This window comes from Mus caroli, unplaced genomic scaffold (assembly GCF_978045245.1).
Source record: "Mus caroli unplaced genomic scaffold, Mus_caroli_1 scaffold_4, whole genome shotgun sequence".
NCBI lineage: Eukaryota > Metazoa > Chordata > Mammalia > Rodentia > Muridae > Mus > Mus caroli.
The window spans coordinates 34,060,843-35,158,461 of record NW_028227259.1 but is presented as its reverse complement, the minus strand read 5'-3'; the positions used below and the strand labels follow the sequence as shown (position 1 = coordinate 35,158,461).

At 43.4% G+C, this 1,097,619-nt stretch overlaps 9 protein-coding genes, 1 long non-coding RNA gene, 1 other non-coding gene and 4 pseudogenes across 19 annotated transcripts; 3 read left to right on the top strand and 12 right to left on the bottom strand.

The window, feature by feature from the left end:
- Positions 1 to 7,012: 7,012 nt before the first annotated feature.
- On the bottom strand, positions 7,013 to 69,896 carry Yes1 (YES proto-oncogene 1, Src family tyrosine kinase). Of its 2 annotated transcripts, none has more exons than XM_021161697.3 (12): positions 69,678 to 69,896; positions 41,098 to 41,370; positions 36,625 to 36,724; positions 30,171 to 30,269; positions 28,864 to 28,967; positions 28,623 to 28,772; positions 25,057 to 25,212; positions 24,703 to 24,882; positions 21,264 to 21,340; positions 19,468 to 19,621; positions 16,106 to 16,237; positions 7,013 to 9,546 (listed from the first exon to the last, which is right to left on the bottom strand). In XM_021161697.3, the coding sequence occupies exons 2-12, from the start codon at positions 41,360 to 41,362 to the stop codon at positions 9,338 to 9,340; spliced, it is 1,626 nt and encodes a 541-aa protein (XP_021017356.1). In that variant the 5' UTR covers positions 41,363 to 41,370; positions 69,678 to 69,896; the 3' UTR covers positions 7,013 to 9,337. The 2 variants fall into 2 exon arrangements, with proteins under 2 accessions (XP_021017356.1, XP_085692713.1); XM_085836587.1 differs by lacking the exon at positions 69,678 to 69,896 and adding an exon at positions 69,222 to 69,642.
- A 46,808-nt stretch (positions 69,897 to 116,704) lies between these two features.
- Positions 116,705 to 129,531, top strand: LOC110293853 (N(6)-adenine-specific methyltransferase METTL4-like; annotated as a pseudogene).
- Positions 129,532 to 154,618: 25,087 nt separating this feature from the next.
- Positions 154,619 to 154,846, bottom strand: LOC147005127 (signal recognition particle RNA; annotated as a pseudogene).
- Positions 154,847 to 161,193: 6,347 nt separating this feature from the next.
- Ppp1cb (protein phosphatase 1 catalytic subunit beta) lies at positions 161,194 to 192,865 on the bottom strand. The gene is made up of 8 exons (XM_021161958.3): positions 192,650 to 192,865; positions 175,527 to 175,658; positions 172,824 to 173,054; positions 170,690 to 170,794; positions 168,644 to 168,715; positions 167,949 to 168,100; positions 166,271 to 166,405; positions 161,194 to 162,972 (listed from the first exon to the last, which is right to left on the bottom strand). Exons 1-8 carry the CDS (start codon positions 192,699 to 192,701, stop codon positions 162,868 to 162,870), a joined length of 984 nt encoding a protein of 327 aa, XP_021017617.1. The 5' UTR covers positions 192,702 to 192,865; the 3' UTR covers positions 161,194 to 162,867.
- A 117,580-nt stretch (positions 192,866 to 310,445) lies between these two features.
- Positions 310,446 to 322,565, bottom strand: LOC147005126 (phospholipase B1, membrane-associated-like). The gene is made up of 6 exons (XM_021162765.2): positions 322,533 to 322,565; positions 321,059 to 321,137; positions 319,895 to 319,999; positions 319,363 to 319,458; positions 312,106 to 312,180; positions 310,446 to 310,792 (listed from the first exon to the last, which is right to left on the bottom strand). Exons 2-6 carry the CDS (start codon positions 321,092 to 321,094, stop codon positions 310,544 to 310,546), a joined length of 561 nt encoding a protein of 186 aa, XP_021018424.1. The 5' UTR covers positions 321,095 to 321,137; positions 322,533 to 322,565; the 3' UTR covers positions 310,446 to 310,543.
- Positions 322,566 to 345,849: 23,284 nt separating this feature from the next.
- Positions 345,850 to 453,185, bottom strand: Plb1 (phospholipase B1). 2 transcript variants are annotated; one of them, XM_021162761.2, is made up of 40 exons: positions 453,090 to 453,185; positions 439,291 to 439,517; positions 417,341 to 417,402; positions 416,054 to 416,126; positions 415,421 to 415,479; positions 409,523 to 409,569; positions 408,973 to 409,016; positions 406,470 to 406,560; positions 406,112 to 406,163; positions 403,423 to 403,509; positions 398,470 to 398,532; positions 397,818 to 397,897; positions 394,695 to 394,770; positions 393,778 to 393,876; positions 392,796 to 392,852; positions 387,307 to 387,378; positions 385,960 to 386,034; positions 383,986 to 384,049; positions 377,363 to 377,421; positions 372,530 to 372,603; positions 371,889 to 371,932; positions 368,724 to 368,832; positions 366,175 to 366,226; positions 364,453 to 364,533; positions 361,709 to 361,774; positions 361,343 to 361,443; positions 358,774 to 358,855; positions 358,316 to 358,420; positions 358,121 to 358,216; positions 357,907 to 357,978; positions 356,861 to 356,899; positions 356,384 to 356,444; positions 355,120 to 355,178; positions 354,262 to 354,335; positions 350,163 to 350,206; positions 349,413 to 349,521; positions 347,576 to 347,627; positions 347,126 to 347,206; positions 346,525 to 346,590; positions 345,850 to 345,954 (listed from the first exon to the last, which is right to left on the bottom strand). In XM_021162761.2, the coding sequence occupies exons 2-40, from the start codon at positions 439,355 to 439,357 to the stop codon at positions 345,850 to 345,852; spliced, it is 2,799 nt and encodes a 932-aa protein (XP_021018420.2). In that variant the 5' UTR covers positions 439,358 to 439,517; positions 453,090 to 453,185. The 2 variants fall into 2 exon arrangements, with proteins under 2 accessions (XP_021018420.2, XP_085692712.1); XM_085836586.1 differs by lacking the exons at positions 345,850 to 345,954; positions 346,525 to 346,590; positions 347,126 to 347,206; ... (1 more) ...; positions 349,413 to 349,521; positions 350,163 to 350,206 and adding an exon at positions 353,689 to 353,920.
- LOC110294494 (protein S100-A11) lies at positions 374,922 to 375,419 on the bottom strand. Its single transcript, XM_021162766.2, has one exon. It carries the CDS (start codon positions 375,357 to 375,359, stop codon positions 375,063 to 375,065), a length of 297 nt encoding a protein of 98 aa, XP_021018425.1. The 5' UTR covers positions 375,360 to 375,419; the 3' UTR covers positions 374,922 to 375,062.
- A 52,647-nt stretch (positions 453,186 to 505,832) lies between the features above and the next one.
- Positions 505,833 to 517,368, bottom strand: LOC110294176 (partner of Y14 and mago pseudogene; annotated as a pseudogene).
- On the bottom strand, positions 516,030 to 516,136 carry LOC115031272 (U6 spliceosomal RNA). Its single transcript, XR_003836871.1, has one exon. It is a non-coding gene; the product is annotated as a U6 spliceosomal RNA (small nuclear RNA).
- Positions 517,369 to 533,967: 16,599 nt separating the features above from the next.
- Positions 533,968 to 555,874, bottom strand: Fosl2 (FOS like 2, AP-1 transcription factor subunit). Its single transcript, XM_021162474.2, has 4 exons — positions 554,906 to 555,874; positions 544,481 to 544,732; positions 541,215 to 541,322; positions 533,968 to 539,061 (listed from the first exon to the last, which is right to left on the bottom strand). The coding sequence occupies exons 1-4, from the start codon at positions 555,005 to 555,007 to the stop codon at positions 538,543 to 538,545; spliced, it is 981 nt and encodes a 326-aa protein (XP_021018133.1). The 5' UTR covers positions 555,008 to 555,874; the 3' UTR covers positions 533,968 to 538,542.
- A 36,896-nt stretch (positions 555,875 to 592,770) lies between these two features.
- Positions 592,771 to 600,163, bottom strand: LOC110293959 (uncharacterized). The gene is made up of 3 exons (XR_002377902.1): positions 600,100 to 600,163; positions 599,171 to 599,251; positions 592,771 to 592,909 (listed from the first exon to the last, which is right to left on the bottom strand). It is a non-coding gene; the product is annotated as an uncharacterized LOC110293959 (long non-coding RNA).
- An 8,423-nt stretch (positions 600,164 to 608,586) lies between these two features.
- On the bottom strand, positions 608,587 to 997,610 carry Babam2 (BRISC and BRCA1 A complex member 2). The gene is made up of 12 exons (XM_021162018.3): positions 997,486 to 997,610; positions 993,556 to 993,707; positions 962,292 to 962,368; positions 902,178 to 902,272; positions 868,420 to 868,614; positions 857,926 to 858,000; positions 785,969 to 786,078; positions 687,030 to 687,129; positions 683,751 to 683,821; positions 681,127 to 681,209; positions 633,513 to 633,666; positions 608,587 to 608,953 (listed from the first exon to the last, which is right to left on the bottom strand). Exons 2-12 carry the CDS (start codon positions 993,681 to 993,683, stop codon positions 608,890 to 608,892), a joined length of 1,152 nt encoding a protein of 383 aa, XP_021017677.1. The 5' UTR covers positions 993,684 to 993,707; positions 997,486 to 997,610; the 3' UTR covers positions 608,587 to 608,889.
- Positions 997,611 to 997,919: 309 nt separating this feature from the next.
- On the top strand, positions 997,920 to 1,079,158 carry Rbks (ribokinase). Of its 5 annotated transcripts, none has more exons than XM_021162862.3 (8): positions 997,920 to 998,057; positions 1,021,132 to 1,021,264; positions 1,030,369 to 1,030,432; positions 1,031,536 to 1,031,598; positions 1,038,434 to 1,038,598; positions 1,047,096 to 1,047,187; positions 1,051,201 to 1,051,389; positions 1,078,867 to 1,079,158. In XM_021162862.3, exons 1-8 carry the CDS (start codon positions 997,963 to 997,965, stop codon positions 1,079,038 to 1,079,040), a joined length of 975 nt encoding a protein of 324 aa, XP_021018521.1. In that variant the 5' UTR covers positions 997,920 to 997,962; the 3' UTR covers positions 1,079,041 to 1,079,158. The 5 variants fall into 5 exon arrangements, with proteins under 5 accessions (XP_021018521.1, XP_029333404.1, XP_029333407.1 ...); XM_029477544.2 differs by lacking the exon at positions 1,078,867 to 1,079,158 and adding an exon at positions 1,071,008 to 1,071,097; XM_029477547.2 differs by lacking the exon at positions 1,078,867 to 1,079,158 and adding an exon at positions 1,061,936 to 1,062,813.
- LOC110294552 (large ribosomal subunit protein uL24 pseudogene) lies at positions 1,044,373 to 1,044,918 on the top strand (annotated as a pseudogene).
- A 1,770-nt stretch (positions 1,079,159 to 1,080,928) lies between the features above and the next one.
- Mrpl33 (mitochondrial ribosomal protein L33) lies at positions 1,080,929 to 1,090,116 on the bottom strand. 3 transcript variants are annotated; one of them, XM_085836584.1, is made up of 5 exons: positions 1,090,005 to 1,090,075; positions 1,089,392 to 1,089,410; positions 1,087,373 to 1,087,466; positions 1,087,095 to 1,087,201; positions 1,080,929 to 1,081,194 (listed from the first exon to the last, which is right to left on the bottom strand). In XM_085836584.1, exons 3-5 carry the CDS (start codon positions 1,087,444 to 1,087,446, stop codon positions 1,081,145 to 1,081,147), a joined length of 231 nt encoding a protein of 76 aa, XP_085692710.1. In that variant the 5' UTR covers positions 1,087,447 to 1,087,466; positions 1,089,392 to 1,089,410; positions 1,090,005 to 1,090,075; the 3' UTR covers positions 1,080,929 to 1,081,144. The 3 variants fall into 3 exon arrangements, with proteins under 3 accessions (XP_085692710.1, XP_085692709.1, XP_021018523.1); XM_085836583.1 differs by having other exon boundaries at positions 1,087,390 to 1,087,466; XM_021162864.3 differs by lacking the exon at positions 1,087,373 to 1,087,466 and having other exon boundaries at positions 1,090,005 to 1,090,116.
- Positions 1,090,117 to 1,097,619: the final 7,503 nt, after the last annotated feature.

Below are 1,097,619 nucleotides of genomic sequence, written 5' to 3'. Positions count from 1 at the left end.
AGTTATGGGAATTGAACTCACATTGTCAGAATTGGCAGGAAGCAACTTTATCCACTGAGCTATCTCACCAGCTGTTTTTTTTTTTTTTTCCTTTTAAAAGTTACGTTTCTAAAGCCCTGAGAATGTGAATATCTATCAGATCTTCAGTCAAGTGCAGGGAAGACTGACTTGCAAGATGATTAATATGTGCCCTGTGGGGATCTAGGAGAAATTGCAATGGAGCAAATTTGGTGGTATCCACTGAAAGTTTGAAAAAATTTACCTTGTTATTTGCACACACATGTACACTTATTTGTTTGAAAATATCAATTGAAACTAATCTTGTGAAAGTGACCTTCTTGTACTTCTTGAATGATGTACTATGTGTATATGTTGTGAATGCAGACAAAAGGCTGCATTTAAATGTTCTGGAGAGGGACTGGGGAGATGGCTCAGTTGGTTAAGTACTTGCCTGGCAAGAATGAGGACCTGAGTTCAAGCCCTCTCCCTTCATCCTCATCCTTCCCTCCCTCCCTCCACCTCTCTTTATGAAAAGCAGTCTTATGGATCCCAACCTGTACTCAAAGTCCTGGGCTCAGGTGATCCCCCTTGGCCTACCTTTGAGGCTGAAACCACATGTGTGCCTCACAGCAACTACACCTGGCTTGGGGTATTGATTTCTCGTTTTGTTCCAATATTTCATTACTAGTATATCAAATATAATTGAGGCAGGCAGGCCCCGTTTTCCGGGGGCTGCTGTCACAGTGTGTACCCTTTCAGAAGTCAAAGAAAGGACACTTTGTAGGGATGATGGTTTTCTCTTCTATGATTTGGGTTCCAGGGATCACACTGAGGTCAGGTTTGATGGTAGGTACCTTCTTTATTCACTGTGCCATGTTCCTGGCCGAGGTCTCGGGATTTAATTTCCCTAAACAGTTACCTTGTGTCTGGCAAACTTGTTAGAGTCACTATTAGTTCTGATAACTTGTGTGAAGAGGGAGTAAATTCTATTGTTCTACAAAGATTGTTAATCATGACATCCAAAAAGGATAAAGGAGGTTTACCTCTTCCTCTTCAATCTTACCTTGCATATTAATGTTCAGTAAATGTGAGAAAAGCAAACACCATATCCTTGTCCCCAATTTTAGAGGAAAAATGGGAATTTTAAACGATGAAGTCAGCTGACTGCTGTTAACATTTTCTCTAGATGCCTGTCTTAGTCAGGGTTTCTATTCCTGCACAAACATCATGACCAAGAAGCAAGTTGGGGAGGAAAGGGTTTATTCGGCTTACACTTCCATGCTGCTGTTCATCACCAAAGGAAGTCAGGACTGGAACTCAGACAGGTCAGGGAGCAGGAGCTGATACAGAGGCCATGGAGGGATGTTCTTTACTGGCTTGCCTCCCCTGGCTTGCTCAGCCTACTCTCTTATAGAACCCAAGACTCCCAGCCCAGGGATGGTCCCACCCACAAGGGGCCTTTCCCCCTTGATCACTAATTGAGAAAATGCCTTACAGTTGGATCTCATGGAGGCATTTCCTCAACTGAAGGTCCTTTCTCTGTGATAACTCCAGCTGTGTCAAGTTGACAGAAAAATAGCCAGTACAATGCCCATTATCAGGTTGAAGCTCATTCTCATTACTGCTTTGCTAAGTATTTTTCTAATCATGAATTAATATTGAATTTTTTCAAATAACTACCATTTCTTTCCATAACATCAATGTGCTATACTTTATCTGCCTATCTCAGTCTATTTATGTAGTTATAGTGCAATACGATGAATTAGGTAATTTGTAAAGAACATAAATTTACTTCCTTGCAGTTCTAGAAGCTAAAGTCCTAAATCAGGCACTAGGCAGCATTCTACTCTGGTCTCTATTTCCAAGATTATTCCTTGAACACCATAATTTCATATAGGATAAGGGAAATGACTGTTCCAGCCCTTTTAGAGACTCAGATTTCATTGATCCCATGATCCATGGCTGGATTTCCCATAGCTATAAGCAAGTTTTCCTGAAGTAAAGTACCTCATAGCCCATGATCATTTCTTCTCTTCTCACCTGCAAGCTCACTAGGATCACCCCAGGATTCCGCAGCCATAAGGTTCACATTGATCCATGAATAGGCTTCCTTCTTGTTTTTCTAAACTGAAAATACTTAGTGTGTTGTAATCTTTCTTAAAGCTGGATGAAATTTCAGTGATGATAATGAACGCCCTCATATTTTAGAGATAGAAAACTAAGTCCAGACTGGTACTTAGCAATTGAAGAACTAGATGCCCCAAAGAACTTTCTATGTAGAACACTGATCGGTTGATTGATGAATCCATTGATTGATTCTGTGTGTATACAGGTTGCTTGCACATGTGAGCATACATGTGGGGTCCAGAGATTAACTTCAGGTGTTGTTTCTCAGGTGCCATCTACTTTGTTTTCTGAGATCGTGTTTTTCATTGCCAGAAATCAACAATTCCAAGATCCACTTATCTTCACCCCCTAGCACTGGAATTACAAGCGCGCTTTAACACACTCAGCCTTTTAAGTACATAGTAGACTTTCTCCACTATCTTCTGTTTATATAAAACAACAGGAACCAAAATTCACCTCCCCTATTTGCACCTTGTTCCGATTCCTTCTGGCCACTACTTCAGTACTGTTACTTCTGCATCCACAGGCCATAGATGTGTACTCATTTTAAAGGAAGATTTGCAGTAACTGAGGAGGAAACAGTAGGGTTTCCTGAAGGTCTGGGGTTCATTTCTACTGCTAATTTTTATACACTGTTTCTAGATGGGTTTTTTTTTTTTTTGTTTCATTTCCTCCTCTTAGCATTTCTCAATTCCTAATTATTCATGAATACTTCATTCTTTACCTGAGGTTAATAGTTAGTCAAATATGCCATATATGGCACATCTATCTATCTATCTATCTATCTATCTATCTATCTATCTATCTTATCTATCTCTATATAAAAATATAAGTATGTATATATACATGAAAATTAAAAATATATAAAACATAAAATCAGTTTGGAGATATTTCTGAAACGACTTTCCTGCAGCCTTGGTTCTAAACACACATGCATTTTGCACAGTCCATGATGTTACCCTATGCAACACTAGATATAGGCTTAAAAATGCCTCAGGCAATCAGATTATTATATATTAAACAATGTTTCTATTGTACAGTTTTATGCTCTTATAGAAATATGACTTAACTACAGAAAACAAATGTTTTTAGTATTTTCTTTTAATTTTAGTTTTAATTTTATTAGGTATTTTCCTCATTTACATTTCCAATGCTATCCAAAAAGTCCCCAATACACTACCCCCCCCCCCCCACTCCCCTACCCACCCACTCCCACTTTTTGGCCCTGGCATTCCCCTGTACTGGGGCATATAAAGTTTGCAAGTCCAATGGGCCTCTCTTTCCAGTGATGGCCGACTAGGCCATCTTTTGATACATATGCAGCTAGAGTCAAGAGCTCTGGGGTACTGGTTAGTTCATATTGTTGTTCCACCTATAGGGTTGCAGATCCCTTTAGCTCCTTGGGTACTTTCTCTAGCTCCTCCATTGGGGGCTCTGTGATCCATCCAATAGCTGACTGTGAGCATCCACTTCTGTGTTTGCTAGGCCCCGGCATTGTCTCACAAGAGACAGCTATATCTGGGTCCTTTCAGCAAAATCTTGCTAGTGTATGCAATGGTGTCAGCGTTTGGAAGCTGATTATGGGATGGATCCCTGGATATGGCAGTCTTTAGATGGTCCATCCTTTCGTCACAGCTCCAAACTTTATCTCTGTAACTCTTTCCATGGGTGTTTTGTTTCCAATTCTAAGAAGGGGCAAAGTGTCCACACTTTGGTCTTCATTCTTCTTGAGTTTCATGCGTTTAACAAATTGTATCTTATATCTTGGGTATCCTAAGTTTTTGGGCTAATATCCACTTATCAGTGAGTACATATTGTGTGAGTTCCTTTGTGACTGTGTTACCTCACTCAGGATGATGCCCTCCAAGTCCATCCATTTGCCTAGGAATTTCATAAATTCATTCTTTTTAATAGCTGAGTAGTACTCCATTGTGTAAATGTACCACATTTTCTGTATCCATTCCTCTGTTGAGGGGCATCTGGGTTCTTTCCAGCTTCTGGCTATTATAAATAAGGCTGCTATGAACATAGTGGAGCATGTGTCCTTATTACCGGTTGGAACATCTTCTGGATATATGCCCAGGAGAGGTATTGCTGGATCCTCTGGTAGTATTATGTCCAATTTTCTGAGGAACCACCAAACTGATTTCCAGAGTGGTTGTACAAGCTTGCAATCCCACCAACAATGAAGGAGTGTTCCTTTTTCTCCACATCCTCGCCAGCATCTGCTGTCACCTGAATTTTTGATCTTAGCCACACACATTCTGACTGGTGTGAGGTGGAATCTCAGGGTTGTTTTGAGTTGCATTTCCCTGATGATTAAGGATGTTGAACATTTTTTCAGGTGCTTCTCTGCCATTCGGTATTCCTCAGGTGAGAATTTTGTTCAGTTCTGAGCCCCATTTTTTAATGGGGTTATTTGATTTTCTGGAGTCCACCTTCTTGAGTTCTTTATATATATTGGATATTAGTAAGAAAATTAGTATTTTCTTACCATTCTCCAGTACGTTAACATCAAACTTATCTTTGGGTTTTTAAATTGTATTGTTTTAATGTTTAATTTTATGAATCATTGTTTATGTTGCTGACTTGAGTTTCATAAGAAAAACATTGTCAAAAGACTTCTAACATTAGATTAGGAAAGAGTTTTCATAGTTCCTAAAATGGCCCCAAACTTTTGGCATTTCATATAATGCATTTATGTAGAGTGATCAAATATTCAGTCAAGATTAAATTCTTTGTGTAAAAATAAAAAAGAGCTGGCTGTGATGTCTCATGCCTGTAGTCCCAGCGCTTGGCAGGCAGAAGTAGTAGTTCCAGGACAGCCTCAGTTACAAGCAAGTTTAAGACCAGCCTAGGCTACCTGAGACCACATATTCAAACATACACAGATGCACATGCACACACACAAGTGGTACCTCTATCTCATTAGTATGTAAATGTGATTTTTATCTGCGTTTAATGGTAAAATTATACTCAAAACTTACTTCAAAACCAATTTATGACTTTATCAGTTTTACCCAGTTATGTAATTTTTTTTAAAAGAGAAAATGGAGTCATAAATGGAAAAAGTTTAAGCATTCCTGGTTTAAACAACAACAAAAAGGCAAAAACAAAATAAAACCCATCATTGGCATAAGGGCTGGAAAGAACAGATTTTAAGGAAGGAAGTAGTGCTAGCAGGATATAGTTTTGGTTTATCTAGCACACTGGCTTTGTGTGTGTGTGTTAATTAATAGACAAGGCTATTCTTGACTTGGCTGTCAATTTGACTACATGTAATCTTCAGATTTTTGAGGTAGGAAAACAAGCCTTTACCCTTTCAGTTAGGAAGAGAGAGACATACCTTTAATTCACATCAAAGCTAATCTGGGCCACAGTTTCTGCTGGAAGCCTATAGAAGGTCATAGAAGGAGGAGTGTTTGCTTTTGCCCTTGGCCTGCTTGTACTCACCTTGCTAGCAAGTCCATTCTTTTTTTTTTTTAAAGATTTATTTATTATATGTAAGTACATTGTAGCTGTCTTCAGACACCCCAGAAGAGGGCATCAGATCTCACTACGGATGGTTGTGAGCCATCATGTGGTTGCTGGGATTTGAACTCACGACCTTCAGAAAAGCAGTCGGTGCTCTTAACCACTGAGCCAGCCCAAGTCCATTCTTTCACTGGTATTTGAGCCTCCTTCCAAGGGGGCTTCCATGACTTTCCAGCCATTGTTGGATTAGCTGGACCAAAGTAAGCCATCTAATAAATCCTATATAGAGATTCATTCTGTAAGTTTTGTGACTCCAGAGAACAATGGTCTTCAGGAGCTCTGCAATGGCATCCTGAGAACAGTGGACTCGCAGATGTGAGATGACAGTCAGTAAGATCCAAGAGAAGATCTGCACAGACAAGACTGACTTGGTTTTATACTGTGTTGGGAAACCATAGGAAAGTAAGAGACAACAAACAGTAATGTCATGTTTTATAGTCCAATAGCTTCTAAATGACTCAAAATGTTAAAAACAAAGAGCATAAACTATAAAATAGGTGATAAGAATTTTTAATATTGTGACAGATACTTTCTAAGAATAAAAAGGAATATACTTGACACAATACAAATGTACAACTTAAATGTCAATCAAGTATATATAACATTAAAAACTAATCAGCAAAATATAAAAAAATGTGGTTTTTTGAGACAGGGGCTTTCTGTGTAACCCTAGCTGGACTGGAACTGTCTGTGTAGACCGGGCTGTCCTGGAAATAAGATCTGCCTGTCTCTTCCTTTTGAGGGTTGGGATTAGAAGTATGTATGCCATAGGATTGTTAATATACTCCATAAATAATGCACTGAAGAAAACTTCGTGCTGATTTACTGTTATTTGAAAATGTTTTTTAAGAAATCATGAAGAGGGGAAAATCTTACTTGAAGCAGTAGTAAAAAGTAATCAACACAATTATAGTGCCGAAAATAATCAGGGCTTTTGACTTGACATTTACATTTGTATTTTCATTAAGCCTTTGAAAAGAGAATTGTAGAACACAGAGAAATGTGTGTGTGAATTCCTAATGGCCCAGAGTGGCTGCTCTACTTTACAGCCTCCATACTGCCTACGTATCCTAAATAGCTTCACTCAAAACACCAAGGGTTCCTATGTGATACAGTAACTGTATTTGCTGATACAATTTTAGAACATATCACTTACTAGACACAAGAAATTAGTCATGTGAAATAAATTCAACAGTATTCTAAATGTAAGAAGAGACGATTTTAACTCTGTTAAGGATATCCAAGGATGTTCTAACTGAACATTTTTTTCCTAATGGAAGAATAAATTCAGAATATGCCAATATTTACAAAGTTAATGAAATACAAAGAGCAACAGAAAAGAATACATAGATGCATTCAACAAAGAATTTTATTTTAATAATTCATAAAACAATATTACAATATTTTATAAAAATATTAAGTTTTAGGCTACCATTATTTACTTTAAAAAGTGTTTGTGCTAGAAGGCTGCTTTTTTAACAACTTTCATTTCTGGTAAGTGTGTTAAAGTTCCACGTTAAGACAACACAGATGAAAGCTGTTGAAAAAAAATCCTCAAATGTACAAAACTGTTTCTTTTTCTTGATAATTAAAAAATACATAACAATTTAAACTGAAAACATATTAGATTAGTGTTGCCTCCTTACTATACAATTTGTATTATAAGGAGCTGCTCCATTTAGTTAAAATCTAAAGAACGCTATCAATTTTTCTGCCTTATTTTTCTGATCAGCTTTAGTACATAGACATATTTTATTACCCTTTAATGAATGCTTAGATACACTATAATACCATAGTTCACATGAAGCCCTTTAAAACACTCATGTCACAGACTGTAGATATCAGGGCAAGAGGACCCAGTCTTCTCAGGAGCCCCTCTTGGCAGAGGAGTCAGTACTGACTGAATAGGTTAAGTCAAAGAAAAACCAATACAACTTTTAGTACCAGAACTTTTGCCAATTTGCATGAGGTTCACTTGTCACATTTAAAATTTGAACATGTTTACCATGGCACACATTTTTATATTTACTGATGGTAGTTCAAAATTATATTCTGAAAATAAAAAGAACTTGATATAATGCCTTAAAGTATAACTATAAAATATTTTAAAACATAAATATTAGACTTTTAGCAGACTCGATTTTTCACTTGCTAGATCCTTAAACTGTTAATACTACTCAGTTCAAATTAATATTTCATAATCTCTGAGTTAGAAAAACTCTCATTTTAAATGCTTTACATCTGCACTTTAAATGGGCAAAATCCGCCTCCCCCTTATATTACAGTTACTCAGTAAGTATTTTTCCTCAAATTAATTATATTATAAAAGGAAAATATGATAACCATCAAGTATATTTGTAATGTAAGTAAAGTTTCCAACAGGGATTTGAAACTTGATGTTCTAAAAGGTTCTGTATAAAAGTTGGGCCACTGAAATTAGGGTAAAGCCTTATCCTCACTATTTTGAGGAGATAAAACTTAGTGTATATGATAAGAAAATTAGTTTTACAATCATACTTTAAAACTTTTAAAGTCTAAGAAAACAGCTAATGAGGAGCTCTGAGTGCCAGAAAGCCATGTTGTTTCTCTACAACACCAACATTAGACATTCCATCCATCCCAATACCTGTAGAACTTTCACATGTCTTCTCTCATATTTCTTTAAATACATTTTCTTCTCTCCTATTCTATACTCAATACAAGCAAAGTGCATTCAAGTCCCTGATCTAGCGATGTTTTCTATTTGTGGAGCCCATAGTCATAAAAACATACTAGCAACGCCTCATAGTACTCCACTTATTTTTTTAAAATTGACTGCTTAAATGTTAGGTTTGTTTTTTATTTTTATGCTATGCAAATATTAAAAGATTTTTCTCTTGGACTGGATAGAATAATTTCAATTGTATATAACCCTTTAAAAATTAATACATCCTTGTAAAAAGATTAATCCACTTTCTGGTTACCTTCATTATTCAAAGCTGAACAATTCAAGACATGACTGATATGAAAAATTTGTTTTGCTTTCCAGTTCTCTGGACAAAGTGTGAACATACTGTATTATGTTTCTAAATTCCATGGCTTTTTAAAATCAACGTTTTTGATGCTGTTTATAATCCATTCTTTTGCATTTGGAAGACTTGGCCCATTTTCACACATAAGGAGGCCTCTGATAGGAGTGCATGCTGACTATTAAACAGGGAAAAAACAAAACAAAACAAACAAAAAAAAACTTTAAGAAAAAAAATTCTAGAAAAATTTAAAAACTGGAATGGAATTACTTGGTCCCATATAGTTCTTTGATCTTAGAATTTTACTATGGTGTAACAGCCAAGTTTTATACATACCAATAAATAGTTTTCTCTTGGCAAGTTTGGGGAAGAAAAGGCAATGACTAGTAAACAGTAGTCCTGTTGCTCTTTCTTACCATGCTACATCCACAATCACACTATCTAGCTCTACTTTCTCTGGACCTTGAAGTACGCTGTAAGATGCATCATTGGTACTTTAGAGTTTAACGCTTGGAGAAAAAAAAAAAGTGGTTTTGAGTAACCATATCTGGAATTCCAGTTTACCATAAGAAACATGCCGAGTGAAGCATATCTTCTCATTTCTGTGCAGGAAGAACTCACACAAGGTCTCTCTGTTTTGGCAGATCTGTGCACACAGGCTACTTGGATTATAAATTTTCTCCTGGTTGGTACTGTGGCTCTGTAGCAGTGAAGTAGTCTTCCAAGAAGGACTGAATATATTCAAATGTTGGTCTTTCATCAGGATCCTTCTTCCAGCAAAGATTCATCAATTCATGGAGGGATTCAGGACAGCCCTGGGGGCAAGGCATTCTGTATCCCCGCTCTACTTGTTCCAATACTTCACGATTTACCATACCTAATGTTAAGATTCAAATATTAAAAACAACAGTCCTGGCCATAAATACCAAGAGAGAGTAAACATCCTAGTTAGTAGCTGAAGAAACATCAAGTTTATCTTGTAAAAAGGCATATCAATTAATATAAAGAAATGTTAAATAATAATCTGTATTTTAATATGACTGTGGTGGCTTGAATATGCTTGGCCCATGGGAAGTGGCACTATTAGGAGGTATGGCCTTGTTGTAATATGTGTGGTCTTGTTGAAGGAAGTATGTCATCATGTAGGCAGGCTTTAGGGTCTCCTAGAGGAGATATGGTCTTACTTTGTTGTCTGTTGGTCTGGAACTCACAAAGATCCACCTGTTTTTCCTTCTCAAGTACTGGAATTAAAGCACACAAAGCTATACCAGGTTTATGGGCATTTGAATGAGAATGGCCTCAATGAGATAGGTTCAAATATGCTTAGTCACCAGTTAATTGAATTGTTTGGCCTTAGGATTAGGCCTTGTTGGAGGTGTGTCACTAGGACAATGCCAGGACTAATGTTTCTTTCTCTTTCTCTGCTTGGCGCTTGCTCATCAGGATATAATGCTCTCCAGTACTGCTCCCTTGCCAGGTCTGTGTGCTCCCTGCCCTGGGGACCCTGGACTGAGCCTCTGAAACTGAAGGCAGCTCCTCAGTCAAGTGCTTCCCTTGGTCACACTGTCATTTCACAGTAACTAAAACGGCTCTTTCCTCCTCCCACTAAATCAGCGGTTTTCAACCTGTGGGCTACAACCTCTTACAAGGGTCATATACCAAGAGATCCTCCATATTAAATATTTATGTTACAATTCATAACAATACCAAACTTAGAGTTATGAAGTAGCAACAAAAATAATTTTATGGTTTAGGGTCACCTCAACATGAGAATTCTGTGTTAAAGGGTCATTAGGAAACTTGAGAACCACTGCAATAAATAATTGTGACTTTATTTTTCTTCTACAGAATATAAAATTTTGCACCAATAGACCTATTTTATGTTTGAAGGGACTCTGACCAGCTTGAGCATGGTGGGCATGGCTCTGGTAGGCCTTGTCTTGCTCTAAAAACCATTAGACTACATACCTAAAGCTAGCCACTAAGGTCTATTCCTTTATTTGGCCACTTCCTCCTCCTGAAGCTGACCACTAAGGCCCAGCTATCAAAGTATTGAAGTCTAGCAATCAAAAGCCTCCTTTGACTCAGGAGGCAGAGGCAGGCGGATTTCTGAGTTTGAGGCCAGCCTGGTCTATAAAGTGAGTTCCAGGACAGCCAGGGCTATACAGAGAAAGAAGCCCTGTCTCAAAAAAACAAAACAAAACAAGCCTCCTTTGGCTCACCTAATGAATACACCCAATTAAAATTAAACACCTTATCCTTACATGGAATTTCCCCCTCTACCTTTATAAGCCTCCATTTGCCCAAGGGGCCACATCTGTCTCTATCCAGAGGCAGTTCTTTGTCCTCCATGACAAATACCCCTCTCTCTCCCTCTCCCCTGCTTCCCTCCCCTTCTCCATATCCTCTATCTCTTGTCTGTCTCTTATTCACTGCCCTCTCCCACAGAGGCAAACAAATCTCCTTCGTGCTGAGAACCTGATTGTGGGGGTCCTGAGCAGATACTATTTCTTACAACGTTGACATTCTGAATTACACACAGGACATTAGGTTTTAACAGTAAATGTACTGTCAAATCACCTGGTTCTTCCTTGGCAAGACCTGGCTTCAGGTTTTGTTTAATTTTGCCTCTTCTACTAGAGCACTGTTGTAGAAACACAGTCCAGGAATAGTGTCATGTGAGGAGAATTCTGAGTGCTTATGAGAACATTCCAAGAAAACAAGTCTTGTGACCTAAGTTTCTTGAAAAACATGAAATTATTATTGGAATGTGTTTTTGTGCTCCTCCTAGGTGTAGCATAGGACTTGAGTTTACTTCAGATAGTTCATTAGTTTGTGGTTGTAAATCAATTAGATGTTAAAACTATCCTCTTTATGCCTCTATGGGAATTTTACACAGCTTGAACTCACGAGAACTTTACTCATGTGACCTTTCTTAACCCTCAGAGTACAAAACTGTTTGAGGTGCTGACTAAGGTTGGCTATTTAATGAGACGTTAGTCTCCTTATTTATCAGCTCCATTCTTACAGGTTCCTCCTTAGACTTCTTTCTCCTTTGTTCAGTTAAAACAAATAAAAAAACCCACAGAAACAAACAAAAACTGATGTCTTCGTTTTGACTTCCATCAGTATGCCCACTTAGAAAATATTGGGGAGAAATGTTATGTAAATATGGGACTCATTTTTAAAAAAAGGAAGCTTCCTTGATCACCATGAAATAAAAAACAAACAAACAAACAAACAAAAAAAACAACTGGATTATGGATCTGTTTAAATCTGTAGTTGTTTGTAGCAAGATAGCAGATTTTAGATTGTCTATTGTGGCCAAAATGGAAAGTAGACCATGACTAAAACCTCAAAGTGAAATTCCTTAATTTAAGTGTTTTCCCCCCTCTGGCTATATTTACTAGTATATTGAGGGCAGAAGTAGATTTTATCCAGCATTATGATTGTGTTAGGAAGCAATAAAATAATGATCTTAGGCGCAATCTCGGTGGAGGGCCCCAAGGTCCCCAGAGGAGTCTCCACGCTGTAGGCACCCTGGCACACTTGGGATCTTGAGATCACTGGTGAGTGGAACGCAACATCAGCTCCAAAAAACCCAGAGGGTCTGGTGCTAGCAGCAACAGGGTCAAAGGACAAAGGCAGGCCCTAGCCCACCCAGAATCTTGGGATCACTGAGACCAGTCTACGCAGGAGAGAGCACATGGGCTTGGACAGGGTCCCTTCGGGCCTTCATCCTCAGCCAGGAGACAGAGCTGGGACCCAAGACGCCTGGGCACCTTCCCTGCTAGAGGAGAGTTTGCCTCCAGGGAAGGCTCTGACCCTGGGACTCAAGAGGTGGATCTGAGCTCCAGACTTCTGTGCACCTTCCCTGCAAGAGGAGAGCTTGCCTGCAGAGTGCTCTGACCACTGGACTGTGTTTCTACAACAGTGCTCTAGTAGAAGAGGCAAAATTAAACAAAACCTGAAGCCAGGTCTTGCCAAGGAAGAACCAGGTGATTTGACAGTACATTTACTGTTAAAACCTAATGTCTTGTGTGTAATTCAGAACGTCAACGTTGTAAGAAATAGTATCTGCTCAGGACCCCCACAATCAGGTTCTCAGCACGAAGGAGATTTGCTATTACATTTGCTATTACAAACTGAGAGAAATAAAACTACAATAGTCAGTCAAACTTAAGTTCATATTAGATACTAGTTTAGTTAATTATAGTGAGATGTTTGCAAGGTTATTCAGACAGTAAATAGTTAAAAATAAACAATGTTTGGACAATTCAGATATACTACAGATAATTAGTTTTTGAAACCTCAGAGATCCACAGAATATGACATTTGAAATGTTTTGTTAATTATCTTTTTGACAATGAGACAGGTCTGCTCCTGACAGACAGAACCCCCACTCCACTTCAAAGAAGATGGTAGGTATGAGTAACTTCCATCTGGAGTTGCTTCAATTGTGGTAAGCTAGCCTATGCTTCAAATATAGACAAAATCCTGTCCAGAACGGACAGATGGATCCAGGGAAGTTGACTGCCATTCTAGTAAGACAGGGTAAGCAAGTCCTTCACAGTCACTGCTTCATATGTCCGTCGAGGTCCCTGACCCATGAGAGATTTTGTGCAGGGAAATATATATATATATATATATATGTATATATATATATATATACACACACACATATATATATACACACACACACACATATATATATATGGATTCTTCTACATGGAGCCATCCAGTCTGACCAGTACCATTAGCCTCAAGATGCTGTTTTATTCTCCAGTGTATATTTTTGGATTTGTTTAAAAAATCATATTTCTTTACATATGTGGAAATAAGGTTTTCATATATGTTAAGAATTTAGTCACCAAATATTCGGGGAGACAATGTCTCAACTAGACATGGTGTACCGCCAAGAAAATCTACCAGTGTCAGAAATGTCTTGTGATGAAGGGGTCCCAGTGAAACCCCCTGTCAAACATCACAGGCTCCTGCCCAGGTTCCTGGTTGTTCTCCACAACCTGATGGTAAGGGCAACATTTACTAATGACATGGAGCAGGGTTTTACAGGTGAGCTGCTGCCTGATACAAAGATTCATGACTAATGATTGGCATTCCTGGCATTCTGCCCGCACTGGAAGAGAAATCATCAGTTATCCCCCAGCTACCTACAACAGCAGTCTGCCTGCAAGACAGACTGGTGCAACAGTGCCACAAAGGTTATGGGGATAACCAAACACTTTCTGAAAGGATTTAAGGCATACTCTAAGAGATGGAACCTATACCTGACACTGCCAAAGTGGCCAAGAAACGAAGATAGATGCCCAATGGACCTTTGGGGGAAACAACTATTATTATTTGGCTAAAGGAGCATAGTAAAAACTCCTAACGACATATTGCTATAGCCATAGTTCAGTGTCTTAAGTCCTATCAGACAGAGAACTCACTTAAGCCATCAGAGAAGTTTCTTCTTGCAGAAGATGGACATTAACACAGAGTCCCACAACTAGAAAATGTGCAGAGATTGAGAGATTTAAAAAAAAAAAAAAAAACAGTCCTAAATGAGGTGTACTGGCTGGTTTTGTGTGTCAACTTGATACAAGCTGGAATCATCAGAGAGGAAGAAGCCTTAATGGAGGAAATGCCTCTGTAAGATCCAGCTGTAAGGGATTTTCTCAATTAGTGATAGAAGGGGGAGAGTCCAATTCATGGTGGGTGATGCTATTCCTGGACTAGTCCTGGGATATATATATATATATATAAAGCAGGCTGAACAAGCCATGTGAAACAAGCCAGTAAGCAGGACCCTTCGATGGCCTCTGCATCAGCTCCTGCCTCCAGGTTCCTGCTCTGTTTGAGTTCCTAACAGTGATAAACAGCAATGTGGAAGTTAAGTTGAACAAACCCTATCCTCCCTAGCTTGTTTTTTAGTTATGGTGTTTCACTGCAGCAATTTAAACCATAACTAAGACAGGATGTCTTCATCAAAGCCCCCCAATGTTCAGCCCCTATGTGGAAGCAGACAGATTGTAAAGGTAGAGGTGATCGTTGACTCCAAAGAAACACTGTCTTCCAGATACAATAGGACTGTTGTGTGTACACACTCCCAGACTTTTGTAACACACAATCTGTACAGGTTCAAGCCCAATGGAGTCCCAGCACTGAAAGGGGAAATTAGGTATGATGTCCCATCCCTAATCATTAGGTATTTGCAACTTATAACCTAACAAAGAGAAACATTAGTTTTCCCTAATGAAGTGTCACTTGGTACATTAACCACATTCCTATATGGGGTATGACCATATGCTTAGGGGTAGCTACTCAACAAAAATGAACTTAATATATATCTGCAGACTTTTGTTGTTGTTCTTATTGTTTTTCAAGACAGGTTCCTCTGTGTAGCTCTGGCTGTTCTGGAACTAGCTCTGTACACTGCGCTAGCCTAGAACTTAAAGAGATTCACCTACCTCTATGAGTGCTGGGATTAAAGGTATACACCAGGCCTGGTGTGGCATGTTTTTTCTTTTTTTGGTCTTATTGGTCTTTTACTTATTTGTTTTGACTTTCATTTTGTGGGGTTTTGTTTTTTGAAATGGAGGGAAAAAAACCAAAGATGGGTGGGTAGAGAGGTGAGGAAAATGGGAGGAAAAATGTTAAAAATATATTGTATGAAAAAAAATTAATAAAAAAAAGGTTGACCACGGATTAAGACAGAAGCAGAATCTTACTGGACAGGGTGATGAGCAGTGACCATTAAGTGAGGAGAGCTGTATGTGTCAGCACACAATGAAAGGATGTGGACCACAGACTACAACAGCACTACAACTACAGCTCAAGTGTTAAGGAATGGCATGAAACAGAAGATCAGTAGAGCAATTCTTCTTGAAGACTGCATTTTCTACATTCTCACATTCCTCAACTATTAGGCTAACTTCAGTGGAATGTTTGAGAGGTAACAGGTTGAAGGAATATTCAATTATAGCTGAATTTCAATTAAGCTAAAATTTCTTCTTGCTCCCCCAAACCTATATAGACATAAAAAAGAGGAAATTTTTAGAGTAGTTTTTCCCTGCCCTCTTCTTATTAAAGAGAAAACATTTCTTCTCAAAACAATCTTTTGAGTCTAGAATGTCACACTTCTAGAAAAGAATATTACTTGGGGTGGGGGAGCAAATATAACCTAGATATTTAAGATATGCTTCTGATCTGAGGAACACAACAGATAAAAGGACTTTTTGGGAAAACATCTTACAGAAGAATACAGGTTATACTTCCTGTGCTTGCTAAAGGATTCTAGCTCTCACGAGCTACTATACACCCAATTAAAGGGGGTGTGAAAAAAAAAGTCTTTCTCCCTCACATTTTTGCTGAGTGTATCCCTCACTAAAACCTATGCTGAGATACTAAAGAGCTAAAGAGAAACACAAGCTCACCTGGATATGGCACTCTTCCTTTTGTTACCAGCTCTGTCTGTAGAATTCCAAATGACCACACATCTGACTTTATTGTAAATCGACCATACAGAGCAGCCTCAGGAGCTGTCCACTTGATTGGAAATTTTGCACCTATAAACAATATTGACAATTTAAGTGTTTTTAAAGAATACTTGTGTAAATGTAAGGTACACAGGCCTAATCTTTATCACTATCCCAATTCTATGTGTTTAAGTCTTCAAACACAGAAAATATATGGAAAACAGCACTAACTTAAAATTTTTACACTAAGTCTGGTTTTTTTCTTTTATTTAATGATATAAAAAGTTGCTGGTAGGAACAGAAAATGATTCAATAATACAGTAGTAGAGGTTTTAATAAGACAGAAATGTAGATTATAAAATCTTGATCAATCTCTACCTACCTAACTATCTATCTATCTATCTATCTATCTATCTATCTATCTATCTATACACACATGCACACACACCTACCTTAGGCTGGCCTTAAATTTTCACAATCCTGTCTCAGCCTCCTGAAAGCTGGGGTTACAATCATTAGCTAAATCAAACTAAATCTGTAACTATTTTTTGCTTGTTTATTTGTGCTCACATGCACGGCTATATGTGTGTGTGTGTGTGTGTATAGTATGAGGTGAACAAAAATTAAAACTTCATGTACAAGTCTCTCTCTCTCCCCTTGTTGAGCTTTTTGAGGAAGGGTCAGCTAGTCTCTAACATGCTATCTATTGGAGAATGACTGTGAATACTGATCCTTCCACCTCTCACTCACAAGTGCTAGGTTTAGAGACATGACATACTATATATACTATTGTAAAATCAACAACTTCAGGGTCACCTGACATCCAGTGGCTGTACCTAATTATGTTTGAAGGCATATTCCGTTAGATCTAATAGCTACTGGCTTTTGCTTATAATCATTTCTGTATTTTGTGCTGTCTTTGCATAAGTTTTTATTGTGCTATCATATTTTTTGTTGTGTGTTTGGTTGTGTGCATGTGCCACGAAACTTGTATGAAGGTCAGAGGACAACTTTGTGGAGTTGGCTCTACCTTTCTACCTTTACATGGGTTCCAAAAATCAAACTCAGGTCACCAGGCTTGAGAAGCAAGCACATTTGCCAGCTGAACAATCTCACCTACCCTTGTGTTACCATTTTAAAAACGCCATGTTCATTTACACAAATATTTAATATATGATTTTAATACACAAGCATTATGGGTACACAAACAATAAAGCTGCCAGAAAATTGTGTACTTATGCTAATAAAATTATTGGTAATGTATATGCTTGAGGTGATTATATATACACATATATATATATTTACAACATAAATAAAGAGTTCTTAGATATTAGGAAAATATCATTCGATTTTCATCTGTCACAATAACAAGAGGTTTCATTAGAGAGTGGCAGCTAAATTAGCCTTAAACAAATGGTGAGGATTTTCTAAGTAAGGATTACAGGAACCTATGACTACTTGGAGGTAAGTATACATAGGGGTAGAGACAGCAAAGAAGTAGAGAAGACAGTGAAATGACTCAGAAGTTAAGAGCACTAGCTGCTTTTCTAGAGGGAATGGCTTGATCCTCAGCACCTACCTAACAGCTAACTTCCATTTGTGGCTCCAGTTCTAGAGGATCTGACACCCTCTTCTGGCTTCCACAGGTACTACATGCACGCTGTGCACAGACATAACATGCAAGCAAAACACCCACACATAAAATAAAAATAAATACTTTTAAAAAACAGGAGCTTACTGGGTGATGATGGCAGGCATATTTAATCACAGCACTCAGAGAGTCAGGGGCCAGCCTGCTCTATAGAGTGGGTTCCAGGACAGTCAAGGTTACAGAGAGAAAGCCTGTCTCAAAAAACAAAAACAAAAACAAAAATCCCCAAACCTGGAGCTAAATCATAGTTTTTCTACCTTGGCAATGCTGACTATTATGGGCATGTAATTATCTTCTGTGTTTGATTATTAGTCTGTATGTCACAGCATATCTATCAGATGTTGATAGTAGTTCCCAAACTGGAACAACCAAAACTGTTTCTAGACACTGCTGATGTCACCTTGGAGTAGGAAGAAATAATGCTTGATTGGGAATCACCTTCAATCTGAGACAACAGTTTAAATAACAATTCCCCAAGTGAGACAGGCGCTAGCTCATGGGTCAGAGCTTGCGCACTTGAGGACCTGAATATGGCTTCCTAGACCCATGTAAAGCTATAACTAGTGTTTGCAATCTTAGTCTTTTACGGTGAGGGGAAGTGGAAACAAGAAAACGTCAGGAAGTTTGCAGACAGCTAGTCCTAGCCTTATACTGGGAAACAAGAAATTAAATTTCAAACAAGATGGGAAGATGCCCAAGGTTGTCTTCTGACCTTTGCATGCTTACTGTATCATGTGTGTATCTATACTCATACACACAAACACACATGCACACATAAAGGATAAATAAAATTTACTGCTAACATCCTAAAGAAAGTAACAAGGATATTTTATCTGCTATATTTATAATGCAAAAGTATCTTGTCAAGTTCTTTGCAGGAATTAACTATTAGAAAGCTGAAGTGTTGTTACCAGATATAATTTTATGTATAATATCAATATTTGAGCCCTCTGGAAAAATCTAGAACTATTTGTTTTTATTGTAACTTTTTAAAAATTGTTTTATTTTTAAGCTTCAAAAATTTTTTTTTGCATACATATATGCATTTGTACATGCATTTGAGTGGAGGCTATTCATGCCACAGCATGGGTACAGCAGACAAGACAATTTTAGGGAGTTGTTTCTTTTTTCTACCTTGTCAAGACAGGGTCTCTCACGTCTGATGCTAACCTACCCACTCCAGGTTAGCTGGCCTGCCAGCTTCTGAATGCTTCTCCTACCTTCACCTTCCATCCCCTCCTACAGAAATGTTAGGATTACAGGTGACAGGGATCCTAGGGGTCAAACATAGACCATCAGGCTTTGCATTCCAAGTGTTTTGCTGGGCCTTCTTCTTATACCCCTTTCCCCCAAATTCTACTGACTTCCAACAGATCTCACATAGAGAGCTGCTTTGCTACATGCGAAACACCCACTCAGAGGCATTTAGTCTACAGATAGTTATGTGCCAGGTCTACATGAACATGCATGTTACATGATGGGCAAAAAGGCAGCCTCACAACAAAGGACTTTTGAAGCTGCATCCTACCTGACAGCCCACAGGCAGGAGCAGGCAGGGACCTGGCTATCCACCAGAACTGTCTATATTCCACGAGGCTCTGGGTATTCAAAGTAGTATTAAGATAAGCATAGGACATTAGATTATAGGCATCTATGTATGTTACTTTACCTTGTCTTGCTGTGTATTCGTTGTCTTCAATTAATCTTGCTAAGCCAAAATCTGCTATTTTGCATACAAGATTTTCTCCTACAAGAATATTAGCAGCTCGGAGATCTCGGTGAATATAGTTCATTCTTTCAATATAAGCCATGCCATCAGCAATCTTAGGAGAGGAAAAAATGCAAAATATATGATGCAAAGGGAAAAAGACACTTATTGTTAAACTGTTGAAAAACTGGGTAGCTCAAAAACAATGACAGTAATAGACAGTCTAGAACACAACAACAAAAACAACAACAAAAAACTCTGCAACAAGAACAAGAGCAACAAAGCTGGGCGTGGTGGCACATGCCTTTAATCCCAGCACTCAGGAGGCAGAGTCAGGCAGATTTCTGAGTTCGAGGCCAGCCTGATCTACAAAGTGAGTTCCAGGACAGCCAGGGCTATACAGAGACACCCTGTCTCGAAACAAACAAACAAACAAACAAAAAACCAAAAGAACAAGAGCAAAGAAAAGCTAAATTTTTATATCCTAACACTACAAGGACAAAAAAACCCCCAACATATCACTATGGCCAGCACAATGTCCTATTTTCTGGTCAACGGTTAGAAGAAGTGCATCATAAGACAAAACAAAAACCAACACAAATCTAAGGTGCTGAAGTACCAACACATTATAGCTCGTCAGTCAGATGTGCCAACAGCACATTTTCATATGCCTTAAGGAGTTTAAAAAAAAAAGGCTTTAACATTTTTTAAAGGGCAGTGAAAAATAATGAGGCCCAACAGAGTTTGTAGGTGGCTCATAAAGCCCAGGTTATTTACTTAAGGTTTTTTGTTTGTTTCTTGTAATAAAAAAGGTCTGCCATTTTTCCAAGAGAAGTGCCTAATAGCCTTGAACAAAGAGCCTTGTACATGCCTGTCTCCTCTGAAGTTACTCTACATTATCAGATGTTATGGATATGTGGATTCTTAGTGATAGATAAGAGCTGCAGAAGCAAGCTCATCAACTGTAGCCAATAAATAGTGCCTGCAATACTTGCATCTATCTTAATAGAAACTTTGCAAGCAAAATTCAGAAGTATAAAAGACTAATTCTTACCTGTATATTATCTGAATTCTTGTCTTAGACTAGAATAAACAAAAAAATTTCAGCACACTTTCAGGTTTTAATATTTGGAATAACCTTCATCTATCTTAGTCTGTCTGCCTGCCTGCCTTCCTTCCTTTTCTTTCTGAATAACCTTCATCCACCTTAGTTTTCTTGTCTTTCCCTCTCTTTCTTCTTTTTGTTTGGTTTTTCAAGACAGCTTCTCTGTATAGTCCTAAAACTCATTCTGCAGACCAGGCAGGCCTTGGAGTCAGAGATTGCGCCTCTGCCTCCTGAGTGCTAGGATTAAAAGCATGTGCTGCCACCACACCCAGCCCATCTTAATTTTCTTAAATTTATCTGCTGAAATGTAAATACAAACTTTGCACTTATGGATGAAATGTGTCAAAGGCCATATGACACAGGGCAGCACCTGACTGAGAGAGCTACAGCAGTCTAATACTGGCTCTGCTACTAAGGAGCTCACACGGAACTAGCGCCAATGTTCCTTCCTCTCCTAAAATTCTATTATTTCATTACACAAAATTTTAACATTATGCCAAGATTCTTCTGCATTTTAAACATATGCTTTCAATTAAAATTGATATATATGTGTGTGTGTATATATATATATATATATATATATATATAATATATATATGTATGTGTATGTGTATATGTATGTATGTATATATATATATACATATGCAACTACCTGAGCAGCCATATCAACCAGCTGTGGAAGCTTCAAATACTTTCCATCTCCTTCTTTAAGGAAATCTAACAAGCTCCCTGTAAGAGACAGAAAGATATTCTAGAAAAATTCAAACATTACATTAAAATGGAAGTAAGTACTCTTTAAAACCTTAAATCATCAAACCAGCCGGGCAGTGGTGGCGCACACCTTTAATCCCAGCACTTGGAAGGCAGAGGCAGGCGGATTTCTGAGTTCGAGGCCAGCCTGGTCTACAGAATGAGTTCCAGGACAGCCAGGGCTACACAGAGAAACCCTGTCTTGGAAAACCAAAATAAAATAAAATAAAATAAATCATCAAACCACACACACACACACACACTATATATATAGTGTGTGTGTATATAAAAGTTTTTGTATGTGTATATTTGTATTTTGTGTATATATAAAATATATAAAAATGTTTTTCAGCCAACTGGGAATATCCTGGGGTAGTTATAATTACAAAGAGGTGGTCTGATATATAGCTCTTAGTGTTAGGAGATAGCACTATAGGGATAGCAAAGTATGACAAATTCAGCAAAGGTCTGGTTGTTCTCTCTCTACTGTTAGTTAAGATCATACCCAAATCAAGACACACTTTTATAAAAACAAAACAACAAAAAATAAACACACATTTTCATAAGAAGGTTTCAGATTAAAAGACTCAAAAGAGAAATGGCAATTGAATATTTGGTTTGCTGATGGATTGCACACTGGACCAGGGAAGCATAATTGGTAGAACTGGTCAAGAGAGGGAAACAAATTTTCAGGAATGAGAACAACATGAGCAGAACTTATGGGCAAGGCTGGGGCCAGGCTCACTCAGTGGTAGAGCGTGTTCTTATTATATGCAAGACCCTGGGTTTGATTGTCATCACATCAGCAGGAGAAAACACAACACAGAAATCAAGAACAACAAGAAAATCTGTCTGCACATGAAGCAATATAATGACAAAGCACAGGAGGCAATAAGCTTTGATGGGTTGTAAGGGTCTACTGCTAAACAACTAAATAGTAAAATGAGGAATTACTGCATTTTAAAACCAGACAGGTCTTTGTTATATTCTAAATCTCTCACCTGCAAATAATTAATGAAGTTATAGAACAGAATTCTAGCATTTTCTCCCACTTTTAAAGAGTCAATAATTGAGCTACGTAGATGGTCCATTATACTTACCTTCATTTGACTTCTTACACTAGAAATATCTTGATTTAAATGTCTTTCTTGTCCTTTTATCACTTCCTGTCCTACTCTATTTAATGCACTCATTCAATGCCAGAGGTGGAAGGTGTTTGCAGCCCAAACACCTTCCAAAAAAGACACATACTTTGGTACTTTAGGTATATGTTGGTTATCAATTAATAGGCAATTATTTTCAGTCCTTTTAGAGAGATTCCCCCCTCCCCCGTTGCAAATTTATAGTGGGTAGATGCCCCTACCACCACTAGAGGGAACTATATCATCAGCTAAGGTGAACTAATAGAGAAGATGACAAAATAGTAACTAGTTTGATTCAAAAAAGTAAAAAATTTAAATTTAAAAATAGATACAATCCAAATAGGATAGATTCAGGCTAATCAGCATCATTTCATCACTCGCTGGCTCCTATTCTAAAGCATCAATGCCTAGAAATAGTATCAATCTTGCCTGGCTTTGCCCCTGGCTCTAATTAGCTGTTAGGTAAGAGCCCACCTGTGCCTGGGTTGGGGAGGATGAGAAATTTCAAATGACAGCAGGGAAAAAGAGTTTCTAGAAATCCTGTAAGAACTGTATTTATAAAAAATGAGGCAAAAATGATTCCCTCTAATGTTTTTGCCTTAGTGCTATAGATACAGGTTTATCACTTTAATTTAACTTTTCTACTGCCCTAGCAATCTATTTCCTTTAGTTAAATCTACTTTCAAAAGACTCAGGCTGCTTAATTTTCCTTTCAAGTCTCATAAGATCCTGTGGGATAACTAGGAATAAATACTATTCCATTAAAAAAGTATCAAATTTCTTCTTTTCTAACGTCTACAGAAAAATCATGTTAGAAAGACAAAACTCTGAATGTATAAAAATAGAGGAAATAAAAATGGAGGAAAGAGGGCTCAGTAGGTAAAGGTGCCTGCTGCCAAGACTAGTAACCTGACTTTGATCCCAAGACTAAATGCAAACTGTCTTTTGACTTTCACACGTGTCACAGCACACATGGAACCATACATATATACATGCAAAATACACAAATAAATGTCATCTTAAGGGAGAAAAGTAACCAAGCTCTTTGAACTATGAACATTGTGAGTTACAGTAGCAATCTGCCTGCCAGCTAACTCATTGGTACAATCGGGACCTGAGTATTATGGAAGGAACCAATCATCTTTTGGTTGGACTTAAAAGGCCCATTTCAAAAGACAGAACCCATATGACCGTGTTAATGAGGCCATGAACCTCTGAGATCATGGGCCCTAGGGAATATCTACAATTATTCTGTTCAATGAACAAAGCAATAAAAGGACCCCTGACAACATACTGCTATATCCCTAGACAAGTGCATCACGGAACCACCATCAGAGAGACTTTTTGCAGGAGATGGTAATTAACACAAAGAGGCACAACTGAGCAACATGCAGGGTAAGAGATTTTGGAACATTGAGCTCTAAATGAGATCAGGGTTAGACACTCTACATGGATCATACCTCTCCCCGCAAGGCTTAGGGGTCTATGCAAGAGGTGGTGGATGACTCCATGATAGACCCAGCAAATCTGATACACAATGAACTCACAAAGACTGTGAGAGCATGCACAATACATGCACAGTTCACATAGACAAAATCCTAGCACAGAGAAGGCAAAGCACATGGTTCAACTCCTAACCAAGAGCCTATTTGCAATTGACAACTGCTAAGAAAGGGAACAATCAGCTTTTCCAATGGAGAGACACTGAGTACATCAAAAACACCCCAGGGAAGGTTGCATGCTCAGGAACAGTTGGCCAATACAAAATGAACTTCATGTTTTTGTTTTTAATTTTGTGTTGGTCTTTTTTTTTTCTCAGACTTTTTGTCTGTTTGTCTGTCTGTCTTTCTCTGAGAAAGAATATAAAGTTTGGTGGGTGGGTGGATTGAATGGGGATCTGAGAAAGGATATGATATGACTAAGGTATATTGTATGGCTTTTAATCTAAGTAAGAATAAAACTGGGCTGGAGAAATGGCTCAGCAGTTAAGAGCATTGACTGCTCTTCCAGAGGTCCTGAGTTCAAATCCCAGCAACCACATGGTGGCCCACAACCAACTGTAATGAGATCTGACGCCCTCTTCTGGTGTGTCTGAAGACAGCGACAGTGTACTTATATATAATAAATAAATAAATCTTTAAAAAAAAACCCCTAAGTTGTTTCATCATAACACAATCCTTTAAAAAACAATGCACGCACCTTTTGACATAAACTCGGTGACAATATAAATGGGCTCTTCAGAAACAACTGCATAGAGTGGAACAAGTTTATCATGCCTTAGCTTTTTCATTATTTGAGCTTCTTGAAGGAATGCTTCTGGCATCATTGTACCTGGCTTTAGTGTTTTGATTGCTACTTTTGTAGTTCCATTCCATGTTCCTAGGAAAACAATTTATTTTACTTTTTCAATCTGTATTTCAAGGAATATTAGACCAAAATTCAATCAACAATAAAAGTTATACTACATAATAAACTATGTATTGTACATATTTTGCTATTTTAATTTATGGTTCTATAACAAAATGAAGTAACAACAAAGTCCAGGCTTCTTACCCATCCACACTTCCCCAAAGCATCCTTGACCGAGTTTCACCTCTAGTCGCAATGAGTCTCGAGGGATTTCCCAAGCATCTTTGGCCAGACCTTGAGTCTGGGGTTTCACAGTAGGACACACAGTTGTTAACTTGTGGCATAATCCATCAGCATGTTCTAGATAGATAAACAGGGTATACTGTAAATGAATTACTTTTTAAGTCAAATAGAATATTAGTGTGTGTATCATATGATTATTTATTTATTTGATCGATCTCTGAGGTAGATCTCACTATGTAGCCTTGGCTGGCCTGGACTGCACTCAGAGAGAGACTCACCTGCTTCTAGGATTAAAGATATATGCCCAATTTTTCTAAGGAACCGCCAGACTGATTTCCAGAGTGGTCGTACAAGCTTGCAATCCCACCAACAATGGAGGAGTGTTCCTCTTTTTCCACATCCTCGCCAGCATCTGCTGTCACCTGAATTTTTGATCTTAGCCATTCTGACTGGTGTGAGGTGGAATCTCAGGGTTGTTTTGATTTGCATTTCCCTAATGATTAAGGATGTTGAACATTTTTTCAGGTGCTTCTCTGCCATTCGGTATTCCTCAGGTGAGAATTCTTTGTTCAGTTCTGAGCCCCATTTTTTAATGGGGTTATTTGATTTTCTGGAGTCTACCTTCTTGAGTTCTTTATATATATTGGATATTAGTCCCCTATCTGATTTAGGATAGGTAAAGATCCTTTCCCAATCTGTTGGTGGTCTAATTGGACATAGAACTACCGGAGGATCCAGCAATACCTCTCCTGGGCATATATCCAGAAGATGTTCTAACCGGTAAGAAGGACACATGCTCCACTATGTTCATAGCAGCCTTATTTATAATAGCCAGAAGCTGGAAAGAACCCAGATGCCCCTCAACAGAGGAATGGATACAGAAAATGTGGTACATTTACACAATGGAGTACTACTCAGCTATTAAAAAGAATGAATTTATGAAATTCCTAGGCAAATGGATGGACCTGGAGGGCATCATCCAGAGTGAGGTAACACAATCACAAAGGAACTCACACAATATGTACTCACTGATAAGTGGGTATTAGCCCAAAACTTAGGATACCCAAGATATATAATACAATCTGCTAAGCACATGAAACTCAAGAAGAATGAAGACCTAAGTGGGGTCACTGTACCCCTTCTTAGAATTGGGAACAAAACATCCATGGAAGGAGTTACAGAAACAAAGATTGGAGCTGTGACGAAAGGATGGACCATCTAGAGACTGCCATACCCAGGGATCCATCCCATAATCAGCTTCCAAACGCTGACACCATTGCATACACTAGCAAGATTTTGCTGAAAGGACCCTGATATAGCTGTCTCTTGTGAGACTATGCCAGGGCCTAGCAAACACAGAAGTGGAAGCTCACAGTCAGCTAGTGGATGGATCACAGGGCTCCCAGTGGAGGAGCTGGAGAAAGTACCCAAGGAGCTAAAGGGACCTGCAACCCTATAGGTGGTACAACATTATGAACTAACCAGTACCCCGGAGCTCTTGACTCTAGCTGCATATGTAGCAGAAGATGGCCTAATCGGCCATCAATGGAAAGAGAGGCCCATTGGGCTTGCAAACTTTATATGCCCCAATATAGGGGAATGCCAGGGCCCCCCCAAAAAATGGGAATGGGTGGGTAGGGAAATGGGGGAGAGGGGAGAGGGTATGGGGGACTTTTGGGATGGCATTGGAAATGTAATTGAGGAAAATACGTAATAAAATATATTTTAAAAAAAGGTATATGCCACCATACCTGGCTTATTATTTGTTCTTTTAAAAAGCTTGTCATTAAATTAAAATCAGTCTCCTATCAGTTTTACTCTAAAAAGATATGTAGCATGGGAAGCTTTCAATAAGAAGAATGATGAAATATATACAAATGAAACACTTTAGAAATACATTTTATGCTAATATTTACTGAGTATGTATGCTTATGTTATTATGTCAATCAGCATTATATAAATCGGGATTGGAAAAGCTAGAGAACTGTCCCAAGGTCCCAGCTGGTAAATGAGAACACTCAAACACAAGTCTGTCTGTCTCCAAATCTCCACTCTACTTTTTGGCAGGTCCATAGGGTATCTGAGAGTTGAATTCAGTTCTTCCTGTCTTAGCCTTCTAAGTGCTGGGATTACAGACCTGCACCCCAGCTTAAAGCTCCTCTTTTGACCACTAAGATTCATGTAATCCCCAAGGGAGATGCATTATTAGTTGTTATTTCTAATAACAACTAATTTGTAAAACTCTGAAAATCAGGGAAGAAGTTGACATGAGACTGAATTTTAAATAAAGGAGACCGGAAGACAGCCAGTCAGGATACATAACGGCTTGGTTTGTGTACCCTGCTTCTATAAAACTTCTCCCTGTTTTAGGACACATTTCCTCCCATTCTCATCAAGCAGCCACTTAAATCCATTATAACAAAGGCAATTACAAGTAATGCCAGCTCAGTAACACAGTCAATCAATTTCAAACATGTTGTCTGACTTGATAGTTTGTTTGCTGCTAACTGTCACAGAATAACTGCCATGGAAACCTCCCCTCTTGTAGTACTAATTATTTAAAGACTCTCACATGCATTTACATATCTAAATGACAATGAAAAAATTTAAGACACAAAGACTCCAAAATAGAACACTTTTCAAAGGTCCTTGAAAGGCAAGAATGTCTATAGTTGCTAAGTTCACTTTTCTTGGGTAAGAAATGGCATCTTCAAATTGGATTTGGTAGGGTTTATATTTTAGGAGGTCTTAATAGATTCAGTTTCTACAGAAGAAAATCAAAGAAGGCATCTGAGGGCTTTTGACTCTATTCTTTATCTTTCCCTTTTTGCAGTGCTGGGCGGGGGGTGGGGGGTGGGGGTGGGGGGGCACTTCCACACACATAATTAAGCACTTTATCACTAAGCTACAATTCCGGGTCTGAGAAAGCTTTTTTATACTACTACAAGTTAATTTTAGCTACTTAATAAATAAATAAGGTCTTTGCTGTCACACTTTTAAATTTACTGTCACAATCTATCTTAGCATTATATATTATGATCTGGAACTCCAATGTAAATACTGTGCCAGTAAGACATAACAATTTCAATAACAGTCTGATATGAGCATGCAATCCTATAATCCAATTTAGTTTCCGGGTATTATCACTCTTTATTTTTCTGAGTCAGGGTCCTGCTATACTGCCTGTGCAACATGCAAGTCTTGTTCCTCATTTGGAAGCTGGTGCTTGTGGTCAAGCCTGACAACTTAAGTTTCATCCATAGGAGCCACACAGTGCAAGGAGAAAACTGACTCACTCAGTTGTCACCTAACCTTCACACATGTACCCCAGCATGTGTGCATACACACACATTAACATGTATACACAACTAAATAATTTTCAAAAACAAAACAAAAACCCAACCCAGAATACCAACATTCGTTGGGCATTTACTGTGTGTAAATATGAATGAGATTAAAGCTTGACAGACTTGTCTTCACAAAACAGAACATAAGGGATTAATTCCTCCTCTGAAGTGCTCACTTACCTGTGTAGTGCTTCACCAGCTTCTGCAGTGTATCAAACTGAGCTCTGGTCGTGATGTAGTAGCCACCATTGTCAAGTTTTCTGATCTTGTAATGCTTCACATTGTCACCCCTCACCTCATCCCAATCACGGATTGAGAGGGAGTAAGCACCTGGGGAGGGAGGGGGATGGGCACAGTCACTCCAGCTTCCCCCAAACTATGGGGAAGGTATTCTAGGCACATGATAATATAATAACCATACCTTTAGTAGTTTCACTTTCTCTTACTAAGAAAATACCTCGCTGATTCCCAGGATTCAGAAGTAATCTTTCGGCATCTTTTCTCCCCATTTTGCCAAAATACCATCTAAAAAAATTAGTGATATTTTGATTTGGAAAGATGAGGGTCAAAAAAATTACATACATGTATCAATAAGAATGGTGTATGATAGTTTGGCAGTGGGGTGCACAACTTAATTCCAGCACTTGGGAGGCAGAACAGGTAGATCTCTGAGTTTGAGGCCAGCCTGGTCTACAGAGAAAGTTCTAAGACAGTCAAGGCTACACAGAGAAACCCTGTCTTGAAAACAAAGACAAGCTGGGCGGTGGTGGCACACGCCTTTAATCCCAGCACTTAGGAGGCAGAGGCAGGTAGATTTCTGAGTTCGAGGAGAGCCAGCCTGGTCTACAAAGTGAGTTACAGGACAGCCAGGACCACACAGAGAAACCCTGTCTCAAAAAAACAAAAAACAAAAAAGAATGGAGTGTGATAGAAAACATGACAAGGAATAGCTGTAAATTAAATATAATAATAAATATAAAAATAACAAATTAAAAATAAATATGAATATTAAATCAAATATAAAGACATATTAACTAGGGAAATATCCTCTGATAGTTTTTCCATGTACTATCTACTCAACATGTCTCTTAAATTCTCGTTACCAGCCAGAAAAACAGTAAAACAGAAAAGGAAAGACAAAATACAGGTAGAAAAATCTGTCAGTGACAGCGAAATAACTCTTTGGAAACAATGTGATCACCTGTATTCAGTAAGACGCAAGTATGTAATATCAAAATTATAGGTAATTCCAAATCTGTGTTGGTTTGATTTAACAAAGTTTAGTGACAAAAATGACAGTCACGGCTGTGGGAAAGTTTACAGAACACTGAAGAAGACAAAACAAACAAACAAAGAATAACAAAAGTAATAGGAGAAAGAGAGCACTCTTATGACTTATATCAGTAAAAACAAACAGCACAACTGTATACTCTGTGCAAGGAGCTGAAAAGACAGTCTGTGGCATACAAAAGAATGAATTTTTAAAATAAGCAGAAAAATAAAGGAAAGATATTAAATATAATGTGGAATGATTAATGCAGCTTTACTTACTGTGTGTTTCTGAGCAGATAGAATATTAATTATTAATTCTCAAAGAGCATTTGTTAATATGATACATTAGCTGTTTCAGACTAGCATATAACCGTGTGTAAAGTCTGGCTACATAGAATGTGCATTAAAACATTTTAAAAGTCAAAATAATTAATAAAATATGAAGTAACAACATACTCTTCTGCCTGAATGGAATCTGCAGGCACTACGTAATTGCTAGGGATATAACCACTCTTTCCGGTAGCAATTGATCTTGCTTCCCACCAGTCTCCTTCCCTGCAACACACAAAAAACCAACAATCACCATAATGTAGACCCTTATCTAAGGTGTAATTTCTTATCTCAAGCAAAGATCAGAAACCATTTCCATTTTTTATGGATTAATCGGACTAAGAATTGAACTCAAATGAACAATATTTTTAAAAGCCAGTTACATGAATTAAGGCAATTAAGTCCACACAAAGCACAACTGTTCTAAACCAACAGTAGTAACAAAAAAAAAAAAACCCTAAATATTGCACCTTGAATTCTACTTACCTTTATGTTCTTTCAACTAAAACTAGTAAAACTATGTTCAATAAATACATTTATTAAATTTTAAATAAATTTTATTTGCATGTCATATATAATACTCCCTCCCATTTAAAGGATAACATTTAAGGGTTTTAATATATTCAGAGTTGTGCAGTCATCAAAATAATTCATTATAGAACATTTCACCATCTTAAAAACCCTGGTGTGATGGCTTGTATATTCTTGGGCCAGGGAGTGGCACCATTTGGAGGTGTGGCCTTGTTGGAGTAGGTGTGTCACTATGGGCGTGGGCTTAAGATCCTAGTTGCCTGGAAGTCAGTCTTCCACTATCAGCCTTTAGATGAAGATATAGAACTCTCAGCTCTGCCTGCGCCATGCCTGGATGGATACTGCCATGCTCCCACCTTGATGATAATGGACTTAACCTCTGAACCTGTAAGCCAGCCCCAATTAAATGTTGTTTTTATAAGACTTGCCTTGGTCATGGTATCTGTTCACAGCAGTAAAACCCTAACTAAGACAGAAGTTGGTACCAGGGAGTGGGGTATTGCTGTGATAGGCCTGACCATGCTTTTATTTGAAAGAATGTAGATTTTGGGACTTTGGATTTGGAAGGCAGTAGAATGCTTTAAATGGGGCTTACTGGGTCATCCTAGTAGGAATATGGAAGACTTTGTTGCTGGGAGTGATTTGAACTGTGTTGACCTTGCCCAAGAGATTTCAAAGGGGAAGAATTTCAGATGTGGCATAAAGACTGTTTTGTAGTATTTTGGTGAAGAATGTGGCTACTTTTTGCCCTTGTCTGAAAAGTCTGCCTGAGGTTAAGGTGAAGAGACTCAGATTAATTGCACTGTCAAAGGAAGTTTCAAAGAAGCCCAGCAGAGACTTTGTTCTCTGGTTAAGTCTTATGAAGAGAAGTTTGAACAAGCATAGCAAGCTTAGAAAGGAAAAATATAAAATACATGGTTCGAGTATTAAAGGAGTACCAGGAAGTGAAATGGAGCAAAATCCTGTGTTCTAGGAGATAACAGATTAAGGGAGTGGGACCTTGGGGCAAGATCCTACCCAGCTAAATTTAGATCCAGGCATGGTGGTACACACCTTAATCCCAAAAGACGGGCATGCTGATCTCTGCGTTCAAGGTCAATATCCAGAGCAAGAACCAGGATAGACAAGCTTAGGCACTGAAGGATTTAGAAAACATAAAGCCAGTGATAATGTAATAGTAAAAGGGGGTCACGTTCTAGTTCCTGCAAGCAGCAGAACTCGGCAGCTTCAGCCATGTGGCTCTGGCTCTAGAGTTAAGAATGGAAGGAACTACTGGGAAAATTGATGTTGGTTAGCTGGAGCTAAGAAATTAGCAGTGATTAAGAAGAGATCAGCGTCACTGAAATGAAATCTTCTGGGAAGTGTTTTCTGTGAGCACATAGAAGCTGTGTTCCAGAGATAGCCAAGGTTGGACCTCCCACTGCAGCTGAACTTGGTAATGGGAAAGAGTCACCCAGGTGGTACTGGTTTTGAAAGCATGAAGGGGTTATGAAGAGCAGCTGAGGCATGACACTGTGAGAGGCCGTGGGAGGTCATTGGTGAAGGTGCAGCCTCAGTTGTAGTTGATGGCCCAGGACTGAGGGGGTCTTGCAAAGAATTTGAGGCTTGGCACCCTGAAGAGAGCCTATGAGAAGTTATTGGTGAAGCCTAGTTGGAGTGGAACGCCCCAGTGTATTGGAGATGTCAATACCATGGAATGATCACCAAGAACAGCAGCTGTAGTGGAGTGGATCAACCTGAGCATAGAGTGCTACAGAGGACCGAGCTGGAGAAGTTATGCCAGCCCTTAGGAGGAGTCCAAAAGATCAAGTGGAATCCCAGACACTGAAACAAGAAGCTGTTGCCGTTGAAATTGCTTTGAAGAATCAAAGATGTTAAATATGGCAGAGCCATGGGATACATGCTGAGGAAAGCTGCTAACAGGGAGTGGAACCAGCGCGGAAGAAAGCAGTTTGTTGCAGTCAACAAAGATGAAAAAGGAGCGGAGATCTGAAGACCGATTTGACGTCAGCCATGGAGATACAGAGTTTGGAGTTTGCCCAGCTGGTTTCCTGCCTTGCTTTGGGGATTACAGTTAAGTGATTGGATGAATCTCAGAAGAGACCTTGAACTTTGGACTTTTAACATTGTTGAGACTGCTACAGACTATGAGGACTTTAAAAGTTGGACTAAATACATTTTGCACTATGCTATGTTTAAGTATGGCCCCCCCTAAAGACTCATGTGTTTGAACAAGTCTATGGGGGCCAGGGAGTGGAATGTGATGGTTTGTATATTCTTGGGCCAGGAAGTGGCACCATTTGGAGGTGTGGCCTTGTTGGAATAGGTGTGTCACTGTGGGCGTGGGCTTAAGATCCTCACCCTAGTTGCCTGGAAGTCAGTCTTCCACTAGCAGCCTCTGGACACCATGACTTGCCTTGGTCATGGTGTCTGTTCACAGCAGTAAAACCCTAACTAAGACACCTGGGCTAGCAAGATAGCTCAGCAGGAGAATTCACTTGCCATGTAAGCTAAAACCCTACATTTAACCCCCACAGACAGTATAAAGGAGGAAGGTGAGACCCAAGTACACCAAGTTGTCTTCTGGCCTCCACATGTGCCCATATACACACTAATAAATAAATAAATAAATAAATAAATAAATAAATAAATAGTTGAAAAAAGCCAGCCCATGCCAACATGTCACTCACAGCCCCACCCTCACCCCCACACTCTCTTTAAGAAGCCTTTATGAATATGCTTATCATGGAAGATGGGGCCATTTATGAAGTATTTTTGTGACTGCTGTCTTAGAATATTATTAAGGTTCATCCATATTTTAGCCCCTATCATGTTTTTTTGTTGTTGCTACCAAATGCTTATAAAAGTATAACTTTTTAAGTCACTTTAGGAAAAACAAAGGTTTTAGCATTCTTAAAGCAAAAAACTTAACAGTGAATAATAACAATTCAAAGTTGAATTTTGAGAGCTGGAGAAATGGTTTAGTGGGTAAAAGGCCCAGGCTTACATGGGGTAAACAGAAAACCTACTTCCAAAAATTGTCCTCTGATTTCCACGTATATACCATGGTACACATGTATCCGTATGTTTGTTTTCTCTTATAGTAAGTAAAAATATTTGTCTGCTTCTTTCTCTCACAATAAGTAAAACAACTATTTCTTTTTAAAAGATGATGTTTCTAGTGGTGGTGACATAAGCCTACGATCTAGCACCCAGGAGATGGAAGCAGGACAACAGTGAGTTTAAAGTTAGACTCGGCCATATAGCAAGACCCAGATTCAAATAAAACAAACATGTATGCTTCTAAAATGTTATCCAAAAAACTGGTATCAGTTTAATACTATGATTCAAAACATGAGAACTATATATTGTTTATAATATATTGACCTTGGCTTTTCCAAAATTTCTAATTTGCTAAACACGTGAAACTCAAGAGGAATGAAGACCAAAGTGTGGACACTTTGCCCCTTCTTAGAATTGGGAACAAATCACCCATGGAAGGAGTTACTGAGACAAAGTTTGGAGCTGAGACAAAAGGATGGACCATCTAGAGACTGCCATATCCAGGGATCCATCCCATAATCAGCTTCCAAACGCTGACGCCATTGCATACACTAGCAAGATTTTGCTGAAAGGACCCAGATATAGCTGTTTCTTATGAGACTATGCTGGGGCCTTGCAAACACAGAAGTGGATGCCCACAGTCAGCTATTGGATGGATCACAGGGCCCCCAATGGTGGAGCTAGAGAAAGTAACCAAGGAGCTAAAGGGATCTGCAACCCTATAGGAGGAATAACAATATGAACTACCCAGTACCCCCCAAGAGCTTGTGTCTCTACCTGCATATGAATCAGAAGATGGCCTAGTCGGCCATCAGTGGAAAGAGAGGCCCATTGGTCATGCAAACTTTATCTGCCTCAGTACAGGGGAACGCCAGGGCCAAGAAGTGGGAGTGGGTGGGTGGGGGAGCGTGTGAGGGACTTTTGGGATAGCATTGGAAATGTAAACGAAATAAATACCTTATAAAAAAATAATACAAAAAAGTATCTCTAATGATATATGTGATTTACTATTTGCATGCATTGTCCAAACTAAAACTTTTATAAATGTTCTAAGTGAATTTATTCTCTTTAAAAAGTGAATTAAGAAAGCTTTTGGTAATTAAACTATTTGCGAACAGATACTTTGATTACTAGTATCCTAGAATATATTAAATCCTTTCATATATAAAAGCAGAAAACTAAATTACAAAGTCTTACTCTGTAGCCCTTGCTGGCTTATAGAACCTGTGGCAGTCCTGTCTTAAACTAAAATTTTGTATTTGATCTTCGTTAGCATTCTCTGAATCACCCAGTTACTAAATGCAATACAAACAACAGTTCTTTTTATTTTTTTAAGTTTTATTTATTTATTTTATGTATGTGGGTACACTGTTACTGTCTTCAGACACACCAGAAGAGGGTATCATATCCCCATTACAGATGGTTGTGAGGCACCATGTGGTTGTTAGGAATTGAACTCAGGACCTCTGGAAGAGTAGTCACTGCTCGTAATCGCTGAGCCATCTCCTCAGCCCCAACAGCAATTCTTAAGCTCAAGAACTGACTCTGGAACATGGTTGGCCATTTTGATCGTATTAACACTGTGACACTTTGGAGTTGATGAATCTTTATTATGTTCATAAGCAGAATTTAACCAGTATCTCTGGCATGTACCCTGGTGACAGTAACCACACTCCCACCCTGACTGTGACAACCAAAAATATCTCTAAACACTGCTAAATACCTTCTGTGTCATTCTGCCTCAAGTTGAGAACCAACTTGGTCTAAAAGAATGACAAGTAAGTTAAAAATGATAATTTACAATGTGACGACAGCCATGGCTGAGGTTTGTAGAGTATCATGTAAACCACCTAAGAGAAACACTGCATATAGCAGCAGGAGAGAGAAAAGGCAAGTAGAGGAACCGTGGAAAAAACAAACCAGAGAACTATCTTCTAAAGGATGAGGAGGTCTAACTTAAAGGGGAAAGAAACAAGGGCTCAGGACAGCATAGAGACAGAACACTAGCTCTGGACTATCCCATCATAAACAAGCAACCCTTCCACCCCACCAAAAAAGAAAGAAAAAGTCATTCCAGAAAAAGAATTAGTATATGTAAAGGTATAAAAAAGGTAGAAAATACTGCAAATTGTAAATACTTCATTATGGCTGGATGGTAGAATGAGAAAGGATAGAAACACAGGGCAAATTCTCAGTGACTATTATTGTTGTTGTTGCTCTTTTTAAATCTTTATGGCCATCGTTAGCTATTGAAGGTTCTTAAGGCAAAGAGACACAATCACAGTTCATGTTTATATTCTAGAACAGTAAGAAAGTGATAACAGATGGTAAACAAGAATGGAGGGAAAGATGACTAGAAGCAGAGGCCATAAGTGTGTGCTTTGAGAAGTTACAGAGTGGTTGCTATGCTTGCTAATGAAATTACAAAATCTGCTGCGTAACAAGCATCAAATTTTCTATGGCAGACCAATAAATGACAAAGTCTAAGGGTAACATGGGAAAAGCACAATTTGGTAAGTTTCAGAGTGAAAAGGTTCCATATCCAGCACCCTCATAAGGTATTTTAAGTCATCTGATATTTATATAACTACAGATTTCTCTTCCTTTTTTACAAGGAGCATCATTTTGGAGACAGGAACTTGACATATATGTAGCCCATGATGACCTAGAATTCACTATGCAACTTAGACTAACCTCAAACTGAAGATCTTCTTGTCTTAGCCTCTCCAGTCACGGGGTTATAGATATATACCATCACACCCACAACTCTTTGTTCTAAAATCTCAATTGTTTACAGACTAACTCCATGAGTATGACTTGCAAAACAGTAACTTCTGCCTATAGCAATGTATCTCAAGGTAAATGCATCATCCAACACAGGGACAAAGATTCATACCCCACCACTCGCATCTCTGTATCATCAACTCCATCAGTGGTCCAATGTAGAGACCAGGTTTCTCTCTTAGAAAATACACACAAAACTTACGTATTGTTAATTATTTGAAATCTTTCACCCTTCTTAAAGGAAAGGTCTTCTGTAGTTCTAGCTTCATAATCATATAAGGCCACAAATATAGTGACACCACCTGGCATGGGGAAAAAAAGACCAAGGTAAATGATGAATTCATAAAAGAAATAAACAACCATTGCCAGTAGAAGCTGAAGCTCGTTTCCCCCTTGCTCTAGGATTCATTTTTAGAAGTTAGAGTATGAGTAGATGTTTTCCTAAGGCTTCCAGTGAAACCATTGTACTGCATAAATTCTAAAATTCCATAAACTCTGAAAAAATGTAATTTCACTTAAGAAGCAACATTTCTGGCTTGAAAAGGCAGCCACACTGCAGATCAGTTCTTTTGAAGGGAAAGCACACAGACTACTGGCACTTATCTTCAATTCCTTATCCACAACAGCAGGGAATTTCTGTCTATAACCATTAACAGCAATCATTAAGGTTTTCTTAAGGTTCACTTTATACTTGAAAATGTTCTATTTGTCTTCAAGGTTAAAGGTATGGCTAGTATGAATTATATGGTACAAACTCAAAAAAATAGTTGTCAGATATAGCAATGTGTGAATATACTTAAAAGATGAACATATTTAACATCTAATATATATTTGCAATTAGAATAACAGCAGATATATAAAATAAAAATAACACTGCACTGTTTAAAATACTTCAAAGCAGTCTTAAAAATTCATTATGGCAATTTTAAAAGATAGAGATTATCAATTATAATAAAATGTTTTGAAACATAAATTACAGAATGGTAAATCAACCTACATCATAATATTCATTTTTTGAGGGGGCAGAAAACTTAAAATCTACTTTTACCAACTTTCAATACAATTTGTTGTTTTTAAGCAGAGTCACAAGGTTGTACAATAGAATTCTTTAATTTGTTTCCTCTCAAAATTTGTATCTTTTTTACCAACTTTTCCTGAGAAGGATAGGAAAGGTTCAAATCCTTAGCCTCCTACATGCAAAGTTAGTCTATCAGTGAGCTATACTTCTAGACTTGACCATCAATGAATATATTCTTTATGAGACAAAGCCTCACTGTGTGGACCAGGCCTGAATCCAGCTCATAGAGATCTACCTGCATCTGCCGCCTGAGTACTGGGATTAAAAATGTGTTGCTACTACATCCAGTTTTGAACAACATAGTCTTAACTCAATTATGTATAAATTCTATCTACTACAATTCAATATTGACTTGGTGTATTCATTGTTAGTTTATAGACATCAGTACTTCTAAGGAATGGGAGAGAGAAAAAGCAGGCAGTAAAATTACAAATGAGTGATAAGTCCAAATACCGTGACATGGAAATGAATTATAAAACTTGCCGCCTCTAAATATCAAGTAGTAGATAGAAAAGCACAGGTGTAAGGACACATTTCATACACAGCACCAGCTCACTTGGCTGGCTTCTCCCCTCAGTTGTAGTCATCAATCAACTTGCTTATTTGACATGTCTACTTTACTGTCTAGTGAACATTTAAAATTTATTTAAAAAAAACGAAGCTCTTGGATGTTCTTCTATAATCTCTATTTGCCCAACTCATTTCCCTCTAAGCAAAGGGAAGACTATTAGTTCTAGCTCTAAAATGGATGGTTTACTTACTTCCCCACTTCTACTGTGGCCATGTCTCACTAGGAACGAACGCTGGCACCAGAAACTACCTTCTACTGCTCCGACTCTCCTCCACTACCATCCATTCTGCACACAGCTGCTAGAGGGAGTTTTAAATATTGTTCAAGATTTACTTTTATTTAAGTATCTATGTGTCTGAGTATAAGCCATGTGTATGCAGGTGCCTGAGGAGCCAAAGGAGGGTGTCGGACCCTCCTCTGAGCTGGAGTTACAGGCAGTGTTGAGCTGCCTGACGTGGGTACTAAGAACCTAACTAGGGTCCTGTAGAAGAGCATCAGTGCTCTCAATACTTGAGCCCAGCGTTACAGCCCCTATATTGCTTTTAGAGAGCAAAATCCTTTCTTTAAATCTAAAAGCTTCTTTATAGCTTGCAATAACACTCTAACTCATTCCTACAGTCTATGGTCCTTAATACTAACTACAGTGTCCTTCCTGTCTGTCTAGTCTTATACAAGTCTCCCATCTGTGTACACTGGTCTTCAAAAGTTCCAAGTCTATTTACTTCTTGAACTTTGTGTTTGTTATTTTTGTTATTTTGTTCTTTCCTTAGCTCTACAAATAGGTTTTATCTATCAATCAAATATCAATTCAAGAGATTTCTTCCTAAGGTGGCTTTCTGTGCCAACTACAGGGCCTTCACCAATCATCTTGTTTTTGCCATCACAATACTTAAGCACCAGTATTGATTACTGTTTAGTTGCTTATTCCCTAATTATTATTCAACTATTATAATGTAAACTCCACCAGGTTCAGAAGCTTGGTTTGTGTTACTCACCGCTCTATACCTTGTATCAGACACTGTTGTTGTTGGGTTTTTTCAGCTATTAGATAGACATCTATGAATGAGGTATTTCACATAAGAAAATTGCGTTAAGTATTGGGAGTGAATCTGGGAAGAGTTGTGGGGTGGATTGTGAGAGGTGAAAATGATCAAAATACATTGTATGCATGCATGAAATTTGCAATGAATAAAAATGCTGTATTTTTAAAAATTGCTTTAACTAAAAAATGTCTTTTTATATCAACATTTATTTACTCTAGCCATTTTGAATTACTACCTTTCCCAAGTAATTTCAAGGTTTGTGTTAATAACTATCAGAAATAGAACCATGGTCTTTGATTACTTTTAGTATTTACAGCTGGGAGGCTGAAATTAGGACTGTGATTGACTGTGATGTCTACCACTTTTCAAATGCTATCTAAATAGACTCAGTGTATGGCAGTCCTCTGCCTACTGCTCCTGCTCCTGAGGTGCAGACTGGGAAAGAGCAATGTTCATATAGTCCATGCTTGGAGAAAAATGACGTTCCTCCTTTGGGGGCTGCAGACCCTTCAGCTCCTTGGAAACTTTCTCTAGCTCCTTCATAGGGGACCCTAGGCTCAGTCCAATGGACAGCTGTGAGCATCCACTTCTGTATATGCCAGGCACTAGCAGAGCCTCTCAGGAGAGAGCTATATCTTGCCAGGGCCAGAAAGCAGGAGTGGGTGAGTTGGTGAGCAGGGGGAGGGAGAGGATATGAGGGAAGGGAGTTTGTGGAGAGGAAACCAGGTACAGGGATAACATTTGAAATGTAAATAAAGAAAATACCAATAAAAAAGTCTCTTTTGTCCCCACTAATGATTAATAAAGACATGAGCCATTCCATTCCTTGGTAGCTGTTTACACCCAAGGCTAAGAAGGGCATCCCAAGATTAAAGAAGGGATAAAAGTAACTGCATGCCTTCCGGACATCATGGACCTCTCTCTTACATCAGGGAATCCCAAAGCTCATTCTTTTCTAAGCCAGCTGTGCTTTGTTATTTCAAGAGAAAAGAGTCCTAATATAAGATGCTGGGCAAAAGATCTTATTTCTTTCTTTTTAAAGTCTATACTTTTAGGACTTCTTGAGTCCATAGCAACTATCACTTCTTGCCATCCTCTGAAAGAAAATGACAATGTTATAAATGGAGTTCTGGATTAGGGTACCAAATCTGTTGCTTATCAACTGTGACTCTGGAGGAAAACTACCTTAACTATGAACTGTAGGACTTTCCTTTTTAAAATCCATACCTGGACCAGTGAAATGGCTCAACTACTAAAGGTGCTTGCTGTCAACACTGATGACCTCAGTGTTGATCCTCAGAACCAATATGGTAGATTCCTGCAAACTGTCCTCTGACTTCCACATATATATTATGAGGCATGGAAGAGCACACAAAATAAATAAATTAATAAAGCCACTATCTGATAGAAAGAGTGTGCTACTGTTACTAAACTGATGTGTAATTAACACTTATTAAATAATAGAGCACTCGATAGCACTTTACAGTTGTCACTTGCTGAGGAAAAAAAAGGATTCTTTTAAATCTGTTTTCCCAGTATCCGCCACATAGTAGCTGCTCAATAATTATTTGGATACTAAGTTAATGAAACACTTTATGGTAGAATTTCAGTAAATAGTCATTATTACCAAATTTCTCAGAATCCTATATATACATTAAGACTCCGGAGCTAGAAATAAGCTTCATGGCGACACTTAACTAGCATGTTATGGTAACTAGCATGTTATGGTAGAGGCCTTGCTTTTGATTCCCAGTTCTACAAAAAAAAAAAAAAAAAAAGAAAAAACTAAAAATTCGAGGATGGTGGGTACACAGTGGGATCCTACCTCAAAAATGAAAGCCTGCCCTTTGTTAGAGAGTTTATTTGCTCACACAACATTTTGGGAAGTCTGCTAACAAGGTTGTTTTTTCCCTAGCAGTGGCCAGATTTGAAGTATGTAAAGCCCAAGGTTATATTTTCTGCAACTATCCATTTAAATCTCACCTGTTAAACCTGTAGGATATGAACTTGACACCACTGAGAATGAGGAAGACGCTCCTCCGAAAGGAGTCACCCCTGAGGACCCTCCAAAGGGTGTCATGGAAAGACTGTTAAAATTAACTGCTGCTCCCTTTGTGGAAGAGGTCGGGGCAACTGTAGCATGTTCCACTCCATAATGACTGGCACTTGGGCTTACAGGCTCTGAAAGATTTTCCGGTGTGTATTTAATGGCTGGACTTTTGTTTTCTTTACTTTTAATGCAGCCCATTATCAAATCTGCAGAGGCAATAAGGTAAGAATTTGAGAATTAGTCAATGTACAGGGAACTTTAGAAAGATACAATTGAGTCCAATGTGGTGGTCCATGCTACATGTTTTAAATTCCAACAATCAGAAGGCAGAGGGAGGCGATCTCTGTGAGTTTGAGGTCAGCCTGGTCTATACAGCAAGTTACAGATCAACCTGAAGGATGGCTTTGAACAAGGCATCCCCATCTTCTTCCCTTACCCTGCAAAAAGATGTTTTAAGAAAACAGCACAAAATAACAGAAAGAAACATGTGTTCAATCTCCCAGCCAATACAAACTTTAAATTATCCTTTTGATTATCACTTTGGAAAGTTCTACCTCAATACTTAAGGCTGAATTTTATCCAAAATTATTAATATTCACAAAATATGTTAAATTGCAAAAATAGTACAATAAATTTACAAAAGTATCTAAATACAAAGTCTAAGTATTAAGGAAATATTAATAACTAAATTAAAATGTAAAAGAGTAAGTCATATCAAAGAGTTAAAGATTTGAAAGAAAACACGAATTATTTTAAATCTGATAGCAGGATGATGATGAAATGTCCTATCAGTTCAAAAAAAGGATACTGTAATTACTGACCACCCATTTCCTCTGGCAGTGTCCTTAATCATTTGCCCCCTTCCTTCATGCAGTCGGTGGTAAGCACCTCCTAAAGCAGTCCTCTAACAACTCCACATCCTCTCCCTTCCAGCTGCTCAAGCCGCACGGCCTTCATCCGCCCACCCACTACTCTTATTCTTACTACAGAGTCTTCTATCACCATCCCTGACCGCTCTCCAGCCCCTTCCTCTCAATACGCTCTTGTCCATATAGTGGGTATAAATACGTTTCTTCATGTCCCCTGTTCCTTAGTCAGATTAATCATCTAAACCCTGACTACTCTAATTTTTATATACCTCTTTTTTCCTCCTCTTTTCACCTATCCACATATCCTTTTCAATAGCAAAGGACAGGTCACCATTGTCAGTCTGGTTCCATCAGCACCCCTGCATTAACACACAGAAGCAACTACTGATGTCCATCTCATTTCACATATTATAAATATAACGTGTGGTTTATTTTAAGTAAGCACCAGGTGTAAACAAGAGTTTAAAGATATTTGGTGGTGGTAGTGGTGGTGTGGGGGAGTGAGATGACTTAGTGCAATGGTTCTCAACCTACGAGTTGTGACCTCCTTGGCAAACCTCTATCTCCAAAATATTTAATTATGATTAATAACAGTAGTAAAATTACAGTAACAACAAAAATAATTTTATGGCTGGGGGGGTCACCACAACATGAGGAAATGTAGAGTCACAGCATTAGGAAGGTTAAGAACCACTCAAGCTGGGTGTGGTAGCATACACCTTTAATTCCTGCCCTCAGGGAGGCAAAGGCAGTGGAGGCCAGCCAGGGCTATTACACAGAGAAATCCTGTGTTGAAAAACAAAAACAACAGCAAAGAGCTTGTATTCCATAGGAACTCACATAAAAAGCCAGATGTGACAGCATGTGTCTGTAATCTCAGCACTGTCCTGTAAAATGGGAAGCAGAGACAGGACAAAAGGCTGAAACCTTCTGAGCCAGCTAGCATGAAATAATCAACACAGGAGAAACAAGAGCGGCAAAGAGGCATGGATTGACTTTTTTCAGTTAAAGAGAATGGTTTAAATCACTCATTTCATGTATAAGGGTATTTTGTATGCATGTATGCCTGTGTACCATGTGTGTGCCTGGTACAAACAGAAGCCAGAAGAGTATGTCAGATGCCCTGGGACTTGAGTTAGAGGAATTGTGAGCTGCCATGTTGGGAATCAAACCCAGGTCCTTTGGAAGAGTGCTCTTTACCACTGAAGTATCTCTTCAGCCAAATATAAGTGACCTTTTTCTTTTTTTTTTAAAAGAACACCCTTGAAAGTTGTCCTCTGATTTTTACATGCATACCATGGTGCACATGTGCACACACAATAAATGGAGATTTTCAAAACACCAGATTTTTTTTTTTAATGGATTGCTCTGAGTTCCAAACTCAGACCTTATTAAGAGGCATGTGTTAACATAAATTATTAGAGCACAAGAGAAGCTGGTCTCTCTTTTTTCAAAAAGATCCCACACAAAGTATAAGAAACAAAATACTGTGAAATCTGAAAAGTAACAGAGGGGAGGGAAGTATAAAATATCAGGAATAGAAGAGCAGTTTAAGTGAGGAAAGGAAGCATTGAAAGGGAAGTGGATATTACTGCAATTTTAAGATTCTTGTAGAATATGAACATATTTTAAAATGAAAATTATAGAAATCCTTTCTTTCAGATACTATCACAGTTTTTACATAAAATATTACCCCCCCCATTTAACCAAGGAATAACTTAAATACATTCAAATGAATCTATTTTCATAAGAGGTTCAACTGTGTTTTGTTAAATGTGCACAACTTTACACCTAACACTATAATTTACACTATAATGTTTTGGTCATCCTTTCCTCAGACAATTCCCAACTAGAGCCTAGGTAACCACTAACCAGTTGCTACTAATTAAAGATTCATCTCTTCTAGTATTTCACATAGAGGGAATTACAAAAGCAGTCTTTTGTGTCTTTTAAAAATTAAATACTGTGTATAAGATAGCTCCATAGATATAATTAGCTCATTAAATTTTATTGGCATTGTCTAGCTTTGAGCTATAAACATTCTGGTTACAGCCTCTCCACCCTCAGCAAGAGCTAGGAATGGAACTGGTTGGTCATGAGATGAGGTTAAAGACCCTTTTGCTCTATGAACCTGTTTATTTATCTGTTTTAATCTGTTCTACAGTAAGCCTCACATTCATGTGAATCCCAGTTGCTTTACATATTTAACATTACCACTTCTTTCTCAAAAAGCCATGATACAGATATATGGATCTAGATAGATCTAATATTAATACAGATACCATTTCACTCAACTTAGAAAGCTTTTGATATCAAAAGGAAACCAACAACGCAAAATGCATTTGGTCGAGTAGATGTTAAAACACATTTACTAAAAAAAACTATTAAATCCTAAAAGTTAACAATTAATTGGTTAACAAGTTAACCACTGAGTTATAATTTAGTGGTAGAAACAGTGGTCATAACCTAAGTAGCCAGCTACCCAACATACTTACCAGTATCGAATCTGCCTCATTAAAGAGGTTTCTTACTGCAGTAGACAACAGTTAATATAGAGGCTCACAACTAGTCAAAGTGCAGAAAATACATGGGCATGGAATATTTAATCCCAAATTGGGTTATCTGTCTCACCCACCCCTTTGCAGCCAGGGCTGTTACACAGAGAAACTATGTCTCAAAAATAAATAAATTAATTAAAAAAAAAGACACAGCAAATTCTAATTTTGCTTTTAAAGTAAGTTTGTTTACTCCTAAAAGTTCATAGAATTGGATAGGCAAGCAATGATTTTCCAATAATTTATTGGAAAAAACATAAGTTTACTTTTTAAATTAACAGGTAAAACCCCAGATCATCTAAAATATTAGATGTTGTTATGGCTTATGATGGTTAGTTTTAGTTGTAAGTTTGACCCATCTAGAATCATCTGGGAAGTGAGTCTCAATAAAATAATGTTTAAAGCAAGTTGGGAATGGGGATGGGGGTGGAAGTGAGAGGATTATCTTAAGGGAAGTGGGAAGACCTATTCACTCTGAGTGGCAAGAGTTCTTATAGAACCCAAGGCCACCAGCCCAGGGGGTACCACTTACAGTGGGCTAGACCCCATGAATCACTAAGAAAATTCCCTACAGGTTTGTGTTCAGCCCAATCTTATGGAAGCATTTTCTTAATTAAGGTTCTTTCTCTCAGATGATTCTAGCTTGTGTCAAGTTGACATAAAACTATCCAGTACAGAAGGGAATTCTGATCTGTATTATTGTAACCCCTGAATGACTGATACTAGAGACCTCAGTGTTATATAGACAGTCTGCCTCTGCGTTCCCTGCCAGAGGCTCCCATCCTCCCCTCCACTACCACCCCTGACCCTCCCACCCCAACCCGCTCCAAGCAGCCCGAGCTCCCTCCTCCTCCCCAAGCGTTAGAATCAATCATAATGAGGAGACTCTGTGTCTCCAAAAACCAACACTCCTGCTGATAAGAACTCCAGGTGCCTGTCCTTGAGACCTTAGAGAGATAACAAGCTCAAGAAGACCGTTTTCTGTTTAGAAAAATAAAAGGTAAACAGAGGTCAGGTCACAGACAGTTAAGACTGGCCATAAAATTAGTCCTTGAACAGACACCCATTATCCCCTCCCACTTCAGTTCATTCCACCTTCTACTCCCCTTTTCTGTAAATATTCACACTATTCCTATACCGTATATAAACCCAATGTTTTCTGGACTCAGGGTCGCTTGCCAGCATTCACGCAGTGAGTGCTAGGTGGGCGAACAGAGTTCGAACTTGTAAATAAAAGACTCTTTTGCAAGTTTCAGCAGACTTTACAATTCTTGGGCTCCCATGGGTTTCCTGTGGACCTAGAGCATAACAGTATAAGAGCAGAGAGAGTTAAAGAGTGGCAAAAGTGGGAAATGAGTACATACAAATCCACTCTGCTCTCGACCATGATGTGACCAGCTGCTTCAAGTTTTGTCACCCAGATGTCTATGGTGGACTATAACCTGGAACTGTAAGCCAAAATAAACCCTTTCATACCCCAAGTTGTTTCTGTCAGAGTATTTTACACTTGCAATAGGAAACAACACTAACACAAGGTTTGAATCTGAAATGTTTCAGAAGGCTCATTTACTAATTGACAGGGTTTTCAGAAGTAACTGGACTTATTTTTTTAGGATGCTTTTATTACTATTTTAATCTACCCTACCTCTTTCTTTTACTGGGTCTTTTTTAGTTGCATTGTATTAGTGTGGATATACCCTGCAGGTCCAATTAACTGCCAAACCTACTATGGACACTGCAGACACTGAGACCATGACTCCTGAAGGTCGTCCTCTGGTTACTCTATATTGGATAGCATATTTCCTCATCTCTTCCCATTATGGCTAGGAGCCCCTGTTTACCTCTTTTCTTAGACAGTCAGTCTTCTGACATTTGGAAAACTTCCCAGGTACAGGCTTCGTAGGGTGGGTGGGGGGAAGACGAAAAGTCTGAGGAGTCAATAGCTCCTCCTAGTACTTGGCAGCAGTTCTAAGATTTTACCTTTGGTTTCAATAATCTGTGTGACTGGATCTTGAAGATCTTGGATCAATTCAATGCTGGATTCGTAATTCAAGGGCATCACTAGGAAAATGTCAGTGAAGGAGTTATCTTGTTCCTGGATCTGCATTCTTTCCTCCTTCCCTCCAGCCACACCCCTCTTCCTTTCTCCTCCCTGGATGCCATAAAGTAAGCACCTCTGCTCTTCCATATGCTTCCTGACATAATGCTATGCCTCACCTTGACCCTAGTGCAGCTAACCATGAACTAAAACCTCTGAAAATGTGAATCAAAATGAACCTTTCTTCCTTTAATTGATTTCTCTTAGGTATTCTGACATATGAAAGTCAAGTCCAATTAACAACAGATGCCTACACTCTTTTCCAGAAACCCAAAGGCTCTTTGGAAACTGGTAAAGTTGTCTACAGCACATCCATTGGAATCTTTTCCAATATTTTCAAATTTATCATGTCAAAAGTAAGACTTGTCATTTTTCCTATCACAACAGACCACTCTATTTTTGTCACAAATCCTCTATGAATAGTGAGAACAGCACTCCCCTCTATCTACCTTAGAAACATGAGAGGCACCTTGGTCTCATCCATCCATGCTTCTTCAGTCACTTAGTCACGAAGACCTGCCCAAACAACTCTATAATCTAGTTAAAACAAAACAAAACTTCTCCCCTCAACTAATTACTACTTCCCTTGGCTACTACTGATCACGTACTGTCTAGATCACTTCGGAATCCTTGTGTCTCTAGTGTTAATTTGTTCTCCAATCTTTTTGATTACAAGTCATGGACAGCTTGATCCTTTCCCTTTCTGTAAAGTCTATTCCTTAACATGCTATACACAACTTAATCTCCTATGTTCTCTTACTCTCCTATGCTATATACAACTTCCCTCTCCTGGCTTTTTCATGTCTATTCTTGTATTTTATCTTTCTGATGTATCTTTTAGATTCTCAAGTGCACCACATTGTTTTCTTAGCTGTTTGGTACAATCTTTTATTTTATAGTTAATGACTCCTCCAGCCTTATCTTGTGTAGTCATGAAATCTTCCCTAAATACTCTTGTGTTCTCACAGCTCATTCTTTCCCCCACAGCATTTAACTTTGTGAACTTACATCACTGTCTGTTTATGCCTCCAACCTCCTCTGAACTCTAACGTAGGCATACTTTTTGGGCTACTTTATTGGGTTCTTATATCTACCACCCTTCTCCACACCAATCCCTTCCAATGTTCCAATTTATGTAGGTGAAAAAGAAAGTTAGAGGGGAAAGGGGCATAGATCTATTTAGAGTTCTTCCTGCTGATTAGGAGCTTTGTGTTCAGCAGGAGTTCCCACTTCTGGGGTGTTCTGGCTCTTCTCAGGGGGATGGCATTTATACTCTCTCAAAAGTTCTCAGAATGCCATATGTCACACACTTGCAGAAACTATTAAGACATGCCCCTCCCTGCTAGAGTACAAGGGAAATAATAATCACCTGCCGTGAAGCACCCTCTTATCCCGAACATGGGATTAAAGCAAAAACATGTTCACATACTAGGTTTTTAAAGAAACCAAAATTCTCTTTACATTCTAAACTTTAGAAAATTTTTGGTGGCAGGGATAGGTAGGGATAATGTCTTGTATACTTTGTGGAAGCACTGCCAGTTAGTAAAAGGCGGGAAGTAGAAGGTGGCAGCTTGGGGCTGGAGAGATAGTTCAGCGGTTAAGAGCACTGACTGCTCTTCTGAAGGTCCTGAGTTCAAATCCCAGCAACTACATGGTGGCTTACAACTATCTGTAATGGGATCTGATGCCCTCTTCTGGTATGTCTGAAGACAGCGACAGTGTACTTACATTAAATAAATAAATAAATAAATAAATAAATAAATAAATCTTTAAAAGAAAAAAAAAAAAAAAAAAGAAGGTGGCAGTCCTAGTAGGAAGACTGGAACTCTGGGAAGATAGTCAGAGGCAGGAGATTTTGCCCTGGACTTGGAGGAGACCAACAAATGAAACTGAGAAGAGGTAATACAGACTAGTCAGGGAAGGAGCCAAAGCTTATGACCTAGGTATTTATTCATAAACAATTAAGTTTCAGAGTAGTTTTACTGGGAACAAAGAGGCCAAGGAGAAAAGCTTGTAGCGTGGCTTAATATCTATTCCACACAGTACTTTGTACATAGTACATGGATAAGAAATAACTTTGGGTTTGGATCTACAGTTCAGTTCCGGTTTGGCCACTTATTATGCTCTTTAATCTTTTCTAAACCCAACTTCTTCCCCACTTCCAACCCTCACTGAGCCCAAACCTGCAAGAATAGTACCTATCTTTAAGTTGTAAGACCTACTAATATAGGCAAAAAAATCAAAACATCCCTCAAACAAAACAAACAACAACAACAAAAACTCCACCATGTAACCTAATAAAAGAAGGTGTTTACTTTCATTAAGACTCCAGACCAAATCTAACTCAAGGTCAAAAGAAAAAAACTTGAACCAGAAACTTAAGTCCCACCTTAGATTTGGATGGGGATGGACACACACACACACACACACACACGGGAAAAAAAAAAAAAAAACCCCAAAAATCTTTTAAAATATATTAGGTCAATCCAGATATCCCAGGAGGCACTATTTCAAATTTTAAGCAAAATCTCAGTTTATTAGATACCTTAAATGCATGTGCAAACACAGGTGTCTGTACCCAACCTTTTGAAATGATTATCTAGATTAGGTTAGTCTCCAGGCATGTCAGATGGCATATTATTTAGATTAGGTTGAGGTAAGAAGATCCACCATGGATCCACGCCTTTAATCCCAGCACTTGGGAGGCAGAGGCAGGAGGATTTCTGAGTTCGAGGCCAGCCTGGTCTACAGAGTGAGTTCCAGGACAGCCAGGACTACACAGAAAAACCCTGTCTCGGAAAAAAAAAATAGTGTAGACCTTGGGCGCAAACTCTGCAGCCAGCTCCACAACACCCATAGGCAGCTTCACTCACAGGCGCTCTAACATGCCCTGGATCAGAGGATCACAGAATCACAGGAGCTTGGTCACACCAGGATCTCAGGATCACAGGATCCCAGAGACAGCTTGACTTGGAGGAGTTCTGACACAACCAGGATCACAGGAAGAACAGGCTCCAGTCAGACATAGTCAGGGCAGGTAACACTACAGATAACCAGGTGGCGGGAGGCAAGTATAAGAACAAAAGCAACAGAAACCAAGTTTACCTGGAATCATCAGAACCCAATTCTCCCACCATTGCAAGTTCTAGATACCTCAACACACCGGAAAAGCAAGATTCAGATCTAAAATCACTTCTTATGATGATGATAGAGGACATTAAGAAGGACATAAATAACTCTCTTAAAGAAATACAGGAGAACACAGGTAAACAGCTAGAAGCCCTTAAAGAGGAAAGACAAAAATTCCTTAAAGAGTTACAGGAAAACACAACCAAACAGGTGAAGGAAAGGAACAAAACCATCCAGGATCTAAAAACAGAACTAGAAACTATAATAAAGAAATCACAAAGGGAGACAACCCTGGAGTTAGAAAACCTAGGAAAGAAATCAGGAGCCATAGATGCAAGCATCACCAACAGAATACAAAAGATAGAAGAGAGAATCTCAGGTGCAGAAGATACCATAGAAAACATTAACACACAACAGTGAAAGAAAACGCAAAAAGCAAAAAGCTCCTAACCCAAAACATCCAGGAAATCCAGAACACAATGAGAAGAACAAACGTAAGGATAATAGGTATAGAAGAGAGAAGATTCCCAACTTAAAGGGCCAGTAAATAACTTCAACAAAATTATAGAAAAAAAACTTCCCTAACCTAAAGAAAGAGATGCCCATGAACATACAAGAAGCCTACAGAACTCCAAATAGACTCAACCAGAAAAGAAATTCCTGCTGTCACATAATAATCAAAACACCAAATGCACTAAACAAAGAGAGAATTTTAAAAACAGTAAGGAAAAAGGTCAAGTAACATATTAGAATTACATCAGACTTCTCACCAGAGACTATGAAAGCTAGAAGATCCTTTGCAGATGTCATACAGACCCTAAAAGAACACAAATGCCAGCCCAGTTTACTATACCCAGCAAAACTCTCAATCATCATAGATGGAGAAAACAAAGATATTCCATGACAAAACCAAATTTACACAATATCTTTCCACAAATCCAGCCCTACAAAGGATAATAGATGGAAAACACCAACACAAGGAGTGAAACTACACCCTAGAAGAAGCAAAAAAGTATTTTTTCAACAAACCCACACAAATATAATTCCACCTCTAACAAGAAAATTAACAGGAAGAAACAATCACTTTTCCTTAATATCTCTTAATATGAAAATTAATATTACCAACATATCTTAATCGATTGAGATTCAAAATTATGAGGAATTAGAAATTTGTCAGCTGTGGCCGGGCGTGGTGGCGCACGCCTTTAATCCCAGCACTTGGGAGGCAGAGGCAGGCGATTTCTGAGGCCAGCCTGGTCTACAGAGTGAGTTTCAGGACAGCCAGGGCTATACAGCGAAACCCTGTCTCAGAAAAAAAACAAAAACAAAAACAAAAACAAAAAAACCAACAACAAAAAAAGAAATTTGTCTGCTGTCATCCCATGGTCTCTCTAATTTGGTAATGGGAGAAATAGGTCCAATATTGTACAATCCATATATACTTTCTGCTTGTTTGTACGTGACAGGGTCTTGCTGTGTTCCACATAATGGTCTTAAAATCATGCTTCTCCTATCTCAGCCTCTCTATTAGTAGGATTGTTTATTTGATGTTTTTACACTATGTTATGGTTCTCAGAACAGCTTACATATTTCAAAGTTATTTATACAGCCAAAAGAAATGTAGACAATTAATTTGGGAGGTGGCTTGTAAGAGAACAGCAAAGAGTAAGACTGAAGGCTTTGCTTGGTATTTATAATCAGTGTATCAATTTTGAAGAAGAGGACTTTATAAGTTACTCTTATTCTGAGATGAATGCTTTTCAAAATCATCACAGCCAAGGAACTAGAATCTTACCCTCACCTAATGTCTGTGCCACCCTCTAAGCAGAACCATTGTTCAATGGAACAGTTGATGAATGACTTCATGGATAGAACAACTTAATAAACACACCATTTTGGGTGTTTGGGTTTTTTTTTTTTTTTTAATTTGTATTTTTAAATACACCACTGGCTATAATGTGCTACTATTTTAAGAATATCTGTTCAGATTTAATGTGCTTACACAACATCCTGGATAGTCTTTATGTCAACGTGACATGGGCTAGAGTTAGAGTCATTTGGGAAGAGTAAAATTGAAAAAAGGGCCCTACCAAATTGTCCTGTGGGCAAGTCTGTGAGAATTTACTTGATGGTTGGTTGATGTGGTAGGGTGCAGGCCATTGTGGGTGCTACCACTGTCACTGGGTATGTGGCCCTTACCTGTGTAAGAAAGCAGACTGAGAAAGCACGAAGAAGCCATGAAGCAGTACTCCTCAATAGCCCCTGCTTCAGTTCACGCCTCCAGGTACCTGTCCTGCTTGACACACAATTTCTTAAATGAATGTAACCTGTTCCCTCAAGTCAAACAGCTTTGATTGTAGCAGGAAATCTGTATCCAAAAATCGTGCCTACAATTCATCCCTTGGTGCAGCAGAACTGCCAATTCTAAGCTTATCTACTATGGAGGTAAAATCCTTTGGGACGTGAGGGACATTCAAATACAGCCTTATTACAATGAATTCCAATGTCCAAAAACCGTTCTTATTTTGGGTTTGTACCACAGTAAGAGCCAAGATTTTAAGCTCTACTAAAAACAAAACAAGCAAACAAACAAAAAGACTTTATGTTCATTAAAAAAACCTAATAGTGATATATTATTATAAAATATCATGCAGTTAATATATCTGGAGTTATTTGAAAATTATATTGAGAAAAAGGATGCATTTTCACTATTGCTGTAGACAAACATCTACATAAGACTGTTTAATTGATTGTTTTATATCAAACAACTTTTATAACTCTTTTTTTTTTGTTTTGTTTTTTTTTTGTTTTTCGAGACAGGGTTTCTCTGTGTAGCCCTGGCTGTCCTGGAACTCACTTTGTAGACCAGGCTGGCCTCGAACTCAGAAATCCACCTGCCTCTGCCTCCTGAATGCTGGAATTAAAGGTGTGCGCCAACACGCCCGGCTATAACTCATTTTTATTGTTACAATATTTTATAAATTTTAAAGAATATGATAAAAAAATGAAAGACATTGCAAGTTCTGAAGGAAGGTGGCTCTCCAGGAGGAGTTGGGAAACAAAAGGGAAAGAAGAATGTGATGTAAGTCTAGTTACTCAAAAATGTTTTTAAATGTTAACAAATTCAGAAATTATGTATCTTTTCTCATCATAATGCAATAAAACTTAAATCAAAGGGGGAAAAAAAAAGACAGCATATCAAAATGTTCCAAAGCTGGGCTGGAAAGATGGCTCAGCGTTTAAGAGCACTGACTCCTCTTCCGGAGATACTGAGTTCAAATCCCAGCAACCATATGGTGGCTCACAACCACCCATAATGAGATCAGATGTCCTCCTCTGGAGTGTCTGAAGACAGCTACAGTGTACTTACATATAATAAATAAATAAATAAATAAATCTTTTAAATAAATAAATGTTCCAAAACTCATGTTGAAATTGTGAGAAATTATGGTGATACAGACTACATATGACCATAAGGTTTTTGAGAAGATCATGAAAGGCTCCTCCTTTGAATGGATTACACTGTTTCTCAATAATAAACTAATGGTTTGTTTCCAGATTGGGTTTCTTGTCAGAGCCAGTTTGAAGTTATCTCTTGTATCTCTTCCTATGTGATGCTCAGTGCCACACCAGGACTCTATAGTGTCTCTGTCAACAAGGCTCTCATCAGATACAACCCTTAGCATTAGACGCTCCCAGCCTTTAAAACAGTAAGATGAATAAACCTTTAGTTTCTATAAGCTACCAGTCCCTGTACTGTTAATAACAAAAACAGACTAAGACAATATAATATAGACAATATTACATATAGACAATATAAGACAAATAATGAATTCCTGGAATTCATAGGATGTGATCTTGGGGAGTCATGACTTAGGCTTCCATAGCGCCTACACTAGCAAATTAGCATATAGTCTCTTGGTATCCATGGAGGAATAGTACCAATATACTCAAAATATAATCAGGTTGCCAAAATCCATGTCTCTCAAGTCTCTTATAGAAAAGGGTGAACTATGTACATGTAACCTACTTATTTTCTCATATATACTTTAAAGTTATCTTTCTATTAGCTGGTAATATGCAAGGTAATATGGCAATATGATAATAATGACAAGGAAAGTCTTCATACTCAGTACAGATACAGCTTATTTCAACACCTCCCCACCCTGTGGTACTAGAGGTTGAACCCAGTGTCTTAGGTAATGTTAGCAATCTATCATTGAACTATATCCCTAACCCCTAAGTCATATTGTTGGCTATATCTGAGGTTATAGAGCACAAAGATAACAACAGACAGCTATTGTTAAAGTCCAAACACCATGTTTTGAATAAAATAAGGTGAACTCTGAAGTCAGTAATACAACCTGCTCCCCCTTCTCTATCTTCTTTTTTTCTTTTTTCTTTTCTTTCTTTTTTTCTTTTCTTTTGTTTTGTTTTTTAGAGAGACGGGGTTTCTCTGTATAATGGTCCTAGATGTCCTGGAATTTACTTTGTAGACCAAGCGGGCCTCAAACTCACAGAGATCCACCTACTTCTTCCTCTAGAGCACTGAGATTAAAGGTGTGTATTACCATGCTAGGCAATTTGGATGTTTTCATTTAATTTAACTTTAAAAGTAAAGCAATGAGTATTAGTCAATGGGATTATAACTCTTTTTACTAGGTCATAGAAGAAAATAAGCCAATAAGAGACACAGTGTCTCTTCGTCTTCCCCCTTTGAAATTTGGATTACTAGTACTGACAGGAAGCGGCCCTCTATACAGCAATTACCAAAACTTCCAGGGTTTAAAGATGGAAGAGTTGAGTGATTTCCTTCTCTGCCACACCACTAAACACTGAAGTCTTTTTCCTCCCTTCTGTCCCACACTAGAGAGGAGATGCTACATCAGTGCTAAGTTTGATCAATGCACACAAAGAACTACGGAAAGTTGGAATAGGATCTTTGTCTATTATTATGGTTAGCCCAGAAAGTGATCTGTAATATTTACTACTAGAAATATCATTATTAACATACATGTGGTCATTCATTCCCTTAGTAAAATTACTTGACTCAGTGAATGCTCAAGGCATTTCAGAAGGTCTACAAAAATTGAGCTGACAGATGCATATATTCCTAGAATAGACAAAACAAGGTGACCTACTGCTTTCTTGAGTGCCCTTTATGTGGTCTTTAGTGGTTTTTTTCCGTTTTTGTACATTTTATTTTGCTATTTAAATGTCCCCACTGGGATTTAGGGTTCATGGTGAAGTATGCCTAGATGAAAGAAGAGGCTATGGAAATAACTCAGTTAGTAAACTATTTGCTGACTAAGCATGAAAAATCATGGAGTTCTGATCTCCATCATCCATATCAAAACCAGAGTGGCAGAACATGTTTGCAATCTCAATGTTGGGGAATACTGTATGACACTATCCCTAGGAAGATGAGAACAAATATCTACATACCCCAGACAGGGAACCAATGACACAGACCAAGTTCAGATACTACCAAAGTTCAACTTGATGAAGGAATAAGTTTTACTGGGGTTACTTATAGGAATATGGGTGAGGGCTTACTTGTAATAAGACCATAAATGACTTAAAGACAGCTACATCACCGAGAGTCCATGCAAGCATGAAGGCTGGAAACCAGAACCACATTGCACAGCCTACAAGCAGAGTGTCCTTTCCTGGTAGTCCATTGGTCTACACCTCTTATAAACAGCTGTGCTGGTCTCTGCTTCTTTCAGGCAGCTAGGCTGGTGTGAGTCTCTTCAAGAGAGTCTGAGAGTCTTTCAGGTATTGGCTTGTCTTGAGAATAAATAGTTCTCAGTCTTTACTGCTTATACATTCTTGGAGAATCTGGCCAGTTTCAGGGACTTCCAAAGTCCCTATTTTGATTTACTTCATAGCTAAGGAGACTCCGTACAGGCTGGAGTGTTTTCCCTCCTCTTAGAACATCCTGTTGTTCCATTTTCCTTTTTACATCCTGTATCTTAAGAAGGTCCCCTCCAAAATGGAAGGTTTTAATCTCAGGAAACTGCTGTACAATATGGAAGAAGAAACAGAAGGATCCTTAGAACTTACCAGTCTAGTCAATCACTGAGTTGTGAAAGAGACCCTGTCTAAAAAGTTCAAAAATAAAAATATACACATGTAAAAGTCTAAGCTGTATCTTACAGAGAAAACAGAAGTGTCAAAGAGCTGTACTTAGCATGAACTAAAGTATTTTTCTGAGTTTGATGTTATCAAATCAATAATATAATTTAAGGTATCTTTAAGCTGAAACACAAATAGCAGTTACAGTTTATTTGCAAAAGCTCCTATGATCCTAACTCTAGGCTTCTCCTAAGGATGTAGCTGGTAACTTATGTTAAAGAGACTTTATAGAACATAACCAGAAATAATTATTTTGTGCTCTAGTTAAAGTTCTGCTGCTGTGATAAACACTCTGACCAAAAGCAACTTAAGGGATGAAAGGGCATTATTTCAGCTCACAGGTCATTGTCTGTCACTGGGAAGTGAGAGCAGGAACTCAAACAAGAACCTGAAGCAGAAACCATTAAGGAACACTGCTACTTGGTTGCCTCATTCACTCTCTGGCTCATGGTTAGTTAGCTTTCAAATACAGCCCAGGACCACCTGTCAAAGGAATGATGCCACCCACAGTGGACTAGGCCCTCTCATATCAATCAAAAATCAAGACAATACTTAACATACATGGTTTCAGGCCAGTATGATCTGTGCAATAGTTCAGTGGAGGGAGGCTCTCTTCTTGAGATATGGTATGCTGTGTCAAGTTAACAGTAAAAATTAACTAGAACATTTTGTATATATAATTTATTTTGATAGAAAATATTATTATAGATAGGTTAAATGTTTTCTTTTGTTTGAAGCTGGGGACTGAACCTGGAGCCTCACATGATAAACACACGATGTTACCACCCAGCTATACCCTTAGCTCCAAATATGTTTTTTTAAGTGTAATATATATCAAATTTCCCTCTAATAAAAATTTATGTAAAAGAAAAATCTAAATGCTGTTGTTTTAATTAATTTTTGTAGAGCTAGGGGTCGAATCTGAAGGCAATCACTTCACAGGTGAAGACACCAAATCTAATGACTAAGTTTGTTTGATTCCCTGGGATCCATGTGTCCATGTAGTAGAAGACAAGAACCAACTCCTGAAAGTTGTCCTCTCATTGCTACACACATTTACCTGGGTGTATGTGAACACACACATGAAAGGATAGAGGAAAGAGATACTTTATTTTTAAAAAGCCAAGAAAAGAAATTAAGCACTCCATTTATAAAATAAGAACTTTCATGGAACAGAAACAGAAGAATCCTTCCATAACATTATTTCTATATCTAAAGCTCAAAGAAATTTTGGAATCACTACTTTGTGACAAATATTAGAAATACTTTCATTAAAAATTATAGTAATTCTTTAACCCAATCTGAAAATACTAATAAAGCTACCTAACAACTGTGCTGGTTAATATTTTGTCAACTTAATACAAACTAAAGTCATCTGAGAAAAAGGAAGCTTGAGGGATTGCCTCTATCAGACTGGCCTGTAGGCAACCCTGTGATGTATTTCCTTAATTAATGATTGATGTGGGAGGGCCCAATCCACAATGGACAGCAAGCTATGAAAGCCGTGGACAGCAAACCTTAGTAAGCAGAGATGGCTTCTGCTTCTGTCCCTGCCTCCAGCTTACTACCCTGCCTTCCCTCAGTGACAGACTGTGATAGACATTTCAGTTGAAATAAACCCTTCCTCCCCAAGTTGCTATTGGTTATGGCGTTTTCTCACAGCAATAGAAAGCAAACTACAACAATAGAACAAAATAAGATGGTGACAAGCTGGAAATGAATTTAGACTGTAGTTATTGTTTCTGCATAATCTAATTAAACAGCAAAAGCTAAGGCAATTAACTGAAAAACAATCAGTCATGGAATTTCCAAGAGCAGAGGCTCTTGGATATCTGAGAGTTCAAGGCCTACATGATCTACATAGAAAGTTCCATGCTGGCCGGGCGTGGTGGTGCACGCCTTTAATCCCTAGCACTTGGGAGGCAGAGGCAGGTGGATTTCTGAGTTCGAGGCTAGCCTGGTCTACAGAGTGAGTTCCAAGATAGCCAGGGGTACACAGAGAAACCCTGTCTCAAAAAACAACAACAACAACAACAACAACAACAACAAAAATACCAAAAAAAAAAAAAGAAAGTTCCATGCCAGCCAAAACTATATACAAAGATCCCATCTCAAAATCAAGCAAAGAGACATAAACCAACCAACCAACTGAACAAACAAACAAAAATGTACAAGAGCCTTCAAATGAGGACACATTTAAAGTAACTTTAAAAGGTTGGATGAGGTGGCACACACCTGTAGTCCCAGCAATTGGGAAGACTGAGGCAAGGGGATCACTTAGCTAGACTGAATACAGCTAAACCATTAAAATAAACAAAGAAACAAGAAACAAAAACAAAACAAAAAAACTCCAAAATAAAACACTCGAAAAATAACTTAAAGTATCTTTGCTCATATATATATGTATATGTATATATATCAAAAATAACAAATGTTTATGTTCATAGATATTAAACATGCCTACAGAAGTGGGAGTGGGTGGGTAGGGGAGCAGGGCAGGGGGAGGGACCCAAAAGGATAGCATTTGAAATGTAAATGAAGACAATATCCAATAAAAAATTAAAAAAAAATGCCTACATATTTCAGTTCATTTTTCTTTAAACACACACCTGGAAAGACATAAAAATAATTTTTAGTCTATCAACATCCCTAGCTTTGAGTATTTTTTAAAGATAAATCAATTTTTATCATTTCATTAAGAGTTAATTATAGGGCTGGTGAGATGGCTCAGTGGGTAAGAGCACCCGACTGCTCTTCCGAAGGTCCAGAGTTCAAATCCCAGCAACCACATGGTGGCTCACAACCATCCGTAACGAGATCTGGCGCCCTCTTCTGGAGTGTCTGAAAACAACTACAGTGTACTTACATATAATAAATAAATAAATCTAAAAAAAAAAAAAAGAGTTAATTATAGAAAAGAGAAAAATAAACCTGGTGATGTTGCACACCTTTAATTCCAGCACTTGGGGGGGGGGGAGGTGAAGTGAAGGGGGAGGCAGAGGCAGAGGCAGAGGCAGAGGCAGAGGCAGAGGCAGAGGCAGAGTCAGAGTCAAAGGCAGAGTCAAAGGCAGAGTCAAAGGCAGAGACAAAAGCAGGCTGATCTCTGAGTTTGAGGCTGGCCTGATCTGCAGAATGAGTTCCAGGACAGCCAAGGCTTGTCTCAAAAAAACAAAACAAAATAAAAAAAAAAAAAAAGAAAGAAAGAAAAAGAAGAAAGAAAAAAGACAAGAGACAATCACTGAGTCCCCGAGGAAGAGATAGAAAGGCAGCCAGCAAGATGGTTTAGTGAGTAAAAGTGCCTGCTGCCCGCTCTGACCACCTGAATTCAATGGCTGGAACCCACACAGTGGACAGACAGAGAATCAACTTCCAACAGTCTTCTGACCTCCACAGCACACTATGGCACATATGCTCCCTTCCATAAATACATTGTAAGTGTAAAAACATTTTTTTTTTAGTTTTTTTAATTAGATATTTTCTTCACTTACATTTCAAATGCTATCCCTAAAGTCTCCTATACACCCCCCCTTCCTGCTCCCCAACCCACCCACTCCCGCTTCCTGGCCCTGGCATTTCCCTGTACTGGGGTATATAATCTTCACAAGACCAAGGGCCTCTCCTCCCAAGGATGGCCGACTAGGCCATCTTCTGCTACATATGCAGCTAGAGACACAAGCTCTGGGGGGTACTGGTTAGTTCATATTGTTGTTCCTCCTATACAGTTGCACACCCCTTCAGCTCCTTGGGTACTTTCTCTAGCTCCTCCATTGGGGGCCCTGTGTTCCACCCAATAGATGACTGTGAGCATCCACTTCTGTATTTGCCAGGCACTGGCATAGCCTCACAAGAGACAGCTATATCAGGGTCCTGTCAGCAAAATCTTAATGGCATATGCAATAGTATCTGGTTTTGGTGGCTGTTTATGGGATGGATTTCTGGGTGGGGCAGTCTCTGGTGGGTCCTGTAAAAACATTTTTAAGGTAGAAAAGATACTGAATTTTAAAGACACTGGGGTGACCATTTATGACACAAAACGTGTCACTAACATATGACTTTTATGCAGCATATACTCAACCCCAAACAGAGGTTCACAGCACAGCTGACAGTCAGTTGTAAAAAGCTACTTTATAGCCAAGCGGTGGTGGTGGTGCATGCCTTTAATCCCAGCACTTGGGAGGCAGAGGAAGGTGGATTGATGAGTTCAAGGCCAGCCTGGTCTACAGAGTGAGTTCCCGGACAGCCAGGGCTATACAGAAAAACCAAAAAAACCAAAAAAAAAAAAAAAAAAAAAAAAGCTACTTTATAATTAACCACCCAACTGCCTATATAGCATAAGAAATATGTTTAATAAACAGCCTAATGATTAGTGTCTATAGTCATTAAAATTCACTTTAAGGGTCATTTAACTTTTTGTGTCTGTTTCCATGATTTCTCTACTATCAGTGGTGTCTTGGGAATATTAAAAAAGTGTCTTTCAGAAATTAAGATATGGGGGTTGGAGAGATGGCTCAGTGGTTAAGAGCACCCACTGCTCTTCCAGAGGTCCTGAGTTCAAATCCCAGCAACCACATAGTGGCTCACAACCATCTGTAATGGGATCTGGCACCCTCTTCTGGTATGTCTAAAGACAGCTACAGTGTACTTATATGTAATAAAAAATAAATATTAAAAAAAAGAAATTAAGATATGCAATTCTTCTCAAACTAAAGACCTGATATTATTTAAAGCTAGATAACCTCTTTTCCATTTTAAAGTATTTTTCATTTTTATTAAGTATTATATCACATATTACACGCTTTAAAATACACTGCATTATATCTATTCCATTTCATCAAAGTCCACTAATATGTTGTCTGACAGTTCTTTTTTCTTCGCCTTAACCAACTGATAGATGTACACAATGGACACATGATGAACAAGCATACTTCCATTGACTCAGACAGAGGTCAGGAAATATCTCAAACTACACCTTTACATAAGATTTGTTTTGGTGTGGTGGCACACGCCTTTAATCCCAGGACTTGCGAGGCAGAGGCAGGCGGATTTCTGAGTTCGAGGCCAGCTTGGTCTACAAAGTGAGTTCCAGGACAGCCAGGGCTATGATTCAAAAAAACAAAAAAAAACAAAAACAAAAAAAACATTTATTTTGGTATTGTTTGGCTTTGAAACAGTGCTTGCTGGCCCAGAACACCCTATATATACCATAATGGCACCAAATGCAAGAGATCTGTCTGACTCTACTTCCCAGTGCTGGGATTAATGGCCTGCCACACCATGCCCAGCATCTACATAGATAAATAAACCAAAACTTCATCCTCAGGCTCTACAAAGGTCACTCTGGCTTAGGTTCCCTTTTGATAAGCTCTTCTGCTACCTAGTTTGTTTATTCCAGCTTTTCTAACTTAAAGAGTAATGTCTTGTTATAGAAGTTAAAAGGTAAAAAGTTCGGGCAGTGGTGGCGCACGCCTTTAATCCCAGTACTTGGAAGGCAAAGGCAGGTGGATTTCTGAGTTCGAGCCAGCCAGGTCTACAGAGTGAGTTCCAGGACAGCCAAGGCTACACAGAGAAACGCTGTCTCAAAAAAACAAACAAACAAAAAAAACAAAAAAAAGAATAAAATAAAAAAGAGAAAGAAGGAAAGAAAGAAAAAGAAGAGAAAAGGTAAAAAGTTGAAACAGTGTCTTGCTATTTATTAGTATTATCATGCTCCTAAGACATTCTAAAAGTCTCACTTGTTCTCTGGTTAATATCCTAAGAGGTTCAAAACCCCCTCTATTATTAGAACAACACAAAACTACCACCGAGTTCCAATAGGAGTGACTAAGAGATTTCCGAGACAATGAAGAGGGTGAGGAATTCCACTATAATTTCCACCAGCTACTCCCCCTATCAAATTCATTGACATTGTTACTTAAGCTCACTTTTCAATACTAGAAGGACTGTGTGGATAAGAATACAATCCTAGGTTTAGTCTGAGCTCTCCTTTACCACCATAACCAGAATGTTTCATAAGTTTTTCCTATAAAAAGTGGGGTGAGGCTGGAGGGATGATTCAGTGGTTGAAAGAACTTGCTGCTCAAGCATGTACAGTGGTTCAAAAGTCTAACTACAATTCCGGAGGATATAATGTCCTTTTCTGATGTCCAAGGGTGCATGCACTCACAAAAGGGCACATACATACACTGAGGTGTATACATAAGATAAAATTTAAATATCAACAAATTACATGCTGCCATGCTGCCCATTAGAATCTTAAGATAGAAATTAGTAAATGTAGATTTTAATGTTTCCTAAAGTCGGGGTACTTCTTAAAGTGAAAAACTGTTTTTCCTAGTGCTTTTAATATAAAACCCAGGATGACACTGCCCTTACCACCAAAGATTCTGTCAAGAATCTGAAGATGGCCACCATTTTTCCTTCTTAGTGCTCCTAAATTAAGTTCAAAGATCAAATGCCAAATTAAATTTATCAGATGCTCTCTAGCTTAGAAAATAAACTTTCTTGGGAGGGAGGAACCTGGGAGGGAAAGGGGACAGGGAAAAGGGGGAGGGTGGACCAGGAGGGGAATAAAATCTCAAGTGTAAAAAAAAAAAAAAAAAAAAAGAAAAAAATATACATATATTTTATTTATATATACATATACATATATTATATTAAATTAATATTATATTATATAGGGGAGGGGCAGCATCTAGAATGGTCTAGACTAAGTATAGCCAGCAGACTGAATGGGGCCATGAGAGAGGAGCGATGGGGAAAGGGAGCAAGTGGGGAATAGAAGGGAGTAGCAAGCAGTCCAAGAGGGGAGCCATGGACCAAGCACCCAAGAGCTAGTCCGGAAACCCAAGAGCTAGAGGGTGCATAACCAAAATGGCTGTGGAATCTGAAGCTGGGGGAAAGGAAGTGGAAGCCCAGACCCTGGGAGAGAGAGGTTTAGGGTAGTTAGTAGTGTGAGAAGGGCTGGGAGGAGCCACAGGTACTGAGCGAGACATGTCCTAGGTTTCTGTGATCTAACACTGTCCAACTTGTTTAATTACTGGGTCATTTCTGTGGCAGAGATATCTATCTATCCACCAAAAATTTTTCTCCTCCTGTGTGTAAAGTTGTTCTAAGAAACTAGGGTGGCTTAACAAGGATTATTATAGCCTTCTGGTAAATCCATATGACTTGTTTACAATAATGTAATATAGCAGGAACTGATATATGCTACAGTTTTTAAGAAGCATGGTCTCTAGACATAAATGGAATGCTCTCATTGAAGACAGGAATTGTGCCTAGGGATAATTAAGTACTACTCTTTGTCGCGGTAAATTTCTCCAACCCACATGTGCCCAGCAATGAAAATTCAACTCAGTTAATATAAATACAGGCTGTGCACCTGGATTGGGCAGATCTATCACTACAATACCATCTTCCACATCTATGAGACCCCTTAGAACTTGCGGATTCTCTAGGCTATGTGCTTCTGCTCCGCTTTTCTTCTTCTTCCTCCTCTTCTGCATCCTCTCCCTCTTCCATTTTCTCCTTCTCTCTCTCCACCTTCTGCTCCACCTTCCCTTTATCTGCCCAATCATCAGCTCTCCTTTATTTTATAAAGTAAGGTGGGAAGCAGGTTTACAGGAAATCACCTGAGTGCTGACTCATTCTTTGTTCCCCACCCCTCATAGGAGAATGGAATTAACATCAAATATCATTAGCCCCAGGGCTATCCACAATAACTCTTTAACACCTCTCCTTGACAGTTCAAACATCAGTCAAGTTAAATGCTTATTTGAATGTACTGTCACTGAAAAAACTGTCACTGAATTAGATCGGCCACACAAAAAAATTAAGTATAAACAAAAACCTGTGATTGTTGCATGAATTTAATGAGGTATTTGTTGATGGGTCTGTGATAAGCAAACACTGCCAGCTGCACACCCTAGACTCAAAAACACTTCACAAGGGTCACTGTTTTAGATTCATGGAAAATTTTAGGAGTACAACAAAACTCCCCACCCCAGGAAGCTTAAATTCTAGTCTATAGCTGGCACAATAACAGAATAAAGCCTGTCAATTTTCATGTGAAAACTTACATTCTAGTTTACTGAGGGAGGACTAACAGTATAAACTCAGTTACAATTCAAGACATAAAAGGAAGCCAAAGAAGACTCCTAAGGTAGCGAAGGAAGAAATGTTAACTAAGAACACATGGCCAAAGTAGCAAACAAAACTTCCATTTAGAGCTCTGGAAGGAAACTTTTGTTCAAACAGTGAAGAATTTGTATAGCAATAAGATTTACAGGAACACGCTGGGCGGTAGTGGCGCACGCCTTTAATCCCAGCACTCGGGAGGCAGAGGCAGGTGGATTTCTGAGTTCGAGGCCAGCCTGGTCTACAAAGTGAGTTCCAGAAAAAAGAAAAAGAAAGAAAGAAAAGAAAAGTATAAGTAAGAGTTAGATAGTGGTCGATGTCTCTAATTCTAGGAAGCAGAAAGCAAAGGCCAGAAGACTAAAAATCTGAGGCCAGATTGGGTTACAGAGCCAGTTCAAGGCCAGTTTGGTTACCCTGTAAAACGGTACACACAAACAAAGAAACAAACAACAACAAAAATGTAAGTGAATATTTTTCTTTGTTTTTTTGTTTTTGTTTTTTGTTGGTTGGTTGGTTGGTTGGTTGGTTGGTTTTGTTCCCAATTCAAATATATGATTTAAAATAGAAGAAAAAGGAAAAGACCCTCCTTTTCTACCACTGTTTCTTATTTCCAAGGAATAAAGGTCTTGATTCATTATGCTAAATCACAAGTATGCTTCTCTAGGGAGTCTATCCTCAGTTCCTCCAGCTATGTCCTCTCACCTACTCCCCCACACACACAGACACACAGACACACACGCACAGACACACTCTATAAATAAATAAATATATAAATAAGGAAATCTTAAAAAAAAATCTTTACTGTGGATTACTATAAAACTGTACCTTGACTCAGGAACACTTTATCAACTATAAGAGCCACAGAAAGAAATTAGTTACAATTTTATGAGAAATGTGCTTAGTCATATGAACTTTGTAAAAGACACAAAGGAAGAAAATATTTTACCAGTCTATTGTTCAGTGGCCTAATGACAATGTATTCTTGATAATGTTCAACCAGTCAGTCTTCCATATCTCTTCCTTAGGGTTCTGCTAAATTGAACTATTTCTAATCCCTACCTCAAATTAGCCCAAACCCTGAGCCACCCAGTACTTCCAGGATTAGTAAAAGGATCTGTTCCATCTAATTTTCAGTAGATAGCTGTAAAAAAAAAAAATCAGTATAAAATGATGCATTATCATTTCACAGGCAGCAAAATCTGCTCATGGTATCTTTCAGCCTGGTTTGCCATACATAGCTGATACTGTGTTTGCATTTTCCCCCTTTTACTTTTGAGACAAGGTAACACTGGACTTGAATTCCCAATCCCCCATCCACCTCCTCTTACAGACTACCATGGATTACTAGTACTTGTACTTGTTGAGGCTTAGCTTCTCGAATACCAACAGTAAGAAAAAAGAATTTGGGGTTTCTATTTTCAAAGTTCGGACAACAGGGGATAAATTATTTTCAAAATTCAGACAACGGGGTAGCTAGTTCTAGAACTAACCCCTCTCAAGGATCTTCTACTTTTTGTAGGAGAGTCCAAAATTAATGTACATCAGCAATCCAGCCATCCCCCTAACTTGAAATATGTTACATGCTTCTTAAATACCCAACAACTGAAAGGCAATGCTAAGCAAGGAGATGAGGCACCGAGGCTTGTAATTCATGCCATCAGTACATCACACTATACTCTGTAATCATAGCATTCTCCATTTTTCTTGGAGTATGTTTCCCAGTCTTAAGGTTATAAACCTCAACTCAGATCAAGACATGCTGCCATCAAGTCGGCTGGTTCCAAGACAACAGTAGTGCTGCAGCAGCCAAGGATCCCTTGGCACAGACTTGCTCAAATGATACTGGCAGCAGCACTGGCTCTTCCCTTCTATCTCGACTGTTACTATAGCTCCTTTGCTAAATCTGTCCCTGAGTTTAGACAGGAGCTGGATGGCTCATAATCACCCAGCAGCTGCAGCTGAGCAATACTCAGCTAATTGTGGCACTGGAGCAGCTGAGAGAAGAAAAAAGAAAATATATACCCGATTGTAGCCATACATAAGTAGCTGTACACAAAGCTGGTAAGACACCAACACACTTTAATAGGAACAGATTATTTCCTCTGAAGAGAAGCAGTTAGGTCTTGCTAGAGGACTTGTATCTCTAGTATAAGTTTAAATGTGAACCAAAGGTGACCTAGCCATGTAGCTCTCTGAACAATAGAAGATCTTACTAAAATTTCCTGTAAATATGCACACAAGGACAGAATCACAAACATTGCCTTTACAATGAGGCAAAGTTCCTGTGACATGAACTTGGCACAGATGCAATCTCTTCTTCAGAGCTCCATTACAACAACATAAAGTAACAAAACCAACAGCTAAAACAGCAAGCAACTACACAGAATAACTAAAGCGGCCTCAGGCAACCACTCTGTCTCTCTGAAACACCATTGTCATTGCTTCCTTCTGTAACAAAAGTATAGTATTTCTTCAGACCCTACAAACCTCATAAAGTGTAATTAAAGGGAAAATCACTACACAATGAAAAAAAATCTCATGTTAAAACTGACACTGAGGGCTGGTGAGATGGCTCAGTGGGTAAGAGCACCCGACTGCTCTTCCAAAGGTCCAGAGTTCAAATCCCAGCAACCACATGGTGGCTCACAACCATCCGTAACGAGATCTGGTGCCCTCTTCTGGAGTGTCTGAAGACAGCTACAGTGTACAAAAAAAAAAAAAAAAAAGAAAAAAAGAAAAAAAAAAAAACTGACACTGAATTGTTTTTATCTGAAGCATTACTGCTTTAAGGAAAAAAAAAGGAATGAAAGTCAACTCTTGCTATGTCAGTTTTGTCATGGTACCTGATTTTCTGAAAGGTAGGTACCTGATAAAAGAACACCTCAATAAACATTTTGATTACTTTCTATTTACTATTTATATTTAAAATTAACACATAACACCTTCTCTCAGAACATTAAAATAACATAAAAATCAAGAACTCAATAAGAAACACTTTTTTTGAAAATTCTCTCATTACTGTACATTTGGAAGTGTGTGGTATTTTCTTTTTTTTATTAGATTTTTTTTTGTGCGTGCGTGCGTGTGTGTGTGTGTGTGTGTGTGGTATTTTTACACACAAACTAGTATATGATATTTATGATGCGAGAAATCTAAACCTGTTAGCAAAGAAGAGCCCAGGGAGTGCCCTTAAGCTAGACACAAATGACTAAAATTTTTAATCAACAGGGAAAAGATTAATGGATGTGACAGGAAACCAGATTATCCTGAAAATTAAATTATTAATTTAACCTAAGCACCTTCTACACTGCATTACATTCGGGCTTCTTAAAAATATTTTTATGTAAAATATAAAACCTAGGTAACAGACAAACACAAATGTATGAGCTCATAAAACTAACACCTCCAAGACCCCAAGGATAGAAGCATCACTTCCTTGTAGTTTTTTTTTTTTAATAGTTTTATCACTTAAATTTGCATCCCTAGACATCAGAGCCTATCAATGCTCTTCAAAAAAAAAAAAAAAAAATCTGCTCAGGTTTCTTTCCTAAACAATGGTAATAAGACTGATAAATGATGCTCACACCAACCTGAACCACTAAATTGGAAGTTCAATATATATTTTTTTTAATTACCAGGGCTGGAGAGATGGCTCAGTGGTTAAGTGGTTAAGTGGTTAAGTGGTTAAGACTGCTCTTCCAGAGGTCCTGAGTTCAATTCCAAGCAACCACATGGTGGCTCACAACCATCTGTAATGGGATCTGATGCCCTCTTCTGGTGTGTCTGAAGACAGCGACAGTGTACTTATATAAATATTTTTTAAAAAATTACCCACAGTAGTATGCTATTACTGTTAGGACTATGCAAATTTGAACTGTAAGTAAACAAGATTAGTAATATTTCACTACTCTTTTAGCACACTCTTTTATTTATATATGCAATGAAATAAAATTTTATTTGCAAAGACAATGGGGTTTTTTGAGAATTTCTTCAACTAAAAGCAATTTTTGACTATATATTAATATTATCCTTTGGCCATGAGATAAATTTCACACCTATCCCAGAAGACAGGTCAGGGCTGTAATTTCACTTTCAGTTGAACAGAAAGGAGTCAATTTTGTGGTCTGTGAAGTCAGCAAAAACTAGCTACAAAATTAAAGGTATACCATTACCGTAGTTTTATGGCAAAGCACACATTTTAAAAGCTCTTCTTTTATCCTGGAAATATGGAATATAAACAGTCTTGTATCTAAGTTTCAATCAAAGGCAATCTTCTCCCTCCCCTAAATTTAGGACCTACTGAAATGTCAACCAGCATCTACATTTTTCACTGAGGTTTTGCTGGTATTCAAAAATAAGATATAGCTAAATGCTGACATAGCAAGAGGGAAAAAATTCCTGAAGAACAACTTTCCTACAGTTGTGCTCTCTCCCCTATGTGATGCATATAAGAACTTTGGCTTTTAATTTAACACTCCCTATCTGCCCACTCAAAATGTTTCTAGTCCACACCATTGTGCTGGCACGTATTCGGCCTTAAATTGAGTCACACATGCACACTTAATAACATTTTCATTAGTAATTTAAATTTAGAAATTTAACAGGATGTTTAAACTCACTTTCAATTGTCAATTTTGGTGAGTAATTTTACACGAAATACATGAATATACCATACCGCAATATCCTGTGAAATCACATGTAAAAAACACAGCTGTGGAACACACGAGAGAGGTACAAAGTTATGTTTCAACTGCATACTTTTCATTTATTTACTTTAATAACTGTCATTCCACTGCTGTTCCAGTCACTTATGCAAAGAATAACTACATCAAAACTACGCTGTGCCCCATTCACAATCCCTATACCAGAAACGATATTCCCACTTTTTAAAAACAACTCTTTCTCAAGCCCAATAAAGCAAAAGCTGGAAGCAATTATCAAGAAGCAAAACACAAACAAAATTTTCGTTGACACAGGAGGACAGAGAACCGAACTCATGGGGGGAGGCGGAGTGGCAAGGCACTTAAAAGTGGCCGCTGATTGTAACACGTCCCAACACCCTCAAACCCAAACAAAGGAAAACTTTATAAACAGGTCGTGGTTTGCAATCAAACCAAGTACAACCGGCCGCTCACCCACTCGCTCCACGCGTTCCACTCCTCGCTCCAGACAGTTACCGCGGGCGTCAGGCGACCTCCAGCCGCTGAGACGAGAAGGGGCCGCTCCCCTACCCTCTGGTCCTTATTCGCTAGTGACCCCACGTCCTTTAGGGTGGAGGGTGCAGCGGCGGCACCACATAGGCTGGACCACTATCCGGACTCCCGCAGGATCGGGAAGTCCTGGACAGGGCGGAGACCGAGGCACTGGGCAAGCAGGTAGTGAGTCCAGGAGACGGGACACACACGCCCGCCCGCCAGACCGCGGGAGGGGAGAAGTTTCTCCTCAACTTCCAGACTCCGGGACCAGCAGGCGGACAGCGGCAGGGGCGGCGGCGCCTCGAGAAGCCCGGGAGCAGGAGGGTGGATGCCGAGGCCTAGAGCTGCCCGGTCCGGGTCAGCTGCCTACGTCGCGAGGCCACGCCGCGAGCTTACCTGAGTCCGGCCGCTCTCGCACGGGTCGCCGCGGGGAGAAGGCGGCCGGCCGAGGTGGACGCCCGCGGGTCCCTCTCCCTTCTCCACCTCCAGCTCGCGGGGCGCCAGGAGGCAGCGACGGCGGCGCAGCCGGCCCGGGACGCTTTACTTGAGGAGGAGGGAACTCCCGGACGCCCGCACCCCGCCGCCTCCCTCTCTCCTCCTCTCGCCGCCGGCCCCGCCCCTCCGCTCCGGATCGCGCGCGGGGCGGGGGTTGCGGCTACCTGCGCGCGCCCGCTCACCGGAACTCGCGCTCTGCTGTCTGCTTGGAGCGCCTTCCGGCGCGGGAGCTCTGCGCGGGGTCCGCGGGCCGCTGGGAGGCCCGGCAGTGTCTTGCCTGCCGGCCCAACATGGCGCCAGGGGCCAGGCGGGCTCCTGAGGGGGCGTGAGGAGAAAGCAGCACCGACATGTGGTTCCCTGCCTTGCCCGCACGCCGACTACCGCAACGGGCGAAGCGGGGCTGGCTCCGCCTGGCTCACCGAAACACTGAGGGGTGTGGGGCTTTGTTTTCGGAGGGTGATCGGAGTTGGGGTTCTTTGGAGAGAGGTTGACTGTTCATTTCTCAGCTTTGTGCCTCCGCACCCTTTGTCACTGATAGTAAAATCTCAGTCGAACCGCGTGAGCCATCCGGGCGGTGCTGACACCTTGGTTCTCGTCTGGCCGCAGAAGCTTCCTGTTGACTGTAGGTCGAACCAGCCTTGCCGCGCGAGTAGAACCGGAGCTGAGTTGTGTTGGCAATTCTCCCAGGAATGGTGGCTTTCACTTAGAGTGGGACAGCATTGTATTTGATCCTCGTAATAGGGAACCCGGACAGGCACTGTGACTCTTCTTGACAGCTATGAAAGCTGACGTTAGGGCCCCTTGAAGTGAAGAAGTCAAGATGGAAGGATTTTTGTTTGTTTTCCCTCCGAAGGCCTTGCATCTTTTTTCTGCTTGCCTTGCAGAAAAAGGAAGAGTTTGGAGGAACTGGGGTACAAGATTGAGAGGGTCAAAAGACAATCTAGAAGTACTCAGGCACGTCTGCCTTATCACATTGTTAATTTCTCTTTTGTATTTCCTCTTTGGTGGGGTTATTCGAAGTCTTAATGTGGGACTATTGGTTTCCTTTGTGGTTTTCAGAGAAGTTCACCATCATCTTTGACATATCAACTCTGTCAGTAGTCTGGTATTTTAGGAACTTAAATGCACACAGCTTTAAAAAGCTTCTTCAGAGAAAGGAACGGGAATCCACATGAACAACTATGTGTGATGTAGAGCGGTGCTTTATTCTGCCATTGACTGGTGCATTAAGGTTTGTTTGTTGTTTGTTTGTTTTTGTTTTTCGAGACAGGGTTTCTCTGTGTAGCCCTGGCTGTCCTGGAACTCACTTTGTAGACCAGGCTGGCCTCGAACTCAGAAATCCGCCTGCCTCTGCCTCCCAAGTGCTAGGGATTAAAGGCGTGCACCACTACCGCCCGGCAAGTTTTTTCTTGAAACTAGAATGTTAGTTACTTGAGCTGTTGCCTTTCTAAACCTACAGATAAAATAGAAATATATTTGTGACCCTAAACTCTCCCAATTTAAAAGACAACAAACAAAAACCCTCTCAATATTAGTTTAACCTTTTTTGAATTTTTTTTTTATATTTTACTTTGTTTTACTTTGCTTGCTTTTTTGAGACAGAGTCTTGTGTAGCCCAGGATAGCTTTGAACTTGCTGTGTAGCTGAGGATGATTTTTGAGCCCCTCCTTCTCCTGTCTCTACCTCCCAGTTTCTGGGGTTACATGTAGGTTCCATCACACACAATTTCTGTATTTTAAGGTAGGGAGAGAGTATCAAAAATACACCTACAACTTAAATGTTACATTTAATGGCGATTAATTTTAGAAATATTCTTAAAGATGGTGACAGGATCTGGGAAATTTTGCTGTGGGAAATTTTGGTGTTATAGAAACTAGCCATAGCTAAAGCCCTGTTTGTGAAATGGTCAGGCAAGTGTCGGCTCATGCCTCCCTCTTCACAGTGTTATAGTGTGTTAAGACCTATCTTGAAACCTCTGGGAAAATCAGCCCTAGGGAGGAAGGGGAAGGCCAATGGAAAATTTGAACTATATTAGGTATTTCTAAAACTAAGGTGTTCTTACTTATCAAAGTTGGCTGGAAGTTTGAATTATTAGAAGTTGAACTGATGATGACCAATGGAACCTATGATTCTGCCTGGAAATGTTCTTGTTTAGAATAAAGTGCTATCGGGAAGAGATTTGCCCACTTCACGAAGGCCCTGGTAATGAGTTTTTCTTCCTGCAACAGTGGAAAGCCATGCACTGTATGATCTCCACCATCCCTATTACGAGACAGACTTTTCTTTTTCCTTTTAAAGATTTATTTATTTTTATGTGAGTACAGTGTAGCTGTTTTCAGACACACATCAGATCTCATCACAGCTGGTTGTGAGCCACCATGTGGTTGCTGGGAATTGAACTCAGGACCTCTGGGAGAACAGTCAGTGCTCTTAACCGCTGAGCCATCTCTCCAGACCTAGAAAGAGTTTTCAAAGATAACTTTTACCCGCTAGGAGCAGGATGTCCTTTTGTACACATGGCATGTATCTGTGCTGTCCTGGCTTTGCCTTTTCCAGCTGTCCATGCCTACTCCCAAGCCCCACCTAGAAAGAGCACAAGAACCTTTCTAAGCTAAGATTTGTAGTTTCAGGCATTTCTTCTTGAGTGTGAGGCTCATTATAACAAGCTCTCATTATAACAAGTACAGTTCATTACTTACTCAAACTTTGTGTTTTCATAACCTTGTAATGGGCATGATGGATTTGTTTTCCCTTCCTCTCAACTGAACTTCCTCCGATAAATTTCTTTTTAGCTTAAATTAAGTAGAAAGTCTGTTCTTTGCAAATAAGAAACTCAATTTAGACCCCAGCTCTTGAGATGTGGAGGTAAAGAATCAGGAGTCCTAAGCCATTTACTGAGTTTCAAGCCAACTTAGGCTCAACCTGTCTCAACAAAAAATCCCAGAAAACAAAACACAATTTAGCGTCTACTGCTTTGTATTGCTGACTGACTATCACCTCAGCTCTGAGGGCAGGATTTCCTGCTTTCTGTTCAGACTAGGGGTGGGACACTTACAGGGGAACGGATTTTCACAGACAGGGAAGGAGTAGCAGCACAGCCAGAGTGGAGGCAGGAACTTAAAGGAGCCCTAACATAGTAATGTGATTCTTGCCAGGCACAAGGCTGACACATCCTCTTACCTAAGTGAGGCAGTCAAGGCTCCCAGATCATGGCATCACTTTCGCCCTGAGCACTAACTCAAACCTCAGACTTGTACTCAGCACAATTTTGACAGCAGCTCCTTTCCTCCCATGTGCTGTGTTTGTGTTTCTATAGTTTTTCTTGAGTGTTTTGGCCTGCGTTTTCTAGTATCTGCAGCTGATGTGTAATGATATTGGCAGTGCTTCTGGCCTTGAGTTTAACCTCCACTAAGTTGCTACCAGTTTGCTACTTCTGAGGACTTTTACACATGGGTTAGGAGAAGTAGATCCTAACTTTGCTTGAAGGCAAGAAGTTGAAGTTAGAATGTTTACCAGAGCTGATGGTTTAGAAAAGAAGCTAAATCAGGCTCTATCTTTAAAGTTCACTGAATGGGCTCATGAAGCATAAAATATTTATATTAGGGAGCTTTATATAATTAGATGTTTTCCAAGATGGTGCTAGCTTGTTTTTTTTTTTTTTTAAATTTATTATATGTAAGTACACTGTAGCTGTCTTCAGACACACCAGAAGAGGGCATCAGATCTCATCATGGGTGGTTGTGAGCCACCATGTAGTTGCTGGGATTTGAACTCAGGACTTTTGGAAGATCAGTCAGTGCTCTTACCGGCTAAGCCATCTCTCCAGCCCGCTAGCTTGGGTTTTAGACAATGTATTTAGAATGTATACTTTTCTAACTTTCTTTAAAATCTCCTTTCTAAAGCTGAACAGATTTTGTTGCAACTTTAGCTATAAAGATCATTTTCTCATATGTATCTGACAAAATTTTAAACCCTGACTTACCTTACCTTAGGGCTTGACATAACTACAATGTTTTTAATGCTTTAACAAAATGTATTCACTCTTCTTTGACTTGTATGTGAGTAGAGCTTTTGATGAGTTGAAATTGTTCATTTTTTTTTTCCTTACTAAAAAGAAACACGTAGTGATGCTTGCCTTTAATCCCAGCACTTGGGAAGCAGAAGTCTACACAGAGAAACCCTATCTTGAAAAGCAAAACAAAAGAGACACATGTACATTAAATATTTAAACCCATACTTTGGTGAAATGTGTTAAGTCATGTGAACGAATGTGTTAATCAGATCAGCAATGCAGATAGTAAAGTTGATAAAACATTACCAACAATAACAAAAACAGTAGCTGCCTTTTATTGAGCCCTAGGCAATGCACAGGGCTTGCCTACAGCATTCCTTTAATCCCTAGAATATCCTTGGAGTGAGCCTTGTTTTCAGATTGAAGCTCTCAGGTTTTCATATTGGAACTCTAAGGCTTAGAGTAAGGACTTAAACACAATGAGAGAAGCCACTCCAAAATCTACTGAGAGTCCTTATGATTTCAAAAAATATTTTCCTGTTTCTACCAACAATTATTTTTAAATGTTATTTCAGTGACCATGTAAAACCACAATTATTTCTCCCTAATTCTAGAATAGCAGGTAAATTTCTCATAGAAAAATACATAGCTTAAGCTGAGTATGAAACACATATCTGTAATTCTAGCACCTAGGACCAGTTGGGATAATAGTGAAATCTTCTTTTATAAATAAATTAGAATTTAAAAATAAATGCACAACAGAGAGATGTGGGGTTCTAGAAATTCATAGAAAATTCTATTACAATCCTATGAAGGTTGGAGAAAAACTTAAATATATGATACTAGTCTTAAAAGAATTACCTCATTTAATTAAAAAGACTCAGATAAAGCTTTCTGATGACTACCAACTTCCACTAAAACCTACATAAACCATGTTTTTCAAGCAAAAACCAAATACCTAGAAAATAATTGTATATAAAACAGTCATCTTTCCAAATGAAAAGTACCTGTCAGTATTTCCATTTTAATCTGCCAAGCTGAGCTGACCTCAGTTAAGCTTTGCATGATAACCATAGTGGTAAGTGCTGGGGTTAGGAAATTGCCACACAAGCCTCTCACACTGACCACAGTCAAAAGGCGTTGGTTTATTGAATGCCACACCCCAAAACTGATCGACTAGGGCCACAGATCAAACTCAGCAGATGACAGCAACATTGGGTCAAGATCCTATGGGCTTTCTAAGCCTGAGCTCTATAGACAGGGATAGGGAGTTTCCTTAGGAATACACTTCTGCTCCCATGTTTGTTTGGGGTACTCAGCTGTGGCAGGGGACTTGCCCTGTCTAACATTCATGTCTTTCCTTGCCAACCAGGTTGTCAGCTACCCACATACATGTCAGTTCCCAGGGAGATCTTAGGAACTTAAACTTTACTCAGTCCCTCCACAAAATGGAGGTCTTATTCCAAATAATCTCTTATAATGGTACAGGTGTCTCTCTCATGTTGGAGTCCATCCCAGGGGCAGCTTATAAAAGTAAACACTATAGAAATTCATACACAGGTGCAGGAAGTGCTGCTGGGTGATTGGTTCGGGTCCAAGTTTATTGTGACTAACTATACAAAGCAGTTCTAACCAACTTCTGTTGTGATTGGATACCAAGAACACCAAAGCACAGAACATCCTATTAACACCAGTAACAGGATATAAGAAAGTTTCCTCGTGACATTCAGAACAGCACAAAATGGCTGGCTAGACAGGTAATAGTTACCTAGGCCTTAACACCCAGGCCTTAACAATAAGACCCAATAACAGTTAATAAAATAACATAATGGGAAGTAATATTCTTAATGTCCTAAAGTCAATTTATTCATAAATTTATTTACAAAGCACTACCTAGTAGATTATTTTAGTCTTTATTAAACATTTTATTATTTTTATTAGCTTAGGGAAACATGATAGTGAGAGACATACTGAAATCCGAAATACAACAATGAGGAGACTTCCAGAGACGATTAGGGCCTTTATTTCTAGAGAAAAATGACTTAATACCCATACAGTTTTATATATTAAAAGCATTCTTTTAGAGCTTATTGGTAGCATCACACACTTTTAATCCCAGGTAGGGTTAGGCAGAGGCAGACAGATGTCTAAATTTGATGCCAGCCTGTTCTATAGTACGAGTTCCTGGACACTCAAGGCTACAAATTGAAATCCTGTCTTGAAAAACAAACACACAAACACTTTTAGAAATACTCACTAAAGTTACTATGGTTTAAATGTTTAAACAACAAAAAAAGAAAACTCCAGATACTATTTCTCAAGTGCCTTCTAGCCTTATCACTATCATTGTGTTTCATTATCATGAGCTAATCCTCAACCATTTCATGTCATTTGAGCTCTGTGTTCTGATGTGTTTACCTGGTGAGATAATCTTATGAAGTCTCAAAACTGCATTCTAAAGAATTATCAACTATGTACTGATTATTCAAATCATATATGATGACTCTCACAGTTTAGAGGATGCTATTTGAATAACATAAACATGACTACCTTTCACAGAGATTTTCCTTGTGAAACCCATGTAATTTTGGAACAAAAAGCACATTGATATTGGTGCTTGCTTTATGTAAAAATTGCTCTAGTAAGTTAAAACTAAAGGAAAGGAAGAGACTAAGGAATGGACATTTTAGAAAAAAATAAAACAGATTAGAAAGTCAGTTTATAGTATGGGGAATAATGTAAAATTTATTTGAACTTGTGTCTAGGAAATCATTTTGATTCTACTTAAATCTTTTAGGAGTATATTATCTAATGGATTTTATTTTAATACCTTGAAGTAGAAAAAATTCTTCTATAAAAGACTCTAGAATAAACAACTTCTTTAAGATTTTTTAAACCCTCACACATTCTCTGTAAAAGTACCAGTCTCATTCCTTTAAGATGATGTATGCCCAAAGAACAAAGCATATCCTGAGCCTGTTTCAAGTACATAGGACTCATCTCTGAGTGCTTACCATGTCTTCTCTAGAAGCTGAAAGGAATGGGGTTGTGGGAAGAAAAATACAGAAATCTATATGAAACTTTAAGATTGTTTTTAGCACACAGATATTCAAAAATCCTATGAACTATTTGATAAATTTGATTCTTTAGACAGGCTTATTTATCTTTAAAATAATCAGTCTGAATATCCGTATAAGGCTATGATAGTTTAAAAACCATTGGATTCTGAATAAATTAAATTTTGGTATCATTACTGGTTAATTCAGGATTTCTTCATGGAGTGAAGATATTGTGAGATTAGTAGTCATAGTTGCATAGATTTATACTTAAAAAGCCACTCACTATGAACTTCAAGAGTTACTTTTTTTTTTAAAGATTTATTTATTTATTATATGTAAGTACACTGTAGCTGTCCTCAGATTCTCCAGAAGAGGGCATCAGATTTCATTACAGATGGTTGTGAGCCACCATGTGGTTGCTGGGATTTGAACTCAGGATCTTAGGAAGAGCAGTCAGTGTTCTTACCCGCTGATCCATCTCACTAGCCCAAATTTTCCAGTTCTTAGACACCCTCATTAATTATGTTCTAGGAATCGTGTTCAAGATAAAGATACCAGCAAAAAGTATAAGTAATATACAGAAAAGGCGCTTGTATGAAGCATAAAATGAGACATGAACTTCTGGTTTGTAAAACTTTCTTTGGGGAAAATCGGATGAAAGATTTCTCCAAGGTGTAGAGGAGCACATTTAGCAGTAGAAGTCCACAGAACCTGTGTGCCCAGCCAAATACAGGGTTCTTGGCCATTGATGTTTGAAAGCAAGTTCCATTTATTTCACAACTGACAGGCATCAGACAAGTCCCTAGTGCCTCTAATCTCTTATACCAATCCTATATTTCCTGATAGCAATGGAAGGTGAAAGCCTGGAGAGCCAGAAATGTCCTGTCTGTGACAAACACCATTTTTTTTTTTTTTGAAATGGGTCAGCTTCAGGGAGAATAAAATTCTAATTTTTAAATATTTTTAAATATTTTTTTAAAATATTTTAAATATTTTTAAATATCCCAAGCATGCATAAAATAGAGTGTCTAGGATGCCAGTGTTTGAATAGGGGAGAATAGGGAGGAGTGGTTGGTGTTCAACAACTAATCATAATACCGTCCACACTGAAAGTGAAATTTTCTATAAGATACCTCCTGCTTTCACTGCATTAAGCTTTGAAAGAATGAGGCTCTACTTATCAACTTACATGGCTTTTGTGCCTATCCCAATACCTTCAGTGTCTGGCAAAAAGAATTTTGCCAGTATTTGTTGAACAAATGGATGAATGAATGAATGAATGAATGAATGGGACAGGTAGATTGAGTGAATTACTCAAGTGAATTACTCATTTAGTGGATAATGAGCTTATCATTGGTTTTTGTCCCATTCAGACAAGGAATCATAGAGTGTTGCAGTTATTATTTCTCCATTCTTCTTGACCTTTGGAAAGTATCATGGGTGAATCTTAAGAAGCTTCCATTAAGGTTCTCCAGAGAAACAGGTCCAACATAATGCCTATGCACATATCATAAGAAATTAGTTCATATAGTTACCACATCTGGGAAGTTCTGCAGCATGGCTTAATAAAGTCAAAGAACAGATAGTACAGTTCCAGTTGGATTCGAAAGATGACTTGGAGGCCGAGAAGTTGGGGAGATGGTCCAGTGGCAAGCCACTTGCTGCACAAGAATGAGGGATAGAGTTCAGGTACCCAGAACCTAGTGGGTAGGTTAGTGTTTGTAATTCTAGTGCTTCTATGGCAAGTTGGAAGCTGGGAAGGGGAACCTCAGGCATTTCTTGGGCAAAAGAGCCTGGTTTATGTTTTCACTGTTCTGATTGGAAAAGGTTCTCTGTTGGTGTGATGCCATTCACTGAAGCACACTCAAAAGATAACATTTTAAAATAGCATCAAAGAATGCAGTAGAAATGAGAGAGTATTGCAATTTTGTCTCTAGCATCAGTTTAAGACTCAAACATTTTAAAAATTAAGATTATACCAGCTTGAGTCCTCTGTGCACCTTCCCTGCCAGAGGAGAGCTTGTCTCCAGAGAGTGCTCTGACCTGGGACTCAGGGGAAACCCCCCATCTTCTCTCCAGTGTCTCTCTAAGGCAGAATAGCTCAGGAGAGCACAGGAAAAAGTTTCTGGGACAGAGTCCTACGGGCCTACATCTGCAGGTGAGGCTGTTCCTCGGCCCTCTGTGCACTGGTCTTGCCAGGAGAGAGCTGGTCTCCCAGGAGTGCTAACCCAGGCTTACAGACTCACAAGAGAAACAAGCTCCAGCCAGAGACAGCTAGAACATCTAACACCAGAGATGACCAGATGGCAAAAGGCAAACGTAAGAATCTTACCAACAGAAACCAAGATTAGTTGGCATCATCAAAACCCAGTACTCCCACCACAGTGAGTCCTGGACACCCCAACAAACGGGAAAAGCAAGACTCAGATTTAAAATCATATCTCATTAAGCTGGTAGAGGATTTTAAGAAGGACATTAATACTGCCTTAACGAAATACAGGAGAACACAGCTAAACAGGTAGAAACCCTTAAAGAGGAAACACAAAAATCCCTTAAAAATTACAGGAGAACACACGTAAACAGGTAGAAGCCCTTAAAGAAGAAACACTAAGATCCCTTGAAGAATTACAGGAAAACACAGCCAAGCAGGTGATGGAATTGAAGAAAACCATCCAGGACCTAAAAATGTAAGTAGAAACAATAAAGAAATCACAAAGGGAGACAATTCTGGAGATAGAAATCCCAGGAAAGAAATCAGGAGCCATACATGAAAGCATCACTAACAGAATACAAGAGATTGAAGAGAGATTCTCAGGCGCAGAAGATACCATAGAAAACATGGATACAACAATCAGAGAAAATGCAAAATGCAAAAAGATCCTAACCCAAAACATCCAGGAAATCCAGGACACAATGAGAACACCAAACCTAAGGATAATAGGTATAGATGAGAATGAGGATTTTCAACTTAAAGGGCGAGTAAATATCTTCAACAAAATTATAGAAGAAAACTTCCCTAACCTAAAGAAAGAGATGCCCATGAACATACAAGAAGCCTACAGAACTCCAAATAGACTCGACCAGAAAAGAAATTCCTACTGACACATAATAATCAAAACACCAAATGTACTAAACAAAGATAGAATATTAAAACCAGTAAGGGGAAAACTTCATGTAACATATAAAGGCAGACCTATTAGAATTACACCAGACTTCTCACCAGAGACTATGAAAGCTAGAAGATCCTGGACAGATGTCATACAGACCCTAAGAGAACACAAATGCCAGCCCAGGATACTATACCCAGCAAGAAACCAAAGTATTCCATGACAAAACCAAATTCACACAATATCTTTCCACAAATCCAGCCCTTCAAAGGATTTCCCTTTATTAAGGGAAAACTCCAACACAAGAAGGGAAACTACGCCCAAGAAAAATCAAGAAAGTAATCCTTCAACAAACCTAAAAGAAGACAGCCACAAGAACAGAATCCCAACTCTAACAAGAAAAATAACAGGAAGCAACAATTACTTTTCCTTAATGTCTGTTAATATCAATGGATTCAATTCTCCAATAAAAAGACATAGACTAACAGACTGGCTACATAAGTAGGACCCAACATTTTGCTGCATACAGGAAACCCACTTTAGGGAAAAAGACAGATACTACTCAGAGTAAAAGGCTGGAAAAGAATTTTCCAAGAAAATGGTCGCAAGAAACAAGCTGGAGTAGCCATTCTAATATTGAATAAAATCGACTTTCAATCTAACTTTATAAAAAAGACAAGGAGGGGCGCTTCATACTCATCAAAGGTAAAATCTACCAAGATGAACTCTCAATTCTGAATATCTATGCTTCAAATGCAAGGGCATCCACATTCATTAAAGAAACTTTTGTTTTTGTTTTTGTTTTTGTTTTTCGAGACAGGGTTTCTCTGTGTAGCCCTGGCTGTCCTGGAACTCACTCTGAAGACCAGGCTGGCCTCGAACTCAGAAATCCTCCTGCCTCTGCCTCCCAAGTGCTGGGATTAAAGGTGTGCGCCACCACACCCGGCTTAAAGTTCAAAGCACACATTGCACCGCACACAATAATAGTGGGAGACTTCAACACCCAACTCTTATCAATAAACAGATCCTGAAACATAAACTAAAGAAAGACACAGTGAAACTAACAGAAGTTATGAAACAAATGGATTTAACAGATATCTATAGGACATTTTATCATAAAAGGATATACCTTCTTCTCAGCACCTCATGGTGCCTTCTCCAAAACTGACCATATAATAGGTCACAAAACAGGCCTCAACAGATATAAAAATATTGAAAAAATCCCATGCAACCTATCAGATCACCACGGACTAAGGGTGATCTTCAATAACAACATAAATATTAGAAAGCCCACATACACGTGGAAGCTGAACAACACTCTACTCAATGATAACTTGGTCAAGGAATAAAGAAAGAAATTAAAGACTTTTTAGAGTTTAATGAAAATGAAGCCACAACATACCCAAACTTATGGGACACAATGAAAGCATTTCTAAGAGGAAAACTCATAGCTCTGAGTGCCTCCAAAAAGAAGCTGGAGAAAGCATACACTAGCAGCTTGACAGCACATCTAAAAGCTCTAGAACAAAAGGAAGCAAATTCACCCAAGAGGAGTAGAGGGCAGGAAATAATCAAACTCAGGGCTGAAATCAACCAAGTGGAAACAAAAAGAACTATTCAAAGAATCAACCAAACCAGAAGCTGGTTCTTTGAGAAAATCAACAAGATAGATAAACCCTTAGCCAGACTAACTAGAGGGCACAGGAACAGTATCTTAATTAACAAAATTAGAAATGAAAACTGAGATATAACAACAGAATCTAAGGAAATCCAAAACATCATCAGATCCTACTACAAAAGCATATACTCAACAAAACTGGAAAGCCTGGATGAAATGGACAAATTTCTAGACAGATACCAGGTACCAAAGTTAAATCAGGATCAGATTAACAATTTAAACAGTCCCACAGCCCCTAAGAAATAGAAGCAATAGTCTCCCAACCAAAAATAAAAATAAAAAAGCCCAGAACCAGATGGGTTTAGTGCAGAGTTCTATCAGACCTTCAAAAAAGACCTAATTCCAATACTTCAATACTTCTCAAACTATTCCACAAAATAGAAAGAGAAGGTACTCTACCCAATTCATTCTATGAAGCCACAATTACTCTGATATCTAAATACTCAATAAAATTCTCACAAACCGAATCCAAGAACACATCAAAACGATCATCCATCATGATCAAGTAGGCTTCATTCCAGGGATGCAGGGATGGTTCAATATATGGAAATCCATCAATGTAATCCACTATATAAACAAACTCAAAGACAAAAACCACATGATCATCTCATTAGATGCTGGGAAAGCATTTGACAAAATCCAACACCCATTCATGATAAAAGTATTGGAAAGAACAGGAATTCAAGGCCCATACCTAAACATAATAAAAGCAATCTACAGCAAACCAGTAACCAACATCAAAGTAAATGGAGAGAAGCTGGAAGCAATCCCACTAAAATCAGGGACTAGACAAGGCTGCCCACTCTCTCCCTACTTATTCAATGTAGTACTTGAAGTCCTAGCCAGAACAATTAGACAACAAAAGGAGATCAAAGAAATACAAACAGGATAGGAAAAAGTCAAACTATCACTATTTGCAGATGATATGATAGTATATATGTGACCCCAAAAATTCCACCAGAGAACTGCTAAACCTGATAAACAACTTCAGTGAAGTAGCTGGATATAAAATTGACTCAAACAAATCAGTGGCCTTTCTGTACACAAAGGATAAACAGGCTGAGAAAGAAATTAGGGAAACATCACCCTTTACAATAGTCACAAATAATATAAAATACCTTGGTATAACTCTAACTAAGCAAGTGAAAGATCTGTTTGATAAGAATTCAATAATAAATCTTTAAAAAAAAAAAAAAAAAAAAAAAAGAATTCAAGTCTCAGCCGGGCGTGGTGGCGCATGCCTTTAATCCCAGCACTCCGGAGGCAGAGGCAGGTGAATTTCTGAGTTTGAGGCCAGCCTGGTCTACAGAGTGAGTTCCAGGACAGCCAGGACTACACAGAGAAACCCTGTCTCAAAAAAACAAACAAACAAACAAAAAAAAAAACAAAAAAAAAAACAAAAAACAAAAAAACCAAAGAAAAGAATTCAAGTCTCTGAAGAAAGAATTCTAAGAAGATCTCAGAAGATGGAAAGATCTCCCATGCTCATGGATTGGCAGGATCAATATAGTAACATTTTTACTATATGGCTATCTTGCCGAAAGCAATCTACAGATTCAATGCAATCCCCATCAAAATTCCAACTCAATTCTTCACAGAGTTAGAAAGGGCAATTTGTAAATTCATCTGGAATAACAAAAAGCCTAGGATAGCAAAAACTATTCTCAACAATAAAAGAACCTCTGGTTCTTTACAAAGCTTCTGTAAAGCAAAGGATACTATCAATAAGACAAAATGGCAACCAACCGATTGGGAAAAGATCTTTATCAACCCTACATTAGATAGAGGGCTAATATCCAATATATACAAAGAACTCAAGAAGTTAGACTCCATGGGGGCTAGTGAGATGGCCCAGCCAGTAAGAGCACCGACTGCTCTTCTGAAGGTCCTGAGTTCAAATCCCAGCAACCACATGGTGGTTCACAACCATCCGTAACAAGATCTGACTCCCTCTTCTGGTGTGTCTGAAGACAGCTACAGTGTACTTACATATAATAAATAAATAAATAAATAAATAAATAAATAAATAAATAAATAAATCCAAAAGAAAGAAAGAAAAAAAGAAAGAAAAGAAGTTAGACTCCAGAGAACCAAATAATTCTTTTTAAAAGAGGGGGTACAGAGCTAAACAAAGAATTCTCAACTGAGGAGTACTGAATGGCTGAGAAGCACCTAAAAAATGTTCAACATCCTTAATCATCAGGGAAATTCAAATCAAAACAATCCTGAGATTCTACCTCACACCAGTCAGAATGGTTAAGATCAAAAACTCAGATGACAGCAGATGCTGGTGAGGATGTGGAGAAAGAGGAACACTCCTCCATTCCTGGTGGGATTGCAAGCTGGTACAACCACTCTGGAAATCAGTTTGGTGGTTCCTCAGAAAATTGAACATAGTACTACCGGAAGATCCAGAAATACCACTCCTGGGCATATACCTAGAAGATGCTCCAAATTGTAATAAGGACATGCTCCACTATGTTCATAGCAGCCTTATTTATAATAGCCAGAAGCTGAAAAAAACCCAGATGTCCCTCAACAGAGGAATGGATACAGAAAATGTGGTATATTTACACAATCTCAGCTATTAAAAACAATGAATTTATGAAATTCTTAAACAAATGGATGGATCTGGAGGATATCATCTTGAGTGAGGTAACCCAATCACAAAAGAACACACATGATATGCACTCACAGAGAAGCAGATATTAGCCCAGAAGCTCAGAATAATCAAGATACAATTTGCAAAACACATGAAACTCAAGAAGAAGGAAAACCAAAGTGTGGATACTTTGTTCCTTCTTAGAATGGGGAACAAAATACCCATGAAAGGAGTTACAGAGACAAAGTTCGGAGCAAAGACTGAAGGAATGACCATCCAGAGACTGCCCCACCTGGGGACCCATCCCATAAACAACCACCAAACCCAGACACTATTGCATATGCCAGCAAAATTTTTGCTGACAGGAGCCTGATATAGCTATCTCCTGAGTGTCTCTGCCAATGCCTGGCAAATACAGAAGTGGATGCTCACAGTCATCCAATGGACTGAGCATAGTGTTCCCAGTGAAGGAGCTAGAGAAAGGACCCAAGGAGCTGAAGGAGGAACAACAATATGAACTAACCAGAGCTCCCTGGGACTAAACCACCAATCAAAGAAAACAAATGGTGGGACTTGTGGCTCTAGCTGCATATGTAAAAGAGGAAGGCCTAGTCTGTCATCAATGGGAGGAGAGGCCTTTGGTCCTGTGAAGGTTCTATGCCCCAGTATAGGGGAATGCCAGGACCAGGAAGTGGGAGTAGGTGGGTTGGGGAGCAGGGGGAGGAGGGAGGGAATAGGGGATTTTCGGAGGGGAAACTAGGAAAGGCAATAACATTTGAAATGCAAATAAAGAAAATATCTAATAAAAAGAAAAAGATTATCCCATTTTGAGCTATTCAGGGAGATTTGGTTTCAACAAAAGAAGAGCTCACTCTCCTGTCTCCCTCCACCAAACCCTCCAAATCAAGCAAACAAGACAATCCTATGAAACAATTGGTGAGAAGCAGCAAGAAGTAACAGTACAATGAGGCAATCAAAGTTCACAGGAAGAAGGCAATGGAAGGATGTCAGCATCAGGACAATAGAGCAAGATGGTTTTGGCAGTAGCCTTTGAATAAACTTTGAAGAAAAAAATTAGAAAGAGGGGGAAAAGGAAACAGGAAAAGGAAGTCTGTCAAGAACTCGGCATGACCTTGGGAGTGGGTGGGACACTTCCTGTAACAGCTTGATGTGTGGAACATCTGGTCTGCTCCCCTAGTCCCAAATCTTCAGAAATCTCAGTTTTCTCAACTGACCAAATTAGACGCGGTAAGGATCCCACAGTCAAAAAGCCATTGTCCCTAGACTGAGTTATCTAAAGAAAGCAAAACTTTAGGTTGGAAATCAAGCTCTCCTTTTATACTAAGAACATCATCCACTTTTTTTCTAGGCAACAAATCCTGTCTGTAAAGGTACTTTATATATTGTAGAATATTGATTTCATACTAAAACTGAAGTCCCAGATGATTAAATTTAATTTAATCATCTCAGAGGGTAAAAAGGTAGCTGGTGAACTTATAGAGAAAGAAATTAGGAAGAATTGTTAACAATTTTCTGTTGCACTGTTTAATTACCTTAAGGTTTCTTTTCATTTCTCACTTCAAATTCACTGTTGACAAAAGTCCCTGAAACTCAGTTGTGCCCTCTAGTGGTTCTTGGTATTTAGTAAAGGTCACGTTGGAGATTTTAAACAACTTTTAAATTGCATCGATTTCACCCTGTATGCATGCGGTATGTGTCCACTCATGCACACACCCATGCAAGCATGGGCCGGATGTGGAAGTCAGAGGAAATCTTGGAGTTGGTTCTATCTACTATGCGGGGCCAAGAAGAATTGAAACTAGATCCTGAGACTTGGCAGCAAGTGCCTATACTAGGTGAGCTATTTTGTTGGCCCTATTCTGGAATTGTTTTATATATATATATATATATATATATATATATATATATATATATATATATATATATATATATATATATATATATTTTAAGTTTAATTATTCTACGTATATGACTACACTGTAGCTGTCTTCAGGCACACCAGAAGAGGTCTTCGGATCCCATTCCAGATGGTTGTGAGCCACCATGTAGTTGCTAGGAATTGAACTCAGGACCTCTGGAAGAGCAGTCGTTGCTCTTAACTGCTGAGTCATCTCTCCAGCTCCCCTTTCTGGAGTTTTAAGAACTAATCATGAGTAGAACTAATGATTCTCATGTCACTGTCTTTTGAATACTCTGTTAGGAGAAGTATGGTTATGTTGATATAACAAGCCTCTTAAATTCAGTGGCTTAAAAAAATCAAATGTTCGTTTCTAACAAAAATAACTAAATACAGATTTACCATATTAGTATGCATGTAGCATCCAAGGGCTTCCTGAATCCTGTAACACCTAGTGACTTTTCACATTGTCATGATGACATAAAAAGATGGAAAAGGGACAGTAGCTTTTACCTGCTCCAACCTAGAAGTGACACATAACTTTCCCTTCTTTCCTTGCCCTTCCTCTTCCTCAAGTTCTCTCTTCCTTCTCCCTCTTTGAGCCTCTGCCCTCTCCATCCTCCATCTTTCTCTCCAGAGTCTTTCAGTGCTGCCCATGCTGACCTTGAACTCCTTGACTAAGTACTAGATCCCAGTCTTTCAATTAGCTAGCACCCTGGGCATGGCCCACAATGGCTAGTTTTACATATTTATTTTTGTTTGTTTTGTCGTTGTTTCTTTCAAGACAGGGTTTCTTTGAGTAACAGTGGCTGTCCTGGAGCTCGATCTGTAGGCTAGGCTGGCCTTGAACTTGGAGATTTGCCTGCCTTTGCCTCCCAAGTGCTGGAATCAAAGGTGTGCACCATCACTGCCTGGCTCATTTTATGTTATTTCTTATTGTGGTAAATGTGACATGGAAATTATGATTTTACTCATTTTATGCATTCAGTTCACTATTATTAGAACATTCATACTGTTGTGTAATCATCACCATTATCCATCTACAGGGTCAATCTTTCAATTTTTTTCAACTCCATATATAATTCAGTTGGCTAAATATGTAGCTTGGTGGGTAGAACACTTGAGTAGTCCCAAGGCTCTGGTACAATCTTCAGTATCCTCTACCCCACAATTCCATTCTCATTGGATATTCATTCTCCACCCTCCTTAGCTCCTGGCAGCCACCTCTTTTTGGTGTCTTTATGCATTGGATTACTTCCTGTACCTCAGGTAAGTGGAGTTATAAAATGTTTATCCCTTTATGTCCTGCTTATTTCATCTGTAATAGCATCTTCAAGGTTTACCTTATGCCATAATTTTCTTCCCCTCTAAAGCTAAATAATATTCCATCATACACACTGTACCTTATTCATAATAGTTCTTCTTTAAAAATATGGCAAACACATACTTCAAACACCTTGCATAAACTATAACATATCTTGATTACAGAGGCAGAAAGATGTTAAACAAGTGCTTGCCTGCCTCTTTTTAACTGATATATCTCGTTGTCTGTACCTTTTGTTATGCCTCTTGTAAGGCTCTGCTTTCAAAAGAAAGTGTACCTTATACCGTATCTAACAGTGCTCTGGAGAGGGGAACTGATGGTATTTGGCCTCCAGTACAGGTAGTTCACACCATTAACATTTGCTTTTTCCATATTCTCAGGTACTGATTTTTAAAATTTATTCTAAATATGGAGCTATGAGTATCAGTATCTCCATCACAGATTCACCATATTTCTGAAAGTCCTTATTACAATTCTATTATTATAATCACTTTTCTATTTATTATTACTCTTTAAACTTTTTACTTTTATTTTATTTTATTTTATTTGTGTGTGTTTGTATGTGTCATATGTGTTTGGGTGCTACATGTATGCAGGTGCCCCTAGAGGCCAGAACAGGGGACTGGATCCCCCCAAAACTGGAGTTCCAAGTGGTTGTGAGCTGCCCCATGTGGGTGATCAGAACTGTGGTCCTCAGAAGGGGAAAGTTCTCTTTACCACTGAGCCATCTCTCCAGCCACAGTTATTTGGCTTTTAAAAACAGGGTCTTGTTAAGCTGTCTATGGTGGTCTGGAAATTCAAGATCTGCCTCAGCCTTCTAAGTTCTAGGGTTGTGGCTGTGCACCATGCTAATAATGTTACTAACTTTCATAAAGCCACAGTGGTTATGAGGTGTTTGTTCTGAGCACTTGGTGAGCACACTGCATGATGATGATGATAGGATTTGAAACAAAAAACAGGAGAAAAATCAGGGTAAACAAGGGTAAAATTATTTTTGGTCATGTTGTGTCTAAAATGTCTGAGAGAAAGTAAGTGTTTAGTGGATGACAGCCATGGATGTCTAAATTTAAGGCGGTTTAGGAGTGCCACTGGAGGCTATTAGTTACATCTATTAACTTAGACTTTGTGTTTCAGAGATGGTGTTCGATCTTGTAAATGGTAAATCAGGTATTCTAAGCAGGTGGATTTTCCAGTAGAAACCAAGGCTTTGGGGCAAACGGCATTTTAACTATGATTGTTAGGCCTTTCTCTGAAGGCAGAGCCAAGGAAAGGCATGTTCAGTGAATAAAAGACTGCGAGTCTTCCATGGGGGGGGGGGGGGAGGAGTGCCACTGGAAATAGAGATGGACTTAGGAATCAAAGACATGTACAGCAAACACAACTTTACAACTTATTTTGTGATGAGGAGGACAAGGTCTCACTACACAGCATGCATTGACTGATGATCCTCCTATCTCTCATCTCTGCTTCAGGAGTCTTAATGAGGAGGGACAGGGAGAGGAGGAGGAGACGGAGGAGGAGGAGGAGGAGGAGGAGGAGGAGGAGGAGGAGGAGGAGGAGAATAAGCAAAGCAAGAATTGACTTCATTCAGCCCCAGGACCTGAACCTTAGAAACCAATGGGAATGAGCCAGGCAAGAAGGCAGAGAAAGTCACTTCAGGTGAGAAAACAGTCAAGGCATCAAGGTCAGGACTGGCCGGAGTAGCCATTTGGTTTGCCTCCTGTCTCTGAGTTTCAGGGCTTGGGGCACCCCATTAAAGTAAAATCATTGTCTTTTGCGCCTGTTTTATATTCTTTTTGTTTGTTTTGATTTTTTGAGACAAAGTTTTACTGTATTGTCTTGGCTGTCCTGGAACTTGCTCTGTAGACCAGGCCGGCTTCAAACTCACAGAGCTCTGCCTGACTCTGCCTCCTCAAAGAATGTGTGCCACCACTACCAAGCCTGTTTCATATTTTTAATCCTGGAATGCAGGTAAATCACCTGCAGAGATTTGAAGAACTGCAAACCCTTGGGTCTATGGATAGGTTCAAACACTGAAAAAAGAAAAAAAGAAAAAAAAAAGGCAAGTTTGGAGTGTATCCACAGTGAATGCTTAGATAGTTCTCTTGTTCTATTACACAATGTAGTTACAGTTATCAACATTAGATGAGAGAGTTTTCAAAGTTCTCATCAGAAGGAAGTGATAGATGTTTGAGATGATGGACAGCTTGACTAGCCCAAATTGATCATTATAAAATATACGCATACACCAAAATAATCAGATAATTTTCATAAATATGCACAATTATCTGTCAATTACAAAATAGATCAACCCATTAAAAATAAAGTAGCAAGTGAGAAACTCTGTTGTAAAAGCACAGAAAAGATAAATATGCAGTGGAGAAAGAAGCTTCCATTGAGAAAGGACAAGGACCAAGGGACAGTCATTGGGGTCTGTAAGTGAAGTTTTATCAGAAACCTTTATAGAGCATTTCCCACACAAGAATAATGGAGGCATCACTGGCAGAGTAAGTCCTCTGGGATGCCTGAGAAATTGGGATCAAAACTGTTGGTAGAGGGGCCTTGATGCTCCAGGACTGGGTTCCATTTCTGCACTTCAGAACAAAGATCCCACAACAAACAAATTGGGTAAGGAAAATGTCTGAAGGATGGCTAGTGGTGTGGTTTGAATGTAAAATTTGTTTTGCTCAGTTCTCCACTGATGGCATGGTTTTGAAGGTCATGGAATCTTTAGGAAGTAGAGTTTCACTTGAGGAAGTGGGTGTACCTTGAGAGTTTTAAAACTTACTGTCATTTCCTGTTTGGATTTTGTTTCCTCGCTCAGTGTGGGCAGCCAGCTACCTTACTATGATAGTGTTCCCTCTTAAACCCTGAGCCACAGTAAATCCTGGAGCTGTGTTTGCTAACTATTTTGTCACAGCAAAAACCAAACCAAATCAAACAAACAAAAAACCAAAACCAAACCAACCAACCAACCAAACAAACAAACAAACAAATGCTTTGGGCATGTTGATAAGTCATTATATAGAGGGGAATGGAGGGACTTGAGAAAGTAATAAATCTGGTAGGAATATAAACAAATCATTAGATAGATGTGCGAGAATGGAAGGGCTTGAGAAAGTAACAAATACAGTGGGCATATAAATAAGTCATTAGGAATGGAGAGTCTTGATGGTCAGGCTTCTGCTTTCTAAGGAAAGCTTCCAGCATAGCTATTGGAGGCTACACATATTTTTGACAAAGAATATGACTTTGGAGATAGATCTCCTAGGCTAAAATTCGATTTCTTCTGCCATTCCCCAGCTCTTGATCTCTATGCCTAAGATTCTTATTTTCAAAACGGGGATTTTTTTTTTCCCTCCCAAGCTTTGTAGGATCTTTGTAAAGACTACAATGAATTAGCATATGGACTTTTTCAGAATAACACCTGGTAACTGTGAGGTTTCTGTTTTGAGTCAGCAACGACAGAAACAAGGACAGGGCTTGATGGCAGGGCATCCTCTGTAGGGTGTGGGCCACCAGAACTGCAAAGGAGCTGTTGATGAGGGTCAGGGTCAGTGAAAACTGGGCACAGTTTTATAGCAAAAGCAAGCAGTTTCTGTTTGATTTCCTTTGCATAATTCAGCAGCAAAAGAAGCAGAGGAGGGCCATTAGACTGAAAGTAGGGCCGAAGATCAAGTGGCCAGAGAGGGCCAAGTGCAACCACGACAAAGGCTAGTTTAATTTTGGTCCAGGGTAGGATTGTCAGACTCAGAGGTCATGAAGGGTTCCAGTTATGTGAACTAAGGATTTCTGTGCAATTCCATAGTTGGACATGCAATGGGGCCCTGGGAGAAGGGACAGTCAGGGTGACAAACATGTGTTAAGACTCCTACTTCAGCTATTCCACCTATCAATCATTTTCAAACTTGTTTGAGAATCTTCTGTGGTTCTTCAGCAATGCTTCAAGGCCAATTCTATCAGATTGGCTCCTGATGGAGGGTGATTGGAGGAAAAGTGGAAGTAGATTGTATTTGTAAGACTGTTAGAAAAAAATAGTGTATTATTTTGCTTGGAAAGCACTGCCTCTTGATGAAATGAATGGATTTGAGAATTTGAACTTGCATCATGCCTCCTCTGAACTACAAGTGTGACTCAGAATAGGTCATTTACGTTCTTTAGGTTTCAGTGTGTTCATTTGCAACATTGGTAAATTGGATTAGATGATCTTTCTCTGACATCCCTTTATTTAATAGAGTCCCCAAGGGTGGGAATTTAGCCACCAGGCTGTTCAGCGCTGAGGAAGTTTGCGGGTGCCACCTTGTGGCGTAAAGAAATAGTATTGTCGTGAAGTTCTGCCAGGCTCTTGGAAGCTGGGTCTTCAAGAAGGTGAAGCCCTATCCAGGATAAGAGTGGTCTCTTGTTAGAACAGATTGTGAGTTAGCTGGATATGTTATGGTAGCCAGAATCTCATCAGGAAAATCAGAATAACTCATGTGAATAATTTATGGTCTGCCCAGCCCACTGGAGAGAAGTCCTTTAACAGTGGCCAAAACTTATTTGGAATCTGCTTACTTCAATTACGCTTCTTCTTTATTGAAACAAAGACCTTGAAAATGACTCCATATTCGTATTTAGATACAGCTCACACATCTCCCAATGCAGTTATGAAATGCTCTGATGCATGCGTGCTACTTAATAGCCCTTGCTGAGCAGAGATGAGGTCAGGGTCACTTTACAATAAGCCATGCCAGACTCTTAATTTAAAATGGCCTTTAAGATAGATGATTATTGATATTGATGAGTCAAATGTCTGATTCTGAAGGTTTCTCAGCACAATTTTCTGGAAATGGCCTTGGATTATGAATTTCCTATCCAAGGGCACAGGGGCATCTGCAATAAAGGCTGTCACAAAACAAACTGACTAAAGCAGAAGTCAGAGGCAAGTTTTCTTTCAGTTAAACTTTGAACAGAGATGCAAGGCTTTTGGCCAGGAACTGCATTCTTCTTGTGAATTCTTAGCATCCACAAGTTGTTGTTGTTGAGTTTTTTTGTTTTGTTTTGTTTTTGTTGTTAGAAAATTTTCAGTTTAAAATTTTACCCTCGAAAAAGTTAGCTTTAGAACTGTTTGGCAGAGTTCAGGTTCCTTTATACATACAAGTATTTTACTCCTTCAATTTTTTAGTCTGAGCTTCAAATTTTAAACTGGGAACGGGGGTGGGGGTGGGGAGGGGTCATAGGGGGGTGGTAGATGCCTTTAATTTCAGCACTTGGGAGGCAGAGGCAGACAGATGGTTTGAGGCCAGCCTGGTCTTCAAAGCAAGTTCTTAGATAGCCAGAGCTACACAGAAAACCCTTGTCTTAAAAACAAACAAACAAACAAACAAACAAACAAAAAACCAAAGCAAACAAACACAACACAAAACAAAACAACAAATCCAAAGGGGAAAAGAAAGAAAAAAGAAATTACACTGTCCAGCTAAAGGGATGGCTCAGCAGTTAGGAGCACTGGATGCTCTTGCAGAGATGTCAAGTTTTGTTCTCAGTACCTACATGGCAATTAGTCATTAATTACTCCAGTTCCAGGGTTGATGCCCTTTTTTAAGGGGCCCCCACAAGCACTGTACACAGTTGGATCACAGATATAAATGCAGGCAAGATCTAAACACACAAAATAACAATAAATCTTTAAAAATAAATTATACTATCCAGAATTTATTATAATATGATACCAAGCTATCACCCGGGCTTGCATTCTACAAGTTAGTCTTGTAATTCTACCACTAAAATTCTTGCCTCTTAGGCTTACATCTGATAACAGCAGATCATGAGAATTCAAACCATATACTTGTTTTCTTAAGAGTTTATCAAATTTACCTTTGCATTCGCCACTCTTCTCATGGCAGTGACACACACACGACACGAGCAGTTTAAGGAAGGGAAGGTTATTCTGCCTCACAGTTCAAGGTACAGGTCATCCTGGTGAGACGGCAGCTTGAGGGAGCTGATCACATGCATCTTCAGTCTAGAGGCAGAGAGAAATGAACACTGGTGCTCTTCTTTCTCTTCTCTTCTCTTCTCTTCTCTTCTCTTCTCTTCTCTTCTCTTCTCTTCTCTTCTCTTCTCTTGTTCTTTCTTTCTTTCTTTCTTTCTTTCTTTCTTTCTTTCTTTCTTTCTTTCTTTCTTTCTTTCTTTCTTTCTCACAATCTGGGACCCTGTCTATGGGATAGTCCTGCCTGCGTTCAGAATAAATATTCTCTCTGTAGATAGACTCCTCAGAAAACTGTTACAACTATATCCAGAAGTGTGTTTCCTAGTTGTATTTAAAATCCAGTGAAATTGCCAATGAAGATTAACCATCACAAATATTCATCCATATTTTCTTTTCTGTTAAAGATTTGTTTATTTTATGCATATGAGTATACCACCATTGCTCTCTTCAGACGCACAAGAAGAGGGCATTAGATCCCATTACAGATGGTTGTGAGCTACCATGTGGTTGCTGGGAATTGAACTCAGGACCTCTGGAAGAACAGTTGGTGCTCTTAATCACTGAGCCATCTCTCCAGTCCCCATTCATATTTTCTTTTTCTTTTACTTTTTCTTTTCTTTTTCCTTTTCTCTTTCTTTCTTTCTTTCTTTCTTTCTTTCTTTCTTTCTTTCTTTCTTTCTTTCTTTCTTTCTTTTTTGGTTTTTCGAGGCAGGGTTTCTCTGTATAGCCCTGGATGTCCTGGAACTCACTCTGTAGACCAGGCTGGCCTCGAACTCAGAAATCTGCCTGCCTCTGTCTCCCGAGTGCTGGGATTAAAGGCATGCACCACCACTGCCCGGCTTTAATTTTTCTTTTTCTTTTTCTTTTTCTTTTTCTTTTTCTTTTTCTTTTTCTTTTTCTTTTTCTTTTTCTTTTTCTTTTTCTTTTTCTTTTTCTTTTTCTTTTTCTTTTTCTTTTTCTTTTTCTTTTTCTCTTTCTTTCTTTCTTTCTTTCTTTCTTTTGCTTTTTTTTTTTTTTTTTTTTTTTTTTTTTTTTTTTGAGACGGGGTTTTTCTGTGTAGCCTTGGCTGTCCTGAAACTCATTCTATACCAGGCTGACCTCTAACTCAGAAATCCACCTGCCTCTGCCTCCCAAATGCTGGGATTAAAGGCGTGTGCCACCACGTCCGGCTCCATATTTTCATGTCTGTCTTATTCAAGGTGTCTATTGCTATTGAAAGGATAGCATAAACCCCATTTGTTTCCATTTAAGGACCAGGTCTGATTTCAAAAGGAAAGCCATAGGGCACTAGCTCCTGGAACAGACCGTGAAATCCAGAAACAAGGTCATAAAACCCCCTCCCAAAGAACATCCTGGGGATAACTACAAACATGGGAAAATATCTTATCTCAGAATGGGTCATCTGTGCTAGACAGTCAGTCCTATCTCATCCTATGGTTAAATGTTCATGACATAGGAGTACAGAACACTGACCATCTTGTGACCCCTTAGCACCAATGAAATTTTAGATTACCTAATCCTTCTAAAGAGTTACCCTGTTCCCTATAAGAAGGCCTGTGTACCTTTGTCTAGGGTTGCCATTTTGGAGACTGATTGATCTCATATATTGGTTGCTTCTGCAGAATAAACACTCCTTGTCTTTGCATGCTATTTGAGCCTGGGGTCTTTCTTCAACGATTTTGGATCCTTACACTATGAAGAGACACCATGACCAGGGCAGCTCCTAGAAGGAAACACTTAATTAGGATTGGCTTATAGTTCAGAGGTTTAGTCATTGTAGTGAAAAAGTGTAATATAAAAACAAAAACAAACAAACAAAAAGAAACCCTAGGGGCTGGTGAGATGGCTCAGTGGGTAAGAGTACCCGACTGCTCTTCCAAAGGTCCAGAGTTCAAATCCCAGCAACCACATGGTGGCTCACAACCATCCGTAACAAGATCTGGCGTCCTCTTCTGGAGTGTCTGAAGACAGCTACAGTGTACTTACATATAATAAATAAATAAATCTTAAAAAAAAAAAAAGACTTTATAAAAAAAAAAAAGAAAGAAAGAAACCCTAGGCCTTTAGGCTCATGCTTGAGAATGTGACCTTTGTGACTCAATGCTCCAAGGCATGCTAATCATAAAACAGATAGTGACATTCCTCCACCCACCTGCTTCCTGGGTTCAAGGAGTGTTTGTTCAAAGAAAGTCACCCTGACCCACCCTGACCTTTGCTGAAACCTGCTATGCAAATGCGCTATTGTTAGACGCTCATAGAAACTGTCTTGACTTTCCACTTCCTTGTGACTCTTAACTGGTATTTTTGGTATTTCCCAACAACACTCTCCCTAACCCCCTTGAGTTGTGGTTTCTTCCTTTAAATACCCCCTTTCCCAGCTACTTGGGGCCCACACAGTCCTCTACCCCAGCGTGGTGTACGACTGTGGGCCCCAGAGCGCTCTTGGAATAAAAGTCCTCTTGCAGTTTGCATCAAGACTGTTTCTCATGAGTGATTTGGGGTGTCGCCTCTCCAGAGTCAGAATGTGGGGGAGTCCTCACGTTGTGGGTCTTTCAGTAGGAAGCATGGTGGCATGCAGGCAGATATGGCACAGAGTGGTAGCTGAGAGAGTTCTACTGAAAGATCCTGACAGAATGTAAAAGGTCACAGAAGTCCTGAAATTGGCAAAATAGATTTCATTGTTAGCAGAACTAGCTTCACTGATTTAGAAAAATAGAGGTGCACAATGCTCTGGCCGCTCTTAGAACCTGTGTGTCTGCCAATGTTCTGACTGTTCCTTGAACTCATGTGTGTGCCCACTGCTGCACCTCACTGGCAGGTGTTTGAGATATTGGTTGCTGGGGAGTCGGAAAATCTCCCCAGCAACCACAGTCGGGCCAATGCAGAGTTACTGCACCTTCATTAGACTCTTTCCTTGTTTCCCTCCCATACCCATTTCTTGAGAAATCAATCATTTTAGAATAGACATTGTTTAGATCTGGAAATCCCCTACTCCCTCTTTCTCCTTTCCCCCTTGAGGACCTATAAAAACTGGGACCCCTTTCCCCTCGGGGTCGACTCCTCTACCCCTGCGTGAGCTCTGGCTTTCCCCGAATAAAGCCTCCTGTGATTTGCATCAAGTTTGGTCTCTCGTGAGTTCTTGGGGTTCCGCTATTATCCTGAGACTTGAGTGAGGGTCTCCCTTTGGAGGTCTTTCACTACATTTGGATGAACAGGCAGCAGGAAGAAAATAAAATACTGGGCCCAGCTTGAGAATCTGAACCTCAGAGCATACCTCCCCCCCCCCTTCCTCCAACTAGGGCACTACCTCCAATAATGCCACTCCCTATGAGTCTTTGAGGCCATTTTTAAATTTAAATCTTCACATTGTCTTACAACAAAAGGTATGTTTCATTTCCTTTATCTGGGTTCTAAGTTTTATGACCTCTACCCTCCCATTTTGTAAATCAATGAGTATGTCTCCTCCCTCCTGGTGGAAAAGTGACCATGCTTAAGAGATCTGACTTTGGAACAAGAAGTAGATGTAGTTCTATTCTCCACTTTAGTGGAGGTCTCTTTTCCTTCCCTAGCTGAACCTCATCTCAGAGTAGATTCAGTTCTTTGTTTCCTCAAAGGTTAGTCACAATGTTTCCACCACATGCTGAAGCTATTCTTGATAGAGTAACCATTGGCAAAGTCAATGGTTGATTTTCTGGCTCCTCCTCCTCCTTGACCCCTTTTGGAAATTTGCTGTGACTGGCCATCTTCATCCTTTAGCTGTCTCTTCAATTCTGACATGACTCTTCAGACTCTCATCTAGTCCTTCTCAGTTTACATTTCAGGGAACTATGAGCTTGCTGTGTGTGCATATGTGGTAAGCTCCAAAGAAGTGCCAGATATTACAAGTTTGCATCGATTTTCTCATGGAATATTTTGCTCAATATGATGAGATAGATAATTTGCACTTCTATTTGACAAGAGGAATGCAACCCTCGGAGAGGTTAAATGAGCAGCAAGGGACAGATTCAGTCCCAGGGATCTGGCTGTTTGGAGGAGCAGCTCTTGTTCTCTGATGCTTCTTAGAGTTAAGCCTTTCCAACCCTTTCTAACCCCAACCCTGATGCTGCCCACAGTATTCTTGTCTTCATTTCCCCAGTAAGAAAACATGACAAAGGCAACTTGTAGAAGAAATTGGGGCTTCACATTTCAGAGAAGTAGAGTCCATGTCCATGATGGTGGGGCACATGGAAGCTGGCAGGCAGAAGTGGTGCTGGAGTAATATCTGACAACTTTTTTTTTCTATATTTGCTCCCAGAAAGGCTGTCTTTTAAAAATTATTCAGGCATAAAATTCAGGCTGGTCGTGGGCTTGGCATATATCTTGCTAAATAGTTATATTTCCAAAGACTAGAACAGGGACCGGACATGTTGGACTCTCACAGAATATTTACCTGACTAAACTGTAACAGTGTAAAGTATAAACTGTAGCTAACTCAGTTTATACAAGAAAATAAGCATGCAACTTTTAAATGAGTTTTTGTTTGTTTGTTTGTTTGTTTGTTTTTGTTTTTTGAGACAGGGTTTCTCTGTGTAGCTCTGGCTGTCCTGGAACTCACTTTGTAGACCAGGCTGGCCTCGAACTCAGAAATCTGTCTGTCTCTGTCTCCCAAGTGCTGGGATTAAAGGCATGTGCCACAATGCCTGGCTATGATTTTATTTTATTTTAAATTATATGTATACATGTGTGTGAATGGGTTTGTGTGTGTGTGATTGTTATGCTAATGGAGGCTAGAAGAGAGCATAAGATACCATGGAGCTGGAGTTATAGATGGTTGTGAAGTACTGGATATGGGTACTGGGAAACAGACTTGAGTCCTCTTTGAGATCAATAAATGTTCCTTTTTTTTTTTCTCCTTCTCGCTCTGGCCCAAAGATTTATATATTTATTATATGTAAGTACACTGTAGCTGTCTTCAGACACACCAGAAGAGGACATCAGATCTCATTATAGATGGTTATGAGCCACCATGTAGTTGCTGGGATTTGAACTCAAGACCTCCAGAAAAGCAGTCAGTGCTCTTAACTGCTCAGCTATCTCCCCAGGCATGCTTCCGCCAAGGCTCTTGCTAGAGATTTGCAATAACACGTTTAGAGTAAATAAAAATAGGTATTCTTATCATCTTGCCACAAATGATACCTTTTTGGCAAGTTCCACGGGCCTTACATGGTACATTATTATACAAGAATTTATAAATAATAGAGATTATTGTGTCTTGGTTCAGCTTTTTCCAAATTTTAGTATTCATAAGTCAGATGACTTATTAAAGTTTTGGGACCGAGATGCCTCCTTGCCATCCCGCCACAAAAGGGAGCCTATCTCGGCGGTGACTCTTGCAGTCCTTCTTGGCCTGGGTGCTGCTGGGACCGGGACCAGAATCGCAGCCCTTGTGTCGTCTCAACAGAATGCATGCAATTACCATCTGCTCAATGAGGCTATTAGCCAAGATATAGAGAATATAAAAAGGGGCCTAGATGATCTTACTGATTCCTTGGTCTCCCTTTCAGAAGTTGCCCTTCAAAATAGAAGGGGATTAGATTTGCTCTTTCTACAACAAGGAGGCTTATGCGCTGCACTTAAGGAAGAATTCTGCTTATATGTTGATAAAACTGGATTAGTTAAAGATAGCATTGCCAAGGTTACTGCTAGTTTAGAAAAAAGAAAAAGAGAGAGAGAACAACAAGAGTCATGGTACCAAAATTGGTTTTTAACCTCTGCCTGGCTTTCGACCTTGTTGCCCTCCCTTTTGGGGCCCCTATTGGGACTCCTATTATTGATTTCCTTTGGTCCTTGGGCATTTCAGAAATTGACCCGATTTATTAAATCTCAAATTGATTCATCTCTTTCAAGTGCATCTGTTTCAGTTCATTACCATCGGCTGGCCGTTGGTGATAACAAGCAGGTTACTGGAGAAGAGTCAGACATGGATACCGCTTCATCACCCTCGTCTCGGGGAGAGAGACTCAATTTCCATAAAATGCTTAAGTAAGATCATTCCCCTCCCCTAAATTCGGCCATCAGTCTCATGCCACGAATCATTTATAGATTGCCGTAGTCTGTGCTTCCGACATGGTAATATACATTCTCGCCACATTGGAAACTAAACAGTCATCCCAGGCTAGACACATTGAAAAATTGGAACTTGAAGCCGTCGCCCGTGAGAGTTGTAAGACTAAGTACTGCACAGAGATTAGTCTGGAAGCTGTTAGACAGTCTCTGAGAGGCATGTCTGATTGCATGAAGGTTGAGTGCCCTAGGGTCCTTCCCCCAGGAAAAATGGCATGGGAGCAGGTCAGGGTTACTCTGGGTAAAAATCTGTGGGCCTGAGAGTCAATCCTGTACATGGCCCCTAACATTGCACACTGGGGATCAGACCTCTACCTCTACCCACGGAGCTTGCTTCATTCCTAAATCCCTTGGCTAGCCCAAGTTATACCCAACAGACTGGAACCGTTAATTCAAGCCTCATAGATGACTTGTCCTTGTGTCCTTCATGGTTTTAGAGAATCACCCGGTGAGCAACCAGACGTTTAGGTGGTCGTTAAAAACGTGGCTACAAATTTATTATACAATATGCCTTTATAAAAATATTAAAACGGGGAGATGTTGGGAACATCTATTAAGACAATGCTATTGTCCTGATCTCTGAATTGGGCCTCTCCCCGCGAGAAGAAAAGGGGGTCAAAAGTGGGCCACCGACACACCGTTCTGAGAACAACCACAGAATGTTCCAGTCCTAAGTCAACGCCAGATGTCCTGACCACACCCTGATACCACCAAGTTCCTGCTTCCCCGTGTAGCTGCCAAAAGAAAAATTTCTATTGCCCCACCCCTCCCGCTGATAAGTACTTCCCCTTTTGCTTGTGCAATTCTACTGCCCCACCCCTCCTGCTGAAAGGCACTTCCCCTTTTGCTTGTGCATTTAAGCCTTGGGCCTTGCTCAATACAGAGAGACCTTGATGTTACTCAGACTGCTTCCGTGTGTTGTTCATTGCACAAGGTTCTCATCTCTCTCTACCCACCCCCTCCCAATTTGGTTCTTAGGAGAAGGTCCCCTGGAGACCTTCGAATAACTGGACCTGCTGGACAGGTCATACATGGATACACACACACACAGTATCCTATGTGCTGGGCAAATTCTTTACTACTGAATTACACCTTCAGTGTTCAGGATGTTCTTAACATTAAAAAAAAAGTCTCCCAATGACTTCCATTGCAAAAGGGGTAATACACAAATAACAAAAAATTATATTTGAGACAGACTGACCTCAAATTCATGCTTCTTCAACATCCTGATTACAGGTCTGTACCACTATGCCTGGGAAATAATTTTTTTTCCTATGATCCATTTGGGTTAGAAAAAGCAACCCTTCAGCCCACATCAAAAGCCTCATCTCATCTCATTCTCTGCCGTAGTTATGTGATTAATTTTTTGTCATTCTGACTCACTCCATAAAGGACAAAATCAGATACTTTTCAACAGTTAAATCTTGGTTACAATTCCAGAGTCTATAAACCAGAGAGAATACTGATTCTTGGCATTGTTTGCATGAAGAAAGTGCATCTTGAATCTCAGGGCTCAGGTGAAGTCTTGAAACTTTCTCCCACCCTTCAACACACCACCACAGAGTGGTTTCTAAGGAGACTCTTCAACAGAAAGTTCCCTAAGGAAGAGATCTCAAATTTTCCTTTGACTGTTTTCTTGTCAGCTTTTGCTTGAGTCTCATGTATTTATTTTGTGTGACTCCTGAGCTGTCTTTGGCATGCTTTTTGGTGGCAGTCTCTAGCCTTATAGTCTCTTAAAGTAATTCCCTCTGAGATTTCACTTTGTGTACAAACAACTGTGGTGGTTTGGATAAGAATGGCCCCCACAGGCTCATAGATCTGACTGCTTGGTCACTAGGGAGGTGTGACCTTATTGGACTAGGTATGGTCTTGTCAAAGGAAATATGCCATAAAGGTTTGGGTTTTGGGGTTTAAAATACTCAAAGCCAAGCCAGGCCAGACCCAGGGCCCAGTCCTCTTCCTCCCCTCTCCCTCTCCTGTTGTATGCCCGCCTGCGGCCTACTTGAACCAGGTACACCTGGGAGTCAGGCTGGGGCTGAAAGAAACTTAGATGGCAAGAGATTAGTGGAGACCAAGACATGATTCTGTTCAAGGCCTGCCAGTTTACTAAGAGAGTCTGTTTATAAAAGGGGAAGCCCCCCCCCCCCCCGCCCCCCAGTCCATTCTTGGTGTCTGTAGCCAGCCTGTAGGAGATAATGAATAGGATGTTCCTCTGGAATGTCTCAGGGGCTTCTCAGCAGGTAGCAGTGTCTTGGAGAGAGCAGTGGCAGGTGACAGAACAAAAGAGCCATCTAGGTTTTACCAAGAAGGATTACCCTAGGTAATCTCCTTCTCAGTGGCAGCAAGGTCAAACTCTGGATCAGCCAGCTGCAGGGCTGAGGGAGGCTACACTCTCCCTTTCCCTTTCCCCCCTCCCTCCCCCTCCTCCCCCTCCCCTTCCCCTCCCTCTCCCCATCTCTTTTCCCCTGAAGATCAGGATGTAGAACTCTCAATTACTGTCCAGCACTATGTCTCTGTTACCGTTGGCTGCAACCCAGCCACTTTGTTCCCAGAAATAATGACTCTGAGATTTACTATTTCATGAATATATGTTTTGACTAGCTCATATGTCAATAATCCAGTTTATTCTAGTCTGAGTATGCCACATGATTGGTTACCTTCTCAGGTTTTTTTTTTTTTTTCCAGTTTATCGAGGCAGGGTTTCTCTGTGTAGCCCTGGCTGTCCTGGAGCTCACTTTGTAAACCAGGCTGGCCTCGAACTCAGAAATCTGCCTGCCTCTGGGATTAAAGTGCTAGGATTGAAGGCATGCGCCACCACACCCGACTTCTCAGTTTTATATGTCTTGCTTCCTCCTTGGAGTTCAGGGCAAATCTCCTGCATCTTGCTCTTTCCCAGAAATCTTCTTTCTCTCTCTAGAACTTCTACCTCCTATTTCTTGCCTTAGCTCATTGGCTATAGGCTTTTTCTTTTTTCTTTTTTAATATTTATTTACTTTATTTCTATGAGTACACTGTTGCTGTCTTCAGACACACCAGAAGAGGGCATCAGATCCCATTACAGATAATTGTGAGCCACCATGTGGTTGCTGGGAATTGAACTCAGGACTTTCAGAAGAGTAGTCAGTGCTCTTAACCGCTGAGCCATCTCTCCAGCCCTAGGCTTTTTTTTTTTTTTTTTTTGACGGGTGAATGCTTTTACATAGTGTATGAGAGATTTTTTTTTTTTAACATTTTCCCTTTTAATCCAGTAAAAGGCTCTTTCTCTTACAATACTAAATTATATACAGTGAGTTATATGCCATAAGAACAATAATGAAAGTCATCAGGTAAGAATTACATTCACAATGCCTTGCCGGTTTGTATTTGGCAACTTTGGAGAAAGTACTCTATTATTGATCTTATCTTGTTTAGAGTTCTGTACTTAAAATCATTTTCCATGAAAACTTGTATTTGTAAATCCAGAAATATCTTCTTCTTAGATCTAAAAACATTTTTTTAATCCTAAACTATTTAAGGTTAATTGTGAGACTAGCTAGTTTTTAACCCCATCAGAGACTTGAGAAGGGATAAATAGTACCTGAATATGCAGGAAGTACAGGCAAACAGCTCCCTCAACTATAGAGATGACAGAGATAGTTGATTCCCCGGACAATCCTCCAAGATTTTCTCTATAACCTTATAGCATTCATCTTCAGCCTCAGGCTCAGACTATCTGACAGACTTTCCTGTGACCTGGAAGTATAAAGGACTGCATACCTTGTCTTAGAAAAGCTTAATAGTTGACCTCCCTGCATCCCTTTTGTCCATTTTGGACAGCATTTGAGCAGTTGAGGACAGGGCAGTTCCTGTCTGGTAACTAGCTTGCCATATTTGCAGTAAACTCCGTAAGGATGCTCTTTGATGTGTTTCATCTTTGTTTTTTTTTAATTTTTAATATTTTTATTACATATTTTCCTCAATTACATTTCCAATGCTATCCCAAAAGTCCCCCATAGCGCCCCCCACTTCCCTACCCACCCATTCCCATTCTTTTGGCCCTGGCATTCCCCTATATTGGGGCATATAAAGTTTGCAAGTCCAATGGGCCTCTCTTTCCATTGATGGCCGACTAGGTCATCTTTCGATACATATGCAGCTAGAGACAAGAGCTCCGGGGTACTGGTTAGTTCATCATGTTGTTCCAACTATAGGGTTGCAGATCCCTTTAGCTCCTTGGGTACTTTCTCTAGCTTCTCTATTGGGAGCCCTGTGATACATCCAATAGCTGACTGTGGGCATCCACTCCTGTGTTTGCTAGGCCCCGGCATCGTCTCACAAGAGACAGCTGAATTTGGGTCCTTTAAGCAAAATCTTGCTAGTGTATGCAATGGTGTCAGCGTTTAGAAGCTGATTATGGGATGGATCCCTGGATACGGCAGTCTCTAAATGGTCCATCCTTTCATCACAGCTACGAACTTTGTCTCTGTAACTCCTTCCCTGGGTGTTTTGTTCCCAATTCTAAGAAGGGGCACAGTGTCCACACTTTGGTCTTCATTCTTCTTGAGTTTCATGCGTTTAGCAAATTGTATCTTATATCTTGGGTATCCTAAGTTTTGGGCTAATATCCACTTATCAGTGAATACATATTGTGTGAGTTCTTTTGTGATTGGGTTACCTCACTCAGGATGATGCCCTCCAGGTCCATCCATTTGCCTAGGAATTTCATAAATTCATTCTTTTTAATAGCTGAGTAGTACTCCATTGTGTAAATGGACCACATTTTCTGTATCCATTCCTCTGTTGAGGGGCATCTGGGTTCTTTCCAGCTTCTGGCTATTATAAATAAGGCTGTTATGAACATAGTGGAGCATGTGTCCTTTTTACCGGTTGGGACATCTTCTGGATATATGCCCAGGAGAGGTATTGCTGGATCCTCCGGTAGTACTATGTCCAATTTTCTGAGGAACCGCCAGACTGATTTCCAGAGTGGTTGTACAAGCTTGCAATCCCACCAACAATGGAGGAGTGTTCCTCTTCCTCCACATCCTCGCCAGCATCTGCTGTCACCTGAATTTTTGATCTTAGCCATTCTGACTGGTGTGAGATGGAATCTCAGGGTTGTTTTGATTTGCATTTCCCTGATGATTAAGGATGTTGAACATTTTTTCAGGTGCTTCTCTGCCATTCGGTATTCCTCAGGTGAGAATTCTTTGTTCAGTTCTGAGCCCCATTTTTTAATGGGGTTATTTGACTTTCTGGTGTCCACCTTCTTGAGTTCTTTATATATATTGGATATTAGCCCCTTATCTGATTTAGGATAGGTGAAGATTCTTTCCCAATCTGTTGGTGGTTTTTTTTGTCTTATTGATGGTGTCTTTAGCCTTGCAGAAGCTTTGCAGTTTCATGAGGTCCCACTTGTCAATTCTCGATCTTACAGCACAAGCCATTACTGTTCTATTCAGGAATTTTTCCCCTGTGCCCATATCTTCAAGGCTTTTCCCCACTTTCTCCTCTATAAGTTTCAGTGTCTCTGGTTTTATGTGAAGTTCCTTGATCCACTTAGACTTGACCTTAGTACAAGGAGATAGGAATGGATCAATTCGCATTCTTCTACATGTTATCAACCAGTTGTGCCAGCACCATTTGTTGAAAATGCTGTCTTTCTTCCACTGGATGTTTTTAGCTCCCTTGTCGAAGATCAAGTGACCGTAGGTGTGTGGGTTCATTTCTGGGTCTTCAATTCTATTCCATTGGTCTATTTGTCTGTCACTATACCAGTACCATGCAGTTTTTTTATCACAATTGCTCTGTAGTAGAGCTTTAGGTCCGGCATGGTGATTCCACCAGAGGTTCTTTTATCCTTGAGAAGAGTTTTTGCTATCCTAGGTTTTTTGTTATTCCAGATGAATTTGCAGATTGCACTTTCTAATTCGTTGAAGAATTGAGTTGGAATTTTGATGGGGATTGCATTGAATCTGTAGATTGCTTTTGGCAAGATAGCCATTTTTACAATGTTGATCCTGCCAATCCATGAGCATGGGAGGTTTTTCCATCTTCTGAGATCTTCTATAATTTCTTTCTTCAGAGACTTGAAGTTTTTATTATACAGATCTTTCACTTCCTTAGTTAGAGTCACGCCAAGATATTTAATATTATTTGTGACTATTGAGAAGGGTGTTGTTTCCCTAGTTTCTTTCTCAGCCTGTTTATTCTTTGTGTAGAGAAAGGCCATTGATTTGTTTGAGTTAATTTTATATCCAGCTACTTCACCGAAGCTGTTTATCAGGTTTAGGAGTTCTCTGGTGGAATTTTTAGGGTCACTTATATATACTATCATATCATCTGCAAAGAGTGATATTTTGACTTCATCTTTTCCAATTTGTATCCCTTTGATCTCCTTTTGTTGTCGAATTGCTCTGGCTAGGACTTCAAGTACAATGTTGAATAGGTATGGAGAAAGTGGACAGCCTTGTCTAGTCCCTGATTTTAGAGGGATTGCTTCAAGCTTCTCACCATTTACTTTGATGTTGGCTACTGGTTTGCTGTAGATTGCTTTTATCATGTTTAGGTATGGGGCTTGAATTCCTGATCTTTCCAAGACTTTTATCATGAATGGGTGTTGGATCTTGTCAAATGCTTTTTCAAATGCATTTCTAACGAGATGACCATGTGGTTTTTGTCTTTGAGTTTGTTTATATACTGGATTACGTTGATGGATTTCCGTATATTGAACCATCCCTGCATCCCTGGGATGAAACCTACTTGGTCAGGATGGATGATTGTTTTGATGTGTTCTTGGATTCGGTTAGCAAGAACTTTATTGAGGATTTTTGCATCAATATTCATAAGGGATATTGGTCTGAAGTTTTCTATCTTTGTTGGGTCTTTTTGTGGTTTAGGTATCAGAGTAATTGTGGCTTCATAGAATGAGTTGGGTAGAGTACCTTCTGTTTCTATTTTGTGGAATAGTTTGTGAAGAACTGGGATTAGATCTTCTTTGAAGGTCTGATAGAACTCTGCACTAAACCCATCTGGTCCTGGGCTTTTTTTAGTTGGGAGACTATTAATGACTGCTTCTATTTCTTTGGGGGATATAGGGCTGTTTAGATCATTAACCTGATCTTGATTCAACTTTGGTACCTGGTATCTGTCTAGGAACTTCTCCATTTCATCCAGCTTCTCCAGTTTTGTTGAGTATAGCCTTTGGTAGAAGGATCTGATGGTGTTTTGGATGTCTTCAGGATCTGTTGTTATGTCTCCTTTTTCATTTCTGATTTTGTTAATTAGGATGCTTTCCCTGTGCCCTCTAGTGAGTCTGGCTAAGGGTTTATCTATCTTGTTGATTTTCTCAAAGAACCAGCTCCTCGTTTGGTTGATTCTTTGAATAGTTCTTCTTGTTTCCACTTGGTTGATTTCACCCCTGAGTTTGATTATTTCCTGCCGTCTACTCCTCTTGGGTGAATTTGCTTCCTTTTGTTCTAGTGCTTTTAGGTGTGTTGTCAAGCTGCTAATGTGTGCTCTCTCTAGTTTCCTTTTGGAGGCACTCAGAGCTATGAGTTTTCCTCTTAGAAATGCTTTCATTGCGTCCCATAAGTTTGGGTATGTTGTGGCTTCATTTTCATTGAATTCTAAAAAGTCCTTAATTTCTTTCTTTATTCCTTCCTTGACCAAGGTATCATTGAGAAGAGTGTTGTTCAGTTTCCACGTGAATGTTGGCTTTCTATTATTTATTTTGTTATTGAAGATCAGCCTTAGTCCATGGTGATCTGATAGGATGCATGGGACAATTTCAATATTTTTGTATCTGTTGAGGCCTGTTTTGTGACCAATTATGTGGTCAATTTTGGAGAAGGTACCATGAGGTGCTGAGAAGAAGGTATATCCTTTTGTTTTAGGATAGAATGTTCTGTAGATATCTGCCAGATCCATTTGATTCATAATTTCTCTTAGTTTCTCTGTGTCCCTATTTAGTTTCTGTTTCCATGATCTGTCCATTGGTGAAAGTGGTGTGTTGAAATCTCCCACTATTATTGTATGAGGTGCAATGTGTGCTTTGAGATTTACTAAAGTTTCTTTAATGAATGTGGCTGCCTTTGTATTTGGAGCATAGATATTCAGGATTGATAGTTCCTCTTGGAGGATTTTACCTTTGATGAGTATGAAGTGTCCCTCCCTGTCTTTTTTAATGACTTTGGGTTGGAAGTCAATCTTATCAGATATTAGAATGGCTACTCCAGCTTGTTTCTTCCTACCATTTGCTTGGAAAATTGTTTTCCAGCCTTTCATTCTGAGGTAGTGTCTATCTTTTTCTCTGAGATGAGTTTCCTGTAAGCAGCAAAATGTTGGGTCTTGTTTGTGTAGCCAGTTTGTTAGTCTATGTCTTTTTATCGGGGAGTTGAGTCCATTGATATTAAGAGATATTAAGGAAAAGTAATTGTTATTTCCTGTTATTTTTGTTGTTAAAGTTGGCATTCTGTTCATGTGGCTGTCTTCTTTTAGGTTTGTTGAGGGATTACCTTCTTGTTGTTTCTAGGGCGTGGTTCCTGTCCTTGTATTGGTTTTTTTTCTGTTATTATCCTTTGAAGGGCTGGATTCGTGGAGAGATAATGTGTGAATTTGGTTTTGTCGTGGAATACTTTGGTTTCTCCATCTATGTTAATTGAGAGTTTGGCTGGGTATAGTAGCCTGGGCTGGAATTTGTGTTCTTTTAGGGTCTGTATAACATCCGTCCAGGATCTTCTGGCTTTCATAGTCTCTGGTGAAAAATCTGGTGTAATTCTGATAGGCTTGCCTTTGTATGTTACTTGGCCTTTTTCTCTTACTGCTTGTATTCTATCTTTATTTAGAGCATTTGTTGTTCTGATTATAATGTGTCGGGAGGTATTTCTTTTCTGGTCCAGTCTATTTGGAGTTCTGTAGGCTTCTTGTATGTTCATGGGCATCTCTTTCTTTAGATTTGGGAAGTTTTCTTCTATAATTTTGTTGAAGATGTTTGCTGGTCCTTTGAGTTGAAAATCTTCATTCTTATCCACTCCTATTATCCGTAGGTTTGGTCTTCTCATTGTGTCCTGTATTTCTTGGATGTTTTGAGTTAGGATCTTTTTGCATTTTACATTTTCCTTGATTGTTGTGCCGATGTTCTCTATGGAATCTTCTGCACCTGAGATTCTCTCTTCCATCTCTTGTATTCTGTTGCTGATGCTGGTATCTATGGTTCCAGATTTCTTTCCTAGGGTTTCTATCTCCAGTGTTGCCTCATTTTGGGTTTTCTTTATTGTGTCTACTTCCCTTTTTAGGTCTAGTATGGTTTTGTTCATTTCCATCATCTGTTTGGATGTGTTTTCCTGTTTTTCTGTAAGGACTTCTACCTGTTTGATTATGTTATCGTGTTTTTCTTTAAGGATTTGTAACTCTTTAGCAGTGTTCTCCTGCAATTCTTTAAGGGATTTTTGTGCTTCCTTTTTATTGTCTTCTGCCTGTTTAGCAGTGTTCTCCTGCATTTCTTTAAGTGTGTTATTAAAGTCCTTCTTGAAGTCCTCTACCATCATCAGGAGATATGCTTTTAGATCCGTGTCTAGCTTTTCCGGTGTGTTGGGGTGCCCTGGACTGGGCGAAGTGGGAGTGCTGGGTTCTGATGATGGTGAGTGGTCTTGGTTTCTGTTAGTAAGATTATTACGTTTACCTTTCGCCATCTGGTAATCTCTGGGGTTAGTTGTTGTCGTTGTCACTGTTTAAAGATTGGAGCAGAAGCTGTGTTCCACTCACCAGCAGTCTCAAAATCCTGTGGTGGGGGTCGTGGGTAGCTGGTAGTACCCCGGTGCTGGTCCAGCCGGAAGAGGCCTGTGGTCCTACTCAGGCCGGTTTTCTGCTTCCCTAACTAATGCAGTCTCAGGTCCCGTGCGCAATTGGATTGGAGCAGAAGCTGTGTTCCACTCTCCAGAAGTCTTAAGATCCTGTGGCGGGTGTTGTGGGTAGCTGGCGAGTGTCAGCCGACCCTGCGCCCTAGCTACCCCGGTGCTTTTCTGAGCGGAAGAGGCTTGTGGCCCTACGTAGGCCGGATTTCTGCCTCCCCAACCAAAGCAGTCTCAGGTCCCGCGTGATTGGACTGGAGCAGAAGCTGTGTTCCACTCACCAGCAGTCTCAAAATCCTGTGGCGGGGGTCATGGGTAGCTGGCGGGTGTCAGCCGACCCTGCGCTCTAGCTACCCCAGTGCTGATCCGGCCGGATGAGGCCTGTGGCCCTACTCAGGCCGGTTTCTGCTTCCCTAACTAATGCAGTCTCAGGTCCCGAGCGCAATTGGATTGGAGCAGAAGCTGTGTTCCACTCACCAGAAGTCTTAAGATCCTGTGGCGGGTGTTGTGGGTAGCTGGCGAGTGTCAGCCGACCCTGCGCCCTCGATACCCCAGTGCTTTTCTGCCTGGAAGAGGCTTGTGGCCCTATGTAGGCCGGATTTCTCTCTCCCCAACCAGAGCAGTCTCAGGTCCCGCGTGATTGGACTGGAGCAGAAGCTGTGTTCCACTCACCAGCAGTCTCAAAATCCTGTGGCGGGGGTCGTGGGTAGCTGGCGGGTGTCAGCCGACCCTGTGCTCTAGCTACCCCGGTGCTCATCCGGCCGGATGAGGCCTGTGGCCCTACTCTGGCCGGTTTCTGCTTCCCTAACTCTATTATTTCAAGGGTATATACATAACATACCCATGAGGTCACAGGAGCTTGTTTCAGGCATAGAACGAGGTGGAAACAAAATGTGCTCTGGGACTGGGGACACAGCTCAGTGGTTTGTTCGGCACACACAGTCCTCCATGCTCAATCCCCAGCATCACAAATGCCAAACCAAACCAAACTAATTTCTTTGTGCCACCACCACTCATTATCGTTGAAGGTATGCTTCCAGTGCACGGGTCTTCTGTGAAGTCTGCTCACTGACCTAAGCACGTCTACTGACCCACAGCTGCTCTCGTACTTCTATCCCTTGCCGCTATTCTAGTGAAAACATTGTCCAGGAGTATTAAGAGTTAACATATGCAAAGCACTTAACACATTTGGCCTTTGTGAAAACTCACTAAATATTAGATTCTGTAAATATCTATCTCTATCCATCAATCCTTAGAACTGCTCTACAAAGAGATACTTCAATTATCTACCTTAAAAAAGGGATGTTTTTAATCTGTGTGCAGTGTGTCTGTAAAAGTGTGTGTGTGCCATACGTGTGTGTGTGTGTGTGTGTGTGTGTGAGAGAGAGAGAGAGAGAGAGAGAGAGAGAAGAGGACAACCTGAAGGAGGAGTTTCTCTTCTCCTCCCTTGTAGAACTGGGAGTTTAAAGCAGATTCTTAGACTTGGAGCTGAATAACTTTACCTGATGAGCCATCTTGCTGGCCCAGAAAGATTTTTAAACATTAAAAGCATTTTACTTTTGTAACCATGTGAGATTATAATTATTTAAAGTTGAGTTTATATGACATTTTCTGAGTTTAATTTCTAATATAATCAATACTGGCAGACATAGACTGTAAAACAAAAGCTCTCTGAAGTCACTATTAGCCTTCATAGTGTGAAAGAGTTGAAACTCAAATGTTGAAATAGAAGATGGCTCTTCTTTATCCACCGGATTCTGAGAACTTGGTACAGAACATAGTAGACTTGACCATCACCTTATGATCACAGAATCTTTTCACCACTAGCATCATTGTAAAGCAGGCATCACCTAGGATTTTGACCAACTGACACAGGAAAACTGGATCATATGTCCTGCTTGAGAGCCCCTCACAACCCATCATTATTGCTGAGCTCTAAGCGAATGAAGGAATGTCTGTAAGAATCTACTCTTTAAATATAATTAAAAACCTCATTACCTTTTCCCAAATATTGGGACTTTCCTTCAGATGTCGGTTTGTGTGTACTCAGCTTTCCAAAGGTTGATCTCTTTTTGCTTTAAAGAAAAAACAGAACACTCTTTAAGACAAATGTAAAACTACTCGCTTAAGCACATGTTGAAATATGTTAGAGTTAATTCCTCTTTCCCACTATTTCATTACCCACATTTTTTTTTGAAATCATATTAGTTTTTGGTAGCTGTTATCATTGGGATGAACTGCAAGATAGTATAATTTTAAAATGTTAAAAATTTTAATCTATGTTTTTTATCTTAAAATTTATTTATGTGGTGCTAGAGAAAAGCTCAAGCAGTTAAGAGCACTGACTGCTCTTCCAGAGGTCCTGAGTTCAAATCCCAGCAACCACATGGTGGCTCACAACCATCTGTAATGGGATGGGATGCTCTCTTCTAGTGTATCCGAGGACACTCAGAGTGTACTCATATACATAAAATAATCTAAAAAACAAAACAAAACACCCAAAAACCCTAAAGTAGGTTTAAAAAACTCATATATATAGATATATATATGTATATATATATGTATATATATATGTATATGTATATATGGATAAACTCATATATATATATGGATAAAAACTTTATATATGAATAAAAATATAAGAAGTATCTAATTATTGGTTGACAGCTTTGTTTGAATTTCTTTCTTTTAAAGTTTAATTTTTAAAATTTTGAGATAGGGTCTTAGTCTGTATTCCAGGATGTCCTAGGACTCACTATGTATTTTGGGTTAGCCTCAGACTCAAAATTTTTCTCTCAGCGCAGAACTAGGTATAGCCATTTAAGCCTTATTTTCTAAACTATGAGAAAAATGGCAATGGTAACATTTTTGCTTTTAAGTACAATTCAATGCACAAAGTCTTTTTTGGTGTAAGCAATGTGCCATAGTGAAAAAATAAAAGTGCTTCAAGAATCCAGAAGGAAAATATGTAAATAGTTGACATTTCTAAAAGTAGTGGAGCCTCGCCAGGCGGTGGTGGTGCACGCCTTTAAACCCAGCACTTGGGAGGCAGAGGCAGACATTTTTCTGAGTTCGAGGCCAGCCTGGTCTACAAAGTGAGTTCCAGGACAGCAAGAGAAACCCTGTCTTGAAAAAACAAAAACAAAATAAAACAAAACAAAAACAAACAAAAAAGTAGAGGAGCCTAATACCATATCAATACAAGTCATTTAAGAATGGCTTATTAAGTAGCTAGCTTATGTGTAGACTGTATAGGATACAGGGTTAGAGATAGCCCTCTGTTAACTGGAAGAGCAACCTCAAAGTGAAAAACTGATGTTTACCATAAGAAATTCGTTGGTTGTTGTTCTGTGAACTATACAAGCTGGGGGAACTTACTATATAGCCACACTGGCCTTAAACTCACATTGAGCCATCTTCTTCCTAGAGTCTTTTGAATACTGGAATTGTAGGTGTGTGTGTGTGTGTGTGTGTGTGTGTGTGTGTGTGTGTGTGACCACACGGAGCTATGTAGCAAGTTCACCTGGATACCTGCCCCCAAACTATCATCAAATTATCATCAAAACAAATAAATCTGCTTCAATTTTATTACTACCTTTAGTAGTTGGAAACATCTTATTAACTTATGAGTTATAGCACGGTGCCTACTTAAACAGGTAGTGACAAAGGAAAAAGAGGAAAGCAAGCATTGACAATCATTTTATAGCACGCCCAGTAAAGAATCTGACTTGGAAATTGGAGAGACAAGGAGGTAAAACCCAGCATCAAGTCCACTTTTAGATTTCATTGTGCCTCCCCCTCCCCACCCGAATCCAGTACTACTGGGAAGAGGTAGGATTCACCAAGACATCACTTACACTTTTTTACTAACCATTTCTGGCACTTTTTTGATCTAGACAGTAAAGCAGGCAGCTGAGAAGCCCAGGGGGAGGCACTTACGTTTGAGGGGTATGAAGACCTGGTTTATTGAGGTCCAGGTCTCCTGCATAGAGAGGCGACCAGCACCACAGGTGGAAACTGAACTGTGCTTCATTCTTGTATCCTAATTCAGGATTTCAGTGTTAGGAAAATGTTCCAGATTCAAATAATTCATCGAGCAACAATTATTTTTTTTTTCAGTTTCATCAAGTGATATTTTATTTATTTTTTTTTTAAATTTTTTTATTACGTATTTTCCTCAATTACATTTCCAATGCTATCCCAAAAGTCCCCCATACCCCCCCCCCCACCTTCCCTACCCACCCATTCCCATTCTTTTGGCCCTGGCATTCCCCTATATTGGAGCATATAAAGTTTGCAAGTCCAATGGGCCTCTCTTTCCAGTGATGGCCAACTAGGCCATCTTTCGATACAGATGCAGCTAGAGACAAGAGCTCCGGGGTACTGGTTAGTTCATCATGTTGTTCCCCCTATAGGGTTGCAGATCCCTTTAGCTCCTTGGGTACTTTCTCTAGCTTCTCCATTGGGAGTCCTGTGATCCATCCAATAGCTGACTGTGAGAGCAACAATTATTATCTTTATCCTCTAGTAGAAAAGCAACTAAGTTTGTTTCTTTATGACAATCATTTCCTTGTATGCTATATTTGTTCATGTAAACTGAAGTCCTTACAAAGAACACCTATGCAGCTTCAAGTATTAGATACACTTAAATACCAGACACGCATAACACAATACAAGAATGAACAGTGTATGTTTCTGCATCACACAGCAATTCATGATCACAAAATTTCTGTCTGTAAGCCACTGAGCACATCACTGCTATCTCTTGTGTCTATTTTAATGGTAATACATGGGCTGCCTGACAAGAAATTTCAGGTTCCTTTACTTCTCACTCAAAATGTTTTCTTTGGTTTCAAAAGAGTGTAGAAGGACTTCTTAGGGGTTTTTCTTACTCCCCCTTTGTTCCCAAGTAATGGCATGGTTTTTCTTTAATACACTTCAGCCAGTTTTGGCTCCCGAGTGAATGACATAGAACATGGTATTTGTATTAACAAGCTGTTGGCACTAAGCTGAGCAGGCTCTGAGCTATTCTAACTCTGTATGGTTGCCTATTACCCAGTCACATGATCCTTTACCTGCAATCTGAGGTTTGCTCTGGCATGTGGTCCATGCATGTGTTCTTATGGCTGTTCCCTTCCTGACATCTCTGGTCTATCCACATGGTCTCTTCACAACTACTTCTCTGTTCTCTTTAGGACCTGTGACCGGGTTCAGATTCCTGCCCAATTCTTGTCTTCTGCCCAGCTAATTGGTTGTTCAGCTCTTAATTAATCAATCAGAAGAGATGAAAAATAATTTTTTACATAACATCGAAAAATAATTTTTTACATAACATTGAGACCAGAGATGCTGACCAAGTCAACCTCTGGACTACAACCAGACTTCTGGGCATAAAAATCAGCCTCTAACTACACAGTGCACAAACTTTATTACTTTACTACACCTGGCTTACAATGAACCCACTGTTTCTTAGTTAATACTCACTATTGTCTTTCTGATTCTAATCGCCCCGTCTGTGTGGATAGCCCTGGGGCTAATTGTATTTGATGTTAATTCTGTTCTCCAGTGAGAGGCTTGGAACAAGGACTGAGCCATCACTCAGGTGATTTCCTGTAAACCTGCTTCCCACCTTAATTTACAAATAAAGACTAGAGCTGGTGATTGGGTGGAAAAAAAGAGGGGAAGATGGAGCTGAAGGTTTTGGGAGAAAAGGAGAGAGAGAGGACTGATGAGGAGGAGGAGGAGGAAGAGGAGGAGGAGGGAGAGGAGGAGGAGGAAAGAGGAGCAGAAGCCCCTGGCCTGGAGAAACCACAAGTTCTAAGGGGTCTCTTCTATGGGGAAGATGGTAGTGTAGTGGTAGATCTGCTCAATCTAGGCACACAGCATGTATTCATATTAATTGAGTTGTGTTTTCATTGCCCGGGCTTATTTGGGTTGGAGATTTACTGCAACACCTTTCAACAAAGATAAAACAATCTAGTTCACAACACAGGATGCTCCTACTTTTAAAAACAAATATCAAAATAATGTCTTTGTTGGACTGTGTCTCTATCTCTGCAGCATCATACACTATGCACTCTGTCCTGGCTTCCACAGGGGGTTAGACAGATCACTTGTGTCGCATCTGTATGGCACCCCTCCTTCTCACCGACTCCTTTGCCCACCTATATCCCGACCCGCGGGATTCAGTTATTCATGGGTGCGAGGGGGACCGCAAACCTGGAAGGAGGTGGGAGGAAGGGAAAGAAAGCAGGAGACCAAGCAAATTTGTCAAGGTCTCATTTATTATGCTGAGGTGCCTTCTTTTAAAGCATACATCGCGGGGAATAGGGGAGGGGTCGAGGGGGAATTTTACAAAGAACAAAGAATGGGGCATCTGCTGACATGGGGGCCGAAGTCAGGCTCCAGGCAGCGGGCACTCTGCATCTTATCTCTGGAACATAGATCCTCTTTGACTGCCTTGGGTGTCAGGCTGGGCTCAGGTGTAACTCATATCCTTGGATGGCATGGGAGTTCAGGAAGAGATAGGGAAGAGGGGACTATAATTCAGCTTTTACAGCTTCAGGTGCCAGGAAGGGAATAGGGAGGAGGGAGTGATAACCAGCTCCTAGCACGAGGCCATTTGGCCTGTTAGGGAGATTGTGAAGGGCTCGCTTTCTCACAGGATGGTCTCTGACACATCTACAACCAGAAACCCGTCCTGCTCAGATAGGAGACCCAGAAGGGGTTAGTCTGCTGCAGATGACTATTAGGTAGGGCAGGGATCTGGGTAATGGAGTGACTTCCTGTGGTAATTGTAGTTTGAAAACACAATGGCTCTCTTTCCTTTAAATTCTGTGGCCCTCTCTAAATAGATTTATATCATGTAAAAAGGGTAAATTTTTGTAGGTAATTACTATCCTTTGATTTGATAGGACACTCACCTTTTAAGGATTTAGTGACTTGAATACTTGGACCATGTGGACTAGTGCCTTGATTCAAGGCCCAAAATAGGACCATAGAGGGCACCCGAAGAAAGGGGGGGTCAAACTAAAAAGTGTCTTTGGCTACATTGGCTGAAAAACTTGAATGACCAATTCTGAAATGACAAGATATTTAAAGAATTGCATTTTTCCTTAAAGGTGGTATGTCTACACTCGCCTTGTATGTTTAAATATAAAACCTACTTGTGTGTACAAAGTACATCATCGATATACAGGACATTAAGAACTTAATTACAACATTGGTATCAAACCCAGGACCCCCACACTGAGCTATACTCCCAGCCCTGGTTCTGATTCTTGATTATCAGGGTTTGTTTGTTTGTTTGTTTTGGTTTTGTGAGAATGTCTGTGGTGCATCATTTGCCTCCTGGGTGGTTACTGGATCATCTTTCTTTCATTAACAAAGTAAACTATCAACTTCACCAGCATCAAGAGCCTTTTTGTAGTAAAAGCAACCCCACTTCTTCTGTCTACACGGATTCTCTTCAGCTGGATCCTGGGTCTCCTTTTGGAGCTCCTGCTACGTGCTTTGCTCCTGACTCCACTACTATGTCGGGCAATGAGGATGGAGGAAGTTGTGAAGTGATCACCCAAAAATATGTTTTCCGATCTGAACTATTTAATGTCACCAAACCTTACATAATTCCAGCTATTCACCAAGAGCGCCAACAAAGTAACAAAAAGTGAAAATCTACTGACGGATGATAAACAAGAGGTCTCTGTTTCTGTTGGGAAGGTAGGAAGTTTTAAGTGTCTTTTTTAAAATATGAAACAAAAAATTTCATTAAGTATCTCAAACATCTTCCCATTTTCTAAGTATAAAAAAAGAGTTAATAATGCAGAAGGTGTTAGCATGTCCAAGAGCAATTGTGGGTTGCCCTCCAACTCATTGCGTGGCTGAGGATCATAGGCTTTTTATCCTCCTGTCTCCACTTCCCAAGTGCTGGGGTTCTTAGCAGGTGCCATCAGTCACCTTTAATCATACTTTCTAACATCCTGCTATTTTAGAACAACACATTGCATGTTTCAAAAAGTAAACAGAGGTCAGGAGAGGTGGCCCAACAGATAAACAGGGGTGCCTGCTGCTGAAATTCATAGTCTGAGCTTGATCACAAGGGCCCACTTGGTGGAAGGAGAGAACTGCCTCCCAGAAGTTGTCCTCTAACCTCTGCCTGGGTGCCATGGCTGTGCACCCCTCCCCACAATGAACAATGAATGCGCGAATAAATAAATGGATTCTAGATGCTTGTGAGAAAACCTGAAAGAAAACAAGAGTCTTGTGACCTCAGATGCTTGAAAATCATGAAATTGATCTTGGGATGTGCTTTTGTGCCCTTCTCAGGTGTAGCAGATACAAGGGAATTTATTCATCACCACTGGACTTTGTTACTTGTTTATATGCCTTTATGGAAAATCATGTTTTTACCATACCCTACTTGTCAACCTCATTTGGCTTGCCTTTGTGATTGTGCCTGTTACTCACGTGACTCTTAACCCTCAGAATATAAATTGTCCGATACTCTGATAAACTGAGAAACTTGGCCATCACATCAGACATAAATCTCATCTGTTGGCTTCATTCTCGCAGGTGTCACTGCCAGCAAGAGTGGTAGTTACTGAATGTTTTTACACCTGTTTTTGCTTTTTAAATTCCTATGAAAAAATTTCCAATTATTCAGTGGGTTTTGGGAATAGGCTCGTATAATAAAAGTTTGAGAGAAGGGTATTTTTGGAAAGTTTTCTAGTGATAATAGGAAAGCTTCTATGGAATATACATATTTATAAGATACTTGTGTTTGAGTATATACGTTGGGGCAGTTTTCCAGAAGTTTGAGTCTGATACAGTGGTACACAGTTGTAATTCGAGCACTTGGGAGGTAGAAGCAGGAGGAACAGGAGCACAAGCCACCCTTGGCTGCACAGTGAGTTCATGGTCAGCTTAGCCTATAGGAGGTCCTCTCCCAAAAAGCAAAGCACCCCTCACAAACAACAACTTTCCCCCAACAAAAACAGATATCTGAGCATACTCTACAGGATTAAATGGTGGGAGTAGGGTTTTTCTTTCCTTCTACCATGTTGACCATTGGCCCTGGGGATTGAACTGAAGTTGTCAGGCTCAGCAGCAAGCACCTTCAATGTATGCTTTAATCTTTTGTGTGTGTTCCAATAGCTCAGAGGTGATCATACAAACTCCATGTAGATATTGTCTTGTTAGGGGTAAGAATGAATGATTGTTCATTTAGCAAATGTGCGAGCTCCTTCCATCTACTTTTGTGCATAATGATGAAGCAAGATAAGCACAGTTGCCTTTATCTATTGTACCTTATAATTGGTTAAAAAATTAGGAAAGCACACTAAGAGTTAGAGTAAGGAAGTTGAAGTAACCTCTTCCACTGTGAGAGGTACCTGAAATGCAGTCAGAAATGCATGGCTTGCTTGCTTTCTTTCTTTCTTTCTTTCTTTCTTTCTTTCTTTCTTTCTTTCGACATGTTTTCCCTTTTCAACAAGTATGTATTGATTCATCTACATGTGAAGCACAGAAAAGAAAACCTCAGATGTATCACTGTCACTAATTCAGACCACCAAGCATTTGACTTTAGCTTGGGTAAGAGGTTGGGCTTTTTGTTTGTTTGTTTTCAGTGAGGCATCTAACTGTAGTTCAGGCTGACGTGGACTCACTGTGTAGACCAGGCTATTTTAAACTCTGTCCCTGCCTCTGCAGTGCTGTCATGATAATTGCATGCCACCATGTTTGACAAACTTCCCATTTTAATGTGGAAGATACAGATCAGCATATGTAATTAATACTATTATAATGAAATTGATCATTTCTGATATGCTAATGAGTACATCTCTTTATGTAATTAGTCAACATGTATTTTAGCCTGTTGAGAATTTGATACTATGTTAATAGCAAGTCAGCAATGAAAAGAAGTTATAGCTCTATGTTCCTGCTCTCATGCTCTGTTTTGTGGTGTAGTTAGGTGTGGAATATTGCTAGTAACACTGGCTTGTCTGTAACCCTCAGATCAATTCTGAAGCCTTTAAACACTTCCATGTATTTATTGTGTGTGTATAGGTGTACTTGTGTAATGGTTTGCAGCTGGAGGTCAGAGGACAGTTTTCAGGAATTCTGTTCTTGCACAATGATGGATTTGGTGATAAGTGTCATCTTGCCAGTCTTCTAAATGCCATTTAAAATATGTTAAAATTGACATTTTTTTTCCCTGAGGCAGTTTGCTATGTTGCTAAGGTTAGCTTTGAACTTGACACTCCTACCGCCTGGCTGCTGGGATTATAGCTATACTTGGGCTCTGTCTGTCTGTCTTTCCTCCCCTCTTCTCTCCTTTTTTGGGCAGGGTCCAGGTAGGCCAGGCTGTTCTGGAATCCACTGTGTAGCAGAGGATGACCTTGAACTCCCACTCTTCATGCCTGTACCTTTCATTTCCTGGCATTACAGCTTGAGATGCCATACTTGGTTTTAAGATTCCTTCCTTCCTTCCTTCCTTCCTTCCTTCCTTCCTTCCTTCTTCCCTCCCTCCCTCCCTTCCTTCCTCCTTTCATCCCTCCTTCCCTCCCTCTCTTCCTTCTATTTTTTTTCTTTCTAGTTTTTTGATTTATTAATGTGTATAAGTATTTTACCTGTATAAACCTCTGTGTCCCTTGTGTGTGTGTCTGGTGCCTGCAGAGGCCTGGAGAAGGTGTCAGATCCACTGCAACTGGAATCATAGTCATGAGCCATCAAGTGGGTGCTGGGAACTAAACCTGAGTCTTTTGCAAGAGCGGTGCTGCTTTTAACCACTGGTCTTTTGCTACAGCCCTAGATTTTCTTTGATAGCTTGTAGATAGTTCATGTCAGAAATGAAGAAAGTTGAGAGTAATTATGTCATATACATATAAACTGATGGGTAACTATGGCAACTGCTTATGAAGAACCACAGTTCTTATTCCGTGGGCACTAGTAACCTTTGCATTGATTTTGATCTCAATGGAACTTCTTACCTTTAAAAAATAGATACACTATTTTAAAATGTAGTACAAAAAATACAATCTAGCAGGTTCCAAAATGTCAGCTTTGTGACAGACTACAATATTATTTTTTTTTCTCATCACCCTCTCTTTAGGAGCATAAAAGATGCATTGCTTTCAATCAATGGATGAAATGGTGAATTGGATGCCATAGAGTATAAGGTAGGACGAAAATATTGATCATGCAGGGAGATTAGTGTGAAGTAGCATTTAAAAAAGACCAAGACAAATACAAGAGTATCTTAGAAATAAAGCGCTTGTTTTGGTCGGACTTAGAATTTGATAGTGCTTTATTGTTCTTCTTTGTAATGAACACGTTAAGCCAGTTTTATTAACACTACACATGCTTCTCTCAGCTCAGGTGGTTGATGGCTGTGACCTTGTGTTGTTGGTTGAGTTCATGGAAGACGTTTCAGTGTTCTTACTTTCTCATCTTTCTATTCATGTGTTGAATTTAGTTCGACAACAAGCAGCTGAGCGTAGACTCTTATCCAACTGTATATTTGCATGTATGACATGAAAACAGACGGTTATTTGGGGGTAAGAAGGGGACCAGTGCCAGGAGAGTGGAACGAGGCTGTTTTATATACGAGGTCAGCAGGGTAATGTGCTTTTGCAGAGTCAGACCTGCTAAAGATCGCATAGATTGAACTAGAGCTTTTAAACAGTCTGCACAGTCTGTATTTTCAGTATTGGAAATGATATGAGGATAAAGTATATAACATGGGGAATTATGAAAAGAATACTTACAATTTACAGTAGGAAAAAAATCCCTGAAAATAACAAGAAAACTTCCAAAATATTAAACACCAGAGTAAATATACTATAGCAATAGATGGATAGCTGCATAGAGGTAGTCTGCAGAGGGCCAGCTCCTATGATCATATTTTGATGCCTTGTACCATGATGAATTATTGATTTTTTAAAATTATTTTAGTTATCCTAGAAAATAATGAGACTTATCATGACATTTCATACATATGTGTCATTGCTCATATTCCACCCCCACTACCCTTCACCCCCTTTTTTTTTTTTTGGTTTTTCTAGACAGGGTTTCTCTGTATAGCTCTGGCTGTCCTGGAACTCACTTTGTAGACCAGACTGGCCTCGAACTCAGAAATCTGCCTGCCTCTGCCTCCCGAGTGCTGGGATTAAAGGTGTGCGCCACCACGCCCAGCTCAACCCCTTCACCTTTTTAATCATTCTTGCTAGTCCTCTCATCCCTCCAAGTTGTCCCCCTTCTTCCTTCATGATGCATACACACACACACAGAGTTAAGTGACGATATGCATATATATCATCAAATCTACACTGTGCACATAATAAATAATAAATAATAAATAATAAAGCATGCATTATTTTGTTCCCCTTTCCCCCAATTTTCTTCTCTTAATTTGAACATTTGGTAGATGTATTCAGATTGCTACTATAGAAGTCATGGAATAGTTAGATTATGTATTGAATTATTCCCCCCCCCCCCAGAAACCACCATTGTGCTTTTTATAGCTACTACTAACAATGCATAAAGGTTCCAGTGTTTTCACTAAAGCATTCTATTTTGTTTCAAAATTGCCATCCTAATGGATATGAATGCGATCTTGTTATGATCATTCTGTGTATCTTGACATTTTATATTTTTACTTCCATTCTGAGAAAAACGTTTTCTAATGTCTCCTGTGATTTCATCTTTGACCTGCATGAATTATTTAGAAGAGAACTATTTCATTTGCATTTGTGGTTGATCTTAGTATCATTTTTTTTTCTTGATTTCCAACTTAAGTCATTTGGGGTATAAAAATAAATTCTAGTTCTGTAAAGAGCATTGTTTCATTGGCCAGTATATGAATTATCTTGGAGACTGTACTCTTGGGGGTTAAAAAAGGATGTATGTTCAGTAACTGCTGGATGCAGTGCTCCTATGTATAGTATTGAGAACTTTGGTATCTGTGTGATTTTTGTGTTGTTAATTGTGTTTTTGTGTTAGTTGTTCTACTCTTACTGGGTAGTGTTGCAGGATATTTGATCACACTGAGACTGTGCTGTTTACTGGAAAACCTGTTTCTAATTGTGGTGTGGCTCAGCCCTAGCACAGACTTTTAATCCAAGAGCTTTCTGTTTATTGTTATCAGGATTAAATAAAGTCAACCATAGGTCCAGAGGTGGAACAAGCAGACAGTTGACCGAGAGTGAACATAGGAAAAATACCATAGAGAGTAAGAGAAAGTCAGGAGGATGGGTAGAGAGACACACAGGAAATAGAAGGGAGGGACATTCATGTCAAATTTAGGTCTTGATTCTACCTCTCAGTCCCATATGCCCAGAAATAAGACTCAGCCTCAAAGTATATTTACATATACCTTTGCCATATAGCCTGGCTCTTCTCAGACTAGAATCATAGCTTAAGATAACTCATTTATTTTAATCTACATTATGTCATGTGACTGGTTACCTGTGCTCAGGTACCAAGTGTCTGTCTGTCTCCTACATCTCCTGCCTAGCTCTATCCCAGAATTCGTTTTCCCCCTGGATGTCCCACCAGTAGGTTGTAAAAGATGGATTTTTGAACAGTGTGTGTGGTGAGTATTTCTCCCATACTGAGAGATGTGAGATGTGGTTCCCGGCACTCCTGTGAAGATTGAGATTTTAGCAAGTGAACGAGTTAGTGGACCATGGGGTTTCAGAGATGGTGGCCGAAGATATGGAGTGTCTAGGTCGGGACAGAGAACTCTGTGTTGACAGATGGTGGCAGAAGATATGGAGTGTCTAGGTCGGGACTGAGAACTCTGAAGCTCTGCTTTATGTTCACAGGTGACCTTTGTTCCCCATATCCTACAAGAATGTTGTGAGGCTTTTCTGTGCAGCCCATACGTGGTAGTCACTTTCTCCTCACCACATCCAGATATCTGACAGAAAGAACCCAAGCAAGGAAAAAATATTTTTGGCTCCAAGTTTCAGCATTTCATATACTGATTGTTACACTACTTAATTGTGAGTTTATGCAGTGTGCTTCATTCTGTAGACTTCAAAAGTATGCTCTTAGTAGTCTCAGAGTCTCATTAAACTATAAAATCACTCTACACTTAATAAAGGTGAATTTGAATATATTAAAATATTCAAAGTACAGTAGAAATTTAATTATTTGAAAAATAATTTAAATTTAAATCAAATTAATTTTTTCATACATGGATATTTTGTCTGCATGCATGCCTGTGTACTATATGTACATGTCTGGTGCCTTTGGAGGCCAGAGAGGGTGACAGGTCTCTTGAAACTGGATTAACAGGTGGTTGTGCTTGACTATGTGGGAACTGGGAATTGATCCCAGATTCTCTTCAGCAGCAGCCAGTACTCTTAATGGCTGGTCTATCTCTCCAGCCCCTAGAAAATGATTTTAAAACCAATACCATTTTAATATACTTCTGTGAGGAGCGGGTGTGGCGGCAGTCCCAAAGGTGCCAGGGACTGCAGCTAAGTCCTATGACTTGCACCTGACTTCCTCATATAAACCACAAACATCTTGAGAGCTGCGCAGGTGTACCAGGATACCAGTAAATCCATTCTGATGGAGATATGCCCCTGCTGCCCTGATTAGCTGAAGCTGCGTGCCTGGTGAGGTGGCATGGCCTGCTGTGCGTGGATGAGAACTGAGAGTATTTAAGAGAGGCCCAGGGCTGGGGGTGGGGGTGGGGGTGGGGGTGGGGGTGGGGGAGGGAGATATAAACAAGAAGAAACAGGACTGAATAAACTGCTATTAGAAGGACTCGTGGTCGTGTCGTTCTTGCTGGTCGAGAGCGGACGCGACATACTTCAAACAATTTTTTTGAACACATCAGAGAGCTGATTTTGGATGGATCTTCACAGTTAATCCAAGAAGGTCTCAGGAGTGGTTTCCTTTATCCACTTGCTGAAAAACAGGGTGGAAGGAGGGGCACATCTCTTTACACTTTATGCCTGCAATTTGTCTGCGTTATGTGAGATGGCAAAGCATTGCCTTCCGTAAATGAAGTGGAGCTTCGAACGCTACAGTTGATGGGAGCTGATACGTCTGTTATAGAGCTGGATTTATCCTCACAGATCATTGCAAACGACTCCAGCTTTTCCAAAATGACTACTTTAATGGGACAGTAATACCTGCTGCCACCACAGCAGCTCTGTCTGACATTTCTTGTATGCAGCCACTTCTTAACTGTAAGTAGTTAATGTGTTTTAGAACAAGATAATTTTTCTGATGACTCAGAAGTTAAGAGTATGAACTTTGAATATCAGTTCAGGTTTAAAATGCTGACTTGTGCTCTGTTGTTTATCTTTGAGACAGGCGTCTTGTTAAGAAGCCCAGGCTGGCATCGAACTTGCTGTTCATCCCAGGATGGCCTTGGCATCTCAATTTTGCCTTAGCTTTCTAGGTGCTAGGGTTACAGGTTCAGAACTGAGAGGTTCGGAGTTGCATTGTCTTTGGATAAATCTCATAAACTCTTCAATTGTATTCCATTGTATTTGTGTTTATTATGAAAGTCCTTTCGTGGGCTGGGACTGCAGTTCAGCTGAGTATGCGCAAGGCCCTAGGTTCAAAATAATAATACTATGCTTTTGCAGTGCATTAATTTCTTATTATCACTGTGTGTGTCTGTTATGTGTGTAGAGGTCAAAGGACAGACAGTCTTTTGGAGTCTCTTCTCCCCTCCTACCCTTATGTGCATTCTGGAGAACCAGCCCAGATTAGCACTTTTGGTAGCCTTTACCTGCTGATCATCTTGCTCTTTAAACTTTCTTGTCTTAACAATATTTGTGTGTGTCTGTGTCTGTGTGTGTGCATGTGTATGTGAGCCCGTGTGTGTGTGTTCGTGTACGTGTGTGCATGAGCAAGTACTATCATTTTGGGGAACATGTTTAGTTTTTGCTTTTGAAGAATTCTGCGTATTCAGACCAGAGCTTTGCTTCTGAGAGTGTGGGCTCTCTAGGCTGTCCCCAGTGTCCATGTTTAGCTCTTAGACTCATCACATACAGAGGGGTATTTCTGAAACTGTGCTTTGGATGTCAGGTAGTAAGACATTTGATGCAACTGTGATTGATCCACAGTGGGAGAACAAATTGGTTAAAAGCAGGAACCGGTGTGTGAGATCACTTACCTGTCAGGTTGTATCTAGAACTGCAGTTTCTTGTTCATTCTGGTTTAAACGTGGTATCTGTTATCTGATGCTACTAACATGCTCCCATCACATGCTCTCATCAAAAGATTAAGTTCCTCAATTCTAGGTCCTTGAAGTGGAGGTGATCTGTATGTCTTTATATATTAGTTCTCCATAACTGATGTAACAGTGTCTGCAGCTGTCACCGAGGCCTGAACCATTCAAGGCTGACTCAGTGACACCAAGGCTTGCATTTGCCTTTGCCGTCGTCACAGTTTGAAACTTAGACCTGTGCCATACTTGTAGTTTATAACCACGTGCTGGGAGGGAGTTCACCTGGCCCATCCTCTGTGTGCATTGTTAGTTTAGGTCACCTCAGGGTGAGCTCGGTTAGGTACTGGGATGGCCTTTACTTTTAGTAGCATCCTTGTCACTGGACAACACGTTCCCTCCTACTGCGAATGAATGCTTCCAGGTACATTTCTCCTCAGCTTTCAGTTTACCAGACATAATAATTCCTGTTTTGTTGTAAAATTACTCTGAAGTTCTTCTTCAAGAATTATCTTTAGCTTACTTAGGAATATGCTTATAATGTGTGCGATAATTCTCTTTTTAACTTGTAAGAGTTATGCAAAGAATTCATGTATGTATTCCAAATATGTGCATATCTTTGTGAAATATATAGACTTGAAGTATGGACTGGAATATAAAATCTTGAAATAATAGAAAGTTGTTTGTTTGGTTTTTCGAGTCAGGGTTTTTCTGTGTAGCTCTGGCTGTCCTGGAACTTACTCTGTAGACCAGGCTGGCCTCGAACTCAGAAATCCACCTGCCTCTGCCTCCCGAGTGCTGGGATTAAAGGCATGCGCCACCACGCCCGGCTTAAGAGAAAGTTGTAAATCACCATATGGGTGCTGGAAATTGAACCTATATCCTCTGGAAGAGCAGTCAGTGCTCTAAGCCACTTAGCCATCTCTCCAGCCCCCAAATAAGAGAAAGTTACTCTTAAAATTTTGGTGTAATTTTTAAGAAAGCAGAGGTGCTGCAATCCTCATCATAATGTGGTTGCCAAGGAGATAACGGACATGGACACAGTATAGTCATCTGTGTGTTCATTCAGAGTTCGCTAGTTGTGGTAGAAAGCCATTGTAGCACACGGAAACCATGATCATGTTCTGTGCAGAGATGTATGCCCTCGGGGTCCAGTGGTTCCTCTGTGACTTATAACTGCACTGTAATAACAGGTAGTAAGTTCTGTGAACCTTTCTGACAGATTGTTGAGTCTAAGGTGATTTTAGAGATGAATAGTTGGTTTTAAAAGTGGGTTCAGTTGTGAAAACTGTGCTTTCAAACCTTGTAGTTCAGCTAGCTATGGCAATACATTTCAGTTCTCATGGACACTTAAACCTAGGTATAAAGTTGCTGTGCCCTGTGATAAATCTATCCTTAAAAATTTGAGATATCAGAGGGAGTATGAAAATTTCCTTAGTTCCAAACAGTCCTGTTAAGCAAAGTTAAGAATCTGAAGCCATTGGGAACACGTCAGTGCAGAGCTTTGACCTAACACTTTTCCTATGGTGACAGAAGAGTCTCTGAAAGTCTTCCCTGTGAGAAAGGGACAGCTGCTGTGCTGGGAGTGTGACGGTGGACGGCAGGAGCCCAAGGGGGCACACAGTCTGGGTTCTTTCACACGTTTATCTGCTTAATAAGAAAGGGTTGTCAGCCATTCCTGACTCCTTTAATGTAGTGTTACCTCCATCAGAAACCAGATGCCTCAGCATGTCCTCTGGGAGACTCACTCTTTTTTTTTTTTTTCTAAGTGAGTAGAGTTGCACACGTTTCTTCAGAGTTGATTGAGGAATGAAACAAAGTGGAGGAAATGGGAAGGCTTAAGTCCATGCGTCCCTAGCCTAGTTACTGATGGGAGGAAATTGACAAAATCCCCATTAGATGCAGCTTACAGAAGGAAAGGTGAGTTTGCCCCATGCTTTTAGAGATGTCAGTCCATCATATTAGGAAAGGCTGGTGCCTCTTTTCACAGCTTTAGGAGCATGCAGCAGCAGACAGGAAGTAGAGAGCACTAGGTTGGGACCCTGGGGTGGGCTTAGCCTTCCAAGATCCCCCACCCTTTCTATTGATCTACTTCAGCCAGCCAGTCTCCACCCGTAAGGCTCTCTAGTCTTTAAAATAGCACCTCAATCCAGACTGAACATTCAATAATGAGCCAGCAGACGTGCTATCTCATCAATGGTGGGAGAGACTGTCCAGGGTTTAAACAATACTTGGGCCTGTAAGATGGCTCACTGGCAAATCACAGTCACCACCAAGCCTGATGATCTGACTTTAGTTTCTGAAATTCACATGATGGAAGCAAAGAACTGACTCCTTCAAATTGTTCTTTGACCTCCACACATATCCTACAATAGGCACACACCTATATCAATGAACAAAAGACAAAATAAAAAATGGATGCCAAAGTTGACTTAATATTTTGGATACTCTAAGTAGTGTTTAGACAAATCCATGAGTGTAAATACCTCTTTGATATGCTGGCTTTATTTGCTTGCTTATAGAGGTTATGTTAGGGTCAGATGTTAGGTCTATTTTTAAAATTTTCGTGCTTTTTATTTTTATAAGCATTATTCATTGTACAAGACAGTGGCTTTCATTGTGATACTTTTCAGGCAAGGGAATAACATTTACATGGGGATCATGTTTATACTGCCTGTCATTCCTTAATTCTTCTTTCTCCATCATCATCTTGGTGATACCCATCTTCTGTAATGGAACCTTTTCGACTTTCCCCTTTCTCTTTCTCAACTTTCCCCTTTCTTTTTTTTTTTTTTTTTAATAAATGATTTCTTTATTAAAATGTATATTTTACCACAAGGATCATGTCTTAGGGTTTTACTGTTGTGAACAGACACCATGATCAAGGCAAGTCTTATAAAAAACAACATTTAATTGGGGCTGGCTTACAGGTTCAGAGGTTCAGTCCATTATCATCAAGGTGGGAAGCATGGCAGCATCCAGGCAGGCATGGCGCAGGAGGAGCTGAGAATTCTATGTCTTCATCCAAAGGCTGCTAGTGGAGGACTGACTTCCCCTTCCTCTTTCTCTCTCTCTTTCTCTTTCTTTCTTTTTCTTTCTCTCCCCTTCTCCCTCCCCCTCCCCTCTCTCTGTGTGTATGTGTGTGTGTGTATATATATATATATACATATATATATACATATATATATACATATATATACATATATATACATATATATACATATATATACATATATATATACATATATATATACATATATATATACATATATATATACATATATATATAACTTTTTACTCATTCTAAAATGTTCTAGGCTTGTATTTCTGAATCTAATTTTATCTTACTTACCGATGATCTATGGGCCCACCCATGCTCTTCCAAATAAAATGGCTTCATCTTCATTATGACTGAAGAGCATCTGCACCCTGCCTTTTCTTTATTGCTTCATTCATTGTTGAGTAACCAGGTTGACTGACAGTGTGGACATTGTGAGTAGTAGACTGTTATGCAAAGATCTCTACTGAATGGTGTACTTTGATTCCTCTGGCTGTGGCAGATCACATAGTAGTTCTAATTTTAGTTTCTTTGAGGCATCTTTAGACTGATTTCCATCATAACTCCATTCATTTACATTTCCACTAACAGTGCTTTACATGACCTCCACCCTCCCACCACCCAAGCTCCTGCCAGACTTTGTTAATTTTTATTTTCTTGGTCATAGCCATTCTGGCTAGGGCCAAATAGAATCTCAAAGTATATTGATTTACATTGCCCTGTGACTAAAGGTGTTGAATGTCTCGACATGTAGTTAATTGCTATTGGTTTTTCTTTGGAAAACTGCACAGTTCACCTGTCCATTTGCTGGTTGGATCACTAAATTTGTTTTTTGGTGTTCTATTCTTTGGTTTTCTTTTTATAGATACTATGTGTTTATCCTCCTGCAGATGAATAACTGGTAAAGATTTTCTCTTGTTTTATAGACTGTCTTTCCCCTCTTTTTTAGATATTAAAACCCTTCCAACCTTGGCTCAACCTAATTTGTTAGCCCTCCTATTATTTCTCCCATTTTCTGAGTCCTGTTCAGAAGGCCATTTCCTATGCTTATGTGTTGAAGTGTTTCCCCTGTGTTTTCTGGTGGTACCTGTGAAGTTTCATGACCTGCATTAGGAAACTTGTTCTAATTTCAGATGATTTCATGTAGGATGAACAATAGCCTAATTCTAATCCCTGTACAAGAAAACATCCAGCTTCCCAGAAGCTATGTCCAGAAATATGTTTTGGTGAGAACCAGAGGTCTGTAGATGCTTGGATTTATCTATGGGTGCTCTATTCCATTGGTCTAACTTTCTGTTTTCATGTTGCTATCATGAGAGCTTTATTACTATGGCTTGATAGTATAATTTGAGTTCAGGTTTTGTGAGACTTACAAATATGTATGTATGTATGTATGTATGTATGTATGTATTAACAAAGTGGAGCCGTTTGGAATCCCTTGTATATCTATATAAGTTTAAGGATATTACTATCTCTGTAAAGAATGTCATTGGAATTTTTTTGTGATTATACTCTTGATTAATTTTAGGAATATGGATATTTTAATAAAATTAATTCTTCCAAACATGTCATGTGGAGGTCCTTGATCCGCATGGACTTGAGCTTTGTACAAGAAGATAAACATGGATCACGTTTCATTCGTTTACATGCAGACTGCCAGTGAGACCAGCACCATTTGTTGAAGATGCTTCCTTTTTTTTCTGCTGTATGGCTTTGGCTTTTTTGTGAATACTATTCAGCTATTAAAAATGAGGACATCATGAATTTTGCAGGCAAATTCATACCTGAGTTAGGTATTCCAGACCCAAAAGGACCTGCATGGTATGTACTCAATGATACGTGGATATTAGCCAAAAACTTCAGAATACCCATGATACAACTCATAGACTGGATTAGGCTTAATAAGAAGGAAGGCCCAAGTGTAGATACTTTAAACCCACTTAGAAGGGAGAACAAAATAATCGTGGGAGGCAGAGGGAGGGAGAAGCCTTGGTGGGAGGTAAATAATTTGGCTTATTTTCTCTATGTTTACAGCCTCTTTCTTTATTCCCCACCATTTAGTGCATTGCCTAGAATTTTAAGAAATACATTGAATAACAGCAGTGAGATGGGAATCCTTGTCACGTTTCCTATCTCAGTGGAAAGGCCTGCAGTTTTTTTCTCATTGAGTTTGATGTTCATGATCAGTTTGTTATATGTAACTTTCATATAGTGATGAAGAATGCTCTACATAGTTCTGGGCTTTCATAGTTTTTATAATGAAAGAATGTTGGGTTTTACCTAGTGTTTTAATTGAACCATTGTTGCATCTCTGAAATGAAACCAACTTGGGTGTGATATTTTGATAGATTCTTTAACCTGGTTTGCAAGTATTTTGATGAGGATTTTCATGTGGGCTGCAGATTTTTATTTGGTTGTGTTGGAAGTGGATCTTCAGTCTACTTTGAGTATGCCTACATGGATACTTGTTTCATCTTTTTTCCTTTTTTCCCTATTGATTATGTCAAAAAAGCATTTACTGAAGTTGTGTTGGGGGGAGTAGTATGTATAGTACTCTGTGCTGAATGACAGGAGTATAGCAGCGGACATCTGTATAAATGGTGAGGTTCATACACAGTGCCAAGTAAAAAGGGGGGAAAACTAATAACATTAAAACCATTCCTATCAATAGTAGGAACAACAAACTGAAGTTTTAAATAATGCAGATAAAATAGTTTTTAAGCATCATAATATATAAGAAAGATGAAGAAAGAAGAGTTCAGAGAATGGAAAGCAGAAATAATATCCAAAAAATTAAAAGATAGAGATCAGTAGTATGATGAAAAATGAAGACTGTCTATAAGAACAGGAAAAATGCAGTATAAGGACTTGATGACTGGAAGGAGAGAAAGAGAAAGAAAAACAAAAATACAACGCTGAACGATAAAAACATATGTATACAAACATAAATAGGGAAACACCATAAACTCATCTGCAAGCATAAAAAAGTCTTCATAAGAAATGAAAAGGGAAAGAAAAGAGAACCATGTCAATGTCTCAACCACAAGAGTTAGTGAATATCCTCCACTCCCACTGATCTTTCTACGTCTCGGTGGACTGTCAACCAACCAATGGAGCACTCAAAGTCTGAGAAAATAGCCACCCCTTCCTCCTTTAGTATTGTCAGTAGGTCAGTGGGAATGGCTTAGAGCTGGAGGGCATTGGGTGTACATTCATTTCCCTGCTTTGTACCGGGTTATCATGGAATCAACTTTGTCTTGGCGACATAACCCATGTTGTCTAAGTATGGGATGGGCTAAAAAGCAATACAAGACAGAGGCCATACAGAGGTGTATTTTCCCAAGGGCCTCTACCTGCTCACAATCCAGAGCTTCCAGGGTCTCTTGACCCTCCTTAGCTATACAGCAAAAGCAAGTTCCATCCCTTGCCTCATTTATGGCCTGAATATGCACATCTTTCACAATGAGCCACCTTCACTGGCATCCTTCTGGGGCCACACTGGGCTACATGTTCAGAACAGCATGTCAATATTGACGATGATCTTCCAGCGAAAGGAAGATGCAGAACTTACAATCTCTAAAGCACCAAGCTTGGTGCTGACCTTTACATGGCTGTCAGTTATAGCACTGTGCTTTTATGTTGAGAAACCCAGAACATTTCTTAAGCAAAGACCTTCTCCACAGCACAGGGATGGTCTAAACTCAGGCTGCTTTTGTATCCATCTCTTTTGGTACCAGTTTTACCCATTACACCTTTCTCTCTTTCCCTAGCAGTTAGCTCTTCCCTCTACTATGCTGCTCACAGGCTGAGAGGTGTTATGTTGTTTCTCACCCCCTGTTTCAATAACTGGAGACTTTTCAAGTCACTGTTTGTCCAGTACTAAACTTGAGCATGTTCCCTCAGGCATCCACATTGCTATTTTTTTAATTCTAAGCTGCCTCAATTCTGAGCCACTGGGAGGCGCTGCTTGCCTTTAGTCTGCCACAGTGGCCTTTCTATTCTTAATATTTTGAGCCTCCATGTTCTTCTCTATAATGTCAAATAACCTTCCCTGGATGCACTTCTGATGGCTCCTAAGAATTTCATATAATTTCTCTTCAGCTAAGATGATGAGTGACTGCACCTACATTAGATGATTTTCTGTTGCTGTGGCCAAGGCAATTTGTGGATGAGAGAGCTTATTTTGGGTTGTGATTGCAGATAGAGAGTCTGTAAGAGTGGAGGAGGAAACATGACAGCAGGGACAGAGAGTGAGCATCTCCAACCTCAAGCATCAATCAGGGACAGCGAACTGGGAATGGGATGAGCTTATAAAATCTCAGAGCCTGCCCACAGTGACGTACCTCCTCCAGCAAGGCCACACCCCCCAAACCTCCCCCAAACAGGACCAACTGAGGACCAAATACTCAAATGCTGGAGCCTATGGGGCCATTTCTCACACAAACCATCATAGCACATTTTCATCTTCTTTTCAATTTTCAGAAACTTTACTTTATAGCTGGACAACATTGTAGACTTGCTTTGCCTATTTGAGGAGTGTTATAGCAAGAGGGGTCATCTAAGAGATTGGAGACTTCACATTTCTTGAGGAATGGGGGGAAATAGAGCATGTTCAAGGTGATGTTCATGGAGGATGATTATTTTTAGAATGTTATTGGCCAGGTGGGTCCTTTCTCCTGTAGAATAGAAATCAGATCCTGCTTAATTTTTGAAGTAAAGGGAAAGTGAGAGTTACTTAAAAGAAGCACAGCAGGCCCAATGCAGCCCAGCCAATGAAGAGTGTCTTGAAGGGAAAATGGCAGCATCCTGCCAAATAGGCAGAGTAGCAAGCAGTAACAAAAGTACATATCTTGTTTATTGGCTTGAATAGCCATGTCCTTTTGGGACCTGCATTTGGGGGGGGGGATTTCAGTATAGACTGTCTCATGGCTCTCAATGCCCTTAGATTTGTGTTACAGGTCCCTCTTGGTAAAGGTCTTATCATGCTAACATATTGTAATAAAAATGTAATGAAGTTCAAGGTCAGTCAGATTTGTCAGCTTGGTGGTTACTGGTGTTAACTGGGCTTCCTTCCTGCAGCTCGTGCTGTCTGACTAGAGCTATGGTCTTGCTGTCATGGGAGTCCAGCAGTCTGCTTGTTGTTTCCCTGCAGCGTGCCTGCTGCTATAGCCAGAGCAGTTTCTTCTATGGAGAAGAAAGTCTTGTTTCTCTCTTGTCCTATAGTCACTGAGGCTATGAATTATGTAGGCCTACGTTTCCTCCCTCCCTCCCTTCTGCCTCTCTCCCCTTCTTTTCTTCTTTCCCCTTTACTCACTCCTTCCTTTCTTCCTCCCTCCCCCCCCTCTCTCCCTTCCTTCCCCTCTGTCTTCCTTCTTTCTCTCTCTCTCTCTTTCTTTCCTTCTTTCTCTCTTTTGCTTTCTTTCTCTTTCCATGTAGCTGAGCTATTCTGTCTGTGTAGCCCAGGCTAGTCTTAACGCTGAGTCCATTCTAACTCAGCCCCAGGCATGATGTCATTTCAAAATTTTCCCCCCATGGTGAGCAATTTGGTGACTTCTATTCAGAAAATTTCTGACTTTTTTAGGGCTCTTTTTAATTTCTGTGTTAACTATGGCTCTAACCCTGCTCTGTCTCTGATTCAGGTAGAGCCTAGGGTGGTGGTCTGCTGCTCACTGTATTGTAGCATAGTCTAATCTTGAACTCATGACAATACTTTTGCTTCAGCCTGGGTTCTAAATGCTGGGAACGAAGATATGGGCTACCACCCCTAACTTGATTTTCGTAGTTCCTCAATACAGTTCTTATTAATGCTTTCTTTTGTCATTGCAGAGACAATAAATGAGTACTTAATTCCATCTGCCTACTCATAAAGGCTTTGTGTGAGCCAGTGAGGCTGATGGAGGTGGAATATTCAGAGACAAGATACAGTGACAACAGTGGAATGGTGAAGGGACACTGGTCCTGACATTAGCATGTGATACTGGGTTAATTCCTTTATGCCCCTTAGCACCAATTTTCTAATTAGAGTTTGGAAATGGAGCTGCTCTCTTTGTCTCCCTGGGTTTCCATGAAGGTCGGATGTAACAGGATATGTTGGAGTACATGGTGAATTTCCAGCATTGAAGGTGTCTTAGAAACCATCATGTCCATTCATGGCAATGGGAGAAGCTTTACTGACTCATGATTTCAAAATGTTCTTTGGATTTGTCTTCATTGCTCTGACCCCATTTGATTTCTACTGTATCTCAAATCTTAACAACAGAAAGTATATTTTGTTGGGTCTTTGTGATCTGGGATGTGATAGAATTCCTGGGAAACTATCATTGTCACAAGGCCTTATTTTGATAGGCACCTCTGAACTGTTGTCAGCCCTACTACATCTGTCTGGCACTTTATACCACATGGATATAGCATGATGTGACTCATGTTTCTAGAAATTGTTCTATAATTTGAAATTGTCTAATAAGCTGTTTGTAGTCAGCAATAACTCAGGGAGTCGTTTTGGCGTTCATCGAGTCTAACGAAGCAATCATGGAGTCTAAAAGGGAGTTTTCCACCTGTCATAGAATTTCCTATATGCACTTAGCCCATGAGCACCGCTGATAATGTCAGAATAGCTGGAGGATCTATTGATGTTTTACATACACTGCCATGGGCAAGTCAGTTTTTAAGTTTAGCAACTTGACCAGAAGTTATAGGCCAGAGTCATTTCTTAGTACTGAGTGGGAGTTCTAAGATGCAATCTACTCGTGCATAGAACTCACAAACTAGTCCATTTTAAAGCAACTGGAATTTAAAAGGCGCGGGGGGGGGGGGGTGCTGACTGTACAAGCAACAGTTTTTTTAATGTGATGTTCTAACAGGCAAAGGCATGGAGTTTTAAAAAAGCTTTCTGAGACATGTCATGCAGAGACTAAGAAAGGGCCTTTCCCTATGACTGCATCTTTGGTAGATGCTCTTAAGTTTTCTTGTAGTGTTAACAATAATCAGTTAGACACCTGTTCTTGAGGGGAAGCCACAGATTTCCTGGGTATCCAGATACAATGGAGTTTTATAAGTATCTGTCAAACCACAGAATGTCTTCCCTTCACCTTTTTATCTTGAACTTCCACATTATACTTTAAAGCTCATGAGCAGGTTTTGAACCTTTCCAAAGCTGCTTTATGACCTGTAGGCATTCTCTTAACAAGTAGCAAATTGTTCTCTCCAGAGATCCACAATTACATAACAGATCCTGCACTTAACACTACTGTGTGGCCACTGTTCCAGGGCTGGTAGTCTGCCAGTGAACTATGCATTTCTTTCCGTTATTTCTTACAGAGGAACTAACTGCTGTGGATCTCTGTTGGCTGTGGCACACCAGGCACAGCCTTCTGCTTTTGAACTGAGATCTAAAGACAAGAACGTTTTTATGATGCTCAAACCCCAGACCAGGAATTCACTTCTATACTTGTCCAGGAAAAAAAGATCTTTTTATTTTAATAGACAGTCTATTCAAATGTCAGGCAACATGGCTGCTTTTTTTGTGCTTTGTACTTCACAATATACTTTAAAAAAATAGCTTAAGGTGTGAGTTCTTAGGTTCTTGATGTATTATTTAGAACAAATTCATTTGAAGGTGTGCATCAAGATGTTACTATCAGAGTGACCATCGTCTGAGTTCAAGTAGAAGATGTATGGTGATGTGCTTATCCCAGTGGGAAAAGCGTCTTTTCAAGTCTCATTCAAAGAAGGATTGTGTTCCCCACAGGGTCCACCTAGACAATTAGGTAATTGAGCCAACATGGAAGTCTGTTTGCATGGCTCGAGGACTATGTTATTAGCTGTTCACCATTCTCTGTATGTTCCTGTCTTGTAACCATATCTGCAAATAAGGAAGACAAGCATTTTACTGAGGGTCGTATGGATATCTCTGTTTACTCAATAGTGACATTTATACTCTTCTGAAGCACATCATGGAACCCCATAGAAGTCATCTCCTAATCTGGAAATGTATTCTTTGTAATGATCTGGAGTTTAGAATCCCTTTTCATTCTCTTATTTACAAAATTTAACTTCCAACTAATATAAAGTGAAACTAAATGATGTCATTTGCAAAGGTGCCTGAAAATAGAAAGAGGGATTATAAAACTCCTTGAGAGTGAGTGATTCACAGTGCTTGACACTGAAGTTTTGTGAAGGTAGATTCAAGCAGGCTTCAGACTGTGCCAGTATAGCTCAGCACAGAGACAACACTCTTGATCTTGGCTGTTAGTTTGCAAAATGATGATGAGTCCAGAGCAGCATGAGAACTGTGGCAGACAAAGCCTTTGTATTGGCTCCTTGCCTGAAAGCACAACCTTAGACTTACATTGGCAATTGAAGCAGTCAGCATACCATCAGACCCACTCTAGTGTGCACGAGGTGATTGTCAGTGGTCACCAGGATAGTTCCATCACGTGAAACCCTGTCAAGCTGACTTCCTGGATGATGTGAAAAACAAAGTGGAAGAAGCCGCCTTTCTCCTCTCCAACAATGTGCCCCCACCCGCTCAGATCCCCACTTCTTTACAATAACATTATTCAAGACGAGAAGTGTAGATCCTCTTGGTATTTCATTAAGCATATCTGCTTGTCTTCCAAACAGATTATTAAAAAAAAAAAAAACCAACAACCTGTGAATTACATAACAGTCCACTGAATACCTAAATGCAGTTTTCAAATCTCCATACAACATATGTTAAGTTTCAACTATATTCATAAATGTAGTTGTGCAATTCAAAAGTAGCAGAGGGCATAAGTGCAGAGATGGAAATGGGGAAGAAGTATTTCTCTGGTACAGCACTATGGCTGAAGAGAACTGGGCATGTAGCATCGTTCTTTTGCAGGGGTTTTTTATTGAGGAATTATGGAGATAATTCTAACTTTGGTTTTCATCTCTCTGTATTTTGTAAACATGGATACATTACTTGGATGTTCTATTCTGCAATCTAGCTTCATCAAATACATGGTTGGGTTAGATGAAGCGTCATCTTTTTAACAACTCTAAACTTTATTAAGTTGTATCTGGACTATTGTTGAAGTAAGGGAGGCTTAGCCTTATGTAATTTACTTTGTGAGGCCTGCTCACCCAACATTCATTATTTGCTTGGCAAACTAGAAAAACTTCACATTAGGAGTGGCTTTGTTGTTGTTGTTTGTTTGCTGTTTTGTTTGCGTTTTTTATCTTTAAACTTGAATTCTAGGGTCCTTAAGAATAGCAGGGAGGTATGAAAGGAGTGCCAGGGAGCTAGACCAGGCCCAGAATAGGTGTTGCCTATTGATCGACTTGTCATTAGACTTTTGATTCAGGTGATTGATTCAGTCTGACAGTGACTAGTAGGGTCAAACTGAACTGAAGCGGACAGAATAAAGGGGGTGGTGTTTGTTATCAGACAAGCGACCTGGTGTCTTAGGGTTTTTATTCCTGCACAAACAAATTGAGGAAATGCCTTACAGTTGGATCTCATGGAGGCATTTCCTCAACTGAAGCTCCTTTCTCTGTGATAACTCCAGCTGTGTCAAGTTGACACAAAACTAGCCAGTACAATTGACCCCTTGTCAACTTGACACACAAACATCACTAGTAAGCCTCAACCCTTACATCTTATTCATCCCCAAGATCTAAATAACTTTAAACATCCCACAGTCTTTACATATTCTTAAATTTTCAATCTCTTTAAAATATCCATCTCTTTTAAAATCCAAAGTCTTTTTACAATTAAAAGTCTCTTAACTCTGGGCTCCACTAAATAGTTTCTTCCTTCAAGAGGGAAAATATCAGGGCACAGTCACAAATCAAAAGCAAAAATCAATCTCCAACCGTCCAAGTGTCTGGGATCCAACTCACGATCTTCTGGGCTCCTCCAAGGGCTTGGGTCACTTCTCCAGCCATGCCCTTTGTAGCATACACATCGCCCTCTAGGCTCCAGATGCCTGTACTCCACTGCTGCTGCTCTTGGTGGTCATCTCATGGTACTGGCATCTCCAAAACATTGCATGACCCCTTCAGTCCTGGACCTTCAATTGCAACTGAGGCTGCACCTTCACCAATGGCCTTCCATGGCCTCTCACAGTGCCAAGCCTCAGCTGCTCTGTGTGACCCCTTCGTGCCTTCAAAACCAGTACCATCTGGGTGACTCTTACACATTACCAAGTCCCACTGTAGCACGAGGTACAACCTTGGCTATCTCTGGAACACAGCCTCTGTGCTTTCAGAAAACACTTCCCGGAAGATGTCACCTCAATGATGCTAGTCTCTTCTTAATCACCGCTAATTTCTTAGCTCCAGCTAACTAGCATTAATAGTCCCAGTAATACAAAGGTTTCACTTTACTAGTTCTGGTATCTTGTTAATCACAGCTGATTCTTCAGCCCCAGCTAACCAGAACCACAGAATCTTCACAACCAAAATAACAGTGGCCCTGAAAAAGTCTTTAATTTTCCCTCTGAAATTTCACAAGCCAGGCCTCCATCTTCTGTACTGTTCTCAACATTATCTTCCAAGCTCCTACACAACATCTGACAGAGCTCTTAACCCCGTATGGATTTTCTAGCCCAAAGTTCCAAAGTCCTTCCACAGTCCTCCCCAAAACATGGTCAGGTTGTCACAGAAATATCCCACTCTGCTGGTACCAATTTGTCTTAGGGTTTCTATTCCTGCACAAACATCATGACCAAGGAGCAAGTTGGGGAGGAAAGGGTTTATTCAGCTTACATTTCCACATTGCTGTTCATCACTGAAAGAAGTCAGGACTGGAACTCAAGCAGGTCAGGGAGCAGGAGCCGATGCAGAGGCCATGGAGGGATGTTCTTTACTGACTTGCTTCTCCTGGTTTGCTCAGCCTGCTCTCTTATAGAACCAAGACTACCAGCCCAGAGATGGTCCCACCCACAAGGGGCCTTTTCCCCTTGATCACTAATTGAGAAAATGCCTTACAGTTGGATCTCATGGAGACATTTCCTCAACTGAAGTTCCTTTCTCTGTGATAACTCCAGCTGTGTTGATACAAAACTAGCCAGTACACCTGGTAACCTTGGTTTGTGATGAGACCCACATTTGCAGAGTACAATTGTGATAGGTGAAACTATGTATTTTGTTTATATTGCTATGATTTCTTCTTAATGTCACAAAGTCCCTTTGTCCATCTGTGGTTCTCATGGTACACCAAAATTAAACCTAGGAACATAATATGAAAGACACGTAAGTCCTAGTCATCCATGACAAGCAGCTCTATTCCTTTTTCAGCCCTATTTTTGTCTTCTGGTAAATTCCTCAATCCTTTCCAACTTTTAGTAAGTTTAGACACTTCACTGCAGCTCAATGTTTGACATCATATTAGTGAGAATTATTTTCCATCTCTGAGATGTAACTATGCCTTTGATAGTGATTTTATACTATGTACATATGCGTAACTTCTACCCTCTTCAAAGTCCCAGGTTTTTTTGTTACCCTCAAGATGAGAAAACCAAGGCTCAAAACATCTTACTTGCTTACCAAATACTCAGCATATAGGTCAGCAGAATCCTTGATTGTTTCTAAAATTTGGATTATTCCCAGTAAGGTATACTACATGCACTATATAAGAGCAACCATTTTCTTTTTTCTTTTTCTTTTTTATTAAAGATTTATTTATTATTATATGTAAGTACACTGTAGCTGTCTTCAGACATACCAGAAGAGGGAGTCAGATCTCATTACGAATGGTTGTGAGCCATCATGTGGTTGCTGGGATTTGAACTCAGGAACCTTCAGAAGAGCAGTCAGTGCTCTTAACCGCTGAGCCATCTCTCCAGTGCCCGGAGCAACCATTTTCTATTCTTTTTGTGTGTATGTGGGATGTATGTGGTGTGTGTGGTGTGCTAGCCCTTGTGTGCATGTGTAAAGGCCATAGGTTATCTTCCTGTATATTTCTCAATCGTTTTCCAACTTTTTTTTTTTTTTTTGAGACAGGGTTTCTCTGAATAGCCCTGGCTGTCCTGGGACTCACTTTGTAGACCAGGCTGGCCTTGAACTCAGAAATCTGCCTGCCTCTGCCTCCCAAGTGCTGGGATTAAAGGCGTACACCACAACCGCCCAGCTTCCAACTTACTTTTTAGTACAGGATCTCTCCCTGAACTTGACACTTCATTTCTGTGGACTGACTACCCAGCAAGTCCTAAAGATCCATTGATGTTTGCCACCTTCCTCCCAGTACAGGGGTAACAGCATTAGGTCACAACATCCAGGTTTTACATGTAGACAGGCAATCTGAACTTAGGTCCTTATACTCACTCAATAAGAACTTTACCCACTGAGCCACTGTCCTGTTCCTTTTTTTTTTTTTAAATCAAATTATAAGTTGAAGTCAACAATAGTTTCTCCATATATGAGCTTTCAATTCTGTTACCCCCGAGGTGTCTAAAGACACCCTGAATAGGACATCTCCAAAATAGCTTTGACATTGCTAACTGGACTATTTTGTCAAATCAACTCATTTTAGAGTTGAAAGAGCAATGTTTTAAGTATCAGACAGCACATCAGAGGTTGGATAATGTTCCAGTTTTGGACTCTTGGTTTCCCATCTGTTCTTTAATCCCCACGCTACCTTAGACCTAAATTTTGCTTGGGATCTGAAACTGTATTTGGTCTTAGAATAAAAATAACATAGGAAAAATACAGTCTTAATGATGTCAAGGATTAAATCCTTATGATTTTTTAACCTCAAAATGCTTTTACTCAGCTTCATGGCTTCATTACCTAAGTAGTCTTTTCAGCTTTCATTACCATGTTACATTTTCAACACTAATCAAATTTTGTGTGTGGGTTTTTTTTTTTTTTTGATGCATTTGAAATAGCCAAACTTGAAGAGTAAGTATGCAATATTGCTGAGGTTTATGGGTAATATCTGATCTATGCTTTCACATAAAATGTGATCATTATTATGATTAAGCTTATTTACCAAGAGAAAGGTGTCAGGGAAGGCCTTTACCATGCCAAACAAAAGAAGGATCAATAGCAACCTCGGCCAGCCTGACACTCACAATGCAAAGCATCAGGAAATCCCAGAGGTTTGTAAAATATGAGTCACTGTTTTTTGAAGAAGATACAAAGTCCGTAGTATGCTATAGTTCATTTTATAAGTAGCTTATAAATCAGAGCCTTGGGGAGCATGAAGTAAGCATGGCTTGCAGTGGGTTGCCACTGAAGGGATGGCACATGATAAATCTCACTGACTTAGATTGTTCCTTGGGCTATGAGTTCAATTACAGTTGGGTCTGAAGGTCTTTGTTCTGAGATCAGTGGCTACCTGTGGTTTGTTCTTTAAGCAGAGGTAATGCTTATAGTTAACAGTTGGCACACTTTAATTACTATCAGGTTCTAGTAACGAAGGCAACGCATACTGTCAATTCCATCATCCCTGGGATTTAAAGCATAGCTGTAGGCTATCCCACAGTGGATCCTGACCCCCACTCCTCCCCCCCAAAAAAGGACAAAGGAAAACATATGTAGACAATAGACACTATAATCTAGGACAGTGGTTTTTAACCTTCCTAATGCTGGAACTTAATACAAGTTCCTTATGTTGTGGTGACCCCAATCATAAAATTACTTTTGTTGATACTTCATAACTATAATTTTGCTACTGTTATAAATTGTCATGCAAATATCTGTGTTTTCCAATGGGAAGTGATGGAGGAATCCATGAAGTAAGGATGGTTGGTGTATTAGGGTTTTACTGCTGTGAACAGACACCATGACCAAGGCAAGTCTTATAAAGGACAACATTTAATTGGGGCTGGCTTACAGGTTTAGGGGTTCAATCCATTATCATCAAGGCAGAAGCATGACAGCATACAGGCAGACATGGTGCCAGGCAGAGCTCTATATCTTCATCTGAAGGCTGTTAGCAGAATACTGACTTCCAGGCAGCTAGTATGAAGGTCTTATAGCCCACACCTACAGTGACACACCTACTCCAACAGGGCCACACTTTCTAAGAGTGCCACTCCCTAGGCCAAGCATATGCAAACCATCACAGTTGGTAATCATGTGCTAAAGGTCCTGAAGGGACCTTAGGGTATGACTGGGATGATATTAGAAAGAGTGTGCTGTAGGATTTAGGGATCTACTCATTTAGCAAATAGTTATGAGCCTGTGAAAGATTTCAGATCAGGATCTCTGCATATAGACATATAGGCTAGGATGGAAAGGGGAAGATGCAGTCCTCCCCTGCAAGGTACTGAGAGACTGACAAGGGCACAGCTCAAGTAACTAGATATTTATTCAGATGCCATTTCAGTACAAAGGTAATGGTTGAACACACCATCGTCCTTCAGGAATCCAAGTGAATTTAGACTTCTAGGGTAGTTTGGCATTAGACTAGGGTACAGAGGGACTTAACATTATGGTTCTGGATTCAAAGCAAAGAAATAACAAGTGATGGTCAAGAAAAAAATAGTCTCTCAGTAGCCAGAGCATCTGACTGGTGAGAGGGAAGGAAGAGCAAGGCCTATTAGTAAGGGAATTCATATTTTATGGAGGTGTTATAGCTATCCTTTCTGGTGTCCAAATGCTCAGATGAAGATGTTTACAAGATATCATCAAATCCAAGGGGTGAGACTGTCTAAAGAGGAACAGGGGAGGATAGGATGAGGCTAGATCAGATAGCATTAAGAATGCAAGTCTGATGTGTCTGTTCATAGACCTGGGCAATAGGAGTAAAGTTCCTGCATCTATAGCCTAATGAAAGGCTGCCTGGAATCTTGGCCTAAGTCCTGGGAGTGAATCAGGAGATGCTTTCATTTATTTCCATTTCTTTTATATTTATGTTTCCCTTAGTATGTATGATGAAGAACTGGCTTATGAAATTATGCAGACTGAACCTACAAGCTGGAGTCCCAAGAAAGAAGGAAATATAATTCTGGATGATTCTGAAAGCCTGAGAAATAAGGGAGATGTTGGTATAAATCCCAATCTAAGAAACAGGGAGGTAAGATGCACTGGGCAGGTGGAATGCAAAAGGTAGACTCTGCAGCATTCTTTGTTCTTTGCGGTCTTCAGCAGATTTGATGAAGTCACACTGTGGCCAGCCATTTACTGTATTTTTAGATTAAGTAACATGTTTTATATTCTACTAATGAAAATGCTAACACCTAGAAATGATGCTTACTTTGGATACAGTTTAGCAGTTAAGTTGACAAATAGTATATAACTTCACTGTGGAGCATTAAGAGTATTGTGAATGAACTGCCTAAGTACTGATAAGAGCTCGGACATGCTTTGTAGTGGGAATGGCCAGTTGAACAAATGTTTGACCATAGAGAATGCACAGCTCAGTAGGCCAGAAATGGAGAAGAGCATTTTCTCCAAACCCATGCTTATGGCCTATTCAGTTAAGGAGCGAGCTTGTCCTTTCTCGGCGCTTTACAAGAAGCCTCATTTTGCAGGTCAGCTGAAGGCTCTCTCCTTCTTCCTAGACTACTCTCACGTTGATGTTCTGAAAGCCCATTTAGACAGGGTCTGCTGTCACATTCCTTTTCAGTTTCGTCATCTAGCAATTTGAAATTGAAGTAACTCTTTATCTTTCACACCTATTTATTTGTATGTGTGTGCACATATATGGGTACATGCATGCCATGGTGTACATGTACTCGGGAAGCTAGAGAGCAAACTGCAAAAATAGCTTCTCTTCTCTCACCATATGGGCCCAAGGAATTAAGCTTAGCTCCTCTGACTTGGTGGAAGAAAAAGTGCCTTTGCCTGCTGAACCATCTCCATGGTCCAGGTAACTCTCTTTCTAAAATATGCCTAATGATACAGACAAGGTAAGGAATCTGGGACAGGGAGCTACAGGAGAAAGCAGAGGAGAAAGACTGGGGGGGGGGGGGCATGGGAAGACAATGTTTAAAAAAAGTCACAATGATATCTAATACATTATTTGCTGATTTAAAAAAAATTTCCTGTCTCTTTAAGTACTTTGTCCATTTTTTTTTAAAGCAAGAGAAATGTTTAATGTAGAAATTTTTCTACAGGTTGAAACAAAAGAAAAAAAGCCGGGCGTGGTGGTGCACGCCTTTAATCCCAGCACTCGGGAGGCAGAGGCAGGCGGATTTGAGTTCGGGGCCAGCCTGGTCTACAAAGTGAGTTCCAGGACAGCCAGGGCTACACAGAGAAACCCTGTTTCAAAAAACAAACAAACAAAAGAAAATTTTCTACGGGTTGAAGATGGGACTTGAAATGGTTTTAGCGAGTAAACAGGAAAGAGAGATGACTAAATATATTTAGTGAAGAAGCAATTCATGAAATGAGATACAGGAGGAGGTAATTTATCACAATACATCTGTAGATATGGTGCGAGGAGAAAACCTTCTTTGAATCCTCACATCTTGAATCTCAAATCTCTTTGTGCTAACGTTATATCATTTTCTTCCCCATTAGGATGGCTTTCACTTCCCTCTGAAGTGTGGATTGTTCAGCTACAAAATAAGACAACTATTGTTGGTTTAGTGTGTTCTGGTTCTGTAGCTACAAGTGTCTTCTGAGTGCTTTTTTGCTATTCTACTATTGTTTATGATAATCTCGGGAGGGGGGGTTGAAAAGCCACTTTATTTACACCTCGGTGTCCTCTGCAGAAAGCCAACACAATATTTATCTTCTGATCATATCTACTAGGCATGCAACGAATGAGGAGGTGTTTATGACAGATACTCAATTCTCAAGTGTAAAATAGCTATTTACCTGGAATATATGATATCTACCATCAGTTCTAGACCTAAGAAAGACTCACAAATACTGTATAAAATAACTTCAGTTCCCTTCTTTTCACTTGCTGACTTCCTCCTTGTAAACGTAGCATGGCAGCACTGGCTTCTGTGGCTCCTAGGGATGATCATAACTGCTCGGATGCCCCTTAACCATATAATGGACTGCTTGAATTTTCCTCACTATGGATGTCAGTATTCCTCCATTTGAATGAGTTCTTTCATGTTGGATATCATGCTTAATTTTTCCTTTGTCACACTGGTGCTTGATACACATATACCTGGAATCAGATAAGATCAAGACAAATCAAAGGAAACTCGAAGATTCCTTTGGAATTTTAAGAATATGAGAAAATCTGTCAGCATTTAGATTTATGTGGCCAGTGTGCACGAGGTCTTGGATTATCATAGTCTATACAAGTTTTGTGATCCTAGAGTTGCTACTGTTTTACATCATGGCAAAAATGTTTGTGCTTAAAAATTGCCACATCCAAAGGGCACTGTCAATAAGACCAAAAGGCAACCAACAGATTGGGAAAAGATCTTTAACAGTTCTAAATCCTATAGGGAGCTAATATCCAATATATATAAAGAACTCAAGAAGTTGGACTCCAGAAAACCAAATAACCCTATTAAAAATGGGGGTACCGAGCTAAACAAAGAATTCTCAACTGAAGAATGGCTAAGAAGCACCTAAAAAAATGTTCAACATCCTTAATCATCAGGAGAATGCAAATCAAAACAACCCTGAGATTCTACCTCACATAAGCCAGAATGGCTAAGATCAAAAACTCAGGTGACAGCAGATGCTGGCGAGGATGTGGAGAAAGAGGAACACTCCTCCATTGCTGGTGGGACTGCAAGTTGGTACAACCACTCTGGAAATCAGTTTGGCGGTTCCTCAGAAAATTGGACATAGTTCTACCGGAAGATCCAGCAATACCACTTCTGGGCATATACCCAGAATATGCTCCAACATGTAATAAGGACACATGCTCCACTATGTTCATAGCAGCCTTATCTATAATAGCCAGAAACTGGAAAGAACCCAGATGTCCCTCAACAGAGGAATGGATACAGAAAATGTTGTACATTTACACAATGGAGTACTACTCAGCTATTAAAAACAATGAATTTATGAAATTCTTAGACAAATGGATGGATCTGGAGGGTATCATGTTGAGTGAGGTAACCTAATTACAAAAGAACACACATGATATGCACGCACTGATAAGTGGATATTAGCCCAGTAGCTCAGAATCAAAAAACCAAACCAAAAAAAAAAAAGAAGGGGGAACAAAATACCCATGGAAGGAGTGACAAAGACAAAGTTCAGAGCAGAGACTGAATGAACAACCATACAGAGACTGCCCCACTTGGGGATCCATCCCATAAACAACCACCAAACCTAGACACTATGACAGATGCCAACAAGAGCCTGCTGACAGGACCCTGATATAGCCGTCTCCTGAGGGCCTTTACCAGTGCCTGGCAAATACAGAAGTGGATGCTCACAATCATCCATTGGACAGAGCACAAGGTCTCCAATGAAGGAGCTAGAGAAAGTACCCAAGGAGCTGAAGGGGTCTGAAGCCCCATAGGAGGAATATCAATAGGAACTAACCAGTACCCCCAGAGCTCCTTGGAACTAAACCACCAATCAAAGAAAACACATGGTGGAACTTGTGGCTCTAGCTGTATACATAGTTGAGGATGGTCTAGATGGTCATCAAAGGGAGAAGAGGCCGTAAGTCCTGTGAAGGTTCTATGCCCCAGTATAGGGAAATGCCAGGGCCAGAAAGCAGGAGTGGGTAGGTTGGTGAGCAGGGCGGGGGTTGGGGTAAGGATAGGAGATTTTTTGAAGGAGAAACTAGGAAAGGGGATAACATTTGAAATGTAAATAAAGAAAATAATAAAAATATATTTAAAAAATCGCCATATTAATCAACTCTTTATGTCTGGGATGAATGGAGAATCATAATGAGAAGAGATATAGTTGGATATGCCACACATATCCAGATCAGTACTCCAGAGGCCGAAGGAAACTGATGGTGCGTTTGAAGCCTTCTTAAGGCACACAGAGACACTCTGAAGATAGGGAAAAGACAGCTGATAAGTTCCTGTCCCATGTGCATGAGGACATAAGATCTCCAGCACCCATGAAAAAAGTCAGCCACTCTGGCACATTCTAGTAAACTGGGAAAGAAGACACAGGATATCTCAGAGTGTTGCTAGCAGCAAACTTTTCAATCAGTGAGAAATCCTGTCTTAAAAAATAAGGATAAGAATAATTAAGAAAAACACCTAGCATTGAACACTCTGGCCTCCACAGGCACATGTACCTTCACTGACAGAAGGCAGGAAGAGGAAAGCAAGGAGAGGCTGTATATGTGGGACAGGCTCAATGAGAGGCTGTACTTGACCGTACTTACCATCTGAGAGCTTGAAAGGCAATCAACACACACTAAGCCAAGAGTCCATATACATCCAACCTATATTAAAATGGCCTCAGGTGTTCCACTTACAACTCTGTCTTCCTTGTCGATCCCAGAAACCAATGGTCAGGAACCATCTGTATGCTCTCCAAATTTACCCACAGACCACCAAATAAGAAAATGGATGTTTTCTGCCAGTAATTTGGAATTGCCTTTGCCTTCAAATTTTGGAGGTAAAGACTAACATAACTGTGGACCTTCCTACCCAAAGAAAGCCTTCCATGACCCTGCTGGTCTCCCTTCAAAAGCTGGAGTGAGTTTGCTTCCCCTCTCACTAAGTCTGTGAGTGATGCTTAGAAAATGACAGATGGTAGTTTCTACTCTTGCCAAGATAGAACTCACTGTGTTGCTAAGCTAGTGCTTCTTCAAGCTCTGTTGGAACTTTGGGTTTCTAGATGGTCACTCTGGAATTCAGCCTTGGAACCACTGTAGGCCAGCCAGCCACCAAGGGGGTGGGGAGCAGGGTCAGCATGGGTGACCAATGGCCAATCAGTGCCTTCAATAAAGAGCCTGTGCCTAAGTCGGGTGTTGTGGCCCACACCTTTAATCCCAGCACTTGGGAGGCAGAGGCCGGCAGATTTCTGAGTTCGAGGCCAGCCTGGTCTACAAAGTGAGTTCCGGGACAGCCAGGGCTACACAGAGAAACCCTGTCTCAGGGAAAAAAAAAAAAAAAAGAGCCTGTGCCTGTGGACATAGGCAGGTGGGGTCCAATTGGCCTGGGGTTTTCCCAGCTTGGAAAGGTGAGATAAGAGATATGGTCCCAGTTGGGCCCACCTTCTCAATCATTAGGCCCAGCTGGCAAGGAAGAGAGAGTTCTGAGGAAGAGCTGGGAGTTCTATAAGGCTCTAAACATGAAAGCATCACTTTATATTATATTATTTATAAAATGCTTTACTCTTTGAAAAATTCGTACAATATATTTTTTTATCATATTCTTTCCTCTTCATCCATTCCTTTTCCAGGTCCTCCCTAACACACGTCATGTTCTTTTCTCTCTAAAGAAAGGTAAATAAGTGGGTGGGTTGGGGAGCAGGATGGGGGGGAGGGTTTGGGGGCCATGGGGATAGCATTTGAAATGTAAATGAAGAAATTATCTAATAAAAAAAGTAAGGTAAACAAAACAAACAAAACAAAATGGAACAGAATAAAACCCCACACAAAACAGTCTGATTTACATTTTCTTTAAAAATACTTTTATATGTGTGGGTGATCTGCCTGCATGTACATCTATGCACCACATGTGTGCCTGGTACCCATGGAGGCCAGAAGAGGGTACTGGGTTCCCTGGAAGTAGAGGTACTGATTTTTTACATTTGTTTCCCAACCACGTGGTTGCTATGAATTCCTTTGGTTCTCTGGAAGAGCACTCAGCACTTCTAACCCCTGAGTTATCATTCTTTTTTTTTTTTTTTTTTTTTTTTTTTTTTGGTTTTTCGAGACAGGGTTTCTCTGTATAGCCCTGGCTGTCCTGGAACTCACTTTGTAGACCAGGCTGGCCTCGAACTCAGAAATCCGCCTGCCTCTGCCTCCCGAGTGCTGGGATTAAAGGCGTGCGCCACCACGCCCGGCTTGAGTTATCATTCTTATGTAACATAGTATTTAAAGTCTTTTACCCATTTAGGAAAGTCCTCCGAAAATGTTGTTTTTGCTATTACAAGTGTTATTTTTTTTCCTATTTTTGAGATGGGGTCTCATTAGCCCATGTTGAAATTAAACATGCTAAGTAGCTGAGGATAACCTTGTTCTCCCATTCATCTGACGTCCACCTTTCATGTGCTGAAATTACAGGCCTGGGCCACCATGCCTGGCAGATGTTGGTGTTTTGAAACTGAGAAATGTTTCTTGAATATAAATCGAACATGGTAAAAACTGACAAAAAGTTGCTAAATTGTAAAACCGATATCATTGCATGGATGTGAATTTTAGATGAAAATATAAAGCATCTAAACATATTAAATGGACATGAAAGCAAAACCACTAATGTTTAATAATTTATAAAAACACTCCAGGGTACATAATAGCTACTAATGCATTACCAGTTGTTAAAAGCACTAAAATTGGAAGAGAAAAGCAACAAGATTCATGAAGGTGTCAGTAGGTGAGCCAATATTGCATGGATAATTGGTGAACAAGAAATCATAAAAAGGATAGGATCAGGGTCTGGTGAAGGGGCTGGAGGCACCATATCAGGCCAGGAAGGTGGCAAAAAGAAGCCCCTGAAACAGCCCAAGAAGCAGGCCAAGGAGATGGACAAGGAAGATAAGGCTTTCAAGCAGAAACAAAAGGAGGAACAGAAGAAACTCGAGGAGCTAAAAGCCAAGGCCGCCGGGCAGGGCCCCCTGGCCACAGGTGGAATTAAGAAATCTGGCAAAAAGTAAGCTGTTCCTCACATCTGGGGCGATGGTGACCCCCCTCTTCCATTCCTATTTAAACATCTGGATTCCCTGCCACAGCATCTTTGCCACCTATAGCTAGAATGAAGTGTTATCCTGTAACCTGTCAAACATCTGGATTCCCTGTCATAACATCTTTGCCATGTAATAGCTAGAATGAAATGTTATCCTGAAGCCTGTTGTACATTGTAATAAACTTTTGTTAAAAAAAAATGAATAAAGTAAATAATGCAATGGCTCACTGTCTCTAGTGTTCAGCAATTCCTACCTCAGCTGTGAATTTAAAGTGAACTCAGTCTGGAATCCCACTAGAGCCTACAGTTCCATCTTCATTGTACTCCGAATTCTGTACCACTTTGAATTAAACCAACTCCTTTAAAAGCAAAAAAAAAAAAAAAAAAAAAAAAAAAAAATCATAAAAAGGCAACTGTTAGAAAAATAAACAAGAAGTATTAGACATTTAGAAAACAACATGAAAAATTTCAAGAACATTCTAATAGCTGAAGAAATGATTAAGCCTAGAGAAACTTCAGAGATGACGTCATTGGCCTCTGAATCTTCATTTTTTAATGGCTCAGTTTCAGGAATTTGGTTTTCAAGTCAAATCTTGGAATTCCCAGGTTTTATTTCCAGTAATCTATTGTCCTTTTTTCTTTCTATTTGTTTAAATTTCATTTTAAGGTATTATGTGATTATCACATCATTCTAATCTTTCCTGTTTTGTTCCTGTGAATGAAACTGATAGACAATAATGTCTTAGAATTTTGTCTATTGACATCTTATTTCCATGCAAGTTTCATATCTAGAGAAATTTTTTCCTGTTTGACTAACTCTATGTCTTTTGCCCTGGTCCATTTTCTCCTTTAGGAGTCTCAGACTTCCGCAGATCCTCATAAATAATAAACACTGTATCTTTAGGATGAGAGCCTTGATTACGTTCATCTGACATCTAAACAAACCCTATTTATCTTATTAGCCTCTAAAAGAGGTAAATTTTGTAATTAATATTTAAAAAACTATTTTTAATTCCTTTGCTGCCCAATATTTTACCACTAATTTACAAAATAATCTAAAGTGCACGATGATTGAGTGGTTGAGAGTATTTGTTGCTTTTCCGGAGGAGAGCAGATTTGATTCCTAGCACCCACATGGTGGCTAACAGTTATGTAAATCCAATTACAGGGGATCCAACACCCTTCTGGCCTCCATGAGCACCAGACATGAATATGGTACATCCAAAGCATGCGAAGCACCCATACACGTAACAGTAAATAAATGTAAATGTGTAGATTCAAATAAAGGCAATTAAAAACATGATTATGAATCACTTCTGGCTCAGGCAATTAGTGCTATAAATTTACATGAATGATGACCTGATCAGCTGTTTTTCTTCCCCTTGTCTCCCATGGTAGGAATGGAGTTAAGAACATTTCAAAGCATTCATACAATTTCCCATTGTCAGTAGGATTGTTATAAAGCGTTTTGCAATAGGTATTGAGAATCCTTATTAGAGAACGTGTCGAAAGAACAATGCCTCTTCCCCTTTAGAGGAAAGACATATTAAATGGAGCCTAATCTGACTAAGAGGGAAAACGGAATTTCTTTGTACTGAATGACAATTGCACTCTACCCTTCTGATTTGAGTAATAAGTGAGTCAACATCACTCTCCTAATCGGGTAATTGAAATAAATGAAGGAATGAGTAATTAGGCCCTAAATTTATTAGACATGATGCCAACCCAGTTATTATGAGCCTTAAAATAGAGTGCATTTCCAGCTATCATTCCATTCATTATACAAACTGAGTTAAAGCAATTCTGGAACTCTGCATTTTCAGAAAAGGTTTTTAAATAAAGAAGTAGACATGGATGATTATGCTACACCTACTTCTTTAAAAAAATGTTTGTGTGTGTGTCTGTATACCTAAATATATGTGTATCTGAATATGTGTGAATATGTATGCACGTGCACGCAGGAGACGGTGGAACTCAGAAGAGGTATTTGATCTCTTAGAAATAGAGTTACAAATATTTGTGAGTCACCATGTAGGTGCTGGGATCCCAACTTCTGTCCTGGGCAAGAGCATTACGTTTTCTTAATGGATGTGCTATCTCTCAAGCCCTGACACACACCCTAGGTCTTTTTGAAGTCAACTGAAGCTCTTTATAAATTCAGTAAGATCATGCCTTTCTTTCTTATAAACCTCCAGGAATACAATTAAGTTAAAATGGCTCTGGTTCATAAGAGTGTATGTTTCTAGACAAAGAAAAAAGTGCTGTGAAGATTCTCTGGGGCCTGCTATTTTTTAGGTGCTGTGTTTTATGTTGTAGACTCGGATGCTGGGACACTCAGCCTGTTAAGAGTATTGGAACTCATGCCTGTGGGTGTTGAAGTATTGCCCGTAAGGACTCTTGAGAGTTTGCTGTCTTTGTTCTATCTGCTTCACTTGTTTCTGGCCCCAGCTGACCACCTACGGGCACCACCACCACCACTGGTGCCTCTAGCATGTTAGCAGCTCTGGTTTCACCACTAAAGGTAAAAGTAAAAGTAGCCAATAAAATGCCAGTTAAGGGAAGTCTTTTATGATTGGGTTACTTCACTCAGGATGATATTTTCTAGCTCCATCCATTTACCTAAGAATTTCAGGAAGTTAGTGTTTTTAATGGCTTAGTAGTACTCCATTGTGTAAATATACCACATTTTCTGTATCCGTTCCTCAGCTGAAGGACATCTGGGTTTTTTTTCCAGCTTCTGGCTATTATAAATAAGGTTGCTATGAACATAGTGGAGCATCTGTCCTTGTTATACGTTGGAGCATCTTTTGGATAGAGCTGGGTCCTCAGGTAGTACTATATCTAATTTTCTGAGGCACTGCCAAACTGATTTCCGCATTGTTTTTACCAGCTTGCAATCCCACCAGCAATGGAGGAGTGTTCCTCTTCCTTCACATTCTCGCCAGCATCTGCTGTCACCTGAGTTTTTGATCTTAGCCATTCTGACTGGTGTGAGGTGGAATCTCAGGGTTGTTTTGATTTGCATTCTCCTGATGATTAAGGATGTTGAACATTTCTTTAGGTGCTTCTTGGTCATTCGATTTTCCTCAGTTGAGAATTCTTTGTTTAGCTCTGTACCCCATTTTTTAATAGAATTATTTGGTTCTCTGGAGTCTAACTTCTTGAGTTCTTTGTATATATTGGATATTAGCCCTCTATGGAATGTAGGGTTGGTAAAGATCTTTTCCCAAGTTTTTGGTTGCTGTTTTGTCTTATTTACAGTGTCCTTTGCCTTACAGAAGCTTTGCAATTTTATGAGGTACCATTTGTCAATGTTTGATCTTAGAGCATAAGCCATTGGTGTTCTGTTCAGGAAAACTTCCCCTGTGCTAGAGGGTCTTCCCCACTTTCTCTTTCATTAGTTTCAGTGTGTCTGGATTTATGTGGAGGGCCTTGATCCACTTAAGACTTCAGCTTTGTACAAGGAGATAAGAATGGATTGATTTTATAGGTGGAACAACAATATGAACTAACCAGTACCCTGGAGCTCTTGACTCTAGCTGCATATGTATCAAAAGATGGCCTAGTCGGCCATCACTGGAAAGAGAGGCCCATTGAACTTGCAAACTTTATATGCCCCAGTACAGGGGAACGCCAGGGCCAAAAAGTGGGAGTGGGTGGGTAGGGGAGTGGGGGGGGGAGGGTATGGGGGACTTTTGGGATAGCATTGGAAATGTAAATGAGGAAAATACTTAATAAAAAATATTTAAAAAATTATGGAATTCACATCGAGAAGGCACATGAGGAACAGAAAAGAATTCCCATAATCCCCAAGGCAAAAGTTTTAAGAATCAATAAAAGACAATTACTATACTATTTTTACACTTAAAAAAAAAAAAAAAAAAGAATGGATTGGTTTGCAATCTTCTACATGCTGACCTCCAGTTGAACCAGCACCATTTGTTGAAAATGCTGCCTTTTTTTCCACTGGATGGTTTTAGCTCCTTTGTCAAAGATCAAGTGACCATAGCTGTGTGGGTTCATTTCTGGGTCTTCAATTATGTTCCACTGATCTACCTGCATGTCTGTAACAATACCATGCAGGGTGTTTGTGTGTGTGTTAAGATCAAGAATCAATCTTTATTGAGAAATTTCTACCCACATGAAAAATTTCTGGATCTTGAGGATACATAAATTCTAGATATTATTCTACCCCAAAATTTATTTTAAAATGATATTTTTTACTTATTTGTGTACACATGCATGTAGATGGGGTGGAAAACATTTGTGTACTATGGTTCATGGGTTAAGGTCAAAGAACAACTTGTAAGAATTGGTCTTTTCACTTGGGAGGCAGAGGCAGGCGAATTTCTGAGTTCGAGGCCAGCCTGGTCTACAAAGTGAGTTCCAGGACAGCCAGGGCTACACAGCGTGAAACCCTGTCTCGAAAACAAACAAACAAACAAAAAGTCCTGGCTGTCCTGGAACTCACTCTGTAGACCAGGCTGGCCTTGAACTCAGAAATCTGCCTGCCTCTGCCTCCCAAGTGCTAGGATCAAAGGCGTGCGCTACCACACCCGGCAACTTTTTTTTTTAAATCACTATTGCTCTGTAATACAGTTTGAGGTCAGGGATGGTGATTCCCCCAGAAGTTCTTTTATTGTTGAGAATAGTTTTTACTATCCTAGGGTTTTTTTTAAATTCCAGATGAATTTGCAAAGTGTTCTAACTCTATGAAGAATTGATTTGGAATTTTGATGGGGATTGCATTGAATCTGTAGATTGTTTTCAGTAAGATGGCCATTTTTACTAAATCAATCCTGCCATTCCACGAGCCTGGGAGATCTTTCCATCTTCTGAGATCTTTTATTTCTTGCTTGAGAGACTTGAAATTCTTGTCATACAGATCTTTCACTTGCTTTGTTAGAGTCACACCAAGGTCTTTTATATTATTTGTGACTATTATGAAGGGTGTGAAGTAAACCATCACAAAAGAACACACATAGTATGCTCTCGCTGATAAGTGGATTATTGGCCCCAAAACCTCGGAATACCCAAGATACAATTTATGGACCACATGAAGCTCAAGAAGGAAGATCAAAGTGTGGATACTTCCGTCCTTCTTAGAAGGGGGAACAAAATACCAATGGGAGGAGATACAGAGACAAAATGTGGAGCAGAGACTGAAGCAAAGGCCATCCAGAGACTGCCCCACCTGAGGATCCACCCCATATACAGTCACCAAACCCAGACACTATTGTGGATGCCAAGAAGTGCTTGCTGGCAGGAGCCTGGTATAGTTGTCTTCTGAGAGGTTCTGTCAGAGCCTGACAAATACAGAGGGGGATGCTCACAGCCAACCATCAGACTGAGCACGGGGTCCCCAGTGAAGGAGTTAGAGAAAGGACCCAAGGAGCTGAAGGGGTTTGCACCCCATAGAAGGAACAACACTATGAACCAACCAGAACCCTGAAATCTCCCAGGGGCTAAACCACCAACCAAAGAGTACACATGGAGGGATCCACAGCTCCAGCCACACATGTAGCAGAAGATGGCCTTGTCGGTCATCAATAGGAGGAGAGGCCCTTGGTCCTGTGAAGGCTTGATGCAGGTGTAGGGGAATGCCAGGATGGGGAAGCGGGAGTGGGTGAGTGGAGGAACACCCTCATAGAACTAGGGGGAGGGAGGATGGGATAGGCGATATTCAGGAGGCAGAAATCTGGAAAGGGGATAACATTTGAAATGTAAATAAAGAAAACATCTAATAAAAATTTTCAAAAGTTTTAAAAAATTTTAATTTTATTTATTTACATTTCAAATGTTATCCCACTTCCCATTAACCCCCCTATCCTCTCCCCTGTCCTGCCCCCCCCCCAGCTTTTTGAGGGTGCTCCTTCCCAGACGCCCCCCTGCCTCAGTGCCCTAGGATTCCCCTAGATTCAGTCATCATTTGCATCAGACATGAGATTGCTTTTTATACAAATGAAGGACTGTATTTGAACCAATCATAGGCCTTTGACGGACCTCTAAAGCAAGTGTTTTTTAATTTCTGGCCTGCATCAAAATGTTGCTAGAATTCCTTATGTTTGCCATTACGAATAATGGCAAAACCTTTGGCATACGCTATTTGAAACACTTTTATCTGAAGTTGTGACTTCTGGTGACCCAGTTGTGTTTTGGTTGCAAGCATCTGTGGTGTAGTCTAGATTCCTTATGGTACCTGAGGAGTGTTCAAAGCAGCTATGTTGTCACAACTGTCAGTCTAGGAATTTGCTAGAGATTAACTGCTTACTTGACAGTCCTTTGAGAGTTTTCACATGGAATAAATATTTGAGTCAAAATTTCTGATTCCATGATAACATTTTTGAAGGATAATATATTACAAATTGAGCAGTTTTAGTTTTGTCAATGCATATAGGATAAGTATGGAGTAGTATGAACACACACACACACATTTCACCAAGTTAGCACATCTAACTCATGTGAAGTATTTATTCCCTTCTTTTTGCTCTTTGAGACCTGAGCTGATGTAGTAGAGTGATCTGGGACATTACTGGTCTATAGCAGAGAGGCATAGAACTTGATGCATTGAGTACTGGTTCCTTTTTATATCTGCTCAAACTACTTTAAAATTTGCTTTAAAATTGTCAGTTTTCAGGACTGGCAAAATGGCTCAGTGAGTAGGAGTGCACTGACTGCTCTTCCAAAGGTCCTGAGTTCAAATCCCAGCAACTGCAAGGTGGCTCACAACCATAATGAGATCTGACCCCTCCTGGTGCGTCAGAAGACAGCTACAGTGTAATAATAAATAAATCTTTATGTATAAATAAATTATATATAATAATAAATAAATCTTTGGACCTGAGTGAGCAGGGCCAACCGGAGGGAGCAGAAGTCCTAAACATTCAATTCCTAACAACTACATGAAGGCTCACAACCATTTGAACAGCTACAGTGTACTCATATACATTAAAATAAATCTTTAAAAAATTGTCAGTTTTCATTCAAACAGTTCAATAAAATATACTAGCTCCAAGTTTATTAGGTAATTCCAACCTCAGTGTCATCTTTGTTTTGACATTAGTTAATTATCCCTCTGCCTGGGAATAGTTTGGCTCTTGGTTTGCTGGGTGATTTTGGATTACTTCTTGAACATATTACATATGGATTCTGGAAGCCTGACTTCATATTGCCAATACTCATGAGCTGTGGAACCTGAAAATAGTTTAGTTCTTACATGTAAATAGGTAGAGTGTGTGCCAATATGTTTTGTAGAAATGTTAAGCAAATTTTGCAAACTTTATAGACAATGAAATATTGTTATTGAGGTGGCTTATTTAGTTATATAGATTAATTTGTAAATGACACAACAAATTATTTTAAAATTTCAGCTTTCGAGACGAGATATATTTTTCTGATATGATAAAAGGTATAAACTAATGCATTGGTATGTATAAAATGCTCAGGGGATAAGGACATAACTTCCTAGTGGCTTGATCAATGCATTAATCTGTACTGTATGTATGTTCATGTGCTCTGAACTGGCATGGGAGTCTGGTGTAAACCCTTACTAGGTCTAGTTACCGTCTGTCGGAAGGAACTTCTAGATTCACTTTCACCAACACAACACATTGCATGAAAGAAAGCTTCTTTTCTTCTAAGTTCCAGGAAATAGCTCTCTTTGTCCTACAGGAAGATTGTGTTTCCTGTCCTGGGGGAATTGTTGAAACTTTGCAAGAGTAGAACCCATTCTCATAAGCCCCTACTATTGGCTCTGGGAATCAATGTTGTTTGTTTGTTTTTTTTTTTTTTTTTGGTTTTTTAAGACAGGGTAGCCCTGGCTGTCCTGGAACTCACTCTGTAGACCAGGCTGGCCTTGAACTCAGAAATCTGCCTGCCTCTTCCTCCCCAGTGCTGGGCTAAAAGGCTTGCGCCATCACTGCCAGGCTTCTCCTCAGGTTTTAAAGGGAAGTTTCTTTCCCTTTAAGACCCCTATGTAATTTTGAACATATTGTATCTTGTTCTTTCTTTCTCCCCCCCTCCAGGGTTTTGTTGTTTTTGTTTTTTATGTAATGCTTGGCTCTATAGACCAGGCTGACTGCCTTGAACTCAGAGCGCACCTGTCTCTGCCTCCTGGGTGCTAGGATTAAAAGTATCATCGCTACCCAACAACATCCTCTTTCTAATGTTCTCTCTTGCTCTTTAGACAAGATCATGATCTCAAGGACGTTTCTCCTAACAAATTTCCTTTCTATAAGGTGTCAGCTTTCTTCAACAAACCAACTACTTTATTTCTTCTTATTAGGACCACAGTTTTCACAAATTTATTTCAAATTCCTCAGAGACATTCTTGTTTTGGGACATGTGAATAAAGGGAAATTGGAATTGTGTTGTAAATTTCTGAATAAGGTCAAAGTGCCAGCAGTAAAGGAGCAATCATTTTTAAATCTGTGATTCACTGGATGCTGGCATGTCTGACATTACCAAGCATCACTCTAGGAAATACCTCAGTATTAAAAACAAAAATCTGTGTCCTAGAGCTTGTCTAAGCCACCTACCAAAAGGTTTTTGTTGTCGTTGTTGTTTTAAGATTTATTTTATATATGTGAACACACTGTTGCTGTCTTCAGACACACCAGAAGAGGGCATCCAATCCCATTACAGATGGTTGGGTCCACCATGTGGTTACTGGGAATTGAACTCAGGACCTCTGGAAGAACAATCAGTGCTCTTATCTGCTGAGCCACCTCTCCAGCATCTCCCCCCACCCCCCAAAGGTTTTAAGGCCAAACTTGACATAGTCTTGAAGGAAAAACCCAACACACACAATGCTCCAAATCAGAATTGACAATTCACTCAGTTTGGGGAATTCAATAGTTAAAAGTCTAGTTTCCTAACAAAATATGCTGGGAGAGAAGTTTCAAAACTATTTGTTGACAGTTTTGAACACACAATAATCATTTTCATCCCATTATCCTCTCCTTCTGGCCCCCTTCTTACCATGCCCCATTTTGATTTGTTCTGATCCACTGACTTTAATTAAGGCTGCATGCATGAACATGGGTGTGGAACAACTCAGCACCAGCTACCCCTCTGAAGACATGACTTCCTTCCCCTCAGAAACCATTACCTGCCAAAAGTTCCTCAGCTTGGGGCAGGGCTTTGTGAGCCCATCAGCCATGTGTCCTGGATGCTGACAGGCTCAACTCTGCAGGTAGCCACAGTCATGCTGTGCCACTCAGTGGCACTCTTTTCCAGTCTCCCTCCCACGTCCAAGCTCTGAGACTGGAGTGTGGGTTGGGCTCTAGATGGGTTTTAGGGTTGAGCGCTAAAATAGTCACTTAAACTATTTTAAACTTAAACTAGCCTCCCCCACAACTCCCATATGTGGTTAAGACAGGGTCTTTTGTAGCTCAGTCTGGCCTTGGAATTCCTGATCATCCTGCCTCCAACTGCTGAGATTATAGGTGTGTCACTACACCTCACAGTAAGATGGTTTTTAAGCAGGGGCTGGAGTTAAGAGCACTTGTTGCTCTTGCAGAGGATCCAGGCTGCATTCCTAACACCCATGATGGCTCACAACGTCCATACATCCAATTCTAGGAGATTCAACATAGTCACCAGGCACCCATGTGGTGCACACACATACACACAGGCAAAAGCACTCATATACATTATATAAATGAGTAAATCTTAAAAGACAAAAAACAAAACAAAACTTTCTGAAGCAGCAAGTAGCTTAATTTGTTATGCTGAACAGGTTCATGAGTTCTGCCACAGATAGTTTCTAAGGCATTCTTAGAAGCTACCAGTTATAGAGGGTTATAAACTAACATGGCTGTTCTAACCCAGCATGGGATCCCACCTACAGTGTCAGCACTCACAGAGCTAAGGCAGGAGACTAGAGCTGGGAGCCAACCTGGACTTGGCTGTTCTAATCCAGCATGGATCCCACCTACAGTGTCAGCACTCATGGAGCTAAGGCAGGAGACTAGAGCTGGAAGCCAACCTGGGCTTGACTCTGTCTCTAAACAAACAAAAAACCCGACAAAAACAGTGACAACCGCTCTAATCAAAAAACTCATTTGCTCAACACTTAATAAAAAAATCCCTTAAACATTTTATTTTTATGTGTATGAGGATTTTGCCTATATGTATGTCTACGTACCCACCACGTGTGCCATGTGTGTGCCTGGTGCTCATAGAGGGCATAAAACAGCAGATCCCCTTGGCTTAGCCGTACAGACAGCCTTCTGAGTGTTAAGAATTGAACCCAAATCCTCTGCAAGTGCTTGTAGCTTTTCATCTAGTAAACAGGCACTGTAATATGTAGTCCAGGCTTCAAGTCATAGATTCACCTGTCTCTGTCTGCCTCACCAATCATGGGGTTAAAGGTAGCCTGTATTTTACTGTTTGTCAGTAAACTGGTATAATTAATAATCTGTGTTATCATTCTTAGGAGCACATGATGCTCTGAGTACTTATGTATGAGAAGCTGGAAAGCAGTTTTAAGAGGTCTGAATAATTTTCCAACATGGTAAATGTCTATCCGTTAACAACCAATACTAATTTGCTTACTTTTTGCCCCTAGTTTTAATTTGAATGAACATTTATTAAAAAAAGAAAAAAAAACAGTTTAAGATACAAATTAGTGTACATTAACTAATATTGAGACTAAGGCTTATTTTCTTGAGCTACCTTAAGTATTGATTACTCGGCGATAACATCTAAAATCCTATTAGCAATTGTTTGAGTAAACAATTGTTTGTTTACTCTAATATGTAAGTTATCCAATCACATTAAATAAAAGCATGTGTGACCTAAAAGAACACGGCTACAGCTCAGAGACTGTCTATGCTTCAGTCTATGTCAACTTGTGCTTACATATCTCACTGTAAAACAAAACAACACGGAATAATCACTCAGACGTTGTATCAATTAGACAACTTTTACTAAATGAGAAAACTACATTTAAAATGTGCTTTAAACAAAATGGAATTAGAAAAAAAAAGACATATGCATTTTAAAGAACTTTTGCACTGTGCTGAAAATCAAATGTTTCTTGCAGTAATATAATGTGCCAATCCATAAAATGTTAACAGAGTTCTCAATTTAACACTTTCAAGGACGCTATAAGGTTTCACACATCTATGGTAACACATAAGAAGGGCATTATATAAACATTATGTCCATCCTATGAAGCGTACGAATTTGACAATGTTCAATAAAAGACTTTAGAATCACATCCAGTAAGTGTCACATCCAAAGAATCATAAGTCTGTGTATGCTCTTAGTTCCTCCTTCTAAAATCTTTGTTGTTGACTTTGCTACTCCTTGACATTTGTTAATGCTAACCCTTAAAAAAAAAAACAGGGAAAGAAATAATGCAATAAACTCTTGATCATATACAGAAATTATTGCTACTATACTTCACTACAAAGCATGTCTATACACATCATGACCTTTGATTATGAAAACGCAGAGTAAAAATCTTTAGTGACATAGCCTTACAGTCAAAACAACATCCACATGGCAATTATTAGACAGTGAAGCACCCAATACTCAGAGCTGACAAATGTCCCACTGACCAGCGTTCATTTAAATATATCCTTCACATAGAGAGAGGGAAAGAGAGCCAGCTATCCAAGGCTTGTCAAAAAGGATTCTCATGTTCTGTGGATCTAAAAACAAACAAACAACAAAAACCCCAAAAAACAAAACCAATGCAGGTGAGGGTAATACCAGAAAGTTAAGCATGCCAAAAGGTGTTTCGTGCGAATTAGAACCCAAAGCCAAGGTACCACATAATCACATTACCAACTAGTTTTGGATATTACTATATGAGCCTTATCTTAAATGAAATGCTACTGCACAATAGAGCATCAATAAATTAAAGATTAGAGTGCACAAATCCAAATCAGTGGCAATTTTGTAAAAAGCGAAATACTCATTATCAGCTGCAAAGTTTGCCCAGTCAAACTGTTTGATTAAAATCAATGGATCAGATAGTTTGTATATTTCTAAAGTTCCTTTTTACTGTGATGAGGGGTAAGTTTTCTTAGTAAGATCCAACAGTTACTTAAGTAGATAAGTAAAGGAAAAGAATAGTTGGTGAATGTCTTTAAAGCTCTTCCCATTTTCACTTTTAAAAATGTTTAGGGAAAAACAGGAAAAGTAGATGCCATTATTCTAGCAAAAACAAACAAAACAAAACAAGCTCAAAATAATGAAACAACCAAGCAACACTAAAACCACATTACACAGATGGATCTTCATGCTTTCATCTGGGTAACTAACAGAGCTAGTTTAACTGGGATGCTTTTCAACTTTAAAAACTGTGATATGAGAAGATAGAACTTTAATGGATACTTTTGAATTTGGATTTAATTTTGTTGAATATTATAACAGAGTATACTTATTACAATACAGTGTAGCACATCTTTCTATTAGAAAAAAATTTAAGATCCTTTACCGTCTCCTTAAGTTAAAGGTGTGACATCATAAAGGGTGTCGAATGGCTGGATGGTTTTACAGTGCACACTTATATATTATGAAGTATGTCCTTAACAAATCTGATGGTTTCTCTTTCTAGAATTCCTGTCTTCACCTTTTCTTCGGTGGATTAGCTGTTCGAGGCGGAGTGACAGGACGTCCAGAATTCAGCCCACCATACTGGTACTTAGCTTTCTTTTCAGATGGTTTCAATATCTTAAAATGAATGAATAAATAAATAACAACATTATTCTTTCAATAAATGCCATCAACTGTCCAGTGAAATAAACATACCTTAGCAATTCTGCACAAACATTTCTTAGACTGAAGTGTGAGTTTGGCAGGGCAGCTCGTGAGTGCTTACTAGGAAGTGCCTGGATTTGGTCTGCAGCACCGCCCTCCCCCAAGGAGGAACACTTGCTTAACATTTGCTTTAGATTCTAGACACACAGCTTAACTGAGGCTTAAATTTAAGTTTTAAAGAATCTTCTCTACTAGTTCACCTTCTTAGAGAGGAAAAAATACTGGTCTGAGTCAAAAACCCTAGGTTCTCATCTAATTCTGACCTCCCCAAGTTTTTTGAGACACACTGTTGATGTAGTCAGGCCAACCTCAAATTTGTGGCAATCCTTCTGCCTCACCATTCTGAATGTTGAGATTATAGGCATAAGCCACTGTGTATTTCATATACAGGTAAATCTTAAAGTTTTTTATAGTATATTCCACAAGACTAAGTCTCCCCTACACATCTCCTCCCTACCCCTGACCCCACCCTGGCAACAAGGTTCCTCTGTGTAGTCCTTGCTGTCCTTAAATTCACTCTGTAAACCATGCTAGCTTTGAACTCAGAGATCTGCTCCCAACGGCTGGGATCAAAAGCACGCGCCACCATGGCCCACTCCATATCATCATGTTTAGTCATTTAACGTGCACAGTTTTTAGTATGTTTATTTACTTACTAAGTATACTATATATTTACTACAATTATCTGATTTTAGTAGTTTGTGTCCAAACCCCCAAAACTCCTTGTTCTTAGTCACGTCACATTCTGGTTCTCCATCTCCTTCCTCATAAGCGTTAGCTATCACTCACCCACCTTATGTCCTTCTGGACTTGCCTAGTCTACAATATTTCATATAACTGATGCCAGTTATTAGCATCATTAATACTGTTACCAAATAACATGATCTGTGTGAATAGGTTCTTCTATGCTGTGCTATCTGTCAGGATCTGTAGCCGCTTTTATTGCTAAAATGTTCTATTGTATGGATGGATAGCCCATTTTATTTATCAATTCTTCAGCTAGGCTCTGGGATTGTTTCCACTTTTAGCTATTATAAATAATGTTATAAAAGATTTTGTGTGGATCTAATTGTGCTCAGTCATCTAATAACACAATGTTTAACCCTTTAATTAACTGCCAAACTGTGTTCCAAGGCAGCTGCAGTAATTTGCATTTCCATCATTAGTATTAAGTTTTAAACTGTTCCACCACACCCTTGCAACATTTTGCTTCTTTTTTTTTTTTTTTTTTTTTTTTTTTTGGTTTTTCGAGACAGGGTTTCTCTGTATAGCCCTGGCTGTCCTGGAACTCACTTTGTAGACCAGGCTGGCCTCAAACTCAGAAATCGCCTGCCTCTGCCTGGCTACATTTTGTTTCTTAAAGACAGGGTCTGAGTATGTCATCTTGTTGACTTCAAACTTGCTATGTAATCCAGGTAAGCCTGGAACTCAAAGATAAGTGCCTGTCTGTTTCCTGACTGCTGGGATTAAAGACATACACAACCATATCATGCATAAACAGTTGACACTTTTATTACACTAATTATAGTGAGCACAAATAAGAATTTTACTTGTTAAAAATAAAAAGTATGGAAAAAATTATGTAGTTTAAAAAAATAATTTATTTGTAACTTTATGTGCACAGGTGTTTTGCCTAAATTTCTGTCTGTGTGAGGGTGTTGGATTCCTAGGAACTAGAGTTACAATTGTTAGCAGCCATGTGGGTGTTGGGAATTGAACATCCGTCAGCTGAATGAAGAGCAGCTAGTGGTTTTAGCTGCTAAGCTATCTCTCTAGTTCCTGTATGGTTTTTCTTAAAACTATTCTACATACTAGAGTGTCCCAGTAAAAGAAATACATTATTCTGACTCCTCTATGACAACTGCTGAAGGACAAGACCTGGTTAGAACCCTTAATATATAATGAAGATACCAACAATTTGACATTCAACTGTAGTTGATGGATATAGTTTAATACAAGGGGAAAGAGGTATGGAAACCTTGCTGACAGTTGTACACACCAGTGGTCTGCAACCTCTTAGTTCAGCTGTTGGACTGAACTATATTACAGTGAAATTATTCAGAAAAAGAAGTTTCTGGATTGAACGTGTATGGTCATTTCTGGCCTTCTCTAAACATCATGAATTTTTTTGGTTTTGTTTTTTTGTTGTTTTTCCCTCAGGGTTCTCTATATAGCCATGGCTGTCCTGGAACCCACTCTGTAGACCCAGCTGACCTTGAGCTCATACGTATCTGCCTGCCTCTGCCTCCCAAGTACTGGGATTAAAATGCATTACTACCACCAGGCCAACAACATGATTCTAATTTAAACAGCATATACACTGTGCCAGGCATTGTAAACAATTTAGAGATCACTTAAATCTTACGGAAAGGAAGGCTATGTATGGGTTATATGTAAATACTGTGCCATTTTATATGAGGAATGTATGAATCCTCAGATGTCAGTAATGAGAGTTCTGAATGCAATCCCAATGTGTACATGTTGCAGCAGTGAGCTTTATCAACCAGCAATTAAGAATGGTTTTGAACAAGCAGCACAACAAAGCAAGAGCAAATCCTTTGAAATGTGCATGTTTCTGTAAGTGTACTTAAGATGACTGGAAATTCCCCCCTTTAGGTAAACACTCTATCTTATTTTCATCTCTTTCTTCCCCAATGCCTATCTCATATATTAATCTTGCAAAAGGAAACAAAAACCTATTTTATCCACTGCATTCATTCTTTTCTGTGTAGGAGGATACCTGTGTATGACAGAAAGGTCAGCCAATGTTGGGTGTCTTCCTCAGCTGCTTTGATGAGCCTGAGGTCCACTAACGGGTTAAGGTGGCTAGGCAGCAACACCCTGGTACCCTCCTGTCTCTACCTCCTTAGCCTGACATTATAGGCACTTGCCACTGCTCCGTGGGTACTGAAGATCCAGACTCACGTCTGCATCCTTCCACAGCAAGCACTTTACTCACTGAGCCACCTTCCCAGCTTGCCATTTTCACTCCTTTAGTAATTATTCACTGTCCAGTATATAACAGAAGGATTAATAGTTTAAACATTTGAAATAAGAATGGTGCAACCTAAAGTTTCTGAAAGCTGCAAGTACAAATTCAAGGTCAGCCCAGGCTAGAGTGGGACATCCTATCTCAAAGAAAAGGAAAAGAGAGAGGGGAGGGGAAAGAAGGGAAGGGAAGACAGACAGACATCTGCATTTCCTGTCTTACCTGGAATGAACACATCAAAGTTTCATCCACACTCATCATACCACCAGCATTGTCAAACTCGCCACAGTAATTTGGGGCAGAAAATAAAGTTACCAACTGTCGTTTAGCAAAAAATTCATATCCGTCTTCCACCACCTGTCAAAGAAAATAAGAAAAACACTTATTAGTGGGTCATTTGAACCACATTTGCTAATGCAGGCTAATGAAGCGAAGGCCAGACAACAACAAAGCCTCTCTGTATCAGGTGCCGAGACCAGGACCTTATTCCCAATATGGTAGAAAATGAAACAAAATGAATCTTCCACTTGCACACAATCCACATACACACGTGGAACTTTTCTTAATCTACAAAACCAAACCAACAAAGAAAAGAGGCCAACAGAGCTGAAGACGCAGCTCAGCAGTTAAGACCACCTGTAGCTCTTTCAGAAGGACTTGAATTCAGTTCTCAAACACTCACATGGTAGCTTACAACCATCTGAAACTCTAGGTTCCAGGAGATCTGGCATGTTCACCTGACAGCTGTAGGCACTAGGCAAGCCTATAGTGCCTGCACATACATGAAAGCAAAGCATTTACACATAGAAAATAAGAAAATAAAACAAAATTAAAAAAAAAAAGAGGTAAAAAATATTTTCAGCCAATATATTATAAACCATTTATGGTTTACGGATCATGAACACTTAAGAACAGTGGACACTCTTTTACACTATCAATAATGATTTTTTTTAAGCTAAAATATTTATTAACCAGTTTATAATTGCATTCCACAACTGTCTCAGAAAAATTCTCATATCACAGTTTGGTTTTGTAAGAAGCGATACTGACACATTTGGGTAGTATCAGATTATTACCATATTACACAGAGGCCACAGAGAGAACAGACCACCTGGAAACCAGCAAAGCACTGTGGGGCTGCAGTTAGCTCACTGTACTACAGAATGTTCTCTTTTGAAACATAATCACTCAGAGTGAGATGCCTGAGCTAACACTGCCTGGGTCACTGACTTGTGAGATCTAGAGTCTTGCCTCTTCATCTATGTTCTTCACATATAAGTCATATTACCTTTTAAGTTTGTAGTTAATTATTTTATATGTATGGGTGTTTTGCTACAAGTGTGTCTGCATGGCTTGCATGCCTGGTGCTACTGGAGGCTAGAGGTGTCTGGTCTCCTGGGACTGGAGTTTCAGACAGTTTTGAGCTGACACATAATATGCTGAGAATCAAACCTGGGTCCTCTGGAAGAAAAGCCAGCGCTATTAAATCACTGAGCCAACTCTCTAACCCTCTCCCCTCACTACCTTTCCTAGGTTATCAGTTCATATATTTGAATGTTTGGTCCTCAGAAGGTGGAACTGTTAGGAAGTATTAAGAGTGGGATTTCTGAGGCTTCAAAAGTCAAAGCCATTCTTAGTTCTCTCTCTGCCCCATGGCAGTTGCCTCAAGATGGCCATTGTCAGCTACTGCTCCAGAGCCATGCCTACCTGCCTGCCACCCCTTTCCATGCCACAATGGTCACAGACTCTGAATCTGTGAGCTCAAAATTAAATTCTTTCTTTTATAAGTTGCCTTGGTCAAGTGTCACAGAAACTAAGAGACATCAGGGTAAATTATCTACCTACCTACCAATAAATGAAAATGTGTGAAATTAACAATAAAATATCGTATACTGTATACCTGATGAGCTCGACAAATCAAGTCTAAATCATGACGATTCAGAAATTTACTGACTACATCAGCTCCAAAAGTAAAAGAAACACCACGGTCATTTTCTCCCCAGCCTTGCACATCCTTATCTGGGTCGGACCACAGTAAGTCACAAAGCAAACCTTTAGAAAACAGAAAAAAAAACAAACAAACAAACAGTGAAATAGAAGCAAGCACAGAATACAGCACACATTTACAGCACATCTTTCCTGCCTTCTTACACTTTAATGATCATCCCTTGTCCCTAGGCACTCCAGTCTAAACCAGTCTTCCCAACTTTCTCTAGCTTCCTAGGGTAGTACTTTCTGATGAGTTCTGCATACAGGAAATATGTGTGTGGCATACTCAAGTATATTTAATACACAGAGACCTTTATCTCCTTTCTGGTTAGCATTTCCTGTATACAGATTATCCGTTACTTGCATTACACTACGACTGAGCACCAGCCTATATTGCAATACTTTACTGATTTATCATGAAGACATGAACACATTAAAGATTTTAAGTAAGACTGGCAGGGCAGTTCCTTTTCTTGCTCTGATCACTTTGTTAACTGTTTTCAGGAATGAAACTAGGTTTCTAAGTGACTTTCACTAAATATAATTAGGTCCAAGCACGTCAACATTTTATGTAAAGCAATTAACTGAACTTCTGTATATACTAACCTGTATCAGGTACGTCAGTGGGTCTCATAATTCTCCGAATCTGTTCCATAGATTGTAGGTCTGGTGACAGTCCTATACATAGAAAGAAAGAGACTTGATATCTAGCAGAATTATACTCATGCTATCTTTTCCATCTTTCGACAAGGAAATAAATCATTATCCCTCGAGAGATTCCAAGGAGAAACTCCACCCCTTTTTGCAGCCGCCCTCCCCTTCCTGAGAACACGCTTAGTTGCCAGCTTCCTACTGCTTCCGACCTTCATGACCACCAGGTCCCCATAAAGCATTTTTACTTGCGAGTTAAAGCACCTCTCTTGGTCCCCCAGGAACCTTTCCCCATATCCCACCTCAACAGTCTCATTATCTGCAAAAATGTGCATTAAACTAATAGTCAGAAGGATAAAAAAAAGCACAAGAATATATCTGTAAAGTAGAACATAAGGTGTTATTTCTCTAGTAGGTAATTCAAGCACCACCACAAGAAATGAAGCAAAATACACATATTCCCACTTCGACTCTGCCAATACCCTTCAATGGTATCTATGGAAAACAGCATTTCAACTAATAGAGTGAACTGTGCTGTCAGAATAAACCGCTCACATCTCAGGCCTCACCACCATCTTGTCTGCATTTCCACCTCTATGCTTCTCAAAAGACACTACCATGTATGATACCAAGAAACCATTTTTCCTGTATATCATTAAATTGTTCTATAGTGTGTATAAATGTGTGTTCATGTATGTATGAGTGGTCAGACTGATCCTCACTATAAAGCCCTGGCTGGCATGATCCTTGGTACATAGGCCAGGATGGCCTTGAACTCAGAACTATACCTACCTGTCTCCTGGGTGCTGAGAGTAAATGTGTACTTGCTTCTACCTTGTTCTAAGGAAGAAACCTCATTGGCCTCAAGATCCCTGATTAAGGATTGAATTTAGGTCACAGGACTTTCAAAGCCCTTACCATAATCTTCCCTAACTTCTGAAAAACTTTTCATGTGTGTGTGTGTGTGTGTGTACTATCATAGAAAAGTTTACTGCATATTCTTCAGGGAGTTCTCATGTGTGTAAACTTACAAAACTTTCATCTTTAGAAGACTAAATTGTGGGGCTGGTGAGATGGCTCAGTGGGTAAGAGCACACAACTGCTCTTCCCAAGGTCCGGAGTTCAAATCCCAGCAACCACATGGTGGCTCACAACCATCCATAACGAGATCTGGCGCCCTCTTCTGGAGTATCTGAAGACAGCTACAGTGTACTTACATATAATAAATAAATAAATAAATCTTTAAAAAAAAAAAAAAAGACTAAATTGTTCATGACTACTACACATTTGAAGCTCTTTAGAAAGTCATTAGTCATGGCAATTTATGATCCTCAGAGCATAAATGAGAAACACACCAAGGTAAAGCTGGGTGCTAAAGCTGGAGAGCTGAAAACTGTTTTTGATCTAAATTCTAATCTCTATATTCTAATGTCCTCATTTCCTAACATGTTGGCGTAGTGCACAAAACTTGGGAAGTTGTATGAATTATGTTATGTTTAGAGTTTGATAAAAGGTAGTTAATACAGACAGAAAGATAATTAGCCTCTCATTCCTAGTGATGGCCACGTACCTTTTATTAACATCTGAGGTACGAGCTAGATCCCAGCACCACAGAAAACCATCTGACCAGCTGGTCAAGCATAAACTGAGGCAAAGTAGAAATACTCCACACACATCTAGTTATTACCTTTTCTCTTTCCCTTCTCTTTTCTTTCTGAGGTAGAATCTATGGCCCAGGATGGCCTTGAGATCCTTCTGCCTCAGCCTCTGAGTCCTGAGATTCCAGTGTGTGTGGACCACTCTTCCATTAACACTTGTATAGGAGGCATTCTCTGTAAGGCCCAGTGAAGAATTTCCTATTTTGAGACGGGGCGTTCCTAAGCCTGCCTGGCCTGGAATCAAGCTGGCTTCTAGTTGCTCTACACCTCCTGCCACACTCAGCTTTCCCACAGTCCTGTCATCATTACAGTTCTCTTCTAAACAGCAAATGTATTACTCTACCTCCATGACAACAGAAGATTTTCTCATCAACAATAGCAGCTATAGGCAGACAGTTAAAACAATCAGTGAATGTCTTCCACAATTTAATATTAAATCTTCGTTTACCTATAAAAAGGGAAAACACAGAGAATTCAAGAATCAGTAACTGTTTTCTTCTTCTCTGTGCTTGATTACTTAGCCCCCTTTTCTGTAAGTGAATAAGCTATGCTCAGTTTCATGCACTAGAGATGTAGCTCATATCTGAGTACTTGTCCAGCATTCAGGTTTATCACCACATGTAATTTTTTTCTTAGGTATTTCTAAAAGGGGAATAAAACATTCAATACCATCTGTAGAGTTGCAGAAACTTCAAAGACTGTACTGTTCTATGAAACACATTCATCAAACAACTTTATCTTATAAAAATCACTATAGTATAATACTTCTGAAATCATCTAATAGAATATTAGCTAATTTCTTCCCATTCAGTACATTTCCTAGCTAAGTAAGTAGACATAAGTGAAAATGGTACCTCTGGAGCTAGTCCACGTTAACTTAATGCACTGAGTAATAAAGTATAAACCTACTGCCAGCAAAGGAACACTTCCAAGTGCCTAAGTGGTATTCACTTTAGAACAAATTACACCTTGTCACTACAGCAAGTGAAAAGACACAAGGCTATAATTTTCCCATAGCCCAGCTATAACAAAGGCAGCTTCCACTGAGAGTTACCTGATTTTCCTGATTTGGCATTAAGTTCAACTACCAAGCCAGAGAAAGGATGAAAGTCACAACTATTAATTTCATGTTTTATGTCCTATTCTACCTTTTAATGACTAAGTACAATTTATAGACTGTTTACAAGCAGTTTTCCCACACATCGTTCCATTTGATGTCCTTTCTACACTTAGGGACATTCACGCCTTAAGTTATCTTCTAAGAACATACTAATATACCTCATAGAAAGATGGCTATCACCTGATGTACTTTAACTTACTTCCTCTGCACAAGCCTGACTTTAAAGTCACAAAAATGTAATGTAAAACTCAAATACAGAATGATTCCTAGTATAACATAAATTCTGTTTTTTTTAAGTAACTTGCCTTGAATTTTCCCATATTCCAATGTTAGAAGTGATTAGCATATACAACACATTTACAAACGTTTGTTATATCATCACAGGAATTAAGCTGTATGAGTTTGTTGAAGACTACCATAGTTAAGAAAGAACAAGTAGATTCTAATAAATAATTTAGCAGCCAAAAATAAATCTGATCAGAAAACTACTAGAAATGACTTAACTCTAGGTGACCAAATACACCTATTCCCATATTGAGTTGAATTAAACGGAAAACCCAAATCCAAATGCAGAGTGATGACACTGGGAAGACTGCTGCACAGCAGCAAATCAGACTGATTAAAACACAAGAGCACTGTATATAACCAAGGACTCAGTAACCACTCTAGCTATACAAACAGATTCAAATCCTAATAATGAAATTTGACTTAGTTAGCATTCTAGTTATGTGTATGCATGTGTACCTACTTGCCTCTGTATATGAACCATGTGCATGAAGTGACTGCCCAGACCATAAAGAGAATGGGATTCCCTGAACTTGGGAGCTAAAAGCAGTTGTGAATCTCCTGATGTGAGTGCTGGGAACCAAACCGAAGGCCTCTGGAAGACCAGCAAGGGCTCCTAACTGCTGAGCCATTTCTCTACTTCCAACTTTTAGTTACAAGGAAAGGACTAACTATAAGCTGTCCTCTGACCTCCAAATCTGTGTCATGATACCATGTATGCATTGTATGTATATTCATAATAATAATGAATAAATGTAAAAAGCGAACCCTATCAAACAGCAGAAAAATGGAGACTACTGACCTGTATGTGTTTCACTTGGAATTTTACCAGATAAACTAATTAAAAGAGGCCTCCTTCAGTCAACTAAGCTGTAGCCAGCCTGAAAACATGACCACGGAGATCCCAAGAAAACAATTTAATGTGTTTCCTAGCTTTAGGCTCTTCTTTCTGGGTCTTTGTCTGAGATCCTATTTTAAAAAACAAAAAGCCTAGTTTCTCTAAGTTGAAGAAATTCATCTGAACTGTACAAGCATATGGAAACTCCTCTCCTATGTTTGAAATCCCACTTACATTCATCGTAGAATCCATAAATGCGATTGATGCTAGCACACTCATGGTTTCCTCTTAGAAGAAAGAAGTTTTCCGGGTATTTGATTTTGTAAGCCAATAGCAAACAGATGGTTTCCAAAGACTGCTTTCCTCTGTCCACATAATCTCCTAAGAAAAGATAGTTGGCTTCTGGTGGAAAACCTCCATATTCAAATAATCTTAGTAAGTCTGTATATTGTCCATGAATGTCTCCTAAAATCAAAAGAAGTCAGGTTAGAAAAACTGATTGCAATTTTATGCTTCTATGACTTAGAACCTGAAGATCTAGCAAAGCTGTGTCTGAATCCCTACCCTCTAAAAACTGGGATAATAAGCTAACATTGTTGTACCCCACAAAAATAAATGTCAGGCAATTTCTAATAAAATAATAGACAACTGGCACAGTTACTCTTATTAGCTGATAGTTAAACTTAAGTCATACTTGTTATACCAAATATCTAGAGCTAAAATACTTCTATTACCTCAAATTATTGCTGTATTAAGTAACACTGAAGGAAACAAATGGTTTCACTTACAAGCTTCTCACTTTATCAGCACTGTAGCTCTGCTGACTTTCCCATGCTAGTGAAAGTACAATACTTGGGAGATGCTGAGTGGCAGCAGCAAGCTGTAACTCCCACCAGTCATGTGATCATAGATGTAAAATACCAATGGTTTACAATGTGATGTGTCAAGTGATAATATTCAGCATTAGTGTTCTAAATATATTTTGGGGCTTATTATATTTTCAACTTAATGTTATTATTTTATTTATAAATAATCATAAGATACTGAACATTTCTACAAAGTTTCAAACTACTGCTTTTGCTTTAAGGGTGATATTCTAAGCACACTAATCAACATTGACTTTGCACCTATTTATTTGATGGATACTGTACAAGGTACCACACATGACTTAATAAACCCCACAGAGAAAGAGAATACAAAGAACAATAGATGTATGTTAAATCTGCAGTACCCTCAATCTAACCACAATGATTCTACAATAGCCCCTGGAATGAGGATGCCCTCCAAGTTGGAACAAGTAGGCAAGCACTGGGATAACGCTCAGCCTGGTCGCTAGGGAGCCCTTCCACAAGTCCTCCTTGTCCAAGAAGAACATGGTCACCTATTTCTCCTGACTGGACCTATACACTGACCAAACTTACTGCAGTCCCCTGTGACTTTTCCCCAAATCCTGTCACTTTGCCCAGAGCTGCTTTTCTGACACTATCCTAGAAGCCTGATGTGCTGAGGTCAGGAGATACTCCTAGCCTCCACTACCCTGCAACCCCAGCTGAGGGACATTATGGAGCTTTGAATATTGATGGAATGTGTCCCTTCCCACCTTGTTCCTAACAACAGACCAGAAACCCCCAGAGAGGGACAAATTTCTCCTCCAAACCAGGTGCCAGGGCCCCAGTGCCTTTGCCCCGACATTATGATACTGAGCTCAGTGGAACCCTGAGTGGTATGGAAAGGGCAGCAGCCTGGGAAAGGACAGTAAGTAGTACCCCATTAGCAAAAAAAACATTTCCTAGCAGTTAAAAGAAAATGCCCCAAACATCTTATATGGATTCAAGGTAGAAACAAGCTAAGAAACAAGCAAAAAGGACATTTTTGCATATGGCAAAAGCTATTCTAAGTGCACAGAAGTTTCTTCAGAAACACTTTAACCATTACAAAGACTGCCTGTATCACCAAAGGAAAAGCCAGCATGCTGTAGTATTTATACCACTTCCTGTTGTACGTGAACTACAGAAAAATACTACTTTTAATGTAATAATTTCTCTCTAAGTTTTTGTCTTGGGCTAAAACAACTATAAGACTTAAAAGAACAAATAGAAAGTCTAAGTAGTATCTTGAAAATCACTCGGGCTAGAGAGATGGCTCAGCAGGTAAGAGCACCGACTGCTCTTCTGAAGGTCCTGAGTTCAAATCCCAGCAACCACATGGTGGCTCACAACCATCCATAACAAGATCTGGTGCCCTCTTCTGGTGTGTCTGAAGACAGCTACAGTGTACTTACATATAATAAATAAATCTTTAAAAAAAAAAAAGAAAAGAAAAAAGAAAAGAAAAGAAAAGAAAAACACTACAAGCTAGAAGACCATGGATACTGCCACGCTGACACTCAAGATTCCATAACTGTTTCTTCTTTCCTCTTGTTTTTCCAGGCAGGTTTTTCTGTGTAGTCCTTGCTATCCTAGAACTCAGATCTGTAGTCCAGGCTGGCCTTGAACTCAGAGATCTGCCTGCCTCCACCTCCGGAGTACTGGGATCAAAGGCGTACGCCACCACTGCCTGGCCCTATTAACTGTTTCTAAGCAGCATTCTAGAATGCCAATTTCATCACATCCTTAAAAGCACTAAATAACAATCTCTGGTACTTTTTGTTTGTAATTTGATGAGTTAGGGATGTGTTCTAAACTGCATTCCACTGATTTTAGCAATCTCCTAGGATCTGCCCATTTTTCTTAACACTATTCTTTTTATTTCCAGGGCCATTTTATATACTACAAATAGCAAGTCTGTTGCTTCTAACCTATCATTATTATGAATTCCAATGGATTCCAATTTAATAAACCTATCAAATTTAGAAGTTTTCACTAAGTCATTCTCACTATATATACAGGAGAAAATGTGCTTTGGAAAACTCATCTTTAACTTTCCCCATTTACATACCACAAATCTTCAGTGGTGCTTCCAATTCCAAAAGAATAGGCTGGCTGAGAAAGATTTCACGAGACTTGATACACAATCCTCGGACTTCTGCTTCAGTCATTTGCACAATCTTTCCTGGACGACATCCTCGCACTGGTAAAAACAATGAGGAAGCTCATCAGCTTTGCAAAATTATCCATAAAATAAAGATGCTTAAAGATAGTAGCTACATCCATATTTTGAAGACAAAAAAAAAAAAAAAAGGAAAAAAAAAATCACACATGGACTGTGTTGTATGGCTAACAATGAGTTTATTTTATGAACTGTGATTTAATTCCCAATGTTGCTGGTCTCCGAGGACACAGCATGAGCTATAGACCAAGATACTTAATAGACTTCAAAGCTATCATCTAGCCTAGCTTACTCCCATCAGATCAAGCCTTGCACTAAGCAGGAAGAACAGCATCACTAGGGAGCCAGTGGCCATGAACAGAGTGAGATGATCCAGCTTCAAACAGTTCCATCAAGAATCAGCAGCACCTAAGCCTACAGACCACACTCCTAGTTGTTGATTAAAAGAAACACAACATGCCACCCCTGCTATTTGCCACTTATAAATGATTCCCCCCTTCTTTACCCACCTCAATCCCTTCCTCCCCTCCCCCCAATAACTGCTATGATTTGTCAGATTGAAACAGGCTTAAACAGTCAGGCTGGGCAGTGGTGGCACACACTCTCAATCCCACCACTCGAGACAGAGGCAGCTGGATCTCTATTCCATGATTTTTCGGCCAGCCTGGTCTACAGAATGAACTTCAGAAGTATACAGAAAAAGCCTGTATCAAAAATCCAAAAGTCGACCCAGGCACCCATATTAAAATTGTATTATATTCTGTGACTATATTTAACATCAAACTAGCAAGAAAGAGATAAAAGAATACAACATTGTTTACAAGTTGAAACTTAATGGCAATTATAATTAAGTAAAAGATGAGTGTGGGTCATTTAAAATATACGTTGGCAAATATGCCAGCTAATAATACTATCTTAAAAGCATAAAAACCCATGTTAAAAAGCAGGGTGAAGAAATCCCAGCACCAGGAAGACAGAAACAGGAGGTAGAGCCCTGGGGCTCTCCCTGGCCAGCCAGCCTAAACTGCTTAGAAAAACCCAAGTTGTTCACAACTGTAATCTGAGCATTCATGTAAAGTTGTGTTGGGTTTGCATTTTTAAAAAAGTAGTTTTGCTGATTGTTACTTTGAATTCAAGGGTAAATTCTTAGGCCAGTGAGAGACTGTCTCAAAAGACAAAATTAAAGTGGAGGCAACTAAGGAATGACACCAAGAGGCTGTCCCTGTCCTCACACATGCCCTTGATTCAATGTGTTCGAGCAAAGAAGGAAGGACCAACACACACACACACACACACACACACACACAAATACCCTTGTTTGCTTAAAACAAGATCTCATATAGACTGGGCTGAGTCTGAACTCACTGTGTAGCAAGAAATGGCCTTGAACTCTGAATCGTCTTACTTCTATCTCCCAAGAGCCCTAGCTCTTACAGGCATCTACCACTACACCTGGTTTTGGCATTTGGATTTTGTTTGCCTGTATGCATGTATGTATGTATGTATGTATGTATGTATGTATGTATTTTTTACTGCTTCACTGTATAGCTCTGGCTGACTTTGAGCTCAGAGATCTACTTGTCTTTGTCTCCCAAGGTGTGTGCCACCATACTAGGTTTGACATTAGTTTTAAATTGGTAAACTTTTAGTTTAAGTGGGAAAAGTATGCACTGTGAAAGATAAAAGTTTCTGGTCAAGTAAATGCAGAGCTAAAAATGATTGTTCAGAAGTCATCAATCCAGTAAGTACTTGGAAGCCCACTGTGTATTAGTTGTTAAAGATAGTAGCAATGGAGCCAACAAAAGCACTTTTGGTTACCACAGAAACATTTAAAGTTGGCACAATGGCATGTGCTTGAGGTGAAAGGACTCTGGAGCTGGAGAGATAGTTCAGTGGTTAAGAGCACTGACTGCTCTTCTGAAGGTCCTGAGTTCAAATCCCAGCAACCACATGGTGGTCTCCATTCATGTTTGGTCAAAGAACTTTTATCTGCAGACCCATTTCCCCCGCTATAGGTTTAATTTTGAACCCCCAAGTAATTCTATGACATGTAACAGTTAACATATTTACAAAGTTTAAAATGCATTAATCTACAAAACTAAAAATCAAAATCATGTTGCAATGATGGTGGCTAAAGTTGTATTTCTTTCTTGCTTTCTTGTTTTCTTTTTGGTTTTTCGAGACAGGGTTTCTCTGTGTCCCAGGCTGTCCTGGAACTCACTCTGTAGACCAGGCTGGCCTTGAACTCAGAAATCCACCTGCCTCTGCCTCCCAAGTGCTGGGATCGAAGGCGTGTGCCACATCAGCTGAAGTTGTATTTCTAACCAACAGCTTCTTAGGATTAATTTTTCTCCCCACCTAGTAGCACATAAAGGTACATTTTCGACTGAAGTAGATCTTAGGGACTGATGAAATGCTATCAGAAACTAAAGGCTTCAAAAGCCTTTAGCAAGTGATCAAATCTCAAAGTGAATTGGCCAAATGTTAGAGAACCAAGGCAGTCCTTGAGCAGCTCAATTCTTCCAGTTCAGAATGATACCCTAAAGACCTCCCAGGTCAAAGAGTACTCTTGGGTCACATTTCTCAGTCACCTTGGAGGGGTGGAGGTACCATAAAGAAATCATCTGTTCCTGTCACAGCCCACAATATTCACAGGACTCCAGTGTTTGCATTAAAGGTTCAGATGTAAGGTCACATCACATTATAAAGATGCAGTCAAGTCTGCAAACCTCATTAGGCTCAGAACACTATCATCTCCTGTCATTTGGCCCTCTGGTATCCCAGAAAGCCCAAGTTATCTCACTATACAATAAGAGATTTGATAACTTAGGATCACAACACTTGGGTTTCACAACACTTAGAAAGCAAAAAACAACAGGAACAATTCAGTACATGTCACAACCAGTACTTTCTTCACTTTATAGATAAAATTTCATGGTAAAATCCTTCAGTCTGCAATAAAGCCACTAAGTACAACCAAAATATAGCAAACATCTACTATACTATAGTTAAACAAAAAATATTCTAAGGCACTGTATACATAACTATGCCCAAATGTACAACTCTATGAATGGTTAACTATACCACACACCAAAGTATGCTACTTCTCAGCTCAGGATATGCTGTTCCCTGCAGTCACAATCATTCCTTTTTGCCCTAAATAACAATGTCCAAGTGTAGTGATTCCTTCACTACAGAATAATCTGACCTGTTTTTGAATTTTAGAAAATAGAAATAAACTCTTTTGCTCATAATCTTTTCTGTGACAACTACTACCCCGGTAACTGTGTACAGTCATCTGCAGTACTCCATTCAAGGACATATCACTTTGGTGCTACCATCAATGTTATCAAGAACTTCAAGTACATTTCTCTTGACTATGTCTTAACACTGAGTAGAACAAAGTCACAGAGAAGGCTTTTACTTAAGAGACATCAGCAGTTTACATACTGATTGTATCAATTTATAATAAAGCCATCATGCTGCTCTGAAACTTTGCCAACACTAGCTATTATCCCTATTTTATATTTTAATGGCTCTCCTGGCTATGTAGCAACATTTACTGAAACCTTAACATGCATGTCCCTCATCACTAAGGTTTTGAGTGCCTTTTCCTATAATTAGTGGGCCATTTAAATATTGCTTGCTTATTCTTTAAAGCGTAATGGACCTTTCTCCTTCTCTTAATACTGTTTCAACGAAAAGAAGTTTTTTAATGAACATGAATTTTAAAACAATTTCAATTAGGTTAATCTTGCCTTCACTTCTTAGCGCTTTTTGCATCTTACCAAGAAACCACTACCCTTGGTAAAAGCATTTCTTTTTTTTTTTTTTTGACATTTGGTTAATTAATTAATTGTATATCATAAGTTAGGTTGTTATATTGCTTGAAGTAAAAGTCAATTTGTTTTTAAGATTATTTTATGTGTATAGGTGTTTTGCCTGCATGTATGTCTATATACCCCATGTATGCAGTGCTGGTGAAAGACACAAGAAGATGTTAGACCCAAAAAAAGTTACAGTTACAGACAGTTGTGAGCTATGATATGGGTAGGTAGGGCCTCTGGAAGACCCTTAATTGCTGAGCCATCTCTTCAGCCCAGAGTTATAGCACGTGTTCTAAGTGATCCTTTCCCTCCTTGGACAGCATCGGCCGTTTATAAAACAACCACCACCCTTAGTGCCTGAGTCTCTTTACATCATCACACGATCATAGTTTTTTGTAAAGCCTCAATACATGGATTAAGAACACTTCAATTCTGATCTTTAACATTCTTGGGGTAATCTAGATCTTTATGTTTCCCAAAGTTTTAAAATCGGCCTGTGTTTGTTTGACCCCCAAATCTGTGGGGCTTGTGGGGTATTTGGGGAATGAACTGAGTCTAGTAGAACTGATGTCTTAATTTTAAGTCTTCTTCTAACCCATGACCTTGGCTTGCCTTTTATTTGCCATTTATCCTTTTATTTAATTTCTCGTGTGTGCATGTCTGTGTGTACCTTTACTTGCTGGGCTATGTTACAAGCTTTGGTCGTTTTCCTCAACAAGGTCTATTTTCCTCTTGAAGCATTTACTATGGCAGTCTTGAGTATTTTTCATCAAGCTGACTTTGAGAAGACTAGTATAAATGTTTTCGTTTCCCACTATGTGATATTATATAATTGCAATATATATAGGAATTAATTTTGTATACTGACTGTATATTATTAAATAAGTTTACAGTTTTTTTTTTAATTTTTAAGGCCAATCATTTGCTATAAAAGTTTGAATCCTTTTCTAATCCATGGTGGTTTGAATGAGATTGTGCCCTATAGGCTCAAATACTTGCATGCTTAGTCCCCAGCTGATGAACTATTAGGGAAGGATTGGGAGGTGTGTCCTTGTTGGAGAAGGCAAGTCTCTAGAGCTGTACTTTCAAGTTCCAAAAAGCCCAAGCTCAGTTCTCAGTCCACTGTGCCCACCCCACCACCACGCAGCTACTGCTCTAGCACCATGCTATCTGCTTCCTACCATAATGACTTTGGAGTAAACCTCTGAAACTGTAAACAAGCCCACAATTAAATGCTTTCTTTTATAAAAGTTGCCTTGAAGTCAGGCATGATAGTGCATGCCTTTAATCCCAGCACTTGGGAACCACAGGCAGGTGAATAGTGAGTTCCAGCCCGGCATGGTTTACAGAGAGTCCCAGGACAGACAGGCTACAAAGGGAAACCCTGTCTAGAGGGAGAAAAAAAAAAGTTGTCTTGGTCATTGGGAAGTTGTTACCAGGAGTGGTATTGCTGTGACAAGCTTGACCAGCCAGCCGCTAGTTGGTAGAAGCAGACTTTTAGGATATGGATTAGGAAAGCAGTTGAAAGGTGGGGCTTAACATTCTAGTAGGAGCCTGAAAGATAGTAATGCTGAAGGCTAATTTAAATGGTGTCGGCGCAGCACAAGAGTTTTATCAGCTGACCCAGAGAACATTCTTGTGATAACTTGGCAAAGAATGTAGCAGCTTTTTGCCCCTGTCCTAAGCATCTGCCTGAGGCTAATTAAAGAGTTTTGGAATAATGTCATTGCAGAGGAGACTTCAAAGACTTCTAGTATAGACTGCATGAAGGAGTGAGTGAAGCCTGGACAGGTTGGAGAACCCAAGATGTTGGGGAGGTCAGAGTCATGAGAGACCTGCCAAGGAGAGTTGTTATCAGATTGTGGAACTAGTCCAGGAGAGAGAAGTGTGCTGCAGTCAACAAAACCGAAAGGAATTGGACATCTGACGAACACTTTTGACATCAGACACAGATACAGAACTTGGAGTCTATCCTGCTTGGTGTCAGTTTGGTCCTGTATTTTATCACTATGCTTTCTTGCCTTCCTTTTGGAATGGTGATGTATATTCTATGCTACTGTATGTTAGAAGACAGTTAAGAGACTGTCTTTTTTTTTTCCATTTTCAAATTTAGATTTATTGAATAAATTGACTGAATATGTCACAATATCAGGTCCAAAAGTATTTCTTATGCTACAAAGTATCCTGAAGCCTGTCTGTCTCTTTCTCTACACACACACACAATTTTTAAATAAAATGTCCCACGACACAGCATTGTGCATTCGCAAGTGTGTTCAGTTATAGGCATCCTCACAGTCACTGGAGTAATCTGCCTGGGTGAAAGGATGATGGATACTCAAGTCTGATGAGGGAATGCGTGGGATTCTCCCCCTTCCAGGCCATCTAAAGCCCAAGGGTCTCCTTCACTGAAACTTAAGACGGTCTTGAGTCTCAGAAAAGACTTGGACTTTTAAAACAGTGTCAAGACTGTGACAAGACTATGGGGATCTTTTTAGTTCACCTAATTGTATTTTGCATGATGATATGGCAACAAGCCTATGGAAGCCAGGGACTAGAATGATGGTTTGAATGAGAATGGCCCCTACTAGTTCATATATCTGCATGCTTAGTCACTACTTGATAAACTATTTGGGAAGGATTCAGTGGGGAGCTGGAGAGATGGCCTAGCTATTAAGAGCACTGACTGCTCTTCCAGAGGTCCTGAGTTCAATTCCCAGCAACCACACCGTGGCTCACAACTATCTGTAATGAATGAGATCTGATACCCTCTTCCGGTGTGTCTGAAGACAGCTACAGTGTACTCACATAAAATAATTAAAAAAAAAGAGTTGCCTTGGTCATAAAGTCTCTTCACAGCCACAGAACAGTGACTACGATATAATCCTTGTTCATTTTCTCTTCCTTGTTGAATTGGCCAGAACTTCCAGGAACAGAAGTAATGTTGTTCCTGAATCAGAGGAAATAGCATCAGCAACTCATGTCAGGTCTGACAGCTATATCTTTATGCTCCTTATCTTGAAAATAAGCTTGTTTCTAATTTACTGTCTTATATATATATATATATATATATATATATATATATATATATATATATTTAACATGATTTACCTTAACTGACATTCTGAGCATTAGTGAATTTGGACTCCTAAAATAAGCCGGTTAGTTTTTGACATGCTATCTTTTATACATAGCCAGATTCAACATGCAAATGTTTTTAAGATCATAATTATTAACACACATTAATGGGTTACACAGTGACGCAAATTTGCTCAAGATTTTTGGGTATTGATTAGATTCTTCTTAATTTACATTCACTATGTAAATAAGACAAGTCAGGTCAGAATTTCTCATTCTACTATTTGTTTCCAGTCTAACCTATCTGCTCTTTATTTCCTTTTTCTTTCTTTTTTTGCATTTCTTGGGGTAGGGGACATCAACTCATTTTATTTGTACCTCCACTAGTTGTCTTTCATTTACTGTTTGCTTTTGAAACAAGGTCTCATGTAACCCAGGCTGGCCCTTGATCTTTTGGATTCCACTTTTCTGGTGCTTTCCAAGAACAACTCATCCATCCCCTGTCCCTCTCCTCACAATACATTTTAAAAATAGGCCTGTGCCACCATGCCAGGCTCCTCCTTACCTTTTCCCTCTATTTTAAAATCGTATGTGTACGAGTAAGTGTTTTGCCTGCATGTATGTATGTGTATCACATTGGTGAAATGCCTCCTACAGATGCCAAAAAAGCTCAGATTCCCTGGAACTGGAGTCTCGGATGTTTGCAAGCTGCCATGTGAGTGCTGAGACTCACAGTACAGCCCTGCTCTTAGCCACTGAGCCATCTTTCCAGACCCTTTAACCAACCAATTTTCTCAGTTCTAACTTGCTTTTACTGGTGAAGGATAGTCTTACTAGATTTGGAATTCTAGCTAAGTATTTCTTTTTCTTTTGCTGTTTAAAAAAGCCATTCGGTTTGGGATTTCATAGTTTTGGTGACAGATGGGCCATTATCCTTTCTGTTGTTACCTAAAGGGCATGACTGGTAGCTCTGGTAGCATTCTTCATGTGTTTGGTTGCTCAGTTTGTTTTTGAGTCAGGGTCACACCACGTAGCTCTGGCTGGCCTCAAACTTGGAATTCAAAAAGGAATTTTCAAGTGTCGGCCAAGTGAGGTAAGCTCTTTTACCAATGGTAGGTCAATGTTTGATTGGGATACTCTTTAAAAAAAATATCGAGACAATAATTTTAAAGACTATCAGCCAATTAAGGAAACTGAGGACAATATCAACAATTAAAGAGCTGACTTTGGGTGTTTTTTTCATAGTCCTGGTTAGTTGGCAGTTGTTACTAACACTCTAAACTGTTTGAGGAGCTAGTGTTCAAACTGAGACTGCAAAGTTAGCCTCTAGGATAGCCAGTGTGGAACTACAGCAAGAATGCTTTCAAAGAAGCTGAGAAAAAACAACTTAGTATAACTAGTAGCAGACCCTGATAAGTTACACCCAATGGTGGTAAAAATAAAATAGGGAGGGGGAAAGGCCTTAGTTGGACAAACTATAAAGTTTGTTAAAATGTAAACGCTCTTTAAAACCTATGATAGTTACTCTGCAGAAAAATACCTTAACCTATCATGTTATCAAACCAGTAGTATCAGTAACCAACTTCTTTTGTCCTCATAAACTTAACCATTTCTAGTTCTGTGATTATGGCAGTAATTTTAACTTAATAAAAGTTTCAGAATGAAAATTATTTTATGTGGATAAATGTATCTGTGTGTAGGTTATGAGCATATGAGGGCAAGTACTATGGAGACCAGAGGTGTGGCATCCCTTAGCATCGGAGTTACAGGAAGTTGGGTGCTGGGAACCAAATACAGATCTTGTGTAAGAACAGCACATGTTCATAACTGCTAATCTTTTCAACCCATGAAAATTATTCTTAATCATTACCACTACAGAATAGTTTTAGGTAGCGTCTTGATATGTAATCTACACTGACTTCAAGTTCAAGATCTTCTTACCTGAGTGCTTGAGTTACAGGTCCATATGTGTGACCTCACTACCCAGAACTTAATGCTACTTAACAAGTTCAACTTCAAACTGTAAGAACTCCCCTACCACAGTTTGCAAACATAGTGTACGTCATTTTAACAACAGCATTTTCATTTCCCATGCTATCAAAAGTCAAAGTAAGTTAGATCTTTATTCTCATAAATCTACAGCAAATTGTTTCTTAATTCAAGGTACCACCTCCTTCAGACCTTAGGTGCAAAGCAATTTCCACATTAAAATCGATTTACCGTTTAGCTAAGCAGCTTTCACCCAGCTGTGAAAATCATATGTAACACAGCATGTTAAAAGACAAATGTCCAAATAATTGTATAAATGTGTTCTAAGTAATGAATATGCTCAATTAAAATCATATGCTTATAGACCACTGTTAACATTTGGTGGCTCTAACTGTGAAAGGACATCTTCCAAGATTAAATACATAAAATCTCATTACAGATCACCACTAGCAGATGAGCACTTAAGTCAAATGTGCTGATCAATACTGAAAAGGCTAACTTTGAATCTTAAGTAAAAAGTCTCTCCAAAAGAATTCCACTCCAGTAACTACATAAACCCAAACTGTACTTAAACTACTTTAGTACAATTTTTTTATGTGGAAATTTTCTACTACAGTCTTTTGAACTAAGAAAGATGTGTGATGTATCTTCATGCATCCTGTATGCACACTAGAGTTTATCTTTCACTGTCACCTGTACTTTCTCCAATTTACTCTAACAGAAAGGACAGCAGGAAAATAAAAGGAACCAATTCTATATCTTTGCAGGTGTGCCTCACGAAATCTTAGATATTTCCATCTCATTTACAACCCACCTCCCCTCATCACCCCATCACTGACTAATGTCAGCTACTCTAGAGTACCTAAATTCTGTATAGGCAATTCTTCTATATTGAGTACAAAAGTCTATTAGCAACAAAAGCAAAAGTAACACTTTTAGTGTTTTTCATGAATTCTCAAAGGATCTGTGACACACTCTAAGTAATACCCCCCCTCACCCCACCCACACACTGGCAAACAAAGCAGGTGGTGTAGCATGAAGAATGAAGATGCTGATACACAGGCTGGGGTGATACTGCTCAGGAATAAAGAAGTATCCAGTTCAAAGTAAGAACTCCTCTTGTGCTGACACTGAAGGAACACTCTACACACTTTGACACACACCTGACCAGAGGTATCAAACTACTAGGAATCTAGTGTGTTCACTGCCATGCAATTCAGTAAAATACTGAGATAAAAACAGAAAAATTGATCAATTACACCCAGGTCCTGAAATTATATCTTTGTCTATACGAGAAAATGCAAAGAATCCAGACGTATGTCTGCTGCATACAACACAGTAATTGCCTCAAAGGAAAATACATGACTGAAAACTGTTGTTACCAGACTTACATAATTAACAAATAGTCTCAAATCAAACAAAATCAATCATTTCAAAGAAAACAGTACTTGTAGGCAATGATGAAGTTCAAGATTTCAGGAAACCTTGTCTCTTCTAATACCTCCTCCCATTCTTAAAGTCTCTTCTGATGAGCTCTACTGACATTTAGATGAGTTTAGATCTATATAATTCAGTGAGCCATTTTCCAAACGACCAATGCCCATCACCAAGTCATGTGTAGAACATTTACAGTACAAGATAACATTTAGGTTAACGTAGAAAAAATTATAATTTGTATTACAATTGAAAAAGCCCCTTGTTGATTCTTGATAATACAAGAAAATATTCACAATTGTCTAAAACAGTTGGCTATTTACTTACTTACTTACTTACTTGAGATGGTATCTCACTATGCAGCCCTGGCTGACCTGGAATTCACTGTGGAGACCAGGGTGGACTTTATCTCACAGAGATGTGCCTGCCTCTGCCTTTCCAGTGTTGGGCATTACATATGTGCACCATGGCTGGCAAAGACACCATTTCCTAATTCAGTAAAAATACAGATACAGGCAAAGCTGCTTGTTTCCAAGCCTGATTAGCTGAGTTGGCACCCCAGATCCAACATGGTAGAAGCAAAGAACCAGCTTCCAAATGCTGTCCTCTGACTTTTACAAACATAACAGTGCATGCATACAAAATAAATGTAATTTTAAAATACCAACATAGAACAATACAAATACAGATTTTCTTCATATATTTCAGCCAAGGCAAAACAGACTGAACCTGACACCCAGGAGGCAAAGGCAGAGGCAGGCAGATCCCTGCAAGTTCCAGGCCAGCTTTATCTACACAGAAAATTCCAAACCATCAAAGGCTACATTAGACCCTGTCTCAAAACAAGCAAACAAAATATAATAACCAATAACAATGAAACAAAGAGAGGTAAGAATTTAGCTGTCTCTTGTGCAGATTTTAGGTTTACACAAATGAGTAACAACATTCTCAATAATTTATAAAGTTATTTTTTCACAAATAATCACTTATACTAAATTGCAATGACTATTGCTTCAAATAAATTAATCATAAAAGTTCTTATGTTTTGTAGGTGTTCTGGTGGTAGCTTCTGTTACACTGGGATATTTTAATGCTCTTGGAATAAAACTCCTTTATGGTGAAATAAGCTAGGTCAAAACTTCCCTGCTACAGTCTGAACACGGACCAACCACCAAAAGCATGTTCCCGCTGTGCACATGTCTTCTTGTCCTTATTATACAGGGCAAGGAAATTTGAAAATCTATCTGGCCAGTGACTCAGGGAAGTTAGAACTACTTTATAAATCACTGTGCTACACACATGAAGAGCTAGAAGAAAGGACAACACCCGTGCATTACAAATTCCTACCAAGAATTAAAGATCATCCCCCACCAAACCACGGACGTTGGCTAGTGCTTTTATAACTCCATTCCCTTCAGAACAGGTTTCTCCATTTGGGTCTTGTACCTCCCATAGTAGAATAAAGACTATCTCAGTTTTTCCATCTCATTAATCAAATGGAGATTCTATTTTGGAATGTACTTCAGAAAACAGCTGTAAAAATTAGACTTTATCTACTAAAAACAACTTTGAAAACATGGCAACTCAGTTTTCAGAATGAAGTGATACACAGAAAGATTAGTGACCTTGACCTCTCTTTCCAACCTTCATGGATCCTATTTTTTTCTAAGAGAAACAAGCCCTGAAATGGTTATTTATAGTTATAAAAAAAAGTGGTGACCAGAGGTTAGAAATGTGTACCCTAACAAAGTTAAAAAACCCCAGGATAGTCAAGAGTCTACCAAACATACTCCAGTAAACCATTTCTTGCCTACAGACACTGAATTAATTCTAAAACTTTAGTTTCAGAAATACTCAATGGGGGTTCCGTCATATAAAAACACCTTAACGTTTCTATTTACTGGTATGAATTTGCCACCATGGGCACTGAAAATGGAATAGTCAAATGATAAATGTAAAGAGTATGAGGGCATATACCTGTAATCCTAGCTCCTTGGGAGTCCAGGTCAGAAAATTCAAAGTTCAAGGCCTGCTTGGGATACAGGGCAAGCTCAGGGCCAGAATGGCTACTCTCTTAGCAAAATTTGTTATAAATAAATAAATAAAAATAAAAGAGCTGGAGAAGTATCTCGCCGGCAGAGTGTCTTCAACATAATGTCCTTTAGTAATTAAAGGAGGGGTGGGAGTAACAAAATCATACTAGAGTTAGCTTACTGTTCTCTTTGCAGATAGTAATTCGAATACGTCTCTAAATTTCAATGAATTATTTGGAAACATCACAGGAAATATCTCTAGAGTTTTTTTTTTTTAATTTTGGTTTGGTTTTTTGGGTTTATTTATTTCAAATCAAATCAGTTTCCTTTACTTTCTGGACAAACAGGGATTGGTCTATCTATGACTCACCCAGAACACTCAAGAGAAGAAAAGAAAGTCCAATGATCTACTCTCCAGCCTGCTCTTACTTCTAATGGGTTACCTCATGCTCACACACAGCATGAAGATGTTCCCTGTGAAGGAAGAGGCAGCCAGAGCAGCTGGCACCTGCTTCAACCTGTCTTTTAAACTGCTGGGCTTGAACTTGAAGCAATGTAATCAGTAAAGAAGCTTTAACTCTCTCAAGTTTTCCAAAAGTCTAAACACAGAGTTACCATGTAACAATTCCCCTCCCAGCAATCTAACCTAGTGAATTGAAAGCCTAAATCCACTCAAAAACAAGTTGAGAGCAGGACTGTCCACAAAGGTCAAAAGGGAAAACAACTCAAATAGCCATCAAGCAGTGAGTATTTCTGAAAATTGTTACACAGACACAATGGAGTATTATTCAGCCATAAAAGGAATGAAGCACTAATACATTTTATAACATAGTTGAAACTTGAAAACATTAAAAGAGGCCCAGGAGTTACAGAGCCTTTAATCCCAGGAGGATCTCTGTGAGTTTGGGGACAGCTAAGGCAACACAGTAACACCTTGTCTCAAAAACTTAAAGAAAAAGAAAATTAGTCACAAAAGACCACATTATATACACTTTCATTTACATAATATGTGCATAAACAGGCAAATCTGGAGAAAGAAGGCAGATTAACGATCTGATCTGCTCTACTGCCTAGACTAGAGGGAGACAGATGAAGAAAAAAGAAACAGGGCTTGTGGGGGTGGGGGGAGGTGGAAGGGAGGGAGAATGTTCTAAAGCTGACAGTGGTGATTGCTGCAAAACACTGTGGACACACTAAAACTCACTGACTAACACAGCAGCAATAGGCAAACCATGTGGGATATGAACTGCATCTCAAAGTTGTCTTTAAAAGGGAAGGTTTGGGCTGGAGCAATGGCTCAGCCGTTAAGAGCCTGGCTGTTCTTGCAGAAGACCTGGGTTCAAATCTCAGCACCCACAAGGCGGCTCATCACATCGTAATTCCAGTTCTAGGGGCATCTTCTGGCCTCCAAGGGCACCATTTGATTCTCTTTCACAAAGTACCAGGATTCTACTTACTTTTGACTTCTTTCAAAATAAACTCGGCATTTGGAATGTTACCTAAGGCCCCAGGTGACTCCCACTTCCACTTCAAATATCTAGAGAACAACCACTCTAAGCAAAACCTTTTACTAGGCAGGCTTTCTAGCTCACTCACAGAACTAATCTGAACTTAAGTAATCAATCAATTATGATAAATCACAAGACTATAGTAGGGTCACTACAGGTGACAAAACAGTTATTGTTTAGTTGTAAGTAAAACTTAAACCAAGAAAATAATACTGGAGAAGCATACCCTTGTCCAAACAACGTACCAGTATTTCTATTTAAATGTCCTAACATCAAACAAAGTAACATAAAAGGTAGTTACTGAAAATGAGTGCACTTAACTGGCAATCAGAGTTTAATATATTTTTAAATGAGTAAACTGTAACATAAAGTAAACACTTTAAAATGAGACTAGGTTCTGATCAATTTTTTTCTCTTAATGCAAAAACATTTTTACAAAAGCAAGTTTTTTTTCCCTGTTGTTGTTGTGTTTTGCTGGTCTAGTGCTCAGAGAGATCTGCCTGCCTCAGCCTACTGGGTGCTGGGATTAAAGCCACATCTTTTTGCCCAGCCAAAAGCAATCTTTAATTGATAGACAACACTTCATCTTTTAGGAACACATATTTTAAGTGCATATACTGTGAAATGGCTGGACACACTGAATCCACACATTTTATCTCCCAAGGATGTCATATTTATCATACTGGTCCTTAGAGCACACATTCTCGAAGGTTCTCTTCACACTTTCAATACAATGACCACTAACTGTAGTCTTGCTATGGATAGACGTCTTTAACTATAATTACGTATCTTTTAATGTTCACTTTCATTTAGGACACACAAAATATACAACCTAGGCATCTTTAACTATAATTATGTATCTTTTAATGTTCACTTTCATGTAAGACACACAAAATATATAACCAGGTTATTCTGTTCTGCTAGGCAACTTTACAGAATAGCACCACTTGAATTTGAGTTAAATTAGCATGTAATATCACTGAAAACTAAAGTAGGCTGCCCGGCAGAGGTGGTGCATGTCTCTAATTCCCAGTATTTGGGGAGGCAGAGTTTGAGGCAGCTTGCTCTACAGAGCAAGTTCCAGGATAGCCAGGTACACAGAGAAACCCTGTCTCAAAAAAACTTTTTTTTTTTTTCAAGATTGAATTTACTCACTAGAAACTCCAAGACTTCGAAATGTATTTGAACAGGCTTAGGGAGGAAAGGAGGGACTGGTAATATTTTAGAGTAACAACAAAAACAGTCTTCATCTGGATTAAGGAACAAGAATGTAACAAAACTACTAATAAATTGTACATTCAAGACAGGAAGAGCAGGAAGGCTAGCGAACACTGAGAAGTCACTTGTTTATACTGAGTGCTTGAGTGAGGAGTGTGCCTTATCTTTGGTTCCTGGTGCCTGGCAGTGCAGTCAATAAACACTCGCTATATTAGAAAAAAGAACGTATTCTTACCCAAGAAGGGGGGACTGGTGGGTGCTGGTGACTGACAATAGAACCAAATATTTAACAATGATATAGCTGAGGCTACTTTCCCCTTTTTCTCTACAACTCCCATTCTACTAGTTGTATCGAAGCATCTATAACTGTATAGAAGTACATTTGATTTAAAGGCTTCTAGATCGGTTTAAGATACATGCATCTGCTATAAGGTATTTATGAAAAATTAAAAATATTAATAAACTGTGATAAAATCTGATCCAAATTTAAAATTTAGATTATATGAAAACAGCGGTGGGCTTAAATTCCTCTTCTCCGAAGAGTAAAAAGATATAAAAATGTAAAAGAACTATATTTCCCTAATAGAGCTAGCCATGTGCTACAAGCATTTTTTTTTTTTTTAACCAAACAAATTTCTCACAGACCCAGCAAGATGTTTCTATCAATTAAAGACCACAAAATCCCAAGCAGTAAACACAGCAAGCACCAGGGGGCCTCCCAGGAATAACTTGATACGAAAGGAAAAGGTAAGTAAGAAAGAGTTCCTGGTAAAAGTTCTGCCTCTTTCTCAGCCTGCAGGCTGCTGGAAAGCTTTTACCTCTGGAGCATAGAAACAGAGTTGTTTTGCTGTTGTTGTTTTAAACTGAGAATAAATACTTCGTACTTTAGTTGAAGAAAAGTCAGCCCTCTCCACGCTCTTTGGTAAAATTCCAAACACAAACACAAACTGCTTCGCTGTAGTAAACACACACGTTCATTAGGAGGCTGACAAAAAGGACTCTTAATCACTCAAAAAGGCAATTCTTTTTTACACACTCCACAATTAGTGACGATGCAAATTTTAGAGTAAAAGGGTTCTTTTGACCAAGACCCGCCTTTAACTTCGAATAGTATCCCCCAACGGACCAATACATTTAACTACTGGCCTCTCCATCTCCTCTTTTCTCCGTATGTTCCCACCAACACAAAACTAATCAATAAAAGCATAAGAACCCGGAACTTCAAATGCTGAGAACACTTGTAAAATACCTTTTAAGCCCAAGAGATTGTTCACAACAGACATTTGCTAAGTTTGTGCAGAAATTAAACTCGGCTCAAACATGTTTTTTAAAAAAAAAAAAAAAAAAAAAGCCCCCAAATCAACCCCTTCAGCACATGTATCCGGGCGTTTCGTATTTCTAACGGACGTCTTTAACCTGATCCAGGATTTTTACTGATTTTTTATACTCCAGATAATAAATGGTAAACTAGTCATCGTATCCTCTCCCTAATTCTTTCTAGAGCGTCCAGTAAAATGCAAACGATCCGAGAGCCTTACTGGGAAGGTTTTTTGTAAAATTCACTACCGGAACAACCATCGGGGGCTGCCAAGGGCAACGCACAAAGAGAACCGAGAAATACACATTCCACGGACACACAAAGCCCAGCGGCAGGCATCCTCGCCCCTTCTTCGGAACCGTCTGCAGAGGCCAGCACAGCGGCCAAGCGGAGCACGGCCGCCTCTCGGGAAGGCTCTACTGGCCGATGGGCCTCCGGCCTCGCTCGGCCCGGCCTCCCCGCCTGCCCGCCCGCCCGCCCGCCCGCCAGCCCGCGCTCCCGGCCTCCTGGGGCACCCGGCCCGCCCGCCCGCCTGCCCTCCTCTCCGACCTCAGCTCGAGCGGGAAGGGCCCCGCGGCCGGGCGGGGAGACGAGCCGGCGCCGCACTCACCCTCCAGCAGGCGGGTGATGAGGCTGTCCACGTTCAGCTCCCCGTCCGCCATCTTGTCGGCACCAGACTCTCCTCCCCACAGCGGTAACAGGGCTTCTCGGCGGCGGCAGCGGCGGCGGCGGCTCGGCGTTCTCACCTACGAGTCACGCGGCGTTTCGACCCCGGCTCCAACTCCCCCCGGGCGCGGGCCCTCCCCCCACCCCCTCCCCGCCGAGCAGCGACAGCGCGCGCACACGCTGGCAGCACCCACTGGAAATAAATAAATAAACAAGCAGGCCCCCAGGAACCGGGCCGCGTCAGGAACCGGGCCGCGTCAGACCCCAGCCGCCACCGCCTCCTCCACCTCCTCCTCGGCACCGCCCAGCTCCGCAAGCTCGGCAGCGCGGCGGACCGCCCCGCCCTCAGCGTCACTCCCTCCCCTCCGCCCTTGCGGACGGCTTAGCCCCGCCGAACCGCGCGCACGCGCGCCACATCCCGCTCCTGCCTCTCCAGCTCCCCGCCCTCCCCTCCGCGGTTGCTAACGCGCAGGAGCGACTCCCTCCCTCTGGCCGTCCACTGCGCCGAACAGTCGCCACTACGCAGGCGCAGGGCGGAGCCTGCCTTGCTTGTGAACGCAGAGCCGGCGTAGGCTGGAGTGACCTTCCTTCCCTGCTCCCCAGGGCCTGGTGGTTCCGCAGAGTTAACTATTGCGTTCTTCCCGCCTTGCTTTTCTTTTCTAGGCTTCAGTCACTGGTTTTCAAAACAATTGCTCGTATTTCCGCTAACCCGGAAACGTGGGCTGCAGTTGTCTATGTTGGAAACCCAGGTGTGTTGGAGATAAGAGACTTCTCTGTTGAAAAAGATTGACATTGCAGATCAAGGGCTCTGTATCATGTCACTAGAGTTGCTGATTGGCCAGGTGACCCTAGAAGAAACAAGAGTCAAAGTGGGCCTCAGTCACAGCAATAAGATTTTACATGCTCCCGACATCTCTGTACACTCAGGATACCACTTTTCTATAGTTCTTTTCTGTTCATTGGTTTCTTATATTGCTTAATTCTCTTATCTTGTGATTTTTAAACATTTCTCTACTGCACTCCGTTCCTAGAGGATAAAAATCACATTTACCCAGCATAAGAGACCTGTAATCCCTACAATTGGGAGATGGAGGCAGATGCAGAAGCCCAAGGTCATCTTCAGCTACATAATAAATGCTTGCAGTTGGGATAAATTAAAAACAAATACAGGGGCTGAAGAGATAGTTCAGAGGTTAGGAGCACTGCCTGTTTTTTGCAGAGGACATGGGTTCGATTCCCAGCACCCACATGGTTACTCACAACTATCTATCTGTAATTTTGATTCTGATAAAAATAAAATAAAAAAGATAAGGACATGATTGCTTCTAGGTATGATGAAGAGAAAGGTTTATTAGAGATAAATGGGAGAACATAGTTGGAAGGAGAGACATCTGGGAATATTTAGAGCGAGCATGACCCTGAGGGGGAGGGGAAGAGAAGATTAGGGTAGGGAGTGGGCATGCCATACATACCCTGTAACAGGTAGGAATGGCTGAGAGAACCTGGGGGCCAGTAACCACTTTCACATGCTAAATAAGAACCTCTGTCATTTGTCCCAGGTTTGAGACCTAACAAATTCCAGGGCATCTGATGCCCTCTCTGTCCTCTCTGTGGGCACTATACATAGCACACAAACATACATGCAGCCAAAGCACTCATATGCATAAAAATACTTTTTAAAAGTACAGAAGGAAATAGGAAAAAATAAAAAAATAAAAAAAGGAAACCAAGCATGGGAAAGATTAGATTAAACCAGGGGCTTTATTTCCAAAATGCATGCTGGAAGATTCTGTTGATTTGAAAAAGATGGGCTAAAAAGTTGACTCTGCTTTCTAGAAACTAAGAAACTGAAACACCAGTTACAAATGGAGGTAGATATTTTGATGCCATTTCTCCAAATCTATCTCTTCCATGACTTTAAGAATTTAGAATACTTGGGAATGCTTATGTAGATGTCTTATGTTTTTATGGGACCCATAAGTCCCAAGGAAAAGAACTTTTAAGTCTTATCCACAATTAGGGTTCAATTATACGCAGACATGCTAAAAAGGGTACCCCCGTCCAATGGGACTGCAAAGAGGAAAAGTGAACATTGAAAAGAGAGTTGCTGTAAACGGGACACAATTCAGTCCAACAGAATTATGGGTTAGAGGAAACAAGAGAGAAGTTCAGGGTTTCCATTCCCCGTCAGGTTTTCCAGTGTCTTGGAAGACTGAAAAAGAAATGGGTCATAGTAGAAAATGTTGGGATTTTTTTTTCCAGGGAGGGGCATCATTTTTGTTATTTTTTATTTTGAAACAGGGTCTCACTATGAAGCCCCTTGCTGGCTTGGAACTCACTATGTAGACCAGGCTGGCATCAAACTCTGCAATCTGCCTGCCTATTTTTTCCCTAGTGCTGGGAATGTGTGTGTCATTACACAGAGCTGAGAGAATTTTTGTTACTAGTAGTCCAACAAACTTTTCTATGAAATTGAGGCCAGCCTGGTCTACAGAGCAAGTTCCAGGACAGCTAGGGGGAGGCTAAAAGAGAAAGCCTGTCTCAAAAAAGAAAGAAAGAGGGAAAGAAAGAAAGAAAGAAAGAAAGAAAGAAGGAAGGAAAGAAAGAAAGAAAGAAAGAAAGAAAGAAAGAAAGAAAGAAAGAAAGAAAGAAAGAAAGAGACAAGGAGAGAAAAGAGAAGAAAAGAAAAAAAAAGAAAATCCCAAACAAGCTAACAAACACTTAAGACACTCCCTATCTTCTATATTAATATGCACATATGTACTTTTATTATACACACACTACCCTCCCCTTGTCCAAAATAATTAAAGCAAATATAACCAAATGCCTCTTCTCTGACCTTGGGCAAAGACTTTTCCTTTATCCTGGCCCCCAAAAGGGACACACAGATAGTCCTCCTCACACACCACCACCACCACCACCACCACCACCACCTGGAGTTGGGGAGTAGATTTTCAGTAGAACAATTTATCTTTATCCTTCAAGATAAAATGAATAGAAAACAAATCCCTAGTGACTGAAGGAGTTCATTAGCCATTGTCAGCTAGGAGAACTGTTAAGTAGAGGTAATTAAAGATAGATGAACAGCCACCATCAATGGTGATTAATAGCTAAACTATTGAGTCTGTGGTCCTTCCTTTTCTCTTACAAAGAGATTACAGGGGTAGTATGTATTTAGGTCAGCCTTAGTTTGTAACAACAAAACCTGTCATCTACATAGGTAAAAGTGTTTCTCTTTTAGTGTGGAAGGATGCCTCCTTCAAACAGCATACCAGGAGTTTGCACCAACAGCATCTTATTGGTGAGGAAAAGAATACAAAATGAAACTTTGTTTCAAATGACATACTTGAAATGGTTTGTCATTAATACAAACAACAAAAGTCTTTCCATTCACTTTCTGCATTGGAGGTTTAACTTCTTGGTTTCTTAAGTTTCTCTTTCAATTGACTCTGATAAATAGAATAATTTGCTGAGCTCTTTCTTCCTTCCTTTCTTTTCCCCACTCACTCACTCCCTGCCACTCTCTCCTTTTGGTTCTGGGGAATCAAACATAGATCCAAACACATACTAACAAAGTGCTCTGGCTTTGAACTATATCTCTAGCCCAAGATGAGTTTTCTAAAGTTATAAAATCAATAGATCTCCTAAAACTAAAACCATTTATTTTTATATTTAATATAAAACCATATATTTATCTGTTACTGAGAAATATTCACTGGGATTAGACTCATGACCAATAGATCCTTTTAGGTAGAAAATACTGATTAAATATAGAATTTATGAATTATTATTTGCAACTTAAAGTGCATCCGGTTCATTACACATGTTCTTTTTAAAAAGTTGTATGATTGTTGTGTGTGAGAGTCTGTTTGTGCATGTACACATGCAAAGGACGACTTGGTAGCGTTGGTTATCTCTTTCAACCTTTGCATGGGTTCCAGGGATTGGAACAGCAAGCACCTTTGCTAAGTGAGCCATTTCACCCCCAACACATTAGTTATTAATTGAAATACCCTGTGTTCTTTGTTATTTACAGAAAGCTTACAATGGACAGAATTCTAAAATTAAATGTATAACTGATCAATTGAGCATTAAGAAACTGTTTAATTTTGCACTAAAGGAGATACTTTGGGAAAGTCACTGATCACGTGGGGAAAGGACAACAAAATGAGTTGGATCGGAGGAAAGGAATTAATTGGCTTAAAGGTGGAAGACGAGAGTAGCTGAACAACTAAACCTGTCTTTCTGACTCTTGGTGTTATTATCTACGAAAGATTTCTACTATTAAAGCAGTCTTCATAGTACTTTCTACTTCTAAGAATTATTTGATTCTAAAGCACACAGATGAAGCCTATATGTACAACAGTGTGCAAAATGTCCCCAGCTTAGGAACTGGCTCAACCCCAAAAGGTTGGAACACAGAATATGTTTTTCCACAGAGACCATGGTGAATTTCCAGATTAGTCTGCAAAACCAATTTGATACTTAATGCAATTGTAGAAAAAGGTCTATGGCAGTGTGGACTTCCACCTCCAGCCTTTGAAACACCAGTGGAGAACACTCCCCTGGGTTCTAATTTTGCATGGCAGAAAACACCTCTCAGGAGTTTCTACTTCCCAGAGTAATAAGTATGAAGTCTATTCTCTTCCAACTTCACATAGTCCTAGCCCAAGGGCTAGCCTTGTACACCGAAAAGGCAGGGATGCTCTGATACCTTTGAGCCTACCTGCAGGGTGGACTCAGCAGAGCCATGGTGTCTAGGGGTTTGGTTGCTAGGAAGAAGTTCGCTACTGAACCAAAAGATGGGGATGGAAGGACAAACAGGAAACAGCAAGTAAACAAACTGTGCTAAGAATTTAAAAAAAAAAAAAAAAAGGACACGATTATCTTTAATTCGCATTTGAGATCTATAAAGGTTAAATCTTGTTGACATAATCCTGAAGCTGGAACCTGCAATCTGGATCTTGCTGTTTCTATTCTTCGTCTCTCGAAGATTTTTACTTGAGAGGCATCATGCTATGCAAGAAACTCCTCTTCTCTGCCTCTCTGCTTCTTTCCTACTGTGGGATCTTGGAACCTGGCATCCCCTGCCCACCCACATTCTTTATTTTATTTTCCAGAGCAACCAGAACAACATTTTCCTGTTGTCCCCATGGCTCACTTTAACAACCCCAGCAACCCAGAGGATGACATCCCACTTGCTCACAACAGGTTGCTCTGGTCCTTGCTCTTCCACTGAAAGCTTACATAAACAACCTAGGGAATGTGATGAGCAACCCAAACTCTAGTACTTTCATAGAGATGCTCTGTGACCCAGTGCTCAAACCATAGACATTGTTCTTTTGTCAGATGCCATAGGCTGGAGATGCCATACGCTGTTGTTTTTGTTGTTGTTTGGGATTTTTGTTTGTTTGTTTTGTGTTTTGTGGGGGTTTTGTTTTGTTTTGTTTTGCTTTTGTTTTAGACAAGGCTTCATGTAATTCAGGCTTCCCTTAAACTTGCTATACAGTCAAGGATCACATTGAACTTCTAGCCTCTTACCCCTCTACCTTTGGAATTCTAGGATTACAGACATGCACCACCACACCCGGTTTTGTGGAGTCCTGGAACCTGAACACAGGCTTGGTGAGAGCCTCAACCCACTGAGATACATCCCAGAGCCATAGGCTGGGAATGCTTACAATAAGTTTCCTAGCTATGGAACTGAAGGCAGATGGTTGTTGATTGCCTCAAATTGCCTAGGGCTAGTTAGGTAACAGCCCTGGAAGCTGTAGTGAGAAGAAGAGAAAAGTACAGGGACCTGGGGCCATGAATACAGCCAAATGGGTTGGTCAGCTTAGACTCACAGCAGAAAGGAATGCAGGCAATTCAGACAGTGGAGGGAGTCCTCTAGGAAGTGAACCACAAGAAGGATTCTAAGCCCCCTCCTAGGAGAAGGACAAGGAGTCTCCTGTCTTTGCATATAGTTCCCTGGTCAGATCAATACTCATAAAAAACCTTCATCTAACCAGAGGGTGGTGGCACACGCCTTTAATCCCAGCACTGCAGAGGCAGAGAGATTTCTGAATTCGAGTCCAGCTTGGTCTACGGAGTGAGTTTCAGGACAGCCAGGACTATACAAAGAAACCCTCTCTTCAAAAACCAAAACTCAACAAACAAACAAACCCAAGAACCCTTCACCTGTCCTTCTCTTATGCAAGTCCAGCAGGATTGCTTGAGAGGTTTGGGTCAGTTCCTAAGCCATTTTTAGAATTCTAATAAAAAAAGAGGTCAGGGAGGTCATGGAGGTTACACAAGTCTGCAGAGCTGAGAGAGGATTTGACCTGGGCTGTGAAGCCATTTAGATCAGTGACTTGTGGTTAGTTACAGTGGCTGCTCTGTTTACTGTGGAATCACTTTAGGGATCCAGCTATGGTGGTCCACATTTATAACTCCAGCACATGAGAGGCAAAGCCAGGCCTCTGAAGTGGGTTCAAAACCAGACTGCAAAGTGAGATTCTGTTTCAAAACAAAAAATTACTTAGGGAACTTTCTGCACAATAATCAATGCTGTATTTTGAGACATTGCCCCTGGAAGTCTTCTCAAAGTACTATCCACTCCCTCCCCTACTTCTCACTGATGTAGATTTCAAAAACCAAACTAAAGGAAACACAGCAAAACTTGTTAAAAAGACTCATTCTGGCAAGGTGAAGTTTACACAATAGTGGGGAGGCTGGAACTCCCCAGAGCAGATGGTGTGGTATAGGATGGGATAATTAAGAAGGCAGTCCTGAAGGACCTGGGATGTGAAGGAAGGAGAGTGGAACTGGATGCTATTTGACACAAGAAATGATCTGTGTGTGTGTTCATTTAATATGTAGTTATTGGGGATCTCCTCTGTGCTGGGGGAGACAGCAGAGTCCGGTAGTTTTCCTTACCAGGCATCCATGCTGGCAGGAGAAGGATAGTGGCAATTCATCTTCTTGAGTACTAACACCATTCTAACCTGCTTTTCCTCCCTGATCCTCCAACTTACACTTCACAGGAATAGAGATTGCACCAGTTACCAGCTCACATCCAGCCAATGCACTTCGTCCTCTGGATAGCATCTAAATACCTAGCTGGGTGTATCATGCCTTGCCCAATCCAGGGTGTGCCTTTTGCCTTTTCTGCATCTTGTTCTCCCTGATCTGGCCCTGCCCTCTGTCCTCTACCCTTGCCAAACCTATCATTTTATGCTTCATACGCATGAAATGACGTGTCTCTTCACCGTCTAGGCATTATTGGCATTTTAACATTTCTATTTATTTTTGCTAGTTTAACAGGCATCTGGTGATAGGCTCACCACATGTTAATTGTCTATTTTAATGAGCTTTGTTGTATTTATAATTTTTGAACTTCTTGTTCACCTTTCTTGATTACTTAAGGAAGTTAACTAGACATTGGCTATTCACACTTAAATCTTATCTATTTGTTTCAGTTTCCATATTCTGGATGGTGTGCCGCTTTTCCTATTGCTACAGAGAACATGTAATAAAAGCGATTAAGAAGAAAGGTTTATTTTTGCTCACTGTTCAGGCTACAGTCCACCATGATAGAGAAGTCACGATGGCAGGAGCTGAGAGCCACTGTTCACATTGCTTTAGCGATCAGGAAATAGAGGGAAATGACTCTTGGTGCTCGACTTCCTCTCTCCTTTTTATTCAACCCAGAGCTCCAGTCGTAGAATGGTAGCATTCCTCACTTAGGGCAGGTCTTCCCACCTTAATTAACTTCATCTAGATAACCACTCACAGGAATACCCAGAAGTCTGTCTCCTAGGTGACTGTCAAGCTGACAATCAATGTGAGCCATCACAGATGGGCAACTCCTAGTGTTTATGTGTAGCATATGTATTTTCTGTCATTCTGTGGTTTTAGTCATATATAGGTCTTGGTTGTTTCAATTCAACTGTTTTGACCCCATGAACTTAATGAACCACATGAAGTGAAATAGTGAGATGTTAGAAGTTGGGGGGCCTTCTGTCAGGACCAACATCTTCTTGGTTCCCTTGTGAACTACTGGGGATCTGACCCAGAGTCCTAGCCATGCCTATGCCCATGAGTTACACCCCCAGCCCTTGGTTTGGTTTGGTTTTGATACAGTGATTCACTATGTAGTTCAGGTTAGCCTTGAACTTAAAATAGAGCATAGGCTACCTGCAACTGGCAAATATCCTGCCTCTGTCTCAAGAGCCATGGGATTACAGATGTGTGCCACCATGTTGGGCTTTTTATTCTATGGCATAGATGAAAAAATGAAAAGTCTGAGAATATGTCACAAAGGTATTATTTTAAATAGCAGTTAAAAACAAAATTTCTCCCATACAAGCACTGAGTAGAACGTTTTCTAGCCTTTCACTTTTAGGAATCTGGAATTTTCTACCTAGAACAAAATTTGCCTGAGTCATAAAAATGTCTAATATAATGTTTAGTCAGAAAACAAGGAAAAAAACATGTTCAATATAGCTTAATCTTCTGCGAACCAAGAATTGTTTCTCAATCTGTACCTCTGTCTCTCTGTCTGTCTGTCTGTCTGTCTGTCTCTCTCTGTCAGTGAGTGTGTTGAAGTGTGAGGCTGGTTGGGTGGGAAGTCTTGTTTGTTTGTTTTTTTTTCTCCCCAGAAATCTTTCCTTGAGGGAGTTGGTAAGATAGCTCAGTTGGAAAGTGTCAACTTTAGGTCTGAGTTTGGATCCCCATCACTCACACAAAAACCTAGGCACAGTGGTGAGTATCTGTAAGTCCACTGCTGGGTTAAGGGGCCAGAGGTGGATGGAGCCCTTGGAGCTCATTGGCTGGCTAGTGTATGAGCTCTAGATTCAATGGGAGCCTGACTCAATAATAAAGTAGAGAGGCACTAAAGAAGATTGCTGATTTCAACCTCTGGCCTGCACACCCATGTGCACACAGGAGCTTGCGCCCTACATGCATACATGCAAGCACCTACATGGACACACACATACACCACACACAGGCACACAGGCACACAGGCACAATTTTTTAAGTCTCTTTTAGGGCCAGGGATGTAGCTCATGGAGTCATAGAGTACTTGCTTAGCTTGTACAAGGCCCTGAGTTCTGTCTTCAGCACTACACACATTTGCACACATATGTGTACACAGACACACGCTCTTCACAGCAGTGCTTTTGCTCTCGAATTAAATTTGAGATAATTTGTAATGATTACTCTCTCCAAATTTCTTATAAAAATAAACAGAAGAAATAAAGCTGTTGGTATAAAGCTGGAAGTCTTTATGAGTGGCGATTAAGCTCAAGCATATACTTAGATGCTTACATAAAAGCTCTTATGAATAGTGTGCTTGGATAGATGTACAATACCTCAATAAACAGTATTACAAGGCTTTTCAGTTTTCTTCTTTTTGCTATATTTTCAATATTTGACCATTCCCCTTGGTGTAGTTTTTTTTTTAATCTAAAATGAAGGCAGTATCAATTGTAATGAGAGGAATGAAACAATATGAAACAATAGCTCTGTGTGTGTGTGTGTGTGTTTAACTAGAGCTAAATCTCAGGTACTTATCTCCATTTATTGCCCTGATCTCTGAACTCAGCTAAAAATAGTTCAGAGTCCTGCCAGCTGGGAGCTGAGCGATGTTTAGCAGAAACTGAACTGGAGTAAGTGGGGCAGAGCTGAGCACATGTTTTCTGGCTGGTAGGGGTGATTCTCAGCAGTGCCCTTTAAGCCATGCTGGGCCAGCCAACAGGAACCCCTGCTGTTCTAGTCTGGCCAGTATCAGAGTGTAGGAGCTCAGTTACTGGGAGAGGGGGGGTGAGGGAGGGACAGGAGTCCACTGGAAAGCAGACCAGATATAAAGGATCTCAGAGCAGCTAAACCCTGGCTATTCCCCAAGTGTACCAACCATACTTTCCTTTTCTCCTCCCCTGGTGAGACCAGCTGGTTTTTGTTGTTGTTGTTGTAAAAATAGATCAACTTTTTCAACTTTTCAGCAAGTTGGGTTTTTTTATTTGTTTGTTTTGGGTTTGTGTATGCGCAAGTATATGTGCTTGGGTACATGTATAAAGGTCAAAGGACAGTCCTCAACCACTTTCTACTTTAATTTTTTTAACTATTTTATCTGTTTGTCTATCTGTCTATCATCTATCTATCTATCTATCTATCTATCTATCTATCTATGTATCTATCTAGTGTGTGTGTGTGTGTGAGTGGCATGGCACATGGTATGGAGGTCAGAGGATAACTTTAAGAGGTTTTTTTTCCCTCCTGAATTTTAATTCAGGTCTTTACATTCAGAAGGGGCAAGTAGCTTTTCTTAGCCTCTGAGCCATCTTACAAACCCCTATTTTTTCCTCCCTCCCTCCCTCCCTCCCTCCCTCCCTTCCTTCCTTGACAGGGTCTCCGAGTAAGTTACTCTATCCAGGAGTGGAGCTCCAGTGATCTACTTACCTCCGTTTTCCCACTGCCTGCATTACAATTGCATGCCCAGACAGCTTGTGAGCATGGATCCTAGGGATTGAGTTCTAGGGGTTGAAGGGATTGAACCCAAGTCCTTGAGCCATCTCCCCAACCCCCACTATCTTTTTTTAAATCTTACACTGACATTTGGAGAAAACAGGTGCAGAAACAGTTGCATTACAGGGACAAAAGGTTCGCCGGATGGTTTTGCTGCCGACTCAGCCTAGTCTAGTAATTTGCTCTTCCCTCTTTGGTTGGAGTAATTATGCCTGTCACATCGATGCTTTGAGGCCTAATGATTGTTCATAAACTGCTTTGAAGTGTCCCGATGAAAAGGCAGTGGAAGGGTTCCACTGTAAGTTCTCCCTTCAAAGTCCAGCGAGGTTGGAAAGTGATGTATGGTCTCCCTTCCAGCTGTGCTAGCACAGCACCTCCCTGCCTCCTCCTGATTGCTACTCCTCAGCCAAAGACCTAATTTTAATTCTTGCTCATTTTTTAAGGATAGTGTGAATGTAACGTGGTGTGTAATTAAAACATTTAGAGGGATGATTCTAAATAACTTGGTACGTTGTTGAAGTCAATAAGGAACTCCCAGCTTGGGGTTGGGGAGACAGCTTGGTTAATGCAGTGCTTGCCTTTCAAGCATGAGGACTTGAATTCTATCCTCAGAACCCACAGAAAGAACCTAAGCATGATGGCCTGTGCTGCTATTGTAATCCCACTTCTGGGACAGAAGTATCCCGGGACCTTGATGGCTGGTTAGCCTTACTTATCTGATGAGTTCCAGGCCAGTGAGAAACTTGTTTCCAAAAACAAGGCAGGACAGGTACAGTGGTGCATGCCTATATAAAGTCCCAGCACTTAGGAAGCAGAAGCAGGCAGCTCTCCATGAGTTCAAGGCTAGTCCAGCCTACATAGCAAGATCTAGACCAGGGAAAGCTATATAGTGAGATCCTGTCTCAAAACAAAAACAAAACCAGAAACAAAACAACAGCAAAAACAAAAACAACAAAAACCAAATACCAACAAGGTTATTGGAATCTGAAGAACAACACTTGAGGTTGACTTTTGATTTCCACAGGTACACACACACACACACACACACACACACACAGAGAGAGAGAGAGAGAGAGAGAAACATACACACACAGAACTTTCAGCTCAGAAATAGGCTGCAACTTATCTTCCAACACAGGGCAAAAGTATGTCAGACTTTGAGGTCAAAGTTGAGAGAATTTTAAGTCAAACTCTGTGGCCGCTACTAAAAGCATGGTTGAAAAATGGCTTAGCGTTCATATGCCATCTTTTCAGCCTTAAGGATCATAGCGCTGACACATTAATAAAAAGCAATTTGGGAGACGGTACTAAGAGTCTGCCAGGAGTGTGATCTCTTGATGCTGCAACTAATGAACTTGGCCGTGTTTGATTTTGAGAAGCTCAAATCTGAGAGAACAGAATTGTGGTCGCTGAATAAGGACATGAAAAATGACAGCAAAGGAGGTAATAGCAACAGCCGTGAGCAAGTGCTATACTGATAGCTTATATATCATTTATCCCGGAAATAATCCTCAAAGATAGAACCCATTGTATTTCTTTTTTACAGACAAACTGAGGTTTAAAGAAGTTTAGCAGCTGCTTCAAGGCTGTATAGCTTGGCAATTTATCATGGTTTTCTGGCATTGGCCTTCCCTGTCCAGCTGAATAGAATGTCATTTGCCCAACTGGAACCATATTCCCGTGTCATGTGATTGGCACCTCTCTCTTGGACTTGGTCATTGACTTCTTGAGTCAGAGCCTCTGTGACCATTTGCTTGAGATCCTCATGAGATACAACCTGTTAATATTTCCTCATGGAGGGACTGGGTGCAGTGGGGTCTTACAAGGCTATGGGTTCAACAAGACTTTGTAGTCTTCATGTGTTCCTCACAAGGGTCCGCCTCTCCTGAGGTTGTATTGGTAGAAGCTGACTGCAGGTTGAACCATTCAGTAGTGTAGCTTCCTTTGTAGAGGTCTCTTCAGTGCTGTAACTGATGGCAAGTTGCTGAAGAAGCTTCCTGCCTTGTCGTTACCTTTAAGTAATCTGTGTGCCTATTAAGGAACCCCCATAAACTCCAGAGTTTTTGATTTGGATGGAATCTTGTCTTTGGTCTATTTGAGGGTGAATAAATGGTTCTTTCCATCTCCCCAGGACATGTCTGCCAATGGTTTCTATGATGATCCAAGGATGCATCAGCCTTCTATTGCTTAATGAAAATGCTCTATAACACCAACTTTGTTCAGCTTGATGATGATGATTGATGATATCCCTACCGAAATTTCCCCTCTCCTCTCCTCCCTGCCCCTCCCTGCTACCTCTCCTCTGCTCCCCTCCCCTCCCCCATCCTTCTTTACTTCTCTTGAGAAAAGGGCAGACCTCCCATGGGTATCAACCAAACATGGCATGCAGAGTTGCACTAAGAGTAGACACCTCCCTTTGTATTAAGGCTGGACAAGGCACCCAGTATGAGGAAAAGGGTCCCAAAGCCAACAAAAGAGTAAGAGCCTGCTCCCACTGTTAGGAGTCCCACACAAAGACCAAGCTGCACGTCTGTATCATATATGCAGAGGGCCTAGGTCAGTCCAATGCAGGTTCCTTGATTGGCGGTTCAGCCTCCTATAAGCTCAGGTTGATTCTGTGTTTTTTCTTGTGGTGTTCTTGACCCCTCTGGCTCCTACAATCTTTCCTCCCACTCTTCCACAGGATTCCTCAAGCTCCGCCTAATGTTTGGCTGTGGTATCTGCATCTGTTTCTATCAGCTGCTGGATGAAGCCTCTCTGATGACCATTGGGCTATGCACCAATCTAAGAGTATAGCAGAATATCTAAAATTTCAACTTCTTAATGGGAAATCGCTTTCTCTTTTGCTCCTTCACACCCCTACCCCTAGCTTTCCCCCATCCCCTGCCCTTTTTTTGGAGACAGGTTCTGACTATGTATCCCAGGTTGGCCTTTAACTGACTAGTCTCCTTCATTAGCCTCATAGGTATTAGGAATACAGGGATATGACTCCTTACTGGCTTTAATTTGGTTTCCCAACTATATTGATCTAGCTGACAACAGTGGTGCCTGCTTGTAATTCCAGTTCTAGAGGCTGATGCAGGAGGATTGTTGAGTTTGAGGCCAGTCCACTTAGTGATTCTGTCTAGAAATAGAAAATAAAATTAAGGATTGAGAAGTAGCTCTGTGGTAGAGTGCTTCTCTGCCCTGTACTAAGTCCTGGATTCAATCCCCAGGACCTCCCACAACCACGAATCTTACCAGGAAGAGCCTGTGCTGACCAACAGATATAAATAATGAAGAAGTGATACTGTACTTATTAGTCAGCCCATTATAATTCTGATTAATGCTAATTGTCTTTTCAGTGCCAGCTCTTTCTTAAGTGAGCCAAGAGCAATGGAATTACAAACTCTTGACCTCAGACCAACATAATTTAGAAGAAGAATGTGTTATGGGCGTATGTGTGTGAGTGTGCCTGTGCACTATGTATGTGTGTGTGCGCGCATGTGTGTGTGTGCTTGTGTGTGTGTGTGTGTGTGTGTAGGCCAGAGGTTAACTTTGAGTGTTGTTCCTCAGGAGCCAGCCACCTTGTATGTTGAGATAGGGTTTCTTAATGAGACCTGGGGCTCACTGATTTGGTCAGGATGGCTCGCCAGCGAGCCTCATTAGTCATCCTTGACTCACTTGTACCACCATGCCTTGCTTTTTTACATTGAACTCAAGTTCTCATATTTGCTCAGCAAAGATGTTACACCTAGAGCTCTCTGTTTAGCTCTCCCTTTTCTTTCTTCTACCCCTTCTCTCTCTCTCTCTCTCTCTCTCTCTCTCTCTCTCTCTCTCTCTCTCTCTCTCTCTTGTCCTTGAACTCCTGGCAGTGCTCCTGCCTCAGCTTTCTAACTGATGAGCCACATGCCTCGACCCGACACACATATTTTAAGGCCGTCTATCTTTCTATTAATTTGTCCATGCACCAAATGAGAAGAAACATGTAGAATTCAGACTCCTGATGCTTCTGTCCTTCCAGAGGGGAAAGCTTATTCAGTTTACTAGAACTGTTCAGCCAGAGTCACTCCCCTGGGTCCTGCCTTTTACCCTCTGCTTTTCAACACCTGTGACCTCTGAGACACTGAGGCCCATGTCGATACAGTTTAAACATCTCTGCCCTTTTGCTTTTTTGAATGCCATTTGTCATGGTTGGCTTGAGTCATAGCCTAGTAAATTTGGAAAAGATACACAGTGAACTTGGCCAGGGCCAATGTCATGAAGGCTGAAACAGTCCATCTGGTGCACCCCTCCTTCCTTATCACACATTTTAAAAACAGGGCAAATAAAACAAGGCAGCATAAAGCAATCACAATCGCTATGGTCTCTAAATGAGGAAATCATGGGCTGTATTTGCCATGTACACATTTTACAGCCTCTTAATGGAAGACTGTTCTTCTTGGTCTCCATTTCCTCCCTGTCCTTCCCTGGACTGCCACTACTGCTGAGCTCTGTCCTGACCTTTGCTGGCCCTGACCTGTTCTCCATCCTCATCTTCCTGTGATCCCACCTCCTTTTTTTTTTTTTTTTTTTTTTTGGATTGGCGACTCTCCTGTCATTCAAGTTTCATCTAAAATGCTACCCTTAAGAGAGGCTGTCACTGATTGCCTCACCTAATCACTTCCTAGCACTCTCTGCACAGCAGAGTCCAAGGCTGGTTTAAGAGGAGCTGGGGATCAAACCCAGGGCCTCAAGTATGCTACATGCATAAGGTCTTTACCAATTGAACAACATCTCCACCCCAACACACACACACACACACACACACACACACGCACGCACACACACACGCACACACACACACACACACACGTATATATAATCTTATCTACTTAATTTTGTTTTTGTTTTTGAGACAAGGTCTCTCTGTGTAGTCCTGGCTGTCCTGAAACTCACTCTGTAGACCAGGCTGGCCTTGAACTCAGAAATCTGCCTGCTTCCTCCCTGACCCCTGGACCCCAAAGGTGGGATGGAAGGTGTGTGCCACTATGCTCAGCTGACTCAGAAATCTTTTATTATATTATATTTTCCCTGTTCAGACTCTCCTAATGTAGGGAGAGGAGAAAGGAAGGCAGAGAACAAAAGAAAATGTTTTCTGGCCTGAGACATTAGCGGCATCCAACTATTTCTCTCCTTAAGGGCAAAGTGCTTTGATCTACCTCCTTTGGATTTTGATCAGAGATTTTAAAGGTGTGCCAAGTAAAAAGTTGATGAGTTAGATGGAGGCTCTCACCCTGTATTTGTGAGCACTCACCCAGGCTTTACTGCCATGTGAAATCAGGCAAAAACAATCTAAGTGCTTGAATTTAAGTAGCCAAGTTTAAAAGCAGAGCACTTGCGCTGAGATTTTTTCAAATGAGACTAAAAAAGGAAAACAAAAACAAACAAGCAAACAAAAACCCTTATTGGCAGCAGATGGGATAACAATAAAATATCTTCCAAAAAGGCCTGGAAATAGGAAGTAATGTTACCTTCTGAGAGTTAGATCAGAGGAGGGAGGGAGGGAGGGAGGGCGAGCGAGCTAAGCAAACAGATGGATCACAAGGAAATCACTGAATACTGAGCATGCCTGTAAAGTTAGCCCCAGTACTCTGGGGGTTATTCAGGTTGTGAGCGTGAGAATGCTCTTATTAACTGCAACAAGAAGCCTGGAAGGTTGTAAGAGGCAGAAGGGCCAGGGAGTTGTCAGTCTGAAGCCTGGGAGACCTCACCCTAAGAAGCAGGGAGTTGGTAGAAGCATTGCCTAGAACTGCTCAGGAAGACTCAGGCCCAAGGGCTTATGCACTCTGATCTCTGAGTTAAGGTCATTCTTTGATAAATCACAAACCTGCCTCTTCACTTAGTAGTCATGCTCTCTTTACACACAGCCTGGGGACTCAGCGTGGGGACTAAGCATATGTGGCCCTCATGCAGTTACTTGTTACAGCTTGTTAGCTGTTTGTATTTACTGTTTGGAACTGGCTTGAGTTCTTGTTGTGTAATAAATAGTCTCTTTGGATTTGGGTTTTTATGTGTCTACCTCTGGATGTAATGTTCCAGTGACTTGTATCTTGCATGGGGCCCATATCACATGTCAAGGTGCAGACTAGAATTTACACAACCTGTATAACCAGTTGACTCCACCAAGGGCTGGTCTAAACTCAGTCTCCTCTTGAGCATAGGTAGCCATCACAGCATCTGCATGACTTTGGGTTGGGGGAAGTGATAGGTCAGGAGTGATTCTAGCTGAACTCAGCTGGGAGAGCTCATACTGAGGAGATACTTGGGTACTGCAGGCCTCCAGACAGCTTTTGCTGTCAAGGGCCAGATAATAAACATAGTAGATGCTTTAGGCTGCATGTAGCCTCTGTTGGATTTTTGTTTTGTCTTTTTCTCATTCATCCATCCATCCATTCATTGTGGTACTGGGAGTCCAACACAGGACCACACCCCATGTTTATTATTATCACTTGTTTATAGTGCCATAAAAACATAAAAGTATTCTTGGCTCTCAGTACAAAACCAGGCTCCCATTGGGGGTTTCGACTGATGGCTGCAGTTTGATAAGCCTGCTGTCCTCCTGAGCTGTCTGCTCACAAGTGGGGAGGTGTGGTCATTAAGCTGCTTGAATATATTTACCCCTTAACAAATAGCGAATTTTTAAAATCAATCTCTCTCTCTCTCTCTCTCTCCCTCTTCCTTCCTTCCTTCCTTCCTTCCTTCCTTCCTTCCTTCCTTCCTTCCTTTCTTTCTTTCTTTCTTTCTTTCTTTCTTTCTTTCTTTCTTTCTTTCTTTCTTTCTTTCGTGTGTGTATGTATGTATGTACATTAGTGTTTGACCTGCATGTATGTCTCTGTGAGGGTCTCAGGTCTCCTAGAACTGAGATTACAGATGGTTGTGAGCTGTCATGTGGTTGCTGGGAATTGAACCCAGGTCCTCTGAAAGAACAGTCAGTGCTCTTAACCACTGAGCCATCTCTGCAGAGACTCCCCCAGATAATGAATTTATAAGCTGCCTATTCCCATCCAGGCTCACGCTGAGTACCTTTGCCTGTCTGTGAGGACAGATGGTCTCACAGTGAGGAGCAAACTGGGTAGGAAAGTCTCAAGAAGCTGGGGGTGTGAATGTTGTGTACTGGCAGGGTGGGTGGGGGCCAGCCAAGGGGGCATACAGGTTTGAGATGCCAGACTGGAGCTTCTGTCCTACTGAATACTCACAAAAACAAAGCTCATAAGAAAACTCCTTTGGGCTAGAACTACTTTAGCTCTGGCTATTAGCAATCTCAAGACAGCTCTAGCAACACACTTCTCTGTGGCATGTAACAGCCTGGCTCTGCAAAGGGCAGCTTTCTACACTTATCCTGACAAAGGCAGATGCCCAGCAGTTTGTATAATAACCTGACTTGCACCCCAGTGTGTTCATGCAGGGAAACCGGATCTTCCAGACCAAGCAACAATTGGCTTGCATCATTTCCTTCATGGGTGGGGGTTGGGGGTGGGAAACAAGACTTTCTGAAAGAAGGGGAAAAACTTTTGAAGCCTTTTTTGGGGTGGTAGTGGTGAAGGTGAATAGATGATTTAAGTATATTTGTTTATTCCTATAAACACCTTCAGGTATACTGACAGAAACTCAGAATGTGTAGATAACAAGTAGATGTCATTGACCAAAACGTGAACTGGGCAGGGCAGGGTGGGGCAGCTGGTGACCAAGCCTCCTGTTGTCACTTACTGCCGAAGTGATTGTCCTATGAGCAGTGGACAAGGATCACACAGAGAGAGCATTGTGAGGCTGAGAAAGCCTTTAGCTCTCCTTGTCTGAAGTTTCAATTTACCAATCTAGAATGCTTTTCATTTTAATTGGGGGTCTTCTTGAAACCTCTTCAAACAAAACAGAACTTTTCCAAGTAGTTACAACGGTTCTGGAGGGTGTTCCCACTGGTTTAGAAGAGCTATAGAGAAGCGAATGGTTCTTGAATCAGCAACCGGGAGCTTGGCTGGACCCCAGGAGAGTCCACGCGGGGCTCACCATCTTTGCCTGTAAATCGTTGGCCAAAGCAGGGCTTCTTCACCTTTTTCTGCTCATGATTTTTATTTTTTCACCCTAGAAACTTTTACATGCCTTGGGATATATGGGCTGATCTAGTCCAGTTTCTGTTGCTATGATAAAATACTGATCAAATGCAACTTGGGTCAGGAAAGAACACATTTGACTTAGAGGTTTCAGTCCATCACAGAGGGAAGGAAGCCAAGGCCAGAGCTCCAGGCATGAACCTGGAAGCACGTTGAAGCAAAGGCCATGGAGGAGTGCTGCTCACTGCCTTGCTCTCCTTGATTTTCTCAGCCTGCTTTCTTATACGATCCAGTACCACCCGCCCAGGAGAGGCACTACCCACAGTGGGAGGGTCCTCCCGTGCCAATGATTAATCAAGAAAAATGTCACACCCACAGTCCCATGTAAATGGAGGCAGTTCCTCAAATGACTCTAGGGTGTGTCAAGTTGACAAAAAGTAGTCAGTACATAGATATCTTAAAATAGCTGTGCAAGCAAACATTTACTGATGGTAAATTACAAACAAATTTGTTCCAAAACAATTCTTTGGTATACACATAATTTTACCACTTATTGACAATTAAAGCAAATTTGCATACTAGTTTTTGTATGATGATATTGACATTCTTGTTTTATGATTTTACATAATATATAATATATTACATATAGTTATATAAAAATAAATATATATTTACTTATGTAAAATTATTTATGTAATATAAATATGTGTTTATACAATATATTAAAATATTAATTTTATTTATTTATGGGGGTGGGCATATTACATATGTGCCACAATGCACTTGTGGAGGTCAGAGATCAAGTTGTAGGAATCAGTTCTTTCCTTCCACCATGTGGGCCCTGGGGATGGAGCTCAGCTGACCAGGCTTATCAGCAAAGCACCCATGCCCCTGAGCTACCTTGCTGGCCCTTCTTGTTTATATTTACACAGATAATTAAACTTTGACTAAATATTTGCTATTGGTGACCACAGAGCATCTTTAGTACTTCTCAGAGTTGACTGATATTTTGGTTTTTATAATAGCCACCGGTGAGAATATCAGGACATGGCACAGAATGCTACATATGTCTGTAGGCCACTTTAGAAATTGTTGGAAATTTATCCTGATACCAAGCCAAATTAAGTTAGTAATTTAAAAAAAAAAAAAAGCACATGATAGCAACCTAAACAGAAAATTTGAAAATCAAACATAATGCAATACTTTTATATAATTTACTATATATTGTATATGTATATATTTATTATGATATAATTTAATACTCAGACTACTGAAGAATGATGGTAGGAAAATATTGTTTTTGTTTTCAATATTAAGCCATTTCTCACTGCCTCTACAGTCAAATCACTGTAATTCCTAGTCTGGAGCCTGAGCTGAGGTGATTCAGGCAGCATGCTTTGGTGTTTCGTGCCACACCCACTCCAGTGAAGTCTGCGTGACAGGCCTAAAGGCTTGGACACTGTCTTGAGGCAAAGAGTTTCATGGAAACTTAGCCTCCTGGAATCTTGGCACTCCCATAGCAAGAATGCTCCAAACCTGTCCCTGCGTTAGTCAGGTGTATGGATCTGTGTGCTTTCTTTCAGTATTGTTTTCTTATAGGTGCCTCCAAGAACTGATTTTACAAATACCTAAATCAGGTTGAGCTTTACTCCCTGGCTTTCACCCATGTTCTAGGCAGTCCTTGAGCTGACCCTGGGCTTGAAATTTCATAAGAATGTTCTTCATCCAGACGAAATGCCCCAGTGCTGACAGTTAGCAATCAGGCATCTCAGTTTGCCAGATAGGGCAAGCTTAGCAAAGTATACTTAGAATCTTCACTATAGTCAGGTATGGCAGACTACATTGCATATTAGAAGAAAGTTGGTGAGTTCTTCTGACAAATGGAGATTTCCTACAGATACTTAAAAGAGCAGCCAAGTTACTCCCATATGCAAGAATTTACTATGGCCTAGGAAAAAGGAGGGTTGTGGTTTAAGGAAGAACTACAGTATTGCATTATTCATGAAAAGGTCTGCTAGAGCAGAACCCCCTGGTGCAAGCTTTCACAAGGCTCAAAGGAATAGCATAAACTGTGACTAGGGTGTGAAATCCTCACCTGGCCCCTGTCATTAGCTGACTCTAGGCAGGGCTGTTTTTATCTTAACTGTAAACATTGCCTGGTTCCTACCAGTCTTTTGAAAGCATTTCTGTTTTGTGTCAGATAACTTCAATGTACCTTGCCTGCTGTGACACCTAACTTCTTTGTTTTCTTCCGTAATATATAAATCTGATGCTAACTTTGACAAAATGACATTCAGATACAACACCCCCTTGTGTCCATATTTGTTTGTCACTTTTCGCCGAATCCTACCCACCTGTCTCGGGACCCTAGTTTCTCTTGCAGAGGAGCCGACTGAGGCTAGTCCGCAGCAGTTTCATAGGCTGACACTACGTGTAATGCAAAGTACATGTGTTGAATGTTTAGAACCAAGACTGCAGTGAAGTCATGTGATAGCCCTCAGTCTCAATGAGTTCATTTCAAAAGGATCAAAATGTCTTTCAGAACTTGAATCTGGGGCAAGCAACATGTCAGATGATAAAGCCATTCTTCACCAAATGAGGATGGACTGAAGGCAAACCCATGACTTCACCTTCCCTAGTAATAAAATGTAACTGTGGACATTTGTTTTTGTTTGTTTGTTTTCTTTGAGACAGGGTCTCATTGTGGAGCTCTGGCTGGTCTGGGATTCACTTTGTGCACTAGGCTGGCATTGAGTTTCCTGAGATCTGCCTGTCTCTGCCTTTCTAGTGCTGGGGTTAAAGGTGTGAGCTACCACCTGGCTCAAATGTGAAACTTTAGGTAGGTTGATAGTATCAGAAAAACAGAGACATGCTTGGAAAAGACCAGGACTCATAATGTCATCTGTGCAGTACAAGTATTATATTTCACACAGTCTCGCTGATGAATACTCTATCTGAGATAATACAGTGTTAACCAAGTGTCTCCACTAGAACTGGAAACAGTTTAGGGTTTCGATAGACCCTAGAGAAACTGACTGTGCATTCTCTGACCATACCACTCAAAACATGCCTTTGTCTCTTCAGAAATACATCCAATGAAGTGTGCTGGATAGTCTTATATCAAGTTGGCACAAGCTAAAGTCACCTGAGAGAAGGGAACCTCAATTAAGAAAATGCTTAGGCTGTAGTCAATTCTGTAGGGCATTTTCTTAGTTAGTGATTGAAAGGGAGGGTGCAGCCCATTGTGGGTGGGCCATCCCTGGGCTGATGGTCCTGGGTTCTATAAGAAAACAGGCTGAACAAGCCATGAGGAGCAAGTCAGTAAGCAGCATTCCCCCATGGCCTCTGCGTCAGCTCCGGCCTCCTGGACCCTACTCTGTTTCTTCTGGCTTCCACCAGTGAGGGACAACCTAACTCAGAAGTGTAAGCCAAAGAAACCCTTTATCCCCAACTTGCTTTATAATGATGGTGTTTTATCTCAGCAATAGAAACCCTAACCAAGGCATGAAGAAACTAACTTTCTCCACTACACTTAAGACCTTGTGGGGCCGACTAGATTTGTAATATCTTGTGATGTCCCTAGAGTAGCACAGGGCACAGATGGAGGGATACTTATACATCTGAATTCTGTCTACTAGTCTCCTTGACTATCAAGAAATCAATCTCAGTCTCCTCCCTCTCCTTTTCCTTTCCCCCTCTGTCTGTCTGTCTGTCTGTCTGTCTGTGGATCTCAAATAGCCTTGAACTCATTATATGGTTGAGAATTGTCTTGAGCCTCTTGCCTCCATGACCCATCAAATACTGTATTGATAAGGATGTTCTGTTACACCTCGGCCTTCCTTCCTTTTCCATCCTTGCCTCCCATCCTCTCTTCCTCATTGGGTCTCATTATATAGTCCTGGCTGGTCTTGAACTCATGATTTTCCTGCCTTGGCTTCAGAATTCTAGGATTATAAGCACATACTACTATGGTCTGTTAAAGGCCATATTCTTTAGCTTTATCTCCTAACCCAGTACAGAGTCTGATAGTAACTGTTCAATGCTGTTGCTATATCAAGCAGGAGCAGGAATCTAAATCCCAGGGTAATGGCTTCCCTTGTTGAATGAAAGTTCCTTCTCAGCTCTTCCAGGGCATGGTGGGCAAAATTATGCAGAAAGCAAAAGCAAGCTTGCCTTCTTTTTGTAAAGGTGATTCCTCAAGTACCCACCCATCACAAGTCAGTCTTAGCTAGACAGTGTGGAATACTGCTTCCATTGTGACTACCAGCAACAATGCTTTGTTTGTCTGAACAGAGTGTTAGGATGAATTCACTTTCAATTAAGCTCCCCTATTTAATTACAGAAGTAAAAATTAGGTAGACAAAGGACTTTCACTTAAGTATTTCAGAAATATTTTACTTTTGAAGTCTGGACTATCATGGGTAGATAAAAACAGACTCTTGTTTGAAGTTGAAACTTAGAATACTCAAGATACACTTTGCAAAACACATGAAACTCAAGAAGAACAAAGACCAAAGTGTGGACACTTCGCCCCTTCTTAGAATTGGGAACAAAACACCCATGGAAGGAGTTGCAGAGACAAAGTTTAGAGTTAAGACGAAAGGATGGACCATCCAGAGACTGCCCCACCCTGGGGGTCCATCCCATAATCAGCCACAAAACGCAGACACTATTGCATACGCCAGTAAGATTTTGCTGAAAGGACCCTGATATAGCTGTTGCTTGTGTTGTTTGCCAGTGCTTGGCAAACACAGAAGTGGATGCTCACAGTCAGCTATTGGATGGAACACAGGGCCCCCAATGGAGGAGCTAGAGAAAGTACCCAAGGAGCTGAAGGGGTCTACAACCCTATAGGTGGAACAACAATATGAACTAACCAGTACCCCCAGAGCTCATGTCTCTAGCTGCATATGTAGCAGAAGATGGCCTAGTCGGCCATCACTGGGAAGAGAGGCCCCTTGGTCTTGCAAACTTGATATGCCCCAGTACAGGGGAAACACCAAGGCCAAGAAATGGGAGTGGGTGTGTAGGGGAGATGGGGTATAGGGGACTTTTGGGATAGCATTTGAAATGTAAATGAAGTAAATACCTAATAAAAAAGTACAAATGACCTCATCCTGGAAAAAGATAGAGTGTAATTCTAGCTACCTTATGGTTATTGTGGTTCACGGGATCCAAGAGTTGTTGGGAAACAGTCATCTAAATAGTTTGCCTCTTTTCTCTGAGAAGACAAAAAAAAAAAAAAAAAAAAAAAAAATTACCACGAACCTTTAATTTCCATAGCTCAGAGAGTTGTGTTATTTATAACTATTTGGAGGACAAGAAAAGCCACAAAGAATTAAATGTCATATTCTCTTAAGAAATATTTTCTTTCAGTATTACATAAATAGTCTTGTGTTCTTTTGTACTTCCCTTTTTAAATCAGGCAACGCTGTGACATTTCAAAGTGAAATTACCACACACACACAGTTGTGATATTGAGGAAGGATAGCGGTTTGTTTTTTTTTTTTGTTTAGAACCAGTATAATTAACCACAAAAGACACATTATTCATTGTCCTTTGACCTTTATGGTATAATTTCATATTCTGAAAACATTCACTTCTAAACTTAGTGATGAAACTGCAGGAATGTAATGGTTGTTTCTCAGACTGTAGATTACAATGGTGTGTGTAGTTAGCAAAGTTCTCTAACATGGATATTAAGACATCTATGTTGTATATCTGTGTGGTCATGTGAAAGGTTTAATAAAAGCCCCATCTTAGATACACCAGGAAGATCTCCATCCAAGAACCTGGATAAGTCTACATAATCCTGGAGAGTTCAGTTGCCTGGGGTGGGCCCAGGTCAAGGAAAGCTGTGTTGACTCTCTCTGAGATAGTAGACAGGAGACAGCAATTGCTGAAGTCTGTGCTGAGCCCATCCAGCCCCATCCTGACCCTCCCACCATGGCTTCCAGAGACTAGGAGGTGGCCAGTCTAGATTAGCAATTTAAAACAAGTTGTTATTGATTTGTATATGCCCTTTTCTTAAAATAAAACTCTAAACCCTTCCCTTCAGTGTGGAAGGGGCTTTCTGGGGTCCACAGGTTGAATAGGTTGAAGGTTGAGGGTATGTCAGGGAAGTAAGGAATGAAGTATCGTACTCTCTGCTCTGATGCCCAGTGTGATGGCCCCAGGTTAGGCCAGAGCCACATGCATGGCAGTGCAGGTTGTATCCTAGGCTGGGTACAGAGCCAAGGGGACTACTAGTGATTTGAACTCAGTTCCCAGGCTACATACAGCTGCCTCCTCAAGGAGGAGAAGGCCCTTCTGGAGTTTCACCTGCCCATATGAGGTAGGGTTGTCTGAACTAGTTTATAGTCAGTAGCGTAGGTCCAAAGATGTGATACTCTGGGAGACTTTGGGGGCCCTCCTATCTTCCAGGTTTTTGTGCCCTGGAGGTTTGCAACACTCCTGCCTGGCTGAGGGTCCCAGGGTTGGCCTAAGGAGTACCGTTACCACTTGTCAAGTCTTCTGTGGATCCAAGTGCTGTGGGTGGCTTCCTTGACACCCACTGAAAAGTGTATATACTGGACACTTTACTGCGGAAATTTGTGCAGAACCTGGGTGCAAACTGTCCATCCCCCTCCATCCTGCCCCCATACTTCTCTCCCAGTTCCCACCTCTGCTTTGCTCATTCACTCCAAGAAGATCCATAGATACTTCCTGCTTAGGAGGATTTTTCATTTTAAATTAATGTTTGTTTGCATGCATACATGTACATATATGCATATGTGGATATATATATATATATATATATATATATATATATACACACACACACACACACACACACACACACACACACACACACATATATATGCAAGTACACATGTGATACCTGTGTGTAAGGCCAGATATTAACATCTTGTATCTTCTTCAATTGCTTTTAATTCTGTTTTTTGAGACATGGTATTTTACTGTATCTGGAAGTTACCAGTTCAGCTAGACTGGACGGCCAGTGAGTCCCAGGAATCTCCCTGTCCCTTTCTCCTAGGCACTGGGATTATAGGCATGAACAACCATGGCTTGCTTGTCTTAAAATGGCTTTCATGAGATCAAACTCAAGTCCTCATGCTTACCACAGTACTTTCCTGACTGAGATATCGCCCTAGCCCCTGACTTTACATTTTAAGGTACTCAGAGAAGTGTGACTATACAAAGAAAAATCTAGAATTTTAACTCTAGTTTTGGTAATAAAGGCAAAGTTGTCTTTGGGTATTGACTGAAAATGCAACACATCCCTTTGATTAGCTAGCTTCTCAACCAGGGGCTCCCCAGGAAGGAAGGCTGCATTCTAGCACAGGCAGAACAAGAATATAATGTGGGCTGTGTGTCCATCCACATTTATGAATTTAGGAGGTAGAAATCAAACCCAAAAAGTTCAGTGAAATTCCCTATGCTCTTTAGCATTAACAAATCAATGGCATCCTCCACAAACATGTGTAAAGCTGCCTATATGATGTTTATATGATATAAAGATTTCTTAGTTAGGGTTATACTGCTGTGAACAGACACCATGACCAAGGTAACTCTTAAAAGGACATTTAATTGGATCTGGCCTGCAGAGGTTCAGAGGTTCAGTCCATTATCATCAAGTCAGGAAGCATAGCAGCATCCAGGCAGGCTTGGTGCAGGAGGAGCTGAGAGTTCTACATCTTCATCTGAAGGCTGCTACCAGAAGACTGACTTCCAGGAAGCTAGGATGAGGGTCTTAAAGCTCACGCCCACAGTGACACACCTGCTTCAACAGGGCCACACCTTCTAATAGTGCTACTTCCTGGGCTGAGCATGGACAAACCATCACAAAAGGTGTTTATATGATGTTTATATGATATAAAGGTGGTTTGTATGATGAACACATGTAAGGTAGCAAAGGGATTGAGTTGAGTTATTGCAGATGTTCAGAGGAGCTATCTACATTTTGTATGAGTGACAATAAATAAATAAATAAATAAATAAATAAATAAATAAATAAATTCCATCATTTATTTGTGTGTTCCACCACACTTATTTGCTCCATTAGCAAATCACTAATTGTTTTTGTTAATTGTAAAATTTTTAATTGTAAAAATAACATTGTTACAACAGTTATTTTTAACTGTAATTTTGTGTTCAGTTGACAGAACTCATGGGTTAAAAATAATTAGGGTCATCAGAAGACTTAGCCACTCAAGACCCTTGTTGTCAGGCCTGATTACCTGAGTTCTAAGAAATGAGCAGTAACAAGTAACAGTAAGACAGACCGGTTATACTGAACTGTAACGAATGGGTTTCATTATGACATTTGCATGCTCACATGCCATATGCTTTAATCATACTGTCCTCTAACACCATCTCTATCTGGAATCTCTCACGGTCTCCTTTACCTTTCCAAATAGTTCCCCCAGAGTCTCAAGCAGCCCAGGCTGGTTTCACATTCACTACGCTCCTAAAGACAGTCTTGAACTTCTGATATTCACACCTCTACTTCTTGAATACGGGTGTCACATGCATGTCTGTTTTTATATGATACCGAGGACTGAACCTAGTGCTTCAAGCACGAAGGCGAACTTATGTTTTTAAAATGATGTTTATTTATTCACTTGTGTGTGTGTGTGTGTGTGTGCGTGTGTGTGTCCGTGTGTCACAGCGCATAGGTGAAGGTCAGAGGACTGTTTTCAGAAGTTGGTTATTTCCTTCTACCAAGTTGTTTTGGGGATCAAACTCAGACTGCCATGCTTGAAGGTAAGTGCTGTGACCTGCTGAGTCATCTCACTGGCCAAACACAGACATGTTTTGGGTTTAGTTTGTTGAGACAGGGTTTCTCTAAGTATGGTCCTATGAACAGGCCTTACCTTGAACTCAGAGATTCTCCTGCCTCTGCCTCCTGAGCACCCTCTTAGATGGTGGGCAAAAAGCCTCTCACCTCCAGTTTCTTTCTCTTATTTCCCATTTTCCACTTTCCATCTCTTCTAATTTACACTGATAGATTTCTCCTTAACATCCAGCCATAGCCTTCCTGTTCCTGGAAGTGCGGGCCACTCTCCCGAAGCTGGGGTGGCCTCCTCTCCTTAGCACTGTAGCAGTTGTTTTCACCTGGGATCCCTCCCTGCCACTATTCAGATCTCAGCTCACATGAGCTTCCATGATGGCTCCCAGGCATAGCTGGGCTGCTTTCCGGATGGATGGTTCTCAGCATCTAGCACAAGGCAGGTTGCATTGTTCTGCTGGAGCAGCGCTGTGAGAAACCCTGGGTTGCATAATCTCTGCCCTTCTGTGTTGGGCAAGAAAGAGACAGGCAGTGGAAGAACACACCTTTAATTCCAGCACTTGGGAGGCAGAGGCAGGCAGATCTCGGAGGTTTGAGGTCAGCCTGGTCTACAGAGTGAGTTCCAGGACAGCCAGGGCTACACAGAGAAACCCTGTCTTGACAAGCACCCCCCACCCCACCCCCCACACACAAACAGAAGTTAAAGAACGAACAAGGCAGAAAGGCTCACAAAAGAGAACCAGGCACCTTTCAGGACAGAGAACTAAATCTGTAGCTGGAGAGGAAGCCTGGAGCCAGGAACCAGTAACGACCAGGCCTACCCAGAAGAAATGGACTTTGTTTAGTTTTTTGTTTTTCAAAACAGTTTGTCACTATATAGCTCCGGCTGACTTGGAACTCCCAATATAAACCAGACTGGCCTTGATTTGAGTCTCTGTCTGCCTCTGCTTCTTGTCATCATGGCCAGTTAAAAGAGGCTGTTTTGAGGGACAATTTCTCTGTTACTACCTACCCTATTCGTCTTCCCATCTCCATTTTCAGTTGTTGTTGCCCAAATAAAAACTGACTAGACAGTCGTCAACTCCTACTTCATGTTAGACAACTGGACAACTGTTCAGGTCGGAAAAAAATTTAAGACACAACATACCCATAATTTTGTCTGAAAGCATTTAAAATAAAGAAAGGCAGTCCTTTCCAAAGCGCTCATTGTTTCCTAAGACTTCTCCGCTACTCTCTAAGGTGTTTGCTCATAATTGAGTGAATTACCCGTCACACTAGAAACCGGCAATATACAAAAGATGTTCCAGCTCAGAACCCCATTGTGTAACTGTTCATCATTTCTTTTGTCAAACTGGATCTTCTGCTTCCTCTGCCAACTGCAAGCCAACACATTAAGTCAGAGCACTAGCAGGGAATGGTATCTTTCTCCTTTCCTGTTACACGGGCCAAGTGAGATTGTAATGAAATGAACGAGGGATGGATGGAGGCAGCTTGCTAGCACCTGAGGAGCTGAGCTAGTTTCTCTTGCTATGCAGACCTCCTGCTGACAGCCAAAAGGTATTAGTCATGTGGTTGTCCGGAATGTGCAATCGTCTGAGACTAAAATGACCTCACCAGAGTAAATGACATAGAGGACAACATACCTGTTGTGCAGGATCTGCAGGGGAGAAGGAATTGTTTATTAGGCTTTTGTCATTCTTGCTGACCACCCCTCTCCCATTCTATAGAGATGATGCTCTGTATGGAAGGCGAACGAGCTCTAGCTCTTCCTAGGATCATGGTTTCTAGGGCTTGTACATAAGAAATCATTGCTACCATTTTCTTCTCTCAGTATAGAGCTCTGTGCAGGCTTCGCATCTGCACCACTGGCACCACTGTGGGATGCTTCCTCTGACTGACAAGCCTCTTTCCTTGGTCCTCTTCCTTCTGCCCCGACTGCCTCGTCCTTTCTCAATTATCCGTTAAGAGCCATTTCAAACGGCTTCTCCCAAGTGATTTTTCTTAACACCTGCCCCTTCCTGATTTGTGAGCCACCTGGCATGGGAATTGAGCTCAGTCCTCTGAAAGAACGGTTCATTCTTTATTAATTTCTATAGCTTCCTTGTTTGTTCGTTTGTTTTTTTCCATTTTACTTTTTTTTTTTTTAAAGTGCCTTGGTGTTCTGCCTGCATGTATATCTATGTGAAGATTGGGATTCTGAAACTGGAGTTAGAAAGTTGTGAGCTGCCATTTGGGTGCTGGGAATTGAACTTGGGTCCTTTGGAAGAGCAGCTAGAGCTCTTTACCACTGAGCCATCTCTCCAGCCTGCCCCCTTGTCTTTTGTTTCTATCCAGCTTGAGATAGGGTTTTATTATGTAGCCCAGGCTATCCTGGAAGTTACTCTACAGCCCCGGTTGACCTGAACTTGCTCTGTAGACCAGGCTGGCCTCAAACCCACAAAGATCCACCTGCCTCTGACTTCTGGGATTAAAGGCACGTGCCATGACCACCTGGGTCTCTGTTTTGTTTCTTAAAGTTTCTATGAATTGGAAAAAGGAAAAGATTCCAGAAGGTATTTATAATTACCCTCTGTATCATCAGGAAAGAAGAGTAACTGAGGGGAAGGGGGCGGGGATGCCTTAGTTGATAACAATTCCCACTGGCCACTAAGGCAGTTTGGTAGCCAAGCAGCTCATTTTCCAAATGATGAGTCAACATGGGGTGAAACTGGATCCAGAAAAGTGGAATCTGTAGTTTCTGCTTCCAGTCAGGGATAGGGTGGGGGTGAGCCAGTGAGGGGCTGTGGGTGTGTGGGAAAGAGGGGAATGGGAGACAGCCCGTGTCCCCCCAGAGTTCCGGTGCTCTGGGTGGGTGGATGCGGGAGGACTGCCGGATGCTTTCCACATAGCCCCGGGTGGGCATCTGGTTGTGTTGAGCTTTATTGTAGAAAGACAGGGAGAAAGGAGAAAAGGTAAAAAGAGAGAGGGAAAGGCGGGCCATGGCCACGTGGAGAAAGGGGGGAAGGGAAAGAGAGAAAGAGAGCTAGAGAGTAAGAAAGGTGAAAGCTTGGAGAGAGTAAGAAAAGTGAAAACAAGAGATCAAGGAGAGGCCAAGCAGCCCCTCTTATAGTGGGCTGCTATCTTGCTGTTACTAGGTAACTGTGGGGAGGAGTCTAGCCAGAATTCCAGAAGCTTGGGACACTGTCTATGTGACCGTGACCAATAGTCACATGCCTCTCCTGTGGGGGCTGTGGGGGCCATAACTTCGACAGGAGCCAGAGGTCCAGGAGACATGTTCGAACACCTTCTGTCCCATGTAGGTGGAAATTACCACCCACAGGTCCCACTGGGGTTCAAGTCCTCAGCTTGACTGGAGACTAGGCTGTCTGTGCGTAGCCCATTGCCCCACAAGCCAGGGGAAGGTTTTTATGAGCTGCTGTGGGGCAAGTCTTTATGAGGAAGCCATTCTCCCATGACTTGTCTCTGTTTGCTGCTAAACTTTCCTTAATTTGCTGTGGCAGTTATGTAGAAATCAACTGCCAACAAATAGAAAAGAGAGAAGTAGAGGCTGGGGATACAGCTTCATGGTACACCACACACTTGAAGCCCTAGGCTCAATCCCCATTACTGGGGGGAAATATATAGATAAGTAAATAAGAAAGAAACAGGCATAGTATGATGGATAGTGCATATAATCCCATTCCTTGGGTGTAAGGAAAGCTGAGGGAGAAAGACACCTGTGAGTTTAGGGTTAGCCTGGACTACATAGCAAGCACACACCCAGCCAGGGCTGTATAGCAAGCCCTCTGTAATTCCCTCAAAGGGGAGAACATTAAATATTGTAACAAAACTCAGTTATAATTGTACTGTCTAGTAATCCAGAATATGGAAAAACTTGTATGGTTTTTAAGATTATCATGTTTACAATAAGATACAATTTTTCTATTCTTGGGGTGTTGTTTTTTGGTCTCTGTTTTGGGTCCACCCCCATCCTCCACTCCACCCCTCTCCAAGTAAAAACTAAATATAGCAGTTCAAAAGTCGGAGCCTGGGATTTTCAACGGAGTAGATTTTGAATTCAGACTCTTTCTTTTACTGGCAGTTTGATCTAGGAAACTTTTCTTAGTCATGTCTCCCAGGTTCTCCCAGTGTCTTTCCTCGGGTTCTAAGTGAGCCTAAATACATACAGGGCATTATCAGGAGAATCTGGTAAATCAACACAGAGAGAGCTTTTGGTCTAAAATTAGCATTAAAAAACAAAATTAAAGACAAAACTTAACAACCACAATAGCTATTTATTTATTTATTATTTTAAATAAAGAGTTACTCATGAAGGTTTGACAGAGAAAAGGGTATGGTATGGCACTAGGCACTAGGTGAGAATCCATATCTTTGCTTCAGGAATTTTAAGTATGGTAGAAATCTTTTTGAACTTTGAAGTTGCTTTGAGGGGGTCTGAGAGGTGGGTCAGCAGGTAAAGGCACACACTTCCAAGCCTGAGGACCCAAGTTTGATCCCTGGGAGCTGCGTGGTGATAGGAGAGAACCAGCTCTCGAACCCTGGCCTCTGACCCTCACAGGGGCGCTGCTACTGCCGCACATGCACTCGAGCGAACACACACACACAAACAGAATAAAATCAGGTTGCCTGAGGATCTGAGGAATGTGACTTATACCCAAGTGTGTGTGTGTGTGTGTGTGTGTGTGTGTGTGTGATCTGCACCTGCAGACTCACGGAGACTGGGGAACTCCCGTTTCAGCAGGCGTGGCCTCCTTGATGAGGCTTTGTGATCTCCTCCCCTCCAGTATTTGTCTTCTCTGCAATCCAGTCAGCGAGCATCAGTTGCCATGGTTGCTGCCAACTATTTCACTCCCAGGAAGCCCAGCTTTCCAGGAGAGAGGCTGAGACCGGGCACCACAGGCTGAGTTAGAATTAGGAACTCATGTTCCTAGGTGAATAAGACTACTCATAGGTCCTATGTCAATGAGACTTGGCACTGCTTAAAAAAAGATATTACTTCTTTTATTTTTGAGATTAGAAAATAATTACTTCATCTCCCCATTTCCTTTCCTCTCTCCAAATCCTCCCTTAAACCTCTCCTTACTCTCTTTCAAGTTCATAGTTCATGGCCTCTTTTTTTTCCCCCCAATTATTGTTGCTTGAGTAAACACAAACACACACACACACACACACACACACACTCGTTTCTAAATATAACCTGCTCTGTCTGTATGTTACTTATATGTCTGTCTTCAAGGCTGACTATTTGGTTAATCAATGGTGTGTTCTCCCCCGGGGAAGACGATTTCTCCTGTTCTCAGCGTTCCTTAGTTGCCTGTGGTTCTTTCTGTAGGATTGAGGAGCCCTTGCGCTTTGCCTCTTCCACTGTGACATGTCTATTGTTGTGGTCCTTGTTCAGCTCCCGTTTGCCCAGTCCTGTTGGTGAGACTTTATGGAACTAGCTGCTGATGTTACCAGGATCCACACCTCACAGCAAACCCCATGACCCTCTGGCTCTTATAATCTCACTGTGCCCTCCTCTGCAATGTTTCCTGAGCCACAGTTCTAGTAGTTGCTTTATAGATGAATCTACTGGGTCTGTACTCCACAACTCTGCATTTTTTATTGGATATTTTCTTCATTTACATTTCAAATGCTATCCCAAAAGTCCCCTATACCCTCCCTCCCCACCCCCAAACCCCGCCCTGTTCCCCTACCCACTCACTCCCACTTCTTGGCCCTGGCTTTCCCCTGTACTGGAGCATATAAAATTTGCTAGACCAAGGGGTCTCTCTTCCCAATGAAGGCCAATTAGGCCATCTTCTGCTACATATGCAGCTAGAGACATGAGTTCTGGGGGTACCGATTAGTTCATATTGTTGTTCCACCTATAGGGTTGCAGACCCCTTCAGCTCCTTCAGTGCTTTCTCTAGCTCCTCCATTGGGGGTCCTGTGTTCCATCCTATAGATGACTGTGAGCATCCACTTCTGCATTTGCCAGGCACTGGCATAGCCTCACAGGAGACAGCTATATCAGGGCCCTTTCAGCAAAATCTTGCTGGTGTATGCAATAGTGTCTGTGTTTGGTGGCTGATTATGGGATGGATTCCCAGGGTGGGGCAGTCTCTGGATGGTCCATCCTTTCGTCTTAGCTCTAAACTTTGTCTCTGCAACTCCTTCCATGGATATTTTATTCCCTATTCTAGGGAGGAATGAAGTATCCACGAGTTGGTCTTCCTTCTTGATTTTCTTGTGTTTTGGAAGTTGTATCTTGGGTATTCTAGGTTTCTGGGCTAATATCCACTTATCAGTGAGTGCATATCAAGTGACTTCTTTTGTGATTGGGTTACCTCACTCAGGATGATATCCTCCAGATCCATCCATTTGCCCAAGAATTTCATAAATTCATTGTTTTTAATAGCTGAGTAGTACTCCATTGTGTAAATGTACCATATTTTCTGTATCCATTCCTCTGTTGAGAGACATCTGGGTTCTTTCCAGCTTCTGGCTATTATAAATAGGGCTGCTATGAACATAGTGGAGCATGTGTCCTTATTACCAGTTGGAACGTCTTCTGGGTATATGCCCAGGAGAGGTATTGCTGGATCTACCGGTAGTACTATGTCCAGTTTTCTGAGGAAACGCCAGACTGATTTCCAGAGTGGTTGTACAAGCTTGCAATCCCACCAGCAATGGAGGAGTGTTCCTCTTTCTCCACATCCTGGCCAGCATCTGCTGTCACCTGAATTTTTGATCCTTGCCATTCTGCCTGGTGTTAGGTGGAATCTCAGGGTTGTTTTGATTTGCATTTCCCTGATGATTAAGGATGTTGAACATTTTTTCAAGTGCTTCTCAGCTTTTCGGTATTCCTCAGTTGAGAATTCTTTGTTTAGGGACTGGTGAGATGGCTCAATGGTTAAGAACCCTGACTGCTCTTCTGAAGGTCCTGAGTTCAAATCCTAGCAACCACATGGTGGCTCACAACCATCCATAATGAGATCTGGCACCCTCTTTTGTCTGAAGACAGCTACAGTGTACTTACAGATAATAATTTTTTTTTTTAAAAAAGAATTCTTTGTTTAGCTCTGTACCCCATTTTTAATGGGGTTATTTGAATTTCTGGAGTTCAGCTTCTTGAGCTCTTTGTATATATTGGATATTAGTCCCCTATCAGATTTAGGATTGGTAAAAATTCTTTCCCAATCTACAAGTCTGCATTTTGATTGGTTGTGTTTTTCTGTAATGGTCTCCATCTGTTGCTGAGAGAAGTTATCCCTGTGGTAAGGAACAAAGACTATACTTATCTATGGGTATAAGGACAAATACTTAGACTATAGTTAGGGATTCTGCTGGCCTGCATGGCACATTAACCCTAGGGTGCATGGTTACCTTGGCAGTAACCAAACAAATCTCTAATTGGACTTCAGACATGTTTATCAAGAGGGAAGCCATGCCTGGTACTGGAAACCTAGCCAACTTCCCCGAGCTAGACAAGTCGTGGACCTTGAAGGTGAACCCATCATCACCACTTTACTAATCCAGGAAGGCCTGTTGGTTGCTTTTCTCCCTTGGAAGCTTGCGCGGAACCTTCTGGCACCATAAAATGTAGTCCTCAGTGAGGAGGTGTTCAAGTCAGTTGCACCTCAGGGGCCTCTGATTCCTGTGTTTGACCAACTTGAAATGATTAATAAGAGACTCAATGAAAGTGGGCGTGGCGATGAATGTCTAATTCTAGCACTTGAAGCAGACTGTGAGATACTGTTATTTTTTAAAATATTTATTTGTTTGTTTTAGTGTGTGTGTGTGTGTGTGTGTGTGTGTACATGTATAGTCTTCAAAGGACAATTTGCAGGAGTCAGTTTTTTCCTTCCAACATTTGGATTCCAGGGACTGAACTCACATTGGCAGGCTTGGTGGCAAATGCCTTTACCTGCTGAGCCATCTCACTGTCCAAAATAAAATAAAATAAAAAGATAAATATGGAGCACACCTTTAATCCCAGAACTCATGAGGCAGAGGCAGGTGGATCTCTGAGTGCAAGGTCAGCTTGGTCTACAGAGAATTCCAGGACAACCAAACCTAAACAGAGAAACCTTGTTTAGGAAAACAAAGAAAGAAAGAAAACAAAGAAAAATGGAAAAAGAAAAAAAATGTTATCCCAGTAATAGAGTTCTTGTCTATCGTGAACAAGGCTCCCAGTTTCATTTCTAGAACTTAAGTAAACAAACAGACAAACAAATAAGCAAAATTACTGATGAAGCCTTTAAGACTCAGCCTTAGATACCAACCTCTATAAATAGCATGTTTTCCCATGGGAAATGCGTCCACAGCTCCAAGAAATTGACCTATGACTAAAGCACAGAGACGTGAATGGTTAGGAATGCAGGGCAACATTCCTTCACATGTCACTGTTGGAAGAGGAAGGGGACTGCCCAGAGGACAGGAATGAGTATGCACTGTGAGCTCTTCCAAGCTGGATGTCGGCCAGGACAGCAAAGGAACATTGCCCCAAAGATCAGCACTGGCTCCTTCATGACTACCGATGACAAGGACATTGGATTAGGTTTGGTCCCATGGCCACTAATGTGCCTGCACAGTTTGGATGCTTTACTGTTCCTTGGAGCAATTTCAGAGGATAAAATCTACCTTTCTGGCTAGGGCTTTCTGGAATCCTAAACGGGGCTGGCTAAGATTAGCTTTCCAAATTCTCTTAGCCAGAGCCTCTCAAACCTTCTCAGTCAATCTAACCTCTGGTGTTTGAATACTCTAGATAGGGATGCCTCATCATGAGTTGACACTCTTGTTAAGGTTTCCTCCAGGCTTTACAAAAAAGCAGAAAAGACAGAATCTCTGCTTTCAAGAAATTTACACATTAGTTTGGAGAGCCATATATCCTACACATTATAACATGGGAATCTCCAGGCAGTGGTGGCACTTGCCTTTAATCCTAGCACCAGGGAGGCAAAAGCAAGAGGATCTTTGAGTTCAAGGTCAGCCAGGTTTACAGAGCAAGTTCTACGACAGGACTATACAGAGAAACCCTGTCTTGAAAAGCAATAAGATAGATAGATAGATAGATAGATAGATAGATAGATAGATAGATAGATAGATAGATAGATAGATTGATTCAAGGCAGCCAGACCCAATTTTAATTACCATTTCTTAGCTCTGTACTTTAAAGGTTTGTTTGTTTGTCTTTGTTGTTGTTTTAATCTATAAGATGGGAATGGGGTCTTTGTTTTAGAGTTGTCCTGAATATTACATCACATGATAAAGTACTTAGTGCTCATACACAGTAAGTACCCAATAATTGTCAGCTCTTGTTATCTCATTCAGGGAGTCCAAAATGGGACTGTGTGGGCTGTGAAGGAACTTGATACCACTCTGCTTCATTGTTCTCTCTCTCTCTCTCTCTCTCTCTCTCTCTCTCTCTCTCTCTCTCTGTGTGTGTGTGTGTGTGTGTGTGTGTGTGTGGTTTGTTTGGGGGCAAGGAGGGGCCGACAGCAGAGGGCTCTTGAGATGGAATCTCATTGTATTGCCTAGGATGTCCTCAAATCCAAGATTTTCCTGCCTGTTCTCAGCCTCCTGAGTGCTGGGACAGCAGGCCACCATGCCTAGTCCTTCTCAGACCTGGAGGAGGAAGCCATCCTCTGTGGGCCACAGAAACAGCTGAGAACTGCTTTGAAGGTACTTTGGGGTCACGTACACCATTCTGCCGGTCTTGACTCAGTTATGCACAGACCACCTAGTTAGGTTTAGAAACCCAACAGCCGGAGCTTTTGCTTTAAAAGAATTTGCTAGAAAGACAGGGATTCAGGACAAATGCAAGTTCATAACTGCAAAGCTTCATGTGGATTTGCAGGATCAAAATGATAAGGCAGAAATGATGCCTTCATGAGAGACACTGAAGACTAGACATAGTCTAGTGCATATTGACAAATCTGAATTATGACTTTTTTTTTATCATGTAGCCTAAGTTGACCTCTGTCATTTAGCCCAGGTTGGCCTCAAACTGTCCAAATCACTGAGGATGATTTTACTGATTCTCCTGCCTCCACCTCCCAGGTGCTGGAATTCTAGGCAGGAGCTACCACAGCCATTTTATAAAGTGCAGGGGCTGAGCTCAGGACCTCATACACAGTGGGCAAGCTCTGTACCCATGGAACTACCCTCTGGGTCTCTGAACTTAGTGAGATTTCCTGAATATGCACATCCTGCCTATAACTTCAGGGTGGGGGTGGGGGGAGGCACTCTTCTTGGTAGTTCCCCTAAACAGGTCCCTCTGTTCTTTGTGTCTGTTTCTTTCCCAGAAAAACCTGAACCAGCCAGTGAAACATACTTCTGAAGCTGCCCAGAGCCCCAGGAGTCTGGGCAGAGCCTTGAGGGTCCCCTATTAGCTTGCACATTTGAATGCAGGCTCTGGTGAACTTGTGCAGTCCCTAGAGCCTTCCCTTTATGGCAGGGATGACTGCAACTCCTAGTTTGGCTTCTGCTTAGGGTGGGGTTTACTTTGCAGACTTAATTGTCACTGGCCTTCGGGAGTGTCCCAGTGAAAGATTCAGACAAAGGTCACCATCAGCTTCTTTCCTGGCAGGGCTGTCCCAGCTGGCATGTTGAGAACAGTGCCACTGAAGTTGAGATTTGTATGTGAGACTCAGAAGGCCAAGTTATAGTGTAGTCAACCCTCAACTATAAGTAGATCTTCTTGCCACAGTCTCTCAGTGGGTTATATAACTGCGTAACTGTGGGAAAAAGATATAGAAAATGAAATGTGTGGCTGAGGGCCAGTGAGATAGCTCAGCTGGCAAAAGGGCTTGTGGCACAGGCCTGACGACCTGAGCTTGAGCTCTGCAGCCCACAGTGCCCAGAGAACCAACTCTATAAAGTTATCCCCTGACTTCCACATGGCTCATGCATAGGCAGTAATATATGGGCAGTCCCCTCCTGCTCCCTCCTCGCCAATTATACAAACAAAATTTTAAAAAGGCTAAGTTTTTTTTCTCTTAAAAATGTTTACGTTTCTGTGTTTGTAGTGTGTGTGTGTGTGTGTGTGTGTGTGTGTGTGTGTGTACCATGACATTCAAGTGGACATCAGAGGACTATATTTTAGAGTCAGGTCTCTCCTTCCACTCCATAGGCCCTGGTGACTGAACTCAGGTCAGCAGGATTGACAGTAAATGTCTTTGCCTGCTGAGCCCTATCACCATTATTCTCATTTTAAAATGTCCTCATGGAACTTGAAGGCACCTTAAAAAGTACCTGTAGGTGGGAGAAACTGAAACCCAGAGAAGATAAACATCTGGTCAGCACCGCCCAGCAAGTGTCCCAGCAAGTGGGCTGGGACTGGAATCCAGAGTCCTGGGGTCCTGCTGGAACACTTGTTACTATTAATCTGTCTTTCCACAGTTGTGGAGACATCTCTTTCGTTGATTCTTACTTCTTTGCAAAACCTAAAAACAGCCAGGATGATCCAGGAACCTTTGGGAGTCTTGATTCACTTCCAAAGGCAGTTTGTCTTCTATTGGCTGCTGCATGGATTGCTGTTTCAAATTTCCACATTTCATGTAAAAACATGCAAATTAACACAGACACTAAATGAGTCAGTTTTAGTATCCCAGGCTTATACATACAGAGTGTTCTCTCTCTATCTCTCTTTCCCTGACTCTCCCCCACACTCCAATTGCATTAACATGCATTCTTAAGTAAAAGATTTAGATGTGTGTTTTAGTGAGATCTTAAACATTTTCCGTTTTCTAGATTTTAGATGATGATCACTATGATGTTCTGTGATTATAAATCCTTTGCAAATTTCACAATCTATTAATCTTGTGAGAACTAGCCGCAATGCTTCTACTGAGGAGGGGAAGGAGGGAGTATGCTGGATGAGGGGAAGGAAGCTTTGGAAAATGTGGTCCGGGCATTTGGGACTGCACAGGCAGTGGCATATTTATGTGGCGCTGTGGGTGTTTTGAACTTTCTGGAAGTTAACAAGCTCCACATATGAACTCAGTGGAAGTCCTCCAAACTTTGGACAACACAAAGGCCTTTCAGAAGTCTGAACACAGTCCAAGGCAAATTACACCCAAGTGCAGTGGTGCAAATGAGAGACTGAGGAGCTCAGAGGAAATAACACTGGTCCTGGACCCCAGGAGGCCAGGGCTGACTGTTGCTGCTCCCAGAGGGAAGGGTTGTTTCCTTGTCTACAAATAGCTTCTACCTCATGGGGTTGTTTTGATGATAAACATAAAACATGCCCCCTAATGTCTTAAGCACAGGGTCCAGCATATATAAGTGTGTGAGCACCCCCAACACACACACACACACTTAAACACATGCATTTATTGTATGAGATACTAACAGGCTTCTGGAAAAAGACACACAGGAACTAATGTCCCAGTATCTAGAAAAGGCCCCTCCTTGGGCAGTGAGACAGCAGGGTTGCAGCCACAGGCTTTGAAGTTAGCAGGAGCCATGTTTAGACATCAGCTTTAATAATTTCTAGCTGTGTGATTGTGGGCTAATGTGACACAGCCCAGGTGGAGTCCCTGGCTCAGTGCCTGGCATGGAGGGGTGCTCAGTAAATGCTGGCTGTTGGTTCCAGCTCTCAAGGAAAGGGGCTGTGAAACCAGAGGAGGGAGGGAGAGAGGAGGACAGTAACCTGAGCAGGGCACATAGAGAGCAGGAGAGCAAGTTAAGTCCCATGGGACCTGTACTGGTTTCCTCTGGCTACCACAGCAAACTGCCATGGACTTGGTGGCTTAAAACAAGACTTTATTCCCTTTATTTATTTAGACATTTGGTTATGGAGGCCAAATGTCTAAAAACCAGTATTATCACATCAAAAGTAAGGTGTCCCCAGGGCCATGTTCCATCCCAGGCTGGAGGAAGAGAACTGCTTTGTGCCTTTCTAGTTCCTGTTGGCTATGGGAATTCCTTAGTTTATGGTTACAACACTCCTTTGGCTCAGGCTCTAGATGGCCTTTTCTGTGTGTACTCATCTGTGCTTTTGTGTGTGTGTGTGTGTGTGTGCATATGTGTGTGCACGTGTATGTGTGTGTGCATGTGTATGATGTGTGTGTGTGTAAAATCTCTCTAATTTTCTAATAGAGAAATTCATGAATACAGTTAGGGTTTATCTAAGACAATCTTGCTATCTCTCTCTCTCTCCTTTATAATATCTGCAAAAATGCTTTTCTTACAAGGTGAAGTCTACAGAAACATTAATGGGATTAAGACCTCTTTTCTCTCTTCTTTTTCCCCCTCCCCTCCTCCCCTTCTCCTCCTCCCCTTCCCTATCCCCCTCCTCCTCTTCCTTCAAGGCAGGGTCTCACTGTGTAGCCCAGGCTGGCCTTGAACTCACAGAGATCTGCCTGCCTCTTCCTCCTGTGTGCCCAATTCTGAGGCAGCCATTATCTGGGGAGAGAATTCTAATTTTCCTTTGCCTGAGTGATGGGACAGGACAGGACAGGAGTGTGATGTAGAGGAGAGAACAGGTGTCACCAGGGCAATGACAAATCCAAGCCACGGGTCAGCCTATGTTGTTAGAAACAAAGCAGGATAGACTAGGGAGATATACGGAGGCCGGTGGGAACCTCATCTGCCATGTCCAAGGTGACACTGGAGAAACTATGTGACACAATGGCACCCAGCAACAGTCTCTGGTTAGGGCATACCAATGGCACATATTACTTTGCCATATGAATGAAGTAAGGAAGAGTCTGAGGCTAGCCTTAGTGCACTGGAAGGGCTCAGGGCAAAGGTGAAATGCACAAGAGAGGCTCAGATCCCCAAGACCTTGCCTAACCTTCCTCCTCTGGGCTAGGTTGCCCCACAGTGTAATAAGACACTTCCCTCGGCTGCCACCCACTAGCTGAAAGGCATTGGCTAAAACCACTTCAGCCCCCTGGGCCCCATTTTCTTATCTGTAAAAGGAGGGCAGGAGCATCTTCCTGAGAGGATAAGTTGGAGGATTAATAATGCAAAGGAGATCGTCTGAGAACCTACCTGATCAAATAAGCACTGGCTTCTTGTCTTCTTAATAGGTAAGGTGGCTAGTGTAGCCATGAAGGGCAGTGTGCTCTTTTGCCTGAGGGTGAGACAACAGTGCTGTAGAGACAACTGGAGAGGGAGGGCTGGCTACCTTACCAGAAATGAGGCTTCCCGCCAGGACTCTAAATGTTACTTCCTCATTCTTGCTGTCCCCTGAGCTTACAGGAAAACAGCCAGAGGGATTCTGTTCTGTCCTGCTCTTTCCTTGTCTCTAAACTTTGCCAGACTGAAGTGGGTTAGTCCTAAATAAAAGAGTCTCCATGAGTGTGGTAGGCCTGACCCCACCATCACAATTTGACACCCCCATCATTGCAAGCAATCACCTTTAACTTCCAGGAAGCAAGACCTGCAACCACCCTCCTCACCTCTCACAGACTCTTGGCGTACAAACCTGGGTCAAGTGAAAGGTTATTTAAGGATCTGTTGGGGCTTCATAGGAAGGGCTGTCAGGATGGAGCTTGAGGCAAATGGGAGCCTGTCTTTGAAGTCTTGGTTCTGCTATTTGACTTTTAACTTCAATTTCTCTTTGTAGAACGCAAAAATAATAGTACTTACCTCATGGGAAAGTTATCAGAGTTAAATGAGATGCTTATTAATTACACAGCAGAGTAGATGGCTGTCATTAAGTAGATTTATTTATTTATTATTTATTTAGTGTCTCATTTAGCACAGGCTGGCTAACAATGACATTGAACTTCTGATCCTCCTGCTGCCTCCTCCCAAGTGCTGGGATTATAGGCCACCACATCTGGTTTATTCTGATGCTGGGAATCGATCCACGGCTTTTTGCATGCTAGATGTGCACTGAACTATGTTCTTAACCCCTATTAAGGGAAGGCACCAGGCAGTGTTGGCACGCTCCTTTAATGCCAGCACTTAGGAGACAGAAACAGGCAGATCTCTGTGAGTTAGAGACCAGCCTGGTCTACAAAGACAGTTTCAGGACAGCCAGGGCTGTGGTACAGAAGGGAAAAGGTAAATGAAAAAGAAGCAAAGGTTATCTGTCAGAGATGAGGAAACAAATCAGACAGCACTTGCAACTCTCCCATGACTCCTGGTGAAGGGGAAACAGGCATGACTCCCCTGAGAGCTATAAGCTGAAGGTAGGACTTTAGGAGATGCCTCTCCGTCTTCTTTAGGGGCCTGGACGGGCCTGGAATTATAATGCCTCTAGACCAGCATTTCTCAACCCTTTGGGGGGCATTGCATATCAGATGTCCTGCATATCAGTAATTTACATTATGATTCAGAGCAGTTGCAACATTGCAGTTATGACATAGTAATAAAAATAATTTTATGGTTGGGGAGTCAACACAATACGAGGAACTGTATTAAAGGGTCACAGCATTAGGAAAGTTGAGAACCACTGCTGTGGCTAGTGACCTCTGAACAGGTACCTAAGTCTCTGGGTACTGTCTACTACAACAGGGAGGTGACAGCTAATCAAAGCATTATCTTTTCCCCTAATATTTAACATCCACTCAGAGTCTATGGAAGGGAAGCATGGGACAGTGGCTCAGTAGTGAGTTGAGTGAGAGTCTCCAAACAGAAGCTGAGAATTTGGAAAGAATGTCTGTCTGCAGAAACACAAAGGTTAAGGATCTAGAAATGAGATGGCTATATGGGAATTTCTGCAGATCTTAGAAAGTTAGGTCTCTCTGGGGAAGAGTAGACCACGTGGGGAGGTTGTTTGTCTTTGTTTTGGTTTTTGGCGGAATCTTGCTCTGGGTCCTTCATGTATCCCCTTTGTTCTGCTTCCTGGCTGGCACTACTTGAACAGTTTTATTCTGCAACACCCTTTTTCCCTTGATGCATTTAACTCTGAAGCCATGGGCAAGATAACCTTTCCTTTCTTAGGTTGTTTCCTGTCTGGCATTTTGTCATGGAGATGGAAAAGCTAACTAAGGCAGAAACTGCTCTAGGTTATTCTTAACAGGCTTTAAATCCAATGGAAACAGTTTTCTAAGAGAGCCACGGAAGACAGACATGGGGAGATGAGGAGAGACCACAGAGGGGAACCAGCCCCTGAGGGGGGAGGGGTCACATAACAAAGAATGTGGTGCCACTAGAGGCTGGCATGGCAAGAAAGGTTGAAGAAAGGTGAGCTGGTCAGGGTAGCACAGTAGAGCTGGCCATCGTGGTGTATGCATGACAGCTGGTGAGCTGCCAACTCAACTCCCACCCAAACAGATCCAGGGCTTTGAGTTGGCCTATCCCAACATCCATCCCATCTACGAACTGGCGTGCATGAAGGGCCAGTCCTGCAGATCTAAAGTTGCAGATCTCTATGACACAGGCCAACAACATGATATCTGAGAGGAGTAGCAGAAGCCAGAGACCTCAAATCAGACCAATGACTCACTGCAATGAACATTTGCAAGTAAAGATGTGTGGACAAAGGGGTACAGTGTGGGACACACTGTGACACACTACAGCTTCCAAGAGGAGATTTTCTTTTTGTTTTTGTTGTGTTTTTGTTTGTTTGTGTTTGGGAGAGAGGTTACAAGGGCAGAGGGTGAATATGAAGGGATGGAGAGATCAGTGGGATCAGGGTAGATGAAGTGAAATTCACGAAGAATCAATAAAGGGAAAATCAAAACCAAAACAGGGCAGGAACCTGGAGGCAGGAGCTGATGCAGACACCACGGCAGGGTGCTGCTTACCAGCTTGCTCCCCATGGTTCGCTCATACTTTCTTTTAGAACCCAGGATCAGGGGTGACCCCACCCCCTCAGACTGGGCCTCTTTCTCCCACTAATTAATAAACAGCCCATAGACTGGTCTGCATCCTGGTTTTATGGAGGCATTTTCTCATCTGAGGCTCCTTCCTCTCAGGTGAGTATGGCTTTTGGTAAACGGACAGAAAGCTAACAAGTCTCTCAGTCACCTCGTTACTCTTTGTTGTACTTGCTTCAGCTTTGGCTATTTCCTGGTCCAGGCTCTTCCCCCCTTTCCAGGGCTGGCATTGGCTCCTGCCACATGCCTGTCCCAGGCTGCCACTTCTGGATCAGTTGGTGCCCACTGTTCCATTTAGAAGCACCCTGTTCAGGACTTCACCCTCAGCTTTCCATTCTGCTTTTTTCCCCTTCCTTTTTCCTTGTTAGCATAATTTTTGTTTTGTTTTGTTTTGGAGACAGGTACAGCCTAGACAGGGGACAAAGTAGACCTGTAACAGAGGATGACCTTGAACTTCTGACCTTTATGACTTCACCCACCAAGAGCTGTTTGGGATTGAACCCAGAACCTCTCACGTGCTGGGCAAGTGCTCAAGGAACTGAGATGCAGCTCTGGGTTTCCCTGCCTTTCTGTTCTCTAAAGGCTCAGTACATTTGCCTTCTGAGTGTAGTTTCCATTTGTTCATTAGGTTTTCACCCCGATTTTGCTCTCCAAGCATGGATCCAGTACTCAAAGGCCATCAGGGATACCCAGTTACTGGTCTGTCCCATCTGCCTGGTGTTGTCCAGCGAAGTTTAAAGGAGGCCATAGGGGCTGGGCAAGCATCTAGGTTGTTATGCTTCTGAGATGAATGACGACCAACTGTGTGCTACCTGTCATAGACTTCTGAAGGAGATGTGTTTGCTGAGCCTTTCTTACTCATTGTAGCCATGGTCAGGCTAGTAATTACAATAGGTAGGCTGTAAACAATCTCTGGCCAAAAACACTGTATTTTGGTGTGTCTAACACATGACCAATGAACTCTGCTCTATGGCTATCCCTTTAGGGCATCTTCTATTTTTACTCTGTCTTGTCTTTTCTGTATATAGAGAGGGGTGAAAGGTCCTTCTAGAGAGGACTTTAAGAAAGGAACAGTTAGTGATCAAATGTGTCTTGTTTTGGAACAGGTGGTACTAACAAATGACCTTTCTCCTATTTCTCTGCACAGCTTTGTAGAAGAATGGTGGCGATAGGAGGGAAGAGCAGGGTGGGACTTGGGAATTAAACAGACACTTGGTAGATATTATCTCATTTAAGGCTCATAACAACCCCCCAGAGTTGGGAGCTATTGTGTCATTTTATAGATGAAGCAACTGAGGCAGAAAGGTCATGCCCTTAAGATTGGGGGTGGTGGTGCCTGGAACCCATACATTATGTGGGTGCCTAATACGGATGGGATGATATATGCGAAGCAGTCATTTGAAATCAGCTAGGAGAGCAGCAGAAGCTGTGTTTCAGGCTGGGCATGTGATCCCTGTGCTGGAACAAGGGCTGACTTGGGCCTTAGGAGCCATGACTTTCCTTCTTAATGGGAGTGGTAAGTAGGAAAGAAGCTGCAATTGGAAGGAGAGGGAGTCACCTGCAAGTCTGCTGTTGTAGGTGGGGTCTTGTATTAATTAACATTTCCAGAGCTCTTGGAGTTACAAAATGGGAGATGGCATTGCTGTGGCAAGTATGGCAAAGGAGACAGTGCCAAGACACAGCCAGGGCCTGGCTGATGCAAAGGAGGTTCCTGATGCCGCACGACTCAGACACGAGTCCTTTTGGAGATTCTGATGTGAAATGGGGTAGATGTCTTTAGTGCCTGAGCATAAGATCTCAGCCCTCACAGCATCCATGTTCTTGGGAGGTATTCGTGATTATCACTTGTACCTGAGTGGGAAGGAATTCCAGGTTTGGGGTTGGCCAGAGGGAAGAAAACCCAAGGGATTTGGGTCCCGAGCGGGAAGGCCACCATAGTTTGTTTGGGGCACAAAAATAGAGATGTTGGAGTCAGGCTTTGCCCAAAGCCACTGTTTTGCTTGTGAGTGGACCTTACAATGAAATAGTATTACTTCCCCTGGAGACATAGATGCAGCCTCAATTACAGAGGAGCAGAAACTTCCGGGACTGAAAGTAGAAACACAAGGGATGAGCAAAGGACCGAGAAGTGTTTTACAAACAGATGAAGCAGGTGAGTCCCCAGGCCAGTGGATGGAGCCAGGAGAAAGCAGCCAGCAGGGCACAGCTGTTGGGAAAGAGGCTTAGAGCAGTCTACTTTTTCTTTTTTGGTTCTGGGATTGAGCAGAGATCTCATGTATTGTCCTGCTGAGGCATAGCCCTAAGGGCATCTCGTATAAACCGAGACTGACCTGAAACTCACTAGGTAACCAAAAATGACCTCGAACTTCTGATTACCCCACCTGCTTTTGCGTCCAAAGTGCTGGGATTACAGACATGCGCCATCAAGCCTGTTGGGCTGGTGTGCTTGACCCCCGGCATGCCAGGCCACTGAGCAACATCCCCAGCCCCCACTCGAATGATGGTTAATTGTCTGCCAGCTGCAGACTTACCATTTCCCTTCAGGTGACTTCACTGCCATTTGGACACTACCCTCAAAGGTGGAAAGTATTGTCCACTTCACCTGGTGAGGGTGAGCAGGTGGGGAGTGGGGAGGCTCAGAGGCACAACTAGCATGTCCCAGGTTACATAGCAGCAAGGACCTGGAACCCAGCTGTACATAGTCCAGCTTCACAGTTTGAATGTTACTACCTGTGCACAATGTTTCTGCGCTTCCCACATATAGCAAAGAACTTACCAGGAGCTAAGGGAGATGAATTTGATACACCAAGCTTTAGGCAGAGCAGACCTGAGTCAGAACCTTGGCTCCAACACAGAGTAGTGTGGCCTCAGGCAAGGATTCGGCCCCCATCGGCTTCATTCCTCCGTTTATTTCACACTTTGGGCATAAAATAAGAAGATGGTAGTGATACTGTTAGAAACCCCAGTTAACATTCCTGAGTAGTTCACATGCCAGATACTGTCCTAAGCACCTTGAGGCCATTTATCTGTTTAATGACTGCAGCAAAGCTGTCAGAGAATTCTGATGAGGAGTCAGACCCACAGCAAGGTTATTCACCTGGGGCCCCATAGACACCACCTGGGCAGTCACATTCTCTAAAAGAGGAACAAAGAGTCTCTTTAGGTCTGAAGAGGTCTGGCTTCAGGCCACTCCTGTGTCTTTCTTTTTTTTTTTTATAGTTTTTTTTTTTAATTAGGTATTTTCCTCAATTAAATTTCCAATGCTATCCAAAAAGTCTCCAATACACTCCCACCCCCAGTCCCCCACCCACCCACCCCTTGGCCCTGGCATTCCCCTGTACTGGGGCGTGTAAAGTTGGCAAGTCCAATGGGCTTCTCTTTCCAGTGATGGCCGACTAGGCCATCTTTTGATACAAATGCAGCTAGAATCAAGAGCTCTGGGGTACTGGTTAGTTCATAATAATGTTCCACCTATGGGGTTGCAGTTCCCTTTAGCTCCTTGGGTACTTTCTCTAGCTCCTCCATTGGGGGCCCTGTGATCCATCCAATAGCTGACTGTGAGCATCAACTTCTGTGTTTGCTAGGCCCCGGCATTGTCTCACAAGAGACAGCTATATCTGGGTCCTTTCAGGCAAAATCTTGCTAGTGTATGCAATGGTGTCAGCGTTTGGAAGCTGATTATGGGATGGATCCCTGGATATGGCAGCCTTTAGATGGTCCATCCTTTCTTCACAGCTCCAAACTTTATCTCTGTAACTCTTTCCATGGGTGTTTTGTTCCCAACTCCAAGAAGGGGCACAGTGTCCACACTTTGGCCTTCGTTCTTCTTGAGTTTCATGCGTTTAACAAATTGTATCTTATATCTTGGGTATCCTAAGTTTTTGGGCTAATATCCACTTATCAGTAAGTAGATATTGTGTGAGTTCCTTTGTGAATATGTTACCTCACTCAGGATGATGCCCTCCAGATCCATCCATTTGCCTAGGAATTTCATAAATTCATTCCTTTTAATAGCTGAGTAGTACTCCATTGTGTAAATGTACCACATTTTCTGTATCCATTCCTCTGTTGAGGGGCATCTGGGTTCTTTCCAGCTTCTGGCTATTATAAATAAGGCTGCTATGAACATAGTGGAGCATGTGTCCTTTTTACCGGTTGGAACATCTTCTGGATATATGCCCAAGAGAGGTATTGCTGGATCCTCTGGTAGTATTATGTCCAATTTTCTAAGGAACCGCCAAACTGATTTCCAGAGTGGTTGTACCAGCTTGCAATCCCACCAACAATGAAGGAGTGTTCCTCTTTCTCCACATCCTCGCCAGCATCTGCTGTCACCTGAATTTTTTATCTTAGCCATTCTGACTGGTGTGAGGTGGAATCTCAGGGTTGTTTTGAGTTGCATTTCCCTGATGATTAAGGATGTTGAACATTTTTTCAGGTGCTTCTCTGCCAATCGGTATTCCTCAGGTGAGAATTCTTTGTTCAGTTCTGAGCCCCATTTTTTAACGGGGTTATTTGATTTTCTGGAGTCCACCTTCTTGAGTTCTCTCTCTATATTGGATATTAGTCCCCTATCTGATTTAGGATAGGTAAAGATCCTTTCCCAATCTGTTGGTGGTCTTTTTGTCTTATTGACGGTGTCTTTTGCCTTGCAGAAGCTTTGCAACTTTATGAGGTCCCATTTATCGATTCTCGATTTTACAGCACAAGCCTTTGCTGTTCTATTCAGGAATTTTTCCCCTGTACCCATATCTTCAAGGCTTTTCCCTACTTTCTCCTCTATAAGTTTCAGTGTCTCTGGTTTTATGTGGAGTTCTTTAATCCACATAGATTTGACCTTGGTACAAGGAGATAGGAATGGATCAATTCGCATTCTTCTACATGATAACAGCCAGTTGTGCCAGCACCATTTGTTGAAAATGCTGTCTTTTTTCAAATGGATGGTTTTTGCTCCCTTGTCAAAGATCAGGTGACCATAGGTATGTGGGTTGATCTCAGGGTCTTCAATTCTGTTCCATTGGTCTACTTGTCTGTCGTTATACCAGTACCATGCAGTTTTTTATCACAATTGCTCTATAGTACAGCTTTAGGTCAGGCATGGTGATTCCACCAGAGGTTCTTTTATCCTTCAGAAGAGTTTTTGCTATCCTAGGTTTTTTGTTGTTCCAGATGAATTTGCAGATTGCTCTTTCTAATTCGTTGAAGAATTGAGTTGGAATTTTGATGGGGATTGCATTGAATCTGTAGATTGCTTTTGGTAAGATAGCCATTTTTACAATGTTGATCCTGCCAATCCATGAGCATGGGAGGTTTTTCCATCTTCTGAGATCTTCTTTAATTTCTTTCTTCAGGGACTTGAAGTTCTTGTCATACAGATCTTCCACTTCCTTAGTTAGAGTCACGCCAAGGTATTTTATAATGTTTGTGACTATTGAGAAGGGTGTTGTTTCCCTTATTTCCTTCTCTGCCTGTTTATCCTTTGTGTACAGAAAGGCCATTGACTTGCTTGAGTTAATTTTATATCCAGCTACTTCACCGAAGCTGTTTATCAGGTTTAGGAGTTCTCTGGTGGAATTTTTAGGGTCACTTATGTATACTATCATATCATCTGCAAAAAGCGATATTTTGACTTCTTTTCCGATTTGTATCCCCTTGATCTCCTTTTGCTGTCTAATTGCTCTGGCTAGGACTTCAAGTACAATATTGAATAGGTAGGGAGAGAGTGGGCAGCCTTGTCTAGTCCCTGATTTTAGTGGGATTGCTTCCAGCTTCTCACCATTTACTTTGATGTTGGCTACTGGTTTGCTGTATATTGCTTTTATCATGGTTAGGTATGGGCCTTGAATTCCTGATGTTTCCAAGACTTTTATCATGAATGGGTGTTGGATTTTGTCAAATGCTTTTTCAGCATCTAACGAGATGATCATGTGGTTTTTGTCTTTGAGTTTGTTTATATAATGGATTACATTGATGGATTTTCGTATATTGAACCATCCTTGCTTCCCTGGGATGAAACCTACTTGGTCAGGATGGATAATTGTTTTGATGTGTTCTTGAATTCGGTTAGCGAGAACTTTATTGAGGATATTTGCATCAATATTCATAAGGGAAATTGGTCTGAAGTTCTCTATTTTTGTTGGGTCTTTATGTGGTTTAGGTATCAGAGTAATTGTGGCTTCATAGAATGAGTTGGGTAGAGTACCTTCTGATTCTATTTTGTGGAATAGTTTGTGAAGAACTGGGATTAGATCTTCTTTGAAGGTTTGATAGAACTCTGCACAAAACCCATCTGGTCCTGGGCTTTTCTTGGTTGGGAGACTATTAATGACTGCTTCTATTTCTTTAGGGGATATGGGACTGTTTAGATCATTAACCTGATCTTGATTTAACTTTGGTACCTGGTATCTGTCTAGAAACTTGTCCATTTCATCCAGGTTCTCCAGTTTTGTTGAGTATAGCCTTTTGTAGAAGGATCTGATGGTGTTTTGGATTTCTTCAGGGTCTGTTGTTATGTCTCCCTTTTCATTTCTGATTTTGTTGATTAGAATACTTTCCCTATGCCCTCTAGTGAGTCTGGCTAAGGGTTTATCTATCTTGTTGATTTTCTCAAAGAACCAGCTCCTCGTTTGGTTGATTCTTTGAATTGTCCTTATTGTTTCCACTTGGTTGATTTCACCCCTGAGTTTGATTATTTCTTGCCGTCTACTCCTCTTGGGTGAATTTGCTTCCTTTCGTTCTAGAGCTTTTAGGTGTGTTGTCAAGCTGCTAATGTGTGCTCTCTCTAGTTTCTTTTTGGAGGCACTCAGAGCTATGAGTTTTCCTCTTAGAAATGCTTTCAATGTGTTCCATAAGTTTGGGTATGTTGTGGCTTCATTTTCATTAAACTCCAGAAAGTCCTTAATTTCTTTCTTTATTCCTTCCTTGACCAAGGTATCATTGAGAAGAGTGTTGTTTAGTTTCCACGTGTGTGTTGGCTTTCTATTATTTATTTTGTTATTGAAGATCAGTCTTAGTCCATGGTGATCTGATAGGGTGCATGGGACAATTTCAATATTCTTGTATATGTTGAGGCTTGTTTTGTGACCAATTATGTGGTCAATTTTGGAGAAGGTACCGTGAGGTGCTGAGAAGAAGGTATATCCTTTTGTTTTAGGATAAAATGTTCTGTAGATATCTGTCAGATCCATTTGTTTCATAACCTCTGTTAGTTTCACTGTGTCCCTGTTTAGTTTCTGTTTCCATGATCTGTCCATTGGTGAAAGTGGTGTGTTGAAGTCTCCCACTATTATTGTGTGAGGTGCAATGTGTGCTTTGAGCTTTACTAAAGTATCTTTAATGAATGAGGCTGCCCTTGTATTTGGAGCATAGATATTCAGAATTGATAGTTCCTCTTGGAGGATTTTACCTTTGATGAGAATGAAGTGCCCTTCCTTGTCTTTTTTGATGACTTTGGGTTGGAAGTCAATCTTATCAGATATTAGAATGGCTACTCCAGCTTGTTTCTTCCTACCATTTGCTTGGAAAATTGTTTTCCAGCCCTTCTTTCTGAGGTAGTGTCTATCTTTTTCTCTGAGATGAGTTTCCTGTAAGCAGCAAAATGTTGGGTCCTGTTTCTGTAGCCAGCCTGTTAGTCTATGTCTTTTTATTGGCGAGTTGAGTCCATTGATATTAAGAGATATTAGGGAGAAGTAATTGTTGTTTCCTTTTATTTTTGTTGTTAGAGTTGGTGTTCTGATCTTGTGGCTGTCTTCTTTTAGGTTTGTTGTGGGATTACCTTCTTGCTTTTTCTAGGCTGTGGTTTCCGTCCTTGTATTTGTTTTTTTCTGTTATTATCCTTTGAAGTGCTGGATTCGTGGAAAGATAATGTGTGAATTTGGTTTTGTCGTGGAATACTTTGGTTTCTCCATCTATGGTAATTGAGAGTTTGGCTGGGTATAGTAGCCTGGGCTGGAAATTGTGTTCTCTTAGTTTCTATATAACATCTGTCCAGGCCCTTCTGGCTTTCATAGTCTCTGGTGAAAAATCCGGTGTAATTCTGATAGGCTTGCCTTTATATGTTACTTGACCATTTTCCCTTACTGCTTTTAGTATTCTATCTTTATTTAGTGCATTTGTTGTTCTGATTATTATGTGTCGGAAGGAATTTCTTTTCTGGTCCAGTCTATTTGGAGTTCTATAAGCTTCTTGTATGTTCATGGGCATCTCTTTCTTTAGGTTTGGGAAGTTTTCTTCTATAATTTTGTTGAAGATATTTGCTGGTCCTTTGAGTTGAACATCTTCATTCTCATCTACTCCTATTATCCATAGGTTTGGTCTTCTCATTTTGTCCTGGATTTCCTGGATTTTTTGAGTTAGGATCTTTTTGGATTTTGTATTTTCTTTGATTGTCGTGCTGATGTTCTCTATGGAGTCTTCTGCACCTGAGATTCTCTCTTCCATCTCTTGTATTCTGTTGCTGATGTTCGGATCTATGGTTCCAGATTTCTTTCCTAGGGTTTCTATCTCCAGCGTTGCCTCAATTTGGGTTTTCTTCATTGTCTCTACTTCCCTTTTTAGGTCTTGGATGGTTTTATTCAATTCCATCACCTGTTTGGTCTGGCTTTCCTGCAATTCTTTAATGGATTTTTGTGCTTCCTCTTTAATGTCTTCTACCTGTTTAGCAGTGTTCTCCTGTATTTCTTTAAGTGTGTTATTAAAGTCCTTCTTGATGTCCTCTACCATCATCATGAGATATGCTTTTAGATCCGGGTCTAGCTTCTCTGGTGTGTTGGGGTGCCCTGGACTGGGTGAAGTGGGAGTGCTGGGTTCTGATGATGGTGAGTGGTCTTGGTTTCTGTTAGTCAGATTATTACGTTTACCTTTCGCCATCTGGTAATCTCTGGGGTTAGTTGTTATCGTTGTCACTGTTTAAAGATTGGAGCAGACTCTGTGTTCCACTCACCAGAAGTCTCCAATCCTGTGGCGGGTGTCGTGGGTAGCTGGCGGGTGTCAGCAGACCCTGCACCCCAGCCACCCCTGCGCTGGTCAGACCGGCAGAGGCTTGTGGCCCTACTCAGGCCGGTTTTCTGCTTCCCTAACTAATGCAGTTTCAGGTCCTGCGTGCAATTGGATTGGAGCCGAAGCTGTGTTCCACTCACCAGAAGTCTTAAGATCCTGTGGCGGGTGTCGTGGGTAGCTGGCGAGTATCAGCCGACCCTGCGCCCCAGCTACCCCAGTGCTGGTCAGACCGGAAGAGGCCCGTGGCCCTACTCAGACCGGCCCTCCCCCTCCCTAACCAATGCAGTCTCAGGTCCCGCGTGCAACTGGACAGGAGCAGAAGCTGTGCTCCACTCACCAGAAGTCTTAAGATCCTGTGGCGGGTGTTGTGGGTAGCTGGCGAGTGTCAGCCGATCCTGTGTCCTAGCTACCCTGGTGCTGGTCCGACTGGAAGAGGCTTGTGGCTCTACTCAGGCCGGTTTTCTGCCTCCCCAACCAAAGCAGTCTCAGGTCTCCCATGATTGGACTGGAGCAGAAGCTGTGTATCACTCACCAGAAGTCTCAAATTCCTGTGGCGGGGGTCGTGGGTAGCTGGCGGGTGTCAGCCGACCCTGTGCTCTAGCTATCCCGGTGCTGGTCAGACTGGAAGAGGCTTGTGGCCCTACTCAGGCCGGTTTTCTGCTTCCCTAACTAATGCAGTCTCAGGTCCCGCGCGCAACTGGATCGGAGCAGAAGCTGTGTACCACTCACCAGAAGTCTCAAGATCCCGCGGCAGGTGATGTGGGCAGCTGGCAAGTGTCAGCCGACCCTGCGCCCCAGCCACCCTGGTGCTGGTCCGACCGGAAGAGGCTCGTGGCCCCACTCAGGCCGGCTTTCTGCCTCCCCAACCAAAGGAGTCTCAGGTCCCGCGTGATTGGACTGGAGCAGAAGCTGTGCTCCACTCACCAGAAGTCTCAAAATCCTGTGGCGGGTGTCGTGGGCAACCGGCGGGTGTCTCCTGTGTCTTTCATGGTTACACAGTGTGGGGCCTGGTGGGGATTAAGGACAGAGACTATTTTCTTCTGACTCCTCTCTGCCTTAACCCCCACCCCCACCCCAAACATCTGTGGTGATGAAAACATCTCATCTACACTGCACTATCTCATTCGAGCCTAGACATCAACACCCTTACCGCTCCGGCTTTCTAGCTTATACTCCACTGGTGTCCCCACCTCTTTCCCACCCTTCTTAGAGACTGACCCTGGACAGCCATCTGCATCTCTTTCAGCAACCTACACTTTGCCTCCATAAGTCCTGGGCCCAGGGGGACTCGGCAGAGCTTGTGGGATGACTGCATGTAGAAGGCAGGAGGCTTAATGCAGGTGACTTTTAGGTGGCTTTCTTTGTAACATCTATTTGTATACAACACACCCAGAACTTGCGTGTGTGTGTGTGTGTGTGTGTGTGTGTGTAGGTGTGTCTCCATGGGAACAGAGTTGAAGACATGTACATATGGAAGCCACTGGTCCCAGAATGTTCTGAGCCCCAACATGCACTGAAGGCTATGTGATGTCAAATCCAAATCTTTGTGGCAAAACCATCCATTCACTTAATCTTGGTCTAGGAAAGCAAAATGAGTAACCATTCCTGGGCTTCTTATCACGTAGCTTTCCTCATGTCATTAATATGAATGTACTTTAAAAGGTACATTTAAAAAAACACAACACAAAACAGGAGCCTGGACAATAAGGTTCAGTGGGCAAAGGCACCTGCTGCTGCCAAGCTGGACCATCTGAGTTCCATCCACAGGGCCACGTTAGGCAAGCACTGATTCCGGAGAGATGACCTGTGACATACAGTGTTGCACATACATACCCCTGTAATAAAAATTACAATATAACCAATTGGGCTTTTTTTTTGTTTTGGTTTTTGGTTTTTTGGTTTTTGTTTTTTTGTTTTTTTACAAAGCACCTTTGTTTATACAAGGTAAATCCAGAATTCTAGAGATCTTTTCTATCCTATGGCCTAAACACACATTAGAAGAATGATTGGTGAGCCAGGTGGCCGTGGCGCACGCCTTAATCCTAGTACTTGGGAGGCAGAGGCAGGTGGATCTCTGAGTTCAAGGCCAGCTTAGTCTACAAAGTGAGTTCCAGGACAGCTAGGGATATACAAAGAAACCCTGTCTTGAAAAACAAACAATTGAGTGAATGAGTGAATGAATGAATGAATGCTTTGTACTTTCTACTCCAAATAGCAGAAGGGCCCTGTGCTACTGTCCTAGAGATGGAGGCCCAGTAGCCTCTTGTGTAGCCTTGGTTAATGACAGACAAGAGGCATGTCCAGGGCACCTGTACATGTGCAGATGCATGGGCTGTCTGGGTTTTGGTACTCCATCCCAAGGATGTATGTACCTCATGCCTTTGAGGCTCAGGCCTCAAACCTCTCCCTGCCGTTGCCCTGGGCTGCGCTGCATGGTTTGAATCTGCTAGCTTGGCCTGGAGGTAGAGCAGGATTCCCTCCTGCTCCCTCTCATCATCTTACCCATCCTACCTATGGTGAGGATCAGGGATCTGGGCCTGGAGGAGGGAAGACTTGACTGATTGCACTGGCCTCCCCCAAAGCTCCTTTTAGCAATCTGAGCCAGTGCAGGCTGTTCCACCTTCCTGTAACCTAGCAACTCCAGCCCCTGACAACTGATGTATTGGAGAAAGCTTAACTCTCCCTAAGCAGGTTTGTTTGCTTTTCTCCAGCTTTCCTTCCTTACCTCCTCCTCTCACCCACCCCTTTAGCTCTCATTCCCCTTAATTCTTTTCTCAGTCTTTGACTGTCATTTTACCTTCTGTCCTGTGGATTCCACGCCCATCCTCCCATCCGCCATCCTCAGGTGGCTCCTCTGTGGTAGACAGAGCCACCTTGCTAATAACACTCAGTTCTAATGAGCTTCCTACTATGACCAGTCTTCAGCTCCGTGTGTTAACTCCTAACCACCAAGGTGATAGCTTGGGAGGTGGGGCTTGGCGAATAATTGAATCTGGAGGGAAATAAGAGGAAAGAGAAAAGAGGCCCAGGAGAGCTGACTTCCCCTTTCCCCACAGAAGAACTTCAGACAACCTGTGTATAAGGAAGCTGTTTCCTTCAGAAGGGGCATCGATCAGCTAGTGCCTCTGTGCTGTGTTTCCGGGCTCTGCACCTTCGAGAGCACATTGCTCTTGTTTATTAGCTACTTGAGTTATGGCATTCTGCTACAGGAGCTGGACTGGCCAGATATTCCCTGTGTCTGTGTTTGTCTCTTTCTCTTCAATACTCAAGATGGAACCCAGAACTTCACACACTCCAAGCAAGTACTCAGCCACCGAGGTACATCTCCAGCTGCTCTTTTTCTTTTTGAGACAGGGTCTTGTTTCATTGGCAGGCCAGCCTTGTACTCTATAGCCTAAGCAGGCTTTGAGATTTTCATCAACCTCCTGAGTAGCTGGGATTACAGGTCTGAGTCTGCAAGCCTTGCCACACCCAAAGAACTACCCAGAAAACCCTTCAACAACTAGCACTGCCTTTCTATTGAATGTGCCCCTCCCACTCACGTTCTTACCTTCTGCCCTCACCTTGGTTGTAGTCCTTTTCTTTGTCCCCCATGCCTTTGTGCATATTGTCCCTCCACAAGGAATGCCCTATCTGCTCATTTAGTTTTGTGATACTCTTCAAGATTTAACTTGGGCTCCTCTGGGAAGCTTTTCTTCCCCATCACTCGGACACAATTGGCCACGCCCTCCATGCAACCGCCCACCTAATACCTACCGGTATCTGGGGGTGTACAGGTGCGCTTGCCCTGTGCAGGCTGCTTTATAGGGATTCATTGCGAGGGCATAGAGAATTTCTCTTTCTCTAACAAGTTTCCAAAGCTCAGTCTGATGCACAGGGACATGAAGGGTGAATAAGAAAACAGAAGAAGGAGGTAGATAAGGAAGGGAGGAAGGAAAGAGAAGGGAAGGTATGGGGAAAAGAGGAAAGGGAAGAAAGATAGGAAGGAAGGAGGGAGGAGGGAAGGGGAGGGAAGAAAAGGGAAGTGAGAAAGTACAGGAAGGGTAGGGGCAAGGAGGAAAGAGGCGGGAAGGGTTGTGGGGAGGGAGGACCATATAATGGAAACAAGCCAGTATAAGCATCCAGAAGTCAATTTTCAAAGTGGGCAGGGGGATGCAGTCCTGGTGATATACATCCTCAAGGACAAAAGTGCTTCCACCCGTGAACCAAAACACAGCGGCAGCTTCGGAGTGGGACCCAGCCATATGGTGAGAGCCAAACCAGCTGGGCTCACCTGCTCCTTCCTGTGCCAGCTTTTGCCAGGTACCCTGGGAGGGCTATCCCACCCTCCTGTGCCTGTGCCATCTGGCTGGGTTTGGCCAGTAAGAAGTACTTGTGGGAAACCAGGGGGTGGGTATCTTCCCTGCCTTACAGCTTGGAAACATTACTCTGGCTCCTGCAGAGACATGTCTGGCCACTACTCCCACACTTAGCAGGTCCTACTGACTCTGGATTTGTGTCCATTGCTGCCTTTAGCTCATTCTCTCCCAGTAACTGTGGGAGAAAATTGCTTTTATCACCTCCTAGCTGATTTCCCAGGGGCTTCTGTGGCCTGTGTTCCAGTTTCCTGGTGGTATCTTCCTCATCGGAAAGTTTTGCAAAGGTTCCTTTCTCCTTATTGCTTCCGGAGTAACACTGGGGAGCTTAGTTTACAGGGGTGGGGTCACTTTTTATCTTGGAGGAGACGCTCCCTTCCCCCTCTCTCCAGCCTAGTCTTGAACCTGCAATGCACCTGCTTTTGCCTCCTGAGTGGTGTTGCCCCACCAAACACATACACCTAATTTATTATATAGTGAGGTTGTATGCATATTTTAAATCACATAGGGAGAGCTGGGGATGTGGTTTTGGCTGTCCAGGGCATATTGCTGGTTGCTTGGCATTCTGAGAACACACTGTGAGAGTGTGGGTCTTGGGAGACCTTGTCTGCACTTTGCTTCTCATCTATAAGGAAAGCTCTGCAGCTTTTGGCCTTAGTTCATTGAATTCCTAATGAGAAAGAAGCATAGAGGGAGATGTGGGGGAAGCAGGGAGAGGGTGAGAAAGGCTGACAGGTATGGAGAAAGGAAGGGAAAGAGAGGAAAGGGAGACCACAGCCTGTGTGCCTGTGTTTAGCACAAGTTCTATATTCAGTAGCTCAGTCAATATTTATTCAAGGAATGAATAAACAGGGGACCTACAGGGTACAGGTAGAGTTCATAGCCTAGAAAAGAGCAGGTGTTGTATGGCCTTTGTTCTTTCTGCTTCAGGTCTTCTCAGTGGCAACAGCATTCTAAGCTGTTTTCTGGTTTCCAGTCCTCCTGAGCACAGAGTCAGGAAACTATAAAATTAAACAAACAGACAGCTAAATTAAATATCAGCATTTTAGTTCCTTGAGCCACAATGCTTCTTCCACGGCCTCCGGATATGTGCTGATTACAGTCTATTGTGTGTTTGCAAGCTTCATCCACTGAACACATTCAAACTTGGTCTCTTCCTCGCTCCTGGGATATGAGTATGTTGTGGGAAATGATGGGGACTTGGAGGTCTCAGTGCTTAGCCTCAGACACACTCTCTAGATCTTTCATTGCTTCTGTTTTTAATCCCTTTATGACCTGGTGATCCTCTTCCGGTTTGAGACAAGGCTAAGGAACAGGAAGTTAGAAAGGTGAACTCAGATCTACAGTTGATCCCACCTCCCTTTCTCCTCCCATAAATTGCCTTTTGTACTCCAAGAACACAAAATGACCCAGTCCCTTGACTAGTCTCTCCCGGAGAGATCTTCTAACTTTGGCAGAGCTAGGCATATCGGGGCCTTCTTCTGGCTAGGGGTGTGACAAGACAAAGGAACAGACAAGCTAAGCTTCACCAGCCCCAGCCCAGGAAAGGGACCACACTCAGGTGACACCACAAGGAGAAACTGACTGAACCTGAGGAGTGTCTGAGGGGGATGGAACCAGAGAGGACAATTCTGACGGTGTTTGAGCAGAATGAGTCTGGCACTGAAGGACAGGAAGATAAGGAAGATTCTGGGCTTTCTAGCTGGAAGCATGCAGTTTTTAGAGAGGAGTTTGTGTGTCTTAGGGCCAGCACTGTTATAAGGAAGGGACAGTGTGGGGACTAGTTGCTAAAAGAGATGTGGCTCTCCATCTTCACTAGTAGACCTTCTAGGGAGAAAGAAAGCCTAGGTCTGAGGCTGGAGAACAGTATGAAGGTTGGATGTCACAGTAGAGGATCTTTCTAAGCCAAGGTTTAGAGCAGTTACCTGGAAAGATGGGCGAGCAGAAGGGCAAGCCTGCAAGTCGGGCCCAGGCAGGGAAGAATGGAGATGAGCCTTCGCATTCAAGGCGTGAGCAGGTCCAACAATTTAGCCTTTGTATCTGGTCTTTGCTACTTTGTGGGTTCTTCTTTTTCCCACTCTTTATCCCCCCAGTTTCATCCCCTGTTGCTAGAGAGGAGAGAAGGATGGGAAAGAGAGAGAATCTAATTTCTTTCCTTTTGTTTCTTCTTCTTTGAGCATGACTACTAACAAACCCCAACCAATCCCTCCCCTGCAACAACCAACAACCCCTGACATTCCCACTCTGCTCCAGAGCCCTAGCACTTATCTACCCTCTGAAAAGTATCCAGAATTCTAAATGACACACCTCTGCTAGAGCACGAGGCAAATCATAGTTAGCTAGTGTGGACAGTCGGAAGCAGTTCCATATCCCCACACTTGGGGATTAAAATGAAAACACATTCTTATAACATTCTTGTGTTTTTTAAAGAAACCAAAGCTCACAGAATTTTCTCTACAGGCCTCCAGCTCAGATGAGGTTGGGCACAGTCAGGCATAGCTGTGAGCATCAGACATGTGTTCTGAGCATTCCCATCTTCAAACACTTTTGAACGTTTGAGAGCCTAGGTTTTGATTGGCACTTGGCAGAAATTGGGAGGTCCTTATTCCATTTTTAGATTTACATACACACACATGGCTCAAGCATTTGGGGGACGGGAACTGTAGAGTGACCTTGAGATGCTAGCTACACATTTGAGTTTAAGGCCCAGAGGATGTTGGGAAATAGGGACTTGAGTTTGAGGGACTGAAGGCCCGCATTTGGAAGAGGTCCTAGCAGTGGGTCAACCTTCTAAGAGAGAACATTTTGTGGGTGGAACTTCAGTAAAGGCAGATAGAGCAAAATGGAGACGCTGATGTCAGTTAAAGCCTGGTGGAGGTGGATTGTGACAAGTGACACCAGGCAGCAAGGAAGTACAGGAAGTCAGGCCATTTCAGAAGGTAGGTGGGGTGGGCAGGAAGAAACTGCCTGTGGGTAGATTTGGGAAGCTTTGATGAAGGAAACAGCACTTGAACTTGATCTGAAAGAGTGGACAGGGAGTTAATAATGCAGCAAGGTGCAAGGATGAAGGGACCAGTCTTGAGTTTTGGGGTGAAGCTGGGTGGTGAAGGAGCCAGATGATCAAGGACCCTGGGTTCTGGGCTGAGAAATTTAAACAAAAATCTGACATGGGGATATAGCACCTGAAGGTAGGGGACAAATTGACACTGGCTTTTAGATTTCAGAGTGAAAGTCCTATCTAGTGTGGAAAGCTGGAGAGACCTGAGAGGCTGTTCTAGCCTAGTGCTGATCTGAGCAGCTCATTTTCTTGATGGGCCCTTGAACCTCCTCCTCCAGCCTCCTTGTAGGACTAGACAGGGTCTCTGATAAGAAGGGCAAGGTTACATGGGCCAGCAGCAGCTGAGCAGGTATGTTACATATAAAGGGGATCCTCTCTCCAGTCTGACCTTAACCAAGGCCAAGCTCTTTAAGGGAAGGGAGAGGATTACACAGCTCCCTGCAGCTCTTCTCTTCTGAGTTGGACCTCTGCTCTCAAACTAAAGCATTTCTGCTCTGGGGTCCAGGGCCCCACCCTTCTGTCAATTCTCTTCTACCTTTGTACTCACATCTGTTTACTTACTCTTGTCTTAGGGACTACCTTAAGGAAACCGCCACTCCTGAATGTTGTGCTTTGCACATCACCAGCACACAGTATTCTTGCTAACTCCACGAGTGCACACTCGCACACTCAGCAAACAAACTCTCTTCTGCTGTCCCAGAATCCGGCTCATCAGCACAGTAGGGTCTCAAGAAGGAGGACATAGGAGAGTAACTGTCTAAAAACATTCCCTGGGAGTGGCTTTCCAAGGAGAGAGGAGGAATGAATTGTTCTCTCTGGTGGTGTTTGTCAGAAGTCTGTAAGGAGTTGAGTTCCAGCCCCCAGGGAATCTGCTGCCTGCCAAGGCATTCCACCCAGAAGGAATGTGGAAGCCCAGCTAGGGAACAGGTTTCTCTCTAGACTGTGGGGCCTGTTGCTGTCCAGACACAAGGAGACCCAGGTCTGTCCCTAGAGGCACTGGGTATGATGGGAAGTGTACAGCTTCCTCTGCCTGACCTGTGCCTACTGTGGAGAGTGGCCCATATGGGTGGAAACAGTAACCAGGTGACTTAAAATAGTGCTAATCGTCCCAGCTGCGGCAGGAGCTGAGCACCCTCTGGGAGCAGGTGCCCTGCCAATCACTCCAAACAAATGACCTCCTGTCCTCTGTGAGTGTTCCACCAGTGATGAATTTCTGGAGTAGACAGGCATATTTGTCTACATTTTTTTTAAGTTTAGGAAACAGGCTTTAGGAGGTTGAGTAACTAGTTATAATTACCCAACTTAGTGATAGAGTCAGGTAGGAATCAAGCCCAGGTCTCGGAGCCAGGTCAAACCTCTGACCTCTTTCCTCTGTGATCTCCTTCAGTCACTAAAGCCCACTCTGGCCCTTGGACTCCATTTACAAGGAGCCTGGTTTATCCTCTTTTGGAATCTCCTGGCTCCTTGTGGTTACCAGTCACCATTTAAAGGTAGATCAGGGACCCTGTTTTGCTCTGCTTTGTAGTCAGGGAGATGTGACACGAGTGCATGGCCCTCTTCAAAGCCCCTCTCCTTCCTTCCTTCCTTCCTTCCTTCCTTCCTTCCTTCCTTCCTTCCTTCCTTTTTTCTTTTTTTCTTTCTTCTTTCTTTCTCTCTTTCTTTCTTTCTTTCTTTCTTTCTTTCTTTCTTTCTTTCAAGAGATTTATTTATTTTATGTATGTGAGTACACTGCCACTGTCTTCAGACACACCAGAAGAGGGCATTGGATCCCATTACAGATGGTTGTGAGCCATCATGTGGTTGCTGGGAATTGAACTTAGGACCTCTGGAAGAACAGCCGGTGCTTTTAAATGCCAAGCCATCTCTCCCTCCCCAGCCCTTCTCTTCCTACCAGGCCTTTTCAGTGATCTCATCATTGGCAGTAAGAGATGGGGAAAAATGGCCTAAAGAGATCTGAGGAGACCAATGGGTTTGGGGAAGGCTTCCTGTAGAAGAAGGCGCTGGTGGACCTCACCTGCTACTCTGTGGTCCCGAGCTACTTCTTTAGACTATCTTTGGCCAGAGAAATCAGAAATCTCCATGAGGAGTCTATGGCCCATGTCTCAGGCCCACTCACTGGCACCCTTGCCACGAGGTTAGGTACAGGGTTGAGCAAAGTCACAATTTCATCATGTCTCTCAGCCTGGCCAGTCGGTTCCAGTCCTGTTCACATCTCTTGACCTCCTTCAGAAAGGAATCTGAGAGTCCTGAGTCCCAGACCCAGGTTTAGCCTGAGGGGAGAAGCTGGCTTCTCCCAAAGGCCTTGGCCACACAGGAAGCTGGTTCATTCTCAGTTTTGTCCCCTTGGATTTGTCATCCTAGACTTGCTTTACTTCAATGTCTGTGTAGTTCAAAGCTCAGTCCCCAGTACTAGGCATGCAGTAGGGTGACCCATGATGAATGAATTCGGTTCCCATGGTTACCCTAAGCACAAAGATACCATTCACTACCTTATCGAATTTTACCTGTGAAAGGTGCTGGCGTCCCTCAGCTTTTTCCTGATACATTTATCTATTCTCTCCCTGATGGTCGATGTTCATCTCTTGTAATCCTTTCCTCAAATGAAGCCAGATTATCACTTAGAACTGTCCCCACCCCGAGGACAATGCTAGTTCATAGACATCTCTTCTTATCCAAGTTCAAATTGAGAGAGGAGTGTGATTTCCAAGATTCCTCTGTGTTAAAACACTAAGGCAGAGGGCTCAGGGCATAGCTCAATGAAGACTTACTAAATCTATTCTCTTGGCTCTCTCTAATGTAGATGCACATGTGGATAATCACACCGTGCCTGTGTGGCTCTAAATTGTTTTCCACGTGAGTCAAAGTATTTTTATTCTCTCCTATTTCATTATTCTGCACTCTCTCTTTCCCCAGCAGGTGAGACTCTCTGAATCTTTTCCTCCATGGAGGGCAAAGAAAGGAAGGAAGGTGGCTGCTGAGGGGCAGGAGGAAGAGTTAGTCAGAGACTGCTTGTCAGGGGCTAAGAGGACTCCCAGTCTCCACTTGGCATGACACATCAGAAGGGGTTAGTCTTTAATTACTTCTAATTTCCACTATGAAAACTTTGATGAAAATGGGCATAGCTATGAGGGCCTTTCCCCAGGTATGATCCTGGCACATACCCAATGGGGACATGGGCACACACTGTATACTTTATTCCATGAGTAGTGTCAGCCGAAGCACACCAGCTGGCTTTTACAATGCTGGGACTGAGCTCTTAGCCTCAAGCATGCTGGCTAAGCACCCTGCCACTCGGCTATACTCGCTGGAGGTTACCACACTCAAGTTATCTGGTTAGTGCCCTTGCCTGTCAGCCATGTTCAGTCTACTTATTGTCCTTTTCTCTCTTTTTAGGAAGACTTAGAGAAGGACACTTGGGAAAGCTCTCCAAATAGGTTGGTTTGCCCTGAGCCAGCGGCAGAGTTTCCCAGATGCAGAGCTGATTAAGGACTATGAAAAGCCTTCCCCTCTCCACAGGGTCACGGAAGGTCTTTCCTGAGGATTATCGTATTGGGTTCGAAAGACATTATACACGTCATCAATATTTGATGAGGTCTTGGGGGTGTGGTCCAGTTTGCTGGTCAGCTGTGTGACTGCAAGCTGGGCTGGCCTGGCCTGGCATGCATGGTCCCTTGTCCTCAGGGAAGGAGCGGCACATCACCCTTCAGGGCAGACATTAAGGTGGCTTTTTCTTTTTTCCTGCTTTCTCATTTGCAGGGGGTGGGGTGGGGGGCTGGGGGGATAATACAACTCTTGCCAATTACAGCTGCTTACTTTGGGCTAGGTGTCACCTCCTTTGATTCTCAGAAGCCTTTGAGGAAGCTGTTGAGCAAATTGTGACCCGGGAAATTCACAGTTGTCCAAAGTCAAATAGGATCAAGGTTCTGGGAAGGCTGGGAAAGCCAGCTAACCTAACAGAGATGTACATAAGCCAACTGATCTAAAGAACTGGGTTTTTGGAGGATACATTTTCACATAGTGAGAGCCAGGAAGCTCTAAGGTTTTCTAAGGCTTCTAAAGAAACCTAAGGAAACAAGAAGAGGGGTGGGGTGAGAAACCTTGTTCCCAATGGTTGCTGGTTTCCCTCAACTTTTCAACAGGGTCTCATGTAATCCAGACTGGCCTTAAATTCACTAGCTGAAGATTATTTAAGTTTCTGTTCCTGCTGCCTTCTGCTCTTGATACTGGGATCACATCCAGTTTTACTGCATCCAGTTTTACTACATCCAGTTTTCATGTCCGTTAGACAAGCACTCTATCAATGGAACTACATCCCCAAAACCCTCTACCTTAGTCTTAATATTAGGAACCTTGGGAGTCAGACTCCTCCTTCAATCTGAACTGGGAGCTGGCACCCTCTGGGGAGGGGGCAGTAGGACCATTCTAAGTTACACTCTAGCTTGTAGGTCACTGTGAATATCTATTTGTCAAGAAAAAATCAATGGAATATTGATTGTTAGCTTAAAGACTGTAGGCCATTGTACATGGAATTTAATTTGTATCCTCTTATTCTGCGTCCTATGAGTCTTTAGGGGGGCCTAGGTCATCATGATTTGTGAGTCCCAAGAGAAAGTCCAATTAGTGAGTGTCATGTGAATACAAGGGCATGGCTAAGTGTTCTTTTTCCCTTTTCTTTTTGTTGTTTTCCCCAAAGACCTTTAAGTGTTCCAACATGTCAAAAAGCATAGATAACAGTATGAGAAAAGGAACTGACTGCAAATAATAACATAACATCCACTCTTGGAAAGAAGTGCCCGTGTGACCTTCAGATCAAATTTACATCTGAAAATGCTTTAAGTTTTCAATTCTAGGATTTTTCCAAGCCAGCAGGACCTATAGCCCATAGGACCTTACTCCAAGGAGTCTGTGTACCTTGTCTATTGGTGTATTCCATTTTCTTCTCCCATGGAAGTGTTTCTTGGGCTCTGAAGATGCAGGGATGGAGTCTGTCTTAGTTAGGCTTTTATTGCTATGAACAGGCACCATGACCAAGGCAACTCTTATAAGGACAACATTTAGTTGGGGCTGGCTTACAGATTCAGAGATTCAGTCCATTATCATCAAGGCAGGAGCATGGCAGCATGCAGGCAGGCCTGGTACAGGCAGAGCAGAGAGTTCTACATCTTCATTTGCAGGTTGCTAGAAGACTGGCTTCCAGGAAGCTAGGGCTAGAGTATTAAAGCCCATGCCCACAGTGACTCATCTATTCCAACAAGACAACACCTCTAAATAGTGTCACTCCCTGGGCCAAGCATATTCAAACCACCACAGAGTCCATGGGAAAGGTTAGAATTCGGCTTTTCTTTGGTTCTATTGCTGGTCTAGAAGCTGGAAGCTGCTTGGCCATTGGCCCCTCCCTCTTGCTGTAGGTGACTATGTCCTTGGTGTTATAGCCTAAGCTGCCAAGGTTATAGGAAACTGCACCCAGTGCTCTGGTGCTGTCCTCCCTGCAGGCAAACTTCCCTTCCTTCCCACGATGGGCACAGTCTACCACCTCTATTTATTGTTCTGCCAAGCTGGTTCCCAGCCTCTCAAGCTTTAAACAATGAGGCTTCTCATTCAGAGCAAAAGGAAGTGTTGTAAGAGTCACACGGGGCCACATGGACACACGTCCATGATGACCTTGAGATGACTGTATGTTCATGTTTGGTTGAAGCCACCCCGAGATGCTCAAGGTTCTGACTGTGCTGCCAAAGGGAGGAGGGATGGGACCAGCTGCGGCAAGTGCCTCCGGTGATGCCAGACTTCAGTGTAGAGTCCGGTGTATCCTCACCAAGCACTGTATGCTGCAATCCCTCTCCTGATGCTTACACTGGAGGGCTGACTTTCAGGTGGGGTCAGGTTAGTGTGTGCTGGTTACTCTACAATTAATGCTTCTTCCCTCGAACCCGTATCATGTTCTTGCTGCTCCTGGCCTCTTGTCCAACGTCACCTGGCTCCTAGGCTGGGCTGAACTCCACCCTCTTACGGCACCAACCTTCTCTGTCCTTGAGGACTGCCCTAAGGCTTACACATGCAAAAACATGAATGAACATATTTATATATATCCTCTGAACATGTATACATGTGCCCATGCATATATATTCTTTGCCCCTGTGTATGTGTCTTTCTGTGTCTGTCTGTCTTCCTCTTCCATTGTCTTGTTGTTTGTCCCTTTATCTTTGACTCTCTCTTTCTCTCAGTCTCATTGTCTCTGTCTCTCTTTTACACACACACACACACACACACACACACACACACACACACACACCCCAGAGCAAAGTTCCATATACTAATGGCAGACAGGGTGACCTTTCTATTCCAGGAAACATTTGTTTACCTCAACACTGGTAACTTGTTTTCTGACCTCCAGGTAAGGGATGTGCTGGTTAGAATAACAGGCCACTCTTAGGAGTGGAGAAAAGCATTCTCTCTCCAGGTTGTTGCAAGCCTTGGATGGAATTTGAGCTGGACTGCAGCCCAGACTTACCTGGTGCCTGGACGCCTTTATGCAAAACTCTCTCAGCATTAAGGAGGGAGTCTCATAGAAAGGACATGAAACTGAGGAGGTGAGGGATGCTTTGGGAACAGACAGAGCCTTGGAGTTGTTCACAAGTCAGGTCATAGAGACGTTCTTCTATTTCAAGTACCCCAAGTGCTGTAGCTGCAGGCTGGGTTGTGCCACAAAGCAAGACAGTCCCTCTTGTTCTGTGTCTTTTGCAGATGGACATTTCCCTTCTTTCTGATGCCTCAAGGCCATCAGACACTGAGTACCATGTTCTTGAACTTATTAGTTTTCAGAAGCATAAGCAAGAATAAACTTGCCGGGCATGGTGGCGCATGCCTTTAATCCCAGCACTCAGGAGGCAGAGGCAGGCAGATTTCTGAGTTCGAGGCCAGCCTGGTCTACAAAGTGAATACAAAGAATACAAAGAATAAACTTCTTTTTTTTTTTTTTAAATATTTTTATTACATATTTTCCTCAATTACATTTCCAATGCTATCCCAAAAGTCCCCCATAGCGCCCCCCACTTCCCTACCCACCCATTCCCATTCTTTTGGCCCTGGCATTCCCCTATATTGGGGCATATAAAGTTTGCAAGTCCAATGGGCCTCTCTTTCCATTGATGGCCGACTAGGCCATCTTTCGATACATATGCAGCTAGAGACAAGAGCTCCGGGGTTCTGGTTACTACATCATGTTGTTCCAACTATAGGGTTGCAGATCCCTTTAGCTCCTTGGGTACTTTCTCTAGCTTCTCCATTGGGAGCCCTGTGATACATCCAATAGCTGACTGTGAACATTCAGGCCTGTGTTTGCTAGGCCCCGGCATCGTCTCACAAGAGACAGCTATATTTGGGTCCTTTCAGCAAAATCTTGCTAGTGTATGCAATGGTGTCAGCGTTTAGAAGCTGCTTATGGGATGGATCCCTGGATACGGCAGTCTCTAAATGGTCCATCCTTTCATCACAGCTACGAACTTTGTCTCTGTAACTCCTTCCCTGGGTGTTTTGTTCCCAATTCTAAGAAGGGGCACAGTGTCCACACTTTGGTCTTCATTCTTCTTGAGTTTCATGCGTTTAGCAAATTGTATCTTATATCTTGGGAATCCAAAGTTTTGGGCTAATATCCACTTATCAGTGAATACATATTATGTGAATTCTTTTGTGATTGTGTTACTTCACTCAAGATGATGCCCTCCAGGTCCATCCATTTGGCTAGGAATTTCATAAATTCATTCTTTTTAATAGCTGAGTAGTACTCCATTGTGTAAATGTACCATAATTTCTGTATCCATTCCTCTGTTGAGGGACATGTGGGTTCTTTCCAGCTTCTGGCTATTATAAATAGGGCTGCTATGAACATAGTGGAGCATGTGTCCTTCTTACCGGTTGGGACATCTTCTGGATATATGCCCAGGAGAGGTATTGCTGGATCCTCCGGTAGTACTATGTCCAATTTTCTGAGGAACTGCCAGACTGATTTCCAGAGTGGTTGTACAAGCTTGCAATCCCACCAACAATGGAGGAGTGTTCCTCTTTCTCCACATCCTCGACAGCATCTGCTGTCACCTGAATTTTTGATCTTAGCCATTCTGACTGGTGTGAGGTGGAATCTCAGGGTTGTTTTGATTTGCATTTCCCTGATGATTAAGGATGTTGAACATTTTTTCAGGTGCTTCTCTGCCATTCGGTATTCCTCAGGTGAGAATTCTTTGTTCAGTTCTGAGCCCCATTTTTTAATGGGGTTATTTGACTTTCTGGAGTCCACCTTCTTGAGTTCTTTATATATATTGGATATTAGTCCCTTATCTGATTTAGGATAGGTGAAGATCCTTTCCCAATCTGTTGGTGGTTTTTTTGTCTTATTGATGGTGTCTTTAGCCTTGCAGAAGCTTTGCAGTTTCATGAGGTCCCACTTGTCAATTCTCGATCTTACAGCACAAGCCATTACTGTTCTATTCAGGAATTTTTCCCCTGTGCCCATATCTTCAAGGCTTTTCCCCACTTTCTCCTCTATAAGTTTCAGTGTCTCTGGTTTTATGTGAAGTTCCTTGATCCACTTAGACTTGACCTTAGTACAAGGAGATAGGAATGGATCGATTCGCATTCTTCTACATGTTAACCAGTTGTGCCAGCACCATTTGTTGAAAATGCTGTCTTTCTTCCACTGGATGTTTTTAGCTCCCTTGTCGAAGATCAAGTGACCGTAGGTGTGTGGGTTCATTTCTGGGTCTTCAATTCTATTCCATTGGTCTATTTGTCTGTCACTATACCAGTACCATGCAGTTTTTATCACAATTGCTCTGTAGTAAAGCTTTAGGTCCGGCATGGTGATTCCAACAGAGGTTCTTTTATCCTTGAGAAGAGTTTTTGCTATCCTAGGATTTTTGTTATTCCAGATGAATTTGCAGATTGCAATTTCTAATTCGTTGAAGAATTGATTTGGAATTTTGATGGGGATTGCATTGAATCTGTAGATTGCTTTTGGCAAGATAGCCATTTTTACAATGTTGATCCTGCCAATCCATGAGCATGGGAGATCTTTCCATCTTCTGAGATCTTCTATAATTTCTTTCTTCAGAGACTTGAAGTTTTTATTATACAGATCTTTCACTTCCTTAGTTAGAGTCACGCCAAGATATTTTATATTATTTGTGACTATTGAGAAGGGTGTTGTTTCCCTAATTTCTTTCTCAGCCTGTTTATTCTTTGTGTAGAGAAAGGCCATTGATTTGTTTGAGTTAATTTTATATCCAGCTACTTCACCGAAGCTGTTTATCAGGCTTAGGAGTTCTCTGGTGGAATTTTTAGGGTCACTTATATATACTATCATATCATCTGCAAAAAGTGATATTTTGACTTCATCTTTTCCAATTTGTATCCCTTTGATCTCCTTTTGTTGTCGAATTGCTCTGGCTAGGACTTTAAGTACAATGTTGAATAGGTATGGAGAAAGTGGGCAGCCTTGTCTAGTCCCTGATTTTAGAGGGATTGCTTCAAGCTTCTCACCATTTACTTTGATGTTGGCTACTGGTTTGCTGTAGATTGCTTTTATCATGTTTAGGTATGGGCCTTGAATTCCTGATCTTTCCAAGACTTTTATCATGAATGGGTGTTGGATCTTGTCAAATGCTTTTTCCGCATCTAACGAGATGACCATGTGGTTTTTGTCTTTGAGTTTGTTTATATACTGGATTACGTTGATGGATTTCCGTATATTGAACCATCCCTGCATTCCTGGGATGAAACCTACTTGGTCAGGATGGATGATTGTTTTGATGTGTTCTTGGATTCGGTTAGCAAGAACTTTATTGAGGATTTTTGCATCAATATTCATAAGGGATATTGGTCTGAAGTTTTCTATCTTTGTTGGGTCTTTTTGTGGTTTAGGTATCAGAGTAATTGTGGCTTCATAGAATGAGTTGGGTAGAGTACCTTCTGTTTCTATTTTGTGGAATAGTTTGTGAAGAACTGGGATTAGATCTTCTTTGAAGGTCTGATAGAACTCTGCACTAAACCCATCTGGTCCTGGACTTTTTTCAGTTGGGAGACTATTAATGACTGCTTCTATTTCTTTGGGGGATATAGGGCTGTTTAGATCATTAACCTGATCTTGATTCAACTTTGGTACCTGGTATCTGTCTAGGAACTTCTCCATTTCATCCAGGTTCTCCAGTTTTGTTGAGTATAGCCTTTGGTAGAAGGATCTGATGGTGTTTTGGATGTCTTCAGGATCTGTTGTTATGTCTCCTTTTTCATTTCTGATTTTGTTAATTAGGATGCTTTCCCTGTGCCCTCTAGTGAGTCTGGCTAAGGGTTTATCTATCTTGTTGATTTTCTCAAAGAACCAGCTCCTCGATTGGTTCATTCTTTGAATAGTTCTTCTTGTTTCCACTTGGTTGATTTCGCCCCTGAGTTTGATTATTTCCTGCCGTCTACTCCTCTTGGGTGAATTTGCTTCCTTTTGTTCTAGTGCTTTTAGGTGTGTTGTCAAGCTGCTAATGTGTGCTCTCTCTAGTTTCCTTTTGGAGGCACTCAGAGCTATGAGTTTTCCTCTTAGAAATGCTTTCATTGCATCCCATAAGTTTGGGTATGTTGTGGCTTCATTTTCATTGAACTCTAAAAAGTCCTTAATTTCTTTCTTTATTCCTTCCTTGACCAAGGTATCATTGAGAAGAGTGTTGTTCAGTTTCCACGTGAAGGTTGGCTTTCTATTATTCATTTTGTTATTGAAGATCAGCCTTAGTCCATGGTGATCTGATAGGATGCATGGGACAATTTCAATATTTTTGTATCTGTTGAGGCCTGTTTTGTGACCAATTATGTGGTCAATTTTGGAGAAGGTACCATGAGGTGCTGAGAAGAAGGTATATCCTTTTGTTTTAGGATAGAATGTTCTGTAGATATCTGCCAGATCCATTTGATTCATAATTTCTCTTAGTTTCTCTGTGTCCCTGTTTAGTTTCTGTTTCCATGATCTGTCCATTGGTGAAAGTGGTGTGTTGAAGTCTCCCACTATTATTGTATGAGGTGCAATGTGTGCTTTGAGATTTACTAAAGTTTCTTTAATGAATGTGGCTGCCTTTGTATTTGGAGCATAGATATTCAGGATTGATAGTTCCTCTTGGAGGATTTTACCTTTGATGAGTATGAAGTGTCCCTCCCTGTCTTTTTTAATGACTTTGGGTTGGAAGTCAATCTTATCAGATATTAGAATGGCTACTCCAGCTTGTTTCTTCCTACCATTTGCTTGGAAAATTGTTTTCCAGCCTTTCATTCTGAGGTAGTGTCTATCTTTTTCTCTGAGATGAGTTTCCTGTAAGCAGCAAAATGTTGGGTCTTGTTTGTGTAGCCAGTTTGTTAGTCTATGTCTTTTTATCGGGGAGTTGAGTCCATTGATATTAAGAGATATTAAGGAAAAGTAATTGTTGTTTCCTGTTATTTTTGTTGTTAAAGTTGGCATTCTGTTCTTGTGGCTGTCTTCTTTTAGGTTTGTTGAGGGATTACCTTCTTGTTGTTTCTAGGGCGTGGTTCCTGTCCTTGTATTGGTTTTTTTCTGTTATTATCCTTTGAAGGGCTGGATTCGTGGAGAGATAATGTGTGAATTTGGTTTTGTCGTGGAATACTTTGGTTTCTCCATCTATGTTAATTGAGAGTTTGGCTGGGTATAGTAACCTGGGCTGGAATTTGTGTTCTTTTAGGGTCTTTATAACATCTGTCCAGGCTCTTCTGGCTTTCATAGTCTCTGGTGAAAAATCTCGTGTAATTCTGATAGGTTTGCCTTTATATGTTACTTGGCCTTTTTCTCTTACTGCTTTTAGTATTCTATCTTTATTTAGAGCATTTGTTGTTCTGATTATTACGTATCGGGAGGTATTTCTTTTCTGGTCCAGTCTATTTGGCGTTCTGTAGGCTTCTTGTATGTTCATGGGCATCTCTTTCTTTAGATTTGGGAAGTTTTCTTCTATAATTTTGTTGAAGATGTTTGCTGGTCCTTTGAGTTGAAAATCTTCATTCTCATCCACTCCTATTATCCGTAGGTTTGGTCTTCTCATTGTGTCCTGTATTTCTTGGATGTTTTGAGTTAGGATCTTTTTGCATTTTACATTTTCCTTGATTGTTGTGCCGATGTTCTCTATGGAATCTTCTGCACCTGAGATTCTCTCTTCCATCTCTTGTATTCTGTTGCTGATGCTGGTATCTATGGTTCCAGATTTCTTTCCTAGGGTTTCTATCTCCAGTGTTGCCTCATTTTGTGTTTTCTTTATTGTGTCTACTTCCCTTTTTAGGTCTAGTATGGTTTTGTTCATTTCCATCACCTGTTTGGATGTGTTTTCCTGTTTTTCATTAAGGACTTCTACCTGTTTGATTATGTTATCCTGTTTTTCTTTAAGGATTTGTAACTCTTTAGCAGTGTTCTCCTGCAATTCTTTAAGGGATTTTTGTGCTTCCTCTTTACTGTCTTCTACCTGTTTATCAGTGTTCCTTTGTATTTCTTTAAGTGTGTTATTAAAGTCCTTCTTGAAGTCCTCTACCATCATCATGAGATATGCTTTTAGATCCGTGTCTAGCTTTTCCGGTGTGTTGGGGTGCCCTGGACTGGGCGAAGTGGGAGTGCTGGGTTCTGATGATGGTGAGTGGTCTTGGTTTCTGTTAGTAAGATTATTACGTTTACCTTTTGCCATCTGGTAATCTCTGGGGTTAGTTGTTGTCGTTGTCACTGTTTAAAGATTGGAAATTTAGCTGTGTTCCACTCACCAGCAGTCTCAAAATCCTGTGGCGGGGGTCGTGGGTAGCTGGCAGTACCCCGGTGCTGGTCCAGCCGGAAGAGGCCTGTGGTCCTACTCAGGCCGGTTTTCTGCTTCCCTAACTAATGCAATCTCAGGTCCCACGCGCAATTGGATTGGAGTAGAAGCTGTGTTCCACTCACCAGAAGTCTTAAGATCCTGTGGCGGGTGTTGTGGGTAGCTGGCGAGTGTCAGCCGACCCTGCGCCCTAGCTACCCCGGTGCTTTTCTGACCGGAAGAGGATGTGGCCCTATGTAGGCCGGATTTCTGCCTCCCCAACCAGAGCAGTCTCAGGTCCCGCGTGATTGGACTGGAGCAGAAGCTGTGTTCCACTCACCAGCAGTCTCAAAATCCTGTGGCGGGGGTCGTGGGTAGCTGGCGGGTGTCAGCCGACCCTGTGCTCTAGCTACCCCGGAGCTGGTCCGGCCGGATGAGGCCTGTGGCCCTACTCAGGCCGGTTTCTCAAGAATAAACTTCTTAACCTTATTTTTTTTTAAGATTTATTTATTACTTTATGTATATAAGTACACTGTAGCTATCTTCAGACACACCAGAAGAGGGCATCAGATTCCATTACAGATGGTTATGAGCCACCATGTGCTTGCTGGGAATTGAACTCAGGACCTCTGGAAGAGCAGTCAGTGCTCTTAACCACTGAGTCATTTCTCTAGTCCACTTCTTAACCTTATAAGCTACCCAGTCTTAGATGTTGTGTTTTAACAACAGGAAACAAACTAAGACACCTAGTTTTTGTGGGCCTTTGCAGTGGACTGTTTTTATAAACACAACTTTGGGGAATTATTTCATCACATTGGGTTAACCAAGGTTGCCTTGTGACAGCTCTGACAAGTTAGGTGTGGCAAAGAGACCATATGTGTTTTACAGATGACAAAAACATCCTCAGGGGTGTGTGTTTGGTACAGAGTTGGAACTGCTACCCTTTGGTTTTATTGTTTTGACAACTCTGCCATATTTCTTTTGACCAGACAGACTACAACGTGGAACTTTAAGTTTCATTTGATAAAATGCACATGCCTTTAGTGAGTCCTTTACATTCCCTGCTAAGGTTTGAGTATGAAACAAACACAGACTCGTGTGCTCAGTGCCTGTCTCCCTGGTGGCACTGTTTTGGGAGGTTCTGGAAGGTTTTAGGAGGTGGGACCTAGTGTTGGAGGAAGTAGATCACTGGATGTGTTCTTTGAAGTTTACACCTGGTCCCTACCCAGTCCCTTCCTTGTTCCCTGCCTTTTGTCTTCCACGTGGTCCTGCTGCCATGATGCCAAGAGCTATGGACTGGAATCAGGTATTTGTCATAACAACAGAGCAACAGATTAACTAACCTCTAAAGTATTTCCTCCCCTCATTTCCTCCTGTCCCACCAGCCATTTTGATTAAATTCTCCCAACCCTGCTCACATATTCAGTTTAGCTCTTCATGTTCAGAAGAGGCCTTGTCTTTCTCTTGATGGTTCCCAGTGAAGTGACTCTAACCATGACCTTGGACAAGCCAATAGTAAACGACCAAAACAGTATTCATTGTAAGTGACACAGACAGAATTTACAACAGTAAATGATCAAGCACACACGCCTGGTTTGGGACCACAATCTCAGTCTTGTCCTTTTTAAACCCAATGAGCTTTCAACTTTATCATGTTGTCTCTTCCCCAGAGGGTGAGGAAACAGAAGTAACTGCCCACAGGAAATATGCTGCAGCTTCCTCCATAGACACGGAGTCCTAGGAGACCCTGACTCCATGGAAACGGCATGTGTGCACAGCATTCTTCGAGGCCCACTCCAATTCTCCTTAGAAGCTGTTGCACCGCTGTGGATTTTCACGGTGCTCAATCCTAATCCGAAATCTCTTTAAAACAAAGCAGCATCATTGAATCACAGACCATCAGAAAAGAAAAGCTCCTGACTGGTCAAATGCCCTCAGTGCACAGATGGGGCTTATAGAAGACTCAAGGCATTGCTTGCTGAAGGCCATCCTACCTAGTTATGGGTAGAGGGAATATTCGAGTTTCACATTGGACTTGCTAGTGTGGTGTTTACCTACAAGGTTGACATCACATCAGTTGCATTGAACTTGATTAAAGCTGCACTCCAATGGCTCCCATGAATGCCCTAAAACTTGGGAGAATAAAAAGAACAAAATGAACCACTTCCGGATTGATCTTGTTTTACTTTGTCCTCTATTCTATGCAGGTTCTCACTTTTCTTTGGGAGCATGGATCCCTCAAAACATAACCAAGCACCCACTTATTTTTTTAAATCAGGTCTTATGCTAGACCAGGCTATAGCTAACAAATAAGACAGACAGAGTTCAGGTCTCATCTAACAAGTAGGAAGGTTATTTACAATAATGAGTCCTAGAATTATTAGTCATGTGATTAGTCCTAGAACCACCTGCTTGGGATCCTGAGCTGGCTCTCCCAGCATCTATTCCTAAAACTGTTCCCTCTGTTTCTTGTGGCCTTCCTTGGACTCCAGATGTTGATTTGTAGCTCACGCTAGGACATTACTTCTCAATCTATGGGCCATGACCATAGGAGATGACCCTTTCACAGATGTCATTGGAAAACACAGATATTTACTTTATGATTCATAATAGTAGCAAAGTTACAGTTATGAAGTAGCAATAAAAATAATCTTATGGTTGGGAATCACCACAACATGAGGAACTGTATTAAAAGGTCATAGCATTAGGAACATTGAGAACCATTGCTCTAGACAGACAGATCCATGCTCTCCTGTAGTACAGGCAGTATCACCCTACATTTGAATGTTGCATGGTCTTGCCTCTGCCCTGGTCAGGGCTAGGTATTGGTTTTTTTATATTAATGGGAATTTAGATTCAGCTTTGAATCTAAAATTCCAGGTCTTTTTATCTAGATGTCTTATATCAGAGAAGGTATCAGATAGCCCAGGCTGGCCCAGAACTTTCTGTATAATTATCTCTAATTTTGAACTCCTGATTCTCCTGCTTCTGCCTCCAGAGTTCTGGAATTATAGGCATGTACTTCAGTGTGCTTGATTCTCAGTTTTAAGTGTATCGGATTTCAGGTGTTTGATTCTAAGCTTTAAGAGTATGACTTCATGCCAGTATCTGCCCCTGGCACTGACATTTGTACCCACAGTAACTATATACCTCCTCCCTGGACGAACTGCCCCTCACCTGCAATGGGCAACTTCCTGCCCTAATGCTTACCAGTTTGATACACCTTCTATTCTAGTTCTGTCTTTTCTTGGTGCACTTCATTAGAGGCAGTCCGTGGCCTGTAGCTGATCCATCTACAGGTCTTTGATAAATATTTATAAAGTTGAATCAACTTAGGAGTGGTTCAGAAATTCCAGGAGCCTCTAATAGAATCCAGAGGCCCTGCTATATATAGTCTAACAGTTCATTCCATGCTGAAATGTTCTTCATCTGTCCTTCTGCTTCTCTTTGTTCCAAAAGTTTGGAAGAAACAAATGTCTGGATGGCTGCTTCATGGTAGGCATGTTAGCAGTCTTCTGTACATGATTTGTGCATCTAGCAGTAGTTGGAGGCTTTTAGCCTAGAGCTTTGTCCAGTGTTTTTCCAGTCCTTTATTTGGAAACAGGTCATCCTGTCACTGGCTGGTCTGGGAAGTGTCCTTACCTCTCCACCTCTATATAACAGCATCTATTCCCATAGAAGGTAGAGACAGAGCCAGTCTTGGAGCTGTTTATCTTAGTCCTTGTTTACTGTAAAAAGATACCATGTCTAAGGCAACTCTTATAAAAGAGAGCATTTAATTTGGGACATGCTTAACAGTTTTTTAGAGGGCTAGTCCATTATCATCATGGTGGGGAGCATGGAGGTACGCATAACATTGGAACAATAGCTGAGAGTTTAACATCCTGATCCACAGCAGGCAGAGAGAGAGAGAGACAGAGACAGAGAGACAGAGAGACAGAGAGACAGAGAGACAGAGACAGAGAGAGAGAGAGAGACAGAGACAGAGAGAGAGACAGAGAGAGAGACAGAGAGAGAGACAGAGAGAGAGACAGAGAGAGAGACAGAGAGAGAGAGACAGAGACAGAGACACACACAGAACCAGAGACAGATAGAGACAGACTGGGCCTGGTGTAAGCTTTTGGAACCTCAAAGCCCATCCCCAGTAACACACTTCCTCCAACAAGGCCACACCTCCTAATCCTTCTCACACAGTTGTTCTTCCTGCTGACTGAGCATTTGAATGTACAGGCCTATGGGGCCTTTCCTTCTCAAACCACCATACTGTGTTTTCCTCCGATACTTCTCTACACTCTAAGTGGACTGACTATGCATTCTAGATTTGAAACTTTTGTGGGCATTTAGGAACTTACACTAAAGTAACCTCAGAAAACTCACTAGGGGCAGCAAAGCTAAAGCTTTGGAAGCAGATTGCCAGGCCCTCCCTGAGGGACAAACCAGTGCCATCTGCTGAATTTAGCCACCATGCCACTACCTGAGCATACCTTGGTTCCTGTGTAAAGTAAGTTTAGAACTTTTCCTGAATTCTTCCTTTGTACCTGGAATACTTTATTTGTAGGATAAGAGAAAGAGTTTTGCCTCTTCAAGAATAGTTGAGGGGCTGGAGAGATGGCTTGGCAGTTAAGTGTTTCTTGCTTTTGCAGAGGACAGGAGTTCAGTCTTCCAATGCCCATGTTGGACAGCACACAATCACCTGCATAACTTCATCTCCAGGGGGATCTGACAACCTCTCCTGGCCTCTGCAAACACCTGCACACAAGTGCACAGATGCACACACACACACACACACACACACACACACATATATATATATATATATGTGTGTGACTAAGTATAGACAACATCTTTTTAAAAGGATGGCCAAGTCTTTATCTCCTCCCGGGCAGCCTCTGAGGTGACCCACATTAATTCTCACTCAGTAATGCCAACAAAGAGAACCCAGCAAAGAGGATGGGGCATCTCTAGATAGTAGAGTATAGTAGGCTTCTGTATTGTGTGTTCCCTTCTCCCCACCCTGCCCCCTGTCTCCACATATTGGGGGAAGAAAGCTGCCATGTTGTGAGTAGCTGTCTAGAAACACCCTCATCCCAGGAGCCCAGAGAGAATAGGGGCTTCCCAAGTTCCCTGTGACAAGCTTGGAACAGGATCCTCTATCACCTGTGAACTCTCTTGATGACTGTGGTCTTGGGAGAAGCTCTGAGCAGGGACCACTCAGTTGCAGGCATCTGAACTCCCTCACAGAACCAGGAGGCAACACACAGTCAAAGTTTGAGCGATTTGTTATGCAGGGGAAGGTAGATAGCACATATCCCCACTTTGGCACTCCGGGTACTCTGTCTGATTTTCGTCACTCACTCCTCATTTACAACCTTTCTGTCACATTCCTCAGTTCCTGATCGGGGTTGTTGTTAGTCCAGAAGACACCTTTGTGACAGTTTTAAGGAAAGCCCCATTCCTTCATGCACACTGACTGGGGAGTTTTCATAAACATCCATCTGTGATGACTAGGGCCAGAGCCCTGCAGATGCACTGCCTTGGTACGGTGCTCAGTCTGCACTTGCATGGAGCACCATGCTCTGTTCCCTCCCACTTAAAATGTCCCCTTCCTCAGTGGCTTGCTGCTTTGTAAGCTGCTGACTTCCCTGCTTTGCTTCTTTGACTACTGACCTTCACTCGACGCTGTGGCCACTCCCTTATCCTTACAGCCCTGCTCTGTAGGGTTATAGGAAATGGGGCAGCAATAGAACAACTTTACTGAAAATTGCTAGCTATTATGGTGTCCATAGCCAAGCTGGTCATTCCAGAGGCAGACTTCTTGGTTATTTCTAAGCAATAAAAGCTTATTTGGCTCATGGTTTGGGAGAGTCGGAGGTCTGGACACATGGCTCCAGGATTTGGTAAAGGCCTTTCTTTGCACTGTTCTATCACATGACTAAGGAGCAATCAAGAGGAACATGAGACACACCCACCTTGGTTTGCTCGGCTCCCATTCCATGATTATTAACCCACGCCCTCTAGAACAGCATTAGTCCTCCATTCATGAGGGAGCACCATGAAGGCCTAACCACTTCTTAGAGATCCTGCTCTTACTCCTGTCTCAGTGACAGGTCGGTGCCAGCATGCACCTCGTAGGGGATTTCCAAACCATAGTGTTTGTCTTCCCTGGGTGCTGTCCAGGGTCTTCCTGGTACCTTCTCATGGTCACTCCTGTCTCTCACTTCCTGTCCAAGTAAGCTCTACATTCTGAAGCCACCTTCTCTGTTTATTTTTAGACAGAGGATCATGGATGACCATAAAGTCTTGATCTCTCTGCCTTCACCGCCCGGGTTCTGGGATTACAAGTGTGAGTCACTCTGCTTGGCTCGAGCCACCTTTATGGCTACCGTATTCTTCTGCCAACCTAGAATTGGAACTCTGCCGTACTTCAGGCTCAGATCTATCCACTTCACTACAGTCTCCCCTAATGACAGGTGTGTGCTTTCGTTAGAGTCACAGATGTAGGCCTGCCAGAGACCTTGTCCTCTCAGCCTTTCTCTAGTAAACACTGTAGTGTGTAAGCAGCTTGTCTTAGTGAACACACTCCCTTCTGAGCTGGCATGGTTTCCGCTGTTCTTCATGCATAGCCCCTGACCTTGAGAGTGATGCAGAAGGAAGAGCTGCCCAAGCCTTCCTTCATGCAGATTCAGTGCTGTGGCATGGGACTTCTCTTTGGCTAACTTTCTCCAGTTTCAACAGGCCTCGACTGTGCTTTCAGCCTTGTGCTCTGTGCTGACCCGAGGCTCAGGCTGGCACTACTCATTCTAAGAGCCTGTCAACACATCATCCACTCTCCCCCTTACTAGCTTTCCTTCCCCCAACCCTCCTCCCATGGCCCTGTAACCCCCTTCTTCTTCTTCTTCTTTTTTTTTTTTTTTTTTTTTAATATTTTTATTACATATTTTCCTCAATTACATTTCCAATACTATCCCAAGAGTCCCCCATAGCGCCCCCCACTTCCCTACCCACCCATTCCCATTCTTTTGGCCCTGGCATTCCCCTATATTGGGGCATATAAAGTTTGCAAGTCCAATGGGCCTCTCTTTCCATTGATGGCCGACTAGGCCATCTTTCGATACATATGCAGCTAGAGACAAGAGCTCCGGGGTTCTGGTTAGTACATCATGTTGTTCCAACAATAGGGTTGCAGATCCCTTTAGCTCCTTGGGTACTTTCTCTAGCTTCTCCATTGGGAGCCCTGTGATACATCCAATAGCTGACTGTGAACATCCACTCCTGTGTTTGCTAGGCCCCGGCATCGTCTCACAAGAGACAGCTATATTTGGGTCCTTTCAGCAAGATCTTGCTAGTGTATGCAATGGTGTCAGCGTTTAGAAGCTGATTATGGGACGGATCCCTGGATACCGCAGTCTCTAAATGGTCCATCCTTTCATCACAGCTACGAACTTTGTCTCTGTAACTCCTTCCCTGGGTGTTTTGTTCCCAATTCTAAGAAGGGGCACAGTGTCCACACTTTGGTCTTCATTCTTCTTGAGTTTCATGCGTTTATCAAATTGTATCTTATATCTTGGGTATCCTAAGTTTTGGGCTAATATCCACTTATCAGTGAATACATATTGTGTGAGTTCTTTTGTGATTGTGTTACTTCACTCAAGATGATGCCCTCCAGGTCCATCCATTTGGCTAGGAATTTCATAAATTCATTCTTTTTAATAGCTGAGTAGTACTCCATTGTGTAAATGTACCATAATTTCTGTATCCATTCCTCTGTTGAGGGACATCTGGGTTCTTTCCAGCTTCTGGCTATTATAAATAGGGCTGCTATGAACATAGTGGAGCATGTGTCCTTTTTACCGGTTGGGACATCTTCTGGATATATGCCCAGGAGAGGTATTGCTGGATCCTCCGGTAGTACTATGTCCAATTTTCTGAGGAACCGCCAGACTGATTTCCAGAGTGGTTGTACAAGCTTGCAATCCCACCAACAATGGAGGAGTGTTCCTCTTTCTCCACATCCTCGCCAGCATCTGCTGTCACCTGAATTTTTGATCTTAGCCATTCTGACTGGTGTGAGGTGGAATCTCAGGGTTGTTTTGATTTGCATTTCCCTGATGATTAAGGATGTTGAACATTTTTTCAGGTGCTTCTCTGCCATTCGGTATTCCTCAGGTGAGAATTCTTTGTTCAGTTCTGAGCCCCATTTTTTAATGGGGTTATTTGACTTTCTGGAGTCCACCTTCTTGAGTTCTTTATATATATTGGATATTAGTCCCTTATCTGATTTAGGATAGGTGAAGATCCTTTCCCAATCTGTTGGTGGTTTTTTTGTCTTATTGATGGTGTCTTTAGCCTTGCAGAAGCTTTGTAGTTTCATGAGGTCCCACTTGTCAATTCTCGATCTTACAGCACAAGCCATTACTGTTCTATTCAGGAATTTTTCCCCTGTGCCCATATCTTCAAGGCTTTTCCCCACTTTCTCCTCTATAAGTTTCAGTGTCTCTGGTTTTATGTGAAGTTCCTTGATCCACTTAGACTTGACCTTAGTACAAGGAGATAGGAATGGATTGATTCGCATTCTTCTACATGTTAACAACCAGTTGTGCCAGCACCATTTGTTGAAAATGCTGTCTTTCTTCCACTGGATGTTTTTAGCTCCCTTGTCGAAGATCAAGTGACCATAGGTGTGTGGGTTCATTTCTGGGTCTTCAATTCTATTCCATTGGTCTATTTGTCTGTCACTATACCAGTACCATGCAGTTTTTATCACAATTGCTCTGTAGTAGAGCTTTAGGTCCGGCATGGTGATTCCACCAGAGGTTCTTTTATCCTTGAGAAGAGTTTTTGCTATCCTAGGTTTTTTGTTATTCCAGATGAATTTGCAGATTGCACTTTCTAATTCGTTGAAGAATTGATTTGGAATTTTGATGGGGATTGCATTGAATCTGTAGATTGCTTTTGGCAAGATAGCCATTTTTACAATGTTGATCCTGCCAATCCATGAGCATGGGAGATCTTTCCATCTTCTGAGATCTTCTATAATTTCTTTCTTCAGAGACTTGAAGTTTTTATTATACAGATCTTTCACTTCCTTAGTTAGAGTCACGCCAAGATATTTTATATTATTTGTGACTATTGAGAAGGGTGTTGTTTCCCTAATTTCTTTCTCAGCCTGTTTATTCTTTGTGTAGAGAAAGGCCATTGATTTGTTTGAGTCACTCTGCTTGGCTCGAGCCACCTTTATGGCTACCGTATTCTTCTGCCAACCTAGAATTGGAACTCTGCCGTACTTCAGGCTCAGATCTATCCACTTCACTACAGTCTCCCCTAATGACAGGTGTGTGCTTTCGTTAGAGTCACAGATGTAGGCCTGCCAGAGACCTTGTCCTCTCAGCCTTTCTCTAGTAAACACTGTAGTGTGTAAGCAGCTTGTCTTAGTGAACACACTCCCTTCTGAGCTGGCATGGTTTCCGCTGTTCTTCATGCATAGCCCCTGACCTTGAGAGTGATGCAGAAGGAAGAGCTGCCCAAGCCTTCCTTCATGCAGATTCAGTGCTGTGGCATGGGACTTCTCTTTGGCTAACTTTCTCCAGTTTCAACAGGCCTCGACTGTGCTTTCAGCCTTGTGCTCTGTGCTGACCCGAGGCTCAGGCTGGCACTACTCACTCTAAGAGCCTGTCAACACATCATCCACTCTCCCCCTTACTAGCTTTCCTTCCCCCAACCCTCCTCCCATGGCCCTGTAACCCCCTTCTTCTTCTTTGCATCAACATCTTCTTCTGTCCCTTACATGTGAGTGCTTCTGCTTCATTCTGGCCCCTCACATACACTGGGGATTCAGCTTGTTACTTTTTTTTTTTTTTTTTTTTAAAGCTACTAAACCTTCTTGTGTCAACTTATTCATGCATGTGTTCGGATGTTTGTATTTTTTACTGTCTCAGCAGTTTTGAATGAACAGCTCAGTGGCATTGTGCACTTCTAGATTGTTCTGACATTACCACCACTGTCATTCATCCTACGAAACTGAAGGTGTCCCGTAAGGTAACTCCTGCCCCTTCTTCCCATCACCCCCAGCCACCGCAAATCTACTTTCTGTTCCTGTGAATTTGGCTCACAGGCTCTCCACATATGTCAAAACAAAGAGCCTTTGTGCTTCTGTGGTTGGCTCTTTCACTCAGCATAGACCAGGAAGCTTTATCTATGCTGCAGCAGAGCCATGATTGTCCCTACTTTACCTGCATGGGTCCAAACCTATAGCTCCAGGATTCATTTTTCTCTTACTGCTTGCTTCTGCATCTTCTGTTTTGCACACACATAACTGCAACTTTTAAAACATGAATGTAGGGCTAGAGAAGTGGCTCAGTGGCTAAGGGCACGAGCGGCTCTTCCAGAGGGCAGCTCGCAACTGTCTGGGAGTACAGTTCCAGGAGATCTGACATCTTCACACAGACATGCATGCAGGCAAAACACCAATGCACATAAAAATTAAAAAAAAAAAGCGTGTATTCTAGTTGCTTCAAAGTTCACAAACCTAAAGTCATGTGTGCCACCTGTAAGGGTCCATTTTCATTGCCAGCTTGACTGGCTTTGAGGCCACTCAGGGACCGATTCTGGGTGTGCCTGTAAGGGTGTTTGACGAGAGAAGGCCAGTGTGGGTGCACCATCCCAGATGCTGGAGTCCCGGACAGAATTAAAAGGGGAGAAGGAGAAAGCAAAGTAAGTCCCAGCACCCTCGTTTCCCTGTCACCTGACTCACCCAGATGTGAGCAGATGTAAGCAGGCAGTCTCTTGCCACCACAGCTGGGGCTGCTTCAGTCACCTGGCTTTTCTTGCCTTCAGCCCTTAGGATACAATACGCCCCATCCCTACAATTGCTTCTTGTCATATATTTGGTTCCAACTAGAAAAGTAACATGGGTCCCCCCACCAAAAAAAACCACACACACACACACACACACCTTTCTATCAGTGGAAATGTGCTCCCAATGATCTTTTAATCTTGGGCCGTTTCCATTCTTCATTTCGCGCTCTCCACATCAAGTTACACCACAGCTTATAAACCATCGTCTTCTTGTTCCTTATTTCCTACATAATGAGTTCAAAGACCTCGGGCCACTCACAGTCCAGCTTTGAAATGGCTGAGATTGCAGTCAGCACATGTGTCAGTAACCTGAAAATAACATTAAAATAACATTCGAGTTTGCTCTCTCTTATGTTAATGAATTCCGGAGATAGTCTGGTATGGGTGCAGAACCTTGACAGCTGCTATGGATCCAGGCCTCTTCACAGTCCCTGATTTGTTGTCTCAAGATCCTTGCTGCTCTCCTGGTTTAAAACTAAGTTGGAGTGCTTGCCTGGTGACCTGAATTTGATCACTGGGATACACATAAAGGAGAGAGCCAACTCTACAGTTGTACTCTGATCTCTACATGCCATGCACACCCTGACACATGTGCCCCATGCATACCCACCTCCCCCCTCCCCGGCACACACACCTGCACACGCACACACAGAGTCAAAAATAAACACATGAAATGCAGTTGGAGCCCCACATATCACATCTTTCTTTTTTCTTTTCTTTTGGATTTTAGAGACAGGGTTTCTCTGTGTAGCCCTAGCTGTCACTTTGTAGACCAGGCTGGCCTCAAACTCAGAAATCTGCCTGCCTCTGCCTCCGAAGTGCTGGGATTAAAGGCATGCACCACCACTGCCCAGCCACTTATCACATCTTAATTCCAGGCAGCAGGATAGAAGAGGAGGAAAAAAAAAAAAAAAAAAAAAAAAAAAAAAAAGGACACATGCTAACCACCATTCTGTGTGGCCTGTGGTATTTGATGTGCCTGGCAAGGAGAGGGGGCTCCAACAGGCTCGACAGACAGATGCCTTGTGAAAAACCTGAGATGAAGGAGGGGACTCGGGCAGTGTTCCCGTGGCTTCCCCGAGCCCCTCCTTGTGTACGGGTTTAAACTCGAGGACAGTTTAGAATCTGAACATAAACCTGGACAGGCAAGCTGGAGATCTTGGCAGCTGCCAGGATGAAGAAGCTGGATTAGAGAAAGAGAGAAAGTCAGACTTTTGAATTAGAGACCAAGATAGCAAGCAGGCTGAGCGATGGAAGCCAGCAAACAGCTGCCAGGGGTGTGTGTGTGTGTGTGTGTGTGTGTGTGTGTGTGAGAGAGAGAGAGAGAGAGAGAGAGAGAGATGCATACACAAAGACATAGACACACACAGGAAGAGAGAGACAGAAACAGACAGATATACACACATAGAGACAGAGACATAGAGACACAAAGACACAGACATACACCCAGAGACAGAGAGCGGGAGATACACAGAGAAAGAAAGAATGTTAAGAGAGCGAGGGCAAGCAGGCTTAGGCTTTTGGCTATTGTTTGAAAAAGGGAGGGAACGGCAGTTTTAACCGTGCAAGGGGCGAGAGTTGGTGAGTTTAGCAGTGAAGCTCTGTAAACAACTACCACTAGGGAGAGGATTCTTGAACATGCATAGCTCATTACACAAATAGTCATTTGTCCCATTGAGAGAAGCTACTCTTGGAAAAATAGTTTGTCTTACAGGAGGGAAGTAATAGCAACTTTAATAAAAACCAATCCTTCCATTGCATAACTTAACGATAATATTGAAAGTCAAATAGCGGTTGTCTAGGTTTTGCTTTGTACTTTGACAAAGGACACATCAGACTGAGTGATGCTGAGAATCTCATTGGCATCACAGCTCTTACTGATGACCAGCAAGTTTGCATCCGTGTGCCTTCCCTCCAGGCCCAGGATCTTTCTAGGAGGATGAGAGCCATAGGAGGCTCTGCCTCTGGGGCACAATTCTGCGTCTGCTTTGTGGAAGGTGGCATTGGAAGGAAACAGAAACTTAGAGGGGCTCAGGGAGGAACCTGGGAACATGCCTTCCCCAGGCAGGGCAGCCCCATCAGGTTCATACCCAGGATGCCAAGGACCTGACCATGTTTTTGTAAGACGCCTGTCCCACAGGATGAGCTATTGAAGTACCATAAGGGTCTCATTCAATTTTAGACTGCCTCAAAAATGGAAACGGAAGGATTCTGTGTCAGCCAGGGCTCTGAACTGGCTGCATCAGGTCTTGTCCTCATTTATTTTTCATGTACGTGAGTATTTTTGTCTGCAAGTGTGTCTGTGTACCATGTGTGTGCAGTACCTCTAGAGCTTAGAAGAGACGTGTTAGATCCCCTGGAACTGGACTTACAGAAGTTTGTGAGTTACTATGTGGGTGCTGGGAATTGAACTCTGGTACTCTGATAGAGCAACCAGTGCTCTTAACCTCCAAGCCATCTCTCCAGCCCCTTAGGTCTTGTATTTGATAGATAGTAGACCTTTTAAGGTATTTTTCTGTCTGCTTCCTTCTACGATCAAGGGAATTAAGCTTTGTAAGTTGATAAGGCTTTGGCAGGTGCTCTAGAGTTCAAAGCTATGTTCAAAGTCCCCTCAGGCATCCTCCTGTTAGATGGTTTTCCTAAGTGGTCCTCACTCAGCAGCATGGGTACCAGCACCTGTTTGTTATTGGAATCTTTAGCTTTCCTCAAGACCTGTTTTAGGTAGATCCCAGCCACCTGGGTTTTAAAAGCCTCAGGCGATGCTGAGAAACACTACTCCAGGAGGGGCCCCCAGGTGGTGGTTGAAAAGGGCAGGAAGCTAGGCTGTTGGACGGGCTGCCGAGCCTCCTGAATGTCCTGGCATGCTGAAGTGTTAGAGCAGCAGCATCTTGCTATGTGCTGCTTTCTGGGAGGGGGCGGGGGAGCACATCTGGAAGGAGTCATGGACAGCAAGGGACACGAGGTAAGGAAGGCCTATCAGTGGCTAACATGCAGGCAAGGACAGCTCTCTGTGTTCTACCCTGGCTCAGGCCAGCTATCATAGGCCATCCTGCTGTCTGTGAAGCATTGGTTCCTGTCTGGTATTGAGCAGAGGCCTTCTTGGCTATCTTGCACAAGTCAGCATGGGAGATGATTGATTTGAGTTCTCCAATGGTTGGGCCCCTCCTTGAACTCCTTGTCTTATCTCCTGATGGCGTGCCATGGCTGTGTGAGGCAGCATCTCTTCCAGAGGGGTACAGGTAGACATGATGCCCTAGGCATGTGAAGGGGCTTTTGAGCTTATACTTAATAATTCTCTCCTGCAGTGTGTAGTCATCCTGGTGACTAGAGTAGATCAAGACAGCTGTGTCATCAGGGAGCACCTGCAACCGTGACCAACACAAATTAGGCTAGAAGGTGTTAGTGGCAGCTGAGGTGAGGCCAAGGAAAAGGGGTCACAAGGCAGGAGGTTGTGGGGAGGAGGGAGACTCTTCATGGAGCTGGATTTTTGGGGTGGCCAAATCATTATTCTCAGTCAGTGTGATGAATGTGTGTTCTCAGGGATTGGTTGTGGGACACAGGAGACATCTCTGGCATTGGTATGGGGTGAGTATGAATGGGTAGGCAGCCACCGAGAAGTCTGTCCCAGCAGGATCTGGGTGGGGCATGGTGAGACTTCTATGAGGCAGGCTGTACTCAAAGGAGCACTTCAGGAGGGAGGACAGTGACCAGGGATGGCATGAAAAGGTTGGTGGACATATGAGTGTCTGATGCAAGAGAGATGTGGCTAGAAGGACAAGTCCAGGGCACACACCTGGAGGGATTGGCTTTGGAGATGAAAAGCAGTTGAGCCTGCAGGAGGTGGGCCCTTCACACCGCATAGTCCCCACCCCCTCCCCTTTGCATCATCAGCAAATACACAGAATTCTCAGCCCCAGTTTCCAGGGACATCATGGGTTTTCCAAGCTTTAATTACAAGCCTATCTTCTGCATCTATGTCCCTGCCCTCCGCTGCCCCAAAGGAAGCTTCTAGACCTTTGTTGCCTCTGTGAAACATAGTAGGTTACAGAGGAAAGCATTTGGAATCACGTGGGTGTGAGATGTGAATTTAGGTATTTTCTGGAAATGTCTTTTGGCTTTGCTAGGCCCGTTTGTCTGTAGAATGGGCTGCATCCTGCACTCTGTACTGAGGGAATCATTCCAGTAAGGTGTGGGGTTGATAAGTTCATGTGCTGACCGTATCCCTGAGGGGGCTGGGGCCTAGAGTCAGTGTCCCTATTTCTTACTCACCATCCCATGCCTGGTTACTCATATTGCCTAGGTTAGAGAGCCTCTCTTATTTTGAAAACCTAGATGTCTTGGAGTGAACACATCTTGTATGTCAGACTGGCTTTTGGGGTCTTAAGTGAGATAGTCCAGTTTTCCTTTCACTTGAAAAGCCAGGGGCAATTGTTGTTCCTTTCCTTATAGAGACCACCTATGTCAGATATTCCATCCTAGAGTTCAAGTTTTGTGCTTGGCTAATGAACCAAGTCCTTCGATATTCATTGAAATTACAGGAAGTGCTGGGATCTGGCCTTGTCTAAACACTGACCACAGATAGAATATAGTCTCATGTCTGGGATCAAAGTGAACTCAGGAGCCAAGCGTGGTGGCACAAGCCTTTAATCCCAGCACTTGGGAGGCAGAGGCAGACGAATCTCTGAATTTGAGGCCAGCCTGATCTACAAAGTGAGTTCCAGGATAGCCAGGGCCATACAGAGAGACCCTGTCTTGAAATAACAACAACAAAAACAAAAAACAAACAAAAACAACAACCAAAAAAAGCTAAACTGAGCTACAAAATGGACTCAGACATATGGATAGGACGCCATTCTGTGCCAGATGTTTGGGACAGCTAGGGATTATTTTCTCTTTCTCCCTGGGACTCATGTATTCTAAGCAGGCTTCAAACAATCTATATAGCTAACGATGCACCCTGAACTTCAGCTCCTCCAGCATCTGGGAGGTGAAGGCACAATTATGGACAAACGACACTGTTCCTCGAGATCAAGCCCAGGGTTCTGGATATGCTGGGTGGTCTGGAGCTGGAGCTGGAGCTGGAGCTCCAATCCCAAACCTGGGTTTCTTCTTCTGTTGAAGTACATTTCTGATATTCTTGCCTCACCTAAGACAGGGATCTTGGATGGTCCCCTCCCCACCTCTGTCCTTGTTCCCTTTGTTGTCTCTGAGTTTGAGCTGTGCTCTCTGCTGTAGTACAATCTGTCAGAGGAAGGGGAAGTCCTTGACCCTTGGGGTGTAACCCAGCTGCGGGGTGAGCTCACAGCTCAGCATGGCAGCTGCATTAAATCTTGAGCAGCTGGAGGCCTCTCTGCAGCCTGGCACCTGTAGGAGGGTGCCTGCCCTGGCCTGCCCTGGCCTGCCCTGGCCTGCCCTGGCCTGCCCTGGCCGACTATGCATCTGAGCTACCCAGTGCTCATGACAGAAAGCCACTCTCACCATGCTTACAGGGCTGAGATGTCCGTCAGGGCTGTGAGGAAGGGGTGTTTTATGGGGAAGGGGTGTACTGTGTTGGAAGGGTGTGCTGTGTGCGCCTGTCATCCAGGCTTATGCAGAAATTGTGACGTTGAGTCCTCAATGTTTTCTGCTATCTAGACTTGGAAAAACATGCACAGAGATTTATGGAGAAATTGGGAAAAGAAAAGAGCAGGAAAGGTAAAGGAGGCCTCTTAGGGGTAGAAAACTCTTGGAGAGGAAGAAAGAGGGAACACACAATAGGAAGGGATCAGAAGGCAGGTAGCTCTTGCTCAGCAATTTGGCTCTCTCTATATTATGCTACCACTGCATACCAGCTATGAAGTCAGCTATCAATCCAATGCTCCCAGCAAGGTGCTTTAGCCACTTAACAAGGTGAAACAGTCTTTAGGGGCAGTCAGGCAGGTGCTCTGGACAGCACCTTGGATGCAGTCTGGGAGGCATCTGCCTCAGAAGACTGTCTATGGCCATGACCTTGGCTTCTATTCCTTTTGAAGACATCACCAGAAGCTCTTGGGACACCTGGATAGTGTTGTTAGTGACTTTGCTGTCTCCTGGAAGAATGCTTGGCAGGGGAGAACATAGTAAATTAATGTCCCAAGGATCTGCTGATTGCCCAGGCATGGAGAGTCAATTGAAAAAGTATATCAGAGACCAAGGAGGGACTTTTAGCCCAGACACAGTATATACGAAACCAGTGCCTTTGAAGTTTAATGTGCATATTAATGTCCTGAGGATCTTGTTAAAATCCCACACGGACAGTACCAGAGAGGCTGTTAGGAGGTGGGTGTGAGGAGCTAGGGAAATGATGCAGTTGCTAACTTACCATGTAAGTGTCAGGACCGGAGTGCAGATCCCCAGCACACTAGTAAAAAGCTGAGCTGTGTCTGTAACCATAGTAATGGGAGGGTGGAGCTAGGTAGATCCCTGGAGCTTGATGGTCAATCAGCCTAGCCAAACTGATGAGCTAGCTCCAGGTTAACTGAGAGACACTGTCTCAAAAGAAAAAAAGAAAAAAAACAAAACAAAACAAACAAACAAACAAAACTGTGGAATGACTGAGGAACTCACCTGAAATTGAGCTCTGACCTCCACACACATGTATTCATATCCATACACACATAAGATACATGCATGCATACATAGAGAAATACAACACGGGAAGACTGACTGTTGTTGGGACTCAAGCATTATCTGCTGTCTACTGAGCTGCCTGACCCAACAACCATGAACTCCAAGAAGTTGAAGAGAAACCAAGTGATGTCTGAGGTCTCACAGCCGGAAGTGGCAGGGCTGTGATCAGATCCAGGTCTTCTGACTCCATAGCTATCACTGTTGCTGTCTGTCCCTCAGTTTTCCAGTCTCTTCCCTGTGCCAGTGACCTGAACTCTGGTGGGAGGGCCTGTTCTGTGCAGAGGGGCAGACCCCCTTGTATAGCAGGGGGCCAAGCTCCTCTCAGCCATAGAGGGATAGGCAGGCCCAATGTCCAGCTTTTTGCATGGTTTGCTGGGTGCCAAAGCAGCCAACTGAATGGGCCTCTTCATCCAAACTCTCAATTCAGTGAGATGGACGGAGATATGGCCAGGGATGTCGCTGCCACTCTATAACTTGGTTTTCTGTAGCGTCACCCTTTGAAAGACCTTTATTTGTATCTCTATAAACCGAGCAAGAAGCCCCCAGTCTGTGATGTGTCAGAAAGATTCTAGGCCATAAAATAATGCTAATAAATGCCTGGCATTGTCATGGTGATGCAGGCTTTCAAAGCCCTCATAATGCTTTCTCTCATCTTCACCCCCTGGCCTCCTTTAAAGGTAGGTGGGACAGATATTATTATGTTCACATTGTAGATGAGAAATAAAGGCCCAACAAGGAGGTTGGCTTAGCCAAGGTCATAGATCTAGATGCAGAAGGCAATGGCTTGGTGTTCATTAGACCACACTGGACACACTATCCTGACGGCCTGCATGTCGCCATGCAGCAGAAAGTGTCTCAGTTCTGACAGAGTTATTACCAGCAATTTATCATTTGCTTACTACCAAAGAGGGAAGGGAGCCAGCCTTTAGAAAAACACCCAAAAATTGCCCAACAAAGTGCCCAAAGAACTGATCTGGCATTGAATTAAGACCAGGAGATGGTCCACCTAGGGAAGGGACAGGAATGTTCTGCATGGGACAGGTACTTTTAAAGCACACGAGTTGGAGCCTGGCAGGTCAGAGTTCATACCCAACAACAGCTGATGTGTGGGGAGTGGTAGGTAGAGGTGTGCCGGCTGGTAGGCCAGGGTCAAATCAAGAAGAGATGGGGTAGAAGCAAGCTCTAGCCAGTCTGGGTTTTAAGAACCCAAAATCTAGAATTCTGGAGGAAAAATTGTCAAGGACTTGTGTTTGGCAACAAAGTTGGCACCAAGAAAGGGTGTGTGTATGTGGGGTGGGGGTGGGGGGTGTGGAGGGGCAGGGGGGAAGCTTAAGAAGAAAGAGGACGAATATAAAAAATAGTATAGGCTCGTAAGTCAGAGTTGAACGGAACAGAGATGCTTTAGACTTCTTGTCCAAGAGAGAGCTAGGTTGGTGTGTTTAGACTGACTGGGAATGGCTGGGAAAGCAAGGATGTTCTTGGGATGATTTATTAGAGAAAGGGCTACTACCCCAGGCTAGTCCCGAACTCCCTAGGTAGTCCAGAGGATGACTCTCCCACTCCCACCTCCTGAGTGTTGTAGCTACAGGTGTGTACCACTGTACCCCATGTTTGTGGTGTTAGGGATTGAACCCAGGTCTCTGTGCATGCTAGCCAGGTGTTCCACCAATGGTGTCACATTCCAGCCCTAGCATGATTTTTTTAAAAAAAGATTTATTTATTATATGTAAGTACACTGTATCTGTCTTCAGACCCTCCAGAAGAGGGAGTCAGATCTCATTATGGGTGGTTGTAAACCACCATGTGGTTGCTGGGATTTGAACTTTGGACCTTAGGAAGAGCAGTCGGGTGCTCTTACCCACTGAGCCATCTCACCAGCCCCCTAGCATGCTTTTGAAGGAATTGCTTCTTAAACTGACATCTGGTAGATTGGTACTCTGTAGGATGCCTCTATGGGGAGGGAAAGAGGAGGGTGTGTGTTTAGTAGAGACGACACAGAAGCTCAGTGGGCGCCTTTAATGACAATTCCATGGGACCTCGAACAAGCACGCGTGTAATGCCTATTCCAGGTGGGAGGGGTTGGAAGCAGTTTTCCAAGCTTTTTAAATCCTGACACAGGTTAATATCTCCTGAACACAATCTAGCATTTTATCAGCTGGGCCAATGGCCTCACCTACAATATTCTTTGTGCCTTCTACACCTAGCTCCTGGCCTCTTACCTCATGTTGTGGGTTGGACATCTAAATAAGACAAGATACTGTTTTGTATAACTATACCTTAGTTGTTACCACAGACAATTTGCTTCAAGCAAATTAAATTCTAGCATTTTGTCCCCTGGGGATTGCCTACTTATTCCAACTAAGGGGACAATCAAAAGGTCAGCAAAGCCTAGAGATCCCCTCCTTTCTCCGGCCATCAGGCTGCACTCTGCCCACCTTGTTTGCACAGGTGAGCAGGAGCAAAAAAGTAGCCTGGCTCAGACTCTGCCCAGGCTCTGTTGTCCCTTGGTGTCTGTTATGTGCTTGTGTGTACCCAAACCCAGTTGGGCTTGTCCTGGCAAGTCCACCAAGTTTTCTGACTGGAGACTGCTTGCTTCTTTCCTTTCCCCTCTTGCAATGGAAAGATCTAATTACCATTGTCTGCTATGGCCTCCTAGTGGGCAATGAACTTGGGCAACCACCAGAATCATCAGGAGGAATGGGGTAGAACTTTGGACTTGCATTTCTAGTAAGTTCTGTGGGGTTGCAGTACTGTTGGCCTGAGAACCATGCTTTGAGAATTGCAGGGCTATCATTTCCAAATGTGAGATGTTTGGGAAGTGTGATAAGAAGTCATATTAGCTACCTGTCTAGTGTCTGTGATAAAACCCTAACAATAGCAACCTAAGAGAGAAAGGGGTTACTTGGGCTCACAGTTTGAGGGTACAGTCTATTATGGTGGGCAAATTCTGACAACAGGAGGGTGAGAATCCTGGTCACATTGTATCTGCATGCCCTTGTTCAGTTTGGTTTCTTCTTTTTTTTAAAATTTTTAATATTTTTATGACATATTTTCCTCAATTACATTTCCAATGCTATCCCAAAAGTCCCCCATAGTGTCCCCCACTTCCCTACCCACCCATTCCCATTCTTTTGGCCCTGGCATTCCCCTATATTGGGGCATATAAAGTTTGCAAGTCCAATGGGCCTCTCTTTCCAGTGATGGCCGACTAGGCCATTTTTCGATACATATGCAGCTAGAGACAAGAGCTCCGGGGTTCTGGTTAGTACATCATGTTGTTCCAACAATAGGGTTGCAGATCCCTTTAACTCCTTGGGTACTTTCTCTAGCTTCTCCATTGGGAGCCCTGTGATACATCCAATAGCTGACTGTGAGCATCCACTCCTGTGTTTGCTAGGCCCCGGCATCGTCTCACAAGAGACAGCTATATTTGGGTCCTTTCAGCAAAATCTTGCTAGTGTATGCAATGGTGTCAGCATTTAGAAGCTGATTATGGGATGGATCCCTGGATACGGCAGTCTCTAAATGGTCCATCCTTTCATCACAGCTACGAACTTTGTCTCTGTAACTCCTTCCCTGGGTGTTTTGTTCCCAATTCTAAGAAGGTGCAGAGTGTCCACACTTTGGTCTTCATTCTTCTTGAGTTTCATGCGTTTATCAAATTGTATCTTATATCTTGGGTATCCTAAGTTTTGGGCTAATATCCACTTATCAGTGAATACATATTGTGTGAGTTCTCTTGTGATTGTGTTACCTCACTCAAGATGATGCCCTCCAGGTCCATCCATTTGGCTAGGAATTTCATAAATTCGTTCTTTTTAATAGCTGAGTAGTACTCCATTGTGTAAATGTACCATAATTTCTGTATCCATTCCACTGTTGAGGGACATCTGGGTTCTTTCCAGCTTCTGGCTATTATAAATAGGGCTGCTATGAACATAGTGGAGCATGTGTCCTTTTTACCGGTTGGGACATCTTCTGGATATATGCCCAGGAGAGGTTTTGCTGGATCCTCCGGTAGTACTATGTCCAATTTTCTGAGGAACCGCCAGACTGATTTCCAGAGTGGTTGTACAAGCTTGCAATCCCACCAACAATGGAGGAGTGTTCCTCTTTCTCCACATCCTCGCCAGCATCTGCTGTCACCTGAATTTTTGATCTTAGCCATTCTGACTGGTGTGAGGTGGAATCTCAGGGTTGTTTTGATTTGCATTTCCCTGATGATTAAGGATGTTGAACATTTTTTCAGGTGCTTCTCTGCCATTCGGTATTCCTCAGGTGAGAATTCTTTGTTCAGTTCTGAGCCCCATTTTTTAATGGGGTTATTTGACTTTCTGGAGTCCACCTTCTTGAGTTCTTTATATATATTGGATATTAGTCCCTTATCTGATTTAGGATAGGTGAAGATCCTTTCCCAATCTGTTGGTGGTTTTTTTTTGTCTTATTGATGGTGTCTTTTGCCTTGCAGAAGCTTTGCAGTTTCATGAGGTCCCACTTGTCAATTCTCGATCTTACAGCACAAGCCATCGCTGTTCTATTCAAGAATTTTTCCCCTGTGCCCATATCTTCAAGGCTTTTCCCTCACTTTCTCCTCTATAAGTTTCAGTGTCTCTGGTTTTATGTGAAGTTCCTTGATCCACTTAGACTTGACCTTAGTACAAGGATATAGGAATGGATCGATTCGAATTCTTCTACATGTTAACAACCAGTTGTGCCAGCACCATTTGTTGAAAATGCTGTCTTTCTTCCACTGGATGTTTTTAGCTCCCTTGTCGAAGATCAAGTGACCGTAGGTGTGTGGGTTCATTTCTGGGTCTTCAATTCTATTCCATTGATCTATTTGTCTGTCACTATACCAGTACCATGCAGTTTTTATCACAATTGCTCTGTAGTAAAGCTTTAGGTCCGGCCTGGTGATTCCACCAGAGGTTCTTTTATCCTTGAGAAGAGTTTTTGCTATCCTAGGTTTTTTGTTATTCCAGATGAATTTGCAGATTGCAATTTCTAATTCGTTGAAGAATTGAGTTGGAATTTTGATGGGGATTGCATTGAATCTGTAGATTGCTTTTGGCAAGATAGCCATTTTTACAATGTTGATCCTGCCAATCCATGAGCATGGGAGATCTTTCCATCTTCTGAGATCTTCTATAATTTCTTTCTTCAGAGACTTGAAGTTTTTATTATACAGATCTTTCACTTCCTTAGTTAGAGTCACGCCAAGATATTTTATATTATTTGTGACTATTGAGAAGGGTGTTGTTTCCCTAATTTCTTTCTCAGCCTGTTTATTCTTTGTGTAAAGAAAGGCCATTGATTTGTTTGAGTTAATTTTATATCCAGCTACTTCACCGAAGCTGTTTATCAGGCTTAGGAGTTCTCTGGTGGAATTTTTAGGGTCACTTATATATACTATCATATCATCTGCAAAAAGTGATATTTTGACTTCATCTTTTCCAATTTGTATCCCTTTGATCTCCTTTTGTTGTCGAATTGCTCTGGCTAGGACTTCAAGTACAATGTTGAATAGGTATGGAGAAAGTGGACAGCCTTGTCTAGTCCCTGATTTTAGAGGGATTGCTTCAAGCTTCTCACCATTTCCTTTGATGTTGGCTACTGGTTTGCTGTAGATTGCTTTTATCATGTTTAGGTATGGGCCTTGAATTCCTGATCTTTCCAAGACTTTTATCATGAATGGGTGTTGGATCTTGTCAAATGCTTTTTCCGCATCTAACGAGATGACCATGTGGTTTTTATCTTTGAGTTTGTTTATATACTGGATTACGTTGATGGATTTCCGTATATTGAACCATCCCTGCATCCCTGGGATGAAACCTACTTGGTCAGGATGGATGATTGTTTTGATGTGTTCTTGGATTCGGTTAGCAAGAACTTTATTGAGGATTTTTGCATCAATATTCATAAGGGATATTGGTCTGAAGTTTTCTATCTTTGTTGGGTCTTTTTGTGGTTTAGGTATCAGAGTAATTGTGGCTTCATAGAATGAGTTGGGTAGAGTACCTTCTGTTTCTATTTTGTGGAATAGTTTGTGAAGAACTGGGATTAGATCTTCTTTGAAGGTCTGATAGAACTCTGCACTAAACCCATCTGGTCCTGGGCTTCTTTTAGTTGGGAGACTATTAATGACTGCTTCTATTTCTTTGGGGGATATAGGGCTGTTTAGATCATTAACCTGATCTTAATTCAACTTTGGTACCTGGTATCTGTCTAGGAACTTCTCCATTTCATCCAGGTTCTCCAGTTTTGTTGAGTATAGCCTTTGGTAGAAGGATCTGATGGTGTTTTGGATGTCTTCAGGATCTGTTGTTATGTCTCCTTTTTCATTTCTGATTTTGTTAATTAGGATGCTTTCCCTGTGCCCTCTAGTGAGTCTGGCTAAGGGTTTATCTATCTTGTTGATTTTCTCAAAGAACCAGCTCCTTGATTGGTTGATTCTTTGAATAGTTCTTCTTGTTTCCACTTGGTTGATTTCGCCCCTGAGTTTGATTATTTCCTGCCATCTACTCCTCTTGGGTGAATTTGCTTCCTTTTGTTCTTGTGCTTTTAGGTAGGTTGTCAAGCTGCTAATGTGTGCTCTCTCTAGTTTCCTTTTGGAGGCACTCAGAGCTATGAGTTTTCCTCTTAGAAATGCTTTCATTGCGTCCCATAAGTTTGGGTATGTTGTGGCTTCATTTTCATTGAACTCTAAAAAGTCCTTAATTTCTTTCTTTATTCCTTCCTTGACCAAGGTATCATTGAGAAGAGTGTTGTTCAGTTTCCACATGAAGGTTGGCTTTCTATTATCTATTTTGTTATTGAAGATCAGCCTTAGTCCATGGTGATCTGATAGGATGCATGGGACAATTTCAATATTTTTGTATCTGTTGAGGCCTGTTTTATGACCAATTATGTGGTCAATTTTGGAGAAGGTACCATGAGGTGCTGAGAAGAAGGTATATCCTTTTGTTTTAGGATGGAATGTTCTGTAGATATCTGCCAGATCCATTTGATTCATAATTTCTCTTAGTTTCACTGTGTCCCTGTTTAGTTTCTGTTTCCATGATCTGTCCATTGGTGAAAGTGGTGTGTTGAAGTCTCCCACTATTATTGTATGAGGTGCAATGTGTGCTTTGAGATTTACTAAAGTTTCTTTAATGAATGTGGCTGCCTTTGTATTTGGAGCATAGATATTCAGGATTGATAGTTCCTCTTGGAGGATTTTACCTTTGATGAGTATGAAGTGTCCCTCCCTGTCTTTTTTAATGACTTTGGGTTGGAAGTCAATCTTATTAGATATTAGAATGGCTACTCCAGCTTGTTTCTTCCTACCATATGCTTGGAAAATTGTTTTCCAGCCTTTCATTCTGAGGTAGTGTCTATCTTTTTCTCTGAGATGAGTTTCCTGTAAGCAGCAAAATGTTGGGTCTTGTTTGTGTAGCCAGTTTGTTAGTCTATGTCTTTTTATCGGGGAGTTGAGTCCATTGATATTAAGAGATATTATGGAAAAGTAATTGTTGTTTCCTGTTATTTTTGTTGTTAAAGTTGGCATTCTGTTCTTGTGGCTGTCTTCTTTTAGGTTTGTTGAGGGATTACCTTCTTGTTGTTTCTAGGGCGTGGTTCCTGTCCTTGTATTGGTTTTTTTCTGTTATTATCCTTTGAAGGGCTGGATTCTTGGAGAGATAATGTGTGAATTTGGTTTTGTCGTGGAATACTTTGGTTTCTCCATCTATGTTAATTGAGAGTTTGGCTGGGTATAGTAGCCTGGGCTGGAATTTGTGTTCTTTTAGGGTCTGTATAACATCTGTCCAGGATCTTCTGGCTTTCATAGTCTCTGGTGAAAAATCTCGTGTAATTCTGATAGGTTTGCCTTTATATGTTACTTGGCCTTTTTCTCTTACTGCTTTTAGTATTCTATCTTTATTTAGAGCATTTGTTGCTCTGATTATTACGTATCGGGAGGTATTTCTTTTCTGGTCCAGTCTATTTGGAGTTCTGTAGGCTTCTTGTATGTTCATGGGCATCTCTTTCTTTAGATTTGGGAAGTTTTCTTCTATAATTTTGTTGAAGATGTTTGCTGGTCCTTTGAGTTGAACATCTTCATTCTCATCTACTCCTATTATCCGTAGGTTTGGTCTTCTCATTGTGTCCTGTATTTCTTGGATGTTTTGAGTTAGGATCTTTTTGCGTTTTACATTTTCCTTGATTGTTGTGCCGATGTTCTCTATGGAATCTTCTGCACCTGAGATTCTCTCTTCCATCTCTTGTATTCTGTTGCTGATGCTCGTATCTATGGTTCCAGATTTCTTTCCTAGGGTTTCTATCTCCAGTGTTGCCTCATTTTGGGTTTTCTTTATTGTGTCTACTTCCCTTTTTAGGTCTAGTATGGTTTTGTTCATTTCCATCATCTGTTTGGATGTGTTTTCCTGTTTTTCTTTAAGGACTTCTACCTGTTTGATTATGTTATCCTGTTTTTCTTTAAGGATTTGTAACTCTTTAGCTGTGTTCTCCTGCAATTCTTTAAGGGATTTTTGTGCTTCCTCTTTAATGTCTTCTACCTGTTTACCAGTGTTCCTTTGTATTTCTTTAAGTGTGTTATTAAAATCCTTCTTGAAGTCCTCTACCATCATCATGAGATATGCTTTTAGATCCGTGTGTAGCTTTTCCGGTGTGTTGGGGTGCCCTGGACTGGGCGAAGTGGGAGTGCTGGGTTCTGATGATGGTGAGTGGTCTTGGTTTCTGTTAGTAAGATTATTACGTTTACCTTTCGCCATCTGGTAATCTCTGGGGTTAGTTGTTGTCGTTGTCTCTGTTTAAAGATTGGAGCAGAAGCTGTGCTCCACTCACCAGAAGTCTCAAAATCCTGTGGCGGGGGTCGTGGGTAGCCAGCGGGTGTCAGCCGACCCTGCGCTCTAGCTACCCCGGTGCTGTTCAGGCCAGAAGAGGCCTGTGGCCCTACTCAGGCCGGTTTTCTGTTTCCCTAATTAATGCAGTCTCAGGTCCCGCGCACAATTGGATTGGAGCAGAAGCCGTGTTCCACTCACCAGAAGTCTTAAGATACTGTGGCCGGAGAAAAGCACCGGGGCAGCTGGCGTGCAGGGTCTGCTGACACTCACCAGCTACCCACAACACCCGCCACAGGATCTTAAGACTTCTGGAGAGTGGAGCACAGCTTCTGCTCCAATCCAATTGCGCGGGACCTGAGACTGCATTAGTTAGGGAAGCAGAAACCGGCCTGAGTAGGAACACAGGCCTCATCCAGCTGGATCAGCGCCGGGGTAGCGGGAGCGCAGGGTTGCCTGACACCCGCCAGCTACCCACGACCCCCGCCGCAGGATTTTGGGACTGCTGGTGAGTGGAACACAGCTTCTGCTCCAATCCAATTGCGCGGGACCTGAGACTGCATTAGTTAGGGAAGCAGAATCCGGCCTGAGTAGGGCCACAGGCCTCATCCGGCCGGATCAGCGCCGGGGTAGCGGGAGCGCAGGGTTGCCTGACACCCGCCAGCTACCCACAACCCCCGCCGCAGGATTTTGGGACTGCTGGTGAGTGGAACACAGCTTCTGCTCCAGTCCAATCACGCGGGACCTGAGACTGCTCTGGTTGGGGAGAGAGAAATCCGGCCTACATAGGGCCACAACCCTCTTCCGGTCAGAAAAGCACCGGGGCAGCTGGCGCGCAGGGTCTGCTGACACTCACCAGCTACCCACAACACCCGCCACAGGATCTTAAGACTTCTGGAGAGTGGAGCACAGCTTCTGCTCCAATCCAATTGCGCGGGACCTGAGACTGCATTAGTTAGGGAAGCAGAAACCGGCCTGAGTAGGAACACAGGCCTCATCCGGCTGGATCAGCGCCGGGGTAGCGGGAGCGCAGGGTTGCCTGACACCCGCCAGCTACCCACGACCCCCGCCGCAGGATTTTGGGACTGCTGGTGAGTGGAACACAGCTTCAGCTCAAATCCGATTGCGCGGGACCTGAGACTGCATTAGTTAGGGAAGCAGAAACCGGCCTGAGTAGGGCCACAGGCCTCATCCGGCCGGATCAGCGCCAGGGTAGCGGGAGCGCAGGGTTGCCTGACACCTGCCAGCTACCCACGACCCCCGACGCAGGATTTTGGGACTGCTGGTGAGTGGAACACAGCTTCCGTTCCAGACCAATCACGCAGGACCTGAGACTGCTCTGGTTGGGGAGAGAGAAATCCGGCCTACATAGGGCCACAACCCTCTTCCGGTCAGAAAAGCACCAGGGCAGCTGGGGCGCAGGGTCGGCTGACACTCACCAGCTACCCACAACACCCACCACAGGATCTTAAGACTTCTGGAGAGTGGAACACAGCTTCTGCTCCAATCCAATTGCACGCGGGACCAGAGACTGCATTAGTTAGGGAAGCAGAAAAACGGCCTGTGTAGGACCACAGGCCTCTTCCGGCTGGACCAGCACCGGGGTACCATCAGCTACCCACGACCCCCGCCGCAGGATTTAGAGACTGCTGGTGAGTGGAACACAGCTTCTGCTCCAATCTTTAAACAGTGACAACGATAACAACTAACCCCAGAGATTACCAGATGGCGAAAGGTAAACGTAATAATCTTACTAACAGAAACCAAGACCACTCAACATCATCAGAACCCAGCACCCCCACTTCGCCCAGTCCAGGGCACCCCAACACACCGGAAAAGCTAGACACGGATTTAAAAGCATATCTCCTGATGATGATAGAGAACTTCAAGAAGGACTTTAATAACACACTTAAAGAAATGCAGGAGAACACTGCTAAACAGCCAGAAGACAATAAAGAAAAAGCACAAAAATCCCTTAAAGAATTGCAGGAGAACACTGCTAAAGAGTTACAAATCCTTAAAGAAAAACACGATAACATAATCAAACAGGTAGAAGTCCTTAATGAAAAACAGGAAAACACATCCAAACAGATGATGGAAATGAACAAAACCATACTAGACCTAAAAAGGGAAGTAGACACAATAAAGAAAACCCAAAATGAGGCAACACTGGAGATAGAAACCCTAGGAAAGAAATCTGGAACCATAGATACGAGCATCAGCAACAGAATACAAGAGATGGAAGAGAGAATCTCAGGTGCAGAAGATTCCATAGAGAACATCGGCACAACAATCAAGGAAAATGTAAAATGCAGAAAGATCCTAACTCAAAACATCCAAGAAATACAGGACACAATGAGAAGACCAAACCTACGGATAATAGGCGTGGATGAGAATGAAGATTTTCAACTCAAAGGACCAGCAAACATCTTCAACAAAATTATAGAAGAAAACTTCCCAAATCTAAAGAAAGAGATGCCCATGAACATACAAGAAGCCTACAGAACTCCAAATAGACTGGACCAGAAAAGAAATACCTCCCGACACATAATAATCAGAGCAACAAATGCTCTAAATAAAGATAGAATACTAAAAGCAGTAAGAGAAAAAGGCCAAGTAACATATAAAGGCAAGCCTATCAGAATTACACCAGATTTTTCACCAGAGACTATGAAAGCCAGAAGATCCTGGACGGATGTTATACAGACACTAAAAGAACACAAATTCCAGCCCAGGCTACTATACCCAGCCAAACTCTCAATTAACATAGATGGAGAAACCAAAGTATTCCACGACAAAACCAAATTCACACATTATCTCTCCAAGAATCCAGCCCTTCAAAGGATAATAACAGAAAAAAACCAATACAAGGACAGGAACCACGCCCTAGAAACAACAAGAAGGTAATCCCTCAACAAACCTAAAAGAAGACAGCCACAAGAACAAATGCCAACTTTAACAACAAAAATAACAGGAAACAACAATTACTTTTCCTTAATATCTCTTAATATCAATGGACTCAACTCCCCGATAAAAAGACATAGACTAACAAACTGGCTACACAAACAAGACCCAACATTTTGCTGCTTACAGGAAACTCATCTCAGAGAAAAGGATAGACACTACCTCAGAATGAAAGGCTGGAAAACAAATTTCCAAGCAAATGGCATGAAGAAACAAGCTGGAGTAGCCATTCTAATATCTGATAAGATTGACTTCCAACCCAAAGTCATTAAAAAAGACAGGGAGGGACACTTCATACTCATCAAAGGTAAAATCCTCCAAGAGGAACTATCAATCCTGAATATCTATGCTCCAAATACAAAGGCAGCCACATTCATTAAAGAAACTTTAGTAAATCTCAAAGCACACATTGCACCTCATACAATAATAGTGGGAGACTTCAACACACCACTTTCACCAATGGACAGATCATGGAAACAGAAACTAAACAGGGACACAGTGAAACTAAGAGAAATTATGAATCAAATGGATCTGGCAGATATCTACAGAACATTCTATCCTAAAACGAAAGGATATACCTTCTTCTCAGCACCTCATGGTACCTTCTCCAAAATTGACCACATAATTGGTCACAAAGCAGGCCTCAACAGATATAAAAATATTGAAATTGTCCCATGCATCCTATCAGATCACCATGGACTAAGGCTGATCTTCAATAACAAAATAAATAATAGAAAGCCAACCTTCACGTGGAAACTGAACAACACTCTTCTCAATGATACCTTGGTCAAGGAAGGAATAAAGAAAGAAATTAAGGACTTTTTAGAGTTCAATGAAAATGAAACCACAACATACCCAAACTTATGGGACGCAATGAAAGCATTTCTAAGAGGAAAACTCATAGCTATGAGTGCCTCCAAAAGGAAACTAGAGAGAGCACACATTAGCAGCTTGACAACACACCTAAAAGCACTAGAACAAAAGGAAGCAAATTCACCCAAGAGGAGTAGACGGCAGGAAATAATCAAACTCAGGGGTGAAATCAACCAAGTGGAAACAAGAAAAACTATTCAAAGAATCAACCAATCAAGGAGCTGGTTCTTTGAGAAAATCAACAAGATAGATAAACCCTTAGCCAGACTCACTAGAGGGCACAGGGAAAGCATCCTAATTAACAAAATCAGAAATGAAAAAGGAGACATAACAACAGATCCTGAAGACATCCAAAACACCATCAGATCCTTCTACCAAAGGCTATACTCAACAAAACTGGAGAACCTGGATGAAATGGAGAAGTTCCTAGACAGATACCAGGTACCAAAGTTGAATCAAGATCAGGTTAATGATCTAAACAGCCCTATATCCCCCAAAGAAATAGAAGCAGTCATTAATAGTCTCCCAACTAAAAAAAGCCCAGGACCAGATGGGTTTAGTGCAGAGTTCTATCAGACCTTCAAAGAAGATCTAATCCCAGTTCTTCACAAACTATTCCACAAAATAGATTCAGAAGGTACTCTACCCAACTCATTCTATGAAGCCACAATTACTCTGATACCTAAACCACAAAAAGACCCAACAAAGATAGAAAACTTCAGACCAATATCCCTTATGAATATTGATGCAAAAATCCTCAATAAAGTTCTTGCTAACCGAATCCAAGAACACATCAAAACAATCATCCATCCTGACCAAGTAGGTTTCATCCCAGGGATGCAGGGATGGTTCAATATACGGAAATCCATCAACGTAATCCAGTATATAAACAAACTCAAAGACAAAAACCACATGGTCATCTCCTTAGATGCGGAAAAAGCATTTGACAAGATCCAACACCCATTCATGATAAAAGTCTTGGAAAGATCAGGAATTCAAGGCCCATACCTAAACATGATAAAAGCAATCTACAGCAAACCAGTAGCCAACATCAAAGGAAATGGTGAGAAGCTTGAAGCAATCCCTCTAAAATCAGGGACTAGACAAGGCTGTCCACTTTCTCCATACCTATTCAACATTGTACTTGAAGTCCTAGCCAGAGCAATTCGACAACAAAAGGAGATCAAAGGGATACAAATTGGAAAAGATGAAGTCAAAATATCACTTTTTGCAGATGATATGATAGTATATATAAGTGACCCTAAAAATTCCACCAGAGAACTCCTAAGCCTGATAAACAGCTTCGGTGAAGTAGCTGGATATAAAATTAACTCAAACAAATCAATGGCCTTTCTCTACACAAAGAATAAACAGGCTGAGAAAGAAATTAGGGAAACAACACCCTTCTCAATAGTCACAAATAATATAAAATATCTTGGCGTGACTCTAACTAAGGAAGTGAAAGATCTGTATAATAAAAACTTCAAGTCTCTGAAGAAAGAAATTATAGAAGATCTCAGAAGATGGAAAGATCTCCCATGCTCATGGATTGGCAGGATCAACATTGTAAAAATGGCTATCTTGCCAAAAGCAATCTACAGATTCAATGCAATCCCCATCAAAATTCCAAATCAATTCTTCAACGAATTAGAAAGTGCAATCTGCAAATTCATCTGGAATAACAAAAAACCTAGGATAGCAAAAACTCTTCTCAAGGATAAAAGAACCTCTGGTGGAATCACCATGCCGGACCTAAAGCTCTACTACAGAGCAATTGTGATAAAAACTGCATGGTACTGGTATAGTGACAGACAAATAGACCAATGGAATAGAATTGAAGACCCAGAAATGAACCCACACACCTATGGTCACTTGATCTTCGACAAGGGAGCTAAAAACATCCAGTGGAAAAAAGACAGCAGTTTCAACAAATGGTGCTGGCACAACTGGTTGTTAACATGTAGAAGAATGCGAATCGATCCATTCCTATCTCCTTGTACTAAGGTCAAGTCTAAGTGGATCAAGGAACTTCACATAAAACCAGAGACACTGAAACTTATAGAGGAGAAAGTGGGGAAAAGCCTTGAAGATATGGGCACAGGGGAAAAATTCCTGAATAGAACAGTAATGGCTTGTGCTGTAAGATCGAGAATTGACAAGTGGGACCTCATGAAACTACAAAGCTTCTGCAAGGCTAAAGACACCATCAATAAGACAAAAAAACCACCAACAGATTGGGAAAGGATCTTCACCTATCCTAAATCAGATAAGGGACTAATATCCAATATATATAAAGAACTCAAGAAGGTGGACTCCAGAAAATCAAATAACCCCATTAAAAAATGGGGCTCAGAACTGAACAAAGAATTCTCACCTGAGGAATACCGAATGGCAGAATAGCACCTGAAAAAATGTTCAACATCCTTAATCATCAGGGAAATGCAAATCAAAACAACCCTGAGATTCCACCTCACACCAGTCAGAATGGCTAAGATCAAAAATTCAGGTGACAGCAGATGCTGGCGAGGATGTGGAGAAAGAGGAACACTCCTCCATTGTTGGTGGGATTGCAAGCTTGTACAACCACTCTGGAAATCAGTCTGGCAGTTCCTCAGAAAATTGGACATAGTACTACCGGAGGATCCAGCAATACCCCTCCTGGGCATATATCCAGAAGATGTCCCAACCGGTAAAAAGGACACATGCTCCACTATGTTCATAGCAGCCCTATTTATAATAGCCAGAAGCTGGAAAGAACCCAGATGTCCCTCAACAGAGGAATGGATACAGAAATTATGGTACATTTACACAATGGAGTACTACTCAGCTATTAAAAAGAATGAATTTATGAAATTCCTAGGCAAATGGATGGACCTGGAGGGCATCATCTTGAGTGAAGTAACACAATCACAAAAGAACTCACACAATATGTATTCATTGATAAGTGGATATTAGCCCAAAACTTAGGATACCCAAGATATAAGATACAATTTGCTAAACGCATGAAACTCAAGAAGAATGAAGACCAAAGTGTGGACACTCTGCACCTTCTTAGAATTGGGAACAAAACACCCAGGGAAGGAGTTACAGAGACAAAGTTAGTAGCTGTGATCAAAGGATGGACCATTTAGAGACTGCTGTATCCAGGGATCCGTCCCATAATCAGCTTCTAAATGCTGACACCATTGCATACACTAGCAAGATTTTGCTGAAAGGACCCAAAGATAGCTGTCTCTTGTGAGATGATGCCGGGGCCTAGCAAACACAGGAGTGGATGTTCACAGTCAGCTATTGGATGTATCACAGGGCTCCCAATGGAGAAGCTAGAGAAAGTACCCAAGGAGCTAAAGGGATCTGCAACCCTATTGTTGGAACAACATGATGTACTAACCAGAACCCTGGAGCTCTTGTCTCTAGCTGCATATGTATCGAAAGATGGTCTAGTCGGCCATCAATGGAAAGAGAGGCCCATTGGACTTGCAAACTTTATATGCCCCAATATAGGGGAATGCCAGGGCCAAAAGAATGGGAATGGGTGGGTAGGGAAGTGGGGGGCGCTATGGGGGACTTTTGGGATAGTATTGGAAATGTAATTGAGGAAAATATGTAATAAAAATATAAAAAAAAAAAAAGATACTGTGGTGGGTGTTGTGGGTAGCTGGCGAGTGTCAGCTGACCCTGCGCCCTAGGTACCCTGGTGCTGTTCTGACCGGAAGAGGCTTGTGGCCCTACTCAGGCCGGATTTCTGCCTCCCCAACCAAAGCAGTCTCAGGTCCCTCGTGGTTGGACTGGAGCAGAAGCTGTGTTCCACTCACCAGCAGTCTCAAAATCCTGTGGCGGGGGTCGTGGGTAGCTGGCGGGTGTCAACCAACCCTGCGCTCTAGCTACCCTGGTTCGGCCGGAAGAGCGGTTTCTTCTTTTTTATTCTGTCTAGGACCCAAGCCTAGGGAATGGTGCTGCCATTTTTAGGTGGGTCTTCCCACCTCAATTGAATATAATTAAGATACTCACAGGTATGCCTGTATATATGCTTGCCTCCTGGGTAATTTTAGATTGTGTCCAGGTGACAATCAATATAACTACCACAGAAGTGTATGTTCTAGAGGCTCACTTCAGACTATTGAATCAAAATTACCAGAGGTCACGATATAGTTCTTCCTGCCTGCCTCTCCTTACCATGGCCCGGTGCTGGCTGGTCAGCTCTTCTAGCTTTCCTCTTCTCCAGGGTGTGAATACCTGTATTTGCTTGCTTTAAACCCCATCTCTGGCTTCTTTTCCAGCTTGCTCTGTGTGTATTCACACCTTATTGCTGAGTGGGAACTTTCTGTCAGTTTCGATTCTCTTACAAACATATTCTTTGATTTAGGATGGCAAGATGCCCAGTAAAATGTAAGAGTCAGAAGAAACAACAAATATCTTTTTTTGGAGGATTAAGTTTGGCATAGGGTCTCTATGAGGATCCATGTTGGCCTTGGATTCATGAGCTTTCCTGCCTTAGCCTCCTGAGTATTGCGTTAGAGTTGTGGGCTATCCCACTGCTTCACATAAGTTCTCAGTGTGTGTCTTATGCAGCATTGTGACAAGGTTAATTCAAACATTGCTATTAGCGGTTGGGAATCTGGTTTTGTGCTTGCTGCACAAGCATGGGAACCTGAGTTTTACACCATATAAAATCTGGGCTGGTGTGGTGGCACACACTTTTAATCCCAGTACATTGGAAGGCAGAGGCAGGTGGGTCTCTAAGTTCAAGGCCAGCTTGGCCTACAGAGGGAGTTCCAGGACAGCCAGAGCCACATGGAGGGACAACTATCTTAAAACAAAACAAAGCTAGGCACAGTCAATTATGCTTGCCATCCCAGTACTGAGGGGCAGAGTCAGGAGGAGGCTAGCAGCCTGATGGCCGGCTAGTGTAGTTCAGTCTTCAAACTCTGTATTAAAGTGACACACTGTCATTCAGAAAATGGGGAGGGAGTTCAGTTAAGGATAACCTTTGGTCTCTACATGCATACACACACTCAAGTACTTAGACACCATCCACACATGCACACACATGAATAACTATCCATAAACATTTATATAGATAAAGTTTTATCTGAAGTGAAAAATGTTTATTAGATGGCTTATATTTTCTCTTAACAAATCTAGCTGCCCACCCCCTTCTGGGCCCAACATGCCTCCATTAGGACAGTTTTGACAGAACCTTCAAGAAGGCAGCCTCCCCAAGAAGCAAAGTAAGATTTGTTCTTCAGAACTTGCTCACTAATGTCTGTACCATCCCAATCTGGGTTCAGCCTACATCCTGGAGGGTTTGCTCTTGGTCTCCCTCAGTCTCTATCCATCCTTTGTCTCTTTGCCTCTAGCTTGCTCACCTGTCTCCTGCTATCCATTCACGGTTACATCTCACCATCACGGCTGATGGTGAGTTTCTCTAGACTTATACCTGTGGTCTCTTAAATCCGGCTTGTCTGGACACATCCCCTGTCCCATGTGGCTAACATCAAGGCCCAGTACACACAGGCCATCAGAGAGTTCCACTCCCAATAGGGGCCATGATCAAGGCCTTATACATTCAAGCCATCAGAGACTTCTCTCTCTTTTGGGACCAAAATCAAGGTCTATTACATTCAAGCAATCAGAAACTTCCATTCTCAACTGGGACCAAAGTTAAGATGTGGCACACTCAAATCATCAGAGCCTTCCACCGCAGCTGGTGCTAAGATTAAAGTCCACCAGAGCCTTCCACTCCCAACTGACCCCAGAGACAGCAGCTCAGTGGTTTTATTTATCCATTAATTTCCTCAAGCTGCCCATGAGAGTTACCAGAGTGGGTTGAAGTTCAATGTCAGGCTCAAAATTATGCATAGGCATCTAACTGACGAGTCTGTCTTCAGGAGCTTGACAAAAGGAGTTAGAAATCTATCCTTAGTTGGCAAAGGGCAAAAGGTCCTCCATTTAATTTCTGTCAACACAATTATAATTCTTCTACCAAGGAAAGGGACATTTCTTTTAAAATGTATTTTTGGTAATATTTTAATTAATTTTGGACAATTTTATACATGTATACAGTGTTTCTTGATCATCTCTACCCTCCACTCCTCCTAGGTCTCCCTTAACAGGTCCTGTTTCTATGAAGAGGAATCTTCTATGAAGCTATCTACTAAGACAGCTTGCAGTCCTTTATTTTCCTTTGATATTTGTGTGTGCATGTATGGGCATAAGAACACATACATGTAAGCCACTTTGGGGTTTGGGAAGCAAAGTAAGAAGCTGTCATTGGGGGGGGGTTGGTTAGTTTCTGACTCAAGCATTTGAGAGGAACAAAGCATTTGAGTTTGCTGTGGGTGTTGATTCAGAGGCAAAAGTGAGATCATATCCACCCATCACTACATCTTCAGTACCTAATGTTAACAGCAGTTAAAACAATCCACTCAGACATTGGGGCATCACACAGAGCAGTCAGGGCACAAGACAGTAGTGTGCAGTAGAATCCAGCTGTTTAATGGGCAGCCATGGTGATATATGAATTCCAAGGCTGAAGAGGGGAGCAGTAATCCTGGCTAGAAGCAGTTAGAGGTTAAAGGCAAGGTGTTATGTGGAGTTGGATAGGAGTGACTGAAAATTGTAGGGTTCAAGAGAACAAAGATATATCCTCCCCTGTCCTCCAGAGGCCTGTCCACAGTCCACAGGGAGAGACAGGGTGGGTGGCAATATTGCTGCTATTCTTGACTGTACTCCTATTGGGAGGTTTTATGGTGTGTGTGTGTGTGTGTGTGTGTGTGTGTACATACATGCATGCATGCATCTATGCTGTCCTTAAAATCCACTATAGAAGTGGCTGTCCTCGTAGCCCACCATGAACTTGATTTTAATGTTCTCAAGTTTAAACATGTTCCTAAGTCATTTGGGGATGAAGCAGTGGTGTGGTTAGCGTAGGAGGAGCTGGAGAGTTTGTGGAATACAAATTGTTTTCTGTATGCATCCTTGGAAATTGAGGTTCTGAAGATTGGGGGTGGCTCAGCAATCTGCCTTTTTAAAGAGCTTGCCAGGGAATCGACGACAGGGGAACTTTGACAATCTCTGAACATAACCGTGGCAGATAGTTCTCTATGCTACACCCAGCTTTGAAGAACTCTCTCTGCTGCTTAGAAGATAACAGTCAAATGCATTCTGGATGGAAGCTTTTCATAGTCTTGGACCCAAATCTTAGGGAGGAAAACATAGTAAGAAACGCCCGTTTCACACCACATCGTTGTCTCTTAAGAATATGCTGTGTGTGTATGCCGGGCAGTGGTGGCGCTTACCTTTAATCCCAGCACTTAGGAGGCAGAGGCAGGCGGATTTCTGAGTTTGAGGCCAACCTGGTCTACAGAGTGAGTTCCAGGACAGCCAGGGCTACCCAGTGAAACCCTGTCTCAGAAAACAAAAACAAACAAACAAACAAACAAAAAAACAAAGGCCCAAAACCAACCAAACAAACAAACAAAAGGAATATGCTGTGTAATGAGACCAGAGAGATGGTTCAGCAGATAAGAACATTTTGCCTCTCTTATAGAGGACCTGGGTTTGGTTCCCAGCTCCCACATGGCAGCTCACGACCATCTGTAACTCCAGTTCTTGGGTAACTATGTCTTTTTCCATAGGTATACAGGCACCAAACATGTACATGGTACACATACATACATGCAGGCAAAATACTCATGAGTAAAATATGTTAAAAATAAATCTTACAGCCGGGCATGGTGGCGCACGCCTTTAATCCCAGCACTCGGGAGGCAGAGGCAGGCGGATTTCTGAGTTCCAGGCCAGCCTGGTCTACAAAGTGAGTGCCAGGACAGCCAGGGCTACACAGAGAAACCCTGTCTCGAAAAAAAAAAATAAATCTTACAGAGGAAATAACACTGTGCAATGTTAATGGGGAGAGTTCATATCCTATGTATTTAGCAGAAATGCTTTTCACTCCTGATAAGCTTTGAACACCATGATGTTCCCCAAACAGGAACAAAGATGTTCATGGCTTATCCATAAGTCCAGGTAGAGGCAGATGCTCCAGTTGCTCTTTCTCCTTCCCACTGGGTTTCTCTTCCTCCTCTCATAAGGCTCTTTGTATGGGCCTTTACCACAGCATCAACTTCATTTGATGGCATGCCAGCTTCCCCTATCAGTCCAGATACTCCCCTTGTTTATAACTGCCATCCTGGGCAGAAGATGCTCTTGAGATATCCCCACCATCATGTCCAGTGAACCAGGGCTTTAGAGACAAGCTCGGACTTCATACATCCTCTTTCATTGGAAACTCGGGGTTGCAGGTGTAGAATGGTGGGTGAAGTATGTTTGTGGCACATTCATATGCTGCTTCCCAGGATACAGCATATCTCAGTGGAGAAGCCAACCCCAGTTTCGAGTATGTTGGAGGATCCAGTAAGGACAGGGGAAACAATACCAGCTTGACTGTTTATGCGTCTTTTTCATAAGGTTGGGAAAAATTTTGCCTTCCTAGTATATTGTAGGGCAGTGGACTGTGCCACCAGACAGAAAAGTTGGTAATGCCGAGCGATTCAGCAACCTGATACTTTCGTATCTGATGACAGTAGGCATTTCATCTACTCCTGACCAAGTTCCTGTCCTGGAACACATGGCTGTCACAATACCCCATGGAGAGGACTGTGACAATCAGTCACCTAGGGACAACACCTGAAGCCCTTTCCCACATGCAGGTGAGGCATCCTTAACATCTTGGACCAAGCCAATAGAAAGTACCTGCTTTTAGACCCCACCCCACCCCACCCAAAATGTATACAAGACCCTGTTCACAAGGGATAAAACACACAAGTTATTTCATCACAGACCATCTGACAGTGTCTGTCATATAAAGCTGTAACACTTTGGGGAAGAGAATTTCTCCTGAAGCTTTTGTCACTGGAAGCTGTTCAAGACTCCCACAGTCACTTCCCACTCAACCTTGGCTCTTAGCCAACTTCCCCCACCCCAGCACTCAAGATGCAGAGGCAGGCAGATCTCTTTGAGTTCAGGACCAGCCTGGTCTTTAAGGACAGCCAGAGATACATGGAGAAACCCTGTCTTTTTTCTGAGACAGGGTTTCTCTGTATAGCCCTGACTGTCCTGGAACTCACTTTGTAGACCAGGCTGGCCTCGAACTCAGAAATCCACCTGCCTCTGCCTCCCAAGTGCTGGGATTAAAGGCATGCAAAACCACCGCCTGGCAGAGAAACCCTGTCTTGAAAAAAAAAAAGTCTTTATTTTTATTTATTTTGAGGTTTTGTTGTCATATATATTCACTCTGAAGCCTCCTGTCTCTACCTCCCAAACAAGTATGTGCCATTACTCCCAGTTTTATGTAGTGCTAAGGATCAAATCCAGGGTTTTCATGAATGCCACAAGCCACCCACCTGCACCTGAGCTATAAGCCCAGCCCTGACAGGGATTGTGTGTATGTGTTCATGTGTGTTTGATATGTACATATGGACACATGCCCACTGTGGTCAGAGCATCCTTGGGCATTAACAGATCTTATTCCTCTTTATTATAGGCATTCTCTCTTCTGCTCACCCTTGGGTAAGAGTCTAGCTGGCCCAGGAGCTTTCAAAACTCCTGTTTCTGGCTCCTATCTTGACAAAGGTAAGCTAGGATGATAGATATGTGTGATGAGTTTTACATGGTTTCTGGAGATTCAAGCTCTGGTCCTCATGCTCTCGGCTGCCAGGGCTTCATCCACTGAGCTTCCTCAGCTCCTAGAGGTGGATTTTTAAAAAGAAAAGTTGGGAAAGGTGTTTGGCAATACTGCTGTTACTAATGCCATCTGTGCACATTCAAACTACTTAGAAGGAAATGTTCTAAGGCTGCTCTACAGTTGAGCCTGGTACCACAGGCCTGTAATCCCAGCTATGTGGGAGGCTGAGTCAGGAGGATCAGAAAAGCAGTCTGTCTGGGCTACAGAATGAGTTCAAAGCCTGTCTGTCTGTACATCAGAGATTCTCAAAAACTAAGGGGGCCAGGGGGAGGGAAACCCTGGCTAGTCATGCAGCTCAGTGGCAGGGAGTTTTGTTTTGTTTTACTTTGATTTGATTTGCTTTGTTTCTGCAAATATATGGCCCTTGGTTCAATAATTCACAGAGGCACTTTAACAAAAGTCTTTGGAGAATTTCATGAGACTCGTAATTCTGCTAACTGACAAGGGACAATTGTGGCTACCCATTGTTGTAAGGAATCTTTCCAGCTATGATAATCTTTAAAATCAAATTTAGAAAGGTTAGATGCTTGTAAAACATAGTGAAATCTATTCCATCAAAATGCCCTTCCCCACAAGAGGACTATTTTGGCTAGAGCCAAATGCTTATTTCATCTGTAACTTTAATTATAATTATATGGTCATTATAACTATAAATTCTATTTTCCCTTTAAAATTAAATCTGTAAATATATCTCTATATTTATGTGTGGGGGGGATTTTTGTGGGTGTATGTATGTGGGTGCACATGTAACATATGCAGGGGGTCAGATGACAACTTGTAGGAGAGTTCTCTCTACAACATGCATTCCTGGAAATGAACTCTGGTCCACAGGCTTGGTAGCAAGTGTCTCTACCCACTGACCCATCTCACCAGCCCAATCCTTTCTTCATGACTGTTTTGTCACAAAAATAATACACATAGATATAGATTTTATATTGAGGTACATGTGTTAGGAGACTTTGCAGGGTGGTACATAGTAGAAAAGTTAGGATCCCAAGACTGGATTCCCATCCCTTTGATGGCAGGCCTGCCTGCGGCTGACTGAAGGGTAGGACTGGTCCATTTATTTTTGTTATGGCAACACCATCAGTATCAACTCAAGGAGGACAGCAGCACTGAATCAATGAACATTAGCAGAGCAACAAAGGCAATTATAAGATATCAATGAAACAGGAAACTGAAGTGCTTCCGATGAATAGTACTAGTAATAGCTAAATTCCCCACGAGCGTTGTGTGCCAAGCAGTGCCCTGTGCCTTCCCACACACTGCCCTACACACCTGAAGCAGCCACACCAGGTTTCCGTCATGGTGGGGAAGCCCACAGGGTTGGTTTCACAGCACCCACGATGCCTTCTGGAAGTAGTGGGCTTCCTGTTTTGGACAATTTAGGAAGTTTCTTAGGTTTCTTTGTGTGTCAAGGGGATTTCAGTTCCATAGAAAGCCTGGTCCTGTGCCTGTGCCTGTGCCCTGCTGTGTAAAACTACAAAAAAAGAACTGCAGATCAAAGTATATAAATTATCATCGATCCTCACCAGTGCCGAGAGATGTGCTCTGAGCTATCTGCCCAGCAAGTGAAAACAACCCTAGCTGCCCTGCAGGCTTGCCTCCTGGGCTCTGCCTCAGGCTGGGCACCTTCCTCTCTAGAGGAAGGGTTAACCCCAGTGCCAATTTGTCCTGACTATATAAAGGGCACAGAGGTGCGGTGGTGGCCTGTTACTCTGGTGCTAAATAGTCCAGGTATGGTCAGCTTTGTGGGTGTATGGCCTGTGAGTAGATTCAAAGTGCCACCTTCTTGGTTGACAATGGTTCCTGTTCAATTTTTTTCATCAGTTTGTTCCCCCCACAAAGGGCTCTGTACTCTAATTTTGCACTAAGCCTTATGAACTATGTAGTTGGTCTTAGGTCTAGGCTAGAATGGAGTAGTCCCTATGGAGTAGATTGAGGCATTTGACTGAGCTGGCAACCAACTCCAAGGCCCATCACCAGGTTGGAAACCAAGTCTTGAAGTATAGCCTCAAACTAGACTTTGAATGGTTGTATTACAAAGTTTCTTGGCAAAGGGACAGGGAAGGCAGCTGAATCCTAGGGGAGGTTTAGCTACAAATCTTACTCTGAAATTAATTTTTAAAATCACGGTGGGTCTTCCTGCACTTGTGAACCATCAGCCAATACAGTCCACAAGGGTCGTGAGAGCAGGGACTTCAAATGGGAGGGTAGGGAGTTGCAAGCCTGTGAGTATATAAAGTGAATGACCACACTGGGACCGTTTGTCAGTACTCAGATCAACTTTACTTAGAGTGACTGAAGGCTTATAAAATTTTGGGAGACTGAAGGTAGGGACACCCAGGATGGTTAAAGGTCATTGGCTGGGGATTCAGGGCACCTAGAATGCCCCTTAGCATAGGGAAGCATTCTAGGAATCTCAGGTGCTGGCTGAACAGGTTTTGTCAAGAGAAAGAAACTGATCCTATAAACCAATGACATTCCTCAGGTAGAGGCCAGTGTTGGGGCTTAGAATTCTCCAGACAAGGTCAGAGAAGAAAAAAACTCTGCTAAAAGAGGAGTCCCCCATTATGTGGCAAGCCCCAGAAGGCTATCTGGCCAATGGTAGACTTTGACCTTAATTAGCAGTTTTCCCACAAATCACGGATTAGTAATCAGGTGAGTTCTTCTGCCCAGGGGAGCGATAGAGCTGTCATGATATTAGTCATGCCCGACTTTCTAGATTTTATAGACTATTCATTTGCAGTTGGGTTCAATTCATGGTGGAACTTGGTGGCCATTCTCTATTTGGAGGTTGTTCTTATACGGTGGGTTAATGTTCCACTGTGTAAGGAAAACATAACCGAGTCATTTCTTTCTTCCCTCCATCTTGGTCTCTTTCTGCGTACAAAGCCAGTAATGACAGGAAGGGGTGTTATTATGTACAAGGGTGCCTGCGTGGCCTGGTACTGGTGCTAGAATGATGTCAGTTTTCTTTTCTTCTTTCCGCCTCCTCGCTCCCACACCATATCTCCTTTCAGGGTCTCACATAGCTCAGGCTTGTCTTGAAATCACTGACTTAGCCAAGGATGTTCTTGAAATTCTGATTCTCCTTTCTGTTATTTCCTATAGCTATGTGCCATCGCTTCTGGCTTATATGGTGCAAGGGATTCAAGCCACTCATGCTGGGCAAGTGCTGTGCTGCTGAGTGATAGCCCAACACCTCGACCTTCTTTAGAACATTTCCCTTTGAGGCCCCAGAGGCAGCCTAATACTGCCACCATCGTAACCACAGATCCCTGCTGACCCCTTGTCTTTTCCACAGTTGTCCTTTGATGGAGCAGCTGACTCCTCAGTCCTCATAAGCACATCTGCCCCAGATCAGGTACACCCTTTCTCCACCTACATGGAATTACCGGTCTTAATGGCTCTATTCCCCCTGGGCCTCTAACAAGATTATCTCTCCATCTTTCAGAGCTCAATTGGCGTTCCAAAAGCCTTGATGAAGGATTTTTGACTAGGTTTAATCCACCCTAATCTTTCCTTTATGAATTTAAAACCCTCTACGGGGTGTACAACTTCCCTGGAAATTACTGGCTTTGTTCATGACGTGGCTTTGGGCATAATCCTGTGTTGGGGATTGCTTTTAATGCTTTGTCTTAATTCAGCTCTCCAAATCTCACGGGAATCTCCATGTTCAGATGCTGTCCCTGTCCCTAATTGGTTTTTGATTGATCAATAAAGAGCCAATAGCCGATGGTTGGGTGGGGACAGAGAGGTGGGACTTTTAGGATTCCAAGGCAAGAAATGCAGAGGAGAGAATTGGGGCAGAATTGCCATGATGAGGAAGCAGAAAGATCAGACTTAAGAGCCTGCTGACATGTAAGAGTCAGGGAAGAAGCCCCAGGGGCCACTCCCCTGATTGGGTCCCAGGTAGCAAAGATAAAATATAGGTTTAGAAAATGTTAACTCAGGAATCCTGAGGAGTGAGTGCTAGCCGCAGGGAGGCCAGGAGTGATCCAGCCATTGAACAAGTTAAGGCTTATTAAATATAAAGGTTGTGGGTGCATGTCTTTCATTCGTGAATCTAGAGCTCTTGGGCAGGTGTGGAGACATGCTTCCACCTGAGAGGAACTCAGAGCAGCTAAACAATTCACTGTTGTAGTCGTAACTACACTGTTTACCTGAAAGGACATGGAACACCTCCAGTGTATACAGGTTCTCGTTCAATGTATCAGATCTGAATGTTTTGGATTCTGTACTTTTTGAGTAGTTGTGTATATGTATATGTATATGTATATGTAATATATGTATATGTATGTAGTGTTTGTATATATGTAATTGACATGCCCTGAGGATGGAATCCAAGCGTAAAGATGAGACCTACTTTTGTTTCAAATAGACCAAGAACTACAGATAGTCTGCAGGTAACGCCACACCATCTTTCAACAGAAGCCCAGAAGAACATGGACACTGAGTGTGGCCCTTCTTTGTTTTTTATCGTTCCAAAAAGAGATCATGAACTCCCAGGAGAGGAAGGCAGGCAGTGCCCATCCCTGAGGTTACTTAGTTACGGTTCCGTAGCTAGGCCTCAGCTTTGAGCCTCTTTTCTGATGCAGCGTCCTGGGTCACACTTGTATTCGGAAGAGTGTCCTCCTCCTCCTCGTCCCGTTTGATGGGTTTCACCATTTTCCACAACATCATCCCAAGGATGCCAACTCCCAGACCACCTATCGCTGCCACTGGCACTGCCCAGGAGAGTGCACTGGAGGGCTCTTCAGCCTTGCGTGGAAGAAGCTGACTATTCCGGAGGGTGTAGAGGAAAGGACTTTCCTGGGGGAGGAGGCAGGAGGGTCAGAGATTAAGGGCTCAAGTCACCTATCCACCAGCTCAAGCCCTGTCTCTACAAGAGCACAATGGCCTCACTTATCTTCCTAGTGTGTCCTCATGGAACTCTCTTTTCTTCACCCAGTGCCTGAATCCTTCTGAGTGAGGATGGGTCTGTCTAATGGTCAACACATAGCTATAAGCTCCTGTTGGTTCCTTGCCAGCATTTCCTTTCAAATATGTTTTGAAAGGTGGGGAGCTGGTAAGCTACTATTGGAAAAGTCTTGGGGTGCAGCTGAGCCTGGCTTCTTGGGTCTTATTGTTCTCAGTAAACAAACACTAAGCACCGCTGTTTGGCTCTGGGGAGCTCTAATGAGCACCCGAGGACCGAGGTAGGATATCCTGTCACTGCCCAGGAGGAAGGTACAGGACCAACCATGTTAAAAAGAAGAGGGGTGCAAAGAGAAGGGAGAGATCAACAGAGGGGTGTGTCTGGAGACAGGAACAGCAGAAGTCGACAAGATGAGAGAGGGGCCCAAGAAATAAGGGACCAATGGGGTCAAAGCCAGTAGTGAACAAAAGCAAAACACAAGCACTTAGTGGGACTTATCTGGGAAGTGGGCCCATTTGCCTAAGGTGTGTAGTAGTAGCAGGAGGCAGGTGTCTCCCCTTGGGTAGTGGTGACTAGATAAGGATCCCAGCATCCTTATCAAGACTGGAGTAACTTTTCAGGACTCCAGAATTCAGTGTCTAGAAGCAAGTGGAGGATGAAGAGGAAGCAGCAGAGGAGAGCTGGAGGAACAGATGGGCATCTGGTCAGTGGTTCAGGAGAGAAAGGACAGGAGCATAGACTCTGAGAACAGATGGCGTCTTCATTATCAGCTCCCATCCCCGAGCTCCAGTGTAGGGCTCGGCACAAAAAGATGCTCAGAGCTGGGCATGGTAGAGCACGCCTTTAATCCCAGCACTCGGGAGGCAGAGGCAGGCGGATTTCTGAGTTTGAGGCCAGCCTGGTCTACAAAGTGAGTTCCAGGACAGCCAGGGCTACACAGAGAAATCCTGTCTTGAAAAACCAAAAAAAAAAAAAAAAAAAAAGATGCTCAGATTTTTCTGAAGTAACTAGTAGTTTCAGGCATCTAGCTAGTACTCTCTCGACCACCTTCCAGTGTGACTTCTCTCTGCCACTCGAGTTGCCACTCACCCTCCCCTATTTTGTGTCCATCAGAAAGGACAGTTATGATGCAGTGAACGGCAGTATGATAAAGTCCCCCCCTCCAACCAGTCAACTGAAGACAGATAGGGTATTCATGTTCACTCACAGGTGAGGGACACTTGAGTTTGGTTCTGTTGTATATGAAGTTACTGGAGGATGTCTTCCAGCCCACTGGTTCCAGCTGGAAAAGAGAAAAAGGACACCCTGATTGTATAGAAATGTCGGAAGCTATACATGGGCTACTCTTTTGGAAAGGTGCATTCAGACCAGCAACCTGTTAAGATCTGCCACACTGCTCTGGCCAGAGCTGGAACTGTCTCATAGGGAGAAACATCTGTCTCCTGAGTTGCCTCTGAATTTACCCAGAAGGACATCAAGGCCCCAGGAAAGAACATTCAGCCCATAATGAATCTCTTATAAGGCTGGGACCAGAATGCCCACTGCCTCTCCACTTGTGGGTGGCTGTGATTATAGACACTATATCTTCAATTTATAAAATGGTGATCATATTTACCAACTTGTCCAAGTGTGTGCAGCTAGTCAGTTTCAGGAGCACTTTGAAAGCATATCGGTTACCATGACACTCTTACTACATTTGGCTTGTCAGCCCTGAAGAAACTGGAATCTTACTGGAGCTGCTCTCTGGGTTGTCAAGCAGATGAAAACATTTACTAGAAATATCCCAGGGAGCAGTTGTGGTGTGGTGTGGTACTGCTAAATGCTTCCATAGCAGAGTGAGGAGCAGGAAGCTGCTAAACCCCAACCCACCCCAGCAACTTCAGGTAGTTGAACTTGTACCCCAAGGGGAAGAAAAGATCTGGCACCTTGAACTGGTCTGACCTTCATCCCCTATAGAATCTGTTTCAGGTCTATGCCTAGCCTCTAATCCCTGATGATGCAGGAAGTAAACACTCTCCCTGTGCTGGAGACAGACCTGGGCCGTGATCTCACTGTCTGCTGTGTGAAGGCCCTCCACACCCATCTCTTAGGAACTTAGTGGAGACAGATGGCTCTGAGCTTGGCTTTCCCAGGGCATCTGGATGGCTGCCATTAACTGTGGTAGGAGTTCTAGGACACGTATCTTAGGGCTTCTAAAGAAACCATGACATGGAAGCACATGTTAGCTGGGATGGGTTTGAGGTGAAGACCTGTTTCTGCTTTCTTAGAGCCAAGGAAACACAACTGTGTTCCAGCAAACAGAACCACTAGGGACAGAATGGAGGCTAAAGGTCAGGTTGGCTGTTTTTCACGGATACTCCAAGGACTGGGTTCAATAAACCTATCAAACTTCTCTTCCTGTTGGTTCCCATCAGAGTGCATCTACTGCATCCTCCCCACTGGTCACCTGCCCTGATTAGTCTCCACCTCCTTGGCTTCTGTCTTTGTGACTTCTTTTGCAGTCATCCATATCACATTCGTAGCCAATCCCTCTCTAGCCTGCCCCTTGGTACTTGGCCCTATGCTCCCCACTACCAGTTTCTCCCCTAGGGCACTCCTTAATTCTGTGGTTTGGGATACGACATCGGTATACCAATGTCACTTTTCTGTTGTGGTTGTCAAGTCTCACCCAGACCTTCCTATTTGAGCTCCAGGCTCTTTCACTTAGCAGACCCCATGCCTCTGTGTGAGTATCTAGGAGGCAGCCCCTACTTCCCAGGCCTGACACAGAATGCAACTCCCAGGAAGAAGTCTCTTTTGCTATTTCACTATGTTTGGTGTCTTACACCCCAAAGCCAGGAGTTCTTCCCTAGTCACTTCCCTCAGCCAATTTTAAATACATCCTAAGTGACCACAGCTCTCCTCCAGGGCTATCACCCTGGTCTCAGCCACATCCACTCCTGCGATCTCATCTCTTGTACCTTTGATTCCAGTCCACATCTGCGCAGTAGCTAGAGGACCAACGGCAACAGTCAGGCCCTTGTTTAAAACAGCTGAGAATGTGGCCCTTGTCTGTCTGTCTGACCTTGGCCCCTGACTTTGGACTTGAAGCTTCAGCCCATTCCTGACTCTACGCCACATGGGTCCTATTTCTTCTCCCTGGAACACTGTGGCCCATGCCGCTGCCTGGCTGGCAACCTCTTGGCATTCAATTCATATGCCATCAATGAGGCTGCTTCTCCTCACCACTACCCTACATCCCACCTCCCTGCTTTACAGCTTATAAAGCCCAATCTAGTCGGTTTTATGTGACCTTGTGTTCACCTGTCTAGCTTGTTTATCATCCATCTCTTCCTGGTCACACTATTTACACTCGGTGAGAGCAGAGGTATTCTTTATTCTATTGTTCAGTTTCTGGCACCTGGAGCAGTCCCTACCACGTAGTCGTGACGGAGAGTGGTTTGATGAACAGATAGAGAAATGGAAGTCAGCAGGACTGGCATGGAAAGAAGGGAAAAGGCCTGGAGCAGCCCCAGGGGATGGAGTTGTTTTTCTAGAACCAACCATTCTTAACACTGTGGGGTACCAATGATGCAGCCAACCTTAGGGCTAGGCAAGGTACCATGGAGCAGGAAGTCACTGGCCTATGTTGGGGAGGTAAAAGGCCAGGTGTAGTTGGCCTCTTGAGTGTTTAGACGAGGCAAGGAGGTAAGAACCCAAGGTAAAAGGTCAGTGGTGCTTAGGTGGTGCAGGGATTGCCAAGCTGCAAAGTAGAGGCAGGGGCTGCCTAGCATGGTGACCAGAGAAAGGAACTGGGGACACATCCCAAAGGCCTCGTGTACTACAGCAGTGTCTAATCTCTCTTTTCTTTGGAAGACTGAAGGCAGGGCATGATTTGCTCAGGTTCTCTTTCATACAAACTGTGCAGCTGCTCTGTGGGAAACAGATCTACGGCAGCAGACCATAAACCCTTTTTGTTAAAATCATCTTGGGAGTTCTTTTAAAAAGTGGTGATTCTAGACCATTCATAATGGTACATGACTTTAATCCTCGCAATCAGGCATATCTCTATCAGCTCTAGACCAGTTTGGTTTATATGACCAGTAGGGGTATATAGTGGGGTCCTGTCTTGAAAGAAAGAGAAGAATACCAAGTCTAATACCTACTCCATACAAATTTTATCTATTTATCAATTATATATGTATACACACACACACACACACACACACATACATGATGTATGTCTGTGTGTGCATGTGTGCATATGAAAACAGTTGTCCCCAGAGGCCAGAGAAGGGCATCCAACTTCCCAGGAATTACAGGCAATTGTAAACTGCCTGTGCTGGATAGGTTTTTGTCAACTTGATGGATGCTATAGTTATCTGAGAAGAGGGAACCACAATTGAGAAAATGCCTCCATGAGATTGGTCTGTAGGTAAGCCATTAGGTAGGCATTTTCTTAGTGATTGATGTGGGAGGGCCTGGCCCATTGTGGGCAGTGTCTCTCTTGGGCAAATGGTCCTGGATGATATAAGAAAGCAGGCTGAGCAAGCCAATAGCAGCATTCCTCTATGGCCTCTGCTTCCTCAGTTGCTGACTCTAGGTTCCTGTTTGAGTTCATGCTCTGACTTCCTACATGGACGAACTGTGCTGTGGAACTGTAAGCTGAAGGAAACCCTTTTCTATCCAAGTTGCTCTTGGATAAGTTTTATAGCAGCAATAGAAACCTAGCTAAGACACTGTCTGACATAGCCGGGAACTGAACTTAGGATCTCTGCAAGAACAGTATACACTCTTAAGCCAGATGACAAGATGTCTCCAGATCACTGCTATATTTTAAAAGTACTGTTTGTGGAAGCTAACAGAGAAAAACGATAAGTATACATACATGCAGCTGATCATTTTGGTAAAAAGATCATACCAGCATCGTAACCAAGAACCTGAACATGACCAGTTCTCAGAAAGGCTCCTCCTACACCTTCCTCAACCCTATTTCCTTAAAGAGAAATGATCATGAAAGATGACGCTTCCTTCTAATGCCTTACAGTTAGCTACTTGCCTTTGACGTCGGGGAGTGTGCATACGTGTGTGCATGCATATGCTGCACGAATGCATATAATGTTGAGGTGTGTAGAAATACTCTGGCTTCTGGATGTACAACAGTTTGTTGATGGACATCTGTGAAATTTCCAGCTCGAAGTTAACGATGTGTGTGGTGCTCCTATGAAAACTGTAGTATGTATCTTTTGAGCGGACTCTTCTCTGCAGGAGAGTGTTGTTGGGTCTCAGGAAATACACAGGTTCGGCATCATTAGGTACACAAGAGCTTGCCAAAGTGGTTGTAAACATTCATTATATTTAAGTCACCAGAGGATTTAAGGCTCCAGCGGATTCTAATATGAACCAGTGCTGAGAACTGCTGTACAGGGGGTAGGAGTCTAGAGGCAGAGATGCCAAACAGGAGGCAGAGGGTTAGCTGATAAGGAGTACTGGGTAGCAGTGGTAGAATAGGACTCAGAAGGAGAGAAACAGCTCCTGGTCTTGACCTTTGCACAGGTCTCTAGAGGAAGAAATGTGGGTTACGAAGCCAGGAGACACACAAGATACAGTGACAGTGACTTAAAGTGCATTTGTTGCTCCTGTAGAGTGCCCTGGGAACATCAGCCAAAGATGTAGACACTATGTCATAGGACTCTAATTATGAGACATGAATTCACCGACTGTATATGTGCGTATCAGGTTGATGTTATGGCTGGGCCACCAGAGGAAGACATGGGAAACATGGACTCTTGTTTCTGTGGTGCCACTCATCGGCTGTGTGAGGCTGTCCCATGTCTCTTGTTCTTAGTTACAGAGTGCCCTGGCTTGGTGACCTCTCAGATCTCCTCCAGCTCTAACAGCCTATTATTTGTTTGCTGTGACTCTAGAGGTGGCATTCCAGTAAGATGATTGGAGAGTTGGCAGGATGCTAGAGATGTATGTCTGAGACAGGTTTGGGATGAAACATGGGACTCTATAATTATTCCCCTAAATTACATAGGACAAAGGACTCTGGGGTGGTTTTAGGATTTTGTTTTTTAGTTTAGGGTTTTTTTGGTTTGTTTGTTTTTTGTTTGTTTGTTTTTGTTTGTTTGTTTTTTGTTTTGTTTGGTTTGTTTTTGTGTGTGTGTGTGTGATTTGGGTTTGGCTGGGAAAGCACAGTTGTCTTGTGTTCTCAGTGTTTTAGCTTCTGTTTTTATATCTACACCCCTTCCACCTGACCTCATGGAACAAAACTCTCTCACCTGGGTGAATGGAAAGAATACTTACTTAATGCTTTGGAAAAGAAGACAAGAACCTTACAGCAGAGACCAATGGACCTGGTCATGACTGAGCATCTATCTGGCTATTGAGACTCAGGAGACCCTAGAGTATCCCAGCTAGAAGCAGATGTGGCTTGAAGGGAAAGCTGGGGAGGGACGAGCAAGAACTTTGCTTTTCCTGGCTCTTGATAATATGTGGATTCCCCTAAGATTTGGGGGAGCAGAAGACAGGAAATAGATTTCCATTCCATGGAGGGATGTTAAAAGAGACAAGCTGTGGCAGAGTCATTGGAGGACAAAACAAAAGTAAACAGAGCCCCAGGGATGAGTGACAGAGAACTTATCTAGTATGTGTGATGACCTAGGTTCAAAACCCAGAAATAAAACAATAAAACACAACACACACATACAACAAAGCCAGATACAGTTATAATTCTGGCATTTGGGAGGCAGTATTGAAAGTATCAGGTCAGCCTGGGCTATAGGAACTAAGAAAATCAAGATAAACTGAGGAGGCAGGTAGAGGAAAACTCAGAGATATTCTGACAGCAATTTAGAATCCTGTGCAGAAAGAATATGAGGGAAAAGTTTTAGAACTGTGCAGATGGACAACATCAATGGAAAAGAAGCCGGGTCTGCAGCTGATAGGCTTACATGCCACTTTGGGTGCTAGGGAGGAGGTGGCAATGTAGCTAAGGGGAAAGTCGTCGTTGTGAGTCAACTGAGGAAGGCTTCAGGCAGCATTCGGGGTTGCTAACAGGTGTAGGAATATCTGCCCAGCAGTGATTGGCACAGACACCCTTGGCCTGGAACTGCAATAAAGACCAGAGATGTTGATGGTTCAGTCACCAAGGGAAACATGCAGGCCAGATGGGTATTGTTATGGAGCCTAGATCAAAGACTGTAAAAGCACCTCATTTGCTGAGACAGATGATTTAGGGATCAGGGGTGACAGGCAAGGCATAAAGAAGGACAGCTGTCCCTGTGCACCCAGGGCTGCATATTCATTTCATAAGGTTCTCTCCTTAAGTGGAAAGGACTGGAATAGGTCTCTACTGGCAAGAACAGGCTGTGTTGATGCTGCCTATAGAAACACTAGTTGGAGATTTTGTTTGTTTGTTTGTTTGTTTGTTTGTTTTTCAAAACAGGGTTTCTCTGTGTAGCCCTGGCTGTCCTGGAACTCACTCTGTAGACAAGGCTGGCCTCGAACTCAGAAATCCACCTGCCTCTGCCTCCCAAGTGCTGAGATTAAAGGTGTGCGCCACCTCTGCCTGGCTCTAGTTGGAGATTTTGAGAACTGGATACTGAAAGCGTAACGGGGCTGACGTTGGTCTAAACTGGTTTTTGTGCTGAGTCTCTGTATTCTGTATCATTACTTCACAGATGTTGACACAGGTGAACAGAGAGATGCTCTGCCCAAGGATGTACAGCTGGCACTTTCATCGTCTTATTCAGTCTGATTGCAAAGCTATTCTTCTCTTCGTGATGCTGGTAGCTGTGCTAAGTGTGCAAATGTATGTCTATGTACATACCCCCTTTAAAAAGGCATGTATACATGGCGTGTGTATGTAAGTACAAGAGCTTGCAGCCAAGCCTGATGGCCCGAGTTTGGGGCCCAGAAGCCACATGGTTGAAGAGAATTGACTCCTACAAAAGTTGTTCTGACTTCCACATTTATACTGTGGCATGTGCATACACGCAATAAGCAAATCTAATGTCTTAACACATTTTCACATCAAGGGGTGGGGGAGTGAGACGGTGACTTGCCATCCAAGTCTGACGGTCTGAACTTGACCTCTGAAACCCACAGCAGAAGGAGAGAACTGATCCCAGAATATGTCCTCTGATCTCCGTATATTCACACACTCAGGTATAATAAAGATCTGTTAGGGGCTGAGCAGATGGCTCTGAGGGGAAGAGCTTGCTGCTAATTCAACTAAGCATAAGAACATGAATTCAAAGTCCTAGAATCCATGTAAACAAACAAACAGCATGGTTGTGTGTGTGTAACCCCAACACAGTGGAGGGTAGGCAGAAGGTAGGATAGCCAACGTGTGCCCTGGGGCACATACACCAGGATCAATAGTGAAGTTTTAGGGGAAAAAATTCATAGCATCAGTTTGTCCTCTTGTGGGACTGAGCCAATACCCTTAGGGTGCTCCCCCGGGAGCACTTCCACTTACCATGTTATTCCAGAGGGCCATGGCCATCTCTGCATGCCCACGTTCTGAGAAGTGGAAACAGTCTTCAGAGAAGAAACTGAGGTCCAGGCCCCCACGCTGTGACCAGAGACAAGGAGGTTAATGTCTGGACTCAGCTGCCAGCCTCCCCACCCAGCAGGGGACACAGTAGGTCCTCTTTCATCCTTTGGATCCTATTTCAACCTGCTCCAGACACTGGTGGGAAAATCTCCCGGGGTTTTGGATTTTTTAAAAAGTGAACATTTATTAAAGCTTCCTTAGTTCAACACTGTCCTGAAAATGACACTCTAATAATTTTAGGAAGATTTCCATTCTGGGGTGGGAGGTGACATGGGGTGGGGGAGGGACACTTGGTCACTATTAATCCTATTGTTTATTTCTAAGAATGTCTAAGTTCTAATCACACACACACACACAGTAGAAAGAAAAGCTCTACCTTTGGGAGGCTTGCTAGAAGAAGATAATAAAAACAAGTGCTACCTTCTTCAGCTTCCTAGAATGGGCTGCAGCTCACCTCATTCAGTGGGAAAAAGGTATTCCGGAAGAAAGGCTGCACAGTGACTGCAAAGTCCTCACGCTCCACGTACCGGTGCCAATAGGACAGCTCCGAGACGCCGCTCTGAGGATGGAGAGGCTGCTCAATCCAACTGGCAAGGTTAGACAGGGTCTGCTTGGGCTGCCATGGGTTGGTTGTGATGGGAGTAGACCCACGGTAGACTAAAGGGACTTAAAGGAAGTATGCCTGCCCACACAGGGACTCATCCTGCTTGTATGAACCACTGTATCTTACCGCCCTACACTGGCCAATAGGAAGAGAGTCAAGGGGTCCCTGGCTGGAGCTCTCCATTCCCAGGCTCTATTAGTTTTATCCTAAGAGGCTAAGTCTAAGTCATTGGTGAGGTCGAATTGGCCATGGGCCTAGCTGCCTTCACTGCATGTAGTCAGCGAGACCTAGATCACATGAGGACGACTATCTCCTCAGTTCTTCAAAAATGCCTAAGAATTTAGGACTACAGGGGTAGGTAGAGAGCCCATGTGGTTTGGACTCAAGTACCAAAACATAGAATATAAAAGGAGTAAACAAAATATACCCATAGTAAGGACTTCACAATTCACTTGGGATACAGAGGCAAAGGGGAAGACGGGAGGAGCACAGACAGCTTGTCTCGCTTGCTCTTGGAAGGTTGCTGAGGTGAAGAGGGTGGGGGAGGGGGAGGAGGGAGGGCCCCCTTAAAAGGAGTTAGCTTGCAACCAGGCTTTGGGTGGGCTTGTCCCAAGGCCAACAATGGTAACATTGCTATGCAGGTGTGTTGGGGGGGGTAGGCAGAGGGTGGAGGAAGTAACTATTAGTAGAACCAGGGTTTCTATTCATGGAGAGAGGAGAGGGGAAGGCAGCGGGAGCCAGGTACAGTGAGCCTTCTCCTCAGAAAGGTTAGAGGTTAGCAGTGCCCTGCTGTGTATCATCTGCTCTGAAGGCTGGGTTTCTCCCAACTGCCCCTTTGAGATCTCTGTACCATCTTTCCCCAGTTAAACAGTTTGAGGAATAGGATCTCCTTTTAGGGAGCCACTTGCTCTCAGCCGAGCCTTGTTGAACACACAAGTTCTGAGACCTCACTCAGGGAGCATGGCGTGGGCTCCCATCAGGAGCACCCAGGAGGAAGAGAGCATCCAGACTCACCTGGAGGTTCCAGTTTAGTTTCTTCAGCTCCTGCATCGCTGTGAGGTTTTGGGAGTGTCTTAAGCAACTGCAGTTTTTCCTACAAGACAAGAAATCTTGTCTTGAGGCTGCCTTGGCCCAGTCACACCTTCCTAACAGAAGTTTCTGTCCACATGGTGCAGTCTGTGCCACTAAATGGAGGTGGGCGGGGCTTGACACACAAGTATGCCTAAAACACTTGGGTCTAAGTCAAAAAGCCTTAACTCAGGAATGTGCTTGAAAAGGTATGCAGTGGTAAGTGCAGACTGAAGGTTTGGTCCCTAGCTTTGGCACTATGGGGCAGTGGCAGAGCCTTTAGTGGGTGGAGACTAACTGGAGGAAGTAGTCACAGGAGTCACGCCCATTGTTTTCCCACCAGCTTTGCTTTCTAGCCTCCATGAAGTGACCAGCTGCGTTCCCCCACATTTTCCCACCCAAAACTGTCTTGTCAAAGGGCCAAGAGACCACGGACTGAAAAGTGAAGCCTAGAACCAAAATTCCCCTATTCTCATAGACTTGACACAAGATACTTATTTCCGGTTGGAAGGGTTAGCCCCTGAAGCAAGGTCTCTTTCCTCTTGTGTAGACCCTCTTTCTCTGTGGTGATTATTTCCTAACTCTGAGGGAAGGCCCGGGTGGAGTTCTGGCAAGACTTCTGTGGTGGCTTTGCCTCTGGACTCTTCCCCAGTTCTGAGGCTTCTCACTGCCAAGCACTGGGGAGTTTCCTTGGGGTCCAGAGTGTGAAGACAATTGGACAGCCTGAGACACCCTTGACAAGGTGAACTGGGTGATACCAGCATCTGAGGAATTGGAGGGACTTTCCTTGCTAACCATGGCCATTCCACCTGGGGACTTGATTCCTTAGCCACCTTTACAAGACATCTATTTGTCTTCAGATAGGACTTCTTAGTCCCAGCTGCCAAACTTCTGTCCGTCCCACAGTAATTCCTAACTGTTAGAACCTCCGACCCCTGCTTTTGAGGACGGGGTAAAAGCTGTCTGCCTAGCTTGTTCTAGCCCCATACATGAACTTCCTGATGATGTCACTCTTGGGGAGGGTTTATTCCTATTTTTATAAGCAAATATCCAGAGGTCCAGAGACACTGTGGGTTTCCTCAGAAGCAGAGCCAGAATTTTAGGGAAACTAAAGGCGTCCTTGAGGTTTATTGTCCTCTGCAAAGAGTAGACTTGCCAGGGCGGACTTTGGAATCAGAAGTGCCGGGGAGTCTTCTAGGTCATTTGCTGTGTCTCATTTTACAGAAAAGGAAGCTACCATCCAGGGAAGGGAGTAGGTAGGCATGTGATTCTCCAAGCACATCCAAGTGTTTTCTAAGTCCCTGGCTTCTAGCCCTGCCCACACTGTGTCCCTCCTAATATGCCTATGAAACCCTGCCCAGCCCAGGCAGCCTTGCCCCGCACACTTACTGAACTGCCAGTGGCATGGCACATTTCCCACCTTGGGCGTGGTGCAGGCCAGCCAGCTCCATGATTTCTACCACATTGATGAAAACTCTGGGAAGCTGCAGGAGGCAGAGGGGTGGGGTCCATGAGTTTGAGGACAGTCATCAATCTAACCTCATCCTCCCCATCATTGCCACAGAAGAAATGGATGCCCAGGGAGGAGCCTGGATGATTACATCGACTCTTCCTAGTGTCTCTCTTAGTTAGGCAGGAAAGCTGAGACCCAGAGAAGTCACAGGGCTAATAAAAACCACAGGGGTTGTCTTCAAACCCAGGCCAGCTGGCTCCAGTGGAAGCTCTCTGCTATGCCACTGGCTAGTTTCTGAGCCAGTCAGAAGCTGTTTTGTGGAGAAACTTGCCTAGAAGCACCCACAGTGGGGGCCCTCCACACATGTCAATAGTGGAAAAGCAGGGTGGCTTGCAAGACCAGGGAGCAGACTGCTTCCTACCCATTCCTACCTCCTCATAGAGGATGTCCAAGGCTTGCTGGATGTACTTGACATACTCTTTAGTTGAGTTGTCCTCCTGTATAGGGAAAAGGAGGCTCTCTTTGGCTTTCTACTCCGAGAAGAAGAATTAGAGGATGAACTGGGTGACTGCTGTCCCTAAGAGCCCACCTTCTTGCATTCCTCAGACTTGGCCTGAGGGACCTGATGGTGTCCTTTTTCATCAATACATGTCCCCAGGATCCGGGACAACACTGTTTACATGAGGGGCAGGTGTGCTGGGACTCAGAGAGGCATTTCCCTACACTATGTATCCACTGGCAGCTCTGGGTTTCTTCTGGTTTCCAATGACCCCTACAATCCAGGACCCAAGATGAAAGCTCCAGGGGTTAGGTCCTTCGTGCAGCCCAGACTCCCAGTTCTGGACAGGAAGGGAAAGGACTGAGGGAAGATTCTAGAAGAGCTGAGCCTGCATGGGGAAAATAATCATGCCAGGCTCTTGATAGTTACTCTCTGAGATCCACAAGGAGCTATGAGCTTGCCTGCCACCCCCAACAGTGTCAAACATTCCACCACCTCTTCAGAGCCCTGGCAGCTGCCTTTTCCTGGCAAAATAAAATGCAGGATGTCCCCAGCTTAGAACAAGATGTATTCTAAAAGGTACAGGTTTCAAATGCTTGTAAGTCTGGACATGTTTCCCCATAGAGACACATCAGGAATGGGGTCAGCTCCCAGGCCAGCTGGCTGGGGTTGGGTTGCTTAGGTTATCATGGCCCTGAAGGGCAGCAAGGACACTCGGTTTGGTTCTATTTTCCCAACTCCATTTACCTCCCCCTCCAAGAGAGGGCAGACTCCAAGCAGACACAAGACATAGAGTCACTGGCCATCTACCGGAAAGTGCCATCTCTCTGTCCCAAAGAGGCCACCACCTCAGTGTCTAAAGACTGGGTCCTTCTAGACCTTTCTTCTGAGTTGGGAAACCACTTAGGAAAGCTAAGTCTCAGCGGCTCTGTGTAAACCAGAGGCTGCCTGGGTAGAATCAAGCGCCTGGAGCCCAGCCTAGTATGACATTCAAAAGGGAAGGAGATGAGTCAGAGCCTAAGGTGAGGAGGATGGGGGCAGCAACTTAATTCCCAGGCTCTCAGTGAGGCTTGCCAGGGGCTTACCGGATTCTCACAGTAAAGACACAGGTCGTTGTTTCCAATGAGGAGTGTAATCAGCTTCCAGTCTTCCTGTAGGTTGATTTTCTGAGAAGACAAATCCTGAGTTTAAGATCTGGGGACAACTGCTGGTAACACTAACCGTGCTACCCAGTCAGCTTCTCAGATACTGTCATCTTTTCTGTATCACACAAAGTATGAGGTGGGGTCTCCTCCATGCTTCTCTGAGGTGATGGGCACGCCCCTGTAAGACGTGTGTACGGGTGTGTATGTGTGTGTGTGTGTGTGTGGGGATTCTGCTCACACAAAGGAGACAGACTACTTTCTCCATCCCTCTCCCCCCGAAATCCTCTTAATAGGCTAAAGTGGGTGTGTCCCACAGGAAAGGCCTCATGGGCTCTCGTGTTCCTCAGATGTACTCTGAGATGTTCAAAGGAGTCTGTGTCAAAAGATGGAACTTGAGGGTCAGGGTTTCTAGGGCCTGGGTTCATAGAGGGAGAGCCCAGTGGGGTCAGCATGGTGGGGTAGATCCAGGGAGGCCCTGGAGTTGTGGCTTCCTTTCACTGTCCACCATAAACTGAGTCCCTCCAGCTGGAGTCCACAGCACAAGAACAGAGCGTTAGGAAAAAGTGCAAGTGAGATTCTGAGGAGTTGGGGAGGGAGAAAGGGGAAGGCCTGGAATGGGCAGCCTATTTTTAGAACTTGGTGTTTATATAAGAAGGTGCTGGGAAGGCAGCTTTTGGGTAAAGGCCCCAGGCCTGTGATCTTGGCCAATTCCTCGTTCCACCTTGCCTACCTGCAGCCTACCCTGGGGCAGGGTGCCTGCAGGCAGCGCCTGTGAACTCCCTTGAAGACCACCTGAAGGCAAGCTATAGGGGCATTGGAGGGGTTCAACAGGCCTATAAACCCCCAGCTAAAGAGAAAAATGGCTTTTAGAGGGTCTGCACTCACAGGTGTGCCTTTTATCCTCTTCACCAGGGTCCGAGCCTGGGCCGGCATGTCCCTAGAGAGAGGGACAAAAGTCACTTTCAGACTTGCTTGGGATGGAGAACCTAATCCGGACTCCAACAGTACTAACTCCATGAAAGTCATTCTAAGTCAATCTTGAGGATTCTGCTTGGGTTTTTTCTCACCAGGGAGCTGCCAGGGACCTGGGGCTACACCTATCCAGACCCTGATGCCCCTGGGGCAGGATCTGGGTCTCACTGACCTTGTATCTACGATTTGAACATTCTCACCAGAGATTTTTTTTCCTCCCTCTTTTACCAAATCTTTTCACTACAAGCCAAGCCTCTTTGATTCTTACTCGGGTGCCTGTTTTAAAAATAATCCATTTTATTTTTGAAAAGAGTCACATTCCTAAATTATCCCCCAGCTTTCTCCTTCCCAGGCATGGCGAGCCCTTCACCTTCATCTGAGCCCCAGTGCCCAACCCTCGGATCCCTTTGTTCTTCTCAGTCATGACTTGCATCTTGACACTATTATCTTCTCCCTCCCTCCCAACAGGACAGGAGAGCCCAGTGCAGGCAGGACTGGGCTCCGTTCATTACCCTTGTTTGTTGGAAATTAAGGCATACTATTAGGTTCGAGATACTCGGTAATGAGACTGGTGGTAGAATAGCACACAGCAATGAAAAGGAATTAAACGTGGTTATCTGCAGCATTGATGGACCTAGGAGAGCTGTGAGCAATAGGCCTGTTTACAGCACGATGGCAGTGATAGCCTCATGGGTACACAGGTGTCAAAGACTCATCAAACTATATACTTCTGAATATCCATGGTTCATTGTGGGTCAATATAGCTCAACGAGGCCAAATCCTTAAAAAGACAGATGGACTGAGCTAGGTGTGGTGGAGCACACCTGCAATCCCAGGCCTAGGGATACAGAGGCAGGAGAATTGGGAGTTGAGGGCCAGCCTTGGCTACACAGTGAATTAGAGGTCAGACTGGGTTACCTGAGACCCTGTCACAAAACAACAAAATTGAGAAATCAGGTGAGCAAAAGACACATGGCCAACATGAGAAGCCAACGCAAGATGGTTATAGTCTGTGTAATGCATGGTGCCGCCCCTGTCCCTTACGTGGAGAACGTATGCACCCAGGATTGTATTGATAGGTACATATAGGTTGTAAAGTAAAGGCACAGATATGCTGCAACTTTTAATAGGCCCAAGTCAGGCTCAAGGGCATTCATAGTGATGAGCCCTTAGGTTCCCTGGGGAGGTGCGGTGCCTTTTGCATCCCCCTCACTCTACCCCCCCCCCTCCCAAGCAATCTTCTTCCTAGCCCCCAGGCCCTCCCTCACCACGCTCTTCTTTCCTGTGTCCTTATCTGCAGCTCTTCTGTCTCATCTCCCCATCCCCTCCAGGGCTCAGGGCCTCTCCTTGTAGCTGTTTCCACAGCTCTGTGAGTCCACATAGGTCCCAGGCCTGAGACAGGTCCTGATATTCTCCTGCCTTCCTAAGCACTCTATGGGCCAGTATCAAGTGAGCCCAGTCTGTGGTGTTGTCTAGTCCCTTGACGGACTCATTCCTCAGGGCACAGGGTTTACACCATTTCAGTCTATGCTATCTCTCAGTAACTCAGAGAATGAATGCAATTTTGCTTGTTGTTTAGCAGAAGGGAAGTTAGCTGTTGAATAAAACTGTGAAACTAAATATCCCAAATAACAGCAAATTTTTGTACGCATGTGGAGTACTTAGTCCTAAATTCTTTCTAAAGTTTATCTCCTTTAATCCTATGACAGCTCTGAGGGACAGGTACTATGATTAACCTCGTTATAGAGGAGAAAACCAAGACTCAGAGATGCTAAGAAACTTGGTCAAGATCACATAGTCTTACAGGTTTGAGGAAAGATTTGAACACAGAAGATCTGACCTCTGTGTACCTGACTCATGTGTACATGAGTGCTAGGGATTCAAACTTGGATCCTTGTATCACACCCCCCCCCCCACCGTGAGCTCATACTTATCCGCTGATAAATGACAGAGTAGAGATAAGAGAACAATTCCCAAACTTTACTCAAACTTTGCTTCCCCCAACACTGGACACTTTGTGTCAATGATGTCTCCTACCACTGCCTCTGCTCAGGCAGAGGTGCAGGGTGGGGAGGGGAGGGGAGGGGAGGGAAGGGGAGGGGAGGGGTGGTGGGAGACTGAAGAGAGACAGCTCAGTGGGTAAAGTGCTCGTTATGCAAGCGTGAGGACCTGTGCCGGAATCCCCAGTGCCCATGTAAAAGCCAGGCACAGCAGTGTACCCCTGTAATCTCCTTGGGGTAGAGATGGTGCACTCTTGAAATTCACTAGCCAGCTAACTAGCCATATTGGTGAGCTCCAGGCTCAGAGGGAGACCGAGTCTCAAAATACAAAGTGAGGAGGGCAGCGAGTTGGTTCGGTGAGGGAAAGTGCTTGCTACACACAAGCCTGAAAACCCAGAGTCTGAGTCCTGGAAGTCCATGAAGTAAGGAGAGAACTGACTTCTCAAAGATGATCACGCACCTCCCACGTGTATACACACCACACACAAATAATAAAATCAGAGGGCTGGAGAGAAAGCTCAGCAGTTAAAAATGTTTGCTTGCAAAGGACAAGGATTCAGTTTTCATGCCAAGCAGCTTATAGTCGTCTGCGTCTCTAGCTCTAGGGATCCCAACCCTATCTTCTGGCCTCTGCAGGCACAGGAGAGCACACAGGCACACTCACATGCACACAAAAGAAACCTTTGAAAATTTAATGCTGGCGAGTTATTTATTGGAATATGACATTGTCCTCTGGCCTCAACTTGTAGGAGCACAAGGAGTACATGTATACATGCACCTGAATGCACATACCCACATGCCCCCTCCCAAAGAGAGAGGAGGAAGGGAAGAGAGGAGGAGGAGGAGGAGGAGCACTGACAGAGCCTGGTGATCAAAGCCTGGCTCCATGCATATGACAGTAACTATGTGGAGGAGGAGTAGGAGCACTGACAGGCTGAGGAACCAGGCCCTGGTGAACAAAGCCTGGGTTCTATGATCATGACAGTTACTAGGAGGAGGAGGAGGAGGAGGAGGAGGAGGAGGAGGAAGAGGAGGAGGAGGAGGAGGACTTAACAGACTGAGGAGCCAGCCCTAAAGCCTGGGCTCTATGCTCAGGACAGTAATCCTAACAGTCACTAAGTGCTAGAATGCCCACAGGGCCCAGTGTTTTGTAGACAAAGAAGTCCTTCCTCATGTGACACTGAGGAGCTATCACGGCTTCTGTGGCATGGAGATTCACACTGAGCCCTGGGTCCTGGTTAGGCTTCCAAAACGAATGTTCTCTGTAAGCAGAGTGAGTCAAGCCTGTGCCGTCTCCCTGGTGACAAGAACACAGCAGCAATCCTTCTGCAAAGCAAATACCCAGCACGCTCTACGCTCTATGCTCTGCGCTCTGCTCCATGCAGGAAGTCAATGAACCCAGTCAGGCATTTCAGCTTTCATTACCTGGGTTTCTGTCAACAACAGAGAGCCCAGAGAAAACAACCACTGCTGAGCTATGTGAGGGGCCCTGACAGCCAACTGTCAAGGATATGAGACAAGACAGAGAAAAGCAGAGGAAGCGAACTGAGCGATTCACAATGTTGTGAGCCACTCTGAACAGATGGCTCATGTCCCTGAGAGACAGGAAGTGGGACTGGAGCCAGCAGGGACAGAGCCTGCTTGTGTAGTAGATGGGCTCCTATTGCCCCTTTAACAGTGCAGTGGTCAGGGCTATGTTCAGGAATGGTTTGATCCAGGTTCTTCCCTCATAACTTTCTAGGTGACTTTGGCTGTTTAAGAATGTCTCTAGCCACAAAGCCCACATCATAGTACCTGTGCCCAAGGGTGTACAGATTACAGGAGATATTCACGTGGAAGATCTGATGCAGGTCCAGCACTCAGGGATGCTCTGCGTACTGAGGTTATGACCCAGCTGGGTCCTAGACACTTCCCCTTGCTGTTCCCAAATTCCCACCTTAATCTCTTTGCTAGTCCCCACATCAACTCACTGAGCTCTGGCTCCTTCTTCTGCCACATTTAATCCTGCCATTTTGTCCAGGGTACCAGTAGAGAATCCAATGATGGAAGGGTTGAACTTCTTCAGGATGTCTTTAGAGAGGGATGAAGCAGAGAGCACAGCTGAAAGGAACTGAGGTGGGCATGTAGTTTGGAAGCCCATGTGGGTGGGAGTGTGTGTGGGGTGCTTATCCCTCTGGGGCTAGCCAGTTTCCTCCCCTGCAGACAGTGCCCTCTTTCCCCCACTGTAGGCAGAAGCCCTTAGTCTCAGTGAGGGTTATGGTGGACATTTTGGTGAGGGCTACTTACTGGGAAGTGTGGTATGAGTCTCCAACTTTCCATCTCCTCCAATGCTGAAGAAGAGAAAGTAACTTTGTCAGTCAATGTTGCACTGACCTTCGGCCTTCTGGGCTGTCACAGGTAGGAGTCAGGACAGAGGGATTCTGTCCTTGAGGCATTTCTCCTTCCACCCTCAGAGCTAACCCAAGCATCACCCAGTCTCTTTGGATATCAGAGTTGGGCCATGTGGACTAGGCCTACCCCTGAGCAGGTGGTGGGGAACCCACTTCCTATACCTCTTTTGTTTGTTTTGATTTTGAAACAGGGTTTCTTTCTGTAGCCCTGGCTGTCCTGGAACTCTGTAGACTCACTCTGTAGACCAGGCTGGCCTTGAACTCACAGAGGTCCGCCTGCCTTTGCCGCCTGAGTGCTGGGCTTAAAGGCGTGTGCCACCAGTGCCTGGCTTCTTATACCTCTTTAGGGGACTATTATCTGTAGAGAGTGAGCCAAGAGCACTCTTACCTCCAAGACAGCCCCCTCCAGGGCGTGGCTAGACTTTTGGATCCCCTTGGCCGAGCTCCCGTGGCTGTCTGTGGAGAGCAAAGAGAAGCTTTAAAAAGGGTTCCACTGGGTGGTGGTGCATGCCTTTAATCCCAGCACTTGGGAGGCAGAGGCAGGTGGATTTCTGAGTTTGAGGCCAGCCTGTCTACAAAGTGAGTTCCAGGAAAGCCAGGGCTATACAGAGAAACCCTGTCTCGAAAAAACCAAAAACCAAACCAAAAACCAAACCAAAACAAAACAAAACAAAAAAGGGTTCCCTGTGGCAATGTAGCTTGAGGACTTCCCGGGGCCTCTGGCCCTGGAATCGCAGCTGGCATTAGTCTTTGTTAGGGAAGGTCCCACTCTTCTCTATGCCTATTCTCTTCTCTGCTGTCTGCGTTCCTCCCAGTCTTGCTTGGTCCTGCTGATCTCTTCTGATGCTTCCCTACCCCAGTGAAGGTCCTTTAATTTGTCTATCATACCCTTGGAGACATTCACATGCCTGCAGTGGACAACACTGGCATCCCATCTGACTTCATAGGTACCACAGGCTCCCTTCCTGCCATCAAGGCTCATCTCCAGGGTCTAAAGCAAAACACTGTCCCCAGTATGGATGCCATAATCCAGCATCCCCATTCTGTCCCTCTGCTTCCCACTTTCTTTGTTTTTTGAGACAGGGTTTCTCTGTGTGGCCCTGGCTGTCCTGAAGCTCAGTGTGTAGATCAGACTGGCCTTGAACTCAGAAATCTGTCTGCCTCTGCTCCCAAGTGCTGGAATGAAAGGTGTGTGTCACCATCTCCTGGCGCTTTCTTGCAGAGCCTCCAATTGAGGAACACAGGCCTGTCACTTCTTTCAAAGCCCAGGGCCCTGAGCTGTGCTGCTCTGTCCTTGCCCTCTCCTTCCTTCTCCCTTCCTGGAGTGTTGCTCCCCCTCCCCCTCCCCACCCCACCCCAGCGACCTCTAGTTTATTCTCTCCTATCTCTGACCAAACCCCTCCTTGCTGTCCCCCTCCAGTTTAGGGTCAAAGCCAAGCCCCTCTTCCCCAGTGGGGACACATACTCTGAAGCCCACCTCCCCCTTTTGCTTCGTCTTTCTCATTTCTTTTCTATGAAGATTTCTTAGACTGCCTTCTTTTATTTAAAAAAAAAATAATAAAAAAGAAACATTCTACCTTTGAAATTTACCAAAGTAACGCATGCTCACCATAACCAATTAAACAAAGATTAAAAACAAACAAACAAACAAACAAGCAAGCAAAAGAACAACTTAATCCTACCACAGGAATCTTTCACCAAGGCTTTGGGGTACAACTCAGCTAGCAGGGTTCTTGCCTGGTATGCATGAAGGCCTGGGTGGGTTCTCAGTGTTGGGTTTGATAGTATACACCCATAATCCCAGCACTCCAGAGATAGAGGCACAAGGGTTGGGAGTTACAGGAAGTCTGAGGCTAGCTTGGGCTACCTGAGATCTTCTCTCAAATTAAACAATCAATATTGGGCCGAGTAGCTCATGCCTATAAACCAGCAACTTGAGAAACCAAGGCTTGCTATGAGTTTGAAGCTAGCCTGGGCTACAGAGCAAGCTGGAGACTATTTATTGAGACCCCTCAACTCACAAAACAAAATGGAAATAATCTAGTCCTGACAACCTCCTTCATCTATTATATCATCTCTTTCCCCTGACCCCATGCACATGCCCTACCAGGGTGAAGTCATGGTTGATCTGGCCTGGAACACACCCTTCACTACTTTCCCATGTCCACAGCACAATTAAAATGCCTTCATTTCCACGTGGGGTAGTTTTGTTTCCACAGGAATGGACATGAATTGTGAAAGTACTGCATGTCACCTATTCACTCATGATTCTCCTCCCTGGAAGTGTCTTGCTGTCTTAGCCAGAGGGCTATGATGTCCCACTCTTCCTTTTAGAATTGCTGACTGAGCATGGTGCTCACAGCAGTAGCTAAACAGCAGACTAGTGGAACTGTGCCAGGACCGAGTTGGGTTTCTCTCTGTCCCTAAGGAACATGTCCTTAAGCAGGGTGAGGGGTCAGGGGCGATATGTAGATAAGACCTATTACTTTTTTGGACTGGGTTGATGGTGTTGTGTTTAGGCAACATGTATAATACTGACAATGTTAGGGAACAGTAGGGGATCAGGAGGAGGACCTTGTGCACAGGTGAAGCTCAAGTAGGGCAAAGGAAGATGGGGGGCTGGGATACACAAGTCATGCCTGGAAGGAATCCCCTTGCTGAACCTGAATGTAGCATTGGTGCTGAAGTAGAGCTGACTCTGCAACTGCTAGGCTAAATTCTGTGGAGCCCACGCTGGCCCGTGGCTTAGTACTCACAGTCAGAAAGTCACCCATTGCTGCCACCACCTTGATGTCTGCTGGTCGGAGCTCATGAACTAGAAGAGACAGGCAAGAGGAGAGCTGGCAGATGTTAGCCTGATACACTGAGTCTGCCCTAGCTCACAGATCCTTCCTTGTGCTGCCCGATTCTAGCCTCAGGCTTTTACCAGTGCTGTCCCTTCTTTTCATTCAGAACACTGAGGCTCTGAATAGCAGAGGCTTGATAGCTACCATCCAGTACCCTACGGGTTGGTCCAGCAGAGTTCCAGTGTGGGTCATGCAAAATAAGCAGCTAGGATCACATCCCTGGCTGTACTTGTCTCACCAATCAGGGAGGCCTGAGGAGCTGTGTTGAAACTTCAAAGAGACTAAATGGACTTACTGGGAGGAGTGGGGGGGGGGAGGCCTGAGCCCTCCATGAGGGAGTTCAGCAGTAAGTACAGAGCAGCTTCTTGGGACCTCCAAGCATCTAGCTCTGCCATGCATTGGAATCAGCAAGGTCCACTCAATGCTCCAGGTACACCTACAGGTCTGGCACCCAATGTGTGTGCTGTTTCCACTTACCTGAGGTGGGTACCTGGCTGGAAGGGCTCTTCTCTGTGCACAGGAAGTCACTGCCCCAGTTCTAAGTCAGGAGAGAGAAGATAAGGGTCATCACTCACATGCAGGCAAAGTACACCTAGGAAGAATCAGCCAAGGACCTAGAGATATGCCACTGGAGCCGTTCCCAGATGGGTACGAGTGGTTATCGGGAGGTGTGGAAAAGGAAATCAGAGAGAAGTGGGCTTCTGCTTACACACACACACACGCACCACACACTACACATACACAAAACACATACCACATACACACAAAACACACACACACTACACACACACAAAACACATACCACATACACAAAACACATACACACAAAACACACACACACTACACACACACAAAACACATACCACATACACAAAACACATACACACAAAACACACACACACAAAACACATACCACATACACACAAAACACACACACACTACACACACACAAAACACATACCACATACACAAAACACATACACACAAAACACACACACACAAAACACATACCACATACACACAAAACACACACACACTACACACACACACACAAAACACATACCACATACACACAAAACACACACACACTACACACACACAAAACACATACCACATACACAAAACACATACACACAAAACACACACACACTACACACACACAAAACACATACCACATACACAAAACACATACACACAAAACACATACACACAAAACACACACACACAAAACACATACCACATACACACAAAACACACACACACTACACACACACAAAACACATACCACATACACACAAAACACACACACACTACACACACACAAAACACATACCACATACACAAACACACACACACAAAACACATACCACATACACAAAACACATATACACACACACACACAAGCACAGCCTTTCCTTTCCTGACTTATCTATGTTTGAATGGAGCCAGCAGCCACAAAGTAGAAGAGAAAACAGTGAATTCTTACAAAAAGTAGTACTGCAAAGGACACAGATTTTACACATCTAACACAAGAGGCTCTACATGTCTAACATGAGATATTTTCTAAGTCTAACATGAGCGCTTTGGTGGGTGTTGTTATTAATGTTAAGCTGATTGACATTAATTATGATACTAGAGTCTAAACAACCATCCATTAAAATATTTTTAGAAAAATGCTGAGGTTGTGTAATTGCTAAGCTCCTGGCTGCTGCACAGCTCTGCCACAGACTGTTTTCCTTGTGTCTAACCCTGAGCCATCAACTCCTCCTGTGTACAGAAATGAATGCCTGCTACCCTGGACACTTTAGTCAACTGCCCTTGTGTCTAGTACAGAGTGGGCTTTCCAGGTGCCTGGGGAGTCAGGGTGTGGTGGGGGTAGAGGCAATGACAATCCAAGGGAGCTCTGGATAACTGACTTTCCCCAAACATGTGAATACTAGGGGTACAGCAGTTGCCTGCCCACAATAGTTTGACTGATTTTCTCAGAGTGTGAGTGACTGCCTCCAAAAGGCCATCTGAAGTCAGGGCTTCTTAAAGCAACCCTTCAGAGCAACCAAGGAGGAGCTGTCAATCAAAACACAGCTTTCACTTTGAAGGGGAGGGAAGTACAAACTGTCAATCAAAACACAACTCTCATCTCAAAGGGATTAGGAGTTAATATTTCAGTCCCCACCCCACCCCACCCCCCAAAAAAAAGAAGAAAGAAAAAAAAAACCAGTGACAATGGCCTAGGGGTGTAGATTTAAGATGCCCCAAATAACATGTTCAATGAAGAAGTGGTTTTGTGAGTTTTTATAGTCACAGAACAAAAGAAATACATTGATGGAAACATTAAATGTCAGGTTATGCTAAAGGAGAAAAATGTCCTCTCAGGTGCCTCTGATGACATTTTTAGCTTTGGGGTTGATGAAAATTAGTGGTCCATCTGTTTAGCTTATGTGGGGTGTTTTTTTTTAAAGTCTCCCCTAATAATCACAAGGATTTGGGTTGAGCCCAGAGTTGGTAAATGAATAGCTCCCAAGAAGACTAAAGATCGAAGGAGAGAATTCGGTCCTGGATCTGTAACATTCTAACTCTACATTCATGACATTCTGATCATTCAACCTTGAAGAATCTTTAACATAAGCGTGGCTTCCCTGGGGGGAGGGGAGGGGAGGGGCCTTCAAACATGCTCTTAAATATTTGCTTTGTCTAATAGGTTAGTTTATTCCATGGCCCTACTCAGCAGATCACAGTGATGTCACCAAGTTGTTTAGACGTTTCATGGGAGTTAAAAAACCAGGCAAATGGGAAAGTTGCACTTGGGAAATGTAAGTCTACAAAAGATAGTTCTAGTGTCATAGAACTCTCTAATAGTCAAGCATGTTCTATTGGAGTTGACACATACAGATCGGACCTGTCACAAAGGAAAGGACACTGTGCTATGAACTTAACTGGGACTTTCCAGGGTACTGCCATCTTGCTGTATGTACACCAAGTAGGTGCAGAATAACACTTTGTAACGAAGATAGTGTTGATGTTGCCTATTTTAAGCAACAATCTATTAAAGCAAGCACACACCCTTTTTAAAGTTGGTCAATATTTGAAAGAAAAATCCCTGAGACTAAAGGTCCAGGAGAGCAGGTCCTACCCCTCCCTGCTCACTACTGCCCATCCCCTACTCAGCATGGTGGCTGCCCCTCTCAGTGTCTGATAAGGAGGTGGGAAATAAATGAATGCCAGGTTGACAAGACTCTCTCAGTCACACAGGAGTTTGGTCAGTGGTTCAAGCAGAACCTGACTCCTTTGAGTTAAGATGGGTCAGAACCCAGAGATCCTGGAGGTGACAGCTCCCAGCCACACTGCTGCAATAGTCAGAATGTCACACTTGACAGCCTCTTGGCACTTCCACAGAGGCTATTCTCTGAGCTTCAGCTGGCTTATGAAAGGTGTGGCAGTTCCCGCCTCTAATCCCAGCATTTAGGAGGCTGAGGCAGAAGGATCATTGTGACTTAGAGCCCAGAGATCATATTTCAAAAACCAAAGACTTAAAAAGCTAGGCGTGGTGGCGGTACACACCTGCAATCTAGCACTTAGGCAATGGAGGCAGGAAAACCAGGGGTTCAAGGTTGTCCTTGGCTATGTAACAAGTTTTAGGTCTGCCAGGACCATGTGCAACCCTATCTTAAAAAGCAAGTTTCCCCCAGTCATTGATGTCTGAAATCATCTCCATACGGCTGCAGATAGGGAGGTCCTCCCGTGGCTTCCCCGGGCCTCTCTGCCCGGACCCTACCCTCCATTCCCAGGCACTCAGCTCTGTGTGGGCTGGCCCTGAGCACCGCTTTGATCTCTGAGCTTTTCACCAGCCACACTCACAAGCCCTGACTTCAGCCACTCTCTCCTTCCTCCTCTTCCTCGATTATTGTCTGCCGCCAGCCTCTGTGCTCTCCCTGGCCCTCCATGCGGCTGCCATCTTTTTGACCTGCATGTGTCAGTTCAAATCTCCCCATCTCAGACAGGCTCAGCAATTATGGTTCATCAGAACCAGCCACCTTGGCTCATCATTTTCTGTCTGTTGTCTCCATCCTCTGAGCAACGGCTGTCCCTATCCTAAAGGATCGTTTTAGCTATGTCCTAGATGCCTCAACTCAGCAGATGGGACTCTGTAAAAGCTAAGTCCCATCTGTTTGGTCTACTCTGACTCCCTGAAATAGTGTGTGACACATATTAGATGCTTACTAAACAGTTGTGAACTCTATTGGACCCTAACTACCCAAGTCAGGACCACACCAATGTTTCCCTGAATCCCCACCAGCTCTCAGCATGGATGTTAAATGTTTTGTTCTCTGTCCTGTTGGACTAGACCTAGGTCCTTCAAGGTGTAGTGTGGTCCAGGATCTGGCAAGCTATCTTTGGAGTGTCAATCCTTAAAGCCACAGGGCTCTGAAAGCTCAGAATGGGATTGATTGATCCCAGTAAGAGTGGGGGTTGGTATGGATATTCATCAGCTTCCTGTCATGCCTGGCACAGAGCTTCCTTCCCACTGAGTTTAGGGTTCCACCTTCAGGAAGTTGATGGCACTTCATGCCCCCTGCCCCACCCTCAACACTAATACCTACCTCCCCTTATCCCTGCTATCTTGATCTTGTAAGCTTAAGCTGTTTAATTGAAAACAATGTCTCTGAGGACAGCAAAGGTCAGTGCACACTGATCTCAGGGCTTCCTCTGCTTGGCCACTGACATCAGGTGGGCAACTTGAGAACAAGTCAGGACTATTCTGGGGCCTTAGTTCCAGATTGTTTCGTTTTGGTTTTGTGTTTTTGTACATTCCAATTCCCAGTATGTAAGATGGGTATACTTGTGCTTAAACTAACAGTGAAATCTGCACCACGCCCCAAGTCCCTGGCAGGTGAGACTGACTTGTGTCTAAGGGACACAGACATGAGTCAGAGGTTACCTCAACGGCCGGCTTGGTAGGGTACTTGTAGTTACTGTTCCGGAAGGTTCTCAGGAAGGGCTCGTCCTAGGAGGAAAGAGAAATCCCAGTGAGGTTATCTAACAGCACGCAGGCTGCAGATGAGTTCACCACCCTGCCATCCAGGTTGATTTAACAGGGATCTGCACTGAAGCAGAAAGAGATGCATAGACAGAATTTCAGTCCTTCCCGGAAGGGTTTTTGTAAATGCTTGTTAACCAGGGAGGCACAAATAGAAGGCTTAGAGAACGTTCTTCACATCCTGTGGTCTGGGCTCCATGGGCTCTTGTAAACTGTAGCGATCACACATCTCTAATGGTCCTCTGGCTTATGTATTTTCTTCACTTTTTTTTTTTTTCTGGCAAAAGAGTCACAGCCCAGCACCTTTCTTCCTGAAGAAGGGTTATCAATGTATTTTATTATCTGTCACCTCTCTGTCTTCTTTGTGCTGTGCATTACCCCTTTAAGTTGGCTTCCTGTTTTCAGTCATTTCTTTTTCTCCCTGACAAACCTGCTCTTCAGGCCTCCACACCTATCTGCTGTACAATCAGTGCTGATACAAGCCCTGTCAACATTCCCAGTCCACCCAGTTGCAGGTGATGGGTTAATCAAAGACGGGAGGAGGAAGCTGCAAAGGAGAACCAGGGGGAAAAAAAACAACCGAGAAGGAAATCCAACATGGAATTGAAGCAAGGCCAACTTAAGGTCTGGACTAGCAAATACTGGTAGACCCAGGGCAGGGAGGCACTCAGGGAACATGCTTGTGGATTAGAAAGACCAGGACTGGAAAGAATGGAAACCAGACAGGAAGGGAGTAGGGACATGAGAGAGGACAGACAGATTGTTGGGAAAGATATCTTTAGAGATCAATTCCAGGTGTTGTAAACTCAAGTTTCCTCAGTAAACTGGGCTGAAAGAGGTTTTATTTTGGCTGAGGGAGGGGTGAGAGAAGAGGAATTAGGAAAAAGAGAGGGGGAGACAGGAGGAGGAGTAGGAGGAAGATGAAGAGGAGGAAGAAGGTAAGGAAGAGGAGGAAGAGGAGGGAGAGAAGGAGTAGGACAGAGGGTTAAAATGGTGAGGCCCATCTCCCCTTTTCTTCTGAGTGGCAGTATTCCCATCTGAAAAAGAGGCCAGCCACACTCAGGTGGTGTTACCAGTGCAAGACAGAGAAGCTTGTAGCGGCACACAGCATATGTATTTAGGCTGTCAGTGTCAGCATAATTATTTATTTATCAGTGCCATCAGCATCTCCCCAGGAGAGCAGCCGGGGTACCTTGTACAAAAGACAAACCTATACGGGTCTGCTACCTGTGCCCAGAGCAGTGCTGAGGGGAGAGCAGCAGATCTGTCCCCTAGGCATAAGGGAGAAGGACATGAGATACTCCTAAGCAATGAAGAACTGAAGACCTGGGAATGTGGAATTTGCTGAGAGGCTGATGCAAGACTTGGGGACATACGTCCCTCGGGACAAGACTGGGCGTGGGTGCTAATTATGACTCTCCCTCCACAAAGAAGCCCTGGCTGGAGCTGGTTGGTACTAGTGTGGCCAGCACAAGACAGGGCAGAAGCCAGACAATTTTCACCTTTCTGGAAGAGCTTGGAGTCACACAAGTATTTATCTGACCATAAGATCCATTAGTTAGGGGAAGAGGAGAGGGTGCCTGAAGAGGTCAGAGGACCGAGAAACCTTGGAATTCTGCCTTTGTTGGCTCTTGGTTGCTTGGTGCACGTGAGTCAGACAGGTTTAAAGGCCTGAGATGGAGCTGACATCGTCATGAGAGATTCCTAGTTGCAAGCCCGGGCAGGTAGAAGGGACACTGCCTGGCTTCTGTGGGCTGCCACGGAGGCAGAGTCCAGGGCGAGAGCCAGCAGTTGAGTCAGCGACTGGCTGGTGAGCCAGGCTGCCTCATGGCTAGATGGGAGGTTCTGAGAGAAGGAAGGGGTCTTTTTATCCTGAGCTCTGGAGACATTTAATCCGCCCCAACCCACTGCTCCTCTTTTGGTAGGAGTGGTAATCTTATACCATATGTAGCTTCCAAGGGGAAATGTGTTTTAAGGGTTTGGAAATTTAGGGTTGGTGTCTGGGAAAAGGGGAAAAAAAGTGTGTGTGTGTGGGGGGGGGAGTGAGAGACAGGAAGCTAGTGCTATGTGGTTCAAGGTGGTGATGGGGTGTTGGGGGTAGGGTGGGATGACTAGAAATAGATCAACCTCAGTGAGATGAAGCATACCTGTGGAGAGAAGACAATAAGACTGAGACAGGAGAGTCTAAGAGGAGCCTTGCTTCTAGGGTTAGACATAGGGATGCCATTGGAAGGTGGGAAGAGTGGCAATCAGAAAACAAACAAACAAACAAACAAAAAAAAAACGTGCTTAAGGCTTCTCAAATCCAGGGAGGAACAGATTCCAAGGAAGAAGACGTTAACTGAGACAAAGGTCAAGAAGGAGAAAAGCTGAAAGAGGACGGAGCTCATTTTCCAGTTGTCTCTGGAGTTAGGGAAGCAAGGGGCCAGAAAGACAGTTAATGTAGGGAGGGGAAAGAGTCCACAGAGCCAATCGAGGCTCAGCTATAAGTAATTCACCCAGCCTGAAAACACATCCTAAAACCATGGCAGTATTGTCAAGTCCCCCCACCTGGCACAGCAGAACTTGTTAACAGTGAGGCTGGGGATCAGGGAGGGGAGGGGGACTGGAAGTACTCACTTCCAGCTTGCTGCCTGCCCCGCCCCCACCCCATCGGTCTTGTTGCTTCTATGTTTAGACACAGCCTGGATGAAAATATGCACTGCCTGGTCCCCGCCAGCTCGTGCTGAGATACGGTGGACTTTTGTACAGCTCTGAGGCACATACATGGCAGATGGCACCTGAGACACTGTGCAGTGAAGCTGGTCTGGCCAACAGATGGACCCTTTTGGAATGGGCTCCAAGGTTGCTTAGCAACAGCTTCTTCTGGGCTGGGCTTTTTACAGGCTCTAAGAGGCAGGATCTCTTTCCTCACCTTAAGGATAGTTAGGTCATGTTTTGTCCAGAATGGAGGCGATAAGCTTGAGCTTTTAGGTAGGGCATCAGCCCTTTGTGGGGAGCCTAAACTGGGACAGAGAGGGGCCTAATTTGCCTTGGGGGTCACAATGAAGGGACTCTCCCTGATCTGGGGCTGGGTTCCCAATTTGGCAAAGAATATATTTGTTGGGAGGGAGAGCTCGTGATGGCTAAGAGTTGACGCACTGGAGTGGACTCTTATGGTTAATATTCACGGTGGCTATACTGATTATTAAAGCACTAAAGTACTAAATTATAGGCTGGGAGATGGCTCAGTTGGTAAAGTGTTTGCCATACAAGTATGATGACCTGAATTTGGACCCCCAGAGTCCATACAAGAAGCCAGATGAGGAAGCATGAGCCTGTAGTCCTAGAGCTGAGGAGGTGGAAAGGGAAGGATTCATGGGACTCACTAGTCGCCGGTCTAGGAAAATGGGTGTGCTCCAGGGTCATTAGGACAGCCTGTCTTAAAAACTAAAGTAAGGACCAGTTGAAAACATCCAACATCAACCTCTGGCCTTCGTGTGTTCATGCACGCATACCCATACAAACAAGGGTGCACAGATATGGGAAATGAAATTATTATGGTATGATGGTTGCTTTAAGTCCTCAAATGCTCCTCACTGCCTAAGTTCTCCAGGCCCCTCCCACAACACCGCTGGGTAGCCTCAGCAAGTGGCAGTGAATATATGTTCACACATGGCATAGAGGGGCCTCACCCAAGCCCCTTTACCCAGCATCTGATCAACTGTTGGCACTCAAGGCACCCATGCACACTGATAATCACATGACTCGACTCTCTTTGCTTTGGAGCACCAGATCCAGGCACTGGACCCTCTGATACCTTAGCTCTTATCCCAAAGACAGCTGACAGGGAGTATGGAGCAGGATAGGGGCTCCCCTTTTCTTGGGATCCCCAGCAGATATCCCAAGGGAGCTACAAGCCTAGGCTGAGGCTCTGCCTGCTGAGGAGGGTGGGAAAGGCTGGTAGCTGTCTGAGCCAGGCTGGAAACCCAGCCTCCCAGATTAGGTCAGGCACTCTGCTTTTATGGCCACTAAGGGCTCTCTAGCCTTGGCCTTATTAGGTTAAAAAGCCGTAAGCCAAAACCAGAAACAGGAGCTGAAGGCAATGGGAACATGAACCTGCCCCCACTCCAGGCCTGAAGTCACGTTTAACATATTCCTCCTTAAAAGGAGGCCTGAACTATCCCTTATGCCAATTCAGGCTGGTCCTTTTGAACCCTCCCTGGTGGTAGCTTGGTCGCTCTCCCTTTGTGGCTTCTGTTGTTGGTCCTTTTCATGGGGAAAGCATTCAGTCCAGTTTCTAGGCTCTAGTTGCTCTCTTGGCCCACCCACCCACATTCCCATCTGCTCTTCTCTTTCTTGCACTCCTGGCTTCTGCTGCCCAGGCTCCTTTCTCTGTGTGGACCACCCTTATCATCCATCTCAAGGACACATTTCCCTCTCCCCCACTTCCAAGTCCATCTCTCAGCCTAGAGGCTGAGCAAGCCCCATTGAAGGAGGAGGAGAAGGGGGGAAAGGGAGAGGGAAGAAGAGGAAGGGAAAAAGGAGGATAGATAAAGTAGTCCCTCTCTTATTACCTTGGTAGGACAGGCCAAAGTTAGGTATCCTTTTGGGTCCAAAGTATCAGTTTTGTTTCCCAGGGGTTCAAGCTGATTAGGGAAGAAAAGAAAAACACACCAAGTTTGTTTGTTTCTGTTGAACACTCCCTGGCAGCCTCCTGCAGTAGGAAGGCTCAGAACTTCATTTTGGCAGATGTTGGCAGTAAGGCTCAGAGCAAGTCAGTTAGTGTTTCTGGAAATTCAAAACATTTCTGAGGGGTTGTGCAGGGGCCAAAAGATCACGTGGTTTCAACTGCCTAGCATAAGTAATGGTGTACAGAAAAGGTTGAACGAGGGGTGTCTGCTGGTGTGTTTGTGGGGTTGAGTGTGTGTGTGTCTGGGGAGGTATTTGGTGTGTATGTGTGTGCATGTGTGGTGTGCATGCACATTATGAGTGGGTGCCCATGCTTGTAGGTGTTCATATGGAGGTCAGAGGACAAGGGTCTTTATTGCTCGCCACCTTACTTTTTGAGTAAGGGACTCTGACTAAACTTGGGAATGAGTGTGCTGTTCCAGCTAGACTGGCTGGCCAGCAAGCTCCTGGAATCTCTGTCCCCTGGCCCTGGGGATACAGAGGAGTCTCCAGCTGCTTTTACATGAGCCCTAAATATCTGAATTCTGGTTTATCCCCCAAGCCATCCCCCCAGCCCTTGGAGAGACTTTTGTGTAGGTAGCATACCTCATCATAGATGAGAAGAAGCACAGAGGACAACAGGCAGTGTAACCTGGCCAAACTACTCTCCAGGATCCCCTGTGGCCATGCTGTAAGACTTGCACAAATGTGCCAGCTGCTGACCCTCCAGTCCTATCCCAGTTTGTAGGGCTGGCACTTTGCACCAGGTTACCCTACCAGGAACAGTCCTATATCTTACCATGTTGGCCCAAAGGGCTCTCGCGAGCTGAGTGTGGAACTTCTGGTTCAGGTGGATGCAGTCTGGGGCAAAGAAGGATGTATCTGGATTCCCATTCTGAAAGAGAGAAAACATACTTCCTCAAAGGCCCGTGAGGTTAGAGGGAGCTGTGGACTATGTGATCCTTGAGACTGATCACAAGATACTGTCCTCTTGTGGAAACCCCTGAGGAACATGAGGGCATTCCCACAGATTAAATAGCTTTGGGTGACCTCAAGCCTGCACCTGACCTCCATATTCTCCATAATTCTAATAGTACTGTATGTTTGGGCACATCTGTATAATGCCTAACTCATGCTGTAGTGAAGAAGCACATTTCTCAGTTCCTGGGGGAGTCTTGGGTAGCATATTGGTTAATATTGACATCAACCCAACAAGATCTAGAATCCCCAGAGACACAGCTCCCAGCAGATTGGTGAGGGATTTTCTAGGTTAGGTAAACTGGGACAGGAGGACTAACACTGAATGGATGCGGGGTACTGGACTTTGCAGAGATAGAGAAAGCTCTCTGAGCACCTCTGCTTCCTGATACAATGTGACCAGCTACCTCATGCTCCTGCCCATGGCTTCCCTGCCAGGATACATTGTATCTTCTTAAACTAAAATATAAGCCAAAATAAACCTCCCTCCCTCCCTCCCTCCCTCCCTCCCTCCCTCCCTCCCTCCCTCCCTCCCTCCCTCCCTCCCTCCCTTCCTTCCTTCCTTCCTTCCTTCCTTCCTTCCTTCCTTCCTTCCTTCCTTCCTTCCTTCCTTCCTTCCTTCCTAAATTGCTGTGCCAGGTATTTTGTTACTATCATGAGAATACTAACTAGCAAAGGGAGGTAGGGTGGGGGTGGGGTTTCCTTCCTCATTTTCAGCCTCCTTTGGTAGAGAGGTTTAAAGTGGGCACCAAGCAGGCCTGGCCAGAGCTGGCATCAGGATAGCTGGGCACCATACTCCAGCTCTTCTCTGCAGCTGAACACAGCTCTCTATCCAGTTTCCCTGAAGCTGAATAAGGCCTTGGGCAAGAGGCATTACCTGCTCTGCCCACAGAGCTCTTCTGCACTGAGAGAAAGTGCCAAGGAGCATGGCCAGTAGGTGGGAACACAGCACGGGAACTCTCCTTTCTAACCACAGAGCCATGTGAGAGAGAGACCATGTGTGGTCTGAAGTCACTGATGTAGAGTTAGATACTTGGGAGTTCTCCCTGTCTTCTATGTTCTATCTGACTTTAGGAAGGATATGTCACATCTCTGCACTTTTGTTCTGTGAGGCTTACAGTATCCCCAAAGACAGTCGTGGCAATCTTATCTGTGGGAAGCATAATGTCTGGGCTCAGATGTTGCATGTGCCTGCTAGCATAGCATCTGCAGATCTCCCTGTGGCCTTCCTGCCTTCTTCTCATGCCATGGAGGCACATGCATTCCTGCCTTGGTTGTTCTCTTGCAAAGATGCCCATAGCAGTTCTTCCTCCAGAGCTCAAGATTGGGGGTGGGGGAGTATACCTCTAGGACAGGGAGCTTGATGTTGAGGAGAAAGGGCTGCAGTACCACAGAGAAGTCCTCTCGAGTGTCGTAGCGGCCTGACTCAACCAGTTGGAGCATGCTACTCTGGGAACACACACACATACAAACAGCAGCCTTTAACACAGGGTAGGGTACATGGACTCTCTGTCCCCATCCTATTGGACAGAGAAGCTGACTTAGCCGTTCATATGATGTAAATGTTTTTTGATAGTAAATCCCATTCAAGAAAGTTTGGAAATGGGTTGTTTGTTTGTTTGTTTTTGTTTTAAACTTGCCATCTCTAAGGCTAGGTAGACAGTCCCACAAAGAACAAAAAGACAGAGAAGATACTCCAGAGATCATCAGCCTCCTAGCCTGTAATCTCTTTTTTGTGGCCTATCTGTGGGGACTGGTATGAGAGTTGGAGCCAGAGATATGGGGAGAAGCTGGCTTCCAGTGTGATTTCACAGGGCCTCCCAGACCTACTGGCTATCAATAAGAGCTGTCCTGCCACCCCCTCCTGCTACACCAGTGTCTGAGCCACACCAGTTTTGCCATCTTGGATGCCACTGGGGCATTTACAACCAGGGAAACTGAGACCCTCAGTCAGATTGGAGCAAAGAGAGCCCAGGATTTCCTTCATGCCTCCCCTGTGTAGCAGGGGCTTTGGGCTAAAGTATAAAGAACACAGGCGGAGGAGGGCATAGGAAGGTACTACCCTCTTCCTTACCTGGTAGGATTTGATGAAGGCCTCCAACTTTGCCAGCTCATGGGAATCCTTCCTCGGGGTCAGAACACAGTTGCACAGGACACTGTATAAAGAAAGGGAGGCAAGAAGATCCAATAGCTGATGATTCAGGGACTGCTTCTGGCTACCCAGAGCTGGGAGGGATAACAGGGTTCATTCAAGCCCTGATTTGGCAGCACAAGTGCCTGGAGGTTTTGAGATACTTTTCCTAAGTACTAGAGAAAGAGATGAGAGAGGAGTCTGAAGTTTGAGTGAACTCACTTTAATAAGTACCAAAATTGGATTTCAGAGGCTAGGCCAGACACATATTCTGTTGAGTAAATGAATTCAGGCAATGAGAATACGATGCTTAATTAAAAAAACAAAACAGCCATGCATCTTCTTCCTGACAAAGTGCCTGGCTCAGGTGTTCTGTCTCTTGTTCTCTGTTGCAGTTTAACCACACACAAAGACTATTCTGCATTGCCCTTTTCAGTTTGGGCTACTCAGTCTCTCCAACAGTAGCCCTGGTGGTCTTGCTAGCATAGAAATTCCTGCCTGGCATTTAGGATATGATAAGGGATCAGATCAGAGTCTTAACCTCCCATGGGCAGAGGCTCCAGAGAGGCACTGCTAAATGCAAAGGTCAGACCGGAGCTTGGGATAGATAGCTCTTGGGTAGGAGGAATGGTGCCTGCCTACCTGATCTGATTCATTGGGCACTTGTTTGGGTTCTTCAGGAACACTTCCCGAATGATACTGGGGTTAATGAAGTCCACAAGGTTGACCAGGGCTCTGGGTACCTAAAGAGAAGGCTGCAGATGAGACAAGCTCTCCCAGGGTTTGGATAGAGTCTCCCTTTAGACTTCCAGCTCAGCTCATCCCTTAAGTTCAAGAGACAGGTCCATCCACATGGGACTACTTCATGGGGTTGTGAGCCCATGCATGATGCTAGTACAGAAATGGGTGGGGAGTGCCCTGCCCAGCTTCAGTATAGATGGTGCCTCTGGAATGACAATAAATGCTAAGTGCATAGCTCTGTTCAGCCACCATTTAGTGAGCCAAAATACGTGATAGGCAACTTATTTGCTAGGTCATTGGCTCCTGACCAACTTTTGCCAGCTTGACACGGGTCAACTTCTTCTGAGTAGACACGGGGACTCAGATACTCAGCAGAGCATCTGGTGGTCAGAATGCTACTTCCAGGGCATGGCAGGGACAGCTTGTTGTTGCCACAAGGTAGCAGTGGGGTAGAAGATATAAGGCTAGGTATAGAAGCTCTTTCCCTTGGCTGGCTCCACCCTTCCCCTCCCCTCCCACCTGCACCTTCATTATACTGGAGCTGAAACCAAGTTACAGAAGCCCTCACCCACCTCCTTATGTAGAATGTCCAAGGCATTCTGGAGATGGTCATAAAAATTGGCTGCAGAGTAATGATTCTGGGAAGAGAAATGGGAGGAGAGGAAGGGGTTGTTGGTTCCAGTGCAAAAGGCAGAAGAGGCACTTGTGGGCTTCCCTTCTGGGTCCAGCTCCAAGGACTTGTTTCCCTGCCCCAATCATCTGTGAGTCTATCAGCATGCTAGAATCTAAGCTGAATGCCTGACCACTCACTGTTGTCAGGGACAGGCCAACTAGAAGACTGGAACCATTAACCAGAGTGAAAGATGGAGACATTCTTCAAAATGCTTGGGGTCAACAGTTTCTTCTCTTTCATACGTTGTAAGAAAGAGAAGCAGCACCATATATGTCTACCTAGTCCTGCATGCTTGGGACGGACATGCATGCGGTGCCAGATACCACAAGGCCGACAGTATGGAGTGTGCATGCATGAATGTGTGCGTGAGTTATGTGTACCGTATACAATGTAGCTGGCTATGAATGCCCCCTTGAGTGAGTTGTGAGGATCTTTCTTAGAGAAGATCTCCAAAGCCTAAGGATCAAAGTCAGGGTCAGCCCTAGACCCTATCTCATTACCGAATCTGTGCAGAAGTCACACAAGTCACTGGCGCCGATCATCACCGTGATGACCTTCCAGTCTTGTCTGAAGTTCACTCTCTGCATGAGGAGGGAGGAAAAGGCTCATTGTTTCTGACAAACTATCACAGCTCTAGGAAATCCAGTCAGCCCCATGTGACTTCCTCATCCACTTGAAATAATACAGCAAGAACCTCAAAGTTGATGACATTCTAGAGACTTATTTATAGACCAGGATCTTAGCAACAGGAGGGACCTTTAAGGTCACTGTGCCTGGCATTCACTTTCTCCCCATTGATGTAATATCCTCTAGAAGGTCTCAGTCAGGATCTTCCCTATCTCTGCTTGAATGCCTCTAACTATGGGGTGCTTGCTGATTTTCACAGCATTTGGGAAAACCTTAGTGGGCTAGACAACTACTGTTTATCAGTAGTGATCAAATGGACTCACGCTATCACTCTTCATCTTCTGAACCAGAGTCTGGACTTGGCTTGCAAGGTTCCTGAGAAGAGAAAGTCAGTGCTTCCATTGACAGAGTGTACATTTGACATCTTACCCCAAGGGTCTACACACTACAGGCTCCCGTGACACTACATGAGCTGCAGAGACCCCCCCCCCCCAAGGCTCACAGGCCACAGGGCCTCCTGTTGGAGAGACCGAATGGACCAAACTGAAAATGTCAATGAAGAGTGCTCGTTATGTTTGGCTACCCATGATGGCAAGCAAGAGGCAGAACCCCCGAACCAGCCTCCTTGTCAGGAGGAGGAGAATTGTCAGGAATAGAAAGGATGAAATACATCTCAATACATTCTAATACATATCTAGAAATACTGCAGCAAATGGCTTTGTGAACAGCAAGCTGGGAGATTGTCCTAAAGTCATCAAAGCCACTCCTGGTCTCATTTTGTGCTCATGATATTCTTAAGGTCCCACACTGAGAATCCACTTGCCTTTGATGTTCCATTCTTTTTGCTTGTTTGCTTGTTTGCTTGTTTGTTTGTTTGTTTGTTTGTTTTGAGACAGGGTTTCTCTGTATAGCCCTGGCTGTCCTGGAACTCATTTTGTAGACCAGGCTGGCCTCGAACTCAGAAATCTGCCTGCCTCTGCCTCCCAAGTGCTGGGATTAAAGGCGTACGCCACCACCGCCCAGCTGATATTCCATTCTTAAGCAGGTTTTCAGTATATAACCTAGGCTGGCTCAAGTTCTCCACTGCTTGGATTACAGGTGGGCACCACTACAGCTTGCAAACTTGTCTGTCTTGAGTAGCTGGGAAAGATCATGTAATTGGATGTATGAAGGTTTAGAATGTTTCCTTTGCTTCCTAGCTGCCTAGAAGCTGACAGTTTGATGCTCAGGTACAGTAACCATGGAAACATTCCCATTGACACAATCCCTTCTTTGTCACAATGGCTGTGATTCTTCACATGTGCCTGTATCATGTACCCACATATGTGCACACATATATGTCTATTATGTGTCACATGTGTAACTTGTTCTGTGAGCCACTTTCAGAAAAGTAGAGAGTAAACGCATGACCCACACATGCCTGGGTTTATAATTCATGGCTCTCAGCACAAGTCTGAGTGACGGAGCCATAGCATTGTGGTCTCCTTGGATAGGCTAGTGGGACAGTGCATCACAAGCCATTATAGAGCCCAGCAAACAGGTGTTGGGGGCATGTCCACCAACTAGAGGTGTAGGGGCAAGAACTGAGGAGCAGCAACCCCAGGCTTCCAGGACCTCTAGGAGAAGAATTAGTGTTGCCTCGAGAGACCATCTCAGGAGGCTAGACAGTTCTGCCTCAGCACCACCTGGAAATCTCCAGTCTGTTTTATGTTAGCTCTATGTCAGGGCTGGAGAGAAGATGAGATTTTCCCAGAGGCTCCCTCAGGTTGGAGATCTTTACTTTGATATAGTAAGTCTCTCCTGATCATATAGGGCAATCGCTACCTGTGAGGCTCTGGGGAAAGAGGGATTCTAGCACCATTATTTCAGACAGAGCTTCAAAATTTACCAATATGCTTAGTCAGTTCAATTCTTAGATGACATGGTGTGTGAAAGGCTGATCACTGAGGAGTCAGGTAACAACTGTAGAGACATAACCCCTCCCATGTCCAAGGAAACTAAACTCCATGCTATAGCTTTGGTTATGGACAGACAGGAAAAAGTACCCTTAAAATCACTGCTGCAGATAAGGTGAAGTCCCTTTGTAGGTCTCTATGGGGTATCTGAGGGACTGACCATGTGCCTCTCTCCCCCTTTCTACAGCTCCCCTGAATGTCATACTCAGCCTTCGCCCCAGGGACAGCCTGGTTAAGGAAAGCGCTTGGAGAACTGGAGTCACCGGTTCCTACTGAGTAGCCCTTGAGATTTCCATTAAATTCCCGTAGGATATCTGGAAGAAGAAAGGCAGACTCTAGCACATGTGTCTGTCAGAAACTTTCTCTGTTGGAATGACGTGATGACAAGACAAGGTTGGAAGAGTCCCCCTTACAGAAGCACATCTCTCTGCCCAACTTACAGAGCAGTGAAGCCCCACCCCCAGCCCCCACTCTTGCCATCAGATTTGCCCCAGTATTTCTTGGGCCAAATGGAAAAACTCAAGGCTTGAGGAATTTGGTGGCTTGTCCTAAGCCAATGGTTCTCTACCTTCTTAAAGCTGTGAGCCTTTAATACAGTTCCTAATGTTGTGGTGACCCCCCAACCATAAAATTATTTTTGTTGCTACTTTATAACTGTAATTTTCTACTGTTATGAATTGTAATAGAACTATCTGATATGCAGGATGGTCTTAGGTGACCCCTATGAAAATGTCACTCAACCTCAAAGGAGCCTTGACCCATAGGTTGAGAACTGCTGCCCTAGGTCACCTCACAAGAAAGAGCAGGGATTGAACTTAGGTCTGCAGGGTCCATGTCTGATGTCCATGCCCTCAGACTGACAACTGGGGCCTCGTCTCCTACTTCAGGGCTAGTGCCCAGGAATGCACTAATTTTTTCTAAAATAGCCCCATTCAAGCCCTTGGTATCTACTTACTGGGCAAAGTGGTCACGTCCTCCAGGGACTTGTCCCCACCAGCACTGAAGGGAGAGAGCAAGGCAGGGAAGGAGAGAAAGCAAGTCAGTATATAAACGTTACCGAAGAAGGATCCTTGCTGTCCTTATATTTGCAGGATCCTGGGAACATTCTAGATTCACCAGTAGACTGTTCCCTGCTTAGTCTAGGATTTGAAGCTAAAGGACTTTCTGTCACCCTCTCTGGAGGGGAGTACTTAGTTGAGGACCCTAAGTGCTCAGTATGGGCTGCATGTAGGCCTTAGCTCTCTCTCCTGTCCTAAGCTTAGGAGTTAGCTGCGGACATCTCCATGAGACAGAGTAGAAAGCTGAGGTGCCGGGTTCATTTCTAAGGGTAATTTAAACCTAGCTTGAGCTGGAAACCTTGAGAACACAGATAACTTTCTTCTGCCCAGCATCAGGTAGATTCCAATGGAAGATTCAGGGGACAGAAGGAAGCTTGCTGCCGTCTAATGCCCGGTCTCATTTTATCTGGCCTAGCCACAGACCATACTGCCTAAGAGGAGGTCATTTCCTTCCACATACTTAAAGGAGATACTTCTTTCTATCTTAAAAAAAAAAAAAAAAAAAAAACTAGATGCTCAAATATTTGGTATTTACTGTTTGGTTTCTTCTGTGCCCCTTTGATCAGTTCCAGTCACTTCACTTCAGGCCAGGGAGTTTGAGAACACAACCTTACTTAACATCTAGCACACTGGAAGAGACCTCTCAAAGATGCCACAAATCAAAGCTGCTCTTCCGTCAAAGAACGCTTGGAATGAAGGCCACTGTCCTGTACCTGGGTGGTCAGGGACTTGAGCTGGAGGAGTTCTGCCTGCCGTATTACTCCATTCTGCCCCCACCCTGTGGCCTATCAGATGTGTGGCCTGGGCTAGTGGCTTGGCTTCTTGTCAATGGTCACCAATTCTTTTCTAGCTCTACATGCAGGTGTTGCTTCAGAATCTTATCTTCTCCCAAGCGAAGTCAGCAGATTGAAGCATTTAGACGTGGGAGGAAATGATAAACCCTTGTACTGTCCCATCTGTTGCCTTCTGTGTGTTTCTCTCAATGAACAAGATAACACACAAAAATGCATACATACTATGTACCCCCCACTGTCATTTCTTAAAGGTACTTAAAAAAAAAAGGAAGGTGGCAGAACAAGACCAGCAGGCTTCCCAGTGCCATTTTAGAATGGTATGTCCAAGAGGATAAAAGATACCTACACAAATAAACCCAGAGAGCTTCAAAAGTATTATGTCACTGTTTTGATCAGAACTATACAAACATGAGAAGAAACAGTCACGTCAAACATCTAGTCTACATTAGACTCTTCAGCGAATGTAATATGTGACACATGAGCTCAGGGCTAGACTCTCCTCATCTGTTGTCACCCAGCGTGCAGAAAGGTATAGATGTTTTGTGATGCGTGTTGGAAGAGTCAGAACAAAAACAAGGAGATGCATTTTGTCTTGGGTAAGTCATTTTTATTTGGTTCATGGAGTAATCCCAAATAAACCAATGTATTTCTACCAAAGAAAAAGCCATACAAAGCAGTGGTTATCGACCTGTGAGCCATAACCCCTCTTAGAGGCCACAAGGGTGGCCCTGAGGCCATCAGAAAGCAGATAATTCATAAGAGTAGCAAAATTATAGTTATGAAGTGGTCATGAAAATAAGTTTATGGTTGGGGGACAGCACAGCATGAAGGACTGTATTAAAGGGTGGCAGCATTAGGAAGGTTAAGAACCACTGCAAGAAAGCTCTCTGACCGACTCACTGGTAAGCTAGATGACAATGAAGAGATTCACAGGCACAGGGTCTTAGGCCAAGGGACCTTGGAACCAGCCAAACCTCTACAGGTCCTGTTTACAACCACCCATACCCCAAGAACCCCCAGGCCCTTTCTCTCCTGTCTATATGAGGTCCATTTTCCCCCACCCCCCATTGTTTCCTTGAAGGAAAAGGCCCAGGGTACTTTGTAAATTTTCCTGGAATCATTTAATTGCCTGCTATTTCCAGTGTAGTGAGCTCTAGAAAACCGTTTTTCTCTGGTCAGTCTATGTCATGGACATTTCCCAACAGATACTTCAAACAAAGAAAATTCTAGAATTAAGGGAAACTGAAGATCAAACATAAAACACAGATCAGAGCCCTTTCTATGCTGGCCTGCACATGAAGGAAATAGTAAGTAGTGTTTTACCTCAAATACAAAGGAAATCCCCTCTTGGACAGCTAACATCCCATGGAAGAACTCGGAGAAACACCTGCCTGTGTGCCTGTCTACTGCTGTCACTTAGACTCTAACTTAACACTGTCTTCAACACAGGTGCACTTAGGGGAAGATGTTTGGGACATTTAAGACAAGTTCAGGTTTTAACTTGAAATGGCAACAGTCATTGGCCATGGGTAATTGGGCTTATAACTAGAAAGTTCAGGTATCTCGTTCCTAGGAAAGATCAGACAATAGCTGAACATTTGCATGGCTGCCCAAGAAGTCTACCAGAAGGCTGACTTTGTATCTGGATTGGGAGCCCCACTATCTCAGCTACCTGTGAGGCTGCAGCAGTCACTTTTGCCCCCAAGGGTGTTCCTCTGGAGCTGACATTTGTGTGTGGTTTCCCCTCACATGATGATGTCACCGCCTCCTTTAGTTGAGGTGGAGCAGCTGCTGTAACCCAGGCCTCTTCTGGATTACAGTAAGTCCTGCTCCTCCCCTCCCCCCAACACCCCCCCCCCCTCAGGTCCCTCATAGCTTCAGTGACTTTCGGGGGAGGGCTGAGTAAATGAGGTTCTGTTCTGTTCCAGGCGGCCCACTGGAGACCACTGGCCCAGCTAAGACATGTGGACATGTGGGGGGCTCTGCTGAGAACGTTTCCTCTCTCTGGGAGGAGAGATGGCCCTCACGCTGAGGTACTTCCCAGTGGTGGCTACAAGCCATGCTGGCCCTGCCTCTCTATTATCTTGGCAGGCATGTCTGGAGCTTTCCTTAGCTCTGACCATCCCACCTTGTTCCCCGGCTCTTTCTTAGGGAGCATCCTTGAAGTGAATGTTCTCTGGAAAGGGAAGTGGTTAAGTGCTTGCCCTGTGCAACCAACTGCTCATTAAAGCTCTGCCCTCTTGTGGCAGGCTTCAGTCTAGCTTTCCCAGGTAAATTCTTAAATACTCGCTAATTACTTTGAAGCATGCAAAACCAGGAACTTTATTAGGAAAGAAAGAAACACAACTAACACCCAGTTGTTTACCTGACACCTCAAGCCACCTGAACTCCTCTCTGGGGTACCCTTTCTCACACCTTCCCTTATTTGACATCCTGCTGGGGTATCGCTTTCTCCTGGAAGCTTTTCATCCTTGCTGACTAGGGCTGGTTCCTCTCTTTTCTCCCACCCCTGTGGCATTTAGGAAGCCAGGTGAGTGCTCAGCTAACATACTCCCCCTCCCCCGACACCCAACTCAGTCCCTAACTCTGCTAGCACACAGGAGGTGCTCGGAGTCACCCATGGATTGCAACTTGCCTCCAGCATCTCTCCTGGAAGTGAGGATGTGTACATATACATACAGGCAGAGGTGTGACTGTGAAATGACATGAATACATACATGCAGACAAACATAGTAGCATCAACATATGAAAACAGACATGCAAATGGACAGGTGGAGACACAAGGACTTGGTGCTTTTCAGGCACATTTCATGTTGGATTTTCTGACCCAGGAGTTTGGTAAGAACCTTGGTTTACTTTTTCTGCATAATTTAAAAAAAAATAAAAAGATTATTAACAGTAAAATATCTTCTCTATTCAGTCAATGTTCACAGTTTGCAGAAATATACTGTTGTCCCTCTGAAAGCCTCTTCTAGACCTGGTCCTTGCTCTTTGGGATTTGTACATTTATAGGAGTTAAACCCAGCTAGTGCATACTAGCAACCCAGCAGCTGGGAGGTCCGACACTCAGAGTCATCTTCCCTTACAGATAGAGTTCAAGGTCAACCCAGATTCCCCGAGACCCTGGCAACAAAACAGATCCACAAAACCAAAAAGGTAACCAAACAAGCCCTCGGAAGAGGAAGTAAAAGGTCAACATTACCTAAAGGACAGTCCTCGATACTGTGTGGAGACATCGGCGAGGTTACCCTCTTGGGAGCCGATTCCATTGCCAGCCTTTGAGAACACGAAATGCCATAGGAAAACCAACATGTCAGAGAGAAAGTGGGGGCTATGGCCCCAGTGCACTCAGGGCAGCAAGACTGGCATTAAGACTGGGAGCAAGGGGCTTAGTCTGTGACCCCCACTTCCCAGCTTTGCCTTGCCTTGCTATGGCTACCCAGTTACAGAACTGATGATAAGCAAGCCTTTCCACAGGAGAGGCTTGGGACCCAACTGGGATCACAGTTGTAAAGACTGGAAGACTCTCAAGTGCTTTATAAAGTCGAGTGAATTGCCAACGTGTATACCACACAGGTCTTTATGTACATGGGCTGTAACCACTGTGGTGGAGAGATTCCTATAAAATCCCTCATTTATATTTTTTCCCCCTTAGAACCAACCTCCAGGAAGACATGTATAAAGCCCCGGCTGTACTGCCAGGAGGTGGAGCCCTGGGATGAAGCACACCCAGTATTAAAAGTGAGGAGCAGCACCTTCTCCAGCATGACATATTTTTGCATATGTCAAAAAGTGCTGTTGGGTGTTCAAAAATTCTGCCAACTGAGAATATTCAGTTCATTTCTGAAAATACTTTTTCCTGCACATCTATTTGACAAAGCGGTTGTAAAAAAAAAAATCAATTACATTGTTGCCATTCTCTTGGATGGATAGAGTTAGGGCAGAAGAGTAAGAGATGATGGAAGGTGGGAGCACAGGCTTGGAAGTTAGGAGGGCAGGCCTGGAACTGACCCCACCATCCCATGGCCCACTCCCACCCCCAGGGCTCAAAAGTTCTTACAGTCAGAGAGTCTCCCAGAGCTGCCACAACTTGGATGTCTGCAGGTCTCAGGGTATGCACTGAAAGACAAGCAGACATGCTTGAGTCTGGGAAGAGAGCCGAGGGTACAGTCTATCCTTTTGCTTCATGCCAATACCAGAAACAAGACTGCATGTGTGTTTAGACTGTGTAGAACCGAGGAGCCCAAACTGCATTGGCAGAATTTTCATGCAAGTTTCCTATAAGAGACACAAACAATTCTTAAGCTTGTGTCAGGCTAGAAGATAGAGAAACAGATGCTAAGAAATGTTGTAAGACACAAAGCAGGGATGGAGAAGATGAGGCAGAATTCCATTTTAGTGCTGGTGGCCTAAGTGCCCAACCAGACAGGCACTGGCTCACATACAGGCCACTTAGAGCCCGGTTTTAGATTTTCACATGAATCTAAGACATAGTCATGGCAGGCCCTTCCCTAATCTCCTAAAGTCCTTTTTTGAAGAGCCCAGAGAACTTTCTAGACCCTTCCACAGGCAGAGACTGAGGACACATTTCTATAGAGACATCCATTTCATGGGACTCGCTGGCCTCAACCTCCAGACTTCATCATCTTGCAGGACTGGGCCAACCATGGGCAAGTGAGTTCCCATGTCTTCTCTGTGTCCTGCTTAGATCTCGAAAGCAAGAGGATGGGAAAGAGTTCCTAACACAAATGGCCTGGGGGCTTGGCCAGGCATAATGCTGCCAAAGTTGAACAAATAGCTCACTCAGGATTGGAAGCAAGCACTGGATAGAATTGTGTTGAGTGGTTATCATACGAAGTCTTAGCTTATTACTCAGTGGTATGTATGCCTTTGCAGAGAGGTGGTGGATCTTGGTGGGTCACAGGGGCTGTGGTAGTCTGAAATAAAATGGCCCCTATAGGCCCACAAGGAGTGGGACTATTAGGAGGTATAGCCTTACAGAGGTGTGTGTCATTGTGTGTGTAGGGTGTATGTGTAAGGTGTGTGTGTAGGGTGTTGGGGGGGGGGGGCTTTGAGGTCTCTGAAGCTCAAGTCAGGCCCAGTGTAGCATTCCCTTCTTGTTACATGCTGATCCAGATGTAGAACTCTCAGCTCCTTTTCCAGTGCCATGTCTGCCTGCCCCCTGCCATGTTTCCTGCCATGATGATAATGGACTAAACCTCTGAACTATAAGCCAGTCCCAATGAAATGTTTTCTTAAGAGTTGCTGTGGTCACGGTGTCTCTTCACAGCAAAAAAAAAATCTTAACTAAGACAGGGGCTTACCTGAGGTTGGTGGTGAGGCAGAAGGGGCTCTCTCTTTGCAAACCATCCAGGTTCCATAACCCTAAATACAAAGAGCCAATCCTAGAATCTTAGGATTAAGTGGGTGGGAGTCAGGCAGCAGAAAAGCTGGATGGATATCAGTCTTCCTCAGCAGAGCCCTGGGTCCTATTCCTGGGGAGGGGTCTCCAGGGACACTGAATATCAGCCAAGCTGAGATGCTGTAAGTCTGACCTCTTTTTCATCCAAGGTAAGACTCAGGGATGGAACAAATGGCCCACCCCACCGTCTGCCTTTTCCTTCAGCTGTGTAAGGCTAGGTTGATTCTACTCTCGCCCATAGAAGGTGTGGGTGGAGAGATGGTTTTAGGAAAGGGAATGAACCCTCTGTTTTCTTTCAGGAATTCTTACCCATCTTCCCATCAACAGAAGCTGCCCACCCCATTGCCCAGGGAGCCAAAGAGAAGCCATAGATAGATACCAGGTTGCTGTTCTTGGTAGTGCTCAGAAATGGCGAGGCCTGTGGGAAGAGGCGAGTGAGCAATGGAAGGAGTTACACCAGCCTAGACATGCTCTTCCGCAGCCTCCTCAGGGCCACGACCAGAGCTTAGACCCTTCCAGAAAGGCTGACCACCCTGTGCTCCTGCCCAGGATGTATCCGGTCTTCTCTGCAACCAGAACCAAGTCCCAGAACTCAGATTTAACCCTTAAGTAGCTACCATATTCTTTCTTGCACTCAGCCTATTGGCTAAGGATGTTGGGCCTCTTTTTTCTACCTTACCCCTTCCCAACAGCACCCCTGTCACCCCCAGGTGCCTGCCATTTGAAACCTACTTTGCCCTATAGAAACCTGAGTTCCTTTTTACTTAAGCAAGAAAAAGCAGACCCTCCTCAACCCCCAACTTCTTCTCCAAATAATCTCTGGTCCAGTAGTTCCCAGTGAGAATCCTGGGACCCTTTTGGGGACCCAGAGGAATTCTGGGTTGTGAGGCTGCAGCTACAAAACTCTAAGAATCTGACATTTTTTTAGTAGAATTGGGGTCCTACTCTGCTGAGAGTGAAGATCTGTTTTCCTAGCTCTGACTTCCATCTTAACATCCTGCCTGCCTCCACTTTCCATCCAAGCATGTATCACTCTGATGCTTGGTCTCTTGCTCTTCCCAGCTGGCCATGAGCCAAGGGCTGCATGGAAACAGGTTATCCCTGTCTCATTTGCCCTAGAAAATCTCCTATCCTTTCCTTAAGAGCCACCACTTCACTCCTGCCTGTCCAACAGAGGTGTAGCCTGTCTAGACTTGTGTTGATGACCTTGCCATCAGAAGTGAGGAAAACACTAAAGGGTTCACGTCACTGTGGGTCTGGGTCAACCATTCCTCTCTGTTTAACCAAAGGGGATGATGTGGATTGTCAACCTGGAATATAGATGGGGTGGGTGGGTGGGCAGAGAGAAGCTAAGATGAAGGCTTGGGCTGACTGGGCAGAGGAGATGCTATACTCAGAGGGTGTTCTTAGGAGAGCCCACTCTACCTGGTTCGGACACACGATAGGGGCCTTGATTTCAAAATTATTTTGTCTTGTCTTGTGGCCCACAGGTTCCAGCTTTAAAAAAAAAAAAAGCAAGAAGACAAGGAATGAGTAATAGGCAGACCAAGCAGACTGGTCAAGATGCTGGGGGTGTGGGGAGGAAGGGAGATGCAGGTAGCTGGACCAGAAGGGAGGATTCTTACCCTACAGCTCTTACCATGTTCTTCCAGAGGGCAATGGCTGAGCGGGCATGAGTCTTGGCATTAAAGTGGAAACAGTCAGGGGCAAAGAAAGAGCTGTCGGGCACGCCCGCCTAGTCACCAGGCAGAAAGGGAGGGGCAAGTACAGATGTCAGAAAACTCAGCTGCTCACCCTGGGGGCTCCCCTCATCCTCAATGCCTCATTTCTTTACCGGGGTCCGTGGCATGGACACATTTTCAAATAAGGGCTGGACAACCACAGTGAAATTATTCCTTGTGTCATATCGTCCGCTAGCAATGAGCTCTTCAGTTTTCTTCTGCCGGAGGAGATGGAGACAGGGGTTTGAATAGTGAGGAAAACACAGTGAAACTGGTCTCAAATCTTACTACCTACTCTTAACCAACACTCAAGTTCCTTCCTAAGGGAGGAGGAGGAGGAGGAGGAGACAGGAGAAGATGGGGTTCAGTGAAGTGTGTTCTGTGATCTCTTACTGAAGCTTCAAAGAAGCTGCTCTCTGACTCCTGCCATCCTTGAATGTATTTAAGTTGGCACAGTCCTTGGTAGTCACCACTCTCTTAGCCAAGGACAAGAGACTTAGCATCAATTGATTCTACGTGGGGCTTACAAACCTCTGAGAGTCCTTTACGGTGGCAAAACCCTCCTGCTTACCTGATACTGCCTGTTCCTTTCAATGAGGCTGGAAAGTTCTTCTGCGTTATCACCAACGCCCAGGACACAAGGACACAGTTGGCTACCAACAAAACCAAAGAGCCCCCAGCCTGAGGTCATCATCCTGAATGATCTCTGGCCCAAGACTCTGTATTTCTTATAAGTTGAAGGGTATTAGGGATTTGATTCTGGATCAAAGGATGTCACAGAAACAAACAAACAAACCAACCAACCAAACAAACAAACAAAAAAAAGTCCATGGCCTGAATTTGCTCTTGGAAACAAGACCTTCCTCCTGGTGTCTGTAGGAGTGATTTTTATGGAGCTGAGTCACCAGAAGGTTGTATGAAGATGAACAGAGAGACACACCTTTCTCCTAAACAATAATAATAACAACAACAACAGTAATTGCTAGTACACACTTCATGTTAACAGTGCCAAGCTCCATGTATTAAAATGTTTAAATCTCTTCATCATCCCAGATTTTTTTTTTTAAGACAAGGTTTCTCTGTGTAGCCCTGGCTGTCCTGGAACTCACTCTGTAGACTAGGCTGGCCTAGAACTTAGAGATCTGCCTACCTCATCTGCCTGCCTCTGCCACCCAGATGCTGGGATTAAAAGCGTGTGCCACCACTGCCCAGCTTCCCGGAAGTTTTTATTGTCCCCCTTTTACAGGTGAGCAATCGGAAGATGGCACACTCTGTGATCCTAGTTATGTTGGTGGCTAAGGAAGAGGATCATGAGTTTGAAGCCAGTCTAGACAGCTGAGCAAGACACTATCTCAACATAAAAAGCAAAGGGGCTTGGGGGCTGCCTGTCTAGGGTGCATAAAACCTTGGGTTCTATCCCCAATATTAAAAAACTGGGTGTGGTGGTCTCTGCTTGTAATCCTAGGACTCTAGTTGGTAGAGGCAGGAGGATCAGAAGTGTAGGCATAGCAGTCATTCTCAGCTCAAGGACCAGTTTGAAGCCAGCCTGGGATATACAAGACCCTCCCTTTAAAAAAAGACAAAAGCGAAAAGGGCTGGGCATATAGTTCAGTGATAGCAGACTTCCCTAGCACATGCAAGGTCCTGAATTTACGGAGGACATCAGGAAGAGGAGATGACCAAGTTTCAGTGGTTAAGTAACATCCTCAAGGTCACACAGCCATATTGACTTGACACTGGTGGGAGCTGGGACTTGACTAAGAAGTCACTGAATTAAACGGCTCTGTCAGTCTGCAACTCCACTCTGGTTTGTCCAGATCTGGCAAATCTGGACTTCCACCCTGGGTATAAAGTGATCCTAGCCCGGGTGGCTCTGTGTAGATGGAGTAGCAGAGAGGGAGCTTGGCCACCAAGACAGAAAGGCGGAGGGGCAGAGAGGGCAGTCTCGAAACAAGGAAGCTCTTGATCTTATCAACACAGACATTCTCCTCTTCAAATGCACTTGGCAAGAAACTTCTCCAAACCGGTTTTAGTGGCCTTCAAATCTCTGCAGTGACCCGTAACAGGAGGCTTTGGAGGTGGTGGTGGTGGGAAACCTATTCTCAAGTGGAATGTATATACCAAACTCTCCATGTGCTCCAGTGACTAGAGAAAGTGGGATCTAGTAGATGAGTCAGCATTGCAAATTAGCATGCCTGACAGCAGCCCTGGCAGGCAGCGTGTGTGTCTGCTCACAGTATCCTGAGCCTTCTCTAGGGAATCTGTGCAGTCTGCCCTACTCCTCTAGGGAAGATCTGGCATAGTTCTCCAGGGATCAGCCAGTATACCTCCTTAATTTCCAAGAACAAGACTGGCCCTTGTGAATTATTCATTCAGCTCATCTGCAAACAGCCCCTGCGCCCCTATGCTGTGGTGGCAGTGACTCAGTGCTCACAGGCTGTGGAGGATAATCACCACACTCAGGTGACTAATGGCCATGTGGTGTGCCCAGGAACATGATGAGGGCTAGAGGGCAGGGGAGGAAGGCTTGCACAGCCACCATGACCAGTTAGAAAAGCATCCTCCTTCCAAAGGTTACAGACTTGTCTGGTGCTAGAGATGAACTCCATCTTTTGTTGGGTCTGGAGGCTGAGAGTTGACGGCACCAGCCTCCTAGGACCACCCTTCTGAGGACCAGAATCTTCTGTTCTCTGAGAGAAGATTCACCCCTGGATCTCGCCAATTCTGATCTCACATCTTTCTTACTCTGATTTGTGTTTGTCCCACCTGGAGCACACACATGCCATTCAGAAACACTGTCTGTCCTGGGGACCAGCCTCTAGGAGATGGTCACTCTGCTCTAGATGCTGTGGGCTGAGTGATCCTATTCTTAATACCCTCTCTCTCTTCCTTGATGAAGGGGCCATGTGGCTGACTCGGGAGCAGGCAGAGACTCCTTATGTGCGCTCTCAGAGAGACTGCTGAGGTCTATAGTGATGTTTACAGAAGATAACCCGAGCTGTATGTCCCCCAGGGAGGCCTTTTCAGGTTAAAATATGGGGTAGTTCTACTCTACCCTTATACTCTACCCTGGGGGTTCCTAAAAGAATCTGCCAAGGTCCACAGTCCTTTCAGGAACATGGGTGAAGTTGCCACCAGACCTGAGGATTTGCCGTGGGCATGAGACTGTAGGTTCATTGAACAGTTCTTTCAAGGGGGAGATCTCCATCACCTTTACCATGTTCACAAAGGCCCGGGGAACCTGCCGAAACAGAATCAGTCACCAAGATAATATGGTAAGATGGCATTGGCTTCTTGCTTCTCACATCGGGGCTGGAGCTCAGAGTTTGTGACTTCCTCCTGGCCCCACCCACTTCCTTCCTCTCTTATTTCTGCTCTCCGAGGATGCTAGAGCATACATGCAGGTGTCTGTCAAGTAGCTCTCAGAACTGCTGGGAGGCCTCCGAGGTCACAGACAACAGCTCTGATGGAGCAACTCAGAGGCCTGTGTGGTCTAACTTCCATACCTCTGCATGGAGGATGTCCAGGGCATTCTTGATGTTGTCTACGAAGTTTTGGGGAGAAAAGCGACTCTGTGGGCAGAGGAAAAATCTCATGAGCCCCGTGCATCCCCCATCTCCTCCCTATGTGCAGGACTGCTTCCTGGCTTGGCTTCTCCTCTTTCTATATTTTAATCAGAGTTGGCAATAGTGAAACAGAGGGTTAATCTTTGGGGGGTCCTAGCTACAATGCTTGCATTCATCATGACCCTCAGGAAAGAGTCTTTCCTTTTGCCTAGAGCCGGGGGGGGGGGTGGTGGTGGGTGGGAAACCTCTGAATTGATTTAGTATTGATAGCCTTAGATACCCTGTATAGCTCCTCTGAAATGGGGCTACTGAAGCGGATGACCTCAAGATCTGGTTCTACCACCTGCCCTCTTCTGAGTCTCAGGTGCATCAATCACTTCTAAGTGCCTCGAGGGTGCATGGGGAGCCTCCAAACAGAAATACACTTTGATTTTTTTTTATCTGTGGTTTTAGAACTGTGTGTGTATGAGGGGGAAGAAGGGAGGGAGGGAGAGGGGATGGATGTATACAGGTGACATCTATGTGTGTGTGTATGGAGTCCAGTAGTTCACATCAGATGTCTTTCTCATTTTGGGGGGCAGGGTCTTCTACTGAATTTGGAAGTTTATTTGTTCAGCTAGACTGGATTGGCTAGCAAGCCCCAGGAATACTTTTGTCTCTCCCAAGCACTGGGGTTACAGGTGTTTACAGACACAGCTGGCTTCTTATGTGGATGATAGGAAATTTATCTTCAGGTCTTCATGCTTGACTAGGCCTTCATTCCGAGCCCCACTTTCAGAGCACTGAAAAAAAATCAGTGGAACCCCTTCTCTGGGTGAATCGCATCCAAGAACCCCACCTTACAATAGGTTAAAGCAGTGTCCCTCAGGAAGCTGTGAGGGGGACGAAGGTTCCAAAGCTTTACCTGTCCCCAGGAGCCTTGACAGGCTCTCCCATGAGATCTTTAAATATCAGCTTTAAAGTCACTAGCCCTACATGATTCTGATATCAGGAAAGTTATTGTAAGGGTTTGGGGACAGGTCATCCTCTGGGCATCCTTCTGCCTCACTCTTTTAGTCCCTCACTCCCTGTGGTAGTTTGAAAATTCTTGGCCCAGGGAGAGGCGCTATTAGGAGGTGTGGCCTTGTTGAAGTAGGTGTGTCACTGTGGGCATAGACTTTAAGACCCTTAATCCTAGCTACCCAAAAGCTGAAAGACAGTCTTCTCCTAGCTGCCTTAGGTAGGAGAGGTAGAACTCTCAGCTCCTCTTGCACCATACCTGCCTGCATGCTGCCATGCTTGATGGTAATGAACTGAACTTGTGAACCTGTAAGCCAGCCCCAATTAAATGTTCTGGTAAAAGTTGCCTTGGGCCAGGCAGTGGTGGTACACGCCTTTAATCCCAGCACTTGGGAGGCAGAGACAGGCAGATTTCTGAGTTCAAGGCCAGCCTGGTTTACAAAGTGAGCAGACAGCCAGGGCTATACAGAGAAACCCTGTCTCAAAAAAACAAAAACAACAACAAAAAAGAATTGCCAAAACTTAAATGCCAGAGAAGAGCGACCTGCCCCTGAAGGGCCTGAGACCTTTGAGCCTGGCCTGTCTGTTGACACTGAGAGCTCCCAGCCTGACTGTGGCTTCAGCCCTCCCCCATGCTCAAGCTCACTGCTCCCTCAGAGGAGGCATCTGTGGAGAAGAGGTCATGCTGCTTGCTCATGTGAACTGTGATTCCTCAGAACGGCAGGGTTCAACCTCATGCCTAGCTGGAGGCTTCCTCATGACCTCTGGCCTGGTGACCCACTTCAGCACATACCCCAGGGCTGTGGGGAAGCCGGCACAGAGCCCCATCTCCCTCCCAGCCCAGGACACTGGCCACTTTGCTCAAGGATGGACTATGTAGAGCTCTACCTATGGGCCTCAGGCCACAGACTGCTTATTGTGACTCTTGATAAAGGCTGTTTGCCACTGGGGGGGGGGGAGTTGCCAATAAAACCCTAACCAAGACACATGCCCAGCTAGCAGGTCTCCTGCACTATGTGCTGACAAGCCCCCTTGCTCTCCATATGCCACAGCTACTTTGATTTTGGAGTTACTTATGCATCATCAAAACCCAATGTGCTATTAAAAATTGCTTGTTTCTGGCCCCTGGCTAAAGGAAACCCCAAGGACAGAGCTTGTGTCTCGTCTGCCACTGCTCACCTCTGGGCATAGCATGTGGCACAGGTGTGGGTGTGAGACTCACAGGTGGTTTGGTTTAAGGGATCCCCTTCAGAGGGACTTGAGAATCCAGGAAGAATACATGTGACAGCCATAGAGGAACACCGTTGTGGGTTTTCCATCAGCCCCAAGAGGTGTAGACCTGAACCTTACTGGAAATCACTTTCTCTAGAGATAGCACAAAGGTGCAATTGGCAAGGCCGGTAAATACTGCAGAAAGGAGCCAACCTGTAACTGGTTATAAAAACAAGCAAGTCTTTCTTAACACAAGGTTATCTAGTTTTCTAGAATGATATGATCAGGCTCCCTCCGTAGGGAACTTCATCAGGACCAATCTTCCAGGTGAATGTCCTCTGGGCCTTAAGATTAATGAATCCTCAGTTGGATTCATGCCAAGCCATGTACAGAGTCCTGACCTATCTATGCTGTTCCAGGACCCAGTGGCCAACTATGGAGTCTTTCCTGGGCGTGAGGGGCTGAAGATTTACCGGGTCACGGCAGGAAGCACAGAGGTCATTGCCTCCTATAAACACAGTGATTATCTTCCAGTCTTCCTGAAAGTTTACTTTCTGAAATGAATAGAAATAAGTAGGGTTAGGGAGGAAACCCTCGTAAAGGCAGTTCCCCACATGTCATAGAGTACAAACTGGGTTTTGGCACAGCAGGCACAGGTCTGTCTCCAACCACCCTGGTATGAGGAGTTCTTTTGAGTTTTGCATGGAAGATAGGGAATTAGGTCCTGACCCTAGGAAGGGAAGGTTGTTCTAGAGTCTTCTAGAAATCTGGAGTTCTAATAGCTTTACAGAAGAAGGACCATCTTCCATTAAGAAGGAACTTTCCTTAGCCCATGAGTTAAAGGTGCCTGTGCGAAATCCCAGCTGGGTCTGGACATTGTGGTGCAAGGTGTTCTCCTCGGCACTAGCAATGCAGAGGTAGGTAATTCTCTGAGTTCAAAGCTGGTCTGCTCTACAGAGAGAGTTCCAGGACATGCAGAAATACACAGAGAAACCCTGTCTCAAAAAACCCAAGAAAGAAAGAAAGAAAGAAAGAAAGAAAGAAAGAAAGAAAGAAAGAAAGAAAGGAAGGAAGAAAGGAAGAAAGAAAGGAGAGAGAGAAAGAGAAAGAGAGAGAAAGAAGAAGAAAAAAGAAAGAAGACGAAGAAGAAGAAGAAGAAGAAGAAGAAGAAGAAGAAGAAGAAGAAGAAGAAGAAGAAGAAGAAGAAGAAAGAAGAAGAAGGAAGAAGAAAGAAGAAGGAGGAGGAGGAGGAGGGAAGGAAGGGAGGAAGGGAGGAAGAAAGGAAGAAAGGAAGAAAGAAAGCAAACTTCCAGTTGGAGTGGCAGGTCAGAGCAACATAGAGTTTCCAGGAGTTTGCCACCTCTAGAACTTCCTGCAAGAGAGGTCTAGAGAAGTGTTTGAAGGGTTGCATGGAAGGATGTGGGCATAAGCATTCTACAACACCATGGTCAATGGTGGGTGTGGTGTTCACAGCCTCCAAATGAGTGTGAAAGACATATGGTGTGTGTGTGTGTATGTGTGTGTGTGTGTGTGTGTGTGTGTGTGTGTGTGTGTGTGTGTGTGTGTAGCAGATCAGGAAAGCCTGACATCAGGCATAGACATATTCTGAAATGTTCCTAATAATGGATTTGGGGATGGGGGTGGTGCATCACATCACATAAAAATAACCAAGCGTGACCCACTACTTTTGTTATTTTATCCACTGGATGCCGCCTCCCCAACCAGGTCTGCACTGAGCCTTCACTCTCCCCAACCAGGTCTGCACTGAGCCTTCACTTTGATCTTTTATCTGAGAGAGGATCTCACACTCAGTTTTTAGAACCCAGCTCAAACACCTCTGTTTCTTTTCTGAACCCCCCAATCAGGGGTCCTGTCCCCGTTGTGCCCACTTCTACTCTGTGCGCAACTCTTTACAAAATATGAGTCAACTGTTTCATTATCTTGCTTCTTCATGTTTGTCTCCTCTTTTAAGCTCTTCTAGGAGAGGACTGTGCTGTATCTTTTTACATGTTTATTCTGAGCCCTGGCTAGTACAGAGAATGGGGACTCGATATGCAAAGGAACAGGGGTACAGAGGCCCAGATTCTGCTAGAAACCTGGCCTGAGCCCTTTGCCCCGCTTCCCCGCCTGCTGACTTCTCTGTGTCTGTGGGTGTATCCTGCTGCTCTATGGATCCTTGATGTTCCCAGACTCACCGTGTCTGTCTTCATCAGGTTCACCAGCTTTCTGGCCTGATCAGCTAAGTCACTGTGGGAATACCGTAAGGAGATGAATGAGAATCAAAGTCTAGGATATCAGTGTAGCAGAGAGAGAAAGCGATTGGCAATTGACTTAGGAGAGGAAGGTTGGGGCAGCACTGAAGTCCCACCACACATAGCTTCATCACCGCCCAGGCTTCACCATAGCTTCATCCCCACCCAGGCTTCACTGGGGAGGATGGACCGCTCAAGAGAGATAAAGGCCTGCACGTTTGAGGTTGACTCTTGGTGCATTTATTTTTGTGTTGGTATAGTTAATGATAAACTCTTGGTTTCTCTTCCAAGCCAGGCTTGTTCAAAGCAAATAGGTAGCTATGTATTTATTTTACATCATCTGCCACTCAATTAATGCTCATGTGAACAGATGTCATGGCCCACCTAGCCCCCAACCTCCAAAGGTGATGTCAGTTTAAAATGATGACAGAGCTGGGGATAACTTCAGTGGCAGAGTGCTTGCTTAGTGTGAACAAGGCCCTAGGCTCAGTATCTATACTGTAAAGCAAAGACAGTAACATAAAGACCTGTTCATGGAAAGTCATTGTAGGTACAAATGAAATCCAAGCGGCCCCTTGGATAAGAGCTGCTGTTCTGCTAGATAACAAGGGTTTGAATGCCAGGTCTATCCATAACCACCTTGGAGACCTTTACCTTACAAACCCAGGGCTTTCCTTTGTCAAATAAAGCAGTGGCAGTGCCTTCTTCGTGGAGTTGAGAGAGTCAGATGAGGGTCACATGATTCTAAGGAAGCTACCACAAGGCAAGCATCCTTAGAATGATGTCTATTGTTACTCTCACCATCCACAAAGTTCCCTGGCACCATGCTCAACACAGCTCTCTACCAGCACAGTTGCTCTGATCCTGGCCAGAACACCGGGTATCAGATACTTGGGGGTGGGGGGTGACCCTGAATCAATCACTTAACTTGCTTCTTACCTGTGGATGGGAGGTTGCCAGGGCAACCCTTTTCCTTTGGACCAGGGTTTAGAATGCGTTGCTCCATGGCTCAGGGGCTTAGTTTTTAATCACTGACAAAACAGGGAGTCAGCCCTCTACATTGCCCATCTGACAGAGCTACTGACAACAATCATGAAGGAATTCTGCAAGGTACTCAGGCACTGCTGTGTGTATATGAAGGGCTATGATCAGGCCTGGAATAAAGCCTGCAAGACCCTTGGGTCTGGTTGCTGTACTTGTTGGGGCCATATAGATTCTTTGTGTTATAGTTTCAAGTGCACTATGGGAACAACTGGTCTGCCCCTGCTTTTCTCTGTCACCTGGATGCCTTCCCTAGAGCCTAGGAAAAAGTACAGTCACAGATTGAAGGCCATGAGACATGTTTACTGTGGCTATCATAGGTCCTTGCCTCTGAGAGTCCATTCGTGCATGTGTGCCTCCCTGACCTAACCATGCTTAGAACTCCTTTACTTCTGCTGCTACCAGCGGTACTTACCTGGAATAGAGACATTCTGTTAATGTTAAAGCAACCTTTAGCTTGTAAATGGCAAAACACTTCCACCCCTATCCCTGCCAAAGGGAGAAGCAGCCTTCAAATTCGTTCTAAAACCTATTTGGTTTGGTATGATCTGTCTTTCCTATGGGGCACAAACGTGAAAGCTACTTAGAGATGGCTTATAAAGCTGGGAAAATCCCAGAGAATCTAGGAACCAAACTACAAGGACCTTAGACTCATGCAGAGAAGTGTGGCCTGGGCTGAATCTGGAAGAAAAATTGGTAAAACAGAAAGTTTTTTTTTTTTTCCATGTTCTGTTTAGCTGGGTGTGGTGTTGTATGTTCATTGGCTAGGAAACAAGGCTCCAAGGAACACTCCAAGGCTTTGAAAAGTGTGCAAGCAGAGCTGAGGCAGGGTGGCACTATGGAGCTTGAAATCTGAGCCCTGCAGCCCTGGTGAATTAGTGCTGGGTCCACCATCAGGCTTTGCAGGAGTACAGCAGGCCAGAGCTTTCACATCTAAGATGGGGTCAATGTCACAATTTCCACAGAGGGGCTCGCAACAGCCTTGCCTCTTTGCTTCAGAGGTTTGCAGAGGCTACAGAAGAAATGTGGCTGTCACCGAGGGCCTCCTGTCAGTGTTCTCCCTATGACACAGGAAGTACATGGGCCACAGAGTCCCAGATGCCTCTCTGATGAAGACAGGGCATGTAGGACTCAAAACCAGCAACAACAAGCTAACCGGGACTCACTACTTACAGCCACTGCTTTGTAAGGGAATAAAGTCTACAGAGGAGGCTGGGTGATCTGCTTCAAGTGTATGTGTGGCATCAGAGGAATGTGACTAGCTGCTAGGGTAGGGTTGAGTGTACACTGGCCAGGTCTGTGTGTCTGACAGCAAGGGATGCTCCCAGGAGAGCCCACGCCAGCTCCTTACCCAGCCAAGCCTCTCACAGCCTACAACACAGCAAGCCTTCCCCAGGACCCCTCACTTCCGTCCTCCCAGCATGCACTCCCTCCAGGACACCCAGGCTCACTTAGATTTGGCTCCTGCTACGGCCTGGTTGAAGGATGCTCGGGGAGTGTTTTCTTTCCCAGTGCCAACAGAGAAGCCCTTCAAGGAGGGGTTGAATCCCCGGAGAATGTCTGGAAATACAAGGGACATGTTTACCAATGGCCCCAAACCCTTTTTGCCCGCTGTTTTGCCACAGGGACACCTATATAGCCCAGGCTATCCTCAACTGGTGATCTTCCCACCCAAGCCTTGTAGGTGCTGGGATTACTCAGCCAACTGTCAAGTTCCTTTGAACACTGAGTGTGGAGGACAGAGCAGAGCCCCAACTCTACAGCCTAGCATAGAACAGAATGTTGAGCAGTCTGAGACTCCACACCAGTGGCTCTCCACCTTCCTAATGCTGAGACTCTTTAATGCAGCTCATGTTCTTTTGTTGCTACTTTGTAACTGTGATTTTGCTACTGTTATGAATTGTAATGTAAATTTATGACATGCAGGATGGCCTTTGGTGGCCCCTGTGAATAGTTTGTTAAACCCCCAGAAGGGTTAGGACCCATAGGCTGAGAATATGCATAGCACATAATAATTTACCACATTCAGGCCCTTGTTTCTTTTGGGATTTTACTGCTGAAGTCTTTTCCCGCATCTACTGAGACCATCATGTGATTTCTGTCCATACTAATTTGTATATGGCAATGCATCCTTGTATCTCTGGAAAGAAAGAAACTAACTTGCATATGGTCACAATGTGTTCTTGAATGTAATTTACAAGTATTTTACTAAGAATTCGGTATCTATAATCACAAAGAAAATGGATTTATTTATTTATTTATTTATCTATTTATTTATTTACTTTTTGCTACCCTTGTGTTCAGCAGTGTTGGCATGTTGCTACTTGTTCTGTGGAATGCGTGAGGTGGTGTTCTTGCCCTCTCCATGTTGTGGGGTGGTTTTAGGGTAGCTGTTAGCTCTTCTCTAAAAGCTCAGTGGAATTCATTAGTGAATCTGTCCATTTCTGGGCTTTTCTTCATCAAAGTTATTTCTTCATTTTGCTCTTAAAATGTCATCTTTTAATCAAACTTTAAAGATGGTTTTGCTGGTATAGCAATTTTGATTGGCAGTTATTTACCTTCAGGGCTTGAACTACATTATTTTATGCCCTCCTGGCTTTTATGATTGCTAATGAGATCTGCTGCCATTCTGATGTAGTTGCCTTTGTGGGTGAGTTAGCCTTCCCTGTTTACAGCTATTAATATTGTTTGCTTTTAACTTCTGATACACTGACTATAACACATTGTGGAGAGGTTCTTTGGTTGACTCTATTTTGGCTCTCTTGTGCTTGAATTTTTCTCTAGATTTGAGAAATCTTGTGCTATAAACTTACCTGGATAATTCCACATTCCTTTAGAATTTATTTCATCTCTTTCTATCTTATCCATTCTTAGATTTGGCCTCTCGATCATACCCCAGAATTCTTAGACATTGTGGTCAAATTCATTTATTTCTTTAAATGATGTGTGATTAGAGAGTTCATTAGTCTTGTCCCCTATTCCCGATGTTTTCCCTATTTGGTTACAGCTTTTAGCAATGCTTTCATTAGGTTATTTGTCTCACTGGGTATTTTCATTTCTAACATTTCTGTCCCCACACCCAATCTCAATTTTCTTGCTGATTTTTTTCCACAATACAGACTTTTTCATCCATACTTGTTGATGATCAATTCATGTGTCTGTCTTTGTGGTGGCATACCTCGCCCTGGAGACTTGCTGATCAGGGCAGAGGTCTGTCTCCCACACACCCTATCCTACAGCATCTGCTGGGTTAAATTTAAAAAGGCATTGGGGCTAAGTTCTGTCCTGACCTTGTACCGACACAGCACATTTTACCTGTTTACACAGCTGTCATGCACTGAATCCTGAAGCTCTATGATCAGGTGGTCCTCCCTCCTCTAAGAAAGAATGCTGAACAGCTAAGCTAAGTGCATTAGGGGGAGTCCTCCTGAGTGGGCGACACTGTTGATGTCATTTATAAAGCACTTTGGTGAATGATCTTGAACAATATGTTGTCCAGCCATCTTGCTGGGTCATCTCAAAGCCAAGTTCATCACACTCACGGGAGCAGTCTGTCACCTTCTGGCAACAGGGAACAAGGAGTTCTCATGACACAGAACTGTACCTATTTAAATTCAACACAGTTTTCTAAGAACTAAAATAGATAACAGACCTGAGGTCTGATCAGGTGTGCCAGTGTGGACATTATGTATCATATCCCTATTGTCTAAACTTGCTGGCTTAAAACTCAAATTGTGTCTTAGGTCAAGATAATGTACTGGGCTGGTGAGATGGCTCAGCAGGTAAGAGCACCTGACTGCTCTTCCAAAGGTCCTTAGTTCAAATCCCAGCAACCACATGGTGGCTCACAACCATCCTTAACAAGATCTGACTCCCTCTTCTGGTGTGTCTGAAGACAGCTACAGTGTACTTACATGTAATAAATAAATAAATCTTTAAAAAAAAAGATAATGTACCAAAGGGATATATATTTTTTCCTGATACATATCTATATATCTATATCTATATCTATATCTATATCTATATCTATCAGAAAAAATAGAATAAAACCAATCAAGTGCCTCCCAGGTAAACTCCTTAAAGGTTTCTGAGAAGCAAAGAATACACTGTAAATATTGCCTAATAAATATGGCAATGTTTGCACTGCCCAAGCAAGGTAGTTTCATCTCGCACTGCTGCAAGTGCTGCGGGTTTACACAGTAAGGTCTTGTGAGCAGAGATGCTTAAACCCCACCCCCAACCCCCACCTCCCACCCCCACCCCACGCCCGCAACCCTACCCCTCGCTCTAGGTCCAGAATGCCTTCTTTATTGGATTACTTTTAAATGATCTGTCCTGAGATTTGGTTTAAGTCATCCTTTCTTTCCTCACGCAATTCATTTATTGGATAAAGGCGATTTCCCGTTGAGGGTGGGGGTGGGGGACCCACATAAAAGCAAACAAAACCCGCCAAAGTTTTAGTTAGCTCAGGAGCTAAGCCGAGAAGGCAGCCTCCGGGAAGCAGCGCTCCCTACTGCACACAGCTGCATCCTGCTGCCTTGGGAGGCTGGCGACTGCCAGCGGGAGGCGCAGTGGGCTCAGGCGTAGCCTGCCGCCCAGAGCACCAGGGTACTCACTGGGTAGGGTGGTCACGGTTTTGATGGTCTCATCCCCGCCCACACTGTTGGTGAGAAGCAAGAAAGAAAATGACGGTTTAAAATGCCAAGCAAGACAGAGTGCCCTTCTGAATCACAGCCCGGTGGATTCGCCCTTTATCCGTCGAAGAAATGCTATTCTTTTCCTCCCTCCCTGGACACCGGAGCAAACAGACAAGAGAACTTAAACTGTTGCTGCTGCTGTTACTGTACTTTCCAGCTTTGAGCCCGCTCTGATGTTGGAGCAGGGAGAACCAAGTTGGTCTCTTTCATTACATTTCCCAATCCAGAGGGATTCTTTTGGGGCCAGCAAGGGACCACTTGGCCTCTCCATTACCGCCCATAGCTTACCCTGGATCTTTCTCTTCGCTACTTAGCTTGGAAAAGAGTGCCTTTAGGAGAGTCAGGGTCTCCCGACCCAAGGCTAAGCCTCCAAGGGAGATGTGCACGTTTACCCCTCCCCCCACAAACTCCTGTCCAGGCAACACTACCTCCTGATACAGGTATTATAGTCTTGGGGGTGGGGGGAGCAAATAAATTGAATTTGGAAATTTGTTGTAGAAAGATGGCCCATCTCCCACCGAGGTTTTCTAGAAGGCTCAGGGGCTTCTGGGTTGACTCACCTCCAGGACAGGCCTCGGTATTCAGTTAAGACATCAAAGATATTCCAAGGGCTGGACCCAGCTCCATTGCCTGCCTGAAAAAGAATTCAAATAGCCAGTGGTGCCCATGCTTTTTTCTCAGGGCCCAGATGTCCACCTGTTTGAAGGCCCGTACCCTTATCCTGGCCAGGACATCTAGGAAAGTTCTAGAATCCAGATGGAACATCCTGTGGATCTACCTCCCACCCTTTCTGGGATGAGCCTAGTGCCATCTACACCTATACCTCTCCAGGGAAGCCCTGCCTGGATGGCAAGTAGGAGAAGCGTGACCCTGCAGTGTCAAGAGTCTATAGCGTGTATTTCTTCAGAGCATGTGCTTAGAGGTGCTGTGCCCATTTTTTTTTTTAAATTGTGAAACATGTAATCAGAGTACATGACATCCCTAGTATGTGCAGGTAAGAAAAAGCTGGAAGATGCAGGACATCTCCTTCCCTGAAGCATATATTTCTATACTCCAGCAGAAATTCCCGGGTTATCTTCACTGCAGTACAGTAGTGTCTTAGTTAGGGTTTCCATTGCTGTGAAGGGACACCATGACCAAGACAACTCTTATAAAGAACAACATTTAAATGGGGCTGACTAAGGTTCAGTCCTTCATCATCATGGCTGGAAGCATGGCAGCATCTAGGCAGGCATGGCACTGGAGGAGCTACTTTTTTTTTTTCTTGTTTTTTTCCAGACAGGGTTTCTCTGTATTGCCCAAGCTGTCCTGGAACTCACTCTGGAGACCAGGCTGGCAAGAGTTCTACATCTTGTTTGGAAGGCAACCAGAAGACTGGCTTTCAGGCAGCTAGGAGGAGGGTCTCAAAGCCCATCCCGACAGTGACACACTAACTTAATAGTGCCACTCCCTGGGCTAAGCATATTCAAACCACCACAATCCACTTCCTGGTCCCCATAGGCTTGCTCAAATACATGAGTCTATGGGGCCATACATAGCCATAACATAATACAAAATACATTTAGACCAACTTCAAATCTCCCATTGTCTATAGCAGTCTCAACAATGTTAAAAGTCCAAAGTTCAAAGACTCTTCTGAGATGCATGCAGTTTCTTAACTGGAATCCCCTATAAAATCAGAATCAAAAAGCAGATCATATACCTCTAACATTACAGGATATACATTACCATTCCAAAACGTCATAGTGAGGGAATACTATTTTGGAAATATCAAAGCTAGTCCAAAAACCAGCTGGGCAAATTCCAACCTCTGCACCTCCATGTCTGATGTCAAAGTACTCTTCAGATCTACAACTCCTTCATCTTTGGTGACTGCAACAACTTCTTTTGGGCTGTTTCTACTCCCTGTTTGCAGCTTTCCTCAGCAGATAGCCCACAGCTCTGACATCTCTAACATCTAACAACACAACTTCAACTTTACAGCTTCTTGTTCCAATATCTGGGATCCACACGTGATCTTTTTCTGGGCTCTTCCAAAGGGTTTGAGTCACATCTCCAGCTCTGTCCTTTGTAGAACTCTAGGCTCTGGTCGACTCCACTCCACTGCTGCTGCTATTTTTGGTGGTCATTCCATAGTACTGGCATCTCCAATATACTGGGGTCTTCCACTGCAACTAGGCTTTACCAATAGTCTCATAGGCTTTCTTCATGGTGCCAAGCCTCAACTTCTTTAATGACCTCTTCAGTCATCAGAATCTATCCCTTGTCAATTTGATACATATTAATATCTCTTTACGTCCAAATGAAAACAATAAGCAGGTCCTAATAATGCCTAACACAATATAACTCTCCCTTGTACAACTGCAAAGTTTAGCTTAGTGGGTCCTTGTCCCATGGTCACCACTCAGTTAATTCCATTTAATATCTTTGAACACAGCATTCAGCTCCATTCCACTTCCTGGTGCCCCTTTACTCTGTGAACCACAAATGTTGTATTTTGACTTTCTAAGCTTGCTACACTTGATCAAAACACTCTTCATGAGAATAAACCAGAGAACAAAGACTATGCTGGGACTTTTGAGACTTCCTTTGTCAACACAATTCATAGAAATCTCTTTACCTTAGCCTCAGGCAGACTCTTGGGACAAGGGCAAAAGGCAGCAACATTCTTCACCAAAACATCATAAGAAAGATCTCCAGAATTCAAATGACCTCAGCACCAATGTTTTCCATAGTCCTACTAGGACGGTCCATTCAGTCCCATTTAAAGTATTCTATGGCTTTCCAAATCCAAAGTCACAAAATCCATATTCCTCCAAACGAAAGCATGGTCAGGCCTATCATAGCAATACCCCAGTCCCTGGTACCTACTTCTGTCTTAGACAGAGTTTCCATTGCTGTGATGAGACACCATAACCAAGGCAACTCTTTTTTTTTTTTTTTTTTTTTTTTTACACTTAAAAAAAAATGGCATTGTTTTATTTTTGCCAGCAGGTGTGGGATACATGTTGTGGTAGGTGTGCTGGGCTCAGTGCAGGTGTGGATGGGGTCGGGGGAGGTGATGACTTGGTGGTTGGATGGGAACTGAGAGGATTAGATTCGCTTCTGGGAAGTTTGGAGGAAAGAATCATGGCACGCTATAGCTAAGCCGCCAATGAGGTTGAGAAACTCTTGGAAATCTAGCTGCCCGTCACAGTTGAGGTCCAGCTTCTTCATCATGCGGTCAAGGACACCAGGGTCCTTCTGGTTCTTTGTGAAGGCAGCCAGCTCTGTGTTCATGAAGGAAAGGAATTCAGTTTTGGAGAGTTTAGTGTTGTTTCCATCCTTCCCGCTGTACTTTTGGAAAACAGCAATCAGGGATTCAATGCATCTCTCAGTCTCTGTAGGCATCTTTGCCAAGTTGAGGAGCGAGGTCCGGCTGCGACTGTGGCTGACGGTGGCTGGGACAGGAGTCCCAAGGCAACTCTTATAAAAGACAACATTTAATTGGGGCTGGCTTATAGGTTCTGAGATTCTGTCTATTATCATCATGGCTGGAAGCATGAAGTATCTAGGCAGACACGGTGCTGGAGGAGCTGAGAGTTCTACATCTTATTTTGAAGGCAACCAGGAGAAGACTGGCTTCCAGACAGCAAGTAGGAAAGTCTCCAAGCCCACCCCTACAGTGACACACTTCCTCCAATAAGGCCATACCTGCTAGTAATGCCACTCCATGGCCAAGCAAATTCAAACCACCATGGTACCTAACCGCCACCATATCACATGTGCTGCCTTCCCACAAAGTCCCAAGCACCTTTGTGATTCTCTGTGACTGTCTGTCCTGAAAGCATCTTCCAGTGACCATGGGGAGGGGGTGGGTATCAGACCTCACTCACCTAGAAGTGGCTGAGATATATGACTGGTAAGGTGCCAATGACCAGCCTGCCAGTCTCTCCCAGGGGTAACACATAGTAGGACCTTTGGGATAAGGAACTGCTGGGATCTCATGGTGAAAACTGCTGTGGGGCTTACATTCTAGATCCTACATTCTGGGCCTGGCTTCTAGACTCAGGAGCGGAGTGACTTGTGTACTCATTGAACCTTCCTTATCGGTCAAATGTGAGGAATGTCAGAACTCAAAGGATTTCTGTCATGAGACTATTGAGTGAGTTGACTTCACTATGTGACTAAATCACAGTTGTGGCCAGATATCTGCTCCTTGGAGAGTTCAAACCTGGCTGTAGGAGGAACAGAAAGGCCAATGCCAAGGTGGTGACTACTTCCGCATAAACATGGGGGACAGGGTGCACAGTCAGAGAGGCAACTGCCACATGAGGGCCAAACTGAAGTCTGCCTGAAAGCCTAGATATTGGTGACACAGATGATAGCCAATTGGGAACTGCCACTTGGAAGACACACTTGCTTGGGACCAATGGGACATGGGTGGAGGGTATAAAGGGTGCTCCTAAGAATTAATAAATGAGCTTACTGCTGCATTCTCACTTGCTCCAGGAGTCTGAGCAGTTGATTCCATGCCTTCTCACCCACTGTGCCCAAGAGGGACACCAGGGAGCATAGAGGACTCAGGCAACACGGGGCAATGCTGCCTTGTAACTGATCTAGAGGGCAGCAGCTGGGGACAACAGCTGAACTCTACAGGAGTAATGTGACCTTAGAAACTTGTTTCTTGAAACTTTAGGGGACCAACTCCCTTAGGCTCTCTATGGACTCAATTCTGATTTTTAAAGATGTGCTTTCTAAGAGGTCTAGAGTATCACCTTGGGGCAGCTACAGAAGTAGGTTTGTTCATCTCTGAAGCCTCAACTAGAACCTCTTTTCTTACCAACACTTCCATACCCATCAGCACTTGTTCCTAGCTCATCACCCCTGTATGTCCATTTGAGCAGGCATCTCTTAGCTTTTCTACGTGGACAGACAGGACTGGCTGGGTCTTTGGAGACACTCATGGTAGGAGATACTATTGCACCCCAAACATGGACTATATAACTTCACTTAACCACTCATGCCCCTTCAGGGGCCCTTCTACTTTGTTTTCTTTTCACCCCAGCATGGCAGAGGAGTGTAGAGGTCGGAACAAAACCAAGCTGGGCATGCTAGCTGCCAGGCAAAGGGGATAGGGAGCCTTGGAGGATTGGGACCAGAAACAGGCTAAGAGTAAAACCTCAACTTTCAGTTTCATGTTTTTGTATTCATTAAAATCTCTCCTCCTAGTTGGATATGGTAGTACATCGCTGTAATCCCAGCACTTGGGAGGTAGACACAGGAAGATCAGGAGTTCAAGGCCAACCCCAGTTACATAGTGAATTTGACGCCAGCCTGAGCTACACAAAACCCTGCCTCAAAATCATAAACAACATCTTTCTTCTTAATTTTCTACGGTTGAGATCGCCTACCGTGAGAGAGTCGCCCAGTGCTCCTATGATCTTGATATCAGCCGGCCGCAAGCTGTGAACTGGAAAGCAAATCTGGGTGAATGGAAAATGAGGGTTTCAGGAAGCCCTGACCCAGGCCCCTATGTCTCTGAGAAACCTAGCTTTCCCAGTGGCATGCCTTGCTCCCACTGGCTGCCAACTCAGGCTTCTCTACCACTTTCACACTGCTTGCAGAATGGCAGCTGCCACACCCCCTGAGGACTTGCACTGGTAAGGAAACGTCCCTGATGTGTCCTAGAATAGGATGTAGACTGACAGATGAATGTGTACCTGAGAGAATATGGGGATTACTGGTCCTCAAACTGGGTTGGGCAACAGAATCACCTGTGACCCCTGAACTACCAAGAGCTTCAGATTCAGCAGGTCTATGGTGGTCTAAGATGTTTGCATGTCTGATGCTCAGGTACTGTGGCTGCCCCAAGTCCTGTCTGGGTACCACATTTTGAGAACTACTGAGAAGTGTGTTTTCATTAGGAAGCCATGGACAGTGGTTTATTTCTGCATTTGTAGGAGAGATCATAATTCATAACTGTTTCTTTCCAGGTCTAGGTACAAATTGACTCATAACTTTGGCTGCCATTGCAAAGCCTGATGGCAGCTTCGAAGTCTTGTTTCTTAGATTCTAGAGCCACCAAGTATCTTTCTTTATTCTTCCTTCCCCCATCATCATGTCTGGAATTCATCACACGCATACACATGGGCACACGCGCGCACGCGCGCACACACACACACACACACTCCCTCTTACATGATTATAGCCTACGTGGCCTTTCCCAGCCTCCCACAGATACTCTATGCAGTTAGAAGAACAATATCAAATCACAAACCCAGCTGCACACATTAACACACGCCTACCGGGCTAAGCATGGAAACGTTAAAATGACCTCTTCCCAGAGAAATCAGGCTATGGAAGGGGAGGCAAAAAAAAAAAAAAAAAAAAAAAATGCCTTCTCTCAACTCCTCCAAAGTGGTTATTTTAGCTTGTGGTGACAGCCAATCACTGTATTCTTAGGGCCGTAATGGTGGATTCTCTGAATGCCAACTGGTGTGCATAGGCTGGGGAAGGTCTTTGGAGTTGGCTAAATGTAAAGGAGATGGACAGATTTGCCTCCAAAGCTTCAACATTTATTATAGGATGAGAGGAAAAGCGGTCCAGAGTCCTCAAGATGGCTCATCAGGCTACCATGTCTAAGATCAGGAGTTCTGTCCCCAGGTCCACAGGGTAGACAGAGAGAAAACCTGTAACTTGGCCTCTAACTTCTACATGGGCTCCACAGCACAAGCAAGCCCACACACATATATGCACGTGTACACAGAATAAGATTTTAAAAATATATAAAAAGCAGCTCAAACAGTACATACTTACTTCTTAAATTTGGGTAAAAAGGAAACAAAAATATGCACACATATCCTGCTCCTTACTGTGTGTGGGGGGGGAGCAATGCGCAGACAGCCTGGTTTCCAGTCGAGGCTAGATCCTGAACCCTGGGACCTGGTAGTGATAATTCACTTACATGGGACGGAAGGAGTTCTCTCATGTCTCCTGGACCCTGGCTCCTGTCGGGAGTTACGGCCCCCACAGTCCCCACAAGAGAGGCGTGACTATCAGCCACTTCGGAATAGTACCAAGTTCTCCCACATGCAAATAAGGTTTCCCTCAAACTCTCAGTCCAAGCCAATGAAAGGGGGTGGCTGTCAGACCCTAAGTCACCGCCAGAACTGTATATAGAGAAAGCCAGGCAGGGAATAGATGGTATGCAAGAGCTATTCCTTTGTCTGACCCTTTTGTCCCAAGAGCTGTAACACTTGGGAAGAGATCTTCTCTCCCAAAGAGCCCTTTTCTCCACCCAGCCTGACCTGACTTGGTTCAGAGACCGACCTGGAAGGCGTGGCAGAGGCTCTGTCTCCCTGCCTGCACTCACTTCCCTCGGTGGGGCCTTCCCACTCAGCCTGGATAGAGGTCTCTGTGGAAAACCTCTGGTACCCAGGCCCACAGTGGTGTAAGTGCCAGTTTCCTGCATTTGGCTCTCATACTTGTATCCATGTATTGAAGGCAACCTTGCTCCTGAGAAGTACCAATCATTACTAGGCATTTGTTATAAATATATTAATAAAACATATTAGCTTGAATTAAAATTGATGTGGTCTGTGATGGTAATTTTACAGATTTCAAAGGTTTAAATAAGAAACTTGGGGAGAAAGGAAGGGGTATACAGGAGGGTTTGAAGGGAAAAGAGAAAGGAGAAATGATGTAAGTATATTATCTTAAAACAAGAAAAAATTATAATGAATTGTTTAGGGGCAACAAAGGCAGCAAAGCCTGTAAGCTCACTAGAGATGGGACTTTGTCTTTCCTTGCCTAAACATTTTTGAGCCATTCTTGTTTGATTCGGCTGAAGTGGAGGCGATAAATGCAGAGGCTCAATCTGTTGACGCAGTTCTCAGTCCTTTGCATCCCCTCCCTTGTTACACTCAACGGATGCTGACATCCAAATAATGTCTGAGTATCTACCCTCCAGTTCACTAATTTCATTTTCTACTCCTCATGTTGTCTAATTTATAAGCAGGGGTCCCAATTCCAATTCCCACAAACTTATTCTTACACTTACTCTATCCTTTAGCATTTCAGTGGTTCCTTTATCAAATCCTCCATTGGTTTTTATTTGTTTAAACATATTAAGTGTTTCTTTTAAAATAACATAAAATAAATAATGTTGAGGGAGGAAATCACCCAGATAAATGAGCCTCTTGGGGAAGAATTTGAATTGGCTAAGTAGGCTGGATGTTCTAAGGGACTGGCAGGCTCAGCCACCATGGGGCAACACTTCTTGCTGATGGCAGGCTATACCAAGTCATAATTCTATGAACAGTTTTGGCTTTGCAACTTCCACTGAACACCGGCAGTTGGGTGACAATGAGGTGAAAGGCCTGTGGAGGACTGCCGACTGCTGGAACATGGCCACTGTCCCACCTTAGCTTCGGGAGAGCTCAGTTTACCTAACTGGGGTAAAATAATAGGATTGGGAGTCTAGCAAGATGCAGTGACTGAGGTAAATGCACTTTTCCTGTTCCAGACTGCTGCCGAGAGCCATACCCAGGCAGCATAGCGATGCCTTCCATTCTATAAAGCTATGGGTTGTTTCCTCTGCATGGAATTAGAATAAGCACCTTGAATCCAACAGATAACCCAGTGAGTCACATCCCCTTCCACTCCTCATGGCCACTCATTTTTTTGGGGGGGGGGAAACTTTAAGTTAGCAGCAGACACCACCCCCAAGTAGATATTTAAGCTATCTTAGCTATATGAGAGCAAGAATCAAAATATAGTTAGTGTTTATAAAAGCCACAAAGTGCTTTGTAAATCCTGTATGCATATGGAGCAGGAGGGAGACTTTGCAAGACTTTGTCCTTTATTGAGTTCCCAATGCTGATTAGTTTAAAAAAAAAAATAACTTGCACCAGCTTTCTAGACCTCGTCGTGCACAGCCCCACAGGTGAGCAGGTTCATCAAGTATGTGTGTGAGGAGAACGGACCCTTAGACCACCAGGGACCATGACCAGTGATGACAGGCAGTATCCTATTCTGTAACCTAGTTTTTGATCTGCACATCTGTGGATTGAGGGACACACTAGGAAAGGTGACTACCAAAAGGGTTTTGAAAATAATTTTGAAGGCAAAAATCGATGTTTTACACCATTTGAGCGGAGGGACTGTGACCTAGTTTAGTTATCCACTCTGAGAATCAATCATTGGATGAATTCGAAATTCTCAGTTATTCAGACTTGTTCAATATGTATTTAGTGGTCCCTCTCATTTGCTAAGCCAGTAGGGATGTGTGAAGATGGTTAGCTCTAACACGATGTGTACCACCTGTTCCCATTTCAATTAGATCTCATTAACGGGGTCTCCAGAGAGGGAAGAATTTACCAGAAACGCGGTAACAATCAGAGGAACATAGTTGTGTGCTCTTTTACTAAGGTTTTTCTTTTCCCTCTTTTATTGTTTTTTAAACATGTAACTGTTTCAGGTGCAAATATGGTTAGAATACTCAGTCATGGATCAGTGGCACAAAAATGAAATTTTTTCCTTATTTTTTATGTCATTTTCTGCAGTCGTTTTCCTGAGTGATACTTCCCAAGAAACGCAGAGGTGAACCCCAACACTCTTAAATGAGTCTGAATTTCACTAGATGGGCATGTGTGGTTTAGTCATAGGCCATCTGGTTAGCTCAGCAAGGCTTGGATCAACCTATCTATCTGTTTACTTAAACAGTGCCTATCACTGAGGTATCTCAGATCATAAGGCCTTGAGATCTGCCCTTGAATTCTTCAAGCACTAATAAACACAATAGTCACCAGGGTCAGGGAGTAAGGAAGAGACTGTACTTTATCTGGTTTTTAGATGGGGAGATATGTTCTAATGGATGGTTACCAAGACAGAAACACAATTTAGGGAGATTGTAAAATACTTTACAGATCACCCTCTCTCAGAGTGATAAGATTAAAGTATGGTTATTAAAGCTTTCAAACTGATACTCTATCTATCTCGATATGTGCAATATCTCTACACTCAGACCTCTATCTGTGTCTTAGAATAAGGGTTTTAACTGCCGGAGGGCATACAAATAAAGATGATCTTCTTTTTCTGCTGTTAAAGTCCACCTAGTAAATAGATCAACAGAAATTCAGTGTCATCAAACACAGGAGCAAAAGACTAAACTCATCTTCATTTATCATCATCTGCATCACTTCTGTGGGGTTTGTGGATATGGTTTGGTCCCCTAAAGACTCAAGTTCCGAAGGTTTGGTCCTCAATAGAATGGTGTGAAGGAGGTAGAAATTTAAGAGATGGGCCCAATGCAAGGTAATTAGGTCAATGGGGACTGGGGTGTGTCTGTGGATAGAATTAATGCTGGGTTTGCAAGGTGAATTAGTTCTCACTAGAATGTGCAGTTCAAAGGAAGACTACCCCAACACACGGCCCCCCTTTGTCAAGTCTTTCGCTATTGTTTTAACTTTGCCACAGGGGCCATCACCAGTGGCCAAACAGATAAGCAGTCTAATATCGAATACCAGGCACTAAAGCCATAGACTAAAGACAGCTTACATACTTTTAAGGTTCCAGATTCTGGGTATTTTGTTACGATTAACAGGCAATGACAGGTAAAGGATTAAATACAATTTTGTTTCACTATAGCTTTGAAGAATAAATTTTGAATCTAGGCTTTAGTGAGATTTTTATTTCTTTGTCTGGGCTTTTCATGACAGGGTTTCTGTGTAGTCCTGGTTGTCCTGGGATTTACTCTGTAAACTAGGCTGGCCTTGAACTCAGTACTTAAGAGATCTGCCTGCCTCTGCCTCCTGAGTGCTAGGATCAAGTTGTGCACCACCACCACCACCACCCAGCAATAATTTTTTTAACTCACTTGATAACTATATGACTTAATCTGCATGTGCAAAGTCAAGACAACTGTGAAGGTGAGTGAAACCATGGTACCTATTTGCTCTGCTCACAACACAATGAGACAGAATTACTACAAATGTAAGACTCCTTATAGGTAGTGTGACTTCTCCAAACCTAATTTTCTCATTTCAGTAATCCAGGTCAGAGGTTAAAATAGATCAGCTAGGACAGAGACTCCCAAATGGCTTATAGGAGAGACTCAACAATTTGCCAGCAAGTGAACTGAAAAATGAGCATATCTAACTATCCTCCAGTGCCAAACATGGGGGCCTATAGCATGGATGTCATAGATAGCTAACATCCTGAGTCACCTGGGTCCCACTATGACCTTCATATGACTTTCCATATGTACAGACATCATTTCCCAAGCTGCTTCACAGCAAAGAAAGCGACAGTGCTCATAGTTTTCTTTTTAGGAAGATTGTAACGACTGTCTAGAACATTCTGTGAGTCTCATATTCAGAGCCCAGCAACATTTTAGAAAACAGTAAAGTCAGTGGTGGTGGTACACACCTTTGATCCTAGCACTTGAGAGGCAGGGGCTCTTTGAGAGTTCAAGGCCAGCCTGGTTACAGAGTGAGTTTCAATATAGCCAGAGCTACATAAGGAAACTATGTCTTAAGAAAAAGAAAGGAAGGATGGAAGGAGGGAAGAAAAGGAAAGGAAGGATACACAGTTGAGACAATGGGAATAGTACTTTATAATGCTCTGTGCAGCCCTTGAACACACTCTGAACATTCCTTGGGTAAGAAGTATGGGCTGGCTAATTTTGCTTCCTGTTTAAAAGTTAATTAAAAAAAAAAAGAACAAATTCACCTCTGAAGGTTTTAAGACAGAAGCACTGCACTCAACAACCCTTAGGCTCCTTGTACAACATGGTCTAAACATGGGGTCAATGCTCAATAAGTGCTTTCTGATAATGATGCTATTATTTTAGTTAAAGAATAATCAAGCATAAACATGACCTGTGGCTTCTCGCAGAGCCATAAATGCTGTCCTAGGCCTTCTCGCCCATCTTGAGCTCACACCTCGGGAATCCTTGGCATTTTAAAGTTGCTGTGACTTGAAGTTCAGACCTCAAGTTGAGTTGAAGCTCACACTGAACATGACAGTCATGTACCTGTTGTGGGGACTGAGTCCGAGGGGTCCTTGTCAGGACAGGTGAATTCTGATCCTTCCTTCGCCTAAAATGAGACAAACATGGAAGTTAGAAGTAAATGCACACTGGCACAGAGGCAGGGTGGGAAGTGGGCCGTTCTATTGGAGAAGACCACATACAATTAAAACTGAATAGAACTTCAGTGTTTGTTAAGATCTCACTTCAGTCTGTCTCCTTCCCTCCGGAGATGCCGCCTCCTTCACATGAGCTCAGGCCTTTAATTCTCTTGCTTGGAATGTTGCAACCCTCAACCGTGTCACCACCCACCAGGTTGGATGGCCTCCTCTTCTCCATTTGCAGTGGTCTCTCTCAGGACCACGCCCTGCCTAAAGTCTCAGTGAAGCCAGACTGTTCCATCCCTGCTGTTTCTTATTGTGATCCCAAAGACCAGAATGGTACCAAGCATCACAGAAGATGAATATTATCTGTTGATTGAACAAATGGCTACCATATACCAACCTCAGCATAAAACCATTGATCCCAATACTTCCTACTCTAGTCTGTCCTTGACCCCCAATCCCCTGTGTAAACAGGCCCCTCTATTCTTTTCTTCTCTCCATTTCTTAGCCATCTACCCACCAGGCTCATTCCTAGTCACTCTTCAAAACTGAAACCATGGGCCCCTTTAGGAAAGTTGTCTTTAACCATCTGAGTTGGTTTTTCTTCCTCTCTGTCTCCAGAAGATCCAACACAAATTTTAATTCCAGCTGCTATTACATACAGTGCATGTAATTGCTGGCTGGTATGTCTGTTCCTCTACCCAACTGTATTCTTTTGGAACAGCAGTGTATTTTATTTGTGTTTTAAAGTCTCATGTCTGTAACCCATCTATCTATCCATCTACTTAGTCACTCAACAGATCATGCTTGGGCACTGATCCTGAGTCCTTGCCTCTCTGAGCTTTTATTTTTGAGATGTAGAAAAAACTTAATAGTGTACCCTGAGGGAGAATAGAAATACAGGCAAAACAATGCCAACACTTCTCTAGAATTCACTGCATGCCAGACGCTGGAATAAATGCTTTCTATTTCTTAACATACTTTATAACTCTCAGTGGCAAGACCATTACAGTCACAGCTATTACTTCCCAGATGAAATCCCCAAGCCCAGGAAGGTTAAGGTCTTGCTTATTGACACAGAACCAGGCTATGGAAGAATCTGGATTTGCATACAGAGCCATTGGCTTCATCTCACTGTGCCTGCTTCCTTCTAGGTGTATCTATGATATTAGAAAATACAGGGCACACTGGTTACCCAAGAGTCTCTCACCCTGGGTCTCTTAGAGAAATCCAGGCTACAGCTTGGAGCGAATACTTCCTTTTTCATAAGATGGGAAGAGAAGGTCAAAATTCACCTTTATCTACCTTTGTCCTGGATTGAAGATGCCAAGCTTTAGGTGTCTGAGTCCCTGGAGGAGTGCAAAGTGTCCTATCTAATCTCAGCAGGGAGAATCTGAAAGCAACTGAGATAACCCATAATCAAGGTGCAAAAGAGAAGAGAACAGTGTAGGTGTGGATCAACTCTATAGCTATCTGGTCTTCAGACTCTCTGACTTCCAGACCTTAATTGACTTCTACTACTCAGACAAGTTTTGTTTATTTTTCCTTTCTCCTTAAAGGCTCAAGGACTAACCAGAGGTCTGTGATTGGTCTGAGATATCTTGTCACAGTGCCATGGAATCCCAATGCCTCTTGACCCTTCAAGAACTACATTGAGACAGGTCTAAAGACTGTGTTGATCCAGGCCACCAAAGGAACGCTTCATGCATACTCCCCGAGTCAGCCATGGCTGAATTTCAGAAACTTGTTACAGTTTCCACAACACTACAGCTTTCAATGTGCTCAGAGACAACACAGAGAGCCAAATAGAAGGTTATGAAGATTCAAGGCTGTCCTTTAAGTACATTACAAAGATTCAAGGCTGTTCTTTCCTTACCGCAAGCTTTGTTATGGGTTTCAGTCGTCTGGCCTGGTAGTTGCTATTTTTGTAGGTGAACAGATAGGGACTCTCCTGTAGAAAAATGGTAACATGTAACTGTGACCCAGAGCTCTCCGTCCATAAGAGTCAAGCTTGTCATTACTGATGTGGTTAACTGGAACCTTCATGTTGAAAGGTTTCAGATGGTGGGATGGGGTTTGAGAGAGAACTGAGGAGGATTATTGGGGAGTAAGGAGTTTATTTTAAAAGTTATAAGTGTCACAGACAAGCAGACAGAAACACAATGCATGGCATGGGCGCTGAGGACAGTCCAGGTCCCAGAGAGAGACAGCATGGTGGGGTCACTGAAGAGGTACAGAGTCCACGTGGCAGGTTTCACAGTATAAGTCTGTAAGCTAGACAGGAGCCAGGAATAAAGCTAGGGACCAGGATGCCTGTGACCAATACCCTCTTGGCTATAAATTCACTTCCCATGAAACAGCCCTGCCCCCAGAGGTCGGTCTGTAACTAGGGACCCAGGAGGTGCCTGTCGATTTCTGTGATTGGGAAAAGGCTGCTGCGGGTGCTATGGCCTGGATTCTAACACTGGCTGGATTCTAACACTGCATTCTTACTCATATCTTAATGAAGCCAACCCTTTCTCTGGCTTTCCTTCTAGTTGCCTCTTGGCCCTCTGGAGAAGTTCCCCAGGCTTTGAAGTGGCTCATTTGCAAACCACCAGCATCAAGATCTGTATCACTGAGCTAAGTACATGTATCTCAGCCAAAAGAGAACCTCCTTTTAGGCTTTTTGGAAGCCATAGTGAAGAGGGGAAAAGGTGAACTATTGCTTCTTACTGCATAGCACAATGAACTTACTAATTCATCAGGAAGAATCAACCTTCATTCCACGATAGAAGGAATTTCCAGCACTAATGTTCAGTTATTTCTTTATCCATGTCTTTGGAAAGATTGCTTATATGACTATTACATGTTAGACACATATTTAGGATACAGCCTTCAAGACCCCTTAGGATTGACTCATCAATTCTGCCTCCTGAGGGAGAGGAAGGGTTTCAAGTGGCACCTGGGGCACAAGACCAGGGCCCAGAGAAGGTGAATGGGGCCATAGTTGGAGGCCAAGAGAGCTGTGGTTTTGTTCCTGTGACTTCCATGGGTATGGAGGGCCTTCGCTCTGCTAGCCCACTCTCGCATGTTTTAGGACAGCTACACGTACAATCTATGCTCAGGCACAGGACAACAGACCCAAGACTGTCAGGGGGCTAACATCTCAGTAAGACCCCACTTTTCAGCAAATTCCATGTGTCTGCCCACATCCCAGCTCACCCAGTCCAGTGTCTCTTACCTGAGAGGGACATTTCATTGTCTTTCTCTCTGCAGCATTGAGTAGCCCATCCTTTTGACCCACTGGTTCCATCTAGAAAAGAAAGTGATGTCTAAAACAGAGGCACCTCCCTTATGCAGGCAGCAGCCCTCCATGGCACTCCTGAGATGCCCCCTACCTCAACCAGGGAGTCTCTCAAGAGGTTTACTCTTGGATCAGCAGCCCATTGGGGACATTTCCAGCTGTCTTAGGGGTCAGAAGCTTAACCCTCAGTGGGGGTGTAGCCTGCTGCTCCCTGGGGATTCTGTAGCACTCTTATTTGAAGACCACTATGTGAGGGTTAGTGGTTTTCTTGGGTTTTGGTTTTTCATAGGCAGGACTGCCCACTTCCCCAGTAGCACAGGAGGAGAAACTGAATATGGTTGGGGCAGGTATCCTAGGCAGACTGACATTGTTATTCTGAATCAACCAGATATCCTGCAGCAGGTTACATGGCTCCATGATCACCCTAGGGTGGTTGTCATGTCCTCTCCTCCATGCCCAGCTCTTGGCTGGCTCACTGATGATTTCCACAGCAATGACAGTAGAGGCAAGGAGGAAGGGCAAGTCTGAGGCAGCATGTGAAAAACATGTGTCCTGTCCCTGGCTTCTTCTCTTCTGCAGCTATATTCTACATCAGTGGCTCTCAACCTTCCTAATGCTGTGACCCTTTAATACAGTTCCCCATGTTATGGTGACCCCCAGCCATAAAATTATTGCACTGCTACTTCACAACTGTAATTTTTCTATTGTTGTGAATCATAATGTAAAGATCTGATATGCAAGATATCCGATGTGACACCCAAAGGTGTTGCAACCCACAGGTTGGGAACCACCAATCTACATGCACATAAACCCAGATCCAGTTTAAAAACCAAAACCAAAACCCCATACCTCTGCATTGATGTTTACACAGCTTCTTCACATGAAGCCAAACAGGCTCCAGTCCTTAGCTGGGCTGCAGAGCTAGAGTGACAGGGAGTCCAGCTTGGCCCCTATGCTCACTGACAAGGTTGTCCAGTGACTTAAGAAAGAATGCCATAGCACGGTGACCACAAAGGCCACCTAAGGACAGACAGCAGGGGGAACCAGAAAAGCACTGGAGACTGGGAACAAAGGCAAATGGAGAAGTAGATGGCACCGTTTTGTTTTCTTCTATTCTGGGTTTCAGGAACAGGGCCTTACACACACACACACACACACACACACACACACACACACACACACGCTAGGCAACTTTTCTATTACTAAGCCCCAGGCTGAGCCCAAGGGGGGGGGTGCTTTTAAAACTTTATATGGACTGGAGATGTGTCTCAGTAGAGTGCTTTGCCTGGTATGCTTAAAGCCCTGACTTTGATCCTCAGCACTGAATTAAGACCTAGTGTGGTGTACATGCCTATGATCCTGGCACTTTGGAGGTAGAGATAGGGGCATTCACAAACTCCAAGTTCAAGGCCAGCATGGATAAGAGAAGGAGGGTGTGAGGAGGGAGAGGGGAGAGAGAAGGAGGAGAGGGAGAGGGGAAGGGAGAAAAGAGGGAGGGAGAGGGGAGGGGGAGGAGGAGGGGAGGAGGAGAGGCAGAAAGAGAGCGAACATGAGTAGATTAGAGGAATCAGAGTGGTTTTTGTTTTCTTGCTTTCTTGTTTTTTTGTTTTTGTTTTCCCCAACATGTCCTTTCCCTCTGGTTTGGGGGCTTTATGCTTTGCTCTCAACCCTGCCACACACAGAGTAGCAACTTTGCCTCTCCTCTTACAAGGACTTTGACAGAGATGTAGGTAGTCACTGGCTTGGACACCTTGTCTGTCTGCCACACGTATAAACCATGAAGACTTCAGATTCCCTTCAAGGTCTAACCCTGTGTTTGTGCCCCAGATCCCAGAAGCCAAAGGAATGTTCAGGGTTTGGTGTTTTGTTCTGAGCCAATGTAAGGAAAGTCAGATAAGGGGGTATAATTACTGCCACTTCTGAAGAAGGAGTGGCAGCCTGTGGCTCCAGACCTGCTGGGGGCTGAGGGAGCTGGGGGAGGGGGAAGGAAGGGATTGGGCTCTTAAACCTCTCAAACTCCTTTCAGTTTTATTTTGACTGTGGCCACTCCTAAAAACCATGAAGTGAAGCAGGCTGCTCACAAAGGGAGTGCCCAGGGGCCTGGCTAATTGCCAGGGTCAGGGGGTCAACTGCAAAGCATCTTTCTCCTCCTTGATCTTTCAAGAAAGCCAGGACCCATGAGAGAATTCGGGAACGAATCCAGCAGAGCCTTGAGAGATATTTCAAGACCCCAGGGAAGGAGAACTCAAAGGTTTTTTTTTTTAACCCAACAAAACTGTTAAGAACCATATCTTTAAATGGACCTGATGGTGCCTGCCTAAAATCTCAACATTTGGGAGGCTGAGGCAGGAGGATTGCTTCAAGTTTGAGGGCAGCATGGTTAAAGAGTGAGATCATGTCTCAGGGCTAAGGCAACAGCAAGATAGGTGTTTCTGTATCAGTCACCCAGTTTTCCTACACCAGTTGTGTTCCTGAATCTTCAGAAGAGATAGAAAGCCCAATTACTTCAAAGGATCTCCCTTCCTCCTGCACCCAGTGCAGCACACAATACCACCCCCCTGTTCCAGGGACATCTGCTCTTGGTCTCATCCTTGCTTTTGCTCTATCTTCTGGTATCTTCCACTCTGCTCTGCCACCATGGAATTAGCTAGTATGTGTGGATGGATGAAGGTGATCTTAAATCGTCTCTGTGGGCTGGTGAAATGGCTGTGCAAGTACGGCACTGGCCACCAAGCTTGATGTGAGTCACTTGTATACCATGGCTCAGTGCTCCCCTCCCTTCAATAAATAAACACAATAAATTTTAGTTCTTCTGAAGTATGAACACGTCCTGAATTCTCTCTCCTGCCTGGTAACTCTAGCACCTTACAGTGAGGCTTCATGTGGGGAGTGATGATGGCTGAAAGGACCTGAGATCTTATGCCCTCAAGTTGTGTCTCTTTCACTACCACTAGACAAGAATTTCCAGAATTTGCTGAGGAAGCAACAGAAAGGGCCCTGAGAGACTGAGTTCTGCCCAGACACAAAAGCCTCTTCAGCTTCACAGAGGGGTTGCAGGCTGCAGCCAGGGCTGGGGCTCAGAGATCATGCACCTGAGAGAGTTCTAGTCCAGGTGTGGGCAGATAAAACTGCTCGACACCTCTGTATCTGTGCGGCTCCCAGAACTCACACCTACTGTCTAAGGACAGGGAAGGACAATATTGATGTTGTCCTTCACATGGCTCTGTAGACTGCAGAGATTCCTTTGGACTCAGATGTGGCCTGGGTTGTAGGCAAGAGAACTGCAGTTGAGGGTTCCTGCGATCACAGAAGCTTTTCTGACCTTCTTTCTGCTGCCTACCTAGAAGAAAAACCCTCCCCTAAGGCTCTGTGTTTATGAATGTGGCATAGAATATGTACCCTGGGACTGGCCACAGTGGTATGGGGTAAGCTTTGCATATCAAACCTGGGGCTCCAGCCTTCCCTATGGAGACAGAACTGAAAGATGTGAAGGGTGCCAGCAGGCACCCATTGTTTTACAAGCCTTTTGAGGCTGGCTGAAAGTCACCATAGGCTTGAGACAGAGAGAAAATATGTCAACAAAGAGCCAGAAATGGGACTGGGGCCAGCACCACTTTCTGACACCCTTCACCTCACCCTAACCTGTCACATTCCTGATCCTTCACAGGCAGATTCAAGCCTGCAGGAGCTGTGGGTGGATTCTAGCAGAGTCGTGGGTGGCCTGGTGTTTTGCCAGTGAGGAAACCTGGGGGGGGGGGAACTGACACACTTAGGGGACTCCTCTCTCCCTTTCTGGGCTGCAAGGAGCCTTGAGGGACTTATTGGGAAACTGTGGGCTTGTAGGTGGTTAGAAAAGTCTAGAGAGGCAGGTGACTGCTGCCTTGAACCGCTTAGAACCACTTTCTGCTTCCTGCTGGGCGCTGGCTCCTTGTGACCCTTGAGCAGGTCAGAAGCACAGGGATATGCCTGATAAAGATGGCAATCACCATTAAAGCAGCCAACACCACAGACAGTCAACAGCAGGATCAAAGGAGAGAGAGAAAGGAGCCCAGTGCTGCTGGCTCTCCCCTGCTGTTCTCCCTCTCACTTCCCAGGTCTTGTCTGTGCTCCAGGTCCCATTGTCCCCAGTTTCTGGCAGATTAGACTCCCTCCCTCTTGCCACCTGCTGATGTACTTTACTTGGCTCTGTCCTCAAACCCTTAGCTCACAAAAGGTCCCTTGCCAAGGATGTCTGCCCTGCCTTCTTCCTTTCACCACTTCAAATCCCATCTTCAGGAGCTGGCCCAGTTAACCCTGTCTCCTTGAGAGAAGATGGTCAGAGGGCAAGCCCATACTAGGGAGCCTGGGGTCTGTTCTCTGTCCTTCATGGGAGAAAGGCCATTCTCAACCCGTGGGTGGTGATACCTTTGGCAAACCTCTATCTCCAAAAGCTATTTACATTCTGATTCATAATAGGAACAAAGTTACAGTTATGAAGTAGCAACAAAAATAATTTTGCATGTGTGACTTTTCAGAGACAAAGTTTCTCTATGTAGTCCCCGCTGACCTAAAACTCATTCTGTAGACCAGGCTGGCCTTGAACTCACAGAGATGCACCTGCCTCTGTAGCACTTTAATCCCAAGTGGTGTGTGTTACCACCATCTGGCAACAAAAATAATCTCATGGTTGGGGGTCACCGCAACATGAGTAACTATAAGGGTTGCAGTGTTAGGAAGGATGAGAGCCACCAGTAAGGGATTATCCCATCCAAGGGCCTACTCCACTTTCAGGTGTCTTTGTCAGTGAAACCTGATGCCTTCATGAAAGGGTGAAGTGTTTCCCATGTGGGGTCCCCAACCTCCCTGCTCTGACATCCACAGGCCACCCTGGGCTAATGTGAAACACAGCATACTCCCCACAGGGAAATATTTATAATCCAAGGAAGAAGAAAAACCAACTTCTCTTGCTGGGATTCTAAAGCTCAGGTGGGTGGGTAGGAGGTAATGGAGGAAGCACCCCAGCACCCTGAAAGCACATCAAACTTGGGAGTGCCTACCATCCACTAATAATCCCAAAGGTCCTGGGGAATCTTTGGGGACCTGGGAAAACTTATCATTGCTATCCTATGGAAATCAACACTTCTGTGACATCAAAGGTGAGATACACTGAATGTATGGGGTCAGGGGGCTTGTGTTTTGTGTTGTTTGGGAAGTTGATACCCTGAATTGATGCAGGTATGAAGAAGAATCTAATTTGAGTCCCGGTCATCTCTCTGAAGACAAGGCTGGCTCTGGGTACCACCCAGGCCTTTAGACCTGCATGGGGCCACCTGAGGGCAGAGAGTGAGTAGGAGCTGCCAGGGAGTCTGTGCCCCAAGATGTGCCCTGAGATGAAAGGAAGCAAGCCAACCCACAGGCTGGCGTGAGCCTCCAAGCGCCACACTTACCATGCTATTCCAGATCCTGAGGGCGAGTGTGGTAGGATCCTGCGGCGAGGACCATTTCTGGAAGAGAAAGGCGTGAGAAAGGACTCTGTGTCAGCTCCCCGCCCCCAGGATATGATGGCCTCCATACTAACTGACCCATGAGAACAGAGCTGTGACCCATCCAGCCCTGTCCCCTAGCCCTTCCTTAACATTGAGTTTATAGAAGCGCTGTCGGGGGTGAGAGTTTGGAGGTCAGGGCTGCAGGAAGCAGAGTGAGTCTCTGGTTGCTCTGCCTTGTGACAGAGCCTCTAAACCTGAACTCAGAAGAGGAGCAGGTGACAGAGATGTGACTCAGCTGTGGTCTGAATGAGGAAGTGAGGCACGGGCAGGGGGTCCTTCCCCCTTATGAGCAGAAAGTCTCGGAGGTAGCACAATGATGCCAACAGAGAGGAGCTGGGAGCTGTTCCTAGCTGCAGCCCTGAAAACCCCACCCTCACAATAAGCAGAGAGGCGGGAGGTACCCAGGGCTTCCCACCCCCAGGCCCTGAGTTCATGTGTTAATTCATGGGATCTTCACATTCACTCTAGATGGATGGAATATTAGCAACAGTCCCCGTTTAGCAGATGTGAAACCAAGACATAGAGAGGTCAAAACATTTTCCTGAAGTCACACACTTGGCCTATTCCAGAAGCAGGGCTTTAGGCTACACTCTCAGCCTTGGGTCCCTGCTCTTTACTTTGGAGCTGCCCTGCATCTCAGAATCTGCCTCATGGGGCCATGCAATCCTGTGAGGGGAATTGCATGATAAAGTGTGAGAGACTGCTGTGGTATTGTCTCTGAGATTGTACTCTGGGACTTCTGTGGAGGAAGGGGAGAGGAAAAGGGAGGAGGAGAAGGAGGAAGAGGAGGAGGAGGAAGAGGAGGAGGAAGGGGCAGGTGCGTGGTCCAGACTTCCTCACCATCTACACTCTTTAATCTTGATGCTGTACATAGCTCACTCACCAAGGGTGGTTCAATTTCAAAGAAGAAAGGCTGGAAAACCACCGAGAAGGTCTCATGCTTGTTGAACTTGCTAGAGGCCAGGAGATCTTCCCAGGCTTCCTGAAGGGAGAAGAGAGCACGTGTCAGGAGCTCAAGCCAGCAAAAGTTGCTTCGCACGCCAGGACCTCTCAACTCAACCACCTTCACACAAGGTATACAATCATGGGATTGGAAAGGCCCGCCCCCTTGCCTTACACTCTGGGTCTCTTGAGGACTAAAACTGAGTTTCCACTTGTCTCTGAAGCCCCAGCACCAGGGCGTACTAGACAGAGAGCGGGAGACTCCTCTCTGGAAACTCAAAAAGCACAGGACAGCCCTGTATGCCAAGGAGGAGCCATGTTCTCCTTGGGGGACGAGGTCTGCAAAGGCAGCCCCAGTCTGTAATGTCCAGATTAGACAGTGTCACACAGCTGCACTACCAACAACTACATGAAAATATTGTTAATGCCCTGCAGCAGGCCCTGTATTTTGAACTGTTCATCAGCTCAAATGTAAAATCAGTGGCTTTCACTGAACCCACTACACCCTACTTGGCCTCTTTGGTCAACTTCAGGAGCCATGGCTTGCCTCCATACAGGCACCATCTGGGTGGAACAGAACTCATGCCTAGCAGTGCCAGCAACAGAGGCAGCAAAAGACATCTCGGAAGCAATGGGCAAAGCTCTTCACCAGCTGGTATCAAACAATCCCCTTTCCCATCACACACGCTGTGGTGCTCCCCCTTTATGATAACAGTATGGATTCATCACAAGGAGACCCGAATTCAGCCAAGTCTCACTGGAGCTAGCTTAGCTCACTGTCTCCCACCATCTTCTCCTCCTCCTCCATACTACCCCACCCCTGGAGAGCCAGGAGCCTAGGTTCCAGCTGGGACTCACCTGATAGGACCACTGCATGACAGCTTTGGATAATGTCGTTGTCTCCTCTGAGCATTTGCAAACCTCTGGTGCAGGGCTGCAGGTCAGAATGAGCCAAGCATGATGGATTATACTGGTGGGATAGGGCGGGGCCGGGGGAGGGCTCCAACAGAGAGAGTGTGATGGGGGTGGGAGGTGCAGAGAGTTGCTTAGAAAAAAAGGGAGGTTGTAGCCTTAGAGGGTGCAAGAGAAGAGAGGCAAATGGTGAATAAGAAGGTTGGGGTGTGTCTTGTTAGGGTTACTAGTACTTTGATGAAGGCAGCTTGGGGAGGATAGGGTTTATATGGCTTAACTATTGTGAATCACAGTGCACCGAGGGAAGCCAAGGCAGAAATTCAAGGTGGAGGGACCGTGGAGGCAGGAGCTGATGCAGAAGCCACAGAGGAGTGCTGCTGACTGGCTTGCACTCATGGCTTGCTCAGCCTGCTTTCTTATAGCTCAGGGGTGTCCCCATTCACAGTGAGCTGGCCCTCCCCACACACCAATCAGTAACTACGGAAATGCCTTACAGGCTTGCCTACTTTCCACCCCATTTATGGAGGCATTTCTCATTTAGGGTCCCCTCCTCTCAGATGACTCCAACTTGTGTCAAGGTGACATAAGCATGGCCAGCCAGCACAACTGACCCTTTGTCAACCTGACACACAAACACATCTCTAGCAAGTCATACTTTCCCTTCCTTGTTCATCTCCTAGATTTCATATTAATAAATATCACAACGTGAAGCATATTAGTACACATGGCTCATCTCCTAAGCTCAGGTCCACAGTGCTGCAAGGCATTTCCACAATGCTGGGGCCTCTTGCTGCGACGGGGCTGCACATTCACTACTAGGCTCTCCTTCTCTACGCTCTCTTCAGGGACTCTATTCTTGCCACACAGTGTCAAACCTCAGCCATTCTCCATGATCCCTTTATGACTTCAAACCAGTACCACCTGGGTGACTCCTACACTATCAAGTTTGGCTGCCAGCATGCGTGGGTACAACTTTGGCCACCTCTGGAACCTAGTTTCTGTGTGCTCTCAGGAAATACTTCCCAGAAGATTTCACTTCAACCATGCTGGTCTCTTCATAATCACCACAACTTTCCCAGCTCTAGATCCAGCATCAATTATCCCAGCAAAGCAAAGGTTTCACTTTATTTTTGGTCTCGTGTAAATCATGGCTGACTCTCCAGCCCCAGCTGACCAGAACCACAGAGGTTTAATTCCAAATATGCAATGACCTCGAGAGTCAAGTGATGTCAAACGTCCTTCTGAAATTTCACAAGGCACACCTCTGTCATTTGCCCTGCCCGCAGGGTTCATTCACCAACCTTGGAACCTTCAGTGACTTTTCTATCCCACGTTTCCGCCATATGGTCAGGTCTATCACAGTGATACCCCACAAACCTGGTACCAATTTCTCTTAGGGCTACTACTGTTGTGATGAGACACTGTGACTAAAAGCACAGTGGAGAAAAGGGACTTATATGGCGGCTTACATATCCTGAATCACTGTCCACTGAGGGAAGTCAGGACAGGAACTCAAACTGGGCAGGAACATGGAGGCAGGAGCTGATGCAGAGGCCAAGGAGGGGAGTAGCTTTCTCCTCATGGCTTGTTCATGAGGCTAAACAATGCCCTCCAGGCTTGTCTGTAGCCTGGTCTAATGAAGACATTTTCCCAATTCGGGTTGCTTCCTCTCTGAAGACTCCAGCTTGTGTCAAGTTGACACAAATGGCCAACTCAGGGCAGAAGGCATCCCATGGAGCCCTTGTCCACAGGGTCAGGATATGCTATGAAGACATTCTTCCTCCCCTTCCTTATGTTCCCCACTTGCTCAACACCCCAGAAACCCACACCCCATCCTTACGATCCTGTCTCCTGCCCCTTCAGAACCCCTCTTTCCTTTCTCAGCTGGCCTTGCTCAGACCTTCTTCACATGAACTTCTTTCCCAGAATCAAATACCAGATTCTGCAGCTAAAGCAAAAAGCCTATAAACATTTTCAGAAATACATGAGAGTAAAGTTCTGAGACACTAAAATACATTGTTTTGTTTTTGTTTTTTGTTTTTGTTTTTGTTTTTGTTTTTGTTTTTTCTAGTCGTTTTCTAGAGTAATACCTCTTACTGCTAGAGATGCTTTGCCAAACTTGTGTGTGTTTGTTTAAGACTGTGTCTCATGTAGGAGCCCAGGCTTGCTTCAAATGTGTTGTATACAGCTTTTCCCTCTGACCCCCTGCCTCTATCTCCTAAGTGCTAGAACAACAGGTATGTATCACCACACCTAGTTTCCTGCAGTGTTGGAGACTGACTCCAGTTTTGCATGCCAGGCAAGCACTCTTTCAACTGTGGTTTAAACTCTCAAATCATTTGGGGGTGGGGGTGGGGCTCTGGCTCTATCACTGTGTCAAACAAATTAAATATTGCAACATTCTCACTGTTATGTGAGCCAGACAGACAGCTATTGAACTCTCCAGCCTCCAAGCTTCGGGGGATCAATGTATGTGGAGAGCCTATACAGTACATGAAAGGGCTCTAGTCAGACTGATCATGGCAAACATGGCTTTGGCAAGCCTTGCCCTTCTCCACCATTCCCCTAAAACTGTTAGATTACATTCCTAAAGCTAGCCCCCAAGGTACATTTCCTTATTTGGCCAGTTCCTGAGACCTCCTCCTGTGACTGACTACCATAGTTCAACTACTGAAGTGCTGAAGTCCAGCAACATCCCCCCTTTGGCTCACCTAATTAACATGCCCAATTAAAATGAAACACCTCATCCTAACACAGGGTTTCCCCTTCTGCGTTTATAAAGCGCCATTTTCCTATGGGCCATGTCTGTCTCATATCTATCCAGAGGCAGCCCTTTGTCCTCCAGGACAAATACCCCTCCCCGTCTCCCTTGCCCCTTTTCTTTATCCCTTATCCCTGCCTTTTGTTCCTCTGGGGTGAATAAACCTCATTTGTGCTGAGAACATGGTCTTAGAGTGTCTTGACCTATTTACCTCGACTGTCCCTACCGTACTGACATGTGATAACCACACCAAAGATGATGGTCCTATACTATGTCTGTCTGTCTGTCTGTCTCCTGCTCTCTTTTACCTGAAGACAGTTTCTTGATGCTGAAGAGTCATGGCCAAAACCTCAGAGAGATCCACCAAATTCACAAATGCTCTGGGGACCTAGGAGATGAAAAGACATACGAGATAGGAAGAGACACACACGTGCATGTGCCAAGCTGCCATGGCTGCCTCTGGGCCCTCTGGAACCCTGAGGGCCTTGCCTGGAGACCACCCTTTGGAGGGTTTGGATGAGGTTGGTTTAAAGGTGTCACCCCTTCAGTTGTGCATCTTAGAATGCACCTCTTGCCTCTGTCTGGTGCTGAGTTTGGCCCAGATCTTGGGGAAGCACTGTGTATTTGGGAAGGTGAGCCACAGCACAGTTCTCGAACTCCCAGAGACTGCAGCTTCCAGAGAGGCTAGCCTCCATCAGAAAGCAAGGGTGCTTAGCTCTCTGAGAGTGCCCAGACACCCCACCCCCACCCCAGGAGCATCCCTTTCAGGACAGGTGAGAAGATAGAACCCTTCCAGCTTTCTATCCTCAGGGTCTTGTTCTCTTACTCCAGCAAATGCCACTGTGAGCAACCTGAATGCCACCTCTGCTGCCCTGAGAAGGGCCTCATGGGCACTCAAAATGATTCTTGCCTCATGCTCCATACCCCAAGGCCCCAGGGGCTGGGCAGTCATTGCCTTACCTCATGATGCAGGTAATCCAGCACGCCCCCCAGCATCTCCATGTGCTTCACCAAGTGCCTTTTCTGTGAGAGAAGAACTGGGGTGAACAAGGGCAGCAGCAGGGAGGACACAAGGCCAGGGCCCAGACTCAGACAACCCCACAGAGACTATGGCAGATGCTTAATGGAGGCTGTGCTCCCCCACAAGTGTAGAATCTCGGAGCTGCTTCGTTTTGGCTTGGGCTTTGGGTCCAGACTGTTTCTCTAACTCATCCTCCACTAGGGAGGCATTCCACATCAGAGAAGGGCAAGCTCTAGGCTGAACCGTGATCACAGCCACTGTGGGGGCTCTCATGCTCCAGGCAAAGGGTGGGACACATTAGTTCCCAAGGACTGAGAGCTGTTTTTATCTGAAGAAAATAAATCTGAAGAGGGAACATGATCAACCTGGTCTTAGTGACCCAGACAGATCTCAAAATTTCCAAAAACGGGACCTGGAGCAGTTGCTTGGTGGGTGAAAGTCATTTGCCACTAAAGCCTGGTGACCTGTTTGATCATAGGATTGTTCTTGATCTCCACACATCATTGAATGTCTCTTTGTCTGTCTCTGTCTCTCTCTCTCTCACACGCGCGTGCGCACACACACACACACACACACGTGTATACAAAATAAACAAAATATAATAATTAAAAAAATCCAAAACTTCCACAGGGCACAGGCTATATATTCTGTATCTGGGAGATTTGGGACCAGAAGTGTTTCTGTTTCTGTCTTTGGAGTCTTTCAGGTGTGGGGTACTTGCATAGATTTTACCAACTAAGTATTTATTATCTGAAAACCCCAAATCTGAAATGCTCAAAAGTTTTTGGATTTTGGATTTCTAACCAGAAATCCAAGCTGGGCTGTTTGCCAGATCCCTCCTTCTCCACCCCCACCCCTGTGCTGTAGTTGCCCTGAGTAAGAAAAAAAAAAAAAAAAAGGTCTCAGAAAGAGAGTCGCAAGGGCCCCATTACTGGGATGTATAAATCTGTCTCATCCCACCCCCTATCTCCCCAACCCAGTGCAGCCCTCTCCCATCTTTGCAGGCGAGAAAATAAGCTGATGATGGAACCTCTAAATTTGACCCCTGGTTATCATTTCAATGTGAAAAATAAGTGAAATATACAAGAAGACAAACGCCTCAGCTGGCTGCAGACTAGCTGTCCCCTGCAGCAATGTGGCTCAGACAGCAAGACAAGGAAGGGCAAGAAGCTGTGCTATTTATTACCTGGGGGGACAGGGGCAAGCACTCTAGAGGCATCTGCCAATCATCAGATGAGGGTTGCAGGGAGGGCTGCCCACTACCCACAGCCTAGGAAGAAGTGCCCATGTCTGTCTCTCCTCTGCTCCTGCTTTGGTGAGAGGCTGGCATCCCAGCCCATCTGTTAGCATTGGCCAGTGATAAGCACTCTGTCTGGATTCTTCTGAGCAACACGCTTTCCTTCTGAAAGAGCCCTAGGACGTGCGTCCAGAAAGGTCTCTGCAACTCAGCTGTACCATGTGCAGGGCATCCATCTTCCCTGGGGGACCTTGAAAAGCAGGGTACTCCCCCTCCAGAGTGAGATATTGCTTTAGAAACCCTTGAGTCAAGGGTTTGTCTCTAGACATTCGGGGAATCTAGTCTCATCCAGCCATCACAGGTGTAGAATGGTTGTCACTTGGCTCAGCAACTACCCCGTGTCCAAGTGGAAAACATTATATACCTATAATGACTATCATAGACATTTGTCGTCAGACTGCTTTCATCATGATTCAGTATGTTATGTGCTTCCTGCGGCAGCCCAGTGCATGCACCCAGAACAAGGAAAGTAAAGAGCGCGTGAATCCACAGCCCCCTTCATCCATGCAATGAGCTGGAGTATTTTCTATTTGATCCCATTCCCTCTCCCTTCCTTTATTTTACAATTTGTGTTTCAACCTTTCTGACTTAATCACGAGCACTCACTAATGTCCTGGCATCCATGACCTCAAAACCTAGAAAAACAATTCTCTGTGTTTAAATTGAAAGAGATGAGTGGACAATGCATGCATGGGTAAATGCATGCTTGAAATGAGAGGTGGTCAGCCCACACTAGGGAGCAGATCACTCAGCAAGAATCGATCCAGTCTGTAGGTACCATCATGACAAGGTCTTAAAAATACATGGTTGATGAAAAGTGCATGCGCACACCTATATGGGAACGTCACAGTGAGTTGTGATCAGTGGTGATATGCACACTGAATACATTTTAATGAAAACAAAGAATATTAAAGGTAAAAGAAAGAGTTTCATATTACTTGTGGAACTAAAAATTAATTTAAAAAAAACCAAGTCGCATAAATGAGACACATATACTTAAAATGCATCATGAACTCAATAATGCTCAAAGGGACATTGAGGCAAAAAAAAAAAAAAAAAAACTTGTAAGACTGCTTAGCTGCAAATTAGAGTGCAGAGAAGAAATCACGAATGAGTGTGAATGTGCTCTCGCACATGGAAAAAATAATCAGATGCCATTCTGAGCCAACTCACCACAGATACGATAGCCCTGCTTGAGTCTACACCTAAGAGGGCAGATTTACGTATGGGCTTGGTAATGTGTGAGTGGCTAAAGAGTAATGAGTGGAGATACAGAGGCAATGTGTAAATGCATGCTTGAATATATCAATGCGCAGGTGCATAATTCATGAGTTAACATTAATATGCATAATGACCCCAGAGAGAACAAACAGAGCATGTAAATTTCGCTTGGACCTAGTGAACAGAGACCGTCTTACTCTGTGCACTACACACTCGGGAGATCTGCAGGGACAAAGGAAAGGAAAGGGAGGTTTTATTAATTCTCCTGGGGTCCTACGGCACAAAGGAAAGAGAGCTTTGATAGTGGCCCAGGGATCTGTGCAAGTGGCAGCATTTGGAAGGAGGCAAGATGTGGCAGGAGAGGGACACAGCAAGAAAGCTGGCCATAGCTGAGCTATGGCCTGACAGAGGTCCTGAGAGCTGGGCTGAGGGAGCAGTGGCAAGATGACAGAGACAGCTTGGTGGCAGCTGTACTTCAGACTCATGAAGAAGAGTGTGTATGTCATTCACATGCCACAGCCTATATTTCCCAGCTATCCCGTACACTTTGGACTGATTGGAGCTGATCTTTGATAAACACTGAACTCACAATCTGCGATATAATTATCTACACATAATTTAGATAAAACCACATGTTTTGTCCCCAGGAAAGCCATCGAGCCTCAGAGATTAGATCCACAGATCATTTGCCTTTGGTAAACGCCAGTCTTTCCACCCAAGCTGGGACTCAGGGTTAGGGAGGGTGAGTGGAGTGTGCGTGTTCTACACCAGTTAGGGGAGGCTAGGGATGCTTCCTGCGTTTGTCCACGCACTCACTGCTCACGTGAAGGCAGAACTGAGAGAGGCAGAACAATTCTTAGCTAACTAGTAAGCTGATTCTCTCCGGATGCAGAACAGCCATTGACTCAGGCTGCCCAGGCCCCGACTGGAGAGTACAGAAATCCATAGTAGAATCATATGAAATGTAAAAGCTCCCGTGCAGCAAAGGAGACGATATCTATGCGACGCCAGGGCCTACACGTAACAAAAGTATCTGTTCATTTTCCAAGGGGTTAATATTCACAATATATTAGGAACTAAAAAAGTTAAACACCCAAAAACAAATTATCTAATTAACAAATGGCCAGATGCCCTGAATACAGTGCTTGAAAGACATATAAATGGCCATTAAATCCGTGACAAAGTAATCAATGTCATTAGTCAACACAGAAGTACAAATCAAAATCACACTGATAACCCAGCACACCCCACTCAGAAAGACTCTCATCAAACAACAGGAGCTGCAGGGGGGAGGGGGAGGGGCTCCTTACATATGACTGGTGGCAGTGTGAATTAGTGAATTACTAAGCTACTGAAAAGTCAGTAGAGAGGTTTGTCACAAAGTACAAAACAAAACTACCATATGACCCAGACACCGTACTCCTCAGAATCCCAAAGGACCCTAAGTCAGGATACCTTAGTGGCATCTATCTATACATCCATGCTTCTCATGACACTGTTAGGGAATCAGTCTGGGTACTCACCTCAAATGAATGGATAAAGATAATGTGATAGTCTACACAGAAGAGTACTATACACCCATAAAGAAGGATGAAACTGAGTCATTTGCAAGAAAGTGGACGACTTGGAGATCATCAGATAAGCAATATAGACCAGACCCAGAAATACAAACATACATTTCCTCTCCTATGTAGAATCTAGATTTTTTTTAAAAAAAAGATATGGAAATAGAAGGGGAACTATTTGGCAAGAAAGGAGTGGGGAAGCAGAAGGAGGGAGAAAAGGTAATGTGTGTATGGAGGTATATTATATACATGGAAGTATATTATAAGCATGTATGATGGAGGGGCAGTGATTAGGACATATAAATAAATAAATAAATAAATAAATAAATAAGGCAAAACCCCCCAAAAGACCCATTATTTCAAGCAATGAACAGAACATTAGATTTTCTTTTACAAATCTAAAATACAGAATTTAAAAGTATTCTTGGTTCTTGTGATGGTTACGAATGCACGGCTTTGGGCATACACTTACAACACCATTTTATCCCACCCAAATCATAACCCACCAAAATGGTTAAGAAGGTCAATTCTATGTCCTCTGTATTGTATTACCCTAAAATACTGGAGGAAAAGAAGTAGCTACATTTTATCATTTTTCGTTTGTTTTCCTGAGAATCTATGTATCCATCCATCCATCCATCCATTCATCCATCCATCAATCCATCCACATGCCTGTCCATCTGTTCACTAATTCACTGTCCTAATTCTGAAACAGGAGGCCACATCCCCAGCCTGGTAGGCAGTGCACAGACAGGGGTGGGCAGCCCCTCTCCTCACCAGCAATCTCAGCCTCCCCACCTGCAGCTTACCTGCTGAGCAGAGGGACACAGGTGACACTGGCTTGTGTTACTGAAAAACACAGTTATGAGTTTCCAGTCCTTCTCAAAGTCAAGTTGCTGCAGTGAAACATCAGAGAAAAAAGAGCTTGAGCCAGAAGTCTGTCTGCCCATGTTTCTCAGTCTCACACCCCAACACTTTAAGTCACTGTTAGGGCTGTTTTTGTTAGTCCTGAGCATCTGATCCTCCTGCCTCTGCATCCTGAGAGTTATAGGCATGAGTTACCATTGGCTTGGATGCTCTCTCTCTCTCTCTCTCTCCCTCCCTTCCTTCCTTCCTCCCCCTCTCTTTCTCTTTTCTTTTCTTTCTTTCCTTTCTTTCTTCTTTCTTTCTTTCTTTTCTTCCCTTTCTTTTCTTTCTTTCTTTCTTTCTTTCTTTCTTTCTTTCTTTCTTTCTTTCTTTCTTTCTTCCTTTCTGTCTGTCAAAAGTAGTACTTGGTAGTCTAACGGAATAACAACTCTTCTATAAGGCAATTTGTACCTTCTTGTATTAATAAGCAGCATACCTTGATAAAAAAACATTCTTTTGCAATGTCAAATTGAACCTAGGGCCTTGGGCATGCTTAGTAAGTAATCTACCACTGAGTTACACATACATCCTTTTTATTTTGACAAGCTAAAACTTTCAAATTTTCACAAAATTACCTGGGCTAGCCTTAAACTCACTCTGTAACCTGACAGGCTTTGCACTTGTGATCCTCCTGCCTCAGTCTACCAAGTAGCTGTGTTTACAGGCCTGTACCACCAGGCATGGCTCTCAAAGGATATTTTAAGGAAAGGAGGGCCGTACAAGGTTTAGTTACAATGACATCCTGTCCGTAGGAAGGGGAATCAGCAGCCTGCATAAACATCTGCAGTAGTGTGTTCTCGTGTAAGCTACCCAACACTCATGTAAACAAAGTGCTACGTGGTTGTTAAAATGAAAATGGAAACCATAATCAACATCACCAGAAAAATTGAGAAAAGTTGCTTACACAAAGCATGCATAGCCAGTGATACCCCATCTTACACAGATATACATACTTAGAAAAAATGTGGAAGGGAATATCTACAAAATCATTACTAGTAATTATCTTTTGGTATTATAAGGGTGGTTTAATATTACACCTGCTCTCTGGTTTTTCTATAGTGAGCATACTGTGCGCATAACAAAACAAACCTGTTTGCTGAGGCAGCCTTGTGCTGCCAGGGAACTGTATGAATTCTGATCTTTAGGAACTAGCTCTAACTGACTGCTTGAACTCGGCCTTGTCACATGACTTCTTGGAATTTTAGTTTCTTCATCTTTAAAATCACAGGGTTAGATTCAGGACTGCCCAGTTGTTATAGAGAACAATTACACTCTTATTATCATTATGATGGCCCAGCAGCCATTGTCAGGGAGACTGGATTTGTTTTATTTATTTGTTTTTTGAGTACAAAGTCTAACTCTGCTCCAGGCTGGTACCAGATTGCCTAGGACATGCCTCCTTAGCCTCCTGAGTGCTGGGATTATGGCTGTAAGTCACCATCCCTGGATTTGATGGGATTTAGAATAACCAGGAGATACACTTCTCTGCTTGTCTGTGTGGGCAGCTCTAGAGAGGCTTGAGGAGGGAAGAGCCACCACAAACATGGTTAGCACCACCCATGGTCTAGGGGATTAGACTGAATATGAGGAAAGAGGAGAAGCCAGAGGGCTCCAGCATCCCCACTCTGCCTCTTGACTGAGAGAAAGACACAGTGTAATCAGATGTCTCATGCCCCGACCGACGGCCATGGCTTCTCTGCCATGGTGGACTGTACCCCATATACCCTGAACCCAAACAAACTCTTCCTCCCTGAGTTGTTTCTTGTTAGGTAATTTATTCCCTGTGTATGCGTGTGTGTGTGCATGTGGGTGTGTTTGTAGGCATCTCCCTCAACTATTCACTGTGTTTCTGAGACAGTGTCTCTCGATAAAGCCAGTACTCTCAAATTTGGCTAGACTGGCTGGTCAGCATGACTTAGGGATCCTCCTGTCACTCCCCTCCCCAGTGTTGGGGCTACAGGCACGTACCATTCTGCCTAGTTATTATGTGGGTGCTAGGAAGTGAACATGGGCCCTCGGGATCACATGACAAGCATTTTCTTCTGACTGAGCCATTTCCCCAGCACTGTGGTAAATACTCATGATAGCAATCATTGCTTCAAGGACAGTGATAGCTACTGGCTTTTAGTGAGCTTCAACTGTGCCAGGCATGTTCAATACATTATTCAATCCTCTATAAGCCCTTTGCATTAGGCTCTTGATATTCCTCCACTGCTTAAATAGCAAAACTGAGCTTAAGGGAGGCTGGGTGCCTTACCCAGCATCACACCTGGAAAGTCCAGGTCATATGTAAGCAAGCCCATCTCTCGCTAGAACCCAACCACCTCTCTACGTGAAAGATCATTTAGTCCATCAGCTGAACTTCTGCAGTTCTACACAGGAAGACATCCTAAAGAAATCATTCTAATCAGAACCAGTCCCTCTTGTCTCCGAAGTGACTGGCCTTCAGAGTATTACAGTGGAAGGGGTGTTTCCTCAGAGGCCAGGACACATGAGCTGTGCACCAGAGCCGTCAGCACTCTGTATCTTGGGGTCATTGTCTTGCAGCAAACCTGGAGAGCCCACCCACACCAGAGTTCCAAAGCCTCTTACCGGGTTGTCCTTCAGGCGCCTCACCAGCTCTTTAGCCTGAATCCACAAGTCTCTGCGAAGTGAGAAGCACAATCCAGAAAGTTATATTCTTAATGTTCAGGAAGGCGATGCCCTCACTCCCAGAACAGCTGCCAACATCTGAACCAGAGGCTACCCTTAACTACACTGGCTTCTGAGGGGGCAGACTTGACCTAATCTTTAAAGCCAACTGAAATTAGCAGGGGGAAGGTATTTATTAGGGCATTGACTTAATGAAGAGCTCTAGTTCAAAGCTCTCTGACTTGTCAGTCCCCTCAAGTCCCTACATACCCAAGGCCAGCAAGAATGCACAACCGCAGAGATGGAGAAGAAAACTTACTCAGCAGTAGTGTGGACTGCAGTGCCCTTCCCAGGAGAACACGTGGGCATCAGGACAGAAGGACTGAAATGTCTGATGATATCTGAAAGAACTACAGAGAGAGCCAGGGGTCACCTCAAAAGATAAACGACTCCCTAGGGTGACAAGACAGCCTTGCTGCCTCATTGCGCGGCTTAGCCTCCACCCCATGCTGTCAAGTCACCCCTGAGGCAGACCCTGGACAGTGAAGGGAGCTAAATTGAGCATCTGCCTAGGTGGGCCAGGCCCACGGTCGACTGCTTTCCAGGCACACTCTCATTTACTCCCAAGGAGACTGAGATGGAGACATCAAGCAAGCCGTGTCAGGTCCCCTGGCTGACAGAAATGACTGGGATTAGAACCAGAACTCTGGGCTGCCTTCCCATCGGCTCCCTTGCTCCTTGTGAGTGACAGCAGGGCGGGAAAGCTCCAGGGAACACACAGAGAACATGTCGCCAAGCTGACAGCCAGAAGACTGCTAAAAATAGTGCTGTCAGGAATGTTTAAGTCTTGCTCCTCAGAGAGGACAGGGCGGAGCGGGGAGGCTGGGCTGCAGAGGGAAATACCTCTTTCTCCCCCTTCTTCTTGCCCCATCCTCAAAGAACCCCAGGGTTTATGGAAGCAAAATCCAGACAGCTTCAGGAGAATTCTCTATGGAGGAACACACCTGCTGATAACAGGCAGGGAGAGAGAGGAGAGCTGGGCTGGAAGCCAAGGGACCAGTTGCTTCGCTTCGTGATCACAGATGGTCACCTAACTTTACCGTTCAGGGTTGCCATCCTGACCCCTCACACATGAGCGAGGTTTTCTCGTCTGTGACAAGCTTGCAGGATCCCAGGCCCGTGGGTGGGAAATGAAGATCTTTGCACTCAGTTCAACGTGATGCGAATGGTGTGCACGTGTGCGTATGTGCACGTGTGCTTATGTGCATGTGTGCCTATGTGCTTGTGTGCAAGTGTGCATGTGGGGAGCACTTCACCCCTCCTGTGAGGATACTTGCTAAAGGCTGCTGAGGATACACGCATTCTAAGTCATGGTAGGAAGTCACTGGGAGAACTGCTTTCCAAAGTAAAAGTGATCAAAATTTCCCTTAAAACATTTCTCAAAACTTTGCCTATCAAGTTGTCTCATCTCCTGGGGTCTTGGTCTATCGTTGCTTAGTCTTGGGGTTCTCTGGTTGTAGGGGACAGAACAAAAGGCAAGGCATAAGGGCAGAGATGCCCCGTGTTTCCAGGGACTCTGCTACTTACTGAATGCACAACCTTGGAAAAAGTCGGTTTATCTATTTTCAACAGTTTTTCCATTTGCAAAATGGCTTCATAGATGGAAAGGGTGTGGCTTGATGTAGAGGTCACTAGAGTATTCTAAAACTCAGTCGGAGGGTGCAAGAGCTGAGCCTGGGTCAACCCCATCATACACTGAATGGGGCTGGACATCCCTGGACCACTTTCTCTGTGGAACTCCTGCCTCAGCTGTCAGTAACGGCTGCCAGCCATTATGTATTCCTCCCCACTCAGGGCACCCTCAGCTTCAGAAGTCCTGATGCCAAGGGCTTCAGGGGCAAGATCTGCCCTCCCTGTCACTTCTGCTCAGTTGGGATTCCTGATTGTGATTAGACATGGCGGGCTGAGGAGGAGGGAGAGAGGCAAAAAAGCCAGGCAAAGAAACAGAGTGGTCCTGGAGGCTCCAGGTGCAAAGAGCATCCTCAGGCATCCCCGCATTAATCACCGCATATCGCTTCCTCTACCATTTGAACAGGACCAAGTCTAGGCTTCAACAGAGCTGTGACAGCCACCAAGTCAGTGACCACTCTGACTCCTGCCTAGGAGACCCTCCTACAACCCTAATCCTCAGTAGCCCCTTACCAGGTGATGGGAGCGCTGGATAGTCACCTCAGCCTTCCTCACTGGAACATGAGCAAAGGGGGCAGGTTCCTCATCCCTGTCCTTTCTAAGAACTAAATACATCACAAGCCCTTCGTGTCAATTTCTAAGTCCAACTGATAGGGCACCAGCCACCCCCTGCTCATCACCGGCAGGGTGGCAGCTGAGCCTTGCCAGCTCATCTCACAAGCAGTGGATGGGAGACTCTACTCAGACTAGCTCAGTAGCATTTAGGCTTGGGTCTTCCTCTTGGACAGGCGGAAGGATCCAGGACATTTTTCTCAGGTAAGTGCCATGAATCCACCTCTGAGGTAGTCATACAGGAACAAGATCTTATAGGCTTTGGTCTGGTCTTTTCAGGTCCCCCTTACCCTGTATGTTTCTCATGCTTTCTATTCAGGACATGTGACCTTCTATCCCCTGCCTCCCTTATGTCTCCCTAGCACGCCTTCCCGTCTTCCCAGTCACCAGTGATGCAATGAAGCAATAAAGTGCATCTTCTTTATTAACAAAGCATCTGCTGCGTCCCAGGGGGTGGGGACAATTTGGAGTCTGGCTGGAAACCCAGGACTCACCTGTCATGATTCCCATGCATGACTCACCTGTCATGATTCCCATGCATACATCCTGTGGTTTGTTCTTGATGCTGTAAGAAGCGAGCACACAAGGATCAGACTACGTTTGTTGTGCACAGGAGCCTTTTCCTTGGCCATCGTGGGCCATTTCATAACAAGCTTTGGCTTATCCTTGCTCTGGGGGTATGGAAGGATAAACAGTTCCCTCAGGATCTTCTTCCCAAGCTCTCTAGTCCTTCCCAAAGCTGAAGAGGACACTGAGTCCAGGTAAAATGACTCCAGTCCAAACCCTGCAAGGCCCCCAGGAGCAGAGGGAGGGGGCCCTGTGCACTCACAGGGGTTCCATCTCTCTGGTCTTTCCCACTTCTCTCTCATTCACCCAGAGGAGCCACAGGAGTCATAGGTTCTGGGAGGATGAGGGAGGCAGGAAGTGGTTCTGGTCACTGCTGTCCCCCAACCCTTAAGCAAAGACTTTGAACTCTCTGGTCCTTGGTGTCCCCCGTCAATCAAGCAAGGAGCTAGCAGAGGGAGTGTGTGGCGTGTCTCTGCTAGCTGTGTACCAGGATGGGTACCTTACCTTTGAGGTTTCTCCATGTTGATCGTGCCAGACCCAGGGGCTAGAGGCTGGAAAAGATAGATACTTGGTGTGAGTAAGTCAGTCAGGGGTAACCAGCACAAGGCAGGGAAGCTACGAGTCTATAGAAGACCAAGTCCACCTTGCTCACTTTATGTCGAGGAAAGCACCCCCTGCTTCCCCACAGCTTGTCTGCCAGACCATCATAACAGAGTGGCTGACAGCTTTCTTCAGGGCATTGATTTAAACATAATGGAAGTCACGCTATATTCTACACAGAATCAGAAGATTGACTTACAAAGTAAAACCGTCCGTCATCTAAGGGTGACTGCTCTCTCTTTGACTAGAATGTGAGAGCCATCATAGGCAGCTGTTCTCATCTGTTTGCATTTGGCTGTATTTCTTTGACCTCATTCAATGCCTGGCATGTTACAAGTTCTCGGTGAACGTTGAACAAATACGTATTTTTCTTAACGAATGAATTTGGTTTCCCCTTGATGAAATACTGGATAATGCAGGTTAATGCTTGTTGTTTTTCATGGTACAGAAAGGAAGATAATTTCATCCTATCCCAGGGAGACTTGGAGCTGTGGCCAAGACACTGAAAGCACCCACAACTATTAGTTATTATTCGCATTTTCATAGTTTCAAACACACAAACACACACAAAGTTTAGATGTGTTTAAGGTTAGGTCTGTCAAGTTTACTATAAGGTAACTAGTAGGTAACTAGAAGGTGATTAGTAGGTAACTAAAAGGTAATTAGTCGGTAACTAGAAGGTAACAGATAAGAGTGGCAACATGTAGATAGTTATGTCCTCATCCTAGCCCAGGGTGCTTTAATGAGCACAGCTATCCTAGCTCCTAAGCTCTAAGCCCACACAAATGGGTCACTATTTTAAAGCTCTCTAGGGAGCATAGGCTGACCATAAAATTCTCCTCCCTTGGGGGCAAAGTCTCTGATTTGCCAGTAAGAGGGACTTCCGAAGGTCAGTCTTCCAGGAGAAGTAACAAGTTGAACAAAAAACACTAGACTATGTGTGCCAGGGGTTGTGACACGGAGCTGTGGGTTAGGCAGTCGGGGGGAGTGGACCTCTTTAGTCCTGCAAGTTGGGACACTGCCTGCCAGCTTGAGCATATAGTTGCCTGAGGGTCAGGGAACCTAGTTTCGAGACCTTATAGTTCACATACTTGAAACACGAATGTTTGAAACCTCCTGGTTTCAATGTTGGTGGCTGATTGAACTAAAGATGCTCAGTATTTTAGGACCACAAATTTGTTTCTTCTGTAACTGGCTGATGGACAACATATCTTGCCCCATAGGAGAGGTGGTAGTCAAGAAAAGGAAGAAGGAAGGAAGAGAGAAAGCAGGCCAGGAGATGGGTAAGCTCATGTGGGAGGTCTCAGAAGCCATGAGAATGGCCAGTGTTCTTTCTCATGGCACAAGACATGAATGGATCTTTTCCTTCTTTTTCACCCTGTACACTTAGAGTTTTCTTGTATGGAATATGTAATTGCAGGGGCTTTTGAAAATAAATTTTGTAAATGTTTGCATATCTTATTTCAGATTGAAAGAATACAAATCTAAAACTGCTAACTAGTTTTTAGAGAATCCCAAATTAGTGAGCATGTCTTCATTTCAGAGACTCCAGAAACTCAAAGCAAAAATTTCAGCCTTGAAGACTTCAAATGTGCAATCTCCTGGTGTGTGTGTGTGTGTGTGTGGTGTGGTGTATGGTGTGTGGTGTATGGTGTGTGTTTATGGTGTGTGTGGTATGTGTGTGTTTGCGTGTTGTGTGCGGTGTGTGTGTATGGTGTGTGTGATGTGTGGTGTGTGTACGTGTGTGTGTGTGTGTGTGTGTGTGTGTGTGTGGTGTGTGGTATGTGTGGTGTGGTGTGTGTGTGTGGCATGTGTGGTGTGTGTGTGTATGTATGTTTGCTTATGGTACACCTAGTTGAGTAACATCTGGCTCTCAGGCAGGCAGAGAGAAAAGGGTGGCCTACGGGAGCTGGGCCTTCAAATCTCATCCTGAAAGCAGAAGGACCTGACTGTGGACTAATGGAGTCATCCTGTCTAAGCTTGTTCTGTCTCTGTGGCCCCGACTCCCACCCAGGAAGCGGGGAGGGAATGAGGGCAGACAATGTCACCATTTATGAGTGGAAACTCTATCTCAAAATGAAGCTAGAAGGTACAAGGCCACCAGAGCTTTAGGGTTAGAACATGATCCCATGGAGAGTGAAGGAACCAGGGAGTCCCCCCAGGAAGTGGGCTTCAGTGTGTAACGTAGGAGATCTCTGCTCTCTGCTTCCTAGTCCCCGCTTTGACATTGCTCCTGTGGTGAGCCTCCTCTCCCCCATCAACATAATCACAAGGGAAAGCTCTGTTGGCCAGGGCCAAGGCTATTTCCTAAAGTTAAGCCTGCATCTCTACTGCATCTCCACCCACTTCTATGGCCCCAGTCATTTCCCCAGTTCATGTCATTCACAGCTGCTAGACTGTGACTATGACTAGAGAAGGCTCTGGATCTGGCAGATGTCACACACTGTCCAAGCTGAGCCTGGCAGGGCAACTTCCAGAGAGGACAGTTGTTCAAGAGGAGTAGACACAGAGACTTGGGAATCTCAGGAGCTATGGGTGGCCTTGTTCTGCCATAGCTGAGTGGGTTGAGCTGTGCGTGAGGGAGGCTGTGCGTGAGGGAGTGCAGGCAGGAAGAGCCTGGAGGGAAGGGGAGAGCTTCCTGACTCAAGTGTAAAAGGCATAGGATAGCTCTGGGACTCCTGCCTTGATGATAATGGACTGAACCTCTGAACTTGTACGCCAGCCCCAAATAAATGTCCTTTATAAGAGTTGCCTTGGTCATGGTGTCTGCTCACAGCAGTAAAACCCCAACTAAGACAGTACCTACCACTACTAATCCTTAGAAACATTAAAGCCAAAACCACAATGAGATGTAGCCTCGTGCCTGCTAAAGAGCAAGCAAACATGGGTCTGGAAAGATGCAATCATGGGTCTGGTTAAGAGCACTGGCTGCTCTTCCAGAGAGGGCCTGTGTTGGGTTCCCGGCAGCCATACTGGCTGGCTCACAACCACAATGTAACTCTAGCTCCAAGTGATCTGATTTTTCTCTTCTGTTTCTGAAGTCATTCTCATGGTAGCTACATACACTCAGACATGTACACATAAAATAAAGTCTACAAAAGAAATATTTAAACCCCCCCAAAAACAGCATCAAACAAAAACAGGAAAATAAGTATTGAGACTATGGGGAGGGGTGGAGAAATGGCTCAGCTCTTAAAGGCCAGGCCCACATAGAAGAGAATATGGAGAAACGCCTTGCGGATGGGAATGTGAATTGTGTAGCCTCTATGAAAACCAATACAACACATCCTTAAAAGGAGAATGGTTTTTAGACAAAATAGCACTGCATATCTCAGCCTGGCCTGGAACTTGTTATCTAGCCCAGGCTGGACTCAGATCTACTTTGATCCTGCCTCAGCTTCCTAAATTAGAATTACAAGTATGCATCATCACGTTCAACTTCTTTAAAAAAGATGAAAAGGGTGATAGTCGTGGAATTATATCTCAAGGTGTCTTTCCAAAAGAATGGAAGTAGGACCTCGAGCCGATTATTTGTATTTAGTGTTTTTCACAGGATTGGCACTAGCCAAAAAGTGGCACAACCTCATGTTCATGTGTGAAGAGATAAACAGAGTGTGGTATGTCCACGCATACAGTGGAATATTAGTCACCCATAAAAAAGGAAGCATCTGGCACAGGAGGAAATCATGTCGAGCAAAACAAGCTATTTACATAGAGACAGATACTACATGATTTCAAGGATGTTAAGTCTCTAGTTAAACTCACAGAAACCAAAAGTGGAAATGTGGTTTTTGTGGGCTAGGAAAACACAAGGTGAGTTGTTACTTCATGAGTGAAGAGTTTTGGTTTTGTAAGATGAAGGCTGTTTTGGAGACTGGTCATACATGTTACTATGTGCACACTTAAAAATGCATCAGATGGAAGCTAGGATCTGCATTATGGGAGAAGACACACTATTTGTTTTACAGGCCCGGGACATTTCATTTAGTATTTTCCAATTCCATCTATCACTTTCCTGAAGATCTCACATTTTTATTTTTCTTTGTGACTGAGTAAAGTCCCGTGGTGCATTTGTAGCACGTGTTTATCACCTGCTCACATGATGATGGACAGCTAGGCTGCTTCCATTTCCCTACTATTGTGTGCATCGTTGCTTAAACATAGATATGTGAGTGTTTCTGTGGCAAAGTGTAGCTTCCTTATGTCCAGGAGGAAAACTAGAGAGTAGCCTGAAAACTAGAGAAAGTGGGGAGGGAAGCAACAGAACACATGATATATGGAGGGGGTAATTATAAGAGGATAGTGGGCGCAGTAAGGAAGAGGGGAAGAGAAGTGAGGAAGCCACAGGGCTGTGTCCCTGCTGGGTGTGGACATTTTGTCACTGCTTCCTGTATTTACATTGTATTAGACATTATAAATGAAGATTTAAATGACTAAAATGGCAAGTTGTATAAATTCATATTTACCACAATTATGCATTTTGATTAAAGTCAATGTGTTTTTAAAATTACTTTGTGAGTGTTTGCTGCATGTATGTCTGTGCATCACTGTGATGACCCAGTGCCCATCAAAGTCAGGGGTCAGGAGAGGATGCCCAGTTCCCTAGGACTGGTGTTACACATGGTTGTAAGCTGCCTTGTGGGTGCCGGGAATTGAACCTGGATCCTCTGCAAGACCAACACATGCTCCTAGCCACTGGACCAATACTCCAGCCCCTCAGTGTATTAAAAAAAAAAAGACAAAGCAGACACAGAATTTCCTCTATCTTATAAATGCAAGGCTTAAAAGAAGGTTCCTTTACTAATTCTGAGAAATGGCTATGAAATTCAGTATGGAAACTTCTTGAAAACTAAAGATAAGTCTTCTGTATGGCCCAGCCACATCAACTCCTGAGTATGTACCCAAAGGATTCAAAGTGAATGCGTCCCAAACACTTACAGATCACTGTTTCTTGCAGCCTCATTCACAACAGTTAAATTATGGGGCCAGCCTAGGTGTCTGACATCAGAGCAACGGTGTATATACATAGTGGAATGTTTTTGGTTTGGTTTGGTTTTGTTTCGTTTTGTTTTTTAGCCAAGAATCAAGTCATGTTGTTGAAAGAAAAATGGAAGCGATTGAAGGCAACCCTACTGAGTGACTTAGGTCAATCTCAGCAAGACAAATGCCACACGCTTTCTCTCATTTGAGGTTCCTGTATCTCCTATAGATACATAAAATCATGAATGAATATATGAAATGAAAGTAGAAGGGAGCCCAGGGGATCAAGGGTGACTAACGGCAGAAAGAGAGGTGAGAAATAGAAAGAGATAATGTAAGTATTAAGAGATAAAAGATATAAAGGGAATATGCTCAATAAAAGTAAGTACCTTGGAGAAAACTTAACAAATCTTAAACCTTTTGGCAAGATTCAGGGCAATTCTTGCCAGTGGATTTAACTTATTAATGAGAAACTTCAAGCATTCCCTTTCCTGAGGTGATCCTAGGCATTCATTTGATGTTTAAAAAATTAGATCCTCTAAGATTTTAGCATGTCTTTGTCGCATACAATGCTTTCTCCCAAATGGAACACTGTTTTCAATAAATAGATTCCCACAGCCCAGGCCAGCATTCACATCATTATGAAGCTGAAGATGACCTGGAACTTTTGATCCTTCTGCCCCCACATCCCAAGTGCTCAGACTACAAGTTTGTGCCACCATGCCTGGCCTCCAATGGAACATTATGCCAAGCCATCAGGACCTTATTCATGGTGTCACCAGTACCAAATGGTCTCCTGAGTCAAGCACATGAAATACTTACAGTTTCTGGGTTGCCGATGGCTGCCACGAGTTTAATGTCTGAGGGTCTCAGAGTGTGAACTGTGAAGATAAGAGTCCGTAGGGCAAGGTCAGATCTACCACAAGGTAGGCAGAGAATGCCCTATGGGGCTACACAGAGAAGACCCACACCCTACAGTGGGGATGACTAGAAAGGCCAATGTGGCTACATGGCAGGGGTGGAGAAGCCACATGTGTGACAGCTCCTGACTCACAATTCCCAGGGCATTTTATCCCTCGAGGGAGTCAAGGTTGTCCCCATGCATCTTTACCCTTAAGTGTGGTGTTGTTGCTGTCCCTCTACAGAAATAACCAAGGAAGAAAGAGACCAATGGTTCTCAACATCCTAATGCTGCGGCCCTTTAATACAGTTCCTCATGTCATGGTGACCCTCAACTATAACGTTATCTTCGTTGATACTTCATAACTAATTTTCTACGTTATGAATCAATGTAAATATCTGATATACAGGATCCTCACCCTTAGGTTGAGAACCGCTGAGTCAGTATGGTGAAGGGCTAAGGGAGAAAGGAATGACCAAGAGGTAGAGTAGAGATGGAGGTAGAGCCTCTGTTGGCCACAGAGCCTTTCCTGTTCATGGCCAGAGGGCACATACCTGACTCAGAAAGCACACTCAATTCTAACTTCTTTGGCTTGCAAGGGAATGGAAAATTCTTCAGGGTCCAAAACTGAAATCAAACACACAAAGCATCAGTTTCCATGTACAGAAGTACTGCCTGCTAAAACAATTGGCATAGAGACAACCTAGCCCTTGGCTACCTAGGCTCAAAATCCAGAAGCAACACTTGCACACGGTCACATTTTCCTAACTTCCATACTCAGGTCCCCCTGACGAGTGAGGACACGTGTATCTTAAAGAGGATTTTAGCACGTGGCACGTGCACAGCTTGGAATAGTGTGGAGGAGAGGGAAGGCAGATGATGAAGGAGAATAAAACCGAACTCGTGGGATGACGGAGTCTTTTGGAGGTCAGCCATTGGTGCCCAACAGCAGCATTCCCAACGCTGCTCACGTGGTGTCAATATTAATGTTTGTTATGGGTTTTTTATTCCAATTTTAAAAGAAGAAACAATCAAAGGACCTAGTTTATTGAGACTAAATGTAAAAATAAAAATTCAGCACCTCATTTATTTTTATTAGCAAGTGTCCCTCTGTTATTCTGACACAAGAAAGAACGTGAGACATCTGCATACTTGCTGCTAGAAACTGGGTAAACATGAATTCAGGGGCCTCCTGTGTCTCCTCCAGACTGATGTGTCTTGAGAGCAAATGGGTCACTGGGAGTAGAGGGAAGACATGGTGGCCAGTATGCAAGTTTTTCGGGCAGCACTGGCCTCTCTGGGTATGGGTGACAGGAATCCAGAGGGGCTTCTTTGTCGGAATAACACAGCAGGCTTTGGGACACGGGAAGTGCAAGAGATCCTGGCAGGATTGGTAGGCAGTGCATGAAGCCCTGCCGTATCTCACAAGCATAAGTTAATTTCTCGTGAATTACTGATTACAGGAAGAGATGTCCTACACTTACTCTCATCTCTTATCTTGTGGACCTTCTGGGAAGACCTCACCCAGATGCCTTCGGATAACTTACAACATCTGCTTCAAGGTTCACAATGATAACACACCCATTTATAATGCTGGCAGGGCACTTCTGGGAACTACCCATCCATCTGTAAGGATGATGAGCCCCAAATTTCAGGAGCCATGGTAACGTTCTGCCAGGCAGCCTGGCGGGCCTAGGGGCTCCTTTGGCCCATTCTGCTAAGGCCTTAATTAGGGGCCACCAACTTGCTCAGAAATCTAGATTTTTTTTTCACTAAAAGAGAGCCTACCCCCTACACACACACATACACACACACACCTCCCACTAGGGCAAAACTCTTACCACTTGCTGGGACTGCCATGCCAATGTGGTCTCTCCAGAAGAGCCATGGATTTGGGAGGGCCCTAAAAATAAACACACAAGCAAGTTTAGAAATAGTTCAGTTCAATTTTTACATGTGTACATGTGTATTTGTGTGTGTGTGTGTGTATGTGCGCGTGCGCACACCTGCATGTTGGCCAATGGTGTCTTCCCCAATCATTCTCCACCTTATTTTGTGAGACAGAATCTCTCACTGAACCCAGAGCTCATCCATCTCAGTAGATTGGTTGGCTAGCAAGCCCCCTGGGGTCTTCCCAACTCTGCCTCCCAGCACTAGGCTGACAAGTGTGCTGCCATTCTCAGCGTTTTTATGTAGGCTCTGAAGACTGCACTTAGCCCAAACAGACAAATCTGCCAGCACCATTGAGATGGTTTTAAAGTTGAACTTAACTCTTACCCAAACTTTACATCCTTCCCCCCAAGCCCAATTATCTACATTCTCAGATTAGTAATGTCCTTTATCGCAGAGAAGCACATATTTCATTTCTCTAGCTATCACAGTTTGGGATAACATGATGCCATTAATACATTCTATCATGGTAGAATAATTCCTAGGTCAAGGTACAGAAGTATTGTCTAAGATAAGCTATCACCCCATATTCTGCATGAGCACATTATCAGATTGCTATACTGCTTCCTTGCCAAGAATTTCTCAGGATCTTAATGTTGGACCGATAGCTGCCATTGTTTGGAGATCTAGGACAAAGCAGGAAAGACACATGGCACTAGAATGCAATGAAGGGTATTGACACAGGGTAACTGGCTATGACTGTGCTAAGTACAAGACAAAAGAAAAGACAAGACAGGTGGGTAGACCACGGAGACACACCCATCATCCCAGCATACTTCTGGCTATATAGCCCTTGATCGCCTGGAACTTACTATATAGCTTTGGCTGGCCTGGAGCTCCCTACATAGACCAGGCTGGCATCCAACTCACGGAGATCTGCCAGCCTCCATCTCTGAATACTGAAATTAAAGCTATGTGCCACTATGCTGGCCTCTACGTATTTTTCCTATTGTAACACAATCTTGACATCTGCCTCAGCAGCTCCGCAGTACATTTTTGCTTGATACTTGATCCTGGAATGAGATCCCTTGCTTCCTCTTGATGGTCCTTCCCCCAGCTCTCTGCCCAGTGTGCACAGTACATCTGAAGAGCAGCAGACACTGGGAAAGGCAAACGTTACTTGAGAGACAGAACTAGACTAATTTTCCACCCCAGTCTTCTTCTGCAATTTTACTTTTTGACCCAGAGAATAATTTATCTAGAGAGGCATGAAGGAGAAGCAGTATATTTCCAGTCCCCACCCCTGGAGGGACCGTCAGTTTCCAAGAACAATGCCTACAACCCATCTCCAGAGCTCATTGGCTCTCCAAGATCCCAGAAGCCCATTTTCTGAGCAGCCCTATGGTAGGAAATCAATGAGGTGTGGCCAAGCATGAAGTGCTGAAAAAAGCTGGGACCCCGGGGCTGTGACTGGAGGGCAAGAAAGAACTGGGTGACAGAGAAATGGAGGCAGCTGGACTTGAAAGCTGCAAACGTCAGGCTAAGCCGTGGGTAACCAGGAGTCATGACCAGCCTTGAAGAGAGGATTTTAAAGACTGTTACTACAGTGCTGAAAGAGATGAGTTAGCAGGGCAGAGAGTTGAGATCATTCAGCTTATGTTATTCCCAGGCCAGGAGAGCAAATGTTAATCTAAGTGGTAGGCATTGCTTCTATATAGCTCCTATGTATTCAGAACATTAACATAAAGTAATTGCTTTAATCCTTATATTCTATGAGATAAGCATCACAATCTCACCTTATATGCAGCAAAGTGAGATCCAAAAGGTTCAAGTTATATTTAAGTGGACACAGCTAGCAAATGGTGGCAGAGAGACTCAAAACAGGTAGCCTAGCTCACCTAGCTACATGGGTCACATTTGGAAGCAACAAATTGAGTAGAAGACACATGCCCAAGACCTAGACTAGGTCTCACAAATGCTGTCTATAAAAGTCAGATCATCCATATTTTAGGTTCTGTAGACCCTAAGGTCTCTTCACTGACATGACCATTCCATTCTATTCATGATTTTAATACTGTGAAAGCAGCCACAAGCAGTGCACAAATGCATTAACTTCATCTGCAGAGACTACAGTTTCTACCCTACACACTTCTCATGTGTGGTAAGGTGCTTTTCTCCCTTTTAGTCTTCAGAACCATATAAAAGTATAGAACTCTTCGTGGGGATCAGCAAACTGATTCTAAAGGTTCCATGGAGACGCAAAGGACCTCACATAGTTCACACAACCCTGAGGACCAATTCAACACAATGTCAAACCTTACTGTAGAGTACTGTAATTATGACAGTGTGGTCCTATCAAAGGAATAGATAGATCATCAGAGCAGAATAGAGACCAGAGAAGCTCAGGAAAATATAGTCAACCAAATCTTTGTCAAAGAGACAAACAATCTGGTAGAAAATTGTAATCTTTTCAAAAGCAGTGCTGGAGTTGCTGGGTGCTCCTCCAAGGTGTAAAAATGATTTTTAGCTCATAAGTTGCACAAAAAATAGACAACAAGCTGGATTTGGCCGGATCTCACCCATGTCCCTAGTTTGCCAACTAATCCATGATTTCCACTGGCCCTGAAGAGAGGTCATCCAGGTGAAATAGGAGTGTGGACCTCTAATGATCAGGACTAGTCTTCTCAGGGTGGGTGGGAGACCTGAAAGTAAAAACATTGCATCTAAAAGAGGGGAGGAAGGAGAGAGAAGAACCCAAAGCAGACGGTGCCTTGAGACATAAATAGGCAGGTATTCCATTCAAGCACAAAGGGAAGACTAGAAGTAAAAGATGAAGAGGAGCTTAAGAGATTACTCTTTTTTTTTTTTTTTTTGTTTGTTTGTTTGTTTGTTTTTCGAGACAGGGTTTCTCTGTGTAGCCCTGGCTGTCCTGGCACTCACTTTGTAGACCAGGCTGGCCTTGAACTCAGAAATCCGCCTGCCTCTGCCTCCCGAGTGCTGGGATTAAAGGCGTGCGCCACCACGCCCGGCTTAAGAGATTACTCTTAACATCTTCAGGGTTGGATGTGGGGAGAGCTGATGTTGCCAGGCAGCTCCCAAACCAAGAACACAGCTTCCAGCTCCCAAACCAGGACCAGAATAGGAATGCAGGCTGTCCCTTGGTAGACTAGCTACAGATAGCCAAACAAGAATAGACTGTCCAGAATCCTGGTCCAAGAAGCTTGGGTCTCAGACAGGGTTAAGAGATCCTGAGTCTTGTCAGCTTTCCCAAGTCTTAGTTTCCTCATCTGTAAGATGGGCATGGTAATGCCAGCCTTGAACAGCTGTAATATGGACTCTCGAGGCTTTACTCCTCTTCTAGCGAGTTTGAATGCATGGTGATCAAAGTCACCAGATGGGGCTATTCTTCCTCAAGGAAGGGATGGATTGTGGGATATTGTGCTTCTGACAGACTTCAAGGAAATGTGCAAATTAGAGTGTGTATCCTGCTTTAATTTGGCAAAAAGTGAGCAGGTAATGGCTGCTGGGGAAGGGGGATCATTCTTCAGTGGTGCAGACCTTGGTAAAGCATGACCCATGCTCTTCTACAAAGCTCCCTTCCCCCAACTCTCCGCTCACCAAAGAACCATATTTAAAGTCAGTGGGTCACAAGACCAAAGCAGACATTAGAGTAGAAAGATTAGTTAGTAAAAGGGAGTTTAGTGGAAGTGGAAGGTGGAGTGAGAGATGGAAATGGGGAGGAATATGGCTAAATACATTATGTACACATGAAATTATCAATGAACAAACATAAATTTGAATATTTGGGAGTCTGTTTTTTTTTTTTTTTTTTTTTTTTTTTTGCATGGGTGTTTTGTCTGCATGCCTGCCTGTGCACCACATGCATGCCTGGTACCTATAGAGGCCAAGGAGAAGGCATCAGATGCCCTAGAACTGGAGTTACAGAGAGTTGTGAACCACCATGTGAGCACTGGAAATCAAACCAAGGTCCCCCGGAAGACCAGCCAGCAAGTGCTCTTAACCACTGAGCCATCTGCCCAGCCCCATAAGTAAATACATTTTTATGTGTAGTGGACGACACATGCAGAAGAAATGCAGCAACACGTCACTGTGATTGGCATGATCAGCATCAGGGAGTTGCTCACATGGATAATCCTTCAGCTACTCCCAGTTTCTGTAGCCTAAGATCACCCATGCAGCTAAAGGCTCTAGGGCCTGCATTTTCAACCCGATGAGAACGTCTCCAGGATGACTACTTTGGATGTCAGAGAGGCTGTGCCTTGGATTGAGACAGTCTCAATCCTCATGGAAAATTACAGCCCTTTGTCCTGTCCCCACCGACTCTTGTGGGGCACTTGGAACTCGTTCACTCGTTCTGCTTCTTTGCTTTCTATCAGGTATGTGGAAAGAAAATTCTGTCTGTGCTCCCCCAGTGCCTGTGGCAGAAACCATCAAAGCACTTGCAACATCACTGGCCTCCAGCTGTGGGGTCTCGAGGGACTGTTTCCCTTCTGGAAAGTTGTTTACCATCAGTCTGGTGGATCTGTCAGCGACTCCTGGGTCCCTGAAAAACTCCCACCTCAGTAAGGTCAGTCAGGGAAAAAACCACGTATCTTTCCACCCTGCTGGAAGTGAGGGAGAAAACCACTTACGTGTGCCCCGAGGCACAGGCCTGGCAGAGATCAGTTGCCCCAATCAGAGCTGCAACCTTTGGGGCTGCAAACCAAAAGGGATCCATTCTGGCAGCAGGCCTGGATGAGGTGCAGTGCACAGAGGCTCCCTCCGAGACCCTCCTTTCAGCATCTCTCTACTGCTCCCGATGTCTAGACACTGCCCCTCCCCTTCCAAAAACTCCAGGCTGCATTGGACTGCATGGATCTTAGGCATCCACTACAGAAGTCCCTTGGGCAGCACACACATTCTTCTAAGTCAAGAACCTGACTCTACAAGACAAACCATTGGTGCTAATCTAGAAACTGGCCACAGGTAGGTGGAGTAATTTTTTTTTATTATTTTTTCCAAATTAAAGCAGGATACACACTCTAATTTGCAGACTTCACAGCACAATATCCCACAATCCATCCCTTCCTTGAGGAAAAATAGCCCCATCTGGTGACTTTGATCACCATGCATTCAAACTCGCTGTCTCTTGACTTCCTCATCTATGAAATGGGAATGAGCCTGGCTTCCTCGCTTTCTTCCTGGAGTTTCTGTGAGGATCAAAGAACAGGAAAATGCTGTGTGGGCAAGAGCTGTGCGTTGAGCAAAGATCACCTTCCTGGATGGAAGAGAGGCAGGGCCCCGGACTGCAGGGAGGAAGGTCAAGAGCAACAGAGGTGGAACTGAGGTCATGCTGTGGGGTGCATTAAATTCTTGTGTTCTTTGTAAAGGGTAATATCCTCACGGCAACTCTAGAGGCAGCATTTACAATCCTCTAGGCCTTCAAAATGCTGTGACCCTTTAATAGAGTTCCTCATGTTGTGGAGACCCCCAATCATAATTTTTTTTCTGATACTCCACCCACAGTTTGAGAACCTCATTGTTTATAGACTCAGAGGCCAGACAATCGATGGATGTGCAGGCCTGAGTTGTACTGCAGTCTCTAAGCAAATCTTCTGAGTGATGCTTTGCTCTGAGGGCGTGATTGGCAAGTCTCATTCATACACATGACTTATAGAATGTTGTGGTGGCCTGTGAGCAGATATTCTCTGTGACCAGCTGTGCATGCTGAGTCAGAAAACTCCAAGTCACACCTGACTGGGGCTTCCACCTCAGAATTCCAGGCATGCTCGGCAGCACAGACACCCTTTTGTCAGCGTGGTATGTGAGCAGCCTCATGCCAGTCAGTAGAAGGTGACAATGAAGTTCAAAGAGACTGATAGGACTGACTTCTGGGTATTTGTCTCTGAATTCTAGGATAGTGGAGGGGGTAAGCTTCTTCAATTACCTTGTTTGTTGCCCCGGGAAGCTGTGGTCTAATGTGTTAGTAAACTTGCTAAAGACACCCAATAAGATACTAGCAGAAGAGTGTATGGCTTTCAGTTCTCTTTGAGTCTGAGGCCACAGGCCTTTTGAATGGACATAAGAAGTTTATTGTGTGGGTTATGATTTGGATGTAAATTGTGCCTTAGGCTGCTGTGTGTGAATACTTGGTCCTCAGTTGGGGGGCCGATGGTCAAAAGAGGTTCCAGAACCTTTAGGAGGTGGGGCCTAGTTGGAGGAAGTAGGCAGCTTGTGGGAAGGAGAGCAGGGAGAGTTCAAGCTTACCTTACTTCAAGACAGAGCTCTCCATTTCCAGGTCCACAGAAATGGGAGGAAGCCAAGCCACACGCTCTTGTTGCTATCAATGCTCTCTTCCCCATGATGGATCTCACCATCTCAAAACACGAGTCTAAACAAATTTCCCCCCTTAGATTGTTTCTTGTCCATATTTTGTCACAACAACAAGAAATCTAACACTCCTGTCCCTGAGTTGTCACCATATGGAAATGTGTCCTGGGGCCTAAAAGACCATAATTTTTAACTCCCTTACAGTCAGGGTGGGTTTACCATCAGGCTGGCCAAAGAGTGAACAATCTCATTCTACAAGGGGAGATACAACCTCTAGTCTGATGAGCCATGAAAGTCATCAGAGATGATTTGTAAAGTCCCAGACCAATGTTGTCTAAATGTTCAGTGTCTAATGTCAATGGCCAAAGGAAGACTCCACCACCTGCTTGGGGTGGAGACCAGTACATCTTCCCATTTCCTCAATCTTCTTAGGCCCACCCCTTCCAACATCACATAACCTTCACTCTTGGGAGTGTGCTCCCGGGATAGGGCATGTTCACGGGTGACTGGCTGTTTTGCCCTTGGCCTATGCATTTTTCTTGACTTTGTTTTGCATCAGGGCCAGCTATTAGGGCCAGAACAGAAAAGGCCACGGAGATCTCTCAAAGGTAAATGGTGGTGTTGGTGGGGAAAGACTGATGGTAAGGGGGCCCCAAGAGGAGATGAATCTCAAGGAAGTGTGTGTGGGGGGGGGGGGCTTAGGGTATCTCCATCAGTAAGGTCTCCTCCCAGAGATGGGGGTGGGCCTCCACAAGAGAGAAAAGAGCCTCCCATACAAGAGTAAATGGCAGCTGAAGTCAGGAGAACCACATTGGCCCTATCCAGAGTCCACCAATGCTCCTGGTCAGAGGCTAGGACAAAGCTCGGTGGGAGAGCGCTAGGTGTCTCATTCTCTAAGGACACCAGGCTCCAACCCAACCAGCCCACTTGGCAGAGGGCTGCACCTTGCCCCAGACTGGACGTGCGTGCCTTCCCTCCTTTGCACCCCTTTGTAAGGAGCCGTCCTCACATTCGCCATTATAAGATGGCACTGACACCTGTGTTCTAAGTAGTAAACAAACCATCTGCACATGCGCTGGGGTAGTTTCCCACCCCATGTGCTCTGCCTTTCCCGTGATGACAACTCTGGCTGATGGGCTGCAGCCAATCAGGGAGTGACACGTCCGAGGCGGAGGACAGTCCTCCATAAAAGGGAGGGGGCTCCACCATCTCTCGCTCTCTCTCTGGCTCCTTTCTCCACTGGCTCCTGATGGGGTAAGCAATAAAGTTTGTACTGCAGAAGATTCCGGTTGCCCTGAGCGTGTTCTTACCAGGGGGACACACAAAAGCGGCGGGCAACAAATGGTGCCGAAACCCGGGAACTACTGCATCACGGGGAAGGAGCGGTTAATGAAGTGTTCCCACAAAACAGACTGTTGAGAAGGATCCGGCATGGGTTCAGAACTCTTCAGCTGGGGAACGGAGCAGAACCAGAACTGCTGGGATGGGACGCGTGTTACAGCTTTACAAGGTATGTCTAGTCTTGAACTTTCTCTAGTGTTAAAAGCCCTTTTATTTCTTTTCACATGTCAACAAGTGGTTAAGGCAGGGTGGAGAATTCTGGACGAAATTCAAGACAGTCTATCAGAAGTAAAGTGGGGAGAGATTAGAAGGAAAGAGGAGAGAAAACAAAGGAAAAAAGAAAAGTTAATGTCAGGGAAAAATACCTGGGGAGAGATTGGAAGGAAAGAGGAGAAAAGAGATGAGTTTAAGGAGCCAGTTCTTAATAGCTGTGAATCAGATGAAGAAATTAGCCCTTCTGAGGAAACAGACTTGGAGGAGGAAGCAGCTTGTTATGAGAGAGAAATGCGAGCTTATAGGTCAAGAAAAAAGCCAAAAGCGACTGGCAAAGGCCAGCTTGCTGCTTGGCCTCAGGGCAGTCGGCTTCAGGGTCATAGTGCACCTCCGCCCTATGCGGAGCCCCCGCCCTGCGTAGTGCGTCAGCCCTGCGCAGAGAGGCAGTGCGCAGACTCGTTCATTCCAAGAGAGGAACAAAGGAAGATACAACAGGCATTTTCGGTCTTTGAAGGAGCCGAGGGTGGGCGTGTTCACGCTCCGGTAGATTATACACAGATTAAAGAGCTTGCTGAATCGGTCCGCAAATATGGAACCAATGCTAATTTTACCTTGGTGCAGTTAGACAGGCTTGCTGGCATGGCACTAACTCCTGCCGACTGGCAAATGATTGCAAAAGCCGCTCTCCCCAGTATGGGCAAATATATGGAATGGAGAGCACTATGGCAAGAGGCTGCACAAACTCAGGCCCGAGCAAATGCTGCCGCTTTGACTCCAGAGCAGAGAGATTGGACCTTTGACCTGTTAACGGGTCAGGGAGCTTATACCGCTGATCAAACAAATTATCACTGGGGAGCTTATGCCCAAATTTCCTCCGCGGCTATTAAGGCCTGGAAGGCACTCTCCCGAACAGGTGAAGCCACTGGACAATTAACCAAGATCATCCAGGGACCCCAGGAGTCCTTCTCAGACTTTGTGGCCAGAATGACAGAGGCAGCAGAGCGTATTTTTGGAGATTCAGAGCAAGCCTCACCTCTGATAGAACAGCTCATTTATGAGCAAGCCACACAGGAGTGTCGAACGGCCATAGCCCCAAGAAAGAATAAAGGCTTACAGGATTGGCTCAGGGTTTGTCGAGAGCTCGGGGGACCTCTCACCAATGCAGGCTTAGCGGCTGCCATCCTCCAATCCCAAAAACGCTTCATAGGCAGAAATGATTGGAGGACATGTTTTAACTGTGGGAGGCCTGGGCATTTTAAGAAAGATTGTAGAGCTCCAGACAAAAAAAGGGGGACCCTCACTCTTTGCTCTAAGTGTGGCAAGGGCTATCATAGAGCCGACCAGTGTCGCTCTGTGAGGGATATAAAGGGCAGATTCCTTCCCCCACCTGATAATCAATCAGCTGATGTGTCAAAAAAACGGGCTATCGGGCCCTCGGTCCCAGGGCCCTCAAAGATATGGGAACCGGTTTGTCAGGACCCAGGAAGCAGTCAGAGAGGCGACCCAGGAAGACCCACAAGGGTGGACCTGCGCGCCACCTCCGATTTCCTACTAATGCCTCAAATGAGTATTCAGCCGGTGCCGGTGGAGCCTATACCATCTTTGCCCCCTGGAACCATGGGCCTTATTCTCGGCCGGGGTTCACTCACCTTGCAGGGCTTAGTAGTCCACCCTGGAGTTATGGATTGTCAACATTCCCCTGAAATACAGGTCCTGTGTTCAAGCCCTAAGGGCGTTTTTTCTATTAGTAAAGGAGATAGGATAGCTCAGCTGCTGCTCCTCCCTGATAATACCAGGGAGAAATCTGCAGGACCTGAGACAAAGAAAATGGGCTCCTCTGAAAATGATTCTGCCTATTTGGCTGTATCTTTGAATGATAGACCTAAGCCCCGCCTTAAGATCAGCGAAAAAGAGTTTGAAGGCATCCTTGATACCGGAGCAGATAAAAGTATAATCTCTACACATTGGTGGCCCAAAGCATGGCCCACCACAGAGTCATCTCATTCATTACAGGGCCTAGGATATCAATCATGTCCCACTATAAGCTCTGTTGCCTTGACATGGGAATCCTCCGAGGGGCAGCGAGGAAAATTCATACCTTATGTGCTCCCACTCCCGGTTAACCTCTGGGGGAGGGATATTATGCAGCATTTGGGCCTTGTTTTGTCCAATGAAAATGCCCCGTCGAGAGGGTGTTCGGTTAAAGTAAGAAATATCATGGCAAAGATGGGTTATAAAGAGGAAAAAGGGTTAGGAAATGAACAATTAAAACTGGGCCATATTGAACCATCTACCTCACCTTGGAATACTCCAATTTTTGTAATTAAGAAAAAGTCAGGAAAGTGGAGACTGCTCCATGACCTCAGAGCCATTAATGAGCAAATGAACTTATTTGGCCCCGTACAGAGAGGTCTCCCTGTACTTTCCGCCTTACCACGTGGCTGGAATTTAATTATTATAGATATTAAAGATTGTTTCTTTTCTATACCTTTGTGTCCAAGGGATAGGCCCAGATTTGCCTTTACCATCCCCTCTATTAATCACATGGAACCTGATAAGAGGTATCAATGGAAGGTCTTACCACAGGGAATGTCCAATAGTCCTACAATGTGCCAACTTTATGTGCAAGAAGCTCTTTTGCCAGTGAGGGAACAATTCCCCTCTTTAATTTTGCTTCTTTACATGGATGACATCCTTCTATGCCATAAAAACCTTACCATACTACAAAAGGCATATCCTTTTCTACTTAAGACTTTAAGTCAGTGGGGTTTACAGATAGCCACAGAAAAGGTCCAAATTTCTGATACAGGACAATTTTTGGGCTCTGTGGTGTCCCCAAATAAAATTGTGCCCCAAAAGGTAGAGATAAGAAGAGATCACCTCCATACCTTAAATGATTTTCAGAAGCTGTTAGGGGATATTAACTGGCTCAGACCTTTTTTGAAGATTCCTTCCGCTGAGTTAAGGCCTTTGTTTGATATTTTAGAAGGAGATTCTCATATCTCCTCCCCTAGGGCTCTTACTCTAGCTGCTAGCCAGGCCTTACAAAAGGTGGAAGATGCCTTACAGAATGCACAATTACAACGTATTGAGGATTCGCAGCCTTTTAGTTTATGTGTCTTTAAGACAGCACAATTGCCAACCGCAGTTTTGTGGCAGAATGGGCCATTGTTGTGGATCCATCCAAATGTATCTCCAACTAAAATAATAAATTGGTATCCTGATGCAATTGCACAGCTCGCCCTTAAAGGCCTAAAAGCAGCGATCACCCATTTTGGACGAAATCCCTATCTTTTAATTGTACCTTATACCGCTGCACAGGTTCAGACCTTGGCAGCCACATCTAATGATTGGGCAGTTTTAGTTACCTCCTTTTCAGGACAAATAGATAACCATTATCCAAAACATCCAATTTTACAGTTCGCCCAAAATCAATCTGTTGTGTTTCCACAAATAACAGTAAGAAACCCACTTAAAAATGGGGTTGTGGTATATACTGATGGATCAAAAACTGGCATAGGTGCCTATGTGGCTAATGGTGAAGTAGTATCCAAACAATATAATGAAAATTCACCTCAAGTGGTAGAATGTTTAGTGGTTTTAGAAGTTTTAAAAACCTTTTTAGAACCCCTCAATTTTTTAGAAGTGGCTGGAGTGATTAAGCCTTCCAGTAAAGTTGCCAATATTTTTCAGCAGATACAATTAGTTTTGTTATCTAGAAGATTTCCTGTTTATATTACTCATGTTAGAGCCCATTCAGGCCTACCTGGCCCCATGGCTCTGGGGAATGATCTGGCAGATAAAGCCACTAAAGTGGTGGCTGCTGCCCTAACATCCCCGATAGAGGCTGCAAGAAATTTTCATAACAATTTTCATGTGACGGCTGAAACATTACGCCGCCGTTTCTCCTTGACGAGAAAAGAAGCCCGTGACATTGTTACTCAATGTCAAAGCTGCTGTGAGTTCTTGCCAGTTCCTCATGTGGGAATTAACCCACGCGGTATTCGACCTCTACAGGTCTGGCAAATGGATGTTACACATGTTTCTTCCTTTGGAAAACTTCAATATCTCCATGTGTCCATTGACACATGCTCTGGCATCATGTTTGCCTCTCCTTTAACCGGAGAAAAGGCCTCACATGTGATTCAACATTGCCTTGAGGCATGGAATGCTTGGGGAAAACCCAAACTCCTTAAGACTGATAATGGACCAGCTTATACATCTCAAAAATTCCAACAGTTCTGCCGTCAGATGGACGTGACCCACCTGACTGGACTTCCATCTAATAAAACAGAAAGAGGAGGCTCTACCCCGAGTACCAAGAGTGTCTGTGTCTACAGCACTTTTACACTCAATTTTTTAAATCTTGATTCTCATGGCCATACCACGGCTGAACGACATTGTTCAGAGCCAGATAGGCCCAAAGAGATGGTTAAATGGAAAGATGTTTTAAATAACAAATGGAAAGGCCCGGATCCTATTTTGATAAGATCCAGGGGAGCTGTTTGTGTTTTTCCACAGAATGAAGACAACCCATACCAGAAAGACTCACCCGAAAAATCCAGACTGACCAAGGGAATACTGATGTCCCTCGTCTTGGTGATGTCCAGTGCGACAACAACAAAGGGAAAGCAGCGTTGGGAGATACAGAATTGGACGGCTAAATTTGAACAGACCCTTTGAAAATTAAGACTTGCCCCATGCACTTGGACCTGTCCCTGACCTAAGGACTATCTTTTCAACATTTTCCTTCTTTAAAGAATGGGTGGGGGTGGAATTATTTGGAGCTGTTCTTTGCTGTGGATTAGTGTTGCTTCTTTGATTGGTCTGTAAGCTTAAGGCCCAAATTAGGAGAGACATGGTGGTTATTTCCCAGGCGCTTGCAGCACTAGAACATGGTGCTTCCCCTGATATATGGTTATCTATGCTTAAGCAATAGGTCGCTGGCCACTCAGCTCTTGCACCCCACGAGGCTAGTCTCATTGCACGGGATAGAGTGAGTGTGCTTCAGCAGCCCGAGAGAGTTGCACGGCTAAGCACTGCAGTAGAAGGGCTCTGTGGCATTTATGAGCCTATTCTAGGGAGACATGTCATCTTTCAAGAAGGTTGAGTGTCCAAATGTCCTTCCCCCAGGAAAAACGACACGGGACCAGACCAGGACCCCTCCGGGTGATGAGCCTGGGAGGAGGTTTTGTGTACGGCTCCTTTACCTGCACACTGGGGATTTGACCTCTATCTCCACTCTCATTATTATGGGTGGCCTATTGCTCTTAAATAAAAGAAAAGGGGGAGATGTAAGGAGCCGTCCTCACATTCGCCATTATAAGATGGCACTGACACCTGTGTTCTAAGTAGTAAACAAACCATCTGCACATGCGCTGGGGTAGTTTCCCACCCCATGTGCTCTGCCTTTCCCGTGATGACAACTCTGGCTGATGGGCTGCAGCCAATCAGGGAGTGACACGTCCGAGGCGGAGGACAGTCCTCCATAAAAGGGAGGGGGCTCCACCATCTCTCGCTCTCTCTCTGGCTCCTTTCTCCACTGGCTCCTGATGGGGTAAGCAATAAAGTTTGTACTGCAGAAGATTCCGGTTGCCCTGAGCGTGTTCTTACCAGGGGGACACACAAAAGCGGCGGGCAACACCCCTTGTCTGTTCTTCTGGGTTTATTTCAAGCCAACTAGTTCTGTAGCATATCCCACATCAGACTTCTCTCCCTCAGTTCTCAGAACTTACAGCTGCCTTCACAGCTCCTTGCACCTATGCTGGGACTTGGTTCTCCCTGTGACCCAAGCGCTGTCCCCAGAGGGCTCCTAACATTGTCTTTAGTATCTGCTAAACAGGCTCAGCCTGACTTAGGTTCTCCCAAGGGTGCTCAGACAGTTAATTGACAGCAGCAAAAAAATTCCAGTTAAGAATTGATGATTGACAGAAAGTCCTAAAAACCTACAAGGTACAGGTGACATTCCAGTGAAGTAGACTCTCGAGCCCTGAGAGAAAAGCCCGTACCTGTGCTAGAGGCTCAGAGCAGGGATGTGTGGCACAGGTGGGTAACAGCAAGGATGGAGACCAGGATGGGAGAGGTAGAGAAAGAGGAAAATGTGTGGCCTCAGGCTCCCAGGAATGACTCTGCTGTCACCCATGATGAGTGGCCTCGGCCAGTCTCTTCCTCCTTGCTTCAATAATTTGAAGGAGTCGGCCCACGAGATTTTCTCTAGGATCTGTTCCCACTCTTACTTATAATGATAATGTTTCTAGAAGGCTGGGAAGGGAAGGGAAAGAAAACCAGACTCCAGGCAGGACTCTGGGTTCTTGCAGATGAGTGTAGTCTCAATTTGCTCCTATCTGTGGTATAAACACGCACAGTCAGTCCTTTCAGCTCCTGACCCTGGCTGTGCACAGTCTGTCCTCGCAGCTCCTGACCCTGACTATGCACAGTCAGTCCTCTCAGCTTCTGACCCTGGCTGTGCACAGTCAGTTCTCTCAGGTCCTGACCCTGGCTGTGCACAGTCAGTCCTCTCAGCTTCTGACCCTGGCTGTGCAAAGTAGGTCCTCTGAGCTCCTGACCCTGGCTGTGCACAGTCAGTCCTCTCAGCTCCTGACCCTGACTATGCACAGTCAGTCCTCTCAGCTCCTGACCCTGGCTGTGCACAGTCAGTCCTCTCAGCTTCTGACCCTGGCTGTGCAAAGTAGGTCCTCTCAGCTTCTGACCCTGGCTGTGCAAAGTAGGTCCTCTCAGCTCCTGACACTGGCTGTGCAAAGTAGGTCCTCTCAGCTTCTGACCCTGGCTGTGCAAAGTAGGTCCTCTAAGCTCCTGACCCTGACTATGCACAGTCAGTCCTCTCAGCTCCTGTCCCTGGCTGTGCACAGTCAGTCCTCTCAGCTTCTGACCCTGGCTGTGCAAAGTAGGTCCTCTCAGCTTCTGACCCTGGCTGTGCAAAGTAGGTCCTCTCAGCTCCTGACACTGGCTGTGCAAAGTAGGTCCTCTCAGCTTCTGACCCTGGCTGTGCAAAGTAGGTCCTCTGAGCTCCTGACCCTGGCTGTGCACAGTCAGTCCTCTCAGCTCCTGACCCTGGCTGTGCACAGTCAGTCCTCTCAGCTCCTGACCCTGGCTGTGCAAAGTAGGTCCTCTCAGCTCCTAACCCTGGCTGTGCACAGTCAGTCCTCTCAGCTCCTGACCCTGACTATGCACAGTCAGTCCTCTCAGCTTCTGACCCTGGCTGTGCACAGTAGGTCCCCTCAGCTCCTGACCCTGGCTGTGCATTAACATTATATTGGATGTATCACCAAGGCAATGAGACTTTATCCACGGATCTGACAGCCTCCTGGGGGCTTGTGAGCCATCTGAGGAAAATGAAATTCTAACAAAACCTGTGTTTTATTAATTGCCCATGGTGCTTTTCTGCCATCTTGCTGGGGGCAAGAGCAGTTGGAGATAATGCTGTTTCTATTTTAGAAGTTCAAGTGTTAAGCAAGGACCTGTTTTTACATGTGTGATTTGTTGAGGTTACTTTCAAGTTTAGGCAGAAGTGCATATAGATCCTCCACTGGGTTCCAGCATAGCTCAGATGAGTGGCAAGGGCCTTGGCTCTGGACTTGGGACTAACTCAGGTTCCTTTATTTGAATGACTCTTGTTAGGCTACCAAGCCTCACAGGTCTTATGTGCACCATGGGAACAATGTCAGAGTCCATCTTCAGCAGGACTTGCTATGAACAATCAGCCCTCCACAGCTGGATGCCCCATGACCATGGATTTGACCACTTCGGATTGAAAATATTTGAAAACCCACATCTGAACTGAACCGGTGTGCAGGCACCGCAGCTCTCTGTATTTCCAGTTCGTTTTCTATCGAAATCTACTTAGATACGGTTTATAGACCACTGGGGCTTCCTCCTGTGTCTATACAAATCAATCTACATACAGAAAGATGAGCATCCGCAGATTGGAGTAGTGGTCTCTGGGAGCCCGCTCCCTGCTAGGGAAGAGCTGTGCGAATGGTTTGACATAGGCTTTACATCTTCCAGGGAAATTTAGTTTGAAGTGAGTCTTATTGGCAATGGTCTCAGTGTCTGAAGCATGAATCTTTATATTTATATTTTCTCTAAAATTGGTCACCTTCCGTTTAGGCCCCAAAGACTATCATGGGTAGATTTTTCAGGGAAGTTGTTACAGGATGCAGGAAACATAACCAACCAAGCCAAGCACAGACACACACACTCCCATGAGTAAGAGTTGTCATGGAGAAAATAGAGCACAGATATCGCAAAGCTTTGCATGCTGAAATTACCAGCAAAAAATCATGTAACTTTGTTTTGTTTTTGTTTTTGTTTTTGTTTTGTTTTATTTTTTGGAAAACTGTGTTTTCTATACTTGAGGGTTTCATAAGAAGCCAAAATTACCAAATTATATTTATGTAATAATTAAAATATGGCTTAATATACTATATATAATATAGTAATACATACTATACTGTCCATTTAAGCCAAATTAAATAAGTTTATGAAGAACTAAATGTAAAATAAACTTGAAAAATAAAAACAGCAGTTTTCAAAATCGTTTTTTATCTGCCTTAACAGCAAATTAGCCACAGCCGAAGAAGGGAAGACTTACACGTGTTGGGATAAATCACTGAGCACTAAGTACATAAAGGGACGGTAGCACTGGAAGAGAGGTGACGAGGCAAGGCATGTGACAGGAGAAAGGCACAAGGAAAAGACAGAAGGACTGACTGGCAAGTCAGCACAGGTAAAAAAAACATTGAGCCACAATTTAGGGACACACCAGGAAGACCAAGCAAGGTGAATGTACAGATATTCCTAAGCTAGGAAATAAACACACAGTATGGGCTTGGCATGTATGCACATACATATACATATACATATAGTGTGTCTGTGTGTGTGCCAAGTGTGTATGCACATGCTTGTATGCACATGCGTATGTCGATGCCTGAGACACTGGAGGTCATTTTCAGGAAGCCTTCTCCTCTCTCATCTTTCGACCGTGCTCTTTACTTATGAATCTATGTGTTTCTTTTGAGACAAGGTCTCTCACTGAACCTGGAATTCACTGATTTTTAGCAAGACTAGCTGGCAGCAAGTCCTAGAGCACCTCCTAGGCTACGGTACTGGCGACGGGGCCGGGTTACAGCGTGCTTCTTATGTATTTCTTACAGGTACAGGTTTACATGCATGGTTTCCTATGTGAATTCTGGGGACCCTAACTTAGGTCCTCATGCTTGGGCAGCCAGCAGTTTCTTGACTGAGCCACCCCGACAGCCCATGCCATCGCTTTCCCTTTTATGTTCTGTGGTGGAGTGACGTTAGCGTCCACCTAGCTGCGAATCCATATCCAGACCATCCCTGATACCTGCCTTGGCCCCCGGAAGCAACAGAAGTGATGTTGGGGCTTGAGTTTTAGAAAACCTCTGTGAAGGCTGGAGAGATGGCTCAGTGGTTAGGAGCACTAGCTACTGCTCCTCCAGAGGTCCCGGGGTTCAATTCCCTGCACCCTCATGACAGCTCACATGCAAAACACCAATGCCCATGGAATAAAATTTTTTTAAAATTAAAAAGGAAAACCTCTTGTGGATTTTCTGGTGGGGGTGGGTCATTATATAACATGTAGGCTGCACATTAGAAATTCCGCAAGCAATGTAGAAATATAGCAAGAATGCCCAGTACCCAGACGTGTCATTTTAGATCAATTGCAGATCAGTTCCAGGCAGTACTACTGGAATAGAGGTGAGATGCTTTTGATGGGAGCTTCCCAAGTTGCACATCCCCTGAACTGTGAGAAAACAAAGCGGTGGCTGCTCTGAGCCCCGGAGATGTAGTGTAATTTGCTATGCAGCAGAAAATAACTGTTATACAGAAAATTGCTCACCAAAAAGTGGTTCTTCAAAATTATTCAAATGGACAAACTCTGGGTATAATAAATCAGAGAAAAGGGAGTCGCTTGGGAATGGAGCTCAGAGGTAATGTAGTGCATGCTTAATATACACAGGGCCCTGGGTTCAATCCCCAACACTGCCAATAGAAAGGGAAAGGAAATAATCAATACCAACAAAACACACACACACACACACTCACAAACTCACACACACACAAAGAGGGCAAGATGGCTCAGTGGGTAGAGGCACCTGCCGGGCAAGCCTGATATCTGGGTTTGCTGACCACAGTCCATGTGAGAAGACAATAGAGATATGCATGTAAAATCCGAGCATTCCTCAGTAAGACAGGGGACAGGGACAGAAGATTCTTCCAGCAGCTCCCAGGCCAGCTAGCAGGGAGTACACAGAGAGAGACCCTGCCTCTCTGGCAAGTATACAGCCACACATTCTCTGTCTCTGTGTCTGCCTACCTACCTGCCTGTCTGTCTGTCTGTCTGTCTCCTTCTCACCACCTATAAACAATAGGTGTGTTGGCAAGTATACAGCCACACATGCTCTGTTTCTGTGTCTGTCTTTCTGTCTATCTGTCTTTCTGTCTCTCTCTCACCACCTATACCCAATAAGAATAATGGTGATGATGATAATAATGATGATGATTAATTTTAAAAGGAGGGGCATGAGTATAGAAGCTGTAGATATTTAAAAGATGAAAGCAGAAATCTGATTTTAAAATGATTTAAATTTAGCCATTGCTTGGGGACTGGGGAGACAGCTCCGTTAGTCAAGTGCCTACCATGTAAGCCTGATGACCTGAGTTCTGTTCCAGGATGGAGGAGCTTGCCAGCCAGCCCAGCTGGAGCGATGGCTTTCAGCTTCAGTAGGACACACTGTCTCAAAACAACGAAGTAGATGGAGGTATAGTTTCCCTAATTGGTTCTTGATTATGTCAATAAAGATGATTGGAGCTAATTGTTGGGCAAAGGGAAAAAGGTGGGATTTCTGGGTCCCAGGAGGAAGAGGAGGGGATGGGGGTGGGGCGCTTTTTCGCCAGGCTTTGGGGAAGAGGAGCATGACCACCATGTAAGGCCTGGGGGCAAACAGAACCACGGTGGTGGTCTCTACCACTGGCTTCCGGAATTCTGATATAGGATAGTTGGTGAGTTTAGGGCACTAGATTCTGCACCAAGTAGTTGTGTTATCTGGCTGATTTTAAAGTGTTAGAACTGTCTGGTGTTTTCAGCGACTCAGGTGGGCAGGAGAAAAGGTACAGCCAGGGCAGACATTGGGAGAGCTAGCCACAAGAAGCTGAGGAGCTTAGACAGAGCTCTTGATAAAGAGCTAGCATGTTCCTAAAATTACATGCAACACCCTCCCCCCCCAAAACCCCCTTTCATTTTGGTGCATTTCAGAGATATTCAAAGTGTACTCACAAACAAGCCCATTGCAAGCACCACATTTGCTGATGAAACTGAACTCTGAAGGCTTGGGATCTGGTTAATTCGGGTGTGCTTATTTATTGGCAAGTTCTTTTTATTTTTAAACAAAGTTTATAAAATTGAAGAGAAGAAGAGAATACTTCCTGCTAGAACTTGGAAGATAAGGATGCATCCAAGCTGTCTCTTCTGTGAGAAAGTGTAGGCAGAGTTTCAGAGACCTCTAAAACACATGAACGCAGAACAAAGAAAGAGGGGTTGAAAGGGAGGTGACAGGACCAACCACGCTGTGATTAGAGAAAGTTCCCACAGAGAAGTAGATAAAATATATGGGTATTTAGTTGTGCTCAAAACTTAACATGTGAAAACCAATTTATAAATACTTCTATAAATTAAAAAAATTAAATCCATTTGCCATATAACATAAATATCATCTACCTCGGAATAAATTGATCAAGAATACATGCAAGAAAACTTTGTGAACTATGAACTAAAATTTACATATATAGTCATGATTGGCATGACTCAGTACTGTAAGGATAGATACTTCTCCCAACTTGAGTCATAGACTCAAAAGCAATCTTTATCAAAATCCCAACAAGTTTTCTGGGGTAAAAATGGATGAGCTGATAAATTTTTAAGAGAATTCAAAGCCAAAACACTTCAAAAGAAGGAGAAATGGAAAGTTATGTATGTAGCCGTGAGGCTACCAAGTGATGGTGATGTGTGCTAGGTAGAGAAACAGACAAAGACGCTTGCCCAGGACATGGGACCCTGTGACCCCTAACCTGGGAAACAAGTGGCCCACAGCGGCAGCAGCGGGAAACAACAAACTTTTCAGTCAGTGGTGCTGAGACAGCTGGGGATCTGCAGGAAGGAAACAATAACAAACACAGCACGGGGCTCTGCTCTTAAACTAGACACAACAAACAATTGATCCCAGATGTACCGAGATTGACCTAAACGGAAAGCAAATAAAGAAAGAAATGTGAAAAGTTCTCTGTGACCTCAAGGTAGGCACTCTCAAACAAGACACACGGAGTACCAACTGTATAGAAAAGACTTATTATAGAAAAGACCTTAGGCATCGCGATGAAATATACAAAGACACTGGGAGTCTGACCACCATCCACAGCCACCAAACCGCATCCTCTGTCCCTATTGCTCTGTAAGTGCTTCCAGCTCAGGATCAACGAGAGCACTGGTTCTCAACCTTCCCGATGCTGTGATCCTTTAGTACGTTACAGTTCCTCATGTTATGGTGACCCCCAACCGTAACATTGCTTTCATTGCTACTTCATAACTGCAGTTTTGCTACTGTGATGAATCGTAATGTAAATATTTTTGGAGATAGAGGTTTGCCAAAGGGTCATAACATAACACACAGGTTGAAAACCACACAGGCTCAAGTAAATTGCGGAAGATGCCCTATTGCTTAGCATGCCTCTAGCCTCCTCCCGCCAACATCCCACAGTCATGGCAGACCTGAAGCCTCTGCTTCTCCACCACTAAACTTTCCCACTAAACTCTCCCTTGTCATTCTTTGAGTCTACAGAAGGCAAATTATGAAGCCTTCCAGCAAACTCTGAGTTGACAGCTTAGAGTTTCCATTTGGGTGCTCATCACCTATTTCCACAAAGTGAATTCTGCCTCTTTTCATGAAGAGAGAAAAAAGATGGGCTTTGGGGAGTGAAAAGACAGTTGTCATATATGTCCACTCACCAAACAGCCATTAGTCAGCTCACACAGGGAACCTGAATAATCCACAGGAAAAGGAAAACGGACAGACCCAGCCCAGCAAGAGAAAAGAGCATGGTGGTCAATAAGCATAAGAAACGCTTCCCTGAGTCTCACTGCAGACCACAGAAGTGCAATCCTAGTCTCCCCAGAGGCTCGCAACAGGACTCTGGGGTCCCAGGCAGTTCTCTGGGTGGCTCCAGGGCGGTTGTCTTCTGCTACAAACCCAGGCCTCAGGTGAGGAAAGAGAAGGAGGCCCTGCTCAGGTTCCTTTACTGCTTAAAATAATCCTGCCGTCCTAAACCAAGGAGGACGGGCAGAGAGAGGGTGGGGCAGGATCTGTTCACACTCAGCATCAGAGGAAACATGAAGCCTTGGGCATTGCCTGTGTGGCTCAGCCAAGGCTACGCACACCACACAACGAAGACCTGTGGGCATCTTTAGGATTTATGACACTGGTCCATCTTCATCTGTCCTTGACAGAAAAAGCAAAGGCCACAGAGAGCTATAACCATGACTTAATGACACACCATTCTACTCTATCTCTTGAGGTATTTGGAGATTAGACCCAGGGCCTTGTACTGATAAACAAGCACTCTCCACATCTCCACATCTCCACATCTCCAGCTACCACCACCCATTCTAAAGAAGAGGAAAAATGAGGTTCAGGTAGATAGAACTTTTCCAGGCCCCACAGCACAAAGTAATAGAAATCTTGGTGACTCTTCACTCACAGCTTTTCCCCCCACCAGAGTCTGAAACTCACATATGCTTATCTCTCCCAGACCCACCATGCCCCAACAGCCTCCAGAGCCCCTAACTCTCAGCTGTTCTATAGGCAGCCCAGCCTCCCATCCCACAAGAGGCAAACTAAGCCCTCATGTGATTTCGCTTTACATTTGGAGCTTCATCTCAGCAGAAGGGGATGTTCAGCAACTCATCAAATGTCACACTTACCTTGTCCCAGCAGTAGCAGCAGCAGCAGCAGCAGTCCCACCGGGGACACACCTGGGCACAGCTCCATCCCTCAGTGGTGTAGGTGTCTGGGGCCTCTGAGTAACCGGCTTCCTTCCACAGATGGCTGAGTTACCTCTCGCCCTCCTGCTTTTATGCCCCTCTGGGATCTGATAGCACACCTGTTGTAAATTTTACTGTGTTCACCTTTGAAAGGGGGCAGTGGCTGGCTGTAAATGATAAATATTAACATTTAGGCAGACGCTTGACAACAGGGTAGCACACTCTCATCTCAGACACCCAAAGATCAAGACTACATGGTGGCCTCTCTGCTACCTCTGTTCCCTCCCATGATGTCAAGGGTTCAGAGTTGGCTGGTGGCAGAGACAGAGCTATGAAGAAGATAGACCTTGGCATCCCATGTGTAAAGCAGAGATTTTACTACGTAACACAACCCTGGAATCTTGGGCACATCCCCAAGATGGACCTCATCTGCCTTCACTTCCTGGCTTACAGAAAATAAAGGACACATTGTAGACCCATCAAACCAAGTCCAAACAGGAACTTTCTCAGTCTGAAATATATCCCCACACAGGCTCAGGAGCCACCAGGTTCTCTAGTTTGGACCTCAAGGGGAGGTTTCTTTCTGTTGTCCCCACACCACCTCCAAACGCTGATGGTCGGAAGTGGCAGGCAGGCACAGCACACACACATTTGAAAGAACCTAGTGGGGAAACCTGAGAATCACGAACAAACAGACCGTCTTGATGTAAAAACACGAGGTAGTTTAATGGCAGAGCTCAGGGTCGAAACGTATCTTAGGGAGGAGACAGTGGATTTGATCACAAGGCTTGGAAACTAGGGGTTTTTATAGAAAAGGGACTGGGGCTGGGGGAGGAATTGACACGGTTTCACATGATTGGTTCATTTAAACATCAGCAGGGAGGAATTGGCGCGGTTTCACATGATTGGTCCATTTAAACATTGGCAGGGAGGAATTGGCGCAGTTTCACATGATTGGTCCATTTAAACATCAGCAGACTGTACATGCAGATAACATTTAACTTAGGTCAGAAGGGTGGGAGATAGGGAGGCACAGGGCCAGTCCGGCTTGTCCTTCTCTTTATCTTTCTGGCCAAGCAGCCTCAGGAATGTCTTAACAAAGGGCCTGCCCGGGCATGTCCTGGCCTGTTCTGCTATGTTCTCAGCCCCAGGTTTCAAAGCTCACAAACAACTCTTTGGGTTATTTGACATAAATTACATGAATCACAGGTCCCATGTTTTATTTTCTTTCACACTGTTTGGATGTTGAGCTGTGAGAAGCAAAGGCTGAGAGGTGAGCCAGCATGGAACTCACTCTGACCCCATCAGCAGTTCCCACTGGGCACATGAAGTGGGTGCTGCTGGGCTGAGACTAAGCTGGGCAGACTGAGCTAGACAGAGCTAGAGTGTAAAGCCCGAGTAACAAAAGCTGTTCTGAGTGACAAATTCATCTTTCCCCCCAAATACCAACAAATGATGCCCCGTGATGCAGTCTCTGAGCCCTGGACTGGTTCCCATAACCCAATGCAGATCTTGCTCTCCATTTTGACTTAGGTATTTTTTCCATAGAAGGCTTTACTGTGTTGAGTCTAAAGTAACAGTGAGCTGCGTGGCTCTTCATTTATCAAGTCCTGATCCTAGGATATTGCCATCCCTTCTCTGCTGCTCAGAAATATAACATGGGGGACCATGGACCTCAGGCTTAGTTGAGGCCTTCAGACTTTGTATGGGTGAGGAGCTAATGTAGTGGAGTGTAGACTCTGACACACTAACCCTGTTGGCTATGCCCTGTTGCCCATGGCTAATCCTAGGACCTTCAGAAGGATGACAAGTCCAGAAAGGAAGAAGAAACTGTACACAATGTCAAGGTCTCAAGCACCTGGACACTTGTCACCGGCACTATACTGCCCACAAATGCAAGCTCAGACTCACAGATGCTGCCCCAGTAAGGATGCCAGAACCACCCACTCTGTGCTGCCAGCAGCCTGGAAGAACATTGCCAAACTTCCTTGAATGCAATAAGAGTCCATAAGACTCTGCTCATGCTCAGGCCAGGAGAAGGAGGGCAGGAAGTGTGACTGGGCAAAGGCAGAAACATCTGTTTCCCACCTCTGGTCCCTTTGCTGTGTTGCTGGCCAGAACCTATCCTATAGCCTCTAGAAAACTGAGATATGACTTAACCATTTTCATCTCAGAGGGCATTTTGGCATAGGACAGTCTGAATTGTCTTTTAGATCAAGGAAGTATTGAAGTCCCAACCAAATTAAGGTGAGGGAAGCAAAAATTTTTCCTTCCGTTTTTTAGGGTAGTAGGGGCTGGAGTAAGACATGGCTTCACACTGTTTTCCATAATTTGCAATGTATCTCAGAATGTCCTCAAACTCATAATACACTGTAGCCTTCTGGGTATAGGATTACAGGTATGAGCCACCACCCCTGGCTTGGTAAGTAACATTGTGTGGGCATTCCTGCCAACACTGTGGAGAGGCATCTGTCAGTTTGAATGACACTTGCTATCTATTAAGTCTCTTACAGCTGAGAAAACAAGGGGAAAGCAGTCTTCCACGGACAGAGGCAAGCAACTGCCAACCCTATCACTTCCCCAGAAACTTTTGTTCTTTGTTGTTGTTGTTTTGCTATGAAATATGTCACGAGGATAACGCCTAACAGAGGAAATGTGCATCACTGCCTGCTAGCAAACGTCTTTGGGTGTGACCTCTGAGAAGGAAACAGGCCTGGTTGAATCCATGTCTTCAGAGTTAGACTGTATCCCCTGCTCTGAAGACTTCTTGTAGACTAAGTAGTTGCTATTTCCCAAGGACTGACTAGGAGGCGCTAGACCAAATCTCAGGTTCAAGGCCCACACAGACCAAAGCAGCGCAGGACTTAGAAGTGTAGTTTTCAAACTGACAGATAGAAGTGATTATATTCTCGTGAATTTAGTTTGATGAATGAATACACCACTTTAAAAAACAGACCACAGAACATCTGAGGGTATCGAATATAACAGCGGTAAGAAAAGCACCTGGGGAATTTGTTTTGGGTACATGTTGTGAAGTGTGTGGTTCTTAATGTGGGTCACAGTTGATATTTGAAAACCACTATATTAGTAGAAAGGAGAGAGGTCTGTTTTGTCTGATGATGCAGCTAGCTACAATTCCTCTATATTCCAGAGTATCTAGAAGCAACAACTGTGGTTGGTTCCGGGCCTTGGGAAGGATGACAAGTGGGGTCAAGCTCTTTGAAGATTGTGGGCAAAGCTTGAGGTAGAGCGCCCTATTTTTTCAATAAGAAAAACCAGGCTATTAACCACTGGCCAAAGAGGCTGACCTTCTAAAGAGAAATCTGCTGGAATATACCATCTGGCAAGATTCTGGGGCTTATTTTTCAGAGGACATGGGGATGGGTGGAAAAAGAGCTGAATTCTGGTGTCTAGAAAAGCCCAGTGTCTGAGACCAGGATGTATAAGCTAGAGTTCCAGGTCAGCTATGATGCCTGCTGTCACTTGAAGTCTCTCTCTCTTCCTTCTATACGGTGAAATTGATTGACAGCATGAATTTCATTCTTCAATGGGCACACAGACACATCCATGGTGTTTGAAGGAGGGGTGATCTGACTTGCCCACTTCATGCATGCAGGATACCCTCTTTCTACACCAAGCATTTGTGCAAAGTAGGTACTAAGGCTAGCTGACCACTGCTTACAGGTAGGGAGCAAATGAGTCCCTACAGTATGAGCCCTGGTACTCTGCAAATCACTTGGACATTCTAATGATGGATCTTTTTTTTCCCTCTCTCTCCACATCGTACCCCTTTCAGACTCTGAGGGATCTCCAGACTCTAATGTTCTAGAGGAACATAGACAGGAGCATTTATTAGAGCCATGCCTTCCCAGCACACAGAAAATGATGTTTATATATATGGCAAGGATGATGATCAATCAGGGTATTTTAAACATCCCAACCCAGTACTTTTCTGTAAGTGCAGAAAAGCCATTCTTATTGCCTACCTGATTTCCATTAATGCACCAACACCCAGGTTCAGACTTAAACAGCATTCACTGAAACCTACTAAGTAGGAGTTGAGCACCTACTAAGCTACAGGCCTCTTGCGATTCAAGTGCATAGATGTTTTATTTCATACTAGTGGGATTCTTCAGGGGCAGGGGTAAAAATTCCAGCCAAAGGGTACCCAATTTGTGAGTGTAGAAGGAGGTGCCGATCCAAGCCACCTTTCCCATTCATTTCTCCCCAGCACTACTGGAAGACATGCCTGGTGCAAGGGCTTGTCATTCCTCAAGGAGGAGAGTAAGAGGGGGCTCTTGATCCTGAGCTGCGGAAGGCAGACCTTCAGCTCTTAAACCAAGGATGGCAGCAGACTTACTAGTGTGATTCTTCTCTCCTGGATGCTGGATCTGAAAACTAGGGTGTTGGTGCACCTCGAGGTAAAGCACCCCCTTTTCCTGACACCAGAGGACTCCTCTCTCTGGTTCTACTTCTGAAGAACCAGGGAACTTAACAGCAGTCTACCATCTAACACGGGACTGTCGATGCCAGCTTAGTCCTTTCTTCTCCCCTTCCAAGGACAAGTGGGATACCTTAAGAATGGCTCAGAAGGCACTTAGTCCTTGGCAGTCGCCTGACCAGGCTTTCTCCTCCCCTACTGTACACAGAAGAAAACTGAGGCAAAGAGAGAGGCTTTTGTGAAGCCCACCCTTGAGTAAGAACAGCACTTGGGGCAGGACTTTCTGGTCCAAGTTCAATGTTCCTTCCCACTCATTGCTCAGCGCTGAATCACTGTGACCATGGCAGCAATGGTGTGTTTTGTCTAGTTTTATCAACAAGAAGCTTAAAACTCACATAGGACTAAGTAACTGACTCAAGGTTGCTTAGCTACTAGAGCCCAGAACTCTTGTCTGTCCACCAGGAGTGGCCAAGTTCTAGCTATGACTCTGCAATACAAACCCTGTGCTAAATATTATCAACAGAAAGCCTAACACCTGTAATCACCCCATCTATCCTGGCATGGCGTTTCTGTGAAAACGCTGGTATGGAAAGCTCTTCCCTAGATCTCCCAGAGCTGAGATGCTTATATGTGGTACCCATGGCTTCACAGAGCAAGTCAGGGAGCCAGATGACATTAAATTCGATGCCCTGACCATGAAGCTCATCTTCCCCTCACTGCCTGCAGGAGCTGTGATGTGTCCTTTGAGTCCAGAGAGAATAAGCAAATATCCCAATGTTTGCTCCAAGAATCTCAGTGCTTGCTACTATGCTGAGGTGGTCCTGGATCCCACACTCCAAACATCCCACACAGACCCCACCCACCTCCCTGGCCTGTGTTCACAGTAGAGCAGCTGCCCAGATAGCATCCCTAGGTTTTGGACACAGAGAAAAGGGACAGAAATGAAGATTATCAGTTAGTGCTCATAAGAAGTATCTCTCACCTGGATTTTGGTAACAACTCGTGAAGACTGACCCGGCTGGGGCAGCTTACCAGCCTGGGCGTCCCTCTATTCACGTAGCACAGCCTCTGGCCCTTTGGTTGTGGGGCAAGGGATTGCTGTCCTTTATGTTACCACCTTGGCCAAGGGCTGGGCTGCCAACACCCAGGACACCAAGGCAGCTTGTGGGTGTTAATGGCATTGGCAATAATATACAGACTTGTTTATTGTGCCTGCTCCATTTCAAGCTGTTTATGTTTGATGGCACCACCTGGGCAGAGGGCTATGAGGGAGTAGGCGAAAGAGAGGGAAGTGCTGATTGAGAAGGGCTCTCCCCTGGGGCCCTGATACCGACCAGTCGCCAGGTCTGTGCTGGGCTCCAGCCATCTGGACAACCAAGGTGAGGAATGGGTGGCTCACTGAGGAACTGTCCTTCAGGTTTTATTTCCTGAAGGACTACACAAACACCACTGCCTCCAGGAGCTTCTGACTTACATCAGCCTGTCACCTGTCCTGTCTTCACTTCTGACATGCAGGAAGGCCTTGGTTTTTCACAGAAAATTGAATTCCCAAGTTCTACATCCTTTCTATCCTAATCTTATTTTCACACTATGGTATTTCTGAAAATAGACTCTGTGTGTGTGTGTGTGTGTGTGTGTGTGTGTGCGTGTGTGTTTGTGTGTATTGTGTATATGCTGTATGTATGTGTGTCTGTGTGTGCATGCATGTAGGTGCATGTGTGTATATGTATATCTGTGTGTAAATGTTTGTGTCTGGATGTGTGTCTGTGTGTCTGTGTATATATATGAGCATGTGCATGTGTCTGTGTGTTGTGTATATGTTGCATGTATGTTTGTTTTACATGTGTGTCTGTGTGTATATGTATGTTATATATGTATGTGTCTGTATATGTATATGTGTGTCCTATGTATATGTATGTGCATATATGTCCATGTGTGTCTCTGTATGTGTATATGTATGTGTGGGTGTATTGCATGTGTGTATATGTTGTATATGTGTTGTGTGTGTGTGTTGTGTTTCTGTGTGTTGTATATGTCTCTGTGTGTTGTGTATGTGTGTGTATGTGTCTCTGTGTGTTGTGCCTCTGTGTGTTGTGTGTGTTTGCATGTTATATATGTCTCTCAGTATGTACTGTGTTGTGGGTGGTGTTGTGTATGGGTGCATATGGTGTGTGTGTGTTGTGTGTGTACGTGTTCATGTGCACATGTGTGAGAACAACCTTAGGTGTTGTCCATCTGGACTATGCACTTTTATTTTGAGAGACAGTTGCATTGGCCTGGAAGTTGCTGAGGAGGCCAGCACTGGGGCTACGAGCTTGCACCACCATGCCAGCCTTTCAGACTGTCTGGAACTCCATAGGAATATGTAGAAACCTTCCTGAGAATGGACGGTAAAAGCACATTTTCTTTTATTTGTATTTGTTTTGAGATAGAGTCTCGCTATGTATTTCAGACCAGCTTTGAACATAACATCTTCCTGCCTCAGGCTCCTGGATCATGAGATGACAATTGTGTGTCGCCATGCCCAGCTTTAAAGCTTTGTTTTGTTTTGTTCTGTTTTATCTCAGTGTTTCTGCTCCAAAGACTGGTTACTTTAACTTAAGACACAGAACTTCCTCATTTTTGTTCCTTTTGAGTTTAACACTTGATTGACATTTGGGGGCCTCTTATGGGCATGTAGAAACAAGAACATACAGCTACATGCTTCTCCAGAGGGTGGCTAGAATCTCAGTATGCTCCTTGTGAGAATCATGCAAACTATTTCCTGTTCCCTTTCTTCTTTGCTTCTGAGCCACATCAGACCAGCATCTCTCAATTCTCTCTGGCCAGGGAGGAGAGCTATGTCTCCCAAATCTTTATGAGGCTGAAAACTCTTGCATTTGATCATCTGAATCCCATAAGAATTCCTGTAGGCTGAACATCCCAATTCTTTGTCAGGTAGCATTTCTAAAATGCCTTTCACTCACCTGTCCCTGTCCTTCAATGTGGCTTCTGTTCCCACCATGCCATCAAAAGTTCTTGAAGGTCAGTAGTTTGCTGAATCCAACAGACAGCAATGAATCCTCATACCTTCTCCCACTTCGTGTCTCAACAGAGTGTGAGCGATGGCTTCTACTGCTTTCTTGAGATACTAGCTCTGTCTGGGGTTCCTGGTTTTGTCTGGCCACTCCTCCTCTGGCCTGGACCCTCCTCTGCTGGTTCTCAAGGCAACCATAGCAGCCCTTGGCTTTATTTAAAGCGTGTGTGTCAATCATTCCTACATTCCCACTTCCAGACAGACCTTTCTTCTGAGCTTCAAGCCCCATAAACTCATTCATTGACTCAATACTCTCCCTTTGATGTCTGGGGGTTCCTCAGGATCTGGAAGGGTAGAACTGGCCACATCATTCTTCTGCTATCGTTTTTTAGCCCTAGTGGCTATTGCAGACAGACCCAGACAATATCCATGGGATCTCCTGCTCAGTCCAGCAGATCACCAATGGCTGAGTCCTATCAATTCTGTATTCCAGTTCCTGGACCAAGGTAGGCCCAGCCTATCTTCCTTCCTTCCTTCCTTTCTGTCTTTCTGTAACTATATTAGTCTGAACAATCTTGTCAGCATATAAGCCTAATGCCACATCCTGTATAAAACCCCTTAGACATGTTCCCATTTCCCTTTAGTCAGAGACTGATCATCTCAGCAAGGTCCATAAGGCCCTGTGTGCCTTTTCTCCATTCTCAAATCCCACATTCTCTCCTTGTTTTACACACACACACACACAATCAGACACCCATATATACACACACCAACACACATACACAATCAGACATCCATATATAAACACACATACACAAACACACACCACTGGGCTCCTGTATGTCCTTCAATACGTGTCCGTAGATTATCCTGTCTGACAAACTTAAGTTCCAAGAGGACACTGCTGCTGCTGCGTCCCCACTACACTGCATAAGGCCTGAAGTCAGTAACTGCTGACTGGTTGTATAAATCTACTCCCACGCAAGTCATCCCTCAGGGGCCACAGTGAGCAGAATCAAGTTTTACATCTCAGAAGCTTAACTAACCCCTCCTTCTCTGGCAGGTTGCTTAGGGCTCTGTCGCTTTAGCTACTTCACCACACTGGGGAACAAAGAGCTGGCCAGTTGGAGCTACCTACTTGGCTGAAAGGGGCAGACCCTGTACCTCAATCATCAACGTGATGCCCACACAGCTCCTAATACAAGAACAACCCGGTTGGAAGCAGGCTTCTCAGAGTTGGTCTCTTGAGGCTTAAGAAGAGTACACTGCCTTATGAGAGAAGAGATGCTGCTGCTGATGATGCTGCTGCTGCTGCTGCTGCTGCTGCTGCTAGACCCAAATATGTCCCTTTGTCCTCCAGAGAAATCTCTTAAAACAAGTCCCTGAAAACCAAGAAAACCTGCTATTTCCCCTGTCCTATAAAATGAAGATAATGAACTCAGCAAGGGTTGCCATGTGCTCTGCCAGGTTACTGCCAAAATTCCCACCCTACTTGGAGATAGAAACCACGCCCCTCTTCTTAGGTACCATTGAACCCCTGTGGGTTCAGAAGTGCCTGCAGATGGGCTGTAAATTAATAAATACATTTTACTAATCTGCTAACTTGGTCTCTACTCAGTTGGGCTCTTCCTATAATCCTAAAGCTGTAACTTGCATCTTGCTTCACCTGCCTATCTCAGAGCTCATGACTCTTGGTGGGTCGCAGGTCCCACTTAAGAGCCTCAAATGGCTCCCTCTGGTTTGAATCCCTTGACTGCTATATTGACTTGCCAAGTAGCCTTGGGTAACCTTGCCCTGGAGCTGTGTGCTTGATGACTTGCCTCCTGCAGCCCCTCCTTTCATCCACCCTGTGTCCTTAGGTATCATTGTGTCATGTAGAGGATCACAGAGCAGAAGGTAGGAGTGATTCCTAGCAGCTGGCCTCCCAGACTGGAGAGCTAGCAGCTTCCCTTAGACTAGCCTCCCATCCACCCAGGACAAATAAACCCAGAGAAAAGCTGTTCTTTTCTGCCTGCTCACTTGACCTGAAAATTTGATTCTTTCAAAGATGTTGTTTCTCTGACATATTCTCCTTGTAGGAGGTTGGGATCGCTGAGTTCCCAGGTGTTCAGATAGGTCAGGTCTCAGACCAGAGACTTACTAGATATCTTCAACTAGAAGTAGGCATGAATCTGAAGGAGGATGAAGAGGAGCGGGAGTCAGAAGAAGAGGAGAAGGTGGAGGAGGAGGAGGAGGAGGAGGAGGAAAAATAAGAGGAAAGGAAGAGAGGAGGGGGAAGGAGAAGAGGGAGAGAGGAAGGAGGAGGAGGAGGAAAAATAAGAGGAAAGGAAGAGAGGAGGGGGAAGGAGAAGAGGAAGAGAGGAAGGAGGAGGAGGAGGGAGAGGAGGACTAGGGCCAGACCTGCCAGGTTTGCCAGCATGAGGATGTGTCTAAAGATGTGGACCCTGGAAAAGAACCCAACAAGGTGGGGTGAAGCCATTTAGGAGCACAGGATTCTTCATGAACAGCTGACTGAAGCAGCATCATATGGGTCAGAAAAACACAGGACAACAAACGCCGGCAATGAGAACATCCAAAGCCACCACAGGCTCTCTCTTCCACACCCCTAGCACCAGAGTGGAACCCCAACCTTCCATCCATCATGCCCTGAGAACATTAATAATGCCAGACAGTGATGCCAAAAGCCTCTTTCTTCCCATTCACCCCACCCACCCCCACTCCTGGAGCAGCCTGGCTTTCCTGGAGCAGCCTGGCTTCCCAGCAAGAGGGACAGGAGAAAGAGCTCTTTGACTTTGCACCAAGAACTTCCTCAGCTTTGGCGGGGATGGGATGCATTTCCAGTGAAACCTGGCATTTTTAATATCTGTGCTGGCTGGTCTTGTGCCAGCTTGACACACAAACTACAGTTCTCTGAAAGGAGGAAACTACAATTGAGAAAATGTCCCCATGAGGTCTGGTCATAAGGCATTTTCTTAATTAGTGGTTGAAAGGGGAGGACCCAGCTTATTGTGGGTGGGGCCTCTTGCTGGGCTGGTGGTCCTTGGGTTCAGCAGGCTGAGTAAGCCAGGGGAACAGGCCAGTGAGCAGCACTCCTCCACTGCCTCTGCATCAGCTCCTGCCTTCAGGTTCTGCCTTGTTTGAGTTCCTGTCCTGATTTCCTTTGATGATGAGCAGAGACATAGAAGTGTAAGCCGGTAAACCTTTTCCTCCCCAATATGCTTTTTGGTGGTGTTTCTCCCCCCCACCCCCGCCCCGATCCAGCAATAGAAACCATAACTAAGACAATATCGTAGCAGTTGGATATTTTATCATCTGGGAGTTGCTCCTGTGAGAATGGAACCAGAGCACTTACTAGTCAAAAGCATGCTTATAGCTAGCTCACTGGAGTCAATACCTATGTTTACACCTGGATAGGTCAGCCAGGATCCTATATCCTGACTCTTCCGTTCATTCCTTTTGAACATTTGAGAACTCAGGTGTCATGAAGGCTCGTTCCCTCCTTCTCACAGGTGCAGTACACACCCACGGGCTTAGAAACACAACAAATTACATCACCCAGCCCCAAGCCCCTCTCCCTTAGGAGCTCAGAGACCATATTCTAGCTATGGTGTACTCAGCTCAAAGTAGAAGGCTTCTCTCCTTAGCTCTCTCAGCTTCTTCTATCAGTAAGATCCCACCTGCTCTAAGGCCTCTGGGGCCCCATGTAATTAGCCCAGGAAGCAGATGTCTTGAAAAGAAGGGGACTGAGTCCCAAAGGTGACAGCAGTTTAAAGAGAATAGCCACCTTTTAATAAAGTTCAATGGCTTTCCCCTCCTCTCATACTGTCAGGGAATGAAACGATTCTCTCTGTAATTCAAGGCTGACTCCTGAAGTTAGCATCTCTTTTCTTTTCCTCCTTGGAGTCTGGCGCTCCAGGCTCGTTTGGGCCTCCACCCACTACCTACATAGGGACCAACATATACCTGTCCTTCATGACTTGGTGTTCTGAAACCCTAGGAATCAGCCTGAGAGACAGGGAGTCGGCACACATTCTCTGAGCTCCTTCTGCCTGCCTCATATGGCCTCTGATCTCACGGAGCTTCTACTCCATCCATGGATGTCGGTGACATTGCCTTTGCAGACTCATTTCACAGCTCTGTGGTGAAAGGTCCTGGGCACTTCCAGGAAAGGCCAAGGTGATTGCAATGTAGAGTGGAGAAAGGCTGAAGCCGAGTCAGACGCTCTCCATGCCTGGGTAGCCCGTGGGCCCTTATCCCAAGGAACAAAGGGAAGCAAGTAAAGATGCTAAAGAGGTAACTGTCAAGACCTCTTTGTGGTTTGGTTTGGTTTTTGAAAGGGAAGTCTCAGTCAGGCCACATTGACTTCAGACTCACTATGTAGCTAAGGATGCTTCTTAAACTCCTTAAGCCCTTAAATTAAACCCTTAAACTTGTGATTTTTCCTGCTCCCCGCTCCCCTCCTGAGTTCTAGGATTCTCAGCATATTCTGTCGCCCTGGTTGATGCAGTGCATGTTTCCCGAGCTCTCCGCCTACTAAGCCACACACCCAGCTTCTCCTTGTGTTTTGATGGCTCTGTGAAGCACAGCTATAGGAAGAGAAGGATGGGTGTTGTGGCCCACCACTTAAGACACAAAGGAGGTTTGCCATGGAGAAGGGGGTGGGGCGTATTCATGAAGGAGACAGAGGCACCAGCGTGGGTATCCAGCCTGGGTAGCATTGTCTTGTGCCTTAAGTAGGGATTCGAGGGGCTGTTGAGGGGTTTGAAGAGAATGCAGAGGGGAAACCAGAATGTAGACTTAGACACTACAGTAAGCCCTTCCCTTGAGAGATCACAGTGACTGGGAAGCCAGTGGTGGTGGGTTATACCAGCATTGGAAAGCCTGAAGCAGGAAGATTATGAGTTCAAGATCAGCCTGTCTCAAGAGAGAGAGACAACATGAGAGACCATGCAGATGTGTTTTGGGCTAGAGCTATTTGGGAGTCCTGGGAAGCCAGTAAGGCTGTGGCTCCTGTCTCAGGACAGACTAGAGAAGAGAAAATAGCAACACCAACACCCCCTACCTGAAGAACAAGTGTGTCATTACCTGGCTGTGAAGCAAAGATCTACAAAGCAGAGAAAAGAGAAACTGACCACAAAAGGAAAGGCTTGGCTTCAAGAGATGGTTCCGTGGGTAAAAAGCTCACTATATAAATGTGAGGGCCTGGGTTTAGGTCCCCAGAACCCACTTCAAGCCAGATATGATAGCATATGTCCATAATGCCAGGACTTCCAAACTCGATAGGCAAGAATCCGCTGACCATATCTGGGCTGGTACTCACACATACTCATACACACAAAGGCTTGGTTATGGAGGACTCGAGGATCTAAAGCTTGCAAGATGGAATCTCAACAATCTTATGCAACATTCCTCAGCATCTCAGCTCAGCTCTCTACCCACGGGCAACTCTTTTCACCTGAGCATCCTGTCTGCTCACAGTTATTCCCTCTCTACCCACGGGCAACTCTTTTCACATGAGCATCCTGTCTGCTCACAGTTATTCCCGAGAACACCTTCGCAGGGACCATTAGCTCCTCCCAGATCACACCCCCACACCTATCTCTGTTTTTGGTGTCACTCTCCCAAGGTATAGGTCCCATGTGGGAGGAAAGAATTCCCGACTCACCCAGCATCCTGTGCACATACGGGGATTTCAGTGAGCCAACCTCTACTTTAGGTGTCATCAGGGAGGGGGAAAAATGTGAGGTGTGGTCCCCGCCCTAAAAGACTTTATCATCACCTCTTCAGGAGATCAGATGGGATCACCAGCAGAAATAGAGTCTAGAAGCATTAAGAAAGAAGAGAGAGAGAGGTCCACAGCACTCTGGGAGCAGATTGGGGCCACCCTGAGGGAAGCCGTTTGGAACAAGGCAACTTCAAGCCCCATCTTGAAGAAATGATGAAGTCTGACTGTAGGCACGTGAACCAAAGAAGGGCAGCCAGATGTGGGCCTGGCCTGGCTGATCTGACTAGGCGGGGCAGAACTCGTTCGAAGAAGTGCAGCTATAAAGCTTGGCTGCTTTCATTGAGGGCCACAGACCCTGGGCCAGAACACAGCCAGAGCCCTGTAAGCCAATGCCAGAGAGGATATATATTCTGTGAAAACTTAGTCCCAAACGGGTCACTTGAGTCCAGACAAAGACACTTAGACACATGGGCTCACCACACATCACATGCAAAGCTGGAAATAACATCGTCCCTTCTCCATTCCCCTGACCGCAGCAATAAACGCTCACTTCTCACCTTGAGATGCACATCGGTCTTCTCTCCCTACTCGCTTCTCTCCTAGTTCGTAGTTACAGGTTTCTCTCTGAGGTCCCAACTGCTGCACAGGCTTCTCTGGAGAGCATCTCCCAGGACACCTCACTACCCACGTGACAGAGGCAGGCTCCTCCCTTTGTCTCCTGGCCCCGCCCACATCTCCAGTTGCCCTCTTTCCTTCATCTCGCAGCGGTTTTTTTGGTTTTTTGTGTGTTTGTTTTGCCTCCGTTGGCCTTGCTCTCTTCATCCCAGGTATCTCCTCAGTGTCAAAAGGCGAATCTCTTCCTACTTGGAGTGCTATTATTATTCCTGTGACCTTGTAGAAGGACCACAAGACCAGACCGTCTCTAGTCCCCCCAAAGTCTTCCACAACGGCTAAGACTTTCTCTCTGGCACGTTTGTTAGAGATCCCCTCCCTTGACCTAGATAAGCAGTCCTGGTACCCTCCCTGTAATCCCCCACGCCATATCCTGACCAGAATACTTATCTCCACCTACATCTGACCAGTTCTTTCCCAACCTCCAGGTTTTCCACAAGCTCCACCCGTCTTAGATGGCCGACAAGTAAGGCTCAAACCAGAGACCTCTGACCCTGATCCCCTGCTTTGCTTTTTACAGGGGGTGCTCTGATCTAGCCACTGCATAAGCTTCACGATAGAGTGGGCCCACCCTTGCCTTAAGGAGGTGAGTGTGTTCTGCGATTGAATCTACGGAATGCTTACCGGCATGGATGGCACTTACCTCCTGTAACCGCAAGAACACTGAACCGACTCTTGGGATTTGTTTCCAGGTCCTGCCCTTCAGCTATGAGCTCACCTTCTTTGAAAAGCTAGATCTAAAGTACTGGATCTCAACCTGTGGGTCAAGACCCCCCTTCACGGGGTGAGGGGGCACCTAAGAATATCAAAATAACAAATACCTCTAATGCAGAACCCTTCTTCGTACCTCGTTTGTACACAAAAGTACTTGTTAAGGAAAATGAGAGTCCATCTGTCCTGAGAACATAACACCTTGCTATGGCTGGAGGTACCCCAGGGCCCAGAAGGCTCTGGCCCACAGCTCTGACACTTTGAGCTGTTTTGCCTCACCCTCTACCATGTTGGCCTTCCCCTTGCTTCTTCCTGTCCCTCCAATAATGACCATGGACAGGGAGAGGCCTAGATGATCAGAAGTGAACCTCAACAGGACCAGAGAAGCAGCTGCACTGCGTGAAACGACAACTCCAACCTCACCAGCCTGGCTGTGCCACTACAAATTAAATGATGTCCAAATATGTGGGGCAGACTCTGAGGCACGGACGGTGGTAAGAGGCCAGAGGTGAGATTACCAGGTGTACTGGGTGGTTTTGTGTGTCAACTTGACACAGCTGGAGTTATCACAGTTTCAGTTGAGAAAATGCCTCCATGAGATCCAGCTGTAAGGCATTTTCTCAATTAGTGGTCAGGGGGGAGGGCCCCTTGTGGATGGTGCCACTCCTGGGCTGGTAGTCTTGGATTTCTATAAGAGAACAGGCTGAGCAAGCCAGGGGAGGCAAGCCAGTAAACCCTCTGCACCAGCTCCTGCTTCCTGCCCTGCTTGAGTTCCAGTCCTGACTTCCTTGGTGATGAACAGCAATGTGGAAGTGTAAGCCAAATAAACCCTTTCCTCCCCAACTTGCTTCTTGGTCATGATGTTTTGTCCAGGGATAGAAACCCTGACTAAGACACCAGGGTTTCTCTAAAACAAGATCAAAACCTGCCTGAAAAAAATGATCCTTCCTTCCTTCCTTCCTTCCTTCCTTCCTTCCTTCCTTCCTTCCTTCCTTCCTTCCCTCCCTCCCTCCCTCCCTCCCTCCTTTCTTTCTTTCTTTCTTTTCTTCCTTTAAATTAAGAAAAGCAAAGCAGGGCCCAGTAGGTAGCTGACTCTCTGTAAAGTGCTTGCCATGCAAGCAAGTGCTGGCCTGCCAGAGCCTGTGTTTTTAAAACAAAGCCAGGAGTGATGGCATGTGCTGAACAGCCCCTTGCTGAAGAGGCAGAGACAGGAGGACTTCTGGAGCTCACTGGGCGAGCTCCAGTCTCAGAAACTAAGATGGAAAAACTAGAGGGATGGCTCTACCCTTCAGAGCATTCGCTGCACTTACAGAGAACCCCAGTTCAGTTCCCTGGAACCACAACCACCCAGTAACACGAGATGGGGGGGGGGGGAGGGCTTTGACACCCTCTTCTGGCCTCTGAGGGTACTGCACATGTGCAATACAGGGCGCACACAGGGAAAACACTCTAGAGCATAAAACACAATAAATCTCTTTTAAAAAAGAATGTTGGCCACACTAATTAAATTAATTAAAGGCACATGCCTTTAATCCCAGCACTTGGGAGACAGAGGCAGGTTGATCTCTAAATTCAAGGTCAGCTTGGTCTACAAAGCAAGTTCCAGGACAGCCAGGACTACACAGAGAAACTCTGTCTTGAAAAAGAAAACCAAAATCAACCAAACAAACAAACAAAAGCCCAAAACAAATAAACAAAAGCCCACCACTGCCACCAACAAGAACTACAAAAAGGAATCAGTTAAAAATAATCCAATAAACCACACACACGTGGGGCACACCTGAATACACAAACAAAAGCAAAGCAAGCTTCACACAGAACAGAGAAAGGAGAAGAATGCAAAGTTATCTGAGTGCAAAAACTGTGATTTTTTTAAAATCTGCACAGAGCCTAGCTGTCTTGTTATTTTTAACCCTGGTCATTCCAGAAGAGCAAGAGCAGAGTTGAGCTTTAGGGGGCAAAGAGCTTTTTACAAATGTCTGTATTAGTAAAATATTTTCAAAGAGACTTATCTTTTTAAAGTAAGTAAAGAAAAAAAGTCTAAGTAAATAATTAAGTAAATGAATTGTAAATAGCCTAGACTTGACAAACTCTGCATTTCCATTGACTGCAGTTTCTCTGGACTTACTCAGCATGAGGGATGGGCAATCTACAGTTTACTATCTGAGAGAGAATTTAGGCCAGTTGGTATGCTAGAGGACAGTTGTGCCATCACACCGCAGGGGTACCCCCTGGGTCCACCTGGTGTCATGATTGAGACAGAGCCCTGCCATCATCAGGCCAAGAACCCCTCCAAGGAAGGAAGAGGAGGGAAGTCCCGCCAAGTCCCCCAGTAGAATCTCACTAACCTCTCTCTTCTTGGCACCTCCTTCTCAAGCCCCTCCACAAAACGACTTCAGAGGGAGCTGCCTCTGTCCTTTGAAACAGTTGTATAGGTGGCCAAATATGAGCAGAATGCTTCTTGCAGCCACCGTCTGCACTTGGGGCTCACCTTCTAGAAGCTACCTTACATGGGAGGTGTGGCCTAAACTGTCCCCTATTACCTATCCTTGGTACAAAGATGGGACAATAGATGTCCATAGAACTCAAAGCTCAAGGTGGGGCAGGTAGAGTCCTTCTTCTTCTGGAGAGGTCCAGCCTTTAGATGGAGAAGAGGTACCATCCCCATCCAGAGACAAGGGGGAACGCTAGTAACAGGAGATTAAACCGTGTCAGAATCCCAGTAGAGTGCACTGATTGGCAACCCAGCAGTCTCCTAGCTAATGGCTTCTCCAAAGACTGGGACCAGTGTAGAGGGGGCTTGGCATGCCAGCCACCCACTTTGCCATTCAAGTCTTATGGTCTGGACACCGTCCCTTTTAAGGCTTTCTTTTCTCAACAGAGAATACGTGCCTTCCTATATAGCTTCTCCTAAAATGTACCCCGTGCCCCTGGTATTTTCCTTCTGTCCAGGCCTGGTAGCATCCTAAGCTCCTCTTCTCCCCAGCAATTATCCCTGTTCTCTGGCTGATCATGGGTCTGTCAGTGCAGACACAGCTCTTTGGAAAGTTTTGCCTCTGTAGCCCAGTTGTCAGGATCTACTGTCTCAGAAAATAACATTCAATAAAACTGCCCTGAAACAAAGACAAGAACTAGACACTTCATTTTAGCCAATAGGCCAAAAATCCATGAGTGAGAATGTATCTTAAGACCTAGTATTTAAAGTCCCCACAGGAAGTGGAAGAGATAAAATGAAGGCTCCCCTGGTCCCAAAGTCCATTTGCCATCCAACAGTTTCCATTGTCCTTCATTTCCAGACCCCAAGTCGCTAGCATCTGATCCCCCTCCGATTCGTACCCTGTGTCCCAAAGAAGTTCTTAGACCCCATATTGGAATCCACATGAAAAGAAAATGCAGCATTTGTGTTGCTGGGTCAGAGTTACCTGGTGCAGTATAATATTTTCCAGTTCATCTAATTCCCTGAAAGTTTTACAATTTCAAAGTTCAAATTTAATTGGTTCAAAGTCCATTGTGTCTGTGTACCACATCTTCAGTACCACTCATTGACACTGGGACTGTGTCTGTGAACCACATCTTCAGTACCATTCATTGACACTGGGACTGTGTCTGTGAACCACATCTTCAGTACCATTCATCAACCCTGGGACTGTGTCTGTGAACCACATCTTCAGTACCATTCATCAACCCTGGGACTGTGTCTGTGAACCACATCTTCAGTACCATTCATCAACCCTGGGACTGTGTCTGTGAACCACATCTTCAGTACCATTCATCAACCCTGGGACTGTGTCTGTGAACCACATCTTCAGTACCATTCATCGACACTGGGACTGTGTCTGTGGACCACATCTTCAGTACCATTCATCGACACTGGGACTGTGTCTGTGGACCACATCTTCAGTACCATTCATCGACACTGGGACTGTGTCTGTGGACCACATCTTCAGTACCATTCATCGACACTGGGACTGTGTCTGTGGACCACATCTTCAGTACCATTCATCGACACTGGGACTGTGTCTGTGAACCACATCTTCAGTACCATTCATTGACACTGGGACTGTGTCTGTGGACCACATCTTCAGTACCATTCATTGACACTGGGACTGTGTCTGTGGACCACATCTTCAGTACCATTCATCAACACTGGGACTGTGTCTGTGGACCACATCTTCAGTACCATTCATCGACACTGGGACTGTGTCTGTGGACCACATCTTCAGTACCATTCATCGACACTGGGACTGTGTCTGTGGACCACATCTTCAGTACCATTCATCGACACTGGGACTGTGTCTGTGAACCACATCTTCAGTGCCATTCATCAACCCTGGGACTGTGTCTGTGAACCATGTCTTCAGTACCATTCATCAACACTGGGACTGTGTGTGTGGACCACATCTTCAGTACCATTCGTCAACACTGGGACTGTGTCTGTGGACCACATCTTCAGTACCATTCATCAACACTGGTATCTAATGCTGAGAAAAGAGGAGCAGCTGCTGGGAAGAAACCATGATGCCTCCCACACTACATTGCTTGCCCAGCCAGCTCAGGTTTCCATCCAAGCTGAGGGCCAATAGTGCCTGCTCAGTGCAAACAAGGAGGCTCACTTCACAGAGAAGATGTGCTCAGAAGCTATGGCCACTGGGAGTGGGGTGGCAGGTGGGGGTGAGGCTAGCTCTGTGAAGGCCTTGTTTCACATGCAGGAGGACCTGAACTCAATTCCTAGGACTGTGTGAAAAAAGAAACCCAAACAGGTGTGGTGACATTCATATGTAATCTTAGAGCCCAGAGGTAGAGACTGGCCGGTCCCTGGGCACCTCAGTCTGGCCAATTGGCAAGCTCTAGGTCAATGAGAGACCAATCACACACACACACACACACACACACACACACACACACACACACACACACACACACACATACACACACACACACACACACACACACACAGGAGAGAGAGAGAGAGAAAGAGAGAGAGAGAGAGAGAGAGAGAGAGAGAGAGAGAGAGAGAGGCTGTACACTGTACACATAGGCTCACATACATCAAGGGCCAAGAACTTAATGATTTATAATTCACTTGCCTGCCAGGTTTAAAATTCATGCAATTTGTGAAGACTTTTAAAAAATCTTTGGGGAGCTCATGCTATGTCGTTGTTGCATATAAATTGAGGCTTTATGAACATTTCATTAATAATGTTTTTAATAAAATAATATCTCAGAAGATTCTTTCCTTCTTATGGAATGTTTAGATTTGCATAAAATACCAAGCTCTCTCACAAGTGTGTGACTAGTGTCCGAGTGGGCGGAATAGGGTAAGAGCAGGATAGAATTTGTTTTCCCAGGGCACTGGGAGGGTTCCCTGCTAAAGTCAGCGAACCAGCAGAGAGACTTAAGGCAACTTACTCTGCCTCAGTTCACTTCTCTGCACACAATGCTACTGTCAGACTGCTTGATAATCATCTACACCTTGCCATCATGTGCTTGCTTTTTAAAAACAGTTTTTATTTGTTCTTTGGGAATTTTATACATTGCATGCCTTCCATCAGAAGAGACACAAAACCTTTTAATTATTGTCCTTATTCCCTACTTTGCAAACAGATAAGTGAGTGACAGATCCTGGGAAGGAAAATTGGACATCATTCACAAAGCCAGAGGCTAAGGCAGGGCTGAGGCATCTGGCTTGTTCACAAAGGTAAGCTGCCCGTACAGGGTGGAGGCTGGATTTCATTCAGAGCCCTCCGTGACCCCACATTCCAGGCTCAACAGCTTTTCTTCCTTTCTTACTTGTTTGGCCCTGGTTATGGAAGTGGCTTAAGAACTATCTGGAAAGACCTGCCTGAAAAATAGGCTTTGTCCACCCAGTTCCAGGCCCTGAGGCCACAGAACAGGGCTCTGAGAGATCTTTGCTCTCTCATCAAGCCTGGACACTATTGGCTCCCATGGTATTCTGAAAACTCGATAAATGAGAAGACATTTAAAAATGAGATGATCCTGTGCCTTTTAATGCAGGCTTCTGCTTCTCTTTTAGACTGTTTATAATCTAGAACATGCTCATAATCCCATAATCCTACTCGTATATAACTGGCCGTCCTCAGCACAGTGTGTGCCCTATCCAGACTCATGACAGTTTCCACCTGTCTTAGCTGGAGTCTCTAGTGCTGTGACCAAACACCATAACCAAAAGCAAGCTGGGGAGGAAAAGGTTTATTTGGCTTCCACTTTCATATCACAGTTCCTCAACAAAAGTCAGGACAGGAACCTGGAGCGCTGATGCAGAGGCCATGGAGGAGTGCTGCTTACTAGCTTGCTCCCCAAGTCTTGCTCAACTTGCTTTATACACCCAAGGACCACCTGCCTAGAGATGGAAAAACCTACAGTGAGCTGAACCCTCTCACATCAATCATCAATAAAAAAAAACCTGCACCACAGGCCAATCTGGTGGGACATTTTTTCAGTTGAGGTTTCCTCCACCCAATAACTCGATCTTGTGCCAAGTTGTCATAAAACCAGCCAGCACACCACTCTTCCTTCTTGTCTCTCTGATGAAGAAGCTGGGGGTCAGTTTCCAGCTAGCATCTTGCCAGTCTACTTGCATCTCAAACTTCATTGGATACTGAACTCTTCCTGAGTGGGCCATGTGTACTTCTGTAGGTCTGATTCCTTCCAGGAGGTCAGCATGTGAGCTCACCCCTACCAGAGTGTGCTCTGGAGCCAGGGTCCCTTCTGCTCCTCATTACTCGCAGCCGCATGTTCCTGTTTCTCTGATGTGACTATGGATAATGCAGTGCAGTGTGATAAACTGTTGAGCAGCCTAGTCTTAAACAGGTGAGAGTCTCTGATCTCCCCTCTCGTCCTGAAAGAGGAGATTTGGTGCCTAATTCTAAAGGCTGACATTTTCAGAGGAACATCAACTGATTAGAAACCTGTCTGTATTGTGAGGATAGGAAATGAAGGGTCAGGAAGTCATGTTGTTAGGACAAAATACATGACAAAAGCAACCTCTGGAATGGTTTACTTTGGCTCATGTTTTGAGGGTACAGTCCATCGACACAGGAAGTCGAGGCTGCAGTCACATTGTATCCTACACCAGGAAACAGAGGACAATGCATGCTGGTATTCAGTTGGCTTTTTTCTTTCTATTCACTCTTGGGGCTACAACCAATGGGATGGTGCCACCCACATTCAAGGTGGATCTTCCCACATCGACCTAATCTAGAAACTCCCTCATTAACACACCCAGAGGTTTGTCTCCATGAGGATTCTAAATCCCACGAGGTTGACAAATGAAGCAAGGGTGCTTCTTAGCCCTTCTTCACGCTACACCACATATCTCAGTTCCATTGATCACTTGTCCTAGGGTATGATAGTTAACCCTGACTGTCATCCTGGTGGAATTTAGAATCTTTGTGGAAACAAGATTTAGAATCCTCTGGAACCATAAGCCCAATTAAATGCTTTCTTTCATAAGTTGCCTTGTCACTGTCTTAGGATTTTACTGCTGTGAACAGATACCATAACCAAGGCAGGTTTTATAAAGACAATATTTAATTGGAGCTGACTTACATGTTCAGATGTTCAGTCCATTGTTATCAGGAGTATGGCAGAAACATGGCAGTGTCAAGGCAAGCATGGTACAGGAGTTGCTGAGATTTCTACATCTTCATCTATAGGCTGGTAGGAGATGACTAACACCCACATGGTCAGGAGGAGCGTCTTAAAGTCACACCCACAGTGACACACTTCCTCCAACAAGGCCACACCTTCAAATAGTTCTACTCCCTGGGCCAAGCATATTTAAACTACTACAGTCATGATGTCTCATTATAGTAACAGAAAAGTGGCTAATACAGCAGCCGAACTGCACATTGACATAAACGTGTCCCAAAGCTCAATATAGGCTGATCTAAGTTGAGGAGAAATGCACCGAGATGATGGATGTGCATGTGATGATTGACAGGATCTAGAATCATCTAGGAGACAAGCTCTGAGCATATTTTTGAGGTGATCTAGATTGGATTACCTGGGGTGGGAAGACTCATCCTGAATGTGGACAGTAGATTTCCATGGGCTGGGGTACAAGGCTGAATGAAAACAGTGGTTCACTCCCTCCATCTCCGGCTGCCACGCCTTTCCCACCACCATGAACTGTAATTCCCTCAAACTGTGAGCCACAAGAAAACTCCTCCTTCATTAGGTTGCTTCTGTCACGCACTGCCACAGCATAAAGGAAACAACTAATACAATACAATATATGAGGGATCTTGGGGGTTCTTGGAAGCCAGAGGTCAATGTTGGATATCTTTCTCTATTGTTTTCTACTTTAGTTTTTGAGACAGAATCTCCCACTGAACACGGAACTCACTAATTCAGCTAGAATAGCTGGCCAACTTGCTCTAGAGATTCACCTGTTTCTTCCCCTGCAGCATTGGGGTTACAAACATAAGCCTGGCCCTTTAAAAGCTATTATTAAGTGTATTTGTCATTTGTGGGTATGTGCTTGTGCAAGGATATGGGGGGGGGGGCATGTGCAGGTCACAACATATGTGTGAGGCTCAGAGGACAACGTTCAGATGTTGGTTCTCTCTTTCCACCATGTGGGTCCCAGGGGTCAAACTCAGGTCATCAGACTTGGCAACAAGTTGTCTACACACTAAGCCATTTTGCCAGTTCAGTACCTGGCTTTTATGTGGGTACTAGGGATCAAGTCAGACCCTAATGGTTATACAGTAGGCATTTTACCACTGAGTCATCTCCCCAACCCCTTTATTGAAGTTTTGATCCTATGGGAGTCTTTGTTTTCTGTCTCTATATGCACTAGATTATGATGTAAAACTAGTGAAAATAATTAAGCGGGGGGTATGGTGACTGACACACAGCACTCAAGAGGTGGAGGCAGGAGGATCACTCAAAGTTCAAATCCAGCCTGGTTTCAAAATGAGTTCCGAGACTGTTTGAGTCACAGAGTGAGACCCTGTCTCAAAACAAACAAATAAACACAAACCCAAAAAAGGGAAGAAAAGAAGACAGGAAGGGAAGGAAGAAAAAGGTAAAGGATGGTGGGAAAAATTAATTTGAAAACCAAGATCAGAGACAGAGAAAGAAACTCCACAGCCCAAATCCAGACTCCAGTTAATCTTACCTGGCCAGGCCTGGGCAGGATGTCAACCAAATGCTGTCATTCTTCTGGAAAGAGACCATGACAAAATGTACCTGAAGGTGCCAGACTTGATCTCAAATGATGCCTTGGTGCCCATTCTTAGATCTACCTCCCTACAACGACACTGTCTTAACACACACTCCAGTTACACTCCTCTTTCAGAGACTTCTTCACTCACTGTTCCTCTGGAGTCAACCCCATGGCCAGCTCCATTCCCTAGGTCCTCCTGCCACAGCCCTTAGCACAGCTACTCTAAGATCTCCTCAGGAAGTAACAGGAATGAGGGGGCAGCATGCTTCCCATCCCACCTTTTACATGCCTGAGTAGCTTAGCTCTACAAACAGATTTAATTAGTATGATCTACTGACTGAAGGAGCTGACCCAAAACAGTTGGGTGGCCTCTGTCATTTTCTGGAACTTCCTATGAACCTGCTGAAAACCTGTGGTGGTTGAATAAGAATGGCTGCGTGGATTCACAGGAATGCTTAGTCATCAGGGGGTACTTAGAAGATTAGGAGGTGTGGCCTTGTTGGTGGGTGAAGTCTTGCTGGAGGATGTATGTCACAGGGGGTGGACTTTGAGGTTTCGGAAGCCCAGGCCAAGCCCAAAGGCTCTCTCTTCCTGCTGCCTGCAGTTCTAGATGTGGAACCCTCAAACTATTCCTCCAGCACCATGTGTGCCCGCAGGCTACCAAGCTCCCTGCCATGATGAGAATGGACGGAAGCTCTGAAACTGTAAGCAAGCCCCCAACTAAATGTTTTCCTTTCTAAGAGTTGCCATGGCCATGGTATCTCTTCTTGGCAATAAAACAATGATCAAGACACTAACTGTAGATAGGACCCCCATGCTCCCATGCTTCCTTCTCCATCTTGCCCTCCTTTGGGATACCAACACGGTACCATTTTTTCAAGGTCAAACATTCAAATAAAACTTCTCTTAAGTTGCATACGGAGGACCTTCCTGAAGCCACCCAGCTGTCAGTTGTGATCTTTGTCTCACTGAAGCCATCAGCAGCAGTTATCAGTCAACTGCTCTCTTAGTTGAAGTCCCTTGAACTTGAAGAGAACACACCTGTGTATTTCGCCTCCCAGTTTTGCACTCTTTCCCAGTCTTCTTTGTAAATTCTCCCTGCCCATCCTTACCATCTGAGTGCAATTGGTATTTGGTTCTGGGCCTGTATCTCATACTGCACACCCACACAACAGGTAATGACACTCACGTGATTTCTTGTCTGTCAAAGGTCAAGTGAGTCCAGTGTTCTTGAAGTGTGCCTCTCTCCAATCGGCTGGTGAGCATCTTCAGCTGCACAGCTGCTGCCCACCTCAAATGCAATGCATCCTAAGAGATGTCAGCAGCTCTGCTCTCGGTGTAGTCTGATAGTCACCAGTATACTTGCCTCTGCACATCACAATGTCAAACTCTGGGCAGGCTGTGAAAAACAAGGCCCTGAATGGCGCACAAAAGCAGGCAGTTTCGTGTTGTGTGGGGCTGGAATGGGAGGATCTGAGTGAGGAGGAGCTGGGAGGAGAGGGAGGCTGATATTGAGATGTAAAGAGAATTAATTAGTTAATTAATTAATGAGCAGGCAGTTTCTGGAGCTTAGTCAATGCTGGAATAAAAATAATGTCTAGGATGAATTTCCCATTTTTTAATAGGATTTTATAAAATAGATAAGATGGCAATAGAAATCCTGGCCCAAAGAATCAAAGGCTTGCATTTGAGGCAACTGTGGCCATGGAAGTGAGGAGGGAGAACCCACAGAAAGACAGACCATAAATTATGGTAGACTTTGTTCAAAATCTGGAGAGGTCCTGATCCCAGCATGAAATGTGCTCCATCAAAGAGTAGACAGATAGAACTGAGACTCAACGCTGTCACCCAAGAGATAGTTTATACCTGATGAAGTTCATTGTCTGCTACAAAAATGTGGACATTTTGCAGGAGCTACTTAGCAGAGCCCAAGGTTTCTGCAACTAATGAATCGTTAGAATTTGTGTGATAAGAATATAGGAAATTATTAAATATATGAAAGAAACAATGAAAATGTAACCCAATCTTAAGAGAAAAGGAGAGAGAGAGAGAGAGAGAGAGAGAGAGAGAGAGAGAGAGAATATGCATGTATATGCACACTTGTGCCATGGCACATGTGTGGAGGTCAGAAGACAACTTTGTGGGTCTCTTCTCCCTCACACCCTTATGTGGGTCCTGGGATTGAACTCTGGCCATCAGAACTTACACAACAAACACCTTTGCCCACTGAGCCATCTCCTTGGCCCTAGATCATATTCCTAAAGTAGCTGTTGCAAGTTTGCTTCACTGGGTGAGGGTTATATCTTTTCAACACGGAAGTGCAGCAGAGTGACCAACTTTATTTAACAGAAAACTAAGCGGAAATAACAAGACTGGAAATGAGTTCTGTGATGGATCATCATCTGGATCTGCTTAGTGACAGAGAAAAAAAGTGAATGGTCTTGAAGTTAGATGTTTCCATTCTGAGAACAAAGTGGGGGGTTCTGGGGAACTGAGGCAGGAGGAGAAAGCTGAGCCTGGGGCAGTTCTGAAAATAATATCAAAATGTTTAATGTGGAATTGGAGTCAAAGGGAGCAAAGAAAGACTCTAGGAAAGAAGCAGGGGAAAGAACTGAAGAAATAATTCTCAAAATTTCCCTTAGTTTGGTGAAAGAACTTGCATTTGTAGATAGAAGAAACCCGGTGCTCCAGGAAGCAAAAAGGATGTTTTAGGGTCCCACTGCTGCGAGCAAACACCAGGAACAAGGCAACTTTTATAAAAGACAAGATTTAATTGGGGCTGGCTTACGGTTTCAGAGGTTCAGTCCGTTATCATTAAGGGGATCATGGTAACATCCAGGCAGAACTGGTACTGGAAGAACTGAGAGTTCTACATCTTGATCCGAAGGCAGCCAGAAGGAAAACAAACAGCTAGGAGGAGGCTCTCTTCCACACTGGGCAGAGGCTGAGCACTAGGAGCCCCCAAAGCCCACCTACTTAGTGATGCACTTCCTCCAACAAGACCACACATACTCCAACAAGGCCACATCTACTCCAACCTGTCCCGAGTTCAAATTCCAGCAACCGAGTGGGGCCTCACAACCATCTGTAATGAGATCTGACGCCCTCTTCTGGTGTGTCAGAAGACAGCTACAGTGTACTTACATGTAATAAGTAAATAAATCTTTTCAAAAAAAAAAAAGACGCAGCTCACAGTCATGAAAGTAAGATGGCCTTGTGTCCCTTTTTCATAGTGTGGGGGCATCTTGTTTGTGATCTGTGATTACCTCAGTGAGATACCACAACCATTTATTGACATTGTCAGACCCTTCAGCTGGCCTGACCCCCTTCCAGTTCATGGGAAGAGGTCTTGGAACACATGTGAATCATCAATGCTTAATCAAAGTGGATCTGATATCAGTATGAGCTTCCTTGGAAATACTAGCTCATGCTACAATTGTTTTCTACGCCAAACATCTTGCCAGTTCATCCTTCTGCCTTATGATTTTATTGGCAATCAATGACCTAAGATCATTAATTAGCTTGTTGCCATTCCTGTATACTGTGGATATACGGGAGCTATAGCACAAAGATTATTTCCATTTGTTTGAAACATCAGCAGGGTAGGTTTCTGTATGCTCGTAGGGTTGCTCTGACAGGAGCCTGCAGGGTATCAGGAAAGGAGCATTGCTTTACTGCCATGCCTGACATGAGTGCTGTTAGATAGAAGGTTAATTCATGGCACCAAGACACATCAATGTCACCGAGAAAGGTCACTCGTTTTTTGGTCTATATGATGAGGATTAAAAAGAAAGAAAAGTTTGCATTCTTAAAGCATCTGTCCTGGCTAACCTTCATTGTCAACTTGACACAGGCGAGTCTTCTGAGAGGAGAAGAGAGGTTAACAAGACAGTCTCTAGGTTGGTCTGTGGATGAATCTGTGAAGGACAGTCTTGACTGTTAACTGATGAAAGTGGGTCCTGTCCACTATGGGAGACACCATTCTCCAGCAGGTTGTCTGGGGATATGTAAGAGGACAAGCTGGAGAGTGAACCTGTGACTGAGCCAGCAAGCAGCCTTCCTCCACAGCTTCTGCTTCAAGTTCCTGCCCCGATTTTCTTCAAAGATGAACTTGGACCTAGAAGTAAAAGAGGAAACAAACCCTTTCCTGCTCTATGTTGGTTTTGGTTGGAGTGTTTTATCACAGTGACCTTCTTCAGTCTCATTTTCATCTGCATTTTATGTTAAGCAGGATAAGACTCAGGTTTCCACTGGGAATGTGCTGAATTTCTGGCCCGGGTACTAACTGTGGAGACTTTGAATTAACCTTCTGGATATATTTGGAGCCCATGGAAGTTGCTGAGAACATTACACTAGTGAGGGAGGTCGAATCATCGCCAGTGAAAACATCTCCTGGTGACTTTCATGGATGTGACATGGAACCTTTGCTCAGGTTCCCCAAATAGGTCTATTCTTTTCCAGATTGTGTGCGTTTCAACTCGTTCTATAGTTCTTCCCTATATAAGGCTGCTAAGCCAGAGTCTATGTTTTCTGTTCTCTTTTAAATATTTAAGACCCTCAGACACAGAAGTTGCCATAAGGGACTCAGCCGAACTTAGGAACTTAGTCTGCACAGGTGAGAGTGTGCACTACAGAAGCTGACAGCTTCTGGGACAGGAGGGAGCCACAGAGCCGCTGAGGCAGCACCCTTTTCGGGCCCCAGACATCTGGCCACCCTCCAGGCCAGAGGACAGGTGTCCGCCTGGCTCAGAAGCCCTATGCCTCAGGAGCAGCGGGCGCCATCTTGGTTCCGTGACTCTGCCGAACTTAGGAACTTAGTCTGCACAGGTGAGAGTGTGCACCACAGAAGCAGACAGCTTCTGGGACAGGCAGGAGCCACAGAGCCTCTGAGGCAGCACCCTTTTCGGGCCACAGACATCCGGCCACCCCTGGCCAGAGGACAGGTGTCCGCCTGGCTCGGAAGCCCTCTGCCTCAGGAGCAGCGGGTGCCATCTTGGTTCCAGGACTCAGCCGAATTTAGGAACGTAGTCTGCACAGGTGAGAGTGTGCACCACAGAAGCTGACAGCTTCTGTGACCTGCCAGAGCAACGCAGCTTCTGGGAAAGGTCCTGTTTTGGGCCTTCTTCTTCGGCCAGGAGGAGGTCCAAACACAAGATATCTGTGCACCTTCCCTGTAAGAGGAGAGCTTGCCAGCAGAGAGTGCTCTAACCACTGAAACTCAGAGGAGAGAGCCTGTCTCCCAGGTCTGCTGATAGACGGTAACAGAATCACCAGAAGAACAATCTCTAAACAGAGTCAACTATAACAACTAACTCCAGAGATTACCAGATGGCGAAAGGTAAACGTAGGAATCTTACTAACAGGAACCAAGACCACTCACCATCATCAGAACCCAGCACTCCCACTTCGCCCAGTCCAGGGCACCCCAACACACCCGAAAAGCTAGACCTGGATTTAAAAGCATATCTCATGATGATGGTAGAGGACATCAAGAAGGACTTTAATAACTCACTTAAAGAAATACAGGAGAACACTGCTAAAGAGTTACAAGTCCTTAAAGAAAAACAGGAAAACACAACCAAACAAGTAGAAGTCCTTAAAGAAAAACAGTAAAACACATCCAAACAGGTGATGGAAATGAACAAAACCATACTAGACCTAAAAAGGGAAGTAGACACAATAAAGAAAACTCAAAGTGAGGCAAGGCTGGAGATAGAAACCCTAGGAAAGAAATCTGGAACCATAGATACGAGCATCAGCAACAGAATACAAGAGATGGAAGAGAGAATCTCAGGTGCAGAAGATTCCATAGAGAACATCGGTACAACAATCAAAGAAAATGGAAAATGAAAAAAAAGATCCTAACTCAAAACATCCAGGAAATCCAAGACACAATGAGAAGACCAAACCTACGGATAATAGGAGTGGATGAGAATGAAGATTTTCAACTCAAAGGACCAGCAAATATCTTCAACAAAATTATAGAAGAAAACTTCCCAAATCTAAAGAAAGAGATGCCCATGAACATACAAGAAGCCTACAGAACTCCAAATAGACTGGACCAGAAAAGAAATTCCTTCCGACACATAATAATCAGAACAACAAATGCACTAAATAAAGATAGAATACTAAAAGCAGTAAGGGAAAAAGGTCAAGTAACATGTAAAGGCAAGCCCATCAGAATTACACCAGATTTTTCACCAGAGACTATGAAAGCCAGAAGATCCTGGACAAATGTTATACAGACACTAAGAGAACACAAATTCCAGCCCAGGCTACTATACCCAGCCAAACTCTCAATTACCATAGATGGAGAAACCAAAGTATTCCACAACAAAACCAAATTCACACATTACCTTTCCACGAATCCAGCCCTTCAAAGGATAATAACAGAAAAAAACCAATACAAGGACGGGAACCACGCCCTAGAAAAAACAAGAAGGTAATCCCTCAATAAACCTAAAAGAAGACAGCCACAAGAACAGAATGCCAGCTTTAACAACAAAAATAACAGGAACCAACAATTACTTTTCCTTAATATCTCTTAATATCAATGGACTCAACTCCCCAATAAAAAGACATAGACTAACAAACTGGCTACACAAACAAGACCCAACATTTTGCTGCTTACAGGAAACTCATCTCAGAGACAAAGATAGACACTACCTCAGAATGAAAGGCTGGAAAACAATTTTCCAAGCAAATGGTATGAAGAAACAAGCCGGAGTAGCCATTCTAATATCTGATAAGATTGACTTCCCACCCAAAGTCATTAAAAAAGACAAGGAGGGGCACTTCATACTCATCAAAGGTAAAATCCTCCAAGAGGAACTATCAATTCTGAATATCTATGCTCCAAATACAAGGGCAGCCACATTCATTAAAGAAATTTTAGTAAAGCTCAAAGCACACATTGCACCTCACACAATAATAGTGGGAGACTTCAACACACCACTTTCACCAATGGACAGATCATGGAAACAGAAACTAAACAGGGACACAGTGAAACTAACAGAAGTTATGAAACAAATGGATCTGACAGATATCTACAGAACATTTTATCCTAAAACAAAAGGATATACCTTCTTCTCAGCACCTCATGGTAACTTCTCCAAAACTGACCACATAATAGGTCACAAAACAGGCCTCAACAGATACAAAAATATTGAAATTGTCCCATGCATCCTATCAGGTCACCATGGACTAAGGCTGATCTTCAATAACAAAATAAATAATAGAAAGCCAACATTCATGTGGAAACTGAACAACACTCTTCTCAATGATACCTTGGTCAAGGAAGGAATAAAGAAAGAAATTAAGGACTTTTTAGAGTTCAATGAAAATGAAGCCACAACATACCCAAACTTATGAGACACAATGAAAGCATTTCTAAGAGGAAAACTCATAGCTCTGAGTGCCTCCAAAAAGAAACTAGAAAGAGCACACATCAGCAGCTTGACAACACACCTAAAAGCTCTAGAACAAAAGGAAGCAAATTCACCCAAGAGGAGTAGAAGGCAGAAAATAATCAAACCCAGGGGCGAAATCAACCAAGTGGAAACAAGAAGAACTATTCAAAGAATCAACCAATCGAGGAGCTGGTTCTTTGAGAAAATCAACAAGATAGACAAACCCTTAGCCAGACTCACTAGAGGGCACAGGGAAAGCATTCTAATTAACAAAATCAGAAATGAAAAGGGAGGCATAACAACAGATCCTGAAGAAATCCAAAACACCATCAGATCCTTCTACAAAAGGCTATACTCAACAAAACTGGAGAACCTGGATGAAATGGAGAAGTTTCTAGACAGATACCAGGTACCAAAGTTGAATCAAGATCAGATTAATGATCTAAACAGCCCTATTTCCCCCAAAGAAATAGAAGCAGTCATTAATAGTCTCCCAACCAAAAAAAGCCCAGGACCAGATGGGTTTAGTGCAGAGTTCTATCAGACCTTCAAAGAAGATCTAATCCCAGTTCTTCACAAACTATTCCACAAAATAGAAACAGAAGGTACTCTACCCAACTCATTCTATGAAGCCACAATTACTCTGATACCTAAACCACAAAAAGACCCAACAAAGATAGAGAACTTCTGACCAATATCCCTTATGAATATTGATGCAAAAATCTTCAATAAAGTTCTTGCTAATCGAATCCAAGAACACATCAAAACAATCATCCACCCTGACCAAGTAGGTTTCATCCCAGGGATGCAGGGATGGTTCAATATACGGAAATCCATCAACATAATCCAGCATATAAACAAACTCAAAGACAAAAACCACATGATCATCTCGTTAGATGCTGAGAAAGCATTTGACAAAATCCAACACCCATTCATGATAAAAGTCTTGGAAAGATCAGGAATTCAAGGCCCATACCTAAACATGATAAAAGCAATCTACAGCAAACCAGTAGCCAACATCAAAGTAAATGGTGAGAAGCGTGAAGCAATCCCACTAAAATCAGGGACTAGACAAGGCTGTCCACTCTCTCCCTACCTATTCAACATTGTACTTGAAGTCCTAGCCAGAGCAATTAGACAACAAAAGGAGATCAAGGGGATACAAATTGGAAAGGAAGAAGTCAAAATATCACTTTTTGCAGATGATATGATAGTATATATACGTGACCCTAAAAATTCCACCAGAGAACTCCTAAGCCTGATAAACAGCTTCAGTGAAGTAGCTGGATATAAAATTAACTCAAACAAGTCAATGGCCTTTCTCTACACAAAGGACAAACAGGCTGAGAAAGAAATGAGAGAAACAACACCCTTCTCAATAGTCACAAATAATATAAAATACCTAGTCGTGACTCTAACTAAGGAAGTGAAAGATGTCTCTGAAGAAAGAAATTAAAGAAGATCTCAGAAGATGGAAAGATCTCCCATGCTCATGGATTGGCAGGATCAATATAGTAAAAATGGCTATCTTGCCAAAAGCAATCTACAGATTCAATGCAATCCCCATCAAAATTCCAACTCAATTCTTCAACGAATTAGAAAGGGCAATCGGCAGATTCATCTGGAATAACAAAAAACCTAGGATAGCAAAAACTCTTCTCAAGGATAAAAGAACCTCTGGTGGAATCACCATGCCCGACCTAAAGCTGTACTATAGAGCAATTGTGATAAAAACTGTATGGTACTGGTATAGTGACAGACAAGTAGACCAATGGAACAGAATTGAAGACCCAGAGATGAACCCACACACCTATGGTCACTTGATCTTTGACAAGGGAGCTAAAACCATGCAGTGGAAAAAAGACAGCATTTTCAACAAATGGTGCTGGCACAACTGGCTGTTATCATGTAGAAGATTGTGAATTGATCCATTTCTATCTCCTTGTACTAAGGTCAAATCTAAGTGGATTAAGAAACTCCACATAAAACCAGAGACACTGAAACTTATAGAGGAGAAAGTAGGGAAAAGCCTCGAAGATATGGGTACAGGGAAAAAATTCCTGAATAGAATAGCAATGGCTTGTGCTGTAAGATCGAGAATCGATAAATGGAACCTCATAAAATTGCAAAGCTTCTGCAAGGCAAAAGACACCGTCAATAAGACAAAAAGACCACCAACAGATTGGGAAAGGATCTTTACCTATCCCAAATCGGATAGGGGACTAATATCCAATATATATAAAGAACTCAAGAAGGTGGACTCCAGAAAATCAAATAACCCCATTAAAAATGGGGCTCAGAACTGAACAAAGAATTCTCAACTGAGGAATACCGAATGGCAGAGAAGCACCTGAAAAAATGTTCAACATCCTTAATCATCAGGGAAATGCAAATCAAAACAACCCTGAGATTCCACCTCACACCAGTCAGAATGGCTAAGATCAAAAATTCAGGTGACAGCAGATGCTGGCGAGGATGTGGAGAAAGAGGAACACTCCTCCATTGTTGGTGGGATTGCAAGCTTGTACAACCACTCTGGAAATCAGTCTGGCCGTTCCTCAGAAAATTGGACATAGTACTACCAGAGGATCCAGCAATACCTCTCCTGGGCATATATCGAGAAGATGTCCCAACCGGTAAGAAGGACACATGCTCCACTATGTTCATAGCAGCCTTATTTATAATAGCCAGAAGCTGGAAAGAACCCAGATGCCCCTCAACAGAGGAATAGATACAGAAAATGTGGTACATTTACACAATGGAGTACTACTCAGCTATTAAAAAGAATGAATTTATGAAATTCCTAGGCAAATGGATGGACCTGGAGGGCATCATCCTGAGTGAGGTAACCCAGTCACAAAGGAACTCTCACAATATGTACTCACTGATAAGTGGATATTAGCCCAGAAACTTAGGATACCCAAGATATAAGATACAATTTGCTAAACGCATTAAACTCAAGAGAATGAAGACCAAAGTGTGGACACTTTGCCCCTTCTTAGAATTGGGAACAAAACACCCATGGAAGGAGTTACAGAGACAAAATTTGGAGCTGTGATGAAAGGATGGACCATCTAGTGATTGCCATATCCGGAGATCCATCCCATAATCAGCTTCCAAACGCTGACACCATTGCATACACTAGCAAGATTTTGCTGAAAGTACCCAGATATAGCTGTCTCTTGTGAGACTATCCTGGGGCCTAGCAAACACAGAAGTGGATGCTCACAGTCAGCTATTGAATGAATCACAGGGCCCCCAATGGAGGAGCTAGAGAAAGCACCCAAGGAACTAAAGGGAACTGCAACCGTATAGGTGGAACAACAATATGAACTAACCAGTACCCCGGAGCTCTTGTCTTTAGCTGCATATGTATCAAAAGATGGCCTAATAGGCCATCACTTGAAAGAGAGGCCCATTGGACTTGCAAACTTTATATGCCCCAGTACAGGGGAACGCCAGGGCCAAAAAGGGGGAGTGGGTGGGTAGGGCAGTGGGGGGGGTTATGAGGGACTTGTGGTATAGCATTGGAAATGTAAATGAGCTAAATACCTAATAAAAAAATGGAAAAAAAGACCCTCCCCCACGACAACGGGCAAAGAGACACTGTGGGTGGTGGACCATGAGAGTTAGCCTGAGCTAAAGGCTTTGAAGCCCTGAAGGGACGGTAGAAGCTTCACCTGCTCCTGGGCACCAGTCCCCTGTCACTAGTCGCAGCGCCCCACCCCCACCCCCCATAGATGTGTGGCCATCAGTCACATAAACTCAATGCCCCGAGACCTTCCACATGTAGATGAAGCATCCCTAACATCTCAGACCAAGACAATAGGAAAAGAGACATGATATGTAGGCTCAAGATAGAGATCTCCAGGCAAATGAGGTACCTAGAGGCCCGGAGGGCATAGCCAATAAGCTTTCCTTCCCAGACACTCCTCCTTGCAAAAGATATTTAACCTCAGGCCCTCCCTGAGAAGTGGGGTATGTTTTATTGTATTCACTTTCCACTATGGCAATACATGGTTTGGGACCACAGGCTGCCTCTTTTCATCGAGATCTGCTGTGGGGAGTCATGGAGAAGGCCTTTGCCTATAGAGCTGCCGTCTAGTCTCCCATACAAGGCCTCTCTGTACTCCCAGTCATAACTGCCAACAAGCCTGCCTGTCCAAGTTCTGTCAAGCCAAGGACTCGCCCCTGGGACCAGCTGGGGCGCCCCTTTACCCCACCTCCAACCCCTGCCCCGGGCTAGACCTAGCCCACAGGCCCCCACTCCGTTCTCAGCATAGCACAGGCAGGCAATAGTCGGTCTCTGTTACATCGCGCTATGGGAATGGAGGATGGTACCCAGGGGCCAGCAGCTGCATGGCCAGCCTGCAGCAGGAGCCACCACAATGTGCAGGGACAGGCAGGAGAGAAAGAAGTGGATCAGCTTGAGCATTATGAAGAGAGATGGAACTGGAGGGGAAGTCTGTTGTGAGTGGCCAGTCCCAGCCAGAGCTACCACTGAGGGCCCTGAGTCCGTCATGACGCAGAATGTGGAGGCGTCCCTGGCTGAGGACCATGTGGATATCCAGTGGCTGCGCAGAACTGGCCCCGCTCCTCACTGGCTGCTGTGCTCTGGAAACCAGCGGCAGCACTGGTGAGAGTAGCCCTGTGCCTTGTTCAGGCAGCACAGTGGAGCTGGCCCTGGTAGTGGGGGTGTGGGGGTGAACCAGCCCCTGAGGGAGGGAGTGTGGAGAGCTGACGCCGCCACTCATCTGCCATGGAGTGGCACAGGCACAGAGGTGCCTCACCCCCTCGCTATCTCTGGCAGTCAGGAAAGCTGCACACGGGGTCATGAGCTTTGGAGAGCTGGCCCTGCCCCTCACCAGCTGTAGCACGTGGGAGATCTGTCCTGCACCTCGCCTGGACAGCACAGTTGTGCTGACCCTGGTGATGGGGGTACAGGTGAGGCAGCCCGGAGGGCTAGAGCATGGGAGAGCTGGCCCCACAGCTTCTCTATGAGGTGTCTTGAGTGCAGCAGTGATGTTCACCCATCCCTTCCTATAACCTTCCCTCCTCCAGCAGTCGGTAGAACTGACCTTGGGGTCATGAGAGCAGGTGAGCTGCCCCTCACTGGCTGTACCACGTGGGAGAGCAGGCCCTGCACCTTGCCTGTGCAGCCCAGTAGTGATGGCGCTGGTCAAGGGGGCTCAGGTGACTCAGCTCCTAGGATGAGAGCGTGGGATATCTGGCCCCGCCTCGTGTGTGCCGTGAGGTAGTGGGTGCAGGGGTGATGCCCTCTCCACTCTCACCCCTCACCACCTGAGGTAGTAGGGAGAGCTAGCCTTGAGATCATGTGGGTAGTTGAGCTGAGGCTGTCCCTGGCTGCAGTACCTGGGAGAGCGGGCTCTGCGCCTTGACTGAGCAGCACAGTGGAGCTGGTTCTGAGGCGCGGGTGCTGGTGAGCCAGTCCCCCAGGGCATGAGCAGGAAAGCTGACCCTGCGTCCTGCCAATGGCTGCTCCCGTGACCTGGTCCGAGCAGCGCTGGAGCGTTTACCTTGGCATGTGAATAAGGGAGAGTTGGTTTGCTGGGCTGCATGTCTGCCTTGCATGTCTGCCAGAGTGCCCCGAGACAGAACACAGTCTCTAATTGGGGGTCCTCAGTCTGTGTTTTCTCGAGTGGGAAACAGTGGAGTCTGGGACGACTGCTGTGATGTCCAGTTTCCCCGTGTAACCAGGTGCCGCTGGCATACAGCTGGGAGTTGGGAACGAGGGTCCCCAGTCAGCACCTCCCCTCAAGGCATCTATAAGCCAGGCAGGAAGGGGAAGGCTGGGGGAGGGGGTGTGGGGTGGGAGGGGTGTTGAGGGGGTGGGGGTTGGGGGTTGGGCGAAACCCGGTTTGGTACCTAGAGTCCTGGAAGGGCTGGCCTTCTCGGGGATTTAGACATAGCTCTTTATAATGAAAGCCTCCTTCTGCAGCAATCCTTGAAGAGATGGTCCTTGCTTGTCCAAACTGCTTTATTTGATTGTAGATGTATATGCATACACCTTACTCAGGATGAACCAGGGATAAAATTAATCCCTTTTGTGGAAAGGAATGCCCAGGAAGGGAAGCTCATTGGCTGAACACTTTAGGGCCTATCTAGATATCTCATTAGCATGGAGAACTCCAGGTGTTTATGCTACGTGACTGTCACGTGGGGTGTCAAGTAGAGTTTGTCAGGGAGCTGGCTCCACTCCTGCCACTCTCATTCTGAGATTCCCCAGGGCCTGAGCCTGTTCAGCCTTACCAGTTCTGTCCAGTGGCAATGTCAACTTGCCCCACAGTGGTTTGCTGACCAGCTCAACTACTACCTAGGCCTAAATCCAGGGCACTGAGTTGACCCACCCCAAAATCTATCTCAGTCGCAAACAGCTTGGACACATAAAAGGGACAGTCCTGCTGACCCAAAGCTGCAGGATCTCCATGACACAGGGCAGCCACAGGATAATCCAGAGGAGTCCCAGTGAGGACCCAATGCTGACAGTGTCACAGAAGCCAGAGATCTTTGACCAGACCAACGACTCACTGCAGTGACTATTTGCAAGTGAAGGTGTGTGGACAGAGGGATACACTGTGGGACACACTGTGACACGCTACAGCTTCCACCATGAGATGTTTTCTGTGCTTAATTTTTTTGGTTTTTTGTTGTTGTTGTTGTTTGGTGGTGGTAGTGTGAGTTTTTTATTTTGGAAGGGAGGTTTCAAGGGTGAAAGGCAGATATGAGGGGGTGGGAAGATGAGTAGAACTGGGGTGCAAATGACCTCACAAAGAATAAAAAGTTGTGTTTTTTTTTTAAATTAAAACCTGTATAAGGAAAGGCCGCTCAGTGGTTAAGAACACTTGCTCCGCCGGGCGGTGGTGGCGCACACCTTTAATCCCAGCACTTGGGAGGCAGAGGCAGGTGGATTTCTGAGTTCGAGGCCAGCCTGGTCTTCAAAGTGAGTTCCAGGACAACCAGGGCTATACAGAGAAACCCTGTCTCGGAAAAACAAAAACAAAAAACAAAAACAAACAAAAAAACAAAACAAAACAAAAGAGCACTTGCTCCTTTTTTTGAAGACCCTGATTTGGTTCTCAGAACCCATGTGCTGTTCGTAACTCCAGTTTCATGGCTCTGATGCCCTCCTCTGGCCTTTGCAGGTACTGCATGCACATGGCAACTTAATAGACACAGGCAAATACCCACATGCATAATTTTTAAAACGAAAACTTAAATTCAAATCCTCTAAAACAGAGAGAGAGAGAGAGAGAGGCAGAGAGAGAGAGAGAGAGGGGTGGAGGAGGAAAGGGGGAAGAGGCGGGGTGGGGAGGAATGGGTGTGTGCAGCAACACAGAGGGGTCTGTGGTTACAAATGACTTTTAGGCAATTACAAAGCCACTTCGTGCCCTGTCTCACTCACACCCACTCACACTGGGGATCCCCTAAGTGACCTTGCCATTCCCTGCTTTTCCCAGCAAAAACCTTGGTTCTGTCTTAAAATCAAAAACCACAATGAAGCCAAGATGTCAAAGTCAGAGTGGGCAAGAAAATGTTTAAAGGGTCCCTTTGGTTGCTGTGTGGAAACAGGGTAGGAAAGGAGAAAGGGCGAAAATGGGAAGGGTGGCTCACTGAAGACCATCAAAGGACAAAAAAGGCTGGAACCACCATTCTTGCATACGGGCCTTCCAGTTTCCACTCTGACTTCTTTGCAAATCTATGCTGGCTCTGTCACTCTTCTGCCACACATTCTCGAGTGACATCCCACCTTATTAAGGGGTAGATGGGACAGGCAGGTTTTCCTGTCCCTTCTCTAGTCTTCTCTATCCCACGTCTTCTGTTGCGTGCTCTAACCACTTGGCGTCCTGCTTGTTCCCACACAGCCCAGGTTCCTGGCTCACAACTTCTCCTTGGTGTCTCTGATAACCACAAGGCTCACTCCCTCAGTTCTACTACTCAAATGCTGCTTTTTCCAAAACTACGCTAAATAAAACAGCAAAGCGTGTCCCACCCCATCTTGCTCCAACACTCGGGGCCTTCCTTTGTCACCCTTAAATCCATGTTAGATGAGCAAATGAGCATCTAAGATTTGAACAGACACAGCTCTGAGAGTGCAAAGGAACAGAGCTGTTACTGATTCAGCTGCCTGCATGGTTAGCCTGTTATGTTATAGTATTTAATCTCCATTACCATACTCTTAAGTAATATATTACCATTCACTTACAGGCAGATAGGAAAGACCAATGAAGTTTAGTATTGTTCCAGTATCACATGTGCATGCTAAATGGTAGCAGGAAAACTTAAATCCATGTCTGTATAACTACATATATATTATATAATTGATTATATATGTATAATATTATATATATATATGTATATATATATATATATATATTCACTCATTTCTCCCAAGACTCACTTTGGCTCAGTTGAGGGGAGGGGATGGAGTATTTGGGAAGACTTTCTGAAGAAAATAACACCCCATTCTTCAAGAAGGTAAAGTTATATGGGGGCTCTCAGATCTACAAGACATAAATAAATAAATAAAAAGCCACACACATCTTGATAAAAGACAAACATACCCACAATTTGTAGGGATAAGGCAACTCCAGCTTTTCCCACCTTTTTTGTAGCCACAGTTTTCTAGAAAAGATGGGAAGGAAGCCAGGAAACACATGTGCTAATTTGTCAAAACTGTGAGATCTCTGCTTAGGAGGCAAGTTCTTCCTCTGGTTGGCACTAGGAGCCACCCATCTCCTTCCCCATGGGAATTCCCACAGAATCCCTGGGGAAATGTTAATTCTTTGGGGGCCTTGTTACAGTAATGTGATAGCTGAAGGGGCAGACACAATGTCTCCTTTAGATCAATTCCTCTCCTGTCAGGGCAACCATTCTCCTCTTTGTTTGAGATGCCAATCTTGGGGTTATGGGGTAATATGGTGGAATTAGTATGCAGATTCCTGAACTGTGCCTGTGCCTGAAGCAAATATAAACAGAACTCAAGTAGGAGCCAAGGCTAGAGGATGTTCAGTGCCAGGTAACCATGAATAAGAATTCTTTCAGTATAACCTCTTAGCTTTAAGTAAGGGCTGGCATAAGCCACTCTATTTTCTCTGTTGATTTTGATACAGGGTCACACTATGAAGCTCAGGCTGGCCTCAAACTCAGGATCCTCCTGCTTTAGCCTCACTGATGCTGGGACCCAGGAGGCATTTTGCCCAGTTGATTTCATTCTGACAATTTTCTCGGAAGGCGTCTTGGTTTCACTCTGTAGTGGTTCCGGTTTCAGCCGCCCTTCATCACCGAGATAATTTCAGCTCCAGTTGGTCTGATCTGAGCCCATGTTGTAGGAGGTAAATGACAGATGTCAAGGACTTGATGCCAATAAAAATGCTCAATGGGTAAATCTAAGTAAGGAAGTAGAGAAAGATTATCTCTTAGACCATGTCCCCCCGGGATCCATTGTTGGCTTTAGTTTTTGCATCTTCTGGAGAAGGTTTCCTTGTCCACCCAGGATCTCTTGTTAGGAGTTCTATAGACTGCTGGAAGATGACAGAAACTGTCCTTTGAGGAGAACGCAAAACACAGCCCCAAAAGAAAACACGGACAGAGAAACTAGTTTGTAACATAAGTGATTGTGGCAGTCCTTCTCATGGGGTTGAAATTCTCAAGAAGGAACAGAGCTGAGCGTGACAGGAAGACCTAGGGTAGGCCAGGGATAGAATTTTCCAGAAAACCCAGCAATTGCAGAGCATTCCGGTTGCCTCTGATTAAAGATGAAAGTTACGGTATGACTAGGAACACAGGAGCATACCTGGGAAAGGATGGCACCACTCACAAATCTAGTTTGGAGGATGCCATCTTAGTCAAATGTTCTAAGTGTTGTGTTCTGGGAAGAACATAAATATACCCAGCATACAAGAAGGCCAGCAGGAGGAGGAAATCAGACTCTTCCAACACACACGCACACACACACACACACACACACACACACACACGTAACAGTAATAAAGAAAAAGAGACTATGAACTTAAGGAGGGGGAATTTGAGGGGTTCAACGGAGGGTAGCCAGGAGGGGCTAGAGAGAGAGGGAAGAATGGGAAAAAGTGATGTAATTCTATTTCAATGGAAAACATTTTTAAAAAATCCAGCAGCAATTATTTCAGAGATACTTAGGAGTTGTGTTGTGTGCCTGTGTGTCTGTGCCTAGGTATATTGTATTTTCAAGGAAAAACTCAAAAGAGTGCTACTTACTCTTCCTTGCCAGACCATTAGTATGCTCAGTAATTGAGCTGTTTTATGACAGCTCAGCACAAGGTGTAGTCATCAGAGAGGTGAGGGCCCAGGCCTAAAGGGGGTTTTCTGAATTAGTGATTGATAGGGGAGGGCCCAGCCAATTGTGAGTGGAGCACCCCTAGGCTGGGTGCTGGGTTCTATAAGAAAGCAGGCCAAGCAAACAGTGAGGAGCAAGCCAGTCAGCAATATCCTCCATGGCCTCTGCATCAGCTCCTGCTTCCGGGTTCCCTCCCGTTTTGAGTTCCTGTCCTGACTTTCTTCAGTGATGGCTATGATGTAAAAATGTAAGCCAAATAAACCCATTCCTCCCAACTTGCTTTGGGTCATGGTGTTTCATCACAGCAATGGTAATTCTAACTAGGTCAGTAATATAAGAGGTGTTTAGCTCTGACAGAAAGCAAGACTTTAAATCTCTTAGAAATGTAGGTGGGAAGAGGCTAGTGATCATGTACAGACCACACAGACCAGCTTTCTGACTTACAAGTGCTCATTCAGTCAAAGCTAATAGAAGCAGACTGGGGTTTTAAATAACAGGGAAGCTCCAATATCAGGTTTTCATCCGAGTGGTACTGACTGAAATGAACAAAGGATGGGGCTAGAGAGATGGCTCTGTGGCTAAGAGCACCGGCTGTCCCTGCAGAGGACCCAGGTTCAGTTCCCAGCTCCCCGCTCCAGTGGCTCAGAATCCTCACATTACTCTAGTTACAGGGGATCTAAAACCTTCTCTGACCTCTGAGAGCACTTGCTTGTATGTGGTGCACACACATACACACTCAGGCACACACACACACACACACACACACACACACACACACACTCACACACACACACACACTAAATTAAATGAATAAATACATGTTTTAAAAACTAACAAAGATGTCACTTAAAAATTTAAAAGCCCAGATGTGTATAAAGCGAATACTTACTTGGCCATTTTGTGTGTATTTAACACAGAGCTTTAACTCTGCCAACAGCCTTACACATTCCTATTCATAGACACAGAAGACAGTAAATGTACTAGAATCACTTTAAAATAATAATTGGGTATCCAGGTAGTTGGAAAAAAAAAAAAGCTTTAACACAGGCACACATTGCAAGAAAGCTCAGCTGTGTTATGACTTAGTTTCTTACCCAACCAGACAGGGCCTGAAAGTCAGCAGGAAATGTAAACAGTTATCTTATGAAATATGAAATCATATCCTCCGTGGTAATTATGCTTGCAACGCTTGCAACACGGAGAATCTGCTTCAGTTTTTCTTTGGTGCATTAAATCCTGACCTTAGAGAGTCTTTTGGGAATTTAAAACATCTTTTACAAAATGTTTTTGAAAATAGTGCTGACATCATGGCTTGATGCACAGGATCCCTCTCATGTCCTAATCCTCTTTAACTGGGGCTAGAAAGTGGAAGTGGAAGATTTCAGCTTAAACAAATGTAAATGAAGGCCAGTCCTGTTGCTCCAGAAGGTGAGGGAGAGAGGGGTCCATGGCGAGTGCAAGTGCACGGTGCACAAGCCTGACAACCTGAGTCTGGAGCTCTCATATTCGTGTAAAAACCTTTGCTGTGGTTCCAACCACAGCATTGCCTTGCGGAGGTGTGGACTGAAGGTTTTCTGGTCTTGTTGGTCAACCAGTCTAGCAGAAACAGCCAGATCCAAATTCAGTAAGTCCTTGTCTCAAGAGAAAAAAGAAAATTAACCCATAGGAGGATAGGAGATCAGGACACAATGTCCTCCTCTGGTCTTCATGCATGTACAGATACACGTAGACATACCTACATGTGCCTACACACACACACACACACACACACACACACACATACAAACCACCAGCGGGACAGAGAGACAGAGAGACAGAGAGAGACAGAGAGAGACAGAAAGAGGAAACATCAAACATTAAACCCTCTATATTTTAAAGTTAGCCCTTTTAGCTAGGTGTGATTGTCACACCTTTAACCCCAACACTTAAGAGGTGGAAGAGGGTGGATCACTGTGAGTCTGAGGCCAGCCTCTGTTTATATAGAGAATTCCAGGCCAGCGAGGACTATATAGTTAGATTGTGTCTAAAAAACAAAACAAAACAAAATGGCCTTTATACAATTTTACAAAAAGTACATCAGCATTCTGAGAAAGTCTAATTGCTTTTAATACATGTTTAAAACTCTCATTAAAAAGCATAACATATCTGAAAACTATAAAAAAAATTTGAATGTTGTTTCCCCCAGGTTGGTGTTATCTTAATTTTATAATGTATATACATAATGAGTCAGATATTAAGACTTCTGAATGTTTAATCATTTATAGTAAAATGCATTGCCTACTAGCAGTGAATTACAGTTGAACAACTTTATTATCCCAATAAAAAATGTAGCCCATATCGACAATGACAAAATATTTTTATCTTTTTAATTTATTTAGTTTGACTAGCAGAAAATAGCTTAGAGATTTTCTAAGCATCAACAAAATGATATCTTAGTAAAGTTTTCTCCTTTTTAAATAACTTAGTGTCGGGGGCAGGGCATCATTTGTGCCACAGCACACACGGGGGTCTTAGGACAACCAAAGGGACTGGGCTCTCTTCTTCCATGACCCTGGAAATTGAACTTAGTAACCAGCATGCTAATCCACTGAGCTGTCTGCCAGCCCCATGTTCTGACAACTTAGTCACCTTTAACTGCAAGGTACTAGCTATCTCTCTTCTGAGTAAGACTTAATTACAAAGACTATTACATAAACAATAAGGTTACTCAGATCCTAAATGTTTCTGTTTGTAAAGATTGGAATTTCCTGTAATTCCATTATGACAAGGACATTTGACGAGATTCTTTGATAAATATGTACATCCACTATTTTGTATGTATCAGAGACTTAGTAAAAATCTCCGTTTGTCAGTTCCATATATGAGCATTCCTGGGCGGGGGGGGGGGGGGACCCATAGCTATAAGAAATTCCCTTCAGAAGAGAATTTTTAATTTACATGACTTGAGGGTATTTTAACCGACGTTACTGCGTTCTTAGCGCCTCTCAAGAGTAACATGGCTATTCAGAAAAATGAATAAAATTTAATTTCTTTATAAAATCTACTTTGGAAGAAAGTCCTTACCAAAGTCTACATAACCAACACAAAATTCTGTAACTTAAAAAAAAAAAAAGTAAGACTCAATGAATGCTATTTTACCTTTAAAAAAAACAACAACAAACCAGCCCTATTTTCAGTAAGGTATATTAGATGCTTACCATCCTTCTAAAATCCGATGCTTTCAAAGTATTCTTAATGGTTTTATAAAGCATACTCAATAGACTCCCAAAGACTTTTTTAGTGTGCCTGATTGCTTTGTTTCATTTTGGCTTTGTTTGTTTGTTTGTTTGTTTGTTTGTTTTAAGACAGGGTTTCTCTGTGTAGCCCTGGCTGTACTGGAACTCACTCTATAGATCAGGCTAGCCTCAAACTCACAGAGATCCCCCTGCCTCCGCCTCCCAAGTACTGCCACCACTCCTGGCTCATAATACCGTTTTAATAGGTTTTATGGAACTAACAGTACCTAAATATATGAGGCAGTAAAGGTCTTTGAATAAATAAAATCTACTTTTAAAAAACCCTTGTTGTGAATTTGTAATCTGTTAGGAAGTGGTGGGCTGCTTTATTCTCAGCCTCAGTTTCCAAAACTAGCGTTTGAAAGTGCTGTGTCCTCAGTGCCAAGATCAACAGACTGTGGGGAGCCCAGCCCAAGAGGATACATCTGCCTGCCATCCCCCTGCATCATAAGAGGGGATAGGAAGAAAGACTGCAAGAGCCAGGACACTGGGAAGTCTGCTGTGACACGCTCTCTCCTAGAAATGGCTGCGTCCACAAGACTAGAACTCTAGCAGTGTCAGTGGTCATGTTAACGCGGAAGGGGAAATGCTGTGGGGTCCCACCTCTGAACAAAGAGTTGCAGCCAACTTCAGACTGCTGAGAGAGGGGGACTGAGTCGCTCCCAGGGAGGAGCACCCAGCTTGCTTGTCCAGAGCAGTGAGCTTGATTAGTCTTGAAGCCAGCCACATCCACAAACAACACAAAATGGACTCAGCAGATTCTATTTATATGTATTTGTGCGCTCGCACACACATATCTGTGAATGTATGTATCAAATATCATCAGAGAAAATGAGGCTGCCAACTAGAGAGTAGAAAACATGGGACGGGTTTGAGGGGAGGTGGCTGGCGGGAGAAAGGGGAGAAATTATATAATCACCATCAATTAATCTATATCAATTAAAAAATTAAAAGAAAGTTCTGTGCATTTACCATACAATTAAAAGTTTAAATTTAGTATTTCAATATTTACAGTTAGATCAGCTAAGAGAAAGCCCTTTATAATGTATGCGATTTAGGAATATCTTAATTAACATAAAGTGTTTTTAGGTTCAAGGGCTGGGGAACTAGACCCAAATAAGTGGTCACCTAGGTCCAAATTTCAAATATTTTAAATTAGTTGTGCCAATAATTATAATTTTTATTGTGCAGTGAGTTTTTAAAAACTGTTTAAAGGAACCACAATGGTTAATCTTTATGGTTATCTTTAGGAAATTTAAGGGCAAATTGAGTTTTACTTCAGGGACTCACCTTGGTGGCTAAAGCAAAAGTTAATGGCAAAAGAGTGTCTGTGTCTGTGTGTGCTACTTGACGGGGAATTCCTTCCCAGAGTGTCTGCAGTGGGAAGATTTACTCTCTTACATGTCCAGGAAGCCCCAACACCAAGGGTTTTGGAGTGACTCAAGGTGAGAGGTGACCTTATGATATACAAGCTATTAGAGTTTTTCCAGCCTAGAAATGAGATATGTTCTACTTATGTGGTTTACTTTGAAGTCAAGGCAAGCCACTTAACATCCCCTAGGGTAGGTCAGAGGGAACTTTTGTCTTGTCTCCAGAGTCCAGAGAACTTCTATGTCTTCTATGTGTATAAATGTCTAACCTTTGATGAGTCCATTGCTACAGCCTTCATGATGTCGGGTATTCACAAGACAAGCCATAAGAAACAGCTGCATTAATTCAGAGAGGACCCACAAAGGCTTACTTGCTGAAGAGTCAGCAAACAAGCACAACTAAGGTGGTGCTACGAAGAACTATTTCTAAACAGGTCCACTTTCCCCATATCTTAATAACCTTTCTTTTCCACTACTTCTGGAGAGATTGAACCCTTATGAAAAAAATCTATGCCTATAATCCACTGGCCCGTTGTTTTAGGATTACTGTTTCTACTGCTAAAGGGGCATCGAAGGGCACAGCGTCTCATTTTAGAATGTCTATCCCTGGAGGGCTTCAGCACAGGATCATGGTGGCAGAGACATCTGCCCTACAAACAGTCATGACCTCACAGTAGTTCCACTTGTGACGTATGAGCTTTATAATGTGCACACAGTATAAGCTGTGTTGAGGGGTGTTAAGCCTTCCCTGAAATAATGGTGTGTATTCTTGTCCTCTCTTATGGTGCTGATCAGTAGCCCCGAGAGACCACAAAAGGAAGGGACCAGCCTTGTACTGTGGTGTTGATCAAGTGGTGATGTTCAGTTGGGTAAATTAGATTAATGCATTTCCAGTACAAATTCTAACTTACAATGAGTTTATCAGCATGTGGCCTCCATGACAAGTTTTGGTCCCTCACATAAGGGTATTCACAAAACATTTGTGGGTTGTACTGCTATTTGTGTGTCAGTTCATGTAGCAAATGACCTCGGCATTCATATATGTCATAGCAAGTGTAGGAATTTCTTTCTCCTTCAAGGCTGAATAATATTCTGCTAATGGACATACCACATTTTATTTGCCCATTTCACTGTTACTATGGTTCAGACTTGCTGGCAAAAGACAACAGTCTCATTCGCCAAAAATCTTTCTCATTTAGGCTGCTAGCTACACCATCCTCCCTCATCACACGAACCTCTCTCTACTGGTGAGGTTATGTGCACATGAGCTCCCTCGTCCACACTCAGAGCTATGTGCACAGGAAAGCACCTACTTGAAATCAGAGGCTATTGTGAGGACCAGGTTTTCCAGAAGTCTCCAGTCTTCTAGGAGGCAATACCAAGGAGAGTAAGCCCCAGAACACCTCTTTGAAGAATGGACATGGCTACATATTTCAGAGACTTGCTCTTTCCCAAATCAAGAAAAGTGTTCCAGCAGCTGAAATCACCTGTGTGAGCAGAAAGACAAGAAGCCTATAGGAACTACAGTCATTTATCTCTTTTTTTGTCTCACACAATCCCCTAATAAGCCATGCCATTGACTTCAGGCTCACTAGCTACAACAGTGCAGAACAGAGTGGTGTAGCCACCTGTTGGGCACAAGGAGAAGTGCAGCCTTGAAGCTCTGGAAAGCCTCATCCTCTGTAGGGTGTGTGCCACACCCCATAGATGAAAGAGCTGATCCCTCTAGGGTAAACTAGATGAAAACCAAAATACACAACAACAAAAGGTAGCCCTTACATACATAAAATGGGATTTATTCAACACTAAAAGGGAAGAAGTGATCAAGTTGTCAAAGACACAGGAGAGCCTGATACACATGGATATACCTGTGAGTGTATGTGTGAGTGCTTGTATGTGTGTGTGCATGAGTCTGTGTGTGTGTATGCATGAATGTGTGAGTGTGTGTATGAGTATGTGAGTGTGAGTATGAACACATGAGTGTGCAAGAGTGTGAGTGTGTGCGCGTATGTGAGTGAATGTATGTGAGTCTGTGCAAGTGTGAGAGAGTGTGTGTGCACGTGTATGTGTTAGTTACTAAATGGAAGAAGCCAGTGTGAGAAGACTATGCATCATTGGATTCTTAAACCATGGAGACAATGAAAAGATCAGTGGCTGTGTGTGCCAGTGCTGAGAGAAGGAATGACACTCAGGTCTTAGAGGACTTCTAAGGCAGAGAATCAATTGACCTTGAGATCCCATCAGGCTGGGTATGTGTCTGTGACAATCATTATGTTGGTAAATCATCACGTGCTGTTTGAGCTTATCAGAAAGCTGGCTCTTAGCCTCCCTGCTTTAGAATCAAACATCTTTATCTCAAAGTGTCCTCCAAGTCCACCCCCCCCCATCCTAGAGCAGGCTACCCCCTCCCCAACTCTGTAGCAGGAAAAATGAAAAACAGCAACAGCTGAGTGTCTTAGAAACATTATGCTTCCCTGGAAGGATATATATATATATATATATATATATATATATATATATACATACACACACACATACAGAGAGAGAGAGAGAGAGAGAGAGAGAGAGAGAGAGAGAGAGAGAGAGAGAAGAAAAGGAAGGAGAAAGAATTCTGGTAAATGTATAAGGACATACCCAAAGTTACATATATGTTGGTGTATAAATATTCATACATAGTTTAAATGGAATGTTCTCGTCTGTGCTAATAATGGTTCCCCGTAGAGCCACAGACTGTCTAACAAAAACTCCAACACTAGGCATGCAAAGGCCCTGTTAGAGTTGTTGGTTAGGGTTGTCCAAGAGACTCCCAGAACATTACAGGCCACTGCATTACCCTGTGGTTGCCTCCCAGAAGTGGATGTTAAGTCCCTATGGCTGAAGATGCCATGAACTTTGGACACAGGATCCAGAGAACCTGAGCTTGGTTTGACCTAAAATCCTCTTCCCTGGCAACTAGCTGTCATGGTACCAGAATGCACATGCAAGATTTTTTTGTAGTGTGTTCAGATACTGATTTCTGTGCCTAAACATCTGGTTACAGCATGGCATGACCAAGCATGTTCTGTGAAAATTGCTTTCCATCACCTCTGATTGGTTAATAAAGAGCTGAGCAGCCAATTAGCTGGCCAGAGGAGAATAGAGCGAAACTTCCGATCCCAGTGAGAGGGTCCCAAGAAACCAGAGTACAAAGGACCAAGAGAAGAAGGTGTGAAGGTACCATATGGATCGACCAGGGGGATTCATCATTAGGTCCAGATGAGAAAGCAGCCCTGAGGACACACATGGATCAGAGAGAGCCAAGGCAAGACCAGATGGCAAGTAATGGAGCACTGGGCTGGGTACTGGCAGCCTAGACAGGTTAGAATGATCAGGATCTGTCCAGCTTAATGCTAGCAGCTTGTTAATAAAAATACGAGGTCTCTGTGTCTTTTATTCGGGAGCTAAAATAGGCTAGAGGAGGTGTGAAGATGCCCTGCAGTTATTTGAGAGGAAAAAGGGCACAAGGAAACCCCCAAGAGTTACATCGAAAGGAAGGACTCGATCATCAGCCTTACCCAGCCATGACACCTATGAACCACAACAATGACCAGCGTGGCATCATCACCCTAAGGAGGCAAACAATGTCACACACACACACACACACACACACCTTGGTGGTGACCAACAGCTCTCGGACTGGGCTTAAGGCCTGCTCACAAGAGGGAGACATTCCTGGCACTAGGTAAGTAGCCTATCATGGAGATCGAGAAGTCATGGACTTTGCAGCAGAACAACTGACATTTTACTAAACCAGCACAGTCCCTAACTACATTCTAAATATTTGTCCTTATATCCATAGGTGAGTGTAACTCTTAGCCCTCATCCAGGATGAAGACCATCACAGAATCAACAAACATCAAGATGCAGAGAGCAAGAGACTGTGCGGAGCCCAGTCCGAGCTGATGCATCCGCAACACAAGCTCTGTACCTACAGCTCTAGGATCCCTGCAGAGGAAGGGGCAGAAAAACTGCAAGAGCCAGAGGAACAGGAGGTTTACAATAAGATTGTGTCTCCTAGAAATGTCAGGCTGGGCAGTGGTGGCGCACGCCTTTAATCCCAGCACTTGGGAGACAGAGGCAGGTGGATTTCTGAGTTCGAGGCCAGCCTGGTCTACAAAGTGAGTTCCAGGTCAGCCAGGGCTACACAGAGAAACCCTGTCTCGAAAAATAAATAGGTAAATAAATAAAAATTAAAAAAAAAAGAAATGTCAGAAGCTGCGCCCATGAAGTCTCCCCAACACGGGTGTCTAAGACCTGAACAAAGATGACATCAGTAGGTACGCTAACAGAGGATGCGCAGGAGAGGTGGAACATACCCACAAGGAACATTATTCAGAGCAGGTTGCATTTATATATTTAGGAAATTGTACATAGACACATACACATATACATGCATATACATATACCTGCATATACAAACATATATGTGTATACACATATATACATTCATATGTATATATACACGTCTATATATGTATGTTTATATTTATTTACAATTGAGAAAGCAGTCATGAACTTGAGAGATAGGAAGGCAGTCCAGGGGAAGGGTTGGAGGGAGGAAAGGGGAAGAGTAAAATGTTGTAATTATAATTTTTGAAAATTATTATAAACGCACCATGTCCCTGAGAACAGTTAGAAGACAAGCTGTTTTCTAGCTCTTGCTACGGTTTATTCAGTTACGTAAAGCTGCGGTGAGGATGGGAAGTCGGAAGCTCACTCACGGAGGGAACAATTGGATTCCAGCTTACAGTCTCAGAGTCCTCAGCTGGTTTCAACTGGATGTTGTAAGCACCACCTGACATCCTAACATCCTGACGTTCCTCTCTACTGGCTGCTCACTGTTTTCTTACTCTTGCTTGCGATAACCCTGACAAACTCATTCACTGAACTCCACAACCCCAGCTCTCACATACCACTCTCCAGACCACACAAAATACTGTCGTTAGAGTTTAGCGAAACTCAGAGAACAGATGTCAAGTTGAGCCCTAAGGTGTAGGCCTTTGGTGACCATGACACTCCCACGTGACTTCACTGGTTGTGCATATGCAGGGGAATGGAGATTTCGGGACCATCAGTACTTTGTAGTTTCTTGGGGCCTAAAACTGCTCTTTAAAAAGTAGTTTGGGCTGAAAAGATAACCTGGTCAGTAACTGCTTGCCTTGCAAGCTCAGAGATTTGAGTCTGAGCCCTGCTCCCTCAAACCCATGTGGAAAAAGCTAGACATGGTGGTGAATGCTTTTATACCCACAGATGGGGATGCAGAGACAGGAGGAGTCCCTGGTGTTTGCTGGCCAGGTAGCCTGGCCTACTTAGCAAATTTCAGGTCAGTGAAAGTTACTAACTAACTAACGAACTAACTAATAACTAACATAAATGTTCCCTCTGACACATATATACACGTATACACAGAGGCAGGGAGGGAGGAGGAAGGGAGAGACAGAGACAGAGACACAGAGACTAGAGAAACTACTAAAATTTGAACAAAGCAAAGGAGTCCCAGTGTACTTTTTACCAGCTACTCAGCACAGGGTTCAGAAAAATCTCTTCTCTTCAGGAGGGGCCCAGCCTCCAATCTTGTTAGCTTTTTAGGTGGATGATACGGTGATCCTTACTCTGCGTCACCATTTAGGGCAGTTTGTAGCTAGAGTTCTCTGCATAGTGACTCAGCTAAATGCCATCTTCCTGGGTCTCCCTTGCCATCTTCCTTCTCCCACCCACTGCCTCATCCAGAGTAACATTTTCTGACTAGAAACACACCACTCTCTAAGATGTGCTCCTGCAGCTCACACCAGTAGGACAGAATTGCCACAAAAGGCAGAGACTCTATCCCTAGCGCCTAGAACAGCAGGTGGCACAAAATCAAGGTAGGAGCTCAATAAATACTTGTTGACTGAATAACCCTGTTACTGGCCAGCTGTATCACCAAGGGTAAAGCAGTTAAACCTTCCTGGACCTCAATTTACTCATCTGTAAAATGGGCAATTACACTTAATAATTGCACTCTCTTGCCTCAATGCTCTGCGTGTCCTAGCCAGGATCAGAGTGACCTTGTTTTCTGACTCAAGGGCTTCTTGGGCCACAGGATGACTGGGAGGTGCTTACAAGTTGCACCTCCAGAGGCCTGGAGTTGCCACACCTTCCTGCCTGAGGGTCTTCAGATCCAGAGGGAGGTGGGAATGTGTGCTGGTAGATGGGTGTTGGGGGTTCCTTCCCTAGAATGGCATCTTCGAGAGGGCAGGCATCTTGGATTGCGCTGACTCCTATTGCCACATGTGTAGAATAGTGCCCAGCACCCAGCAGCCCTATAGATGGTTCTGGAATGAGTGAGGAACAGCTCATACCAGCCATGCATGTTTCTATTCCTGGCTAAGTGCTGTGTGGGATACAAACAGCACTAGTAGATCCCCTCCCACCCACAGAGCCCTCTGAGCTGTTTGCACTTGCCTCAGCTCCTTCGATCCTCATGACAAGCCCATGAGATAAGCGTCATTACATCCCATTATCCCCAATTCACAGGTGAGATAACTGAGGCACAAAGGGTTCAAACTGCCCAGGGCCACATTGCAGGTGAATGGTAGAGGTTGAGCTCAAACCCAAGCTCTCTCTCCAGACTCAAGACTGCAGGCGCCTGTGTGTGGCTGGCTGTGCAAGGCTCAAGTGTGAGTGTGTGTGTGTGAGCGTGTGAGAGAGTGTGTGGGCAGGAAGTCTTATGTTGAGCCAGGGCACTGAGGAAGGGGGAAGTGGACAGGAAAAAAGCAAAGCCGCCTGCTATGGTGTGGGGTTCTGGGCTGCTTTAGTGAGCAAAGACCAGGAAGAAGGTCCTTGAGAGGGGCCTGTGACCTCAGTAGGGAGCATCTGCAGGAAGTACATGGCCTCAATAAGAATGCCACTCTCAGGCCCAGACAGGCCCAGCTCCTTGCAGCTTCCTCATGGGGCACAGATGCCAAAGATGTGGGCAAACAGGTTTGAGGAATACAAAACCAACTTGAAGCTTTCTCCTCTTCCTCGGACAAGGCACCCAGCCTGAGCCCTCTCTCCTAGACCATAAGAATTCTTTCTAAAGAGTGTGCATCTCCTCTTGCCTTTGCTAAAGTCCTTACAAGCCTCTGAATCAAACCTACTTACTTACACACACTGTCCCAGCCACCCAGACTCTGCCCCCGAACCCTTGCCCCTGGGAGCCCATGATCTCTTGTCTGTCAGTCCCTGACTCCTGTCTCTGCCCTTTGAGACCCATATGGGGACACTATGAGTTCTGTCCTTCCTCTTTCTGTCTCCTGTTGCTGAGGCACCTTCATCTCCTGCTCGATGTCTGAGTTGGTCCTTCTACCCTGGCCTCGGTCACTGGCACCTTCCCTGTAATTGGCAGCTTCAGAGGGTGGGGCTCAAGGCTCTGTACCTGTACCAGACCCCACTTGCTTTTATGGGTGGCACACCGCCGGTCATCCTGCACTGATCCCTACCAGAGATCCCTGGGGTACCGGCAGCTTAGCAAAGGCCCTGAGGCTGTCCTACCAGAGGCCTGGAGTTGATGGGGTTGGAGGCCATGAGAAGGAGATGGAGGGTAGAATGTGAAGCAGAGGCAAGGACAGAGGCTCACCCACACCTGCTGGCCACTCAGCAGGGCAAAGATCACCTCAGTTAGCACTGGGACACAGCTAGTGGGCAGGAGGACCACTACAAAAGCTGACACAAAAATGCCCTTATCACAGTGAGAGTGAAGTTTCCCTGTCTATCCCCTGCCCTGGCAAGGCCCCAAATTTCCAGAGGGAAGGTGTCTGGACCAATCACAGGCCAGACTGCTGGGTTTACTGCTCATGCCACATGACTGAGCCCCAGAAGCACCCACCTCAGGCCACCCAGAGACCAGATCCCCCATTCCTGCTTTATTGATAGCTCTGGGTGCAGCTTATCCCATCCGAAGAGCTGGAAATGGGCTCCTAGGATGCCGACAACTCCTAAGAGAGGCTAATAGTCAACCACTGACCACATTAGCCAGTGACTTCTTACTCTTTCATTCTTCTGCTAAGCACTGACATGTGTTGTGACTTGGTGACTTCACCAGGCAGTTCCCTGAGATGGTGCTGGAGGCTACCGCGAAATGGTTCTAAGCCTAGACGGGATAACCATATGCTCACCCAGCCTGGAATAGTCCCATCTTAGTCTGTTATCTCAGAATCAGTACTGACAGACTATCGTTCTCATGCTCACATTGGGTGACTGCTCATGGGCCCTGCTCAGAGACAGCTTCATGGGGTTGTCCCTAGAGGAGCAACAGGGCCGGAAGAATCAGACACCAGAGGGCAGCAGTGAGCTATGTTTGTCTGGCTTGTCTCTGGCAAGGCACTGGTCCCATGGTAGGATAGGTGGAGACTATCTAAGGAAGTGCCCAGACAGCTTCCTTAGAGCTCCAGCTCTGTTCAGGCCTGCTACAACCCAGCTGGGTCCATTTCTTCCATCTGCCCAACAGAGAGAGCCCAACTAAGCATGAGAGTCCAGGAGGGAAGAGAGACACTAGTCCCAGTCTACCTAGCCTGGCCAGCCTCCTGTCAGGCCCTACCCTGGGCTTCACAGGAGGCTTAGAACACTCTGACTTTGATGAAACACACAGCAGTTCTCACCGTGGCACGTGGTTGGAGATATTTTTAGCCTTACCAATTTTCTCTGCGTAGAGAGATGCCTCTCTCTGCAGTAGGCAGAGATGAGCATCAAGACACAAGACACATAACCCAGATGACTGTTTTGGCAAAGAAGCAAGTAGTTGTATAATAGAAGTCAGAGTGTCAGACAGAGCCTCATTCAGACAGACAGACATCGATGCATAGGGTAGAGAACAGACAGACACTTGTTTGTCCAATATGGTTCCAGACGACAACTGTTGTCCTGACCCAATGATTACTAACACCCCACCTCTTTCGGTGTCCCAGTTTGGAGAATCGACTACACAGTGCTGCCTACGAGGCATCAACTATGTGCCAGGGTTGGTAGCAGACCTGGGGGATAGGGAGGGAGATGATGTCCCAACTGCCACTCTCCAGGACTCACTGTTGCTGCTTGAGGACACAGACTGGGAAAGGAATGGGGAAGGTGGGGATGGCTACACTGCTGGAGGTCCCCTCAAGAACCTGCCAAGAAACATCTATGGATAGATCTATCTTTCTTGGTTTATTCAGAATTTTTAATATTTTAATATTTTTTCCAGCTTTATAAGTTGCTTTAAAAAAATTTTCACTATATAGCTCATAGCAATTCTCCTGCCTCAGGCTCCCAAACACTTGGGATTTTTTTTTTTTAATTGCATGTATCTATTTGTCTCTGGGTATGCTGGGCAAACAGGTGTATGTTCTCCACATTCTGTCTAGGGGTACACCTACGGGTGAAGGTCAGAGGGGCAACTTGTGGGAACTGGTTCTCTCCTTCTACCGTGTGGGTCTCTTGGTCAGATTCAGGTGGTCCAGCTTCACTAAGTGCCATCATAGGCTGAGCCGTCTGGTCAACCCGAGCTGGATCATTACAGGCATGTGCCATGCACAGCTACAAGTGGTGCTAATCCATTTCCTGGGTGTGTGTGTGTGTGTGTGTGTGTGTGTGTGTGTGTACGTGTGTGTTAAAAGGATTACTTTTAAAAGTCCCATTTGATCTTTTATTGATTTTATAGACATCTATTTTTTCCTTTAGAAGCCGGCCATGGTTTTCATCCTCCTGGAAAGTACAGGAATATGGCTGTGGTCCAGTTCCACACTCTGAGCTGAGCTACCTATTTGCTCCCTACTAAGGCCGAAACACCTCATGACAGTGAGGTGAAAGGATGGGGAAAGGGAGAAATGATGAAGGAGGTGATGGTGCTCCATGCACTGGCCAGGATCCTTCTGGGACATCTGAATTGTTTTGTAGTGCCCTGACCCAAGGGCTAGAGACAGTGTGTGTGTGTTTGTGTGTGTGTGTGTGTGTGTGTGTGCCTATCCTAGAACCAGGGATGCTTGCGAGGTGCAGGTGTCTTAATGCCAAATCCCTTACCAGCAGCCCACAATCCACTCTTCCAAGCCCCTGCCTTGTCTGTAAGCCTCCTCCTGAGTTAGGTCCTCTTTGTGTCCTGCTCAGTTAACTTGAGGGCACCCTCTGGTGGGCAGCAAAGTCTCCTTGTCCATCCGCCAATGTTACAGGGGAACTTTGTCCTGCTTCTCAGCAGAGCATGGCCTGACCCCATCCCACGATATCCTGGGTGACTGCATGAAAACCCCAGAGCTCCCCAGCACTGGAGGAGTTTTGCCTTATTTAGACATGGTGCCCTGGAGGAAGGAGAAAGGGAGGGAGGGGGAGGGGATGGCAAGTAGATAGGCACGAAGAAGGAAGGAAGGAGCCTGGAGGATTCTGAGAACTAAGGGTCATGATGACATCATCACGGGAGGGTTTTGCTGGGGTCAGTGGGTGAGGGCGGGGCCCAGTGGCTGGGGCTCACGGTGACTCATTTATAGGAATGGGCTTTGTGTCTGCAGCAGTCGTTTATTTAGTAAGCCATTAATTGTTTCGACACTCGTTTATTGAGTTGTTATTATGCTTCAGGCCCAGGACTAGGCTTCAGAAGACAGAGATCACTGCCAGGGCCGGGAGCTCACGGCCCAAAGGGGAGAGACGAGGCCACTGCTATGTGTGGGTGTGTGCAGGAGCAGAGGGTCCCGGGACAGGCATTTCAATGCATGGCAGACACAGAGGCAACAGAGGGGCACCATTGGAGGAGATAGTGGCCAAGAAAGACTCCCATGGGAGGAAGAAGAGGAGGAAGGGGAAGAGGAGGGGAGGAGAGGGGCGGGGAGGAAGAGTGTGTACTGGAAGGTTGGAAGAAGGGCTCAGAAGGCATAGGGAACTGGCAAGCACCTGAGACACAATAACAATGGCAAGATTTATGCGTGTAGGCTAGTGACATGGCCTCACCTGTAATGGTACCTGCTGCCAAACCTGCTGACCTGAGTTTGATCCTTAGGAAAGAGAAGTTATCCTTTGAGTTCCACATGTGCTCTGTGGTATATGAGTGAGCACACACACACACACACTCACACATGGGGTGAGGAGAGAACAAACAAATGTTTTTACATGTACAAGGAACACAGAAATGTTCTTGGAGAGGGAATATCCACAAGATTCTAAAATAGGGGACCCTGGAGGTGTGGCTACATCCTTCACATTCGGGTCTGACTAGTGTGACCTTGACAGACTGGTCCTTGCTGTAGGTGATGGTTCATAGACTTACCCACACCAGCTTCGGCCTTCCTCAGAGGTAGCCCAGTGTCTTCCCTGATAAGTGGAAAGGGTGAGCCTTAATGGAGGGCAGAGCTTGGCAGACCCCACAGTCAACAGCAGTAGAGTCAGAGTGCCTGTAGCTTGTGGCCACCTGAAAGCCCCTCCTGTCACACCTGAGGGTGCCCTGCTTGATGTCTGGGCACAGCTCCTGAGTGGTCATTGCTAGTGTCATGGGACGTCCTTAATAATAGGCAAGCCCAAGTCACTCATTCCTGGCGAGCCTCGGTTCTCAGGCATGCCATCTGATTCCAGAGGTCAGAGACTGCCACACTTTGTCCCAGTCCTCCACGTCTCTGGGGAGATCACTGGGCTCCTCTTCTAGTAACCAGACCACAGGAGGCCACAGACTCCAGGAGGGACTTTCAGCCTTGAGATTTTTTTCTTCAAACAGGAGACCAGGTGTGACCCACAGGCCCCGGGTGTTATGGTGGCTTCTTCAGGGATGTCCCCACACTCTGTTCTTCCAGAAGCGGGAAGCCACCCCACCTGGCCTTGACCATCACTGCCCACTTCTTCCAGTCACTAAAGTCCCAAACATATTTGTGCTCCTCCTGCTACCATTAATTGGGGTCTATTTCAAGGGAAACTCAGTAGTCTGCCCACTTCTGATTCACACCCATTGAGCTCATCAAAACCAGAACAATTTGGTAATAGCTTCTTGGTTTACTGGACGCCCTCTGGGATCTGTGAAAAAAAAAAAAAAATCTCCGTTCCTCAGAAACAGGAAGTTTCAACAGAAGGAAAGACAGTTGCAAAAATCAACGACACTTGAGTTGTCCCTGCCTGAGGAGAGGTGTGTGTGTTCAGTGTTCCAATCCTCTGGTCAGCAAACAATCAGCACCTACTGTGTGCAGCGCTGGGAACACAGGGGATTTTAAAAGGAGAGCTTCTGTTTGGGGAGGGTTGCAGTATCTCCCAGAAAACCATCTTGGGTGCAGAGGGGAGGGGCTGGGGCCTGGGGCCTGGGGCCTGGGGGACTGGTTGCAAACTCACACAACAGAAATCTACTTTATTGAAATTCTGGAGGCCTTCTGAGATTACAACCAGCCAACTTTCCCCTTGTCTTTCCCTTGTTGTTCCTCTGTTTGTGTCCAAATCACAAGCCGTGCGTGGTAGCTCACTCCTGTAATCCCAGCACTGAGGAGGCAAAAGTCAAATACCACAAGTCTGAGCCAGCCTGAGCTACATATAGTGAGTTTCAGGCCAGTCTGGGTTACACAGTGAGAGTTTGTTTTTTTAAAAAAAAACCCAACAATACAATAAAAGGATATTGGTCACATTGGAGTAGGTAATTATCTCTTTAAAGGCCTTTTCTCGGCTAGGCACATACCTGTAATCCCAGCACTCAGGTTGTTAGATATTTAGGGCCATCTTCACTTATATATTGAGCTTTAGTCTAGCCTGCGCTACATGAAACCCTGTCTCAAAACAAAAAACAAAAAACACCCCCCCCAAAAAACCCAAATAAGTAAATAAATAAACCATAAATACAAAATAAATGCCCTTTCTCTAAATATTGTCACATTCAAAGGTCCTGGGGCCTTTGGTCGCAATATGTAAATCTGGAGGAATAAAGGCAATGACCCCCTGCCAAGTCTTTCTATTTCATTAGTGTCTGCAGTTAGAATCCTGAACGAGGTCATCACGGGGCTTTCTATAGAAGAGTGGCAACGGCCACAAGGCCACCAGACCTTGGTTCCCATCCTGCTCCTTCACTTAAGTATCAAGGTGATATAGCCCAGTTCCCTCAGAAACATGAGGAAGATGACGTCTGCATCACAGGCAACATAGGTGATGATCCATCCAGAAAGTTCTTTAGTGTAAGCGGCAGTGTCAAGCCCAGGGCACAGAGAGTGCGCACAAGATGCAAGGTCTTTTCCTAAGCATGGTCTTCTCCTGGAGATTCTTCCCACAGGAAACTAAGGATGTTTCCTAAGACCTCTCTGGAGAGGAATCAGGTAGGAGGAAATCTAAGATGCAAAGACTAAGTAAGATACCAGGTCCCCTGTCAGCCCACAGCTGACTGCTGACTGCTGGCCCTTAACCCCTCAAGCCGGGGGCACTAAGACATTAGGGCACCTTGCAGACTATGGGCAGAATTACTAACCTTCATCTGACTCAGGATCTTCTGGCCCAGTGCTGTGTCCAAAGGACTTTAAGCTAGGTATGGTGGTGGCTGCCTATAATTTCACAGTATTAGATTTAAAGCAGCAGAATTAAAAGTTCAAGGCCAGCCTTGGATGTTATAGGAGACCCTGTCTGGAAAACCAGAGGACTGGGTGTGGGGATGGGGGGTGGGGAGCCAGGGGGTGAGGGGGGCGGGGTGACTCTATTTCAAAGGTCTGTCCTGAACTTGAAGCCCATCCACAATCACTCACTCTTGGGATTTCAAAGTATGACAGAAGAAACAGGGTCAGGTCCAGGTTGAGCCCAATCTGGAATCTCAGAGAGGAAAAGAAGCCAAAGTTGGCAGGGACTTCATGTCAGAGGAAATCTTCCCAGCCCATAGCGAGGCCGGACTGGGAAAGAAGGGCTCTGCATTCGGATCCCAGCCTTGTATTTCCTGTTGATGGAGCACTGGGAAGCCTATAGGCCAAAGTGGGAATCATATACTTGATAGCATGCGTTATCGTTACTAAGTCTGATCAGAGTCCACTGACCCCTCTTCTGGCTAACACACTCCCTGGATACTGGGGGTGGGGTGAAGAGACAAGTCCTGGCAGCTTTGGATTCTGCTGTCCCTACACTGCCAGCTCGATGTGTACCCGCCCACTTCAGAGCAGAGTCAGGGTGCATCTTTTCTTAAGAAGAGGAGCATTTCCTGTTTTGGAGGAAGAGGGATGGGGCTCTTCCTGGACCACATTGCCTCTTCAACCCCTCCACCACCCCCCACCACCACACCTCCGTCCCTGAGTTACTCACTCCTGGAAATAGGGCTGATGACATCGCGATGAGTAAGAGGCTCACGCGCGTCACGGCCCGACTGCTGGGAGGGTGAATGAGTTCAGTACTCCCTAGACCACAGCCCTAGATGTGCACCAGGAGTCCAGGCAAGGCAACAGGCCTGGGGGCGGTGTACATGTGTGTACTTGTGTGTGTGTGTATACATGTGTGTATGTGTGTGTGTACGCGTATGTGTGGCATGGCAGGAGGAGGCTAGCCTTTATTTAGCAATGAATTACATACAAGTCCTCATGCATTGCTCTCTCTTCCTAGCCCCTGAGTGATGCTAGCCTTTCTCAGCAACAGGTAAGAGCCCTAATACCTTTCTAGGCAAGTAGGCTCAGAGGACTGACCCCTTGGAGAACTACCGGACTTTTCCTGACCAAATTACCCAGCTCTGCCCCAGCACAGCGAGATATAGCAGCAGTCCTGAAACTGGTGGTCTAGCCTCAGCTTCTTTAGAAGGGCCCCTACCCCAGGGATTACCCTTGCAGGGATATGTATTCAGTGAGGGGGGTGTTTATATTTTGAGGGATACCCTAATTCACAGTGTCAGTCAAACAAACACTTTAGGTCTGTTTTCCGTTTTCCACGTGTCGCATTTTGGAACATTTAGCGGACATAGGATCACTGCAAAGGAATGTATTAATTCAATGCATTTTGAAATGTCTCTTTAACATTCTTGGAGTTACAGTGCAAGCTGAGCATACTAATAGAGGCAAAACAACACGCAAGCTAGACTCTCCTGGCACTTGGTAAATAGGGCTGAAGTACCAGTTTCCCCATACCTAACATGGGTGTAGCCAGGGCACAAATGGTATGGAAAATAACACCAGGACCGTGAAGCAGGAGGCAGCCCCACCTCTGAGTTCTCTCTTTTACCCTCCCCAAACAGCCACTGCTCCAAACATTGCTCCTCACAGACCTTGAGGACCGCTGCTTGGACCCTTTAGGATTTCCTTCCAGTTGATCTAAACGAGACTGGAACTAAACCTTTCAGGATAGAGGGATTAGAATTCAGAAGCATGTATTTTGATTTGGGTATGGGGCACACCCCTGCGATCCTGGCACTTGGGAGGCTGAGGAGAGAGGATTATTGACTTGAAGTTGGCTTGAGCCACACAGTGAGATGCCTCTTTCAAAGTGAACTGATTGATGGCACGTTGATATCTCAGGCATGGGCTAGGACAGCAGAGAGAACGAGGAACCGACTCTCCAGAGCCCCCCCAGTGTCATGTCATTGGCTCCAGTGCCATCAGAGGGGACAGACTGTCCCCAGCTCACATTCTTCAGTGTCAGGCGGGGTTTACTAGAGATGTCCTACAGGGTGGGAAGAATCCGTGAGTAATCTACTCAGTGTCTAAGAGGTAAAACTCTTTCCCCCGTAACCCAGGGAAGACTCCTGATGCGAGAAAAGTTAAACAAACAAACAACTCCATTGGTAGAGTCAGGATCCCTCATCTTTCTTTGTGTAAAACATGATTTTTCAGGGGTTCACTGGGGTGACCTGTCCATGTAAATTTCTGCTGGAATGGCCACTGTTTCTGCCCAATGAGCCTTCAGAACGTGGCATTCTCTGGGTTGAGCTTAGATCGATCATTCTGCTGCTTCAGGGCTATCCAGGTGGATGTGGGCCTTGGAGGCTTCTCTGTGCCAACCCCTGGGTCTCCCATCTCTTGAACTCTACCCACAATGTAGGCACCGACAGTTGTTGTGCCTCCAATTCTTCCCAGTTCCCTTCTCTCCACACAGCCTAGGAGAACTCTCTCCAGTCCTAGAAGAGTTCCTGGCTGGAGGACAAGAAAGCTACGCTTCATCGTGCTCTCGTCCAAATTTGTGCCCCAGCTGCCTTAAGAACTGAGGTTCTGAAAATCAAATCCAAGACCACCTTTCTTTGTTGAGCACCAGCCCTGAGCAAATAGCAGAGCAAGCACCAAGTAGATACTGAGGGGAAAGAGTCCCGGGTTCACAAAAACACTACCTGACTGGGAGCTCTGGCTTCCTGATTTAAGGCCTTTGGGAAAGCTGGAGGGGTCACGACATATGCTCTTGAGAGAAGACCAGACATGAGAATGGCGGGAACAGAGTGGAGGCTAGAGGTGGACCCTGGAGCATGCGCACCACTGATCATCAGCACAGGCACCAGTGTGCTTCTGTGAGCAAAGGAAAGTCCTTTTTAATTAAAGGCTGCTAGAGCAAGTGGATATTTAAAACTATTACCTCACCTCATATCCAAACATTGTTTTGAGATGGACGCAAAACTCTAAAGATCGAAGTCTTCTCAATCTTTGTAGAAATAAAAAGGAAACATTGAAACCAGGGCCTCATGGATGCTGCACAAGTGTTCTACACAGACTCAGGGCTGCTCACTCCTCATCTCGAGGCAGGATCTCACTGTTACCTAGGTTAGCCTGGACTGCACGCTATCCTTCAGGAAGAACTGGAACATGTAATTCTCCTGCCTCAGTCTTTGCAGTAGCTAGGATTACAAATGCCTATTACCAGTCCTCAAAGAAGTCAAAAGTTTCTTAAATAGGCCCTAAAGAATCCAAATTAGTAAAAATAATAATAATAATAATAATAAAGGCTGAAGTTGGGAGGAGGCACGAGAGATGACGCAATAAAATACTTGCTGCACAAGAATGAGGGTTGGACTCTGATCCCCAGTACTCAGGGCAGGCATGGAGACATAGGCCGGCAATTACTGTGCTGGAGAGGCAGAGGCAAGAGGATCCCCGAGCCACCCTGTCTGGCCAAATCCATGAGCTTCAGGTTCCTTGAGAGACCTTGTCTCAAAGAATAATATGAAAAGTGATTAAGAAAGAGATCCAGTGTTGACCTCTGACCTCCATGCACACACGGAGACATTCACGCAGACGTGTTCACACACACACACACACACACACACACACACACACACACACACACACAAACACAAACACCAGAAAACCCACTGCTAAGTTGGATGCTATGAACATTTCTGCTTATCTCCAGCTTTACTGTTCAAACTAGGCCTTACTCTCTTGTCCAGACTGGCCTCCAATTCATCCTCCTCCTGCCTAAGCTCACTCAGGACCCAACTCCCCCCATCCAAAGTCATATTTAAATCGACATACTTTCATTCTTGTACAAGGTATGGGTTTCATAGAAATATTTTCATTAGAGTAAAAAAATGTGTGTGTGTGTGTGTTTTAAATCAAAATTTCTTGTTGATCTTGGTGAGGTGGCACTTTGGAGGCTGAGGCAGGAGCATTATGAATTTGAGGCTCACCTGGGCTAACAGTGAGTCCCAGGCCAGCCTGAACTATATAGTAGGACCCCTTTCTCAAAATAAAAGACACAGATAAACAGGCAAAACAGTCTGAAAAAGGGAACCACAAAACTTGTGTCTATTAAAATTCTCACGTCCAGCATATAGTAATGCTAACTGATTAATAATTCAAAGATCTAAACTAGGAAAGCGGACAAAGGAGAGGCGAACAGCCAGGTTGGTATAGCCACACATACCTGCAAACCAGCACCAGGGAAGGTGACACAGGAGGATTGTGAATTTGAAGACAGTTTAGGCTATATATAACACTGGCATCCTGGTTTAAAAAATATATATAAAAAAATTAAAGGAGAGCCAAAGACTTTAAGAAGCATGTCATAAACAAAGATTACAAATTGCAGGTGAGCAAATGAACGTTGTTTAGCATCTCTGTGTTCAGCAACAAGGTGTGAAGCAAATGTGGAGTGTCATTGTTAGCATGGCTAAACTTAAGATCGGCAATCCCAAATGTCGGCGAGTACCTACAACAACTATTACCCATCATCCTTGCTGGGGGTATAAAGTGAAGACCAGTTTTGAAAACTAGCAGTTTCTTTCAAAGTTACACATCTACCTACACCATGAGTCACCCGTTCCTCTCTAAAGTATTTGCCCCAGAGAAATCAAAACACATTTTTACCATAAAAACATACCCAAAAGATTCAAAGCAATTGTATTCATAAGAGAAAAAAATCAAAACAAAACAGAAATAACTCAAGGGATAGGTAAACAAAGACGGCGAGACCTCGTCACAAGACAGACTATTACAGGTGAACAGACAGCCAAAGGAGGCAACATACACATCTCAAGTGTTCTGCTGGACGAGGTCAGCACAAGAGACTACTTGCTGTGTGAAGCTCTAAAGCAGGCGAGACTAAGCTACCCCGATAGCAATCAGAACACCGGCTGCCTGGGGGTGAGAGCTGGAAACTGTCAAGAGTAGAAAGGAGGTTTTGTTGGGGGAGGAAGCGTGCTTTGTCCAGCTTGCAGCAATGGTAACTTGGGGTTTGCGTCTGTCAAAACTCATTGGGTTTTACTCTTAAGATTCACCCGAGGTATTATCTGTAGCCTATGCCTTGATAACAGGGAGCGGCCAGAGAGGTCGTTTTCTTGCTAACAAGCTCCAGTTTTATAACATGGAAGCGTTGTGCTGGCTGGCACAGAGAGGGACTCTACTTAGGACCAGTGAACTCTGTTCTTACAGATGGTCAAACAGTACATTTTATCACAATAAAACATACAACAACAACAAAGACATATGCTACCACTGACCCAAGTCATATTCCCAAGGTTCCAAAATATGATATATACTTTTTATTAATTTGTGACAGGGTCTCACTGTTCCAGGCTAGCCTCAAACTCTCTCCTGCCTTTGTCTCCTGAGTACTAGGGTTACATGGATGAGCCTCTACATCTGACTCACAATTTGATCTCTTAATTCGATACTTATATTGTTTCATAAAATAAGAGAGGGACATGTCATATTAGGTACATTTTACCGTGATATACTAAAGTAAAAACTGCCGTCAAACGGACTCACGGGCGCCCGTGGCTCAGCCCCGTTCTGACTGTTGACATTCTGCATCTTTGATGGCATCATAACTTCCCATATAGCTTGGAGAAAGACCTTAGCAAATGGCTGTATGGTTTTTGCTCCTTACTGAGTGGAGCAAATTCTAGAACTATGTGCTGGTTCTACCTCAGGCATGCTGGTTTCTTGTTATCTCCATATTGAGTCTTTTCCATAACTGACCTCTCCTGTTCCAACCCCACTCCCAGACAGTTCAGACAGTGACAGGTACTTGTCAGGGTGACTGTGCTCCCCCCGCCCATAGCTTCCTCTGACCCACCAAAGTCCTTCGGTGAGGGGGTCGCCTTTAAGGACACTCTGAAGCTGCTTGGTCTCATTTGCCTGTGAGTCTTTTTGACAGGGTGTGGGGTATATGCTCATGCTCTTGACCTTAACCTCAGCAGAGGACAAGGTCCATCTGTGGGTCTGGCTGCTGTGGCCAGCATCTCGTCCACTTTCTGGAATAATCGGGAGGAAGGTACTAGGGGTGAGGAAGTCTTAAATTTCCCAGTGGTTAGACTGGCTTTCAACCTTGAAAACCAATGTCGCTCTGCCCTCAGCCCACAGGACTGCCTCCGGTAGCATCCCAACCTAGTGTCACAGTGGCAACATGTTAAACAGGAGGTGTGAAGACAGCATTGGTGGCACCAGAGACATCTGTGCTAAGGTGGATACAACAGAGTCCGGATTTCTACGCAGGACAGTAGAGTTATCAGACTGAGGGATGGCATGGGGCTCTTAAATCTTTTGTTGTGTCTACTTGAATTTATTCTTACTTTAAAAAAAACAAAGAGTGGGGGATTCAGGATGGCCAGGGAAGTAACACTGTGAGTAGGAACCAAGACGCCGAGACTTAAGGTACTCCCTGTACCTCAGCCTCAGATCTCTAACAGATTCCCACCCCATTCTCTTCTCAGCAAACATCTAAAGCAGTGGTAGAGGTAACTTAGTCATCATTTAGTAAACACTGGGAATCCAAGGGGCTGGGGGAGGGGGGGTCCAAAAATAGGAGCTGAAAAAAAAGAGGAAGGGATGAAGGGGGAGAGCAGGCTCTGGAGGATGGAGTCAGGCTACAGGGGATGGAAGTGGGCCAGTTTGGGGTGCCCTTCCCACACTCCCTGGACCCCCAGAGCACCCCATTGTTTGTTCTGCCATCTACTCCCCTACCCTTGAAGCCTCACAGGCCTGGCTCCTAGTCCTCTAGCTCCTCCTGCAGAGCCCCTTGCTGGGCCAGCTTCTCTAGCTGCTCTCTGATGGACTGACTAACCTCGCCAGCCTGGATGCTCTGCTCCAGCTCCTCCACCTGCTGCAGCCTCTTCCTTAGGTTCTCGGTGGTGGCAGCAGAGTCAGATGCATCAGAGGCAGCTAGAGGGTAGGCTGGGAGCCTTGGAGAGCACTGAGTGTTGGGTTGTGTCTCCCAGAGACACCTTATCAAGAGTCCTGCTCTTGGCCTCAGCCTCTTTCTCTGGCTGCTGCCCCCTCTTCTCCTTCTGCTTCAGGATCCATTTGGCTATTAGAAAGGCCTACTTCATCACCTCAAGTCTGGGTGAGGTGACGGGTGTGGTGGCCTCAAGGCTCAGCCCTGGGGGAAGTTCTGGTTTCCTCTTGAAAAACTTCACATACTTGCTTTCCTAGACTGGAGCCTCTTCTTGGGACAGCTTTCTCTGACCCTTCACTGCGTGTGCCAGACTCTGGAGAGCCTCTGTGTTGAGATGGTGTACTGGCCTATTTTATGCTCCTTTGGTTCCATCCTCTGGCCTCCATGGTATGCAAGGGTAAAGTCGAGAAAAGTTTGGCAATTTCCACCCCTATCCCTGTAGCCTCAGGAGAGCCAGAGGTTTTCCTCCTTGACATGTCTGCTCCTGGGTTCTGAGACAAAGTGACTTCTTGCCCTCTGCTCTTAAACTGTTAATAATCTCTGCCCTAGCTTGTTTTTTAGAGAAAGAAGCAAAGATTGGAAGACTATCTGTGAGACAGTCTGAGCCCAGGAAGGTCCCAGAGGAACATACAAAGAGAAGAAGCTCCCATCGTTATGTCCAAGTGTACTTTATAGCGTGCTGAGATGAGGGAAGGAAGTGGGCTGGGCCTGCTTCCCTGGAGCAGTGTTGTGAGAGGCCTAACTCTGTCTCTATCCTGTGCTATGATCTTTCCCCCATGACCTCTGCTCTATGACCTTTGCTGTATGACCTTCCCCATGACATGACCTCTACACTGTGGGTTATGCTAAGCCACTATCTGTTAAGCTATGAGGAGCTCTGGTCAGTCTATAATGAGCCCCTCAGCCCTAACCAGGACCATCCATAGTTCCCCTGGTTCTGGCAACTCATGAACCAAGAATGGGGCAGGGTGGAGGGACACGAGAGCCTGAGAAGAGCTGAGCCAGCAGGTAGGTTGAGCAGTGATGCAGATGGTGGACTATGGGGAAAGAGAAGGCTGTTATCCTTGGCACTACGATGAATTAATGAACTCAGCCAGTTAAGAGACAGACATATAGCCTGTGCTGAGCTATCACGACACCCTGCCTTTACAGTTCCCTAACCCCTGCTGACTAGACCTTCTGTCTCCTCCTTGGCCTAAGAACACCCTGGAGGCAAAGGTAAGGCCTAGCCTTGAACAGCAATGGCTTCACTGGAAAAGAGGAGAGGTGATATTTAAGCGACACCATCCACAGGTCAGTTTTCAGTGTCTGAAAACTCTCCTAAGGATGAGTTTATTCCTTGCAGTGCCCCTACCTCATGGATGGGAATGCTGAGTCGCCCTCACTGAACCTGAGCATTTGAAAACCTGGACTGACCTAGAGAACCCACCTGCATTCAGGGTCCCACTCCATCCCAAAGTCGCATGTTTCCAGATCTTAATTGCCTGTTGTTAGACCTCACTAGCAGTCACCCTGGGTAGACAGGACCACATTCTCACAAAGCCCAGTTTCCTTCCCAGGCTCCCCACCCCCCTTGTCCTCTGCTTGGTTTTCCCATGAAGGTCTCTAAGGACCACAAACCAGTCTTTCTATCCTAAACCCTTGCTGGCCTCCCAGCCTGGAATGCAGGCTCCAGGGACAAATGTGGGCATTTCAGTAAGGCAACAAGTGCCCTGGCCTGACTCCTGCCTGGATAAACTGGCCAGAGGCAGGCTCCTCTCAAACAGAGAAAGGGCCCATTGGAAGGCTCCACACTCAGTGGTCCATGGACGGTACCGTGAGTTCATATGGTCTTTATTTGGAAGCCACTAGACGCTCACATCCTGTTGTCAACAAAATGGGAAGAGAACCCAGGCAGGAAGGTCATGGTTCCATTTCCCAGCAAGAGCATCAGAGGGTAGGGAGTGTCTCCCATCACAGAAGTGAGGAGTGGAGGATGTCGGAAGAGGGAGGCTCCCCTGTCCACCAAGACAGAGAAAGGTCCAAGTTTCTTGCTTTTTACAATAGTGGAAAAGGGGGTGGGGGTGGGGGTGAGGTGAGGGTATGTGGGGTAAGGGTGTGTGTGGGGAGGGTGGGGATGAGGGTGATGTGGGGGGGGGTAGAGGGTAGGGGTGGGGTTGGGAGTGGGGGAAGCCTGTTGCATTTCCAGCATTCCACCTTCTTTGCAATTGGTGGAAACCGGATTGGCATCGGCTTTCTTTGCACAATAGATTTAGAGGTTCAAAAGCACCAGCACAATGACTTTTATATATTTAGAAATAGCCCCACCCCCACCTCCAAAGCTGAGCACTTGTTTCTGTAAAAATAAATACAGGGCAAGAATGCCGCATGGCTTTCTAGCACACAGGTGACTGTTGTGCAAGCTGCCTGCCCACCTGCGTGGGTGGGGACCTGCCCACAGCTGTCACCCCTGGCTCTTAACTCCTCTGGGCACACCCAGCTCATTAGGCCATGGCCACACCCAGCTGCCCCATTCCTGGTTAAACCAGAATGCCAGGAGCCTAAGGCGGCCCCTTGAACTCCAAACAATGGGCTGTGTGCTGTAGTTAACCAGGGCCCAGGGCCTCAGGCCCCAGAGAGCTGGAGCTGGCTCTGGGATCCTCCCTCACGAAGCCAAGAAGCCATTGGGTCTTAGGAGATGGCCTGGTCCCTGCACCTGAGTGAGGGCCACAACAGGCAGACATCCCACTGGGAGCAGGACTGAGTTCTCAGGGTTAACAGTAGACAGTCTGGATCTGCCTTCCTGCTGGAGAGTAAGCAGCAGCAGACATTATCTCACCCCTGTTCAATGTCCCCCTGGGGCAGGCAAGGGATGGGACTTGTTCCTACTTTATAGCTGGGGAGCCCAAGCCGAGGGGATGGGACAGGCAGAAAGGAAGTTGTCAGGCACAACCTAGCACCTGTCCTGTGCATGGAAAATATCTTTGCTGGCCAGGCCCTGCCCCTGGGATGCAGGACTGGCCCTTGGAGAAGAATGTCTCTCTACACACACACACACACACACACACACACAGAGAGAGAGAGAGAGAGACAGACAGACAGACAGACAGACAGACAGACAGACAGACAGAGACAGAGACAGACAGAGAGAGGCACACACAAATCCAGACCTCTTCCCTCTACTCTCTTTCAGAGCTACTACATCTTCTGTCTCCAAGGCCCTTTGGGCAGGGTCCCTCGTTTGTGACATTACTATCCTTGAGGCCCCATGTGGTGTGACATGAAGAAGGGCAGGGAGCCTGACCCCACCCCATCTGGGAAGTGCATCTCCCAGGCAGTTCTGCTAACTCAAGACAAACTGGATTGAGCTTAAGCTAGTGGTGACACACTTGTAGAGGCCCCAGGCCTTCTGCTCCCATGACACTGGATGGTGAGCATGGCAGCTAGCCCATCCTAGTCACGTGACCGTTCAGAGGGCCAACATGGAGCTATGGATGGCCAGCTGGAAAGCACAGTCTGTGATAGAGAGCCAGGGTTCCAGAAAGAACCCTCATTTAGACACGAGATGCAATAGCCTGAACCCAACCACTGACAACCGGAGGGCTGCCTCCCGCCTTGCTCTGTGAGTCACCAGGGGCTGTATTTAACGAGAGCCTCTTACTTCGTGAGCCTCCATTGTCATGAGGCCATCTTCCCTGGCTCCCAGTTCCTACTTGCTTCTCTCAATAAAATCCACTCTAATTGGGGATGAGAATTTATTCTAGATTTAAGGTGGAACAGGGGTGATGGCTGTGCGACTCCAGAGCAGGGAGCCTTGGAGTCTCAGGACAGGAGAGAGAAAGAGGGAGCTCATGACCAGCCAGGAGGACGTGCCTCAAACCCACGTCACGAGGCTGGCCCCATTCAGGTCTCAAAGCCAGGATGGGAACACTTGGGCTCGGAGCCCTCTCCTGCACATGTGGGCAGAGAGAACGTGAGCAAATGGGCCATGGTGATGGGGAATGTGAGCAGTGTCCTTGGGGGCCTCAGGGTAGCAATGTCGTCTTCTATAATGCCAACTCTGCTAGACACTGTCATTGCTTAGAAGGGCCTGGGACAAAGGCATTTCTACAAGATCCTTATTTACTTATTATGTACTCCTTATTCATCCTGGTTAGCCATGTGCAGGGTGTCATTTTGGTTTACAAAGTATTTGGCTCATTCATGACGTCGTCTGAGCATCCTAACAACACAGTAGGGATGTCTTCATCATATGGCAAGCTAGATGAAGTTCAGTGAGTTTAAGCAGTTTGCTTTAGGGGTCTGTATTAGTTACCTTTCTAGTTCTAGGTGCTACAACAAAATACCCAAGAAGAGTAACGCAAAGGAGGAAGGGTTTCTTTTGGCTCAAGGGTTGAAGGTGCAGTCTACTGTGGCCATGGCAGGGAAGGCATGGTGGTTGGGGTGGCTCTAGCTCTAGCAGCTGGGGCTTGAGGAAGCTGTTCACACAGCTGCTACAGTCAGGAAGCAGAGACGGTAGAGAGTGCTACACTTGCTTGCTCCGTTTTAGCCTGTTTGAGACAAGTGTGGTCAGCTTTTGTCGACTTGACACAGGCTAGAGTCACTTAGGAAGAGAGAAACTCTACAAAGGAGTTGTCTCCATCAGAATGGCCAGTGGGCTTGTCTAGGTTTTTTTCCTTGATTGCTGACTGATGTGGGAGGACCCAGCCCACTGTGGGTGGTAGTCCCTGCTACTATAAAGCAGCTGGGCTAGCTGGGAGGAGCAAGCCAGTTAGAAGCATCCCTCCAGGATCTCTGCACCAGTTCCTGCCTCCAGGTTCCTGCCCTGACTTCTCTCAGTGAGAAACTATTATCTGGAAGTAGAAGATCAAAATAAACACTCTACCTCACAAGCTGCTTTTTCCTTCCCTTCCCTTCCCTTCCCTTCCCTTCCCTTCCCTTCCCTTCCCTTCCCTTCCATTCCCTTCCTTCTTTTCTTTCTTTTCCTTTTTGTCATACTATGCATTTATCAAAGCAACAGAAAGCAAGCTAGTACATCCAGAGTGGGTCTTCGGTTCCCAGTTAGAAACCCCCTCACAGACACATGCATAGGTGTGTCTCCTGGGTGACTGCAAGTCTATTCAGCATGACAGTGAAGACTCAGCATCACACAGCCCCAAACTGGAAGCAGTTAAGCCAGGCCTGGAAGTGTGCAGTTAAGCCAGGCCTGGAAGTGTGGTAACAAATACAAAGGGTAATCCATGCTACCAAACACAGTGTTCCCCTCTCCAAGCCTGGAGACCTGGAGCTAGTCCACCAGGGAGGGTCCACAGAGCGAGGTAAGGTCCTCTCAAGACCAGGGTATGATGTCCACTCTCAGAGGGCCTATAGACCTGCCATTTGGTTGTCCTGTGGCTGATTGTGGATCCACAGAAACTCAGGACAAACCTCTTCTGGAGGTGGAGCTCTCTGCGGCAGCACCTCATGACGAGAGCCCCCTTTAAGGAAGAAAGCTTTCACCTGCCTTCAAATACCCGAACAGCCACGAAAGCTAGCAGCCATCTGGGAACCAAGCAGGAAGGATATGGGTCAGTATAAGGGCAGCTTGCTTGTCACAGGACCTGCCTGAGGATGTTTCGGGCTGCTTTGGAAGGTGGGAACTTCCCATCAATGAGATAGTTCAAGCAAAGACTGAGAACATTGTGCCTGGGAAAGTTATGGAGGAAATTCAACCATGCATAGGTGAGTGGGAGTAATGGGATGTATGGTATTCATGTGTTCTCACTTGTTTCCTTTGTTTGAGCCCCTGATGTCTCTCTATAGGTGCTATGCTGGAGCAAGATAGAGCTCTTCCTGCTACTACCTTTGGTTAAGAGACAAGAATAGAGAGCTCTAGAGGCAGAGGCAGGTGGATCTCTGTGAGTTTGGGGCCGGCCCCACCTACAGAGCAAGTTCCAGGACAGCCAGAGTTATACAGAGAAACCCTGTCCTGATACCACTCACCCCCCCCCAAAGAGAGAGAGACACAAAACAGGTCCACAATAAGAACAGTGTGTGTGAGTATGTATGTATGTGTATGTGTTTATATATGTCTAGATATATGTGTATGTGTATATGTATATATATGTGTGTATAAGTGTATGTATGTGTGTATGTATGTATGTATGTGTGACCATGTGTGTATGTATGTATGTATGTGTGACCATGTGTGTATGTATGTGTATATAACCAGGTGTGTGTATGTGTGTGTGTATGGTATGGTGTTCTTGGTGTTGTGCCTCTCTGTCCTGGGGATATCTGGATACCACCAATATGCTGGCCCAGAGAAGTCCAGAATGGGAGTCCCCAGCCCACATTTCCCTTTGGGGCATCAGATGCCACTGCACTGCAAAGTGGAAGGGGAAGCAGAGTCTGGGATGAGTGTTGTGGTTCCAGGTCTCCTCTTGGGTGCCTGTGTGCTTTCAGTACACCTGCCCTGAGAGGAAGTCAGGAATGAAGGTCTGAGGTCCACATTTCCCCACTGAGGTGTCTGCACACCAGGCTGGAAGGGGAACAGAGCTCAGCTGAGCAGGATCTGGTCCAACCAGCAAGTGCAGTACTGGAGTGATGGGAGGAGAGAAAGGCCTTCTTCAGGACTCTTAGGGTCCTGGCTCTTCTAGGAGAAGGCCTTCCTCATGGTGATCTCTTACGAAGCAGCTTACTGAGATGATCTTAGCGTGTTCATATTTCTTTATTGGGGTGGATGTGAATGCCATACTTTATTGGGGTGAGCCAGGGACTGTATACTTTTGGGGGGAGGGGCATGAGAATTTCCAGGAAGGTCACTGGCTGAAGGTTAAGGCTATCTAGATACTTCATTAATATAGGGAAGAACTCCAGGAGCTATGCTATGACTGGGTGCCCAGGGTTTCAGCTGGTAGTCGCATTATGTGTTCCAGAACAACATTGGAGGCTGGGAGGGGCAGCTCCACTCCTACCGTCTCAGATCTCTGAGATTCCTGGGGTTTGAGCATGCTCCACCTCACTGGTTCTTATGCCTATCTGGTAGTGCAGTCTCACATATGTGTGTATGTGTATGTTTGTATGTATGTATGTATGTATGTATGTATGTATGTATGTATGTGTATGTATGTGCTGCTCCTGAGCTGCAGCAAGCTCGACTGACACAGAATTCACATCTCAAGCGTGATCCTTCTGAGGGATGAGCACTCTGAGGCAACCATTCTCTGTCTTTCTGATGGGTAATCCCAACATTCCCGCTGGAATGTTCCTACAGCAGCCAGAGACCTGCCTAGAACCTGAGAGTAACTGTGCCCTTTGCCACAGTGACCAAAATGAGTTGCTAGACTAGGCAGAGGCTAGTCTCAACTTGACCAAGATTGCCAGCCAGCCATGTGCCTGAAGGATTCAGCTGGTCATGTGACTAACTGATCATCCTTTCTCTGCAGTCTTGCTCGACCAGACCCTTCCTGTTGAGAAGTGTTCTCTCCAGACATGTGAGCAGCTGGAGTTCAGAATCTGGTATTTGGGTAGAGGGTTTGATAGTAGACCCCTATGCTGTCCACGTGCCCTCACTGTCCATGTCATACCTCACACGAGGGTTACACGATAGTGGAACAAATCCACTTTCCATGAGAAAGCCTCTAGTGATGGGCTCACTGGTGAATAGAGGTTCAAGCCCATTTCCCCCAGGCCCTCTCTTTCCACCCATTTTTTGCTCAGTGTCTGGTCCTTCTCCTCCATAGATATACTTGGCCAGCTGTGGGATAGTGTACCAGGCTTGGTACAGCTGGCCCATGTTCTAAGAGTCCTGGAAGCTGTTCCCTCTTTCAATAATTAATACCTAACGAGTACCTATGTACCCTAACCCTCTACTCCCCCCCAAAAAAAAAAACCAGAAAGAAAAATGGTCAGAATCAGGCCTGGTGGCATAAGCCTATGATCTCTGGGAGGCTGGGGCAGGAGGATCACAAGTTTAAGACCCACCTGGTTTTATAAGCCAAGTGCAAGGCCAGTTGGGTCAAATTAGTAAGATCTGGTCACAATTTTAAAAAAAAAGATTTTAAAAGGGACTAAAAGGGCTCAGTAGTTCAGTGGCAGAGTACTCACTCAGTGTGTGAGGAGGCCCTAGGCTTGAGCCGGGTGCTGAAAGGAGTTGGGGAGGAAGAGGAGGACAAGAAAGGGGAAGAAAAGAGAAGATTAAATTCCTGAACATGACTCAACTCTTTACTTACTGTGTGGATTTTGGCAAGTAACAACAACTTTGTGACTCAGTTTCCTTAGATATTCTGCTTGGATAGGTTATTGTAACCAGTGATTAATATAATCCATATGGAATAGGATCCTTAAAATTCATATTCTGAAATACTAACCCTCCCTCAGGAGCTCTTGATGTAATGGTGTCCAGAGATAAGATCTTTAAAAAGATGGTTGAGTGAAAAGGATGTCTTAGAGTTGACCCAAATTCAACCTGACTCATGTGAAGTGGGGGAGGAGGAGGAAGAGGGGAAAAGGAGGAGGAGGAGAGGAGGAGGGGGAGGAGGGGGAGGAGGAAGGAAGGAGGAGGAGAAGAAGAGGAGGAGGTGGGGAGGAGGAAAAGGATAAAGATAATGACAACTGGGGACCCACATGAACACAGAAAAAGACCATGAGAATACCTAGGGTCTGAACAGGCAGCCACACAACAACCATCTACAAAGCAAGAAAGAGGCTGTAGAAGTGAGCCCCACCCACACCCTGACCATAGATTTCCAGTTTGCAGAGCCATGAGAAAATAAATTCTGTGGCTGAAGTCCCCAGAAGTCCCACATGAAGCACCGTACCTGGCATACAATACTGAACTGATGCTAATGGCTGCCATGCACATGATATTGTCTCAGCACTGTATGAGCTTCCTGTTGCTGCAATAACAAATTACTGAGAGTGCACTGGCTCCTAAGTTTGTTAATGGCTTACTCTATAGTCACTGGGTAAGGTCAATATGTCACCAGGGGACCTTCCTTCTGGAGGGACCATGGGAGCAGCCATTTCCATGGCTCTTCCCGCATTATAGACTTGGCTGTTGACTTCCTCCTCTAGCCTCAACAGCAGCCATATTCAAATGTGTCCTCTCTTCTGATGACATCAGATCCACCCAGATAGTGTCAGTCACTTCCCATCTCAGGAGCCTTAATGACATCAACAAAGTTCCTTTAGCCATGTTAAGATGCCGATCACGGATCTGCAAGAGCAGAATGCAAAAATGTGTGTGGGAACATAATGCCGCTTACATATAAATATCATTTATTATTTGTTTTGTCTGATGAGACAGGGTCTCACTATGAAGCCCAGGATGGCCTTGAACTCATGGAGATCCTCCTGCCCAAATATTCTAAGTGCCATTATGACCAGTGTCCACAAGCAATTTTTTCCCTTTTTTTAATTAGATATTTTCTTTATTTACATTTCAAATGTTATCCCCTTTGCTCATTTCCTCTCTGAAAACCCCCTAACCACCCCCCCCCACCAACCACCTATTCCTGCTTCCTGGCCCTGGCATTCCCCTACACTGGGGCATAGAGCCTTTACAAGACCAAGGGCCTCTCCTCCCATTCATGTCCAACAAAGCCATCCTCTGCTGCATATGTGACTGGAATCATGAGTCCCTTCATGTGTACTCTTTGGTTGGTGGTTTAATTCCTGGTATCTTTAGTGGTACTGGTTGGTTCATATTGTTGTTCCTCCTATGGGGCTGCAAACCCCTTCAGTTCCTTGGATCTTTTCTCTAGTTCCTTCATTTGGGGACCCTGTGCTCAGTCCAATGGTTGGCTGAGAGCATCCACCTCTATTTGTCAAGCACTGGTTGAGCCCCTCAGGAGACAGCTATATCAGGCTCCTGTCAGCAAGCATTTGTTGGCATCTACAATAGTGTCTGGGTTTGGTGACTGTATATGGTATGGATCCCCAGGTGGGGCAGTCTATAAATGGCCTTCCCTTCAGTCTCTGCTCCACACTTTGTCTCTGTAACTCCTCCCATGAGTATTTTGTTCCCCCTCTAAGAAAAGTATGGAACGCTTCATGAATTTGTGTGTCATCCTTGAGCAGGGGCCATGCTAATCTCCTCTGTATTGTTCCAATTTGAATATATGTGCTGCTGAAGGGAGCACTCTACAAGCAATTATTAAAAGGGGAAAAACAAAGAACAAACAACAACAACCAATGAAAGGAAACAAATATAGACCAATATCATGCATATAAAAACACCAAGTAACCTGTGCAGAGCGAAAACACAGAGCAAGGGAGGGAGGAGGGAGGAAGAGAGAAGAGAATGGAGGGATAAAAGACAAAAGGCAGGGAGGAGGGAAAACCATGGTGGGATGACGGTGAAGAAGGCAGCAGGAGTGTACATGAAAACATCATAATGGAAAATGTCATAACAGTCATTATTCTTGGCTGCTAACTAAAAATTAAATTACAAAAAATGTAAGAGTGTTAAGAGGGGAGAACAAAAAATGGGGGAGTAGGAGGGAGGGAGGGAGAAAGGCACTAAGGCTGTTTGAAAAAACCATAAAGAAACATACTATTTTATGTTTGTGAAAATAATTGTAACACATAGTATATTACATATATATATGTAAGTTTGATGAAGTAATGCTACTTAGGTGATGGTGACTTCTCCAAGAGTGACAGATGAAGAGAAACCCCAGTGTCAAGTATCTGAACTCTCTCCTCCAGTTGCTGGTCTGTGAATCGAAGAGAGTCCCACAACAACAAACATCAGCTATTGCTGCTGGCCTCGGCTGGGCTGCCTTGCAGAACTGGAAGGTGAGATGCTATTGCCGAAGCACCACATACATCAAACACAGCATGGAGCTCCAGCTGGCCTGGAGGCCTCCTTCCTCCCGAGGGTCAGCTCTCCTGCTGTCTACAGAAGCTGTGTAAGCTGCCCAGGGAGAGAGCAATGATCAATAGTCCTAACCAACGCTAATGTCTACACACCACAGAGACGAGCAGCCCCACACGATATCTCAAGGATGGACAGTGGCCCTTATAACCAACACTGTCTACATGGATTCAAGGCCTATTCAATAGGAGGAATGTGTTCCTGGTATCATGAAGCCAGCCAACTGCTCATGGACTAGAGGAGAATACACTCTTGTCATCTCCAAACCCAGTATGAGGTCTAACTGCATTTTCCTTCTGTATCCTTAGACTCACAGATCCGTGTGCGTGGGGTGGGGGTGGGGTCCTAACCTCATCAAAGCAGCTTCTTTTGCAGCAGATGATGATCTCGGGGCACTCAACCCATCCAGGGTATCTGCTGTGAAACAGTGTGCCCGTGACATCGCAAACATCACAGTCACCTACACAACGATACCACCAGCAGCCTACACGCCATCGCGGTTGGAGTGAATCTCACCAGCCCTCAGGCTAAAGCTAAAGGCGGTGAATGGCTGCTGAGAGATCCAAGTAGGAGCTCCCTGATAGACAACCCGATCCCAAGGGTCAACCTATACACTTATGCACTCAGAGGAACACCAGCATCCAGACTCAGCAGACTAGATTGTGTGTGTGTGTGTGTGTGTACGATAATAAATAAAAGAGGACATGGATTTGAGAGAGAGTAGGGGAAAGAAGAATGGAAATGATAGAAATACAGTACTCAGATATGAAATTGTCAACAAAAATTAGTTTAAAAAAAGAAAAAGAAAAATACAAAACTACACCCTAGTGTCTTGGGGAGAGGGTCAGGACTTACATTTTTAAAAAGTTCTTTTCTCTCTTCGACTCACATATCCCAGGCTGGCCTTGAACTCACTATGTAGCCAAGGATGGCTTTGAACTCTTGATCCTCCTGCCTCCACTTCCCAAGGGCTAAGATTAGAGGTGCATGCACCATACCTAATATTTATTCCTTTTTTAAAAACTTGTTTTTCAATATACATACAGTCATGGATTTCAAACTATATAGTTTTTAAAGTTAAAAATATCCATTTAAAAAAAAAAAGAGAGAGAGAGCATGTGCCAATCTCTTTAGGCTAGGGATATACCATGACTCATCAGCACCAGAAGCTCTGAGGCAGCCTTAAGCATTCTAAAAGTGTGGGCAGAGCTCTGTGGGGGATGGGCAGGGGATTCACTACCCCAGGGAAATCCCAGAAGACCTAGAAGAGGTGGCAACTCTGTAGAATTCTTACAAACAAAGAAGGTGAATGAGGAGATCAACGCCAGTGACCCCTCAGGCCAGTGCAACCCATCGGTCCTTCATATCCCTGTGTGTACGCTCTGGAGGAAAGGTTGGAGGTGGGAGTTGTGGAGAGTCTGTACCAGCCCCAGGCAGAGGTCAGCACAAAAGAAAGAGCAGCAGGCACCTGGTGAGAGGCCACCTCCAGGCCCTGTGACCACTGATGTATAGGTAATTTCTTCTTATTTATAAGTGGAATTGGGTGAGGGGAAGAAAGGGCTTGACAGGGTGAGAAAGGACATACAAGAAGGTGTCTGAGGAGGTAAGGTAGGGACTGCTCCTGGCTTGTCCAGTGCACGTAGAGGAGGAATGAGGAAGCAAGCGAGGAGGGTCAGAGCTGGTGACGACACCCTATAGCCCTCTCCCTAACTAGACTCACACTTCTGGGCCTCTCACACCCCCCATTTCCCACTTCTGCTTCCCTACAGATCCAAGTGGCAGGATCGCAGGAAGCCTGCTGGGGCTCAGGTTCTAGAGAGTTGCCTCACTGGCTTGACCCCAGACCTAGTGCCTCAGGACAGACAAGGCATCTCCAAATGATGAACAAGGAAGCTGGCCACAGACCTGTCCCAGGACGTCCTGGCAATACTCTCCAAGGTTACACAAGCCAGAGTGGGCAGGGTCTGATGCAGGGGAGCAGGTGCTGAGGCTCAATTACAACCCTCTACTTCCTGTGCTCCTGCTTAGCAGAGAGGTTATGCCCTGAGGGTGTAGCTGCAGGCCTGACAGAAGGACAGAGGTTCAATGGCATAATGATCCAGAAAATGGACTCAAGTTCCTGTTTGCCAGTGATAAGCTTTATAGTCTTAATCTCCCTGTCTCCCACTGGGTCAATGATGACAGCTACTGTAGGTTGCTGCATGTGACATATTTGTACACAGCACAGCTGTCAAGATTCTGGTAGCCATTCCTTGTAGAACCTCTATAGGTCTCCTAGCTGGGCCTGGTTGGCAAGGTCATCTTTGAGTCTCCCTTAGCCAATATCCTGCTCACACCTACTTCAGGGACGTGGTGAGGTATGTAGCACATGGGTGATGTCACGAGGTAGAAGTGATGGGGTTGGTAGCTCTACATGATGGGAACTGTGGCCCTGGAGGAAAGGCTGGGCAGGACAGAAGCATGAACTTCAGAGTTGTAGACATTATATCAGGAGGATCTGCCTAGGGCACAGCCAACTGGGCACCCCTGCTAGCCCTAAATGCCCAGGGTTAGGGGGGGTGGTCAGAGATGGCTTAATGTGCTCAGAGATGTCTAGCATGTGCTCAGTGGTTGTTGGGAATAGCTCTGTGAACCAGAAATGTGAGCACCCAGAGTTCAGAATCTGGTATTTGGGAGGAAACTTTTGACAGTGATACCCAACACTGCCCAGGGCACAGCCCCACACTGGGGTTATACAGTAGTGGACCAAATCTACTTTCCTTGGGAATGCCTCTAGGGCTGGATTCAATGGGTGAATAGGATGCTCATCCTTTCTCAACCCCTCCGTCTTCCCTGTGCCTTCTGCTTGGTGTCTGGTCTTCCTCCCTCGTAGGCATATATGGCCATCCATGAGTTAGAGAATGACAAGGTCAGGTAGTTTTGTGCATGTGTGTGGGTGCTTGCATATGGAGACTGAAGGCTGGCCCTGTGTGTCTTCCTACCTTACTTTTGGAAACAGGATCTCTCCCTGAACCTAGAGCTTATCAATTTGGTGAGTCTAGCTTATTAAAATATTCTCAGAATCCTCCTGCCTCCACCCTCCCAGTGCTGGGTTATAGATGTGCGAAGTGCTAGCTTTTTATGTGTACTGGGGACCCAGACCTTGACATTCACACTGTGCAGTGGGTGGTTTACCATCTTCTCTGGCCCAAGAGACTTCACTTTTAAAAGCAGTTTTAAGTTTCACAAAGCAAACACAAAGTATAGAGTCCTTGTCCTTACACACACAGGGTTCCTACTGTCAAACCCCTGAGCAAGAGTGGCCAGTTGCTTACATCTACAAGCCCAGATTGGTACTCATTATCATGTACAGCCCAAAGTTTACATTAGGGCTCCCTTTTGGAGTTGTAGTCTCAAGGAATTTGACAACTGAACAATCCACAATTATATAGAATAGTTTTCTGGCCCTGGAAATCCTCCACGACCCTCCATACTTCCTTTATTTCCCTGGCCCCTGGAAACCACTGATCTTTTGACTATTTTCATACTTTTGCCTTTCCCAGAATATTATGTAGTTGCAATCACACAGTGTGTTTGCCTTTAAGACCTTCTTTGTCATTGTGATAGAATAGCCAGCAAAACAACTTAAGGTTATTTACCCATTTCTTCAAGGGAGGCATGGAGCACTGGCTCCAAGGAAGTGAGAGTCTACACAGACACACTACACACACACACACACACTATATTTACCACATGCAACACACACATATAACATACACAACATACACACATACATAATACACATACACATACCCATACACACAAATGTACGCATGCATGTGTATACCAGCTGCTTGTTACATGCAAACAATGAAGGAGCAGAAAACTCAGGCTGGAACCCAGTCAGATTACAACTGTTCAGGTTACAGCCTAAAATTGACACCATCCTGTGACCAAGTGTTCAAACCCATGAATCATGGGGACATTTCACAATCTAGTCATGGTCCTCCTTCCATTTAGAAATATGCATTTAGGGTTCCTCCATGGCCTCTCATGGCTTGGCAGCTCATATCTTGTAAGCAGTGAATACTGTTCCATTGCCTGGGCGAACCACAATTTATTCATCATGGTAGGTGGATAAATATCACTTCTGTATCTTCTAAAGGAACAGGGGTATCTTGGTTATTTCCAAGTCTGGGCTAATGAATGAATAAAGCTTTGGTGAAACAATGGTACAAGCCAGGCACTGAGGTATATGCCTTTGTACTTGAGAGGTAGAACCAAGCACATCTCTGTGAGTTCAAGGTCAGTCTGGTCTACATAGGGAGTTTCAGGATAGTCAGGGCTGTGTAGGGAAATCCTGTCTCAAAACAAAACAAAACAAAACTGTGGGGGCCTATTTTTGTGTGAATTGCAACTTCCAAGGGCCTTGGAGTAAATACAAGAAATAGGACTGCTGAATCATTCATTCAGTGAGAGTATGGATGATGTCAGAGGAAACACCACTGTATCTCCTAAAGCTGCAGGGCAGTACCATTCCCATCCTTGCCAAGGGGAAGGAGGAGATGAGACTTTAACGACCATTTGGCCATTAGTTGCTATAGCAAGAACTGCCTATAGCAAGAACTGCCTACTGCTTTTCCATTTCTGTACTTAAGTAGCTGGTGCTTGACCACGTTTGCCTCTCGCATGGAGCTCATGCCCCTCAATATTCACACTTACCTTGGGTTTGAGAGTTAAGTCCGGGGACAGCTGGCCCAGCTCCCTCTCTTGCCACATGTTCTAGTTTACATTCTGCTGCTATGATAGACACCATGACCAAAAGGACCCCAGGGGAGGAAAGAGCATCCTTTGGATCACAGCTGACAGTGTATTGTCGAGGGAAGCTAAGGCAGGAACTGAAGCAGAGGTCATGGAGGAACTGCCTGCTGACACTCTGGGCTCACATTCACCTCCCTTTCTCAGGCTTTCCAGGACCACGTGTCGTGTCCAGAGGTAGCCTTACTTACAGTGGGCCGGGGCCTCCTACATCAATAATTAAGAGCACTTCAGACAAACATGCCCACAGGCCGATCTGATGGAAGCAATCCCCAGCTGAGGCTCTCTCTTCCCAGGTGTGTCAAGCTGACAACGAATACTGGTCAGTAGACTTGTAATGACTAACATCAGTCGTCAACTTGACACACAAACACACAGTCCAACTTTGAAAAATCACAGTCTTCAAAAAGTTTCAACACTTTAAAAGTTCAAGTTTCTCTTAAAATCCCAAGTCTTCTAACTGTGGGCTCCTTTAAAAATCCAAAGGAGCTGGAGCAATGGCTTAGCAGGAAAGAGCACCCACTGGCTGCATTCCAGAGGTCCCTAGTTTGATTCCCAGCAAGCACAGGGTGGCTCACAACCATCTGTGATGAGATCCGGTGCCCTCTTCTGGTGTATAGTTGTCCATGAAAACAGAGCACTCGTATACATAAAATACCTAAATGAATCAAGCTTATTTTTAAAAATCCAAAATAAGCTACACGCTTTCTTATCCAAAGGGGGAAGACCCAGGGCACGCTTACAATCAGAGCAAACCTAAACCAAATCCAGCAATGTAAACAGCACCCACAGGGCTTCATGGGTGTGTTCTGGCAGCACCTGGCCTGTGCCCTGACCCACACGGACCCAAGTCCAGGTGCTGAAGCCTTGCAGTACCCAGGGGCCTCCTGAAGGCCCTGTCTCCTTCAGCAGCCCGAGGCAGCCCAGGTTCCGAGGAGTCATTAGGAACAGGTCAGCCAGGGCCAGCAGGGAGAAGAGAGCAGACCTCCTGGCTCTCCTTTTTCCCTCCTCCCTCTCTCCTTCCTTCTCCTCTCCCTCCTACCTCTGGAATCATCTCTCCTTTCTTCCCCTTGCTTCCTCATGCCCTCTGCCCTCCCTTCCTCCTTCCTGTCTTTGTCTCTTCTTCCCTCTTCCTCTGTATGATGTGGAATTCAGATAGACTGTTATAATTGGGCAGCATTTTGGCACACTCACAATGTTGTGCAAGCATCACCTCTGTCTAGCTGCAAACACTTTCCTCGTCCCTGAAGAAAACCCCACAGTCACTACAGGCTTCCTTACCTTCCCCTCTCCCTGGGTCCTGGCAACTGCCATTTTACCTAGTCTGGTAATCGGTTATAAGTGAAATCTTATAACATATGTGCCTTTATGTCTGCATCCAAATGTTTCCCTTGGATCCCTGGGGTGAGAGATTCACAACCTTTCACCTTTGCCCTCCTCCCTGTGCCCTGTGTATTCTATTCTGCGACTCCTACCTACAGTGATATGGCCTGGATCATACAGCTACATTCTTTCCCATTTCTTCTAATCTCTAGTACAATACTTTAAAAGCTCATAGATTCAGTCAACACATTGTTCATGACACATGGGGTTACTGGCACAAGCCTTTAATCACAGCTACTGAAGGCTGTGGTAGGAGGAGCTCAAATAAGGCTAGCCTGGGCTACAAACAGATCAAGTTCACCGCCAATTTAGGCATTTTAGTAAGACCCTGTCTCAAAATAAAAAGTAAAAAGAGTCTAGGGATATATATAGCTCTGTGGAAAAAATACTAGTCAGCAGATGTGAATGAGACTCTAGCTTCAATACTCTGCATGGGGAACAGGGAAGCCAGTGGGCCCCAGAGGGAAACCTTAGTGGGGATCCAAGTAGACAGGGGAAGATCAGGGCTGTCAACTGACTATGGCTTCAGCACTTGGATCTCTGCATAGCTTCTGACACAGGATGGATACATACAAACAATTCGTCTTCCAGCTAAAGGCTGGAGGGTGAAGAATAGTCTCTCCTGGGAAGCCATGCCACACCTAGAGACCTGTAAGCAAAAGGTTCAGTCCCTTCAAAGGCTGAGAGATGGTTTCACCTAGATAAAGATGGGAGGTGGCAGGGGGAGAAGATGGGGCATTGGAAGTTATACAAGGGAACCAGACTTTAACTAGAGTAGAAAAGGAAACCTGGATGGTTCGAGAAGACCTATAGAAATGCAACTTCCCATCCGGGTTTGGAGAGTACAACGGACTACAATGGCTTCCCAGGGGCCAGGCAGTTGTTGTTGTTCCTGCCCTCCTGTGGCTGAAGTTCCCACAGTGAGCAGAGGGTCTTAGAACTCCCTCAGAATAATTAAGTCAGCTGGGGTGTAGGGGTGGGGGTTGGAGCATGCCTTTAATCCCAGCAGGGGCAGGGGCAGGGGCAGGGCCAGGAGCAAGTTGATATCTGAGTTTGAGGTCAGCCTGCTCCACAAAGTGAGTTCTTGGGTAGCCAGGGCTCCACAAAGAAATCCTGTCTCAAAACAAAACAAAACAAAATAAAAACAAAACAACTACTACCAACAATAAGTAAGTTAATCACCAAAGGGTCCAGAGGGTTCGATGGATGCCAGGGCCCAGGAGATCCTCCCAAGGAGTGAAATCTGCACAGGGTCAGGCTATGGAGAGATAGAAAGGCTGTGGGGAGCTCAGGCCCAGTTGGTACATCTACAAGGAGATCCCTATACTCAAGCTAGACACGGGAGACTGAGGTGGAAAGATCGAAAGAACCAGAGAACCATGATGCCTGCTGCTAAATAGTCTGTCTCCTAGTGTGTCAGGGAGCTGCACCATGAACGCTCAGCAGTATGGCTGCCTAGACAGTGACACTACCAGTAGATGTGTAGATGCAGGTAAAGGGAAATGGCTGGAGAGAGAGAGAGAGAGAGAGAGAGAGAGAGAGAGAGAGAGAGAGAGAGAGAAAGAGACAGAGAGAGACAGAGAGACAGAGAGACAGAGAGAGACAGAGAGAGAGAGAGAATATCAGTTTTCTCTAGGGAGGAGCCCCTCCCATTGGTTATCCAAGCTCAAGTAGCCAGCCCTAAACACATACACATCTGAGTAACACCAGGTACTCACTTAGAGCATACGTGCTCAAAGGTGTACACACCATACACATAGACCCATTTAACATTTTTTTAAGGCAAGTTGAGTGTGATGGCACACACCTTTTAATCCCAGCACTTGGGATGCTGAGGTAGGGGAATCTCAAGAGGATCATGAGTTTGAGGCTATCCTGAGCTACATAGCATGACTTTGTCTTAAATGATGATGACAACGACGATGATGATGATGATAAAGAGCATTTAAGGAAGTACTAAGCAAAATTCTTGAAGGACCGGAGGATGTCCAGTGTGACCATTGTGAAATATGAGGCCAGGAGTTGGATTACTTGAACCCGGTGAGACCTGCAGTGGGGCAGGACAGACAGATGGACCCTCTTACACATTCTGGACTTACCCTCAGCAAAATAGGAAGTTCTTCATTATGTAAACAGGATCCTGTTTTGAAAACTGGGATTAACTGCATTTCTCTTTTGGATTCAGTACATGTAACCTTCCCCTGGTCGGCTCAAACATTCACTTGTCTGAGAAACAGAGTAAGGATTAACAAAGGAAAAGATGCCAAGGAAGATCAGAACACGTAGCTCACGACATGCAGCATGGGATGTCTCCATCAGACAACTGTCTGCTAACCTCCACATGTGCACTGTAGCACATGCACCCTCACACATACACACACATTCTCTTCACACACACGCACACAGGTACTAGTAAATACAACTTGAATTAAATAAAAAGAAAGTAAACAACACTTTTAAAACAGTGTAATGAATGTCTTTAACCCCCTCCTAAGATACACACGGTAGGCTTGTTTGGGACGTTTTAATAAAAGAACAGAGGAACTACTTGGGGCTGGTAAGGTCACTGGATCTCAGAGAAGAGCCTACCATTTACTAAGCCAGAATAACTCCTAACTGATCCTGAATATTTATCTTATACCCACAGATAAGCATAGCACCCACCCCGTCATCAGAAAAATGTCTCATTGCAACAGGGAGACCACTCCAGAACACATCAACCAATCAAAATGTAGAAGACAAGTGAGAGTGGGGTCCCTGGCTCCAGGTGATGCACCTATACCTCAACTCCTGCACTGAAGGCTCAGGAAGCATCGTGGAAGAGGCAGGAAGAGGTCGGAGCTGAGGACCAGGAAACCTGTGAGATTGTGTCTCCTAGAAACAACAGAGAAGCTTCACCCACGGTACCTGAACAATACGGCTGTCTAAACAAGACTGGAAGAAGCACAACACCAATAGACATCCTAACAAGGAAGGGGAATCTACAGGGCACAACCACAGACAGAGAACTACAGGCGACCAAGAAATGCTGAGGGGGAAGAAACAGTTCTGCAGAGACGAGCCCCCAGTGGATTATCACATACCAAGTGGCCAGCCCTAAAACCATACACATACAAGAAGCACTTAATGGACTGAGCATCTGAGGTATGAGTGTGTGTGTGTGTGTGCCTCTGTGTGTGTGTAACAATAATGATTAGAAAAAAAGAGTCTGTGTGCGAAACAATAACAATTAGAGAAAAAGAGGCCATGATTTCCAGAGGCAGTGGGAATGGGAGGTGGGTACAGCTGAAGGATTGGAAGGAGGAAAGAGAAGGGGAAAACGAGGTACTTAATTTTTAAAAATGTACTGTTAAAAAGTGGAGAGGGAGCATAGAGCAAAGAAATCCCGAGGGGACAAAGCTAGAATAGCTCCAAGTGCATAATGCGCATGTGTGTGTTCATGCCAAAAATGCATGTGGAAGTCAGAGGACAACGCTCAGACGTTAGCGCTATCTTACTAACTTATAGGGTCAGGGGATCGGACACAGGTCATGAGGCCTCTATTGACTGAGCCACTTTACCAGCCTTGTAAAATCTTTTCAGATACATGCTGGGTTTCTTTGGAATTTTTGTTTGCATGTAAATAATATACCTTACTGTCAGTTTTTGTATCAATAAAACTATGAATTTATAGTCCCCCTTAAAAAAAAAAAGAAGAACAGAGGAAACCCCCTGACCTTGGTCCAAAGGATGCTGAGAAGATAACACAGCAGAAGCACAGAGGAAGTCACACATGTATCGTCTCTGTTTATCTTCCAGGTAAGTACCAAACATCCAAAGTTCATTAGATGAAGGAGGGACAGTCCTTCGAGGGCCTGGGAGGAGCCATCCAGGAATACCCATTCCAAAGCTTCAGATCAAAGTAGCATTGGTGAGTTGTCGTCATTGGGCCACAGGAGAAGGGTTTTAAATTGAACCTTGCCAAGCCATACTGGGTTCTTGTTTTTGTTTTGTTCTGAGACAGAGTTTTTCTGTGTAGCCCAAACTCAGAAATCTGCCTGCCTCTGCCTCCTGAGTGCTGAGACGAAGGGTGTGGGCCACCACCTATGTTTTCCTGTGTGTTTTAAAATAATATCTACACTAGATCCTTAGCTAAGGTTTTTGCATGAGAAAGTGACCTCAGCAGAGAGAGAAAGCCCTGGCTAAGCCTCTGTCCTGCCTGGTTTTATGTCATCTTGATACAACCTGGAGTTATCAGAGAGGAGAGAACCCAGTTAAGAAAATGCCTCCATAAGATAAGGCTGGAGGAAAGCCTGGGTCGCATTTTCTCAGTTAGTGAGGGGCCAGCCCACAGTGAGTCATTCTATCCCTGAGCTGGTGGTCCCGGGGTCTATAAGAAAGTAGGCTGAGCAAGCCACACAGAGCAAGCCAATAAGCAATCATGGCCTCTGCATCAGCTCCTGCCTCCAGGTTCCTTCCCTGTTTTGAGTTCTTGTCCTGGCCTTCTTCAAGGATGAGCAGTAATATGGAAATATAATCCAAATAAACTCTTTCCTCTCCAAGTTGCTTTGGTCATAGTGTTTCATCACAGCAAGAGTAACCCTAAGTAGAACAGCTTTTAAAAGCTGTGTATTGAAGGAACTAAAATACCAAGGCAGTTATTGGCTATGGCCTGCCAAAGTCTTAATAGTCCTTTAGCCAAGAGCCCATAACAGGAGACAGACCCTGAACACCCTGATGTCCCCAGGGAAGCCATTTGCCAAGACCAATTTTAGTAGTGGCCATGAGAGATGGTAGATCAGGAAGACTCTCGCAGAAGGAAGAGTCCAGTGACACAGCAAAAGCACAGAGGAAGTCACACATGTAACGTATGAAGCAGAGCTCCTTCTGAGTAGCAACGTGCTGTCCCCTTCCACCTCAGGCTCTAGACTATAAAGAGAATAAAACCGTATATGGTCAAGTGTCTGCTTATTTGGATTCTGTGTCAGGCACAGCTGTATTTAATCCTAGATATAGCTCTCCACCATAGGCTTTGAGCAAGAGCCTTATATCAATAGTTTAGGTTTGAGGTCCTGGAACTTATAAGCCCATAAACAGACCATAAGGCCCATACTCATTTGTGCCTGGGCTGTTGAGTGGGGCCTGGGCTATGGGGTAGGGACAGGCTGTGGGGTGGGGACTGGAGAAGACTATGTTGCACAGATAGAGATGACAGAGCCTGTGCTAGGAAGGTGGCAATGTCACCATCTAGAGATAAGTCATCTCTATTTAAAGCAGATAGGGCGTGATGTCAGGATCCATTGACACAGAGACCAGGGTACACCAGAAGTGCAGTGCACATAGGAAAAGCTGGGGACAGCACGCTGTGCCCAAGAACGCTCAAGGTCAGATGCATCTGAATTATTCCATTGCAAGAAAGTCCGGTATCTGGCAATGGAGATGGAAGTCAGACAAGTGCGGGTGGAGAGACGTGGGAGGAGAGAAGCGGACATTGAAGTGAAGATAACTCTTATGGCTTGGTGGTCAACCTGAACTGAGACGTGTTCTGGCTGGGTTGAGGAAGGCTTTGTTATCTTAAAGATGGGGTGACACTATCTTCTTTACTACTGTTGGAAAGGCCTTTGGAAAAGCAGAGATCAGTAACAGAATAAGGACAGGAAATTCACTGAAGAGGGTCCCTGAGAATCGGCAGCATGAGGGTCCCAGCACTGATGAAGGAGGGAGGCGAAAGGGCCTGAAGGGAGAGAAGCCAACACATTTATGAACTTCATGAGGGGAAATTGAAAAGAGTCCCTGCCTTCCTGGGAGATGGGGAATGACCTCATCTGTAGAAAGCAAGGAGGAGGCTGGCTGGGGACAGTTTGAGAAGGGAGGAGACAAGGTTGGGTAGCTCTTCTGGGGAGTGAGAAGAGATCTGGCCAGGAAAGCACCAGGCATGAGGTCTAGGGCACCATGGGAGTGAGCTGTGAGGTCACTGATGGAGGTCGCATGCTTTTCCCTGGAAGTCAGGTCCTCATCTGAGCCTCCTGGTCACCTGTCTTTGTGCTGTTGTGGTCTAAGTGTTTGTGCTTGTGTGTGTGTGTGGGGGGGCATGTCTGCAAATCCACCAGTGCCTCAAATAAACATGTCTAAAAACCAAACATGGAACCCAGGCCTCCTCCTGCTCCTATGCTTCCCACTGTCTGTCCCTGGAGCCCCCAGGTAGACACTGCCACTTGACTCCCATGGCTTTTGAGGCTTTAGCCAGGGCTTCCTGCATCTTCCGTTCCTTCCCCACCTGCCCTACAATCAGGTTCCCTTCATCTTCTACTCTGACTGCAGCTGTTTCGGCTCCTTTATCCCAGTTTGGTTTCTGTCGCTGTGATAACTGTCGTGACCAAGTGCAACTTGGAAAGGAGTCTATTTTGCTTACCCTTGCATCTCACAGTCAGGTCCATCATCATAGAAAGCCAAGGCTGGAGCCCAAGTCAAGAGCTGAAGCAGACAGCATGGGTGAATGCAGCTTGCTGGCTTTCTTTCCTTAGCTTGTTCAGTTTGCTTTCTTTTATAACCTAGAACCACCTGCGCAGGGGTGGCCCCACCCACAGTAAGCTCAATCCTCCCCTCTCCATCAACAATCAAGAAAGTGCCACACAGACATGCCTATAGGCCAGGAGGATGGGGACACTTCTTTAATTGAGGTGCCTGCCCTCTTCCCAAGTGACTCTAGTTTGTGTCAAATTGACACAAACCTAGTCAACATATCCACTCCTAGTTAGCTGCCACCTTCGAAGCTAAATACCTAGAAATTAACTCTAATTTCCACTTACTTTGGGGGATTCTGGTCAAATAACATTGGTTCTGGGACTGGCCCCATCCCTCTCCCAGATTTAGGAAAGTCCCAAATGCTACCTGTACCCATGGCACCCTATGCCTCTTCTCTTTTTATTGAACATATGATTTCTTGTACCCCCTCCCCATGAAGGCATAGGTAGAGGGTAGGGACTCTAGGAGCCCTTGATCTGCTCTGCTTCCCAGAGCAAAGAATACGTGATACAAGCAGACACTCACTACATGACAGATGCTCGTCATTCAAGCCCTCAAGATCACAGCTGAAAGTTCTATCTTCTCTCAAATCAGCAAATACTCGTGACCGCAGTCATCCCAGCCTTTTTCCTCCATGTTGTGCTCAACCGTTCTGGCTGCTAGGCACGCACGCACGAACGCACACACGCTCTCTGGTCCATCCTCCGTGATTACCCCATTTACCTTTGCCCGAGCCCTTTCCTCCATGGTGTCTTCCCTGCAGCCTCCCCCACCTGCCATGGGTCATGTTCCCTGTCCCACTGTAACTTGCTTGAGGGCAACTTCTAGTCTTCCTGTGAAAACATTCAACTGCAGAAACAGAATACACTTTATATAACACGTGTACAAACAGTGCCCTATCTAGCTGTGTCTCAAAGTGTATATTTTGTGGCACTTTTTCGCACTTAGTAGGGACACAAGATTACTTTTGAGTGACTGGGGGGCCTTTCTCCCTCATAGCTTTCTGAATAAGATGTGAACCCTCTTGTTGGAACACTAATTTTAAAAAAGTGGTTCTCTTGGGTTTCCATGAAGAGGTATCTGTCCTCATCAATGAATACGGTCTGTGTCATTACAGGGCTCGTTCCATCTTTATTCGGGAAATAAGTGCTCGCCTTACACACTGGATGAAGGCAGTGCTTGTGTTTGCCAGGGTGCCAGACAGGCCACTGCGTAAGGGCAAAGGAATTCTTCTAGAGCCGGTGTTTTCCAACACATTCAGCAACCTTTGCTAGGGTGAATGAGACGGTGTATGTGAAGGCATACGGAAAGGTATGAGGCTAAAGGAGGGAGGTGCCATATCTATAAATAATAAGCCAATAGTTATTTTAGTTTATTTTCAATGTGCTAATGTTTTTTTTCCAGTTTGGAAAATGGAATTGTTGCAATCCTCAGAAATGTTACCTAAAAATAAACCACAGAGACAGACAGCAGGCTGATGGCTGTCAGGGACAGGGGAAGGGAGGTGGCCTGCTTAATATACAAGGTTTCTTTCATGGTGACAAGAATGTTCTGGATCAAGATAAGGGCAGTGGTTGCCCCATACTATAGAGACACAAATGCCATGGAACTGTTCACTTTGAAGTGGGTAATTTTATGGTAAGTGAATTGAAACTTAATAAAAAGTACTTAGCACTTAATAGCACATTCCAAATAGGCAAGGCTGGACTGATCCAGGAGTGCATGGGCTCTACAGTTTCCACCATGAGCTGTACTCTGCCCTAGCAAAGGGAACAGAGGCCTGGTGCGCACACCGCTCACCAGACTCAATGCTATTTCCAACCAGCATAGCTTCAGTTTCCTCCTCTGGCTCCCACAAGGACTTTTAAGATGTTTAATTTGGTTAAGGGTCTCCTTGTTCTAGAGGTGGAACCTGAAGCATTTTTCCTCCTTCAAATGAGTAGAATTTTCCAGAGACAACAACTCACAGACTGTGATAAGCTTCGCTGTGGCCTCTGTCCACCTGGACCCTTCAGGAGAGAGAGAGAGAGAGAGAGAGAGAGAGAGAGAGAGAGAGAGAGAGAGAGAGAGAGAGAGAGAGAGAGAGAGAGAGAGAGAGAGAGAGAGAGAGAGAGAGAGAGAGAGAGAGAGAGAGAGAGAAGCATCCTGCCTACTAGGAGGAGGAGTCCCAGTGCAGTTTCTGAAGCCTCCAGGTGGGTCTGATTACAAAGAAAACTTCATAGATTAGCACCAGCAGCTCATCACTCCTGGTGACATGGTCCTTTCTTGCCCCACCAGGAAGGAACAGAATCCTCTCCCTGCAAAGGGAAGTGCAGATGCAGGAAGCACCATCCCCACTGTGCACAGCCCAGAAGGCCATCAGTCCTCCTTGGTAAGACGACTGTCTAGGTGAGGTCTGGTGGGACCCTATGAACAGCAAGGGATGGAGCTTATCCACAGACACGTTTCTTATCCATGATTTAAACACATATGACCTCATGGAAAAACACACCCTTCAATTCAGACATGGCAGTTGGGCCCAGGGCCTGGTGGCTGTACTGTAATCAAGCTGCATCAATAGACTTTATAACTAAAGTCTGTGGGACTTAATGACTTGAGTTTCTTCCTGGTTCTAGCACTTCCTACCTTTCAAAGGCCTCATGTATGTGGTCTCATGGCTCAAAGAGCTGGGTACTTGTCTACTCCAGGAGATAGTTTACTCCTCACACACAGAATCTACTCAACAAAGCCTAGAAACAAAGCTGTATTCACCAGTGGAACTCTAGCTCCAGCACAAAGGATTGTCCCTTGACCTCTTGACCAAGGTATCTTTTCTGAGGATGGCTCCTGCTGAACTCCTTTGTGCATCTAAATGTTGTCTAGCTCTCCGTTTAAAAGCATGTTGGAAACAGACTCAACAGCTCAACCCACTCCCAATTATGAGGATGATTTGAACCACTTCAATGCACCTATAGGTTACTCCAAAATTCCCCTAGTTGACCCTCTTAGATTTGAGAACGTAGTGGGGCCACCCCTAGCTGGTTCTCTCTCTCTCTCTCTCTCCCTCTCCCTCCCTTTCTTTCTTTCTTCCTTCCTTCCTTCCCTTTCTTCCTTCTTTCTTTTTCCCAATAAAAGCCTAACTGGCTGTCTGGATGTTAAAACATTTACAGCCATACAAAGAAGCATATGACTCCATGTAATAACTGCCTGTCAATCATCAACATCTCTAATTGCCAGATGGGTGAAGAGGTAGGGATTGTGAAGTGTTACTGGCAGATGGAGACTGTATGGAGGTACCCAGGCATGAGAGGGAGACACAGAAGCATCATCACATGTCTCCCTGTGTCATCCTCAGAGCCTAGAGAAGCTCTGGGAACAGTCTGGGCAGCTGCCTCCTTCATATTTACCCAAGGAAATATGACTGTACAGGAATCATGGAAACACCTCAGGCTCTATTTGAATTTGTTTTCCTGTCCATTCAGGTAAAAGAGGTACAGTGAGCCCAGCCTTATTCCTGTACACCATGAGCCCACTGCCAAGGAAGTTGAGGGGCTAGCATTACCTTGTCTAAGCCCTCCTACGTAGGTATCTCTTCCCTGCTATCATTGCCCCTCCCCCACGCACACGGGGAAGAAACCTGAGGCTTTCTCCATCAGTTAGTAGAGGATTTAGCTCCAAAGAACGGCTATGTACCAAGCAGAGCAAATGACATTATTTTTAGGGCTATTTTATTAATAAATGGTAAATAAACCACTGTCATGCACTGTGGACATGAACTAATGATAGCTTTGCCTCTGAGGCCACCAGGATGGAGAGGAAGGCACACATTGCAAGACCTTCCTCAGTCACTCGGGTTTCCTGGTCTACAGAACAACAACCCTGCTCTGCCATGGCTGAACTTCCCACTCTTGACAACCTGTGACTTTCCAAAGAGCCTGGAGATGCTCCTGTCCGTGTGTTTGTGTGCCTCATTGTCAGGGCTCCTTTCTACCGTCCGTCTGTATGACCATGGCAACCTTACAATACATTTAATTGGTCCTTCGAAGATTTCTGGGCTTCCAGAGTTAACCTGTCCCAACAAAACATCCTTAACTTTGACTGGATCACACCTTGGCAGTCCTGACCCAGGATGGGGCGGGGGGGGGGGGGGTGAGGCTCAGATCAGAAAGGCAAAGACAGGAAGGACATGAGGAGCTCTCCCTGCAACCCGAGGTTGAGGTAAGCTTCCTCTCCCTAACTCCACCTACAGGGTGAAAAGGCAGAAAGGAAGAGAAGAAACAGAAATAACTGGGCAGAAGGGGAAGGTGGCGACAGGGAAGGAACCATCACAAGCTCTTTGTTCTTGATTAATTTTATTCTACAAAATGCTACTCAGTGGAAGTAGGAAAGCTAACAAAACAACAACAACAAAAAACATAAAACGAGAACAAACCCGAGGGAAAATAAGTTTTAATATGTTCTTTCCTCCATAGCAGCAAGCTCCTACCAAGCTTTTCTTAGTGCAAATCCTGTAGGCTTGTGTCACATACAGTACACAGAACAACACATCACACCACCATAGATGCTTCCGAGCAGAGATACTCCTCAAAAATTTAAAACTATACAAAGATTTTTGAGCATAAGGTCCTGCCTGGAGAATTCAACTAGAGCGACCCTCCTAGGGCCGTTTCACCGTTACTTTAAAAGTAGGGGACAAAAGGTGCCCAGAAAGGAAATTAAATTCCCCATGGAGCCATAAAACCTTGTACAATCCATTTGCCTCCAGGATCTAATAGCAAATTTCACTCCACATCATTGACATATACCAAATACAGATGCATGAAGCTTGAGTCCCTACTCTATACCAAAATACGATATATACACCTCCCACTGCAAAAGGAATCTGATACCTAGTCTTTATACAAAGTTGAATATTTTCTTCCTCAAAATCAAGTAACCACAAAGTAAAATAAATGGAATATTTTTTTAAAAAAATCATACAGAGAAAGTTAAGTTTTGAGAGACAGGGCCAGGGTCTTTCATTGTCTTCTCTTACAATGTAGATTTCTCAGTAGCCACTGTCCCCACAGGAATGACAATTGATCTTTAAAAACAGAGCCTTTTTAATACAGTTTATACAGCACAAGTCCACAAGTCACTTGAGAAACAAACAAAATAGAGATCGTTATCCTAAGTCAGAACAAGTGGGGGAGAGAGAGCCAGAGAAAGGAGTGGGAACGGAGTACTTTAATGCTATCTGTTTCTATTCAGGCTTGGAACAACACAAAGAAATGTAAACATTTAAAATAAATAATAAAATAAATGTCAATTTCTTCTCCCCTTCCCCTTCCCATACCCTCTGTCAAAATCTGACCCAGCTCCTCCTGAACATGTTGTGAGTACTGGGTCATTACAGACACTTGGTGAGGCGTGGCCAAAACACTAGAAGCAAGAAGAGACACCGACTTAGCAGTAGGATGACCCTTAAAAAAAAAAAAAAAAGCTGTGGAAAGACACAAGCATGCACACACATGAACACACACGCACATGTGTGCACACATATGTGCACACGCAGAAACACACACACACACACCACTGTCAATAAATAGTGAGATGCTGGTTTGAAGATAAATGCTAAGATAACACAAGCACAATGCTGCAAGACCCTTTACTTACAGTTTAAAAAGAAAGTTATACACAGCACATATCCTATTGGTCCACAATTTCTATGAGAACTAAGGTGGCCCCTTCAGCCACCTGAGGAGCACAAGCCAGGTAGGAGGAGTCTGAGGAGGGAGGAGCCTGGGATGGGCTGATGCTGCTGTGGATGAGTCTTTGAGGACCACTAGACTAGAGGCACTCCCACCTGGGAGTCTCTGAAGAAAGCCCTCTCATCCCCAAGAGTTTTTGTTTAGCCATTACTTGGGGGCCTTCTAGAAGGAGATGAACCCTTAGTCCTATCTTAAAAGAGGATAAATATAAAAGTGCCTCATAGTGCCTGGCACACAGTAGGTGCTTATTCTTTTCCTCCCCAGCGAAGCCACATGAATGTCTGCTCAGGGAAGGAAGTCACTGTGAAAGACAAATGGTGACATCTCAAGGAACACTTTTGGTCTCTCAGGAAAGTGAGGGAAAAATGAATCCAGAAGCTTCGAACGTGCCTGCCCCTCTTCCACTGGGAGTTAAGTGGAAGCAAGCAGGGTTCTCTCTCCCTAAAGCCAGAGAAAGCTACAGGTTCTGCTTACTGTAGGCTTTGGAATGTTCCCGTGACTGGCCCCCATGGGCACACTTTGCCTATGAAAGCAGCAGTCTGAGCTCCCTAAAAACTTCCCCCACGAACCAGTTGCTTGGTGTTAGCTCCCAAAATTTCCTAAGCTTCACCTGGGCTCTACTCTTTCCAGTGCCATAGCTGTGCCTAACTAGCCAGCCAGAGAAGGACTGTTCCCACAGAAGCCTGGTGGCCACGACAAAACTGTTTCATGCTAGCTGTTTAAGGATTGCCTGCCCTGTACTAACCCAGAGCTGCTCACAGTCCAACCCAAGTTCATGACAGCGGAGGACACATGTGTGTCTATGAGTACAAAGCCCTCACCTCCCCACCCTCACTGCAGCTGCTCCCTAACCTGGAGGCAGGGAAGGACAAGCAATCTGGGCACCTGACTCTGGAGTGCAGGCATGCATGAGTGACATGTTTGTGACCCAACTTGGACAGTGGGTCAGAAAGAATCGAGCTGAGGTCACACCCAGAGTTTAGGTAGAAATATTCGGCTTCCCCCAAGAAATCTCTGTCTTTGGAAAAGCCAAGAAGTCTTGTAGGACAAAGCAAACAGGCTGGAAGGGAAGGTGACCTCAGAGGCCCGGTTAGCTGGCTGTGCTTTCTGGCCCCGATGTCAACACAGATGAAATCTGAACTGAAAGCCAGACTTGGAGTCTCAGGAGTGTCCAACCAGGGTACCAAGTCCCAGGCCTGTGACCTGGGTTGGGATCCATGCTATGGGCAGAAAGGGGCTTTGGGAAAGGACAGAACAGGGAGGAGCTTCATTTCAGAAATACCCACAGGCATGAGGGAGAGAGCTCCCACTTGGCTTGAGGTGATAAAGCTTCTCATCTGAGACTGCCCAACTCCTCTAGTCCCAGCTCCTCCACTGAATCCACTGTCTTCTGCTTCTAGGGCTCTGAAGCCAGCAAACCACCTTGTGGAGCACTCCCCTGCCCCTAGAGGCTCTGGGAGACCAGAGCAGCAGAGTTAGAGCCAAGGCATACAGGAAAGAACACATTGAGATTATCTCCTTTCTGCCCCCTCTCTACCAAGCCAAGCCTGCTCCTTTCAGCTCTGCTAGGCTGAGCATGCTTCCCACACAGTCCCTGTGTCCTGTGTGTTTCTGCATGCATGTAAGTGTTTATGGGAACTTGGGGTAAGAAGGGCATTGGACTGTGAAGGTGCCCCTTCTCTCTTAAAAATGGGGATAAGCTTGACTCGAATAACAGGGCTTTAGATGGCTGGACAGTGATCTCGAGCAGAAATACTAGGTCAGAGCATTAGCACTAGAAACCAGTTCTAACCAGGCTCCACTTCCATACTTGTGTCAACATGCAGTGGGGACAAAGGGAGAGAAAGGCAGGGGACAGGACTGTGCCCTTGCTGGAGGCTGGGACACCCATGAGAGCGATGGTTCTTCTGTAGTGGAAAGGAATACACACTAGCTTTGATAGGAACCGAACAGACACTCAAAGCCCTAGCAAAACTGGTGGAGACCAACGACTCCCAGAGAGGTGGGCCTGCTGGGTTAGGGGGTCACTCCGGAGTGGGCCAGGAGAATATGAAAGGAAACTCACTGGATTCATCAGTAGCAGAGACCACTGAGAGCAGAGGGCGGCTCCTATACCTCACTGATAGGAGAGCAGCCAGGGGAGGCTAGGTACCTGGGGCTGCTGCGGCTGCCAGAAACCATCTCTACCGCAGACCCCACATCCCATACTCATTAAATATCCACAGGTGATGTCACTATGAGAGTTGGGGATGAGCAGCGCCCAGCTGAGCCTTGGAGTGATGTGTGGCTTCTAGGAAGGAGTGCTTCCCAAGTCTAGAGAGAAGGGTCTGGGGCAGAGGCAGTAATTAAAGAGACGCCCAGCTCAAGACAGGTAAGAAAGGAAGCTCACTAGGACAGCCATGTGGCTTTGTTGGCACAAATCCTGGCTTGGTAATTAGACGTTTTGGCAAACCCAACCTGTGCCCCTGTTGTCGCACTCACACCCTGTCTTCCGGCCAAGCCGATCCTCAAAGAGATGTGCATCTCTGAGACTGGGGAGGAAAGGTCCTTGGCGCATCCCAGTGACGGCAGCTCACCGGCAGAACTCAGGGAGCCCACGGTCTGTAACAACAGCGCACTGGGTGTGTAGGGAGGGAAGTTTCAATAATATTGCACTTTGACTGCCCCTTCGGGACACAGTGGGTGCCCCTTCCGCCCCAGTGGAAGAGTCATCTGCTTCCCCAGCTCCAGAAATAAAAGCGCTTTACTATCTGGACCACCCAGATGAAATGTCATGGCAAATCTTATAAAAACCCAGAGGGAGCAAAACTGAATCTAGGGGAAGGAGGGGAAACCAAAAGGCACTGAGCATGCTTGGTGGGGCAGGAAAGGACACTGTCACTTCAGAGACAACGGATAACAAAGGGACAGAAACCATCCGGGCCAGCTCCAGGGGGCGGGGCTTCAGAAGCGGGGTGGGGGTGGGGTGAGGTGTAGGGGGGTAGCCACAGGCGCGTCTGAGTCCACAAACCAAGTTCTCTGAGGCTTCTCAAGAAAGAGGATTCGCTTTGCTTGCAAGATGAATGAGGGAGGGCGTGTCCCAGGGCTTCTAAGAGATCAACCAGTGTCTCACCACTAAGTCCCACCGGGTGGGTCCCCAGAGCCAGGGGCCCCTTTTTCCCTCAAGGCCCTGGAGTGCTTAAAGGTGCTGGTCCCTGGGAAGGGTGTGGTAAGGATGGACGGGGATTCCTCCAGAGCTGGCCAGAGGAGCACAGGGTTACAGGGCTAGAAGTGTGGGGGAGTTCAAGGAGTCTGATGACTGGTCCCCACTGCTACTGCTTCTGCGGTGAGCCTTGGAGCAGGACTCTGAGGGCGACGCAGGCGACTCCTGCTCCAGGACATTGGGGTAGGTGAAGACAAGGTTTGAAGTGCCTGGAGTGATGGCAGGCGTGGAGGTCACCACGATGGGGGTGTGCAGAGGCTCTTCCCCGTAGAAACCACCCCCGGCGATGCTAATGGGCTTGATGACAGAGCGCTGGGTCTTGTCCATCCCTGCTGAAGAAGAGGGGCTGTCCTCTTCGGGAGGCTCCTGCTTCACCACCACGGGGCCAACAGCACTGCCCGTACCACGCAAGGACTGCAGCCCGGAGGTGGGGGGCGATCGGCGTTCCTCGGGGCTGATTTTGCACACCGGGCCGTGAGCCACCAGCATGAACTCTAGCTTCTCCTTCTCCTTCTGCAGCTCAGCAATCTCTTTCTGCAGCCCAGACTTCTCCTCTTCCAGCTCCTCGGTCTCCTGCAAGGGGAAAGAAGGGTGTGAGGGACAGAGCCTACAGGCTGACCTGAGGGACAAGCCCAGTCCAGGCATGAAAGGGAGATTTGAGGTGTCCTCGGGAGACCTACCACAAGCGTCTCACACACCTGGCCAGAGAGTTAACTGGGTGTGAGTCACATGGTGGCTCATAGTTCTTTACTTCTGAAGGAGCAAAGACGGCTTGTCCAGCAGGTGAATTAACATCTGGAGCTGCTGTAATTGAGAGCTTACTTCATGCCTGTCACTAGGTCACATATTTCACAGATAATCTCATTTAACCCTCTAGAAGTTTCTGAAAGCAGATGTTATCATCCACCCGTTTTGAAGAGGAGGAAACCAAAGTTCAGAGAAGTTTGGTCATTTGCTCAAAGTTACAGAGCTAGCAGAGTTACAGAGCTAGCCCTGAATCTCAGGGCACGTGACTCCAGCTTTTGCATGTTACTGCATTCAACCCTTGTGGTGCCACAGGTTAGACTGGGATACTCATAGCGAAAGGAAGACTCTACTCAATTCTTCTTTACCATCTCAGCCCACCAGTGCACACAGCCTGAGCTGCACAAGAGCAGACCCCCATGACAGCCCTCTACCCCCCCTGAACCCCCCCCTCCTCCCGGGGACGGGACTGAAACAGACAGCACTTGGTTTGTAATAAATGCCCAGGCAATTCCTGCTGGATCTTCCCTCTCTTTAGTTTCTGAAGCTCCCTAAACCAGAGACTCCAAGGAACACATTTAGCTCCACAATGTACCCAATAGAGAGATGACAGACTGACTGTGAGAGCCTGTGGGGATGCTAAGGTCACCAATGGGGGCCTCCGCTCCCCTCCTTAATACAAAGACAGAGCAGCTGTCAGTGCCTGTGGATCAGAATGGTGGGGGTAGGGTGGGAGGGGAAGGTATGGGTCACCAGGCTCCTCCCCACTTTTTCCCTAATGAAGATTCCCATTCACAAATGCAGAGATACAGGCAAGAACTTCATTAAGCACACGACGGTGTATTCCCGAGTGAAGAAAAAAAAAGTTTCCCTCTGTCTCAAGGGTCTGATGAACGTCAGAGGTTCCTGTGGAGGATGTGCCTCAGAGCCTGGGTAGCTGGGTCAGGATGTGGGGGAGGTGGAGAGGTAGGGTGTGAGACTTCTGGGAAGAGGGGAGGACAGTAGGGAGGATTCAGAAGAGGAGATGTTCTGGGCTGGTGGTGAGAGATGCCCTCAGGGAGTCACAAAAGGTCCAGCTCCCCAAAGTATGAAGTATGAGAGAATGCTTAGGTGTGGAGGGCCCTGCTGAGGGAGCCTCCCGCGGTGGACTGAGCACTCCCTGATCTGCCTCATCTGGGAGGAAAAACTTCCAACCCCAGCCCCCAGCCCTACTCTGACAGCCCCATAGGCCATGACGACAAGGATCATGGGACTCACCAAGTACATATTTAACTGAATGTGCCCAAAAGTTGGTACCGGGGCCTGAAGGAAACAGTTTAAGGCAGATAAACTGTACATGGATCAAATACATTCTAAATCTCTCTACTAGCCAGAGGACAATCTCCCAGCTCATCTCCTCTCGCTTTGAAAGCATTCTATCCCAGGAGTCAGCACCGGCTTGGGCCTTCCTCTGCCAGATGCTCAGCCCTTCCTTTAGCCAGACACAGAAGGGAATTACGTGACACTGGTCAGGTAGAGCTTAAAAAGAGCATGGGTCCCCAGGTCTGGGCAATTAGGGAGCATGGGAAAGTGACTCAAAAGGACAGATGAAGCTCTCTGCTCGCCGTAAAGATGGGAAACCTTCCTGCCAATGAAAGGTACGCAAAAGCTCCAAGAAAACGTAATTCAACTAACAGATGACTGGAACCCTCAGAAGGCACATGGGGAGGCCCCAGTGGGTCTGAGGACAGAGTGCGCTCAGGTACTGACGTGAGAAAATGTACTGACCCAGAAGGGGGTCTTCTCTCCAGGCTCACACTCGTGGCGAAGGCCAACTCTCATTCATTCATTCATTCCTCTACCCATTCTCTCCCACCAGCACCCTCTCATTTAGCATAATGTCGACCCATGTCCTTAAAGAAAAAGAAAGGATGTTCCATCTCTCCCGACTCACTCCAGCTCCTAGCCCACCCAGAGTGCTCCCACTGCACCCAGCTCCTCACCGCCTGCAGCTTCTCTGTCAGCTCCCGGCGACGGTTCCGACACTTGGCTGCAGCTAGCTTGTTTCTCTCCCTCCGGATTCGACGCTTCTCCTCCTCCTCAGGAGACAGCTAGAGAGGCCAAGAGTCACGCTCAGAACAGTATGAATGGATCACAGCGTTTTCACAAAGCTGTTCTTTAAGGAATGCAACCTGCTCTTTGAGAGTGTTGCCCGGTTCAGAGGTCCCAGGGCATGGGGCCCCTACTGCATGGCTGCCTGGAGGGAGCCTGTCGCTGGATCTGCCCTGGAAGGTGGTGTTCTATGTTTAAAGGGACAGCAGGTCAGGAGTGGATGAGGGATTCAGGGCCCTGCATCAGGGCAGCATTTGTCTGTCAGCTCTGATTTGGAGCCTCAGCTAGGGAAGATCCCTCCAGCAAGCCAGGTCTGGCCTCACCTGCTGTAGCAGCTTCCTCCAGAGCTGGCTAATTACCCTCCCCCTCCTCCTCTTCCTCCTCCTCCCTTTCTTCCTCCTCCTCCTCCTCAGTCAGCTGCTCCACAAGCCTCATGGCCCACCTGTGATTATGCAGGGTCTCCACACAGGTAAGATGCACCCATGGAGGACACATGTTCTGATGTTCTGTCACCAGCCAGAGGGCCACGGGTACCACTCTATCCCCAACTCCCTCTGCCAACCCGAGTGGCAGTTCCTTACAGGTCTCCTTGAGGTCTCCCTAGGAGTCTGCCAACAGTGCTAGGCTGGGCAAGAGGAAAAGAGCAGTCTAGGCATAAAAGCCTTACTGTGCACCTTTTCTGCTTACATGACAGTGACCTTCTATGTGACATAAGAATCTAAGAGTTGTGGCTGATCTGTACACTACAGGAAGACCCCCCGCAGAGCGACCAGGAACTGGCTCCTGCCCCAGAACTGGTCAGAGACTTGGTCACACACAGTACCAAGAGAGGGCCAAGGGCCAAAGCACAAGAAGGGAAGACCCTCCTGTCAGCCACCAGACACTGATGCATACCTACTGTGTGCCTATGCTCAACTGTGGGCCTAAAAGATTCTAAGTATGATAGGTTCTGAGTTCTGTCTTCAAGGGACCCATGGAGAGAAAAGCCCAAGCCATCCCATAGAAGGAAGTCACCTAGCTGCAGAGCACACCACAAGCAACAAGCCATTTTTGTTAGCTGGGCCCAGATTAGGGCCAGTAGGATGCTGCCTGCCACCCTGTGTGGCTGTAATGACAGAGGCCAAGGCCATTTTACCTACGCTGAGATGACCCCACAGGAGAAAACCTGATCACTTGTTGTACCCAAACCTGTCTTGGTCCAAGGCTTACAAAGTTAGTTAGCAAGAAAGCCTGTGGCCCTGTGGTAGTCTTGGGTTGAGGATTCTTCACAGGCCTCCTCCCCACAGCCTTCTCCCCCACCACAGTCTTTACTGCTGGAGAAAAATTAAATTAAATTAAATTAAAACCACTAAACTCGGCCCCCAGCAGGCCTTCCTCTCACCTCTGTAACATTTAGCCTTAGATGTCTCTCCCTATCTGGGGAGGTGTGGGGCAACTGTGGGTACTGCAACATAGGAAATGTTCCGGGGAGGTGAGATCAACGTGGTTACAGCCTTAGTGTTGTTAACATCACCAGGGACCCACCCACAAGCCACACACGCCCTCCCCACCCTAGGCTCAGGGGAGCCTCCTGGGCAGGCTCTGGAGGAGATCATGAGGCACCAAGCTGACTCTTGGGACAAGCCTTAGGGTAGAGACAGAGGTGGGAGTGGGAACAAGTCACAGACAAGACCCTAGGGCCAGGAACCCAAGAGTCAAGGCTCTAGAATGTGGCTGGCATGGAAGAGATTCTAATATGGTGGTTAGTGGTCCTCTGACCGTCTCTCGCTCTTTCTCTGCCACAGGAGGAAGGATGTGTCCAGATGGCTGGTCTTGAAGCACATCTAGGTGATGTGGCATCACAAACACCCAACTGAAGGTCAAAATGGTGGATCCCAGTCTCTGCTACTAACCCTGTGTAACCCTGGGGCCTTCTCTCTAGGTCTCAGCTTCTTTATCTATGAGCTGGGCTCAGGGGAGAAGTTTGGAGGTACAGTCCTCAACGCCCCTTCCAGGTATAAACTTCTGAATGTAGTGTGAGGCAGACGCAACAGAAAAAGAACGTGAGACACACCACGCTCTTCAATGTCCTCCCAGCCCACAGGGGCCTGGCTGTCACTCAGGATCATGTATATCGTAGAACAATCTGACCTGTCAGCAATATGATGGTTTGATCCAACAGTCATGGCCTTAGCTTGGGAAGTACAACTACAAAGGGCAGTGCTGTCACTGCTACATCACCTGTAACTGTGACCAGGGGAAGCCCCCAGAAGGGGCCTGTAGCTTCCCACACCCATGCATCTGGACTTCAGTGTCTACTACCCATAGTCCCTGGGGGCCCTTCACTGGGGCCCCAATGTCAGCATGGATTATTGGCCATGAGGTCCCACGTTGTCTTCTGGGGAGCAAGGTTGCTGAGGAGGGAGCCTCCAGCCTCTTGTCAGCCCAGTAACTCCGGGCATACTTGGGTCTGCGGGCTCTGGGTCCCTCACTATGCACATGAAGCCATGTTTATTGATACTGGTACTAGGATAGAGTGGACACTGGGGTCCCGGAGTGGAAACAGACAATTTGAAAAGGAGAATGTGCTGCTAACGGTTACCCGTCTCTAGGCTCGCTGTGGCATGGCCTTGTGGGAAGAGCACTGGGGATGGAGTCCAGGCAAGACGGCCTGGGGCTCGGATGCGTTGTCTATGGTGGGAGATGGATGAGATCTTTGAAGGCCTAGATCCTTCCTCAACTCAGTTCTCTCCCAAAGCTGAGCTTGACGAGGAAAACCAAGCAAACCTTCATGGGTGACCTCTCCCCCGCCGCCAACCCCCAGAGCTGAGCGGACTCCTCGGGCCCCCGGCTCCCTATATTTCTGGAGTGTACATTTCAGGAACCGGAAGAGGGCTGCAACTTTGATCTAAAGGCCTGAGACACTGAGGAAGAATGCAAAGCCACATGGGTGACAGCTCTGTCCTATGGCACTTCCCCAGTGGTTCCCCACATAGGCCCAGGACAGGTACTACTACTGTAGGAAGCCATGACAGTTCCCATTCACTGATACTTCACACCGACAAGGTGTTCCCCCCAGACAAGATCTCCCTCAAGCACCAACAGAACACTCCGTGTTCGTGAGCCCCTCTGTCCCCCAGCTACCAACATAGCTCCTCTCCCCCAGTTAGAGGCTTACCTGCTCATCTCTCCTTCTGCGGCCCACGGTGGTACCGATGGTCTTGATCACTCCCGGTCTGGGGAGAGCCATGTGCCCAGGGACTGAAGCCAGGCCTGGCAGGGGACTGTAGGGATGTGAGCGTGGATAGGGATTGGACATGGAGGTGATCACTGTGGGCTGTACCATCCACTGCAGGTCCTGGCTGGTGGTGATGGCGTTGATTGTGGGGATGAAGGCACTGCCCGAGCCAGGCATATCTACCCGGAACTTCTGAAACAAGGAGAAAGACATGACACTGAGCCAAGAAACGGCAGACGAGGACAAGCTGAGCCAGAGCCGAGGCCAAGTGCGGTAGGCTTTGAGGTTAAGGCTTGACAGCAAGGTGAGGACCCAGGTGGGCTTCCCTAGAAAAGTGCCACATAGCCAAACATCAAGCAGATCTTATCCATCTCTGGACTATGTGTCAGATCTGGTCTCTGCCTGGAGTCCTGGAGCCTCCACTCTCAGGGACTCAGGGAGGATGCAGCCATATCCCAAGTGACTTCCAGGACACTTTCAAGGCTGAGCCGCTCACGTTCACCCTGCAGCCCTCCAGGGTACATATCTGCAGGATGTTTCAATGTGGCCTCCTGGGCCTCTGAGTCATCTACCAATTATTCCCCAGGGTACCAGCTCAGGACATGTTTCTTGGAGATTTGCACACCGGTAGATCAAGAGAGATCACTACACGTATACTGTGTCAGCTTGTCACTTTCCAAGGAATTCGTGATGCGCCTTAAAGCCTATCAGATCAAGGTCAAGTTGAGAAGGCCCAGTCCTACCTCTCTGTTTATCAGTGGATGGGACTGTGGCCCGAGAGCCTGACTTTGCAACCAGACTTCCTATTGCTGCTCTTGACCCTGCCCCTTACCCTTCACTGACATCTTGCTTGGAGCAGACAGGTTGTGTCTAACTCCAGCACGGACACATCTATCTTCCCGGGCTCACAGATGTGTCCAAGGGAACACTGGTGCTGGCAGCTCAGAGGTTTCCTGTTGTCTCTTAATTTACATCAGGACCATGTTGCAGAGCCCTGTGGGATATGGGACGCCTTAGATTTAAAATCCAATAAGATAGAGCATCAAAGCACAGCAGATTCAGCCTCAGCTAACTGTTATTGGAGATGATAGGTCAGAGCCTGGGCCCCAGTAGCCCTAACTAGGTAGGCTCCTCACCCACCCCCAGTTGGCCAATTAAACAGTAAGAGGAAAACAGAGAAGGGAGGTTTATTCTACATGATCATATTAAGGAAAGGAACAGAGAGGCCCAGTGACCCCTCTCCTCCAGTCCATCTTCAGGATCAGGACATAAGGTTGATGCTTAATTAGAGAACAAAGGGATGCTTGGCTGAGTAGCCCCAGTCAGGACATGGTCCTGCCCATCACCACAGTCTCCTGCAAGGTATCCTGCAAGGTACTCTGACAGGCTGTCCTACTGTGTGAAGACCCTTTCCTTCTCTCCGCATGAGATTCCTGAGACAAATCCAGTTTCTTGGGGAACATTGTTTCAGTGGCCTGACACCCAAACGGAGGGGCACAAGTGTCTCCCTTTAGAATTGATCCGTCCTGCCAGGATGGCAACAGGTGGCCTTGACTCTTCTCCAGGACATCTCCTGGAAAGTGAGAGGGGCAAAAGGAGGGAGCCCCTCCCACGTCCAGCAGTTCAGGAGAAGGTGGTCTATGGTCCCAGTCCAAAACCTGTCCTCAGGTGATCTTGCAGCTTTGCCCCTAATCTCATGGGTAAAGTGACCGTCATGATAGCTATCCCTTCCAGAATGACAGACACCATGTTAAAGTCCTGCCTAGATTCCCCGACTGGTTCTCCCTCCGAGGTCAGTGCCATATTACCTTCATCTTAAAGGCTGCAGCAGTTGGAGAGAGGTCAAGCCACTTACCCAAGGCCTTACTGCTGCAAAGCAGTAAGATCAGAACCCAAACACAGTTCAACATGGCCAAGACAGGAGCCTCTCCACATGGCACCAAAGATTTCTCTAGCATTTTTTCTTCCTCAAAACCCAGCCCCAAGTGCTAGCTAGAGTCCACCCTGTGCTAAGGATTCCTTCAAGCCTTCCTTCAAGTCATAAATCTTTCTCTTCCATATGACTATCCCCTTCCCCATTTGGTCTATTAATCTACCATCCTCCGTGAAACCAACAACCCGCCCACCAATGCCCCTCTTCTCGCTCCAGGCCCATTAAACTTGGGGGTAGCTAAACTGAAACTTTATCAGACATCTGGGACCAAGGAGGTCCCATAGACTGGTTCCACCCAAAAGGAAATCCTGCTGTCATTAGGCCAGGAGCTATAGTAGCCTCTGCCTGGTCTAGTCAGAGTGACCAAAACTAGAAAAATTGGAAGTGACCACGTTTGCAGTATTTATCCCTGCTGATAACATCATAGGTCCTGGTATGAAGTAAAGTGAAGCCTACACCCCCCCACACACACGCACACACACACATGCACACACACACACACACACACACACACACACACTGTACCTGACAGAGCTGACAGACCATCCTTACATACCATCCTGCCACCACCTGACTCCAGTCTGTGTGGAAGAACAGGAAAGCTGCCCAGTGCAATGGATTCTGGGATTTTTATCAGGGAAGTTGCCCAGTATATAGTGGCTTGTGGCCAGTCTAGCCAGTTCAGTTATACCACTGAAGGCTATAGTAAGTAGGGCTGGTTTTGTTTCAGAACCAAGAGTTGACTGAAAAGAAACAGCTATGCTGGACTTGGTGGTTCAAGATTATAAATCTCCAGCTACCCATGGAGGCTGAAGCAGAAGAATAAGAAAAAACCTCAAGGCCTTAGAGCTACAAAAACGAGTTCAAGACCAGCCTGGACAACTCTATGATAGCCCTGTCTCAAAATATAAAACAGATTAGATTACTTACTTAGCATGCACAAGGCCTTAGGTTCAGTCTTTAGTACTGAGAGGGAGGGGGAGAGAGAAGGGGACACATTTTGTGTGAATCAGGTGTGTGTTTCTCTGGGGCTACTAGAGGAGGCATAAGGGCTATGCTCTGCCCTGAGCCAATCACTGAGGACTCAATTCTGAGACAAAAGAGAACATATTGATTCTGAACTTCCTGCATTGTTTCAGGGATTAAAGCCACAGCTACCGTAATCACGGACTGCAAAGCATGTAAGTGGTTCTCAACCTGGCTAAAAATGTTCTGAGGAGCTTGTAAAACTCACCAACGTCGGAGCATCACCATTAGAGTCTGAAATAATTGTTCAGGGGTGGAGTTCTCTTACAGGTACTTTTTCAGACTCCAAGGAGATTCTATTATAACATGCAACCGGGGCAGGAAAATATTGCCCCAAACAAATGGAAGGCACTACAAAATCATCACCATCGCCACCGCCGCCACTGCCATCAGCATCACGTCACCCCATAATGTAGGTCTGTGTACACTGTACAGGCTAGCTCCTGGGAGAGTTGCCAGCTTCCTACTTCTGGAAACACCCAACTTTGTGTTCTATTGCTCGTCTCCAAGACAGGTCCTCAGATAGAAGGGGTGCCCAGGACAATGGCCTCATGTGACCATCTCCTCCTTGGGGGCAGCTGCCAGCTCTCTTTTTAGGAAAGCATCTAAGAGATCTGCTCATTCCAAAGAACAACAGTGTGCCAGTTTTAGGCTTGGGGAAGGGAGCGGACAACCCAAAGCAAGCTGGAGACTGAGATTCCTCTGGGATGGGCAGGAGCCTCCCAGCTCCTCTCCGGCCCTCAATGCTCATACAGTTTCCCGTAGACACCAGCCAGATTCCTTGCAGCGATGGCTTGGTCTAGACAAAACAAAGCAGCAATAAAAACAAGGCGGGAGGTAATGACTGCCTCTGAATCGCGTGTACACCTTGTTTTAGACAGAGGGTAAGCCATCTGGATAACATGCCGGCTCCAAACTGCAAGAAAAACAATGTCCTGTCCCCAGAGGGGACTGAGCCCTGATAAAGAAGGCTTTTGTCTCCAAAGGAGCCTCTTGGAGAGACGGCACAAAAGTTTCAATTAGATCTGGCAGATGGGTCTTGTCTCAACTCCAAACGTGTTATTCAGAGAGTGGCATTGGGATAAGAGAGAGGAGATAAGGCTAAGTGTCTGTGGTCTCAGAGGTGAACTTGACTAACAGGATCTCCTCCTATGCCAACAGTCGAAGAATGACCCAAATGTCCCATAAAAGGGACATGGAGTCATGATTCCCATGAAGGAGTTCACACTGAAGAGAAAGAAACCAAGACAGCTTTCCGGCTGCAGGGCAATGTTGTGACAGCACCCGGTATTGTGTGGCAGCCATGGGGGGTCAGGGGGGGGGAGAAGAATGTGAGAGGTAACCAGGGACCAAGTTCTCTTGGGGTACATGCCTCTGGAAAGCTCTTCCTTTGAGGACAGGGCTGAAATGTTGGGTGGCTATATGGCATTCCAGCCTGGAAGAGCTTCTAAGTACTAGAAATATTGTGTCTCCCTGTCAACTTTTGGGTAAATGTCTATAAAAGGACCAATGGCCCCCATAGACCTCCCAGAGCCAAATCTGGTGAGCTCTTAAGCTTTCTGGGCCATACCATCTGTGGTGCAACTCTATTCTCCCACTATAGAAGGGAGCATCAGTAGGGAATACATGAGAATCCCTGGGCTCATTAAACTTCACTTACAAATACAGTTTGGTCTCCTAGGCTCAGGTAGGAGGTAAGCAAAAGCCAACTAACCAATCAAACAAACAAACCAAGAGAGATACCCCTCTCATCCAGGAAGCCAAGGGGATGGAAGTCGCTCACCAACTAGGATCTCCACACCCTGAGCAAAAGTTCAAATCCTTACAAGTTGTGTTGTGTGTCTTTGGGGGTTGGGGACTTCAGTGTTAACCAGCAGCATTCTGTGCTTGAGGTGCAATGGGCAGCTCACTCAGTGATGTGCTGTCCATCAGAAACCAACTCAGCAGACCAGAGAAGTCTCACAGCCCAGAAGTTGCTGACTTGGAAAACAGCCTTTCCGGACTCAACAATGAGACCTTGGGTTCAGAAAGAGTCATACCTAGTAGTGTTGCAGAACAAGAGTTTAGACCACCATCCCCTTAGGCTCAAATGGAGGCTCTCCCACAGTCCTGAGCTAGGCAGACAGAGTTTAAACAGAGCTCAGACTTGCTGTTCTTGACCCGTCCTCTTGGGCAGGTCCTTCTTGGATCCTAATTATGCAAGACATGAACCTGTGGACCCTGCTGCTATGCCAGGCAGGCAGGCAGGCAGGCCATCTAGGAAGGAACTGGCCTATCTCCTTTCTATAGCCTTGGCTAGGGAAATCCAACATCCCAGCAGACTAGCTGGGGAGAGAGGGGGTAAAAGGCATGTTCTCTTCACACTTCTTAGGCCCAGCATCAATATCAGGCAAGTGTGTGTTCACTGGACCACACACGAGGGCCTTCCAAAGCCTCTCGCATAGCATTACATTGGCCGTCATTGTGACCTCTGGCCTTTCTCCTCTGAGGAAAAACCATTTATGTCACAATGGAAATTGCTGCTAATAACCCAAAATTTCCAAACTTTTATACTATACACATTATCACAGAGGGCCTGCCCAACACCAGTCTCTTCTCTGTCTCAGCTTCATTTAAAAGAAGCAGTCTAGCCTGTGACACTTCACTGCCAGGATGAAGGAAAGCAAGAAACAGAAAGAAAGGAGGGGCAGAGCCCCCTGAGGGGTTATCCCCAGGTTACTCCGGTCCCCTGCTCTTTCTGGTGAGAGTCCCACTCCTGAATGGGAAAATTCCTCCTCTCACTCATCCCCTGAGTTCTGCAGTCAATCAGACCAGGGTTGCCCACCCCCTATTCCATGTCTTCCTTGATTCTTGTCTAATCATACGAGACATGAACGAGACGGTAGCCTGCTCCCATGGGAGGGCGGGTGGTCTGTCACCTCTTAAAGAACGGCTGGAAAGGAAGCCTAGTGACATCGGCCACTTGTCAAGGCTGATTCAGCTTTGTTACTGGCTCAGAGGGTCAAGTTACCAAGAGGGATTGGGACAGATATGTAGACCTCAAGCAGAACAGCTGACATTATTTGATCTGCTGAGGTCACAACTCAACACACAATAGAGACGAACCACGTCCACCCAGCAGTGAGGCTAATTTTTTCCCTTTCAACACATAAACCGGAATCTGTGTAACTAAGGGAAAAAATGTCCAAGGCATAAACACAAAGATGCTGTCAGCAAGGGGCCATTTTATGAGCTTTGAATCCAAATGGACGCTGGAGACCGAGACCTACGAGACTTGGGGGGTCTCACCAGTCTGTCCATTCAGACTTCATGTGTCAGACTTAATTCCAAAGACCTTTTGGTAATTTTCAAATATCAAATTCACCATTCAAGGGAAGATTTGTTGGCAGGGAGAATTTTCTATATGCACTGAAAACAATAAAAAACAAAACAAAAACCCAGTATTGCAACGCCTTTGAGAACAGCAATCTCAGCATTCAACGAAGCATATAGTCCAGCAAGGGAGGAGGTGATGTCGATGATGATGATGATGGTTTATGTGATTTAGGTGTGTAGGCTCTGGTGTGTTTGTAGTAAGAAAAAACAAACTAACAAACACACACACACACAAACACCTCAAGCCCTCAAATTTTATATTCAATGTGAATAATAAGACAGGCAGAAATACAATAATGGAAATGTACTCAGGGTTTTGGAAAGGAAAATTCAACCGCCTCTCAGACAGTTTATGACTGCTATTTCACCCCATGGTGGTGAGAAACTGGGCACCTCCTCCAGGAGGAATTCGCAGAACAGATACATTCCTGGGATAACACTGCATGATCCAAATCTACAACATCTGTAAGATCACAAAAAACAAAGAGAGAAAGACCACCAATTCGCATCTCTCCCTTCTCCAACATTCCCCACACAAGCAGATGGGGAAAACAATCCTTGGGTATTTGAAAACACCATGGGCTGGGGGCGGGGTGTTGGGGGGGGAGGCAACTCATGAGCAAGAAAAAAAGCACTCTTTTATTCCAACCGGGCTTTATTTAAAAAAAAAAAAAAGATTTTTTTCTTAAACTCAGTTTTAATTCAAGTCATTTGTAGTTAGTTATTGTTCAATATATGACATTTGTTTGCCTTAAATAAGAAGAAAAATCCTAAGAATTTGGAAAACTAATGAGGTTTAACACTCTTGAGATTGGAAAAATACATTCTCAGGATAGTTCTTCCAAAAATGTCCTGTAGGGGGCACTAGAGGGGTACAGTTGAGGCTGACTTGGGAAATCACAGTCATTTCTGGTAAAAGTTGTTTGATGTGAGGAATGTCCCAGCCTGGTACAGTTGGCAAAAGTTCACTCTGGGGAATTTTGTGTGTGTGTGTGTGTGTGTGTGTGTGTGTGTGTGTGTGTGTGTGTGTGTGTATGTATGCGCGCACACGCGTCCGCCTGTTGGGAGAATGTGGCAGGGGGGAAAAGTTGGCCTGATGGTCCCTGATCCAGAGGAAATGCCCTTGACTCACTCTCACAAGTCATCGGAACAGATAGCTGCCTTGGAAAAGTTCCGTGTCTTGTTTTGTTTTGTTTTTCATTTGAAGGGGGCCTGGCTGAAGAAAACAAGTTATGAAATGACCTATGTTTGTGTAACTGGCTGGATTGCGTAATGCCAGGGCCCTGAAACCGTAACAGCCAAGGAGCAAGGCACAGCATATATCTGGAGGTGTTGTCCCAGGAAAAAGAAAATCACAGCAACAAAGCACACTCTAGGAGGAAGAGGTGCATCCACCTAGCTCCAAAAAATTAAATTGCCAGCGATTAACCTTTGAGATTGAGATTATAGCTACAACAGGAAATAGTTTTCGTGTTTCGAGTTCCTGCCATAGACACAAGCAGAGGTCTTAACAAAGAGCTGTCTGCCTCCCACCCCACAGGTCAGTGGGAAAGTACTAAGTACTTAGTACTAAGACGCAGTATTAAGACCTTATGAAGCTAGATGTGGGGGAGGGGGTCCGGGGGGGAGTGCCAGGCAGCAAATTTATGGGGGATACAGGACCCCACAAACAAGGAAAACAGGGGAAAAATAGTATCCACTTGCACAAGGGAAAACCAGGAACTTCTCACAAGTTCCACTGATTGGATTGGTCCACTGTGCAGTCATAAAGGAGGAAGGCCCGGTCACTAACTGCCAGGAAAGCTTCCCCATGCAGAGGGCTGGGAGCAGAGCTGATTACAGACTTTATCTGGCATGTAATAAAGTTACCTTGAGCCCAGATTGGGGTGGGGTAGCTGCACAGACTTGGGAAGTAACAAAAACAGCCTATCACTGGGACCACAGAACAGTTTTATAGACAGCCAGATCAGGGAGGGGGAAGCCTTCCCCCTGCTCCTCATCTCCTACCCACCGCCCCGACAAGGCTGAGAGTTGGCTTAGGTGGCATTACCTTGCCAATCCCTCTAGTTTGAAAGACTTCTTGCTCATAAGGCTGAGCAGAATAGGCAGCTATACCTGAGAATCCCATGCACTGGTTGCTGCTAATTGCAAAATCCTCATGTGTTACAGCATGCTAGGAATTAGCCAACAGCTGCTTTTTGCTTGGGTAATGAGGCCCTATTACACACTGCTGGACGGAGCTCTCTTCCTTCATCCGAGCATCGGTTTCCTGTCTGATTTGCTTCCAAAACAGGGAATTGCCTCCACTCACATCCTGGGCTCAAAGCCCTAGTGACACAGATTATTCAGTTGGGGCACTGATGTCCGGTCTGACTTCCCATCCAGGCCCCAGAGTCTGAGCAAAGCCAGGCAGGGAGATTGTACTGTCAGTGCTCACTGTCTTGGTCTCATTAGTGGAAGAAACAGAAACGCAAAGCTTCTATGTTGGTTGGAAAGGAGAGGTCCATGGGGTGGGGTTATTGGATTGGAAAGTAGGGGACAACAGGTATAAAGGACTCTAAACCCACTGATGAGTAATGTTTGGGTTCAACCCAAAACACCAAATGTACTGGGATGCAAACATAAGCGACTACTTCTCAGGTATGATTTGGGTGTTCAGTAGTAAGTGAGGGTCCACTGACTGGACCCTCAATGCTCAGACCAGGCTGTCTACAGTGGGTGCTTAGTAGGTCTGGGGCTTGGGAGGTGCTAGACACAGAAAAGTCATTTAGAAGGACTCCCCAGACATGGAACATTATTTTGAGAGAGGTGCCCCTCTTGTCAGGTTACAAAGAAAGCCATATTTTTATTATATTTCCCAGCTCAGTCCGCCCTTCCCTGGAAGACCCCTGACCTCCTATCCGGTTGACTCTAAAGGTCAAAGTCAAGGCCATAGCTATCCATAGCTTACGGAGTAACTCTGGCTGCAGCCAGCTTGGCTAGGAACTCTCAGATGCTGGCCGAAGTGGGCTTCAGGTGGCAGAGGACCTTTTGAGTTCATGCAATTCCCTCACAAGATCGTGTTTGTGGTTCTTGCGGCACAGGTCAGGTACCCTACCACCCTCACCGCCCCACCAATACCTGTCTGGTACCTACAAAGACATAGATTACAGGCACAATCCTTCAGTGCAAACCAGTCTGGCTGCTTTAGAAAGAGATGTTTTTCTACTTCTAAATCCACTCAGGAGCCCAAGCGATGTGTCTCATTCTCCCACTTCTCTCTGACAGCTTCTTTGCCCCAGGTACCCCCAAGCCCCTCAAAGTTCTGCTCCGGGGGAAGTACAGACTCCTGCCCAACCCTTACCGGAAGCTGGAGGGGGGGTGTCACAGGAGGTGTCAAGGGCCAATCAAAGCCAGCTTCTTCCTTCCTGACCTTCGCACCTAATTCCCAGGGGCAACCCTCGTCCTCACTCCCAATCACTTGAAGGAGCCCAGCTTTGTTTTTGAGTCCCCAGTCCCTTTCAGAAAACAGCTAAGACCGAAGAATAACAGAAGAAGAAAGGGTTAAAAAGCCTTCCCCCGCGGCCCCCCCCCCGTAGGGTCCTTGACGGCTGGGAGGGGCTTAGGGGGCGCAAAAATTTTCTTGCCTATCCACTACCTAGAAAGAGGAACGTGAAAAGGGAGGGCGAGCGGCTCGGAAGGAGGCAACAGGCTTCCCGGAGGGGACCTGTAATTTCAAGAGCTTTTCTGGAAAATTAAGTACGAAAAGGGGGAGAGGGTGTCGTTGGCTCTTCAAGCCCACTCTCCATTTGCTTAAAAAAAAAAAAAGAAAGAAAGAAAGAAAAGAAAAAGAAAAGTGGAGGGTGGGTAGGGCGGAACAGGAAAAAAAAAGAAAGAAAGAAAGAAAAAGAAACCCACAACTTACAGCGGTGAAGTATTTTTCTAGCCTGGCTAGGAAAGGGAAAAGAAGGAGGTTGGGGGTGGAGGCAGTGGGAACAAGAAGAGGGTAGGAGTCTGCCCGCGCCGCCAGGTGCACCCCGGCCCGCACGTACCTGCTGGCCGCCGCCACCGCTGGAGTAGGACTCGGCGTGCGCAGGAGAGCCGCTGCTGCCCCGGGACGAGGTGTCAAAGTTCCCGGGATAATCCTGGTACATGATCCGCGGTGGGGGCCGGAGAGGAAACAGGGTGGTTTTTTTCCCCGCCCTCGCCGCGGCCGCGCACAGTCTGCTGCGCGCTCGCTGGTCCACCGGCCCGGCCACGGGCTGGGCTTTTCGCTCCCGGGATGTCCCCTAACCAAAGCAGACAGGAGGCAGCGACACTCGGGAAGTGACCCCCCCGATCGCCGCGCACCGCACTTCGTTTCTGCTCTGCAAGCTCCGCGGAACCGGTTGTCCACCGAGTCCCTCCCTCTAAAAAGTCGGCGCGTCCCTCGGTCCCTCCCCTGCGCGCGCCCTTCCGCCCCCGCGCGCAGCCGGAGCTCTGCCGGGACCCACGGGCTGGAGAAAAATGGGCAACGCGAAAAGACTAGGAGCCCCGCGGGTGTCGCTTGGCAGCTCTGGGGGACTCCCTCCCCGATCTCTCAGGGCGCCAAAAAGGCGAAAAAGAAAAGCTGCCGGTTGGGAGAAACTTCTGTTTCCTCCTTTTAGAAAAGGAGCCCGAGAATAAACTTCCTGTGGCCAACTCGCCGCCTGAGTTTCCCGGCGACTCGGACACTTGACTTAGGACAAGGCGGTGAGCGCCGGTCCAGCGGCCCCGATCGCGCCGGTGGGACAGCGCCCGTGGGATTCTAGGCTGAGCGGTGCTGAGAGGGACGTGGCTCCGCGTCGCAGTGACCTGCACCCCGTGCCGGCTCCAGGACCTGCCAAGCCTCGCGCTTCTCGCCTCGCTTCGCCCTCCCCTCTCTCCCCCTCTTTCTTGCGCTCGCTCTCTTTCTCTCTCTCTGTCCCTGCCGAGCGCCGCTCACTGTCTCGCTCCGAGCCCCTGCGCTCTGCCCGAGATGAGTCACTACAATGGCACGAGTTCAACTCCACACTCTTTATTCTCCAGCCCCGCACCATGTGGATCCACTCACGTCAACCTTAGACTCCACCTTGCTGGGAGGAGCACTCGAGGCGGCGGGGGAGGAGGCCTGGGACAAGGAGGAGGAGGAAGAGGCGCGGGAGGGGAGGGGAGAAGGCGGGCGCGGCGCTCCCTTCCCGGCCTCGCTCGCGGTCGCGCTGACGCCAGCCGCGTACCCCGCGCGAGGAAGGCGGGAGGCGGGGAGGGTGGGAGAGCGGGGCCCTCGCACTACGGGGGCGCCGAGGCCGCCCGCGTTCTTGCCGAACTCCTCCACCCCCCTGGGGCGCAGCGCCCTTGGTCTGTTCCATTGGCGCACGTTGCCAAAGATGGTCATTTGCGTTAGAGGACGCGAGTGCGGGTTTCCTCGCCTTCGGGTGACGTGGAGGGAGAGGGATTCCCTCGCCTGCTCCCGACTGCGCCCTGGCCTCCCCACCTCCTCCCCTCCATCCACAACCAAAAGGAAGGGGCGCGGGGCGGGGCCCCGAAAGCGGCCGCGCAGGCCTGGGCTCCGGTTTTAGAGAAGGGGGAAAAAAAATCGCAGCCCTGAAGACGAGACGGGCGGCTCAGTGCGGCGCCACCGCGAGGCCGAGAGCCCGGCGCACAGAGCAGCTCGCGGGGAGGGCGCGGCCGTGCGCAGTCGTCCGCACCCTCAGCGGCGCCGCCCGGTACAGCGGGAGTCCTGGGCGCACCGGGCATCCGCGCCACCCTGCGGCCGGGTCTTGGCGGGGTGCGGCGCGGCGTCGCCAGGCGGGGCTGACCGCTGCCCACTGCTTCCCCTTTTTGTGTGCGTGTGTGTGTGTGTGTGTGTGTGTGTGTGCGCGCTTGCTTGCTTGCTTGTTTTTTTTCTTTTTAAAATTTATTTTATTTTGGCCTTCCAATTAACTTGCTTAGAAGTAGTATTGAAGACGAAATTAGCCAGTTAGACATTCGGGAGTCCTCTGTGCTACACAGTTATGACGCATGTAATAGTAGTAACCAGGTCTTAAAAGCAAATCGGGTTGTTTTTTTTTTTTTTTTTTAAATAAATAAATAAATAAATAGGGCCCGAGGGGTGTGCCCCAAGTTGCCTTGAACTGTTTTGGAGCAAAGTTCAGGGCGCGCGTGGCCGGACTCCTGGCTCTTCCCGCCTTGATGGGTGGGGTGGCACTCAGGGTAAAGAGCGCAGGCCTTGGAGTATGAACGCCAGGCTCTGCTATTTACGAGCTGTGAGATCTTGGGCGAGTCTAGAGTCTCAATTTCCTCCTCTATCTAATGAAAGGTTTGGAGCAGGACGACCTAAAGCTTTCTTCTGCTTCGGATAGCCTATCATCCCCAGAGAAGGTACAATGAGTACAGATAAGCTGTACCAGGAGTTGAAGAACTCTTTTCTTTTGAGGCAGGGTCTCAGCACAGGCTGTCCTAAAACTCTCTATATGTCAAAGATAAGCCTCCACCTCCCGAGTGCCGGGATTACAAGCGTGAAAAAAACGCCGTCTTTTAGCCATCCTTAAGCATCTGTATCTTTAAGCGTTTGAGGAGTGAATGGGAAGTAAGGTTGTTGGGATTCCACTGAGGACGTTGAAGTGCTATGCATCTCCCATACCACATCTCAGGTCCTCAGTTTCCTTATCTGTGAAGTGGGGGCGTTACAAGGAAAGAAAATAAGAGCCGGGAACTCGAAGCTTTCCCGGGGCTCCATATAAAGCGCTGGCGTTTCCGGGACGGCTGGCGGCATCTGGCTGCCCCAAGGGCTTCAAGATACGGTAATCCCAAACAGTACTAGGGGTCATTGTTTACAGTTATAAAACACATTCTGTCCTGAGCTCCATCCCCAAGGACTTGTGCGCGTGGTGAGCTGAGTGGCCAGACTCCTCGCATTTTTTGCAGCTGCCCTCCCAGCAGAATGTGCAGCTCTGCAGGCTGGAGAACGGGGTGTGGTGCAGGCGTACACGCACGCACCAGCCTTGGGTTCCTGGCCCTCCCCCCTCCCATCCCTGCGTCCTGGCCTGCCTGGGTGTTTACGCGCCTCTCTCAGCAGGACTGAGTAAATGCAGCCCTTTGACGCAAAACGGATCAACCCTTCCCCAGCAGCAGCAGCAGCAAAACCCAGAAAACTGGAGGTGGGGACGGGGGCAGGGCATAGAAAAAAATCGTGACACTTTCCCACTCGCCTCGCCCTGTGTTCTGCGGGTCCTCGGCCGCCCTAGTGAAATAAATCTTGGAGGGTTGGGGGTGAGCAACTGGGGGCGCGGCCGGGGTGCGCAGGGACCTCCCCGAGGAACCCCGTGTCACAGCAGCACGAACAGACGCACTTTTGGTTTTCCTTCGAGCCGCACGGGCTGTCCGGCCCTCCCCCAGCCCGCATTCAATAATCGTGAGCTTCTGGGTCTCTCCCACACAGTCCTTCCAGTAACGCGGGGCGGGGGCGGGGGCGGGGGCGGGGGAGAAGGGGAGCAGGAGCTTCCTCCAAGGCCTCCGCCATCCCGGGCGCGCCCAGCAACTAGCAGGCGCCGCCGGGAGCGCGCCTTCGGGCCAGCGCAACCTCGCGCCCTCGCCCGCCCCCGCCCGGACCCGCTTCCCCGGTCCTTTCCTTTCTTGTGGCTTCCCGTAAAGCCAGCAGCCCCCAGACGTCTGCAGAGCATCACGGAATCTGTGCTGATGCAAGTCGCCGGCCTCCCTTTGGTGCGCCCCGGCCCGCCTGAGAGCGCTTTGATCCCTGCCTGGCCCTGCTCCGGAACGTGAGCTGGTTTCCCGTGCCTGCCTAGAGAGGAGACCTACGTTCCACAGTCTAGGCCACCTTTCAGTCCTGTGGCACCAGAGGTAGAGCTGCCGGGACACTGGCCCCCCCTGATTCAGTGGATGCTTGAAGTTTGACCTATCTAGACCCAGTTCAGCGGCGGCGCCTACGTGGGAAGACATCCCTGGGGGCACGCGGTTAAGAAGGGGCTGGAGTAAGATGCTCAGAGCAGGATTAAGCCCCAATGTCTCAAATCAAAACGAAAACATACTGTCCCTTGTAATCCACACAACAAACATTTGAGGTGTCTCTCATTTCCAGGTGTTAGTTCAAGAAAGCAAGACCAAGTATCTTGTCCTGGGGAACTGGTCAGTGTTTAATAACGAGTTGAAAGTAAAACCGCCTCTGACTGAGTCTGCCTACCCGCCTTCACCGCATTACCTGCCTCCTACCGACCGGAATGTCTTTCTGGCTTTCTAAGCACAGACTTCATTTGTTCATGGCTTTAACTGACATTTAAAAGTGCCCCTTCTTTCTCTTCTGAGTGAGGGAAGGGAAGAGAGATGCCGCTGTGGGGAAATAAAAAGGTAGTCTGGGCTGATTATTCATCGCCTCTCTCTGAGTGTCTGGACCCTCCCGTTTCACTCATTCCAGTTTCCTTGTTATCCCATGCAGCCCAGGTTGCCCTTGAGAGACGTCTGGGATCTTAGAATGATTGTCCCCCTCACTGACCCACCCATCAGAAGATGGAGCATTTCGTGAAGACCTTTTAATACATGAAACTTTGCTTGTCTCACAACATCCCCAGGAAGAGCTCGGTCAGCTGTGGACCAGACTCAGGATTGCCCATGCAAAGCCAGAGAATACAATGACAAAGCAGCCTCCTCAGTATGGTCCAGCCTGTGGAAGTCTGCAGCTGAACGCAAAGCCATCTCCTGTGACCTTAAACCCAGTGTTCTTCCAACCTTGACAGTCTACAGATTCTACTCCTTAGTGGTAACCCTACCCTAGGAGGGATCTGCAGTCATAACTTTATAGTAAACAACGCATTTGATGATGTGCTCTGGTTCCTGAAAGCATTTATATTTGAAGCCCAAGTCTTGGTTAGGGTTCCTACTGCTGTGATGAAACACCGTGACCAAAAGCAGCTTGGGGAAGAAAGGGTTTATCTGGCTTGCTCTTCACATCACAGGAAGTGAGGGCAGGAACTCAAGGAGAGCAGGAACCTGGAAGCAGGAGCAGAAGCAGAGGCCTTGGAGGAGAGCTGTTACTGGCTCATTCCCCATGATTTACTCAGTCTGTTTTCCTACATGGTTCAGGACAAAGGCACACACCACCCCCCAGCCTGGTGGTGTGGCCCACCAGTGAACTGGGCCTACCCACATCAATCTTAAGTCGAAAGAATGCATTCAAGACTTGCCTCCAGGCAATCTGATAGAGACATTTTCTCAAAAGAGGATGTTCTTCTCAGATAACTCTTTAATTTGTGCAGAGTTGCACCCAGTCCCTCACCACACACACACACACACACACACACACACACACACACACACACTCACACCAGGCCAAACAAAGCAACAACAGGACAACCTGTGTTAATGCAGAAGTGTTTGAGTTTTCTGAGGACCTATAAATTTGTCAAGGGGCCATCAGCAAGCAGATCTCAGCTCAAATGGTTCAAAGGATAAGGTCTATGTGGTGACCTCTTTGGGGAGGGTCCTTTGAGAGAGGGTTGGAGAAACAGGGAATTTAATATATCTATTGTCTGGCAACAGCTGGAAACAGAGTTGTAGGGGGCTGTTCAGAGCCACTAATTCTTAGGAGTGTGTTTGTATCTGTCAGGTGTAGGGTCCAGGAAAGGCTGGGAACTGCTTCTCCTCCTAAGGGGCCCACAGGGTGTGGGTGTGGGGTTTTGAGTGAATAAGACAGCTTCCCTCCACCCCCATGGGCTTACAGCATCTGCTTCGGGACCCAAAGAGCACATGCAGCACAGCACATGCACTTTGAGATGTAACACTTCCGCATCCCCAGCATGTACTGGAAATAAATCTACAGTGCAAGCACCGGGGTACACACCTATAGTCCCCGCCCTTAGCAGGTGAAGGCAGGACAATCAGGAGTTGAAGGTCATCCTCAGCCTCATAGTGAATTGAAGTCTAGCCTGGGCTACAAGAGAACCTCTCAACAACAGCAACAACAACAACAGCAACAACCGCAGCAGCAACAACAACAGCAGCAGCAGCAGCAACAACAACAACAACAACAGAATCCAGGCATGGTGACACATACGTTTAATCCCAGCACTCAGAAGGCTCCGGCAGGTGGATCTCTGTGAGTTGGAGACTAGCCTGGTCTACAAAGTGAGTTCAAGCCAGGGCTACACAGAGAACCCCTGCCTTGAAGCGGGAGAGGGGGAGACAAGTTATATTTAAATGAAATGAATGCTCTATCGTATGGGTTCTGAGGACCGAGCTGGGTCTTCTGGAAAAGTAGCCAGTGCTCTTAACCACTGAGCCACCTCTCCACCCCAAGGGCACCTCCAGTGCCACAGGCTCCAACATCCTCTTCTGCTCTCTCCTCCTCTGGGGCACTGCACACATGTGGTGAGCACACCGAAATGAGGCAAAACTCCCATCCTCATGAAATAGTAAGTAAAATGTTCATCTGGTGGACATTAGAGGTACCTGTGTACACAAAACAACCCTTCCGGTTGCGGAGTTTTATACACCCTGCTGAGTTGCATTACCCTAATAAAATCAAACTAATAACTAAGCTGTTGGTGGCCTCAACCCACATATAGAGATAGTCCTACACCCAGTAACAATGCTTTGGTCAACAATTTCCTGAGGACAACACGACTATCTGACTTTGGGTCAGAATACTCTGCAGTGTTCACAACAGTGACAAAGGTGCCTAGTGACACATCTCCTAGAAAGTGTTGCCTTTGTAAGGTAGTATGTGACTACAAATTAAAATTTTGGAAATTGTGTACAAATAATGCCCTTCTGCCCTCACCCCCCATCCCTACTATAGACCCTGCTCCGCATTCAGGACAGAGAACCTTCCTGCCACGTGTGTGTGTGTGTGTGTGTGTGTGTGTGTGTGTGTGTGCGCGCACGCACGCTAAAGCTCGATACATTCCAGAGATGGTGACAGATGCGGTGCTATCGTTCTGAAATATCACTGAGTCAGAACAGGAGTCACCCCTGGAAGGAATGTTTGTCGGGTCCCAAGCAGGAAAAGACCAGCCCCCCTCCCCCCCTTCTCCTAGTCTCAGATCCATTCAAGGATTATAGAGAAAGGATGTGCTTGCCTCTCAGCTTTCCAGCTCAGCCAAATCGTTAGTCAAGGCCTTCAGACAAGCCCACAGGCCGGTCTGATGGAGGTAACCCCTCTGTCCCTTCTCACAGGTTACTCTCATTTGTGTCAGGTTGATGAAAACTAACCATCAACCCATTTTCTAGATACAGAAATTGAGGTCCAGAGAGCATGCAGATGGCTCAGCAGGTAAAGATCTTTCCTTGCCACCCAGCCTGACACCCTGAGTTTGATCTCAGGGACCCACGTGGTAGGAGAGGCAACTTTAGCAGGTTGTCCTCTGACCTCCACACATGTGAACTGTGGCACCCACACACATACGCACAAACATGTTAAATAAATAAATATAGCTGGGGTTCAGGTAAAGCAAGCCACAGATTCAAGGTCACTTCGTGGGAAGACAAGAGTCACTCAGAGGAACACTCAGAGCCTCCATAGCTGATGCCAGGACTCCATCCAGCTGTCTTGAGCCCAGACAGGCTCAAACAAGATATTTGCCTGGCCCACCATCCGTCTCCTTCCTGTGGTGACTCCGTTGATCTTCCTTTAGGAAACTTCCAGCTCCCTGCCTCGTGTGCCGTGGCTGACCCTTCGGCTGTAGCATGCGCATGCGCACAGGATGCAGGTCTTGTTGACAGAATGCCCCAGGCTGCAGTTACTGAGTGAGAGCTACAGGGATGATAAGACCCAAGATCTGTGTGACAGTTAGACCTGAGACTTTGGCTAAACTCCCTCTAAAATTAGCACTCTTTTTTTCTACTTCTCTGGGAGAGGCTACTAGGGGTAAAGCCAACTCAGAAGGAGGCAGTGCTGAGGGGTAGAGTGCTCTGCTAACAGGACTTGATCACCTGCCAGTGTGTCCCTGAACTTGTAAGCTCTTTGACAAGACTCTCCCTTTTCTGCTCAAATCATTTTGAGGGGAATACCACTTGCAACTAAAATGACCCTGGATGCTTCACTGTCAACACACAAAGAGCACCCACTGGGAGTACTCCCTGGGAGCACTCACTGAGAGCACCTAGTGTTTGTCAGACATTTCTAGAAGAACAGATAGGTAAGATAGTCTCATTCGTTGGAGAATTTGGCACATGGCTGAGAAACAGTCTCAGCTTTAAAAGAAGCCAGCTAAAGCCACACCACAGGGTATTCTCTGGTTACTGCAGAAGGTTGGAGTATATCCACCTGTGTGGCTGTGAACTTGGTCTCGGCAATCAGATAGGATACAGATAAGTTGGGGAAGTTATAGGACAGACAGCATTTGAAAGGGTCTGGGTCCAGGGGTGAGAACGAACTGATGGATTGACAGATAGATACCAAAAGAGTGGTCTCACATGTATAGTCTGGAGTGGGTGGAGAATGGAGGTCCTGAGGTGTCTCCAGGAATCTTCTAGAACAGCCAGGCTTGTTTGGAATGATTTTGTTGGCAAGGTTAGGCTAGAATGAGTGTTGTCCTGAAAACCATTTGAAGTTTGGGGCAAGTGTTTAAACGGGGTCTGAGGTGGCACTGTAGATTCTGAAAGTGTCATTAAGAAACCAAATGGGTGTCTAAGTCAGCTGTCCCTTGGAAGGCTGATGAGTTCCCTGCTAGCCTTGGCACTCTGCCATGGAATACTAGCCCAGAAGGTTTGGACTAAAAAGGAAGGCAAGGCTAGTAGCTTTCTCAGGAAGTGGCCAACTCAGGAGGAGGGGGGTGGGGGGGAAGGAAGGCAGGAGAGCTGCTAAACTGTGACAGTAGGGCCTGAATCTCAGTTCCAACTGAGAAAATGTCAGCACAGACTGGAGATTAGATGCTGCTCAGAATTACTGTTTCATCAGACGAGTTGATAACATTAACTGTCTTATATAAATATTATTTGGAGAGATATACTGAAGAGCATGGGGTGACAGGTGTAAGACTTGAGGGGTTTCTGTGATGAGGGGTTGAATGGAGTCTCGTGCACGTTAAGCACTGAGCCACACTCCTGGTCCCTGCTTGTTACGAGTTTGCTTTAAAATATTTCAGCTAAAAGGGGAGGAAAATATTTCTATACATTCCTCTACGCATGTATATTATGTATGCATATGTTTTATCCTATACATAGATCTGTAGCTAATTAACAAATAGAACATTGAGCAAAAGATTCCAGACACAATATCACTCCATCTCATAAATTCTGTTCTAAAGGCAAAGTGAATCTGTGATCTAGATGTCAGAAGGAAGAATGTGGTCGGCCTTGTGGAATCAGGGTGAGGTCAAAATGGAGGAGCCTGAGGGATGCTGGTGAGGGTCCATCTGCCTCTTGACTGGGTAAAGTGTGAAACATGTCACTATGCAGGGGACTCAAGTACTTTATGTATGGTTTATGCTTCAGTAAACGTACCCCAAAAACTATCCCACAAAGGTTGGGGGCAGATTGAAGCAGTCAGGAACCCTCCATGTCCAGCATATGGAGAAGACATAATAGGAGTCTGCAGGAAGCCTACATTTTCTAAACAATTCTGAGAAGTATCTTTCATGGACCAAGGGACACATATAATAGGCCATGGTCCGACACTGAAACATCTAGCTTCAAGCCAATCACCCTCACAGCAGGACAGACACAAGGGCAAGAGCCTGGAGCACATTTGAAAGGAAAGGGCCTTCTGAGTCCACATTCACTGGCCTGTCCAACTGTCTGGGGCAGCTTCAGATTCCAGGTGCGACCTCCTCAGACTCAGCCAGCCAGCTCAAGTGTGCCACCCCAGGAGTGAGCAGTGCCTGAGTCCCTGAAGTGGTATGGGCAAGCTGCTGTGGGTCACTGCCTCATGGGGCCCACCAAGAGCCTGGGGGACAAGACTGTGCTATCTCCACCAATGTGATTTCCTGTTAGGGACACATGAGCTCTTGAAAGAGGAGGGGAGAGCCCTGGAAAGAATGAAGCAAAGGTGGAAGGAGGGAAGGACCGGGCTCCATAGGCCCTGCTTTTGGCATAGCTGTGATGTTTTTAGAGACAGCCTCAGGCTAGTGGACTCAGCCTGGGGTGCGCCCTTTCCGCTCTGCCAGATGCCTGCTGTATAACTTGATGGTTGTTCCACTGTTGTATACCCAACCCACTCACTTGCAAAGTGTTTGTGTGTATGTGTGTGTGTGTGTGTCAGTGTCTGTGTCTGTGTGTGATGTGTGTGTGTCTGTGATGTGTGTGTATGTGTGTGGTGTGTTTGTGTGTGTGTGTGATGTGTTTGTATGTGTGTGGTTTGTCTATTCAAGTGTGGGGTGTGTGTCTATGTGTGTGATGTGTTTGTGTGTGTTTGTATGTGTGTTGTATGTGTGTGTCTGTGTGTGTGGTATGTTTGTATATGTGTGTGGTGTGTCTGTACAAGTGTGGGGTGCATGTGTCTGATGTGTTTGTGTGTGTAGTATATATGTACCAGTGGTGTGTGTGTGTGTGTGTGTGTATGTATATGTGTGTGTGTGTGTGTTGTGTGTAGGGGTGCTGGTTCCATGTCTGCCAAAGAAGCTAAAAAAGGCTAGTGATTTAGATCAAAGAGCTGAGTGTTAGAATGCTGGTGTACCACCTTACAGCAAAGTGAGTCTGGCAGTTCCAGGACCTCTCCACAAATTCACTCTCCTCCCCGGGCTTGTGTGGTGATAGTAATATCAAGTCCTTAGACCAGAGTGGCAAAATGGCTCAGCAACTAAATGTACTTAGCACCAAACCTGATGACCTAAATTCAATTCCTACCAAGTGGGTGGGAGAGAACCGGCTTCTACAGGTTGTCCCCTGACATCTATTTGAGTGTATACCACCCCCCCACACATAAAACAAACAAATAAATAAATAGCATGTAATAAAGGATCCTTGATCCACTACGAGAGTTATACACGCATATATTTGTTGAAATTATCATCCTCCATTCATTTATAACCCAACATAATACTCAAAGGGTCTCTGTAGCTGTGGGGAAGACATGCAAAGCAGCCTGGGAAGAACTTGGCATGACCGATGGATATTCACAGTATTGCACTCTGCTCCCTGCTTCTCACAATGTCTGGGAACTCAAATGGGCGACAGTTTCTAAAAATGACCAAAAATGGGGAAATTCCATCCATAGAACATCTAGAGGAGGTGCAGGAAACAGGAAAATGGAGACTGGAAGAGGCACCCAGTAGCCTCCCAAGAAAGTTGGGTTCTTGGACCTCTGAATCTTCCATTGCCCAGGGGGCACTGGGAGAATGGGCGTGTCCAGGAGGATCAGGGTCAGAGCTAGAAGGACCCTAGGTGCTCATTACAGCAGCCCCTCAACACTATTCGACACGTGTAGGAATTGAAGGCCAGCGGTGGGGTGGGGACAGGCTTACTTCCCGTCACCTAGAGTGGCAGAGGCAGGGCTGCAGCAGTCTTGACACCAAGTGAAGGACACCATTTCCAAGTACAGGGTCCTTGTACATTTTCCTCACTTTGGCTGGGACTCCTGGAAGCAGATAGACAGAATGGCTGGATTGCCTTCCTCTACATGTGCCTGGGGGCCCAGCCCCCACTGATGTTCCAAGGGGCTCCTGAACAGCGCCTTCAGCCAAAGAATATAACACAGGCAAGAGCAAACACAGAACCTTATTGTTCGGGCCAGCGATTACTGCACTGGGTGGGGCATTTATTTATTATCACATTTATTTCTTTTCATTAACAGAAAGCAAACATTCCCACCCCAGGAGCTGGAAGGCTACCACCTGTACCAGAGGATAGACGATCATGTCTCTTCAGAGCAATGGAGGGTGGATTCATCCTTCTCTTTCCTCAGATCCAGGTCAGCTGAACTAGGGAGAGCTCCCACACCACCAGATGCAGAGGTGAAAACTAACAAGGAAAGCTATGGCACGGGCCTCGGGCAAAATAGTGTGCCATGTTCTATATCACTGGCAGCCACATTCTATAAAACGTTAGAGGTGGTAAGAATTAGACGATAGGCATGTGGGGGCTGCTAACACAGTGCCTGATAGACAGGCACTCAACAGACGAAGCCACAGCTGTAGTTAGAAGCAAAGTGAACTTGCTTTGGCAGAGATTACATGGGTGCTCCAGAATCGCTCTGAGGATAAACAGAGCAGAGGGTAAGAGCCCAGGTGTTCCAGATGTAATCTCACTTAGAGCTGTGTACATGGGGCCAGAGGGGACGACTTGATGAGTTTTTAGCATCACTCTGCTTCCCAGCTCACATATCAAGCCCCCAACCCCACTAGCCAGTATGCCGGAGTCACCCAGGCTCTCTCCCTCAGCACAAGTCCTTCTCTTCTCTCTCCTCACTCCCACTGCCTTTCCTGTTCTTCCCCGCCCCATTTCATAAGGTCCAGCTTCTGATCGTTATCCAGAACAACAACAACAACAACAGCAGCAGCAGAATGTAAGCGAGGTCCTTCACTCCTTCACTGTAGCCTTATAATGTGTCCAGGGAGCCCTAGACAGTTGTGTGTGTCGGGGTGGGGGAGGGAGTGGTGCAGAGGGTGGTAGTGCTAGGCAGACATTGCTGAGTCTAAGGTGGGCTGGTGGGCTGGGGACAGGAGGACCAGGAGGGAGGAGTTCCTTTCTCCCTTTCTTCTCTGCGGGATTTCAGAAGCAAGAAGGTATTGGAGAGGCCTCAGCCACCTGAGGAGGCTGTGGCTCTGCCCATTCTGATGTCCTCTGTAAGATGCTGAACCATGGTGCTGGGGAGGGCGGGGAGAGAGACTGTGAACTATAGAATCTGACTGGGAAAGCTGGAAAAGGCCTCTGGGAGTCTCTCAGGTTGGCATTTCCCACCGTGCTGAGGAAGTCTTGCCTGGTGCTAAAGTAAGATGGTAGCTGATAAAAGAACTCTGGGTTTTTCTTTTGTTTTGTTTTCTACTAAGTTTGCAAAATACTGTGTGAACACAGTTTCTTCACTCAAGACTTCCCAGAGTCTTAAAGATTCCAGAGACATTTGCCAACCTCTGGGATGTGTGACTCAAAACATCTCATGAAACAGTGACTCAGCTGCTCCCTGGTGTTATGGAAACTGAGGCATGGGATCCTAGGGGCAGCCACCAGCGTGTCCAAGGTTGGTGCTCTTCCCCTCACATCAAACCAATTTAAAACAACAATAACAGACAAAGACTGTGTGTACAGCAAGATGCCCCAACATTTAAAGGTGCCTGCCACCAAAATGGACAACCCGAGTTCCAGCTTTAAGAGATATATGGCGGAAAGAAAGAGCCCACTCCTGAAAGTTGAACTCTGACTTTCACAGGTGTGTGTGTGTGTGTGTGTGTGTGTGTGTGTGTGTGTGTGCACGTGTGTATGCATAGGGGAAATACACACACACACACAAACCTAAGTTTAATGGGAACAGTGTATGTGTGCCTGTAATCCCAACACCTGCAAAACCAGGATAGAAGCATTGAGAGTCTGAGGACAGCTTGAGTTATACGCAAGACCATAAAAAAGATGAAACTAGCTCATCATCTTTCTGATTTTGTTTTACTCATTGTGATTGGGGCAAAGGATGTGGAAACTGAGCACTGATTTACTAGCACGTAGACGTTCTAAAGGCCAGGAGGTTCTCATGGGGTAGAATTAGTTCATTTCCTCCCAAGTAAGGATTTCAATCAAACCTGTTTGAATGTGGATGTAGCCAGTTGTTAGGGTAGCAAGCTTGACTTCCTTAGAGGGTTCCAATCGCAGTTGACCGATCACTGACTGGTGGGACAGGTCAAAGGGAGTTCTCATCAAAATCCCCAGAACTGGTGACTGCATTATAGCAAAATGAATATCTACAGATGTAATGATATAAAAAGCTCTTTAATGAGTGCTTGTCTGAATGGACCCTGAATTCAAAGATGAGTGTTCCTTTAAGACCTGGGCAGAGAGCAGTTACACATGTAGAGACCTAAGCAGGGTGGAAATGAGAACAGATGTAGCTACTTGCTAAAGGATGCCAGCAACAACCCGGGAGCTTAAGAAGCAAGGAAAAGACACTCTGTTCTGAAGATCAAAACTGGACCAATGGACAAAGGTGGTCCCCAGAGCAGTCAAAGACATTTCTGTGGTTTTGGTTGAGGGCACCATTGAGCGGAGATGTATAATGTGCAGAAGAGAGGCTGCAGGTCTGACGTTTGGGGTCTTTGCCCCCACGCACACGCTGCCAGTGCCCCTGAGGATGTTGGCAATATGATGATGTGGTAATGAGGAAGCTATGAGTTCCTATCTGTCCCTGGAAGAGGAAGCTATGCCTGAGTGCTACACACAGGACAGGAAGAGCAAGCTGGTCACTGTCAAAGTTAGTCCCTTAAAGGACTTACAGGCCAATTCTTGGCCTGTAGAGTATGGAACTATCTTCACTAAAAGCCTTGCCGTTAGCACTGGGTAAGGAACTAGGCAGGGACAGCAGCCCCATCTTAGTTGACACTAAGGGGGTTGCTGAATCCCACACGATGACCGGGACTACAGTTTGTCCTGGGACTTTGCTTCAGTGACAGAAATCAGCCCAGTGATAACTTCCCTAACACACACACACACACACACACACACACACACAGTACAACTAGCCCGTCCCCATGCGTGCACTTTTACACACACCTAGCAGTTCTGTCGCAACTGCCTCTCTGCCCAGAGACAAGCGATGACATGTCTGCCTGCCCGTCTGTTCTTGCCTTTAGTCCCTGGCAAATTAAGACCAAACCCAAGTTGCAGGGCAAAGGAGGATCAATTACCAGGCAGAGGAGGAGGCTGCAGTCTGAATGTCTCAGCCGCAGCTTGGGGAGACCTGGGGACAGGCGAGAGAGGGCTGAAGCCATCAGATTTCTCAAAGCTCTGGATGGTCCAAATGTCTGCAGCTGTGGGCACAACAGGTCTTGTAACTTCGTCTCTAAAGCCAGGAGCCTGGCTGGGCGTTTCCTTCCTCTGGGGGGGCACAGAATGAGCTTTGCCCACCTGAAAGATGGATGCTCTGGGTAGGAGTCCCAACCTGGGCACACCTGTGTGTGCAGTCTGACTGGCTCATCCATTGCTGAGAGTTCTCTCCCCTCCCATCCCTCAGGGTGGGGAGGACTCCCCGCTGCTGCCCAGTGCCAGTCACAGACCCCTGCTTCTCTAGAAGCTACTTTAAGAGGTGACCCCTCTCAGCCTCTGGCTTCCCTCTTCTCACTCTCCAGAGTCCTCATGAACCCTAGTAACCTAGCTGAGAGAACCTAGATGAGAGAGAGACAGGTAGCCGGGCACCCCCACACACATCCCCCCTTCGTAGGTCAGAACTGTTTTGTAACTAGGCTTGCTTGTGTTCAGGGATGCTTGCTTATAAGGTTGTTTTGCTCAGCTGGGCAGGGTTGGGTTGAAGCCCCCCTGTCCTCAGCTGCCTTCTCCCCCTCCCTGCACCACCCTAATTTCAGGCTCAACTGTGCGTGTTTAGGGCTTAATTAAACTCCTGTCTTGCTTTCAGTAGAGACACTTTCCGCCCCAGGGAGTTGCTACCGTGCTTTGTGGGGAGGGCAGGTCTGAGCAGGCTCTCCAGAGATGATCTGCTGTGAGAGGGAAGGAACATGCCTTCTGGAAGCTGCTGGGTACTGCAAGGCAGAGAGCCTTGGACTCCTCAGTGAGGGCTTCTAAGCACCCAGGAGCCTCCCCACTTCTGTCTCCTCCACCATCCCTGCTTGCCCCCGCTCAATTATTCCAGGTCAGACTGCCCAGGTCACCCTGTTCTCCCGTGCCCTGCCCCGCCCTGTCCTTGCCTGCCCAGCCAGCCAACAAGAGCCTTAAGCACCACCCACCCTCTGCTGGCCACACCCTGGCCTCACCGTCCTACATCCTACGGGAACAGGCTCCCACCCCAAGGAACTTTGGACACCTCCCTTGAGCCCTCAAGAGGGTGTAAAGAGCCCAGCAAGGAGGCCTTGTAATACAACCTGAGGATGGATTCCACAGCCCAGAACTCTCTAGAAAACATCGGAAGGGGAGATGCTTGGTTTGGAAGCCTAGGTTAGCCCCTTAGAATCTGTTCACCCTTGAACCCATTGTCCCTACGTCCTAACCTCAGCTTCCTTACCTGGATGTTGGAGTGTATACCTCTTTCGCAGTGTGAAGAGAGACTGAAACACATAATATTGGAAAGAAAACATTTTGCTAACTTTCCCAGAAAACTGCACAAATATTAAAATCTTGATCAAGGTTGAGCAAGCTATAAGCAAAACTGCTCATGAATCTTTAAGCATTTTCCCTCCTAAAGACCCCCCCCCCGCCATATCGGGTGCCCCACCTGTCTCTCTCCCTGGCCAGGACAAACTGAGCTCACCCCCTCTGCACTCCCTTCCTTGGTTTCGAAGCCCCCATGGGAGTTGCTGTGTTGGCCTTTCCCTATAGCACCTTTTACTACCAGGGAAATAGAGGCACGGAGCAGCAAGGGCCTCCTCCAGACCTCACAGCCTGCTAACGAGGTAGCCAGGGCCTACAGCCAGGACTCATCCTGCCCAGTCTCCAAGATCCTGTTGCTGTCACTGTGACGAATCTGCTTTCTCACAGATGTTTTATGTTTGCGGGGGAGGGGGGTACATGACCTACTGCAGTATGGGGAACTTAAGGGAACAGGACTTCCAAAGTCCCCCATGTCAACCTCCTTAGAAAACTGGGCCCAGGACAGAGGAGGAGTCAGTCAGGAAGACAGAGGGTGGGGGAAGGTGATGGTGGCACACTCACTCACCCCTCTCTCCTAGACAGGTCCACAGGCAGGACATGGGAAACTTCCCCCAAAGCCCATGCATAGTGTCTGTCCCTAGATGACCCTGTTGCTTTCAATATTCTGAGAACTTCCCCATGAGATGACAAAAACCCGGACCAGCCTCTTCATCTTTCCAGGGGAAGACCAGGACATGCTGCCTCTGGGCACTTCAAAGACCTTCCTGACAGGATCTCACTCAGCCTCACCTGCCTGAGTGGGGTTGGGAGGGAGGCAGGGGCTGGGGAAGGGAGAGGTCATTAAAGAACAGTGGCTTGTCCGCCAGTCCAACCATCAAGCAAACTGGTTTTCTTCTGTGTGCATCAGTTTCTTTATCTTTAGAATCATGGCTGATGATGTCTTCTCCCATTGCCTGGATGGCTATGGCCATGAAGGCACAAGCTAGAGTCCCAGTCCCTAGCAGGTAAGCCCAAGTGGTAACATGTTCAACTAGCTGGGCCCCACATCTGTGAAATGAGACAATATGCTTATCTTCACAGGTGGGAACTAGACAGACAGCAGACAGACAGACAGACAGACAGACAGATCTATCAATCATCTCTCTTAGGGATCAGCACACACTATAACTGTCACTTCTTTCCTTAAACAGGCCAGCCACCCCCTTGTCCCTGGAGCCAGAGACTCCCTATGACTCAGTGTGGCTCATACGACCCTCAGCAGGACCCTGGGGCCCCTTGCCCTGCATTTCCATGCTTAGTAGGTAGAAGTCATGTTGCCTGGGTCCTTCCCATGGGGCCGGGGGCTGTGAGTTCTAACCCCCATCAGATGCCAGCTTATTGTGTGGCCTCAAGCCAGCCTCCTGGCTTCCCTCAGTTTCCCCACCAGTAAAATGGGACTAATGACCATCAGCCTCCTGCATTTGGGTGTTGTGAGAATTAATTAAGGTTTGTAAAAGGCTTTGAGATCCATGGATGAAAGGACTGGGGGGTGGACAGAGTGTTATTATCCACTATTAGTACTGTTACATTCTATCCGAGGATCTCAAAGCCTCACACAGACAGTAATTAGTACCTTGCAGGGGTGTTTTGAGGATGATTAGCTCCATTTCACATATGGGAAAACTAAGGCACAGAGAGAAGTTAAGGCAGAAGAGGGCAGGAGGGCTAAGAGACATCCCAGTGTTCCTAGGATTTGCTCTCGCCCTGGTCCTTTCACCCCCACTCCTCGGGCTACACTCAAGCCATGTCCCTCTGACCGATCGGTCACCTTAGTCCACAATTGCAGAACTGTGGAGAGGCTCAGAGGGAGAGCCTTTCACTCAGACCTCTGACTCTTTTTCCCTCCTTGAGCTTTCCCCAGAGAGAGCTCAACGTGGCCCATTTCTAAGCTGACTGGGAAGCAGGGTGGGAGCAGACCCTTTATTTTTTTCATCCATCCTCATACTCCACAGGTCACTTTTCTATGGGATTATATCCAAGCCTGGGTGAACCACAGCCATCCTTGCAGGCAATCTCCACAGGAGATTGTCCAAGTCAAGGGAGAAACATAAGGATTGAGAAGAAAGGGGCAGGTCCCAGACTGTTGCCTGTACTGAAGGCTGTACACCGGAGCAAGTCACTAGTGTACTGGTCTACCTGCAAGTCACTGGTGTACTGGTCTACCTGCTCTGGCGAAGCCTCTTCTGTCCTGGAGGCTATTGGGGGACCTCTGATCCTGTGGTTGGCTCTGTGGTGCTGTGCTGCATGGGTACTGATTGCTTTTTTGGGAAAAAAAAAAAGCATTCCAGAGTTAGTATTTTGAAGACAGGTTGTACTTATTTGCATAATGAAGTACAATCCTAGCTACATGAAGTAAATTTAGCATCTTACTGTAGTCAGCTGCAAGGGTATTCAAGAAGAGATCTGGGCTCAGAGCACAAGTCCCTATCAGACTTGGCTTGTAAGACCTCTCCTGACATTCCGTCCTTAGCCTATGTGTTACATCACTGGTTCTTAACCAGTGTTCGGATTCATTGCACACTATGATTCTTAACAGTAGCACAATTACAGTTATGAAGTAGCAATGAGATAATGTTATGGTTGAGGGTCACCATAACATGAAGAACTTTATTAAAGGGTTACAGCGTTAGAAAGGTCGAGAACCAGCGTACTGGATGGGAGCATTGATGGTCACTCGGTGACATTCTAGTGAGTTTAGTTATCTGGATTTCAAAACAACAACAACAATAACACCACCACCACCACCACACACACACACACACACACACACACACCAGGCTCCTGGTGTCTAGCGTTTGGCAGTTTTTCATGATGTCCTTCAACCATGAGTGCTTTTGAGCTACTAATGTGCTATCAAATGGCTCATCAAAGTCCGGAAGCTGGAGACTGGATGATGTTTTAAGGTAGCTCCTGAGACCCCTTTCTCTGAGAAGCGAGGCAACCCACCAGAAGGTCACTTGGTCCCTGCACTGATCTCTCGCAGGCACCATAAAAACAAAGTCTTTATTCCCGACAGTGTCCCCACATAAATGGAGAAGAGTTGGATTGTGTTTCCTCCTTCTATTTTATACAGTTTTGTAATTTCCTTTTCTTGGAAATTTCTGTTTTCTTTTCTCTTTTTAACATTTCATTTTATATGTATGGGTTGTTTTTTTTCCCCCCCACATGTATGTTTGTGTACCACATATATGCCTAGTGTCCTTGGAAGTCAAAAGAGGGTGTCAGGTCCCCTGGAACGGAACTTACAGACAATTGTGTGCTGCTATATGGGTGCTGGGGATGGAAGCCAGGTCCTCTGGAAAAGCAGCCAGTGCTCTTAACTGCTGAGTCATCATCTCTCCATTCCCGGGGAAGTTTCTCTGAGAAGAGGAAAGCAACTTATTAAGAAAATGGGCCTTGAGTCTCTGCATGTTTCCATCAGCTGCTGGATGAAGCCTCTCAGGAGACAGTTGTGTTAGGCTCCTGTCTGAAAGCATAGCAGAGTATCATTAATAGTGTCAGTGGTTGGCTCTCTCACTTGGGATGGGTCTCAAGTTGAGCCAGTCATTGGTTGACTGTTCCCTCAGTCTCGGCTCCATCTTTATCCTTGCACATCTTGTAAGCAGGACAAATTTGGGGTTGAAGGTTTTGTGGGTGGGTTAATGTCCCCCTCCGTCCTCTAAAAATCCTGTCCTGCTATAGAAGGTGACCTCTGCACGCTCCATTTCCCCCACTAGTAGCAATATCAGCTAAGGTCATTCCCATAGACTCTCTATAGCCTTCCCCATCCCAGGCCTCCAGGTAGTTTCAGAGATGCACCCCAACACCCCAATTTCATTTCTCACAGCCAACCATTGGGCAGAGCTTGGGGGAGTCTTGTGGAAGAATGGGGGAAGGATTGAACAAGTCGGAGGGGTCAAGGACACCACAAGAAGACCTACTGATTCAACTAACCTGGGCCCATGGTGGCTCGCAGAGACTGAACCACCAACTAAAGAGCATTCATGGGCTGGGCATAGGCCCCCTACACATTTGTAGCAGATATGCAGCTTGATCTTCATGTGGGTCTCTGACACTGTCACCTGCCATTGGATCCCCTTCCCCTAGCTGGACTGCCTGGTTAGGCCTCAGTGGAAGAGGGGGTGTCTAGTCCTCTGGGACTAGATGTCCCAGGGTAGAGTGGTACCTAAGGGGGTTTCACCTGAGGAGAAGGGGAGGGGTTAATGGAGGGAGAGATTTGTAAGAGCAGGACTGGGAGGAGAGGAGGGAGGGGATGCGATTGGGATGCAAAGTGAATAAAATAAAATTATTGAGGAAAAAGAAAAGAAAATGGACTTAAGATGGGTATGCTCTGATTGAGGAATATAAGAAGTGTGTGTGCGTGTTTGAGTGTGTGTGTGCATGTTTGAGAGTGTGTATGTGTGTGTGTGTGAAGAGAGAGAGAGAGAGAGAGAGAGAGAGAGAGAGAGCTTTATTTTTTCCTAAATTATTTGAGAATTTAGAATGACTTGGTAGACATGATGCCCCATGACCCCTAAATCACTTTTTTAACCTTCCTAAAGCTGTGACCCTTTAACACAGTTCCTCATGTTGTAGTGACCCCCAACCATAAAATTATTTTTGCTGCTACTTCATAGCTGCAATTTTGCTACTATTGTAAATCGTAATGTAAATATCTGATATGCAGAATATCTGATATGTGACTCCTGTGAAAAGGTCGTTTGACCCCCAAAGGGGTTGCAACCCACACGTTGAGAACTGCCAGCCTAACTGCTCCAGTTCCTATTTCCTCCAAACACCGCCCTCTCCTCATTACCTCAATTCAACACTCCAAATTAGGAAATCGAAATCAATTTAATATCGTCATCCGATTGAAAGACCTCATGCAAATGCCTTCAGCTTTCTCAGCAATGCCTCGTTCTGGTTCAGGATCCACGTCAGGACTGCGAGCTGCGTTTGCTGTCACGCCTCTTTAGTTTCCTTTGATCTGAGACTGATCTCAGTCCGCCTAACACTTGTCATCCTGACAGACATCTTTACATTTTGTCTTTCTGAATCTGGGTCTCCTGCAACCCTGAAGAGTCTGAAATGTGCCATATCACCCCAGGATGACCTCATTCTTTCTGTGATCCTCCTGCCTCTGCCTCCCAAGTGCTGGGCATACAGGGATGTGACACATGCCTGGTGACAGTATTAAAAAGTACAGGGCACCATTTTTGTTTGATGTTCCCCAGCCTGTGTCCTCAGGTCTGCTCTCAGGCTGCTCACTCTTGGTAAGAATACTACGCAAAGACACTATGCTCCTCACAGAACGACAGAGCCCTCCCCAACAAGAAGACTCATCCTGCTGCTGGGTTGAGTTAGTGCCAGCTAGGTTCTCCATCACACATTTACCATATTTTGCTCTGCATTTGATAACTGTGTGGTGGGGAGATCCTTCAAAACAGCACCACTATTCTGTCCCCATCATATCTCCACCGACTACCCTTAGCATGCTTTGAAGACTTCATCCTCTAACATCTAGCACGATGGGTACCAAATGAAGACCATACACATCCATCATTCACTCTCCATCCATCCATCCATCCATCCATCCATCCATCCATCCATCCATCCATCCGAGTATGCATGCATACATACATAATGCATATGCTGGCATCCTATTATAAGGAATGTGTAGATCCATAAATTCCTATTTTAATTGAAATGTTATAGTTTATTAGTACAACTATTTATGCTGATACCCAAATTGTCCTAGATATAGGTAGTGGGAATCCCATCAGACAGGTCTGTGTCATTTTGACGTCAATTCTTTGAGCATTTCCTCATGGTCTGATAACAAAAGTTCTCTCTCTCTCCCTCTCCCCCTCCCCCTCCCCTCCCCCTCCCTTCCTCCCTCCCTCCCCTCCTTCCCTCTTTTCCTTTTTTCCTTTCTCTCTCAAAGGCTGGCCTGAACTTACTATGCCAGTTAAATCTAGTTTTGAACTCATGGCAATTCTCTTCCCTCAGCTTCCTGAGTGTTGGTATTGTAGATTTGACCTGCCATATCTGACACAAACAGATGTTCAATGTCTTCAGAGAATTTCCATCTTCCAGCCCTGGCATCTGACCTCTCCAAGGAACGCCAGTATCTTTTGTGGAAAATGGCACATATGAATTGTGGTCTGGACACCTGGGGCTTGTTTGTGTTTGGGGGGCAGTCATTGTCTCTTGGCACCTGCCACTAGTTAACAGTTCCAGAACACTGTCACGTTAAGTAGAAGTAGAAGACCCTGGCATCGTCTTGCGACGCCTGACACGATCCTGGTCTTTCAGCATCTCATGGGATGCTGTCTATCAGTATGACGTTGATTTTTTTTAATTCTGACAGAGAAGCATCCTACAATTTCAATCTTCCTACATCTGTGTGTGGCAGGTGGTGTGTGTGTGTCCTACACATAGTGGACAGAGAAGGACATCGGGTGTCCTGCTTGCTCAGCTTCGTCTTAGTCCCTTTGGATAGGGTTTCTCACTAAAAGTGGAGCCTGGCTGGCAGCCAGTGAGCCCCAGCAGTCTTCCTGTCTGGACTCCCACAGCCTTGGGGTTACAGGCATGTGGGCAACCACACCCAGCTTTTTACGTGGGTGCTGGGTTTGGAACTTAGGTCTTCAAGTTTGCCCAGTAGGTACTCTTGCTCACTAAACCATCTCCCTAGCACTGTGTGTGTGTGTGTGTGTGTGTGTGTGTGTGTGTGCGCGAGCGCGTGCACGCGCATATTTAAGTAAGAACTTTTATATATATTGGACTTTTGGGGTGATAATTATTTTGATACAAGGCCTTGCCTTATCCCAGGCTAGCCTAGAGAGATCACAGTAATTCCCCTGCCTTAGCCTCCCAAGTGATGGAATTACAGGTGCAAGTGGCCATACATGTTTGAACTTTATAAAAAATGAGGAAGTATTTCCTATGAGGAACTGGGGCTAGGTGGATGCAGGAGTATTGTAGTCTGAGGGGATTTTAAGAAAGGAACTCTCCAAGATGAGGTCAAAGTTCCTACCAGGGGTGCCACTTGCTGAAGGGAGAGACAATTTCAGTCCATATTGTAGTGGCCACAGAACTGGAGGTCAGGATGCTGGATGGGTAGGCAACTGGGGTCAAAAGTCTCTGTAGCTGGAGGAAGAGATGTCTGAGTTAATGCCAAAGCAAGAGGGTCATGATTGGAGGCCAGTGTGGGGTGACAGGGGCCAGTGCTCAGGATGGCTGGGACTCCTGAGAGAGGACAGTGCTGCTGACTCTAAGCCTGGTACCAGTTCACGATGTGAAGTACTTAGTTCTTGCATAGAACAAGCCCAGCACTGCACGGTGTTTTATTATTATTTGTAGGAAGCAATTAAATGTTCCTCCAGCAGAGCGAAAGGCAGTTCTAGGTGGTAATTGCTTCATTCTGCACATGGGCAGAACCTATTATCTTTTCCCCTTTCTTCCCTCCCCTTTCCTCCTTTCCAGGTCGTTTGAATCAGCCTTGGGGGTAGCCAGATCCTGTCTGATATCTCAGTGGCTTAGCAATCAGCTGCCTGGCCTTGGGCAAACCTAGACCTCATTGTCTATGGATTGGGTCAGTAATAAAACAATCATGGCAATCCCCACCAGTGCCTGGAGTCCAGGACCACTGAACGCCACAGGCTTGGTCACTGCTCACAGGCTGAATGGATCCAAGGGGCAGAAAGGGGCAGAGAGCTGACCCAGCTGGAAACTGGATCCTCACAGCCAAAACAGGAACAGGCAGGAGAGGTGCTGGGAGCACAGTTTCCCACTCATCCTAGCAGGACCAAGAATACAGCCCAGACACTGGAGTTCAGAGACAGAGGTAAGCAGAAAGCTGAGGCCCTTGTCTGTGGTTAAGTGGGCAGTCTAGGCAGTTCCTCATTTAAACTGGGAACCAAGCAACCAGCCACTGCCACAGGCCTCATCCAACCCATTTCCGGCCATGGTCCTACTTGCAAAGGCCCCTGGTCACTGGCCTTTTCCAGGGTCTCGGCAGGGACTCCCCCATTTGGGAGTAGGGCCATCATTCCTCAAGGCACAGTGCTTGTGTTGGATGCTTATCCTAAAAACATCCCATCACTAAACTGGGGAGGGGCAGAGAGGGGAGCAGGAAGGGTGGGGCTGCCCACAGCAGAGGGGTTTGCCAGGCAGAGTTGCCCTTCTAGGACTCTAGAGGACAAGTAATACTGACAGTGATAATGCCATTCTCTCTGTGTCCGGCTCAGCATTCACAGTACAGCCAAGGAAACGGAAGTTCTGAGTGTTTAGCCTTTCTTTACCCATAAGGGTGGTGGTGAGTGTCAGAATAGGATTGGAACCCAGGTCTCTGGAGCCCAGCACTTTTTGCTCAACATTCCTCTCATACACTCCACAAACAATCAGTGAACCCTGTACCCCCTAGGTGCTGGGGTGAGGCCAGAGAGACTCAGAGGGCAGATGTAAATGTAAGAAGAATTGCATTTGGGAGATACAGCCTAGACCCAGGAACACTTGACCGCTAACTATTGGGAGCCTCATGCAGTTCCCTTTAGGGGGCTTAGAGTCCTTGGTAGAAGAGAGGCACACTGGTAAGAAAAGGAATCAATCAGAAAATGGAGGTATGAGGTGTGGCCACATGCTTCCTCACTCTCTCAGTCCCCAAAGGTCTAGGCAAACCCAGTGTGGAGCACCACACCAGGCAGAGGCAAGCAGGATCCTCCCCCAGGGGATCTATCTGCTGGGTTCTGGATCTGAGAGAAGGAGGTGTTAAATTCTAAGCATCCTTAAGCCTCCAGGTGTTATCTTTCCCCTTCTGGGCCAGCTCATTACCTAGGCATGTCATCTGTCTCTCCTCTGTCCCCTTGGGGGTGGGGGTGGGGAGGACAGATACAGTGGCACAGATACATGGAGGTTAAGATGTCCGCCACATTGTTGGGGGAGTTCTCACTCACTCTCCCCTTTTCAGAGCAAGGACCCCCATGCCTTGCCCTGCCTCCCTGTTAAGCTGCCTTCCCATCCTTTTTCCGTTATCAGATAGGCCTCTGGCTTCCACACACTGCTCCTCCTTAAGTCCTTCCATAGACTTCCAAAGCGGAAAGGCCTCCACGGAAGCCACTCGCCTAACCAGCAGACGAGAGTGACTCCTCATCCCTTAGGAAGGGCATGATATGCCTGAGGTAAGAAAGCCAGTGCTGTATGACCATTTAGAAACCAGATATGATAAAATAGCTCCTGAGGGGGCTCCGCATGAACTCAGAGAACAAGGCAATTTTAGGGAAAACAATTAATAGAAAAACAGATAGTTGACCTGGGCTGGATTACCACGAAATTACCTTTGTAACTGCCTCCTCTTGGGGACTCAAATTTTCACTGCCAGTAATGGAAGAAGGAGGGCAAGAGAGGACCAAGTGGCCTCAGAGACAGGCCTACTTTATCTATGCCCGGTCATTCTCCTAGTCCCCGTGTCTGTCAGCCTTTGCCTCTGGAACTCTCTGTTGGGGGAAGCCCTGTGTGGGAAGCCAGATGCCCCTTTGAGAGAGGAACCTGGCTTTGTTGGGACTTTGCATTGTGCCCAGAGAAGGCCAACACTGTGGGGGTAGGGGTGGGGGTGGGGATGAGGAGTATGTCCCATTTCCTGGCTCAACCACCTACTGTTGTTTGAACAACCAACTTCCTCTCTCTGGGCCTTGGTTCTCACCTGATAAAGGCGGATAGGTCCAGCTTTGAGAAGGGCCAGGTCAGCTGCTGTCCCGGCCAGGGTTAGTGAAGCACACGTGTAAGTCCAAAGTGTGTGGCGTGTGTACAAGAGGTCTTTATTGGAGCTTGAGATGTGTGGATACCAGGCCTAGAGGAAGAACTGCCCTGGGAATCAAAGCTCTCAAAACAGGGAAACTGAAGGGTTAGCTAACTGGAAGCGTCAACCCTATGTACACAAAGGACCATGTAACAGGACGACAAATGATGGAGCCCTTGTGAAGAGGAGAAGCAACTAAAATGGCCATGGACAGCGCTCTGCTTGCCTGCTAGCTCAGAGCACGCCTCCAGCCCCCACACCAGATCACACCTCACATGAGTACCTCCTGTCCAGCCCCACTGGGTGTGTGTCTCGATCTGACTCAATCCCCATCCACTGCTAGGGCATTGCAGCTGAAAGGCTCCTTTGACTACGACCACTAGGCCACCGGACTTTGCCATCATCCACTCTGGGTTTTGAATGAATGGTGAATGTTTTCCCTACTATGATGGGTTTATATGTGTGTTTAGTGTGACAGGAGCCGCCAAGCTTCTCTTGGGTCATCCTTTGAAGGATGTGTTGCCACAGTGGCTGGAGATGTGTCTGTTCAGCTGTCTGCCCCTTCAGGAATGGCCTTAGCTGTAGGGAGAAGCTTGTCCCAGGATGTCACCTCTTCTCAGGGAGTCCAGGCTCAAGGGCTGGTGGCCATGAGTCCAGAAAGGCACAGAAATCAGGGTGTACCAGCAGCAAGACCAGATAGAGTGATTCTAGCTGCATAATTCCCCGTCTCTGCCAAGAGAGGTTTATCCTCAGCCTCTCCTCCTGAGCATCTTCTCCCCGAGGAACCCAGGCTGCGATGGGGCTGCTGCTCTGGAGTTGGAATAAACCAGAATTAATAATGACAGCTGCCATTTAGAGATTCTCTTTACCAACCAGGGTCTGACTGATACATTTTATATCCATTTCACAGAGATAGCCTCTCTCAGAAGAATGGTGCAAGCCACATAAGGAAATGTAGACTTAACTATTCTAGGTGACTGAAGAGGTGAGCAGAGTCCTTGCTTCAGCTGCCAGGGAATCCAGTGAGAACATCGGGAGCCTAGGTCTCCCACAGGTCTTGTATGCTGCTTCCTTCTGGAGGCTCTAAGACCTCACACATCCTGCTTCTCTACTAGCTTTGGGCTTGGGTTAGCAATTTCTAAGTGCCTGACTGGCATGTGTCTCAACTGACCCCTGCTCTGTCATCATAGCGTGGTCTCCCTTGTCTTTCTGTCTAAAATTCTAATAAAGTCTTCATGCATTCATCTAGAGCCTTGTCCATTTTAGCATCATGTAACTTACCCATCTGCTTCCCAAACTCATCTGTTTTCAGAGCAAGTGCCAAACCTGGAGCCTGAGAGGCCTAAGCCCTTTGGTTTGAAGTATGGGATTCTCTTGAGGGAGGGTGAGAATGGGGCCACCTTGCAAGGCTCAGGAGTCTGCCCTTTCTCATGGCCATTGAGAGGCATTGACACTCTGATCCAGAGGAGACTTGACTGCTTAGATCTGTCTAGAAAACACTGTCACAGTAGCCTTCAGGAAACAACTGAAGAATAAGTATGCAGGGCCAAAGGGCCAGAGCCATGGGTGGGGAGAAGGTCAATGCAGTCAACTAAGACTTGAGGGGGCAGAGAAGCTAGAGGGGACTGGACACACTCAGCCACCAGCCGAGATCAAGCTCCAAACCAAGTGGAAATGTATCTTGTCCCAGTGGCCGCCTCAGGAATGGTGGCTCTCTAGGACGGGCTGGAGGAGCAGCTGGGACTTCCCTCAACATGCATGTCTCAGCGCAGTGGTTCTCAACCTGTGGGTCTTGACCCCTCTGGTGTTCGCATATCAGATATTTACATTACAATTCATAACAGTAGCAAGATTACAGTTATGAAGTAGCAACAAAATAATTTTATGGTTGGGGGTCACCACAACATGAGGAATTGTATTAAAGGGTCCCAGCATCAGGAAGGTTGAGAACTACGGCTTACACTGTCCCTCAAAAACACCTTCTGGCACCAGGCAGTGGTGGCGTACACCTTTAGTCCCAGCACTTGGGAGGCAGAGGAAGGTGGATCTCTGAGTTTGAGGCCAACCTAGTCTACAGAGTTCCAGAACATTCAGGGATGCACGGAGAAATCCTGTCTCAAAAAACCCAAAACCAACCAAACATTTTGGCAAATTGTTCTCACGACTCATGTATGTGCCAACCTTGGTGTGGCAAGTCATCACGTCCTGGCTGGTCCGAATCTCCCTCCTACCAAGTGGCATACTCCTCAGGGAATAAGAACGCAGAGCAGAGAGGCATAGCTATTCTTGGAACCTCAATGGGAGGTGACCTCAGGGGAGGGCCTCATGTATTTGTCTACTGTCTACACTGATGAGTGCAAACAGGAAAATACTTCCTAACCTCTTGAAGACTCATGACAGAGAGCTATAGGCTTCTAGGGTCTGGGAAGAGAGTTGTGGGATGGGAAGGTAACCTTCACCAGAGTCCAGGATGGAATCCCTGAGCTAGGAGGTGCTGGAGAATTGGGGCTGTACACATTTTCTGCAATAGAGACAGAATTATACAGGATGGGTTTGCCATTTTGGCTAGGCCAGGAGCACTGCCCTTAGGGAATGTATGTGCTTGTGTGAATGTATATCTATATGTGGGGCTCATGGAGATGCTTTCAGGCCACACTCAAAGGTCTGCCACTACCCAGGGTCCTGGAGGAGATGAAACGAGACCCTGCAAACTGGGTCCTGTCACCTTTCAAGGGTTCAGTATGGAGCACCCCGTTTGCCTTCCCTCTCAGCATTTGCTGTGTTTGAGAGAAAGGGGAGCCAACATGAGGAAGAGTGTGGGCAGCTCAGAGAATTCTAAGCGCTCACTCCTGGGTGCTCACTGCTCTGGTGGCTGGTGGGTTGTTGGTATACGGGGTTCCCTCTGCATCAGAGCGAATGCCCTGTATCTCAGGTCACTGAACTGTCTTCTAGTGCCCCGAACTGTCAGACCTGGCTTCTCCGAGCATCCTCCTGGACAGCTGAAGTCTGGCATGGTGACCAGTGACACCTGGGATCCCCAGGCTGGAGGGCTGGAGGCAGGGAGGAGACCTTGAGGTTTTCGGAGATTGAGGTCCTGCCATTGCACTAAGGCTATTTGTAAAATCTGAACCAAAAACATCTTTCTCCTAAGAGGCTGGTGTACCTCCTGTGATGAGAGAAGGAGCTCTTAATACCAACAGCCTTCACCTTCAAGCCTAAGACATGGCAGTGTGCTCAGCACAACATCCCCTGCTTTGGTCCTAGGCTCATGTGCTCTTTTACAGGCTATCAATGTGAAATATTTTACATCTTTAAAACAGCAGAGCCAAGTGGGTGAATGAATGGCAGCATTGCCTAGGTACAAAGTAGGTGAGAAGCACTGTTCTGAGCATTTCAGAGGGGTGACTTACTTAAGCCTCCTAACAGCAACCTGAGGAACATGCTGGCATCCTTTTCACACTCAAAGAGCTGAAGCAGACGGAAAAAGAGCTCACTCAAGGTCATACAGCCAGTTAGCACGAGAGCCAGGCAGCTTGCTTCTCATTGGCAGTCTCGGCAGCCTCTGAGGATGAATGAATGAATGAATGAATGAATGAACGAATGAATGATGGGACAGTGATGTGCCTGGGGTACTGTGCTAGTGCTGAAGAGGCAGGGCTGACGGTGGTGATGATGGCGTTAGTGTTGATAGAGATGGTAAGGAAGACATCATCCCAGTCCTGCTGCTTCCAGCTTTCCCCTGAGAGTGTTTTGTTCAGGCACAAACATGAAGCAGCTGATGTGGTGGGAAGAGTCCTGGGCTCTGGCTTTGCCTGTGGCCTTGGATAAACTCTCTGTCCTCCCTTGGCCCCACTCGCTGCATATAAGGAGCAGTTAGTGAGATCAGATTTGGGAGGCCTTTCAGCTTAGACACTCCATGCCTCTCCTTGCAGATGAAGCAAACTGTGAGTTGCTGGCAGTCTGGTCATGGAGAGATGGGAAGTCAGGCTCCAAGCTTATTCTAGAGGATCTTGGAGTAAGGAGAGGGTACACACCTCACCCCTGTGCCTGCCTTCAATCACCCTGACCTTCGCCCCAAAATAGCTGGGGCACAGCCTGGTCCTCAGAGCTGGGAATGTGCCAGCGACCAGCTGACTTTTCATTTTACAACCAAAGATGCAGAAGTCAGGGAGCAGAACAGAAAATCCCAGGCCTTATATCAACTTTGCCTCTCTGTCAGCCCTTTCTACCACCCCTCACTCATTTCTAAAGTCTCAGCAACCAGGCATAAGGGTGTGTCCTGATTCCAAGTTTCAGGAAAAGAAGTTGTGGAGCATGTAGCTGGTTTGACTTTTCCTTCAGGACTTTGTATCACCCTGGACCACAGTCAGCAAACCATCACTGGGGCCCTAACCCAGGGAACCATTGGTTTGGAGTCACGGTTAATTATAACTAATTCTCCCGTCTAAGGTCCTGGTCTTGGGAAAGGACAATACGTGTCCTTCTGACCGTGACCTCTGGCTCTGAGGACTGTGATCCAGCTCCATCGCATCCCTCACAATGCTCCACAGCCCAGGCTTGCCCTCTGCCCAGAGCTGGTTGTATCTTAGGGATGATTGATGGAAACTTCATGGTAGAATTGTGCTGCCGTTTGAATGTGGTTTGTTCTTCTCAAACTCATGTTGAAATTTAAATTGCTTTATAAGGCAGTTTAAGATGGGTCCAGATAGGACCTTTAAGAGGGAACTAGGGTTCTCCTCTCATGAGCCATCCATGTGACCAATGGGTTATCTCTTGATCAGTGCTTCTCAACCTTCCTAAAACTGTGACCATTCAAAGCACTTCCTCATGTTGTGCTGACCCCCAACCATAAAATTATTTTTGTTGCTACTTCATAACTAGTTTTGTTACTGTTATGAATTGTAGTGTAAATGTCCCTAATAGTCTTAGGCAACCCCTGTGAAAGGTATTTTGACCTCCAAAGGGGTCAATGGTCCACAGGTTGAGAACCACTGCTCCACTATGCCAATATCAGCCATTTCCCCTAGGTCTCTTACCAGGTGGTGTCCTGTGCTACTTCAAGATTCTTCTGCAACAAAGCCATCCTTAGATGTGGCCCTGTGGTCTTAGACCAGAGCATGAGCCTGAATTTACATCTTCTTTATAACATACCCAGGCTATGCCATTGTACCATTAGCACAATGGACTAAGGAAATGGAGTAAGGAGGTGGAGTATGGAGATGAATAAGGACATGGAGTAAGGAGACATGGGCTAAGGAGATGGAATAAGGACGTGGAGTAAGGAAACGGAGTGAGGTGATGGAATAAGGAGATGGAGTAAGGAGATGGAATAAGGAGTTGGACTAAGGACATGGAGTAAAGAGATGGAGTAAGGACACAGACTAAGGACATGGAGTAAGGACACAGACTAAAGAGATGGACAAGAAGCTAGTAGCAGTGATGGGGAGGGAGAACCGACAGCAATGGAAGAGCCCTGTCTTCTCACTCTCTTGCTATGTGGTCCTGGCTGCATCCTTTTCCTTCTATGGCTTCAGCTATCAGTAAGGGGTAGGACTTGGGTATGGGGGTCTAGATAGTCCTTCATGCTCTAATATTGGAGGATTTTCCCACAGGCTGTTTATCTTATAAAAGTAAAGAATGAACAAGAAGAAATACACCCATGAGGCAGAGCATTTGAAGGTTAAAAAGGCCAGGTTTGCCAAGGGCAGCAGACTTCTCTAGGGGGACAGGTAGCAGATGGGAACTGGAGCTCAAAGTGGGAGCCAGTCACACAGGACTCAATCTGTCACCTGCAGCCTGGTGCCAAATAAGCTTTTTGTGGAGAGTTGAAAGCCCAGACAGGGGAGCCACCAGCCTCCTGCTGCTCACTGGTGCATGGGGTCCCATCTCAGGAGGTCATGGAGAGATGGCGAGAGCCATTGACAGTGTGTGTTGTCCAGTTTGTCATTCTTGTCACCCCTCTTATGCCATGGCAAACATGATCTTGAATTCTACAGAGGTCCACTGGGGAACTTGTACACACTGCGTCCACTAGGCATCCCTGCTTGGCAGGTGACTTGCCACACAGAAAACCAAAGATCCCACACCATCCATTTGTCTGCTGTGCCTGGCCTCTGTGGCTAGCACGTCTGGGAACGCCTTCCTCCTCAGAGTTTCATGTTAAAAATCCAGTTGTCATCCCTGCCTGCCTCTAACCAGAAGGACACAGACTCCCTGTGCCTTCTGTATTTCAACAAAATGACTTTTGCTGAAAAGCAAAGCTCACCAGAGCACCCAACCTTGCGGTTTACCTCATGACATCATTTCCCTTCCTCTAGATGAACCAGAAGAGGCCAAGAGCTCAAAGTTTCAACTGGCTTCGGGGAAGCAATGGCTTCTCTGACTCAGGGTGGAAGGTTCAGGGAAGACATTTGGGGCTGTGGGATAAGGAAAAGGATCCTCGGACTCTGCCCTGATGCAGGCGATCTGGAATGCCTGAAGGGAAGGCTGCCTGGCCCCTAGTTTGTAGAAGGTTAGCATAGGATGCTCTAAACATGAGGGTTCGACATGCCCATGAGAAATCTTCATGGGGACTTCAGCACCCAGAGTTCTAACCTGAAGTCCTGGAGTGTTACCCTTGGCCACCTCAGGGTTCTGGGGGTAGGGTCCTGGGCCTTTGGCCACCTCCTACAGAAAGAGACTGGAAGACACCTAAGTCTGGAGAATACACCTCTCAGCCTCCCTTTCCCAAGTCTCCTTTTCTACCAAGTAGAAAAGGGTGGGTCCTATAGCGGGCAGGGGTGGGGCCGGGGGGGCAGCTCTTGTTTGTCAAGTAACCACAGGATCATCTCACACTGGATCTGGCCGCTGCTGGAGAGGAAGAGGGTTCTTTCGCCCTCCTAATGGTACCTACCTCCTTCCATGTGAGCCATTTTCTAACTGGGCCTCTTCCTGTGCCATTCACATAGGAGAGTCTAGGGCTGGATAGACACACAGAGAGATCTATTCAGTCCCCCAGAGAACTGCATCTGTTCAGAGATAATGACAGGAGCAGTGACCACTGCCATGGTAACATCTGTACATGATCACTCGCCTTACTGAATATCCCAGTGCGACCAGCCCCAGACTCACCAAGTCATCAAGTCACGCACAGCTCATTCTCAAAGCAATCCAATAATTGGCCTTTCTTTCTCCTCTTTGATAAGGCTTCAGCTGTCAGAGGCTATCCAACTAGGATTGGAATCAGGTCCTGACCACAAGGTACCAGGGACTCAGAATATGCAAAAGGAGGCATAGATGTGTGCATGTGTGAAGGACAGAATGCAGGAGAGCCAGAGCTCTGGATAGGACCTGGGTGGGATGGTAGGTGGGATGTAGACTGGAGAGCAGGAGGAGGGGGAGGCATGGGCTCAGCTTGAGCTACTAACTAGGAGTGGAACTCTTGATACTGGTGATATGTTACCATTGCGACAGATGATACAGGGAGACACAGAGGTCAGAGCAGGTCAAAGCAGCGCTAGGCCCTCAGTTCTGGCAGGCCTTCTTTCAGAGGCCAGCGTTCACGGGAGCCAGTCCAAGCAGGAGCTATGTCAGTATCTTCTGCTCCAATTTATTCTCCTGCCTCTCTCCCTGTGGCCCTGATGCGTGCCATGGTCAGCTGTTGGGGCTTAGCGGTCCAGAGAAGAAGACCTGTACAACTTGGAGACAGTGGGTTTAGCTTAAGCCAAGCAGATAGAGTCCATGTGGGTGGTCTCCAGGACAGCCTGGGAGGAAACCAGGCAGGGTGGCTCCATCCTTGGCGAGGATTCTAGAACTCATCTGGAGCAGGCACATCCACATTGTTGACTGGCTGTAGGGCCAGACTCCCAGGGTGCTGTCTCAAATCATTGTTGGATGTCAGGAGCCATTCAGAAGTGGCCCCTGCTGCCCACACACATCCTTGACAGCTCTCTGACCCATCTCCAGCCAGTGTCTCCTCTCACCAGTCAGTCTTCGGTACCACCACCAACAGCAGTTGGGCTTCACAATGAAGACAGGCAGGACCCTGAGTTGGACCATGAGACCCAGGGGTGACTTGGAGGTGAAGAAGAGACATTGGCAAGGGCAGTGATGCCTGAGCAAGAGCCCAGGGGACAGTGCAGAAGCCCAGCTCTCCCTCCTAACGCCCTTGGCAAGAGGCCCAGGCTTGGAGCTGGCCGCACAGGCTGATTCGTGACTGAGAAGCTGCTTGGGGGTAGGAGGGGCCTGGGAAAATCAAATTGCTGGGGTTTTGAGGCCCTGTGGGGCCTGCTCAAGCTGTGTGTGGCAGCTAAGGGCCTGTGGGGGGGGGGCACGAGAAAGCCCTTTTCTTCATTAAGCAGTGGGTGGAGATTGAAGTATAAACTGGAATACCTTCCCACTTGGGCTGGGACTGGGGATTCTGGAGAGGGGGCGCTCAGGAGAAGCAGGCTTGCCTCTTGGGTCTTTCAGAGAACTCCTGCTCTGTTCCCTGCCATGGTAACTGATCAGTTCTGGAGATTTCTCTTTGTTGTCTAGTGGCCCAGGCATCCCACTGCAGTCGCTAGCTCCGGAACTTGAGAGGAGCCAGGCTCTCTCTCCACCCCCAGGTTACCACTGTCATCTCTACAAAGGACTGGGCGTGGGTGACAGAGACATGGTCTTCACAAGCACTGTTTAAACATCCTTGTTTAAAGTGGCATCTACAGTCACAGTGACGTTTGTAGATCACCAGGATGGTTAGGGTCAGCCACCAATGTCCAGATGGCACATCCCTGTATTGTCTGAAAGCACAATGTCTGGTGGAGCCATACCTGCTTTGGACTTTATTGTTCACACCTAGAAGGCCACAGGCAGAAACCTGGTGTGTTTAGCTCAGCAGCTCTGAGCATCAAGTACCCACTTGCTATGCATAGCGTTCTTACTGAGATCTGGTGTGGACTCGGGAAGGACAGACAGGCAGTGTGAGGCAGACTGAGGGGCAGCCTGGATGGCCACCAGGTGTGGGGAGAGGAGAGTAACTTAGAAAAAAAGCTGTTGAGAGGAGATGGGGCTAAAGTAGGTGAATCTGACAGAGGGTTTGCAGGGAGGAGAAATGGGACCAGGGAGTGGATGGATGAATTTGGAGGGCATTCACTTGTACTGGCTGGGATGCCATTGTTGCTCTGTGAGAATTTCCTTGGCCTGAGGCCAATACAGTCTTCTTCATATCTAGGGTAGTCCTGGGCCCAGGTACTTCTAGGGAGGGAGTGAGGACAGTCACATGGGTCCTTAAGAAACACCTATCCCATGTTTTCTTGCAACTGACATTGTGACAGGATAAAACACAGAAGGAAAATGTGGTTTCAGGACCCCCGTGGGGCCACCAATCACCTCGATCGTCAGCATATCCCTAACCTCCTCACTTCCATTTTGTTGTTCTGTTATTTTAAAACTGCAGTATACACAGTATTATTTTATGCATGATTACCTTAGCCTTTATCTCCAACCAGATGATTAAAAAAAAACCCATATAACTAGGTTAGGTCTTAGCCATTGCTATTAATTCAACAATGATTTCCTTTGTATGTGCATGCATATGGTGTATATATGTATATATGCAAGTGTGCTCACCTATGCATGTACACAGAGGCTAGAGGGTGACCTCAAGTATCTTCATCAATAGATGACATAACAGCTCCCTGTAGGGTTTTTGACTAGATTGAGTAGCTAATGAGTCCCTGGGATCTGCTGGTCCCTGTGTCCCAGCTCTGGGGTTGGAGGGGTGTGCCGAGGTACCCAGCCTTTTCATGCGTGCGGGAATTGGGACTGGGTTCTTCATGTTTGTGCAGCAAACACTTGACCACTGAGCTGTGTCCCCAGCGCCCAACCTCTCAATCCCATGTAGAAATAAGTCCAGGCTCAGGCTTCACTGATGGTCTCTTCCTTCCAGGAACAGCAATGCATTTAATTTCTAGGTAGGGGGAGATCATCACAGATTTCAGATCAGCTCCCAGGGTGCTCTGTTGGCTTCATGACTGTATACAGTGATTTGTGGAAGGTAGAAATGAATGAGCGTGCAGAGAAGGAACTGGAAAATGTGGTAGAAGAGGAACGCACTCTCAAAGTTCTCTGCTCATCCCGAAACTTGAAAACAGATGAGGACCCAGGAGACCGGTGGAGCCATTCCTGTCCCAGCACAGAATTGTCTTCTGTTCCTTCCAACCATGCCTGTCTGGTGGCCAAGGCTCATGAGCTCCCGTCCCATTGGCTTGTCTGCACCCTGGGGCGGTTTCCCTCCCTGGAACAGACTGGGAACAGGAGGGTGGAGGAGCACACACACCCAGACCCACTGCTGCTGGTGGGCTCTGCTTACAAGGGGTCATCTGGTTTCAATCCACGAAATCTCAAAACTTTCCATGGGAACTTCTGTGCTCAGGCCCTCCCGAGTGGGCTGGGCAAGGTCAACCTGAGCAGGCTGGCACTTCTGGGCCTCTGCTGGGCATCTCCAGTTTCCCCCAGTAGGCAGGACCAGACATAAGGAACTCTGGAAGTCCCCAGCTACTGGTTCAAACCTGGTAAGATCTTCATAGTTAAATAACATGACTCCAGCACAGGTTCCTCAGTTTCCCTCCACTTCAGCTTCTTCATCGACCGTGTGGACGTAAGCAGTGCTCTCGGGATTAAAGGAACGAAAGTCAGTTGAGGGCTTAGCATAGTGTCTGCATACGGCGAGGCCAATGCTCAGGGCTGATGAAGGCAGACATGCCAGTTCCCGACCCAAACCCGACCAAGTGTTACAGAAGCCCTGTTTGTCTCTAGCTGCATATGTAGCAGAAGATGGCCTAGTCGGCCATCACTGGGAAGAGAGGCCCCCCTTGGTCTTGCAAACTCTATATGCCTCAGTACAGGGGAGTGCCAGGGCCAAGAAGTGGGAGTGGGTGAGTAGGGGAGTCGGGGGGGGGAGGGTATGGGGGACTTTCGGGATAGCATTTGAAATGTAAATGAAGAAAATATCTAATTAAAAAAATAAATTAGAAAAAAAAAGAAAAGTAATAGAACACAGATTCTAATATCATCTATAACTTAGCGAGGTTGGGACAATGGCGTGCCATACACAGTAATGTGTCCTCTCTAAAGCGTGTGACTGACTATGCACCCGAATAAACGTCCACAGGCTGTCGCCTGTCTGCTTCGGGCAGGCTTTGCTAAGCATGTTGTGGAGAAAAGTTTCCGTTTTGGGGGCCTGGAGGTGTTTGGAATTGTAGAAGAGGGTCTCTCTGTGTGTGCTTCCATTAACGTTACATGTGGAGGCACAAGGGGTCTCTCCTGCTGGCGAGGCAGGCTTGGCCCCTGTGGAGAGGGGTGGTCTCCCCCACAGGCAGAGAAAGCAAGAGGGAACTTTGGATGCTGACAAATCCCCTTCTCTGGGCAAGTGACATTGTGTTGGTGAAGCAGGAGCTTGCGGTGTGGTCCTGCAGGCTGGTGGGCACTGTCAGAGCTTTGGAGGAGAAGGGCCTGAGGTACCCAGGCTTCTCCTGGTGGCTCTAGAAACCCTCTTTCTACCTAGGCCACTCAGAGACACTGGGCCAAGGTTTGTGGCCCATTTCCCTCCCTGTTCTGCTCCTCTAGGCCTTGGGGCTCAGGCTCAGGGCTGAGAGGCAGAAATCAGCTTTCTTCATTCAAGAATCAGAAACTGGGCTGGATTTCTCGTCCACCCTGTGATGCTGTAGAGAAGGATCTATAGGTCTGACCAGGGTGCTAGCATTCATAAAGCACACTTGCTGGCTCTAGGCATCTCACTACTTGGACATGTGTTTTACTCACACTTGGAAGTGAAGGGACTTGCCCAGGCTTCTGCCTCCATGTCTGACATACTCCCCCCCCCCCTACTTTTCTCTCCCTAGTTTACCCAGTCTGTGGAGGCTTCACAGGGACACTTTCTCTGACTGCTGTTCTTGCCAAAGGCAGCTATGGGAAAAGTGGGCTGAGCAGAAGCGTGGCGTGGGACCTTGCCTTGCCTGGAGTCCCAGCCCCTGGCGGGGATTGCATCCTTGCCTCCTCCGTGTCTGGTGTGGGGGAATTCCCCCTTGCTGGGTGCCTGAGGATTAAACACAACACCTCAGCTAATAATAGAATATAAAGAGCAAACAAGACAACAGCTGGGGTGGATGAAGGCTAGAGATGCTTATAAAAGTGCTTTGAGCCCCTGGAAGAAAGGAGAGGCCAAACATGGGGCTCCAGTCTTAGCCCCTGGTTGGCCTGTAGGGCATCCAGAGAGGCTCTGAGTTTGTAGTGGAGGATGAGGTGGAACGCTGGGATCAAGCATGACTGTCTGGTGTGTAGGGGTTGTCCAGCCATAGGAAGCTGGTTGTCTCAGCCCAGGGTACTCCTAGGCCTTCCCTTGGTCAGTCCTTGACAAGGACAGGAGATCCCTACCTCTGCCATGGCCAGTTTATGACACTGGTGAAGACAGAAGGCTGACACCAGCATGAGAACATAAGCAGAGGCTCCTGCCCTAGTCCATGAAGCCCACCAGACAGAACAGATCAGTCCTCTGGCCCTCACCTATGTATGAGAGTGTGAGAGGCCTCTTTAGGCTCTGGATCTTAGCATTGAATGCGCACCTAGCATGTAAGAAGGTCTCACCATGACTCCAGGTTGGGGATCAGAGCCTTGGGCTATCGTGGCTAGCCATGGATCTGGATACTCTCATGTGAAGGATTGCCTCAATGGAGTTCTGCCCGGGATCTTTCTCAACTCTTTCTGTCTCTGTCACAGGGTTCCCCTTTCCACAACTCTCATGGAACACAGCTGCTTTTCTGTATGGTAGGTCAGGCCTGAAGCCTGGGGCACACTAAGACTGAGAGGGTTTCTTCAGTGCTCAGCATGCATTGTAGAGGGGAACACAGAAGCCCCCATCCCCTTGACTCTGTACAACAGAAAAGCCCACTCAGATTGGTGACTGGAGCCTTGCCAGGGTACACAAGATGACCTCAGTGGTATATCGGTCCCTTTGACGGTGGTGCTGAGGCAGCCCGGCCAGTCACTGAGACTGTGAGCTTTCCCCACATACCTCTATTATGGCTGAGCGAGAGTTGGGGCAGCTGACAGCTTTTTAGTAACATCAAGGGTGTAACAGTCCTCTGGGTGGCCATTAGATGCCTGCCAGGTCTGCAGGAGCCCTTATCTCCTAGTCAGCATTCCCACTTGCTAGGCAGGTGCTGTTACCAATGCCAGGTATAGATAGACAAATGTCCTCAAGGCAGGTGATAGGCAGGGAGGCAGAAGCAGCTGAGGATGCTATCTCTGTGGTGCTGGACTTCAGTCATTGTCTCCATGATGGGTCATGTCCTCTACCTAGCCAGTGGGCCTGGGTTTTGTTCAGGCTGGGCTTCAGGGCTCCCAGATACTCTGTCTGGCAGGGGAGGGCATCCCACCTCTTGAGGCTCCAACATGGAGAAAACTCCTCTCTTCTTCTCACCTCAGAAGTGTGTGCTGACCCAGGTTTCTAGATTCTACTAGGGGCCTCAGTCTGGTGGTTAATGCCAAGTCTCCAGGCTACCCCCGAGCTCCGGGGATCTGAAAGCAGGTGGTGGCATGCAGGAGGCCTTAGCCTTCTACCCCACCACATTGCTGTGCCCTCCAAGGGTGTAGTCTGGCCTTCAGCTCCTTGGCCTCCCTATTGTGCTGTGTGCCTACCACTCTCAGTGCTAGAAGCTTCTTGTTTCCATCTCTTCCTGTTTACCGTTTCTGCACTAAGACCCACCCTCTGTTCTCTACAGTGGTGTGGTAATTTTATTAGCTGCCAGCCTCCACCTCTTGCTAGCTACCCTCCACCATATCACTCTGACCTGACCTCCCGGCTCACTCACAGGGCTCCCGCGGGCCCTGGCTCTTAGCTGGTCTAGGAAAGCTATCATCTGTTACTCCTTGACCCAGACCCACCTCTTTGGCTACTAAACATACCTACTCAAAGATTTCCTACCACTGCTCTGCCAGAATATTCTCGTCCAATCTCATGTGTTCCCCTGTCCCTTAGTTTCTGAGGCCTGGGTTGGCAGGGGGATTCCTTTCATGGTTCCCTGGGGTTTGCTACATAATTGCCCAATTTCAGCCTGGCCCAAGTACCTTCCTACAGTAAAGTATAAGCCATTTTTTTTTTTTTTGAGACAGGGTTTCTCTGTGTAGCCTGGCTATCCTGGAACTCACTCTGTAGTACAGGCTGGCCTCAAATTCAGAAATCCACCTGCCTCTGCCTCCCAAGTGCTGGGATTAAAGGCATGCGCTACCACTGTCTGGTTTAGAAGCCATTCTTTATGGAATATATCCCTAATACAGAAAATCAAGAAATGATTCAGAGCCAGGCGTGGTGGCACATGCCCTTAATCCCAATACTCGAGAGGCAGAGGCAGGCTGATTTCTGAGTTTGAGGCCAGCCTGGTCTACAAAGTGAGTTCCAGGACAGCCAGGGCTATACGAGAAACCCTGTCTCGAAAAACCAAAAAGAAAAAAATAATAATAATAATTCAAATGTCCTCAAAGAAGGGAAATTGAATGTGAACTATTAGATAGATATTTCAAAGGTATGTAGGTATGCGTGTGTGTGTGTGCCTCTGTGTGTGTGCCTGTGTGTGTATGTGCCTGTGTGTGCGTGTGTGCCTGTGTGTGTGTGTGGATGGTAAGAGGATGATCAAAGTGTATTCAATAACATTAAATGATAAATAAAACAGGATCTAAAATTGGTTTGTGCTGTTTTGAATACAAACAAGAAAAATGACTGGAAAGAAACCCCCACATTCCTCAGGTCTCTGATGGGAGATTAAGCCCAGTCAGAGAAGAGATACAAAGTATTTCTTGAACCCCATTGCATGACTACACAGTAAGCCTGGGAGTCAGGAGGGTGGGATTATGGGTGAGTTCTGTGCTCTGCCCCCTTTATAAGAAAAAAACAACCTCAGTGCCAAGTTTTGATGGACTGACACAGGAAGCATGCTGCTGCTGTGACATCTGTCCAGGTGCCCTTCCCAGGGCCTGGTGGCAGAGCTCCCAGGTGGGATGCGCCACCAGTGTGCCCTTCAGGGCCATCTGTTCTCTAGGGACTGAGTAAACGGGGAGCAGCCTGCCTCTGCTCACCCGTTGTTCCCTGGTCTACAACCTCCATGGTCGGGCAGGGCAGGGTGGACTGAGGCTGGGGAGAGCAGGCAGGGTGGGTATCGTCCCATCTCCTTTGCACTCTGTGGTATTTTTACCATCTCTTTCAGGCACAGCCATCAAGCTGGGGCTCTGGCCTGGCAACAGTAAGGAGTCTGCACTGGGAGGGAACCGGCGCAAACTGCTTCCGATTACATTCAGTAACGATGGCCAGCATTCCCCAAACCACATTTGCTTATTCTCATTGCCACCCTGTGTTTACAGGTGATCGAGTTCCCACCCCAGCCCATGGAGCAGCCGGCCAGCCTGGGCCCAGCTTCCCACCACCCTGCCCCTTGCCTGCCACCCCTGGAGGCAGAGACAAACTCTGCCAAGTGTGTCTATGGAAGAAAGCTGTTGCCAGGCTCACACTGGGCCTGGGATGAAGCAGGTTTGGGGAAGAGGAGAAGCGATATCTCCTGAGTCTAGAACAGTACCTGGCACCCTTGTGGGTGCTCAATAGTTAAGTGAATGAGAACGTCTTATGCCCCTCAGCAGGAAGCCTGATCACCACGATGAAGCAAAAGGATGATATTATCCTTGAAGCCAAAAGACTTGGAACTGAATTGTCTAGCTGGCTACCTCCTCCAGGAAGGCCTCATTCATTGGCCCTGACTTTATAAAGAGACAGTGACGATCTGCTTTTCTCTCAGGAGGGCACAGGCAGTGGTCTAGGTGTGCCCCTGCTTTACCTTCCTGGCCCTCTGGTGACAGGGATGCTCTTACCATTCATATAGTCCTAGTGCCAGCCCAGGGTCGGTGCTCAACCTAGACTCCAATTCTTGCTTCTCCCTGAGGAGGTGAGCTCCCACCTCCTGTGTACTGAAAGGGCCAAATGAGCACGGGGATATAGGGATTGCTGCCTGGGTTGCTAAGATTTTGCTTATCTAGGGCCCAGGCCTATCAGCTCCCATGATGCTCATACAGGCCCATCTATACCAAGTTCTTTCAGCTTCAGGATGCCCTGATGCTCCTTTTCCTATGGCATCTCCAAGTCTGGTCACCGATCATTAGTGCCAAACTCTCAGCATCAACCATACCTGGACCAATCTTGGAAACCTACATTTGCCCCTGAACTTCCCATGCCAGGCTTCTGACCTTGATGCTCCCCATACTAGATTTCTGACTCTGAGCTACTCCTGACCCTGAGACTCCCTATGCCGGGCTCCTGGCCCTTGTGCCCCCAATGCTAGACTCCTGTCTTGGTGCTCCCCATGCTGGGCTCCTGACCCTGGGCTCTCCATACGGAACTCCTGACCCAGGTTCCCCATCCTGGCCTCTTGACCTGGGCCCTCCACATTAGGTGGCTGATGGGAAAGAAATAGTAGATACTCCTCCCAGGGATTCCTCCCACAGATGGTGGCCCTGTGTGTTCCCTCAGCCTTTCTAGACAACTCAAGCCCAGTTTTGGCTGGGCAGGGCCTGGCCCAGAACACAAAGCTCTAGGGACAGCAGCAGAGCTAGAGGCCTGGCAGTGAAGTCCTCACCACAGAAGAGTCCCAGTCACTGTGTTTTCCAGAGGGAAGGTACTCTTGTTGATATCGAGCTCACAGCTGGATGGGAAACATGTCAGCTTTAGGGGCCATGGGGCTCTCCAGTGTGTAGTGCAAATCTTAACAGGCTAGGATGAGAAGTGTTAGTAACTCTCTCTCTCTCTCTCTCTCTCTCTCTCTCTCTCTCTCTCTCTCTCTCTCTCTCTCTCTGTGTGTGTGTGTGTGTGTAACTGACTACTTAGTAAGTGTAGCATTAAAACAAACTTTGCTAACAAAGGTGCTGGGTCAAGCTGTGCAGCAGACTCTCTGGATGTCTGTCTGCCTGTCTGTCTGGCAGGGCTGTGGAGACACTCCAGGACGGTGACCTGCAGGTTGTGTAGAAGAGGTGGGGCTTGGGCAGATGCGCTAGCTGATGCTGAAGAGCTAAGATATGAGAGACAGGAGTACTTGGGGAGATTACAGTGAAGACAAACTTTTTGGAATATTGCTTGCCCTTTGTGGCAGAGGTTCTATGACCCTGGATTCAACCTGCAGGTTGAAAATGTTCAGAAAGACTTTACATCTCTACTGAACATTCATAAACTTTTCTCTTGTCTAAACCATTCAGTATAACAACCATTTATTTGTATTTATCATGTACTGCAGTCAAAAATAATAGGGATGGTTTAAAGGGTGGTCATGAGTCGTATACTGTGGGGCAATGGGCTATGTACAGACAGCCTGGTCTCCAGTTAAGCTGAGGTTGTGAACCCCGGTGAAACCCAGTGGTGATAATTTTCATCTACATGGGACGGAAGGCGTTCCCTCATGTCTCCTGGACCCCTGGCTCCTATCGAAGTTACTGCCCTCACAGCTCCCACAGGAGAATCTTGGCTTTTAGTCACATACACAATGTCCCAAGCTTCTGACCTTCATGCTAGACTCCTCCCAGTTACCTAGCAACAACAAGATAACAAGCCCAGTATAAGAGGGGCTGCTTGACCCCACCTCCCTCTCTCTCTCCTCACTCTCTTAAGCTTTTACTTTCCTTACTCTCTCCTTCTTACTCTAGCCTTTCTTCTCTCTCTCTCCTTTTCTCCGTTCTCTCCTCTTGGCCATGGCAGGTCTCTCTCTTTTACCTTCTCTCTTTCCCCTTGCCTTTCCACAATAAAGCTCTAAAACCTTAGATTGTCTCTGTTCATCAAGGACTGCTGTGCTTGGATAATGGGATAGGCTTTCTCTTAACGAGCCGTTTCTAATCTCCGATGCCTTCCTGTGCTCCAGCCCCGGACCGGACTTAGGACTCTCACCTGCATGGGAACCTTTTCCCCCTGCCCTCTCTTCCCCTATTCTGTTCTCAGCTCCTCTGCCATATCCAGCGTGGGATGCAGGAGACTGGGAACCTGGTACAGGGGTTGCCCCTTGTCCACCCCCCGCTGAGTGGGGTCAGTGGCTTCACACAGCCAGATGCCCACCCCGGACTGAGTGGAAAGCATCTGGCAGTCCTCCTGAGTCTGCCCACCCAGAGCACAGGAACTCTGGCCGGACGTGGGCTCTCTCCCTCCCTCCTCTTCCCCTATACCCAGGCCCACAGTATACAAATACTGCTGTATTTCATAGAGGACTTAAGCATCTGTAGATTTGGGGATGGGGCAAGTGGAATTAGTATCCACAGATAGCAAGAAGGGATGGTGTACCGTGTGTCAGGTACTGGGCACTGGACAGGTCCTGACTCATTGAACTCTTCTGATGACCTCATCAGGTTGTGGACTCCCATTCTGCAGAGAAGGAAACAAAGGTCAAGTGGCTTGCTCAAGTTCATGCACTTAGTAAGTGGTGGAGCCAAGATTTGACTCAGGCTGGCTGGCTCCGGGGCCCACAGGCCTCCACTCGGACAAGCTAATTAGCCCAGAGCATTAACACGGCTGTGCTGGGCTCCAGTCTAGAGTTCTCTGCATGGCTCTGGCAGTGGGTGAGACTGGGGGACTGCTGGGTCTGGGTGGCTGGGGTGAGAGCAGAAGAGGCAGGTGCCCCAGGGGCAGTCTGGGTGCTGATGTTGGGTGAGAGGCAGGAGAGACAGGCAGGCAGCCATCTGGGTTGTGTAATTTACAGCCCACGCTGTGAGAGCCACCAGCATAGGGGCATGATACCTCCTCCCAGCGGGAATATGCCTCAGGCTTGGGAGGCATACTGGGGTAGCACAGGGGAAGCTACAGGGGAAGCCTCCAAGTCCTGGCTATCCGTGTATCCATACGTAGGCAAAGACAGGATTGAGCTCCCAAGAACACCTCACACTGAAGGTTCCCTGGGTGAGCGGGACCCTGGCTCAGACACCAAACATGGTATCAGTCTCCACTTGGGTTGTCAATCCCAGTCAAACCTTCCCCACGGCCTGTTTGAACTTACGTCCTCTCACTGTCCCCTCCCAAGTCAACCCTGGGTAACTAGTATTCTGCAGACACTGTCATACTCAAATGGCTTTTAGCTTTGGCTCTCTACAGGATTGTCCCATCAAGGGTCTCAGAAAGGTTATAGGACCAAGAAGGTGTCAGATGTGGGACAGGCCCTGGGCTATGATGAACTGTGTTTGAGAAGGGGGACAGTAGCTGTCACCATCAGCACCCACCCATGCTAGCCTCTCATTCCTAGGTGGTAACTTTCTCTACTGTCTGCCAAAGGGTGCTCAGGTGCTGGTGTTCCATGTGGGGACAGAAGTGGTCTCAGAATTGAAAGGGATTGGTTCTCTCAGGTGGTTCCTAAGGAAACTCAAGAGACACATTCCAAAAGGTCTGTGGAGTGAGAAGACTTCTATGCCAGCCAGGCCTATTCCATGGAGACTCATAGGAAAGGGGAGGTGTGCTGTTAGGAGCAGGAGCGCCTGTCTGTCTGAGGGCCTCCAGACCTCATCTTGCTCATCCCAAAGTCCTGGGCAGGAAGCTGCCCAGAAGAGGCAGGGTCACAGCGGATGAGCCTTGGTTGCTTCTGGGGCTACTCTTATTACCATGATTATCATGGTTTGTTATGACCCTAAGCAGGACTTCCCACAGTTGTAAAGTGTGAATCTTTTAAAGGAGTGAGAGAGTAGTGTGGAGTGAAGTTCAGAGCCTCAGAGAAGGAAAATGTCCATTACAACTACTGGGGTCACTGCATAGTTAACCTGGAACCATGCCACAGACCTGCAGGCCTTTGGTGATACCTGGCTAAATGTCCTTGGTAATTCTTAACAATTTTCATCCTTTTTTTTTTTTCTCCCAATAGAAAAGTGTTTGGACTTGGACCTGCAAATCTGGTTTTAACTTTAAAGTTCTATTTTGTCCCAAGCCATTCTAGTGCAACCATCTGGAAATAAGTTGGTATGATATACACTTATGTAGTCACACAGACATCCTACTCACATACGAAGATCACCTTCAAGTGCATTTTTGTTTTGCTTCTCAGAGACTGGGTTTCATGCAGCCCAGGCAGTTAAACTCACCATGTAGCTGAGGATGGCCTTTAACTCCTGACCTTCCCGCTCCCACCTTCCGAGTGCTAGAATTACAGACATACGTCAACACGGCAGTTTCAAAGTCCTTTCTTTCTTCCCCCCCCCCTTTTAAAATTATTATTGGGTATTTATTTCATTTACATTTCCAATGCTATCCCAAAAGTCCCCCACACCTTTCCACACCCACTCCCCTACTGTCTTAGTCAGGGTTTCTATTCCTGCACAAACATCATGACCAAGAAGCAAGTTGGGGAGGAAAGGGTTTATTCGGCGTACACTTCCATGCTGCTGTTCATCACCAAAGGAAGTCAGGACTGGAACTCAGACAGGTCAGGGAGCAGGAGCTGATACAGAGGCCATGGAGGGATGTTCTTTACTGGCTTGCCTCCCCTGGCTTGCTCAGCCTACTCTCTTATAGAACCCAAGGCTACCAGCCCAGGGATGGTCCCACCCACAAGGGGCCTTTCCCCCTTGATCACTAATTGAGAAAATGCCTTACAGTTGGATCTCATGGAGGCATTTCCTCAACTGAAGCTCCTTTCTCTGTGATAACTCCAGCGGTGTCAAGTTGACACAAAAGTAGCCAGTACACCTACCCACCCACTCCTACCTCTTGACCCTGGCGTTCCCCTGTACTGAGGCATATAAAGTCTGCACGACCAATGGGCCTCTCTTTCCACTGATGGCTGACTAGGCCATCTTCTGATACATATGCAGCTCTGGGAGCAGGGGGGGTGGGTGGGTGGGTGGGTTACTGGTTAGTTCATAATGTTGTTCCACCTATAGGGTTGCAGATCCCCCCAGCTCCCTGGGTACTTCCTCCAGCTCCTCCATTGGGGGCCCTGTGATCCATCCAATAGCTGACTGTGAGCATCCACTTGGGTGTTTGCTAGGCTCCGGCATAGTCTCACAGGAGACAGCTATATCAGGGTCCTTTCAGCAAAATCTTGCTAGTGTATGCAATGGTGTCAGCGTTTGGAGGCTGATTATGGGATGGATCCCTGGATATGGCAGTCTCTAGATGGTCCATCCTTTCGTCTCAGCTCCAAACTCTGTCTCTGTAGCTCCTTCCTTGCTCCCAATTCCAAGAAGGGGCAAAATATCCACATCTTGGTCTTCGTTCTTCCCGAGCTTCATGTGTTCCCCAAATTGTATCTTATATCTTGGCTATTCTAAGTTTCTGGGCTAATATCCACTTATCAGTGAGTACATATCATGTGAGTTCCTTTGTGATTGAGTTACCTCACTCAGGATGATGCCCTCCAGGTCCTTCCATTTGCCTAGGAATTTCATAAATTCATTCTTTTTAATAGCTGAGTAGTACTCCATTGTGTAAATGTACCACATTTTCTGTATCCATTCCTCTGTTGAGGGGCATCTGGGTTCTTTCCAGCTTCTGGCTATTATAAATAAGGCTGCTATCAACATAGTGGAGCATGTGTCCTTCTTACCGGTTGGAACATCTTCTGGATATATGCCCAGGAGAGGTATTGCGGGATCCTCCAGTAGTCCTATGTCCAATTTTTTGAGGAACTGCCAGACTGATTTCCAGAGTGGTTGTACAAGCTTGCAATCCCACCAACAATGGAGGAGTGTTCCTCTTTCTCCACATCCTCACCAGCATCTGCTGTCACCTGATCTTAGCCATTCTGATTGGTGTGAGGTGGAGTCTCAGGGTAGCGTTTGATTTGCATTTCCCTGATGATTAAGGATGTTGAACATTTTTTCAGGTGCTTCTCAGCCATTCGGTATTCTTCAGTTGAGAATTCTTTGTTTAGCTCTGAGCCCCATTTTTAATGGGGTTATTTGATTTTCTGGAGTCCACCTTCTTGAGTTCTTTATATATATTGGATATTAGTCCCCTATCTGATTTAGGACAGGTAAAGATCCATAGAATCCACTGTGGTCAGTGTGACCTTGGAGCCAGCAAACATGGGTCTGACTCTAGATAGCTTCATGTGGTTTCCAGCCCAGGACCCACCATAGCAAGCCCCTGTAATGGGAGGAACGTCCAAAACAGCTGCCACAATGAGTCACTTAATGGTGTGGAAATAGTGCTCTGAGAAATAGTGTCCGGCAGTTTGTGGCTCTGTGGGCATCACAGCAGAGGACTATGAGAACAAAGATGGCTACATCACTGGTGATGCTATCCTACGGAGCCACCATTTGGTCACTGACTAAAGCCGCTTGTGACAGGGTATGAAGGTTATGCACAGGACCTGTTGTAACACAAGAGGATCAAAGAGTCTCCTTGACTGCGGAAGAGCAGAGCAACAGCTGCGAGCTGTATTGATTCCTTGTGCTACCAGGAAAGGGGAGAGAAGAAAGGGCAGGAAGGGGAGGAAAGAGGGGAGGGCTAGGGAGAGAAAGTGAAGGGAGTGAGTGGCTTTGTGCCTTTGGGTAAGCTATGTAAGATCTTATGTATTTTCATCTGATGCCGCGATGATGGGGATGGATGGAATGGAGGGTGCTAGGAAAGCATTTTAACACGGAGCTACATCCCTGCTCTTCATGTTTCCATTCAAAAAGTGAGGCACACCTGCAATCCTTAGTTGTTCTGAGAATTTTAACTCCATGTACCTCCTAGCACCCGCCCCCATTTCTAGCTGGCACCTCATCCTTCACTCTTTTCAGTTGGCATGGTACTCAGGTATTGAAGGTGATAATTCTTGTTCTCACTGTAAAAGTATCAATGAATTAATATTGATGCTAGAAAGAGCTGTGTGGTATCTCACCATTAGACGATTAGACAACCTGACTTCCCTGTATCAAGCTGCAGAATGAGCCTGTCCTCAGGACCCAAGCAGACTCCTGGGCTGCTTCTATTCTAATCCCATGCAAGAGGCAAACCCAGTGCTGGAATCTGCAGCCGGCAGGAGCTGAAACTGAGTCAGAGGGAGAGCGAATTGGGTTGCTTTGATTGCTTTGCTGTGGGAAAGCAGGGGCCAGGGAAGAAGCGGGTCAGTGGGTTGTGGTTCGTCAGTACAGCCGCAGCCTAGGAGGCATGCTGAGTTAAAGCAAGATCTCTCTGATCTCTCTCTCTGTATGAGAAAGACAGACAGACACACACACACACATACACACCTGCACAGAGAGACAGAGGCAGAGACAGAGAGAGACAGGCAGAGAGAAAGACAGAGAGATGGAGGCGGGGATAAATGAATCACAGGGCCTCCCAGTTCTTCATTTAATGACTTTGCATGAGCAACTGGTTCAGTGAGGTTATTTGCATTTGGAAACTGGCAAGCAGTCCATACTACTCAGGGTCCCTGTGTTTCATTTTCTTTAAGTCACAAGTGAGTAGGCAGACCGAGGTTGGATCTAAGTCTCTCATGCAGAAGCTTACACTGTGCAGTTTATGTCTCAGGCTGTGGGCAGTGGGGCCTTGGAAGTCACGCTGCCAGCAGGGGAACACTGGCTAACTAGAGTCTATTCCTCCTTCTTCCTGGGTGACGAGAGGATGCCTGATCACATCCACATATCAATAAACACACTTTTTGCTGTGATCCCTTTGCTTGGGGAGAGGTGGCCACCCACTGCCTATGCTCCCCTCCTAAGGTCACGCGAGGGTGCAAGTCTGTCAAAGTTCATTCTGAGAACTTATTTATTTATTTACCCACTGAGCAGTGGCTGAGGGGTTACAGGCAGAGGCATGTGTGGTCTTAAAGCAGCCACACTGGAAGGTCGTACCTAGCATGGACTGTGCCTCCTCCATGGCTGTGTGGATGAGAGTTCCCTTCCCATATACCCTCTAGCCCAGAGGTTTGCAACCTGTGGGTCGAGACCCCACTGGGGTGGAACAGACCTTTCCCAGGGGTCATCTAGGACCAGTGGAAAACTCAGGTATTTACATTATGATTCATAACAGTATCAAAATTAGTTATGAAGCAGCCAAGAAAATAATTTTATGGTTGGGGTCACCACAACATGAACTGTACTTTAGCTTTTTTTTTTTTAGGCCCAGCAAAGATGGTGGTAGTTTGGCTTGCCTTAAATTACAAGGGCCAAGTAAGCTGGAGGTGGGATTTACAAGGTAGTAATAATGCGCTCTCCTCTATGGTACTTAGCTTCTTGAAAGCATTTTACAACCATTTACTAATTAGTCCTCAGCTGCACTCTCTGAGCAGGTACAATGCTTGCTGATGGGCAAAGCCACAGACAAATTGTAAAAACATGCAAGGACCCTCAGTGCACGGGGATTAGTCACACAAACTGGTGCCTGAATCCATGCGAAGCGGTGACCTTCAGGTTCTGGTTTTTTCCCCACCAATATTTTTACAAATATGTGGGGGGAGGGAGGGAGATGGAGGGAGAGATAGATTACCACAGCACATGTGTGGCGATCAGAGGACCACTTCCTAGGGCCTGGTTTCAACTCCCACCTTGTTAGGAGGTCAGGCTTTTCTTCTTCTCACCTCTTTGTTAGGTTTGAGATCTTCTGGCCGATCCTGTCCCTGTGTCCCTCTCAGCACAAGAGCGCTGTGATTACAGATGGGGATCATGACACTGAGGTTCTCATATGGGTTTTGAGGACAGAACTCAGGCCACCAGGCTTGTGTGGCAAGTGTTTCTGCTCCCCCACGGCCCCTCACTGCTGAGCCATCTCTCTGGCTCCATTTTCTGTTTTTCATTTCCTGCTAGGAAAATCAGTTCAAACTCCTCCTGAGGTAAGAGAGCTGACCATCTCTATGAACACAATTTCCATCCCTACCATCCCACACATAGTACATTACCCCTTTCCAGGAAAGATATAAAAGAGCCTCACTGTGTTCCCTAGACCCATGGATGTCTGCTGCAGCCTTCAGCTGACCTGCTCCCTGAAGTCAGGAGGCTTGCTAGGTGCTGATGGTGCCTCCAGGGAGGTGGGGGTTGGGAGGGTCATAGGACCATCACTTGAATATCTGGAGGCCACTCCTCCAAACCAGTTGTATGCAATTCTGCCCTAATTGCTTGTGGTCCTGGGGCCTCTGAAAAGGCCTAGAGCAGTGGACCTCCAACCTGAGGGTCTAGACCCTTTTGGGGATCACCTAAGAGCATCAGAAAACACAGATATTCACATTATAATTCATGATAGCAGCAAAATTACAGTTATGAAGTAACAACAAAATAATGTTCTGGTTGGGGTCAGCACAGCATGAGGAACTGTGTTAAAGGTGGCGGCACTATGGTTGGGAACCACTATGTAGAGGCTACAGGAAGGATAAGATTGGGGGAGGGGGTTCTCCTACACAGCCATGAAAGAGTTATGCATGCTGGGTGGGGGCTGCTTTAAGGTCACCCTTTTGCCTGTAACCCCTTGCCACACAAGCCCGATGGCCTAAGTTCAGTCCTCAGAACCCACATGAGAAGCTCAGTCTCACAGTCTGCATCTGTAGTCATGGCACTCCTATGGCAACTGAGATAGGAGACAAAGACAGAACTGGACAGAAGGTCTCAGACCCAGCAATGGAGCAGAAACAAGAGGTGGAGAAAACCACAGGAAGGATTCTGATCTGGGCTCAGCCTGTCTGACAGTAATGATGGGCAATTCATCTGATCTTCTCTGATCTTGTTTCCTCATCCTTGGGGCAGGACTTGACCCTAGCTACTCGCCTACATCCCAGGTCTGCTGTGAAGATACTCTGAGCCCTGTCTGTCTTCTTAGACAGACAGTGTCTGCCTTGCTTAGGTTAATCATCTGCTAGCCTGGGCATGCCAAGCCTAGAGGTTGGCAAGGGCAAGATGGGGACAGCTGGAGATTGTATTGCCACTGTAGGCTGCAGACTGTGTTAGCTGAAGTGCAGGGCTCCACTCTATGTCTAAGCCACCCTATTCTCGACCTGGCAATGCTAGCCAGGCAGGTACCAAAGAATCTTAGCTCCAGCAGCTCTTGACGCAGTTGGCAGTAAAGCCCTCTGCATGCCCTTCCCTGGTTACAGGGGAGCCAGAATAATCCTAGCTACCATGGCAGGGAGCCTCAGGACAGTGGTTCTCACTGTCGGTTGTGACCCTTTCGAGAGTCAAACAACCCTTTCACAGGGATCACCTAAGACTATGGGAAAATACAGATAGTTACATTACGATTCATAACAGTAACAAAATTATAGTTAAGTAGTAGTGAAAAAATTTTATGGTTGGGGAGTCACCACAACATGAGGAACTGCATGATAGGGTCACAGCACTATGAAGGTTAAGAATCATGGCTTTAGGAGGTGGTCTTGGAGTTTAGCACACATCTGCCCTGAAGAGAGGGCACAGCCAAAAGAGACTGCGGCATGAAACACCCAACAGATTCCCTGGGGAGTCCCACTAAACTCTAGATGCCTACACTTGGGTTCCTATGAGTCTGCTAACAGTCCTACAATGGACACAAAAGCAGGAGTTCCTGAAAAGCCCCCTGGGAGATTCTGGTGAGCTGAGGTATGGTCTGGTCTAGCCCCAAAGGACAGGACTGACTTGAGTCATGCAGCCAGTCGATGGCAGAGTGGGACATGGACACAGGACTCCTCTGTCCTGGGAATTCCCAAGGGCAGTGAGCCAAGAACCCCTGTTTGAAGATGGGTAGCTCCCCAGTTGACAGCCCAGCTGGCACATCTGTTCCAGGTCCTCCTTAGCCTCTTAAGAGCATCCTTGTTGCTGGGGGTCAGATATGTACCTCTCACTGGTGCAACAAGGGTCTAGAATGCCTTCCTTTCTGGGTTCATGTGGTAAAACTTGGCTCTAAGAACCTCCATGGGAACAAGGGAACAAGTGAGAGGCCCAACAGGACTGTGTGTACTCTGTAGGAGGAACCTCAATTTCACAAAGCAGAAGAGGAAGTCCAGGCCAACCACTCAACTCTTGGTTCTCTTGCTTTTAAGGATGCTTTGTGTACTTTAAGTTGCCTTCAGGATACGAGCATGCTACACTGTAGTGTGTGTAGGTCTTGTCAAGTGGTCAAGCTGACTGCAGCCTGCTGGTGTGAAGGCTGGGAGGCTGTGGACTGCTGGGAAGGGCCTAGCTGACCCTTTCCACACTGCTCCTGCTCTGCTTCCAGTCACTAGATTGTCCTGGGCACATTCTTCCCTCTATACACCGATGGGAGTGGTAAAGGATGGCTAGGGGAGAAACTTGGCAGCTTCTAAATGGTCTTGCTACGTAACCCAGACTAGCTGCAAACTTGTGATCCCCCACTCCATCCTGGCATGTACCATATACCTGGCTCCCCAGCTCTGACCCTGCTCCACCGCAGAGTTGCCAGGTCTGAGGTGAGATGTCACACACATACCAGTGACGGCTCTTGACCCCTACCCTTTGTCTCCCATGAATAACCTACAGGGCCAGAATAGCCCAAGGAGCTCCCATGAGCTGAGGAGAAGAGGGAAAGGCACAGTCCACACAGGAGCCATGGCTGCACAGTGCTGGGACCCAAGGATTTCCGAGCACTGGCTCTGGGCCTGGGGAGCGGGCAACTGAGCCCTGCAGGTTCAGAATCACTGGGTCACCTCTTCTCCAGTGGAAGACTTCCTCAACTGGGAGTATGAATGTTGGGGTACAAATTATACACACACACTTAACACTAACAGTTTCAGAGGGTGGGGAGAAGCCAAGGGTGTTCAATGGAACTTTAAAGAAGCCTTCAGGACAAAGACTTGAAAGAAGGGTGTGTGCATTCATGACATTTTATTTTCCCTGGAAAAGTTCTCCATCGTAAAGCAGTTTATTTCTTTCAGCTAAGAAATCTAAGGAGGGAGGAGGAGCGACCAGCAGTGAGGTGCTAGGATTCAGGGTAGGACCAGCCAGCTCGGCTTTGGGCTCCAGCAGAGCAGGGCTGTGTGGGGCAGGCAGAGCTGCTGTGGGAGCCAAGGGCTGCCATGAAGACATTCCGAGCAGTTTCCAGCAAGCAGCCCGAGCGCTGACACGCATGTGGACTGAGCAGTCTGGTTGGCTGCCTCTCAGCATTGGTGTTTCCTAGAGCTTTCCATTGGCAAATGCGGCCTCCTGGAACTGAGGGACAAAGGTTTTGAAATAAGCCCTGGTGGGAAAGAGGGGAGAAAGAACTGTGGTTAGCATAAACAGCTTGAACAAAAAAATGCAACTCAGAGCTTTCCCCCTAACTCAGAACAGTTGTTATTTATTGTTCATGCAAGCTGGGTTGGGCTCTCCTCCTCAGAGGCGAAGCCCTCTGGACTGTTTGACGGGAACTACATGCAGTTCACTACTGCACTACCTCTCATAGGTGTCGAAAGAGCCTATGCTGGCCTTCTGCCTGCCACATTTACTAGACACTCGCCCTTAGAACCATCTGTCCATTCCTAGGAGAAGACTGGGCTTGAGACAAGCTACGGGACAGAGAGAGACCATATTGATTCCTATGAAGATATCATCAGGGTTATACCCTCCTAAGTTAGATCTATGAGTTCGTAAACATAAAGATCTAATAAGGATTCCTAAATGAGTTATGCTCTGTATTTATTTCTACTCACATGTAGTCTAGCTTCCTGGCTGGGCTTTGGGAGACCTTGTAAAGATAGGTGGAAGCTGGGACAAAACATTCAGCCTTCTGGATACCTGATGCTTTTCTATTTAGACAAGTGTTACTCTTTAGCCAAACTAGCCTGGCCCTTACTCTATAGCTGAAGCAAGCCTAGAATTCACTAGGTACCCCAGCTGGCCTCTTAACTCCCAGAAATCCTCCTGTCTCAAGTGCTGGGATTATAGATGTGAGCCACCACATTGACCCAGACACCTGGCTCTCTACTCTGCAGAGACAAAGCCACATTCCACATTAGGAGATGGAATGTGCTGAGCCTACTTTGTGCCAGACACTGCTGGGATGACCCAGATGTGGGACTACTCACATAGGAGAGATCTCAGTTTAGAGGAGAAGGCAGATATAAAATCTTTACTTAAAAAGGAGGTGTGTGGTAGGTACAGCTTGGTGGCACTGTGGACCCTATCAGGCAGTCATTGAAAGATGGGTGGGTTTAACTGACAGAAGATATGGCAGGAGCAGAAGCCTATTGGAAAGGGGGAATTGTGTATGTGTAAGGAAATGGACCTTTCATTATGCAGGCTGGCCTCTTAATTCCTGACTGACACCTACATAATCTCTGTCATCCTTGGGCATTTAGTGGTAGCTCACTCAGTAATCTCACTTTCCCAGAACAGTGACAAGAACTAGAAGTCCCCAAGAACTGCCAATATCCACACAAACTATCTTATTAAAGATCTGGGTGCCAGGTTCCAGCTCTTAGGAGGTGAGAAGTGCCCAGTTAGGAGATGAGGCACTGACTGAGAGGCAGGAAGTGCATCTGCCTGATTACTGAAATCACTAACAGCAGACCCACCTGAAAGCACTGAGAGCCGCTCAGGAGTCACCTCCACCACAGGACCTACGATGGGGCACGAGCACCCCTCTACCCAACAGGCCCCGGCTGGTCATCTCTAGACCAAAGTGAGTACAGTTAATGATGATGCACGGCTCTCCTCCACCAAGTCCATTGAAATCCCTTCTAATTAGGCTACTATGAATGTCTGGGCTTCTCAGTCCTGGTACCCCCATAGCATCTCTGTAGCATTTAGAAGCTAGTGTCTCTCACTGGAAACACTCTCTCTCTCTTTCTCTCTCTCCCCTCCCCCTTTTCTCCATCTCCCCATCATAATTCTGTGACTTTAAGTATCTTAGCTCTACTGTTAGCTCTACTGCCCCCCTCTCTCCCAGATACAACTTTTCTTGGAACTTGTCTCTCCCTGCTCTCCACTCTACTCATGCAGAATACGGTCAAGTTCATGGTTGTCTGAAGGCTTGCATCACTTTCAGTACTCTCCAGTCTGGTTCCCACCCTCTTGCCCCTCCCAGAATTCCAGTCCCACAGTCCCAACCACCTGCAGAACATTCTGACCTAGAAGACACTCTGGCCAATGTGCACTTCTCTAACAGAGCCTTTAGCTTCCAAGTCTCCCTAGATCCTTGCTGGGAATCCACCGCCGAGATTCTCCTCTTCTTTGTTCTTGGTGACACTCCTGTTCTAATTTTGCTACCCTTCAACAAAATCCTTGCAGAAGCCTGCTTCCCTGAGGACACAAGCCAGCCATGCCTTTCCGTTGACAGTCTCTGTCTCCAAGACCTGACCAGGATCTTAGTGTTCCTCCAACGCTCTTCCTGACTCCCAGGATGGTTCTCACTATCTGCCTTCTACTCACTTTGTTTGTTTTGTTTTTTAAACAAATATACTCTTTAATATTTTTGAGGTATGCATTCCTTTGAGAAGTAAACAAAGGACACTCTCAGAAAAACTGCAAGCAGACCTTCCATTCCTAGTACATACATCTTATGCTACAGACTCCTCTAAGCCCACCCATAGTTAGTGTACAAGTCCCAAGCCTGTGTATCTGCCTCTCCTCCATCATGTGACTACGTCCTCTTTCTAGCAGCACCATTTTCACCTTCACTTCCATTTAGGTTAGATGGAATGCTTTCCACATTGCTAAGCCATCAGAGGATTCTCATCTGCCCATAGTCAGTCCCTGTGCTTCCAGGACATTTGAATATTCACACATCCTCCCTGTCAGGTCACATTGATGGCCCCTGTAAAATGGGGCTTACTGGCTTAGCCCTGGTTCAACATGCAGTCCACGGTGGCTTCAATGAACATAGCTCATGGTAGCCACTGGTTGGCAGGGTTAGTTTAAGCCCATGCATTTCAAACTGTTAAAGTATGTGGGTGAGAGACTAATACTCTACCAGTAAATGTAGTGTTTAGGTAGTGACAGAGAAAACTAGCCATTATTAAATTTTAAACTGTGCCAGTGAAGAGAGAGAAAGATAGAGTAGTACCTCCCATCCATTCCTGACCGACACAGCCTCACAGTGCCTACATCACTGTCACCTTGACTTTAAAGCACTTGTGCACAGCTGCACCAGACCAAACACTCTTCATACATAAGAAAGAGCTGATGAGACTGTGTCCTGACCTGGAACACAGCTGGATGAACCAAGAGAAGCCCCAATGTGAGGTTCACAAAGGACAGAGTGTGGCAACTGTGGCTGCAAGCCACATGTTCCAGTGGCTTCTATTTTCCCAACAGTCTAGATGTGTAGCTTGGGAAAGCTGACTCCCTTAATCTGAGGATCAGAGTGGGTAGGCTGCTGTCAGCGCCTGTAGCCCTTACTTCAAGGTCACTGTGGTCAGGGTCACTCTGGCTGTTTCTAGGCTACATATAGCAGGATCCCAACACACCAGGTTAAGTAGACGGTGAAGGCTGCAAGGATTGGCTCCAGGCATTAGCCTGAGCCTGGCAGCCATAGTTCGAGTGAGTCCCCTGTCATCCCTCCCAGGACCAGAGTCTCATAGGGTCTGGAGCTATAGCCCTTAGTTCAGCGTTTTTTGGGAACACTTGTGGGGAAGGGGCTGCAAGGTCCTTATACAAAGGGTCTTGGCAACAGGGAGCATGATTGATAGGCAGGCTCTTCCTTTGCGGAAAATTTGCAGAAAGTTTCCTGTGTTTCCCGGGCTTTCCCTGCCAGGGCAAACTGTGCCTCCATGAGGGAAGTGTGGCGAGGGCTATTTAAAGGCATGATGCTACCAGCTGTTTGCAGAGATCGCTTCTCAGCTTGGCTCCTCATTAAGTCAGTTAAGGGAGGGGAAGCAGGCACAGGAAGGGGAAAATGACAACTGGCGCCCACCCATTTATAGATGGTTTTAGAGCCCTGTTTTCAATTATTTACTTTTTATCAGAGAAAACGAGGAGCTGCCCCGGGCACAGCATGCTAATGGCACTAGGTATCTACATCTGTTACCAAAGGCAAAGTGTCCAGAAAGCTTCCCAAGTGTGTGATGTGGTGGGGAAGGCTCCTTGCCTTAGCATTAACTGGCCAGGGGTGGGTGTGGTGGCAGGAGACAGATGCCTGGAGTCAGCCAAGTCCCTCACTCCACTCAGGCTAGAAGTTTTAGTTTTAGAACAGTTCAGACTCTATTATGTTTCAGGGTGGAATAAGGCTCTGATACTCTCATCCTTTTGGTAGGTCTAATTGATGTCCTATTGCTTGAGGTTTCAAAAAACCCAGCACAGTCCAAGAATCTCCAGAAAACAAATTGTAGCAAAGGGATCCCAGGCTGTGATGAGGTCAGTTCTGTGTACAGCAGGGCGAGGGGCAGGAGATGCAGTGCTTATTAGCAGCTCTCTTTCTCTTGCCCTGGACCCAGGGCTGACAGTCTCCTCTCTGGATTGAGGCTCTCTCTTCTACACAGCTGAGAGCTTGGCCTGCCGCTGACTGTGGGTAACAGGTCATGTAGAGTAGGCTCTGAAGTAGTGAGATCTCAGCTTCAGGCCTGTTCACGTGCCTTTACTAGCTGGATCCCTTGGGCACGTGACATTAATTTGGTTTCTTCATCTATAATATGGGAACAACTATAGCTTCCTTAAAAGGTTCTTAAATGGGATGGCCCAATTAAGCTCTTGACATAATAACCAACCTAATAGATGATCAATGCTGCCAACTGTTAACATGGGGACTAAGCTGGGTCTAAGCATTGGGCAGAGAGGTTCAGAGTTTTTGTAAACAGCCATAAACATCGTGAGTCTCTGTGGACGAGGGATGCCTTGTACAGGGAGACAGGTCTGCGAGTCTGTGTCCTTAGTTCATCCTCTTCCTGTGGCTTCTTGACTGACTCCTCCTTCCTCAAACATCCCATACAGAGCTATCAGCTGGAGCAGTGAGATGGCTACTTTTACACTGGACATGCAGCCAATGTCCTGGGGACAGGATACATCCTCTGAAATTCAGTCCTGGTCTGCTTGGTGGCATACTGGTGGCATCTAAGGGTGAGCTCTGCAGCCAAAGCTACCCGAGGCCCTCATTCATCTTCTTCCAAACCTGCTGGGTTTGCTCCTTGGGTACAAATTTTTGGTCAGGAAGGAGGTCACAGCTGTTGACTAGGAAAGGGCTTAAAAGTCATATGACGAGCTGCCCAAGACAAGGGCAGAATTATTTGGTGTGGTCCTCAGACAGATCTTTTTATTTTGCAAAAGCCTAAATATTTGCCTTCTTCCAAAACAAAACTTGAATTAAGAAGTGCTTTTCTCTGGGCAACTGAAAGATGAGATAGACCTGTGATGTTCGAGCCAGGCCAGTGTGGTGGTGGGGTGGGCTAGGGTGGGCTGGGAGAAGTGGTTCAGAGGCTTGACCCTCACTGTCAGAAGATCTACAACATATAAATCAAGCCAGAGGTCATTTATGAAAATAGAGGCAAGTTCCAAACACCTAATAGTTCTCCCTGCCTTTTCCAGCTCCATTCTGCAGCTGTGACTTCAACTGGCACATGGTTTTCATCAGTCACATGAAAACCGATTGTGGTATGAAAATCAAAGCAGTCCTGTAAACACTGTAAGGCAAGTCCTGCTAATCATGCCTTGTGGTCTTTGGTCTTGCCTTGTCCTCACTGTCCTGGACTGCCATGTAAATACGGACTCATTCTGGGTTCTCACCTCGTGTCAAAAGGCCAGGCTTACAATAGATCTAAAAAAAACCAAAAAACCAAAAACAAAAAACCTTGCTTTCATTTTGATGTCCTTCCCTGCAAACCTTCCAAAGTCCAGGTAGCAACTGCCCATCTAACTGTGCACCATGGTGGATCAGTGACCGCCAGTGGGAGTCTGTTTGACTGTTGTGCCCTGGGTGATGGTAGCTTGGCTCTCTGGTATGGGGTTTAAGAACAAACAAGTGTTTTTGTAATGGTTCATATGGAGTCTTGCTACACATGGCATTCCTTGAGCAGCTCTGGTTTGTTTCTGGGATGTGAGGGGTGGTGTCCAAGCTTATAAAATGAGGAATTAGCACACTGAACATACAAAGTCTTGATATTAAGCTGAGAACACAATGTCACATGCTAATGGCTTCATACACAGGCCCAATCTTCCTTAGGCTGAATCCCCCAGCACTCTGCTCACCGGTCTCAGGCCAATGTGGTTTGACTTGGCTGAGGGTGTTTAGACTTGTGTCCTGACTGTGTGTTAGGCAGTGTGCTGCCTCACCTATGAGAAGGCTAAGGTTGTGACCTCAGTATTGCTAAACTCAATCAAAAGCTGTTGCAGAAGGGCTTCAGAAACCAGTTCTACACATGCAGGTATTGGATGAACCACAGGGTATCTAAAATTTCTAAAGTGCTCAGGGTTACCTAGCAGTTTGCTGCCCTTCTGAAGCCCTCTATGAGGTCTTCTGGAGCCTGGCCAATTCCTTTGGGGCTAGGGCAGCTTGTAGTCAGTTACTGCAATTGTTGGGGGCAGTGTCTCTTGCATCCTGGAGAGTGAATACTCAAGTGCAGTGTGCACAGTGGCATTCACAGTGGTAGAAGAGAGGGGAAATGAAAGCACTATTCCTTTTGGTAGAGCCAGGGATCTATAGGGGAAGAAGAGATAGGATAGCTTGATTTGGTGGCTCTCCCCCTCCCAAATAGTGTTTTAGCTGAACGCTCTTTTCTTCATTCACTAAAACTTTTAATAGAACACCTAGCTAGCTACTAGTGAATTTCAAGAGCTGCTCATGGTCAGTTCTCACTGCCCCTGCATTTGTTTTGCATATGCTCAGATGGCCCAACATCTTGCACTGTGTCTAGAGATACTGACTGGTACCTTAGGACCTGTCCTGGAGTGCCTCTCAGAATTATGGCTGTGCTAACAAGGCACAGGAGAGATGAACCTGACCGTCTTGCCTGCCCATTTGGTTTTCTAACACTTAGTGAACCTTAATGGAAGCTGGGGATATTTTACTTGTCTGAAAGGACAGAAGAAAAGGAACTCCAAGAAAGGCATATGCAGTCTGTCCATGTGACCCTGGAGGCACCATAAATGTTCCATAAATAAATAGTCCCAGGAGAACAAGAGTACCTACAAACTTTTTTCACCATAGATGTCATCTGGAAGCTCTGTTGCCCAGTGCTATAAAATGGGGCACCTTTGATCCAAACACAATGGATGGATGGACTGTGGCTGGGGATGTTCCAGAGATTCTAGCTCTGTTTCTTACTGGCTGTGTGACCTTGGATAAGCACCTTACCTCTCTGGGCCCTAGAAGCCTCATGTGTAAAATGAAGGTATGGTTTCTAAGGTGACTGTTGGTCAAATATATTATTATCAGTCATTGTTTGCTATTATTATCACTTTGGTGTCAACCCAACCATGTTAGTCATAGGCAGTTTCTCAAATGGGAAGCAGTCATTTAATAATGACTTCTCCCTGTGCTTTGCTAGAGGGGTTCCCTCCAAAGTCTTAATAACCATTATCAGAGGTACTGCATATGTCTGAGGCTTCTCTACTGCTCCCCTGTATCTACAGATCTGACCTAGGATCATAAGGAATGATGGACAGTCTCCATCCTGGCTACCTTCCTCCCATCCTTCAAGTGAATAGACACACACTTAGAGAACATGTGGTCTAGGCATGGCTGGTTCCTGCAGGGGTAAAGCAATTCATGTAAGCAGGACCTTGGCCCTCATAGAACACATAAACATTTGACTCCCAGATCAGACAGCTGCATGCTGGCCCTAGAAGGGAGCTGGGTGCTTTGCTTTTAGTTATGGGTCAAGCCCTCCTTGGCTCACTCATTACTGCCAGTGAAAAACTTTCTTTTTTGCTCATACCTATGCCTGGGCATTATGCAGCAGGCCAGATGTCTAGCATCTTCAATAATAATAATAATAATAATAATTTGCATTTATCCAAGGCCTTTCATTGGGGATCTTAAAGTATATCACAAACAATAATTAATTTCATTTGCAAGTCTGGGAGCCAGCTAGGTAGAAGCCCCTTTATTTTGTAGGTATAGAATACTTTCCTACGCCCTGAAGCATGTTGGGAGGATTTTCTGCGTCTTGGAAATCCAACCTCATCTCTCTTGAGGCCTGGGTTAGGATCAGGCCCTGCAATGGAGTTTCCCATGTCAAACATCCCCTAGCTATCTGATTTGGATAACTGCTGAGCACCAATTTGGTGCTGGAGAAACGAAGGGTTAGGAGTGACCTTAGCAGGTTGTCTGAAGCAGGGCTTGCTCTAATCTAATAGTACTTGTAAGGGGTGGGTAACACTCTTGGGTGCCTTTCAGAATGCAGGGCTCAATACTCGCAGAGAAGTTGTCCATTTTTGTGGCACACAGTGGTTGAATAGCTGGAGGCTGCCTATTTGAGCTGGGTCCTGCTTTCTTGTGTGTTACAGGGAGAGAGAGTTTCCTGGGTGTTTCTGGCTTTAGTACTGTGGTCTGCCAAGCTTTAGATAAAGTTCTTTAAACTACTTTGCCCCATCTGTGGGAGCAACTCTAGTTTGTTTTCTGGGCTTATCTTGGGGCTAGGGTGGGGTTGGGGTGCTGCATAATCTCAGTGGCAAAGAAATACCTGACTGGATGCTTTGGCACTGGAGACTGACCCAAAGGCTTAATACACACTAAGCAAGAGTTCTCCCACTGAATTACACTCCATCCATGCTTGTATTCTTCTTCAGGCTTTTAAATTTTATTTCACTATTTTATGTGCATGGGTGTCTTGCTGTTTTATGTCTATTTTATGTCTGTGTCCTACATGCATGCCTGATGGTATACGGAATACAAACAGAAGATGGCATTGGGTCTCCTAGAACTGGAGTTACAGATGGCTGTAAGATGTCATGTGGGTTCTGAGAATCCAACCTGGATCATCTGGAAGAGTGGCCAGTGCTCTTAACTGCTGAGTCATCTCTCCAGCCCTCCTTGAAATTTTTGAGACAGGGTCTCATGTCCATCTTCTGTTCCAACTTTACAGGATTCCTATAGTCTGGTCTAGAACCAGAGGATCTGTCTGGCCTTGGTTTTTGTCTGGGTCATTGTTGGGAGAAGACTGGATGTTAGAGCTTCCTGGTTACTCAAAGGCAAGGAGCACATTCTACAACTGTGCTGCCCAGCTGTGAGGGGAAAACTGTGAGCTTTAGAAGTAGAACTAAATTTAAATACAGACTCATCACTTGCTCCCCATGTTTTTGGGGAAGTCCTCGGGTCTCCATCTGTTTTTCTGCTTGGGGTGTTAAGAGCACAATGTTGGGCATTGGAAGAATTGAGGCCACCTTGGTTTTCTTTCTGCCCCACCCTACTCTTACCAGAATATCTACCTCCTCCCACCGCCTCTCTCTTCTTTCTCTATGTCTGTATATTTATGTAGATGCATGTGAACATGTGTCTGAAGACTAGAGGTTACCTTCCTTAGAAGCTGTCCACCTTGTTTTTGGAGACAGGGTCTCCCACTGGTACCTAAGGCTTATTCTCAGGTTCCAGTTTCTGGCTAGTGAATCCCAGGGATCCCGTCTCTCCCTCACCAGCCCTGGGACTATGAGTGTGCATCATCAGGCTTGGTTTTCTACATGTGTGCCAAGCCTCAGACTCAGATCTTCATGCTTGTGTGGCAAGCACTTTACCAACTGAGTCACTGTCCTCCTTGAACACCTTCCAGAGAGATCTGGACTCACTGGTGCCACCTGGCACCATATAACTTTCCAGTGTCTGTTAGTTAAGTGAATGAACTAACTTGGCACTTGGTATTTTGCAATTTATAATGTGCTTTTAAAAATAACTTCATTGTGATCCAAATAGCAGTATGTACAGGATAGAGCCTGTTATTCTACTCCACAATAAGTGGATCTTGTTACCCATTCCACAATATCCACAAACAAACGGGCTTACAGTAAGGCAGGAACTAGCTCAGTGTCAGACAGGAACATGTATGCAACCCAGTGCCCTGCCAATAGTACTAGCTTGGGAGGGCCTTTGGTGCCTTTTGAGGCCACTGAAGCTTAGACATGGAAGAGGAAGAATGAAGTCTGATGTGTACCACATTCTACACAATGGGACCCTTGGAGTGCTGTCTCAATCCTGTGTTCAGCCACCACAACACACTTCAACAACATCAGAAGCCTGGTGAATGGAAGCTGCACACTTAGAAAACCAGGACCATTTGTTATTCTCAAGCCTTGGGTATGGTTGCATGGCCAGTTCCATATTGACTTCATCTTCCTGCCTCCCATGGGGTGAATGGTGATCTGCATGTCTGCCCTTCATCTTTCCACTCCACCAAGACAGATGTGATATATCCATAGGACACAATTGTTCCTTAGCAGGGTGCTCTACACATTTTAGGGGCTCAAGACAATGATGAATGACATTCCCTCTCCTCCCATAGTCTTTTCAAATTGAGAACAAGGACAGGAAATTGATATGAAGGATTCAGGTACCCGGCCTCTCTTTCTTCCTTCTTCACTAGACTCTAAACTCTGGGAGCCAAAGTCAGATGCAGGCTGAGACATGGAAGATGGAAATCTTTAAAAATGTGTTCACATGCCTGGCCCACTATAATTCCCAGTTTGAACTGAGGAGTGGCATCAGATCTGACTACACATAATATCCATGGGAGCGTGTCACAGCCTTCAGCAAACGGTTCTGACAGTACACAGTGTGAGGGTAGGTGGTGTCCCAGTGGAATGCCACCCCTGTACCTACTGTGCAGCATGTGACCCGATCGCTGCCTTGGGAATGGGGTCAGTTTCCTCGTGAATGGCCCACCTAACTCTGGGCCTCTGAACCACTTCTTGGTGCTGTTAGTGTATTGCCTTTGAGATAGCACATCATGTGTGCGCTTCAAGCTGAGCTAGTTTTAGGCCAGAAGTTGGCAAGGATGGGCCAACAGCAGCACCTGAACTAATGAAGCCTAAACAAGAGAACCATGTCTCTGCTCTCAGCTACAGAGCACCCAACCTCCATCTCTGAGCCATGTTCTTGTTGCTTAGGGGGTTGGGGACAGGTGTGGAAGGGTGTTACTGAGACTAATCTTGCTTGTTATGATCTCAAAGGCAAGGCGACATACTAGGCAGCAAGGATCACATTACAGGACTCTGTGGGCACACCGGGCGAGTGTCAGCAACCACTATTGCATCTGGGAGTCCAGCAACTGCTGTGGCAGGGCAACACAGTGCCCAGCCTGTGCTCATCTTGCTAAGCTGTGTGTTCATTCAGAGTCAGGGGAGCAGAGAAAAGAGATAGCTTTGTTCCAAGCTACTAGTGAAACTATCAACCTAAAGGGGGCAGAGGCAGCCTTTCCTAGTCTGCACAAGCTTTCCTGCAGACCAAGTTTGCAGTTTTGGTCAGTAAAGAGCTTGTATAGAACAGAAGCTCGGAAAGTAAATTCATTGGGAAGTAAATTCTATAAATGACACCCTTGTTTGCATTGGCTTTGAGTACAAAAGGTTAAAAAAAAAAAGGTGCTTCCTAGCTCCCACGTTAGAGGTCCTTTAGGAGCCTCACTTGTTTTCCCCCTAGCTCACATTTTAGGGGTCCCTTAGGAGCCCTTCCTGGTTTCTTACCAGAGCTTACCAATCACTTCAGCACTTTTGGCCTTCTTCCCCATCCCACTGCTCAGACTGGGAGAGAAGGCAAATCCAGACAGAGCAGGGGTGGGAGAGGGTTGGGCATCTGGGTTCTTGAAGACAGCATGTGGTTCCCTTACCCACTGTGTTTACCAAGCAGATGAGTCAGTATTCAAATCAGCATTCCCTTCCATGTGGGTACACATGGGTGTCCCACCTTGAACCAAGCCACTGAAGACAATCAGTCCCATGCAGCAAGGAGGGTGTTGGTCCCCCACCCCCATCTAAATCTGGTAGACACCATGTGTGTCAGAGCCACCAGACCAATGAACAAACACAGACATACAGAAAAAAAAGAAACCCTGTAAAAACAAAGGAGAATAAGCTCCCCACCCTTTATGCACTTCACAGAGCATGTTTTGTAGTGCCAACTATGGGGAGGAGAGACCTATTTCCTAGTCAGCTCCTTAGTGGCTACTTTAGGGACCAGAGTCCTTGTTAGAACTCAGAGCACCTCCAGTTTAAAGGTCAACACATATTCTGTAAAGAGTCAGACATTAGATATTTTCAGCTTGTAGGTCAAATCTCTGTCACAATAACTTGTATCTGCTCTGAACTGATCATGGCTGTAGACAAGGTGTAAATGAACAGGGGTAGCTATGTTCTAATAAAACTTTATTCATAAAAACAGGTGCTGGTAGTGCAGGTCTCTGACTGTTCACTGATCCCTTATCTAGTCTGCACCTTTCTGTGTAGAGTTGAATTCCCTCAGGGAATTATGCTGCTGTCCAAGACTGAATTTGCAAGGCTTTATGGTGGGAACAGGGCAGGCCCAAGAGCCAACAGAGTTGAAGGAAAGATGGCTACTTGGATAATTGGAGATTTTAAATAAGACTTTCACCCTACAAGAAGGGACTAATAATTGGACGGAAAATCACAGGTTAAACAGCTCTGTTTGGGTCCAATCTGCCTAAGATGGGATATACAGCTCAGCTCGCACTGATGGAAGAAGGGGTTATGGCTTTCCTAGTGTATGCTGCTCGTGGTCACTAATCAGCGAGACTCAGACACAGTCTAAGAGTGTCTCAGGAGAAGGGCTGCGGAAAGAAGCCAAAAGGAACTGGAAAGCCACTGCACTTGTCTGTGGACAATAGGAGAAGAAAGCAGCAAATTCATTTTTTCCAGTCAGCAGTTTGTCTAATTGCACAGAAATGGTCAGGGAGGACAAGCCCTCTTGTCCGGCTGAGAACAGGTTGTTTTGGCTGTCAAGCATTTTCAAAACAAGTTTTCTTGGTCTCCTGACAGGCTGAGGCAAGAACAAGAAAATGAAGAAAGGAAGATCCCATGATCAAGCTCGCGGTTCACGTGGGCCGTCTCTGCCTGAACAGTCAAGTGTGCTTTCAGAACGTCCAGATAAAACTGGTCTTAGGGCTAATATCACCTTGCCAGTGACACTATTTAATAAAGTGATTCGTTTAAGAACTCTCTGGCAGCTGGATAATCATTCTAGTCTGGGAGGAATAAGAGGTCAAAGTCACTCTTAAGCACAAGGGTACGATTCTGCTCAAACCTAAACCTGCTTTGCTTTAATTCTCACCTCAGGTTACACAGAATCTTCCTGAAACTGATGTTAAAACTATCTTCTTTAAGGTGGATTTTTCCATTGCAACCACAGAACACTTGGTCAGGGTGGGGCAGAGAATGTAGCAAGGAAGTGTGCACCAGGCAGGCTAGGATCAGCCTGGTCTCAGGAAATCCACCATTCCCAGCAGCATGGTCTGTTAGGGCTTAACAACTGCCTTCAAGAGAGGGATCCAAATATATAGCTAAGCATGGTGTCTCAAAGGAGGGAGCACCAGCCCTAGGGAGGGCTTATCCTGCAACCCAAAGAAACTATTCAGAAACAAGAGTGCCTGGAATTCTCGGATCCCCTGAATAATCACTAAGGGCCCAAAGCAGAAGACAGAAGAGATTCGGAATTGGGGCAGAGCGCCTCCTTCTGAACTGCCTTCCCTACAATCTCAGATTCTTGGTGCAGTGACCAGCCAGTCCATTAGCATCCCACATGGGGGATGGGGGTTGCTCTCTCAAATTCAGGAGGAACCCTGTAGAGGAGGCACTCACTGACTCTGAGGCTGGCTCTTATTCAGTGAGATAAGTTACTAGGCCTCTGAGGCCTGTTCTACCAACTGTCTGCAAGAATGTTCTGAAAAGAAAAATCCTCTATGGGACTTTGAAGCCAGAGGCAGGCAGGTCTGAGCTGTGTTGTATTTAGGGACACTGAGAGCTGGGAGGGATGTGCAGATCAGCAGATGACATTCCTCCTGCCTCGCCCACTCCCACTCCCACTCCCACACAGTGGGGACTATCTGCACTGCTGGCTCTGCCCGAGGTCCTCTAGCTAGAGCTTTTAATACCTGAGAGACAAGGAGAGTCGTTCCTACTTTTAGATATGCAGGTTGCTCTGGCTAAGGACCTGGCTTGGATTGCCCTTCAGCACAGGAAGCCCTACTATGTTCAAGCTTTAGATAAACAGCATTTGACATTTGAGTGTCAATATGTCTTGCAAGGGGGATACTTTTATGAACTTATTTGTTACTTAACAAAACTTTACTGTTTTTGTCATAAATGACACTGTATCTAGCAACTCTATTTTCATGTGTGTGCATGTCCATGTGAGTGTGTACATAGTGTGTGTGTACATGTGAGTGTGTACATATATGGATGTTCATGTGTATGGGTATGGTATATAAAGGGACTAGAAGACAACCTTGGGTGTCATTCCTTAGGTGACGTACCCCTCCTCCCCCACTTTGAGAAGGGGTTTCTCAATGGCCTGGAACTTATCAAGGAGATAGGTTGGCCAGCCAGCACATCACAGGGATCTATTTATTTCTGCCTCTCCTGTGCTACAATCGTGTGCCACTCCATCTGGCTCTCTCTCTCTCTCTCTCTCTCTCTCTCTCTCTCTCTCTCTCTCTCTCTCTCTCCTCTCTCTCTCTCCTCTCTCTCTCTCTCTCCTCTCTCTCCTCTCTGTGTTAAATGTAAGGGTCTCCAGGGCTCTGCACATGTTTTGTATGTAATTTCTTGCACATGTTTCCTATATATTTGCTGAATGGATTTGCCAACCCATAGCATAACTGCTATGTCCTGTTTCTCTCTGTTGGGCACCTGGCACTGACTTTCATGGGACACAAAGAAATGAATTATTTTCCCCTCAGAGGTGACTTTGGATAAGGTTTACCTAGGCATCTCTTGACCTAACTTCTGCTTTCTTGCCTTCCATTTTCCACTGGGTTGACTAAGTGTCTGTGTGGAAGACAGGAGTCACTGGAATTTTTTCTCCACTTCTCGCTGTGCATCTCATCCCCTGATGATCTGGAGATTACTGTGAAGGCCACGTTGCTTGTGGCCTGCCCATCACTGTACCCTTACTCTTTTCTCTCATTTATAAACCCTAATAATAAATTTAGCTATGCAGATAATCATCTTCCTTAAAAGTCCTTGGGACTGGGTCTTTAGACCCTCAGAAAGTTATTTCTCCTCAAGAATATCCTGGGCTCAACCTAAGGACATGAAGGCCTTCAGCCTCCTGGGTGAGCTGTGAAGCAGAAGGCCACCCCAAGCCACTCCACATGCAAGCTTCCTTACTCCAGGCCCTGACTCCAATGTGACTCCTGGGGCCACAGGAGGCAGGGGAAAAGCAGGAGGTCACACACAGCTTAGGTATTGTCTTGGACCAGTCTTCAGGTACACAGGGTTCTAATCTTTGTACTATACGTCTTAACCAGGTTCTTCCAAGAAATGAAACTGATGTCCCAATTGTCAACTCTATGCCAGTAATTTCATGTCATTGCTACTGTGACAGTCAAAGTTTATCACATTTCTAGCTGATTTTTAAAGTTTTTTCCCCCTGTGTCCCATGTCCTGAATCTGGTCCTACTCTCAGGCACACTTTCTGGCTTGGTCAACCCAACCTAGCTCTGCTGTTGGCAATGAATTTTGTGGATCACTGAGGAAAGACAAGAGACCTATTTGCCTAGTCACTCTTTTGCTTATTTCTATCAACTCCACTTCAGCAGGCATGAATCAGTTCTTGCCACCAGTGCTTCTTGTGCTGAATGATCTGATGACAGACAAGAGAGAATCTTGTTCCTGCAGAAGCAAGGCCTGTGCTTGTCACAATAATCTGCACAGTATGAACAGTCCCCATTCTCTGACCATCCTCTAATGGTGCTTCCTCTTCCTCCTCCTCCTCCTCCTTCTCCAATCTCTGCCTTAATGAGAAGTGATAGAAACAAGAGTCTGGGCCCTCTTGCCTTGGCTGGACTCCACATCACACATGACAGCCCTGAGCAGCCCTAGCGGCATGTGTCAGAAGCCAGCACACACACATCTGAACAGTCAAGCCTAATTCCCAGGAAGCTGTTTTAACTTGACATCTGAAAATGTATTGCATCTAGAGTGATTTTACAGGGTGTGTATTCGGGGCATATGCGTGCACATTCCACAGCCAAAGTGTTCTATAAATATCAGATGCAGGCTGTACAAACAGCATCACGTACACAGTGTCCTTAATTCTATAGAGTAAGATTTCAATTTGTATCTGACCTCTGCTAACAGGGATGGATGTTTTTAGTACAGATAAAAAAAACTATGCCATGCTATCTTAAACATACTTTTCACTTAAAATTTCCATGAATCGATCACAGTTTAGTGATAACAGGTAGATACTTGCCTGATGCTTTCAGATGAGGGTACCAAGGCCCAGAAAATGACATGCCCTTCCCAAGATCACACAGGCAGTTAAGAGCGGTATCTGGATGAGATCCAAGTCTCCTAACTCTCAGCTTTGCATTTTCTTTGGTTCCTTATATGTGTCTTCTTCCAATGGTTCAAAAGGAACTCTGATACTATTAGTCAATATATATTCCTCTTGGGTGTGCTATTTAAAAACCCTAATCCAGAACTTCTCTACCCTTTCTTTTTGTATATTTTTCTAAGAAAGAAAACATTGACTCACAAGCAATCCGGCAACCTCACAAGTGATGGAGAAGACTTTCCCCACGGCAGGGGCTGGTATAACTAGAATTCATGCTTGAGCACTCAGTAGTCCCCACCATGACTTTCCCAGCAAAAACTGGACAATGGGCCAGATGCCCCCCACCTCTGGCTCTCCCCTGATAAGCCCAACTTAGGCCAGCATCTTGGCTTGTACAACTGAGGTTAAAACTTAGGCCCAACCCTGTTTTCCACTGAGAAAGAGGGGTAGACAGAGAGCTCAAAACCACAGAGCTACAGAGCTTTGGAAAAGCAGAAAGAAGCCTGAGAAAAGATGGGCCAAGAGGTCCTGCTGAGGGGACTTGCTCTGATTGGCTTTCCCAGTGAGAGGTGAGGCAGGGCAGCACTGCAAATGCTGGTGCCTGGTACAGTCAGGGCTGTGCAGGCTCCCAGGCCGGTGAGAGGCTAGTTCTGGGATAAAGCTGTATAAGCAGCTGACTGATGGCCAGGCTTTTTAATGGAGCTTATCATATCACAGCAACAGATGTCAGACTCTAATAAATAACACACTCTCTCTGACCTACGCAATTTGGAGAGGATGCCTGTTGTCAGGCAGAACTGGATTCCTCCCATCCCTGTTGCTCCCTCTTCTGTCAGTAAAAACAAACCATGTCCCTTGAAGATTCTCATTCCATGCTGTTTATCTCACCTTTCTTTCTTTCTTTAAAAATGTAGATAGCATCTACATTTTTAAACCATGAGGGAAAGCTCAGAGGGATGCAGGAGCTGCTTCACAGAGAAACCCAGGCAGGCAGGATGGCAGGCATTGGTGGCTACCGTCTTCTCAAGCCCTGTCAGCTCAAGAGGACCCGGGACCTACATTGTCCTCTCAGGGTGTTCAGACAGACCAAGGCCTGAGAATTTCCCTTTGTTCTCCCAAGGGGAGTTCAGTTGAGATGAGGTTGGGAGTTTTTAAAGGGAACTGGTCCTAGGAAATAGGGCAAAGCAAGAGACAAAAAGTTCACGAATCACTGCTGGGTTGAGTGTTTGTCCCAAGGTCTGACCCTATGGGCCCTGGGACAAAGCTTCCTTGGAGTCTAGCATGGGCTGCTCTGCCTTCAGCCAGTGACTCCTCTTTCTGCCTTAGCTCCTCTGTCCCCTTTGTCCAGGGATCTTGGGATATGAGTAAGCAAAACTCACAGATCTCTTGCCTTCCTGATAAGACTTTATAGACTTTGTATCCTTAGATGTCAGACTGGAGTTCCAGGAATACAGATATGAAGGGAAGAGACAGGACAAAACCATGGCCTAGAGAGAGTTATCTGGCCTCCACCAAGGTTTTCCCTAGAACTGAGTGTGGATGAGAAGCACAGAGGCAGTGGGTTCCCAAGATGCCAACTCACTAGGCATGGGGACAGGTGGGACCAAGGCTTTCTATAGCTTAGGCTCAATAGAAACAAGGCATTAGCAAGGCACCCTTGGAGCTAACAACAGAGAACCAAGAGGGGTGGTCAACTTCTGGGGAAATAAACATACAAAGGAGTTTATACTGTAACCACTTGGATGTCATGCCATGGCCTCTGAGGAGGTCTCATGCCATGCCTACCCTGCTATGAGGACCCAATTGGAACTAGGATTTCCATATTGTAATACAAGAGTCCTAGGGGGCCCCCAGGGAACATGGAGAGGACTGGAGATTGAGATGTAAAATATGATGTCACATCTATGTCCATCTCTTGAATCAAGGAGTCAACCTATATTTACAAGTTTTATTTAAAGGACAAATGCATAAGACTGGATTAGAGCATTTGCTAATAAACACTTTGAAGGAAAAAAACCCAAACAACTCATAGTACATTTGAAAATATTAAAGTAGCAACAGTGAAAGTCATTGAAAGAATCCATACTATACAGTTAAAAAGGTATTTGCTAAAAAGAAAATGATTCCTTACAGACAACTGGATGTCAAATGATAAGAGTGTATAGTGAAACACAACCCATGGGAAGGCATGGACTGCTTTGGGAGGGTAAGAAAAACATCTCTTTCTGACCTTGAGGCAAGAAGGGAAATGGAAAATGGTTTGGGAAGGCTCATGATGAATTACTCCCATGTGTTGTCTAAGGAGCTATTTTTGAACTCTCTTAGTGATTCCTTTTATATTATGACTTTATGTGTGACAAGCCATTGAAGTAGATACACTGGAGGTTCAGCTCCATTCTAAGATCCTACTAGGCCTCTGCTAGGACCAGGCTGAGGGGGTACACATCGAAATTCACCAACAGTCACACCATCTATGCATAGATCTCACTGTCTCACAGACAGACAGTACTATAAAAAGGTCACCCACCCTAATCTAGACAGGTGTAAGTTACCTACACAATACCAAGGTATCTTATTTTGCTTTTTGTTTTTTCTTTTAAAGTAGTTAGTTCTATACAAATTATACAACTAAAGAGTGAGTTTTTTTCCATTTTTTAATTAGCTGTGTTGGCATCAAGATAATAAAACTACAGGAGTCAGCAGTCTAAGATTTTAGAGTCTCTGGTCAGGTCACTAGTATTGCCCGCCGCTTTTGTGTGTCCCCCTGGTAAGAACACGCTCAGGGCAACCGGAATCTTCTGCAGTACAAACTTTATTGCTTACCCCATCAGGAGCCAGTGGAGAAAGGAGCCAGAGAGAGAGAGAGATGGCGGAGCCCCCTCCCTTTTATGGAGGACTGTCCTCCGCCTCGGACGTGTCACTCCCTGATTGGCTGCAGCCCATCAGCCAGAGTTGTCGTCACGGGAAAGGCAGAGCACATGGCGTGGAAAGCTACCCCGGCACATGCGCAGCTTGCTTGTTTACTACTTAGAACACGGGTGTCAGTGCCATCAGCGCCATCTTGTAATGGCAAATGTGAAGGCGGCTCCTTACACACTAGGGTTTGGAGCTTGTTACTGGGGTATGCCTTAGTGTTGAAACTATTACACTATTAAAATGAAAATCTTTGCTCTGTAAGAAAGCACACTGAGAGCTGTTTTTTATTGCAAGCTCACCACATGCCAGACGCTACCAGACATATACCTACATTACCTTACACAGTAGCCAGAAGCCAGAATTCTAAAACTCTATGTTCCCTGTAACAGCTGAGATACTGAAACCAGTGGATTCCATTCTGGCAATAGGTTTTCTGGCAATATGGTACAGATGATGTTAATAAAGGGAAACTGCAGGTGGAATGGTCCCTTTAAATCTGGGTGTGTAGGCCAGGCACATAAGTCAGAGACTGGAAATATGAGGAGGATTTGATGTACTGCTGCTGGCTTAAAAATTGAGGGGCCACTAAGCAGAGAATGAAACCAGCTTCTAGTTACTGGGAGTGATCTCCAGGTGACATCCAATAAGGAAGAACAAAGGGAACTGCATGGCATCCAACTACCACAGGGAACAGAACTCTGCCAACATCCCGAATCAACTTAGAAAAGTCCTAGCCTAAATCTTAATTGCAGCTGTCTGGACTCATGCATGGTATGTAGGCCTCATAGCCCATCAAAACTCTGGAGTGATAACCTGTGGTGCTTCACAAGGGGGAGTTTGTGGTAAGTTGTTAGATGTCAACACAGAGAACCCTATGTGACACATACTACCCCTCTAAACAAGTCTTTACGAGTTTAAAGACAAGGAGACTAAAGACTTGGGAGGATTATACATATCCCCAAAGTTGCACAGTCCTTGAATGACAGAAACAGGTTTAAACCAGCTGCCAGGACTTCAGGGTCAGTGCCCTTAAACTGCTGCACACATTTCTTCTCTACAGCATGCCAGTTGGTCCCTGTGGAAGGGACCATGGGCAAGTGGCAAAGAGGGTGGGGACTATGTCTGTCTATCTATCTGTCTCTGAATGTACAGTGAGGTTGGAGCTCAAGTGGCTGAGTGCCTGGTCTACAAGAAGCTAGCTATGTGTCTTTGGGAATACTTTATCTGTGAGAAAGGGAATAAGAATTTTTGCAGTGGTGATCTGTAACAGTGAGGAGGTACTGTTAGTGGTGAAGTCTACAAGGGAAGGCAGAGGCACATGAATGTCATGCAGGAGGAATTTTCTTTAGGTAATGACTCTAAGTCTCAGTGTTCTTGGCTTAAATGTCATCTCTCTGATGGTTTGTTCTAAAAAAAAAAATAAGAGATTTTAAAAATACATTTCTGTTGGGTGTTGAGACTTACCCTTTCCAGCAATAGGGAAGCAGAGGCAGGCAGATCTCTGAGTTGGAGGTCAGTCTGGTCTACAGAGTGAGCTCCAAGACAGCCAAGGCTACATAGTAAGATACTCTCAAAAAAAAATCATTCTCTGCTACCTTTATCTAGAACCAGAATGAAGTAGATTATAGTTTTCCTTTGGTTAGAAAAAATTTTTTAAAGCTGTTTGACTGTTAAAAGTCAATTTATTGTGGAATTCACATGCAAAATCAAAACATATGGATATCATAGCACAAAGACTAACTAGGGGCATAAAGAGACTCGCCTTTTATAGATTTAGACATTTAGACATTACAATGTATGAAACATTGTAATATTAATTATGTAGGTATTATTCATGTAAATTTATGTGTCAAGTAAAGGTCATATTTACTGCACATATTACCAAAATATATGAAGCAATAGAGTTAATAAGCCAATAAGAGGTAAAAGGGACATCAAGATATATGCCAAAACACTTCAACAAACCAAAAGAACATTGGAAGAGAAAATAAAGGAATTAAAAACAAAGGAAATTTAAAAATTTGAAAAGAGGAAGATATAAGACTTAAACTTAATAAACTCATTTGTTATGTTAAGTATAAACAAACTAAATATTAAGGGACACAGACCATCAGACTAGATTAAAATAATCAAAACCTACAAAAGGTTTCGAGACATACATACAGAGACTAAGTAAAACAAAAAGAGATGAAGAAAGACAGCATACAAAACTATGTGGAAAGAAAGCTGGAACAGCTATTTTTACATTAAAGAAGACTTCAAGTCAAGAAGTCTTACCAGATATAGACATTCCATAATGGCAGAAGGACCAATATATTAAGAGGACAAAAGAATTCTAAGTATGTATGTACTTTATCAACTTAAGCAACAGATGCTCTTCAAATTTTGAAGCGGTTATAGTTCAGTAAACCCACAAGAGGTTGAAAGTATCCTGTAGGCCAGTGAGTGGTTTAGCAGGTATAGTTACTTGCTGCCAAACCTGACAACCTGAGTTCAGTCCCTAGAAATGACATGGTAGAAGGAGAGAACCAGTTTCCCCAGTCAATCAATCAATCAATCAATCTATCAACCAATCAATGTAAAAAGAGTTAACTATCCTTAGTAAAAACTCCACTTTTGTGAAATGGAATATCTTAGACTACTGCTTTTCTTCCTTGAGAGCTGTGGTTTTCTACTGTTTTCTGGAACTGCATAGAGCAGTGTATTAATAACACTATCTCATAATAATATCACAATTTAAGATCAAAGTATGGATTCTACCAAATGTACGTTGCTTTCACACCATTATATGGCTCAAAAATCTTAAGCTGAGCCACTCACTGTAAGACAGAGACAGTAGAGACAGTCTTTATATAAAAATTTGTCCACAGCACTGTAAATTAGACACAAATTATACTACATTAAAAAGATAATTATAGCAAGCATTTGCCTTAAAGAGATCACCATTTAGTTAAGAAAATAGATGAAGATAAAGATGCTAAAGAAAAAGGAAAAATAACATAAGAGATTCTAAAGGAACATGTGACCAGAGTCAAAACTGGAAAGAGGGCGGTGAAGGGTTGCCTGGGAGTTTAAAATATACGAGGAAACCCATATGGAAGGGTTTGGGGATGAAGGGTCGGAGCACTGAAGGATGGAGCAGAAGGAAGACTACTGCTGTTCAATATGCCGCCTCACTGAGTACACCTTCCTAGCAAGTCCATTCACAGAGGGAGTACAAGCCTGCCTTAAAAGATGACGTTCAGAGAGATTATGCACTCTGCCCAAGGCTATGGTGCTTATAGGATTAAACTCTGGTTGGAACTGGGGCATGTATGACCCCAAAGCCTGTACCTACTCACTTCAGGGTATTGTATCTGTTAAGGGTAGGATTGGCTGGATTGATATCAGCAAGAAGCATTGTGGTAGGAAAAGCCCTGGCTTTTCAGTCCCAGAAAGTGTCCTTTTTTAATGCACACGTTTAGAACTGTGCTCTTAGGCAGGCAGGATAAACAGCTGATTTCACTCAAAGGGCTCTAGGGCTGTTCTAAACCATGAGAGTGTTTATGTGGTGGGCAGAGCTCCCCGAGTGAATTATAGCCTTTTACGCACTGTGTACAGTATTTTCATAGGATACAGACACGGGGCATGCGAGGAATGCTTCACTGACCTTTCATTTTGTTCAACATTTTCCTCCATGCCTTTCTGCTAGTTTTCAGACTTAACCATAGGACAATTCTTGCTTATGTTTGCCCATTACCTGGCCTTTGACACAGCCTCATGTAATTACCCAGTTCAATTAAAGAACAGGGTTTAAAGCTACTATTTCTAGCCGGCACGAGCTGCTGGCTGTCTCTTTTATTACATCTAAAATGGATTTATCCTCACTAAACTAGCAAGCAGATTTTTTTTTTTTAACACGACTTCAGATGTTTTCTTTAGACTGGTGTTAACATAAAGCAAATGTCTCTTGAAAGTCTGAACCAATCTGTTAAGATAAACAGGCTTCACTTATGATACTCCTATACTGAAATCACAGGCTTGTGGTCTACAGCTCCTTAAAGACTCAATTCATACATGCTAAAATGCCTGCTTAAGAAGTACGCACACGCACACCAAGATAGCTTTACCATGGAAACCACAAAGACATGTCTGGTTCAGACTCTGGAGCACACACCACAAATAATGGCCCATCTTCTAAGGGTAGATCCTATGTATACATAGGGAACGCCTAGAAAATTAAACAAGGACAAGACTTCAAACGGAAACCTTGCTTTAAATTTCCTTTGTTCCACTGCATGTCAACATAGGTCTTAATAGTTGTTACTAGTTACATTTGCATGTGTTTGTTTATTCCTTAAATAGAATTTCAGACTTCAGTAGCTTGGATATAAAGGGAAAATATAAGGAGAAAGGCACACGAGTTTCAGATAACAGCTCTGAGTGGCACACAGGGATTTTGGGTGGCTGGAGTACTGGAGAAGGGCACTCTTGTAGAGCCTTGAGCCTGTCACATGTGAGGGTTTAGTAGTAGAGAGATGACGGGAGAGGCCAGGAGGGTTTTCTCTGGGAAGAAAACTCAACCAAGAAATGGTTGGTAAGAAAGGGAAGTCTTAATAATCAAGAAGTTTCTAAGCCTGGAAGGTCATCTTTTGTTATGGGTACTTTAAAGCTGTCAGGAATTTGGCATGATTTATCTTCTTGCTGGGCTACAGGCTCAATGAGGCCATGGATAGTTTCTAGTTTCTTTATCATGACATCCTCAGCATGGCACACAGTGTCTGGAACACTGTAGAGGGTAGTAACTATTGGTTGAGCAGTTGAGGATGCTTATGAGCCATTTCTCTTTCTATGATTCTTTGGCTCTGCCCACCCTTCAGCTGAGATCACAGGTAAGAGCACATGGCTGTGCAGAGTGAGAAAGTATTTGCCACACACCACACTATGGTTTAGTTTTGGAAAATCCCACTTCAATCTACTGCTGCTTCAGACTAGGAGGCAATGGTCCATACACTGCTGGCCCAGACCCTGAAGTCTTTACCTACAAAAAGCAATCACCATGTTTCTGGATCAACCTGGTCCTTATGACTATAGTGACAGCTTTTCTATACTCAACTATTAAGGCTAGTAACTTTCATCTCCATTGAGACACAAGTTCCACAGCAGTGTTGCACATCTAAGGAGTCTGTGTACTTGAGTATACAAATCCATGCAACACACAGGAGAAACATAATTCATGAGATGCAGCTTCCCATGGAAAAATAGACACTGAACTCATATACTGACTATTCACTAGAAAATCTGTTTACCAACATTTGAAATTTATCATTTAAAATACATAAGTGGTTGCTAACATTTTTATTACTGATATTATTTATCTACAACTTAACTTGCTATCTCATATCTCCTACAATCCATTTACCAAAACAAAAAACAAACAAACAAACAAACAGCCCAAAGAGGCCACTCACAGCCAGTCAACCAACAATGTACCACTTACTTTGCTCTCTTGGCCATTTCATTTCCATCCCATCTGGGGCTGTATGGGTAGTTTTTTTGTGCTTGGGAGTAAAGCTGTCCACTGTTGGTAAAGTGATAGACTGACTGAAATGTGAGCGTAGGCTGATCTCGAGGGAAAAACAGGGGCAGGTCAACTGCAAGGCAAAAAAAGGGAAAAAAAATGGTTAGAGTTCATAAATACATCCTTTTTATTTCTCCCGAGGCAGGGCTTCTCTGTATAGTCCTGGATGTCCTGAAACTCACTCTGTAGACCAAGCTGTCCTCAAACTCACAGAGATGCACCTGACTCTGCTTCATTCCCAAGTGCAGGGATTAGAGACATGTGACACCACTGCCCAGCAATAAACACATCTTAAGACATGTTTTTGGCTAACTCAGAATGTTGGGTACATGACAATTGGAACCACAAGCACCGATTGGGGTTTGGATCAAAGCAATGGCATGAGAGACCACAGAATCCATGACACATGCAGAATCTTAGGCATAACCAGAATGGTGTCCCACACTGTCCGACCTCCTGGGCCCCCTGGCCTTGCCCATTGTCATTGCAGAGCTAGCCATGTAACTGTGTTAAGTTTCCATTATGCCATACGCTTTTCAAGGGTGGGACTATGTCTTCCTCATCTATAATCTGATGGGGGAGAGCAGGATGAAAGATGGCTTTCAAGAACAAACTTGGAAAAGGGACAAAGAGGGCTTTTGATAGGATGCACCAACTAGACTTCCAGAAAAATAAAATTATCATTCTGCTTCCAATCAAGTCGTGAATCTCCATACTCAGCACTTTCCATTTTTTCCCACATATGTTACCACATATATTTATATCTTGTAAATCAGAGGGAGCTCCTTAATGGGCCGCAACAGGGGCAGATCTGAACAAAGACTCTGCTGCTGCCCATCAGAGCTGAGTCCAAGCCCCCTGCTAATATGTAGTGTTGCTTTAGCATTTCATTTGGGGGTTAAGTCAATTTTTTAAAATAAAATCTCTTGTTAGTTTTAGTGGAGGCAAAGCATCCCCAGAAACTGTTTCAACATTCTCTGAGGTAGACAAAGTTTGTGTAAATGTTACCCATTTCCAGGACAGAGAATAGGCACATTAACAAATGCAGTAATGATGTGTATAGAATTTTCTAGCTTTGCAGAGTACATTTTAGATGCTTTGTTAATTAAAACTTCAAGAAAGGGACATTATTTTGAAACTGTGTGTTTAACAGCTGAGTAAACTAGAAAGTGTGTGGACTTTGTCAACTTTCTCATAGACTGGGCAGCAGCCGGGGACAGAATCTAAAGCCAGGATTGGAATCTCTGGCTCCTACTGTGTGACACTGAAGAATACTCGCCAATAACCTGCTTAAAACTGTGTTGCAATTACAGCTCAGTCAGTAACCTGAGCCTCCACTGGAAAGCATGAACAAGGATGGAAATGGTAGCTGCACAAACAGATACATATTAAAGCAACATGTAAGGATGCTGTGGAGTGCCACCCTCCCCCTCCCTCCCTCCCTCTCTCCCTCGGTGCATACTGCTGATCCTAGCGCTTTCCCTAGATGTGACTTCTCAAAGGAAAAGTTAGCTTCATGGTTTTTATTTTTGTTTTGTTTTTTTTAAAGAAACCTCCCAACAATAACTCACTGCCCCCCCAAAAAACAAAACCAACCAACCAACCATCAAAAACCTGTGTTGTTGGTAGAGCCTCTCAGACTTCTGAGTATAGCCGACTCCGACAATGTCTGACTCAGTGGCACAGGGGGTTTCTACTGGTGACTCACAGCACTAACAAAGAAAAGGGGCAGGACTGAGAATGACCACTTTTTAGTCACATTACTCACTGCCACAGTATGATAGCCTCCATACATGGCTATTTTTATGAAGCAGAGATTGTATAACACAGAACAACAAAAGTATGGAAACACCAATCCAAATGACAAATACCTCAACTTAGAAATCCTTGTAGGTTCTTCCCTATAGCAGGCTTGGTCTGTAACGTCCTCGGCTACTCGGAACAAACACCGATTTCTAACCTTGTTATGTTCTTTCTGATGCTCATTTAATTCCCTCTGATAAGTTTTTAGGAACAAATGCCTGTTCGTGTACACTTTTCCTCAACTTCAATTGCTGAATAACACCCGAGTTTCCAAACAGGAAACAACATTCAGATTAACCTCCAAATCAATCATTAATAATAGAAAAGTACTTAACATGCTAGTTTACCTATGAAAAAAGAGTAATTTTAAATAAAAGAATTCAATGCAATCATTTATAAACAGCCATCACTCACTATCAAAAGTAATGTAGCTATGACTACAGGCTATGTGGCTTTCAAGCTACTTGCTTTGGGGGCTTTAGACTACATTTTTCTAAAAACAAAAGGAAGTGTGTGTGTGTGTGTGTGTGTGAGTGTGAGTGTGTGTGTGTGTGTGTGTGTGTGTGTGTGTGTGTGTGTGTGAGTGTACGTGGATGCAAGTACATGTGTCAGTGCTTGTGCTTGTGGTGGTCAAAGGAAGATGTCATTCTAAGGAATGGCATCCACCTCTTTTGAGAAAGGGTCTCTCAAGTGGCCTGAAGCTCACCAGTTAGACGAGACTAGCTGGCCTAGGCCTGAGGATCCCCATGCACCGGCCCTTTCCGCTGGGATCACAAGCACATGTCACAACGCAGAGCTTTTTATAGGGATCGAACTCAGGGCTTCTTGCTAGTACTTTATAGACTGCGCCATTCTCCCAGTCCCCTGAAAAAAGAAACTTTTATACATGTCTTGGTTTAATGCTCTGGCTGGTGCCAAACTCCTGGGCTCATGAGATCCTTTGGCCTCCGACTCCAGAGTATCTGGGACATAGGCATACAATCCTGCATCTGGCTGGAATGCCTTCTAATCTTTTTTCCCACTATTTTGTTTTGCAGAAGAAGTGAGTTGCTGGTATTAGTATTTGATATGTTTAGAAATATATTATTTCCTAGTTTTGAACTATTTTCTTTGACTCAAATGCCAATTAATATTAGAAACATTAAAAACCAGAAATATCTATTTACCCACTCAAGTAAGACATGATTTTTGTTTTTACTTAAATATCAGCAAGCTCTATACTGATGTATATCATAATCCCCCAAAGCATTTGTTACATGATCCTTTTTTGTCTCCATAGAGAACAGCATGTCCTTATAGTCAATGTTCAAATCAAAAAACTTCCTGTATCCCAACTGGATTACTGGAAGAACAGGAATTGTCAAAGGATTTCAGAGATAAAAATTGTTTGTATGGTAATTCATGCAGAGAACATAAATGTTCTCTATAGATACCTTGCTCAGGTAAGTTGTATTCTATCTGAAATAGTCAGTAGTCAACAGAATGGTAGCTTCTTTAAAAACTACTCTATGTGTAAAATGATGTCATAACTACAGTATCTCAGAACTACTTTGCATTCTTTTGGTATAAGATCTGAATAGTACAAATTAGTCAGAAGTTAGCAAAACCAAAACTTGCTTTCTCTTATCTCTAAATGTCTCTGTCACTTAACTTTTACTTAAAGTTAACTGATGAAAAAGAATTACTTTAGGCTTTAAGCAGCTAACTTGTTCTAAAGGAACTTTGTGGAGCCTAAGCAATTAGGTCTCACAGTTTGGCTATAGCTATCAATTCTTTAAACATTGGCTTTCTTGTGAGTGACGGGCACACACTTGATCCCTAGAACAAAATCATTCCCCTTGATCTACTACTTATTATCAGTATTATTTTTTGACAAATGCTTATTTTTTTCTCCTTTTGAGTTTCGGTCAGTTTTCTATAAATAGAAGGGATGGTCTTCCCTGGCTCAGTAGATCTAAACAGCTTTTAGGGCTGGCTTAACTAAGCTGTTGGGAACAAAAAAAAAAAAAAAAAAGGGGGGGCCCAGGGGAAGTGAGGGAAGGAAAAAGATAGCCCACATCCGGCCAGAGCTCCTCCTATGCTCTGGGCAGGCGGAAGTAGGAGGGCTGCCAGACGTTTTCCACTCAGCCCCGGGTGGGCATCCAAGCCTCTGACCCACTCAGCGGGCCCACGCACTAAGCCACACCAGATACTTTAATTCTGCACACACTGGGACCTTCTGGAGTCTTGTCCATATGGCTTTGGCCACATGAGAAGACAGGTGTGGTGAGACTGCATTCTAGACTGCTGCCACAATGATGGTCACAGTGATTGAGTTAATGGTGGCTCCCAGGTAACAACCAGGTGGCAGCATGAGAGGAATTAAACGCAGATAAGGCATGCTGCCTTTCTCTACAGCATGGTAAGGTGCAGTGTGTGGCTGCTTTTGCCCACTTAGGAAACTGCCTGCCCTGTCCACAAATGCTCATCATTTTACTATAAGAAGAGTCCAGGAAAGGGCTGTCTCAGATACAGGGCTCTATGGGGAAGTCTCACTTCTTCAAATATACCAACCATGGAAAATGGCCCTAGGACAGCCAAAAAACACTCCATCCCAAATACACTGGATACCCAGCCCGACTGTCATTCAGAATATTTTAGGCATAGCTTGAACAATTTTGGTTATAGGATTTTTCATTCCGAGAAATAAAACAAAGTATCATAATCACAGCAAGACAATGAGAGAGCACTTTAGCAGCAAGTATTGGTAATTAGCAGTCTGGCTGGGGGAAAAGGAGAGTATAATAAATGATGAAGCAGTCAGAGTAATCCTGGTCTAAGGCCACGCAGTGTACGTAGGAGCAAAGAACACTATGCAGCCAAGTCGTCCCTGAATCCTAGGGAAGATGGCAGCAGCCACCCCTGGCAGCGTACCTGACACCCTTTCTCTATCCTGCACCCTGCCATGAGCATAGCTCCCTTCTCTCACCCTGTTGGTATGTGCTTGATTCTCTTAGACTCCCAGAAGCCATGGCATGCAACTGTTGGTGGCACTGAGGGATTGGAGCCTGGGCCTCTCACAAGTTATACAAGCACTCTATAAGTGAACTATATTCCCCCATATATAAGCATGGAAATTTGACTCACTGTTGCCAGTGGGATCTGAGGGGAAGTTGGCAAGGGCTTTTCTGAGAAATATTTTCCACTCTGATTAGAGACGTGTGGAGGGAGGCAGAAGCCCCCAGTTCATTCTAGCCTTTGATCTTATCACATGAAGTCCTGAGCTTGGAGCTGTGGCCCCACTAGTGTTCCTGAGGAGGCTGCCGAGATAGCACTGAGCTGCTGGCTTTATCATCTCTGGAGTTTCTTGTTTTCTGAGGTGATTACAAGTCTTTATTATTTTACCTCACTTAATCAAGTTTTCTTATATCTAGAGTCAAAGGTATCCAAGGAAACATTATTTCTTATAGCTGTTCAAGAAGGGAGGAAAATCAACAATCTATTTCAAAAACATTTCCATCAAGCATGGTTAGAAAACATTCAAGAGACATAAATAGGAAAGTTTTAGCTGTCTGGAAAATTTGGTTTTGTGGGGCAGTTCAATCTTGACAAATGCCAAACAAATGAGGGGTTAACCATAATTGCTTCCCTGGGAGTCACATCATCAAATATTTTCACCATTATTCACAAGCCATTATTTCATTTCTTCAGGCCTCACAAGCTATATATTCTTCTGTTTGCCCCCACGTTCTCAGATTTGTAGAGAAGATTCTCCCAGACCCACTTACTGGTGGTTAGGATTGTGTTCCCAGTGCCAGGCTTCTCAGTTCCTTCAAGTGGTGTTAGAAGATAGTTTTCTTGTTACCCCTCTAACGATGAGTACATTTGAAGTTTTGAGGCAGAGTTTTATTGTGCAGTCCTGGTTGGCCTAGAATTGGCCAGATAGTCCAGGCTGACCTTGAACTTGTGGCAGCCGAATCTCAAGTGCTAGGAATAAGGGAGTATGCCATCATACCCTGCTTGAAGTTGATTTGCAACCGTGGCTTACATACATCTCATTCCCAGGCTCGTCCCCAGCCTGTGTGTAAAGACTGCTGTGTTTCTACTATGTGGTGGTGTTATTATCCACCTCTATCTTATTAACAACTATGAGACCTTTGAGACACATGGACTCCAACCACTAGAAAGCTAAGCGTGCTCTAAGGACATTGCTCATTTCTGAGAGACACAATGGTAAAGTTTTCCAGTTCAGAAGTTTGTGTCTTGAAAGTGTCTTCTCTGATCATCACTGCCATTAAGTGACAAGGAAAAGCATAGCTAGGTTTTGTTAAACTGGTTGTACTTTTTACTGGTGTGTGTGTGTGTTATCTGATGGTGTAAACAGATTAGTTTTATGGTTTGAATATTACCAAACTGAAGCATGAAGCTTTCTAAAAAACAAACAAACAAACAAACAAACAAACAAACAAACTGCTATGTATCCTTATCCCATTTTGAAAGGAGACAGAATCATACTCCGTTGCTATCAGGTAAAAATGGCCCACCATTTATTAGTGATGTCACAGGCAAAATGGGAGTAATAATTATTACCTCATTGTGTTTGTTGACAGGATTAAAAAAAATCAGGCAGATACTAAGTAAATATTTACTCTGCCCTCTCCTTGCTCTTGCCCTGCGTGCCTCATCTACCTTTGTAGTATTACACAGGATTGCGAATTCTCATGACTGTATGTAAGCCTTCAGATGCTTACATTTCAATTATCTTAATGGCAACCTTTCTCCACTTTGTAAACATTTTCACATTTCAATAAATACACTGAAAAAAACCTAGTTGAGATATCATGGAACATGGTAAAAAAATACTATATAGGCTGCCTCAAGAGTTAAGGAAGGTTTAGTCCACTATTTCACATGCGCCTGGGCCCCCGATCTGGAAGCTGCTCTAAGGGCAATGCACACTGAGGTTCTTGAGGGCAGTGGGTGTGATCCAGTGTTCACTGCTCACTGCAGACTCTCTCCTTTAATCATGGTCCATTTTCCAGCCGATCCCTTTCTAAGGCCAGCTCAGTCTCAACAGCAGTTCTTTCATGCTGTGTGCATGCATGCTTCTGAAGAGTAAGGATATCTCCCGTCACTGGGCAGATACGGAAGAATTGGGGGCTCTACTGTAGCTAGCCACGAAGAGCCAAGGTCCTCTTCCCTGCCCACGGAAACAAACTCACAGTGGATCTATTAATACTGAGCTGTTCTTTCCACTATGGAACTTGGCACCGTAGATATCCCTGACTTTTTTATGTTTCCACAGACAGACATTTCTATAGATGCTTGGAGGATTCTGTAGGATGTGCTGTGTTTATTTTATGTTCTTAGCACTTAACACAGGTGTGTGACACATGAGAGATATTCAATACATGTTTGATGAAAGAAAGGAACTACTGGGTTCACAAAAAACCAGATAATATCCAGGGGTTGTCCAAGGCACAAAACACTGAATTCCCATTTATTGATGCTAGACTATGAACTGCTAAGCCTCTGATATACTGGAAGTGAAGATGCACAAACTCTACAACTCAGCAATTCCACCCAAGAAACCTACACAATTCTACACAAGCATTAGAAGCTGGTAGATGTGGGCTTGTTGTAGCATCCATGACTACCACGATGACAATGACAATGATGATGACAGAACCAACTTAAATGTAGACCAATAGGAGACTGGATAGATAAACAGTGGTGTAATCTTTCCACAGAGTACCAGACAGCAGTTTAGAGACAGCGAGGGCTTCATGGCACAAATTTCACAGACAATCTTCAGTGAACAAAGCAAGTTAGAAGTGAAGATGTTAATATGTCCTTATGAAATTCAAAACATGCATGCATATTGCTTGTGTCTCTGCAGTAAAACATGCAAACATGCACAAAACAGCCAAGCACTAGGTTAAGGGCAGAGGTTACTTTGGGGAGTTAAGAACAAGAGAGGGAGAGGAACACTCCTCCATTGCTGGTGGGATTGCAAGCTGGTACAACCATTCTGGAAGTCAGTCTGGAGGTTCCTCAGAAAACTGGACATAGTATTACCAGAAGATCCAGCATACCTCTCCTGGGCATATACCCAGAAGAAGTTCCAACTGGTAATAAGAACACATGCTCCATTATGTTCATAGTAGCCTTATTTATAATAGCCAGAAGCTAGAAAGAACCCAGATGTCCCTCAACAGGAGAATGGATACAGAAAATGTGGTACATTTACACAATGGAGTACTACTCAGCTATTAAAAACAATGGATTTATGAAATTCCTGGACAAATGGATGTATCTGGAGGATATCATCCTTAGTGAGGTAACCCAATCACAAAAGAAGTCATTAGATATGCACTCACTGATAAGTGGATATTAGCCCAGAAACATAGAACACCCAAGATACAATTTGCAAAACACAAGAAAGTCAAGTAGAGGGAAGACCAACGAGTGGATACTTCATCCCTCCTTAGAATAGGGAACAAAATACCCATGAAAGGAGTTACAGAGACAAAGTTTGGAGCTAAGACGAAAGGATGGACTATCCAGAGACTACCCCACCCGGGGATCCATCCTATAATCAGCCATCAAACCCAGACACTATTGCATATACCAGAAAGATTTTGCTGAAGGGACTCTGTTATAGCTGTCTCGTATGAGGCTATGCCAGTGCCTGGCAAATATAGAAGTGGATGCTCATAGTCATCTATAAGATGGAACACAGGGCCCCCAATGGAGAAGCTAGAGAAAGCACCGAAGGATCTGAAGGGGTCTGCAACCCTATAGGTGGAACAACAATATGAACTAACCAGTACCCCCAGAGCTCATATCTTTAGCTGCATACGTATCAGAAGATGGCCTAGTCGGCCATCATTGGGAAGAGAGGCCCCTTGGTATTACAAACTTTATATGCCCCAGTACAGGGGAAAGCCAGGGCCAAGAAGTGGGAGTGGGTGGGTAGGGGAGCAGGGCAGAGGGAGGGAATAGGGAAATTTCAGGATAGCATTTGAAATGTATATAAAGAAAATATATAATAGAAAGAAAGAAAGAAAGAAAGAAAGAAAGAAAGAAAGAAAGAAAGAAAGAAAAAGAAAAAAGATGATCACACTAGAAGTCACCACAAGGAACAGAGAACAGAGATGGTAATATCACGGTGTCATCCCTTGAGAAGCTGCTGAGAGATTCTTTTCAAGTGAGGCTAGAATGTAGATTAGAGATATTTCAATCTGGTCAAACGGAAGAGCCACGGGTGAAATGAGGCTTGTTTCTATTGTGATCTGTGACATGAGTGAAAAACGATTCTTTGTGAAGTGTGTGTTTGTGGTTTTTGTTTTCATTCATTGTATCGAAGAGTTTTCAATTTCAGAAAGAATGATAAAACAGTGAAGTAATTATCAAGGGATGTGAAAATCTTATTAGAAGCAAATGAAAAGTATAATTGTTTTGGTTTTTTTTTTTGACAATTTCATGGAAAATAAGAAACAATTTAATCACCTACAAAAAAAAAAAGAAAAAAAAAGAACAAGAGAGGGGGGATGATGGGGCACTGAATGTTAATTCTTTTAAAAATCAGAAGCAATTATAGCAATATATTAAGATTTAACTATGATGGTACATGGATAATGTTTCTATACTCTTCATATAATATACTTATACAAGCTTTACATAATCATTTTTAAAAGCTTTAAGGAGCAAGATATTCTTTTTTTATTCTTTTTTCTTTTTATTGGTGCTGGGGACTGAACTCAGGGCCTTATATATGATAAGCCTGTACTCTGCCACTGATCTGCACCATGGGCTGGGACAACAATATTTACAAAAACAAAAACAAAATAAAACAAAAAAACGGTATAATTCCATTTATATGAAGTTCAAAATCTGTAAAACAATTGACATACTACATATTGTGTTTATATGGGTATGATACTGTTTATGAATACACACAAAGCTGATACAGTAACTACAGGAGCAGCTAACATAAGGTCCAGGTTAGCAGCTGTTCCCTGGAGAGACAATAGTTTCAAAGATGTTAGCTCTATTCCTGCCATATTTACTAATCACTGTATGCAAGTAGGCTTTTATAATAAAAAAAAACCAAAGGGCTAGGGAAACTCACCAGGTCTCAGGACATGAACAAGCTGAAGCTGGTAGAGTACAGAAAAGAATGAGGGTGCCCATGCGCATGCCCAAGGTCTGCAAAGAAGAGCGGGGTAGGGGGGGGCGGGGGGGGCGGGGAAGGAGCTCCTGAACTCACACAAGAGTCACCCGGAGATGAGTGGGGAACTCCGCCTGAGGTTAGAGTTCTGAGGAGGAGAGGGACTTTGAGTAGGTTGGAGAAGGTTAAAAGATGAATCAGAATTGGAGTCTGGGGAATACTCTTTAGAAGGAGAACTCAACAAATACCCACAGATGGCTGTGGCTATAACATGGGTATCACAGGTTTCTATCCATAGATAGCTGCATGGATATAACATGGGTATCACACGTTTCTACCCATAGATAGCTGTGGATATAACATGGGTATCACAGGTTTCTACCCTTTTGCCAGAGAATCTCTTACTTGTTTTATTTATTAGTTTTATTTCTAGCCACTACTTCCCTGCCCCTAAGGCAGACAGATAGAAAAGGGTGGTGCAAAGCTGAAGGAAGCAGATGCTGACCCTGGGAAGCTCACAGGCCGAGCTGCTCTTGCCTCACAGGCTTTCTTGCTCTTCTGAATATATCTAGTTTCACTAACATTAAGGCTCAGGGTGTCTAGAGACATAGGTCTAACCTGTGCTCTCAAGCAGGGCTCTCTCAGGCTCTCTGGAGGGTGAAAGAATACCAGCAGCTGGAGTTGGGACCAGCTTTCCTGGTACTGACTGTTTTCCTGTCTCTCTGCTTGAAGCATCACTCAGTGATCATATTCCCTAGTCTAGGTGCCATGCTAAAACCAAGGGTCCATCCGTGCAGAGGCTGGCTGTGTGCTGAAGTCTGCATCTCCTGCTGGTACTGCCATTGGGGGAGGGGAGAATGCCCACCTGGACCCTGCCTCTGACACACCCTCATTTCCATCAACTCTTCTGCTTCTACCCCTGAGAGACACACAGGTCCCACTGCCTTCACTGTCTGGGGCCCACACACTTCTCAGCAGCGCTGTGTGAGTGTCTGCTGGACTGCTCATCCAACTCAGGGCTGACCAGAGAGAGGTGGTGAGACCACCACAGTGAGGGAGTGTTGACTGCACTAGGCACGGAAGAAGGAAGCACACACACTCTAGAGATGCAGAAAGCTCTAACAAGAGGGAGTGCCATAAATAGATTTAGTAATGTCTTAAGTTCTATTTTAAAAAGAATTTAGTCACAATAAACAAATTCCTGGCTTGGGAGTATTAAAAAAGAAAGCTAGCTAAATTAGGGAAGTGGTTGATTAAAAGAATCCTTAAATAAATTAAAATATATTCAAATGCAAAAGTCCTTGGCACTTAAAAGCTGGGCCAAGTCTCCAAAACACCGAAGCTTCTAACTTACAGGGACAAGACACTGGGCATAAATAAAGGACTTCATGGGCAAGGTGCTGACTGTGGGGTTAGAAGGAAGAGGACCAACACAGTGGTTTCTCTAGCTGCATATGTATCAAAAGATGGCCTAGTAGGCCATCACTGGAAAGAGAGGCCCATTGGACATGCAAACTTTATATGCCCCAGTACAGGGGAACGCCAGGGCCAAAAAGTGGGAATGGGTGGGTAGGGGAGTGGGGGGGAGGGTATGGGGGACTTTTGGGATAGCATTGGAAATGTAATTGAGGAAAATACGTAATAAAAAAAATAAAAAAATAAAAAAAATAAAATAAAATAAAAAAGAGGGGATGACACTGGGCAGCTTACATTACAGTCTTAAAAACTGAACGAGCTACATACAAATTTGTAGACATTGTGTGAGCCCCAGTGTGAAGGATGACTAATGAGGATTTATGAAGAGGATAATATCCCTCAAGCTAAAATAGCCTGTTTTATTTTTAATTTAAAGGCTGTAGTTATAACCTTTATAGAACACAGACAGCAGCATGTAGCCAGTGTGAGGACCATTCCTCAAGTAGCTCCCATGAGACAGCTGAGGGAAGCTGTGCTGAGCAAGCCGGTCTTCCTCCTCACTGTACTAGCTCATGCTGGACCTCCATGGCTGGGAAGCCAGAGCGAGGGGAACAGCAGAGGTGTCCTACCAGTGTCACAGTGGAAAGGCACGTTGCTGAGGGGCTTCCAGGAAGCCTACTAGACAAGATGGCTTTGAGTGGGGCCTTAGAGGACAATCAGGTTTCCAGCAGGATTAGTGGGAAGGGAGGGGTAAGAGCAGAAGGCCAGGCAGAGGAAGCACCTGGAGTGCTCAGAGTTGAGACCAGGTGGGGGTGGGGCGCACATGGGAAGTGTCTTACAGGTGTGTGGCCTTAGAATCCTGGGCAGGGGCTCTGAGCACAGAACAGGGATGGTGGGCATTTTTCCATGCCGAGAGTTACTCTTGGATGCTTCTGGACAGTCTCCCATGCCACTTGTAAGTGACACAGTAGCTGGCTTGGTATGATTCCTTCAGGATGGAGAATATCTAGAGAGTAAAAGTAACAAATCAAATCTGTTTTTACTGGAGGAGCTTTCCTGAATGAACCCAGGATGATGCGCTGAAGAAGCGTGTTCTGGGAGGGTGCTCTGGGGTCCATTAGCACTCATACATAACTGTCTCTCGGAGCCTCTTTTCCTACACCATAAACTTAGAAACTCTAGCCAGAGGAGGGAAAACAAAGCCCTGCGTGCCTTTTCTGCTTTTACTGGCATACAGCAAGTACTGGATAGAAAGGATGGAAGGCTCAGGAATTCGAGAACAGGACTGTATGTTGGAATGTGACAGAGCTGGACTTGATCCCTGTTCCACCAATTACAACCTTGGTGACCTCGGGCAATTACCAAATTCTCCAAGAGTGAGTTTCCTCATCTTTAAAATGGGAAATCTCTACCGTGGGAGGCTTTGGGCGGTTCACACAGTTTACTGAGTCGACATGCAGAACTTCCAAGGGACCCCTAGTAGCTCTTACTTCTCTCTAGAAATAATTTAAAAAGCAAATCTGAATTGGCATATCTTGTTCTAACTTGACAGAAGACACACAGCCCACATATCAAAGTAACTTCTCCTCCCCCCCCCCAATTCAGCTTTCAACTGTTTTTTATGCTTGTATTTATTTGGGAGCCTCAGAGATCTTCATTTGTTTTTGTTTTTGTTTTCATTCTATAATATTCTCTCTTCAAACAAACAAACAAACAGACAGTTTTAGATAATCTTAGGCCAAATGGTGTAGTGTGGTCAAAGCTTCCCCAACCAGAAGCTATCTAAAACCAGAGGCTATCCAAACAGGGTCGAAGCCCGAAGAGAGGTCCGCCAAGTTTCTCTAGGCGTTGGTAAAGCAGTATTCCCTGTGTTCTCAGAGGTGTCCTATGAGGAAAAGCGGCCCCTTTGTGAGTAGCCCTGGTCTTAAACAAAACAAAACAAAACAAAACAAAAATAACCCCCCCAAACAACAACAACAACAACAGCAAACCCCAAAGAGCCTGCAATCAATGTTTGCACAGCTAAGGCTTAGCAATTTGGCTTGTGAATTATTTGGGTCTAGAGTTTGTTTTAATGGTATTTCTTATTTGAGCTAGCTCCTTTAGTCATTATTTCTACTATGTTAAACAATTTGGCTTGTGAATTATTTGGGTCTAGAGTTTGTTTTAATGGTATTTCTTATTTGGGCTAGCTCCTTTGGTCATTATTTCTTCTATGTTAAACAGGTGGGAGATGTAGTGGGGGAATGGAAATGAATGAATGTTCTTCTCAGAGAGAAATTCCAATTAGAGTTTCATTTGTGATAACATATGGTCGTTGCCTAGAATAAGATTTCTGAACTCTCACCACTCCCATCCCTATCATTAATGAAAGAGAATGTGTCAACATAAGGTGATCCTGTTGAGGCAAGCTCCAGGCTTCTATAAGTGGCTCTACTTGCATGTCATATCTGAGGGAAGTCCTCTCCATCAGGGGCTCAGTGTCACCCTCAGAAAGGTACGTTTGCTCTCAGCAGATCACTCTGATAACTGGTTTGATTTTTATAAGTGTCACAGCTTTTTAGTCTTTTATATATTTTTTGTCCCTGATAAAAAAAATCTAAATAACTTCATATTTATTTCTCCTTTAACTCTAGATGATTCAAATTCAAAATTATAAGTCAAGATAGTAGGCCATATAGCCACGGCATGGCCTGTAGGCTGTGATAGCCTGGAGCCCAAGCATGCTGTTCTTGGTTCGCTGGCTCTGGACTAGTAGGTTATTCTCTTAGAATTCACTGTTGTGGAATGACTGGAAGTATCCCACCAAGCTGATTAAGAAGTATGAGCCCTGGGGCCCTTCAAGTAACTCACACAGACATGGGGACATCACTTTGGCTGTTCCTCTTCACTGCCTTTTGATAGAAGTGCTGACAGGACCTAGATTTCCTCAGAGGTTTCCATGTCTGGTCACATCAGAGGACATACTCAGTGTCAGATCATCCAGGGCTAGGCAGCTTACTACCCAACTGACAAGTGAGACACTTGATCTGTAGACAAGCCTGATCCATCTGCCTGAGCAGCCACCGAGAAGACCTGAGACCCACTGTAGCATGCCACTGTAAGCTTCCTACAAAAATGAAGTGGCCACCACACAATGGTTGCTTTCACGGCATGTTTGGATGCTTCAGGGACACAAATCTGAAAACCTCCTTGGAAAGGACATCAGGTGGCATGATGGGCTTTTGCTTTGTTTTTATGCTAATAAATACTTCTTAAATCCATATGAAAAACACATGGCATCAACACTGAGTGAATGTGGACAATGTATTTCCTGCTTTCTGCCCTAGGATTCCTCTTTTCCCCTTTCTACTCAAGCATCAGCCTGCTTCCGAGGCAAGCCAGAGAACCAACTGGAAGTGAAGACAAGATGGCAGTAGACATTAGCCTAATGGGCCTGGGTCCACACGCTTTCTTCCACCAGGTCTATAAATCTGACTTACTGCTTGCTTCTGACATTTTTAATGGGTTACCACTGCAAGCATCAGACAAGCGTTTGCTGGCCCTGCATGGGGAATGTGGAAGAGTCTGAGACTGACCTTTTGTCTGAATGGACATTGAAGAGGGAGGGGTATGTGTTTGTCTTTCAGACGAGTTAACCTCAAGTGTACAATGATCTTAGACTTGAATTTTTGTTTTTGATGTTTCAATGCCCTTGTTTTCTTCTTTTGATAGGAACAATACTTTATTGCCCTATCTATAGAGCTTTAATGCACTCAACACTGCTGCTCATTCTGTTCTCCAGGGTTTCCACAGCACAGCTGACCTTCTACTTCTTTGCCACATTTTAACTGCCCTCACCCCTCCATCTTCTCACCAGTCTCAATCTCAAAGCTTAGTTGAGGGACTTGCTAGCCCTGTGAGGCCTAGCAGTTCTTCCTCCAGGAAGTCCATCCATCGATGAAGACCGTCTGATAACTTCAAAAAGTTCACATCTTCTCTGACTTCTCACTTATATTCCAGCCTGCTAATTTCCAGAGGCCTGGATACAAGCACTATGCTTAAAGATAGCTTTCTGGCCTGGTACACAATCCTACTCAGAGACAGATAGTACCTTATTTCAATCAGGAAGAACTAGCACTGAACTCAAGCCTTCAGATTTGAAATCTAATAGTTCTAACGCCATGAGAGTGTTCTGGCATCCATGGGGGGAAGAGCTCTTCCTGCCTGCTCTAAGTTCACTAAACATCAGACTCAGTTTACAACTCTGCCAAGCACAAACTTGGTCATTTTCGACTCCCTTTATTCTTCTATTTCCACCCTGGTGAGGACTGCCTTCAAAGACACTTTCTTCATACTGACTTCTTCTACCTTGGATCAAGAGAAATATGAATATATATTCATTCAAAAACCAGTATTGGCCTACATTAGACAGCTGGACATACTTTTGGACATACTTACAGGTTTTTTGCCAGAGCAAATGGCAAGGCTGCCCACACATCTACCAATTAAGTCAGTTCCAAACAACATACTAATCAATGTTCATATGGAATAGATCAATAAGCTTCCTCAGGTCCTAGGAGATGGTTTTCTATCTGACCTACATACAGATGTCAGTTTAATGACTACTCTACTCCTTGTTCTAGCTCATGGTCCTAGCTACAGTCTCTGTGATATTCCTGTATTCTGCTAAGGGCAGCTATGAGAGGCCTGATGTGTCTCCTGCTATCATATAACCTATTCTATAATCTAGCTTTGGGCTAAACTTCTGCTTGGAACACTAAAGAGTTCTGAATTCAGAAACCAAAGCCTATGAGTCTTTAAGGATTAATGAAGAGAGTTAGATTAGAAATAAAGAAGAAACTCAAGTTTTAAAGGACTTTGAAGTAAACCTGGTCACATCTCAAACAGACTCCGTGATAGACTCAACAGCTAAGGCCTTCTCAGTGTGCCTGCTAATGCTTATATAGCAATGTGGCAGGCACCCTTGCCTGCTTTGCCCCTGACCCCTCACCAACACACACTATGAGGAAGATCTCTGTGGCCAGAGGCCAAATGTTTCATTTTAGATTTATTATTAATTGGCTCATGCCAAAACAGGCTCGGTTCTTTGTTTGGCTTGCTAAGTCATTCCGCAAGCTCCGTTCACAGAAAAATCAAACAGAAATCTGCAAAGCAGTACAGGAGCAGGGACTGGCATGGTTAGGAGGTGTCTGAACCCTGGGCCTAGACCAGCAGTTCTTATCTTCCTACTGCTGCAACCTTTTAATACAGTCCAGGCACGGTGACCCTGACCATAAAATGATTTTTGTTGCTACTTCATAACTAATTTTGCTACTGCTATGAATGGTAATATAAATATCTGTGTTTTCTGACAGTCTTAGGAGACCCTTGTGAAAGGGTTATTTGATCCCCAAAGGGGTCACAGCCTACAGGTTGAGAACCACTGGTCTGCAGGATGCTTTCAGTAAGTGCACTTCCCACCCCCAGCATCTAAATGTCTGTGTGAATTTGGTGAAAGGATAGTTTAAGACTTGTACAAAATGAGAGAGCTGTTGGCATGAAACTCTATGAATGTGACCAAGAACATTCTTGACTGTAGGCTTTTAAACTAGCACAAAATGACCCTTGGGACTTCAACTATTTAAAACAAACTTTTTGCCAAGTGTGGTGGTGTTGGTGTGGGTCTATCATTCCAGCACTTGGGAGGTGTAGGCAGAGGACTGGAAGTTTAAGGCTAGCCTGGGTTACTCAGACAGTTCTAGGCCTGCCTATACCTCATGAAACTGTCTCAAAAAAAGCAACCAACCAACCAACCAACCAACCAAACATGAATACAAAACAAAATAAAAGCCACACACAGTTGTGGTTCATGTGAGAATAGGTCCGGTACATTATTAGAAGCATGTTTAGAAATGAAAAGGTGAGTTTGTGGTTTATTTAAAAAGCCCAGTGTGCATGGCTGTCAAACTCCAGACTAAGGGCAGGAGAACTCAAGGGAAAGTTAAAAAGTAAGTTGCCTGGGCTGGCCTTTGAGGAGTCAGAGGCCATCAATCACAACAGCCAGAGGATTGCTAACACAGGCTGCTGCCCCTGGGACTAGCTAGAGTTCCTGTGACTTCTAATGGGTCCCTTTTACTTAGAAGATAAGATGTAGATGGTGAGGCTCGTGACCTGTCCTAGCTGGTCTGACAAAATCTCAGGTCCAAGGGACAACTTTATTCTATGCCTCTCAAGTGACCCTCTCCATGGACTGTAGCAGAGAAGGAAAAGCATACTCTCCTTAGTGGTTTCAGAGGGCAGGGCTGGAGGTGGCACTAGCCACAAGTCACTCCTTCACAGTCTTCTTAGGAGGGGCTACACTCTATGCTGAGCAATGCTTGTGTTGGAGACCATCCCATTCTCCAAGCTGCCCTCCTGGCACCAGCTCTACCAGCTACCACCTATTCCCTCTTCCTTCCTTCTCTAAACTCCCAAAAGAGAACTGGCAACAAATTTGAGAACCTGCTCAGATAGACTTCTGTCTATCTGAATGCATTCGTGGTTCTTACCCTACCCATAAGCCCCTACAACCATCACCACAATGATACTTTTCCTTGGCCTTCCCTATCCTGTCCCCTCCCTCCAGATGCCCTTTCCTGGCTCACCTTCCCCTCGGCAGGCCACTTAGTGTTTTCCAGCAGCAGTCTTCTCTTGCCCTTCACCAGCTGTTGGCCGTACCACTAGTGCCAGGGCTTCAACCGCCATCACTATGTGGTCACAAAGCTTTTGTTACATCTATTTTGTGATAGTCACTGAACATCTGCACTGGCTTATCACACAAACACCCCAGACTCAATACATCTAAACTCGCTCTCATTCTTTGACTTCTGGTCCTCTTCTTCAGTTTCCAGTCTTTCCTTAGCTAGCCAGGCTCAGAATTACACAGCATTCTACAAGTCCTCCCTCTTCTCCACCCCCCCCCCCCAAATCTGAGTGCTCACCAAGTCCCAATTTGCTTCTGATGTATTTCTAGACTCTGTCCTTTCCTCTCCTGACTCCCACAGTTTTAGAACCTCACATTTCTCTTGCCTGAACTAGTTACCAAAGTGGTTTTTCTACCCCCGGCCTCTTCCCACTTGCATTCTCCTCCTCCCTGCCATCATCCTTGGGAATCTAAGATAATGCCACATCCATCTTTAACATCCCTCCAGGCCTTTGCATCAGTAAGACGACATATTTTGAACAAGTGACGTACACGGTTCAGATTTCTCTTCTGTCATCTGCCCATTCTTTACTCAGGCATCCCGAAAGTCAACTTTGTGAATTATCTCCACCATGAGGGCATACTAACCAGTTCCTGAGCACACGCTGCTGTTCTCTTTGGAGCGTCCTTGCCCCCTTACCTATAAATCTCATCTACGCGTAAGGGCAGGTTCAGGCAGAGCCGTTCTCTAAGATCTCCAGGGGTTTGGCACTCCTGTGTTCCAGCAGTCTACATGTGCATCTGTACATTTACATGTCTGACTCTTTCACCCCTGGACAACTGTGTGCACCTCCAGGCCTCCTCCAGGGTTAGGTTCACAGTATACATTTCAATGTTTGCTGAGTTGACTTAAATATACCTAGGGCTTTCCGTGACAATAGGACATTAGCCTGTGCATGTTCTGCTGTTCCTGGTAACAGTACTACTGACACAGCAGGTTTGGAGCAAAGACGACAGATGGTAAAAGAGGCAGCTGCCAAGTGTCAGAAATGGCTGCAAGTGGCTTGGGACAGGCAGGCAAAGGGGAGAAAACATCCTGTCTCTTTCTGAAGTACTTACTTTTTGCAATCATTGTTGATGTTTCATTGATAAGTATAGTTAAATTTATTGTTGGCTATAAACAATCCAATGATAGGTCTGTAAACTGAAAGGGACCACTTTCTGTACATATAAACAGACAGGTTACACTCTAAGGACTTAACTCTAAATAAACTGTGTAATTTATGTGCCAGTGACAACAGGAGCTAAGTGTGTGAGGCTATGCCTTGATGACAATTGGGCTAGCAGAGCTCAGCATCTGAGAAGAGAGTGGAAGCCTGCTGGATGAATGTACACTTGCACTGACCAGGCTGCTCATCAACAGAGAAATCTTATGTGCATGAGTAGTTGTATATTTTTTTAAGCATGAAAAAACACTTTAAAGCCAGGGGTAGTGGCATGCGCTGATCCAGAACTCAGAGGGAAAGACAAAAGGATCAGGACTTCAAGTTTGGTTATAGAGTAAGTTTAAAGGCAGCCTGGGGTACATGGGAACTTATTTTTTAAAAAGAAAGGAAAATACTTGAAGAAAATATTATTATATTCTTATAACTCTGACCATAGGTAAACGTGGAATGGAAAGCCTTTGGAAGTTTTTTTTTCTTGCAGCTTATGAGAACTAAAATGCTAATGTTCTAGGCTAAAGATTTACACACACACACACACACACACACACACACACACACACACACCTGGCTTTAGGACGTGGGTCTTCATGCTGGCTGGACATGGGGGTGGAGAAGCTGTGAGACTGAATACTTGGGTCAGAGGAGCCAGTGTGATGAGATGCACTGCAGTGTGATGCAGCAGAATGAAAAGACATCACCTAGCATGGATCCTAAACAGATTCTTTGAAAGACCAGAGACGAAGATCAATCAGTCCTTGCTTAAACATTGGATGGCTGCCTGGTACAAAGGCCTATTTTGCTTTCCTATGTAATTTCCTCACTACTTAACTACAAAAGCATATCAGAATTGAATTCTAGTGCTCTGTCTAAATGGGAGCTGAGTCACAGGTACCTGATGCTGTGTCTGCAGGCTGAAGTGGATGACTCATGTCTGTGAAATTCTGAGAGAAAGTACCACCCGACCCCTTGCTTAGTCATCTTTTGCATGGATGCTGGGTTCATGAGCTCTGTAAACTATAATGAGCTATCTAGCCTTTTACCATCTCTTTCTTCTTTTCTAAACAGTACAAATTACAGCTCTAAAAATAACCTCATCTACGCAAGTGAGTCACTGTGACCTAACAAGCTTCCACAAGTAGTTACCCAGCTCAGTTGTGATATTTACTTGTGAAGGTACAAATCTTGTTGTCATATTAGCCCCCATTTTTCTCCCCCCCGCCCCCAAGCTTCAGATCAGAATTTGGTGAACTGGGGAAAGGAGAAGGGAAGAAGGTTTCAGGGAACTTTTTTTTTTTTTTTTTTTTTTAAACATAATGTACCCAATGCTTGAGATGTTCAGGATTGTAAATAGAGCTTGTGGGGAAGGAATTCACTGGAAGCTATCCCTGGGCTTGAGATGTTTTTCAGTTTTTCAGGTTTGCCTAGCATTTATAAGATCCAGGGTTCCATGCCCAGTACTGCATAAACTTGGGTGTGGTTGTAAGATCAGAAGTTCAAGGTCGTCCTAGGCTACCTAATGAGTTTGAGGCCACCCTGGACTAGAAATCCTGTTAATCAATCAATCAATTAATCAGTCAGTCAGTCAGGTAAGTAAAGCTATTCCTACCAGCATATGAGAGCTAGAATTTTAGTATTTTAGGCTAAAGACTTTTCTCTTAGTAAGGAGGACATATTGACTATGGAAAGACATCTCTTGATAATTCTATTTTCTTAACAATTCTGGACTGTATATGTATGACTTTTTTGATAAAAGGCATAGCTGTGCCAATAAGTTTGCATGCATTAAATGTTCATCTTTGGATCCTAGAGACATACACTAAGCCTTGGCACTCTACCTGTCCACTCGGCTACTTTTTGACCCTCAGGCCTGACCTCTGATTGCCTGGTGAGACTTCCATTGCCAACTTGTCTTCCTACCCCAGCCTGTACAATGAATTCAACCAGGGGCAGGAAGCAGCTGTCTCCATGGAGCTCCTCTCTTCACGAGTGAGGCAAAGCTGCTCACATACCAAAGCGCCACTCACTCACACTCCGGCTTACTTGGGGAGACTGGAAAGGAACAAACTTCCTACCACCACCAGGCCTAACACTTGCCACCACTGTCCCAGTTTCTCCTGTCAGAGGTCAGACCTCTTGGCCTCACCCAGACAGTCATGTGAACAGTCGCTACTAGCTGCTGAGGGTGCTTAGGGATAGAATGATGAAATCATAGATTTAGCTGAAAACGGCCCCAGGAAATAGGCTACAAAGCCCTTTGACGGCTCCAGCCAGGCAGAGGCTGAGTCACTCCAGTCCTTCCTGACTCCTTGATTTATATTAAATAGGTCAGCTGGATCACCTGAATTCTGTTTCTCATCCTCTTGAGGGGCTGCCCCCTGTCATCATGTTGGGCCTAGTACTGCTTCCTGTTGGGCCTAGTACTTCCTGTGAGGACTTTACCAATCAGCCTTAGCCTCAAGTCCTAGGAGGGCCTGTGTACTATGTTCCAGGGGCCTCCTCATGATCACATCTCTACTTTGGATCCCTTTCAGGATGCAGAGGCCCTAGTTACCCTTTCATTCCCATAAGGTAGATGACATGTAGCCCCTGTCAGCTCTTTTCTCATTGCAAAATGGGTGTACCATGTACCTCTCAGGGTATGAGGAGGCCCTGTCTGTCCAAGTTCAAGGGGCTCGCAACACCCAGAAGCTATGGAGCTTCGGCTCAGGGCCGACCACTGTGGGAGGCTCTGTGTCTAACGATACGTTAGGATATCATTCAGCAGAGTCTTGGACCTCAGGGGGCAAAGAAGCTGAAATAATGAGACAAGTTCACAGGATAATGAAATGGCAAAATGTAAGTGTGTGTTCTTCAGAGCAGGTGGATACTCAGACAGGACAGCTAAGCACAAGAAGGGTTTTCAGAAATGGTACAAGAAAGATGAGGCCAAGGAGTGACAGAAAGGAGGGTCAGCACACAGGTTCTTGCTGAGTAGGAGAGAGAGCCTGCTGGCCAGAGGAGAATGTTCCCTTGAGAGGCCATGGGATAAAAGCCGTGTCTCCATTGGTTGGATGTGATATCTGGGCACAGGAGCTGGCCAGCAAAATAATCCAGAAGGGAGGTGACCTGACTTGACCTGGTGTAGCTAGGGAGGAGGCAAGGGCGTGGCAAACACAGAAGTAGCTCACACCTTGCATTGCTAAAGCATGGATAGACTCTAATTTGCTTTTATGTGATAATCCTTTATGCTTTTAATCCTCATTTAGTTCCTACCATAGAAGGTAGGCAGGCATAGGAACAATTCCATTTCACAGATGCAAATACAGGATCTCAAGGCTACTATGTGGTGAGGTTGAGGACCTAACCCAGTATTCTGATGGTGAAATGAATGCTTTTTCTACCATCTGTACAGCTCTCCATGCTGCTCCAAGGGCTGGGGCCATTAAAAGCTGGGTGAAGCAGATATGCCAGTCAAGGGAACTGGGTAAGAACTGCTCCTCCACCAGGATGCCTTATCTATAGGCTGTGTGCCTTGGCTAGCCCCTATCTTCTCAGCAGCCAGAGCAAAGCAGTCCCATGGCTTCTTAAAAGTCTGTGAGCAGAGCTCCCTGAAAGAGGTGACTTCCTATGACAAGGGCATTGGACTGACTCCCCTTGGTCTACAAGCAGCCAGATACGGTTAGGCCTGCCCTTGCCTCTCACCTCCCACCTCTCTCACAGCCTCCTGCTTCCTCAGGTAGAAGGAAGAGCTCCTTCCTGATTGCTATACAAGCACCATCTTGAATTATCTTGTACTTCTCACGTGACGGAGGCTCCCTTAACTATTTGCTCACTCCAGTCAGCCATAAAGAATGTATGTCCTGGTGCTGAAGAGGTGACCAGCAGCTAAGAAAGTTTATTACTCATAGAGGAGCAGAGCTGGCTTATTAGCACTCATATCAGGTGGTTTTCAATTGCCTGTAACTATAGCTCCAGGGGATTTGAAGCTCTCTTTTGTTCTCTGTGGGCACCAACTGACACCTACCTCCCCACCCCCCTCCTCATCCCCACACCTACACCCACCCTCCTCCCCACCCTCAGCCCCCTCCCCACCCCCACACCTTTTTAAAAACAACCTCTACCTAATTCTTAGCTTTCTATCTATAGCACTGCCCTTTGGAACAAAGGCACACTTGTACAAGCCACACCATCATTAGACTGTTCTGAGTTAAGCTGAGGTTTCACTCCTTGACCTGAGCGGACTCTCTCTTACTTCTGAGCCTTTGTTTAAATGATAAGTCGCCCCATAATTATTTAGCTTTCAATCCTCCACTTAGCTTTTCTTCCTGAAGCTCTACGCTTTAGTGGGTCCTGCCTTCAAGACTATTTTCTGACAAGATATAGTCGGTGTATAAAACTCTACCAAGTGCCTAGAACTGACAGAAGGCTCATATGAGACAGTTAACTGTTACTTATTAGCACAGGTGTTACAAGCTAAGGGTAACTTCTGGGCTTGAACATCAGTACATCCACCAGTGACATCCCAGAGCCCGTTTTTTAGCCTCCTGTTTTAACTCCACGTGCAAAGCTGTACAGTGTTGCCTCCCATAGCTAACCTGTTCTGTTTTCCCTTTCATAGGAGAGCACTGGTGATAGACGCCTCTGCCATATCTAAAATCCTTTACAAAACCAGGGGATGGCCTCTGGCTTGACATGCTGAAGGGACACTCACAGTAAAGGGCATGTGGACTTGTTTCTTTTGAAATGGGTTAACAAACCTATCTCTCCAAAATTAAAAACAAAAGCAATAGTATTTGGCGACTGTGATCATGTCATGTTTCTATGGTTAGAAGTGCAGCCATCCTTCTGAGGGCCTGTGCCATGAGGAGAAGAGGTCACACTGGTTCAATACCTGGGTGGAGACTTTGAAGAACAATTTCCAGTATGCAGCAGGAAGTTGCTGTGGTGGCAGGCAGGTGATGGCTCTGGTCCAGCTCCAGGCCCAAGTAAATAAAGAACATTAAACCACCTTACATTTACCAAAATCTCCAGGAATGATAGGTGAGACCCACTAAAGATGTCCACATGCGTGCAGCAGTTGCCTCCTTTCATCTCCAACTACAACAAATCCAACATTCTATAACCATTTTAAAGGAACACAAGGTATTCCATATTCTCTTTTGTCCTAAAGGCTCTGGCACACAATCTGTATATGCTAACTCCATGTGCCCACATCCCTAGCAGTCCTGACTGGAATCTCAGGGAAGCAGAGCAAGATGGTATCTGAAGGACCAGCGAAGGTGTTACATCATTATGTGCGTCAGACAAAGGAAGCACACAGAAGGAACTGGGTTGGAGTCTGGACACTCAGCACTTTGTTTAAACTCAGTTCTGCACTTATCACCTGTGGCATCTTAGGCGTGTCACTGAACTCTGCTTTCTACCTTTCGAGTTGTAAAATGGCAATTATGATTTTTATCTTGCAGTGTTTCATAAGTGACAGCTATTAGTGTGATTTAGAATGAAGCTAAGACTCACTGTCTTCTACAGGAGCAGCTGACAATGTCAACAGACTGAAGGAATCCTCACAGCATCCAGGTGATCAGCAGGTCGATTCTTGGTTCAGACTAAGGTCCTACTAGGCTTATGTGCAAGGAATACAGTAATCACAGGGATTATCCATGTCCAAAGAATAAAGACTACAGAGTGTGTTCATGGATGCCTCATGAAGCCCCTGCCTGCCCTGAAGTCGGCCATGTTTTTAAAAAAGAGACAATTTAAATATTCTTTTCTTGAGTGGTGAGACATAATGATTTCTGAGGGGGGAATCATTTTTTATTCATGTACCTAATAAATTGTCTGGCCCAAGTATTTAATAAAATGATTTCTATTGAGTTATAATAGTAAATGTAACAGTGCTCTTCAATATAGAGTTAATGGAAAATAGCAAGCAAGCTCTAAGAAATGCCAGAGCTAGCCCCTTCTAGTATTTATCACATGCAGAGCTAGCCCAGCATTATAGGTATCATCAGTCAAAATCTATTGGGGTCCCTGAAACTCATCTTTGCTATAAAAGAAAAGAAAAATCCAAAATATCTGGAAATTCTTGTTCCTGAAGAGCTGGGTTTGCTTCATGCTTTCCACAGTTCATGTTCATCTGTGGCCTCCCTTTTACGGGCTCTGTGGCTATAAATCTGAAAGGGACAGATAAGGCAGGAGCCTTGTTAAACAAAATCCCCACCAAAATGACAAACATTCAAACAGGAGTGGCCTGCCTTTATCTTGTCACCACCCAGCTATGACCAGGTCTGGTTTTCTTTTTACAAAGGGTCTGCTGTCTACACAGCAGCCAGTAATATACCCAGGAGACCAAAAGTCACTCTCTCACTAGGTATTTTCCAAAGGACTGGTACTGTGTGTTCTACAGTGAACTTGCTGAGCTGCCTTGGTTGCCATAAAAATCTCTTGATTTTTATCTCTGGTTAGACAGATAGGGCTTTTTGATAACCTCAGTCCATTTCCCTGGAAGTGCTGGTATCCGTCATATGCTGACTCACGATGGGTACAGAGAGCACAGAATCCCCTGAAGAGGGTGGAGACTGAGAGACTTGGAAGGCAAGGGAAAGTTCTGGATAGATTATTTACATGTAGTTTGCCAGCAGCTAGATAAACAAAGAACCAGGCTTGCAGCTTGTAAAGTGGTGGGTCCTTTAGGTCTTTCATAAGAAGAGAAAAGAGATTTGATGTTTATTAAGCAGTTGACTACTCTGGAAACTGCGCATGCACTTCTGGTAATAGCTGTGGAGCAATGACTTTTGTTGCTTTAGCCTCTTTGGTTTGAATCTCTGAAGGTACAAGATTTTTATTATTTGAGATAGGATCCCAGTAGTGTATATAGCCCAAGATGGCCTTGAACTCAAGATTCCTCTGCTCCAGAATTGCAGAGATATGCCAACATGCCTGGCCAAGATACTTTTAAATAGATGATAATTACTAAACTTAGATATGTAAAGTCTGCCTTTCATCAGAAAGAACTGTGATACAGTTTTTACAGCACTGCTCTGCAGGAAAATAACCTCCACAGTAGGAGTAAAGACATTACACACTGAGCTCCCAATGACAATGAAGTCAATAGGTAAATCTGATTGCTTTGAATTGTAAGATGCCAGGTAAGCTTCTGGTATAGGCACTGGGGCTAATAAAAAGACAGTATTAGGAAGCCTTGAGTGGTAGTGTATGGCTGCAATCCCAGCATTTGAGAGGCTGAGGCAGGAGGATCAGGAGGAGATTAAGTTGGAACTCAGCCTGGGCTACAAGAAACTTGGTCTTAACAAAAAACCAAAACTGAAACAGAAGGCTGGAGAGATGCTCAATTGTTAAGAGTCCTTTTTTAGAGGACCACAGTCACACCCTCTTGTGGTCTCCAAGTCATGTGGTCTCAAACATGTGTGTATGTTCATTTATATGTGAGTGTACACACACACACACATACGCACAGACACAGAGACAGAGAGACACAGAAAGAGACACACACACAGAGACAGAGAGATAGAGACAGATAGACAGAGACAGACAGACAGACAGACACACACACACACACACACACACAAAGTCAACCAACCAAACAAGCATTAGGAAAATCAATGAATAAGAATCACCTTTCAAGTGAAGAACCAGTCCATTTCTGCATTCTTATAGCTAATACAGATGTATTTTTATCATAACTAATGACAGTATGCCGGTTCTGGGAAGAAAGCTCAGACAGTAAAGTGCTTGCTGTGTAAGCCTGAGGACCTCAGTTCAAATCCCACTTAGAAAGCTGGGTATGGAAAGCTGGGTATGGTGGCCTGTGCCTGTAATCCCATCACTGTGGGGCAAAGATAGGAGGGACTCTGAAGCTTGACCTTTTAGTTTGGTGAGAGTCTGTCAAAACAATAAGGTGGAGAGCAAATGAGGAAGATAGCCAGTATTATCTTTGGCTTCCACATGAATGTGAACATATGTGCATGTACGGGGGTGCGTGTGCGCGCGCACACACACACACACACACACACACACACACACACACACAGACAGAGAGAGAAAGAGAGAGAGAGAGAGAGAGAGAGAGAGAGAGAGAGAAGAACATGTACACACAAAATTAATTTGCATTATAGTAAATAATATAATGCATATTAAATTCTTAAACATGCTAAAACATAGAATCTGAGGCTGGGGAGATGCCTCAGTGTTTCAGAACATTGCTACTCTTGCAGAGGGTCTACTGGGTTTGGGTTCTAGAATCTACATAGCAGCTAACAACCATCTACAACCCTAGTTGTAGGGGATCCAACTCACTCTTCTGGCATCCCTGGGCACCAGGCACACTCATGGTACATACACATATACACAAAACACTCATACACATACTATAAAAATAAATAAATCTTTTTAAAACCACATGGCAATATACAGCATTAACCCCAGCAGTCAGGAGGCAGGGGCAGCATCTCTGAGTGTGAGGTTAGCCTGCACTACTTAGTAAGTTCTAGGCTAGTTAGGGATACACAGTGAGACCCTGTCTCACAAAACAAACAACAACAAAACCTAAGAATACCCTAACCCACCCTCCCATTAAGTCTGCCTGAATGGCCCACTCTGAGAACAAGGGCACACTTGCCTCCCTGTTCCCTTTACTCCTTTGCTTCTCCCAAATCCAGTCTATCCTAAATCTTGTAGTCATTCTCTTCTCACTAAAGAAAATGGCTTCAATGAAGAGTTATGAATCCCTAGTTTGATCATGTTTTGATTTTTATATGAAAATTCTATTATACTGCATGTTTCTTGTAATTTGCTTTTTAACACTAGGATATTAAGATTCCATCATCACGGTGTGTAAGTTATCACTTTCACAATTAATTCAACACTATTTCTCCATCCATTCGCTCCCATGAACACGGGGGTTCTCATGATTCTTCCTGACCATGTACTCACCAGCATTTTTCCTTTGCTTTCTGGGCACAGCCAGACAAGCTTCTCAACCTTCTTTGTTCCTTTATGATTTAGGAACTCATGTAGGCCAGGCTGGCCTTGAACTCTTAATCCTCCTGCCTCAACCTCTAAGTACCAGGATCACAAACTTGCTCTATCACTCCCAGTTTTCCCAGCCTTTTTGCAGTGAGGTAGAGCTATGTATCTGAACTGTGGCTGGCAACTGTGTGGAAGGAGTTCGGCTACTTCCTGACCTGATTCCTCTCATGCCCCATATCCTGCCTGAAGCAGAGGGCCAAGTAGGGGTGGGCAGGGGTTAAGAGGCTGGAGAGACTGGAGGGACCATCAGACAGGAAACTTGGAGAAGGCTCTGTACCATGCATTTATGGAGAGGGAGCTGTGGGGATAAGATGACACCAGCTGGGGAAGAGTGGAGTTCTGTGTTTCCATGAATGTCCTGCTTGTGGGACAATTCCTACAGTTATGCAAGATATTCCTATTGGGCAAAGGAGGCAGTGATCTCAAAAATTTTTGGAAACTACAAATAATTCTATAGTAAACATGGAGGTGTAACAACAAAAGTACTCTAGCAATCAGGCAGACATCCTTAGGTCATATGTGGCTTAAAAATCAACATTGGTATCTCTCAAATACCCAAGTTAAACTGCATTGTCTCAAAGGACTTTTTAATTGTTAAAGGAATCAAACATGAGGGAATAGTAAGATGGCTCAGTCTGTAGGCTTGCCATGCATGCTTGAGGATCTGAGTTCAACCCCCAGTATCCACGTAAGAAAGATGGGTATATATCTATAAGGTGGTATATATCTATAAGGACAATCCTCAAGAGGCAGATACAGATGGACACCTGGAATTTGCTGGCCAATTATTAAAGCCTTATCAGATAGCATATCAATGAGAAACTCTGTCTTAAAAACAGATGAATAGAATCTACTGAGACTGAGCTTGTCCTCTGGTCTCCACACTCACATGCATGTTTGTACTTGTGTACCCTTTCCCCATTACCCAAAGGGAGAACCCTCCCAGATCAACTTGAAAGGCTGAAATCAAGAGCAGTTCTTTCCAATGAGTTAGTTTTCTATAGCCCCTGTGAACTCCAAAATGATGGCTACAGTGAATGGTATTGGAGTAAACTGTCTTTGAACACTGGGGTGTATGGTCTCCCTCTGTTTACTCTTTATGGAGTCTACTAAGTCTGTAGTCTTGGGATGTTCTCCTCTCAGAAGGAGTTCTTTGAAGTATTGTATCCCTTTGTTTAGAAGCTGACTGAGCATGCTTCCATCTGGTAAACACAGTGTTAAGTACCGTTCCACTGAAAGTTCTATCTTCTCATTGACGGGCTGCGGCAGTATAGAACTGAGGGTTTTGGCTTCCTCTCTTCAAACATAAAATAAAGCCTTGGAATTTGAAGAGGCTTTTGTTGGGAGCAGAAATCTGAGTTCTCTATCAAACACAAGCTTAAGAATATATTCTGCGAGGGCTCTGACTGCCTGAACAGGTGAGGGAGACATCTTGGGTCCCTCAGAGACTAGTCTGCACAGGTGAGAGTGTGGACTACAGAAGCTACACAGCTTCTGGGACAGGCAGAAGCAACACAGCTTCTGGGACAGGCCCCATTTCTGGCTCCAGATATCCAGGCACCTTCCCCACCAAGAGAGGTGCCCACCTGGGAGGGCTCGGACTGTCTAAACACGTGAGGGAGCCATCTTGGGTCTAGGGTCCCTCAGAGACCAATCTGCATAGGTGAGAGTGCGGACTGCAGAGGCAACACATCTACTGGGACAGACCCTGTTTCGGGCCATCATTTTCAGCCAGGAGGCAGGTCTGAATGCCAGACCTCTGTGCACCTTCCCTGCAAGAGGAGAGCTTGCCTGCAGAGAGTACTCTGACCACTGAGACTCAGGAAAGAGCTGGACTCCCAGGACTGCTGACAGAGGCTAACAGAATCACAGGAGGAACAAGCTCCAACCAGAGACAACTATAACAACTAACACAAGAGATTACCAGATGGTGAAAGGCAAACATAAGAATCTTATCAACAGAAACCAAGACCGCTCACCATCATCAGAACCCAGCACTCCCAACTCAGCCAGTCCTGGATACCCCAACACACCCGAAAAGCAAGATTTGGATTTAAAATAATATCTCATGATGCTGGTAGAGGACAACAAGGGCATTAATAACTCACTTAAAGAAATACAGGAGAACACTGCTAAACAGGTAGAAGCCCTTAAAGAGGACACACAAAAATCCCTTAAAGAGCTACAGGAAAACACAACCAAACAGGTGATGGAATTGAACAAACCTATCCAAGACCTAAAAAGGGAAGTAGAAACAATAAAGAAAACCCAAAGTGAGACAACTCTGGAGATAGAAACACTAGGAAAGAAATCAGGAACCATAGATGTGAGCATCAGCAACAGAATACAAGAGATGGAAGAGAGAATCTCAGGTGCAGAAGATTCCATAGAGAACATGGGCACAACAATCAAAGAAAATGCAAAATGTAAAAAGATCCTAACTCAAAACATCCAGGAAATCCAGGACACAATGAGAAGACCAAACCTACGGATAATAGGAGTAGATGAGAATGAAGATTTTCAATTTAAAGGGCCAGCAAATATCTTCAACAAAATTATAGAAGAAAACTTCCCAAACCTAAAGAAAGAGATGCCCATGTACATACAAGAAGCCTACAGAACTCCAAATAGACTGGTCTAGAAAAGAAATTCCTCCCAACACATAATAATCAGAACAACAAATGTACTAATAAAGATAGGATATTAAAAGCAATAAGGGAAAAAGATCAAGTAACATATAAAGGCAGGCCTATTAGAATTACATCAGACTCCTTACCAAAGACTATGAAGATCCTGGACAGATGTTATGCAGACCCTAAGAGAACACAAATGCCAGCCCAAGCTACTATATCCAGCAAAACTCTCAATTACCATAGATGGAGAAACCAAAGTATTCCATGATAAAACCAAATTCATACAATATCCTTCCATGAATCCAGCCCTTCAAAGTATAAAGGGAAAACACCAACACAAGGACGGAAACTATACCCTAGGAAAAGCAAGAAAGTAATCCTTCAACAAACCTAAAAGAAGACAGCTGCAAGAACAAAATCCCAACTTTAACATCAAAAATAACAGGAAGCAACAAACCAGTAGCTAACATCAAACTAAATGGAGAGAAACTCGAAGCAATCCCACTAAAATCAGGGACTAAACAAGGCTGGCCACGTTCTCCCTACCTATTCAATATAGTACTTGAAGTCCTAGCCAGAGCAATTCGACAAAAGGAGATCAAGGGGATACAAGTTGGAAAGGAAGAAGTCAAAACATCACTATTTGCAGATGATATGATAGTATATATAAGTGACTCCAAAAATTCCACCAGAGAACTTCCTAAACCTGATAAACAGCTTCAGTGCAGTAGCTGGATATAAAATTAACTCAAACAAATCAATGGCCTTTCTCTACACAAAGGATAAAGGGACTGAGAAAGAAATTACGGAAACAACACCCTTCACAATAGTCACAAATAAAATAAAATACCTTGGTGTGACTCTAACTAAGGAAGTGAAAGATCTGTATGATAAGAACTTCAAGTCTCTGAAGAAAGAAATCAAAGATCTCAGAAGATGGAATGATCTCCCATGCTCATGGATTGGCAGGATTAATATAGTAAAAATGGCTATCCTGCTGCAAGCAATCTACAGATTCAATGCAATCCCCATCAAAATTCCAACTCAATTCTTCATTGAGTTACAAAGGGCAATTTGCAAATTCATTTGGAATAATAAAAAAAAAACCTAGGATAGCAAAAACTATTCTCAACAATAAAAGAACCTCTGGTGGAATCACCATGCCTGACATTAAGCTGTATTTCAGAGCAATTGTGATAAAACTGCACAGTACTGGTACAGTGACAGACAGGTAGGTCAATGGAATAGAATTGAAGATCCAGAAATGAATCTACACACCTATGGTCACTTGATCTTTGACAAGGGAGCTAAAACCATCCAGTGGAAAAAAAAGACAGCATTTTCAACAAATGGTGTTGGCACAATTGGCAGTTATCATGTAGAGGAATGGGAAAGGATCCATTCTTATCTCCTTGTACAAAGGTCAAGTCTAAGTGGATCAAAGACCTCCACATATAACCAGAGACACTGAAATTAATAGAGGAGAAAGTGGGGAAAAGCCTCAAAGATACGGGCACAGGGGAAAAAGTCCTAAACAGAACAGCAATGGCTAGTGCTATAAGATCGAGAATTGACAAATAGGACCCCATAAAATTGCAAAGCTTTTGTAAGGCAAAAGACACTGTCAATAAGAAAAAAGGGCCACCAACAGATTGGGGAAGGATTTTTACCAATCCTAAATCTGATAGGGGACTAATATCCAATATATACAAAGAGCTCAAGAACCTGGGCTCCAGAAATTCAAATAATCCCATTAAAAATGGGGTACAGAGCTAAACAAAGAATTCTCAACTGAGGAATACTGAATGGCTGAGAAGCACCTGAAAAAAACATCCTTAATCATCAGGGAAATGTAAATCAAAACAACCTTGAAATTCCACCTCACACCAGTCAGAATGGCTAAGATCAAAAATTCAGGTGACAGCAGATGCTGGCGAGAATGTGGAGAAAGAGGAACACCCGTCCATTGCTGGTGGAATTGCAAACTTGTAGAACCATTCTGGAAGTCAGTCTGCGGTTCCTCAGAAAATTGGACATAGTACTACTGGAAGATCCAGCAATACCTCTCCTGGGCATATACCCAGAAGAAGTTCCAACTGGTAATAAGAACACATGATCCACTATGTTCATAGCAGCCTTATTTATAATAGCCAGAAGCTGGAAAGAACCCAGATGCCCCTCAACAGAAGAATGGATACAGAAGATGTGGTATATTTACACAATGGAGTACTACTCAGCTATTAAAAACAATGGATTTATGAAATTCTTTGGCAAATGGATGTATTTGGAGGATATCATCCTTAGTGAGGTAACCCAGTCACAAAAGAAGTCATTAGATATGCACTCACTGATAAGTGGATATTAGCCCAGAAACTTAGAATACCCAAGATATAATTTGCAAAACACAAGAAAATCAAGAAGAGGGACGACCAACGGGTGGATACTTCATTTCTCCTTAGAATAGGGAACAAAATACCCATGAAAGGAGTTACAGAGACAAAGTTTGGAGCTAAGACGAAATGATGGACTATCCAGAGACTACCCCACCCGGGGATCCATCCTATAATCAGCCACCAACCCTGACACTATTGCATATGCCAGAAAGATTTTGCTGAAGGTATAGCTGTCTTGTATGAGGCTATGCCAGTGCCTGGCAAATACAGAAGTGGATGCTCACAGTCTTCTATAGGATGGAACACAAGGCCCCAATGGAGAAGCTAGAGAAAGCACTGAAGGAGCTCAAGGGGTCTGCAACCCTATAGGTGGAACAACAATATGAACTAATCAGTACCCCCGGAGCTTGTGTCTCCAGCTGCATATGTAGCAAAAGATGCCCTAGTCGGCCAACATTGGAAGAGAGGCCCCTTGGTATTACAAACTTTATATGCCCTAGAACAGGGGAATGCCAGGGCCAAGAAGTGGGGAGTGGGTGGGTAGGGGAGCAGGGTGGGGGGGGGACGACTTTCGAGATAGCACTTGAAATGTAAATAATGAAAATATCTAATAAAAAAGAATAAAAAAATACATTCTGCAAACTCTTTCACTGTGTGCTATAGGAGACAGTTTATAAGGTGCATGAGGTTTCTAAGCATACATCCAAATAAAAATAAGGGATACTATCATAGCCAGCGATTAAAAGGACGGCATTCATGGAGAAGGCCACAGGGAATCGGAACATGGCAGCCTGCTCCAAATACTTCTAGAGGAGGGCTGTCTTCACCAGCTCTAGCTCTTTAGTGTTCACTAAGGTCAACTTAATATCCAAATGTCTACAAAGTCCAATTCCACTCTCTCTTGGGGAGCATAGGCGAGCTACATTAGCAGCCTCAACATCTCATTTGACAGACTAGCCATAAGAGTACATGAACTAACTTGGAGCTTCCTTGAGAGACAGCCAAAAAGTGAGTGATGGAGAGTTAGATGAGAGACTGCTCAGGCAGTTAGTGTTTTATAATGTGAAGGTAACTATTTGTTCCTTGGTCCAATCATACTTGATAGATTCTTTTAGTAATTATGTTTCCTAGGCTCACCTGCACGCAAAATTTGCTGATAGATCACAGGTACTATGGTTTCTCTGAAGACCAGAAGGCCTTAATTCACCTTTTCAACATTAGGAAAGTTCAAAAGACCCACAGCACAAAGGAATACTCTCACAGCTGAGGTATCAAAGGGAATGTTGAAGAATTACAAAGCACCTCATTTTCAGGAAGAAACAAGAAGTTACGATCCCTGCCTACCATTTCTGCCGAGACTGAGATTCTCATGATCATACGCCTAGCTGGGGCCCTCTAACGGCCCCAGAAGAGCCAGTGGAGCTGTACTGCTATTGCCAACCTCTCTGAAATCATGGCACTTGTCCAGACCATGGTATTAGCTTATGGCATACTGGAAAAATGAGTGGGGCTGGTGAGACCACTGACTGTGCACTCCAGCTATTCCTATGACTGCCAAGAAAGGAAGCCTTAGTGAGGAGTAGGGAACAGAAGATCTGTAAGCAGGTCTTGGTTTACATGCTATGTCCTTCAACTGTAGGCTAGAGGACAGGCGAATTGCATCTGTTTCCTCTTCCTGGAAAGTGAGGAAAGGAACGTAACCCAACCTCACGGGCTGTTAAGAAAATGATACTGAGTTATGGGTGTAAAATACTCTGTACAGTGCTCTGTACACAGTGAGCACTTGATAAACAATAGTGTTTATATGTTGTAAATCTAGTATCACCTATACCAGAGGCCATGTTCTATTATCCCAGTGACCTCTGAATGGAAATGGGTGAGAAAGCATTGGCTGGTACTGAAGAAAGGCTACTTAATATTCAAGCTGAGTTTTTTAATCTTTTCAACTTTTTGAAGTTATGGTAAAGTATACTGAGATTCAGATCTTTGCTAGTGGCATGGAGTGCGCTTACATAGGAGCACAACCATAATCACCATTCATCTCCAGAACGTTCTTCATCACTGTAACCCCTATTACAAACAAAGCTTCCTGATGGCCCAGATCCTAGCAACCTGTCTGATTTTCTATCTCTATGAATTTGACAACTCATGGAGGTGAAATCAAGCTGTATTTGTCACATGTGACATGAACTGTGTTTTGATATCCCCATTACTTCCTTTCCATCAGAGGACAAAGGCATATTTTTAACCAAAGGCCATTCTTAGTCTTGAAGTCTCTTCTAAAAAGCTCTTTTAGTACATCCTAAGTTAAAGCATGTCAAGAATTCAGATTGCCTCTTTGTGAGAAAAAGCATGCAACACTGCTTTGTGAGTTCCAAACCAGTTCTCATTGATATGAAGCCAGAGGACAGAGAAACCTGTATATCAGGGCAAGTAGTCCAGAACCATCTGGACTGGGGAAGACCAGGGGTTTCTGGCTTGGAATGGACACTGTTCCATGTGAGTGTTGGCCCATGCACTCATCTGGTTGCCTACAGGCTCCTAAGTTCTGGCCTCAGCATCTCCAGTTTATTCCTCTGAACAAAACCTTGCTTTAACTGGTAGCTTCTGCTGTTCAGATGCCTACAGAAGAAACCTGGAAACCTTCATTCTTTGTGTGTTGACCTCCACATGTATGTGGAGGCCAGATAGCATCATTGTCAAAAGCCTTCCTCAATCACCCCAGTCTTATCTTTTGAGACAAGATCTCTTGCTGAACCTAGAGCTCACCAACTGGCTAAACTGGTTGGCCCTGAGCTTCAGGGATCTGCCTGGTTCACCCCTCCCCAAGCCCCACTAGGGTCATTGACATATTTGACCACACGCAGCCTTTTATATAGGTGCTAGAGATCCACACTAAGGTCTTTGTGTTTGCACAACCCTCACTTTATCAGCTGAGTCATTTTCCCAGCCCAGAAACATCTTTATACTTTTGTACACACAGCCAAGACTTGGGAGGCAGAGGCAGGTGAATTTCTGAGTTTGAGGCCAGCCTCATCTACAGAGTGAGTTCCAGGACAGCCAGGGCTACACAGAGAAACCCTGTCTCGAAAAATGGAAAAAAAAAAAAAAGCTTTACTATTAAAAGATTTCTTTAACTCGTTTCTCCCCTTTCACCCTCTAGTAAAGACAGCTCTGGTTAGATTCAATTATTGTTTGCCAGGACTATCTTCCCATGTGTGTGCCATTCCGTTCCAAACCGTCTTCTACAATACCAGAGGAATATAACTGTAAAAAGCAAACATACTCTGCTTGCTTTCCTTCCCAGCCCTCTTTCTTCCTATCCTTGGGATAAGGTCAAGCATTATCAGCCTGGTATGCAGAACTGTCTGTGTTCTGGCCTCTGGTGACCTTTCCAATGGAATCTCTCACCACTCCCTGGGATCTACCAGACACTTAAGAAATTGGAGTCATTTGCAGTTCTTCACAAACACTTGACCATTTCTTCTCTCAGGATCTTTGTTTGTGCTAATCTGTCTGCCTAAAGTGCTCTTCCAGCTCTCCTGCTATAGTAAGTTGGGTGTCCTACCCCGTGTTCCCATGATACCTGGTGTATACCTAGCATTATACTTTAAAGAATGTTTCATTGTTATGTTGTGTTTGTTTGGCTTTTGAGACTGAGTCTCATTGTACACTTGTGATCCTAGCCCCTGAGCCTCCCAAGTGTGGGTGGGCATTACAGGTATGCACTATCATGTCTGTATGGTTTATATGTTCATTTGCCCTAAGAACGTGAGCCATTTCAGAGAAGATCCCAAACATCCTGGCACCCCCGTGCCTTAAAAATGCCTGAACCGCCGGGCAGTGGTGGCGCATGCCTTTAATCCCAGCACTCGGGAGGCAGATGCAGGCGGATTTCTGAGTTCAAGAGGCCAGCCTGGTCTACAGAGTGGGTTCCAGGACAGCCAGGGCTACACAGAGAAACTCTGTCTTGAAAAACCAAAAAAAAAAAAAAAAAAGCCTGAACCACAAGAAGGTCAAATGACTGTGCAATGAGTAGACACCTTTGCAGGTCTACCTGGAGGCCACAGGGAAGAAGGAAGAAAGGGAGGGGTGGGGGAAGACAAGGAAGGAGGAAGAAAAGGAGGCATAGAGGAAGGAAGAAGTAAGACAGTGTCTCTCCATCTATCTCAGTGCTGGATTTGAACTCAGGCCCTCATTCATAGTAGGCAGACACTCTGACTAATATCCCCAGCTCTCTATTTCTTGATAATATGATCTTGTATCTAAAAATTCTAAGGAATCAATTAAAGGTCAACATAAAAGCAAAAATAACTGCCTTCTCTGAAAGCTCATGGTATTTAGAATATGCTAACCTGGAACTCACTATGTAGCCCAGGCTGACCTGAAACTCACATGCTCCACTAATGTTTTTACAAAGATACTAAAGCAATTCAGTGGGGAAATTGGGTCTTTTTGATCAATGTTTCTAGAGTGAAAAAAAATATATAAATCATGTCCCTCACTTCACACCATACAAAAAGTTGAAGCAGAATACAAACCTATATTCATGAATTAAAACTATGAACTTTCTACAAGAAAACAACTTAATTAGGGTGGGCTCTCTGCCTACCATGCTGCTACTGCTGCTCAAAGCTTGTTGAGGAGAAGTCTGGACTTCCAGTGATACCATCTCAAAAATTAATTTAATTTAGGAAAATTTAAATTGGATTAGGTGACTTAATTAAGCAGAATGCAAAAAAAATATGTTCTATAAAATTAAGAAGTGATAAAAAGAGACCACATAAAAATTGTAAATGTAGTTTTTGGAAAGATGCAGTTAAACAAACAAACAAACAAACAAACAAACAAACAAAATAAAACAAATGGCTCTGTTAAAGTTTATAGAACACATTACTGACAAATGGATCCCAGCCAAGTTTATAAAGAATTCTTAAGTCATGGATAGGGATAAGGCCCCATGGTATAGTATTTGCCCAATATGCTGGAGGCTCTGTGTTTGATTCCCAGGACAAGGGGAGGGGAGCTCAAAACTGAAAAATGAGATAATAACATGCCAATTAAAAACAGAAGAAAGATTTCAACAGACCCTCCCATTTCCCACACACTCCCTCGGTGGTTAGCACACAGAGCACTCAGCCGCACTGCACATGAGGAGATTGCATATTAAAAACCCCAGGACAGTCTCTCAGACCCCACTGTGGCTGAGATTAGAGACTGATGATAGCAAGAGCTGGAAGGCATGCGAGAGAACAGAAACCTCGCACTATGTCGGGAAGACTGTAAAGAGTCACACTGCTTTACAGCATGGTGGTGGATGACTGAGTTAAACACACACTGGATGGGTGACTCAGCATCCCTACCCCACAGTTAACTAAGCAGAACTAAAAGCATTGTCAAAACAAAGATTTCCCTTAAATTACATCCAAGGACCACTATTTGTAATCACCAGATACTGCAAAAAACCAATATTCACTATCTGGGGTGGAATACTACTCAGTAACCAACAAGAATGCAACTCCAAGACACACAAGCCAACATGTACAGACCTCAAAACACACTATACAACAGAAAACAAGAAAAACATTATATCCGTGTGGTTCCACTATAAAGCAAATATTGTAAATTCTATAGTAGCAGAGCTGTCAAATACATTCTCTAACTAGAGCTAAAAGTTCTATCCAAAGCTGACTTAAAGATTGAATGGCTCATAGTCTACGTGAGGTAGCTAGAAGCTCTCTGCAATGTCCGGTATTACATAGGGTTAGATCTTGCCTCTTTTAAGGGTGAATTGATATTCTTAACAGTTTCTTACCTTAGCAGATTTTCTTAACCATACTTTGAAAAGAAAAATAGAAAGTGATGTCCATAACTGAGGAGCACCGCTTTTCTTTAGGGACACTTCCGAGATTCAGGGATCCTGACTGTTTTGGATCCTGATCTGGACAAGCTAGCTGTAAAGACAGTATGTACGAGGGACTGGAGGGACGGCACAGTGGTGGAGAGTGCTCCTGATCTTCCACAGGATCTGGATTCAATTTTCAACACTCACATCAGCAGCTTTACACTGTGTATAACTCCAGACCCAGGGGATCCAGCTCCCGCTGGACTCTGTGTCACCTGCGTGCATACAGTGCACACAACTTCATGCACAAGAATAAACCTTTCAAAGAAGAAGGCATATCTGAGACCAACAGGGAAGCTTATAGGCAGACTGAGAATTACCTGACGTTAAAGAATTAGCTATAAGAATGTAGGACGCAGACACTGTGTCCTTAGAAATCACCACTGTTAGAGATACGCACAGATGCATACGGAAGTATTCCTAGACGATACAAGAGATGTGGTTTACACTTGCTTCAAAATACTCCAGAGAATTCTAAAAGCAAATGACAAGGAGGTTTGGGAGAAGAGACAAGAGACAAAGCTGCAGTGCAGGTGTTGCACACACGAGGAGCCTGGGCGACTTCTGCTTTCACCTGTGCTTGTTACTTTCTCTATTGCTCGTGCACTGGGGCATGATCTCACGTTCTTGCACATGCTTGGCAAGTGTTCTACCATAAGTTATACAGACAGCTTACTTTTTACTTTTTGAGATGGGGCTCAGGTTGGTCTTGAATGTACATTGTAACAGATCCTTAGCGTGGACTTGTGGATCCTTCCAGCCTCAGACTCCTGATGTAGCTGGAATATAAGCTGGTACCACTAGGCCTTGCAGTGTTCTTTAATTTTAATTTTTGATTACATGAAACATTTGGAGGGGGCACACACGTAGAGGTCAGAGGAGAACTTTTGGGGGTCAGATCTGTCCTTTTACCATGTAGAGATCAAATATAGGGGATTAGACTTAGTGGCAAAGAACCTTTTCATCTGCTGAGCCATCTTGCTGGCTCAATGCTCTTGTTTGTAAGGAGTCCCAGGTGCTCACAGTATGTCCACCACACAGAACTGCTTGCACTGCACTTAGCGAATAACACAATGGTGAGTGCGTAAAGGAGCACACACTTTGCCACAGTTCAACTCCTGCCCCTTGTCCTAGACCAGGGCCACTCCCACATCTGTATCACCTCCTGGGCCTGGGTGATTACGGGATCTTGCAGGCCCCTCTGAACTCTGTGTGACGAACCATTATTATCCACATTCACTGTCTATGCTGAGTTTCTGATACTCAATTGCTCATTAATTCTTTCATTAAACCATATAGTTTGTTCTTTCCATGGTCAGAGTGAATTTTTATCTCCAGCTTGTATATTTATGTTTCTCAGGAAGAGATCACAACTGCCACCACTAAGAATGTCACCTCTGGAGAGGTCCACTCACTCCTCAGAAGGGAGAGGTCGTGTCTATTTGTGGGGCTTGACATTGACATTCTGTTCCTGATGTTGGGGCTTCCAGATTTGTTATGAAATTCTGAAGGAGTTTGAAAGTTGTCACACATACCTGGGGACATTGCCAGTGGATTATCTGGAGCAGTGTCATAATGAAGCCATGGCTCAGTTCCGAGATTGAAATCCTAGCTGTCACTGAATCTTACTGTGCCACAGTATGGTTTTGCTACACAGGGTAAAACTAGTAATGACTCATAGAAGGGTGCTAGGTGGATTAAGAATCATGAGATACACAAAGTACTGATCAGAGCATCTGGGGCACAGCATACCCAGGGTTTCTGTTATAGAGATGACTATTATTGTCAACAGCCACAGTTCTGTACCAAAGATTGCCTGTAAGTCATCAATGGTACCTTTTTAATGCTAACTATGCAAAAATCATTTCACTCAAGGAGATCGATACCATAAGTTATTGTGAATGTGGCTTTCTTTCTAAGTAGGAGGCCTACGTTGGTTACAACTTGTTAATTGGAAAGCAGCCTAGTACATTTTGGAGTTAAAAATGACTGAAACTTTTCAGGAACTCTGATCAGAAAAATTCACTTTCAAGATTACTTTACTCCACTAGTTACCACGAAGGAGAACTGTGCCACAGGTTCAAGGGGGCACAGAGAACACGAATCTACACTGACTGTAGGTCTGACTCATAGCCCCCTCCTCAAAAGACATCCCTTTGGTTCTCTAAAAAAGGTGTTACTTAAGTCTAAGAATTCACAACAAGGGAATATTACCGAGGAAGGTTTGTGAATGAAATTTTCAACCTAGGGCCAGAAGTTGCAAATAGGCTTTTAGAAAGTGAACTCAAAAGAAGAAGGAAGTTTCAATTTGAGTCAAAGTAGTGATGGTGGTTGCTCGGGGCCAGAGCTCTGAGCTGGGAACCCGGGGAGGAAGGCATGTTGCATGTGTAGTTGAGAACTGCCTGGCTCCACCATTAGCTTCACACAAGTCCTGGGTTAAAACCAATCAAAATGTGTGAGCTAGTTAAAAGGCCCAGGAGTTCCATGATAACAAGGAGGCTTGTTTTCCCACATATTTTAGCACTATTTGAAAAATAGAAGGAATAGACAGGTTTTACTTCTTGCTAATAATCAACTAGTTCCTGTTGCTCTCATAGTTATTAATATTAAAAATGATTATATAAAACTAAGAATCTCTCACATGAGAAGTAAATATGCCAATCCTACATAAACATTGTGATGTACAGCTCTGGCTTAAAACAATTTCTAATGTGGTTCCCACCCTCAGTCACTTTACCAAGTCTGATCTCTTCAAGTACATTCATTAATATACATAAAAGTGGGATTTGGACCCAAAAAAGTAAGTCACTTTTGAGAAACATCACAGCTTGGGGGTTACTGAATTACCTGGCGGCCAACTTTTTTTGTGCCTGCTAAATTATGCCATAGGGTACCCTGCTTCTGCAGCAAGGGCAGACAGCACTGTGCTCAGGGCAGAGGCAGCTGAGAGGATGGCTTCACTCTTAGTGATATTGACGGTGACCCTATCCAGGAACTCCCCTGGGCTGTATTAGGAAGCATGCAGCTGGACAAAAGCAGCCCAGAGCAGGCCCTTGTAGCGATTACAGGCTTCTGGGCTTTACTTACAACTTCAAAAGCTCTCTTGATTTCTATATTATTGGCCTCATGTAAGGAAAGGATTGTTCCAATAACTAGCAGAGTTAGTCTGAAGTTGTCAAGTTTCTCTGACTTCATAAATATTAAGTTCTGCTAGAGACTGAACCCTTTTGAGAAACAATATTTATATCCTTTATATAAGCTTTGGAGGTACAAATGAAAAAAGAAAGAGATACACAGAAAAGACAGGTGATGAACGAGAGAGAGGGAGAGAGAGAGAGAGGGAGAGAGAGACATATAGACAGACAGACAGACAGACAGACAGACAGAGGAAGAAGGAGGAGGAGAAGGAAGAGGAGAGGAGAGGAGAGGAGAGGAGAGGAGAGGAGAGGAGAGGAGAGGAGAGGAGAGGAGAGGAGAGGAGAGGAGAGGAGAGGAGAGGAGAAGTTGGGTGGGGGGGGGAAGAGATCAGAACAAGATTTGTCATTCTTAGGACCCTATGAAGCCCACTACTCGCCCGACTCCCCCACGACAACTGCAGGGAAGTAGAGCTGCCCAAGTGTCATGAGAGGACACAACACAATGGTGCACAGAGGAAATCCTTCCTTTACAAAGGAGAGTGTTATAGCAACTATAACGTGTTAAGTTAACATACCCTCGTATGACAGACACATGGGACAATTACTAGCACAAACAGTGTGTGTGGGGGGCAGAGCTGCTACATCCTACTAGCTTTAAGTTACTATTAATCTGAAGTAGTCTATGCCAATCCAAAGATGCACATGAAAATCTTGAGAACCAACTACTAAGAAAGTATCTAAGAAACAGCAACCACCAGAAAGAACCAACAAACATAGACCATCATGCCCCAGGCGCTGAGGCCTTCTGCAGACCTCCTTCCCCCATAGGTTTCTTCCTTGGCTTTTCAATGGCCTGCCCATTAAAGTCTTGGGTGAAATGTCACCTCCAGGAGAGACCTTTCTATTATACTGAATAACTGCTACTGAAGACTCGACTCTGCCATCACAGTTCTGGTCCCATCTGAAACATATGCACTCATATTTGCTTGTGAGCAGTACTTTATTTTCTACATCACTGACATACAACAGGTGAATCAGAAAACACTGTGTTAGAGCAGCATACAGCTATATTTCACCTTTGCCTGGTTCTATCAGCGAAGCTGGGGCTGGCACATGTTCTCTGCAAAGGGAGAAATGACAGCTTTTAGGCCATGTAGACCATGCACCTCCTCCATTGCGTATTCTTTCCCTTCTCTCTTCCTTTTGCTTCTTAACAACCTTGTAAAAACATGGGACATTCTTCTTGGCCTGGGTACTACATCAAAACAGGCTGAGGCCTGCAGGCTGCAGTTGTCTACCCTGTGCTATACTACTAGGAGATACCTGGAGACGAAGCCTGAGGGATGCACGTCCACCCACACACACCTAACCAGAGTATTGAATATGAAAATGCACACAGCTGACCTTACAGGCTATGGAGAGAGAGAAGAGAAAAATGGACAGACAGACTGCAGTTGACAGACATTTCCTCAGGAGATACAGCACACTGTCCAGGCCAGCTCTACAGCGATTTACAGATACTGGGAAAGACAGCTTGTCAGTCATAGCTTCCACCCACTTCTCCCTTCAAGTCCTGATCTCAACTCAGCCACCATGAGCCACATGCTGGTACTTGCAGCTGCCTGGGGCCAGTAAATAAGGGAGGTGGCTTCCCCAGGGATGTTGTGCTCTGTGTCATTAGCATACCTTGCTATAAGCTCTCTGACCACCAGCATTCTGAACTGCTGCTGTCTTGTGGGTTCCATCCACTATCAGAGGAAAGGATAACTTGGCAGACACAGATAGACCTGCCCAACCACTGTAAGTACTTCTCATATAGTGACCAGGAAACCTCTCTAACAATTTCTGGGAGGAGAGAGCATGGTTCTCCTGCTGTGGTTATGACTCCATATACAGATCAAGGACAAGGAGAGGTAGGAGTGAGCAGCTGGGAAGGCTGTACAGCATATTCAGAAGTATGAGAATGCCAGGGTGTTGCGGCGTTGCCTGGGGAGCCCAGAATGTGGATAGCATCTCTTCTTAAGGCATTTTTGCTTCTGTACATCCAAACAGACTAAGGCCAGCACCATATGGCTCAGGAGAGGGTGCCTTTCCTCTGGTGTCCCTGGGCTCACTGAGCACAGGAGCTGCCCTGCTGACACTGGCTTGATGAGCTAGGAGAATGCAAGGACGCAGAGGGAGTCAGAGAAGCTATTTCATGTTCTGCTAGGTCTTCAACCGCCATGACATTGTGGAGCCACCCACGGGAGACCAGCTCTATCTGGCTCTATCTCCAGGCGCTTTCTTCCTCCTCTTTCACATGTTGAGATCCCAGAATAATTCACTGCAGTGTTCTTTGTCAAGTCCCTGCCACCCCATATTCACCTCCCATCTTTATAACAGGGGAAAAAAATAAAGAGGAACAAATGGTCCCCTGGGCGTTGGAACCAAGCGAGCAGATGCTTCCAAAGGAAGGTAAGTGTCAGATGTATAACCGTGTAGCTGAGGAAAACACATTATCTAATCATGCTCCAGTATGCCGCAGCAGGTCCTAAGTCTTAGATAAGAACAAGGCAATGGATGGGGATGATGTGTTTCAAGGCAGGCTGTGAGTTAGGGAAGGGGTAGGAAATAGCATCAAAGGCCCTTGATTTACAGCCTTTATCCTCCAGTAGAGCCAACAGTATGTAGGCAGTGACACTAAGGGACAAGGGAGTGAACAGCCTGGGGAGGAAAGGGGTGACAGTTTGGGAAAACATTTGTGAAAACGCAAATGAAACCCCAGGTTTTAAGGCAGCCATTCTAAGGTGTGCCTGAGGAGTCTGTTTTTGAAGAAGGCAGTTCACAGCTACATTAAAATATGACGGGGTTACAATTTTAATGTACAACTTGGTGGAAAGGAGTCATGAGAAATACTGGACACACAATGCCAGGGAGATGATATTATTCAGGAAATACACAGCAGTAGCACTTACTGTGACTACTGAAGGTACTGACAAAGGATTGGCAGGAGCCATGATGTAAGAGCTCTTTTATCCCAAACATCAGTGCAAGCAATGACTTCCTCAGTCACTTGGTATGGTTTGCCCCTTTAGGACTCTTGGGCTGGATGCTGGTTCCCAGTGCAGTGCTATCAGGTTGTGGAATCTTTGAGGGCAGGCCTATGGGAAAGTGGTTAGAGCACTGGAGTACATGTTGGAAAAGATTAGTGCCATTCTCATGGGAATGAATCGTTATGAAGCTAAGACACACAATACATTGGACATTCTGTATGCAGCAGGTTCCTTTTGCTGCCATACTGTAACCCAGCCAAGGGGCCTGGATTACAATGTAAAACTCTGGACTTCTAATGCTATGAGCTATACAAACCGCTCTTTTTCATAAAGTAACTGTCCTTGGGTATATTGTTATAGTAACAGGAAGTGGACTAATACATGCCATTTTGAGTTGCATGCTGGAAAAAAAGGCTAGGACTAAGGGATGTGAAGAAGATATTTTCCTTTTATGCCTGATATGGCTGGACTGAAAAAAACATGACTAGGAAATTTCAAGAAAAATATCTGTGCTGTCAGGCTACTTCAAGAAGAAGGAGCTGCTTGAAGTATTCATTCAGTTTATTACCGGGTTATCCACAGCCATTCTGGCAGCATCTGATGACCACCACGGCCACGGCTATTGGAGGCAAAGTGTAGCTGTCTGTGGATGAGTTAGGTTAGATAATCACATCAGGCAATGCTTTCAAGTCCTGAGAGATCATCTGATGCTGCAATTGGGATCTGGGTATCAGGTAAGAAAAGTAGTAATTTTGAGGCTTCCTTTCCCAGTGTACTTTTAATTGTGGGCTAAATGCCATCTGGCAATGCTTGCAGGAAGCCTAACATCAGCCTTCTCATCCACCACGCACGCTTGAACAAACTAAAGCAGAAGTGGCCTGCCCCAAGTGATGTGAACAAGGTGGAGCTGGAGGCGTGCCCAAGCTGAGCTCTCTTTCAAACTGTTTATCTGCACACATAATTAATACAAAATGCCTTTTCCAGATTTAATGTTTGAAAAAAAATGTCCTAATGTGGAATGTGCTACCAAGCAAGAGCACCATACAATTCTGGAGCACCATATAAGCTGGGAATAACAGAAGAAGATTCATCCTCACACACACAGCCAGCTCTCCACAGGCTCTGTGAGGTATGCCAGTATCAGGTTCCAAAGGGAGCCTTTCTTCCCATCTTGTGGGCATTTAGGGGCTTCATCTCTTACCATTTGCTGGTTTGAAATCAGGTTTCAAAAAAAAAAAAAAGAATTTGAAACTATTTTAATCTAAAATTACAATTTAGAAACCTAAGCCTGCTGGGGAAGAAAACACTCCAGAGTCAATATCTGTACATTGTTTGACACCATCTATTTAGGGCCAAAGTATCCCTTCTTAATATGGATTAGTGAGATGGAAGGAAGCTCTGCCTCTGCAAGAGGCAAGCTTGGACCCCTGCTTTTGTTCTAGCTCAAGCTGGAAAAGCTGGAAGTCCTTGGCTGTCGACTTAAGCAAAAACATTATACACCAAATCGCCAAGGAATGTAGGGTTTGGTTGACCTGCAGCTTACACCTGATGCCCCGGGTCACTGGCTCCTCTACAGCAAAGTACTACGATCTAAACCATCCACAAGCGAGATGGACCAGTGATTACTGACCTACTACTGATTGATTATATAACAACCATTTACATATGACTACAATGTGGAAAACTACCACAGGCTACTGGGGAAGCGCAGAACACTGCCTCCTATGTTCTGTGTCACTTACTAGTGACCAGAAGACCAAAGCGAGTCTGCTCTCAGCAGTCCTGAAAATATAGAGACCTGACACCAGATACATATTTTGAAACAGAAATATGTCTAGGGTAGGGTCACTGTATCTTGGCAATAGTGACATTTTGTATTTTCTTTTGTGAGGGGCTGTTCTGGGACAGAAGGACATTCAAACTGTTAGCTGATCACTGGACCCATCATCCACTGTGACAGTAAGAAATGTCTTGTCAGATGTCTTCTGTGGGGCAACATCACATGAGAAACAATGGTTTGGAGAAAATCTGACCTCAATATAAATATATACATGGTAAAACGAAATGGACCACGTCGAAGCACCAAAGGTTCTCACACTGATTATCACATTCCTAAGTGTATGTGCACAGCCAAAGTATACTCACTGTGGACAAGAAAACAAAAGTCTTTCCACATCAGCAGCAGAGTGAGTTTTGTGAAGCCTTCTGCATCATATTCCACGACACCTCTAAGTAAGAAAACACACAAATAAACCCTCATAAAAATAAGGCTTAAAAGCAATGGAAGTTAAGACTCTACTTAAAAGGCAAATGAACACAGACTTAAGACCCAGAAGCATGGCGAGGGTCTAGGTTTTGGAATGATAACACTAAGGCTCACGTTGCAGCCCTGCCACTTCCTACTGTTTATGACCTCACTCCAATCTCTTAACCTTTAGACACTTAGCTTCCTCATCTAGCAGGAAATTAGTATATTGGTAAACCTTTTAATAGGACTGTGAAAAACTGACTAAGATAAACCATGAAATGGAAACATTAGTCATCAGTTATGAGTAAAAAGACAAACTATGAAACCAGTCCACTGGGCATGATGTCACATGCCTTTTATCCCAGTATTTGGGAGGCAGAGGCAGGTGGACCTCTGTATCTCTATGAGTTTGAGGCCAGCCTAGTCTGCATTGCTAGTTCAACAGCTGGGCTACAAAGATAGACCCTGTTTCAAAACTAAACAAAGCCAGGTACAGATGACATTACCATACCATATGTCACCTGATTACTTGGACAGTGAGTTCAAGTCTCACTTTACCTAGGGGCTAAACAAGAATGATACTGACAGTATAACTGAGACTGTACAATGAATTCTTGCATTGGTACCTTAGTTTCTATCTTCCCAACAAAGCAGCAGCATCAGTGGGAAGTTCTGTTGGGGGTGCCAATGCACAACAGCTCCTCACTTGCTGATGGGGCTGGCAGAACCCGGTGGGCTTGCCTCATCAATTTCTGACAAGATCAGAGTGCCTAAAGGATGTTGTCACCGAAGAGTGACAATATTGTTCATGAACTGGTGAACAGAAGATAACTCATTCATACAATCGAGTTCCTGAAGCCTAGAGATGTCTCCTCCTGACTGGTCAATGATATTGACGGTTCCCAGTTGAATACTGAGACATTTCAGGAGACATACAGATCAGGTGAGCCCCTCAAGGATGGTGTGTTTATCGCTCAGAACTTAATTTAGCCAACAATTCTGTCTTATGAATGTATAATTAACCCAATACTGTAACAGTGAGGGCTGAACTCTTTAATCCACTTCCTCATAGGCAAAAACAAAATATAATGCCTTCTGTGCCTAAACACATAATATGGTAATACAGTGGTAATCACTTGTACTTTAGTAACTACATATAAGTAATGCTATGTTATTATAAAATGTGATAATAAAATATACAAAGTGTTTATTAAAAGAGAATAACATTAAAAACACATGTAAATTCATTTTTCCTACTTTTCTTCTGCCCCAGTGGATGTGTGTAGTTCATGGTTGTGCACATTCCTTTCTGTCAGTCATTGCGTTAGTGTCTTCATTTTCAGGCATAGACGGCCAAGGTAATCTACTCAAAGTTGAGAGTACTAATATTTACTACCACTATTATGTATAATGTTAGGTCTCCTTCCCCATCTGTGAGGACTGCTGATAGCAGTCCTGTCAGGATCCCTAGGCCCTGGGGAAGTGTGATGTCTGCCTTGCTGTCCCCTCTTCACTGGGACTTTTACACATGGGACTTCACTGGGTCACTAATCTACCAGGTTTCAGGGCTACCTACAATAAATTTATTTATAAAGTGCCCCATATCTATCATCAGTTGAATAGACAACCAAAATGTGTTTCACAACAATGGGATTTCATTTATCCATTAAGGAGGACGAAATCCCGGCACCTGTAGGAAAATGGATGGAACTGGAAATCATTACATTAAGTGAAATAAAGCAGACTCAAAAAAGACAAATGGCGCATATTTTCTCACATCTGTGGAATCCACATTTAAATGTGTATATGTAGGTCATGAAAGCAGGCACAGGAGCAGGAGAAGGGAGGAAAGTGTGGGGAAGAATTGAGTAATGGGATACATGTGACATGAAAGGGAGAAGGAGGTTATGGGGGGGGGCGGGGAGGACCAGCAAGGAAGGACAGGGTACGGGGAGGGTGCGCAGAACAAAGGAGAGGGACATGTGTGCGTGGAAAATGAATAATGAAACCCATTACTTATATGCTAACCTAAAAAATAATTTTAAAAAGCGTAGCCAAAAAAAAAAAAAGAAAAAAAGAAAGAAAGAAAGAAAGAAAGAGAGAGAGAGAGAGAGAGAGAGAGAGAGAGAGAGAGAGGAAGGAAGGAAGGAAGGAAGGAAGGAAGGAAGGAAGAAAGAAAGAAAGAAAGAAAGAAAGAAAGAAAGAAAGAAAGAAAGAAAGAAGAAAGAGAAGAAAGTAAATAAAAGTCCTGGAAATTAGAAAGCATTGGAAGTGAAAGTGTAGAATCAGCCCCAAGCTCCACTAGAAGTGGGCTCTATGCCCATTATGGCTGCAAAGAACACTACCATGGTGGCTGTAGTTGGGAGCACACAGTGCTGCTCAGAAAGCATAGTTGGTTCTATTATTTGCTAATGACTGCTAAAAGCTAAGCCATCCTGGGAGCTCTAGGGTAAGCACCATAGCCAGAGTGGAAGAGAGACAGCATCCCATGTGAGAGCCAAACACACAAGGCAGAACTTACGTGCCAAAGTGACTGAGGAAAGCCGCGATGTACTCTCTTCTTTTGTGATAGCCTTGAATCACATACTGTACCTGGAATGTGAACCCAAACTGGGAATTAGTACAGAAAGACTGAAAATGCTCTATTATAAAAAACTAGAAAGGCTCAGAAAAGCAGTAGGAACAGGAAAACGAACACCTGTATTCCCACCCTATATTCAACAACTGAGTATTTTGCCTAGCTGCGTCATCCAGCTGTCTACCTATCAACCTGTCAATCAATCTTGCTAAAACATTTCAAAGGAAATTAGAGACATCCTGATGGTTCACCCCAAATTCTTCATTTAGTATGCAACTCAAAAAAAAAAATCGACATTCTCCTTAGAAAGCCACAAATACAGTTGCCATACTCAGCAGGTTCAGTGAGTATTCTGATGTCATTGGCTACCCTGTCTACATCAGCTCTTCTTCATTGCCTCCAAAACCTTGTTTTCAAAACACTGTTTAACTCAGGATTGGAAATGTAATTTGTTTATATTTTAAAAATCTTTTAATCACATAATAACAGCATGTATGTCCCATGTATGACACATACCAGTACTTATCTGTCTGTCCATACTAGCATGCATAAATAGCATTGCTTTTTCAGAGATTGGGTTAACTTTCCTATAGACTCAGTTTTCTGTCTCCTTTACCCTCTGAGTTTTCTTATACACTGGAAGTTAGAGCTAACAGTATGATTAGATTAATGGTTTATGGCAAAAAGTCTTCCTAGGTAATACTGGACTTCATTATTTGGTTAAACAACTCCATTGTAAAGGGATGCTCTCCCTTGCCGCAGTGAGAAAATGCCATAGAATACATACACACATACACACCCTACTTCTCAGGAGGATCAATCTACAAATGCATCTCTTTTTTAAAATTTATTTTTATATGCATTAGGTGTTTTGCCTGCATGTATGTCTGTGTGACATACTTCCACAGGAATCCGATGTATAGACAGCTGTGCACTGTCATGTGGGTGCTGGGATTTGAACCTAGCTCCTCTAGAAGAGCAGTCAATGCTCTTAACTACTGAGGCAACTCTAGCCCCAGACAGGCATATCTCTTGAAGTATGTGAAGACTCGGTCCTCATGAACCATTCACCTAATGGTTTCAGGATTAGTTGAAATATTCTTGTCTGACTTATTTCATTTGGGGTTTAAAAATGTTGATCTAAAAAAGTTCTATTATTCCTTTTGCATTTATCAGCAGACATTCTTTATAAGAAATGTCATTAAGTGGGGCTTTTTGGTTATCTTGAACTCCTAGTGAAAAGGTAAGATAAAATTAAAAGGGTAAGATAATACTTTATTCTTTCAAAAATCTTAATATTCAGAATGAGAAGTATTACAATAGGTGATTTATTTTACATTTTTGTATATCCTTGTTAGCAGGAAATGACAGTTTCTACAAAAAATGTTAAATCATTATGCTAGATAGTTGAAAGTTATTTATACAATAGCCCCTACCATAAAAACATATGCTTTACAATGGTCTCACTGTAGCTGAGAGAAAGAATGAGAGAGACCACCAAAACTGTTTAGATTGGCTGCAGCCACACTGTGTCCCCAGGGCTAAGGAGGGCTCAAGATAAAGTTCTTGGCATCTCCTTGACACAGTGGTCCTGATAGCCAGGCTCTACCTTCAAGAAGTAAAACAATTCTATTTATATGATAGCGGTTTATGTCAATTTACAGAAACAGTGCTTACTTTGCAGGCTTAATGCAGGATCAGATGTTATTTTCAGAAAAGAAAAACAGATGATAACTTTGCTTAAGGGGCTTTGTTTAAAAAAGGGATGAAAACAGTTCTGTGTACTTGATTTTAAAAACAGAAAAGCATTTTAACAGAAACCCACAACAAAACTGGCTATAAAGATAGATTCCGATGTAATTATGGAAATTCATTTGAAGAGACTGCTCCTAAAAGCAGTCCATGCTGTCCTCGTTTAGAATAAACAGAGGAACACAATTTTAAGGACAAGTAAAATTAATGAAAGGGAAGCAGATAAGGAAAACAGACTGATTCTTATATTTCTGAGAAAACCATACTCTCTTTTCTTTTCTTTTTTTTTTTTTTTTTTTTTTTTTGAGGAAAATGTATGACTAGAAATTAATCTCAATTGGGGAACTTTAAAAAGGCTTTTCTTCTCAGTTCTGGAAGACATAATTTACATTTTTCTCCAGAATTCTGGGACACAGATTTGAAGGCACTGCAAAGCCCCGGAATGTAAATAAGAATCCTGCCCTCCATGCTGGCTTAGAGGGGAGCAGCGAATGGGGGGACGGCTTGTCTCAGCAGAAGCCACCACTCCAAGGAGCTCAGTACCTCAGAATCTGGGCCAGTCCCACTCACTGTCGTCTTGCCAGATTTCAGTTTCCCTGACATTTAAGAGATAATACTAAAGCCTCTGAAATATTATTGTTCTTTAAAAATATGTCCTATATAGAGATGAGCTATCTTCTGAATGAGAGAGATAAACAAAAGATCTATTTTCCCAGCCAATATGAACGCATCAACAGGAGCAAAGAAAACAGCACTTTGGCAATTAAACCAACTGAGTCACAGTCCATGTGGGAGGGGTGACTAGTGTGTTAAATTTCTAGTTTTCAGCTAAATATCATGGCTAGACATTGACAAGTATATTTTCATACTTTTGGGAAATAGTAGACCACCAAACTCAGCTACATGTTCACGAATACAGCTGAGGGAAGGCTTTAGATCATCTGATATGGCAGGTAGAAGGCCAGCTGACCCAAAATGCTTACCCCAGAGGAGCAAAAACTCTGGTCAACTGCTCCCAGGCACGATAAGAATGAAGGACAGACAATTAATGGGTGAGATAAGAAAGCAGAGAGAACTGAAGGCCGTTTTAAAGAATTATCTTGACATGAGCTGGTTGCAGACACATGTATACACCAGATACATGGATACATGGGAGAAGGGGGTTCACAAATGTAAAACCATAAGAATGCACAAGAAGCATCCAAATGCATGTAGGGGATATGGGAAACTTTAAGCGATGATTAAGTCACCATGTGTAAAGGAACGGGATGAATATAAGACAAGCAGTGGAGGTTGGGTCATCAGAAAAGGGGGAGGAAGAAGACGACAGAGAAGGAGAAACACGAACTGTCTGTCCTTCAGAGTAGGCAAGGGAGAGGTGGCTGGCACACAAACCATGAGCTGACAGCTGTTGCAGGGTACCGGAGGTGGGGGTTCGCCGTAGACAGGGGTCAGGGACTTGCTTTTTACCTTGTTGGTGAGCAGGTGGCACACTTGAGGCACATAATCAATGAGACATCCTCCTCCGGGGAAAGCAGGGATGTGAAGAGCAGAGGAGCCTCCGAGTGCACTGAAAGGACAAGAGCACAGGACCTTGTCTTAGGGCCGAGGCACACAGGGCACGACGCCCCAAGCAGACCTGCCATCTCACCCAGTATGGCCACCAGCTGCTGAGGGCTAATGAGAATAGGAATAAGTCCTTCACACAATGATTAAATGGTTGTATTTTAATTCAGTTTGTTGCAACAGGTTATATATCATAATGAACAACTCAAGATGGTATCACACAGCAGTATAAACCTACAGCTTATGCCTGGCCCAGCTAAGTGTCCGAGCAGTAGCAGGCAGACATTATTTAGACACATTTTTATGCTCATTGTGTTGATGAAGTGCAGGACAAAGATAAGTTATTCATCACCCCCTGGGCCTGAGCCACAGGGAAGTGGAAAGCCAGTTCTAGAGTTTATTGTATTGTAAAAGGCACACAAGACAAAGGGACAAGAACAAGTGGATGCAATCACTATTCACTGATTCAATCACTGATATTCAACATTGATTCTCAAACAGTTGTTTCATACAGTGAAAACTTTCCCATAGAAATTAAGTGCACAATGATGAAAAGACAGTTGAGAACTTCACAGCAAGGATCTCACCCTTAGTCTGTCCTTTTGATCCCCATGTTGTCCTTCTTTTTGTTTTAATGTACATGTTTCTATACTGTCCATAACCCCTCCTGTAATATGCTGGGGAATAATAATGTGCTTATTTATTGTACAAGTCTCCCAGCTCCAGCATTGTGTGTGGAGAAGAGGATGTCACAGTAACTACCTGGAAACTCTTTTCCAAAGAATGTAGGGCAGGGTGACTCAGTCTAGGGCTGTGACACAGGGGACACTCTGAACTCCAAACACATGTTCTCTTGACTGCAGATTTTTAAAATTAATTTTCCTGGTAAAGATGAAATTTACGTTTGCTTATGAGAATGAAAAATCCCAACAAACAAAGCCAGATGATGGGAGGGGGTCAGAGACAGGCTGGAAATACTCGGTCTTAACTTTGTAGTTCCTGTTACCTGACACTGAGAGCAGCAGCCTGTGCCAGGGCTACACAGTCACCTACACAGCTGTGCTCTTCAACTGCCCAAGACGGAGCCCAGATCTGCCCCTCACAGGCAGTGTGGGCAATGGAAGAAGGCCAGGAGAAGTGCTGCACCCTGGGAACTGGGGGCCAGCTTTCTGCCCCTGCCCCTAACACACAAGGCACATTCTTTATCAGGTTCTAATGATTCCACTCGGTTAAAAAACAGATCAAGAGAAATTCTATAGGGAAAAAAAGGAGTCTAATATTTATGCCTTGTGATTACTGGTTAAATATACATATAATGTAGAAAAATAAAGAAAACAACATAAAGATCCAGGCTGTCCATAGCTTCCTTAGAGAAATAATCCCTGGTATCACATATCCCAAAAGAAGTCAGCTAATTTGGACAATTCCCTCGAGTCAGCTGACTGCAGTGGGCTTTGGTTTGTATAAAACACTATAGGGTAGATCCTTAATCATCTGCTAAATTGTATAAAAGGAAAGTAGTCTGTGGTTATCCTCTGAGTCAATCTCAATCTCTCTCTCTCTCTCTCTCTGTGTCTCTCTCTCCTCTCTCATTCTTGTTTCTCTCTCTCTCTTTCTCTCTCTCTCTCCCTCCCTCTCATTCTTGTTTCTCTCTCTCTCTGTGTCTCTGTGTCTCTGTGTGTCTGTCTCTCTCTCTCTGTCTCTCTCTGTCTCTCTCTCTGTCTCTCTCTGTCTCTCTCTGTCTCTCTCTCTCTCTCTCGCTGCCGGGCCCATCTCTCTGATTATTGAACTGACACTTGTTATTAGATATTCTTCTCATTGTCCACTTTAGCCTTCTCTACAACTCGGTGAATCAAGAATCACTGAACCTTTACAAGGGAAGACACCCAGGCTTGGAGGATACAGGAAATGGCCTGAGGCTTGCACAAGTCATCAGTGGTCAAACCACGATTAGAAGGCAGGTCACCAGAGTCCCTGATATTTTTAGTGACATACTGTGCTTCCTGAGGGGAGGGTGGATTTAATTATAAAAGGCTACAGGGTTGGGAAAAACAGCTGCTGTGGTTCCCTAAAGTCCTCGGGGTCAGGATGCTGATGAGGAGAAAGTTCCCTGATGCAGATACTGCAATGTACAGAGCAGGTGGGCCAGCATCCCTCTTGATACCTCAGCACTCACCTGGGTCTCTTCAACCATCAGACTGGCCTGATGTGGGATCCGATGGACTAACACTCTTGGAATCCACCTTTGGACCACTTAGCTTCTGTTCTTCACTAGCTGAAGTCTGTCATGTGTTATATGGAAAAAGAGTTCTAACTAGGCTTAGGGTAATAGGTTTCCTTCGCCACTCGTTCAAACTCACAAGTTTCTTAGCGTGTTAAGACATGAAACCTAAGGTCCAGTGTCACACGCTGATAAGTGCTGCTGATTCATACATAGAATACCCACCTCGTGGGTGAATATTTAACAAGCTGTTTAGAGCCTGAATGCTATCCTGACCGTGTGACTTAAAGACTGAGGCCATGAAATAAAAGCATGATTACATTTTCAAAGGGTGGAAGGTAGAAGTAATGGCCCGTGAGTTCCAATTATTTGATATTGATGATGATGGGCTGAACATACGGAAAACTCACCCTGTACAGAAGAGAGTCTAGGGCGTGCTCAGATACTGAAAGGAGGATGGGGCTGCTGGGGAACAGGCAGGGCTGACCCCTGAAGTGGCTCCTGTGGGGCTGAGTTTGACAGGTGTAAAGAAGGGGGAGAGAGTCCCTTGCTGCTCCTTCTGATCTCTGCAGTGGAGCACTGCGACCATGAGGAGGATCGCTGGGAGGGCGGGCCACAGGCTGAATCCAGGGGAAGGTAAGAGGCTGTGTGGAGGAAGGCGCACCTTCTGATCTATCTTTCATGAATTCGTATGAAACTTGAAGTGAGGTTTTAATTCTTAGAGATGAAACTAAATTGGAATGTCTAAGTTTGAAAGTCAGAATTTGAAAATCTTTTCTTCCAACGGAGTTTATTTGACTAGAACAAAGGTAACCAAAAAGGCAATTCCAGCCATCTCCTTGGCTCTAAAAGATAATCAGAGCAACGGCTTCTGATGAAGGGTAATATATTCCTTTCCATGCAAATGAAACTGATAGACCCTTTTGTGAACCTTAGTCAGAATGTCTCTACTACTCAAGACTTGACTTGGCCACAGTGTGACAACAGGGGAATTATTGTGATTTGACAGAGTGCAGGGAGCCAGCCCGTCTGAAAGCCTGACTGAGGACAATGGAGTTTGACATTGACCCCAGATGAAATAGCAACTTCCAAGTAAAATGAAGAAGGCATTATCTAGACGGGAGGAGACCAGCCTTTATTTTTGCCCCTATAGCCTCCTCTCAACGCAAGCGTCTCATCAGTACCATGGGGACAACACTACTCTCAAAACAGATGTGTCTGCTTTAAGAGACATTAGGAGGATTAGATTAACAACAGGGCTTATACTAATATTCAAACAGCACCAAGCACTTCAAAAGAAAATACTAGAATTGCTCTGAGCTGAGGAGGATTTCATGTCCAGGAGTGAGGACAAGGCACTCTCAGGGACACCTGGACAGCTCCAGTGCTCTGATGACACCCTTGACTTGGGTTCTGAGAGGCAGGGAGTTGTCCAGGCTGCCTCCTTCACAGGCCTGTTCCAAGGAGTGTGGGAGGTTAGTGCATGGACATGGGAATTTCAGGACCAGCAACATGAGACAGGCTGCCTCTAGCTCCAAGCCACAGGAAAGAGAAAGGGGTACTGCCAACAAATATCAGCTGTCTGCTTAACTGTTTGAAGGCACCATTTTCCCAAATAAAACTGTGAGCAGCACATCCATCACAGTGAGGTAGAGGAATGCTGGGACCTCAAGAATCTGGGTCTTTAATAGCATCAGAGTGTATGTCAGGGAGGCCTGCCAGGACAGTCATTACAACAAAACAAGTCACTGACATTTAATGAGTACCTGCATTGGCCAGGCACTCTGTAATATCTAAACTCCATAACAACCCTGCCAACCAGACTTAACTAGATCCATTCACAGGTGAGAACAGTGAGGTTCAAAGGTTTAAGAATCTTATCCAGGAAGAGCAGCTGCAGTGCACAACTACACTGCATGAGCCTGTCTTTCTTGTCCCAAATTCCTGCTTCACTAGGAATTCTTTTATAGACAGGCTTGTCTGCCTTTTGTATGGGTGTTTTGCCTGCATGTATGTCTATATACCAAGCACATGCCTGGTGCTTAAAGGCTTAGAATCCCCTGGAAGTGGAGTTACAGATGAAGAGCAGCCATGTGGGTGCTGGGAATTGAACCTAGGTCCTCTAGAAGAGCAGCAAGTGCTGAGACATCTCTCTGGGACCAGTCCTGAATGCTTTAAAGATTACTCCCTTAACTGGGAAGGGTGATGTGCTCTACAGTCTCAGTACTTGGAAGGCTGAGGCAGGAGGATCTGAGTTTGAGGTTAGCTGAGGTTATTTAGTGAGTTCTAGGCAAGCCTAGGCTATAGGGCAAGATTTGATCTCCAAGAACACCTCCCGCAAGAAAACCTGTTCCTCACCTATATACTGAAATGGTATTAAGTGACAAAAGTGTCTGTAACTTTATATCCATCAATGATCACTCTGTTACCTTACTCCTTCTTAGTTTAAGATACACATGTCACAGATAACCTGGAGGGATTAAAGTGTGTATGCGCATGTGCATGCACACATACCCACACCCACCCACAACCCATACATAACACACACACACACCCACACACCATACATATATCACATACATACATGTACACTTTCTAGACCTACTGTTCAACGCTTACTTTGCTTTATGGTTTCAGTTTTGAGCCATATTGAGAGTCTCTCAATCCTTAGCTAAGCAAAATTGGGGTATAATGCCATGGAATGATCCCAATGTGGATGAGAGGAGACGAAAATAAAACATAGATCAGAATGAGTGCTCAAAGCCACAAGGAAGAGAAATCTGGGAGCCAAACTGGGGTAGGAGGCTCCCAGTGGTGGCATCGGTGCAGGGCTGTCTCCGCATATTTGCAGTAAAGCTGAACACACTCCATGGCATACAGCAGGTCTTGGTTGGAATGCTGGATTTCAGGTCTCAGTTTTAGAGGAACAGATGACAATGGAAATGTTCTGGAACAATCACAGTGGTGATGAGGTATTCAGAAACTGCTCCTCTTCAGAGCAAAACCTGAAGAAGCTGAAACTGTTCAGTCCAGGTTCTTAGATGCTTATAGAATTATTAAAATTATTAAATTGTTAAATGCCAATCGGCTGTTCTCTATTTAGGGAAAGTATGCACAAAAAGAACCCCAATGGCAATAAGAGGGACTTGTCTGCAAATGAATTCCCCATGGGACAGAAGGCAGACAAATTCCACTTACTGACCACTATGTGTCATGAGCTATATCAGGAAAGGGCCAATGGCTAATTTCTTCTTTTGGGGGATGGGTGGGAGGGGTGGGATGAGACAGGGTTTCTCTGTATAGCCCTGGCTGTCCAGGAACTCATTTTGTAGACCAGGCTGGCCTCAAACTCAGAGATCCACCTGCCTCTGCCTCCCAAGTACTAGGATTAAAGGCATGTGCCACCACTGCCCGGCTCAATGGCTAATCTTGACTGTTGATCTGACAGAGTTTAGAATTGCTATGGAAACAAATCTCTGGGTCTATCTATGAGGGGTTATATAGAGTAGAATAATTGTGATGGGAAGACCCATTCTAATGTGAGCAGTACATTAGAATCATGAGCTGGGGTACTGGACTGAATAGGAAGCAAAGAGATCAAGGCCCAAGCACTCATGTTCTGGTTCCTGATTGCGCACACGATGTGGCTAGCAACCTTCTGCTTCTGGGTTCCTTCCTTGCCATGGTGGACTGTATGCCTTGGAACCGTAAGCCAAGTAAACTCTTCTTTCCTTAAATATCTTTGTTCCAGGGAGGAAGAAAAGTAGCCAACAAAAGAAGGGGGGTTATCCCATCTTGCAGATGAGAGGGCTGGAGGATGACCAGGCCACACCACCCTTCTAAGGCACACAGGTGCTGATAGCAGGCACATCTAACTCCAGGTCTCTGGAGCTGCCTCACTGTTAGGCCTTCCATGACCACCTTTGTTTGGCACTTCAAAATCCCCAAACACACAGATCTGACCTCTTGTTCTATATGTGGCTTGAATGTTAGATGATGACAAAGTTCTTGAGGCTTTTTCCAGGATACCTTACTAAACTTAACCAAGTACCTGAACTGAGGCAGCAGCAGCAACAACAACAACAACAAAGCCTTTCTCGTTCTAGAAAACAGAAACTCTTAGGAGCCTAATAGAACTGTGCAGATCAATTACCCTGGCCTCAAGTGGAATGCAAGCAAGACATTTTTATATTGAAAGGGTACAGAAAATGGGAATATTTTAATTGCAAACAGAGTTTGTCTAACAACACGAGCTCTATCCAAGCCTTTGTTCAGAAGTGTGTTTTCTTAAGTTTGTTAAACATTTCACAAAAGCCTTTAAGGGGCAGTAATCTTAACAGACGTCCACCATCAGGATTCTGTTAGCATGTAGAAAGGGCCCCCAAAACACTAATGGGCTTGGCAGATGTTTTCTTAGTGAGACAGAGACTGCTAGAAGATGCCTGGCCACTAGAGACCCAACAGGGAAGTCTGGGAAAGGTTTTCCTCCTGCTGCAGCCCTAACCCTGGCCTATGACCTGTAGGTAAGTTTACCACAATGTTTTTATATAAAACTACTTTCAAATACTACTGGTCAGGTATGAGTGAATTTACCATTATTTTAATATAAATGTACAAATCTCAATTGCCCCAGAACAGTTTAATGCTCTTCCACTGTGTGGGGCCAGGGTCCTTTTCCTATGAATTACCTCTGAAACATTTTTATTGGAAAAAAAAATCAATGTATTCAATAGTTACTCAAGCCCAATTCATCTTTCCAACTCCTCATGTCACAAAACCCCAGAGGTTTTAAGGTCATCTAAAGACAGGCAGAGAATAAGAGGTAACCTTTGTCTCAAAGGAGAGGTGTGTGCTTGCTTCCTGCTCAGTTGTGTTTGCCGAAGGCTCCTCCACAGGAATGGCGTGCACACACACATGCACTGCCCACTCTGGTGCTCACTAGTGTGGAGTCACCTGGAGCCTGGCTTCTATAGAAAAGTGAAAACACACCAGAAAATTCGATTACCCTGGGAACTGCCACTCTTCACATACCAACTCGTTTACATGCTGCTCCTGGCTTGATTCCTCCCCTGGCTTTATGCAGTGGGTGAGGCTGAGACGGGGCAGAGGAGCAGCCTGAGATGGCAAATGGAGAGAATCTACTGGAACTGCAAACAAAACTGGGTCTGCAAAGTGTCTCCACACGAGTAGTTTCTGTGTTTGCTTAGGAATAATCTAGGGAGCTTGTTAAAGATTCACAAACCCGGGTCCTACCCTAGAGCAGGCCGTGAATGCTTTAGGTCCAGCACGTCTGAGATGGGGTCTGGACACTGGCACTTTCCCAGACCACTCAGGTGGGGCAGCACACACCTGCTGCTGCTCCTGTTCTTCACCCTGACCATGTACACAGTCACTGGGCACAGGCAGAGGATGGGTGAGCAAATCTGCCTCCCATCCCAGAAGCATCACAAGTGTCTCAAGGGAACTGCTTCAGGTCACACTGGATTACACAGTAAGTCTCAGACCAGCCCAAACCACATGATGAGACACTGCCCCGCAAACCCAAACCAAAGCCAAAGCAAAACAAAGACCACCAAAAACAAGGCAGGGGAGGCTCCAGAGGTGTCTTAGCAACTAAAAATACTGCCAGGTTTGGTTCCCAGAAGCCACATGGGACCGTGCACAACCATCTGTAATTCCAGTTCTAGAGGCACTTTCACCCTCCTCTCTTCTGCCCCCATGGGCAGCTGAATGAACATGGTCCACAAACATACTCCAGGGAACCAGACACATATACACCAAACAAACAAACAACCTAATTAACAAGGCACAATGATATATGAAAAGCAAGAAATTATTGTAGATGGAAGACCGTGTGTCTTGGGCCATACTTAATAGCTTTCTGTCCCTCTGGGGGTGGGGGAGAGACAGAGAGAGAGAGAGAGAGAGAGAGAGAGACAGACAGACAGACAGACAGAGACAGAGACATAGAGGAGGGGGCAGGCATAACTCCTATTTCAGACTAGCCAGTCAGGCTGTACCTAGTTAGCAAGAAGCAAGAAAAACAATGATAGATCCAGATGCCTACACATGATAAATTAGAAACAAAATCTGAGGTTAAGAAAAACCATGTTTAGAACACCCGCCACAGGATCTTAAGACTTCTGGTGAGTGGAGCACAGCTTCTGCTCCAATCCAATTGCGCGGGACCTGAGACTGCATTAGTTAGGGAAGCAGAAACTGGCCTGAGTAGGGCCACAGGCCTCACCCGGCCGGATCAGCGCCAGGGTAGCGGGAGCGCAGGGTTGCCTGACACCCGCCAGCTACCCACGACCCCCGCCGCAGGATTTTGGGACTGCTGGTGAGTGGAACACAGCTTCTGCTCCAATCCAATTGCGCGGGACCTGAGACTGCATTAGTTAGGGAAGCAGAAACTGGCCTGAGTAGGGCCACAGGCCTCACCCGGCTGGATCAGCGCCAGGGTAGCAGGAGCGCAGGGTTGCCTGACACCCGCCAGCTACCCACGACCCCCGCCGCAGGATTTTGGGACTGCTGGTGAGTGGAACACAGCTTCTGCTCCAGTCCAATCACGCGGGACCTGAGACTGCTCTGGTTGGGGAGAGAGAAATCCGGCCTACATAAGGCCACAACCCTCTTCCAGTCAGAAAAGCACCTGAGCAGCTGGGGCGCAGGGTCTGCTGACACTCGCCAACTGCCCACAACACCCGCCACAGGATCTTAAGACTTCTGGTGAGTGGAGCACAGCTTCTGCTCCAATCCAATTGCGCGGGACCTGAGACTGCATTAGTTAGGGAAGCAGAAACCGGCCTGAGTAGGACCACAGGCCTCATCCGGCTGGATCAGCGCCTGGGTAGCGGGAGCGCAGGGTTGCCTGACACCCGCCAGCTACCCACGACCCCCGCCGCAGGATTTTGGGACTGCTGGTGAGTGGAACACAGCTTCTGCTCCAATCCAATTGCGCGGGACCTGAGACTGCATTAGTTAGGGAAGCAGAAACTGGCCTGAGTAGGGCCACAGGCCTCACCCGGCTGGACCAGCACCGGGGTACCGTCAGCTACCCACGACCCCCGCCACAGGATTTAGAGACTGCTGGTGAGTGGAACACAGCTTCTGCTCCAATCTTTAAATAGTGACAACGATAACAACTAACCCCAGAGATTACCAGATGGCGAAAGGTAAACGTAATAATCTTACTAACAGAAACCAAGACCACTCACCATCATCAGAACCCAGCACCCCCACTTCACCCAGTCCAGGGCACCCCAACACACCGGAAAAGCTAGACACGGATTTAAAAGCATATCTCCTGATGATGATAGAGGACTTCAAGAAGGACGTTAATAACACACTTAAAGAAATGCAGGAGAACACTGCTAAAAAGGAAGAAGACAATAAAGAGGAAGCACAAAAATCCCTTAAAGAATTGCAGGAGAACACTGCTAAAGAGTTACAAATCCTTAAAGAAAAACATGATAACATAATCAAACAGGTAGAAGTCCTTACAGAAAAACAGGAAAACACATCCAAACAGATGATGGAAATGAACAAAACCATACTAGACCTAAAAAGGGAAGTAGACACAATAAAGAAAACCCAAAATGAGGCAACACTGGAGATAGAAACCCTAGGAAAGAAATCTGGAACCATAGATACGAGCATCAGCAACAGAATACAAGAGATGGAAGAGAGAATCTCAGGTGCAGAAGATTCCATAGAGAACATCGGCACAACAATCAAGGAAAATGGAAAATGCAAAAAGATCCTAACTCAAAACATCCAAGAAATACAGGACATAATGAGAAGACCAAACCTACGGATAATAGGAGTGGATGAGAATGAAGATTTTCAACTCAAAGGACCAGCAAACATCTTCAACAAAATTATAGAAGAAAACTTCCCAAATCTAAAGAAAGAGATACCCATGAACATACAAGAAGCCTACAGAACTCCAAATAGACTGGATCAGAAAAGAAATACCTCCCGACACATAATAATCAGAGCAACAAATGCTCTAAATAAAGATAGAATACTAAAAGCAGTAAGAGAAAAAGGCCAAGTAACATATAAAGGCAAGCCTATCAGAATTACACCAGACTTTTCACCAGAGACTATGAAAGCCAGAAGATCCTGGACAGATGTTATACAGACACTAAAAGAACACAAATTCCAGCCCAGGCTACTATACCCAGCCAAACTCTCAATTAACATAGATGGAGAAACCAAAGTATTCCATGACAAAACCAAATTCACACATTATCTCTCCACGAATCCAGCCCTTCAAAGGATAATAACAGAAAAAAACCAATACAAGGACAGGAACCACGCCCTAGAAACAACAAGAAGGTAATCCCTCGACAAACCTAAAAGAAGACAGCCACAAGAACAAAATGCCAACTTTAACATCAAAAATAACAGGAAACACCAATTTCTTTTCCTTAATATCTCTTAATATCAATGGACTCAACTCCCCGATAAAAAGACATAGACTAACAAACTGGCTACACAAACAAGACCCAACATTTTGCTGCTTACAGGAAACTCATCTCAGAGAAAAGGATAGACACTACCTCAGAATGAAAGGCTGGAAAACAATTCTCCAAGCAAATGGCATGAAGAAACAAGCTGGAGTAGCCATTCTAATATCTGATAAGATTGACTTCCAACCCAAAGTCATTAAAAAAGACAGGGAGGGACACTTCATACTCATCAAAGGTAAAATCCTCCAAGAGGAACTATCAATCCTGAATATCTATGCTCCAAATACAAAGGCAGCCACATTCATTAAAGAAACTTTAGTAAATCTCAAAGCACACATTGCACCTCATACAATAATAGTGGGAGACTTCAACACACCACTTTCACCAATGGACAGATCATGGAAACAGAAACTAAACAGGGACACAGTGAAACTAAGAGAAATTATGAATCAAATGGATCTGGCAGATATCTACAGAACATTCTATCCTAAAACAAAAGGATATACCTTCTTCTCAGCACCTCATGGTACCTTCTCCAAAATTGACCACATAATTGGTCACAAAACAGGCCTCAACAGATATAAAAATATTGAAATTGTCCCATGCATCCTATCAGATCACCATGGACTAAGGCTGATCTTCAATAACAAAATAAATAATAGAAAGCCAACCTTCACATGGAAACTGAACAACACTCTTCTCAATGATACCTTGGTCAAGGAAGGAATAAAGAAAGAAATTAAGGACTTTTTAGAGTTCAATGAAAATGAAGCCACAACATACCCAAACTTATGGGACGCAATGAAAGCATTTTTAAGAGGAAAACTCATAGCTCTGAGTGCCTCCAAAAGGAAACTAGAGAGAGCACACATTAGCAGCTTGACAACACACCTAAAAGCACTAGAACAAAAGGAAGCAAATTCACCCAAGAGGAGTAGACGGCAGGAAATAATCAAACTCAGGGGTGAAATCAACCAAGTGGAAACAAGAAAAACTATTCAAAGAATCAACCAATCAAGGAGCTGGTTCTTAGAGAAAATCAACAAGATAGATAAACCCTTAGCCAGACTCACTAGAGGGCACAGGGAAAGCATCCTAATTAACAAAATCAGAAATGAAAAAGGAGACATAACAACAGATCCTGAAGACATCCAAAACACCATCAGATCCTTCTACCAAAGGCTATACTCAACAAAACTGGAGAACCTGGATGAAATGGAGAAGTTCCTAGACAGATACCAGGTACCAAAGTTGAATCAAGATCAGGTTAATGATCTAAACAGCCCTATATCCCCCAAAGAAATAGAAGCAGTCATTAATAGTCTCCCAACTAAAAAAAGCCCAGGACCAGATGGGTTTAGTGCAGAGTTCTATCAGACCTTCAAAGAAGAGCTAATCCCAGTTCTTCACAAACTATTCCACAAAATAGAAACAGAAGGTACTCTACCCAACTCATTCTATGAAGCCACAATTACTCTGATACCTAAACCACAAAAAGACCCAACAAAGATAGAAAACTTCAGACCAATATCCCTTATGAATATTGATGCAAAAATCCTCAATAAAGTTCTTGCTAACCGAATCCAAGAACACATCAAAACAATCATCCATCCTGACCAAGTAGGTTTCATCCCAGGGATGCAGGGATGGTTCAATATACGGAAATCCATCAACGTAATCCAGTATATAAACAAACTCAAAGACAAAAACCACATGGTCATCTCCTTAGATGCGGAAAAAGCATTTGACAAGATCCAACACCCATTCATGATAAAAGTCTTGGAAAGATCAGGAATTCAAGGCCCATACCTAAACATGATAAAAGCAATCTACAGCAAACCAGTAGCCAACATCAAAGTAAATGGTGAGAAGCTTGAAGCAATCCCTCTAAAATCAGGGACTAGACAAGGCTGTCCCCTTTCTCCATACCTATTCAACATTGTACTTGAAGTCCTAGCCAGAGCAATTCGACAACAAAAGGAGATCAAAGGGATACAAATTGGAAAAGATGAAGTCAAAATATCACTTTTTGCAGATGATATGATAGTATATATAAGTGACCCTAAAAATTCCACCAGAGAACTCCTAAGCCTGATAAACAGCTTCGGTGAAGTAGCTGGATATAAAATTAACTCAAACAAATCAATGGCCTTTCTCTACACAAAGAATAAACAGGCTGAGAAAGAAATTAGGGAAACAACACCCTTCTCAATAGTCACAAATAATATAAAATATCTTGGCGTGACTCTAACTAAGGAAGTGAAAGATCTGTATAATAAAAACTTCAAGTCTCTGAAGAAAGAAATTATAGAAGATCTCAGAAGATGGAAAGATCTCCCATGCTCATGGATTGGCAGGATCAACATTGTAAAAATGGCTATCTTGCCAAAAGCAATCTACAGATTCAATGCAATCCCCATCAAAATTCCAAATCAATTCTTCAACGAATTAGAAAGTGCAATCTGCAAATTCATCTGGAATAACAAAAAACCTAGGATAGCAAAAACTCTTCTCAAGGATAAAAGAACCTCTGGTGGAATCACCATGCCAGACCTAAAGCTCTACTACAGAGCAATTGTGATAAAAACTGCATGGTACTGGTATAGTGACAGACAAATAGACCAATGGAATAGAATTGAAGACCCAGAAATGAACCCACACACCTATGGTCACTTGATCTTCGACAAGGGAGCTAAAAACATCCAGTGGAAGAAAGACAGCATTTTCAACAAATGGTGCTGGCACAACTGGTTGTTAACATGTAGAAGAATGCGAATCGATCCATTCCTATCTCCTTGTACTAAGGTCAAGTCTAAGTGGATCAAGGAACTTCACATAAAACCAGAGACACTGAAACTTATAGAGGAGAAAGTGGGGAAAAGCCTTGAAGATATGGGCACAGGGGAAAAATTCCTGAATAGAACAGTAATGGCTTGTGCTGTAAGATCGAGAATTGACAAGTGGGACCTCATGAAACTACAAAGCTTCTGCAAGGCTAAAGACACCATCAATAAGACAAAAAAACCACCAACAGATTGGGAAAGGATCTTCACCTATCCTAAATCAGATAAGGGACTAATATCCAATATATATAAAGAACTCAAGAAGGTGGACTCCAGAAAGTCAAATAACCCCATTAAAAAATGGGGCTCAGAACTGAACAAAGAATTCTCACCTGAGGAATACCGAATGGCAGAGAAGCACCTGAAAAAATGTTCAACATCCTTAATCATCAGGGAAATGCAAATCAAAACAACCCTGAGATTCCACCTCACACCAGTCAGAATGGCTAAGATCAAAAATTCAGGTGACAGCAGATGCTGGCGAGGATGTGGAGAAAGAGGAACACTCCTCCATTGTTGGTGGGATTGCAAGCTTGTACAACCACTCTGGAAATCAGTCTGGCGGTTCCTCAGAAAATTGGACATAGTACTACCGGAGGATCCAGCAATACCTCTCCTGGGCATATATCCAGAAGATGTCCCAACCGGTAAAAAGGACACATGCTCCACTATGTTCATAGCAGCCCTATTTATAATAGCCAGAAGCTGGAAAGAACCCAGATGTCCCTCAACAGAGGAATGGATACAGAAATTATGGTACATTTACACAATGGAGTACTACTCAGCTATTAAAAAGAATGAATTTATGAAATTCCTAGCCAAATGGATGGACCTGGAGGGCATCATCTTGAGTGAAGTAACACAATCACAAAAGAACTCACACAATATGTACTCATTGATAAGTGGATATTAGCCCAAAACTTAGGATACCCAAGATATAAGATACAATTTGCTAAACGCATGAAACTCAAGAAGAATGAAGACCAAAGTGTGGACACTGTGCACCTTCTTAGAATTGGGAACAAAACACCCAGGGAAGGAGCTACAGAGACAAAGTTCGTAGCTGTGATGAAAGGATGGACCATTTAGAGACTGCTGTATCCAGGGATCCGTCCCATAATCAGCTTCTAAACGCTGACACCATTGCATACACTAGCAAGATCTTGCTGAAAGGACCCAAATATAGCTGTCTCTTGTGAGACGATGCCGGGGCCTAGCAAACACAGGAGTGGATGTTCACAGTCAGCTATTGGATGTATCACAGGGCTCCCAATGGAGAAGCTAGAGAAAGTACCCAAGGAGCTAAAGGGATCTGCAACCCTATTGTTGGAACAACATGATGTACTAACCGGAACCCTGGAGCTCTTGTCTCTAGCTGCATATGTATGGAAAGATGGCCTAGTCGGCCATCAATGGAAAGAGAGGCCCATTGGACTTGCAACCTTTATATGCCCCAATATAGGGGAATGCCAGGGCCAAAAGAATGGGAATGGGTGGGTAGGGAAGTGGGGGGCGCTATGGGGGACTTTTGGGATAGTATTGGAAATGTAATTGAGGAAATTATGTAATAAAAATATAAAAAAAAAAAAAAGAAAAACCATGTTTAAATACACACACACACACACACACACACACACACACACACACACACAGCAAAAGAGAGATCCTAGAGATAAAGAAGTCAGGCTTTTAGAATGAATACCAAGCAACCTTAATACTTAAGTACTTTTCCCTAATTTATACTGACAATTTCCAAGTTCATAACTCTAGGTCCGACTTGTACTATAGTCAGGACCTAGATAATATACTTCGAGCAAACTGTTCTCAGCAGAGCCTACTTTAGTAATAGCAACCCTTGCCTCTTAGTTCCTAAATGAAAAGCCTCAGCTACCCATCCTTGTCTCTCCTCTCCCAAGGAACCATGCCCAACTTTCCAGCATCGCCCACCTGGCTCACTGCCAGTCTGGAACTGCCTCACTGTTTGCTTCCCAAGCACTCACTGAGGTCTCTGACAGAGGCTCTTTACCTCTGCTTGTTCTCTGTTCTGTCCTGCTCCTTCCTAAGGCCTGTACCTCTGACAGACACTCTGTTTGCTATGCTAATTTGTTACTGACTTTCCTGACCGTCATTTATTAGAAGGCAAACTCTTTCAGAATGGGGAACTTTGCTGAGTTTGTTTAGGTGTGTAACACCCAAAACAATAATGGCAAGCTGCATTCGGTTTCCAATAAATATCTGTAGTACAAATGGAATATCCTTAATCTGAAAAACTGAAATCCAAAATGCTGCAAAACTGGAAACTTTATAAGTGCCAATTGATTTCCCAGTGGAAAATTCCATACCCAATCTTACAGAATGGGTTACAGTTAAAACACAGGCACAGGACTGGGGAGATAGGTCAGTGGGTTACAAGGGCTTGCTGGGCAAGTATGAAAACCCTAGTTCAAATCTCCAGCTCTCATATAAAGACGAGGTATGGCCGTACATGCCTGTGGCCCAAGTGCTGCAGGGGAAAGAGACAGGAGAGTCACGGAAGCTTGCTGGACATCAGTCTAGATCCAGGTAGAGTCAGAGACCCTGTTTCAAGAGATTAAGGCAGACATTCTCTTCTGGTTTCTTATCATGCATAAATCATACATACACATAAGTGTGTATGTACGCACACGCACACATACACACACAAACATATCACACAGACACAAAATAGGTACATTAAAACTATTATATGAGATTAATTTCAGGCTCTGTGTATATGGTACATATGAAATATAAATAAATTTCCTGTTAGACTTGCATCCTATCTCAAATATAGACCTTTATGCATATGGAAATGTTCTAAAATTTGAAAAACAAACCTGAAACACTCTGGTCCCAAACATTTCAGATAGAGGACACTCTACCTGTGTCAAATGACAATGTTGAACTTCCCAAATAAACATTCAAAGTCTATAAATGTCTGTATTCTTTTCCTAAAATAGTTACTATGGAAAGGAAGATTTTTAAGGCTGTTGGGGTTAGCAAACAGTTTTGGTACAGTCAGTTAATAAATATTGCTCTTGCTGCTTTAGAAGATGTGTATGTAAATGAATGTGCATGGCCATGCTCCAACACAACTTTATGACTACAGAAAATTGAATTCCATACAGTTTTTACAAGTTATGAAACATCATTCTTTAAATGCTTTTCTAACCAGAAAAATGCAAAGATTATTCAGAGCTGGTGGGCCACACGTTACCAGCCACTGGCTGGATCTATCCAGTGCCTATAGCTTGTCTCTTGACTCAGAATGACTTGAGGGTTCTACAGAGGCTGAAAAAACAAAACAAAACAAAACAAAACAAAACAAAACAAAACAAAACAAAACAACAACCTAGAAACATCCAGGAGCAAATACAGGCAAAAGCCTAAGATGAGGATGTTAGCAGAAACAAAAGCAGGCCCCTTTGTCAGGCGTCTTTGGTACCCCACTGGGGTAGTTAGTGTCATCCCTCTATCGACTTCTTTAGGCATTGGGTGAGGGGCACACCAGGCACTTCATGAACCGTGGGAGTTCTTAAGATCGCATTAGATTGTAACTGTGCAAGAGCGAGCTATTTATATGATTCCGAACGAAGCTTGAGGCATATTCTGGTGTTTTTTACATCTATGTTAGGTGAAAAAGCTGCCTACAGAAGCCTGCCTCCCACCCAAAATACTAGCTGTTAGCAGCTGACTGATCCTCGGCAATATTAAGATGAATCATATATGCTCTTTTCTCAGTGCAAAAAGAGATAATTTTGAAACTCAAAAAATTTCACTTTGGGTAGTCACAAACCACACAGTAGAAAAGCTGTCCAGCCTTAAAGTTGTAAATAAATAGAACCCACTCCTGTGTGGACATCTTTTGCTTCTTTTAAACTGTGAGCTTCTTTAGGCCTCACCTCCAACACTGCATGGTGTTGAAACGATAAAATGTTGCAAGCATGTTCCGTGCCTAGGCGGGAAGGCAGCCTTGGCTTCCCTTCTCTCTTCCCTGGCGCTCCACACCCTTGATCTACAGAACCCACACCCTTTTTCAGGCAGCTGCCTTTTCACCTACCCCAACCAGCCTGTGGCTTTCCTGGCTTGCCCTTGCTTGGTCTATAAGGTGCCAGCTGCTGGCAGAGCCTAGTCTTTTCCTATGACAGAAAAAAAACTGTGTTTCTTTCTCCTTATTGTGTGGAGAAGCAGGTATTTTTGGCCTCAATTTCTAGATCTGTTTTATTTCTCTTGTTACTAAGCAGGTCACTGCTACCCTCATTTTTTGCTGTGTCATCATTTTCCCACATTACCCTGTTTGGCACCGAAGGATGAACCACATCAAATGGAGGAATGCAACCACGCATTGCCTTGAGAAGGAAGCAAGGGAGACCTTAGGGTGTGTGTGTGTGTGTGTGTGTGTGTGTGTGTGTGTGTGTGTGTGTGTGTGAAATGACCATTTTGGGGGCTTGTTCTCCCATAATCAAATCCTGCCTATCTTAACAATGTGGTGGTGTGTCAAAGCATTGGAATTCTGCTTTACTCAGCAACCCAGAACTTTATAGGAAAATGAAGCAACAAAATGTTGGTCTTCCTGTTACCTTGTACTTAGCATGGGACTATTTGTTTCCCTATGACATTCCAGCCAAATCTTCTACGTTTCTGGAGCTCTGGGCTATCCACAGAGGCCCATGCAGTGCCCTGACATCCTCAGGCATGGTTCTTTTTTTACTTACTTATGATGGCAGTGCCTAAACTCATTGGTTCATGTTTTTAATTAACAAACTATCACTTGTACTAAGTAGACTAAGCTAGATTCCCACTTTCTTCTAACCTGTCCCGAGAGAAACATCATGCATTAGAAGTGAAAGTATTAAATCCAATAAACCAAAGAAACGATTTGCTTGCAAACATTTTAGACACTGCTGGGGACCCAGAGCAATGGGAAGATACTTACCTAGCTAGTATGAACAAGTTTCTGGGTTCTCTAGGCTCTGTTAGGAAACCAAGCTAACCCAAAATGGCTCCATCTATGTTGCTAGCAGCAGTGCAGGTCTGGCTCTGGGACCCTTACAACATGTGAGAATCTGTAGTTATCACAGATGGGCCTGTATCAACTGACGTTTTGCCAGTTAACTAAAAACATGTGCCCAACAAGTAAAGCATCCGGGCACTAACGTAAGATGCCACAATCCCAACTGGGACGTTTAGAAGTCACATTTGATATCTTTAGGATACTGTGCTAGGGCTGATGTTTAATGACAGCTGGCTCGTGCTCATCAGCATGGAAAACAGCACTTAGAGGCGGAGCACGTGCAGTGATTTGATCTTTGTGACTAACATGGGCAATTAAGCAGTTCATAAAATGAATGTCAGTATTTTTGCTGTTGTTTTGCTTTGGCGTACATGCAGTTTTGGCTAATGTTGGAATTAGCCTTTCTTGAACATCATCTGTAGAATGTATAAGCTGTCTATAGTACCAGGCAGTGAGTCTCGACTTCCTTCTGCCCCAGATTAGCACACACAGGTAATATAAATGCCTTTCAGAGATTCTCTTGGAGCTGAAGGAGACAAATCTGTAGCTAGTTCTGCTGCAGACCCAGAGGACCAACTATCCAATGGGTGCCCCCAGCATGAGAAACACTGTCAAGCACACAGAAGGAGAAGGTATCTATCTAGTCTTCTCAGTTAACAAGCAATTGGTGTTCTCCCAGTGGCGATGTTCAGCATGTCCTGATCCACCTTCAAGAGCCAAATTATCCATATAATTTTATTTGCCTATTGACCTCCCTGCCCCCATTTCAAGCCCCTTACGATCCCTCTCCACAACTCATGGCAACTGCCCAGTGGGTCAGACTACGCTTATGTCAAGGAGCTGAACAATGCTGAAGGGAAGGAGGACGGAGCCAGAGTGCCAGGGCTGCAGGTAGTGTTTTCTCAGAAGCCCTCTCTACATTCTGCCACTGTCCAGACAGGATGGCAGCAGACCCACTTCCCCACCTCTCCACTGACAACCATCCTCCTCCTGAGGTCTGGTGGCAAGCAGAAGGAGGCGCTTATATTTGGGAGCAGGTTGCAGAGAGGAAGTTGAGGACAAAACCTGATGAAAGGGGACAGGTGGGATCTGGAGTGGTGACACACTGAGGATGCTAACTGTAGTCAGCACTTAGCCTCAGAAGATGTATGGGTTCCTGTCACTGCCGCTTTAATCTCAGAAGATAGCTCACTTCCTAGCAGATAGTGAGGCTCAGTTCCATTAGCAGCCGTCTACACAAAACTGAGGAGTTGCTTTGGAAAAGCAGAACTTATTTATTATCTTTAATTTAAAAACCCTATCATTTTAAATACTTCTTATTCAGGTCTCTGAAATAGGTAACTAACACCAGCCGTGACAATAATGATGGTTTCATCGTTCCCAGGCAAGGCTACTGGGCGTGTGTGAGGCAGAGCGCAGGGACCTAGTGTCTGGGCGAACTGGGCTTGGAGACCTCAAACTCAGAAGAATGCACTTACTTCCTCCTTCCCTCCCTTCCTCCCTCCCTTCCTCCCTCCCTTCTTTCCTTCCTTTTCTTCTTTCTTGTCAACAGCTTTGGACAAAACAGAGGAAGAAAGGCTTAGTCAGGAAGGGAATGGATTCTGGTAATGAAGGCCAAGGCCAGCTTCACTGGCCGAATATTACTGAGGTTGGTATAGTGACGTTTTTCAAAATGGTTGTCTTGATTGTTTGAAATTTTGATTATTATTGTTTTCTTAAGTATTTAAAGCCAAGACACTCAAAATTTACCAATGGAACAATTTCAGAGCATAACAGGAAATGTACATTATTACAGCTAAGACACGATTCTTCGGTCCCGTTTCTGTTATGAGGTGAATGCGTAAATAGTACATCCATGGTAGCAGTGGGCATTAAGTGATGTCACCCACACTCCCATGGAAGGACACACAAAATGGAACTCTTCAGTTCAACACTCTTTTAACTCCCAGAAGTCCTGGTATTCTCCACACACTCCCAGAGATCTCAGTGCAGACACAGTCACAAAGAGGAGCACAGGGGACATCCACAATGTCTGGGGCACCTGACAGCTAAAAGCATTACTGTATTCACAGTCTGCCACATAGCTTGCAGCCAACCAGGGAAGACCCCAGCCTCATATCAGAACTTCCATTTCTCAGCATTTTTAGTGGATATAGATGTGTGTTAGCATAGGTTGTGTCACATTCTAGATGTTTCCTCATAGTATGCTCTCAAACTATTAAGTTATAGGTGTGTTCATTGCCTGAGCGGATTCAACCTATAACAAATCTATTTGGCAGGGTCTATCCAAGTGACCTCAGCCTCCCTGGAAGGCAGGGGATTGAAGGTAAACAATGACAGACCCATGAGAGGAGACATGTAAACAATACTTGAGATCTGTGGATGGAGGAGCTAAATCTATCACAACCTTCCACTGGAGAACTGTAGAGCCACCTGAGAGAGTAAATGAGAGTGACCTACAGACTTGGCTTTAGAACAATGGCCAGAATAATGTTATTAAGTAAACATAACAAATTATAAGATCATATGTAATATAGCATACATTTTGTGACTAAATTATTGGAACAAAAAATTAGTTAGAAATACACCAAACTGATTTAACAGAATTATTGCAAAAACACTAAGTCTATGTGCTTCTCTTTTCTCGACAAATTGTGTTTGCCTTCTGACCTTTCATAGGGTCTGAGGTTTGAGGGGCTCCATTTTCTCGAGGAAGTGAGGTACTACCGGGTTAAAAGAGCAGGGAGCAGGTTACAGCTGTGGGTCAGCAGGACCCCCATGACTGGAAAGTTGCCAACGCCCAAAGTGGAGAAACTGTCTGACAGTGCCTGTGTCTGCAGTGATGGCAGGGACAAGAGCTCTGTATTAATGGAGGAACTGCAAATGGACAGGGATCTTTCACTCTAATTTTCACTTGGCCATCCAGGGATTCATCTTATGGAGAGACCTCCACAGCAAGGGAATTGTGGCAGGACACAATTTTATCTTAGTCTTGTTCACTGGCAGCACTGGAAATACATTAAAATATATACTACCTTTGTGGAGGTGCGGGGAGTGTTCAAGAGTTGAGCCGTGTTTCTCTCTGTGGACTTGTAGTCTTTTTGGTCTGAAATCTACATCTAGAAGAACAGCAGCAACAGCTACTGCCTGTGAACATTTTCACGGATCAAGAGCTTATTGTCTTGATTTAATCCTTATAAAAGCTCTATGAGGTTGGCACATTAAGTAAGTGACTCAAAGGAAACTACAGTAACTATGAGCATCACTTTGAACCAGATCAACTGATTCCAGTTCCTGAGTGCACACATCTCACCCCCCACTCCCCACAGAGCAGCTGGGCTAAGAATCACTCTTCCCTGTAACAGGGGGGAATCAACTGGTTCTCAACTCTTTCTGAATTTGAGCATCCTCTTCTAGTTTAAAACAGTGGACAGGACAGGATGGTAAGATGATACTGATACTTGAATTCACAGAGCAAGACTATACACTACTTAGGAAAGCCTAAGAAGAGTAGAAAAATGTTTTCAACAAAGGATGTAGAAAGCGACTCACTGGTCATGTAGGCATGCAGCAAAAGCAGGCACAGGTACTGAGAAAGGCTGAGGGCTAAGAGCAGTACTAACTGCAGTACTAGTTTGACTTTGCATCAGGGATACTTTAGCAGCAGACCTCTGATGTTAACTTAGCATCACAGGTTTTCTTGACTGTTCAAGCATTGTAGCTGAGGCTCTGTTACCCCTCTAGACTCTTCTCTACAAGCCTCTTCCTTTCAGCCAAACTCAAAAAGTACCTCAATGAACAGTGTCTTTGTGATCACATTGATGTTTGTGTGTTTACATGTGTGTGGCTGCACATGTGTGTGTACACCTGAGGAGGCTGATAACCAGGAGTCTACCTTAATCACTCTCCCCCTTATTACGGAGGCAGAGAGTTCAGTTGAACCTAGGCTTGCAAATATACCAAATCAGCTTGCTCAGGGATTCCATCTCTGCTTTCAGAATGCTGCAAGTACTGGCTGGTGTGCCCACTTGGAATGTGCCTGGGTTCTGGAGATCCAAACTCTCAGGTCTTTAAGCCTGATGTTTTCTTCAAAGAACTTGAAGGTATGTGTCTAGTCCAAGCTTTGGATGGGGTAGTCATTTGTGGTAGGTAGGAAGGTTCCCCAAAGATGTCCCTGCTCTAACATCAGAAAGTGTGAATATATCACTGTGCTGGTGGCTTTATGTCAAGCTATGGTCATCAGAGAGGAGGGAACCTTAGTTAAGGAAATGCCTCCCTAAGTCAGGGCTGTAGGCAAATCTGTATGGCATATTCTTAATTAGTGATTGATGTGGGAGGGCCCAGCCCTGGGGTGGTGCCATTACTGGGCTGGTGGCCCTGAGCACTTTAAGAAAGGATGAGCAAGCCATGAGAAGCAAGCCATTAAGGTGCCTATATCAGCTCCTGTCTCCAGATTCCCTAAATGATGGACTGTGCTATGGAACTGTAAGCTAACGTATACCCTTTCCTCCCCCAATTTCTTTTGGTCATGGTGTTTTCTCACAGCTATAGAAATCCTAAGACAAGTACCTTCCATTGTGAAAGGGATTCTGGTTGAGAGATGATACAAGTTAAAGACCTTAGCCTGGCACGGTGGTGCACACCTTTCATCCCAGCACTCAAGAGGCAGATAGTGCTCTGTGAGCTCCAGGTCAGCTAGGGCTACACAGTGAGACCTCATCTCAAAAACTAAACTAAATTTAAAATAGTAAAGACCTGACATAAGATATCACCCTGGAATATGTGATTGGCATAATTTAATCATGGGAATCTTTAAAAGGAGGAGAGAAAGCAGAAGAGTAAGGAGAGGAGGTGTGGTTGAGGAGTTAGGAAAAATCTGAAGCACACATGGAACTGTACCAACCACTCTTGATTTTGAAGGAAGAATGTGCTAGAAGGTGGAAGGTTCTAAAACCCCAACTGACTTCTAGTTAGCTGTCTTCTAACAGAGAGAGTCTAAATTTTCTCAGCAGCCTGAATGGGGGTAGGGGGTGTTGTCTATCTCAGTCTCCAGGAAATAATACAGCCCCAGGGCACCTTGTGATTAGTCCCTAGAGACTCAACCAGGCCTTGAACTTTAGAACTCTAGGACAATAAATCTGTGGTATTTTAAGATGATAGATGGTTGGTAACTTGTTAGAGCAGTCATAAAAACTTAATGCAGCACTCCAAATACAACTTTTAGAAGAAAGCACAATAAATGGAGTTATATCTGTTTTCAGTCAAAGAACTAAGTAATGTTAGAAACAGCTTATGTTCCATTGAATCAAAAAGAATTAGTGTATTTAATACCAATGCACATGTTAGTAAATAAATAAATGAAGAAAGTCATTTAGAGTAGAACTGCCAGTTAATAAATGGAAAGATGACATTAGAAACGTCTTAGTGGATGCTGGCACTGGTGGGGAAAAAGTGTGGCAAGGATGTTGACAGTGTCCACATATTTTTGCACAAATCTCTAATAGACAACGTGAGAGTCCAGAACTTCAAGAACAGTGGCAGAAGACAACACTGCCACAGCGGGGACAACCTGGCATTGAACTCCTTTGACAAGACTGTATCCAGAGAACAGCATCACATCTATGACACACTCTACTCATGAGAAGGTACCAAATGAAGTTGAGTGAAGGAAAAAAACAGCTGGCTATGGTCTTTGAAAATCTCAAAGTCAAGAAAAAGAGGCATTGCAACTGTTCCAGGCAGGGAAGAAACAGGGAGATGTGATAGCTATGACAATGTGTGACACTGGACTGGATCCTGAATGGCAGACACAGCAAAAGGGATGCTATGGGATTAACTGACAAAATTAGAATACGGTTTGCAGATCAGATAACTGTTCTGTATCAGCCCCTTGCTTCCTGTTGATAACTGCACGGCAGTATGTAAGCGAATGTGCATGCTCTGAGAAAGTACAGTCTGAAGCCTTCTACAGGGGAGTGGACCATTCCCCAACTTACCCCCAGATTGCTCAGGGAATTCCTAGTGCAGTAAGCAAATACAATGCACAGAAGAAATAAGGCAAACAGAGCACAATAGAGACAACTGAAGTCTGCTGGTACAATTTAGCCTTTTAACTTTGAGTAGCAACATGAAAGTTCTGTAAATTATTTCTTTAATTCTTAGCTTATAGTAGATGCACTGTTATACGTGACATAGAGAATTTTAGGCAAAGAGGATATAAATTCAGTGAGCTGAATCTTCTCTCAATGAAACATAACAGATGTGCCTTTCAATAAATGACATGCCATAAGACTTCCTGTATAGTAGGAAAGCAATAAGTATCTATAGATTGAACAACAAGTACCTGTTAGTAAGAAAACCAACACCCCGAATTAAAGAGTGCTTGACATAATATGAAATAAAACCTTCCTCAAAACTTAAGTGAACTGATCCAGAAAAATGAGGCAATGAAAAGCCCTTGCTTTAGAGTTGAACTGTCTGATTGGTTTTAAAAATCTATTTTTTTGTCACTTACTATACTGAGCTTGGAACAAGTAGTTTAAAAAGTTTCCTAAACCTCATCTTGCTCATCAGTAAAATGGGACTAACAACAATATGCCTCCTAGTGTTACTGTGAAAACTGGCAGAATCAGGTAAGGTGTTTAGTAAGTTCCTCACACTGTTTTATAATGTCATTTATTATTATTAGCATGGGGTTTAAACTTCTGTGGTATTCTGTTTCCCTTGTAAGAAAAAGAAAAATTAACAAAAAATTAAAATAAGTGTATTTTATTGCCAAATACTTACTAGACATATTTCCAATTAACTTCTTAAAAAGCTGGTTGGCCAAAGGGAAAGCGATGGTAAAAATATTGCAGTGTCCGGGCCTCCAGTCTATCTGGTATCCAACCAAGTCATCCAGTCCTCATCCAGTCCGCCATACTCTCCACCCTGGCCTGGCCTAAGACCATGGCCTCAGGTATATTCATCTAAACAGCAAATTGTTTCAACAAGCCAAGACTTTCTGGGTCTTTGGTTTTCTTTTATTGAAATTTTAGGCCTACTATTTATTTTTTAAATCTAGAACAGCTTCCAGGTAGCCAGATAAGATCATGCTTAATACTAATACTCAGAAGGCTGAGGCAGGGCAATCATAGGTTCAAGGTCAGCTTAGGCTACACAAGACCTTGTTTCAAAAAAAAAATACCCCATAGAAAACTTACACTGCTTCCTGTACATTCTAAATCCACCTTTTGAGCCCCCTTCATGCTCCGTTCTAGCTGGTACCATCCCTAGAGTCAAGTGGATGCTCAAAAATGCCCTTGCTCAACTGATGATATTGACCACTCCTACCTATTATATCAATTATTCTTCACACATAACATGCCTCTGGCCAGTATGGTATATATTTATATATTTTACATATATGGAAATACACACACACACACACACACAGGTGCCCAGGCATGAAGCCTTCATCTCCCCCCCCCCTTCTCTTTTTTGCAGCACTGGGATCTGTAATCTTAGGGCTGTGTGCATACCAGAGAAAAACATTACCACTACGCTGTATCTTGAGTCCCCCTTTACTTTTTATTTTGTGACAGGGTCTTACTGATTTGCTGGGGCTGGTCTTAGACTCATTTTGTAGTCCAGGCAGACTGTGAACTTGAAATCGTCCTACTTCAGCCTCCTAAGTAGCTAAGATCTCAGTCAGGCCTATGTGAAAAGGCCTGGCCATGAATCCTTTCTTGACCACTGTAAAATGCAATCAGTCTGCTTATTAGTTCATTCATTCATTCATTCATTCATTCAGTCAGTCAATAAATGTTAACAGATCTGGTGGTAAGTCAAGGTTTTTGCTCTTATATAATTTATATTCTAATAAGAGACAACAAAACTAATTACCATAATGTCAAAGTGTATGGCCCACACAGGTCCAAGAAGGGAATAGTTACTTTTTTTGTTTGTTTGGTTTTTGGTTTTTGGTTTTTCGAGACAGGGTTTCTCTGTGTAGCCATGACTGTCCTGGAACTCACTTTGTAGACCAGGCTGGCCTCGAACTCAGAAATCCGCCTGCCTCTGCCTCCCAAGTGCTGGGATTAAAGGCGTGTGCCACCATGCCCAGCACAGGAATAATTACTTTTAAGGCAATCAGAAAAGGCACCTCTGAGGAAGTGCATTTGAACTGACACCTCATTGATAATGTGGACTCAACTATATAAATATCAGAAGGACTTTCTGACAGAGAGAACAGGAAGAACAATATTTCATCTATGAGAGAGTTTAGTGTTGTTTATTACTGTGGATACTCATGGACTTATATAAGCTCTCCACAGAACAAGTGCTTAATAAATCTTGAGAACAGCTTGGTAAAGGAGCTATGAGGAAGTGACGTCCACTCTCTAAGCTACCGGGTGATGGCCTCTGCCCCTAGCATGCAGACATGTTCCATCAGCCTGAACTTCAGAGAGACAGGCCTGTTATAGTGTAGGAAAACAAAGTTGCCATGACAACTCTAATTAGATGCTTCCTTTCCAAAGAGAAGATCCACTGCTGCATTTACAGGCTGGTTTGGTTCTCCAGCACACCTGCAAGGAGTGGAGCTCTCTAAGGTTGGAACACTTAGTACAGGGAGTGTCCAATGTACCCTCAGGGGAGGTCCCCTGAGAAAGCCTGTTTGAGAGGACTTTGGGAAAAGCATTTGCTCTTAGAAAAAAATGTTGTAAATGAGGTTAGATTCTGGGGCTAATCCCTCAAAATGTTTGAAAAACCCATAAACGGCAGAAATGCTGTAAATTTTCATTGAGAAAGTGACAGAAATAAATTCTTTCAAAAGAGCAATTAAATAAAAAGAAATGTAGTGGAGACTCTATTAAGGGATTCTGGGCACATCACAGCTTGGTAGTGATTCATGTCTCTAGTGTCTACTACTGCTACTACTATGACAACTTTGGGTTTAAGAGTCTCTCCTCTTAATCAAATAGTGGACATTTCTGGCCTAGGACCACTGTCCTAAGGTACTGTGTTCCTAGCTTTTTGTCATCTTGACATAAGCTTGAGCACAGCAGGTAGGTAGGAAGGAGACTAGCTGAGAAGAGGAGGGAGGGCAGCAGGAGCAGGAACAAGAAAGGACAATGGGACCTGGGAAAGCATCACAGACATGGATGAAAATGGCTCAGTGACACCCACTGCATGTACAGCTATTATGTGCTAATAGAAAGCATCAAAAAACCCTCAAGCTATGCCACTCTGAGAGAAATACCTGAAGACAGAGACATAAATAAGTCCAGTACTACACAGAAACCTCCAGAACAAGGGACATTCTACAAGAACACAGGCCTGGCTTTTTCATTAGGTCAAGTTTATAGGGAAAAATAAGGTGCTCCTTTACGAAGAGGCCCATGGGAGGAAACAAGCAAGTGCTATAGAATAAATGCTAGTGTGAACAAACCAACCATAAAACGAAATGGGAGAATCTAGTGGGCAGTATTTAAATGGCATTAAAGAAGAGTAGGTAACTGTAAAATGTGATAGTGGGGTGTGTGTGTGTGTGTGTGTGTGTGTGTGTGTGTGTGTTGGGGGTGGTGATTCCAAGCTAGTTTGGAACTTTCTATGTCTCCCAGGTGGCGTTGAACTTGATCTTCTCACTTTAGGTTCATATTTGCTATACATACACACAAATTCCTTGCTTTTTAAAGACTTGTATGGAAATATTTAAAGCAAAATAGCAATGCTTATGGTTGGTTTTAAAATGCTATAGACCCCCCCCAAAGAAAAGGGAAGAGAAGAGGGGGGGGAGGAAAAGAGGAAAAAAAGATGAATGGTGCGTGTGAGCAAATCTGGACCAAATCTGGGTCACCAGGGCAGACTCTGAGATCACTTAAGCTGTGCTTTCTGTTCACCTGAAAACTTCCTTACTCGGAAGTTACTTTCAAGTCTCAACTGCATGCAAACACTGGTGAGTTCTTGGAGTTTCTAAAACCTACCTAATGATTACCTTTTCTGGTGACCAACCTGAAATCGAGATAGGATTTTATGTCTTCTCTAGAAAGATTTTGGCTACTATTTGCTCAGAGAATATACTATTACTGTTGATCCCAAAACAGTTTATGTAAGATCTGGAGAGGCAAATGATAACAGATTACACTTTGAAATCATATATAAAATACTTGAATTGTTTTTACCATTGTCATTTGCCTAAGCAACTGAGAGGTAATTATACAATCTAGTATCAATTTTTTAAAAGAATAATTATTGGATCTTTTCTTTATTTACATTTCAAATGTTTCCCCTTTCCAGGTCTCCCCTCCGGAACCCCCCTATCCTATTCCTCCTACCCCTGCCTTTATGAGGGTGTTCCTCCACCTACCCAACCTACTCCTGTCTTCCAACCATAGCATTCCCCTACATTGGGGCATCAAACACCCTCAGGCCCAAGGGCCAATCCTTCCACTGATGTCCACAGGCCATTCTCTGCCACATATGTGGCCAGAGTTATGGCTCCCTCCATATGTACTCTTTGGTTGATGGTCCAGTCCCTGGGAGCTTCGTGTGTGTGTGTGTGTGTGTGTGTGTGTGTGTGTGTATCTAGCCAGTTGACACTGTTGCTATCTCCATGGGGGTGCAAACCCACTCAGCTCCTTCAGTCCCTCTCCAACTCCTCCATCAGTAACCCTGCACTCAGTCCAATGGTTGGCTGCAAGCATTCTGCCTCTGTATTTGTCAGGCTCGGCAGAGCCTCTCAGGAGACAGCCATATCAGGCTTCCATCAACAAGCACTTCCTGGCTTTCACAATAGAGTCTGGGTTTGGTGGCTGCAAATAGGATAGATTCCCAGGTGAGACAGTCTCTGCATGGCCTTTTCAGTCTCTGCTCCAAACTTTGATTCCATATTTCCTCCTGTGAGTATTTTGTTCTCCCTTCTAAGAAGCACTGAAGCATTCACACTTTGGTCTTCCTTCTTCTTGGGCTTTTAAAAAGATTTATTCTTGTTTTTATTTGTGTGTGTGTGTGTGTGTGTGTGTGTGTGTGTGTGTATGATAGACTCAGACACTACAAGAAGGCATCTATTCTCCTAGAGCTGGAGTTACAGGCAGTTATGAGCTACCCAATGTCAGTGCTAGGAACCAGACTAGTGTCCTCTGGAAGAGCAGCAAATGCTGTGAATTACAGTCACCCCTGCAGCCACTCGAGTTTTCTTTTTTGTATGTAGGTGTGGCATACACATGTACACACTGTTTGTGCGGGTGACTGTGCATGTGTGTGGGTGCACATGAATGTATGTGCATACCTGCGTGAAGGCTAAGGTTGGTATGAGGTGTCTTCTTCCGTTGCTTTCCACCATATCTTTTGAGACAGGGAATCTCTCTGTAGCTGGTGCTCTCTGTTTTGGATGGACTAGCCACTAGCCAGCAAGTCTAGCTATCTGCCTATCTCTGCCTCACTAGTGCTGTGGTTACAGCCATGTGCTAGGGCACTCACCTTATTCCGTGAAGGTTAGGGGTCCAAACTTAGCTCTTCATGCATGTGTACCCAATCTTCCCCAGTTCCTCAGTTTCAAATGCTTCATTTTTGTTGTGGTTCATAACAAATGTGATTATTTTAACAAGTATCACTGGGAAAGCACCTCTGACCCTTCCCAGACCTCTTGGAGATTCATGCCTAAGCTTTGCTGGTGTGCTTCTGCCTAGTAGAACACCGAATCCAGGAGCTTCTAGGCCATAGCTGTGGGAGGAGCTTAACTGCTCCTGCCTTTCTTTCCTCCCACATTTTATCACTCTTTCTCAAAGGCAAAGCAGAAAATAATACTTTTGGCATCTTTCTTTCTTTCTTTCTTTCTTTCTTTCTTTCTTTCTTTCTTTTTTCTTTTCTTTTTTTATTTTTTGAGTTTCCTATCTCTTGCCAGAGCCATTGCCACTTGGCAGACTGTAAAATCTTCTTTAGTAATTATTAATTGATTATACAGTACTTTATTCATTCTTTGAGAATTCTACACAACATATTTTGACCAATTTACTCCCATTCCCCCAACTTTTCCCAGATCCGCCCTCTTCTCCCTACTCCTAATACTCGTTGCAGACTTGATGACCCACTACTATTTGGTAAATGGACATAATGCTAAACGAACTCCTTATCATTACCCATAGAAAAGTGTATCTCTCAACCCTCATCTGAGAAGGTGCTACTTGCAGTAGATGGTGACTAATGCAGAGACCCACTACTGGCCCTGACATGGAGAATAGGAGACTTCAGAATGCTCAGCCCTAGAGGAAACATATATACCTCACCCTTTATCTCAAGGCTTGAGCCTCACTGTGGAAGAGGGAATGGAAAGAGTGTAAGAGCCAGGGGTGGTGGAAGACAACAAGGAAACACTCCTTTAGACACACAGGGCAACTCCCATATTAACTCGCAGTCATTACAATGACATACACAAGACCTGTGCCAGCCTGAGCCAGCAGAAATCCCAGAATGGATAGGGGACTGAGCAAATAATTCCACCCCTGGCTAGAGAGGGGAGGGTAGGGAGAGAGAGAGAAACAGAGACAGAGACAGAGACAGAGGGGGAGGGAGAGAGAGACAGAGATAGAGGGGGAGGGAGAGAGGGGGGTAGGGAGAGAGAGACAGAGAGAGAAACAGAGACAGAGAAACAGAGAGGGGGGAGGGAGAGAGAGACAGAGACAGAGGGGGAGGGAGAGAGAGAGACAGAGATAGAGGGGGAGGGAGAGAGAGGGGGGAGGAAGAGACAGAGACAGAGAGAGGGGGGTTGAGGGAGAGAAAGACAGAAACAGAGAGAGACAGAGAAACAGAGAGAGACAGAGAAACAGAGGGTGGAGGGAGAGAGGGACAGAGAGAGAGACAGAGACAGAGGGGGAGGGAGAGAGAGACAGAGAGAGACAGGGGCGGGAGAGAGAGGCAGAGAGACAGAGGGGGAGGGAGAGACAGAGACAGAGAGAGACAGAGGGGAAGAGAGAGGGGGGAGAGAGACAGAGAGAGACAGAGAGACAGAGGCGGGAGGGAGAGAGAGACAGGGGGAGGGAGAGAAAGAAATTTCTTTAGGAGTATAGGCCCTGATTCAATCAACCATTAGAGTTGTAGACCACCAGCCCAAGAATATTTGGGCAGCACAAGTTGGTCTTGAAGTGTTTTAAAAGGAAAAATAATAAAAAAGACATAGATTTCTGGGTGGGTAGGGGAAAGTGTGGATCTGGAAAGAGCTGGGAAGGGGATTGGGGAGAATGTAATCAAAATACATACAAGCTCTCAAAAACAAATTCATGTCTTTTTGTTTGTTTGTTTGTTTTTAAAGCAAGAGCTCTGACCCAGAAATGTTCCTGTATGAAAGAACTGCAAGTACAAAAATGAAGAAGAGCATGAGAGAAAGGAGGTCCATGACAGGCCCAAAGTGGGATCCAGCGCAAGGGGAGGCCTGTGGCTGGCACTGTTACTGATGCTGTGGTGTGCTGGCAGACAGGAGCCTACTAATATGGCCATCCTCTGAGAGGCCCAACAGCAGCTGAAAGGGTCAGATGCAGATACTAGCATCCAACTAATGGACAAAAGCTGTTCCCTGTGGTTGAATTGGGGAAAAGCTGGAAGAAGCTAAGGAGGAGGGTGACCCTATGGGAAGACAAGCAGTCTTAACTGATCTGGACTCCTGAGATCTCTCAGACACTGAGCCACCAACCAGGCTGCCTACAGTAGCTGATATGAGGCCCCGACACATATACAGCAGAGCACTGCTGGGTCTGGACTCAGTCAAAGAAGATGCACCTAACCCTCAAGAGACTTGAGGCCCCAGGAGTGGGGAGGCCTGGTGAGGTGTGGGTGTGGGGACATCCTCATGGAGATGAGGGTGGGGTATGGGATGGGGAGGGGAGGGGCAGACAGAGAGGGGGATGAAGTGTGCACTGTAAAAAAGGATTAAAAAATAAAAATAAAATTTAAAAAAAGCCAAAGTAAAGATTATCACTAGATAAAATGTAGTTTGACAATGAATATTACTGTGACATAGCATTAGAAAGGTAATTTCTAAGGTCTTTTTTAACTGCTCAGCTCAGCCACCATCATACCTTGGTGGGAACTCCCATCCCTAGCACACCAGAAAGTTACCAGTGTTCTTCCTGGCCCTTGAGTGTGCTGGGTTCCTAGGTCAAGCAACACTTCCAACTGCTGCCATTTATTATATTATAGTATTCTCTCTCCCTAGACTATGGACAGCTCAAGGATAGAAACATGTTCTCTTTGCAGTTCACTACAAGATTGGACTCTATTCTGGCACATAATAGATATTACACATCTAATTAGTAGAAGGAGCGAGAGTACTGAGACGGCCCAGGGAGGTCACCCCTGCCCAGGAAGCCTTGCACGCTCTTCTTGTTCAACAAGTTAAATACTGAAGAGCTGGATGGACTTACAGAAAGCCACAGCGCCTGTGAGCCCAGGGGTGCCACATTGATGGAGTTTGCCTTTTAGATACTACAGTGAGGGTCTGATTACCCCCACGTGTCTGTGCCCTCAGCTTTAAGACCTCTGTAATCTAAGCTCTGTCTGTCTGTCTACACACACACGTACACACACACACACACACACACACACACACACTATACATGCACACATATGGCTGTATATTTTGAGATTATTTTACTAAATAATTTTATCTAAAAAATAGTAGGGAAACAGACTCCCTCTTACAATCTCCACTGCAGGTAAAATGATTTCAGTCTGCAAGGTGTAACTTGATTCTGAAACCTCTGCTTCCCAGTGTCAAGACCCTAACAGCAGGCCAAATGCCTCTGAAAGCATGTTCAGGAGAGCTGTGGGGAGTCAGGAGTGCTATGTGACTGACCAAATGTATGACAGCTGCTCGGTGAGGACACCAATGGGATGAATGAATAAACCACGTGACAGCAGTACAGACTCAGCACTTGCCTCATGTCTGCTACCCTGGCCGTCTCTCAGTGGGTAATGCTTCTAATTCAGTGACAAGAAACTTGAAAATGATTGCAATGCCCAGGCTGGCTCTTTGTCCCCGGGCTGCACCTTCTAAACATCATGCAGAAGTCCAAAGTCTCTGGTACTGGCAGGGTTCCCACCTGCAGCTTGCAGGCCAGCAACCCTAGCAGATTACCTACTGGTAATCAGGCCCTTCTCCACCCAACACTGCGACTACAGAAAACAACATTACCTCAGAGGTAAACATGGCAATCATCACCAGGCCCCACCCCACCTGAAAGGAACGATCAGGTGACGGGAGCAACACTGACTGTTGACTTCCTGCTATGGAGACAAACACCCACCTTACCAGACTTCAGCCACTAATGGATCTCTGAACTGCAGGAGTAGACAGTTGTGGATAACTGAGCTGGCCAAGTATATCAAAACATGATATTTTTAAAGGCTCCTAGGACCTAATTTGGCTACTCTGTACACTCTGGGCTAGTGGAGCCAGGACAGGATGAAAGGCTGAGACCCAGTACCAGTAAAGGCAGAGCTAGAGCCAGAAGCACCTGCCCGCCTCCAGGTGCTCGGAGGAAAGGCACCAAGAGTTCACCAGGAGAAAGAGGCATGCAGCCTGCAATCAGGTCATTGGGAAGGTAGGGCTGTGTGTGCTGGGTTACAAGTTGCTACTCAATCCTGGCTCCACTGGGCAACCTTGGGCCCCTGCCCATCTGGGCAGGTTTTTCAAATCCCATGTGGATATGCCTACACATACTCCCTCATCTCTCAGGCTCTACATGAAATGACGATATATTCAGGGAAAACACATTTCCTTCCATTTGTGAAGAGAGAAAACTTAACAAAACAAACCCAGCAGCAAACAACATCCTGAATCAGAGACATTACCAGCCGTTAGCAGTAGGTAAGAAATTCATGCTAAATAAAGAACAATGCAGCAGTTAGACCTGGTTCACAGCCTATGCCACCAGACTTAAAATCCCTTGGAGATAACTAGAAGTGTCACAAAAATCTCTATCTTTTATACACATCCTTGTACTTTAGTTTTCTTTTCGAGGATCTCCGAGTACCAAACTTACTGAGTAGCTGTCACAGCATGGTGTGACACTAAAGAGAGTTCTTGTTCAAGTACACTAATCTAAGCATTTCTGTTGTTCATGTTTTACTGGGCCTGTAATAGTGAGTCAGTTTTTTTTTCTGAGCCATCGCATCTGTAAGTGTTCATGGAAGAGACTGATATAGGGTCAAGGCCTCAGATCTAGAGTCTGAAAGGTGCTTCAATCTGTTCTGCCACTCAGTGAGAGGTCACAGCACCCACTTCCCAGGAACAACGTGGAGCTGAAAACAAGATCCATGTGTAAGGCACTGAAGCCAGGGCTTGGCACACACAAGCACTCAAGGAACGTCAGCTGCTGTTCTCTCCCTCTCTGTAGTAGTCGTGGGGGTGGCTGTGGTGACAGCTGTACACAGAGTCAAGGAGTGTTGCAAGAGCGGAGTCAAACAGCAATGAAAGGATAAAGAACAATGGTAGTCTTACACAGGGCTTGAGTTAGGTAAGAGTGGAATTAAAAAGCCAGCATTGCCTCGTGTGTGCAATAGAAACTAATGGAACCTCTGAAAGCAGTATGTCCAAAAGATGCCCCTTCATCTAGACTGAAAGATATTCCAAAGGGCACATGGCTAGGCAGGAAGCAGAGTGAGCAGCAGGTAGAATACTGACGGGGCTTTAGCAGCGCTCAGCACAACAGTCCAGGTCACACTCACTGTCATCACTGACTTCAAGAACCCAGAAGACATACTAAAGCTCAGAAATGATATGGCTACCCTCCATTACCAAAGGTTCTCATAGCCTGGAAGAGTATTAGCCCACATCCCTGAAGGTGTAATCTCCCTGCTAAGAGTCTCCTGGCTTTTTACTTCCTACTGATTCCCACAGGTGGCACCCCAACTTCCTGAGGGCATGATGTACCTCCTCAGCTATAACTGGCAACTTTATCCGTAACTCAACTCAGATGTTTGCATGGTTCACAGACCCCAAGCAAGAGTGGCTGTGGAAAGAGCATGCGCCATGCACACCGGACAATAATTCTCCACTGCCATGTTACTTAACCTCAATCCATAGTTTATAAAGGGCTTGGGGCCTAACTCATACGAAATTTAAGAATACCTTTTTTGTTTGTTTGCTTTTCCCTACGTTGAATCTAAGATTGTGGGCTTTCATTAGGGGAACCAAGTTAATCTCTGTCTGTTTCTTCTTCATCTGTAAATTAGGAGTAACCATAAGACCTTCTTAGGCTAGATTAGGTGATGGTGAGATGATAAATCCCTCCATCTCTTCACATTGCTGTCCTAGTACAGCAAAAGCTCATGGTGCAAAAAATGACTGTCCTGGCAGCTGTCTTCAACGGTAGAGCAATTGGTCCAGTGTCACCAAAGAAAAGAATCCAGTACAACCAACTTGAAAGCAGCAGCTGACTCTACTCTTGTAGCATTGATTAACCAGCTATATGTGTGATCCAGGCAACTCCAGGGGCTGATAGGACACTGTGCCATATTCTCATGATGAGGAATAGACCAGAAGTGTTTGGTAACCCCAAAGCATGACTGTCATGACTGCCTCACCAAGCTGGAACACAACTGCATAAGATAGGGAATGTACAACCCTTAGACCAACACACCTGAGTTTAGTAAAGGTTTGCTGCAGTAACAAAAATACACAGTCACTACTACTGTTATACTAACAAGATGTTCATTTTTAAAAACTATAGGCATGGTGGTGTATACCATTAACCCCAGATACTCAGGAGGCTGTGATAGGAGAATCACAAGTTCAAGGCTGGCCCATGAGACTTTGTCTAAAATATAAACAAGCAAAAAAAAAAAAAAAACCCAAGAAACTAAACTAAACTAAACTAAAAGTGCTGGGGATATAGCTCAATGTCTTATACATGTACGGTTCTATGTTCAAGGCCCAGTATTGCTCCCCACTCCCCACAAAATGAGGATGAGTAAAGATTCAATTACTGGTTGACCTATACTTATTAGAGCATTTGATATGATCATGTTCTAAGTATGATTTTTTTTTTTTTTAAAAAGGTAATCTGGAGAGTCAGCACAGTCTCCATGAACGTTGAGAACCCTGTACAGACCACCAAGTCCCATTATAAGGCTTCCTCTAAAAGTTCTCAAGGAATGTATTTGCCCTCTTCCTGTTTCAGAGATCAGGCTGGGAACTGCTCAGGTCTTGGCCTAAGGGTTCTATGTTTATAACTTCTACTGTCAGCTCCTAGCTTAAGGCAAATCCAACATTGTATTTTTTTCTAGAAAGCTTAAAAAAATAAGTAAAATGATTATGATTTCTACTTACAGATGAATAGGACAAATAGAATGGACAGATAGGTCACTTAAAGGGAAAAAAACCAACAGCAAAGATTCAAACAGGAAGCAGTACAGCACATATAAGATGTTCCAGGGATCAAGCCAAGAGATGAATGTAAAACTGAGAAGAAGGCAGGACCAAATAATCTGCAAAAAGAGAGGCTTAATCAGGTAAAATCAAATGATGAACAACCTGCCAATCACCAGAGAAATATGAATCAATGCAAAGTCATAAAGAAGGGCCAAACTGCAGATGTACTGGCTATTTTTGTGTCAACTTGACACAGCTGAGTTATCACAGAGAAAGGAGCTTCAGTTGAGGAAATGCCTCCATGAGATCCAACTGTAAGGCATTTTCTCAATTAGTGATCAAGGGGGAAAGGCCCCTTGTGGGTGGGACCATCCCTGGGCTGGTAGTCTTGGGTTCTATAAGAGAGTAGGCTGAGGAAGCCAGAAGAGGCAAGCCAGTAAAGAACATCCCTCCATGGCCTCTGCATCAGCTCCTGCTCCCTGACCTGTCTGAGTTCCAGTCCTGACTTCCTTTGGTGATGAACAGCAGCATGGAAGTGTAAGCCGAATAAACCCTTTCCTCCCCAACTTGCTTCTTGGTCATGATTTTTGTGCAGGAATAGAAACCCTGACTAAGACACACCGAATGCTGACAAAGATGTGGGGAGATGAGCACCCTCAAGCAGGGCTGCGAGCCTCCACACTGGCATGCCCTTTCTCACCAAATGAAAGGGCAGTGCTCACCAAATGAGCTGAGACACTTGGCTGCATAGTGCCATAGGAAAGAAAGGAAAAAGGCAGCAGGCCCCAGCTGTGCAATCTCATGTCAGGTTCAACAACCTCACTGTGAAGAGAAACTCTTGCAGTGTAAAGCCAAGTGACATACAAGTGAGATGGATGGGGACCTTACCTACCATCATGAGATAAAGCACAGCTGGAGCAACTCTTTACTGAAGGCAGATAACGAGTAACCCAAGATGCTATTCCTGGGACTTGCAATGGAACGGAGATGGAAGAAGTAAGGAGAAAAATGGTAAGCAAGGAAGGGGACAGATAGCAGGGAAGCTAAAATATTACCAAGTAATCAGAATCACAGAGTTGACCCTTGGCCCACATCCACACAAAATGTAGAAATAATTTGCAGGAATTAGTTCATATGTATCCATTACTAAAAAAAAAAAAAAAAAAAAAAAAAAAACTTTCCTGATTGATGTATATGGATAAATAGAATAAAACAGGCCATGGGATTATAGTGACCTGAACTGATTTTTTAACTGCTGGGGAAGAGAAGAGCAAAGCTCTCTTGGCTTGGGAGATGGCTCAGTGGGTAGAGCACCAGTTGCATGAAGTGGCTGCAGCTGTGCATGTCTGTGACCTCAGCAGTGGGAATCCACAAGAGACGCTGCTGTCACAGACACGATGGAAGATGAGCGCAGCACCTGAGGCTGCCCTCGGAACTCCACACATGTCTGCGGTCAGGCAGCTGCCGTCACACATGTGCAAATTAAAACAAAACCAAAAAGAAAGAAAAAGCCTCAGCAGTGGCAGGAGTGAGTCCTTTTCTTCAAGAATCAGCTCATTGGTAAATTTCCATTTTGTTCGCTTGTGGGGGGTTGGGAAGGGTCTCACTGTATACTCTAGGCTAGTCTTGAACTCATAATATTTTCACCTCCACCTGAGGGCTGGCATTACAAGCGTGTACCACCACATCCAACATGACACGTGCTTTGAAATGCAAAACACAGATCCTAAAATATAAGGCAGCCCCAGTAGAAATGCCTGTAGAGACTTAGGGAGTTACATTAAATTCACACCCATGACAAAGGTCAAAGGGCAGCCCATCGCTTGAGTCACTGGATACTATGTTAGCACATGATTTCTTTAATCCACAACACAAGATGACTCCAAATGATTCATCAATGGAGACTGCGCTCTCTGCACTGCGGGGGTGTTGAAGGGTGCAGGTGATGTCCAAGGACAAGAGTCATGCTGATGCTTTGTCCTAAATAACTGGGAGGAGTCTTTTCAGGGCCTGAAATACCCCAGGCATGGAGTTGGGATGTGGCACTTGTGATCTTTGTTATTCTTTCTTTCTTATTTTTTTTCTTTTCTTTTTTGGGGGAGTGGGGTGGGTGAATGGACTAAGTTCCAAGCAAAATTATGAGAATTCTGATTTTCTATAGTCACAGTTTTGTTTTTGTTTTTAAAACCTTTTTCTCATTTTAAGACACATTACTGACAGGTTAACTAATCTCACTTGTTCCCTAGCTGCATACACTGTATTACCAAAAACCCCAAATAAGTCGCATAAACTAAAGCAACAGTACTGAGTCTTAAAATATGCAATTTACCCAGTGCTCTCTGAAGCCACTAGATGCTGGAAGTCAAGTATATTTTTGTTTTGGGGGGGAAACTTCTCACTCAACATTTTAAGAATCTAAGTGGTCCTTGATGGGGACCTCTGAGAGCAAGTTACACTGTGAACTCAGAGAAAGGATGGACTCAGTAGGGGAGAGGGAACAAGAAAAGAGGGAGGCAGGGAGGAAGAGACCATGGCTCAAAGCTGAGGATACTGATAGAGGCTGGGTAAGATCATCTGTGATTAGGAGGACAGTAGGTATCCTTGCTCACAAATTTCCTTCCACAGAAATGTAGTTACTCATGCTTTCTCATCTTCTCTAGGACTGATGTTCAGTCTCTGACTAAGAAGAGCTTTTCTAGCTCATCAAAGTGGAGGTGTGAAGTAGATCAACCATGGCCCTTCAGAGACCACCAACCTCCCACCCCCGCCCCAGTTCTAAAAGCTTTAAACTTCATCTGGCAAAGGATGTCCCAGGCTAAGCCATCAGCTCTCCCCCCATGACTCTGCAAATGGAGGAAGCCCACAGCTGGTGCCTTGCCAGGACTTGTGATCTTTTCCTATGCAGGTTGCATCTCTAGCCTGTGGCCTGGCCACTCTGAACCCTGCCTTGCCAGACGCTTCGTCTTCATTTTCCAGCCTGTCTCTGCCGGTGTACTGTGGTTTTCTGCCATTGCCTCTGTGAGTCTCAGTCAAGATTTAAGAAATCTCTAGCAAGAAGCTGTGTTGGTTTAGTTGAGGTTACAAAATGGACATGAAATTCCCAATTGAGTTAAATATTACAAATTTGGCCAAATTTCTTTTTGATTGTTTTTTTTTTTTTTCCTTTTGTATGAATCCCCTCTGCTGCCCAAACACAACAGAAGAGCTGTTAAACAAAAGTGAGTGGTTTCTCCTTAATAACCAAACCCATAAACAAAAGCTTCCTGCACCAAGACATGAGCCAGTCCTCAATCCTTCCAGATAGCATCCTGCTTGCTATGTGGCTGATACATCATACATAAGAAAATGTGTGCAAGGCTCAGACACATGTTGATGTGTCCATTTGCATATAAACCATCATTGTTAGAGTCAAGGAACATGAAATCCTTATTCATCTTCCGAATATAACAAGTCATTTGTTTTCACTGGCATCCTATACATTAGAGTTTCTTTGATTATTATTAAATCCTTTTTCAAAAGGCGCTGTAATATAAAATAATGAAATATTATCATACTGTCTTTTTAATGGAACAAAGGACACGGGTACTTTGTTATTATTGAAATCTGTCCCCCACCTGCTTTGTGACTAATTAAAGAACAAAACAAGGCAAAACAAAAAAAACCCCACAAAAGCCTAGTAATTGTGTAAACAGCCTAGAGTTCTAGATAACAAAAGACAAACACTGAAGCAAGTCTATTTTTGGAAAGACTGATGATGCTATCTACTGTTTAAATCTGATTGGCTGTTTCAGTCAAGTGAGCAAGAAGAGGAAGTTATTTAAACTATTATTTGTAGATGACAAGGCTGATTAATTGTCCCAGACAACTCTCAGGCTGCCTCTCACCACGCACTTCATTCTCTGCTTCATTGGCATTCATGGGGAGGGTAGTACAGTGAACAGCTCCTGGTCTTGCCTGTTCACTGAAATGACTCACTGCTTTTATTAAAAGGGGTGCAGAAAAGGGTAGCATTGACATGATATTGCATTTTACCCACTTCTCTAACCATTAGCCCTTTTAATCTATTATTACTGTTATTTATTATTAATATTAATATTAATATCATTATTATTGTTAGGTACTGGAGACACCTAGATGTAGGAGGCCAGGAAATAAGAAAAGACCATCTGGAAAGGCAGTGTCAAGGAAATAAGAATGAAAATGTGGCTGACATTTTCCTAAAAGGCACATTTCAAATATCTGGTTATGAAGATGCACATGTTCACTGTAGTTAACAGTTCACTTAAGCACATGCAGCATACAAGCAGAGCTCCTAATATTTACTTTACAAAATTACAGGGTGTTAGGAGTTAGCTAGGTCTGTCTAGGCTCTGTCCTTGTGTCAGCCCTAGACAAGGAACAGGTCTTTTTTGTTTTTGTTTTTGTTTTTTTTTCGAGACAAGGTTTCTCTGTGTAGCTCTGGCTGTCCTGGAACTCACTCTGTAGATCAGGTTGGCCTCGAACTCAGAAATCCACCTGCCTCTGCCTCCCGAGTGCTGGGATTAAAGGTGTGCGCCACCACCGTCCAGCAAGGATCAGGTTTTATGGTCCAGGGCATTCTGTTGCACATCTGCTAACAGTGTTATTCCAGTTATGGCTGGAAACAGCAGTCTACAGGTTCTTCAACCTTTCAGCAGTTGCTCACTGACTTTCCAGAATCTAACCTGTGGCCCCTGGCCCAGCTAATGGGCCTGTTTTTAGTTCCTCACCTTCTTTCTTGACAGTGAGTGGGCCAGCATATCACCTTCAACTTCAGCTTGAGATACTAACAGCTGACCAATCTTATGGTCAGTCTAAGACTCAGTAAGAGTTGTACCTCCTGGGCTCTCACTGCACTCCAAACCAACACTTCTTACCTTTCTGATCCTGTGACCCTTTAACACCATTGCTCATGTTGTGGTGACCTCTAACCATAAAACTATTTTCGTTGCTACTTCATAACTAGAATTTTGCTACTGTTATGAATTGTAATGTAAATATCTGTGTTTTCCAATGGTCTTAGGTGACCTCTGTAAAAGGTCATTTGACTCCCACAGGGGTCATGGCTCACGGGTTAAGAACTGCTGCTCTACACAAAACATGCATGTATTCAAAACCACTTTCAAGGACTTATTATCCACCAAGCATAGTTCTATGGGTGTGTAGTCATGAACAAATCCGCTTGCACATTTTAGAAGTTTAGAAACAAGGACTATCATCTGCCAGAAAAACCCACAGCTGCCCGAACAGCAAATACAGGCTGAGAACAGGAAGAGCTGGGTGGCATTTACCTGTGCCAGCCTAGCCAAGAATATGCACATAAAACAGGCAACTCGCGCCAAGCACATAATGAGAGAACGAAGGATGTGGCAGCCAAGAAGTCAACTCGTGCACATGCCACTTTGCTTCTGGGCTTTCACTAACTGGCACAGTGCTTCGAAAATCAATTGTTTGCCCTTAATGCTGCCCCAGCAATGGGATTAGCCCTGCGTTATTAGAACAGATCTAAGGCATGCATAAACAAAACACTTCAAGGATGCTGGGAAAGCACCATGGCAACAGGAACACAGATGCAAGTTAACAAACTTAAGCCTTACATTTTAATAATTACATGTAGATGCGAGAGGGGCCCTGCAAGGACCCTGAACAACAACTGGCTGTCTTTTCTTCTGCTTGCGTTGGTGGATGCTCCTGTCCATCTGTCCTAAATCACCGCAGTTAATCCCTATATTCCGGCTATACCAGAGGTTCTTAATCTGTGGGCTTCGAACCTTTGGAAGCGGAATGACCCTTTCATAGGGCTTGCATATCAGATATCCTATATATCAGATATTTACATAACAACATTTGAAGTTCAGAGACCGCATGCCTCAGGCTTCTCTGTTACTAGTCACTGGGGTCAAAGGCAGGAATGGAGGAAGTGGGAGGTATCTGCATATGGAGCCGAAAGGCATCTCTACTAATAACCCAAAGCCGTGTTAAAGAAAATCCTTTGGCTGAAGGTTTTCAGACCACTCTAAAAGAGAATAAATTCAGGCTTGCTTGACAGCTGCCTGTGGTTCTGAATTCCTAAAAAACAATGAACAACCAAACCAAACAAACAAACAAAACAAAAAAACAAAAAACAAAAACCCAACCTTTGTTTCCTAGCCAACACCATCGCTGTAAGCATGTTTCCTGATATCCTCTTTTGTAGTACAGACTGCGGTCTAAGCTGTCCTGGAAAGAGTTGCAACAGTCACAACGGTATATGGATATCTCTTGTTACAGACCCTACTTAGGATCAAACCTTGCATTGGCTCCAGTTCCCTATATCCAAAGCTATCATAATTTTAGTTGAAGGCCATATGGTCAGATAGGTGGCTTTGGGTTTCATGAAAACCACCTCTACTGACAGCCTACTCTTTGGATCTCTGTTTATGTATGACTTCTGAGATAATATCATTTTGTTTTCCAATTTAATTTTTATCTTATTTCTAATGTGTTTGGTATGAAATTTGTTTCATCTTAAATTCTGGGAGAAACCGAGTTAGAATATAGTTCAGAAGTTCCTCAGTGGCGATCTACGTCTATCAACTCTGTTACCCTGACCTCTGCTCCCATCTGGGATTATAGCTATGTACACAACTCTGAGTTAACTGGGGAAGAGGAACATTGAGGCCACTGTGCCATGCCTACCTTAGAGGTGGTTCTTGGGTACTTCAAAGAGAGACACTAGTATTTCAGAGCATTTTCAGAGCACCAAGTCCTTTGTTTTGTACCTTCTCATCCACTAGCCTTATTTCTATGAACTAAGTGTGTTACATCTCATAAGCTCTGTGGGTTCAGGACTTGCAATCACTGAAGCTATGCTTTGAACCAAGTGTCAATGTGACCCCAACAATGCCTTCCCTTCATACATGATGCCGGTTCTCAGAAGAACAAAGCATAGTCTCCTGCCCTCCTGGCATTACATTTCCATGGTAAGCTTACTTACTGATTCAGAGACTAGGAGAGCAAACAAGAAGTTCACAGATAGGTCATGCTAATGGTAAAGTGGGTACTTTAACCAGAATCCCTTGTTCAATATGAACAATTTAATGTGTCCTAAAAGAAATACATTAAACCGATTTTGAGAAGTGCTGAATTTTGGACTCATGCACTGCTGTGAAAGGTCAACAATGCTTACATGGCAGAAAGTGGTGCTGTCTCATGAAATGGGGCAGCTCACAGCATAACAGTGCCTAGCTTGCGAGGCATTAACTATAGGATCAAATGTCTTTGCAATATTGCATGGGATATTTTTTTCTGCTTCTTTGAACTAATGAGCATCTTATGAGTACATTTGACTTGCCTAAGGCTGTTCTGGTTATTAGGCACACTTGGATTTTCATTATTTTTTTAAAAAAATTTGTGCTATATTCTTCTGGTGTTTGACTGATGGTTTGTATCAAATGGGTTGAGACTACACACAGTGACAATATTTTGTTTTGTTTTTCTTTTGTTTTTTACAGAAATAGACTGTCTATATCTGAACTTGATATTTATACACAGTACTTACACATGTACATATGTGTCAGTGTCAGATTAGACACTGATATTTTTGTTCAACAGACTCCAGTGCATACAATGAGCCTGGCTTTATTGATGGACAACACCCGCTCTCCTCCCTTCCCCAGTACCCAAGGATGAAAATTACTCTTAGCTGCTAAAGTATGAGTTTGTTCCAGACATTTACATCCTTGACTCCTTAGAATTCTCAAGTTATGGGTCTTAAAACAAAAACAAAACTGGAATGTGAATAGAGGTACAAAGAACAAGCTATCCTGGTTACTAGGAAAATTCTGTAAAGATTTTCTGTTATTAGTGTTTAAATTCGACCAAGGAATCTGCAAAGTATAGTAATGGATCCTATCCAAAGAAACAGAAAGCTGCAGAACAGAAAGACAATGGGAAAGCCAACATAAGCAGAAACCATAGACACATTCCTAACCGTGTTACTGTGGCCTACAAAAGTTAACATGCCTTTTCCAAAGTTTTTATTTATTTACTTTTAAATGCCAACATAGCAGTTGGGAAAGGGAAACAGAATTGGATTATCCTACGTTGAGGTAAAGCTCAGTGGTGCAGACCTTGCTTGAGCCCACAGACCCAGGGCCAGTCTAGACAACACGGTGAGACTCTGTCTAAAGAGCAAAACACCAAGAAGAAGGAAAGCAGCCTTTGAATTCCCCTGTCTTTGCGCTGTGCTCGTCCTCTTGGTTAGAGCTCACTTTCTCTGATGCACAGGCGCCCCTTAAAGCAACTCACCGTGAGGGAACACTGGGGATTAGTCTCGCTGACCAGGACAGTAACACTTCTGTTCATCTGGGAACGTTTCAATGTTCTCGGTCAACTGGGTCACCATAAACTAAGTTCTATCCAAGAAAATCTTAGAGAGAGGTCAACACTCATCTTAACCCAGGGGACCACTATGAACCTTTTCCAAGAACCTCTGAGAGACGCAAGCGCAGGACTTGGGACACGAATGCTAGACCTTTTGCTTAAACTCCACATGGCTCCTGGTTGCTCTCACCTAAGCTCAAGGGCTCTAGCAGCATCTGTCTCCGGTGACCCTCTCACAGGAATGCTCTCCACAGTTCTTCCTGAGGCTAGCCCTTAAGTCTTCTCTGATGCCTTAAATCTGTGTCACAGGTCCTCACAGGTGTTCCAGTACCCCTCTGCAAGGTCCGGTTGGAGCACCTGTGACACTGCGCCCCACCCCACTGGGATGTCAGCTTCTTAGTGGTGGTGACTCATCTGTCTTCCTCCTTTTATTTCTCTGCCTTAAAGGCCCTGACACCTGGCAGGCACTTAGCAATATCTGTTGATGAAATAAATGAAGCAAAATGAGGAAGCAAAGGAGGGAAGAAAAGAGGCAAGAGGAGGAAACTGCTTCTGAAGGAGCAGGACAGAGTGTCTGGGTTTTAGTGATGTCATCTGTTTCCACACAGAAGTTACATCACAACACAGCCTTATTTTCTTCTTGTAAATGACAATGATTACGCATCTTTGGCTTTTCTCGAACAATGGATGAGCAGATTCTGAGTTCATCCTGAGGATGAAGATAGAAACAACTCCTGTATCTGCAGGCCACATTAGAACTTTTATGGAGTAGCCATGTGACTCATGTCAGTTCTTGTAGGCAGAGAAAGTAGTTCATATGTTCCCCCATCCCCTTTCCCAATCAGTTTCATTATGTGGTCCTTGCTAGCCTGGAATTCTGCTATGGGACCAGGCTGGCCTTGAACTTACAGAGATCTATCTGCCTGCGCCACATTTAGCTACTATTCTCATTTTACAAACAACTGAAGATCAGTGGCTCATGGCTCCCCTTAAAGAGATCTCAGGCCTGTGAGGGCTGAGCTTGGGCTCCTATAGCACAGCATAGAGCCCATCACCTTGCCCACCATCTGTGGAGCATGGGCTCAAGAGGGCAGAATTACTAGGGTCTATCTCAAGTAAATGAAAATTGAATCGAAATTTAATTTTGTAAAGTGCTCCAATTCACTCTCCATAGAGAATAAAACCAGAAATATATATTCCTTATGAACAATTTTCTCTAGACAAATGCAAACATCAGCTAAGAACAAGAGTTAACTGGAGCTACTAGAGTCCCGGGAACAAAGAACCCGGTCTTTGTTCACAAGGTCTGATTACACTGGCTTTTCTACCTGCTTTAATGTGTGACCAGAGGCCACAGGACACTGGCCTCACTGGAACTATTTCTTGGAATTCTGTCATTATGCAAATAGAAATGAGCATTTAGACAATCACTTTTTTCCTTTTTTGTACAACACTAAGGAACAAATGATGTGAAGTGAACTGTACATTTTCAAAACACAAAATTTTAATTAGTTTTGACATATGTTTACATCCAGGAAACCATAATCAGGACAATGAACACATTCAGCATCCCCCGAATTTTCCTCTTGCTCTTTGTCATCAGTCCCTCCCACAACTTCGCTATCCCCACCCCCAGGCAACCAAGGGTCTGCTTTCTGTCATCAGGTTTTAGTTTGCATTCTCTAGAGTTTTATACAAATGGAATCATGCAGCTTTTTTTTTTTTTTTTTTTTTTTTTGGGTCTAGTTTCTTTCAGTCAGCATAATTATTTTGAGATTCCTCTCCTTGGTTACATCAGTAAATCATTCAGTTTTACAGAGTAGCCTATTCCACTATTTGGTTATTCTGCAATATGTTTAGCCACTTTCCGTTGATGGTTATTTGGGTGGTTTCTATCTTTTGGCTATTATAAACAAGCCTGTGATGGGGCCTGGCACCATGGCCCAGCACTTGGGAGGCAGAGGCAGGCAGATCTCTGTGACTTCAAGGACAACAGCCTGGTCTAGACTGAGTTTCAGGATAGCCATGGCTATAAAGGAAAACTCTGTCTCAAAAAACCAGAACAAATAAAAAAAGAAACAAATAAGTAAATAAGCCTGTGATGACCACTCATCTAAAGTTTATTTCTATGAGGACATATGCTATCATTTCTCCTCATTAAGTTCCTAGGAGAACAACTATATGGCAGGCATACATCTAACTCTGTAGGAGCTTCAAGCTTTTTTATTTTCCTCTAAATAGAAGTACAACTCTAAGCGAGAGTTCTAGCTTCATATCCTCGCCACACTAGTTTTTGTCAGTCTTTCTAATTTTGGCAGTTCTAGTGGATGTAAAGTGTTATCTCTTCGTGGTTTTAATTTTTATTTCCATGGTGATCACAATATCTATCTATCTATCTATCTATCCACCCCTCCACACACCCACCTACCTATCTGTCCACCTACCCCACCTACCTATCTGTCCACCTACCCCAAAAAAAACTTTTATCCAGGAAATATAAATAACCTTTATAGCATATAAATTAGATGACAAGTACTTTAATAAAATTAAGGTAAGTAGATAGATAGATAGATAGATAGATACACAGATGATAGAGTCAAACAGCTCATGTTTTTTGTAATTTTCTTCTCCCCACTCTCTTTGCTTACTGTTTTGTTTTTCTAACAGTGCCTTTGAATGGCAAACATCTTTATTTTGATGAAGACAACTTATTGATCTTTCTTTTTTATTTTAAGTTAATTTATTTTTTACAATCCATATCCCAACCTCCTTTTTAAAAAGATTTATTTATTGTTATATGTAAATACACTGTAGCTGTCTTCAGACACTCCAGAAGAGGGCGTCAGATCTCATTACAGATGGTTGTGAGACACCATGTGGTTGCTGGGATTTGAACTCAGGACCTTGGAAGAACAGTCAGTGCTCTTAACCACTGAGCCATCTCTCCAGCCCCTGCTCTTTCTTTCGTACTCTATATTCCTTTGCATATCACGCGTTATAAATCTTAACTAAATTTACAAAGACTAGTCTCCTAGTCTCCTGCCTGTTTCCGCTAGACATTTGTTATGGTCTGAATGTTTGTGTCCCCTCCCCCCCCCCAAATTTTTACTCTGAGATCCTAATCTCTACAGGGATGGTATTCCAAAGTGGGGCCATTACAAGGGGGTCTGTTCTCATGGGACCAGGACTGACTATAAAGAGCTAGCTAGTTCCTTCTGCCATGTGAGGTCACACTGCACAGGAAGCTGGCCCTTAGCAGATACCCAAGCTGCTAGAGGCTTTAAGCATGGACTTTCCATCCTTCCAGAGACATGAAAAACAAATTCCTGTTTTTTTAAATTGCACAGTCTAGAGTGGTTTGTTATAACAGGGTAAACAAACAATGTTCTTGAATTTTAGATCATGTTTAGGATTATAATCCACTTTGAGTTTGAATTGTATGTGGTAGAGATAAAAGATGAGGTGTAACTTTTTGGTTATGACTATCTAGTTGTTCCAGCATCATTTGTGGAACAAATGTATTCAGTACACACACACACACACACACACAGAGAGAGAGATAATCTCTGTGTGGTCTACTTCCTTTTGACTCAATGTTGTTTTATTTATCTATGTATTTCTTCATGCTAACTTCTATGCGGCTTTGATTCTTTTAACCTTTATAAAAGACTTGACATTGGGTAGTACAAGTTCTTCCTCAATTATGCTCTTCTCCATAGAGCTTGTTTTCAGCACCTGGATCCTTGGTATTTGATTATACACACTTTAGAACCAGCAGCCAAGTCCCCCAAGTCTGCTGAGATGTTTGATTACCTGAGTTCTTAGAGCAAGGATTAATTTGGGAAGAGATGAAGTTCTGAGTAATTGAGCTTTCTGGCCCACAAATGGCATAAACCTCCATTTATTCAGTGGTTTATGTTGCTATTTATCATTTAGAATTCCTTGGATATAGGTTTTGTGTATTTTTTGTAAATTTGCCCCTGATCTGTCACCTCATCTTTTAAGTACTTAAATCATACTTAACCAAAGCCCTGCTTTCCCACAGGGAGGGCACAACCTTGCCTTTCTAGTCCATTATGAACAGCCTTCCACTTTTCTGTTTTGGAAGCGACACCAGCCCAGGCCAGTGGCTTCCTGCGTGTTCTCCCTGCCTGTTCCAGGGCTGTGTACTCTAATTACACCGCACATTCCCGCACATCTCCACAGATCTCCACACCTGAGTGCCTACTGCTGCACCTTTTCTCCCGTCCCTGCCTTGCCTGGCCAACTAAAGTGGGACCATCTGAGAGTAAAAACTGCAGTTTACACTTGTGTGAAACTCCATGGGGCTTCAGAATTGAGAAACAGAGAAAACTACCTTTGAAAAGAAGTTACTCCTAAAGTTAAGCAACAAAACTGTGCCCAAAAGTCTACTCAATGTTTAACACTAACTTAAAATTAAGCAAATGAATAAAACATATGACTTAAGTATTTGTTGTGTTCACCTGCAGCATGGACTAAAGAGTTTCAAAGAACTAGTATGTAGCTTTGCTTGTCCCAGGGCACTCCATGGATGCAGTCACTGAAAAGGCAATCCCCTGGGTGTCTACTTGAAGGAGCCCAAAGGGCCCCAGGGCCTGTGCTTAGAGATGTTCTAGAATGGCTTCTGTCCACTTTCCATTTCAGTTTTTGGCATATGTAACTCTAACAAATAGCTGTTAGCATCTGATTGAATCTGTTTATAAGACATGGGCCAAATTCCACCCTTCGCTATTCTAATTATTTCTAGTGATTTCAGGTCCATTATTGGATTCTGGCCCTATTCACTTTTTAGTATGCTTTTAACAAATATTCAATATGTTTATAAGACCTTGCAATAGTTTTCCTGCCCCACTGGGTGAGAGGTACCAGGAATAAACACACAAGGCAGGGACTTCAGTGTGGGTCATTGAATGGCATGCATTTCGGCCTACATCATCCAGAGATTAAAACACCCAACTTGAATATAAGATATTTAGGACCTAGTCTGCTTTCAATTTCCATTATATTACATCAGCCTTAACATGTCCTTACTTTCTCCATGAGAAAATAATTTCAAGCCACATTAAAAGCCATAGATACAAGAGACAGAGTAAGCCAACAACTGACAGTCACAGGCAGCACTAGCATTGAAGGACAGCTGCCTAACACAAAACCACTATGGGGAAGGTGGGCAACAGTAGATCCAGTATTCTGTTGGAAATGAAAACAGGAGTCATTAGTAAGAGATCAGCAAAACAGGGAAAATACACAGCTGCCACTGTAGGACAGTTTAAAAAGTAGCTTAAAATTGGCCATGTTGCATTGTCAGGCCTGCTGATTTTATAGCTTCAGCACATGAAAAATTGGTGATGGACTTGTGTTTTATTTCCAGTATCAAAGAACTCTAATGTTCAACCCTAAAGAACTCATACATAATGCCTGAGTTAGGAAGGACATGGTATATACTTTTACATTGCAGGTAATTGCAAAGCTTATTTAAAAATCATTCCAAAGGTTCTGTAACACAAGGATGGTGATGACTACTTTGTGAATGGGATACTTCAATTCTATAAGCCAGAGACCACTGCCAAGAGAACTCATGAGAGTTCAGACAGACAGGCAAATGTGGATAGGCAAATTTTATACTAAGTGATTAAAGAACAAAAGATCAGATGAATGGCTGCTGTTCTTAAAGTACTCTGGTGAGGAGCGGTCCATGTAAAGGGCCCCACAGCCCTTCTACTCCTCCTGCTAGGGTGAATCAGTACACCATGAGGGGAGTGTGAAGCAGAGGAAAATCCCACCTAGGAATGACAGGAATGAGAAAGAGAGAAGAGGGATCTAAGATGCCTTAAGAATGTGTTCCCAATGACCTAACTTTCTTCCTCTAAATGTCAGGTCTTAAACGTTGTGCCAAGCTGGAAACCAGACACAAAGACACATGGTCTTTGGGAAACAGTTCATGTCTAAACTGCAATCCACTCACTGAATTGAGTGCTTTGCAGATGGAAGGGTTTGCTCATTGTTCATGTAGGCCAGGAATTGGACAAGATGTGGATCTTGCCTTCAAGATGCTCTGCCTAGTGGCTATTTTCCATAGGCTGAAAGCAGTCCCATTTTCCCTCACAGTCCGAGTTATGGAGATACTCATCAGAGAATGGGTCGTCTCCATGACAGAAAGAGCTAACAACAACTAAGACTCAGAGAGACAGCTGCAAGTGATGCAGCTGCAAGTGATGCAGCTGCAAGTGATGCGGCTCTCAGCTGTCCCTACCCTCACATTACCGCTGAGGTCTCTGTGGTTCATGACGTGGCAGCAAACGCTTTGGACTTGTGACAGGCTACCTCCTTTTCCCAGTACCGTCTGCTTCATGCTGCTTCTCTTCTTTCTTATCTCTGTTCTAGAATACACCTCTCTCTCCTTTTTGTTCCCTATGTATGTGACAGCTATAAACTCTAAAATAGCCCCATATAGACAAACATGCTTACTACATATTTATAGACTCGCCTCAAAGTAATGCAGTAGAGTGGGCTTAGGGAATAAATGAGTTGTATTATCAATGACTGACGCAGGGCGTAGGTGAGTAGCTCTGAGGCACAGCACTTGTTTGCCTAGTACACTCAAGTCCCCAGGTTCAATCCCCAGCACCACAAGAGAAAATGACCACAGAACAGAGAAGTGGGGTGTTGAGCCCCTGGGACTCATTATACTATTTTATTTTAATGGCTTTTGAACTTGTTATAAAATTTTTAACTAAAATGTCTACATTTGGGAAAAACTTACAACATCAGTATTCCACCCAGAAAACAAGGTGGTAGCTGAGGTGTCTTCGACTTTCACAGACGATAGAAATACTTGAATCTACATGCATTGGTCAGTCTCACTGAAAACAAGGAGCCATGTGTTCAAGTCCTTCTCTCTTCTTTATCCTTGTTCTCACTAGGTTTTATCTTGATACTTTACAAGGTGGGCTTTCAAAATGTTTTAAATAATGAAACTAGTGATATTATTCTAATATCTTTCTAGTATGTACTTTAAACATTCATGTTTAAAAACAACACAGAAAATTTATCTAAAGGGCAAAAAAATAATGTTCTAAATTGCTTGTCAAATGGAAGAAACATGGCAATTCAGTTGTCCAATTACTCTCTAGGTCGCGTGTCCCACTCTCCTTCAGTAATAACCGGGGAGACCTCACGCATTGATCTTTGCAGACTGAAGATGAAGGTAAAGACTGGAATCTGACAACTAATATATTTTCAAAATGACGAAAGTTTAGTATCACAGGAACTCGAGCCAGCTCCAAAACCAAGCTCGATGATGTTTCTGGCAGACGTGCAATCTGGATCATGCACGAAGCTATTTAAAGTTGCTTGATGTGTTACCACGACAGATTTCAAAGATCAAAACACAGGTGCGCATGAGTGTTGCACAATCCTGTGGTAGGAGAGAACATGAGCTCATTCCACCTAGAAACAGACCCAAACACAAACACCCACCTGGGGTTCAGGTGTACGGCTCTGTCTGCAGGCAGATGAATTTATCTCTCGAGTTTTGTTCTGATAAAAATATGCTATGATAAGACAGAGAGTTTTAATAAACTTAGGTTTCTCTGAATGGGTGTATCTTTTTAGCTGACTCACAGTGTGTGCCCTTGCCTTTATATTATTTTTAACCTCTTCAAAAGTTCTAGGTATAAGATTATGGCTGCTTTTAACTTAAAAGACCCTTAATTGTTTTGTTTGTTTGTTTTGGCCTCAATAGACATAGCAGAGTAGCACTCATTTCTAAGGACAGTGGAGGTATAAGTCTTTCCAATTCTTTGGGGACCAAGAAAGAAACCTACTGAGATAAAGCCTTATAAAGATAAGGGACTTAGCTGAAACCGTCTCATCCAGAAGCACGTGCACTCTATGCCGTGACCCAACAGCTCCTGAACGTAATGGCACTATGCACAGCTTCACAGCAACAAAGCAAACTAGAGAAGGTGGTTCTGGCTTCTGAGGCCGTAATGGTCATGGCTCTTTGGTTCAGTTTTGAGAGCTCGATTTTGTTCTGAGGCGACTGTGATAAGAAGGGCGCTGCTACTGATTTATCTGAGTAAGTGTGCAAATGCAAATTGTGAATGCACAATGGACCAGGAGTGAGTTTTGTGTGAATACGAGCAGGAAGGAAAGAGTCATGAATGTATCTGTGAGCAAATAACTACACTGTGATTCTCTAATGTAAAATCTTCCCAAGAAAAACAAACCCAAAGGCCCATGAGAAGGAGAAGCATGCACACAGATGTAAACAGGGGAAGCATTTGTGCACTGCCACCATTTGGTCAACAGATGTTGGTGTCTGCCTGGGCTCCCACAGACAAGCCAATGCACTCCATTTTTGTGCAGCAGCTTCTATCCCAAAGTAACACGAGATGGTGCTTGGCTGTATTGGTAGAGTATGTGTGCAGAGATCTGTGTAGAAAGAATTATAACGGCACAAACACCTGTCAGGCCCGTTTGGCTGCTGTGCCAAGCTGGTCTAATGTTCAAGCTTCTATAAAGCAACCGGGGTGGCATCACTGGCCAGACTGTGCAGCTATGGATTCCTTCCTTAATGCCTATTTACTATGTGATCTTTATTTACAAAGGGAAAAAACATACTTTGTGAAATTTTCTAATTTATATGGAGTTTAAGTTTACTAGATATCTGATGTACTTGAAGGAAGGAGGGAAGGAGGGAAGGGGGGAGGGAAGGACCATTCTCTTTTGTATCCAAAAGAACCAGGAGATAGTTCCTACTTGGTACTGGCAGTATTTACACTCCTATAACAGAATAATAATGCAAGGGAAGGGACTGGACTAGATAGATGCTTCTCAGCCTGCTCTAGCATTAGCAACTTCAGCACATCAAAACCTCTGTGAGACAAGTCAAATGACAGCAGTGAATCTGTGCAACGAGAAAATTATGAGAAAAAGAAATGTGGACGCAGTGATAGGTGATAATATAACTCAGGAGTATTAATCACCAGCAAAGTCAACAATCATCTATAAAGTAATGGTATACAGATATTAGACATTGTTTCATCTATAAACAACAGTTAGTATACATATGAATTCTCAAAGTTTTTTTTGCAACAACTCCCTAACAGGTCTTAGACTCTATCCCTGGGCCTTTGTTCAAAGGCTGAAAATGTAGAATTCCATGGACAAGCTCCAAATCCTCTGCTTCTGACCCTGCCACTACCATTTACCAGCCAAATCAACAGTTCTGGAGATGGAGACTTCTGCTCTATAGTTCCTCCCTCTGCAGGGCATCCTAGTGACATTCCAACATAGCAGTGCTGTGAAGCTGAGATGCTGGCAGACATTTAACAGAAATCCCAAGAGTCTCTGGAGAGCAGCCCCACTCCATGGAACAGAGCCACCCAGCTTTTCTTGGTGTCTTGGAAATGTGTCCACAGAGACCCTGCAATATCCCCTCACAGAAGGAGAACTCTTGTAAGCAGGAGCCAATCATCCATGGCATATGCCTATATAATCTGAAAGGGAGGGAGGGAGGGAGGGAGGGAGGGAGGGAGGGAGGGAGGGAGGGAGGGAGGGAGGGAGGGGAAAAGGCACATTGAGACTTTCCTAGGTAATAAGCTCCCTGAACCCAAAATAACTTATACTTGGCTTTTCTAGAAAACCTGCAACTATTGGTCGGTGCATGAAGAGGGTGTGGCAGTGTTGAATTCAGTAGGGTTTTGTTATGCAAAACAAAGCAGGTTTACAGTGTTTTTCATGCTTAGGGTCAGGAACAAGCAGACAAGCAGATCAACATAGTTGGTCTTCAAAGTCATTGAAAACTTAACTACTGGCATCAGTTCATTCTGAGCGTCTCTGGCTAGCATGGATGGGCAGATTCTAGCTATACAAACAGTACAGAGCAACAAACTCAGCTATGCCACTGTCTCTTAAAGAGCTAGTTTATCAGGATAACTTGAATTCCTTTATAGGACCAATTTCTCAAAATCATCAGGGGACAAAGCTGCATAGATGACTCATTGTCCACTGTGAAAGTTCTCCTGATAGTTACGAAGGCCTTCTACTGATTATCAACAAGTCTTTGGAAAACCATCACCATTCTCACCCCTAAACCAAGCAATAGAAGAAGACCTACCAACAGACACATTCAACAGCCAAAAGAAACTCTGTAGTCCTCACTGCCTCTGTCTCCACACTAGGGAAAGCACAAAAACTGCTCTCAAATCTAGAAGTAACCTTTACAAGCAAAGCCAACATCTTTTAGAGTTTCCCTAGTTATCCCATGTAAGTTATTTAACAACTTTACCATCAGAAAATTACTAGTTATAAGCAAACTAAATCTCTCTTCATGCAAAGTTGTTTTTCTGTAATTTCTTATTAATTATGTACGTTTTCACATTTGTTTTTCATTTTCACAAGTCCTTCATCTAAAGTAAATTATAAAACAAAACCCAGGAGTTAAAGACTATGCAGTGGTTATGAGTGATTGTTGCTCTTGAAGAGGGTTCAAGTTCAGCTCCCAGCACCCACATGAGGCAGCTCATAACCCTCAGTTGTGATCTAACGCTAGGAGATCCAGTGCTGTCTTCTGGACTCCTGTGCTCTCATGCACACACCTTCATATACATATACACAAAGCGCCTCCAAGGATGAAACAGGTCTAAGAATGAGCAGAGGAGGGAAACACTGGTGCCAAGACAGGTGTTGGAAGCTGAGCTGATGGTGAAGGTCTGTAATCACAAATTCAAAACCAGCCTAGGCGATAGGCTGAGTTCTAGGCCTGGGTAACTCAGGGAATAAACTACAAAGATGAGCTGGGACTGTAGCTAATCAGTAGTGTGGTGCTTAGTATGTGAAAGGCCCTAGTGCTGCAGAAACAAACACCAACCAACCAGCCAACCAACCAACCACAAGTGCTAGGATGTACTAAAAGCTGGCAAATTGTTATCTATGTGCAATATCCAAGTTTTTCCATGTTTTTCCAACCAGGCACAGTCATATCCATTAGCTTAAGAATTATGTTTGTTTTTGCACTAAATTCAGCAGAACTGAAAAGCTGGACTTTGAAGCACAGAATGCCTTTGATACAGCCCATCACAGAAAAGTTTGTTATTCTTGAATTACACAATGACTTTTGCTCACAGTTGATTAAATTAGATCTCTAGGATTCAGACTGTGTCTTTTCTATCTACATGTCGCTGCTACTAAGCTCAACTGGGTTTCAAACTTTAAATGCCATCATCTACCAACTACTTCCAACTGTGCATCACCAGGCCAGACCTTCCCTCTGCTCACTAATCCACATATCCAACTGCCTTCAGAACACACATTGGTATGTCTAATAGACATATCAAAGTATACAAGATCCAGCTCCCAATCCTATATCTCCAAACATACTTTCTCCACTATATTGGCTAGTTTTCCTTCAACTTGATACGAGAGGAGGGAAACCCCCAACTGAGAAACGTGCTGTAGGTAAGCCTGGAGGACATTTTCTTAATTAGTGATTGATGGGGGAGAGGGCCAGCCCATTGTGGGAGGTCTTGTGTTCTATAACAAAGCAGGCTGAGCAAGCCACAAGGAGCAAGTCAGTAAGCAGCACTCCTCCATGGCTCTGCATTAGCTCCTGTCTCCATGTTCCTGCCCTGAGTCCCTGTCTTGACTTCCTTTGATGATGAGCTGTGAAGTGTAAGTGTAAGATGAATAAATCCTTTCCTTCCCAACTTGCTTTGGTCATGATATTTGAATGGCACAATAGTAACCTCAACTAAAGCACTCACTGTCTTTTTATTTCAGTGAATTATTTTTTTCTAGTTGAAGAAAACCAAACAAACATACTTCCCCCTGTATAGTCTATTGGCAAGTCCTCAATGGTCTTAATAGACCTAGAAACCTGCTGATATTTGTCACCTCTAATTCTACCACCTGCCCAAGGCTTCCTTCTCTACTTCTGGGATTTCTATAGCAGCCCACTAGCTGGTCTCTTGGACTCTACTCTTGGCCCTCTTATCTACCTGTAATGACAGCCAGAAAGGCCTAGCAAATGACAGATCACACCATTCCTCTGTAAGCCACTAAAATGACACTCACCAGAGTCCTCAGAGTAAGAGTCAGTGTCCTTAGGGTGCCACAGACTGGTGCAGATAAGCAGCACTGTTCCCTCTTCTCCCTCCCTGCCCATGCCAGCCCCTGGGATCCTTGCTTAACCGGGACCATTCTCAGGAAGCATCCACTCCTTGCCTCTGTGCTGACGCAGTCTCCTTCCTTCTCCCAAACATCATGAAGCTGTCCTTATTCTGTACTCCACTCCCAAAACCCCAATCTCTTCCTTCTTTCATCCACCCCCTCCACATTGCTTGTTTATTTTTTGCCTGTTTCTATAAGCCAGAATGCAATTCCATAAGAGCTTTGGTCTCTTTTTGGCTGTATCTACCTTTGTTTAATGGATGACAAATAGTCTTCAAAGAGGCTTTGAATTCAGGCCTATGGAAAAACCACATGTCTGCCTTTATTATGAAGACTACCAGGAAATTAAAGTACCTTAGAGAAGCTTACTTCATAGACAAAGTAGATGGAAGGAAGGTACCACTCTAGTCTAAAGCAGGGGATCACATGCCTCAACTCTTTCTTTCCCTACTTGAATACCTGTACAAGAGCAGGGAATTCATAGTTAATCTTTTTCTTCATCATCTTAATTCTTTTAACTTTTATAAATCCTATTTCTCAATCTTGACTACTACTTCTTCTTTTTTAACTTCTGGATTGTCTCCAAGGCTTTCAAACCCAAAGGTCATGTAGCAGCCTGTAGTATAACATGCATAAAGCTGTCAGAGAGTTAGTTTCATTGTTAATAAAGAGCTGTCACTGATTTCTTAGCTTTACCTTGACAGATGATGCACTGACAAGTCAGAGGGGGCACTCTCATCACCCCAACATCCACACATGGCCTAAAGTACAAGTCTAAAAACAGCATGGGGAGGAAGATCGGGGACTCTGTGGTCCTAACAGCCAGTCTGCACACAATCTGATCCAGAAGTCAGATCATGGGTCTCACTGGTACTGTGTCACCACAGCTGCTTTGCATGACTTAGATACACTTTTAGTGCTCTCAACCCTCAGGCACCCCAAACAACTCCTCCCTCTCTTTCCAAGGCTATCTGGATCTGGGGTATCTGAAGCCCCCCTTGATCTAAGCCAAAGCTGTGTGAAGCCTGAAGGCTGGAGCTACACAGTGACTTATAGGCACCAGAGGGAGAAAAAGGTAAACAGTCATTTATTTGTAGAGCAGTCTCTATTTCTGGTCCATTAAGATCTTGTGAAAAGTAAGTGGTCAGTTGTATCAGGGCTATCTCCACAAGGCTAATGCACACATACCACTCACAGACATGATTCTCCTTATATCAGGGCCACCTCCACAAGACATGCATACCACTCAGAGACACAGTTTTCCTTATAGGGTAGTATAAGCCAAGCGAGAAGGCAGCTTCAGGATAATTTGGGGAAAGCAGACATGCCCAGGCAGAGTTCCATGCCCTGGCCTTCTGGCCCTGTGTTTATCCATATGTCAGATGGAGACAGAAGCAGCAGAGGGAAGTCCCTCCCCTGCTCTGTAGCCACTCAGAGGAGAGAGTTCAAACTCTTGTAAGGACAACTTTCTGTCTTTTTTATGAGAAAGAATTAAAAAGAGAGAGCAAAACTATATCTATTATTGCAAATGCTGGTTTTCCAAGCTGTGAGTGTGCAAATCTGATTGTGCGATCAGATCAAACAAAGAAGGGATTCTCAATTCCATTCAGATGTGTAGTCTGGATTATGTATTCATGTCCTCCACTACCAAACAAAACCACAGAAGAGGGCCGAGTTTTCTAAGTTCCACTTCTCTATTCTCCTTTGATAATGACCCTGAGCTAAAAACTCTGAGTAGCACACACCACATTAACAAGGATCTTTACTGGGACTGGAGAGATGGTTCAGGGGTTAAGAGCATGGGCTACTTCTAGAGGACCAGGGTTTGATTTCCAGCACGCACATGATAGCTCACAAACCATTTTTAACTCCAGTTTCAGGTGATCTGACACCTCTTCTGGTCTCCATGGGTACTAGACACTCACATGGTATCCAGATACACATACAGATAAAACATCTACACATAAAATAAAAATTTAAAGGTCTTTGTTCTAAAGTTACACACACACAAATAAACCAAACAGATACTGTCTGTAGGTTAGCAGAAGAGTTAAAAAATAAAATTAATTAAAAACCTGAAGGAAATAATGCCCCATCTACAACCTTCGTTGACATATCACTAAAACTTTCTAACTGCTGAATACACCTAGAAGAGCCTGCCCACAATCACCAATGTCAACTGTATAAAGGCACAGAGAGTTGTCCACCTGCAGCAATAAAGAAATAACCATTTCAGAAGAAGTAGATTATTCTAAAGAGTGAGTCAAGTAAGCAATATACCAGAAAGCCCTTTGAACGTTGCTAGGCAGTTAGAATAGGAGAATCCCATCAGCATGTCCTATCAGCCACAGGTGTGACTGTCAGTAATCACAGTCATTGTCAGTTCCGTAAGACTGAGAGAAAACCCGTAGGCCACTAATAAGGATGTGCACAGTGAGACAAATGTACTGCAAGTTTCTGTCTAACGGAGCTACATGGGTTAAGAAGGAACCATCTGTAAACATATTGTTTGGGGCGAGGCAAGCTTGCTGAGAAGTTCCTACTCACAGCACACTACCATACAAATAATGCCATGTGCTGTTTACATGCTCAGTGCTGGAAGGGAACTAGAAGAAGTATACTTTACAGTGTCAAAACTTTAATATCCTCATTTTTCTCAGTCTAAAACTATTTTAAGTGCATATCTAGTAACCTGTTTGGTATTATTTACTTAAAAACATAATTAAGTTTGTATGTTGACTGTAATTCTAATATTTGGGGGGTAGGGGCTGGAGAATCAGGAACTGAAGGCCAGCATAGGTTCTTTTAGATCCTGACTCAACCAAACAACCAAACAAATGAAGTGTTAAAAAGCATGAAAGAGAAATGGGTATTTTGGAAAGTTAAAATATTTTCCTCTTTAGCTTCTACCTATGAATCTTTGCTTAATATTTTATAGTGATAAGATATAAAATAATAACTAAAAGACCTTCTATACCTTATGATTCAATTCTAGTTTGTAAATATCTAAAAATAACTTTAAGAATGTGACATCACCAATCAAACTGAAAGATATGGAGCATAGCTGGTAGCTATTTTAGGAAGTAATGTTTCTTATATCATAATTGTTCTTGATATTCTGTGTGAGTAGCTAAATTCATTCCTTTAATGGCAACTGGTGGTTGGGAGTTAGTAATTCTAGCTTTTAAACACACTAATACTTTGGGCATCAGAGTAAGTCAAAATATTGGCTTTATGCCTTAAAGTATTTAATACTTTTATGAATACATAATACATGTTCAATGCAGAAATGTTAAGTAGAGAATAGCAAAAAAGAAATTCAAATAGTTCATAATCCCATCACCTCATAGAAAAGCATCATTAATTTGATAGTCAGTCTTTCTTTTTCACTTCCAATGTAGCTACGCATATGTAGTACATGCTGTTTTAAAATCTCCCTTAATAAAGCATCACTGTTACCGATCTCTGTGTGGGGGAAGGTTCACTATTGGTGTGCATGCATGTTTATGTAGGTGTATGCATGAGACAGACATACACAGGGTGTGTGTGTGTGTGTATGTGTGTGTGTGTGTGTGTGTGTGTAGACCGGAGGTCAATGTTGAATGTCTTCCTCAATTATTTGATTTTTGAGTGAGGTTCTCTCAAGGCACTTTGATGCTCTACCTAACTCTCTTTCCCAAATACCAATACCAAGGTTTCTAGCACGTGCCACCATGATTGGCTTTTTACATGGGTTCTGAGAACTTGAATTTACATCCTTGTGTGCAGAAGCACTTAACTGAGCCATCCCTCCAGACCATTTATTTCTTTAAAAACAATTTTTAAAAAATCCCCCTTTTTTAGTGCTGGGGATTGAACTCAGGGCCTTGTATATACTAGGCAAACACTCTACTGCTCAGGTATTCCTAAGACCTCTTTAGTTTTGTAATTTTTATGCTCATGTCCACTGGAGCAGAACAAAATTAAGATCTAACCAAAACTTGCAAAATGAAAATACTATTTAGAAAAGAATGTTAAAAATATACATGTTCATAATGCTTTTACAACTCTGAAGAATTTATCCTTCTGATGCTATTAGGTCTTAAGTTATGCTACACCTTTGGGAGGCCTTACATTGTAACTATGTTCCCAGGCCATGGCTGATTTTTTTTTTAATGGCGTGAGAAGATCTGCTACTGTACCGTGTCATGTTCATAAGATTTATTAATTTACTTTATATATTTGAGTACACTGTAGCTGTCTCCAGACATCAGAAAAAGGGCATCAGATCCCATTACAGATGGTTGTGAGCCACCATGTAGTTGCTGGGAATTGAAGTCAGATCTCTCGAAGAGCAGTCAGGCTCTTAACCACTAAGCTATCTCTCCAGCCCTCGTCTAACTTCTTACTACCGGATATTTGCATTATTTCTTTGAACAGATCATAAAATACACAAAGACAGATGAACTTACATAATCCTAACTTGTCTACATTAGAATTATATCCACCTGGTCAGTACAGAAAGAACACTGCTTTTAAAAGTTTGTGTGTGACACATACTGTTAAGTTATACAGAGTGGTTAAACAAGAAACAATGTCACTGATATCAGCTACATTTAGACCAAAATTAAAATGTCTTAAAAGAGAAAAGTGTCTCCCTCTTAATCAAAGACACCAATGATACTGATTAGAGAACTATGCTGCAAGCTCCCTTTGTTAGCACAGCTTTAAGTAAATTTTCACTAAGTGGTTCAGGAAAACACCTTAAAAACTTACCCCAGTCCTTGGGGACAGAGTAAGAAATACAGTGTGCATAAGCCTGTCTTCAGTGGGCAGTGAACTCCTCAGTGCACAGAAGGGAGCTGGGCTTTGTTCTTCACTCTGCTGCTCAGAGCTCTGCCACTTGACAAAAGGACTTCCTGGGATGCAGTCTTGGAAGGCTGACCCCCAACCTGAGTATAGCTTCCAGGACAGAAAAGACTTTCTGGCTGGGCTGGCTGATCTGAAGAGCAAGGCCACTATGGTGGACCTGCAGAGAGGTTAGCAGTTCTGTGTCCAGAAGAATGCGAGGGAAAATTCACTGAAGAGACCACTCCCTCTCCAGCTGCTTTTTAACTGGGAACCCTGAACATTCAGAATGGTGGTTTTAGAGATAAGAAACGTTCAGAGCTCAACTTCTTGTTTTCTGGAACAATGCACGGGCTGAGAAGGTAATGACCTATTTGGGTAATATATATTTCCCTTTTGGATTTTTCTTACTCTTCTGAACCTCAAAAGGGAGTAGAATTAAGATTAAATGAGAAGGAGAAAATGCATAGTGACGAGGAGTGATGTTGACCATGGGAGACAGACCATGCTGTGTGATGCTGACCAGCAAGGGACGGTCATGTAAGGAGACTGGTTTCTGGCTAAAGAATTTAGCACATTCCATATTTTCTACTAGCTAAAGAACTTAAAGGATACCTGTGATATGCCTCACACAGCCAACTATGGTTCCACTGTCTTGTCAAGACCTATGATATAGAAATACAGATTAATAACACCACAAGGAAAAATTAGCATATAATCACCACAACTGCCTGTTTAACAGGTAGCACAGGCTTTATTATTTTGGAATATAGGGTAAAATAAATCTTGGCCACAAGGAGTACCATCCAAAAGGACTTAGTAAATTTCATTAAGACATATATTTTAAAGCAACTTGTATTAGACATACAGGGTTTTTAATAATTATATTTCTGAGGTTTGTAAATGTTACTTTTGTTATTCTACTTACTCTCTATAAACTGACCCACTGTTCACTGGTTCCCTTCTTTATGACAAGTCAGTTTCTATCTGTCTCTGTCTGTCTCTGTCTCTAGCCCCTCCCCGCTTCTCTCTTGGTTCTCAAGCTGGGCCAGAAACTGGAACTCATGACCCCTGGCCTTACCCTCCTGAGTTTGGAATTACAGGCATATGCCACCATATACTTTAGTTTTATGTTACTAGTGGGAACATTCAGTCGGAATTATTCACTTGCATTTATTCATATAATCAGACTTAAGGAATTATATAAATAAAATCCAACTTTGCTACAAAGCTAGCCAATTCCTGAGGAGTTTAAGTTTTCCAGCATTCTACCCCATGACCCCTTTCACTTTTCACTGCTATTGGCAATGAATGGGTTCAGACCTAACCTACAGAATAGCAAATCTACACTCACACTCAGACTCTTTCCAAGTGTCATCAGACATTTCCTCCTGTCTCTAGGACCTCCACCTAGAAGGAGGTACTTTCAAGTCACTGAGAGAGATGGTGCATGCAAAGGGCCAACTGAAGCTGAACACAGAGCTAAAGAAACAAACCAGAGGCAGAGGCACCACAGGCCTGACAACAGTGGGCTGGCATTGTGTAGCCCAGGACTTGAACTGAGGGAACTGCTGCTGCAGGGATGACTCCCTGTGGAAACGTGCCCAGAGGAGAAGGATGCAGCCATGGCCACACCAGCTAGTGTGAAGCAGGAACAGAGACAACGGGAAACTACCACTCCTGCTGCAGAACTCAAGCAAGGGCCAGCAGCAAGAACATTCACCTGGACACCACCCAAGTAGCTCAGCTACCAAAGGTAAAACCAGAAACAGATGGATCTAAATCTAAACGTGCTGTTTGGGGTTCTGCTCCTCTCTACTCCCCCAAAGGTGTCTTCTCTATGGTATTCACTATTTTGGTTAAAAGGGTATCTTACAAGTATAATCCCTCAGCAGCTTAGAACTTTGCATCTTAGTCCTGTTTCCTCTACCTCATTACTGTCCATCCTAAGCCAGCACCCTCTACATAACCATATTTATAAATCACAATCTTTTTAAAAAAGATTTTATTTATTATTATACACAAGTACACTGTAGCTGTTTTCAGACGCACCAGAAGAGGGCTTCAGGTCTCATTATGGGTGGTTTTGAGCCACCATGTGGTTGCTGGGATTTGAACTCAGGACCTTCGGAAGAGCAGTCAGTGCTCTTACCCGCTGAGCCATCTCTCCAGCCCCCTATAAATCACAATCTTGAGTGTATCCATTTTTTCAAGGCTCCTATAACTAAGTGCACACAGAGTGAGCCACTGAACACAGAAGTGCATTTCCTGGTTTAGAGGTAAACTGCTGGCTGCTGAGTCCCTTCTCAGCTGCCTCTCACCTTCCTCTTCTGGTAAGGACCCCAGCCCTACTGACTAAAACACTCCTAAACAACGTCAATTTAACTTAACATCCACTGAAAGGACCCATCTCCAATACAGTCACTTTCTGAGGTCTTGGGGATGGGACCAGAGCATATGGATTTTAAGCAAATACAACTGAACCTAAGCCATTGAGTGTGTGACTCACTCATTTTAAACACATTGAGTGTGTGTTTAAAAGTTGTCATTGCTCTTACCTTCTCTTTTCTGAAAGATATATATGTGTGTGTGTATGCATATATAATATATGTGTATATTATATATATGAATGATTTTTTAAGCCTCATTTGCAAAATAAGTGAGCTAGGCTGCTGCCCACCTTGAGTTCTCAGCTTTACCTTCATCATTTCTTATATCCTAGTTACTGGCCTCCCTGGACCATTTACCATTTTGCAAACACATCTTCCATATATGCTGTTCTATGTCTAGAATAAACACATGTCAAATAGTCTGGGAAGGTATTTTTGATGCCTGAGGCAGAGCCAATTACACTCTTGCCATTCCTCAAAGAACTTTGAACTCTACTATTATAGTGTGTATCACCTTGAATTGTAATTAATCCTTTATATGCCTTTCTCCCTCACTACAATGGGGATCCCTTGAAGGCCAAGACCATGTCTGGTTTTACTTATTGCTGACTCCTTTGTACCCAGAGCTGTGCCTGGTACACAGCAGGAGCTAAATATATATGTGTATTTCTTGAACAAAGGAAATGAAAAAGTAAGTGAACACATGAACAAAAGAGAGACAGAAGAAAGGGTTTGACTTAGTATTTAATAGCTAGGACGGTGGCACGGAACGCACCAAACTTAACCACAGGCTTCAGAGCGGCCTGGCTGCATAAAGTACTGACTGAGCCACAGGGAGAGCAGATACAATGAAGGGATCTGGAGTTGTTTACTTGAAGGAAAGTCATAGAAGCAGATTATCTTTGGGGTAAGAAGGAAATGGGTTGAGAAAAAGCCTATAAACTTCTTGGAAGCCAGTGCACCAACACACATGTGACAAGGCGAGCTGAGCTGTACTCAGATCCAAGAACAAAAGGTTCCCAGTTTAGGCTATGGAAGGGTCCATTCCAGAGAGCAGCTGGGCAGAATTTCCTCACATGAAGACTTCTTAATGTATGGGAAAAAGAAAGAGCAAAACAAAACAAGCAAGAGCAGCACAAGGGGATAATTAGTGTAAACAGTTTAAGGTTTCTTTTTCTTCCTTTTTTCTTTAATGCACTAGACAAACCCCAAGAAGAGGGGAAGCGTTGTGGGATAAACATCTGTTCACTGAAACTTGACAAAGCCCTTCACAGGCTCTGTGGCCTGTGTGTGTCCTTATGTGCCCGAGGTTGCTATTTGTGCTTCCATGGCCTGGACAGCTCAGAAAGTGGCCTGTAGCAGGCCAGAGCACACTTGCTCACTCCAGCAGGGCTGTGGGGGCAACTTTCTCTGCCTTGTGTTTGATATAACAGAAACCACATAGAAAAGCAAATACCAAGTATATGTGTGGAACTGCCCAGCCTTGTTTGCATACATTTCTAACACTACTGTATCTGCCCGCTTACATAGAAGTCACTATCTGTCCCATGACTATTGATTATCAAGAGATTAAGTATAACAAAGGGAAGGAGTCTGCTTTTTTTGAGCCCCCCCCCCTTGTGTTCACACACAAGTGTAGGAGTTTGTGGAAGAGAAGAGCTCTCTGGGAAAATCTTCCAGTTTGGGGTACTACCTATTCATTTCTACCTCCCCAGTGGGGGAGAGGTACATGGTTGTGGCCCAGTGTGACCCAGGCAGAAACAATCTGGCATCTTCAATAGGCAGTGGTCTTTGAAGGAGCAGAGAGCCTCAATTCTTATTCCCACTCTCTAGATCCCATCACCTCGGAGCCTTGGCTACACAGAACTACTTCCAAGACTTCTCTGCCCAGCTGATCTGTCCAATACCAGCACACACGTCAGGGAGATGCTCCTGTCCCTTCTTCTGGCTAGGCCAGAGCTTCCCTTACTCTACCTTCCAATTTGCTTCCCTTTCCAAAGCTCGATGCACATAGTTTTTCTTTATTCATGTGGCATTAGTATCTGCCCTTGGCATTTGGCACCTATCAGGTTGAGACAACTGTCTTATATTTCTCTCCTAGAATTTTGTTCTCAGTTCCGTGTGATTTACACGAAGTCTGGGCGTCCTGGAACCAGGGGAACGATGGTCATCTAAGTCCAATGAGATATTTCAGATACACATTTTCTGTGACATATCTCAAACTCGGGACGGAAAGTTATTTTTTCCCGCTCCACAAGCGTGTAACTCTCCAGCTCTCCCGCGCCTTCCGGGATAGCTGATGACTAGCACATCCCGTATAGCACAAGAGGACACACTTATCCAAATTATTTTAAGAGTGGCCAGTTGGGGCTGTTAAGAAAGCTAATTATAAACCTATCTCGGCCCACCTGCTGAGTTGGATGGAGGAGGCCTGGCTCACACTCAGAGGAAGGTCATCAAGAAAGCAGGGAGCAGCAGGTTGGGGAAGCTTTGGGGAAGAGCAAGCATCCTCCAGGCTAAAGAGAAAAACTGATCACAATGTCTAGTACCCCACTCTTCCTGTCCATACACAATAGAAATAACCTTAGAAGTAAGAGATTTGCTACCTGCTTTAATTTTGTACAGAAATATTGAAAATCTTTTTTTACACTTATGGATCAAATGGTTACTCTATGGTCTAATTTTATCTGAAGGAAGTGTGGAGAACTGACATCTAGCAGTTAAGTCTTTGTCACCAGAGGCCTATGACACAAGTCTCAGTGATATTTTAGGGGAACATGTATAGCTTTTCTTCCCTCGTGGCTATAATTGCTGCTGGAGAAGCCCCAACATGGAAAGGTTGATGCTTTGAATGTGCTGAAAGATGTTGGAACTAAACCATGCAATGACAGCTATCAAAATGTCACCAATGCAGTGTCATATCCAGTCAAGATGCTTAAAAAATCAAATGTTCCAAGTACGACGCTATGAGAGCTGTGTAAGGAAGGGAGCTACCTAGTTACTGATGGGGAATCTAAAATGAGGTCATCTCAACACCCGAGCAGCAGCCTGGCACCAGGAGCCCAAGCTAGCGAGAGCCATGGTTCACCGGGAGCTATTCAATTTGCTCTTCACGGCCACATTATAAGTGGTGAAGCTAAGGTTGAACAGACTAAGGAACCTGCCCAGGATCACTGGCAGATCACTAGAGGTTGCATCCAAATCCAGATCTGCTTGACTGTAGAGTCTGGGCTTTAACCATTCATGCAATGTCTGGTTTCTTCCAGGTGTCATCTACAGAAAGAAAGCATATCTCAAGATTGCTTGACTTATCTGTACTACCCAGGTATGAAGCACAAGGTTCAGAGACCAAACACAATGTTCTCTTGCCCAGGATCTAACCACAGTTTAGGGAGAGCACCACAAATGTCAAAGTACATTACAAGTTTCTAAAGAATTCTCCTGTCAATAATTATGACTCTTAGCTTGCTTGGCAACAAAATCAAAGGGCTTCATTTGAGGTCCTTGGTCTTTATTTAGGAATTAGTAATTGGCTGAAGAGATGGATGTAGTAGATAAGATTTAAATTTTTACTAAATAAGGTTTGGGCAACAATATAATGGATTATTTTACATTTGAAAGTGAATCCATGTGGGCTGGAGAGATGATTCAGTAGTCAAGAGTATGCACTGCTTTTCCAGAGAACCTGGGTCCCAGTCCCAGCAGCCACAACTGGCAGCTCATTGCCTGTAACTCCTGCTCCAGGGAATCCAGTGCCCTCTCCACATGCACATACATACCCCTGACACACACACACACACACACACACACACACACACACACACACACACACCTTTTGAAAAAGAAGTTACAATTCTAGTCAAGATCTCGTCCCTCAGTTTACCTCAATTACAAAATGCAATTAGAACCTCACTTGATAAACACATGTTTAAGCAAGCTGCAACTGTGCCCATGTCATAGTTGCAATAAGTCACTGCTGTGCAGGGCACTTGCAAGCAGGAATGGACAAGTACCAGGAAGGACACACCTACCACTCCAGTTCTGCTTTCTGGGATGCCCAGACCTTAGCACTTCTCACGAGTTTCAGGGAAAGGTCATGTGCAGGTCCACCAGAGCTCTGCCTAATCCTTTTCAAAGGTGGAAATCTAGGTTCTGACCAATCCAGAGAAAACAAATGAAGAATTTTTGTGACGATTGGGTGGGTTGGGCCAAGCCAAAGGCTCTGATAATAGAAAAGTAAAGTGGAATTTCTCCAAGGCCTGTGTCTAATTTCTGCCTGGCCCAGCTTTTGCCCATGTTCCAATTCCAAGCTCTCGGGTCTGCTGGATTGGAAAATGGCTCAAGCTCTAAATGGAACACTGGCTCTCCAGCATCTCGATCCCAGATGCCCAAGGAACCCGAGGGGCCATGGAGTCGTCCTGAGGTCCCATCGACATTAATAAGAAAGTGCCACCCGTGTTCCTTCCCCTCCAGGGGTAAATGGTTGGGCCTGTGCTCTCTGCTCCACAGGCATTCTTCACATGCCACGTAAGCCACTTAAAAGAACACTGCCTCTGTAACTCCCTGAAGATGTCTGGCTGGGTTAAATCATTTCTCAGTTACGTGCCCTCCCTCTAGAAGGAATCTGTTGGAAAGCTGGCTGTGCATAGCTAAAAACCTTGGGATCATCATGGTTGAACATTAGAAAGTTCACAGAGAACGTCACAGTTTAACTTTGTAGTAGCCTATAGAAATTTGACTAAATGATGTTAAATCTTGTTTTATGTACTGTATGCTGACAACTCACATGCAGCCCACAAGCCTCTGTGCATTCCCAACTTTCCTGTTCACCACAGTTTCTTTCTACTCTACACCACTGCCCATCAAAGCACCTCACCCTTTGCACACACTCTGCTTCATTACTGCATGCCACTTACCCATGCTTAAAAGACACACGAGGAAAATGAAACAATACGTGTTCCTTCCCATCCCACTTAATTTAGCCTCCTGGATAAATGTGTGTAATTTGCATTGTAAGATGCCAGTACTTGTGCCCTCCAAAGAGTCACCAAGTATGTGTGAAGTATTTCTTATGAGCTTAACTTTGAATCATGAAGTAGAGTCCAGGATAGCACATCAATGTTGCTTCGTACCACACAGTATGAGGTTGTGTGGTGATTGTACAGAGCTGCCTGCCACCAGGTTCCCTGGATGGAAGCCTCTGCAACCCAACACTGGCTGAGTACACTGGCAAATATTCTCAAAGACCCTAAGACAGTGGCATGTGTGACTGAGAGACCCAGAATGGTGTTAGCTACTATCCAAACACAGGGTGCAAACATTGCCTGACCTGACAGAGAACTAGCCAAAAAAGAACATCCCAAGAACAGTAAAAAGAGCAGTCATTGTATGAATTTCTCTGAGGATGTCAAACACTACTAAAGGATGACCTTTAACTTCACTAAGTTCTGGTGCTTAAGCTGTAGTGAGGACCACTCATGGTTAAATATGCACGATGTTCCACTCAGAGAATCTTGACTATGTTACGGATGCCCCTGCTGCAGCAGCCAGAGCTGATGATAGCCCTTCTGTCCCGCATGCTCACACTGCCATTCACGTCATGGGAAAAATTACTCATCCTTCAAAACTGTGTAGATGTCTTCCTTTCTCCTGTCCTTCTTGGGACTCTAGCGATGGACCTTCTGGCTCTCTGCACTCATCTCCTAGGCTGTGGAGTCAGAACTCCAGGACAGAGCTCATGATGCTTGTGCTGGCAGTAACTTCTGTGCTTGTCACTTATAGTACACTATTTTTCTTGAGCCTGGGCATCTGTGTTTTTATTCTGTAATGTCCTCTCTAATCTCTGAACAGTGTCTGTAGAGTACGTGGCACAAAATAGGAAATTAATAATTTCAACTGATGTTTGTATGCATGTATGTATGTATGTATGTATGTATGTTTTTCTTTTAAAAAACAAACTCCTGAAGGTCTTGACCTAAGTAAATAATTCCCTCAGAATGTAGTGATTGCAGATCAAATATTTTCTCCCTGGGAGCCATTTGAGTGAAAAGACAATCCTGTTGATGGCTTGCTTAAGCCCTACAAAAATATGTTCTATACCAGTAAAATCATCAGGCATAAACTAAATCAGAACTGAGGCTGCCAGACAACTTCAATGCCAGTGATAACGCCAAAGAGAGAAAGGGCAAATGCTTACAACGTGGATGAACACAAAGTTGTAACTCTGCCAACTATAGATTGTTTTATAATTTAAAATCCTTCTACAACCCCATGTTAAAAAATCTGAAATGTAAATTATGCAATAAAAAATAACAATAACGTAGGCAAAACCTGCATTTGGCATTCATGAGTGCAGCAGGAGTGTCAAACCATATTGCATTATCTTATATAATATCCCTATAGTATGAGTGTGATCTCTAAGCTGGGTGGTAGTGCATTCCTGTAAGCCCAGCACCCAGGTGGCTGAGGTAAGAGGACAAAAGCAAGGCCAGGGAGAGCCGTTCCACAAACAAACAAACAAACAAACAAACAAACAAACAAACCAACCAGCCAACAGACTAAGCACGACTTCTAAGTAAGAGAGAGAAAGAGCCAACCATTCCAAGAAACAAACGGAGAATACAAATGTAAGTGTGCAATGTTGCTAGTCCACTGAGAGGACCGCCCCTAGCAACAGTGACAAAAGAGCAGGGATCCTGAACCAAAACAACCTGTTAGGGCCAGCCTGAGACGCAGAGTGCCAGCCAGGCTGATGAGAACAGTGTGCACTGCGGCCCGGCCCGGCAGTTTCCTGCTTGGTTTGTGCTCTCTCCCTGGATGAGCCTCTTCACTTGGCACTGATTCTGTACCTTTACAAATCCATCCTGATGTAGGCATTTTGTTGTTTTTATTTCAAAATGTTAGATCCTTAGGTGAGGTTGGACATCATTCTAAGTGTGTCTTTTGTTTTATTTCCTGTTTTGGAAGCACGAAGGTCTTACGTTTTGTTCTTTACTGGGATTTCAAATGTTCTTCAGATCAGCTGATTGCTACGATAGTTGTGACAGCTATCTTTCTGGTTTGACATTTCTGACAGAGAAAAACAATTTGAATGGCTGGACACACTATTCATGACTGTCTCATCCATGGGTGGTATGTCTGAGATTAGAACCCAGGCCTTTCTGACTTCATAGCGCATGTCCTTAAATGGTTTGTTGAACAGAAAGAATGAGTTTGACTCCGGGTACATTGGTGACAGGGGCCATGACGGGGAATTTCAACTAATGTATCTGACCTCTGACATGTAAATATGTCAGATTTTACGATATGTATCCATGGCCTTTCCTCTACAGCTTCATATGTTATGTGATAGCTTAAAAATAAGCCAAGTTTTCCAGGACAGCATAAGACAAAATAGATGGCTGCATTTTAAGACTAGGGTCTCTAGAAATTCTAATGCCCTTCCTCTTGTGTCCAGGGATCAAGGCTCTTTTCTGGGCTGAGGCAGAAATCTCACCTTTGGATATCTGGGGTTTTTCCATGAGACTGATAACGTGACCTTCCCACAGGAGGCACTTGATAAATGTCTGCTGTAGACGGGGAAATGCTTCTTCTCAGCTTTCTAAGTTGTTGAGAAGAAATTTTTCCAGTCAAAATTAGAGAGACCCAAAATTTCCACACACAGTGAAATAATTTTATAAAGAAAAAAGACTTAAAGAGTTTTCTTCAAGTAAATGCTATTCTTTTGTTTGTTTTCTTTTTGTTTGTTTTTTCAAGACAGGGTTTCTCTGTGTAGCCCTGGCTGTCCTGGAACTCACTTTGTAGACCAGGCTGGCCTCGAACTCAGAAATCTGCCTGCCCCTGCCTCCCGAGTGCTGGGATTAAAGGCGTGTGCCACCACCGCCTGGCGTAAATGCTATTTTTATTCTCACAGAAATCTAAAAGTTGAAAAGCAACACACTTGCTTCTATTGAGAACCAATTTAAAAGCCAAGCAGCAGTGTCACACCTTTAATCCCAGCAGTCAAGACACGGAGGCAGGTGGATCTCTATGAGTTATGGGTCAGCCTAGTCTACAGAGCAAGTTCCAGGGCAGCCTGGGCCACCCAGAGAAACACTGTCTCAAAACAGAGAGGAAGGGAGGGAAGGAGGGAAGGAGGAAGGGAGGAAGGCCGGGGGGGGGGGGGAGGAAAAGAGAGCCAATTTAATTAAAATGAAGTTGGCTGTAAAGGAGATTCCTACCAATGGAATTGAATGGAATGAATCACATTTCTCCATAAAGTTCCAGTCTGACCTGGTAGCAAAGATGTCCCTAAAGTACTTAAAAGTCATTTAAGATGAAAAAGATCGATTTTTTCCAACTCAGACAATAAAATTATATTTCAAATAAATGACAAAATTAAAACTTCACATACAAAGTCCCATATAACTCCTGCCCTGAGAACAAAGCTATAGTAAAAGAAACTTTATGTGGCTCTTGCAATAAATACTGTAGCCTTTTCTGATTAAGGTAAGCAGCCCTTTCCAAAGGGCTTCTGAAATTCATTATTTTGTTGGAAAACTGCTATCATCACTTTTTTCACTTCTTTTTTTTTTTTTATTAGCATTTAACTGCCATCGTTATTTATAGTCCAGGGGAAGACTGTATGAGAACTATTAATAGTATTCTTTAGTCTATGAAGAACTATAATTCTCAAATACTTGTGACTAACTCAGCCAGGTTTTGTTGTTAGGAGTTGGTAGAGACATGTAAACAACATGTGGTCCCAAGACCCTCCCAATCAGCTCCCCCAATCAGTGGCTGGGAGATATACACAGAAAACGAACATGAACTCAGCAAGATATCAGCTCTTATTGGGCAGAGACCACATAGGAGGAACAGGGAAAGGGGCATTTTTTAATCTTTACTTGGTGGATAGATAGATAAGAGATATATAAGAAATGCCTTAAGGTGGAGGTAACATTTGAATGGATACTGGAGGAAAATATGAAGTATTTTAATAGCTAGGATTGTTTGATAAACAATCAAATTTTTATCTTCTCAGAGAGTTATAATTAGCATAATAAAGCAGCCTACTATGACAGATAGATATTGCTTAAAATACAAGCACTTCTCATTACGAAGAACTAACATATAAAATAACTCATTCCATACTTCTCTGGCTCATGACAGAACAGGAAGCGCTCTGAAACAGCAACTGAGCTGCCTGTGGCTGACAGCCCCACCTGGTGGTTGTGTGGGGAACTTCCTGCCCCTATACTCAATTTCTTCTGAGTAAGGAAGGATGCAATGTGGGCCCTTTGGTTCCTCTCCCTCCCTCCCTCTCTTCCTCCTTTTTTCTCTTCTTTTCTTCTACATCTCTAGAACATGTCCCTCAGTACACAAATATTTGTTTGTATTTTCCCAGTGAAGAGCCCTAGGATGAATTGTCAACACAAAGCACATTTCCATTTATTGTCCCCAGTGCCTTAAGCTCGGCCATCATAGTATAAAGGGGAAGCACAAATCATGCACATCTGCCACACTTACCATCTTTTGCACTACAGTCAAGTGCTCCATAAGGAGACAGCTGCTCCATAAACTATTTATTTAAAAAAAGAATAAATGTACTGTCCTTTTCTCCAAAACAAGTGGCTTCCCTGAGAGTAGGTCCTAAGTAGCCCTGCTGGCCTCAAACTCACTGTACTACTTTGGATGGATGTGAGTTTTTGATCGTCCTGCCTTTACTGCCCAAGTACTATGGGTTCATAGGTACTTACCACCATGCCTACTTATTTTCAAATTCTTAATCTGCTGCCTTCAGTTTTATCTGTAAGCACACTCAAGAGCTATGCTACTTCCACATACTCTGGTAGGTGAGCCAAGGGAGCCTACACCATGTCTGTTTAGGACTACCCACCTGGACAGCTAATGGCACGGAGACACAAACAACAAGCCAAATGCCCCAGAGTATCCAAATACCTTTTCTTCCTTTAAAACAAACAAACCAAAGACCCCTTTATTTTCATTTAGTATTGGTGGGTGTGTGTGTGTGTGGGGGGGTGACAGACATGTTTGCCACAGAGACAACTTGGCACCCTCCTTCCTTCTACCTCTGCCTCCTTTGCAGACTCCGGCCTCAGGTTCTTCATCAATGGATCTACTGAGCACCTTTTTCCTTATACTTTAACTTAGGTGGTCTTGGTTTTGCTTTTTTTGGTACTTGAAGATGCTGACCTTCAAGATTTTTAAAAATGTACTCAATTGTGTTTTTCTGGACTATGTAACCATTTAAGATTCAATCCCACTGGCTTGCGGGGAAGTGATAGGAAGACTACAGAGAAGGCAATGTCAGAACAGTCACAGGAATAGCAAGGAAACACCAGAGGGGCCAAAGTCAAGATCTCAAAAGGGAATATAAGAGAAACATCGGGAAAAACTGGTGATGACCTTAGATGGTTGTAGAGGCTTCAGTGAGTCCTGCCTCTGTCTCCTCATTCAATATGACCACACAGAGCAGAGCCCCACTAAAGGCCCCTCAGCTGACACCCCCCATCACACTCACACTTCCTGGGTTATCTCTACTTAAATCTTTATTTATCTAAACATTCATCCTCCCAAGGTTTTCCTTGTGAAATAAAGGGTCCTTAAGAAGTCTGCAGCTGCTATTTAGAACATTCTCTCAATCTAGAGCAGTGGTTCTCAACCTTCCTAATGCTACAACCCTTTAATACAGTTCCTTATGCTGTGGTGACCCCCAACTATAAAATGATTTTCGTTGTTACCTCATAACTGTAATTTTGGGACTATTATGGAATTTTCCCATGGTCTTCCGTGGTCCCTTTGAAAGGGTTGCTACCCACAGGCTGAGAACTGCTGATCTAGAATAACTTACAAATTGGTTAAGGAAGGTAAAAGAAGGAAAGTAAATGAAGGGGCCGGAAGAAATATGAGGTTTAGTATAAAGGAATGTTAGCAAGAAAAATGATGGTGTTTTCCAGCCAAATACCTCTCGTTATTAAAAGCATTAGAGTAATAAAATGTGGCTTTGCACACTCAGGACAGACTGGGCAACACCTATCACCACTGATCCCTGACTGAAATCACAAAAATGTTATTTTGAATTTTTTTTTCCTTTTCCAAGTTAACTGTGTCATTATCCAAAAGAAGTATCTAAGCTAAGCTTTCACAGGATTCTTCAGCTTTAAATCGAGAAAAGCGAGGAACTTAGCATTGGCCTCTCTTGCCAAAGTGTTGCATACGTTGTTTAATATGGTACTTGAAGGCCTCAGTTTAAAGACACTTGAGAGGTACAAAGTATCATTATCTTAATTACTATTATTATAAGGCTCCAGAGCTTAGACTGGCTATATTCTGGTGTCTAATATACTAAGTAGTCATCTATGACCTAGGAAGGTGATTTCCAAGTGTCACATGTAGGTCCACTGCCCCTGCATATCTGTGGAGAGCCACACCCAACAGTCATAAGGGGTCTAGAGTCTGGCTTTTTCTGGGACTGCTGAATCCCAGAGAAAGGATGGGCTGACTCCTTCCTAGGAGAACAATTCACAGGATTCAAGTTAAGGGCAGAGTTGCAGAAAGGCCATCATATGTATCCTGGGGGAATCAGGCAGTAACTCTAAAATAAATGAGTAATGAGCAGACATTAAGCCAGGAATTCTCAGAGTTTAGGGGCTGTTCAATGCCTTATAAAGTTAGTGAGAATATCTGCATCTCCCCACCCTACTTCTAGTTGGGTAGGTCTGAATAGGTTCAAAGAATCTACACTACTAAGGAGTTCCCAAGGCTCTGATTCAACGTGTTCAATGTATTGAAGAGCTCTCAAAGACAGGCACCCCAGATGGGATAGATAGATTAATTAGCTCTAACCATAGACTCGATTAAATAGCAACCTGAGCTGCTATAGTTTGGAATACCAATTCCAAAGTCTTGACCGAAACCAAGTTGGCTCGAAGAAGCTGTTTCAGAAATGCTATGCTGAGAAGTCCACATGTGTATGGACAGAATAAAGCAGAAGAGGTCCATTTTCACACTACATTTTCCAATATAAGAACTAGCACCTCAGAAAATAGGCGTGACAATGAACCAAGAGAATGCTCAATAAAAACATCTGAGTATTGCAGCGCATCTTGTGAACAGGCCTCTGTGAAGAGGAGCATCCAAGAGACAGGATCCAAAATCTGAACGAGCTTTGCTTTCTTAAATGCTAAAGTCACAGTAAAAAAAAAAAAAAAAAAATATATATATATATATATATATATATATATATATATATATATACACCCTCCACAACTTCAAGTGAAATGCTGCCAGGTGTTAATGTATCAAAGTGTTACTCACTAAGAATAACACACAAAACTGCTCAAGTGATTGCTGAAAGGTTTTACTATGAAGACAGAGACAGGAGACCAGGCTCAGTGAAGAAAGGATGGCTATGTAGAACTCAACTCTCCACCCACTCTCAGCCCCCAACTAAATTAAAGGCTGAGCTGGCAAGGACTAGCACATGAAAGTTACTGTAAAACTTTATGCCAAAGCCTGGTGTAGACAGCAGCCAAAAGAAGTGAATCTGCCATTGCCTCGATGCCTGCCTGGTAGCTGGTGACCATCCCCCAAAACTCCTCAGGTCACACCTCTTCATGGACCTGACTCTATTTTAACTCTGCAAGAACAATCTGCAGTGATGACAACAGTGGGTTGGCTATTCTGGTATCACACTAGTATAGACAGACTCCAATACCAATACTGCTGTTGGTGTTAAGAGCTTGAGTTCAAAGTGGGGAGCAGCTCCAGTCATCCTTGGCTCACTCCCATTCTTGGAATGTTCCCATTCTTCCCTGTATCTTCAGTCACTCACCCTGGCACCTCCTGTAATTTTCCCTCCACATGCCCAAACCAAAGAAAGCTCAGGGAAGGGGAAGAAGTCCTTGAATTTAAGGGACTTCTTCCCCTCCTACAAAGGGTTAGAGGGGAGTTATTGAAGAACAGATCAAAGATAATGCTGAGGCTGCTGCACAGAAATGAGTGGTTCTACCCAAGCAAGTGCTTTGAACATGGCAAAAATGATCCACAAGCCCTACTAGTCACAGAGTGCCAGTTTCAGGGCATCCAGGTCTATGGCCAAAGTCCTTCAGGAAACAGGGCTCTTACCCCTGACCTGTTTAACCAAGTGAGCTACTAAGCTTCAGGTTTGTCCTCTGGTAAGGGTGCTGTGTGTAAACTCCTAGAGCATCCATGTCTCAGGAGAACGTACCACCCTGAGTGAGTGATTTGGAGTGTTGTATACCATGCACACCTCTCCATTCTCCAGGGAGAGTGCTCACGGCTCAGTGCTCACAACAAAAATGATAAAAATCCATATGGGAACTCCAGCTACCAAAATTGGGGAGGCCTGGTGTCCCAAGAACCTGGCAACTTTCCTTTCTAAAAAATGGTTTGAACTCCATTTTCTTTTTGGGAAAAAGTCCAGAGGCTGATTAGGCAACTGATGCAAATAAATTGTAGTCCGTCAAAAAAGGGACCAAACCCTGTTTATAATTATCTTCCTGTAAATGATACTTGTTTTCATGTTTGTTCTTAGTATTAGTAATTAGTTACAGCTCACTTTCAAAGAACTGCCGAGAAATGTGAGTGTGGAGCAGGTACACAAGCTGTTAATCAGAATGTGATCTTGAAAGAGAAAGGAGCGGCTCAGTGCTGGATGCTGCCAGGACTAAGAAGTGACAGTGTCCCCCTCATCGCCACATGCTCAAGGCCAGTCCACTGTGGTTCCTGGGAGTCCTGAAAAGTACAGAGTTCACAGACTATGAACCTTAGAATCAGGGCAGGCTAGAGTCCAATAGCCCCTGCCGTTTACTTGCACTGTAATTTACTTAGCCTGTCTGAACCACAGCCTCTTCACTTGTAAAATACAGAAGAACGTCACCTACTTCAGATGGGTCTTCGAAAGCATGAAATGAGATCACATATGCAAAATATCTAGAACACTGGCTTGCATATCCTCAAAGAAATCTGTTTCCTTTGTCCTTCTTCTACTGCTAACATTTTAGACAAGTAACGAGCCTCAGCATCTATAATGGCAGATAATAGATGCTTTGGATGAAAAGATACTATATAAAACAAAATATGATTATTAAACACCATGATAAATACCTGAAGGCATTCATTCACTTCATAAAATATGTAAAGGTACTAATTCACTAATAAATGGGCTACAGCAGGGGCTTGCTGTGAGGTGCCATTTGCTGAGGAGAGAGATGTGCTATGGCCATTGTGTCTGGACCTCTGACAGAAACAGCCAGAAGAGAAAGGCTGTCTCTCCTAGATGAATTTATCATTGAATTTAGACTATAAAGAGAGCCAACAACACCCATCGAGAAATAAGAGAACTAAGGGGAGCGGCAACAGCCATGCATGTGGGATAGTGCATGGAGAAGCCAGGAGAAGTCTGTCTTGAGAAGCCTCGCTCTCTCTCCAGGTCTTTGGGGAAAGCAATGAGGGTAGGCAAAGCCTTTAAGAATACCTGCACATTAATTTTTACACTGGAGACAGGGATGCCAAAGCCTACATTATCCAGCTTGCAAAGACAATAACTGAGCAGGCCCTCTATAAATAAAATACCAAGTACTATACAAAGGTAAAGTAAAATTATTGCCACTAAGCTGCATACAAAGATAGGAAATAACAGGCTGCAATAAGGAAGTCCTGGGGTGATAAGACAGGAGGAGGGAACTATGACTCTTATTGAAGACATTAAGTGAGTGATCCAAGGATAAACACAAGAGCTGAGAACCACGCAGCTGGTGTTCAGCATATCAACCATTCCCAGGATGCCACAGGAACAGGCAGGCTCTGGAAATAAACATGCACAGCAAACACTCCACAAGTCCTAGCTTCATTTCAAAACAAAATCAATTGAATCCCCACAATCATGGTGCAGCCACTTCTAGTTCTTGCCTTTACGGCAATGCAAGGAGCCAGCCTCGGGTTCCTTAGATTCTTTTTTCCCATGAGAGTGACACGTTCAGTACCAGGGAAATGCCCTGCTATTAACCCTGGGTGACATGAGGTACAGAGACTGTAGAGAGCCAATCACTTGTTGCAGAGAGACTTGGAAAACAAAGCATAAGGAGAGGCCACATCATCTGTCCTACACTTACCCAGCACAAGTTCCCCTGACTTTGAGATGTGAGTGAGTACCAAAAATCATAAGGGAAAGAGGGCAGCTCTGTGCTGCTGCTGTAATAGCTCAGCAGTGAGCAACAGTCTGGCTATTGATTGTCCTGCCTTTCTACTTTATACAAGAAAGATCTGATCCCACTTTGGAGGCCTCCTGTTAAACAAACTTGTGCTGTGTGAACGGAGTGGTGTACTCTGCCGTAGCTGGATCATGGTTGCCTCATCCTCTAACAACATGTGCTGACTAGTAGCCAACAAGGAGAAAAGAGAGGCCTGGATTCTGTCTCTCCAAAGGTAATCAAGCAGGCACTCTGGCTTGATGGACTCCTTCAGTATATCCGGTTTCCTTGGTAACATAACTATGTACTAGATGGTTTCCATGGCAAAACATGTTCCAGAGTCCAAATAAGAAGCCTACACATACAATTTGGAATTTACCTTATTAGTGAAGGGGCTTTTTTTTATACTTGAAAAAAATTAGTAAGCTTAAAAACAGGCTTGGTAAACAGATACCCCTGGGGAGCCTATTTGAGAGGGGCCATGTCAGACAGGAGACTGAGAAGGAGAAAGGCAAATCTGGAATTGCCAACATAAGCTCATGACATAGGTTCCACACAAAGCCCTCCAAGGTGAAAAGTCTCACCCTGAAAGTAATGGGCCAGCCAACCAGAGTAAGCTTAGGGCGTTTCTAGGATCCCCTAAAAATCTCTTCTATAAATAGAAATAAGCTTGTTAAATAACCTTAAAAGGTAGCCACTTTCCCACTGGAACTAAAACAAAAAAACAAAAAACAAAACCAAAAACCGGTTACTTATATTTTCCTCAAGTGAGGTGACAGGAGCCATTGATGGGACATCTAAAACTATACTGGACATTTAGCAGACAGGAGTAAGTGATGTGAAGGGTCCTGCACTACATAACAGAACCACAAGCCAAAGTGAACACAGCATCCATGTTGAGAAGTGCAATGTACTGCCAAGAAAACTTCCCAATGGGACTAAGTTTAAAATGTTAACATGTTTCTTTTTGTTTGTATTCCTTTAAAAAATAATAATTCAGGGGAGAAGAAAAAAACCTAAATGATATTTTAACCACCTTAAATGCGAACATGACTGTGATGGTTTGTATATTCTTGGACCAGGGAGTGGCACCATTTGGAGGTGTGGCCTTGTTGGAATAGGTGTGACCTGGTTGGAATAGGTGTGTCACTGTGGGGGTGGGCTTAAGACTCTGACCCTAGTTGCCTGGAAGTCAGTCTTCCATTAGCAGCCTTTAAATGAAGATGGAGAACTCTCAGCTCTGCCTGCGACAAGCCTGCCTGGATGCTGCCATGCTCCCACCTTGATGATAATGGACTGAACCTCTGAACCTGTAAGCCAGCCCCAATTAAATGATGTTTTTTTTTTTTGTTTGTTTTGTTTTTTGTTTTTTTTTTTATAAGACTTGCCTTGGTCATGGTGTCTGTTCACAGCAGTAAAACCCTAACTAAGACAATGACATAAAGTTTTAAAAACGACTTGTCAAAATGAGAACAGCTTCCATTTCTGGGGTAGGTAGGCACTCTCAGCACTGAGCTACACTTCTAGCACCAACAACTCTCTAAGATAGAGTGGAGTTTCAAAGGCAGCCATGAGTACAGGTTCTCCACTTATTTCCAGAAGACTGAGAATGTGGGTAAAGGTAAATTGGGCTTTGTGTCTGTTGATCTTCAAGACAAAATCTTTCAAAATAAGTTGTTGATAATGCTATCAAAGGGAGCTTTAAACTGTAAACATGAAACCCCCCAAACAAACAAAACAAATAAACAAAAATGCTCTGTGCAGAAAACAGAGACCTGACTTGGAAACTTGACCTTCAGCAGCAGTAATGAAAAGTGACAAAATGATGACGCTAAAACCAAGAAACACACTTTCAAATGACAGTACTTGGTAAGTTGCGGTTTCCTCTTGAGAGCAGAGGAGGGCAGGAAGTGGGCAGACAGACAGGCACCTCTGAGCACTGAGGGCCTGGAGCTAGGGGAGTTGGATACATGATGACCAGGCAGTGCTGTGGGTGCAAGGCTTTCTTTAATTTTGAATTGCTGTGAATTGTGTAGGGGCGGTAGTCTTTACTCATGAAAAGTGCAAAGCTTGAGTGTAGGGTTTGTGAAACCTGAGCCTAGATAAAAATAGGCCCTGAGGGCTTCCTAAAGATTGATGATCATAGACTGATATTCCGTAGAATATCACTGCCCCATATGCTTTCCACTGTCCTCATGCAAAGGAAGTCCTATACTGCTGATTCTCCAGCCTGGCAGTTGCTACTGATATCCAGTGTGTAGAAGCCAAGGATACAACTGACTTTCAAGTAGTAGAAGAGACAACCCTTCCTCCCAAATAAAACTAGGGATTCAACCCAAACAGCCAACAGTGCAGAGGTTGGGGACTAGGTAGAGAGTTACCAAATGCTCAGTAGCCTCACAAGATATCACCTATTAGTATCTGTAGAATGGGGATTCTTCCCAACAGTAGGTAGTCAGTATGATTCTAAAGGGATAGTAAATTAGTCCTAATCTGACTTCTTAAATTGCACTTTTCGCTCTTTGAAAGTCCCATACATTTTTACAATATATATTGCTCACACCCACTCACCACATCTCCCCCCAGTTCCCCCTGCTGCATCCCACCTCCTCTTCCCACCAGCTTCCTGTCTCTTCTTCTTGTTTCATTAATTGTAATGTCACGTTTAAAATGCCTAGATCCACCTTGAAAACACTTCACTATTACCACTAAGGCCAAGGAGATCCCTTGGCCTCAGGTCAACACTGCTGGAGTCTAACTGTCCAGATTTCAATAGCACTGAGCACCACCTGCCAGGCACAGCTCGAGGTTGCTGTCAGAACTGAATGGATGACTCAAGCTCCACAACTTCTAGACCAACAATTGAAGCTGCAGAGCCACTTTGAGAAGTAGCATTTGTGTATCTTTTAAACTCAATGTAAACCATTCAAACTCACCATAAGAGCACTTAAAGTATGAAACAGAGGGACTCATTAGTGCTATCAAGCGCAGACACACATATGTGTAGCCACACACATGAAGGCACACACACATGCATACCTATTCCTCTGCTCAAATATAACATAGTCTTCATATTAGCATTATTGTTTACTATTGTAGTACCTTAGTAAATTTTTAGTTCACTAGAATACTGACTACAGTCCTCATGTATTTTTTTGACTTTTAAATGCATTTAGTTTAAACAATTGCAAATCCATGCCCTCTAGTTTACTCCTCCCCCTTCCACGTCCTCCTTGGGTCTGGCAGTCACCATTTTACTCTTGAAATCTCTATTTCTATATGTTCATCCTTAAAGAACGATTCCACACAGATGTGCAATTATAAAGTAGCTTTCTTCTTGTGTTTGGCTTATGTGGCTTAGCATAATAATCTCTAGGTTTATCTATGTTGTTACAAAATGGCAGTACCTCTGTTCTTACAGCTAAATAATCTGTCCCCTCTGTGAGGGAGAAAGAGAGAGAGAGAGTAAAGTGGGGAGAGAGGAATGTCCTATTTCATCTGTCAATTGTGGACACCACCTAGGAATGCAGACTGAAACAGTTGTCTTCAGCACCTGTGTTCCTTACAAACTGATTTCTTCTTTTACAGAAGAAGTCTGAGGGTGGCGAGATGTTCCAGTGGGTCAAGACACTTTCCACCAAGCCTGACAACCTGGGTTTGATCTCCAAGATCTACATGGTGGAAGGAGAATCTTGTGAGCTTTCTTCTGACATCATCGGCTGTGCCATGGCACATACGTGTGCACACATGTCCACATATGCATACACATAAGAATTTTTAAAAACATTGGAAAAAATTAAATTAATAGTTTCTGGTAAATAACCCTAACAGAATGGAAACAATGGAAGCTGGTCACCAAAACGTCTAATGTCTACATATGAATATTCTAAGAGGTTTTCTTAAGTCTATTAACAGAAAAATGTAGCAAAGACTTCAAAATGTCTTCCCTTAGTTTTAAAAGGTATTAAATGGCTGTGCTAAATTCTCACAAAATTAAAGTTAGGGGAAGGTTCTAGGTCAGAAGTGGGAGCGAGGAAGTGCTGTCAGCGTGCGGCCATAAATCCTTCCTCAGAGAAACATGCCTGTGGAGTCTGTTCTAGGATGAGAACTTGCCAACAAAAACCCAGACTGACATCATACTTTTTACAGACTGGGGTGGAGTGTGGAGGAGGGGAGGGATTAAAAGGCAGGAGGGAAAATTCTTTGCATATAGGGAAGGAAGAGACTGCCAGGAATTAAGTTTACCATTGCTGTATCTATCTCCACATTAACAGTGTGGGTCAGCTTCCATCGGGCGAAGCAGATCGGAAGCTTTTCTAAGGATGTCCTCTATTTTGTTGCAATGTCTGTAAAAGATAATGTTCACAGGCAGAGCCATTCGCTCTCTCTTAGGGCCCTGCTCACTATACAAAAGCTCATCATATGTCTTATTTTAAATCAAAGGCCTTCCATTCACTAAGTCATTAGTGCTACTGGTAAAAGACACTGTGTCTGAATTTTAATAAGGGCAGAAAACGCCAATATAATCATTAGCCCTTTATTATGGGAATCAAAATCAGACATACCTGGGATCAAATTACAAGCTCTCTAATAAAACCCACACAGTAAATCTGACAACAACGCTGCTTCCTTTCCTCTCAAACAGCAGGCCAGGCACTCTACCTTATATACATTTACATAGTGGGAGCCTTAGTCACTACCCAGTTACCAAATACTGTAATCAGGTACCAGGGCATTACTTAGGTGCTAAATAATCACCATGTGAAAACATGCAGAGGGTGATATAGTCACTGAACTTTTTAGGGATACAACAGGCAACTTTAAAATCCATCTGGCATATATTTCTATGTCTGCACACACATTCTATTCTATAGTCTAAATAGATGACACTTTCTTCTTCACTGTGAACACAGGAACACTGGAGAGAGAAAATACTGATACCTCTGAGGGCCAAGAGCCAGGAAAGGAGAAGAGATGGGAGCCATACAGCTTCACAGAAGTCAGAGGCACAACACAACTCCCAAGGGACGGCCTTGCTTCCTTAAGCTCTTCTTCCCATGTATGGCATGAACTATAGTAGTGTTTATGTAGAGCGGGAGGCGGAAGAGTGACAGACCTCCACATGAATCTGCCATCCCACTGTGAGACAAAGCAATAGGCAAAAGAACATCTAGCACAGGAATTATGTTAACTATTTTGAAGGAAGTTAAAATGTTCTTTAACTTAAGCAAATAGTTATACATTTGAATAAAGCATTCTTGGAGAAATGATCACTCATTATATACCCTTTACAACAAATCTTCCAAGTCTGGTTATTTCATAACACTATGGGGCCAAAGAATTGACAAAGGAGCTTTACTCCTGTATTGCACGCTGATGACTATGTTAAGAGTGACCAAGTGCTGTGTGGACAATGGATAATGTAACACACGCACACACTTGTTGCCATAGCAGACTAGCACAGTATCATCTAAAGTTTAAATGTTTATATTTTTTATTTTAATTTTATTGATTTTATATCCTGACTGTAGTTTCCTCTCCTTCTTCTCAGTCTCTCCTCCACACTTGCTATCTCCCACCCTTACCCCCTCATCCTCTGTTTCTCTTCAGAAAAGAGCTGGCCTCAATGGTGTCAGACCCCTGGAACTGGAGTTACAGATAATTGTGAGCTGCTGGGAACTGAACGTGAGTGTGACAGGATTTTCCCTGTCCAATCAAACTAAAATATATTAGGGTAGCAGGAAGCCTGTGATCGGACAGGGGAAAGGGAGGTGGAGCTAAGAGTTGGAGAGACAGAGAGTGTCTCAGGGACAGAAAGAAGTCCAAGATGGAAACAGACAGGAAGAAGAACCTGAACTGGCGTGGCTTGAGATAGCCATAGGTAGTTATGATACCATAAGGTTAGAATAATTGGGATAATTTGTCTAATCTAGGTGGGCAGCTTTTATCATTATCAATTGGTTCTGAAATGATTGTACTGGCATCTTGTGAATTGAAAGTTTATTGGTATATAAACCTTACTTGTTAATTATAAGCTTCAAGAGTTTTGATTTACTGGGTTACTGAAATGTGGGACCACTGACTACAGGGGTTTATGGTGGAGAGAGAACTAGTGGCTCCAGAGACAAGCAAACCAGAGCTGGGAACACAACGATCAAACGATCAGATGCTGCAGAAGGGGGTGGGGTGGCTAGCTAGAGAGAGTTGCTGGCAGCAGGAGTGGAGGAAGCCTCCCGGTCTGGCCATGCTGGACAGTTGGCGGATTCATTTTCTTTTCCAATTTTTTTATTAAGTATTCTCTTCATTTACATTTCAAATGCTATCCCGAAAGTGAGTATCCACTTCTGTATTTGCCAGGCACTGGCATAGCCTTACAAGAGACAGCTATATCAGGAGGGTCCTTTCAGCAAAATCTTGCTGGCGTATGCAATACTGTCTACATTTGGAGGCTGATTTTGGGATGGATCCCCAGGTGCGGAGATTCATTTTTAATATTTCCCCAAACGCCTGGGTCCTCTGGAAGAGTAGCCAGTGCTCTTAACTACTGATCTATCTCTCCAGCCCCTGTCACCTAGAATTTAAACATTTCAGCAGTATTTATTTTATGTGTATGAGTGTTTAGTCTACATCTATGGATGGTCATGCCTTGTGGCTGCAGAAGTCAGAAGTGGCTGTTAGTACCCTGGAGTTGGCATCATGGATGGTTTTGAGAAGTCATCATGTGGGAGCTGGGAACCAAACCAGGGTCTCTCCCTCCAGCCTCTTGTCACCTAAAATCTATGTGGTGAAGCCTTTACCCCAGTGGGATAATATGCGGAGACTGGATCCTCTGGAAGGTAAACAGTTTAGATAAGGTCCTAAGGGGACTGTGATAGATTGAGTGTCTTTATAGGAAAAGGAAGACATGCCAGCACTTCTCTCTGCCATTCAAGGACTTAGCCAGCAGGTGGTCTTTTGCCAGGTAAGAAGAGGAGCCATAGCCAGACACCAAATCTTGCCGTCTTTCTTTTTTAATGCAATTCCTCACTGTAGCCCAGGTTGGCCTCAAATTCATGATCCCCCTGTGTCAGTTTGAATGCTAGAGTATTACAGGCATGTGCCATACATTTAGCTTTTAGACCCCAAATTTTGATACCTTAATACCAAACCCCAAGACTTGGGATTCTGATCATAGACATTCTAGCCACAATGACCATGAGGAAATAAATTTCTGTTATCTAAGACACCTTGCTCATTATATTTTATTCTGGCAATATAAACTAAGATAGCGTGTGAATACAATTATACATAATCACATAAGTAGCTTACATGTATCATGTATATACACGAGAACATCCACATGCACTCAGCATATATATACAGTGAATACCTATATCTATTACCTCTAATAACATTTTATTAATCACAACAGTATGAAATGCATAATACATATATACAAATATATTGATGTTTATATATTATTAATATATTATATATCTTTATACATATATGTAGTATGTATATTTCATACCATTGTGATTAATAAAATGTTTTTAAAGATAATATGAGAGCTGAACATGATGACTCATGGCTGCTGTAATTTCAGCACTTGTGAGACAGCCAAAAGGACTGAGAAATCAAGATCAGCTTGAGCTATATGGTGATACCCTAACGAAGAAGAAGAAGAGGAGGAGGAGGAGGAGGGGGGGGGAAGGGGAAGGGGAAGGGGAAGGGGAAGAAGGGGAAGGGGAAGGGGAAGAAGGGGAAGAAGGGGAAGGGGAAGGGGAAGGAAGGGGAAGGGGAAGGGGAAGAAGAAGAAGAAGAAGAAGAAGAAGAAGAAGAAGAAGAAGAAGAAGAAGAAGAAGAAGAAGAAGAAGAAGAAGAAGAAGAAGAAGAAGAAGAAGAAGAAGAAAGAGAAGAAGAAGAGGAGGAGGAAGGGGAAGAGGAGGAGGAGAAAGCATTACAAATTCATAACTTATTAATATAAAATATTAAAATAGTTCTTTTGCTTCTAGGAGTCTGCAGTGCACTTTTTGTAGTGTATAATTTTATGGATTTTGAAAAATAGAGGATTGTCTATCTACCACCCTGTGATGGAGCGATTCTGTCATCCTGCAATGCTCTACCTCTTTGTAGCCAAGCTCCCTTTTTACCCTTACACTGAGAAAGGCTGGAAAACGTGCACAGCACTGAGGACACCAGCTTCATAATTAAAGTCACCCATTTTATACAGTGCTTTCTACTCCTAGGATGTATTTGACACAAAAGATTAAAGGGGATGAGTAATTGAAATGACAAGACAGGAGCAACTAAAGGCTTGGTGGAATCCAGATGAAGACAGCATAAAGAAAGCATGCTCACATCTAGTGATGGACTAGATATAAATGGGGACAGAGCTGAATATGGCTAGGGAGCAATTGCATCAGAGGAAAATTAATGAGCTCTGTCATGACCTGAGAGAGTGTTGAGATCAGATTTGTGTCTTAAAGGACCACTCTGTCAAGACTAGCAAGGAGCCTGAAAATGCTAAAAAGCCCATTCCCTGTCCAATGAGAGGAGAGTTGTCTTCAATGATGGCTTAATCCTCAGGCACAGGAAATGGATATCAGGATGGTCTGAGTAGCTACCTGACTAGGATAATACTGGAATGCCATTCTGCACGTCCACAGGCCAGTCATCCATCCATGGGGGAAGACAGGCACACCACACATATACATCTAATGACAGCAACTAGGTAGCTCAGAGCCCTCTACTAAAAACACCTAACCTTGCTGGGGGAAAGTCTTTTAAAGCAATATAGTCCTATCCCTCTCAAGTTAAGGGAAGTCCTTCTGAGTATCTATCTACCCCTGGTCTGACTACCTCTGGTTCAGATGTTCCCAGGTGGCTACAAGTAGGATAGACACTGAACTTCTCAGACAAGATGATACAGCATGTCCTAGCCTGATGTGTTTAGGAAAGAGTCTCAAAGGGTACAGAAGAGAAAATGACAGAGACGGAGTCCTGCTTTAGGAGACGGAATGTGGCAAAACATCAGCACCAAAGCGGCCTGATGGAGCTAGGGCTGGGGCCAAAGAAATGGTGTAAAGACCATGACAGGACAGCAAGGAAGCCAAACCAACCAGCAGTCAGTTGTGTAGAGGAAAACAACTGCAAGAGGAAGGTCAAAAACGGCTGGGTCACTAGAAAGATAGCAAGCCGTTAATGAAAGCGAACACAGGAGAGGAGCAGACCAGAGGAAGGGGGTACGGGCAGTGTTCGATGATAATTTTCACTTAAGACAACTAGTTAAGTTCTTATTCATGCATCGTTTTATATTTTATTAGCCTATAATAACTGCACAACATAATGGGTTTTGTTGTGACATTTCTATACATGCATATAATATACTTTGATCATATTCACCTCCCCACAATTTGCATGTTAATGAGGTACATGAATTGGCTACAGGAGAGCCTGTTATTCCCAAAACTATATTTAAACCTCGTGTTTCAATTTATTTTTCCAGAGTAAAGCTGGGGGTCCGCATCAGATCCTCAAAGAGATTTGTGGCAATGTGTTCCTCCTTTAAGCAGTGTAACTCTGTATGGATTAATCTTCACTGCTCTGCAGTCTGGGTGCAGACTTCTTTCAATTTAGACAGTTTGAAAGGCATTCTACCGCTCCCAACTAAGAGCTGGCATCTGCTACGAGCTCAGGAACATTTTAGGACATTTCCTCTTCCACATTCTAACTTCTCTGATCCTACCTAAAAACTGCTCAGTATGTTCGTTAACTATCACTATATATCTTAGACTTTATGTTGAGAAGTTTTTTCCTATTTGTGAGTAAATAAAAGTGAACAGCAACTACATCAAATAGAAATGACCAATGCTCACAGTTTTGCTAGTGAAGAATAATGTTAAATTGAAAATCACAAACTTCTCATCTTCCCTGCAAGAAAAACACTGGTCCAAATCTGTGAGATGCTCCACAGAAAAGGAGGCTTACCTTTCTGGATGAAGATGTGGTGTATCTTCCAGCTTAGGCTGGTCATTACACAGCAGAGAGGACATAGGTGACTGACCTCTATCAGTCACAGAAGTGTCTGAGGGCAGAAAATTAACCCAATGCATAATGTACTGAGGAGGTCTGAGCTATCACAGATGTGTGCATGACTTGTAAAGTCATAATTTCTGCCTAAAAGAAGCCTAAACAAACCACTGAGCTAGCACTAACTTCCAGGCTGGGAGGTGGAAGCTGCACATCAGAAAGTTGCCAAACACATGACATTTAGGGGCCGATTGATCTCGCCGATCTAAGTCTGTTTGCAATGGTGCATAGCAAAGGCCCAGCTCTCGATGTGCTGGGAGGCACAGGCTGGACAATGGGCCAAACTCACTAATGAAAACTAGCTCAACTTCTCAGAATGCCATTCTAAGTCATGAAGAATCCATCTGGCCCTGCTCCCAGGCCAGTAAAAGGAACATCTTAAGTCTCTAGAGGCTAAGACAGCTCTTTCCACCAAAAGCAAATACACATCTCCCTTGACAGCTGGTTGTCTTAGCACACACTGGACTGTGTATTTATCAAAGGAGCAAAACTTCTCCAGGAGCACAATATTTATTACAGGGTGGGTTGAGTGGCTCACGTAAACTCGAGTGAGGCTGAATTAAGTCACATTTACTATGCTGCACTATTGCTTAACTCTCAGCCAAAAATTACCTCTAGTGATATGGGGCCTCCTTTTTTTTGAGACAGCTGGCAAAAAATTTTTTTGAAGAAGATAATTATAATGTTTGTTTTGTTTGTTGCCGATCAATCTGTGCTTAGTCACACATTTTTAAAGTGACACATTTGAGAAGGTACTCAAGGTAGTCACACCAACTGTCCCAGCACTTGGGAGGTGAAGGACATAGAGGATCAGGGTCCAGGATACACAGTGAGTTCAAGGCTACCTGAGATATATAAGTCCAGGTCTCAAACTTTTTTTTGGAACATCTAAAATGGTATGTCCTATCATGCCAGAGAGGAAAATCAATGGGACATTTGAGAAAAATCACAATATAGTAAACTTTCTTAGAAATTAAATTTTTTTATTTTATCTGATATACCTGAATGTAGTATTTTTACCTATAATTTCAAATAGCATTACTTTAATTTCCAGGTCCCTATGTCCTTTTTGTAGGCATGAGCCAAATTACAGTGTACCCCAGTTTCTGGATTATAACCTATTCCTGTGTCCTAAAAGACTATGTCTGATGCCACAATAGGGAAAAGGAGGCCAAAGAGGCCATAATGAGAAAAGGTAAGAAACTGTAAGCTCAAAGCTCATAAGACCAAAATCATGTTCATCACCTGCAGGGTTCAGGTGAGACAGCACTCTTGCAAAGTTCAACCTCCCAGGAGCATGGCCAAGCAACCACCCACTTAGGAACCTAGCTGCTGGCTACAAGGTACAGGAACATGGAGACTACATGCCTTGCCACACACAGGATCATCAACTTCTACACTTCTGGAAAGTTACATTAGTGGGGAGTGGGACTAGGGTAGGACCAGCTTGGCAGAAATGGGCTGTGTCTTCCCCAGCTCTGAAATAACAGGGACTTCCTAGTTTAATAAAACAATATGCCAAGATAGTCAGGAACACAGGAGGAAAAGGTACAGTCCCAGTAGACAGCATGTGGTGGATGGTAAAGAAAGCTCCAGAGAGGAGATGACTATCAAGAAGACCTAAAAAGATGGGCAGGTCATGTGTAGACCCTGCAGGAGAGGGGACTAAATGTAATGCTCTGGAACAAGGCCTAGCCCGAGCAAAGGTGCAGAAAAAACACAAAGCCTGTTTAAAAAAAAATGTTAAAACATTTGGCTAAACAGCAAGCTGTGTGTGTGTGTGTGTGTGTGTGTGTGTGTGTGTGTGTGTGTGTGATGTGCAGATGAGGGTGGAAAGGTGAGCCCAGAGCTATCAAAAACTGCCTGATTACCAGACTGCTAGCTGGACTGCAAGGGAAATGTTTGAGCAAGGACATTATGTGCTTGAAACTTCAGGCAGACAGAGACAGTTCTGTGCCAAACAGAAATAAATTGAAAACTAAAGCTGGGAGTTAGCTGGAAGTCAGACAGGAAGAGAGCAGGAGTCAAGAGTCCACCAAGGGGCATGGCAATGATAGGACAAACCAGAAAACGGTAGGAATAACAAGGAATGAAAGGCACTGTACAGAGTGCCTTCTGGCATCAGACATAGTCTTTTAGGACATAGGAAGATGCCTGTGAGATGTGGCACTTGATCACACAAGAGCACCAGAGGAAGAGGAAGTGAAACAGGAAGGAAGGCTGCCTTATTCAAGACAACAAGCTTGGTTTGGGACATTTTGCTAAACTTAGAGATTTAAATTGGTGGTGAAAATGGAATACCGGCACAAACATCCATCAGATGCCTTAGAAAGCAGATGTTTTCTAGGCATTTAAGCTAGGGAAAAAGTTAATATTAGAAATAAAGGCCAAGGAGTCATCCACAAAGAAGGCCATGAAAATGATCTGAGGGCTAGGAAGAGACTGGCGGGGATGGCTCAGCAGTTAACAGCACTGGCTGCTCCTGAAGAGGACCTGGGTTTGGTTCCCAGCATGTACGTTATGCCTCACAACTATCTGTAACTCCAATTCCAGAAGATCTGACCTCCTCTTCTGGCATCTGAAGATACTGAACACATATGGTGTTCAGTATACAATGAGAGAAAAAACACCCATATGACAAATGAAAATAAACAAAAATCTCAAAAAAAAAAAAAAAAAAAAGAAGAAGAAGAAAGAAAATGATCTAGGGAGCTGATGAGACAAGACAGCTCAGCTAAAGAGGTGCCTGCACACTGGCCTAATGAACTGAGTCTGATCTTCAGACTCTGTAAGGTGGCAGAAGACGCCCTACTCCCTAGAGTTATCTTCTGACTTGCACATGTATGTTGCAGCATGCACATACCTGCAGTAACACACACATAAACACACACACAGACACACACACACATACACAACAACAACAACAACAACCAAAAGTTTAAATGATCAAGTGATAGAAGCATGAGAACACAGCTTCCACAATTTAATGAGCTGACAATGAAACGGGCACTGTAGGAGCCCAGAAGGGTCTGAAAATACCAGGTAACAGGGGAGGGAACACTTTATAGAGAACACACTCCAAGAACACCATCATGAGCATCATACCATAGAGAAAAATGAAGTGTCACTGTGTTGCTTATTTAATTTCTAGAAAAGCCATATGACATCAGAAAAGCTAGGCCTTCAAGAGCCTTCCAGTGTTTCCTTTATCAAGCCAGACAGAAATGCAATCTCCTCTGAGCTCTTAGAGTATTAGTAAGTTTTCCAAGTTATTTCTACAACTCTACAAGCACGAACTTGCGTTGACCATGAGCTCAGCACTACAAAAGGCCCTTCCCTACAGTCCCACTGGAATAGGTACAATTAAAACGGAGATGTGCGCCTTTTTCAGAAGAAAGGGAGTCCCCAAATCACTTGAGCCATGCTTGTCACCCAATCACTGGGGAATAGAGGGCTTCCAGTGCCAAGTCTCGCTGTGCCTTTTTCACTAACCACAAGTTGCAACTTGCAGTTGTTTTTATGCCTCTTTCTGTACTGTAAACAAAGTAGGGCACAGGGTCACATCACATTTGTCTTGACAGCCTCTGGCACACCAGCAAAGGACCCTGCACTTGGTCAGCTCTTGCAGGGTTGCTCCTACTGAAGAATGACTACAGGCCTCACTCTGGGCAGACATTTATGAGCTGGTAAGCTCTATGTACTTATTTCCAAGAAGGACTGTAACTTAACAACAAAAAGTTCTAAAAACAAATTCTGTACTTGTGAAAGATGCCACCTGGTCTGCCTCAGGGGCTGAAGTCCTCTTTTATGCACTGAGTGGGAACAGTTCTGGGAGTGACGAAGCTAGTTTTCTTCAAAGCACTCCTATACACTGGCTGGAGCCAAGAAAAGGGCCCACACCTTCCCGAGACGAGCACCGTGCTGCCTCGATGCCCATCTCACCTTTCATTTCACTGCGGGAAATGCCCAAAGTCTGGGACCGAGAGGAGGTACGGCATGTTCAGTGCCAGCTCGGATGGTGTAACCTTAGTATTCACAGCTTTCCTGCCAGGAAAAAGCAAGGCAACTGGTTCAGAAATGATTTTTTTCCCTTTTCTAATATGCGACCAAAATCTAGTCTTTTGCATTTCTGACCGCTAGCTACTCTGCCTCCTCGCTGTCCTCGCGCTTGGCCTTCTTTTTGCATAGCTCACACTGGCTTCATTCTTTCAGGCCTGGTTTTGATTCCTTGGGAAACAAATGTATAGTACATGAAGTCTGTTTACTTCACAAATGTCCCTCATGCATGAAGAACACGAAGTTCTTCTCAGAAGTGTTTATTCTGCAAGCTCTACACATGCACAGTGGGAGAATTAAGGACAGCAGGCATCTCAGCGCCGTGAGGGCATGCAAGCCATGTGCGACAGACAGGGCTGTCAAAGGCACCAGGCACACTTCACAACATCATAAAATCACAACGTGCTTGGAAGGTTTTGACCAATGTATCTGACAGATGTTCCTTTTTATTGGAATTGTCTAATTCGGGGACATTTGGTACTCATATCGTTAGAATCTTTAGAGTATAACAAATTGATCCCTTTTCCTTCATGTGATGACAACACCCTAAGTAGTATTTTTCTTTTTCTATTTCTGGGACTAGTTAATATCCTTGCCTACTGCACAGACAAGTTGGGGCAGAGTGATAATAGCCAGACAAGCCTGGAATTTCCCTTTGCCCATGTACTGAGAGGTGGAGAAGCCAGACTTCTTTTGACCATTTTAAAATAATGTGTAGCAGGCTCTTGGTCTCCTGGAGCTTCTGCCTATGTGAGATCCTGCATGGGACTTCTCAGAGAGAACCACAGGAGGAACTGAAAAGAACCCTCAGCTAAGGAAAAGGCCAGGCAAGGCTAGCTGGGGATGCTTTCCCCATGAATCCACAAAGTACCCTTCATGTCTGAATCTATAAGCCATGCTTGGCTAGCTGAGAGTTGGCTAGGTAACACAAAATAAAGGTAGAAAATGAAAGCTTAACATAATGTCCACAATACTACTAATCTCCTTCACCCACTTCTGAAAACGTGTCCCAGGGCCACACCCTCCTGAAACGGCGTTACTCCTCTTCTATGCTCTGATCGGCGAGGATTAGCTGACGGTGCAATAGCCACAACAAACAGAGCAAGGGCAACTTCTATGGTCTGAAGTGCAAAAGAAAACTAGCACAGGGGGTTCCTCCACAATTTCATGAAAACAAGATCTGTTTACTGTAGAACTGAGGCTTCCTCATCTTTTTCTTATTAATTTGAGAACTTGGTTTTGTTTTGCTTTATTTTGAGACAGAGTCTCCCTGTGTACACCTAAATGGCCTCAGATTTACAGAGATCCTCTTCCTGCCTCTGCCTCCAAAGTGCTGGGATTTAAACACATATGCCACCATGCCTGGCACTGTGCTCAGCCCTCATGCCCAGCCCATAGTCGAAAATGGTCACCTTTCCACTTTAAGTGAAATGGCTTAAAGTAAGGTTTCTTGTTGGCAGGTCTCAACTGCCAGCATCGCTACTCTTACACTCTGGGCCACTACTAAGTAAAATGGGGTTTCCTGAACCCCTGCAATAGAATGACAGCCAGTCTGATAATCAGGGCAGCTACTGATGACTAACTGTTAAGGAGCACATACAGTCCAGAGAGCTGGCAAACAGGTGATCCCTATCCGAGGCAGGATGGAGAAGGGCCATATAAGACTTTATATGGTGTACAAATTAAAATATGAATTCTTTACTTCTAAGCTTTTGTGTTTAATATTCTGAGACCTCAGTGGATTGTGGGCGAATGAGATCCCTAGAATGTGCAACCAGGCTAAGGGGTTAGGGAATGAATGACTGCACAGAATATAGCAAATGTGGAAGCCTGCACACAGCCATGCCTCAATTTCTAAAATCTTTTGAAAAGTTCTGTTTGAAGATACAGTAATGTCTGGTTACTTACTTTTGTATTAGAAATATAGTTACATCAGGAGAATTTGTATCAACCAAAAAAATTTTGAAGCTTTCAGTTAGCCATTCCAAGTTAAGGGTTAGAATTACATATGAACTTATAAAACTGTCAAAACCAGGCTTTTGTTGTGCGAGGCACTGTGGGAATGGTATACTTATTCATCACTCTGAAAAGGGTTAGAGAAATGTACATCACACGTAAGTAGATGGTAAGATGAGGACAAACTACTGTGACAGGGAGGGTAGACTGTGCCCAGAGGCAGCGTGGGTAGGGAGGGCATGGGAACAAAGTGATAGAGCCTGTGCACTCACCAGGAGGGAGAGTACCACACAGGGCACTGTGCACAAAAGGAAGGCTTTCCTCAGCAAAGGCATGGTAGGAAAAGAGTAGTGAGCTGAGAATGCCGAGCTGCAAAGACAGCCTCAGTGAGGGCAAGAGACAGGGCGGGAAGAACAAGGAGGCACACTGACAACTGGGCTACTGTTCGTTTATCTGTTTCAGAGAGAGTTTCTCTGTGTAGCCCAGGCTGTCCTAGAACTTGCTCTATAGACCAGGCTGGCCTCAAACTCACAGAGATCACCTTCCTCATACTCCTGAATGTGGGGACTAAAGGCATGTGCCACCACACTTGATCTATAAGAGCTGTGTTTTAGAACTAGGAAAAGTGACTTAAAATATTCCTACCCTTTCAATTGTCTCACCACATCTTAGATTACTAGAATAAAGACATTTATTTGCAAGCTTTCTTGCAAAGTAGGCACAGTCACTTGAGAGAAATAACCTGGCTTCAGTTCAGAATAAAGCCTTTCTATACAGACTTAGTGGCACAGGGCAGCAATCCCAGCAGCTTGGGAGGCTGAAGTGGAGGAATCAAGTTTGGGGTCAGCTTGGGTCATTAATAAGATCAGCCTGGGAAACGTAATGAGATATGATTTCTAACTGAAAGTAAACCCTAGGCTGGAGCTACAGCCCAGTGGTAGCACATGCACTGTATGCCTGAGGCCCTATACTCCATCCGGTTACCCCAGAACAACACTCTGCTGAGAGAGCAACTGCTTGTTCATAGTTAATTAACATGCTCGTTTCTCAGACATCTTGGGATGTTTTTCTCTAAGTTTCTCATCACCCAAATAGCTGAATTTAGCTCACTGAGTTCACTCTGAGTGTCCGGAACTAGTATGTATTCCCATCATTCCCATCCTTTTCATTTCTCTCCGACTTGACTCTTCCATGTCAACGACCCACCACTCACTGCCATGAACTCTAGCAGCAAAACCAACAAGGCTAATCGCTACTATTTGGTGAGGGTTGCCCCAGTGCCAGGCTTAATGCTCTAGGAACACTAAAAATAACATTATTAAATAGGTACCAGTATGTGCATTTTATAAAGGCATAAAACACGAGGTGCTTGAACTTCACTGGCCCATGCTAGGGGCCAGAGTCTGGGTGTCTGCAGCTCTCCTCACTCCAGAGTTTCCGTCTTTTAGACTGCATTGTTGCTGCCAGCTGATGGTCTTTTATTTAACATGGGTCAATATTTTAAGTTAAAATTTCATGTGGTAGGCAGGGCAAAATGCAGTACTTGCTACTGTAAAATCCCACTCCAGCTGTTATCAGAGATATATAAATTAGCAAGAGAATGCCTGTACATTACTGATTTTCACAAACTCCCACATTTGGATATAAGCAGCTGTATCATATCAATTTGTAAGATGGGGTGGCCATGACTCACAACTTAGAACAACTGAGGTCAGAGAGCATCAAAATGGCCTAGTATATTAATGTCGGATGGCAACCATATCTGCTCTCAGACAGAAATCTGCCAAGCCTGACTAAAGGTCTTACAGAGAACTTTAATAATATATTTCAGTAAAAATCTGTAAAAACTTCTGTGGATGAAAAATGTGTCTTGTCAGAAGTTCCCAACCAAATCTGCTTATAATCCATGTTCAATGAACCTTAGCTTCCTTTGAAGTTGAATAAGCTACCAAAGCATTTAGCCAACAACGAGTACATTGTGAAGTGAGTCTTTATAAAACTCATTTCTAATAAGAAAAGTTACTTGTTGGAACACAAGTAGGATAGCAAATTGTTTTGACTATGTGAGGTGAGGAGACATTGCATAAAACCAGAGAGAGCTATTTAAACACAGAATGAACTCAATCACCACCATTTTAAATCTTCTACTTTTAACACTACCTTGATCACATTCTGATTACTTTTCACTTAATATCTTAAAGAAACTGGTTATTTTTTCACAAATAACGTGACAGTTTTGAATATATGTTATGTCAGATACTATTCAGCAATCCATGACAGGCTACAACTACTGCTTGCAATAAATGCCTAGGGACACCGGAGAGAGTAAAAATTTGAACTTGGTATACTCTACAATTCCTTTAAGGGTTCAAAGGCACAATACAGAGAGCACAGATTGCATGAATAAGATTCACTGAAAGACTGCAGTTGCAAATACTCTCTGCATGTAGTGAGCCATCAAAGCTTTCAACCCAAGGCGAGAGAGATGGCTTAGCAGTTTAAGAACATTGGCTGCTCTTGCAGAGGACCTGGTTCAGATCACAGTACCCATAGGGTGCAGCTTAAAACTGCCTGTAATTCCACTTCCAGGGAATCTGATGCCTTCGTCTGGCCTTTGTTGGTATATGCATGCAAATGGTATACTTACACTTGGTACACTTGGATGTGTGCACTCATGTATACACAAGAGAAAAAAGTTTTTAAAAAAATCCTCAATATATAAATTTCTAAGAAAAGAAAAGAAAAAATGTAAGAGTTCATGTAAAAAGAAGAGATGAATAGGTTTCTAAGTAGAAGTATCTGGCTCATCATATCAAAGACACTGACACTTACTGTTCAATTCGGGGTGACAAGTACAACTTGGGGTACACCTGGGTAGCTTCAGTATCCTCAAAACTGACAGAAAGAAGGGCCACATCTTCTCCAGGGTCTTCATTTACATCCTTAGAAAAGAAGTGAAAAAACACAATTGAGCACCTTGTCTCTGAACACTTTAGGTTTTTTTTTTTGAGATAGGTCCCATTATATAGCCCAGGCTAACCTCAAATTCAAGAGCTTCCTACCCAGGCCTCCCAAATGCCAAGATTTTGAGCATGTATCATCACACCATGCTTATTGTAGATAGAATCTTATCAGTGATGAACTCACACACGGCCTACTGGCATGGAACCATGGTTTGGAGTCATCGTCACTCAACCAAATGGCTCAGCATACCTTTGCCTCACTCCTCAAGGTGGTGCCTCCCAAACATCTTGACCAAAGCCTACCACAATAAAGCAAAAAACCTCAACTACTTCACTTTTCCCCATATCCCCAGTGAAACAGGGAGTGAATCTGATGGTAACACGTTAGACAGAAGCATAGTTAACACAGTTCAGCAAACATATTGCTACAAACATAATTTATGTCCTAAAACACAGCAAAATGTTAAGATATGGGCCCAATAATCTCATTATACCAATCTTTATAGTATGCTTAAGTTAATTTAAATAGAAAAAAAATCCCTAGTAAATATATTCCTACAAAGTATAAAGTGAGCCACTATATAAATAAAGGCTGGGTAGGGGTAGTGCACATCTACTTTAGCAAAGTGATTATAGATGATTTACTTGGGATCGCCAACACATACCTATCATGTATGACCAATTATGAGAATATTTCAGAGTAATCTCCCCATTAATCTAAGAATGATAATTACTGATCAACCCACCAGGAGAAGCCTTGAGGTTAATGGTAAACTTAATTGGTAAGACTTGACTATCAGACTCACAACTGAAATTCAGAACTAATTCAAGGAAGTATCGATATACATGGATGAAGTGTACTGAGTCAAAAATGGGAACTTTATGACTATTGCCAAGTTCCAAACTGTCTGCCAGAGTTCTGCGTAAAATGCCGAATCAGAGCAACTCTAAAGTATATTGACTGTAATCTGTACACGCCACGCTTCAGTAACTCCTCGTAACCTGGCAGTGGCTCCAAGTCAAGTACAAAAACCTAAAATGCTCCAACTAGATATTATTTCCCTGTAGGGAACAGTAAAAACAGACCTCTGCTTCTGAACCAGTTTTCTGGTCCTGGGGGATGCAGTAGGGGCTCAGCCAAACAAGAAAGGGGTCCCAGTCTAAGCTTGAACTGTGCATGAGCATTGAGGGACTCTGGCAGAGTCCTTCATCTCTTCAAATTCCACTCCCTTTCTTGTATCTTGGGAACAACACACATACTGCTTAGCTTAGATATTTTCAATATCTTTGTCCAATTTCTCATTGTGCTAATAAGAAGTGCATGTGTGTCACGTATACACAGGGACAAGGACCATCAAGTCTCTCCCATCTTTTGAGAAGAAAAATTAAGAAGCACCAAGAAGTAAGAGTTAGGTAGGAACACGTAGCTGCTACTTGCTGCAGCCATGGCTATGCCTTCCATTGCCTGGGCCTTGGCCCATATCCTACATCTATCTGTTACAGAATTTGCTCACCAGCCTTGTGCACAAAGAAGTCACTGGAGTGTCTTGGGTGTGCATGAATGAGATGAGGGGCTACGTGGAGATGCATATCAAGCATAGCTAGGAAACACCCAAACCACCCATACTTATGTTGCATTTCCACTTCAATAAAGACTTGTTCAAAGCTGTTCAAAGGACCAGTCCTTCGCTTCCAAGGTCAGAAGGGGGGCTATACAAAATCACTGCAAATCCCAAGTCTGAGTGCACAAGACCAGGTCAAAATGACAATGATGTAATATACAGAGAACTAATTCCCTTCCTTGTCTCTGCTTCTCTGAGGCAGCAACATTTCTCTGCTACACCAGCTACAGCAGGAGCTCCAACATAAGCAGCAAGATCCCATAGCTCCCACTGGATTCAAACACAGGAGGTGGAAGGAGCTGGAGAGTGCATGGCTCTCTGTATCTGTGATCACAACCTCTGGGGCACATGCAGAAGAACTGTACAATGGGTTGTCTTAAGGGGTCTATACCTTTCTGCTGAGCCCCAGGGCCCGCTCTATAAAACAGAGATAAGAGAGGAGGAGAACTCTATGAAGTAAGCTCAGGGGAACTAGCGGAGGGAGCCACAGACACTACAAAAGGAAAGGTTTCTGAACAACAATAACCAAAATTGAATTCAAAGCCCAATGCAAAGCATACCCAAGATATTTCAAGCAAGCTTGCCCACAAGGCATCCTGTGATCTCTAAAGTCTTGGTCTGAGCAAGCAGTGTGCACACCTTGTGCTACGGATGCTATCAAAGCATACATACGAAGGAACATGTCTTGAAGAACCTAGGCTCAGCCTCAAGGCACTGTCACCAAATGTGGTGCTTTTATACAAACACAATGATTTAATTACACAGTACAAAGACCGTATTTCTACAACAGTCCTCAGCGAGTAACAAATCAGGGTATTTTGAGATTTTACTGCATTATAATCTTTGATTTAAAGAATTATTGAATTGCTGACTTCAGTTTCAATTAAGAAGTAAACACCTCAATGAATTCTGGTTTGGGATGAGGACAGAATTTTCAGCAGTTTCTGAACTGGTCCTGAAGTCAGACCATGGTTCTGCCATTTTGGGCCATATATTACATACAAAGAAGCACCCTTAACACTGAAGGCATCAGAGTCAAAATGTCCATCAACTCGAATATTCACATGACTTAATTTTTATGTAAAAATAAACAACCTCACCATTTTACCAATGCACATTTTCTTTTGATCTTAAAAAAATGGTAAAATTATGTCTACCAAAACCTTTCTTTGAAGAATATTTCCTTAAGACATTTATCAACAAATGATTGATGTTTATCAACAAAAGTATTTTATATACCTTTATAAACAGGGTTATATAAAAAGTTACCAGGTAAAAAGGGCCCATGAGTGGAGAGTTTAAAAACCCACCACAGCCACTGCAATGGTACAAGGCTGTCCAGTGCCACTCCTTTCCGGGAGCCTTCCTAAAGCAGCAGGAACTCGTCTGTCTTCCTTGTCTTGGTCATGGTTGTCGTCTTCTCCTTCTCCTTCTTTATTAGATATTTTCTTTATTTACATTTCAAATGTTATCCCCTTTGCTGGTTTCCCACTTATATCATCCCCCTTCCCCCTGCTTCTATGAGGGTGTTCCCCCACCAACCCACCCACCCACCTCCCTGCCTTCACATTCCCCTATACAGGGGCATCAACCCTTCACAGGACCAAGGGCATCTCCTCCCATTGATGCCAGACAAGGTCATTCTCTGCTACATATGAGACTGGAGACATGGGTCCCTCCATGTGTACTCTTTGGTTGGTGATTTAGTCCCTGGGAGCTCTAGGGGGGCGGGGGACTACTCGGTTGATATTGTTGTTCTTTCTATGGCATTGCAAACCCCCTTCAGCTCCTTCAGTCCTTCCTCTAACTTCTCCATTGTTCAATCCAATGGTTGGCTTCGAGCATTCACCTCTGTATTTGTCAGGCTCTGGCAGAGCCTCTCAGTAGACAGTTATACCAGGCTCCTGTCAGCATGCACTTCTTGGCATCCACAATAGTGTCTGCGTTTGGTGACTGTATATGGGATGGATTCCCAGGTAGGGCAGTCTCTGGATGGCCTTTCCTTCAGTCACTGCTCCACACTTTGTCTCTATATACCTCCCATGGGTATTTTGTTCCCCCTTCTAAGAAAGACTGAATTATCCATACTTTGGTCTTCCTTCTTCTTGAGCTTCATGTGGTCTGTGAATTGTATCTTGGGTATTCTAAGCTTCTGGGAAATTAATCCATACACCTATGGTCACTTGATCTTTGACAAAGGAGCTAAAACCATCCAGTGGTAAAAAGACAGCATTTTCAACAAACGGTGCTGGCACAACTGGCAGTTAGCATGTAGAGGAATGCAAATTGATTCATTCTTATTTCCTTGTACAAAGCTCAAGTCCAAGTGGATCAAGGACCTCCACATAAAACCAGATACATTGAAACTAATAGAAAAGAAAGTAGGGAAGAGCCCTGATCAAGCATATGGGCACAGGGGAGAATTTCCTGAACAGAACACCAACAGCTTATGCTCTAAGATCAAGAATTGACAAATGGGACCTCATAAAATTACAAAGCTTCTGTAAGGCAAAGGACACTGTCCATAGGATAAAATGTCAACAAACAGATTGGGAAATGATCTTTACCAATCCTATATCTGATAGAGGGCCAATATCCAATATATATAAAGAACTCAACAAGTTAGACTCCAGAGAATCAAATAACCCTATTAAAAAATGGGATAAAGAGTCTGTCTTCTTACTTGTTCTTTAATGCTCTTGACAGGGATGATCACTTGCCTCCAACTCTTCCCCGCTTCTATTTTAATTCTAAAACCCTTTGCTCTGATTTTCTATGTCAGGGTTTGGCCCTTACACTTTCATCTTTTTCTTTTAAATTTCTTAAGTTGTCTGTTTTGTTTGTTTGTTTTTACCTTACAAAAAAATAGGCTTCTTTTCTTTATAGCCCAACCATTCATTCTCTTGGCCTTCTGGGACTCTCGCCTGTCCCCTCTCCCCATACCTATTCTCCTCTCCTTTCCCCCTCCCACCTACCCTCCTCTCTCCTATATAGGCCTCTCCCTCCTTCCCTTCCTCTGCATCCCATGATTATTTCATTCCCCCTTCTAAGTGGGATTGAAGCATCCTCACTTAGGCCTTTCTGCTTGTTAAACTTCATATGGTCTGTGAGTTGTATCATGGGTAATCTATACTTTTTGGTTAATATCCACTTATCAGTGAGTACATACCATGCATGTCCTTTTGGGTCTACATTACCTTACTGAGGATGATATTTTCTAGTTCCATCCATTTGTCTGCAAAATTCATGATGCCCTCATTTTAAATAGCTGAATTGTGTAAATGAACCATATTTTATGTATCCATTTGGTTGAGGGACATCTGGATTATTTCCAGCTTCTAGATGTTACAAATAAGGCTGTTATGAACATGGTAGAGTACCTGTCCTTGTGGTATGGTGGGGCATCTTTTGGGTATATGCCCAAGAGTGGTATAGCTGGGTCTTCAGGTAGAACTATTTCCAATTTTCTGAGAAACCACCAGATTGATTTCCAGAGTGGTTGTACCAATTTGTAATCCCACCAGCAATGGAGGAGTGTTCCTCCTTCTCCACATCCTTGCCAGCATTTGCTGTCATTTGAGTTTTTGATCTTAGCCCTTCTGACTGGTGTGAGGTGGAATCTCAGGTTTGGTTTGATTTGTGTTACCCTCATGACTAAGGACTTTGAACGTTTCATTAAGTACTTCTCAGCCATTTGAGATTCTTCTGTTGTGAATCCTCTGTTTAGCTCTGTATACCATTATTTTATTGGGTTATTTGGTTTTTTGGAGGTTAACTTCTTGAATTATTTATATATTTTGGGTATTAGCCCTCTGTCAGATGTAGAGTTAGTGAAAGTTTTTTCCCAATTTGTTCTATTGACAGTGATTTTTGCCTTACAGAAGCTTTTCAATTTCATGAAAGTCCATTTATCAACTGTTGATCTTAGAGCCTGAGCTATTGGTGTTCTGTTTAGGAAATTTCTCCCTGTGCCAATGAGTTTGAGGTTCTTTCCCATTTTCTCTTCTATTAGATTCAGGGTACCAGGTTTTACATTGAGGTTCTTTATCCACTTAGACTTGAGCTTTGTGTAAGGTAATAAATATAAAAATAAAGATATTTTCATTCTTCTACATAGAATGCCAGTTAGACCAGCACCACTTATTGAAGATGTTTTTCTACTGTATTTTTTGGCTTCTTTGTCAAAGATCAAGTGTCCATATGTATGTGGGTCTACTTTTGGGCCTTCAATTCTATTCCATTGATCTACCTGTCTGTCTCTATACCAATACCATGCAGTTTTGTTTTGTTTTTATCGCTATTGCTTTGTAGTACAGCTTGAGATCAGGGATGGTGATTTCCCCTGAAAGTTCTTTTATTGTTAAGAATTGTTTTTGGGCCGGGCGGTGGTGGCACATGCCTTTAATCCCAGCACTTGGGAGGCAGAGGGAGGCGGATTTCTGAGGTCGAGGCCAGCCTGGTCTACAAAGTGAATTCCAGGATAGCCAGGGCTACACAGAGAAACCCTGTCTCAAAAACAAACAAAAGAAGAAGGAGGAGGAAGAGGAGGAGGAGGAGGAGGAGGAGGAGGAGGAAGAAGAAGAAGAAGAAGAAGAAGAAGAAGAAGAAGAAGAAGAAGAAGAAGAAGAAGAAGAAGAAGAAGAAGAAGAAGAAGAAGAAGAAGAATTATTATTATTATTGTTTTGGCTATCTTGGGTTGTTTTTCCATATGAAGTTAAGAATTGCTCTTTCTGTCTGTGAAGAATTATGTTGGAATTTTGATGGAGGCTGCATTGAATCTGTATATTGCTTTTGGTAAAATGGCCATTTTCACTATGTTAATCCTACCAATCCATGAGAATGGAAGATCTTTCCATCTTCAGAGGTGGGTGGGAGGTAGGGGGACCCTCTAGAAAGTACCAGAGACATGGAAGGTGAGAGACTCTCAGATTTCAGTGGGGTTGACCTTAGCCAAAATGCCCAACATTGGGGAGAAGGAACTTCAGGAGTCCACCTCCAGTAGACAGACAGAGCCTCAAGTGGAGGGACGGGGTTACTAAGCCACAGCCAAAATTTCTGACCCAGAATTGTTCCTTTCTAAAAGAACTGCAGGGACAAAAATGGAGAAGAGACTGAAGGAAAGGCTGTCCAGCCCAACTTAGGATCCATCTCTTGGGGGGAACCAAGGCCTGTCACTATTACTGATGCTTACAGATGGGAGTTTGGCATGGCTGTCCTCTGAGAGGTCCTACAAGCAGCTGGGTGAGACAAACGCAGATACTTAAACCCAATTATTGGACTGAAGTTGGGGACTCCTATGGTTGAATTAGAGGAAGGATTGAAGAAGCTAAAGGGGAGGGCCAGCCCATAAGACCAGATCCCAGGGAGCTCCCAGAGACTGAGCCACCAACCAGGAGCATACAGGGGCCAGTCCAAGGCCTGTTACATATACAGCAGAGGTCTGCCCAGTCTGGCCTCAGTGGGAGATGTGCTTACTCCTTGAAACTTGAGGCCCCAGGAAAGGGGGAGGCCTGGTAGTTGGGGGGAAGCACCCTTTTGGAGGCAAGGGGGAGAAAGAATGAAATGAGGAACTGGGAGGGAGGACTGGGAGGAGGAGGGACAAATAATAGAATGTAAGTAAATAAAATAATAAAAAAATAATTAAAGCCCAAACATGCAGAAATATATTTTAAAATTGGTCTTTCTACTCCTATCTTAACAATTAATTTTCAGTGTACTCAAGACTACAGTGTTGTCTTAGTCAACTTTCCCTATATTCATACACACACACACACACACACACACACACACACACACACATGCAGGTGCACAGGTACCACAGGTGAGCACCTCTTTATCCTTCTGTTTTGTTTTCCCTAATGAGATCATATTACACAGATTACTCTACTAATTGCTGTTTCAATAGCTACATACTACTCCCAGCACAGATATATTTTTTATTTATCTATTACCCTAGCAACAGACCTCCATGTTGCTTGCAATGCTGTGTGCATATGACTTCAGTAGTGTGCTATTACTCTTAGTAGGTAACTAAAACGAAGCTTAATTGTCACGAATACCTTATATTTCAGTAGAATTTAATGGATTTTTTTTAACTGAACAACTTGCAGAAATGCAAATTTGATCCAACATGTATTTGTAATATGTGGACATGCCTGTTTCCTTCCTTGTGTGTAACTTGGTAACAGGGTTCTCACCCACTCACTCTTTCTAATGGAATGTTGGCAGGTTGATATCTGGAGACAGTATCCTGATTTAGATACAACACTGAGTCAACTTTTCAAGTGTTTCTTGGACATTCACATGTCTTCTGTATAACTGGTCAAACTGACTGTTGATTTCTCTTTAGGGTACTCAGATCATTTTTGTTGGCTAATAATTCTATTACCCATCGCCTACAATATGTGTTACATTTTCTCTCATCCAAGCTTTGGACATTTATTTAGAGGCTCTTCTAACATCAAGAAGATGTCTGATTTACATGGTCAACATTTAGATCTGATCGTCTGTAGAAAAAGCACACAAGGCAGTGGTCCAGTTATTTCTAATTTATTTTCTGAAATAATGCAATGTTTTATTCCTCTAGGTGAGGCACTCAGATTTTCCTTGAATTGGTTTTTGACTCCTAATAGATAGCTAGGTTTAGTTGGGGTGCTTAAATAAGCGCAAAGAGTTCCAAAAATACAAATCCACATCGTGCTGTTTCCAGTTTCTGCAACTCTAACAGACTCGCACATGTGTTCCCTCCCATCTGGGAAATTAGAAAAGAGGCTCTTGTACCATGTTCTTAGAAGCTAGCATTACAGATGATTATTCTAACCACTAATGGCAGCATGTGGAAAACAGGGGATGGTTAAAACCTAGTAAGGGACATTTTAAAATGTACAAGTATACATTTTCAGGGCTTTCTATCTGCGCCATTTGAAACTGCCACAGACTAAAATAGGAGGAAAAGACGCTAAATCTGCTAAAGCTACAGACTGTTGCCTTCTTCTCTCCAAAACTGTGTTAGGCACTCACATGTACACAGAGAGGTAAGAATAGCTGTGGGATTCTGCTGAGACCCAACAGTGATTCTAGCTCAGCTTTGACTTTAACAGAAAAGGGTTCCTGATATTTATGATGGATATTCACGATAGACAAGTTCTTGAGAGTATGAACAGTTTTGCATTCCTATTATGGAACATACCACATATAGTGAATTGGTTGAAAAAACAGAAACTATTAATACAGGGATAATGAACAAAGAAATGAGTGAGATTAACCACTGCACTGGCTTTTCTAATCTGGAAACTTCTCAAGTTTCAGTACATTGGATAAAGCTGATAAAACTAGACAGAAAGTATCTTCAACTAGGAAGTTCAGTGTTCATCTCTTGAGTAACATAAACTAGAATCACTTATATTAAAAAAAAAACAAACCTCATATTTGAAAAATGGCACCAGGCAAGGCTACATCTCATTTTGTTTTAGGTCATGCATGATTATTCTTGATTAAGGTTCTTTGTAAATACCAAAAGACTGTAGAAAAAAATGACAATTAACCCCAGAAATGAAAGTAAATACAAGTATAATTTATTGTTATGTGGCTCTGCTTTGATATGCTAATTGTTTTAAGACAGAAGCCATTAAACAAGTCCCTATATGTTGAGAACATTAGTGTCAATATAGGTACAAACTACCAATTAACTAATTGCTGACAGACATTAGCTGAACCAAAATATTATTAACTATAGTCACATGGGAGGTCTATTTTAAAAGGCCACTGTATTTCTCAATTCAGAAGATCTTACAACAAATCTATAAGCTTTATGAGCTAGACTAGTCTGTGGGCATAAGAGACTATAATAAAGCTATTATATAGTATGTCAAAACTCTGGTTTGCCCCATCTGAGTTATAACTGAAGTGCTACTAACCTAGACTTGAGACTGACCATGATTCCTAAGATGACCATAAAGTGAGGGCCGAATATTATTTATACAAAAACTTTGAGTTTTTGACAAGCTAAATAAAACTAAACATTTCTAAAGCGCATCTTACTCAGAGATGTCCTGACAGTTTGCGTGTTAGATGCTCCAGTGTTCACTGCAGATTCAGAGTCTCAGTTTATATTATTCACAGTTTTCTTAAACTAGGTTTTTTTCCAGGTAGGGGAGATTAAGATTCACTTATAAACAAATAAATCACATCGGATGTTAAACATGTTGCAGAGAAACGTTAAAGCAATGTAAGGAGATGAGGAAAAGAGAAAAGAAGTTTAATAATGGTGGTTAACAAGGGTCTTATGGAAAATTAGGGGTGGCCCTCCATTTCTTAGAAAGAAATTGTATGTCAACATAAGGAACCCTGATCAAAGTCTGCCTTGGGATCTACTGACATCAAGGCATGAAAGTAAATATGGTATGAATATGATTTAATATAAGCAGAAGAAATATATTTTTCAATTTTTATTAGATATTTTCTTCATTTACAATTCAAATGCTATCCTAAAAGTTCCTTATACCCTCCCCCCAACCCTGCTCTCCAACCCACCCAGTCAGTCCTGCTTCCTGGCCCTGGCATTCCTCTGTACTGGGGCATATAATCTTTGTGAGACCAAGGGCCTCTCCTCCCAATGATGACTGACTAGGCCATCTTCTGCTATATATGCAGCTAGAGACACGAGCTCAGGGGGTACTGGTTAGTTCATATTGCTGTTCCTCCTATAGGGTTACAGACCCCTTCAGCTCCTTGGGTACTTTCTCTAGCTCCTCCATTGGGGGCCCTGTATTCCATTCAATAGATGACTGTGAGCATCCACTTCTGTATTTGCCAGGCACTGGCATAGCCTCACATGAGACAGCTAGAGCAGGGTCCTGTCAGCAAAATCTTGGTGGCATATGCAATTGTGTCTGCGTTTGGTGGTTGATTATGGGATGGATCCCTGGATGGGGCAGTCTCTGCATAGTCCTTCCTTCCTTCTCAGCTCCAAACTTTGTAACTCCTTCCATGGGTATTTTGTTCTCCCTTTCTAAGGAGGGATGAAGTATCCACACTTTGGTCTTCCTTCTTCTTGAGTTTTATGTGTTTTGCAAATTGTATCTTCGGTATTCTGTTTCTGGGCTAATATCCACTTAACAGTGAGTGCATATCATGTGAGTTCTTTTGTGATTGGGTTGCCTCACTCAAGATGATACTCTCAAGAACAGAAAAATTATGAAAATAAGGCCTTGGTCACTTTGCCCCATAATGAACTAGACATTTTGGTCTATTTCTCTTCATTCAAGTGCTAGAAAATATGCAGTGCCAGACAAAGTCATAGAGTCGGAATACAAACAAATCCAAAAGGAAGATCAGAAAGTTGGGTCAGCAATAGCCGATTCTCCTGTGTCTGGCTCCTGCTGGTAGTGATTCCCAATCCTGAGCCTTCTTTCCACACACCAGAGTGCTGAAGCTTTGGGTGAAGAGTTCTGAAGGCCCACTTATAACTCATCTCTACCATATGCTGAATGTTTTTTGTTCCAAATGGGAGGGGCAGAGAGAGAGAGAGAGAGAGAGAGAGAGAGAGAGAGAGAGAGAGAGAGAGAGAGAGAGAGAGAGGCAGAAACAGAGAAACAGAAAGAGGTTTTATGAGATACCTTATGTAAATAGCATTGATCAGAGTCAATTCTGATAAGTTTTGTTAGTGGGAAATGGATACATTCCCCTGCCTAATCCAGATAAATTGAGCCATGCTCCACTTATTTTTCTATATCTTAAGTAATACCTGTATACATCATACCTTTCATCAAATCAATCTCTCTGTCTCTGTCTCTCTGTGTCTCTGTCTCTCAGCATATATGTGTGTTACTTGCACATATATGTGAGGATATGTATTTCTGAGTATACATGGAGTCAGAGAAAGATGGTAGATGTACTACCCTATCATCTACCACCTTATTACCTTGAGGCAGGGTCTCTCACTGAACCTGTAGCTTGGATGATGGCCAGAAAGACTTAGGAACTCCCCTCTATTCCCTATCATTCACCCACACCTATGCTGGTATTACATGCACAGGCACAGCCATACCCATACCCTGATGTAAAGGAGTAATGGTGATTTGAACTCAGGTCCTTTTATTGCTCAGCAAGCATGTTTACCTGCTGATCTATCTCCATACATCATTAATTTTAAAGCTGGTATGCTTTTAATATCTTTAATTCTATCAAGCTGTGGATCTGTTTGTTCTAGGGAACAACATAGTAGATGAAAGACTTACTTTGGTTTATGGATTCTGAGCTTTCAGGCTATGGTTATATGGCTCTGTGTTTCTGAGCCTGTAATGTTCATCAGAGTGAGGGGCTGTTCATTTCATGATGGGTGGGCAGAGGGAGGGAGAGATAGACACAGGCACAAGGGGCCAAGTTTAGCCTTCAAAGACACATTCCCAGTAATCTACTTTCTCCTGCTAGGCTATATGTCCTACAGTTTCCAGAAGCTACCAAAGTAAGTAGATAAGCAAGTAGTCAACAAATGAAGCCTTTGGGAGTAACTTCTCATATGCAAACTATAGCAAGGTTTATGTCTTCCATCTTGTCTTCTCTACTAATAATTTACTAAGTGTTATTAGTCAATTGTCATTTTCATTAGTGATTTAACAGCTTATAAGATAGGCCTTACTATTCTCACTTGGAGAAGAAACTGAGGCTCAAACAAATTAAATGGTGAACAGGAATTTTGAAGTGAAGTTTGTTGATTCAGAATGTGGCCTGAGAAGTGGTGTCACAGAGAATTCGGTAGTGATGTTCAAAGAAGGGCATACACAACCTGGCCATGCATGCGAGGGAAAGCTAGCAAAGAGTCTATGCATTTTGTTGTTCCCACTTAGTGTCTAAACCCTGTATGCTCCCCCAAAAACCCCACAAGTATCCACATCTCATTTCCTTGTGACCCAGGGTTGGTATTCAGTGAGTATTCAAAACAGATAGAATTATGCATGCATTATTTGTTTACTACTTATTTTTGGAAACTAGAGAGTAAGAAATTAAGTCATGACAATATAAATACCAAAGGCTGCAGAAGACACAGTGCCAAATAAAATGCATTCATTTGACCTTCATACGGGGAAAGAAAACGGCTTCTCCAAGGACACTCGTAAGGATCACCAAGTTCTAACAGCAGAACATGGGCCTTCCTTCACTAATATACGGTTAGGCACATTCTGCTCAGTGAAAATGCGAAGTGCTGCTTGTCAGCTCAGAGTGGTAACTCATGCTCCTAAAACGGCCAACGCTTGGAGAATGTCCTGTTGCCACCTGCCTGTGCCTTCCAATTGTACAGACCAAGTTCATTACTCCCAGAAGCAAGACCCGATACGGGTTCAGGCTTTACAAATGGTGAAGCTTAACTCTTGTGCTGAACAAAGGCCTCTGCACAGCTTTCCTTCGTGCAGGCATCTGCTTGTGAACTTGAACTTTCCCTCAGTATGTTGGCTATAGCTGCTGTTTAGATGCTAAACCGAAACACATGTTCAAAAGTTATTCAAATAAACTTTAGGGCAGGGGCACCCTGGCTCTTTTAAAATAATGATGATAATGATTTTCTTGGTCAATTACTGTCCCCTCAGTAATTACACACACCCTTAGCACCTCCCACTCTCCATGGGCAGGGAAGATATATGCTAACAGCTGTGCTGTGCACCCCTTATTTATGAGACAGGGTGAGAGGAGACTGTGCCACATCTCAGGCTCTCACTAGCAGCAAAAGGTGTTTCTTGCTTCTGCCAACTTCTCTACTCATCTAAGTGTGTTGAGAAAAAAATGTGGAACACAGGCTTTTCCCAATTCTCTAATATCTCTACTATTAATGGATCTGACAAGAACCACTGGCCTTGCTTACAAGTTACACTGACCTGCATTCAGGGAAATCTCTGAATTGTAGTTTGATGTGGGTCTACCAACACAAACCTTGAACCTGAGGTCCATCCAAGGACTGAACTAAACAAGTGAACATGATGCAAACCTTTATTTAGGCCTAAACAGAACAGATGTGAACACATTATCTTGCCTCTAAACCTTAAAGAAAGGAAGGGTTTGGTTTTGTTGTTGTTGTTGTTGTTGTTTTCTTTTCTTAAATCATTTATCCGGTGCTCTGTGACAGAAGACATGAACTTAAGAGTAAGTTCATGTAGTGGTCCTGTGGCATGCTTGTCTCGCCTTTCCTTCTCCTGACAGATGCCACTCTCCTGGTTGCCACTTCCAAGCCCAATCCTTCTCCTGCCCCATAGCTCACTATCTTCTTAAGGCTTGGGAACATCTAAGGCAATGCTGGTCCTTTCTTCAAGATTTGTAGCTGAGTATAGACCAGCCACTCTGAAGAAGGAGAAGGCAGCAGCGGCAGCAGCACACATGAACAAGGCCAGGCTGCAATGAAGAAGGATGCCAGCTCACACAGAGAACTGGAGAAGCGAGAGTCTGGTCTTGGCAATGTTTGCTCCTTTATTCCCTTGGCTCCATCCAGCTGTGTCCCTTCTCTTGCTGTGGTTTGGCTATCCATTCTGCTCCTGGCTCCAGAAAGCTAATAAATTGCCCCGGATGCCTAAGTTGTTTTGAAGTGGTTTTCTTTGCTTATAACCCATATTAAAAAAATTATTGAACTGACTGATATAGATGATTCCATGGCAAATTTACAGGAGTGCTAAAAAGAAAAAAAAAAGCTTATCTCTGGGTCACTGGAATTATTTATTACATGCTATGAAATGCTGGGTCCTTAATCAGAGCTTCACAGGCTACCTGCTCCACACACATCAGGAGAGCCTTCCCATGCTCTCCTGTAGCAGAAGCTGGCTCTGCCTCTGCATTTGCTGCCTCCAACTTGATGCACTTGAAACAGAACCCTGACCCATCCTGTGTCTGAGAACAACTTTGTGTTCTGTGTTCTTCCTCACAAAAAGAACTAAATAGTATGAAGTATTTATGCTAAGTGGAATGTTCAAAGCAATATGCTTTTGAATACATGAAATGTTTTACAAGTCTGTCCTGCAACTTGAGAACTGCCCAAATATGGTGAACTTTTAGCTATAGAAAAAAAAAAAACTGCCAAGAGATTACATGTTTTTGTTTTTTTCCATATGACATGCCAAATGTGGGTATTATGGGAAGCAACGGGCTTGCATGGCTTTTGCAAATGAATATGAGAGTGACAAGTACAGAGTCCTTCAGAGAGCATGTGCGTTCAGAGAGCCCCTCAGAGAATGCGTGCACAACACAGGGGCTTCCGCTTCCCTCACTCTTTTGAGAGTTGGACTGTTATAACTTCTTCTACCAGACCATTCTTCCTGATAGTACAACTATATCCTCCTCCTCTGCCCTCCTACCCACTACCCACTCCTCTCCTCCTCTCTCTTTTCCCTCCTCCCTCCCCTCCCCTTCCCTCTCCTCTCTTCTCCTAAGTTCTGCTGTTTAAAGTTTGTTCTCAGGCTATTCTGGGCATGAAGACATGAAGGGAAAGACCCTAGAAGTGAAAATACTCAGTTACACCCAGCAGGTCTCACGGCTTGGACTGTCTTGGTGCCCACAGCAATTAGGCAACACTTATTTCCAAGTTACTTCAGTGTCAGTGTGCCCAGCACTACAACTTTTTATTTTATTTTATTTGGGGGGGTGCTTCTTTTAAACAATTTTTATTAGATATTTTATTCATTTACATTTCAAATGCTATCCCAAAAGTCCCGTATTCCCTCCCCCCACACTGCTCCCCTACCCGCCCACTCCAACTACTTGGCCCTGGCATTCTCCTGTACTGGGGCATATAATCTTTGTGAGACCAAAGGCCTCTCCTCCCAATGATGACCAACTAGGCCATCTTCTGCTACATATGCAGCTAAAGACACGAGCTCTGGGGGTACTGGTTAGTTCATATTGTTGTTCCACCTATAGGGTTGCAGACTCCTTCAGCTCCTTTGGTACTTTCTCTAGCTCCTCCATTGGGGGCCCTGTATTCCATCCAATAGATGACTGTGAGCATCCACTTCTGTATTTACCAGGTATTGGCATAGAATCACAAGAGAGAGCTATGTCAGGGTCCTGTCAGCAAAATCTTGCTGGCATATGCAATAGTGTCTGCGCTTGGTGGCTGATTATGGGATGGATTCCCAGGTGGGGCAGTCTCTACATGGTCCTTCCTTCCTTCTCAGTGCCAAACTTTGTCTCTGTAACTCCTTTCATGGGTATTTTGTTCCCCATTCTAAGGAGGGATGAAGTATCCACACTTTGGTCTTCCTTCTTTTATGAGTTTTATGTGTTTTGCAAATTGTATCTTCGGAATTCTAAGTTTCTGGGCTAATATCCACTTAACAGTGAGTGCATATCATGTGAGTTCTTTTGTTACCTCACTCAGGATGATATCCTCCAGATCCATCCATTTGCCTAAGAATTTCATAAATTCATTGTTTTTAATAGCTGAGTAGTACTCCAAGGAAAAAGACACCGTCAATAAGACAAAAAGGCCACCAACAGATTGGGAAAGGATTGTTACCAATCCTAAATCCAATAGGGGACTAATACCCAATATATACAAAGAACTCAAGAAGCTGGACTCCAGAAAATCAAATAACCCCATTAAAAATGGGGTACAGAGCTAAACAAAGAAATCTCAACTGAGGAATACTGCATGGCTGAGAAGCACCTGAAAAAAATGTTCAACATCCTTAATCATCAGGGAAATGCAAATCAAAACAACCCTGAGATTCCACCTCACACCAGTCAGAATGGCTAAGATCAGGTGACAGCAGATGCTGGTGAGGATGTGGAGAAAGAGGAACATTCCTCCATTGTTGGTGGGATTGCAAGCTTGTAAAACCACTCTGGAAATCAGTCTGGAAGTTCCTCAGAAAATTGGACATAGTACTACCGGAGGATCCAGCAATACCTCTCCTGGGCATATACCCAGAAGATGTTCCAACATGTAATAAGGACAAATGCTCCACTATGTTCATAGCAGCCTTATTTATAATAGCCAGAAGCTGGAAAGAACCCAGATGTCCCTCAACAGAAGAATGGATACAGAAAATGTGGTATATTTGTACTACACCTTTATTAACCTGAGACCAACACATGCCACAGGGGCAAAAAAAAAAAAAAAAACAAAAACCCAACAACAAAGCAATGACGCCAACTAGAAACTCCCCCTTTGTAGTAACCACTGATTTCTTGATATTATTTATAGACTTTAGGTAAAAGACAGTCTGGAACTCTGGGGAGACAGAGGAGGTGAATGGGAAGTGTAAGCCACATCTCTCTGGAACTGGCTACAAGGAAAGGTCCTCAGCAGAAATGGTTCTGAGAAGCAGGCCATACTATACCTTTCTCTAGCAAAAAAAAAAAAAAGAAAAGAAAAGAAAAAATAACCTCCTCTTGTCTACAGTGACCTGGCATTCAAGCTCCACTGAGCCACTGAGCTGTTGTTCTAAGCTAATTCTTCAATACCCCTAACTACAGCAGGTCCCCATATCCCATATTGTCACTCTATTAGTGCTCTGTTTTGCCCTTCCCCCACTCTAAGTCTTCTGCTGGACCAAGTGTTTGAAGGTCATTTCTCCCTACCCCACACCACCCATCTCTGCAAAAGCACCTTTCCTCCACACCAGGCCAGCTCTTTGCAGGCTAGGTTTATACTCTTGTCTTGTAAAGTTATTTATATTTGTGCTCCTGACATTTCCTTGATTGGTTTCCTTAAGAACAGTGACTGTGTTTTGTTCAATCTTGTATTTCTACTGCCTAGTATGGTTTGCTCCACAAAAATAGACACCCAGTAGTATTCGATGGAAATGTCTGAATGACTACGTATACTTGCCCACAAACAACTAAACCAAACATGGACTTCACAAGCCGACTTCTCTACTGAAGTCAGCAGAGATGGATGTTAATCATTAACTTGGCTTTCCAACATAAATCAATTGGAATATTTGGTCTGAGTTCGGATTATCCCTCAGAATAAGGAGAATCAGGTGTATACACGACTGAATATGCAAACCTAACAGCACACAAAGGCAAGAGCAATAATTTTTGCCATTTTTAATTTAATCTGTCTTCTTAAAACTAACAAACTTCCTTTTTTATTAGATATTTTCTTTATATACATTTCAAATGCTAGCCCGAAAGTTCCCTATACCCTCCCCCCACCCTGCTCCCCTACCCACCCACTCCCACTTCTTGGCCCTGGCATTCCCCTGTACTGGGGCTTATAAAGTTTGCAAGACCAAGGGGCCTCTCTTCCCAGTGATGGCCGACTAGGCCATCTTCTGCTACATATGCAACTAGAGACACGAGCTCTGGAGGTACTGGTTAGTTCATATTGTTGTTCCACCTATAGGGTTGCAGACACCTTCAGCTCCTTGGGTGCTTTCTCTAGCTTCTCCATTGGGGGCCCTGTGTTCCATCTTATAGATGACTGTGAGCATCCACTTCTATATTTGCCAGGCACTGGCATAGCCTCATACGAGACAGCTATACCAGGGTCCCTTCAGCAAAATCTTGCTGGCATATGCAATAGTGTCTGGGTTTGGTGGCTGATTATGGGATGAATCCCTGGGTGGGATAGTCTCTGGATAGTCCATCCTTTCGTCTCAGCTCCAAACGTTGTCTCTGTAACTCCTTTCATGGGTATTTTGTTCCCTATTCTAAGGAGGAATGAAGTATTCACCCGTTTGGTCTTCCCTCTTCTTGATTTTCTTATACTAAAAAACTTCTAAACAACATTCAATGTGGTTTCCTATGGCTTTGCTCACCTATGACTTGACTTGTTGTTTGTGACACACTGTCAAATAATGAAGACCTCCACCCCAGAAATGGAAATATTAAATATTCTGTGTTAGAGAGAGAGAGAGAGAGAGAGAGAGAACGAACATATGAAATGAGAAAAGTATTCTTTGTTCTCAGTGAGAGTCCTTACAAAGACAGGACAACATGATAAGTGGACAAAGGCCTATGAAAAGGTTGAAGAACTCACTCAGTCTCTGCAAATACAGAGTCACCTCCTTAGGCTCTTTCCTGTCCAACCCTCACTCTATTATGTCTTTTTTTTTTCCTTTGAGAGAAATAATGCAAACAGAAGAGTAATGTGTATTCCAAGAAAAGCTTCAAAAGTGGTTAAAAAACCAAAAATAAACAAAGAAACAAAACCATTGAGCAGAGATCTGGCTTTCCCAGCCTGAGGGAAGTTATAAGCACTAACTGTTTACTACCTCTTTCGATTTCAGACTTTCAATTCCAAACACCTAGAGACAGAGGAACAGAGCCAGAAACAAGAAATAAAGGTATGGTGTAACTTTTGTGAACAGCATAGGTATTGAAACCTATATGGATAGATGGTGAAACATGGAGCCATGCTATTCAAACTAAGCACCAGCTAGGACATTTGATGCACATTAAAGTCTCAGAAGCGTTGGCTAAGACAACTAGCAACTAAAGAAAAGAAAACAGAGGAAAACATAATGCAGGGAACTGAAGAGTAACAGGGTGAGCCCTATGACTTAAGAGAAAAAGCAGGAATGTGAATCACACTGGGCTAGGAGACTGCATAAAATGAAGACTATGTAAAGTTTAAGATTTGTAAATAAGTATATAGACAACTAAAGAAAAAACTGATAAATCAGACTTTATGAAAAAAAATCAGGATTAACAGTAAAATGGCAAACTATCAGGTGAGAGAAACATCTGATATATGTGTGTGTGTGTGTGTGTGTGTGTGTGTGTGTGTGTGTGATGTGTGTATATGTATGCATGTATGTATGTATGTATGTGTCTTATCGTGTAACTCTGGCTGGCTTTGAACTCACTATGTAGACCAGGCTGATACTGGACTCATAGAGATCTGCTTGCTTCTATCTCCCCAGTGCTGGGACTAAATATATGTACAACTACACCATCCACATCATATTTTTATCACAAATTAATATCCAGAACACATACAGAACCCCTGAAACTCAACAAGACAATAAACAATCTGATTTTAAAATGTGCAAAGAATTTGAGTAGACTTTTACCCAAATAAGATGCACAAATGGCCAGTGAGCTCATGAGAAGTTGTTAGTAACCCAAACCACAGTGGGTGCCATCAAACACCCATGAGGACAAGTTCTGTATTTAAAAGCAAAGGCCCAGAAAATACCAAATAGTGGTGACGATGTGGAGAGACTGGACACCTTCCTTGCTGTTGATGGGAGTTCACTAAAGACAAACTTAGAAAATATAAAGGTAAGAACAGCCTTAGAGGCTGCACCCTGTACTCTATGGAGAACGAGAGTCTGTACCTCTCTTGAGTTTGCTCAGAGCAGCCCAAGGCAACAATGGACAGGTTTCCTGGACCTGGCCCCCACTTCACCTCGAGCTATTATTATTCTATTTTATATTAAAAAGAAAAAGCTTGTAACCATTGATTCCAACACCCACAGATTCACAGACACTAAGATAAAGAAAGTGGATTATGCTATGTACAGATCGAGTGAGTCACAGGGCAGAAACCCAAATCCAGTGTTGCTGACTCCTGCTGCAATGCTTTTCCTCTGCATGATTCTCCTAGTCCAAATTTGCTTTGAAAACTCTTTGTCACGTACTGAGGACTGTGTGAATCAGAAAGGAAATGCAAGGTCCAAAAGAGGAAGAACAGAGCAAAAATGTCCCTGCAGTGAATTATGGAGAGTAGAAATATTCATATGAGGAAAGACTATGATATTAATAGCTCTGTAATGAACCACTATAAATGTTGGACTTAGCAGAGATCTTGAGTAGGTGGATTTGCTAGAACTTTACTAATTATAGAAATGCTGATGCCAGATTTAGAAGTATAAATTGACTTAGGAGTTCTCATTGGCCTGGATTGCTAAAGAATGTTCCTCTCATTTCTAAGCTAATAGTGGCTTGAGATAGATCAATTGATGAACATTTGCAGCTTTGTGCTTATAAAGAAATTCTGAAGAGAAATTGTGACATTTCACGATGCATAACTGATGATAAAAGTAGCAAAGCATTCTTTCAAGTCATAATTCTCCAGGGAAGTTATTAACAGCTTAACGTTTCTAATTCATGCCAGAGTGTGGATTCAAGTTCCTGAGTGAACAAAAGTTTTTACTAAGTAGATATCAAAGAATGAAATTAGGCCAGCAGAAGAGGGGAAGCCCTTATTTGGGTTTCTTGACTCTGTTATTTAATCACAAATGGGTAAGGACACAAGAAAACATGCATAGCAATCCAGCTTTCAAAAACTACTAAGAAATGAAACTTGTTAAAATGATAGCAACAGCAACAAACAAGGACAAAAGCAACTTCCCCAAACCTCACCAGAACATCCCAGGCTTTCCCCGATGGAGAGACAGACACACTGCCACAAGCAGGAAGCAAACAAGTAAATGAATGCTAGGTAATCCTGTTGCAGTAAGTATGTGCTTAAATGGAAGGGCAAGGAGGGATGCTAGCAAAGGGTTGAAGCTGGGGGCTTCAGGAGGCATCAAGGAGGAAGTGATGCAGTGTTCCATGGAGTCAAAAAGGGTAGGAGATTAGAAAGACAGATGCTGAGGCACATACAGGCACAATACTATTCAGGAAGGCTGAAGCACCGGATATTGGGGGAAACTGATAGAGATGAAGCTGAACAAGTTTAAGAACTAGATCATAAATAACCTTGATGCATCTTAGTTAAGAAGCTGGTTTTTTTTTTTTTTTCAGGGTGATGAGAAAGGAATGACAGAGTAGATACTGATATTAATGTAGTACTTATTGAATCTGGAGACCTTCAGAAACCTGAATACCTTCAGAAGGTTGGAGTGAGGACAGCATGATTGACCTGAGGTGAAGAGGGAGCACTACAGTGGTACAGAGCACCGAGGACTACACAGAAGGGCATTCTGGCTTCTTTGGTCAACTTAACACAAATTACAGTCACCTAGGAAGAGGAACCTCAACTGAGTAATTACCTAGATCAGATTGGCCTTGGAGTGTCTGCGGGACTTTTAAACTCATTAATTCAATTAGTTAGTTAATTAGTTTTATAACATCCTAACTGCAGGTTCCCCTCCTTCCTCTCTTCCTTTTCTCAGTCCCTCCCCCAACCCACTTCTCTTCAGAAAAGGGCAGGCCTCCTTCAACCAGCCTGCACTATGACTAGGCACCTCCTCTCCTATTAAGGCTAGATGAGGCAACCAGTAGGAGGAAAGAGCTCCTAAAGGCAGAAAGAGTCAGAGACAGCCCCTCCTTCCACTGCTGGGCTTTTAAATTTTATTTTATTTTATTTTATTTTATTATTTTTGATATATGATTGATGTAGGAAGATGCATCCTAAGGTGGCCATTCCTATAGCCTGAGCAGATGGTCCTGGACTGTCTAAGGGAAGCTGGACAAACCAATAAGAAGCATCCTTCCATAGTCTGTTTCAGTTCCCATAGTCAGGTTCCTGCTTTGAGTTTCTGCTTTGGCTTCCTTTGATGATAGGCTGTAAAGTTTCAGATGAAATAAACTGTTTACACTCCAAGCTATTTGATCACAGCAACAGAGGTAAATCTGAATAAAGGGTAATTTGGTACACGTCAGACTTCAAGCATAATGAGGAACATACCCACTCATGGGAGGAGGCAGAAGAAGCAACAATGCAAGACAGGTTCCATACCAAAGGATATATAATTAAAATAAATAATACCTACATGCTTTATTATAGTAACACACTAAAATAATGAGAATCATATTTAATGCATTCAGAGGAAAAGAGAGACTGTGCCCCTGCACTGAACTGAAATTAGAAGCATCAGTTATGTACGTGTCTGTTAATACAAAGACAAAATACAAAAGAACTTAGCACAAAATATACACAAATCAAAAGGTGAAGTAACTTTGTAGGGAAAACATGATAGACAGCACACTCATCAGCTTTCTACTGCTGTGAGAAAACAACAGGAGGGAGGCAGCATGAAGGAAGTTTAGTCTGGACCATGGACTAGCATTTCTAGACTGGGATCACTTGAGCCAAGGCAACATAATCAGCATTTTCAGGAACATGTGATGAAAAAGATCTGTTTATCCCATGATGGTGGGGGAGAGGCAGAAAGAGAGGAGGGGAGAGAGGGTAGCAGAAGGAAGATGAGGAAGAGGAACTGGGATCCCAATAATCCTGCCTCCTAAAAGTTCTACTACATTCTGAGAGTACTGTGGGTTGGGGACCAAGCCTTTGCATGTGGGCCATTGAGGGATGCTTCAGATCCAAATTATGGTAGACAGAATCTCAAACAAGCAATGAGCAGAACCTCAACCAAGTGGCTATAGAAAGGATATGTCACCTGAGAGGAGGCGAAAGGGAAGTATAGCTCATTTCTGTGATGCCGTGTCATGAAATCCAGTCATGATAGAATATCAGACAGACCCAAAACTTCACACACACACACACACACACACACACACACACACACTGTTAAATGTTGTGAATGCCATAGGAAAACTAAAGTTCTATTACAGGCTAAAGAAACACATAGCTGAAGATACCACACAATGTCAACATGAATTATTCTGCTATCAAGAACTCACTAGGTGACTTGGTGAAATTCGAATGGATCTTCAAACTGGATAGTAGTAGTGAACCAATGTTGACTTCCTGAACTGCATATACAATTACTGGGAGGCTCTCCACTTGTAAGAACTATGTATCAAAGCATAAGGAGCTTGTGTCCATCATGACAAACACTTATTTTCAAATGGCCAAAGAACAGACATGCTGTAATACCTATATTTTGTAGTAAATTTGATATAGCTTTAACTTTAAAAAATTAAAAGAAAAATCTAAATGCACCAGGAAAACAGAAAAGATCAGACATTTTGAAAGCAGAAAGTCGGGGACAGGCATTGTGGCACACGCCTAAACTTCCAGCATTCAGAAGGCTGAGGCAGGAAGACAGTGAATGGGCCAGCTGTGACATCTAACAGGACCAAACCAAGCAAACAAAAACACAGAAATACATTAACAAATGTACAGAATGTTTATATTCAATTGCATACCAAGACTTGTGTACATATATGGGCTTGATAATTCTCTCAAATATTGCTGTTTTTCTCTAATCGGAATCTTATCAAGTTTTATCACAGCAATCTACCAGGGTAGACAGCTCTTCTCCAATCACAGAGTTAAGGTTTCATATCTGAAATAGCCAAATCTGTATTAGCAATGCTTCTCTTGGGAGTTGCCTCATACGGTTCATTTCTATCTGGGTGCTATGTATCATGATGAGACATAATCCCCAACAAGCCATCAAGATAGATACTATTATCACCTGCTTTGTGCAGGCCGAGACATTTCTCAAAGATAATACGCAAAATGCTTGGAGCCTCCAACTCTGTATCAGCAGGGAGGGCACCTGGAGACAATTCTACCCTCAGGACTCTGGCCCATGCTTTCCCACCACAGTCTAGGGCCTCACTGGGTACGAGACATCACATGCTCACTGAGACAAAGACAAATATGAGTGAAACGAGTTCTCAGAGAACAAACTGTTTCAGTCTTTTCTTTCTAGTGTGTGGTCTTCCCTCTCAGCATGACTCTCTTGACATTGGGTAACCCAGGTCAGCGCTTCTCTATTGTTTATTCTCTCACTGGAGAAAAACCCCTTGTACTGGCTAGTTTTGTGTCAACTTGACACAGCTGGAGTTATCACAGAGAAAGGAGCTTCAGTTGAGGAAATGCCTCCATGAGATCCAACTGTAAGGCATTTTCTCAATTAGTGATCAAGGGGGAAAGGCCCCTTGTGGGTGGGATCATCCCTGGGCTGGTAGTCTTGGGTTCTATAAGAGAGCAGGCTGAGCAAGCCAGGTGAGGTAAGCCAGTAATGAACATCCCTCCATGGCTTCTGCATCAGCTCCTGCTTTCTGACCTGCTTAAGTTCCAATCCTGACTTCCTTGGTGATGAACAGCAGTATGGAAGCATAAGCCCAATAAACCCTGACCTCCCCAACTTGCTTCTTGTTCATGATGCTTTGTCCAGGAATAGAAACCCTGACTAAGACACCCCTGAAGCCTGAAGCTCTACAAATGTGTCTTAGAATGTAAAGGTGAAAAAGGCCTTCTTAATGTACTGGGCTCGGTGAGTTTATGAAGTGTGTGACCTATGACCTGTCTGATCAGCTAAACATGCAAAGAACAACCCACACAGGAGGAGCATGGTGCTAAATATAGCTACTTAAAAGTGATCTGGTATTAGCTAAGACAAAGATCGAGGGGCAGTGGTGGGGCACACCTTTAATCCCAGCCCTTGGGAGGCAGAGGCAGGTGGATTTCTGAGTTCAAGGCCAGCCTGGTCTACAAAGTGAATTCCAGGACAGCCAGGGCTACACAGAGAAACCCTGTCTCGAAAAGCCAAAAAAACGGGAAAAAAAAAAAAAAAAAAGAAGAGACAAAGATCATGCTAGGAAATATTAGGAGCTCCAGAATGGTGACCTTCTGACCCTCAGGTTTCACTTGGGCAAATCTCCTAGGAAGCTCTCAGAAATCACAGCCAGGTCCTGCTATGGGACTGGAGAAGCAACGAGGCTTTGAATGCTTCTATCTGTGAAGACACTAACACTCTTCCCATCTAGGTGATAATGTGAAAACCCAGATGCCAGACAAGAGCTGAGGGAGAAGAATGGAATCAGCAATCCTTCAGTCACACTCATAATACAGAGCAAGACACAGTCAGCATTCCTTCCATAATTCTTATTTGTCCACTAGAAACACTGGCTGGGAAATCTTCCTGAGCTTTTGAGAAGTATATAGATAGTGAGTAAACGTTCACAAAAAAGCCATACTCTAAAATGAGAGACATGATATAAGAACCACAGAATTACTTTCAAGGTTCTATTGGGGGAAAGGATAGCCCCAAAACAAATCAAAAACTGCAGTTTGCACATAGTACATGGAAATAAGAACAACTTGATTTTTCAAATTAATACTAGTTATTCATATTAACTTAATTCAGGAATAATATTAGTGCAGGGAGTTACAGGAAACACAGTGGGCTATGCTTCTTGCTGTTAGTACTAGGTCAGAGAGGCCAGTGGCTTTGGTTTACCTCCAATGGTCTCTCACAAAAAACACCAACTGACTATGTCTATTCCTGGAACCGCTCTGACCTCCCTTGTGTTTCATCCTCTCACACGGAGTTATGCGCCAGGAACAGTGGTAATATGTGAACCAAGTTCAAAGATCCCAAAGTGGAAGACGCTGCTTTCCTGCATCCTACCTACTGTAACTGAAAACTGGGAATTTACTGGAATTGAGGACTTACTATGAGTCAGATGGCTGATAGCCTTTCCAACCAAAACATCTGCTGCACAAAGGCACAACTGCTACAATCCATTTCCTCTTGGACCTGGAGGGGGACCAACTTACTTAGCCCTGCTCTTAAAGACACAGGAACTTTGAATGAGAAATAGGATAAAGAGGATCTTAACATAACCTTCCAACTTTTATTACTTTCTGAAATGCTATTCAAAACTCATGAAAATATGAGAGCTAGTGGACATATAAAAAACAACCAAGTCGGTTCAGAGGCGTATTCAGTGGCTTATCAGATCATAAGCATGTGCTCCATCCAGGACAGCAGGGTCACTGTTTCCTTGGTGTATGAGAAGGGGCAGCCATCATCGGGAAAGTGTGCACAACCAGAAAAGCTGCACTATCCGCCAGTCTTCTGATAACTACTCACTGGGTGTTTCCAAGTGTCAGGAACTGTTCTAGGGACAAGGAGAAAACAAGCCAGGCAAGGGTCTGCCTCCGAGAGTTTGCCTTTTCAACTGAGAATCACAAAGCATGAGCAAGAAACCATAAGCAACAAACAAGTCACTGTCTTATTTCTGATGACTTATTTGCAACAACGGGCACCAAGATTCCCCCCAGCAATTACAAAGTAATGTGATGGTTTTTTTTTTCCAAGACTGTACCTTAACTTAGAAGTTTAATCTGGTGCTGTTTTAAAAGAGGAAGGGAGTGGGAGATAGAGACGAAGGGGTAAGAGAATGGTGGTGGTAGGTGGCGGTTCCATGGGTCCTTCCTCTGAGGGAAAGGAAATCTGGAACTGCTCAGACAGGTTTGGGGTCCATTGCCTTAGAACACTTAACCCTGAACACTTAAAATCTTAGCCATCAGTGACAAGTATTGAGTTTCACATCAATGTTTCTATATATTTCATTTATACCCACAGAGCAGTATATTAATTCATTATAAACAGTATTAATGTGCACCCACAGTAGATTTTCTTATGAGGGAGAAACAAGACTAAATGCAAATCACCATTTCCCTACAATCGTGCAGCTTGCCTGTACGTGCTTTAGTTTACTATGCAGCTCCTGCTGATGGCCGGTTCCACAGTCAGCCCAGGCATAGGACAGATACTGGCAAGGCATGCTGATTCTATGTCAGCCCTTACTTTGCTCCATAACTCACCCATATTACTGCCAGCACAGGTGCAGAGAACTGTGCAGAAAGCATTGGAATCATTAATTGTCTCAGTGACAAAAAAAAAAAAAAAGTGCTTGACTCTATCTGCCAACATATACCTGCCAGTTCTTGTCAACACACTCGAAGGATGGCAAACCTGACCTGAAAAACAGATGATCTCTGTCTTAGATCCAGAGGCCATAACCCTCCTGTTTCATCAGCTTAACTCATGTGTGAATGTATCCATGCAAGGCAATGTGCTACAGTCAAAGGATATGAGACGCTGGAGTCACACTAGGAAGAATCACAGCTCTACTGCATCCCTGCTATGTCAACCTTGCTGGGCAGTTATTTAAAGCCTGGTACCCATATATGGCTACCAACATTATCATTGTTACCCAGCTCCTGCTAAACTATCTCATCCACATGTTCTTTTATGTTAGTGGTTCTTAACCTTCTTAATGCTGTGACCCTTTAATACAGTTCCGAAATGACCCCTAACCACAAAATCATTTTTGTATCTATAATTTTGCCACTGTTATGAATATAAATATCTGTATTTTCCAGTAGTCTTAGGTTATCTCTAAGAAAGACTCATTCAACTTCCAAAGGGCTTCTGACCCACAGGTTGGGATCCATTCCCTTATGTGGACATTAAACAAATGGTGCCTGGCTGTTACCAACTATGTATGTCAGCTCTGTTGGGAAAACCTGGCCTGTCTGCACAGAACCTGTCTCTTGTCTAGTTCCTCTTACTCAGGACAAGCAAGGAACAGCACGATCTCCTCTAGACTGAGTTCCATGGCATTCCTCATGAGACAGAGCCATGAACCAATACCAAACTAAAGTTACAAAAGGCAGGGGGTAGAGAGTTGGCTTAGTTAGGACCACTAAGGGCTTTTCCAGAGTACGTGGGTTCATTCTCAGCACATACACAGTGGCTCACAATGGGCTGTAATTCCACTTCCAGTGTATGATCTCTTTTGGCCTCTGAGGATAGTAGGAATACATGTGGTACATATACATATATGTATGCAAAACACTCATACATGTAAAATAAAAATAAACAATCTTTAAAATTTTAGATTAAAAAAGGTAAAATAAGAGCAGACAACCAATTGAAATATATAAACCAATAAAAATATTAAATTATTACTATAAGTTAGAACATAGGGTTTTAAAATAATTAAGTCATTATAAACCTCAGTTATGCACCAGTAAGTATGATAATAAATAGAAAAGAGATAAAAGTTATGAAAGGTATTGGGACATCACAAACTTAAGTGAATGGCTTATTACAATACAAGAATTATTAGTTAACCCTTTCCAAAGCTATCAGTGGGCAATGAACTAGTTAAACAGTGTCTTCAGGTTTTCCAAAATAGGTAAGAATGTTTTTTTTTTTCAATCAGCATCATAAGGTAAATATAGTTTTATTTTCCATATATAGATAAGATATTCCCAACTTCTATAACTAATAACAAATACTGCAGTAAGTCCAATGAAAAACTATGCTAAAGTAATTTCTCACGGTTAAGAAGCAAAGTTTATTCTTAGATTGCATGAATAGATACAAGTAAAACAATACAATTAATAACATAAGAAAAAAGGTTAGGAATGACTTCTTAATTTCAATGAATGTGCACAGAAAGCTAAAGCATCGTTTAGTACTTGGAGAATGCACACGTGCTATAATCAGACCGTCAGGCTCTCTCCAGGAGACTTCCGGGCTACATGAACATGAAATCATGGTTCACGGGTGGGTGACATTGTGCAGCCAGAATACTACTAACTCAGTAATTTACTCTGAAAAATAAATGGAGTACTAAAATACTTAGCATTCATATGGGAAATGCATTTTCTACCATAACAAGCCAGCCCATTATTTTGCAATGGTAAAGAACAATCACAGAAATGGAATACCCCGAACCCTTGGTATCAGTGCATTGTCTTTTTATGTGAGCAGAGAAGACCCTTATGTGGATTCTGACTCAGGTGAGGAGACAGAGACCTGCACTGTAATAAACCCACACACTAGTCTCACTCTAGGAATAATCCAGTGAGGACAAGGGGAGGGGCAAGAGGGTCTGAAGTCTATCACTGAGTCCCGCTCCATTGGGTTCCACATCACAATATTCAAAGTTCACTGTGAAGCCATCCTGTACTTGGATGTGTTAACTACTTACTGTCATGTTCTGGTTCTATTACACTCTTTTGCCTAGTGCCCTCCTAGCTAAGAGTTTATGAATTAGTTCTTCAGATACACGAACACATTCAAACAGGTCTGACACTGCTCACACGGGATCCACTGCATCTCCCAAAGAGAATGCCACATGTCTATACCTTAATTCACTTCTGTGCTGTCTGCACCTTCCACAGAGTAATGACGCCTTCCTTTCTTAGTTCTTTGGAAAGCAAAGGTAGTTGCACAGATGAATGAGCAATTAATCACTAAAAAGGAGAGAGAATTAAAAAGTATAAACATAGAAAGATACCACACTTGATCTTAGCCAAAGGCCAAGAGCTAATTAAACAGGAAAAAAGGAAAAGGCATGTTTTATACAGCATGGTTCTACATCAGGAAGTTATAGTCATATGATTGTAGAAGTCAAGAAAATCAACTTCAAGTAAGTAGTGTTAGCAAACGATTTCAGCAAATTACAGGATAAAAGCCCATTTGAAACTATTATAAGCCTGCATACTAGGGGCTACAAATGGAAAATGTAATAGACAAGAGACCATTTATAATACTGACAAAAATTCAATAAGTGGGTATTAATTTAAATCAGAAAATTAGAAGCTTACTCAAAGATGACATAAAGTCTGACAGCAGAATTAAAGAAAGATGGATAAATGGAGAAATATAATTTGTTCCATGCTGGGGAAGCTAAATATAGTAAAAGATGACAACATCCCCTAAATCATTATGTAGATTTAATAAAACACTGATTTTACAGAAGTTGATATTGGTATTAAAACACATGTTGGGAAAGGGTGAAGACTACTAAAGAGAAACACTGAAATTATAGTAGTGGTTTCAAACTATCAAATTTTAAAAATGTTTATAGGAAAAATTATTCCTACAAAAAGAAATGGTATTAGATGAAACAGAAAAAAAGTAGAATTCAGAAATAAATAGAAAAGGTTGGATATGACAAACCAGAAACAATCCCATTGGAAACGAAGGCTGACCTAGGGATCAAAAGGAGAGGGAAAGGAGGCTACGGACTAAGTTATCTATCTCTTCAGCTCAAAGATTTAAATACCATAGATACTTAAATAGTCCTAGGAGAGGAACCTGGAAAAATATGCATCCTTAGAAAGTAAGGAATCAATTTATTATTGCACTTAGAAATATTAACTTTGAAAGGGACACACAAATGACAAAAAGCCAAGCAGACCTGGGTTACAGGATACAAACTTCATTTCTAAGTTCCACAATCTGGGGCGCCTCCCATCTAGTCCCAGAATTTTAAAATGTTTTCTGATTCTTGCCTGGTTATTTCTGGTCAAGAATGTACTCTCTCCATATTCCAGTAAATGAATCTGAGTTTTATTTTCCTGTCTCTGGGTCCTCTGCTGCCAGGCATGTCAGTTACCCCACAATTACAGCTCCACCTGGCTCTTACCATGTTCTTAGCCAAGAACTGTAACCAGGCTCTCTCTGGCTAACTTAAATCTCTTGCCAATATCTAGTCATACTACCTTCCTAGACTGACCATTCTACTCAGTATCCGCTTATTTTCCAAGGCAGAGTTTTTTTCCTGACAAGTCCACAGAAAACATGAGTACCAATTAAACACACAAATACATTTCACATTGTTAGGAATACTGTAAGTTAGGCTAATCTTTCATGAATCATGAATGCTGCCTGGACAGACAGACATACAGGTTTGGAGACACACACACATTTCTTTGGAGATATATATATATATATATCTCCAAATATATATATATATATATATCATATATATATATCATATATATATATATATATATACATATATATATATGATATATATATATATATATATCTCCAAAGAAATAATCAAAAACATGTACAAGATATTCAAAGCATCACTATCCAAAATAAGAAGAGAAAAGAAAGAAGGTAGGAAGGCAGGGAGGGAGCTTGGTTAAACAGTAAATGTTTTAAGAATGGCTGATAAATCTATGACATGCTGCAAGTCTAGAGAATGGCTTAGCAGTTAAAAGACTGGGCACTCTTCTGTAGGACCTGGGTAACACCCACACTGAAGCTCACAACTGTCTGTAACTCTAGTCACAGGAAATCTGATGTACTCTCTGGCTTTCATGGATGCTAGACACACGTGGTCCATGAATTTACATGGAGGGAAAGCATCTAACACAACTGTGGATCCCTTTGGTAATTGCCATCTACTGCAAAGAAGCGGCTTCTCAGATGAGCGTCGAGCAGTTCTGACCTCTGGGCACACCGGTGTGTCATCAGGAATAATTCTATTTCTGTGGGTTTAGCAGAGTAATAGTAGTAAGTGTTCCCCTAACTCCATGACCCAGCTAGTCTCAGGTTCCGGCTGCTTTAGCACAGGCGGGTATGCATTCTATCTCAAGGAGTGGACCTCCACATGAGGAAGTGAACCTTGGTAGGGAGGGGCAGGCCTCTGTTTCAAGCTTCCTGTCCGGTATCACTTCCTTGTATAATGAAATGCATGTGGCTGCCTCAGGCTCTCAGTGTCACAGAGCTACCAGCTATCATGCCTCCCATGCTGTGGCAGGACTTACCCTCTCAAAAATATGAAGCAAACATACCTCTTCACTTTAAGTTTCAGGGTGTGAGCTACTTGGTCACAGTGTTTAGAAAAGTAACTAATGCAGGAAGTGCAGGGAATCAGGAGTGGGTCGTCCCTGTGACAACTCTGCCTATGTGCTTCACAGGCCTTTGAAATTGGTTTTGTGGAAAGAATATGTTGGAATTTGGAAAGCTCTAGAACATTGTAGGCAAAGCTAAATGGGTACTTCTAGTTGGTATCTGAAAGACCAAAATAGATTTGGGGGGTACAGAGCTACCAACTATGTAATGGGAAGAAATATAGATTATTACAATATCTCCCATATCTTCATAAAGGTCATTTTGTAAATTTCAATGTTGAAATTCTCTATACTTGTAATTAAATTTATCCCAAAGTAGTTTATATATTTAAGTCATTTTAAATAGTATCATCTTTCTATTAGCATATAGGAAGTTTTCTACCTTTTCTAATATAATAAAATATTTTAACACTATTATTTTGTTTTGATATTCTTCTTATAAATTAGATGTTTCTACATATGTAATTATAGTCCTTAAAACAAAGCATATGGCTTTTTTAGCATACCCGATACAAACCTGTAGACCCTGAGAGCCTTGGGAAAGCGTTAGCAGGAACACAGGGCTACTCATATACCTTTAACAGAAGTACAGACCTTCTCGGTGAGAGAGATTATCCTCACTGAGCATGCAGCTTCTGGATGAGCACTGAGAAAAGAAGGGGCCGCATCCCTAGCTAACAGATCCTGGAAGTCAACCCTGCAGCAAGTGAGATGACAGATATTACAGTCACATCTAGAGCAGTTAAAGCATACACCCTTACCTTTTTCTGACCTCAGTGAGAACATTTCTTAAGTAAGCTAGAGGTTTTTAATTATGAAGGAGTATTAAACTTTAATAGTTTTCTTGTTCCTATTGAGATGATCATATGATTTTTTTTCTTCTAATTTGTTACTGTAGCTAATTAAGTATATTGATTTTTGAGTGTTACACAGATCTAATATTCCTGGAGCAAAGTTTACTTGAGGTTGATATGATTTTTATCTCACTTATGGAAAATATTCTGTTAAAGCATTTATATGAGTATACTGTAGTCCTCCGCAGACACACCTGAAGAGGGAACGGGATTCTGTTACAGATGATTGTGAACCACCATGTGGTTGCTGGGAATTGAACTTAGGTCCTCTGGAAGAGCCATCAGTGCTCTTAACCACTGGCAATGGGAAATGCCCCATTTATTACCTGTTTTAGGACAGGCAAATAAGAGGATATACTGAGTATTGAATCTAATGTGAAAGAAATCGTGCTTTCATCTTTGTTTTGTGTCTGAAGTTTGAAATTCAGCTTCTCTGGGTACTCTAAGTCGGAGAAATCCATTATCAAAGTTCAGGAGTGAGGAGAATGACCCAGCATTTATGGTAAACAGAAACAATGGCTGCCAGTGTTGATATAATACTAAGAAAGTCATTTTCAAACATCACAAATAATTCTTAACACAACTTAGGAAAATAGAAAGTAGCACACTCACTATTCTCATGATAAGAAGACAAGCTGAGAGAGTTATGTAACATGTTCACGTTTACACACAGCAAATGGCATGTTTGGGAGTGGATCTTTGTCCTCTAATCCAGACAACAAAATAACTCCTCCTTATTATGGGCTATTTGTTGTTAGCTATACATATAATATAATAGACACACAAATTTGTCCAGAAGCTACATGACAACAATGGCTTAAAGAACAGAAACCTTAAGAGAACTACAATTCATGTGGAATGACCTGAGAAGAAAGAACATGCCATCCATTTCCAGCCCTAAGTTAAATATTCTGAAGGAAGGAAAGATGGTAGCACATACAGACAATGGCTCAAGAAACAAGAGGTAATTTATTTTTTCTCAAACACTCCAGCTCACCATGCCAGCTGTACACATGCTGTCATTGGACATCTCATGATTACTGCCTTTTACTTGTGTGCTAGCAAGTTAAGGACTTGTAATTCCTGTTAGCACAGACAGGTGACAATTACTCAGAGACTGTCTGAACCCAGAGACTCAAAGTCCAGCCCAATGTACCTCAACAAGGGTTCTGCCGACTCATCTGAGGACATGAATACAGTGTCAGAACCAAATCTCTAAATCTTCCTGAAAATAATGCTAACAAAGAAAGCTTAATCTATACAGTTCTCTCTCCCGTCACCCTCCCTCAGAGGCAAACAGCAGAGCTTAATAACCATAACTGATAGGTCATTCCAAAACATGCATTAACATCATTGAAGGCAATTTATTGAGAGTAACTTTTTAACAATATTTGCCTTTACTGCGCTGACTACACCACTGAACCACACTGCCATTAGATAGTGAGTGGAGTATTAAGCCCTCTTGCTCATAGGATCTGAGGTCAGAGGACCTTGACTGAATCCCAGCTGGGTTGGCACTACTTTATTAGGCTGAACAGGTTATTAAATATGCATTAAAAGAGTTCCCTCATCTACAAAATGAGGATAATAAAAATAACCATCCATTTTTCATCCTTGAGTTGTTTATCAGAACCTCAAAGGTAATTACAGCTTTCATCGTCTATTATAATACGTAGAAATCCATCATGTGAATTCTAGATCAAAATATGATTATCAAGAAAAGAATGAAAAGCAGGCCCTAAAATTAAATTTTAAAACCATATGACAGTATCAGAGAATCTGTGAAAGTTCCCTGTGGGACCTCTAGCATCTAGAAGAATGACCTACATATAGGTGCGAGCCAGACCATGCTCACTCAGTGGAAGAAGGAATCTCCCTCAGAGGGAAGTGCCCTTTTGTCTGAGGCTATTGCTAGATACACTAGCTGGGCCTATTGGTGTGATCACAGTCACTATACATGCAAACAATGCATACTGGCCACGGGAAGAGATGTCTTGCTTTATGGAATCAGTCATCCTGGGCTGGTAAAATGTGGGAATAAAAAAGAAAATGGTCAATCAACAGATTCTGAATTAAAGTTTGATAGGTGAAAGAAGTTCTGGTGGGCTATTAGTGCGCAAGACACTGACCATACGTAGCAATAATTGACTTTATACTTTAAAAAGCTGGAGTCAAGGATCATTTGACTTTTAAGGTTTTTACCCATAAAGAAATAGTACATGTTTAAGGAGTATATATGTTCACCCTGATATATAATAATATAGAGTATACATATATCAAAACTAAATGGTACCCCAATAATATATAATTTTTGTTTTAATGTAATGACACGATCACTTAACAGTCATTGACCATTTTCAATAAAATAGGGGAAACAACATGAACACACTATTATTTTTCTGGACAAGTTACAGAGACAGGTGTTATTGCAGGCACTAAAACACCATATCAAACAAGAAGAATGGCTTTCCTCTGAAAATCAAAATTGTCACAGCATGGCAGGTGGGTTGTGCACATGTGTATAGACGGTAAACAGGCCCTTTATTTATCCCCAAATTCCCACAACATACTGAGATAAAAGTGGGTATGGATATCCATTTTCCAGATTTCCCAGGTTGGTTCTGAAGCTCAGAGGGATTCCTTAGGCAGAAAACACATGCTTCCTCAGCATAAGGCCTTGCAACCTCAGCAGAATGTGGAAATTTCTAGAGAGCTTTAAGGTCTATAGCTTTTGAGACCTGTCCCCAGAGACTGGAATCTATTGGTCTGGGTATAGCAATACAGTGTTTTTCAAGTTCCTCAGAACTGAGTGCAACTGGCTGAGAGCACCTCAGAATTTCCTGGGGATTAAACTTCCATCTTGTCTCAAAAAGGCCTGGGAGAATAGGTGAGTTGGAGAAACCCAAGCCACATTAACCACACCTGCAGATGTAAAGGGGCTCACACTGAGCCTTGGGGTTAACATGGAATACACACAAGGAATTTAAAGAGCAACATCAGAGTACCCTCTGCAGAGCTGTGATGTGTGGCCGGAGTCTTTGGGATTCTAATCCTGTAAGATCCTGAACATATACATGAGAACCAGCTGCTGAGAAACAGTGAGACTCTTTTTTACTTCCTGATGATTAATTACAAGCATACAGTTCTGTTTTCTGAGAATTCTCTTAAATACTTTTTTCTCAGCAACGTAGAAAATACAAATAGAAAACATCACCCGCAGTCTATGGCTTAAATATGAGTCACACTTTCTTTTCCGTTGTCTGTATGCATACACGAAATGACCAGATTCCTTCTGCATATTTTTTCTGCTCAGAGGTTATTTTCAGTTAATAGCATGTTGTGATGCTGTCTTCTACTAAAGATAACAGATTCTTCAGAAAGCTTTATCTATGAGAAGCAAAACTCCACACTGAGATGTCCTAATAGCAAGAACATTGACATGGATTCTGTGGAAGGTGATGTCAGAGGCAGCAGTGAAAGAGGAATGATGGTTGGGTTTCTTTATTAGCGTGCAGAAGGGTAAAAGGTTGCTACTGAGTTTGCAAGTCCAGAGACTTCACTCTCTCACCCCACCTCTAGCAATTTGCCAAAACCTCTAGCTTGGTCTTGCTACAAGCATCCAGAAGTATTTGCCTCAAGTGAACAAATGCTTCTTTTTCTCTGACTGGGCATCCCTGTCCCTGGGCTGGCCATTTGTTATAACCTTAGTGCTCTGATGAGTTCAGGAAGCAGCTTGTGCTCTCTCTCTCCCTTCCTTCCTCTCTCTTGCCCTCAACCCTCAACTCCTGTGCATATACTTTTTATTTACATTTCAAATGTTTTCCCCTTTCCAGGTCTCCCCTCCAGAAACCCCTATCCCATCCCCCCTACCCCTGCCTTTATGAGGGTGCTCCCCTACCCACCCACTCCTGTCTTCCCACCATAGCATTCCCCTACACTGGGGCATCGAACACCCTCAGGCCCAAGGGCCACTCCTCCCACTGATGTCCAACAGGGCCATCTTCTGCCAAATATGCGGCCTGACACAGGTCCCTCCATGTATATTCCTTGGTTGGTGGTCCAGTCCCCGGGAGCTCTAGGGGGTCTAGCCAGTTGACACTGTTGCTCCCTCCATGGGGCTGCAAACCCACTCAGCTCCTTCAGTCCCTCTCCAACTCCTCCATCAGGAACCCTGCACTCAGCCCAATGGTTGGCTGCAAGCATTCTGGCCTCTGTATTTGTCAGGCTCTGGCAAAGCCTCTCAGGAGACAGCCATATCAGGCTTCCATCAGCAAGCACTTCCTGGCTTTTACAATAGAGTCTGGGTTTGGTGACTGCAAATGGGATGGATCCTCAGTGGGGCAGTCTCTGGATGGCTTTTCCTTCAGTCTCTGCTCCACACTTTGATTCCACATTTCCTCCTGTGAGTATTTTGTTCATCCTTCTTCTTGGGCTTCAATATGGTCTGTGAATTGAATCTTGGGTATTCTGAACTTTTGGGCTAATAACCACTGTGCAGCATATGCTTATCCACTCCTGGGGGGGGGGGTGTTTTAAAGATGAACCTTAACCACTGGCATAACCTACTAACGATGTGTGAGGATTTCTTAATGAACAAGGCAGCTACTTACCTGGACTTGGTCTTTTAATAGTTAAAATCTCCATTATCAAGCTATTTCTCTCTTAATAAACTGACATTAAAATTCTTTTGTGGGTTGAAAAAATGGCTTAGTGGATAAAATACTGACTGCACAAGTATGAGGACTTGAGTTCAAATCCCCAGAAGCCACATGATGCAGGGCATACACTGTAACCCCAGCATTCCCACATCAAGATGGGAGGCAGAAATAAGAAAATCCCTACGGGGCAGCTAGCCTACCTTAGGCAGAGATGAAGAACAAAAAAGGGACTATGTCTCAAACAACAGAGAAGGCAGGACTGGTACCTGAGGCTGTCCTTTCACTTCTACATGCCCACAGTGGCATGCACACACGTACGCCACAAATACACATTAAAAGAGGATTTTGAAAATCAGTTTCGTATTTTTGGCACAAAAAGATCAGGAAGTTGCTAAAGTATGAAGGCAAAGGAGAGAAAAATCAAACAAAGGCAATCATTCGGTTTTTTTCTAAGTTAGAAAGCAAATGAGTTGACTCTACAAATGTTGCTGAAGATAAATGACTCTATGAGAAAGAAGTGGAGACAACAGATTGAAGTCAAGACAGGGCATGGAGGTCCATGGGCCTGCCTGATGCCTGTCTGAGCACCTTTTGTAATGATTAACAAGAAGGGAGGGGAAGTGCATCTTAAATGAGGTCCTCTATTGTTGCTTCTGAGTGAAGAGGCTTTATTTCAGTTAAAGAGCAGAGTCATTAGGCTAGAAAGAAGATAAAGCCTGGGAAGCACATTTCACGCCTTCTCCTGGTGAATGTCCATCAGCCCCCAGAGTGACTCGCTGCCATGGTGGACTTAATACAGTTTTGAAACTTTGAAGCAAGTGTCCACATGCCCTCAAAAAGTTATACACACGAACTTGGCCATCTGTAAAGTAAAAATTGTAAATTCTCCCAAGAAGCAGGCATGTTTACTTTGAAGTCTAAATTAACTCATTGTGGCTAATAAACTAATGATAACAAAATTCATGTAATCTGGAGGAAAAAAAAATTAAAAGAAGAATTATTTGTTTTTTGAAAGCCCAAGTCAAGCTCCCCTTGCCCCTGAAGACTGTCAAATGTGTCGATACACTAGGTCACATGCAGACCAACATGTCCTTGGCCATGAGCTTCTCATACACATATTCAAAATTCTTTCTTCTATTTGTTAGGCTCTAAACTATATTTTTTTTGTGTGCTTGGGCATATCCTGATTACAACTTACAGATGGACAAGTTCATCTGAAAATTGACTAATTAAAATATATTGATCATAAAATATGTACTGTTATCTTTTTTTCCTTAACACATCTTAAAGCTAATCTTAGCTGAACACTTATAAGTACTTACCCCTGTACAGCACAAGACAAGAATATAATTCAATGAAACCTTTACAAAATGTCAGATTAATTACATTCTTTCACTGCAGATGGATTTAAGGAAATCATCTCTGAAAACAGTGCTTCATTTAAAGTAAAATAAAGACAAAATCTTCTGTGATAAGTCAATGTGTAGGAGATGCCAAAATATTAAAACAGACTTATATTAAAGATGCTTTGCTATGAGTTTTTAAAATAAATATAATAAGTTTGTGACTCTTGTGAGACAACAGCCTAGACACACTAACATTTTTTGAAATTGCACAATCAGGAGGATTAATGACATGACAGAAGAAAGAAACTATGCCATGTGGGGCAAAAAAAAAAAAAAAACCCTCAAATTTCAGAAAGGTCATTAATACACAAGTCACATGTGTGCTACATATTCATCTAGTTAACAAGCACTTTGCTGTCTGCAGTGCACAAGTACCCAAATCTATGTAAGTAAAACTCCAGCTGGGGTAGGAGGGACAGACAGACAGACTTTACCTCTCCCACACAGGTCAGCATGACATTTCTCTAAAGTGACTTTTTATGAGGTTTTGAAATTCAGTGCCATAAAAGTCAGATGCATAAATCACTTCTAGAGAATACATTTATAATGCAGTGCTCATTGTGCAATGACTTCATGTTTCTGTGGACTTAAAAGATTTACTGTTACTGGAGTTAAACATTAACAGAGGCAAAATATTTATGTCTTTGCCCATTAAAGCTTAATATGAAGCTTAAAACAATTTACACTCATGTATTTGTTAACAAAATGCCAAGTAATATGCTGTCATCTCAAACTGAGATTTGTTGTTTATGACATCACCTACGCCATATCTGACACAAAAATGGCACTTTAGAGAGTATTCAAGTTAGGAAATGTGCAAAACAGAAAACTCTACCGTTGCACAATAGAATTGCTAATGCTCTCCTGTTGCTGTTTCTGGGCTCTTACCTGCATTCTACAAGGACCATCTTCTTTCTGTGCTTTTAAAGCCTCAATAAAAAAGAACTCATTTCATTTGTTTCTCATAGTAAGTTATATAAAATGAAACTGGGAGTGCCTGGATACACACGCTTCTTTTAAGATAAACACTTAGATCGGACTGGGAAAGTATTAGAGATGGGACACTTAGCACTACCCTAAGTTCTTCTTTTATATGGTTTACTGTGAGACTATGAGATGGAGGAAGAGTCTCTGGCCAAACAATCATCAACTATGGCCTCTAAACTACTAGCTCAGCTCTGTCTGGGTCTACAACATGGCGGCCCGAGTTCCTCTTATCTTACTTTCTCCAGCAACAAGCATCAATGTGAATAGCACATATATAAGGTACCAGCATTTCTATCCAAAATGAAGATACCAGGGCACACTTGTACAAGAAACACTGCTTTCCACGTTGACTTACTCAGTTCCTTACTTTCGGAAAGAACAAAAGGAAATGCATAACCAATTCTACTTCTGTTGCCTTCATTATCTATCTGTGTCATGGGCTGCGTGTGGGGTTTTGCTGTTCCTTTTCTAATTTTTCTCAATACGGCATGCTCAATAAATGCAGATCACTGAAGGATAAAATATAGGCATGCAAATGAAGAGCTGCATTTATTTCTAAGATGGCTACCTTTTAAGCCTGGGATAAAGACAAGCATTAGTCTTGTTACTTTGAAATTAAGCCAGACCTCATGGACACAATGCACATGTACAACATTCTGCTCACGAGAACACATAGCAGCAAAGAGCGGCCATCACTCAGGGAGAGTGGAGACAATCTTCCAAGAAAGAGGGAGAGTGATTCTAGTTAGAACTGGAAATATAGGGAGAAATGGAAAACATTTAATAGTCACTGAAGAAAATGTGCTAAAGAATCAGGTTTGTAAAGTCCAGCCATAATAAGAGTCCCAAACAAAATGGGAACCACAAACTTTAGGGAACCAAATTAGTATGTCTCTAAGGATTTCTTCCCATGTTCAACCATCAGACTACGGAAAGGGGCAAAGCATGTGGTGTCAACCACAGTGAACAAGGTGGACAGTTAGGAGGGCTATGGGCGTGGGGCTGACGGACAGATCTGCTGGGCAGATGATCATGAGTGATAGGCTAAAGTCCAGAAGTGGCTCAAGATGTGGAAGTGTGGGAGAGGCAGTGGTTTGAGACTTACTAAGCAGAGAAGAGTACTAGGGCTTCAGAAACAAGAGGGTTAGGAGAAGGTAGGCAGAAATGGGAGGGCAGAGGGCCAACGTGAAGCTAGAGAGGAACTGGCAGGCTGGACCAATGATGAACCAGCATTGTATGTGTCATAAACTATGGAGAACTGCAGCAGAGGGCAGGGAGAAATTATGACCCAGGTACTGAGGACACATATGAAATGGAAACAAGCCCTGGGCTGATGGAATCAGCAAGGTTTCGAGAGAAGAGTGAGGCAGGCAGTCAAAGGAATAGGATTTTGTATTTTCACAGTGAGTCAGCAAAACGGAGAGAAGGTGAAGCCAGTTTCCACATAGAACCAGAGCTGAACTACATAAAGGAGTCAAGGAGTCAAGGAAAGAGCTAGAGAACATGTCTCCAAACGAGAACCCTACACTACTTCTAGCTGCTGCTGGGTTGACCAGATTGCTGAAGAACAGAACTAACTAATAAAGTACCCTAAATGCTTTTATTCTAAAATGCCAAAAACCAAACCAAAACAAAAAAAAAACCAACCAGAAAACGCACCAACTATTATCATCTGGAGATTTATCATCATTCTTCCTCAAAGATATAATTTGACCTAGGTATTACATTCATTTCAAATAAGACATATGGACAGAAACAAGCAACTTGCCCAAGGTCTGGGTTGGGGCAACGCTGACAGTGGAACTAAAGCGTAACCTGATATCTTTCCTGTTCTCAACCACTAACAGAACTCAGATGACATCAAGCATTCCCTCTTCTGCTATGTCTGCTTTTAATAAAAATCATAAATCATTTAGTTATGTGATGTCAATTTCAACCACATCAGAGAACAACCACCCCACATTTCCTTGCATTATGATAAAAATGCAATTGTGCCTTCCTAGAAATGCTACACTGGTAACTTCTAGGTGAGAAACAGAACATGCTAAAAACACAACTGTGCTTGACTTTCAAGTTACCGACAACCTGGTGAATGGGCTGTTTTGTTTTCCCCACAGCAATATTCAAGATCACATCTTGAACTGTTGGGTTTCTGTTATTTTGTCTCAATGTTTCCTTGCTTTCAATGAATATAAACAATTTCAGGTTGGCTCAGTTTTATTACAATTGATCATTACAAATAAAAACATCTTTGGAACATCTGAGAAAATAGCCCTGTGCTGTTCAGGTTGCTAGGTCATTTCCATATCAGACTATAACTTGGTCTTGGTCTTCTGAAAAATAACGGAACTAAAACAGACGAAAGAAACCATGGATATCTCCTAGTCTGGATGAAAAGAGTTCTGTTTAATTTAAACATACATAGATAAAGACAGACAGACAGACAGACAGACACATGGGCATATACACACATGCACGCACACACAAACACAGAGGGGGGGAAGGGGAGGGGGAGAGAGAGAGGAAGGAGGGAGGGAGGAAGGGAGGGGGAGAGAGGGAGAGAGAGGAAGAGAGAGGGAGAGAGGGAGAGAGAGAGACCAAACTGGATTTCAATTCCTGATTCTCTTGCCTTCATCCCCCAAGTGCTAGAATCCTCGGGATATCACCACACCAGCCACATCAGGCTGCCTACATTCTTTTTGGCCAGAAAATAAGAGAATTGGTCAAAGAAGGGTAACAGCTCAGCATCTAGAACTGTGAGAGGGCCGGGCATAAGGTATGCTCGTGGGAAGGCCAGGTGCCTAAGATATGCTGAAGTGTGATGACCACTTAGCTAGCTATTCCTCAACCGATAGGTCAGATCTATTAATCTTATATGGTGGTAATGGTTTCCAGTGTTAAGACAGCTCTAGATACACTATGACAATCTGCAGTGGGGAGCAATTTTCTTCTCTGAAAGAACCTTCTCCATGTGCAAGGCACTTGTCTGGTCTTCTCTAGGGATCAGGGATCAGATGATGGTGACTCTGGCCTCGCTGTACCAGTCATAGACAGAAGTTCCTCCTGCAGGAGAAGAGGACCACTGTTTTCCCTGCCTGTCCCAGTGGCTATGAGGGAAGAGCAGCAGGTACTCTGCCAGGCTGCCCTGTGACCAGCCTGTGAGACTTCCCACTACATTCCCCTGCCTCCTGTCCCCTGCTATAGGAATCCTACTTCACAGGCTCATTACTGCCTCTCCAACTGCAGGGAAGGAAATATTTCTATGCAATAAAAATTATTTTGGTGTATTTTACTCCCTCCTCATCCATGCAAAACAGGAAAGCATGACACATTGCCTTTTATGGTTATAAAAGATCCAGATGAAGGTTCTCCGTGTTCTCAGACAATTGTGCTCACAATATTAACACAATACTTTCCTCACTGAACACTGCTTAAAAGAGGAAAATGCCTTATATGCTCTCAGCTTATATCTCCAGGGAAGACAGAGCTTGACGAATGTTTACTGGACCAGGTCACTGGGTAATCAAACAGGGAGGTCATAGAAATCATAAAATTAATATGCTTGCAGATGGCTGCTTAAAATGAGAATGAGAAGGTAATTTTAATTGGTTTAAAAAAACAACAATTTCATTTTCTCTTCCAAATACTTGAACCACACCCTTAACAGTGTGGTCCACAGAGCACTGAAAACCTAGAGAATAAATTGCTTTCTTACAACATGGTAACTCAGTGAATTTGCATGCTGTTCAACAACCATCTCCACAAAAGCCATCATCTGCGGGGTACTTTATCGAGGGTGGGACTTTTCACTTGTCTTGTTATCTCTGAGACCTTTTCCATCCTAAGGCCTATGATGTTTCCCACTTCAGGAAGAGTCTACCTGGTGTTATCCTTTAAGGATACAGAGGCCCTTAATTCTTTCTGCCTAAATGTTGGGTGATTCCATTATTTTTGTTTATAGTATTTTGTCTTATTTTATGTGTATGGTGTTTTGCCAGCATATATGTCTGTAAAACCACAGGTACCACGAAAATGCTATTACAAACAGTTGAGAGCCAAGTCGGGGCGAGTGCTCGGAGTCAATCAAACGGTAGAAGGGCAGCCAGCACTACCCACCACCGAGCCAGAGCTCCAGCCCCCAGTACCATTATTTTTAAAGCATCATAAAATCTTAAGGCTAAACCTTTAGAGATTGTAACTGCTCAATTCAAAGACTGCTCTGGAATTAAAAGCAAGGCTGGAGATCTGAAACGCTTCTTAACATCCCTATGTTATACCAAATGTGCTAAGGGACATTCAATTTAATTACTTAGAAAAATCTAATCCCCAAATGTGAATTTAAAAAAATATGTAGTTTATATAAGGATTTTTCTTGTTTTCCCCAACCTGGGAGATTTTGGGATTAAAGGTTTCTAAAATAATAAATTCATATGTAAAATAATAAATACCAAATATACAGAAATATATCTATAATGGTTAACTATGAGTCAAAATTTGTAACTGATTTCTAGGTAACATGAGTCATACAAAATTATTTTAATTATGAAATATTAGCAATAAAAGTAACATAAGTCTGCCTTCTTCAAAAGAGGCTCATGTGAAAACACACACAATTTACTCCTAATGGCCCCAACATATTTTCAATCAATAAAATGGAATCAACCCACACATACTTCAAATTAAAGGTAGTGCTTACATTTATAGAGAATTATATTCCCTGACAAGCCCTCTAATACCCAACAATGTAGTTAGATTCTGAATTTCCCATGAAAAGAATTACAAAGGGGCTGGGGAGATATCCAAGTTGATAAAATGCTCACTGTGAAAACTTAAGAGCCTGAGTTCAGATGCCCAGTGGACACAGGAAAGAGCCAGGCAGGGGTAGCAATGAGTGACTAAGGGCAGAACTGGAGAGGGAGGGAGAGGCAGGAGCAGTCCCAAGGCCTACAGCTAGCTAGCCAAAATCCTCAGCACATTCTAGGGTTAGTGAGAGACCATATCCCAAAAATAAGATGAAGAGTGTATGGTGATCTCTAAGCCTCTACATGCACATGCTCATACACTCATGCACACACACACACACACACACACACACACACTCGAACATGTGCACACACAAAAGAAGAAAAAAAGAGAAGGCTTCAAGCTCAAAGTTTTATTTAAAAACTATCTGATGGTCACACTTTATCAATATATAATGTTTGCTTGCATAAAAACACTTAAATCAATAAAATAAAGACATTTATTAAGCATAAAAATTCTCCATAGTAAGCAGAATTTCCAAATGAAGGAAGAACTTTATCTCTGTAACAAAAGCAAAATAAATAAACTGTCATTGGAGTCATCACATTCCAAAGACTTTCTTCTAGAAATATGTGCCAGTTTGCTTTTGATCGCTGCACCCAGGTTAAACAGTCAAACACTACCATAACTGTCAACCTACCCAGCATGCAATACATAGGCCTGTGGGTCTCCTTTATTGTTACCGTCACCCTATCCACGTATCCATCGTGCTGAAATTTCTATTTTGAAAAAAACTAGCACATTTGATGTTATTTTTTTAAATAAATTATTCTTGTTGACATCTTTTCCCTCTGTAAATTTTACTATATTAAATATAGAACATAAGTTGCTAGAGGAAATGAGATCAATATTCCACAATTTATTTGAAAATACATTTCTGTTTAATTGACATGAATAGAAATGAACTGCAACTAAGAACAATTTCTTTAATCACTACTGAATGAGTGAGTGAGAGAGAGAGCTAGTGAGTGAGTGACCAGGCGAGTGAGTAAGAGAGCTAGTGAGTGAGTGAGTGAGAGAGCTAGTGAGTGAGAGAGTAAGAGAGCTAGTGAGTGAGTGACCAGGCGAGTGAGTGAGAGAGCTAGTGAGTGAGTGAGTGAGAGAGCTAGTGAGTGAGTGAGTAAGAGAGCTAGTGAGTGAGAGAGTAAGAGAGCTAGTGAGTGAGTGACCAGGCAAGTGAGTGAGAGAGCTAGTGAGTGAGTGAGTGAGTGAGAGAGCTAGTGAGTGAGAGAGTAAGAGAGCTAGTGAGTGACCAGGCTAGTGAGTGAGAGAGCTAGTGAGTGAGAGAGTAAGAGAGCTAGTGAGTGAGTGACCAGGCTAATGACTGAGCAAGCTAGCTGCCATATTGGCAATGGTCTTGCTTTGCACCCTGTCAGGGTGCAGCACTGTTGCTATAGCTGAGTATGTCTCCTGGGACACCCCTTCCCTTAGATGTATGTATAATGCTACTTTCACTTGTGTTTTCTACCATTATATCAAGCACTCTTTCACCCTCTCGTTTTTACTACTTCTTTTATATGTGACTTCTAAATATTTATCAGGATTTGGGGCTCTTCTTCATACACTGTCCCCCATGGTGATATTGGACATTTAAATGCATGTTAGCAATGTCTTTGTGCTAATGCTTCTAACTTATAGTGCCTCCACAGTCTTTCTCTTGGACTCTGTACTTAGCACATCCCAGTCCCATCTACAGAAGCTTTCCCTGTGTATCTGTAACAACCCGTTCCAAATGAAAACAGACAAACCATGATTTTTGGCCCAAATCTGGACCTCTCATCTCACCCCAAACTTGTACCCAAACCATTCTTTATTCTCATGTCATTGTAGAAGACATCACCATCCACCAAGTCACTCAAGCTAGGAACCTAACAGCGACTCTTGATTCTTCTCCAAGAATGTTCTTTTCTCTTGGTATGGAACAGATTTCATGAAAACTATACTGAACATTGGCCTGTCTTCACAAGACAACGACACACTAAAAACTTAAGGGAAGGAAATGAGATGATATATGGCATTTTCAATTGTGTCTATTGGGTATGGCCTTTGGGGTGAGGCTGAGAGAGTTTAGTAAGTAAATGTGAGAAAGATAATCTAATAATGTATCAGTGCTAGACAACCATGGGTGCTAACAAAAACCCACAAGAAAGATTTATGCTTCAAAACCAAAACATACCTCCACACCCAAAACGTCTTACTCTTTTTCTAAAACAACATTAGAATAAAATTATTTCAAAAAGATAGCTTTAGGCTGCAGAGATGGTTCCATAGTTAAAAGCACTTACTGCACTTCGAGAGCATCAAAGCTATGTTGGGTGGGACTCACTGTTACCTATAACCGCAGCTCAGGAGGCCCAAAACCTTCTTTTGGCCTCCATAGGCAGGCATTCACACACACACACACACACACACACACACACACATACACACACACACAAACGAGAGGGGGGAGGAAGGGAGGGAGAGAAAGGGAGAGGGAAGGAAAAAGAGGAAGAGAGGGAGAGACAAAGACAGACAGGCAGACAGACAAGCAGAGAGACAGAAACAGACATGCAAAGACATTGGAAGAAACAGGGATGGGGAAACTATTTTTATAATGTAAGTTCTTAAATGTTACATGAATTTTTTTTTTGTTCAAAATAAACAGTTTCTTGTATACTGCCTCTCTGAAGTCTGTAATCAAGGATAATTATACTATAAAATAAAAGCCAAAGGTAATACAATTTTAATAGTGTCTTATATGCTCTATAAAAATATTTTGAATTCATAAAACTCATAGAAACAAGACCTGCCAGGCAGTGGTGGCACACACCTTTAATCCCAGCACTTGGGAGGCAGAGGCAGGTGGAATTCTGAGTTCAAGGCCAGCCTGGTCTACAGAGTAAGTTCCAGGACAGCCAGGGCTACAAAGAGAAACCCTGTCTTTTAAAAAAAGAGTAGAAAAAATAACTTGGCTATATGTACATTTAATTAATGAAACTATTTGGTATTGTGTCTATGTGGAGGCCTAAGTTTAAATCATGTAACATCTATGCTTCAATTGGCTACATAATTCACAGTAATTAGTAAATTATCATTTATTTTGTGAATTAATTTTATAACAATCATAATAATAGGAAAATTCTTATGCAGGGATCCTATGATGGTCACTGGGTTAATTACATGTCCTAAGTCAATTCATCTTCTTAGCTACCTTTAAAAATTTGTAGTTAGAACCTAAGGTGTTTTGTTGTTACTGTTTTGTTGTTGATGTTGTAGTTTCAAGACAGGGTTTCTCTGTGTAGCCCTGGCTGTTCTGAAACTTGCTCTGTAGATTACGCTTAGCCTTGTACCCACAGAGAGTTACCTGTCTCTGCCTTCTGAGTCCTGAGATTAAAAGTGTGCACCACCACTGGAAATGACTGGAGAATTTTTTTCTTTGGTTTTAGTTTGTTTCAGGTGAGGGAACTAAGACATACAAGAAGGCACAGCATGGCTCCAGTAGTGAGTCACTGAGTGCATCAGGATCCAGTTGGCAGTTACTGGGCAGCCAGTCTTTCTGTTGGCCAATCCTGCTCTAAATCAGCAGGACTCTCAAGGCAGCTGAACAATCCTCTAGAAAGCCTATACAAAGCCATGAGTTTTCTGCCTAGACCTCTATGCTTAACTTCCTATAATTCTTTGACAGATGGCATTCCAAAGTCACCTAGAAACATATCAGACATTCATGAATTGACATGGGTGATTGTCTGTATCTTCATCTTGAAAGGCATCTCTGTTACCCTGAAGTAAAAATGTAATAAAGATGTAGCAGTTGAGGCTGGAGATGTGGTTTACAGCTAGAATGTTTGTCCCGCACACAAAAGGCCCTAGGTTCAGGAACACCCCAACATCGAGGACCAGAGATCTTTAAAAAGCAGACAGTCAGGCATTTACTCTCCATTACAGTACCCTCTGGGCAAGAAGAAAAGAATTAGCAGAATATTCTACATTTGTGGGCTCATTTTTTCAGACTTTTATCAACCTAGCTATTTTGAGTTGCTATTCACTAAAAACTATAAGATATGTCAGTGTTGGGGCCATATGTTGAAAGTCAGCAGGACTCTTTTTTCTTGTAGCATCCTCTCCTCCATTGGCAGGTTCTCCTTAGATCTGTCATCTGGCAGAGCTCTCTCTGCAGAATTGACGATTTTCCATAGGTTATGTTTTCAGGCTGAATCATATCTTTTGTAGCTATAATCTGCTGAAATTCTCATCACACTCGTACAATATTTAAAACATTTTTTTTCAAAATGTAAAAGTTTTTCACCATGTTCACAACTAGACCAGTATCAAACTGTCTTAGCAGACTCTTTAATCTCTGGGTGGAGTAACTGGGTTTTAGAATTTAAATTCCTATGCCTTCCCCGATGTTGGAAACTCAGAATTTTGCATACTCTTAACAAAGTTTGTTTGCATCAGCCAAAGGAGTTCACAAAAGTTACATTGCATGACCTGGTTTTGATTTATGGTTGAGATTGTTAGAACTTGTATTCTGAGCCTTTGCTACACATGAACACTGTAAATATTGCATAAGAAGATTGGAATGCAATACCCATAAAAGTAATTGCAGGGCATTACATAATCAGAAGTCTGTTTCTAGTCTTTATTAGGCTAGTCTCTCTTCCCACTAAGATGTGTGTGTGTGTGTGTGTGTGTGTGTGTGTACTAGGCAAAAATAAAATGAGTTCTAGAACATTTTTATGTTTCTCTTATACTTAAGACTTTAATTACTATAATTGTGGATCATTATTTTTCTTTTTAAAAAATGATAGAAAAAGTAGAGTCCACTCAAACAATACAAGAACTCATCTATAATATCATTAAGTCATATGTATGTGTGTGTTTGTATGCGTGTCTGTGTGTGTGTGTGTGTGTATATATATATATATATATATATATATGTGTGTGTGTGTGTGTATATATATATATATGAATATGTATGAAAGGATGTATATATATATGTATATATATATATATATATATATGAAGAAATGAAGGCATACTTTTATCTTTTTTAAAGAAAAGGTTTACTGAATATATTCCATTAACTCCCTGCTTCTAAAGGTTCCGAATCTGATGGTTCAATCAACCCAACTAACTCAGGGTTGAAATACTTATAAAACAACAACAACCACTGAACCTGAGCTGACTATGTAGATTTCTCATGCTATTATTCTTTAAGCAATATGACACACATATTATTTACACAGTAGTTAATATTATAAATAACCAAGAGATGATTATGATTTATCCAGAGAAAAAATTGGGTTTAAGTTACATGATACTGATACTCCATTTTATAAGAGACTTTAATCATCAGAGATTTTGTTTCTGTATGGTTCTTGGAATATCAAGAGATGGATATACTGTATTCAGGACTCTCCCATAGCATGCAAGCAAATGCAAAGGTGAATTCAACCAATTCATGCCACAATGAGCTTAAACTCCTCTACACACTATATGTCCCTACACAGCCAACAGTGTCTAGGCAACAGCTCATCACTGCCCTCCTGGCCTTTTGCAGCCTCCTCCAGCCTAGTTCCCTTCACTGCGCAGTTTCCCCATTGAAATCTTAAAGCTCCATTTCGATTTCAATGGTACCTTGGCTCTATTTGAAAACTTTAAATGATCTCTTAATGCAACATTTCTCAACCTGTAGGTTGTGAGCCCTTTGGAGGGAATCAGACAACCCTTTCACAGGCGTGTCAGATATTTATATTATGGTTCCTAACAGTAGCAAAATGACAGTTATGAAGTAGCAACAAAAAGAATTTTATGGCTCAGGGTCACCACAATTGAGGAAAGGTGGTAAAGGGTTTCTCCATGAGGGTTAAGAACCGGTGTCTTACAGTGTTGTAGAGCAACCATAAACTCTCTAATCTTCCACTTCACACTCAACCACTATGTTTCCTTCCACAGAATTTGAGCTCAGTGACTTCATAAACTTCCTCATACTTCAATTCCTCCTGAAGTAAAGAATATGTAGGGCCATATCTGACAAATAGAAATATTTGAACCATGTTGAAGTGGAAACTTCTGGATTCTTTGTAAGTATATTATGTCAAATGATGTTTTGCTGGGGCTTACAGGTGAAAAGATGGTTTGCAAAAGCAGACACATGAAAAAAATGTTTTCCTGAAGCAGACACAAATGAAAGGATGTTTTTCTACAGCAAACATGTGAAAGAATGCATGATATTCAGAAGGAATATAAATATAAACCCCCAGAGAATGGGAGTCATCATTGGTTTGCTCTGCTCCAGCACCCTGTTCTTCACTGACGGCACAACCTGTATTGGTTCACCTTACATTGCATTGCTGAGTTTCACCTGTGCTGACTCCATAGGAAGAAACTTACCAAAGAACTCCTCCTGAGGTTCCTATGGCTTCTTGCTGCTTCTGTGGCCTCAGGCTGGCTGGTGAGCCCTGAGGTTTCTTCTGGATGGAACTGCCCTTGTTAGTTCATATGTGATGTCTGCCAAGAGGACTAGACTACAGCTGCTGATTCATATTTGGTGTCTACTTCCACTGGGCCCTAATAACTTTTCTTTCCCACTACCTCTGGTGGATGGTAGACTAGAGGAGAGGTTGAACCCTTATTAAAGTAGGTTAAAAAAAATCTATGCCTACACTAAGTACAAACTGCAATGCAGAGTGTTCCACATAGAAGCAGAAAGAAATAAAATACAAAGGACATGCCCAGGCTCAGTGCTGTATTTGCCTAGAGTACACATACCACCGACATGAGTGGCTGAAGGGACAGGTGATACTCAGGAACTCCCAGATCCCAGGGTCCATTATTCCATCCACCTTCTTTAGACCCTTGTAGTCTAAACATATATCTGCAGCGTTTTTGACACTTTTAACTGAGTAGTATCCTGTTCCTCTTAAGTGTGGGCTGGACTGAACTTCTTTTGTTTGTTTTGTTTTCTTTCTTTTTTTTTTTTTTCTGTGTGGCCCTAGCTGTTCTGGAACTCACTCTGTAAACTGGGCTTCCCTTGAACTCACAGAGATCTGCCTGCCTCTGCCTCCAGAGTCAATTAGAGGCATATGCTGGGATTTAAGGAGTATGCTGAACCTGGACTGAGATAACTGTATTTGCTGCTTCCCCACCCTGCCCTGCCCACCACTCCCTGTACTGAACTTCTGATGTAGTGAACAGAAGAAAACCAAGGGTAATGAGTTCAGAAATGAGCCCATTAAAGGCCATGCAGGGAGTCCTCACTTAACCTTCTCCTCCCCTCCTTTCCCTCCTCTCCTCTCCCTCCCCTCCTCTCTCCTCCTCTCCTCCCCTGTCCTGTCCCCTCTCCTCCCTTCCCTTCTCCTTCTCCCCTCCTCTCCCCTCCTCTCCACTCTTCAATCAGGTACCATGCTATTAAAACAATCAAGCTGCTGATGGAGAGGCCCATGCAGTTGGGTCAACAACCAATAGATCTCCTGACAAAAGATATCGTGAAAATGGGTCCTCTCATCCTAAAAACACTTCGAATGACTAAAAGTGCCGCCATTAAAACTGGCTGCAACCACAGAACAGAGCCACGTGGAACCTGGCAGCTAACCCACAGCAACTGGGTTGTGATGGAAGCACATAGTTTCAAGCCAGGAAGTTATAAATTAAAGTATACTAATAACTAATATCCTACTTACTGACAAATGTTTAGTAAGAAGAATATTAATAGCTTTAGATAGACATCTTTGCAATAGCATCCCTAAACAGTATACTAAAAAAGTAAACACATTTTTATTTTGTTGAATTGCTGATATAACTGATGAGCACAGTGAAAACAGACCTTATTCACTCTGTGTGTGTGTGTATGTGTGTGTGTGTGTGTGTGTGTGTGTGTGTTTAAAGTAGAATCCCCAACTCACATCACAGTTTAATTATTAAATGCATGGGTGAATTCCTTTCCAAAGATGCCCCTGCAGCATATTTTTTACAATAATACAGAATTCACAGCACTAGGCTTCTCAAGCAAAACTAGGCAAAGCACATGGAGATGCCATAATTCCTTAAAACCTATACATTCAGTGTTGCACTGCACTTTGTTTTTCCAGAGCTGAACCCAGGTCCTTGCACTTGCTAGGCAAGTGCTCTACCGCTGAGCTAAATCCCCAATCCCCTGTTGCACTGCATTTTTAAGGCCTCTGTTTACAGCTGGGCATGGTAGTATACACCTTTCCTAGCACTCAGGAGGCAGAGAGAGACACATGTTGATCTCTAAGTTCAAAGCCAACTCAGTTGACATACTTACAGGCTAGCCAGGATTACAGAATAAGGCCCTGTCTCAAAAACAAAAACAAAAAAAATCATCTTACCTTTCTATTGCAAAATGAAGCACAAACATGGAAAATTATTTTTTTAATAAAACATTCTACCAGATTAGTAAAAGACAAATGTCCTTGGAAAAAAACACCCAAGTCAAGGACTTTGGCCAGCAGCCATAGCTGTATACAGGTATAGTTGCCCATCCCTTATCTAAGAAAGGAAAAAACCGGGCTGTCTAGACTAAGAAAACAAGGAGCATGTAAAACTGAACTAGCAGTGGGAAGACCTCTTATGGCACAATCTTGTAACTAGAGTTCCTACAGCAGCCAGTTGTTGATGCCTCTGGGGACAAGCCAGAGCAGCAGTCACCATCACAGAGCAGACTCTCAATGTACAGCTAGTATCTCTTTAGAAAATTAATTTAGCCAGTCTGTTAGCCTATGTCTTTTTATGGGGGAATTGAGTCCATTGACATTAAGAGATATTAAGTAAAAGTAATTGTTGCTTCCTCATTATTTTTGTTGTTAGAGTTGGCATTCTGTTCTTGTTGCTGTCTTCTTTTAGGTTTGTTGAAGGATTACTTTCTTGCTTTTTTTAGGACATGGTTTCCGTCCTTGTATTGGTTTTTTTCTGTTATGTTCAGCATCCTTAATCATCAGGGAAATGCAAATCAAAACAACCCTGAGATTCCACCTCACACCAGTCAGAATGGCTAAGATCAAAAATTCAGGTGACAGCAGATGCTGGCGAGGATGTGGACAAAGGGGAACACTCCTCCATTGTTGGTGGGATTGCAAGCTTGTACAACCACTCTGGAAATCAGTCTGGTGGTTCCCCATAAAATTGGACATAGTACTACCGGAGGATCTAGCCATACCTCTCCTGGGCATATATCCAGAAGATGTCCCAACCGGTAAGAAGGACACATGCTCCACTATGTTCATAGCAGCCTTATTTATAATAGCCAGAAGCTGGAAAGAACCCAGATGCCCCTCAACAGAGGGATGGATACAGAAAATGTGGTACATTTACACAATGGAGTACTACTCAGCTATTAAAAAGAATGAATATATGAAATTCCTAGGCAAATGGATGGACCTGGAGGGCATCATCCTGAGTGAGGTAACCTAATCACAAAAGAACTTGCACAATATGTACTCACTGATAAGTGGATATTAGCCCAGAAACTTTGAATACCCAAGATATAAGATACAATTTGCAAAACACATGAAACTCAAGAAGAATGAGGACCAAAGTGTGGACACTTAGCCCCTTCTTAGAGTTGGGAACAAAACACCCATGGAAGGAGTTACAGAGACAAAGTTTGGAGCTGAGATGAAAGGATGGGCCATCTAGAGACTGCCATATCCAGGGATCCATCCCATAATCACCCTCCAAACGCTAACACCATTGCACACACTAGCAAGATTTTGCTGAAAGGACCCAGATATAGCTGTCTCTTGTAAGGCTATGCCGGGGCCTAGCAAACACAGAAGTGGATGCTCACAGTCAGCTATTGGATGGATCACAGGGCCCCCAATGGAGGAGCTAGACAAAGTACCCAAGGAGCTAAAGGGGTCTGCAACCCTATAGGTGGAACAACAATATGAACTAACCAGTACCCCCCCCCGGAGCTTGTGTCTCTAGCTGCATATTTATCAGAATATGGCCTAATAGGCCATCAGTGGAAAGAGAGACCCATTGGTCTTGCAAAGTTTATATGCCTCAGTACAGGGGAATGCTAGGGCCAAGAAGTGGGAGTGGGTGGGTAGGGGAGCGGGGGGAGGTGTATGGGGGACTTTTGGGATAGCATTGGAAATGTAAATGAAGAAAATACCTAATTAAAATTTTTTTAAAAAGAAAATAATTTAAAGGCCAGAATATAACTTTAAAGTGAAAAAGTGTTATCACAGCAGCAATACTTACAAAGGAATCAGCTTTCTGCTTTGTAGGTTTTCATTTTGCATGGCTTTCTGTCACACTCCTAGTGACATTAAACTGCCTTAATGTGCTCTGTTATTATCTAATAATGAAACACTGCTAGTGTGCTAGTGAAGTAAATAAAGTAACTTGAACTTTTAGCTCTGTGTCATCAAGTATGGGTTATCTACAGTTATGGATTGCCATAGTGCCCTAACATAAATGTCAGTCCCTTGTGTGGTAACTCCCAAGCATGTGGGTCTATAGATCAATTATCAGGTCAATATTAGAGCACTGGGGTCATTTAAAAGGATGATTCTGAAAAATGGTGACTAGTAGCCTCATGCTGGTATCCAGGTTTGCAACATCAGGCATGATGACAAGAAGACTGAATCATTCTAAAATTATTATAGGCCCTTGCCTAATGCTATTCAGCTTGGAAAACAGATCTTGCACAGTTTTAATGAGGCTTATGAATCTTGCTCTTTCATGATAAAATTGTTAAAAGGTAGCAGTAAAGTTTCTTGGACAGACAATAATACACTTCCAGTGAGACAGCTTCTGGATTACCCCACCTTGTCTACAGGACAACAGATACACAGAATCATAAATACCGAGTACTGACCCGGGGCCCACCCACTGTCAAGTGGCTCATTGAACTCATTTAGAATGAGCAGGGGGTAAGATATGCTTCTGACACTACTATTGGGTCCCAGACAGAAAATCCTGTTTTGAAGTATTTGCATCATTCCAATGAGTCTAAAGCTGGAAGGACTGTCAGGCAATGAATACAATGCTAACAATGCTAGGAACTGATTCTTACTCCTGCATGCAAAGATGCCATGCCTGTTCTACAAGGAGCATCTAAGGCAAATGCCTGTGGTAGAGAGAATAGCCTAAACAAGATGAACTCTGGGTTGAAATCCATGTCGTACCGTGCTTATGGCAGACAAACGATAATCTTGGGTATCTATCATGGCTACCACCTTCTCTGAGCTAATTTTTCATCAATCATATGAAGACAACAGTGCTCTATTATATGAGCCAAGATTGTTCTGACTAAAGCTGATAGGAGCCTAACTCACCCTACAGAAAAGAGAGAGAAAGGACACCTAATACAAAACTCTGGAAGGCTCTCAAAGACTCAAAAATAAAGCTTGGTTAGGAGTGATAAACAACATACCGCTCCTACATAACCATGAAAGACTAACTTTCACCCCGACAAGACCATTTCCCCCTCAGCACCAACCTTTCACCCTTGCTCTTCATCCATGAAGGTTGCTTTTGTTCCCCTCAGAGCAGGATGCTGTACGATAGGGAAGCCACCAAGCAAATGTGCCTGCACTTGGAATGTGACCACACTGAACAGAGAGGTGATCAAAATTTTCAAAACTTAACTATAAATGCATATTTATACTACTACATATGCATATTATTTTATTTTTAGTATATATGTGTCTTAGTCAGGGTTTCTATTCCTGCACAAACATCATGACCAAGAAGCAGTTGGGGAGGAAAGGGTTTATTCAGCTTACACTTCCACATTGCTGTTCATCACCAAGGAAGTTCAGGACTGGAACTCAAGCAGGTCAGGAAGCAGGAGCTGATGCAGAGGCCATGGAGGGATGTTCCTTACTGGCTTGCCTCACCTGGCTTGCTCAGCCTGCTCTCTTATAGAACCCAAGACTACCAGCCCAGAGATGGTCCCACCCACAAGGGGCCTTTCCCCCTTGATCACTAATTGAGAAAATGCCTTACAGTTGTATCTCATGGAGGCATTTCCTCAACTGAAGCTCCTTTCTCTATGATAACTCCAGCTGTGTCAAGTTGACACAAAACTAGCCAGTATAATATGCTTTAATGTTTTAAAAATATATTAATACATTAAATAAACGAGTAAAACTAGTTCAGTTGTTTTCTTGCAACTTTTTTTAGTGTGGCCACTAGAAATTGTTACATTGCATTACATAGCTTGTATTTTATTCTACCCTAAGACATGGTGATGTGGGGTGATGAAGAACACTGCTATGCATAGTCCTATATCGAATTTCTTGAGCATTAAAACATCTTGGGAAAGAAAAAGATTTTTCCCTTCATACTTTAGTTGCCAGGACTCTGACTGGTCAAGTTAAGGTCACCTAGCCTCTTCGATGTATTAAGACAACTGTGCTGATCAGCCAGCCCTACCAGAACTGTGGGGACAGGAGAGAGGAAATATCTGGGCAGACAATGCCAACAGCAATATCTGTCTGTCTGTCTGTCTGTCTGTCTGTCTGTCTTCTCCTCCATGGACCTACTTCCCCACACTGGGCATGAATTGCTATCACAGGAGGAGGGGACAAGAGACATAAGGCAGATCGATCAAACATCCACTGCCTCTCCTAACAGTGGTAGGAGCCTGACCAAAGTCCCTCTCTAAATACGACATTAAACCACATATCCGTTGAATAAATGAGATTGCTGTGAGTCATGACTCCGAATGGCAAGCGCTTCAGATTTCCACACTGAACTCTCAATCAAATGTGCCTACTCCAAGGATACTTTTGCTCAGCTAGAGCTCTAGAGCTCATGAGCCTAGCTGCTCATGGAGGTACTGACTTCAAAGAGCAACTCGCCATAGGTGCAAGCTGGCAGCGCTGAAACCTTCTGGTCTAAGTACTATGATGATTAAGCGTGTTACAAGTCTGGAAATATTTATATTTTGAACTGAATCCACTTAAATATACAGGCAAAAGTCTATTGCAATAGTTCTAAAACTGTTCAGAACTCACCCTCAAAAGAATTGAAAACCCCAAAGAGTTCTTGGTTAGATGTTATCTGGACTGATATATACTTATATTCTGTTTTGTTTTGGGATAGTTTTTGTCTGTTTGTTTGCTTGCTTGCTTGCTTGCTTGCTTGCTTGCTTGCTTGGTTTTAGACAGGGTCTCACTAAGTAGCCCTGATTGGCCTAGAAATTACTGAAACCAGGCTGCCCTGGAAATCACAGAATCTGGCCAAGTACTGGAAAGTGCCACCATGTCCAGCTACTAATAACTAAGCTTTTGATATATACCATTTAAACTGACTTTAAAAGAAAACATACGCCTTAGGAGGGTTTATCATGTTTGTTTGTTTTTTTAAACAATCTAAATTTTAAATTTAAGTTCCTTATCCTTATTATCTACATAGATATTTGATTGTTCCAGCATCATCTTATTCAAAAGATTATTCTTTTACCTCTGAACTAACCCTGCACTTTGTCAAAAATCAGTGGTTCACACAAATCTCCTATGAATATTTTATTTTGTTCCATGGCTTTACACTGATCATCTGGATTACTACACTTGATAATAAGTCATGTTTGTCATGGTAAATTGACCATTACTAAGCAATCAAATCTGAGAAATAGTGTAGTCAGGGTATTACCACTCCAGCCAAGCATTTCAGAAGTGTCTGAAGATATCCTTACAGATAAGATGGGAAAGTGCAGTGTATGCTGGCACTAGCTAGGAAGGCATCAAGAGCTGACAGCACCGAAGAAGCAGCAGTAAGGAGTAGGCAGCTATCCCCTGACATGTGCTGCAAGCCTCTATTGAGACTCAGCGGCAATGACCCGAGTAGAGAAGGCAGAAGGATCTACTCATCAAATCTATTTTCTAGGATGCTAAAAGGAAAACTGAAAAACTAACCCAGAATTCAACCCCTATCCCCCAAAAAACATGTACATACATAGCCAACAGCAAGTAGGTGTTACCTGACCACAAGGTCAACACATAGCATAAGGATGGATAGATAGATAGATAGATAGATAGATAGATAGAGTTTTAATCTACAAATACAAAATCAAGCACGCATCCACTGCTCACCAATTCCGTATGAACTAATGTGTGTTACTGTAACAGAAGAAATTGTACTTGCAGGACTGGCATTCTCTATGGGACAGGACCGAGGGCAGGTGAACTGAAAGTCACTTGAGATATGGTACATTCTATGACTGTAATTTTGAAAACAAAAACACAAGCCAATCATTTTTTAAAACGCAAAATTAAACTGCAAAACAATTACAAAAAATGAGAACATTCACGGCCTGTGACTATTTTTTAGTTTTCAGATAAAAATGCACTGCTGTCAGAATTACAACGTGTCACATTTAGATATTTGGGGTGAGTTACTGAGTTCTGAACTCTGAGTGGGAAAAAAAATGAGAGGGAAAAATGAATAACATAATTTTATGTTAATTTAAGTGAGATCCTTTCTTCAGAGTAATACAAAGAAGAGGTAACAAATTTAACACTCTTAAAAACTCATTACATAACTAAATAATATCCCAACCATTTCTACTGTGCACTTTCCCAAGTTCAGAAGTCACATTAGTTAACTTCCTATCGGGAGAACAAAACCTGAGTGTGCTGGTGTGCTGTAGAGCCTTATGTCAGCTTGACACAGGCTAGAGTCCTCAGGGAAGAGGGAACCTCAACGGAGAAAATGCCCGTGGACCAGCCTTGTGGGTCGCGTTCTTGACTGATGAATGATGTGAAAGGGTGCAAGTCTGTGGACAGTGCCATCCTGGCCTGGTGGTCCTAGGTCTATAGGAAAGCAAGCTGAGCAAGCCATGAGGAGCCAATCAGTAAGCTTTCCCCACTGCTTCTGTCTCAGTTCCTGCCTCCAAGCCCCTGCTTTGACTTCTCTCCTGACTCAATGCCAGACTACAGTCATAAGATGAATTGCTTTTGGTCATGGCATTTTATCACAACAGTAAAAACTGTAACTAAGATACATAGTTCATACTGATTGCTAATTTGATAGGAACTAGAAACATTTAGGAGAGAAACTTCTGGGCACAACTATGAGGGATTTTCTAGATTAGATTACCCGAGGTTGAGGTACACATGGCATGGGCCCAGGGAGAGGGATTGAATGAAAGGGAAGGGAGCAAGCACCAGTAGTCCATGCTCTCACCCTCCTGCTGCCACCCTTCCTCTGCCTGCCACAGGAGACCTCATCTTCAGACTGTGAGACACGACAATCTCTCGCTTTCTGAAGCTGCCTTTGCTAGGTATTTTGTCACAGTAACAAGAAAAGCAGCTAGCATAGTAGGGAAACTTATAGAAAAAATACTAATTTGGATTTATAATTTTGCAGATTTCAACCCATAATTAACTCTCCCCACTGATTTTGAACTGAAACAAAACAATATATCACACTAAGAACCCATTGCAGAATGAAACTAACCATCTCATAAACAAGAAGCAAAATAGAGAAGACAGGGAAGTGACCAGGGTCCACAATTCCCTTCCAGGATGTGCTTCCAATGACCTACGCATCTTCTGCTAGATCGATCTTTTGGCACCTAGACCACAAACATTTAATACATGGACCCCTTTGGAAGATATCCAAATTCAAATTTATAACAGAAAGTTGTTAAGTGCTGTCTTGTTTTACTTCCCTGACATCCCCAATACCAATAATACTATGTCTAGCATCTTAATCAGTTCTGATTGCTGCATCAAAATACTACATAACTAGATAGCTTCTTTGTTATTTCTTATGGTCTAACAGGGCAGGAAATCCAAAATCAAGGCCACTATGGATCTGGTTCAAGCATAGGGACTTATTGCTGTCACTGTGTGGTAAATGTGTCTAGATAGCTCTCAGGGGTCTCTTCAGGAAGACTAGTGCCTCAACCACTCACACCTGTCAAGTCAGATCCACTATTTATCTATCCATGACCTACCACACATCTTTGTACAGAAGTAACCTCTTCCATAATCTACAAGAGGAGCAAACTGCTGCTCATGAGCAGGATCCAACCCAAGGCCTGCTTTTGAAAATAAAGTTCCATTGGACCTGAGCCACACTCACTCATTTATATACTGCATGTAGCTGCTTCCATATCATGACAGCAGAGTAGTTGTGACAGAAACCATATGGCACATCAGCCTAAAATTTTACTATCATGTCCTTTAGAGATTGCTGGCCCTTAGCTAGAGAGAACTGTTCTCAAAGCCTGGCTTCTCTGCCTAGAGAAGAGAGGTATGACAAGGACAATGAACTAAAAGTCACAAATCCCATACTTAATGAAGAAACAGCCAGCATTTCCCAGCAGAGTAAATATTCAGTCCATCTCCTGTTCCTGCATGATTAAGTCCCAAATGCAAATTTTGGCTCCACATTATCAAGGATAGATCAGGCTTCTTACTGGAATACACAGCACACTTCTTTTATGTGTTTTCTCATAGGTGCACATTCCTGGTTTTATAAAAGTATGCACCCTACTATTTGATTAGACAGAAACTATTTCCCTTGAGATAAGATGTGAGCTCCACATGAACTCATTAGCCCCTTTCAAACACCAGACAACTGCCCTGCTTCAAAGCCAGATTGCACAAGAATGAGTTAAAACAGGCTTTCTAAAGGCTGCTTATTAAGTGCGACTTTATTGGATCCAAAAAAAAAAAAAAATCACCTCAAGTAAAAGGTCTCAAATTCAGAGGCATCAATTAAGTGTCACACACACACACACACACACACACACACACACACTGGAGTGTCCACCTCAAGGTTTACAGTCACTAGGAGGTTGAGAAGGCCTTGGAGTCACAATTGATGCTTGCTGAGAAGCATAACCAACAGTGACCCCTGATGTGCTTTCCAAATGCTAAATAAAGGGACTATTTGGGAGAGAGATCAGATTGAGCATGGCCTTCCTAGAAAACTGCTAAAGCTACCTGGACTTCCAAGCAGTACTGAATTGTAAAGGACAATGTAAGAATTCATTCCAGGGGAATGCCAGGGCCAAGAAGTGGGAGTGGGTGGTAGGGGAGCAGGGCGGGGAGGGTATAGAGGACTTTTGGGATAGCATTTGAAATATTTGAAATGTAAATAAAGAAAATATCTAATTAAAAAAAAAAAAAGAATTCATTCCCTGAGATAGAGTGCACTCCCCTCCACCAGCCCTAAGGAAAGGGCAGAAACATGACAAGTTTCAAAGCTTTACCAACTTATTAAGACCCGATCCTTGACAAGGCACAAAATGTGACTGTCACACAAATAGTTTCAAACACACATCATGCATTTCTCAAAATTATGTGAAAGAAATGGCTGTTTTCAACTAACATAGCTTTTACATTTTTCAAAGGCAGACAGACTATCAGTAAGATGGCCATATTCATGTGCATTATGAATTTAAATGATATTTCTTTACAGAAAAAAACTACAGTTGTATCTCTGGACAGATTCTATAGACTCTATAGAATGAAGATCTTCAGCCTTCATCAAGCCTCATGATTAAGGAAGAGGTCAAAGTCTCAGAAGAAAGACCTAAGGCAAGACAGAAACAGTAGAAAACTTAGGGGACTTGAAAATGAAAAGCAGCCCTCACCGTGGATAGTCTGTCTTTGCTGCTGACTGACAGTCATGAAACCTCAACATAACAGATAAAGCAAAAGTGTCAACAGAGACCAGGTGTTTTTCCTGAAGGCTCTCTCAATCCAGAATGCTAAGAACAAATGAGTTTTGTCTCCTTAGGTTCTGAACAAAAGCCTTTTCTGTGATACTTCTGCACGAGAGGCAGAAGTGGCTTCACATGATCTCTTCAACTCTAGCTTCCACCTCATTCCCACAATTCCCTTTGCAAAAGTGACAACTGAGTGTATTTCCTAACCAGTCACATGCTCATTAGTGCTGTGCCTCTATGCTGACCACTGTGCCCTCTCCATCCCTGGGATCCTGGCTAGGTTAGATGTATCTTTTTCTTTCCATTCACTAGCTCTTCATTCAATAGTGTCTGGTCATTCCTTTCTTCATGGACATTTTTAAAACTTTAGCTCATAGTTCTGGGTCCCCTTGTCCTTCTACCTATGCACAACTCTTCTCATGGGGACCTTCCAAGCTCACACCTTTGTTTGATTACCGTCTCAGGCTGAACTTCCATCTCCAAAAAGCTCGCTCTGGCTTCATTATCTCTTTTCTGCACACTGACCTCTTAAGGCAGTGGATCTCAACCTGTGGGTCATGACCCCTTTGGGGGTCACACATCTGATTTCCTGTGTATCAGATAATTACATTACATTCATAACAGTAGCAAAATTAATGAAGTAGCAACAAATAAGTTCACCTTTGGCATCATCACAACATGAGGAACTATACTAAAGTGTTGAACAGCATCAGGAGGGTGGAGAACCATCTTAGGGTCTTTCCTCTTACTGACAACTTGAACCACTCTGAGCTTCTTATTATTTTTAAACTAGACAAGTGAGTGCTTCAAAAAAAAGTTGAAGAGAACAGACTCCTGGTCTGGGAAGATGGCAGCACTGGAACTCCTCCCAGCCCCTGGCAGGACGGTTAGAAAGACGCCTAGCTCAGATTTTAAAGCTCACACTATTGAGCCATGAAATTCACACTGCACAGGAGAGCAGGCTTTAGGAGGACTGACCGACAAGGAGCTGCCACTGTTTTCAAGAGGAAGTTAAACAGATGATGCTAGCAATGGTGCCGAAGAGGGAAATAGGGCCAAAGAAATAAACTCAGACGCTACTCCATGCTAACGCAGCACGCGGGATGAGCGCCTTTTTAATGAGGTCTGAGAGGATGCCTTATCATCAGAACGCTTTTAGTTCACCTTCCCAGCATTGCTCCTCACTAACCTTCCGAGGGAACAATCTCTCAAAGTTTGGATTCTTACCTACTCCTAAAATTAATATTGTGAGCCAATATTAATTTACAGATTAGAGTTTTCTGTGCCATTCCCGTATCATCTATCCATTTTTAAAAGTTTACTATATAGGTAGATTCCCAGTTAGCACTTAATTATTTCCAATTAATATTTGTTAACTGTATGATCACTTATATTATGCAGTACTAGAAGACAATGACTATCACTTAAATTTGGGGGAAAGATTCCTAATCCTAGTACCATCTGACTCTAAGTCAGTACTGAAGTATTCTGTATAGACTGAGCACCAAAACCAAATGCTATCTATTTGGGAGGTTCTACTGCAGAGATCATAACAGCACAGGACACTGTGGGGCTCAGATATTGACTAAAACCCCAATTCAAAGTCCCTCATCTTTGGGCCATTACATCACAAACTAAATAAACAAATCAAGCCAAGGGAAAAACAGCTTTGCATTGCTCCTGGTTATCACAATCCACAGGTCATGATTGACATGAAGAGATACTCTTGTTTTGGCCTATGCATGGGTTTTAAAAAAAATATTTATCAGACTAGAGAAATGGCTCAGGGGGTGACAGTGCTTGCCAACAAGCCTGATGACCTGAGTTCAATCCCAGGAACCCACATGTCAAAGGGAGAAAAATGACTTCTGCAAGTTTTCTGCTGACCACCTTCCACATATATGACTTGACATGAACACACACACACACACACACACACACACACACACACTTCAAATATATAAGTAAGAGTAAAAATAATTATCTTTGCCATCCCTTAAAAAGATAGGCATTTTTCATATTCATAAATTTAAAACTGAGCTTCTGGGCTCCTTATACAAGCATCTGCATATCTGGCACATCAGGCCCTACTGTCACAGGGAAAACTACTCTAGCTGTACAGCAGCTGCTGCGCTACATGAAACACGGGCTTGCAGGTTCATTACCGTTCTCACCATATCCTACTACAGAACACCAAGCCAGAGCAACCATCTCTCAGACCCTGCCTGGCCCCGAAAGCATCTGCTAAACCAGGCTTGACTGAAAGAAGGGTGGTAGCAAGTGCTTAGCCTATTAGTGACAGTCAGGTGCTGCTGAGGAAGCTGCTCCTGTAACAATCAGACAGTGGCAGCAATAGGGAGGCTTCAGTACTGACTCTCGGTTAGTGAGCTGCCTGAACCACTGTATGCTAGGACATTCACTGCAACTCTCTGCCTGCCTTAGCTTCCTAAACATAACCTGATAGGCTCACCTTCATGCCTGCTTTCTGACTCTACTTGGCAGAGTGAGCTGTGTTTTTCCCTGTGCATCCTGACGGATTAGACAGCCACAGTGGGTGGCTTTAGTAGGAAGATGACCGCTTTGTCTCCTGACAGGTGAATGATTTGGCTTTCTCGCCTGCAGTTCATTTTTATAGTATCAGGACTCAGATTCCACAGGGGAACAAAATTTCAGCAAGCATTCCACTGGGATGAATAGTCTCACTGTATCACATAAAATGAAGCCAGTAAGATTACTGCAGAAACCAGAAGTCTGCATACTTCACAGTAAATCGGTTTTGGCTCTGCTTCTGGCCTGGCTTGACCATATCCTGTGGAGAGACACTCCACAACTATGTAGACTGCATGACATTTTCTTATCCAAAGAAAAGGGCTGCTGATATTTTTTGCAAGGTTATGTTTATCATATGCACTATAAGCTGGCTAGGTTTATGTCAATTTGATACAAGCTAGAATTATCAAAGAGGAAAGAGTCTCAACTGAAAAAATGTTTCCAGAAGATTGGGCTGGAGACAAGCCTGTGAGGCATTTTCTTAAATAGTGATTGATTGGAGAGGTCCCAGCCCATTGTGGGTTGTGCCCTCTCTGGGTTGATGGTCCTGGGTTCCAAAACAAAAGCAGGCTGAGAAAGCCATGACAAGCAAGCCAGCAATCAAAAACCTCCATGGCCTAGGCATCATGGTTCCTGTCCTGTTTGAGTTCCAACCTTGGCTTCCCTCAACTATGTATGTATGATTTAATATACATAACTCAAATAAGCACTTTCCTTCCTAAGTTGCTTTTGATAGTGGTGTTTCATCACAGCAATAGTAACTAAGACACACTACCAGCAGGAAATAATTGCTACTTAGCCCTACAGTCCAGTGACAATTGAGTTTCCTAGGATATTATGAAAGAGATTCCCACCAATAGGAGTTTGACTACAGTATGTATAAAGATACAGTCTGCTAAGAGAACACAAATGCCAGCCCAGGTTACTATAACCAGCAAAACTCTCAATCATCATAGATGGAGAAACCAAAATATTCTATATCAAAACCACATTTAGGTAATATGTATCTATTTATCTAGCTCTACAAAGGATTCTAGAAAGAAAACTCCAACACAAGGAGGGTATCTACACCAAAGGGAGAAAAAACCCAAGAAATTAAATCATCTCACAACAAACCCAAAAGGAGAGAATCACACACACATAATGCCACCCCCAACAAATATAACAGGAAGTAATAATCACCTGTTCTAATATCTCTCAACATTAACGGACTCAATTCCCCAATAAACAGACAGAAGATAACAGACTGGATATGTAAACAGGATCCAGCAATTTGCTGCATGCAAGAAACACACCTCAATGACAAAGACAGACATTACCTCAGAGTAAAAGGCTGAAAAAAAGTTTTCCAAGCAAACTGTACTTCATATTTATCAAAGGAAAAATTCACCAAGAAAAAGTCTCAATTCTGAACATTTATGCCCCAAATGGAAGGGCACCCACATTCATAAAAGAAACTTTACTAAAGCTCAAACAACACATTGAACTCCACACAATAATAGTGGGAGACGTCAATACCCCACTCTCACCAATAGATAGGTCACTGAAACAGAAACTAAACAGACACACTAAAACTAACAGAGGTTATAAACCAAATGGATTTAACAAATATCTACAGAACAATTCACCCTAAAACAAAAGAATATACCTTTTTCTCAGCACCTTATGGTATCTTCTCCAAAATTGACGATATAATTGGTCACAAAACAGGCCTCAACAGATACAAGAGGTTTGAAATAACCCCATTCATTCTATCAGATTACCATGGACTAAGGCTAGACTTCAAAAGTAACAAAAACAACAGAAAGTTCACATACCCATGGAAACTGAACAACTCCCTACTCAATAATAACTTGGTCAGGAAAGAAATAAAGAAAGAAATTAAAGACTTTCTAGAATTTAATGAACACAAAGAAACAGCATAGCCAAACTTATGGGACACAATGAAAGCAGTGCTAAGAGGGAAACTCATTGAACTAAGTGCACTCATAAAAAAATTGGGCCAGGTGGTGGTGGCAGCACAAGCCTTTAATCCCAGCACTTGGGAAGCAGAGGCAGGCAGATTTCTGAGTTCAAGGCCAGCCTGGTCTACAGAGTGAGTTCCAGGATAGCCAGAGCTACACAGAGAAACCGTGTCTCAAAAAAACCAAAATAAAAAAAAAAAAAAGAATAGAAAAGAAAAATAAATCAGAGAGATCCTACACTAGCAACTTGACAGCACACCTGAAAGCTATAGAATAAAAAAAAGCAAACACAACCAAGAGGAGTAGATGGCAGGAAATAATCAAACTCAGGCCAGAAATCAACCAATTGGAAACAAAGAAAATGATAAAAAAAAAAAAAAAGAACTTCAAGTCTCTGAAGAAAGAAATTAAAGAAGATCTCAGAAGATGGAAAGATCTCCCATGCTCATGGATTGGCAGGATCAACATTGTAAAAATGGCTATCTTGCCAAAAGCAATCTACAGATTCAATGCAATCCCCATCAAAATTCCATCTCAATTCTTCAACGAATTAGAAAGAGCAATCTGCAAATTCATCTGGAATAACAAAAAACCTAGAATAGCAAAAACTCTTCTCAAGGATAAAAGAACCTCTGGTGGAATCACCATGCCTGACCTAAAGCTTTACTACAGAGCAATTGTGATAAAAACTGTATGGTACTGGTATAGTGACAGACAAATAGACCAATGGAATAGAATTGAAGACCCAGAAATGAACCCAGACACCTATGATCACTTGATCTTCAACAAGGGAGCAAAAACCATGCAGTGGAAAAAAGACAGCATTTTCAACAAATGGTGCTGGCACAACTGGTGGTTATCATGTAGAAGAATGCTAATCGATCCATTCCTATCTCCTTGTACTAAGGTCAAATCTAAGTGGATCAAGGAACTCCACATAAAACCAGAGACACTGAAACTTATTGAGGAGAAAGTGGGGAAAAGCCTCGAAGATATGGGCACAGGGGAAAATTCCAGAATAGAACAGCAATGATTTGTGCTGTAAGATCGAGAATTGACAAATGGGACCTCATGAAACTGCAAAGCTTCTGCAAGGCAAAAGACACCATCAATAAGACAAAAAGGCCACCAACAGATTGGGAAAGGATCTTTACCTATCCTAAATCAGATACGGGACTAATATCCAATATATATAAAGAACTCAAGAAGGTGGACTCCAGAAAATCAAATAACCCCATTAAAAAATGGGGCTCAGAGCTAAACAAAGAATTCTCACCTGAGGAATACTGAATGGCTGAGAAGCACCTGAAAAAATGTTCAGCATCCTTAATCATCAGAGAAATGCAAATCAAAACAACCCTGAGATTCCATCTCACACCAGTCAGAATGGCTAAGATCAAAAATTCAAGTGACAGCAGATGCTGGCGAGGATGTGGACAAAGAGGAACACTCCTCCATTGTTGGTGGGATTGCAAGCTTGTACAACCACTCTGGAAATCAGTCTGGTAGTTACTCAGGAAATTGGGCATAGTACTACTGGAGGATCCCACAGTACCTCTCCTGGGCATATATCCAGAAGATGTTCCAACCGGTAAGAAGGACACATGCTCCCCTATGTTCATAGCAGCCTTATTTATAATAGCCAGAAGCTGGAAAGAACCCAGATGCCCCTCAACAGAGGGATGGATACAAAAAATGTGGTACATTTACACAATGGAGTACTACTCAGCTATAAAAAGGAATGAATTTATGAAATTCCTAGGCAAATGGATGGACCTGGAGGGCATCATCCTGAGTGAGGTAACACAATCACAAAAGAACTCAAATGATATGTACTCACTGATAAGTGGATATTAGCCCAGAAACTTAGTATACCCGAGATATAAGATACAATTTGCAAAACACATGAAACTCAAGAAGAACGAAGACCAAAGTGTGGACATTTTGCCCCTTCTTAGAATTGGGAACAATCACCCATGGAAGGAGTTACAGAGACAAAGTTTGGAGCTGAGACAAAAGGATGGGCCATCTAGAGACTGCCATATCCAGGGATCCATCCCATAATTAGCCTCCAAACGATGACACCATTGCATACACTAGCAAGCGTTTGCTGAAAGGACCCTGATATAGCTGTCTCTTGTGAGACTAGGCCGGGGCCTAGGAAACACAGAAGTGGATGCTCACAGTCAGCTATTGGATGGATCACAGGGCCCCCAATGGAGGAGCTAGAGAAAGTATCCAAAGAGCTAAAGAATTCTGCAACCCTGTAGGTACAACAACATTATGAACTAACCAGTACCCCGGAGCTCTTGACTCTAGCTGCATATGTATCAAAAGATGGCCTAGTCGGCCATCACTGGAAAGAGAGGCCCATTGGACATGCAAACTTTATATGCCCCAAGTACAGGGGAACGCCAGGGCCAAGGAGTGGGAATGGTTGGGTAGGGGAGTCAGGGAGAGGGTATGGGGGACTTTTGGGATAGCATTGAAAATGTAATTGAGGAAAATACGTAATAAAAAAAAAAATCAACGAAACCAAAAAAGCTGGTTCTTTGAGAAAATCAACAAGCAAGATAAACCCTTAGCCTGTGTATCTTGGATATACGGAAACATTATCCAAATTAACAAAATCAGAAATGAAAATGCCTGGTCTGTCCTCAGTGGGAGAAGATGTGCCTAATCCTGGAGAGACTTGAGGCCCAGGGAGGCAGGAGGTTTGGTGTGGGGAAGCACCCTCTTAGAGACAGGAGAGAGGAGGAATTTGAATACTTCTTATTCAATTAATGAAAAAATTTAGTAGAAAAATTAGAATCTTTTCTTTTTTTTCATTACAAAGTGTAGTTTTTAGGAAAACAATAGGAAAAAGATGATGCGTTTTTAGTATCATTTTGTTAGGGTTAGTATGTCACACAAAACAAATAGTAAAAATAAGAATGTAGAACCAGTTTACACTCTAACAAAATTAAGAGCAGTATCTTCTAATGATTAACTCTTTCTTACAAGAAAGAGACCAGTCATACCTGACTATCTTTGTGGGACTGGTTCCATGACTCCACATGGATACCAAAATCTGCCTGAGAATTAGGTTTTTTGACATAAAATGATAGAGTATTTGCCTATAACATATGTGCATCCTCCCGTAGACTTCAAATATCTAGTCTTACAAATAACTGCTATACCATATTATGGAATAATTATAACCCTCCTCCAACAAAGAACCTGTACACACTCAGTGGATGTCCATTTTTTTCCAAATATTTCATCTTTGTTTGGCTAAATTCATGGATTCAGACACAGAGCCTGTCCCTACATGGTCAGATAATTACAAAATAATCTTTCTTTGTTGAAATACTATGATGAATAATCAAACTTCAATGATTTCAGTAGCCTCTCTGCTGTCCTATGGACCACAATTTCTCCCTACAAGCACATCAAATAGGGTAGAGAACTGAGCCTGAAAGAAACAGACTTGGAAGGTCAATCCACACGAACTGGAAGCTGTGAAAGGGCGGGCTAGTGTGCTGCTGTGCAGACAGACTACAGAAGCAGAGTGCATTTTCCCTTTATTTCACCAGAGTTTGTGTTCAATTTCTAGCGCCTGAAAATAAAGAGTAGCAGCTAGAAAACTGTTTTTCTACTGATTGAGTTTTTACTTAAGTAATTTATTTATCTAAGCCTTTGACTTAGCTCAACCAAAGTAAAATCCAGGGTCTTAAGTTAGATATTATCATGTTAAGAGCCATTTCCACTTACAATAAAAAGTGAAATCATATCATAGAATATTTATTAAATCACACATTCTAAAAAAGAATCCATTAGTAAGGGTATTTGTTATCATTGGTAATATGAACTTAAGAGTAGATGGTGAGTTACCTCCCATAATGCAATGAGGCTCACTGCTGCAAATCAGCAGGGTGTCTTATGCTATCTCAGTGCTCACAAGTTCTGCTTCACCATCTAATTATTGGGCAAAGTGAGGCAACCTGCTATCATCATGACAAAGCATATGCTAACCCCAGGAGCTGAAAGAGTTAACTTTATTTGTATTCCAACAGAAACAGTTACAGACCTAAGAATTAGGTGTTAGAACATCCAAATATAAGCAGCATGCCAAGGAGTTCCCAGTGCAAATGCTCTTCAAAGAGCACAGCAAGTTTCTAGCCATTCTCCAGAGTCTGGCTGATATTACTAATTTCTTTTCTCTGGAACAACATCAAATTAAGAAGGCAAAAATTTCAGCCTGGCAGTGGTGGTACATGCCTTTAATTCTAAAACTTGGGAGGCAGAGACAGGTGGATCTTAGAGTTCCTGGCCAGCTGGGTCTACAAATCGAGTTCTAGGACAGCCAGCGCTACACAGAGAAACCCCGTCTCAGAAAAGAAACCACAAAACAATAAGGCAGAGACATTTAAAGATTAGACTGAAACTAAAGAAGGACAGGCTGAAAGAGCTGAGGGCAGCCTGCCACGTCTTAAATCCTCACCTGAGTAGGCTGGGCCTCTGCCTTGGCATTTCCTTTTCAGAACTTGCTATTTGATCTCTGTGGTTTCTTTCACTAGCCACGCGTAGTCTTTTGGAGACAACCTCTTCCCTATGGAGCATGTAAGGACCTCTTTCAAATAGCTGTTCTCTGGGCCTCTACCTCACTTTAACGAATGCTATATATACTGTTCTAATTAGATTAATGAATCTCTGAGATAGCCCAACTTTGAAGGTACCTGAGTTCAGTTGCTGACATAAAGAAGTTGAAATGCCTTTTAAACATTTTTAATATGTAGAATGCCTTGGACAATATCTATGAGTCTTCCATCCCAGTAAGATTACTAAATAAAACTGATTTTTCCCAAGTGTAATTATTTATTTATACTACTAATGTATAATCATCCTGAACAAAAACCTCATGCCTAAACAACTTTTAAGGTTAGTACAATAGCTGAAGAAAACAATTCCAACGAATTTTCCTGAAGTAAGCATCTTATTAGAATTCACTCTCTGGACAAAATAAGAAGAAACAAGGCATACAAATATTGAGCTAAACGATCACAGTCTTCGTATTCTCTTATTGATAACGCATGGCTTTACCTTGAGAAGGTATGTGGGGATGTTGCTGAAATCTACTGGTAACTTCAATAGGAAACGAGCTGAAAATTCACCAGTCTGTAAGGAGAAAACAGGATTAAAATATACAACAGATTGATAAGTAACAATTATGTCCAAGAAAAAAATTCAATATACAGACAACTCTGATTAGGGTTTCCTAACACAAGACAGAAAAATACGGTTGGAAAGGAGGATAGAATTAAAAAGAATCCTTAAACTACTAAAGGGGCACAGTTTTAATGAAAGAACTCTTCATTTTAATGCATGAAAACATTTTAAAGTAGTATTGGGTTTTTTAAAAAAACGTGAAAAGAATACATGAATGGATATTATTTTTAAAAAAAAACTGAAATAGGAAGAGACCACCTTGCCCCTGAGACTTATCTGCTTTCCTAAGCATTCATACCATCGCCCTGACCCTGTAACTTACCACCATGTATGCTGACATCCATTACAGGATGTGTGCGAGTCCATACAAAGACCGAACTTCCTCTAATGTGGAGCAGTACATCAGTATAAACCCAGGGAAGTTTCTAATCTCTTGAAAGTTCACAAATATTATCAAATAATATTTTCAGTAATTAGAAATTTAAAGCATTTAAGCTATAAATAACTCCAGTTAATTGCTTTGTGTATGTGTGTATATGTGCATGAGTATGAATGTGTGTGTGTATGTGTGAGTGTGTGTGTGTAAGTATGTGTGAGTGTGTGAATGTGTGTGTGTGAGTGTGTGTGTGTGTGTGTGTGTGTGTGTGAGAGAGAGAGAGAGAGAGAGAGAGAGAGAGTGAGTGAGTGAGTGAGTGTGAGTGTGTTTTACCAGGGAACACACTCAGGGCTTCATGCACTCAAGGTAAGCACTGTTTCTAAGCAAACTATTCAATGATCTCAGGTTTCCAAGGCCTCTATGCAAGCAAAGGCAACAAAGCTATGTGAGACCCGGAGTCTCCCACCCTCTCTCACTGCAAGCATTTAGTGTGGCTTGAAATTTTGACACAGTGAACTCCAATATGACATGTTTGACAAAAAAAAAAAAAAAAAAAATATGCTAAAACTACCTCCAATAATGGTTCTTTCACTAGCCTGCCCACTTGGCCTAGAGACACATATTAGCTAACATGTGACTGACTTGTCTCTCCTCAGAGGCACTTCTATTTGTAATAGATGGTAAGTACCAAAGAGACCCACAACTGGTCAAGGTACAGAGATTAAAAGATTATAGAACACCCATCCCTAAATCAGACACCTATATTGTAACTTCCCTTCTCCTAGGGTTCATGGATCACTGCAGAAAGGGAGATAGAAAGAGTGTGACAACCTGAGGTTGTATCTTCTGGACACAGCAGAGCAGCTGCACAGAGGAACTCACAGCAGCTGTGACAGCATGCATAAGGCCTGTGCCATCTAAAGCCAGATGAATCCCAGCATAGAGAGAGGGGCTGGGCATGGGTTCCCACATTTAGTCAAGGAACTATCTACAAGTAACAGCTGTTGGGAGATATACTGGGAAAGGAAGTATAGCTCCCATAAGTCACTGCCTTCCACAGAAGGCCACACGTCCAAGGACATAGGAGTAGCACAGACTGACTTCATTTGTGGGAAGAAAAAACCCACAAAGCTGGGAGGGTAAGGAAGTGGGTGTGAATCTAGGAGGAGTTGGAGGAGAGGTGACGATAGCATATATAATATTTGTGTGTGTGTGTGTATATATATATATATATATGTATAGTATATACAAGTATGTAGTATATGTTATATATTGCAATATTTATGTTTACTATATATACATAAAAACATATTTTTCTCAGAGAACAAACATTTTTAATATTTAATCTCTCTCTATCCTTTTATACTGTTATCACTCAGAACTCACAGTGTCATTTTTGCCTTCCAATCCTTCAAAAACTCAACCAAACAAACCCCTAAATCATAACTTTAGGCACAGAAACATTTCCAAATAATTTTTAGGAATGGATGGATGAGCTACATATAAGCTGTGCACACCTTTTACGGATGGCCCCACGGGTCTCACCACTCTCTTCTACAAGCACATTAACAACTGGCTCCAAGGCTCTGGTTCTCATGACACTCTGACTGGAAACTTTAGAAACGAAGATAAAGATAAACTGAAGCTCAGAAGGTAGCAGTGATAGCGGCCCTCCGCCCGGCTCCGAGTTGGCTTAGCACTTCCATCATCTCCCAGCGTGCACCTGTCTCTAGCTAATGATGGCGCATTTCACCATCATCCCCAGTCCAACCTTGTGACAGAAAAGGGAGAAATGAGTAGTACCCCAAAGCAAAGATGAGGTAAGAGGCAGGCACACCAGGAATGTCAAAGGTGAGACACAAGCCTGATTCTCCGAGCTAAGCAGCTACTCACAGCCCCACACTGGGCGAATACTTAACCGCCACAGGATGATCTGCAGCACCTCGAAATGGCTCCTGAGAGAAGGGTGGTGAGATCCTAGTCTGGTTTCCCTTTTATTGAGCCCAAGACTTCTGGTGTTAGGTTTAGCCCCTAGAAGACTCTAAAGCTGGCATACCCTATTAAGCCATGGTTCTTTGGATCAAGATGCTGATCTGTCAAGGAGGGGATAATACTTTGAACTAAGTAAGGTTAGTGCTAACATCTAACTCTATTGTGTTAAATGCAGTCTTATAAAAAGCTACTAGCCTGTTGGGCACTGAGAGCATAGAAATAAAACAGCAAGTCTTCCTCTGGTACTGTGTACAGTGCTTAGCCAGGAACCCATGCTCCCAGCTGACCCTCTCCTCTTGCTCTTGTAAGATCATTTCCCTCTCCACTTGCCCATCAGCATGAACAGTCTTTCCCTTCACTTCTTTGCTAAGCTCCCATGTTACTCTTCATTCCACATTACAAATCATCCTCCTGAAAAAAATGAGTCTATTTGAGGTCCGCATTTCCTCTTTTGTTTTTCTCTCTAGTTGGCCCTTCTTCCCCATCACCAAAACAGCTCTTGTAAGGTCACCAATGATCTCCTCACAGCCAAACTCCATGGTGATTCCTGTCCTCATCTCAGGGTCATGTCTACAGCACTCTGGGAGAGCAATATCACTGCTTGTTTGGAACATAATTCACTTGGTATCCAAGGCCACATTTCCAGGGTCTTCTTTATACAAGATGGCCTCAAGTCTAGTCTCCTCAACTGAGAAACAATGAAGAATAACTGAGCTTAACCCCAAGACTCTCCAGCAAACCTCATACGAGCTCAGAACCTTAAATATTTATATGCCAATGCTCCCAAAATGCCCTATCTCTACTTTCCTAATTCAAGTTTTATTTCTCCAATACCATGAAAATTCCCAATTTTGTGTTCTTTCCTTGATATTTATTACTAAGTGTAATAAATAATGATAACTATATTATTCTTTCAGACAAAAACAAAAAAACAAAACCAACAACAAAAGAATCCACAGTCACCTTGACTTCTAGCTTTCCCTCCTATCTCATAACTAGAGTGGAAACACTACTGATGGAGTGCAGTCACTTCTCATGGTCACTGGCACCTACTACACATGGAGGGAGCTGCAGGCTGGACTGCCACTGGCTCTGATTGTTCCGTACCTTTCCAGGTGCAGCTCATTTCCTTCTCAATACACTGTGATCAGATTATGACTTTTCTTGTTAAAAATCCTCAGTGTGGAAATTTACCTCCTTTACAGAGTAAGGTGACAGAAGAGGAACTGAGCAAGAAAACAAGGTATCCAGAACAGCTGCAAGCAGAAGGCCAAGGCAGGGAAGAGCACGGTGGTGAGGTCCCTGGAGCCAATATGCAGGAGACAGAGACTCTCTTCCACAGTGTGAACAATATCTAACCTCTGCAAGATGTACAATACTCATCCACAGAAGCAGTAGATATCTGTTAAGTCATTTGGCTTTAAAAGGTGCCACGGGATTCCAAGAAAGTGGGAAAGAGAATTGGAGAAATGATAAATGAAATTCAACCCCTTTATTCTTCATTCTCAACTTATGAAGGCAAACTATCTAGCAATAAACAAGCAACTATCTCTATCTACTAGTGCAAAATATTAGTCTATAGTTGAAATTGTAATCGAATGGTTTAAAGTGGTTAAATCTGATGGCCTGTGTATACGTATATATGTATATACACACATATATATATATATATATTTGAAAAACCACTAAAAGAAATAAAATGTCAGATTTAAAGAATTATAAGAACTCTTGTCCATATAAGGTAACAAAAAATAATTAGATATTTTTAACACTTGGACTCATGTGAACTGCAAGTTATTTTAGACCACATACTATATTTTAGCTTTTGGCCACTTTTAGTTTATATGATACATTTATATTTTACCAACTATTTTAGACCAAATGTTTTAAAAAAAAAAAAAAAAAAAGCTTCTTGGACTGATGGTCCCTCTGTATCCTTTCTCAGAAAGTCACTCCCCACACTCATACAAATGGGTTTTATTGGCAAGGAGTTGGCTGACATAACTGAAGTCACAAAAAAAAAAAACAAAACAAAACAGAAACAAAAACAAAAAAACAACCAACAACTCTTGGTCCAAAGACCAAAATAAAATGGAGTTTACCTGCAATGGGCTAAGGTATAAAACTAAAGTCAGAAAGAAACTTGTGATAGAAATAGAATTTGCAGTAGTGGGAACGAAAAAGTGATTGATGATCTCCAACTTCCAAGCCTACCATACCTCCTTGCTGAAAAACTATCTTACCAGCACATATTAATTATACAAACTCCTGGATTTTACTGTGACACTCAAACCATGGGATGCTTGTACAGGAACCGTGCTTCTCTTTTCTCAGTGTCCATTTTTGCAGATATGCTGCTGAATCCAGCGCCCACTATCCAAGGAGTGAAAAAAACTCAGGATGGAGAGCCAGCTCAGCAGCAAAAGGACTGCCTAGATCGTACAGGCCTCCTGTTCAAGCCCTAGAACCACAGAAACATTACAGGAGAGCACAGACAGCTCTCACTCAGCTCTAAGGCACTGGCAATGCTGGTAACTACAGCTCAAGGACTCTGCTGTTAGCTGTCACTGATTCTCCTACGATCCATAAGCTAACCTGCCTGCCTTTGTGAAACTGAGCAAATATCGGGCTAAGGCACATCTTTGTGTAACCCTGAAATTACAGACACACTATGAGGAGGAAAGCACACACACACAGTCACTCACACACTCACACACACAGAATCACACAGTCACTCACACACACTCACAGTCACACATACACAGTCACACACATACACAGTAACACATACAGTCACACATACAGTCACACACACACACACACACACACACACTCATACATACCAGCATTGCTCACCCACATACAATGGCTGTCTTTACTTGGTTTTGGTCACTCTGTTGTACTGTCGAAGATTACTTCTACAGCATTCCTTCCTGTAAGCTTTAAATGAGATGTTTAGATGCAGCCAAGTAAAGAGAATAATTTTAATTTTTTTAGTCAGTCCCTGATCAGACCTCTTCTTGGATAGATATAGAAAATTACCTAACCTATAACCATGAAAATGTTGGCTTCTGCCAACTGCCTTAACGGCACTGTCCCCAGCATTAGTCCTGAATATATGTATCCTCCTCTTTTAAGTGAGAGCGTGTTGGCAATCACTCCAGCTGACAAGACTTGAGTTTGGCAATTTCCTGGTGCTAAGCTTTTCTGCTCCACAGAAGCTGTCCCACAGTTCCCTTTGTTTTGGGGAGTGACAGGTAGACATCTTGTGCTGAACACATTCCAGTCAGGTCTTTCTGCCTCAGCGGATCCTCCTTCCTGTCTGAGCACTGATCCCTTATCCACATATGAGCTTTCCTAGGAAATAGACTAGTGCCACTCAGAGAAGGTAAAGGCCAAGAACTAACTGGGAAAGGTGACTCTAACTTCATTTGGGGACATTGTGGTAGGGGTGATTCTTAAAACTAACAACCAATTAGTCTGGAGGTTTATGGAAAGTTCTTTTGCAAGAATATAAGCATATAGTTAGTCTTATTAGAATATCATACTCTAAAGACATTCTTAAAATGTATTACTTTTCCCCAAACCATGATTAGGGATGTCATCCAATTCTATCAATTTTAAAGCAAGGGAAAACCAGAGGCTGAAAGAGTAGACTTCCTTACTACATCAGTAAAGGAGAGTGGAGATCAACCTTAAGCTCTGTGTTATCAGGTCACTAATAAATTACTGAAGAGGACAAGGTTGACAGAAAAGCCTTGTGATATTCCTCAAGACACTGGAGGTCCTAAACACAGGGACTCCCCAGAGCAAACTGGCTGATTAGAGCATCTGACATGGCAGGATTTAATTTAGCCTGAGACTGTGCCTTGATATACAAGGTGAAGGCGCCCCATGTCAGTCTTTGTCCTTCACATGCATGTGTGCATACATGTACATGTGTCCCACATGTGGTACACGTGGTACATTCACACCACACACACATACATATATGAAATAGCAAGGGAGAGGAAAGAGGAGTCTGCTTCCGTTGCGATGGTTGTTTCTTGGCTCTCCCACTGTTAGGACTGATGCCTGTACTCCTCTGGAAGTCTGAACACCATCTTACTCAGAGACAACCACTCCAGTACGTCTTCCCTCTCCAGTCATCAAGGACATTTCTGCTTCTCCATGATTTCTCAAAGATTATGTCTGTGGGTGAAGCCCTGGCCAGCGTCTCCCTGTGAGCCTCCTCCAGGTGCACTACTGTGCCTTTCCTTATTCTTAGAGCAGACAGATCCATTCTCTTGGGACTGTAAGACAACATGGCTACGTTGTCTAAAGCAACCAAGATCATGGTGAGTTTACAGCAGTAAAAACAAGCTAATATTGATCTTAATTGAAACATTCTGGCTGAAAATCAAGTTCTTTTCTATCTTGCAGGATCCTGTTAACCTTCCAGATTCCTGGTCTGGCAGTGGTTCTGCTAGCAAGCTGTTCTTCAGAACAGCCCTGAGCCCTGTGTCCAGCCCTCACTTGTCTGTCCCCCAAGGCTCACCTTTCCATCCTAGCTCCTCCTTGGTTGCTTAGATGCTAACTCGTGTCCAGATAGTTTTACTTCCATATTGTCATTCCTGTATGTCACTGCGCCTTGACTACTGTGAGCTTACATCAACTATCACTGCCCTTGAAGGGTTCTCGGGTGCTTTAACTCACCTTACAAGTGACTCACAGCAGCAGGCACTGTGCCAGGTGTGTAGTATAGCAATGCCTGCCCTGAACTTTGACCTTCCACAGGAAAAATCAAACAAGCATTACATGTGGCAGGCTTCCCAAGCATGGTACACAGCCATCCTGGCATTCACTTCTGGGTACTGGAGTTCCTCCCTGTGTGTGGCTGGATCTAACAGGCGATGAGAACTGGGCATCGTGTCCACAGATTATGCTGTAGGAGTGCTTTCCTGTGCACACTCTCCACCTCCCTGCTGGCTTGCTGTGGTCCCTCCATCTGCCAGCTTAGGCGTTACCCTATGGCGAGGCCCTAGAGAGGAACTAAAGGCAGCTTCCAGGTAGCAGCTAGCACCAACTGAGGCCCTGGGATCAGCAGTCCCAAGGGAGAACAGCATCCTGCCATCAGCCACACCAATGGGCTTACAATGAAACTCTTTCCAATAGATTGCTGAGATTAAGCGCTGGCCACCACATCTGCACAACCTAGGAGGGGCTGAGGTGCAGCTCTATCCAGATGCCTAACACACACAGCCTATGACAGTAAACAGTCTCATGTTAAGATTGAGTTCTGGAGTGAATACTTTACACACTAACACATGATGAGATCTTTAAAAGATGCCCTTTAAAAAAAAAATGAAAAACACAGCAGAGTAACTCTGGGGAAGAGAAAACAGAAGTAAGCTTTAAGAACAAGTATAATAAAGGATTATGTACGCATGTTTACAACAGCACAATCCATAAAAGTCAAAGGTAAAAACAAATGAAGGGTCTTGAATTAGTGACTAGAAAAACAAGACATGGTATGTCTGTACAACGGAATATTCCTCAGCCATGAAAATGAATGAATTACATATACAACATCAACAGGTCTGAAATGCATCCTGTTAAGTGAAAGCACCCAGCCACAGCCATTAGGGATGTGTTGTGACCATCTACAGAATGTGCAGAATGAAACTCTACAGGAACCAAAAGCAGTTTAGAGGTCACCTAGGCTACATGAAGAAAAAGGCCTAATGAAGACTGAACATGAATGCCCTTTCTGGAGGGCGACAGCCATTGTAGGTGACGGCCGTGGTTGTAGAAATCAGCCAAGCAACTGATAAGCATAAACACAAACAAGTAAAACAACATGTAAACTGGTTCCACATCACACCAGTCAGAATGGCTAAGATCAAAAATTCAGGTGACAGCAGATGCTGGCGAGGATGTGGAGAAAGAGGAACACTCCTCCATTGTTGGTGGGATTGCAAGCTTGTACAACGTCTCTGGAAATCAGTCTGGTGGTTCCTCAGAAAATTGGACATAGTACTACCAGAAGATCCAGCAATACCTCTCCTGGGCATATATCCAGAAGTTGTTCCAACTGGTAATAAGGACACATGATCCACTATGTTCACAGCAGCCTTATTTATAATAGCCAGAAGCTGGAAAGAACCCAGATGCCCCTCAACAGGGGAATGGATACAGAAAATGTGGTACATTTACACAATGGAGTAGTACTCAGCTATTAAAAACAATGAATTTATGAAATTTTTGGGCAAATGGATGGACCTGGAGGGCATCATCCTGAGTGAGGTAACCCAATCACAAAGGAACTCACATGATATGCACTCACTGATAAGTGGATATGAGCCCAGAAACTTAGAATACCCAAGATACAAATTGCGAAACAGAAGAAAATCAAGAAGGAAGACCAATGTGCAGATACTTCATTCTTCCTTAGAATAGGGAACAAAATACCCATGGAAGGAGTTACAGAGACAAAGTTTGGAGCTAAGACGAAAGGATGGACCATCCAAAGACTACCCCACCTCGGGATCCATCCCATAATCATCCACCAAACGCAGACACTATTGCATATGCCAGCAAGATTTTGCTGAAAGGACCCTGGTATAGCTGTCTCATGTGAGGCTATGCCAGTGCCTGGCAAATACAGAAGTGGATGCTCACAGTCAGCTATTGGATGGAACACAGGGCCCCCAATGGAGGAGCTAGAGAAAGTACCCAAGGAGCTGAAGGGGTCTGCAACCCTATAGGTGGAACAACATTATGAACTAACCAGTACCCCCAGAGCTCGTGTCTCTAGTTGCATATGTAGCAGAAGATGGCCTCGTCGGTCATCATTGGGAAGAGAGGCCCCTTGGTCTTACAAACTTTATATGCCCCAGTACAGGGGAACACCAGGGCCAAGAAGTGGGAGTGGGTGGGTAGGGAAGCAGGGTGGGGGGGAGAGTATAGGGGACTTTTGGGATAGCATTTGAAATGTAAATGAAGAAAATATCTAATAAAAATTGAAAAAAATTAAATTAAAAAATTTATCTAATAAAAATCTAAAAAAAAAATAAAAATTGAAGCAGGATATCATTGAAAATACATTAGCTGAAATTTGAAGCTCGAATGGTGCTCACCACTTCTAGAAGGAAAAAAAAAAAAAAAAAGCCAGCACAGACTCATGCAAAGTGAATCTGACAGGAGTGTGCCTGATGTGTCTGCATTACAGCAGAGGTGCCAGCACACTGAGCTCAGTGCAACAAAAGCAGAAGAGGAAGCAAGCAGAGCCTAAGGAGAGCATGAGAGTTCACAGTACCACTGGAGATTGCAGCTGAGCTGACATGTGGGGTGGGGCAGGGGTACATGAAGTTTCCAGACAGAGAAGGGCTACAATCCACTTTATATTTCAAAATGATCACACAATGAAGAGGAACTGTAAGAAGGAGCTACAGCTGCACATGGCAGCAATCCGTGTAACCGCAGCACTCAGGAAAGAGGTATGGGAGGATCCTGAGTTTGAGGCCAGCCTGGGCCATGGAGCAACTTGTAGAGCACTCTGAGCTGCATATTGAGGCCTTGCCTTTAAGAGAAGGGCTGGGGGAGTATGGAGGCTCCAGAGAACCAGCTGCACCCAGAGCAGCTTGCACTTTTGTCTGACTGGGGCACAGGAAGTCTCTCCCTAAGTGAAGGGGGGCCATGTCAGCATCATAACTGTGGCCTGCCAGCCCCACCTGCATCAGGGCCTGCTGGAGCTGGAGAGCACAGGCAGTCCTCGGCAAGCTCCCTGACTTCTGAACATAGGAGACTGGGGATGATCTCCTGTGATACTCTTTACAAATAATAAGCATGCTCATTATTAGTTCTTCCAACCTCTGCATTGTGAAAAGGCGCACACACAGATCACCCAGCCATCCGCGTGTGAGGAGATGACCAGACCTCACTCTGCACGGACAGCCCTAGGCTCTTAGCTCTTCAATCCCATCACAGATAAAGTAACTCTCCTACCCCTCAGCACTCACCCAGTTGTTTTTCTTCCCAGCATAAATTTCCATGTTCTCTCCATACTGAGGCTCTTCCAGGAGCGTCTGGTACTCAAACATGAGGCGTGAGCTCTCACGGAGGCGGCCGCACTGGAACTGGTGGTACTGCTGCACCAGCTCCTTCACCACGAGCAACAGGCACTCAGGGTTTGAAGGGTTCCAGGAGGCAAGGTTCTGCAGAGTCATAAACAAGGACCAATGAAAAGCAGTTTCACGCAAACCCCTCATCACAACTGCATATCGGAGCAGGGGAAGGAGCAACAAAACCCGAGAGCAAAGACTACTCCTGACAGGCTGTGCCCACAGAGGCAGGTATTGCCAAAGTGAGAAATCAAAACCGCCCAGAAGACTGAGTTTGATCCTGAACACAGAATTTGTTTTTGATTCTTTTATAACCTTTGGTTTTTTTTAACAAGCAGCACCTAAATTCAGCATTCTATACTAAAGTAATTTAATGCCACATTGTAGACTATGTACATCTTACCACCACATGTAAATAAATACTCTGCAAACAACAGCATTATACAAAAATATAAAGAGAATAGTATTGACCAAACATAAAAATGGAGAAGATACAGGGGAAAATACATCTAGGAAATGCAGGATTTAGAGGAAAAGAGGAAGGAGTGAGGGAAGACCAAGTAAGTGTCTAGTAGTCAGGCTCACATCTGTCCATTCACTCTTGCCTTCCTTGACTATGTATCAGTGCTACCCACCAACACTTCTTCAGAATAACTGAAAACAGCACAATAAAAGGAGACACAGATAGCATCTTAGTGTGGTCCTGGAAATACTCTGATAGCACAGATCCCTGAAGGATCCCCAGGGATCTTGCAGGCCCACTTGTAGGATCATCACACTAGAATACATTCCTTTAAAGACAACCTAAGCATAGCCCCTACCTGAAGAAAATGAACAAACCAAAGAATGCATTTGTGCATGGAGGCTGATGCCCTTGGTGCCCATGGTTTTAACATTCAGAGATTCAATAACTGCAGATTAAAATCATTTAGAAAAAAGTGTGTTGGTACTAGACTGATATCTTTCCTTGTCCATTATTCTCTACACAATAGAATACAACCATTTAGGCAGTATTTATATTAGAGATGATGTGCACAAATCACTACAAATACCACATCCTTTTATACAAATTGTCGAGCAGCTGAAGATTCTGGGATCAATGGCATCTCTTGGCACTGATTCCCTATACACCCAGGACAATGGTTCTGTGCTCTTCTACATAGTCTAAGTGACAGGAACTTGATGGTGGTGGGGAAGGAACAAGGTAGGCCTTCACTGATAGGAAGAACAGGACCAAGCAGATATTCCCAAAAAGAAGAACAAATGTTCCACCATCACACAATAAAGTAGGCATGGTGATTTGATTAGAAGAACAGAGTTGTGCATGGCAAAGCTCTTGGCCTTGACAGCCAAGATTCCTTTGAGCTATTCAAACCCTCATTCAAAATATTAACAGGATGTACAAACACAGGCCAGAACTTAAAATGGCCATTATGCAGCCTGCTAGGTGTGTCCTTCCAAGATCAGTCACACTGACAAATAGGAAAGATAATGACTTGTTACTTCTTAATTGAGTATGCCTTCCCAGGCTGGCTAGAGTACTAGAGCAAAGGACAGAGCTTTCGCCACCTCAATGTCTATTCCTTAAATCTTACCATTTTTATTCAGAGTTGGAACACGTCAAGCCCATGTCCACACAATAAGAAAACAATCATAAAAACATATTATCAGGCAAACATCTCTGAATAATTGAAATTAATTTCAAACCATTCAACCTAATTGTTAAATTCACAGTATAGACATGCCAACCAACATATCCTTCCTGTTAAAACACAGCCTCCCAATACCTGGAAATGCCTCTGACCTTGACCATTCAAAGACACTTAGCTGGAAACCACACCCATCCGTGCAGGTTTGGACATAAACTAGCTAAACATCTGTCTCTTATGACTATATGACTGCTTTTCTTTTATATATGTATAACATATATATATATATATACCTTTAGTCTTAAGGTTCCTTAAGAGTAAGTCTACTAAAGACTAAGACATATTTTAAAAACAGTATCTAGCATATTAGACACTGGGCTTCCTAATCCTCTTGAGCAACAAATACAGAGGAATGCTCCAACTTTCATCGGGGCAGGAGGCAGCAGCATACATTTTCAGGACTCTCTATGGAAAAGGAAAATAGAGCTGTGTTTCTACTCAGAAAGTTCTGCTCTGTTTTACTTTTGTTAATGAAGCAAAGAAAACATCTGAAATGAAGATGTCCACAAACCAGAAGCAAAGATCACATAATATACTAACCAAAAAAAAAAAAAAAAAGAAAAAAAAAAGAAATCTAAAATGGATTCTAAAATGAGTAATAAAAAATACAATTGAAGAAAATGATCAACTACAGTCAATGAAAACAACCAAAGAATTAACTAACAGTTTGGAGGAGAAACTAATTTGTCTTCACTAAAATGCCTCAGATACGAGAGGTGGTCAAAGAGTACTGAACTAGTGGGGTGCAGAGTGTAGTGAAGCAGACCCACAGCCCATTTTATGGGAATGGTGACTCCCTGTCCCTGCTCTGGCTGCCCTGTCCTGCTGCCTGAACATGAGGGCATCCCTGTTGAAGTGACCGTCAACCTTCCATGTTTGTTTCTTCCTAAATCCACTCCATTCACGTCAGCAGCCCCATCAACCCTGGGGTCTTCCTGTGCTTCCTCTGTAAGAAACGTAATGAGTCAGAGCAGCTTTAGAGAGAGGCCTAGCTCATAGGCAGCTCAGGTGTTTCTCAAGACCATAGCACTCATCATACTGAAGCAAATCCACACTGAAAGGACGTCAGTAATGGAAAGAGCTGGAAACAATGGCCACAGGTGTGTGGCTTGGGGAAGATGAAATAGGGAGATAAAATAAACACATGAGACTTAGAATCATCACTGTCTAATAGTAATGGGAATGACATCCCAGAGAAATTTCTCTTCTGCGAAAATAATTTTATGATAAAATTTGTCACTAAGAGGATGATATGGAGAATGAATTAGAAATATAACAACAACAACAAAAATAAAACCTAATATTACCTAAAAACCTACAACAAAATCCTGGACATCAAAACCAAGGAACAACATATGAAAATATGAAGCCTTGTTAGTATTCAAAGAAGAGTGACTTTAAAACATTCAGAATGACAGTCTCATCACCAGCATTGATGATCATGTGACCTCCCCACACAGAGACTCAAGTCTCAGCCTCCTTGGGCACCCTGCAGATCTGCAGCTTTGGCATCCTGCACTTCCTGTTCTCTGGGTGACACTAGCCCCAGAGTAGGCTCTAGCAGAACTAATTAGTGTGGCATTTTCTGAGAATGTGAGATTCTCATTTGTCTTTCCCCTTTTACAGCACCCACACAAGAGAGTTGAGCCAATGATATTTTAAATTAGCCAACTAACCAGTGTACTGGCTAGTTGTGTGTCAACTTGACACAGCTGGAGTTATCACAGAGAAAGGAGCTTCAGTTGAGGAAATGCCTCCATGAGATCCAGCTGTAAGGCATTTTCTCAATTAGTGATCAAGGGGGAAGGGCCCTTGTGGGTGGTGCCATCTCTGGGCTGGTAGTCTTGGTTCTATAAGAGAGCAGGCTGAGCAAACCAGGGCAAGCAAGCCAGTAAAGAACATCCCTCCATGGCCTCTGCATCAGCTCCTGCTTCCTGACCTGCTTGAGTTCCAGTCCTGACTTCCTTGGTGATGAATAGCAGTATGGAAGTGTAAGTGAATAAACCCTTTCCTCCCCAACTTGCTTCTTGGTCATGATGTTTGTGCAGGAATAGAAACCCTGACTAAGACAACCAGTAATACTGAGGGTATCATGGAATGGGTGCTTTAACACATGGGAGTGTAATACTCCACATAAGAACCATCTACATACAAGAAACTTACTAGAAAAAAAATTAGCGCCGGGCGTGGTGGCGCACACCTTTAATCCCAGCACTGGGGAGGCAGAGGCAGGCGGATTTCTGAGTTCGAGGCCAGCCTGGTCTACAAAGTGAGTTCCAAGACAGCCAGGGCTACAGAGAAACCCTGTCTCGAAAAAACAAAAACAAAACAAAACAAAAAAAGCAACTGATTTCTACAATTGAAAGCCATTTTGTAGGTTTTTAAAACCTGATTTCCATAGTCTCTAAAATTTCTGTGTATGTGTGTATATGCTTAGGTATAAATGCATTTACCACATACCATAAGGGAAGAAATATAAATTTTACAATACATGATAGACTATTTTCCATATTTCACTTTAATATTTGTCTGTGTGTGGTCCTGGGGACTGAACCCAGGGCTCGAGCATGCCAGACAACGAAGCACTTTCTACCTCAACCTTGAGCAACCCAGTCTGTTTCCATTTGCAGTTTGTGTCACCAGACTTCAGTTATCTCTTCAAACAACTGAAACTTAGAAAGTTCTGAAGGAAAAAATCATATCCTTTAACCATAAGTATGTATACTTTCACACCACCATTGAGCTTGTTACTGTTCCAATTCCAAGGCTCAAAGATCTTTTGGGGAATGTTAGTGCAGCAGGCTCTAGTGGCATGCAGTGGTCACCGTGGCCTCAGGAAATGACCAATGACATTTTCATTTCCAACAGAACAGAAACTGAACAAGCAGGAATGATTTAAATGTCAGCCGGGGGAACATACAAATGATAACAAAAATAGTCCTGCTCTTGGCTTATTTGCAACAGGACAATGTCAACAATGAAAATCTCTGTTAAACCTTAACATATAAATAATTCTTCAATACAAAGAAATAAAATGAAATTAGCCATCTTTTCATAATCCCTTTCTACTTTTTAAAGCTAGCACAACCTGAGCATGGTGTGGATGACAAATTTAGGTCTGCATACAGCAAGTCTGTTCCCTGCTCACATAACAATTCTCAAAATATTTACACAGTCATGGGCTAGCAAAACAAACAAACAGCAGCAGACCTCAATGCTGTGATCACATCCTATGATGGCAACAGTGCTAGCTGACAGCTGATATCTGGGGCCTTTACTCTTGAGAAGATTCAAGGACTAAGAACAAAACAAAGCTCTTAAAGGGAAGAGGACACTGTGTGCTCTCGCAGCATACTCACAGTGGCAAACATTGGCAAAGCAAGAAACCAAACAGGGCAGTAGCTCCACAAGCCTATGGCTCTATCTCAGATACTCTAATAGCTCTCACATGCAGGGTTTTCTGAGTCTGCAGCTCAAGGCTATTACTGTGGCATTTGAAGTTAAGTTCTGTTCTTTCAAAACCAGGTGGAGCTAATTAGAAAAATAGCAAATCTCTAAGATGTAAATAAACAGTTAAGTACACCAATGAAGTCACTTGAGAGATTGATACATAGAAGTAAAAGTAGTCCCAGAAATGTAGCAAAGTTGAGTTTGAACACCTGCCTAAGAAGGATGGCCGTAAGTGGAGTGTGCACTGGGAGGAGGAGGCAGCTCAGGGTCTGTTCAGTGGCTACAGCCCAACCATGGCCAGTGTGAGAAGGGAGCACCCTGGACGCCCAAAGCCTGCACATCCAGAGCTCTCCAAGGTTCTGATCTGCTTCTCATTCAACAACCAGCCTCCCCAAGTGTGTCTAAAGCGTCGTCTAAAGGGGATTTTATTCATTTTATTATTTTTGTGTATAATTGGTTTGTTCACATGTATGTACTGCACCATGGGGGTGCCTGGTGCTTGTGGCGGTCAGAAGCAGGCACTGGATTCCCTGAGACTGGAACTACAGCGGGGTGAGAGCCACCATGTGATGCTGAGAACAGAACCTGGATTCTTTGCAAGAGCAACAAGCGCTCTTATCCACTGAGCCGTTTCTCCAGACCCTAAAAGAAAATTTTAAATTACTTGCAGATGGCACCCATCCATCCGTTCTCTGGCCTTAAAGCAAACTAGTAGCCAGCAAAGTCACCGGGCTGCTAGTGTAATATGACCCAGACTCTTGTGTCAAATGGGAATGGGAATTAGACAGTTAAGTATGCTGGAAGTCGAAGGCAATGCCTAAGGGAAAACATGCAAATATCCTAATAATGAAAGTCACTTTCCCATGTAGTTTTGTGATAGTACTAACAAATCCTGTAAGAGAGAACACGAAAAGAAGAACGCATAAGTCTGAACTTGAAATTCAGTCTCCTACCAGGTTTACCCAGCTACCTGGTTAAGAAAAGCCACAAAGTACAAGGAGGGTTCTAGAGTATCTTCAAATATCTACCACGAAATGATAATGATGTCTCAGTCCAGAGTTTCTCTCTCATCAAGCTTTTAGCCTAGGATAAATAATCAATAATGCTGAAACACTGGCTTAATTTCTTCAGTAGGCAAGCAAGTCTAAAAAATGAGGAAGTACACCAAAGCTGTAGCTGTTGCTTCACTTAGAAAATTCAAAACCCATATCGTCTGCCCTTGCCCATCAGAAGTTCCTGGACAGATTGTCTTTCTGTTTCTCTTTCAAAAGAGAGGGAGAAGGTTACAGCTACACTCCACACTCAACTCCCAGTTCAGTGGGGTCTCCAGAATCACACAGCTCACTTCTAAGTTGTATTTCTTTCTTCAGAATTGATGGTAAAAACAGGAAGAAACGAGGGTAAAGGATACAGAGGAAAGACATTTCAGAGAGCGTCTCTTGATCCATCCTTCCTTCCTCTCAGAAGCATTCTCAAATGGGACAGAAATGAAAAAGCAAGTACGTCCTCCAAGGAAAAGAGCCTTATCAGCATCCTAACAGCCAGAACGCAAACATTGTGTGACAATATGTGGAAGAACACTAATTCTAACACACTAACGTTCCTGAATATGATACAAGCGCCTTGCAGTAGCACACTGCACAGTAACTAAACCATTTTCCTCTACAGATCTGACTTTTGCCCACACGATTTTAAGGTGGTATCTTTAAAGTATATCTTTTAAGCACAAGATCTGGTCAAGATCAAAACCATTTTATACCTGTTTTTCAAAGAAAATATGAATTAATGTTGGTATTAAATTTAATGTCAAACAAAACACCAGTGTACAAAATGATTAATGAATCCTCAACATTGAAAAAAAAATTGGTTTCTTGTTTGTTTGTTTCTTTGGTCTTTCTTGTTTGTTTTGTTTTGTTTTTTCACAGCACAGACTGGCTGACACTCTGAGACAAGTGCTGCTGCCTTGCACCTGGCACTGACGTCACACACTGCCCAGTTCATGCTGCTCAGACCTGGTGGCAACCCTGCAAGGGCAGAAAGCAAACTAGAAATGTTACTGCAGCCTCACTCCAAATGCTTTTCCTGGGGACGCACTGAATCTTCCAGGTTGCTCGAATATCATCCAGGGATGTGATTTTGAAGGAGACAGCTTGTTACTGTTTTTCCTGGCTGTACTACAAGAAACAACAGTGTGGGCTTGTTTTAAATTAATGTGTGCTTCTGTGTGTCTTTATAAGAAATTAACTGCAATCGTTCAGTTAAAGCAAACACTTTGTATTTCACTTTTCATTATAAAATGTCTTCAGAATTCTCTCAAACCTAGGAAGCTAAAAATTCTGCAATTTTAATTGCCAAGCTCCGGTTTAGGACAAATTTTTTAGATTACAATGAAAGACCTTTCAAGCTTAGTGACCCTGTGGGGCAATGAGTGTTTTATAAGTGAGAGTCCCTAACCTTTCTCATGGCCAGACAGTAATTCTCCTGGTCTCAGATGGTGCTCCTGATAGTGTCCTGTCTTTCTGTCTCTTTCATAGAAACTTAGAGCAATGGCTAGCACAGAACAAGGCACAAAGTGACAGCCTCAACCAGGCTGTTACTTGAAACTTAAGAAACATCTGCAGGCTGTGACACCTGGCTTCTGTCCTCTGTCTTCAATGACTTCCCTGGTTAGGCCAGGCCCCTGTGCTATAATGATTTATTCTAGTTGCTTTCAGCTTAGCAGAGCACCTTGGAATTCTAAAGCATTTGCAGGTCCTTCTCTTACTCCAAATCCCAGGCAGAGACTTTCCAAGCCAACAGTGACCTAGTCACTCAATCTGTGTGCATATGAACAGGGAAAACTACCTAAAAGTAAGAAATATGGGTCCTTTTAAAAAAAAAAAAAAAAATATATATATATATATATATATATATATATATATATAACAGAAACATTTAGGTACTGCGTGAATGAGAAAGCAATACAAAGCAGTAATTAACTAAAGCAGAAGACACAAATACTGCACAGGCTGTAAGAGCTTTCAGCGTCTTCTTGTTCCTTAAAACTTTAGCCCTTTCTCATACATGCATGTGATGTACATACGTACACTCAAGAACATACAGGCACACATAAAATTAATTAATTTAAAAAATGCTAGCCCTTAGACCTTGGTCCACATAATTAGTATGACACACTCCTATAGTACATTTTAATCCACGGTTTGATATCCAACATCAGTTAACACTCACACAAATTTCCTTAAGAAATCACCCCTCGCCATTCTCGGCCATGGGTCTGGAGTAAGAACTATCGGATAAATCTCTATAAGTGGAGACTCCTTAGCCCAAGAATCTCCTATGTAGCCAGTCTCCGGCAAACTAAAGGGATAAAGGGCAATATGAGCTGACCTGCTGGGAACTGAAGGCCTGCCTTCTTCCCATGGTGGGGGAGTAGGCTGTGTTCACAGAAGCAGGGCATCTGAAGAGTAGTATGTGGTTGTGGAAATAAAGGCCAACACAATGTGAAGCAAGCAGGCATGGGAGAGAAGAAAACTAGGGTCTTTAGTGGCGTTATGTCATCCACAAGACCAACATCTTAGTCCAGCTGTGCACTTGCAGACTTCTATAAGCCAATGGACTCTCTTTACTTTTTGAAGACAATTTGAAGCAAGTTTCTATTACTTTAAAAAAAAAAAAAAAAAGGACCAAAATAAAAGAAGGAAGAGGAGGAAAGAGAGTAGAACAGGCCCAGGGTGTGGGTGGAGGTGGGGAGATAGAGACCAAAACTGATCCTACTATGTCACCTTCTCTAGGAGTGAAGGAGGAGGTACAGGAACTCTTAGCAAGCCACATAACTACTGAAAAACCTTTAAGTACAGAGTCACTTTTAGGTACTGAATCTTTTTACAATCATGTGGCAGAAAACCTACAAAAAGAATGAATGTATTTTCACTAACCCTACAATAAACAAAAAAGAAAAAGTACAAGTAAAAACAGACGGCCATACTTTTATAAAGTATGAGTCATTTAATGAACTTAAAACACATCTGAAGCAGGTATCTAAGATGCTCCCCGTCCTCGTGCTTTCCAACGATGAAGAAGCCATTTGTCTCAGTGGGTAATAAGGCAGCCTTCCAAAGAAACGAGCAGAGACACTGAGGCTGTAAGGAATGATGGCTGAGACCAGATAAGAATCCTCTGATTGTTGGTGTGTAACTTGGGGCCACATAGAACAATCAGCATCTGGCCTTCCTTGAGAACGGAGCTTGGTGCGGTGTTCATTGACTTCATGGTCCCTTGCCCAGCAGATATTTTTACCTCTGCTCCACTTAACTAGAGCACATGCAGCACGTACGAGCTGTCTGGTGGTATCACATGAGTGCTGGCTATATGCCAAGCTGGGAATGTGTGCCTTGGAGCAGAAAACCTTGATATCTTCTGCAAACAATCTCTCTCTGGAGACCTAAAATGGGCCCCACAGAGCAGCCACAGTGACTGCACTCAAACCATATATCAACATAGCAGTACACAGTGAACACTGCTTAATCAACTTTCGCTTCTTCAAACTTGTCATCCCTCTCCAATCCCCAAACCCAAACCTTACCAGTTCTTTCAACACTGTGGTGAACCTCACAATCAACCAAAGAAAGGCATTTGTTCCACAGCTGTCATGAATAATTACACAGTTCCCCAGGCCAATGAACTGCTTCAGAAACCTTAGCCAGGTTTTCCCAATCCAAGGTACCAATATCTATGGCTATTAACCCACCAACAAACAAACAAAATGGGATCTCTTTTCTCACAACCACCATTTCTCTTTAAAAAAAAAAAAAAAAAAAATCTCTTCCAGGTTGCTCAAGCTAGTAATCATGGCAAGAAAAGTGGAGGCAGAAGAATTTGGTGATGAGGGCTAGCCTCTGCTACTCACCAAGACCCTGTCTCAAAATGAAACAGCCAAGCAACAGAACAAAACAGGGATTATGGATATAGCTCAGTGGCAAAGCACCTACTTAGCATGCACCACAGGCACTGAGGTGTCAGGTAAGGGGACAATCTCTCAAAGAAGGTTGTCACTTCATAGTCTTTACTAACCAGAAGATCCTGATCTCCTGAAGCAAGTATGACAGCCTTGGGTGTCTTCAGAACAATGTGGATGTATCTTTGAAGGGCAAGCTCATGGGCCCTACCATTGAAACATGGATTTAATAAGCCCAGATGATACTTACCCTTTGGGTATACAGAACTTATTCTGTATTCTGAACCATAATCAGGCATTTCATAGCAAGAAAGAAAATTTAACCATCTTTATAACAATCTGACTCATTGTTATTAAAGGCTCAACTATTTTACAATGATTCCTTAAACCCTCCTATGAGACCCTCTGATGTCAGGATGGCTAGAGTCTCCCTTCTGGACTTTTCGACTACTTTTCCCACATGTTTCTCAGGAAGAGAATTTGTTTATAGAAAACGTGTCTCACAATCAAAGATTTCTAGCAAGTATTAACTCCTGGAATCCAGGGCTACCTAAACCTGGAGCAGGGTGGGAAGTGGGTATGATATACTTCAATAATGTAGAGCCAGACAGAGTGGCATATACTTACAATCCCAATATATGGGAGGTAGAAGCAGGAACTCAGTTAAAGGTCAACCCTAACTATGTAGCAAGTTCAAGGCCAGCAATGGCCTACATGAGGTCCTGTCTTGGGGAAGGGAGAGCCAATTAATTCTACTCTTGGTAGTTTCTGCCTCTCCCACAGCTCTTTATTACCTGTTCCCCTCTTTTGCCTGGATATGGAATATCTTCTAGACCTCTCCCGAGGCCCGAGCATTCCTGGTTTAATATCATCCATGCCCCAGAAACAAAAGCACCAACTATGGTGTGATCATTCTTAAATTGGTCATATTTATTTGCATTTAATTTTAAATCATCATCTTCTTATTCAAATATTTTTGTGATGGCCCAACTAATATTAAGGAGTCACAGTGCACTTCCAAATTGGCAGCTGTGCCCTACAGACATGCTTCCTTTTACCCGCACAGCGTCTTTATTTGAAGGTCTTTAGACAAGGCAGGCACACTTTGGCAGGTCACAGTCCCCACTAATCCTCCCAGCACTGCATCACCTTCTTCACTCATCAGTGTGACTTGACTGGTCCCTTCAGATGCCTGAGTTTATAACCCCTGTGGTTAAGATTTTAGGACATTTCCCAAAGAGATGGCTTAGTTCCTATCTTGGTTCCTTCATTTACATTACACACAGTGAAAGTTTATTAGTTTTATGTTTGCAAAATACAGTAGAAAGAATAGTTGGACTTTCTTTGTGATTAACAGTGAAACAGAAAGCTCTTCTGTTCAATGAACGCAGCAATGTTCACTATGAATGACTGATGGTCTGGGTAATGGTTATTAGATACTATGCTCCTTCAATCAGACTGTTTTTTAAAGAATCTGAGAACAGAGACAATATCCCACCCATCTCTCTGCAACTGCTGTATTAAACAGCATGGGTTTCACAATGTACACAATTAATTATTTTTCAAGGAAATGATCACCACAAATATAAGCTAAACTAGATATAGAAAAGGAGTCAAGACATTTTTAGGGTCAGTAAAGATACTAAATTGTTTGAGCCAAGTTTATTTAGTGGTGGGCAAAAATTGACAAAAGAAAGCTGGGCAGCAATTTTGAAAATACAATATTGCAATATAACTAATTACAGTCACCAATTGCTAAAATTTTAGGCCATCTTAAAAACAGTATCTTTCAAGCTTTCAAAGATATGATTTCTTTTCCAAGGCTAGCATACATAAAATAAGAATGCAAAAAAAAAAAATCATCCAAACAAAATGAAATATCATGGCTCAATAGCTGAGGCCTGAAGGGTACAAAACGGCAAGCACATTAAATCATTTTCAGCTCAAAAACACTGCATGAGATGCTGGTCTTCCTGTTTTTCATAAACCTTAGAATTGTGCTTCCAGAAAACGACCAAGCATCTGCCTCTATGTAGCTGATTCTTCATCTTGGAGCTCTCACAAGGAAACAGAGTACACGGTGCCAGGATCACTAGCTTCTCCAGCCAAAATCCCAAGTCTTGGAGCCAGTTTCCCCGTGGTAAATTCTGATGAAATTCCTTCCATTTGCAGCTTCCTTAGTGAGTGGTAATGGCTGCACATGTCACAAGTCAATATACATGTACATGTGTTTAACAATATCTATTATCTATTTTAACAGTACTATGTATATCAGTGCACCCAGGTAAACATGCATCTATATATATAGTCACACATAAACACACAGCCCCATAACAGTTCCTAGAAGTCGACTGATGTGATCCTCTGTAACTACCCTCTCTTAATTGAGACAAAATTCTCTGATAGCTAGCATTACTCTGGAACTCAGCACCAACCAGCTCTTCTATGCAACTACAGTATGATGAGAAGGTTGGCAAAAAGTAATTTTAATGCTGAGCACAGTCCCTTAAGTGCTTCTGAATCATCAAAGAGAGATCAAATAGGTTCTATTTTAGGGTAAGGGGCATTTTATCAAAATTCAATTATGTTTTAAAACATTGTGATCCATATATAATTTATATAGTAAATTTTTATGAGTCTAAATATTTTATTAATTGGCTTAACCTTATTTCCTATTTAGTCTCAACTAAACTTGTAATTTTATGTCTCTTATAATATGAATACATTAAATACATTATTAACAAAGACTGCAGCTTAAGCCTAACTCATATTTTTCATCATAGTATCTAATTCTTCAATTCTTCAACTGCCATCCTGTTGATTATCTAGTTGTTGTTTAATGTAAACTGCATTTCAGACAATTCATATTTCTTGATGGGCTAAGGTCATTTATTATAAGATCATATGATACAGATAAATTTTTAAAATAGTGAGATCCTAGTGGTTAAGTAAATTGAACAGTGACAATAAATGATTAGGATACTGTACTTTTATAATCTTCCTGTTGCTTCTGATAATTCTTATCTTCTACCTACACATGCTCACACAAGCGCACGCACCCGCGCACACACACACAATATTGCTACAAGTATTACTGCATATATTCTATGCAACTCCCTACATAATGACTAAGAATGAATCTATGTCTCATATTGTTTGCAATAGCTATTTCACATAACTCAAATCTCTAGTACGGGAAAGAGATGGTTAATTTTGTTTGTTTGTTTGTGATTTAGACCAAAAGACAGAAAATCAGGACATATAAACATTAAACAACTTACATAACATTCAAAGAAATGAATTAATGTGTTAAATTATGGCATAAAGGACACAGTTAGCAAAAATCCACTCACTCTGTTGCAATTTTATAGGATGAATTACCTTGTTTCTTAAGCCATAAGTTGCAAAGAGAAGAAAAATAGAGAAACCATCTAAGTTTAAAAAGCTACTAGAGAAGAAAATGATCACAGGCCATAGATCTTGGTTCAGACAATTAGAAATCCTAGTAATGAAAAGTTAATTGAAGATCCAAGGCCAGGAAAGAAGTGGATGGGTAGACAAGGTAAGAAGCCGGAGATGGGGCCATGCAGCTTCAGGGTACAACACTCCCTTCTTACATGTACGCCAAAATCTCGAAGGGAACAGGTCTCCTCATAGGAGGAAATCTGATAGGTAAAATTAGTTTTGTTTTGCTTTAGTTTCAAAACACTATGCTTTGATTCCTGAACATGCCTAACTGAACATTTATGAATACGGCATAAAGCTAGCAGTTAAAGGAGCATTGTTACTAATCTTAATTCTCTAGTCTGACTAAATATACCCTTAATTTGCCAAACTTTCATTAATCCTCAATCCCAAACTTTATAAACATTTCTCAGGGGAGTATTTTCTTTAAAACTAAAACTTCCATAAGGTATGCTATAAAATAGCACAAGACTTTAGATTATTATTTTAATTGCTATGAACAAACTGCCCATAAAAATACTAACAAAAAAGAGAGGGGGACGGAAGGAGAGGCTGGTATTTGGTAGGCTTGCTATAGGCATTCAGTCATTAGGCTAACAGTTAATGTCTCATATGGGGGACTCTGTTTTTACAAAGACTTTTATTTAGTAGCCTGTCTGTTTTACTTATTTATTTGTGAGGGATTTTTTTTTGGGACAAAGTCTCATACAGCTCATATTTTCAAACTCTTGATCCCTAGCAATCTAAATATACAGAGTCAGATGTCTGTGCTAGCCATTTTCTCTCTTGCTTATGATAGAACACTGATAATTTAATCTGAGCAGACTATAATGAGTTTGGAGGACTGGGAATGGGATAGAAGACAAACAAATGGTTAACTTTAAAGTTTTAATAATAAATTAGCTTTAAATAATAATTAAACTTACTGGGACAAGCTTTACATTTTGAAAATAAAACTGCCAAAGGAGTTAGCCAAGATAAGCCTCACATCAACACTGAAAGCATCTTTAAATTCACAAAATTAAATGTGTTTTAAAACATGCCTTTAAGCATGCAATTATAACAGTAACTACTCTTATCAATTATTTTTTATTTAAATATAATATTTGTATTATATATATTATATTTAAATATATTATATTGTATTAAATAAATGAGATTCTTTAAGAATCGCATACCTATGATATATATTGATAATACTGTCACCCCTTAACTCCTATGTTCCTCCAGATCCAATCTCTACTCCCTTCAGACTTCCAGTCCTATTCTTTTTTGTTTGTTTGTTTGTTTGCCTTCATAATCCATTGAACCCAGTTTATGTTGCCCTTATATTCATACGGATGGGCCATCTGCAAGATCACAGGGGACCTACCAGGGACTCCATGCTTAAATGGTCTACCCAGAAGCTACCAATCACCCCTCAGCTAGTGATCCATGTTGGAGTGGTAACTGGCTTGATCTTGTGTAGGTGACAGGAGAGGCTGCTGCACTCCCTGACCTCTAAGCTCCCTCCCTGACCTTTAGCCTCCCTCCCTGATCTCTGGCTTACAATCTATCTGCCTTCTCTTCCTCAATTGTTCCAGAGCCTTGAAAAGAAGGGTATGATAAAGATGTTCCAATTATGGCTGAGCAAAGAAATTATTTTAAATCATGTGAAGGACTCCTTTGATTTTAGAAACTGACTAAAGATGTATAAGTACCCTTTTTGTGAGACAACAGACAGGCTCTTATTAAGTTAGTGGGGTTTGCTTAGGACTCACTCTGCAGCCCAGACAGCCCCAGAACTATAAGGCTAAAGCCTCAGTCTCCTAAGTAGCTGAAATTATAGGCTGACACTGGGCCTAGCTATTCCATTTTAGATGCTCTTAGTAATTAACTGCCCCTCTTTTAAAAATTCTATAATAATCCAGACTTTTACTTTTCAATCTGGCTTCTTCATAAATGTTCTTGAACCACATTCAAGAATATGTATTAAATGTGTTGAATGTTTTGCTTATAATACTATAATTCTTTGGAATTTTCATAACAGCAACAACTTAAAAACAGCTTTTAAGAATGTATACAAGGTCTCCTGAGTCACTGTCAGAGGCGGGCTCCGAAGCACTGTGCAGGGGAAGGATTACATCAGACCAGGGCGAGGCGAGCCCGCACTTTACTTCACAGGGTTAAATAGCTTGGCTTTCTAACGCTTGTGTGGGGGCTGCAGCTTGGCATAAAATTCTCAGCGGATGCAGATAATTCCTCGGGGGGGAAATGTTTTTATAATAGCTAAGGTTTTTTGCTTTTAAAAATGTTAGAGAAAGCATATATTATATCCATGTTCAATTTTTATAATACATTTTTCTTGTTTATTGTGTTTATCTCTAAAGCTAACCCAAGAACAGCAAGCTAACCCACAAACATAGACTAATAAGTACAAAAGCTCACTTTCTCAATAGTTTAAATATAAGATCAAAAATCAAAGTAAGCTCCCCCAGTTCCAGCAGGAGAGGACTTGGCTGAAAGCACGGCTGGAGGCTCCAGGGTTAGCTCCCTGCCACCCTGACCACATTTGCCTCTGTGCTCACTGTTTGTACAGTGAAACTGATGCTTTCCCCATTCCTCACTTGATCTTTGACAAGGGAGCTAAAACCATCCAGTGGAAAAAAGACAGCATTTTCAACAAATGGTGCTGGCACAACTGGCAGTTAACATATAGAAGAATGCGAATTGATCCATTCTTATCTCCTTGTACTAAGGTCAAATCTAAGTGGATCAAGGAACTCCACATAAAACCAGAGACACTGAAACTTATAGAGGAGAAAGTGGGGAAAAGCCGTGAAGATATGGGCACAGGGGAAAAATTCCTGAATAGAATAGCAATGGCTTGTGCAGTAAGATCCAGAATCGACAATTGGGACCTCATAAAATTGCAAAGCTTCTGTAAGGCAAAAGACACCATCAATAAGACAAAAAGGCCACCAACAGATTGGGATCTTTACCTATCTTAAATCAGATAGGGGACTAATGTCCAATATATATAAAGAACACAAGAAGGTGGACTCCAGAAAATCAAATAACCCCATTTAAAAATGGGGCTCAGAGCTAAACAAAGAATCTCGCCTGAGGAATACTGAATGGCTGAGAAGCACCTGAAAAAATGTTCATCATCCTTAATCCTCAGGGAAATGCAAATCAAAACAATCCTGAGATTCCACCTCACACCAGTCAGAATGGCTAAGATCAAAAATTCAGGTGACAGCAGATGCTGGCGAGGATGTGGACAAGGAGGAACACTCCTCCATTGTTGGTGGGATTGCAAGCTTGTACAACCACTCTGGAAATCAGTCTGGCGGTTCCTCAGAAAATTGGACATAGTATTACTGGAGGATCCCGCAATACCTCTCCTGGGCATATATCCAGAAGATGTTCCAACCGGTAAGAAGGACACATGCTCCACTATGTTCATAGCAGCCTTATTTATAATAGCCAGAAGCTGGAAAGAACCCAGATGTCCCTCAACAGAGGGATGGATACAGAAAATGTGGTACATTTATACAATGGAGTACTACTCAGCTATTAAAAAGAATGAATTTATGAAATTCCTAGGCAAATGGATGGACCTGGAGGGCAACATCCTGAGTGAGGTAACCCAATCACAAAAGAACTCACATGATATGTACTCACTGATAAGTGGATATTAGCCCAGAAACTTTGAATACCCAAGATATAAGATACAATTTGCAAAACACATGAAACTCAAGAACAAAGACCAAAGTGTGGACACTTTGCCCCTTCTTAGAATTGGGAACAAAACACCCATGGAAGGAGTTACAGAGACAAAGTTTGGAGCTGAGATGAAAGGATGGACCATCTAGAGACTTCCATATCCGGGGATCCATCCCATAATCAGCCTCCAAAAGCTGACACCATTGCATACACTAGCAAGATTTTGCTGAAAGGAGCCTGATATAGCTGTCTCTTGTGAGACTATGCTGGGGCCTGGCAAACACAGAAGTGGATGCACACAGTCAGCTGCTGGATGGATCACAGGTCCCCCAATGGAGGAGCTAGAGAAAGTACCCAAGGAGCTGAAGGGCTCTGCAACCCTATAGGTGGAACAACAATATGAACTAACCATTACCCCCCCCCCCCAACTCTTGACTCTAGCTGCATATGTATCAGAAGATGGCCTGGTCGGCCATCACTGGAAAGAGAGGCCCATTGGACATGCAAACTTTATATGCCTTAGTACAGGGGAATGCCAGGGCCAAGAAGTGGGAGTGGGTGGGTAGGGGAGTGGGGGCGGGGGGGGGGTTTATGGGGAACTGGAAATGTAAATGAAGAAAATACCTAATTAAAAAAAAACAAATTCTATGGTGGCTAGAATGATAAAAACATGAATAAACTTTTTCAGGTGTTAAACAAAGAAGACCAGGATGCAGGCTTCGGTTAATAACAATTCTCACTACTGATTCACCATTTGCCACAACCGTACCATAGCATGGTAAGAGATCGGGACGAGGGGAGATGTGGGTATGAAGCTCTCTCTAGTAATCATTCTGCTCATTTAGCACCAAATGTTTATTTAAATAAAAAGAGAGAAAAATCTTTCCCTCCTAAGACTCTAATAAATATACCACAAAAATAATAAGCAAGCTGGTTTGAAGATCAACCTTACAACCTAAGAAATGACTAACTCAGAAATGCTGAGGGAAGAGAGTCAGCGACCGCCACTAGCACTTTTGTCTTTATATTAAATAAGAATGTAACTCCTCTGAAGAATTGCTGTACTCACATGAAGACCACAGTTATTTCTGAAGGTAGAGTTAACAAGCGCTAAAAAGGAAACTCATCAAAAACAGTTTTGGAATCTTCGATGTTGTAGTCTTGGAAAAAGTAAAATTCTCAGATTATGAACATCTCACAAAAGCTTCGATCTGTAGGTGAGCCACACTGTGGCTGGAGGTAGTGACAATAAATCCCACACCTGTGGTAGTTTCTTAAATCACAGCACAGCTCAGCTTCTGAGTTGCCTCAGTGCTCTAAGGGGCTGCACAGGCCTAGTTCCTTAAGATTCATCCCCAGAACACAAAGGTGGAAGGAAAACAATCCAGGGGTACCCTCACACTCACTGGCTCCATACATGCACTGTGGCATGTGTGCGCACACACAACCTCCCCCTCCCGTGCGCACACACACACTGGAACACAAAACAACAAATAAAGTAAATATGTTTTTAAATCTCAACATAAACTAGCAATGAATAAGATTTTGCTTCTTTCAGTCTAAACCAGTACTCTTAATCTTTTTTTTTCCACTTGTAACCTTTTTCTGGCCTGAGAAATTTTATGTGATTCCCGAATATGCATGCATATAAAATAGGCCTACGAATGAAAATTTTACTGATAATAACTCATAAAGAAAATTATTTAAGCAATTCTTTGGTGTATATATATATATATATATATATACTATTATAAAACTTATAATTTTACCATTTATTAAAGATGAAAGCAAATTTGACACAAATTTGATGGATGCACTTGTTTATTTTTACATAAAAAATTAAATCTTGGCTGCATGTTTGATGCTGGAGAATGTAGAAAACTTGTAATGTTTTTCAGAGTTGATCAATACTTTGCTTTTTAATTAGTGACAGAGCTAAAAATGTCACTTCACACAAATATATAGCACGAAAATGGTAGAAGTATGTTTCGGGCCACCTCACAAACTGTTGGAAATTCTGTCCTAATTCTTAGCCAAAATTCATTCACTGATTACTTGTAAAACATTAAGTCAACAACTCAAATAGTGCTTTGTGTATCCCCTCCCCACCAACATTCTAACACAATAAAAAGATACGCTAATTTGATACTTATATGATGAGAAACTACATTAGAAAAAGGAAGGTCTATTTTCTGTACTTCAACAATTATAAAGACACTGGATGTAATTCCTAACATCCAATAGTCTACAATCTGCAACCAGGGGTTTGAGGCAGTATTTGGCTTTACATGGTATCCAGCACACTCAATGTGGGCTGCACCTGCTCCGTACTCAGAACCAGGTCTGCAGTGAAACCATGCCGTGGAGGAACAGTTCAGATGCATTACCGGTTTAAGGATGAGTATGACTCACAGTTTAAGGAGCTGGGATCTAAATATCTTATGGTTTTCTGCCACACTTACCTATGTAACTACGATCTGCCTGTGAAGCCCTTGTTTACAGGAAGCCAGTTTGATGGATACTTCTAATATGTCAGTCCTGCAGTGTGATGTTTCTCTGAAGAGTGGGCCCCTCCCACAGTGCTACCATCCTCACTTGATCCAGCCCCGCCCTCACTTGATGACCAGATCAGACTAAGATCAAGTCCTGCAGCATTGATGCAGGATCCATCCACTAAAAACAAACAGACAGACAGGCAGTGGTGGCACGCGCCTTTAATTCCAGCACTTGGGAGGCAGAGGCAGATGGATTTCTGAGTTCAAGGCCAACCTGGTCTACAGAGCAGGACAGCTATACAGAGAAGCCCTGTCTTGACCCCCCGCCCCCCAAAAACAAAACAAAACAAACAACTCTTTTGTATATACTTGCTAAGCATAAATAAGTGCAAGAAAAGCCAAGGACAAGTAAGATAATAGGCTCTGCCCACAAGTGCTCTTGAAGTTGCAGAGAATACAAACAGGTGAACAATTATTAAAAAAACAATGCTACCCAGGTGTGTACACTGGACTACAACCACATAATGCACTGCGAACATAGTCCTGTGAGAAAGGACCCCTCATCTCAGTGTGACACAGTCATCACAACCAACCCTGACACTGCTTTACTGACACTTTGACTTCCAGTCCTCTTACGAGAAACAGGACAAATCCCTGTTCACAGACATGAAAATTAAAATGGACTAACAGGTTACTTTTTAGTAAGTTATTAACCATAACCAACCAGTAGTTAATCATGGTGAAAAAAAAATGTGAGTTAAGAAAGAAATCACAAATTTGTACTTGCACCTTGCTACACATCTTCACCAGCATGTGCTGTCGCTTGAGTTCCTGATCTTAGTGATTCAGACTGGTTTAGGATGTAATCTCAGAGTTGGTTTGATTTGCATTTTCCTGATGACTGAGGACTTTGAATATTTAAGTGCTTCTTGGCCATTTGAGATTCTTCTGATGAGAATTCTCTGTTTAGCTCTGTACCTCATTTTTAAATTGGGTTTATTTGGGTTGTTGGTGTCTTTTTGAGTTCGTTATAAATTTTGGGTATTAGCTCTCTGTCAAATGTAGGGGTGGTGAAAATGCTTCCCCAATCTGTAGACTGCCATTTTATCCTGCTGACAGTGTCCTTTGAAGACCAACAGAGTCACAACAACCTGGACACTTGGGGCTTCAGAGACTGAACCACAAACCCAAGAGCACACATGGGCTGGACCTAGGCCTCCCCACACATATGTAGGAAACATGCAGCTTGGACTTTATGTGGGTACTAAATGGCTGGAACACAACCTATCCCAAAAGCTGTTGCCTGTCTGTGGGATATGTTCTTCTAGCTGGCCTGCCTTATCTGGCCTCAGTGGGAGAGGATGCACCTAGCCCTGCAGAGACTTGATGTGACAGGGTGGAAGGACATCTAGGAGGCCCCCAACAGCTCAGAGGAGAAGGGGAGGAGGAATGGGGGAAGGATTGTGGGAGGAAGAATTGTGGGAGGGGGGACAGTGAACAGAAGGTAAAGTGAATCCATTTTTTTTTTTAAAGCCTAACAAGTAAGCACTGTTTTACTAACAAGTGTTAGAAAGGGCTCGTTGTGTTCTCACGGTGACAAACGTAAGAAACTGGAAGCATTAGTAGGAGCTCTGCAATGAAGAACCCCTGGGCCTGGGCTGAGTCCAACTGGGCAAAGGAGTGCAAAGGGAGGGGATGAAGAAAAAAAATGACTAGTGTGAAATGTAACTTATTTTTCACCCATCAGAAGTGGGTCAAATCATTTCAGATAAAGTTATACTGATATACTGGCTAGTTTATATCAACTTAACACAAGTTAAAGCCATCAAAGAGGAGGAGCCTCAATTGAGAAAATGTCTCCATAAGATCAGGCTGTAGGGCATTTTCTTAACAAGTGATTGATGTGGGAAGCCCACTGTGGGTGGGTCTATGCCTGGGCTGGTGGTCCTGGGTTCTTAAGAATGCAGGCTGAGGAGCAAGGACATAAGCAGCACCCCTCCCACCCTCCATGGCATCTGCATCAGCTCCTGCCTCCAGGCTCCCTCCCTGCATGAGTTCCTGCACTCACTGCTTTTGAGTGAAATAAACCTTTCCCTCTGGAACTTGCTTTTAGTCATGTTTCATCAAAAGCAACAGTAATGACAACTAAGACAGCTGTCCGGGGAGAAATGTTTGACAATATATAAAGTCTGCAAACAGGAAGGTACAGAAAAATTTAAAGAATATATATGCATATGGTATAGACACAGAAAACATCAAGACAAAAATATATCCCAACATTACTTGGGATCATGAAGGGGTTCGTATCTATTGATACTTACATAAATTTTACATGTCATTAATAATACAAATATATGTCCAGGAGTGGGTGCATGCTTAATCACAACACTTAAAAGACAGAGGCAGGCGGATCTCTGTGATTTGAGGCCAGCCTGGTCTACAGAGTGAGTTCCAGGACAGCCAGAGCTATATACTGAGACCATGTCTCAAAACAAAAGTACACATAACAAAAACAATACTCATAGCAATAGTAATACATTGCCATAATATAAACAACAAACTCCTGAGAGGAGTGGGGAGGAACAAAAGGTGATAAGAAAGTACACGGCAATGCCCAGAACTGCTGAGGCTGCCCCCCTGGAAAAGAGTACCCACAAACTGCAATGATTTATTCCCGACTCAACAACTCATTTCCCAAAGACATTTTTACAAATTCAGTCAAGTAAATGAAAACTGACAACATCTGCTAAATGTTTTATTTGCCATTGGATTTCAAAAACTAACTTGGTTTTGCCTTTTTCCATTTGTCTTATGGGAAGCAGCATTTTTAAGGTACTTTGTTTATATTTCCAAGATGCTCTGTTTCTCTACAACTATGTTTAAAAATCTTGTTTATAACACAATCTTTCAAAATTGTGTGTGTGTGCACATATTAACAGTCCCTAATCCACAACTGGCTGTGGTAGCAACAATTTTTGTAAAACAGATAAAATCATAAAGTATAGTTGTTAAACCAAGAGCCCTCCACTATCCTCCTTTAGGGAGAAAATTTTTTAAAGGAGAAAAAAAAGACACCAACTTATTTCTCACTTCATAAAGGATTTCTACAGCTGATAAATTGAAATAAACACAAGTAATCACAGACCTTCACACACACAAGTACTCACTCATAGGGCTTCACAGACACGGGTGCTCACAGACCTCCTGTCTCATCAGCACATAAACAAATTTCCCATCATAATGTCTAGTCATTTTCTCACACTCACATTGACCATTTACTGATGGATTTATTATTATAAGTTGCTCTCAACTCAAAAGAACTAGAGATGCCCTCTCTAAATAACATTCTACTTCACACCAGGAAAATCTACAGGGACCTAAGTACCAAGATTTCTATAATAAAAGAAGAAAACTGTTATGGAACTGTAGCTGGCCTTTGGCTACTTTATGGGTTCTTTCTTCCATCTTCTCCACCCTTTTCCTACCCTTTCAACCCCCTAACTCTAGATAGCAGAGAAAAAGGATGGGGGTGGGGGAAGGAGGCAAGATTATCTTTAAACTACTTCCTGCTGATTAGGGGTATCAAGTTCCTTGGGGCTAGTTTGAGCTTTGCAGACAGGATATCTAATTTCTTCTCCTTCTTTCTTCTTTGCGCATGACTACTTAACAAACCACTACCAACAGTAAACAACCAACAAACTATCCTACCTCTCTGGGCCCAAGCATTTATATACCCTCTGAAAAGTCCCCAGAATTACATATGTCACACAATGGTAGAAACTATCCGCAGCTAGGAAAATCACACCCTTACTACAGCATGAGGCAAATCATAGTCAGCTGCTATGGACAACCTCAAGCAGCACTGTATCCCACATCTGGTATTAAAATACCAGATGTAGGATAATATTTGGGTTTTTCAAAGAAATCAAAATTCTCACTACATGGAATCTTTTTGTAATGGTTGTTCAATATTGTTATTAGCATCTTATCAATAAGCACTCTCTGCTTTTTCTTTGAGACCGGTTTTCTCATATCTTCTAGTTTCACTGAGCAAAATAAGCCTCCTGGGTATAAATTCCAGAGATCCAACTGTTTCCACCTCCCATCTCAGCATCTTTGGTATAAGAAGTGCATTCACTTAACCCGGCCTTTCACTTGGGTTCTGGGGACCTGAACTGAGGTCTTGTGCTTTGAAGGCATATACTTTGCAGACTGAGCCATCACCTCAGGTCTAATGCTGTGTTCTTACCAACAAGGCGTGTAGCATTCATGGTCCACTAAAGTTTTTATACATTTGCTTTGAAAGTAAAGGATAAAAATGACATTTTCAAAGTAAAATGACATGTTCTCAAATACAACTGAACACTTTGAACAAGAACAGCCTGAAGCTTACATACAATACAGATATTTCTCTGAAGCTATCTGCTCTCTGTAGAAGCAAGAACTTGCAAGACAGAGAACCTCAGAGAAGAGCTGACTGCCACAGTCACTTTACCCAGAGATATGTGCAAATTGGCCAAGAGGGAGGCTGGGGTGCAGGCACTGACCAGGCAAGAGCTGCTGCAGTAGCTGGGGAAACCATGATAGCTTCTGGCAGAGAGTTAAGAGACCTCAAATATGCATCTAGTTCCCCTCAAGGCTCTGGATGAACAGAGTGGAGCACTGTATTGAAACTTAAGAAAACTTCAGGGGAGCGGTCTGCAGTCATACAAGACAAAATGTAAAATGTGGGTTCCCTGGGAGTAAAGATCCATGCTGCTCTGTGTTTAAATATTTTATAAAAATCGATTTAAATACATAGAGAGCCAGGCATTTAGAACTGTCACAAAAGAGTGATCACACTCCTGGCTTCCAGGCATAACCTAAACATGCTACTTCACAACTAGAAGTGGCCCTACTAAGCCACAAATCACCCTCAACTCAGCAAAGCTGAACTAATCAGCCTAGCTGCCTCTCAGAGAGGACAATTCTCTGCCTCTGTTTCTGTCTCTGCCCCCTCCTCCCTTTCTCTCTTTTCTCCCTCTCCCTCTACCTCTCAGAAACCGCCACCCCTGGAGCTGCTGCCATTTTTTAACTGGAATATCTGGTGTTCATATCAACTCCAAGAGCTACCAAGCACAGAACTATGTGACTGATAAGGAAGAAAGGAGGCAAAGCACAGAGTCAAGGAGAATCCAGATGTTAGGATTCGCTCACAAGGACTTTAAAACAACTACCAGTGTGAAAACGAAGACTGCAGACTGAGACGAGAAGATAAATCCAGCAGAGAACTAGAAGTGGTAGACAAAGATCAAATCAGAGAACTGTAGTCAAGCTGTGATATTCTCTCTGTCTCTCTCTGTCTCTGTCTCTGTCTCTCTCTCTCTCTGTCTCTCTGTCTCTCTGTCTCTCTCTCTGTCTCTCTCTCTCTCTCTCTCACACACACACACACACACACACACACAAACACACACACACACACACACAAAGAGGTCCAGGAACAGTGCAGGCTAACAGATTCACCACAGCAGGGGCTTCCCTTTGCTTTGGGTCCCATAAAGGGTCCACGATGAGAGTTTCCTTATTGGGTTCTGTTTACATGTATGCTTTTTGGTATAACATTCACTAGAATTTAGATGACTTGTTTCTCATCTTTAAAAAAGAAAAAAGAGAGAGGATCAGATAGAATTGGAGACTAAAGTCTGTTTTTCTCAAAATTAAGAAGTCATTACATGAGTTTAAGAAAACAAACTAATAACTTGGGAGATGAGCTGGGCATTATCTAATGTGCTTGCTTTCCTCTCACCTCTCCTACCCCCTCTTCTACAAACTGAGACAGTTTTCCAGCCTGTCAACACACTTATATGGGAAGAATACAAGGCACAAGGCACAGAGCTTCATGTCCTGGATCTGGACCGCAGGCACTCTCCATCTTGCTCCAACGGTAGCTATGTGGATGTCGAAGAGCAGACCTCGTGGACCCCACTGGCCAGCCTGCTTCACTGCACTGCACCCACCCCACTTCTGATGTCAGTCCCTAAAAGACCCAGGAGTCACCAACATCAGCTTTGGCTCACAGCACCCACAATGAAGGTTGCTATAACCCAGAGGGCTGTAGCCACACCCTCTTTCAACAAATAAATTGAAATCGTGGAGACATGAGCCACAATGGGGGAATCGAAAAAGAGGGTTCTAGGTTTGTTCTTTTGAGGCTACTCTCCTTTAACCTTAAGTAAAACTTTTCAACACTATTAGTCTCATTTGTATTCTTTACCATTTTCTTGCCTTTTTTACTAATTAACAACTCTGTATCCTAAACGTTCCCTACTTAATTACTAGGGTAGTTTCTATCTCCTGACTAGGTCCTGACTGATAAACTAGTAAAGCTGAGAAATTGCTAACAGATCTATCCCCTCCGTATGTCCACGGAAGTCCACCTTTGGATATGCACCATCAGGAATGCACACGGTTACTACTGAGAAAGGCAGAACATCCGCAGCAGTGCTGTTTACAGCAGCAGGAGACGAGAGGCCCATCAACAGCCCAGATAAAGAAACTGTGGTACACTAATACAAGGGAGTACTATCATCAATGAGCATAAACAGTAACAACAGGGAGAAACTATGTATGAGAGAAGGAGCCAGATACAATCAAACAGGTAAAATTGTTTGAGTTGGTTTGTATGACAGTCAACGAGAGTGAAATTAATAAAATGCTACTGGTCAGTATAGTGTCCACTCCTAGATGGGTGAGCACAGAGATAGAAGGGAGTGCGAGAAGAGCATCCAGATGTGGCGATGCTCTGCTTCTTCATCTGGGTTCCTAGATCAGTATTCACTGTGCTACATAATTTGGTCTTACGTTCTTGTCTCTCTCTATGCTATTCATCACTAACGGTTACATTAAGTAGTCTTATGAACGCTCAGATGAGGGGCTAGGGAATTAGCTCAGAAGTACAACGTTTGCCTAGCCAGCGCACAGCTCTGGGTTCAGTCACTAGCACTGAAAACAGTACGGAGAAGCAGACACTCAGCTGATACATTTCTAAGGCCCCAAGGCTTATGTGCATACACAGGTCTGGAAAAAAAAACATCATTCTCTTTGTTCCCACAGTAGCTGTGCTTATTACCCCTCCATCCCTACAATCACCACCCCATCCCATCAGGCAATTCTTACTTATCTGTCTTAAGCACCATGAACAGCTTGGGAGGCAAAGATGGGTTCTTTATGAGTCTCAAATAACACATGAAACAGTATGGAATAAAAATGTGAAAAATGAGAGTCTCCCATGTTAAACATGTTATAGGTCCAAGTACTTGGAAGTATCCAGGTTTTTTTTTAATCTGTCCATTTGCCATTTTTCAGTAGTGGGACATGCAGTCCATTTCAGCTCAGTACACTTGTGGCATGTATTTCAAGGACACGGGGGCAGGTGACTACTTTACAGGGAACTATTCAAAAAGTGTCATTTGTAGATAGCACCAAGAGGAGCAAAGGAGGAGAAGCTAGATGGTCGAGCAAACTCATATTCAATGCAAGCAGAACAACCAACTGAGGACTCAAACAACCAGTGAGGCACTAGCATCAGTGTCATTAGTGTCGCTGTGCTGTAGAGCCTGTTCCAGGCACTAAATCAACCTCACTGTCAGACAGGGACTCAGACGACACTGCTCTCCCTCCTCCTAGAATTGCCACATGATCTTCTCACTCAAACGTATGATCCAACTTTCCTCCTTTATGCAACTTTATTTTGAATTAAAATGAATTATCATTATTACTTTGGGGAAAAGAATTTCAAAACAGCCTTGGAGGCAGCTGAGCATACCACAGAATGTTGCAAGACTGGGCTGAAAAGCATTGCTTTAGAAGTTCTGGTAACTGATTTCAGCCCTATTTTTTCTAACGATAAAATTTTGTTCCTGGTATTTTATAAGTGTATTAAAAGTATACATCCTAGTTTTAAAAATCAGTGAGGTTTTAACTACATAATCTCAAAGGAAACCTATTCCAGTAATAAGCAGGCACTATGCATCCTACAGTGAACAAAACTAATCAATGCTCTACTAATGTTTCCTTCCACTGGGAAAGAGACGAGGGCAACACTCTAGCCCGGCTGACTAAGGACTGTACTGTTTTAACCATAAATGTCCTGCATCTCACAATTCTCAGTCTCGGACAAGTCAGGGAAGCTGGCCACACTAGGAAAGACAGACAGCAAATCAGCAACTAAAGCTTATCATATGGCAGTAAGCAACAAAGAAGGGCGCGGTGAAGGTCTGAGAACACGGAAAGGGCTCCAGCTTTGGGAGGGAAGCCATGGGATGCACTGTGGATAGGTACAGAAAGGAAAAGGGAGCATGCTGTTCAGGCAACTTGGAAAAGAGTTCCAGGCAGAACGAAAGAAAATAGCAGGTGGCAAATGGAAAGGTCCTAAGGTGGCCGTGTGTTTAGAAGGTTAAGAGACCTATGCAGCTGTGGGAGGGAGGTGTCAGCAAAGAACAGTGGGGAAGGAGGTGCGAGCAGAGAGGCCACTGGGTGACAGCCTGTATAAATCCCATCACTCAGTCCTAGCAAGCAAATTCCAACCTATGAGAATATTCCTTCTCATTATAATGGAACTTCTGCCATATACATATACATATGCATATGCATATACATATGCATATGAAAATATATAGAGACATGTATGTGTATGTATGCATGCATATACATGTAAAGCCTCTACTTCACTACCCCATAGAATTCCTTTGTAACAGTTATTTCAATCTTTATAATATACCTAGGTGTAACTATTTCTCTGTATCTATATCTGACCTTCCGAAATCAACCTCTTTGAAGTCAATTCTATACTGTATAGCACTGAACACAGTGTACAATCAAAAGCTACCAGTAGGTAGGATTCACTAATTTGCCTTAGTAGACTTTATTATTATTAGGCAGCCATGGAAGATTCACTGCCTTGCACACAGCATGACACATGGCCAGCACAATGGAACATGGAACCACAGAATGGAACATGAGAAAAGAATGAGCACTGAAACCCAACCTGCAATGTAGAACTGTCTCTGTATCAGGAGATGCTTTGGTGTAAGGTACAAAGCAAAAGCGCAAACAGGACATGGCTGTACAAATCGAGCCACCCTAATCCCGATCAGCACAAAGGGCCCCAAAAGAGCATCTCTAAGAGGAATGGATAGCTTTCACAGCATGAGAAGTTCCCATGGCCACCCAAGCCATGTGACATCTTCCCTCTTCAGTGCACTGTTTGCTGTATTTTTATAATTTTCCTAAGCTATAAAATAAAGTTTGGGGTCTGTCTACTCTACTACCTACGGATCATCACATCTGGACCACAGGCCTCAGGTCAACTGCCTGGAGCTCTGTATCCTAACTGTCAACTAATGTTAATTAAATGGTTTGGTGAATGAACTATTAGCTTACACAATATAAAGCCATGAGGTAATTCTACTAGAATTTACAATCGTTAACTTTAAATACAACTTTCCAATATACTCTCGAGTCTGTTACAATGCTGTTTCCCTTTTTGTCTTGGGAAATGCTTTTCAGCTTAGTTTTGAGATAAAAAGGAAAGTAGTGTTACTATTTTATAATCACATCTCAACTCAAAATATGCTCTGAGCTGGCTTCCTGAACATACCGGTCTGCTCAAGACGGCAGGAATAAAAGGATTTTTTTTAAAAATCTGTAAAAAATTTTGCTCAGTAGAAAAAAAAAACCTTACACTAAAATTTACACTATAAGGTATCACAATATATGACCATTATTAAAAAATCATTTGTGATGCTATATTGCCACAATATAAAACTAGAAACTAAAATAAGAAACAATTCCATTTATAACAGTGGAAAAAAAAAACTAAAGCAAAAGTGTAAAACTCATACACCCAAAATGACAAACTATGTTGAAAGGGACTGAAGACAGTATAAATAAATGGAAAGGTGTTTCACACTGTTCCTAATTACTAAGACTTGGCAATAACGTCCAGATTAACATAAGATTCATTACAATCCCTATAAAAACCAAAGTGGATTCTGTGCAGACATTCACGGTGATCTAAATGTATATGGCAATGCGAGAGACCCTCAATAGTCAAGGCTGCCCTGCCAAGAACAACGATGTACAAGTCCCACTCCCTACTGTCCAGACGGTTCACACAACCACAGCAACTAAGGCAATATGGCACTATTAAAAGCACACACACAGACCAATGAAGTAGAATTAATAACCCAAAATACTCCCTCACAGCTACAACCAACTTAGTGATGATAAAATGCCAACAAAATTCAATGAGGGAAGCACATCCTTTCTAATAAACAATGCCAGAGCATCTAATATCCACTTAGAACATAAAGCCAGGCATCAGCTTCACACCATTACAAAATGGCAGCAAAAATAATAAAACTCTTCAAGAAAAATATTAGAGTAAATCTTTACAATCTCTGATTAGGCTATTGCATCTTGAATATCAAAAGCACAGGCAACAAGAGAAAAAGAGATAAACTGAAATTCAACAAACTTTAAAACTTCTCTTTAAAAATGGTATGGTGCATGAACTCCAATACATGAGGATCTGAGTTCAGGTTTCTAGGACCAGACAAAAGCCAGGCCCTGGCACACGCAGCTTTGTCCCAGCACAGGCAGGATGGAGACAGATGGGTCCAGCAGAAATGTTGAGCTCTGGGTTCTATGAGAGACTCTGGCTCAGAAAGTATGGTAGTGTGACATAAAATGCCTAGGATGACAAATGGATTCTACAAATGTACACACAGGCAAGCACACCCACCCACATACACACAGGACAGTACCTAGGAAAAGAATCCACAGAATGGGCTGAAAAATGTGACCAATCATGTATATGATTAAAAAAAAACAAAACCTTAAACCAAAAATATATTTAGAAAAAGAGCTGACAAAGACAATATAAAAGTGGAGCCTCAGCTGACATTTGGGGCCTATATTGACTTCTTTTACCTGTACCCATGTCCCTTATTTAAGCCACCTCACTTTTTGGAGAAGAACAAGTATAAATAAATAGAATAAATCTGTTTAAAACTGTTTTTCAAGCTGGACCATATTGGAGAGTTCATTTTCTCTTAATTATTATAACCTGATATACTTTTATATTAAAAACACAAATATATCACAAAATCAGATGCATTTTTTTCATGAATTTTAATAATTAGGCCCAATAACTTAAAGAAAATTTTGGCTTTAAAACTTTGGCAAGTATGTCCTCTCATGCGGGTGCAAAATCCCCTTCTATACTTGGTAGGTACTCTAGGAAAACATCTTGGGAAGTCCAGACACTGATTCTGTTTCCCAGCCCAAATCTAATAAGATGCAGTTCCCTTTCATTCAATGTGTAGACAAGTCGGCACAGTACATCAAGAGAAGATGAGGGAAGTCCGGGTGGGATACACAACTAAATGCTAACCTATTAATACTGAGTGACAAGTCCCTGAGCAGGCTGTGCCTAGAGAAACAGCTACTAGAGATTACATTTATAGTGCATCCTGTCTTGGTGTTTCAACAAGACAGATATCAAGTGTGCACCTTTAAGAGTGTGCTCTGATTGCCTCGCTGCACTTGTCTAACCCATTGGCCCACCAAGTGAGCCTTCCCGTGGTCCTCAATCACTTCCTCTTGGATCCAGTACACTGCTGGCTGTGCCTCCTCCTCCCAACGCTGTTCTTTCTCAGCTTATTTCTCAAAAGCACTAAAGATAACTTCAGTCAGAAGAGTGAAATTACCATTTCAGCTCTGCTATAGGATTCTGTAAATCTACCAGTGTTTCTTCAGTACAAAAATAGAAGAGTGGAGTAAGATGACTCTCAGAGCCCTTTCTAGCTCTTAAATTCTCCATTCATCACACTTGCTAATACTGAAGACATACACTGCAAATTGTAAAGTCAATTCTAAAAACAGGCTGAGAACACTTTCTTATCCTTTTTACCCCAGTGGTCTATCATAATGTGTCTTGCATAACACAATGCTTTCTCTCTCCTTAGACTTTACTTCAACAATGTTCAGTTCTGATCATAGATTTCCTCTCCTTCACTGATCACATGAAACATAGTTCACAGAGGTAGTTTTCATTTTGTTCTTCTTTCCGTGGCTCTTGGCCCAGCATTTGATGCACTCCATCAATGTCCTTGTGCTGGCTACTTTTATGTCAACTGGACACAAGCCAGAATCATCTGGGAGGAGGGACTCTCAACCAAGAGAATGCCTCCATAAGAATGGTTAATGCCTGTGGGGCATTTTCTTAGGGGAACACAGACCATTGTGGGTGGTACCATCTCTGTGTAGGTGGCCTTGGGTGTATAAGAGAGCAGGCTGAGGGAGTCATGAAGAACAAGCCAATAAGTGACACTCCTTCATGGCCTCTACATCGGTTCCTGCCTCCAAGTTCCTGCCTTGGGTTCTCACCCTGACTTCCCTGGATGATAGATTATAAACTATAAGATTAAGACAAACCAACAAACAGACAAACATCACCTTTCCACCCAGCGTTGCTTTGAGCCATGCTGTTTTACCATAGCAATATGACCCTAGCTAAGCCACCAAATGCGCCTGGCCTTTGTAGCTGTTTCACAGGAATCTCACTTCAGCGACTGTATCCGTACCCTTCTCTACAACACATCAGATGAGCCCCAGCTTCTTCCAGTCTGCATCCGCCTCTCACCTACTTGACTTCTCTCGTACTTCCCACTTTTATTCTCTCTTGAAGGACTAAGACAAACATCACCCCCTCTACAAGGCTTTCTCTGATCGCCTTCTGTAAATTCCAGGGACACTTAGCCTATAATGTTTCTTTGGCATTTGATGTAGGCCTCCCTCCACTGGCAGATTTCAGACAGGGAGGAACTGTACAGTAATGCTTCAGTCTCATCTACTGCAGGTGAGCCTCTCAATGTTAATATGGGGTAAATACCAACACCATGATTTCTAAGGAGGCAGTACTTAACTAGAAACTTTTTAATCAAACAAAAGTTTATGTATAATTATAAAAAACCTTACAACAAACTCGTGCTAACAATATTCTCACACTATGTGAAATTTTAATGTAGTTCTTTAGGTTTCATCTAGAATCTCGCCTTTACATGGGAAGTGGAGGAATAGGGGCATTTTCAAAGTAAGTCATCACAACATCAAATACACAGTTTTAGTGAACCAAAGACAAACTAAGAAAATAGTTTTAATCAACAACTAAACCTCCTTGAAGAGTACAGCTATTACAGAAGACCTGACTTTGGAAAATGAAAGAAAGAAACACTTAGACAAAATGGCACCTATTCTTTGTTGACAAACCCAACCATTACACAAACTGTGTGTGCTCAGACAGGTACCATGACCCCTTTCCCCTTTTCCCTAACGGTAAGTCTTCTTGCTTTAATTCCAGAAACATATTTCAACTCCAGGGTTGGGGTCTGGGTTAAGACAGAACATTCAGTCTGGTCTTTCCCCTTATGCAGCACTAAAGTAATGTCCAAATTTGCCACTTCATTTCAACAACCAAAAAAAAAAAAAAACCTAAAAAGCCAGTAACTCTCTTGCAACCAGTATCTTATTGAAATGTTATTAAACATTAGAGAACCTGCCTGCAAGCATGGACGTTCACAGTGAAACAAAGAAAATGTTGTCAATGTGTCTTGAAGTTGAAAAAAAATTATTTCAACCAATACTGTAGACATAATGTGAAATGGTCCCAAAGTAAAACTCCGATGAAAACTCTCTCCTCTTCAAGGATTTTGGCACAGGAAGAGTTGCATTTATTCCACAGAAAGGGAAAACCATGTTTGACTAAGCAATCACCAAATGCCAATTTTGTTTTCTTTTCCACAAAGGCCATGAGAGTAAGCCTGCAGTACTCACGTGCAGAGCAGAGGGGTCTGGCAGAAACTCAGCATCCTCTCCAAAGATGAAATCAGGAGGCAGCTCTGGGTACTGAGCATTGAAAATTATGTCCCCTGAAAGATAAGAAAATGACAAGCTCTTCTTAGTCCCTTGCAAATGGGCATTCAGAAAAATGCATCAAGAACTTAAAGAAATTTATATTTAGTTTAAGAAACAAATTTGAAAAGTACTTTCTGAATGATTAATTCTCTGGATAAAAGAACTGATATCCTCTTTGAAATTACCATCCACAATAAGCAATCAAACAAGTGCACTACACTGTGACTATAAATACCCAGGAGGAAAGCAGAGGCAGCTCCACGAACACACAGGCTGATTGTTTTTCACAGGAAACACCCCTGTCCAATCACTGCCTGCTAATTAAGACGCCTCTGCTGAAAACTGATCTGTGCAAACACAGTCCTTGCCCTCTAGAACTTAAACACACATACCTTTGAAATAATGGGAAGGGCATCTGTCTTGAAGTCAAATAGACCCCAGTTACATTTCAGGGTCCCTAACCATTGTTAGCTGGGAGACCTTAGAAAGGCTCTGAGCACTCATCCTCAGGTTATCAGTTTACCAGTGGTACCGTGGTACTGCCACAGCAGGCAGACTTACTGTATGAAGGAACCACGTGTGCTCAACACCACGTATGGCATGCAGAGTGACTACCCTCAACAAGCATACACAAGTGTAGTGTTGGTAGTGGTGATATTCTCAGACAAAACAAGTTGCAGGGTCTCATGAGCACACCAGTGGTGTAAGATCTCCTGTTCCTTCTCTCTCCTTATTCAGCTCCTGTGTTCCCTCTACTCAGCCAAACATCTAGTCCCCAACTTTCTGCTCAGACTTACTAATAAGCAGATTAGTTTGTGGGCAATTTAATATACACTGGCTTATAAGTATTTCATGGGTATATATTTCTGCGCACATACACAACTCCTACATACAACACAGTTGTCAGTCCACTCACTTTCACTGTTCAAAGGATAAGATTACATAATGTGACCCAAAATGAAACATTCCGGCTTCAGTTCCACATTGAGCCCTTCCATGTCTGTGCATGAGGCTATTTTTACATCCAGCTCAGAAGCATAAGGATGTCATCGTGATGGTCCAACCTCTCATACTCTAGAACACAAGCTGTCTCAGTAGCCCCTCCAAAGGAACTAACATGGACTTCCATGCTACCCACAGCTCTGTCCAGATCACCCAGCCTACACACTCCTACTTTCACTGAATAGTGAACTGAACTTTGCTCTAGGCCTACTAAAACCAAAGAATTCTACTAATAGAGAACTGAAACACTAGAAGAACTCAATCATACCCTCTTACATAGTAGCCTAGTACCAGCTGCCCTCCACCCCACAATTTGTGGTGGGTTTGTTTTTTCTCTCCTTCCAATATGGGTCCTCCTTTTTTCTCTTACAAGGCAAAGCGCAGCTCACAAAAAAAATCTATTTTAGAAATGCTGTGAATATGAAAAGAGTCCTCTATTCTTTGAACAGATATCTAAGTACTGAGAAATTCTGTAGTGAATTACGAAGCACAGCAGTGTTACCTCCAGATCTTTCCGAGGGGACTAAGTTTAAGTGAGAAAATGTACCCGACAGGAGTTGGGTGGCAGAATCAAACAATAAAAGTAACAGAACCCCACTTTACAAACCGGCACTACCACCATCTCCAACTGCCAACTACACCCTATGAATTCTGAACTTCCAAAGTGCTAAGGCATTGGTCCAAGCCATGGATAAGAGTCTCCAGAAGAAGCAGTATGGCTGTCCTCATTACATATTCTATCCGCATATACCGACAAGCATGGATCCCTAAGGAAAGCACACTCATTAGACTGACTCACTGGAACTGTGTCTTTACGGTTGCTTACTTAATCGCTTTCAGAATGTTTCTCATTAAGCTAACAGAGCACAGGCATCAGAAAGTTTGGGAAACACCAAGTTACAAGTACTGGGAAGGTAGAGAAGTAAAAAGGCTAAAAGCAGGGCTCGGTGGAAAACCACTTGCCTAGAATATATGAGGCCATGGATTCAAACCCTAGTACTGAGATCAATCAATCAATCAATCAATCCATTCCAATACAAGAACCTCCAATGCCTTAGATACCAGTGGAATTAAAAAATCTAAAATTTCAACTTCCCAAAAGAATGCAATACCTATTTCCAGACCAGTTAACACTAAAGCTGCCATCCCAGGATATCCAGTCTTGTTGGCTCTGTTCAGTGTTGGGCAGGAGGCTCTAGCCAGGGCAGAAAAAAGGAGGACCCATGTTGGAAGGAGAGAAAAAACAAACCCACCACAACCCACAGGTGATTTAACTCTGCATATGGTAAATCTTAACAAATCAAAAAGAAAAAAATACTGTGTAGACTAATGAGCAGTTTCAGAGAGGTTTCCAGACACAAGATAAATAGAAGAAAAAAGCAAAACCAAACAAAAACCTCCATTTCCGTACACTAACAAGGAAAAATCCCAAAATTAAATCAAGAAAACAATTCCATTTACAGTAGCATAAAAAAATTGCTTAGGAATAAATTTAAGGAAATACAAACTTTATACACTTGAAACCATAAAACACTGTTAAAAATCTGTATACAAAAGGCCTATGTAAGTGGAAATACATCTTCACATATCAGAACACTAATGACGTTAAGAGGCAACACTGATCTACAGATTTCACACGACTCACACAACCCCAACAGATCCTCTGAACAAATTGAAAGGCCAATTCTAAAAGTCACATAGAAATGCAGGACTTCTAGATAGCCCAAAAGACTCTTGAAAGCAAGTGATAGGCAGAGGAATGAAAAAACAAAACAAAACAAAACAAGTACTCCTGTTTCTCACTGGCTTTTATAAACAGTGAGCAACTAGGGAATGTAATGCCAGACATCAACCAATAGAAAGCAAACTGCAGTTCAGGGTTGCACAGCCCTGGTGGCACACGCCTATAAAGTAGCACCTGAGAAACAGTGGAAGACAGATCAGGAGTTCAAGGCAATGTCAGCTACACAAGTTCTCAGCTCGTCTCTGCTATAGGACACCATATCTTTAAATAAATAAGTAAAATATAATTTTTTAAAAATCCTTTCACTCTTAGGGTCAACCTCTTCACAGACCTGCAAGGCAATTCATTTCCCCCAGTGTAAGTGATTTTACTTTCTTGCACCCATTATGATAGCAACTATTAAAACAAACAAACAAACAAACAAAACAAAAACAGTGTGGGGGAAGACACAGAGAAAGCCAATCCCTGTGCAGAGTTGATAGGAGCGCAAAATGATGTCGCTGCTATGGAAAACAGAATGGTGGCTCTTTGAAAATTAAAACTACATTATCATATGATCCAAAAATACCACTTCTGAGAATACAACTGCTTAGGGATAAATTTAAGGAAATATAAACTTTATACACTGTAGGCCCCCAAATTAAAAATAAGGTCTCAAATACTTACTTTCATGGCAGCAAAATTTCCAGCAGACACAAGAGTAGAGACAACCCAAGAGCCCACCAAAAGATGAGTGAATATAAACATGCCATATATGGGGTATGATTCAGCCTTAAGAGAAAGTGAATTCTGACAAATGCTACAGCGTGGATGAACTCTAAAGGCTTTGTGGCAAATTAAGTTAATTAAAAGACAGACACTATTATACTCATAGGAAGCAGAGCAGCGGGAGCCAGTGGTTGGGGAGGGGGAACAAGCAGGAGCTGCTGTTAATGGTATCGAGTCTGTTTACACAGCCAAAGAGTTCTGTGACTGCATCCCAAAATACTAAAACAGACACTTATACCTTCAAACTTGAAGCTGGGTATTGCGACACACATCTGGAATCACAGCCCTTTTAGAAACTCAGGCAAGAGAATCCTGAGTTGGGGGGAGTCAGTGTGAGCTCATATCAATTTTGAGGCCACCTTGGGCTATAAAGCAAGACCCTGTCTCAAAAGCCAGAATTAAAAAAAAAAAAAAATCTGTTAAACTGGGTATAGAACATAACAATGACTGGACTCGGGAGTCTGAAGCAAGAGGATTGTGAATATGAGGTCTGCCTAGGCTACATACCAAGTTCTAGGCCAGCCCAGACCCTATACTAAGATACTGTGCACCCCATCCCCAAGAAAAAATGAATTGAAGGGTTAAGGATATTCAGCAGTAAAGAACTTGGCATTTGCCTGATGTGGGAAGCTCTGAGTCTTATCTCAAGCACTGAAAAGAAACTTGGTTAAGATGTCGAAGCACACACTGTGCTTCTAGAGGACCAAGTTCAGTTGCCAGGATCCACATGTTCAGAACCACCTGTAACACCAGCCTCAGGGGATCATACACACTCCTCTGGTCTCTTCCTGCACCCACCCACAAGTGCAGATCAACACCTATATGTATAGATAACAATACAAATAAAATCACTTTTATTTTCATCAATTTTTATTGGATATTTTCTTTATTTACATTTCAAATGTTATCCCATTTCCCAGTCTCCCACAAAAACCCCCTATCTGACCCCCCCTTCTACGAGGGTGTTCCCTCACCCATCCACTCCCACCTCCCCACCCTCACATTCCCAACACTGGGACAATGAGCCTTCATAGGACCAAGGGACTTTTCTCCCATTGATGCCTGACAAAGCCACCCTATGCGTCACATACAGCTGGAGCTATGGGTCCCTCCATGTGTATTCTGGTTGGTGGTTTAGTCCCTGGAAGCTCTGAGGGGTACTGGTTGGTTGATATTGTTTTTCTTTCTATGGGGTTGCAAACCCTTCATGTCCTTCAGTCCTTTCTCTAACTCCTCCATTGGGGACCCTGTGCTCAGTCCAATAGTTGGCCGCAAGCATCTCCCTCTGTACTTGTCAGGCTCTGGCAGAGCCTCTCAGAAGATAGTTATATCAGGTTTCTGTCATCAAGCAATTCTTGGCATCCACAATAGTGTCTGGGTTTGTTGACTGTATATGGGATGGATCCCCATGTGGAACAGTCTCTGAATCGCCTTTCCTTTAGTCTCTGTTCCACACTTTGTCTCCATATTTGCTCCTGTATTTTGTTCTCCCTTCTAAGAAGGACTGAGCACCCACACTTTGGTTTTCCTTCTTCTTGAGCTTCATGTGGTCTGTGAATTGTATATTGGGTATTTCTAGCTTTTAGTGCATACCATTTGTGTTCTTTTGTGATTGGGTTGCCTCACTCACGTCATTTGCCAAAGAATTTCATGAATTCATTGTTTTTAATAACTAAGTAGTAATCCATTGTGTAAATGTACCACATTTAATGTATCCATTCCTTTGTTGAAGGACATCTGGGTTCTTTCCAGCTTCTGGTTATTATAAATAAGGCTGCTATGAACATAGTGGAGCATAAACAGACTGAGAAATAAATTAGGGAAATGACACCCTTCACAATAGTCACTAATAATATAAAATACCTTGGTGTGACTCTAACCAAGCAAGTGAAAGATCTGTATGACAAGAACTTCAAGTCTCTGAAGAAAGAAATTGAAGATCTCAGAAGATAGAAAGATCTCCCATGCTCATGAATTGGTAGGATTAATATAGTAAAAATGGCCATCTTGCTGGAAGCAATCTACAGATTCAATGCAATCCCCATCAAAATTCCAACTCAATTCTTCATAGAGTTAGAAAGAACAATAGCTAAAACTATTCTCAAAAATAAAAGAACTTCTGGGGGAATCACCATCCCTGACCTCAAGCTATATTACAGAGCAATAGTGATTTTAAAAAAACTGTATAGTATTGGTATAGAGACAGGCAGGAAGATCAATGGAATAGAATTGAAGACCCAGAAATGAACCCACACACCTATGGTCACTTGATTGTTGACAAAGGAGCTAAAATCATTTTTAAAGTATCTTTTCAACAGACACTGTTGAGACAACTGGACAACCAATGTATGAAGTGGGCCCTAATTTTATATAATATAGAAAAATTAATATAAAATGGATGAAAGGTCTAAAGGTAATAACATTTTTTTAAGTACTATAGGAAGCTTAAGAATGAATCCTCAGAGCACTGTATCAGGCAGGCATTTCTGCAGTGATTACTTTTAGGGATCAACTCGACTGAAGGACTAGCTGGGAAACTGCTAAAGCAGGGTGTGAGGTGTGTCTACATGTATGTGTCCACAGGAGACTGACATGTTAATGTGAGTGGACGAAGTGGGGAGATCCTAGCAGGAGTTACACCAGCATCCTCTGGGGTCTCTGGCCTTTGGCCTCGACCTGAGAATGGCATCACGGGATCTCCAGTTCTGGGGCTTTCTAAATGGGCCTGGCCATACCAGGCCAGCATCCTGCAACTATAGCTTGTAGACAGTCTGTCATAAAACTTCCCAACCTTCATGCTCACCTGGGTCAGTTCCCCTGGTACTAATAAGTCTCCTCTGTGTATCTCTAGATTATGTTGATTCTGTCTCTCTGGAAAGCATTAAGAGTTTCTTCCATCCAAAAGCAAATCAAGCAACAACTAAGGATAAATCAGACATCATCAAAATTAAAAGCTATTGTCCTTCAGAGAACACTACACAGAAAGTAAAAAGCCCATAAAATGGGAGAAAATTTGACAAACAACATATCTGATAAAAAATATACAGAATATACATAGAAGCATATAAAAACATACAAAAATATATAAAGGAAGCTAAAAAGTCAGTTTAAGCCAGGCAACGGTGGCACACGCCTTTAATCCCAGCACTCGGGAGGCAGAGGCAGGCGGATTTCTAAGTTTGAGGCCAGCCTGATCTACAGAGTGAGTTCCAAGACATCCAGGGCTACACAGAGAAACCCTGTCTCCAAAAACCAAAAATAAAAAATAAAAAAGTCAGCTTAAATTTTAAATTGGGAAAGACTGTTATGAGATGTTTCTCCACTTACAAGTGGCCAAAAAGCCCGTAAAATGTCCAATGAGACACCAGGGAGAGTTATCATCAAAATCAGAATAAGATACCATTCACTAGGATGCCCATAATAAAAATGATAGACAATAGCAAGTACTGCAAAGGCTACATTATAACATAGCTAGCAGGATACAAAATGACACATGAATGGCCTGGCAGTTCCCCATAGAGTCACACATAGAGTTATCCATTGGACTCTGCAGCTCTTCTCTTAGAGATCTCAAGGGAACTGAAATCACATCCACCTAAAACCGTGCACATGAAGGCCCATACAAGCATAATTCATAAGAGCCAAAAAAAGGATAAACATCTAATGTCCATCAATTGAAGAATGGATAAATAAATGTAACATTAAAGAGAGACAGAAAAAGAGGTAGAGAAAGACAGAGGAGTATATTTAATTATTATACATGCTACAATGTAGATCAACTTTGAAATCATTAAGACGATTTAAAGACGATGGAAGGTCACTTATTCACTTATATGAACTGTTCAAAATATACAAATGTAGAAGAAGAAGTAGCTTGATGATTGCCTGGGGATAGGAGAAAGAGAATGGAGGCCAACACTTAGATTTCCCTTTGTAGTGATGGAAATAGAGAATTAGTGGCAATGGTTGCACAATTTTGTGACTATACTGAAACCACTAGATCATATCCTTTAAAGGGTGGATTGTATGGTATGTGAATTATATTCAATAAAGCTGTTATTTTTCTAGTCTGATGAAAAACTGTCCCACTTTCAAGAAATATGATCTTAAACACAAATTATAAAATGTTTACTGAATGGCTATGGGTAAATCTATATTTTGCAAATAAAGTCATGTTAAAAATGCAATTTTAGGAGTTCTATACCTAAAGAACTCTGGAATGGTCTCTTTTTGAAAGTAAAAATGATCTTTATAATATGAATACTTGCAAAATATTTTCACTTTTTTTTTTTTTAGAGAGAGCTTAAGTGTCTTTTTTTTTTAAGATTTATTTTATTAATATATGTAAGTACACTGTAGCTGTCTTCAGATACTCCAGAAGAGGGAGTCAGATCTTGTTGTGGATGGTTGTGAGCCACCATGTGGTTGCTGGGATTTGAACTCTGGACCTTCAGAAGAGCAGTCGGGTGCTCTTACCCACTGAGCCATCTCACCAGCCCCATATTTTCACTTTTTAAAAACTTTCTTAAACATCTTTTTTAAAGAATACTAAAAAATTTTAAAATGTGTCATTAAATTATAGTTAATTTTTTTGTTTAAGACAAAGAAAAACATCTAAATTCACAGTAAAGGTTTTTTTTTTTTCCAAAAGATGAGTATTGTATAACAAATTATTATACCCTAACTGAAAGGATCTTTTGAGAAATTTAATAGAGAAGTGGTATTTGCAATACTAAATACAGCAAAAATATTGTATGGCTATTTTTTAAACAAAGCCATTTAAAGTCTTTTTGAGATCTTACACTGTTCTGGCTCTCTCGGAGTTGAACTGCCAACCTCAAAGGAAGACATTCTGAAACATTTGCCTGGATGCTCAGTGGGCTCCTTGAAGGACCACATGGCACTGTGTTCTTGCTATGGAGAACAGTGAGTAAATCAGTCAAGAACAGTTATTAAAAGCACTCTCTGCACAGTTGCGCACACAGGACACCTGGGAGTTATACAGGAAGTAGAAAGCACAGCACCTGCCCTTGAGGCTGGCTTGGTGGGGACATAAAGACACACAAATCATAGGGAAAGGCAATAACACTGCGTTTCCTTTATCTCACCCTGGAGGAGGAGATGTGAACACTCAGTACAGGTGACTTGGGCACTGCTTACTTCAACCTGCCATAAAAACCAAGAGTAGGCAAGAGAACAAAGAAATAAAAATAGGATCGGAGGTGATTTGAGGTCAGATCAAAAGAGAAATCGAGCAAGGAAACACAAAGACTTTAGAAGCGCCATAGCCACCTAACAACAAAAGAAGTTTCCAGGCTTGTTTGACATTACCCTCTGAAACTTGCTGGTCTACCACAGAAGGACCAATGATCAGGAAATTTCTTTCCAGATGTGCATCAAAACTGCTTCCTGGGGTAACACATCTAAAAATGCACAGAAATCCAGGCACAGGGCATCTTTCCACACTTGTGCCGTGGCACCTAACACTCTCCAAAAGGCATCGGGCAACTTAGTGGGGCAGTCACCAAAGTGACCAAGCCGTTCTAACTCCACTCCAAACAGAAAAACACACAGCCTGTCCACAGACTCCACCTAACCTAGTGTAATAGGCTCATGCCACTCTGTCTACTTCCCAGTAGGAAAGACTGTGAGCAAGCCCAGTTGCAATAAAGAATTCAAATTATTCTTCTAGATTGCTCTATTACATGCTTATTTACTATGAATCCAAGTATGAGGAGAGAGGGTCAGGCCAGAAAACATCAGGATAGAGGAGATAATCAAAATGGAAGGCCGGCTTAAGCAGCACAGTCTTACAGAAGACTAAAGAGGTACATCATTTCTAACTTCATTTCTAGCTTCAACTACAAGATGTTTCCTTATGTTGAAAGTTAAATTCCACTCTGCCCCCACAAAACCTCTATCCACTTGTTCTTAGGAGTTTATAAAACAACTTTCTCTTTAATGTCATAACCTTCACACTCTCTAAAGGCAGTCTTCTGACTTCCGGACCAAGATGCACGGCCCAGTTTCCGCCATTATTCCTCATCTAAATTGGTCACGTTGCTCCTTGTCTCTAAATGTGCCCATCTCTCTCTTCAAGAATAATATCTACAACTAAGCAGGAGAAAACCCATGCTTTCATTATAGATACCAGCCTTCTAGAGCTAAATATCATGGCATGAAATAGGTTTTTGGCAGTATTATGCTTCCTTCCAACTAAAACCTCAGACTTTCCCTTAAATACTACAGCTAACCTACATATCCCTCTCTACTACTTACGGACAGCTGAATTCTAGAATCTACCTCAGGGTTTTAAATTGAACCTTAGCACATTTCAATTTCATTAGATCTCTCCATAGATAGGCCATCATAACACCCCTAGATGCAACTCCCATTTAGGGTTCGCATTCCTAACTCAGTCACCAAAGACTGACCAGGCATGCTCCTGGAAAGCACTCATCACATTTAGGTTTCTACTGCTGTGGAAAACACTATGACCAAAAGCAATCTTAAGAGGAAACTTTTACTCGGCTGTTGTGGATGGCCCTGGTGATGCCCGTATTTTGATGTTAATTCCGCTTTCCCAGGAGGGGCTGTCTGGATGGAGGAATGAGTCACTTACTCAGGTGACTTCTTGTGAACCTTCCCTCAAATGAATAAAGGGACCAATCACTGGGCAAGTAGGCAGGGATTCTGGGGAGGATAGTTGAAGAGAAGAAGAGGAGAGAGTTAGGGGCTTTTGGGACAGGGATAGTGAGAGGGCAAGATGTAGCCGCTAGTGTCTCCTGACTTATATGGCGAATTTGTCATAATTTGCCAACAGAGGTTTTAAATTTAATATGGCTTACAAGATTAGGAATCTAGTTGTTATGCCTAGCAATTGAGTTACCATTGTTTCTAAACTAAGTTTGTGTAGTGTTTTCCTTCAGGCACTGGTTTGACTAGGTTCAAGAGAGAAAGGTACAGCAACAAAGCATGGGTTTGCCAGATATGCACCACAAAGTCCGTAGGGAATTTGAAGCATGGGGCTGATGTGTTAGCCACCCGCCAGCGGGAACTTAGTGAGCTGAGTGGAGGGATTTTGGAGCTGAATCAGAGAGTCTTCATGAAATGAGAACTGGCCAGCAAGACTGCCGGGGCTGAGAGTAGCTGGAAGAAGTGCGGGAACTTGGAGTTCTTTTTAATATTTCCTGCAACACTTGGCTTCTGGATTACAATCCATCATCAGGACAAGATAAGGCAAGAACCTGAAGGCGGGAACTGAAGCAGAAGCCATAGGGGTATGCTGCTTACTGGCTTGTTCCTTAGGACTCAAGCAGCTTATACTACCCAGTACCATCTGTCAGGAGTGCTACCACTCTGATAGGCCAGGCCCTCCTCTGTTGTGGATTTGTTAACAGATCTTTTGACTAGGAGACATGACTGTTCCTGACAGTACCCACTTTACAGTTCAAAGAAGATATTGAGCATCATAATCTTCATGTAGAGTTGCTCCAAGAGTGTCAAGGTAGCCACTGAGCATGAATTGCCCAAATTCATCTGCAGACAAAAAATACTGTCCAGGAAAGGACAAATGATGCTAGATAGTTGACAGCTTAGCTCTGCCAATACAGAGTAAGCTAGTCCTTGATAATTCCTGCTTCACTTAAGATCTGTCAGAGGTTTCTTGGCCAGAAGACTGAAGACAGATGCCCCAACGTTATAAGGAATAGGGAACTGTCCAAGCAGTCAGTTGTCTCTACAAATTGTTTAAGTTTTTGAAGCTATGTTTTTGTGCTTCCTATATATTCAGTTAATATTTAGTTTGTTCTCATATCTCTGACTGGCTTGAAGACTAGTTATTGTCTCATAATCAAACTTAAGTTTTATTAACTTAAAACTTATTCCTTATCAACACTAAGGAAGATGATCTAGATTTGAAAGAATAGTTTTCAGATGGTTAATGCAAGTTAAAATCAAAACATAATTCAGGTACAGAATTGTAAACTCTTTAAGTTAGGACATATGTTAGAGTAATGTACCTAAATTGCAAAATTGATGGACTGGACATCATTGGTGTATATCGTACATTATAGTTTACATAACTGTTATAACTATGTTCAGTGTATATCTGGGAGAAAAAGCCCTTTTAGTAGACAAAAAAAGGGGAGAAATGTTGTGGATTAGGTCTAATCCTGCATGTATTATGTTAATCTGGTCCCCAAAATTGCATGGGAATCTGCACATCCACACATAAGACACTGAGGGACCCTGCCTCCAGTTGGTTTTGATTGGTAAATAAAGTTGCCAGTGGCCAATGGCTGGGCAGAGAGACAGAGACAGGACTTTAGATCCTGGGCAAGGAACTGAGGAAGGAGCAGGAAGGGAGATAGCTACTATGCCAGGAAAGGAGTAGAAGCCACATCTGGGGTGTGCCAGACAGAGAACACAGCCATCATGTAGGTGCTGGGGAACTCAGCCTGAGAGGGCTGAAGGTCTGGGTCTGGGACAGCCAAGATGGAATACAGGTTTTAGTAAGTTATAACTCAGGAATATCGAAGGGGAGTGTTTTAGCCACATAGAGGTTTGGAAGTGGCCCAACCATTGAGCTGTTTAAGCCATTTTAAAATATAAGGCTGTGGTGTGTGTGTGTGTGTGTGTGTGTGTGTGTGTTTCATTTGAGAACACAAAACATTGGGGCAGGTATCAAGGAACACTGCTGCCACCACTGGGACGATTTGAATACAGTTATCTAGGTTCAACAACACTCCGCTTCAATTACCAATTTCTCAATTGAGGTTCCTCTCCCCAGATAACTCTAGCTTGCATCAAGCTGAGAAAAAGAAAGGCCACCCACCAGGATATCACCTTCACAATATCCATAGATCAATATATCAGTGCCTCTTGGAGGAAAAAAAAAACATTTAAACAATAATATCAACTCAGTAATTTTGAACCTGAATATGGATCCCAAAGATATCCTCATTAATATATTAAAAAATTTTGTCAAATACCATTTTGCCTACAAATTGGAAGACATCACTGATGAGCAATAATTAATATGGCAATGATTTTATTGTACAAGGCATGTTTTGTCCTGAAGGACTGTGTCTTTTCTACTATGAAAGAAAACGGACTATAAGGAATTACATCTGAGGAGTATAGTTTTCATGTACTAGGCACTGAAAATACATTTGTAGAAAAAAAATGAAAATAGGGACAAGTAAATGTGGGCCATCTCCATGTCTCTGCTCTTCTTACAAGACCTCCTCTCGGCACGTCCCTCTCTCCAGACTTGGCATTTCCACTATGGGAGCACCACAAGATACAAATAATAGTTTAAGTCACCCGTTTGGACTCACTGGCAATAACACCAAAGAGTAAAATGGAAACAAATGAAATTTAATTTTAACTTTTTTATGTGTAGTAAATTTGCTTTTTAGATGTTACAAAAGTTGCATTATCACAGATATACCTGTGTACAATATCACCAACATGAGGGCACAGACTAATTCTGTCTTTCTCCAAAACAGCCTTCCTCCATCCCTTTATGACTAGACTTTGACACTTCCTCTCATCTACAACAGCCTCTGCTCTCCCCCTTGTCCCTTTAAAGTTACTTTTCCAGAACATCAAACAAATAGAGTTCCATGGAAGCTTTCATCTGGGCTTCTCTCAGTTAGCTTTAAGACGTGCAAGATCAAGCCAAACTCTTGCACATGTCAATAATTTCTTTTTCTTCAGAGTCCTCAGTCATGTCCTGTATTCTGGGGGATTTACTTACAAATGATGAGAAAGATGAGGTAGAGGGTGTTTACTCTTCCCTATCTTGAACAGATAATTAATCCCAATGGTTAAATTAATAAAAAATATATATACACACACACATACATACAAATATAAAATGAAACAATATAATCAATATAAAAGTAGATAATCAATATAAAAAGGTAATCAATATAAAAGTTATGAGATGTATGACATTTTTTAAATAATAACACTTCAGAATCTGCCATGTATTTCACACATTACATTTCAATTCAGACTGGTCACATGTCAACGTCTACTGCTACACATGGCAAGTAGTAATACAGTGCAGGAGCAAACCCTGAGGCAGGAGGAAGAACATAAAGGGATGAAAGAAGGTATGAGAGAAAAGCCACCCAGCTCTCCATGATCAATTCCAGCGAAATGTGCTCAGTCCGTCGGCCAGTACATTCTGTTCTCTGCAGTTAGCCCTTGGGAGGCCAAGGCAGGAGAACTGTGTCTTAGGCCAGTCTGGACCAGAATAAGACCTTGGAGAGAAGGGGAGAGATAGAAACATACCTATAAACAAACCACTTTCTTCCTTAACTTTCTACACGGATGCTAAATACCCTGGTAGCAACATTCTACACGGTAGTCCCTAACTAATTTAACAATACCTATCATATCTCCATTTGGTAAATAATAATTAATAATAACAATAAAAAAAATTAAAAATAGATCTTTTAGCAGTTTACAGAGTCAGGGTTTCAGATGCATGCTTGCAATGCAAACGGTTAGGAGGTGAGGCAAGAGGATCACGAGTCCAAGGCTAGCGTGGACAGTTTAGCAATATATGATCTCAAAGTAAAATGAGGACTAAATATCTCAGTGACCAAGCACATGTCTAATGTCTATCAGGCCCAAGGTCCTGGCCCGGGACAGGCAGAGAGAAGAGAGGACAGTTTCCAGAAAACTAAGCTACATGACCCTTAGGTGTGTCTGAGAGATTCTACTACATCACTGATTCTAAGAAATTCAGCCTAATGAATGGCACAGAATGACCTGTCCTCAGATATTAAACTAAGTTTTAAGTGAACTTTTAACCCCTATTTTTGTATACTTATTTCAAGGCATAAAATAACAATATCCTAAACCAACTGCTAAAAATTAGCATTACTTTAATAAGCAATGAATATTCTAGTGCAGAAAGCTTTAGTCTTTGTAATTTCCTAATGCATATTCAGAAGCTGTCTCATTAGTGCAATTTATTACCAGCTCTTCTTTAATGACTGTGATGCAACTGACCTCATTAAAAAAGAAAAGAGACTGTCTCCATCTTCTATGATGGCTATAGTCCTAAAAACTAGTTAGGAATTAAATCTTATTTTTAAAACAAATGAATCTGGGAAAACAAAACTGCAGGAAAGTGGCAAATGAGATGTTGCTGCTGTCATCTTCTTTATGCTGTGCTAAGGATCAGGGTTAGGCCCTGTGAGCACAGGGTGAGTTTGGGTTCATGTACACTCTCTGAAACATGTGACCTCAGGGCGACCTCTGGACTATTCCACACTTACGTCTCCATTTCTATAAGGTAAACATCGCTGTGAGAGAGATCGAAAGCTTGGCTACATCTCCTTACCTTTATTCTTTTCTGAGGTGGGCTCTCACTATGTAGCTGAGACTGGCATCAATGTCTAGCCCTTCCTTCCCACCTCAGCTTCCTGAGTACTGGGATCATGCCTGGCTAAAGGTCTAAAGTGGATCACAAATAGGGAAAAGGAAAGTCATGCCAAGCAGCTCTGCATCTACAAGGAAGAAAGAGACATCACCCTTCAGTAGACTCTGAAAACAGTCTTGAAATGGAAAGCAACTGGGGGTGTTGGGGAGGTGGGGATGGCAATCAAGTGCTCTGTGCCTAAGGAAAATAAAGAAAAGTAAAGTGTAAATAGAAAAATCTAGGCTAAACTGATGGGATACAGGGCTTTTTGCTCATCTCTGAGTCTTCATTTATAAGTCTACTCAATCGCTCAATAATATGAAGCATATATATATATTATGGTAGGCAGTATCAGTGACACGGAAAGAGTTAAGAGACTTTGCCCTCATATCAGTGAGCCTTATTTTCCTGTGACAGCCTATCTGGGAAATCGGCATAAAGAAGGATAGATCATGTCAGGCCTATGATTTCAGGGGTACAGTCCATGGTCAGTGCGATCTGCTGCTTTAGACAGCAGCGAGAGAGACAAGATGGAACGGTACAGTGGAGAAAGCTACTTGCCTGTGGGAACTAGTAAGTGTACAGAGCCAGAAGAAAAGGGTCTGTAACAAGAGAAGCCCTTCAGGGTCACCACTGCCAGTAGGCTCTGACTCCAGATAGGCTCTCCAACTGTTACCTCACTGATGATCCATTCACTTCTAAATAGCACCACGAGCTGGGGACCAAACCTCAACATACCTCATACCATACCAGACAGTCCCAATACACCTTGGAATCTGAAAAATTTTATCTTAAGACAAAAAATATTTAAAAAAAAAAAGCTATAAACAGACAGAAATAAATAATTCAAGATGGGACAATAAGAGCTTAAACCACCCACCAAATATCAGTAAAGGATCCTAGACGACCTCAAAGCCACTTCCTAAACTACTAATTACGGAGAAAGCATCTTTGTATTGGGAAACTTTGGAAGAAGCCACCTAAATTGAAGCACGTGGTCAAGCACTGAGGGGAACATCATGATCTGCTACAAACGTGTGACCAAATGTTTCACCTACATAAACCCTGCAGGGAAAACCCCCACATCAAATTGAGAGAGAGCCAAGAGAGCTACAAGCTTGGACTCTCTAAAGCTGCTAACACTGTATGGAACAGAACACAAGTTTAAGATATACAAACTACCCTAGATTAAGAATATTAACTAGATACAGCAATAGGTACTGTGTGGTCACCTCCAGGGGAGCCTACATGATCCCAACACTCAGGAAGCTGAGGTTGGAAGTTCTAGAATTTGATGCCAGTCTAGCCTATATGGTGAGACCCTGTATAAATAAATAAGATAATAAAATAAAAACATGACAGAGGAGAAGAAGAAAGAAAGACCACTGTAACTATTTAAATTTTCTTTATGATGACACCAGCCCTAAGATTTTGCAGGTTAAAATCTGTTCTTTCTTTGGAAAATACAGACTAAAGTATTTAGGGGTGAAATATGAACATATTTTCAGATTATTTCAAAAACAGTTCTGTGAGAAATCACAGAGAGATATAACTGTATGTTCATATCTGCTTATAAATACATATATCTGTGAGCACAGAGATTTTAATGGCAAAATGTTAACAACCAATAAATTACATAAAACGTATATTTGTTGTATAACTGTTCCAGTTTTTTATAGGTAGATTTCATTTTTTGAAACTGAGAAATGCAAATTCACAGTGCTTTGCAAGATTCTGTCTCCCCCCAGGCAGAACGGCTATCAAAGGAAACAAAGGGCAGGAAGAGCTGGTGAGGAGTGGGGAAGAAGAGCCCCTACACACTGCTGGTGGGAACGTTGGCGGAGCCATCACTCTGGAAACCACTCACCAAGGTAGAGGCCCCCAAACTAAATTAGCACTGCCATACCATCCAGCTATACCAACTCTGGGCTTACTGTCAGCACCCCAGAGCTCCTTGCACATCCATGTTTCTCCTGTACTACCAACAATAGGCAAAAAAACAAACAAAAAATAAAAAAGGATCTAGTCTAGATATCCAGGAACAGATGAATGAATAGGGCAAGTATGGTACATATACACAATGGAATTGTATTCAGTTGTAAAGGAAAATCAAATTATGACATTTTCAGGAATTTGAATGGAATTATAGGCCATTCTGCTAAGTGAAACAAGCCAGATTCACAAGGTTGCATGTTTTCACTCAGATACAGAGTCCAGATTTAAATGTAGAAATGTATGTATATGTGTATATGTATGTATGTATGCATGCATGCATATGGGGAGTGAAAGATAGCGGTGTTATGTAGAATTTGTGAACTCGCCAGATGTATCATCAATGTTTCTCAGTCACACCTCAGTTGGCATTTGGGGATAAATATGTCATATGTTGTGATAAGTTTAGCAGCGCCCCTGGTCTTCACCCACCACGTGCTGACCGGGAACTCTTCTCACCCCTCCCTTGTAATAATCCAATCTGACATTGTCAAGTGGTCCCTTGGGAGCAAAATCACATCCTTCTTTCACTGAACTTCTGCTTAAGCAAAAGCTGCTGCTATGAGCTAGCAGTCAGATAAAGGAGCTGTCAGTCAGCTCAAGCACCTACATCAGCCTGCAAAGGGCATCCTCAGGTTTAGAATGCACTAGCTAGTGGGGTGGGGTGGGGGACAGAGGGAGAGAGAGAGACAGAGAGAGAGTGTGTGTGTTCTGAGACTGGACGGTCTGTGTGATAGTGAAGGCCTTAAGAACCGATACATGAACTCCTTTACCCTGGAAAATTCCAGACAAGTCCTACACAGTTACGAAGTGACCGATGAAATTGAATGTCACACACCCACAGCCAACAAGCTACTCTCTAAAACATCCTGTAGTGATGTCTCTCCTCTCCCCCTACCACCACCACCATCTTTTCTCTTTTCCCCAGTTGTACTAGTAGTTCTTAGTGTCTATTTGAAACAACTGGGAAAAAGGAACCTCTATTGAGGAGTTATCCACATCACACTGGCCTACGGCCATGTCTGTGAGACTGTCTTGATTGATGACTGATGTAGAAGGGGCTAGCCCATGTCACTGCACCATCCCTAGGCAAGTGCTCCTGGCCTACCCAAGGAAACTATTTAAGCATAAGGCAGTGAGTGAGCCAAATATGCAGTGTTCCTGTAGGGTTTCTTCTTCAGTTCCCGTCCTGATTTCCCTCATGATGAACTGTGAACCAAATAAAAACCCTTTCTTCCCCTGAGCTGCTTTTGGTCCTGGTGTTGTTATCTCAGTGGGAGGAAGCAAGTAGAATAGCAGCACTTCTTGCTCCTTCAGAAATCCTCTCACAGACAAATTACACACACCCAAGTCCTTGTCTGGGGTCTCCTGTTTCTAGAATTCAATCTAAAGCAGGAAGTCTGGATGCTTGATAAAGAAATATCTGTTCCTCTTAGAAAAACAGAAGCTTTAATATCGCACCACAACCCTGTGTGAGTTTTCACAATCGCCTCTAAGCTGGTTTTACTCACTCAGTGTCCTCACAGGAAACAGCACTCAGTATAAAGGACATGGTGCTTCCGTTTCTACCCCACAACTACTGAAGAAGGGAGCACACTGTACCCAGAGGCAAGTAAAGGAAAGATCCAAAAAATGACCAAACAGAGAAATTTAAAACAAACAAACAAAAAAGGGTTAGGCTATTAAACTTGCCTGGCAGATGAGCCACAGGCAAACCTGAAGCCTGGGTGAGAGGTTCATCTACTGACTGAATAGAGCCAGGTATGTTTGGAAAGGACAGTGATTCTCCTATGAGGGCCTAACCCTGGGAGAAATGAGAGGAGGGAAAAGGCGAGCCAGAGGCCTGGAAGAAAAAGGACGAGATGAGCTGAGTCAGTTAATCATGCCAGAAATGAAGAAATCTAAGGCTTTGGAGTCACTTCAACAAGGTGGGTCAATCAACCATCAATAACCGCAGTGAGTGGGTTGAACAAAAACAAAACAAATGATATTAAATGTCACGAATTAATGATACTTGTTAAAATCAATAGTTTTAGAAAAGTCATTTGAAAATCAGTAAGAGAAATATTAAGTATTTTTACTGTTCTTCCTAAAGCTTTTAAACCCATGATTACCAACTACTTGATCAGGAAAATCTTATATTCAGAGAAATAATACATAATGGTTTGAGTGAAAATGGCCCCCACGGTGCACAGGGACTGGCACTATTACGAGGTATGTTCTTGTTGCACAGATATAGCCTTGTTGAAGAAAGTATTCAAATTTTTAATACTCAAGCCAGGCCCAGTGTCACTCTCTTGCTACCTGCTGCTTGTCATCCAGATATAGAACTCTCAACTACCTATCCATGACAACATCTGCCTGCATGACACCAGGCTTCCCTCCATGAAGATAACAGACTAAAGCTCTGAACCCTAAGCCAGCTACAATTAAATGCTTTGCTTTATAAGAGCTGCCATGGTCATGGTATCTCTTCACAGCAATAAAATGTAAACAAAGACATAGTCCAACCAGTAAGCTAATAAGAGATATTACTAGAATAACTTCTCAACTTCTTGAGACTGGAAACTGGGTCTTTTTATGTGCTTATAATACTTATTATGTGAATATAGTAGTAACGTACTATGGGCTCAGACTAGCCTCAAAGTTGTAATTCTCCTGACTTCCCAATTGTGACTTTTAGCAAATTAATGATTTAAACAAAGACCATTAAAGGCTGTATATAAAACTTGGGTTTGCACAACAGTACCATGTGTGTTTAGCATATATAAAGTCCCAATTTAATCCTTGGCACCAATAGATATTGACAACCAGACATTATAGAGATCTTGATAGGAAAATACACTACCTTAAGAAATTTTCTTTTGGGAAAAATAAACTTTAACTTAAATAAGCCTCTAGAGAAAATTACCAGTTCATACAGAATATGCAAAAGCAAGGATGTATTTATTGACACACAGAATGAAGCAATCCAAGTTCAGCCTATAGAAAATTATAGAACAAACAATCCAGTTTCTTTATAAATAAACTGAAAACAAAGAGGAAAGAACAAAGAGTGGATAAGGATGAAGACAGGAGGAGGATGAAAGAGGGCAGAAAGAGGCGATAAGGTGACCATAGGATGAGACCTAAAGACAATCAACATATTGCAACATATACACTACCACTATATAAAAGCTGTAAGGCACATATACCTTACTGCGTATGTGTATATATGCATACATATATGTATGTTGTGTACACGTGTATATATACACACACTAACCAGTAAAACTTTAAAGTCTTAAGAACACTTGTTACTTTTTACAGTATGACCATTATGTTCTATTTTGGTTGTGTAGCACAAGGGACCCAGTGTTCCTATTAATCCACAAGAAGACTATGTTTCCAGTAGTCTCATCTCAGTATGGGTTCATGTCATCTCTCCCAGATCTTTTTAATAACTTATTTTCCTTTATCAAAGAACTACATAAACAACATTACATTCATTGCATGCATTGTTTCTAGTCTAACATACTAAACTACCAGGACAAGTTGAAATGCATCGCAATGTCTGTCCTCAAAAGTTGAGTCTTCCATATTGAATCAAATACATCTAAATCATTCAGAAAAACACTGAACAAATAACACTACTTTCCATGATTGTTTGATTTGCTACAAATCTACTTGATATATATACAAATCGTGTCATCAAGTTGAGTCTAAGCCAGTATCCATATAATAATAACTAAGCAGTCATCTTCAGAATATATTACTCTAAGAACAATACTCAATTTTATATGAAAAAAAAAAAACACTCTCAGGGCAGCTAAAATCATCCTTACAATAAAGGAACTTCTGGAGGTATCATCATCCCCAATTTCAGGCTGTACTACAGAACAGCTGTAATAAAAACTACAGGATATTGGCATAAAAACATACAGGTTAAACAATGGAATCAAATTGAAGACCTAGAAACCCACACACTTAAAGACACTTGATTTTTTTTTTTTTTTACAAAGATGCCAAAAATATATGGTAAAAAAGAAAGCATCTTTAACAAATGGTGCTGGACTAACTGAATGGCTGCCTGCAGAAGAATGCAAAGAGATCCACGTCTATAGCCCTGCACAAAACTCAAGTCCAAGTGGATCACAGACCTCATTATAAAATCATTTTCCTTAAATAATGTAGCTTGGATTTCTCTCATCAAAGGGCTGCTGCCATTATGCACACTTCTTGTATGCAGACACTTACTGTAGTAAGTCTAGAAATTCCATTTTTTTAAAAGAATCGTTACTATCAAAGGAATTGTGATTCAGGTAACAAATTTAGACAAACATTCTGAGAACTATTCCTTTCAGTGCCATAGAGCCATCACACAGATGAGGAAACATAACTGTTCTGTCCTCAGGATAAACATGCATATACATACCCATACAAATGTATGTAGTTTGAATGAGACCCGTGATATTGAATCATAGAGAACAAGGTCTCTATTAGTGACAGGAGCCTACTGACCACTTACCAGGGGTATGATTAAGAAACAAGCTCTCATGCACAGTAAATTAGATGATGCCAAAATGTTCTCCATTCTAAAAACTAAAATTCTGTCACTGAGTTAATTATTAGAATCATGCAAGTTCTAACAAAACCAAGTATCTTAAGGAATGTTAAAGAATAATAGGAAATTGAAAAGAAAATATTCTACTTTAACTTGTTTTTAGTGTTACCTGTTTCAGTAAAACTATGTGCCTTTTTAATGCAAACATTAAAGTTAAAATCTTTGATAATTTCATCTCTACCAAAACCTGTAAGTCATTTTTGCTGTAATTTTTATTTTATTTTATTATTTGAGAAAGGATTAGTTATTTATCACGAGATATGGTCTAGAACTTGCTCTAGAGACAGATCTTTCCACAAACTTGCAATCCTCCTGCGTTAACCTCACAAATACTCCAGAGGTATCCACCATGGCTAGTTTTAAATGCATTTTTGAATGAAGAGTGAATTTATTTGTTCAAGAATGGTTAGGATTTAGTTACACAGATCTCATCTACTTTATCATCTTGAGCTGTAATTAATCTTCATCTTTAATCTTTCTTCTTTCATCTTTCCCAAATTATAGGAAACTACAAAGTGATTTTGGAAAGTGTTTTAAAATTGTTTTCTAATTTACAAATCAAAAAATATAACTAAGTAAAGATATATAAGGCCAGTGATAAGATCTGAATCATAAATCTAACCTACCCAGTAGGGTCAAAGGCTAGAAAGTCAATCCCACAGCAAACAGTCTTAACAGAGGAAAGCTCAATTGGTGACATGCTTGCCATGCAAACCTAGATTCCTGAGTTCAGAGTCCATGTGTAATCCCAGCACTTGGGAGGCAGAGGGACATGAGCAGAGTCTTGGGGTCTGCTGCCAAGTAGACTAACCAAATAAGTGAGCCAGAGTCAGTGAGAGAGTCTGTCTCAAAAACTAGGTGGAGCACCATTGAGAACAACTGGTACAGGAACCTGTGACCAAGCCTAGAAACCTGCGTTCAAGGACTCCTGTATGTGTCCTGTGATCTCCACACACCTGCACATACACAAAACAGATAAAACGTAGTTCAAGAAAGACAGGAACTGAGGAGAGCTCTTTTCAGAGACCTCTCATGTTCACATGCATGTTCATCCACATACACACTCCCAAAATAAAAATCTACATAATACACACACACACAGGTTTATTATTTTATTTATCTGAAGACATGAGGGAAAGGTCTGACTGGTTCATACACAAGAAACACTACATGACTGACCTCCTGACCAAACTGGAGGCCAAGACCAGAGTGCACCAGAGCTTTGTCATACTGGGTGTCACTGGACTAGTGGACTTGCATGTGGCATTTGGTTAGAGAGCTCCTCTTCCCTGTAGGTTTGGGATGCTTAGCCTATATTTCAATGAAAGCCACAAGAAGTCCCAACAACAATGATACCAAGTAGATAACTGGCCTGGTTGGTCATGCATGTCTTCTTTGACAACTTGACATAAGCTAGGGTCATCTGGGAAGAGAACTTCAATTGGAAAAATGTCTCCAGACTACAGTGGGTATTCTGGGGAGGTGTCCTGAGGTGTATAAGGCGGCAAACTGAGCAAGCCAGTAAGCAGTGTTCCTTCCGGTTCCGGCCATGTTTGAGTTCCTACCCTGCTCCCCCTCAGTGATGGGGTATGGGCTGAGACATGTAAAGAGAAATAAATGTTCTCCTTTCCAACGTGCTTTTAGTCCGTGTTTTATCACAGCAACAGAAATTCTAACCAACACTGATAAACTGAGTAGTAGTATATGGCATATTCAACACTGACAATGTCTTCTCTTGTCTCCTGTCAGTTCCTCCTCTACTGAACGCTGAGGAGAGGCTTTCCTGTTGTGGTGCATGGCCCTGCGCTCTTCTGACAGGGTTCAAGTGCTCTATGAGCAGTATCCGTCCTGTCTGCCTGAAGCGTGAGTTCCAGGTTCACAGTGTGGTGAAACAGGAGAAAAACAAAGCCAGAGAGACACACATGCCATCACTAAAAAAGTCAAACAGCCACAGAATTTGATGGCTGGGGGGAAAAAAAAAAGCATTCAAAGCCCTGGTGGGAGGGCTTCCTGCCCCAGAGCCTAATATTTTGTGTATGTATGTTTGTGGTGTGTTGCATATGATCTGTATCGCACATGTATATAATATATAACATATGTTATATATAATATGTTATAAATAATGTATATGTGATATATAGATATATAGATATGGCAGATCATTTAATAATGTTGCCTTGAAAAAGTGGATTTGCCATATTAAAATCCGGACTGTATTGCAAACTGTCTTGCTTACTCTTAATGTGGATATACAAAGGGATCATTTCCATTTAAATTCTTATTTTACATATTTGTCTGCATGTATATTCGTTTAGCATGTGCATGCCTAGTCAGAAGAGGGTGCCAGATTCCCTGGAACTGCAGTTACTAAATGTTGTAAGCTGCCATGTGGTTGCTGGGAACTGAACCCAGGTCCTCTGCAAGAGCAGTGAGTAGTCTTTACCACTGAGTATCTCTCCAGCCCTTCATTTAAATTCACTGCTGGAGGCATTATCTAAAAGTTTGACAATATTTTGCCTATGAGTAGAAACACAACTAAAATTAAAATTCTATGCTCCGTAAGCTCCGTACTCTGCTGGCTCGAGTGCATGCAGTTCCTCATTCTTACATTTAGGAAATCTTATGGTTCTACTTCATGTGGTGTATAATCTTATATAATTCTTCAAGGTTTTAAAGTAGTTTTATACATATATAAAATATATATGAAAAGGTTATCATTTGGTTATTATATGCATCATGCTTATGGAGAAGGGGCTGGGAGAAGGTTATATATACCACATGTCTATAAAATCAGAGTGCCTACTAGGTAAACTGATAGCACTCTTCTGCTGACGTGCGCTGCTAGTAACATCTCAGAAGATGTGCCTAATATTCTCATGAGCACAGTGAGAAAATAAGTTGAGAAGAAACTGGCCTTATTATTTTCCTAGCATTATATATATAGTAAATACCAGGACAGCTTTGTCGAGCAGTTAGCCCGCTAGTGTAGACAGAGGATTTACACACACACTGAAGCTCAGGCTCCCTGTAAAAAAAGCCATGCTGACTTACCTGTTGTACATGTATCTGGTTCTGAGATGCTAAAATGGATGCCATTGCTAGCTTAACTACAAAGCTGAGTAGCAAGTTGCCTTGGTCCCTATTCTTCTAAACCACTTTAAGGAACTTCAAAAGATATGCCCATCTTTAATTACATACATGATTGATTTTGTTTCTTTCTTTTTGGACAAGGTCTCAGGTAGCCCAGGCTGGTACAAAGCTGAGTAGCAAGTTGCCTTGGTCCCTATTCTTCTAAACCACTTTAAGGAACTTCAAAAGATATGCCCATCTTTATTACATATATGATTGATTTTGTTTCTTTCTTTTTGGACAAGGTCTCAGGTAGCGCAGGCTGGCTCTGAACTCACTTTGTAGCTGAGATGGATCTTGAACTCCTGATCCTCCTGTGTCCCCTCCCAAGTACTGGTCATCTAGGCTTATGCCCCAGTGCCTTACTTCTATACAGGTACTTGTTCCTGCCCTTAGCCAGGACCTGCCAATGATGATGTCTGCTTTAAGAGCAGTTCTGGGTGCAGGAAAGTAAATACGCGTAACCTCAAATGGTTAAACTACTTTCTCTTGCTTTCTAGCCCATAGTGTGACACTTAAGACAAAACAATTTATATTCCCTTTCACTACATTCATTTCTATGGTTTGTTTTGAGCAACAGGATAAAGTTTCAATGAATAACTACAGCTTGATTGGACAACAAGATTTGAAAATCTGAACTTTTTACAACTTAAATCAGCTTTCTAGCTTTGGAAATAGACTAAAGTAAACCAAAAGAGTTGTCTGTCAAAATAAATAACACTCTAAAGCAAATCTACAATAACTAGCTTTCTTTCAAATGATTATAACAATATAAAATATTAAAAATACTAGAAAACAGGGAACATTAGAACCCTAACATAATAATATGGGTCACAGTGTTATTTTTCCTATGAATAAGAGTAATCATATTACTGTTTTTGGAAATCAGCTTTTTAGAAAATAAGCAGAATTGGTATGGGCTGGTGGGGGGACAGCTGTTAGGTTTGGAAGGAAAGGAAGGAGGAGGAAAGGAAAAGAGGGAGGGGAGGAAGAAAGGAAGAAGGGAGGGAGAAGAAGGGAGGGAAAGAAGGAAGGAAAGAAAGAAGGAAGGAAGAATAGAGAGACAGACAGACAGATGGACTCATGGACAGAAGTTAGGTAAGTGACTCTAAAAATGTTTTGGTACCTTTCCAAAAGTTAAAAAAAAAAAAAAAAAAAAAAAGCATGCCAACTTCTGGTGTATAGAGTATATGATCGGACTGCTGTTCAGTTACTTAAACAGCAAGGTCAGTGTAAACACTACTAGAATGGAATACATTCTCAAATACAATCTGCATCCATGTTGTTGCTTTGATCCCTCAGCTGTTTCCCACAGCATATTCTGCAACTAAGTTGTTACTACTTCCCGCAATATGTTTAATGATGGACATTATGAACTAATCCCGTTCTTCTCCTTTGCCTTCTGTCTGAGTTGAGTGTTTTTCCTCTGACACATGCTTCTACCAGGATACACTACTTCACCAGAGCCAATAAAGAAACAAAGATAATAGAGTAGAACCCTCTAAAACCATGGGTCACAATAAACCATTTCTCTTTATAAGTTAATTTCCCTGCAATTTGTTAAAGTAAAAAAAAAAAAAAAAAGCAGTCCCCAGTCAGATGTCAGTCAGGACCTACCACCTTTCCCAGCTGCTGTGCAGAGGAGAGCCTCAGCAGTCAGTACTCTTTATTTCCTATTAAGCCATACCAGGATGGTTCTCACCCCTGCCTGGCTCCCATCAGGAGCAGCTGACTCTGTGGGGACTTCCTCTTCCTGACTTCTACAGGGAAGTGCACACTGTTAGCGCATTGTGATAAGGACAGAACTCACTTCGGAACAACCCACAGGCAAAAGTACAAATGTAGTAGATGCAGATCTGCACACCAGGTCCCTGACTGCCCAGACCCGTGACCTGGATTACTCTCATACACAAAACAGGAGAGCAGGCCCCGGGAACGCTGCTGGGATTAAAATGAGATCATACAAGTAAATCTATGTTTGGAAAATAGAGAATACAAGTTGATTATAAATACTTCTTTCTAATTCCTAGCTGAATTATACAAAGCAGAAATTTAAGGCTGATGTGGCATAGTTTGACACACACAAACAACACTTGCCAAAAAAATCAGGAGAAATAACCACAGAATGCTAAATGAGGGGGGAAAAAAACCACACCAATGTTTCTTGAGTTCTGAGTTCATTGTTCAACAATGAGTCTTTTGCTGACTCCACACAGACATGAGCCAGAGCACCCGGAGCAGTCAAATCTGCACACAGAGGATGGTCCTAGGCAGGGTTACTGCCTCACTCCCATACAACAGTGCCTGAAAGACCGTGCACAAGTCCACACCTCCATAAACCGTGGAAATCAGGCACTTTCCTGTGGAATTTATGAAAAAAAGCTGAATAATACTATCTACTGTCAAACAGCTCTGAAATGCCCAATTAACACAAGAAAAAGATGTCTTTTATGGTATGAAGGATAGTTTTCATTCTCAGGTGACAGATCTAAACAATGAGTCTAACAATAAAGAAAAGCAAGCTCAGAAATACAGAAGCTAACATGAAGAAAAATTGAGATGAAGGAAAAATTTTAATGCTTTAAAACAGCAATGAAACTATAAAACCCTTCAAAAATATATATAAGAAAAAGCTTTTGCAAAACATTAAATATAAAATACAAATAGATCTCGACAGGCCTCATCCGGCTGGATTAGCACCAGGGTAGCTAGAGCGCAGGGTCGGCTGACACCCGCCAGCTACCCACGACCCCCGCCACAGGATTTTGAGACTGCTGGTGAGTGGAACACAGCTTCTGCTCCAATCTTTAAACAGTGACAACCACAACAACTAACCCCAGAGATTACCAGATGGCGAAAGGTAAACGTAATAATCTTACTAACAGAAACCAAGACCACTAACCATCATCAGAACCCAGCACTCCCACTTCGCCCAGTCCGGGGCACCCCAACACACCGGAAAAGCTAGACACGGATCTAAAAGCATATCTCCTGATGATGGTAGAGGACTTCAAGAAGGACTTTAATAACACACTTAAAGAAATACAAAGGAACACTGGTAAACAGGTAGAAGACAGTAAAGAGGAAGCACAAAAATCCCTTAAAGAATTGCAGGAGAACACTGCTAAAGAGTTACAAATCCTTAAAGAAAAACAGGATAACCTAATCAAACAGGTAGAAGTCCTTAATGAAAAACAGGAAAACACATCCAAACAGATGATGGAAATGAACAAAACCATACTAGACCTAAAAAGGGAAGTAGACACAATAAAGAAAACCCAAAATGAGGCAACACTGGAGATAGAAACCCTAGGAAAAAAATCTGGAACCATAGATACCAGCATCAGCAACAGAATACAAGAGATGGAAGAGAGAATCTCAGGTGCAGAAGATTCCATAGAGAACATCGGCACAACAATCAAGGAAAATGTAAAATGCAAAAAGATCCTAACTCAAAACATCCAAGAAATACAGGACACAATGAGAAGACCAAACCTACGGATAATAGGAGTGGATGAGAATGAAGATTTTCAACTCAAAGGACCAGCAAACATCTTCAACAAAATTATAGAAGAAAACTTCCCAAATCTAAAGAAAGAGATGCCCATGAACATACAAGAAGCCTACAGAACTCCAAATAGACTGGACCAGAAAAGAAATACCTCCCGACACATAATAATCAGAACAACAAATGCTCTAAATAAAGATAGAATACTAAAAGCAGTAAGAGAAAAAGGCCAAGTAACATATAAAGGCAAGCCTATCAGAATTACACCAGATTTTTCACCAGAGAATATGAGAGCCAGAAGATCCTGGACGGATGTTATACAGACACTAAAAGAACACAAATTCCAGCCCAGGCCACTATACCCAGCCAAACTCTCAATTAACATAGATGGAGAAACCAAAGTATTCCACGACAAAACCAAATTCACACATTATCTCTCCACGAATCCAGCCCTTCAAAGGATAATAACAGAAAAAAACCAATACAAGGACAGGAACCACGCCCTAGAAACAACAAGAAGGTAATCCCTCAACAAACCTAAAAGAAGACAGCCACAAGAACAGAATGCCAACTTTAACAACAAAAAAAACAGGAAACAACAATTACTTTTCCTTAATATCTCTTAATATCAATGGACTCAACTCCCCGATAAAAAGACATAGACTAACAAACTGGCTACACAAACAAGACCCAACATTTTGCTGCTTACAGGAAACTCATCTCAGAGAAAAAGATAGACACTACCTCAGAATGAAAGGCTGGAAAACAATTTTCCAAGCAAATGGTATGAAGAAACAAGCTGGAGTAGCCATTCTAATATCTGATAAGATCGACTTCCAACCCAAAGTCATTAAAAAAGACAGGGAGGGACACTTCATACTCATCAAAGGTAAAATCCTCCAAGAGGAACTATCAATCCTGAATATCTATGCTCCAAATACAAAGGCAGCCACATTCATTAAAGAAACTTTAGTAAATCTCAAAGCACACATTGTACCTCATACAATAATAGTGGGAGACTTCAACACACCACTTTCACCAATGGACAGATCATGGAAACAGAAACTAAACAGGGACACAGAGAAACTAAGAGAAATTATGAATCAAATGGATCTGGCAGATATCTACAGAACATTCTATCCTAAAACAAAAGGATATACCTTCTTCTCAGCACCTCATGGTACCTTCTCCAAAACTGACCACATAATTGGTCACAAAACAGGCCTCAACAGATACAAAAATATTGAAATTGTCCCATGCATCCTATCAGATCACCATGGACTAAGGCTGATCTTCAATAACAAAATAAATAATAGAAAGCCAACCTTCACGTGGAAACTGAACAACACTCTTCTCAATGATACCTTGGTCAAGGAAGGAATAAAGAAAGAAATTAAGGACTTTTTAGAGTTCAATGAAAATGAAGCCACAACATACCCAAACTTATGGGACGCAATGAAAGCATTTCTAAGAGGAAAACTCATAGCTCTGAGTGCCTCCAAAAGGAAACTAGAGAGAGCACACACTAGCAGCTTAACAACACACCTAAAAGCACTAGAACAAAAGGAAGCGAATTCACCCAAGAGGAGTAGACGGCAGGAAATAATCAAACTCAGGGGTGAAATCAACCAAGTGGAAACAAGAAAAACTATTCAAAAAATCAACCAATCAAGGAGCTGGTTCTTTGAGAAAATCAACAAGATAGATAAACCCTTAGCCAGACTCACTAGAGGGCACAGGGAAAGCATCCTAATTAACAAAATCAGAAATGAAAAAGGAGACATAACAACAGATCCTGAAGACATCCAAAACACCATCAGATCCTTCTACCAAAGGCTATACTCAACAAAACTGGAGAACCTGGATGAAATGGAGAAGTTCCTAGACAGATACCAGGTACCAAAGCTGAATCAAGATCAGGTTAATGATCTAAACAGCCCTATATCCCCCAAAGAAATAGAAGCAGTCATTAATAGTCTCCCAACTAAAAAAAGCCCAGGACCAGATGGGTTTAGTGCAGAGTTCTATCAGACCTTCAAAGAAGATCTAATCCCAGTTCTTCACAAACTATTCCACAAAATAGAAACAGAAGGTACTCTACCCAACTCATTCTATGAAGCCACAATTACTCTGATACCTAAACCACAAAAAGACCCAACAAAGATAGAAAACTTCAGACCAATATCCCTTACGAATATTGATGCAAAAATCCTCAATAAAGTTCTTGTTAACCGAATCCAAGAACACATCAAAACAATCATCCATCCTGACCAAGTAGGTTTCATCCCAGGGATGCAGGGATGGTTCAATATACGGAAATCCATCAACGTAATCCAGTATATAAACAAACTCAAAGACAAAAACCACATGGTCATCTCCTTAGATGCGGAAAAAGCATTTGACAAGATCCAACACCCATTCATGATAAAAGTCTTGGAAAGATCAGGAATTCAAGGCCCATACCTAAACATGATAAAAGCAATCTACAGCAAACCAGTAGCCAACATCAAAGTAAATGGTGAGAAGCTTGAAGCAATCCCTCTAAAATCAGGGACTAGACAAGGCTGTCCACTTTCTCCATACCTATTCAACATTGTACTTGAAGTCCTAGCCAGAGCAATTCGACAACAAAAGGAGATCAAAGGGATACAAATTGGAAAAGATGAAGTCAAAATATCACTTTTTGCAGATGATATGATAGTATATATAAGTGACCCTAAAAATTCCACCAGAGAACTCCTAAGCCTGATAAACAGCTTCGGTGAAGTAGCTGGATATAAAATTAACTCAAACAAATCAATGGCCTTTCTCTACACAAAGAATAAACAGGCTGAGAAAGAAATTAGGGAAACAACACCCTTCTCAATAGTCACAAATAATATAAAATATCTTGGCGTGACTCTAACTAAGGAAGTGAAAGATCTGTATAATAAAAACTTCAAGTCTCTGAAGAAAGAAATTATAGAAGATCTCAGAAGATGGAAAGATCTCCCATGCTCATGGATTGGCAGGATCAACATTGTAAAAATGGCTATCTTGCCAAAAGCAATCTACAGATTCAATGCAATCCCCATCAAAATTCCAAATCAATTCTTCAACGAATTAGAAACTGCAATCTGCAAATTCATCTGGAATAACAAAAAACCTAGGATAGCAAAAACTCTTCTCAAGGATAAAAGAACCTCTGGTGGAATCACCATGCCGGACCTAAAGCTCTACTACAGAGCAATTGTGATAAAAACTGCATGGTACTGGTATAGTGACAGACAAATAGACCAATGGAATAGAATTGAAGACCCAGAAATGAACCCACACACCTACGGTCACTTGATCTTCGACAAGGGAGCTAAAAACATCCAGTGGAAGAAAGACAGCATTTTCAACAAATGGTGCTGGCACAACTGGTTGTTAACATGTAGAAGAATGCGAATCGATCCATTCCTATCTCCTTGTACTAAGGTCAAGTCTAAGTGGATCAAGGATCTTCACATAAAACCAGAGACACTGAAACTTATAGAGGAGAAAGTGGGGAAAAGCCTTGAAGATATGGGCACAGGGGAAAAATTCCTGAATAGAACAGTAATGGCTTGTGCTGTAAGATCGAGAATTGACAAGTGGGACCTCATGAAACTACAAAGCTTCTGCAAGGCTAAAGACACCATCAATAAGACAAAAAAACCACCAACAGATTGGGAAAGGATCTTCACCTATCCTAAATCAGATAAGGGACTAATATCCAATATATATAAAGAACTCAAGAAGGTGGACTCCAGAAAGTCAAATAACCCCATTAAAAAATGGGGCTCAGAACTGAACAAAGAATTCTCACCTGAGGAATACCGAATGGCAGAGAAACACCTGAAAAAATGTTCAACATCCTTAGTCATCAGGGAAATGCAAATCAAAACAACCCTGAGATTCCACCTCACACCAGTCAGAATGGCTAAGATCAAAAATTCAGGTGACAGCAGATGCTGGCGAGGATGTGGAGAAAGAGGAACACTCCTCCATTGTTGGTGGGATTGCAAGCTTGTACAACCACTCTGGAAATCAGTCTGGCGGTTCCTCAGAAAATTGGACATAGTACTACCGGAGGATCCAGCAATACCTCTCCTGGGCATATATCCAGAAGATGTCCCAACCGGTAACAAGGGCACATGCTCCACTATGTTCATAGCAGCCTTATTTATAATAGCCAGAAGCTGGAAAGAACCCAGATGTCCCTCAACAGAGGAATGGATACAGAAATTATGGTACATTTACACAATGGAGTACTACTCAGCTATTAAAAAGAATGAATTTATGAAATTCCTAGCCAAATGGATGGACCTGGAGGGCATCATCTTGAGTGAAGTAACACAATCACAAAAGAACTCACACAATATGTATTCACTGATAAGTGGATATTAGCCCAAAACTTAGGATACCCAAGATATAAGATACAATTTGCTAAACGCATGAAACTCAAGAAGAATGAAGACCAAAGTGTGGACACTGTGCACCTTCTTAGAATTGGGAACAAAACACCCAGGGAAGGAGTTACAGAGACAAAGTTCGTAGCTGTGATGAAAGGATGGACCATTTAGAGACTGCTGTATCCAGGGATCCATCCCATAATCAGCTTCTAAACGCTGACACCATTGCATACACTAGCAAGATTTTGCTGAAAGGACCCAAATATAGCTGTCTCTTGTGAGATGATGCCGGGGCCTAGCAAACACAGGAGTGGATGTTCACAGTCAGCTATTGGATGTATCACAGGGCTCCCAATGGAGAAGCTAGAGAAAGTAACCAAGGAGCTAAAGGGATCTGCAACCCTATGTTGGAACAACATGATGTACTAACCAGAACCCCGGAGCTCTTGTCTCTAGCGGCATATGTATGGAAAGATGGCCTAGTCGGCCATCAATGGAAAGAGAGGCCCATTGGACTTGCAAACTTTATATGCCCCAATATAGGGGAATGCCAGGGCCAAAAGAATGGGAATGGGTGGTTAGGGAAGTGGGGGGCGCTATGGGGGACTTTTGGGATAGCATTGGAAATGTAATTGAGGAAAATATGTAATAAAAATATTAAAAATTTAAAAAAAATACAAATAATCTACTACTCAAGTGGAAAGCTAACAAGCTCTAGCCAATGCTTGTAGGAAGCTAACGGGGGTGGGGGGGGAGAAGGAAGGCAACAAAATTAATAATCAATTTGTCAAAGCAGCATGTTAGTGGTAGTTTTTCTGATTATTCAAGTTTCGGTTGACAAAGAACAAAGGCAGCCATATTTCAGCCGGGAAAGTTACTGAAGTCAGAAATAAACAAAGCAAGAAGGGTCTGTAGGAGAAAGCTATGCACAGGGGCTGCTAGATGAAGGAAGGGTGGAGAACGGAGAGAAGCACATGTCTCCAGGATCACTCCAATGCAGTAGAAAAAATAAATAAATAAAACCTATGAAATGGGGACATGGTCTTACTAGCCATCATAGAAATGGAAATTAAAACAACACTGAGATCTCAACCCAAAGAGAATAGCAGTCATTAAGAGAAAAACAACAGGGGTTGGAGCCATGGCTCAGTGTGAAGAGCATTTACTGCTCTTGCAGAGAACCTGGGCTGAGTTCCCAGCACCACATGGCAGCTCACAACCATCTGTTACTCCAGTTTCAGGGGATCAATGCCCTCATTGATCTCTATGAATATGAGGCATGCCTATGGCACACATCTATACATGTAGGCAAAACTCTCATACATATTAAAATAAAGTAATTAATAAATCTTTAAGAAAAGAACAAATACTGGTGAGAATGTAGCAGAAAGAAACTCTAAAAATGTAAAGTAATAAAAAAAAAGTAGTAATTAAAAGAAATGGTGAGATAGAGGTGTTGAGATACACTTCAACACCAGAATACAGCAGGCTTCTCTTACAAGGACAGAGACTATCTTCTTACTACAACTGATAAAGGAAATACTTGATTTATTATAGTTAACCTGTAATAAAAGCATCCTTCTTTTCATCTAGTAATAGTATCTTAATGAAGCTCTATAACATGTCTTCATAAAATATAAATTACAAGTCTTTAGCAATGAAGGAAATGTCTCATTTCTCTAAAGGAAAACTGTCCTAAGACTTGGTGATTTTCCAGGATTGCATTTAGACATGGATAAATCACTTGAATGCAGCTAGTGACCAGAATGCTGTATATCACAGAACAATTCTTAGTTTTACATAAGTAATTCTGACCCTAGAAAGACTTGCTGTGTTTTCAACATGGACAAATCCCTGTGATTCGTCATAACTAAAATGGTAGATCTGCTTTCTCTCCTCTTTCTATAAAGGTGAGATCCTTCCATTTCACAAACCCATACAGCTTCAAGCCATCTTGAAAGGATGGGTGCGGTAGTGCAGACACATAATCTTACCAACAAATGGGAAGGCTAAGGCAGTAAGACTGCAAGTTTAAGACCAGCCTGGGATACACAGTGAGACCCCATTCTCAAAACGGGGTTTGTGGGGAATGTATCATATGGAGATTCAGAAAGCATCACCAGAGAGCCAGGCTGGGACTAGAGCACTCATTTGGAAAAGACTCAAGAGACTTTACAATGACTTTTAGACTACACACACACACACACACACACACACACACACACACACATAAATCTCTTGAAGAAATCAGAACACATCACATACTACAAATAACAAAATGCCAAGCACTGTCTGTCCTCACTTGAGGTGAAACAGAGAGCGGAGGGCCAGATCTGTGCAGTCCTTGGTGCACTCTACCAGGCAGTCCAGTTCTTGGTAGATAACTTCAACACCACCTCATCCACACAACCGCAGACACAGGTGGAAACCTACAGTAACTGGTGGCCAGATGTGAAGTCCTCACTCCTCAAAATTCCTGAGTTTTCCTCCCAGTCCTTTCATCATTTCTCTCCTGCAGAGAACTAAATTTTGGTGTCTCTGCTCCCATTCCCAGCTTGCCCACCCCCTACAGAGTCTTGTTTCACTGCATGCCTACATTCCAGCTTTATATCCCTGCCTGGCAACTACTCCAAAACTCAAAACCTAAAAAAATAAAATAAAAACAACCCAGCACTTGATCATGCTCACCATTCTAAGGGTCAGAAACATGTGCACACTCAGGGTGGAATCTGCTCCTCGAGCCACTGAGATCACTCAGCTAGTGGAACTCAACCTTCAAGAGTCCAACATTAGTTCACTCACATATTTGGTGCTCAGGCTGGAATGACTCCAAGGTAACTGCCGGCTGCAGTGCCTCTCCATGTAGTTTGGCTACCAGACAGCCTGGCTACCTCAAAGAAGTCAAACTTCCTAGGTAGTAGTGTAGGGCTCCAAGTGTAAGCAAGCACTCCTGCTAGTGAGAAGAAAGTGGAACTGCTGTGTGACCAAGCCTTCCATCAGCACCATCTCATCATACTTGACTGGTTGAGTCATGAGGCACCATGACTCAAGAGGAGAGAACTAATGCTATATCAAGGAAAGTAACAAGGAGATGGTACTAAAAAGCATGGGAAAGAGATGCTATAGCTCTTCCAGGACAAAACAGCCATTCATAGATTTTTACTTGGCTAAAGACTTCTTCTCCATCTAAAACCAAGCTCAATCCTGTTGTAAAGTGGCTTCTGTTGGAGTAACACACAGTAGGTAGTGCCACTGGTTCTGTTAAGAGTAACATACAGTAGTTAGTGCCACAGGCTCCATAGCTTTTCTGTTAACTTACTTTTCTCATCACTGACAGAAGCAACTCGGTCTGGGCCACAGTTTAAGGATGTGGTCCATTAAAGTAGGAACTACATAACAATGAAGCAGGAACTTGAAGCACAGGCTTCTCACATGGTGCCCACTAGCAAGCAGAGAGCTTGGCTGAAACCAAACCAAGCTGTAAACCCTCAAGGTTCACCCTCTAGCAACCCATTTCTTCCAACTAATCTCAGAACTGTAGGCTCCTATAAAATCCTTAAAAAGTTAGATACATTCTTATTGCAGAAGGGAAGAACCACAGCACAATTACAATCAGGTTAAAGCAAAACCCAACATGCAGCGTTATAAATCGAATCCTACAGCTCACTGTCTGCTATCTATAACATACTCATTATCGTCTGGCTCAGGCTGCTTCCACCCAAAAGCTGCCACTGTGCTGAGGGTCATCCACTATGTTGGCTTCTTCTTACGCTGGGTGGGATCCACTAGAACTGAGACTGAGCCCTTCACCAGTGACCTCACCTGTCTGCTCAGGTTAAGCCTCAGCTGTTCTCCTTAAGGCCTTCATGCTTCCAAACCCAGTACCATGTGGGAGCCTCTCAGGCATTATTTGTCTAAGATCTATTCCAACTTGACACAAAGTTCATACAGATCAGCCCAGTAAGCTCTGAGCACTCAATACCCTGTCTGTCTAAACCAAAGTTCCAAAAGCTTTCTACATCCCTTCCCCCAGACAACCTGCTCAGCCCATCACAGCAAGACTGCAAGAGCAAGGGTACTGAGATCAAAACAGAAAAGGTAAAATTCAAGGAAATAAATATTTTTTAAATCAGCTGACAAAATACTCAGCTATTAAAAACAATGAATTTATGAAATTCTTGGGCAAATGGATGGATCTGAAAGATATCATCCTGAGTGAGGTAACCAAAACACAAAAGAAGTCACTTAATATGCACTCTCTGATAAGTGGATATGAGCCCAGAAACCTAGAATACCCAAGATACAACTTCCAAAACACAAGAAAATCAAGAAGGAAGACCAACACGTGGATACTTTATTCCTCCCTAGAACAGGGAATAAAATATCCATGGAAGGAGTTGCAGAAACAAAGTTTGGAGCTAAGACAAAAGGATGGACCATCCACAGACTGCCCAACCCAGGAGTCCATCCCATAATCAGCCACCAAACACAGACACTACTGCATACACCAGCAAGACTTTTGCTGAAAGGATCCTGATATAGCTGTCTCCTGTGAGGCTATGCCAGTGCCTGGCAAATACAGAAGTGGATGCTCACAGTCATCTATAAGATGGAACACAGGGCCCCCAGTGGAGGAGCTAGAGAAAGTACCCAAGAGCTGAAGGGGTCTGCAACCCTATAGGTGGAACAACAGTATGAACTAACCAGTACTCCCGGAGCTCATATCTCTAGCTGCATATGTAGCAGAAGATGGCCTAGTCGGCCATCATTGGGAAGAGAGTCCCCTTGGTATTGCAAACTTTATATGCAGGGGAATGCCACGGCCAAGAAGTGGAAGTGAGTGGGTAGGCGAGCAGGGCGTGGGGAGGGTATAGGGGACTTTTGGGATAGCATTTGAAATGTTAATGAAGAAAATATCTAATAAAAAATACTTTTTGGGTACTAAAGGATATTAATAAAGAAGATGAATGAAAAAATTTAGCTGACAAAAAAGAACATTATAATTTGCTTTGCATTGAGACTAGGATGCTTTCAACAGTAAATAGGGCTCATGACTTAACTATGGCAGACTTTAAACACACTGTATGCAACAACATAGCTTATGCTTAACTAATTATTCATGATCGACAAATAAGATCCATCCCAAGGACAGAATCAAAACCCTGCTACACTCAGGATAATACAATTTGTCAATCTGATCCTAGTAACTTTCATTACTCTTTTTCAATACAGAAACTAGGTTGTTCCTTTTCAAAACCAGATGCTATCTTGTCACACTGCAAGATCTCCCTTCCAATTAAGACTTTCCTCCACACATTGTTTGGTGCCCCTGCTTTGCTCACTGAAAAACAGTATCTGGTTGTCTACTACATACACAGGGTGTGTCTACCATACACCATGACAGCCTCAGTGATCAGTGATCTTGTGTCAAACATTTAGCAATATATTATTCCTGTGTCTGCAGAATTAGTTTGTTAGAAGTAACTCGTGCATCAAACTCCTCCGAACCTTGAATGTAAGTTTCTTCTCTGCATGCCATTCCAAGAGCACTGTCACTATTTGGGCTGTTTCTACAGTGCTGTCTAATGTCCATAAAGTGGATATAAAATCTACCTTCAGCACAATTTCTTTGGGCTATTTCCCCCATGGAGGGGCAGAGCTGAGCTCTCCTTTCCTTTCCTTTCCTTTCCCTTTCCTTTTCCTTCCCTTTCCCTTCCCTTCTTTCCCTTTCCCTTCCCTTCTTCCCCTTTCCCCTTCTTTCCCCCTTTTCCCCTTCTTTCCCCTTCCCTTCCCCCCTTCCCCTTCCCCTTTCCTTCCCCCCTTCCCCTTCCCCTTTCCTTCCCCCCTTCCCCTTCCACTTTCCTTCCCCCCTTCCCCTTCCCCTTTCCTTCCCCCCTTCCCCTTCCCCTTTTCCCTTCCCTCCCCTTCCCTCCTCTTCCCTTTGTTAGGAGCTATGATACAAGACCACAGTTACACTTCATATGCTACTGGACCCTGCTGAAGACAGGCTTCTCTCTCATAGAAATAAAAAGAATTGCCTGGAGTACAAAGAGCCTGTGCCACGACAGACAGCTCAGGGTGCTATGTTAAATAAAGTAAGTCACTCATGAGTTGGTATCCCCTTTATTAAACAGGTTCTTTTCTTTGGTGGACTGAGATAAAAAAGCAATTACTAGTCTACAGGAAGAAATCAGTTGCCAAAATCTAGCTTTCAACTCACAGAAAGCTAGATGTTCCCTTTTCTAATTCCCATCCACTATGGCAAGATACTGAGAAACGACTAAAGTGATGTTTCTCTCATCTTAAAGGGTAAAGAGGGTACTTTAACCACTTCTGTGTTCATTATAGTTTGAAAACTGTGAGGCAAATACTCAAGAAATTCACCCAGGTGAAAAGACTTAACAGATGCCAGTAACAGGAGCAGAAGTTCTGAGTGCTGAAAGAAACAGAAGAATTAAGTAGGCAACAATATGGCCTAATTAATTAGACTGAAGCTTAAAATCAAACACTCTAAACAAAGCAAAATCCTGTTGTCCCTCTAAAGACTTCATCTGCACTGGGGAGAGGACTTCCACTCTTCACAGCTGTTCTACTGCACACATCTGCATGATGGGAAAACAAGGCCAGATTTAGAGGTGACAAGAAAGATCACTTGCATTTTTGCCCTAGTCCAGCAATATGGACAGAGTTCTTTCAAACTGCTACCTATCTGGAGCCTTTATAATTTGCCAAAGTTTGAAGTAATTTGTTCTTTCAGAGGAAGAAAGCAACAACAAGAAACAATAGTGTGCTTCCTGTCTTATGAAGAATACAACAGAGCTTCCCAACTGCACTTCCTAGAGACACATGCCAATTGCCTCACATGTACAGGAAAGCAGCTACTGATGGAGGACCAAACAGAATGGTCTACATAGGGAGAACAGAGCACAGAGCACACAGGAACTGCCAGATTTCACCCCTGAGGCTGGCACATACACATTCCAGAAGGCTGGGGATCCTGGACCTTTGACAACCAAATTCCATCATCTTTCTCTAAGAGAACAGTTATCTATCTAGAAGATGCATCAGAGAAATGCTACCCAGAGCCTTGTCATGCCTATCTGCACTTAGTGGTCCTGCCCCTGCTTCCAGTGTTCTTCTGTCTGTGTTAAGCATCCATCTGAGACCATCCAAGAACCACCTGACCAAGAATCATGTTTGCCTGCACACACCAACACGATCTCAACCATGAGCCCACGATATGCCATGTGTGAGTCACAGGCAGTGATGATGGTAAAAAGAAAAACTAATATTTGGAGTTCACCAAATAATGAGTCACACTCCTGGGAGAAAAGGAATCCTTACAGCTGGCAGCTCCTTAGTATGAAATTTTTAAATTGTTGTAACATTAATATTAATTCCATGAAAGCTGGCAAGAAGGAAATGAGTTAGAAATGCAGTATTTGGTTGACTGGTACCATGCAAAGCCCAGTTCATGCTCCAAGAACAAGAATGAAAGGACATCTACTGCCTACTCCTGTCGTGCCTCCCACACCCACCCTGACAAGCTGCTCCATCTCCCACACAACACTTCCATACTAATTTTGACCCTTATGAGTTAAAAAGAAGTCTTGCTTTCTCGGTACCCAAATGCCAAGTGGGATCTTGTGGGCTCTCACCTTTATAAAGGGAATGTTTGAAAACAGGCCCCTTTGGCTGTGACATCAGTGAGTTGCTGAGGCCTGCAAGGGCCGGAGGAAACATTCCCAGTCCCTCGCAGTGCTGCCGTACTCCTACGGTACAATCTGGCAATGGCCAGGGACCAAATCTTTAAAGCTGTTTTATGGTATTTAACATATGGTCATAAATTGCTCAGTGCTCTAAAGAGGGGCTAAATTTGCCACCCCTATTGATGAGACATGTTCTTATTTATTTAAATTTAGTGGCAAACTGGCATTTCTCCAGAAGGAGAGGGTTAGGCATAAGTACAAAGAAAGAACTAATGAGAGCTGGTTTGCAACTCTGCTATGTACTGAACACAACCACTATCAAGCAGGGGCTTACCATGAGAAAAACAATAACAGGGACAGATTCCAATGTCTAAGGCCCAAGGAGGGGGAGGAGTACAGATCTGATTCAGAATGCATTTTAATTTTTTTTTCAGAATACATTTAAAAACTTTTAATCATTTTCTCTTTTTCCTCGAACAAGGGCTGTCTATCCATCTTTCTGTTGCCTCTGCCTCTTTATTCTCCTCACAAATTAGAGATCCTTGGTCTTTACTTGAAATCTCTGTAATTCTCTAGAATATCCCAAATCCTCTTGCAAGCATTTTCTGATTTTGCCATATTTTTGGCTAAGTTTTTTTTTCAATGGATATAATTCTCCATCTCTAAAGATATAAGCCTACCAAGATATTAAGTTCCCTTCCCTCTACAAGTCAGCATACATATAGCCAAAAAAAAAAAAAAAAAAAAAAAGGATTTGAGTGTGTGGAGGGTGTATCCAAATGATATTAACAGGAATGGTGTCAACAGGTAAATACTAAAGCAGAGTCACCAGTGAGTTCGGTTTTATATCTATATGATGATTATCTTGCTTAGATCTGGGATATGAAAGGGGTTTCTACAAGCTGGAGGTTCGACAACAGTCTGGGAACAGTATTTTTAAAACTCTACTAAGAAAGATTAGGCTGTTTATATCACACAAAAGTCTTTCTTTATAATTTTAAAATAGAGAAGATCCATACATGGCACAGAAATGAAAATCTGCATATAGACAGGAATAGAGACAGCAATTATCAATGTACACAAGTTAGTATGAATGTCATATGCTAGAAACTAAGAAGTGGGATATATTTCTCAGGAGGATGAAATATGTCATCTCAGTCATGTTCCCCCAAAGCAAACCAATGATTCAGTGATCAAGGAGATTAGATCATGCCATGAAAAGACTGCTGTGAAACCTGACCTGATCTACAGTAACTGGGTTATCTGGAGTGGCCATAAAATGGCCCATAAGATCTTTTGCCAGCTTCTAATTGAAATACCCTATGTGTAAGGTCATTCTGTCATTAAGGGCCAAAAAGATAAAGGAAAAAGACTATGTAGAAACATATTCAGGCCCTATTAACACCTCCAGTAAGGACCTAGTTTTCTGAAAATTCTTCATTCTGAGGTCAGACTGGAATGTTAAAATATCTCCTGTACTATTCTAAAAAGGTGTATTTGTAAAGCCCCTTCCTTTTGGACACAAGGACAATTTTTTTAGTGCCATAATCTTGCAAAAGGGAGAATAGGTCTGAAATTCAAAGATGATTACTAGACACATAGGTATTCGATAATATGAATTATGTATCACCACAAGACACTAGGTATATTTATGCATTGATCCATCCAATACATCAATAATCATATTAAATGGAAATAATACAAACAGTTCAACCAAGAAACAAAGATTGTTAGAATTAAAAGCCAAGATCCAGTTACCTGCTGCTATACAAAATTCACTCTAAATGTAAAGACCCAAATAGGTTAAAAATATCAATTAATATAGATTTCAGAACAAACAATATCCTAAGAGCAAGGTGTATAGACATCATAATCTTACATGGTTTTTTTGTTTGGTTTTTTTTTTTTTTAATCTAGCAACAGAGCTTCAACATATATGAAGCAAAGGCTGATGGAACACTGAAGCCTGGTAGGTCTACAGCTGCAGTCGGCAGTTTCCACGGCACTCAGCTGACAGACAACATAAATGAATAAAACATGCCACACTCCTAACACACACTCAGAATCACACTCAAAGAACTCAGTGACCCTTTCTGAACACCCACGGTGACAAGAAGACAGACATACAAAGCAGTATGTGACATCTGAAAATCCTACCAACCAATTTGACTGAGCTGTTATTTACAGAGCATGCCACCAAATAACAGCAGAGCACACATTCTTTTGGATGCACAAAGAACACCTACTAAGATCATTCATATCCTGAGCCATCAAACAAGTCTCAAAAAACTCAAAGTGATTTAAGTCATATAAAGAATAATCTCTACAATGAAATTAAATTCAAAATCAATAAGAGGTAACAAAGACACACAGAATTCTAGAAATTAAATGAGATATTTCTAGATAATCTATATGTGATAAAAATCCAAAGGAAAATTTGAAACCATAATAGAAAAAGTAAGCACAACACAGCAATAGTTGCAGAATAGAGCTAAATATCATAGTGCTCAATGCTCATGATCAGAAAAACATGCCTGGCGTAGTGGCACACGCCTTTAATCCCAGCACTCGGGAGGCAGAGGCAGGCGGATTTCTGAGTTCGAGGCCAGCCTGGTCTACAGTGTGAGATCCAGGACTACAGCCAGGGCAATACAGAGAAACACTGTCTACAAACAAACAAACAAACAAAAAAGATCAGAAAAACATGACACTATCAAGATAAGAACTTCATTTTCCATTTAAATAACCCAGGGGAAAAAAGAAAAGAAAAGAAACATCAATAGTAAAAGAAGGAGGAGGAGGAACAGGAGGAGGAGGAGGAGCAGGAGGAGGAGGAGAATTAAAGATCAGAAGGCAAAACAGTAAAACTGGAAACAATAAAAACAAAGATGGATGAAAGCAAAAGCTGCTTGCTTGCTAACACTAACAAACTGATAAATTACTAGCCAGGACCATGAGGAAAAGGCAGGGGGAAGAGATAAATAACTAAACCAGGAAACATAAAAGTGGCATTACTGCCACAGATTTTACAGACATTTTCAAAAATAGGGGAACAAAATACAAATGTTTATGTCAATAAACAGTGAAACTCAGGATGGGTGTTCAAACTAGCAACCGTCCCCAGATAAGGCGGCTCGGCTTCCTGTGTCCATGAGGAACCTTCCATCTACTCCTTAAACCCTCCTACCAAGAAACGGCCAGATCCAAGATGGTTTTGCTAGCAAATTCCAACAAAAAGTTAAAGAAAAAATAATACGAATTCTTGATGAACATTCATAGAATGTGTGCTTCTCAATTGAGTCTATTAATTTGCATTTAACTACTATGCAAAATCCAGGAAACATACTAAGGAAAAATATAAGCCAACATAACAAATGACTACACAGACGCATACTCAACAAAACATTAACAAACTGAATCCAACAACATGTAAGGATGAGAATATATCAGGACAGCTGAAGCTCCTTCCCTGGGGATGCAAAAATAGGCTGACTGTGCCAAAGTTAGTCACTAAATACCCATAGTGCTTTATTAGCTCTATTAGTCATTTGTTATTCGATACTAAGTGGTCAGCCTTAAAATCATATAGATACAAGCAACACCAAATAGACTCTTAAGGCTGTGTGTGTGTGTGTGTGTGTGTGTGCATGTAACAAAACCAATTAAAGAAAAAGAGGCCATGAATTTGAAAGGCAGACAAGAAGGCCATGGGAAGAAAAAAAAAAAAAACTAAAGGAAAAATTATGTAATTAAATTAAATTAATAAATACCTTGGTATGTGTTTTTAAAACCCATTGTGCTAATAAGATTAAAAGAGAAAAATCACATAGTCATTGTAACTGATAAAAGAAAGTATTTGACCAAATTTAACACTTATTCTTGATTTAAAAAAAAAAAAAGAAAGAAAGAAGACAAAATAATTCTCAATTAACTAGAAATCCATCCTGAGAAAAGGCAATTCTAAAAGCACAACAGCTACAAACTATACTGAATTATGAATGTACTCATTTCTTTTAAAATCTGAAATGAGAATGTCTACTCACAACACTCCTCAAGATTCTAGTCAATGTGCTAAGGCAATAAAAAGGAATATGACTCAGATTGGGTAAAAGAACTAAAAGAGCCATTCACTGAGTACATGATTTTCTGTATAGAAAGTTCTTTAAAGCTATAAACAATTGTATCTCATAAATGAGCTTACAATGGTGTTAGCATCATCAATGGACCAAAAAAAAAAAAAAAACCTATTTACATGATGGCAATAAATAATCAGATCTCAAAATATAATTTCTAATCAAAATATATTAACATTAGGTGAATGATAGAAAAAGTCTAAAACCTATATATTATATGCAAAAATGAAGCAAAACATAAAAAGCTTTTTTTTTTTTTGAGACAGGGTTTCTCTGTGTAGCCCTGGCTGTCCTGGAACTCACTGGACATTAATCCCAGTGGAAGGCCAAAGAACCCACATGCCACTTGACATGTGGGTTCTTTGGCCTTCCACTGAGTGCTGGGATTAAAGGTGTGTGCCACCACGCCCGGCTATGAAAAGCTTTTTTAAAAATGCTTTTAAAAAAGCATTTTTAAAAAAGAGATTTACAGAATTAAAGAACCATGTATTTCTAAAAACACTTTTGAAAAAATGACAAATAGAAATATTCATACTACCTGATTTCAAGGTCTCGTGTGTGTGTGTGTGTGTGTGTGTGTGTGTGTGTGTGTGTGTGTGAAGGAGTATATGGCATACTGCTTTGAGGGCATGTGGAGGGTAGGCTTGGCATGTGGGTTCTTTGGCCTTCCACTGTCTTTAGATGGTGCCTCCTTGAAGCTCTTTGGCAGGCTAACTGACCCTAAGCCTCTGGAAATTCTCTTGTCTCCCCTGCCATCTCCCATTAGGGTACACTAGGACTAGGAGTTTGTGCTACTGTGCCCAGCTCTAAAACAGCTCTGGGTCTGGTCCTCAGGCCTGTACAGCATGTGTTTTTAATCACTAAACCCTCCCCAGCCCTCAAGATTTACTTTCTACAATAATGGAAACTGCATCAGAATAAAGTAAGATATGTACAGAACAGAACAGCCTAAGAAGTTCAGAAAGAGCCCCATCAATAAATGGGCAATGAATCTTGACAAAGGTAACAAGGGCATTATAGAATAAAAGAGTATTATTTTAACAAATGGCACTAGAACATCTGGAGATCTGTGGGTTTTCTAAAAGCAATATCCTAAACAAATGTTGACTCAGAATGAATGACAAGTATAAAACCTTAAGTTTTACACATTTAGAAGAAAGCAGGGGACCAGGAAGATGGCTCAGTGGTTCAAGTGTTTACTGCACAAGCATGAAGACTGGAGTTTGAATACCACAATCCTTTGCATATAGCAAGGTGGGGCAGTGGTCCAGGAGCCTGCCTTTAATTCTAGCCTCAGAAAGTGGAGATGAAGCTGGGCGTGGTGGCGCACGCCTTTAATCCCAGCGCTTGGGAGGCAGAGGCAGGTGGATTTCTGAATTCTAGGCCAGCCTGGTCTACAAAGTGAGTTCCAGGACAGCCAGGGCTACACAGAGAAACCCTGTCTCGAAAAACCAAAAAAAAAAAAAAAAAAAAAGAAAGAAAGAAAAGAAAAAAAGAAAGTGGAGATGAGATCCCCAGACCTCAGACTAGACACATCCATGAGCTCTGGGTTTGACTAAGACACCCTGTCTTAATGAATATAGTTGAAGAGTGGTCAAGGATGATTTTTGTCATCAACTTTGAGCAAGCATGTACAAACATGTACACATGCATTCACACACATGTTAAAACATGCCCACCACAAAAACATGGAAATCAATAAAAATAAAGCATAGTACAAAGCTCTTTGTGACACTGAGTTAGACAAAGGTTTGTAAAAATGATAAAAGTAGTCAGGGAGAAAATACACATCTTATAAAGAGCTTAGTCCAAAACACATGAATTATCAAAATATAATCAGAAGAAAAAGGTTTTAAAAATTGAGGAAAAGATGTGAACACTTTACTAAAGCCACTGTTATAGCCAGAGAGAGACAGACAGACAGACAGACAGACAGACAGAGACAGAGAGAATGTAACAGTAACAAGAAGGACAAAGATGAGGAGGATGACCAGGGAAATCAGACAGACAGACTGAGCATCCTTTATCCACAAAGTGTGGTACAAAGTAGTTTCCATTCACTGGGATCTGCTCAGACAGTACTGGCTCAACATTCCAAACATCCATGCCAACGGGACACTAAGAAACTCCAGGGTGGGGTCAATAAAGAGACTTGATGATATTAAGACATTTCTTTCTCTACAGATCAATCTCTGGGTTCAATGAGACTCCAGTAGGTCCTACTGACTAGGACTTCGGCAACATATGAAAAGCTGATTCTAAAATACAAATAACCTAGAATAGCCAAAACAATGTGGAAAAGATATTGGTGGACATACATGTTCTCATTGAAAGACTTCCAATAAAGCTACAGGAATTAAAAGAACATTTCATTAGCTCAAGGCAGTACACAATAGAAAATCCAGAAGTAGAAACTACTTAAGTGGTTAAATAATAAATATATGGCTAAAATTAGCTCAAAATGAATCAACAATACCAGAACATGGAGTAATAGAATACTCACAAATTGTTATCCAAACTGTAAAATGATATACCTACTTTAGAGAACAGCTTACCACATACTTATAAACTCTAATCTATGTTTAGCTTACAACATAGGATTAACCCAAAAGAAAAAGAAAAATTTGTTTCTACAATAAGGTATTTACAAACAAGCAAATGCAATTTATAACAGCCAAAAATCTAGAAGTGGCCCAAGTGTCCTTCTATTCATACAATATTGCCCTGTTCAGAAATAAAAGAAATGAAGTGGGTGGGTTCTGCCGTGCAGCCCGTCGTCCCATGGCTAGGAGGCTGAGGAAGGAGGCTGCCAGGTTACTCTTACTACAGGCAGGGAACAAACAAGAGCAGCACCCACAGTCAACGATATGGATGACGTTCCAAACACCATGCTCAGAGAAAGAAGCTGGCCACCTATCCACCAAACAAAACAGAGCAGGTGAGTCCAGTTCTGTGAAACTCTCAAGTGGGCAAAACAGCTTCATACTCACAGAGAAAAGAGGCTGAGCATTAAGGGGAAGGTAAAGTGGAACAGCCTGGCCTGTGAGGAATGCAATGCTCTACATCTGAACTGAGGGATTCCTTACAAATATCTAGAACTTCCAAATTTTACAAAATATTTCATTTAAAAGGCATACATTTTAATGCTGTACATTATGATGCAATAAGGTTAACTTAAAATAGCAGTGTATAAATTCCTACATCAGAATCGTGATAAGTACAACTCTATATAGTAAGCCTGGTTTGTATAAATGAAATTTTTTATAGTTTAGGAATTATGTCTGTCAATTGTTTATTATTAAATTATAATCAGCATCAAAACCAAATTGCATGTATGTACTATTATTTATAACTAAAATGATTTTACAAACTTAGTAGTATCAGCTGCTATTCTTAAGATAGCAGCATATTCCATAGATCCCAGGAAATAAAATACTCTGAAACATCAAGACAAAGGAATCCTGAAAATCTAAGGGAGCAAGAATGTCTAATCCCCAAAATTAGCACTTCTTGCTTTTCAGTGAGAACTCTTTTAGACCATTCAGTAAGTCAAAGGTGATCTGCCTCACTAATTAGCCTCTAAAAATACCTTGAGTGGTGGATAATAATAATCTTTAAGTCAATGAATCTTTTTTAAAAGATAAAAATAAAAGTAAAATGGACTGTGCTACCAAGGAAAGGACAATGCTCCCCAGCATGCGACAGAATACTGTGCCCAAGACACACTGTCCAGCGCTGACTTAGCTCAAGCACTGCAGACACAGTAAGAGCAGTTCATTCCCGTTGTCCTGACAAGGGCTCCTGTGGACAGAGGAACTTACACGTCAGCAGTGTGAGTGCAAAGGAAAGCCAACAAACGTCACACCATGATGGCCTGCTTGCTATTTGCTTGGTTTGCTCCACAAAAGCCAAAGCCAAGTGACCAACAGTAGAAGCAGAAACCACAGGACTTAGCCACAAATGAGCACATCAGCCTTGCTTGTTACAGCTGAGCTCCAACTGAGGAAGACTGGAAAGCCAGAATGTCAAACTATAGCTGACCTTGAAGGTTGGGCTAAGGATTCAGTCCACTAAGTACTAAAGGGGAGATGTGCGAAGGGATAAAAAAAAAAAAAAAAAGAAAGACCACTCAGTTAACATTCTCTGGATAGGTTTTATTTCACACAGTACAAGAAATTTTTCATAAAACAACACTGTCACCCCAACAAAAAAGCCAACAGCAGCAACTGGACAGAGCAGTGCAGGCCAGGGATGCTGAGGTAGAACAGCCGCTTCAAGGTCTCCCAGGCTAGAGAGTTCATTTAAAGCTAGTCTGAGATCTTTGCAAAGATCCTGACTCAAAGTTTTAAAAATTAAAAAATAAATGCCAACAGCTATGGGCACAGCAGCCAACTTTTGAACTGACTTGGACAAAGTTCAGAGGCATGTGGCTGGCAGAAAGGCTCAGTGGTAAAGACACTTGTCATGCAATCAATGCCTGGAACACCTACACAAGTGAAAAGGGAAAGCTCACTCCATAAAGTTGTTCTCTGGGGTCTTCCCATGCAATGCAGGGTGTCAGTGCTGCCATACAAACATACACATAGGTGTGCCAAAGTATCTTTTTAATTTTTTAAGGAACTTATGGCACAATAACAAAGCAGGTGAAATACAAAACTCACGTGTGTGTGTGTGTGTGTGTGTGTGTGAGAGAGAGAGAGAGAGAGAGATGGTATATATATATATATATATATATATATATATATATATATGAATATGTATAAGTATATGTATATATACATCTGTATATGTGTATGTATATATATATGAAGAGAGAGTATTGTGTCAATAGCGTCAACATCTTTTTCAGCTCACACACAAATGTCCTAACAACACTGTTAACTGGATCCTTCAGATACCATCAACTTGGTGATGGTCAGTTTCTATGTAATATCCATCAGAGCCGAGACCCTCAATACAACTAACTATACTGCACTAAGTAAGATTTTAGAGTACAGGAAACAGAAAACAGTAAGCACTGAGATTACTACACTGATTGGCTAGAACTCTGAACATATAATGGGTCTGAGGTGCCATAGCAGTGTTAAAATGCAAACAGACAAGAGTATAAATGTGCGTGCACATACAGAGAGCTCCCTCTCTGTAGGGAAGGAAGGGGGGAGAGAGGGAAGTCAAATCATCAAGAATGTATGGGTCAGAAACTGAAGCTGAATTCAGCTGAGCTGATTCAATAAAGCAGAATTTCTAGAACAGCATTTGTAACTTCTCTATAAAACTACCAGTTTGTCTGGCCACTGTTTAAGTGAATAGTGCATTCAACTTAAATAACAGTTCTGAAGATGGTTTTACTCTGTTGGGCTAATTGTCCAAAAATTACATATTTAAATTTAGTAATGCAGTACTGAATCCTTAGAAACTAAGAGTGAACTTCACACTGTAGTTCTGAGGACATGGGGGAGAATGTATTATCCAAAGCATAATCCATGATTTCTTCCAGGCTTTTTCCTCTGAAGGGAAAGTATTTCAACTTGAGACCCTTTGAGATAAATCTTTGATACAACTTCTCTACTGTGTTGCAAATGGCCTTAATAAATATTCATCATTCATCTTAGATAATAAGCAAGAATACTGCTCCATTGTTAGACACTAAGTGTACATGTCTACAGTTTGACAAGAAACAAAGTAATGGACCTCTCTGGGCCTCCCAAGACCATGCTTACCTGTGCTTACATTGGTCCCTATGGGGTAGGAGATAGTTCCTGACTAAAAGTATTTGTTCTGAAAGCATAAGTACATGAGTTCAAATCTCAGCACCCATGCTAAAAAGCCCAGCAGAGCTATGCATGGTTGTAACAGAAGGAAAATGGTGAGCTTCTGGTTCAATGAGAGACATGTTTTATGGGGAAGCAAGAAGAGAGGGGCAGAGAAAGTCCCCAGAAGTCGTCCTCTGGCTACATGCAAAGGTGCCTGCACATCTGCACACTCATGGGCATGCCAACACACACACACACACACACACACACACACACTCATAGGAAAGAAAGGAAGGAAGGAAAAAGAGAAGGAGGGAGGGAGGGAGGGAGGGAGGGAGGAAGGAAGGAAGGAAGGAAGGAAGGAAGGAAGGAAGGAAGGACAATAGAGCCTATCTTCTAGTGAGCAAACTAAGAATAACTACCCTAGCAAGCCCTGGCCATGTTTCTATCAAGTGGCCTTTCAAAGACATAGCTTTCCCAAGAATGAAGGCTCAATGGTGTCCTGGCTAATGGCTGGAGTCAAGTCACCTGAAGCGGGCTCAGGAAGTCATTTCTACCCAATGTTTGGAGAAATCTGGGGAAAAGAATTTAATAAGGTGCCAAAACACAAGGCCACAGATGACAAGCCGATACTATCATGTCTACCAGCATTCCAGTCCCTGAGTCCAGTCCCAGTGAAGCCTTGCTATCTTCCCTGCCCTTGAGCACCATAAAAATAAATTGATTCCTTATAAAGACAAATAAACAAATCCTTTGGTTTATTTTGGTTCCAATGGATTTCTTATAACCAAACAATCCTTGATTAACATAAATTGTTAGTATGAAAATTTCAAACAAAAGATAATTTCAAATTTGAAACTGATTTGCTAGCCACAGACTTGCTCAATATAACCTACAATATTTCAATAATTTCTCTTCATAGTGGCATAAACAATATGATTCAAAGAGTTTTCAGAATTAAAATTTGTCACTTCCTCATCAAACCCCATCATTGCTAGATCCACAGAAAGAATATGCTTGGTTCATTACACAAACACTTACTAAGCTTATCTAAATGTCAGGCACCGAGCTGGAGACTGGAAATGATGCATGAGCAGAAGCGTGCCCTGCTCTATTTAAACGGAGTGGGTACACACACACATCTTCTCATTTTCTTTCTCTTTATCTTCTTTGTCTCCCACTAACTCACTCCCTCAAATAATCCAATAAGTACTTTAGAATTAAATGGTATGCAGAATAACTGTTTTGTCTGTTTATAAACCCATGTTTATAATAAGTCCCTGGCCCATCATGAATTTTACTATAGCTCTGAAACTTCTACCACTCCAGGGGGATGTTAACATTCCAACATGCACTTTATTCAGTTCCTCTTGATAACTGAAGCACATATCTATTCCTATTCAAGGATGATTTGTGTCATCTATGACTGTCAAATTCAAGGGCTTCTCTTTAATTAATATCTCTGCCTCTGGACAACTTTCGATAATTTCTTACACAAATGAGCAACAACTCTTTCATTAGCCAGCAGTTGTTTCTTCACATTAAAGGAACTGCAAAACAATACCATCATTCCCAACGTACTTATTTCTCTGGCATCCTTTTACTTAGGAATCAGTTCACAATGCAATCCTCTCCTCTGCCTTTCATTCTCTCTCTCAGCAGCTGCACAAAGCTCCTTTTGTTTACAGGTGAAATGGATTTCTGTAAGTGCTGCTTTCTGATGTGTAGAAGATTCTGAAATACAAATTTTAGTTGTATCCTATTTTCTTTTTTTTTAAAGATTTATATATTATTATATCTAAGTACACTTTAGCTGTCTTCAGATGCACCAGAAGAGGGCGTCAGATCTCATTATGGATGGTTGTAAGCCACCATGGGGTTGCTGGGATTTGAACTCAGGACCTTCGGAAGAGCAGTCGGTGCTTTTAACCACTGAGCCATCTCTCCAGCCCGCATCCTATTTTCATTATTCTGATTCCAGGGGCAGAGGCAGGGTAAAATAAATAGAAATGAAATAGGTTCAGACTCCCAATCTGCAAAGAATTGCGCATGTCTTCCTGTTTTTCTGAATTGTTAGGGGCAGAGCTCCAATTAATAATTCCTTGTATAATAAATAACTTGTGAAGACTGAGTGATGGTAACAAGGCAGACACAGGAGCAGAATACCATATTCTCTCTAACCCTGTAGCCAACATGGATCTGGAGATTACAACTCAGGAACTCAGGTACCCATCATGCCCTCCACCACTCCTTCCACAGGTATTTAATTGAGCATCTATTTCTACTGTGCTAGGAGCTGAAGGTACAATTTAATAAACAAAGCAGGTCTGTTCACTAAGCTTAACTTATAAAAGAAAGAACTATAAATTCCAAATACTTTGATTTAGCATTGGCTAAAGCTGAAGCACTTCAGGCTAGGAAGACTGCTCAATGTTAAAGAGACTGGCTCTTCCAAAGTGGAAGGACTGGGACACCAACCCAGCTACCAAACCTCTACCTACAGTTTGACCTGTATGAAGTATTTTGAGATTGGAGCCTAAGAGAATTGTCATCAAAGAGACCAGAGAGATTTCATCCAGCAACTAAGGGAAGCAGAATTGCACAGACAAGTATTACAGGGCGCTCTGGGAGTCCTGCAGAGAAGGCAGAAGGACAGGAAGAAGCAGAGGAGGCAGAGACACCATGAGAACACGGCCCACAGAAACAACTGACCAGGACTAAGGAGTAGAGTGTTATTCAGCCTCCAAGTGAATGTTGGCTTTCTATCATTTATGTTGTTATTGAAGATCAGCCTTAGTCCTTGGTGATCTGATAGGATGGACGGGATAATTTCAATATTTTTGTATGTGTTGAGGCCTGTTTTGTGACCAATTATGTGGTCAATTTTGGAGAAGGTGCCATGAGGTGCTGAGAAGAAGGTATATTCTTTTGTTTTAGGATAAAATGTTCTGTAGATATCTGTTAAATCCATTTGTTTCATAACTTCTGTTAGTGTCCATGTGTCCCTGTTTAGTTTCTGTTTCCAGGATCTGTCCATTGATGAAAGTGGTGTGCTGAAGTCTCCCACTGTTATTGTGTGAGGTGCAATGTGTGCTTTGAACTTTACTAAAGTTTCTTTAATGAATGTGGCTGCCCTTGTATTTGGAGCATAGATATTCAGAATTGAGAGTTCCTCTTGGAAGATTAACCTTTGATGAGTATGAAGTGCCCCTCCTTGTCCTTTTTGATAACTTTGGGTTAGAAGTCGATTTTATTTGATATTAGAATGGCTACTTCAGCTTGTTTCTTGGGACCATTTGCTTGGAAAATTGTTTTCCAGCCTTTCACTCTGAGGTAGTGTCTGTCTTTATCCCTGAGGTGGGTTTCCTGTAAGCAGAAAAAGTTGGGTCCTGTTTGTGTAGCCAGTCTGTTAGTCTATGTCTTTTTATTAGGGAATTGAGTCCATTGATATTAAGAGATATTAAGAAAAGTAATTGTTGCTTCCTGTTATTTTCGTTGTTAAAGTTGGCATTCTGTTCTTGCTGCTGTCTTCTTTTAGGTTTGTTGAAGGATTACTTTCTTGGTTTTTCTAGGGTGTAGTTTCTGTCCTTGTGTTGGCGCTGTCCCTTTATTATCCTTTGAAGGGCTGGATTTGTGGAACGATATTGTGTGAATTTTGTTTTGTTATGGAATACTTTGGTTTCTCCATCTATGGTAATTGAGAGTTTTGCTGGGTATAGTAGCCTGGGCTGGCATTTGTGTTCTCTATGACTTCTGTCCAGGATCTTCTTGCTTTCATAGTCTCTGGTGAAAAGTCTGGTGTAATTCTAATAGGTCTGCCTTTATATGTTACTTGACCTTTTTCCCTTACTGCTTTTAATATCCTATCTTTATTTAGTGCACTTGTTGTTCTGATTATTATGTGTCGGGAGGAATTTCTTTTCCGATCCAGTCTATTTGGAGTTCTGTAGGCTTCTTGTATGTTCATGGGCATATCTTTCTTTAGGTTAGGGAAGTTTTCTTCTATAATTTTGTTGAAGATATTTGCTGGCCCTTTAAGTTGAAAATCCTCATTCTCATCTATACCTATTATCCTTAGGTTTGGTCTTCTTATTGTGTCCTGGATTTCCTGAATGTTTTGGGTTAGCATCTTTTTGGATTTTGCATTTTCTTTGATTGTTGTGTCCATGTTCTCTATGGAATCTTCTGCACCTGAGATTCTCTCTTTCATCTCTTGTATTTTGTTGCTGATGCTCACATCTATGGTTCCTGATTTCTTTCCTAGGGTTTCTATCTCCAGAGTTGTCTCCCTTTAGGTTTTCTTCATTGTTTCTACTTCCATTTTTAGATCTTGGATAGGTTTGTTCAATTCCATCACCTGTTTGGTTGTGTTTTCCTGTAATTCTTTAAAGGATTTTTGTGTTTCCTCTTTAAGGAATTCTACCTGTTTAGCAGTGTTTTCCTGTAATTCTTTAAGGATTTCTATCTGTTTAGCAGTATTCTCCTGTATTTCTTTAAGTGAGTTATTAATGCCCTTCTTAAAATCTTCTACCAGTATCATGAGATATGATTTTAAATCCGAATTTTACTTTTTGGGTGTGTTGAGGTATCCAGGACTCGCTGTGGTGGATGTAGTGAGTTCTGATGATGGCAAGTGGTCTTGGTTTCTATTAGTAAGATTGTTACATTTGCCTTTTACCATCTGGTAACCTCTGGTGTTAGATGTTCTAGTTGTCTCTGGCTGGAGCTTGTTCCTCCTCTGATTATCTAGCCTCCGTCAGCACTCCTGGGAGTCTACCTCTCTCCTGAGTCCCAGTGGGCAGAGCACTCTTTGCAGGCAAACCCTCTTTTTATTTTTTTTTTCTTTTTCTTTTTCTTTTTTTTTTATTAGATTTTTTCTTCATTTACATTTCAAATGCTATCACCAAAGGCCCCTATACCCTTACCCCACCCTGCTCCCCTACCCACTCACTCCTACTTCTTGGCCCTGGCGTTCCCCTGTACTGAGGCATATAAAGTTTGCAAAACCAAGGGGCCTCTCTTCCCAATGATGGCCGACTAGGCCATCTTCTGCTACATATGCAGCTAGAGACACGAGTTCTGGGGGTACTGGTTAGTTCATATTGTTTTTCCACTTATAGGGTTGCAGACCCCTTCAGTTCCTTGGGTACATTCTCTAGCTCCTCCTGCAGGGAAGGTGCACAGAAGTCTGGAGCTCAGATCTACTTCCTGAGTCCTGGGGTCAGAACCCTCCCTGGAGACCGACTCTCCTCTGGCGGGAAAGGTTCCCAGGGGTCTGTGTCTCAGCTCTGCCTCCTAGCTGAGGATGAAGGTCTGAAGGGACCCTGTTCTAGAAGCTCTGTTGCTTCTGCTGCCCACATGCTCTCCTGCACAAACTGGTCTCAGTGATCCCAAGATCCTGGGTGTGCTAGGACCTGCCAAGTTCACGGCCAAGATGGCGCGGGGCTGGCACCAACCTGAATGAACCCCAGCCACTGGTCGGGCGGGTTTTCTTTGTCCCTGTTCCTGCTGGCACAAGATCCTCTGGGATTTTTTGGAACAGATGTTGTGTTCCACTCACCAGTGATCCCAAGATCCTGGGTATGCTTGGGCCTGCTGAGGTGGCACTCAAGATGGTGCAGGGGTGGCGCTGACCAGTAGAATAGTTTTTTTAAGGCAACATGTAAATGGCACCTTAAACTCTGTACCTTTCTAAAGTCTGGAAGGAACTTATTCGTGATACCATCTTTTCAAGTAAATCCCCCAGCTCTGTACCTACTGCCACACCCTGGTTCTAACACTAAACCTAAGGACATCACCAACATCCTTCAGAAGGTTTTCTTCAGAATTTCAGAAAGAAGGAGCTTGAAAAATGGCTCACTTAATAAAGTGATTGCCACTCAAGCATGAGGATTGAATTTGAAACACCAGAACAATGTACATTAAAAAGCCAGATACAACAGTATACATCTGTAATCTCAGAGCTGGTGCTTGACAGGACAGGGCGCTCTGTGTATCTCCCAGGAATGTAAGCAGGATACAGCTGATCACAGAGAAGCCATCGTCCTTTCATATACACAGTGAGGAGATGAGAGGAGGAGACATAGGGCTATAAGCAGGAAGATTAATTAAAAGCTCTTCAGGAAAGAGTCCACACACCTCCCTGTCTGACAATGGCCCACACTTATTTGAGGGAAGCTTATAGATCAGCAACTCTCTACCTGATAGTCTCGCTCAACCTTTGGGAAGATGAACCATTCTTTCATAGGGTTCACCTAAGACCATCACAAAACACATTATGTAGCAAAACTACAGTTACAAAGTAGCAATGAAAATAATTTTATGGTTGGGGGGTCACCATAACATGAGGACTGTATTAATGGGTTGCAGTATTATAGAATAACAGGAAGAGAAATGATAATACAAAATATGATACTCCGAGTGGATATTAAAATAATGGTGGCAAAAAAAGTTTTTAATTTTACAATTGTTACATTTATTTATTTATGTGTGTCTGTGTGTCTGTCTGTCTGTCTGTGATGGTTTGTGTGTGAGTGTGTGATGATGTGTATACAAGGCACACATCTGGAGGTCAGAGGACAACTCATGGGTCTCGGTTCTTGAACTGGTTAGCAGGGATTTTATTTAATCTTATTGCTCAAAGATTTTTATTTTCAATTGCAACTATACATGTGTATGTATATGTACATGCAGGTGCCTCCAGTCCAGAAGAAAGGATCAGATCTCATGGAACTGAACTTGCAGACAGCTGTGTGTGTGCTACCTGACATGGGTTCTAGGGACCAAACTCAGGGTTCTCTACAAGAACAAAACTGTTTGTTTTCTTAACTGCTGAGCCATCACTTCAACCCCTTGGCTAGTTTTAATTGCACCCTAGAGTCATCCGAGAGGAGCCTTGGCTGAGGAAATGCCTAGAAGGAGACTGGCCTGTGGCCTGTGTGCATGCCTGTAGAGGACTGTCTTGATTATTAACTGATCCAGGAAGGCTTTGGTCACTTTGGTGTTTTATCACAGCAATGAAAAGGAAACTAGAACAGTTCTCTCCTTCTACCAGGTAGATTGCAGGGATTGAATTCCGGCTGTTAGGCTTGTCAGCAAGCACCTTTAACTGCTGAATCATCTCATTGGTCCCAGAAGTATTTTAGATCTCCAATTTTTGTTATTTGAAAGACTGTAACAGATACTGCAGTCATACAGTAAGAACAAGATATCTGAAAGGGGAACAAAAAGGAAGAAAGATCTTAAGTAAGATAACTAATTTTAATGGAGGTAATAAAAAATGTTGGGCTGAGATACAGAAGCGAGAATAACAAAAATCTGGGGAAGTTATTTGAGCCTGGTTTCCAATAACCTAAGCAAGTAGCCAGTTTCCTAAAAAAACATCCAGTAATGTATAGAACTGTTACTATTTAGGCCCACAAAAGAAGGTAAAATCTAATGATAATTAATGCAGAAGCAGGCCTATCAAGCCACTGTGTAATTTATGAACAATGCCCTGGAGACAATTGTAGACAACAAATTATTAATCTTAAAAATTCAAAGGGGAAAACAGAAGACATGCAAAAAACAGTGCAGGAAAATGCAAGAGAAAAAGAAAGAAGCAGAGGCTAATCTTATCCTGTGAAGTGTGAAGCCAAAAGACATTATCTGTGGTTCATAGGACTCCAGATAGATGAAATATCCATCACGACTGCAGAGATCGTCCTAGCTGATAACAAAGCTGAGTCATGCACTTATCAAGAACTCTGGGGGACTGTTCATTGAATTGTATGATACAGTGTTAAAAGTGACCCTGGAGGGGGGTATGGAGGGGGTTGCCATGGACTTGTTCCTTGGGAAAGTTTGTCTCTAACCTTTGTAAGGCCCTGAAATTTGATCCCCAGCACAAGAAAAAAGAACAAAGGTTTAAGCTACAAGGTAAAGAACCAATAGCAGTGATGTGGTTTTATTAAGGAGGAAGAGAGAGGTAAGGGGGGTGGTGAAAATAGGCTGATGCCCCTATAACAGGGCAGGAAGTCAAAAGATAACATCTATAGCTGGCCAGTCAGGAAAGAGGCAGTGTAGTACTGAGAGAACTGGGAATCCTCAAAAGAACTAAACTGAAACCATTTCTTAAAACTATAATGGTTTACTCAGAAAATACGAGTAGGAGGGGAAACATAGGACAGTGCTTCCTTCTGTGTGTAACCTCAGCACTATCTCCACTCCGTCCACCAGTGACTTACTTGGATCATTTCTGTTAAATTGTGTTAATAATTTCTTTTTGGAAAAAAAAAAGTAGCAATCTAATCCTGTCACTATTTTGTACTTTTGTGGTTTCCTGAGAATGGTCTAATAATGCATGGGTAACAAATGACCTTGGACTGAATGTCTCATTTAACGTTGCACTTGGTAAATTAATACAAAGCAATCTAGAGAATATCAAGATGTGGTACCTTCTGGTTAATGATGGTAAAACACACAGTCACTACTCCAAAAAGAGTTCATATCGTGTGTGTGTGTGTGTGTGTGTGTGTGTGTGTGTGTGTGTGCATTCATCCTAAGCCCCAGGTACCTTCTTGTCTCTGTGTTCCCACTCTGGAATTATAAGCATCTGTCCCTGCCAAGCCTTTCTCTGTGTAAATTTGGGGATCAAACCCAGGTCCTTTTACCTTGAAAGCACAGTATGGCTTGTGTCATCTCCCTCACCCATCCATCTGATCTTTAATAACCACATTTTTTATTCCTCTCTTTTACAAATAGGTAGATTTTAATACCCTGTTCACAAGAATAGGTTTAAGAAAGAAAATGCCAAGTGCAATTACTGACACTAACAAAGCAAAGCTATTATCACTTTCACAGTAGGCAAGAGGTTCAGTGCTGTGCTGGTGACAGAGAAGGGCTAATACAGCATAGACAGATGCTATGGATGCTGGCCTGCAGCCCAAGCATATACCTCGTACACCATCCAGGCAGTGATGGAAGCCCACAGTGCAGAAACTCAGGCTACTCTTCACACAGACTCAATTTACCTGAATAACAAATATCCTTAATTTTGGAAAGATAGACAATATTTAAAACTGATTAAAAAAAAAAAAGATGTAAAATGTCTGACTTCCACTCTCTGAGTCAATAGAAGGAGTTTCCACAGAGACTGGGTGTTCTAAGAATCTGCCATACTCGATCTGCTTTCCTTACTTATATTATCACTCTGGTCCTTGCAGGCCATTAACATTTCTAACTCTTGTTCACATACCCCATGCCCAGAACACTAGAGTAAGGGCTGACAATGGGTTTGACATCAGTGGGGATATCAGTCATTCCTACCTAAAAAAACAAAACAAAAACAAAAACAAAAACAAAACCTATTACTAAGTAGGCATTTTAAGAGGTACATCTTTTTTCATTTTTACCTTTTTTTTTTTTTTTTTTTTACTTTATTGAGTGCAGGGCACATCACACATGTGGAAATCAGAAGACAATATACAAGATGCAGTTCTCTCCTTCCTCTAGGTCCAGGAATGGAACTCAGGTTGTCAGGATTGGTGGGAGGTGTCCTTATACCCACTCACTGAACCATCTTGCAGGCACAAAGCAATAAACCTCTTTATTGGGATATTATCTTAGAGCTACCTCTAAGAAAAAAATACATGCATATGCACTACTATGTTTCTGCACAGGCCTATTCCTCTACAACCTAAATTGAGCTAGCTACCGCACTTTAAACAGAACCAGGACCGGATGGCAGATAACACAGCAGTAACTGTTAGTAGACAGGATCAGAGATTGCTCTGAACAGCCAGAAGTAAAATCTAAACCACAACTCTCGATCATTGGTGGTCACCACCTACTCACATTTTAATGTCTCTCCAGCGTACGGGATGTGCAGTTTGAAGCGGTCACAGTTGGGTCCAGGAGTCAATGACGTACAGCTTCAGCAATCCAGGGGAGGGAAAAATAAGATTTTTTTAAGAACAAAATTGAAAGGCCCCCATATTTATGACACTTAATAAAGTAAATAAAAAGTAATTTTTATACATAAAAGAATTAATGAAGAAAATGAAAGCCATGACTGCTCATGGAGTCCAAGACAATAAATGAGCCTTGATCTGAGATGAATTATGTATCTTGTAAGAAAACGTCTATGCCTTCTAACAACAAACCCCAAGTGCTTCAAGTATCTCTTGCATAGCAGTGTAGCTTGACTTTTAAAACCATGTATATCATCCAAAACAGGTCTCTAATCCTTGGTGCCAAGAAGTATAAAAACAGGGAAACTTTATGGTCATATTTTAAACATAGATTCTTAGCTTTCACTCTGTTCATACAAAAAAGAGCCTACTTTTGGCCTTTTTCTAGTGGCAGATGGTTTTCTTTCTTTCTCCAAAGGTATGGTGCTTTCTCTAGATCTGGCACATCATACCATTCATCTGCAGGAAAGCACAAAGCATGGTACTTGATTTCAGATAAAATGCAAATGCAAAAGAGGGGAATGAGTCAGTCAGCCAGGTCTCAACATTTGGGGGTTTTAGAAATCTATGGCTCGCTTTATGAGGCTTGACAATGGCCTCTGCTTCTCATATGTATTGATTTTGTAAGGTATCTCAGGTCCTTACAAGCCACAGCTTCAACTGCACAGACAGCCCTGACCTCTTAACTGAATAAAACATTCATGGGAAGTCAGTGCAGGAACTCCAGGTGAGTGCCGTGTTGGTGCCACCATGCCCAACTTCCTCATTTATCTCCCATGTTCTCTGCTCTACACTGCAGAGGCAGCGACCTTTTAAAAACACAGACTTGGTTCAATACTAAGCCTCTTCTGATTAAATCCTCCTTTGTGTCTACTGGAAAAAAACAACTCAGTTGCAGGACCCTGTTCACCATCTCCTGAGGCACTCACCCCGCTCACTGTGACCCATCAGTGGCCACATTTCTCCCTCAGTGTATCAGCCTATTCTTGCTTCTGAGCCTTTGCAGGGGCTCTTCCCAGGACTTTGCTTGGCCCTCTGCATTACTTGGGCTTTGATTTCATCTCCTCCAGAGGATTTTTCTCCCTTGATTTTCCTCTGTGAAGCAGCACCCAGGATTCTAGGACTTGGTTTTTGCTTTTGGAGGTGTTTTGTTTTGTTTTGTTTTGTTTTTGTTTTTGTTTTTTAATTCTCCATATCACCTATGATGGTTGGTCTTGATGCATTTGTTACCTCCTTACTGCTTCCTCCCTCGCTGGAAACTGAAGTACTAACAGACTTCAAATAGATTTTGGTTGTCTATCTGCCTGGTGTTCCTACTACCCAGAACAATGCTCAGTAAATCTTTTCTAAATTAAAATTAATGAAGTAGACATTGGACTAAAGCCAGCTGTGGCAAAAGGACGAGTGGTTTGGGATAAAGACCTGTGCTGTAAGAACACATCTTTTACCCATTTTAAATCATCTTCAAAAACTGAAAATGTGCCGTTTTGAAGTTTAACATGGGAAAACCAAGATAGAGAGACCAATTCTACAAATCCAAAAGGAAGAATATCAACCGAGAATTCATTTTTTACATATAATTACATTGTTCTATTGTGTGTGCAGCCATGCACAGGCTCTCAGCCATGCCATGACACACGTGTAAAGTCAGAGGACAAACTGTGAGTCAATTCTTTCTTCTACCATGTGAGCCACAGGGACTAAACTACTGTCAAGCCTGGCAGCCAGTACCGTTACCTGCTGAAACATCCACCAGTCCTCAAGGAATTCTTGATAGCATCTAAAGTAGTTTGTTCTACTAACACTTTATTATGGAAACTTCTGCATTTAACAATTTACACTAAAAAATGTTCAGCATAAGCTTCATGTGCCCTCCCCTCACAGTCTCTTACATAACTCCTAAAATTGTTATGTATCAGTTTTCAAACTGTGGCTTGTTTTCTCAATCCAATTGTAAGACTTTGGTACTGATAACTGTTATGCACATTTTAAAGAGAAAAAGAGTATGTCAAGTATAGTGCCAGGCACCGAGCACAGAGCAAACCTTAGTGCGTACAATTAATCACAACTCAAAACTTGTCACTGAAGCATGCTGGTCTCATGGATACCCAGCGAGGCCACGGGGAATAGAAATTATGTCCAGGAAGGGCACAGTGTACAATAGATGGGCACTCTAAGCAGCGTATACACAGATAAGGGCTTGGTGAATGAGCCAGTCTTTAATCTGAGTATTTGGGAGGCAGAGACAGGTGGAATTCTGTTGAGTTTGAAGTTCTGGGATAGCCAGAACTACACAGAGAGAGATCTTGTCTCTCAGAGAGAAGAGAGGAGAGAGAGTGCTTTGCTGAATGGATGTGCCATCCTGTCAAGGAGAGTGAGAGAAAGGGAGATGAGAACCAAGAGTAATACCACACATGTATGAGGGCTGACAAGATAGCAGAGAGGGGAAGGCACTTGTCACAAAGCCTGCCAGTCTGACTGAACATAGACAAGGAGAAATCCAACTCTTGAAGGTTGTCCTGTAACTTCCACATGCAGTGTGGCATGCTTGCACCCACAAATATACAGATGCGTGCACCCACACACGAACACAGATGGAACTTTTCAGTTAAAAAATATATATGTATATATGTATATATATGTATGACAGTATTACAACAAAATCCACTGCTCTGTATGCTAACCAAATAATTAATAATAGAAAGTTCTATAATGTGCATTAATAAAGATCATTTATAAATATGTATAAGAATGGTCTGTGCACACATCAACCAATGACATAGAAGAAAATGATGTCCTTGATACTTGATTCTTGGGACCTGCAATGCGGATACTCTTAATTCATTTAGCAGACTATTCATGAATGTCCAAAAAGTAGTAAAAAGTAATTTTTGTTTCCTCTTTAAATTATCTACTCCTAGTTATTGACATATGATTCAAATCAGTAAGTTTTCTATATAAACATAGAAAATGGTCAATTTTACAAGACTTTAGTCAGCCAAACACTAATGTATATTAATCAAGTTCCATGCAGACATCTCACAGTCTTTATAACATCAACATTTTTAAGACAATGCAAAATACAAGAAACCATGCTTTCAGGCTTAAGGCTAAAGCTACTTAACTCAATATGGGCTGAAAAAGTAGTGAGTTTGCCATTTCTGTTTTTAAGCCACCTAAAAAGAACCAAGTAGATGAATTCAGGGTTCCTTCCCTGAAAGTGCGTCAGCTTCCTTTACCCTGACTATTAATTCACCATTTGGCATGTTCCCTACATAGCTTCCTGTTTTCCTGATAATGACGTTTGTGCTGCACCAACAACACGGAACATCCGTTAAGACGGAAGCCTTCAGCTTTGGCAACCTCAAGTAACAGGTGACAGTGAAATAAAATAGGCTCCAAGACCAATAATTGCCTTGTAAATAACTTGAGTCACATGATGCAATGAGTAATTGATATTCACCACATATTCACTTTATAGAATGAAAGGGGTTTTTTTTTCTGCATTAAAGCGGGCATCAACAACTTTACTCAAACTAAATTGGTTTCCAAATGGTCAAGTCATCCAGACATCTTAATATCTACCTAAATTATCTGCAAAATGCAAAGGCAATCAAACCATTGGACTCAGGCCTTTAATGCAATTACTGCCCATACAGCCAATTAAATCAAACCAAGCAAGGTGAAGTATTACTCCCCTTCAAAGGAAATACATCGATTATAACAAAAGAAAGCAGCAAGATAATTGTATAGCAATCCTTTACACTGTTCTCCAGAGAGATGGGACGATCTGCTTGAAAACATGATTTTGATATATCACATGTATCTCTCTTTATCACTAAAATCTAAAAACTATTTCTACAATCTACTAGAAAATGATGCGTTTAATTCCTAGAATAGAATTCCAAATAGCCATTACCAAAATAGTTGACTCATCCAAGAATGTTTTTTAAACATCACAAAATTAAAATAGTCAAGAAAACATATTGTTAGTTCATGTGGCTTCAACTGTCATTCCCAACTTCTATGTAGTGTATCCACTAATAAAAGATAGATTTCAATTCTACCTTAGAATATTGGTCAGTATTCCTCTGACAAATTTAATTTAAATTACAATGTGATTCTAGTAGGAATTTTGGGCTCAAATATTCCTCTTAATCTATAACAAGGGAGTGCATGGTGGCACAGGCCTTTAATCCCAGCACTCAAAGGCAGAGGAGGTTGGATCTCTGTCTCTGTAAATTCAAGGCCAGCCTGATATACATGAGTTCCAGGACAGCCCGGACTGTCTCAAAAACAAAAGCAAACAAACAAAAAAGATAACAAGAAAGAGTGTAGTGGGTGGTTTTATGGGTTTTATGTCAACTTGACACGACCTCTGAGTCTACAGAGAGAAAGGAGCGTCCCTGGAGGAAATGCCTCCATAAGATCCAGCTGTAGGCATTTTCTCAATTAGTGATTGATGAGGAGAACCCAGTACATTATGCCATCCCTCTGCTGTTGGTCCTGAGCTCTATAAGAAAGCAGGCTGAGCAAGCCATGGTAAACAAGTCAGAATGCTGCACCCTTCCATGGCCTCTGATCAGCCCCTACCTCCAGGTTCCTGCCCTGCTTGAGTTCCTGTCCTGACTTCCTCTGGTGATGAAACAACAACGTGGAAGTGTAAGCTGAATAAACCCTTTCCTCCCCAACCTGCTGTTTGGTCATGGAGTTTCTTTGAAGCAATAGAAACCTAAACTAAGACAAAGGAAAAGTCCTTTAGCGTCTCCAGAAAGATGCTAAGCTCCCTGACTGCTAGTCCTCTTTACTGTGTCAGGGACTTCACTGCTAGCATGGTAAGAGGAAGGTGAGTAACCAATGACAGAGCAGGTGATAAAATAGATACCCACAATTGTCAAAAGTCTCTGTAAACCACAAATGAAAGGAAGAACTTAATATCATAAAAAGGCCCCTACAAAAAGACAAATCTACACTAGCCTCAAACTTAATAGCAAACTACTCCCCTCCTCTGAGAAGGAGACACAGACGTCTGCCCTCTGTACTGTCATTCTCCATTGTACGAGGGAGACAGAAAGCCATGGGGGAAAGAGAGGCCAAAGGCTGGAAAGGGAAAGTCACACTTTACTGTTTGGAGATAATATCTGCATGTAAAATGCTTTTAGATCTTCAGGTGCACTCCTGGAGTTAACATACAAGCTGAGCAAAGTTGAGTGGCAAAGACCTAGAGAAAAAAAATCAACGATATTTTTTTACACCATCAATAATCATCATTCTACGAAGATCCCAGTAAAAATAGTAGCACATAGGGTAAAATGTCCACCTAGTGTGTGTAGTGGCGTGGGGTTAATCCCCAACACAGCACAAAAGTAGATAAATATACAATGATCAGGTATAGATTTATTTATCACAAAAGGTGTGTAAGATCTTTATGCAGAAACCTATTACTGTATAAAAAGGAGAATTAAGACAGAGGAATCATGTTTATAGTAAAAGACTCAATGAGAGAACGTGTCAGGAGCATTCTTTAAATAGTCCCAAATGGAACAATTTAAATGCAATTCCAAACACAATACAAGATGTCTATTGGCTAAAGGATAGATAAATAAATTAAGAAATAATGAAAAAAACATTATATGGCTATAAAAACATTACTTTCACTGAATAAAAGAATGTATACTATATGGTTCTATTATGTAAAAGTCAAAATCATAAAAAGTAACATCTGTGTGCTGACTGACAAAAGTATTTATGATGAAAACCAAAAGGGTTTAGCTATGGGAAAGAAAAAAAGGCAAGTGGGAAGGAAGACACAGAAGACTTCTGGGATGCTGACACTGGGGGGGGGGGGGGTATGTGTGGTGTGTAACTTTAAATTTTTTTAAACCTTATTTTTACTGATGATTCTTAAATACTTTAACTTCCCTTGCAGTCCACTACCCACTAGAGATAGTGGAGAAAAAAGGATATAGGGTGGGAAGGGGAAGGGAAGGGGAAGCAGACCTTTTTAGAAAAGTTCTTTGGAGCAACTCCCATCTGTGTTGTCTGGAAATCGGCAGTTAGGTTCACAGGTCAGCAGGCAACAGCAGCTTGATCCACTCGCAAACACTTCACACATACACCAGCAGTCCATTTTGGTAGTGTCAGGATAGCAAACACAAATCAGCAGCAATGACAATACCTAGCAGCGATAGTCATGCCTCGGCCTCAGCTTGACTCAGCACACGGGACCTGGAGGGACGCCAGAAGTTCTGGGCTGTGCCTCTCTCAGGGAAACAGGGAAGACACAAGACCCACAGGTGTTGTACAGCTAGCTCTATAAGCAAGTCAAGCTCAGCCTCCATCACTGTCCGAAGACGGGTCTTTCCTCAGCATGTGCATCTGTCTCCGCTGACATCATTCTGCCAATCAGCCCAAGTCCACGGAACACACCACCAGAAGTTTTTTTATTCATTTCTCTCTATGGAGTCCCCACGAATGCAGCTCAACTACGCAGTGTAAGACAGACCAAACAAAGATTCTCTGATCACGTGTCCGTTCACATGCTTGCTTTAGCAGAGCATCCTCTCTCCTGAGTCGGCTTCAGTGAAACGTCCCTTCACGAGTCTGCCTTAGTCTTTCACACCTGCGACCACTTTAATGAAATATTCCTTCACAGGTTTGTCCCAGCAAAACACCATCCAACCAACTTTCCCAAGAACCTTTAAGTTTCCACTTCAGTGGGGTGGGTGTGTGTGTTTGTGTGGTTATATATGGGGTGTGTGTAATAGTGTGATGTGTATGTTGTTATATGTGGTGTGTGTGTATGTATGTGTGTGTGGTTATATGTGCTGTTTGTGTGGTATATGTGTGGTGGTATGTGTAAGTGGTGTGTGTAAGAGTGTAGTATGTGTGGTTATGTGGGGAGGGGTGTTTGTGTGTAAGTGAGTGGTATGTATGTATGCTTTGGGTGTGAGGTGAGTATATGTGTGTGTATGATATATGTGAGGGGGGTAAGGGTAAGTGAAGGTGGAGTGGGGGGGGGTGTCTAAGTAGTGTGTGGTGTGTAAGCATGGGAGTAGAGAGGCCAGAGGAGAGCATCCACTGTCCTGCTCTATCAGTGTCCAACTTATTCCTTTGAGAAAGGGTCTCTTGTTTTACCTGGAACTAAGCTGTGACCATAAGCCTCAGTGGTCTTTCTCACTCAAGACATTGGAGTGACAGGCACATGTAAGTGGTGCCCAGCCTTTTCCTGGGTGCTGGAATCCAGACTCAGGCCCTCAGGCTTTCACGCAAGTCCTCTTACCCACTGAGCTCAACATCTTACTTCTTGACTTAGATGTTCAAGACGGCCATGTTTCAGTATCTACTGAATGTAAATACATTTCACATGTCTGTCTAACTCCTTTGCACTGGATTTTATATAGTCACTGGATTAGCACAGCAACCTCACACACACGTAAGTTCATATTTTCATTTTCAATGATAATAAATCATTTTGAAACAATGTTCTTGTGTGTTTCATTCCTCTGCAATAGAATTCTTTTTTTTTAATTTTTAATATTTTTTATTACGTATTTTCCTCAATTACATTTCCAATGCTATCCCAAAAGTCCCCCATAGCCCCCCCCCCCCCACTTCCCTACCCACCCATTCCCATTCTTTTGGCCCTGGCATTCCCCTGTTTTGGGGCATATAAAGTTTGCAGTCCAATGGGCCTCTCTTTCCAGTGATGGCCGACTAGGCCATCTTTGGATACATATGCAGCTAGAGACAAGAGCTCCGGGGTCTGGTTAGTTCATCATGTTGTTCCCCCTATAGGGTTGCAGATCCCTTTAACTCCTTGGGTACTTTCTCTAGCTTCTCCATTGGGAGCCCTGTGATCCATCCAATAGCTGACTGTGAGCATCCACTTCTGTGTTTGCTAGGCCCCAGCATAGTCTCACAAGAGACAGCTATATCTGGATCCTTTCAGCAAAATCTTGCTAGTGTATGCAATGGTGTCAGCATTTGGAAGCTGATTATGGGATGGATCCCTGGATATGGCAGTCTCTAGATGGTCCATCCTTTCATCACAGCTCCAAACTTTGTCTCTGTAACTCCTTCCATGGGTGTTTTGTTCCCAATTCTAAGAAGAGGCATAGTGTCCACACTTTGGTCTTCATTCTTCTTGAGTTTCATGCGTTTAGCAAATTGTATCTTATATCTTGGGTATCCTAAGTTTTGGGCTAATATCCACTTATCAGTGAATACATATTGTGTGAGTTCCTTTGTGATTATGTTACCTCACTCAAGATGATGCCCTCCAGGTCCATCCATTTGGCTAGGAATTTCATAAATTCATTCTTTTTAATAGCTGAGTAGTATTCCATTGTGTAAATGTACCATAATTTCTGTATCCATTCCTCTGTTGAGGGGCATCTGGGTTCTTTCCAGCTTCTGGCTATTATAAATAAGGCTGCTATGAACATAGTGGAGCATGTGTCCTTCTTACCGGTTGGGACATCTTCTGGATATATGCCCAGGTAGAATTCTTTTTAACTCACATGGAACTAGAAAGTTCACAAGAAATTTGTGAACCATTTGTTCAACACCGTATGACAAGCAGGTATAGAAAATGCTAGAGATAGAACTCCGCAGTCAGTCCCTCCAACAGCCAGAGAAAGCTCCACTCCCAGGTGCCCTCACACGCCCAGGATCATAGGATCAGAGGTACCCAGAGCAGACCTTGGGCGCTAACTCTGCAGCCAGTCTCACAACATGCAGAAGGAGCTTCACTCCAAGGTGCTTTAACACGCCCAGAATCACAGAATCAAAGGATCCCAGGATCCCAGGAGCTTGGTCACACTAAGATCTCAGAGTCCCAGAGGCAGCTTGACTCCCAGGAGCTCTGACACACCCAGGATCTCAGGATCACAGGACCCCAGAATCACAGGATCACAGAAACACCTGAACTCTGAGGACTTGTGACACAACCAGGATCACAGGAAGGACAGGCTCCAGTTAGATATAACTAGGGCAGGTAGCACTAGAGATAATCAGATGGTGGGAGGCAAGAATAAGAACATAAGCAATAGAAACCAAGGTTACTTGACATCATCAGAACCCAACCCTCCCCCCCAGTAGTAATTCCTAGATACTCCATCACACCATGAAAACAAGATTTGGATATAAAATCACTTCTCATGATTATGATAGAAGACTTTAAGAAGGACATAAATAACTCCCTTAAAGAAATACAGGAGAACACAGCTAGAAGCCATTAAAGAGGAAAATCCCTTAAAGAATTACAGGAAAACACAATCAAGCAGGCAAAGGAAATGAACAAAACCATCCAAGATCTAAAAATGGAAATAAAACAATAAAGAAATCACAAAGGGAGACGAACCTAGAAATAGAAAACCTAGCAAAGAGACCAGGAGTCATAGATCACCAACAGAATACAAGAGATAGAAGAGAGAATCTCAGGTACAGAAGATACCATAGAAAACATTGTCATAACAGTCAAAGAAAATGCAAAAAGCAAAAAGCTACTAACCAAAAACATCCAGGAAATCAAGGACACAATGAGAAGACAAAACCTAAGGATAAAAGGTATAGAAGAGAGTGAAGATTGTCAACTTAAAGGGCCAATATGTTAAATATCTTCAACAAAATTATAGAAGAAAACTTCCCTAACCTGAAGAAAGAGATGCCCATGGACATACAATAAGCCTACAGAACTCCAAGTAGACTGGACCAGAAAAGAAATTCCTCCTGACACATAATAATCAAAACACCAAATGCACTAAACAAAGAAAGACTATTAAAATTAATAAGGGGAAAAGGTCAAGTAACATAAAGAGATAGACATATCAGATTTACACCAGACTTCTCACCAGAGACTATGAAAGCTAGAAGATCCTGGGTAGATGTCACACAGACCCTAAGAGAACACAAATGCCAGCCTAGGCTACTATACCCAACAAAGCTCTCAATTACTATAGACAGAGAAAACAAGATATTCCTTGACAAAACCAAATTTACACAATATATTTCCATAAATCCAGCCCCTACAAAGGATAATTCATGGAAAACACTAACACAAGGATGGAAATTGCGCCCTAGAAAACAGCAAGAAAGTAATCTTTCAACAAAACCAAAAGAAGATAGTCACGCAAACATGATTCCACCTCTAACAATATAAATAACAGGAAGTACAATCACTTTTCCTTAATATCTCTTAACATCAATGGACTCAATTCCCCAATAAAAAGACATAGACTAACAGACTGGATACGTAAACAGGACCCAGCATTTTGCTGTACACAGGAAATGCACCTCAGTGACAAAGACAGACACTGCCTCAGAGTAAAAGGTTGGAAAACAATTTTCCATGCAAATAGTCCCAAGAAACAAGCTGGAGCAGCCATTCTAATATCAAAAAAAAAATTATTTTCAACCAAAAGTTATCAAAAAGGATAAGGAAAAACAGTTCATACTGGTCAAAGAAAAAAATCTACCAAGATGAACTCTCAATTCTGAACACCTATGCCCCAAATACAAGGGCACCCACATTCATAAAAGAAACTTTACTAAAGCTCAAAGCACACATCTTATCCCATACAGTAATAATGGAGGCTTCAACACCCCACTCTCATCAATGGACAGATCCTGGAAACAGAAACTAAACAGAGACACAGTGAAACTTACAGAAGTTATGAAACAAATGGATTTAACAGATATTCATAGAACATATTATCCTAGAGCAAAAGAATATACCTTCTTCTCAGCACCTCATGGTACCTTCTCTAAAATTGACCATATAATCGTCACAATACAGACCTCAACAGATACAAGAAGATTGAAATAATTCCATACACCCTATCAAATCACCATAGACTAAGGCTGGTCTTAAATACCAACAAAACAATGAAAATCCCACATACATATGGAAGTTGAACAATGCTCTACTCAATGATAACTTGATCAAGGAAGAAAAAAAAAAAAAAGAAAAGCTTTTTAGAATTTAATGAAAATGAAACACATCGTACCAAAACTTATGGGACACAATGAAAGCAGTGGTAAGAGGAAAACTCATAGCTTTAAGTGCCTCCAAGAAGAAACTGGAGAGAGCTTATAGCAGCTTGACAGCACACCTGAAAGCTCTAGAACAAAAAGAAGCAAATACACCCAAGAGGAGTACACAGCAGGAAAGAATCAAACTCAGGGCTGAAATCAACCACATAGAAACAAAAAGAACTATATAAAGAATCAACAAAACCAGGAGCTGGTTCTTTGAGAAAATCAACAAGATAGATAAACCCTTAACCAGACTAACAAGAGGGCACAGAGACAGTGTCCTGATTAACAAAATCAGAAATGAAAAGGGAGACATAACAATGAAATATATCTTAAAATAATTATTCTCTTTGTTAATTATTAACAGTTGAAAATATTAAAATAATGTTCTGCAATCATCATGGAAATATTATTGATAATTTTTCTCACTGTGCTTGAAATTAGCATTTCCTTAAAGTTTAACTTCAAAGAGTTTTTGCTATTTTGAAATTTTAAAAATAAGCCGGGCGTGGTGGCGCACGCCTTTAGTCCCAGCACTCGGGAGGCAGAGGCAGGCGGATTTCTGAGTTCGAGGCCAGCCTGGTCTACAAAGTGAGTGCCAGGACAGCCACGGCTACACAGAGAAACCCTGTCTCGAAAAAAAAAAAAAAAAAAAATATATATATATATATATATATATACTTACTGATAAAATAATTTCTCTTCTAGAAACACTGATAATCTTTGTTAAGTAAGCTTATAGTTAGACAATATACACAGATATATAATGAATTTTAAATACTCTCTCACTGTGTCAGATGGTATCATATAAGGACTTTTGAATATATTTCTTAATGACTCATTTTTAATATTTTATGCTCTTTTACTATGCTTAATTCCCAAAGAATATTTTGCACATTTTGAAACAACTTAGTATTCAACATTAGATACAGGATCCTCAGTTATGGATAGTATTAAATATTCATTAATGATATTTTTAGCATATGGAAGCATATGAATATAAAAGTTGAACAAATTTTTATGTATTATTTGATTTTCAAAATACTCAATATTATTAATATGTTTGATGTATAAAATGCATTTAAATAATAAAAAATTTAAGAAAAAAAAGAAAATACTAGGTAAGTACCATTAGTATCCCCATAATTTTTTAGATTTCATTGCCAAGTATGCTTGGTGAAAATACCCGATTACAAATAATATAATTTTTTGGGGGGGGGGGTTCAAGACAGGGTTTCTCTGTATAGCCCTGGCTGTCCTGGAACTCACTCTGTAGACCAGGGTGGCCTTGAACTCAGAAATCCGCCTGCCTCTGCCTCCCGAGTGCTGGGATTAAAGGTGCGTGCCACCACGCCCAGCTAAATAATATAAATTTTAAGTATTGCTTATTTTATTTTCCATTTTAATCCAGATTTTGTGTGATTTATAATCTACACATATATTTTATAATTAAATAAAATCCATGTATTAAGATTTATAACCAAGTTGTTTGGACTATGCTATAATCTGAATTCTTATATAGCTCCAAAAATTCATATAATAAAATCTAATCTCCCAAGGTGTTGATATTAAGAGCTAACTACATCACTGTGGATGAGACTAGTTCCTTTATGAAAGAGGCTGGATGAAGCCTGCTTGTCCCTTCGTCCTGTGTCATGAGAGGATGCACAGAGGGCACCATCTATGAAGAATGGACATTCAAGAGATACTAACTGTGGTGGCATTCTGACCTTAGACTTCCCAGCCTCCAGAACTCTGAGAAAGAAACTTCAGTTGTTAATAAATTACCCACTATAAAGTCTGTGCCATAGCCCTTGGGACAAACAGTTTGGAGATCACCTTTCTCGGAGTTATAGAAAGGCGTCTCTTTTCCAGAATCCTGCACTATAATCAGAAGAAAAACATCACACTAGGAAAGTCAAGACACAATTTAAATAACAAGTCAAGACAATAATAGATACAAGGCACAAAGCAATTAACATGATTAATTGCCAAATTAGTGGTTAAAGAATATAAACACAATTAGATTTAAGAGAGCAGAGACATTGTTTTCAGCTGGTGTAATCAAGGAGGGCTCTAAGAAAATGGCCTCTGGGACTGAGTTGGATCTGGTCAAGAAGGGAATATAGAACACCTCCCTGCAATTGTCCTGAAGCAGGAACAGAACCCAGGAGACAGTTCACTGCATGGCTGAAGTTCTGTCTGAAGCAACCCTCCGGGCACACACCAGACAAAGATTGCAGAAGTACTTTCCCAGAACCAGCTGGAAGTAGACAGTACACACTCACAAGAACACCTTAAACAAGCCACACAAATGTCGCAGAGCAACTGCTGGTAACTCTTGCACATATACATATTATAAAGGCTAGAGTCAGCTTACATGCGCTTTGTCTGCATTTAATATACAGTGTAATTGTGTAAAAATATTTACAATGAACCATTTTCAATAAAAATATTCTTATAACCATTTTGGATTATTCTCCTCACCTAGAATATCCATCTTCCCTTAGTGGATGCCCTCCCCAACTCTTAAACTCTGGAGCTTTGTCTTTTGCGTCATATACATACTTTGTATTAGAATTCCTGTCTTCATGGGCAAGTGTTTCTCTATGGAGAATATTTGCTGTGGCATGCTCTGGGAACTCACTTTTGAAGGAACAAAACTCCAAAGCTTTGATCTGCTCCTGTTATTATTTTTCAGGCTACATGCTTTATTTATGCATTATTTCCACGGTGTCTCGCACTTACCAAGTGCTCAATATATGCTTTCATTGCTTTTACTCCTATTTTGGGGATGCTTTTTGAGACAGGATTGGCTTTGGTAACCCAGGATGGCCCAAATCTGGGGCGCTCATTCTGCTAAGTGTGCAATTTATCTTTATGATAATCTTATAAAAAGGAAATCTGAATGAATACAATTCAAGGCAGTTCAATACAATGTTGCTGAAAGACTGGATTGAAAATACTCTCTTTACTCAAAAGCCAGTACTTGGGAAAATAGAAGGCAGAAGATCAAGAGTTCAAAGGTCAGGGGCTGGAAAGATTGCTCGGTGGTTAAGAATACTGGCTGCTTTTGCAGAGAACCAGGCTTTGATTTCCAGTACCCACAGGGTGGCTCATAACTGCCTGTGACTCCAACTGCAAGGGACCTGATGCTCTCTTCTGGCCTCCTTCAGCATCAGACACATGCATGGTGTACAATCATGCAGGCAAAACACCCAGACACACAAAATACAATAAATGTAAACTTTAAAAAGAGTTCAAAGGTCATCTCTACCACATAGCAAGTTTGAGGCCAAGCTGGGCTACAGCAAGACTGAATCTCCACACAAACAAACACAACAACAAGAACCATATTCTTAGCACAATCCACGGACACAGAATACTGATGTGTTTTCACTTCTCCAAATAACTGAAAATCTAAGAAGTCTTCCTACTTATCCACCATGTTTGTTTAAAATTAACTGCATTATCCAGTTTTGTCTCTATTCTAATATCTGCAATATCTAATTCTGTCTCTATTCTAGGATAAAATTCTAAAATGGACAATATGTGGACTGTCAGAAGGCAAAGTCTTTCTAACAGATACTGCTCAAACTGGGCACACAGAGCAGCTCTGGTCCAGAAACTGTTCCTAGTCCACAGAACTCAGGTAAGCATGGCAGAGCTGCAAGGCAATGTGCAAAACAACGTTCCAGCTGACAGCTCCAATAAAGAAAGGAGCTGGACGAGCTGGGCAGGCAGTCCATGAGTTTTCATTTGTTTTCCTCGTAATTCTTTAGGATAAACTACAAAAGGATCAGTAAGAAACTGGATTTTTTTTTCAACCCTGATCTTTTATCAAAGACCCTTCTGAGAAACATTCATGGATGATTCCTTAAATGCTGAAGGCTGCAGGATATGAAGAAGACCTGCTTGTCTTTGATGTCCCCCACCTCGATTCATCTGGCTTTCTCACAAAAGCCACAAACACCATTCCAGTATTTCCCAGTGTTCTTTGGGTTCTGCTAAGCTGACAGCCACATCAGTACAGTCCACCACCTAAGACGTATCACCGGATTCTCTGACTGACAGACTGTGAACACAGCTCCCCTTCCAGCACATACAACACCTTCACTCCCAGTGACAAGCCAATCACTAGTTGGTGACCCTATTTGAAGAGTCACCCAACCTTACAGTATGTACGCTGGCATCATTCATGGGACTAGAAGTCACCAAAAGAATTCTAAAGCTAGTATAGAATAGGATGGGACAGTTTAAATTCAGTGCTTCTACATCTATTTTCAATCTCAGCAGTCCTTTGAGAATCCTATACCATGTGTTTTGATCACATTCATCTACTCCCCTAACTGCTCCTGATCTGCCTGCCCTTCCCTGCCCACACAGCTCTGTATCCTTTTATTCTGTTGATCTTACACCCACCAAGTCCAGTTTGTGCTGTGCACACATTCTGGAATGGGTGGAAGTCCACTGGAACGTGCTTAACTTACTAGGGGCTTCAAAAAACTGATCCTCCAACCCCAGCAGGTATCATCTGCCAATAGCTCTTCAGCTAAGGGTACGACCCCCGGCCCACCTCCCCTCTACATGCCAGGATATGGTCTGGCCCCAAGATTAAAAATAACAACAACAATCATAAAGGAACAGCCTGTGGCACCTGGAACTCATGCTCGAAACCTATTATCCCTTCAGTTCTGATAATCTATCTAGACTTACAATTTTCCACCTGTACTATACAACTTTCCTAATTTACAAATTTCTTTACTTTATTATAGAAGTATGTACAAATATATATTTATATGTATATATGTATATATATAAAACATTTTTTTAAAACTTACCAATGATAAGTCCAAAAGGTTTTTTTTTTTAATCTCAGAAAAATATACTAAGAAAAATAAAATATGCAGTGCTATGTTCTGACATCACAGTACTGATAAACCATTACCCCCAAACCAGGTACCATAATGCTATGTTATAAGAAATAGTTCTGCAATGCTAATAATAGCTATATCATACCTTTAGCTAATATTTGCAATATCTTTCATGCTTTCTATTTAAAAAGTTGTATAATGGAAAAACTGGTAATTGAGATCAAAATGTAAACAACAGCATACATAAACTTATTTGATTTCTCCCTTAGTTCGAACAATAAAACTCAATTCCTTGCCCAATACTGCTTAATGTTTAGACATCTACAAATTTTTGTCAAATTACCCATTGCTCAGATTTAGCCCAAATGCAGTAAAATGTTGCCTAAAAAACCTTTTTTCTTAGCCAGCTACTTTTTCTAGGGCATTTCTTTTTTACATTTCCTTTAGCGGGGCATGTGGTCAGAGGACCACTTGAGGGAGTCAGATCTCTCCTTTCATCAGGTGGGTCCAGGGACTCAAACTCAGATCCTCGGGTTTGATGGCCAGTACCTCAGTGGGGAGCACTGAGCCAGCTCCCCAGCCCACTCTGAAGTCATTCTATTTGAATTTTAACCAGTTACTAGGTTTTCTTTAAGTGTCCATACCAATACAGGCCTCCTAAATGGAAATGGTGAAAAACATTCGACAGTGCAACACATAAGTGATTTCTTGGCCAATTTTTTTCTTGGAAAAAAACGACATGGCATTTGGTAGAGGAGACCTGGGCTCCAGTCCAGGCCTCGACCACTTATCAGCTAAGTAACCTTCAAAGAGTTTCATAACCTCTTGGAGACTTATGTCCTCCTGTGTTTAAATGTTTTAAAGAGGGGGATTAAAATTCTACAGAGATTTACTGGGAGCAAAAATCAGCCTAAGGAAAAGAGATTTATGCTACTCATAGCACTAAATTCTCTTCATGGAAAAAAACCACAGTCACTAACAACTGGGCGCTCACTGCTGGCCTTGGTCAGCATCTGCTGCCAACTCATAGTAAAATGAATGTTCTTGCCAAGGGTGTTCCTCACATCTCATCATTCCTTTAACATAAAGTGTGTGTTCCTGTATGGACTCCCCGTGTCCGATGCCAAAGCTGCTGCTTTCCCTTGAGCTTCAGAACCCCCCTAGACTATTTCTTCTACCCAAAACTTCCTCTTCTACTGCCTTTTAATTCCCACAGCCAAATATGCTTGTTTTAAACATACTCATTTTTGCTTTACAAACTATACAAAAAAAAGTTTTCACTGTAAAAAAATATATAATAAAAATGAAACTCCAATTACCCCCCTCTTCCTTTCTAGACTTAACTACTATGATGAAACTTGATACGTATCTTTGTTAATAAGCTTTCTCCGTGCACTCAGACATACATATGAAAACATATACACTTACACATATATAAGCGTGAACTTTTCTACAAAGACACAATTATTCTGTCTTTTATTCTATAGACCGGCTCTGCCTTCGTGGCATTCAGATACAATCAACAGGACTTTAGCTGGAGTCTTTGGAAGCCTGGACAGTACACACAAGTGGCTGGTATGAAGTTATTGCAATCAGAACACAGCTTCCAAGAGCATCAACAACTACTTCCTGAGTAACTACTTTGTGCCAGTTAAAGGTGTAAAACAAAACAGGCATCGTCCCCAGGGAGCTAAAAGTCTTCAATAAAAACAACACTAACAGCAGGTACGAAGGCTCACACCTGTAATACTAGCTCTCAAGAGACTAAAACAGCACGGTTTGTGAGTCTGGAACAAACCTGGGCTACATAATGAAATTCTCTCAACATTCCCACAAGAAGGCAATCGGGCAGGAAGGCAGGAGACGAAATGAAAGAAGTAACTAGAACTCGTCCTGAGGATGCAATCCCAGGCATACACATCCCAGTGGAAACCCTCGGCATCATTTTTTTATTGTTATCTGAAGCTTTAATATAATATTTTTTCATTCTTTGGGAATTTTATAAAATGTTCTTTTGATCATATTCACTCCCTGCTCTTCTCCCTATCCCTTCAACCCCTTGACCCTACTCCCAACTTCCTGTCATCTTCATTTAAGCCCACTGAGTATAAGTTGTGCCATCCATATAGTCACAGGCATGAAGCCATCCACTGAAGCGTGGTCGGCTCACCAAGGGCCACACCCTTAAAGGAAACTGACTATCTCACACCCAGAAGCCATCATGTCAATAGTTCCTTAGTTAGAAAAGAAAGGCTCAAGAGCTGCTTCCTCTCCATGCTAGAATGTTTGTCAGCTTAATGTCTCGCTGATCTTATACAAGTAACCACAGCTGTTGTAAGTTCCTAAGCACAGAGGCCCTCCCATGTCCAGACAATACTGTTTTGCTCTGGCCCTCCCTGACTTCTGGCTCTAATCATCTTTCTCCTTTTAGAGGGAGGGAAACACAGATATTCCGTTTGTGACTGAGTCCTCCACTAACACTCTCTGCACTTTGACCAGTGTTGAGTTTCGATGTTAACCACCACCTGCTGCAAGGAAGCCTCTCTGCTGGATCCTGGGAGCTGTACTCTATTATCTATAGAGGTAGAGGTGAGAATTCTGAGAGCAGTAAATACCATGTCCACTTAGCAGAACAGCACTAATGAGTTCACCCCTGGGGAAGGTGAGCCCCCACCCCAGACCCAGGTCCTTGGCAAGATTACAATACCAGGCATGCACTTCCTCTCATGCTCATGGAGAGGGCCTTAACCCCATCAGAAAGTGCAGCCCCATAATAAGCAAGCCACTACTGTACACACAGGCATATCCTGCCACTCCAGGCATTACTGCACCTCAGTGTTCAAGGCTTAGGCTGCTGCTGACTTTCCCCCAGCAGCCTACACAGAACCTTCCAGTACCATGAAAGCTAAGCCAGCAGGAAGGAAGCTTCGTGGTCAGTACAAACTTTATTTCTCCGTGTCCAGTAATCAATGTGTGTGGTACCTTCAGTAATAACCCAACACTATTAAAGTCTATGGATACTGGGTTTTTTTTTCCTACAGAAGTTCAGTTTACAAAGTAGAGACTGTAAGAAACTAACCGTGACCAAGAATGGGATGGAACAACTGTAACTATACACAGTCATAAAAGCCATGTGAACAAGGCTGCTTGCTATTTAGAGTCTCAAGAAATACTAGTATTTTTGGATCGTGGGTGGCTGCAAATAACTGAAACTACAGAAAGTGAAACTTCAGATAAGGAAAGACTACTATGTAAAGATTACACTACAGCCATCAAAGCATTCCTATTACAAAGACAGCATTATTCACAGCAGCTTATACCATTGTCCTTACTGCTAGGTCTAGCCCTGCTTGAGTTAACCAATAACTTGGCATGAGCTAATCATATACCCTACCTCCATAATCATAACAATATAATCACTAACTCTCCATTAAAAGGTTTTTACTCTGGAGGAAGCAGGTGCACTGATGAATGGAAGGGAAGGCCAGTACTAGGAAAGGCCCAATTTCAATATAGTTTCTTCTAGGCGTGTGTGTGTGTATGTGTGTGTGTGTGTGTGTATTCAAGTAGGTTTATGCATGTGTGGGTGTGCATGTTCCGGTTCATGTGCCCATGTGCACACATGAAGGCCAGAGGTGCCTTCATGTCTGTGGCTCTCCACCTTGTTTTTTGAGACAGAGTCTCTTGCAGAACCTGAAGCTCAACAATTTGGCTAGACTGACTTGCCAATAAGTTCCAGAGATCTGCCTATCTCTGCTCTCCAAATGCCCTGCTAGCTCTGAGGTTACAGATGTGTGCTCCCATTCCTGGATTTTATGTGGGTGCTAGGGAATGCACACTTGCATTTCATGATTTGTGTGGCAAGCACTTTACCAAATAAGCCATTTCCCCAGACCCTTTTCTAACCTTTAAAGAAAAAATTACAGGTGAAGGAGGCTAGAGAAGGGATTTCAACTTCACAAAAGTCAACTTAACAAAGTGAAGAATATATACTCAGTACCTTGGATTTCAACAAGGTAAGAATTTTGTGCATCAAATGATATTATCAAAATTGCAAAATAGTGCCCCAAGTTACCTTTCTACAGCCCATAGTATACAAAATTATATGGTGAGTCGGTAAAACTAAGCACAGAATTGCCGTACAATCCAGCAAGTCCTAGAAAACAAGCTCAGAGAGTTGGACATCTTTACCAACAGCATCACTGTTCACAGCAGCCAAGAAATGCATGCAATAGACATCACTGGAAAAGGTACACAATATGATACATACACGTGAAGTTGCAGAAACACACCACACACACACACAAACAGAGAGAGAGACAGACAGAGACAGAGAGAGAGACAGAGAGAAATACTACTCAACATTAAAATGGAAAAAATTTCTGAAACATACTAGAATATGGATTAACTTTGAATATACCATGCAAAGTGAAATAAGCTATTCACAAAAAGATAAATAACTCTATGACTCCACTTACTTACTACCTAAAATAGTTAAACTCATAGAGACAAAGTAAATGCCATTTGTCACTGGTTGAGTGAAGGGAAGACTGGGGAGTTACTTTCTCATGGGTACTTGAGTTTGCAAACCTTAAAAAGGGTTGGCCACATGTACACCACCTACACATTTGAGTGGACTTAATGCCACAGAACTATGCATTATATAACAACAGATTTTATGTTACATATATTTTTTCACATTAAAAGGTTGTGCAAGGATCAAACTGTACCTGTATTTTAATAATTAAGTGAACCACTAAAAATAATACTTTTAAATGAAAACATCTAGAAGTCCAGAGATGAAAAAAAATCATTGAGGATTTAAAAGATGAAAATGGCCTCCAAAATGTCAAATTGATTCAAGACTTGCTTTCCATAAATTGATGAGTAAAAGTTGAGATAAAAACCTTTTCAGAAAACAAAAAGTCAAGAACAGCAAGGTCACTGGGATAAATTTCATTTTCATGACATGCCATGAGAAAGATAACCAAATTACTCAGGAAATGTGTCCCTGAAAGGGAAGGTTATAAAATCATTCTTCAGACAGCATGGCATAGAAATCAAGATTATCCAAGCAACTTGGAGACTAAAATGGAGAGCTAATCTAGGGCCTGTAAGATGGCCGAGTAGGTAAAGGCACTTGCCACCAAGCCTAACAACCTAAGTTCAAAACTCATGACCTACATGGTGAAAGGAGAATCCTGCAAGTTGTCCTTTGACCACCACAGGCATACATAATAAATAGACAGAGAGAGCGATGGTATTCCACCTTTCTATACAGATAAAGTGAGAGCATAGAATAACTAAGTTGGAGCCTTAAAACACAGTCATTTCCCTATAAACATGAACCAATCAAAAGGCTCTCACCTATCTTCTAATCACAGAGGCAAACAAAATAAAAATTATTTACCAAGTATTGTCTTCAAATAGTTCAGAATGGGCCTGCAGGGGCACCTCAGTGGTTAAGAGCATATATAGCTCATACAGGAGACCTAGGTTTGGTTCTCAGCACTCACCTCTGTCAGTCCACAACCACTGGTTACTCCAGATATGGGAGATCAGATGACCTCTTCTAACTGACAACCCCATACAGACACAGAGGAAGACACAGAACTGTATGTGTGCGTACATGAAGAATAAAGAGCTGGAGAAATGTCCCAGTGGCTAAGAGCACTTTCTGCTCTTGCTGGGGACCACGTGGAGGATGACAACCACCTGTAACTCCAGTTCCAAGGGACCTGACACCCTCCTCTGAGCCCCATGTGCACTTTCCACAGATTCAGCCAAATACATAAGATAAAAATAGGTATTTTTAAATTGTACAGACTGGATATACAAACGGCAAAAGGGCAACAGCAGAATGCCTTTATCATTACCTTGAACATGTGAGTCAGGCCTTGACTAGACTCTCTTGAACTCTTTTCTTCCACATTAAACTAGTTACTGCCCTTCGTCCTTTTCCCCACCCCAACCTCCACACAAAATATTTTTAAATCACCCTGAAATGAAGCCATTGAAGGACATGAAGAGCCCAAGATTTACTCTACATAAAATCCAGGTCATGTTTATCAAGGCTTGACTACTCCAGATTCTGGAATTTCCAAAGTTCCCAAGTAAGTGATTTCAGGTCTACTGGCTCACGGCCAAGAGCTACCACTTAAAATCCGAAGTACAAAATATAAATTAAAAACCACAAGTGATAGGAAAGGCACTTGTTTTATTTGGGGTTTTGTTTAACTGTATCTGACCACTGAACTATCTCACAGCCCTCTTATTATTTCTTAATCTGAAATTTGATTGGACTGAACTCCCCATGCTGACCTTGAGCACTCTGTGCCATGCCAGACCTTGAACTTTTGGGATCCTCCTGCCTCCCTTAGAGTTGGGCTTACAAAAGTATTATTCCTGGCTATGGCAGCTCCTTAGGTATTAAAAGTTTATAAATGGCTTAATTAAAATTACATGTATTACTCTATCATGTGATTATCATCAGAGGAGAGTTAGATAGACAGGGGTAACGATCTAAGGGAAATACAGTGCATGAGAAGTGCAGAGGCCACCTTCCGTCCAGCTAAACACACCCACAGATGTCTTCCTAAAGGGCACTCAGCAAAGCCAGCAAAATATCAGTATCACACTCTCAAGTGTCCCGCCATCTGCGGAACCTAGCTAGCACAGTGAACTCTAGATGAACTCCTACCTACCCCGTAATATCTGTGGCCACACCCAGGGCCCACACCAGCAGAGTGGTTGACAGTGCACCCTGTATACCTGCCATTCTTGGTAAAAGACCCTCCCGCAGTCTGCATGCTCACACTATCTCCAGAGGCTTTGGCTGAAGATGAGCTATGGGGTAAGCATAGCTGGAATTAACAGGTCATTCTCTCGAAAGACCATGAAGATGTCAATCATGATATGCCAAGAAATACAACTGCAAGGCTCTTAAGGCCAGGACTCAGAGGTCAAGTATCACTTTCTCATAGTCTATTAGCAAAATCAACTCACAGAGAATCTCATACTAAAGAATTAAGGAAATAGCTGGAGAAATGGCTCAGCAGTGAAGAATGCACGATGCTCTTGCAGATGACTTGGGGTTAAGTTTCAAACACTGACATCAGACTGTAACTCCAGTTCCAGGGGACCTGACGCCCTCTTCTGGCCTCTCCCTGTACATACATGATGCACATACAAACACTCAAACACACACAAACATATAATTTTTTTTTTCTTAAAAATCTTCGAAAGAAGCCGGACAGTGGTGGCAAAAGCCTTTACTTACAGCACCTGAGAAACAGAGGCAGGTGGATCTCTGAGTTAGAGGTTAGCCTGGTCTACAGAGCAATTTCCAGGACAGAAAGGCTATACAGATTAAAACCCTGTCTTGAAAAGAAAAAAAGTTTCCAATTGGTTAAGAGCACCTCTTGACCAAAGACAAAGCAAGGTTATATTCAAAGGATAACTGACTAAAGGTTTTTAAGTAGTGTAAAATGATCTCACTATGTTCAACAATGAAATATCTGCCTTGTATGGAAACTGTCTTGTTTGCAGTATGGTATACTAGTTAATAGGCCAGTACAATAGACTGGGCAAGAGACTGTGAAACTTAGAATGTTGTGGTGACAGTGGAGGCAGAGAGATTAAGTTGACAAGCTATGTAAAGGTGAAATAACAAGGACATTGAATGTGGATCTGAGGGGTCAAGTGTGGCCACCTATTCTTTAGTGTGAGTGAGTTCATGTCATTTATTGAAATGAGACATAACCAGTGGAAGAATTGTTTCAATCTAGATTTATTTCCATTTCTACCATATTGCTGTTATCCTGGGCCTTCTTTTTGCCTTTTTTTTTTTTTTTTTTTTTTGGACAGGGTTTCTCTGTATAGCCCTGGCCGTCCTGGAACTCACTTTGTAGACCAGGCTGGCCTCAAACTCAGAAATCCACCTGCCTCTGCCTCCCGAGTGCGGGGATCAAAGGTGTGCACCACCACGCCCAGCCTCTTTGCCTTTCCCCCACACACCCCATCCCGCATCGAGTATCATATCTTAGTCTTTTATTCTGTTCTTTTGCTTTATTAGAGGTTATAGCATCTAACACAGGGGGAGGGGGAAGTAAAATTGTAGAGTTCTTGAAGATCTAAATGTGTTTTTATTCTTGTTTTAAACTTGAGCAATAATTTGGAGGGAAGTACAGAAGTCTAAATTACAAATGATTTTCTTTTGAAATTTGGAGGTTTCAATCTGTAATTTTGGAGTACCCAACACACATATTGTCATAAAATCATAAAGAAAGAGTCCTGTCTTATTTCTATAAGGATATTAATTTTGCTGAAATTTTTCTGTTGTCTTTCCACTCTCATGTGCATGGCTTTCGTCCGAGTTCTTGACTATTGGCAGTCCATATTTATTAAGGAACATGCATGTTTAAAGTTCTTTGAGCATGGATGAGTTTCAGTACAATGCTACCAGGCAACAGTTGAGCCTTTTTTATCGGGTGATTGCTACACTTATTATCTGGAGGTCTTTCTGTAAGGTTATAAAATAAAACCCATATGGATGCATGCCTTTTTAGTCATCAGCAAAATTCCAATTTGTAGACCAAACAGTATGCACACTTTAAGGCTTTTGATATTCTTAATACAGTAGTATGTTACATATTAATAGACATTCACACATACATTTCAGAAATGTATTATAAAGTTGCTCTTCTAATAGCAGTATGCAAAGCTGCCAATTCTTCCACATTCTTAATTTTGTTATTCATAAGTTTTGTAAAATTGATTGTTAATTTAATAGATAGACATGGTGCTTATTTAGTCATTGTGTATGCGTGTGAGAGAAAAGCACGTGAGGTATTTGTCTTCTTCTGATTAATTTGCAAAACTCTTTGTACCCTACCAAATATAACAAATCACACAATGTAATGCCTGTGTTCCTCCTTCCTTTTCAATGTCTTTCAGTTAAAGCTTGTTTTTTTAAGTATGCAGACACTCTTCAGTGTGTTCTGTTTGTGAAGCCTTGGTATATCACAGAAGGGCGCTGGGGGCAATAATAGGATGCAGAGGTGATGGTGTATAGAAGGAGAGTAGGACACAGAGGTGACAGTGTGTAGGCACTCCTTTCCTCTTAGTGTTGCTCCTAGGTGGTCTCTGTCGTCACTGCACTTCTTGTTTTCTTCTAATTCTTCTAAAGTTTTCCTCTTGTGTCTTCAAGCTGCCTTTGTTTCTTTCTATGTAAAACACAGGCCATGCTGGATCACTATAATAATGCCCCCCCCCAAGTCACACTAAATTATTCATGTTTCAGGGCTCAATTAAATGTCGTCTCAAAGATTTCCTGGACATCAGTTCTCAATCAATCCCTCACCAAGTCACTCCTCCTTTGTAACTTTAACTTTTTCAAATCCTATTTTTAATGATGGCTCTAAAACACTTTACCCTCCCCTGTAGCCCACCGCCCACCAGAGGGAGTGGGAAAGGAAGGATACGAGGAAAGTGGACCTGTTTAGAAAGGGTCTTTAGAGCAACTCCCGTCTGTGTTGTTTGGAAACTGGCAGTTCAGTTCAGAAGTCAGCAGTGGCAGCTTGATCCACTTGCAAACACCTCACATATACAGCAGCTGTCCAGTTTGGTAGAGTCGGGCTAGCAACAGCTGTGACACGACCCAGCAGAGAAAGACAGGCCTCAGCCTCGGCTCGAGTCAGCAGGAGCATCAGGAGTTCTCGGGTGTGCCCTCTCAGGGAAGGGAAGATCAGTGAGGATGCAAGGAGTTACACAGCTAGCTCTATAAGCAAGCCAAGCTCTCTCTCCGTCCAGTCCTATTTATACCCTCCAAACATCACATGTCCTCCACATGCCTTGCCTCAGCATGTGCATCCAATCAGCCCTAGTCCAAAGAGTCCAACAAATGGAGCTCAACTATTCAGTGTAAAGCAGACCAATACATGCGTGTTGTTAGCAAAGAATCCTTCATCACATGTCCTTTCACGTGGTTGCTTTAGCAGAACATCCTCTTTCCTGTGTCTGCTTCAGGGAAACATTCCTTCATAAGCCTGCCTTAGTCTTTCACACCCGTGTCCTCTTTAACAAAATGTTCCTTCACCTGTTTCCCACAGCAAAACACCATCCAACACAAATGACTCTCCAAAGAACCCTTAAGTTTCATTCCTTTATTTCTTTTTCTTGGTGAATTAAAAAGAGAGGGTCTTGTTAACTATAGGAGGTTACCTAATGGAGCAACCTACTATTAAATACTATTTAGGATATATGACTCAACAGGACAATTTTTTTAAGCATTAGACAAGGGTAGATGGAGGAGAATTTGCTCTACTAGAACAGCATCTTTTAAGGCTATAATGAATACAGCAGTATCAAATGACACAAGACACTGAGGGTGATAGGAATCAAGAAAGCCTAGAATCAGGTCCTGAGTAAGGTAACCCAATCACAAAAGTAGTCACTTGATATGTACTCACTGATAAGTGGATATTAGCCCAGAAGCCTAGAATACCCAAGATACAATCTGCAAAACACAAGAAAATCAAGAAGGAAGACCAAGGCGTGGATACTTCATTCCTCCCAAGAATAGGGAATAAAATATCACAAAAGTAGTCACTTGATATGTACTCACTGATAAGTGGATATTAGCCCAGAAGCCTAGAATACCCAAGATACAACTTCCAAAACACAAGAAAATCAATAAGGAAGACCAAGGCGCGGATACTTCATTCCTCCCAAGAATAGGGAATAAAATATCACAAAAGTAGTCACTTGATATGTACTCACTGATAAGTGGATATTAGCCCAGAAGCCTAGAATACCCAAGATACAACTTCCAAAACACAAGAAAATCAAGAAGGAAGACCAAGGCGCGGATACTTCATTCCTCCCAAGAATAGGGAATAAAATATCCATGGAAGAGGTTGCAATGATAAAGTTTGGAGCTAAGACAAAAGGATTGACCATCCAGAGACTGCCCCACCCGGGGGTCCATCCGATAATAAGCCACCAAACGCAGACACTATTGCATACGCCAGCAAGATTTTGCAGAAAGGACCCTGATATAGCTGTCTCCTGTGAGGTTTTGCCAGTGCCTGGCAAACACAGAAGTGGATGCCCACCGTCATCTATAGGATGGAACACGAGGCCCCCAATGGAGGAGCTAGACAAAGTACCCAAGAGCTGAAGGGGTCTGCAACCCTATAGGTGGAACAACAATATGAACTAACCAGTACCCCCAGAGCTCGTGTCTCTAGCTGCATATGTAGCAGAAGATGGCCTAGTTGGCCATCATTGGGAAGAGAGGTCCCTAGGTCTAGCAAACTTTATATGCCCCAGTACAGGGGAAGGCCAGGGCCAAGAAGTGGGAGTGGGTGGGTAGGGAAGCAGGGCAAGGGGAGGGTATAGGGGACTTTTGGGATAGCATTTGAAATGTAAATGAAGAAAATATCTAATAAAAAAAAGGCACTATGAAGAGCCAAGTGAACATCTCCATACTAAAGTACTAAAACTACCATCTTTAAAATTAATCTGTTGCCTCCCAGAACAGCACTTCTTTCCAGACAGACTAAGAAAGCAAGCTAGAGACAGACATAGCTCAACTGAGCTCAATCATGAGAACGCGCACCACTCATCTTTTAAAATTGCACTCTTTAGTAATCAAAGTACTTACACTGAGTATCTATTTTTAACTAAGTAACGAAATTTAGAACGTGGACCCAAAAATGCAACAGGTAGCTGTGGGTGGATGAGATGTCACAGCAGATGCCCCAAAAACAGCCATGTGCCAGTGAGGTTGAGTCACGCAATATGCCAAAAAAAGATGTTAAGGCTCAGCTGCCTCAGGCTGCAGTGAGCTGCTCTGCCTCCCCACTCCCATTGCACTTGCCAGGCATCCTACAGAGTGCCCATCAGACACTCAGCATCGAGATTACAAAACTCACTACAACTGACAGAACGCAACATCCTGCAGATAGCACAAGCCTGTGATCAAATTACCAAACAGCAGAAATAAACCCTCAGAAAGGTCACTGTCATAAACTGCAGCCCCTTTGAGTCTCAGTATATATTTTACCAGAAAGAATAAAACTGGGGCTGGAGAGACGGCTCAGTGGTTAAGAGCACTTGTTCTCGCAGAGAACCCAGGATCCATTCCCAGCACCACAACATGGTTCCCAAACACGTTAAGTCCAGGTGCAGGGATCCAACACCTTCTGACTACCGCAGACACCAGGCATGCATGGTGTCGTACATACATGTAGGCAAAACACTCATACTCATAAAATGAAATAAATCTAGAAATATATAAATAAATATGAATTATTTTAAAGACTAAACCTGATCCTATAATATATTTTTGCTATAATTTCAAAAGTACCAGTTTAATTGTCAGGGAATATCAAGTATAATAGAATTCAAACAATACGTTATCGACAATAAAAAGCCACAAGAACAAAACTGCTCTGATCCTCAAACTAAATAACTTCTCTGTGAACCCCTATCCCACTCACCCACTCACTCAGCCCTGATTTATTTCATGTGCATGGGAGGGAAGCTCACAGAGGAGTATGAGTACGTTCTCTGTCCTTAAGAGGCAGAAGGCCTAACAGTAGAGCTTAGAAGGACACATGACATAACTGCTACAGAAACCTCGAAGGTCCATAAGGGAAATAAAGATGAATTGCCACATTTAAAAAAAAAAAATCTTGCTTTGATCTAGTTCTTGCCTATCTATTCAGTCTATCAGTAAAATATGGAAAATATGGGTACTTAAAATAGCATCTCATCAAGGATAACTAGCACCTTCCACACAGTCTCCTCAGATGGTACTTCCTGTGTATACTATGCCCTACATGAAGCAGTAAACAGACATTATGGCTCTCACTCACAACCCATAACCCTGAGCACTGTGCTCTAAAAGAGAAATGCCGGTCAGTGCAAAGGCTCAGCAGGTAAAAAAAGGCATTTGCCATCCAAGCCTGATGACCTGAGGTCATCCTCAGGATGCACATGGTGAAAGGGGAGAACTGGCTCCTCTGATATCCGCAGGTGCACCGTGGCACATGCATGTTCACACACACAGACCAAAGATAAATACACTGTAGAAAAAAATGTCAAGGTAAGAGAGTCTAACAAGGATAACTAAGAGAGAGACAAGGATGCACCATCATCTCTTAGTCCCCTCTATGACGCTGTTATTCCACTTCTCAGAAAAGCCTTGTTTGCTTGCTCTTACACACACACACACACACACACACACAAAGCAACATTTCTAGTGAGGAAAAAAAAAAAATAGTGCCAATATGTCAAAAGTTCACAAAGCCACTTGACAGACCTCCCAAAGACAAAAGCCAGGAACAAATGAGCAACAAACAAAAACAGATACTTGCTCCCTAACTTACAAAGGGGTTACACCCCAATAAACTTATCAAAAATTGGAATGATCATATGTTGAAAATGCATAGAATGTGCCTAACATGGCAGCCACAGGTGCCAACTGTGGTGTTGAAGACTCACCTCCTGACTGCATGGCTGAATAGGTATGGTGTCTGTCATCCCAGCTACTCAAGAGGCTAAGGCAAGAGGTTCATACAAAAAAACATATGAGGGGCTGGTGAGATGGCTCAGTGGGTAAGAGCACCAGACTGCTCTTCTGAAGGTCCAGAGTTCAAATCCCAGCAACCACATGGTGGCACACAACCACCCGAAATGAGATATGATGCCTTCTTCTGGTGTGTCTGAAGATAGCTACAGTGTACTTACATATAATAAATAAATAAATCTTAAAAAAACATATGAGCATCATACAGCCATCCATTGGATGCTCTGAGGTGGAACAACACAGCTCTAGTGCTCTTCGAGGAGGGGATATAGTTCTTATCCGAATGAGAGGAAGGCATCTAACAACCTCATAGATCTGAGAGACATCACAAAATAGCTAGTCAATAATCTTTAGATGCCAAAGTCAGTCAAGAAAAACTAAGGGCAGGCTGGGGAAACCGAGGGCACTTAATGACTAAGCAAAATTTGTATTCTGGATTACTCTTGCCCATGAAAGAGGAAGAAGGCAAATCTCAAGAAGTAGAGAACAAGTAATAATGTCAAAACAATATTAATTTGTCCTACTTTGCTTCTGTGATGCTGTGATAAAACACTGACCAAAAACAACTTGTAAGGGAAGGTTCATTACTGTACACCTCACAGGTCTCCCTTCAGTGGGAGAAGCTAGGGCAGGAACCCACCAGGAACCCAGAGGTAAGAGCTGACACAGATCTTGAAGGAATGTTGATTTCTGGCTTGCTTCCCCATGTTATTACTCAGCTACATTTTTTACACAGCCCATGCTCACACAGCCAAGGACAGCACCGCCCACAATGGCCTAAGCCTATTCCTCCATTTAGCACTCATGAAAACGCCCAGCAGACCAATCTGATAGGGACAGTTCCTCAGAGGAGGGTCACTCTTGCCAGGTCTGTCAATTGGCAACCAAGATTACTACTGCAATTTCCTATGGTATCTTTCTATGTTTTCTGTAGATCTAATCTTATTTCCAAATAAAATATGAGGCAGGTTTTATCACTTCTTTTTTCTTTATTTTTTTTTAATTGGTTTGTTTGGGGTTTTTTGTCTTGTGTTTTTTAACACAACATATCCAGGTGTGAGACTGAATGCTTCAGCCCCACTGTGACTCACTTCGGCTAGCTACTGTAATTTTTGTATTAAGGGAGATCATCGAATGATGTCAGACACAGCACCTCTAAACCCAATTCTTATAGTGTATGTAAGATTACAGTAAACAAGAAAGCAACCCAAAGAAGGAAAACATGCATGCTAAAACCCATATAACATGTTAGTCACAAAGAGATAAGTCAGAAAAAAGTATATTACCATTCCCATTAGAAATAAAGTGCCCATAACGCCCACATGTGGGTGCATGCTCTTGTGAAACAAGAAGCAAAACATGTCAAGAATTAAACAAAACCAAATGAATTTGGCACTGGAATGTGACTCTAACCAAGTTTTGTCTAGCATGTGTGATGCCCCGAGTTTAATCACGCGCACGCACGCACGCACGCACGCACGCACGCACACACACGCACGCGCACTACACTCAGTACAGGCACACATTGGCAGATGGTAAGAGCAGGACCTGAATGAAAGCTTCTGTGATGGCCCTTTTTCATGGATCTGTCTGGTAAGAAAGGTTTCTTGTGAGATAAAAGTTGAGTTCGTTCTGGTACATACCCAGACTTCAAGTCCGTAATTCTCAAACAGTTTGTAGCATCCAGTCCCACCTTCCCATTTCGGACCACGCTTGATATGAATGGGGAGAGCATTGGAGAAATTCGGTTCAAGGCAATTTCTGGAGACATTTTAACTTGATTTATGAGTTACCACTGAAAGTAGAGAGAAAGAACGGTGATCAATTTACCAAACAAACAAACTTAAGAAATATAGCTATCACAAGCTCCCTGTAAGTTAGCACGGTGCACAGAATTGTCTCTTCTCCGAGCAAGTGCTTTATGACCCAGTACCACTCTTCACTTAGTCTTCCAGGAGCCAGATCCCTGCAGCTCAGATACTCAGGGCATGGCCTATGCCATGCCTTTGGGGAATGAAAGGAACCCTTAAAGTGCAACTCCCTCCTCCTTTCCAAAGACGCTCCCCACACTAGCTCAGTCTCCTCAAAGCTTCACTGCTCCAACTGGCTCTTCTAATCTGGTTGAGCTGGAGAAGGTTCACTAACAGTCCTGCAAGCATAACACACAAAACATACATCACCAAGTCCACTAAATCAGGGACCCCACCTGTATCTCCACAAGGACAAAGAGCTTGATCAGGGATAACATACAGCACTCTAAGGCAAACACAACCAACTGTCACTTACAAGAAAGCATTTACAGCCCACACACCTTTCTTAATAAGTCCTTCCATGGCGCATTATAATTACCTGATTATATTAACTCTCCCCAACAAAGACTATAACTTGAAATTCTCACATTTAACAAAGGCAGTTAACATACACTTAGTATTCAGTAACATTTAATAATGTTACTGAATAATAATGTGGTAAATTCAAATAATGGAATTTTTTCTGGGCCATATTTGAAGCAAGCTTTATTAAATATTGACCAGGACCATGGATACTGGACTGGCCCATACCTAAAACCCATGCTCAGAATATGGCGTCAAATAATAGATTTAATAAATAAATTAATCTTAAAATAACTCTAAAGAAATGAGTGAGGGGAGCAAAGCTGAAGAAAAATTTATCGATGGAGAAGATATAATATACCCTCAAAATCTGATATTCAGGTGAGGGCCCCTCGAAAATGGTTCAGTGAGTAAAGTGCTTGCTGAGCAAGCCTTAACAAGCATGACTTCCACCCCTAGCAGCTGTGTAAAAAGCCAGCCTAGTGGCACACATCTATAACCCCAGCACTGCAGGTTTCAACTCAGCAGATTCCCCGGGCTCACCAGTCTAGCCAAAACCGTGAAGCCCAAAGTCAGTGAGAGACCCTCTCTCTAAATCTAAGGTCAAGGATGATAGTGGAAGATACTCAACACTATCTTCTCTCCAAATCATGCACACACACACATATATATACATACGGTATTCACAGACATACCATGTACACACATGCACACAAATCATAGGGGTTAAATACAGCTAAATCTGGAGGATAAAGGTACTTGACACTTAAATTATAAAAACATAGGGCAGAGATTTATGCGTGTCCAGATATTAAGCAACAAAGACAAATTGAATCTTTTCAGTCTTTGACTTTCTGGCACTACGAAGTCTTTACACTTGATAATACAAAAGCAATAAATCACATCTATGTTATTTGGATATTCACGGAGCTGCAGGAGAGTGTGCATGAATTCCTAATAGATGAAAGCTACTGCTTTAGAGGTGAATAAGTCAATTCAAATGACTACTGTCTCTCTCAATCTGAAAGATTAATCCCACATTGAAAGCAAATTCATTTCCATCCAGGTACAATTATGAGTACCTGCTGTTCTGGTTCTGGTTTCTAAGCACTGTGCCACATAAGAATTTATAAGCTCTGCTAAACTGAATGTTTGCTTTATCATTGTAGTTAAAAAAAAAAAAAACCATACACACACAGAGTGACACCATGATACCCCACCCCACCCCCAGAAATATTTGTGAGGTGCTTAAGGTTTACACAGTGTACTTTAGTCTCTACATGGTTGTCTTCTGACTCTTGGGAGCTGGCCTCCCCATACATTCTAATACATCTAACATGAGCAAATGTCTCCTTTCCTATATATAGTATCTATCATAAAAATACACATATTTTATAGCATGGCATGACTTATAAGTCACTTCCATATGCAGCCTTGCCATTCATCTTCACAGTCTGGTATAAAGCATGTTTCTAATTCCCATTTTCCAGGTGACTTGGGTAATTGTTTCTGAACAGTAGGCTCACCCACACTATCACTTTGAAGACTTTTCTAAACTCCACAATCCTGCCTGATGTCTGCCCACTATGTCACAGTTCCTGAAGGGGGATGCTCATTTACTTCACATTCAAAACACACAGAGTCATCTGAGAAGCAAGCAGAAGGATATCTTATGACAAAAGACTGTTCCATGGATTTTTTTCCTCAGAGTATCTATTTTACACCAAATTTCTCCAAGAGAAATCAAACTAACACCTCACACATGATCTCTGTTACTCACCTCTCTCTGCACAAACATCCACTCCCCCCCCACACACACAGTTTCTTAATGAATATTGTTTCCATTTTGTAAATACAAAAGCTAAAGACCAGCCAGACCAAGTTACTTATTTAATGTCACACAAAGAACAAACAGAAGGACTGAAATTCAAGTCCAGAGCTCTCTCAAATTCCACTATTCCTATCCTCTTCTCCAGCATTAATAACAGTGGCCACTAAAGAAAGCATCAAGGTGAATTTTTAAAGCATACACTTCTGTAAATATAAAGACAAAGTCACGAATTTATACACATGATTGCTTTATAGCTAGACACCAACTAGACTACTGCTGATCCAGTGTTGGTACTAGCCTGAATGATTCACTAATTAAATGCCAAAGGAAACAACCTTCTCCAGACGCCAAACCACACTAGTGATTATGAAAACCCATTCCACTTCAGCAACTGTCAAGACGTTAGGATCACACCTGAGGGAATGGATTTCTGTCTTTAACTCCAGAACAGCAGCTATAATACATGTTTTTGACAGTGCAAGGTTTTGTGCAGCTTTAAGATGTTTCAGTAAGTGTGACTTCACTAACAATTGAAAGTAAAAAAAAGAACTATACTGACTCCAAAATCAGGAATTTGAAGAAAAAAAAAAAAGATGATTCTTTGGTACAATATGCAGGGATATGGATTGGAAACACACACATACACACACACACACACACACACCTCCTTTACATATGGCACCATTATAACAGATTCCAGAGAAGCAGGAAATTTTGGTGACCTGCCTCTCTTGAATGCTTGTTTTGCAATTTGTATTTCCTCATTTTGACGTATTGCAGACGGAAGATGCAAATATATAATTTTTATAAAAAAATCTGCTGCCGCAAGATAAGGTCACATGAGGTCTTTTAGTGGGCGGGCTGTCTGGGGAACACAAAGACGTATAAAGCACCATCCAGGCTCTCGCAATTAGGAGAGGATGACAAACACGGAAACATGTGCCCCCGTTGACGTCATGGAACGGAAAGGGGTGGCCTCCTGCTGCATCACGTCCACGTCATATGGCGCACGAGGGAAGTTACTGTGGGGGTGCAATTTCTCCACTGGGCAACATCAGGGAGGGGCGGGGAGAGCGAATTGGTTCAGATCCAAAGCATGTCCACCCATTCTGAGGAGAATCTAAAGGGATCCAACCCTTTCTCCCAAATTGTATGATGCCCTCATCAAGTGCAAAAAGAGGCGGGCTTCATCAGGGACCAGGACTGAACGAGATACGTGGAGAAAGAGAAGCCTCAGATCTTGGGGGCGGCTCTTGAGGGAATCCGCGTGCTGTGGGGCGAGCGGGGCATCTTTGGAACGCAGGCCTTCTCATGAAGAGGCTAGCTCTCTGGCCATACTCAAACATGGCTCTCTGCGCCACCTGTGCGACTGAGATCCAACCTCCCCGCACCAGCCCGGGTCCAGGTACCTGGAACTTAAGTCCGATCAGTAACCGGCGACTAGACGGGGTACAGGTTACCCGAGCGCGCCCCCGACCGACGCACCGACCTGCGCGCGAACCGCGGGCCGGATGCGTGCGCGCTCCCCCGGACGTCCCGCCCTCTCCGGAGCCGGCCGGGCGTGCGCGTCCCCGCGCCGAGAAGCCGGAAGCTGAGGAAGGCGACCGGGTAGCGCCTGAAGGTTCCCCGGAGCTCTGGCCTCGTGCTTGGCGCGCTCTGTGATCCTCGCCGTGGCGGCCGGGCCCTGTGCTTGTGAAGCGGGGCAGGAACACCGGTCCCAGAGGGATCAGGACTAGCCAAAGGCCGGAGAGATTTCGGGCATTAGGGAGGGCGACCGGCACAGGCGGGTGAAACACCCGCGTCGTTAAGGAGGACGGGGCGGCGTCCCTGGTTACGGGGTCAGGCAAAGGGCAAAGGGCAGCGTCAGGGTTGAGCAAGGATTAGTAATGGCGGCGTCTGGGGAGCCCGGGAGGCCCTGGCAGGAGGAGGAGGAGGCAGCAGCGGTGGTAGTGGTGGGTTCCTGCATGACCGACCTGGTCAGGTTAGTGCGGGGCCGCAGCGCAAGGTCTCGGGAGGGCGAGCCACACTGTGGGTGCCCGGGCCTCGGATCGGTGGGCACCCACTATTGGAACTTTCCTGCAAACTTCAGGTTTCCACAGCACGACTTCTGAGGTGGAAAGGCAGAATTCAAGTTTGTGGAGGTTTATGACAGAGGAAGGGATGGGGATCGGGGGGACGCTGAATGAAAGCTTTGATAGAGACACCCCCACCCACGGGCGCCCCCAAACACCTGCACCTGTTTCCTTGGCCAGGCTGCCCCATGACATTTTAACCTCTGAGAACATGATGTACCTACCTCACAGGGTTGAGAGCACAAGAAGTGTTTTGTCCACCAGACCCAACTGGGTATTACTGGATTGAACACGTGAAATAAGGCACTGAGGCAAACACCTTTTCACTCATGTTGGCATTCCTGCAGTGTTCCGTATTTACAGTTTAATTTTATGTAGAAATGTAGCCATGGGCCAACCTTTGTGGTGAACCTAAATGTGAATTCAAAATTTAAAACACACGCACACACAAACATGAAAATTACAGCCACTAAAAAACTGATCGAATAGTGCTAAATGAGAATAGCTGTGTTAGGTCAGAGAGGTTGTAGGGAAGATCCTTCTGCCTTGTCGTCTGTTTTTATGAAAACAGCTTTCCAAGCAGATAAGCAATATACATTGTAGAAAAAAATAGTTCAGGGGCCGGGCGTGGTGGCGCACGCCTTTAATCCCAGCACTCGGGAGGCAGAGGCAGGCGAATTTCTGAGTTCGAGGCCAGCCTGGTCTACAAAGTGAGCTCCAGGACAGCCAGAGCTATAAAGAGAAACCCTGTCTCGAAAAACCAAAAAAAAAAAAATAGTTCAGGTATTCCAAAAATATCAGGCCATATAATTCTGTTTATGTTAATAGCCATATTTCCCAGCAACTTAGTGTCATCGGTCTCTAAACTGTTTTTCCAAAAGATAACAGAGAACTTTGAAATAAGGCCTTGGGGTAATCAAAACAACCAAATCCTTTCCCCAAACTACCTATATCTACTTTAAAAACAGCTCCAGGAGCCTCATATAGCTAACTTAATCTTGCTTAAAACATTATAAATTGTTATCAGATTCATCAAGATGACTATGAGGTAAAGGTGCTTGACTTAAGCCTAATGCCCTTCAGTTCCTGGAGCCCAGTATGGTGGAAGGACACTACATATGTGATGCACCCATGTGTACACAACAGATAGATAGATAGATAGATAGATAGATAGAATAGATAAGTCTATGTTTTCAAATTACCAAACACAACAACATAAAAGATGGAATTAAAAAGGAGACTGGGAGAGGCAAGTGTAATTGACAAAAAACTTGATATGTTGTAGGGACTACAGAAATGGCCTCAACAGTTAAGAGCATTGGATCACAACCACCTGTAACTCCCATCTAAGAGGTCCCACACCTCCAAGTGCATTGCTTTCCTACACACAAACACACAGAGTTAAAAGTAAAAAATTATTTTTATAAATGTAGCAATAACAGAAGAGCTACAAATAATTAAATTTTATATAATTTTGTGTGTGGTGCTAGATATTGAACTCAGGTCCGTTGCATGGCTAGTGAACACGTTACTACTAAACTACACTTACAGCTTTTAATTTTATTATTTGAGACAGAATCTCACTAAGTTCCCCATGCTGAACTTGTACCATGTAAGTTAGGCACTTGACCATGCTATCTGGCTGTAGCTGGGATTACAGGCCTATAGCACCAAGTCTGTCTCTAAATTCTAGATTTTACCTTGTCCTAAGTTACGCCAAGGGAGACATGATTTTCTGTAGTGAAAGACGACGTAGCTGGAGACCTTTGGTGAGGAGGCTTATGTATATTTTTCTAGGGGAAGATGTCAGCACATCTTTCTGTAGAGCTCCAGATAGTAAAGGGTTAAGTTGGGCAGGTCGCATTTGGAAGTGTGAAAAGTCCTCTGTCTTCATTAGGGTTTTACTGCTGTGAACAGACACCATGACCAAGGCAACTCTTATAAAGGACAACATTTATTTGGGGCTGGCTTACAGTTCAGAGGTTCAGTCCATTATCATCAAGTGGGGAGCATGGCAGCGTCCAGACCGCATGGTACAGGAGGCGCTGCGAGTTCTACAGTTTCCTCTGAAGGCTGCTAGAAGAATACTGACTTCCAGGCAGCTAGAATGGGGTTCTTAAAGCCCACGCCCACATTGACACACCTACTCCAATAGGGCCACACCTTGTAATCATGCCACTCCCTAGGCCGAGCATATGCAAAGGGTCTCCTCATTCCGATCTCCCAGATAAGGAATGGTGCAGACTAAGCTGTCCATAAACCCCTGTGTGTGTAGGCTGTCTACAGCCCATCCTAACTAACCTAATCCCAGTCAGTGGTAGTTCTTGAAGAAAAGATAGAATGTGCTATTTGTTTTATATCTAAGTAGGGAGTGCGGTGGCTGAACAGATGGATGAGCACTGGCTGTTCTTCCAGAAGTCCTGAGTTCAATTCCCATCAACCACATGGTGGCTCACAACCATCTGAAGTGGGATTCGATGCCGTCTTCTGCTGTGACTGAAGACAGCAACAGTTTAGTATACTCACATATATAAAATAAATCTTTTTTTAAAATATAGGGAGTATGTTTCACTTTAGAAATAGTTCCATCAAGAACATACAAAGTTTAGTGGTTGTTACTCAGTTGTCAGGTACATGTTCAGCATGGGCCAAGTCCTGGGCTCAGTCCACCACCTTCTGAGAAGCTTAACCATCACACACACAGCCTAATGTCTCCTAAGGTGATCAGTCTTCAGACTTCAGGGGATGAGGGATACGCAGAGGCGAAGGCTAATTTTATGATGTCAGAATTTTAAAATTTCAGAAGTAGAGAAATTTTAGGGGCTATTGATCCTAGCCCCTCAGTTTATAGATAAGTAAGCCAGGGCCTAGAAACTTACATTATGGATAAATGTCCTAATTTCCCTTGATATTTTCTTATAAAATATTTGAGTTAATATTTTTCATGAGTCACTAATTAAAAACTCTTCCCTAGACTACTAATTTCCATAGATTTTTCTTAAAAAGTTTTCATGATCTAGTTGGGTGATATATATATATATATATAGATAGATAGATAGATAGATATATCTTGTTTTTAATCAGAACCCTGCATAAAATTGGTCTGGCTCTGTTTGTAAAATATGTGTCATGGTTATATTAGTTTCCTACTACTGCTGAAACAATTTACCATAGATTTGATTGGCTTAATATTATTACAGCTCTGGAGGTCATAAGTCTTGCTTAGTAATCACTAAACTAAAATCAAGGAGTCAGTAGGTGAGGTTCCTTTCTGGGGAATGTTTTCTTAATGTTTATAGCTTCTCTGTTACTTTTTTAGTCAGGTCCCCTTCATCTTAGTAGCAAACAATAGTTGGTTAAGTCTTTCTCACATAGCATCAGCCTAACTCAGTCCATGTGCACTATAAGAACTCTTGTATTACACTGACCCCAGCTAAATAACTCAAGAGAATCTCCTTCTCTTTTACATCTTATTGGCTATTCACTTCCTGAGTTCTCCTTTGCTGTATACAATATATTTCTAAAGTGGAGAGATTACAGTATGCATCTTTTAAGAGCATTTTACTCACACTGTATATCGGCATCAAATAACCTTACACTATCACTTAGGGAACCTTTGGGTCTTTTCAGTCCACCCTCACTCACATTTGCATATGAGGTGACCAAGAGCTTAAACAGCTCACCTCTGATCACACAGCCAGGCAAAGGCAAAATGAAGGCTGGAACCCAGAACTCCCAGACTTTGTTTCCTTCCTATCATTCTCTCTAAGAGACCAATACTAGTGCCTTTTTGTGTAAATTCCATGTGGAAATTTGTAGTCTCTGTATATTCACTGTTTATCTTGGACACTGATAAAGAATAACTAAAGATCTTCAAATCTAAAAGTAGCATCTTCAATACTCCATTACTCTCGTTTTATCCCTGCATTTACTGTAGCCAGCCTAGACATCATGCCTGTACTATAGAATTACTTTAGAAGTAAATGCTTCACTAAGCCTTTTTGGAAGGCATCCAAGTCCAACTCACTTTATATACTGCTGAGTGCCAGACACTGATAATTCAATCAATGAGCGCTTTTTTTTAATTTTAGTTTTCTATGTGTAGTAAGCTCCATGTAGTAATAATTCTTAAAACTCCTTCATTCATCCAGCTGACATTTTGTAATGCCCATCTGTGTTTATCATTATCCTTTCTTCTTGAACACTCATGTCTAAAGTTTCATGAGGTTTCATGTTGTATCAAGCATGATGGCACATGCCGGGAATCCAGCACTTGGGAAATAGGAGAGAGAAGAAAAAAAAAAAAAAAAAACTACAGCAGGGTCATCCTGAGCCACACAAGGAGTTTAAGGCCAGTCTGTGCTACACGAAACCCTCCCTGTCTTTAAAAACGGTTTCATGTTACAAAGAAAAGAGAAATCAAATCTGGTCTTAGGAAAGATATGAAAATACATGATACTTTTCTTATATGTTCAGTTTACAGATCTGCATTAATTATATTTTAAGTCTTTATTTTTTATAACATGTATACCACCATTCTTTTCGGTCATTCAACTCATTTTTATTGGATTTACACTATGTATCAGTTTCTGCCCTAGGTAGAAAAGATACACAGACAAAAATTTCTGCTTTGTAAAGCTACAGAGAGACAGTATCAATGAAAATAAGCAAATCATGTGATATGCTAAGTTAAATGCTAGAGAAGAAAATCACACAGGGGGGTAGGAATACTAAGTTTAGATCCCTAGCCAAAGAAAGCCTCATTGAGAAGTGGGATTTTGCATAAATACCTAAAGTAGGAAAGAAGTGAGCCATACATTAACTAAAGAGCATACGTGACTGCAGAACACTCCAGGCAAAGGACTGGCGTATGTAAAGACCCTGAACAGTGAACAGGAAGGATTGCAGTATTTGAAGAAAAACAGATTGGGAGGCAGGGATTACATGAGTCTTAAAGAACACTGCATCATTCTCTGGGTGGATAAAAAGCCATTTTTTAGTGGAAGAGTGACATAATCTGACTTATAGACTGTTGTAGGGACCGTGGAGACTGAGGACAGGAGTGAAAGCAAAGTCAAGAACAGACACATTTGGAGTTGGTCTCAGTAACCCAGGTAAGCCTGGAAGCACTATAGGTGAGGAGCCGCAGATGTTTGTGCTTTGGGAGTGGAGCTAAATGGATTTGCTGAGGGTAACAGGCCAGAGATTACTCCAAGTTGTGTGACTGCAACTGCAAGGGGAATTGATCTTTGCAGAGATGCAGAAGATTGTATCGGGAGCTCAAGGTTGACGTGTGAGGGTTGAAGTACCCATTAGGCATCTGACCTATTAGATTGAAGAGGTCAAAAGGGCAGATATGAGTTTGGCATTCAGAAAAGTACAGTCTGGAGATAGGAATCTATAAATGTGTCATTGGTGTATAAGTACTATTTAAAGCTCTGAGACACGATGAGATCACTGAGCTCTGAACTCAAGAGCACTTCAGTATTCAGGGATACATTTTATTTACTGCCTCCCTTCCAGCCTGTGCACTCCCAAAAACTCCCAAAAAGATAAGTTTAATACACGTTTCCAGAGTAATTGACTGATGTCAGCTAACACCTATGATACCTTTTTATGTGCTGCCAATGAGAAAGGGTGGCATCAGAAAAAACACTCAAACATGTAACTTTGAGCTTTAGCAAAGCAGACGGTGATTGCTTAATTCTCAAAAGACTTTTAGTAGATACTGGAAAAGTGAAGAAGAAAAGAAAAGAAAAATCTTGGGGCTGGAGAGATGGCTCAGGGGTTAAAGCACTGACTGCCCTTCCAAATAAATGGGTTCAAATCCCAGCAACCACATGGTGGTTCAAACATCTGTAATGGGATCTGACACCCTCTTCTGGTGCATCTGAAGACAGCTAGCTACAGGATATTTACATATAACAATAAATCTTTTTTTTTTTTAAATCAGCAATTAAGAGCACTTGTTCTTGCAGAGGACCCAGGTTCAGTGCCCAGCACCCACACTGGATGGCTCACACCATCTGTAACTCCAGTTTCAGGGGATCTGACGCCCTCATCTGCCCTCCATTTGCTAGGTGCACACAAACTTAGAGAGCAACACTCTCCTGCCCTGCCCTCCTGGTGCTGTAACATCAAGCCTAATAAAAGGGTTCAGGGAAAGTAAGGGAAAAGCTAACAGAAATTTCCTTTTGATGCCTGCCTTGTAGTCTGAGTTGGACTACAGCATGTTACCATATTTACATAGGAAAATCTTTTAGGTCACATTTTCAGTAAAGTAAAATTCAAAGAAATGTTGGTCCAAAAATATCTGACAATTCCCAATATTTGAGGGATATAGGTATAATGCCATTCTTCATAATTTCTACTTTTTTAGTTTTAAAAGTTTGCCTTTAAGTTGCAAGTCATATTTTAAAATCAGTATTTTTAAATATGTTCCTGTCACTTGTATTCTGTCATGCCAAAAGAAATCATGTGAAATTGGCTAATTTTGATACCTTCAGTGAAAAGAGATGCTTTAAAAAGGAAATTCCAATTGACAAGAGCTAAGCTGGGTGTGATGGCACACACCTGTGATCCCAGCACTGAAGAGGTGGAGGCAGGAGACAGGAGTTCAAAACTAGCCTCAACTATGCAGGGAGTTCAAGGCCTGCATGAAACCCTATCTCAAAAAGGAGAGAGGAGGAAGAGGGGAGGGAGGATGCATCATCCCTTGTATGTCTTCTGTGTTCTGGAAAGAACAAAGGTGAACTCCAGTGAATTTTGCTCCAGTATTTTGATGATTTGTATATAATATTGAGAGAGTGAAGGGGCTGGAGAGATGGTTCAGCGGTTAAGAACATTGGCTGCTTTTCTAGAGTACCGATGTTCAGTTCCCAGCACCTACTTGGCAGCTCACAACTCTCTGTAGCTCCAATTCTAGGGGATCTAGCACCTTCAAACATACATGGAGGCAAAACACCTACTGTAGCTGGTACGAGGCCCCGGCACATATACAGCAGAGGACTGCCTGATCTGGCCTCAGTGAGAGAATTCACATCTAACCCCGGAGACACTTGAGGCCCCAGGGAGGGCAGAGGCCTGGCAGGGGTGTGGGGAAGACATCCTCTTGGAGACTGAGAGGAGAGGAGAGGAGAGAGGGGATGTGGAACTGTAGGAGAGCAGAGCAGGAGTGGGGAGTGCCTGGACTGTAAAAACAGTACAAGTAATAAAAGCAAATAAATCTTTTTTAAAAAGAGAGAGTGAAAATATGCTGGACAGTTGGGATACTGCAGTTAGTAAAGCATGATCCACACTCTGGAGCAAGTACTTACAGGCTCTCTAGAAGCCGAGAAACCTTACCCAAGGAGAAAGGTGCTAACGATGGAGGATTCCAAATGAGCTGAGCTGACTCCAGTACAATCCTTCCATTCTTCATCATACTTAATCTCCACCTTTACAGCCTGGGAGGACAAACTTTCTTGATATTATATTACAGGCCATGACAAATTTGTAAGAACATCTTTGGCATTCAGATGGGCATCAAAACTTCCATGTGAGCATTTAAAACTTTCAGTGTCTTTGCCTTACTTCACAGTTATTCTGTGACTTGCTTGACTTGAAGCGTGTCTTACACAGCTGCAAAAGTCAACTACAAATTATCTTTGTATGTGGTTGGCTTGTTGTCTAAATAAAACTTGAGGGTTTTGTTTTTGTTTAAACTGGGGTTTTTTGTTTGGGATATATTGTTTTACTTTGGTTTTGGGTTTGTTTCCCAAAAACATCACATCTTAGGTACTGGCTTTTTCTTTTGTGGTTGGAAAAAGTATCTTGAAATACAATTCTGTAATATCACACAAAGTAATTTGTACAATAGTCTCTTAAATGTGCTCGTGTGTGTGTGTGTGTGTGTGTGTGTGTGTGTGTGTGTGTGTGTGAATTGGGAGAAGGGATTCTGATTAAGATTCTTCGTTTTCAAGTGAGAAAGAAAGATATGTTTTTCAGTTACCTGAGTTTTCAACCAAAGATCTTACAGAATCTTAGCTTTAAAGTTCATCAGGGCCATCTGGATGGTGGATGCTTTTAAGTGGCATCTTAAAAGATTCCAACATGCGGCAGGTAAAGACAGAAGTTCAAGGTCAGTGTCAATTATGGTGCAAGTTAGAGTGTTAAACAACAAAAGCCAGCAATCATGCATGCCTTTAATCCCAGCACTTGGAAGGCAGACACAGAGGTTCTCTGTGAGTTCCAAATCAGCCAGAGGTACCTAGTGAGACACGTGCATGTCTCAAATATGAATGATAAAGGTAAAGTGCAGTTTCCTGTCTTCAAAGATAAGTATTTCTTTGGTTTTCTGTTAAAACCAAAAGAAAGTAGATGGTATATATTATCTAAAATAAGAATAATAAAATAAGTGCCGTGTTTGTACTTGGGATTTCACGGCACCTTGCTCAAGCTAGCCACTTAGTGAACATGGGTGGAGTAAAGGAACGCATGCTTGCACCTCACATCCTCACTCATTCCTGATACTATAATAGAATATCTAAAACTGGATCATTCACAAAGGAATGGGCTCCCCACTCGTCCTCACTCTTGCTTCAAAGATCTGAAGCTGAGGTATTTTTTTTTTTTCTCAAGACAGGGTTTCTCTGTGTAGCCCTGGCTGTCCTGGAACTCACTTTGTAGACCAGGCTGGCCTTGAACTCAGAAATCCACCTGCCTCTGCCTCCCAAGTGCTGGGATTAAAGGCGTAAGCCACCACTGCCCAGCAAAAGAACCTGAACAGGGACTTGAATCTTGGACCCTCAGATTAAAAGTCTACTGACCGAGCTATCCAGGCTCCTGCTGTGGTGTCTTATACAAGTTCACCAGTCCAAGATGACTTAATGTGTCTAGAATTTTATAAACTTAAAAATTATGTTAAAATTACTATATATGATAGATTTGTCTTTCTAACTATAGCCATGCTTATTTTGATTTTATAAGATGTGTATTTGATGCTATTTTATTAGTATATTCAGTCTAGAATTGCTATCTTCTCTAGCTCAGCTCTAAGCTATTTTCTTTCTTGTTTGGCTGATGTTAATAAAACTATCCAAAGTTACAGTAATTAATATCTGCCTGGTATATCTTTTCCAACCCTTAGTTTAACCATTAAATGTGTTCCATAATAACATATACCCAAAGTTTAGTCTTCTGTGAATTTGTGGAGGTTTTTTGTAACTATGGTTTTTTTTTCTCTTTGTACTAGCAAATATAATCAGTCCACATTTATTATGTTATGATGTAGATTCATTTCAGATATTTTCACATAAACTGCTCCAAGAGACAGAAGAATCAAGAATTGAGAGTCGCCGGGCGTTGGTGGCGCACGCCTTTAATCCCAGCACTCGGGAGGCAGAGGCAGGCGGATTTCTGAGTTCGAGGTCAGCCTGGTCTACAGAGTGAGTTCCAGGACAGCCAGGGCTACACAGAGAAACCCTGTCTCGAAAAACCAAAAAAAAAAAAAAAAAAAAAAAGAATTGACGGTCATACTTGGCTACATAAAGACTTTGAACCCTACTTAACCATGTGGGACACTGTCTCAAAGAAACTTAAATAAGCAAATAAATCCTAGCTTTGCCATCTTTTAAGCAAACATGGGATGTTTTTACAATGCCTATGATTCTAGTTCTTCTTATACTGAAAAGAGATGAAAACAATTTTTCATGACATTTTTGTAATGATTACTTGAACTGATGGTCATAAAAAAATATTTGGTGTAATACTTCCTATATAATAAGATTCAAGAAATAGCATCTGCAATTAAAGTGTTGCTTCAGCAGAAGTTTGTTAAGGCAGGGTGTATATGGGAACAGTCTTAGCTGTTAGGATACAAAAATGAGGATGGCTCATGACATGAAAGAAGCTTCACAGATGACTAGAGACCACAGTCACAGTACTAGCCCACCCAGACTGCTGCTGCACGACAAGGTCTGAGGGAGACCAGCAAAAGTCAAGATGTAAGGGGAAGAACTTCCAGGCATAGCCAATAGGCTGTGCAAAAAAGATTTAAAATATACTTAAAATTCTAGGAATAAGCCACGATTATGAGAAGGAGGTGGTCAATCCCTCTGGGACATGAATTTATTTATTTTCATTAACTTATTAACTTTACATCCTGATTGCAGCCCCTCTCCTCCCAGTCCCACTCTCACACCCCTTATTCTTCTGCCCTTCTCCTGAGAGAAGGGGAGGTCCCTCATGGGTACCAGCCGCCGCTACCACCACCACCACCACCACCACCACCCAGATAAGCTTCTTATCTTCTCCCACTAAGGCCAGACAAGGCAGCCCAACTAGAAGCCCAGCCCACAGGCAGGCAACAGAGTCAGAGACAGCCCCTCCAATTGTTAGGGGAATCACAAGAAGAGCAAGCTGCACATCTGCTACTTATGTGTAGGGGGCCTTGGTCCAGCCCACGCATGCTTTTTGGTTGGTGGTACAGTCTCTGAGAGCCCTCAGAGGACCTGGTTAGTTAACTCTGTAAGTCTTCTTGTAGTGAAACGTGAATTTATAAAGCCAAAGAGTTGTAAGGTGGAGTAAACTACAGGCTTTTGTAAGTATAGAGCCTGTTTCTCTCGGTGTTCAATTGTAGTTGCTACTAAACATGTTCATTTTCTGAATATCTACTATAATGGTCAATTTTTTTAAAATGCTCATTTGTCAAAGCACAATAGCAAAGACCTGGGTTTAGTTCAGCCCTTATGACAACTATGGGGTTTTTGATAATCAAGAACTTTACCAAATTCTTCTTTTCCCCTAAAACAGAGGTAATGATAATGCCCATGTAATCTGCTTTACAAATATTTAGTGTTAATTTAAATATAATCAGTTCTTGATTATTCACAATGCCTACTCAACCTGCTTTCAAATATATGGTTAACTTCAAATATAATATAATCAGTTGTTGATTACTTATAATAATGGAAAACATGATCACCCAAAACCAGAAATAGTAGGTAAATGAAAATTTAATAATTAATTCTAAAACACACTATTTTTCTCATGATTTATCCTTCTAATTATATTTGTTAAGGATGAAATTTAAAATCCATTTTTATTGCTTTAAACTACACCAGCAGATGGCAGGAAGATGTAGCCCAGATAATTATAATATGGTGACAGAAGTCATTTTGGAATTTAAATTTTTACTATAATTAATTGGCAAAATAGAAAATAAAGTATTGGTTCTTTAGTTATTTGTCTCTCTCTTGTGTTTCAGTATCTGTTAACTGTATCTGTTCCTAGGTACCTAGCATACATGGGTATAACTCCCATCTATCCAGATGGTCTCCTTTTACCTATGTGTCCCTCACCCCAGTTCTACATTAAAAAAAAAAAAAAAACAACAACAACAACTAAGGCTACTTGTCTTTGTGAAATTGGCTTATTTTACTCAACGTGATGATCCCCAGACCCACTAACTTTCCTGAGGATGGTGTATCATTCTTGGATGTTGAGGAAAACTTTTTTGTGTATATATACCACATTATATGAATCCATTCTTTTACTGGCAGGCACCTAAATGACACCCTCACTTGGCACTTGTAAATAGCACAGCAGTAAGCATGTATACTCAGATAATAAGCTGACTTGACTCTTTGAGGATATACCTAAAAGTGTCACCATCATACAATCATTTATATGGTTGTATAAGATCATATATATGTGTGTGTGTGTGTATGTATACATGTATATATATATATATATATATGTATATATATATATATATATAATCAATGTGTAAATTGTTATATAAGTTATATATACAAATTGTTATATATAAGTAAAATGTTCTTGTTTTCAGTGAATTTAGAAGTAGTAACATTAACTTTGCATTTTGTGAGATTCTTTTGTCTTCCCAATCTCCTTTCTGTTTTCTCTGCCTCCTAGCTTCATACTGCATAGGACCCTCATGGAAACCTTTGCCATCTGTAGCTGTCAGATCCTTACTTCCTAACTCCCAAATGCATGTTTATTTCCTTTGCTTTCTTCCTGTTACAGCTTCTAGTTACAAAATTGATCCATTCTCTACCTCTGTATTTCAGCTTCTATTATTTCTCCAGGACTGTTCTTGGGTGAAAGTAAGGAGTGGGGGGAGATAATGCACACACACACACACACACACACACACACACACACACACACGTGTGTGCGCGCATGCATGCACATGCTGTACACACATACACACCAAAAAAATGATACTAGGGAGTATCTTTTATTTTTAGGTATGTTAGTATTTTGAGCTACATGCCTCTCCCAGCACACTATATATTCAGATCTTCCATTCCACCTTAGAAAAGTAAAATCAGTAGGTCCTTCTTGTCCCCATTATTCTGATAATTACTTCTGGACTGAGATTAAAAGGTCATCTTATAATTACTGTTCCATGTTGAACTTTCCATAACTGGCTTTCTTTTCCCCTTGGGCCACTGCCCTGCAGACTCCCCCTGCCTACATGATATTGTATGGCTGTTATGTGCAGAGGCATCTGTCATCCAAACTGTTGCTGTACATCTATTTTAAGAAGGAAACTATCCATCCCCAAACACTCCTTACCCTTTTGTAATAACGACTACCAAACTTATCCCCCACCATCAATAGAAATAAGTAAAAAACAACTTCTTCAAATAGTGAAAGCAGGCAGCATGGGAGAGGAAAACACATGGTTAGGTTAGTCCTGGGAGCACATTCCTGACCCCAGCAGAAAGGGAAAACTCAAGGAATGTAAAATTATAATCCCAGAGAGGTAAGAAAACAGCGTTCTTAGCTTGGACAGTGGACCGACTAAGAAAACTAGAATTTTCACAGAAAGGTTTTAAAGTCCCATAGGATCTACTGCAAATGCCAAATGGGCATCTATAGAGAGAAATTCAACTAAGCCAGCAACTACTTGATCAATAAAAATTGATCATTTTTCAGGAACTATACAGGAGTAGGAGATTGACGAATTCTGTCCAACCAGAAGCATTGTTGATCCTTTGGAACAGTCACTTGAGATCCCAGGGCCACAACCTAGTTAAAGCCACCCTCCGGTAAAGACTGCTTTAGACCCATCCTAACATCTGAACAGCAACACTTCAAAGGATCGTGCTGATCCACAATTTACTTAACTGCAAAACAGTCAATTGCCCTTTGGAGAAACAAAAATAATTAAGATCAACTGTGATATCTGCGAAACTTAGCATCTAATCAAAAATCATTAGACTTTTGAAGAAACAAGTAAATGTGATCCATAACCAAGAGAGGAAAAAAGGGCAATCAGAAGACAACAATAACAGAAATATTGGAATCAGCACAGATGTTAAAAGAGTCATAAATATTATCAATAATTCAAAGGAACAGGGAAAGGCACAGAGCCTCTCATGCCCAGGAGACAACAGTCTAAGTGTGATTATTTTATAAAAGAAAGAGAGTGAGAGAGATGCAGAAAATTTTTGAGGAAATGATAGCTAAAATTTTTCCAAATTTTATGAAAACCTGATATTTTCACTGAGAGATTAATTCTAAACAGGATAAATAGTATAAAAGCTCATTGTAATGAAACTCAATGCAAGCCCATTACAACAAAAAGCATCAGAGGTAAAATATACATGGCATGTGAAAGAACAAATGTTTAGTTCCAACTTCTTGTCAGAAGCAGGCAAAGACAATGAATTGAAACGTTGGGGGCTGTAGTGTCTGGGAGTGGGTGGGGTGCACATATATGTTCAAGTGTATGAGCCTGTAGGGGGACATTCAGAAGCCAGATAAGACATCTACTACTTTGCCTCATTTTGCCTTGAGACAAGGTCTTTCACTGAATTCGTGTTTTCAGTGATGCAGGCTGGCCAGTAGCCCTCAGGATCTACCTGTCTGCCCCATGACCCCATTCTGGGGGCACAGGCACAGGCAAGATGATTCAAACTCAAGTCCTAATGCTTACAGAATCAGCTCTTACCCATTGAGCCACCTTCTTCAGCTCCTGTAATGAAACCTTCAAGTGCTTGAAAAGCAAACTATTGACATAGACTTCTATGTCCTTTATATTTAAGAATCAGAGGCCAGATATGGTGGCACATGGCATAATCCCAACACTCAGGAAACAGAGCTGGAGAGGTCACATGCTGTAAGCAGGCCAAACAACACAGTAAGTTGGAAGCCAGACCTTGGTGAGAATTTGTATAAAACATCAAAGAAATGATTCCTTTGACCATCGTATTTGTTATATATGAATCACTTGGCCACTAATCGTTTAGTGTCATTCTTGTTGAGCAAACTGACTATCGTTGCATAAAAGGTACTTGTGTTCAGTCAACCTTTGTGCACCAAAGGGCAAAAATGGTGGCGATGGCAATTTTATTGCAGAATCTTAGGTTGATTTTTCTATTTTGGCATTGTTAATTGTTAGTCCCCTACAGTGCCTAGTTTATAAATCAAACTTTGTTATAGGTATTCACTATAGGAAAAGCAGAGTATATGTATGAGTTGGGTCTGATTCTGTCCATGATTGCAAGCATCCAGTACGGGCAGGGGTGTCTTAGAACTTGTTCTGGAGATGGCTCAGTGGTTAACAGAGACTGCTGCTCTTACAGATGACCTGAGTTCAGTGCTCAGCACCCAGCTTAGGAGCTCCCAGCCACCTGTAACACTTGCTTCAGGGGAAGACAAGCTCTTCTGGCTGTGGGTACCAGCACTCATGTAGGCATACACACACACACACAAAATGAAAAATAAAAGTAAGCCTTTAAGAAAGCCTCTTATTGATCCCAATGTGTAAGGAAGGACTACCATGTTCACATAGCACAGATCTGCATCCCAGCCAGCACTCAGGAAGCATAGGAAGGAGGATCGCTGCAAGTTCAAGACTAGCCTGATACACATAGTGAATTTCAGGTCTGCCAGGGCTAGTAAAGCCCTATCTTAAAAAAACATAAAAAGAAAAATGTAAAGAAGACTTCTGATCCAGAAATTTAGTGTTTCTTATCAAAATGAATAATACTTAATAAGCATTTTAATTGGACAGGATTAACATGATAACAGGAGGTAGCACGTGATCAGAGATTCAAGAGTGAAATAAGGTATGTCAAATGGTGACCTGAGAGAATACCATAACACTCATCTTTATTGTCTTTCTGATCACCTAGCTTTTTCCACATATAACCAGTTAAATCAGTTGAGGTCAAACACGTGACACTAAAAAACTGACTGCCTCTGCTTGGAGTATTATCTACTCTGAATTTGAGGTAGCTGCATCTTAAAGCAAAATGACTCTTAGATAAGGGTTAGTCAAACCATTGTCAGAAGCAGTTAACCACTTAAAGTTTATTTCTTTAAAAAAATCATATATATGTTTACAAGTTCAGATTAGAAAAAAATGCATTTTGTTTTGAGACAGTGTCTTCCCTATGTAGCCCCATCTATCCTGGAACTCACTATGTATATCGGGCTAGCCTCAAACTCACAGAGATCCCCTGCCTCTGCCTCCTGAGAGCTGGGATAAAAGGCATGTGCCCTGCCAAATGCCCAGCAGAATACAATTTTAATTAGTAGATTAAGATCTTTTTACACAGAGAAGTATATGTTACTAATCTGATTGTTAAATTATTGACAAATATACATATTTATGCATTACTGTGTAATGTTTCAATACATGTGTTTATTTTGTAGTTATCAGGGTATATCTATTATTTTAGAGTATACAATGTATACTCATCATATGTCAAATGGTAACCTCACCATATTATGGGTAGAACACAGGCAGTTAGTCCTCTGTCTTAGAGTTTCACTGCTGTGAACAGACACCATGACCATGGGAAGTCTTCGAAGGGGCAACATTTAATTGGTGCTGGCTTACAGGGTCAGAGGTTCAGTCTATTATCATCATGGTGAGAAGTGTGGCAGCATCCAGGCAAGCATGACACTGGAGAACCTGAAAGTTCTACATCTTGATCTGACTGCAGACAGCTATGAGAAGGGTCTCAAAGCCCACCCCAACAGTGACACACTTCCTCCAACAAGGTCACATCTCCTAGCAATACCACTCCTTATGGGCCAAGCATATTCAAACCACCACATCCTCCTATTAGGTTATGGCTTTGTAAAAAAAATCCCACCTCTCCCCTCCGGTCTCTGGTAACTTCCTTTTTCCTCTATGTCTGAGTTCAGCTTTTAGGTTCCACAAATAAGTGAGCTCACACGGTGTTCCTCACCCATCCCGGCTTACTTCACTCACCATAGCGCCCTCTAAGTTGACTCGTGGTTTTGTGAGTGACAACTTGATTTTGAAATTACACTTAACCTTTAAATGTGACATACACAAATGCTGAGGAGAAGAGAAATGGCTGAAAAATACAGGCAGCAGGAATAATTAGTATGAATTTTAATTAGGTATTAACTAATGTACAATCTCTTATCATAGAAGCTTATAATATGTCAGAAGCTTGCAGCCAGAAAAGAGGGTCAATGCAAAAACAAAAAAGCAACATGTTTCTTGATTTTTGCCCAAGTAGGTATTAGTGTGACTTCTTTGGTTAAGACTTGTCATCTTCCAATCACCAGGTCATCCCTTCATTTTGTTCAAATAATCTCTTGAGAACCTGTAACAACCACCTCATTGTCAAGAAGTTAAAAGCAATTGATAAGTTGTTCTAGTAACACCTGTCAGTGAATTCACTGTGAGCACAAAACCCTGGCATTTCAGGAGTTGACAAGTATTATTAAACTGTTTTGCAAGAGAAGAAGCTGGTTCAAAGAGGGGAGAGCTGTCAAGAGAATGAAATCAGTAAGTGGGTCAGGCCTCCTGCTTCAAACACCATACTCTAACCACACTGCCTCTCACAGAATTCCTTTCTGTCCAGTTCAAAATTGCAACATTTTGCAAGCTATGAATTTGTTGTCAATTTAAATATGTCTTGTGCATGTTTTTGTCTGTTGAGATTTTTTTCTCTTTCAATCAAACGTTTATACTATTTTAATTTTTAAATGGTAGCAACCTTGTTTCTCTTTTTCTTGGTCTTCTCCCTACACACACTCTCACCGCCCCCACATGGAGCATCTTAATTTGTCTGTCTTTGGCATCTAGCTAAGCCTCGTGTTTGAACTGAAGGGCATCCATGTGATGGTGCTGGGAGAGTTAATCTTCACTGTCAACTTGACCAGATAAGAAAAGCATAGGGCATTAGTACAACACACCTTTGGTCACATGCACAAGGATGTTTCCAGGGAGGATCAACTGAAGGAAGTAGATTCACCCTGAATTTAGGCTGCACCATCCCATGGGCTTGGGTCCTAGCCTGAATAAAAAGAAAAGGCAGCATGTGCTGCAGGCCTTCCTCTGCTTCATCTGTGAGCACATCTGTCCATATGTGAGCATCCATCTCACACTCCTGCCTCCACGTTCTCCCTACCTTGATGGGCAACTGTACCCTCACCATCAAACCATGAGCCAGTATTAGTGCAGTTCCCCTATGTTGCTTATCACAAGAAGAAGAAAAGTCACAGAGACACCCTGTATCCAGGTGGTGGCGCTGTGTGTGGGTACTTTCTTTTCTTTAAGATTCATTTATTTTATTTATTTATGTGAGCACACTGTAGCTGTCTTCAGACACACCAGAAGAGAGCATCAGATCTTACTTACAGATGGTTGTGAGCCACCATGTGGTTGCTGGGAATTGAACTCAGGATCTCTGGAAGAGCAGTCAGTGCTCTTAAGAGCTAACCGCTGAGCCATCTCTCCAGCCCCATTTTTTCTTTTCCTTTTTTTCAGCATGTGGGTACTTTCCTAAACTTGGTGTAACTTCCTGATGAATTAGGAAAACTAATTCAAAGTGAAGTAGAATTTACAATTTAGGAACACTTCTATTTATAACTAATGTTCCAGTTTCTCCTATATTCTCTTTAAATTTATTTCTTTAAGAAACACTCAGATGCACACTTATTCTGGATTACACAGGAGCAAAGCTCAACACAAAGGATTAAGAACACACACTTTAGTGAGCACTGTAGAGGAGTGTTGGGGACACATTATGCCCACTGAGCACTAGGGAACAAGGAATGTTAAACACACGGGGCCCTCTTCTCAAAGGAGGAAATACAGGTTTTCCACCCAGAAGGCAGAAGTGAATTTTGTTAACAACCTGGTAACCTTTTTTGCTTTCTGTGGAGGCAGACCTTCCCCAAAGCCCTTATCCCCGTCTCTTCCCTTCTAGACTGTTGTTGTCTATAGCTCTCAGTTAATAGCCTATCATTGGAGGGAAGGGGCTGTTACATGTATTTTATGGCCCACTGACCTGATGCTATCTCAGTCAGAGACCATAGTAGATTCTAGGCCCTTTAGTTAGAGAGCACACCCTCACGGTCACATGTACTTTGTAAAGCAGTTTCTAAGTCAGCATTTCTCAACCTGTGGGTCATGACCCCTTTGGAAGTTGACTAACCCTTCACAGAAGCTACCTAAGACTATCAGAAATAGCAGATATTTAGATTACAGTTCATAACAGTAGCAAAATTACAGTTAGGAAGTAGCAACAAAATAATGTTATGGTATGGGGTCACCACATGAGGAACTATAGTAAAGGGGTGCAACTTTAGGAAGGTTGAAAACCACTGTTCTAAGTCACACTTTAAGCTTTATTGTATGCCCAGGTTAGAATGATTGTTGCCTGGAAACCTTTTCCAAAATTGTTCTGTGTTTTAAATATGCTGGCAATGAAGTGCCTGCCATCAGACTTCCCAAGTCTGATTCAGGTTGACAATGTCGATCTGAACCAAGTTTCCATTCTCTCCTCTTGCCATACAGTCCATGTCCCTGCCTGAACACCCACAGATTCCCCTCAGTGGAGGAAGCACAGGCAGGGGCAGGGGAGTCAGAGCAGGGAAGAAAGAGCCCATGCAAAGATAATGGTGGGTATGAGGTGCTGGCTGCCAGCCCTGACTCCCTGAATTCAATCCTCGGGACCCACATGTTAGCAAGAGAGAACTGACCTCCACGGGCTGTCCTAAAGGATCATAGCAAAGAAATGGAGAAGCTGTAGGCAAGGCTCCATCAGTCTGTGTCCACAAGAAGCTAGTTGCTACCAACAAAGAACAGGTAGCTAAAAAATAAGGCAGAAGGACAAATGAATCTGAAGTGGTATGCCTTAATTCAGTAATAGATTCTTACCATATAGATTTAAATGCGTAAGTATCCAATATACAAAATGAAGGCCGGGTCTGATGGTACAGGCCTATACCCCAGCTACTTGAGCAGCGAAAACAGAATTCTAGGACTATTCTGAGCTATAGAACAAGCTCAGACTGGGCATGAATCTGGCAGAACACTTGCCTAGCATGTGTGCAGCCTTATGTCCAATCCTGTACTGAAAGCAAAGACCAGTAGAACATGATGGTTTTGTTCCCCACTCTTCTCTGTGGGTGCCAGTCATAAGCTCATTTTCTTTGTGTTTCCCTCTTTGCATGCAACCTTAACAATTACATGGTAAATGAAGCTGTTGCTGTCAACCATAGATGGTGTGTGTGATAGTGGTCTCATAGATGTCCTTATTGACATAGCCATCTTGGTTAGTATAAGTATATGCTGATATTTGACAAACAACAAAATTACTCACTTCTCAGAATGTATACTTGCCATTAAGCAATGCATATCTGCACACTTACCTTTTTTCTCTTCAAAAGACACCGTGAGCTTTTTTCCTTTTTTCCTTTTTTCCTCTTTTCTCTTCCTTCCTTTCTTTCTTTCTTTCTTTCTTTCTTCCTTTCTTTAAGTGCTAGAGATTGAATTCAGGGTCTTACACATACTAGGCAAGTGTTCTATCACTGAGCTACATCTCCAGCCTCTTTAAAAGATAGGAATCAGATCATATGATCCTGCATCTGTAACATGAGTTTCACTCATCTTTCACTTGTATCTGGCTTGAATTATAACCTTGTCAGCAAGATGATTCTACCCTATAGAAAGTACATCAGAAAACATTTAATCTGAATGGTTGTCTGAATGTGTAAGTGGTGGTGTATTCTATAATTCTAATTCTTGGTTATAGAAGAGGAATTCTGGGGGCTAAAGAGAAGGCTCAGAGCCTAAGAGTGCTTGCGGCCCTTTCAGAGGGGCCAAGTCTGTCCCAGCACCCACATCTGGCAGCTCACAACCACCTGTAACCCCAGATCTGGGGGATCTGATACCCTCTTCTGGCCTCTGAGGGCACCAGCATACACACACACACACACACACACACACACACACACACACTTTTAAAAGTGAAAATAAATATTTTTAAAAAGAGAAAAAGAAAGAAAAGAAAAACCTGAAGCTGGGCGTGGAGGCACATGCCTGTCATTCTAGCACATGGGAGATAGATACAGGAAGCTTAGGGGTTCAAGACCAGCCTCAGCCTCAGAGAGAGTTCCAAGTCAGCCTGAGCTAAGTGAGACTGTCTCAAATAGGAGGGAGAAAAAGGGTGGAGAAAGAGAAGGAAAAGAACCTTGCTAAAAACTGGAGTATAGTGGGCAAGACAGGCAAAACATGGAATTGGTGTCGTCAGACAGTTGTATGGCCATGGCTGCTAGTTTCCTCTTCCATCCCATAATCAGCATCTTCATACACCCAATTTAGAAGCAACAATGGATACTGTACAGATGAGACAAGACCTCAAGTCTGTTGTGTGGCCGACAGTTTGGATGCAGTAGAGAACACAGCAGACTCAATCTTTGTCCCTTGACAGGGAAAGCTAACAGCTAGAGAAAGAAAGTGGTAAGGGCAGAGAAAAGATGGAGAAAGAAGAAAAAAGAAAATAGTAAAACGCCCAAGATGCCTTTCAATGATTGCTGAATCACTTGCTAATATCCACAGGTTCGTGTTAATATTGTTTGTTTAGAAATGACTCTAAGGGAGCTGGGAAGATGGCTCAGCGGTTAAGAGTATTGTTGCTCTTTCAGAGGACTGGGGTTCAATTTCCACCACCCATATGGCAGCTCAGAACCATCTGTAGCTCCAGTCCCAGGAGATGTGATGATTTTTTCTGGCCTTCATGGGCACTGCATGCACATACGGCACAGACATGTATGCAGGCAAAGCATCATTATACATACAAATAACATTTCTTCAAAGAAATCACTCCATATTCTAGCCATATCTGCTCCTACATCAAGCACACATGCATGCTGCCGTAATTTCACCCCTCACCCTCTGCATACATATCCCATAGTAACCTAGCAGTATGGGTTTCACAGTTCCCCACAGCTGGCAATAAAAAGGACACTTGATTCAAAGCAGTGACTTGTGACCCAGATAAATACAGCAGAAGTCCTAAGTTTCTCTAAGTCATTATCTTGCAAGTGAAGTTATTATACCTGTTTTGCCATGTTAGATATTGTGCTTTTTAAGGTTTTACAAGTCTTTGGTAGCAGAATCAATAAGCCAAGACTTCACACTGATACTCTGTCACATGGGTTACTCACCACTGCTGCTCATAACAGAATCCTAAAATGTTTAAGATTTCTGATGCAAATCAAAATCCTGTCATCACTGTCATTGCTAAATTAAATGACAGGATAATAACATTACATTAAAACCATTTTTCTCTTGATTGAGTACCTTTTTCAGAAGTGAACCTTTTAGATGTATATTTTTTTCATCAGTACTATAAATGCATGAAGAATCCTAGATAAAAATAGCATTGAAGAGAGGAGGAGTGGGATGTTTTCACATTATTGATGAGTCTCTTGAATCTCAAGCGTATTTGACAGCACAGTGCTGGGGAGTGGAATCGTGTCATCTGATTTATTGACGGTTTTAGAAGCATATAGAAAGGCTCATGGGCTGATCTTAGTCTTTATTGAAACAAATGTGCATCATGTCAACCCATTGCAGACAAGCTGTTAGTGACCTGGAGGAATTGATATTGTTCTGCTACTCCAGTCTAATACAATATGTGCTGGTTGCAGATACAGCATGGCCTATTAATGAATACAAAGCTGTAGTCTCTTCAAACACCATAGATTCTCATCCAGTCTCCGCACTTGGCCTTTCTTTCTTGTAGAGAGCTGACTCACTTTGGTCCCACCTGCCATCGTTGGCCCCCTTCTTTGTGGCCAGGCAGCCAGTCCTCACTTCACTTGTCTGAAATGCCTGCCATTTGAAGTCAGTCATTTCTTTCCATCCTCCAGGAATATTGTTTCCTCAAATCTGGTCTTTTAAAGTCATGAAAATCTTTACCTAGAACAAATCTCATGTAATGCTTCCCATGAATAATACCATCACCGTTGGCCATAGCACTATGGTGAAGTCATGCTTAGCCTCTCAAGACACCAATGGAAATGGGGGCAAGATGAGCTGAGAGTTGATAACTGAGTCTAAGTGCTGAGTGGACAGGACAGGGAGGTCTACTTTTATATGATTGTGATGCTCCAAAATGAAACTTAAGCCCAAACTTAGTACTTAGCACTCCATCATTTTTAAATAGATGTTCTTTTGGACATCATGCATAAATGACACAGTATTCAGGACAGAGTCTGCTCCTGCCCCACCCTCAAGGAAACAAAGAGGGTTCTTTTAGTACCAGAAATCCCTGCTTCCCTCTCCTCTTCAAGTCCCACACTTGATATTCACTAGAATCATGACGCACCTCCTGCTTCTTCTGAAACTGACAGAGAAGCCCAGACCCTTTCCTTCAGCCTGCCTGCCGAGTTCCAGTGTAAGTACAGCTCTGCTGTGGGCCAGGGGACTATCCTGTGAATAGCCCCAATGCAGTACAGACACCAGCTGTCATTTGTAGTGCAGCTACAGCAACTGGAGAGGAGAGGAATTCTCTGGAGGAGATGTGCTGTGTTATAATGCAAACTGAAAGGAAAGACTGTCTTCCTGGCAGCTCACAGCTTGCTTAAGAGTAATCAGAGCTCTAATAATAACCTTTCCTGGTCTCTCAAGAATGTACACTGATTGCCATTACCAACGTGCTTTGTTTTCTTCTCCTTAAATTATAATAGTCTTACTTCTCGCTTGCCAAAAACTGGAGAAACCATCCATGGACATGAGTTTTTTATTGGCTTTGGAGGAAAAGGTGCCAACCAGTGTGTCCAAGCTGCGCGACTGGGAGCAAAGGCCGCCATAGTCTGCAAGGTAAGCCATATAGCATTGGGAAGGGACCCAGGGCAAAGGCTGGTTCAAGCTCATTGTTTCTGTTTTCCTTCACAATTATATAATGAACACTTTATTGGGGGTAGTGGTGGGTACCTATGGTACCAGCTGCTCATGATGCTGAAGGGTCAGGTTCAAGGCCAGCCTCAGCTACATAGTGAGTCCCTATCTAAAGAAATATTACATTTTAGTAACACTTAGTGATCTGCCATGATTTGCATCTACTGCTTCCAGCCAGTTACAGAACACCATCACTCCAAAGGAAAACCTCTTGTCCATTTAAGCAATTTCTTCCCAATTCCTGTAGCCAGCAATCTACATTCTGCCTCTATGAACCTATCTATTCCCGATGGTTCATATAAATTGGCTGTGTAATATATGACTTTTGCTTTTGGCTTCTTTCACTGTTTTTGAGGCTCCTCCATCCATAACATGTATCAACATTACATCTTTTTTAATGGCTAGATACTATACCTTTATGTGGATACCTATCCATCAGTGAGTGTGTTGCTGGACTCCTGGACTGTGCCCAACTTTCTGACTGTTTTTCAGTAGCCTGTGACTATGCATCCGCATGCATCTCTCTGAGTACCTGTTTTTAATTCTTTTGAAGGTTTGTTTGTAAAAAATCTAAATAAGGGTGATTAGGCTTTCTTATGCTTTGTAGGAGTTTCTCTATCAATGAATCCTCTGGGAAGTAGCAGTCCTCAAATCACTTGATGCTGTATTCCCTGAATCCAATGAATTTATAGCCAGTGTACGCAATGTGAGAGGAATTAGCCTGTTCCCTGGGGGTCTACAGTCCCACTTCTAAACAGCCTGAGTCACCCTGCACTAGGATCAGCCCCTTGTCACTAAGCCCACCTCTCATCATTACCACTGTACCATGAGTGCTAGCAGACTAGGTTGTAATGGCCACACATAACTGATCCTTGGCATCCTCTGCTTTCCATTGTATAGAGAAGGGGTATGTAACATCAGTAATCCTCTGAAATAATTGAAAATAATTGTATTTGGCTGTCAAAAGTTTCCAATTGTATATAGTTCATGTCATCTGAAGGTGGTAACATTCTGTTATTAGAAGGTAAACTTATGGTGAGTTTAAGTATAAGGAAAGCTGAGTTTGAATCTGCCCGGCAAATGATAAGGAAAATTAGAAAAGCTGTCTCTTGTGAACTATATAGATTTTACAAAAAAAAAAAAAAAAAAAATCTGCAGAAATGTCATTTCTGCATTCCTGCAGCACTTTTCTCTCAGTGGGAGCCTCTAAGCGATGTGTAGACCATACAATTATCACTTCATCTGCTAATGATCTGTAGTTTTATTTCTCATTTATGACCAGCATATCATTCTCGTGGCTATTTGGTCAGAAACATCACAGGAAAAACAAAATTCAAAGTAAGAACCACCTCTATCATTAAAACTGGCCCTTAGGGATTTAAAATAGTAATACGGCCAATCCGGAAATAACTGTGTTCTAGAAATGATGCCACAGTAGTGAGAGGGCATTGACAAAAGTTTTACACTGACTTATCCCATCCTTGATTAGAGATGAGATCTAGGTAGCTACCCAGTGATGCTCACAGAGGGGGCTCACACTGGGAAGAAGATAGGCTTTCCTGGCAGGAAAAAGATCGACATAGAATTGGTTTGGGAAGCTAGGTATCCAGAGTGGCTGTCCTAGGACGAGCGGAGTTCCCCGGGACAGGGAGTAGAAAAGACAGTGGAGCACCCTCCCCCTCTTGACAGCTGTATACAAAGTATTCCTGGGCCACTGTAGTCAGGATTCCATGGGCCCCAGTTCTCATCCTACTCTTAAGATTTTGAGATTGTTTTTATTTTAGGTCTATAGAATGGAAGGCAAAGACAGAAAAACAAAATAGAAATATTTGAGTTGTAGAGCTAAACTGGGGAAGTGAGACATGAAATCATGTGATGGATGTGAGAGGAGCAGGGAGGGGCTGTGCTGCAGTCCTGAGGGCGATTGAAGGGAGGAGCCGTCTGCTCCACTCTGCTCAGTGGAATGGATGGCTCCTGCCAGCACCTTCTGCTTCCAGAGCATCTTCTGAGCTCTTTTAGTCATCTGTGTCTGCTCCACACAATTTAGTCCAAGCTTTTGCACAGGAAAACATAAGAAAACTTGATTTCAAGCGAAGCTGGCCCAGGATAAATTTGCTTTTGTACCTTGGGACTCTAAGGCAGGGATTTATTTAAAACATTAAATTAAGAAAATTGTGTGTTATTCTTAGTCTCCTTGTTTTATTTTCTTTTTTGGTGTTGGGGAAGGAACACAGAGTCTCACAAATGCAAAGAATGCCTTCTGCCTCTAAACTTCACTTCTAGCTGGAAACCTCTTTTATTAATTGATTAATAAAGGGTTTCTTTTTGTAGCCCCTATTAGCTTTCAAGTCATAATACTCCTGCCTTGATTTCCTGACTGCTGGGATTATAGGTATGTGCCTCTTAAGAGTTCTTAAGGAGAAAAATAATAGACTTTTATAGCAAAAGTTATCCATCGTCATTATAGCTTCCATTGTGTAGTATTGTGTTGTGTTGTCCTATGTTGTGTTTCTTTTTGGTTGTGTGTGATAGAGTTCCATAGCCCCTTGTAGCCTATGCTGGCCTTGACCTTGCTGTGTGGTGTAGAAAGCCCTTAATCCTCCCACCGTCACCTGTCTAAAGCTGGGCCACAGGTTAGCACCAGCACACACAGCTTGCAGTAGATTCTCGTCAGACAAATTAGCCACACTTGTTTTTTAGCAGGTTTTTTTTTTTTTAAAGATGACAAGTTCCAAATCATTACATTAATCAAGATAAAAAATGAACAGATGGAGCAAAAGAGAAACTGGTAGAGAATCCCCTGTCATTCTCTACGCAATGCTAGCTTGTGTTCCACTGTGATGCCCTAGCTATCAGGCAGACAGGAAAGAGTGGTGGCACAGGCAGACCCATAAAGGAGTTATTTAGTAAGGTGCTTGTGACAAAAGCAGGAAGCAGGGTTCTGTTAATGTTTATTTCGGGACAGATGGATAATGGAGCACTCTACAAAGTTAAGAATCATGGATTTGGTACTCAGCTGAGTCGTGTGTTCAGGCTAAAGTCCAGTGAAAACTAGATGGTGTATTTGAAAATGAAAGTCTTCATCCCAAGGCAAACAGCCTGCCAGGGCCTCTCTCATAGACTTCTCCTGACGCGTGCAAATGCTTTCTCCACTTGTATTCCATTGAAGTCAAATGTTTATGAGGCATAAGTTCTTTCTAAACATCAAACCCTGGTGAATGCCTGTAATCCCAGCACTCTGGAGGCTATCACAGAGCCACTAAAAGTGTGAAGTTGCCCTCCCTAATCTGCATGCTGAGACCCTGTCTCAAAAATAGCAGGAGACTAGAGATGGCAGTGTGGCAAGTATGATGATCTGATTGCAATGCATAGAACCTGTGTTTAAAAGGTGGGGCGGGGGGCAGTCTGGTGATATGTGTATATGTATAATCCCAGCAAGGAGAGGCCAAGGCAGGAGTAGGGTTCACTAACCAGCCTTGGAAAGTTACAGGCTTCGACAGCAGTGTCAGAAGCAGCAAGGGCAGGAGGGTTTCATGTAAGAGAGCAGTGAGGACGGGAGGGCTCCATGTAAGAGAGCTTCAACAGCAGTGTCAGATGAGCAGCAGTGTCAGAGCTCCTTCATAACCAGAAGACCCTACAAGCAAGATCATTAGGTCCTGTGAACCACCCTGGCATAAATCCATGTTGGAGCTGCCCTTGACCGATCCCTTTCAGCTGGAACAGGCTCACACAGATAGAACTGCCTCAGATTATGTGCAATTCAAGAATAATGTCTGCAAAACAAGAGAACTGTTTTTTGTTTGTTTGTTTGTTTTTTGATTTTTAATATTTTTATTACATATTTTCCTCAATTACATTTCCAATGCTATCCTAAAAGTCCCCCATAGCGCCCCCCACTTCCCTACCCACCCATTCCCATTCTTTTGGCCCTGGCATTCCCCTATATTGGGGCATATAAAGTTTGCAAGTCCAATGGGCCTCTCTTTCCATTGATGGCCGACTAGGCCATCTTTCGATACATATGCAACTAGAGACAAGAGCTCCGGGGTTCTGGTTAGTACATCATGTTGTTCCAACAATAGGGTTGCAGATCCCTTTAGCTCCTTGGGTACTTTCTCTAGCTTCTCCATTGGGAGCCCTGTGATACATCCAATAGCTGACTGTGAACATCCACTCCTGTGTTTGCTAGGCCCCGGCATCGTCTCACAAGAGACAGCTATATTTGGGTCCTTTCAGCAAAATCTTGCTAGTGTATGCAATGGTGTCAGCGTTTAGAAGCTGCTTATGGGATGGATCCCTGGATACGGCAGTCTCTAAATGGTCCATCCTTTCATCACAGCTACGAACTTTGTCTCTGTAACTCCTTCCCTGGGTGTTTTGTTCCCAACTCTAAGAAGGTGCACAGTGTCCACACTTTGGTCTTCATTCTTCTTGAGTTTCATGCGTTTAGCAAATTGTATCTTATATCTTGGGTATCCTAAGTTTTGGGCTAATATCCACTTATCAGTGAATACATATTGTGTGAGTTCTTTTGTGATTGTGTTATTTCACTCAAGATGATGCCCTCCAGGTCCATCCATTTGGCTAGGAATTTCATAAATTCATTCTTTTTAATAGCTGAGTAGTACTCCATTGTGTAAATGTACCATAATTTCTGTATCCATTCCTCTGTTGAGGGACATCTGGGTTCTTTCCAGCTTCTGGCTATTATAAATAGGGCTGCTATGAACATAGTGGAGCATGTGTCCTTTTTACCGGTTGGGACATCTTCTGGATATATGCCCAGGAGAGGTATTGCTGGGTCCTCCGGTAGTACTATGTCCAATTTTCTGAGGAACCGCCAGACTGATTTCCAGAGTGGTTGTACAAGCTTGCAATCCCACCAACAATGGAGGAGTGTTCCTCTTTCTCCACATCCTCGCCAGCATCTGCTGTCACCTGAATTTTTGATCTTAGCCATTCTGACTGGTGTGAGGTGGAATCTCAGGGTTGTTTTGATTTGCATTTCCCTGATGATTAAGGATGTTGAACATTTTTTCAGGTGTTTCTCTGCCATTCGGTATTCCTCAGGTGAGAATTCTTTGTTCAGTTCTGAGCCCCATTTTTTAATGGGGTTATTTGACTTTCTGGAGTCCACCTTCTTGAGTTCTTTATATATATTGGATATTAGTCCCTTATCTGATTTAGGATAGGTGAAGATCCTTTCCCAATCTGTTGGTGGTTTTTTTGTCTTATTGATGGTGTCTTTAGCCTTGCAGAAGCTTTGTAGTTTCATGAGGTCCCACTTGTCAATTCTCGATCTTACAGCACAAGCCATTACTGTTCTATTCAGGAATTTTTCCCCTGTGCCCATATCTTCAAGGCTTTTCCCCACTTTCTCCTCTATAAGTTTCAGTGTCTCTGGTTTGATGTGAAGTTCCTTGATCCACTTAGACTTGACCTTAGTACAAGGAGATAGGAATGGATCGATTCGCATTCTTCTACATGTTAACAACCAGTTGTGCCAGCACCATTTGTTGAAAATGCTGTCTTTCTTCCACTGGATGTTTTTAGCTCCCTTGTCGAAGATCAAGTGACCATAGGTGTGTGGGTTCATTTCTGGGTCTTCAATTCTATTCCATTGGTCTATTTGTCTGTCACTATACCAGTACCATGCAGTTTTTATCACAATTGCTCTGTAGTAGAGCTTTAGGTCCGGCATGGTGATTCTACCAGAGGTTCTTTTATCCTTGAGAAGAGTTTTTGCTATCCTAGGTTTTTTGTTATTCCAGATGAATTTGCAGATTGCAGTTTCTAATTCGTTGAAGAATTGATTTGGAATTTTGATGGGGATTGCATTGAATCTGTAGATTGCTTTTGGCAAGATAGCCATTTTTACAATGTTGATCCTGCCAATCCATGAGCATGGGAGATCTTTCCATCTTCTGAGATCTTCTAGAATTTCTTTCTTCAGAGACTTGAAGTTTTTATTATACAGATCTTTCACTTCCTTAGTTAGAGTCACGCCAAGATATTTTATATTCTTTGTGACTATTGAGAAGGGTGTTGTTTCCCTAATTTCTTTCTCAGCCTGTTTATTCTTTGTGTAGAGAAAGGCCATTGATTTGTTTGAGTTAATTTTATATCCAGCTACTTCACCGAAGCTGTTTATCAGGCTTAGGAGTTCTCTGGTGGAATTTTTAGGGTCACTTATTTGACAAGATCCAACACCCATTCATGATAAAAGTCTTGGAAAGATCAGGAATTCAAGGCCCATACCTAAACATGATAAAAGCAATCTACAGCAAACCAGTAGCCAACATCAAAGTAAATGGTGAGAAGCTTGAAGCAATCCCTCTAAAATCAGGGACTAGACAAGGCTGTCCACTTTCTCCATACCTATTCAACATTGTACTTGAAGTCCTAGCCAGAGCAATTCGACAACAAAAGGAGATCAAAGGGATACAAATTGGAAAAGATGAAGTCAAAATATCACTTTTTGCAGATGATATGATAGTATATATAAGTGACCGTAAGAGAACTGTTATTAGCAAATCTTTGTCTGCAGCTACAACGTAACTCCTGTGCTCAGGGTCATATCCCTTCAGGAATAAGATAGGCTCAAGAAAATAAACTGTAGAGTAACTAGGACGATGTGATACTAGTTAAACACCGTCCGTGTACAGGGCTGTGGGAAGGGCTGATAGATCCCAGGCTAGCCTCTCCACGCTTTGGGAAGACTCAGTGGACAAATATGGAGTTGCAAACAGTGTAAGATGGTACTAGATTATGGTAGCAATCAGGAATGCTGTGTAGGAGTTTTGGAAATGAGAGGATTGATGAGAGCCAAAAGAGGGAAGGTAGATGTATGTTGGTGCTTGAAAAACAGGTACAGTGTGAGTAGGTGGAGAGAGAAGAATGGACTCCTACATTCTCAGAAGTGAAGGCAAGGAGATAAACACGAACATATATACACACATGTCATTATATGTCCCACCACAGTCAAGTTAAAAATGACTCTACTCATAGCTCCAAAAATGAAATCTAATTATTTTGGCCAAATGTGAATTTTAGAAAGATAGAAGCAAATAAAAACAAAACAAAACAAAACAAACAAACAAAAAAAAAACAACAGCCACAACCACCCCAAGAGAGAACAACCGTGCAGCCCTTCTGAGCAGGGTTCAGCAAGCACATCTCGGTTGCTCTACCGTATCTTCACCCCAGTGTTGGGTCCAGCCTGGCGGCCCTAATGGACTTTGCAGACTGTGCTTCCCCCTCTCCTCTTAGCTGATCTACCTACAGAGTATGCCAGGACTGTGATCTCACTGTCAGTCTCATTCCCATCTCTTAGACACACACAGCTTTCCAATCCTCTCCTAGCCCTTTCCTTCTGAAACCCAGCAGTCTTCCACGTGGACCACACACTGGACTCCGCTCCCCGGGCAGTGCCACCTGTGTGCTTTAGCTAGGAGTGTGTGTGGCTGGCAGGCCATGTGTGATCAGTGCATCGGGATGCTTAGTGCTCCTGGGAGGTGTTAACGTGCAGCCAGCGTTGGGAACCATTGGTTCTTGTCTGCCAGAGAGAACTCAAACCACTTCCACCCTCCAGCCTGGCTCAGATGGAAAATTTGAGGCAAAATGCAAAGAATTTTAATTAGCTTGATAATGGCAGAACTGAAAGAAGACTCCAAGTTCCCTGACTCCCATATGCACCAGTTGCCTCCTGGCCAAGATGCTTACATTTAAATTTCTCTTGTCAATTTGATGGCCAAAGTGTGACTGGGAGACAGAAACCTCCTGATAGTCCTGTGTAATAGTCTTTAGTAGGGCCATTATCCTCTGTGAAGATCTCATCTGTAGTATTCGCTGCGCTCAGTGGCAGGAAGTAGTCAAAACCCTTTTCAAAGGTTCTACTGTGACTTCTTAACAATTTCTAGGAACTTCAGTTTGAGTGCAGAAACAGAAAGGATTAAGAAGTGTGTGCTTCTAAGCCTGGGGGGCTGGGGGGAGAGAGACAGGAGCTCCATAGACCCTGGGCTGTCCTTGACTTTGTCTTCCTCCTGCTTCCACCTGCTGAGTGCTCGGCACACTCCACCATGCACGGATCTCAAGCTTAGTTTAGCTATTCATTAATTTGTTGAGATTATAATATAATTATATTCCCTTTTCACCCTCTTTCATGACCTCATTTTTCATTGTTTGTACTACATATGTGTATATGTGTGTATGTGTTTGTATGTATATGTGTGTATATACATATACATATGTATATATATATATATATATTCCTAAATTCATAAATACAACCTGTCCAGTGTGTATACTGTTCTTGTGTGTGTATATATGTTTTCAAGCCCGACCATTTGGTACTGGATAGTTGGTTAATTAGTCTGCTTTTCCCTGGAAGACTGTTTGTCCCGTTCTTGCTAGTTGCCTCCAGTTCTTTGTGTAGGATTGAAGCCTGTGGGCTTTTCACATCCATGTTAGCATGAGACCTAACCTTTTTAAAGTCCAGAAACATGAATGAATGGTGAATGCATACATGATTTGAAAGTGAAGGCTTAGAAAAGACCGATTTAGAACAAGACAGCTTTGCTGGTGCAGAGTGTACAACTCATATGCAGCTCTGCCCTCAAGAGGCTGACACTGGGCTGGAGAGATGGCTCGTCTGGAAGAACACGGGATGCTCTCTCAGAGGACCCAAGGGCAATTTCCAATACCCACAAGGCAGACAACCATTTGCAACCTCTGTTTCAAGAGATCTGAAGCCTCTTCTGGTCCCCTCAGGCACCAGGCCTGAAGGGGGTGCACAGACATACATGCTTCATGCATTAGGAGGGATGTAAGTAAAACAGGGTTAAAGATTACATTCCATTACATTCATCCTTCGGGCTGAAATATTGTCTAGCATCTTACATTAAGATGAAATTAGTCTTATGAAGTACCAAGCATATGCACCCTTTAAAACGCTGACTACTCGAAAAGCCCCATTGTAACACTTTACGACTGTACAGGGTCTAACGTTCATCCTTTCTTTGATACAGGTTGGCAGCGATTCTTTTGGCAATGATTACATAGAAAACTTAAAACAAAATCATATTTCTACAGGTAACATTTCATCTTTTTAAAATTAATGTTTATAACTTTCCTTATGGATTTTATATTGTTTTGGTTTTCCTTTTTTGAGAGAGGGTCTCGCTATATAGCCTTGGCTGGCCTGGTAGTCACTATGCAGCCTGTACTGGTCTCAAACTCAAGGCAGTCTTCCTGCCTTAACCTTCTGAGTGCTAAGATTACAGATAGGTGCTATAATGCCTGGCTTATTGTTTAAAACATTCCTCTGTGATCCTGTTAGCAAGAAAATTGAAAGCTAAGTATAATTAGTAGCTCCTCCCCTGGTAGCCAGAGAGGCTGTAGGCACGGCTTTGTTTAAGTTCTTCATGGACATTCCTCCAGACAGGAATGAATCACTGGAGGTTACAAATCTTCATTTAGTGGCTAAGAGGCATGTGACAAGAAAAACACAGGTGCTGTATTCATAAAGGGTGTTTTAAGAAGAGTCACTGACTGATACAGCTGAGGCCATCCTAGAAGCTGCCAAGGCTGAGAACATAATCACAGGAGAGGAAAGCAAAGGTTCTGGGCCTTTCCCAAGAGCACACAGCCAGCCGGAGCCAGAGCCAGGACTGGAACATGGAGCCTCTGCCTCCAGCTCGAGGCTCCCTGCTGCTGTCAGAGGCTGCCTGGCTGATCAACATCTGTTTCCATGCCAGACCTCAGTTCTGGATGAAATGCAAAGCTTATGAAAATGATGAAAATCAAACAAGTTCATTTTATATGTTTAACCTTTTGTTTTTTTTATCTCAAGTCTGTCATTTTTTACTGTGAAGAAAAGAAATATGTTGTTCTAAAAAATGCATATATATATATATATATATATATATATACAACCATGAATAATTTTAAGGAGTAAAATGTGTGGGTAGTTTGATGGGTTGTTACTAACACAAGGAAAAGGTGCCACTGATGTAAAGATGCCCATTTCCTCACTGTATAGGTGATGGGTATAAATTAGCACTAATTACTTACTTTTTTAACTCATTCCAGATGGTTAAAGGTTAAAAAGTTTTTCCAAGAATTAGTGTCACATAAAAATTGTTAGAGTCCATGCCAGGCTGGATGACTCGATCGTGGCTTTCTTTTTCTTGTAGAGTTTACATATCAGACCAGAGATGCAGCTACAGGAACAGCCTCCATAATTGTCAATAATGAAGGTATGTGCGCCACATGTAAGAGCCACCACCTCGAGCAGACCATGTCTTCCAGAACTGGACTGTTTCACCCCAGTCCTACGGGCCTCACCACACCCACTGCTCCAAACAGCAACATTCCCAAATAACAAACTAAACTGTCTCCCCTCCTTAATCATTTGTAAAATGCTCTGTCTAATATATGTGAAGCATGGTAGATGCTTCCAAATGTCCTATCACGGCGTCCCCTGCTCCCTTCACGGGATGCTCAGCACTCGTGTGTGTGTGTGTGTGTGTGTGTGTGTGTGTGTGTGTGTGTGTGTGCTTCTCAAAGCAGTCAAGTACTCACCTGCCACTTCCATTACCCTTCCTCTAAGAAAGTAAAGATAACCTGGTGCAAGACAAAGCGTGATGAATCGTATTTATAGATTATCTACTGAGTAAATGGCAGCCAGTAATTACTTCAAACATCATAAGTGTTCAATTTTATCTGCTCTTTAAGCGGCAATCAAACCTCAAAAGTCAGTATACATAGTTCTACCATGAGGCTTTACCATAGTCAAAACATTTACCTTTAAAAACAGTAACTATAACTGAGTATGGCATCATATCTCTGTGAGTTCAAGGCCAGCCTGGTCTACATGGAGAGTTTCAGGACAGCCAGGGCTACATAGTAAGACCCTGTCTCAAAACAAGAAACAAAACAAAACAGTAACTGCTTTCAAGTTGAAGGGTCATAATCTACCAACTCTTCTTTTTTTTTTTTTTTTTTTTTTTTTTCAGAGCTGAGGACCAAACCCAGGGCCTTGCGCTTGCTAGGCAAGCACTCTACCACTGAGCTAAATCCCCAACCCCTACCAACTCTTCTAAGTGTAAAAATATCTACATTAGGTTTCTTATTTTTAAATTAAGGCCAATATTCAGAAAGACTAGGCATCCCTTGGATCTATAGGATGGGACCTAATACATTTTGTGGGCTGTGTTAGAATCTGTTACAGTATGTCTTTGATTTATACAGGGGTTCTTCCGTATGCATAGAGGAATACAATTTAAGACTGCCAATAGTCTGATGTCTCTAGACAATGTTCTTTTCTTGTGTGTATAGCCCTGTAATAAAGTTTAGTTTACAAATTAGAGACTGTAAGAAGTTTACATTAAACCCTATAGGTGGAACAACATTATGAACTAACCAGTACCCCGGAGCTCTTGACTCTAGCTGCATATGTATCAAAAGATGGCCTAGTCGGCCATCACTGGAAAGAGAGGCCCATTGGACTTGCTAACTTTATATGCCCCAGTACAGGGGAACGACAGGGCCAAAAAGTGGGAGTGGGTGGATAGGGGAGTGGGGGGGAGGGTATGGGGGACTTTTGGGATAGCATTGGAAATGTGATTGAGGAAAATACCTAATTAAAAAAATAATAATAAATTCCAGTAGAAAAACAAAAAACAAAAAAAAAGAAAGCTAAAATTTCGCTATACCTTGACAAGTTAGACTCAGAAAAATATTTAAAATATATCTAAAGTATTCATAATCTTTAAAGGAATATGATTCCCAAATTAAGCAAAAATTCTTTAGAATTTATGAGGGATGAAACACCACTTGAATGATATTAGAGGGAAGTTATACAAATGGTTTTTATGGTTAGATTTTAACCATCCAAATATGCAGATGAGGAAGCATCATTAAAGGCTTAGAAGTACTTAACAATTTCTTCAGCCCAATTGAATATTTAGCTGCAAGTACTCTTTAAAAATTAATTAGCACTAGACACCAGATCTATCTCAATGTGACCCATTGGCAGTTGTATACCATAGTATGTCAGCAGATCTCTGAGCTGTCCGTCCAGTTGATGCAGACAATTTGAAGCAGCCTGATTTCCCTTCCACAGTCTCATTTAGAGATAGTACCCAACACCCCTCATCTCATTCTATACCTTGCACTTTTAAGAGAGGGATTTCTACCCTGTAACCAAAAGATGGCTACATATGGTACTCCCCACAGACCAATAAGATATATGATGTTTTTTGTCTTATAGACCCACAGTTCAAGAAGGAGGACACTGCATAGTGCACAGGGCCATGGAGACTTGTTAACTTTAGACCTTGTACATGATCAACTTTACCCCTGAGCAATTTGTTTTGATTAAATCTAGTTGTCTAGAAAAAAAGAAGTTTATATTAGTAATAATAAACAGAATGATCATAGTGTAAGAAATAGTATGTCAGTGTAAGCTACATCAGAAGATCGTGGCCTGCATGGAGCTTCCTTGTTGTGACTGAGATGACACAACCCGTAAATGAGATCAAATGAGGTAAAGGCAGACATTCTGCTCTGGCATTAGTCTGCTATGTAGAGATTGGCACGAACACAGGGCTGCAGTATTTATTTATTTATTTATTTATTTATTTATTTATTTATTTATTTTTGGTTTTTTGAGACAGGGTTTCTCTGAGTAGCCCTAGCTGTCCTGGAACTCACTTTGTAGACCAGGCTGGCCTCGAACTCAGAAATCCGACTGCCTCTGCCTCCCGAGTGCGGGGATTAAAGGCGTGTGCCACTACGCCCTGCTACACCCATCTGATCATCAGGAGGGCCACACAGGCCCTCAGTCTATACATGATATGCTGGATAAAGATGAGACTCATATCCCAGGTGAAAACAGAATCAGATGCCATGAGGTTTCATTATGCTACCCAGAGAGGCATGCAATGTGAAACACGTTAATTTTTTTTCATTTCCTCCAGTATTTACACATAATATTGAATAATTTTCCCCTTAATATGTTGACTACATCTATGCTTTTTCATTAAGGGAGTTATTTGTAGCCTAAGCTGGCATTGAACTCACTGATGGTCTTGTTCAGCCTTCTGCATGTTCTTTGGGGGTTTGTTTTCTTGGTTGTTTATTTGTCTGTTTTGAGACTAAATTCTCATAGATTCCAGGATGGCTTTGAATTTCTGATCCTCTTGCCTACATCTTTCAGGGACCGGGATCACAGGTATGCCTCATCATGCCCAGTTTATGCAGTGCTAAGGACCAAGCCTGGATCCCTGTGCCAACTTGAGCCTCATCTCAAGCCCCTTACAGTGCACTTCTGCATGAGCATTTTAAACTCAACCTCAGCAATCTAAAATTGCAATAGCAGGGTTGGGGATTTAGCTCAGTGGTAGAGTGCTTGCCTAGCAAGCGCAAGGCCCTGGGTTCGGTCCTCAGCTCTGGAAAATAAATAAATTAATTAAATAAAATAAAATTGCAATCGCAGGCCGGGTGTGGTGGCGCACGCCTTTGATCCCAGCACTCGGGAGGCAGAGGCAGGCGGATTTCTGAGTTCGAGGCCAGCCTGGTCTACAGAGTGAGTTCCAGGACAGCCAGGGCTACACAGAGAAACCCTGTCTCGAAAAACCAAAAAACAACAAAAAAAATTGCAATAGCAAAGACAGTAGGTTAAGTTTTCATTTTGTGGTCAAAATGAAAGTATCATATATAATTATTAATAATATATCACTATGGACAACATAAAAATATAATGCAGCATTTATTATATTAAGCTATGTCATCAATAATGATTACTGCCAAAGGCGGGTCATTTCTGACCTTAAACCTCATGTTATGTTCTAGAAATGACTTCAGTTTTTCCTTTTTCCTTTCCTGTGAACCAAAATGTCTGTTATGGTAAGCCGTACCTGGCTTATAGTAAGGTAATATCCTGGAGTATAGATTGTGCAGAACGTGGCAGGACAAATCTATAATCCCAACACTCAAGAGACTCACACAGGAGGATTGCAAGCAGTTCACGGCCAGGCTAGGCTACGGACTGAGACTGTCTAAAAATAATAATAAATATAGAGGAATTGAACAATAAGCGCCTTCAAGTGAAGGCAAATGCCGACAAAGTGACGAGTGTTACTCCGGCTTGTCAGACTCAAGGCATGGCTGAGCTCGCTGCATGTCCATGGCTGCTTTTGTCTGTGGACAGCCTTGGTCTTAGGCTTGTTGTTCAGCCACCAAAGCCCATCCAGAAGTGCATATTACGTTATGCTACAGTTGACTCCAACTGAGAATGAGCTCACTGCTGGGGAGAAGGAAGGAGAGATGCAGTCTTTCAGCAAGTGGGCTCCTTGCATTTTTCCAGGTCTGAGGTTGGCTTTGTGCAGAACCATCCACACTTTATTAAGTTTTCTTCATGGCCAACAAACACACATGCGGTAAGACGATAGGCTAGGATTTGTTCTGTGTGGAGAGGTAATTTTAGGTCGTGTCTATACTAGATCTGCACAAGCAGCCTGAAGCACTAAAAAGTGCCTGCTGCAACTCATTCCTTTAGAGCTGTGCTGTCCAATAGAAACAAAATGTAAGCCACATGCAGTTTTTAAATTGTCCAGGAACCATGTTTTTAAAGGAAAGGGGGTAAATCTAATTTTAACAATATAATTCACATATATATATATATATATATATATATATATATATATATATATAAAATATTATCATTTCAACATGTAATTAAATTTATTTTAGAATTAAAACTTTTCAGTGTGTTTTCTTAAAAATTAGTGAGGCCAGAGAGATGGCCCAGCAGGTCAAGATGCCTGCTGCCAAGCCTGCCTACATGACTGGATCCCTAACCCTACATGATAGAAGCAGAGAGTTTGTTCTTACCCCACATGTGTGCTATATAGCACACACATATCCCAATACATACAACACATAAATACATAAATGTTTAAAATAGTAAAATAGGGGATTGGAGATATGTTTCATTGGTTAAAAGTACTTATAACTCTTCCAGAGGACCCAGGTTCAATTCCCAGCACCCACAGTTCACAACTATCTGTAACTCTTGTTCCAAGGGACCTGACAACCTTCACACAGACATGCATGCAGGCAAAACATCAGTGCACATAAAATCAAAGTAAATACATCTTTTTAAAAAATAGTGAGATCTGTTACATCCTGTTCTTTGTACTAAATTTGAAGTCCAGCACGTATTGACTTTTGTCTTAGTTAGAGATTTACTGCTGTGAACAGGCACTATGACCAAAGCCATTCTTATAAGAACAACATTTAGTTGGAGCTGGCTTACAGGTTCAAAGGGTTCAGTCCATAATCATTAAGGCAGGAGCATGACAGCATCCAGGCAGGCATGGTGCAGGAGGAGCTGAGAATTCTGCACCTTCATCTGAAGGCTGCTATGAGGAGACTCACTTCCAGGCAATTAGGATGAGGGTCTTATAGCCCACACCCACAGTGACACACCTACTCCAACCAAGCCACACCTCCTAATCATGCCACTCCCTGGGCCCAGCATATCAGTGCATCTCAGTTCAGACTAGCAGTAGTTCAAGAGTCAGTGCCACATGTAGTATTGTAATCTAATAGTGAACAGCACACCTCCTGAGAGTTCATTTTCCAGGAGCTACAGAGATAGCTATGTCACCACAGTTCTTCCCCAGAACCCGCATAGAAGAGGGAAGAGGAGAAGGAGAAGAAAATAAAGAAGAGGAAGAGAAAGAAGGAAGGGATGGAAGGGAGGGAAGGAGGAGAGAAAAGCTGGTCATGAGAACATATGCTTGCCATCCCAACTCTGAGGTGGCAGAAACAAGAAGATCCCGTGGCTTCCTGGCTTAACTACCTTAGCCTGCTTGACAAGTTCCAGACCCGTTAAAAAAAAAAAAAAAAAAAAACCTGACTCAAAGAAAGTGATTTTCTTATAAAGGTAGCTGGTGCATGAAGAACAATTTCTACATTTTCCCTGTGCCTCCCCCATGTACTCATACATACAGGTGGGGGGGAGGGAGGGAGGGAAGGAGAGAGAGAGAGAAAGAAGGAGAAAGACAGAGAGAGAGGAAGAAAGAGTTCATCTGCAGAATTGGGCACCATCACCACCACCTCCTGTGTGGATATATAAAAGGATTACGGAGAGTGGGCTCAAGTCATGAGAGTCTATCAAATCCATAGTTGTATTTCTTTGTTTGGTCTATACAGTATAGACCAAATAAAATAAGAGATTACCTATCTCATATATTTTCTGTCTTTTAGATATTTGTTAAAAATGTGTTAGGGGTAGCAGGATCACTTTGGGAAGACCATGGCATGCATATGAACTGCTCATATACAGTAGAGCATTTGTTTTGAGCATTCTGCAGAGTTGTTCCTACCTATATTCATCTGTATGGTACCTATTACTTAGAACTCACAATCGTTACCGTATTTGTGTATTAGCCATTTCACATAAAAGAAATTGTAAAAGTATGTTATGCATCATTCCCTAACTATTATTCTTTGTATATAAGAATATTAATAAGGAAAATATGCTTAAATTTTTGTTCAAAGTGCTCATAATAATTGGGCTGGAGAAATGGCTGAGCCCTGGAGACATGAATTCTGTTCCTGCAACACACATGGTAGGAAAGAACTGAATCCTATAGCTTCCACATGCATGCCCATGGTATACATGCACCCACATGCATACACATATGTTCATACATGCACAAAATAAATAAACACACGTAAAGTAATTAAGTGCTCATAGTAAGTCAGGTATGTGCTCATTGTCCCTCCTACTCAGAAAGGTGAGGCGGGAGGGGCTCTTGAGCCCAGGTGCTTAAGACCAACCCAGAAAACATACCAAGACTCTTATCTCCTATAAAAATGAAAATAATCAGAATATTATGAATCTCACAAAAAACATTACCAAAAAACACATTTGGAACACAATAACTAAACCGGAATGTCCTGGAAATGTTAAGATTAATTCTTCTAACACATTCTGTATATAATGCCTTCAGAGGATGGTTTTATATCCTTAGATTGGCTTTGCTTGGTTTAGTATAAATATGTAGAATTTCTTCGTAGGCCAGAATATCATCGTCATAGTGGCTGGAGCAAATCTGCTTTTGAATTCTGAAGACTTGAAGGAGGCAGCCAGTGTCATTAGCCGAGCCAAAGTGATGATCTGCCAGCTAGAAATAAGCCCAGCAGCTTCTCTGGAAGCTCTGACAATGGCCCGCAGGAGTGGAGGTAATGTTACAGATTTGTCACTCTTTCTGGGAGAGCTTTTATCGCTGTCTTAATTAACATTAACCTTTCAAGTTGACTAAAGCATTACTTTGTAGTAAAATATTCGTTCCTCCATCTGTGAGATTCACCGGCTTGTAGTTCTTGATAATGTTAAGAAAAACTCACAAATAGGATAAAAATAACATGAGTAGCATATCCGATATCCCTAAATATAAAACCTGGAGTCTAGTTAGCAGAATCGACCTAAGGTATCACAGGGGCCTCTGAAGCATGCAGCAAGGTGACAGAGAAAGTAGGATGTTCCCACTGCCCACTGTCTCCTGTCTACGAGTCAAAGGTTCATTCTTAGCCAGGTCTGGTGGTGCACACCTTTATTCCCAACACTCAGGAGGCAGAATCAATAGGACCTCAATGAGTTCAAGGCCAGCCTGGTCTACAGAGTGAGTTCCAGGACAGCCAGGGCTACACAGAGAAACCCTGTCTCAAAAAATCAAAAGCAAAGATTCCTTCTTTCTCTGTTTTCTAAACTTGTGTCATCTTTTCAATACACACGAGCCTGTTTGTATATAATGGGTATGGGTTGCCGGTGTCTTTTGCTTCACCTTGGATTTTGAAAATGTTCAAACCAACCCAGGTAGGCAGCACTGTATGATGGGGTCCCTTCAGGGTCAGCGAGCCTGGGTTTCTCCTCTCTCTCTCTCTCTCTCTCTCTCTCTCTCTCTCTCTCTCTCTCTCTCTCTCTCTCTCTCTCTCTCTCACCTCACAACAAATAATGTGGGAGCATGTCTTTTTAATCCAGGTAGCTTGTTTCTTTTTTTCCTCCACTGCCTAGGAGATAAAGTATCCCATTTTTACTCCTTGTTAGGTTTGGGGTATTAGGAAAATTAGTTAATTTTTCTGAACCTGTATGTAAAATTTAGATAGAAGTGGGTCCTGTCGACTTTTTCTGTGGATAGAATGATATAAGATATAATGTCATACTTGCAGCTAAGTCCCAGTTTCCTTCCTTCCTACGCATTTTCCTCTGAATTAGAATTGGAATTGTTTTGTGTGGTGGTGCACACCTGGTATCCCGACTCTGAGAGGTAGAGGCAGGAAGACCATGTGTTTGAGATCAGCTAGGCTATACAGGGAGTTGAAAGCCAGTCTAAGCCAGACCCTGTCTCAAAAATAATAGGATAACACTTTATGTATCGCCATTTGCCCAAGACAAAAAGTAGCTACTGTTACAACAATGGCCTCTGTTTGGTGTTGTGGCAATAGTTATGTGATATATGATAAAAACAATAGAGAACGACATCGACTTTCCCTATTAAAACATCCCAGGAAGCTGTGAAATAAAGAAAATTATAACAGCAGTATAGTATACACGATATACACAGACACTACCAGGCACCGTCAGGGAGGCTCGGCCACAGGAACAGAATATATGTGCATGGTACATCTGGGTTTAGATGTGTGCTTTATGTACATGATTTCTCTTAAAACATTTCATGTTCTATATGGCAGTAAGTAGAAAATAAACCACTGAGGGCTAGCAAAGCGGCTTACTGGGGGTAGACATTTGCCACCAAGCTTGGGACCTGAGATTAGTACCTGGGAACTACGTGATGGAAGGAAATGTCACCTCCTACAAGCTGTCATCTGACCTCCACCTGTGTACATGGTGGGTGTACACACCCCTCCCCCACAATAAATAAATCTGGTTCTTCTTTAAGGAAACTAAATCTCTGAAATGATTTTGTAGAGAATTTTACAGTGTTTATACTGATTTCACAATTTTTTCCTTTTGGCAAAACAATATACTGTGGCAAATTCTCACTGACATTTACTGTATTTTTAATGGACTCAAAGCTGTCAGAAAGAATTCAAAGCCAAAATTCGCTCGGTTGCATTTTCTCAAAGTGTCACAGATGAGGCCCATGCTCATGGTAAGCAGTCTGGAGCTGGAGGTAGCCAAGCTGGTAGAGCACATACCTAGCACGTACAGATCCTGCTGGATCCCCGTGCTACATAACCCAAATGTGCTGGGACACCCCCATCATCCCAGGACCTGGGAGGTGCTGGCAGGACCATCTGAAGCTCAAGGGCAGATCAGAGAGATGACTGGACTCAGAAGATAAAGACACTTAGGGCCCAACCTGTGACCCGAGCTCCATCTCCAGGACCTACACAGTAAGGACACAGAAAGGACTAACTATAAACCACAGTTGTCCTCTGAGCTCCATACATGCTCTGTTCTAAAAATGTGCATAGAAACACACAGAGACACAATAAATAAATGTGGATTTTTGAAAATAATTTTTGAAGTTTAGGTCATCCTCAACTATATAGGAAGTTCAAGACCAGCTAGGGCTAACAAGAAAACCATTGTCAAAAAACAAAAACCCACTCTGTGCCTTGCTCTGGTTCTAAGCAGGCAAAGTGACTACTGTGTGCCTCTGCTGTCTCTTGCCCATGTACACTCTCATGGCAGTTCTCTCCTACCCCTGCTTCTCGGAGAGCACTGCTGTCTCCTCTAGTTCCCCGTAGCCTGCCCAGCAGGTAGAGGAGAGGACCATATAGCTAACACAGGTGAGACCCTAGCCTTCAACAGGGACAGCTAGTGACAGCCTGACACACAGGCAGCCTGACCAACCTCAGCCTGTCATTTGGGTGGGGTCCAGAAATGTTTCCTTCATCACCTGTCCCTCATCTCTTCCTCTTCAGACATTGAGGGTCTTATGGCATCAAGAAGATAGGGGGGATGCTGTAGCAACTGGCCACCCAGCTTACTCTAACTTTTGTTTGTATGTTTTGTTCTGAAACAAGGTTCTGTGTTGGCATTGAGTTTCTGATCCTCCTGCCCCTGTCTTTCAATCACAGGGTTACAGGTATTCACCACCATGCCTGGCTTTGATCCAGTGTGCTTCTAAATTAATTCCGCATTATCTAGTAGTTCCATCTTGTCTGCAGAATGAGCATTCCAAAGCCTCTGCCTGCCACCGCACTGAACTACTTTAATGCCCTTTGCTTTGATGAGCTCTTATACATCCAAGAGCCATAACTTCTGCATCTTCTTGATAAGCTCTTACAAATAATAGAGCCATATGCAATGCATCTTAAGGTACAATGTCAGAACTAACACTATTTTATCTTCCTACCAGTTTTTTTTTAATGATTTATTTATTTTATATATGTGAGTACACTGTTGCTGTCTTCAGACACACCAGAAGAGGGTATCAGACCTCATTACAGATGGTTCTGAGCCACCATGTGGTTGCTGGGAATTGAACTCAGCACCTTTGGAAGACCAGACAATGCTCTTAATCACTGAGCCATCTCTCCAGCTCCTTCCTACCAATTTTGTGGGTATATTTGATCTTAGCCACCTCAGCACACAGTTTTTTCTTACTTCATTGGGGTAAAAAACTTAGACTTCTTCACCAAAAGTGAAAGTGCTGGCATATCTGAATTCCAGCCTCACTATTCTTACTGTGGAGCCATTGTTAAATAAAATAGGGGTTCCCTGAACAGTCCAACCATGTGGCCAACCAAGTAGAATATACAAGCTGATAGGATGAGTCAGATCCCAGGGGATCAGGACGGCATGAGGTTTGACCGCACACTGTGAAATTTATAACTGATGATCTGTCAGGTTTTGAAATGCAGAGGAAAAGTTCTATCTTGAGCACACTGTCTCAAAACTCTCCTTGGTTTTACCGAAATGAAAGCAGTTTGAGACACAGTGCTAACAGTCAAAACAAAGAAACAGCAAAATCAGTCCCAGTTGGGTCACAGTGCAGTTAGGTAGACCTGCTGCAAGCTGACGCTGTGGCTGCTGGTGGTGAGACAGTTCATGTTGGGTCTGGTCTTTATATCCATTTCAAAGCAAATGGAACATTACAGGGACAATTATAAATAATTGAGATTGTCAGATCGCCAAGATTAAATCCCAGGTATGATACAAAGTGTCTTTTAATGCCACTTTAGCCCTTTTCCATTTGGCAAGCTGAGCCTCTTGGCTGGCTGTGTAGACTTTTGCAACAACATTCACATGGGCCAAACTTGGAGCTGTTTTACAACTCAAGTCTCAAAAAAAAAAAAACCAACCCTCAATGGTGAAGAGACAGCCAAGCCAGCGCATTGGGGTACCCACTCTCCTCACGGTACCTTTCCTTAGGGGTGACGTTAGTCCTCTGTCCCTCTGAGCGAGTTCTCGGGGCATTCTTCCATCCTCTCTTCCACCCTATTTTTCAGCCTGCCAGCTTCCCCTAGGCTCCACCAGTTCCTCATCAACATTACTGTGTCAGCCATTGGTGTGTGCTCAAGATAACCAGGAGGTTAGTGCATCTCCCTCTGTAATGAGTGATACTCACTGTTGTGTCCTGTCATCCTCTCTGTAGCGCCACATCTCTGGTTTTGCCTAATCCCAGGATGACATCAGTTTTGCATCGAGGGTGTTATACATTTGTACTTCTCTTTAACTACCTGCATGCACTAGTTCCTCATGCTTCTTCATCCTGGGAAAGCAGAACCCAAGAAGAATGATTTCCATACAGCATTTTTTCACTTCTCCCCTAAGCTTAGGGACTATGAGCCACACATCAGATGCTGTGCTTACATAACCAGTGACAGTGGAAAGAATGCCCCTCCCCCACAGTGAAATACAGGCAAAGAGGATTTGCTTAATTTATTCAATATTTATAATAATCAATTTATAGAGTTCCTCATTCCATCCCTTGATATCCACTGTCTTCCACTACTAAAGCAAGAATCATTTCTTCATTGGTAGAAGATGCTGTGCATGTATAAAAAAATGGGGTCTTCCCATGAAGTACCACACTGGTCTACCATCAGACTTAGTCCCACCAAACTTTATAACAGATCATTTATGAGTTTAGTGAGTAACCTCTCAGACTTCTTCTCTTCTATACAAGCATATACACACATAGTCATGCTTTGTTTTCTTTTAGAAGGAAGGATTGTCACAAGACTGCCTTCTTTTTGGTTAATAAAGAATAGAGATATTTCTCTGATAAAGCATTGATGGCTTCATTCATTTTAACAGCTTTAGAGTATTGATCACATAGACCAAGGAAAAAGAGGACCAACTAATTTAGTTAGATCAGCCAGTGCAATTTTCTAAAGCAAGTCCTCAGATAGATGTGTGGAATTCCCTTGGCTTTCCACCATAGTCCGCAGCATGAGCATCACTGTACTTCATAGCCGTATGCCTGTCACCTTCTGTAAGATGAGTATAGAAAAGGACTTGCTAGATCCTGGATCTTTGGAGGAATGGAACTTCTCAAAGAATGGCTTTATCCTGCATCTTCATTACCGGTAGCTTGATACAGTCCTGTGCCAAGTGCTTAGGAATACAGGCTTGAAGATCACACTAGATGTGCAACTGCATTCAATCTGATACTTGAGGGAAACAGAGCACAATATGCTTGCATTAATTACTTTTCTTTTGCTGGGATAAAATACCATGACCAAAGCAAAGAAAATGACCCTCACAGACTCATAGATTTGAATGCTTAGTCATGAGGGAATGGCACTATTCAAAAGGATTAGGAAACAGCCTTGTTGGAAGAAGTGTGTCACTGAGAGTGGGTTTTGAGGTTTCTGAAGCCCAAGCTAGGCTCAGTGGTTCTCTCTTCCTTTTGCCTACAAAACCAGATATAAAATTCTCAGCTACTTCTCCAGCACCATTTGGCTGCATCACCATGCTTCCCACCATGATGCCAATGGACTAAACCTCCAAAACTGTAAGCCAGCCTCAATTAAAAGCTTTACTTTAGCTCTTTCCTTTTGCGGCCATCGGTGGATTGCAGCCGCCAAAATGAAGTTCAATCCCTTCGTGACTTCTGACCGAAGCAAGAACCGCAAACGGCATTTCAATGCGCCTTCTCACATTCGGAGGAAGATCATGTCTTCCCCTCTTTCCAAAGAGCTGAGACAGAAGTATAACGTTCGGTCTATGCCCATTCGGAAGGATGACGAGGTTCAGGTTGTTCGCGGACACTACAAAGGCCAGCAGATTGGCAAGGTGGTCCAAGTGTACAGGAAGAAGTACGTCATCTACATTGAACGCGTCCAGCGAGAGAAGGCTAATGGCACAACCGTCCACGTGGGCATCCACCCCAGCAAGGTCGTTATCACCAGGCTAAAGCTGGACAAGGACCACAAGAAGATCCTGGAGAGGAAAGCCAAGTCCCGACAAATAGGAAAGGAGAAGGGCAAATACAAGGAAGAAACGATCGAGAAGATGCAGGAGTAGAGATATCTCATGCACGGCTTTCATTAAAGACTGCTTAAGTAGTCAAAAAAAAAAAAAAGCTTTACTTTATAAGAGTTGCTGAACGTATAGTGTCTCTTCACAGCCATGCGGCACTAAGACAGCAACTTAGAGAAGAAATCATTTATTTGGAGCTTACAGTTTCAGGGTTTAGAGTCTATGAGCATCATGGCAGAAAGCATGGCAGCAGGCAGGTGGGCATGGTTCTGGAGCAATAGCTGATAGTTGACATCTTAAACAGGCATGAAGCAGAGAGCACTAACTGAGAATGGCAGAGCATTTGAAACTGAAAGTCTACCCAGAGACACATTTCAAACAAGCCACACCTCCTAATCCTTCCCAAACAGTTCCATCAACTGGGGACCAAGTGTTGAAGCAGATGAGCTTATGGGGGCCAATCTCATTCAGACTAACCCAGTGCTATTCAGAAAACTTAAAACCTGGCTGCATTCAGATGCTGTGTCCTGGGGACTTTCATGTATAATGGATATCTCTAACCCCTCAAAGACATGGGAAACCCACTCTATCAGAAGGATGAAGAGGGATGGACAGGCATGGGTGTCAGCTATGTGCAAAGAACACATAATAACAGTAATAATCCTCCATATTTGGACAACACTTTATAGTTTACATAGGACTTTTATGTGCATTTTCTAATTTAAGCCAAACGACTGCCCTGTATAAAAATCTGAGCAGGAATTTTAAAAAAGCATACAATTTATGTGGAAGGACATCGTAAGGTCTAAATTAACAAAATGTGGTGATGTTGTCAGCCTATATATACTAGCTGAGACCACTGACTGGCCCAACTGTTAAGACCTAGGTAGGTACAGATGCAGGCTAGACCTGCTCATAGTGTTGCAGCAACTGGGGTCTTCATCAGCCATGAGCACTCCCCAGGACGGGGGTGGGGGGCCGGGATGTGTCACTGCTGAGCTACCTATGAGAGCTACCTAGAGAACTTGTAAATGTGTGGGTTCCCTGATCATAGCCCAGGATTCTGTTTCCATGAGCTGGAAGTGGGACCTAGAAATCCTACAGGCTCTTCTGTTGTGTAAACAAATTTGTAGCCATTGTTGGAGAAGAGTCCCTAAGAACTCAGCTAAAGGATCTTACTTGAGACTAGTCAGGTGGATTATTTACCCTGGGAAGCTGTGGATCCAGGCTGAGGAGAGAGGCCTGGCCAGCCCGGTTGTTTTGTCACAAAGCAGGAGTGGTTTACAAATGGAATTACTAAAGCCTTTAAAATAATTTGCAGAATTTCACACCAAAAGCTGTTGTGTAATATTGTGCGTTGGATACTGCCCTGGTCTAGATAAGTTGCTATTTTAAAGAATATCAAAGCCAAGGGACTCTTGGTTAGGTCCCAGCCTTCCCACGTCCAGGAGTGTGAGTGTGACTCCAGCACTCGGCCTCGTCTCTCTAACCTTTACTTTTCTCCTCTGTCAGTGTAATACTGGCAGTGACAGTGTCCTGCTCTTGCTCTGCTGCCCCGACCCATCCTTCTCTGTAGTTGTCTAGTCTGAGCTCGCACCTAAGTCTCTGAATGAGATTGCCCCCCTTTCTCAATCCAGAGCCAAGAATTCACGGGGCAGGAGTGTATGTGTGGTGTCGTGTGTGTGTGTGTGTTGGCATGAGTAATTTTCATCTATTTTGGAGGCATACCTGGGTCTACCTAATACACATATTTACCTCAGTTTCCTACATACTGTTACTATCAGAAAAGTCTCGATTCTTTGCTGTTTCTTTCCTGTCGCTTTTTTCTTCTCTGAACCCACCCCACAGATAAGCACTTAAATTGGCCTCCAGAAGTGTTCACTGTTCCATCCAAACTCATACATGTTCTTCCACACCACACTTTTGCTTTAATGTTCTTGTTGTCCTCACCTGACCTGTAGACTCATGTTAGTCGTAAATATGATGCTTGCCCTTGAAGTGGAAGTGAGAAGGTAAAAAAACAGAGGAAATGGATACACGAAAGGATTGATAGATACTAGGCTGTCATGAAGACTGACATCCCAGACCTTTCTGTATCTGTGGTTTAATAAATGATTTTTATCTGGTAAGTGTGAAAATGACGGTCCTCAGATCTCTCTCCCTTAGAGTCTGTACGCACACCAACTCCATTACTTTACATCTAGCCTAAAAGATAAGTAAAAGAACTAAATCAATATTTTTAAATGATGACTATTGAGCTCCTTTTCCATTCCTTTGCAGTGAAAACCTTGTTCAACCCAGCTCCAGCCATGGCTGACCTGGACCCCCAGTTCTATACCCTCTCCAGTATTTTCTGCTGCAATGAGAGCGAGGTACAGACAACTCACTTGCTTCTTCTATGAGGGACTTGCAGGCAACTGGATAAAACAGACAGGCAGGATGAGCTATAGCAGTTGAGTATATGTGAATTCAGTAAAAAGAGATTTTTCAGTTACTGGGGTGTGGAGAAAAGGAAAGTACTTTTGTGGCCGTAAAGGATTCTGAGCCACCCCCATAATCTGATCCCAACCAAAACCCTCCCCATGTCAGGCACCCTCCAGTCCCCAAATGTGCACATACTGTTTTCTTTTCTAAGTATTTCACAACTTCTGGACTTACTTATTTATTTAGTTTTTCAAGACAGGGTTTCTCTGTGTAGCCCTGACTGTCCTGGAACTCCCTCTGTAGACCAGGCTGGCCTCGAACTCACAGAGCTCCATCTGTCCCCACCTCCTGAGTCCTGGGACTAAAGGGGGGAGGACTAATTAATATTAAAGTTGATAAGTTGAGCAAATAAAAATACAAACCAAAAGCCCAAAAATCTTAATTTCAAATAATCGGTGAAAAAAACATATAAAACCATTGGTTGTTTTTTTTCTGAAAATCAAATTTAACTGTGAGCCTTTGTATTTTATCTGGCAATTGTAATTAGTGTTCAAGCTCCTGAGTAGCTTCTGTACTACCTTCTAGTGTGCAGATTCTGTGGCAGCATTGGCAGAGAGACACAGGCTCCTACTGAGCCTGCTGTAAGAGGGAGCAGTGTCTTAGCTAAGGGACATAATGTGCACATCTGCACAGCATACCTGTCAGTGTGGTGATAGAATCTACTCTTTAATAAATAATATTAGGTCGCCGGGCATGGTGGCGCATGCCTTTAATCCCAGCACTTGGGAGGCAGAGGCAGGCGGATTTCTGAGTTCGAGGCCAGCCTGGTCTTCAAAGTGAGTTCCAGGACAGCCAGGGCTACACAGAGAAACCCTGTCTCGAAAAAACAAAAAAACAACAAAACAACAAAAAAAAAAGAATAAATACTATTAGGAAGGAGATCTCAATCAATCACCATTATTATAGAAAGACAGCCTTAGACTAGAATTCTCTCTCATCATTGAGATGCAACACACACACACACAGAAACAGACTGTTGGTCAATAAAGGCTAGCTTTCCTTTGGCTCTAAGGCTAAATGAAGGTTAGGCTTTCTTAACCTGCTTGCTTGATAATTTCATCTGTCAGGACATACAGGACACAGAAGGCTGCTACATGGAAACTAATTTTAACAAACCACAGTAGTTTATGCAACATTTTTGAGCAACCACCATGGCTAGGCATTGGGCTCAGAAAAAGGAATTGTGGGAGATGGAGACCATTTCACAATATGAGGTGACATTTCTCTCAACAACCAAACTGGCTCAGATTTCCCTGGTGGAAGCTTAAAAGACACTGTTTGTTCTTCAGACAGTTTTCACAGCACAAATGTTTATTCAGCTCATGTGTCTTCTCCACTAAATTACAAATTCCATTAAGACACATTATTGTATTCTGTCCCTATTATATACTTACCTATTGCTATATAATAAATTCTCCAAAGCAGCTATAGTGATTCCATTCCCAGTTTCCATCCTAGGGAATTCAGATAGGGCCTGGCATGGCTTGTCCTTGCTCTGTGGTGCCTGAGGCAAGAGTTGAAGATTTCCAAGGCTGAGAGATTCTTCACTCGGGTTTGATAGTTGCTACTGGTGTTGCCTGGAGCATAGTGGGACTGTTGGTCAGAATACTTATACATGACTTGTCTTGGCATACACACCACACACGAGTGTGTGTGCGTGCGCGCACATATGTCAAAACACACACATACTCTTTCTTACACACACACATCAAAACACACGCATACTCTCCCTTACACATATACATCAAAACACACTACACACATATACCCAAACATATCACACACACATACACACACACACACACACACCAACCACTCACACACGGGGTCAGAGGTATTGATAGAGATTTCAGATTTTTTAGAAGATACAGTAAGAGTGTCTCTGAAAGTAGATAAGTGTGTGTAGCAGACAGAAATGGTCCCTGTAACACAGATTAACACAAAACGTATTAAGATGGCTCAGAGTCTGTTCCCACCACCCATATGGCAGCTCACAACCATCTGTAACTCAAGTTCTAGGGATCCAGTGTCCTCTTCTGGCCTCCTCAGGCTCCTGCACACACTGAGTACACAGATATACAGGCAGGTGCACGAGCACTCAAGAGTGCGCGCATGCACACACACACACATAAAAATAAGAAAATTAAGAAAATGAAAAGGTGGCCTCAGAGTACAGCCAACCTAGACTGTACACAGGGGTCACACGGAAGACAGAAAGAGAAGGTACATGGCCAGGTTCAGGCAGCTCTTGCTATTGGGATCACAGATGCAAAGAGCAGGCACTTGAGGGATGGTTTTTATATGACAAAAGGAGTAATTTGGGCATGATCTGAGCAAATAAAAGTAAGATGCAATCTCAGTCTTAGGAATGTACAGCATATGATTAAATTGTAATACAAAAGGACAGAATTTGGTAATAAACCTTAAAATTATTTTATACATTGTGTGTGTACGCGAACGTGCTCATATGCCATGGCATGCATATGGAACTGCCAAAGGACTTGAGGAAATCAATATTCTCCTTCCACCAGGTGAGCCCTGGATTGAACTCAGGCCATTAGGCTTAGTTGCAAGTGCCTTTACCTACTGATCCATATGAGCAGCCTACACACACACACACACACAAATGTGTTTAATATTGGCATATTCACAGCAACTACAAGCAGGGCTTACATAGTCTTATATAGCATATGGTTAAACTTGAATAAGGAAAGGAAAATTTACTTATATACTTTGAGTCAAAAAGTACTAATTCAATGAGTGCTATTTTTAACTACCAGTGTCACAAGTAGAGAAGCACCCCAAAGATGGCAGAGGGGTGCCTCTTGGCCCAGTTTCAGCCCAAGACTCTTTAGTGTTCCAGGAGAGAAATATTGATCCTGCACAAACCCTCCTCAGTTATTGCATGTGACTTAAGGAAGGTCATAGAGATGGTGACCAGTAGTCTGCAAGAGCATGAGAGAGACACCAAGAGAGGCCCGGACACTGCTGGGCCAGGGGAGGCCTGGGCAGTGGTGTCCAGCTTAGGTGCCTATGTTTAGAGGTGCAGCATACATGGAGTCCCTCGTAGTGGCTCCCTCTCCACTTCCCACCTTCCTTGTTTTCTGTCATAGACTGCATTTGTTGTCCAGAGTTCTATATCTAGAGGAACTGAGATAGCAATACAGCTACATTGATTAGCCCATCCCCTGCGTGGATTTATTTTTTTGATTTTTAATGAAAAGTAAAAACAAGCCAGGTGATGGTGCACACCTTTAGTTCCAGCACTCAGGAAGCAGAGGCAGGCAGATCTCTGAAAGTGTGAGGCCAGCCTGGTCTAGAGTGAGTTCCAGGACAGCCAGGGCTACACACAGAAACCCAAAGTTGTCCTAAGAATTTTACAAATATTTTTAGATTTATGTTATGCATTTGAGTGTTTTACCTGCATTTATGTATGTGCACTTCATATGTGACTGGTGCCTGTGGAGGTCAGAAGACAGGGTCAGATCCTCTGAGACTAGACTTACAGATGATTGCAAGCCACCATGTAATTGCTGAGAACTAAACCGGTCTTCTGTTTGAGCAACAAGTGTTCTTAACCACAGAGCCATCTCTCCAGCCCCTGAGAGTGTTTTGTTTCCTTTGGAGTTTTTGTTTTTGGCATTAACTCTTGACCTCCCAGACACTGAGACAGTAAGCCTGAGACAACTGTGCCCATTCAGAGAATATTTTAAGTAGCTACTTTCGTTGTCCTCATTTTGTTCCTCTTATTTATGCTTCTGTGCCAGTTGCCAGTATCCGTCAAGGTTTCCACTGCCCTGATTGTTGTGAGAAACGAGGGAGACATGTTTCCTAAAGGGCAGACCTGAGCAGACCTCAAACTTTATTCTCACCTCCTCTTCCTCTCTGGTATGTATTCCAGGCTGAGATTTTAACAGGCCATGCAGTGAGTGACCCCACCACGGCTGGGAAGGCTGCATTGGTTCTCCTAGAACGGGGCTGCCAGGTTGTGGTCATCACCTTAGGGGCTTCAGGATGCGTGATGCTGTCACAGGCTGAGCCTGTTCCAAAGCACATTCCCACTGAAGCTGTCAAGGCTGTAGACACCACGGTAGGTTTCAAACTTTCACAATTTCTTTCATATCTAATACAGCCCTGTCTGAAGATTACATAATGTGATCAGACCTAGGAGTGGGGTGGGAGAAGATAGCCAAACAGGAGAGCCCTCTCCAGGCCTCCGCTAAGTCATTGGGAAGTCCCATGGTGCCCAGTCTCTGGGAAGCTGTTTCCTTATCCATAAAGTATTGCTGTATTTCCTGTATATGATCATTCAGTAAATAAATATTCGCTGAGCCTGTTATGTGCCAGGCATGCTCTGGATGCTGGGGACACTTTGGGAAGGAGACTAGAGCATAACATAGCCATGTCTTACTAGCTAGCCTCTTGATGGCAGGGATGACAAGGCTCACTGGCTATCAGAGATCCTTGTTTTGTTTTCTTCTGTCTGACCCTTAGGCTAGGATACAGAGTTGTAGGCTTCATGCTGGCATCTTCATGCTTGTGTCACACGGTCACATTATACTTCCTTCTCATGTACTCCCCTCCCCCACACCCCACCCTTCTTTTGGACCCTTGCTCCTCTTAGTCCATCCTCCCTTCTGCCTTCTTATCACACACGTTCTGTCACTCTCTCTATTAACCCCTCATCATCATCATCATCTTCCTAGTTACACACACACAATTTTAAAACTAGATACTACATAGAAGAGAAAAAAATGGCCCTTGTCTTTCTGGGTCTCTTTTATTTGGCTTAGCTTCATGACCTCCAGTTATATCCATTTTCCTACAATTGCCATGATGCCACCTTTCTTTCTGACTATGTAGCATTCTGCCATGTGCATGCAGCATGATGCCACCTTTCTTTCTGACTCTGTAGCATTCCGCCGTGTGCATGCAGCATGCCCCGTATTCATCTGTTCTATTTCCTGGCCCTCTTCACTACTGTAGCCATAAACATGGGCGTGCGGGTACAAAGATCATTCTCTGAGCCCACGGATGACAGTAGGAACCATCACTGCAGGCTTCAGTGTCTCGTGCACACATCTCATTTAATCCTTGCAAACATTAATAAGCAGTGTGTTGCTGTCCTCCTTTCTCCTTCCAGTGAGGGACAGGGCTGTGGCTCCAAAAGTAGGCTGTGTCCCCACTCCTCGCAGAAGTGAACTGAGAGACTGAGAAAGATGGTTAATGACTCCCTAACTAGGGAGATAAAACTTGTTTACTGTTAGGATTCAGAAGAGCTGACCAGAAAAATATACAAACCTCGGGGATGGGAAAGTTACATTGATAAAGAAGAAAACTTTAGAGTTTTCATTTATAAGGAATTTATATATGCTTATTTATAAACTATGTACTGGTCTATTTTCGATAAGAGACAACTTGAAAATATAACTCATTTATCAAACCTGAAGCCTGAAGGGCAACCTGGTGGAAGTGTAAACAGGCATGAGCTTGGCAAGCCAACCATCCAGGACTCTGGCAGCTGGTACAGGAGGGTCAGCATCAGGCTGAGGCTAACCTGGACTACGGTACTAGACTCCCCAACCCACCCACTCACCCGCAAATGACCAGAGGCTCTGTATGAGCAACACCACTCACACACTGACGCTGACGCTGTGGGTGCCTTCCACAGTGCCTTCCTCAGGCACCTGCAGACTCATGCCTAGTCTGTCATCTCCAGGACTTGGTCATTTCTAGCACTGATCATGTGTTCTGTTCTGTCAAGGAGGGACCCTAAATTGGGAAGCTTCATTAGTTCACTTCATCAGAGTAAATTGTTCCAAGTGTGAACCGAAGTGAGAGAAATTTCTTTTTCTCTTGCCAGAGTGACATGAAAGGTCCTGGGGGCGGGGGGAGGTCAGACCTTTGTGGGTACCTGGAAATGGGTTGGCCTCCACTGAGCACATGTAAATCACAGTTCTGCTTGCTTCTGCACAGAAGTAGCCTATGAGAGGTGTGCTTGGTACACACAAATGGAACCTCTGGAGGGTCTTCATTTGGGCCGGGTCAGCTCTACTCTTCTTGTCATAGGCTTTGGACTCAGGCTGTCTTCCCAGAGTGGTCCCCAGAAGCTCTGTTCCCCCACCAGGTGCCTTGTCATGTCCCTGTCTCTGATGTCAAAGGACAAAGAACTTATATGGGAGAATAGGGGAGAAGGAACCAGCTAGACAAAAGGAAGTCATGCTCGGTGTCCATCCGCAGAGAAGCAGACAAGCAAATTGTAGTGTCTCCATACAACTGCACAATATTGAACACTAGAGGAATATCGATATGCTGTGCATGGCAGGTGCTTTACCGACTCTGCCAGCTCCCCAGCCTCTCCATCATTTTTTTTTATACTGTCTTTTGTCTTCTCATCCAGCAGCCTCGCCACCGGTATGTTTGCTTGATCCACACACAACTGTTCAGCTAGTTTAAGAACATGAAACAATGGCCCTGGTGGGGCGAGGAATTTCTGGGATGAGAGTCTCCCCTGGGCAAAGAGCCCTTTCCCTCCTAGCCAGCAGTGTCCCTTGCTGCGTTGGTTCAGAAGGTTCTCACTATCTCCTCCTCCATTGACAGACACCGGGCTTGACAGGAATGAAGGAAAGTAGTTACTGGCTGGCACACTGTCCACTTGAGCCTGTACGTCAGAGCTGCTGTGTGCTGCTATATTCAGTTTTGCCTCTGTTAATAGTTGAATACATCAGTTCTATTTTTACATCTGTTTTCCCCATTGTGCTGGCATGAGAGGGTGGCAGTGCTGCAGATGTCCTCAGTTCAGTTTGGAAGACAGGACAGATGTGTCTCTTTCACCATTTCTGCATCTCAGCCTCAGTCAGAATGATCACGTTCATATATGTTCTATTCAGGAGTCATTGGAAGTACATGCTGTATGTCACACACACGAGCAATACTTAGGGATTGTCGTGGTAGTAGGATGAACTATTACATTATATTGCTGTCCTATTATTTCCCCTGCAGGCTCTGTCAGATCCTTGTATACTGTTTGCTTTCCTTTATGTAAATGCTCAAGTCCCAGAATCTGCCCTCACACTGTCATTTCAAAAATGCAGGCCACAGGCTAAACCGAAGTCCTCCAGAATCACTTTATTATAATGCACCATAAATCAGGACAGATGACTAAGCCAAGGGTAAAGGGAAGCCGGGGTCACTCGGGGATCATCTTCCCTGCCCTCCCTCTATCTGTCTGTCTGTCTGTCTGTCTGAGTTGCTGATGTGGCTCCAGTCACATCTGCCCACCACGTGGATATCTGTGATGACTCAGGGCTTGAGAATTTGTTCTAGAGATGGCCCCAGTGGGAAGTACAAATTGGTGGCAGGAAAGTGTCTGTGAAAATTATCAGGGAAGCACTTTAGTGGGATGTGATTGCTAAGACTTCCTAGATGCCTCCAGGGTGGCTTCTCTGGGACGATTCTCCATCTTGGGGTCTGGCTTCAGCTATCTAGGCCATTCTCAGGGGTGAGTTCCCATTAATCCACCACTTAGGTACTATAGACCTGACAGTGCAAGCTGAAAACCACTGCAGCATCTGGGGGTCAGTACCCGCATCGTAAGAGACCTTTCTTAGGGCTGGAGAGATGACTCAGTTGGTTAAGAGCACTGACTGCTCTTCCAGAGGTTCTGAGCTCAATTCCCAGCAACCACATGGTGGCTCACAACCATCTGTAATGGGATCTGAATCCCTCTTCTAGTGTGTGTCTGAAGACAGCTACAGTGTGCTCATATAAATAAAATAAATAAATCTCTTAAAAAATTATAAAAGAGAGAGAGACCTTTCTCCCATCTTGTCCCCCCTGCCACATCCCTACAACCACTGCAAAGTCCAATAGCTGATGCCAAATGCAGTGAGAGCCAAGGAATGCAGGTCAGCATGAGGGCAGCTCACAGCCCAGGTGCTCTCTGAGTAGCCCTCCCTACCCATAAGGAAGTCCCATCCACTGCTGAAACAGCCTCTGACCTTGGCCTGTGTTTCCCCAGAAGTACACACACTTCATCCCTACCTCTGTTTTGTATATGTGGGGTTTCTGCAGAGTCTTTGTGGATCTCTGTCCAGATGTTTGGGTGTCCTTCACTGTTGAACACTAAGAGCTGGGAGAATAAAGTATTGTGGGTAAAGACTAACAGACTGCTGGGTGATGGCAGGTGATACAGAGAAATTAAGACTTATTTTAGCTGAGTGTGGTGGTGCATATCTTTAATCCCAGCTCTTGAGAGGCAGAGGCAGGCAGATTTCTGAGTTTGAGACCAGCCTGGTCTACAAAATGAGTTCCAGGACAGCCAGGGCTACACAGAGAAACACTGTCTCAAAACTGCCCCCCGCCCCCCAAAGACTTATTTTAACCCTGGCAGCACGGTTTGGGGCTTAACCCTGGCAGCACGGTTTGGGGCTTAACCCTGGCAGCACAGTTTGGGGCGGTGGTGGTGGTGGTTGTGGTTTTTTTTTTTTTTTTTTTTTTTTTTTGGTTTTTCAAGACAGGGTTTCTCTGTGTAGTCCTGGCTGTCCTGGAACTCACTCTGTAGACCAGGCTGGCCTCGAACTCAGAAATCCGCCTGCCTCTGCCTCCCAAGTGCTGGGATTAAAGGCGTGCCACCACGCCCGGCTTTTGGTGGTTGTGTTTTGTTATGTTATGTTTTCTTATCCTAAAAGAAACGTTGTTTCCTTCCGTTTTTGACCTTGGGAGACTTACTCTGTAGATGCTACCATCAGTCAAAGTGCCTTTGGAAATTGCCTTTAGACTTGCCATGCCAGCAGGGCGGGAACAGGGCTGGGAACCTAACTCATCTGAGAGGATTTGCATAGCATGGGTGAGGCCCTGGGTGCCTTCAGCACCCCCTGTACCCCACTAAGTGCTTTGTTCAGTTCCCCGCTGCTTATGAAAGGAGCCCATACTTACTGTGCACTGGAGGATGGAGCGGACACTAAGTGGGCAGAGGAGGAAGCGAGTTCTTGTGATTCGGCCACTCTGCTGCTGAAGCTTCTGCTGGTAGCACAGCAGTATCCCTCCAGGGTGATGCAAACAGGTTTTCTCAGAAGCAGAGATACAAAACAATAAAGACACTAGACAGAGCTTCTCCTCACTAGGTGCCATTTCAACTCTGTATTAACCCAACGTTGAGGAGATGTGTGAGCTCCTCAGCAGAGGGGCTTAGCTAGGACTGTGGTGCGCTCCTCAGCAGAGGGGCTTAGCTAGGACTGTGCAGTGCTAGCTACTGGAAAGCGCCTCACGGCCCTCAGCATTGAAACATAGATTTCACCTCTGGAGCCAGCTCACCCAGCCATTCTGATGGCTGCTCTGGAAGGGATTGGCTTGGCATGATAATGAGGAAATTCCACTTTCTACTTCATGTCTTTCTTGTCCATAAACCTGTGTTTTTAGTGCATTACTTTGTTGTTTGAAATAAACATCTCTTTGAGGCCTAGCCAATAGCTTCTGAGTTAGCCACATCTAGCAAACAGGGTAGGGTCCTCGTCACAGAGGAGACCTTGACAGTTGGCCTCACAAACAGCCTCTCGAGCACTCTAAAGTCTCTGTGCAAGCAGACTGAGTCACCCTACAACACCTTCGGAAAGGATATCCTGCTGCCACAGGAGGGAGGTGGTGCCTTCTTATTGGGGGCCTCGGGGTCCAGTCTAGACATTTCAATGTGCATTTTGACAGGATTTTTCTTTCTTAATCTTCTTGAAGAAGTAGTTTTCCTCAAAAATGCAATTTTCTATAGTTCCCCTTGGAGAGACAGGATAAAGGTCAAAGCATGCCACTTCTGTCCATCATTCAAAAGTATCGCATGTCCTCAAAGAAACAGCTCGTATTCCAGTTCCCTTCTGAATGAATGCTTGGTAGCCAGTGGACCTCTTCAGTCACCTGCCTCCCAGCAGGGCACTGGGTGAGCCCAGCTCTGCTTCTGTCATGGTTCTTGGGTTTGGTTACTGGGTAACCAGGAAGAGTTGTAAACGGGACCAGGCAAGGCTATGGAGATGTCTCAGTCAATAAAGTATTCGTTGTATAAGCTACAACCAAAATATCCATGTTTGGAATGTTCCCATAAGAAGCTGAGCACCTAGAACCCTGGTGCTTTATCCTTCATGCTCTCCATTTTAAAATGTTCCTAAAGCGGGCTGTGGTGGCGCACACCCTTAATTCCAGGGCAAGCTAGTGGATCTCTGTCGACTCAAGCCCAGCCTAGTCTACATTACCAAGTTCCAAGACAGCCCGAACTACATAGTGATACCCTATCTCAAAAAAGGAAAGAAACAAAAGGCCATGAGTGAAAAGGCTCTTGGGAGTGGAAGATCATGAGACCGTGATGAGTGCTGAGTAGTGTCCACGTGCTGATGTCCCTCTCCAGTGCAGTCATACCTGGAGGCAGAGCATGTTGGAGACAGTTAAGTGAGGGCCTCTCCTGAGCTCCGGCTCCAGGAGTCTGCGTGTCCTCAGAAGCAGCCGCCCCTCCAGAGAGCTCCCTCAGCACACGCACAAAGAGTGAGCCCTGTGCGCACCAGCAGGTAGGAGCTACCCGAAGACCACGTTTCCCTGAGAGGTGAAGGCCTCTGCACACGGCCAAGCCAGTGACACTGCCATGGCCTGGGGCAGATGATGGCTCCAAGGCTGTGTTAGCCATCTGCTGGCTAGGCTGCTTTAGTAAATAAAGTCTACCTTTTGATTTGGGGACAGCCCACTTCTCTGTGCTGACATTCTAGCACTGACCCTCAAGTCACATATCAGAATACAGACTTTTACAACCCCTCTTGTCTCCAGATCTTGGAAAGGCCTTGCATGCTTGTACAGTACACTGCAGCCTCGATGAAAGGTGATAACCCACCATAGACCCTGAGTACCATCCAGCTGAGTACCAATGAGTGAGCCCTCAGAAAGAGAGCACTCCTTATTCAGTACATCGCTCCACACCTGTCTAGCTATGTGTGCAGGCTGGCAGTTTTCTAGATTACAAAACCCAGAGCTTGCTTTGTGCACTGGTTCAGAGAACCCAGGCACCACCACCATTGCCACATAGCTGCTTCCTCTACAGGCAAGGGCTGGACTGTGTGAGAAGAGTGGTGGGACTGGGTCATTCCAGATCATACTGCTTCTGGCAGGATTTACACCCATCCATCCTTGTCCCTGAGTGACCATTCCTGGAGGAGACATGCATTCTGTTATAGATTATAATCAAATTTTCTTTATAGTAAGCATCTTCTGTTAGGAGCCTGAACTACTAAGCTGCTAAGGGCGCTTACCCTCTTTTTTAACATTTTCCAACTGTTTTTGTAGCTAAGATGAGCTAATCACTCCTACTGTCCTGCCTAGCAACATCCCATGCTCAGAACCTGGCTTAGAAGGTCCTTTGTGAGCAGGGCCAACCTCAGCATATAACAGCAGCCCTGTGGTGACAAGTGAGAAGCCCGAGCTCCTTCTAGAGAGTAACCGGCTTGAGAGCAAGAGTTGCTGCAGTCCGCTGTCTCTAGGACTGCTCTCCAGAGCATGTCGGACTCCTCACCACCTACAGTGAAGACTTCCAGAGAAAGATGAAGTCAGAGGTGAGCTGCTCCTTATACACTATTGGAGAATGAAATAATTATCTAGTGTTCCATTTCAAAAATCCTCATTTAACAAAGACTACAATAAAAAAGATCAGGTCACTGAGAGTGAAAGGTGTCTCTGAAATGCAGAAACCCACTGACATTCTACTGTAGCTCCCTGTGATGGTCTGTATATTCTTGGACCAGGGAGTGGCACCATTTGGAGGTGTGGCCTTATTGGACTAGGTATGACCTGGTTGGAGTAGGTGTGTCACTATGGGTGTGGCTTAAGATCCTCACCCTAGTTGCCTGGAAGTCAGTCTTCCACTAGCTGCCTTTGGATGAAGACATAGAAGTCTCAGCTCTGCCTGAGCCATGCCTGCCTGGATGCTGCCATGCTCCCACCTTAATGATAATGGACTGAACCTCTGAACCTGTAAGCCAGACCCAATTAAATGTTGTTTTTTATAAGACTTGCCTTGGTCACAGTGTCTGTTCACAGCAGTAAAACCCTAACTAAGACAGAAGTTGGTACCAGGAATGGGGTATTGCTGTGATAGGCCTGACCATGCTTTTATTTGAAAGAATGTGGATTTGGGGACTTTTGATTTGGAAAGCAGTGGGATGCTTTAATGGGTCATCCTAGTAGGAATATGGAAGACTTTGTTGATGGGAGTAATTTGAACTGTGTTGACCTGGCCCAAGAGATTTCAAAGGAGAAGAATTTCAGAATGTGGCAGAAAGGCTGTTTTTGTGGTATTTGGTGAAGAATGTGGCTACTTTTTGCCCTAGACTGAAAAGTCTGCCTGAGACTAAGGTGAAGAGCCTCAGATTAATTGCATTGACAAAGGAAGTTTCAAAAAAGCCCAGCAGAGACTTTGTTCTCTGGTTAAGTCTTAGGAAGAGAAATTTGAACAAGCATAGTAAGCTTAAAAAGGAAAAATATAAATTATATGGTTCGAGTATTAAAGGGGTACCAGGAAGTGAAATGGAGGAAAATCCTGTGTTCTAGGAGATAACAGATTAAGGGAGTGGGACCTTAGGGCAAGATCCTACCCAGCTAAATTTAGATCCAGGCATGGTGGTGGCACACACCTTTAATCTCAGGACACAGGCATGGTGATCTCTGTGTTCAAGGTCCATCTACAGAGCAAGATCCAGAATAGCCAAGAAGGATTTGGAAAACAGAAAGCCAGTGACAATGTAATAGTACAAGCGGGTCATGTTCTAGTTCCTGCAAGCAGCAGAACTCGGCAGCTTTAGCCATGTGGCTCTGGCTCCAGAGTTAAGAATGGAAGGAACTACTGGGACAATTGATGCTGGTTAGCTGGAGCTAAGAAATTAGCAATGATTAAGAAGAGACCAGAATCACTGAGGTGAAATCTTCTGGGAATTGTTTTCTGGGAGCACAAAGAAGCTGTGTTCCAGAGATAGCCAAGGTTGTACCTTTTGCAGCAGGTGCACTTGGTAATGTGTAAGAGTCACCCAGGTGGTACTGGTTTTGAAGGCATGAAGGTGTCATGAAGAACAGCTAAGGCTTGGCACTGTGAGAGGTCATGGAAGGCCATTGGAGAAGGTGTAACCTTAGCTGTAGTTGATGGCCCAGGACTAAAGGGGTTATGCAAAGGATTTGAGGCTTGGCACCATGAAGAGAGCCTATGAGAGGCTATTAGTGAAGCCTAGTTTGAGTGGAACACCCCAGTGTATTGGAAATGTCAGTACCATGGGATGATCACCAAGAACAGCAGCCGTAGTGGAGTGGATCAACCTGAGCTTAGAGTAATACAGAAGGCAGAGCTGGAGAAGTGATGCCTGCCCTTATGAGGAGCCCAAAAGATCAAATGGAATCCCAGACACTGAACCAAGAAGCTGTAACATTGAAATTGCCTTGGAGACTCAAAGATGTTAAAGATGTTAGAGCCATGGCATACATGCTGAAGAAAGCTGCTAACAGGGAGTGGAACCAGCCCAGGAGAAAGCAGTTTGTTGCAGTCAACAAAGATGAGAAAGGAGTGGAGATCTGAAGACGGCTTTGACATCAGCCATGGAGATACAGAGTTTGGCGTTTGCCCAGCTGGTTTCCTGTCTTGCTTTGGGGATTACAGTTAAGTGATTGGATGAGTCTCAGAAGAGACCTTGAACTTTGGACTTTTAACATTGTTGAGACTACTATAGACTATGAGGACTTTAAAAGTTGGACTAAATGCATTTTGCATTATGCTATGTTTAAGTATTGCCCCCCCCCCATAGACTCATGTGTTTGAACAGGAAGTGGAATGTGATGGTTTGTATATTCTTGGACCAGGGAGTGGCATTTGGAGGTGTGGCCTTATTGGAATAGGTGTGACCTGGTTGGAATGGGTGTGTCACTGTGGGTGTGGGATTAAGATCCTCACCCTAGTTGCCTGGAAGTCAGTCTTCCACTAGCTGCCTTTGGATGAAGATGTAGAACTCTCAGCTCTGCCTGGGCCATGCCTGCCTGGATACTGCCATGCTCCCACCTTGATGATGATGGACTGAACCTCTGAACCTGTAAGCCAGCCCCAATTAAGTGTTGTTTTTTTATAAGACTTGCCTTGGTCATGGTGTCTCTGTTCACAGCAATAAAACCCTGACTAATACACTCCCCTTAGGGGCTGGATAGTGGCTCAGTGGTTCAAGCACACATACTTTTATTCTTCAGATATGCCAGCTCCTATATATGGTAGCTCACTTGCGCCTGGAATAACCGCAGGAGAATACAACACCCTCTACATGCATATACACACATCATACACATACACATAGTTACATTTAAAATAAACCTTTAAAATGGTCCTCCTGGCAGTTGGGAGATGCCTCAGTCCTCAGTAGAGCAGAGCACTGGCTGCTCTTCCAGAAGACCTGGGTGTGATTCCCAGCACCACATGGGGACTCATAAGTGACAGTTACTCCAGGTCCAGAGGATCCAACATCTTTCTCTGACATCCACAGACATCAGACACATACATACAGTATGCACACACACACACACACAGGCAAAACATTACTACACATAAATAAATCTATTTGTTAACTAGCCCTCCTTGTCCCAAGAATGACATCTAGAAAACTCTGAAGACTGTGCTGCCAGAGGCTGCCAAAGAAAGACGAGGATTACAGAAGATTCTCCGGCTGTGAGGAAAGGACAGGGGCAGAGCAGCCACTGAAGCAGCTGATAGACAGCACAAGCGACATCTGTCATGCCCTGAAGGCTGCGTGAGCTGTATTGCATTGCTTCTACATCAGCAGACCACCTCATTTATTAGCTAATCAGGTAGAATTCAGTACTTGAAATTATCCTTCCTAACCCTGAATGTGATCAGTTGAAAACCCAGGGCTCAAACAATTTAATTGTAATTGCTTACCAGAAATGTCATGTTCTTGTTGAAGAACTGAACCAGGGCCAAGCATGGGCTTTTTTTCCTGTCTTCCCAATACAGCAGAACTGAGTTTACACAGTGCTGCAGGGCGCTATACTTTAGCAGCCCTGGAATGCATCTGGGACCAGGCCTGTCTCAGAGATAGCTCAAGTGTGGCCACAGAGAAGAGTGGCATAGGATGGAGAAGGAGCAGTCATTTCAGCATCCGTCTAAATAAATAAAATAAATGTTGTCAAACTGCAAAGCCCAGAATGCTGAGCCTGCCATGCCCGTGGTCTTCACTGTTGCTGATGCAGGTGTGCAGGGGAGTCAAAAGGCAGGTGTGTGCGTCATAGACCTGAACATCTGCTTGCTTGTGTAGGAAAATATGACTGTACACTATAGGTTGTACTCTGTAAAGATACTGTTAATGGTATAAACAAAGAGGTGTGTATGTGTATGAGTGTGTTTACATAATGTACTATAGTGGGACTCAAGATTCTCCTACCCTCATCATCTCCGAGGGCAGGATTGCAGGAATTGTGGTCACATGATACCATACCCAGATTTTTTTTTTTTCACTATTGTTTTTTTGGGTTTCTTGTTTGGTTAGCTGGTTGATTGGTTTTGTTGATTTGGTTTGGTTTGGGGTTTTTTGTTTTGTGGTTGAGACAAGGTCTCACTATGTGTGTAACTCTGGCTGTCCTGAAACTTACTATGTAGACCAGGCCAGCCTTGGATTCGCAGATAATCTGCCTGCCTCGTCTTACCAAGTACTGGGATTAAAGATATTATACCACTGAACCAAATTTGGCTTTAAAAAAAAAAAGCCGGGCATGGTGGCGCTCGCCTTTAATCCCAGCACTTGGGAGGCAGAGGCAGGCGGATTTCTGAGTTCAAGGCCAGCCTGGTCTACAGAGTGAGTTCCAGGACAGCCAGGGCTACACAGAGAAACCCTGTCTCAAAAAAAAAAAAAAAAAAAAAGACAGAATTTTCTAACCAGGAGATGGTGTCACACGCCTTTAGTCCCCACAATCAGGAGGCAGAGGCAGGCAGATCTCTCTGAGTTCGAGGCCAGCCTGATCTATGGAGCTAGTTCCAGGACAGCCAAAACTACCCAAAGAAACCATGTCTCAAACAAAACAAAACAAAACAAGAATTTCCTATGTAGCCCAGGCTGCCTCAAACTTCAGTCATTCTACAGTGGCTTCTCAAGTACTTAGATCACAGACTTGTGCCACCGTGCCCGGGAGCAGTAACCCTTGACAGCACACCTCTCTCCTGTCCTTCTCCCTACTGCTCTCCTTCAAAATCGTCATGGTTTTTGTCCCAGTGACAGAGACAGCAAGTAAACCTTGGACTGACTAAGCCCAAAATAAACACCAAAATACTGGTAAGAACACAGAAAGCTTTTAAAAAGAATAAAATTCTATACTATTGTCCACTGAGGAAAGTGCTATGGTTTGGGGGACAGAAAAACCTGTCTCAGAAAGTACAGTTAAGTGCATCTTCTCCAGAAACCAACGAACTGAAGTATAGGCCCTTCTTCTTTCTCAGTCTAAACAAAGCACAGTTAGGGCAGGGACCCGAAGTCCCATGCGCTAGACAGCTTTCCATGACTGCTCTGTTTCGGATGCAACAACTCCCTTGTATGGAGTCTGCTCTTTACCTCGCATCATTTAAATCGGCTGGGACGTGATGTGCATCAAATACATAGATTTCCTGCCTTAATGCCTCTTCCCTCTCTCCCTTCCTTTCTAAACTTAGGAAATAATTTTAATAACACTGAAAGATTAAAAACTAAAAATATTTTTAAAACTTAAAGTCATGGTAGTACAGACAGGAGGATCAGTGTGAGTAAGTTCAGCCTGTTCCACACAGAGAGACACTGTTGGGGAAGTAAATCCACCCCATGCAGCTTTATTAGTCCCAAACCTTTAGCTACTTTAGCTTCTTCAAGTAGTTTTGATTTCTAAAACCTTTGGGAACTTCATGCATGAGTGCTGCGCTTACATCACTACCTCCTCGGTCCCTCCTAACTCTGCTGGCCACCCCAGCTCTGGCCCTGAGTATCGGTTCTCTTGATTTATAAATCTAGGAACCACACAAATAATGTAAATGTTGAACTCCAAACTGAACATAGACAGGATCCAGATTCCAACGTCTCAATTGAGATGGGATTTCTTACTGTTCCCTAGTTGTTACTAACTTCCTCCGTCCCTTTCCAAAGGAGTCTGAGTCTCAGCATCCCTCTTAAACAGTCTTGAGAGAATACTACGGTCAGTCAGGGAAATGCTAATCAAACCCACATAGACTTAGTTAGGTATGGTGTCACAGACCTGTAATCCCAGCATTTGGGGAGTAGGAGGAGGATTAGGAGTTCAAGGTCATCCTCAGATGCGTATTGAGTTCAAGGCCAGCCTGAGCTATATAAGACCCTGAAGCAAGCAAGCAAACAAAAAACCTGTATTGAAATTCCATTTGACCCGGGAGATGGTGGTACATGCCTTTAATCCCAGCATTGGGGAGGCAGAGGCAGGCAGATCTCTGAGTTCAAGGCCAGCCTGGTCTACACAGTGGGATCCAGGACAACCAGGGCTACACAGAGAAACCCTAGTTGTGGGGGGAGGTGAGACGTTCCATTTGTCCCCAGTCAGAACAGCTGTCCTTAAGAAATCAAACAACAGGAACAAGGGAAGATCGGTAAAGTGGTTCTCACCAACTTATGCTTTCAAAGCCAAGTGTGTGTTTGCAATGCTAGTACTAGGAAGGCAGAAACAGGCAGAGCCTTAGGGCTCACAGGCCAGCCTACTCCACCTGTGGGTGGCAGAGGACAACAAGATGGACGTTTTGTGGGAAAAACAAACTTCATTCCGTTGGTCTCGGTGGTTTTCAAATGTTTTGGGATCCTGATTCACCTTATGACTGAAGCCAGTTTCCACAGAGTAAACCCAGCCATGGTAATAGTAGCAGAAGTGAAAAAAAAAAAAAAATGCAAACGCAAGTGGCTTCATGCATCTTTCGTAGGCTTGTGTACCTGCCTTCTGGTAATTATCTCTTCAGCAGACAGGCACTGAGAACAGAAACCTACCTTCATTTACATACCTGCTGGAATGTAATAATAAATATACTAAAAAATGAATAGCGTAGAATGCATACAAATAATGAGTAATAAATATCCATCGTTAAAATACCTCCCAGCACAACACTCAGGTAGTTTGCCTCTCATGCATTACTTTAGAGACCAGCTCCCTCCTGACTGAAACAGGCTCCACATAACCATTCCTGTCAGGGACTGTGTGAGGCAGGGCATGCTGGATTTGGGTTGTGTAGACAGACCAGGTTCAAGCCATTGGCAGTGAATCATCCGCTCCACCTTTCAGCATAACCAGAGTCTGCAAACAATTTTGCTCAGTCCCTTCACTGTCCTCACAGTGTAGACCTGGCTCAAGAGCAGGGGGTGAGGCAGTCACTGTGAGGAAGTGGGGGCGTTATAAATAACCCAGAAAGAAACCCTCTCCTAACAGCAACTGCTGCAGAGTTTGTGGCCTAACAGCTCAGGCGCAGAAAGGCCATGAATACAACATTGTGCAATGACTAATTACTCTAAGTCCTGTGCATGAGCAGAGGTGCGACCTGCGGCCGCTGCTCAGGCTATCAGATGCCTTTGCTGTGTGCTAATCCAATGGCTCCATATGTTTAGCAGTTCTCAGAGAACAATGATAATATTTCAAACACCCCTCACCACCAGAAGAAAGCAGCTGGTGGAGAGGAACGCTGGGCAGAGACTGTCTCAGCAAAGCCTGTAGGATACCAAGTCATATTGGAGTAACTGGTTTCTGTTTAGAATGCTGGAGTCACAGGAAGAAAGACTGCTGACCACAGAAGGCAAGGCCAGTCTTTCTAGCCCAATGAGTCACTATCAGACACTTTGGTTTTAAGTGCCATTTATTTGCAGATATGTAAAGTTGTTTAAGCACAAAGCATATTAACAGAGCAAGAAGAATAGGGCCTTTCTTCTTCCACTTTTAGCTTGCACTCAGGATTCCTTTCCTCCTTTCTGAATTATAGAATGAATTCATTTACCACAGACATTTTTGGGCAAATAGAGGTCTTAGCCTATTTTCAGTCTCCATAAGCCATTTTTCTCCATGGCTTCCTAGACTGCAGACAACAAGCTTTCCCCAAATTTCTACCCCCAGCACAGAGTGAGTTTCAGGTAGAAAGTGAAGCTAGAGAAGGGTTCTCAGAGATTGCTGAACATGGCTTACGGGATGGGCTCCAGCTTGGACTGGAGGTAGGATGAAGGGCACGAAGGGGTACAGAGTTGTCAGCTGTGTACGTTATTGGGTAAGTCTGCATTTTATACGAGATCTTTTGGATGCAAGTGTTACTTCAGACCACCCCATCAAGATGTTCCAGAATTGGTGTGACTGGCCAGAAAGAGGCCATCGCTGACTGGTGAGGCTGAAAGAGAACCCCAATACATGGACAGGCCCATGGGGAGCCAGCAAATGACCTCTGTCAATCCAGGAGCCATGTGTCACCAATCAGAGGGCAGCCAACCTGAACACCAAAGCCCTGTACACGGGGAAATCTGAGAGCTCTAAGAACAGTGTGTCCAGCAGGGGCTTCTCTTGGCTGTGACTCAACTTTAAATAAAATCCTAGTGATACGGTTGTTATTATCACCTGTTATCTTACAAATAAAGGCAGGGCACCAGCAAGCAAGGAATCTAGAGCTTTTTGCTGCACAGTAGTTGAAGTTTAATCAATGTAGTGAAAACAGGGAAGCCAGTGTCCCCTTTAGTCTCACCTCGGCCTTTTTGGACCTGAGAACCCTGGAGCATCAGCTCCCTTTGATTTTACACTTGACCTCCCATTCATCCTTCTCACCCATCTAAATGAAAGCCAGCCTCAGCCCCAGAAACCCTGTTCCAGATAGAAATACATAATTCAAGAGAAATACTGATGTCAAAGAAGAGGCACACCGATCTGTGTCAGCACTCACTGTAAATTAGAGAGGAGTACAGGGAGAGTTTAATGTAATGTAGAATGGAAATTAAAGCAGAGCCAATATTTAGGCATTCCTCCGCCTCCCCTCCCCTGCTGTGACACAAAGCATTGACTTTCTCTCTGCCAAGCACTAATGTCATATGTTGTGGGCTTTTTTCTCTCTTCTTCTTTTTTCTTTTTCTTTTTTCTCCTACTGGGATTCTTCTCTAGGTGAAACGTTACATGTTTGTCTCTGGCATCTAAAATTTGACCTTTTCACCTGTTCTGATCACAATAGCAAAACTCAGACTTTTCCCTCTGTCTTCTAATCTACACCCCTCATGTTAGCAGCAGAGAACGGCCCCCTGCCTGCTCAGCTTCCCTCTTCCCTCTTCCCTGACACCATCTAACAACGTGGCCTTTCTGTGCTCTCTTTATCCGAAGCTGAAAAAAAAAAAAAAAATAAAGGTTGACAATGAACATTTCGCAGTGGGAAGCCGGGCAAACTGTTCGCGTTCTCCCGACTCTTCAGCTTGTCTGGCAGAGCCTCCCTTTCCTAAAGGCCAGTGAGGAAAAGTCACAGTTTTCCTCAAACCAGCCTGGTGCAACAGCACATCTGGTGGTCAGGAAGCAGAGGCAAGAAAGTCACAGTGAATTCAAGGCTAGCCCCCTCTATCTGAAAAAAAGTAAAAACAAATCAAAAGAGACCCGTATGGAGTTCTCGATCCTGTTTCCTGCCATTGTTTTTTACCAAATGGTGGAATTCCACAGTGTGATCCTAGACCTAAATGACTAGACTTGGTTTTTAAATGATTCACTGTTTCCAGAAGTAAATTCCTTTGGAGAGTGTCTCAGCCCACAGCATCAGTACCACCTGGGAACTCATTAGGAATGCAAATCCCAAGCCCCACCTAAGGTTTAAAGGATCGGAAGGTTTGAGGTCGGAGCACAGCGATCTCCAGTTTATCCAGCCCTCCAGGCTATTCTAAAGTCAAGATTGAAAACTACAAGCTTAGAAGACGTACATTTGCTTCCACTGAAGATACCCAAAGGGACACCATATATTCTGAAGGAATTCCAAAAACACTTCCAAAATATTTATGGGCAAAGGCCAAAGCCTTTGGAGGTACTGAACCTCAACCAAAGACATCCAAGCTGCCTCCTCACCTGTCTCTGAGCTAGCTGGAAACCGGAAGCCAGCCTGCCTCGGGATTGTAATGAGACTCATTTGAATCACATCTGTAAACACATCCAGTAGGCAGACAAGAGCGCAGGGGTCTTCTTCACTTTGCAGCCAGGATTGGGGCTATGAGTGAGTGAGCACTGTGTCTGGGACAGGCAGAAGGGCCTGTGTTGATCATTTCCCTGCCCCAACTCACTTTCTTGTCCAGCCAATGCCCTGCTGGGCTGGGTGTGTTTCAGGCTCTGCCTTTCAGCCTTACCAAGTTGATCTGGCATTAAGGCAAACCATTTCCTGATTAGTGGCTCACCCCAATATGAGGGACTCCACCCTTGTTCGGACATGCTGGGTTTGATGGCTTCCCAGGGATGTTCTGTTCTAGTCCTCAGGGTGGGCAGTGTCATGTGGAAACCAAAGCTTTCATGCCCAGTTCGGTCCACACCTAAGGCCTCCATCTCAGACCTGTGCACTGGAGTCTTGACTTTTCCGAAGGAAGCTGAACATTTGTCTTACAGCACCCCTTAAGCAGCACAGGCCATCGAGATCCCTCAAGCTGCCCAAGGCTACAGAAAGGAAGACTGACCATGTTAATGCTGAAGAGCATGGCGGCCTTCCCCACAGCTTCACCATAGCAAGTCTCACAGCAGACTCTGGCACGTTTCTAGTTTAATCTGGAAACATCACGGGCTTTTGGTAAAAATCTCTGAGGAAGAAGAAAACAACCTTTTCTGCAGCGTTTTTTTAGGAATGAAGTTTTTGTAACTAGTTCCCACTGGATCAAAAGCAGCCTCACTTTCATAGGAACTACACCAAAACTATGCCTCACTATGAAGTAACAAATCATCAGTTAATTATAGAATTAAACTATGAGATTATTCTACTCTAAACTGTGTATATATTCAGCAAGTCTGTAGAGACAGAAAGTAGATGAGACCAGAGGGCAGTGACTAGATGAAGTTTCTTTAAGGGGGATGAAAACGTCTAAAATTAGACTATGTTATTGGTTGCTTGGCCATGCCAGTTGTACTCCTTAAGCGTGTGAACAGTGTGGTGTATGAATTATATCCCAGAGTCAGGATCTGGGGAGAGGTTGTTTGTTTATTTGTTGTATTTTTCTGTAGGAGAAGGTTATAGGTTAGTGGTAGAGGTCCTGGGTTCCATCACTGCCAACACACACACACACACACACACACATACACACACAGACACACACACACAGACACACACATACACACACATACAGACACACACATACATACACACACACACACAGACACACACACATACACACACAGACACACACACACACATGCATCAAATGACTAGCTGATTATAGAAACCAAGGAATAAGTCTCAGTTCTTGATTAATGTGAACTTCTGATCATTTGGACTATATTTTACATTTGGCCATAAAATGAGAGTATTTTTAAGGTCGATTATCTCAGCCTAATCATTAACATTTATCACAAAGGGGCAAGGACATGGACATCTGTGATATAATAAATTGTCATGTTCCCTGCAGATTATTTAGAGTGGAGATCAGCTACAGCTTACAGAGAAGAAATCTGGGTTCTGGCTGGCTGTCATGATGTTCATAAACTGATCTGGTTTGGGAAGGCGGAACATTTGAGGTTGGGGAAGGACGTGATCTCATCCCCCTGAGATAAACATGAGCTGATAACAGGAGAGGGATCCCTTCCGGTGGGAGCTGTGAACTGAGCTCTTGCACAAACAGCCTATCTCAGGCTCAGTCTACCAGAGAGCTCACTGTGCCATGCCTACCCAGGTGGAGCCTTTGCACTGTTGTGCCTGGGAAATAGTATCAGTCTTCCTCGTCCCCATCTGCTCCTGAATTCCTTCTTCTGAGGCTTTGAGACTTCCCAGTATTTACTGGTAACCATGTTAGAACGTCTGGCTCAATGGAAAGACAGCAGGGAACCACCAACAGTTACCCACTATGCCTTGCAATAGTGTTTGTCTTTAGGGTAACCCACACGTCAAAGACCCTGTCCAGCCCACTTGCCCTTCAGAGCATGAGGCCTCCCCCTCAGTATTTCTCAGATGTACTCTTGTCACCCCCTGCCCCAAAGAACCTTGTAAACGTTTTCCTCCTCACCCTTCTTTTCCGCGTGAAATATTGAGCCAGCAAATATACTCATCTGCACATTTAGACTTCCTGTCCCTCTTTAAAGACACACCAACCACTTGGGAACCCATACCCTGTATGAAAGAAAAGTCCTCAGCTGAGTTTCCCTGCTCACCCCAGCAGCTAGAGCTGACCCGTCACATGGGGAAGGGAACCCTGAAGCCTGATGGCTCTGATCACCAAGATGAGCTCTGACCTCAGATTCCAGGGCTGCTAGGAGAATCTTAGCCCAGGCTTGCTCAGTCACCTTTGGAGCTCTGCTCCACCTCTCCCTGGCAGTGACAGCATCTGCTCAGCCATGGAGAGCAGAGTGTTCTACCAAGCTATAGTGCAGTGGAGGTCCAGGATGTCGGTCATTGCCATGGGAAGCCCCCTTTCTGAGCCGATCTCCAGCCCCACCTCTCTTGGCTTTGACTCTTCCTAAAGCCTCTGTTCCTTGTCCCCTAGGAATGTCTGAGCCTTGCCTGGCTTCCCCAATTCTGCACTGACCCCAGGACTGTCGACTCTACTCCCGTTACTTGAATCTCATGAACTCACTAAAGGGTTCATCGAGAACCTCACCTAGCCCACAGAGGAGTGAAGGTCAAAGATCTGGAGAAATTCTGATGGCCACTGCTGGAGCTCTTTACATCCTGGCCTGCATAATCAGGGGCTCTGGGATACTAGTTTCTACCCCTTCCAAGCCCTCTGACTCTTCTCCTCTGAGCTGGGAACAGAAAATCAACCTTGCTCTAACACTCAATAGATGGAGTCCCTATGATGGTGACCCCTTCTGTTCCTGGAACCTTGTCTGACCCCACTCATCTAGGTCATGAGTTTCTACTACATGTAAAAGAAATGGCCTCTGATATGATACCATGTAGTCTGCCCTGCTGTGTTGAACACCCATTCTGCCAGGCTCTCCTGGACCCCCTGACAGTGTCTGAATTAGTAGCTACAACAGTCCCATCATACAGGTAAATAGATGCAGAAAAGCTGAACAACCTGCCAGAGATCACACAACCAATACATTAGTCAGATCTGTCTGACCCCACCCCATTTGTGCATGGTTCCACTTGAGAAAACACCTCAGTTGTGAGTTTTTCAAATGGCAGAGAGGCTTCAATACAAGTGAGAAGGCAACCCACTCACCATCCCTAAAAGATGACTGAGAAAACAAAGAGACTGAAGAGAGATTAAAAGGTCCTTCTGCATGGTGTCCCTGAAGTTTGGGATGCCTAAACCCAATCAGGTTCTCATGCCTTAGCTCCTGGACAGGGGGAGGAGGCAGAAGTCTATGCTTAGACATCAGTGCCAGAGGAGGGTAGGCCTGACTGCCAGGCCAGCCTAGAGCAACTGAGGCATCTCCCTAAAATGATCCCTGGAAGGCAATTCCATTCCGAACCAAGTGCAGAGAGCAGGGCTGACCCGAGTGCTCTAGAGCAAACCTGGCCCCCAGCACCATGTAGAAGGTAGTGGGGACCCTGACAATTTACATCTGCCCTCTTCTGAGCCCCTAATCAAATCCTTGAAAAAGAAATGGTGTGTCATCATGTTTCAGCCATTTCTGAAACCACAAGCAGACTAAGGAATTCAGCCTGCAGTGTGGGCTCTGAATAGCTCTATGGAGGGAGAGGCCTTGAAAAGAAAAGCAAGTGGTATCTACTTGTCAGATGGAATGTGTGAAGACATCCAGGAGGAATGTGGGGGCTCTGTTCGGGTGGCTCCGGCAGTTTGGCCTCTGAATCATGCCATGTGGGTTCAGATTCCTAACAGATGAAGCCTCAGGGCTGACATCACTCTCGCAAGATCACCCGGCGCTGCCCAGCAAGTGTTTTACCTTGGGGATTTTCCCAACCACATTTAGTATCTGTCATTCCTTCCAACTCACCCATTTTCTATCATCTGGAATTTGACAAACTAGGACTCTTATAAGCCTGTTTCATTGCTGGTACCCCCCTCCTGTAAAATGAGGCATTCTTAGAACAGCATGTGCTCTTGCTCACGTTCCCTCCCTCCCTCCCTCCCTCCCTCCCTCCCTCCCTCCCTCCCTCCCTCCCTCCCTCCCTCCCTCCCTCCCTCCCTCCCATAGTTTCCAGGTAGCCTCAGCTCTGGTGACTTCTGATCTCTGTTACACTTCAGCCTCTCACTCCCAGGACGACAATACCTGCTTGAAACCCCCAGGCCTGCTCTGGCCATGGCCAGTTTTCTCCCATCTTCTCCATCGTTCTTATCTTCCTCAGTTTCCTGCATTTTCTCCTTCCTCTTGAGACCCTCCTGGTTGTTGTTCCTCCCTCAGCAGTAAAGAGTCTCTGATTGTCCTTCTCAGCCTTTATTCCCTGAAAACATCAATTCCTCTGTTGTCCCCTTCTTCCCCCACACCTGCCTGAGGCAATCTAGTTCAAACTCTCTGCTCCTGTGGCAAGCATAGAGGAAATGGTACCTGCTGTGATTTGAATCCAATTGGTCCCCTCACACTCACATTCTGAGTGCTTGTCCCCTAGGGGGTGGCACAGAGGACCTGGAGGACATACAGCCAGGCCAGCAGGTGAGTTGCTAGGCACAGGCCTTTGAAGGCTATATTCAAGCCAGCTCTGGTCCTCCTAGTCCACTGATGTGTGGGGGTATCTGCCACACACTCCTACCATGAAGTGCTTTTCTTGCCATACGAACCCCTGCCCCAGGCCTGGAATAATGAGGAAAACAACCCTCTCCTCCTCTTTTACTCAGTTCTTTAGTCACAGTGATGCAAAAGTAACCAACACGGTATCGCATGCAGGGCACAGGGAGAGATTCATGGCCTTCATGTTCATCCTTGACACAGCGCTTCCCACAAGGCAGTCAAAAAAGCCTCTCCACCTGTACTTCCTAAAACCCTTCCCTAGAGAAGACTAAGCAATGTCTACCTTACCTGTAAGGTTTCAACAGCAAACTTGAGCCACTGTAGTGCAGAATTACATGCAAGTGGTCATTCACACCCTAGCACAATGGAGGTCATAAAGAGGTGGCAGTCCTGTGCAACATGCTATGTCACTGGAGTCCCACACAGATGACCTCGCTGAAAACTGTGCCTGTAAGCGCTGCCTTTTCTTTAAATATCAGAGAGTTGTTGACATGCCTTGAACCAAGGAGAATCAGTGTCCTCAGGTTAAAGCTGGGGACGGCACAGGGTTGCTGCAGACCTCCAAGACACTGTGAAAATCACAAGATGCCTCACTGCATGGCCTCTTGGCTTTGTGTGACTCACTCACTCACAGGCACTCGGGTGCAATGCAAGTTGCACAACATGGAGCACAGTTTGAACTGTGCCTTCCTCCAGGGATCCTGGTGAACATCCAAGAAGTAACATCCAGGAGGCCCAGAAGAGCCTGACAATGAGGGAAGAAAAGAAAACCAGCTACTGCGGCCAGCCAGCACGTGGCTCAAGTGAGGGTGCTGTGCTGGGGTAGTAGTCTACCATTTTAAAGCATTTCCTTCCCAGCTCCCACCTTCATCAGACAGCCCTCAGAGACTGGGTCTGAACTGGGTCAGTTCAGTGATGGCACAGAACCATGATCTTAGACAAGAGCCCCAGGAAGGCAGGGAGCAGAGGAGGGAGTGGAAAGTAGGGTGTTGGCCAGAGAAGGTGGTCTGAAAGGAAGGAAGGAAACAAGAGAGCAGCCTCCACAGAGCAACACTGCCTCAGGCCTAGCAGCAGAGCCCCCCCTCCCCCCAATCCAGCTTGGCCCTGTCTGTCAAAATTGTCAAAATTCTCCCCTCTCAGGTCCTGGCCTTGAGGCCATCCAAGCAGCTTTGCCAGTGCACTGCCTACACCACTAGCCTTCAAAACCCACCTTCCCCCCCACCCCCACCCCCACCCCCACCCCCCACACCACCGCGTCCTTGTGTGCTGCTCTGCTGAAGTGATTGATAACCACGACGACCTAAAGCATCCTAGGGAGGAGAGCATTTTTATTTGGCTCACAGGTTACAGCCCAGCATGGAGGAACTTGATACAGGAACCTAGAGGCAGGAGTTGAAGTAGAGGCAATGACGGAGTGTTGATTCCTGGCTCTCTTTTCATGGCTTGTTCACAGTGGCAGCGTCCACAGTGGGCTCAGACCTCCCACTTCAGTCATTAAAACAAACAAATAAAACACTGCCACCCCCCCCACACACACACACACACAGGAACCTCATTATATAGCACTGGACATTTTTACTGTCCTTCACATCCTGACACAAGAGCTGCCTCCACACAGAATGTCTCAGAACACAGGAACTTGGGGAGCCTTGGGAAAGCAGGGAGTGCAGAATGCCACGTGTACTGTGGGTAAGCAGCTGGCCCTCAGGAGGGAAATGTTCTGAGAAGGCAATGAGTACTAGCCACGTGGGTGACTGTCGGAAGGAGGGTAAGTTATGCCATCACCCCTTTTGGCATAAAAATAATGTTCAATAAAAGGTTAAAGCCATCAAGTTCTATCAATGAGATGTATTCCATTATACCAAGAATGATTGATTGGAAAGTACTTTACTTACAGGAAAATCACTGAGAGAATACAGCTTCCACTTTTAAAGCACTTCCATTAAAAAAAAAAATCATACCAATGTATAAAAATAGTTATACTAAAAATGTGAATCAACAGCCAAGTAATTTATTGGCACTTGAAAGCCTTGTGGTATAAATAGAGCCAACAATGAGAATCTCAAGTAACTCTGAGCCGTGGCAACCTGACCTCACACAAAAGAAAGTCACATGCGCCACACTCGGGGCCTCACTCAGGGCCAGCCAGCCACCTCGGAAGAGATGCTTAGGAGAGAACAGGATGGAGCTGGAACGATTAGGTCAACATCAAGACTGGTCAGGCAGGGCAGGCAAGAGACAGAGCAGGCACAAGTGTAGACCCCAAAGAGTTTACAAGTTGTCCTGACTATAGGCCTCTGCCTAAAATGCACAGCATGGTGTATTCAGGGTCCTAAGGAAAGCACAGAGTTCCTCAGATACTAAAGAAAATAGAGATTTGTTTCAACTCTGAGATGTTCCCTTCTACCCTTCCTTCCTGCCCACAGAGAGGTGACATAATGCACTGATTTCCCGGGGTGCTCTCGAGTTTACTAGTAATGCCTTACTATCTGAGGTTCAGTTCCTTGTTTGTTTTGTCTTGTTCTGTTGGGGAAGGTCAAAGTAAAGGGGAAATGAAGTCCGAGTATGTGTTGTATGTAAAGTATCCAGCTTTGAAGCCTCCTACTGCAGAGCAAGGCTGTCACACCTGGACTTCCCCACCATTCTACTCTATACGAAGGAGAATCATATCTCTGCCCTTTATGCATTTCCATCCTTGGGTGTAGTATGGCTTTCAAGGGTTGGGGCTCCATGGCCCAGCTGCCACCTGCTTTGAAATAGCCCTACATCTCACTTCTGGTGAGGTCAAAGCCATAGCAACTGGAAGTTGGTTCATTATCAACTGAGTACACACATTGTGTGTGTGTGTGTGTGTGTGCATGTATGTAAAGGCAAGAGGTCAATCCCCAGGAACTGTGTTTATGTGGAAGATGTGTATATGTGACATGTGCTTATATGTGCAAGAACATATGTCCATGCATGCACATGCAGAGACCAGGGACAGTAGGTGTCTTCCTGTTGTTTCCCATCTCCCTTTTCTTCTTCCCTTGAGACAGGCCCTCTCACTGAACTGGAAGCATGCAGCTTGAGCCAGGCAGCCTGGTTACCCAGCAAGTGCCCAGGACCTGCCTGTCTCTGCCCTAATGTGCAGCCATGCCCAACTTTTAGGTGAATTTCAACCCAGGGCCTTGGGCTTTCACAGCAAGCTCGCTCACCTACTGAGTTATCCCCTGCCTTGATTTCTGAGATAGGCTTTGTTATAGTCTGACGCTCACCAAGTAAGGTAGGCCAACTGGCCAGCACGAACCAGGGTCTGCCTGTCTCCATCTCTCTAGCACTAGAACTGCAAATGCACACCACCATGCCCAGCTTAGATGTGGGTTCTGGAATCATCTACAAACAAGGAGTCACCAGGGAAGGTGGAGGTGATCAGACCTCTCTGCAGTGTTTAACCAGGGGGTGGGGACTGCCTCAGGCAAGGTTCTTGGTTAAAAAAACAAATAAAGCAGCCATGTCCTGCTATGCATGGTCCCATAACCAGTGGTGCTGCTAATATCTTGAGTCTCAGCTTTCCTGCAGCCACTTTCACAGACAAGTGTCCCTCCCAGTCCCCCTCCACTTTCAGGTGCCTGGCCACAGTGCGCTAGAGTATCCACCAATGCAGGCAGGAGCTTCTCTGGATTCATTCCACAATGATGCAGTGGAAAGCCACAAAACGTTTTAAAGAGAGAGAAATCATTCAGAGGCAAATATTGTCACAACTGCAAATTCACAAAGGGAGGCTTTTAAAATTCCTTAAGTCTTTTACATGCCTATAAACTGAGTGAAGACTCAGGAGGCCGAGACAGGAGAATCACGAGTCTAAGCCAGCCTAGACTGGGCAGCAAAACTCCAGATCAGCTGTGGGCTGCATAGGGAGACTATCACTCATCAACCCCCAGACCATTTACAAACTCTGGCCCACCGTTTAATACTTAGTCCACAGGCATTCTGCACAAATGCCCTGGGACACAGACAGCTCTTACTATGGAGTCCTGGCTGGCCTTGAAGTCACTATGTAGACCAGGCTGGCCATGAGACTGTAGTTCCTGCCTCTGTCTACTGATTAAATCCAGGGACTAAAGTTCTTCACCATATCTAAATGGCTCTCACTACTCTTTGCATCCACTATTAATGGAAACATGACTAATTTTAGGGATAGAGAGGGAATATACAAAATGTGCCTGGGGCATCTTGTCCCAGAAAGCAAGCAAGCAAAAATGATGGAGCTAGTGTAAGAGACCACACACAGGAGGCAGTTGGAAAGAACCCAATTGCCAAAGCTGGGATCAATGAACAATGAATAAACTATTAGATAATAGCCCAAAAAATGAGTTCATAGTGATACAAATGATTAAATAAATGGAGGGAGAGGACAAATTTTGTATGGAGAACTCCAATCTATGTCAATTCTCTCTGCTCTGTGTCCAGGATCTAAAGCATAAGCTCAGAACTCCAGCCACTTACGAACAGTGTCTGGCTAGGGATGGAGCTCATAGGTTCAGGTCCTGGCACTACCACATAAACCTGATATGGTGATACATGCCTGCAACCCCACAGGGGAGGTAGAAGCAGAGGATTGGGAGTTCTGGGTCACCCCTGGCTACTTAGCCTTTGAAGCCAGACTGAGCTACACAAACCCCTGCTTGGTGGGAAAGGATAAAAGATTAGATCCTTGTTGATTGGCTTATAGAGTACAATATGAAAAGAGGAAAATGACTGAAGAAAATCTGGCAGAAACCACTCACCCACATGGCCAAGGAAACTCAGAACACACATCCTTGCTTTGATGTGACAGTTTAGAGACAAATCCCATAGCTCGGCATGGTGGTACATGCCTGTAATCCTGTGGAGAGAATCTCTCATAAGCATCACATATCAAAAAAAAAAAAAAAAAAAAAAAAAAAAAAAAAAAAAGCATGTATGGCCAGTGAGCTGAGGCAGGAAATAGATGGAACACTTGCAGAAAGAGGGAGGATTCTGGTAAATAGTGAGGTAATAAAACAAAATGCAGGAAAAGACACAGGGAGAGATTCAAGGGAGACACTGTGAGGCTGAGGCATGAAGAACGAAGCAGTCCAAGACTGATGGCATGCTAGTTAACCAAGTGATAGACATAGAATGGTTTGAATAGGTTAAATAAGTTACAAGCTAGTCAGGGAATGAGCCTAAGTTTATGGCCTCAGTATTCAATAATAATTAGTCTCCGAGTCATCATTCCAGGAGCAAGGGTTCAAGAAGAAAAAACAGATATTTTTTTTACATAATCCCAAACTGGAGAGACTGGGGCTAGCCTGGGTTATATTGTGCGACCCCATCCTAAGGCAGTCTGCAAAGTAGCTGACCTCTAATCCGTCATCAAACACTTTCCTGTCATAACCTGTGGGTATGGAAGGAAAGAGGACACTGAGCAGAAACTAATAAGATCCACGTAAGGTATCAAGCTCAGCTAATACTGTTACGTCCTCGGTCTGGGCGAGTGTGCCACATCTGGGTGTTAACAAAGCTGGGCTGGAGTGTCTTTGCTCCTTTTCTGGAACTCTGAAGCTATTATAAAATTAAAAGGATTGGTTTGGTTTGGGTACTAAAGCTTGAACCTCAAGCCTTCCAAAGACCAGGCAGGTTCCCTACCACCGAGCCACAGCTCGGCTACATGCTTGTCTTCATAATTGTGCTTCCATTGCAGGGTGCTGGTGACAGTTTTGTGGGAGCGCTGGCCTTCTACCTGGCTTACTACCCAAATCTGTCCTTGGAAGAAATGCTCAAGAGATCCAATTTCATCGCTGCAGTCAGTGTACAGGCCACAGGAACACAGTCCTCTTATCCATACAAAAAAGGCCTCCCTCTTGCTCTATTTTGACTACTGCTAACCCCCAAATAAATACACTCTGGAAAGTAAATGCACATGGGTGTGGCTACTCAGCTCACAATTACTAGAAAATGTCCTTCCTTTATAAATATGTTCATTTATGAAGTTATCAAGCCTTCTTTGAGTTAGTGATGCTTTGCTATTTCATAGTCAAAAAAAAAAAAAAAAAAAAAAAAAAACCAACCACCAGAAATTCGATTCTACTGTTTAGAGAGCAGCAAAGTCTAGTGTTGAATGCACACTATACAGCAGGGGTGGACAGCAGTGCCTACAGCCAGAGCAAAGAATGTTCCAAAGAAAAAGGGACTAGCTGGGCGTGGTGGCACATGCCTTTAATCCCAGCACTCAGGAGGCAGAGGCAGGCGGATTTCTGAGTTCGAGGCCAGCCTGGTCTACAGAGTGAGTTCCAGGACAGCCAGGGTGATACAGAGAAACCCTGTCTCAAAAAAAAAAAAAAAAAAAAAAAAAAAGAAAGAAAGAAAAGGGGACTAGCATTCAGCTCTGCCAAACACATTCTAAGGAGCCAACACTCACCCTTAGCATGTGTTGTTGAACTTGTTTTGGGGACTGGAGATGTAGCTCAATTGGTAAAGTGATTGCCTAGTATGAGTGAAACCCCATGCTTGATCCCAGCCCATGCCTGTAATCCCAGCACTCAGGCGGCAGAGGCAGGAGGGTCAGAAGTTCAAGGTCATCCTCGGCTACATAGCACATTTAAGACACCCTAGAATAAATACATGAAAGTCTGCCTCCCTCTAAAGTAAAGGAAAAGTAAAACAAGATGGCTCAGTGGTGAGGCACTGGCCACCTGACCTGATTCAATTCCTGGTACTCACACAGTAGACCAGAACCAATGCCAGCAAGCTGTCCTGTTTACATCTAATTCTGTTTCCTATTGAGTTGGTTTCCTCCAAAATCACAGACTGGACCTTGGGAAGGGGCTATTTTGGGACAGCATTGGCTCTGTGTGGCTGGGGGTGACACGATATTTTCTCAGGTATTTTAAAGGAAGTAGGATATGGACTAGCAATTCTAAAAAAGCTCATCATTTTAGCCAAAAATCTGAGGAAAAAAAAAGGAGGAATCTGAGGAAATTTGAAAAATCGTGGAAAACAGCCTGATTAAGGTGATAAGGGGAGCCAGCAGTCATAAATGAACAGGAGGGCTATCAGAATTAGCTCTGGAATGCCACCATGCCCCCAAAGTAGTGGACTACACTACAGCTCCTCTCGTAAAAGACAGGTACGGACAATCAGGTCCTCTGTGTCCTAAGGGCTTGTGACCAGTTTGGGCTGCACAGCAAGGTCCATTCCAGCCTACACTACCCAACGAGAGCTTGTCTCTCTCAAAGCTCAAACCAAAGATACGGAACTTAAGGCTCTGGTGAGCTGTTTAAGAATATGGACCAGGGCTGGAGAGATGGCTCCGTGGTTAAGAGCACTGACTGCTCTTCCAGAGGTCCTGAGTTCAAATCCCAGAAACCACATGGTGGCTCACAACCATCAGTAGTGAGATCTGATGCCCTCTTCTGGTGTGTCTGAAGACAGCGACAGTGTATTTATATATAATAAATATTAAAAAAAAAAAAAAAAAAAAAGAATATGGACCACTGTTCCTAAGGACACACACACATACAAACCAAAGCCGATGTTTTCTTTCCTTCCTGCTGCCTGCCAGCCTGTCACCACGAAAGCAGATTCTTCAGCACTGTCTGCAGCACTGTCCTATGGAGCACAGGGAGCAGCCGAGGGAGGCACTCCTGCTCAAGCCTCACTGTGGAAATGGCTTTCTTTAGGTAAAACAATAGTTATTTCTTAGTTAGGTGATTGGTTTTTTACACTTCATATGACAGACACAATACCTCTAAGAGACAAGAGTATAGGCTATTTTGATATTTTTTTATTAAGGCCTATAAAGCATCCAGAGAGATAAATATGTGGTCTCTGTGAAGGACTTTTTCGGCTCTGTCCCTTGGCCAACATCCTCCGAGGCCACGCTGCAATTTCCTCGTCTTCATTGCAAACTGCAGAGTTCGGAACGGTGCCTCACCCTCGATCTTCTCATTTATGAATCAAATTCATTTTCAATCCACTACTCAGAGGGAACGTATTTTTTTCTGTTCCACAAAGAGAACTTTTTTGTTCACTGTGAAGCAAGAAAAAGGGGTTGTAGGAGAAAAATAGGAACCATCATTGTTTTTATTAAAATATATATTATACCCTGAGCCCTCTATCCTCTTCCGTCATTTTTTCTGTTTGACGTGAGGATGAGCGGATTTGCAAACCCAGCCTCTCTATCTCACAGGCCAGAGAAGACAAAAAGAAATGGGTAAGAAGCCAAGGGAGGGGTCACCAGCCAATCAGCAATATCCTTGACATGCTACAAAGTCATTACTCCTATCAGTGTGAGCTACTGAGGCAAACATGGCAAACATTGACTTGGATCCAATCTCATAATGGGTGCACAAGAACCAGCTGGGCACTGGGCTCCAGAGCAGCATCGAGAGCTGCACAGTCACAGAGGAATGGCAGTCAGAAGGGAAGCAAACCACAGAACCTCCACTGTCTAGAGATGGCTTCACACCCCAACAGGAATGGTGCACATTGACAATGAGGTAGCATAGGAAAACTTCAGTATTACAGATTTACTGAAAAAGCTACTGCCTTGGCAACAGAGTGAAGCAGGCAGCTGCGAAAGGAGACTAGCATAGAGCCCTGAGTGCCCTATTATCTGCCATCAGCCTCCAGCCAACAGACAGACAGACAGACACACACACACACTCTCTCTCTCTCTGTCTCTCTCTCTGTCTCTCTCTCTCTCTCTCTATATATATATATATATAGATAGATAGATAGATATTCTATATATATATATAGAATCCAGTCATATATATATATATATATGACTGGATTCTTCCTTGCCACAAAAACAAGACACCCAAAGGAAAGCCGGGAGGCCAAAGGACTGTGTGACCTCATAGCTCCTGACTGTACACACTTCAGCTTTGTTTTCTCTTCTACAATGAAAATGGATACACCCCACATTAAATTTCCAAGCCATGATTAAGAATTAATTAGCTAAGAAGCTTATTTAAAATATACTGCTGTGGGCTGAAAAGATGGCTAGTTAAGAGCACTGGTTGCCTTTCAAAAAGACCCAGGTTTGGTTCACAGCACCCACAACTCAAGTTCCAGGGAATCTGACATCATCTGCAAGCACCAGGCACAGCCAATTCACCCTTACTAATAAATAATCAAAGAAAAAAACATTAAATACTCTGCATTTCTCACCTCCATCCTACTTCCAGTTCAGCAGCAGGAATTCAACAATTTCTTAAAAATTCTCTAGGTGGAATTCATGAGAATTTAAGAACCATTAACCACTCCAGAGAAATGTACCACTAAATTAATAAAATATATTATATAAGGGATATTTTTCACATACTTGGGATCATGTAAGACATGAGAGAATGTTTTCATTCACTAAGAGGCAATCAGGAGTAATTGAATGACCACATCCAGAATCTCTGGTTATTAGAGCAAGGCTTTAAGCTGGCCAGCCTGCACACACCTTCAATCCCAGTGCTTGGGAGGCAGAGGAAAGTAGACCTCGGCGTGACCTCGGCCAAACTGGTCTACGTCTCAAGTTCCAGGCTAGATCGTGATACAGAGAGAGACCCTATCCCAAACCACAACAACAAACAGAACAAGACTTTATGTATTAAAATACTTCTATCCTCTGCATTAATCCCTTTAATTAAGAATTTAGTATACAGATCTGTGACAGGCACTGCAGAATTTATAAGGAAACCATGATTTCATACAGCAGTGAATTGTAAGATGAGTATGAGAAAATCCAATAAAGCTCTTACGAACTGAGAAATCAGACCAAATGTGGTGGTAAATGTGTGTAATCCTAGCACTCAGAAGGCAGAAGCAGGAGGATTTCAAATTCATGGCCACATGGTAACACTCTGACCCCAAGCCCCCTCACACACACACACACACACACACACACACACACACCAATAAAAACAGAAACTGGCTGGGCATGGGAGACCAAGGCAGGTGGGTCTCTGTGAGCCCCAAGCAAGCCAAGAACACACAGTGAGACCTGAGGCAAAATAAAAAGAAAAGAGAAAAATAAGTCAGACTTCATGTAGAAGTCAAAGCGTGGTCCCTCAAGAACAACAACATTGAGATTTACTAAAACTGAAGCAGAGCTCCGGCTACAGCGGTGGGCAGACAGCACCTGCCCTCTGTGAGCCAAGGCACCAGGTTTGATCCCAGTACTGAAAAACAAAGTGCATACAAATAGCTAAGAGGCAGAGAGTGGAGCTCCGAATGCTGACTAGAGCAGAGAATCCAGACTGTTCTATCTTAGGGTTTTTATCTGGTTTGTTTGTCTGGGGAGTGGGCAGGGCAGGTTGGCAGTTCTAGGAATTGACTTAGAACTTCGTACAAATAAAACAAATAGTCTCCTCCCAGCACTTGGGAGGCAGAGGCAGGTGGATCTCTGAGTTCAAGGCCAGCCTAGTCTACAGAGGGAGTTCCTGGGCAGCCAGGGCTACGCAGAGAAACCCTGTGTTGAACCCTGCCCCCCCCAAAAAACAAACAAACAAATAAAAACAAATACTCAACCACAGAGCCATATCGCAGTTCTAGTTTTAAACAAGTATTAGGAAGGTACTCAAGCCACTTTTCCTGGACGAGTGTAGCTACCATTCCTCATCAAAGAAGCTGCACTTATAGCAAATGGAGACCATCACAGAAAACCACAACTGGACACAATACAGACATCAACAGATCATGGGAGCCCAGTCCCAACCGATACAGCTACAACACAGCTCCTACATCTGTGGTTCAAGGAACATCAAGGAAGAGGGGGCAGAATGATTGTAAGAGCCAGAATACCAAGAAGTCTGCTGAAAACTCTGTCCTAGAAACAAGACCGAAGAACAGAAGTATCAGTGGACACGCTAACACGGAAGGGGGAAATCTCATGAAGATTTTCTCACTCTAGACAAAGAGCTACACACAGCTAATGACTGCTGGGAGAGCTAGCCTCTCCCAGGGTAAGTCCCTTATTGACTGTCCAATGCAGGGCAGTCAGCCCTGATATGCACATATATACCCACACACATGACAATAATCAAAGAAAAGAGGCTATCAGCTTGGAGAGGACATCAGAGGGGTTCAATGGAGAGTAGCTGAGACAAGCTGGAGGGTGGAGGGAAGGTGAGTTCAATTTAAAATGTATTAAGAACAAAAAGCTAGTATCAAGAACATAAAATTGGCTGGGCCGTGGTGGCATACGTCTTTAATCCCAGCACTTGGGAGACAGAGGCAGGCGGATTTCTGAGTTCGAGGCCAGCCTGGTCTACAAAGTGAGTGCCAGGACAGCCAGGGCTACACAGAGAAACCCTGTCTCGAAAAACCAAAAACAAAAAACAAAAAAAGAAAAACCAAAAAAAAAAAAAGAACATAAAATTGGCCCCAAGTACTAGAAATAGCCAGAAGAGCTGGGTTGTAACACTGACTCTGAGGAGTTAGGAATGCGGCTCAATATTAATATTAAAGGGTGCTTATGTTTCTGGGTTCGAAACCCAGCCGAGGGAAGGAAGGAGTATGGTTCCACTATGCATCAGTCCTGAGCCCCCTCCTCTGTTTCTTTCCTGGTGTGAAGACAACCATTCCCTCAAAGCTGTTGCCAGATAAACAGTGAGCACTCACGTGAGCTGAGCTGAAGTGACACACTGCTATCCACAACACTAAACATAATGCAATTTTCAGTCAAAATATTTGCTGTTTAATTCATAGAAGAATGAATCTGTCAAGTTCTTTCCCTACAGCTAACCTAAATCTATTCTGTTCCAATTAAAGTCTCTATTGCCTTGTTTAGTGATCCACAGAATTAAAACTGACAAGTTTTCGTTCTCTTTATGATAAACAAGATTTAATACTCTTATGTCTCAGCCTTTAATCCTTCCTCCTTGGCATCAGTTTTCTATGAGGAAAGTAAGTATAAGAGCGGTGGGGCTGAAGAGATGCCTCAAGGAATAAGAGTACCTGTTTAGGGGACCCAGACTCAACTTCCCACAGCCACACAGTGGTTTACAACCATCCATAGCTTCTCAGGAGCAACACAAGCCACAGAGGTGCACATGCAGACATGCAGGCCAAACACTCACAGATAAAATGGAGACTACTTGCAGACGCAGCCAGTTGTTGCCTCAGAGCAGTCTGTGAAACACTCAACTGACTAGGATCCTTCTGTATTTCATCTCTGATTTGCTTCCTAAGAGACTAACATTATCCTCCAACTAATGCTACTCACTGCAATAAAATGGTGGGGATGGGCCAGACTCTCTGGAACCCTGAGCAAGGCCAGCCCTAAAGCAAACATCTTCATTCACGGCAAGTCTATAGGGCATCTCACAGAACAGAAGGAAGCAGGTATCCCCTACCACAGGACATTCTCTTCTTCAAAAAAGACATTTGCTACCAACATTTCTTATTAGAAAACCTAGCTAGCCGGGCGTAGTGGCGCACGCCTTTAATCCCAGCACTCGGGAGGCAGAGGCAGGTGGATTTCTGAGTTCGAGGCCAGCCTGGTGTACAGAGTGAGTTCCAGGATCAGCCAGGGCTACACAGAGAAACCCTGTCTCAAAAAACCAAAAAAAAAAAAGAAAACCTAGCTATGTACAGGAAGCCAACATATGAACTTGTGATCTAAGACGCTCATGGTGCATTCTTTCCCAGTGTCACGAGAATGACAACCGTAATCCTAACTTCTCAAAAGCTAAGGGTGAAATTCCAGCATATTTAAACTATCACAGCTCATTTAACAAACACTTATCAATATCGGTGGCTTCCTAAAAGTCAACTCTAAAGAAGCTGAATGAAATAGCAGTAAAATATTACTATATTAGAATTAGTATAATTCTCTGCACTTTTTTTAACCAGTTAATACAAGGAAATCAGAAGGAATGAGAACACCAATCCAGTGTCAAACCTCTTCATTCCAGTAATTTCTCCACCATATAGGAATCTTCCTGAAATTTAGAGTTCTAGTCTTCACGACTAAGACTAGAATTCCCTTTTTATTACAGTAATAAATGGCCAGAAATATGGATATCATGAAAACAGCAGGGACTTTTATTTCTATAACAAAATGGAATTGAACAATTTTAAGCTGACAACTGAGCTTGAGGTTTTTTTGCCTCTTCATGCTAAGTCAGCCTTTCTCTTACGAGGAGGCAACTAAAGTGGGCAGACAACTAAAGCCCCGAACTCTAAAGTAAAACACCTGACAGCTTACTTTGCCGAGCCCACAAATTTTAGGAAAGGGTGGATCTCCACCCACATTGGCTGGGTTTGTGAGGAGACACCTAGCCTCTGGAACCTGTCTCTGTTTAGTTTGCTGTATTTACTTATTGTGAGTGTATGCGGGAGAGGCACATGTGTGTGGGTCAGAGAACAACCTGTAGGCCATTACTCTCTCCTACTATGCAGGCCACAATGATGGCACTCAGGCCACCAGATTCACTGGCCTTAATCCACCGAGCCATCTCATCAGCCCAAGTATGTCTGTCTCCTAGACAAACTTAAAGTTACCATTTATTATGGCATTTTTGGTAGATATCATGATAGAAAATCAAATGTCCTATCCCAATGTACCAACACATGCTCTCTATTTGTTTAACTCATACCTGAACCCTGTGACTTGCCACTGTTAGGCCACACCCTCCCCTTCGAAGACGACTGCCTATTCTTTAGATAGCTGAATTCCTCCGGTCATGTAACTAAACCCTTCTTAGAGCCTCTGTCTGACTATCCCAGCTCAAGTCCATCTCCCCGTGTCCCGATGGGTTTGCTCATAGCAGTTCCTTACCACGATGTCACATCTTCCCTCCCTCTCAAAGCTCCTGTGTCCTGGTGTATGTCCTGAGACATTCATTTGAATCCCCAGAGACATTCATTTGAAAAGGAGACAGAAGGTCCCGAGAACATGAGCTGCTGTGATGTCACTTCTCTGAGCCTTACCTATTGGATCATAGTGCAGAAGGGTCAGCTTCTCTCGGAGTCGGCTTCTCTTGTGGTTGAAGGAGAAACCTGTCCCAGCTTGGCTCACCAGTTTCACAAGGATAGTTCTAAGATCAAAAAATGCACTGTCACAAGCTCAAAACACATTAGGTGGGCCGCCAAGAACACACAGCACACTTTGCTATGGAGTCATAGTGGCCCTAAGAGGAATCCGTGCCATGACAGTCTACATTTCCCATTAAACTATTTCAACGGCTCTGAATCCCAAGGTCACCTACAGTGACTCCGTGACAACCTTGCCAAAACAGCAGCAGTGAGGAAGCCAAATCGGAGAATCGGCCTCTGAGGGCATCTCTCATGAGGAGCAGACATCTGGTGGGAGAATATACAGGGTGACAGTAGTCCCAGCTACATACAGCAAGGCAACCCTGAAGATGGCTGCCTAAGGAGAGCCGATCTTCCAAAAAGACTGATAGCAAGAAGGGACAAAGTAAAGAGATCTCACGGTTTACATCACTGACGCACAGGCCCTGGACACCTTTGTATCTCATTTAGTCATCCAAACCAGCAAACTTATCATTTATCTCCCTGACCTTTGACTACCTGTGCTGTTACTTTCTCGTATGTGTGTGTCATCTTTGCCTCCCCACATAAGCCATTCCTCATGCCATTACACATCTGAAGCACTTGAAACCACAATCGGGCATGGAGGCTCACATCTATAATTTCAGCACTCTGACTGAAGGCTGAGACAGGAGGATCAACCTGGACCACAGACTGAGATCCTGTCTCAAAACAAAATAAAGCCAAGAAGGGCCACATTACTCCTCAAACGATGCCCCTGAAGACTACAGTATTTGTTGATGGAACAAGAAAGACAATGATGCTAGGTCTGGTGGTACAGGCCAATAATCCTAACCACTTAGGAGGCTGGAGCAGGAAGTTCACAAGTTCAAGGCCAACCTCAGTGTCTTAGTCAGGGTTTCTATTCCTGCACAAACATCACGACCAAGAAACAAGTTGGGGAGGAAAGGGTTTATTCGGCTTACACTTCCATGCTGCTGTTCATCACCAAAGGAAGTCAGGACTGGAACTCAAACAGGTCATGGAGCAGGAGCTGATGCAGAGGCCATGGAGGGATGTTCTTTACTGGCTTGCCTCCCCTGGCTTGCTCAGCCTGCTCTCTTACAGAAGCCAAGACTACCAGCCCAGGGATGGTCCCACCCACAAAGGGCCTTTCCCCCTTGATCACTAATTGAGAAAATGCCTTACAGCTGGATCCCATGGAGGCATTTCCTCAACTGAAGCTCCTTTCTCTGTGATAACTCCAGCCTGTGTCAAGCTGACACAAAACTAGCCAGTACACTCAGCAACTCATTGAGTCTGAAAACTTAGAAAAACAAATATGAGGCTGAACAGAATTCAGGGAGAAAGCTTGTGCCCAGCATGGGCCTAAGTTCAATCCCCAGTACTGGAGGGGAGAGAGGGTTATGTAATTAACATAATTATCCATTCAGTCACAACGATTCAACAAGTCTCTATGGGGTACTTACTCTGTGAGGAGCCCTACAAGAAACATAAAACTAAGGCTGTGCCTCCTAGGGCTGAAATTATGGAGCAGATGAACTGGCACATAGGCAAGGCACAGGTCTAGCCTCTCGGTTCCAGCTGCCTAACGCTTAGCTCTGCAATCTTTCTAGTGCTTGGACTGACTTCTAGAAACAGGCTCTAGGTTTCCATCAAATCAGAGCTCATCTGTAGATTCCTGCAGAAGACTCCAGGCAAATGGCTCTGGTGGTAGAGCCAAACAGATCACCAGCCTGATGCTTGCTTTAGGAGCAAAGCAATGAACTAATAGATTCTGAGGTGAGACAAGCAGCAAAGTTCCTTTACACAAAGGCTGTGAATACTCCCTGGGGCAGAAGGGAGACAACACAGTCCTCAACTTACACCCTCCGTTTACCTCAGTGCAAATGCACTGCTTTGCAAGAGGCCAGATTTCCCACTGTGCTCTCTTCCCCAGTTAGTAACAGGGTACCTCGGCTTCCTACCAGCCACTGAAGGAAAGAGGAAGCAGAGTTGCTAAGCAACATGATCTGTGGTTTTGGTATATCAGATGCATTCTCAGCTTAGGTATCTGCAACCCAGAATCCAACTGTCAATGATAGCGCCATCAAAGGACTTTTCCCCCAAGGTGTTCACATCAACAAAATAATTAACCAAATAAATAACCCCAGATCAACTCTTGGGAGATCAAACCCAAACACTGGACCAATAAAACAAAAACCTTTACTTACTTTGACTTGCTCTTGGCAACTTGTGTGTGTAAAGGTTGGAAGAAAGAAAAAAAAATAAGGTTGTTATTTTTTTTTTTACTCGAAGTGCTTATCAACATTAGTTGTAACCAAAAACACTTTAAAAGTATTCCCCACTTACACTAAAATAACTTTTTCCTGGTGTGAGTCTGGCCCACACAATTTTGAATGTTTTTTGTTGTTGTTGTTGTTTTGGTATAATCAACAGTTGTCTGCCATCTTAACAACGTTCTTAAGTAGTATCTGCTCTATCCCCACCCTTCTATGGTGTAAATATGTGTACTGCAACAAATCTCTTGTTTGAACTTTAGAGACTGCAGCAAAGTCGCCTGAGATGCTAACTCTAACCAGGATGTCAGCCAGGAGCCAGGCAGCGGGGTAACACCACAGCGGCCAGTAGACGTTCTTCGGACACCCCTGCAGAGGGCGACGGGGCTCCCGCCGCCTTCTCACCAGACCCGGAGGCGCGCCGCGGGGTGGCAGCCGCCGCGCCAGGTCCTCCACCCCTCCACCCCTCCGGGCTCCACCTCGGGACCTGCGGGTCGCCGCCTCGGCTCCACGCCGCAGGCCCTGCCGCCGCCTCAGACCGACTTACAAGAGACAGCGGAAAGCAGCATGGCTTCCGTCCCCCGATTCTCACCCAGACCGGCCTAAAGAGCTCAAGGACTGCTTCCGGGGCATGCGCCGGTTCCGGTAGAAGGCTCAGGAAGTGGACAGAAGCCACGCCCTCCCCTGAAGTTCGGGCAGTCTCTGACTCAGTGATTTATTGGTAGTGAATTTTGTGGTATTACGGGAAGGACCCCCCCTCCATACAAAAGATAATACTGCCAAATATCACAAAACCCAGATCTGCCTGGCTCCAAAACATGTACCCTTTCCCAAGAGACACTGATCTATCATTTTTAAAAAAAATTTTATTAGATATTTTCTTTATATACATTTCAAATGCTAGCCCGAAAGTTCCCTATACCCTCCCCCCACCCTGCTCCCCTACCCACCCACTCCCACTTCTTGGCCCTGTCGTTTCCCTGTACTGAGGCATATAAAGTTTGCAATACCAAGGGGCCTCTCTTCCCAATGATGGCCAACTAGGCCATCCTCTGCTACATATGCAGCTAGAGACACGAGCTCTGGGGGTACTGGTTAGTTCATATTGTTGTTCCACCTATAGGGTTGCAGACCCCTTCAGCTCCTTGGGTGCTTTCTCTAGCTTCTCCATTGGGGGCCCTGTGTTCTACCTTATAGATGACTATGAGCATCCACTTCTGTATTTGCCAGGCACTGGCATAGCCTCACTTGAGACAGCTATATCAGGGTCTTTTCAGCAAAATCTTCCTGGCATAAGCAATAGTGTCTGGCTTTGATTATGGGATGAATTCCCAGGTGGGGTAGTCTCTGGATATTGTACTCTGATCTACCATTTGCCCAGCAATATTTTTATGCCTGTGCAAGAAGTCCTAATTCCACCACCAGGGACCTCACTGGTAACTTCATCGCCCAATTAATAATCAGGATTTTATTATTTTTGCTGTTGTTTTGCTTAATTTGTGTGTTTATAATGATTCTCCCTATATTATAATTTATTTTTACGTCTGAGTGTTTTGCTTGCTTGTATATTTGTGTACCACTTGTGTGCCTGGTTCCTGAGAAGTTTAGCAGCATGCTTCAAATCTGGAACCATAGTGTTATGGTAGTTGTGAGCCACCATGTGGGTACTGGGAAGCAGACCCTACTCCCATACAAGAGCAACAAATATTCATAGTGGCTAAGCAATCCTCTCTGGCCTGTTGTTGTTGTTGTCTTAAGTGATCTTCTCAGCAATGCTGTATTTCCATTTCCGTGTGAGGAATCCAAGGATAAGAATAATTAACTTGGCCAAGGCTGTTCCTGTATTAGTGGAAAGTCGAGGTCTTGAATCCAAATCTTCAAAATCTGGAGGTCATATTTTTAAATTTTCAAATATGGCAGGCATGTACTTAGTGCTAGTCTAGCTAAATCAGAGTTCCAGGTTCAGTAAAGACCCTATCTCCAAAACTATTAAATAGGGTGGAGAGAAAGGAACATTGGCCTGTCCTCCACACATGCACATATGTTCATGTGTGCCAGTTCACATGTACACACATATAACACAAAAACACAAAAAAGATACCATGTCTCTTGGATGCTTGAATGGGGTGTGAAGGCGGCAATTACTTTCTCTTCCCATTAGGTACATCTGCCTGTTATTTACACCTAACACAGTGTTGGCAGCTGGTGACTTGATTAAGATGTTACTGATACAGATGTAATTCCAGATTTGGTTTTTCTTTCCACCTGAACTTAGCTCTCTGTGCCTTATAAAGTGCAGAGCAGCAAAGGCAGCCAGAAAGGAAAGGTGCAGTTAGGTAGGTAAGGAGAACAAGTACAGCCTTTATGGAAGCTGGAGTGGGGGAGGGAAGAGAGGACACCACTGTTTAACCCGGGTCTCCACCCAGAGAGTGGATGGCGGGAGTGAGAACCCACCCCTCATCCTAGGTCACACCGAGCACCTGCCTCCTGTCGGCAGACACGCACTTAGTGATGATGGGATTTGGACCTCTCTATGCTGGGAGGTTCCCTGACAGCACACCATCCAGTCCATTGTCACACATATGCCCTGCCTGACTCATAGTTGGGGCATAAAGCTGTTGTTCTTGTCCACAAGATCAGTGGTGTTAGCTCCCTAACCTATCCCTCAGACCAGGGGACATGGGCACTGGTAGAAGGGAGACCCCACAGGAGAAGATTGAGTTTTCCGAAAAGTGATGGTACTTGCTCAGTTGCCTCCAGACAGACCAAGGCAATTTCAAAATCAAGTCTCATCAACTTAGTATTAGAGCAAAGAGCACCTTGGAGAATAAGACTGAAAGCTGGGCTTATGCCCTGGGTTCAGTCTCCATGGAATAGGCATCCTTGGGTTGGCAGTTAATATGCCCCCATCATTCAACCCTGCCATCATGACTCAGCCCCATGCCTTTTCACTGAGGTGTACTACAAGTCAATACCATTAGAAAGCATTTCCTGACCTGTATGCCCCATCTCACCCCACACTTCCCTCACTGCCCCCTCAGAGCAGCCAGTAGACCTCTCTGCAGTGCTTTAATCACCGGCCTTCCCCCACCCCAAAACAGAACCATGAGTTCAGTTTGTCCTGGCCAGGAGGTCTGCCCTGGCTGTGGTTGATATGCCCAGTGCCACTCTATGAAAGAAAACGGATGTTCTGTTTCCCAGAAGCTAACAGTTGCCAAGAGCTTTTTGGTTGGAGGTGGGACTTGGTGCCTACTTCCCCTTCTTGCAGAGACTGTGACAGCAAGCACAAGATCTGCACAAGTTCAAGCTAGGCAAAATTCCCTCAGAGCAGAGGTTCTCAAACTTCATAATGTCGGGACCCTTTCAGACAGTGCCTAGTGTTGTGGTGAGCCCCAGTCATAAAAATATTTCATTGCTACTTCACAACTGTAGTTTTGCTACTGTTAAGAATTGTAATGTAGAGCCCGGCGTGGTGGCACACGCCTTTAATCCCAGCACTCGGGAGGCAGAGGCAGGCGGATTTCTGAGTTCGAGGCCAGCCTGGTCTACAAAGTGAGTGCCAGGACAGCCAGGGCTACACAGAGAAACCCTGTCTCAAAAACCAAAAAAAAAAAAAAAAAAAAAAAAAGAATTGTAATGTAAATATCTGATATACAGGATATCTGATATTTGGCCCCCAATGGGAGTTGAGAACCATTGCCCTAGAGGGTCTGAGGTATGGGGAAAATTGAACCTTACTAAGTGGGATCCATGACTTCTGGGTTGACTAGTAGGCCCTGAGTTGCAGGTGTGGCCATGGAACTCGTTTCGCGTGATGATCTGCTTCCTCTGGGTAAGCAGAGGAGCGGAGAACATGGCTAACTTGAAATAAATGAGGAAGTCTTAAGCAATAACCAAAGAGAAAGGTGCACACCTACATTCCAGAAGGCTCTAGGACTCTTAACAGATGCCCAAGACTGAAGACCCAAACCAGGAAGCTTAGTTGCTAACAGAAAGATTAATGGAGGCCCTGCTGACAACACCCTTCCCGCCCACATATTTCACACTCTGCTGGAAAGACCCTAACAGGAGCAGGCTTGAGAAAGTCAACACATTCGGTCTGATTGGTGGGTGACAGACGGGAGAAAACTGTAGGTGATAAAGTCAAGCATCTGAAGGGGGGCGGGGGCGAGCAATGGGCTGAAACCCAGCTGGAGGAGGCAAAAGGTGCAGACTGGTCAGAGACAGGCATTCCTGCACTGGGTGGGACGCTGGACTGCAGGGCAGCTGCCACAGAGGCAGCCGGTGGGAAAGAACAGCACAGAGCGAGCTGACTCTGCCTTTCACTAGCCAGAGACTCCCCAGAGCTCACGGTTTTTGAGAGTAGGAAGTGTGGGGTTTTTGGTGGCCTTTTGTTTGTTTTGTTTTTTCTCTTTTGGTTTCTGATGTTAGTTTAGTTGGTTGGTTAGCTTTATTTGTTGACTGATTAATTGGTTGGTTGGTTGGTTGGTTGGATGGATGGTGGTTGGTTGGTTGGGTTGGTTGGATGGATGGTGGTTGGTTGGTTGGTTGTTGGTTTATTGAGATAGGGTCTCACTAGCTATATTTGGTTGGCTTGGAGTTTTCTATGGAGGCCAGACTGGCCTTCAACTCACAGAGATCCTCCTGCCTCTGCCAAGGAGTAGTGGGATTACAAATGCCTTTGCCTACAGAGACATCTCACAGTTCCAGTTTGACAGACCTTAGTTTTGTTTTGTTTAGTTTTGGTTTTGGAGGGAGGATGTTGTTGTTGCTTTTGTTTTTTTGTTTTTGTTATGTTTTGTTGCAGGAGGGGTGTTTTCTTTTGTTGTTTTTGTTTTTGTACAGAGGTCTCCAAGTAGGCTACATTGGCTGGTCAACAAGCCCTAGGCATCCACCTGTCTCCTACTCCACAGAACAGGTTTTACAAGTGTGCACCACCATGTCTGCTGCTTTTTATACTGTTCTTACTGCCTTCCTCCTGGACACGTGACTTGGCACATTGTGCTAATTCAATCTAAGAGAACTGAAACGGGGCTCTAATTCTTCCAAATGCTTTCCAGGAGAGATCTCTAAACTGATTTTCCTGCCTCTACCTCCTGCCAGTGCCAGAAGCAGAAGCAGCATTTGAGAACTATCTAGCAATGCAGATTTCAGTCTCCATGCTGACTTCTGTAATCACAATCTGCATTTTAACAAGATCCCTCGATGATCTGAAAGCACTGAAGTTCAAGAGGCGACGTTCTAGAAGGAGTGGCTTACTGGCCAGGTAACAAAGGTTGACCTCAGGAAGTGAGCACAGGCTCATGTTCGGAACAGAGTATAAGACAGATGGGGATAGAGGTTTTCTCTGTTTTAGTTACTGTTGTATTTCAGGGCCTAACAGAGTACCAGGTATATAACAGTTGCTCAGCGAATACTCCTTAAGTAAATGGACAAGTTAAGGGTCATTTTTATGGCCCAGAACATGAGGCCACTATGGGGCCAGCCACTACCATGACTCGATGACTTCTGAGGCAAAAGTCTTTCTAGTCTCCCACCTAAGTCAAGCGTGGTCCTAATGTCAGCACAGAAAGGGACTCCTAAGCAGTTAACGGGTCTCATCTGTGGAGGTTAAGAGGGTGACCATGAAGCAAACAGCCAAACAGGCAGACCTCCTATAAGGGCCGGAGGTAAGCCAGTGAAGAGTATGATGGTGCAGGCGGAGAAGCCTCAGGTCCAGAACAAAGCCTCTCATCTGTAGATTGGCTCCTGGCTGCCGCCACAAACGTGCTTACAGTAGAAAAGAATACACATAGCCTCCACACTGGCATGCCTTTCTTTCCTGCATTCAGAGTAGATAGACATCAAGGCCTGGAGATACAGTTCGTTTTGTAGAGTACTTGTCTAGAATCCCAGTAAACTGGGCATGGAGCTCGAGCTATAACTCCAGCCCTGCAGAGGTAAAGGCAAAAAAAGCAAAGGGCTCAGAAATTCAAGGCCAACTTTTTATACAGAAAATTCAGGGCCAGCCTGGAACACATGAAACAGTTTAAAAAAAAAAAAAAAGATGTCAGTATGACATTTCCCATGGCTTCTGGATAAAGTCCAAATTCCATGGTTGGACACATGTTAAATCTCAGAGAACACAGTATTTGTTAGTAACCGACCTTAGAGGATTGAACGGAACAATAACTAATTTTTGAAGTGATCGTTCTTGGACCTTAGGGTGCCAATCTAGAAAAGAAAGCGTTGCTGTGTTTCCTGTATGCTAATATTATCAAGACTTCCTAGAAAATCCTGACAGGAAAAGCTGGGAGATATAGTCCATTTTCATCACGTTCTACTCAAAATGCAGGCTCCTTCATCCTAGTGATTATTTTAATACTCTATGCACAGGGGAGGCCTTTTTTTTTGTACTTGTGTGCGCATGTATGATGTGAGTGTAGGTGTGGGTGGGCCCGTGCTGTGGTGTGCATGTGGTATACGGAGGACAACTTTGGGGAGTCACTCTCTGCTTCCACCTTGTTGAGGCAGGGTCTCTCTAGATGTTCATCCACTGCTGAGATGGCTGGCTCTGGAGCAGTGCTTCTCAACCTGTGGGTGGTAGTGACCCCTTTGGGGGTCAAACACTTTCACAGGGTTGCCTTAGACCATCAGAAAACACAGATATTTACATAATAATTCCTGATGGTAGTAAAATTACAGTCATGAAGTAGCAATGAAATAATTTTAGGTTGGGGGTCAGCACACCATGAGGAACTGTGTTAGAGGGCTGCAGCATCAGGAAGGCTGAGAGCTGCCCTGGAGCTTGGAACCATCCTCCTGTCTCTGCCTTCCATCTTGCTGTAGGGATGTGAGATTAAAGATCCATGCCACCACATTAGGCTTCTTTTTTTTCCAAGGGTGTTCCTTGGGGATCAAACTCAGGTTGTCAGGCTTGCCCCCTTGTGTGCTTGTTTTCCTACAGAGCCATGTCAGAGACCTGAGAAGATGTCCCACCACCACCACCACGGGCCAGGCTTTCTCTGTGTACCCCTGGCTGTCCTGGATCTTGCTCTGTAGACCAGGCTGGCTTCAAATTCAGAGACTCACTTGCCTCTGCCTCCCAAGTGCTGGGGTCAAAGGCTTGTGCCCCCATATCTGTCTTACTTATATTTGGCTTATTTTCTACTCAATTCAATGATTTTTGTTGATGATGATGTTGTTTTCTGAGAGAGTGTTTCTTTGTGTCCTGGAACTTCTCATGTAGACCAGGCAGACCTCTAACTCACAGAGATCCCCATGTCTCTGCCTTCCCAGTTCCTGGATTAAAGCTGTGTGCTAGCTACCACACCTGGTGAGAGGATGCCTTCTAAGGTTGTCTATTTTTCTTCATTTCCATAGTGGACAGAGGTAACACAATTGTACTTTCCCAAGGACGTGCCTACCTCTGCGCTGAGTCGAATTCCATGTTTAAGATCAAATAAAGTGTTTAGGGACTAGCAAGGTGGCTCAGCAGGTAAAAGTGCTTGCCTCCAAACCTGACAACCTGAGTTTGAACCCCAGTATCCACACGGTGGAAAGAACTGGCTCCCACAAATTATCCTGTGATCCCCAGACAGGCAGTATGGGATGGTGCATCCACACATAGAATCTCTCATATGTACACAATAAATCAGTAAATAAATGCAATAAGAAGACAGAGAGCAGCTAAAGAAGACACTCAACATCTCCCTGTGCCCTTGTGTGCACATTTGCATACGACACCCTGTGGCATTCACAGATTACCTAGCTGAAATGGAGTAAGAAGTTCTCATTACTTATTCTTCTTATTGACATAACCCCTGACCTTGTTTTGTTTTGTTTTGTTTTGTTTTGTTTTGTTTTGTTTTGTTTTTTTGGTTTTTCAAGATAGGGTTTCTCTGTATAGCCCTGGCTGTCCTGGAGCTCACTTTGTAGACCAGGCTGGCCTCAAACTCAGAAATCCGCCTGCCTCTGCCTCCTGAGTGTTGGGATTAAAGGCGTTCGCCACCACGCCTGGCTATCCTGATCTTATTTTAAAGTGGCCCAGAAAGCAGAGAAACAATCCTGACCCTGTCTCTGCAGCTTCTCCAAGGAATTTGAAGATAGCTTCTGCCCAGTGTGCAGCAATGGGAATAGGGGGAATGAATCCTACACTGAAGAATTAATTGTCTGGTATTCAA

Bases quoted from the DNA above. Each gene is read 5' to 3' on its own strand.
- Mrpl33 (XM_085836583.1), bottom strand. From the start codon at position 1,087,466: ATGTCTGCTCCTCATGAGAGATGCCCTCAGAGGCCGATTCTCCGATTT. The intron at 1,087,202-1,087,389 runs GTTGTCACGGAG...TTTTGATCTTAG, and splicing joins ACTGCTGCTGTTTTGGCAAG to AACTATCCTTGTGAAACTGG. The intron at 1,081,195-1,087,094 runs GTAAGGCTCAGA...CTTGCTTCACAG, and splicing joins TCTGCACTATGATCCAATAG to TGAACAAAAAAGTTCTCTTT.
- Plb1 (XM_021162761.2), bottom strand. From the start codon at position 439,357: ATGGAGCTGTGCCCAGGTGTGTCCCCGGTGGGACTGCTGCTGCTGCTG. The intron at 417,403-439,290 runs GTAAGTGTGACA...GTTTATTTTTAG, and splicing joins GCTGCTACTGCTGGGACAAG to GGCCCTCCCAAATCCATGGC. The intron at 403,510-406,111 runs GTAAGAGGCTTT...GTTTCACTGCAG, and splicing joins GGCGCCTGAAGGACAACCCG to CAACTTGACTTTGAGAAGGA.
- LOC110294494 (XM_021162766.2), bottom strand. From the start codon at position 375,359: ATGCCTACAGAGACTGAGAGATGCATTGAATCCCTGATTGCTGTTTTC.
- Babam2 (XM_021162018.3), bottom strand. From the start codon at position 993,683: ATGTCTCCAGAAATTGCCTTGAACCGAATTTCTCCAATGCTCTCCCCA. The intron at 868,615-902,177 runs GTGAGTACTGCA...ATGACTCTGCAG, and splicing joins CAGACCCCTCTGCTCTGCAC to AACCTTGCCTCCTGGAACCC. The intron at 858,001-868,419 runs GTGAGTGCTGAG...TTCTCCTTACAG, and splicing joins CTGGGAAGAAAAACAACTGG to ACTGGTGAATTTTCAGCTCG.
- Fosl2 (XM_021162474.2), bottom strand. From the start codon at position 555,007: ATGTACCAGGATTATCCCGGGAACTTTGACACCTCGTCCCGGGGCAGC. The intron at 541,323-544,480 runs GTAAGCCTCTAA...TGGCCTCTCTAG, and splicing joins GCAGAAGGAGAGATGAGCAG to CTGTCTCCTGAGGAGGAGGA. The intron at 539,062-541,214 runs GTGAGGAGCTGG...TTCCCCTTGCAG, and splicing joins TGACAGAGAAGCTGCAGGCG to GAGACCGAGGAGCTGGAAGA.
- Rbks (XM_021162862.3), top strand. From the start codon at position 997,963: ATGGCGGCGTCTGGGGAGCCCGGGAGGCCCTGGCAGGAGGAGGAGGAG. The intron at 998,058-1,021,131 runs GTTAGTGCGGGG...AAATTATAATAG, and splicing joins TGCATGACCGACCTGGTCAG to TCTTACTTCTCGCTTGCCAA. The intron at 1,047,188-1,051,200 runs GTACAGACAACT...TATGTATTCCAG, and splicing joins TCTGCTGCAATGAGAGCGAG to GCTGAGATTTTAACAGGCCA.
- Yes1 (XM_021161697.3), bottom strand. From the start codon at position 41,362: ATGGGCTGCATTAAAAGTAAAGAAAACAAAAGTCCAGCCATTAAATAC. The intron at 36,725-41,097 runs GTGAGATTTAAA...TCCCCATGCCAG, and splicing joins ATATCCTACAGGTTTAACAG to GTGGTGTCACTATATTTGTG. The intron at 24,883-25,056 runs GTAAGAAGCCTG...TTGTTTTCCTAG, and splicing joins CTTTGGGGAAGTGTGGATGG to GAACATGGAATGGAACTACA.
- LOC147005126 (XM_021162765.2), bottom strand. From the start codon at position 321,094: ATGCAGGAGCTGAAGAAACTAAACTGGAACCTCCAG. The intron at 320,000-321,058 runs GTGAGTCTGGAT...CTCCATCCTCAG, and splicing joins AACTAAACTGGAACCTCCAG to AGCGGCGTCTCGGAGCTGTC. The intron at 319,459-319,894 runs GTGAGCTGCAGC...CTCTGGTCACAG, and splicing joins CCTTTTTCCCACTGAATGAG to CGTGGGGGCCTGGACCTCAG.
- Ppp1cb (XM_021161958.3), bottom strand. From the start codon at position 192,701: ATGGCGGACGGGGAGCTGAACGTGGACAGCCTCATCACCCGCCTGCTG. The intron at 173,055-175,526 runs GTATGTAAATGG...TTTTGATTTTAG, and splicing joins AGCACCACTGAAGATTTGTG to GAGACATTCATGGACAATAT. The intron at 168,101-168,643 runs GTTAGTATATAC...TGTTTTCTAAAG, and splicing joins CACTGACGTACCTGATACAG to GTTTGCTTTGTGACTTACTG.